Raw genomic sequence first — 1,153,433 nt, 5'->3', positions numbered from 1 at the left:
AATAATTTTATTTATTTATCCTCGGCTATGCTGGGCCTTCGTTGCTGCCTAGGTTTTCCTCTAGTTGCAGCGCGCAGGGTTCTTGCAGTGGCTTCTCTTGTGGAGCATGGGCTCTAGGGCATGCTGGGCTGCGTGGCTGCAGCTCCCGAGATCTAGAGCGCAGGCTCAATAGTGGTGCATGGGCTTAGTTGCTCTATGGCATGTGAGATCTTCCTGGATCAGGAATTGAACTGGTGTCTCCTTCACTGGCAAACAGATTCTTTATCATTGAGCTACCGGGGAAGTCCCTCATCTATTTTTGCCTTTATTTCTATTCCTTCAGCAGATTGACCTAAGAAAACATTGTTATGATTTGCATCAGAGAATGTTTTGCCTATGTTCTCTTCTAGGAGTTTTATGATGTCATGTCTAATCTTTAAGGCATTTTGAGTTTATTTTTGTGTATGGTATGAAAGTGTTCTAACTTCATTGATTTACCAGTGGCTATCCAGTTTTCCCAGCACCATTTGCTGAAAACTGTATTTTCTCAAATAATGTGAATATTCTTAATGCCACTGAACTGTACACTGAAAAATGGTAAAAAACAAAAAAATTTTTTTAAAAGCTTCATTTAAAAAAAAACTCAGGCATACAACTGTCAAGGTGAAGCACCAGCAGTTTTCCCTGGAGGAGTTTCCTTAGCACGCATCAGCTTGGTGTATACCCACTGTCCAGGGTCTGGTCTTCAGCTTGAAGGTTCATGACCCCACCTTTGTCAGCACAGAGAGAACTAACCCAACTCTTCATGGGCACACATCCAGAGTACAACATGTGTCAGTTCAGTTCAGTCACTCAGTTGTATCCAACTCTTTGAGACCCCATAGACTACAGCACACCAGGCCTCCCTGTCCACCACCAAATTCCCGGAGTTTACTCAAACAACATGTGTATATAATATCAAAATGTGCCAACCACACTTTTAGTGAGAAATTACTACCCAGAATATTCTAATGATGACCCGGTGTCATCATTCCATCTGCTTTCCGTTTACAAGTACTCATAGGAAGGAACGATCTGAAGGCAATCGTGAGACACAAACTGAAGGCTGTTTGGTGAATGCTGAATCAAGACAGGGCAAACCAAATATTTAAGTGGCACTATAATAGGATGGGACGTTCCTGCCAAAGGAACCTGACTCCTTGCAGTCTGTCAATAACCCACAGGTAATGTCTATGCTTTCCACCAGAGATGCCTCTTCAAGAGCATCAGAAATTACCTAAGTCAATGGATTTCAGCTCCCTCTCCCTTGGACAAGTTCTGGGTGGGCCCTGCTAATGTTTGCCTCTGAGACCTTTTATTTATCGTGCTTCTATGGCCAAATAATCTTCCCCCTTTGTCGTCAAATCATTCCTTAGAATTGTCAAATAAAATGTCAAACAGGTTGTATGTTAGTTGTGTGGTCCTGCGAACTATTTCATCTCCTTTCGATGATTTCTAGGGTTAAATCTCAGAGAATGACAGCCCCTCTTTATAGATTTATTGGGGACATACCCTAGAGTCCCCAAGTACTTATAACTATTACCCATTTTTTCCAGTTTTCTCAGAATAGGGGTGACTAGGGAGAAGCTACTAGATCCCTTTTCTGTGCAACTGATCTGGGAGTGCAAACCAGAGATGTCTCCAACAGTGACTGCTGCAGAGAGGACAATCTCGATGGGCAGGCAGAGCCTTCCCTCGCTCTGTTCTTCTTCCAGTCTGTGTGCCAAAAATTGCCTAATGTCCATGACAAATCACACATAAATCTCAGGCTGAGGGCTCAAAATGAACTTTGGATATTTCTCTTCCTGGCAGATTCTTGTGGAAAGAGGTGAGGGATTGCTGGCCCTGAGGTTTCCTTCTCTCAAATCCACCTGGTGGAGGTCAGGGATGAGGTCCCAGGGCGAGTTTTTTACCTTAAGCAGACCAGATCTACAGATAAACAAAGGCAACCACGGTTTCGAGCCTGGTCAGTTTCTTAATCTTCTATAAGCACACACATCACTCACTGTAAATCCTTTTCCCAAACTGGAACTCACCGGAAGAAATCAATTTATGGAGGCAGATGTTTCTTCTCTTGCATGTCTTCTCTGAAACAAAATAAATTGCACAACTAGCTAGACTAATAGTAATAATATTAAGTCCGTAATAACCCAAATCAATTCCAAGTGTGAGATCTGGAACGGTAAGTTGGGGAGAAGGTTATGATAAAAGCACAGTTTCTGGAAGATAGAGTAGCATTACGTTATGTGCTACCTTTAAAGCAGAAAACACAGACTTGGGAGTCAGACCAACCTATGGTCAAATCCCAGCCCTTCTATCAATATCATTCTAGGACATGATTGGGCCAATTCCTAAATCATAAAATGGGATAATAAGCTGATGAGAGTTAAACCAGAGAGCAGGTATCAAGAGCCTGTTAAAGCCCTTGGCCCATAGTAGGTATTTAATAAGTGGTGGTTCCTGTCTTCCTTTCTTCATCCCCTAAACAAGCACAACCTAGCTTGTGTGTTTGACAAGTAATTCCTGCTTCAAACTCCATGGCTTTAGAAGTTACAGCAAATCCATACCTTTGATAAATAGCTTTCTAATAGGCTGCTCTTGTGCTGTATATCCCAAGATCAAATGGACAGACAAGGATCTAGGAAATCTAAAAGAAGCAAACTTTGCCCATTTTCATGACCCCAGGGCACATCAAAGTGTCATGGGCTCCTGTGGCAGGAAGCCTCCCATCCCTTTTCACTGGGAGAAAAGCTGTGGTTGGGTCAGTGCCCAAACTAGTCATCCAGGGACCCTGGGTGAGCAGGGGCATGGGGAAGGGAGCAAGAAGGAGAGGCTGACAGCAACCAGCTTGTTCTTGACCTACGGCTACATCTCAGGGCCAACTTCAGGACACCCAGGTCCCTCTAGCCATCAGAGAATGAGGACTCCAGAGATGTGCAGGGCGACCACTCCAGTGGGGCGGGCTGCCCAAGCGTTGAGTGAAAAGGGGAGGTGAGGAGAAATCAGAGGTCTCCCTGCTCCTCCTGCCCTTCCCTGACAGCCCCTATGAGACTATAGCTTCCCCAAGACCAAATCACTTCCTTCTTAAGCTGTCCTCACATTTGGAACTCCCATAAAGACAGCAATGAAAAGAGAGCTACCCTCAGACACCACTTGCAGGTGTTCCAAGATGCAGCGAGTCATCTGAATCCCCCTTAGGCCAGTAGATTCACTCCATCTGCGCTGGCAATTCAGTTGAGACCAGTATTTTCTGATGTGCGGCTTTCCTGAAATGTCTCTTTCTCCTTTTTTCTCTTTTTTTACACATCAAAGAAGAAAAATCAGAATTTCCATCCATATGATTAGAACCAAAAATAGCCTCTTTTCTTCCCAACCCATATCATTGCCCCATTACAAATACATTTTGTGCAGCAACCTTAAAGGTGGTTGTGTTTCCCTCCTGCTCGCTCCTTTTATTATACAAGATTTCCAGTTATTCAGTATTTTGTTCTCATTAGAACACTGCTTGTCACATGTTTTCACCAGAGACATTCATCACCAAGGTCAAAGGGTGAATATCGTGATCTATTATGCTTAGAGGAATCTAATGAAAAGCCACATAATTATCCAATTTAAAGAGAAGCATGTTAAAAAAAAAAAAGAAGGGGAGCACTTGCTATAATTTAAATTGTTTTGTTTCCCTGAAGCAAAATTCAGCACCTGATTGACAGGACTTAATGATAATTCTTATTGATATGGTGATGTTAATTGTGGAGAGATATTTAATAAGCCCCATATTCCTGAGGTAAATGTGTGCTCTTAACCTGCACCTGAACCTGATTTTTGATGCAGCATGGGGATGAGGTACAGATACAGATAAGTGAGCACAAGTGGATTTTCAGTCTTCTGTGGCAGAATGGAAATTGGAATCTTCAGAATCTATTAGGAGAACAATTCCACAGTTACTCACACTTTTATAAATTATACTGTATATTATAGAAAGACACAAAGTCAGAGGAGGTTCAAGAAAGGATATTGTTGAGACTGAAGAGAAGTTTGTGGGGTAGTGTTTGGTGGTGGCATTGTGTGGTTGTTTTTAACCAAAGTCATACATGTAAGGTTGTGATCTGCATTCACATTCAAACAAAATGAACTCCATTTTCTGTATTAACTCTCTCCTGCCCATAGGGGAGGCTAGAAATGAGAACAACTCTAATACCCAGGTAAACAGACTCCTGAACCAAAACAAATTCTTACACTGTGAACAAAAATTATTTAAGAAGGCATGGGTGGCCCTAAATTCCAAAAGGAAGTGATCTGTGGAGGCTAAAAAGTTCAACTAGATCTGCATCTCATCCTGAGACTATGGGGCTTCAGCTGCCAGGCCTGTGGACAGAGCTAGGGTCAGCACTGACCTCCTGAGAGGCTGTTTCAAAATCATTACCTGGACAAGAGGAGATGGGTTGTCAGATCAGGTCATGTGTGATTTGACTCTGTAAGCTGTACCTTCCTTCAATGAGTAGCTGTGTGCTGCTCATGTTTTTATCATGTTCTAACAAGCTTTAAAATATTGGAAATTTAAAACTGAATCTGCTTTTGGGAGACAACCTCATCATTTGGGAAGTAATACTCATATAACCATCTTTGGGCAAATAATACAAAGTAAAAAAAATGAAAGCTACTCTAAGGAAAGACAGACTTCGAAAAAAAAATAATCAAAGTAGCTTAAATCTGATGGCAAGCACGTTCTGAAATTGAATTCAAATTTTTTTTAATTCAAGTTAATTGGGTCTTCTGTTTTTATTTATGGAAAAAGAGTATTACATGGTTAGCATTTTGATATTCTGGGCAATGTAGTTATTCATACCAAAGTACGTGTGTGTGTGTGTATGTGTGTGTCTTAGTTGCCAAGCTGTGTCCAACTCTTTGCAATCGATGGACTGTAGCCTGCCAGGCTCCTTTGTTCACAGGATTCTCCAGGCAAGAATACTGGAGTGGGTCGCCATTCCCTTCTCCAGGGGATCTTCCTGACCAGGGATCAAACCTGGGTCTCTTATTGTAGGCAGAATCTTTACCATCTGAGCTACCATGGAAGCCCATGCCAAAGTACCTGTAACTTCAAAATAATCAAGCCAAAGATTGTTAAACATAACCTGAGTCATAAATGGGCCACTATCAAACTTCCCCAATGGCTAAGACTCTACACTCCCAAAGCAGGGGCCCAGGTTTGATTCCTGATCAGGGAGCTGTATCCACATCCTGCAACTAAGAACTCCCATGTTTCAGCTAAAGATCCCACATGCTGCAACAAAGACCTGGTGAAGCCAAATAAATAAATGTTACAAAACACACACACACAGACACACAAATGGGCTACTGTCCCCAGAAACTAAAAGCTATCAATCTACAAATAGGAACAAGTCAAAATATGATCATTAAAAGAGTGTCAGAGAAAACAAGAGTAATTTTTAATGAACAAAGTATTTAAAATATTCAAAGTATTCCAGGATCAAATACTTCTGAACACAGCACCTGGGGTCCAGCACATAGTAGCTGACATAGTGGAAAATGAGAAAAGACTTAGAAATGCCTTATTTTTGCTTTCTGAATTGGCTTTATTGTTTTTGCTTTTAATACACACACACACACACACACACACACACACAGAAACACACAGCTTGAAATACTCCAGATATAAATTATATTGACTTTGAGCCATGTACTCACCTTAAATGAAAAAAAAAAAGTTAACTTAATTGAAGATGACCAAATTGATTGCAGGTTATGATACCAATGGCACTTAAAACTACTGCTATGATTTTCAACTTCCCAGGCCAAAGCATTACATCATGCACAGGAGATTATAATTTCTCTGAACACTTCTGGTATCTCTCTACCCGAAAAGCGATATGCCAGCAAATTGAAGAGTTCAGAGAAAAGCAATAAAGATAATTAAGGAGGCCCTCAGATTGACTGATGGAAAGAGATGAAAAGAATTCAGTGTGGACTGTGTGGCCCAGTGATGACCTGGCGGTTCTAGGAATGATATGCAGATATCTGGAGGGGCAAGATTCCCGTCTGCCGCAGGCATTAGTCCACACAGAATCACAGTGCAATCGTGAACACAAAGAGCCTGCTGCTGGCCCAGGTCAAAAGTCTGGATCACGCCTGCACTGGGCAGCAGCCCATATCCACTCTGTGCTTCTGTGCCTCCAGTGTGGAATCAGGATAAGACCAGAACTGAGAGGCTAGGATGTTGCCAGAGCCCCCCCTATTTCCACTCTGGTGCTTGTCTAACTGTCCCCTCGACATGTGCCAGACTCCTGCATCCTTGAAAAGGCCTGCACCCCAAAAGGGAAAAAACAAGGACTGGTAAACATCACGGTTAGGAGTCTAGGTTCAAATCCCAGACCCAAGCCTTCCCAGCTGAGTGACTTTGGGAAAGTTACTTAACCTCTCTAAAGAATACAGGTAACAATAGTGCCCTTCTCCTAGAGTTGTTGAATGAAATGGTCACATAAACCACTTCTCAGAGTGCCTGGCCTCTTGTAAGTGCCCATGACACAGTAGCTATTATTCTTTATTATAATTGTATTATTCTTGATTACAATTAGCAGCAAAAGCAGGGAAAACCCTAAGCGTCAACAAAGAGCTGACACTCCTAATGTTGTTGCTGTTTTTTGTTTTTATTTGCAAAGTTATGTCTGACTCTTTTGCAACCCCATGGACTGTAGCCCACCAGGCTCCTCTGTCCATCTGATTTCCCAGGCAAGAATACTAGAGTGGGCTACCACTTCCTTCTCCAGGGAGTCTTCCCAGCCCAGGGATTGAACCTACGTCTCCTGTATTGGCAGGCGGGTTCTTTACTGCTGAGTCACCAGGGAAGCCCTGATCATAGGAGATCGTAGAACACTTGCCTCTGGGTTGCGTGGCTTGAGCAGATCCCACAGAGCTCTGTTATCCATGCACTCCCCTCACATGCCTGTTTCTTCCGTATCTATTACAGGCTGAGGGACCAAATGTCCCAATTTGCCCAGGACAGGTCTGGTTGATGCCTCTTGACTCAGGGTAATTGTTAATAGCACCTCTTTTCACTCATACAGTCACAGTTATGATGATAAATGGTGTGGTCACCCTAGCCACTATGAAAAAATATTTTCATCAATCCTTACCTTGTATTTCATACCTGTGACTCATTTATTTTGTAACTGGAAGTTTGTACCTCTCGCTCTCAATCACCTGTTTCTCTTACTCCCATTCTTATGGGAAAAGGGTTTAATGTTTCACCACTAAATATGAGGTTATCTGCAGATTTTTCATTGATATCATTGACTTCTAGCGCTAGTTTACTAAGAGTGTTTTCTCTTTTCATTGTAACCATCTCGTGATTTTCTCTCATATTCTGTAATTTATTAAATCACAATGATAATTTTCAAACATTTAAAGAATCTTACATTCTCGGGATCAACCTCATTTCTTGTTGGATTTAATTTGCTAATATTTTGTTAATGACTTGTGTGTCTACATTATTAATGTAATGCTGTAAGAAAACTATTTTTGCTCCCTTCCTGTATTTGACAATTAAATGAGATTGTGAATTCAAAAGGGTGTTTTGGAGGCCAGGCTGCTGCATCTGCTAATGATGATGACCAAGCATGGTATAATGATGGCCCTCGTCATGGCAATGGACCCCAGGCTGGTCAGGAACCAGCCTCGATGACTCATTCTCATACTATCACAGATTTAGTCATAGCCAATAACTCAGAACCCTCAGCTTGTGAGTCTGGAAAAGATGTCTACTGGATTCTCCAGGGAGGCCCCAATTTTAAATATTCTCTTATTGTCAAACCTCATTACATCATATATCCTGATTTTAAGAGTAGTTTTCCCTGAATGCATTGACTTATTCTTGCCTAGAAAGAAACTCACCTGCCACTTTGCTGACTACTCAGGTAGATGCAGAACACTTTCCCATAATCTGTCCTAATGCAGGAAGGGCTAATTGATTTCATTGATTTCATTTTTCATTGATTTCATCGACTTCTAGCACTAGTTTACTGAGAGTGTTTTCTCTATTCATTGTGACCATCTCATGATTTTCTCTCATGTTCTGTAATTTATTAAATCACAATGATAATCTTCAAACATTTAAAGAATCTTACATTCTTGGAATCAATCTCATTTCTTGTTAGATTCAATTTCCTAATATTTTGTTAATGACTTGTGTGTCTACCTTATAGTGCCCTACCTAATGCAGGTAGGGCTGGTGATGTTCATATAGTTCGAATATATCTGTAAAGATTTCAGTCTCTGCTTAGGAAGTTTAAAGCCAAGTAAGGTTTCTCAATTATGACAAAGCTTACTGAAAGTATCCTAATTTGTATATCCTTTGCATAATTCTGTTTGTTACTTCTTTCATTTATTTATTCAGCAAATATCCATGAAGTGGCTGCTATATGCTCGGCACTAGGCATTGTTCTAAGGGTAGGAGGCTCAGCAGAGGACAAGATAGGCAAGGCCGTGAGTGCCCTCATGGGATTGTCTGGGTACTAATTGGATGTTGAAGCCCTGCAGTGGATGCCAGGCAGTGCCGCCTAGGCCCCACTTCAGGACCCTGACACTCATTCCCCTAACAGCCAGAAGTTTGGGCTTTCTTGATAATTCACATCCAAGACCCTCCTTAGGCATGCTCTTGGAGCTACCTCACCAAAAGTTACATTCCCTTCCAGCTGCATCTCTTGACTGGTGGAATGGGGGGAGGGGAAGGTACAAAGGCCCAGCCCCCTGGCCTCAATATACGACAACTCTGGGGGCCCTCCTAGCTCTAGATTCCAGCTTTGTGACAACTTAACTCCTCTTTCTGCCCCATTCTTCTTCCCTCACTCCTCCGAGGTATCATTTCCAGAACATTCTCCAATCAATTTCTCCAATAAATCCCCATCTCAGAGTCTGTTTGCTGTAGGCACAGCCCTAAAACCAGCCTAAGTCCTGATAGCTTTTTCAATGCTAACTCTGGGACAAGGCAAGAGATTAACTGCATGACTACGAAATGTCTTTCTTCAAATATAGTAGAGCTTAAAAATACACTGGACCTAAGTATAGAAGTTTATTGAGAAAGGGAAAACTATTTTTCTCCATAACTAAAGCCATACCTGACAATATTTCAAGGAAATCGTGACTCCCAACTAACATTGCTTCCCAGAAGATCAATAACCAAACAAAACCACCTACCGTCATCTGAACAAGAGTTTCATGAAAACTTGTCTAACAGTAAAATCTCGAGCAGGAAGTGTCACAGACCTTAACCATGGAAATGAGTATAACACTATCAAAGGGGCGGAACCCTCTGCTATGATGTGTGTCACGGGTTCCCACAGCTGTGAGATGACATTTCTGTCTCACACAAAACCTTCTATAACACAGTGACCTAGAAGCTTCACACAAAAAGCATTACTCCCATGCTTTGTGATGTTCTTTCAAGTTTGGTTTCTTTTGGATGGAACAGCAAAAACTATCAATGGTATAGTGAGACGCTGAAAGCCACAAGGGAGCTTTGAGATGGGAAAAGAAGGGGATTCCCAATCAGCCTGAGACAGTTCCTGTGTGTGTTTCTCCAAGACCTGACAGGTGCTCAGTGAATGACTCCTGGTGCTGGGATGACGGAACAGAAAAAAATAGTGAGCCCCTAATGAGTCTCATCCAACAACCACTTATTTAACACCGTGTGCTCAGGTTGAAAGTTAAATCAAATAGCAAAGAGATCACCAAATATAGAAGCCTAAAGAAGCACAAGCTTACTCTGTTATTTATGTGACACTAGAAGGCAGATGGTCCAGGTTGAGAGAAACTCTGCCATATGTGGTCATGGACTTAAGTCCATGTCTTTCCATTCACTTGCTGCCATCCAGAGCATTGCCCTTTCTACACAGTCAAACTGGTCATGGCAGTGCCATGTGCCTGCCCTCAGGTAGGTAAGCACCAGTCTAGGGCTTGGCTTCCAGACAAATGAGGCAGGAGTTAAACACTTCACTTCTTATCTCACTCCACAGGTGACAACTTGGGCATCGGGCCTCCCGGTCACAAAAGAAGCTGGTATTGTGGTATAGCTGGTGCCTGGCAATGTGCGGCTTCAATCCTGTTACTTTAGGGAGGAGAACAAACTTCGGTGGACGACTGGCAATCTCTGAGCATAGCATCCTGCCAGGCCTAGATGGATGGCAGTGAGAGGACCTGTAACGCTTGCTGCCAAGGAGCTTACATGCTGGTGGGAATGAAAACGGGAATCAAGAGAAATAATTACAAAACATAAAAGTTCATGAAGAGCATGAAGATGATGTGATAAGAACAAGAATGAAGTCTACTAGACAGAGAAACCCAAACCTCAAGGTCCCTGGAGGGACAGTGGGTGGGTGTGCCTGATGCCCATCCAGAGAGTAGAGCTGGAGCAGAGAGTGAAAGGGAGAGACATGGGCTGGGGATTCGGAGGAAACAGGGCAGGTCTGAAGGACTGGTAGCATTGGTGAGGCATTCTCATGGGGAATTACAGTGAGAAGGCAGTTTACTGGAAATGACAGATTTTCAAAGATTCCCTAGTGGCTGCCACAGGGAGAATATAGCCCTCTGTGTAAACCACCAAATACTCTGGGAAGGGAATTCTAGGGTCATTAGGGTGAATGTTTAAATCTTGTGTCTGAAGAGTAATTTTAAGATGAGAAATTAATCCCCTGATAGCTGATGCATCTTTAGATTTTCAGACGGCCTACTGAAACCAGGCACACAGAACAGCAGTCTGAAGAATGCTCAAAAATCCAGGGCCTTCAACTAGAAAATATACATGCATCCCAGTGTTCACAGTAGTCAAGACATGGCAACAACCCAAGTGTCCAGCAACAGATGAATGGATAAAGAAGATGCTGCTGCTGCTGCTGCTAAGTCGCTTCAGTCATGTCTGACTCTGTGCAACCCCTTAGACGGCAGCCCACCAGGATCCCCCATCTCTGGGATTCTCCAGGCAAGAACACTGGAGTGGGTTGCCATTTCCTTCTCCAACGCATGAAACTGAAAAGTGAAAGTGAAGTCGCTCAGTCGTGTCCGACCCTCAGTGACCCCATGGACTGCAGCCTTCCAGGCTCCTCCGTCCATGGGATTTTCCAGGCAAAAGAAGATGAGACATATATAAAAATGGAATATTACTCCATTATAAAAAACAATGAAATAATGCTGTTTGCAGCAACATGGATGGAGCTGGAGATCATCAAATTAAGTAAAATAAATCAGAAATTATAAGACAAATACCATGTGATATCACTCATATATGGAATCTAAAAAGCAATATAAACTTATTTACAAACCAGCAACAAACTCAACAGACACAGAAAACAAGCTTACTATCACCAAAAAGGAAAGGGAAAGAGGGATAAATTAGGAGTATGGGATTAACCAATGCATGCTACCACATATAAAATAAACAACAAGGATTACTTACTGTGTAGCATAGGAAACTATATTCAACATCTTGTAATAAACTATAATGGAAAAGAATTTTAAAAAAAGAATATAGATACACACAAATATATTTCAAAATCACTTTGCTGTACACTTGAAATTAACATAATATCAGAAATCAACTATATTTTTTTAAAAAAATCCAGAGCCTTCAAACTAACTTTGCTGGAAGGCAGATGACTGGGAAGCACATTATGCGGAGACGTGGATAAGTGCTGGGTTTTATGTCTAAGTTACTTCTTACCTTCAGCGGGGGGATTCTTCACACTTGAATTGCAAGGTTGTTACTTGACTTGAAAATGCAGACAGCTGGGAAGCAAGACTAGATTCTCCAGAGGACATAAAAAGGTGTGAAAAGTAAAAATACCTTCTCTGGTTTTGTTTATCTTAATATGGAAAATAATAAAGATTTATTTGTAACAGAAACAGCAGGCAAATACCAGAAATGGTAGATAATTGTCTACACCTTTAAAAAATACAGTCTTATATTTACAACTATATGCAGACATTAATAATTCCTAAAAGTGGAATAGTTTTCACCAGTTTACAAAGTCTTTGTCCATGTTACCTTATGCAGATACTTGGTTGAACTGGATTTCCTATAAATGGATTTTAATAAGCAAATGAGATCAATGGACTAAAAACTGAAATTTTAATAGGTCTATATTACCTATTTTGGAGAAGGCAATGGCACCCCACTCCAGTACTCTTGCCTGGAAAATCCCATGGACGGAGGAGCCTGGTAGGCTGCAGTCCATGAGGTGGCTAGGAGTCGGACACGACTGAGCGACTTCACTTTCACTTTTCACTTTCATGCATTGGAGAAGGAAATGGCAACCCACTCCAGTATTCTTGCCTGGAGAATCCCAGGGACAGAGGAGCCTGGTGGGCTGCCGTCTATGGGGTCACACAGAGTCGGACATGACTGAAGTGACTTAGCAGCACGTTACCTATTTGGGCTTTCCTGGCAGCTCAGTGGTAAAGAACCTGACTGCCAATACAGGATATGTGGGTTTGATCCCTGGGTTGGGAAGATCCCCTGGAGGAGGGAAAGGCAATCCACTCCAGTATTCTTGCCTGGGAAATCCCATGGACAGAGGAGCCAGGTGAGCTACAGACCACAAAAGAGTCAAACCACAACTTAGCAACTATACAACAACATATTATTATTATTAATACTTATTCATGCATCTGAAAGAGATGGGAATACCAGACCACCTGACCTGCCTCTTGAGAAACCTGTATGCAGGTCAGGAAGCAACAGTTAGAACTGGACATGGAACAACAGACTGGTTCCAAATAGGAAAAGGAGTACATCAAGGCTGTATATTGTCACCCTGCTTATTTAACTTATATGCAGAATACATCATGAGAAACACTGGGCTGGAGGAAGCACAAGCTGGAATCAAGATTGCCGGGAGAAATATCAATAACCTCAGATATGCAGATGACACCACCCTTATGGCAGAAAGTGAAGAAGAACTAAAGAGCCTCTTGATGAAAGTGAAAGTGGAGAGTGAAAAAGTTGGCTTAAAGCTCAACATCCAAAAAATAAGATCATGGCATCCGGTCGCATCACTTCATGGGCAATAGATGGGAAAACAGTGGAAACAGTGGCTGACTTTATTTTTCTGGGCTCCAAAATCACTGCAGATGGTGACTGCAGCCATGAAATTAAAAGACGCTTACTCCTTGGAAGGAAAGTTATGGCCAACCTAGACAGCATATTAAAAAGCAGAGACATTACTTTGCCAACAAAGGTCCGTCTAGTCAAGGCTATGGTTTTTCCAGTGGTCATGCATGGATATGAGCGTTTGACTATAAAGAAAGCTGAGCGCCGAAGAATTGATGCTTTTGAACTGTGGTGTTGGAGAAGACTCTTGAGAGTCCCTTGGACTGCAAGGAGATCCAACCAGTCCATCCTAAAGGAGATCAGTCCTGGGTGTTCATTGGAAGGACTGATGCTAAAACTGAAACTCCAATACTTTGGCCACCTGATGGGAAGAGCTGACTCATTTGAAAAGACCCTGATGCTGGGAAAGATTGAGGGCAGGAGAAGGGGACAACAGAAGATGAGATAGTTGGATGGCATCACCAACTCGATGGACATGGGTTTGGGTGGACTCCAGGAGTTGATGATGGACAGGGAGGCCTGGCATGCTGCGGTTCATGGGGTCTCAAAGAGTCGGACACGACTGAGCAACTGAACTGAACTGAACTGAATTCATGCATCATAAGCATCAAATCTTCAAAAATAGTTGGTACAGTGAAAGTATTAGCTGTTCAGTCATGTCCAACTCTTTGTGCCTTGATAGACTATAGAGCTCACCAGGCTCCTCTGTCCATGGAATTTTCCAGGCAAGAATACTGGAATGGATTGCCATGCTCTTCTCCAGGGGATCTTCCAGACCCAGAGATCAAACCCATGTCTCCCGCACTGCAGGCAGATTCTTTACTATCTAAGCCACCAGCGAAGCCTCCAAAATAGTTGGTAGGCCCTGATGCTTCAAGAAAGCTTTGATTCCTTAAGCCCTTGGTTTGTAAAATAGTGACAACTTTGATGAAATTCTTCACATTTGTAAGTAAAATTCTGAAACTTTTGAGATAAAGGGTTATTTCAAATCTTTCTTATGAGGATATACACACAAACTGTCTCTGTTTACTCAAATTCTAAATTAGTTGCAGTGTGAACTAATCATTTCAAACATTAAAGTTCGGCCTCAGGATGAATTTAAAGGAGAAACATTTAGGCAGAACCACTGGAGAATTACCCTCAAAGTAAGAATGCTAAATCCATAAATATTTTCCTGAGGGAAAAAGTGACAGTATCATCAGTTTCTAATTCCAAACAGGAAAAAAAAAAAAAAGTCTGTGGACCATAGAAAACAACCTTGTGTTGGAACACTAAATTATATAATATTTCCTAATATTTGCAACAAAGAAATGTAAAATAGAAACCCGCATTAGAGATCTTTGATTTATTAATATCAACCACAATAGCCCAAGTAACTGTTCTGGTACACGGGTATTATTTGGGTAGCCATGCCCCAAATGCACAAAATCCAGCATGGTAGGTATTTCCAGAAAACTAAGGAGGCACCCAAAACAATGAGTTTAACAGGAGCAATGTGAGAGGGAGAGAATGAATAAAAAACAGGAGGAAAGGAAGCAGAGGGTACCACTCACATCTCTTATCACTCTTTTCAGAAAACCTTCTCTCCCGTCTTTGACAGAGAACATGCCCCACTTCTGCCTCCCAGGCTTCGATTCATCCATCAACAAGCACCGACTGAGCTCAACCTATGAGCTGGACACAGAGCTAGGTCCATTCTATAAAGATGAGTCACACATGGCCTCCATCCTCAAGGAACCACAGACTTGCTAAGAAATGGGCACAGAAACAAAAAATCTGGAAAGAGCTCTGAGAGGGATTGCCAAATGCTGAGTGACTTCATCGTGGGCTATAACAACTTCTTTGCTCACAGATGCTGTGGGGCAGGGGACTGCGTGGTGAGGATGGCTTGTCTCTGGATCTCCATGATGTCTTGGATCTCAACCAGGAAGACACAAAGCCTGACTGGTGGACTTTGTGACTGGGAGCTGGATTCATCTGGTGCCTGGAGCGAAAAGGTTTAGGTTCTTCTATGTCTTACGTCTGGGTGAAGGGACCTTTAAAACAATCTCCTGCTGCTCCATGTTTCTCTGTTTCTCTTTTATTTCTTACTGTATTATCTGACTGTGACCATAAAAAGGCCTCCAATATGTGTCCTACCCAGCCCTTTTCAGCTTCAGCTTCCATACCTTTTCCCTAAGTCTGAAGCAGACAGTTGCTTGGAGTTGCCCAAAGACACTCAATTCTTTCTCCCCTCTCGCCTTTCCACTGAAGGTTTCCTCCACCTTGAATCTTCCCTGTGGGCCTAGCAACCTCCTACTTTCCTTTCCAGAATCAACCCTGCTGTAGTCTGGTCTCTGAAACCTTTGCTGAGGTCCCAGCTAGAGTTAATGCCCTCCTCCTCTCTGCCCCTCACACAATGCATTCTCTTCTGGTCTACATGTTCAGTACTGTTGTAATAAACTGTCTTCATGTCTAGCTCTCTCACCACCCTGTAAGCCCTGAACACCTTTAAAGGCTAGAGAAGGAGTCACTCCCATTTGTCATCTCTTCTGCTCTCAAGCATCTGGGCACGTAAGAGATGTTTAGTCGATATGGACTTTTCATGGTGACCTTCAAAATGACCCTTTGCAGCCCATGTGCCACAGCTACTGAGTCTGTGCTCTAGAGCCCGGGAGCCATAACTACTGAGCCCATGTGCAGCAAGTACTGAAGCTGGTGTGCCCTAAAGCCCACGCTCTCAACAAGAGAAGCCATGCAATGAGAAGCCTGCCACACTGCAACTAGAGAGTAGCCCCTGCTTGCCACAACTAGAGAAAGCCTGCGCAGCCACGAAGACCCAGCACAGCCATAAGTAGATAAATAAAATTATTCTTAAAAAAAAAGATGACCCTTCACATTCTCGGGCTTCTTGGGCTTCCCAGGTGGCACAGTGGTAAAGAATCCACATGCCAACGCAGGAGATACAACTCAGCTTCAGTTTCTGAGTTGGGAAGATCCCCTGGAATAGGAAATAGAAATCCACTGCAGTATTCTTGCCTGGAAAATCCCAAGGACAGAGGAGCCTGGTAGGCTATATTCCACAGGGTTGCAACGAGTTGGACATGACTGAGCATGCCCGTGTGCGTGCGCATGCGCATGAGCGCGCACCCGCACTTGCAGCATTTATCAGGCTTACATTAGGAAAGCCCTTTTGACAGCCTTCATCTTCTACACACAACAGTCTTGCAATTATTAGCCCCATTTAGAGAGGAGAAAACAGAGGCTCAGAAACATGTGGTGATTTGCCCAAAGTCACTTAGCAAGAAAGCGGCAGAGCTTGTTCCTGGATGGTCTGTCTGCTGCACTATAGGGAAGTGGCATTGAGCTCAGGTTTAGAGATTTGCCTTGAACCCAGGATCCATCCTGAGCCCAGGGCCACGTCTGCTCCTCGGCTCACTTGGTCCCATCACTTTCACTCTGAGCCCCCCTGAGGATAGACCTCCTGGAACCCAGAGGGAGGAGGGCCTGTGGGAGGTGACTGGGGTTGGCCTCCAGCAGGCTGACTCAAGTTCAAATTATGGTCAAGTCAGCAAAGCTGAGGCTCCAGCCAGGACTGCACTGGGAAAGGGAAGGGTGAGAACTTAAATTATTTCTCCTGCAACTCCATCCCTGGCATTACTCTTCGTGGAAAATCTACATTAGAGTCCCTATCCTACCTAAATGACCAGAAAATCAGGGCCAAATTAATGATACCTTCAAATACTTATGAATGGTCTTCATTTTGATTTACTTAATTTTTTGAACAGGAAATACATTTACAGGGTCTGACGCAAGAAAGTAGACCGCAAACGTGGTCCTTCCCACCTTTGTCCTGACACCAATTTCCTCTTCCCCAAAGCGTTACTTCAATATTCAAGAAAATACACTAATACACACACATACATATTCTTTTTTCTCATTTTTACATGGACAGGCAGCCTATGTATGTACTGTTCTACATCTTGATTTGTTTTACCTTGACAATGTCTTGGAATTCCTTCTGTATCAGCACACGAAGAAGGGCCTCCCTCTTTTTTTTACAGCTGTACAGTATCCCATTGTCTGGCTGTGTCAAAATTTGCTTAACTGGTTCCCTGGGGTGGGGGTGGGGGGGCATTCAGTTTGTTTCCCATCTGTTGCTATTAAAATATTATAAATAATGTTGCAGTGAATAACACTAGACATACATCATTTTGGTCACATGGGAGTATATCCATAAGACAGATTCCTAGCCTTGGAACTGCTGGGTCACAGGGGGTGCGCATCTGTAATTTCAATGAGGAATGTTGCCAAATGGCCTTCCACAGAGTTTGCACTGATTTAAAATCCAACTAGAAGTGTACCAGCAGACCTCTCTCCCCATGGAAGCCTCTAACTTCTTAGCCATCAGGGAAGATCTGAGGAGTCAAAGAAGCCAGGAAGACCAAATGGCTCCTCTGCGTTTAGAAAATAAAGATGTGGGATGGGGTGGGGGGAAATGCCAATGGAAATCACAGGGAGACACCACTTCACACCCACTAGGGTATCCATATTCCAAAAAAGCTGAAAACAAGTATTGGAGGGGCTCTGGAGAAATTGAAACTCTTGTCCATTTCTGGTGGGAATGTAAAATGCTGTAACTGCTTTGGAAAACAGTTTGATATGGTTTCTCAAAAAAATTATATATAAAATTACCACATGATTCAGCAATTCCACTCCTAGGTATATATACCAAAAAAGAATTGAAAATTGGTACTCAAACAAATACTCATTCAGGAACATTCACAGCAGCATTACTCACAAGAGCCAAAAGGCAGAAACCCAATGGATGAGTAAAGAAAAAAAATGTGATATTATATACAATGGCACATTGGTTAGTCATTAAAAAAATGAAATTTTGATGCATGCTACAACATGGACGAACCCCAAAAACACGCTGAGTGAAAGAAGCCAGACGCAAAAGGTCACATATCATATGATTATATTTACATGAAATATCCAAAACAGGCTAATTCACAGAGATAGATACAAACTGATGGTTTCCAGGGGCTGAAGGAGGGAGGGAATGGGGAAGTAACTGCTTACCAGGTACAGGGTTTCCTTTAGAACTGATGAAAATACTTCAGAACTTCATAGAAGTGGTAGCTGCACAACATGATGAATGTACTAAATTCCACTGAACTTTGTACTGTAAAGTGGTATGCTATACAAATTTCACTTCAACAGTACAAAAAGGGAAAAATTGGAAGTGGGAATCTCTTTGCGTCACTGTTTCCAATATTCTTGGTCGCTAACTTTCTGACTTCCCCACAGAGAAATGTTTCTTTGTGACCTGCTTCCAGGGTTGATCTATTGGTAGAAGCAGACAGGATGCTTGCCCAGTGGTCACTGGTAAAGGAAGGTCACAAATATTAGTGAATACCATATGCCAGGCAATAAACTCAGTGCTTTCCATGCATTTTCTCATAAAATCTTACAGATGCAAACACGTGGTTTTGGAGAGTGTGAATAGTTGCCCAATAGTTGGAAAGAAGCAGAGGGTGACCCCAAAGCCAAGTCCTTTCCGTGAAGCAGCCAGCTAACTGTTCTACCCATCTCAGCAAGGGTCAGGGAAAGCAGGTCCTTGTGACCCCCAAACCCCTCCTAAGAATTCAATGACCTGGGCCTTTGGCCAGGCTGCTCCTCTGGGAGGCACCCAGCTTCTTCTCCTCCTGAGGCCTGCCGTGTTCAGCTTGCTACAGGCATTTCCCTGAAGCCCAGCTTGTCCCTTCTTGCCCTCCTATTTAGCATAGTGAATTGAGTTTGTGGCACCCCATAAATACTAAGTGAATTAAATTGATCTCAGTAGGCTGGAACAAGTGAAACAAAAGGAATTCATAGTGTTCTGACTCTGGCCTATTCTGAATCAGGTTGTTTGAATCAAATAACCTCACCTCATTCCTGCTGTGATAGGATGAGTGAGGGCTCTGGTGTTAAAACAGACTTAACTTCAAATCCTGGGTCTGCCACTTCCCTGCTTTGTGATCTCTGAGACTCAGTTTACTCAGCTGTAAAATGGGGTTGCAAAACTGTAGGAAGGTTTGAACAATATGGTGTGAGAAACTGTCAGCATACTTCATTCAAAAAATATCTACAAAGGCCCCACTATGTAACAGGCAGGATATTGGTGCAGGGGACTTTTTAAAATGTGGTTAAGACAAGCACGATCTTTGAACATAGGAGACTTTCATTATAATGGGAGGAAGAGACATTAAATCACTACAGTCTGCCCTCTCTATCTGAGAGATCTGCATCCACAGATTAAACCAACCTTGGATTAAAAAAAAAAAAAGGAAAAATTCCAGAACATTTCAAAAAGCAAAACGGGAATTCAGCACATGCCAGCTACTACTTACATAGCATTTACACTGTACTGGGTATTACAAGTAATCTAGAGATGACATAAAGTATACAGGAGGATGTGCATAGGTTATATGCAAGTACTTCATCATTTTATATAGTGCAGTGCAGTCGCTCAGTCATGACCAACTCTTTGTGACCCCATGGACTGTAGCCTACCAGCCTCCTCCGTCCATGGGACAGGCAAGAGTACTGAAGTGGGTTGCCATTTCCTTCTCCAGGGGATCTTCCCGACCCAGGGATGCAACTTGAGTCTCCCGTATTTCAAGCAGACACTTTACCATCTGAGATAAGGTGCATCCTAAGATTTTGGTACCCAAGGCTGTCCTGGAACCAATCCCCATGGATACTGTGGCATGACTATAATTGCAAACCAGGAATCTCATCTGTTTTGTGAGTGGAGGGGCATCTGAGAAGGCTTTTGAAGGGAGTGACCTTGGAATTGAGACTGAAGAAAAAGTAGGCTAAGCAGGAGGGAGGGGAGAGTGTTACAGCAAAGGGCACAACAGCTGCACAGGCTGTAAGGAGAAAATGAGCTGGGTGAGTTTGAGAAACTAAAAAGGGATCACTGTGACTGGACCTAGGTGTCCAGGGGAGAGGGACAGGCGATGGCTACCATTCACTATCAAATAGAGTAACCCACCCAGTTCTTGCTGTCTCAACAGCCACCCTATTGTCTCTCACCAACCCTCCTAACTGGTTTCCCCTTTTGTATCCACGTGCCCCTCCAGCTCTGTCCAGGACAGAGCCACAAGGACCTGTTAAAGAGGCAAAAAGAGTCAGATCGCCCTCCATTTAATGCCCTTCAATGGCTGTCTGTTGTTTCTAGGAGACTCTCAGATCAGTATGTCTAAGGTGATGCTGCATAGCCAAGTTCCTTCATCTCAGCTTCAGTAAGGCTGCAGCCTTTTCTCCAAGGAACCTGCCCCAAACACAGCTCTGGTCACCCAGGAGATAATGTTTTATACAAGAAGATAGGCACCCCTCACCCTCAACCCACCTGGCAGGCTGGACCAGATGCCAACCTAAATGCTTCCCAATGACCCATGGCACAGAACCTAAGATGTAGTGGAGGAAAAAGAACTGGACCAATCAGAATGTCTCTCTTGGGAGTTAAATTAAGGAATTCCATGAGAGTGGCCAGAAGTTAAAAGGGAGACTGAGGCCCAGCCAGGGCCATGTTGAGCCAAAGCCACATGTAATCTGACACCATGAGAGAAAAATTCCAAGAGGTATCAGGAAAAGCCCATCAGTAGATGCAGAAAAAATAGAGCAAAGGCACAGAGAGAAGCAGAGATGCGATGAAAGACACTGTGAACACCAGAAACTAACACAACATTGTAAATCAACTATGCTTCAATTAAAAATTCAAATTTTTAAAGAAAGAAAGAAAGACACTGTGGTTCTAGAGAAAGATGGGGATTCTCTGAGCTGGTACAGCAACTTGCTCCTGCCCCAGATTCATTCTTGCCCAAGCTGGCCCTGAGACCTTTTTCCTTTGTCACCCTAGGTGAACCTCCTCCATAAAATTCCTCCTTGCCTGAACTAGGCTGAGGGACTTCTGCTCTTCACATCCCTAGGACCAAAGCAGACAGCTACTTAATTGGGTCACTACCTTTTGCTCTTTCCCATCTCCCTTGCACACAGGGCTTATACAAGCTATTGGGGGGGAAATGAGCGAATTAGATTTACACCCAAAAAACAATGGCTAGTGAGGCATATGGAGCTTGTTTTTCTCATTCATATCAGTTTCAATTGGCACATTCTGCACTCTAAGAAATGCCATTTTCACAGTGGTCCCCATAGTGAGCCTAGAGCAAAAAGTCAGAGAGGAAGCAGGTGGGAAGGAGGCAGAACAGGGCAGGTACAGAGGTCTGTAACACCCACTTGTACAGACATTTACCTACACGCAAGTGCCTATAAGCACCTCCTCAATCACTAAACTTGAGTGAAGACAGTGGCATAGCATACACAGAGGAATCTGTGCCTGGCTGAAGTCTACATTTTCTCTGTTTAGTTAATGGTTTCCTTTCCTTAGATAACACATTTTTAACCTTGTGTGAGGCAGAAACTTCCCACTATAATGTAGAGTTGTGCCCTTCTTTTCTTGCAATGGCCGGATGTACCACTGCTATCCTTTCTGTTATTACTATGTCAACTGCATGGGTCCCACTCTACTCTGTGAGCATCTTCAGCTTGCAGCACCCAGAATGGGTCCCTTGACAGGACAGAGCTCTAATATCCTCAGACACAGAGAAGAGATGATTCCCTGTGCCTTGGATTCCAGCTGCCATGGCTATGGAGCCAAACTCCTTGAAGAGCAGTCAGTCAGCCAACTGGGGCCTTGCCATTAACTGAAGAAAGGGATCAGCCATGTAGGAACTAATTCAGTAGTAGAGCAAAAAAAAAAAAAAAAAAAAATGGAAAGAAAATAATCTGATTGCCATTTCTAATTCTTTACAAATAACTATTCTTCCCTGGACATTCTCTCATGGTGACAATCATGAGGCAATATGCTTATGGGATAAGAGGCAGATTCAACAAACACCGTTTAGCTTCTGTGACAGGGACAATGCATGCTCCCCAAATATGAGCTCTCTTCCATTTCCCAGCCTCCCTTGCTGTTAGGAGGCCATGTGACCAGTTCCAGCCTATGGGCTGTGGGGGAAGTTCTGTGGGTCAGTTCCAGGCTGAGGCAGTCAAGAGCCAGTTGGCCACTTCCATCTCCTTCCCCTGCTAGAGTCTCCCTGAAGGCCACCTGCTCCTGAGAGCATAGCTACAAGATGAAAAAGGGCTGCCCAGCCAGCAACAGACTTTACATGAACAAAGAAATGACCCTTGTGTTCAATCGCTGATATTCTGAGGTTTCTGTGTTACCACAAGGTGGAACAGTCTCCTCCGGGCCTCACACTGTGAGAATCTAGGTAGGAAACACAGAAAGGTAAGAAATAATCCTGATATTAAGGAACTTATAATCTAAATTGAAAGAACAGATAGGCAAATATTCCCATATCAAATGTTGAAGTTGAGGCCACAAAGCTGGTAAATGGATATAGATTCAAATGGCTTCATAAGAGAAAGGTGATTATTACATGTGGGTAAAAGGACAGACTAACAGACTTAGGTCAAGGATCTAAGAGATCAAATTTCATTAAGTATGGTGGCCATGCATCTGAGGTGGCATGCTAACTCCTTCTAACTATAATATGGAATGTTTTAAAGCATGAAGGAAAATAGAATAGTGTAATGAACCCTCATTCCACTCAGCACCCAATTTGAAGGTTATTGTCCTTTGCCAGTAAGATTTTCTCTACTCCATATGCGTCTTTCCCTTTTGTAATTTTTTTTTTTAATTTTAGAGGCCCTACTTACTCTGCTGTCACGTAAGAGCAAAAGAAATCTTATAAACATCAGCTAAAATGTCAAGAGCCACCTAACCATGTTGTGTTTGCTGAGCTTACACAGCAAAATGTCTAGCCAAATTGCTGGCAGCAAACACACATAACACATGGCCACGGAGGGGGACAGAGCCAGAGACCCAGACGGGCCCTTCACAAAGCACCTACCAGAAGAAGAAAGACCACAAAATGTGGATCTGTCCTTTAACTGCTGGGACACATGGTCCTGAGATTCAAGGAACTGTCAAGAAGGCTGTATTCTATCAGGTAACATGGCAAGTGGCCCCTGACTCTGGACCCTATTTTTGGCTTATCACCAAGAATAAGTGGTTTCTATGAGGCAAGGCTATGGTTTTTTCGGTGGTCATGTATGGATGTGAGAGTTGGACTGTGAAGAAGGCTGAGCGCCAAAGAATTGATGCTTTTGAACTGTGGTATTGGAGAACACTCTTGAGAGTCCCTTGGACTGCAAGGAGATCCAATCAGTCCATTCTGAAGGAGATCAGCCCTGGGATTTCTTTGGAAGGAATGATGCTAAAGCTGAAACTCCAGTACTTTGGCCACCTCATGCAAAGAGTTGACTCATTGGAAAAGACCCTGATGCTGGGAGGGATTGGGGGCAGGAGGAGAAGGGGATGACAGTGGATGAGATGACTGGATGGCATCACTGACTCGATGGATGTGAGTTTGAGTGAACTCCGGGAGTTGGTAATGGTCAGGGAGGCCTGGCGTGCTGCGATTCAAGGGATCGCAAAGAGTCGGACATGACTGAGCAACTGAACTGAACTGAACTGATAAGGCAATGACCCAGAAAAATATTCAATCGCTGGCTCTGGAAGTGAATGGCTGCCTCCTGGGTTTGAGCCTGTGACTTTGGCATAACCACATCACTACCATCCAACCGGATGAGTGACTCTATGGCCTCATGGCCAAGTTCCAAACTTAGAATTATGTTTACTGCTACTATAGAATCAGAGAGGATTTTAGAATCTGAGTGACAGAGAGGGACAAAGTATGAAGACAGACATAGACAGAGACACAGAAGAGGACAAGAGTGAGGAAGCATCTATCCATCCATCTATTCCATCCACACAATGGTGAGACAAAGGTAGCAAGAAGGAGCCAGCAGAAGGGCCAGGCTGAGAGCAGGTGTGAGGCAGACAGGGAAGCACAGAGGTGAACACCAGCTTTTCAAGTCCATCATGAAGAACTCTACTCCAAAATCAATCCACTCCAAGAGAAACTAACAGGCAAGCTGCATCCTGGGCCTTCAGTTTTCTACAAAGCACAGAGCTCAGGCAGCTTTGTCGAACCACCCGTGCAGCACTCTCTGGATGGGTATGAACAACCGGCCTTTGTTCTATTTTCCCAGCTTTAGTGGAAAGGAACAGAAGCAATCAACACAACAGCATATCAGAAGTGGATTATTGGTTTAGAAGGGGACTCAGATCCCAGAACCACCCTCCTCAACAAGATAGTGCAAAGGTCTGAAGAGAAAGCAGAAGGTTGTGGCAGGGGTGATGTGCCAATTAAGAGGACATGTTTGGAGTGACTTGGTGTGGCAATGAGAACAGTGCATATAAACGATCAAAAGCAGGCAGGACCCTCTCCCATCAGTCACAGAGGATGCTTAAGGCCGGCTCCTTTGAATGCTGTTTTAGTAGTGGTCTCATACAATACATCTTAAGGAACATTTATACTGTGTTCACTGTGCATTCAACTGTGGCCACTTCAAAGGTTTAGCCAAGTATTTTATGGCCATGGTAAAGGGTTCTTATTGATTTAAATTACAAGCTTGGCTCCCGTCAGCTCCACTTGAGGGCAAAAATGCAATAAAATATCCCTCAGCACAAGAGACAGACATATCACATTGAAAATCTTAAGAGATCCTTTTCACTATAATCACTTTCAGTGCTATTTATTTATATGGGCAAGGTTATCAGAGAGATTTGTCTACAATCTTTAGGCTTTGGGGAGTTTGTCTTGGTTTGGATGCTTGCTTTTTAAAAAATCTAGTTCAGACTTGGGCCAAAAAAAGGTCATGAGTGCATTCCACCTCCCCTGGTTTAGTTCTGCACCACTCCCTGGCTACTAACAGGGGGTTCTTCCAAGAAGAGTGACAGTGACATACTGGCTATCATGGCTGAGGGATTATGGTTTTCAGTCCTCTGATCATTTGCATATCCAGCAGGCCAAACTCAGATGAATGAGAGGTGTCACGCCGTGAATGACAAGCCTGTCAAGGCAATGGAAGGCTGTCCCAGAATTAACTGTCAGGGAGACAAACTCCACTCTGGAGACAGAACCAGGAACAAGCTATTGGAAGACTCTAAAATTGAGAGGGGTTCGAAGCTGTCAATATGAGACACTGTTTATCTACTCACTAAACCCTGTGATAATCAGCACAAAGGAAGTTGCTTTATGCTGAGAAAAATGGAGAAAATCAAAGCAGCATGCTCTGGTCTGTTTCATTCCTGGTTCCCTTATAATAATTTGCCTGAAACATAGCCAAGACAGAGCTAACCCCTGGACATACACAGAAAATAGCAAATGACTATTATGTATCTGACATTTGAAATAACATGTTTCTGGAGGGTTGGCATTACAAGACTCATTTCACTTCAAAATGTTATTCCTAATGTAATTTTTTAAAATTCATAAGAGGCACTTGCTAGAATTCAGTGTAGCACTAAAGTCACTCAAAAGACAGAGGTCAAATTCATTTCATTTCTTTTATGTTTTCTTCTCTCTGCTAGATGAAATAAATGATTAAGCCTAGAACACTTGGCAGTTCAGCGAATGTGCTCCATGGCACCATTACAAGATCGATTTTCTCAATACAGGAGTCTTTCTAGGGTGCACATTGCTTAGCTGACATCTGTCGCCGTTGTCATGGCAGCGCTCTCTCCAGCATAGTGAGAGGTCAGGCCTGACAGGAAAGGCCTCGCCAGCTCTACCCCAGTCACTTCAAGGTTAACAGCCAATGGACCAAAGAAATAGGCAATTATAGTACAGTCAATTCCGGTTAAGGAAATATCTGAGAAGTAAATATGGCTGATAAGTGAATGGAAATGAAACAGCCAATGCTATTGATGCAATCCCATAATATCAATATCATTTTGTGGTGCAGTTTGGTTGTTTCTTGTAAAATTTCCATGATCAAACAAATCTAGCATGAGAAAGGATAAGCAAAACTTCATCATGCTGCCATTAATCTCTGTACTTGAAGAACAGAATTCCCACAAATGGAGAGATGAAGAGCAGAAGAGCAAAGGTTCTTCCAGGAAAAAGTGCAAAGAAGATTCCCAGGGTCTCCATCCCCTGTTGGTTTAGTCCCTAATTTTTCCAGCTGCGTGTGTGCCTAAAAAAGATTCTCAGCATCTTGAAGGAAATTGCATAAAATAATGTTAATACTTCTCATTGCAACCTCATAAAGTTATCAGGATAAAAATTCTTCCTACAGTTTCAACAACCCTGAAAAATATCAAGCTTTCCAAATTACCTACATGTTGGAATTAATAATTTCCCATAATATACATTTCTACTAAAGCATAACTTTTGATAGACATTCTTTGAATAGAATTAGAAAAATGACAGTGGAACTAAACTGTAAAGATTTTCAATTACAAGTTGCATACCCCAGGAATTCAGTTACTGACAACTGCTGCAGGTTGCAGTATTTGAAATTCATTACAATACATGCAGTCATATTACCCACTCCTGATTAAATCCTGCAGTTAGTATGAAGAGATCTTTAGATTTCATCAGACACTTGAAAGAATGACAATGACTCTTCTTCAGCTGTGAGATTTTGTTACAAGAATGGAAAATTAAGTGTAAAAAATAAACGTATGTCACCATGGTAACTTGTCTCAGATTTTTGTCAAAACGTTCTTGTCTCTGGTCAGTGTAGACCATAGTGACTGCTGAGGTCTTTGGTCCATCCTTGGCCACATCAAGAGGTGGAAGCTCACCAAGCAGTGGTCAAGTTGCACTTGTCAATTTGCTACCCAGAGTTTCCACTAATAAACCGAAGCCATCCATGTCGTTCACCACCTTCATGGGTGGAAGCTGGCTTAGCACCTAAACTGGCGAGCTGACAATATTCCCTTCAGCCTCACCATCTCTTAAAAACCAAAGACTTCATTTGAAAATCCAGCATTATTTTAGAAAGGTTCTGTGTGGATGAAAGTGTAACCCACTCCAATTAGCTTAAGCACAGAGGATTTTATTGTAAAGACACAACAATCTTGAAAAGGGTTAACAGCATAAACAGGAAACACACTACCTGCAAGCCAAGTAAAATAAAAACTGGAATTGGAAAACCAGAATCCAGGTTTATTCTCTCTACATACATTTCATCTCTACCATGTTTTTCTTCTTCTTTTTTTTTTCCTTGTTTCTTTTTTTTTTTTTCAATTTATTTATTTTAACTGGTGGCTGATTACTTTACAATATTGTATTGGTTTTGCGATACATCAACATGAATCCGTCACAGGTGTACACGTGTTCCCCATCCTGAACCCCCCTCCCACCTCCCTCCCTGTACCATCGCTCTGGGTCATCCCAGTGCACCAGCCCCAAGCTTCCTGTATCCTGCATCAAACCTGGACTGGCGATTCATTTCTTATATGATATTACACATGTTTCAATGTCATTCTCCCAAATCATCCTACCCTCTCCCTCTCCCACAAAGTCCAAAAGACTGTTCTATACATTTGTGTCTTTTTTGCTGTCTTGCATACAGGGTTATCGTTAGCATCTTTCTAAATTCCATATATATGCATTAGTATAGAAGTAAGCCAGAAAGAAAAACACCAATACAGTATACTAACGCATATATATGGAATTTAGAAAGATGGTAACAATAACTATGTTTTTCTTCTTTATCTCTCTCTTTCGGCAAGCTTCCCCTGCTTTCAACGTCACTTAACCTGGCACAACCTTTCAGTCTGGCGCCATCCTCATCTTACTAATTCAGCTTCTCAATGTCTGAATTTCAAATCCACATAAGACAGAGCCTGATGAGCTCAGCCCAGACAATAGATTGGCTCTCCCACAGTCAGGTGCCCAGGTGGATTTAACCAGCCAGAGTGGGCATAAGAGCAGGCATGGTTATGCAATTTAAATATGACAGACCAAGTCCACCACTTCAGTAAGGCAACACACTCAAAACATGTCTTCTGTGTCTTCTACAATGATCAGAGATGACACATAAATTGAAAATCCTCCACATGCCCAAAAATTTCACCAGTGAGCAAGGCTTCTAAAACATAATAATAAAATAAATCTTAAAAAGGATGCTGAGATGGTTATTGAACAATACAACCACGAACTTGTATTAGTTTCAATATTATCAGAGTCATCCCCATCAACGTATAAAAAACAACCTTGCCTAGCCACAGAAAAAGTACACACTCTTAAGCCTTGACCTTTACAACAGGCTTGAGCCAGCACTGTGCCCTAGAGAGTGGCCTGCATTTGCCCTGCATTTCCGTCAACATGAACCGTTCTGCTCCCTGTTCAAGCTCCACCTTCTCCCTTTCTCTGTGTCTCCTTCCAGTGCTTCCAGTCCATATTCACCCTGGACCACACTATAATTAAGCATAACTAACGCACAGTAGCTCTCAAAGAATAACCAGCAAGTAATGAATGGCCCCTGGAAGTAGGGTATTTGCTCAAGCAGAGAGTTTAAATGGATACTTGATGTCATTTGTTAAGAGAAAGCATACGGAGCCTGTCCTTGAGGGCCAACTCAGATGCCAATGCCTCATAAAACCTTCCCTTGACTACACAGATGAAAAATCAATAATCTCGCCTCAGAGGAAGCATTTATTGTCTCTATCACTGTTTTCCAAATGTAAGAACTTGTGGATCCTTGAAACTGTAAGCGCACAGACCTCAGTCTGAGAAATAGTCCACTTGCAGTTAAACCCTGTCACCTAACAAGCCCCTTGAGCCACAGTCATAAAAGCAGGACCTGAAATTAATATATGGCATGCCTAAGTTATTAGACTGACCCTCCAATGATCCAGAATATTCTTTTACCAATGTTTAGATCATCACTAAAATAAAAATACAAATCATCATCATCACTAAATTTCAATTTTAAATATCTAATTGTTCTATGCAGGGCCTGCGCAGTCTGACATACCCAGAAGGCTAGAATTCCAAGTCACTGGTCCCACATGGAATTAACCAGATACCACCTCTGCCATTTTCAATGTGGCTATGTAACTCTAGCTATTGAAAATAAACACCCTCTGTAGTTTGGTAAATTACATCTTCAAGTTACACTTGGTCAAAGCCATAAATTCAAGGCTTGTTTTGGGCGGTGACAGATTTCTAACTTATTCACCTATAAACCTAGTCAAAACACTGATCCTGGCTTTTAACAGACCCCATGATTCTAGACAAACCATCTGAGCAGGAACACCTATCATTCGCTAAACAAGAGCACAGAGAACTGCTCTATATGCTCACAAGTTATGAAAATACACTATTGACTCCATCTGAGGATTTTTCTGCTTATTTACCATCTCTGGTCAAAACTGAGGATTTCTGTATTAGACATAAAGATGACTTCTTTTATCTTTTGTCCTATTCTTTGAGTGCTTTTTTTTTTTTTTTTTCAAATTTGAGCTGTGGCTATTTTTCAGTTCTTTATTCAATATATAAGATGCCAAGAATTGTGCTGGGCATCTGAGAATACAAATATCTCACAGCATAATGCAGGAGACAGATATGTAAATAAGCAGTGCAATGGAATAACTTCTGCAAACAAGATATATATTAAAGGCTATGAAAAAGAAGAAAATTGTTAACACTCCGGCATTTCAGGAGAGTAGCAAAAAAAAGAATCTTTTCAGTCGCATATTGTTACTAGTTATAGATAGCTGCATAACAAAGACCCCAAAACATAGCAGCTTAAAACAGGTTTCTTTTCACTCAGTTTCTGTGCGTCGAGAATTTGAGTTAGCTCACGGTTTCTCATGAGGTTGCAATCAGGATCACTCACGTGGCTATTGGGAGGCAGCCTCACTTAGTTCCTCTCGGTGGGGTTCTCCATGTGGGGCTGCTTGAGTGTGCTCATGAAATACCAGGTGAATTTCCCAAGAATGAGTGAGCTGAGAAAAGATGGAGACAGAAAGACAGGTCCTAATTTTGGGCATCATCACTTTCTACATATTCTCTTCCTTAAACATCATCAAGTACAGTTCACACCTAAAGAGATAGCGACCAGACCCCATCTTTGGAACAGAAAACTATCAAAGAACTCATGGATATATTTTTCAATCACCATGAGTACTGAGGAATGAATAGGAGCTCTCTACAGAGAAGCTTAGAAAAAAGAGAGAAAGAAAGAGAATCTAGAGCAGTCGAGGTGGAGGAAACAGCACGGACAGGTGTGAAAAGCCTTGAGTTTCCAGAAAAGTAAAGCATTCACTGGAGATGTTCAAACTTATCTGAGCCTTTTAATTAGATAAAATCTTACAAAGAAGCCCAGTATGCAAATCAAAGAAAATGAGCTCTACCACAGCTGAAGCTAGGTAAAGGAGGGAGAGGGGGAACTCCCTCACCCAGGCAGCCTTTGTGAAAACTCTTGGAGGCCCTAGAATACCAGAGTTGTTTGAAAACCACTGCTATATACAGTGGCTGTTATTGGTTATCTGTAGAAGCAAGGCATCGGAGAAGGCAATGGCACCCCACTCCAATACTTTTGCCTAGAAAATCCCATGGACGGAGGAGCCTGGTAGGCTGCAGTCCATGGGGTCGCTAGAGTCGGACACGACTAAGCGACTTCACTTTCACTTTTCACTTTCATGCATTGGAGAAGGAAATGACAACCCACTCTGGTATTCTTGCCTGGAGAATCCCAGGGATGGGGAAGCCTGGTGGGCTGCCATCTATGGGGTCGCACAGAGTCGGACACGACTGAAGTGACTTAGCAGCAGTAGCAGAAGCAAGGCATACTCTCAGTTAATCTTTGTCTCATCAGGTAAGAAATTGTGCTCTTGTTCTGTCACTGGGCTACAACTAAATAAAAACAGATAAAATTATCATTTAAAGGAGAACAATGATCTTACTGCAATGCAGAAAAACCCCAATTTTCCTAATGAGTTATATTTCAAGAATTCACTTTAAGATGGCTCTTAAAAAAAAAAAAAAAAAAAACCTCTGTATAAGTTGCTGCTGCTGCTGCTGCTAAGTTGCTTCAGTCGTGTCTGACTTAGCGACCCCATGGACTGCAGCCTACCAGGCTCCTCCATCCATGGGGTTTTCCAGGCAAGAGTACTGGAGTGGGGTGCCATTGCCTTCTCTGTCCGTATAAGTTAGCTACTGCCAAAAACATGTGTAACAAACCATCTCAGAACTCACTGACCTAAAAAAATTATCATTTATTCTCACATATCTACAGGCCAGCTGGAGGTCAGCTAAATTACATTGATTATGCTTCAAGTTGCAGGTCAGCTAAAGGGTAAGCAGTTATCTACAGAAAGTTCATCTCACAGAGACCAGAAGTGCAGAAAGGCACAAGGAGGTAAGCAGGAAAAGACAAAGCCTCTTAAGTCCTAGGGTTAGATCTGGCATACTTTTGCCTACATGGCTGGAGAAAACAAGTTTTATAGGTAAGCCCGAAGTCAAGGAGTAGGAAAGTGCACTCTGCCTACAAGAGGCTAAAACAAGAGGGTGAAGCACTAGAGCCAGTCATTCAATCCACTACATTCTGAACACATTTTCCCATAAAAACAAAACTTTAGTTGTAGCCTAACATCTTAGCTCACCAAAACTGATTTAATGCCAAGAGGAATAACAACAGTAGCTAGAATCGAGTATGTACTAGATGCAGGCACACTTTTTAAGTAAACTGAGTGTGTCTTTCCAGCTTACTTTCTTCACCCACTTTCGACAATGTACGTGCTCTGCATCTTCATGGTTGCCTAAACCCCTCACCTCTGTGCCTCACTCATGCCTCGTTTCCCTCCTCCCAATCATGTCGGTCCCCAGATTTAGAACTTGGAACACCTGCATGTAGAACCTCTCAGCTGGCTGCCAAAAGGAAGACCATCTGATCAATTCAATTCGCATTCACATACGAATAGCCCACCGCTTCTTCACACTCAAGACATCTGTTTATTAAGGGGTTTGTCCCATAGCCTAGTGATCCTCCCACCAGTGAGATTCAAGATAGTAAACTGAGAAGAGTCAGAAAGCCTGGAATATTTTCAGAGAAGGGGAATGTGTCCTAGAGATGCCTGCCAGTTACTCTCATTATGTGAAGAAAGTGTCATTCATACACGGGGAGCCTGCTGTATTCATTTTATTACTCTCAGTTCCAATATTTTCTTTTCCTCTCTATGCTGCTACAGGGAATTGAACTCACCAAGAGAAGATAAATGTCAGTGTTGTGATTTACATCTCATTACAGGACTAGTGTTGTTTCCCATTTTGAAATTTACTCTATAGGCCAAATCTTTGAAGACATTCTTTTTTTTTTTTCCTTTTGACATTAAAATGACATATTTCAAAATTTCCTTTCGCCATTAAAATGACATATTTCAATGTGAAATATACCTACTCTAACTTAGGAAGAGCTTAATGATTTGGACCTTGCATTGGGTTTTCACGTGAACATCCCTATTTTAAACAAATAAACAAAAGAAGAAATTACTGTCTTGAGAACATTGCAATTAATCATCTTTGAAAAATGTGTTTACTATTAAAGACATCATAAAGAAAGATACCATGGATTACACTTTAGTAACACCACTTTTCTACCCTGTACAAATGTCTGTGTACAGACAAAGGGCAGTAGAAAGTTGAGGATTGAAGATACCATGTAAAAGACTAACCTGAATAATTTGGACCAAAAAAATACAGCTTTATTGATTTTGAGGTATGAATTTATGTATGGTTCTTCATTTCTGCTGATGTTTTCATGACAAAAATTAGCAATGCCTCGTGACAGTATGATTATGTCATATTTTAGCCATTTTGATCAGTCTTTGAAATAGTCAATATCCCCCGCCATTGCTTTGCCACACAAATTATGGTACCCAGCATTAAGGTCCCTGAGGATGGGCCGGGAGGAACAGTTATTTCTCTTCTTGTCTAGTCAAATGCCAATAACCACAGAATCAACTTCAAGGAGGCTGTGTTAGGTCAAGGTTTGGGGTGTTTTAGCTTAAGAACTCCTTCTCACATTTTTTATTACATATTTGGCCAGAAATCATACAAATTCCATGCTACCCAAGTGGGGGGAAATGCTTTTCTCTTGCTTCTTAACTGTGAAAGGGGGTGTGTGATAGTATGGTTGGAAAGGTAAGTCCCACCCTTACCAATGGCAGGGTAGCCAACCAATCATGAGCTTGCCCTTCTTATTGTCTCATTTAGCATGAACTCACAGGTTAACCGGAGAAGGCAATGGCACCCCACTCCAGTACTCTTGCTTGGAAAATCCCATGGATGGAGGAGCCTGGTAGGCTGCAGTCCATGGGGTCGCTAAGAGTCAGACACGACTGAGCGACTTCACTTTCACTTTTCACTTTCATGCATTGGAGAAGGAAATGGCAACCCACTCCAGTGTTCTTGCCTGGAGAATCCCAGGGACGAGGGAGCCTGGTGGGCTGCCATCTGTGGGGTCGCACAGAGTCAGACACGACTGATGTGACTTAGCAGCAGCACAGGTTAACAGTTGAAATGAGGCATGGGGTTCAGAGCAACATCTCAAATTCCAGGTCCCACATTTACCAACCATAATGATGTGGGCAAGTTACTCACCTCTCTCTGCCTCAGATTCTTTACCTACAGGTGAGGATAACCATATATACCTCTCAGAGTAATCATAAAGATGGAACGAGTCCATGTGTTTGAAGTGTTCAGAACAGTGCCTGGCACATAATAAGCACTATATTTGGGTTTGTTGTCCTCGTCACGTCATCATCATCACCATCATCTGTGGATTCCTTTTAGCTATGCAGTCTCCCTTTCTCTTAACTCCAGATACTTGAGAGTAGCTAAATCAGCTCATAGCTGATTCGAATTCTTGGATTCCTTCTTAAACATTATTGTTGGGAGTATAGCTTGGACAACCACCAAGATCTTGACATGATCTAATACAGCTGAAGATGCTCATTCTCTATGAGCCAGCAAAGCTACTCTCAGGCATATACAATGAGGAAATTCTTAGATCTGTGCACCAAGAGACTAGATTGGATTAGAATATTCACAGCCACATGGTTTGTAATAACAAAAAAAAAAGGAGACATTCAGATGGCCATCAACAAGAGGATGGATAAATAAGCCTAGAGTATTCCTATAACAGAATAACAAACAGTTGTGAGTATGAATAAATTATGCTACATGTATTAACTTGAACAAATCTCACAAATATAATATTGAGTGAAAAAAGTTAGTCATAGAAGAATATATCTGTATGATTCCATTTACAGAGGGTTCAAACATTGGAAAATTTGTCTTTAAAGAGCAGGAGAATGATATGCATGAAATCATGATAGTGGTTTACCTTTGATAGCAAAAGGGTTGCTCTTGGAGTCTCCATGGTAGTAATAATGTATTTTAATTTGGGTAAAAGGTATGTAGACATTTTATTGCAAAGTTTTATAACTCACATAGGTTATAAAATTTGTAAGTATTTTAACATTTTATTCAAAAGCTCTTCCACGAAGAAAAAATAAAACCACCACCTTGCTAGTGCCCCGCCCTGTTTCCCTCCTGTGGGGCTCCACACACACTTGTGTGCGTGTGCTAAGTTGCTCCAGTCGTGTCTGACTCTTTGTGACCCTATGGACTGCAACCCCCCAGGCTCCTCTGTTGATGGGATTTTCTAGGCAAGAATACTGTAATCCATTGCCATTTCCTTCTCCAGGAGATCTTCCCAATCCAGGGATCGAACCAGAGTCTCTTACATCCCTTGCGTTGGCAGGCAGGTCCTTTACCACTAATGCCACCTGGGAAGCCCCACAGACTCACGGCAGCACAAATTTAAGCCAGCCCCAGTTTCTCCTCTTCAGTGCACTGGGGAACTCTGCTGCAGGTATTTTTCTGTTGTTGTTCAATCTCTAAGTCAAGTCCAATTCCTTGTGCAACCCCAAGAACTGTAGCATGCCAGGCTTCCCTGTCCTTGACTATCTCCCTGAGTTTGCTCAAGCTCATGTCCATTGAGTCAGTGATGCCATCCAACCATCTCATCCTCTGTCACCTGCTTCTATTCTTGCCCACAATCTTTCAGAGAACCAGGGTAGGGATGTGCAGTAGGGTCTGGTTAGGAAGGTACTCTGCCTCTATTGACATTTTTATTTTCTTAATAGAAGAATGCAATATTATCCCAAAATGACATGGACACCTCATCTTACAAACACTGCTCTGCCCATCGCCTCACAGGCAGAGTTGGGTTTGCTTTCCCTGTTTGGTAAAGAGGAAATGGAGGCACAAACCACCACACTCCTACCACCTAACTGTGCCAGTCACTCTGCTTCCTTCAGGGGGCTTCTGTTCTGTTGATCCCCAAAGGTGCCTTCAGACACTACCTCTATAAACCATCTGCAAGTTCTTTTGGAGGTAGGAGAGTTATAAATCTTAAATTTAAAAAACAATGAGGGGAACGGCACCTTTGGGATTAAAGCCCAACTCTCCTGATTACAAGTTCCATAACTGAACGTCTTCTAAGTGGGATTTAAATCCATCTGCGGTGTTTGCTAGGCACCACGTGCAAGCTCAGAGTTGGGGAGAGAGGAGGGAACGCTGAAAGCTGGGGCCAGTGGCACACCTGCAGTAAGGGCACAAGTCACGGACGAGAGCCACCAACCCCCACCATGGGCCCCTCCCCGCAGCCACCCAGGGCTCCTCTTTGCATCACGTATTTGTTTCTAAGACTCGGGGATGGGAGACGAAAGAAAGGAAGGAAAGGAAGCAATTTTTCTTCTTAATAGGTTTGCTCTTCTTGCTCTGGGTGGAATCAATGCAAGTGGGGTTGAACACACTCCCTAACTTTCCCTCCCCTCAACTGCTTCCTTCCATTGTAAATAATTCAGACAGAATAAAATAATCATGTGCTGGTAATTACCACCACCCCCTGCCCCTAAAGAGTGATGACTGCAATGTGGTCTTCCTGGATGTTATGGTGCCCGGGCTGCTAGCAAGTTGAAGCTGGGATGTGTGTGGCATCTGAAGTTGAGGGCAGGAGGGCTGTTGGTTGTTCTCCCCGAGCAGAAGGACAATGAAATGATGCCGCTGTGCTTCCGGGGAAATGGTTGGCATTCTGCTAAGGGGCCTGGAAGCAGCACAACGTAAACCAGCTGCTCTAAAGCAAATTCTCCTTGTTTTTCACCCTAATTTCTAGCTTCATGCATCAGAATAAAGCTTCTATGAGAGGCTCCAAGGCACCCCTACCCTCATCAAGAAAACGTATGCCTTTTCTCCCAGCTTCACCACTTCACAGAATTTTTATTTAGTGGGCTTATTTCTTCATGCCAACACCTTGCCACCTGTGTGGGCCTCATTAGCAGGAACCTTTAGGAGAGGAGTAAGCAGTTGTTCTGCTTCAGAATATCAGTAAAGTTCAGGCAGCAATGGCACTAGTTACAATAAGAGAGTGAGCATGTCTCGACCCCGTAGAACAAAGTGGTGGCAACTCACCAAAAAGGGAGGGAGGGGGTCTCCCAAGAAAACTGTGTGTGTGAGCAGTAGTGGGTAAGGGCTGTGTGGTGGAAAGGATGTCATTTGGATAACAGTCATTTACAGGGACTCTCTGCTTAATAATAGTTCCTTCAAAAAAGACGCTCTGCAGACTCATCACCTTCACGGAGAATTAAAGAAGCTGTAAACAATAACTTTAAAAACAGCATAGATGGGGCTGTTATGATCTCAGCTTGTTACTGACACTCAGCGTGCACGCATGCAAAGTTGCCTCAGTCGTGTCCGTCTCTTTTGCGACTCTAAGGACTATAGCTTACCAGGTTCCTCTTCCACGGGATTTCCCAGGCAAGAATACTGGAGTGAGTTGACATGCCCTTCTTCAGGGGATCCTCCCGACCCAGGGTTCTAGCTCACATCTCGCAAGTCTCCTGCATAGGCAGGCAGGTTATTTACCACTAGCACCACCTGGTCAGCCCAATAGTCTTTAAATAAAAAGTTGGACTAAAGAGACTAAATGCATAAACAGGTAGATCAAACCCTGGCTCTTCCTTCTTGCTCTTACCCAGTCCTCTGAGCTGGTGGGGCAGCCTCAAGCAGTGGAGGGAAGTAGCCTTCAAAGCTCGAGGATTCCCCAGGCTGCCTGATACGACAGGAGTAGAAGCTGACCCCTTCTCTCTGGCTGTTTCTCAGGCCAAGGGTGACAGAGGCCACGCGGCTCTCAATCTGACCTGTCCTATGCTGTAGGTACTAGGCACATATGGCTATGCACACATCAATTAATTTTAAATAAGATTTAAAATTCAGTTCCTCATCTCAAGAACACAGCGGCCACACATGGCCAGTGGCCACCCTAGTGGTCAGAGCAGACACAGAACACTTCCATCATCTTAGAGAGTTGTACTGGACAAAGCTGCTTTAATACCGGCACACTGTAGAAGAAATGCAGGTGTGCTGACCACTGGGGGGAAGTCTTTCACAAGAGAAGGAACAGGATTCCCAGGGTGATATCATTTCCACATTTGGTGCAACTACTGAAATCAGGAAGTATCCACGGGAAACTGCGCAACACCCAGTGTCTTTAAAATCCTATTTCTACATTAGTGAGTCTTAAGATATGATTACAGGACCTTTTCAAGTACTTAATAAGTATAACCCTCAATTTGGTTAATTTTCCTCTTCCATTGGATGTTCTTACTTACTAGCATAGGGAAGTTTTTGGACAGAGGAAAAAGCATAATCTGGGTGAAATTATTTTCCATATTGTAAGAGAAGAGTAGTGACTGCAACGATAATATGAATTTTTGCATTAAAATATTACAAAATACATGAGGTGGAATAAATTCCAAGATATTAGCATTTGGAGTCGCAAAGAGCTGGACACAACTCAACAACTGCACAACAGCCCACAACCCCTCTGTTCTACCTGAGAGAGAACCAGGGTCAACCCTCAGGTGCTTTGTCTCCCAGCTTCAATCAGGAATCAGGCACTGTGCCTGGCTCTGGAGGGTAAAAATGACCCAGAGAGCAGATGCCAACCTCACTATCAACCCAGGGAATGGGAAGTACAACAATAGGCTGCCCTAGAAAGGCGTCCAGCAGGGAAGGGGCATGAGCCTGGATGAAGTCTTAACACCATGTGCAAAACTCATTTTTAAATGCCATATTTAAATAACACAAATATTATGGTGCTAGAAGATTTCAGTATGTTTTACTCTAAAAACAGCCCAGACTGTGGAATATTGGTGTACTGCACTTAGCATTACCATCACTGGGGGGAAAGTGGCATTCACATTTCTTGTTCCTATAATTTGAATACGATCAGAAATTTCAAGAGATTTCTTCTGACATCTAGAGCATCACACATTTGTTTCAAATATTATTCATCTTTTTTAAGGAACTCTGATATTTGACTTGACGTGTGTTCCTCTTGATCTTCCACCTCAGTATCCAGACATTTACTCAATCACTTATTTATTCATCTATTATTTTTTCCTTTGTTCATTTACACAAATGTTTTCCTTTCAACAAAAACATAGCAAGCATCTGCTGTATGTAAGGCACTAAGTACAGAGCTGTGGTGGATTCAAAGATGCATCAAAAGCCTCTCCAACTAGCAGGCTAGGAAAGACTAGACCTTCTGTTCATCTGGTCATCTTCCCAAGCCCTGTTTACAGGGAGAATCGCCATGTGCTGAGATCTATGTTAGGATCTGATCAACTTTCTTGTAAGATTTTGCAATCATAAAGGAGAAACAAACAATTAACCTTATAAAGGCGGTGCATGACTACACAATGATTGCTAAGGGAAGTATAGGCAAAGAAAGTGCTTGGGGGTTTAGAAACAGGGGTGCCCGCTTCCCACCAGGAGAACAGTGTCACTCCCTGAAAGAGGCGCCTTTTGAACTGGATCTAAGAGCTGGAGGCGCACAGGCTGAAAAGACAGGTCACAGGGGTTAACGGGGAACCTAAATGTTGACTGGTCTAGAAACTTACTACCCGAATACCATCCCAACTAACAGTGGAATGCAGACTCCAGCACCTGCCTTTATTAATGAAGGGCAGTCACTTTATCCATACTTGTAAATACCTAAGAACTTCTGTCTATTACATCTACTCCGTGATTGGTGCTCCACATCCCAGGAAATAATTATATCATCAGTTATAATGCCAAGCAGCCACCAACACCAGAATTCACTTGCATTCCAACTTGGTTCTTCTCCTTTCCTTAAATGTTTACCTGATAGTTCAATTCATCTTCAGAGTGATAGATCTTTTACAAAAGCCCCAGGAAGTGAAGGAAAGGATTCGTTCTCAACAGGTAGAAATTTGTAATGCAGGTGGTAAGAAGAACCCTGGACTTGAAGCCAGAAGACAACTTATGCCTGCTCTGTCATTTAGCAGCTGGTGACGCTGGGCAAAGCATACACATGCTCTAACCCTCGCTTTCTTATCCTTCCATAAAATGGAAGAAGACAAATCATGTGTGCCTTCACTCATCTATAAAATACTGGGGAAATAGCAGCTATTACTACATTTAGATAAGAGTTTGGAACAGTTACTGTTAATTCATCATCTGCCAAAAATAAATCTAGAATAACTTTTTCTTTGTGAATAATGCCTTTTTCCTCAACAAAATACTAATTTTCTTTCTAATTTAAAGCTACTCATTCTTAAAAAAAAAAAAAAATTTATAATCCACATTGATGTGAGTTCTTCCTGCTCTTTTTTATTTTCTTTCTAAGCTTTTGTTTGTTGTTTAATTTAGGAAAAGCACAAAGGACTTATTTTCTGATTTAAATTTTGAAACTTATCTTTTTATTTCCTACTGTGTGCTTAAATTCATATTTCTTGTCAGGGAGGATATACACGCAGTACCAGGCATGGGCTCAGACCTCAAAGATATTACAATCTGACTAGTTACTTAAGGTCCTTATGATTGATTAGATTTTTCATCAGAAATGTGCACTTTATCCCCCCAACCTCCATGGGAAGAGTGTGCTTCCCTACCCCTCAACTTTGGGTGGGCCAAGTAAACATCTTTATCCAAAAGGAGACACAGGCTGGAGCTTAAAATGTGCTTGTGCGGTGGGGCTTGCCTCCTTGTACTCCTGCCATCATCTGGAGAAAACACTGTCCCAGTTAGCCCCTTGGTCCAAGTCAGGCCAGACCCAGATTCGCAGGACGAAGCAGAGCCAATCCAGTCAGCCTGCAGATCCAGGAGAATAAGTGACATAATATAATTCACACAAACTGGTAACCCAAGGCACACAAATTGCAGAATCCAGCATTCCACACACTGGGATTGTCCCTGCCTCCCTTGGTAACTGTACCTGTTGATAACACCATAATCTTACTGTATTATTCATGAGAAGAAGTGTAAAGAAGGGCCCTACCTGAAGAATGTTATTTTACTTTTCTGTCATTGAAAGCAATGATTTACTCCAGCTTTGGCCAAAATAAAGCACAACTATGAACAAAAGCTAAAACTGGCCCAGACTACAAGTTGTGCTCTGCAGTGGAAGTTTCTGGAACTCAAGCAATTATTTTTCCTTTCAGTGCATCCTTCCTTTTCTTTAAATATAATTTGTTACTTTGGAATAACTTTAGACTTACAAAAAGCTGCAAAAATAGTATAAATGATTCCTATAATCCCTTCTCACAGCTTCCTCTAATGCTATCATTTATTTGGATTTCACCAGTTTTTCTCCTAATGGCCTTTCTCTGTTCCAGAATCCAACAAAGACTCCCACAATCCTTTGTCTCCTTAGTCCCTTCAAATTCATGAAAGTTCTTTAGTCTTCCTTGGCAATCATGTCCTTGACACTCTTAAAGATTACTGGGCAGTTATTTTTCATAATGGGTTTGTTTGTCTGATGTTTTTTCATCACTGGAGTGAGGTTATGCATTTTTAGTAAGAATACGGTGATGGTGTTTCCTTCTCAGTGTAGCATGGGGGGCCGGGCAGGGGAGGAACTGTCTTATTACTAGTGATAGTAACCTTAACCTTGATCACTTGGTTAAGAGTGTATCTGATGGGTTTCACCACTGTAAAGTTACTATTTCTCCTTTACAGTTAATAAATATATTGAGAAAGATACTTTGAAGTTGTACAAATATCTGTTTCTCTTCAAACCTTCAGTGCTGATTTCAGCGTCCATTGGTAGATCTTGTTGCAACAACTGCTGTGGCACGTGCTGAACAGCAGATCACACCTGGAATTAGAGGGAAGCAGCTAATGAACCACCCCTTCACTTTCAAATCTCTATTTAACCAGTAATGAGATTTGAACTAAGTGTGCAAAGGGGTAAAAAAGGTCCAGTTCCTGAAACGAAGGTGCCTCCGGCATAATTTCTGGGCTGCTTTGCAGAGTCAACTAAACAGCAGCTGACAGATCTTGCTTAGAAGGCAAAGAGAACAACTGGGACTGCACCCAAGTCCCATGCTAACCAAGGGGAACAAAGCCATGACACAGACGAGAAAACTGCAGTACTATGTTCAACACAACCAGGGGCTCAACTTGTTCAGCTGGCTACCTTGTTTTCCATTTGTAATTATAGTCACAAAGAGACAGCCTCCTCGCGTGCGACCCTACAGCAGAGCCCCAGACAACATCCTCATTTTCAATAACTCTTCCCCTTTATCTCACTCTGCCTGATGCCTAATAAGCTGATTGCTATTTACTTTGGACCAACAGCTAATCTGTTAATGATTGATTTTAAATTTTTACGGTCATTTGTCTCTGGCAGGACCTGAGACTGCAAAAGGCAGTCCTTTCCTACCTGATGAATTGGCTTTTTCTTTAAGGAAAAAAAAAAGAAAGAAAAAAGAGGAAAAAGATTTAAGTCAAAAGTCTTCATAGTTGCGTTCTGCTGACAAACAACTGACATTCAGTGAGAAATTTCAATGCAAAAAAAAAGAAAAGAAATGTTAACTCTTCCTCTAAAATTCATCTGCTTTTGAAATAGTCAGCAAATAATAAAAGTGGACATTTTGCTAATGGTGGCATGGGGTAAAGACCTTCTTCCATACGAAGTAAATTGTAATTGTACCATAAATTTGCAGAGACTGAGATTCTTAATTAACCAAATTGATGCTCATTGTCCAACTGGGATGGGATATCTAAACTAATGTCTTTACTGTCCTTTAAAACGATCTAAATTGCACACCATAGGATATGCATATTTTTTGCAGAAAAGTAAATTTTACTTTCAGTGAAAAAAAGAAAAGTCTATTGAATAGACAATGGTTAAACTTGTATCACACAGCAGTGCTCTGCAATTTAATCACTGCTTCTAAAAATGAAACCATAGATAACTACAGTGTTCTAAAAAGTAGAGGGAACACCAGGCATGAAAACACTGAGTGCATTTATAAACATCGCTTCTTCCACAAAGTCAAGCTTGCCTCAGAGATGCCATCTCTAATTTTGTAAATGAACACAACCCCATGGCTAGTATTCCCATCAAATATTTATTAAAACGCACCCCAAGACCTCTCATCTCAAAATGGAATTAAACTCATCCAAGTGTCTCTGAAAGATGTGAGTGATTTCAAATGTGAACCAGCATTTCCAAGAAGTGAAAAGGAAGGACACTGGTTCGAAATGATGTTTGGGTACCTGTAAGTGGTAGCAGGTCTTCCTGGAGGGCCAGTGTTATAAATTAGCAGATTCGACATTTTACAGAGCCTCTAAACGGAAAGGCTCAACTGTGTGAAGGATAAAAGCCCTGATCTTATTAATATTTTAGATCCTGCAAGACAGTGAGGCTCCATCTGCTGTCAGCACTACGTGAGAAAGAACGGAGGCAGAAGGGGGACAGAAACCGCGGCCTCCCAAATGGTCTACTGACCTTCCTGAGAGGCAGATATCATGTGACAGCGTTTGCCTATCTCAGCAGACATGCTGGAAAACAGGAGAAAGTGTTAAATATAACCAGGTGGACAGTGATGAATTGACATACTGAAAAAATCGAACGCTTCAGTAATCAGCCTAAGGATCTGATATCAACAACATTTTTCAGTTTTGTCCAAATTCATTGAAAGGTGTACTTTAGCAAGTTCACTTCTCATTGGTAAGACCTTTCATCTTTATGCTGCTTTTCTGATTGGATTCTGTGTCATCATCAGTTTGGGTGGCTCCGCACACAGGAAGCAGACAGACTGTTCACTTGTGAGAGAAGGAGGCCTGGGATAAGCACAGATATAAATGGGTTTTACTCCAACATTAATTAAAGAACTATTAAATATCTATCACAGTGGTTATTTAGAAAGAATTATTAGAGCCATGGTATATGAAAATGCATCAGGTACTGTGTTCTAACAGCACAGTAGACCTGAAACATTAACATATTGCCTTCTATTTTGCAGTAGGAAGCTTCTATAATTCTAATTATAGAACTCTAATTAATGTCTACATGGCTTCAGATAACTCCATTAAATCATTGGAATATTTATATTATCCAAAGACAATCTCTATCCATTAGAATAAACAAATCCTTTAAAATAACTTTTAAAAATGCTACTGATAAGCTTTTCTTTTTATGAGACACATAAGTCATATCATTTACTTTAAGGTTTATTCATCTCTGTAGCAGTATTCCAAAAAATTCTTTACCTCTAAAACACTTTTTATCCCTGGTACAGATGGATGTAACAAGACTGTCAGCTGAGGTCCTTCCCTCCTTTGAGTGTGAGTGATAGTTGCTCAGTCATGCCTGACTCTTTGCAACCCCATGGACTATAGCCTGCCAGGCTCCTCTGTTTATGGAATTCTCCAGGCAAGATTACCGGAGTGGGTTGCCATTTCCTTCTCCAGGGGATCTTCCCGACCCAGGGATCCTGCATTGCAGGAGAGTCTTTACCATCTGAGCCACCAGGGAAGCCTACTATTAATCTCCTTTGAGACTGAAATAAAAACTTACCCAAGTCTCCAACCCTAATCTTGTGGCAAGTTCAATATTCTTCCCTAGATTTCTGAGAATTCCCAAGAGTTTGTGTTCTCATAGTCACTTCTCTCTCCCCAGTGACTTCTTTCGGGTGAGTTCTTGATCTCACTGTCTCTCATCTTTTATAGCTGCCCATACCAACCAAGATTTTGAAGGTAGTCCCTTTTACTTAATTTGGGCCAAAACACCACTCCAGTAAAGTATCTATGTGGAGGAGACTTTGTTTCCTTAAAAGTCTCTCATCAGGTCCCATCATTTGCCGCCACCTCGCGTTCTGCCTTACTTCATCTGTCTCTTCTCTTCTTTCTCCTTTGCTTGCCCCCATTCCCAAATTCCTGTAAACTTATTCCACAGAGCAATTTGCTATCTCTTAGCCTAGCTCCAGACTGTTCAGACTATCTCCTGGGGACCTTATCTTCATAGCCAAATACTTCTATTAAGGTGGCAGACAGTCTCCTCCCTAAAAGGAATTCCTGGCTGGCTCTTAAAATAACAGCATTTTCCTCCAAGCTGCTCATATATTACAAGAGATATGTGACTCATTCCTGCAAACATTCAGGAAAAGAAACACAAAGGACAACTAACTTTGTGATAAGCGCCATAGGAAAGCATCTACAACAGAAGGCCTACAGCAGACAGCAAGATAAGATCAGAACCTGGAGGCAGCTATAACTTGGGAGGCAGGATTCTGAGGCCATCCTGGTTTCAAATTCACCCTGGAAAGGACCAATAAAAGGGTTGATTCATAGATAGCCAGAGGGCGAGGGCCGTGTTGAGCTGGAAATGAGCTTCTAGCCCAATGTCTTCCTAAGACTCTGAGCTCCTGGCTTTTCCCAGATATTTTAGTGTTGGAACACCACAAATAGTGTTGTATGTGACTAACTTCCTATTGCAGACTAAGCCCGAACTTAAGATGAGACAATTCCCTGCTGCATGGATGGGTAGAAAGAATTCCAGGAACTGACCAGAAGTCAAATTCTTTCCCTTTACCAGCTTGAATACACAAGATAAAGCATCTTTCCACTACCTGTAAGTGTCAAGCCGATCAGAACTATATGGAGATCATTCAACCTGTGACTCACAAACCCACATTAGATCAACAGCCTTAACGGGATGTTGAAATACCAGATCCAAGAACTCAAATTGAGAGGATGACTTGATTCATTAGCAAATTCAGACACATCCTAACCCCTTTAAGACAATTTAAGCAGAGGAATTTTACCTTAAAATGTTCAAACAGGTTTCTATTCAATGCATTTTTTACTTGCTCTCATAACAAAGAAATTATGACTTCTAAACAGATAATAAAAGTAAGTCAACTAGGTTCAAACCTAAACAAAATTTTCATTAGTTCAGTGCTGTAAGTGTATATTCAATGTCTACTGTGTTTAACTCAGTAGACTTGCCTCAGTGGGAGGCAAGTGTGAATGCCCATCAGTATACACTGGCATAAAATCATTGCAGATTGCTTGTAGGTGGTGGGGAGGGAATTGAGTAATTTTATCAAAATTTGTTTCAACTCATAGAAACATTTACCCATATTATAATATGCTGGATAAAATTTGCCCATGCACTGAGAAGTTGCATCTCAAGGTCTGTGAAAGAAAATGTCTTGTAATTCATCCAACATTGTCCTTTACATCGTAATAATATTATTCACCCCATGCTTATTGAATTAATATATTTGATATGTGAAAATAAATAGCAAGGGCTTCCCAGATAGCTCAGTGGTAAAGAATCTGTCTGCCTATGCAGGAGACGCAGGAGACGTGGATTCAATCCCTGAGTTGGGAAGCAAGCCTGCAGAAGGAAACAGCAACCCACTCCAGTATTCATGCCTGAAAAAAACCCCACAGACAGAGGAGCCTGTTGGGTTACAATTCACTGGATCTCAAAGAGTCAGACACGACTGAGCAACTGAGCACACACACAATAAATTACAAACATTTTCATTCCTACTGAAAGCCAGGCACCATTATAAAGCTTTATATATGCTAACTCAAATCTACATTACAACAACATTATAGGATAAGGACTATCATTTTTCCCTCTTTACAACAGGGGAAACTGAGGCATGGAGAGACAGTATAATCATCCAAAATCCCACAGATAACAAGTCACCAAACTAGGATTTGAACACAGGCAATCTGGCTGCCCAGGCTTTCTACACTTGACTTGTAGCCCTCTCCAGCTTCCACCGAATGTGGGTCCACAACTGATCCTCAGCAACTCCACAGTAGCAGCACCAGAAGCAAGAGCTGACTTCTTGTGATCTGATTACCAGTAAATACTTGAGGGCGGAGGACCCAAGAAAACCCCAATAATCCAACCTAACTGCAGGGAGGGCAATAGCCGAATTAAGGGAATTTGCATTACAGAATATTTTAGAATGTATTGGTTTGATTAATTCCAAATGCATATAGTGCTCTTAACCACAAGCCATTAAATGATTCACGTCTAGGTTCCAGTTCAGTTGCTCAGTCATGTCTGACTCTTCACAACCCCAAGGACTGCAGCACGCCAGGCCTCGCTGTCTATCACCAACTCCTGAAGTTTACCCAAACTCACATCCATTGAGTTGGTGATGCCATCCAACCATCTCATCCTCTGTCATCCCCTTCTCCTTCTGCCTTCAATCTTTCCCAGCATCAGGGTCTCTTCAAATGAGTCAGCTCTTCAAATCAGGTAGCCAAAGTATTGGAGTTTCAGCTTTAGCATCAGTCCTACCAATGAACACTCAGAACTGGTCTCCTTTAGGATGGACTGGTTGGATCTCCTTGCAGTCCAAGGGACTCTCAAGAGTCTTCTCCAACACCACAGTTCAAAAGCATCAATTCTTCGGCTCTAGAGCTTTCTTCAGAGTCCAACTCTCACATCCATACATGACCACTGGAAAAACCATAGCCTTGACTAGATGGACCTTCATTGGCAAAGTAATATCTCTGCTTTTTAATATGCTGTCTAGGTTGGTCATAACTTTCCTTCCAAGGAGGAAGCATCTTTTAATTTCATGGCTGTGGTCACCATCTGCAGGGATTTTGGAGCCCCCCCAAAAAATAAAGTCTGACACTGTTTCCACTGTTTCCCCATCTATTTCCCATGAAGTGATGGAACCAGACGCCATGATCTTCGTTTTCTGAATGTTCAGTTTTAAGCCAACTTTTTCACTCTCCTCTTTCACTTTCATCAAGAGGCTCTTCAGTTCTTCTTCACTTTCTGCCATAAGGGTGGTGTCATCTGCATATCTGAGGTTATTGATATTCCTCCCAGCAATCTTGATTCCAGCTTGTGCTTCCTCCAGCCCAACGTTTCTCATGGTGTACTCTGCATATAAGTTAAATAAGCAGGGTGACAATATACAGCCTTGACGAACTCCTTTCCCCATCTGGAACCAGTCTGTTGTTCCATGTCCAGTTCTAACTGTTGCTTCCTGACCTGCATACAGGTTTCTCAAGAGGCAGGTCAGGTGGTCTGGTATTCCCATCTCTTTCAGAATTTTCCACAGTTTATTGTGATCCACACAGTCAAAGGCTTTGGCATAGCCAATAAAGCAGAAATAGATGTTTTTCTGGAACACTCTTGCTTTTTCCATGATCCAGTGAATGTTGGCAATTTGATCTCTGGTTCCTCTGCCTTTTCTAAAACCAGCTTGAACATCTGGAAGGTCACGGTTCACATATTGCTGAAGCCTGGCTTGGAGAATTTTGAGCATTACTTTGCTAGCGTGTGAGATGAGTACAATTGTGCGGTAGTTTGAGCATTCTTTAGCATTGCCATTCTTTGGGATTGGAATGTTCCAAGGACCTGCTTAAATAAGCAAATAAATACTATTTGTATATGAGGTTTTATATGCCAAAGTACTAAAAATAATTTTTTAAGATTTTTTTTCTTTTGATGTGGACCATTTTTAAAGTCTTTATTGAATTTGTTACAGTATTGCTTTTATTGCTTATGTTCTGGTTTTTTGGCTGTGAGGCATGTGGGATCTTAGCTTTCCAACTAGGTGTCAAAACTTTGTATTGGAAGGCAAAGTCTTAACCATTAGACCCCCAAGGAAGTCCCCTAAAAATAATTTGTTAACACATTCCAAGGAGTATATTACTTGGACTATTTGATTTCTTTGTGAACCATTTCTCCCATGAAAATACCAGAGTAAATACTAGCCTGAGCTAGTGCACACTTTGAATTAATGGAGGATGCATTAGTGAGGACATACTGCCACAGTTACAGCAGGTCTGCATGTCTAACATAGTCTGTGAGACATTGCAACACTGTGAAATGTGTCTTGCTCTACTTCATCTTACATTGGGCACCCCCTTTGTCACAGCCACTTGGCAATCCTGAATATATCTGTATTTGAATCAGGCAGCTGGGTGGGCTACACTCCTCCAACTCTCAACATGCAATTCTCTCTTCAATTCTTAGTGCCAACCCTTAATTTGCATATGACATTAAACACTTAGTTGGTCATGCACTTGTTTGATTAATTTTTGCTTAATCATTCTTTTTTTCCTAAGACTCCAAGGAGGAGGTAAATCCAACACAGCTGACTGCCTGCTGTTCTTCCTTTTTTGGGAAAGGCAAGAATCTGTTCAGTTACCTACCCCTCCCACATATTCTGTTGTTGTTGTTGTTGTTGTTCAGTGGCTTCAGTCGTATCCGACTCTGCAACCCCACGGATGGTAGCCTGCCAGGCTCCTCTGTCCATGTGGTGTTCCACGCATGAATACTGAGTGGGTTGCCACTTCCTTCTCCAGGGGATCTTCCCTGACCAGGCAGCAAACTCCTGCATTGGCAGGTGGGTTCTTCCACTGAGCCACCAGGGAAGCCCCGAGATAACTCAGGACAAATCCTAACTGAGCCCTGTGTGCTAGTGTGTGTCAGTGAGCAAATGTCAGCTGAAGGGTTTTCAGCAAAAGTCAGCTGGAGGGTTTCTGAGTTTCTGAATGCAAACTTATACAAGGATCAGAGAGGCTCTCCCCATTTCTATTGGATGTTACTTTGTCTAGATGTGATGTCTGGCACCATGGCAGCCATTTATGACCATGAGATAAGCTAGGGTGAAAATGATAGAGCAGAAAAATGAGAAGGACCTGGGCCAGGCACGTGTTAGTGAGCAATTAAATTAACCAGCCACAGAACTTCTCTCCTTATAAACCTCTAGTTGTAGGAAATAACAGATATCCTCACCAGTTTAGTGAACACTTTCTGTTGCCCAGAGCTGAAAGCATCCTAAAAGAGATAGCAGGAAATGTGACTGTATAATTCACTTTAATTAATTTGTTCAACACATATTAATTGAGCATTCACTATCCCTAGGCATTGTTCTAGAACTTGGGCATGAGCAATAAATAAAACAGATAAATCCCTGCCCTTATGAACATACATTCTAATGAGGAATTCACTTTGTGAAATGCCTTATATGCTCATCACAGCCCAAAGTGAGAAGAGAAAAGGTATCCAATCCTGGAAGGATGAGAGGAAAGTTGCATTTATTGTGCATCAGGACACTTAATCAAAGGCTATTCCATTCAGTCACTATGGCTGCATGGTAAGCTTGGTGCTATGGCCCCATTTTACAGAAGAAGATGTTGGGGCTCAGAGATCATATGTGGAAGAGCCAGGATAAGAATCCAGATCTTCAACACCAACTCTGACACTTTTTCAGCCCTCCTGCTACATCAAGGCTAAAGGATGTCCAGTGGTTCAAGAACTAGAGATCAACCAGATCCTGGTGTCCAAACAGATGGACACATCATGGAGACATATCTCTACCTGGTACCAACACAGGGCTATTGTGTGCCCCGTAAGGACTGTAAACAGGACAAGGCAGTAAAATTCAGAACAATCCCAAACATGGATGTCTGGCAACTGTGAGATAAACATTCAGAGTTTTTGATGAGTTGGTGACAGTGCAGGAAGGAATAGAGACGAGCTCTCTGAAGGGTCTGTGATTTCCTGGCCTGTCAGCTCTGATCCAGACTGCCCTGCAAGGGATGTGGCACCACCCTCTGTAGATGATAAACACAAAGAGCTCGGTGATCACAGATAAGCTGACAAAAAGAGGGCAGTCAGAGGATGGGTGCTGTTTCACTTGAGAGCTGCCTGTTTTGCTATAATTATGCATAAAGGAATCCTTCCATAAATTTCTGTCCGGGATGCTATTTAATGACAAAATGATGGAGGCTTTCATTTATTGAGCATCTGATACATGCCAGGCAGTGTGCTAAGTCCTTTCTCTGTAGGATCATATTATGAAGTTAATTCTACCAATAATTTTGTTTTTACAGATGAGGAAACCAGGGCACAAAGCATTTTCATCATTTATCAAACATCTCAGAAAATAAGGGGCAGAGATGAGATGTGAACCCAGTCTGTCTTTTAACTACTGGTCCATACTCCCTGTGTTGAGGATTTATAGAACTTCAAGGCCCTGTGTGCTTACATCCTCCACTCCGACTTAGGATAGCTTACCCAAAGTGAAAGACTAGGTTGCTTGATTGCTTTGTTTTGTCCAATCTGCCATGGGCTGATAGAGAGTTCTACCATGTCTATATAGAACAGTTCCACCACATATGACTTATAACCCAACCTGCTCTATGTCCTATAAGACCATCGTCTTGACTACTTGGATGGTGTGGCAATGTCAAATCACTATGAAGGTTTTCATTCTGAACATTTCCTGTCAGTCTCCATACTGTCTCATTGTGGACCAGCAGCAAATAGTTCAAGACAGGCACTGGTCCACAGACCATGCTTTGCCCAGCACTGACCCAGGACACTTAACAGGCAGCCCCTAATCCTGAAAAGGCAAGAGGGTCAGTTGACAACGATGAGTGTTTATATGTACAGGAACATCTTAGAGAAGGAAAGTCCAACATTTAAAGATCCAAATGAAAAAGGGGGGGAAAGAAGCAAAGACATTTATAAAAAGGTAGTTCACAGACCTAAAAGCATCCTTCATTATTATAAACTGCTAAGATGTATTTTGGAGAAGGCGATGGCACCCCACTCCAGTACTCTTGCCTGGAAAATCCCATGGACAGAGGAGCCTGGTGGGCTGCAGTCCATGGGGTCGCTAAGAGTCGGACACGACTGAGCAACTTCACTTTCACTTTTCCCTTTCATGCATTGGAGAAGGAAATGGCAACCCACTCCAGTGTTCTTGCCTGGAGAATCCCAGGGACGGGGGAGCCTGGTGGGCTGCCGTCTATGGGGTCGCACAGAGTCGGACACGACTGAAGCAACACAGCAGCAGCAGCAGCAGCAGCAACATGTATTTGTTGAACAGTAGAACAGAAAAATAATTCTGATAAAGCCATTCATTGGAAAAGCACACAGTCATTGGAGGGGTAGATCTAATATTAAATAGAAAACAAGATTAACATTCAAAATTACCTACCTAATGTGATCCCATCTCCAACACATCCAAATCTGCTATCAAGAAAGGAGTGTGTAAAATATCCTGTCCTTAATTGCAATTTGGTAAATATTTTAGCTACTGACTAGTATCACTTTTTTCATTAGCATACATATTCATATCTCCTAATTTTAAGAAAGTTGTTATAGGGGAGTTCCCTGGTCACCTAGTGGTTAAAATTCTGGGCTTTCACTGCCGTAGCCCGGGGAACTGGTAGGGGAACTGAGATCGCACAGCAACAAGGCAGGGCCAAGAAAACAAAACAGAAAGCTGTTACAAATTCATACTCAACTAAGGTATAAATGACTGATAACTCCTAATATTTCCCAGGGAGCATTTGCCTTTTAATGGGAGATCGATTCACAAAGAGTCAGACACGACTGAGCGACTGATCTGATCTGATAGTTAGCTGAAAAGAATTAATGCAGTAGGTAAGTTGCAATCAGGTAACAGATGAGGTTGGCTGGAACCCCTGATATTACACGGCCCATGCCTCACAAGCTTGTCCCAGCTCTTCTTCCAAATGAAAAGAATAAGGGTGCTGGCTGACACCAACAAACCATGAGGCCAAAAATACAGTTGGCTGCCTGGTTCACTCACTTAGGAGGCACATATGTGGAGGCTTTTGAATTATTTAGGATTTAAAACTCACCTACTTCCAAAAAGAATTTGAAAACACTGATGAAAGTTAAAAACAGATTACAAACAGTTTACGATACCCAAAAGACAGATAGAAAGATATTAGTAGAGTGGAGCAACAAATTCATTTACATTTTCCTTCCAGGACACAGCATTATTTTTTTACTCAACAAAAATTTGTTGATTGTATCTTCCATAGCACCTTCCCCAGCAGGTGTTCCAAATGAACAGATTTAATCAAAGCACATCAACTTCAAGGCTTAGCTATTTCTTCCTAAGGAAACATGTCTAAATCGATATATAAATTAAGGGTATTTGTTAAATTTCAAGCAAACAGCATATTTTGTTCACTGTTTTATTTTCCCACTAAACCATCGAGAGCATCTCAGGCCTGAAGCACAATTATGCACATTGTGTGTTATCACTTTATAATGGATTTAGAACCCAACAGACTCTCTTTTCCCTCACCTCACCACCAGATGATATCCACATAGGTCGAATCTGGTGTCAAGCAAATTAAAAGTGTTATTTTATTATCCAAAGTAATTGTTTAAGTATTAAAAGGCCATTATGCTGAATTGGCTGTGTTGGTGATTATGCCATTAAGAATGTGGGGCTAACTATCGGTTGAGCTGAATGCCCATGTTCGTGAAAGCTTTCTTTAGGCTCTCCTATATGTGGCAAATCATTCTTAACTGGGTACTCCAAATGGTCTTTGTACCTCAGATGTATTTTTCTAAGCCATTAACACATTGAAGCCCATCCCCAAACTCCCCAAGCAACCATTAATTAACAGTGTAAGACGAAAGAGCCAGGCCTCCCATTGTGATGTAGCTGGAACTAAACCTTTCAGCAGTGATGGTGTTCAGAACCAGTCACTGGATGAGGTCTCTTATTCACAGCAAATATTTCTATCATGAGAAGAAGGAGACTGGGGAGGAAGGCTATTAAAACAGTGCTTTTATTCAGAGCACTTTTTAAACATCTGGGGGGGGGGAGTACAAATATGTTTTTGAAAGATTCAAGGAATCTCAACCTTGTGAGGAATTTTGAAATGAACTCCTTAGCCTGACCCTCAAACAGCTCCCATATCTGAGGACCCAGTAGGTGCTAAGCCCTACATTAGGTGTTTCAAGTATTATCTCTGATGCTTACCAATTCCTGCAAGGTTTCTGTTTTATAGATGAGGAAAAGAAGCTTAAAGAGACTCTTTCCAAAGTGTCATGGCAATCTAGAAGATAAAAAAACAAAGATCCATACAGGTCAGTCTCCAAAACATAGGTTTCTATTGCACACTGACCCCCTAAAACAGCAATCTAGCTCCAAGCTTATATCCTATGCCAGAGGGTAGCTTGTTCAAGCACATATCTAAGAACCATATGGTTAATCATAAAACCAACAAAACCCTGTAAAGTATCCAGAAATAAACTTTACAGGAAACAGGCAAAATCTGTTTGAGATACACACACACACACACATACATACAGAGGGACATGCAAACAAAGGCTTGAACAATTGGGAAATCATGTCTCATTCATTCTCTTCTAAGACTCAGAATTGTGAAGAAGCCAATTCTCCCCCCACCCCCAATTAATTTATAAATTAAATGTGATTTTAATGAAAATCCCAACAGGATCTTTCTTGAAACTTTGAAAAATAATTGTAAAGTTCATCTGGAAGAATAAACATTCAAGAATAGCTAGGGAAATTCTAGAAATGAATATTGAGACATTAAAAAGTATGGTCCTGGCACAAAGATGCAGAGTGATCAAATGAAATGACCATGATAGAGCCCAGAAAGTATATGGGCATTTAGTACATAATAAAAGTGGCATTTTCTATCAGTGGTAATAAAATCAATTATTCAAGAAATAATCTCAAAAAACTAGCTAGCCATTTGGAAAAAAAAAAAACCAGAGCTGGATCCTAGCCTCTTTATACTGACTTGAATTCCAGAGGGATCAACAATTTAAATGTAAAAATTAATACTATAAAGCAATAGAGGGAAAAAGAAGATTCTTATTATCTGGGGAAAATGGCAGTCTTTCTTATCATGAGTCAGAGGCCAGAAATGAAAAGGAGAAAACCTGATAAATTTTATTTTGTAAAAAAAAAAATGTAAAATCTCTATAATTTACAAAAAGGCAAATAACAAAACTATTTGCAACAAATACAGTTTTTAGAGTTAATATCACTTATCTAAAAAGTATATAAAATACTCTTTTCTGGAACTTCCCTGTGGTCCAGTGGTTAAGACACTGTGCTTTCAATGCAGGTTTGATCCTTGCTTGGGGAATTAAAATCCCACATACTGAGCTGTGCAGCAATAAAAAATGTCTTTAATTTAAAGATAAATACTCATTTCCTTATATTTTCCACATTGCTTGATATTTTTACAATTAGCATACACCATTTTTCTTTTTTTTTTTTTACTTTTAATTTAATTTTATTTAACTTTACAATATTGTATTGGTTTTGCCATATATCAAAATGAATCTGCCACAGGTATACATGTGTTCCCCATCCTGAACCCACCTCCCTCCTCCCTCCCCATACCATCCCTCTGGGTCGTCCCAGTGCACCAGCCCCAAGCATCTAGTATCGTGCATCAAAGAAAATAATAAAGCTATTTTTATTTTTAAAAGAAGTATTTGCTTAACCATGCCTATTTCCTCCAGCATATAGCTTCCAATATTTAAAGGAACCAAAAACTTGAGTAACCAGTGAACTTTAGATCATACCTTTGCAACCCTAACCACAGAGGGTCTCAAAGCTGAATGCCCTTAAGAATCACTTGGGATAGTTTTATTACTGATATCAGGGTTAGAGGACTTTGCTTTTAAAGTTTAACGAGCATTTTGATGTGTCACATCTGCTAACCTCACTATGAAAACTACAGCAGCATATACAATCACAGAACATTTTATCCTGCAAAAAAGTACACTGAGACTATCTCCACATTACCAGGAGATGCAGAAATATCTAGTGCTTCTTCAAGCAGCTACATTGCCCACTGAAGAACTGCTTTCTGTCTTGTAGCTTTGGTGGCCTCTTAAGACCTGACATTAGAATCTTGGTGCCAGAAGAAATTTACTATCTAGGTTTATCCTCAAGATGGCTTACATTTTAGGCCAGGAAAAAATTCTCTGCAGCTCTGTGATGTGAAGTAATGGGAGGTCTGTCTTCCCCAGTTAAATGACTCCTACAGGAATTCAATCTTCTGCACGCAATCTGAATTTCATTTGCTGGAGATGTCACATATGTTTTCTTAAAAACAAACAAACAAACAAACACTTTTGCTTCTTTATCGGAACTTTCCTGCTTCATCCTGATGATCTGATTTTTTCATAAACTTGGAAATGAGCTTTCTAAGTCTCTATTGGCTCCTGTTTTCCTCTCCGGTTTTCACTTCAACATCAGGATCTTCACAGGCTTTAAGTATTGAGACACTAGTACAGTTCACCAGGTATGTGTGATATATTCAAAGCTATCTTGTTTGACTGAGGCTTCCCAGGTTGTGCTAGTGGTAAAGAACTCGCCTGCCAATGTAAGAGGCAGAAGAGATGCAGGCTGGGTCCCTAGGTTGAGAAAACCCCCTGGTGGAGAAAAGGGCACCCCGGTTCTATATTCTTGCCTGGAAAATCCCACGGACAGAGGAGCCTGGCGGGTTACAGTTCATGGGGTTGCAAAGAGTCAGACACAACCGAAAGTCATGCACCTTGTTAGATTAGAAACTTAACACTTTAAGTCAATTGATGGCATGTCTAGACTTAAATGAAATCTACTCTGTGAGATCTTCCTATAATTGGGTTTTTCAAAAGGACTTGAAGGCCTTAGAAATTGATCGTTTTTTCCTAATTGTCTTTTCTCTTCTTTCAACTTTTAGGGACAGTAGTTAGGTCCTATAACCCACATGTTTAAATTAAGCTTGCAGTCATTTCTCTCCTCATACACAGGTATTATGGTACTAGATAAAAACAATTGTTAACTCTTTATTGTTTATCCAACAGTTCATTCCTCTGTTCTTCAATCATTATTTGATTGATTCTTACTGAGTACCAAGATAAAATTTGATTACTTTGCTAGATCACAAGCATATAAGAATTTTGGAAACTAATTCTGAATTATATAATTTTTTTCGTCCCCATGCTTCCCCCAAAAGGAGCCAAACTCCATAATCACAACATAGCTCCAGGAAAATCAACTCTACAACTCCTATGAAGGAAGTCTCAATAATCTTGGTAAATGGCCATGAAAAATATTGGAGTAATGTCTACCAATGGGGCACTAACAACTAGCATTATTTTCCTCTGGTGCTCATGGCCCCTAGATGGATGCTTTCCGATCTCCTAGTCTTCACTGGTATAGAAATACTCAGGCGTCCTGCCACCCGCTGACACCGCTCTACCAGCTGCTCTACATCATACTGGTTGAGGGACACACTCACAATGACCATTCTTCCAAAATAAAATTTACTCTCCTTCAATCTGGGAGTGGATCACTTGAAGACTTTTTAAGTTAATTAATTAGCTTGTTTGCCTGTGTTTGGGTCCTAGTTGCAGCTCGCAGGATCTTCACTGTGTCATGCAGGAACTCTAGCTGCATCACATGGACTCTCTAGTTGTGATGTGCCAACATGGTAATTCCATGGAATGTGGGATCTTAGTTCCCCTACCAGGGATTGAAGCCACGTCCCCTACACAATAAGGCAGATTCTTAACCACTGGACCGCCAGAGAAGTCCCTGAGAGTGGACTGATAAAAGACTGCTGTCTGAACAAGAACTGCTTGTCTCCAAAGTTCTGATACGCCAAAGCCTTTGACTATGTGGATCACAACAAAAACTGTGGAAAATTCTTAAAGAGATGGGAATACCAGACCACCTCACCTGCCTCTTGAGAAATCTGTATGCAGGTCAAGAAGCAACAGTTAGAACTGGACATGGAACAACAGACTGGTTCTAAATCAGGAGAGAAGTATGTCAAGCCTGTATATTGTCACCCTGCTTATTTAACTTCTATGTAGAGTACATCATGAGAAACACTGGGCTGGAGGAAGCACAAGCTGGAATCAAGATTTCTGGGAGAAATATCAATAACCTCAGATATGCAGATGACACCACTCTTATGGCAGAAAGCGAAGAGGAACTAAAAAGCCTCTTGATGAAAGTGAAAGAGGAGAGTGAAAAAGTTGGCTTAAAGTTCAACATTCAGAAAACTAAGATCATGGCATCTGGTCCCATCACTTCATGGGAAATAGATGGGGAAACAGTGGAAACAGTGGCTGACTTTATTTTTGGGGGGGCTCCAAAATCACTACAGATGGTGACTGCAGCCATGAAATTAAAAGATGCTTTCTCCTTGGAAGGAAAGTTATGACCAACCTAGACAGCATATTAAAAAGCAGAGACATTACCTTACCAACAAAGGTCCATCTAGTCAAAGCTATGGTTTTTCCAGTAGTCATGTATGGATGTGAGAGTTGGACTATAAAGAAAGCTCTAGCGCCAAAGAATTGATGCTTTTGAACTGTGGTGTTGGAAACGACTCTTGAGAGTCCCTTGGACAGCAAGGAGATCCAACCAGTCCATCCTAAAGGAGATCAGTCCTGAATATTAATTGGAAGGACTAATGTTGAAGCTGAAACTCCAATACTTTGGCCACCTGATTTGAAGAGCTGACTCATTTGAAAAGACCCTGATGCTGGGAAAAATTGAAGGCAGGAGAAGAAGGGGATGACAGAGGATGAGACGGTTGGATGGCATCACCGATCTCCATCAATGGACATGAGTTTCAGTAAACTCCAGGAGTTGGTGATGGACAGGGAGACCTGGTATGCTGCAGTCCATGGGGTCACAAAGAGTTGGACATGACTGAGTGACTGAACTGAACTGAACTGAAAGTCCGGATAATGATTTGGGATTGGCACCTGCTCACCCAGGCAGTAATAAAATCTCTCTTCATCTCTCAACAACCTTGTGCTGCTGCTTGATTTCTGAGAAAATTAAAAATTTTCTCTCAGTGTCCAGACTTTGCTCCAGGCCCCCTCCCAAAATAATATCAAGCTGGGATCTGTCAGGGGTCTTCTTTGGAAGTCATTACCATGGATTTCACATACAAGATGATCTCATAGGAAGCTATTTTGGAAATCCCCAGTATCAACGTGTGGGGTAGATGGCTTCATTCTGTGAGGTTTCAGCAAATCCCCTCGGATCTCCCATTTGCATTAGTGTAATTCAAGACTCTGAGCTGTGACCAATAGGAATGGCAAAGCATCCTTCTTCAATAATTCAATAATTTCACCAACTTCCCATATCTTAGATGACTCATTAGTCATAAGAGTTGTTATCATGACATGTGTTTTGTTTGGTCCCAAGCAGTCTGCTTGTGTTTATTTTGCTTCTAGATAGCCTCCAATACAACTTGGAAAACCCTGAGCCTAAAAATTGGGGGAATTACATAAAGTTCATCAGGAAGTCAGCACAGACTTTAAGCAAGTCTCTCATGCTTTGGGACAAGATGGGCTGGGTAATAATTCTCAAGTTGTCAGCTTGAAGGAAGGTCTCTAATCAATAGGCCACAGGGTTCTCTCTGTCCTTAGACATGGTCTCAATCAAAACGCTTCCTTCTGCCCCAGACAAGGCCATGGATGGCATGCTTATCAAACCCAGTGAAATTCATTCAGCATATGTATCCCAAGAAACAGGACACTTGACATCCAACTCTGCAATATTTCTCAGGAAAACCACTCAAGTCATGTCTATTCAACTTTCAGTGAAGATAGGGTTTAGTTGCTTATGAAGAGCAAATTATCAAAAGATTTACACTTTTGTAAATCTTTTTTTTGTTGCCTGGCATTGTTTTGGTTTTTTTCCTTCATTCTCATTAGCATCGCTTTGTTGGAATGGGGGTAAAACATGTATGCAGACTTTGGAATTATGGTAAGTGTCCATGGTAGTTAGTTCTAGCAAATTATAGCCAGCATTTACTACCATCTTAAAGGAATACCCCAAGATATCACACGGTGCTCCTTGACACACAAAACAGAAAATAAAAGTCCTTGCAGGCAAGTTCAAGTCCTATAGCTCAAAGGCCATTGAATTTCAGAGGTGATAAAAATATTAGACATTATCTAGGCTGTATGTTCCATCTTACAAATGAGGCACTTAAAAGCTCCAGGATTCTCAGAAGTTTCAAATACCCCACAACAATCAGAGAGACAGCCTGAAAGAGAAGCCCACTCCTTCCTTATATGTCACTCCCTTAATGTTCCAGCATGGGAACTCAATGCCTCCTTTTAAGTAGGTGGTGCCTCCCCTTCAAGTCCCCATCCTTCCAACACATTCCCCGTGAGCCCGTCACACCAGCATTCCTCCAAAATTCCATCCCTTTATTGTGACTTCCTCTGTCTGGAAGTCCTTCTTTGTCAGGCTGGAAACCATTCCCAAACCATCTTCCAGCTCAAATATCAGACTTCAGGGAAACTATTTACTCCATCACAGTTAGTTGCTTATGTTCACTTTGCCCATATTATGGAATTTTCAGACTGGTTTCCATCCCCCTGTCTCTCCCACTGTGAGCTGAGGAACAATGACTGTCAGCCATCTTGAAAATCCAGCTTCAGGCAGAGCCAGGTATATGGTGAAAAATAACTGGACATATTAAAACAATCAAATCAACAATGACAATTAAAAGAAAAAACATTAGGTCAAGCCACATTCCATAATTCCATTCAAGCCACAGAGATGAAAAAGACAAAGGTTTTCCTCTCAAAGGGCTTACAATCCAATGGAGAATTCATTTATAACTTAACAAATATCTGCTGAATGATGAATTAATGTGATCTAATTCCAATTCTCCCGTGTTGACAAGCTATTACCAAAATTCAACCGATCTCAGGGTGTTTTGTGGAGCCATCGTTTTTTATCTTGATTAACGAGACTTCCTACTTTGTAGTCTAACTTCCTTCATTTCATTGCATTTATCACAGCCTCCAGTGCTGGACTCTTACCATAAAGCTGTGCAGAGAACATAGTGGAAAAATTCACCCACATACAAGTGTCCCCATGAAAAAGCTATACATTGGCCTGGAGTGGGGAAATAGGCACACACATATTGCTAGTTGGAGTATAAAGCAGGACAATCAATCTGGTTATCAACTTGGTGATATGCATCAACATTTTAAATGTACACCTCTTAGTCCCAGCATTTCCACTGTTGAAAATTTACCCTGTGAACAGATTTGCACAAATCTGCAAATATATATTCACTGTAGTAGGATGGTTGAAATAGCATAAATTTTAAAATCAAATCCATATCCTAGATCCATATCCATGTAATCATTACAAAGGATGCAACAGATCTAAATGCCCTGAGGAGAGATGTTCAATATATTATTAGTTTAAAATACAGGGCATTGGAGAGTAAGGTTTGGTGTTATCCCACTTGTGTAAACAAAGAATTGATACACGTATTTTTATATGTATAAAAATTACTAAAATATACAAAAAATAGTAACATTGTAATGGTTGATGGTAGAAAAGAAAGGAATAGGAGAGTTACTTATTTCATACACTTCTGTAATGTTTGAATTATTTTCCTATTGAATATATTCTATGATGTCTAAAAGTGTCTTCCACCTTCTTATCATCTCCTTGTTTCATCAATTTCAGTTTAACCGACTTGGTTTTCTCAAGACTAAGGTTATAGATTCTGTACTAACTCTCTCAAACTCATACGCATTTCCCAAACTTATTCTCTCCAAACCACTTTTTCTGTTGTAAATATGACCTTCCCAAGGTTTTTAGCTTATGATTAACCAGATGAAGCCATCAGTACATAGACCTCCAATCTAGGTTTTGAATTACAAAAGGTACTTTGGGGGGGAAAAATGCTAACTCAATTGCGTCAGTTAAAACATCAGCGTTAGCAACACCACGGTGTCATGATGCAGGAGGTTAAAGATCCATGGGCTCAGGGAGTCACAGCAGGGCTTAACTGGGGCAGTTCTGGTTCTGCCATTAGAACCATGAGCACTCCAATCTCAATGAAAGTGCATAAGACACCACAATTATCTCCGGATCATCGACTCGGTAAACCCAAACAGCTCCAGTCTATCGTGTCAACGTGTATTCTGGGAGTCTTTAATGCACGGATCATTGGCAAGCTGCGCCATAAAAGCCCTGTAAGAGCTGTGGCCGTGTGTGCAGTCAATGCACACTCAGGGACTCCCCCAGGTCCGCATCATTGGCAGCACATCGTGTCAATGCATACTTCAGGAGCCCTGTGCATGCTAAGGAACCATGTACACCAAAAATACTTCTGAAATAGTTGTTACAGGACATACACAGCATTCACTCCTCTAAACGGCATGTCAGCAAGTTTAGTGTGCAACAAATAACTCCTAAAAGGCACTAAACACTCCTAGAGGCCCAACTTCACACACAGATGGTTAGTCCAGGGGACTGTGGCATGACTGTGGTGGGAGCATGGGTCTCTCCTTACAGTGAACAAAGGGATAGGAACAGCCAGTTTATGCAATCGAAGCCACTGCTTCTACTCAGTGCTGTCAAGGTTTTCAGTATAACACTGACTACTTCCTAATTATCTGCCTGGGTATTTGATGCTTAAGAACTAAGAACATTCTCTCTCTCCCTTGTCTTGTTCCAAAGCACCTGCAGTGTAAGGTGAGAGGGTTAGAGGAAAGCACCTTGGGTCTTAAGCCTCTAGACTAGTACCTGCCCAATAGAAATATAACGTGATCCACATGTGTCATTTTAAATGTTCTTTGTGGTCACATTTTTAAAAGGTAAAAAGAAACAGCCTTAATAGATTTTAACAATATATCTTATTTCACCCAATATATCCAAAACATTATCATTTCAATGTCCCATCAATATTTTAAATGATTGAGACAGTTTATTTTATTTTATTTTATTTATTTTTTGGCTTCACAATCTAGTCTGTATTTCACACTTACAGCACATCTTCATTTGGACCAGCCACACTTCAAGTGCTCAACAGCCCCACGTGTCCAGCGGCTGCCCCAGGGACCGCACAGCTACACAGGCCTAGGAAAAAGCACCCATCCCAAGAGCTTAAATGTTCACTGCGCCCCGTCGACTACCTGTCTCAAAGCAGGGGTCTGTCTAGCCTGCGCCTCCTCTCCTGGCAGCGCTGAACCTGCCGAGCCGCCTTTTCTCAGCCGCTTCTACTGGTGAATCTGAGGCTTTGAAATATTAAAAAGGACCACAAATAAGCTTTCAGAAACGGGACAGAGCGACTTTAGGCCAAAGTGATACTGTCAAGGTCCGGTCCTCTTTCTTAGAGGTGGAGATGAAGAGAGCGAGGGGCTGCTGGGTGCGCGGAAGGGGAGCGGGGACAGCGCCCAATGCGAGGATGGCAGCCTCCCTGCTATACTACACCGCCGCCAACACTTGCGGATCAGCAGGGCTTGTGGGTCACGGGGAGTCGGCCCCAGCGGCGTGGTTGGGGTCTGAGGCTGAGTCGGACACAAAAGGCAAAGATGCGAGGAGAGGGAGACAGAGACAAAGATGCGGGGTAGGGAAGAGAGGAGAAGAGCCAGGGCGCTGGTACGGGTGCGGGCGGCAGACAAAGCCGGCGGCTATCAGGGGGAGAGCGAGCGCCGCGCTCATCCGGGGACTCGCGGGACGTGGGAGGCGGGGGGCAGCCTGCGCCCGGCGCCCGGCAGGCCTATTTGAATATCAGGCTCTGCCACACTCTGGGCGCCGCTGACAACTTCATTACCTCCGCGGATAAAAATGACTGCGGGCGAATGCAAATGGCGCGCCCGTCTCGCTGCCTGCCTCCGCTCGGCCGCCGGCTGCGGGCGGGGCCCAGCGCCCCGCGCCCGACCCACCTCCCCCCCTGCCCCAGGCCCCGCGCGGCGCCGCCCCCTCCCCGCGCCGGAGCCACCTCCCGGCTCTGCCCCCGGCCCCGCACAGCTCCGCCGGAACCCCGCCGGCCCGTGGGTCTAGGAACGGAACGCGGTGGCGGGGGCCGGGAATTGCTAATCTACTTTGATTTGCTCGTGAATGTTAAGAAAATGCCCTGCTTCTTAACTGTCGTTGAATTAACGTGTGAAAATGCCAGAAAAAAAGACTACCCTGTGCATGGGATTCCTAAGCTTGAACCCTGGTAAGAGGAGGCTGGACCTCATTGGTTTCCAACCACCACGCCCGAGGTGAGTAAGTTGGACGAAAGCATCCCCAGCGCCCATCTTTGCCCACTTAGCAAGCAGGAGAGAGGGTTTGCGACGCCCTATTCCCAACCTTTCGGGTCCTCCTGCCACCAAGGCGTTGCTCAGTCACCGTGCAGATCCCCCTCCCAAATTCCTGGCCCAGCTGAGCAGTCCACATGGGAATGGACGCAAGTCTTGCGCAGAAGGGAAAGCAGTGTTTCCAGAGCCTCTCTCTTTCCTTTGCATAGAGAAGGAGGGGAGGGCTCACTCCCTGGCAAGAAGTCACCTCCTGCCTTGGACAGCTGCGGTTATTGCGTGTGGACTCCTTGCGAACTTCCTGAGGTCGTTTTTATTAATAACACCAGTAACAGCAATAACAATAATAGTAAACATCTACTGGAGGCTTATTATGCACAAAACATTATGCCGACTGCTTTACCGAGATTATTTTATTTTTGCCACAACAACCCTATTGCTCTCCTGGAAACCAGGGCTTAGCCAAGCCTTGCAAGGAGCCCAGGGTAAGCCAGCTAGGAAGCGGTGGATCATGGGTGAGAAAGAAAGCCTCCCTCCCTCCAGAGCCTGTGCTCTCAACCATTCTGCAGTTTTCTCGGCCTCTCTTTCAGCTCACGTTGCTATACCATGCCCCCTTCCTTCTTCCCTATCTCCCCCAGCCCCCGAGGCTATTCCTCCCTTGTGGCTCAAGGGTAAACGCTAAACAGTATAAATCAATCAGATCAGTCCCTTCTTTTGTCCAGGGCTTGGCTCAGAAAAAAGCACATGACCCGTCCTGGCCTACGCGGAAGTTGGGGGAACGTCTGCGGGGTAGGGGCGGGTCTGAGAAATGCTTCCCTGCGGGATATCTGAGCGCTGTGTATAGTTTCAGGGTGTCTACCACCTGGTGGCGCTAGTGGCAAAGAACCAGCCTGCCAATGTAAGAGACAGAAGAGATGCGGGTTGGATCCCTAGGTTGGGAAGATTCCCTGGAGGAGGACATGGCAACCCACTCCAGTATTCTTGCCTGGAGAATCCCATGGACAGAGGAGCCTGGGTGGGGGTTGGGGGGGGGGCGGGGGGAGACAGCCCATAGGGTCGCACAGAGTCGGACACGACTGAAGAGATTTAGCACGCACGCACGCACCACCTGGTAACCAGCAACAGAGCTACGCTCAACAGAGACAGATTTGCAAGATTTAGCGCAATTAATGCCAGGGCTGAAGTTTAGGAAAGTGGCGTCCTAGTCCTTTCTCTATCAACAGTGAAATCATGCTGCTGCTGCTAAATCGCTTCAGTCTTGTCCGACTCTGTGCGACCCCACAGACGGCAGCCCATCAGGCTCCCCTGTCCCTGGGATTGTCCAGGCAAGAACACTGGAGTGGGTTGCCATTTCCTTCTCCAATGCATGAAAGTGAAAAGTGAGAGTGAAGTTGCTCAGTTGTGTCCGACTCTTCGAGACCCCGTGGACTGCAGCCTACCAGGCTCCTCTGCCCATGGGATTTTCCAGGCAAGAGTACTGGAGTGGGTTGCCATTGCCTTCTGCTTCATGTTTATTCAGGATTTTATTTAAGGTTAATTCCTTTTTGGAACAAGAGATAATATAAAGAAGTTAACAAATGAAAATTCGAGAAATTTGGCTGTCTATTCCCCACTCTGTTTCTGTTTCTTCATCTGTAAAATGACGCAAGAACTTCTGCTCCTGGGCTCTTCAAATGGAACCTCACAATCCCAACTTCTCCTGGGCACGCACATCCAACCTCATTCAGTCTCAAGGCTCTCAACAGCTTTTCCCCAGCTCCCTTTTCTATCAGGACTTCTCTTTGCCTACAAAGGCAAGTCATCCCTTCCCTCCCAGGGCATCAGACCCTCCATCTAACTGTGCTGCAAGCACACATCCAGGTGTCTGAGCTTGACTGCCTTTAAAATGTTGTTTTCTAGCCTTCAAGTCGGAGAAGGCGATGGCACCCCACTCCAGTACTCTTGCCTGGAAAATCCCATGGACCGAGGAGCCTGAAAGGTTGCAGTCCATGGGGTCGAGAAGAGTCGGACACGACTGAGTGATTTCACTTTAACTTATCACTTTCGTGCATTGGAGAAGGAAATGGCAACCCACTCCAGTGTTCTTGCCTGGAGAATCCCAGGGACAGGGGAGCCTGATGAGCTGCCGTCTATGGGGTTGCACAGAGTCTGACACAACTGAAGTGACTTAGCAGCAGCAGCAGCAGCAGCCTTCAAGTAGTCTCTCTGGGGCACTTGCATCTGGTTTTAAGCATTTTGGAAAACAGTGGCTACTTAACCAGTCACTTGCTTGGTTCCCTTGACAATTGCTTTAAAATACAGAATCAAATTAGAGTGGAAATTTTCTTTGATTGTTTCATAAAAGTCATGCACACTTTCTATTAAAATATGTAAAATATAGTATAGTATACTATATATATGCTATAATATATACTGTAAACTTTAATAATTCATCCAGAATCAATAAGTGGTGACCAGCTCAAATACCCTCTAATGTTTCCCACCACCAAGTAAAGGAAGCCCAAACTCCTTAACAAGACATTCAAGACAATTCACAGTCCACACCTAACCAGCTCCAGCCTTATCTATCTACCATTCAGTTCAGTTCAGTTGCTCAGTCATGTCCAACTGTTTGTGACCCCATGAATCGCAACAGCTGAAGCCTGGCTTGGAGAATTTTGAGCATTACTTTACTAGTGTGTGAGATGAGTGCAATTGTGTGGTAGTTTGAGAGTTCTTTGGCATTGCCTTTCTTTGGGATTGGAATGAAAACTGACCTTTTCCAGTCCTGTGGCCACTGCTGAGATACCCCTAAGTCATTCTAGTGCATTTCTTCTCCCACGACATAGTACTTCAGTAGGTTGGGTGCCCACATTCTCTAGAACGCCCTTGAACCTCATCTCCAACTTTTCCAAGTCCAGATTAAATACCACTTTTTTGCAAGAAGCCTTTCCCTTTCCTCACATTTAACGACACAAAATACTCAGTTGTCTAGTATTTGTTTTCAGTAAATTTAACATGTTTTGTGTTTATTGATACCCAGTATTCTAGAAATAATTCCCATGTCCAAGTAGCAAAGGACATAAACATTATTATGCAAACAAGTGGGTTGTAAATATTATAGCAGACTGTATAATAAAGCTCATTCCCAGTTTAAGGATGAGCTGTTCTCATAAAGGGATTAAAGCTTCTTTCACCTTGTTTGTGTTAGAAAAACTTTGATGCAGGTAATAAAAAACCTGTCTCTACTAGCTTAAACAGCAAACAAAATGTAGTATTTCCTGTAGGAAGGCTCAAGATAGCAGGTGCTGAGGTTAATTAATTCATGTTTAATATTGTCAAGGACCCAGATTGTTCTCATCTTTCCACCACTCCATCTTCAGCTTACTGACATTGTCCTTAGGTAGTTCTTCTCAGGGTTCCAAAATGGCTGCCATAGTTCCAGGCATCACTTGAAGATATGTAAAGTCCAGCCCCCAAAATGAGACTCAATTCAGTTCAGTTCAGTCGCTCAGTCGTGTCCGACTCTTTGCGACCCCATGAATCGCAGCACCCCAGGCCTCCCTGTCCATCACCAACTCCCGGAGTCCATCGAGTTGGTGATGCCATCCAGCCATCTCATCTTCTGTTGTCCCCTTCTCCTCCTGCCCCCAATCTCTCCCAGCATCAGAGTCTTTTCCAATGAGTCAGCTCTTCACATGAGGTGGCCAAAGTACTAGAGTTTCAGCTTTAGCATTATTCCTTCCAAAGAACACCCAGGGCTAATCTCCTTCAGAATGGACTGGTTGGATCTCCTTGCAGTAGTCTTCCTTTAAATTTCTTCTTACGAATGAGTCAGTTATACCAGCAGACCCCTCAGAAGATCTTTCTTCCTATTTATTTGGCCAGAACAGGACCACATGCCTCTCTGCACAATTTCACTAGCAAAGGAGATGAGATAATCATCACTGATAACAAATCAGGATTTACCTTTGAGTTATATTGGTGAGGAGGGAGTACGGGAAAGGCAAGAATTAAGACAGGCAATATCAAAACAAAAGCTGAATTTTAGTCAGTATCTCAGTCATCTATTCCTGCATACAAACTATCACAAAGCTTACTGGCTTTAAAAAAAAAGTCTATTTTCCTGAAGAATCTGGGCTGGGGAGAAAGGAGTGATTCCCAGGGAAGAAGGGAAGATTATTAGGTAGGTATTTAAAAGTATTTCTCTGCAATTTATTATGGTATATGATTTGAAAATCAAATATCCTCATATTTAAATTATTCTTGTGAATATGTATGTGTGTCTATGCTCATTTGTGCCTGACTCTTTGCAACCCCATGAACTGTAGTGCACCAGGCTCCTCTGTCCACAAGATTTCCCAGGCAAGAGTACTGGAGTGAGTTGCCATTTCCTTCTCCAGGGATCTTCCCGACCCAGGGATTTAACTCACATCTCCTGCATCTTCCTGCAGATTCTTTACCACTGAGCCACCTGGGAAGCCCCCAAATTATTCTTATACTGGTCCTTTCCACAAAATATGGTATACATTTTGTATATTTGGAAAATATACACACAAAAATTGTGTATATTGATTTAGTCAATAGTAAGTTGGCTAAACTCAACCGGCAATTTTCTTAGAGGGTGGTAAAATCATTTTTACTCTTTTCCTTTGTTTTTTTCCTAAAAACTAGCTACATAATGGACTCCACATCTTAAGTTTTCCTTTCAATAATAATGCTTAAATGAAGGAAGTAATTTTTGCCCCAAAATCTTTAGTTTGCAGATATCTAAGAATTAAGATCAGGAGGATAGCAAGTAATTTTTTTGATTTAGCAAATAATTTGTTAATGCAATTACTAACCATGGGAATATTACCCTTTTGAAAATCAGTAAATCACAGAAGCTTTTGAAGACATAATAATTAAGTAATCATTCCCCTCTTTTACAGGGCTGGTAGGAAAATTGCAACATACAGTCTTTGTTTTGTAATGTCATGTTATCGTAAATGGACCTTCTAGTTCTCTTGTAACTTTATATACCTGAGGCAGAAAAAAAAAAAGTTCTTAAGTGGTTACTATAGTTAGATTCATATCATTTACTAAAATAATATATGGTATTCCTTTTGTGACTATATCTTCCATCTTCTTATAAATGTATAACTGCCGCTATAACAATACCCAGTCAGATGATGAATGTTCATATATTAATGCTACCTCTCTCCCTTTTTTTTTGCCCAAGAAACTCATGGCAGCACTGGAACAAAATTGAATGTATTTCAACATCATCTTTGTGAATCATAGACCATTAAAGCCGAAATCAGCCCCAGAATCAGCTCTCTCATTTGATAAGTGAAGAAAGAACTTAAAGAATTTTCTGGAAGTTTCCAGGCTAATTAGTGGTAGTGTGAGATCTCATTATCTTGTTTTCTGGTTGACTGGTCTTACACCGCATAATACTATTAATGATTAACATTAGTTAGTTAGTTAGTGTTAGTCGCTCAGTCTCTTTGCGACCCCATGGACTGCAGCCCATCAGGCTCCTCTGTCCATGAGATTTTCCAAGCAAGGATACTGGAGTGGGTTGCCATTTCCTTCTCCAGGGGATCTTCCCAACCCAGGGATCGAACCTGGGTCTCCTGCACTGCAGGCAGATTCTTTACCGACTGAGCTACAAGGGAAGCCCCCTTAACATTAAGGACAGAGCTAAGTTTAACCAGGTTATCAAGTCAGATTCTTTAATGTGGAGTTGGTGGTGCCCACTCAGTCATGTTCCTGCAGGGGGCAGGGTTTCCATTCTATCCTCAGGGGCAGAGAGCTTATCCTGTAACCTCCAGCCCATCATACCCAGAGAGCCCACCTAGCACTATGTATACCGTCAAGCCCCACTCACAGATACCTAAGATCTCCTCAGACCCCTGTTTTGTTACATGTCCTAGCAGCCCAGGAAAAACCAGGGTACGAGGAATGTGCTTGATAAGGTGCTTCTCTCTTCCATGCTTGTTTTTTAGTTAGTGAGGAGAAGGGGGAAAGGAAGAATGCAATTGATAGTGTATTTCTTGCCATCTCCTCGCCATCACACTGAATTTAGAGCCAAATTTTAAGATTAGAATCTGACAGCTCAATCATATAAGTAGGTTTTTTGTTCTCAAATGCTAGTTGAATTTTCCCCCTTAAATAATTATCTGGATTTAGAAATCCCAGGGTCTGTATTTTTTCAATATGAAATTATTCCATTTGCTTCATTTATTTAAATCCACAACTCATCTGTTCAATTCATACACTTAAAAACAGGAGGAAGGAAAATGTACTCTAACTCTCTAATATTTTTTTAACTAAAGCACAACTAAGAAAATGAAGCCTCTTCATTCCCCTCTTCCTCCACCTTCTCTTCCTCCTCTTCTTCCTCTTTGACCAACAACTGCTATAATCCACACTAATGAGGTAGACTGTGCTAAGAATTTTCTTCACTTAACATTTCTCATTATTAATAAATTTTACACTGACAACTATAAAGTGAACACTTAGGATTTATGTACCTAACCTAATTACATATGCTGCATGTATGCATTTCATTATTTACTTGACAGATTCATTCCTTGATATCATAAATAATTAAACAAGAATCAAATATTAACAATCAGATACATATTAATTCTCCTCAAATCTGTAGAAACAAACTATATTTTTATCTTCAGTTCAACAAGCACTGATTAAAATGTCTTCATTAGGCAAATTTCATAAGCAAAGTTCTTGGTCTACATTTCTAACCTTCTCTAAAAATTAAACCTGGGCCAAATTATTCCAGAATTACTTCATGGAAAAAATAAATATAGCAGTATTTCTAACAAGTCATTGTATTCATAATCTTTCTCAAGCACTGTTGCATCTTATATGTGGAACATTAATCTTTGTGTTTGTTGGGAATTTTCAAATATAGTTTTTATTATAAACTAGGAACCAGCACCATCTTGGTTCTTAGTAGCATATTACCAGAGCTGCTTGTCTTATGAGTTGATGGGTTTAACCAAACAATAATTATATAACTTGTTTAAAGAATAATTTCTAGGCATTGTGGATAATGGTAAGAACTACATTTATTGGGGCTGAAATTTTACCCTGAGATTAAAATGTGTGGCTGTTACTTTTTCTGCTTTTAATGAGCTAGGTTTAAAATTTTTTATTCGTGTATATCAACATCTTCATTGATCAATCTTTTCTCACATATTATCAAATTTGCTTTGGTAGAGCATACCATACAATTTCATCATTTAAAAAATGTTAAAGATTCATGGATAGCCACATTATTCATAATAGAAGATTAATGCCAGGCTGACAGGTTTTTGTAAAGATCTAACTCTTTTTTTCTAAGTGCATATACCATATCTATGTGAAACGTACCTCTGATGTTGCATATTGATTACTCTCTTCTCTTCTCTTCTAAAGCTAAAGAGAGAATATTATGGAATGATTGTCAGGGTTAGTGTGTCTCTGACCTACACATGTACTATTAATAATTTATGAGCTGACTTGAAATACAGCATCAAGAAACCAACTGAGGACCACTGCCACTGCCTGGAATGACATATACTGGGGGTTGACAGCATGTGCACCCAGATTTTGAGGTCCTGTTGTTAAAATATGTAGAGAGACACAAACGTTCTAAGTGCCAGAGCTAACTGAATGGAAAGAAGCCACGCTTCTTTGTTACAAATCTCTAGTAGCTATATTTATGTCTTTTCATCCTATCCTTTCCATGCCATGAAATTTTCTTATTAAATTATTTACTCAGCTTGCCAAGTGAACTCATGGTGTCTATAAACATTAGAGAGTCTCCACTCAAGAAATATGGAGGTATAGTAAGCAGAAGCTCGGGTCTTCTTATTTCCCACATTCCTTCACACTCAGAGGTTGTCTGAGTGGATCCTTCCAGACTGTGTTCTATGCTCACACAAAGATGGTGGGGGTGGGGAGATAGAGTCCCCCCTACCCTCAAAAATGGTATCACACTCTACACACTGTGCTGCAATTTGTTTTTTTCACACAACATATCGAATACATTTCCCAGATCAGCACATATGTTTGTAGTTCTTTTTTTTTTTCCACTTTTTTTCTCATTTATTTTTTAATTGGAGGAAAATTGCTTTACAATGTTGTATTGGTTTCTGCTGAACAATAATGCAAATCAGCTATAATTATACATATATCCCCTCCCTCTTGAGCCTCCCTGCCCTCCCCAGATCCCACTCCTCTTGGTCATCACAGAGCACCAGCCTGAGCTCCCTGTGTTATATAGCAACATCTCACCAGCTGTAGTTCATTTTTTAAACAACAACATAGTGTTCCATTTTATAGAATACCATGGCTCATTTATCCATCCCCTTATCAATAGATTGTTAAGCTTCAGATTTTTCACAATTGAAAAACAATGCCACATACACTGAACATATATACTGTGTACTTGCTTAACTATTTCGCTAAGACAGAGTTCCAGAAGTGAAATTGTTAGGTCAGTAACTAATCTTTTAAATCTCCTTAACCCATCAATTAGGTAAGAATCAATAAGTATTACTATTTAGGATTTAAATATTATAACATTTCATTAATAGATTCGCTTATAATATGTAAGTGTATTTTTTTTTAAAACATACTTTTACAACTTTAAGAGTATGGAGTAATTTTGGGAAAAGATTATGTTTTAGCTACATTAATTTCATATGTGAGTAGCTTTCTGCAAAAGCAGAGTAAAGTCAATATTGTTTCCAATGTTTTAGCAATATGTCATCAAGTCACATGTCTGTATATATTATTTTTAACATCAATGTCCAAAGCAGCCAGTCTTCATTTAAGCAATGCTACCCATAACTAAGGATGTTTATGGAGATTGACAACTGTTAAACCACTGAATGCTTCTCAAAATATATTCAAAAAATTATATGTGTGAAAACATTTCATCTACGAAATCTAATTAAAAGCAAGGTTATATTTATTTGAAACCATAAACTTATAAAATTTCCTGCTTTTCACCTAAACTGTTTGAAGCCTTCTACAAACAGTGTGATGGTTACCTAGTGTGTCAGGTTCTATTATGTGAACTAGAATATGTTTTCAGAGAAGAAGCTTGCATCCGATGACAGACACTTCCTATCTGCTAGGATTCATATATAAAAATTGGAACATTGATCATTTCATGTAGAGATTTTCCATAGCAAGAAGATAAAGGGAAATCTTGTTATGCTAACTGATTTACTAGTCAAAAGTAGCCAGGACATTGAAACCTAGAAACTAGTTAATGGTTTGTAACAAGTCAGAAATAAAGATGTTCAACCAAGAAAATGACATTAAGCAGCACTGGCTACAAGAGAAAAGAGCAGCCTGTCGGAATCACACGAGGACTGTGGTGACAGGTAGACAATAAAACGGGATGACACTGGGTCCTCTCCCCAGGGGTGTTTTCAACAGCTTTCTCTTGGGAGTTTCCATGCACTTCCTTTGTAGGAAACCTTCCCTTTAAAAATGGCAGCAGCCCCCTTGGAGGTCTTATTAAAATTCTCCTTCCATGTTATGAAGGGTGTTGTTTAAGGCAGATGGCAGTGCCCGAACAGTTCATTCTTCATTGTATAAAGGAAAGTGAGGACAACAGTCATACCAAGAAGGTAGCTTGTGGCTGACATATCCCAGTAATATTGCACGGTGGCCATCGTCAGAGAGGAGATGAATCAAAGGGGAAAATCAGTCCGCAATCCCACCTAAGATGGCAGAAAGCATGAATCTAAACAAAAGCAATATGGTACGTAATGAATATTTAATATTCAGATTGATACCCATTATATCTGCAAACAAATTTCATATACCAGTTAAACCTCCATAGCACCACTAGGATAAACAGTGTTTTTGTTTTAAGAGAAATTTCCTTTCATTCATTCTTCACTAGAAAACTGCAGCTAAAACAGTGTAACTCTTCCCACCTCATTATGGACTATAAAGGCTATGCCACGCAAGAACTGAAAGAAAGCCAAGAGCCTAACTATTGCCCCATGACTTCTTTAATACAAGTAATTTCAAGGAATCAATCTACTTTATCTGAAATAATGCTATCACTTTTTTACTTAACCCTGTTCTAATGTAAAGTTAAATAATTTCCTGTATGTCTAAAATAGTGTAATACCACTAAACTATTTCCAATAGAGTAATAGCTTTGAGAAAACTCTTCTAAACCATTTCTCTCTTTTTTAATTCTATCCCAACATATTTTAAGTTATATGACAAAATAAACATTTCATAACCTTTTTCAGCTGAATTTTTTTTCTACTAATGTCATTTCAACCAGTGGGAGATCTGTATTTTCCATGCTGCAGTTCAACATCTAAAGTTATTTCTGATATAGATTAGCTGTCCCTTCGTGAACCATGAAAGACAAAATCTAAGCCTCTTTAAGCCTGTCTTGTTTGACAGCATGCACGTATTTACATGAAATATAAAGCAAATATTTGTTCTTTTCATACAAGCTGTCAGCACAAACTTGCATTGTTTAGAAACCTGTTTAGACAAACAGAATTGGCATTTACCACATAACATATGGTAAAAGGTCAACAATAGGTAAAATCAAAGATTATCAAAAAGAAATAAAGCGTTGACATGCATTTGTGGAACCAAAGTTGATCACATTATGCCATAACTCATACAGTACATTGACAATTAAAATTGCATTGTTTATTCATTGTTGTTTAAGAAAATGTGAGGCTTAATTTTAGTTGCTTACTTATCAGAGTATTAACTTTTGGTTCACTGCATGGATAGGTGTAAGAAAACTGTTACCTGAAAAGTTCCCAATTAAAATTGCTTTTCACCTTTTTCTCCACAGAACTTTCTAACTGGTAATACTCTGGACATTTCTTGATATTACTGCCACCTAATCGGGTCACTGAGCTACCAACTCCAACTGCCCAGGACAGTCAGGCTCTTGCTTTAAGGAACTAGTGATTCCTGAGTGTGCAGGAGCAGTGATTTACCAAAAGATCAAATTTGCTTTCCTCCTGCCTTTAGGATTTGCACTATCATGGCTTTCCTGGCAAATGCCTCCATCCTGGGGGCACATTTCATCTACCCCTAGACCTGCTCTGTTCTGAAGCCACAAGGACAGAACTTCTGCTTCCTGTGGACAGCGTCCCATCTGCTGAACACACATTTTAATAAGTGAACTCTATTTCAAGGGAAATACCTATTGGTATTAACAAGAAAATAGCATCTCTACAACATTCTCTGAAAAGAAATGCTGTCAGTGCCACTCATTCTACCTTCAAAGACAAGTCCCTGTAATTACTTTCTCCCCTTCATTTCCTTGTCTGGATAAAGCAACGAGATCAAGAGAACCTATCCATTTTCCCCAGATACCTTCCAAACTGTGCATCCGCTTTTGCAGGCTGGGATCAGAAATTTCATTATCTGTATTTGTATTAGTAATTCACTGCACAGAGAGAACAGGGGGCAGAGGAGGAGAGCAAGCATGAAAGCAAACAGCAGACAGACAATTGTATATATGCAAATGCTTGCAAATTTCTGCCAGCATCTCCCTATCTATAACCAAGCAACATGGAAGCCTATTCATTCCTCAGTCTCTTCACTGCCAAACATTGTTGTGGATTTGAGGGAAATATTCAGGAAACACTGAACTTTCAGCCACTGAGACTAAATCTAACTCAAAAACTATTACATAAAAGGCTAATGCATAAATATAATCAATGATTTTCTAGAAAGACACGAGATATGCAACCTCCTGGCCACAGAGAGCAGAAAAACAAAGATGCCCTGGGAGGGGGTGGGAGAAGGGATCTGTTGCAAGTGACTGTCCAGCCCAATTGTCAGAAGACTGAAGGGTTGCCTCCAGGCTTAATGTTGTGTGTGTGCATAAGCTTCCTGGGCAAGAAGGGGTATGGGAAACCAAAAAGAGACACGATGAAGAAAATGCCCCCAAATTCATAAATACAAAGTGTTCACTGTCAAATGAATACACATGGTGTTTGAAAATGACAGCAAAAATCATCATGTATTTTGTTTCGCCTTGAAATCAATTATTCTCAAACTGTTGGTAATAGAAAATTTCATGACTTCATTCTTATATGTATACTCTCCTCACTGCAAATCCCTTTCACATATAGTGATTCCATTCATCCTCAAAATTATGTTTCAAGGTAAGGTCAGCATTATACCCAATTTACAAGTAAAGAAACCTGGACATGGAGGTTGAACCAGCTCCACTGTGAACAGAGAGCTAAAGGGGTGGGCCTGAAGAAAATCAAGAGACTTGTGAGAAGAGAAGGGACAGTTTTGTAGGTGAAACAATAGATGTTTACTACGTCTAATAGCTGTCCTTCAGCTACGGCCCCTGATTCATTCTGTCTGGTATTATGGTTAGATGTTTTCATGTGTATCTGCTCTCGGATGGACAGCCTGAGAACTATGTATCTGTTATCATTGTATCTCCTGAAGGACTCAGGACAATCCTTAGAATATAGGATATGCTCAATAAATGTATTTTTGACATTACTGTTTCATTAAACTAGTTTAAAGAAAGTGAAAATGAAGTCACTCAGCTGTATCCGACTCTTTGTGATCCCATGGACTGTGGCCTACCATACTCCTCCGTCCATTGGATTTTCCAAACTGGTCTTTTAAACTAAAAGACCATTTCAGGTTTTTTAAGTTCTGTGGTGTCTTGTTCCTTTTATTTCATGGATATACATAAAATCTCAAACACTGTTAAATACCTTCTAACACTGTCACAAGAGAAGACTCTACACATGGACATCACCAGATGGTCAACACCGAAATCAGAATGATTATATTCTTTGCAGCCAAAGATGGAGAAGCTCTATATAGTCAGCAAAAAACAAGACCAAGAGCTGACTGTGGCTCAGATCATGAACTCCTTATTGCCAAATTCAGACTTAAACTGAATAAAGTAGGGAAAACCACTAGACCATTCAGGTATGACCTAAATCAAATTCCTTATGATTATACAGTGGAAATGAGAAATAGATTTAAGGGACTAGATCTGATAGAGTGCCTGATGAACTATGGAATGAGGTTCATGACATTGTACAGTAGGCAGGGATCAAGACCATCCCCATGGGAAAGAAGTGCAAAAAAGCAAAATGGCTGTCTGGGGAGACCTTACAAATAGCTGTGAAATAAGAGAAACAAAAAGCAAAGGAGAAAAGGAAAGATATAAGCATCTGAATGCAGAGTTCCAAAGAATAGCAAAAAGAGATAAGAAAGCCTTCCTCAGTGATCAGTGCAAAGAAATAGAGGAAAACAACAGAATGGGGAAGACTAGAGACCTCTTCAAGAAAATTAGAGATATCAAGAGAACATTTCATGCAAAGATGGGCTCCATAAAGGACAGAAATGGTATGGACCTAACAGAAGAAGAAGATATTAAGAAGAGATGGGAAGAATACACAGAAGAACTGTACAAAAAAGATCTTCATGACCCAGATAATCACGATGGTGTGATCACTCACCTAGAGCCAGACATCCTGGAATGTGAAGTCAAGTGGGCCTTAGGAAGCATCACTACGAACAAAGCTAGCAGAGGTGATGGAATTCCAGTTGAGCTATTTCAAATCCTGAAAGATGACGCTGTGAAAGTGCTGCACTCAATATGCCAGCAAATTTGGAAAACTCAGCAGTGGCCACGGGACTGGAAAAGGTCAGTTTTCATTCCAATCCCAAAGAAAGGCAATGCCAAAGAATGCTCAAACTACCGCACAATTGCACTCATCTCACATGCTAGTAAAGTAATGCTCAAAATTCTCCAAGCCAGGCTTCAGCAATATGTGAACCATGAACTTCCAGATGTTCAAGCTGGTTTTAGAAAAGGCAGAGGAACCAGAGATCAAATTGCCAACATCCACTGGATCATGGGAAAAGCAAGAGAGTTCCAGAAAAACATCTATTTCTGCTTTATTGACTATGCCAAAGCCTTTGACTGTGTGGATCACAATAAACTGTGGAAAATTCTGAAAGAGATGGGAATACCAGACCACCTGATCTGCCTCTTGAGAAATTTGTATGCAGGTCAGGAAGCAACAGTTAGAACTGGACATGGAAAAACAGACTGGTTCCAAATCGGAAAAGGAGTACGTCAGGGCTGTATATTGTCACCCTGTTTATTTAACTTATATGCAGAGTACATCATGAGAAACGCTGGGCTGGAAGGAACACAAGCTGGAATCAAGATTTCTGGGAGAAATATCAATAACCTCAGATATGCAGAAGACACCACTCTTATGGCAGAAAGGGAAGAGGAACTCAAAAGCCTCTTGATGAAAGTGAAAGAGGAGAGTGAAAAAGTTGGCTTAAAGCTCAACATTCAGAAAATGAAGATCATGGCATCCGGTCCCATCACTTCATGGGAAATAGATGGGGAAACAGTGGAAACAGTGTCAGACTTTATTTTGGGGGGCTCCAAAATCACTGCAGATGGTGACTGCAGCCATGAAATTAAAAGACGTTTACTCCTTGGAAGGAAAGTTATGACCAACCTAGATAGCATATTCAAAAGCAGAGACATTACTTTGCTAACAAAGGTCCATCTAGTTAAGGCTATGGTTTTTCCAGTGGTCATGTATGGATGTGAGAGTTGGACTGTGAAGAAGGCTGAGAGTCAAAGAATTGATGCTTTTGAACTGTGATGTTGGAGAAGACTCTTGAGAGTCCCTTGGACTGCAAGGAGATCCCACCAGTCCATTCTGAAGGAGATCAGCCCTGGGATTTCTTTGGAAGGAATGATGTTTAAGCTGAAACTCCAGTACTTTGGCCACCTCATGCAAAGAGTTGACTCATTGGAAAAGACTCTGATGCTGGGAGGATCGGGGGCAGGAGGAGAAGGGGACGACAGAGGATGAGATGGCTGGATGGCATCACTGACTCAATGGACGTGAGTCTGAGTGAACTCCGGGAGTTGGTGATGGACAGGGAGGCCTGGCATGCTGTGATTCATGGGGTCGCAAAGAGTCGGACACGACTGAGCAACTGAACTGATCTGAGCTGTGAAGAGCCGACTCACTGGAAAAGACCCAGATGCTGGGAAAGATTGAGAGCAGGAAAAGAAGGGGATGGCAGAGGATGAGATAGTTGTATGGCATCAATGACTCAATGGACAAGAATTTGAACAAACTCCGGGAGACAGTGGAGGACTGAGGAGATTAGCTGCAGCCATGGGGTCGCAAAGAGTAGGACACGACTAGCAACTGAACAACAACAAATTTCAAAACAGTCTCCTTTACTCTAACAGCCAGCATAATCTCACTCATCTTCCCCATTCCTTTACTTTTCTTGGGCTCTCTTATTGGTTGGCAGGGTTTTAGAACTCAGTCAACATTTACTATGGTTATATTTTTTTGTTCCTCTGGAGATCAGGCTGAACCACAAGCCATACAAACACCTAGATTGCACCAAGACTACCTTAAATTAAATTGCTCACAATCCAACTCACCATCAAAACCCTTACAAAAATGTCACTTTTTAGTCTGGAAGTCTACTATTTATACAGTTATTGACAAACTTGATTTAGAAAAGAACTATATGTTACTGCAGCAAAACTTAGATCAGCCCTGGGATTTCTTTGGAAGGAATGATGCTGAAGCTGAAACTCCAGTACTTTGGCCACCTCATGCGAAGAGTTGACTCATTGGAAAAGACTCTGATGCTGGGAGGGATTGGGGGCAAGAGGAGAAGGGGACGACTGAGGATGAGATGGCTGGATGGCATCACCGACTCGCTGGACATGAGTCTCAGTGAACTCTGGGAGTTGGTGATGGACAGGGAGGCCTGGCATGCTGCAATTCATGGGGTCGCAAAGAGTCGGACATGACTGAGCGACTGATCTGATCTGATCTGATCTGATACATATCTACAGCAAAACTTAGGATGAAGTAGTAATGTTGAGAACATCTCAATCAGATAATAAAAGGTTAAGAAAAAATTTAATTTTCTTTACACAAAATATGTTTGTATTCTAAACCAGTATTCTTGCCTGGAAAATCCCATGGACAGAAGAGCCTGGTAGGCTACCGTCCATGGGGTCACAGAGAGTCGGACACACTAAACATGCGTGCACACACACACATTCTAAACCACTGTGTAGCTGCATCTGACCTACCAGTGTTTGTCTCTCACCTCCCCAGTCCAGCACAATCCAACATGGTGCTTTCAGGACTTTTGAATTTCAGTGTGTGTACAAGGCAAATGCTCCTCAGTCCAGAAGTTTCTGTCCTTCCCTGTGGCCTCACACCAGCCTTTTCCACACAGACCCTGGCCATAGATTGGGCTTAACATGTATAGCATGAGGTGCGTGGGTTAAAATAATTTTCTAAAAGGAGTTGTTAATTCTTGTGATGAACTGCCAAAGAAGGTCACAGACTCTTTCTCCAAAGCCCCTTAGAAATAAAGCAGATTTTCACAGAATGACTTTTAGAGGAGGTCCCATGAAGGTCAGAGGATGAACTTAGGTAAACCAACAAAGAGAGAAGCAAAAACAGGATGCAAGCTAATGATTGTTATTCGTTGAAACTAAACAAAAGGAGGAGTTTGGGCAAGTTCTCTTTTCAGGGTTAGACTGCAGGTTTCACTCTACTCACTTTTGCTCACAGGGAAAAGATAATCAGCTCTAAGTATAGCCGACTGTTTCCACCCTCGGCCCCCCGGGACTGTTCACACTCCACACTCCTCTCCCAGTCCTCCTGTCCACATCCTTCAGGAGAATTCTGTCTTTGCCAGACTAGTTCCTGAGCTACGGCTGCCCAGGTTGAACTAAGTGTGGGCAGGAATCGAGAGAATTGGGTTTACATTAAGAAGAGTAAATAAGGTTAGAGAACAAGGAAAAGACAAGAGCCAGTATGGGGTGGGATCTGGAAGTTTGGAAAGAGACTAAAGTTTCACAAGTTCAAAAAAAGGTGACAAGATTTGTGAGATGTAAATATCTATATCTATCTATGTATATCTATCTAGAGACAGACAGAGAAGAGGACTGAGGCTTTTAAGAAAGTTTTGGAGGTGAGTATCAGAATCCTTTGGTATTTTTAAAAGAGAATTCAGTAAGGATTTAAATTATTTTTCAATTGCTTTTTAAAAGTCAGCCTGGGCTTCAGCTTTAAATGGGATTATATGACATAGCAGACTACATTTGGAAAAAATACTAGTCTGTCCATCAAGTCAAATATTCCAACTTAATCATCCACTATTTATTGAATATCAATTACTCTATTATGTACAAACTGAGCTAGGCACAGTGTCTCAGAAACAAATTAACCAAAAGAAATATTTCACCAAAATATTTAATTGAATGGTTTCTTTGATAACTGAAAAGAGGAATCTGAAGAAAAGCTTTGATTGACTGCCACGTAGACCTCATGAATGGACAACTACATTACCATGTCTCTTCTGCCACAGAGAAACGGGACATGAGGCACTGTAACAGCAGCTTCTTCTACACCCTCTGGACAACCAACGCTTTCCAGTTCCAGGAGGCAGATCTCTCTGAATCACCTACCACCATTCCTGAAGTTGATCTACTGCTACTTTTGCTAGTTCTACCACAGGAAAGGGGCTTTAAGAAGGGTCTGTATACCTTTTGCCTACATAGGAGTGTAACTCATCTCTGACTCTGGAACTCTCTCTGTATTAAACTGTGGCTGGTGCTGGGAGGCTACGGCGGGCCAGAGATAAAATGCATTCTTCATCCTCCAGGGGCTTCTGCCTGAAGGGAAGATGGGTGACCAACCGTGCAGCACAGGGGTGTGGGTGCTGCCAGGAAGGCAGTGCCAATGTGAAGTAGGTCCTGAGTGGAAACAGCAAAAGCGTCCCCGCCCTGCAGGGGATGTGGCCACAGTGGGCATCTGCACCAGGAGACATTTCATTAGAGTCCTGAACAACTAGGTGACATGAACCAGGCAAGAAGGCATGAGTGAGTTCAGTTCAGTTCAGTTCAGTCGCTCGGTCATGTCCAACTCTTTGTGACTCCATGAATCGCAGCACGCCAGGCCTCCCTGTCCATCACCAACTCCCGGAGTTCACTCAGACTCATGTCCATCAAATCAGTGATGCCATCCAGCCATCTCATCCTCTGTCGTCCCCTTCTCCTCCTGCCCCCAACCCTCCCAGCATCAGAGTCTTTTCCAATGAGTCAACTCTTTGCATGAGGTGGCCAAAGTACTGGAGTTTCAGCTTAAACATCATTCCTTCCAAAGAAATCCCAGGGCTGATCTCCTTCAGCATGGACTGGTTGGATCTCCTTGCAGTCCAAGGGACTCTCAAGAGTCTTCTCCAACACCACAGTTCAAAAGCATCAATTCTTCGACGCTCAGCTTTCTTCACAGTCCAACTCTCACATCCACACATGACCACTGGAAAAACCATAGCCTTGACTAGACGGACCTTTGTTGGCAAAGTAATATCTCCGCTTTTGAATATGCTATCTAGCTTGGTCATAATTTTTCTTCCAAGGAGAAAGCGTCTTTTAATTTCATGGCTGCAGTCACCATCTGCAGTGATTTTGGAGCCCCCAAAAATAAAGTCTGACACTGTTTCCACTGTTTCCCCATCTATTTCCCATGAAGTGATGGGACCAGATGCCATGATCTTCGTTTTCTGAATGTAGAGCTTTAAGCCAACTTTTTCACTCTCCACTTTCACTTTCATCAAGAGGCTTTTGAGTTCCTCTTCACTTTCTGCCATAAGGGTGGTGTCTTCTGCATATCTGAGGTTATTGATATTTCTCCCAGAAATCTTGGACATGACTGAGTGACTGAACTGAACTGAATGGGTACACAGCTAATATAGAACTATATAGAATAGTACACTATTTATACATAGAACATGTAACACTAATAATATGCATTAAAGGAAAAAGAAGCGGAAGATATTAAGAAGAAGTGACAAGAATACACAGAAGAACTGTACAAAAAAGATCTTCATGACCCAGATAATCACAATGGTGTGATCACTCACCTAGAGCCAGACATCCTGGAATGTGAAGTCAAGTGGGCCTTAGGAAGCATCACTACGAACAAAGCTAGTGGAGGTGATGGAATTCCAGTTGAGCTATTTCAAATCCTGAAAGATGATGCTGTGAAAGTGCTGCACTCAATATGCCAGCAAATTTGGAAAACTCAGCAGTGGCCACGGGACTGGAAAAGGTCAGTTTTCATTCCAATCCCTAAGAAAGGCAATGCCAAAGAATGCTCAAACTACCGCACAATTGCACTCATCTCACATGCTAGTAAAGTAATTCTCAAAATTCTCCAAGCCAGGCTTCAGTAATATGTGAATCATGAACTTCCTGATGTTCAAGCTGGTTTTAGAAAAGGCAGAGGAACCAGAGATCAAATTGCCAACATTCGCTGGATCATAGAAAAAGCAAGAGAGTTCCAGAAAAACATCTATTTCTGCTTTATTGACTATGCCAAAGCCTTTGACTGTGTGGATCACAATAAACTGTGGAAAATTCTGAAAGAGATGGGAATACCAGACCACCTGATCTGCCTCTTGAGAAATTTGTATGCAGATCGGGAACCAACAGTTAGAACTGGACGTGGAACAACAGACTGGTTCCAAATCGGAAAAGGAGTTCGTCAAGGCTGTATATTGTCACCCTGTTTATTTAACTTATATGCAGAGTACATCATGAGAAACGCTGGACTGGAAGAAGTACAAGCTGGAATCAAGATTGCCGGGAGAAATATCAATAACCTCAGATATGCAGAAGACACCACCCTTATGGCAGAAAGTGAAGAGGAACTCAAAAGCCTCTTGATGAAAGTGAAAGTGGAGAGTGAAAAAGTTGGCTTAAAGTTCTACATTCAGAAAATGAAGATCATGGCATCCGGTCCCACCACTTCATGGGAAATAGATGGGGAAACAGTGGAAACAGTGTCAGACTTTATTTTGGGGGGCTCCAAAATCACTGCAGATGGTGACTGCAGCCATGAAATTAAAAGACGTTTACTCCTTGGAAGGAAAGTTATGACCAACCTAGATAGCATATTAAAAAGCAGAGACATTACTTTGCCAACAAAGGTTCGTCTAGTCAATGCTATGGTTTTTCCTGTGGTCATGTATGGATGTGAGAGTTGGACTGTGAAGAAGGCTGAGCGCCAAAGAATTGATGCTTTGAACTGTGGTGTTGGAGAAGACTCTTGAGAGTCCCTTGGACTGCAAGGAGATCCAACCAGTCCATGCTGAAGGAGATCAGCCCTGGGATTTCTTTGGAAGGAATGATACTAAAGCTGAAACTCCAGTACTTTGGCCACCTCTCGCGAAGAGTTGATTCATTGGAAAAGACTCTGATGCTGGGAAGGATTGGGGGCAGGAGAAGGGGACGACAGAGGATGAGATGGCTGGATGGCATCACTGACTCAATGGACGTGAGTCTGGGTGAACTCTGGGAGTTGGTGATGGACAGGGAGGCCTGGCGTGCTGTGATTCATGGGGTCACAAAGAGTTGGACACGACTGAGTGACTGATCTGATCTGATCTGATCTGAAAATGAAAAGGACATCTTTTTTGGGTGTTAGTTCTAAAAGATCTTGTAGGTCTTCATAGAACCTTTCAACTTCAGCTTCTTCAGCATTACTGGTTAGGGCATAGACTTGGATTACTGTGATATTGAATGGTTTGCCTTAGAAATGAACGGAGATCATTCTGTCATTTTTGAGATTGCATCCAAGTACTGCATTTCGGACTCTTTTGTTGACCATGATGGCTACTCCATTTCTTTTAAAGGATTCCTGCCCGCAGTAGTAGATGTAATGGTTATCTGAGTTAAATTCATCCATTCCAGTCCATTTCAGTTCGTTGATTCCTAGAATGTCAACATTCACTCTTGCCATCTCTTGTTTGACCACTTCCAATTTGCCTTGATTCATGGACCTGACATTCCAGGTTCCTATGCAATATTGGCCTTTACAGCATCGAACCTTGCTTCTATCACCAGTCACATTCACAACTGGGTATTGTTTTTGCTTTGACTCCATCCCTTCATTCTTTCTAGAGTTATTTCTCCACTGATCTCCAGTAGCATATTGGGCACCTACTGACCTGAGGAGTTCCTCTTTCAGTATCCTATCATTTTGCATACTGTTCGTGGGGTTCTCAAGGCAAGAATACTGAAGTGGTTTGCCATTCCCTTCTCCAGTGGACCACATTCTGTCAGACCTCTCCACCATGACCCGCCCATCTTGGGTGGCCCCACGGGATGGCTTAGTTTCATTGAGTTAGACAAGGCTGTGGTCCTAGTGTGATTAGATTGACTAGTTTTCTGTGAGTATGGTTTCAGTGTGTCTGCCTTCTGATGCCCTCTTGCAACACCTACCGTCTTACTTGGGTTTCTCTTACCTTGGACTTCGGGTATCTCCTCACGGCTGCTCCAGCAAAGTGCAGCCGTTGCTCCTTACCTTGGACGAGGGGTATCTCCTCACCGCCGCCCCTCCTGACCTTGAATGTGGAATAGCTCCTCTAGGCCGTCCTGCGCCCATGCGGCCACTGCCCCCAAATTCGTCTGTACTCCCCAAGGAAGCGGACGGGCACAAGGGGCTGCTGCTGGTACCAAAGTTCTGGTTCCTGGTGGAGTCCAGTCGAAGAAAGGAAGTGCATTCTGGATCCCTTCGTGGTCGCTATAACTGTCGACTAAAAAAAGATGCACAACTTGAGAGCTGTGAGTTAAGTTTTATTTGGGGCAAAATGAGGACTGCGGCCAGAGAGGCAACATCTCAGATAACTCTGAGAGACTGCTCTGAAGGCATGAATAAGGGAAGTCAAAGAGCCTTCCAAGAAGAGGAAACTCGCTCTGATTTCATCAGCACCTCACAACTTGCCCTCAGAGTGTATTATTATCTTCATGTTGTATATAAAGAAACAAATTCCAAAAGGTTGAGGGACCTACCCCAAGCCACTCATCTTTAGGCAGTGAACCTAAGATTTAAACTTAGCACCATACTCCCTACCTCTTTACAGAACCTAGTCACTGAAAGGGAATCCTTCTCATTTACTGATATCCACATTGACTTCCCTGGTGGCTCAGTGGTAAAGGGGACGTGGATTCAAGCCCTGGGGTGGGAAGATATCTTGGAGAAGGAAATGGCAACCCATCCAAGTATTATTGCCTGGAAATCCCATGGACTGAGGAGCCTAGGGAGCTACAGTCCATAGTGTCATAAAGAGTCAGACATGACTTAGTGACTGAGCATGCATGCACCCATCTCTCACACCATATCCTCAAGAACACTTAGGATGAACATGTGCGTGCTCAGTTGCTCAGTCATGCCTGACTCTTTGCAACCCTATGGACTGTAGCTGCCCAGGCTCCTCTATCCATGGGATTCTTCAGGCAAGAATATTGAAATGAGTTGCCATTTCCTCCTCCAGGGGATGTTCCCAACCCAAGGATGGAACCCTCATCTCCTGCATCTCTCTACATTGGCAGGCAGATTCTTACCACTGAGCTACCTGGGAAACCCAAGGATGAACACAAGTGTCCCTTAATCATTCTGGGGAAAATATCCAAAGTATTATAGACTCAAAAGATCATGAAATTTTTATTGTTTTTTTGGATACAGTTTTGTAAAACAGTATCCCCCTACACACACACACACACAGTATATCAACATATGAAAGGCACTGGGAAGTCCTGCAAAAATAATAGGCCATGAAAACTTCCACCCTACCTCCTTTTTTCCCTTTCTTTCTTTCTTTCTTTTTTTAAAATAACATTTATTAACACCTTTAAAGACATTCTATATTTAGTCTTTTTATTGTACTGATGAGAATACTGCAGTCTACAGAGGGTGGGAGCTGCCTTTGGGTATGTGTTAATGGCAGAGTCAGAACCCAATTCAACAGACTTCCCTCCTGTCAACACTCTCTTGGGTAAATCACACTTCAAAGTGTCCATTCCATACCTCCAATATATAAACAGTACACACAGCACAAGAGCTGATAACCTTGTAATTGTCAACTTACAAATTACTCTTCTAAAAAAAATACAAAGAAATCCCTAGGTGAGAGCTGAGATAGTGTATACAAATTTGAAGTGTGTTTATACACACTATTAATCGCCCTTGTCATGGTTTATACTAGTTATCCAAGTCTTGCTGATATCAATTGTTTATCTTCACAGACTTCCCACTGAAATAATAATACTAATAACAACTACTAGCTCTTTTTTTGCTCTCAATGTGAAGGATAACATTAATATATTGATGCAAATTTCCAGTGTTTATCTTCATGCATGCACTTAAATGGAACCAAAGCTGAAGAAATCACTTCTTAACAAGATAATCACAAAACAAATCTTTGTACCAAGTACTTCATTACTAGATCAAATTCCATTATCACTAACTAAAAAAAAAATACTTTGGAATCTGGTTGGAATCAAGACAGCGAAAAAAAAAAAAAGTGGGAGAGGAGATTGGAAATCTTTTTGTTTTTGCAAAGATTCACATTATAGCACTATTTCTTATATTAAAATTAAAGTTGTTTGACTGGAAATTCTTTAAAGTAACGTACAAATCAAAAAACATATTTCTAGAGCAGTCAGTACTCAACTTCGAAGAGTATTTATGAATAATAACATACTAGAAAAGGTCAATTGGGCTTTCTGTCTAAAAAGTTAAATATTCAGTGCCTGTATTCTGCATTTGTTACCAAAGTCCCCTTTATCAGCAGAAGGAGCCAAACGATACCCTGAAAATGTTTTAAACGTGCAACTTTGCTTATCTTCCTGTATTAATGATCCTTATGGCAGTTGTTACATTAACCTTATCACATTGCACAGCAATAGGGGAAACCGATTGTGAAAAGAAGAAAAAGAAAAAGCATTTAGTTTAATCTTGGAACCTTTTTTTTCCTAATCGAGCATTTTTCTGATTGTCAAGGAGGGTGAAATGAAAGTTAGATTTTTACTGGGCTTTCTTAAAATCTCAAAGAAGAAACTAGACATTTCCAAATGGGTGACTCATTAACCATCATATACTGTGAAAAGGACACAAATTAGACTATCGACGAATGGCTCATTATATGAATTCTGGGTTTCCTGAGATCCACAAAGAGGCTCTGACTAGGAGAGTCAATGGCTCCTGAGAAAGCCAGTTTCTCTTTCAAGGCTCCGAATCTCTTATTTGTGGATACCTTATTCAAAACTTGCCATTTGCCTCTAAGACGTCTATGTCCGTCTTCATACATTTGTGTGCACGTAGAGGAAATTCAAAGGCTCCATCTTTTAATCCCTTTTACCTTTGACAATAGTAAACCTGACCCTGAGACCATTCTATCTTCTTATTCTCTCAAGGTGCTTGAGAAACCACCTAACTTTATGACTAAAATTAATGTTTTTATTCAACTGCAGATGCTTGAGCTCAACACCCATACCAGCAGGGTGAGAATCAGCCCCTTTCGTTCCTTCAGCCAGGTAATATGCTTTTTCCTTTTTTTTTTCTTTTTTTCATTTTCCTTTTAATGCAGAACAGGGCTACTGATTACAAAGAGGCAGTTTGACTCCAGCAATAGGTCTTCTTCACTAATCCTCACTGTCATGGAAATTCCAGCTGCTACAAGAATAAGAGGCTCAATCCATATTTGCCAGCTCTAATATGAAATCTGTCAGAGCCCAAATTAATGAGTTCCAAATTCCTTACATCACGATAACAGGTTAAGACTGGTCAATTAATTACATAAATCCTTCCCGATTCATTGTGCGTTTGCAGCCCAGATTGTGTCTTACATTACTCCATGACACAGGCCTTTTGGCTCCTGTTGTTCTGCAGAAAGGCCCCATTTAAGTGGAGGCTGCCTGCCACAGCAAAATGTTAAATGTCACCCGTTAAATTTGCACTTTTCTGTAATTGCTTTTGTTAAAAAAAAAAAAAAATTAAATTACAGCACAGGGCTCCCAGTACACCACTACGCAGAGGGCTGGGGTTGTACTGAATGGATCCCAGGGCAAGCAAGTGATCGTTTACGGTTTACACAGGTGTGATAGTTTACAGTCTTTTTACCTGGTGCCCGGTAGGCAGCAGAACCCAGAACATGCACGTTTATGAAAAATATACCAAATTTCCCTAAGATCGATGGCAACAGAAACATGTATTCAGAAGATTCTTTTATGAAAAGATTAAAATAGGATTCTTTAGCCAGTTTCCTTTTTGTTTACCAGTGCAAGTATTAGATATATAAAACACTTGATCTAATCACCTTTTCAGGACTATATATTGTATAGATGTGAGTTATACTTATTCAGGTCTTTGTGTTGAATGTGGCTGATGGTTTTGCTATTTGTAACTGGCACACACCTACAGAGGGCGAATAATTGAGGATTAAGATCTCAAAAGACTTAAAAAATTATCCAGACTTTAATCCTTATTAAAACATCAAAATGCACCTGGAATTACAACTGGTTAGATTTAGACCTAGAACTATAAGGGGTCCAAGTTCCAAATTCCGAGTGCCATCTCTCTTCACTGCACTACACTTCTGGTGGAGTGGACTCTATGCACCAAGTTACTCTGTATCCAATGGAACCAGTGCCGGTTGTATTTCCTGCGTCATCCTTTTGACAACTGGCTGTTCTGAGAATAAGTAAATGAACAGATGACGCTCCGAAGTACCGACGGAAACCTGGGTAGGGCGTGGGTTCTTTCCACTTGGAAGCCCCACCACCACACCACCACGCAGAGGCTAGCCAGACCCCAAGCGGCGCGTTCTCCCACGGATCGCCGGGCCATCACGCTGGCCTGGCAGCGCCCCCTTCTGTCCTCCTGCAGCCTTGCACCGGGTCTGCCAGCGGCCGCGCCGTTTTTTCTTGGGTAAAGGAAGCTCGGCCTCTGGGCTCCCGGCCCTAGTGGGGTGAGGAACTTGTCTTTCCCTATACATTCCTTCCACACTCCCTCCACACACAGGCACACATCAAACGTTGACCCAGGGCTGTTTCAGGACCCAGAAGCACGCGCTTCCTGGGCGACCAGTCCCGCAACCAAGCGCACCTGTCCCTTCCCTACCCACAAGGGAGGGGGCACATTAACGCGAAGGCGCCTCCACCGCAGGGTTTATTTAGGGCTCTGGGGAGACTACAGGGGAGAGGGGACAACCAACGTGTGCGGTGCGGGCGCAGATAAAACATTTGGAACGCGTGGGCTTCGCCCCAGCTCCATCGCGACCCCGGAGCGCTCCCGGGCCCCTACAGGCCGCAACCACACCCTAGCCGGCGGCGCGTCTTCGCCCTCTCTTGGGCCCAGCGGCGGGGTCGAGGGCGCCGCGCCGCGCGAGCTGCTGCAGAACAAAGACGGGTCCAGCCCTAGAGTGAGAACTGCCGCCGCCGCCTCCCCAGCTCCGGCCCGGCCGCCCTGACCCAGCTAAGCCCGAAACCCACCCGAGCGACTAGCGGCAGCCGGCTCCACGCCCGCTCCCAAACCAGCAGGGCCCCGGAAACGACTGAAACTGCAGTCCCCGGGGGTCATCGATATTCAAACCTCCCTCCCGCACCAAACCCGTCACCTCAAGCCCTTCTGCATTATTTTTTTTTTCAAGCCGCCAAGCTGTCATTCTAAAGTTAGGAAGGGGGCCTCGCGGTGCCCACGTTCGAGGCAGGTGGGCAGGGGAGGGGGCACTGCAGGTCGGAGCTGTAAATCCTGTCTCTTTGCGGTTGTTGTTCCCACTCACCACCCGCCGCCCCCCTCCACCCGGGTTGGTTTTTTTTTTTTTTCTTTCTTTCCGCCTAGCAGTTGCTATGGGTTACCAGGACGGTTGCCATGGGTTACCGGACTGAGGACGGCTGGCTCGCTACCTGCCACCCAGTCGCCGCGGCCGGCGGAGCGGCCCGGGTGGGAGGCAGCGGGAGCGCGCGTGTGCGGGCAGCGGCGCGGGGAGTGTGCGCGAGCCGGCCGGGCGCCGCAGCCAACAGGCGGCCTGGGTGCCGCAGCGGGAGCGCCGCCGCCCGTGGGGTGGGGGGCAGAGGTATAAAGAAGGCCCGGAGGTAAGAAACAAGCAAAAACACAACCACAACTTATGCCCGTGCTGTGCCTCTAGCAGCAAAGACAAGCGGTGTGGGGTTTTGGATGCATCTACACTTCTCGTCGGGGGAGAAAGGGTATTTTCCTGTTTAGCATAAACCATCTGCGTGGTGTCTTTAGAGTTTAAATTCCGCAGAAAAAGTGTAGCTTAATTTTTTTTCCTCGTTTCCTATTATTTTGAAAGGAAATCTTTGGAATTTTGGAGAAAAGGGGTCAACTACCAGTTTGCACAGCTAAAATAAATTAGCGTCCAGTGCACTGTTCCTAACAATGATCTAGAAAAGTTTCCATCAAGAGAGAAGAGCAATTGTGTTTGACTTAAAGGAACAATGGTGACTCGTTTGTGAGCTGCATATGGCAAAGAAGAAAGCCAGAATCCTTTGTAAATATTTCAAATTTAAAGAAATTGTTGCTTATGTACATCCTAAAATTTTTGAATTCCATTCTACTAAAATGTATTATTTCATATGACCTTTATGTGCAAAGGAAAATTGTACCTATGCTTTGAATGTCTAATTACAATAACTAATTTCAGACAGCTTTTTGTATTTGAAAATGTGTATATACATGTTATATATATAATAAAGGTCTATATTCCAAACAAAAGCAGAAAATAGTATTGAAATAAATTGTCCCTCTGTTGAAAAGATGCTGCATTGTATTCACAAAGTGACTTAAATTATTAAGAAGAAAACTTACTTAGAAATAGAATAAGCTTTTGCTATTTTTGTCTTAAAATTTTAGAAGCCTTTCATGAAAAAGGGTCTTCCTTTATGGCTGAAATATTGAAAACCTTATCTGTACCACAGCTGCTCAATAATGATGAATCCTCAAGGCACCAAAAAACGTTTTGAGTTCAAAACAGCATTCAATTTAATGTTGGGATATAATGGTAATTGTGGCTAAGAGAAATGAATTTGTGTAAATTCTTAAGAGCCATAAAAGAATTTTTTTTAATCTTACTATAGAAAGGTTATTGCATATCACTTGTTTGTATTTAATTATTTAGTAAAATGTGAACTAAAGTTAAAAAGCTCCTGCAAGATATTTAATATCTTAAGGTACATAAGAGTAGCATTTCTGTTTTTCCTTAGTAATTTTTAAAACTTGAAATTTTAACTCAATTTCTTTAATCACTTTCTTCCAAGTGAGACTTTAAAAGAAGCCCTAAGTAACAGGTTGTTGACTTTCATTGTTGAAACTTTCGAATTATACATAAAATCAGTTCTGAAACAGAACACATAAATTAGCTTAATAGGTGAATAGCATACCCTTTCAGAATTAGCCAGAGAAATATAGATTTGCTGTATATAAATCATAAAGCATCCAGGATAAGAATTCTTTAAATTTGTTACATTTTAAATAGTTTTAAATAAACATCTATTTTGTTTAGTTATGTAAGTAATTGTTTTCTTTCTCTAAAGAAAGTTTTATAAAAATATGCCAGAGAAAAATAAGAGACTTGAACAAAGCAAGAAAGCCACTAGGGGCTGAAGTTCATTTAAATCTCTCAGCTGCTGGGAAATCAGTTTTAGGAAGCCAGTACTTAGATATCAAAACAACCAAACCAAGGCTATGCCTTAAATGTATACAACTACAGTGAATATGAAATCAAATTTTAACAAAATTATCCATTAAAAATTACTGATGATTCAGAAATATACTGAATTTAGATCTAAGTCAGAAGAAATATATTGTATAAAATAAGCAACAAACAAGTTGTTTTTTTCATGTTTAATGTGAAAATGATGATCTCATGAAGTTTACATACCACAGTATTACGCATTACTTAATATCAATTTTGACGGCTATAGTTTCATCATCTAAGAATTACAATTGGTGGCACGATATATGCTTTTCAAAACTACTGTAAAACAGAACATGAATACAAATACATATTGCCAAGGAGCTGGTGACCACACTGAAATGACTGAATGGCAAACTTCACATGTCAGCAAAATAAAAAGAAACTGCTAAATCTTTTTTCCTCCAGTATTAAAATAATGAGTCTTAGATGATAAAGTAGTAAGATCCAAGATACATTAAATCAAAATATTTACAAAAAGTTCAATAACATTTTAGACCAAACAGAAAACAAAAAGGCAAAATTAAGGAAATCATTCATATTCTAAATTTAATTTTTTCTGTTGAGTCTCAGTTACAAGCATTTCAAAGACTTTTAAAAATAATACAGTAACTTTTAATAAACTCCTAGTTAAAATGAGGGTGAGGTAACATTTAATTAAAGCAACAAGTTATCCCCCTTATATAAAGATATCTTCTTGTTAATTTCAGAGATATTTCATACCATTCAACAAGGAAGAAATATGAACAGTTATCTCAAGAAAATGCTGTCTTATCTGAAATTTGAAGTTCAATGTAGTTTATCTAAGATATTTTATCTTTGACCACTATAAAAAGAGACATTTTGTTAAATTATACCACTCCTTAGGCAGATGCCTTAAAAGAAAGGACTTTTTAAAAATGAATAATTAATTCTGAAATTAGCAAGTTCATATCCTCTTCTATATTATGGGAATATTTACTGGCAAATTTTATTAATTTTTATAAGATCCTACTTTTAACTTAAAGTAACAAGCAACCGTCACAGATACTGAAAGTTATCTAGTGCTAAGAAATTGCACATTAAGTCAGAAAATAAATCATGAACCTGTAATTCTAATTACACACAGATAATGAAAACAAATGGTTTGTTCCCAGAAACCATGTGTTAAAGCTGATTTTGAACAATGAAAATGTATTTCTGAATCTATATATTGCAGATTCTTACTGCTAAGCCACCAGGGAAGCCCTCTATATATTGCAAATATAAGCAAAATGACTAGCGCTATTTCTGGGCTTTTTATTTTTAAAGATGTAAACATTATTTTAACATGTCTCTATTCATAAGATACGTTTTCCATCTAAGTGTGAAATAGAATAATGGAAAGGTTAAACACTCTTAAAATATTTCAATCAACCATTCCAAAGCTCAGTGTTTTTCCAGTGCAGAGGAGGTACCCACAAAATTCCAGCTGCCTGTCTGAGAGAGGCATTCTGGTCTGTGCCGTAAGTCATACACATACCTGCTGTGTTTATGCTAACACTGCCCCAGTAATACAAGAAGAAATGCTCCATCTGGATTTGAAGTGCTACCTATTTACCTATCTTTTAAAATGCAATAAAGCCAACTAGATTTTGTTTAAACATACAAATCATTTCATCTGAGGGCAGGATCTCATTTTACCAATAGCGTGCGCTGATCAAGGAGAGTGCTGCATTCACAGGCTTTTAGCTTTTCACAGAAGCTTAGCCAAAATCAGACAACATAAAAATACCACTAATAAACAACACAACATCTTTACGAATTCAAATACTTAATATGACAGTGAGCTTTAGGTAAGAATATATTATTTGCAAGCTTTATTCTCTATGACTGGACACAATTTGCTATTCCTAAAATGGTAACATTAGAATTATTTTTCAGGATTCCTGCGGAGCTGTGCTCATTTTACATCCGTGCGAACTGCTGTCATCACTACTATGTCCAAACCCAGAGGATGAACTGGAAAAGAAGAGAGGGGGGAAAATAATAAAAAGAGGAAATTGGTTTTCACAACACACTCAAAGCCTGAGTAACAGAGGAGAACTTTAATTATCTCCAGTCACAAAGAGAGACAGGAAATTTGGACTTTTAATTAGCCATTTGGAGTGCAGTTGGATATTTTTTTAGCTAGATAATTTAAACGCGAATAATTCAAGTCTGACTAAATGAAAGTCACATAATCAGAATGCAGATAATTGAATTTCTACTGCATTCATTAATTCAGTGTGGAGGTGTGTGTGAAGACTACTATGATGAGCTGTCACAGCTCAATAAAATCTCAGTCAATTAATTTTTTCATTATCTTAGTATTACATCAACAAAAAGTGGAGTGTATATATGTCTATACACACGCATATGTGTACGATGTGTTATATAAATACATATACGTTAAATCAAAATGCAAGGAAATACCTTTCTGAATCATAATCTATATCGTTTTCTTTTTTTCCTTCCTCTTCTTCAGGGAAACGTCTGTTCATCAAGGCAAACTTGTGAATTGCTTCTTCTACAGAGTACTTAGTCTGCCCAGAAACACATGCCTCGATGTCTTCTGAATTTAGATGACTTTGCAGGAAGAGGTGAAGGCTGCTATCTGAAAGCAGAAGTGCATTCTGTAGAACCCTATGTAAAAGAAAAAAGAAGACATGATCAGTGCACAGGGAGGGACAATTATAGGACGGGAGAGAGAAAAACATTAGAAATGTGCCACTGAAGTGATTTCTCTACTATGGCAAACTTGGCATCAATTACAGACTCTCCCTATTAAAAGGATGAAAGCATATGTTAACTTTTATTCGATTATTTGGAAATTTAGGTGAGTAAAAACATGAAGCTAATAGTTAAGAACATCTGTTAAAAGAATAACTTCAAGGACATTTCTTCAATTTAACCATCTGTTATGACCATGTGGATTAATTATGGAAATATTTTGCTTAGATAGTCAGAGAAATTTATTCTGCCTTTAAAAAATTTACTGCCTACCAGCATGTCAGTTCTGTGATCTTTATTGGTTAGGCTGTCATGAAACATCAAAACTTTCAACAACTATTAAAAACTATATTAAAAAGTCAGTACATTTCTCAGCATGTCTTACATTTTCAAACTTTACAAAGATGCTTATATACAGGTTCACAAGGGCTCAATTGAGAGGGAGCATTTTTTGAATACTTAAGGTTGACCTGAAATTTCTCCAGAATCTTCAGCATATTTTAAAATGAGTCACTAAATAAAATTGCTCCCAGCCAGTTTTACCATATATGTAATTAAAGTATGATAAGTCAGTAACAAGTACATACTAGCCTTCCCACATTCCAAGATCAAAATTTACAAAGGGAATACAGATTTCAGCTAGTACATCATGGAGAATGAAAAAGTGCCCTGTAGCCAAAGGTACACATCCTCAAATTCGTTTTATCAGTTAATGTGTCTTTTCTGAAATGCATATCAAAGAACACCCTTATGTTTAAATAAAAATTGGTTTTCTCTTTTTAGCAACGATTTTGACATATGATAATTTAGTCTCTGTTAATAGTTCAATAATGGCAACCCACTCCAGTATTCTTGCCTGGAAAACCCCTTGGACTGAGGAGCCTGGTAGGCTACAGTCCATGGGGTCGCAAATAGTCGGACACGACTGAGCGACTTCACTCACTCACTCAATAGTTCAATAATGATGTAACACAAGACTCTAAGACCAGATGCTGGGGACAAACCTGAAACACTGAAACGCAAGTATAATTCTGTTCAACAGGATTTTCCATGTGGAGATCTATGAGACATAGAGTATTTCAGACCAACAAAACTTACCTTATATTCTGCATTTTTAGATGCAGAAAACAAGTTAATTAGAAAAGTAAATCTCTTTTGATCATTCATATCAATTTACTTAAAAACCAAGGTCACTGGAATATTTCCTTCTCTTTCAAATAAGACAGTTATTTCTTAAGGAAGGCAAGCATCTAAAAATACACAATATCAAAACCAAAATCGGGCTGTCCTCTTTGCTTCAGATAGGTTTACAAATGGTTTTTGAGAAAACTTTCTTTACTGACCTACTAAAATGAAAAGTAAAACCTTTGTGCGTTTTTAAAAGGCAAAGCCTCAAGCCAAATAGCTAAATACTTCCACTCTTCCATGTCCTCTGCCCTGAATTCCCTCAGTAAATGACCATATCACATGATAAAGATTAATTTACCAAGTACAAGGAGTAAAGTAGTAAATCCTTTTTACTACTCTTTGAGATTTATTTTCTACATTTATAAATGTTTACCACTCTTGTTTTAAATGCTTCAAATCAAGAGAAGATTTATATAGCAACGACCCATTAATATTAACTTGCCTTCGCTGTGAAGTTTGAACTGAGTGTTTCCTGTGTCCCTTTTTCAGTGGTTTCCTGCCCACGATGTTACAAGTAACTGTTCATGGGATTATACTTACTGCTTTGTTTCTGTTGGAAATGTGTTTTATTTTCTTTATAAAATAATGGGTAATCTTTAAAATTGATTTTGGATGCTTCGAGGCATTACACCACAAAAGTAATGAGCACTAATGCCAATGCTATTGGACACAAATTCATTTTAGCTTTATTTCATGTCTAAAGCAATTCTATTGAGCCTTGAACTGGTCACACACTGTTATTAACTTGCTAGTAACCTAACACATGGGTACAGCAAACAAAAGTGATCAGAGTCCAGGTTGATCAGGACCTCGAGGCTACTGTCTTTTTTCTTGAACTATAATTCAATTTCCAATTTTACTGTACATTAGACTCATTATTTCCCGGTCTTGTCTTTTCTGCTTCATACTGCCATCTGGAGGACACACAAGTGAACAGCCAGAGGGAGCTTGGCACACCTAGTTCAAAATTCTGAAAGGGGAGAAGGATGTGGCTGGGAACATCTGAAGACCCGTACAGGCTCTTGAGTGCAAAAACATCTGCCCAGTTTAGGTTTTGTGAATTTCCTCTGTCTGGTTAGCTAAATTTATGCCACTGTACTCCATTAATAAGTTTTAAATAAGCAAAAATAATTTTTTTATTGTATTTATGATTTTTATTTTCAGTCAAGTGTTTCATTCCAAAATTAAAAATACAAAATTTTCACAGTGTTTTCCCATCTGGTTCAGTAAGCATAATTAGTTCATTTTAAGTAATATCTGATTTACTATATATCAGAGTATTGTGACTGCCATCATAATATTAAATCCTATTTTTACCCTAGTCATACGTGCACCACATTTTCCCCAAACAAATTTAATAGCAGAAAATCAACTTCAAACTTGACATCAACTTCAAACTTAAAATAAAGAGTACTTTGTAAAACAGTCAGTAAAATGTCACCTTTATAAGTCTCCATAAAAATAAACGTATATAATTTTCAAGCCCTCATAAAAGGAACAAAAAATAGCCTCTAGAATTTTAAAGGAATTTTAAGCACAAGGTATTTATAACATGAGTCAAAAGTTATTCCTTTCTCCATAATAACTTTAAACAAAGCAAAACCTGTTTTTCCTTGAATTAAACACATTTGAAAATCTGGTTTTCCTCAACATGAGTTTATTAGGTGTATTCTATATTGCTTCAGCTGAGAATATATATAGCTATGCAAACCATGTAACCCTAACTAAGGATGCCCTGAGTCTACAGAACCCAACATAATGATATACATACACATCTGTATAGCGGCTGGAAGGTTAGCAGTTTGATGTACAAAAAAAAATTAATTCAGCCTGTTTACCTCTTACCATGAGAAAAAAATAAAACCTACAAATCTTCATTGAAGACATTCATGATCTGTGCTGTGGTGCCCTCTATTGAACATAAAGACATAAAAATTTGTGTGTGTGTGTGTGTGTGTGTGTGTGTAAAACTAGCTGTAGTGTTTCCATGATATCCTTTCATAAAAAATTTTTATATAAATTCATTAAATTTTTAAGACATACATTACTGTAATATGAAAGTCTACCTTGTAAGGTACATGTAGTTATATTAATGGGATGAATTCAGTGAAAGCTGGCACCCACTTGTGATAGCAAAGTGCAAAAAAATAGTAGGAATGCCAGTTTCATAGCTGGAGACTTACCAACAGAGCTTATAATTTAGTCTATAACTTCTTTGTTCATAACTATTAGTAAAAGTGACTTACAATTTAAAATTAGCCAGGGAGGAAATCCCAAAGGGAGATTATACCCAAGACTGAGGAAAAATGAATATATTTGAAAAATTTCACAATCATACCAACTTTAGCTAGCATTTAAGAGTTCTAATTATAAAGCTGCCAGTTCCTGGGATTAATATAGTGCCTCCACCTTTCTTATAATTTCCTTATCTATAAAATTGAGATGAAACTTGACTCCTAATATTGTCATAGGTATTGAGGTAAAACATGTAAAAAGCTAAATGTAGCCAATAAAATGGTATAAATTCCTCTTCTTTGGTACCTCAGCAAAGGAACAACTTTCTAATTTCTCTATGAAGACTGCCTGGCTATGTACTTTGCTATCAAATATGTATTAACTTCACAGATGACCTTAAAATGGAAAAAATACATATTTATATTATAGATACACACCTATGCACAGAAACAGCAGTATTTTGGTTTCAAAGAGGTTGAACATATACAACACTCTTTAACTTCAAAATTTATATAAAAACCAAGTGTTTTAAGAATTCAAAAAGCAGCATGTTTATTTGGGGCACTTATTGGGGAGCCCCCTAATTTCATTCCCCTTCATCATCACCAGTTTAAAAACCAAGTCTTAAAAACACACGCTAAAAAGAGAATTCCCTGGTGGTCCAGTGGTTGGGACTCTGTGCTTCCACTGCAGGGAGTGCAGGTTCAATCCCTGGTCAGGGAACTAGGATCCTGCATGCTGTGTGGTGCAGCCAACAATAATTAAAAATACACGCTAAAAATCTACAATACACAGGCATATTTCGTACTTTAATATTGTGGTGTTTTCTTCTTAAATTCCCAAAGTGCCCTACAAACAAGGAACAGGCTACCGATAGTAGCCTCACTTAACGGGTAACCAACAGAGCCTCAGGGGACCTCAAGGTGGGGTCAGGACACAGATGGCTGAGTTGCACGTTGCATCCAGTTTCCCAAAGTGGGCTCAGGCTGGGGGGACAGAGGGGTCCACGAGAGGCAGAGACATGCAAGGTTGCTATTTCTACACACACTGGACAAAGAACAGGACTATGTATCAGATTTGAGGGGCACAGAAAAGACGGTGGGGAGGACAGCAGGGGCCACAGCATTCAAGGCCTTTAAGTGAGGACTAAACCCAAAGTGTGGTATTAGACTCCTTGTTTCCTTCAGGAGCAGACTACATAGAAGCACCAGCTTTCACGTTTTATGTGAAATTCATCTCTTGGAGACTAATGTTCACAGACCATAACGGGACAAATAACATCACAATGGTGTCTGCTCCATGATTTGACTTCTGGATGACATCAAGATTCAACTTTAATGAATCAAGACATCCCTGATAAGTATGCAGTTGCCTCCCCGCTAGAATGGAAGCTTCAAGAGGACAAGGATATGTGTCTGTCTTGTGCAGTCCTATATCCTCAGTACCCAGCCTGGTCAAAAGCAGTCACTTCATATATTGGCTCACTGAGTCCTTTCCCAACCTTCCTTTGAATGACACAACTACCCGTGAGGCCGGTGGTGTGTGTATTACATTATCACACTTTCCAGCAAACCAAGGCTCACAGGAATGAATGACTTTTCTGAGGTTTCAGAGCCAGAAAACAACCAGGAGCCAAGATTCACAGGAGACCTGGAACCCAATCCCTCCAGCTCCTGACCCAAGACACTTTCCATTATGACCTCTGCGTGAAATTCAACCAGCAAACTGCCAAACAACACAGCATGCAAGAGTAACCTAGAGTAGCTACGCACAGCCCCTCAACAGCCTGCTGACTCTCACACTGGCAGGAATTTGGTTGCCCAATTGTGCAAAGAAAGGTCACGTTCAAAACAATGAAGTAATTCCTGGTCAAAAAAACACAGGCCTTGAGCTTAACAAGCAACATAAGCAAAGAGACACATGGTGTCCTTTGATCTCAAATAAGGACACTTCTCTACAGAAAACACGCAGCTCCCCAAATGCTTACGGAGACTGCAGGATATGACTAGCCCTGTCCGGGACTCACTGGCGATGGCCGGTCTGCAGTTTCCCCCAGCAGCATCTGGAGTGACAGGCCACTCTGCAAACTTGTCTGTGGGGATCAGGTCTTTAGGGAGAGGCCATCAGCCACCTGGGTCTCATATAGACAATTAAAATTGGAGCTATCCCCAAAAGGAAAGGGCAGGAAAAACTTGAGCAGGTCTTTGTTCTGTCATGCCTAGGAAACGCCACAGAACACCACTGTGAGGACTTCTGAGGACTTGGCTCAGTTAGATTTTTCTGTTCTCTTGACATTTTTATTCCTCCATTTCCCGCCCCCACCTTTTTCTTTTCCAGCCCTCCCTCAATTTATAACCTTGGCTGTTTCTGTATGTCTCTATGACCCCTTCAAAGGAAAAGCATGATACCAATCTAATAGAAATAAATATTAATATTCATGTGGATACTTAATACCCAAGCCTTTGATGAGTGAGCCATAGAGAGAGAGAGAGCCAGAGGGCAGTATATTATTTCAGGCTAGCTCGAAGGTGCCGAGTAGAACATTCAAGATGGTTTCAGATCCTGAAGCTAGTAGAAAAAGAGTTCAGGAGACTGGGCCCTGCACTAACTAGTAGTCATAGGACTCAGCTTATTCCCTTATCTATAAATAGGAAGATAGAAAAATTAGCTCAAAGCTATTTCATGTCTAAGTGCATTAAAATAGTGGCTGATACTTGGCTATCACACATTATACTTCAGTCTGTTGTGAGTGCTTTACATTCATTAACTGATTCAATCCTCTTGACAGCCTTATGAAGTAGATACTATTATTACCCCATTTTACAGGTGGGCAAACACAAGCGCAGAGGAGGTAAAAGGCTTGCCTAAATTCCCAGCTAAAGTAGCAGAAGCAGGATTTGAACCCAGGCAGTCTGGCCTCAGAGTCTGTGTGCAGATTAGTGTGTTGTCCCATGGGATGAATATTCCAGTATTACAGAGTAGAAATTAAAAAAAGAGGAATCATAGCAGTGTGAATTCAAGTCACTTTCACTGCAGCACCAACCATAACCAAGTGTTTCAGAGTTAATAACCTTCTGTGTCCATGTGTGCTAAGACAATCAGTTGTGTCCAACTCTTTACAGCGCCATGGATTGTACCTGCCAGGCTTTTCTGTCCATGGGCTTCTCCAGGCAAGAATACTGGAGTGGGTAGCCATTCCCTTGTCCAGCAGATCTTCCTTACACAGGAATTAAACCCATGTGTCTTACATCTCCTGCATTGGAAGGCAGGTTCTTTATCACTAGCGCCACCTGGGAAGCCCTAATAACCCACTAAGACTATTAAAACACCAATAAATACTCCCTTATAAACATTCCCTCCAAAGAGTAGCAACAAGTTATTCACTTAGAGGAGCTCAGAACACTGTTAGCAGCCCACTGTAGAGCTGATGTTGGTATGTCGATCCTAAACGTTGTAAATACAGAGTTTCTAAGAAGTGCTTTTAATAAGGAACATTTGTTTCCTGGCAAATTTTACTCTTGTCAGCTAAACTCCCAAGCAATTTGGCTCTGCTTTATAGCTTAAGGGAGTATATATTTATTATCTGATTCAATTAGTTCATTGTTTTCTTTCTGGAAGGTTTGGTCCTGAATATGCACTGTGTGAGGTGAGCCACAAGATGGTGCTCTAATATAGGAAATGACTGAGCACAGCGCGGCACAAATGGATTTATAGTTCTGAGGAGGATTAGTATTGGCTTCTATTGGCCAATACCTGAAAGTTACTGTAGAGGACTGAATTGTGTCTCCTTGAGAGAGATGTTCTTCTTAAATCCCAGTAACCTATGATCATGACCTTTGGAAATAAGATTTTAGCAGGTGTAATTAAATTAAGGATCTCAAGACAGATGATCCTGGATTTAGGGTGGGCTCTAAATCCAATGATTGATGTTCTTTTGAGAGAAAGGAAAGGAAATCTGAGACACAGAGAAAAGAAAGACATGTAAGGATGGAGGCAGGGGTTAAACTAGCTTCCCTGGTGGTTCAGACTCTGCCTACAATCTGCCTACAATGCAGGAAACCCAGGTTCAATCCGTAGGTTGAGAAGATACCCTGGAGAAGAGAATGGCAATCCACTTCAGTATTCTTGCCTGGAGAATCCCTTGGACAGAGAAGACTGGTGGGCTAAAGTCCATGGGATCGCAAAGAGTCAGACACGACTGAATGGCTAACAATATAGGAAATGAATTACTGAGCATCCCTCCAAAGCAGATTATCAGCATTTTAGAAACAGGAACATTCTCTCCGGCTTGATCACAGGACCCTCAATTCTTACAGAGTGCTGTGCTCGCATCTCCCATCTGGCCACCAGAGTTTCTGCACACTTACTTTCTGAGGAAATCCTCCAAACCCTGACGGCGCTGATCTACATGCTGGCGATTGTTCATGTTGAAAAATAGGTTTTTAGATGGAAGTTCTGGCAGTTGTCTTATGAGAAAGAAAAAAAAAATTTTTTTAATCATCAAATCAAGGCAATTTAGTTACAGAAATCCCTCAAAATGAAAGCAAATCATGCATGATAATTATCACACAACTATTATATAATTATACACATATTTTATAGTTACATTATACAATAAGGGTATGAAAAAATCAGTTAACTTAAAGAAAAAATATTTTTAAACATTTTTGAGGACTTTCATGATCAATACTCATATAAATTAGTATAATTCAAGTGGTAAATTTTGAATTCAGAGGCAACAGTCAAAAAAATAAAGCTATATACTGCAATTGAGAAGAAAGCCTACAAAAGCCTTCATATATATCAATACATGTCAATTTTTTAATTGATGTATATTGTTTACAATATTAAATTAATTTCAGGTGTTTTCCATTGTTTTTCAGATTGTTACCCATAAATTATTACAAGATATTGAATATAGTTTCCTGTGCTATTCATTGTTGCTTATTTTATATATAGTGGTAGGTCAAATTTTTAAATATTGAATATAATAATAAAGTCTTCTCAATATACTCTTTAAATCACTTACACCAGTAATGCATTACTTTGGAGTCTCTGCCTCAGCCACACAAATTCTCTGTACCTTCTTCTCACACAGGATGTTTTCATTGTAAAACACATGCTATTGGTCTGTTTAAAGAAAACAAAAAACATAAGCCTCACTTGAGGAAAATGTGCTTTTCTTGTATCCTTAACACTCTACATGCCCCAATATTCACTTAAAGTAGGATTTTATTTATTTTTTTTGATTTTTTTTAAATTTTATTTTATTTTTAAACTTTACAATATTGTATTAGTTTTGCCAAATATAGAAATGAATCCACCACGGGTATACCTGCATTCCCCATCCTGAACCCTCCTCCCTCCTCCCTCCCCTACCCTCCCTCTGGGTCGTCCCAGTGCACCAGCCCCAAGCATCCAGTACCGTGCATTGAACCTGGACTGGCGACTCGTTTCATACATGATACAATACATGTTTCAATGCTATTCTCCCAAATCTCCCCACCCTCTCCCTCTCCCACAGAGTCCATAAGACTGATCTATACATCGGTGTCTCTTTTGCTGTCTCGTACACAGGATTATTGTTACCATCTTTCTAAATTCCATATATATGTGTTAGTATACTGTATTGGTGTTTTTCTTTCTGGCTTACTTCACTCTGTATAATAGGTTCCAGTTTCATCCATCTGATTAGAACTGATTCAAATGTATTCTTTTTAATGGCTGAGTAATACTCCATTGTGTATATGTACCACAGCTTTCTTATCCATTCATCTGCTGATGGGCATCTAGGTTGCTTCCATGTCCTGGCTATTATAAAAAGTGCTGCGATGAACATTGGGGTACACGTGTCTCTTTCCCTTCTGGTTTCCTCAGTGTGTATGCCCAGCAGTGGGATTGCTGGATCATAAGTAGGATTTTAAAAATCAAAAATAGATTTGCATTTATGCCAGACTCAAATCTTGCATATAACCCACCAACATAGCATCTATGAAGACAGCTGGGGTGACATTAATGAGCAGTGACGTCCTGGGGCAAGGCATGAACCTGCCTTTCCCTGAGTCCTGACGTAGCTTCCTGCTCATCTATAGCACTCTTTTCAGAGACAAATCGTAAACATTAGACAAAATCCTGAAGCATAAATGATGAGTAAAAGCTCAGGGTCATCCACTGCATTTACCCCATCCATCTACCCACGGAGAAGTCTTTGGGGATTAGAGACACCTTCTCATGGTCCTCAACATGACATTGCAGAAGGCCAAGTCCTTGATATGGCCATCGCCACAGACCACACAAATCACCTGGGATCCTGAAATCACCTTTAAACAAGAGATCAGCATTCCCCTTCTCTACTAGGTGTGCAAGAGAGTGTGATTGAGTGAAAGAGGCGTGTGGTGCACAGGACAAGTATGTGTGTGGAGAACCCAAAGTCCAGTACTGGCTCTGCTACAAGGCAAGTGACTTGAACTCCAGTTCCTCGGATGGGAAAATGGGGATGAAATAGCACATCCCTGTTTCCCAGGGCCATTGTCAGGATTGACAATATGCAATGGCAAATGTTATCTCTTAATATTATCATTAGTTACTAGGTGTAACTGGTACTTTCTGTTACCTTAAGGCAGATTTAGGAAAAGCCACCCTCAGAGTCCCTACCTGAAGCAAAACCTCGATGCTTCTCCTATGGGTTTTATCCAAGGCCGTTTCTCCTTTGTGAAAAACAAGAGACTGGCTTATGTCTATTGGTTTTGTAAGAAGATCTCTATTCTGCCTATTAATTTCAACATTCTATTTCATAATCTTTATACTGCCAAATGAGAAATTTTTTTTGCCCCAGAGATTGGTATTATTTCAAAAACCATCATCAACCTGCTTAATATGCACCCAAAGGCTGTTTTCTCTGGGAAGTGTCAGTCATAGCAGGCATTAGTTCCTAACTGTCCCCATGAGATGTATAGCACATATTCCTGAACTTTATAAAATTCAAAGAATCTCAGGATGCAGAGAGGTTAAGAAGTTTGTCCAAAAAGTAGTTATTGGCCTAAATCTCATTGTGGACAATCTGGCAGCAAAATGCGCTAGATAAGAGTTTGTGGCACAATAATAACATTGTGTGTGTGGATTTCAAAGCACACCAGGGCCTCCCTCTAATGTGACCCTTGGGGGCTCAGTTGGCAGGCCGTTTACATCAGAGTTTGTGCCCCAGCAAGGCCTGGGTGGGCGCCCTGTCAGTGTTCTCTCCCCAGAGAGGACCAGGTCACTGCAGAGCCTCCTGAGCCTCGCGCATAGACGGAGTCCAGGTCAGCTCCCTTCATTTCTCTGCTTAGAACCACTGTGGATGGAATAACTGGAGATCCATGTGGTGCCCACACCAGACAAGGGTCTATCAATAAGACCTTCATTTGCAGGACAAGCTCAGGAGAGAATACATGAAGGGCTACTCACCTCGACCATCCATTAGTTTAAAATTCCAGGTAAATGCTACGACTTCAGAGTCGTCTGGTATTATTTCCCTTGAGGCTAACTTAAATGGGTTAAACACCAGCTCCTCTACCCGCAAAGCTCTATGGGTCTGTGGGTGCAGTGTCTTAAGCGAGGCCAACTAGAACTATCCAGGATCCCCACCCATTCCTAATCGTACAACAGGTGGAAGCCTCTTCAGGATCAGGCTACACTGAGATCACTAATTTATTAAGTTCCTCTAAATCTAGTTGCTGGTTTCTGCTATCTACCAAGCCAAAAACATGTATTTACTGTCAATTTATTAGCATCTCAGAGAAACGCCAACCACTACCACCACAGAAAAATGCTGAGCACCACCAAATAGTACTTGTGGAACCCATTACTTCTGGATGGAAATATTTTTTAACGCACATTTCTGAACTCACATCAAGCTATTTATGTAGAAAAGAAGGATCTATACTTTCATTAACTCCCTGAGGATAATTACATTTCATACCTACTATAAAGTGTGTCAATAAATATGTCAAAATTTGACCCACAAATTTTTTAGAGGAAGTCAGAAGGCAACTAAAGAATTTCATTTCATTTTCAAATGCTCAGTCTTATATATTCGTGTTATAATTTTCCACACAGAATGAATATCTAGTGTGACCTTATGAGTAAAACCAAAACAAAATCAAAACAGGCATACCCTGATAAACACCTTCAACACCATCATCAAAAAAAAAGTATTCTGAGTTTTTACTTTATTTTCTAAGTTGAGGAAGTTTGAAAGAAAAAGGGAAGAAAGGAGAAAAAAGAGAAGTTTAGTGGCATTGAGGTACCCAATATAATAATTTAGCTATTAACAGTGGGAAGAGTAAAGAGTGGCTAAATTTTATCTCACTTGTATAATACTACACAGTCACAGATAAAATCTGAGCCCATTGCTATGCTCTCAAGAGAAGTCTGGACTAAATCAGACCAAAGAAGTGACTATCTTCATGGTCAAGGGCCAATAAACCATATACACCTGTGGGCCAAATCCAGACGCCACTTGTCTTCACAAATAAATTTTTATTGGAACACAATTACACTCATTCATTTATGTATTGTTTATGGCTGCTTTCAGTGATTCTGAGAGTCTGTACGGCCCACAAAGCCAGAGATTTTTACTACCTGGCCCTTTACAGAAAAAGATAGCTGACCCTTATTCAAGATAATTATAGGAGGCCACACAACACACAATACTCCTCAAAAGATTATGCTACAGTATTGTTTCCAAATAAAATAAGTCATTTCTAGTTAATTACTTCTCTTAATTACTCAGAATTGAGACCAAGGCAAAAATAATTGCACATATTCATTTCCCACTTTTCTGTTCTACATATAAAACACTGTACATCTCTTTGCCAGAGAACTCTACATCCTCTCAGAACTTAAGATTTATCAGGTAATATAGTCTGCAGAAACATGCCATAACAGATCATAAAGAAATACCATTAATGAGCTATAAAAACTCTTTGTGAATTTTAGATGTTTCACATCTTCAACATGAAGGCAATAAACATTAAAATATTAATATTAACAAAGGTACAACGAGGAATTCAAATAAGTCCATTTTTCAACTTTAGGAACCATCATATTACTTCATTTAAGAGACAAGCGTTAGTTGCAATCATTCAAATTCAGTTCTTTGAATTAGAAACATTTTTATAAATTTCACTTATATCGTAGTACCCATCAAATGTATGCTACCTAAAAATTACTATGATTTCTATGTACTATCGATGGCATACTTACATGAATACATATCTCATAGTCGATATAAGAGTGCCAGAAGTCCTCCTTCTGAATCCTAGGATCTCGAACCCAGACACTTACAAATTCCTGTAAGGGCATCACAAAGAAATATGTTTCAGAATTGCAAGTAGGGCTCGGAAGGGCAGAGAGAAATGACTGTACTAGAACAAAACTGAAAGGAGCTTTAACCGATGTGGTTATAGTCCCTTAAAAAAACAAGAAGTTAATGAATCAAGCACCACAGGAAGTCCAAAAAACACTATTGCCACAAATGGAATTTCTACAATAACGCAAAACAGAGCTGGGCATGATTTGGTTTTACAGGTTATATGAAGACAATAAGAACAGAGTATTCTGAAACTGATTTTCAATTTTTAATCATGAAAAATAGGTTCACATTTTTATCAAGTTTTAAAAAATGTCATTTCATACTTCCTTCATTTCTCTGCATTAAAACTACAGGCCCTGCCTGATAAGTTACTTGCTAGAACACTAATAAGAAAGAGTGACAAAGGTCATGTGAAAAGCAAGCAAGGAGAGTTGGAAATGACTTCTGTGCACCCCGATGCCCTGAGAATAAGCAATACTGACTTAGTAATATGAATAGAAAGATGGGTGCTTTTGACATATGTTTCTATTTTTAAAATATACTTTCCCATGTGGTAAACTACTTCTTCATAACAACCTCATGTTATAGGTAAAAGAGAAGTTAAAAAATACAGAGTAGATAATTTTATTCCTTTTTAAAGATAATAAGAACAAGAAACACAGGGTAAAATTTAAAATACTTTTTTTAAAAGTGCTCTTCACTACATCAGCTTAATTTTAAAATATGAAAACATGTACAACAAAAAATTGTTATGTTTGGCATGATAATCTTTGAAATTATCATTTATTCATTTGGTGATTATAAATTTGCTAACTGAATTTCACTTTAAATATTTTAACCTTTTGTTTTGAAGAAAAAAAAAAAGACTTCAGGACTGAAATTGTAGGCATTTCTACTGCTTTGCTTTGGCACATCTGAGAAGCAGGCTGTCAATCCTCCAAAGCAGAAGGAGAAGAAATATTATGGAGTTTTCTGGACAAAGAACCTCCATTCTGTTATGCAGATAATAAAATGAGAGTTTGCAAGACAGAAAATTAACAGAAAAGGAGAAAGGCAGTCCACATTCCCTTAAATAGCTTTTGCTACCTATAAGTCTCACCTTCTAAAGTAATACTTTGTTCTTGCATTGGAGATTTCTACCCTACTGCTTGTCCTCAATATGCATACAGAGGTGATGAATTAATGCTCCAAAAAGACTTATTTTGAAATCTTTTCATTATGTATTTTTAAAGTCGTTTAGAAGACAGACAATAAAAACAAGGCAACAATACAGCAATGTTCTAAACATTTTGGCCATTATTTCTTAAACACACATTCTTAATTATAAGAAGGATTATAAAAACATTTGTTGATAAGAGCCCCTCTTACATAAAGTGTGGCTGGTTCAGTGTAAAGCAGATCCTGCCCAGGGGCAGAAATGAAACAGAACCCAGGCACCGTGCCCTCAGGACACACTTCACCTCCATCTCCTAACCGAGTGTGTGTACATAACTCATTTTCCCGCAGTGCTTTTTACACACCCATAGTTCTTAGAAGGAATGAATCAATCATCAGTGAATCAATAAAGACAGAGACAAATAGGTTAAGAATAGGAGAGAAGACCAGAGTCCAGGGTAGACCACATCTAACCCTCTAAAGTGTCCCCACACACTCAGGGCAAGACAGAATGTTGACAAGGGCTAACAAGGTTATCCTGCCCCCGTTCAGCCGGACTAAGGGAGGAGGCTCCTAGTCACCCAGTCACATGTAAGCCACACTCCCTCACAGGGTGCTGGCAGCTCCACTTTTCCACTGGAGAAGCAGAAGTTCTTGAAAATTCCACAGGGGAAATTTAATATTTCCAACAGTTCAGTGTTCCATATTAACAGCAGAAGACATGCACCCATTACTGAAATAGTGAGCCTTTACCCAGGTTAAACAAAAACGAAAAGACAAACAAATGCATTTGTCAATTTTCTACAAACCTGTCAGTCAAAAAAGGGTTTCTGAACTAAAATTATAGAATACACAGTTACTACAGCATCACAGACTCCTTGACCACTCAACATATTATTAATTGAAGATGGTAGTAATGACAAATATTTCTCAAAAAAATCAGGACTTTTCCCCTCTATCTGTTTGCTATTGCCCAACTACTAACATCTAAACTTTGAGTAATAGGTCCCTTTTCATGGAAAGAACACTGAAATTATGGTCACAATACCAGGGGTAAGTTTTTGTTCACTTACTTCCTAAATTATGTGCTTATTCACTGAGCCTCTGTTTCTACATCAGGAAAATAGGAATGATGCCTATCCAACCTATCTCAGCTGTTCATTAAGAGGATCAAATTATAAAATACCTGTGAAAGCACCAGGAAAATTTTATTGTGCTACATGAAATCAAATATTATATAGAAAGGAAAGTGCTTATAAACCCAAAGCATGAAAGTCTTCCCATAGGCCTTGCTGCTGCTGCTGCTGCTGCTAAGTCGCTTCCGTCGTGTCCGACTCCTAGAGACCCCATGGACTGCAGCCTACCAGGCTCCTCCATCCATGAGATTTGCCAGGCAAGGGTACTGGAGTGGGGTGCACTGCCTTCTCTGCCCATAGACCTTGGTAATAAGCAATTCAGAAAAGCTAACCCAATTATCTTTTTAAAGTACAAATTTATTAATTTAAGAACCTAGTAGCAAATACTTTAATACTGTAATTTTTCAGTAAAAGGCAGAGAGACCTAAAGATTTCACAGGACTCGCTCGGAGCAGGCCCCTCATAATATTTGTAGAAGGAATGAATATCATAATGACAAATTACAGTAAGGAACCTAGTTTCCTCATCTTAATGGGTTAGAATTCTCAGATTCTACCTTTATTAATACTCATTACATCTAATCTTTATGCAGGGAAGGATATGTTGAAAACAGATTCTAAAACTATGCTGGGAAAAAAAAATCTCCTAAGAACACAGCAATGCACTTTAAATGTACACTCAAAATTAACTATGATGCTAAGTCTCCAAATACTTTCTCAGTCCTGAAAATCTTTAACTTGGTTGAAGTGCTAAATGGTAAGCTTCCTTCCTTCTCATTCCCTTCCACGTCTCTGTGGCCCTGAGAGCCATCCCAAGCTGCTGTTCTTCACATCCTGTTACCATTCCAGGGTGACCTCATCCAAACATATGGTTTCAAGCACTCAGCACGAACTGATGATTCTCTCTCCATCTCCATTCAGGCATCTCTCCATATATCCAGCCTCCTGCCTAGAAGGTTCACTTGAAAATCCCACTAGCGCACAGAGTCCACACCCTTCCCACATCCTCCTCCTCATCTCATCCCCAGCAACCCCAGCCAAAAATCCAGAGTCCCCAGACTTCTGTCTTTGACTCACTGACCAAGTCCTGCAGTTTCACCCTCCTTTGATATACCCACCACTCTATTCCCTCTGTGAGTGCTCTGACCCAAGGACGGATAGCATGCCCAATGTTAATGCAAGTGCTACTAATTGATCTCTGGGCCTGTATCCAATTCATCCCCCATACTAAAACAAGAACAGTTCCAAAGCACACATCTGATGATGTCATTTTCCTGCTGAAAATCCTACAAAACCTGTCCCATGACCTTCAAGATCAAGTTCAAACTCTGTAGCTAGCACAATACAGCCTTTCATGATTCTCACTCTACTTATCTCCAAAGGCGAAGCTTGGGTCACATAACAGGCCATTTCACGCCTGCGCGCCTCTGAACATGCTGTTCTCTTGCCTGGACTGCTGTCCTCATCCCGCTTTCTGCTTTTTCCTTTATTGTCATCATCTGGTTCTTTTATTTTTTGCTAACTCAAATCCATTTTCAAAACGTAACTCAGTCTCTAGAAATCCTTCTGGAATTCCTCTGGAAATCCTCAGATTTCTCCAGTCTGATTAATTTGAACTCTTCAAGCCCCTACTGCCTCCGGGCAGACCTTGGGAATCCTTTTTCTCGGTGCTTTGTTGCACTGTACTTACCTGCAGCCCTCCTTCACTAGATGCTAAGCTCCTTTAGGGTAGCTTAGGCTTTGCAGTATAACTTGAGTGCCTGGCACATCCAAAGCAGTCCATTAATATCACTTAATGAATAAATGAATGCCTGTAGGAATCAGTGAATTGTCTTCAGGTGGGAAAATAAAGATGAGATCAAACTTCAACTGAAATAAAAACCTCATCCACTTGAGTTCTTGGACTCCATGAATTAATGATAAGTTATTTAGCAGCTGGTCTAAAGTTTATCTTAATTTAACAAACCCCTTCCTCTAAGGGCGTGCCAATTAACAGCACATGGCTACAAGAGCAATGTTTAATATCTATGAGAATCAACTGTTTTTTGAGCACCCTAAACAACTCCAGAAGCACCTATTTACATAGAAATAATTGAAAATCATCCTGAGAGCTCCAATAACCGGAGTCCCCTAAGACTTCTACCAGATGACAATTTGTTTGCCTAGTTGGAGTTAAAATACGTATTGAAAGTAATAAAAGTACATTTATTTTAAAATATTCCATAATTCAGATGGGCCTCCCCTCCCCCACTCCACAATTAGTAGGAATTAGTGAAGTTTCTCGATACTTCCAGCTATGAACAGCACACCCAGGAAGCCAAGGCTCACCTATAATCCCTTAATTAGATGCATCCCTCATGATCCTGCCCACCATCCTTCAAGGGAATGTTGACAGCCTGTCAGCCACAAAGGACAGCTCCAAGTTCCATACATAGAATCATATGGATTTCCTATGAAAATTGCTTCTGCAGCAGCAGTTAGTCAATTTAATAACCTTATTAAACACTTTAATGACTTCTTGGGCCTAATGATTATTTCTAGTATGAAGGAAGAAGTCAGGCAGAGTAGAATTAAAAATTTAAGCTTACTGATCCCTACTGTTCTCCATGTGAAAACAGGCTTCTGAAGAAAGACTGCTGCACTCTTTGAAAATCTAATTCCTATGTTGTCTTATAATAATCACACCTTGGTTTCAGTGTACCCCCTTCCCTCTCCCAGCCCCATTCCACGTTCAACCTTTATCCATGTATCCATCTACCTTGTTTTTTTTCCCTTAGTCCTTATATGAGATGAAATCAACAGTAAAAATCATTGTACTGAACAAAGCATGCATATGGGTCATGCACTGTGGTGTTTTACACACGTTTTCCTTTAATCTTTACAACAATCCTAAGAGGTCAGTAATATTATTATCCCATTTTACAGACAAAAAAAAAAAAAATTGGCTTCTAAAGCTTGAACAATTGGCTCAAAGTCAAATGGCCAATAGGCTCAGCCAGGTTTCAAACTCTGGTCTGCCTTGCTCCAAAGCCTGTGCCTTAAACACATTCTCTCTGGTGGTTCTTAAGCAATAAATAATAAATCTCCAATTTCACTGTATTTTCAATTTCACATAAGTCCATTATTCTGGAGTAGAAAAAAATTATTTTCTTTGCTATTAGCTACAGCATCAGTCCAACCAGCATGCTCTCCTGAAATTCTGTCCCACTAGCCAGTACTCTTGCCTGGAAAATCCCATGGACGGAGGAGTCTGGTAGGCTGCAGTCCGTGGGGTCACTAAGAGTCAGACACGACTGAGCGACTTCACGTTCACTTTTCACTTTCATGCATTGGAGAAGGAAATGGCAGCCCACTCCAGTGTTCTTACCTGGAGAATCCCAGGGATGGCGGAGCCTGGTGGGCTGCCATCTATGGGGTCGCACAGAGTCAGATATGACTGAAGCGATTTAGCAGCAGCAGCAGCAGCAGCAGCAAAGGCCTTATATTTTATTTTCATATTTCTAGCACCAAGCAAAGTACTGGCACCCATTAGTAAGTGCTCATGAAATGCTTGAGAATTAATTAACCAATTGATTTCCTAGAAGATTCAAAAACAAAGGATGTATAGGTTCTGTATGCTGAAAATTATAAGATGCTGTTGAAAAAAAATGAAGAAGTATATACTTCTTTGTATATATTTATGGATTGGCTGGCAACACCGACTCAATGGACATGAGTTTGAGCAAGCTCTGGGAGTTGGTGATGGACAGGGAAGCCTGCAGTCCATGGGGTCGCAAAGAATCGGACATGACTGAGCAACTGAACTGAACTGAACTGATGCTGAAGCTGAAACTCCAATACTTTGGCCACCTGATGTGCGAAGAGCTGACTCACTGGAAAAGACCCTGATGCTGGGAAAGATTGAGGGCAAGAGGAGAAGGGGGCAACAGAGAATGAGATGGTTGGATGGCATCACTGACTTAATGGACATGAGCTTGAGCAAACTCAGGGAAAGAGTGATGGACAGAGAAGCCTGGCATGCTGCAGTTGATGGGGTCGCAAAGAGTGGGACATGAGTTAGTGACTGAATGAACAATAAAACTTTTAGAAAAGAAATATAGGAGAAAATTTTTGCAACCTAAAGTTAGACAAAAAGCTCTTAGATTTGACACCAAGAGTATAATTCATACAAGGTAAGAGAGCTAAGGACTTCCCTGGTGGCCCAGTGGTTAAGATTCAACACTCCCAATGAAGGAGGGCACAGGTTTGATCCCTGGTCAGGGAACTAAGATCTTGCATGTCACACACTTCAGACAAAAAAATAAAATACAATAAATAAATCCTTTAAAATGTTTTTTTAAAAAAAAGGAAAGAGAGCTAAATTCACCTCACCAAAATTAAAAGCCTTTGCTCTGTTACCTCCTGCAAAGAGGCTGCAAAGACAAATTACAGACTGGAAGAACATATCTGCAAATCACTAGTTCCTCAAAGGACTTGTAGTTAGAATATATAAAGAATTCTCAAAACCCAACATTTAAAAAAAAAAAAAAAGAATTCAACTAGAAAATGGGCAAAACACATGAAGAGATATTTCACTAAGGAGGACACACAGCCAGTGAAGAAGCACATGAAGAGACATTTCACTAAGGAGGACACCCAGACAGTGAGGAAGCACATGAAAAGACGTGCAGCGTCATTAGCCATTGTGCATGTGTGTCAGTCTCTCGGTTGTGTCCAACCCTTTGCGACCCCATGGACTGTAGCCCACCAGGCTCCTCTGTCCATGGAATTCTCCAGGCAAGAATATTGGAGTGGGCTGCCATGCCCTTCTCCAGGGGATCTTCCCAACCCAGGGATCAAACCCAGGTCTCCCGCATTGCAGGCAGAATCTTTATCATTTGAGCTACCCAGGAAGCCATTAGGGAAATGAAAATTAATACCACGATGATATGTCACTACATACCTATCACAGTTTCTAACGGTATTATCGCTATTTTTTTATTTTAGCCATCTTGACAGGTATACTTTTTAAATCTTACTGCAGTCTAACTTTAATCTTTATAGTACAGTAAACATAACTGTGTTAACTGAAAAAACATTTATTCGGATTACAAAAAGATGAATACAGACAAAAGCTAAGACCCAAAGCAGAAGGTGTTAGGTGCTAGTGAGTTTCAGTTTTTTATAGCCTTGATGAGAATTTTCTATCACAAAAATGAAAACTTGTTTCATTTTGTACTCCCTTTCTCAGAACATTTTTTTCCTATTCCAAAGTATATACTATTTTATATGTTCATGTATTTGAACTGGAAGACTCATTCATTCAGTTAAAATCTGTTGAGCCCTGGCTCAATGCCAGCAGAGAACAGAATTTAACCCAACACCTTATTCACCAGGGTTCTAGCTGGGACTCCCACATAATAATCTCAAAACTAAAATTTAGCCCGTTTCACACAAACTACATTCTTTTACAAATAACATGCTTGAAAGGCAGAAGAAATGTACCAAGTAACCTTCCTTTATTTCCTGATAACAATTATAATAAATAACCTAAAAGACATACTACAAGGGATGTTACTTGTCACTTTATAGCTTGAAGTAGGTTTAAATGCCACGCTCTGGCAGTTTTGAATGATGACTTTTAAGAAAGCTTTTATTACTTCAGAATAAATAACTGTGGGTGAGCTTTGCCTTTTACATGAATTATAATAATTTGTGATGTTACAAGTTTCTCTACATGAGCAGCGTCCAGAATTAAGTACAGTTACCTTTCTGCATCTCATAATACATTAGGAAAAGTGAGTGGAAAAAGACTCACCTTTTACAACAAGAAATAATTGCCAACCTGTGTTAAACTACAGCACAAGAACACGAAAGATCAGCAAAATCCAGAATATGAAAATGTCTACAGGTCAAAAGAAGCAGTTTCTTCAACAAATAAATTGCACAAGGGGGAAAAAGGGCAGAATAAGAGGTTTTAAGCAATACATTAACCAAATGCCATGTGTATTCCTTATCTGCATCAGAATTAGGATAACCAAATATACAAAATTTTTTTCAACATCATCAGGGAGACTTGAACACTGAATATTTGATGGTATAAAGGAGTTAATGTTAGTTATTTAAGGTGTGATAATGTGGTATGTTTCTAAGAAGGGTCAGTTGTTAGAAATGCATACTGAAATATTTACAGATGAAATTACACTATGCCTAAAATTCATTTCAGATCATTCACCGAGTGGTAGCAGAAGGAAATGGGTGAGGGTGGGGCTTGGTCTTGAATTAATAATGTGTTAATTGTTGAACCCTTAAGCATATAAGGGTTCATTATATTTTTCTACTTTGTATATGTTTAAATTTTATAATGAAAAGTTAAAACCAGTAAAAGAAGAGAAGCAAGAGAGGAAGAGAAAAAGGGATGGAACTCATCTCAAGAGGAGTGCTCTACGAAGAGACACATATGGCGCCTGAAAGTGAAAATAAGTCAGAAATGTGGATCTAAAAGAGCTACCCATGAGTTCAGCTGGTACTAACACCACTAACACAATGACATCCTAATACTTGTCTACCTTTGGAAAATAAGTTTTTTTCATTATTATAAAAATAAGATATTATGTTACTAGAGAGAGAAGATACAATCGCAAATTCAGATAACACCATGAAAATGAAGTCCCCCTCCATTTGTACTCCTAGTTTCTTGTCTACCTATCTAGGACTTTTATCTATTTTTAATATTATATATATATATATATATATGGATATAGCATATATATATGTGCACATATATATAATATTATATACATAAATAGCATATATATGTGTCTATATATTGGAGAAGGCAATGGCACCCCACTCCAGGACTCTTGCCTGGAAAATCCCATGGATGAGGACCCTGGTAGGCTGCAGTCCATGGGGTCACTAAGAGTCGGACACAACTGAGCGATTTCACTTTCACTTTTCACTTTCATGCATTGGAGAAGGAAATGGCAACCCACTCCAGTGTTCTTGCCTGGAGAATCCCAGGGACGGGGGAGCCTGGTGGGCTGCCATCTATGGGGTCACACAGAGTCGGACACGACTGAAGTGACTTAGCAGCAGCAGCAGCAGCAGCAGCAGTGTCTATATATGGATGTGCTCACTTGTGTCCAACTCTTTGCAACCCCATGGACTGTAGAGCTCCAGGCTGCTGTGTCTATAGAATTCTCCAGGCAAGAATACTGGAGTGGGTTGCCATTTCCTTCTCCAAGGGATCTTCCCAACCCAGAATTGAATCTGAGTCTCTTACATCTCCTGCACTGGCAGGCAGGTTTTTTACTACCAGAGCCACCCGGGAAGCCACCTGTATATATATATATATATAGATATAGATATAGATATAGATATATACATGAATATATAATTTTTAATGCAAATGGAAGCACACTGTAAATACTGCTTCATACCTTGGTTTATTCATTGTACAATCTTTTAGAAATCTTCATGTATGAGCACAAAAAATTCAATGTTATTTGTTTTAAAACGAATTGTTTACTTTAGTACAGTTTTAAACATACAGGAAAACTGTTCAAAGATAACAGAGAATTCCCATATATCCTATATGGGATATGTGGAAACTATATACCCAGTTTCCCCGATTATTATACCATATCACATATGCAGGGAGGAAAGGAGGAAGGGAAAACAAATTGATTTCTGGCAATTGGGAAAGGGTCATGTCTTGTCTTGTCGCTTCCCTTCAAAAGTCCCCAGCATCACAGGACACCAGGTAGAGGTCTTGCTTATGGATATTCTTTAATATTATTCGTGGGTTCCAGCTTAGTCAGTTTCCAATCAGAAATCAACATTAAAAAATGCTTTCCTAGAGCAAGCCCAAAATGTTACCATCAGCCTAAGTGTATCTTGGACATCCAAGTGTCAAGCTCAGAGCCAACGCATCCAAAATAGCAGCACCTCCCTCCTAACTCTCCCTGCAGGGGCCTGAGTGGCTGGGTCCTCACAGGGCCTGGGACTTTCCCAGACCCACTTTGGTTCTGCTCTGCTCTGCTCAGCGTACCTCCCGCCACAGAGCTAATGGATTTATTGTCACTCAAGTGTCAATGAATGGTGAAGTGAAGTGCAATGTGTTAGTCGCTCAGCTGTGTCCGACTCTTTGTGATGGCACGCACTGTAGCCCGAGGCTCCTCTGTCCATGGAATTCTCCAGGCAAGAATACTGGAGTGGTAGCCATTCCCTTCTCCAGGGGATCTTCTCAACTAGGGAACGAACCTGCACTGCAGGCAGATTCTTTACCATCTGAGCCACCAGTGAAGCCCTAATAAATGGTAACTGACCTTATATCCAATAATGTACGTTTTGAAGGAATAAAAACTCTTATCCAAAAGGCATCAATCTCTAGAAGTTGAACTCAGCGATCATGATTCAGGAGAGCTGGGGAGACACACACATACACACACACACACACACACAAAACAGGTCTCAGCACACCCTTCCTGTCACGTCACACACACACGTCACACACACTGTCTCACTTAAACCAAGAAAGCCCTGAGCAGAGGAACAAACCCAGTTTCTTGGAGGGGCTAGAATGTCAGACTCCATGAAAGACTGTAAACTGCTTATTTACATATCACATAAAATGAGCTCCATGTAGCTGGAGCCAAAGGGCCTTAGTAATGTAGAAAACTCAAACTGTTCATTCTGGACATTAAAATATACAGAGAACAAAAATGCCTGACTCCACAAAAGACACTGTCTGAAACGTGTTTCCTGTCACAGCCACCTGCCTTTTCATAAGGGTTCTGGGTTCTGTCTCATTAAACAGAAGAGTTGATTCAGTTGGGTCCATCTAATTATTCTTATTAAAATATGTAACCATAATATTTTAATTGTAAATTAAAGCTGCATGCATGAATGAATCTGAATTCATTTTAATTTTACAATGGCCCAGTGCCAAGGCCTTTTTATGGGGAAGATCCATCAGCACGGATACTGCTCTCGTGGGAATTCAAACCAATGTGCAAATGGAACATGTTTAACTAACAAGGGAGCCTCTCCCTCCCTGCTCTCCTCTCTCTAGATTTATTGCAGTAATAAAGCTATTTTAACGAGAGAGTGCAATTGACTCCCCACTACCCCCCCATCTTTAAAAGAAAAATTTACCAAACTTCTAGGCTGGCACTACCAGTTAGGTGGAACCAAGATGTCAGCCCGGGGCCATCTGCATCTTAAACTTTCTTTTTTTTGCCACACTGCATGGCTTGTGGGATCTTAGTTCCCCAACCAGGGATTGAACCCAGGCCCTAGCAGTGAAAGCATGGAATTCAAACCACTGGACTGCCAGGGAGTTTCCCGGTGTGCATCTTGAACAAGAATGGTAACTAGGTCTCAATTCATGTGCCAACCTCATGATTAATTAGCAACGTCTCCTGTGGGCACTGAGTGCCAAGTGCTTATACACACACTGCCCCCTGGGTCCGGATTCTAGAATAATTAGGGATACTGCATTCAGCCCTTACACACCCAGTTGTGGGGGAATTGAATTCTTTTCCACTAAACAGCCACCAGCCACTAGAATATTTAAAGTCTCCACCAAAACCTCCTCCACTGCTAACTGGCACTGACTCCAGGGTGCTGCTGGGTAGGTGCTGAGATAAAAATACCTTGATAATTGAGGCTTGAGGAAAGCCTCTTCTTGACTTATAAGCCTGAGGCCTGAAAAATAAGGAGGAGTCAGCCAGCCAAAGAGGTGTGAAATCAGTGGGAAAAACATCTGTGAAAGCGTAGGAACCCAGGGCTGCTGCTGCTGCTAAGTCGCTTCAGTCGTGTCCAACTCTGTGCGACCCCATAGACGGCAGCCCACCAGGCTCTGCTGTCCCTGGGATTCTCCAGGCAAGAACAAAGTCCCTGAAATAAGGAGTGAGATGGGCGCTGGGTGGAGGAAGCGTGGGAGACGAGCCTGGGGAAAGAACCAGGGTAAGATCGTCTGGGGCCTTAGAAACCACATTGAGGAATTTGCACTTTGTTCTAAGAGCAATGTGTTAGAAGCCAGGAAGTCACTCTGACCACATGCAGAAAATGAACTGATATGTGATGAACATGAATGTGCTATGGCACATTGAGAATCTCGCTTTGCTGTGCTGGTTTCTTGCTAACAGAGGCCAAAGTAAATTTCTAGGCATTATACCTCTTTCTCCTTATGGGTATTTTCCTTTTCAGTTGCAGGACTTTCCAGTTTAAAATTCTTTAATGTTATGCAGCTGCATTAACACTCTGTGTGTGCTATGTGCTCAGTCATGTCCAACTCTTTGTAACCCCATGGACTGTAGCTCACCAGGTTTCTCCGTCCATGGGATTCTCCAGGCAAGAATACTGAAGTGGGTTGCATTTCCTTCTCCAGGGAATCTTCCCGATTCAGGGATTGAACCCACATCTCCTGCATTACAAGTGGTCTCTTTACTGACTGAGCCACCAGAGAAACATTAATGTTATAATAACATTAAGGTTATAATGTTATATAACCTTAATGTCATAATATTTCATAATTATTTATAATAAAGGACTTTCACAAGGTCAATAAAATGCTTTCTTTATGTAGTCGGTTAAAATTTGTGTCTAGTTTTTATGAACTGAAATGAACTAAAAATTAACATCAAGCGATTAAACCAGCCAAGTCAAAAAGAAAAAGAAACGCTTCTTCTAACTGGAAAAAAAGTCTCTGTTGCTTTCATGGGTAGCTTTTCCCCCAAGAGAACAATTTTTAAAATGTGCCTTTGGAATAATGCTGGCTGTCAGCACAGCCCTGCTCCCTTGGCATAGCCTGCCCAGAGCTCAGGCCAATACAGGTGTGTAATGAAGCATTCAGCTTACCTGAAGGGAGGTCTGGCGTCTGCCTCTGAATACTGGGAGGTGATCTCTAGGCCCCCAGAATGTCCTGACTGACAAGAGTATCTTTGTTTGCCTGGGCTTTGACCACAGGACAGTCTAACAATGTGACTATGTTGGAGGCTTAAGGTCACACTGTATGAGCTATGACCTCTGGAGGAAGTGGAGACTAAAGACCTGATCCCAGGAGGAGTGGACACTAAAGATTGGCCATGCAGGCAGGATGTGTTGTTGTTGTTCAGTCGCTAAGTCGTGTCTGACTCTGGGACCCCATGGGCTGTAGCACGCCAGCCCTTCCTGTCCTCCACTATCTCTCAGAGTTTGTGCAAGTTCATGTCCATTAAGTCAGTGATACTATCCAACCATCTCAGCCTCTGCCGCCCTCTTCTTCTCCTGCCTTCAATCTTTCCCAGCATCAGGGTCTTTTCCAATGAGTTGGCTCTTCGAATCAGGTGGCCAAAGTATTGGAGCTTCAGCATCAGTCCTTCCAAGGAATATTCAGGGTTGCTCTCCTTTAGGATTGAGATCAATATCTGAATATCCTGGTTTGATCTCCTTGCAGTCCAAGGGACTCTCGAGAGTCTTCTCCAGCAGGCAGGATGAGCCTCAGAGAAATCTCTGGACACCACAGGCTCCGGGGAGCTTCTCTTAGGCATTACCATACAGAGGAGAGCTACCATCACACCAGTAGCTCTGCATTTGGACCCTGCCCCAGGCTGACCCTCCGCACCTCTCCCTTCAGCTGATCCTAACTGGCATCCTTGCTCTGTAATAAACTATAACCACAAATGTAACTGCTCTCAGTGAATTCTGTGAGTTTTTCTTGTGGAATAATCAAAACTGAAGCTGGTCTGGGGAAACCCTGAACTTGAAATCACTACTGGAAGTGATGGCAGTGTGAGGACTTGCAGTTTGGCCAGCTTTACAGAGAAGGTGTTTCCTGAGGCAAGCAGCTTGGTCCCAGTACTGTTTAATACGAGGACAAGGAAAAAACATCCCTGGTCATGGTATTGTGCGGAGCTCACTCTGTGAGGATGTTAGGGAGACTGACTGGAAAGGGATACAAGGTACCTTCTGGGGTTCTAGAAGCATCCATACCTTGATCTGAGTGGTGGTTACACAGCTGTACACATAAGTGAAAGCCTACTGAGCTGCATACATAAGATAAGGGCATTTTATGCATTTACTGCAATTTACACATGTTATACCAATTTTTAAAAGCTAAAAAACAAAACACTTTGAAAATGGGGTAGGGGGCAGCCTGGACTACAAGTGTGGAAGTGGGCTGGACTACTGAAGAGACCCTAAACTCAAACACGGGGCTGAAAGAAAGAAGGAGAGATCTAGCAAAGAAGTTTTCTGGAAGGATTCTCTGAAATGGATTGTTTAGGGTTTTACATTTGGGCAAAGCAAACTATAAGGACCATGCAGCCATGTTTGACTGTGTCTGCGACCATGTGTGTATACACGGAACTGTTGTGTGTACACATGTGATTGAACCTGGAAAGGGCCAATGAAACTACTGAGTTTCATTCAGCTCACCTAGTAATGACATGTGTACTACAATCAGCAGGGCAGACAAACAGGTTCTTCCGAAGGAGACCACTCAACCGAGGGCTGGTGTGCTGGTCATCCTACCCATCTCTCAGCCAGAGAGCAACTCAGGAAGCTGGGGTCGGAAGCCTGGGAGGCCAGGCTGTGATGGGGAAGGGACAGCCTTCCCCAGATTATGTGAAACCAATCCCAGAGATCTAAGAGGCAACAAGCAGGACAAAACTGAAACTAGTGGCAGACAGTCACCCCGGGTTGTTACCAAAGGTGGGGGAATTCAGAATTAAGTAACAGAGCAGAAAACCCGAGACAGCAGGCCAAAGGGAGACTGTTCAAAGCAAAGCAGGGAGCAGAGCCTGGGAGAATTCTGAGTCATGGACAACGATACTTTCTGAAGCAGTGGATGGGAGTGAGCAGAAAGAAAGTGCAGCCACTGGAACCAAAGAATAAGGGCCAAGATGGCTGCAGTGATGCTGGGGAGAGGGGGTGTGGGTGCAGGAAGACAAATGCTTTGTTCTTTCATTAGCTCCCTTCTATGATGCCCTATGGTATCTTGACTTTCCTCTACAGATTTATGGTTAGAGAACGAAGATCCAACCTGCAGTGAGTCAAAGCACATGAAGTCTTTATTTTCTGATTTCTTAAGACATACCTCTTTCTGCTGTTCTGGAAACATCTTCAACACAGAACACGATCAATCTGAAAAATAAGATACAACACTTGGTGATTTGGAACCTCCATACAGAAGTAGATAGGCCCCTCAGGGCCTCCCGCCCAAACTCTCACTGAGAACCAGCCCTCTGGGTTGCTGAAAAGTGTACCTGTGCTCCTCCCAGACCCCAGCCCCTGCAGACTACACCAGAATGAAGATCGGTCCACCTTCATTCGGTCCACCCAAACGATTGGGCGTTTGGGACATGGCAAGACCAAGGCAGCTGGATGATGACAGGCCTTCGAACTGAAGATCAGGCAGAGTCAGGCCAGAGTCGAAATCTTGGGAAAATCAGAAGGCGCTGGAGATGTCAGGGAGCAGAGGGGCCATGAGGCACAGCAGGGCATGCTGGTTAGCACTGAGATGGAGAGGATGAAAAGATACCCAGAGATCCACCACTGAGAGCGGCCCTGATGGTTTCACTATCAACCCAGTATCACTATCACCAGCCCATTCCTTTGACATCTAAACTACTCCAGAATTCAGATAAGAGATGGTGTGGCCTCAAGAAGGACAAAGGTTGGAACCTTGACTCTGACCCACAGTCGATGCAGGCAGCCTATCGGCTGATTCCAAACCCTGCATGTCCCTAGGATTGTCTATTGTTCCTCAAACCCTCATTTATTACAACAGCTCATTGGAGTGAATACCTACTCCCTGCCCCTTCCTGCACCCCCAAAAAATATTAAATCCCCTGACTACAGACATGCACCTGATCATGGAAAGATGGCTATGACTGCAAGGTCAGAATCTGCCTTTATTTGGACAAAGTACATCTGACCTCATTTTTCCAGGTGATTATCATCCACAAGTATTTCCTGAATCTCTAACAACGTCCCTGGAACCCTAGGGAATATGAGGAAGCAAGAACACCAGCTCTGGCCTCCAGTCCCAAGTGGTGTTGGGGAGGAGAGAACCCAAAGCAGGCAGAGGAAAGAGGTCCTGCAGGAGGTGAGCAAACCTAAATAGGGAGGTGCGCGAATGTCACCTGGGAAAGTGTTACTGAGAAAGTACTTAAGCTGAGGCCTAAACAGTGGCATGATTTAGCCCAGAAGGCAACAGGAAAAAGGCATTTTAGGCAGAGGGACTGGGATGAGCAAAGGGGCAGAGGGTGGAAGGAGGAGCAGCTCAAAGAGTCCTGGTTATTGAAGGAATCTCTGCATCACTGGAGAAGTAGGCCATGGGTTGCATCCATCTGCGGATTTGGCTGAAACAATGATTGGGTGGGTTCTTGACCCCTTCCAGATCCTCCTGCCAAGTCCCACTCCTCTTCCACGATGCTGCCCAGAAATCACTTATCAGCTCTTGCCCCAGCTCTTGGCCCCCATTACTCAGTGAGTTACGCGATTCCCTGCTGGCATTAACCTCACTTGCATCACAACCTTTGTATATTCTCTGTATCCCCAACTGGCTGAATTTCTCCAACAAAGCATTCTGTGTTTCCTTGTGTAAACTTCACAACCATCCTGTGAAAGAGATTTAAATGTCCTTACTTTACAGGGCTTCCCTGGTGGCTCAGACAGTAAAGAATCTGCCTGCAATGAAGGAGACCTGGGTTGGGAAGATTCCCCTGGAGAGGGAAATCACAATCCACTTCAAAATTCTTGCCTGGAGAATTCCATGGACACAGGAGTCTGGGGGGCTACAGTCCATGGGGTCACACAGAGTTGCACTTGGATGAGTGACTAAGCACACACTTCACAGGTTAAGAAAACAGAAGGAGGGATTAAGTTGCCCCAGGTCACAAAGGAAGGGAGAGACGGCAAGTCCACTTCCCAACCCTTGTCTTCTCATTGCCCAAGACTGCCTTCATAACTGTGTGATGTAGACAAATGGTTTGGGTCTTAATTTAATTCTCTCCAAAGGGCTTGAGTTTTCCAACCTCTCCCAGCCAAGGCAGAGGGACTCTGCAATTCCCATGGGGCACTGGCTACCCTGAGATGCTAAAGACCAAGTCAAACTGTAAAAATAGGAAGGCAATGGCAACCCACTCCAGTACTCTTGCCTGGAAAATCCCATGGACAGAGGAGCCTTGTAGGCTGCAGTCCATGGGGTCGCTAAGAGTCGGACATGACTGAGCAACTTCATTTTCACTTTTCACTTTCATGCATTGGAGAAGGAAATGGCAACCCACTCCAGTGTTCTTGCCTGGAGAATCCCAGGGACGGTGGAGCCTGGTGGGCTGCCGTCTATGGGGTCACACAGAGTCGGACACAACTGAAGCGACTTTGTAGTAGTAGTAGTAGTAAGAAGTTTAAACCTGCTCCAAAACATCACAGAGAACACATGGTCAAGCTTTAATATTTTAAACCTGGATAGTGGGATAGGGGTGGGGTTAGGGGGCAAAGAGCTTTATTTTCCACTGATACACTTCCATATTGTTTGAATTTTTCCATAATTTTACACTTTATGAAGTAATAGTCATTTAAAAATAAACACCATAATTCTTTTTTTAATGCATGTATTTTTATTTGAAAGAATCCTAGATAAATCCTTTTTATGAATTAAACAAACTTGTAATACTAAATCAAAAGATTAATTTCTGGTTTTAGGTTAACATCTTTTGTTATTTTCTTGTACAAGAGTACATCTTTAATTGCTATTTTACTTATAGAATTTTGATTTAAATTTCTAAAAACTAACTTGCTGAGCAGTTGTAGAATGATTCTAAATTTGTAGCTAATGCAAACATTTAAAAATTCTATAATTTTATCAGAAGTGTTAAAAAAAAGAGATGACAGGCCCAACATGGAGTTACTTGTGCTCAAACCAAGACTTAATTCCTAGATAGTCTGCCATTACAAGGCTGCCCAGGTGGTGCTAGTGGTAAAAAACCCGCCTGCCAATGCAGGAGACACAGAAGACTCAGGTTTGATCCCTGGGTCGGGAAGATCCCCTGAAGGAGTAAATGGCAACTCTCTCCAGTATTCTTGCCTGGAGAATCCCATGGACAAAGGAGCCTGGTGGGGTACAGTCCATGGCGTTGAAAAGAGTCTGACACGACTGAAGAGACTCAGCATGCACTGCCATTACAACCTTTCCCAGGACTGCAATCCTAATCAGTGTGGAATTTTCTAGTCAGCCCAATGAGTCACTCTTTTGATCCCCCAAAGGAAGATGAGGTAATCCCTTTCTGTCCCCCCAGGGAGGTTACCTAAACTAGAAATAATCCTTTTGTTTGTTTATGGCTTCTTTGTCTTGCTTTGAAAACCTCTCCCTCTCTGCAGGCCTCTGGAGCTTCTCTCTGCTTACTAGATGGAATGCTGACAGATTCATGAATCGTTCAACATGCAAATTAGATCTGTAAAATCTATCAATACTTGGTTGCATTTTTGTTATTCTACAGAAGAAATGATGACTCAAACACAAACTATAGAAGTTTTTACTTCATGTTAAATAAATAGCAGATTCAAATGTAGGAAGAGATGCTACCTTCATAACACAATTCACATCAATAAAGTGGGGGGATAAAAGGACATTATATACTTTTAAAAAGAAAATAAAACAATGTATTCAATGACTTTTATTATTCCCCCTTTGGGGTGGGGCAGCTCAGTTAATTTCACTTTCTGTGTTTGTTTCATTTCCTCCTACAACGTTCAACAAGCTTTCTATTCAAATTTTTTTTTAAAAATCACTAACTTCTTATTTTCATCTATTTAAGGATATACCATCAGTGGGATTATTTAAAATTCAAGGTTTAATTTAGTGCCAGTTTTTCCCAGAGCAACTCTCATTGAAACCTATGTCCTTTGCAGGTCTGTGGTGGGGACTGCAGGGTGGAGGGCACAGTTCTCCCTTCCTCTGGGGGAAGTTCTTGGCCAAGGTCTTGCTGTAGGGGGCGGCTCTACAGGTACCCTGTTTTCTATCACCTGGGGGGCCCTCCTCAGACACAGAAAACAGCATCAGGGATGGGCATCGGACTCCGGAGAAGCCCATCCCTAGGTTAGCCAGGTGCCAGAGGCGTGGCCTGGAGTGGAAAGCAGAGAGGGCTGGCACCAGCTTCCTCTCAGCATCTGGAGTAGGAAACACCAAGACTTGGCAGCTCTCTGGGTCCTGAAGCTAGGAAATGATGGTGAGAAAATGGAGAGATAACAGTGCTTTAACTGGAGTTCTGCAGACCAGAGCTTATACTTAAACAGAAGTCATGATGTAGATAAAAGATCTCTTGAGATATTAAAGACACTGGTCACCAGAAAAGCTGGGTTGCAGAAGCCAACTTCAGCTGCTGATGTGCGCACGGCTGCCTGCGCCGGCACCATAACTCAGAGGTCTTACTTCCCCAGGGGCTTAAGTGCCCAGGGTCTCCGGTTCCCACGCACAGCATCCTTACTATAAACAACCTCTTGCTCGAGCTTGAGGGAGATACCAATTCATGCAACCAAAAGAGCTCAACAAAAAAGAAAAAAGAGCTGCACCAAAACATGAAAATGGACAGAAGTGGGGCGTCCATGCACTTTTGAGGAGGGCCAGCAAGGTGTGCAGAACCATCCGTAAACCAGACGCACATTGCTCTTGCTCAGTCTGATCTTAGAGCTTTATAAAGGCAAAACTCAAATGGAAAAATAAGATGAAATATGAAATTCAGTTAAAGACAAAAATTATCATTTTTTTTGTCTGGAAAGACAAAATTACCATTAAATTTTCCCAGCATTTATCACGCAAATACTCACAAATATATTAAAGACGGTTGCTGTCGTTCAGTCGCTAAGTCATGTCCAACTCTTTGAAACCCCATGAACTGCACCACGCTAGGCTTCCCTGTCCTTCACCATCTCCCAGAGCTTACTCAAACTCATGCCCATTGAATTGGTGATGCCATCCAACCATCTCATCCTCTGTCACCCTCTTCTCCTTCTGCCCTCAATCTTTCCCAGCATCAGAGTCTTTTCTAATGAGTCTAAAGAGAATGAACAGTCTAAAAAAATTACTGGTTCGTAATACATAAAATAATGAAATACTAAATTGCTAATCTCTAAGACATAATCTCTACAATGGGTTCCATTTATGGTCATAAGTATGACGCTAGGCTAAATTTATGGTCTGAAATCCAGAAACAAGAAAAAATATATATACATAAAACATTTTAGCCTCACAACTATTTTGCAGACCTTTAGGGTAAGTGCTACCTTCGACTTACGGATGTTCCAAACACAAGCATGTGCATGACCTCTCCTTCCCTTCATACACATGCTAAGGAGAGTCACTGGGGGATAGCAAAATACAATCAGGATAAACAGAGTTCAAGGGGGAAAGTCGTAAAAAGCAGATGAAGGAGAGAGGAGGTGACCACTACAGCAGACAAGTAGGTAAGACTGGACTTCTTAACTTGTGCTGTGACATCCTCTCTCCTCAAAACAACCCTAACTTTCGAGATCAAATCTGAAAATATTTTTCACACTTCCCGAACAGTCTCCTTCCTCTTTAATGCTACTAAGTTTCTCCTAATTAGTGATTCATCTGGGCTATTCATTTTCCCCTTGTAGAAAAAGCTGATAAATCTCAGAAGTTGGGGGAGGGATATTAGTAATTTAAATATTTAATGTGAGTTAGTCCAATTGGATTGCATTTCTAGTAACCAAGAGCAATCAATCTTCACCTACTCATTCCCATCCCCCACAGCACAAAACCACGCGCTCTTGGTTATATGGAGTTCTTCCCAGGCTGATGTATCCCTCAGCGCCCTGCCACAAGACCACGAAAGACCTAAGCACACAGCCTCCTGAAGAACCACAGAAAATGCCCTGCTCTTTTCTCCTGTCAACAATTGGAGAGGCATTTTTTCAACTCTCCACTCACTCTACCCCTTCACTTGATATGAGGACTTCCCATCAAAATACTACCTGATGGGGAGCATCAAAAGAAAAAATATCTGGTAGTCCAGTGGCTAAGACTCTGCACTCCCCAACGCAGAGGACCTGGGATCCTTTGTGCTGCAACTAAGACCTAGCACAGGCAAATAAATAAATAAATACATTTTTTTTTAAAAAGAATAAAATGCCTAGGATTAGATGCATCCAAAGTGCAAAACATAGTCTGAAAACTCAACACACTATTCAAAGAAATTAAAGATCTAAATAAATGGAAAAACATCCCATGTTCATGGATTGGAAAACTTTGTATTGTTAATATGTCAACTCTCCCCCAAACTATTTGACAAATTCAGTACAATCTATATCAGAATCCCAGATGAATTCTTGGTTAAAAACTGACAAAGCAATTCTAAAATTCCTATCTAGTTGCAAGGAACCCAGAACAGCCAAAACAACCCTGAAAAAGAAGAAAAAAGTAGGAGGACTCTTATTTCCTGATTTCAAAACTTGTTACAAAGTAATAGTACTCAAGACAGTGTGGGACTGGCACAAGGATAAACAAATAGATCTACGGAATAGAGCTGAGAGTCCAGAAATAAACCCATACCTCTATGATCAACTGATTACATCAAGGGTGCCAAAATCATTCAATGGGGAAAAAACAGCCTTTTTCATAAATACTCCTGGAACAAGAGGCTAGCCAAGAATCAAGTTGGACCCCTGCTGCTGCTGCTGCTAAGTCGCTTCAGTCGTGTCCGACTCTGTGTGACCCCATAGACGGCAGCCCACCAGGTTCCCCCGTCCCTGGGATTCTCCAGGCAAGAACACTGGAGTGGGTTGCCATTTCCTTCTTCAATGCATGAAAGTGAAAAGTGAAAGTGAAGTCGCTCAGTCGTGTCCAACTCTTAGCGACCCCATGGACTGCGGCCCACCAGGGTCCTCCATCCATGAGATTTTCCAGGCAAGAGTACTGGAGTGGGGTGCCATTGCCTTCTCCGAGTTGGACCCCTACATTATACTATATATAAAAGCTAACTCAAAATGGACCAGAGACCTAAATGTCAAGAGCAAAAACTATGAACTCTTGGGACAAAAAACAGGTAAATATTCATGGCCTCAGACTTAGCAAAGGATTCTTAGATATAATACCAAAAGTATGAGCAACAAAAGAAAAAAACAGACTTCATGAAAATTAAAGTTTTGTGCTTCAAAGGATACCATCAAGAAAGTGAAAGTCAAAGCACAGAATGAAAAAATATCTGCACATCATTTATCTGATAAGGAACTTGTATTCAGAATATATAAAGAACTCTTACAACTCAGTAATAAAAAGACTTAAGGATCTAAAGTAAAACAGGCATTGTATAAATGAAATTTTCTAAGAGAATAGAATTTATATGTTCTCACCAAAAAATAAAAGGTAAATAAGTGAGATGATGGGTGTGTTAATTAACTCAATGGGGAAGTCCTTTCACAATGTATACATATATCACCGTATTGTACATTTAAAAAATTTGTCAACCTCAATAAAACTGTAAAAAAAAAAAAACTGAAAAGACTTACTTCAAAAATGGGCAAAGGATCCTGAATAGATATTCCTCCAAGGAAGAGATACAAATGGACAACAAATACATGAAAAGATGCTATATGTCATTAATCACTGGGGAAAGGAAATCAAAACCACAGTGAGATACCACTTCATTTCCATTAGGCTGGCTAGAATAAAAAAGTCAGATAATAACAAATGTTGGCAAGAATGTGGAGAAATTGGAACTGTCATATATTGCTGGTGGAAATATAAAGTGGTACAGCTCCTTAGGAAAACACTCGTATTTTCTCACACAATTAAACAGAGTTACCATTTGACCCAGCAATTGCATTTTAGGTATATACTTAAGAAAATGACACAAATGTCCACAGAGAAACTGGTATATAAATATCAGCATTATTCATAATAGCGAAGAAGGGTAAACAACCCAAATGTCCAGTAATGGGCAAACGGGTAAACAAAGTGTGGTGTATCTATACAATGGAATACTATCTGACAATAAAAAAGAATGAAATACTGACACAAGCTACAACAGAGATAAACCTTGGAAACATCATGGTAAGTGAAAAGAAGCCAGGCACAAAAGTCCACATATTATGCAACTTCCTTTCACATGAAAATCCAGAACAGAGAACTTCATAAAGACAGAAAAGAGATTTGGGGTTGCTTAAGGCTTGGGGTGGGGGACAGTGGGTGAAAGAAGGGAGATTGGAGTTACAGAGGGTGATAGCTAAAGGACAATGAAATGAGGTAATGAAAATATTCTAAAATTGACTGTGGTGATGGCTGCACCTATCTATGAAGACACTAAAACCACTGAATTGTATATTTTAATTGGGAACTTGTACAGTATGCAGATATCACAGTAAAGCCATTAAAAAAAAGCAGAGTACTATCTAAAACCCTTCATTCATACCCCTAGTGTCAATCATCCTGCGAACCACATCTGCCAAGAGAAAGACCCTCCAGGCATCATCTCTCCCAGCCCTTGTGGTTTCCTCATCCCTACCAGGTTCTGACCCCCTCCCACCTTTGTCATCTCTTCCTCTAACCCTGTCTTCCACCATGCCCCAGGAACCCTCAGTCTCAAGCCAGCAAATGTCTCACACTTGCATTATCTCAGCAGCTTTAGCTTAGCTTAGTCCTGGATTCTCCACTCTCTTCCCTGTAACCCTCTCAGGTTGAGGCTGCTCATTTCCTCAGCACTCCCATTTCTCAAGATGAGGAGAAACGAAACTTCCCTGGTCATTGTCATCTCCAGACAATAACTGCCAAGAAGCACCCAGAACCTAGGCATGGGATCCAACTCCCTTCTCCTCACCTCCCAGCATCATTTCCTTCTCCCTAGACTCCTGCTCCTCATCTCTACATTTTTAGAGGCCTCCTCTGTGTGTTCCCTGCCACTGTTTCCTAATGCCTCCAAGGAGGACCTCATTCAAAGCATGACCTAACGGGCCCTGGTCTCACCTTATTAGCCTGTTCCTCTTCATTCCTGTAACCTAATCCTTTGTTTATCAATAATTTGTCAATCATGTGGCCACATCCCAACCAGGAACTGTTCTTTGAAATAGAACACCAAAAGTCTCTCTGATCACCACAGCCAACCCTTCCTTTTCTCACTTTCTCATTGTCATACAATTTGCTCTTCCACTTGAATGGAAAGCCACCAGAAGTTTTGATCCTGCCCTCTTATTCCTGCTCTGGACTTCACTTTCTTACCATTCAAGTTTTCTCCCCTCCGGCATCCTTATTTTCCTGTTCCATTGACACACAGCCCCTTTTATCTGCCAGTCCCCCAAACACGGATCAGCATAGCCTCTGTCTCCTCCACTTCTCTCTTGTCCTGTTCACTATAGAAGAAAAATCCAGTCATTTCTGTGACAGGCTTCATCTCCAGGTTCTGAGTTCCAGCCTAGGTGGGATCCTCCAGGGTTCAGGAGTCCCTCCACTCATCCAGCAGCTTCAGATCATTATATCTCATCCAGCAGCCTCCTCCTCCTCCTGGTCTACTTCTCTGTCATCTGATAACTGTACCTCCCACTTCATCAAACAGTAAGACCATCAGGTTTATACTCTTCATCTTGGTCTTCCGCTACCTTGAAATCTACCCATAAATTCACCCACTTCCCTTTGTCTCAAAAAAAAAAACAAAACATAAAACTCTTCCCTGTCTTCATGATCTTATCTTCCCTACTTTGTTCAATACGTCAGTCCCTCAATTATCCCATGTCCTTAATAACTCCAGCTTCTTTCTTTTCACTAGTCCCTTCTCCTTCCCCAATAAGCAAGCTCAGGTTCCTCTCACCCCAGTGTAGAGGGGAAGGCCTGGCTAGTCCATCAATCTAGGAAAGACCCGGTACTGCAGTAGTCATCAGAGATGGGACAATGACCACGTCCTGGGTTCACTTACATCAGAGTGGGAGAAGAAGGAGAGTTATCCAATAAATGGACAGCTCATCCATAAAAAAGAATGAAAGTTTGCCATTTGCAAAACATGGATGGATTCAGAGGATATTATGTTAGTGAAATAAGCTAGACAGAGAAAGACAAATACTGTATGATATCACTTATACACAGAATCTAAAAAATACAAAACCAGTGAATATAACAGACTTCCCAGGTGGCGCTAGCGGCAAAGAACCTGCCTGCCAACACAGAAGACATAAGACATGGGTTCAACCTGTGGGTCAGGAAGATCCCCTGGAGAAGGAAATGGCAACTCACTCCAGTATTCTTGCCTAGTGAATCCCACGGACAGAGGAGCCTGGCGGGCTACGGTCCACAGAGTCGCAGAGTCAGAGTCAACTGAAGTGACTTAGCACAGCATGGTGAAAATAACAAAAAAGAAACAGAATCAAAGATATAGAGAACAAATTAATGGTTACCACTAGAGAGAGGAAAGGGAGAAGGTCAGGACAGGAGTAGAGGATTCAGAGGTACAAACTATTAGGTACAAAATAAATAAGCCACAAGGACATATTGTACAACATAGGCAATATAATCAATGTTTTATCATAACTATAAATGGAGCATAACTTTTAAAAATTGTGAATCTACATTGTATACTTTTAACATATAATATTGTACATCAACTGTACTTCAATTTTTAAACACTCCAGGAGCAGCAATCGTCTTGTGCCGAAGTCCCAAGGCAGAACAAGCCTGGCTTACCTGGAGCCAAGGAAGCCATGGGGATGGAGTTGGTGGAAGACAGAAACGGGCTCAGAAAGGAAGGCAGGCGCCCTGTGGACCTTAGTGAAGAATCTGGATACCTGCGGGCATTTCTAGCAGGTGAGAGACATAATCTGACTTACAGACTATCAGGGGCCAGAGCAGAAGCAGGGAGGTCTGTTGGGAGGCTACTGACGTGGTACAGCCCACAGGTGGAGGTGGCCCAGGCACAGAGCAGCAGCAGAAGGGGGTATGAGAGGAAGTGGTTGTTGGTGTGCTTCCTCCGTTGTGCATATCCAACTGGACAAGAGAGCAAGCATTGACCCACGGCTGCTAGGAGAAAAGGACCACGGCATCTATCTATTCAAGAAAGGTTCAAGACTTCTTGGTGGTCTGCGCTCCCAATGCAGGGTGCACATATTCAATCCCTAATCAAGGAATTAAGATCCCACATGCTGCAGAGTATAGCCAAAATAAATAAATGCATTTTAAAAAATAAATAAAGGTTTTTTTTTTTTTTTTTTTAAAGAGAAGGGTTCTGTAAGACATGCTGCAGGGGCAGAAGATAGAAACTCATGGTAGCTCAGGCCCAGCAGGTGATGAGTGAGGTCCTGGTGGGGAAGAGGGTGTTCTTCTCCCCACCTCCACACTGACACCAGAGGCTGGTCTTAACTTGCAGATGGCGAATGGCCTGTGCTTGGTGGGGCATCTGAGCAATTTTCGTGGTGAGGCACTACGCTTGATTTCCCAGCAGAAGCCACAGACTCACACTCACCTTCCGCTTTAATCAGCGCAATTCCCAAAGGGTTACCACGGCCTCATCTCTGCTGCCCCACACTCGTTCTCTGTCTCAGCTACCACCCCCATCTCACACCCAAAGGAGGCCACAGTCAGAGCCTCCTTGTGCACACCCCCATCCAGACATCTTTCAGGCACCTCAAACTGACCGCGTCCCATCCAGGCTGGCTGTCGCATGCCACCTCTTCCTGCCCACCCCCAGAATACAGCCGGTTCTCCCTCCTCCTATGCCATCCAGCTTAGTTAATGGTGTCAGTATCCACACACTGACTCAAGCAAGAATCCCAGAGACCATCTTTGATTGCTTCCTTTCCCTTACTTTACAAATCCAGCTGGTCAACAAGCCCTGACCATCCTCTCTCTCTAAATGCCACCTAAGCCCATTCCCTGCTCGCAGCCTCCAATGTCTCCAGCCTGATTCAGGCTCTCGACACTTCTCTCCTGGACTCGAGCTGGAACAATGGTAGATTCCCGGGCCGGTCACCCTTAGCAAGTGCTTATAAATGATTTTTGAACAAATGAAAGAGAATGCATAAATAAAGAAAATGACTGAGTGAACAGATGAGTGAGGAAATCAAATAAAAGAATCAATTAATGCTGTGTAGAAACAAACAAAACTTAAAAAGATATAATCTAGTGGAAGAAATGCAACCAAGCAGGTACAAGGTATCAGGTGACATAGTGCTATAGCGGGGGAGGGATGGAAAATATAGAGATTGTCTTCCAGGTGTCAAGGATGAAACCGGGCACTTCGTACATGCTTCACACATGACTCACCCAGAAACCATGTGACATACTGTGCTACAGATGGGGAAATCGACATTCAAAGTTACTGAAAGATAATCACCCAAGGCCATCTAACACACAGGGGCAGGGCTCAGACTAAAACCTAGGTGTGTGTCCCTAAATCCCATGTTGGTTAATGGGCATAGGCTTAAAGGAAGGGCCAGACTTCAAAAGATAATGATAATAATCAACACCCAGAGAGTCCTTCTGCCAACAGTTACTGTACTAAGCACTTTACATGTATCCTCATAAAAAATTCTATGAGGTAGATGTGAATATTAGCGCCATTTTAGACTTAAGAAAACTAAGTACCAAGAAGGTAGCAAGTAATTTGTCAAAGGTCATACAGCTACTAAGCAAAAGAATTGAGATTTGAGCCCAGGGGGTCTTGCTGCCATGTCCATGTTGCCCTAATGATGGAGGTGAGATGCCAGAGGCGGGTTCCTGGTGAGAGGAATGGTCTGATTACCCAGGGAAGCAAGAAGTTACAAATCACTTTGAGGAACAGGAAGTGGCTCATTGTGGCTGGGATCAAGAGGTGGTAGAAAGTGGGACTCCAGGGAAAGGTGGGACCAGACAGGCGGCTTCCTATCACCTGGTCCAGGGCGTTGGCCTGTCTTGTCTGATCAAGTTCTTCCCTCCTCCACAAGACAGTGAACAGCTGGAGGAGCACATTCACCATTTTCTTAACCAAGGTATTTTGTTTTCTTGCATCTGAACGTGGAAAAGGCAAAGGAATAACTGATTCGTTCAAGGTTTTACCGTTAACTAGACAGTATAACCTCCCCCATATTCCATGGAGATACATATCAGTGCCATGATCCCTTGGCATTGATTCTTTTTAATTATTTAAAATAATTTTATTTATTTATTTCTGGCTGTGCTGAGTCTTCACTGCTGCATGGGCTTTTCTCTAGTTGCAGAGAGTAGGGGCTACTCTCTAGTTGAACTGTGTGGGCTTCTCACTGTGGTGGCTTTTCTTGTTGTGGAGCACAGGCTCCAGGGCATGCAGGTTTCAGTAGCGTAGTTCCCAGGCTCTAGAGCACAGTCTCAAGAGCTGTGGAGCACAGGCTTAGCTGTTCCATGGCATGTGGAATCTTCCTGGATCAGGAATCAAACCCATGTTTCCTACATTAGCAGGCAGATTCTTTACCACTGAGCCACCAGGGAAGCTGTGGCACTGATTCTAATATATATTTAGTTTGAAAAGATTACCCTATTTAAAAAAATCCCTCTCTGATTTTTTTTCCTGGTACTGTAAGTGTCCAATACATTGTCATCCTTTACCACATTGTGCTGTGCTGTGCTTAGTCACTCAGTTGTGTCCAATTATTTGCGACCCCATGGACTGTAGCCCACCAGGCTCCTCTGTCCATGGGATTCTCCAGGCAAGAATACCAGAGTGAGTTGCCATACCCTCCTCCAGGGGATCTTCTTGACCTAGGAATTGAACCGGGGTCTCCTGCATTGCAGACACATTCTTTACCAGCTGAGCTACCAGGGAAGCCCTTACACCTCACTACTATGAAGTTATACACAAATCAGTCAAATACAAATTTCTATTCGGAACACTTTAGTAGAAAAAACTAAAAGGCAGATCCCCCAAACTAACTTCTAATTTGAAAACTGTTTTGGGAAATTTAAAAAAAAAAAAAGAAGACCAGGTCTGCCAAATAATCTAAACAAGTCCTAGGGTCATTTTTGAGCCTACTGGGGTCATAATCCATCAATCACAGGAAAAGGTCATCTTGGAATCTGCAAGTGCTATTATAGTTCCTTCTTTTCTGAAAATCTCAGGGGGAAAAATGATCACAGCATCAAAGCCTCCCAGCTTGAAAGAGACCAAGATGGTCCTCCCCCATGGTCAGGAGGACAGACTAAGTAAGAGAAACCAAAGAAATGCTCTCTGACCTCTGAAAGTAAATATTCTAAAGCAAAAGAACTATTTTTCATTTTTTAGTTCAAATTAAATTTAAAGTGGTATAATTCAGGAAATTTGAAAAACAGAGAAGTAAAATTACCATCCATACTTAGGATGACCATATGGCCTGGGTTAGTCAAATCAGTACTGGCTTATATGGGTCACTCTAATTATTAACAGCACACACACACATACACACACATTTTAAGAGTGCTCAAAAGCGTTGTGGTTTAAATGGTAAGTTATTTCTGGTCACCCTAGCATAATCCACTGTTCGAAAGAATCATCACAGTTTTGGTATATTTCTTTGCTGACTTTTTCTTACGTGCACTTTTTTTATCATCAAAATCAAGTGTTTTCACAAACCTACATCTTTTCTTCAATTTTCATTACAACAAAAATATCATTCTATGTTCCTAGATCGGAGAAGGCAATGGCACCCCACTCCAGTACTCTTGCATGGAAAATCCCATGGACGGAGGAGCCTGGTAGGCTGCAGTCCATGGGGTTGCTGAGGGTCGGACACGACTGAGCAACTTCACTTCCACTTTTCACTTTCATGCATTGGAGAAGGAAATGGCAACCCACTCCAATGTTCTTGCCTGGAGAATCCCAGGGATGGGGGAGCCTGGTGGGCTGCCGTCCATGGGGTCGCACAGAGTTGGACACGACTGAAGAGACTTAGCAGAAGCAGCAGCATGCTCCTAGATAGTAAGTCAAGCATTCCACTGAGTTAATGTTACCTTTCTTCTACTGTTGAACATTTAGGTGGCTGCAAGATAGCTTTAAAGGAAATGAATTTGTGGGGTACTTAGAAGACCAATGTATAAATCTCAAGAGAAATTTCAGCCTAAGTGAGGAAGAGTCAAAAAAAAATAGTAATTAGGAGGAATTTCACTAACTCCATTTTTATGAACAGGGGAGTCCCCTATTTCCCTCTAGACCAAGCAATTTCTTCATTCTTCCCTGATTAAGGGCTGCCAGATTCAATTCCAGCATGCCTGTGTGACTTTTCCATTTGTGCCCATACAACCCATGCTCCACACATGCAGAACGAACCTCTCAATACAAAATTTAGATCAAATGCCTCTTCTGCCTCAAGTCCATCCACACTGGCCACTGCAGTGAGAATAAACTCCAAATCTCTGACCATGACTTACAAGCCTCCCCTCTCCCCACCGACTTACAGACCCCGTGGTCTGATCCCAGCCTACATTCCTACTTTACCTGCTTCACTCTCTCCTTTACTCTCTGCCCTTCTCTCCATCTCTTATATGTACCAACTTCATTCCATCCCAGGACTTCTATACGTACTAGTACCTCTTTCTAGAACATTTTTCTCTAGATCTTTTCTGATTGTGTCCTCAGCTCAAATGTCACCAGAGTCATCTTTGCTGCAACACCTTAACTAAAAGTTTCCTCCCAAAGTCATTCTCTTTTCACTACTTTATTTTCTTTACACTACTTTCTTACACTACTTTACACTACTTTCTTACACTACTTTACACTACTTTCTTACACTACTTTACACTACTTTATTTTCCTTATGGCACTCAACACAACCTGAATCTATGTTATTTGTTTATAGGTGTATCTGTCCCTGTGATGTGGGCTCCAAGAGGGCAGAGACTCTGGCTAGTTCACTGCTACACCCCAGAGCCAGCCCATAATAGCAGATGAATAGCATATAACTAGAAAGAATGAATGACAGTAGACAGAGAGTCACCATGAGAACAGGTACCTATTCAATGTGCAAAGTACTAAAATTCTGAAAGAGATGGGAATACTAGACCACCTGACTGGCCTCTTGAGAAACCTATATGTAGGTCAAGAAGCAACAGTTAGAACTGGACATGGAACAACAGACTGGTTCCAAATAGGAAAAGGAGTACATCAAGGCTGTATATTGTCACCCTGCTTATTCAACTTCTATGCAGAGTACATCATGAGAAACGCTGGGCTGGAAGAAGCAAAAAGCTGGAATCAAGATTGCCGGGAGAAATATCAGTAACCTCAGATATGCAGATGACACCACCCTTATGACAGAAAGTGAAGAGGAACTAAAAAACCTCTTGATGAAAGTGAAAGAGGAGAGTGAAAAAGTTGGCTTAAAGCTCAACATTCAGAAAACTAAGATCATGGCATCTGGTCCCATCACTTCATGGCAAATAGATGGAGAAACAGTGGAAACAGTGTCAGACTTTATTTTTTGGGCTCCAAAAATCACTGCAGATGGTGATTGCAGCTATGAAATTAAAAGACGCTTATTCCTTGGAAGGAAAGTTATGACCAACCTAGATAGCATATTCAAAAGCAGAGATATTACTTTGCCAACAAAGGTCCTCAACTCAAGGCTATGGTTTTTCCAGTGGTCATGTATGGATGTGAGAGTTGGATTGTGAAGAAAGCTGAGCGCTGAAGAATTGATGCTTTTGAACTGTGGTGTTGGAGAAGACTCTTGAGAGTCCCTTGGACTGCAAGGAGATCCAACCAGTCCATCCTAAAGGAGACCAGTGCTGGGTGTTCATTGGAAGGACTGATGCTGAGGCTGAGACTCCAATACTTTGGCCACCTCATGTGAAGAGTTGACTCATTGGAAAAGACCCTAATACTGGGAGGGATTGGGGGCAGGAGGAGAAGGGGACGACAGAGGATGAGATGGCTGGATGGCATCACCGACTCGATGGACATGAGTTTGAGTGAACTCTGGGAGTTGGTGATGGACAGAGAGGCCTGGAGTGCTGCGATTCATGGGGCGGCAAAGAGTCGGACACGACTGAGCAACTGAACTGAACTGATTAACCCCTTTGTGTTATTCTGCAAAATGATCAACCAGTACTATCATGCAGAAATAATGAAATTAATGAAATAAAATGTTCATCCTAGAACACATCAACACCAATATACAATATTACCTGGATTAAAGGAATTAAATTTTTGCTTTGTAGTACTTTCCACCAAAACATAAAAAAAGAAAATTTCAGACTCTAGCAGTCTGAAATAAATAACAGGGGTCTCTAAATGGCATTTAGGTCCATGACCAAGTTTTTAATGGTCCACAGTAAAATGGGAAAAAGAAAACAGTGCACTGAATTTCTAGAAAGCTAAAATCTACCTATGTAAAGTACTCTGCTTTATTTTTAGATTATGTCTTTTCTACTTCTGGGGTATCAAAATAAGCCTCTCTTTTGTAAGAAAACTAACTGTATCTTATATGTTTTGAGGAGGTTTTTGTGCCCTTTATGTAAAAAGCAAAAGGTTGGCAATCCTGTGCTAGGCCTTAACTTTCTTCTATCATTTTAGAAACCCAAGAACTCCACAGAACTGGGTATCATTCATCTCTGCATTCCCTGTACTCCTTCTCAACTGTGGCCCTTGGAGGTTTTACTAAGCCCACAGCTGTACTGGCTCTAATTCTGCAGCACCGGGGGCCCCTGGCTCTACGGTAAAAGGGCAGGATCAATCAATCAATCATTCAATCAGTGAGTGACATCTATCATGGTAGGGAGAAGGGTGGGCAGGAGATGGGAGATGGAGTTGAGGGAGACTGGCATGCGCAATGCAGCCAGAAAAATAACCCCTCCCTAATATTCAAACCAGGCTTCCCTGGTGGCCCAGTGGTAAAGAACCCACCTGCAATGCAGGAGATGGGGGTTCAATCCCTGGGTCAGGAAAATCCCCTGGAGAAAGAAATGGCAACCCATTCTAGTATTCTTACCTGGGAAATCCCATGGACAGAGGAGCCTGGCGGGCTACAGTAAAAAGAGTTGCAAAGCATCAGACACAACTGAGCGACTAAACAACAAACAAACAATATAAAAACTACCTGGAAAATTTTTAGTGAAAAATTTAAGTGACTTGTCTAGCCCCTTAACAGAAATCGTTGTTGACCCAGAGAAGTGAGGACAATGAAGTCACAAGGATGCCCAGTGGTCAGCCAGCCTTCTTCGCTGCTTCCCGGTATGTGACCAAAATCGCGGGAAGCTGTCAGTGCGGCAGCCATGAATTTATAGGCTGTGGTGAATTCATGACCAAGGTAGTCTGGCCAGGAAAGAGCTTGAGACAAGGCGTCACAGAACTGACCAAATTAAACTAAGCCAGTGGGAATCAAAGAAGGCTAATCTTGTGATCTTGTCAGCAATTTTTAGAAGTCCAAAGGTTAACAAAACACTAAGAAGGAAAACAAATGCAGGCAGCTGGTGAGTGGGAAAGAAAACCATGACTGGCCTTGTTCTCGGGGCAGACTGGGCATCCTGGAGTAAGGCAGAAGTCAAGATTTGAAAACTGTTAGCAGCATAAAGTTTGGAAAGGGTGAAACAGCAGGGAGAAGCATCATGCTCATTAACTAGCTCTGTCCAAGCTCAGGGGCTCCGGGTGCCGCTGCTTTGCCCGCCTTGGTGGAAACCAAGACGGGATTCTATCCGAGTCAGGCCAGAGCTCACACTCCACCTGGACCAGAACACAGGATTACTGGCTCCAAAGCCTGGAGCTCACACACCCTTCGACCTGGCATCCCTACATCTGGGAAGGGATCCTCAAGAAGGACCAGCACCCAGGCGCAAAGCCACACATCTGAGTCTGCTCACTATGGCCATGTTTATTGGTAAAAAAGTTGAGACCACCCGAATGCCCATTCCTAAGGGAGCGATTAAACAAAGTGAACCCCATTCGCAAAAATTTTGTCGTTCAAAACACAGGGTAACCTGGAAGTACTGAGGGGAGGGGGCGTGTCCATGACACACTAAGGGGAAACGACAAAGGGGAAACTGCAGAACACCAGGCAGGGTGATTCCACTGTTTAAGTATGGACATAAATGTGTATATGCACACTGATATGCACGGGGATGCATAGAAAAGGATTCCAGAAGGATACACGCCACAGTGTATTCATGTATATATACACATGCATATGGGGCAGGGGAGAAGGACCCATTTTTCTTATTTTTTACTTTATACGCTCCTGGACTGTTAACAACTTTTTTTTTTTAATATATTGCCTTTGTGATTTGAAACTAGATCAAATAAATCCGTAAGGACATAAAGCATATATAAAATAAACAAGAGCCCCCCACCGCAGTCATCGTTATTCCTCTTGCTCAGTCAGGAAAAACCAGTCACTAGGACGGAAAGCAAAGCTGGGGAAGGGACCGCTCGGGCTTGCTCCCCTTCTCCACCAGCTGCTGGATATTTCTCCCTCCCTTAGCTGACACATCAGGTTGTATTTTTATTTAGTTCTGATCAAGAACAACGCATACTTTTTGAAGCAGGATTTGCACTAGCAGAGAACAAAATAAGAAATGCAGACCAAATCAGTTCAGAAGTGAGCTCTGCCCAGTCTGCGGCAGTATCAGGCGCTGACAGCCAGCAGCTTTTTGGCCGAATGTCTCCTTGATACGCCTTTCTGACTCCACCCACAGAGTCTACACCCATCTCTGAATTTTTTTTTTGGGGGGGGCCACATCATGCAGTTTGTGGGATCTTAGTTCCTTGACCAGAAATTGAATCCAGGCCCTTGGTAGTGTAAACTCAGTGTCCTAATCACTGGACTGCTGGGGAATTCCCTATATTTTTTATTTATAATGCATCCTCCCTTTGCTTCCAAATGAATGTGAAGTAGTTCTCCAATAGATTTAAGGCAACAAACAATAATTGATCTAATTATTGTAAAGTTATTAACAAAGGAACTGAGGTAAGAATGAGGGGAAAACGAAAATGTTATTTGAAGTATAAAGTCCTACCACTCATAAGCATATTTAATTTTTGGTTGCTATACACTAATGCTCCTTAAAGCCTGTACTGCAAAAGCAAAGTTTACAACTATCATGAAAATAACCGAGAAAGACATTACTACAATATCCACTTCTGATTCACTGAATAAATCTAAATTCAGCAAGCTTCCTCAATGCTCTTCAGAGGCCATTAACATTTTTCATAAGTCTTCCTCAGAACTATATAATGTATAATAAATCGTCTGATACACACCTACCTTGCTGACACAGTAGTTAGATCATCTCCAAAAATTTAGCTTGAAAGGCAGCAACAAAGTGTTTAGAGTTCAGGTTTGGAGCCACTCATATCTGGGTTCAAATCCCAACTATGCCACTGATGCCTGTGTGACCTTGGACAAGTTACCCAACCTCTTTGAGCCTACATGTTCTTATAGAAGAGGGGGAAAGCATTCTTAATAGTGCCTATTTTATAAGGGTACTGGGAGAACTATTTAAGTAATTTAAGCACTGAGAAAATGTGCAATAAAAATTAAATTTGATCACTGGCTAAATCCTTGGTACCTTTTTTTTTTTTTCCAAAATATTTGTAAAAACAATGGAAAGTTCAAAAAATTGCATTACTTGAGTAAAAAGCTAGATTGGATACATGTACATACATGTGGGTCTCCAAAGATCAGAGAAAAAGTAAGACTTGCCTCTCTCGACAGACCCTTGCACATTTAGCTATAAGAAATACCCATAAATAACCTCAAACACCATGGCAAAAATTACCGGACAAATAGAATACAGTATCAGAACAGAAAACATACATTAGCCTAGCTATTCATGGTTGACTGTCACGAGAAATGAAAGAGATGTGATCTAATAATTCATGTACCTTAAAATCCTAGTATATTCAACGGTTTCCAAAGTAGCCCCATCCTGAATGTGACTTCACACCAATGACTCTATAAGAAGCCTTTCCCATATCTTCAAAGCTGAGGACACTTGGCCTATTTGAAAACCATCATTAAATCTCCCTTAGCTTCCATTTTTCCAAGTTAACTATTCTGGAGGTATTTAGTAGCTCCTGCTAACCAGAACAAGGAAAGATTTAAGTGTCTTTTCAAAGTTTCCAGGAAAATGAACAGAAAGCACAGAGAGAAATAAAACAGCTATCATTATGAGTGTCAACTGCATGCTGGCAGCATGCTGAGTATATTCTGTGCACTGTCTCATTTAATTCTCACAACCGTCCAATTCACAGATGAAGATGCTAAGCCTTAGAAAGAGGAAGTAACTTGCTCAAAGTAACCACCACAAGGTCACCCACTTGCTCAGGGACAATGCTGGAATTCAAACCCATCTGTCACTAGATGACTGCTACTCCCTTTTCAGATCTCTGTTCCCGTCTTACTAACTCTGGGAAGCTTCCCCTAACTCCCTCCAGCAGAGTCAAATCCCCCTCATTATACTTCCCCTGCACCAAGCTCTTCCTCTATGGTTCTGATCTCAGCGAGATTCTTACCCTTATTCATTTAGGCATTGAGTTAATGTCTATCTCCCCACCAAACTGTAGGCTCAGGGACAACACAGCTCGCAGTGTTTTTTATTTAGGATCTCTGGCCTAAAGGGAGATCTCTGCCTTAAGGGACCAGGCACTTAACGGGTTCTCTACATACATTTATACTGACTGAACAAATAAATGGGAGAAAACAGTGCTCAGAAATCACTCAGCTACTCGGGCACCGCACTAAGGAAGCACAAGCAGTCCAGTGTTCATTGACGTACGGGCATCGTAACACTTGAGACCAAGGTCTTCTTCAGAACTGAAGAGGATCTCAGGTACAAAGCCTCGCAGAGGTGAGATGGACACGGCAGCATCCTCACAGCTGAAGGAGGGCAGTGTGAGGTACGGACTCTTCATCAACCCGGTTAATACATTATTAATAATAAACTGCTTTTCTGATTCTTCTGGTTGATTTTTTTACTACATACAGCTTCTGTTTTATTTTTCCTGCTAGTTTAATTAGCTTGCCAATCCCCTCCTTGAATATCTTTTTTCTTAAAATACTTTAAGCAGAATCACATGTCATTCACAGGTTAGGTTCTTAACACTCAATTGTGAAACTGAAAACAACTGAAATAAAGGAAACTATATATACACACACACACACACACACAAAGTTACCAAATCTCTGTACTTCTCCACAAGTCACTGTCACAAGGAAAAGCCCAAGTGTTTCAGAATATCGTATTTTTAAGCAAGTCATACAGGACCATCCCAGATTACACTCACTCCCAATGTAAAAATACTAAACCAGTAGAAACATTAAGTTCTTTATGAGAAAGGAAAATATTCACAGGCAAGCTATTTTAGTCTAAAAAGATTTTAAAAAGAAAATTATATTTGTTACTTGTCAAATAGTGAGGTTCTCAGGGTTTCAGGATTTTGATTATCACTTAACGATAGGCTTGATTTCACAACGTTTTTATTTTTTTTGCCATGAGTGAACAACAAACTTTAAGAGGTGAGAAAAAGTGGAGAAAAGCAGGAGACGGAGTTTTGCTATGTGAATGTTCAGGAAAAAAAGGAAAACTACGAACTTAGCCACATTGGTTTGGCAGAGCCTAAATTCACATAAGGCCTAAACTATCTGCCCCTTTTCAGTAAGCATGTAATTCCTCTCCACATTTTTTTCAGAGATTTAGAGATGTAGCGGGTCCCACCAGACAGGCCAAGCAATCTTGAAAAGTCCAGTTAAGCAACCTCCCAACCAAGAAAAGTGCCTCAGGTGAGTGACACTATAGCCTTGGGGAGGAAAGAATTCATTTACAGGATCTAACAAGATCACGTACCTCTTAGATGAATGGGGCTTCCCTGGGAGCTCAGCTGGTAAAGAAACCACCCGCCAGTGCAGGAGACCCCAGGTTGAATCCTGGGTCGGGAAGGTCCCCTGGAGAAGGGATAGGCTACCCACCTCAGTATTCTTAGGCTTCCCTGGTAGCTCAGCTGGTAAAGAATCCGCCTGCAATGTGGGAGACCTGGGTTTGATCCCTGGGTTGGGAAGATTCCCTGGAGAAGGAAATGGCTATCCATTCCAGTATTCTGACCTGAAGAATTCCATGGACTGTATAGTCTATGGGGGTCTCAAAGAGTCGGACACAACTGAGCAGCTAAACAACAGCAACATCTCCACTTACTCCTCCTGGTGACTCTAATAAGAAGTCAACAGTGCCCAAAGTCTCTGCTATTTGCTGCAAAGCTGAGCCCCTCTGCCTGGGAAGCAGTCCCACATCCAGGGAGCACACCTGGGCATCAGGCTCACCGTCAGCCCTGGTGGAGGAAGAGAACCCTCATAGACCGGGTCTCCTAGTTGTCAAGTACTAGGCAACCCATTCCAGGCACTTCACACATAGTACACACATGACTCAGGCAGAAACCATGTGCATCGTGTGCTCCCGATGGGGAAACAGCTGAGGGAAAGGAAAAGACAGGGCTCTCAGCTGCCCATTCACCACCACCCAGGACCAAGGAGACCACAGCCCAGGCTGCTGCTTCACAGGGAGCCCTCGGTCCTGGTCAACCAAAGACCACCATTTCAAATCACAACTCAGCCCTGTCACCGACATTACCTGTGAGTGTACCTGTGAGTCAAAATCACATATGCTTTTATTTCCTGTTTGCTATCTGTCTCCACAAGATAGCCTGTGACTGTTCTGCTCAAGAAGCCATTCTACATACTGTGAGGCCACAGCCCCCAAATGGCCAAAGCCGGAAGGGAGTCGGCTTCTGAAAGACAACAGGGCAGGGCCATCAGCCCCTGGGGACCTACCAAAGCCACACAGTTGGAGCTTCTGCTCCTCTCTCTGCAGGGACCCAGGAGAACCACTCTAGGCACCAGAGTGTTCTCTCTCCAGACACTGAGTCCTGGGATCTAGTACCAGGTACCAGGGCTTCCCCAGTGGCTCAGTGGTAAAGAATCTGTATGTAGTGCACAAGATGTGAATTCAATCCCTGGTTCAGGAAGATGCCCTGGAGAAGGGAATGGCTACCCACTCCAGTATTCTTGCCTGGGAAATCCCACGGACAGGCTCCAGTCCATGGGGCTGCAAGAGTTGACCATGACTGAGTGCCTAACCACCACCACCAGCCCAGGTACTAGGTTATGCCCCCTGATCCAGATATACCTCCAGGGTTGCCCAGTGGTCAGAGTCGGGGATGAGGTGTGATCATCAAGGTTAGAAGTCAGGCTGCTCAGGGTAAGGAGACAGAGACGACGAGGGAGAGAGGGAAGAAGATTCTGAAGTCAGGGCTCAGAAACGAAGCCTGCCTCCCCTCTTAAAGAAACTTGACCAGCGCCCTAACTGCACCCACTGTCATCCTACCTACTGAAACCCTGAAGCACTAGGTGGCCGCCTCAGCCCAGCTTCCAAGGCCACTGTCTTCCGGCTTCACCTCCTCAACACCTCATTTTCTGCTCCCTCCTCACCAGTGCACCCACCACTGAGGTGAGAGCCCCCTCCTCGTCTCCCCAGCAAGAGGCCTGCTGTCCCCAGATGCTCCCCCACCTCTCTCTGCCTGGCCCCGCCTTACTCTCCCCTCATCAGGACAAAACATCACCTGCAAACAGTCCCACAGCCCTTGGAAAGGCCAGGAACTACTCCAAGCACTTTATACACATCCACTCCTTTCCTCAGCACGAGAGCCCCTTCAGGAGGCACTGTTAGTATCCCCACTTTACAGATTAGAAAACTGAGGCACACAGAGATGATGTGACTGTCTCAAGGCCCCATAGGCAGCAGCCAAGTCCCTGCTCCCAAGGAGGGAGCTGCAGTGCCTTTTACAACACAGCTACAACTGCCACCTCCTCCCCAGGTCTCCCCTGCTCTCTGCAGAGCCCCTGGCAAATCTCCAGACCACCTACATGGGCTGGAGTGAGGACTGGCTAGGTTCTTGTCTTCTCTTCCCTCTTAGACTAAAAAGCCCTGACTAAGGCCTTGGGGTATTTCTACATCATCTTTGTATTAGTTTCCTGTTGCTACTGAAACAAACTGCCATCGACTTAATGGCTTAAAACCACACAAATTTATGACCTTAGTTTTGTAGGTCAGAAGTCCAACACAGATATCTTCAGGTTAAAATCAAGGGCTCAGGCTGTGTTCCTCCTGGAAGCTCTAGGGGAGGATCTGTTTCCTGCCCTTCTCCCAGTTCCCAAGGCTTGGCTCACGGCACCTTCCTCCATCTTCAAAGCCCACAACGTATCATCTCTCTGACCCTTCTTCTGCAGTCATTCTCCCTCTGAATACCGCCGGGAAAGGTTCTCTGCTTTTAAGGACGCACGTGACTGTATCAGGCTCACTTGGATGACCCAGGATAATCTCCTCATTGATCAAGGCCCTTAACTTAATTATACCTGCAAAGTCCCTTTTGGCATGCAAGGAAAAATGTTCACTGGCTCCAAGGGTTAGAATGTAGACCAATGTGGAAGCTGTTATTCTACCTACCACACTCTTTGTACATAAACCTCGAACACAATGGCCCACACTGAACTTCAGGAGCTGCACCAATCCCCAAAGGCTGGATTATATGGCCCTTCCATGGCCTCCGATTGAGATGGACATTAGTTCTGTACCTCCCAAATCCACCAAGAATTCTTTGAAGGAGGACCCCCAAACAGAGATAGTGATAATACATGGTGGACACATAAAGATGTCTGATAATCTGGGGAGCAAACACACTGCTAAGGACTTTACTGCATTCAGCTCATCAATCCCTACCTCAACCACTATTTTCTATTTTTTGCTCTGTATTTTACTTTTATCATTTTTTAAAGCTTAACACTTGTTTCAAAATGTAAATAATGCCAAAAGGTCAAGAATAAACATTCTCCTTCTCTCTTTTCTGCCTCTTAGTCATTTTTTGGTATCCTTCCAGGGACATTTTATGCATCTGCAAGCAGGATATATTCCTATTTATTTCCTACCCCCTACTCCCTTTTCTGTAAATGCTAACATCACTTACAGTCCTTCCCATGCCTCACTCTTCACAACACAGACTACTCCACAGCTGTCCACAGAGCATCCTGGTTCTCTTTTTGGGTACTTATTCCACTGTGCAGCCAGAGCACAATTCAGTTCACCACCCCCCACACTGACAGATACTCTTTAGCTGTTAGAAACGGTGCTCAGCAAGTTTGTGTGACTTTGTCTGAAGGATAAATTTCTCTAAGTGGACTGAATCAAGCAAGGTGATGTGAATGATTAACTCTGACAGGTTCTGGCAGATGCCCTCTGCAGGGGACTAATACACATTCACAAAGTGTGTACGTATGAGTTCTGTTTTCCCACATCCTCCCTAACATGGATGGTTATCAGAATTTTTTACTTTTGCCAACCCCAGGTAGGTGAAGTGTAACATGTTTCAATGCACTTCAATTGGTATTTTTAAAATTATGTGTGAGCTCAAGCATTCTTCATGTGTTTAGGAGTCATTAAATTACTTTATATGGACTTTTTGTTCATATCCTTTGACATTTTCCTACACCGTTCTGTTCTTTTCCTTATTAATTTGTAATTATTTATGTATTAGGGAAATTAACCCGTAACGTATAACATGAAACACATATTTTTCCATTTTGTAATCTGTCTTTAGTTTTGCTTACAGGGGTTTTGCTATGCTGTTTTTAAGTAATGAATTGTATCAATTTTTTCCTTATGGCTTCTAAGTTTTGCAGCACACTTAGAAAGCCCATTCCTACTGAAAAGTTATAAAAATATTCTCCTTTGGATTATTCTAGAGATCAGTCATCTATGAGCAGTGAAAAGTTCTTTTCTATGGTCATGGATTTACATCCTGGCTATAATGTGTTTCTGGCCATACCATATGCAAACAAATTTTAACTTTATAAAGTAACTTTTATTTTCTGATACTCTGCTGTTTATAAAGCACTGTCCCATGACAGTCAGTGAGACAGGCAGTGCAAGACTTATCTGTCTTATTTTATAGAGGACAGCTTCCCAAGCCAACACCTAGAGAGGTTCATCTCCCATCCACGTCCACACAGTACGGTCCAGACTCACACTGAGGACTCCGGAAGCTCTTCTCTCCTCTCCCCTCCACTGCCTCTCTTCACAAAAGGACATTTATACTCATTAAAATCTTAAAGGACATCGCCAAAGGCATTTCTAAATAACTTCAAAAGAAAGTGAATAACTTTTCTATTGAAAAGACAGTACTGGACTTCCCCAGCGGCGCAGTGGGTAAGAATCTGTCTGCCAACTCAGGGGATACAGGTTCGACGTGCCAAGGAGCAACCAAGCTCGTGAGCCACAACTATGGAGCCTCTGCTCTGGAGCCCGTGAGCTGCAACTACCGAGCCCAGGTGCTGCAAGTACTGAAGCCCACACACCTAGAGCCTGTGTACTGCGACAAAGAGGAGCCCCAGCTCGCCACAACTAGAGAAAGCCCACACAAAACAAAGAGGACCCCGCACAGCCAAAAAATAAAATAAATTTTTTAAAAAGGCCTTGAATGCCATGCCAAGGATTAAAAAAAAAACAAAACCACACAGTATTATTTAAATAGGCCACACAGTGATCCAATTCAACAGTGACTCATCTTCAAATGCCTGTGCCAGTGTTCTCAACAACAGGCAGGATTCCGTGTTCCTACAGTGTGCCTATATAACCCTGCAACATTTAATGAAAATTAAGAGATGCAAATGTCCCCAGATCCCAAGGCTTCCGAGTGGATCATCAAGAGCAGCGCTTCTCATTTTGTGGTGAGTTATATTTAAGCTATGGAGGGCTCTTTTCAAATGACTCATATCCCAGCCTTCTCATCACCCACCCCCCAAGGGAGTCCCCCCAGGAGCATATCACTTGTCCCCTCAAGTGTACAGATGGTGGAAAACCACTGACCAGAGCCCAGAGTCTGTATCTGCACAATTCCTGTATACCGCACGGCCTTGGTTCTCCCACCTACACGGACTCTTCTGCCATAGTGTCCAGTTGCCCTAATCAGGTCAGTTCTGAAATTCCCCCCTCAGGTCCTTTGTGCCTTTTGCTTCCTCTGACATCCCCAGCACCCCCTTCCCTCCCCAACCCACCAAGAGGGCTCCTTCCCACACTGCAGGTATTGGTTTAAATGCCACCTCTTCAGGAGCCTTTCCTGACCACCCACTAAAGCAAATTCCCCCCAGTAACACTCCATCCTTTTATTTTCTCCTTCGAATGTCTCAGTCTGTATGATTTGTATCTATTAATTTACTTCCTTGTTTATTGTCTGTCCTCTCAAAAATCCCACGAGGGCAAGGACCTTGTTCATGTCATTCACACTTTATAACCCTAGAATGGAGCAATGTTCCTGGCATATAATAAGTGCCCATTAAAAAATGGGTCAGTTACACTTGATTGAATTAGTCCTAGCTAATTCTCTCCATTTCTGCATCACCATCAAGTTTTTAAGTAGCCCCAACCACATGGGCTGGGAGGATGGACATTGGACAACTTGCCCGGCCCCTCCTGTTGGCCATCTCTGCTCATGGTTACTCAATCATTTTGCGAAAAGAGAAAGCAATTTAGCCAGCAACAGTCCAGGGTGGCATGTCTTGAAGACCACGCGCCTTCCTCTATTTTTCTCTTTTTTCCTTCTGGTCTAATTCCACTGGACTGTGGAGGATGAGACTGGAGAATGATGTTAAAGTCATAACATTCATCATCAAAAACAGCAACCCAACTAAAAATTACAGAATGTTAATGATGGGGCCAGACACTGTGTGAAGAGTGCAACATGAATCATCTCATCTAACCCTCAAGAGAGCCCCTCAGGCAAGTCTCACTACCTCAGTTTTACAAATGAGGAAAAAGTATGCAAGGTCATAGAGCTAGTAAGTGATGGAACCAGGACCCAAACCCAGCTAGCCAGACCCAGGCAAGCCCTCATCCTCCCCACACATCCAGCACAGCATCCAAGTCACATGCTTAGAAATAAATGCTAAAAAGAGAGCAATGAGAGGAGAATACTAACCAATAAACAGAATTATTTAAGTCTCAAATGTTTCAGGGATGTGGAGATTGGAGGCAGAGTTCTGTCTGTACATGAACTGGGAAAGTTCACAGCCATACTTCCAGAAATGATTTTTTCATTCTCAGAAAGGAGGTAATATTGAGACAAATGTAGTGTCTTCCTCTGAAAGACCTCTTTCAGGGTCATTAACTATAAAGGAGGACCCCTAAGAATAACTAGAGGGCAACAACAATCCAATTCAATGAGCAATTACTGAGAGCCCATTATGTGAGAGTTCTAAGTTTGGTCCTGACAAGGGCTATTTTTAATGGTTAAGGCACACGCCCTGAGTTCCAAGATGTAAAGATCTCCAGATACAGACATGAAACAAACTTCACTCTATGTGCCAGAAGAAATAGCACTGGTAACAGGGTTACAGGAAGGAGGAGAGTGCAAAGGGAGAAGCCTCATGAAGGAAAGTAGGACCTGACGAGGCCTTGATGCTTGCATCAGGCAGGGAAAACAGGACCAGCCTGGGCTGATTAAGAAGTAGCACCACTGGGGAATTCCCTGGTGGTCCAGTAGTTAGGACTCCATGCTTCCATTGCAGGGAGCACAGGTTCAATCCCTGGTCGGGGAACTACAATCCTGCCAACTGTGATGTGTGGCCAAAAAAAAATAGAAGGAACAGCATCACTTTCAGTAGACCTAAGTATTCAGCCCCCCAGCAGTGGAGGGGCTGCGTTGACAGAATGTCATGAGGAGGTAAGCTGGGAAGAGCTCTAATGGGCATCCTAGGATGGGGAAGTCTTGAATGATGAGAGGAGGAATGCTGACTTCTCCCAGAAGGCAGGGATGTAGTACTCAGAAGCCTGCCATGATGGTGATGATTCATCTGGGGATGGGGTGGAGGATGGACTGATAGGCTGTGAGCTTCATCAGAGAGCTGCTGGAATGCATCAATCAACAGAAGAGATCATGGACTCAAGGTGGGCGGGAGATGGCCAAACACATTTGAAAATAACAAGAAGCAGAACCCTGAGGATTTGGTGGGGAGGGGTGAAATCATTTTTTGTGATACAATGGTGTCTTGGTGTTTTGTGTGATACATTTTGTGTCTACAATGGTGGACACATCATATATTTGTCAAAACCTGGAGTGTACAACACTAGGAATTAAGTGAACCTCAATGGAAAGTACAGACTTTGGGTGACAGTGTGTCAATACAGGTTCATTGACTATAATGACATACATACCACTCTGATGCCAAGGCTGATAACAGGAGAGGGGAGGCAGGTTATACATAGGATCTCTCTGTACTTTCCATCAGTTTTGCTGTGAACCTAAAACTGCTCTTAAAAATCAAATCTATTAGGACTTCCCTGGCAGTTCAGTAGTTAGGACTCCATGCTTCCACTTTAGGGGGTCCCAGTTCAATTCCCAGTCAGGGAAATAACACTCTACAAGCTGCACAGCCCCGCCCCCCCCCCCACCCCCGCAAAAAACATCAGGTTTATTAAAAAAGATGTATGGGGACTTCCCTGGTGGCCCAGTGGCTAAGACTCTGAGCTCCCAAAGCAGGGGGCCCAGATTCGATCCATAGTCAGGGAACTAGATTCCATATGCCGAACTAAAGATTCTGCATGCTGCAACAAAGACACAGCACAGTGAAATAATTTTTTTTTTAAAAAAGACGTATATATAAAAAAAAAAAAGATGTATATAACAAGAATAACTTGGAGACAGCATGATGGAAGAAGGGCGTCAAGAGTGACTCACCAGCAGCAGACTGGAAGAAGACTGGGGTCACAGGCGGAATGGGGAAGCTGGAAAGGAGGTCTGTTTTTAGAGGTGAGAGAGAACAAAGATGAGTTCAGCTGGGAACAAGCCAGGATGATGGTGGACATCCACACAGAACAGCCTTCAGGCACCTGAAGAACAGTTTGGGGCTCAGATAAGAAAAGGGCAGAGGTATGCAAACTGGAAACAAAAGTAAGCACTACATGTTCCTCTTTTAAAGTGATAAATTGTCTTTCAAAAAGGAAAATCATTGCAACACACCGGAAATAGCCTTCCCACTCTGTCGAAAGAACTCTTGCTGGGGAGGCAAGTTTATTTACAAAGGAAAACAGCAGCACCAGGGGTTGCGATATACTAGTCACTTTCAACTCTGCCCAAAGTGACATCAGTCCAGATAGGAAGAACTGGCAAGTTATCTGAGGGACAGCAAGAGGGAGATTTCACTTTTAAGCAAACAGTTTCCCCTAACAAGGTTTTCCAGGTGGCACCAGTGGTAAAGAACCCACCTGCCAATGCAGATAGACCTAAGAAACCTGGGTTTGATCCCTGGGTTGGGAAGACCCCTTGGAGAAGGAAATGGCAACCCACTCCAGTATTCTTGCCTGGGAAATCCCATGGACAGAGGAGCCTGGTGGGCTGCAGTCCATATCGTCACACAAAGTATCGGACATGACTGAAGCAACTTAGCACGCATGACTGCCTAACAAGAGTAGGAAGGACAACGTGAATGCCAAACAGCCTGACTCCCAATCCTTATTCTGCCCCTTGCCCAGGGAGATTGTTTCACATCTCTGTGCCTCAGTTTCATCATCTGCAAAATGGGGATAATGGCCTGTTTCATGGATCAGCTGTAAAGATCACATGAGTACATGTGGAGCTCAGCTACTGTCACTGATCATTACTTTCTAGAGTTTTCCAAAACTCCTGAGGGAGAAAATGCTGAGGTCTCTTCCTGATTATCACAAAGCAACTGTGCCTTTTTAAAAATATCCCCTTCAAGTATCTGATTTGTCAGATGGGACAGGAATATTTACAGAAGCAGAACATTTTAAGTCTATATGCTCTGAAACAGCCCACACAAGAAGTGCACACCTTGGCCTTTCCCTGTGGCACAAACTTACACACAGTTTCTTGGCATTGGCCTTGACCCAAGAAGAACGAGATAACACATAAAGTTATTATGTGTTAATAACTGTTAATAGTGGGTAAAATGCCAAACACAATATTCCTTACACTAGCTGCCCAAAGCACTGACTGCAATCCAAAGCATCTGACTCATATCTGTCCACAGATCCAGTCTGGCAAAGGTCTCACCTCAGAGGTCACATTTTTTCAAGGTTTCCCAACCATCAGGGAAAAGCGCTAGTTACAAAAAGCCAGCATCAGGTCTGCACTCCCCCATAAAAGGTGAAGCTGATCTCCCAGCGTAGGAATTTTCAGGTGTACCTGGGCAGAAGCAGTCCCAATTCTCAGGGTCTGATCACCCAGAGAGAGCTGACAAAAAGGCTCCACATCCCCTGCTTTGAGACACTAGAATCTAGAATCTAGGGCTGTGGGAACACCTGCCTCCTCCTCAGTGGTCCCAAATGCCACTCTCCAATAAACAGGGCTGATGTGTCAGTGAGGCAGGGGAGGATAACGATCAGTAATAGAAACCTCCTCCCTGTGTCTTGTGTTCATAATTTCTAAGGAGTTGTGGTTCCCTACATATAATGCCCCTTGTTCTGTTCTGCACTTTGAACTGTTAGGGTCTGTAAGTCTGAGATGAACTGGAGAGCATCCATAATCATAAAGATAAAGAGAAAAGACCCTGCAGCTCATGGGTAAGGGAGGAGGGTGAGGGGCAGGGCTGAGAGACCAAGAGAAGGACCCGGGAGATGATGGAAGATCAGGAGGCCCACAAGGTAACTGCTCAACTCATCTAGTAAACTCTTCTGAATCAGCAGAGCACGTGGTGGGGTAGATTTCTCAATCAGTGAAAGATTTCCCCATCGGTATGGAGAAATGGTCTTGGACTTCTCTGGTGGTCCAGTGGATAAGACTCTGAGCTCCCAAAGCAGGAGCCCTGGGTTCGATCCCTGGTCAGGGGACTAGAGCCCACATGCCACAACTAAGAGTTCCCAATGAACAACTAATGATTCCCATGTGTCACGATTAGAAGATCCAATGTGCTGCAATGAAAACCCAGTGCAAACAAATTTTTTTTTAAATCTCACATATGTGTATATATGTTTTAATATCTATAATTTTGGTTTTGACATTCAATCTTTAGTCTAAGTGGCATTTACTTTTGTGAATGGTGTGAAGCTTGGATCTCATTTTTTTCCTAACCGGATCTCATTTTTTCCTAATTGGACCGATAACAGTCCCGATAAACTTTACTACCGTAAATTTAATCACATGATGAATTTCTATCTTGACAAGGGAACTAGGTCTGGACTTGCTATTTCTGGTCTGAAGTAACGTATTTTGACGTCCAGTTGAACGATACATTTCAAAATATATTGCCTATTAGTATAATGCATTGATATTTTCCCAGGAAAACTTCTATCAATTTGTAAAAATTAAGTGACTTTAAAGTGCTGGCCTAAACTAACAGCAGGTTCATGACCTATTAGTCTTATTTAGTCACTGGAGCATCAAGCTTTGGCCTGACTTCCCAGTGATTCACACCCTACATGGAAATCTCAGACTTCGTGGAATTTCACTTGAATTTACAAATCCCTTAGCAATAACTTTCCAACACTACAATTCGACCAATAGGCCTGAACAGCATCCTTGTGCCTTAACCAATATATGTTGACTCCTTCCTTGCTTTCTCTCAAAACAAGTTTTATCCTCCTGGCTCTTATCACACAGTGTTGTAGATTCCCATCTTAAATCACTGCAGAGTGGTTCAGCTAACAAGATGACATGCCAAAAGATGATGTATTTTAATAGTGCTTCCAAGAAACTTTGTTGGCCTCTCCCACACTGGGGAAGAGGGTGGGAAAGCTGGGAGTCTTTGGCTTTTTGTAATTCATTCACCTGGCACCACTCGTTCCAAAGGGAAATATTGGGGTGTGATGGAAAGAGTATGAGACTGGAAGTTAGGAAACCTGAGTTTTATAGTCCCGTTTCTATTTCTAAGTAGCTTCATAGCTCAGATTAAGCTATTTGTAAAATTAGATTATAGGAACAGAATAGTCATCACCAAATTTTCTTTCTACCATGAATGACCCTTTAAGAATCTAAAGGAAGGACCTCCCTGGTGGCCCAGTGGTTAAGACTCTGCACTTCCACTGTAGGGGGCACAGGTTAGATCCCTGGTCAGGGAACTAGGATCCCGAATCCCATGCAGACAAAAAGAGAATAAATAAATGAAAAAGTATTTTCAAAAAAAGAGAATCTAAAGTAAGCTGTGGATTCTCACCTCTAGAATAATATACTCTTGTACAAGAGTATGAAATCATATGTTTTCAGGGAGTTCACAGACTCCCTAAAGCCTATCTCTGTATTCCCAGGGTCAAGATCACTGAGACCTACCACAAACTTCTAAAAAATAACACAGAAGACAACAGAAATGTATGTAGAATCACAAAACCTTAAGCAAAGTTGAATCATTTCCAGAACTAAAAGCATCTTCTTCTCCTCAGAGACTGAGAAAGGGAAGAGGTTTCTTAGGGTAAAATAAATGGAAATGCCAATTAAGGGCTGCCCTTGATTGAGGTCTGGCTAAGCCCTTTACCTACATTCACAGAGGAGTGCCTGAGGGACAGGACCCATTCCAGAGCCAGGCTGCCTCGTTCAAATCTCGGCTCCATCATTTATTAATTGACTTAGGCTTTGTGCCTGTTTCTTCTTCTGTTATTGAAAAGGGGAGAAGGGAAGGGAAAAAAAAAAAAAAACTAGGGCAGAATAAAAACAATACATATCTCAAGGACTGTTAATATACATATGGTACTTGAAATCAAGCCTTGCAGACACTAAGCCCTAAATAACAATTCCACGTTATAGAAATCCGGGACACATTTGCTGGGAGGTTAAGCTCTTGAGCTGAAGAGTTTAGGGAAGCCATAGATATCTTGATAACTCATTTTCCCTCAGATGTAAACAGAATCTGCTTCAGAGGTTTGTTTTAAGGATTAATGAGCCTGCCATGTTAAAAACTCTTTTCACAATCCCTAGCACATCATCAGTGCTCAGTAAATGTCAGCTATTGTTATGAACAATTCTGGGAGGCAAGGATTATCAGTACCTTTTTTAGTTCTGAAGAAAGGATAAATCAGAAAGTTAAGTGTTCTGCTAACAGTACCTCAGTTAGTAAATGATTATCCCCAGATTTCAACTCCAATGAATCTGAAACCAGAAGTTGTAACCACTATTACACACAACCCCTTAATTAGAACAGGGCTTAGAGAACAGAAAAGCTGATTCATACCTACTAATTTTAAGTGAGAGAGAGAGAGAGAGAGAAAAAAAAAAAGACTGTTGGTGATAAGAGTCTTTTATCCAAAATGCAGGGTATTTATTCTCCAGGGAGGTCAGTCATGACTGGCCAAAAGCCCTCATTTGCTACTCTTAGAAATGGAAGACTGAAAAGGCTGGACCATGGTCTCATCGATTTCAAACCCCTGGCAAGTGGTTGTTAAACCACAGCCGTCACATCAAAAGAGGAAAAAGAAGCCATTTCCTATAATAGCTGAACAAACAAACAGAGTTCTCTAAAAAGCAAGTAGAGACCCTAAGGCTGAGAAAAGTAATATTAAGAGTGCTCCAAAATCACATAGAAATGCCATAGTAGAACACAACATTAGTCTTTAAACATCAAAGTTTTATGCGGGAAGTAATGAAGGTGTTTATGTCTGTTTCCAATACCAAGCTTCAGGAGGCCTTCCCTGGAGGAAGTAAAATAAGAGGAAGTTCCTACCACAGCCCACTGTTGCAGGAGGAGAAGCAGACAGTCAGTCAGTCAAGAGACCCCTGGTGAAGGGCGGTGTCACCTGAGAGCCACACCCCACTCCTCCAACACCAGTTTCCTCCCTAGTGAAATAGTCACCTCAGAAATGAGAATGAAATAGACCAGCAGGAGAAACAGGGTGGTCCACTGAAATACAGGTCAGTGCTAATCACCTTTCTTCACATCTTCTATATATTTACTTCTGGGTATATGGTATTTTTTGTCTTTTTTCAAAACAGTCCCATTAGTCAATCTTAAATCTACCATGCCTTTAAAAAGGGGGGTACGGTGCTTAGCACTAGGCATCACTGATCATTGGAAGGGATGGTAGAAACAGCGGAAGCATCTCATTCAACTGCATCCTTGGAGTTTGGTCCATTAGACGGAGTAGCCAGTTCCCCGCTGTGGCTGCACTCATCCCTGCCACCCAGCCCACTCCCAGGGACGAAGAGGGACTTTATGCATTCCCAGCTTACCCCCACCCCTACGCCCCTAGAGGTGTGGAGAAGGCTGCGGACGGAGGGAGTCAGAAGCCCATCACAATCTAGGCCTGTTTCTGCTCTCACTGGCTGGATGACTCTGCTCCCTGGGGCCTTAGTTTCCCAGCCTTAAAATGAGAGGTTTGAAGGAGATCACATGAAAGCCTCCTGCCTGCTCTAAATTTCTAAACCCATTATTCTAATACATAAACGTGTCCTGCAGAAATAGAAGCCCTTACTGGCAAGCAGGACTTGTGGTTCTACGTCCCCCTGACCATTCCCCTCAATCCCCCGCGGACCATCTTACCGAAGTATGATACATCAGAACTGAAAAACAGGCTGTTGCTTTCCCGTGGTACCAGACCTAGTAATCAGTCAAACGTGGATTTTCTCTCGGGCCTTTTCCCTCAATCCCACAATCCCAAGAAAACCCCCTGCCTACCCCTCCCAATTTCTAAACTCAAAGCTACCCTTTCGTGGATTAAAAATACCCACCCAAACCCGGCCTGGTGTAAGGTGTCTCAGCACATTTCCCGCGCCCCGCCCCCCCTCCGCCGGAGTCCGGGATTCCACCTCTGCCCCACCTTCTCCCTGGGGTGTCTTTTTAGCCGGATCGATCCGATCCGTGCCCTCCCCTGGCAAACCAGCCGACCGATTCCTCTTCCCCGGCAGGAATGGAGGCAACGCCCGGCTCCAACCCCAGGAGACCCAAGCATCTTCCCAGCCCGCAGGGAGAGGCACCTGGGCGCAGAGGAAAGGGCCCCAAGCCTCCGCGAAGGAAAGGGCGGCCGGCTAGTCCCTGGTAGCGGTCCTCACCCGGCGGCGCGAGGGAGGCCTTCCCGGCAGATCGCCTGTCACTTACGGGCGGCACCTCCAGGCAGAGCCGGGCAGAGCAGGGCCAGCGGGCCAGCGGGTGGCGGAGTTTGCTGACTCAAAGGCGCGGCGGCGGCGGCGAGCGCCGAGGAGCGCACACGAGCGCAGCCCCGCGCTCCCCGTGCACGTAGCGGCCCCGCGCCCGCGCTCCGCGCCCGCTATCGTGGCCACCGCACCGCCCAACCCAGGTACGGCCCCGCGGGGGCCTGCCCCGCCCCTGCTGCGGACCTGGAAGCTGCCCTCGGCCCCCGGGGCTGGGGAGAGCTGTGCGGCCGCTGGGGGGCGCCACTTAAAAGCCACCAGGAGCTTGCTAACCCCGTCCCGCCCCCTTAGTTACTTACGGAGAGGATGGTTGAATGGGAAGAGTGATGGATAGATAATGGTACAGTGTCAATGGTAGAACCTAGGTGGTGGGCATATGGGTGTTTACCGAAAAATTCTTTCAACTTTTCTGTATGTTTGAATTTTTTCACAAGCCATCCTGGGGGGAAAGAAATGAGGTCTGTCAAGGTGGCTGAATCAGTAAACCGTTTTCCAAGTGGCATCTTGGGTTGCATCTGACCCACTTGTTCGCGTGGAAAGCCGCAATAATCACTTAGACCGCTAATGGGTGACTACATGACAGAATAATAAAGGCAGTGTTTTAAAAAATCCACTGAGTAAATGTTAAAGATTTTACTGGTTTTATTCAATGATTCATGATTAGTCAGCATCCAATTCAGCAGATAGGAAGAAGCGCTAAGGAGCTGTACAAAATAAAAGGCTCTTACAGACATAAGGCGGGGAGACAAGGAAATTATCCTAGCAAAAATCGGATTGGTCATGGCAAGATCTCTTTTTTCTAGGAGAAGACAGGGGTCTATCAGGGAGATAGTCACACTGCTGACAGGTTGATATTAAGTTCCCATTTTGTGATGTCTCAGCAGATGGCCATAATGGTAAAGAACCCACCTGCCAATCCAGAAGACATAAAAGAGCAGGTTAGATCCCTGGGTTGGAAAGGTCCCCTGGAGGAGGGCCTGGCAACCCACTCCAGTATTCTTGCCTGGAGAATCCCATGAGCAGAGGAGCCTGGCAGGCTACAGTCCATTGGGTCCCAAAGAGTCAGACGTGACTGAAGCAAATTAGTACACAGCGTAAGTGCTCACCGTAAGTGACTCCTTTCTGGGCCTATTCTCTCTCTTTAATAGGAGTCTAACATTTCATAATTTAAACACGAATTTTCCCACTAGACACAGCCAACTCCATTGATCATTCAGGCCATTCCAGGCTTACCTGAAAATATCCAAGTCTATATTCCACACTCAAATTGGCTTAACTTAAGAAAACTTCTAAATCTACAATGTTGTGTCTTAACATATGGGATCCTAATAATTCATTGCTGAATCTTGGATCACTTGTATTTAATTTCCTAAAATTGCAACCCAGCTATAACACACAAGTAAATGTAAATATGATCTCTTCTGAGAATCAAGTTAAATTGTCTTTTTCAAATTCTTTTCCCTATGCTGCACAAAGCATTGACTAGAAAACAAAATGCAGTATGTGTCTAAGATCCTAAGAGATTCTGCAAAATTAAAATCTTTCTAAGTATATTATCAACAAGAGCACGATTTTACAATGTGGGCAGAGCATTAAAAAATAAAATAAAAAACCTTTGGAGAGTCTATAGAAGTCATTTAGATATCTGACTTCCACAGAAAGGAAGAATATGAAAAAAATTCAGAATAGAATAAAGCAATAATGGATTTTAATCCACTCTATCAGGGTAGCTACTAGGTGGTGTTTCTAGTTTAAGAATTGTAATGTACAACCTAAATCCAGGGGACTGAGCTAAGTGACCACCACATTTTTAGATTGTGACTTTTTGTTATACTATCAGGTAAAAGACTGGACTCTCTGGTTCTTAAGAAATCCTAGGATGCTAATAAAATCACCATAGAATTGCTATTAAGAAGAAATCCTCTTGCCAGTCCCAATCCTACCTCAACTCTGGCTTCTAGGGTCAAGTTAACTGATTCAAACCCCAACTTTATCACCTCTCACTATGTGATACTGGGATAATGACACTCTCTGGGCCTCCTTTTACCATCTGAAAAAAAAGAGAGATGATAATAATAGCACCAGCCTCATAGGGTTGTTGTGGGGGTTAAGTGAAACATTTCAGGTAAAGCTCCTGAACTATGCTAGAACATTGTAAGTGCTCAATAAATTTTTATTATTATAACTGTTATTACAACATGATTCTTTTCTCTAATTTCTTTCATCTCCAAATACCCTTAGTTAGACATATTAAGGAAAGCCAACTGTATTCCCTACCTCTAACTCAAGAATCAATAAGAAGATAGAGTCCATCTGTCTCCTGGGAAAATTGCAAAATGCACAGACAGTAAAAACAGAATTTGCCTGGACTTGATCTTCAGCAGTTATAATTAATTGATACAATACAGTTATTCTATACTATCCAAAATTTACATGAATTGTCCTGCCTTCTTGAGAAACACTGTCATGGTACATATTCATTCTGCAAAAAGATGGTCTTATCATTCATCAAACAACTAATAATGAGATGTGAGCAAAAAAATTTAAACAAATAATTTCGATTTTGATTTCTCATTTTACATCATCTTTTTGCAATAATATGAAGACATACGGATTAATGTGAATAAAAATAATTTCTCTTGACTATTTTGATGGGAAATTAATCAGTCAATCTAAGAAAGAAATGGAAAATTTTATTAGTGCCAAATTAAGGATTATAACCTGGGAACAGCCTCTCAGGAAACTCAGAGAACTGTTCCACCCATTAGAGGTCAATGCATAGTTCCATAGGTTTTTGAGATAGAGGCTGCTGCTGCTAAGTTGCTTCAGTCGTGTCCGACTCTGTGTGACTCCATAGACAGCAGCCCACCAGGCTCCCCCGTCCCTGGGATTCTCCAGGCAAGAACACTGGAGTGGGTTGCCATTTCCTTCTCCATGAGATAGAGGGCTGTACCTTAAATGACCTATTAATAGTTTGCACAATCTGGATCTGCAAGTACCAAGTAGTAGGTCATCATGGTGCCTTACAAGATTAAGAAGGAATGTTATCTTTAAGGAGTTGTCTTCTTGGTGCTAGGAGAATGTTGTTGTTTATGACTGAGTAGGCATTTTTGCTGCTGGGGAGGTCTGGTCAATGTATAACACAAATACACAACGCACAGTAGAGTGGGAAAAGAAGGCCAAAGCCCAGAGGAATTTTTTTATGTTTAAATTTTCCTTAACTTGCCTTAGAATATGAGCTTTTATTTCATCATGATCAATCTAATGTGTTTTTTCAAAATACCTCTTTTATGCATCTGTCCCCCAAAAAAAAGCTAGAAAAAAGTTTTGAGATTGCTTACTTACTTGTAAGGTAAAGAGCTTTAGACTTCATCTACTCACTCCTCCATCTTCCTTATGTGTTTATTGACTACTGTTCTGTCAGTTAACACCCCAAACCTATTAACTTTGGCATTACCTTTGACCAACTCCCATCCCCTGATTCACTCAGGTCCAAGTGCTATATATTTCTTCTGAGTTAGATCTTGGTGTTACCTTCTACTTTCCATTCTCGTGTCTAAACTTTCAGCTCAAAATCATACAATAGCCTCTTTATGAAACTAAGCAGGACCCTGTGGGACTCTTTCCTGTAGCCCCTGTTTTTCTTGTTTGCAAGGAATAGACTCCAGCCTCCAACACCTTCCCTGAGTTCCAAAGGGTAGATTGGAACAGTTGCTAATCAGGGAAGAGAGGCTATGCAGAGACACAAAAAAAGATGACCTGAGGCCAGATTGAAGGAGGGCAGGCCCTGCAAACACCATGATCCTTCTTTGCAACTCCACCCTTGAACCTTTGCTATAAAACTCCTCACCAAATCCTCCCAGTTTGGGACACACGGGTTTTTGAGGCACAAACCATTTGTGTTCCCATTTGCCTGGTAAATCAATAAAGCTATTCTTTTCTACTTCACCCAAAGCTCTGTCTCTGAGATTCGATTTGGCACTGGTGCAGAGGCTGAGTTTTTGGCATCATTTACAATGGTCTGATTAAGTAGTTTTCAAATATTTTTAGCAACAGGATATTTTCTTCACAAGAACCTCATTTATAAACTAGTGAAACCAGTATTTCATTACTATACATTTATTAGAAGAATTCAATTTTATAACATTCAGTTCAGTTCAGTCACTCAGTCATGTCCGACTCTTTGCGACCCCATGAATCGCAGCACGCCAGGCCTCCCTGTCCATCACCAACTCCCGGAGTTCACTCAGACTCATGTCCATCGAGTCAGTGATGCCATCCAGCCATCTCATCCTCTGTCGTCCCCTTCTCCTCCTGCCCCCAATCCCTCCCAGCATCAGAGTCTTTTCCAATGAGTCAACTCTTCGCATGAGGTGGCCAAAGTACTGGAGCTTCAGCTTTAGCATCATTCCTTCCAAAGAACACCCAGGACTGATCTCCTTTAGGATGGACTGGTTGGATCTCCTTGCAGTCCAAGGGACTCTCAAGAGTCTTCTCCAACACCACAGTTCAAAAGCGTCAGTTCTTCAGTGCTCAGCTTTCTTCACAGTCCAATGCTCACATCCATACATGACTACTGGAAAAACCATAGCCTTGACTAGATGGACCTTTGTTGGCAAAGTAATGTCTTTGCTTTTGAACATGCTATCTAGGTTGGTCATAACTTTCCTTCCAAGGAGTAAGCGTCTTTTAATTTCATGGCTGCAGTCACCATCTGCAGTGATTTTGGAGCCAAAAAAATAAAGTCTGACACTGTTTCCCCATCTATTTGCCATGAAGTGATGGGACCAGATGCCATGATCTTAGTTTTCTGAATGTTGAGCTTTAAGCCAACTGTTTCACTCTCCTCATTCACTTTCATCAAGAGGCTTTTTAGTTCCTCTTCACTTTCTGTCATAAGGGTGGTGTCATCTGCATATCTGAGGTTATTGGTATTTCTCCCGGCAATCTTGATTCCAGCTTGTGCTTCTTCCAGCCCAGCGTTTCTCATGATGTACTCTGCATAGAAGTTAAATAAGCAGGGTGACAATATACAGCCTTGACGTACTCCTTTTCTTATTTGGAACCAGTTTGTTGTTCCATGTCCAGTTCTAACTGTTGCTTCCTAACCTGCATATAGGATTCTCAAGAGACAGGTCAGGTGGTCTGGTATTCCCATCTCTTTCAGAATTTTCCACAGTTTATTGTGATCCAAAATCAAAAGTTTGTGAATGATTCTTGGAGTCTCCTATCAGGGTCAACATCCAATTTATTTCTCTATTCGATTGCTCAATACTGAGAAAATTCTACTCTATGCTGAGAAGTATTTGTAAATAATAAGAGCTTGGAGAGGAGTCTTGAGAGTCCCTTGGACTGCCAGGAGATAAAACCAGTCAATCCTGAAGGAAATCAACCCTGAATATTCATTGGAAAGACTGATGCTGCAGCTGAGGCTCCAATACTTTGGCCACCTGATGCAAAGAGCTGACTCATTGGAAAAGACCCTGATGCTGGGAAAGATTGAGGGCAGGAGGAGAAGGGGACGACAGAGGAAAAGATAGTTGGGTGGCATCACCAACTCAATGGGCATGAGTCTGAGCAAGCTCCAGGAAATGGTGATTGACAAGGAAGCCTGGTATGCTGCAATCCATGGGGTCACAAAGAGTCAGACACCTGAGCGACTGAACAACAATGAGTGGTTGCCCTATGGTTATAGTTTATACCAGAATGACTGGTCCTGCTACTCATTCATCACTTGCAAGTGAACTGTTTCACCACCAGACTTCCTCTTACGGGAATGCACAGTCTTGGGGCAACTGTCAATCAAGGGTGGTAGGGGAGGCAGGATCTGAGACCCAAGTGAGCCAATCAGACTCTTCTGGAAATTTGAATTATGAGGGAAATAGCATCAGATCAGGAAATTAATTCAAGTTCCCAGTGCTGTGAGCCTGGGTTCAATCCCCAGTTGGGGAACTAGATACCCCATGCCATAACTGAGAATTTGCATGCCACAATTAAAGATCCCACAGCTAAGACCCAACGCAGCCAAATAAATACATAAAAGCATTGGTTTTAATGCCAGATTTTACTTCACTATTACAGACTAAAAATAACAAATTTGTTGGTTAAAACTGACCAAAAACAAAGTGTAGCATTACTGAGCATATCCTGAACATAAATCCAGGCCCAAGTCATGTAACTTCTAGGCCTTTGATACAAATTGCAGTACAGTATAATTACCACCAACCTCAACCAAAGAGCCAGTGGAGAAGCCCATCATCTTGGATAAAGCAGTTAGAGGTTCCTGCTCTGCATTTATGGTAGCCTTTATTTTACATCTATGGCACTACTTCTGGATCATGGGTGCGTAACAGCCAATAGCCATGTTGAGATAGTAGAGTGCAGTAGTTAGGGCTCCAGAGTCAAAGGTTCAGTTCTAATTCCAAAACTTTTACTTGGTAGCCAATTGACCTCAGGCAAATCATTTCATCTCTCCCAACCTCAATTTTCCTATCTGTGAAATAGGATCCACCCTACAAGGTTAGAATTAGGAGATAAAGTATATAAATAACTTGGCCCAGTTTTGCAACAGAATTTTTTAAAAACTTCATAAATATTACTTAGTGTGCAGTAAAATTCATATTTTATAGCAAGACAAAAAGACAGTTAAACGTAGAAAATTATCTCTGCCCTTTGGCTTCTTCTCTCTCCCCTTTTGTGCACTGTGTGTCTGCATTATGCATAGACCAATCTGCACCATTTGGGGACATTCTCCTACATCAACAAGATAACTCCTTAAAAGATAACATTCCTTCCAGATCTTGTTAGGGGCTTAGATCAGGATGTGTAAACCATCCGTAATATGCATCATTTAGTGTACAGCCCTTTGTCTCAAAATATTTGTATAACTGTGCCCTGACATGTATATACATGCTGCTGTGGTACACAGGCTTCTCTAGCTGTGGAGCATGGTCTTAGTTGGCCCGCAGCATGTGACATATAGTTTCCAGACCAAGGATCGAATCCACACCCCTTGCACTGGAAAGCAGATTCTTTACCACTGGACCACCAGGAAAGTCCCACGTGCCCTGACTTAGGGGAATAGTTCCCAGAGCTTTCTGAGATGTTCTTCCAGGGTTCTAGTCCTCAGATTTGGCTTGAATAAAAATTTCCCACTTCTTTCTTAGATTAACTGTTTAATTTTATATATAAATATAGGTATTGATATATGGTCTAGAAGGGCAGCCTCAAACTTTGAACAGATGCTACTCCTGAGAAGAATGACCCAACACTGCTGCTGGTCCATGTAACATCTTTGTGAGAATTTTTTTTTTTTAAGCTTCTTTTCTTCCAGACAATTTACTGCCATCTGCTGGAAAACTATCATTTTAAAATGTTAAAACTGACTACCCTGTGCCTAGAGATACCTAGCATTGTTCAGGACACAACCTGCACAACTGTGCTCCATGACCCTAGAGGCCATGCCCTTTATGGGTAATGATTGAACTTCTTATAATGATACTGAGATCCAGCTACATTCTGAGGTTTATTCAAAGCAAGTTAAGTTGGCCACATGAATAAACATTAGTTTTCAATGTGTTAAAATTTAGCACATAACACATTTCAGTGTACAAAAGTGGCTGGGTGCCAAAGCAATGAGATTTGTGGGTTGTCATTGCCAGCATCACAGACTCAAAGCTTACAAGTGCTGGGAGGGCTTAAGTAGTAGCAAGCTTGGGTATCAGATAAGACACATTTATTACCTCTCAAATCCTTCCTTTTAGATGGCTGCTGCTGCTGCTGCTAAATCGCTTCAGTCAGGTCTGATTCTGTGAGACCCCAGAGATGGCAGCCCGCCAGGCTTCCCTATCCCTGGGATTCTCCAAGCAAGAACACTGGAGTGGGTTGCCATTTCCTTCTCCAATGCATGAACGTGAAAAGTGAAAGTGAAGTCACTCAGTCGTGTCCGACTCCTAGAGATCCCATGGACTGCAGCCTACCAGGCTCCTCCATCCATGGGATTTTCCAAGCAAGAGTACTGGAGTGGGTTGCCATTGCCTTCTCTGGTTTAGATGGCAGGAATGCAATAAATTCTTGCATAACAAAGTATCATTTCTCAGTAGTCCCAGGCATCCATTTTCTTGCTTTTCTTTATGTTTCAAATATCGTTTTGAAGCACCAGGAATTGGTAAGCTACTTGCAGCCATTTGCTCATAACAGCTTAAAATATTTTTGCAATGTTGATTTAAATTAAGTATTAAATTAATTAAGTTACATTTCTATCTATGTGGATTTAGACTCACATGGTCGAAATGTGATGCTAATTAGCAGTGAATGTTAGAACTGTGAAGAGTATTGTTCGTATGAAAGTATTAAATAATATTCCATTCAGTTCAGTTCAGTCGCTCAGTTGTGTCCAACTCTTTGTGACCCCGTGGACTGCAGCATGTCGGGCCTCCTTGTCCATTGCCAACTCCCGGAGTTTACTCAAATTCATGTCCATTGAGTCAATGATGTCATCCAACCATCTCAACCTCTGTCATCCCCTTCTGCTCCCACCTTCAATCTTTCCCAGCATTAGGGTCCGTTAATTCACCCAAAAAGAAATCAAATTTAGAATTGCCAGTTTATTGAAATAAATTAACAAATTTTATGTTTATTAAACAGAGTTTTGGGTTTTTTAAACTTTAATAAGTGATATTGAATGTTTAAGAAGAATTAGCTTTTAAAAAACACTGGAAACATTCAATAAAAATATGTTCAAAATTTGTTCATTTTGACTAAGGCTACATATAACTTTTAATTTTTTGATCATTACTGTCAATAGAGGAAAAATTATGTAAAAAGATTCATTATGATAATAAAATTAGTGATTTAGTTAAAATAAAGTTTTAAAAAATCTTTATGAACAAAGTGAAGTGAAGGAAAAGTCACTCAGTCGTGTCCGACTCTTTGCGCCCTCATGGACTATACAGTCCATGGAATTCTTTAGGCCAGAATACTGGAGTCGGTAGCCTTTCCCTTCTCCAGGGGATCTTCTCAACCCAGGGGTCAAACCCAGGTCTCCCACATTGCAGCCAGATTCTTTACCAGTTGAGCCACAAGGCAGGGAGGGATCTTTATGAACAAAATACAATAATTTATAAATTATAAATGTATTACTTTATTGCTCATACAAACATCACCAACCCAACAGAACATCCAGATATGCTCAATAATTGAATTTAGTTATCTTTGGTATTTCACTAAACGTCAATCACATAAAAACATGACTATGAATATATTTTTCAATTTTGACATTAGGAAGTTTGATCTGTCAAAGTAGAAGAATAGATTATATTTCATTTAACAGTTTGTCAGGTTGATTTATAACTGGTAAATATTTAGACATATGATATGCCTGTCTTCATTTTACTCTTGGCCAAGGACCTATAAACACATTTATGGAGCTATAAATGAATAAAATAAAATTAATATCACACTACATAGACGTATCATTTCAAGATGCATCATAGACCTAAATGTAAAAGGTAAAATTATTAAGTTCTAGTGAATATTCAGAATGCTATTTGTTGAGTTTAAGGCATTAAAAGCATTAATCATCAAGAAAAACTTGATAAGTTGGACAACATTAAAATTAAGAAGTTCTGTTCATCAAAGGATACCATTAAAAGAGTAAAAAAAAATTAACCAGAGTTGGAGAAGATGCTTGCAATATATGAAATCTGACACAGGACTTATATTCAGAGTATACAAACAACTCCTAAAAATCAATTTTTGAATAGTCGGACAACTCAAAAGAAAAATAGGCAAAATCTTGAACTCCCTAAATGATGATATTCAAATGAATGATAAACATATAACAAAGTATTCAGCCTTATTAATTATCAGAGAAATACACATTAAAAATGTCAACTAGAATACGACTAACAATACTAAATTCTGCCAATGATGTGGCGCAACTAGAACTCTCATAATCCACTTGGGAAAATCCTTTGATGTCATCTATGTAAGCTGAACATACACATACAATGTGGCCTAGTAAGTACATTCCTGGATAGATGCCCAACATAAATGCACATACATGTTTCTGAATACATGTAAGGATATACAGGAAGGTTCTTAGCAACACTATTCATAATATCCCAGCTGTCAATGACCATGAGCATCAGGAGAGAAAAATAAATTGTCGTGTATTTGAAATGGAACAGGACCCCATGGTCCTTCCCACCATGCCCTCCACCTGCCTTTTGCTGTGGAAAAATTAGCCAAAAAATAAGTTTAATCAGAGAAGTGAGAAAACACAGAAACAAAGAAAAATAGTCCAACAAGACTAAATAATAACAGTTTAGTCACTAAGCATAGTAAAAAATCTTTAGTTCCTCTTCAAGGGCCGTAGATAATAATCTGAGCCATATCCTGTGAGCTGTCTTGTGGATGCTGAAACCCCCCACCAGGTGGAAGAAGTTAACTACATAATGACCAGACTATAGCCGTGACATAAGCTGCCAGAATTCTGGGAACTAGCCTCAAGAAAATGGGAATAAACCAACCCTAGAACTGAAGATTAACTGTACTTAAAACAATCAAGATGACACGTCCTGTTTCAAGATGACTGTCAGAGCTGGCTGTGCTGTTTCCACACGTAGCCACCTTCTTCCGTTTATAAAAGCTCTTGCCCAGTGGTTGTCAGTGGTGGGGCAGGGATGGGGAGAGTAGGCCTTTGGACAGGAGTCCACCCTTCCTCACCCTACACCCTTGGTTCCCAGAATCCAAAATAAAGCAAACTTTCCTTTCCACCAACCTTGCCTTTTATCTGCTTTTGAGCAGCGAGCAGCCAGACCCCACTTTCAGTTCCATAGTCATACAACACTGAGAGTGAATGCACCCACTGCTATGCACGATGTGAAAGACTCTTATCCCATATTGTTCCGTGAAAGAAGCCAAACTCCGATACAAAACAGGCAAAGTCATCTGCAGCATTAGTAGTCATGGCAGCGGGAGGTTGTGACTGGAAGGGGAGTGAGGTAATATTCTATTTCTTGACCTGGCTGGTGTCTACACAGGTGCATATGGAGAATGGAAGCACAGAGAGAGATAAAGATCTGATCAGATTCCCCTCACACATCTCACAGCTCAGCCTTTGCCAGCCAAGAGACCACTGTATCTAATCTCCCTCCTGTAAACTCTTTATGTACTTGGTGCTCAGTCGTGTCCGACTCTGAGACCCCATGAACTATAGCCTGCTAGGCTCCTTTGTCCATGGGATTCTCCAGGCAAGAATACTGGAGCCATGCCCTTCTCCATGGGATCGTCCCGATCCAGGGATCAAACCCGCAACTCTTACATCTCTTGCATTGGCAGGAAGAGTCTTTACAGTTTGAGCCATCAGAGAAGCCAATGTAAACTCTTTATACTCCCTCTAAAGGTTCTTAGAATTTCCTCTTGGGAATGGGAAACTGTTGACTCCTAGCTGAAGCGCTTGGTAATTCTCCAGGACGAGGTCCTCAGGGAGGGTCAGCAGTGCTCCACTGTGTGAGATATCTTCCCCTGACACTCTGGCACCCTCGAATAACCAGTGAAGTCAAGTCTGTGGTTTTGCTGGTCCTAACAGTGGTCCTGGCCTCCCCTTCATGAGAGTATTTTTTCATTGCTTCAGTATTTGGCAGTTTTCACTGCCTTTGAGGATCCTGATAAGCATCACTGGAAAATTTAGATACAGCTTTAAGAATTTCCCTGCTCAGCATTTGGATATTAAAGAAATGAAGTGAATGGATACTTTTTTTAAAAAAGAAAAGAATTCCCCCGCTCAATATTTACATAAGCAAGAAGAGCAGCATGAAGAATTTGAGCAATATGACTTCCATGAAGGTCTTCATTCCTCTCAAGTAAAATCTTGCCTGGGCCAATGTCATCTGTTTTCAGCCCTGTGAAGCTTGCTTGAGCCAGTAATGAATGATTTTATTTGGTTGAACCTTTTTTTTTTTTTTTTAGTGTGGGCCCTTTTAAACGTTTTTTTTTAATTTGTTACAATATTGCTTCTGTTTTTCATGTTATAGTTTTCCGGCCTTGAGGTGGGTGGAATCTCAGTTCCCTGACCAAGAATCAAACCTGCATCCCTTGCAATAGAAGGTGAAGTGCTTTCATGCCTTTCTGATCTGTATGTGGTATCATCAGTTTCAACATTCCAACCAAACTTGGGATTGGGATCCATTCTATTTTTTTCTGAGTGGCCATAACATATTCCCTTAGCAAGTGTCCCTTGTATCATATTCTTAGGTAAAATTTGTACAGATGTGCTACAGATTCACTAGGGTTTAAAATAACCCCAGGTGAAGGCCCCCAAATGAACTCCATGTATAAGTACAAAAAATGGTACATTTACGTTAATGGCCAAATCATAACACTTTGAACTATCACCTGCTTGAGAGCACAATCTCAGCTTCCCTTTCCTCAGACCCCTCCTCCAGGTATCTTTGGAAGCCCCCAAAGCGGTCCTCATGTGTTGATAAATCTGTCAGCATCAGTCACCATCTGGAATCATCATATTCTTCGTCTATTGCTCCAACAATCCCACGTTACTGTTCACTGCCAGTAAAGCTACTTCAAGGAAGTTCGCCTTGGTTTGTTGTGATGGAGCCAAATTGGGAGAGAAAATTTGTCTTTTTCCTCTTGTATGAGCTTCCTTACTGACCCGGCCCAGACATTCTTCCACATTGCTCTCCAGTGAGTGAGACAAAGCCCCAAGCTTTTCCACTTGTTTCGTCACTGCACAGGAGAAGACAGTCAGCCCTTTCCTGAATGCAAACCAGCTTTGAGGAACATTCAAGGGACTCAGATTGTCAGACAATCTGACACCTTTAGAATTGTTTCTTGCAAGCCATAGTTTCCTCTGCCACCCTGGCTGTCACTGGCTCTACTTGACAACCCCCCCAGCATCTCCTGGTTTCTGTCTCCTTGGCAACAGACAGGCCTGAAGGAGCACACTTTCCATCTTTTCTCCACAGGACAAAATTAGGGTGCCCACAAGTAGTTCACCAGTGAAACAAAGACAAACGGATAAAAAGAAAATGGAGAAATAAAGGAGCAACTGATCTGAACAATGAAATAAAAGAATAAAATTAACATGTGGACCTAGAGATTATCATACTAGGTGAAGTAAGGCAGACAGAGAAAGACAAATACCATATGATATCACATATATGTGGAATTTAAAAAATGGTACAAATGAACTTATTTACAAAACAGTAACAGACTCATAGGAAACAAATTTATGGTTAACAAACGAGAAAGAAAGAGTGGGGAGGGATAAATTGGGAGTTTTGGATTGGCATATACAGACTGCTATACATAAAATAGATAAACAACAAGGATTTACTGTATAGCTATACAGTTTATTCAATATACTATATTCAATATCTTGCAACAAACTATAATAGAAAAGAATCTGAAAAAAAAAATATATATATATATGGGCTTCCCCGGTGGCTCAGTGGTAAAGGATCCGCCTGCCAATGCAAGAGATATGGGTTCAATCCCTGGGTCAGGAAGATCACCTGGAGAAGGAAATGACAACCCACTCCAATATTCTTGCCTGGAAAATCACATGGACAGAGGAGCCTGGTGGGCTACACTTCATAGGGTCACAAAGAGTCGGACATGACTGAAGCAACTGAGTACATGTATAGGCTTTCCTGGTGGCTCAGATGGTATAAAGAATCCACCAATTAACACAACATTATAAATTAACTATATTTTAATTTTTAAAAGTTAACAAAAGCAAAAGAAAATATGTAAGGATGGAAAGAAGTAGTGAAAATGGCAGGTTATAAAAGGTATGTAAATTACCCTTTCTTTTTTGTTTTCTTAGAGAAGGCACATAGAGCAGGTGCAAAGTGACAACCATAATTTCATTTTCTCAAGATATAATCCATTTCCCTATTTTGTTTATGAAAATAAATCTGACTGTAAACCCTGCTCCACTGGATTAGTGGGAAAGTCAGTCTCAGGCATTACTAAATGCCTGTTAATGCCTTCCCCCACAGTCTGATTCCTGCCTCCATGCCAGGCTAAAAAAGGAACCAGAGATTTTACTCAGAGCTAAATACTTGAGGAAGCTTCAGATTTCTAGTCTCCGCTGGTTCTCACTGAGATGCCCATTGAGCAAACTCTCACAGTCCTTTCATGTTATTTCCGTGCCATGGCATTTGATGAAGCTGCACACACACAAAAAACTGCGTGTTCTAAGCATGTTAAAAAAGACAAATAAGTAATTCCATAAGAGAAAAGAAATCATAAATACAAAATAGGCAGAAGAAAAGCAAGAATAATTGGGTATTTAAAAATTGCCAATAAAAATTCTGGGGAAAATTATAGTCAATGAAATTTAAATCTCATTACACGAGATAAACTCTAGGCTGGACATAGGTGAAGAGAGAATTATTAAACTGGAAAACATAATTGCAGCATTTGCCCAGGATGTATCAGAGACAGTTGAGAGATGTAGCTAATAGCATTGAGAGAGTCCAAAATACTCACAAGTGGTACTCCAAAAAGAGACACTGGATTGAAAGGTTGTAAAGTGATGTTTCAGTTCAGTTTAGTCGCTCAGTCATGTCCGACTCTTTGCGACCTCACGAACCGCAGCACGCCAGGCCTCCCTGTCCATCACCAACTCCTGGAGTCCCCCCAAACCCATGTCCATTGAGTCGGTGATACCATCCAACCATCTCATCCTCTGTCGTCCTCTTCTCCTCCTGCCCTCAATCTTTCCCACCATCAGGGTCTTTTCAAATGAATCAGCTCTTCACAGCAGGTGGCCAAAGTATTGGAGTTTCAGCTTTAGCATCAGTCCTTCCAATGAATATTCAGAACTGATTTCCTTTAGGATGGACTGGTTGGATCTCCTTGCAGTCCAAGGGACTCTCAAGAGTCTTCTCCAACACCACAGTTCAAAAGCATCGATTCTTCGGCACTCAGCTTTCTTCACAGTCCAACTCTCACATCCATACATGACTACTGGAAAAACCATAGCCTTGACTAGACGGACCTTTGTTGGCAAAGTAATGTCTCTGCTTTTTAATATGCTGTCTAGGTTGGTCATAACTTTCCTTCCAAGGAGTAAGCGTCTTTTAATTTCATGGCTGCAATCACCATCTTCAGTGATGTTTAACAACCCAGAATTGTTAAAAGTCATGATTCTTCACATAGAGAGTTCACTCCAAAATCCAGGAAGAAAAATAAAACTAAACCTACACTTAGAGTTGTAAATGATATTCTAGAACATCAGAGATATAAGAAAATCTATGAAGCTACCAGAGAGAAAAAGTAGATTACAGGAATTATTTACACTGACCATAACCTTTGGTAAAGAATCCGCCTGCAATGCAGGAGACCTGGGTTCAATCCCTGGGTTGGAGAGATCCCCTGGAGAAGGGAAAGGCTACCCACTCCAGTATTCTGGCCTGGAGAATTCCATGGACTGTATAGTCCATGGGGTCACAAAGAGTCAGACACGACTGAGCAACTTTCACTTTACTAACCTTCTCACCAGCAGCAACAGATACCAGAAATGCTTAGCAAAAACAAATGACAACCTGGAATTTTTTTTTTTTTTTATCCAGCTAATTGATCATTCAAGAGTGAAATAAAATTTAAGATACACTTAGATGAAGGGAATTTCCTATCCACAAACAAACAAAATCAGGCTCTTGAGGTAGCTACAGCTCTGGCCCACAGGGAGATCAAGGGTTGCCAAGAAAATGTACTGGCTCTGAAAACAGTTGCCATGAATTCGTGTCCCTCGTGCCAGGCACCATCTTATTTTATTCTTCAATGTCCCTACCATGGGAGTAGTCAAAGTACATAAATGTCAAACGGGGGATATGTAGGTATTCCCTGTTGCACGTTACTTTGCCTCTGCAATAACTCATTTGCTTGACATATTTAGAGGATAGAATGTTATATATTTTTCAGATGAGATGAAATAGAAAAGAGTAACACCCCCTCACTAGAAAATTCTGGCCAGCACAATTGCTTGCAACAAACTCCACAATTATTATGAAGAATGTACAACCCCATTATGAAAGCCCAACACCTCACAGATTAGAGCCCCTTAAAATCCATCCAGACCTCTTCTCCTTTTATTTACTGCAATTCTTCACTATATGGTAGCCCAGAAAGCAAAAGGGGACAGGAAATGTTAGAAGTAGATATGACCACATCAGCAAAGAGAGAGGAAAACTTTTTGAAAGCAAGTCTGAAAAGATCCGTGCAGTTCCAGCCTCACCACAAGGCTGATGCCCACCCTCCCCACTAGACTGTGAGCTTCCTGAGGACAGGACCTGTGCCTGAAGACATCTGTAGCTCCAGACACAGTGCCTGACACACGGAGAGTAGGGCCTCGTTACTCACTAGGATGGAAGGGGGAGAAGATGAGGGAAGGAAAGGAAAGAAAAAAGGAAGTAAGCTGAAAGGAACACTCTGAAAAAAAAAAAAAAAAGCAAAAACCCAAAACCTGCTGAGAAAGCCCCAGTCAGCTGATCCTAAGGTGTATTGACCTATTTTCTCTCTCTCCCTCTTTTTTTTTTTTTTGCCCGAGCTGTGTAGCATATGGGATCTTAGTTCTCTAATCCAGGATCAAACCCACACCTCCTCCAATGGAAGCACGGAGTTTTAACCACTGGAGGACCACCAGGTAAGTCCCTATTTTCTCTATTCTTTATGCTACTGTGGTCTCGATCCTGGAGAGACTGTCCCTCCCCACCTCCCCAACCTGGGCCAGCTAATTCCTAGAAAAAGCAAATGACTCCCCTGCAAGTGCACCTTTAATATACAAATGAACCAACCAATCCAGAGCTCAAGCCTTAACCCTCTGGTTTATCAAACTCTCACACACCAAGCCAGTATTCTCCCTGCCCTAAATTGCCCCCAGGCTTCCCTCATAGCTCAGATGGAAGCCTGTATTCTCCCTGCCCTAAATTGCCCCCAGGCTTCCCTCATAGCTCAGATGGTAAAGAATCTGCAACTAAGGAGACCCCTGTTAGATCCGGGAAGATTGCTGGAGAAGGGATAGGCTACCCACTCCAGTGTTCTTGGGCTTCCCTTGTAGCTCAGCTGGTAAAGAATCTGCCTGCAATGTGGGAGATCTGTGTTCGACCCCTGGGTTAGGAAGATCCCCTGGAGAAGGGAAAGGCTACCAACTCCAGTATCCTGACATGGGGTCACAAAGAGTCGAACATGACTGAGCGACTTTCACTTTCACTTTAAATTGCCCCAGCGTCAGGTGCTGAAAATTAGGGACCACCCAAATAGCCCAGTGTGTGGGTGTGCTCAGTCTAGCGTCTGACTCTTTGTAGCTCACCAGGCTCCTCTGTCCCTTGGACTGCAAGGAGATCCAACCAGTCCATCCTAAAGGAAGTCAGTCCTGAATATTCATTGGAAAGACTGATGCTGAAGCTGAAACTCCAATACTTTGGCCAACTGATGTGAAGAGCTGACTCATTTGAAAAGACCCTGATGCTGGGAAAGATTGAAGGGGGAGGAGAAGGGGACGACAGAGGATGAGATGGTTGGATGGTATCACCGATTCATGAGTTGGAGTAAACTCCGGGAGTTGGTGATGGACAGGGAGGCTGGGCGTGCTGCAGTCCATGGGGTCGCAAAGAGTCGGACACGACTGAGCGACTGAACTGAACTGAACTGAGGCTCCTCTGTCTATGGAATTTTCCAGGCAAGAATACTGGAGTGGGTTGTCATTTCCTATTCCAGGGGATCTTCCCAACCCAGGGATCAAACTCCCCTCTCTTGCATTTGCAGGCAAATTTTTTATCACTGTGCCATCTGGGAAGCTGTAAATAGCCCAGAGCCTGCAGACACTTTACCCTCTGAGCCACCAGGGAAGCCTATCCTAAATCTATTCAGTGTACCTACTCTGCCTGGCGCATTCCTTCCCAAGAGAATCTCAATAAGGCTCTGGGCCAGGCTCTGCCCTCTCCCACTCTCCTGCTACCTGGCTGTCCCTGGTCCTTCCCCATGTGGCCTTGTGTGGAGGGCGTACTGCGCCTCCTGTATCTACAGATCAGCGCGGATAAACGTCTTCATGACAATCACGTCCATATCTGTGGGTCTTAACTATACCTGATTAAAACAAATTCTAAGTACATTTTAAATACACAAAGTGACCTTTCTTTCCACAGAAATATCTTTCCAACTAAATAACAGAATTGTGTAGAGAATAGAGAGAGCGTTTGTGGATTTTTCCCGTAATGTCTATTTCACTGAGCAAAGGGAAATGAAGAAAACTCCACAAATTTTTACAAAAAGAAAACAAGCAGCCCATATCTTTGCATCAAGCCAAAGATATGAGTCCTTTAAAGAGAAGGTCTCTTCTTTTCTCCCTCAGGTACACCTTGGTCAAGCCCTAAAGAGATAATAGTTTGGTTCTGGAATTTTTTTAAGTATTATTATCTAGAGAGCCCGGTTCAATTTCCAGTTGAGAGAAGATGAAATTAACAATACAAGTAGCATTGAGTTGTGTGAAGCAAAACTGAGACAGAGCTAATCACAGTCTGTTCTGTTTCACTGCCTCATTTGGAATATTTCTCTTTTTTCAGTTTCACTGTGATTCACTTTTCCTAGAAATTAGTGTGAACAAGACGAACCCAGTTCAGGCTGTTCTGGAGTTCTTTTCCTATACAGAAATGAATACACTTCAGCTGTGTATCAATACCCTAATTAGAAAACATCACCTCCGTACTTATTTTTTCTAAATATTGAAATATCTTTCTTTGTTTTCCACAATTCCCTCTGTGTAAGTACGGCCATCAGAGTAAACCCACAACCATAGATCATTGCAACCCTTTTCTTTTCCCCTGCTTTGGTTTATATGTATCTTCTTTGGTTATATTTATCTATCTTTGGTTTATATTAATCTTCAGCAAGTGTATTAATTCAATCAATATGTATTTACTGAGCACCTACTAGCTGTCAGTCTACTAGTTAGTTCACTAGATATTGTTCATTTCCTCATGGAGCTAATAATCTAATTAGAGACACAAATGTTAATTTAATAATCACAAGTTAATGATTAAATATTATCTATATTAAGGCTGAGATTAATTTCTACCAGTCACTGAAGGAGCAACTTTTAAAAGGGAAATTTCAGGCACTGAGTGCAGGCAACCATAGGGTTAATCCTGACAGAGAAATACAAGAAGCCAAGAGAGCTAAGGAAGAAACAAGAGTAGGCTGTGTAATTTCGCCCCAGAAAGTATCGCTCTTTCCTTGTGTCTCTAAGTCGTCTTTTTCTGCACTCCTATCCAATCAGCTTTTTCTCCACAGCAGTTTAAACACACAACATGTATGGTCAGGGAAACAAATTATATCCTTAGATTGTTCTCAGACTTTTTCAGAATTATTTTGAATTCTTGAAACAGTTCTAGTCAGTTCTCAGGTCTCTATCAGAGAGCTGGACGGAGAACTAAGAGCAAGAGGACTACACCCTGAGGCGACAGCTGGGCCTGGGGACTTACCCTGGATGCAGGCCTCGCTTCCACACGCTAAGTTCTAGCCATCATGAACCACCGCCGCAGGATGTTTTAAAGATATTAGCTCATATTCTTCCTTCTTCTCTCCCCACCCCTTGCTCATCCACAGATGATTTCCTTTGGTTTCCAAAACCCTAACCCCACTGAGATTAACCTAAGCATTCCTGAGTAACATGCCAAGAAAAAGCATTAAGAAGGCATTTGATCCAACAAACAGTGCCTAATAAAGAGGAGTTTCTTTTTTCTTTCAATCAATAGATAGTCCTGAGGTAGGGCTTTGTTATTTGGGTTCAGAAACTCTTTGATACCAAGGCTCTGGGGCCACATCTCTTGAGTTCAATCTGCCTTCCCATCATGGTTGTAAGACAGAGCGAGGACATTGTGTGTAGCAGATGTAGTCACCCCGTATCTCTGTGGCATACTCCATTTTCAGGGATGCCGGCCCAGATTCCAACTTCCAGCACCCTTCCACCACCCCACTCCCTGCTGAGATCTCTCTCTGGCCACCAGAACCTCCTACAACTGCACTCAAGTAATAGTTGATGAGAGTTGGTGAGTAAATCCTGCTGCCTTGACCCTGAAAGGGGTGATCACATTAAAGTTAAGGTTCTACATTGCTCCCCCAGGGGAAATATGTCTCAATTACCTACACTGGGTGACTTGCTTTGAGAACTCATCTTTTATTGACTTCTTGTCCTTCCTGGTCTCTCTTCCCCACTTTTCTACCAATGTTTCCTGGAAACACCTTCCAAAGAAACCACTGATGCTCACATCCTTATTTCAGAGTTTACTCCTAGGGTAACCCAAGCTAGGACAGGAGGTGATGACAGCAGAACCAGAAGCTCTATTGTCCTCCTGCTTTTGCCTCTGAGGAGAGGGGGAATTTCCCAGAAACCATCTGGAGATTCCTCTTACAGCCTATTGATCCAAGTGGCTCACGTGGACTCCCTCAGCTGTTGGGAGGCTGGAAAAGCGGCTGTAGTGGAGGATGGACAAAAGACTAGGGCTTGGTCATGTTGCTTGAGTTGGCCGGTGTATTTGTCAGGATAAAGCTCAAGAATAGGGAAGGAAAATCCCAAACAAGAGTGACTTAGACAAGGTAAAAGGGTATTTCATTTTCTCACATAAGAACTGAGAGCCCACTACACATTGGTCAGGGGACTATGCTTTTACTTTGTTGCTCCTTTGCTCCACAAGGCCCGACTTCCACCCCAAGTTCACCATGTTGTCTGAAAGATTTCCTATGTGGCCGGTATTGTTCTAAAGTCGCATGTGCATTGTTTTGTGTAATCCTCTTAAACTTGTGACTTCAGTGCTATTATTACGGAAATACTAAGGGGTTAAGTAACTTGCCTGCTGCAGAGTGGCTGAGTCAAGGGCAATCTGGATCCAGAGTTTATGCTCTTAAGCTGTGCTTTTAGGATAGTATCTCCCTGCCCAGAAACATGGATGTATCTGCATTTATTTAAGCGTTCTTTAATGTCTTGTGCGTTTCTACTATACTTATTACTGTTAGAGACCTGAGTTCTTAGACTTTTGTATCAATAGAAATTGAAAAGAGGCCAGATGAGGAATTCAGGCAAGGCTTTTTGGGACTCATGGAGCTGAGGGAGCGGGAGCAAGAAAAAGGAACAGGTGCCCTTACTCCTGTGTGTGTGTATGTGCACGTGCGCGTGTGCTCTTACTCCTTCGTGTGTGTGTGTGTGTGTGTGTGTGTGTTGGTCGGGGGAAGGGGGAGGCAAGCTGGTCGACTTAGTCCTTTAAATGCTGAGATGATGGAGGCGGGTGTTTTGTGGGGTGGGTGTGAGGGGTGGCTTAGGCGGTCTGCCCACCCCCTTGGTGGTGCTGTGTGCAGAGATTATGAATAATATCCTGCATCATGCTCCCTGTACCTTAGAAGTGGCAATTGGGTCTTAGCCCTTTTGTTCACAATATGCCTCTCTTGTGCAGTTATTTTTAGTCTCTTTAGCGGTGGCTGCGCAGGCACAGGAGAGCCAAGAAGAGCTACTACACGTTCAAGGTCAGGAGGGGCGGCCTTGAGGAGATACCCCTCGTCCAAGGTAAGGAGCAGCGGCTGAGCTTTGCTGGAGCAGCCGTGAAGAGACACCCCACGTCCAAGGTAAGAGAAACCCATGTAAGACGGTAGGTGTTATGAGAGAGCACCAGAGGGCAGACACAGAAGCCGTAATCACAGAAAACTAGCCAATCTGATCACACGGACCACAGCCTTGTCTAACTCAATGAAACTAAGCCATGCCCGTGGGGCCACCCAAGATGGACGGGTCATGGTGGAGAGGCCTGACAGAATGTGGTCCACTGGAGAAGGGAATGGCAAACCACTTCAGTATTCTTGCCTTGAGAACCCCATGAACAGTATGAAAAGGCAAAATGATAGGATACTGAAAGGGAAACTCCCCAGGTCAGTAGGTGCCCAATATGCTACTGGAGATCAGTGGAGAAATAACTCCAGAAAGAATGAAGGGATGGAGCCAAAGCAAAAACAATACCCAGCTGTGGATGTGACTGGTGATAGAAGCAAGGTCCGATGTTGTAAAGAGCAATATTGCATAGGAACCTGGAATGTTAGGTCCATGAATCAAGGCAAATTGGAAGTGGCCAAACAAGAGATGGCAAGAGTGAACATCGACATTCTAGGAATCAACAAACTAAAATGGACTGGAATGGGTGAATTTAACTCAGATGACCATTATATCTACTACTGTGGGCAGGAATCCCTTAGAAGAAATGGAGTAGTCATCATGGTCAACAAAAGAGTCTGAAACGCAGTACTTGGATGCAATCTCAAAAACGGCAGAAAGATCTCTGTTCGTTTCCAAGGCAAACCATTCAATATCACAGTAATCCAAGTCTACGTCCCAGCCAGCAATGCTGAAGAAGCCGAAGTTGAACGGTTCTATGAAGACCTACAAGACCTTTTAGAACTAACACCCAAAAAAGATGTCCTTTTCATTATAGGGGACTGGAATGCAAAAGTAGGAAGTCAAGAAACACCTGGAGTAATAGGCAAATTTGGCCTTGGAATACGGAATGAAGCAGGGCAAAGACCAAGAGAGTTTTGCCAAGAGAATGCACTGGTCATAGCAAACACCCTCTTCCAACAACACAAGAGAAGACTCTATACATGGATATCACCAGATGGCCAACACCAAAATCAGATTGATTATATTCTTTGCAGCCAAAGATGGAGAAGCTCTATACAGTCAGCAAAAACAAGACCAGGAGCTGACTGTGGCTCAGACCATGAACTTCTTATTGCCAAATTCAGACTTAAATTGAAAAAAGTAGGGAAAATCACTGGACCATTCAAGTATGACCCTTATGATTATACAGTGGAAGTGAGAAATAGATTTAAGGGCCTAGATCTGATAGACAGAGTGCCTGAAGAACTAGGGACAGAGGTTCATGACATTGTACAGGAGAGAGGGATCAAGACCATCCCCATGGAAAAGAAATGCAAAAAAGCAAAATGGCTGTCTGAGGAGGCCTTACAAATGGCTGTGAAAAGAAGAGAAGCGAAAAGCAAAGGAGAAAAGGAAAGATATAAGCATCTAAATGCAGAGTTCCAAAGAATAGCAAGGAGAGATTAGAAAGCCTTCCTCAGTGATCAATACAAAGAAATAGAGGAAAAAAACAGAATGGGAAAGACTAGAGATCTCTTCAAGAAAATCAGAGAGACCAAGGGAACATTTCATGCAAAGATGGGCTCGATAAAGGGCAGAAATGGTATGGACCTAACAGAAGCAGAAGATATTAAGAAGAAGTGACAAGAATACACAGAAGAACTGTACAAAAAAGATCTTCATGACCAAGATAATCATGATGGTGTGATCACTGACCTAGAGCCAGACATCCTGGAATGTGAAGTCAAGTGGGCCTTAGAGAGCATCACTATGAACAAAGCTAGTGGAGGTGATGGAATTCCAGTGGAGCTATTTCAATTCCTGAAAGATGATGCTGTGAAAGTGCTGCACTCAATATGCCAGCAAATTTGGAAAACTCAGCAGTGGCCACAGGACTGGAAAAGGTCAGTTTTCATTCCAATTCCAAAGAAAGGCAGTGCCAAACAATGCTCAAAGTACCGCACAATTGCACTCATCTCACACGCTAGTAAGGTAATGCTCAAAATTCTCCAAGCCAGGCTTCAGCAATATGTGAACCGTGAACTTCCAGATGTTCAAGCTGCTTTTAGAAAAGGCAGAGGAACCAGAGATCAAATTGCCAGCATCCACTGGATCATAGAAAAAGCAAGAGAGTTCCAGAAAAACATGTATTTCTGCTTTATTGGCTATGCCAAAGCCTTTGACTGTGGGGATCACAATAAACTGTGGAAAATTCTTAAAGAGATGAGAATACCTGACCATCTGATCTGTCTCTTGAGAAACCTGTATGCAGGTCAGGAAGCAACAGTTAGAACTGGACATGGAACAACAGACTGGTTCCAAATAGGAAAAGGAGTACATCAAGGCTGTATATTGTCACCCTGCTTATTTAACTTCTATGCAGAGTATGTCATGAGAAACGCTAGACTGGAAGAAGTACAAGCTGGAATCAAGATTGCTGGGAGAAATATCAATAACCTCAGATATGCAGACGACACCACCCTTATGGCAGAAAGTGAAGAGGAACTAAAAAGCCTCTTGATGAAAGTGAAAGAGGAGAGTGAAACAGTTGGCTTAAAGCTCAACATTCAGAAAACGAGATCATGGCATCTGGTCCCATCACTTCATGGGAAATAGATGGGGAAACAGTGGAAACAGTGTCAGACTTTGTTTTTTTGGGCTCCAAAATCACTGCAGATGGTGACTGCAGCCATGAAATTAAAAGATGCTTACTCCTTGGAAGGAAAGTTATCACCAACCTAGATAGCATATTCAAAAGCAGAGATGTTACTTTGCCAACAAAGGTCCATCTAATCAAGGCTATGGTTTTTCCAGTAGTCATGTATGGATGTGAGAGTTGGACTGTGAAGAATGCTGAGCGCCGAAGAATTGATGCTTTTGAATTGTGGTGTTGGAAAAGACTCTTGAGAGTCCCTTGGACTGCAAGAATATCCAACCAGTCCTGATCTAAAGGAGATCAGTCCTGATGTTCATTGGAAGGACTGATGTTGAAGCTGAAACTCCAATACTTTGGCTACCTCATGAGAAGAGTTGACTCATTGGAAAAGACCCTAATACTGGGAGGGATTGAGGGCAGGAGGAGAAGGGGACAACAGAGGATGAGATGGCTGGATGGCATCATTGACTGGATGCACATGAGTTTGGGTGAACTCTGGGAGTTGGTGATGGACAGGGAGGCCTGGCGTGCTGTGGTTCATGGGGTCGCAAAGAGTCAGACACGACTGAGCGACTGAACTGAACTGAACTGTGGTTGGTTTGTATTCTGTTGATGGAGGAGATCTTTGTTCAGATGCAAGCACTGAGGTAAATGGCCTCAGGTCTCAGCCTATCTCATTGATAGGGTCTTTATCTTTCTTTTGTTAATGGCATTTTGGAAACTGTTTTCTTTATGGCTGTGGTATCTACATATAATGAATTTTTTTTATATTGGCTCTGTATCTCTTCATCTTACTAAATTTATTAATTTGTCTGAATAATCTTGGGTTTTCTGTGTAGACATTTATCATTTGTGAATAAAACCAATTTTGTTTATTCATTTCTAACCCTAATACTTGCCTGCTTTTCGTCCCTCCTTCCTTCCTACATTCCCTTCCTCCCTCTTCTCCCCTCTTCTTCCCTCTTCCCCCTCCTTCCTTAATTCAATAGCTAAAACTCTAGTACAGTGTAAAATAGAATAGTGTAGATAATAAATAGTGAGCATCTTTTTCTTGTTCTTGATTTTTTTTGTGTGTGTGACCCCTTGGACTGTAGCCCACCAGGCTCCTCTGTCTATGGGATTTCCCAGGCAAGAATACTGGAGTGGATTGCCATTTCCTTCTCCTTGTTCTTGATTTTTAAGGAGACTGTTTCTCATGTTTTATTAATAGGATTATTTTGACTGTTGTTTTTTTGTAGATATTCTTTATCTGGCTAAAGAAAGTTCACTCTGTTTCCTGGTTTGCCAAGGTTCTTTTTCCACAAGTGCTTTCTCTACAACTATTGAGAATATAGTAATTTTCTTCTTTAATCTATTAAGGTTATGAATTACATTTATAAAACGTTAAAAAAATAATATTTATTTTTATTAATTTATTTGACTGTTCTGGGTCTTAGCTGCATCGTGTGAGATCTAGTTCCCTGACAAGGGATTGAACCCCAGCCCCTGCTTTGGGAGCATGGAGTCTTAGCTGCTGGACCACCAGGGAAGTCCCGTACATTTATAAAACTTTTCATGCTAGATTGGACTTGTATTCCAGGGATAAACTGAATTTAGTTTAGGTGTAATATCTTTTATACACATGGCTGTGTTCAGTTTACTATGGCACCCCACTCTGGTACTCTTGCCTGGAAAATCCCATGGATGGAGGAGTCTGGTGGGCTGCAGTCCATGGGGTCTCGAACAGTCGGATACGACTGAGCGACTTCACTTTCACTTTTCACTTTCATGCATTGGAGAAGGAAATGGCAACCCACTCCAGTGTTCTTGCCTGGAGAATCCCAGGGACGGGGGTGCCTGTTGCCGTCTATGGGGTCGCACAGAGTCAGACACGACTGAAGTGACTTAGCAGCACCTATGTTCATGCATGAGATTGGGCTGTAATTTCCCCTTTTTCTACTATCATATTTTGTTTAGGTATCAAGGTTGAGGACTGTTTCTTCCTTCTGTATTCTTTGGAAGTCTTTTATTAAACTGGAAATGATCTATTTCTTGAAAGCTTAGTAAAATTTTCTTATTGTCATGGTGATTTGTTTTATTTTTTGAACATTGTCTTAACTTTTTATTTTGAAATAATTTCAGTTTACTGAAAAGTTGCACATACACTAGAAAGAATTCCTATATATCATTTACTTGGATTCCCCCAATTGATAAGATTTTATCTTATTTGCCTGTTATTATCTTTGTATTGCATACATATTTTTCTGAACTATTTGACAGTAAGTTGCAAACATGAAATTTCATTATCTCTTAATTCTTCAGGTTATGTTTCCTAAAAACAAAAATGCTCTTCTACATAACTACAAACAAATTTTGTTGTACAACCAACAAAATTAACGTAGATATTGTATTTCCATGAATCCACAGACCTCATTCAGATTTCACTGTTAATCCAAATAATGTCCTTTAAAGTCTGAGATCCAATCCAAGGTTAAAATTGCACTTACTGTTATGGTTCTGAATCTTTATTCTGGAACAGTTTGTCTTTCATGACCTTAACATACTTTAAAAGAACAGTTCTGTTACTTAGAAAATTGTGCTGAAATTTGGATTTGCCTAATTCCTCATACTTATGTTCAAGGTATGCACTGCTGACAAAGAAAATATACAAGTGATGATGTGTTCTTCGTGTAACATATCAGAAGGTGCATAGTGTCTGTTTGTTCCATTCCTGGTGATGTTAACTCTTAGCACTTGGTTAATGCGCTAAGTTAATGTCTCCCATGCTTTCCCACTATAAAGTTAATTAGTAAGTATTCTGCCCTATTAATTAATAAGTAATCAATTACTATTTTTTGAAAAGAGATTATTTAAATATCCTGTTCCTCATTTAACTTTCAGCCATATACTTTAGGATTTATTGATGATTCTTATCTGAATCATTTATTACTATTACAGTGGTGGTCAACTGATTTTTTTCTAATTCTAACATTCCTTCTATATTTATTTGTTGGCATATACTAAAAGGTAGAGCTTTACTTTCTCCATTTATCTATCTATTTTTTTATCACAATAGACTCAAAGATTCCTTATTCACTATGTTAAAATCTGATGTAATTATTCATAAAAAACAAAATTATCTTTATAGAATAAATTATTACATATTATACAGTGGGAATCCCTCAATACTGGTTTTATGTCCTTTTGATATGTTCCCCATAATTCTTTGAGGATTTCCTTACTTTTCAGTGCAATAAGAAGTTCAGGGTAATTTCTCCACCCTGGACCTCTGTTTCAGTCATTTCTCAATGAGCCTTGATTCCTTTTCCAGGAGAATGATATTTAGTTAACTTAGAAATGAAGACCTGAGTAAAAGGCACATTCATTGTGTCTGGTGTGTCTTGCTTCTAGTTCTAGGCTTGTTACTGTAGATTGAGTTAAGCTGCCTTTTAAATTCTCTGTACCAGGCTTTGGCTTCCCTGGTAGCTCAGACAGTAAAGTGTCTGCCTGCAATGCAGGAGACCTGGGTTCAATCCCTGGTTTGGGAAGATCCCCTGGAGAAGGAAATGGCAACCCACTCCAATACTGTTGCCTGGAAAATTCCATGGATGCCTGGTAGGCTACAGTCCATGGGGTTGCAGAGTCGGACACGACTGAGCAACTTCACTGGTTGACTGGGGAGTGCAGTTTCCCAGATGTCCAGCAAGGAACCAGCTACTGATTAACTCGAGCAATATCTACCACATACCTCCACTATGCTGCTGCTGCTGCTGCTAAGTCGCTTCAGTCATGTCCGACTCTGTGCGACCCCATGGACTGCAGCCTACCAGGCTCCTCCGTCCATGGGATTTTCCAGGCAAGAGTACTGGAGTGGGGTGCCATTGCCTTCTTCGATCTACCACTATACCAGGCTTTAAATGACTTGAAGCCAGACCTGAGCTACCAGCCTAGTGAGTTCCCACCACCTCTTTTCATCAAGCCAGAAATTTGCATTTTGGATATAATAAGAATTATAATGGCTTAAATAGAGGATAATAATAACAACAAACATTACCTACTAGACATTATTTTTTAGTATTTTGTGTGTATTAACTTACTTAATTTTTAGAAAATTTTATGAAGTGGTACCATTATTTCCCCCATTTTATTAATGAGAATTTTGAATCATGGGATGTTTAAGTAACTTGCTTAAGGGACTCAACTAGATCTTGTATAAACAGAATTAAACAAACAAAATAAAACGACTTTCTGCTGTGATGCAATCAGAAATATAATATGCAGTGTTCTCGCTAAAAGATTATGAACAAAGTATTGCATTTCTTTCTCTAAATCTAATTATTATCGAATCTTCATTTCACCAGGCTGGTGAGAAATTCAACCTCAGTCAGTCCTGGGGCTCCCTTACCTTCCACACAAGAGTCTGGAGAGCTCCAGAGCATCTAGAAAACAACAGAAGACCTCAGACTTCTAGCTCATATCCATTCCATCAGTCACCACTCATATCCTCATTTCCAAGGCACAAGGTCCCTGTTTAGTCTGGCCACCCTGCAAAGTTAGTCAGAAATCCCCGCAGAGGCTATGATCTCTGTGTCTGGGTCTAGCTTGCCTGCCCACCGGGAACACTACCAAGTTTGAGGCCTGTTGCCTACCTCTCCCAGGATCTATTTCGGATCCGTCGTCCTCCCTGCCTACTCCTGGATTCCTAGCATAATCTCTTGACAAAAGGCAGGAATAGCCATTGTCAAGAAGTTTCTTTCTTTAAGTCCTGTAAAAAAAAAGACACAAGAAGATAAGGACACTTAAAGAGCCTAACTACCTTCTTGGCGTGCAGAAGAGAGGAGATCAACGAAAACAAAGCATAGAAATTATCCAGCCCCAAATCTAAGTGGTCCAACTGATAACTCAAGACCAAATCCTTGCTGGTCCTAACAGAATAGTGGTGAAATTCCCTGTAAGGTGATCCATGGTCTTCACCTTCTTATGTGGGGCAGATCCAGCCACAGCCATGCCATAAAACCTAAGCACAAAATCTAAAAGATGATACCACACATAAAATCTTGATTGATTTATTTTCTGACTTGAAAGAACAACCAAGTGGAAGGCTTAAAAATGTGCCATCAATAACCAGGTTCTCACAAAACCCCTTTGGAGGATCAGTGAGAAGAAGATTTTTTCCCCTTAAAGATCCTCCTCTGATGGCAGGCCTTCAAATCCACAGAGTAAAAGCCAAAGTCCTTTCAGTGATTTTCAAGACTCTACATGTTCTGTTCCCATCTGCCCCCACTCAATGTTCACTTTAAGACTTATCACTGGAAGCATAAGGTCCCATCTGTGTTGACCAGTGCCTTGATGTGGTCACAGCATTTTGCAGTCTCGTGCACAGATTCGTGGCTCTGGAAATTTGCTTTTGTTCATAAGCCAGAATTAAGCAAACAGATTTAGGTTAACCATACCATTTCTGTTCATTAATTTTACAGTGAAGAGGACGTAACTATCCTGTGGAAGGAATAGATGTGTATTACTGTATTCCTCTTCTGCCCCGGGGGGCAGAATTATTGACCAAAAGGCTTCCTGGAAGCACAGAATCAGGGTATGGATTTCTGGAGGTGAGGGGGGCAGGGTCAGACAGAAGGTATAGTTACAGCTGACCCATGAACAACACCGGTTTGAACTGTGCTATCTACTTATACAAGATTTTTTTTTCACTAAATACGTACATGATCTGCAGTTCATTGAATCCCAGGATTCAGAACCATTTATATGGAGGGCTGACTATAAAGTTATAGGTGGATTTTGACTGTGGAAGTTGGCACCCATAACCTCTGAATTGTTCAAGGGTCAACTATATTTAATCCACGAAGTGGATGCTCTCATACACTTTGATGGTAATGGCAAATTGGTATACCTTGGGGAGCAATTAAGTACAATCTATTAAATTTTAAAATGCATATACCCTTTGATATAATAATTTCACAAGTAAGAATATAGTGTGTTCCTCAGTGTGTATGCCCAGCAGTGGGATTGCTGGATCATAAGGCAAGTCTTATGGACTCTGTGGAAGAGGGAGAGGGTGGGGAGATTTGGGAGAATGGCATTGAAACATGTATAATATCATGTATGAAACGAGTCGCCAGTCCTGGTTCGATGCACGATACTGGATGCTTGGGGCTGGTGCACTGGGACGACCCAGAGGAAGGGTATGGGGAGGGAGGAGGGAGGAGGGTTCAGGATGGGGAACACAGGTATACCTGTGGCGGATTCATTTCGATATTTGGCAAAACTAATACAATATTGTAAAGTTTAAAAATAAAATTAAAAATAAAAATAAAAAATAAATACCCAGTCTAAAAAAAAAAAAAGAATATAGTGTGGCCTTCACTTATGCAAAGGACATATATGCAAAGATTTTCATTGGAGCATTGTTTAGAAACAGTCTAAATATCTATTACCAGGGAACTGGTTAAATAAAGAAATAGAATATCAGCTGATAAAAAAAAGAATGAGTTAGTTATGAATTGAAAAATAATAATGTCCAAGGTGAATTTTTAACCACTTTGTTAAAAGTTATATAGAAACACTATGCATATACTTCTATAACCCATGAAAGGTACATGAGAAATGGTAATAATGGGTAGCTATGGACAGACCACTGGGGTCCACCTGTACCAGTCAGGGAGCCTCACCATCTCTGAGGTCAGGTAGATGAAATCTGCTTAGCATCCCTATGATAGGGAATAAGGTAAAGCCCTTTTAGTGACCTTTGTTTCTTTGTGTCCAGAAATGTCCCTCTACCTTGAAAGTACTTTGGGCAGTGTGATTAGATTAAGTAAATAGGCTGGGAAGCCAGTTCATCTGGGTTTGAATCCCAAATCCACTGCTCATAAATCCTGCAACGTTGTTCAAGTTACTGAACTCTGTGATACAGTGTTCTCATCTAAAAAATGAGATCATAAACTGAAAATATTCTGAGAGCTGTGTGTGTGGTGGGGGTAGGGGTTGAATGAGTTAACGTATGTAGGAAGTTTAGTTTTGGGCACACAGCAACCACTAGCAATACGTGACCTATTGTCATTATTATACCCAGAGAGGGAAGGAAAGCAGTCTCTAATTCTGGCCATCTTAAGACAAGAATGCTTGTTTTCCCTGTATAAACATTAGTAATGTTTGATCTTTTCTTCTTAATGATGAACATGATTTCCTCCAGGGGGAAAAAATTATTCTGATGAATTGAAAAAAAAAATCCAGGTCATGGTAGATTTGAATGAACTATCTAGTTCTCCACCAAGGTACACTGAGGCAGGTCATTCATTCATTCTTTTTTTTCATTCATTCATTCTTGAGAGAGCATCCCCGCCCTCTCTCCACAGAACTGGCTAAATGTACCCAAATTTATCATGCATATCATCCTCACTTTATTAATTCTTTCTTGAAGGACAGTATAAAGGACAAAAAATATATATTTATATAAATATAAAGTTTGATTTTTCTTAGTTATAACCACATCAGACCACCCTGTCATGATATTTCATCCAGATGATTTTAATTGACTTTCACTGCCCTGAAGTCAATCTCATCTTCACAGGCTGCTTCATACCTCAGTACTTCTCATCAGGTCTCCCCATTCCCAGGTCTCCCCATTCCCAGGTCTCCTCCTGAAATTCCAACCCTTAAATTGATGAGCAGAGTCCTTCCCAGCTCAGAAGTTTCATTGGCTCTCTCAACTCCATAGAGAAATAAATACTAGTTAAAAAGTTTTAATTCCAATCCCAAAGAAAGGCAATGCCAAAGAATATTCAAACTACCTCACAATTGCACTCATATCACATGCTACCAAAGTAATGCTCAAAATTCTCCAAGCTAGGCTTCAACAGTACATGAACCAAGAACTTCCAGATGTTCAAGCTGGATTTAGAAAAGGCAGAGGAAACAGAGATCAAACTGCCAACATCCATTGGATCATCGAAAAAGCAAGCGAATTCCAGAAAAGCATCTACTTCTGTTTCATTGACTATGCTAAAGCCTTTGACTGTTGATCACAATAAACAGTAGAAAATTCCTAAAGAGATGAGAATACCAGACCACCTTACCTGCCTCCTGAGAAACCTGTATGCAGGTCAAGAAGCAACAGTTAGAACTAGACATGGAACAACAGACTGGTTCCAAATTGGGAAAGGAGTACGTCAAAGCTGCGTATTGTCACCCTGCTTATTTAATTTATATGTAGAATACATCACGAGAAACGTTCGGCTGGATGAAGCACAGGCTGGAATCAAAATTGCCGGGAGAAATATCAGTAACCTCAGATATGCAGATGACACCACCCTTATGGCAGAAAGCTAAGAGGAACTAAAGAGCCTCTTGATGAAAGTGAAAGAGGAGAGTGAAAAAGCTGGCTTAAAACTCACCATTCAAAAAACTAAGATCATGGCACCTGGTCCCATCACTTCATGGCAGATAGATGGGGAAACAATGGAAACAGTGAGGCACTTTATTTTCTTGGGCTCCAAAATCACTGTGGACGGTGACTGCAGTCATGAAGTTAAAAGATGCTTGCTCCTTGGAAGAAAAGCTATGACCAAACTAGATAGCATATTAAAAAGCAGAGACATTACTTTGCTGACAAAGGACCGTATAGTCAAAGGTATAGTTTTTCCAGTAATCGTGTTTGGATGTGAAAGTTGGACCGTAAAGAAAGCTGAGTGCTGAAGAATTGATGCTTTTGAACTGTAGTGTTGGAGAAGACTCTGGAGAGTCTCTTAGACTGCAAAGAGACCAAACCAGTCAATCCTAAGGGAAATCAGTCATTGGTAGAACTGATGCTAAATCTGAAGCTCCAATACTTTGGCCACCTGATGTGAAGAACTGACTCATTGAAAAAGACCCTGTTGCTGGGAAAGATTGAAGGCAGGAGAAGGGGATGACAGAGGATGAGATGGTTGGATGGCATCATTGATGGACATGAGTTTGAGCAAGCTTCAGGAGTTGGTGATGGACAGGGAAGCCTAGCATGCTGCAGTCCATGGGGTCACAAAGAGTTGGACATGACTGAGCGACTGAACTGAACTAAATAAAACCAAAGTAGAATAGCAAGTTGGGGGGTTTATTTTGTTTGTTTGACTATCTTGTTGGCAAAAATTAAAAAAGTAAAGAGTGCATATATTGGTAAAGATGTTGAGAAACAAGAATTCTCATACACTACTGGTGTGATTAACCATCTCTCTGGGGATACATCTGAGAATATGTATTTACATTTTTAATGTGCATGTCCTTTGCCTCAGCATTTTCCCTTTGGAAATTTAATTTAAGAAAATAATCCAAATATACAAAGATGGTTGCATAAGAATTAAATATAGCTGTAAATGATAATAATAGAGAGTTTGTTTTCCACTTGTGTATTATAGCATGGAATACTATGTACCCATTAAAATGATTATACAGATTTATATTTATTGACATAGAAAAATATCTAGTATATAAAATAATGTTTGGCACATGGTAGATATTTAATAATATTTATTGGATGAATCAATTTATAATAGTAGTTATAAAACAATATACATGTTTCTATTTTTGTTTTTAAAAAAATATATATATATCTGTGTTACATTATATTATATATACATGTCTCTGCCTCTCTCTGCCCCACCCCCTTTCTCTATCTATCATATACCTATCTCTACCTTACTATGTGAAAAAAATCCTAGACAGGTATTGATTTAAAAGTGGAGAGTAGAGTTCGGAGAAGCAGGATTTCACTTTCTGCTAATTGGTCTTCAGCATTGCTTAATTTTTTAAATTGGCATATATCAATTTTATGATTTATTTCAATTCTGAAAGATCAAAATCATATTGTGTGCAATTTGTATGGAAATACAAAAAACCTCCAATAGCCAAAGCTATCTTGAGAAAGAAGAATGGAACTGGAGGAATCAACCTGCTTGACTTCAGGCTCTACTACAAAGCCACAGTCATCAAGACAGTACGGTACTGGCACAAACACAGAAATATAGATCAATGGAAAAAAATAGAAAGCCCAGAGATAAATCCATGCACATATGGACACTTTATCTTTGACAAAGGTGGCAAGAATATACAATGGATTAAAGACAATCTCTTTAACAAGTGGTGCTGGGAAAACTGGTCAACCACTTGTAAAAGAATGAAACTAGAGCACTTTCTAACACCATACACAAAAATAAACTCAAAATGGATTAAAGATCTAAATGTAAGACCAGAAACTATAAAACTCCTAGAGGAGAACATAGGCAAAACACTCTCCGACATACATCACAGCAGGATCCTCTATGACCCATCTCCCAGAATATTGGAAATAAAAGCAAAAATAAACAAATGGGATCTAATTAAACTTAAAAGCTTCTGCACATCAAAGGAAACTATAAGCAAAGTGAAAAGACAGCCTTCAGAATGGGAGAAAATAATAGCAAATGAAGCAACTGACAAAGGACTAATCTCAAAAATATGCAAGCAACTCCTACAGCTCAATTCCAGAAAAATAAATGACCTAATCAAAAAATGGACCAAAGAACTAAATAGACATTTCTCCAAAGAAGACATACAGATGGCTAACCAACACATGAAAAGATGCTCAACATCACTCATTATCAGAGAAATGCAAATCAAAACCACTATGAGGTACCATTTCACGCCAGTCAGAATGGCTGCTATCCAAAAGTCTACAAACAATAAATGCTGGAGAGGTGTGGAGAAAAGGGAACCCTCTTCCACTGTTGGTGGGAATGCAAACTAGTACAGCCACTATGGAGAACAGTGTGGACATTCCTTAAAAAACTGGAAATAGAACTGCCTTATGATCCAGCAATCCCACTGCTGGGCATACACACTGAGGAAACCAGAATTGAAAGAGACACATGTACCCCAATGTTCATCACAGCGCTGTTTATAATAGCCAGGACATGGAAGCAACCTAGATGTCTATCAGCAGATGAATGGATAAGAAAGCTGAGGTACATATACACAATGGAGTATTACTCAGCCATTAAAAATAATACATTTGAATCAGTTCTAATGAGGTGGATGAAATTGGAGCCTATTATACAGAGTGAAGTAAGCCAGAAAGAAAAACACCAATACAGTATACTAACGCATATATATGGAATTTAGAAAGATGGTAACAATAAACCCTGTATACAAGACAGCAAAAGAGACACTGATGTATAGAACAGTCTTTTGGACTCTGTGGGAGAGGGAGAGGGTGGGAGGATTTGGGAGAATGGCATTGAAATATGTATAATATCATATATGAAATGAGTCACCAGTCCAGGTTCGATGCACGATACTGGATGCTTGGGGCTGGTGCAATGGGACGACCCAGAGGGATGGTATGGGGAGGGAGGAGGGAGGAAGGTTCAGGATGGGGAACACATGTATACCTGTGGCAGATTCATTTCGATATATGGCAAAACCAATACAATATTGTAAAGTTTAAAGTTTAAAAATAAAATAAAATTAAAAAAAATCATATTGTGTGGAATGTACAAATAAATAGAAATTCATATGTATGATGGAAGGGTAAATTCCTACAATCCTTACAAGAATAATTTGGCATTTTGTTTCCAAATCCTTTAACATTAGCATAGCACATGATGCAGCAATCTCACTTGAAGGAATTTGTACTAAGGAAGCAAAGAAAAATTCCCACTAAAATGCCTAATAAGAGAAGGTAGTTAAGTAAATTATAATATCCATATGAGAGAATAATGTCAGCCAAACAATATGTAATCACATTTTTGCGATGTTAAGAAGGGTCCCCCACATTTCCTTGAATCACTTACTCTCTTCCCATTCAGTATGTGTAGTCGTCATCTCAGTGGGAGAGTGAAAGATTTTTAAGGTTCAAAAGGTGAAGAGGCCAATGTAGATAGATGAAAATGAGCTCAGACCAGATACTAGTCTTCTCTTCCCTTCCCCCAACCTTGGGCAGAGAAAGGGAAAGGATATTTAATCTACAGAGAGTCAGGTTCTACTACTAGATGGAAGGGGGCTTAAAAAAATATTAAGTTCACTTATATAGAAGAGTTTAAAGAGTTATGATTCTTGCACAGCTGGGTTTATATCTAATAGAATTCTAAGATTTTTTAAAGTGTGCATGAAGAAGATTGAAGAATATATATCAAAATATTCACATAATGAATTTTTCTCGATTTTGGCTCTTTTTTTAGAATGAATAGGAATTACCTTTGGAATTGAAAAATGAAAGAGTGTTAATAGAAATGCTCCTAAGCACAACTTTTCTTGCCTTTCCTTTTAATAATATACTGTAAACACTCAGTCGCTGCTTTGCTCTCACTATCAAGGTGCTATATTAATAGCTATTGCCTTTGCCAAGCTTACCTTTTTTACTCTGTATTAAATCCAGTTTTCTGGGAATTTTTCTCTCAATCATGTTTGTTTTTGCCATGTTTCCATGGTGAAGCCAGAAGTAGGCACTGGCAGCTGTTGTCATGGATATAGATGACACTAAGTTGGCTTAGGAGTATGTGATGACAAGATAACAAAAAGTAATTTGTAGTCTCTGAGACAAAATTGTCATGTTTTTTAAAAAAATTGTCAGTGAAAGATTTGACAGTGATTTCCATAGAGCATTTTCTGCTTTCACTGTTCTTTTACAATTATATGGCTATGAAGAGAGATGCCTGGTGGTGTAAAGGTCAAACCTGGACATGACACAAAGCTGATCTTAATTCCGTCACTAATCCACTGTGTTCAAGGTCCTCTGAGCCCATTTCCAAAAGGGTTTAAACAGTGACCTGGAAAAGCGTCCCAGTGTTCAGAATAGTGCCCTAGCTCCAGCTTTCAAAACCTTTTTACCTGCAGGTTTCTTTGCACATTATGTATTCTGAAAACAATAAGGTATTTAATTCACAGACAATGAAATTGAGAAAGAGATAGGTTAAAAGTTGGCCGAGGTTGAGGCTTCTCTGGTGGCTCAGTGGGAAAGAATAGCCTGCCAATACTGGAGACTCGGGTTCAATCCCTGATTCCGGAAGATTACACATGCTGTGAAGCAGCTGAGCCCGTGGGCCGTAACTATTGAGCCTGTGCTTAGAGCCCAAGAACCACAGCTACTGAGCCCACATCCTGTAACTACTGAAGCCTTCATGCCCTGAAGTCTGCGCTCCGCAACAAGAGAAACTACAATAAAAAGCCTCCACACTGCAATGAAGAGTAGCCCCTGCTCTCTGCACAGCTAAATAAATAACACAAGTATTTTTTTTTAAAGTTGACCAAGGTTGCTCAGCTGGGTTGGGAGGCAACAGAGATCCAAACCCAGGACTTCAGCTGGAACACTAATCACTACAGGAAAAATACACAAGCAACGATGTTTGTGAAGTACCTCCTATGAGCAGGAATACAGCAGGACTTATTCATGGTGCTTTAAATTTCCCCACAGCCATGAATGCTGAGGGAGAATTATCATTCAGGTTAAACAGATGAGGAATGGGAGGAACTAAAAGCATTTGTGACTTCCGCATAGGAAAGGGCATCTCAGGCATGAATCCAGGAATTCAGGTTCTACGTCAAATGACCTTGAATGAGTTTTGAACATCCTTTTCTGCGAGGCTTGTGGGACCCTACTTCCCTAACCAGGGATTGAACCCAGGCCCTCGGCAGTAAGAGCAGAGTCCTAACCACTGGACCTCCAGGGAACTCCTGAACAACTTATAACTTTAACATTATGGTTAAAATGAAGGTCAGATTACCTCTGGGGAGGGGTGAGGATCGATTGGAAATGCCCATGAATGAACTCCGTGGGAAGAAGGGAACGTTCTCTACCTTGATCTGGGTGATGGTCTGATAGTTGTATCCCTATGAAAGCAGTCATTGAGCTGTAACTGTAAACTTAAGATTTAGGCATTTGATTGTAAGTACATTTTATCTCAATAAAGTACCGCAAAAATATTGCTCACTGTTCTACCCCAACACCTGTTTTACATCAGTGTCATCAGCTATGAAAAACCTAGACAGCATATTAAAATGCAGGGACATTACTTTGCCAACAAAGGTCTGTATAGTCAAAGCTATGGTTTTTCCAGTAGTCGTGTATGGATTTGAGAGTTGGACCATAGAGAAGGCTGAGCACTGAAGAATTGATGCTTTTGAACTGTGGTGTTAGAGAAGACTCTTGAGAGTTCCTTGGACTGCAAGGAGATCCAACCAGCCTAAGGAAGTCAGTCCTGAATATTCATTGGAAAGACTGATGCTGAAGCTGAAGCTCCAATACTTTGGCCACCTGATGTGGAGAGCTGATTTGTTAGAAAAGACCTTGATGCTGGGAAAGATTGAAGGCAGGAGGAGAAGAAGACAGAGGACGAGATGGTTGGATAGCATCGGTGACTCAATGGACATGAGTTTGAGCAAGCTCTGGAAGGTGGTGAAACACAGAGAAGCCTGGTGTGCTGCTGTCCATGGGGTCGCAAAGAGGTGGACATGACTGAGAGACTGAACAAGATCAGCATGTTTGTGCAAGGATGTGATATCTTCTATTTCACTTATTTTGATAAGAAAACATTTCCCCACATTGTATCATAATGTGCATATTTGTCATCTTGAAATGATGATGTTGACATGTTTAGAAATATTTTCCTATCCTTTCACTTGATTCTCAAAGCCACTCTGCCAGATGGGAAAAACAGACATTATATTCTCATTTAGTAAATAAAGAGAAATAAGACTCAGGGAAGTAAATAACTGATTTTATTTATAATGATTTATTTTCAATCTGCTTTCAAAAAATATTAGAGGTATCAGTTAAGAGACTTGTCCAAAGCCCTGAGGAAGCAGGGGTAGAACAAAGACTAACTCTGGGATTGTTGCTCATTCCTCTGGGCCACAGGTTCTCATAGCTGCTCCCATCTGTGCATCATGTACTAGGGCTCAACACAACGGTTCACGTGCCACCTGGACATCAAACTGGTCTCTGATTCTTTCAGGCAAGAAGATAAGAAAGAATATGCAGCACAGTTACATACCTGAAGTTCTCCCCCTTTGTAAAATTACATAAACTACACATTTTAATTGTAGAAGAATTGGAAATCCAGATTTGGAAAAATTCAAATAATCACTGAAACAGCAATGCTCAGACGTAATCACTGCTAGTATTTTGGCCTGCATCCTTTCAGACTATTCTTTGTATTGGTATATGCATAGCTGTATTTTCCTTAGGTTAATACCATATCACAACATTTATCTGTATTTATAAACACAAAACTGCATTATCTCAATAATTATACAGGTCTCATAATATAAACACACAGTTCTCTTGATGTAACTAACCCTATTTTGGCATCATATGTTACTTCTAATATTTCTGTATTGCAAATAATGCTTCTTTTGAATTATCTTAAATGTATATATATTTTATATTTAAATATATATTGTATTTGTTTTATTTTCTTAGAATACATTTCTAGAAATAGAATTGTTGAGTCAAATTTCTGGGTTTTAAAAACATGAATATATTTTAAAATTACTTACACAATCTTATTTTATCAATAATTGACAATTCATGAAAAAAATCATTTCATTTTTACCACCCAAACAAACTTTTCTGATATTTTTGTTTTTCTTTTTAAACCTTGTCCATAAACATAAGTAATTTATACAGCTATAGTTTACTAACCTTTCTGTCTTCTTTTTTATTGTAACTTATTAGCACCTTTCTAATTTTCATTGTAATGACTGTATACTAGTTTATTAACTGGAAACACCATCTCTATTTAACTGGCCCTTATTTTTGGACGTTCGGATTGCTTTCAAACTTTCAATTTTATGCTGTTTTCATTGCTGTAGATGCAGGCCTAATAATATTTTGGCTAGTTTAAGAAGTCCAGTATTGGCCTAAAAGGCATGGTTCTTAGGTTAGTCCAGTGACCAACCACAGCTTCATGATGATGGGCACAACAGAAAACCTTGCAGAGCAGGGCTCTTAGCACCTAGAACTATGGCTGCTCAGTATCAGCACAATCAGGAAAGGCTATCAAGGGCCTAGGCTGGGCTTACCTAGTCCCGCTTCTCTTGATTTACCTCTGCCTCAAGAACTGGTTTTAAAACCCGCTGCTTCTAAGACTTTCTCTAAAGACTCCTCATCATGTAGAGATGCCTGTAAATACCACCAATCCCATCCCTACCCCACCATGCTTGGTTATATAGATACTGCTCTGCACAACCCTGGGGCTTGCAACCCAATGGGATACTCCCATTCTTACCTCAAATCCAACCCCAAACTAAAATACACAGTTAGGAACTCAACTGGTAAGTTGACTCTGTGGCACCTACTTTGCAAGGAAATTAAAATCATTTAGAAATTAAAAAAAAAAAAAGTCACGAGTATGAGTTATATAATAGATATTATGTATTTGTTAATACAGATGGTCCCTGACCTAATGATAGTTTGACTTACACTTTTTCAACTTCAGGATGGTCCAAAACCAGTACAAGTGATACAATTCAGTAGGAACTATACTTTCTTTATTGAAGTAGTTGATTTATAGTGTTGTATTAATTACTGCTGTACAGAAAAGTGATTCAGTTATACATACATACACACACATATATGTATTCTTTTTTTAAGTCATTGAACTTTTCATCCATGGGCTTTTTTTCAGTGGCCTATAAACTTACCAGTTACATTTTATTATGGGAGTATATTTGATTTACAATGTTGAGCCAAACTGCTGTACAGCAAAGTGACTCAGTTATATACATATATAAATTCTTTTAAAAAAATATCCTTTTTCCATTATGGTTGATCCTAGGAGATTGGATACAGTTCCCTATGCTATACAGTAGGACCTTGTTGTTCATACCTTGAATTTTGAATTGTGATCTTTTCCAGCCTAGAGATTCATAGTATGACACTCTCTCCTAATGGGCAAGGCAGCAAGCCACAGCTCCCAGTTGGTCATACAATCATCTAGTTAACAACCATACATTTACAGCCCTTCAGTATCCAAAACACCGTTTTGCTTTCCACTTTCAGAACAGTATTCAATAAATTACATGAGATATTCAACACTTTATTACAAAATAGGCTTTGTGTTAGATGATTTTGCCCAGCTGTAGGCTATTGTATCCCATGGAAGGAGGAGACTGGTGGGCTACAGTCCATAGGGTCACTGGGAGTCAGACACGACTGAGTAACTGCACTTTCACTTTTCACTTTCATGCATTGGAGAAGGAAATAGCAACCCACTCCAGTGTTCTTGCCTGGAGAATCCCAGGGACGGGGGAGCCTGGTGGGCTGCCGCCTACGGGGTCGTACAGAGTCGGATATGACTGAAGCGACTTAGCAGCAGCAGCAGGCTATTTTAAGTGTCCTGAGAATGTTAAAGGTAGGCGAAGCTAGGCTATGATGTTAGGTAGATTAGGTGTATTAAATGAATTTTTGACTTAAGTTATTTTCAATTTATGACAGATTTCCTAGTTGGGACATAACCCCATTGTAAATTGAAGATCTGTACTTTATTTACATAATTTCTTTGGTCTGTCATAGACATATTTCTGTCTGTAAGCGCTGACATTATTAACATTATCCCCATTTCCCAGATAAAGAAACTATAACATAGAGAGATAAAAATCAACTAACTGGCCAAAAGTTATATAGTTTTTAAGTGACATACTTAGAGTTTTTAACTCCAAACCTATTGACTATGCTATCCTATGAGAAAACACTTTCTGCTCTACCTGCCCCACCAAAAAATTCTCCCATAATCTCACCTTTCAGTGACAGGCACAAGTAAAATTTCATGCATACCTTTTTCCTTTCAGTTCAGTTCAGTTCAGTTGCTCAGTCGTGTCTGACTCTTTGCAACCCCATGAACCGCAGCACACCAGGCTTCCCTGTCCATTACCATCTCCCGGAGTTTGCTCAAACTCATGTCCATTGAGTCGGTGATGCTATCCAACCATCTCATCCTCTGTCATCCCCTTCTCCACTGGCCTTCAACCTTTCCCAGCATCAGGGTCTTTTCAAATGAGTCAGCTCTTCGCATCAGGTGGCCAAAGTATTGGAGTTTCAGCTTCAACATCAGTCCTTCCAATGAATATTCAGGACTGATTTCCTTTAGGATTGACTGGTTTGATCTCCTTGCAGTCCAAGGGAGTCTCAAGAGTCTCTCCAACACCACGGTTCAAAAGCATCAATTCTTCGGTGCTCAGCTTTCTTTATAGTCCAACTCTCACATCCATACATGACTACTGGAAAAACCATAGCACTGACTAGATGGACCTTTGTTGACAAAGTAATGTCCCTGCTTTCTAATATGCTGTTTAGGTTGATCATAACTTTTCTTCAAGGAGTAAGTATCTTTTTATTTCATGGATGCAGTCACCATCTGCAATGATTTTGGAGCCCAGAAAAATAAAGTCTGACACTGTTTCCACTGTTTCTCCAACTATTTCCCATGACGTGATAGGACTGGATGCCATGATCTTAGTTTTCTGAATGTTGAGCTTTAAGCCAACTTTTTCACTCTCCTCTTTCACTTTCATCAAGAGGCTCTTTAGTTCTTCTTCACTTTCTGCCATAAGGGTGGTGTCATCTGCATATCTGAGGTTATTGATATTTCTCCCATCAATCTTGATCCACCTTGTGTTTCTTCCAGTCCGCGTTTCTCATGATGTACTCTGCATAGAAGTTAAATAAGCAGGGTGACAATATATAGCCTTGACGAACTCCTTTTCCTATTTGGAACCAGTCTGCTGTTCCATGTCCAGTTCTAACTGTTGCTTCCTGACCTGCATACAGGTTTCTCAAGAGGCAGGTGAGGTGGTCTGGTATTCCCATCTCTTTCAGAATTTTCCACAATTTATTGTGATCCACACAGTCAAAGGCTTTGGCATAGTCAATAAAGCAGAAATAGATGTTTTCCTGGAAATCTCTTGCTTTTTCTATGATCCAGTGGATATTGGCAATTTGATCTCTGGTTCCTCTGCCTTTTCTAAAAGCAGCTTGAACATCTGGAAGTGCATGGTTCACATATTGCTGAAGCCTGGCTTGGAGAATTTTGAGCATTACTTTACTAGCATGTGAGATGAGTACAATTGTGTGGTAGTTTGAGCACTCTTTGCCACTGCCTTTCTTTGGGATTGGCATGAAAACTGACCTTTTCCAGTCCTGTGGCCACTGCTGAGTTTTCCAAATTTGCTGGCATATTGAGTGCAGCACTTTCATGGCATCATCTTTCAGGATTTGAAATAGCTCAACTGGAATTCCATCACCTCCACTAGCTTTGTTCGTAGTGATGCTTCCTAAGGCCCACTTGACTTCACATTCCAGGATGTCTGGCTCTAGGTGAGTGATCACACCATCGTGATTATCTGGGTCATGAAGATCTTTTTTGTACAGTTCTTCTGTGTATTCTTGTCACTTCTTCTTAATATCTTCCGCTTCTTTTTCCTTTAATGCATATTATTAGTGTTACATGTTCTATGTATAAATAGTGTACTATTCTATATAGTTCTATATTAGCTGTGTACCCATTCAGTTCAGTTCAGTCACTCAGTCATGTCCAACTCTTTGCGACCCCATGAATCGCAGCATGCCAGGCCTCCCTGTCCATCACCAACTCCCAGAGTTCACTCAGATTCATGTCCATCGAGTCGGTGATGCCACCCAGCCATCTCATCCTCTGTTGTCCCCTTCTCCTCCTGCCCCCAATTCCTCCCAGAATCAGAGTCTTTTCCAATGAATCAACTCTTCATATGAGGTGGCCAAAGTACTGGAGTTTCAGCTTTAGAATCATTCCTTCCAAAGAAATCCCAGGGCTGATCTCCTTCAGAATGGACTGGTTGGATCTCCTTGCAGTCCAAGGAACTCTCAAGAGTCTTCTCCAACACCACAGTTCAAAAGCATCAATTCTTTGGCACTCAGCCTTCTTCACAGTCCAACTCTCACATCCATACATGACCGCAGGAAAAACCATAGCCTTGACTAGACGGACCTTTGTTGGCAAAGTAATATCTCTGCTTTTGAATATGCTATCTAGGTTGGTCATAACTTTCCTTCCAAGGAGTAAGCGTCTTTTAATTTCATGGCTGCAGTCACCATCTGCTGTGATTTTGAAGCCCAGAAAAATAAAGTCAGCTACTGTTTCCACTGTTACCCCATCTATTTCCCATGAAGTGATGGGACCAGATGCCATGATCTTAGTTTTCTGAATGTTGAGCTTTAAGCCAACTTTTTCACTCTCCTTTTTCACTTTCATCAAGAGGCTCTTTAGTTCCTCTTCACTTTCTGCCATAAGGGTGGTGTCATCTGCATATCTGAGGTTGTTGATATTTCTCCCCACAATCTTGATTCCAGCTTGTGCTTCTTCCAGACCAGCGTTTCTCATGATGTACTCTGCATATAAGTTAAATAAGCAGGGTGACAAAATACAGACTTGATGTACTCCTTTTCCTATTTGGAACCAGTCTGTTGTTCCATGTCCAGTTCTAACTGTTGCTTCCTGACCAGCATACAGGTTTCTCAAGAGGCAGGTGAGGTGGTCTGGTATTCCCATCTCTTTCAGAATTTTCCACAGTTTATTGTGATCCCCACAGTCAAAGGCTTTGGCATAGTCAATAAAGCAGAAATAGATGTTTTTCTGGAGCTCTCTTGCTTTTTCCATGATCCAGTGGATGTTGGCAATTTGATCTCTGGTTCCTCTGCCTTTTCTAAAACTAGCTTGAACATCTGGAAGTTCACGGTTCATGTATTGCTGAAGCCTGGCTTGGAGAATTTTGTGTGTTACTTTACTAGCATGTGAGATGAGTGCAATTGTGTGGTAGTTTAAGCATTCTTTGTCATTGCCTTTCTTTGGGACTGGCATGAAAACTGACCTTTTCCAGTCCTGTGGCCACTGCTGAGTTTTTCAAATTTGCTGGCATATTGAGTGCAGCACTTTCATGGCATCATCTTTCAGGATTTGAAATAGCTCAACTGGAATTCCATCATCTCCACTAGCTTTGTTCGTAGTGATGCTTCCTAAGGCCCACTTGACTTCACATTCCAGGATGTCTGGCTCTAGGTGAGTGATCACACCATCGTGATTATCTGGGTCATGAAGATCTTTTTTGTACAGTTCTTCTGTGTATTCTTGCCATCTCTTCTTAATATCTTCTGCTTCTGCTAGGTCCATACCATTTCTGTCCTTTATCGAGCCCATCTTTGCATGCAATATTCCCTTGGTATCTCTGATTTTCTTGAAGAGATCTCTAGTCTTTCCCATTCTGTTGTTTTCCTCTATTTCTTTGCACTGATTGCTGAGGAAGGCTTTCTTATCTCTTCTTGCTATTCTTTGGAACACTGCATTCAGATGCTTATATCTTTCCTTTTTTCCTTTGCTTTTCACTTCTCTTCTTTTCACAGCTATTTGTAAGGCCTCCCCAGACAGCCATTTTGCTTTTTTTGTATTTCTTTTCCATGGGGATGGTCTTGATCCCTGTCTCCTGTACAATGTCACGAACCTCATTCCATAGTTCATCAGGCACTCTATCAGATCTAGTCCCTTAAATCTATTTCTCACTTCCACTGTATAATCATAAGGGATTTGATTTAGGTCATACCTGAATGGTCTAGTGGTTTTCCCTACTTTCTTCAATTTCAGTTTGAATTTGGCAATAAGGAGTTCATGATCTGAGGCACAGTCAGCTCCCGGTCTTGTTTTTGTTGACTGTATAGAGCTTCTCCATCTTTGGCTGCAAAGAATATAATCAATCTGATTTCAGTGTTGACCATCTGGTGATGTCCATGTGTAGAGTCTTCTCTTGTGTTGTTGGAAGAGGGTGTTTGCTATGACCAGTGCATTTTCTTGGCAAAACTCTATTAGCCTTTGCCCTGCTTCATTCCGTATTCCAAGGCCAAATTTGCCTGTTACTACAGGTGTTTCTTGACTTTCTACTTTTGCATTCCAGTCCCCTATAATGAAAGGATATCTTTTTTGGGTGTTAGTTCCAAAAGGTCTTGTAGGTCTTCATAGAACCATTCAACTTCTTCAGCGTTACTCGTTGGGGCATAGACTTGGATTACTGTGATATTGAATGGATTGCCTTGGAAACGAACAAAGATCATTCTGTCGTTCTTGAGGTTGCATCCAAGTACTCCATTTCAGACTCTTTTGTTGACCATGATGGCCACTCCATTTCTTCTGAGGGATTCCTGCCCACTGAGTAGATATAATGGTCATCTGAGTTAAATTCACCCATTCCAGTCCATTTTAGTTCACTGATTCCTAGAATGTCGACATTCACTCTTGCCATCTCTTGTTTGACCACTCCCAATTTGTCTTGATTCATGGACCTCACATTCCAGGTTCCTATGCAATATTACTCTTTACAGCATCGGACCTTGCTTCTATCACCAGTCACATCCACAGCTGGGTATTGTTTTTGCTTTGGCTCCATACTTCATTCTTTCTGGAGTTATTTCTCCACTGATCTCCAGTAGCATATTGGGCACCTACCAACCTGGGGAGTTCCCCTTTCAGTATCCTATCATTTTGCCTTTTCATACTGTTCATGGGGTTCTCAAGGCAAGAATACTGAAGTGGTTTGCCATTCCCTTCTCCAGTGGACCACATTCTGTCAGATCTCTCCACCATGACCCACCCGTCTTAGGTTGCCCCACGGGCATGGCTTAGTTTCATTGAGTTAGACAAGGCTGTGGTCCTAGTGTGATTAGACTGACTAGTTTTCTGTGAGTATCGTTTCAGTGTGTCTGCGCTCTGATGCCCTCTTGCAACACCTACCATCTTACTTGGGTTTCTCTTACCTTGGGCGTGGGGTATCTCTTCACGGCTGCTCCAGCAAATTTCTCAATTTCAGTGTTCATCATCAAAATTCTTTCAAATGGCTCCATTAAGATTTCATAATATATCTGTGTCATAATTTACCATTCCTTTAGTGATTGATGTTTTATTAGTCATGTGGCATTGGAATTTCATTTTTATACATCATTTTATAGTTTTACAGGAAAAAGATTTCAATATGCAATTATTGAGTCACCTACCCCCTGAAGACAGGTGAGGGGAAGTTCATAAATGTTTTATCTTTCTTCTTTGTCTCAGTGGACATGTTCAACCTAGCATAGTTGCATGGGTGTAGTGAAATTTTTTAAAAAATGATATGCATGTGAATACTTCATTAATAAAGAATAAACACTATAGGAACAATCTAATGAGGTACTACTACTACTTCTAAGTCGCCTCAGTCGTGTCCGACTCTGTGTGACCCCATAGACAGCAGCCAAATAGGCTCCTCCGTCCCTGGGATTCTCCAGGCAAGAATACTAGAGTGGGTTGCCATTTCCTTCTCCAATGAGGTACTAGTCCTCCTTAAAGGATCCTTCACTTGCTTGATTTTCTGTCCTGGGTTTATTTATTTTTCCTCATGCTAGTGTTCTGCCAGATTAACAAAATTAGATTCATCCAGTTTTCTTAGAGTTCTCTGTGTGAAAGACAAGGAAGTCATGTTTATTAGTTAAATTTTGCTGCATAACAAATTAGCAGCTTAAAGCAGAAAACATTTATTAGCTCACACTGTTTTCTGAGAGTCAAGGATCTGGGAGTGGTTTAGCATAATGTTCTCACCATATAATGTTCCTCGGACTCCAAACTCAGTTTGGCCCTGTCGTAATGGCATAGCTGACACACCGTTCATGCCTATCTTTCTGCCACCACAGTGCTCATGTCCTCATTTACTCTGATGGAAACACAGCTTGATGCTATGTTTCCTATATGTCCTCTCCCATAAATGAAACCAGTCTCTTCAAAGCAAGACGCATTAGGGAATAACGTTGGCCAGGGAATGAGGCAGATGCTTTATATGACACCAGTGATCCCAAACCAGGGGTCGTTACCCTCCAGGGGAGAATTGCCAACATCTGGAGACATTTTTGGCTGTCACAGCAGGAATGGGTGTTACTGGCATCTAGGGGCCAGAGGCAAAGGATGTTATTTAACATCCTACAATACATGGAGCATTCAACATATCAGCAAATCTGGAAGACCCAGCAGTGGCCACAGGACTGGAAAAGGTCAATTCTCATCCCAATTCCCAAGAAAGATGGTACTAAAGAATGTTCTAACCATCGGACAATTGCACTCATCTCTCATGTTAGTAAGGTCATCTTTAAAATCTTGCATGCTAGACTTCAGCATTATGTGAATCAAAAACTTTCAGATGTCCAAGATGGGTTTAGAAAAGGCAGAGGAAACAGAGATCAAATTGCCAACATTTGCTGGATCATAGAGAAGGCAAGGGAATTCCAGAAAAACATCTACCTCTATTTCATCAACTACACTAAAGTCTTTGACTGTGTGGATCATAACAAAGTGGAAAGCTCTTAAAGAGATGAGAATACCAGGCCATCTTAACCATCTCCTGAGAAGCCTGCATGTAGATCAAGAAGCAACAATTAGAACCCTATATGGAACAACTGATTAGTTCAAGATTGAGAAAGGAGTATGACAGGGTTGTCTGCTGTTACCCTGTTGGTTTAATCTATATGCTGAGCACATCATGAGAAATGCTGGGCTGGATGAGTTACAAGCTGGGATCAAGATAGGCGGGAGAAATATCAGCAACCTCAGATAAGCGGATGATACCAGTCTAATGGCAGAAAGCAAAGAGGAACTAAAGAGCCTCTTGATGAGGGTGAAGGAGGAGAGTGAAAGAACCGACTTAAAAATAATATTTAAAAAAACTAAGACCATGGCATCTGGCCCCATTACTTCATGGCAAATAGAGGGGAAAAGGTGGAAGTAGTGACCAGTTTCCTCTTTTTGGCTTCTAAAATCACTTCTGATGGAGACTGCAGCCATGAAATCAGAAGACAATTACTTCTTTACAGAAAAGCAATGACAAGCCTAGACAGTTGTGTTGAAAAGCAGAGGCATTATTCTGCTGACAAGCCTGTATAGTCAAAGCTATGGTCTTCCTAGTGGCCGGTCACATATGGTTGTGCGAGTTGGACCTTTAAGAAGGCAGAGTGCCAAAGAATTGATGCCTTTGAACTGTGGTGCTGAAGACTCCTGAAAGTCCTTTGGACAGCAGGAAGATCAGATCAGTCAGTCTTAAGGGAAATCAACCCCGAATAGTGGAAGGACTGATGCTGAAGCTGAAGCTCCAGTATTTTGGTCATCTGATGTGAACAGCCGACTCATTGGAAAAGTCCCTGATGCTGGGGAAGATTGAGGACAAAATGAGAAGAAGGCATCAGAGGATGAGATGACTGGATGGTATCACTGATGCAATGGACATGAACTTGGACAAACTTTGGGAGATGGTGGGGGACAGGGAGGCCAGGTGTGCTGCAGTCCATGGGGTCGCAAAGAGTCAGACACAGCTGGGCAACTAAACAACAACAACAATACATGGAACAGCCCCCACAACAGTAATTATCCAGCTCCAAATGTCAGTAGTGGCAAGGTTGAAAAACCGTGCTATACACTGTCTCATTTAGTCCTCACAGAAGCCCCACAAGGATCTTATCCCCTTTTTTTCAGATAAGGAGGCTTTTCCTTTCCTTGGTTTCCTTTTCCAAGAAACTGAGGCTGAGAAGTTTTTGCAGTTCCACCCTGTGGTGGTAGGAGAATTTGCACTCATGTTTCAGTGAAGAAAAGCTATGGTCTATGCAGTAAGATTAGATCTCAATTACAGGAGAAAAACTATTAAAAATTCCAACATATGGAGGCTGAACAACACGCTGCTGAGTAACCAATAAATCACAGAAGAAATCAAAAAAGAAATCAAAATATGCATAGAAACGAATGAAAATGAAAACATAACAACCCAAAACCTGTGGGACACTGTAAAAGCAGTGCTAAGGGGAAGGTTCATAGCAATACAGGCATACCTCAAGAAATAAGAAAAAAGTCAAATAAATAACCTAACTCTACACCTAAAGCAACTAGAAAAGGAAGAAATGAAGAACCCCAGGGTGAGTAGAAGGAAAGAAATCTTAAAAATTAGGGCAGAAATAAATACAAAAGAAACAAAAGAGACCATAGCAAAAATCAACAAAGCCAAAAGCTGGTTCTTTGAAAAGATAAATAAAATTGACAAACCATTAGCCAGACTCATCAAGAAACAAAGGGAGAAAAATCAAATCAATAAAAGTAGAAATGAAAATGGAGAGATCACAACAGACAACACAGAAATACAAAGGATCATAAGAGACTACTATTAGCAATTATATGCCAATAAAATGGGCAACTTGGAAGAAATGGACAAATTCTTAGAAAAGTACAACTTTCCAAAACTGAACCAGGAAGAAATAGAAAATCTTAACAGACCCATCACAAGCACAGAAATTGAAACTGTAATCAGAAATCTTCCAGCAAACAAAAGCCCAGGTCCAGATGGTTTCACAGCTGAATTCTACCAAAAATTTACAGAACAGCTAACACCGATCCTACTCAAACTCTTCCAGAAAATTGAAGAGGAAGGTAAACTTCCAAAGTCATTATATGAGGCCACCATCACTCTAATACAAAAACCTGACAAAGATGCCACAAAAAAATAAAACTACAGGCCAATATCACTGATGAATATTGATGCAAAAATCCTTAACAAAATTCTAGCAATCAGAATCCAACAACACATTAAAAAGATCATACCCCATGACTAAATGGGCTTTATCCCAGGGATGCAAGGATTCTTCAATATCCGCAAATCAATCAGTGTAATACACCATATTAACAAATTGAAAAATTAAAGCCATATGATTATCTCAACAGATGCAGAGAAAGCCTTTGACAAAATTCAACATCCATTTATGATAAAAACTCTCCAGAAAGCAGGAATAGAAGGAACATTCCTCAACATAATAAAAGCTATATATGACAAACCCACAGCAAACATTATCCTCAATGGTGAAAAATTGAAAGCATTTCCCCTAAAGTCAGGAACAAGACAAGGGTGCCCACTCTCACCACTACTATTCAACATAGTTTTGGAAGTTTTAGCCACAGCAATCAGAGCAGATAAAGAAATAAAAGGAATCCAGATTGGAAAAGAAGTAAAACCCTCACTGTTTATAGATAACATGATCTTCTACATAGAAAACCTTAAGACACCACCAGAAAATTACTAGAGCTAATTAATAAATATAGTAAAGTGGCAGGATATAAAATTAATACACAGAAATCCCTTGCATTCCTATACACTAACAATGAGAAAACAGAGAAATTAAGGAAATAATCCCATTCACTATTGCAACAAAAAGAATAAAATACTTAGGAATATATCTACCTAAAGAAACTAAAGACCTATACATAGAAAACTATAAAACACTGGTGAAAGAAATCAAAGAGGACACTAATAGATGGAGAAATATACCATGTTCATGGATCAGAAGAATCAATATAGTGAAAATGAGTATACTACTCAAAGCAATCTATAGATTCAATGCAATCCCTATCAAGCTACCAACGGTATTTTTCACAGAGCTAGAACAAATAATTTCACAATTTGTATGGAAATACAAAAAAATCTCAAATAGCCAAAGCAATCTTGAGAAAGAAGAATGGAACTGGAGGAATCAACCTGCTTGACTTCAGGCTCTACTACAAAGCCACAGTCATCAAGACAGTATGGTACTGGCACAAAGACAGAAATATAGACCAATGGAAAAAAATAGAAAGCCCAGAGATAAATCCATGCACATATGGACACCTTATCTTTGATAAAGGAGGCAAGAATATACAATGGATTAAAGACAATCTCTTTAACAAGTGGTGCTGGGGAAACTGGTCAACCACTTGTAAAAGAATGAAACTAGAACACTTTCTAACACCGTACACAAAAATAAACTCAAAATGGATTAAAGATCTAAACATAAGACCAGAAACTATAAAACTCCTAGCGGAGAACATAGGCAAAACACTCTCCGACATACATCACAGCACGATCCTCTATGACCCATCTCCCAGAATATTGGAAATAAAAGCAAAAATAAACAAATGGGACCTAATTAAAATTAAAAGCTTCTGCATAACAAAGGAAACTATAAGCAAGTGAAAAGATAGTCTTCAGAATGGGAGAAAATAATAGCAAATGAAGCAACTGACAAAGGACTAATCTCAAAAATATGCAAGCAACTCCAGCAGCTCAATTCCAGAAAAATAAACGACTCAATCAAAAAATGGGCCAAAGAACTAAACAGACATTTCTCCAAAGAAGACATACAGATGGCTAACCAACACATGAAAAGATGCTCAACATCACTCATTATCAGAGAAATGCAAATCAAAACCACAATGAGGTACCATTTCATGCCAGTCAGAATGGCTGCGATCCAAAAGTCTACAAGCAATAACTGCTGGAGAGGGTGTGGAGAAAAGGGAACCCTCTTCCACTGTTGGTGGGAATGCAAACTAGTACAGCCACTGTGGAGAAGAGTGTGGAGATTCCTTAAAAAACTAGAACTAGAACTGCCTTATGACCCAGCAATCCCACTACTGGGCATACACACTGAGGAAACCAGAATTGAAAGAGACACATGTACCCCAATGTTCATTGCAGCACTGTTTATAATAGCCAGGACATGGAAGCAACCTAGATGTCCATCAGCAGATGAATGGATAAGAAAGCTGAGGTACATATACACAATGGAGTATTACTCAGCCATAAAAAAGAATACATTTGAATCAGTTCTAATGAGGTGGATGAAACTGGAGCCTATTATACAGAGTGAAGTAAGCCAGGAAGAAAAACACCAATACAGTATACCAACACATATATATGAAATTTAGAAAAATGGTAACGATAACCCTGTATGTGAGACAGCAAAAGAGACACCGATGTATAGAACAGTCTTTTGGACTCTGTGGGAGAGGGAGAGGGTGGGATGATTTGGGAGAATTGCATTGAAACATGTATAATATCATATATGAAACGAATCACCAGTCCAGGTTCGATGCAGGATACAGGATGCTTGGGGCTGGTGCACTGGAATGACCCAGAGGGATGGTACAGGGAGGGAGGTGGGAGGGGAGTTTAGGATGGGGAACACATGTATACCCGTGGTGGATTCATGTTGATGTATGGCAAAACCAATACAATATTGTAAAGTAATTAACCTCCAATTAAAATAAATAAATTCATATTAAAAAAAAAAAAAAGAAAATCTATGGTCTGTTTTTCTGTTACTTCCTGCAAGGAGCAGAGCTCTCCTGACTGCCATTCAGGAATAGCTGGGCAGGACGGAGCATGCTCTGTGCCAGTGTTGTTTAAACTACAGTTTCCCATCTGTTAAGAGGTTGTACATAAAATTAGTGGTGGTCTGGGATCAGCAAAATAATAATCATAATAATAAAAGAAAAATATTAGAAAACATGTAGTATTGTTTTGTGAAGCTTTAATTTCAGATATGTGGGTGGGTGGGTATATACACTTCTGTTTATGTGAAATTTATATCTTTTTAAGATTCACCATCAAAATGTTTGAGAAGCCTGCTTCACATAGTTGCTGAGTTGTGGGTGTAACCCATTAAGAAATCCTTAGCCATGATCCCTGAGGATAATGAAGCCAATTTGATCTAATTCATGGATGATAAGAAAGAAAAGGTAAAATTGGGTTGATTATATACTGGAGACACTATCGCTGCAGTAATCACCCATTCATCAAATATTTACTAAGCATCTGCTCCACCTGGACCTGTTCTAGGTGGTAAAGGTACTGCTGCTGCTGCTGCTGCTGCATTACTTCAGTAGTCTCCGACTCTGTGTGACCCCATAGATGGCAGCCCACCAGGCTCCCCCATCCCTGGGATTCTCCAGGCAAGAATACTGGAGTGGGTTGCCATTTCCTCCTCCAATGCATGAAAGTGAAAAGGGAAAGTGAAGTCGCTCAGTCGTGTCCGACTTGTAGTGACCCCATGGACTGCAGCCCACCAGGCTCCTCTGTCCATGGGATTTTCCAGGCAAGAGTACCAGAGTGGGGTGCCATTGCCTTCTCCAAAAGGTACAGTGGAGAACAAAACAATTATGTTCTAATGAAGCTTACATTCTGGTGGAGGAAGGCAGGCAACAGTCATACAAAGAGTAGAAATGACCCACCTGATACAGACTGCAGTCACTTTCAGAGCTGCTGTCTTTCTGGGAACTTCCTTCCCCTCAACATCCCAGTCAATCATTCCATTCACAGTGATACCCTGGTATCTGGTGATTCTAGTTCCTATCTCCCTTAAGAATCAGTGCAGTGATCAGCCTCAGCACACACAGAATTCAGAGACAGGAAAAATTAAAGAGGGCTGAAGATCAGTGAGAAATCGGATAACATAATCCCCAAACCTTATAATTTACTATCCCTTTTAAAATACTGTTAGGATGCTTCAGAATTGTCATCAAGAGATGGCAATAAATTGTAGAGTTTTTAGCCCTTTAGTTAAAAATATTATAAATTCAAGAAACTTGTCTTCCCAATTTGTTTTTTGAAGAGCTGGTTTCTTTATCTTTCAGGGGCATCTATCTCATGCTTATAGATGATGAACAATGGCATCTGTACATAGGAGTTATGAATGAGCTGTGAATTATTGATATGGAATTAATACATAATCAGACTAGTGCTTCCTTTGTTGCTGTAATACAGTAACACTGTTTAATATAGATGTACTGCTAGGATATGTTACACATACTTGGAATTTTACAAGATGTATACATATATGAACTGCATCTGACTAGGGCTGGAAGTGTCTGGTTTGTGAAGTGAGTTGAAAGTTTTTGGTCAAAGGCAGGTAAGGACATTACAAAGGATAAACCTATAAGTTTAGATGGAAATAGTCTTTAGGCTCTAGGAGCATGTGGATGTGTGTGGTGCTTATACAGGTTAACTAGTTGAGCTTTTATTTACATCATTGTCAAATGGTTAATCAGAACCAGTTGTGTGTGTGCTAGACACAGAAGCTCAAACGGTGACCAAGACATAATCCCTGCCACCTAGGGGCTTGTCATAGGAAGACAGGCAAATGAACCAGCAATTATAATATCATGAAGGTAAGAGGTACTATGGGGCAGAAGCAGGAAGCTCACGGTAGGAAGTCTAACTTACAGAGTTCTTTTTAGAGGGGAAAATGTAAAGTAGAATGTAACAGAAGGCAGAAAGATTTGGTTAGAAATGGAGGAGATAAGTAAAAGAAGGGAGATCACAGAAGGGCAGGGCATGTCTAAGTCTATGTGAGCATTGTAAGGGGTACTTTAAGACCTCTAGCCTACCAGTAATTCCAATTTGGGTTTAAGTAAGTGTTACTCAGGAACTAAAAAGCCTCTTGATGAAAGTGAAAGAGGAGAGTGAAAAAGTTGGCTTAAAGCTCAACATTCAGAAAACTAAGATCATGGCATCTGATCCCATCACTTCATGACAAATAGATGGGAAACAGTGGAAACAGTGTCAGACTTTATTTGGGGGGGCTCCAAAATCACTGCAGATGGTGATTGCAGCCATGAGATTAAAAGATGCTTACTCCTTGGAAGGAAAGTTATGACCAACCTAGATAGCATATTCAAAAGCAGAGACATTACTTTGCCAACAAAGGTACATCTAGTCAAGGCTATGGTTTTTCCAGTGGTCATGTTTGGATGTGAGAGTTGGACTGTGAAGAAAGCTGAGCACCGAAGAATTGATGCTTTTGAACTGTGGTGTTGGAGAAGACTCTTGAGAGTCCCTTGGACTGCAAGGAGATCCAACCAGTCCATCCTAAAGGAGACCAGTCCTGGTGTTCTTTGGAAGGAATGATGCTAAAGCTGAAACTCCAATACTTTGGCCACTTCATGCAAAGATTTGACTCATTGGAAAAGACTCTGATGCTGGGAGGGATTGGGGGCAGGAGGAGAAGGGGACAACAGAGGATGAGATGGCTGGATGGTATCACCAACTCGATGGACATGAGTTTGAGTAAACTCCAGGAGTTGGTGATGGACAGGGAGACCTGGTGCGCTGTGATTCATGGGGTCGTGAAAAGTCAGACATGACTGAGTGACTGAACTGACTGACTGAGTCACTCTGTCGTGTCCAACTTTTTGCAGCCCCATGGACTGTAAACTCCTCTGCCATGGGACTCTCCAGGCAAGAATATGGGAGTATGTTCTCATTTCCTACTCCAGGGGATCTTCCTGACCCAGGAATCGAACCTGTGTCTCTTGCATTGGCAGGCAGGTTCTTTACCTCTAGTGCCACTTGGGAAACTTTGGGTCTGGATATTGTTTCTATGACACTGTTAAAGTACACACATATTAAAAGGATGGAGAAGGAGGGTTAAAATATTTCTTTAGTTAGCCTATTTTACTGTGAAAAAATAATATTTTTGGAATGGGTAATGGGACTCTTTTTAACATAGTAATTAAATTCCACCACAGAAGACACTGCAAGATTCTTTCCCCTTTTCCATTTAACAAATACAATTGAATAAAAATACTTTCTTTTGCAAGCAATCTGCCTTTCTTCCCTCTACAGATTTCATGGGAGCCTCCTGTGGCCACTCTTACGTAGCTACAACACTCACATTCAAGCTCCAGCTGTGTCCATGTCCCCTCACACAAACCTCTTTTCCCCTCAATGAAGATGGCTACCTCTCATTTAACGTGCCTGCAAATATTACTTAGATATGGTTCTGAAAGATAGAAACAGGACATGTGGCTTTGAAAAATGCTGCAGAAAAGAACTAAAATAGTAGTCTTAAACCAACTTTTAGTTATAGAATTACTTGAGAATGTGTTCCAATTATAGGCCATTCTCCCTGATACACACACACACACACACACACACACACACACACCACCATTCTCCCAAGAAACACACACACACACACACATACACTCTCTCTCTCTTTCTGTTTTGCATTGGGCCTCTGGCATCAGGTTAGGAATGTCTGGTTTAAAGCACAGATATGGGTAGTCCTCCGTAGAGGAGACCCAGGGCAGCTGTTTAGGAACCAATGAAGGAAAGGAGAGTCTCAGGAAGTGAGGACGAGGGACTAGAAATCTCATGATTTTTCCAGATATTGGCCCTAGAAGGTAGTAGTGTACAATGAATAAAAAGAAAGCTATGCCTCACTGATTATGTAGGGTAAAGATTCTTAACCATTCTTTTACAGAGAAGGTTTATTCACACACTTAATGCTATAGAACAGGCATTGGCAAACTACTGCCTTTAGGCCAAATCTGCCTGTGCTTATTTGATCAACTACCTGTTTTTCAGTGATCCAAAAGCAAAGAATGGGTTTTACATTTTTAAATGGCTGAAAAAATATTGACAGATATTTAATGACTTGAAAATACATGAAATTCAAATTTCAGTATCAATAAAGAGGTTTTTTTGGAATATAGCCACACTCATTCATCTATGGCTGCTTCCCTGCTACAGTAGCAGGGTTGGTAGTTACCATAAAAATCATATGGTCCACAAAAGCCAAAACTATATATTATGTGGTCCTTTATAGGCAAAGTTTGCCATCCTCTGCTTTAAATAAAGGCATAAGGCATGGGACTTCCCTGGTTGTACAGCAGCTAAGACACTGTGCTCTCAATGCAGGGGTCCCAGGTTCAATCCCTGGTCAGGGAACTAGATCCCACATGGCACAACTAAAGATCCCACTTGCCGCAATTAAGACCCACGGGTGCGGTAAAATAAATAAACAAATATTTTTAAAAATAAGCATCAGAAGATTTAAGTGATGAGGTGAATTATTTTGGGCTAATATCAATGAAATAATCATTCTCATAAAAACAGACTTCTGAATTTCTTATATACCAGTTGGATTAGAAAGATATTTTACAAAGATCTTTCTTACGTACTCACTTGCATATTAATTCTTAGGGAACATATCATTAGAGCTAAGACAGCTTAAAAAATGCAATAAATCTACATATGAACTATTAATCTAGGGTGATTCCTTACTTAAAATACAGGGGAAAATCAAGAGATATAACCATCAAGGTTTAATTTTAGAGTTGACTCACTCTACTTTCCATCCCCTTAACAAACAGAATTGCTTGTTCACTGATTAGTATGTATTAGTATGTATGTATTCTGCAAACTTCAGTGCTGTCATATTTATTTTAGCATCTCTAACATCTTTCTATGCTACAAATCAGAGTACTATGACAATCACACAACTTTAAAAAAAAATTCTTCTAAAATTTAGTTGACCAATTTGGTACAAGAATCCTTTCAATGAGCATTAAGTATGATGCCTCTCAGGAAAATTTCAGTTAAGATCTAAGGATTCTTTTATGATTCATAACCTAGTGAAAGTGTTAGTCTCTTAGTCGTGTTTGACTGTTTGCAATCCCATGGACTATAGTCCACCAGGCTCCTCTGTCCATGGAATTCTCCAGGCAAGAATACTGGAGTGGATTGCCTTATCCTTCTCCAGATCTTTCCAAACTAGGGATCAAACCCTGGTGTCTTGCAGTACAGGCAGATTCTTTATCATCTGAACCATCAGGAAAGCCTGTTATCCTAAAGATATTTGTTTCCTGTGTTTGAGAATTAAACTGCTGGCTTGTTGTTGCATAGGAACAAGTTGGTAATAATAATTTGACACATTAGGTGAAATTATTCTAAAAATTTGCCAACTTAAAAAAAATACTTTATTGTAGGATTTATCTTTGGGTTAGAGATTGCTTTGAATGTTCGTTTTGAAATTTGGTGGGTCGGGGGAAGGGTCAAGGAGAAATCAGTAAAAATCAATTCGTAAATGAATGATAAAAAAAGTGGGTTATTTTTTAACTTTCTATTGAAAACCTGAAAGTCTGCCAAAGTTAAAAAATTGTTGAGCCTTCTCATATCCCAGCCTTTTCTTTAAAAACTATTGATAGAACTTGCTAAGTTGCTTCAGTCGTGTCCGACTCCGTGCGACCCCATAGACGGCAGCCCACCAGGCTCCTCTGTCCATGGGATTCTCCAGGCAAGAACACTGGAGTGGGTTGCCAGTTCCTCCCCCAATGCATGAAAGTGAAAAGTCAAAGTGAAGTCGCTCAGTCGTGTCTGACTCTTAGCGACCCCATGGACTGCAGCCCACCAGGCTCCTCAGTCCATGGGATTTTCCAGGCAAGAGTACTGGAGTGGGGTGCCATTGCCTTCTCCTGATATAACTTACATACCATAAAATTCACCAGCTTAAAGTGTACGATTCAATGACTTTCAATATATTCAACCAGAGGCATGATTCTTAAATGTGGCATATTCTTTTTTCTGGTTGACTGAACATGGTTTCACAACTGAATGTCTGTTTTATTCAATGCTTTATTTTTAGGTCAACCTGATTGGGTATTCTCACTAGTGTCCATCTTAAAATGTAAATGCCACCAGGAAAAGAAGTATGTCTAAAATAGACCTGCATCCACCACCTAGGACCGTACCAAACAAGAACAGAGCAAATGGACACTTATTTCATAATAATTGTACCATTTTAAATTGGAACCTGTTTGTTGAAAGGGATGATTGTGATTTCCACCATAGATTTAATTCATCCGCGAAAATGAATATGTAATCACAATCTCTAAGTTCTTACTTTTCCTCCTTCCTCTTATTTCTTTCAGCTCAAAACAGCAAAATAGGACCCTTTGAGTCCACTTTTCTTGGAATATATATGCTGAATGGGGAATGTGCATTTGCTACTGAAGACAAATACTTATGCACTGGTTAGACAAAAGAGAAGTAATAGAAATTATCAGAAGTTTAAAAAACATTGATGAGCACAAGGGAGACCATTGCAAATTATGTGGGGGTAAATGAAAGTAGGCTTCATGATTTTGAAATTAAAAAAAAAGAGTGAATATTCCCAGATGTATTTTTATTAATTCAGGCACTTGACTTTCCCAAACTACAGCACTTTAAATTTTAAAATATATAACTTTGCCATTTTCAGCCTTAATATGAGGTCCATATACAGAGCTTATTTGATTTAGGGGTTTACTATTTTTTGCCTTTTAAAAATTAAGCTAAAATTTTTTGTTGAAGTATAGTTGATTTATAATGTTGTGCTACTTTCTGCTGCACAGAGTTGGACATGACTGAAGTGACTTAGCAGCAGCAGCAGCAGCAATTTTCTGCTATACAGCATAATGACTCACTTATGCACATATATACATTATTTTATTATATTCTTTTCCATTATGGTTTATCCCAGAAAACTGGATACAGTTCCTTGTACTATGCAGTAGAACCTTGTTTCTCCTTTCTAAATGCAATAATTTGCATCTATTCCAACCTCAAATTCCCAGTCCCTCCTCCTCTTGCTTGATAACCACAAGTCTGTTCTTTATGTGTATCTGTTTCTGCTTTGTAGGTAGTTTCATTTGTGCCTTATTTTAGATTCCACATATAAGTGATATCATATAGTATTTCTTTCTTACTTACTTCACTCTGAACGATAATCTCTAGTTGCATCCATGCTGTTGCAACTGGCATTATTTCACTCTTCTTTATGGCTAATATTCCATTGTATATATGTACACCTTCTTTATCGATTCACCTGTCAGTGGATTTTTCCATGTCTTGGCTTTTGTGAATAGTGCTGCTGTGAACATAGGTGTGCATGTATCTTTTTAAATTCTAGTTTTGTGTGGGTATATGTCCAGGAGTGGGATTGCTGGATCATATGGTAGTTCTATTTTTAGTTTTCTGAGGAACTTTCATAGTGTTTTCCATAGTAACTGTATCAACTTACATTCCCACCAACAGTGTAGGAGAGTTCCCTTTTCCCCATACCTATTTTAGTTTACTCTTTTGAAAGATCCTTTTGGAATTTTTGAATGGTAGCAACACTATATTTATTACAAGCCCAAATTTAAATCCAGTCTCCCCCCACCCCCTCGCTCTCTATCACTCCCTTCCTCAAACTGATGCCAGGCCCTCTTATAGGGGCTAGACACACTATAGTGAAAAGACAAGTACTTGCTCCCATGACACTTATATTCTAGAAAACGACAGTTCAGAGTTCTTTTCTGCCTTCATTTGGTAACATCCACCTGTAGTGAGATCAATATTCTATTTATCCATGCTAGTATAAGAAAATATAATTTAAGAAGCCTCTCCTATTAGGGCTCTGGTGCTACAAAGTTGCTGAGGATGGCTTTCTCTGGAGAAAAATTGGATTTCAGAGTAAAACTGAGTTTTCCTTTGTATTGCCACTCTGTACAGCAAAATGCAAGAAAGCTACAGTATTCCTTCTGCAAAATTTACAGATTCTTATCCCTTTCAGCACATCAGAGATACATTTCCAGAACTCTGAAATTCCTGGTGCAGAGGAATTAGATGTCCATGAAAGCTAAATAAAGAGACCAGAGGAGTGAGGTGTGGTAGGAACCTTATGGTGACACTATTTGCTAGAAAGATGAATTCACTTAAAAGTGAGTCCACCCTGGGATCTATCCAGATAGAGTTACTGAAATACCAAAAAGGCCTTGTGAATGCTGGGAGGGATTGGGGGCAGGAGGAGAAGGGGACGACAGAGGATGAGATGGCTGGATGGCATCAGCGACTTGATGGACGTGAGTTTTGAGTGAACTCCGGGAGTTAGTGATGGACAGGGAGGCCTGCCGTGCTGCAATTCATGGGGTTGCAAAGAGTCAGACATGACTGAGTGACTTAAGTGCAGGCCTGAATCCTGAATGAAATATGTATCTTTTTTTGGCTTATTAATCACATTCTCAAATTTTTCAGTGCCCATTCTCATTTAGATTCTGCCCCTACCCAGACATCTACCTCTTGTTTCTCATTCCACTTGATTCTCTCCTACTGCTCATCAATGGCTAAGAGCTTTGAGATACTAAAAAGTGAACTTGGAGAAAAATTTAAGCTATAACATATCACAACAACCACTTCAGGACATTGTATTACGGTGCTATCAGTATCCAGTAAAGGCATCAGGGGAAGAGGAAGGAGATGGTGGATACTAATGAGCCTGATATATATAGTCACATTGGAGTATCATGGTAACGAAAAAGGTTGCTATGAAAGGTCACTTTAGTTTCAGTGTCATTATTTTCTCCTTTAAGAAGCTAAAATGCAGGATTTATGAATAATGATAAAAGATTGAATGTATGGTTTTAAGAAGTGAGGAATGACATCACCAAGATGGCAGAATAGTCCATTCCCGACTTTGGTCCCGCTGACAAGAACTTAGAACCATTCAAGAATAAGACATCACTGAGAGAATCCTAGATCATGAGAGTGAGACCCCTGCACCACATGGCCATGCTGAGAGCTCTCCTTTGAACTTCCAGTTCCTGTAGCAGTCAAAGAGCTAAAAGCAGTTTTAAATATCAATGTTCTTGTCTTACTCTCGCAGGTCAATTTTCCCCCAATACTTATACATTTTGTTCATAAAAAATATCTACCATTTTTTTGGAAAGCACTCTTCCAGTGATTGATCTAACTGTATTTCTCCACACCTCTGGTTATAGTTGATAGTTCCAGGGAGGGCATCTAACCCAAGCAGATCTCTTACAGGATTCTGAATTGGCCATCAGAGAAATAAAAATTGTTTCTGTAGAAGCAGACTTGGAGATCTGGGAGCTGTCAGCACTTCTGTTTTTGATTTGCAGAAATCAGTTCCAAAGAAGAGAGCCAATAACCAGAGATGGTGAGTCTTGGGGTTGTGCCAGTCCAGGGTTGCAATCATCCTGAGGTTTACAGTGGAGAACAGTAATATTTATCTGGTTCTTATTAAGTATTGGAGATTCAGCTCTAGGTATTTTTCACTGAACACTGAAAAATCCTATGAGGTAAAAACTGTCATGATCATCCTCCTAGTTTTATGGATGAGAATATTGAAAAACAGGTTAGGCTTCAGAACACATGCTCTGAACCACTGTTCTTTTGTCTCCAGGCCAGCAAGTAACTTCCCTTATTAAAGTTTGAGTTGGTTATCTCCCACTTTTGGCCAAATTATGTAATATGTGTACTAATACACTAACCAAAGGAATATCTCAATATATGTCCAAAGCCACTTTTAATATTCTCCCCAAGCTTTTTCCTAGCTTCCCTTTCTCACTAAATGACATTGTCATCCATTACAGAAAAAATGGCATCTTAGGAATCGTTCTGGATCCTTCTTCCTAACTTCCACATCACCTCATTTTATATGCAAAACCACTTTATTATACAAGCACATACTGGGCAGTTACTACGGACAAAACTCTTACCTTCAAGCCAATCCCCTTCTCTTTATTCCCATAGTTAATGCTCTGGCTCATACAATTTACCTTGACCTTCCTTCAGCCTTTTTGTGCCCTTTTTCCTTACCTGTAATCTGGGGTCAATCACACCTATTCCAGAAGGCTATTTTGAGAATTAAATGTGATAAAGTATAAAAACCAGTAGTCATTCAACTATCAGAGTATTTCTTCTAAGAATGAAACCATTCTTATGTGTGATCAGGGAGATTTTCATACTGCTTGCTTTTACAGTAAAAACATGGGTTGTAATGGTAAAGATTCCATGAACACAATTTCTTATTTTTGTACTTTTCCAGTTAACATGATTGCCTACAGAAATCTTTTAACATAAATTCTTAGAACACACACATAAAACCCCACCATAAAACCCAACAACCCTAAATCCCCCCTCCTTATACTCTACTAGTAGATATGCTAAAGATTGTTATGTACCTGAATAGTGCAGCACGTTTACAGGAAATACAGTCACGAGGAGAACTGAGCTATGAAGTATTATTAACAGGATAGATAGGCACCTACTACAACCTCCTTGCTGCTGCTGCTGCTGCTAAGTCACTTCAGTCATGTCCGACTCTGTTCGACCCCATAGACGGCAGCCCACCAGGCTCCCCCGTCCCTGCGATTCTCCAGGCAAGAACACTGGAGTGGGTTGCCATTTCCTTCTCCAATGCATGAAAGTGAAAAGTGAAAGTGCAGTTACTCAGTCGTGTCTGACTCTTCGCGACCCCATGGACCGCAGCCTACCAGGCTCCTCTGTTCATGGGATTTTCCAGGCAAGAGTACTGGAGTGGGGTGCCATTGCCTTCTCCAACCTCCTTAGTTATACCAAATTACCTACTGGTGCTTTAAGTTGTTAAAATTGCTCTGCTTGTTTAGCAAATGCTCAAAGGTACAAATTCATTTATTTAACAGAAGAAAAGGGTCAATGTATCATATATGGTTGGGCTTTCCTGGTAGCTCAGCCAGTAAAGAATCTGCCTGCAATGCAGAAGACCCCGGTTTGTTCCCTGGGTTGGGAAGATCCCCTGGAGGGCAGGGTAACCTACTCCGGTATTCTTGCCTGAAGAATCCCCACAGAGGAACCTGGCAGACTTACACCGAGTCCATGGAGTTGCAAATTTGTTGGACACAACTGAGCAGCTAAGTACATCATACAGTGTACATATGTACACACACACATATTCACATTCAACTTATAGAGATTTTTATCTTTTCCTTGATGCCAATCTGTTCAGGTATTTGAACACTTTTCAGGCCTTTTATGAAAAACTTCAGTTTTATATATGCGGCAAGTTTTTTTTTTTGTAGTGGCATTACTTTTTTTGATCTATGAGATCAGGGAAACTGCTATCTACACATCTGACTTCTTCAAAGGAATTGATGTCCATCTTGGAAAACAAAAATCAGAAATGTTCACAATATGGAATAAAACCTTTGACTAAACACCTGACTATAAAAATGCAAGGAAGAAAATGAAAATAGATGAAATTTTAAAAGACTATCCATGTAACTTCAACTTCAGAATGGGAGAGGTATTTTCAAACATGACATGAAATCCATAAGACAAAGACTGACAAGAGTTTCCCTGCTGGTCTAGTGGATAAGATCCAGTGCTCCTAATGCAGGGAGCCCAGAGTTTGAACCCTGACCAGGGAACTATATCCTGCATGCCACAACAAAAGAACCCATGTCACAACAAAGATGGAAGATCTTCGTGCTGTGACTAAGACCTGGTGCAGTCAAATACTTTTTTAAAAGGTTGACCACATAACATTTGTTACAACAAAAGGATCTCATAAATCGTGTCCAAAAAATTGGCAGGAAAATTATTTGCAACACAAAAAATATTACATAAGTAATATACAGAGTGAAGTAAGCCAGAAAGAAAAACACCAATACAGTATACTAACGCATATATATGGAATTTAGAAAGATGATAACAATAACCCTGTGTACGAGACAGCAAAATAGACAGTGATGTATAGAACAGTCTTAGGGACTCTGTTGGAGAGGGAGAGGGTGGAAGATTTGGGAGAATGGCACTGAAACATGTATAATATCACATATGAAACGAGTTGCCAGTCCAGGTTCGATGCACGATACTGGATATTTGGGGCTGGTGCACTGGGACAACCCAGAGGGATGGTATGGGGAGGGAGGAGGGAGGGTTCAGGATGGGGAACACATGTATACCTGTGGCGGATCCATTTCAATATTTGGCAAAACTAATACAATACTGTAAAGTTTAAAATAAAATTTAAAAAAAAATAAAAATAAAAATTCTAAAAAAAAAATTTGTAAAACTAGCAATTTATTGATAAGGAAATGCACAGTATGAAAAGGATGCTCAACAAAAATATTAGACATGCAGATTAAAACAAGATGCCACTGCACTGGCAACAAAATCAGACTCTATTAATTTGCAGTACAAATGAAGATGTGGGATAATGACTACTGATAGAAGAGTACACCAGTACAAGCTTGACTTCAAAAATTTCTGGGAATCCCATCTCTATCTACTCAAGTCTTACTATACATTATGTAAAAGACTGTTCACAATCATCTAAAAGCAGAAAACTACAAACAACCTAAGTGTTCATACTCAGTAACTGATTCAGTTGGGGAACCTCCATACAACAGCTTACAGAGTCCCTATTAAAATCAGATAAAAAAATTCTTATTACCACTTACAAGACACTAAGTGTCTCACACAATTATTATTTCATCGTGAATCGTGTTTCACACATGAGGAAACTGAAGTACAGAGAGGTCAAGTAATTTGAGACACTACACTACACTGCTAGTTTTGAAGAAGGAAGGGGCCGGGAACCAAGGAAGAGATGGTCTCTAGGAACAGAGACAAGCAGATTTTGCCATCAGAGCCTCCAGAAGGAACCAGCCCTCACACTGTATTTTGGAATTCTGGCCTCCAGAACTAGAACAAATGTGTTGTTTTAAGCCATTCAAGTTTGTGACTTTTAAAAGCACCCACAAGAAAGATACAACATAAGGAATATTAAAATACATGGACAACAGTTTGCAGAAATCTCTAACGCTTAACGCAGGGTCATCAATTTCTGATCAAAACAAAAGGTTCTGTATTGCTTACAAACCCACTGTTCAGAGCAAACAGGTCTACAAAAAGGTTAATAAACAGTTTAGTGTAATTTTTCCTTTTCTCTGTATAAACTTTCAAAATTAGTAGAAATGTGTCTGTCACAACAGTCCTCAGAATACCTATGATTCAAGATGGCAGTTTCAACAGCCTAGAATCTAAGTATCAAAATTTCACTTTGATGAAAAAAGTTCCTCTTAAGCATCACTGGAAACTAATTTTAGTAGAAAATCTTTTCATGTTAATACATATTCCATTTGAAACTACTAAACTCAAAAGGGTCTAAAACAGGTACTCTTAATGCCTTAGTGGTGAGTCAATTCCCAGGTAGGTTCATCAGAAGTCCAGGGTTCCTGAGGACAAACAGGTCTGAAGCCCTAGAAAAGGAGAAAGGGGTCTGGGGCTCTCAAGGAGAAAAAGACAATTTCTTTTCTACATTGCTTTGTCTTAGTCAATATAACAATGTTATCTTGCTAGAGGACATGTTTCTCCTTAACAAAAACCTTCTGACTAATCCTGTCATCTTAAAATGTATATTATGGAGTGGGTCTAGTAAAATCTATTGTTCATTCTAATCCTGTTAATTTAAGATGTATGTGGTGGGAGTGGGTCTGAAAAAAGTATATAAGGCCTTGATAAGACTAGCTAGTGGGGCATACCCCATCCCCCTTCTGATGTCTGTGTCAGAAGCTTCCTCTGCCCCTTTTCTTACTTTAATAAAACTCTGCTACACAAAAGCTCTTGAGTGATCAACCCTGGTCCCTGGACCCAAAGCTAAATCTTCAGCGATCACAAATCCGACACTGTTCACAGTAAGCTATCAGTGATACCACTGATCATATTTATAAACATGATGTTATTAATTCAGTGAATATGTCTCTACTCCCACCATAAAGGTCACCAGATAAAGAAAAAAAAAGTCTAATCACATAAAGGAATATAAAACTATTTATTGACCACTGTTCACCAGTATTTACAATAAAGTAAACAATATACAGTTGAATAACAGATTCTGATTACTACAAAGTTATTGTTTTTCTTGGCTTCTGCTGAACTAGTAACCCAAAATACTGAGAAAATTGAGCCTTCATGTAAGGAATGGATTGGAGTCAAGTCTGAAAAAACATGTAGGTCAAGCGTAGATTAGAAAAGTTTGTTCACTCATTTATTCCTGTAGATCGTAAACTGCCAATATTTAAAAACTATCTGATTAGGTTTCCATGAACAAATCTGAGACATCCCATGTATCACAACCTTTCCTAAATACAGCACAGAGACTTCAATTTCTTGTAAAACAATGGTTCACCAGAAGGAATCATCAAGTGTCCATTTAATTAAGTTTTGCTTTGCTATATTAAAACATACCAGAATTTTTCTACTTTTTTCATTTGATTGGGAAGGTGGTTGATAGTGATAAAAATTTTCCTTCCAGGGTTTCTGCATATAAAACTGCATTTATATGCAGATTCTGATAGGGATGCTTTAAAAAATTACCCAATTTAAATTCCTTAATGTGTCTAACTACAAAATTATTTAATTTGAAAGGTTAAGACTTAAATTTTTAATCTAAGTTGAAGTTATTTCTTATATTGCTCAAAATGATGTAATTCCAGAACATGTGCTTATCCATGGTTATGAAAGGCTGTGATTTAAATATATTTACCAAAACAAAAACCACAACAAAAAAATTAACTTCCAAACCATTTACATATGTCTTTTATGTATACATATAAAAAACTTAGAATGGTCCTCAGGCATATATGAGTTAAATGCAAATTCTAAATTCTGATTGAGTAATGACTATGGAGATTTCCTCCAACATTTAGAAAAACTGTTCTCTAATGCTGAGGAAATAATATACCATGGTATCAAATTATTTCCTACTGAAGGAGGCAACTACAGAAAGCTTTTATTTGTTCAAAGTAACCAGTGCTACAGATGGAAAAAAAAACAAAAAACCCTATGTAACTTTCCCAATATTACTTCAAAACAAACAAATCAAACCTGATTTTCATTAGAATGTAGTTATTTCTTCACACTAATAAATCAAAAAACCAAGACCCATGTTTTATATATATATATAAATATATATAAAAGGCAATGCAAACAATTATTGAGCCTCATCTTCTGGACAAGAATGCCAAGTTAGTCTCTCTTCATAAAAAGCAATTACAATTTGAGGACACTTCATATTTGCCTCTTTTGCCAGTACCAAGTCTGCCTCATCGGAATCTTTCCTGTCATGAGAGAAAAAAGTATTCAGTTAAAAAGCCTAAACATTTTTTTGTCAACTGATAACCATGCATTTAAAAAATTATAATTCAATCAAAACATGTTTAAGTGCTTCAAGAGGGTTATGTGGTTACTTGTGGCTGTGTTCCAATAAAATTGCATTTTGCAAGACAGGTCACAGTTTGCCAATCACTGCTTTAGCTAAGTAACGCGAATCATTCTTTCAACAGATAACTACTTTCCACCTAGAGCTTCCCTGGTGGCTCAGTGCCAAGAATCTGCTTGCCAATGCAGGAGACAAAGGTCTAATCCCTGGGTCAGGAAGATCTCCTGGAGAAGGAAGCGGCAACCCACTCTAGTATTCTTGCTTGGAAAACCATGGATAGAGGAGCCTGGTGGGCAATAGTCCTTGGGGTTGCAAAGAGTCAGCCACGACTTAGTGACTAAAACCAACTTGCTACCTAATGATGGTGAACTTTTATAAAGCCTAGATAGACAGGTTTTTTAAAAAATTCACAAGTTTTTTTGTTTTTTTTTTTTAATAAAAAACATATCTATTCTTACTTTAAAATATAATAGCAATTCACACTCACCATTTCATGAGGAACATTAATTCTCCACTGCTGTCTGTGGCTCCAATTATTCGTTCTGGATCAAGACCTCTGGCAAAACCTCTCGGTTTATCAGCCTGTTCAGAAGAAGTTAAATGATTATATAAATGTTTCCACACATTTCATCATAGAGCAAACTAATATTAACTTCCAATTTGTCTTCAAGACATACAGCCTTCTGATAGTGAAACAAATGACTAGATCAAGAGTACTAAACACCTTTTAATTTCCATTAAACTTATAAGCAGAAAAAATAAATTTGGATGTCTATAAAAATATTCTGAATCATAAATCAAGAAAACAGAATTTTTTTCAAAGACACCACAAGGCAGGAAAAACCCCAAATCTCTTATTTTTAATTAATGATTATAAACTCTTGAAAGTAGTATTTCAAATTACTTCTAGGAATCAGTCTAAATTACATATTTTTAAAAGCACAAACTATAAATAGCAAAATCGTAAAAAGTTTAAAAAAATTGACAGTAATCAGTGCTGTAATCAATCTGAATGATAACAAACCTTATAAAAATAAACCCGTGGCTCTCAAAAGTGTGGTCTGAGGGACCCCCAGGGATGCTGGAAACCTTCTGGACTATTTATCTTCATGATCTCCTTTTTTCATGTATCTGTGACTCTACATAATCTTCACATACTTCTACCAAGCAACATATCACAGCAAACTGAATACTGAACTAAAGTCTTATTAAGACAAACACTGACAAAATTTGCAAAAATGTAAAATGTCAGGCCTTGTTATTCTTAACTGAAAATACGGTATTTTATAAATTTGTACTTTAATTTCAAATGCAGTTAGTACTGAAAGTTACAATCCATATAAACAAGTTTTTTGGGATCCTTGAGAATTTTCTAGAGTGTAACAAATCCTTTTCCCCCCCATGAGACTTTTACATCATTACCTCAAGCTCTGGAGCCAGACTGCCTAGGTTATAATGATGTGCCTAACCTCTGTGGCTTTGGGCAAGTTAACTTGTGATTCAGGTTCATTTTCCATAAAATACATACTATTAATACTATCTGTTTCATAGACATTTCGAAGTATCTGAAACACAAATTTAGTTATTCAGAACACTGCCTGGCACATTACATGGGCACAATACAGGATAACCATTGTTCCCTGGTGGCTCAGTGGTAAAGAATTCACTGGCAAATGCAGGAGATGGGGGTCTGATTCCTGGGTCAGGAAGATCCCCTGGAGAAGTAAATGGCAACCCACTTCAGTATTCTTCCATGGGAAATCCCATGGACAGAAAAGTCTGGCAGGCTACACAGTCCATGGGGTTCCAAAAGAGTACCATAGGACTTAGCAACTAAACAACTGTTATTAAATGGTGCTCCTGTGGAGCATGTGGTAGACTTTCAATTTACTTATAACTGATTCTTAACATTGCCACCTTTTTGCTTTGGTTGCTAAAGCATTCAGAACCAAATCTATAGCCCACATCTGTTTTCCTTCTATAAAAACAAAGATAATACACCTACGATCTTGACAGAGTTGCCATTAAGTTATTGGAGTACCTGTAAAGTACTTTTTTAAAGTTGAGGGTAGAAGCAAGGATGTAATTTGCCCAAAGCCACAGAGAAATCAATAAAGCAAAGGTTGGTTCAAAATACACACGCAGTGAATGAACCAGTTTTCTCAATTCATGCCAATAAAAAACTATTATGCAAGATTATATACTTCAAAATCAAAGCATTTTGGGGGAATACTAAGAATCATATGCCAAAGTTTTGGTCACTACCACTCACTAATGATTTATAATCAGAATGTGCGATGTAGACTGTTTTCACTGTATTGTAAGTGATTTTCGATGATCTAACTTGGTATTGTTTTTATTTAACACAGCTGGTTTAGATCAGAGGAAATTATCTCATCTGGCGCCAAATCCATCACTGTACCCGAAATAACAGTAGCACAATGATTTAAAGAAATTTAAGTGCTTACTGGACATTTACACAATGTAGGGTTAAATCATGCCTCTCCTTTCATCCTAAATATTATGTATTTAAAGAGCCTTTTTAATGATATTTTTGAAGTACTAGTGTCTTAAAAAGTATTTTAAAAAATCAAGCCATCCTTTTACAAAGAAGCCAGTCTGCTGGCCAATGTTTTATACTTACAGCATCTCTTTTCTTCTTTGATTTGCTATCATCAGATTCACTGTCAGACAAAGATTTTCTTTTTGTTCCATCTTTTTCTTTACCAGCTTTTTGAGAATTAAGAAATGCTTCAATTAACTCTGGACAATCTAAATTTTCTTCAGGTTCCCAAGTATTGTCTGCACTGTGTTGTTTAAAAGAAAAAAAAAGTTCTTGGTTAATAACCACTATCCAGATCAATTTAATAATACCTGACAAAAAGCCATCTGTACTGCAGATACTTCCCCCACATGAAGAATCTGTACTTCATTTTGTGTCTACTTCCATAGTCCGTGCTAAGTGGGTAATGTGTTGTATTACCTCCTAGGTAACTGAACCTGACTAGCAGAATAAATGCAGCTAATATTTTTCCAAGTTACACAGACAACTCACTTTGGAATTTCTCACTTTCTTTCAGAAAAGTGAATTCTGGATCCCACCCCAAATTACTTTATCAGATAGTGCCCAGGGTTAAGGCCTCCAATACTGTGTTTTAAAAAACGTAGTTCAGAAGCATTCTCAAACATGAGACAGTACAGCAGAAATTGAAAATACTGTCTCGTGTTTGAGAATGCTTCTGAACTACGTTTTTTAAAACACAGTATTGGAGGCCTTAACCCTGGGCACTACCTGATAAAGTAATTTGGGGTGGGATCCAGAATTCACTTTTCTGAAAGAAAGTGAGAAAGAGTTGGACTGTGAAGAAGGCTGAGCGCCGAAGAATTGATGCTTTTGAACTGTGGTGTTGGAGAAGACTCTTGAGAGTCCCTTGGACTGCAAGGAGATCCAACCAGTCCATTCTGAAGGAGATCAGCCCTGGGATTTCTTTGGAAGGAATGATGCTGAAGCTGAAACTGCAGTACTTTGGCCACCTCATGTGAAGAGTTGACTCAATGGAAAAGACTCTAATGCTGGGAGGGATTGGGGGCAAGAGGAGAAGGGGATGACAGAGGATGAGATGGCTGGATGGCATCACTGACTCGATGGACGTGAGTCTGAGTGAACTCCAGGAGTTGGTGATGGACAGGGAGGCCTGGCGTGCTGCGATTCATGGGGTCGCAAAGAGTCGGACACGACTGAGCGACTGATCTGATCTGATCTGATTTCAATTCTACTCAAAGTGGGAAATGAAGAAAGAATGTTTTTTACATTTTTAATTGGTTGGGAAAAAAACTTCAAAATAAAAATCATGTTTTGGAACCCATAAGCAAAAGAATTATTAGAACACTGTTTACTATATTGCCTATTGTTGCTTTTGTACTATAGTCACAAAGCAGCTGGGACAGAAAGCCAAAGCCCCAAAAGCTCAGATTATCTTCTAGTATGGGCTCTTTAGGGAAAAAGCTTGCCAATCCCTAATATAAGGCCAAGATGACCATTTTCATGTTTTTCAGAAGGGCTGGAAAGAAAATGAGTATCAATTACCAAATGTGAAAGATCAGCCTACAACATTTGTGACAAGATTGCCAACTTTGTGTGCTTTGATTCAAAAAACTTTTACAGAACTACACACAATGAAATGAATTATTTTAGAGATGCTAGGAAAGATGCTTTAAACCTCTGGTTACAACAAGGTCTGTTGATGTCCTGAGACTCTAAAATTGGCAGACTTAAGAGTAGAGGAGGACAAAAGAGCTAAAGTGGAGCCTCCATTCTGTAGTGTTATTTCAATCAAATATTACCTAATACATTATACAGGAGATAGCAGGTCCTTAGTCACACTAGTGGCCTCAACCATGGAGAGAAAGAGGGAGGAGTTAATTTTCCAATGTTTTGATGGGTAAGATACAAACAGCTTTTAATGTCTCATAGGATAAAATAAACAAAACCCACAAAACTGTCTGCCATATGAAGGTAATCACTTCTTTAGCAAATTGGTTAAGTCTTACTTAAAATACTGCAGACTTGGTTCTAATTGTAAGAAATTTTTTTCTAGTGCCTAAATCACAAACTTACATATATATATTTAAGCTCAACTAAGGGTACTGCAAAAATAAAACAGAGAAACATAAATCTTCCACTCAAATCATAATTCCCAAATTGCTGTGGAGGTGATTTTAAATGTGAATGGTAAAAGCAGCAGTAGATAAGAGAACCATCATACTCCCCATCTCAACCAAGCTCAGAAAACTGTTGTCCACCTCCACCTTTCCATTTTCAATAGTCACTGCTCAGTCTTGTTGTTTTTGTGGTGTAAGATTAGAATTCAAGTAAACTGTACATGATAAAGTTTGAATATAATTTTTGCATGTAAGTTATTCACAAAACAGTAACATTATAAAGACTGGTTTTGATAGCAATTAGTAACAGGGAATATGAAGAACCAGGTTGCTTAAAAAATACCCAGGCTCTACTTAGAGATTAGGAGAACAGTAAGCCTAGGGTAGGATCGGAATTATGATGAGCACTTCTGTTTAAGACCCACTAGTATATCTTATATAGCGTCAATATTTTTTAATGTCCACTGTAGGGAAACAATATAATTAATTAGCACAGTATCCAACTACATTAAAAAAAGCAACCTGTACTCTATATATTTATATAAATTTGACTCTCCAAGGTAATCAACTAGTCTCAAATCTACTTGTTTACAATTGTAGGCTAAAGACTTGACTCTTTAAACAAGGTACCCTGGATTAAAGATGCCTTTAAATTCAAAGAAACCTATGAGAAAATGGATAAAAAGATTTTAGGCTAAAAATAAACATTAAACACTACTTAAGTACAGTTAAACATATAATAAAAGCACTGAGATTTCTTACTCTGTAAATCCCTTCCACTTCAGGAAATACTCCACTTTCCCGTTCACTACACGGCGGTCCAGCACTTTTTCTACTACAAATTCTTCAGGTTCTGCCTCTTCAACTTTTTTACTCTTTCCATTTTGCTTCTTTCCCATTTTTTGCTAAAACGAGAGAGAGAGAGATTTAAGAGATGTCTTTTTCTTGTTTGATTTTTGAGTACATTTTAAAGCCTAAAATTGCTGATATTATCATTACATTTAACACCTAAACTTTCACTTTTATATCCCAAGGCAAACACTTTCTGAAAAAGTTAACAGATAATCCGCAAAATCAAGGAATGGTTGATTCTGTGGGTTTAGCTCAAACCTATCCCCCTCTACCCTTCACTAAAATAACTTAATCAAAGACATTTCTCTTGAAAATTGTTTTATCTTTTCCTAGTTTTATTTCTACATAATCTACAAGACCAAGCATAGTAGTTTTCACTCATTGTAACTATAGGACAGCAAAAAACGACTATTAGAAACTACTAGAGACTAATACAAAGGAGAATAACAGCGACAGGTCTTATTAGGTGAACCATACACCCATTAAAAATACAGCTACCAAACTCTAAGTAAGAACCCCCCTTTTCAATTCAAACACCAACGTTAAAATCTGAACAAAAAAGAGAAAAGATAGCTGCAGAACGAAAATGTGGTTCAGAACCCTGATATCAATTGCAGGGTCAACCAAGGAGACCATAAGTAGGTTTAAGAAGGACAAAATCGTTTCCCCACAATTTCGGTAAATATTACTGACCACTTGGAACAAATCTATAACACTGTTACTTCAAGAGGCCAAAATGCTAGATCACTTTAATTCTCTAATGAGAAAAAAAATCCTTTTCTTCTTGGTTTCTCAAGAGAAAGACTCTAAACTGGTCAATGAAATTCACTTAAAACAAGGTTTTAAGTGTGTGTGTAACACTATTTGAGAGCGGCAGGACACCAATATCCCAATCTACTTTCCAGTAACTCAAAATGGAGACTAAGGGGGGAAACCCCACATTATGCTCCTCTTGGAATCATTTCACCTTAAAACAGGTGTTATTTAAGAAAAATCCTAATTGTCCAATTACTAAAGTCATCCCGCACATTGCATGAAAGCAGGGAAAATTAACACCAATGCCTCAAGATTACAAAGGACATTAAAAAATACGTTATCATTTAGAAGTGTATACACACACTTCGAAATAAATATCCTATGAAAGAAATAAAAATTCTGTGAAATTTAAATAATGCAGCAAGCATCTGATTTTGTTGGATATCATTCTCCATGTTAGGGCATACAACTTTCATTTGTCAAGATACTTGGATATTGTACTTAGTCCAATAACTTTCTGCCTCTGTACAGTACAAAAAAGGTAGTGGTAGTGGGAAGAAAGAAGAAAAATTAACATAGACATAAAGCTTACTAGATACTGATCTTAAATGAAAAAACTATGTCCACGAAAGCTAAGAGGCTAACGGAGTAAAGAGACAAAAATAAACACAGAAAATTAAAAGATAAAAAAATTTAGCAGAGGAAACAAAATATTTACTACTATAGCACTCATAAGCTGGTTTCAAACGTTTATCTTTTTCAACAGAAAATCCACTCACTTTCCCACTTAAAGCACACATTACCTCACAACACTAACAAAATTATTTTAAAATGAAAGGTAGATACTGAAGACTATCAAACTGTAAGCAGGAGCAATTTAACTTTAACAGAAGCCATCTACTTCTGTATCTATATATCCAGCCCCACAGTCTCAGGGACAGGTAGCTCCTTTCCCATCCAATACTTTAGATACTGGTGATTGTAAAGCCAATTTAATTACCTACATTTTAGTTTACTGATTATGAAATTTGAAAGAGAGTTCATTCCTGAGAAGTGTTCGAAGATGCTTTGGGCTTTCCCCATGGATGACTGGGAATAAATAATGCCACCAGACAGGCTTTATATTTCATATTTAAACATTTCTCAGGATGTTTGACTTCAAAGTGCAATCTAATGATGAAACAAACAAAAAAACCCACCAACTTGTCCTTTTGTTGTGAAACCCAAGGGGAGAATTCACAAACCAAAATGAAATGTTTTGCTCATTTAGATGTTAAAACACTAACCTTCATATACTTGCAATTATTAACACAATGTATTAGAATTACATATTGTGGGAACCATAACTTTGAATTTTGTGGTTTTTATGTGACTATTTCACAGAGCTTATGTTAAAATTTGTAACTTAACATGGCTGAATACACATATGTCAACATATCTATAGAACTTTTAATGAAACCTAAGAATGCAAACTGTGGGTTTAAGAAACTGCTGGAGAGAAAAAAAATTGCTCAGATCTAGTCTTCTCTCTTTTCTGGACATGTGTGATGTTTTTCATGCTGAGTATTTTAAAAAACTGCACCGCAATGATTTAAAGTCCCTCTGTAGTTCAGAATAAGCACGTTTGAAATATGACAGTGACCAAAACAATTCGAAAGACACAACGACTTTTGTCTCAATCTAAGTGTACAAGATATCTATTCTTTAAACAGGGCAATACTGAAAATACCTGCTTTCTCTAGAATTCAGTATAGAGTAACTTAGAGAACAGTATACCAATCAACAAGGCTTTATTGCTTTGTCTGTCTATGCTTGTAACCGTACTCCATGTCACATAAATTTGTGTATCTTTCTTCCAAGACAAAAATACTTGGTAAAATTCACATTGTGGTACCCTCCCCAAATTAGGTTTCTTTAAATGAATCAAAACACCATGAAGTCAAGTGAATAATTTCCTTTTTTGCTAACTTCCCATAACAGTTGTGGGGGAGAGGGGACTTGGAAATATATATGGGTGTAATTTCCCAACCACAGAGATGCAGTTATAATTTTGGGAGGAAAAAAGTTTGAATTAGATCCTTAAATATTTTAGGTTTTCATTAACTTACCAATGTAGTTTTATTGGAGGCCATCTTTTATTGCAGACTTGAAGAGCTATTACTAGAAAAATGCATGACAGTTAAGAAGTTTGTAAGACATAAAAAGATACCTACATACAAGTTTTTGTTTGGATTCCAACCCCCACCTAGGTAAGCTCATGTCATCAAACATATATACAAGTCCATAGAGAAGCAGTTTTAAGATTCTGCGTAAACTAGTGATACGTGCCTGAGAGTATTATAAGTGCTGTAACTTATCTATACAATCTTACTGAGAACCTAGTATCCGCGAAAGCTTTACAGGGTAAAAATTTGACCAATTTTTTTTTTCCTCCAATCCAAATCCCATTTAAACCATAGTCAGCATTTTTAAAAACCGGCAAAATAACTTGGTTCAAAATCAGACAAGTGCCCAATCGATTACAATAATTAGTGTGAATTTTTCCTCTAGACATTAACAATCTGAAGAGTCGTCTATGTAATTTAATTCTAACTTGGGTTTCTTCTTAGAGACCTTTCCAATCACTAGTTGAAAAACTAAAACATACCGAGATGCTCCAGTTACATTTCGTGCCACTTCTGAAAACAAATCAGCTATTTCTGCACTTTCATCCGCTCCCCTTAAACCCCTACCCCACCCGGCTTAAAGAGGCCTTAGCGCCCGGCCCCTAACCCCGCCAAAGGAGAGCGCGGGCCTCGTGGTCAGCGCATCCGAGGGGAGAAACAAAAGGCCGCGGCGCGGGGGCTCAAGGGCACTGCGCCACGGGGCCCGAGCCTCTCCCCACCCGCGGCGGCCACGTAACGGAGCGCCCGCCGCAGTCTGCGGACACTCGGCTGCGCGGATGCGGGAGAATGCACCGCCCTCCCTGGAGGCCCAAGTCGCCGACCAAGCACGGGACGGGAAGGAAGGCCCCCTCAACCTCGTCCGGGATGGGGGAGGGGAGGGGAAAATGCGCTTTGTCTAGAAATAAGGCGGTTGCCGCCACAGCTTTCAACCTTGTGAAGAGTCTCATCCCCTAAACCAACTACAGACGCCGGCCCGGAGCCAGGCCCGCCACGGGGTCTCTGTTCTCTTCTCCTTTCCTTCCCGCCAGGTCCTGACTCGGGGTCCGGCGAGGAAGGATAGGAAGCGGGGAAATGGGGGTCTCTGGGGCTTATGTGGCATCTTAAGCAACACCACCGAGTGAAAGCTAGAGAAAAAAAAAGACACCGACTTCACCGCCTCTGAGCTGCTCCGGGTCCCGGGTCTGCGACGTCTCCGGCCCTGCGCGCCTCAAGCTCCAGTCACATCCGAGGGGGAGGGGGGCTGGGGAGCAGCGCTGCGCGCGGGGCCGCCACTGGGGGGAGGGGAAGGTGGCACCGCCCACGCCAGGCAGCCGCGAGGGGCGGGGTGGGCGCGCGCCCCGGGGGGGGTGGGGCCGCGCGCCGCGCAGTGCCCGCCGGGAGCCCGAGCCCGGGCCCGAGGGAGGGGGGAAAGGAGGGGGGCGGTGACGGCGGCTCTTAAAGAGTTCGTGGCATGGCGTCTGGTGGTACCCCGAGGGGAGGGCGAGCAGGGGGCTGAGGGCTTCGACCTAAGTGTACTCGGCGGGGGTGTTTCCTGCTTTGCTGCCGCCTTAGCGACTGGCGCCAAAACAGGACTCCGCCCACTTCCTCGCCCCTGGGGTTGGGTGCCTCCAAAAGCTGGGGGTGGGTGGGAGGAATCGGGAACTAATAACGAGCACCACTTTCGACTACCTGAAATGTGGACCCCAAAAACATTGGCCAGGGTTAGGGTGGTGGATCGTTAAGTGTAATTCGTTGACTAGAAGTCGCTTCGGGTATTTCCGGAAGGGGCCAGTCGGTTCTCCGCGCAGACGGGGTAGGATAGGAGAAGGTGGGGGAGGGAAAACACAGTGGAAGAGGCTACAAAGATTTTTTTAAAACTGGGGGCCGGGGAAAAGCTATCGAAGCGTTGCTGTAAGGACCACCTCCTGGGTTGAGGGGGCTGGACCTTTGGGTTGAGGATTAAGCTCCTCCCAACAGCGTTAATTTCAAACTGCGCGACCGTTTCTCACCTGCCCTGCGGGGGCAGGCCCCAATTCCGAGAGACAGAAATACGCAGGACTCGAGCCTTCCGCAATTTACAGAGCCCTTTTACGCAACTGACGTCCAGCACCAGTGCTGGCCTTAAAAGGGGAGGGGCACGTACTTGGCGCTAGGAGGTCGTAGAGCGTTCCCGCCATTGGCGGCGGTTAGGACGTTTACGCAACGGCCTGACGTAGGGGAAGACGCGTTAGTCGGGGGGAAGGTTCTAGAAAAGCGGCGGCAGCGGCTCTAGCGGCAGTAGCAGCAGCGCCGGGTCTGGAGTGGAGGTGCTCCAGCGGTGTTGTTTCTCGAGCAGCGGCAGTTCTCACTACAGCGCCAGGACGAGTCCGGTTCGTGTTCGTCCGCGGAGATCTCTCTCATCTCGCTCGGCTGCGGGAAATCGGGCTGAAGCGACTGAGTCCGCGATGGAGGTAACGGGTTTGAAATCAATGAGTTGTTGGAAAGGGCATGGCGAGGCCGTTGGCGCCTTATTGGAAGTCGGCCATCCGCCTCCGTGGGAGAGCGGCAGCGAAATTGGGCCACTTCATGAGCGGTTGGTCTCAGGGTATTTTTGGAGAGGGGTCGTTAGCAGAGGCCTAATTGTACAGCACCTTCCCCACCCTCAGCCTCACGGCGCCATTTCCCTTTGCTGTGGGTGGGGGATGGGGAGCTTCCACATGGCGGACGCAGCCCCTCTTTACTGAAAGTGGGGCGCGGAGGCAGGAATTCCTACATCGTTTTTAAGGAAGGGTGGTTTGGGGGTCTCGGCGTCCCCGCGTTGGAGCGTTTTGGCGGGTTTTGGGTCCTAGCGAACCGGGCTGCGGAGCTTCCCCTCCCCCCTCCCGGGAACCGGATTTGGCGGCCGCCATTTTCATTTCTCTCCTTCCTCGCAGCGATTTCTTTTTAACTCTCTAAATTTGACTAGCTTGACTTTTTCAGTAAGGACTAGAAGTGGGTAACTATTTATTTCTCTTTTCGGACTGTTTTCATGCTATTTCGAGGTGGATTCCGAGTGTTTACGGAGCTTGGCGCTTTAAAGTCCTGCGCACCTCATTAGAGGCTCGCTCCCTTCCCCTCGATGAAATGGCGCCATTGCGTTCAGGAGCCGCACCGAAGGGCGGGGGGAGGGGCGGCGTTCTCCTGGGCGGTTTCGCTCGGCCTAGGAGGTGAAACCCTCTAGGGTGTTGGGCCCGGTTTCACGCGAGCCATGGTATAAAGACCTCACGTTTTGTTTTTCAGTCCTTGTTTGAGTAACAGTTTTACCTGCGTTTCCGGTGATTGAAAAGGCAGTTGAATCGTAGGAAAATAAGATGAAAATTTTAGAGAAGATTATCGTTTTTGCGGGAGGCCGTGGGGAAGGTGGTCTTTGGGGGTGGGCGGTGTTCAGTACAGAATCCTTTATTTTCCTGACGGATTCTTTTTTAATCGTATAATTTGTTTGTATTTTAAGTAGTATTTTTATCGGGGAATTTAGTCTTTACTGGGTAAAACTACGGGTGTTTTTTTAGTGATAAACTTGAAATTATGAGTTTAGTTGTACTCTAATTAAAACATGGCTCGGTCCCTCAATGCGTGTTCTGCTGTATACAAAACTTTTATTAGGCTGAGCCACTATGTTTTTGAACTTTGTCACTTGCTTTTCTCGTTTATGTTTGCAATCATGGTTGATGATTACATTGATAAGCATAAGGTCTCAAGCGAAGGGGGTCTGCCTGGGTATTTTCATTGACCCTAAGCACGCTTATAAAATAACTTTGTTTGTAATCGATAGTGGACAGCGGGTAAGTTTGGAAAATGAGGTAAGTAATGAGTTTTTGCCTTTTGTTAGTGATTTGTAATGTTGTAGATGTATTTTAGTCTCTCTATTTGGGTTTTAAAAGGCCAGTTAACTGACAAGTATTTGGAATAAATAAAATATGCTTGAGTGTACAAATACCAGTATGCCAAGTTACCGTTTTAATAGATCTTTTAAGTGTTTCATAAGCTACTTTGAGAATTTATTTGTCTTTTCAAAAATGTCAGAATCTTAAAAGTAGCTATACAGGCAAAGAAATCTCTGAATTATCACTGTTTTCTGAACTGTTGGGATAATATCATGCATGGAGAGAAACTTCATGGAACTATGGGTTGAGTGTTGTAGTTCTATTTAATAAATTTAACTACATGCACTTGGTGGCTAATTTTCTGTGTTTCTATGTTATTTAACCTAGTCAACTGAAAACCAAATACAGTGGTCCAGGCTTCCTTAACTGATAGCGCAAAATACAGAGCTATTAATGTAGCTTATATGCGTGCTGGTTTGTAAGGATTGAGATTTCACCTCAGGCTCTCTCTTCACGTGCAAGTTGTTTTATGCTGTGTAATTTGCCAGAAGACCACTGAGTTCTACATGGTGAAGTGTAAATCGTAGTAGTGATATTTTGTAACTAGAGGGGATAGTCACAGTGGTCATTTAAATATTTTTATGGTTTTTGAAAAAAGTGATTACAGTGTCTTTTACTGTATTTGTCTTTTGGTTCAGTAATAGTTGATTGTGCCGTCAACAAAACCAGCTATATTAAAGTATGTGCTTTAGACACCGTTAATCATAAAAGTCATTTTACCTTGGTCAGAAAACATAAATTTTGAGGCTATTTTGCCACATATATTGAACATTTAAGATTTTCTCTGGAGAGTTGGTATATGAGAAAGAAAGTCAATACTAAGTTTTCCAGGGTTTTGAAAATTGAGTTACATTATAGTCACCACCAGAGGGAGCAATGACGGGAAACTCATTTTTTAAATGCTAAATCCAGAAATAAATGGGAACTGTGGGTTATAAAGCAAAAGTTGTTATATTTTAAGAATTTGTATTTGAATATGTAAAAGTGAACTTCTCTGTTCTGAGTTATAGGATCGAATGCAGATGTTGATAAGACTCTTAACTTTACAGTCACCAGGGAATAGATTTGCTCTTCTTTCTTCAGAAAGATTTTTTTTAAAACTAAGTGATGCTATATTTGTTTAAACTCATTTAATGTCAAGTAAATTTATATCAAGCATAATGGTTTTGAAACGTGTAGTTTGGTTGAGGCATTTTTTTTTTTTTGGTGTAACACAACTAATATGCAGTTTAACATATGGTTTAAATTTGATGTAAGTTTTTTTTTTCCCCCCAGAAAACTTTAGAAACTGTTCCTTTGGAGAGGAAAAAGGTACTCTGCCAGCAGGTCACCTCATATTTAAGAATTTTATTTCCAGCATACAAAAAGAAAATGTAAATAAAAATTGAAATGCTGTTTTCCTTTGCAGAGAGAAAAGGAACAATTCCGTAAACTCTTTATTGGTGGCTTGAGCTTTGAAACTACAGAAGAAAGTTTGAGGAACTACTACGAGCAATGGGGAAAACTTACAGATTGTGTGGTACGTTAATTGTGGAAGTGCTTAGGGGTACTAATCTTTCAACTGTTCGATTTCTCTGAAAGATGTTAAGTGACTTAGAGAAACTCACTTAAATTTATGTTGATTATTTTTAAATGCTGTAAGTAATAACATGGTAACATCACTGCTTTGTATTTCAAGGTAATGAGGGATCCTGCAAGCAAAAGATCAAGAGGATTTGGTTTTGTGACTTTTTCTTCCATGGCTGAAGTTGATGCTGCCATGGCTGCAAGACCTCATTCAATTGATGGGAGAGTGGTTGAGCCAAAACGTGCTGTTGCAAGAGAGGTGAGCAAATAGGCAACTTGTTTGTTCAGTAAACAATTTGGGCCTAAATTCTGTTTCACAGTTAGTGGCTTTTCAAAGAACAAAGTTCTTTATCATAAAGGTGCCTTACTTAGTATTTGGCCATAAGATAGAAGCCATGCTTATTACCCAGATAGTGTGCTCTTACTCCTGTTTGTGGTTTCTTCTGTCAGGATGACTTTTTTCCTCTTATTTCAGGAATCTGGAAAGCCGGGGGCTCATGTAACTGTGAAGAAGCTGTTTGTTGGTGGAATTAAGGAAGATACTGAGGAACATCATCTTAGAGATTACTTTGAGGAATATGGAAAAATTGATACCATTGAGATTATTACTGACAGGCAGTCTGGAAAGAAAAGAGGCTTTGGATTTGTTACTTTTGATGACCATGATCCTGTGGATAAGATTGTGTGTAAGTGTTTATAAGTGCTAGGATTGTAGTTCTTGAACATTTTGGGTATATTGACACCTACAACTTTGTTAAAAAGTGAGCTTGAAACTTAGCTATTACAGGATGCTGACTTAATGGACTCTGAACTTTTCATTCCAGTGCAAAAATACCATACTATCAATGGTCATAATGCAGAAGTAAGAAAGGCTTTGTCTAGACAAGAAATGCAGGAAGTCCAAAGTTCTAGAAGTGGAAGAGGAGGTAACTTTTAATTCCATATTTTTCTTAGGATTTATTTGTATAAATGTTCATTACTAACCAGGGTGTTTATTGTAGGCAACTTTGGTTTTGGAGATTCTCGTGGTGGCGGTGGAAATTTTGGACCAGGACCAGGAAGTAACTTTAGAGGAGGATCTGGTAAGTCCACCTTCTAAGCTTAGGAGGGTGAATGTGCTTGATTGAAAAACAGTTTTGATTGGAATCTAGGAAGTCCAACCTACTTTGTTATCTGTAAGACTTAAAGTGAGATCTGTCCTAATGGGATATTCTAATTTGGTTGGCAAGAGGTAACATTTAAAATCAGATTTGTATACCTCTAATCATGGACAGATAATGGCAGAGATTGTTTCATGGTCTTCACTTTCTGGAAGAGTTAAAAGGACATTGTAGCCATTTTAAATTTAGGAGACATTTTATGAATAGTGAGGTTTGAAGAGATCTAAAAGTTTCTTTGTTTTAGGCTTTATGTATGGGTTAATCTCAGTTAACTATGTAGTAAGTAGAAAAACTGCCACTGTCCATTGTTAACTGCTTTTTAAAAGTGGACAACCTGGAGGAAGTAGAAGCTAAAAAATTGAGTGACATAAACCAGAATGAAATAATCCTCCTTTTCTTCCGCCCTTAACAGATGGATATGGAAGTGGCCGTGGATTTGGGGATGGCTATAATGGGTATGGAGGAGGACCTGGAGGTCAGTTTTTTCTACTTTTTGATAATACCTGTCTAAAATCTTAAGCATAAACATGAAATGTCTCTTCTAAATTTTCATCTTAGCTGTTGAAAATTACCAAAAAAATTACTTGGAGGTGGTGTTATACTTTTGCAACATTAATTGGATAGATTTTAAATAAGAATTTAAAAGATGCCCAATTGTTTCTCAAGCAAAAGAATTGGAGATAGTGATATTTTGTATAGTGTTTTCCTTAAAAGTATTAAAAAGTGGTTATTGGCAAGATGAACATAATGACAGGGGAGTGTTTGTAGGAGCACTGTGTTGTCTCATCTCTTACCAAGATGAATCTACCAGGACAATGTCCCAAAAGTCCCCAAGAGAATTTTTCCAGAACATACCTAGTGTGCTGCTTCTGTGTCTAGCTAAGGTTTTAAGCCACTGTTAAGTTTTAGTTCATGTCTTTTATTGAAGTACAGAAAAGATAGGTACTTAATGACAAATGAAGAGGTTTGAAACTGAGCTCAGGATGCCTCATTCTGGTTTTGCACTGATTAGGCATGATTTAAGTTACGCTCCTACATGTCACTATTTCCAGCTTTGCTTTGAAATCCAAATATTGATTTGGTTTTATGAGAAAGATGAGTTTTTACAGTTAACTGCAAGCAATCTGAAACTACCGATTGAAGTTTTAAGTCAGTGTGAGTTTGCTAATTTCTGGTTCTTCCCCCCTCCCCCCATTTCTACTGAAGAAAAAGGTATAGTGGGCATTTTATTTAAGAGAAATGGTAGGTAATTCGCATTAGCCCACACGTCTTGTCTGCCCCAACTTACCCCACAAACTTACACAAATATAATTATTTCAAGATACCGTCAAGGGAATCCATAATATATTTATTTAGTTTTTGGGGGAGACCAGTGGCATTACAGATAATTATAAAGGTTTTACCCAGTTGGTTTGTGGGTAGGCCATCTTCACTGGCAACTGTTCACCAAGGTGGATATTCAGAATCTGCCCTTGAGGCTATTAGAGAAGATGTTATGGAAAGAATCTTGCAAAATTGAGTTTTGGAAAGCTGGAAATGGATATAATAAGACAGTTCAAATGGCGTTGAAAATACTAATTACTTAAAGGCTTATTTTATAATAGGTGGCAATTTTGGAGGTAGCCCTGGTTATGGAGGAGGAAGAGGAGGATATGGTGGTGGAGGACCTGGATATGGCAACCAGGGTGGGGGCTACGGAGGTGGTTATGACAACTATGGAGGAGGTAATAAATTCACCTGCAACCTTTATGTGGGAATTTGGATTGGAATTAATGGATTTAACACGTAAGATTTTTCATTTCATTGTTGTCAATAGTTGTCTTTAAAAATGTAGAACTGTAGATAGGTGTTTTGCATTCTGCTTTGTTTTTGTGGGAAATTTGTCTAAAATACCTAGCATGTATCATCGGTTTAATACTTGATTGTATGAGGTTCATTGTGCAAAAATTTTTTTTACAGGAAATTACGGGAGTGGAAATTACAATGATTTTGGAAATTATAACCAACAACCTTCTAACTATGGTCCAATGAAGAGTGGAAATTTTGGTGGTAGCAGGAACATGGGGGGACCATATGGTGGAGGTAATTAGATTTTTCAGATTAGTGATGAAATGTTACTAACTTTTCATGACTTGAAGATGACAATTGTTCATTATTTATGTTTGGGTAACGCGTCCCACCAAATACAAAGTGTTGCGGAGATTAAAGTTGTGGGAAAATAAGAATGCAACATCACTTTGGGAAATTGTAGAGGTTGGGGTATCTAGTAGTGTAAAATAAATGAACTACATGTTTTCAGTGGGATTTTTCCTTTTGGCTGACTAAGAAAAAGCCAAATTTGCTGAGAGCACTTTGCAAGTGGTATAAATTTTGTATGACTTGTATCTTTGAAAGCTAGCTTAGTAAATCTGAATTTTTAGTTCAAATTGTTACTGTTGAGATAGATTTCTTACATTTTCTTAGGCTGGTTATACTTTAAAATCTCTTAACTTGTATGATTATGGGAAAGAGCCCTCTAAAAGAATAGCGGTGATAATCTATGAATCTGGATAATTTGTCTCTTGAGTAAAGAGGTTAACTAGAAACAAGTTAATGGTCTGTGATCTGCTTGTTTTAAAGACTGGTTATAAAATAATTTGGGAAATTAAGTGTGTTTTCTCTTATTCCATTAACTTTAGGAAACTATGGTCCAGGAGGCAGTGGAGGAAGTGGGGGTTATGGAGGGAGAAGCAGATACTGAGCTTCTTCCTATTTGCCATGGGTAAGTAGCTTTTAAGTTTTACATTGTTAATGTCTTGGGAGACCTAGCTGCCAGGAGTTAAAAGCTTTTTAGGATCATGTTATCTTTCCTTAAAATCTGGTTAGATGGATAATTTCATAACCTATTTTTTTTTTACTCTTTACTTCTGTTGAAACAGGCTTCACTGTATAAATAGGAGAGGATGAGAGCCCAGAGGTAACAGAACAGCTTCAGGTTATCGAAATAACAATGTTAAGGAAAATCTTATCTCAGTCATGCATAAATATGCAGTGATATGGCAGAAGACACCAGAGCAGATGCAGAGAGCCATTTTGTGAATGGATTGGATTATTTAATAACATTACCTTACTGTGGAGGAAGGATTGTAAAAAAAAATGCCTTTGAGACAGTTTCTTAGCTTTTTAATTGTTGTTTCTTTCTAGTGGTCTTTGTAAGAGTGTAGAAGCATTCCTTCTTTGATAATGTTAAATTTGTAAGTTTCAGGTGACATGTGAAACCTTTTTTAAGATTTTTCTCAAAGTTTTGAAAAGCTATTAGCCAGGATCATGGTGTAATAAGACATAACGTTTTTCCTTTAAAAAAATTTAAGTGCGTGTGTAGAGTTAAGAAGCTGTTGTACATTTATGATTTAATAAAATAATTCTAAAGGAAATTGTGTAATTATAGACTTTTTATTTTAAATAAGTTAAGGAGTGGGTAGTATAATTAAGGTCTATTGCAAAGCTGTTGTTATATTTGTGTAAGATAAATGCTGGTCAGATATAAGTGTGTTGTCTGCAATTCATGAGGATTAAATTATCTAGATAACTTAAGGGATATCTCTGCAAGGAGAAACACCTTTTTAGATCTTTTAGATGCTGCTGCTTCAATGCAAGGAAAGGAAAATAACCCCAGCGAGGTACTCTTCAGGGATACAGGTCTAGTACAAGAGAACTCTTTGACGGCTACTAAGGTCAGCCAGTCTTAAAAAACTGTGCTGTTTCTACAAAGCTTTAACTACAGTAGTTTTTAAGGATGCCAACGAAAGCTGAGGGTGTAGAGCAAAATAGTTCTAAGCTTCAGTTAAACTTCTTTAGGTAAGATCTCATTTACTTTTCCTTTCTTAATTTTCCTCCCCCAAAGATAAACTAATACTCTTCAATGGTCTTTCAGTATAGTTGGTTCTTATGTAGTATAACATAGCTATAAATTGAGTTTAACAATTTTATAAACTCAAGAGAATAATTTTATAAACCCTGTTTTCCAATCTGTCATTTTACTTATATTATTTTGGTTGTTTTTTTTTTTTCCCCCTTTTTTTCCTTCTTTCCCACCCCCTCCCCCTCTATGAAGATTCAGGTGCTTAACATATCATTTTTTTCCCTGCTGGAATTTTAGCATTGATATGAACCATGGACAAGTATATTCTGCTGCCACAAAGACTGTAAAGTGCTTCATTTCAACAGCTGAGGCAAGCCAAGTGATCATTAATAAAGCTTTTCTTGGTTCCTTCAGTGGTGTTGGTAGTAAAATGGTAGGTAAAAGTTAGGCTGCAAGTTAAATCATGAAATTTCCCATCGTTAACACCCTTCTGTATTCACATTTCTTGGATCAAGCATTTTGAGTGAACTAGGGCTTTTTTTTGTTTGTTTTTAAAATAAAGACTTTTTTTTTTATTTCGATACTGTTCTAGCTTTACATGCATATCAGGATCAGGCTAAGGAAAAGGTAGGGCAAGATGGTTGGATCTACTTTCAGATAATATGTATTTATGAATAAAGTGTCTGCATTATAAATCTGTACATATCCAATTCTAAATACTTGGGTTTAAATGCAGTAATTCTTTCCCAATCCCTACCCTATAGGAGAGAGATAGCTTGGCTGCTGAAATTTCATTTCTTAGATGTCATCAGAGATTGATTGCCTGGCTTTATTGCCTTTTCAGGAATGTGATAATCAGGGCATATTCTACTGTATGCACCTGAGTCTTCTTTGATCCTAAGACCACCACTGAAGTTATTTAGGTTCTTTGGACAAACATGATAAACTTCTTCAGATACTTTTTTTTTCCTTTGGCAGGAAGGTGTCTTGCTGCAGGTAACTAATGAAGAAGTGGTCAACCACAGAGTCTTCAAGAAATAAGAAATTCTGTACCATCTGAAAGTAGTTCTTGTTGGTGCCTTCATTTTAAAAAAGCACTCTTTTAAGATTAAAGGGAAATGTTTTCTGATAAAACAGACTTCATTTAGTTACAGGGTCTTAATATAAAACAATTACAAATTGAGTATTGTTTGTAAAAGAGTAAACATCAAGTCAGCTAGAGAGATAAATGTTATCATGTTTTGAATTAGGTTTTGTGAGTAGACAGATTAAAATTCTATTTTAAATATAAAGTTATAAAATAAATACTTTTGTATTCAAATACTTGGTGTAATGTTTACACATAAAATGTGAATCTTGTTCTATGAACATTAAGTTGTCTAAAGGATTGCCATCCCCTAGATTTTTAAAGCAGTTTCACAAAGCAAATGCATATTGCCATTTTCCTTTCAATATTGATAGACAAATGAGAAAAGCATTGTGGACATTACTGGCTGTCCCTAATAAAATGCCATTCTTTATACACTGTATATTCAGCGTTTGAATAATGCTATAGATTTCTGGCTTTGCCTTGTATGTTTAACGTTGCTGGTGGTGGTTTTAAAATTACAGGTTTTAACCAGCTAAAGTGGTCCAAAAGAGGTGGTTATGCAAATGCATGGAGACATAAAATCTCTGAATTAGGTTTGTTTTGTTGTATTACACTAGTATCGTGGTTGTCTTGAGGGTTAAACATGATGGTATACCTGGATGTTAACTTGAAACAATGAAAAACCAAAGGGGACGAAGTAAAGTTGACGTTTTTACTATTTTGGTTCTTAATGAGGTATCTCACAGGTAAGTCAAAAGGATGGCTAACAGAAGATGAGCTTTGTTTAAAATCCATCCATTATTAACTATGAACTTGTTAACATCTGGCTGTGGATTTATTAGGAAAAATAAGATGTTAAAAATGTCCAGCTCTGCGAAGAAGTTAAACTTTGAAGATAAATCAAGTTGGTATAAGATGATCTTGGAACACCCAGCACTTAACACCAGCACAAATAGGGGAAGATATTTTAATATGAATGAACAGGCTGAAATGAACTAACATTTTGAAATAGGTGATGTGGAATGTTGGTGTGTCCTAAGTGTTGAGCTGCTAATTTTCTTTTAGAAATGAGGTTTAAGGAAGTTTCCTGAAAGAGGGGAGTTAGTTCTGAGTTCTGTTAAATATATTCACCTCACTGTATTTATACATAAAGCGTTTGGAAACAGCTTAGCTGAGGTTCTAGCTGAAGCTCAGGGTTGTATAACCTGAGCTTGAAAACATAATTGGGGCTTGAAAATTTGAATCCAAAATGGCCTAATGATATGAGTTGAAGATAGCTGCTGGCTCTTTACGTCACCTGTAGTGAAGCAACAGACTTAACAAATGCAACACATGTTTGAAAGTTGTCTTGTGATCATGTGGGGGGGGGGGTGGGGGTGGGAGGAGTTGCTCACATGGTAAACAAAACGCGCGCATTACTGGGAGCCATCTTGGGGGGGTTGCTCCCACCCCTGGTGAGTGTGTGTCTGGTGAAATGTTTCGAAACTGGATATTCTTTGGTTTTCACTATCCCAAGTAAGTGTGTGAGTACAAGTTAAAGTTGGTCTCAAATTCTTTTAATTATATTCAGTTACTGTTCAAGTGTGGGGTATATGGTGCCTTTGCAGGAGGTAGAAAATATCACTGATTTCAGTATACCTGAACTGATTTCAGTATACCTGAAGTGCATGTATACAGTTTGGTCTTGGTTTCACTTACGTGTCTTCAAAATTTGAAACATGTTCTCAGGTAGTATGTACCCGATGATTTTAATGCTGCTCTGCTGTTACTGCAAGTAGTAAAAGAAACATTCAGATCTTTGAAGATGATGGGTGAAGGGAGACTAAGGTATTTTAACATTTAAGTGAAATGTTTAAATTGTCAAACACTGATACATATTCCACAGGATGACTTTTTCTGGAGTAGGAATTTTGGCATTTAGGCTTTCAATGGCTTCTGTATCCTAAGGGTCAGTGCTGAGCTGGAGCCAGCCTTGAAATGGACCCCAAATATCCAGATCTTGTTGAGCACCCATTGTTTCAACTGCCTGGTGGCTCAGGAAAGAATCCTCCAAAGAAATTTGGGTTTGATCCCTGGGTAGAGAAGGGGATGGCTACCCACTATTGCCCAGAGAATTCCATAGGATCCCAGCAAATCCAGGGGGTCAAAAAGGGAAGACTGACTTAACATCTGCATTGCTTGAATTACTTAACAGTAGTTTAATTTCACCTGGGGATTTCATCATGGCCTGTTAGGTGCCAAAAGGGATGTAAGCTTTTCATAGGAAGAAAAAGAGATTGAACCAGATTTCACCTGATTTTCAACTAATGTAATTTTATCACAAAGGGATGATTTCAGGACCAACAATGTCCTATAGGAAAGGAAAAGGGACTACTTTAACGTTGGAAGCAATTCAAAATGAAATGTTTGGGTCAATGTGTGAACTCAAGATGATCTCGGAACTAGAACAGTCCGATTAGTCTCGGGGTATGAATTGCTAAGTAGGGAACTTCAACTAAAATGCTGGGATGACGCTTTGACTGCTAACCCCTGGGGAGTAAACATCTTCAGTACTGTACCAGAGTCCAGTGTGTGTCTTGTACAAAGTGACTGTCCAGACAAGCCCATGGCAAGTGAGATTGAACTGGCTGGTGATTGCTTCATTCATATATCTTTGGGGACAATGCACCAAATACCTTATATCTTGCAATGTTTAAATTTTACTGTGAATGTTTTGAATTCCAGCTCTTAAATTGTACCCCTTTCTTCCTCGTTTGATGTTCTATAGTTCTTTGTGATTTTGATATTTTCAGGGATTGGGGAAGATGCTGAGCCTGAAAAGGACATTCAATTGAGCAAACCAGGATAGTTGCATAAACTTTCACAAGTAAATTGGTTTTGTGGACATTGTTACAAACTTGAAATAACTTGTGCCTCTTAAGCCAGAACACATGAGTTGTGTTGCCTTCCAAAAAGCAGGCGGGTCAGCACTGAAGTGGGCATTGTTCAGAACTGGTCAGAAGAGCTGAACTTTGATCAGGAATCATTTTGCTTTGAAACAGATTCTTAGGTTCAGTTTAAAATGGAAGTTTTCTGTAACTTACTCCGCAGTTCAGTAACCTAAAATAACTGACTTGTGATACTGGGTAGTGAAGATTCTAATGTCTAACCTTAGGTTTTTCTAATCAGATACTGTGTGTGTAGGAGTTCAGTTGTGCCTGACCTGAGTGAAGTGGGCAGCTACTTGTTCCAGGATCAAAGTTGGCATCTCTTGCATTGGCAGGTGAAATTCTTTACCACTAGCACCATTCAGGGAGCCCTGTCAGAGTGGACGGCATTTGTGCTACTGTTCTCAAACCATGATAGTTTGGACAGCTGTCCCCATGTTAACTCTATTCGAGTGCTGTCATTTCTAAGATGACCAAGTTTTCAAGTCTCCTTTGTTTTTATGAAATCACTTCATTTTGCTTTTATTTGTTCAGTCTACTCATTTACTGATTTATCCCTTAGTGTAAGTCTTGAGTTCTTGTATGATCCATAATGTTTTCACATTTAAGCAATTTGGTGGGGTGTGTTTTTGTTTTTTGGTGTGAACTTGACAATTTCCTAGATAAGGGAGCCAATCCCTACAGGCTGGCTTTACTGCCAGGGAGTTCCAGTTCCCCGTATGCATGTAGTTACGTGGGGGAGGCTCTTTGTCCTCAGACATTAATGTAGTACAGTATTTTGAAAGCTCCTGGATAATTTGGCGGGTGCATCCTAGAGTAGAACCTGGTCTGTTTCATGTCATGTGTTAATTTTGGAGGGGTGGGGGAGGCCAATATTGTCAGTTCAGTATACTGACTTCAGTTTGGCTAGAGTCTGATCAATTTGTAATTTAATACTATTGCTGTCCTATTTGCTGGATATTCACCTGTATTTTTGTGGGTGTTTTGGAGGAGAACTATAAGGTAAATTTGCTTAGCATCTATAAAAGGCAAAAGTGAGCACTTTATAAAGTCAAATATAAAGTTTATTTCCACAGAAAAAGCTATATAAGTTAAGGATTCATAAAAATTAAAAAGGCTCTTGAAAAAACACCCAACTTCAGTGCTAAGTGAAAAAACCTTAAGGTTAAATTGCATTTTAAGTCAAAAAACATTTTGAAATAATTTCATCCAGTGTTTGCTTTTTAAAAGACCATCTTAAGAAATGGCTACCAAAGTAATGCTGTTTTCATGTCACATTGTACGTACTGTTACGACTTCATGAAGTTGTGGCTTCTGCCCCAGGTCTGATACTGATACCTAAACTTGTCCACATAAGCTTGAAGTTGTAGTACTTAAAAGCTAACATGAGCTAAACTTGGAAGCAGATGTGTGAGCCTTTATCAGTTTCTGACTGCTTTTATGTGTATTGGTGTAATCCATCTTCAATTTTTTTTCTCATTTTTTCGTTTTCCCTTTTGGTTTTCCTTTTTCTGGCCTGGAATCATTAATTCCTTGGGTACAATCACAACACTTCCATCGTGGGTGCACTGAAGAGCATACTGGTTTGGACTGACTGGTCTACCTTGATCATCTCTTAACCTACTAAAAACATCACAATAGAGGTGGTGCAGTTTCTGTTTCATTATGTTTATAGCTTTGTGACACTGGGATTGCTCTCTCTTAAGGGTTTCCTTCTTTGCTTGCAAGCTACATACATCATCTTCCAGATTCAAAATTACATCCAGTTTACGCTTTCGGCAGTTCTGAGCAGCAACTTTATTTTTCCCTCTTCGTCTAATGTCACGGATGAGCGACACTTGTAAATCTGTTAGATAATGCCTGCTTAACATGCTGTTGAAAGAATCTACAGGCATGCGGATAATTTCATCCACAGAAAAAGGGATATGCAAAGCTTTAGCACGTCGTTCATCACGGCTTAAGTTTCTGTCTGTGTCATTCAGGTATCTACTTATTTTCTGTGACTTCCCAGGCATTGAGAAAGATTCTGAAGTGGATTCTAGTGCACTTGGCTCTAAGTGGTAAGTGTGGTTATGTGATACATGTTGAAATACAAGGTCTCCGTGAAAATGAGAATCACTTTTGTCATTCATGTAACAAAGCTTACTGGGCTCTGGACAGTATCCTCCTACAGCCCCTTCTAGGTCATGGTGGGAAAGGTCACTGCTAGAACCTGTAGCACCTTCACATATAGAGTGAGAAGAATTAGACTTGATAACAGAGGTGCTATTGTTACTTGAGTCTAAGGAAAGCCCAGAATCATAACCTGGTTCTTCAAGCAGCCAAGAAACTTCCATGGGATCAAAACCTGTGGCCAAAGACATTAAGTTTGTCTCATCAAGTATGTTTATATCAAGATCATACAGATGGTCTTGGCTTAGATTCCTCATCTGATTGTCAACAAATGGAAGAAATCCTGTCAAATTAGTTCCAGGAAGGGTCTGTTCAGTATTGGTAATAGAACTTAACTGTAGAATTTGTTCTTGTGGCTGTGAAGTCCTTGCTACTGGATCCCTTCTAAATGTATTGTCAGAACACCGTAACATGGCCTCGTGGAGACTTACATCATGACTTACAGCTTCGCTAAAATTTACATTATAATGTGTGGGGGAATTCATGCCATCATTGATACTTCTGGGGAGAGGAGCAATATCTCCCAGTGAGACTCCCTGAAAAAGGAGAGGAAAAATGCTGTAAATACATAAAACTATTTCAACACCAGTTCTAACACATAAAGCAGTACTACAGTTCTCTTTGTTAACGCCTCTATTACAAATAAGGATATGCTGTTGGCTGTGAACAATTTCCCTTAAATGCAGGCAACCAACTACACAATGTGAGCTCAAATGAGACTATGGTATAGTGGGGGAAAGACTGTCTTTGAACATCACATTTGATTTTTAAATAGATTGTCAATATAAAAGCTGGTCTTACATCTAGTATTATCTTCCTGTTATTTTTATTACTTATCCTAGCTGTTTATAAGCTAAGCTAAATCCACCCTGTGGACTGTCATGTAAGTACAGTGCTACCAGAAAGACTAAGGTGTGCCTTAATTTGTCAAGTATGTACTGTCTATTGATCCAACATGGATTTTATGAATCCGATTATACCTTTGTGATTATTTGGAAGGGGGGAACAATTTACAGTGGAGCCTGGTTACAACCCACGGGGTTGTAATGCACTAGGAACCATTACGTATTAAAGCTGTATATCCCAGGTAAAAATGTTAATGTGTACTCACAAAGAGGTCAGTGCAGATATTTTCCTGCTAGGATAAAAGCCAAGTTTCTAATTACCTCCAGTAGATTTTCAGGCTGCGATGAAAGCAATTGAAATAAGTCTTCCAGAGAGAAAAATGAATCTGTTCCATTTTGATATCTCTGTAGAAAAAGTCATTTAAAAGGTTAAAGTGGTTGCCTGGGACTTTTAGACTTAATCTAGAAAGGATAACCAAGTCATATCTAAGCTGAATTTTTTATCTTTATTTTAGAATTTTTATATTCCCTTTTTTAGTACTCAGTATTTTAATATCCTGCTTTCAACATTTAACTCAACTTTTCCTCTATTCCTGCCCTAATAATCTTCCATCAATTTTTTTGGCTTGTTAGTTCCACATTATTTTGTCCCTCCCCAGCCAACCTTCCAGATTGATTGAGAGGATATTGTAATTTTCAGTCAAACATGTATTTAGAGTTACCAAGATTTATCAACCTCTTTATTCGCTATTGCTTCATCTCCTGCCTTCCTAAAGGGTTTAAGTTTCTTGTTGAAATGATTTCATAGTTTTCTAGAGTGGCTTAATGAACTCTTTAGTCTTTGTAATTTGGAACTATTTTGCCTTCATGCTTAGGTCAGGCTTAATATTTTCCCTCAGCACGGTCTTGTGGCATTTAGTTATAAAATGACAGACCTATAGTAAACTAGTCTTCCACCACCCCCTTCAGTTCAATTGTTGAGTCGTGTCCAACTCTTTGTGACCCCATGGACTGCAGCACATCAGGCCTCCCAGCCCATCGCCAACTCCTGGAGTTTACTCAAAATCATGTCCATTGAGCCGGGGAGGCCATCCAGCCATCTCATCCTCTTGTCATCCTCTTCTGCCTTCAATCTTTCCCAGCATCAGGGTCTTTTCCAGTGAGTCAGTTTTTCGCATCAGGTAGCTAAAGTATTGGAGCTTCAGCTTAAACATCAGTCCCTCCAATGAATATTCATGATTGATTTCCTTTAGGATGGACTGATTGGATCTCCTTGCAGTCCAAGGGACTCTCAAGTGTTCTCCAACACCACAGTTCAAAAGCATCAATTCTTTGGCGCTCAGCCTTCCTCATAGTCCAACTCAGATCCATACATGACATGGAGAAATCATAGCTTTGACTAGACGGACACCTTGTTGGCAAAGTAATGTCTCTGCTTTTTAATATGCTGTCTAGGTTGGTCATAACTTTTTTCCAAGCAGCAGGCATCTTTTAATTTCATGGCTGCAGTCACCATCTGTAGTGATTTTGGAGCCCCCCAAAATAAAGTCTGACACTGTTTCCACTGTTTCCCCATCTATTTCCCATGAAGTGATGGGACCAGATGCCATGATCTTCGTTTTCTGAATGTAGAGCTTTAAGCCAACTTTTTCACTCTCCACTTTCATCAAGAGGCTTTTGAGTTCCTCTTCCCTTTCTGCCATAAGGGTGGTGTCATCTGTGTATCTGAGGTTATTGATATTTCTCCCGGCAATCTTGATTCCAGCTTGTGTTTCTTCCAGCCCTGCGTTTCTCATGATGTACTCTGCATATAAGTTAAATAAACAGGGTGACAATATACAGCCTTGGTGTACTCCTTTCCCTATTTGGAACCAGTCTGCTGTTCCATATCCCAGTCTAACTTGCTTCCTGGTTCAGGATGGGGAATGCGGGTATACCTGTGGTGGATTCATTTCAATATTTGGCAAAATGAATACAATATTGTAAAGTTTAAAAATAAAATAAAATTTAAAAAAAAATAATAACTTGCTTCCTGACCTGCATACAGATTTCTCAAGAGGCAGGTCAGGTGGTCTGGTATTCCCATTGCTTTCAGAATCTTCCACAGTTTCTTGTGATCCAGTTAAAGGCTTTGATACAATCAATAAAGCAGTAATAGATGTTTTTCTGAAATTCTCTTGCTTTTTTGATGATCTAAGGAATGTAGGCAATTTGATCTCTGGTTCCTCTGCTTTTTCTAAAACCAGCTCGAACATCTGGAAGTTCATGGTTCACATATTGCTGAAGCCTGGCTTGGAGAATTTTGAGCATGACTTTGCTAGTGTGTGAGATGAGTGCAATTGTGCGGTAGTTTGAGCATGCTTTGGCATTGCCTTTCTTTGGGATTGGCGTGAAAACTGACCTTTTCCAGTCCTGTGGCCACTCATGAGTTTTCCAAATTTGCTGGCATATTGAGGGCAGCACTTTCACAGCATCATCTTTTAGGGTTTGAAATAGCTCAGCTGGAATTACATCACCTCCACTAACTTTGTTCATAGTGATGCTTCCTAAGGTCTGCTTGACTTTATACTCCAGGATGTCTGGCCTTAGATGAGTGATAACACCATCGTGGTTATCTAGGTCATGACAGTCTTTTTTGTATGGTTCTTCTGTGTATTATTGCCATCTTAATATCTTCTGCTTCTGTTAGGTCCATACCATTTCTGTCCTTTATCGAGCCCATCTTTGCATGAAATGTTCCCTTGGTATCTGATTTTCTTGAAGAGATATCTAGTCTTTCCCATTGTTTCCCTCTATTTCTTTGCATTGATCAGAAGGCTTTTTAATCTCTCCTTGCTATTCTTTGCAACTCTGCATTCAAATGGGTATATCCTTCCTTTTATCCTTTGCCTTTCTCGTCTCTTCTTTTCTCAGCTATTTGTAAGGCCTCCTCAGACAACCATTTTGCCTTTTTGCTTTTCTTGGGGATAGTCTTGATCACTGCCTCCTACACAATGTCATGAACCTCCATCCATAGTTCTTCAGGTACTCTTATCAGATCTAATCCCTTGAATCTATTTGTCACTTCCACTGTATAATTGGATTTGATTTAGGTCATACCTGAATGGTCTAGTGGTTTTCCTTACTTTCTTCAATTTAAGTCTGAAGTTGGCAATAAGGAGCCTTGATCTGAGCCGCAGTCAGCTCCCGGTCTTGTTTTTGCTTACTGTATAGAGCTTCTCCATCTTTGCAAAGAATATAATCAGTTTGATTTCAGTGTTGGCCATCTGGTGATGTCCACGTGTAGAGTCTTCTCTTGTGTTGTTGGAAGAGGGTGTTTGCTATGACCAGTGCATTCTCTTGGCAAAACTCTATTAGTGTTTGCCCTGCTTCATTCCGTATTCCAAGGCCAAATTTGCCTGCTACTCCAGGTGTTTCCTGACTTCCTACTTTTGCATTCCAGTCCCCGGTAATGAAAAGGACATCTTTTTTTGGTGTTAGTTCTAGAAGGTCTTGTAGGTCTTCACAGAACCATTCAACTTCAGTTTCTTCAGCGTTACTGGTTGGGGCATAGACTTGGATCACTGTTATATTGAATGGTTTGCGTTGGAAATGAACAGAGATCATTCTGTCATTTTGGAGCTTGCATCCATGTACTGCATTTCATACTCTTGTTGACTATGATGGCTACCTCATTTCTTCGAAGGTATTCTTGCCCACAGTAGTAGATATAATGGTCATCTGAGTTAAATTCACCCATTTCCTCCCTTGGGTAGTTTTATTTCCTTAGTTTTTGTTGCCCTGTCATTTCACTGTGATAGATCTGGGACTTAATTTTTTTATTTAGTCTGCTTGGGATTCTGTGTATCCCTTTAATCTGAGTCATAAGATCATTTTAATTTTGGAAATATTTTGGCATAAACTTTGAATACTGCTGCTTCATACTTCCCAGTCTGTCCTAGGACTTAAAAATGGGCCAAAGAACTAAATAGACATTTCTCCAAAGAAGACATACAGATGGCTAACCAACACATGAAAAGATGCTCAACATCACTCATTATCAGAGAAATGCAATTCAAAACCACTATGAGGTACCATTTCACACCAGTCAGAATGGCTGCGATCCAAAAGTCTACAAATAATAAATGCTGGAGAGGGTGTGGAGAAAAGGGAACCCTCTTCCACTGTTGGTGGGAATGCAAACTAGTACAGCCGCTATGGAGAACAGTGTGGAGATTCCTTAAAAAACTGGAAATAGAACTGCCTTATGATCCAGCAATCCCACTGCTGGGCATACACACTGAGGAAACCAGAAGGGAAAGAGACACATGTACCCCAATGTTCATTGCAGCACTGTTTATGATAGCCAGGACATGGAAGCAACCTAGATGTCTATCAGCAGATGAATGGATAAGAAAGCTGTGGTACATATACACAATGGAGTATTACTCAGCCATTAAAAAGAATACATTTGAATCAGTTCTAATGAGGTGGATGAAACTGGAGCCTATTATAGAGAGTGAAGTAAGCCAGAAGGAAAAACACCAATACAGTATACTAACGCATATATATGGAATTTAGAAAGATGGTAACAATAACCCGGTGTACGAGACAGCAAAAGAGACACTGATGTATAGAACAGTCTTATGGACTCTGTGGGAGAGGGAGAGGGTGGGAAGATTTGGGAGAATGGCATTGAAACATGAAAAATATGTATGAAACGAGATGCCAGTCCAGGTTCGATGCACGATACTGGATGCTTGGGGCTAGTGCACTGGGACGACCCAGAGGGATGGTATGGGGAGGGAGGAGGGAGGAGGGTTCAGGATGGGGAACACATGTATACCTGTGGTGGATTCATTTTGATATTTGGCAAAACTAATACAATTATGTAAAGTTTAAAAATAAAATTTAAAAAAAAAGTAATTTTCTTATTCTATCATTGTCTTTTCTTTTTAATGCAAAAGTTCATATTTGAGAGCTGTTTTCTATAGGAATGCCACATACAAAGTGTTTACCAACTCAGTTTTATATTTTTCTCTTCAAGGACCAGTTTTTCTATCACTTTCTACACCTTTTCTTGACTCAGGATTCCTGACTGTGATGGTAGTCTGAATCCACAACACTTGGTGGTCTGATTTCTAAAAGTTGGATGGACCGCTTCCTTGCTCTGCCTCCTAGCTCATGGCCAGAAGTGTCCTAGCTGTCATTTCCTAAACTAGAAGAGCCTTTAAACATTGAGCTTTAAAGCGGGGAACTCAGGTACCCACAGGCATGGACTTGTGATCTACTCAACCCCAGCCTCCGTCATGGCATCTGATATCTTCAGCTTTTGTGCCTGATTTGAAGATAGTATCCATTATGCCTCATCCAGGAATTCTGTATCTGGTGTGTCTTTACATGTTAGTAAATTCACATTCATGACTTGTGCTGTGTATAACTCCCACCCATAACTTTTTATTCAAGGGTTTTCTTTTTTGAAGATTCAGATCAGCTGGACTGATTTTGTGGTGGTGGTGTTCAGTCACTCAGTCGTGTCCGACCCGTTGCAACCGCCTCCCAGCCCGTCGCCAACTCCCAGAGTTTACTCAAACTCATATCCATTGAATCAATGATGTCATCCAACCAATTCATCCTCTGTTGTCTCCTCCCCCCGCCTTCACTCTTTCCCAGCATCAGGGTCTTTTTCCAATGAGTCAGTTCTTCGCATCAGGTGGCCAAAGTATTGAAGCTTCAGCATCAGTCCTTCCAATGAATATTCAGGATTGATTTCCTTTAGGATGGACTGGTTGGATCTCCTTGCAGTCCAAGGGACTCTCAAGACTCTTCTCCAACACCACAGTTCAAAAGCATCAACTTTTCAGCACTCAGCCTTCTTTATGGTCCAACTCGCACATCCATACATGACTACTGCAAAAAACCATAGCTTTGACTAGACCTTTGCTAGCAAAGTAATGTCTCTGCTTTAATACGTTGTCTAGGTTTGTTGTAGCTTTTCTTCCAAGGAGCAAGTGTCTTTTAATTTCATGATTTTGTGTGTGGTACAAATGGGTTTGCCATGTTTTCAAGGTTTCTGTGTGTCTTTCTTTGGATGTTTTAAGACATATTTAAGATAAGCTGGTGGATAGTGTTTCTTGTTCTTTAATTGGAAATTATGCATCCTTAGTGGGCAGCAAACTTCTTCACCAATTGGTGAAGATTTTAAATGATATTTTAAATGATACTAAGAAAGATATTAAGAAATTTCAGAAACTTGATTCATTCGTCCTGGCCAACCATTGACCAAAATTTGCCTGATGGTCACAAGTGTGAGAACGGGTAACATCAGCACAAATCTATATTCATTCCCCCAAAAAACCCCTTAATTATGGGTAAATAACATTGTTTGCAGAAAAGAAAGCCTTAATATTTAGAACATGGAAATATGGGTATGAAGATCATTCTGTTTAAAGTGAATTATGGACTGACCCTTCAGGCTATTCAAAGATATATCTGTCTCATTAGATCTTTTTTACCTGTTTGTTCCTCTTCAGTGCCCATCGATGGAGGCTTGAGAAGCTAACCCCTTACAACCAGCATTCTGGTTGATTCCGCAGGAGATGGGAAGATGGAAGGAAGAAGTGACGGGGTCCCTTAAACACCCATTATCTCACTATTACCACATTACCACCTCTTATGTCCACTCTCACTGAGCTGTATTTTTCCCCAGGTTCCTTTCTGCTCTGAGGGCGGTTTTGGGTTCAGGTAGTTGCTAGTCTATGGGGGTCTCCCTATTTCTTGGTATTGCCCTTAAGCCTGCCCTTAACTTCCATTACAAAGAAAATCCCCTCACTTCTCTTCAGAATCCCATGAGCCTGTACCTTTTACTTGAGGGCCTAAACTGTGGACTACATGACTGCGGTCCTACATCTTCACATAAAAGTCCTCCTTCCTAATCAGTTCTGTTTTTGGCCAAGAATTCACTGCATTTTGAACAGAGATCACTAGGAATGTAAAAAAAAAATATGGACACATTTTCTACCTTTACATATACACAATGGAGTATTACTCAGCCATTAAAAAGAATACACTTGAATAAGTTCTAATGAGGTGGATGAAACTGGAGCCTATTATACAGAGTGAAGTAAGCCAGAAAGAAAAACACCAATACAGTATACTAATGCATATATTTGGAATTTAGAAAGATGGTAACAATAACCCTGTATATGAGACAGCAAAAGAGACACTGATGTATAGAACAGTCTTTTGGACTCTGTGGGAGAGGGAGAGGGTGGGATGATTTGGGAGAATGGCATTGAAACATGTGTAATATCGTATATGAAACGAGTCGCCAGTCCAGGTTTGATGCACGATACTGGATGCTTGGGGCTGGTGCACTGGGATGACCCAGAGGGATGGTATGGGGAGGGAGGAGGGAGGGGGGTTCAGGATGGGGAACACGTGTATACCCGTGGCGGATGCATGTTGATGTATGACAAAACCAATACAATATTGTAAAGTTAAAAAATATGTATTGTTGCTTTTTTTTTTTTTTTACTTTTTAAATTCAACTTGTCTTTAGTGAGAAAAATGTGTCTTCAGACCAATTAACCTGTATATATTTGTGTATTTTTCATTAATAGCAGTCTAGGCTTGCACTGCAGCTAGAAGGAAGTCACTGTTAATGAGTAAATTATGTCAGTCATCCTAAATATTCTCAAATGCCAGTGATTCCCTGTGGTCAGAGTAACTCCTTTCTGCTTTATCATTAGAAGTTCCTACAAGAAGTGTAATTTAAACACTGACACAAAATAGAAACATGGACCTACAAAAAGGAGCTGAGTCTGATAATTAAGAACCAAGGCACAAATGCCACACTCTTAAGTGATTGTGTTTCTAGACAGTTTTGTCCAAACTGATGTCTGTCTGCAGTGAAATATTTCAAATTCTCCAAGGAAGCTCTCTACTTTATCTATCACTTCATTGTTATTTAATGAGTGCCTATTACCTAGCAGTGAGTGAGTTACTATAGGCAGTTCAAAAAAGGAGAAAATAAGGTCCTACTTTTCTGGGAAGCCTTGTGAAGGGGTATAATTGCAAAGACATACCCAGGAAAAAAATGAATCAACAGCATCAATCTATACACAAGGAAGTGGCAGTAAGACCAGTTTAAGGACATCTTTCACCTCAGAAAAGATGGTCTGTGAGGCACTCAGTAAAGTGGCCTGAAATGTCTCCTCCAAAACAGACATGGTTATTTCAGTACTCACTGGCACCGATGTGGCAATTCTCTGGCATTTGTGTGTGTGTGCGTGCGTGTTCACATAAGGAGCTGGTAAAGCCACATAGCAAGGTACACTAATTACAAAGGAACACAAGGCCTGGGGAAAATACCAGTGGGTAAAAGCAGAGGCAGCTGGGCATACCTCTGCAGGTTACAGTGAAATGCCAGGCTGCAGTGGGGTCTCATTTAACTAGCTCATAAAAGGGTTGAATAGCCTGAGGTAAAGTGAAAATGGAAAGGGGTTCCTTGGGGTGAACTCCACATCTTCTAAAGACTAGCAAAAAAGGATTCAAAGAGACCACTTAGAAACATGGTGTGTTTAGGGAACAGAACAGATGAGCATCCAGAGCTTGCCTGAAAAATAATCCAAGAGGCATATTTCTAGATGCAAGCATGGGTTGCAGCTAGAGAAATGATTGACAAAGGAGGTGAGGTGCAGGTTTCCAGGACCAGCAGGTGCTTGAGAGGCCACTTGGAGGTGGAGGTGCATGTGTCCTTGAGAAGGACAGTGAGAGACTCCTAGCTGGAGGGGACTCGGAGGGGTCTCCAAAGAACCTGCAAAATGAAAGTGCCTAACCAACAGAAGTGGTTTTAAATACATTCTGCAGTCCAGGGAAACCAGTTTCAGACTGGCAACAGTAAAGGAACACCTTTTCTGAGCTCTTACCACCCATCACACCCTCAGCTTCAGAGAAGATGGCTGAACAAACAAGGGAGGAAGAACTGGGAAAAGCCAAGAAGCTGGCCACACACCCTTTTCCTCCCCGCCAGGCTTTGAGGTTGCAGCAGGGAGAGGAGTGGGAAAACTACAGACTTGCTGAGAATTTACACTGGTTCTGTCTACCAACTGTTGCACTGGGATGAGCAGAGAGGTTTGGGTCTGATTATTTAGCATAGGGCCTGTCCTAGAGTTCACCCAGCATGCAGGGAAGAACTAGTTCCCTAAAACAGGTTAGAACAGGCTGGAGGGGCGGGGGAGTGGTGAGTGAGCAGAGGGAGCAGAACTGCTTTCAGGCTTCATTCTGTCAATCATGTTATGTTCAGGGTGATGTTAGAAAGTCAAGGCTACAGTGATGATGGGCTGCCTGAGAAGGGCCAAGGCATAGTACTCTACCCTCCATGGGTGTTCAAGGCACAGCCCCAAATTCCACCTGGGGCAGTGCAGGGCTGGGAGCCCTGTCAGGCAAGACCTGCAAGGGTGCCACCTGCCAGGGGAAGTACTAAGTGGTTAAATGTCTGTGGAATGCTCACCTGTCTGGACCACTGCTGAGTAGAACCCAGATTAGGTCCCATGTTAAAGAAGGAAGGAGTTCAGCCTGGCTCCTGGAGTTCACCTTTCTCCACTCTCTCCACTACTCATGAGTGTGGTTATTAGTTGCAAGGAGTCAATGAGGCTATCTGACTCCACCTAGGCCAAAGATGCAAAGTGGGCTCATGGATGCCCAGTGAGCATGGTGCACCAGGAGACTGAGCGAGGGTGTGAGCCCAAGTTCCAACCGGATTGAGAGTGATATCCCTGTAGGGTTCTCTCCTTTCCCAGACCTAGCCAACCTGTCTACTACTTCTGAAAGTGGCTGGTTTTGATTGAGGATTCCTGGGTTCAGGATGCCAGCCATCTCTGGCTGAGATGCCAGAGATGCCGGCATCCTGAACCCAGGAATCCTCAATCAAAACCACAACAAAACCTGCTAGCAGGTTTCTGGACGGGTGTGTGGGTTTAACCAGATATAATGGTCTATGGCTAATTCCTTTGTAAATAAAATAACCACATCCACAATTTTAAAAAATATGTATTTTCATATATCAAATTTACTTCTAGTAAGGCACACATATATAAAATCCATTCTCAACACAAATTGTCAAAAGACATAAAATCTACCTTAAAGCCAAAATAGTATGGTTGGAATATTCTGACATGCTTACCTCACTTCTAGATTCAGTGGTTTTTTCTGCCTCCCAGGCAGGCTTATCTGCTACTTTATTTTCATCTTCATTCTTCTGCTGTAGTGATTTTTCCTTCTGGGTTGATGATCTTTGCTCATTTTCTTCATGCTGGGGACTGTGACTCACACCTCTTAATACCTCATTCTCCTATAAAAAGGACCGACCCCAAAATGTGCTAAGTACAAATCCACATTTCATCAAATAAGTAAAATCTTTAAAACTGTTTTGTACTTACTGCTCAGTGATCAGGAAAACCCACAAGTCGAAAGCTAAGACTGACATTTCATTATTTTGGTATCAAAGAAACATTTTAATTCTGAAACAAAGGTCACTTTTGTGTCCTGTCCTTTTCAAAAACTCACTGTGAGACAGGCTGTTCTGATCTGGATAATGTAAATTATTTGCATTTATAAACCCCCTGACTTCAGGGAGGGTAAAGAGAGTTGACTTCATTTTATACATTTCTGTACTGTTTGAATGTTTTACCATAAACATGTATTTTTTTACAATCAGAAAAAATGTAAATAAATTTTTATTTTGAAAAAAATTTAATGTAAAAGCTTAAACTAACATCTCCATTGATATTTTCAACTATGCTTATTTATACAGATGAGTCCTTCACCTTTAACTTAGGAGACAGATAATTAAAAGGAGACAGATAATTAAAAGGCTAGAGAATTCTTCTGAACATTCAAACAGTTGCCATTTAGCATATAATATATATTCTGATACTTCCAATTATATTAAAAATTCTCTGTATACCGTTTCCCCACTAAGCTCAATCGTGTCCAACTCTGAGTTGTGTTCCACTCCATGAACTGTCGCCTGAGGGAATGTCGCCTACCAGACTCCGGCAAGAATACTGGAGTGGGTTGCCATTTCCTTCTCCAGGCCATCTTCCAGACCCAGGGATCGAACCTGGGTCTCCCGCATTGCAAGCAGACACTTTACCATCTGAGCCACAGGGAAGCCCAACATAACATCAAGGCCTCTTAAATTCTTTCCAAGGATCTGTTTTTAGTTTCTCTCTTCCAGCAACAAAACATACTGGACTAACTCAAGGACAGCATTACTGCCCCCTACTCTAAACCACAGGAATGTTAATCTTTAAAAAGAAAATAAAAGTCAAAGAAATGTAAATACACAGATGCTAAAACAAGGAGAGAAATCAAAGCAAGAGCAAAAGGAAAAGGAGGCTAATGTGCTGATGGCCCACTTGGTTTTACTTGCTTCTCTGTTCTCTGTACCAAATTCTTGACACTGTACATGTTGGTCTTCTTACCTCAATGATCTCTTGTTCACATCCTCCATCACAAGTAGCTCATGTGCTCGAAGACATTGCTTCTGCTACCCTATCCTCTTTTCTGTATCAACAATACTTCCTTGTCTATTGGATAATTCCCATCAGCCTTCCAATACACAGTAACTAACACCTATATCCGTTGAATCATTGAAAAAGAGAGTTCCAGAAAAAAAATCTACTTCTGCTTTATTGACTGTGCCAAAGCCTTTCACTGCGTGGATCACAACAAACTTTGGAAAATTCTGAAAGAGATGGGAATACCAGACCACCTGACCTGCCTCTTGAGAAATCTGTATGCAGGTCAGGAAGCAACAGAATGGGACATGGAACAGCAGACTGGTTCCAAATAGGGAAAGGAGTACATCAAGGCTATATATTGTTACCCTGTTTATTTAACTTATATGCAGAGTACATCATGAGAAATGCTGGGCTGGAAAAAGCACAAGCTGGTATCAAGATTGCCGAGAGAAATATCAATAACCTCAGATACACAGATGACACCACCCTTATGGCAGAAAGTGAAAAAGAACTAAAGAGCCTCTTGATGAAAGTGAAAGAGGAGAGTGAAAAAGCTGGTTTAAAACTCAACATTCAGAAAACTAAGATCATGGCATCTGGTCCCATCACTTCATGGCAAATAGATAGGGAAACAGTGGTAACAGTGGCTGGCTTTACTTTTTGGGGCTCCAAAATCACGGCATATGGTGACTATAGCCATGAAATTAAGGCTCTTGCTCCTTGGAAGAAAAGTTATGACCAACTTAGACAGCATATTAAACAGCAGAGACATTACTTTGCCAACCAAGGTCCATCTAGTCAAAGCTATGGTTTTTCCAGTAGTCATGTATGGATGTGAGAGTTGGACTATGAGGAAGGCTGAGCGCCAAAGAATTGATGCTTTTGAACTGTGGTGTTGGAGAACACTTGAGAGTCCCTTGGACTCCAAGGAGATCCAACCAGTCCATCCTAAAGGAAATCAGTCCTGAATATTCATTGGAGGGACTGATGCTGAAGCTGAAACTCCAATACTTTGGTCACCTGATGTGAAGAACTGACTCATTTGAAAAGACCCTGATGCTGGGAAAGACTGAAGGCAGGAGGAGAAGGGGACAACAGAGGATAAGATGGTTGGATGGCATCACTGACTCAATGGACATGAGTTTGAGTAAACGCTGGGAGTTGGCGATGGGCTGGGAGGCCTGGAGTGCTGCAGTCCATGGGCTTGCAAAGAGTTGGACACGACTGAGCGACTGAATTGAACATGTTATTTTATTTGTTTATTGTCTAATCTGTCCCACTAGAATGCAAGTTTCCTGAGGGCAGGGACTCTGCTTGATTCCTGCTGTATACCCTCTGCCTACACCACAGCCTGGCACACAGCAGACCCTTAATAATAGTTGCTGAACAGATGAACTCCTAGATACAACATCCTAAGAGTTTGTATGCAATTTCTGATGAGTGAGATTCCATAGTCTTGCTCTTTTCTGCAACTGAAACTCTGATTCCCATCTAAATTCAGGGAAGAAGGGAAAAGATAAGACTCGTCATCACTCTTTTAACCTCAATCTTTTGCCAAGAGAAGGTTTCTTTTGTTAAGCCTTCAGTTCAGTTCAGTTGCTCAGTCGTGTCTGACTCTTTGTGACCCCATGAATCGCAGCACGCCAGGCCTCCCTGTCCATCACCAACTCCCGGAGTTTACCCAAACCCACGTCCATTGAGTCGGTGATGCCATCCAGCCATCTCATCCTCTGTCATCCTCTTCTCCTCCTGCCCCCAATCCCTCCCAGCATCAGAGTCTTTTCTAATGAGTCAACTCTTCACATGAGGTGGCCAAAGTACTGGAGTTTCAGCTTTAGCATCAGTCCTTCCAAAGAACACCCAGGACTGATCTCCTTTAGAATGGACTGGATGGATCTCCTTGCAGTCCAAGGGACTCGCAAGAGTCTTCTCCAACACCACAGTTCAAAAGCATCAATTCTTCGGTGCTCAGCTTTCTTCACAGTCCAACTCTCACATCCATACATGACTACTGGAAAAACCATAGCGCTGGCTAGACGGACCTTTATTGGCAAAGTAATGTCTCTGCTTTTTAATATACTCTCTAGGTTGGTCATAACTTTAAGAGAATCTAATTCAAAATTCTAAATTCCTGAGGCAGTTAACTTTGTTTACAAATAAATTTGCTGCTGGTGGGCATAGAAGCTTCTAACCTCTAAATCACAAGATCTATTTTAGAACCATGAAGCAAGGTCTCCTTAGTCTGTAATATCAGAATTAATACAACACATGTAGAGAGACACATAAACTTGCAAACATGAGAATGTTATCTATAACAATACATAAATAAACAATAACAGAGGAAACCAGTGGCTAACACCTAACTAGATCAAGCCCATAAGGAAACTTTCAAAGTGTTTAAGAGTTTGGTAACAAAAGTCTGTAAGATGGCCTGCCTTAAAACTCGGGAGAAGAATGGAAGATAGAGAAATTCTGTATGACCACAAATCACATGGCAAGAAGCAGAAAATAGGTTAAAAATCCTATTATATCATATAATAATGGATCATAACTCAATAAATGTGTTAAATAAAAGGACCGAGTTCATTTCAGTATAAACAAGTAAATGAGGAAAAAGGGAAATATCTCCCTTACAGTAGAATGGAACTAATAAATATAGAAGAATGATGGAGTTAGAAAATCATGAATGAATACTGAAACTAGGGAATAAAAACTTGATGAAAAATAAAAATATTTAAGTAGCCTCAAAGTATCACCCCAGATTACTTTTTAATTACAAAGAGAAAACTAATAACCCTTCAGGAGAAACCTGGCAAACACCATCTAAACCAAGTGGTCAAGTGTTACCCAGCAGCCCGGATGGGGTCACGGGGGTTGGGGGAAGAATGTGTACGTGTATGGCTGAGTGCCTTTGCTGTTCATCTGAAACTATAACAACATTGTTAACTGGCTGCACCCCAACACAAAATAAGTTCAAAAGAAAAATAAACTAGCAATCAAATCTATCATCACAATATGGCAATAAAGCAAGATGCCTCCTCACACAATATGAAGGATACAATACCATTTCTGTGGTGTTCATAATCTCAGTGTAATGAGGAAACATCAGACAAATCAAAATTGGGAGCCACTTTACAAAATAAAGATATTCTTCCAAAATCTAAAGGTCAGGAACTGAAAGAACTTTTCCATATTAAAGGTGATTTAAGAGATTTGACAAGTAAATGCAACATGTGCTCCTGGGTTAGATGCAGACCCAGGAGAAAAAGTAGTTACATAGGATATTACTGGGGCAATAGATAAAATTTGAGTATGGACAATAGATTATAGTCTTAGATTCATGTTAAATTTTCCTGATTCTGTTTAACTGGTTATAGATCATACTAGGAAGTACTATACGTAATGGCTGCAACTCATTCTTAGGTGTTTCAGAATGAAAGAACTGTATGTGTATATAGATATAATTATAAACAGGTAACTCAAATGGGGCCAAATGTAAACAACAGGCAAATCTGAGTAAAGGATATATACTATTCTCACAACTTTTTTTAAAGTTTGAAATTATATCTAACTAAAGTTATCCCCTAAAATTCCTATATGGCAAACTCATTTTGTCCAAGGCAACTACAGAAGGTAGTCTCAAAAAACTATTCTTCCATTATAATTCCTGTTAATTTCTATTTTTTCCCCCAAAGTGTATACAGTCATGTCCATTGCTTTACTAATTATTTTTCACCTCTTCCTTCTCACGATTTAAATTTATTTCATTTTCTTGTCTAATTGCTTTGCTCATGCTTTCAGAATACTGCTCAATAATAATGATGACATCTGATGTAAAAGAAAACACTGTGTCGTCCCTCCATTCTCAATGGTCTGCTACTTCACTTCTGGCAACAGATGTGTGGGCTGTTCATACACCTAGCAGTTCTGGGACACCACCTGCATGTTCTATAACTTAATTCAGTTCTGACACTATCTACCTAGAGGCAGCATCAGATCCCACAGGTTAAAGGCTCAAGTCTCAAAACTGCTCTCTCTCCCTCCAGAGGTCAGTTCCAAATCCAGGTGGTTACCTTGCTTCCCGCCAAGTGCCTATAAATTAAAGGTCCCCATAACCCTCCTCCTCCTCTGGTGTGATTAGTTTGATAGAGTGGCTCACAGATCTCAGGAAAACATTTTACTCACTAGATTACTATTTTATTACAAAAGGACACAACTCAGAAACAAACAGATGCCTAAAAGCAAGGACTGTGGAAAGGTCACAAGCTGCCATGCTCTGCACCACTCTCCCAGCACCTCCATGTGATCACCAACCTGGAAGATCTCCAAAGTCCTCCTTCTGGCTTTTTATGGAGGTATCACTACACAAGCATGGTTGAGCGATCATTGGCTGTTAGTGACTAAACTCAATCTACAGCACCCTCCCTTCCCCAGAGGTGTGGGTGGGTGGGTGGAAGGGTTTAAAGTTCTAATCCTCTCATCATGTGGTTGGTTCCCCTGGCAACCAGCTCCCATCTTTAGGGGGCTCTCCCAAAGCTACCTCATCAACAGAATGAAGGGACTTCCCTGGTGGTCCAGTGGCTAATACTCCACAATCCCAATGCAAGGGGCTCAGGTTCAATCTATGGTCAGGGAACTAGATCCCACATGCTGCAATTAAGACATGACACAGCCAAATAAATATTAAAAAACAAAAAACAACCCCGTAAGTCAGGTGTGGTTAGAAGGGGCATGTTATAAATAAGAAAAACTTCCTTTCACCTTCAGGGCTTAGGAACTATTTCAGGAACTGAGGACTGAGAGACCAAATATTATAACAAAAGATGCTCCCATCGCTCTCATGCTTAGGAAATTCCAAGGTCTTTGGGAGCTCTGCCACATAGGGGTGGGGGTGGGGGCAGATGAGGACTAAACACGTATTACATCACATTATCACACCTGCCATTCTTATTTTTTACTCATAATGTTCCATCAATAAGGGTATCATGCAGCTTTCCTTATTCATTCACTCATTCAATCAATACATATTAAATCCCAAATAGTATACTGGATGCTGGGGATACAATAGTGAAAAAAAGTCTAGACTGCCTCTTCACAGCTTAGATTTGAAGGGAGAGGAAGCCCAAAATACAAGTGAACTAAGAAAATTACTGCAAGTTATGGCAAGTGAAAGAGAAGAAGGGGGGACCCACCTTTAGAAAGACTGGTTAGGGAAGACCTCTCAAGGGAGTGATATTTTAGCAAAGATCTAAAAACAGAAAGAGCTGTGTACAGAGGAGAGCAACCAATACATTCCTGTCACCACAATGGATTTGATTAGTTTCTTAATGATGGATATTTGTCTCCAATCATTTCTTAAAAAATAATTAAAATGTCCTTATGCATACTTCTTTGCACACATGTGTTAAGTAAAATAAATTCCTAGAATGTATGCTCAGTTCAGTTCAGTCACTCAGTCGTGTCTGACTCTTTGCGACCCCATGAATCGCAGCACGCCAGGCCTCCCTGTCTATCACCAACTCCCGGAGTTCACCCAGACTCACGTCCATCGAGTCACTGATGCCATCCAGCCATCTCATCCTCTGTCGTCCCCTTTTCCTCCTGCCCCCAATCCCTCCCAGCATCAGAGTCTTTTCCAATGAGTCAACTCTTCGCATGAGGTGGCCAAAGTACTGGAGTTTCAGCTTTAGCATCAGTCCTTCCAAAGAACACCCAGGACTGATCTCCTTTAGAATGGACTGGTTGGATCTCCTTGCAGTCCAAGGGACTCTCAAGAGTCTTCTCCAACACCACAGTTCAAAAGCATCAATTCTTCGGCACTCAGCTTTCTTCACAGTCCAACTCTCACATCCATACATGACTACTGGAAAAACTATAGCCCTGACTAGACAGACCTTTGTTGGCAAAGTAATGTCTCTGCTTTTGAATATGGTATCTAGGTTGGTCATAACTTTCCTTCCAAGGAGTAAGTGTCTTTTAATTTCTTGGCTGCAATCACCATCTGCAGTGATTTTGGAGCCCCCAAAAATAAAGTCTGACACTGTTTCCACTGTTTCCCCATCTATTTCCCTAGGTCAACACATACATGCATTTTTTTATTTGATGGATTCTACCCAATGGCCTCTGAAAATGTTTGTGGTAATTAACTTACACTCCTACCAGTAAACGTGCCAATGTGATAGATGAAAACTGGCATCTCGCTGTAGTTTTAATTTCTACTTCTCTTATTATGAGTGAAGTTGAACATCTTTCACAAGTTTAAAAGCATTTGTATTTCCTTTTCTGTGAACTCTGTGTGGTCTCTGTCCATTTTTCTTCTGGGGTCTTTTCTACTGGGTTTTCTACTGGGGTCTACTACAGTAGTAGCATTTTTACTCACCTTCTCCCATTCAGTCTCCGATCAATGTATGTATGAAACAAGTTGCGACTATGAAGACAGTAAGGGAAGAGTCCTAGCCAGGAGTAGGGGAGAGACTAGAGACATGACAGAAAGCCTGAGTTCTCCTAAGGATGGAAGCATGCGCAGCAAAAGGGCCAAGACAGGAAAAGTTACAGTTAAAGTAGGAATCTGAGCTACAGTTATTTCTTCTTCCTCTGCAACTACAGAGAAAATCCAAGCATGGAAGTGGGGAGACCAGTTAGGAGGTTACTACAGTAATTAATTGACAGTAGGTAACAGTCTTCCCAGATGGCCTAGTGGTAAAGAATCTGCTGGCCAGTGCAGGAGACATAAGTGACCAGGGTTCGATCCCTGGGTTGGGAAGATTCCCTGGAGGAAGGCATGGCAACCCACTCCGGTATTCTTTCCTGGACAATCCCATGGTCAGAGGAGCCTGGCGGGCTATAGTCCATGGGGTTGCACAGAGTCGGACATGACTGAAGTGACTTTAGTGCGCACGCGTGCACACACACATGCACACAGAAATAAGAGTCTGGAAAAAGGTGGTGGTGACAGAGAAGCGGAAGAATCCATGATACGCTGTGTAAAATGAGACAGGGCTTGTTGATGGACTGGAAATGGGAGATCAAGGAAAGGGAAGAAAATTTAGAATGACTCCTAGATTTCTGGCTTGAATAAAGATGGTGGATAGTTACAAACAGAACCATTAAAAAGGGAAACTGAGGGGTCTTCCATTTTGGAAATGTCAAGTTTGAGACGTAAAAAGTCAAGCAGAAACATCTATTACATTACTGAGATGAGAATCTGGAATTTAGAGCAAAGGTCTGAACTGAAAGTAAAAACTGGAAACACATCAACATAAACACACACACAGGAACTAACAAGATTCCAACAAGCGAGCACAAAGCTAGAAGGGGCTCAGGACAGGGTCCTGCAGAACTGAAACATTCAGAGGTCAAGCAGAAAAGCTGGTGAGAAAAGACTGAAGACAAGAAATGAGTTGCAGGGGAAGACAGAATAGCAGTGTCTCAGAATCCAAAACTGTTTCAATAAGAATGGAGTGGTTGATTGTGTTGAATGCTGCTTGGAGGTTGCGCACAGTAAGGACAGAAAAGTATCCAATGGATTTGGCAATAAGAAAGCAGTGTGTGGGTGGCCTTCGAAAAACTTAAGGTAGAAGCCCAGTGATACGGTGTTGAAGAGTAAATGGGAGATAACAAATTGGGAACAGTATACAGACCATTCTTTCAAGAATTTTGGCTATGAAGTGACTGGGGAAGTGGGTCAGAGCAATATTTTAAAGATGAGATGCTGGAATATGTTTGTAAGGCAATGACTGAGGAGAAAGGATAACATTCAGAAAGCTATAGATAAAGACTCCAAAGGACAAATGGCAGGACTGAGTTTGAAAGAAAGAAAAATAAAGCCTTCATTTCAGGATAAGGAGTAGAAAGTGGATACAAGACTGTATCTGAGGATTTGGTAGTATGAAGCTCTATCCTTATTTTTGAAGGGCATTTTTAAAAGTAGAAATGGATATTGAATACTTAGGTGTTTCAAAAATATCCACAAATTATATATAACACTCTTTTCTTCTTCTTCAAGAAGATTAACCCCCCTACTGAGTTGGGGCCAAACTTAATGAGTTGTTTTTAACAAAAGGAGTATTATTATGTGGGCGTAATGGTTCAGCCCCGTGGCTTCCTCTTTGCTCTCCCTCGGATCACTCGTACTGGTGAAAGCGAGCACTCACGTTGCAAGGACATTCAAGCTTTCTTTCTACAGAGAGGCCTTGGCCTTTCCAACTCTACTTGGAGTAGAGTTGCGGCCTCCTGACCACAGCTGTCAGTGGTCCACCTTGGAACTGGATCTCTCAGCTCCAGTTCAGCCTTCGGATAAATGCACTCCAATCACCATCTTCACTACAATCTCTTGAAACCAGGAAGGAGAACCACCCAGCTAAGCCACTCCAGAATTTCTAGCTCACATAATAAATAGGATAATAAATGTGGTATTAAGTCATTAAGTTTTGGAATAATCTCCTCTGCAGCAATAGATAACTAATACATCCATTTTAAAAAATGCTTTATGCACCTATATTTCTGTATGACTTGCTAACATTTTATTTAATGTTTTGCAGGAATATGCATAAAAGTAATTCCTGGATTCTTTCTCTCTTTTTTTTTTTTTTTTTGTATCATTGTCATGCTAGTTTTGAAGAAAAAAGAATTGGGAAGCTTTATGGAACATCAGAACTCCTCACTGGAAAGTGTGAAAGAATTCTCCTTGACCTGGGAGCAAAGAGCCTCCAGCTGGGCCTTTACAGAATGCCTCGCCTACCTAGGGCCCCCTCACCTAAGGTGACACTGTTCCTGGGGCACCTACATCTCAGGACTGAACAGAGAGAGCACAAAGGCCTGGCAACCTCACCCATCATGGGACAACTGTGAAGGGTCACTTAAGCCCCAGAGCTCCTGGCACTGCCCTGCTCCAGTTTGACTCCTGCTTTTGTCCAAATTTGCTTTCTTGTATTCCCTTCCACAGCTGTAAACTGGAAATGTACTCCCTTAGAAACATCCTGCCCACTCAACTTGGGCTCAGAGAGAGTCCTCTTCCCAGGGACCGATTTGTGACAGTTAAGCAATTCTATCTTGGGGTGGGGTGGGGTGGAGACACCACGAACACAAGACGAGGAGAGGGAGGTCCAATATTATTTCTATTTAGAAAGTGAAAAAGGGCTATTGCACTTGTATACTCTGCACAGTCTACAAGGTCCCATAAAAGCCTCCTGGCTAGGAAGACTCATGTCCAAAAACAGCTGAGTAAGAGAGGCCACTCCTAATCCTACCAGCTGTGACCTTGGGCCACTCTGACTCTCAGTCTCCTTGTCTGTGACATGAAGGGTAACAGTTCTAATTCATATTTTAAGGAAGTGGTTGAGGAAAAGCACTTTATACATTTTAAGATCCTATCAAACATCAGTACTTTCTACTGCTTTTTGATTCTGAAGAGTTGTAATTAATGACTAACTTCTGACAACTCAATTAGAACCCCAAGAGAAAGCGACCCCAGCCCCTAGTAGCCAGTAATTACTATCTCTTTGCTTTCTTCTTTTCCTGTTTTCCTCAACTCAATGACAAGGAGCTGAAACAGACAGTACAAGTGTTTTACAAGCACTGTTGTATATACTGGTGATTCATGGTCCATGCTCTTAAAGAATGGGTAAGCAAAACCCATCATTAAGTTACTTTTTATTTGTGTGTAGGTAGGTGATTTTTACTCTCAGGCTGGGACTCAATTTAAAAAAAAAAAAAAGAAGAAAGTTTCCATGCTCACCACAGGAAGCCATCGTAAACTTGTGAGCTGGGGTGCTCACCACCACCCAGGGACTTGCACTGAACTGGCAGCTGGTGAAAGGCAGGCCCTCCCGCCACAGCCCTGACTGCTGGGAGCCTAGCCACCCCATCCTCTGCATGGATCCAGACCTTCTCAGTTTGGGCCCCTTAGTTAAAACTGGGTTCTTCTGTCTCAAAAATCCCATGGCCTGTAGGTTTCTCCTATGACATGCCTTCTATTCTATGTAAAATTACAATTATATGGGTCTTTTCTTTCCTACTGGGCTGTAAATAATTTTTTTAAATGTTTATTTTATACTCGAGTTTAGTTGATTAACAATGTTGTCTTAGTTTCAGGTGGCAGTAAGACATATACATGTATCTCCCTGGGTCGGGAAGATGCCCTGGAGAAGGGCATGACAACCCACTCCAGTATTCTTGCCTCGAGAATCCGATGGACAGAAAGCCTGGAGGGCTACACAGTCTGGAGGGTTGCAGAGGGTTAGACATGACTGAGCAACTAACACTTTCCCTTTTTCTATACATGTATCTATTCATTCTCAGATTCTTTTCCCATTTAGGTTATTACAGAATATTGAGCAACTAAACAACGTCCTTGTGCTATATACGGTAGGTCCTTGTTGGTTATCTGTTTCAACTACAGCAGTGTGAACGTATCAATCCCCATTCCTAACCACCCCTCTCCCACATCCTTCCCTGCTGGTACCGAGGGCTGTATCCTTCTGACACCTGTCCTCCAGCTGTTAACTCATCTTTGCTACCACAGATGAGTTAGGGAGCAGAGCTGAGCCTCAAAGGAAGGTTTTCAGAGACAACGAAGGATAGTGGAGAGGGGAGAAAGAAGCAAAGCTGGACTCTTCTCTTTGCTGAGTCTTAGAAGTTCTGGTATCTGGCAGCATGATTTCTGACTCGGTACTTACTATCCTGTGCTGAGACCGGAAGAGGACGATGGAGAGTTCGACGCTGAAAACACTCTTTGTGAACAGTTCCGGCTGGCTTCACTGGCTAGGCCTTTCATTTAGTGATCTGGGGGAGGAGAGACTAAGACCTGGTGTGACCTTCAGGGTTGGAAGAACCTTCAGAGACAAAGAACAGTGTGGGGCCTACGAGAAGGATGATATCAGAGGGAGAGGGATGAAGGCCAGAGAATTCTGAGGCCCTGGCTCTAGGCTGGAGGCAAGCTGGAGTCATCAGGTCTAGAGAGAAACGAGGAGCCAGATAAAGAGAGACTGTGTCCTGTCTAGCCTGGGTGGTTTGCTGCAGCAGTTTATAATAATTATAGCTCACACTGATTGAGCACTCACTCTGGGCCAGGCACCACAATCATGATCTCACTGAAGTTGCCTGGCATCCCAGGTACTGCTCTTTTCTCCTCTTACAAAGGGGGAAACTGAGGCACAGGGAGGTTAAGCAACTTGCTGTTGAGTCACTGACCTGGTAAGTGACTTAACAGGGTGTGGCTGCAGGCGTTTTTACTTGACAGCCTGCTCATGGACACTGTCCTGGTTCTTATTTGCCCCCCCAGGTCCCCATGTGTTCCCCCAGAAACTGAGCCCTGCACACTCTGGGGCTCCCAGCAGGATTCACTGGTGGGAGGGTACAGGAGGAGGCTGGAGAGGGTGATGGGGGAAACAGGAGAGGCCTGGACATTTCTCCCCCTACCCGGGGCTCCGCCTTTCACTGGTAGTCATTGGGTGTCCCAACACCCCTGTCTGCTGCTGTGAGAAGTCATTCGCTGAAGGCTCTTCATTTCCTCTTCTGTAGGACGAAGGGTGCCTTCTTCCTACCGGAAAGCCAACTGCACCACCACCCACGATGGCTCCCACTTGTTTCACACAGATAAGAACTGCAGACATGGGAAGAGTTCGCTCCGTACGAATAAAACAAGTCCGTCTCTGAATATCAAGCAGAACAGCTGGCTACAGCGCATGGCACTGATCTTATTTGGATTGCAAGTCCAACAAACCAACTGTGAAAAAATTTATCATGACATAACTGGGGTTAAATACGAACTAGACCTTCAGTGGTAACAAATTTTTGCTGATTTTTTTTTAGGTGTGGTCTTGGCATTGTGTTGATGTTTAGAAGGGTCCTTTAGGGATATATACCCTAAAATATTTATAGAAGATTTTCTGAGTTGATGAACGTAGTGGGAAGAACAGGAAAGGAACAAATCCAGGCTTTTTTCTCCTCTTGACTGTCTCTCTGCAAAGAGCTGGCACAAGAATCACAAGAAATGATGTCTGGAATTTGTTTCAAACTAATGGGGGGAGGGACATGGGGAGTGACAGATGAGCCAAGACTGGCCCTGCGCTGGTGATTGTTATGCTGGTGACAGGGATGGGGGACAGGACTCCATTATCCAATCTCCATTCTCTCCATTTGCTATTATGTGCTGGAAACTGCTCACCCTAAAATGTGCTATAGACTAAACTCACTTCTGAAGGCTCCTAGAGGAAGCAGCTAAAAAAATTGGCAAGCATCCTCCACGAGGCTGAAACTAAGCCATTCAGTGTGACAGCCCACCAGGAGAAGCTGGGTATGAAGACAGCCAGTGTTTCCAAACAGGAGACTCAACACCTGGGACACAAGGGCAGGCTGAACTCCAACCTGCAGGCTTTGATTTTAAAAGGAGCTGCTTCTCCCACAAGTAATCCCCATGTGTAGGCTGAGAGCCTGGGAGAGGGGAGGGCAGAGGGGAGTGGGAGAGGGGGAGCAGAGGGACCAGGAGAGGGCAGGGCAGAGCAGAGGGGAGGGGGGGAGGGGGAGCAGGACAGATTCATGTAATGCTACATTACTCCAGCAGGCAGGACAGGCCAAGTGGCCTTCAACATGCATGATGTTTTTGTATTTTCTTCACACTGGAAAATTTCAAACACACAAAATAAACAGAATACAATATAGCAAGCCCTCCATGAACCCATCATCCAGTTTCAAAAATTATCAACAATCTTCTGCTATTCCTTTTTGGTTTTGTTTTTTGGCTACACCCTGAGGTATGGGATCTTAATTCCCAACCAGGGATTGAGACCACGAAGAGACTGGGGATCGAACCCAAGCCCCCTGCATTGGAAGCGCGGTCTTAACCACTGGGCCACCAGGCAAGTCCCTTACCTGTTGTTCTTACATCACTAATCCCACCACCCTTCCCCTCCACACTACTCAATCACTCTCTCATAGTTTTTAGGTAGGGTATACCTGGCCAGAACTGTATAAACCTTAACTGCACAATTCTGACAAATGCAGGCACTCATTTAACTTGTACCTCAACTGTGAAAGAGAATATTTAAAGTTCTCAGACACTCCCAGAAAGTTCTCATATTTGTACCCTAGCTTCACCTATTCTAGAACTTAAGCATGAGTTAATTTTGAACTGTATGTATTTGCAAGTTAGTTCTGCATTCATTATTAGTTATTTTTGCAAGTTAGTTCCTCATCCCCAGCAAGGAACTAGACAGGTCAGGCTTTAACTTTAAAACAACATCTGGCAAACCAGGGCTCTAGCCCAGGTCCTGCTGCTCAAGCAGGTAACTTTGGCTCAGTCTACGAGCTCTTTTGGGCTTTAAATTCAGAAGGATAGTTTTCAACCAGGCACCGTCCCCCGCCCACCCGCCTCTGCCCTCCATTTCTACATTGCTGGGCATCAAAAAGTCCTGAGGCAGTAACACCATGGCTAAGATCAACATAGGGTGGCAGAAGAATCATGTGGAAGTCTGAGAAACTGCAGACCCATCCCAAGCCCCATCTGAGAGGCTCTGATTCAGCCAGTCTCAGGTGGGCCCTGAAATTTACATTGTATCAAACAACCGGGTAATTTGACACAGTCACTGGGATGAGAAACCCAGCTCTAAAGTAAGGCTAAGCAGCTCTTTTTCCAGATGAGCCTTAAGGGTTCTGCCTCCTCAACAAGCCCAAGGCCTCCTGCAAGACCTCGTGGTCATCTGCCATTTCCTCCATATGTCAGGGGTTTCCTGGGAGTTCGACATTCCCCAGCTCTGGAGCAATGACAGCAAATCACTCGCTGAATATCTATTACTATGCCAAAACCTGCACTAGCCCTTTAACATAGAGTATGATTTAATGCTGAAGGAACTTTCCCAGAAAGAAGTTAATATTCACCTTTTACAATTTGGACACCAAGCCTCATGGAGGTTGCCCAGGAAGAGATGGAGCTGGGATGGGGTGATGACTGGTTTTACATGTCAGTGTGGCCAGACTACAGGACTCAGAATTCCATCAGATGCTAACCTAGTGTTGCTGTGAAGGTACTGAGGTACTGTGCAGATGTGGGTAACAGTGGCCCCCAACCAGGTGACTGAGTAAAAGAGAGTGTCTTTGATAATCCAAGTGGGCCTCATCCAATCAACTGAAAGTCTTTCAGGGCAAAATGGAACAAAACTAAGGTCTCCCTGGGGAAGAAATTTTGCCTCCAACCTGCATCAGGAAACATGGGTTTGATCCCTTGGTTGGGAAGATCGCCTGGAGGAGGACATAGTAACCCACTCCAGTATTCTTGCCTGAAGATCCCATGGACAGAGGAGCCTGGTGGGCTACAGTCCATGGGGTCACAAAGAGTTGGTCATGACTGGAGCTACTTAGCACACATGCATGTACGCATGCACGCACACACACACACACACACGCACATACACACTCTGACTGTTCTCTGGAGAACCCTGGCTAATGCCAGGGAATCCAGTTGCACCCAATCACAGAAGGCCATGCCTTCCTTGCCTCTACAACACTGACCATGGTCTGCCAACCACCACCTGCAACTCAACCAAAAACCACCCAGGTATGTACTGGAGCCTCAGCCTGCTTCAGCTGCCCAGAAGTGTATTTGAATATCACTGTACATCTTTAATTAGATTTTGAGAACAAACTATTCATATCGAAAGGCTACCACAAATGTGAGAAGCTTGTTTTTGTTTCAATTTTTTAGTGGGTGGGGGGCGGCATAGTCTACCTCAGCACTTAAGAACAGTAACCTGTCTATTCTGGGCAAGATCATACTTTAAGCAATCCTGAGTTTCACCTCCTGATTAATTATATGCCAACCTGAAAGTCTGCTTTCCACTGCCCCATCCACTCAAATCGGCATTAAGCGATCAGATAGCCCATCAGGATTTCGTATATTTCGTATATTTGCAGTTGGAACTCTGGCCTGGAAGGTCTCAAGACACGTGAGCTCTCAGCACCCGAGAAGCTCTGCAGAGTCAACGTGGAGGATGAATGAGGAGCTCAACACAGGCTGATTGAACGGGCTTCTGCTCCTAATCCTGTCCCTGGGTGCCACTTGCACATTAGAGTGAAGACCCAGTTTCCACACTTAAGGCGCTGCAGTTCAAAGTAGAGAACACAAGTCCCATAGAAGAAATGTCACAAAATGCAGTAGGGCACAAAGGAAAGAACAGGAAATGCTTGAGGTAATAGTGGAGAGGAGTGAGAACTTAACAGTAAAAGACTTGAAAGAAATGAAAGGACACATTCTGGGCAAAGGTAACCGAGTCAAAGGCAGGAAAGAACCGGCTATTTGGGGAAGAGGAAGGGAGAAAGTCAAAGTAGCCAAGTAGGCTACAGGTGTGGGCCAGCTGGAGAGATGAACTCAGAACAGGGAGCTGCATCAGATGGGGAGCCTTGAACAACAAAATAGCAAACTGGTAGGCAATGAGGACCCCCGGGGGGCTTCCCAGATGAAAACGGGAAAGAACAAGGCATGCTCTGGAGACCTGTATGTGGCAACAAAGCACAGAGGGATAAGTTAGGAAGGGGCACTGGAGCGCCTCCTGCCCCCGCTGAGTTAACAGCAGCTGCTAACATGGAGGGCTTACCAAGTGCCAATCCCAAAGAACGCGTGTGATCTCTTTAATCCTCCTGAAGGGACTCTTACCAACCCATTTCACAGATAAGGGAACCAAGGCACAGGGAGGTTAACAAGTGTGCTTCGGATCATATTACCAGTCAGCAGTGAAGCTCCAGGGCCAGCACACTGACCACGAGAGCAGCCTGCCTGAGTCTGCCCATAGGGCAGGCCTGGGCCCTGCGCTCCAATTCTGAGTGAAGCCGAGAAGTAGGGCAAGCGAGGGGAGACTCAGACACTGGAGGGATGATGTCTCTGTAACCTACCACTTTAGGTCAAAGGCTGACTGGAAGAAGTCTGGGGTTCCTTGGGGTTGTGGCACAACAAGCCAGCCAAAAACCAGCTTTGCTCAAGAACTTATACCAAGTCCTGCTGCAAATGGTCCCACATGTAGTCCAGCTGCTTCTAGACACCGTGGACTTTCAACAACTGGTACCTAGTTGGTAAGCAAGTGGAACACCCCCAAGAGTTCCCAGAAAGGGGAGATGGTGACAGCATAACAGATTGAACTGAGTCCCTCAAAATTGATGTGTTCAAAGTCATAACCCTCAGTACCCCAGAATGTGGCCTTATTTGGAAACTGAGCCATTGCTGATGTAATTGGTTAGGATGAGAAGGTGGGCCCCTAATCCTATATGACTGGTGTCCTATAAAGAGGGAAATCTGGCTACAGGCATGCGTACAGGGACAGTGCCATGTGAAGAAGGCAGAGACTGGGCTGATGCAGTAAAAAGCAAGGGCCGTCGAAGACTGCCAGCAAATGACCAGAAACCAGGAGCGAGGCCTGGAAACTCCCAGAACCTCTCCCTCACAACTTTCAGCCTCACCATCACAGCCTGGAACCTCAGAACTGCTGAGACCCTCTCTCCACCTTTTTCCCTCCAGAACTGTGAGACAGTACATTTCTGTTAAGTCGCCTGGTTCAAGTTACTGTGTCGCAGCAGCCCTAGGACACTAATAGGCTTCCCAGGTGGCTCAGTGGCAAAGAATCCCTCTGCCAATGCAGGAGACACAGGCTCAATCCCTGGGTCAGGAAGATCCCCTGAAGGAGGAAATGGCAACCTACTCCAGTATTCTAGGAAATCCCATGGACATAGGAGCCTGGCGGGCTACAGTCCATAGGGCAGCAAAGAGTCGGACACGACTGAGCAACTAAACAGCAACAACATGAATACAGTGACCCATGCTCTTCTTTCCCATGAGAAGATCATAGGTGCATCTTCACTGCATATTTTAGTAAGTAAAAAGTCTACTGTGAAACGTCGTACTGCAATGCATATCATTACACAAAAGACTATTTCTGTATCATGGTTGTAAGTTGAAAACAGGCAAGTGTTTGAAATTTCATCTATCTCCAACTGCCCAGGCATCAGGGACTATCTTTGATTTTGAAACAAAAACCAACTTTCACTTTAACAATCACTTTAACAACCTGCTTTCTCTTCCCTTTATATACTCTTAGAAGCAAATATTGACTGTATCAGATTCTTCCTGTGACCTCAAGAAACCAACTCCAAAGGTCAGAGGTCCTGCTGGACCCCTCACCGGGCAGAAGGTCCCCATCTGTCCCACGGCATGAAACCACATCAAGATGACCACAAGCCCTCTCAATTGTAAAGTGGCAACAGCTCTCTGAAACACGGCTGCTGGCTGTTAAGTAGGCACCCCATCTTCAAATATGCTCACACATTCAATTCCACAACTACCGTTGATTTCTTTGTTTAACCAGTACATGACTTTGAAGAACATGTGCCTTATAAGTTGTGAGAGAATGGTTGTGGTCAGGAAGGGAAGCTTGTCTGCCCTGGGGAATTCCACATTCTGTTTGCAACTAATGATTAGCCTCACTAAGAAATGAAACCAAAACTGTACTTCTTTTGATACTTGGAAAATCCCCTACTCCAAAATATCTTTGCACATGTACAAAAATTATGGAAAGTTATACTATAAAACCAGAATCTCCTACAACTCAAATGTAAGCCATCAGAATTATCTGTAACAAACTTAGATGTTCTTATGTCACAGCACTCCCTCTCTTTGAAGTTAACCTTGAGCATTTAAGACGGGACAGGCACAGTTCTAAGCCTATTCCATGGTATGAATCGTTTAATTCTCACAACAACCCCCTGCAGTAGGCACCTATATTATTCCTATTGTGCAGGTGAGAATAAAGCACAGATAAATTCAGAAATGGCCCAAGGTTACAGAGCAATGCATGGTGTAACTGGGATCCCAAACCAGGCAGTCTGGCTCCAACCCACCCCACCTCCTTAACAGACAACCAATCAAGCTAGACACAGAGACAAACAAGACAAAATGTTGAGTGGGGACCGGTTAAGGAGGGTGTGTTGAGGATGGGGGCAAAAGAAGAAAACAATCATATCCCAGGCACTAGGCTGGCACTTCACACATGCTTTTCCCACTTAATGGGCACGGCACCCGAGGGAAGCATTACTCTCCCACTCAACAGATGAGACACTGAGGCCTGGAGGGAGTAAGGCAGTCCATATGAGGGCACATTATTATGTGATGCCCCCACACCCAGGTTTGCTGATCGCAAAAACCAGAGCTGTTTTGTTTTTTCTGCCCATTTTCTCCAGAGTCATGGTTTCCAAGTCTAACCTCGGCATTACTGATGGTACAATTTGCTTCTTAAAGTCAATCCAGCAGTGGAGAGCAGTGGTGCTGCGGTCAGGAATGGGGGTAATGCCCATTCCGCTGCACGCTTGCACACAAAAGTGCAGTGGAGATGCTTAATGTGCCAGCCTGGGAGTCAGGGGGGCTCAGAGTCTAGATCCACTTCTAGTACTAATTAACTGTGCTGGTTTAGCCAAGCCCCTCAACCTCACTGGATCTCTATTTTCCAAGTATGAATTGGATATGAGGATGCCTGGCCCGTGGACCTCACAAGGGGCATGTAAAAGGTGTTATCAATACAGGTGAACTGGCTGTGAAAACTGTAAGGTGCTCAACAGCTAATTATCACCAGAATGAACAAAACCAGGTCATCCCAGCAGCGACCACAGTCCTGCAGGTCCGCACATGTCAGCTGGAGGAGGTGATACCAGGAGAATGGCCTGGGGTGAACCTCACCCTCTTCCTTAGGAAATCTGGGCTCAGGGCATCCAAGGTCTGGCTCTGCCTAGGTCCCCAGAGCTTTCCCCCATGGCAGCCTTGCTGGTCTAAAGAGATATCTACCAGGAGAGCCTGGGCGGGGGAGTGAAGTCCTTGAAGAGTAGCCTCCTGTGCCTCCAGGTCCTCGCACACTTCGGAGGCCGGTTGGCACTGAGCGGTGATGGGGGCAGGGTGCCATCTGGGACAGCATCCAACACTGGGTTTCATCCCTGGGTGGCACGGAATCGGGAAGGGGAGCGGCACAGAACGCTCCACCCCTGAACTGGGAGAGATTCAGGTGAGACCACCCCCCAGGGTGGAGGCTGGAGCAGCGAGCAGAAAAGACCTACCCACCCCTACCCTCCGTTTGTTCGGAGCCCACCGAGACTCCCCCACCCCCATCCCATTAGTTCCGGCCCCAGGAAGAGGCAGGGATCGGATACGTTTAACACTGAATCACCCGGCACTTGGACACAATGACCCCTCTAGGAGAGGGCGGAGAAGCTCGTCTGGCAACTGCCTACACAAACAGGGCAATTCTGAAGAGCAGCAAACAAACCAGTCTGGCCCCATTTTGCATAAGATTGCACTCCACAAAAACAACGTCCAGGGAACTCTTGCGGATCAATACCAATTGCTAACACTGAGGTTTGGACCAATTACAGAGATCCCTTTGGAGGAACTTTGGATAAGGCGATTTTTTGGAAATTGCTATCCTGTGTCTGTAGACACCAACTCGCCGTTGGGAGCACCAGACACTTCAGTCAATAGATTCTGGTGAACTTTGTTTTAAAAGGAAGTTAAACTGAAAGGTTTGAACCTACGAACCAAAGGAAACTTGTTAGTCACTAGATGACTGTCAGGGTACCCGTGTTCTTTATGCTAAGGGGTTACACAAGTTCTGGGGGGAGGTGGATTGTTAGGTGTGGAGAATCGTTAGGTAAGAGCAGACCGGTCTGTCTGCGGGCCTCGGAGTGGACACTGACCATAGCCCCTCATTCCAGAGAAGCATCTAAAAACGAACTGCAATGGGTTCATATCCGAAGGAGGTGAGCGCGTTGGGCTGAGAGCGCAGTTAAGAGAAACGTGTATCCTCCGGGAGCCCAAGGCCGCCTTCGGTTCCGGAAAAAGATATGTCATTTTACACGAGGTACTAAACGAAGATAGTGGGCCAGAAAATTTCCAGCATACCGTCCTCCCTCATAAGCTAGCTGATGACTTCACCCACTTGGTTCCCAAAAGCCTAAGAGCCATAGCGACAGCACTAAGCCTTCTTCGGTCGAATTCACAAAAAGGAGAGGCTCACAGTTATCCTCAAACCTGCAAACCCCACCTGCCCGGGGGCGACGGGTGGAGGTGCGCAGGCGTGCCGCCCCACCCGCCCGCCATAACCAGGGCTCCCGGCCAGGTCCCCCAGCACCAGCTCGCGTCCCGCTCTCCTGTTACCTCGCTCGCGTGTCCGTCGGCGTCCGACACTTGAGCCGTCCGTTCCGCGGGTGCCTTCTCCTCCTCCTCCCCGGCGGCCAACGGGCTACTCTGAACCGCTCGCGGACCCCCGCCGCCACCCGGCGCAGCCTGGCTAACGCCTTCCACGCCGGCACCCACTCCCCCGGCAGACGAGGCGGCTGCGGCGCCGAGCAACGCGTGCGCCCCGTCGGCGTCGCCTGCAGCCACGCTGTGCACCAGCCATGCGTCCACTCGGATACTGGGGATAAAGGGGACCCCCAGCGCGCGCACCTCCCGGAGCAGTCGGCCCTCTGGCGGCGCCGCGGGGTCCCGCTCCCAGCACTTGGGGTGCAGCAGTTCGGCGCGCCCCCACCCTCCCGAGGCCGGGAAAGGACTGAGCGCGGAGATGTGGCTCGTCTGGCCGTTCCGGAGCAGCAGCTCATCTCCAAGCAGAGTGCGCGGCGGGAACAGCAGGTAGAGGTCGAGGTCTAGGTCTAGGTCCAGGTCCAGGCGGAGCTCCGCCAAGCTCAGCAGGATGGTGAGGTGAAAAAGGCTGCCGCCGTCCGACCACCACGGCTTCAAGTACTTCATCCCCCGCCGCGCGCCCGAGGACGCTCCAGCGGGCGCCCGCGGATCCCTAGGGGCGCTCAGGCCGCGGCTCTGGCACGTGCTGGCCCCGCGCGCCGCCAGCACCTGTCCGGAAGAGACAGAGCGGCGAAACAATGGACCTGGGCGCGCAGCGGCCGTCGCGGGCCCCCGGAGGAGGGTACAAAGGCGGTTCCACCGCAGCCGGCCGGGTACCTGCGGCTGCGAAGTGGCGGAGGAGGAGCCACCTACGGCCAGAGCTCGTCCTCTGGGGCTGCCTCGCAGCCCCGAGCGGCAGCCAGACTCCGCCCCGGGCCGCGGGCGCCACCGCCCGGGACACGCCCACGGCCGCCCCGGGCCGGCGCCCGTGGGAGGGGCCCGCGCGGGGCGGGGCGGGGCCCCCGCGCTCAAAGGCTCTTTATTCCGGGGGAACGCAAAGCTTCCTGGGAGTAGAAGTAGTTCTGGGCGCGAAGTGGCTTTCAACCCTGTGGTGGTCGGCTGGGCGATTGTGGCTGAAACCGCGGGATGGGAGTAGGGGGTCCGGGGTAAAGGTGGGGAGGAAGGGACAGGATGTATAGACTGAGGTGGGGGTGGGGGTCGGGAAGTCGAGGCACTGGGCGGCATGCAGAGGGCTTCCACCCACGTGAGAACACTGAGCTGGCACAGTAGGTTCAGATCCCAGCGCCACTACCAGTCGTGTGACCTTGAAAAGTTACTTCTCTGTGGCTCAGTTTTCTTATCTGTAAATGGGGATAAAACTACCTGTTAAATAGGATGTGGGGAGATCAGAGGCAATGTATTGTAAAGCCGAGAGTTTGACATATAGATTACAAAGCTGCCATAAGGATCAAACAGAACTGTTATCTGTTCCCTCTCGCTTCCCCCGGCTTGCCCTGCCAAAGGCTAGGCCTTCCCTCACCATCTCCTTTGCTCCTTTAATGAGATAAGAGCGCTAGTGCTCCATCGTTACCCTGTATGCATCCAAATCCCCCCTCTACTGCTTACTAGCGTGGACCTTGGACAAATCGGTCACTCTCAGTACCTGTTTCCTCACTGTGAAGTGGGACTAATGAGAGCACCCCTTCGGGACACCTGTTGTGACCCCCTAAATGAGGTGTGTATACCACCAACCACAGCACTGGGTAGATAGGAAGTGGCCTCTGAGTGTTACCCATCATTTGTATTACCCATCCTCCAAGGCTTAACCCAAAGATACATCCTTTGAATTTTCACCATTTGGAATTCTCTTCCCCAATCTGTTCTCCCACAGTGATTTCTCCATATGCCAACATTGCAACACTTGGCACATTTCACTTTGCATTATAGTTGAAATTGACCTGATTTGTCCATTATACATTCTTGAGGGCAAAAAAAACCTGTTTGGCTTACCTTTGTGCTCAGCACTGGGCCTTGCCATTGTAAGTTTTGCTAACTCACTCCCTTCCTGGGGAGGGGGCAGGGAGGGAGAGGGTGGGCATACCCAGCTGAGGGTTGGCAGTTGTGTAAGAAATTGAGCAACACTTGTTTTTAAAGGCCCCTTCCTCTACCTGGTTTTCTCCTCTGTCTTGGGGCTAATGTAATGAGAACTCCACACCAGATGCCAGTTTGCTGTATGAGAACCAGGGGAGCAGAAGCAGACTTCTGAAAAGTCGGCTTCTACTTTAAGCCCTGGAGAGTGTGTTATCAGGTGTGAAGAGGCTGGAAGAGAGATTCTCTGCCAGATTAGTGAGATTGGGGACACTTAGTCCCTGGACAGGGATTCAGGTTCTGGGCTTGGTTAACATTGCTGAATTCAGACATCTAGCTCAGTGTTTTCTGAGCTGCCTGATGGCGTGAAGGATGGGAAATGAAGTACTTTTGCTCTATAAGTTAATGGTCTCATTGGGGAGCGAAAGAATGTTCTCAAATGCCTAAATATTTTGGAGATGTAAATGACCATAAAGTAAGTGCCATAAACCAGGTGATAACAGAGTTGGTACCTTTTTCAAGGTAGTATGTCCCAGAAACTTTCACTCAGTTGGTACTCAAAACATTTTTTTTTCAGTTGAATTGAATCTTTTACACTTGAGATGTGTTTTGAAGGATCCCAATAGATGAACAACAGGAAGGACTTTCAAACTTCCTGATATAGTTGGAGAAGGGGCTAACTCCTCACCTTTAAAATGTGAGCTGATAATCATAGTATCTGTCAGACTTGTTGTTCAGTCACTAAGTTGTATCTGAATCTTTGAGACCCCACAGAGTACAGCACATCAGGCTCCTCTGTTCTTCACTCTCTTCCAGAGTTTGCTCAGATTCGTGTCCATTGAGTTGGTGATGCTATTAACCATCTCATCCTTTGCTGCCCCTTCTCCTTTTGCCTTCATCTTTCCCAGCCTTTGGGTCTTTTCCAGTGAGTTGACTCTTTGAATCAGGTAGCCAAAATATTGGAGTTTCAGCTTCAGCATCAGTCCTTCCAATGAATATTCAGGGTTAATTCCTTTAGGATTGACAGGTTTGATCTCCTCACGGTCCAAGGGACACTCAAGAGTCTTCTCTAGCACCACAATTCAAAAGCATTAATTCTTCAGCACTCATCCTTCTTTATGGTCCAGTTCTCACATCCATACATGATTATCGGAAAAACCATAGCTTTGACTATATGGACCTTTGTTGGCAAAGTGATATCTCTACTTTTTAATACACTGTCTAGATTTGTCATAGCTTTCCTTCCAAGGATCAAGCATTTTTTAATTTCATGGCTGCAGTCACTGCAGTGATTTTTGAGCCCAAGAAAATAAAATCTGTCACTGCTTCCACTTTTTCCCCTTGTATTTGCTATAAAGTGATGGGACCAGATGCCATGATCTTAGTTTTTTTAATGTTGAGTCAGACCATGCAATTCAAATCTGTGGCTTACAGACTGGTGAGAATGCAGGCACAGAAAGGACCTTGAAGCCAAATGTTAAACAGGGGACTCATAATCAATCCTACATGCCTTTGACCTTCAACATAACAAAAGATCCCATTTTTAGGAAGTCAGAGAGAGTGGGGAATGGGTTTGTTTGTTTGTTTGAGGTTTTTAAAAAGTTTTTTCTAGAATCCCTCTTCCCAGGAATAGCCAAGTGAAAAGTATGAATCGCTGACTTGTAAAAGCCTTGAAAAGCCATCTGTGTTTATTCAGATCCTTAAGCCACTGAAAGGATGGTCCATTACTGAGATTAGTCCATAAACTATTTGTTTCTGGTCCAGATGAGGTAAGTAATAGAATTGAATGTTTAGAAATGTTTACAGTCTTTTGACATTGTTGTAACAATGAAGCCATGATCAATGGGTTTGCTTTTATATACTGTAGTTAATTTTTCTAAAAATGAATTTTTTTTATTGTACAAAAGTACTGACCTATAACAGGGGAAAGAAAGCTGATCTATCGCCAGGATTAGTTTGAGAAGCACTGCTTTAAATGCATTCTTGTAAGGCAGACATGTTCTGAAATGACTTCCTGTCTTCCCCTTTCCTCGGGTGTGGGCTGATCCTGGTTACTCGCTTCTAACAAATAGAGTATGGCCAAAGTGATGCAATGTCATTTCCAAGATTGGGTTATAAAAAGACTGTGTCTTATATCTTGCTTACTATCCTAGTCTGTTTGGGCTGCTATAACAAAATACTATAGAACTGGGTAACTTATAAACAGCAGAAGTTTATTGCTTACAGTTCTGGAAGCTGAAAGTACAAGGTCAAGGTGCCGGCATGGTTAGTCTGGTGAGAGGCCTCGTCTGGGTTGCAGACAGCTGGCTTCTTGTATCCTCACAGAGTGGAAGGGACAAGGGAACTTTCTCAGTGGCTTTTTAAAAATTAATTAATTTATTTTTGGCTGTGCTGGGTCTTCCTTTCTTCGTGGGCTCTTCTCTAGTTGTGGCGATTGGGGGTTCCTTTTCGTTTCTCGTTGCGGTGACTTCTTTTGTTGCAGAGCATGGGCCCGAGTGCTCTCGGGCTTCAGTAGTTGTGGCTTGGGGGCTTAGTAGTTGCGGTTCCCTGGGGCTCGAGCACAGGTTCAGTAGTTATGGTGTGCGGGCTTAGTTGCCCTGTGGCATGTGGGATTTTCCCAGACCGGGGATCTAACTGCATTGGCAGGAGAACTCATTACCACTGAACCACCAAGGAAACCCCTCAACAGCTTTCTTAAGGGGGCTCATCACCTAATCACCTTTCAAAGGCCCCACTTTCAAATACCATCACCTTAGGGGCTAGGTGTCAATACATGGATTTGGGGGCAACACAAGCTTTCAGACCAAAGCACTTACCTTCTCTGTGCATCTCTTGCTCTCTCCCTCTTGGAGAGTAGCCCTATATAGAAGCTCATGTGGCTGTGCACAATTGATTGCTAGTAGGAAGCTGCTATGTAACACAGGGGAGCCCAGCCTGGTGCTCTCTGATGACCTAGACGGGTAGGATGGGAGGGGTTAGGGAGGCTCAAGACAGAGGGGTTATATATATAATTATTGCTGATTTGTGTCATTGTGAGGTGGAAACCAACTCAACATTGTAAAACAATTATCCTCCTATTGAGAAATTTAAAAAAAAGAAACAGCTCACATGGAAAGGCACTGATATCTTCAGCCAACAGCCAGTGAGGACCCAAGGCCTGCCACAGCCACTTGAACAAGCTTAAAGCAGGTCCTTCCATGCTTAAGGTTTGAGATGATGATAGCCCTAGCCAACCCCTTGATCACAGCGTTGTAAAAGATCCCCAAGTCTAAAGATGTATGTAAGCTGCACATAGATTCTGACTCAGAAATGACTCTAAGATAATAAATATTGTTTCAAGCCACTAAGTTGTGGGGTAATTTGTTACACAGTCTCATTAACTAACACAATCGGTGTCAGAAGAGAACATCAGACAAGTGGAAGGAAAATCTAAAAATGCAACTGCAGCTGTGTAATATGGTTAGTGAAATATTTCATGAATAATTAATGACTGAATTAATAACATTACAATAGTACATTCTGAGTCCTTCATGCAATAATCTGGCTTATTATTTATATATATTATAAATAAATATAAGATTGCAACTTGACATGAAAGAGATCACTGAAACATTTCTGGTGTGAGGTGAACACAAGTATTTTTTCTCATGACAATTTATCTATTTGAAATTATTAGGAAAGAGAACTGGTCAAAACCTTGTATCCTTCTTTTAGAAAATTTCTGCTAATATGAGCCACAAGAAATATAAATTCGTGGTAAAAATTCCAGGGTTAAGCAAAACAATTTCCAGGATTAATAGCATATTTTAAATCTAGGATATAAATTAAGATATAAATCATATTATCTACGAAGAATTACATAGCTATTCTATTAAGCTATTAGGATAGCTATTAAGCATAGCTAGTTTCGTAACAGGCATAGTCACAGGAATTTAAATGAATCTGCAATTGTTGAGACATTTTGCCAAAGGCTTCTGCAAAATACGTTCATGAATGACCTGGTTTGTAGTCTAATATCTACCAGTCTTGATGAATGAATGATACTTCATGAAGAGGAACTTTATTCTTGCTCTCTTGTTAGTCTGTAATCTTCTGAAAGTTGCTTTGGACATTGGGATGGTGATGATCACCATCTGTGAGCCATGGTCACACACGGCTTTCATTAGAAGAGCTGCAATGTACTGAACCCCACTCTTCTGGGAGCTTTCCAGGCAGGATCTCATTTACTCCTCACAGCAACTCTATGAAGTAGGTACTACCTCCGTTCTGTATTGTCTAGACAAGGAACCTGAGTTTCAGGGTCGTGACCATGGACATGCCCTCGGTCAATGCCAGAGTCAGAATTCAATCTCTCCACTTTCCACCACAGTCCACACTGCCTCCGTGCTGTTCCTTGTTTACTCCTGACTCATCCTCCTCTTCCTGCAGGAGAGGATGCCCTTTCTCAATCACTGCGTTCTTCCCACGGCTTTTGAAGGTGTAATATCTGCTCACATCTTATCTTCTCTGCAAAGGGAAATGAAGTACTGTTTTTGTCTCTTAGTTCATCATTGCTCTGTCCTTCTTGATCTCTTACACAAAAATAACCAGCCCTGTTTTTACAGCAGCCTGTGTGGTGTGGCTCTTTGGTGATCCCTACACTGTTTTGACTCCTATTCGTCCATGTCAGCCTCAATTACTATCAGCAACACAGTAGGCACCCATTGGTGACAGTCACTGGGATACAAAGTAGGGGAGGACAAGAGCTTACAGGATGTGAACGGGGCAAAATGCTGCCACTGACCTGGGCATCTAAGTCTCCTCCTGTGAGAAGTATGCTTGTGTAAGGCCAGGCTTATGCCGGGAAACTCAACAAGCTGAGTAGCTTTGCTGCCCCCATCCCCACCCCCACACCTTGTCTCTGTATGTGAATTGGAATTCTTAAAAGTCAGGTTAAGGTTTCAGAGTTTGCAGTTGGGTGGGTAGGTGGGTGGGTGGGTGGGTGGGTGGGTGTATGTGTCTGTGTGTGTGGGTGTGTGTGTGTGTAAGGGAATTGCAGGGACACAAAGGGAATTAAGAAAAGAGGTCCAGGAAACAATGGAGTGAAGCCAGTCAGCAGCGAATGACAAATCTACAACAGTTTGCAATAGAGACACGTGAGAGTAAAGGGAAACAGCTGTAACCAGCCTTGGTCCTGTCTATGAATGGTGGATCCCTAAACTATTGTGGGCCTGTTCTGTCTAACCAGTCACACAAACCTAGTCAGGGTGGCTAACCACTATCATAAACAACCCCCAGACTCAGTGACCTAACCCAGTGAAAGTTTGCTTTTTTATTTCACAGTCCAGAAAGGGGTTTACAATAGAGGAAGTCTGTGCTCTTTGGGGTCATTTGAGGACACAGGCCCTCTTCTCATTGGTAGCCTCCTTTAGGTCCTCAGCCTTCTCTCCATTCAGCTGGCAGATGGAGAGAGTGAAGATCAAGCCCGGTTGGGAGGATTTTATGGGCCAAGCCTGGAAGTGGCCCCCATGACTTTTGCTCACATGTCATTGTCCAGAACTCAGCCATGTGGCCTCACCTAAGTGCAAAGGAAGCTGGAAGATGGGGCTGATGGTCTTCCCAAGACCAGGGTGGAGAGGGTGGATATCTGTCTTTGGCACATCAGGTGAGCTGCTGCCCCTTGGTCTGATTTTTGTATTCTACTCATTCAGAAACCATTTATTCAGTACTAGTGGGCATCTAGTTCTTTTTGACTAAAAATATTATTTTAGCCACTCATAGTAAATTAACATACAAATGTAAAACCAGAATGGTTTGTTCAAAGTAGAGCAGCACTTCACACTGACAGTCTGAGTATTTAGGAAATGCTGCCTAAACAATATGGATGGACCTAGACATGATCATACTGAGTGAAGTCAGTCAGACTGAGAAAGACAAATATTATATGATATCACTTACATGTGGAATCTAAAATGTGACACAGAAGTAGACTATGAAACAGACTATGAAACAGAAACAGACTCACAGACATGGAGAACAGGCTTGTAGTTGCCAAGGGGAACTTGGCATTGGAAGTTTGGGATTAGTAGATATAAACTATTGGGAACTTGACATTGGATTGGGACTTTGGAGTTAGCAGATGCAAACTATTATATATAGAATGGATAAACAACAAGATCCTACTGTGCAGCATAGGAAACTATATTCAATATGCTGGGATAAACCATAATGGAAAAGAATATAAAAAAGAATGTACATATATAATTGAATCACTTTGTTGTATAGCAGAAATTAACAAAACATTGTAAATTGACTTTACATCAATAAAATAAAACTAATAAGAAAAAAAGAGCTGCCTGATCAGATTGATCATAGCCTATGGTACATATGTGGGGAGAGCTTGGGATTTTTCAGTTTAATCCTAACTTGCCCCAAGCAAGGAGAAGGCAATGGCAACCCACTCCAGTACTCTTGCCTGGAAAATCCCATGGGCAGAGGAGCCTGGTAGGCTGCAGTCCATGGGGTCAGGAAGAGTTGGACACGACTGAAGCGACTTAGCAGCAGCAGCCCCAAGCAAATCATCTTGGGAAGGGTACCTACATCTCTGGACCCTGTGCCTCTTGCCAGCGCAGTCAGAACTTGAACTGGACAGGTTTCTAAGTTCCCTTCTCACCTTGAGTGTCTCAAAGTCTTGGTGAACAATGAGGAGTTATGTCAGATTACAACCAAATTCATGTTCTTACTTAATTATGAGGCTTTCAGTCTGATGACACCATCACACAGCTTTAGAAAATAATTCTTAATAATCTCCAACTGGAATAAGAATCTGAACAGCATCCTCTCTGACAACTTTCCATCTTTGTGATGCATCCTCCTTATTTTTTGCACACGCCTCTGCCTGATGACATTTTGAAAGTCTAACACTCACATTGGTTTTCACTCTCCAACTTTACACTATTTGATGAGGGAAGCAGCAGATAAGGTGGATTGTAGGGAAAGTCACTGGTCATCCACAAAGTAGGAAACCCAAGCAACCAGCACTGAGAATTCATATAAGTGCAGTTTGCTGAGGACTGATTTACCGCTCCTTTGTTAATAAGAAGCTCATTTTGAGGCCAACAACCCTGATCGTTATTTAATAAGGTTGATGGTTTTTTTAATTATCTAACAGAGGTTTAGTTTAGCACCTGAATTCTCTCATTTGCTTAATCATCTCTCAAGCATATTTGTATTTTTGATCGCATCTATACTATTCTCTTTACTAATTCACATCATTAACCAAGTCCTGCCTGTTTCTTTGTCCTTGCTGGTTTTTTCTAATTAGTAGCTTTATCTTCCCAAATTCTGGAATCTCTATCTGATCTTAACTCAGCAGCAGCTTTCTGATTGCCAAACTACAAGAACAGAAAGCAGGCCTTCCTGGGCCATCTAGATCTGCTTCTGAGCCCCCGCCAAACTTTGACTGCCTTCATCTACCTTTTTTAAAATAAAATAATTTTAATATTTATTTATTTGACTGCATCAGGTCTTAGTTGGGACATACGGAATCTTTTCTGTGTCACTTGGGATCTTTCCCTGTGGCACACAGGCTCGGTACCTCCATGGCATGTGGGATCTTAGTTCCCCAAGTTCTCTGCATTGCAAGGCAGATTTTTTTTTTTTTTTACTTTACAATATTGTATTGGTTTTGCAAGGCAGATTCTTAACCACTGGACCACCAGCTAAGTCCCTTTACTCACCTTTTTAAAAGATAAATACTAGCCATAGTTTCTGCTTGCTGACCAAATCTGGTTTGTGATTTTGTAGTGGGTTGAATGTGCATGCATGCTGAGTCGCTTCAGTTGCGTCCAACTCTTTGTGACCCTTTGGATTGTAGTCCGCCAGGCTCTTCTGTCCATGGGATTCTCTGGGCAAGAGTACTGGAGTGGGTTGCCAATAGACCCTCCTAATTGATGTCACCATACCAGACCTCAAAATGTGACCTTTTTTGGAAATAATGTCTTTGCAGGTCAGGACTGAGGTAAAGCACACTGGATTCAGGGTGGGGCTGAATCCACAAGACAGACAGGGACACACACAGCCCTACAGAGAAGAAGGCAACGTGAATATGGAGGCAGAGGTTGGAGTGACGAGCCACTGGAAGCTGGAGGAAGCTCAGAAGGGCTCTCCCCTTGAGCCTGCAGAGAGCACGGCCCGGCCCGCCCTTTGATGTCAGACTTTCTGGTCCCTGGAACTGTGAGAGAAACACCTTCTGTCGTTTTAAGCCACCAAGTTGTTGTGTGGTAACTTGTTAGGGCATTTCTAGGAAAGTAATAAAGATATTTTTCAATTTTCCTTCTGTTTTTGTTTTGTTCTTGTTATTATGTAAGAACGATATTTTTTCCTGAGTAAAGACTGCGATACTCTGGATGCTGCCAAGTTACTGGCAAACTCAGAGCCAAGGTAAAGGAAGGAGTGTTGTGGAACAGGAGTTACAACAATGATGTCAGCACTCTGGAGGCCTGCTCAGGTAAGGGCAGACAGGTTGGGGGCTTGTCTGGGAAGCCGCCTGAACCCTGTGCCTCATGTCTTACCTTCAAGGCTCCATCTGCACTGACTCTTGTCCTGTCCCCCACCTCTCACCCGCTGGGAGGTCCCAGCCAAACAGTGTTGGGCTTTTGTAAGAGAAGTGGATAAAACTTATCAGTGACTTCCTTTCTACAACTTGAAATACTTTTTAGTTTTTCTCCTGCTGATAAAAGCGATCTATGTTCCTTGTTAAACAACACCAGTAGATAATACAGAAAGGTAATAGGAACTTAAAATCACCTAGAATTTTACCACCCAAGATAAAATTACTTTTTTAATGTAATACCCACACCTGTATTTATATTGTTTTTATAAAATAATTTTTATAATTTATATAACTTACCATATGTAAGTTATATAACAATTTTTATAAAAATAATTTGTTTTGGTAACAATTTTTTTGGTAACTGCTTTATAAAAACCACTTATAATGCTTACACCACTTATTGATCTTCCATATAAACAAATATAGTTCTATACTGTCATCTTTACAGGGTGCAAAATATCTCAGAATACACATGTACCTTAATTTAAATAGTTTCAACTGATAAATAGGTTGCTTAGTTGTTGTTATATTCTATTATAAACTACTTCACGATAGACTTCTTTTATATATAATTTTGGGCATGCATCAGATTATTTGCATAGCATAAATTCTCCCAAATTTTTGAGTGAAAGAATATAAACTTTTGGAGGAATTAGACATATTATGCCAATTGCCCTCTAGGAAGGACAGTGTATGATGGATTTTCAGTGCTTTTTACCAGTGTATCCTAATTTTGAATTACAGCAAATATCCCCTGATTTTCTGAGTAAAACTATCATAGCCTTGCTGTTACTGACATCTAGATTAGAAAGAATCTTAAAAAAAAAAAAAAGTTTCATACAGTAATTAGAATTTTTTTGGAGAGCATTTTCCTTCAGTTGTCTCCTCTTTCCCTCTCTGTCTTATTTCTGTTTGAAAGTGCTTTGTGATCAGTGTGTTGCTTACTTGGTGCCTTTTACAAGCATCAATTAACTGTGAACATGACTCTCCCTGATGTATGTCTTTCTTAATTCAGTGGCAAGTGCACTTTCCCAATTCTGCTGCCCTATATCTCTCCAAACCTTCAGGATTGCCAAGATGAGTTAGGAAGAAACAGTATCTGGATCTGTTTCCTACAAAAGTGTCAATATTTGCTAAAACAAAGAGCTGGGAGTACCCCCATGGAATGCCATCTGTCCTTGTCTTTGAAAGCCTGCCAGAAAACCATTTCACAGCCAAGAGATGGTTACTTGGCATAAATGACACTGAAATTCCGCAAGGTGGCTTTCAGAGCTGAAACTGGTTGATGTAAAGAGAGGCTTTGCTATGGGTAAACCAGAAAGTATAGAAATGTGGTTCATGTTTGAAACTCTAAACTAAGGGTTGTTTACCAAAATATTTCCCATAGGAATCTTTGAATCAGCAGGATCACCTAGCTGATTGAAACATTCAGATCATGAACATGTCATTTTCTTGTATAGTTTTTCAGGACACGAGCATCTGGTAAGATGAGACACAGTTTCCTTCTTACAGTCCAATTATTTCACCCATGCTGTTTCCTAAGCAAATAAGCCTCCTACTTTCTTCTACGACATATGGAAGCTCAGTTCTGTTGCAGTTTTAGAGGGGAGGCATAAGACACAGAGCCCTGCTTCTGAAGTACCGTTGGTTGCCTGACTTAGGTTCCATAGGGAACCTGGCTACCTGATTTCCCTTGGAGAAAACCCAGATTCCCATGAGCCGGAACCTGAAGAGTAATTCAAGACATCATCTTGGGTCTGAGTGAAATCCTTCAAAATACATTAGATGGCTTTCAGGGCCTGGTCCTCCTCCTTCTCCAGAGTAGTGCTCAGTGGGATGTTTGCCACTCAGAATGTCAATCCATCTGTGTGTTGTCCAGCTCTCCCCAAGAGAATACATTCATTTGGGAATCTTGAACCATCTGTAGAGCCCGAGTCCACAACATTCTCGTGATCCCCAAACACGCCATTCAGCTCAGAGTCAGACACAACTGAATGACCAGCACTTTCACTTTTCATCCATTGGGAGCAGACAGACAATAAACAAATAGTTTGTCAGGGGTTGATATATGCTAAAGATAAATAAAACAGGGGGGAAAGGCTGCAGGGAGCAAATTGGGTGTTCAGGTGAACATTACATAAGGAGGGAGATATGGAAAGTCTGACCTGCAGGAGGTGAGGGAGTTCAGTTGGGGGAAGGAGAACTTCAGGAAGGCAGAATAGTAAGTTCATAGGCTCTGAGGCAGGAGAGCACCAGCTATGTTCAAGGAATAAGGGGGAGGCTGTGCGGTATGAAGGGAGAGCAGTGTCAGGTACCAACTCATGCTGGACATCACACCATCGTGAAGGTTTTGTATTTTGCTCTGAGTGGGATGGAAAGCCAATAGAAACTGTAACAAGAGATTAATACATGTAAGACACTTAAGGCTTGCCAGGAGGCATTAGTGGTAAAGAACTTGCCTGCCAATGCAGGAGACATTAGAGATGTGGGTTCAATCCCAAGGTCAGTACGATCCCCTGGAGGAGGGCATGGCAACCCACTCCAGTATTCTGGCCTGGAGAATCCCATGGACAGAGGAGCCTGGCGGACCACAGTCCATGGGGTTGCAGAGTTGGACACAACTGAAGGGACTCAGCATGCACACAAGACACTTAAAACACCGTGCACAGTAAGTATGCAAAATTCTAGATTTTTACTTTCCTTGACTCTAAAGGTAACCTCCATTCTGCTTTATGAGAAATCATTTTTATTCTAAAATATGGCAGAAAGGATAGAAATCCTGATCTTAGAGATGAGATTTGTGGTTGCCAGTGGCAAGGGGTGAGGGGAGTGGGGTTTGGAGGGCAGGGGGTTTCAAAAGACATAAACTTCCAGTTATAAGACAACGTAAGCACGAGGGATGTAATGTACCGCATGATAAATACAGTTAACACCACTGGGCTTCCCCGGTGGCTCAGTGGTAAAGAATCCACCTGCCGGTGCAGAAGACACAGGAGAGATGGGTTTGATCCCTGGTTCAGGAAGATCTCCTAGAGGAGGAAATGGCAACCCACTCTAGTACTCTTGCCCGAAAAATCCCATGGACAGAGGAACCTGGTGGGCTACATTCCATAGGGTTGTAGAGTCAGACACAACTGAGTGAGTATGCACGCTCGTCATGTATGAAAGTTGTTAACAGAATAAATCCTAAGAAGAAAATCACAAGAAGAAAAATTTTTTCTATTTCTTCAGTTCTGTACCCATATGAGATAATGCATGTTTGTTAAATACTTAAATACATGAAGTGATAATCACTTCATGATGTATGTAAGTCAAATCATTATGCTATGTGTTGTAAACTTACCTGTGTAAGTGCTGTATGTCAATTATATCTCAATAAAACTGGAAGAAAAAAACTTCATTAATATTGAAAAAATCCTGATTGTACAACTTTAGGTCCAATTTTAACATCCTCCATCTACAAAGAGGATTGGTGATTAGAAAATTATCCCATATTCAAGACTGGGTTCTTTACCTTTGCTGTTTGACGATTTATGTTCTAAAAAACTTCTTATTATGAGTATTTTCAATCTTAAAATTAAGCTAGAACCACCCAGCTTCAAACAATTATCAATTCATGGCTAATCTTGTTTCTCCTATATTAGTGTCTATATTCTTTCCCCTCCTCACACTGAATTACTTTACAAATCTCAGACACATCTTCATCTGTGAATGGCTCAGTATATATCTCTGAAAATAAAATCTTTCTTTTTTGCTTTACCACATTACCATTATCACACCTACCAGTTTAATGATAATTCCTTGAGAGCATAAAAAAATCCAGTCAGTCATCAAATTTTCCTGGTTGTCTCCTTAATGCTGTTTAAAAATAGTTGATTTGGGGACCTCCCAGGTGGTCCAGTGGTTGAGACTCAGCACTACCAACGCAGGGGGCAAGGGTTCCATCCCTGGTTAGAATAGAATAGAATGGGATAGAACAAAACGTAAAACAGCTGATTTGTTTAAATTGGGATCCAAACATGCACTTTGCATTTGGGTGTTAGGTCTTGTAAATGTGTTAAGATCTGACTATTCACCCCCTGTTGTTGTTTTTTCTTGTCATTTATTTGTGAAGAAACTTGGTCTCCTGTTCCTTAGATGTCCCTCATTTGGGATTTTGCTGACTACCTCCCCATAGAGCTGTGAACATGTTCCTCTTTCCCCTTGTTTCTCCTTTAAACTGGTAGTTAGTTCTAGGGGCGTAACCAAATTGGGTTTTTTGGCCTAGACCTCGTGAGAAGTTTCTGAACTTCCTGTTACACCCCATCAGGAGATATGCCCTGCCTCTCTTTCTCTTTCATTTGTAATACACATAATATGAAATTAGCATTTTAGCCACATTAAAGAATACAACTCAGTAGTATTTAGTACATTCACAATGTTGTACAACCATCACCACTATCTAATTTCAGAACTCTTAGGTCACCTCAAAAAGAAATCCTGTACCCATTAAGTAGTCATGTCCTATCTCCCACCCGCCAGCCCCTGGCAGCCATGAATGTGCGTTTGGTCTCTCTCGATTTTTCATATGAATGGAATCATAGGACACATGTCCTTCTGCGACTTGCTTCTTTCACCTAGTATAATGTTTTCAAGGTTCATGCAAGTTATAGCATGTAGCAGTACTGCATTCTTTTTATGGCTGAATACTACTCTATTGTGGATATTTTATTTACGCCTTTCTCTACTAATGGACGTTTAGGTTGTTTCCACCTTCTGACTTCTGTGAATAATGATGCTGTGAACATTTGTGTACCGTTTTGCTGGCATGCCTGTTTTAGTCCCTAGAAACGCCTCTCTTTTTGTGGTGCTAGGACTCATGAGTGGGTTCAGTTGGCTTCAGCTTGATCCGTATAAGATAACGTTCCCTGTGGGCCTTTCATCTATTGATTTCAGCCACCACTGATAACCACTGCCTATTCCAGTAGGGATCCAACAGCACAATTCTCATAGAAGCAGGCATAGAGGTCAAGGTGGCCTAACCACTTTACTTTACATGGAAGCCTCAGTTAACATTAAAGCAGCACTGTTTTGGGCAATGAAGCTCATGCATACCTCCAAGGGGAAGAAAAGGGGGAGAAAAGGGCTGGTGACCAAAAAGTGTGGGAAAAGCTGATATGATAGATGCCCTTGCTGCAGACTGCACTGTCCGCTCATGTGCTAAAGCCCCCAGGAAGTTATGCAGTCAAAAATCCTGTTTCGCTAAACCAGTAGGGCCTAAAAACTCACGTGACCTAGCATCAAGCATCCTCAGACAGGTGGCATTGAGAGGCAGGATAATGGAGTGGTTGAGAGCACAGATGTCAGTGCTAGATTTCTATGGCTCAAATCCTATCTCTGCTGCTCAATAGCTGTGTGACCTTGGGCAAGTTGCTCCACGTCTCTGTGCCTTGATCTCTCCATGGAAGGGATAAAAGCAACACCTATCTCATAGGGTCTTTTACAAGGATTAAAGGAGTTAAGATACGCGAAAGCACTGTGCCTGGCCAAAGGAAGGTGCTGAGAGTTACCTGTTATGATTAAATTGTGGGCCTAGAGGACAGATCAGTGCTTTCAGGCTGCTGGCTCTGAGAGCTGCTGGGGTGCTGGGTAAGGAGGCAGGGCAGGGTCGCTCCAGGGCAGGTGAGCAAAGGAGGGACGGAAGAGACTCTGCACATGGGCAAGTTGGTGAAGGGAGAGCTGGATCCTGGACTCAGCAGACTTCCCTGGTGTTGGAACAGGGAAGGCTTCAGTGCCCTCTCCACTCCAGTGGGCCCAGACCACAGTTCGCTCCTTTTTCCTGAAAAAGGGGGGTCATGGCCACACTCACATCCATGTCCCTAGGTTGCCTGGGGCTGTCCTCCTGGCCTTCTCTCCAGTGGTTCCCATATATCTCTCGTCTCTTCTCTCTAGTATCAGGTTACAATTTTTTCATGATGACTCAGCTTGTTTTCCTCTTTATTTTCTACATGAGAAATGGAGAAGGAAATGGCAACCCACTTCAGTATTTTTGCCTAGAAAAACCCATGGACAGAGGAGTCTGGTGGGCTACAGCTCATGGGGTCGCAAAGAGTTGGACATGACTGAGTGACTAAGCACACACGAGAAGAGAGAAAACCTTCCCTGGGATCATTAACCACAGCTTTCCTTTCTCTTGGTGGTGAAGGTGGGGTGGGGGAACTGCCTGGAAACTGCCAGGTGAGTAGAATCCAGTGTCCGCCCATCACAGTGTCCAGAGGCTTTTGTGTCCCCTTACCCCTGCTGCCTGGCCTGTCGGCTTGGGGGCTCCACGTGCTCAGTGGCCCAGTTTTCACAACCAGCCTCTCACCAGCCAGCCTGGCGGGGTACTCCAGCTCCATCCCTCCGTGGTGACATGGGACCTGTTTCATCTCATTACATAATTAGCTAAAACTAGACCAAGTCACTGCTTTTACCAGGCCTTTTGTGTCCTAAGCCTACCTACTCCCATTTTATTTTGGAAAAATCTAGTCCTTTCCACTTTGGGCTGGAAAAAATATATATTTGGTTTATGTTTAAAAATTGTTTAAGGATGTCAATGCAACTAACTGCCTTCCTCTCCACTCTGCCGGCACCTTCCTGCCTCTTTTTCTCATATTTGCCATGTCCTCTCTAGGCTGTGTCCTCAGCCCTGTGCTTGGGTAGGAAAGCATCCTGGATATTGGGCATCTATGTCTTCCCGCCTCTTGCCTGTTCTGTGTCCCTCTGCCCTCTATCAGCACCACCTCTGGACCAATTTGGTGGATCCCAGCCCTGGGTTCATACTTTTCTGTTGTGGGATCATACAGCAGCTTGGTATATTTAGGACAAACTTCACTGGCATATAGGAAGCTTTGATGGTTTCCCATCCACTACTTTCCTGTTCCCACACCAGCAGCAGCCTCAGTCCCTGGGTCAGACTGAGAGCCAACCCCCAATTCATAATCACCATTAACCTTAAAAAGTAAGTCGAGGGACTTTCCTGGTGGCCCAGTGATTGAGACCCGCTGCTGTCAATGCAGGGGGCCTGGGTTGGATCCCTAGTTCAGGGAACTAGATCCCACATGCTGCAACTAAAGATCCTGCACTCCACAACCATGACCCAGAGCAGCCAAATAAATGTTAAAAAAACCCCAAAAATGTTAGGTCCGTAATTGACATTGCTCATTCAGAAAGCAGGAGATGCTAAGTCTAAACTATTCAAGGCTAAGCTCTTTGTGAATCTGAGTCAGCTCCTTATTGTCCCTGTTGTAGGGTAAGGGAGTCAGAGAAGGCGAGGTTCGGAAAAAGAACAGGACTGGCACTTTACAGGAACATCTGTAACACCTTTAATGAGTAGAGAAGGGGCAGCAGTCAGATTAGTGAGCTGCTGCACTAACCCAAGAAAAGAGTAAGTATATATAGGCATATATGTGGAAATCTACTGTCTTAAGGAGGCCTGTTCTTCTCCAAGATTGTTTGGAGTTGTCATCTCTTAAATGGCTGGGGCAAGGAATTCTGGAGAAGCTGGACCAGCTGGGAGCTGGGCGTAATCAACCTTAATGTCCACTTTTTTTTCTTTGGGTGAGAGAGTTCTTTGTTTTGCATAGAATGGTGGGGAGGACCCGGAGGGTAGTTTTAACTCCAGGCTATTTTGAGCCATGTAACTTTCCTTCACCTGTTGTATCTGACTCTTTGCAACCCCGTAGACTGCAGCACGCCAGACCTCCCTGTCCTTCACTATCTCTGAGTTTGCTCAGGTTCACGTCCATTGAGTCAGTGATGCTATCCAAACATCTCATCCTCTGCCACCCTCTCCTCCTTTTGCCTTCAGTCTTTCCCAGCATCAGGGTCTTTTCACTGTCCCTGAGAAAGTTGCTCAGTCATGTCTGACTCTTTGCGACCGCATGGACTATACAGTCCAAGGGATTCTCCAGGCCAGAATACTGGAGTGGGTAGCTGTTCCCTTCTCTAGAGGATCTTCCCACCCCAGGGATCAAACCCAGGTCTCCCGCACTGCAGGTGGATTCTTTACCAGCTGAGACACCAGGGAAGCCGTCCCTACCCTGTCTCTAAAGGTGGCCTGTGGTTCTTTTCCCAGATTCACACTCTGGGGTGAGGAGAAAGGTAGTGAGATGCTCCTAAGACGAAAGTCATGACTGCTCCCCTTTCCTGAGGGTCTCCAGCCCTGGGCTCCGGGCATGTCTAGGCAGTGCCCCAAACTGCTGGTGTGTTCTGAGGGGAGAACTGATTCCACAACAGAAAGAAGTTGCCTCACAAGAATGAAAGGACAACTTCAAACATGCTGGCAGAAACGCATCAAATGTCAGCCATGAAGCAACCCTCCAGGTCATGCCAGCAGCCAACCTGTCGAGGGCTGTGGAAACCAATGACCAAAGAAAGAAGGAAGCACACCTGAGCCAGCTTGCTCTCGAGCTGCAATATGCAAATGAAGGCACAGGTAGTTGCTTAATTCCTACACCTGTTCTGACTTAGCACCAAGTGGAAGTGCTGAACTAGGATTTTGACAGGTTGCCAGGGCTGGCAGTGGATGCGGAACATTTCACAGTGATACCACCCACCCGGTGCCAGGGAAGGGACACAGAGCCCATGGAGTCTGCCTTCAGCTGTGTGGAGAAGCCTTCCTCCCGCCCACAGGGAGGACTTGGGCTGCTGCTTGGCTTCCCTGGAGTAGCTTACAAAATAAATTAGCAGGACCTGACATTTAAAATTTTATCAGTTGTAGATTTTTAGAGTGTCAATGGGGTTTGGGTTTCATGGTTGCTGCTAAAATAAATGTGAGCAACTCGCATGACTATATTCAGTTTTCACTGATTTAATTACTGCTTAGAAAAGAAATTGCCAGATGGAAAAGACATCAGCATCATGCCTCACATTCTTCCTGGTGTTCGAGTCAGAGTCAGTATTGATCAAAACCTTTCAGTGGCCTGTAGTTTCCACCCAGTGGTTTTAAAGTGACATGTAATTAGTTGGCTTATTTGTGGCCCCTTCTTCATGGCTGTGCCTTGGACAGTATCAAAAGAGACCTGTCTGGGGCCATTTACTAAATCTTTAAGTTCAGTATCTTGTGAGCTTCCAGAACCTTTGTTGGCAGAATATGGAAGTGTTTTAAAATGCAAGTGGGAGAAAAATCTTGAAAAGATGGTAGACTCGTTTATAGAAGAGCTAGCAAATTATGACTTTTCTGAAACATATAAAAAAGTGTATGCATCTGCTTTAAGTGGCTTTTTCTTAGTGGAGTGCATGGCCTGCTTAATAGATAGTAAAACCTAAGACCTGGCAGCAGTTTTAACTCTCTGGGGAGCACAGATTATGTTCAAAGGGCTTATGTGGTTCGTGGTAAGATCAGAATGGGTTATGAGAGAAAACCCAACTCAAATGTCAACGCAGCGGTTCTAGGACTAGAGCATTGTTACTGGCAGGTGGGGTGTCAACCATTTGGTGGATTTGAACTATCGTCACAGATTGGGAGAGGACCTTGTCTCTAGCATTACTGTCTCTAGCTTCCCCAGCCTCCAGTCCTGGAATCTGTGACAAGCTAGATGGTTGACCTTGCTCAGGACTTCACAGGCAGCCTACTTCATGGGTGCCTGCCCAGATCTAAGCTTATACAGTTTCCCTGTGGCCTTTAACCACCCAGCCTGCTCTCTGAATGTCCCAGAATGAATGCACTTCTATAAGACAGGTTTTCTAACATCTGAAGTTAGGTCGCGTGTGTCTTCTAACTTGCCTTTTCCTTTTTCAGGATCATTCTGTAGATCCAGATCCTTCTGAGGTGGCTTCGTTAATCAAAGAGAATGAACTTGCCAGAGACAAGAGAACAGTGCTGCAGCCAAGCAAAGAACAGTAGCTGTGCTTCTAAACTAGACTCTCCAAAGAGCCCATGAACATTTTCTAGACCAGCATCCCATCTCATTCAGCCTTTCCTCCCTCTCAGAGTTTCCAGATGTTTTACCATCCTGAGGTCCAGCATTAGCCAATGGTCTTAAAAGGGACGCCTAGCAAAGAAAGGAACATGGGAGGTATGGTCTGGTAGGGTGCCCCTTTCTGGGCAGTGTACTTCTGGATGGCTGGATGTTGAGACACTCACCTATCTCCTAACTATACTTTAACATTTCCTGAACATCTTTTGAAAATCATTATTTTCATGATGTACATTATGTAAAATACTACACTTTGGAAAACAATTTGGCATAGTAAAGCTGACCCAGCAATTCCATTTTCAGGTATATTCTCTATAGAATCTCTTGCAAATACACATGTAAAAGAATGTACATAGTAACACTGTCTACAAAAGCAACAAAAACAAACAAATGAACAAACAAAACTGGAAATAGGTCAAATGTCCACTGCCGGTTGGATGAGTAGATACATTGTACATTCTTTTTTATTATCGTGGTAAAATGTACATAACACATAATGTACCATTTTAACTATGTTAAAGTGCACAGTTTGTGGAATTAAGTACATTCACATTGTTATGCAACCATCACCACCACCATCAGCAGAAATTTTTCATCTTCCCAAACTGAAACTCAGGACCCATTAAACATTAGCTCCCCATGTCCCATTTCCCTCAGCCTCTGGCAAACTCTATTCTGCTTCCTGTCTCTATGAATTTGACTGTTCTAAGTACCTCATGTAAGTGGAATTGTACAGTGTTTGTCTTTTGTTACTGATTTATTTTACTTAGAATAATGTTTTTAAAGTTCATCCATGTTGTTATCATGTATTGGAATTTTACTCCTTTTTAAAGCTTAGTAATATTCCACTGTATATTTATACATAGCACATTTTGTTATCCATTCATCCATAGATAGATGCTTGGATTGCTCCGAGCTTTGGCTCTTGTGAATAATGCTGCTATGAACATGGCTCTACAAATATTTGCTCAAGTCCCTGTTTTCACTTCCATGCAGTATATACCTGAAAGTCAAATTGCTGAAAGCCAATTCCATGTTTTGAGGAATTGTTATGCTGTTTTCCACAGGAACCTGATCACTCTTTTTTAACTGCATATATTATAGTATAACTACTTATTAGATATTGCCAAACTTTTTCCTAAGATTTTATCTATATAGATATATCTACATGTATTATATCTACATTTTTATAGAGATATCTCTATGTATATCTATAGAAATATCTCTATATCTATTTCCATATCTGAAGTATATTTAGAGTTTCTGGTGACCCAAACCTTTCCAACACCATTACCAGATTTCTTAACTTTGGCCAATTTAGTATTTTTAAAATCATTTTATCATGGACTTAATTTTTATTTCCATAATTACCATTGCAGTTACTCATTTTATATATGTGAAAGTTTTATTTTCACATGGAAGTCTTTAATCCATTAAGAATTAATTTTTGTATGATAGAGGTCTAATTTTGTTCCTTTTAACTTGATAACCAAATGTCCTGACTCCATCCTCTTCCCATTACCATTATCTCATATATCAAGTTCCCATATAGTTGATCTGCCTCTGAGCTGTTTGTTCACTTGGTTAATTTGTCCACCTTCATTACTGGCATCTGTTTTATTTATTAGGAGATAACAATGAGGTATTGAGAGAGACTGATGCTGAACACTTGGGTACTTCATTGTCCACTGTTGTAACTGCACCTGGGGATGGACGAAGTAGTTGGAATTGGCCTACTGGTTGATTAAAGTGCATGCACTCATAGAGCTCATATATTTAAATATGAACACACATATTTAAATCCTGATGATGCAATGTGGTAAGTGTGGTAATACAGGAATAGCTGCAGTGATATGAGGAATCACAATGAAGGAAACAAGTAACTCCAGTATTTGGGTATCCAAGAGGGTAACAGAAGCAAATAGCATTCCAAATAGCAAGTGTATGGTGTCATAGTTGAGAGCTGAGGTCTAGGGTTAGACAAATTTAATATTGAATCCAAGTGCCCACACTTATTAGCTGCGTGACTCAGACAGTTCTCAGGGTTGAACTTCAACTTCCTTATCTATTCAACAGAGATAATAATACCTCAGAAATTTGTTGGGAAAATTAAACCCAAAAAAAGAAAAACAAAGGAAAAAGAAATGAACAAAGAAGAAATACAAAAACAATTGGAAAACAAGGATTAAAATGGCAATAGTTATATACCTATCTATTATTTTAAATGTCAATGAACTAAATGATCTGATCAGAAGACAAAGAGTGGCAGATTGGATAAAAAAACAACCAAGAACCTACAATATGTTGCCCAGAAGAGACTCACTTCAGGGCAAAAGATACAAACAGACTGAAAATAAGGGGATAAAAATATACTTCATGCAAGTAGAAATGGCAAGAAAGAGAGGGTAGCAAAACTCATATCATACAAAATAGAGGTTTTTAAATAAAATTTAAAATGAAGTTTAAAATGAAGGCCATGAAGAAAGACAAAGAAGGCACTATATAATGATAAAGGGATCAATATCAGAAGAGGATGCACCCAATATAAGGGCACCTAAATATATGAAACAAATACTGACAGACATAAAGGGAGAAACTGACAACGTACAATAACAGTAGGAGACTATGACACCCCACTGACATCAACAGACAGACTAACAACAAGGCAGAAAATCAAGAAGGCAACAGAGGTCCTAAATAACAGTCCAATTGGAGTTAATTGATATCTACAAAACACTACATCCAAAAAACCCCGAATACACATTCTCTAGGTTAGACCACATGCTAGGTCATGAAATAAGCCTCAACACTTTTAAGAGGATAGAAATTATTTCAAACATCTTTTCTGACCACAATGGAATGAAACCAGAAGTCAACCACAGAAAGAAAAACAGGAAATAAATGACCATATGAAGATTAAACAACATGCTACTAAGGAAACCAATGGGTCAACAAGGAAATCAAAGAAGTGAGAAAATATCCCAAGACAGATGAAAATGAAAACACCACCTTACAAAATCTATGAGTTGCAGCAAAAGGAATTCTAAGATGGAAGTTCATAGTGATATAGACCTTCCTCAGGAAACAAGAAAAATCACAGAAGACCACAAAAGACCCAGAATTGCCAAAGCAATCCTGAGGAAAAAAACAAAGCTGAAAGTGCAAATCTTCCAGACTTCAGACAGTACTACAAAATACAGTACTGAAAACAGCATGGTATTGGCACAAAAACAGACATGCATCAATGGAGCAAAACAGAGACCCCCAAATAAACCTTGTTTATTATAAATAAACCCCATATACCTAGGATTGATTAATCTATGATGAAGGAGGCAAGAACATACAGTATGAAAGACGATCTCTTCAGCAAGTGGTATAGGGAAAGCTGCATGTAAATCAACGAAATTAGAATATTCCCTCACACTAAATTCAAGACTAAATTCAGAATGGCTTAAAGACCTAAATATAGGACATGACACTATAAAACTCCTAGAAGAGAACATAGGCAAGACATTCTATGATATAAACCATAGCAAAATTTTCTTACATCAGTCTCCCAAGGCAAAAGAAATAAAAGCAAAAATAAACAAATGACCCCTTATCAAAGTTAAAAACTTTTGCACAGCAAAGGAAATCAACTCCAAATAAAACAACAACCTACAGAATGGGAGAAAATATTTGCAAATGATATGACCAACAAGGGGTTAATGTCTAAAATATACAAATAGCTCATACAACTCAATTTAAAAAAATTGAAAAATGGGTAGAAAACTTAAATAGACATTTTTCCAAAGAAGATATACAATGGTGAATAGGCACATGAAAAGATGCTCAACATTGATAATCATCAGAGAAATATACATCAAAACTACAATGAGCTGTTAATTCACACCAGTCGGAAAGGCTATCATCAAAAAGTCTACAAAAGATAAATGCTGGAGAGGATGTGGAGAAAAGGGAATTCTCATACACCATTGGTGGGAATATAAATTGATGCAGCCACTATGAAAAGCAGTATTGAGGTTCCTTAAGAAACCTAAAAATAGACCTACCATATGATCCAGTAATCCTACTCCTAAGTATATATCTGGAAAAAGTAAAAACTCTAATTTGAAAACATAATGCGCCCCGATGTTCATAGTAGCACTATTTATAATAGACAAGACATGAAAACAACCCAGGATCTATCAACAGATGACTGCCTTAAGAAAATGCGTTATATATATAGAAGCCCACATATATACATATATATGGGCTTCTCTGGTGGCTCAGACAGTAAAGAAGCTGCCTGCAATGCAGGAGACCTGGGTTCAATCCCCTGGAAGATCCCCTGGAGAAGGGAATCCAGATGGCTGGGAGAAATATCAATAACCTCAGATATGAAGATCTCTCCTTATGGCAGAAAGCAAAGAGGAACTAAAGAGCCTCTTGATGAAAGTGAAAGAGGAGAGTGAAAAAGCTGGTTTAAAACTCAACGTTCAAAAAATGAAGATAGAGGCATCTGGTCCCATCACTTCATGGCAAATAAATGGGAAAACTGGAAACAGTGAGACTTTATTTTCTTGGGCTCCAAAATCACTGCAGATGGTAACTGCAGCCATGAAATTAAGACACTCCTTGGAAGAAAAGCTATGACCAACCTAGACAGCATATTAAAAAGCAGAGACATTACTTTGCCAACAAAGGTCCATCTAGTCAAAGCTATGGTTTTTCCAGTAGTCATGTACGGATGTGAGAGTTGGACTATAAAGAAAGCTGAGCACCGAAGAATTGATGCTTTTGAACTGTGGCGTTGGAGAAGACTCTTGAGTCCCTTGGACTGCAAGGAGATCCAACCAGTCCATCCTAAAGGAGATCAGTCCTGAATATTTATTGGAAGGACTGATGCTGAAGCGCCAATAGTTTGGCCACCTGATGGGAAGAATTGATTCATTTGAAAAGACCCTGATGCAGGGAAAGATTGAAGGCAGGAGAAGAAGGGGACGACAAAGGATGAGATGGTTGGATGGCATCACCGACTCGGTAGAGATGAGTTTGAGCAAGCTCCGGGAGTTGGTGACGGCCAGGGAGGCCTGGTGTGCTGCAGTCTGTGGAGTCACAAAGAGTTGGATGTGACTGAACTGAACTGAGCAACACAGATGGAACTAGAGAATATCGTACTTAATGAAGTAGGTCAGAAAGAGAAGGACAAATGATACATCATTTATATATGGAATCTAAAAAAAATACAAATGAATCTATATACAAAACAGAAAGACTCACAAGTATAGAAAACAAACATGATCACCCCTTTGGAGAGGGAAGGGGCAGAAAGATAAATTAGAAGTATGGGATTAATAGATACACACTACCATATATAAAATAGATAAGCAACAAGCATTTACTTTATAGCATGGGAAATATTTGATATTGTGTAATAACCTATAATGATGATATTCCATTATAGGTTATTACACAATTATTTTATAGGTTATTACTCCCATTATTTTGCTGTACACCTGAAGCTAACACACTATTATAAATCAACAATAATATTGTGAGGAGAGAGGATCAGCAGGTGTTAGCTCCATTTGTGACACAACCTATAAACAATAACTGAATAAAAACACTTCTAATAAACTTTTGGGGGCTGTAAAAAATAATTTAGACACCCTGGCTGTTCCCAAGGTCTAGGTAGGTGTTCTCAGGGTCCTGGGCTCCGTATTTTTAACAACCTCCGGAGAAGACTCTGATGTTCCAGAACACTCTTTGAAAGAACCTTGTAGATTAAGCATTTTCAACTGTCCCCGGATCTTTTTTCGTCTCTGACTGCAAATTCTTCTTTAGAAAAGTCTCAAGAATTGCTTTCTTTTCCATTCTCGCTTCCCCCGCCCCACAACTCGGTCCCCCCACCCCCAGCAGCTGAGGGTCTCAAGCACAGTTTCCTGGGTAGGTCAGGTGGCATCTCCGTGTCACTGCCGCCCTGTGGCTCCTCTGCTAGACAGAGAGAGCGTGCTCAGAGACCCCTCTCTTTCCACCGCAAAACAGAGCGACATTCTCTTCAAGCAACAGTTCTCTCAGACAGCAGCAGTTTGCACTAAATGTGATTCCACGCATGTGTCTTTCTCTTTTGTCTTGAAATACAGCATACAGCTTTCCGATTTCCTGTACCTTAGCTTTCTGTCTTCTGGAGTCACTGTCTCCAAAAGAGCAGCTTTAAAGGCGGAACTTGGGGTCTGGGGGCTTGATGTTTGATTTACAACTCCCTTCCCTTTTCTCCCGGGAAGCCCAAGGTCATTAATGCAATGCGCCCTCTAGAGGCCGGCTGAGCCATGCCAGTTAAATCCCGCGGAGGTTCTCTTCCGCCTTGACAACAAATGAAATAACCTAAGCAACCCTCAGTGAAGTGGGTCAGGGAAAACGTTTTAAAGTCGCTGTTTCTCTTAGAAAAATAATCTTAGCCTAAAGTCTGACGGTCACTTTCTCTGGACAACTCCAGTTTCTTTAGTACATTTTCACGTGAAGCTGGTCTACCCTGTCCCAATTTTTTTGGCGGTATCTGAGACCCCCAAATGCCTAATTTTCAGTCTAGATTCCTTGTTTGTATGAGGGAGTCTCTTCGTAAGTTTGTCAAACCCAGGTTTTCGAGGTTGACTTAATTTTACCCTTTATCAAACAGCTTAATTTAGGATGAGAGAAAAAAAGATGAGGGGAAAAAAAAAAAAAACCATGGAAAAACATCCGCCCTGTGTGCATACGTTCCCATAAACTTTACCTACTGCCTGCAGTTAGTTGCTGTGGTCTTGATAAGTTGATGAATGAAAAAGAACTGGAGGTTTTGCAAGGTCCTCTTCAGGAGGACATTGAGAAGGACCAGAATCCTGCCCTATCTGCACCTGAGGTGTGGCCTTCTTGGAGGAGCCGGACATTTCACAGGCCCATGACTCTGTAAGAGGCTTGCACATACGCACTGCGCTTGGGAGCCAGCGTCTGAAGACCACGTGAAGTGGCCTACCCTGGGGAGAAAACGCGCCCAGGTGTTCTTAGTTAAGAGGTTGCTAATACTCACCTTGAGGGAGAAATTCACATTAGTTTAACCAACCTTGTATGCTTCCAGTTCAAGTCAAAAACCTGATGCTGCCAAATAGCAACACTGGCCCTTATTCATTTCTCAAGTAGAGTGAAATAAAATTGATTGTCAATAAAATATTTAGCACATCTAGGCTAGTGTTTGAATTATAATGTCTCCTGCAGGCTTTAAAATGTCCTCTCTCTGCTTATTTCATTATTGATTAGGCAGACAAAATTTTTACTTAATGCAGTGACTATAATGTGTTTACTGGGATTAATTTACTCACTCTTGAGGATTAATTTAATTCTTTTATGATAGCAATTTTTCCTGGGACTTTTTTCCCCCAAAGGGTCACATCCAAATTTATTAGACTGCTACATGGTTCACAGTAATCTGGGTGTAACTGAATAATTTACGCCTGTGTTTGCTAAGTCTGGCTGATCATTAGAATTATCTTGGGGAAAATCTTAAAAATACAGATTCCCAGATCTCACCCTAGACCCAGTGAAGCAAAATCTCTGGAGGTGCAGCTGGGACATTCTTCCATTTAAAGGTGTTCCTCAGTGATTTGGGGGCAGTAGCCAGGCCCCTCTTGATGGTCTAGGGTTTGGAAACTAATCAATATAGTTTAGTCTTGGGTAATTTTAAGGCTAAAATATTATTGACATTAAATGTAGAATTTTCTGCTGGTAACACCATATGTCCTTATTTCTTTGCGTCATACCATTCACTTGAATTACCAAAGCACCCCTCATGTATTAGCATGAACTTCAGAGGAGGTGAATGGGTTCAGAGTACAACTGTGTTGTCACTGGGAGTGGTCACTGTGGGTGGAGGAGGCAGCCTGAGCAAGCGGAACAGCCACTTTTTTGATGATGGCTTTTCTCTCTCTCTCCTGCTGGACTAGACCCTTAGGGTCAGTGTCACTCCACTTGACTGAACCCCTAAAGATTCCTGGGATCTTTGTCAGTTTTGGACTATCTGGACAGAGGAGCCTGGTAGGCTATAGTCCATGGGGTCGCTAAGAGTCGGACTCGACTGAGCAACTTCACTTTCACTTTTCACTTTCATGCACTGGAGAAGGAAATGGCAACCCACTCCAGTGTTCTTGCCTGGAGAATCCCAGGGACGGGGGAGCCTGGTGGGCTGCCATCTATGGGGTCGCACAGAGTTGGACACGACTGACGTGACTTAGCAGCAGCAGCAGCAGCCAGAGGAGTTCACCATGCTCAGTGATATGAATTGGTACCTGGACGTAGCACTTGAAGAATATTGACCTGTAAAGTCACTTGGTGAGTAAAGACACAGTCAGAACATTTCAAAACTCTCAAGACTTAAAACACTCAATTATGTTTCAATTAAAAATAAAACACAAGAGCAAGCACAACAATGACCTAAAACACTAAAAAACCTAAAGTGTTGTTTCTTTCCCTCTCTTGTCAATCAATAGGTTTTTCTTTATTGAACAAAGGTTGTCCATCTGTTTGATCAAGGATTTCGTGAAAAGAAATGTATCCATTAGAAATGATCCAAATTTCACCCTCAGTCCCCACCAAGGGTTGTGACAGTTTACCAGTCATTGAGAACATACGAGAGTCCTCTTATAAAATACTCTAAGAGTTTTTCTGTTAATTTTCTGTTTCTGTGTTTTTCCAGTTATATAATTCATCATCATAGATAATGATAATTTTACCTCCTTATTTCCAGTTTTAAAACCTCTATTTCTTACTTTTACAGTGACTAGTAATTCTAGAGCAATACTAAACCATAGTGGGGAGAGTGGGTATCTTTGTTTTGTAACTCTAATAGGAAAATTTCTATTATTTCCTTATTAAATGTGAAATTTTAAAAACGTTATTTGCTTTACTGAGAATTTTTAAATTGGAGATAAAATTTTAGGTTTTATCAAATGCCTTTCTGGAATCTATATAATTTTATTGAAAATAATTTTTTAGGGACTTTCCTGGTAGTCCAGTGGCTGGCACTCTGCACTCCCAATGCAGGGGGCTTGAGTTCAATCCCTGGTCAGGAAACTAGATTCCACATGCAAAACTAAGACCTGGTGCAGACAAATAAATAAATAAGTAATAATTGTTTATATTAAATTAAAATTTCCCAGGAGGTCTAAGACTTCTGGTTGCCCTGAATCTATCAAAAAACATTATGGTGACAACATTACTTGTCATACAAAACAAAAACAAAAATCTAGAAACTGTGAAAATGCCTCTCAATGGGGAAATGGTTAAATAAATTATAACACTTTCATATAGTGGAAAACGATTCAGCACTTTAAAAAATAATGAAGTAGATTAGATATGCCAAGATGGATCAGTCTGCCATCTGAAGTCAAGTAAAAACAGCAAGCACAATACAGCGTGTGTCCTCATAAAAAGGGACATGCATATATCAGTATGCTTGTATATATAAAGGAACTTTCTGGAAGGATGCAGAGGAGCTATTAGAAATGTCTGCTTCTTGATAAAGGATACTTGTCTGGAGATAAGAGATAATCTACTCTGTGCTTCAGTGAAAAGAAAGCCACATGCATTATTCCTTTTTCAATGAAATAAAAAACTAACAAAAAAAGTCATGATTAAAGTTATTTCAAAAGAAAAAAAAGCGAGTTCCTTGGTAGTCTAGTGGTTAGGAATCGGAGCTTTCACTGCAGTGGCTTGGGTTCAATCCCAGCTCGGGGAGCTAGTCATGTAGTGTGGCCACACACAAAAAATTTTCCTTTAATTCATGTTAAAGGTTTAAATGCTAGTAACTAAGAGGTGAAAGATAAGCAATATTAAATACAACTCATTATGGGTCAAATTTGTCACGTAGAGGTTTTTGGTTTTGTGTTTTTTGTTGTTCTTTTTGCACATGAGGTGGGCACTTCTCTCCTGTTACCCTAGTCCCAATTCTAGTATGGAGCCTCAGCTTCTGGAATTTTCCACAAGCCCCTAAGCCTTCTGCAATGGGCACTTATTCCGGCTGAGTTGGCCTCACTCTCGAGGAGTCACGTAGAGCTTATATAGTTAATGTTCTCCAAATAGAATTCCCAATTCCATTCTTAACAGCAAATGGAAGCTCCTTTGGCTTTGTGCTAATAGGGACTCTTTCAACATGAATTAGTAATAGGAAAATGAATTACTAAGTTAGGGTCAACAATATGGTGATGTATGCTTTTGTAAAAATTATGATTATGACACTTGAAACAGGGGAAAATGCCTGCCATAATGATATGTAAGGTCTTCCCAGGTAGCTCAGTGGTAAAGAATCTGACTGCCAAGCAGGAGACATGGGTTCAATCCCTGGGTTGGGAAGATCCCCTGGAGAAGGAAATGGCAACCCACTCCAGTATTTTTGCCTGGGAAACAGAGGAGCCTGGTGGGCTACACTCCATGGGGTTGCAAAAGAACTGGACATGACTGAGTGACTAGACAACCAAGACAAATGATAAGTAAAGAGAGCAGACAGACAGTGCACATAGCCACTATGGTTTTAACTTTGCAAAACTAAAGGAGGGATAAGGTAGCTTGGGTAGAGCAATTTGATAAAGTGATGGGTTTTCCCCAAATATCTTTTTAGTATTCACATTACATTAGAATATTTTATTTAAAAATTAAAAAGAGGTAACAAAATAAATTGTTCTTGAAATCTTGATATGAAAAGGAAAATATATTTTCTTGTTTCCCTTTATGGCCCAATACAGAGAAGGGAAGTGCTCAGGCTCAAGGTCACACATAGCTGAGAAATTTAAGATAGCAAGTCAGGCAGGCCTTCCTTTGGTACTTTCAAGCAAATGAATTGAGCTTTTGCCATGGCAAGGCTGGATTCCTCTTTGGTGCTTCCTAATGGGTGGTTGCCCCCATGGTTATAGTTCACCCCAGAGTGACTGGTTCTGCTGCTCATTCATCACTTCAAGTGATCTGTCTCACCACCAGACTCCCTCTCGCTGGAAATGCAGTCTTGGTGGAACTGTCAATCATGGAAGATAGGGGAGGCAGGATCTGAGACCCAAGTGGGCCAATCAGACTCTTCTGCAAATTTGAATTACAAGTGAAATAGCATTAGATTAGGAAATTGATTCAAGTCCAGTGAGGCACCATTAAGTCCTGCTACTTAAACTAGCAGATGGAGGAGGCAGTGTCCCCTTCAGAGCAGGGTTTTTGGAGCTAGATTGAGTTGGAAACCCAGTTCTGCTGCTTTCAAACGTAATGAGCTTCCTATGCCTCAGTTTCCTCAGATTGTAAGCAGGGAATAATAATACTGCCCCCTCTAATAGTAGGGTTGTTACATGAATCAGTGCAAGTGTATCAGGCAGAGCTTTTGTCAGGAAATAAGAACCACTCTGAGTATCTGAAGCAGAAAAGGAATTTGATGCATGAAATTAGGAACATAGAAATCAATGAAAGGCTAGAGCAGTAGGCTCCTGGCTGCAGGAATGGTTTAGGGAACACAGTTCCAAACTGGCCTGCTGGAGAGCTGCCTTGTGTGCCACCATCAGGAAGGTGACCACTGAACTGTGACAGGAACGCCTGACTTCAGGAACACAGCGCCCTAGCTGTGACCCAGGGACCAGGGAGCCGCTTGGCTATTACTGTGCCCACTTCTCATCATTCAGAAAGCCGAGGATCAGACAATGGACAGGACTGTATCCAAGGGCATCAAGATCACTGAGTTTCTGTTTTTAAGTTTGAAGCCATGGCTGCTAGTAAAAGTGTTTGCATTTGTAAACAAGCAGTAACTTATAGCTGAATGATCTAACTTTGAGGACCCTTTCAGCTCTATAATTTCATAATTCTCTGGTCACATGTAAAAATCAGTTTCATTAACTTATAATTATGTGTCATATCTTCTGTATTGCAAAGAAGGAGGACGGTAATTCACAGTCCCTCCAGCAGAATGGAAGCATTTATTTCTTGCATCTTTCTGTCTCTCTTGAAATGCAGTTTTAGTAGTGTAATTCAGTTTTTATAGAGCAGCCTGGTGAACTGGAGACTTCAGTAGTTCAGTAACATATGTGGTTGGAGCTTTTACTGAGTGAGAGAAGCACCTGGACTGCAGCATTGTGAGTCTGGCAGGAAGGAGGAGAGAAAGAGGGTGGGGAAGCTGATTGTGATAGAAAACTCACAGGCGTCAACTCTGGGGGAGAGTGGGGGAACCCACCTGCCCTGTAGAAGTGGGTGGAGGTGGTGGTGGGCTGGGCTGAGCAACACCTTGGGTTCAAAGGCTCTAAATTCAGCTGTGATTCAAGTATCCATCTACACCAGGAAGTCTGACCTAACAACAGCAGAATCCTTCACAGGGATCTAGACACTGCAATGTTCAGAAACTTGGTGAAGTAGCTGAGTTCAGGGGTCTTTGCGTAGCAGGACCTCCCTGGGGGTTGGGGAGGAAGGGCTGGAGTGTGAGGAGAGGGAGAGGTGGGAACAGGGGATTTGCAGAGCTAAGCAGGTATCAGAGCCCCTTCCTCTTGCAAAGTCATCACTGAGATTTAGGCTGGGTGCTACTTACCCTGAGCAGAAACCATGAGATCGGAATTTCTTTCACTTGGATAGACTATAGACCTTTTTTTTTTAATCAAGAAAAATTCTGTGTTAGCTAGACTTATTGTGGTGGTCACAATATATATAAATAAGGAATTATGTTGTACACCTGAAAACAGTATAATGTTACATGTCAATTATTCCTTAAAATAAAAAGAACTTCTCAGCTGGGTATTGGATCAAATGGTTTTTACTGTAACTACTTAAGTATGTAAAAATACGAAGCTATGTAAATTTTTGTCCATAGTGTTTACTTAATTCCATATTTATATTTATGTATGAAATATATGTGGGTGATCCTTGAACAACATGAGTTTGAACTGCGCAAGTCCACTATGAAGATATTTTTCAATAATTATCTACTCTAGTATTCCTCAGTACATAATCAGAGGTTGGTTGAATCTGCAGAGGGTTGACTGTAAAATTATAAGTGGGTTTTTGACTCTGTAGGGGGTTGATGCCTTCAAGGGGCAGCTGTATATTCCATGCCATGCCAGTCCCACTGTGATACAATTATAAAACAGTACAGTGCTGTGGTTAAGAACACGGGCTCTGGAGCCACACCCACTTGGATTCAAATTCTAGAGCCACCATTTACTTGGTATGTAATCTTAGGCAAGTTGATCTCTCTGTGCCTCAGTTAGCTCACTGGTAACATGAGGGTAATAGGACCTATCTCAGAGTTGTTATGAGAATTAAATGAGCTAAACCATGTAAAGTATGCAGCACAGTGCCTGGGCTGCAGGAAGCTCTCCATAAGTACTAGCTATTACCTTATCTTTAAAACAGAGTGAAGCACAAACCATGTATGAGTGAAGCACAAACACATCTGCAAAACCAATATTATTCAAGTAGGTCACAGTCATTTAACATAACAGATGATGCTATTGTTCTGAAACTAATTGGTCATGTTGGGTTTAACAGTAGGAAGATGTGGTCTGAGGTTCAGTTCTGTATTTATTTTGGCCCTGGGGTTCAATGCTAAAGGAGAGAATACCAGTTAGCCTGGTCTTGTTTGCTAGTGCAGAATAATTAGACTTCATAGTTAATTAAAAGTCTACCCTTGAGCATTTCTGAAATGCCAGTTCTAATGAAATGCCACTTGATAACTCTGTGGAACTGTCTTGTTCATTCGTAAGTAAGGTTAGCCCTGACACATCCTGGAAGTCTGCATTAAGTGAGCGTCTAGCAGCATGAGTGCAAAAGTGAGGAACAGAAAAGTTCCTCATTGTTCATTTACTGCTATGTTCACAATAAATGAACTTTTATAAGCTGCCAGGTGCAACACAGACTCTGCAAACAGAATGAGAATGTAGTTCTGCTTACTACAAGGTTTCCTTCAGTTTGGACACCAAAACACTTGGCATTCCAACTACTTCAGTTCAGTTCAGTCGCTCAGCCGTATCCGACTCTTTGCGACCCTATGAATCGCAGCACGCCAGGCCTCCCTGTCCATCACCAACTCCCGGAGTTCACTCAGGCTCACGTCCATCGAGTCAGTGATGCCATCCAGCCATCTCATCTTCTGTCGTCCCTTTCTCCTCCTGCCCCCAATCCCTCCCAGCATCAGAGTCTTCCAACTACTTAGATTATTTAAATTATTTTAGATCTTCATTGTTCATCATAAGATGGCATCATTGGCCATTCACTTGATAAGATTATGTTTACAAATATAAATATGAGCTCTGAATTATATGGGAGAATATCAATTTAAAAAAGATTATCATCAAAATGAAGATAGAAAATTGGAGGGAAAAAAAAGAACAAATCACAACCTATACTCTTTTGGAGAATTGAAGACTCTAGGGAATTTAGAACTCTTTCCCTTTGGTTACTCAGTGCCTGGTATACAGTGGGTGCTCAATAAATATTTGGGTCTCCAAGAGGAAAAGAAACTAGTAAGGGAAAAGAAGGCAATAGCCATTTCTGTGGTTATTATGGAGAGGCGGGTAAGATGCTGGGATGTAGAGGTCTGTGGACCCACAGGGCTCACTTCTGGCCCTCTGGGTTGGGAACAATTAGGAGCTGGGCTGACTGGCCCCATGACATCAGGTCTTGAAAGGATGACCTATTTATCACCGGCCGTGGGTAGAGGGTGGGGCTGAGATCCTGCTCTTGGGATTAGGGCAGAAACTAGGACTGCCCGCCCTGCAGCTGGGGCCTGTGTGTAAGATAGTCTGGGAAAACCAGTCCAGGGTGCAGGGTGAGTGAGAGAACCTCCACCCTGGACCACATCCCCCTGAACAGTGGACCAGTCACATCAGATGCCTTTATATGAAGCCCATCAGTGCTTCTATTTTGTTCAACTGGAGAAGAATTACTTTTAACCTGAAGTTCCCAGTAAACAGGATTCAGGATGCAGCAGTTTCTTGAGTGGATCCAGATGGCCCACATCTGTAGCACTGCAGCCCACAGCAGGGTACAGATTCCTGGGTCCAGCCCCGGAGCTCAGGATTCCTTCTGGGTTCTTTGGAGCCTGGTATATCTGCATTTGAAACATGCTCCCACGTGATTCAGATGTGTGAGGGCCGTTTCCTTGAAGGCACGGCAGATCTGTTTTTAGCTAAATACGCTGCTGAGTCAGTCTTTATTGATTTGCTACACTGCACAGGGCTCTGGGGCTGGGTCTCTCTGCAAGAGGCGATTGTACAACTGTGTCCCCTGTCCTCTCCTCACTGTATGCCCCACACTGGGCGACTGCTATCTTTTTCCTGTAATTAAGCCTCCCTCTGGTGCCCTGGTTTTACTCCCTGGCTACCTGTATTGTTCCCCTGAGTCAGAATCCATGCTGGCATTTGCCTCTTTGTTCCCCTGGGATCCAACTTCCTGAAGCTGCTGGAGTCACCAGGTTTGTGGAGCTTGCCTGCGCTGAGTCCCATCAGCTAAGGAGCCACGCCAGTACCAGGGCGCTGCTCCCTCATCAGCCATGGCCCATGGGATAAGAGAATCAAGGACAGCCATCTGGGTCGGGCTGGAGGTATATTTTGCTAGGCAAGCTGGTTCTTTCCTTGGGAATTTGGAGTCTAGTGTCATCACAGACTATGAGGAAATTAGGTGCCAGTTTTGTAAATTTTTTGGATTAATTTTGAAGTTGTTTAATTTATACCTAGAGTTGAGGAACATAATAAAAACAACAGACAGTAGAAAGGAGTGTGGCCAGTTAGCTGTGGCAATCCCAGCCTTCCTGAGAGACCTGGCTGCTTAACTCACCCTGGGCATGAGAGTCCTGTCTATACACTCTGCTGTGGACAGGGCAAGCCCTGACTAGTACAGTCCATCTGCCTGCTGCCCTGAGCCTATGTCTGCTCTCCATGTCCCTCCCCACACGCCCAGACAACCCCCAACCCCAGTCAGCACAGTCTTACTTTACCGCTCTTACTGCTCGTCCCTGTGTGGGGTGTGGCCCCAGGGTCTCAGGTGCCTCATTTGGGGACAAGCCTGTCCTGTGACCAGTCGTAGCCCACATTTAGACTTCAGAGTAAATGCTGTTTTCATTTCTGATCCACTCTTATATTTTGGAAAAGAAATACCATTTCCTGATTTTTGAAAGATTGGGCCTTCTCTATTTCCATCTTTTCAGCTAATATCAGAATTATCTGAGGAAAGAAGTGTGATTTAGGAAGGAAGGCAATGGCACCCCACTCCAGTACTCTTGCCTGGAAAATCCCATGGACAGAGGAGCCTGGTGGTCTGCAGTCCATGGGGTCGCTAAGAGCCGGGCACGACTGAATGACTTCACTTTCACTTTTCACTTTCATGCATTGGAGAAGGAAATGGCAACCCACTCCAGTGTTCTTGCCTGGAGAATCCCAGGGATGGGGGAGCCTGGTGGGCTGCCGTCTATGGGGTCGCACAGAGTCAGACACGACTGAAGCGACTTAGCAGCAGCAGCAACATTTATTTTGCAGGATGCTGAAATTTTTATTTGAGGCCTTGATTATATAAAAATTCTGGCACAGCTTTCTTCTCTTTTTTTTTTTTTTTTGGTAGAGGGGGCTTTAGAGTTCCACATTTGTGGCAAAAGGGTTCCCTAGTTGTGATTTCTGATGTAAAAGTTGCTAACTTTCATGCTTTCTATATCCTGCTTTCACAAAGCAACAATCCATAAGATTATACCTGTTTTTCCTTAGCAGTTTCCCAGGACCTGTGATGTTTCATGCTCCTAGAAGTCATTGCTGATGTGTAGTTAGTGTGTGCCTGTTTTTAATTCTGGAATATATCTGTTCCCTTTTTCCTCTCCTGTTCTTTTCTCTTTAGCACTAGAGTGCTCATCTCTCTAGAAACTGAATCAGATTGTTCCTAAAATCAGGACTGTATCTCATTGTCAAAGTTTATATCTGAGAGGCTGCAGTCAGCATGGTTGTGGCATTTACTGAGCTCTTGGAATTCTCTCAAGCTGAAAGGCAATGATATTCAAGAAGATGTTTTCCTGCTGGTTGGGACCATCACTCAGACCTGGGACTTTCGCTTTTGTTGGCGCTAAAAGATGGCACCAATGATGGCACCAATGTTGGAGTGTGTTCCTGAGGGTGTGTTGGAATATAAGAAATACTTAGTGGGACTGAACTAACTGTAAGGCCCCATGCTGGGGGCTATAAGTAGGGCAACAGTAACTTTTATTCTAGGATCTTTTACAATAATAAAAGAGAAAAATGGTTTACAAAAATGACTTCTTTAGGACTGCAAAATTCTAGAGCCAGCAGGAAACTAGGAGATGATCTAATCTGTTGGTTTAAATGTTTGCCTTAAACCCACACCAAGCAATAAATTTAACATCGAGACCCAGTACACATGGCCATGGGCTTCCCAGGTGGTGCTAGTGGTAAAGAACCTGCCTGCCAATGCAGGAGACTTAAGAGGCGTGGGTTCTATCTCTGGATTGGGAAGATCCCCTAGAGGATGGCATGGCAACCCATTCAGGTATTCTTGCCTGGAAAATCCCTGGTGGGTTGCAGTCCATTGGGTTGCACAGAGGTGGACATGATTGCAGAGACTTAGTACGTAGGCACACAGACACAAGGACATACATATGTAATTGCAGCATGCTTTACACATACTTTCTTGTCGTGTGCAATGTCCTCTAATATTTTCTGTTTGTTTTGATCTATTTTATTTCATTAATTAAAAATCCTGTTTGTAATAAAACTCCTAGAAGAGATCATAGTAAAACATTCTCTGACACAAGCTAATGTGTTCTTAGGTCAGTCTCCCAAGACAATAGAAATAAAAACAAAAATTAACAAATGGAACCTACAAACTTACAAGCTTTTGCACAGCAAAGGAAATCATAAACAAAATGAAAAGACAACCCTCAGAATGGGAGAAAATATTTGCAAATGATGCGGCCAACAAGGGCTTAATTTCCAAAATACGCAAATAGCTCATACACCTCAACACAAAAAAGCAAACAACCCAATTGAAAAATGAGCAAAAGACCTAAATAGACATTTCTCCAAAGAAGACATACAGGTGGGCAATAGGCACACAAAAAGGTGTTCAAAACACTAATTATTAGAAAAATGCAAATCGAAATTACAGTAAGGTACTACCTTATACCAGTCAGATGGCCATCATTAAAAAGTCTACAAATAACAAATGCTGGAGAAGGAGTGGAGAAAAGGGAACCATCTTATAATGTTAGTGGGATTATAAATTGGTACAGCTACTATGGAAAACAGTATGGAGGTTCCTCAAAAATCTAAAAAAAGAGTTGCTGTATGATCCAGCACTCACTCCTGGGCATATATTCCCAGAGTAATGATGCTTATGATGTGTTCTTTGTTCTGGCTTTGTCCCCAGTCTGGGAGTGAGGAGACTGACCAAATCAACCTCTCAAAGACCATTTCTGGACCTGCTTCTTGGGATTTGCTTCAGGGCCAGTTTATCAGCTATGTTAGAAAATTCTAAGTCTTACTACATCACCATCACAACCCACCTTTGGCTTTAACCTAGAATACTCAATCACCTATCTGTTCCTAATGTTTTTGACCTCTCTAAAAGAATCAAATTTACCTTCCAAATATGAAGATTTGCCACAGTAACATATTAAAAAGACTAGGCCTCAAGCTCTGTACAAAGTTCTGAACAGGAACCTTAGAGGGCAGACTTCTCAGGTTTGCACTCATGAAGCTGTGTGAGTTTGGGTGCATTTGTTTAAACATCTGTCACAGTACTTAGTGTCTCTCTAGATGCAAATGACATCTGAACCATGCAACAGCTTGCTGTTGCTTACATGCTGTCTTCAGCCTGAAGGAATATGAGTATGGCTCTCTAAATTATTCCTAATGGAGCATGAACATTTTCTATAACTCAAAATAGTCATAATTTCATAGGATTCTTCATCTTTTTGTGATTTGAAACTGTTATGCCAACCTGGTCCTTGGGACCTGTTTTGTGGATGTCAGGACAGATTTGAGTAAATAAAGTAATTTATTGGGCCATATAGTAAATATTTACTGAGCACTTACTTTGCGCGTGGCTACGCAGAAGGAATGATTTGAATGCCTTATGCTTCTAATGAGTTGAATTTCCCTTTGTGTTTGAGGACTTCCTCTAACCCCAGACCTGGAGTGAAATTCAAGGATTATAAATGCTATTCAAATGAGAACAAAAACACCCACCCCCACCCCAAAGTCCTCTGTAAAGTGAAACTTTGCTTCTCCTGGCAGGCAGGATAATTCTCAGATGACAAGGGGTATATTTTTTTTCCTTGGGCTCCACTAATCAAAGTGTTAGCTTGTCTTGAACAAGCTTTACCCACCTCTGGTACCTTTCATCTAACACACCGAAGTTTTCTATAAATAGCAATTATGTCTTATAACACCCTTGTTGGCTCCATTTGATGGAGAAGAAAAGTGAGGTGGTGCAAGATTCCACTGCTTACAGAGGAGCCTCTAGTGAGGCATGATGCCTTGTTTGCTGAGTCCGGCTCTGTCTTCGGGTAACCAAAAAGCACAGTACACAGCTCAGCAAATTAAATGCTTTGGTTTCTTGGTTTGCTTTTCTGACTAGCTGGGTTCACAAAGTGGGCTAATACTGTATGATTCCATTTATATCAGACAAAGTTAATCTATGGCGTTATTTGTCAAGATAGTGGTTATTCCCCTTATACATGACTGGTAGGACTGTTAATTGGCATAGTCACTGGGAAAAACAGTATGCAGGTTTCTCAAGAAACTAAATGTAGAACTACCATATGACCCAGCAATCAAACTTGAGGGTATATATCTGAACAAAACAAAAACACTAATTCTAAAAGAGGCATGTACCCCAAAGTTCACAGCAGCATTATTTATAATAGCCAAAATATGGAAACAACCTAAGTGTCTATCAACAGGTGAATGAAGATGCGGTATATGTATATGCCATGGGATACTGCTTAGCCGTAAAGAAGAATGAAATTCTGCCACCTGAAGCAACATAGACGGACTCGGAGGGCATTGTGCGTAGTGAAATAAGTCAGGGAAAGACAAATACAGTATGATATCGCTTATATGCAGAATCTAAAAAAACACAAAACTAGTGAAAAAAACAAAAAAAGAGGCAGACTCACGGATATAGAGAACAAACCAGTGTTTACCAGTGTGTGTGGGGGCATGTGGGAGCAGAGAGTACAAAACACTGAGTGTTAAGACAGGCTCAAGGATGTATTGCACTACAAGGGGAACCGAGCTACTATTCTGTAATAACTATAAATGGAAAGCAACCTTTAAAATTGTGTTAAGGGACTTCCTTGGTGGTCCAGTGGCTAAGACTCCGAGTTCCCAATGTACGGGGGCCCAGGTTCATTTCCTATTCAGGGAACTAGATCCCACACGCCTCAACGAAAACAGAACATGTGTGTCACAACAAAGATCAGAAGATCCTGCATGCTGCAACTGACTTGGTGCAGCTAAATAAATAAATATTAACAAAAAAAGAATTCAGACGAAGTGGTGAATGAGTTTTAAAAAAATTGCATTCGATGCATGATACTGGATGCTTGGGGCTAGTGCACTGAGACGACCCAGAGGGATGGTATGGGGAGGGGAGTGGGAGGAGGGTTCAGGATGGGGAACACATGTATACCTGTGGTGGATTCATTTTGATATTTGGCAAAACTAATACAATTATGTAAAGTTTAAAAATAAAATAAAATTAAAAATAAATAAATAAATAAATTTCTTTATAAAAAGGTGGTGATTTGAAAAAATTCACTGCATTTATAATCTGTGCAACTTTTCTATGTACATTATACTTCATTAAAATGTTTACTAAAAAATGTATCCATTTACTATCTGCAGAACAGTGCTCCTATTATATTTGCAAGCTAGATTTTGTTATTCCCATTTTACAATTGAAGAAACAGCTTGAAGGGTTTAAGTGCCTTGTTGAAGGCCACACAGTTACAAGTTACAGAGTCAGGCTCTAAGGGGACCTGCCTGGCCCTCAGGACCACAACTTCACAGCCTTTCCCCGGGTTCCTCCCTGCCAAGTTTTCAGCCCCGCTCCCACTTTGGCCATGAGTGAAGATTTCTATGGAGAAAATCGTTCCTTTTGTACAACAGCTATAGAGCTAGAAGGCTTTCCAGCCCACTTCCTCCAAGAGTCCAGGAGGGTCTGTGGGGCCAAGTCTTCTGAGGCCTGTCCTGACATTGTGACCAGCTCTGTGGTGTGAGTGTGGCCCTCTCTATTGCTAGCACCTTTTACCAGCTCTCAATTCCCCTAAAAGATTCAATAAGGGGAGCAGCATTCGGAACAGACGGATGGTATTCACCTGTGACATAACAGCTAAAAATAAAAAAAGGGGAGGTGACAGTGAGATGCCATTGGTGGCGTATTACCAGCTGATTGACACATTCTCATTGTTATTTCAAGTGAAAGGAAATACCTAACGCACAGTTGGCCCTGTCATCCAACATGGCTGTAAATTCTGGTCACTCATTAGTACAGTTTGAGCCAGAAAGAGGGTGTTCTGCATCTCATTTATACAAAGGAGAATGGTACATTGTGAAAAAGTGAAATTTAGACTGCTTAGCATAGGCTAATTGGATCAATGCTGCATCCAAGGATGACTCCCTTCTACATCCTGGAGAGGTAAGTACTAAGAGGCTGGGCCAAGATCCTGCTGCAAGAAGACAGCTGTGTGTGGGCTGATGTGCCTTTCATTTCAAAAATGTGTTTTTCAATATAAGTTGACTCGTTGAATTAAATCAGAATTTTAAGTGGAATTTTGAGATCTTCTGAATAATTATTGGAAGTCCTTGAGGCTTTATTTCCATTCGGGTACTGACCCTAATGTGCTCCTTTTTATGTAGATGTGTGTTTTTAAGTGATGAAATAGGAATTGATGAGTTTGGCTTAGTGGTCAGGATGTAAGAAGGTGTCACCATAGAAACCTGAATCTTGAAGGGAACAGTTTGCCTGGGGCATGTTTTGAGTATTTGGCACTTGACATTCGGAGGTTCTGGATGAAGTTTTCCTGTCTCACGAGGGTTCTGTTTACTGAAGAGTTCCAGCAGGACTGGCCTGCTTTGATACAGGGGAAGCCGTTTCTCATGGATATATTAAACATGGGGCCCCTATAGAGAGAAAAACCTCAGCAAATATTATTATTTTTACTTAATTTTAAAGTTCAGATTTCTTAAGGAGGGGGGAAAGGCATAGCAGGAAGGAAGTAATAGAACCTCTGAACTGCACTTTGGGAATATTTTAAATGAAAAATTACTTCCATCATAAGGTTCAGTTCTTTTCTGGCAGCTCTTCTACTTACAGAGACTTTCACAAGAGTGTGTTCCATCTCTACTCAAGCTGGGCTTTTTAAAGTATTAACAAAAGGTGGTCCATTCAGAAACTTTTGCTTTGAGCGCCTAGAATTTCAACTTTTATCCTTGGGATGACTCTACATTCCTTAAGCTACTTCTGCCAGTTGTAGCAAAATTTGCCAATGAGTAGGATTTATGGTAAGGACTAAAGTTGAGGATAGCATATCCTAGTATAGGCTTGGTTTCATAAGATTTACTAGAAATGGGTGTATGAGACTTGAATGCTGATTTTTAGGACACATAGACTCTAACTCACTGTATTTCTTATTTAAAAATTAAAAAGGAAGGGAAGTTCTCTGCTTTTAGACAAAAGTGTGTTGGGATCTATGGGGACAAACTGAGAACTGGTTTTTATTTCATTGCTTCTGAGATGCAGTGGCTGAGAAGGGACAGCTAGTCTTTCAGGAAAAACAGAGCCATCTGCTGGTAGATTGGCAGACTTACTTTTCCAGATGATCCAAAGACTGGGTACGGGTAATACTTGCAAGCTGGCAACAGATCTGTCACTGTTTATGCTGTCTCTGTTTTTAAAGAGCTGTTGTGTCATCATGGAATGAGAATGTTCAATAAAATTTACACATACAGTGTACCGAGCTATGTTGCTTTCGTAAGACTTTCTCTTGACTATATCAGGATCAGAAAAGGTGTGCTTTTGTCTACTCTTGTTTTTTGCCTCCTTTTAATCAGCAGCCTGCAGTGAAAAGCCCCAGAAGGGAGCAGCTCTGTGAGAAGGGGTTGCTCATTTCTAGTTGAGCCAGCAGCTTCTGGAACAGGAAGTGTTTGACCTGGGTCTAAGCCAGCATCTCTGCCGGGCGGGAGGCTTCTCAAGTCTCAGGGTGGACTTCCGGGGGGACTAAGCAACACTCACTTCTAGGACTGTCATATAGATTAGATGAGCTTTTTAGATGCAAAGGTTAAGCATGGTCTAGAAAGGCTCTCAGGGGCCCTCCTAGGCACAGTCACCGTCTCTCAACTGGCCTCCAAGCTCAGAGTTGAGCTCGGTTCTTCACCTGGTGTTTTAAACTCCCTGCACAAAAGCAGTGTAAGCTCAGACCCAACTAACCCCATACAGAATGCATTACCTCCAAGAGCCTCCCTGCCCTCACCAGGCTTTGAAGCCGTTAAAGCCATCATCCGTGCTAAGAAGTTGAGGCATCTGTTTGTTGCCAGAGCCTGTTCGTGTCACTATGAGCACAAGCTCTGGAGTCATGACCTTGGTTTTCTCTTCCTTTGATGGGGACAATAACACCCCCTGCCAGGGCTGCTGTGATGGTGCCACAAGATGAACTCACAGGTTCTTAGCACAGAGTCTGGCCGACGGGAAAACTCAGCACGGTTACTCACGTTTTAATAACATGGTCTCACAGATGCTTCCTCTTTTCCCCATTTCTATTGCCTCCAGGCCTGGCTTAATGCAGCCTCTGCCATCTTGACCTCCCAGCATTCAAGCTGCTACTCTCTTCCCTTCTTCTTATAAACTGTCACCAAGCTAATGTCCTTTATAGCCCTTGCCGGGCTAGTTCCTACTCAGGAAAACAGACAGACTTCTTAAGTAATCAGCCAAACTCCCTCTCCTGGTGTAAGTCCTTTAAACCTGGCTCCACCTGCTATTATCCAAGGATTCTCACTAATCCTGATGTACAGACTCCACCCCAGGCAGTAACACACCTTGACCATTCCCTCTGTATCCTGGTCCCTTCTCTTATGCTATTTCCTTTGCTCTTTATGCTCCCTTCTCCCATCTTTTAACCTTGCCTGAATTTTAAGATGCAGCTCAAATCTCACCTCCACTGTGAGTTTTCCTCCAGCTCTGCAGCTTATAATGATTTCGTCTAAGGACTAACTCCTATTACCCTGCTGCTGCTGCTTTTAAGTCGCTTCAGTCGTGTCCGACCCCATAGACGGCAGCCCACCAGGCTCCCCGATCCCTGGGATTCTCCAGGCAAGAACACTGGAGTGGGTTGCCATTTCCTTCTCCAATGCATGAAAGTGAAAAGTGAAAGTGAAGTCGCTCAGTCATGTCCGACTCTTAGTGACCCCATGGACTTCAGCCCACCAGGCTCCTCTGTCCATGGGATTTTCCAGGCAAGAGTACTGGAGTAGGGTGCCATTGCCTATTACCCTAATAATCCTAAATTCCTATTGCACTAAAAAATCCTACCCAATAGCCATAAATTAGAAGTTACTTATTCTCAAAGTTTTATTACAAGTTCAGTGAAGGGCCTGTGTTAATTCACCTCTCTGTGCCTCAGTTTTCCTCCTCTGTAAAATGGTGGTAATGACAGTTCCCGCCTCACAGGACTGTTGCAATGATTAAATTAATGTATGCAAAGCCAGTGCTCAGCACCTAGAAAGTGTTCGATAAGTGTTAGTTATTATTTTTCTGGAAACATGAATAAGGGATCAATACTGCTTATTTGATTGCCAGCTGTGTATTACCAAGAAGCCATCAGGTGCTAGACTTGGGCCCTTCAATGTCTATCTGATCCAACATTGCGTATCTTTTAAAGAAGACAGTAATGCTCTTGACAAATATTTATGGAGCGCCTACCACGCTCCAGGGACACACTGTACTGTTGTCAGTGCCAGTCTTTGTTTATTTTTACATATGTGGCCAGCCAGCTATTCACACCTGGAATGAACAGTATAGATCAAATATATTCATCATAGAGGATTTGAGTTCAAGTCTAGGCTCCTCCACCCATGTGGCCATGAACAAATAATTTACTACATCTGACCCTGACCTTTAGTTCCTCTATGTAAAATGAATTCTAAAGTCTTTCTAATCATGATCTGTCAAAAGAACCAACTATGGTTTAAATCAGATGTTTTCAGGCAGATAGTGGCCCTCACACATACACACACACACACACACACACACACACACACACACACAGTTCATTTACATGCTCTTTAACACGAGGCCCTATGGTATATTTTTAAAAAACTCTCAGTGCCAGCACCCTCCTACTTCCTTACCGTTGTTTAATGCATACTTACCAACAAAGGGCAATTGCTCTAACTGCCATCTTGGAAAAGGAATGCTTTTGTTTTCCAGTGGCTTCCAGGTATGGGTGAGCCATAAACTCCACCACCTCCCTCTCTCCCTTCCCTGTCTGAGTCAGAGTTTCTGGAGATAGGGCTCAGGAACCCGTGCATTTGACAAGCACCCAGGTGACTCCCCTGCACATTAAAGTTGACAGTCCATGGAGTCTGGTCCACGCATATCCAGTTTAAACCAACTATAGCTAAACAGAAGCTAGATGTGGATGAGGGCCCCATTCAGTTCTGGTTGTCGGATGGCCTGGATTACCAATGCTGCCTTGTTACATGCCAACTCCCTGTCACCCAATCCTCAAGTATGGTGTCCTCATGAACTCTCTCCGTGGTCTTAGTCACCAATGGGGCTTTTTCTTCTATGCTTGGCCTTCATGATGCATGGCTCCCTTAAGGAGGTTAAACTCCTTTGAAGGCGAGATCTGCAACCTGGGCATGATTTGGGTGCTTGGATTTCTCAGAAATAGGTTGCTGCATTCTGGCAAGTAGCAGTTTCTAGAGCAGATTCTAGATTTTGGACCATGACTCAATATGAGAAACCCATTTTATATGGAAACTCAGGGTTCATACAAACATGCATGCATGCTAAGTCGCTTTAGTCGAATCTGACTCTGCAACCCAGTGGAGCCCACCAGGCTCTTCTGTTTATGGTATTCTCCAGGCAAGAATACTGGAGTGGGTAGCCATTTACTCCTCCAAGGGATCTTCTCGACCCAGCAATTGAACCCGTGTCTCATGTCTCATGCATTGACAGGCACATTCTTTAACACTAGTGCTACCTGGGAAGCCCCCATACAAACATACACCTGTATAAATATGCCCAGTGAACAGATAAATACATCCATCATATCTTTGCCCTTTGATATTTTCTTTTTTTTCCCAGTGTCTATCTTTTTTAAAAACTGTTTATTTTGTATTGGAGTAGAGCTGATTAACAATGTTGTGATAGTTTCGGGTGGACAGCAAAGAGACTCAGCCATACATATACATGTATGCATTCTCCCCCAAACTCCTCTCTGATCCAGGCTGCCACATAGCATTGAGCAGAGAGCCCTGTGACATTTTCTATTCTATTTCATCAAGTAGATGGTCATTAGGAGCAAAATCCAGGCAGATCTAGAATCTGTGTTGAAAATCTGATGGAAGCTGCAGCTCTAACCTTCATTATTTGTAAATGATTTTGGGGTCCACAATCTCCCCAAATCATCTACAGATTTTAGGCGATGCAGTTTCTTGCTTGCATTTAAGGAAGCATGCCACGCTGCTTATGAAGCAGGGTGACACTGGGTTAGGCTTCTCTGAGCTAGATGCAGAATTCGTTTTAAAGTATGACGCTCCTGCAATGCACTTTCAGAATATCCATGGCAAGGCAGGGGTTCTCCGTCTTGGGAAAATAGTTGAAAATCTTCTCAGATGTTTCCTACTCTCCTCAACTGTCCTGGGGGCAGGACATCAACCCTTTGAAAATTCACTGCAGTTGGAAGCCAGTTTAGTATTTTCAAAGTGGAGACAAAGCTGGGAATCTTTCCACTATTAATAACAAAGTACTTGCAGTATATCCCACAACCAATAGTGCGTGGTCACACCATGGCTGAAAAGCCGGTTCTGCTTGACCTGACTATACTTTCCCCGGGGGCCTTCCAGACACTGGCCTCCCCTTTCCACATGCCATTCCTTCTCCTACAGTGCTTCCTCCCTGTCTTTCTGAATGGTTCTTACCTTCCAAGATTCTCTGTTTGAACCTCAATGACACTTTCTGTCTGTGCTGGGTAACTCCCTGCTTATGTGATTGATAGCAGATATATACTTCTTAACTTCAAATGAATGGATGAAAGGAATAGGTCTTGCTCTTTTTTTTTTTTTTTAAATTACCACCATGCCCTAGAAAAACAAATGCTCAATGAGCATTTCCTTCTACAAGTCCAGACACTGAGGCTGGCACACAGGCCTTAGCTTACCCTCCTAACTGGTGCCCAGAGGCAATGTGGCGAAATGGTCATCAGAACAGATTTGGGTTCTGGGTAGCCTGGTTCAAGTTTCAGCTGGACATAGAAAGTTCTCTAAAAAACATGGGAGAAGCAAGGTATAGGTCAGTGAGTTTACTCTGCTACCATGTATGAGTGAGAGATCCTGTGCTCACATGTTTGTTAATGCTTGAAATTTCTTTGGATGAATCCAAAAGAAATTAAGCAGTAGCACTTTCCTAAAGGGCAGGAGATTTGATTATTTTTCACTGTAAAGCTTATAGTTACCCATGCATGTATTGTTAAGTTGAAAAGTTTAAATTAAAAAATTTCCAGTTTTGTTGCTTCCTAGGGGTGTGATTTTTAGAAAATTGTTTGATTTTCCTGATCTTCAGTTTCTTCATCTGTAAAATGTAGCTAAGAAAGCCTACCTGAATGGATACATGCTAAAGTTGTTTCAGTCATGTCTGACTCTGTGAGACTCTATGGACTGCGGCCCGCCAGGCTCCTCTGTCCATGGGATTCTCCAGGCAAGAATATTGGAGCGGGTTGCCATGCCCTCCTTTAGGGGAATCTTCCTGACCCAGGGATTGAACGTGCATCTCTTAGGTCTACCTTCAGTGGTAGGCGGGTTCTTTACCACAAGCGCCACCTGAGAAGCTAACCTGCGTGGACTGCATGGGTTAAATATGATAATATATACAAAATACTTAGCAGAAGGCTAAACACATTTCTTGGAAGAATTCACAAAATGGTTAACTGACCCAAGTCCTTGGAATTCAGTCCCATGCTCTCCTGTTTTAACCCAAAGCTTAGAATCCTAGAAACTTAAGTCCATTTCATTTCCATTGCTGTGTTTGGCGGTTCTTAACAAGGTCAGTGAGATCAGCCCTGGGGTTTCTTTGGAAGGAATGATGCTAAAGCTGAAACTCCAGTACTTTGGCCACCTCATGCGAAGAGTTGACTCACTGGAAAAGACTCTGATGCTGGGAGGGATTGGGGGCAGGAGGAAAAGGGGACAACAGAGGATGAGATGGCTGGATGGCATCACTGACTCGATGGACATTGAGTCTGAGTGAACTCCTGGAGTTGGTGATGGACAGGGAGGCCTGGTGTGCTGCAATTCATGGTGTCGCAAAGAGTCGGACACGACTGAGCGACTGAACTGAACTGAACAAGGTCAGTGTCTGGCGAGGGCACTGTAACCCAGCCACCCGCACCAGGGGCTGACTCTTGGTTTCACCCCCTCAACAATCCTCCTGCTTCCTTGTTACCTGCAAGAACTCTCAACTATGTTCCTTCCAATGTTTGTTCTTTCATTTAATCCTTCATATACGCCTTAGATGACACTAATGAGCATCTTAAAAAACTGGAAATTCTTGAATTGAAGCAATGAGCTTCTATCCCGAGGTCCCTAACTTCCAGCTGGTTGCTTTTGCCAAAAGGAGAGAGCTCTTTAAGCAATGATTCACTTCAGCTCATGTTGCCTGAGTTGGTGTAACTTTGTTAGAATTTTCATGAGTCATATTACTTCTCTGCCTTAACTTTATCTGTTCAAGTGGTTACAGGATGATTTACTTGCTTTTACTTAAGTCATGGGAAATAAGTAGAAGGTTGAATTTCCGGGGGCTAGTTGTTGGTGCAAAACGATTGTCAACTCCTGCTATTCAATCGCTTTTCCTGAACTCTTTTGGTAGTAGTGCTATATCGAATTGGATGACTTTCCATAGTCTTTTTCCAGAACAAGATGTATTCTAACCTGAAATGGAGGTCAGGGAGGTCAGGGAAGAATACTATAATGTGCCACTGTCGAATCACATTAAAACAAAAATAGCTAACATTTGTTGAATTTTTTACTATACACCAGACCCTGAGCTAAGCACTAGGTTTAGTTCTTACCCCCACTCGACAAGAACTGGTCCCCATTTTTTCAGCTATGGAAAGTAAATGACTTACCTGAGAAGTTAATCAGTGCCAGTGCATCCACCTGGACCACTTGGCCGCAGAGCTCATGCCCTGAAGCACGACATAGATCAACAAGAAATAGATCAGGGATCCAAAACCCTTTAAAGGGCTAGACAGTAAATATTTTAGGTTTTGAGAACAGAAAAGCACCATAGACACTATGTAAAAAAATGAGACCATATTCCAATAAAACTTAATTTATGAATAGTGAAAGTTTTCCCACAAACAGGCCAGTTTGTGGGGAAAAGGAGACTCTCTATTAGAGGTTTGCTCAGCCTATCCCAGAACCTTCTGGACTTTAGCTAAGGCCTGAAAGGAAGACAGGCTTCCCTGGTGACTCAGCGGTAAAGAATCCACCTGCCAATGCACTTGATGTGGGTTCTATCCCTGGGTCGGGAAGATCTCCTGGAGAAGGAAATGGCAACCCACTGCAGTATTCTGCTATTCCAGTATTCTTGCCTGGGAAATCCCATGGACAGAGGAGCTTGGCAGGCAACAGTCTTTAGTCACTAAGTTTACACGACTTAGCGACTAAACAACAACAAAAGAAAGAGATAAGGAGAAATGTGACCATCCTTGTCTGCCCCGATTCTGACACTTGCATTTCCTATTTGTCACTTTTCACCGGAATTCACTCTTTGAGCTCCCAAAGCTCCCTGTGCTCCTGGGTTGCCTGGAGCCTCTCTTGGGTGCCCCACTTAGATCACCCTTCCCTAAGTAGTTTTTCTTCCTCCTTCTCCCCCATCTTCCCATTCCTTCAGATAACCAACTTAGCTAAAGTGCTTTATAAAAATTTGCCTTAATGTATTTGCATTTTTAAAGGAAGCTTTTGGACAGAGGAATTCAATGGTAAGACTTTCTGAAGCCTTTAGCCTGGGAAGATGAGTGAGGTGCACTGAAGGTTGGGGAAGAAACTACTCACACTGTCTTAAAATCATACTTGGACAGATGTCTAGTGAGGCTGGTCCTGACCAGAGGACCCAGGGCTTCCTAAGGCCCCTGGACTAAGCTTGGATGTGGCAAGTGATGGGCTATTGGGGATGTGCTGTGAGAACCTTCAGGGGCTCTTTACAGAAAGGCTGAAGAGGCCAACTTGGTTCAGAACTAACAGCTAAAGGATCAATGAGCTGAGGGCTGCATGCAGGAAGTGGTGACTTACCTCCTAGGCCCACTTAGGTAGATTTCTCTGAGGTAACAACCACTCCAGGCACTTACCTCAGCAACCGAAGAGCCCACGGGAAGATGCTGCAACATCCCTGTGGTTCTTTTAGCTACATCCGGTGGTTCTTAAGTACTGTATGCGGTGGAAGCTGGTTGAACCCCTGGACAGAGCAGAGGAGGAGAATGCCGGTATTTTGAAAGGGGCATGTGCTTCCCTGTCTGTTTTATGTTTCCTGAACTTTCCTATGACTTGTGATCACTTTCAGCCCGCTACCCACCTCCTCTCCAAATGTAAACTACTAACACTTAATCTTGTGTTAATTACAAATATGTTTCTGAGCCTACCAGATCATCTGCACCTAGCTGTTTCCTCTTTTATCCTATGCCAACCTCACCAAGCATAAATACAGGTCCTTGTTGTCAGTCTTCCTGTGAAGGTTGTAGGATACATGACTCCTTCTATTAAGGATCCATCTAAGACTAGACCTGTCCAAGGAGGTGTGTGTGTGTGTGTGTGTGTGAGTGTGATATTCTTGGAGTAACTGCAACTGGGTAAGGATAGAATTTGGCAGGCTCATATTTAAGGAATAGCAAGATAGAGAAAATGCCTGACCATTATCCTCACTGAGGTAGAATTTTCCCAGCAAAATACCTTTCTTTGCAATAGGCTAAGTTTTTTTGTTTTTGTTTTTCCTTTCTTTTTTGGGGGGCTAGCTAAATGTGTGTGTGTAATTTTGGATTTGGAGAAGCAATGGAATGTACTGTTGTATTTTAATTTTCTTAGGTTTTGGTTTCTTTTTTCTGTCTTCGGGTTAGGTCAATCGTAGATAGACTTCTATAAGCCCAGACATTTCATTTTCTGGGGAGGAAAAAAAGTAAAATGAATAATCTGTGTTATTATTTGATTGTCCCATATAGCTTCAGAAAGGAAATGTGTACAGAAAATATCTGTCTTTGACCCTTCCTCTCCCCACCCCTCACCCTGGGGTCAAATTTAGCTTTCAGAGGTGGCCTATAATAAATATCGTTATATTGACACAGTGAGTTGGACACTCATCAATATTTGAACAACATTGCAAAGTGGATGATATGTGGGAAGCATTATCTTTGGCTTCTGTGTCTGCCTCTGAAGTGTGGATTGAAGATGGTTTGATTAATTCAGAATGTTAAAGCTAGAATGAAATGCTGGGAAGCTCTGAGTTCCGGGCTCTATATATAGACTTTTTTTTGGCTGCTAAACAGTTTGGTGATTCCATTCACTTCATGCTGCTTTTTAAAGACCTATGCTCTTTTAGCACACCCACAGGTTTGAATTTCTGTTCCTGTTTGAACAGAAGAGAGGAGCAGTGAATACAGGCAAGATAAAGCACAAGAGGAGGCAACCCACTCAGACAACTTCATTTTCAGACGTCCTAAATTCTAAAAGAGGGATGGGTATTGTTTAAACTTGTCTTTCAATTTACGTTTCTACATGATCAGTCTAGGGACACGATGTTGCACGGTGACGTCCCTTACATATTTGGAATGATGATTAGAGCTATGAAGGTGTGTGGTAATAACGAATACCATTTATTGAGCATCTACCACATACCAAGAAGCTATGCACGTGTTTCTCTTTAGTCTCACAATAACTCTACCGGTGGATTCTGAGACTAAGAGAAATTATGGCACTTGCTCCAAATTACAGTTAGTGAGTAGCAGGACAGCACTCAATCCCGGTCGGGCTGACTGCGTCCGGGCGGTGCTGTTTCAGCTTCGTTGCCGGGCGCCACCTGATCCCGCTAGCACAGCGCATGCGCTAGGCCCGCCCTGCGCCTGGGGAGCTTCTCGCTTCCTTTGTCTGCCCGGGCTGGTGTCGGCTCCAGGTCCTGAAGCAGCTGGGCTTTGTTTTCTTGTGTGTTGTGTTGTTTGCGAGCCCTTTACTCCCTGAATGGTTTCTTCAGCGTACAATTAAGAGATATTTAATGTTACCGAAATGTATGTTCACCATCTTGTGAGATAAAATGATTCTTGGGGTTCAGACACAAAAGTCGGCTAACAGAGCAGCAGGACTGTTGGCAAGGAGTAACATTTAATAGGTTGTTACAGAAACACCTGGTAGCATAATGAGTTCCGTGAGATGAGAGAACCAAATATGTGGACTTCTGGGCTGTAGAAACAACAGTAAAATGGGGATAGCACAAGCCCGTGACACTGATCTCTCGTTCTGATTTTTTTTTTTTTTTTACGATGCATTCTTTGAGATACCGTTCCTATTTGTAATCATGCCTTACTCTATTAAAAAACGATCCTTCTATCAAATATGATTGATTTAAAATTGCTTTTAAGAATAACTGTTTTTAGGAATACTGTTTCAGGGAACAGTTTACAGAAATCTCTACCATGATAGTTTCTTGTTAATATATTGGGGAAGTTGGGGGGCACTCCATTATAGTTTGTAAATTACCCAGGGTCTAGGATTAGAATCGTTAACAAGAGTACTGCTGACTTAATGTAAGCTGTAAGAAATGAAAACATAGGAAGGAATTTTGAATTTGCTTGGTCATTTTCTTTTCAAAAATGCATTGAAATGATAAAGCAAGGCTTTGTATCGTGTTACCTAGCTTTGCTTTTACTTATTTACATTTCCTAAATACTGCAAAAAAAAAAAAAAAAAAAAAGCCAGAATCCTAGTTATAGTAAGTTTAAGCCTTCCTCCCTCCCTCACCTCCTCTTCCTTCCTTCCCCCCACCCCCTTCTTTCTCCCTGGTGGGAATGAGACAAGCACTTGAAATATATATTAATCTTTTTATTTGTTTACAGATATTATTTGAAGTTTAGCTTCCATACTTTTCTTCCTCTATATTAAAAAAATAAAATGTTTATCCTGAAGCCAGTCTTGTTGAAGACTAAGACAGAGACAGATCTTAGTTATAAGGCGTTTTTATAGAGACTGTGATAGCAAATGAATTGAGAGAAATGCTATTTGATGCACCATGGAAATGTAATGTTATTGTCTTCTTGTCAGTGTAACCTGGAGTGATATATAGCCACCTCTCCCTGGCATGGGAGATTAATGAAATGACTCTAATTTTGGCAATCCTTGCACACTGAGAGTGGGTAACATAACTCTAAGTTGATTTGTGTAAAGGGTGGAGCTGACCTTAAAAAGCGTATCATAGTATCTAGTCATCTTGGTGACATTCAAACTGCTATTTCAGCCCTACTCAAGGCAGGCTGCCCAAAACCTCTCTGCCTCTTTTGTGGTGGTACCAAGATGACACTGTGACTGTAGCTGAACTCTCATCCACTATCAGATGATATACCCTTTCAATGATTGTGCTTGCCAGTTAATAAAGTCACTTGGTACTTTGATCTGTTTTTAAAGGAATAAATGTATACTGCATTTTTAAAGATTCAACCATTTTTTGGCTGCAGTTTCACCTCCACTTCTTTCAATTATTTATACTACCTAAGGTGCAAGGGCTTCTCCTTTTGTAGCTCATGTGATTTGTTTCTGTGGTAGCTAAGAGAATGGGCTTTGGAGGAAGACTGATGAGGTTCAAATTCTCCCCCAGCACTGCTGCAAAACACAATGCCTGGCACAGAGTACAATTATTATTATTATTTTTTAAACAAAACTTGCTGAGTGTTTTGGTTCAGTACTTTTCTCTAGACCAGTGGTCCCCAACCTTTTTGGCACCAGGGACCAGTTTCATGGAAGACAAATTTTCCACAGGCTGGGGTTGGGGGGTGGGGATGGTTTCCAGATGATTCAGATGTATTACATTTATTGTGCACTTTATTTCTATTAGTATTACATCAGCTCCACCTCAGATCATCAGGCATTAGATCTCAGAGGTTGGGGACCCCTGCTCTAAACACCCTATATTAACAGAGACCATCGATCATCAGTGGCCACTAATATCACAGAAAAAGACAACCAGATACCATGACGATTCTGATGGAAGTACATGACACCTCTAATAAAGTGGTCTTGTCAAAAAATCAAACCTGAATCTAATCAGGCTCCATCTACCACCACTGCTCAGAAAATAATAGGGTACAGAGGGCAAAACCAGAATGTGGGAAACTCTAGGACAGATGACTCTGTGTCTTCAAGAAGTGAATGGCCAGGAAAATTAAAGTGGGGAGACAAGGACTTATAGACTAAAGAAGATACGAGTCATGACAACCAACTGCAACATATGGACCTTATTTGGACAATTCAAACAAACTGTAAAAAGCATTTAGGAGACAACTGGGAAAAATGAACACTGAGTGGATATTTGATGAAATTAAAGAACTACTGTTAATGTTTTAGTAGTGATAATGGTTTTGGATTTGTGGGTTTTTTAAAGTTTTATTTTTAGAAATGTGTACTTAAATATTTTAGAGATATGCACATAAGTATAATATTTATTTAAAATTTGTAGATGAAATGATATGATGTCTGACTATAGATGAAATAAAATAGCTCTGAGTTAGTAATTATTGAAGCTCCATGATGGGGAGGGAGGGATATTTAATCCTGTTTTCTCTACTTTAATGCATGCTGACATTTTCCTTGAGAAAAACTAAAACAAAAGAATGCAAAACATTCTTAACCACCAAAGGCAAAAACTCTGCCAAAATTTAGTAAGCACTTGATCTGAAGCAGCAAACTCCCAGAATGCCTTAGCACCTGATATTTTCCATCCACATCATGGTACCTGTTTCTAAGTCATTGATTATAAGAGGCTTCCCTACTCAGGTGCGTGATTTTCCCCCCAACATGGTTTATTACCCTTAACAGAATTTGAGAAAATGGCTGTTTCAGGTTAGTTTCTGTCACCTGCCTCTGAGGTCAAATACTGCTATCAGGAGTTGACAGTTGCTATTTGGCTCTAGTACTTAAGGTCACGGTCATTCCATTATCTTCCCAAGACTGCAATTTTTGAATCTGACTTTACTAGATATCAGGTGCTCAGTTGGCCGTCTTTTTATAGATGACATCAATATCAAGTGGTATAAGAAAGCTTTCCCAAACCATGATTGCCTTATTCATCAACTCATAAAACTGATCAGGAAAATGTGCAGGAATCTGTTAATGTGGTAATTAGGAAATAAATCTAAAACCTACCTTTGTTGAATAAATAGGCTTTGAAAAAGGGGTGGTGATAAAGTTCCGACAAACAAATGCATCTTACTATTTAATTTGCTCTTCTTTCTCTTGACCTATACTTTTTCCTCTGTGACAGTCTCTCCAGATAGCAACTAAGAATACTTCTCTTATCTGAGTGAAGATAGCCATAATTTGATAGCCTGGGTTCCTTTTGTTGTTATTTTCCTATCTTGGAGAAATCCAGAGCTAAAAGATTAGATACATTAAAAAAAATTTTTTTTAATTATCAATTCATTTGGCATAAATAAGATCCTGTCTTTCTTTATGCCATCACATTTTATCAAGATGGGCAACCTAAGTTTTTCAGAAATAATAAGCAGTTTATCAGAATTCTGGACCAAAACATTTAGTGTTTAAATGAAAGAAAAATACTTATTAAAATCACCATATTAGGGAATTCTGATTAGCTCTTAAAAATCCGGGGCCGCATTAAAAGTTGAAAGGATAAGTAAATGATACAAACATTCTATCAGAGAAAGAATGGTGTGAATATAGGTAACATTTATTTAAAATTCCACATATTTAATGAAGGATGTTAAATTTCAGTATGAGGTTGGAATTGAAGAGTTTCTGATCCCTGACATCTTTAGAAGTTTCTGCAGAACACTGTTTCACTCTCCTTTTCAAATCTTGACTACCCATGTGCTCCTGGTTCCTGAGAGCAAATCAAATGCCTGTTGGTGTTTTCTCCACCTCCTGACAGTGGTCTCGGAGCCAGCGTGGTCACTCATCTGTGTGGACCAGGAGTCTCCCTTCTCTGTTTGTCTAATTCCTTTAGATTCTGCAAGAGCCAGTTTCAATGTTACTTCTGTGAAGTTTTCTACTTTGCTACCACACACCTCCCACCTCCCCAGATGATTTATACTCCTCCTCAGGACTTAATCTGCTGTGTAAACACTGCAGAGTTTAGATAACCCGCAAACTCAGGTCTGAACTCCCCCTAGGTCTCACCAGGTTGCTCTTCTTGGTTACTCAAAGGGCTCCCATGGATGTTTATTGAATGAAGGTGTTTCCTGTTTCCCTTAGGCCTCCATTTTGTCTTCTGAGCGCCTTCTCTATTTGCATTTGTAGGGTGCCCTTTGCTTCTGGGGTTGGGTGGGGTGGGGTGGGGTGGGGTAGTGGTGGTGGTGGTGGTTTCCTTTCAATTAACCCTTTAGCACCTCATACCCATCCTGAGCGGTGGATACAGAAGCTGTAGCCCTGAGTGTACAGAGGCAGACAGTTTACCCAAGGTCCAGTGTCAATCTGTGGGAGAAATATGACTGCTACTCAGAACCCTGTGTTCTCCTAGGCTAGGTGGATGACTTTATTTTGCTTTTTGTTTGTACCAAGCAGTGGTGAAAATAAATATTAGTAATATTTCTTACATATTCCCCACTTCTGAGAGATAAGACTCGATCCATTGTTCATTGCTCCACATCAACCCTGTGGCTGACTTTGAAGCTGTGTGCAAAGCACTGGGCCTCAACTCTCTCCATGGACTCCCGGGGCTCCCGGAAGGGGAAGTGACCTGAGATGTGGGTGAATCACCTCTGAGTTCTGGGTGCTACTGTGTTTAAGAGTAGGAGTCACAGTGGAGAAAGGAAACTATACCACAGTCCCTTGCATTTCTCTTTCTGATTCTAGTACTTTGGAGTCATGAGTATTTCCACTGAAGTGTGTCACTAAAATGTGACAAACTCCATTTCATAAGTTTGACCGCTTCTACTGGAACAGAGTAGCCGAGTTCCTTACAAAAGAGAGAATCACCCAGGCCAGGCAGTCACTGAGTCAGGTCTGAATTCACTAGCCTGCCTTGCCATTTGGGGGTACCTATGGGGTCACAAAGAGTCGGACACGACTGAGCGACTGAACTGAACTGAACTGATGTGACTGGTGTTTCAGGGTTGAAGTTAGATGCATTCCCTATGAACACAATTCTATCTAGCTAAAAAGAGTTAGACCAAGGACTCCGTGTATAAATTGCACATGACTCTGCATCCCAGTTTACAATAAATGTGTCATAAAAATTGCTTAGCCGAGAGTTGCTATGCAGCACTGTTTAGCAGCTTGCTTCCAATATTGCATTTACAAAAATTACATATTTCATATAATCAAGCCTGTCTCTTACTTAATCATCCCACACATCATATAAATCTTTAAAATGGACAGGTCTATAAATCACTAGCATTTTTCATTTACCACTTATTCTAAGCCAGGCAGTTTCTTATTTAAATTGCCATACGAATAAATCTAATAATCCTTATTCACTTACATCATCTCAAACTTTAAATCTTATTCCAGCTGAGGTCATAAGTGAAATCAGTATTGAGGGCAAAACTAGCAGCTGTAACAACTATAATAGCTTGCCAAATTATATTAAAGGGCCCAAATAACATTAAAAAAATGAGGAAGAATTGAATTACATTATTAAAGTGTGATCTGCTGAATCAGGCAAATGCAGGGCCTAAACAGAGCTCCTGAATAGTGTGTAGCTCCTGTGTGGGGCTTGTGCCAATTGGAAGAGAGGGACACTTGCCTGAACTCTCATCTACACACCTCAATTAAGATCTAGATCAGAATTTTTCAACCTTGACACTACTGACACTTTGTGTCAGGCAAGTGTGTCTTGTGGGAGCCTGTCCTATGCATAGCAGGATGTTTAAGGGCATCCCTGGTCCCTGTCCCCTACCCCCAGTTGTGATGATCAAAAATTTCTCCATTGTCAAATCTCCCTTGCAGGAAAAATTATCCCTATTGAAAACTACTGGCCTCAATGATCCAACAGGATTGAACTGGGGCCTCTTGCAGGGAGAACCCAGGATGTTCTGATGACTCTGGGTTTCATAGACAGATGTGCTCCACATCGCACCACTTTCTGTAACATCAGTGCTGCCCGCTTTTGGGTGAGCAGTGAGTCCACTACAGTTCTCCGATTAATGGAGGTGGTAACAGGGAGAGGGACAGGGGAGAAGGAACCATAAGAAGGAGAATAGGGAGAACATTCACTGAACAGGTCAACTCTCTGAACTCAGGCACAACATCTCTCATGTTAGGGGCAGACCTTTCCTCACCTTTCCCATTGAATTAGCAGCCTGCATCTCCACTCTTTATGAGAATCAAGGGCATCACAGCCCTGACACTCACAGCAGCTCTATCAGCATGGCTGTGGGGTACAAATGATTTTTGTATGCAACTTACATGGTTCAGAAAGGTCATGTGATTTCATAGTGATCAAAGGAAAATGGTGAATGTTTGTCAAGGGGACTTTCAAATTTGAATAATTGGTTCATGAGAAACTTAGGATTATCAGGCATGTACAAATGCTGAGGGTGAGGAATCTGGCTTCCTCTCCTCTTATGGCTGGCAGATTGTATCTTATGATGGCTGGCAGAACTGCCGATAGTTCATCTCCAAGCACTGGAAGGAACTGGCTGCAATTAGTTTTCCCAGAAAGATTCTGCCAGGTCTTTGACAGACTAAGGACTTATTCCCCATATAAATCATTCTTGCTCTGCCACCTTAAATGCACACACTTTTCTAGAAGGGCATCCATCCTGTATCACCCAAGCCTAAATAAAGCAAATAATGCCATTACAATTTGAAGATGAAACTCCCTGACAGCTCAATGTAACAGAGTGCTGGCTGAGGGGCTTGGTGGTGGTGGTGGGGATTTGTAATTATGGATTGGCAGTACCTCATGCCTAACTAATGGGAATGGTGATATCATTTATACTGGGGACCAAAAAGACAGAACCAGGAAACAATATCAGAATGAAATCTATTGTGTTCAGGAACTCTCCTTTTTGAAAGGTTTTTGATTAGCACTGAGAATGGTAAAGCCATTCCATTGTCTTAAACCTGTGGTGACTTCTGGGTCATTGAGTTGTCGAGCCAATTCACTCTGTACAGGAAAGAGGTGATTAATCTAGCTCAATTTTACCTGTAATTTTGGGAACATCACTACAGCTTTCCTTTTGTTTCTCTGTATAAAACAGTATTTTCATTTGTGCTCTTTTAGAAATGAAACCAGTCCATTCTAAAGGAGATCAGTCCTGGGTGTTCTTTGGAAGGATTGATGGTAAAGCTGAAACTCCAGTACTTTGGCCACCTCATGCGAAGAGTTGACTCATTGGAAAAGACTCTGATGCTGGGAAGGATTGGGGGCAGGAGGAGACAGGGATGACAGAGGATGAGATGGCTCGATGGCATCACCGACTCGATGGACGTTGAGTCTGAGTGAACTCTGGGAGTTGGTGATGGACAGGGAGGCCTGGCGTGCTGCAATTCATGGGGTCGCAAAGAGTCGGACACGACTAAGCGACTGAACTGAACTGAACTGAGAAATGAATTTAAAGCTCTCAGTTATTTCATTTAATCATTGTATGGAAGACCCAGATCATGCATTCTGGTGCCTTCCCCCCTAATGAAAATGCCCCAGGATGCCTTATATTTAAGGTGGCATTATTACTTCAAACACAGAGTATAAATCTCCCCGTAGCCTATTTTCTACGTGTCTGCCAGTAGACGGAGTCAGGACGAGAAGGCAGGGAGTATCAGAAGCTTTCTTGGTGGCGTTGGGCCCCCTTGCAATGGTCGTCACTATCTCAACCTCTGCTTTATCTTTCTACTAGCAATGAATATTGGCAGTACTTGGCACTGAGGCTCTTAGAGTGCTTTCTACACCTTTGTGAAACATGCTAATGTGTTTTCTGAGTTCCAACACTGATACTCTGTGATTCCAAGGCCTGGAATAAAGAGGAAGAGATGGACAGACAAGATTCCTTGGCCTCTAAATTGCACCATCCATGGGCTTTGCTCATCACCAAGGACGTGAACCCCTTCATTCAAGGTTCCATGTCAGCGGTATGGGGAGCATGTGCTATTTGAGAAAACTCTTCTTTCAAATAAACTTCTAACAGTAACATCGTTGCCTTTTTAGGAAAGTATCAAATACTTTTAAATCAGACAAGCAGCCAGCTGTGTAAACAGTCCATTCACTGACTTACTCTTTAATCAGAGAAGATTACTGAGCCAATGCCTGTTTTATTGACAGATCATTTTGTGTCTCAATAAGAATATTTTGCATTTTAATGAGCCTTTGCATTCTAAGAAAGGAAACATTTATAGGCCCGAATCAGCCTGTTTTTCTCCATAATTCTTGGTGCATGAGGTGATAATATTCAGGCTCTGATGTTGACACTTGAACGTTCATGGTGGGATAATGCTCTATACAAAATTTTACTCTGGAGGCCCAGAGAATTTGTCATGGCTTATAAAATGGGCTACTTGCTAGACTGCTTGCTGCTGGTGGCAGAATCCACGTCTTTTTTTTTTTTTATTCATGCCTAGTTCAAGCCTATAATATATATTATTGTATATAATGACATTGATAACTTCCATTAGGCACTGCTCCATGCCAGGCACAGTGCTATACACTTTACGTACCTCTCGTTTAAATCTCACAGCAGCTCTGTGAGGTCCTGAGCTGATTGCTACTCTGTTTGCTGCTCCCAGATCCAGTCTCTGCCCTTTTCCTGCTCTGCTCTGTGCCATGTTTCTTAGACTCCTGGGCTTCTAGGTGGGTTTAGCCAGTAAGAGGCAGTGGTAAAGGCTGATGGGCAGGAAGTGGGGAGAAGCAAGGGGAATTTCTCCTTTCTTGCTCTGACGCAGTAGTGGCTCCAGGAGCAGTTGGGTCTTCTCCATGGGTCCAGCCCCCACCAACCCTGGCTTCTGAGCTGGTACCTCTACCTGCTCCGACATCTACAAGGGGTGGTAGTGGCTTCCCAATGCAGCTAATTTCTGGTTTGCCTCCCCCTCCTATTTGGCTTGACAGCCTTTCCATCACCCAGGTAATCAATTCTCCATATAAAGTGCCCTCTCTTATAAGTGTCTGGAGTGATTTTCTCTCCTGACCGGGACCTGACTGACAGAGGCAAGTACCATACTACCCACTTTCTCCATATGAGGAAACTAAGACTCAAAGGCATTAAGAGACATATCAGGGTTCCTAAGTCTGGTCATTCAGTCCATGCGACTTAACCGAGAGAAAGTCCTGCCTCAATGTACAAACGAAAAGTCATCAAGTGATTAACATAACAACTAGAACTTGGGCTCATGGGGCTAAGCAGGCATCAATTACACCCGCATCAGGTCAACTGAGAAGACCTCGGTTCCAGTGCTACTTATTCCTCCTCTAGCTAATTGTATGATTTTGGAGACATTCCTTAACATCATAAAACTGCCTTGATCATCTTACAGACTGATTCTAATATAAAATATAAGGCAAATAGGAAGTTGGACTTAGCAATTTGAATTCTTCCAAGAAACTATATCCCCCTAGCTGGATCTTAACCATGTCAAAACATTTCTGTGGCATCTGTATAGAAGATGCTACATATCTCAGATCAACCACAAGTTCAACACATTATTTCTGAGTGCCTGCCATGTGCCAGGCGCTCTTCTAGGCTCTTGCAGTTTAGCTGTGAACTAAACTGACAAAAACTGCTGCCCTGTTTGTCAATGGGATTTTTGGTTTTAAATACCCACCATGTTAACAACACTGTTCCTTAGAACCTCAACGCTGAGGTGCAGTCCTAGACACCAGTATCACTTAAAAATGTGTCTTATAGTTTTTTCCAAGAGCGTTCTCTCTAAAGACTATAAAAAACAGATAACACTGGAATACCTGTGGGTAAAAGGGGAAGAAAGTGGAACATCTGTCCTTCCAGGGTGCAGTGCTGTGCAGATGTTAAGAGCGTGGACCCCAGAGTTGAACTGCCTAGGTCCAAATATCTGAGATACGACTTACCAGCTGCGTCACCTTGGGCAAATTACTTAACTTCTCCAACGTAGTTTCGTCACCTGAAAAATGGAAATAGTAATACTAGTAAACCTAATCCATGGGGCTATCAAGAAGATTAAATGATAATACATGTAAAGTTCTCAGAATGGTGAGAACTGTTAACATTTCACTTCATGAAATTAACTGGGTTAGCAAAATTTCATGGAGGTCCCTCAGGTCATGTCTTAAAGCGTTATACAGACTAGTTCCATTAACGTTGAACACTGCTTGTGTTTCTTAAAATCTTACCCTTCGGATTCCTTCTTCTCATTATAAGAAAATGTCCCTTTTCCTGTAATTTTCATATCCTCTGCGCCGAGTAATTTTTCTTCTTCTGATGTATAAATGCTTTTTTATAAGAGCCTAGGCATTTGGGACCCCACTAATAAGGCTTCATTGTAATTGAACTCAATCCAAAGGACTTTTATTAAGTATTTACCTACCAAGGGCAACTGGATCGCTGAGAGAGCTCTAGGGACTAGCACACATTGAGGGGATGGGGTTGGGTGGTCCAGTTTAGTCGGGCTTTACAGGCCCTCAAGCTGTCTTTAGCCATCTTAATAATCATACTTGCTGGTTTTTTTGTTTACTTCATTTGTAACCCTCCTTGTACCAGTTTTTCATTCATTCAATCAAAACATACTATGTGTTTCGGCCTCTCACTGGGTTCTTGGGGGTACAGTGGGGGAGCAAACAGGCTTGATCCCAACCTTGCCCAGTGTCAGATAGGTCAGATACTATAACGAGTTATGTGAAAGCACATTCTCTTTGGTAAGAAGAGTAATTCACTGCCCCCCATACCTCCCAATTGTTATATGGGAAACAATTCCCATAAATATAGAAAGTAATTCCAATTGTTTTATGGGAAGGCCTACTGGGCTTACAGAGAGATCACTCAGCCCTGGGAAGTCTAGTGAGACAGCCCGATATGAGATGGAACTCTGCCAGGCATCTCATTGACAGTGTCTCCGGATCCTCAGAAGTTCTTCCTTCTTGGGAGCAGCAGGAAGGGCTCTTGTACCCCATCTGTGTTCCCCAGCTATGAAGAGAATGAGGGTGACTTTTGAAGACCACTGCATTCCTCCTGATGGATGAGGGCAGGGAAATCTCTCTGCAGCTACCGAAGCCAGATTAGTGCTGTTGGGTTGGAGAGTGGCATCCATCTGTGCGCTGGAATCCAATGAGATGCATTAATCTCCCAGGGGGACAAATGAAATTAATCCTCTCTCCAGATGGCAGCAAAGTGACAAGGGTGTAGAGATTAAAAGAGATTGTGAGGTTGGACAGCTGACAAAACCATCGGTCGGGTTATGACACCCAGCACTTTGTTCTCACCTTCTCACTTTTGGAAGTTGGATGGGTCTGGGGTTCTGGAGAAAAGCCCATTCCTACTAACTTTCCTTAGATTTAGCTCTAAAGTTCAGAATTTCTATGTATAAGAAATATAAATTTCTATTCATCTTCATTCATCTGTTAAATTTTATTTATATATCAATCTCCTTGTGTCCAACTCTTCTCTTTTTCATTTTTACTGGGTTCCCAGGGAAGCAGACTGTGAGATGGAGATTAGCTTGTGGGAGGTTTACTAGGGGGCGCTCCCAGCAACAGCACCTGTGTGGGGAAGGATGGGGTGGAGGTTGGGCCACAAGGCAGTCACAAGGCTGGGTGTCAGTTGATTTCATAGCGAGCTCTGAAGCTGGGATGACTCTTCTGAGTTGTCGGTATTTCTGGGAAAGAACTGGGTCTTCATAGCCCCAGGTCAACCCGTCACTGATGCCAGCTGTCCCAGGAAGGGGCATGGCTGAGCCAAGATGGCTTTCCTCAGGGAAGCAGCTGGGAGCTGTCAGCCAACAACTTTCCCTGGGGAGTAAAACCTTGGGTCCTGAAGGACCTGAAACTGCATGGCACAGCGTTCTTGACTGACACTTAACGGATGCCTTCAGGATGACCTGCGATTTGGAAACTTTCCTGACGCCATCAGTCACCTCATTGTTACCGCATCCAAAGGCATTTTCGTCATTCTTTATCTCGTAGTAGCATTTGGCAGTAGCTGCTCCATCTTTCTCAATAATTTGCTTCTTTTGCTAACCTTATAATTCCTCCATCTCTTTCACTGGCCTCTTTCCTAATCCATAACTATGCTCATGTCTCCTGAGATTCCTTCTTAGAGCTCTTCTTTCAGTTCCTCCTCTCTAGGTTATGTCAGTCATGGCTTCAAGGACAGTCCTCGTAGGAGGGGCTTCCAAACCCATCTTCTCTCTCTCTCTCCTAAGCACCAATCTGGCAGCCCCTAATTGCCCCCACTTCAAACATAGCATGCCTCAAATCAAGTGTGCCTGTCTCTCAAACCAATTCCCCTTCCTGACTTCTTATTTTCTTCCCATGTTACAGTTTTCATAACCATTATGCTTGATATCTTCACTCGTTTTGAACCCCTTCATCTGGCTCATTTACCATCCTATTGTGATCATACTAGCTACCCGGTTTATTCCAGTGCCACAGCTGCTATTTGTTCAAGTCATCATATCACAGCTGGACTACTGCATCAATAAAGATAATAAAAGAGTGATTTTAGAGACATTTCTTCCATCTATGCAGTATTTATAAAGTGTCTAGCATTGATCTAAGCACTTTGTACATATTAAGATATTTATTTCTCATAACAATCCTAATAAGCTACTATTATTAGACCCATTCTACAGATGAGAAAACTGAAGAACAGAGAGGTTAGTAACATGCGTGAGGTCACACAGCTAGAAAGTGGGAATGTCAGAATTAAGAACTCCCTCCAGGGCTTGTGCTCTTAACCATTAGGCGAAATCACCTCAAGCTCTTGCTTGGCCACTGAGAGTATCAGCTTCATCATCTTCATCATCATCATTCTTGCCTACACTGCTTAGCAATCACTCACCATGGAGCAATCACTCCTAGCCCTTATAAATTTAATTTAATGTATGTCTTATTTCTCTGAGAGAAATCTGAGAGCAGAGGTCATATCTGATTCTTTGAACATCACTGTAAATATCAGGAATGTGGTAAAATTCCCCAGTTGAATTGTTTGAAATACTATGTCAGTAGCATCATAATGGGCCTCTCAAGTTAATTCTCCTTGTTGCACACAGAATGACCTATTTAAAGTGAGAAGTAGAATTACTTAATTCTCTGTTCAACACTGCAGTGAAGTCCTGTGATAACCAAATTTCCTACTATGCAAGGTTCTGTATCATTGAGCTCGTCTCCAAACCTTTGCTGCCTCCCTCACTCTAGCCACGTGGCCTTCTGGCTGGACTGCTAACAGTTCCCGTGCAGCCCACCTCCCTCTGCGCACCTCCCTCTGTGCCTGGCCTAGAATGCTCCTCCCATAGATCTTCCTCCCACTTCCTCCTTAGCTTCATTCAGTTCAAATGTTCAGTCTTCTGTCTAAAACAGCATCCTCCTCCCATCACTCTCAACTTCCTCCTCTTGCTCTGTTGTAATTCATAGCACTTCTGATAGTATCGATCCCTACTTGACATTATATTATATATTATAAATAAAACATATATACATATATGTTTTATTTCTCCTTTTACATTGTCAGAGCTCCAAGAAGGCAAAGACTTTGTCTGTCTTGTTTAATGTCTGTGCCAACAGCCTAGAACAGTGTCTGGCACATAGCAAGCCTCAACACATATTTTGCTACATGAATGAAATAGGAATACTGGCTATCGCAAAATGACTGCCTATTCTCAAAAACGTGCCCATTTTGGCTCTTCTTATTTCAGCCAGCAGGGGGCTCTTCTACTCTCTTTAGAATTCAGTATCCTCTTCAAGTACCTTGTGAGATTACCTGAAATTCTACAGCTTCCTGAAACCAGAAATACTAACCTCCTCCTTTCTCTCCCTGCCCCTCCCCCCGACCCCACCAACTAGGATTTTTCCAACCCAGGCAAATATTGAACTTTGTGTTAGCAAACAGAATTTTGTTTTTTATAGGTGGTTTTTCCAGGATTTTTTGGTTTTGGTGTTTGAAGGGTGTTAGGTTTGCTGCTAGAAATTCCACTTTTAAAATTCACTCACAAAGACACGTTGTTGTTATAAACAAAATGTGTGCAACCAAGGGGACAACAGTGCAGCAGTAATGTGAGTTTATGTAAGTGCTTAAGCCCCACAGGTTAAACTGCTGACTGAACGAAGCCCATCAATTATGATGTGCATTTATATCCTTTTGAAAGGGAGGTGCCTCTCTCTGTCTTCTCTAACCACCTTCTCTCCAATAACCTGACAATACATCTTGTTGAGAACAGATGTCAGAAATATATCGGTAAATATAAAATCTTCTTTGGGAAAATAAATCTTCCCCTACTTAAAATAGGGTGGTTTTTAAGTTTGTGTCAATTTAAAAATTGAAAAATCCCCACTGGACAACACTGCTAATGCACTTGAATGGGCTTATTGTCTCTTGCCCATTTCCTTTAGAGTCGATTCTGGCAGGAGAGCACCCGCTTCATTGCCAAGACAAGAAGAACTATATATTATGGTGTATGCTCTGCCAACACAAAGTAAAGCTAGTTTGGCAACACTTAACTGTTGTTGGGAAAGCCCAGGAATCATAAAGATATTAATATGGCTAACAGACTCTTACTCATGTCTGTTTCTGTAAAAACTGTCCTAAATTTTGTACACAAGAAAATTCACCTCTCTTGCGAGGCAGTAGTTTCTTGGAAAAACCACAGTAACCTTCTATAAATGAACCAGAATAAATGGGTTCTTGTAGAGGAAGGAGTAAAGAAGAACTCATGGCAATGGACAGCTTACCTCAATGGAGAAAGCTGCCGATTAGGTTATTTTTAACAAAGAAATCCCCTCACTGTATCAGCTTCCAAAAGGCAAACCAATTTAGGTGTGTGTGTATCATTTTTTTTCTTTCTGGCAAAAAATGATTGAAACTGTTGACTCTAGGCAGGGGGAAATGAACGCCAAGACTCGTATGGATTGAGGTAGCAGGTAAAGACGTGTGTGTGTGTGTGTTGAGTCTGATGACCTAACTTAGCAGCTATTGTTTAAAGAGATTTCTTGGAATGAAGTGCTTCATATGTATGTTAAAATCATATGTTTTGTCAATCGATAGTATTTGCCCAGTGTGGGCAGAGATCCTTACCAGGCAGGTAGTGTGTGTGAGCAACAATTACACCAATGAAATAGATACAGTCCTGCCCTTAGAGAGTTTATGAAACTGTACATATAGAAAAGACACACCTGGAAGAGGATCAAGACATTATGAAGCAGGGTATTAATGGCTGTGACCCAGACTCATCTTTTTCCAGAAAGTGTCGTCTTCATCCCATTTTAAAAAACTGAAATTGGGCTGAAGTCTGAGTGTATCTGGTCTCTGGAAAACACATCACAATATATCTGAAAGGTATTTTAGCAGTGTGGCAGCTCTCCCGAGCACAAAAGCATCACCTCTTAAGTCAGATCTGGAGGTGGTTGGGGTGAAAGTTCAGTGTATTTTAATCAGTATTTAAAAGTTTATTCATTCCAAGGTATTTAATGAGCACCTACTGTGTGTAAGGCATAGTGCTTGGGACTTCAAGTTATTTATGATTGGAAAGAAGATATGACTTGTGTATAAGTTGTTAAAATGAACATAGAGATGAGTGTCTCAAGGGAGGTACATACAAAATACTGAGGGAGTTCAGAGGAAGGTGACTACTCGTAGATGAGAAACCCGATGAAGGTGTCAATGGCAGGTGGGTTACATAACAAATAGGACTTGAACACTTTGGAGACCGTCACGGCCCGAGGGCTAAGTCTGGACCAGTAACAGGTTCTGAAGCTTTGGTTCTCTGTCCTTCTGTATCAGATGCCCATCCAGAACTCCACACTGATCAATCAAACCTGGGACATGATTGACACTTCACTCAGTGTCTTCCCCCAGTCATAATCTTCTCCTTGCTAACCTTCAATAGTATTTCTTCAGATTATTTTAGTCACTCTAAGAAGACATTTCTTCCAGTAGGAATGAATAAATAAATGGTGTTTATCTTCCTGATCCTTTCATTTCCTCTTTATATACAAAGACAGTTGTCCCTCAAGCTCGTAAGATGATGGGCTTTTTGATAGATATAGCACAGCCTTGCTCTGAACAGAATGATTGTGAAGGTGCTCTCTTTTGTACCACTTGTATACATGATGGTCCTGTGCTCTCATGTAGAAAACTGGGGACTGAAAGCTGCCCCCACCTTCTGTTGCCTAAATAGTAAAACTGATGGACACCTCTTGAAAGAAAAGTAGAAAATGGAAGGGAATGAATGATACTGGGATTTGGGGGAATGAAACTTCCTGCTGAACCACTAAGCACCGAGCGCAGGTGTCAGCTTCCCTGAGAGACCTCCCACAGACACTTCAGGTTTTGAGTGGATTCAACATTGCCATGGGAACCTCATTTTATATAAAATGGCAAGTTGGCAAAATACTGAAGCACACTGAGATCACCAACCAGGAATAGGGCTTGCTTCAACACAACTAAAAATGGAATTACATGTCCTGGATATAGAAATGACATGATAAACATAGAGCTTTTAAGTTGCAGAAGCACTCAAATAGTAATACTTCAAAGCCAGGAGGGCTAGACACATACCAGATACTTTACAAATGCCATTAGTGTCATCTTCCAATGGAAAGCATGACTTTAGAATGAGCTTGAGGCTACTGTCTACCTACTGACAGATGCCCTTCAATGACTGGCATTTTCAAATAAATCCAGCTGTGACCACACTTCAAAAGAACACTAACTCAGCTGTTCCCAAAGCCATATGGTTTTGTACCCATTTCATGTATTTGGAATCCCTGCAGAATCTTTCTAAGCTATTTGCTGGAAAACAGAGACAGCCAGCTCTTCTGACTGCCAGTAGACTTCAGACACCACCAAACAACCTGACTACTGCATAATTCTATGATTATTTCTACATTTATGAGAATACCCACTCACTTTCGTTATCCATCAGCTGTGATGCCATGAGTCACTATCACACCTGAATTCTTCTAAAAGGTGTTTCTTAGGTGTAGAGTTACAGACCAACTTGGGTTCACCCCTTGGTAAACCCGTAACTGCTACTTCTTTGTGGCTTTGCTGAAATTCTTTCTCTGCCTCCTCTCCACCAGCAGGCTGCTTGCTGTCACCCATGGCAGTTTTCCCTCAGGATTATTTCTAACCATCAATTCTTCCACCCTCTGCCCGAGCTAAAACTGACTGCCTCTTTGTGGATGTGTAGCAAAAAATGTGGTTACACCCTGTATTTCTTTAGAGTCAGCTAATTACGAATTTAGAAACTTGGAAACAATTACAAAACGTTCTTTAAAATAAATTGCCATCCAGACTGAACTTTGTTATCTATGAGAGCATTATGTGCTAATTCTGATTAAGGGCATAAAATCCGTATTTTTGTTTTAAAAATGGATCTACTTTTATGCAGCACCCAAATTTATTGTTAAAGCTTTTTAGGATCCCAGATGAAAGATGCTACTGCAGTGGGAAGTTCTAATATTATTTATTTCTCTAGTCATCAACATTAGTTGGTTTCTTCTTTCTTGAAACCTATTTTTCATTTCTATAAATATAGTATTTGGGGGAGCTTCCTGCATTAGATCATCTCCCGTCCTTTTAGTGCCCTTGATGTTCATTGCACTTTCCTGGTGAGGCTTGCTGAGACATTAATGCAGTGGCTCTCCTGTTTTAATACCTTTGTAAAGTCTTTATGTTACTTATTGCTACAGAGATGAGCATTGACAAGTATTTTTCTTGCCTTTCTCCTATGCAGAACACTATATTCTTTCTTACCAGGGTGATCAAACTTTTCTCCTGATGTCAATATTCATTCACAAGCATTTACTGTTTCCTCCTCTGGTGCTAGATACTGCTAGGTTGTAGGGCTGTCAAGCGAATTCTGGGCCCTTTGCCTTCTTCAAAAGCCACGTCAGATTGTGTGTCCTCTGAGAGGTTACATCTGGCATGGTCTCTCCTACCAATTCACCTTGTAGTATGGCAGACAGACTCTAAGATAGTGCCCACGATCCTGTCTTCTGGTATTTACACCCTTCTGAAATTCCTTCTTGAGTGTAGGAAGATCCTATGACTTGATTAAGCAAATAAGATACAGCAAAGGTGATGGGGAGTCATTTGCCTGACATTCTGTAAGACTGTGATATCTGTCCTCCTGGGAGGTCTTTAAGGAAGCAAGCAGCTATGTTGGGGAGTTATGTGTGGTGGAACTGAGGGTGGCCTCTGCATGACAATCAAAAAGGATTTGAAGCCCTCAGTCCAATACCCAACAAGGTGTTGAACCACTAAGCATCCCAGCATGGGTGTCAGCTTCCCTGAAAGACTTCCTATAGACATCTCAGGTTTTGAGATGCTGTCAGAGACCACATCAGCTTAGACACAGATCCTTCCCCAGTCGAACATTTGAATGAGGATCCATCCCTGACCAATACATCCAGTGAAGTCATTTCCTTCCCCAGGCAATCTTCCTGACCCAGTGATTGAACATGTGTTACCCGCATTGGCAGGCAGATTCTTTACCACTGAGCCACCAGGGAAGCCGTGAAGCCTTATAGAAGACCCAATTAAGCCATGCCCTCACTCCTGACCTACAGAACCTGTAAGATAATAAATGTGTGTTTTAACCTGCTTAGTTTGTGGTAATATCATTGCAGGACAATAGAAAAGTAATATATGTAGCTAATTTCCCCCTCCTCTTTGGACTCTGTGTATATGGTACATAGCTTACTATATTTAGATTGCACTGTAACCTTTTTTTTCCATATCTGGCTTCCCCATATACAATAGGGACCACAATAATAATCACTGAAGCAGAGTAGAATTGAACACTGTAGCTCTCAAATGGGTAGAAAAGAAAAAGCAACTTTCTATTGTTTTCTCTAACTGCTCTATTTCAGTCTCAAGGCCCCATCCTGTTGACGGCTGTGTATACAGGGGAGGAGGAGTTCCTTAAACCTGCTAATGAAACATAACTCTTTATGTTGGCTTGGTCTTTAGTCAGTAAAATTCAAGAACTGATTCCCTTATCAGAGCTGTTTCTCTCCGTTCAAAGCTTTCCTTCCTTCCCTCTCCCAAACTGTGAAGTATAGGGAAGGCTTATGTGTTCTTAGGGCCCTTTAGGGGAAATGGCTCTTTCACATGATGCTCCTATATGCTGCCTGCACTTGCACTGGCCTCCTCAGAATTGTGCATTGTCCACCTTGTCACCAGACACCTTGCTGCCATCTGCAGGATGTTGAAATCTGCAGCTAACAAGAGTCATGGCCAATCTCAGTTTGATCACAGGCTGGTAGACGTGTTTGTTGACCAAGCTTCACATCAACCCTAGCTGGCTCTGCAGGTACTCTGGTTCTCTTCCTTGTTCTCCATCCAGTACCGGCCTGGAGTGTTTATTCTGTGGTCTCCTCTGTGGTTCGCTTTGACATCGGGCGTGCCAGCACTGTGGTAGTCCGGTTGCCTCTCAGTGGTCAGCTAACATCTGTGTCAGTCATTGGAGAGCCCACTGTATCACGTGAATTCCTTTTACGCTGCAAGGGAGCAAGGGGAGGCTTAGGATGTTCTCTGCCTCATTTTGGCAAAGGGATACCCTATGAAGTGACTTTCTCCCACAGCTCTATAGAAGGAGTGGCACAAGCCCTGCCTACTTTCAGTTTCCCTCTTACTCTGTACAATAATATTATGGCCCGTGTGAGGTCCAAGGAAGAGGCAGTGCCGAGTTTCTATGCGATTCAAGTAGTTGTCTCTTTATCTGCTTCTTTCCAAATCCCTCTCTATGATAATCACTTCTGGAAGAAGTTCAGGCTCCTCATTCTGCCTGGTGGGAATGCTCCCTCATACAATTTCCTTCTGCTTTCCTTCTTTACTAAGTGAGACTTGACTTTTTCTTCCCTGGGACACTAGCAACAGGGACACCAGGGACAGGCTAAGCCTCATGCCTTAGCCTTGATGGTACGCAGGCTGCAGGAAAAGAGATGGCTTACCCGTTAAGAAAGACGCATCAGGAGCTTAAGCTAAAAAAGCATCCCTAAACGGAAAAGATGAATTTATTTTACTCCAGTGAGATTAAGAACTGATATTCATCAAAAATTCTGTAAGAAAATTAGAAATACAACTCAGGAGAAGATATTTATAAACATACTACTGACAAAAGGTTAGCATCCAGAATATACATTGTTTGCTTTAGAGGAAGAACAGAAAAAGATACATTTCAGTAGAAAAATAGGTGTAGGACACCAATAGGAATTCTCCAAAAGAAGTATAAACAGATGTTTAACTTTCTTAATAATCAGTGAGATGGAAATTACAGCCACAGTGAGATACTATTTACATCCACCAAGTTAGCAAAAATCTAAAAGTCTCATAATGTTTAGCATGGTAGCACAATGGGAATGCTGATATAAGGATGGGAGCACAGATTGATACAACCACTTCAGAAAACACATTTCCATTACCTGAGTGTGCATACCCAGGAATTCTACTCCCAGATAAATCCTGAGAAACTCTTGCACTTGTGCACCAGAAGCCATGCAGAAGAATGTTCACAGCAAAGATCTGGAAACAATTCAAATGACCACCAGTAAGAGAATGGATAAATACCTCAACTGTGGTATACTTATACAATAGAAGACTGATTGGCAGTGGAACAGAATGACTGGGCTGCAGCTACACAGGTCAACATGGATGCATCTCCGAAGCATAGTATTGAGTGCGAAAAGGAAAGTCACAGCAAGAGAGAAGGAAAGCAAGCATGAATTCTTTCATGAAAAGGTCAAAAACAGGCAAAACCGAGTGTATTTTGTTTAGCAAACACATTAAAGCTGAAAATAAAAATAAAACATTAAGACATGATTCAGGATAAAGGTGACCTCTTTGTGGGGAAGGAAGGAGGAAAGGAGAGGCAATCAGGAGGGATGGATACCCCAAACCTTCAAATTTAACAGTATCTTTCCATTTCTTAAGCCAGAGGTACAAACTTCCAATTTTCCATGGCCAGAGAGCAGTTATTTTAGACTTTGAGGGCTGTATAATCAATCCCTATCACAATTACCACTGTAGCCATAGACAATGGATAAAGAATGAGCATGACTGTGTTCTAATAAAACTTTAAGGACATAAACTTGAATTATAATTTTTACATGTTATGAAATATCATTCTTTAGATTTTTTTTCAACCATTAAAAAATGTAAAGCCATTAGCCTGTGAGTCATATACAAAAACAGGCACAGGGCCATCAGAGTTTATATGTATGCTGTTTATGTTTGTGTATGTATGTATATCTATTTATCATCCACTTACCTTTAGACTGTTTTGTGTATGCTTAATATTGTTTATAAAGAGATTTTTTTAAAGAATAAAAAAATTGTTACCCATCTCTTACTATCACCTGTTTATTATCTGCTTTGTGCCAAATACCATGGTAGGAGCTGTGGATGTTATTTTTAATTTGGGCAATAAGAATGAAATGAAAGTATTTTTAAAAATTCCTTTCAGGTGATGAAACTAAACCACACTGGGGATAGCTGACTTGAGCAAGGGTCCATAGATGTAAGGGCAGGATGGGGAGGTGAATCTGGATCTGTCCCAACCCCATATTCTATACATTCTAACAGAAGTACAACCTATATTGTATTCATCTCTGCACCTTCATGCTCAGCCTAGAGTCTGGCACATTGTAAGCATTTCTTAAATATTAGTAATGTGCTGCTTCCCTATTCCCCTTTCTTTCTTCTAGCTAATTCTAACCATTTCACCTGGTTAGAAATTGGACAAATGAGGCACAGATGTAGTGGCTAGAATTCTGGTTTAAGCTGTTCAACTATCTCTGGCTGTCACAAGAAAACAGACCTTTTTTTGGGAAAGACACTGAGTGCAAGTGTGCTTGCTAAGTCATTTCAGTCACGTCCGACTCTGTGTGACCCTATGAACTGTAGCCTGCCAGGCTCCTCTGTCCATGGGATTCTCCAGGGAAGGGTACTGAGTGGGTTGCCATGCCCTCCTCCAGGAGATCTTCCTGACCCAGTGATCGAACCAACATCTCTTATGTCTCCTGCATTTGCAGGCAGGTTCTTCACCACTTTATTTTTCTGGGCTCCAAAATCACTGCAGATGGTGACTGCAGCCATGAAATTAAAAGACACTTACTCCTTGGAAGGAAAGTTATGACCAACCTAGATAGCATATTCAAAAGCAGAGACATTACTTTGCCAACAAAGGTTTGTCTAGTCAAGGCTATGGTTTTTCCTGTGGTCATGTATAGATGTGAGAGTTGGACTGTGAAGAAAGCTGAGTGCCGAAGAATTGATGCTTTTGAACTGTGGTGTTGGAGAAGACTCTTGAGAGTGCCTTGGACTGCAAGGAGATCCAACCAGTCCACTCTGAAGGAGATCAGCCCTGGGATTTCTTTGGAAGGACTGATGCTAAAGCTGAAACTCCAGTACTTTGGCCACCTCATGCTAAGAGTTGACTCATTGGAAAAGACTCTGATGCTGGGAGGGATTGGAGGCAGGAGGAGAAGGGGACAACAGAGGATGAGATGGCTGGATGGCATCACTGACTCAATGGATGTGAGTCTGGGTGAACTCCGGGAGTTGGTGATGGACAGGGAGGCCTCTGCGATTCACGGGGTCGCAAAGAGTCGGACACGACTGAGTGACTGAACTGAACTCAACTGAACTCTTCACCACTAGTGCCACCTGCGAAGCCCAAAGATATTGGTGAACTTTGTACATATAGCTCAATAATCAGAACAAGGGAAGAACTAGGGAGCAGGACTGAATGGGCATTTTCTCTGCAGCACCTTCATTAGAGTAACTCACTCCCTTTACTTCCATCTCGGTGCTCCTTTATGTCTGGGAGGGTGAGTGCTTGGCCTCTCTGGGGTCAAACGCTCACCCTTTGGGTGAAAAGAGGCACCATGATTGGTCATCCCACCAAGGCCACATGGGATGGGGGAGAGGATAGTTCCCCAAAGGGAAGGCAGCTGTCCATTACTTCTTGGAAAGAGATAATCCTGTTTCCCTGTTCCTGATTAGAAGGAGTAGCCTTTGTCCTTCCCCACTCTTAGGAAGGACTTAGAGTGCTGGCAGCAGGATAGCAGCTGTAGGCTTATGCTGGAATACTTTCAAGATAGAAATAGTTTTTGTTAACAGAGTTTATTTATTTTTTTTGCCATGCCATGTGCCTTGCGGGATCTTAGTTCTCCAATGAGGGACTGAACCCAAGTCCTGAGAGTGAAAGCACCAAATCCTAACCACTGGACCTCCAGGGAATTTCCTAGACTTTATTTTTCAGAACAGTGTAAGTTACAAGGAAAAGATAGGAGCAGATAGTACAGAAAGACCCCATATAGTACCTCCCACTAGTTTCCCCTCTTATTAACATCATGCATTAGTGTGGTGCATACAACTAATGAATCAATATTGATATATTACTATTAACTAAAGTGGATATTTCACCTAAAGGTTCACTCTGTGTGGTACAGCTCTATGGATTCTCACAAAAGCATGATGTTTTGTACCCACCGTTACAGTATCATACAGAATAGACTCACACCCCCAAAATCTTCTGTACTTCAGCTGTTCATCCCTTCCCGTCCCTTTGGAACACCTGACAATTACTAATCTCTTTATTCTGTCTCTAGAGTTTTGCCTTTACAGTATATGATATAGCTGGAATCATGCAATATGTAATTTTAAAAAATAATTAATTTTTATTGGACAGAGGAGCCTGGCAGGCTACAGTCCTCGGGGGTCGCAAAAAGTCAGACATGACTGAGCGACTAAGCAACCAGAGTGCATAGTAAGTCTTGAGGTCGGGTGCTGTCAGTCCTTTGATATCCTGTTCTTCACTGTCAATATCATGGTGGCTATTTTGGAGTTCTTCCTTCTTCATATAAAGTTTGTAATCAGTTTGTTGATATTCTCAGAATATGGAAATACTTTTAAAAGTAGCAATTCTAATTAGAGATACCTAAGGGGCAGCAGAGGGTGAGATGGTTAGCATCACCAACTCAACGGACACGAATTTGAGCAAACTCTGGGCGACAGTGGATGACAGAGAAGCCTGGCATGTTGCAGTCCATGGGGTCACAAAGATTTGAACATGACTTTGCAACTGAACATGGACGGAGGAGCCTGATGCAGGCTACTGTCCATGGGGTCGCAAAAAGTTGGACATGACTGAGAGACTTCACTTTCACTTTGCAAGAACAACAACAACAACTGTCTTCACAGGAGCCTTTCTATGCCATATTCATTTTCACACTTTGTGACACACCAGGGAACATGTTCTTTGGAAAGCCATGTGGTTACTGTGACTGTTTTTAAAAATGTAGATTCTATAGTCGATAGTGGCAATAACACATTTGTACAATTTCAGTGCACTGAAAAAAATTTTAAGATTTTTAATTGTGGTAAAATACACTTAAAATAGATAATCACAATGGTGTGATCACTCACCTAGAGCCGGACATCCTGGAATGTGAAGTCAAGTGGGCCTTAGGAAGCATCACTACAAACAAAGCTAGTGGAGGTGATGGAATTCCAGTTGAGCTATTTCAAATCCTGAAAGATGATGCTGTGAAAGTGCTGCACTCAATATGCCAGCAAATTTGGAAAACTCAGCAGTGGCCACAGGACTGGAAAAGGTCCATTTTCATTCCAATCCCAAAGAAAGGCAATGTCAAAGAATGCTCAAACTACTGCACAATTGCACTCATCTCACACACTAGTAAAGTTATGCTCAAAATTCTCCAAGCCAGGCTTCAGCAATATGTGAACCGTGAACTTCCAGATGTTCAAGCTGGTTTTAGGAAAGACAGAGGAACCAGAGATCAAATTGCCAACATCCACTGGATCATGGAAAAAGCAAGAGAATTCCAGAAAAACACCTATTTCTGCTTTACTGACTATGCCAAAGCCTTTGACTGTGGGGATCACAATAAACTGTGGAAAATTCTGAAAGAGATGGGAATACCAGACTACCTGACCTGCCTCCTGAGAAATCTGTATGCAGGTCAGGAAGCTACAATTAGAACTAGACATGGAATTATAGACTGGTTCCAAATAGGGAAAGGAGTACACTAAGGCTGTATATTGTCACCCTGCTTATTTAACTTCTATGCAGAGTACATCATGAGAAACGCTAGGCTGGAAGAAGCACAAGCTGGAATCAAGACTGCCAGGAGAAACATCAATAACCTCAGATATGCAGATGACACCACCCTTATGGCAGAAAGTGAAGAACAACTAAAGAGCTTCTTGATGAAAGTGAAAGAGGAGAGTGAAAAATTTGGCTTAAATCTCAACATTCAGAAAACTAAGATCATGGCATCCGGCCCCATCACTTCATGGCAAATAGATGGGGAAACAGTGGAAACAGTGACAGACTTGATTTTTTGGGGCTCCAAAATCACTGCAGATGGTGACTGTAGCCATGAAATTAAAAGACACTTACTCCTTGGAAGGAAAGTTATGACCAACCTAGACAGCATATTAAAAAGCAGAGACATAACTTTGCCAACAAACGTCCATCTAGTTAAGGCTATGGTTTTTCCTGTGGTCATGTATGGATGTGAGAGTTGGACTGTGAAGAAAGCTGAGCACCAAAGAATTGATGCTTTTGAACTGTGGTGTTGGAGAAGACTCTTGAGTGTCCCTTGGACTGCAAGGAGATCCAACCAGTACATCCTAAAGGAAATCAGTCCTGAATATTCATTGGAAGGACTGATGCTGAAGCTGAAACCCCCAAATTTTGGCTACCTGATGCGAAGAACTGACTCATTTGAAAAGACCCTGATGCTGGGAAAGATTGAAGGTGGGAGGAGAAGGGGACGACAGAGGATGAGATGGTTGGATGGCATCACCGACTCAATGGACATGAGTTTGAGTGAACTCCAGAAGTTGGTGATTCACAGGGAGGCCTGGCATGTTGCAGTCCATGGGGTCACAAAGAGTCGGACATGACTGAGCAACTAAACTGATTGATTGACACTTAAAATGTGTAAGTGTATAGTAATGTTAAGTATATACATATTGTTATGCAACTAATCTGCAGAACTCTTTCCATCTTGCAAAACTGGAACTCTATACTGATTAAAAAACAACTGTCCACTTCCTTCTCTCTCCAGGCCCTGGCAACCAACATTCTACTTTCCATCTCTATGAATTTGAAAACTCTATCTATGTCATATAGGCGAAATCATACAAAATTTGTCTTTTTATGACTGGCTTATGTCACTTACAGGGCTTTGCTGGTGGCTCAGATGATAAAGAATCTGCCTGCAATACAGGTGACCCAGGTTTGATCCCTACGTAGGGAAGACACTCTGAAGAAAGGAAAGGCTAGAATACTCCAGTATTCTTGCGTGGAGAACTACATGGACAGACAAGCCTGGCAGACTACAGTCCATGGGGTTGCGAGAAGTTGGACATGACTGAGCGACTAACACACCCACACGCACACACAATATAATGATACTTGTAAACTATATCTGAATATTTAGTCAATTACATTAGTAAATCTAGGCTATATTAATAATTTTTCAGTAAAGGACAATTTCAGGCATGGTTTTGGAAATATGGATTTAAGTAAGACTAGATTATGTTTAAATAAAGAAAATCTGAATATAAAATAAAGTGTGGCCTGAATTTTTTGTTCCTGTTGTTCAGTCACTAAGTCATGTCTGACACTGCTACCCCATGGATTGAAGTATGGCCAGGCTCCTCTATTCTTTACTATCTCCAGGAGTTTGGTCAAATTCATGTCCATCAAGTTGGCGATGCTATCTAACCATCTCATCCTCTATTGCCCCCTTCTCCTCTTCAGTCTTTCCCAGCATCAGGATCTTTTCCAATGAGCTGGCTCTCTGCATCAGGTGGCCAAACTTCTGGAGCTTCAGCTTCAGCATCAGTCCTTCCAATGAATATTCAGGACTGATCTCCTTTAGGATGGACTGGTTGGATCTCCTTGCAGTCCAAGGCACTCTCAAGAGTCTTCTCCAACACCACAGTTCAAAAACATCAATTCTTTAACTCTCAGCCTTCTTTATGATCCAACTGTCACATCCACACATGACTACTGGAAAAACCATAGCTTTGACTATATGGACTTTTGTTAGCAGTGATGTCTCTGCTTTTTAATATACTGTCAAGTTTTGTCATAGCTTTCCTTCCAAGGAGCAGGTGTCATTTAATTTTATGGCTGCAATCATGGTCCACAGAGATTTTGGAGCCCAAAAAAATAAAATGTGTCACTGCCTCCACCTTTCCCCATTCTATTTGCTGTGGAGTGATGGCATCAGATACCATGATATTAGTTTTTTTTTTTTTAATGTTGCATTTCAAGCCAGCTTTTTCACTCTCCTCTTTCACCCTCATCAAGAGGCTCTTTAGTTCCTCTTCAATTTCTGCCATTAGATCTGCATATCTAAGGTTGTTGATATTTCTCCCCGAAATCTTGATTCCAGCTTGAAATCCATCCAGCCTGGCATCTCAAATGATGTACTGTGCATATGAATTAAATAACCAGGGTGACAATATACTGTCTTGATGTACTCCTTATTCAGTTTTGAACCAGTCAATTGTTCCATGAATCTGAATCTTTAGAATGATGATAGTGTTAACTCTGATATGCTTAAGTTTGAGAGTAACTTTTGAAAATACAATTATTAAACAAAAATATCCAAGAGAAGAACAACTGAAGGTCACAAGATTTGCTGAATGCCAAATATGAGGGTGATTGGCAATTATGATGGGTAAAGTAAGATGTTGTCTGACGCAATGAAACAAAAGCAAATTCAAATAGCTTGATCTATTTTGATGGAAGAAATCTAAACCCAAACCATGTGAATTAAAATATTATAAAAGATACTTATGGCCTTAGAGGAACAAAAAAGGAACAAAAAGATAATCATGAATGTGGCACTGAGTCATGCCAGTGGCCCACAGCCCCAGATTCTGTCTTCCTTGACTCTGTGAGGTGTTTTGTTGCAGATCAGTCCTGGCCCTGGGCTCCCAAATTACAGTTGTTGAGCTATCATTTATGAATTGATATAAATATCTATTATTTTTACTCACATTTATGTCAGTTTCAGTGTAACGTTTTCAGCAAATAGTATTTACCTGGTATTGAACCAAAAGCTGGTATTTTCAACATTAAATCCTGTCTTCACACTTCAGAGTTTTGGGATTTAGAGAACAGATTGCTGATCTGTGTATCTGTTTCTTCTATGGTTTTTAGTCTGAGACACAGTTGGCTAACATTCATTAGCCTTCTCTGTCCTATTCTATAGAAATCATACCATTCCCTTCCTGTTTTGGTTTCTCCTCTCTGATTGGTCTCCCACTCTTTTACATCTTCCCTGTGGTGTCACTATAGAAATCTTACACAGTTTTCCAGGTAAAGCTGCATCATGGCTTTGTACGGGGCCGGGGTTGGGGGCGGTGGCTAGTGCTACTGCTAAAGGTGTAATTCGAGGATGTAGTGTGCATACTGCAGCACTGACCTCTGGGTCAGGTATACTGGCCTGGATGACTGGAGCGTTCCTTTGACAGCTGGGTGATGTTGGGCAAGTCATTTTGCCTTTCTGAGCCTCAGTTTCTTCTGTTTTATACCCCTCAGGGTAGTTACAGGATCAAATGGGACCCAGTACAGGCATAAAAATACATGTCTTTATTTCTTCTGATATAAAAATCAACACATATTCATTGTAAAAAAGTATAAAAGCAATACGAAATGGAAAGCAAAATCCAGAAATAACCACTAAGGCTAGTTTAGTTATATTCCTCTAGATTTTGTCCCCCCCTCTGACTAGTAACATGCAATACAATTGCAAAAGCAAAATAATTCCACATGCTACATTTTCTCTCATTTCATTCCCTTTGTACATTGTGACATCTTTCCAGGTCAATGCTTAGAGAGTTACCATATTTCTTTTCATGCCTCCATAGGATCCTAATTGCATGGGTGCCCCCATATATTAATTATTTAATCCATTTTATAGTGGCAGTCATTTCCCTTTGTTTCCAATGTTTTACTCAAGCTTGTTTCCAATTTTTAACTTTTTGAAACAAAGTTGCAGCAAATAACTTTGTGTTTGGTAGTTTTGCATACTTGAATGATTATTTCCATATTTTAAGGAAAGGAATTGCTGTGTCAAAGGTATGAGCATTTAAATTTTAATGGATATTGCAAATTCGAACAAGTGTTTTAAAGCCATGGGGCTCCCTGGGAATATCCATTATTAAACTAGTTTCTAGAAAACAACGAGCAAGTGGAGGTCACAGGATGGTACTGGGAACAGAGTATGTTCAGGCACACGTCATTTAACCTCTCTGTGCCTCAGCTTCTTCATCTGCAAAGAGGAGATTTAATGAAGATTTAGATGAAAAAGGCAGAGTTAAAGTAAGGCCAATAATAACCAACGGCTTTCAGGTAAGACTTTCTAATAGCTCTCCACCCGCTGGACCCAGTTTCTCCATGATGTGGGTTTGAGTCTACTCCTCTGCCTTGAGTGCAATCATTGTCTCATTGCTCTGATTTTCTAAGTGGAATTAAATGACTCTGTTTCCCTGTGACCGTGGTTAAAAAAATAACTTTCATCTCTGGAACATTTTGAGGAGCTTTTCCCCTTGTAAAAACTGTTTGTAAATAAGGGTAAAATCATGATTCAGACAAATATAAGATGAACAATGTGGAAGATTTCATTTATTAACTCATTAATTAATGAGAAAACAAGATATTACTACTGGTTCAAAAGAGAATTTAAAAAACCACACACAGATGAATGGATAAGAAAGCTGTGGTACATATACACAATGGAGTATTACTCAGCCATTAAAAAGAATACATTTGAATCAGTCCTAATGAGGTGGATGAAACTGGAGCCTATTATACAGAGTGAAGTAAGCCAGAAAGAAAAACACCAATACAGTATACTAACGCATATAAACGGAATTTAGAAAGATGGTAACAGTAACCCTGTATACGAGACAGCAAAAGAGACACTGATGTATAGAAGAGTCCTTTGGACTCTGTGGAAGAGGGAGAGGGTGGGATGATTTGGGAGAATGCCACTGAAACATGTATAATATCATATATGAAACAAGTCGCCAGTCCAGGTTTGATGTATGATACTGGATGCTTGGGGCTGGAGCACTAGGACAACCCAGAGGGATGATATGGGGAGGGAGGAGGGAGGAGGGTTCAGGATGGGGAACACGTGTATACCTGTGGCAGATCCATGTTGATATACGGCAAAACCAATACAATATTGTAAAGTTAAAAAAAAATCACACACAGACAGAGGCCATCAGGAATGCTGAAATGGACTTACAAATAGATGCAAAATTGGTCAATATTCACTGGGAGATAACAAATGTGTCCCACTGGACAAAATTTATTTGCATTTCAGTGGACAAGAATCATTTGCACTACAACCTGTGTTAGTTTCTTAGGGCTGCATAAGAAAGTCCCACAAACTGAGTGACTTAAAAGAATAGCAATTTGTGTTCTCACAGTCTGGAGGTTAGAAGTCCAAAATGAAGATATTGGCTGGACCAAGCTCTCTCTGATACCTATAGAGGAGAATCCTTGTGGTCTTTCTCAGCTTCTGATGGTTTTCTGACAGTTCTTGGCATTCCACTGCTTGGAGCTGTAGCCTTTCAATCTCTGCCTCCATCACCACATGCTGCTTCCCTTTATGTGTCTGTATTTCTGTGTCTTTTCTTTTTTATATAAGGACACAAGTTATATTGGATTGAGGACCCACTGTACTCCAGGATGACCATAACTATTAATATCTGCAGTGACCCTATTTCCAAAAAAGTCACATTCTGAGGTACCAAAGGTTAGGACTTCAATATGTCTTCTTAGGCAACATAATTCAACTCATAATACTACCCATTTTCCACAAGTACATATTTGTAAAATAGCTCAAAGGTAACAAGACACTCTATCTAGTAACTGCTATTTACCCATTTCGGTCTTTCATAGTTTTTCCTAATACCTTTCCTAAGTGAAGTGGCTCAGTTCGTGTCTGACTTTTTGTGACCATATGGACTGTAGCCTACCAGGCTCCTCCATCCATGGGATTTTCCAGGCAAGGATACTGGAGTGGGTTGCCATTTCTCTAAATGTGGAGATCTGTACTCCACACTGGTCACCACTGCCATGCTTGATGAAAGGCAGGAAGCTTTACTGTTTCTGGAATAGTTGGGTACAGAGGCCTTTGCAGCAGCCCTGAGCTCTTGTGCTCAATTCCAGGTGCTACTGTAAGGTGGCCAAGTAACCAAGACACACTACTGAGGTGATGCTCCAGGAGGTTGCTGAGGTTGCTGCTGCAAGGGTGAGGCCAGTGTCTGTGTTGCACAGGAGAACAAATCTGACTCCCTGTTAGATCTGTTTCTTTTACTTTAACCTGTGTATTCTATTGCTTTAGCTTTGAGTTAAGAATGTCACCTGGGATTCCCAGGTGGTACTAGTGGTAAAGAACCTGCCTGCTAATGCAGGAGACATAAGAGACACGGTTCGATCCCTGGGTTGGGAAGAGCCCCTGGAGGAGGGCATGGCAACCCACTTTAGTATTCTTGTCTGGAGAATCCCATGGACAGAGGAACCTGGCGGGCTACAGTTCATAGGGTCACAAAGAGTCAGACTTGACTGGAGTGACTTAGCGTGCATGCACACAAGAATGTTGCCTACAGCCTGAAATATATAGGAGAGCTGGTTCCCTGACTTTTAAGGGTACAACACTTTCCCATTCATATAAATGGTTGCAGAACAGAGAATAACACCTGTCCTGTTGGAGGTTTACAGGAACACTGTGACCTGACCTATAGGAACAGCTGTAAGAGCAAAGGATTCCTATACCAAGAAGTTTGCAACAACCAACCACGCCCCTCCTCAACTTTGCCTTTGAAAAGGCTTTGCTGAAATCCTTCAGAGATGGGATTTTTGAGGGCACAGGCCCCTCCACGTTTTGGTTTGGCCTCACTGTGCATTGGGCATATAGATTTGCTTTCAGTAATGTCCGCTTTTTCTAAAATGTCCAAATTCTACCCCATTCTCTGCCTCAGGGGCATCCAGTGTCTGCTCTGCCCCTCCCACATTCCGTTCCTCTCCTGGCAAATCTCTCAAGGTGCCTGTAGAGGATGAGAGTCAGAGGATGAAACTTTCTTTCTAAATCATTCTTGTAGCATATATTCACAGTCAGCCCTGAACAGGGAACACTGTGATGGGCTTTTGCCTCAAAAGACTCTGAGTTCACAGTCACACTGCCTTTGGAGAATGGAGACCAGACTGGTGAGTTTGAGAAGGGTTGACATTGAGTGACAGAGGTTTCCAGGAGCTCAGCTTGGGTTGTGGTGGAGCGCTCCATTCTGATGATACCAATTTTATCATGTCAGTGCTTAAATTGCACCCCTCACGTAAAACTGCCTCCTCTTCTCTTCCTCCAGCTTATCCTTCTCTGGGAAGCAGTGGCAGCCAATTGGTGAGTAGCCAATAGGATCCTAGTTTCACTGCTTCTGACTTTTTTCCAACCACTATAGGAAAACTGGGCTGGTGGTGTGTCTCAGCCTCTCTGCTTGTCCCCATTGGATCATTTTATTAACCCCTGACTGCCTTGCCAGGCTTTTAGCAGTCTCTGTGTAGTTTGACATTCATTGTTTAGAAATGTTTTGTCATCTTTAGCATATTTAATCTTAGCAGTTTGATGACATTTTTTTCCTAGTGAATACTCATTTACCTATATAGATTCCAAAACCCTGTGTGTGTGTGTGTGTGTGTGTGCAGTCGTGTCCAACTCTTTGTGACTTCATGGACTGTAGCCTGCCAGGTTCCTCTGTCCATGGGATTTTCTTGGCAAGAATACTAGAGTGGGTTGCCATTTCCTACTCCAGGGGATCTTCCTGACCCAGGGATCAAAATCTGCATTGCTTTGCTTCTCCTGCTTTGGCAGGCGAATTCTTTACCACTGCACCACCTGGGACTACTCCAAAACCCCACAAAGAACCTAAATCTTTACTAAAAATCAGCAGATTTTTAAAGAAATGATTTTACCTCCTTCTCCCACAGGTGGCATTTGGCAATGCCTGGAGACATTTTTATTGTCACAACTATGTGGCTGCTACTGATATCTAGTGGGTAGAGGCCAGAGTAACACTAAATATCTTACAGAACAGCAGACATGCCCCCACATCCCTCACAGACAATCGTTAAGCCCAAAAAGTCAACAGTGCTCAAGCTGAGAAACCTTCTTTAGAAAAGACAATTACATTTTAAAAAATTACAAAATAATGCATGATCCTTATGGAAAAAAATTTAAATATAGACAAGCTAAAAAGAAAAACACAAACTTTCTGAAATCTCACAAAAGTACATTTCTGTTAAGGTTAAAACTATTTTTTTTTTCTTAAAACTATGTGAAGAATAATCTGAATCCTTTCTCCTTCTCAGTAAAACTTAGAAGCAAAATATTTATTCTTGTTTATTTGTAACATTCAATGAATTGAAACAAGTTGGCCCAAGTTCTTATGGGCTAGCAGGAGGGAAAAGCAAAGTTACAAATAAGGACTAAAAGCTCTTTCTTTAATGCATTGGACTGATTTCAGATGGATTTCTAGATATGAAATGCCACCAGAAATGCAGAGCCAAGAACCCTGCCAAAGGTGTAGGAAACTGCTTGGTCTCCTGCTTGCCAATGAGCTGCTGGAATGTGAAAATGCATTCGCAGCAGACTATGGGGCTTCAGGACGACGAGGAGGCTGGCTATTGGCTATTTTTAAAATGGAAGGCTTCTAAAATAGTAAGATGTTAAAATAATAACCTGTGAAAGGAGAGAGGCCCATCCATGGAGTAAAAAGCCAGAGACAATGTGGCACCAACTGGGGAGTGTCTCTGAGTGACGCTTTTGGCCACGTGGGAATACAGGAAAGTGGGTGGCTGAGTGTATGTGGGGACTCTGTGTCTGGCATCAGCTGAAAAGGAGCTGAGTGTGAGCTGACAAGTGTGGTTACAGAGAGAAGCAGGCCAGTGAGCACCCCGCTGCTCTGGTGCATCTTGGAGAAAGTGGAGCATTGAGGGGACCAGACGCATTTCCTCACCGAGAACTTCCTGAGCTCCCAGTCTGCGGCAGACTTTGTGCTGGGCTGTGTGTCAGGGACACGAAGATGAATTAGGTCTTTGTTAAGTGGAGGAAGACATAGAGTTCGCTGAGTTTGGGGCCACTTCTTTTACTTTCTTAAACAGGAAGTTGCCTGTTCTCGAAATTTAGGGCCAGGGCAGAAATTTTAGCGCTGCTTTTGTTCGACTAGGTTGTATCAACATAATTAACTGACAGTGAATCTAGGCAGAGGTTGTCAGAAGTTTATCCGAAGAGTTTTATCTTGTAAAGGAAGCATGATGGGCTGGGTCAGTGCCTCTTTATGAATTAAATTCCCTCAGCTGAAAAATGGCTCAGATCTCAGTCTGTCTAAGTGGCTGCAGACAGCAAGGCAGATGTGAATAAGAGCAAGTCAGCAAAGAAGGAGTGAGAAGCTGAGGTCTGAGATTGAGGGTGGAGTGGAACTGAGTAATAGCTTGTTTAAATTAAAAAAATTTAGGTGACATCAGTGTGGTTTGTAACAAGACACTCTATACTTGTAATCTACCCAATGGCTATGTAATTAAGCAAATTATTACGGAAAATCTGAGACATAAATAAAAGTAGAAAGAATAGTATAAAGAACCTAATGTACTCATCACCCAGTTTCACCAATTTTTAATAAATGGCCTATTTTGTTTCCGCTCTCCCCAACCTACTCAATTCCCCAGTACTTCTGAAGCAAACTCTGACAGTTTATTATTTCATTTGTGTATATTTCAGCATGTAGCTCTAAAAAGACATAGAAAACAATTGGAATTTCAGTTCTTTGTGTACTACAGAGCTATGCTGTAAATAACGCTGTCAATGTGAAAACTCACTGAAGAGAAGGGCACGTATTACCTCCTCACACAGGCTTCATCTGCTTCTCCTAGGCTGAGCTGAAGGCCCTTTACTGTGTTTCCTTAGCGCCCTGTGCAAACCTGGGTCGCTGCTCTCAACATGTTGTGTCTCTTGTCTGTGTCCTTTGCTAGTGTGACACTGATACTTAGTACCCAATAAATATCCACGCGCTCTCCACATTTCCTAGCCTCCCCTGGGGTTAGGCTGGGGCCATGACCACTTCAGGCCAATGACCTGTAAAGTGAAAAGTGAAAGTAAGTGGGACTAACAGGACACTTCTGAGTCCAAGCCGTGAAACACCAGTGTGCCACCACTGAGTTTGATACCAGGTTGGACTTTATCTGAAGACATTGCACCTTTTTCTTCTAAGGTGGCCCATTCCTTGTGGCTAAAGCTAGAAGCTTAATCTTAGCAAATGTCAGGAATTAGGTGGCCTTTAAAAGAAACCTTCTCTGGTTATCCTTGGCAGAAGTAAGAACACTTTTAAAGCACCCACTTTTGCATTTGGCCCACATTTGGGAGAAAAGGATTATTATGTTGAAAGATGTGGGAGAAATTATAGGGGAATTCCTCCCTGACTCCTCCTTGGCTTCTCTTATTTAACTCCAGTGATGTTATAAAGGATCTCAGCTTCATTCTGCCACAGAGAGAGAATTTCCAGGAGGGACGCCTACTCTGGTTTCTTTTTTTTTAAGGTACTTATTACTGTGATGCTGATTCTGCCATAGTGCAGAGCACAGAGCAGCAGCGAACATTCGGAAAAAGCAAACATTTTTCAAAAGTGAGCTTCTCTGAGCTATTCATTTCTATAATACAGTATGAGACAGAGATGTAATGAAGTTATTTCTAGAAGATAAAAATGAGTAATTTACTTTTTAGTGGTCGTAAATCTTTAATGGCAACATATTTTTGTGTAAAATACATATTACTATGAATCTATTCTACAGACATAATATGTCCCAGTAAATAAGGATAGATGTATGAAAGATAGCAAAAATACGAAAATGAAATATCAGTGTCTATTGATAGAGGACAGCTGAATAAATTATGATTCATCCATGCAATGCAATATTAGACAACTATTAAGAAGACAAGTTTGATCTATGTATATTGCCTGGGAAGATGTTTATAATGTTATGAGAAAAAAAAAGTTTGCAGAGTACTTTGTATGATATGATGCTATTGTTTTTTTTAAAAGGAGCAAATCCCACATGTGAATATATGTTTGTGTGAACCTAGTGAATGAATGCAAAGACACACACCAGCCGTTAACTTGGATTTTCCTTTGTGGTTGTTGTGGGAGCAGAGCTGAAAGGAAGTCTATTCATTTCCTTATAAACTACTTTTGTGTTGATTGATTTGTTTCCATGAGCATGTTATATAGCAAAAAATAATTACGGAAAGGCTTAATTTTAAATTATAATAGAAGCATAATATATGGATTGAGAGAAAGATGCAACATGAATCTTCTTGTTGCTTGTAAATTCTTGCTTACAAGTAGTTTTTATTCTAACAGCTTGTGGATGTCAAGTTCACAAGTAGAAATCTAAAGTGGGTACTCTGGCTGATAGGATAAGCCATGCAAATTTAGAAGGCTTTGATCTAAAGAGAGTGAGAAAAAACTGGGACGGGTTATGATTTGGGGCAATTAAGGTGAGGCCGTATATTATTAAAGGGGTGAAGTGATATAGTAGCCTGTGGGCTGTCAGTGCCTGTTAGGGCCAATCGTGTTACTTCCATGTTGGGAGAAAGCTTGTCTGATTGGTCCCAAGGCCCAGCAGATGAGTTGCACAACTTACAGACATAGTTTCTGAAACTACAGCACTTACTGTGAGAGACAAGGCAAGGAAAAAATGTGGAGAGGACTTGGGGGAGGAGCTGAATGAGTGGTTACATCCTGATATATATTGTGAGGAGACATGGGAAGAATTTTATAGAAAGAAAATCTTTACTCTGAAGTGCAGCATTCAACGCTCCTCTTCTCACCTCACTACCTTGCAATGCCCATTTTAAGGGTTATCTGGTGGCAACAAGCAGCATCTTGGGGCTTCCCTGGTAGATCAGCTGGTAAAGAATCTGCATGCAATGTGGGAGACCCGGATTCGACCCCTGGGTTGGGAAGACCCCCTGGAGGAGGGCATAGCAACCCTCTCCAGTATTCTTGCCTGGAGAATCCCCATGGACAGAGGAGCCTGGTGGGCTACAGTCCATGGATTGCAAAGAGTTGGACATGACTAAGCACAAGCACACAAGCAGAAGCTCATTCAAATGATCTCAGGTGAAAAGAGGATCCATTATAAAAATATAGGGCAACCTCATCAAACCCAGTTGTAGGAAGTGCATGTGGGCCTCCTGCTGCTGCTGCTGCTGCTGCTAAGTCGCTTCAGTCATGGCCGACTCTGTGTGACCCCATAGACGGCAGCCCACCAGGCTCCCCCGTCCCTGGGATTCTCCAGGCAAGAACACTGGAGTGGGTTGCCATTTCCTTCTCCAATGCATGAAAGTGAAAAGTGGAAGTGAAGTCGCTCAGTCGTGTCCGACTCTTCGTGACTCCATGGGCTGTAGCCTACCAGGCTCCTCCGTCCATGGGATTTTCCAGGCAAGCGTACTGAAGTGGGTTGCCATTGCCTTCTCCTGTGGGCCTCCTAGGCACTGAAAAATGGTCAGACAACTGCTCTTTCACTTGTCTGCACGTGGGCCAGCCTGGTATCTTTCATATCTGCTTCTCAGACCTAGTTTAGATACAATCTCTGGATATGTAACATATCCAGAGATCTCAATTAAAAATGAATTATTTCTCCCTTTGGGGCCTCCAAAATTTGTATTTACACTTCATACACCCTACATGTGTGTCTCTGTGCATTTACTTCTCCACCCACCTTCCCACGAATGGGGGCACATCTCGCTTATCCCTGTACCCCCCAAAACTTTCCCAGCAGCGGCAAGGGGGTTCACAGATATTTCCTGAATTCAGGCGCCCTATGGTTTATTGAATCATGAACGCCTGGATTTATTTCCTCATTAGCATCACCATAAAATGATGGAAAAGATTTTATCATTCTCTCTTCTATTCAGAGAAGTCAACTCTTCCGTAATTTTTTCCTCATGGAAGCATGAAAAGGTACAAGGACAACCATGTGTTTGCACTTTTGTTTTCCAGAGAAAATGAGAAGTACCCCCAAAAGATAGTTTTTCCATGAGTTCTCAGTACATCAAAATTATTTAAAAAGTAGCATCCTTATGCCCAATCAGGTTTCTTAGGGTTAGGTCTAAAGTTGCCCAAAGCTTCACTTGGGCAGCATAAACAACGGGAATTACTTCTTCAGTGTCTGTAGTCCATTTTTTGTTGGTTGGTTTGGTTTTTGGTGCTACCTGAGTGATAAAAGTGCCATGTCAGCTCAGATGAGCTACTGTCCTTATTATGTCACGCGTGGCAAATATCTATAATCCCTGACTTCCTTTTTCTCTCACACCCCATGTTCAACCCATCAGGATATCCTACTTTTGAAATACTTGGGGAATCTGGCCATTTCTTGTTCCTTTCACTGTGACCACACACCCTTTTACCAAGATCACTGCAAAACCCTCTTCATGTGTCTCGAGTGACTACCCATTCTATTCTGGGTACAGTGGCAACACAGATCTCTGAAAACACAGTTCAGATCTTGCTACTCCTTTGCCAAAAATCCCATTTCACTAGAAGAAAACCCAATCCTTCTCTAGACTGATGTGTGTCCTGAACAATCCCTCCACTTGTTTTCCTGACCAGAGGCCAGAGGTCAGAAATCAAGGTGTTAGTAGGACCATGATGGTGGCCCAGACATTCTTGGCTGTGGCAGCATCACTTTGATCTCCACCTCCATTTTCATGGGGCTATCTTCCCTCCATGTCTGTGTATCTCTGCATGGTATGCTCCTTGAGTGTCTGTGTCCAAATTTCCCTCGTCTTATGAATGCACCAGTCATTGCATCATTGTACTTCCTAATGACCTCATCTTAACTTGATTACATTAGCAAAGACCCTATTTCCAAATAGGTCACAATATATATTCTTTTTTGGTGGGTGGGGGGCAGTTGCAGAAGAGAGGATGACACAATTCAACCTGTAACAAACATCAGGCAGCTTCCACTCCTATCAGTTATCTTCTTGGACCACTCCATCAACTTCTTTAAGGCTTTGCTTAGACATCATCTCCTCCTAAGATTATCTTTCAGTGGAGCCTCTTCTGATGACCTCTTTTAATACTCCAATCTGCCCCCTGCACCAACTTCCAATGTCTTTTAAGCTGGTCTTTTTCCCTCCCATCACACCTATTATCTTTTAACACACTAGGTCCTTTACCTGTTGATGATGCCCACAGTTAGCCGTCTGTCCCAACACCACCACTCCCCTGACCTTGAGTAGTGGAGGAGATAATCTCTGGCTATTATTCACTCATACATTTCATCTCCTATCACCGTGCCTGGCACACAGACACTCAGTATATATTTGTAGAACTAACTTATTGTTTCTGTATTTTTAAAAGGAAAATATATATCTGTATTTCTGGAAATTCACTATCTTCTAACAGTTCAGTTCATTTCAGTTGCTCAGTCATGTCTGACTCTTTGCAACCCCTCGTACTGTAGCACGCCAGGCTTCCCTGTCCATCACCAACTTCCAGAGCTTGCTCAAACTCATATCCATCAAGTCAGATGGACAAGCAGAGATGTCATCCAACTATCTCATCCTCTATTGTCCCCTTTTCTTCCTGTCTTCAATCTCTTCTAGCATCAGCTTTTTTCCCAATGAGTCAGTTCTTTGCATCAGGTGGCAAAGTATTGCATTTTCAGCTTCTGCATCAGTCCTTCCAATGAACATTCAGGACTGATTTCCTTTAGGATGGACTGGTTGGATCTCCTTGCAGTCCAAGGGACTCTCAAGAGTCTTCTCCAACACCACAGTTCAAAAGCATCAATTCTTCAGCACTCAACTTTCTTTATAGTCCAACTCTCACATTCATACATGACTACTGGAAAAACCATAGCTTTGATTAGATGGACCTTTGTTGGCAAAGTAATGTCTCTGCTTTTAAATATCCTGCCTAAATTTAATATGCTGTCATAGCTTTTCTTCCAAGGAGCAAACGTCTTTTAATTTCATTCCTGCAGTTACTGTCCACAGTGATTTTGGAGCCCAAGAAAATACAGCCTCTCACTGTTTCCATTGTTTCCCCATCTATTTGCCATGAAGTGATGGGATCAGATGGCATGATCTTAGTTTTCTGAATGTTGAGTTTTTCTAACAGTATTGTCTATTTTAAAAAAAAGTTAAATTTTGGGTTGATGCCATACTGAAACACAGTATGTGATTAAGACTTATGTGAAACTTTTCTTAGGCCTCTTTTCCATACATATATTATTTGTTCTGGGTGCTTTAAGAAATGGCAATCCACATCCTTACATTTCTCAATCCCATACTTAGGACAAAATATATAACAGTTTTGGGTTGTGGTTTCAATTAGCATAGCAAACCCAGTACATATTTTCTCCCTGGCATCTAGATTAAAGAAGCCGTTTTCACTTTCTAGCCCAGTTTTTATTTCGCTTTCTCTTTTTCTCACTAAAAACATCTATGGTATCCACAATGTATTGGTAGGTTAAAAAAGCAAGTCATCAACTTATTGGAAAAGCAGAAATAGAGTTACAGAGGTAGAGAACAAACTTATGGTTACAAATAGGAAAGTGGGGCATGGGATGAACTGGGAGATTGGGATTGACATATATACATCAGTATGTATAAAACAGATAATTGATGAGGACCTACTGTTTAGCACAGGGAACTCTACCCAATGATCTATGGGGACCCAAAAGGGAAGAAAACCTAAGAAAGAGTGGAAGTATGTATACTAATAACTGATTCACTTTACTGTATGTAGAAACACAACACTGTAAAGCAACTATACTCCAATAAAACTTTAAAAAAAAAGCAAGTCATCAAACAGAATCTACATTATTATTCTATTTTTGCAGGTTAAAAACAACATAGGTATAGATCACATATGTTTCATATGAAAAGGAAAGAGTTTGAAACAATACTCATCAAATCTAGGATAGGGAGAGGCTTTACACATTTTTATATTGTTTGGGTTTTTTGAAAAAAATGAACAGGTATTGTTGTGGTAGTAAAAAGATTAAGAGACAAAAATTGAAAAAGCCTTCCTCAAAAGAGTGAATTTCCCATGGCAGAAGGAACAAAGCTGCTGGATAGTGAACACAGCATATTCTTCCATGAGGAAACCTAAAGAAGAAACTTTGTGCTTTTCTATTTACTGCCCTGGAAGTCAAACATGAATGTGAATACAGATCTCAGCCATGTTTTTAAAATGTGTACTGAAAGACCAGAAGGAGATATTGGGTTGGCCACCCCAGTAAATACAGCCCAATAAATGACCAACTGTGGTCATCCTGGTGTGGTGGGATTTCAGTTGATTTTTTATTGAGTATTTTGCTTTTATTTTTTTACTCTATTAAAAACAGGTATCCAGGTAGATAATGTTGACCAGGGACAGGAATGTCTTGGTGTCTTTCCTCTCCTGGCCCAAGGAAACCCTCTCCTGCCATATGGAGATGAGGGTCTGTGTTCATGGGCTCCTACATAGTGCATTCACCCCTGTGCATTCCTTCCAAGAGGGGAGCCCCTTTAAGGCTCAGACCCAAGCCCCCACTTTAGAGATATGGAAGTTCAGCAAACTCAGGGCTGGTGAGGGGCTTCACAGCCCAGAGAGGATTTGGGAAAGGGACTACACTGAGGAATCCACCCCACTTTGTGTTGGGTTCACAATCCCATCCCCCTGCCCAAGGAGTCAAGTAGAAAGGGATCATGAGGGCTGGCCTGACCAAAGTGATTCTTGAAATGGCAGGGCCCAAACTCTAGAAGTGTCCATTGTTCAGCTTCTCCAATTCCAGGTAGGCAGTACACTTGGCATGCTGGTTAACTGCCACAGTCCAGAGCGTAGTGCCTCTGGCAAAATGAACTCTGGGTTTGATATGGAGGTTGCCAGAGCAGAATGTGAGATAGGGGTTCTCAAAAGCTGGCATGCCTTGTGACCACCTGAAGAACTTCCCCGGTTCCACCCACAGTCAGTTCACACTGATGAATTAAAATTCTTATTCTAAGGCAAGTCAAGGAAAATTTAAACATAAAAAGTTTTCTCTGCTCTTTGGCTTCCTCTCCCTCCTCTATTGTGCATTGTGTACCTGCATTAAGCACTGAGCAAGCCTCCCACTGGCAGAAATACCTGCTCAACTAGAAAGAACATTCTTCTGCCACCACCAAGACAACTCCTCAAAGATAACATTCCTTTGTATTCTAATAAGGGGTCATGCTGACCCATCACTTGGTACTTGCAGATCTGGGTTGTGTGAACTAACATTTAAGGTACAGCCCTCTGCCTCAAAAATGTATGTAACTGTGCTTTGACCTCAAATGAGTGGAACAGTTCTTGGAGCTTTCTGAGAGGCTCTTCCTAGGTTATAATCCTCAATTTGACGGGAATAAAATTTCTCATTTCTGTCTGAGGTTGATTAATTTTCACCGGCAGTATTCTGGGCCTAGGAAGTAGAATTTGAATAAATATTCCTATGATGTTTTTCAACACCAGCTCTCTGATAGGATCCTCCTATTCTGCACGAGCTATGTGTCCTTTGCATCAGGCTCCACAATTCAAGGAATCAGTCTCACAAGACGCTCTCACTTCAGATGTCAGTTGCCAGTCCAGGTCCCCAGACCACCCATACTTCCCTATGATTTGGCTTCAAATTCAATGGTTCCCATACCAACCTCCTCCCCTGGCCCCCATTTTCAATAACTCACTGAAATGACTCATATAACTCAGGAAAGTTCTGTACTTACAATTATAGTCGTTCCTCAGCATCCTCAGGGGACTGATTTTGGGAGACCCCTCAGTCCATGGGGTCGCGAAGAGTCGGACAGGACTGAGCGACTTCACTTTCACTTTTTACTTTCACACAATGGAGAAGGAAATGGCAACCCACTCCAATGTTCTTGCCTGGAGAATCCCAGGGACAGGGAAGCCTGGTGGGCTGCCGTCTATGGGGTCGCACAGAGTCGGACACGACTGAAGCAACTTAGCAGCAGCAGCAACAGGTACCAAAATTCACCAATGAGCAGGCCCCAGATGTAAAATGGCGCCAGGCCTGTGATTACAGTAAATCTTCCAAATGTGCACTGGTTTCGCATCTGCAGATTCAATCAGCCACTGACCTTCAATTAGCAGCTACTCGAATCTCCTGATTTGAAACCTGTGGTTATAGAGGGTTGACGGCACCGCTTAATTATAAATGATACAACTCAGGATAAGACAAATGTATTATGAATGTTACAACTCTATAGGGTAAGTAGGAAGTTGGGGGCACAGAGAGTCTGTGCCACCTCTAGGTGTGCCACCCTCTCAGCCCATGAATGTGTTCACAAATTTGGAACCTCCCTGAACCTTATTGTTTTCAAGAGTTTTTAATCCAGGCTTCGTAGTGGGCACAGTTGATTACATCCTTTGCTGGGATTGGGCTTCCCTGGTGGCTCAGAGGTTAAAGCGTCTGCCTGAAATGCGGAGACGCAGGTTTGATCCCTGGGTCGGGAAGATCCCCTGGAGAAGGAAATAGCAACCCACTCCAGTACTCTTGCCTGGAGAATCACATGGAGGGAGGAGCCTGGTAGGCTACAGTCCATGGGGTCGCAAAGACACGACTGAGCGACTTCACTTCACTTCACTTTTTGCTGTGATTGAACTTGATCTCCAACCCCTCTCTCCTCCAGCAGGTGGCACTGCAAGTTCCGGCCCTCTAAATACATATTTGGTCTTTCTGTTGTGGCCAGCCCCTCCCCGGAAACGTAGGGTCCACCGAGAGTCACCTTGCTAGCAGAAGCTCAAGTGTGGTTCAAAAGGGGGTTGTTATGAATAGCAAATATGCTTCTATCACTCGGAAAATTCCAAGATTTTTAGGATCTCTGTGCCAAGAACCAGGGACAAAGAACAATATATTTGTGATTCTGATACAGGTGATTCTCACGCACCTAGAACCACTGTGTAGGAAGATATTGATAACACTTGAAAAATCTAAGTATCAGCACCATTTTTGGCAAGAAGAGAATTTTTTAGATGCAGGTGTCTCCCTGCCTTATTAGCATCCTTCCCTCCTCTTCACTGAAGTTGTAGCCCATATCTCAGTCCCCACCGAGCTCCCGCTTCTTGGTGTTCCATGGTGCAGTCCTGATTTGCGGAATTCTCTTTGGCCTGTTACACATTTGAAATGCTCCTTAATTCTCATGTGTGTCTGCTTGTCTCATCTCCCCAGCTGTCTATGGACATTGCCTTACTCTTTATTGAGCCCTGATGCAAGATTTCTTATCCTTAGAGTATGGTGCTAACTCAAAGGAAACTCTCAATAAATGCTTAATGGGAATAAGTAAAAGTATGGATGCTGGGCCTAATTTTTAATAGTAGGAAGGTGCAAGTGGCTTGTGTACAATTTGGACAACATAAATTTTTGCCAGTTACCTGAGTGACTCAAACATTATGATTAAATTTCTTACCTTGAAGCAGGTAATTAGTAATGAATGTCTAAGAAAAACTTGTACTTTGCAATGACCACAATGAAATACTAGGAAACCAACTTGAGGTACAGTAAGTATGATGACCAGTGGAATGATCACTAGACTTGAAATCAGAGAACATAGGGTCACAGTCTTCATCTGTTCATTGCCAACTGTGAGGTCTTGGGGCAAGTTGCTTGCTTGAGAGTTTCATTCACTTATTCATTATTTCAACCTTCCATCATTGAGAGCCTATCGTCTGGTGGGCAATGTACTAATAGATAGGCATCTTCTCATTTTATAATTTTGTACTTGAAGAAAAATCACAGAAGTCTGTCCTCCTTGGCAATTGCATCTTTCAACCTCCAGACCTCCTTCCCAGGGTTCCTGAGTTCTAAACCCTCATCATCGTTCAGTCACAGTCATGTCTAACTCTTTGCGATCCCCAGGACTGCACCACGCCAGGCTTTCTGTCCTTCACCATCTCCTGGAGTTAGCTCAAACTCATGTCCATTGAGTTGGTGATACCATCCAACAATCTCTTCCTTTGTTTTCCCCCTCTCCTCCTGCCTTCAATCTTTCCCAGCAGCAGGGTCTTTTCTAATCAGTTGGCTCTTAGCATCACGTGGCCAAAGTATTGGAGTTTCAGCTTCAGCATCAGTCCTTCCAATGAATATTCAGGGTGGATTTCCTTTAGGATTGATGTTTTGATTTCCTTGCAATCCAAGGGACTCTCAAGAGTCTTCTCCAACATCACAATTCAAAAGCATCAGTTCTTTGGTGCTCATGGTCCAGCTCTCACATCCATGCATGACTATTAGGAAAACAATAGCTTTGACTATATGGACATTTGTTGGCAAAGTAATGTCTCTGCTTTTTAATACATTGTCTAGGTTTGCCATAGCTTTTCTTCCAATTAGCAAGTGTCTTTTAATTTCTGCCTGCAGTCACTGTCCACAGTGATTTTTGAGCCCAAGAAAGTCTTTCACTGTTTCTGTTGTTTTTCCATCTATTTGTCATAAAGTGATGGGACCAGATGCCATGATCTTCGTTTTTTGAATGCTGAGTTTTAAGCCAGCTTTTTCACTTTCCTCTTTCACTTTCATCAAGAGGCTCTTTAGTTCCTCTTCACTTTGGGCTGTAAGGGTGGTGTCATCTGCCTATCTGAGATTGTTGGTATTTCTCCCAGCAATCTCGATTCCAGCTTGTGTTTCATCCAGCCCAACACTTCTCATGATGTACTCTGCATATAAGTTAAATAAGCAGGGTGACAGTATACAGCCTTTCCCAATTTTGAATCAGTCCATTGTTTCATGTCCTGTTTTGACTGTTGTTTGTTGACCTGCATACAGGTTTCTCGGGAGGCAGGTAAGATGGTCTGGTATTCTCTTTAAGAATTTTCCACAGTTTGTTGTGATCCACACAGCCAAAGGCTTTAGCATAGACAATGAAGCAGAAGTAGATGTTTTTCTGGAATTCTCTTGCTTTTTCTATGATCCAATGGATGTTGGCAATTTGATCTCTGGTTCCTCTGCCTTTTCTAAATCTAGCTTGTACATGTGGAAGTTCTCAGTTCACACACTGTTGAAGCCTAGCTTGAAGGATTTTGAGCATGACCTTGCTAGCATGCGGAATGAGTGTAATTGTGTGGTAGCTAGTTTGAGCATTCTTTGGCATTGCCCTTCTTTGGGACTGGAATGAAAACTGACCTTTTCCAGTCCTGGGGCCACTGCTGAGTTTTCCAAATTTGCTGGCATATTGAGTGCAGCACTTTCACAGCATCATCTTTTAGGATTTGAAATAGCTCAGCTGGAATTCCATCACCTCCATTAGCTTTGTTCATAGTGATGCTTCCTAAGGTCTGCTTGACTTCATCTCCAGATGTCTGGCTCTAGATGAGTGATAACACCATTGTGGTTATCCTGGTCTTTAAGATCTTTTTTTGTATAGTTCTTCTGTGTATTGTTGCCATCTCTTCTTAATCTCTTCAGCTTCTGTTAGGTCCATTTTTGAACCCTGAAACACAGTTATTATTATCCTCCATGGCCTCTGAGGCCTTGCTGCTGCTACTGCTGCTGCTGCTGCTGCTAAGTCGCTTCAGTCGTGTCCGACTCTGTGCGACCCCATAGACGGCAGCCCACCAGGCTCCCCCATCCCTGGTATTCTCCAGGCAAGAACACTGGAGTGGGTTGCCATTGCCTTCTCCGAGGCCTTAGATTCTATAAAAAAGACTCAAAGTTGAATAAGATTTTAGCATCAGAAAGAACATGAGAGATGGTCTAATTCACTTGAATTCAAATGAGGATGGGAGCCAGGATCCCAAATCAGTAATGGGAGGAGAGATGTCCAGAAAATTTTCCAATGCTGTGGGTCTCTCTAATGCTAGTTTCTCCTCACTGCTTTTGTGTTGAAGTTGTGGAAGACAGGGCCACAGGGAGCAATGTCAGATCCAGGATGTTTGCAGAGGCTAGCAGCTCTGAAGTTTCCATCCAGACACTGAGGACTCCAATGGAATCAAACATGGTCCCTGCTTGCCCATGGTCCAAAATCAGAATTCCCATTTCTCCGTCGGACTAACCAATATCAACCAACCAAACTCTGGGCCCTTGGGGAGAGGGAAGGGACCAAGAAAGCAGGGGAGGAAGATGTGTTTGTCAGAAAAAAACCTTGAATGTTCTTGAACCGGATGTAAGTTTTGAGATTCCCAGCAAAAACAAAGGGTTTCTCTTCAACTCTGACCACTGGTAAGGTTAGAAGACCAGAGTTGAAAAAAACTCAGAGTTAAACTACAGCCTGGTGAAATGAAATAAAGACACAGTGTTTAACTCACTTCTAAATGTATGAGCATTTGTTGTTATGTTAAAAAAACAGATCCTGTGGGAACTGTAGTTACGTGGGGCTGGTTTGGATGGACTGTACCACTTCCCCCAACCTCAGGACAAAACCAGCCAACAACAACAAGAATCCTACAGCTGGAATGCATTCTGGATTTCTAATCTGAATATTTACCCATGATTGCACTTTTTTTTTTTTCCTCACAGTGTTCCCATATCCATAAGCATACATTTGAAATCAGGATCCCAAATGCCTTAAGTGAAACCTATTTCATGAGTCACACTTTTTATCCAATTCAAGCTTAGTGACTTGAAGGAAAAAACAAAACAGAACAAAAAAAACACCACTGACTACAATCTGAATTCACAGGCAAAGCACTCAATTAGGGTTGACTCGTCAAAGTCTTATGAACAAGAAGGTGCTTTCTTTTGTGTATGGGCTGGCATAGCTCTGATGCTGCCAGTGTTCCTGCTGTTGGACTTAGGAAGGAATCAAGTGATCTTTCTGTCATGCTGTTGTTAGCAGCAGGTTTGCCCTCCAGGTTATGTTGGACACAAGCTGACACTAAAAGTAATTTTGCTTTCCCAGGGCCACCCAGGTCACCCAGGAGAGGGGACATACGGCACAACTTGAGGAAACACCACTGTCCAGTGGAGACCCACCACATCATTCTCTGGATGAGCCTGCTGCCTAGCAGAACTCTATAGCTTTTGGAAAAACACATTTCCTGCTCCAAACTGAATTTTGCCTTGGGCTTGTCCTGTTGCTCAGAAATAAGACACTCTATCTGCAGCAGGCACTGGAGAGATCTCTGCTGCACATTTGCTTCAGGGCTTTCTCTCAACTATCTGAGCCTGGACAAACACAAAACTGCAGTTCTTGTCTTCCCGCCCATCTGGAGTGGGGACACATCCTGCTACATTGGCAAGACATCAACCAGAGTTTATAGGAGAGTGAACAAGAATGAGCTCTTCTCCAAGTCTGGAGAAAAATCCCTCCCACGATCTGAGGTCTGCTGCAAACCAGAGAGCAAATGCCTTATCGGTAGGTAAGGGAGCCTTCCTACCATTCTTTTTAAAATTAATTCATTCATTAATTTGGCTGCACCATGCAGCATGTGGGATCCTAGTTCCTTAACCAGGGATCGAGCCCCTGCCCCCTGCAGTGGAAGTGTGGAGTCTCAACCCCTGGACTTTCCACTATTCTTCCCTCAGTCCAAATGTCATCTACACTTTAGAATCAAGACAAAGCCATCGCAAAGAGGTGAGAAGAAGGTAGGCGAGCAGGTCCTCCTTAGTGGCCAAAGTAGAGGGATTTTAAAAAATGCTTTATTTTATTGAAGGATTGTTGATTTATAGTGTTATGTTAATTTCTGCTGTACAGCATAATGTTTCAGTTATATATATACATATATATATATGGCAAACCATTTTCCATAATGGTTTGTCACAGACTATTGAATATAGTTCCCTGTGCTATACAGGAGGACCTTGTTGTTCATCCATTCTGTATGTAGTAGTATGCACCTGCTAATCCCAAACTCCCAATCCATCCCTCCCCCACACCACTTCTGACAACAAAATGGTAGGATTTTAAAGAATCCTGATGGTGTTACAACCTGGCATTTAGAGGTTGCCTGCCACTAAAAGGGCATATCTAGATATTCAGTGAAGTGAGGGTTACCAGACTTTGAAAATCTTCAGTGCAGGGTAGAAAGGTAATGTAGGAGCTGCAGGGGTGTGGGGCTTGGAGCACACCGGTGGGTCCTGCCTTACGACACTCGTGGTCAATTCAAAGCAACAGCAGTAGCAACAGCGACATGCAAGCAGTTTCCTATGTGGCCCAGACTCTCAGTCCAGACATCATGCTTACGTGCCCCTGAAACTGGTACAGTTGGGGGTAGGCAGAGAAAATCTGTTCCTGGAGGATCTTGAAGGTTTCATGTCTTAAAACAGCACTATTCCTATATTTTGCTAATTAGCAGCCATCAAGCAGCCACAGATGCTGCTCACTACCATGGGGTATAATTGAATGGGTAACCAGTGTAACAAGTATCACCTGAGCACCTACTATGTGCCAGGCCGTGAACTAAGTGTGAGGATTCACTGACTTTTTCCAATAAGCTTGTGAAGTTGGCACTCTTACAAACCCAACCTTGCAGATGAGGAGACCAGTGCTCAGGGAGGTGAGGTGGCTTGCCCGAGGTCATGCAGCATTGCATGCTGGGCATTTCTGGCATGTAGGCAGCACTGTGGGAATGGGTCCACATGTCCACGGCAGCCCCATAACTCAATTTGCAGAGAGGCTTTGATGGTCTGCCCAGTAGGGAGGGTTGATCTGCTGCAGCATTTCAGAGCTGCTGGATAGGGGATCCTTGGAGGCAGGTTCCAGGCATATAGTGGATGCTTAATAAATATTGATCAAATGATGAATTGCTTTTCCATCATGTGAGAACTCACCTAAACGCTCTCCCTGGAAATGGGAGTTTATTGGCTGGCCTTTTGGGAGTCATAGGAAGCTCTCTGGAACCTGCATTGATAAGGTGATGTCCTTGACGATGGCTGGGCAGAGCCAGGTTAGCTTAGAAGGGTTGAGTTTCCAAACTCCTGGTCAACAGCCAGCTTCACCTGGGCAGGAAGTTGGGTCAAGAAATAGAGCAGAGATCCTGAAAAGCCAGGATTATCCGTCCTTCTCCACTAAAGCCAAGAAGAAGAGGACTATAGGCCCTTTAACTCCCGAGAAATGGTCAAATCAAATCAATTCTGACTAATCTAAGACTGAGAAATCATTGAGCAAGAAAACAGGTGGCAAATTTAAAATGTTTCATGTGTATTCTCCATGCTCAGCTTTGTAGGTTGTAGGTGATCTATGTAAGCAATAACCAAGTGGACTTTTCTTTCAAAACTAATATGTTCCCATTACCAGGCAATGCCCCTTTTTAACAATCAGTATTTTAACACAAGGGCACCCCGGTTTCACAAAACAATTGAGCTTTGAAATTAATAAAATGTTCTGTAACTACAATACAGCAAGAGGAAATTGTTTTAAGAAACAAGAAAATGCAAAGAAACACTTGCAGTGACTTCTTTGGCAAAAAATACAGTACAAATGCAAAATACTTCCCATGTGGTTTAGTGAGATTATACTTTAGGTATGTAGTTAAAGCAATCTGTTAGAACAAAGTGAATTTCTCCAGATTAATACAATTTCCTGGGAACCAAGGCATGCTGTATGAGGGCAGGGATCATCTGGGGAAGGCTCGGACACAGCCCATATATCCCAGTGGGAAGATTCCAGGACAATGAAGACAAAGCAGATTGCTTCCACAGTAGGGCGTAGGGACTGAGGTTTCAATAATGCAGGTGTTACAGCTTCACGCGCAGTGTGGTCTGGGTGGTGGGGTGCTGTTTTTCATAACTGGGTGGTTCTGAGTGACTGATTCTTCATTTTGTTGCTATTTGTGCCATGCATGACAATGTGTTGGGTCTTCCCGAGCACTGGTTTCCTGGTGCTGACTCATCATGAAGAATTTGCTTTGGTTGACTCTGACTGACCCCATCTATTATTTTTGGAACAACATTGGGCAGGCACTGCACTAGGGGAGAAACGACCACTCTGCCTTTAGCCACCATCCTTTCTCTCCTGGATAGTTGCAGTCACTTACCCTGGTCTGCTATGGGCTATTCTTCTATGAAAGATGCTCTGCCTCCTCTACTTTTGACCTGGCAGGGACTCCCTATGTCACTCAAAGGCCTACAGAGTCCTTCATAATGCACCCTCTCTAACTTTCCATGCTCTGATTTGTCTCCAATCATGCCCTGGGCCCCAAGCTCCTTCCACTCCGGCCACACTTGCCTCCTTACTGGAGTGCCCCAGGCCCATTCTTTCTTCTCTCCACCTGGCTTGCTTACTCTGATGATCCTGTTTAATACAAACTGCCCTACTCCTTCCACACTCCCTGATCTCCCTTATGTTCCTTTACTTTCTGTTTCTATCAAGACACTTATGACCCTCCAAGACATGATATAATTTATTTGTTAATTGTCTTGCACTGAAGATGCCAGCTCTATGGACAGCAGGGATCTTTGTTTTATTCGTGATGTGTCCCAATCATCTAAAACAGTGCTTGGAACATAGTAGGTACTCAATAAATATTTGCCATCTGAATAAATAAGTACATAAATAAATAACACACACACACACACCCCTTCCCATCACTACTCATACATGGATCGTTTGTTTTCCCCAGCTACAATGCTGAATGCATTTCTAAGAACTGGAATCATTGCTGGCTCCACATTTTACAGTCAGTGGTTGCACAGTTCCATTATCAGGATGCTCACCAAGAGTGGAGTCCAGCTGAGGTTGCAGAGTGAAAGGGAACAGTACAAGCATGGTCCCCATCCCCTTAACAGTGTTAAATCTAAGATGAACATGCAAAAGAGATATGGATAACCCAGGAATAGCACTCACTATCTAATTGCCAGGGAAGTAATGGCATCTTACACACACCAGAGGTACTCATCTAGCAAATAGCTTTTAAGTCCTAGCTTCTGCTGTAGTATATCCTGAATCTTCCTGCCACTGCCTAAACTCCATCCCAATTGAGTGAATGACTATTATCCAGATTAAGGACACAAAGGAGGGGCCTTGATGTGCTTTAGTGGCTAGTTTTGCCTTCATCACATCACGTGTTGGAAAGTGGTGTAGCCTGGTGGCTGAGTGTGGGTTCTTGGGACATACAGCCGGGTTTCTCATCCTGCCCCATCACTTACAAATTATGGGGCTTGTGACCCCAGGGAATGCTTGCCGAATTCCCGCAGGTTTTCTCAGGCAGGAAATCAGCCTCCCTTTTATGAGGTAATAATCTCTATCAAGTGCTCAGAGCAGTGCCTTCTTGTGGTGACCATGCCCCCACCCCAGTCCATGTTCATGGTCATGGCTATTGTTATGAAGGAATCCACTATTACAACATTTTTGCCTGAACTTCAAGTTCCCCATCAATTTGCCCTCCCTCACAACCTTATTTCCCAGTGTCAGCTCTTCATTTTGCCTGAATCATCTCTTTAACCCCTCTTAGCTTAGACTCTCCTTGTTTTATTCATTTGCACCTTTTCCTCGTTGCTCTTACTTCTTACACCAACTCAGCCCTAGATTTTTCTTCCCTCTTTATTCTCTTGATCCTTCCAAACTCAACCCATATCCCCACTTCAGCTCCTGCCTGGTTCCTCCCACTTCCTCTCATCTCTCCTCTTTTAAAGTTTTTTTTTTTTTTTAATGTGGACCATTTTTAAAGACTTTATTGAATTTGTTACAATATTGTTTGTTTTGTAGTTTCATTTCTTGGTCCCAGGATACCTGGGTTCTTAGTTTCCTGACCAGGGATCAAACTTGCAACCCCTGCATTGGAAGGCAAAATCTTAACCACTGGATTTCTAGGGAAGTCCTGCATCTCTCCCTTTTCTGAAAGCATGGGGAGCTTATCTCTTGGCATACACGTAAGTGCTATTGATTGGAAGCCAGCAATACATTTTCTTGCCTCTTTCAAGGACCTCCTGAGAAAGAACATTGGTCCTGCAATTGTCAACTTCTGCTGAGCCTTTATCTCCATTTTTGTTTTCCCAGGTGCAGCCTGGCCTTGGAAAATAAATAGCCCTACTTAGCTCAAGGGTGGAGGAGAGGGTTCATTCATTCAGTCAACAAATATTTATGGAGTGCCAACTAAATGCTTGGTATAGAATATATCATTCTTTCCCCATAGGAGTTCATGTCTTCTGGAGATGACACTGAAATGTATATTAAGTACTGAGAGGCTGTTGTGGCCTGGCTCATCTGCATGTATGTGGCCTTGGAGGCAGCCTCACTGGGGTTGCCTCTAACCTGTGCAGGTAACCTGCTCAGGTTAACCTTAGAGACTCAGTTTCCTCACCTGTAAAAATGAAACGATAATGCACACTTCCACAGTTACTACTTTCTCTTTTTCTGTATTTTTTATTGGCCTCTACTCTGCAGGGTAGCCCAGGGATGGGTGGGTGGGGTGGGGTGGCTGGCTCCTTACACTTGCTGATGGTGGTACCTTAGTTTCCTCATGCTGTGGGGTCTCAGCGTGAAACCACTGCCTCTGGGATGGATGCTCAGTTTTAGGGTCTCTTCCCTTCCTCTTCCTCTCTAAGTTGGTGCTTTGGTTTGGTGCTGCTGCTGCTGCTGCTGCTAAGTCGCTTCAGTCGTGTCCGACTCTTTGTGACCCCACAGACGGCAGCCATCCGTCTCCTCCATCCCTGGGATTCTCCAGGCAAGAACACTGGAGTGGGTTGCCATTTCCTTCTCCAATGCATGAAAGGGAAAAGTGAAAGGGAAGTCGCTCAGTCGTGTCCGACTCTTCGCGATCCCATGGACTGCAGCCCACCAGGCTCCTCCGTCCATGGGATTTTCCAGGCAAGAGTGCTGGAGTGGGGTGCTGTCGCCTTCTCTGTTGGTTTGGTGCAGCAGTTCTTAATCTGCACTGATTTTTGTCTCCCAGGAGACATTTAACTATGTCTGCAGACACAGTGGATGATCACGACGACAGTGGGGGAGCTGCTGGCATCCAATGGGTAGAGGCCAGGCATGCTGCTACATAGCCTATGATGACAGGACAGCCTCCCTCAATAAGGAATTATCTGGCCCCCCTGTTCATAGAGTTGAGGTGAGGAAGCCTGTCTAGTGGGTAGTGTACAGGTTGGCGCGACGTGGTCCCCTTGCTGCTTTTGTGGGTCAGTGGTCTGTCAGCTCCCTGCTCTTCTGAGCTCTCCTCTTTGACTCTCTCTGATCTGGCAGACGTCTCTGAATGTCAACTTTGACCTCTCTGGTGGGGTCAACTCACCCCTCAGCACCTCAGCTCATTGGCAGTCCTGTTCTCTCCATTCCGCACAGCACAACGGAATCAAGGCAGGGGCAGGAATACTGACTCAGGACCCTTCTCCGCCTTGCGGGGCTCCCATTTGACTCTGTGGTGCTCCCCTCTGCTGGCACAGAGATGCCCAGTCCTAGGAGTCACTTCCTGAAGTCCTTCTGAAAAGCAGGGTTATGAAGGCTTCAAACTGCCCCCATCCCACCCCTCCAGGGAAAGCCTGCTCCACCCAGGGCCAGAATTTCTGTTCAGAGTGGGAGGAGGGGCAGGACCCATGACTCTGGCTGTTCTGCTTCCCCCATTCTTTCAGAACTGGAAGCCTTTCTTTTACTTACCCATCCTTCCCAGCTAACCTCTGGGCTGTATTCTTGTCTTTCCCAGATGGCATTTTCTCTCCCTCTTTCCTGGAGCTTGGTAATGTCTGCAGGGAACATGACTGTGGGGGTGGAATAAAAACCCACACCATCAATATGTTTGACATATTATTCATGTTATACAGCAAACGTGGTCTATGTTCTTTCAAGCATCTAGTCCTAGACCATCCCTGGCCCTCCCCGAGTGTCAGCTTTCCTCTTGCCATGGGAACAGAGTCAAGAAAGTGAGTGACAGGACAGCATCTCCTCAACACTCACCCAGGAACAAGTCTTTCCTGAGTTTCTCCTGAAACTTGTTCTTCATTTCCCTGACTTTGGAAGGTGCCCTCTGATGAGGTCACTTGGCTTGTTTCTAGGCTTTGAGCAGAGGTAGGGCAGGTCAACACCTGTGCTCTATTTGCCTGGTTTATCTTTCTTCTTTTTTTTTTAATGGGAAAAGCTGCAGCTTTTCACTCTTAATAGAGTATTAACTGCAGTCACCTCATGACAGGTGTTGAAACTTTGATCATGTGTTTTATTTAACAACCCCCTCTGCTTTATGGATGCTGATCTATCTTTAGGAAACATGTTCCAATTTCTCAATTCCACTAATCTTACTGTGAACTCCAGAGATATTAAAATAAGAAAAGATATGCATATACATACCTATCTTAAGAAAACACTGTTTCATTACATTATACATTTTTTTTTAGGAATTATGACTTTGGAAAATTACTTTTCATCATATAAAAGGCAAAATGCAATTGAGTGGTATCAAGTATAAAAGAAAAATATTTTCTTTCCATAAATCATTTTCAAAAAACCCTTAGGACTTTATATTCTTTTTAATTATTTTGTAATTTAAAACTCCCACTTATATCACTCTATCTTTATGGAGGTGATTTTAAAAATGCATAATAGTGTTCATTTTATTATAAATTATAATTTTATGAACATCAGAATTTCAGACTTGCAAACTTGTGTTCATGTTTATATGTCAACGTACTTAAGTGCCAGCAGATGTTCTGTGATCAATAAGGCACAATTTATATACATTATCCTGATGTGTCCTTGGCTGGAAATGTTGGTTGGCAATATCCAAATTATGGCTGAATATGAATGATGATAATCAACAAGAAGGGTACCATCAATATGACTATTGTGGCAAGTTGTATTTTAGCAGGCAAGTAAAGTAGGTATTGATTTGAGCTAAGTTGGTAAGCCCAACCATAATTTTAAATAGACTTGTGGGTCCAGTTTGAAGTGTAATGGTGCTAAAATTAGGCTTTGTGTTTCTAGGGACATACTATTGCTAACAACTTTGCATTATTTCACACAAAGTTTGCTCCTAGAGTACACTTAGACCTAATAAAAGGTCTGAAATGTCTTGTTTGCATTTGCAGCTAGCAAGCAAAATACACCAGACTTTTCTTCAGGTGCCTAGTAATCTCACCAAGGATAGAGATTAATGCAATGTATTAAATATCTTGAATTTCGGCTGCTATTTCATCTTAAGTCAATGGTTCTCAGCCTTGACTGGTATTGGAATCACCTGGAAAATTAAAAAAATTAAACAACAAAAATTGGACAGGTCAATCGAATTATCTCTCTGGAAGTGCATCCTGGGCATCAATATTAAAAAATATATATGCTAGGTATTTTTAATATGCATCTCACTATTACAAGTTATGCCCTAGGTGAAGTACACCTGACATGCAGTGTTGTTAAGTAAAGCTCTAAGTAATGTGCAATCAAATTAGTTTCTGTTATAGTTTTATTTTAGCTAATATACAAGTAGCATTAAGTATCCAAGTATGTTAATGTATGATTCACATTTTAAAAAATGTGTGTAAGACCAAAGGAGGTTGTAACTTAGAACTTCCTTGTGTTTCCAGAGCATTCATAACAACAGATGAGTCTGACTATGGTCATCTGGAAATCTGCAAATTAATCAATCCATGGAGATGATGAGAATCCATTTGATTCTCAGTGGACACTGTTTTCCTTACTCCTTGTGAGGGTGGAGTGATTTCTGAGAGATTCTCTGAAAGAGTTGAGAGAACTCCTGCTCATGAGTCTAACGAATCAGGTTCTGAGTCAGTCCCGCTGCTGCCCGGTTGCCACCAGGGCTATGGTCTGTCAACTCCCAGCACTGCCCGAGACAGCTTAGAAATGCAGTCTTGGGGCCCTACTGAATCTGACTTCTGCATTGAGACAAGATCCCCTGGGATCTTGAACAAGTCAGTGGATCCCTCTGAGCCTTACTTCCCATATCTTAGTAATGGGGGATCCTAATATCTCCTCTGCACCCCCACAGAGTATTTGAGAACAAATGCATGATATATAAGCATTTTCATAACTATCATGGTAAAATATACATAACATGAAATAGATCACTTTAACCATTTGCAGTGTGTAGTGCAGTGGTGTTAAGTATATTCACACTGTTACCACTATTCACCTCTAGAATTTTTCATCATCCCAAACTGAAACACGGCGGCAAAAACTCTGCAGACAATAATTCCCCATTTACTCTTCCTTGCAGCCCTGGCAACCAATGTTTTTCTGTCTCTTTGAGGTAGATTGAAGGGGACAACAGAGGATGAGATGGTTGGATGGCAACACTGATTCGATGGATATGAGTTTGAGCAAGCTCCGGGAGTTGGTGATGGACAGGGAAGCCTGGGGTGCCACAGTCTGTGGGATCACAAAGAGTTGGACATGACTGAGAGACTGAACTGACTGACGGACGCAATAGATTGCTCTAGGCACCTCATATAAGTAGAATCATACAGTGTTTGTCCCTTTGTGACTGGCTTATTTCATTCAGTATGACATTCCTAACGTTCATTTGTGTTGTAGCATGTGTAAGAATTTCATTCCTTCTCAAAGCTGAATAATATTCCATTTTATATATATGCCACGTTTTGCTTATCTATTTATCTGCTGATGGACATTTGAGTTCCTTCACCCTTTTGGCTATTCTGAATAATACTACTACGAACATGAGTATACAGTTGTCTCTGTGAGTCCCTGCTTTCAGTTCTTTTGGGTATATACTTGGAAGTGGAGGCTTCTCAGGTGGCTCAGTGGTAAAGAATATGCAGAAGACTCAGGAGATGCAGGTACAATCCCTGGGTTGGGAAGATCCTCTGGAGGAAGAAGTGGCAACCCACTCTAGTATTCTTGCCTGGAAAATCCCATGGACAGAGCAGCCTGAAGGGCTATAGTCCAGGGGGTTGCAAAAGTTGGACATGACTGAGCACACATGCACTGGAAGTGGAATTGCTGGGTCATTCTATGAATCTGTTTATTTTCATTTCTATTTAATTTCATAGAAATTCTATGTTTATTTTGGGGGGAACTGCCATACTGTTTTCCAAAGTAGCTGTACCATTTTACATTCCCACCAGCAGAGTCCACAGGATTTCAATTTCTCCCTATTTTTACCAACACTGTTTTATTTTCTGTTAAAGTATAATAGCCACCCTAATGAGTGTGAAATGGTGTCTCATTGTAGTTTTTATTTGCCTTTCCCTAATGATTAGTAAGGCTTCCCGGTGGCTCAGTGGTAAAGAATCTGCCTGCCAATGCAGGAGATGCGGGAGACATTGGCTCAATCCCTTGGTTGGGAAGATCCCCTGGAGAAGGAAATGGCAACCCACTCTGGTTTTCTTGCCTGAAGAATCCCATGGACAGCTGAGCCTGGCAGGCTACAGTCCACAGGGTCGCAAAGAGTTGGACACAACTGAGTACGCACACACACACACACACACACACACTGATTAGTTATATTGAATATCTTTTCATGTGCTTATTGGCTATAAATTGTGTTATATATATTGTATTATATAGCTCTTGCAATTTTGAGATGATTACATTGAGATTTGAAAGTGCTGACTACATTGTTCAAGAAATTTTACAGATTTTCTTCAACTGTTTTTGGACTAAATTAGCCAGATTGTCTTTTGGAGCATACATGACCTGTAAATACTATCTGAGAGTTAAACTGTGAAGTCTGAAAATACTACAGCATTTGTTCTAGTTTCCTCATCCATTTGTTGTTGTTGCTCAGTTGCAAAGTTGTGTCTGACTTTGCGAGACCCCGTGGACCGCAGCACGCCAGGTCTCCCTGTCCCTCACCCTTTCCTGGAGTTTACCCAAGTTCATGTCCACTGAATCGGTGATGCCATCCAACCGTATCATCCTCCTTTACCCTCTTCTCCTTCTGCCTCTGATCTTCTCCAGCATCAGGGTCTTTTCCAATGAGTCAGCTGTGAAGGAAGTAACTTTACCTTGTAGAAGTGTTTTGAGGATTAAGTGAAATGATACATGTAAAGTGATTAGTGAGGATACAAGAAGCTTCCTGTTATTTGCTCTTACCATATGGAGTAAGTGGATCATTACTCATGGTTCAGAGAAGAGGAGAGGCTGAAGTTGGGTGATGTAGAAGGCACAGGATGCCCAGAGACAGAGGAAGGAGAAGAGAGAGTATTTTGAGGCCACGGATCCTGCAATGAACTGTGTATGGCTTAGTTGGTGAATTTGTTCACAGAAGTGGGGAGTAGTGGTAAGGCTGGGAGGGTTAGTTGGACCCAGATGGCAGGGGTGTGTATGGAGGGTGAATCCACCAAGAAGTGTGGGCTTTTGAAGGCAGTGGGGACCCACTGAAGGGTCTATGTTGGGAGTGACACGATCAAAGCTGCCTGTGTTTATTGTTCGCTCAGGCAGGCGTGACTCTCAAACCACAGTAGCAGCACCCCATACCTGAGGCTTTGATCTTGAACATTACTGCTGTTTACCTTTTGGGGAGTACCTTGGATGTTTGCAATGTGCCATGTAATCAGTTACATTGGTTAAGAGATAAGATTAATTATCTTAAGGCAAGGGAGGACTGGACTTGGCTTTGGAAAGCTCAGGCACTAAAGGAAATGGTGCTGAAGGTTCAGCTGGTGTTTCTCTCTGCAAATCTATGAGGCATAGTCTCAACGATATTTTTAGTATGCAGAACATTATGCCAAGGTTTTCCCCAAAGGGATAAACTTGCCTTCAAGAAGGTTACAGTCTTACCCTGGATGGGGAAAGAATGCTGCATTAATACAGTATGGAGTATTTTCAAATATACTATACAATACTCACGGAACCACCTGACCTGCCTCTTGAGAAACCTATATGCAGGTCAGGAAGCAAGAGTTAGAACTGGACATGGAACAACAGATTGGTTCCAAATAGGAAAAGGAGTACATCAAGGCTGTATATTGTCACCCTGCCTATTTAACCTCATGCAGAGTACATCATGAGAAATGCTGGGCTGGAAGAAGCACAAGCTGGAATCAAGATTGCTGGGAGAAATATCAATAACCTCAGATATGCAGATGACACCACCCTTATGGCAGAAAGTGAAGAGGAACTAAAAAGCCTCTTGATGAAAGTGAAAGAGGAGAGTGAAAAAGTTGGCTTTAAGCTCAACATCAGAAAACTAAGATCATGGCATCTGGTCCCATCACTTTATGGGAAATAGGGAAACAGTGGAAACAGTATCGGACTTTATTTTTCTGGGCTCCAAAATCACTGCAAATGGTGACTGCAGCCATGAAATGAAAAGATGCTTACTCCTTGGAAGGAAAGTTATGACCAACCTAGATAGCATATTGAAAGGCAGAGACATTACTTTGCCAACAAAAGTCCATCTAGTCAAGAGTATTGTTTTTCCAGTAGTCATGTATGGATGTGAGAGTTGGACTGTGAAGAAAGCTGAGCACCGAAGAACTGATGCTTTTGAACTGTGGTGTTGAAGAAGACTCTTGAGAGTTCCTTGGACTGCAAGGAGATCCAACCAGTCCATTCTAAAGGAGATCAGCCCTGGGTGTTCTTTGGAAGTAATGATGTTGAAGCTGAAACTGCAGTACTTTGGCCACCTCATGCGAAGAGTTGACTCATTGGAAAAGACTGATGCTGGGAGGGATTGGGGGCAGGAGGAGCAGGGGACGACAGAGGATGAGATGGCTGGATGGCATCACTGACTTGATGGACGTGAGTTTGAGTGAACTCCGGGAGTTGGTGATGGACAGGGAGGCCTGGCGTGCTGCGATTCATGGGGTCGAAAAGAGTCGGACATGACTGAGCGACTGAACTGAACTGAACTCGTGGAAAGTGTTGGGACTGGAAATGAGGGATGTAGTATGAGAGAGGCTGTTCTCAATTCCATTACAGTTTAGCAGAATCATCAAAGAATGACTGTGTTTCTAACAAATTGCCTGGCTTTCTTTTGTTTTCGATTAAAATAATATAAAAGTTACTAATGAAGTTCTGTTACTTCAAGTGCAGCATGTCAAACTAGGTGGGAGAACAATAAACAAGCATGTAAAGTATTTATGTTTCCATCGATAGAACTAATCATTTCAAATTTCTGCCTTAAAGAATGGGCTATTAGTGGCTCTTGGTAAACAAAAATTTCATTTGGTTTCTAAATATATGTTTGAATTTTATAAATTGTACTTTTCTTACCAAGAAAACTATTTTATTTTTAAATATGATATGATTTTATAACTAAGGTGTTAGAAATGGTTATATTAACCAAATAAATTAGTTTAATTAAAGTACCAGCAGGATAATGAACAAATTCCTCCACATTGCTGTGGAGAACTCTGAAGTCTTCAGTTTTATAGGACATTCCACAAACAAGTATATTCATGCCAAAGGAAGTGATTTAATTCAAGGGTCATTTATACAAAAGGCACTCTTTGGATATGAAACTTAAATAGATACAGCTTTGCCACTGCAGTCTTACCATGAGACGTTGCTGTTACTACTCAGATCAGGAAACTACAAGAACCTACTGCCTATGGTTACAGCTGGTCATAGCCATCCTGTGGCACCCAGGCTTTTAACTAGAAGGGAAAACTTAGAAGTTGCTGTGAAACTTCACATCTGCTAATCCTTGAACTTCCATGTCTTACAGAATGTTATACATTTCATTGTCAGAATGTATTTCTTTTTGAGAACCATGAAAGAAATGAAGTCTGAGGCATCTAATTACCTACCTTTCAGTCCTGGGATATGGAGGAGACCATGTAAGTGTGGAGGATGAATGCTGGTTGTCAATAATAAAGCAAAGAAATGTGGATACTAGTCCCATTTTATAGATGAGGAAATTGATGCATGGGAGTTCATAACTTGCTGAAAGTCACAGAGTGTGAGATTCAAAACCAGGTCTATCTGATTTCAGAACCAGAGATTTTTAGCATTTATACTGGCAAATATCATGTCACAGATAGCTCCAAAACTGAATCTGCTTCCTTGCTTCCTTGGCTTTAAACCCTCATCAGATCACATTTTTTTAGGCTATAATTCAAAACAGGCCGTTACAAAGGGATTATTTGGCAATTTACTTGGTGGTTTTCCAAATTTACTAACCTTTTTAACTCCTTCCAGAAAATGTGATTTGGGTAGCTTTTAGAATTAGGGTAAGCTCCCTTGATATGAAGCATTGATTTGGTGATATTTTAGGGAGTAGGGTAAAGAATTATTTGTGCCACAACTCTTAAGTCCAGACTTCAAGCCAATTTATACCACAAACAATATGTATGAAATCTCTAAAGCATGTCCCATTTAATTTATTCTTTAAGTTTCATATCAATCTTGGCTTAAGATGAAGTTATAAGCCAAGGAACAAAATTGGCATTTACTGATTATTACTCCCACCCCCAACAAAAGCCTAAATAGAAGGATGTACATTTGGTATAACTCACTTATTCATTCTTTGCCACACATTAATTACCGTGTACCTTGCTGGGTTCCTTTATTCATTCAACAGATATTCACTGTGCTGCGTACTGTTTATTCCCCATTTGCTGACTGCACCCTTTTCTCCCCACATTACACAGATCCACGCATGAATACTGATTACATGCAAGTTTCCGGGGGTGGTTGTTTCAACTTGTATAGATGCCAGATTTTTCTAGTTCTTATTGCTAGGTGATCATTTGTTACTCGTTTGATGGGACAATGAACAGCAGTGGAGGTTCTGGAGATTATACACGTAAACATTGCAACACAGACAAACACTGGGAGAAGGATTATGGTCAGAGTTTGTGGTGCACTTCTGTGTCAGGACCCAGGAGTGCCAAAATTCAACCAAGGGAATAGATTCCTCCTTTGACCAGAAGTCCTCAGAACCAGATATGGGGGTATTACCCAAATAACCTACTTTTACTTTTTGTTTGTTGGTCTATTTGCTTTCTGGGTCTTTTTGAGGAACAGCAAAGAGCTCAGAGGCTTCCATGGGAAAGTAAAGATAACACTCTTCCACTATACAGCTCCTTTTCCCCCTTGAGGGGATAGTATCATATCTAAAGTGCTGCTTGACGGATGAGAGGAGACAACCCAGTTGGAAAGAAATGTTTTGCTGGCTTGAGTGGGAAATAGAAGGGGCTGTAGTTTGGCCTGGAAATACAAGCTGGATTTGATTTAGAAACTCTTTTCATCATGGGTGGTTCAGAGATTCTAAAGTAAGCTGAAAAATTTCTTTCCTTTCAGTTTAATATTTGCTCATTTAGTCCTAATACTTTTAATCTGCTATATGGTTAGATTGTTCCTTTTTTTTTTAAGGCATCTTATGCTGCTAAGTCGCTTCAGTCGTGTCCGACTCTGTACGACCCCATAGACGGTGGCCCACCAGGCTCCCCCGTCCCTGGGATTCTCCAGGCAAGAACACTGGAGTGGGTTGCCATTTCCTTCTCCAATGCATGAAAGGGAAAAGTGAAAGTGAAGTCACTCAGTTGTGTCCGACTCCTAGCGACCCCATGGTCTGCAGCCTACCAGGCTCCTTCGTCCATGGGATTTTCCAGGCAAGAGTACTGGAGTGGGGTGACATTGCTCACCTCTAATATGGCCATCCCAATAGTAACGTGATAACGTTTTATTATACTTATTTGCTTACTGGTCTGTCCTCTACCTGGACTGTGAGGTCTCAAGGGCAAAAAGTGTATCTTAGTCATTGGTTATCTGAGGTATTTAGCACAATGCCTGAAGTGTACTATGTCTTAGTAAGGCAGTGAGTTATGACCACTGGTGTTCTTCTGTACCAGTAACCCAGGTATTAGCTGGGGCCCCAGGGCAGACTCAAGTTTTTGGCCTATGTCCACCATGGAGAAACAATTTGGAATCTTTATTGATTCCCCAAAATAAAGCCATTAGGCAAAAGTAGGAAATGAATGTTTTCTTGAGGATGATTACTTTCACTGGTGGGGAGGATTCACTGCATACCTCTCTCTCTCTTTAATAACTTTATATAAACAGAATCACAGAATATATACTCTTTATAAGGCCTTTCTTTCTATATATGCTTAGTTATTTTGAGATTTCTTTATGTCATTGCTTGGCTTAAAGTTCATTCTTTATAATTGCTGAGTAGTATTCCATTGCATGGATATGGCAGAATTTGTTTATCCAGGCTCTTTTAATGACAGAAAGTTGTTTATAATATTCTTTATGGTCCTTTTAATACCTATAGACAGTTTTGTGATGTTCACTTCTCACATTCTTGATATTGATAATCTTCTCTCTTTTGGTTCTGACCAGTATGGACAATAGGTTTATAAATTTTATTGATCTTCTCAAAGAACCTTTTGGTTTCATTGATTTTCTCTTGTCGCCCTGTTTTCTGTTGGGCAAAATAATTTTTTATAGGCAGAGACTAGGGAATGAGTGAAAAATATGCTAATGGTTTTTGATAGATTCTGATCTTGATTCTAATTTTTCTCTTTTGCTTATTTTGTGCTTAATGCATAGTACATACTCAGTTAAGTGGTGGACCTCTTCTCATTTTTTAATTTTCCTCTTAATTGTTAAGGCATTGACTTCATATGCACAACACATCCCACTGTCCATTCTCTGTTTAGCGTTTTGATTGAACAGAATCACGCCCTCACTAGCATATTTTATCTTCTCATGATTATATGATTACTTGAACTAATCTCAATCAAGTTATTTACTACAATATCCTCTGACTTTCCCATTTTTAAGATGAGGGTGCTGGGGTATCTTTTAGTGTTTTTCAAACTGTGTGTTATGGTCGTTAATAGGTCATAAAACAAATAAGGTAGGTCACAATCATTTTAAAATAATGAAATAGAATAGAATAGAAGAACAATATCAACAGCTCCACCCATAGTAAGGGTAAGTCCTGTCTTGTGAAAGTGTTTATGGTAGGTCAGAAGAAACAAGTTTACAAAACACTGGATTAGATCATCTCTAGGGACCATGCCTTTGATTCTCTAATTCCTGTAATTGATGTGTTTCACTTTATCATTATACAGTATAAATGTCTACATCTAAATAAAAATGTAACAATGACCTACATGTAAATAAAAAAGATAAATTGTCCTGTGGTTTGGAAGGTTCTGTTTGTGAAAAATTAAAATGCTTCATCAAACTGGTTCTTCTAGATTTTCACCACAGAACTTGGATTTTTAAATATTTGGTGTGTTAAAACCATAGAAACCATTGTGAACATGAGTAATTTTCTTTAAAAAATTTGAAAATTTTAAACATGCTTACTTTCTTTTGAATTTTCTTCTCGTTCATGTGTTTATATACATCTTATCTTTTTTTTGGACTGCTGTTTTTAGCATTTAATGTACAGAACCTATAAAAAGGATCTGTATATCATAGTGGATATAAAAATGTACTTAGTGTTCTCTATATTTTAAACTATAAGTTAGATAGTTTTGTCTTAAGGTTTTTTCTTTTTCAACTTCTTTTCTATTATAGTTTATCATAAGATATTGAATATAGTTCCCTGTGCTGTACAATAGGATCTTGTTGGCACCCCACTCCAGTACTCTTGCCTGGAAAATCCCATGGATGGAGGAGCCTGGTAGGCTGCAGTCCATGGGGTCGCTAAGAGTCGGACACAACTGGGCGACTTCACTTTTACTTTTCACTTTCATGCATTGGAGGAGGAAATGGCAACCCACTCCAGTGTTCTTGCCTGGAGAATCCCAGGGACGGTGGGGCCTGGTGGGCTGCCATCTATGGGGTCACACAGAGTCGGACACGATTGAAGCGACTTAGCCGCAGCATGTTTTTTTAAAGCATATATTTATGTTCATGGTCACATTTTCTCATAAAGATTTCTACATAGCAAAAGTCAACCCACTTTAGGATTGTTGCTGCTGCTGCTGCTGCTGCTGTTAAATCGCCTTAGTCATGTCCGACTCTTAGCGACTCTATGGACTGCAGCCCACCAGGCTCCCCCGTCCCTGGGATTCTCCAGGCAAGAGTACTGGAGTGGGGTGCCATTGCCTTCTCCAATGCATGAAGGTGAAAAGTGTATAGTATTGAGCTGTATTAATATGTAAATAGCTTGATTTAAAACAACACAGTAATTTACACCATTAGGAATTTCTGTATTGATTAACTGTGACAAAAAAGGTGAGCGTTTTCTTTGGTTAGTCACTGTGCTAATTTTTAAAACTGGCAATTTATGATGTTAGCTGAGTCCAGTGTTTAGAAGAGCAGGGATTGATGCCCCTACCCTCAGAGACAGGTGAATGGTTTCTGTCAAGCTAGGATACAGGCAGTGACAGGGATGTTCAGATGAGGGCTGTGGCCAGAACTAGATCTGGAGGGGACAAGTCTCTAAGAACCACAGATTGTCAGAGATAGAAATCGTCTTGAGTATCTCCTAACCAAATCCAACACTCATTTTTCAGACAGGAAACAGGTTTAGGTGGTGACTTTCCCTGTTACTCCGTGCAGGTAACAAAACTTGAATCTTTTAATTACACAATCTTAGCTTGAAGCTTTAGGATAGGAAAACCATTCAGACCCTGGAAGTGCAGAAGAGGCGGAGAATACAGAAAGGATGCAATTAAGAGAGTTCAGACATAGGTCAGGGACTGGACCATTTTTCATGGTCAGAGAGAGAGAGAGGAGGTTTGGAATACAGAGATCCCTCAACCCAGAAAGTAAGGATAGTAGATGTAAGATAACCTTGAGTGAGCTTAGTGCTTAGGCAAAGTATCTGGGGACTAGTTTCTCCTGCGGTACCGATAGGAGTTGTGGTCATGACATGAACATCCCCCAGTATGCAGGAAAAGGTGACTCTTTCTGCAGTATGGTTCTGACACAGAGACAAAAGCAAAGAAAGTTCAAGGTGGGGAGCAGGGAGCACATTTCTTCGTTTAGAAAAATAAAACACCCTATTAAGTTGGAATTTCAGATAAACCACAGATAACTTTTTATGTGTATCCCATGTATTATCATAATTTTATATATATGGGATAAAATAAAAATTATTTGTGGTTTATCTGAAATTCAAACTTAAGTGGGCACCTCGTGTTTTTATTTCCTAAATCTTGCAGCTCTACTATCACAGGGTAGCAAGAAATATGATCACTCTCTGGGGTGATAAAGGCTCAAAAATCATGTGTTTTGGCACTGTGTAGCTCTCTCCAGTATCCTGACACCCTATATGCCTGCACATGCCAAATATACAAACCTCTGCTGGACTTTTGTTTCCCTATTTGAATAAATAGCTGGTAGTTTTACAAAGGACGTCATTACTAACACGGTCTTGATGCTGACCGTTCTGCCTTTTATACATCTCTGTTAGTTTCCAGAGGAGTCAAAGTTTACAAACCAGTTATAGAGCCTGCAGGTAGGGAAGCTTGTTCCCAGTGTGGAGAGGCCCGGCCATGATCAAAACTTTGCAGGACAACACTTCCTGCTCCAGCAAGGAGCAGCTGCTGCAGCAGTTCAAGATGGAAAGCTGGCTTGAGTTGGTACTCAATCAGTATAAAAACATGCATTTTAAAAAGGAAGGATAGTAGTTTGCTCCAAGATATTTCTAGGCTCTATTAAAGTTAGCTTTAATTATTTTAAGGAAAACCGATATGAAAAAATCTAAACTTGGAAAGGAAGCCCAAGAGTTGCTGGGCCTTCAGGAAATGCATACCAGAATGATTCTTGCAACACTGTTTATGATGATCAAAAAAAAAAAAAAAAAGACAAGGGAAAAACAGAATGTCTATCTAAATGTGTCTCTCTAAACGGCCATGGTTGAGAAAATCATTAGATATTCACTCTGTGGACTATTTGGTAACTATGGCTGTTATTGGGCTTCCCCAGTTAAAGGCAATGGCAACCCACTCCAGCGCTCTTGCCTGGAAAATCCCATGGAGAGAGGAGCCTGGTAGGCTGCAGTCCATGGGGTCGCTAAGAGTTGGGCACCACTGAGTGACTTCACTTTCACTTTTCACTTTCATGCATTGGAAAAAGAAATGGCAACCCACTCCAGTGTTCTTGCCTGGAGAATACCAGGAATGGGGGAGCCTGGTGGGCTGCCTTCTATGGGGTCGCACAGAGTCGGACACGACTGAAGCGACTTAGCAGCAGCAGCAGCAGTGGCTCAGTGGTAAAGAATCAGCCTACAATGCAGGTGCTGTGGGAGGAGATGCAGGTTCAATCCTGGGTTGGGAAAATCCCTGGAGGAGGGCATGGCAACCCACTTCAGTGTTCTTGCCTGGAGAATCCCATGGACAGAGGAGCCTGGTGGGCTACAGTTCATGGGGTCGCAAAGAGTTGGACACAATTGAAGCCACTTAGCATGCACATGGCTGTTATTAAACATAAGGAGATAGAATCATGAGTCCTGAACTGGAGGGATGACTCTACTAAATAGGTAAGTGAGAAAAAAAAATGTCTACAATAGAATTTGTTTTAATAAAAAAGAGTGAAAGCAAGGACTAAAACTCCACCAAGCCTCAGTAAGTATATATGTATATAGCAGCAGCAGTACATATTTTTATGAGTAGAGTGTGGAAGTGTCCACATCAAACTGTATTAAATACTTGGGATGAAATGGGAGCTGGTGGGAAGATTATTAACCCTTTGTTTGAACCTCTCTGTATTCTCTGGCTTATTACAACACATATGTATTACATATGAAAGTTAAAAAAATAATATCAATAAAATATTAAAAATTATATGACAGGTAGATAAAAAAGATTCACTGATGGGCTTCTTTAGGCAGTGGACTCTTTACCAAATTACTCCTTTTTCATTTCATCATCAGTCAGTCAATTCAGTCACTCAGTCGTGTCCGATTCTTTACCACCCATGAATCGCAGCATGCCAGGCCTCCCTGTCCATCACCAACTCCCGGAGTTCACTCAGACTCATGTCCATCGAGTCAGTGATGCCATCCAGCCATCTCATCCTCTGTAAAATATAGATCAATTCACAAAATTTCAGTTGACGAACAATTATTCTAGGAATGGACTTTTGCTTTGAGGTATACCTATACCTTTTATCTAAGGAATTTAACCAGAAGTAGATTTGGCCTTACTGGGGAAAATGCTAGATTTTATGAGAAAACTGAGATGAGTTAATGGTAACAAACTGAGCTTTACCAGGAATCCTAGTACAAAAGCTCTGGCTCAGTTATCTGTGAAGCTGCCCAGATGCTCTGTGTATCTTTATTGCAATGAAGAACCAGTACATGTAAAGCCTTATTTTTAGGGCTATATCCATTCCTTTTTTGTATCATCTTGCAAGCAGCCAGCCTCTGAAGATCCCTTTTCTCAATATTGAATAATAATTTGGTATTTTATAGGTTAACCTATCACATACCACTGCTCTAGAAAGTTCTACATACTCAGATCCAAAGCCAAAAAAGTATCAGATGCTTTTTTATATCTTTGTATATTTTCTGTATTTACATTAAAAATTATATTTTTTCTTTCCCTGTTCTACAACTATCACAGATTTTTTTGGAATAAGATGCATAAGTAAAGATAAATATGAAACATATAACAATGTTGTTAATGGGGAAAGGGTGGATGCTCAATAAGGCTGATAGGTAAATAAAATAAGCGTTATCACCTTTGTAGCTTCCCCCGCTTGGAGAAGGCAATGGCACTCCACTCCAGTACTCTTGCCTGGAAAATCCCATGGACCGAGGAGCCTGGTAGGCTGCAGTCCACAGGGTCGCTAAGAGTTGGGCACCACTGAGCGACTTCACTTTTCCTTTTCCTTTTCATGCATTGGAGAAGGAAATGGCAACCCACTCCAGTGTTCTTGCCTGGAGAATCCCAGGGATGGGGGAGCCTGGTGGGCTGCTGTCTATGGGGTCGCACAGAGTCGGAAACGACTGAAACAACTTAGCAGCTGCAGCAGCAGTTCCCTGCTGAACTGAAGTATTGAATTGATTTTCAGCTAACAGATGATTATAGAGACGAGGAGGATTTTGCTTCTAACTTACTGAAGACCATTAAATTTGTCAGACACCTGCTCCACCCATACAGTTGGCTGGGGGGATGTGAATGCCAAAACCAAAAGTTACTGTGAAGACAATGAAATAACAGGTATGAATTGTTCTGAGGTTCTTGGAAACAGCTAGATTGGCCCAAAGAACATTTGTTAATCAGCTGCCCTCTTAGTCTCAAAACCCAGTCAAAACAAAACACCCACAGGTATGTATTTAACAATATTCTACTTTGCATTAATTAAAGGTAGTTTTTGATTATATGAAATTTGTTAAGACACAAAAGGACTCCGGGCTCCCTCCAGATGAAGTGCTTATGGCTTTAGGAATAAACTCAATGCAAGGCAGCCCTTTAAACAATACAAAGCACAGCATCTTATGCTTTGCTTTCCTTCAACACCTGAAGGGACTTGACCCAGGATTTGACCTGAAGGGACCTGTTGCAGGTGCAAAGATGTCTCCTGTTCATGGTGGCCCTTTTCAGCTGAGGATCTTTCCACAACTTCCTGGAGGCCATGCTACTGGATCACTTTTCAGCAGATCTGTATGATGTCTAATATTTTGAAGCCATGAGAAACAAATTATTCTTTGGACTGGAACTTTTGGAGGAAATTAAAATATATGCAACTTTTAAATGACTTTACACATCTGAAATCATTTTATGGGCACAAGAGACTAATCCAAGAATGTGTATAATTTGGCTTCCCGGTAAAGTTTGGTACTTTTGAGACTGAGAGAGCTGAAATATTTTTGTGAGAAATGTGAGCTTTTCTTCTAATCACAAAATTTAAGAAAACATTTAATTTATTGTTATTATTTCATTTTTACAAAAAAAAAAAATCACCTTCAAGATTCCTTTCCTTTGTGAGAAGAGAAAGCAGTCAAGCAAGGACTGCCCTCCTTTCACAGAGGGTCTGCTGGGGTCCCTGGGACAACGTGAAACAAGCCATGCCTGCCCATGGCTGTATCTGTTCCCTAACTGTTGTCTACTACTGTGTGTTCTGTTCTGCACCCTTTAGAATGGAAGGAACAGGTGGTGAATCCATTACCAAAACCATCCTACTATTAGCCATATAGTACACACACAAAGTCCAGAAGAAGGAACAAAACAAACCAGGTCTATTCTAACTCATAAAGGTCTAAAAGGCAGAGATTTGAGAAGGTCTTCTTTGCTCTGTTCAGTTCACACAAGCTCCTCAGTGGGTCTGGCCTAGGGCTGCCAGATATAATACAGGACACCCAGTTACATTTGAATTTCAGATAAACAAGGAATGCAGGCAGTATTTGAGACATATACAAATATAGTATTGCATACATTCCATGATTATCTGAAATTCAAGTGTAACTGTGCGCTCTGAATTTGTACTTGCAAAATCTGGCCACCCTAATCTCAGGCCTTACTCCTGGACTCTTGAGGTCCCCCCGAGACATTCCTTCATTCATTCACTCATTCATTCCACAAACGCTTCTGGAGCATTTACTCTGGGCCAGGTTCTGTTCTTGGATCCAGAGAAAGAGTGCCAAATAAGATAGGCAGAGTCCCTGCCCTGTCCTAGAACATTTGGTCTTGTTGTAAAACAGACCAAAAAAAAAAAAGATTTTAAGCAAGAAAGAAAATAAAGAATCAACAAGATAACTTCAAATGGTGATAAGTGATATGAAATAATGAAGAAGAGCGAGGTTGGCCCAAGTGAGCAGAGAAGGCCACCCGGGAGTGCTCTGTCTGTGGCTTGAAGGATGAAGAAAAGACAGCCACAGCTGGAGCTGAAGGGAGAGCAATCCAGGCAGAGGGAACAGCAAGTGGACAGCAAGTGGAAAGGCCCATAGATGAGACATGATTGGATTTACAAATGACAGGAAGGAGGCGAATGTGGCTGGATTGAGCAAGTGGTAACAGAAAAGGCTGGGAAGGAACTGCAGTGGGGTGGGGGCAGATCACATAGAGCGCTGTTGGTGCTGGGGAAATGGGTGCTGATTTATGGTTTTCAAAGATCACTCTGGCTGCTCCATGGAGAATGTATTTTAAGGAGGAAAGTGTAGGAGCGGGGAGACCATTTAGGAGACTGTCGCTACTGGGTGATGATGGTGCATTGGACCAGGGAGAAGAGGCTGATGGATTGGAATATGTTGAAGAACCAAGAGGAGTTGCTGGGGTATAGTGTGGAGAGTGGAGCAACACAGAGGATCCAGGATGATTCCTGTAAGTTTCTTGAAGGGAACACCATTCCTCTCTCCTCCTTTCCTCCTCCCCTTAATTCTTCCCGTTCTTCCCTCGTTCAGTGGCTTTGTTTGTCCCTGCCTGGCTCAACCCTCCTGATCCTGCTCTTCTGCTGGCTTCCAGGCCAGATTCTCATTGCTTGAGGTCCATACCTGGCTTCTGTTGCTAGTTGGGGCTGGGGCAGGGGGACAAGGAGGTGTTGAATGCTGAGGTCAGGGAAGAAAAAGAGGGAAGGGGCTTTCACCACAGTTGACCTTCCTTTGAACTCATCCTTGGGTGTTGTAAATGTATTGGGTCTTTTTCCCCTTCAACTATTGTAACTTCATCTATCAATCTAGGCTTCAGAAAGGGGCAAAAGATGCAAGGTTTTCCTGTTTCATATTTTTCCAAAGAACAGCTTCCCCAGGTGGTGCTAGTGGTAAAGAACCTGCTTGTCAATGCAGGCAACTTAAGAGACATGGATTCGATCTCTTGGTGAGGAAGATCCCCTGGAGGAGGGCATGGCAACCCACTCCAGTATTCTTGCCTGGAGAATCCCATGGACAGAGGAGCTTGGTGGGCTACAGTCCATAGGGTTGCAAAGAGTTGGACACAACTAAAGCCACTTAAAGTGAAAATGTGAGTCCCTCAGTCATGCCTGACTCTTTGGGACCTCATAGATCGTAGCCCTCCAGACTCTTCTGTCCATGGGGTTTTCCAGGCAAGTTACTGGAGTGGGTTGCCATTCCCTTCTCCAGAGATCTTCGCACCCCAGGAATTGAACCCAAGTCTCCTACATGGCAGGCAGATTCTTTACGATTTGAGCCACCAGGGAAACCTCTTAGCACACACACAAAGAATAGGTACATTTCAAGTAAAAATTTCAGGCAAGAGTGAGAAAAGGCTCTCATCTTTGATAGTGGCTGTCTCTCACCTTTGAGAGTGGCTGGCTTTCACCCCTTGAACCCTAAGCTTGTTCTGCTTGAACTGTGATTCCAGCCAAGAAATTTCTTTGTCATTCCTAAGTTCAGGAAGAGTCGTAAATATGATAAAAAATGGTAAATATCTCAGAGAAATAATGTGTGGAGGAAGGAAATGAGGTGGGGAGAAGGGAGGAAAGAAAAAGGAGAAAGGAAAGAAGGGAGGGACAGAGAAGGAGAGAAAAAAAGAGTAAGAGCAAGTTTTCCCACAATGATATCTGAGCAAAAATTTACCGCTTTATTTTCTTAATCTAATGGTGACCAAACCTCACCAATAGAGACATAAAGCAGAACTAGTCTGAGAGCCAGTACTGATTCATATCTGGGATAGAGGAGGCAATGACTTAGGAGGCAAAAAAACAAAACAGATGAGAGCAAAACCAAAACCACTCCAAGTTGGGTTTAATGGTGACTCTGTAGCAGCTGGTGTTGAGAGCCCCGAGAGGGTGGGGCTGCCTGTGTCTCCCACCTTTGCAGCCCTGTGTTTCATAGACGACAGACGCGGCCAGCGTTCACTCCTGTACAAGGGAAAAAGGAAGGAGCCAAGCCCTCCTCTCTGGGCCCCATTACCTCATGTTTAAGGGAAGGGGTTGGACCGAATGAGCTCAAAGGTCCCTTTCAGCTTCAACGCCGTGTTCCCTCACCTTTTCTGTTTTCTCACTCCTGCTTCACTCTCACACATTTCTCTGTAGCCAACACTGTTCCAAAAACTTTCTTTTCCTTACCTCTCTTACAAGCTTCAGGCATTGACCAGAGTTCCAGCAGTTTCTGACTTCTGATGTTGGCAGCTTATTACATTTAGACCTTGAGGGAGGATAGATAAATAAAACAGTTGCTTGGTGGGCCAGAGTCATATATGCTAAAATCTTCATATTAGTATATAATCAAGTACCAGAGAAAACATCTGTGAAATTTAGATTTTGAACACTAGTTCCGAAAATGCAGCAGACTGTGATTATCACATCAAGCCTCCTTCTCTGTGAAGCCACATAAAGCTGCTTTCAAAGACAATGGCTACCAAGTTGTGCATGGTTTGGAGACTGGCAGCTGGCCAGGGAATGGCTCCCTCCCCACAACTTACAGAACCCAGTGTAACTGCATATGTGTTACTACAGAAATGAGTCAATCTTCTATTGCTGGGCCAGGCCCGCTTCTTATTTACATCTTGAAAAATAAAGAAAAAGAAAAGTAGAGTATTAGTCAGGGAAACTATTATTTTACCAAGCCATTTCAGCCACTGAGGATTTTTGTTTTTCCAGAGACATGAAAGATGATGGTATTTGGAGATAGATCAGAAAAGAATTATCCAAATATTTCTCAAGTGTCCCCCTTATTTTTCAGATTATAAATGAAGTAGAGGGGTAACATAAACAGGAATAGCAGCCTTCTGATACTGTCATCACTAGATGAACCAGTTAGAATGCTTTTGTCTACAGGGAATGGAAAATCCATTTATATTTGGCTTTAACAATATATTTATTTAACACAAAAAATAATTTTAATGTAAAAATTCTTTGGGTTCAGAAGCTCAATTGTGTCATCAGGGACATAGTTTTCTATCTTTCTACTCTTATTTTCTTAAGCCAACTGTCCTCAAGGTCCCAAATGGCTGCCATTGTGCCAGCCAGCACCCTGTGATGTCAGTATCGATGCCACAAAAAGGAATGTCTCTTTCTGTCTTAGCTTCCATCTGAAGAGAGAGGAAAAAACCCTCCAAGAAGCCTCACCACTGACCCCTCCCCCACCATTTTCATTGGTCATAATGGTGTTATAGACACACACCTTCCTCGATCCTTTACTAAGTAAGGGAATGAGACTACCATGATTGGCTTAGGCCTGTGCCATCTAGTAGAGATATGTAAGCCACATATATATATAATTTTAAATTTTCTAGCGGTCACATTAAAAGGGAAACAAGTGACATTAGTTCTAATAATATATTTTATTGACCCCAATGTATCTAAAATATTATTTCAACATACAACTAATACAAGAAATGAATCATGTTTCATTTTATACTCTTTTTTTAATATTGATTTTTTGTAATCTAGTGTATATTTTACACTCACAGCATATCTCAATTTGGATTGGCCACATTTTGAGGGAGCAAGAGCCATATATGGACAGTGAGGGTCTAGATTGAACAAGATTTATTGTCAGGGTTCTAGAAAGGAGTTTAACCTCCCCTGACATCATGGTCCCTCAGAGGAGGAGCTGTTTTCCTTCGTCTTCCTTGCTGTACCTCTTCCCATGATCCCTTGTTTGGAGAAAGTTACTCCCACCTACTCAGTCACCAAGAGAAACATGGAATTCATTCATCATTCTGGGCTCTTGTCCTTCCCTTATTCCTTTGACAAAACCACTCAGTAAGTTCTGGCAGTTCTGCTTCATCCACATCTCTTGAGCATACCTTCTCTTCTCTGTCTCCTCTGCTGTGGCCATGATTCAGAACCTTCTACCAGAATCCTGCCTGCATCAGATCATGCCATTGACTTCTGTAAGGCTCCTCAGTGGTCCTCCAAGCTTTTAGGACACAGTTCAGACCCTGTGGCATAGCACGTATCGGCACACGTGGCCTCATTCTCACAAGTTCTCTCCACTCGGGCCATGGAGTGCTGGACTTCTTGGAATGTCTTTGATCTGTTGTGCTGCTTTCATCCTGTTTTTACATGGGATTCCCTGTCTTTGGATCACCCTCACCCTCTCCCTTCTCCTCCTTCCCCTCCTCTTCCAGGGTCCTCTTCTTGGGAGCCTTCTCTACCCGGGTAGGATTAAGCACCATAAAGCCACGCTCATCCTCTGCTCTGCTCTGCTGCTGCTGCTAAGTCGCTTCAGTCGAGTCCGACTCTGTGCAGCCCCATAGATGGCAGCCCACCAGGCTCCTCCATCCCTGGGATCCTCCAGGCAAGAACACTGGAGTGAGTTGCCATTTCCTTCTCCAATGCATGAAAGTGAAAAGTGAAAGTGAAGTCACTCAGTCGTGTCCGACTCTTAGTGCCCCCATGGACTGTAGCCCACCAGGCTCCTCCATCCATGGGATTTCCCAGGCAAGAGTACTGGAGTGGGGTGCCATTGCCTTCTCCATCCTCTGCTCTAGCACACATCAAACTAACTGCACTGTCTGTATCCTTTCTCCATTAGACAGTGAGCTCCTTGAGTGCAGTGGATGTGCTTTGATTTCTGCAACCCTACTGCAAAGCACATGATGCCCACCTGGCAGGCAGGGGATGGCAAAGTAAAGCCTCCACACCTATTGAATGGATGGATGGATGAATAGAGGAATTCTAGTCTCCTCCCAGTCTTTCCTCACCCATGATTGGAGAGCAGCCCTTTCCAGCTTCCTCTTTGGGAATTGTATCAGTTTCCAAAGGATGCCATAACAAAGTACCACAAACTGAGTGGCTTAAACATAAATACATTTTGTTTAAATAATATAAACAATGTTGTTTATATTAGTTTATATGATTTTGTATTATTTGTTTATATGATTTTGTATTATTTGTTTATGTAAATAAACAGACAATATAAATGTATTGTCTTCCAGTACTGGAGGCTGGAAGTCAAACTTTCGGCATGGTTGGTTCCTCCTGTGGGCTGTGAGGGACAATGTGTTCCATGCCTCTTTCCTCACTTCTGGTAGCCTTGGGCACCACTGCTTGGCTTGTAGATGGCGACCTTCTCCCAGTGTCTTCATATCATCTTCCCACTGTAAAGGTCTGTGGTTCCCAAACTTGCCTTCTTATAAGTTCAGTTCAGTTCAGTCACTCAGTCGTGTCCAGCTCTTTGCGACCCCATGGACTGCAGCACGCCAGGCTTCCCTGTCCATCACCAACTCCCATAACTTGCTCAAACTCATGTCCATAGAGTTGGTGATACCATCCAACTATCTCACCCTCTGTTGTCCCCTTCTCCTTCTGCCTTCAATCTTCCCCAGCATCAGGGTCTTTTCCAATGAGTAAGTTCTTATAAGGACACCAGGCAAATTGGATTAGGGCCTTGTATTAGCTTGATCATCTGCAAAGAACTTATTTGTAAATAAAGTCACATTCGCAGGGACTGGAGGTTAGGATTTCAACATCTTTTGGCAGGGCGAAATTTAACCTATAATAAGATTCACAGGTGAAGGCAGGTGTATTTATTTTCAATTGTTGTGCAACAGATTACCACAAATTTAGCAATTTAAAACCATTCATACTTATTATCTCTCAGTTTTCATTGGCCAGGAGTCCAGGCACAGTTTACCTGGTCTCCCTGCTTGTTCTCAGAAGGCTCTACTGAAAGTGTTGGCAGAATGCATTCTCATTTGGATGACTCAGGGAAACAATCTGCTGCAAGCTCATTCAGGTTGTTGGCACAATTCACTTACTTGTGGCTGCAGGACTGAGGGCCCTGACTCCTTACTGGCTGTCAGCTGCAGGCTGCCTGCAGTTCCCTGCCCAGGGTCCATAAGGCAGTTCCCAATGGGGACGTTTGCTGCTTCAAGGCTGGCAGGAGAGTCTCTCTTTGACTCCAGATGGAGTTACTAGCTTTCTTAGGCCCTCTTTCTTACTCTTTCTCCTTCTCTCTCCAATCATGAGAGGGACATATTCTATTGCCCTATTCTGTTGGTCATAAGCATGTCACAGGTGCCTCCCATTCTCAAGAGGAGGGGATTATACAGGGTGGTGACTAATTGGGATATGTCTTATGTTAGGGTATGTCTGCCACGATTGGTATGATTGTTTCTTAGTCTCCCCAACTTGCCCATAGCAGCTTTACTCTATTTCAGTCTTTCAGGTTCTAGAAAATCTAAGGAATCAGAGGAGGAAGAGGAGTCATGTTCAAGAGAATCTAGTGGCCCCAAAGGAGAACATAATGTAAAAAAATTAAGCTTTTGTTGAATTGATTTTAATTTAATATTAAATGATATAAAGTATTTAAATGCATTCAAATTGTATTATTAAAGAGCATTATCTGATACTGAAATAATAATACAGACATATAGTTATACAGACAGCAAGGAGATCCAACCAGTCAATCCTAAAGGAACTCAACCCTGAATATTCATTGGAAGGACTGATGCTGAAGCTGAAGCTCCAGTACTTTGGCCACCTGATGTGGAGAGCTGACTCATTGGAAAAGATCCTGATGCTGGGAAAGATTAAAGGCAGGAGGAGAAGGAAGTGACAGAGGATGAGATGGTTGGATGGCCTCACCGACTCAATGGACATGAGTTTGAGCAAACTCTGGGAGATGGTGAAGGACAGGAAAGCCTGGTGTGCTGGAGTCCATGGGGTCACAGAGTCGGACATGACTTAGCAACTGAACAACAACAACAAATACAGACATAATAATGATAACAGCTGATATTGAGGGCTGACCATGTGCCAAGCAGCATTCCAACACAATTTAGCACATGATACTCAATTCATCCTCACAATTGACCTATTATTCCCATTTTACAGATGGTGATACTGACATATAAAGGGGCCAATGAAAAGCCCTAAAGTCACATTACAGTAACAACTAGTAGATGTTAGGTTCAAATAACTGACCCCTAAAGTCTGCTTGATGGCACAGCCCGCATTGCTAACTATTAAGCTTGACTTGCTGCCTCTGGAATGGTGTTTCTCAAAGCAAGTGATGTGAACCTGCCAACATTTGCCTTTGTGATTCCCATTCTCAGTCTTATACCTGATCTAGTCTTCATGAATGATTAACTCATTCAATCAAACTATAGAAAAAATTGTGTCATCAGGGACAATGTACAAACATCTTACAAGGCAAAAGGGCCTTGTTTGTACTGAGATATTTCTCCACTGGTCTTAGAGAGATTCAAATGGTTCTTCTACAGTGGGACATCTTTAGTTTTAAAGATGCCTTGTTTGCCTCTGTCCACTCAAATTGGGAAATATTTAGAGTATTGTCAGTCATACCACTTAGGAATCTAAATGTCTGTGAACAATAAGAATATTTTATTTCATTTTAGAAAAATGAAGATAAGAAGCAAAAATCAGAAGGTATAATTTCCACAAGGATGTTTGTGGACACTGGAATTTTGGGGAGTGCTTTGTATTTGTGATGTGTATGTGATGATCACATAGGTGGCTGAAGATTCATTGATATCCAGAAGATAAACCACAAGAAAAGCAACCAGGAACAACTCCACGCTGGCTGACTTTTCCCAGATCCTTGTGTTTTACCTGGAAATTTGTGCTTTGACTCAGATCCTAGCTCTGAGTGTGAAATCTCACAACAAAAGGAATTAATCATTAAAGTTCTATGGGGAATTCTGGTCTTTTAAAAATCACTTGCATACCATTTCTCTGGGTGACATTTTCTGATCGACAAAGCTTGAGTCATGGGTCTGTTAACTTTTTACATATTGTGGCTACAATGATATAATTCAGGATCTTCTTAAGGATGTGAAAAATTTTTTGCTATCTAGTGACTAAGGACTTTCTATTTTCAATCTGATGAGGTGTCATTTGGAGCGCTATGAACTTTACATACCCATTTATACATCCCCTGATGATTAAAATGGAGCTAGATAACTTAATTAACAAAAAGAAAAAATAAAATTATTATGGTGTTTATGCAACATTGAAAAAGCTACTTCTTGATGCTGAAAGGCACAAATGTAATCATCAGGCATTTGGGCAATGTCTAAAAATTAATTTCATTGTTGTCTTCATCTCCCAATCAAAATGGTATTACGTTTCCTTTCTCCTTCTCTGCCCATTCAGCATTTAGAAGAGAAAGGAAGTAGTTTTCAGCTTTTAGCTGCCATTTTCCAAGTGCATGTGGTCCTGAGCATGCTCACCTAAAATCTGTTTCTCTCTACCCCTCACTTCCACTCCATATTTTTTTTCTCTTTATGTACTTTAAAAAGTTTACCATAACTTTTTTACCATAAACAAAAACATTTAAGAAGTTTACCATAACTTTTTTACCATAAACATAACTGAATCTTCGTAAATCTGGAGGATAAGACACAAGAAAAATATAGAGGAATTAATCAAAACACAAGGATGATTTTTTTTCCCTCTTCTGAATGTCAGCTTTGAAAAACTCTTACTGCTAAAGGCCGGAATAAATGTTAATGATTCAAAACAAAGAAGAAGGTTGTATTTGTAGCTGTACTGTGAAAAAACACTTGTTAGCTTGAGTGATATCCTTGAATTGTTACAGTTTTCTTCTCTAAAAATGCAAGTATCTTTTCTTTTTCTGTTAATTTTTAAAAAATAAATTTATCTCATTTATTTTTGGTTGTGCTGGGTCTTCATTGCTGCACACAGGCTTTCTCTCTAGTTGTGGCTATCAGGGGCTACTCTTCATTGCAGTGAACATGCTTCTCACTGCTGTGGCTTCTCTTGTGGAACACAGGCTCTAGGCACATGGGCTTCAGTAGTTGCAGCACTCAGGCTCAGTAGTTGTGGTTTAAGGGCTCAAGAGTACAGGGTCAGTAGTTGTGAGGCGAGGGTTCAGTTGCTCCATGGTGTGTGGAATCTTCCCAGGCCAGGAACTGAATATGTGTCCCCTGCATAGCTTACTAGTCCCAGAACTTCTGATTTAGTAGGTCTATAGTGGGACTTGAGCATATTGAAAAGCAGAGACATTTCTTTGCCAACAAAGGTCCATCTAGTCAAGGCTATGGTTTTTCCAGTGGTATGGATGTGACAGTTGGACTGTGAAGAAAGCTGAGTGCCGAAGAATTGATGCTTTTGAACTGTGGTGTTGGAGAAGACTCTTGAGAGTCCTATGGACTGCAAGAAGATCCAAGCAGTCCATTCTGAAGGAGATCAGTCCTGGGTGTTCTTTGGAAGGAATGATGCTAAAGCTGAAGCTCCAGTACTTTGGCCACCTCATGCGAAGAGTTGACTCATTGGAAAAGACTCTGATGCTGGGAGGGATTGGGGGCAGGAGGAAAAGGGGACAACAGAGGATGAGATGGCTGGATGGCAACACCAACTCAATGGACGTGAGTTTGAGTGAACTCTGGGAGATGGTAATGGACAGGGAGGCCTGGCGTGCTGAGATTCATGAGGTCGCAAAGAGTTGGACACGACTGAGAGACTGAACTGAACTGAACTGAGTGGGACTTGAGATTCTGAATTTCTAATAATACAGAATGATAAAGCTCCAGATGATACAAAAGAACATAAAGGAAAAGGTTATGAGTCACTTAGAATACTCCCTAGAGATAAACCTTGCTAACTTTGGTTTGATATATGCTCTTTGATACACTCCTGGGGCAGACACTGCCAGGTATACCTGGTCTGTCCCCTTTACCGCATTCAAAACAACAAAAACGTCCAACGGAAAATCAAACTGCATAGGCTCCCTTGCAGCTAGTCATGTCACAACAGTTATGAATACAATTTTGGCCAATAAAATCTAAGTAGAAGTGTACATGGCAAGGGCCTTCTGGAAACACTATCATCTTCTTAATTAAAAAAAAAAGGTTCATCTGGCCTGTGTCTTTTGTACTTTGTCTTTTCTTTCTTCATGTTGCCTGGAGCTTAGATATGAAGTCTGGAAGGACAGCTGTCATCTTGTGACCGTATGTGGAGGATGGTTTTCTGGGGAGATAGAAGGTGGTTGATTCTTTGAGCAGCTGCACCAGCTCTGTATTGCCTACTCATCAATACTTTCTACATTTGTTTCATGTCTATGTAGTTTTCCACTGTTTGGATTTACTATAATTGAATTTTTAAAAGGAATCCTTCATTGATAGACATTCAAGTCCTAATTTTTCCTTGTACCTATGAAAAAGAGCACAATTCCTGAGGTTTGTTCTCAGAAGAGGAAGGCTTGGTCATCTTCTCCCCACTCTGCTCACAAGGATGGTCTCATTGTGCTCCCTCCCTGTCCCAGGAAGATCAACTATAGAAACAGGGAAATATGCACCTGTCGTATATGGTCCTGCATTTCTGGCTTGAGTAAGGAAATCCCAATGATTTACTCTATCTAAAAATTGTTATATACCTGAGTTAGGAAGATGGGGAGGAGGGAAAAATGATAAAATCTGGGTCATTTTAAGCAACAGTGTATATGGCCCTTGTAAGTTCAGTCCAAACAAGTTTAGTCCCTTTTCACAATCTGGTATAAACTGGTGAGAAAGATAGGCCTTCTGGCAACATATGATCTTATCTCTCACAGGAGCAAATGCTTGTACAATGAGACATCCATCCATCCCCCAAACTAACTTTCAGAGATAGTTTAGTCTAAACCAATATAGAAAGGAATTGAAATTTAAAAACTCTCCAATAAAATAATATTACTTAAAACGAATCCAGTTTCCCTCACTAAACACACTACTTAATCAAACTGCATTCAAAGGTAATGACAATCTCACGGACTGTTGTTTTAAAACAATGGGTGAGTTTTGCTTTCCGTTTGGATAAAGGGATCATTTTGGTAATTTTTGCCCAAACAAAGGAAGCGGGCTACAAAGGCAAATTGGTATTTTCTTCAGAGAAAAGTTTTGTCAGCAATTAAATAGATAAAAAGAAATTTCTTCAGTTTCAAAACATTTTAAGCCCCACTGGACATCTCAGTAAATTTATAATCTTTCCTTTTTTGCTGAGGCTTCTATGAATTCAAAACAAACTTATATCCCACTATGAATAATCATATGACTCTTTATGACAGAAGGTTCTGTAGACTAGCCTTTAGCTACATGTAAGGAGATAAGACAGAGGAGCCTGGTGGGCTGCAGTCCATGAGGTCGCTAGAGTTGGACACGACTGAGTGACTTCACTTTCACTTTTCACTTTCATGCATTGGAGAAGGAAATGGCAACCCACTCCAGTGTTCTTGCCTGGAGAATCCCAGGGTCGGGGGAGCCTGGTGGGATGCCGTCTATAGGGTCACACAGAGTCGGACACGACTGAAGTGACTTAGCAGCAGCAGCAAGGAGATAAGAATCACAAGCTGGAATCAAGATTGCCAGGAGAAATATCAATAACCTCAGATATGCAGATGACACCACCCTTGTGGCAGAAAGTGAAGAGGAACTAAAAACCCTCTTGATGAAAGTGAAGGAGGAGAGTGAAAAAGTAGGCTTAAGGCTCAACATTCAGAAAATGAAGATCATGGCATCTGGTCCCATCACTTAATGGCAAATAGATGGGGAAACAGTGGAAACAGTGTCAGACTTTATTTTGGGGGGGTTCCAAAATCACTGCAGATGGTGACTGCAGCCATGAGATTAAAAGACGCTTACTCCTTGGAAGAAAAGTTATGACCAACCTAGACACCATATTCAAAAGCAGAGACATTACTTTGCCAATAAAGGTCCGTCTAGTCAAGGCTATGGTTTTTCCAGTGGTCATGTATGGATGTGAGAGTTGGACTGTGAAGAAAACTGAGTGCCGAAGAATTGATGCTTTTGAACTGTGGTGTTGGAGAAGACTCTTGAGAGTCCCTTGGACTGCAAGGAGGTCCAACCAATCCATTCTGAAGGAGATCAGTTATGGGTGTTCTTTGGAAGGAATGATGCTGAAGCTGAAACTCCAGTACTTTGGCCACCTCATGTGAAGAGTTGACTCATTGGAAAAGACTCTGATGCTGGGAGGGATTGGGGGCAGGAGGAGAAAGCGATGACAGAGGATGAGATGGCTGGATGGCATCACAGACTCGATGGACGTGAGTTTGAGTGAACTCTGGGAGCTGGTGATGGACAGGGAGGCCTGGCATGCTTCGATTCATGGGGTTGCAAAGAGTTGGACATGACTGAGCGACTGAACTGAACTGAACTGAACTGAAGGAAATTTTTTGAAATTTTCAAATGGGCAAAAGCATGGCTGGATATCCTTTCAAAGGAACATTTAAATCTCCGGGATTATCTCATCTTATAGGAATGTATACTCCTGTTTATCTTTGACTAGGCTTATTTTATAACTCCTTAAAAATTTATAGAAAACTGGTAGGAATGTAAATAATTCTTGTCCATAAAAATACAAATAGTTTGAAGAATGTATTTAATTGATTCTTGCTTTATGGATAGACTAAATTTTGCAAATTCATTTCAAATGTTTTTGTTGCATTTATATTTTGTAGTTCTTTGATTTCTCCTTTGAACTAGCTGTAATATCTTACTGATTCCCTCATAATTTATTTTTGACATGTGTTCATTTTATTTTTTTATGAGCATTATGACTTTACCATTTTTAGAAAATAATTTTTTATTTCATTTCAAAAATAAAATGTACTTTCAAATTATAAAAGTAATACACCACTTATTTATAAAAATTTGGATAATACAGAAAAGAATATTGAAAGAAATTAGAATCATCTGGAATCCTACTATCCACATATAACCATGATTAACAGTTGAATTGTTTTCCTCTATACTTCCTTTCCGGAGAAGGCAATGGCACCCCACTCCAGTACTCTTGCCTGGAAAATCCCATGGACGGAAGAGCCTGGTAGGCTGCAGTCCATGGGGTCGCTAAGAGTCGGACACAACTGAGCAACTTCACTTTCACTTTTCACTTTCATGCATTGGAGAAGGAAATGGCAACCCACTCTAGTGTTCTTGCCTGGAGAATCCCAGGGACGGGGGAGCCTGATGGGCTGCCGTCTAGAGGGTCGCACTGAGTCGGACACGACTGAAGTGACTTAGTAGTAGTAGTAGTAGTAGTATACTTCCTTTCTTAAAAGTGAAAGTGAAAGTTGCTCAGTCGTGTCTGATTCTTTGTGACCCCATGGACTGTATGTAGCTCACCAGGCTTCTCTGTCCGTGGAATTCTCCAGGCAAGAATACTGGAGTGGGTAGCCATTCCCTTCTCCAAGGGGTCTTCCTGACCCAGGGATCAAAGTTGGGTCTCCTGCATTGCAGAGACAGAATCTTTACCATCTGAGCCACTGGAGAAGCCCTCCTTTTTTTAAGGGGTTTTTTAAACTAACTTTTAAAAGTTAGTTTTTTATCTATGTAACATAAATCAGCTTAAAAAGTCAAATAGTACTAAATGAAACACTACAGATTTCCTGTTCCATCTCTCCCCAGCCCACCAGTACCACTTCTCAGAGGAAATCACCTTCAACTCTTTTGGCTGCATCTCCAGGTGTTTGTCTCCATTTTAAGAAATAACATGCTCTGCCCTCTGTCTCTTTAATTTTCAGTTTTATATATTAACTGTCAACTTTAACATCTTGGTAAATGAGGACTGAGTTCTCTCTGTCTCCACTCTATTCTTACCCCTTCCCCTCTCCCTATCTCCCTTAATCAGTTATATCACAATTTTTAGTTAGGAAAATAAAGAGTGGGCATTTATATAATTTTACCTGTACCAATCTTATTTGCTTCTATGACTACTACCGTGACCCCTTTCTTGTTCATCCTTTGTTTGTACTGGAATTGAAAACTGCCTATTTTTTTAATCAGCCTGATTTTCTGTGTTTTTACATTCCACCCCCTCCCATCAATGTATAATTAATCAGTGGTCAATCTAAGAAAGAAATGGAAAATTTCATTTGCACCAACCTGAGGATTATAACCTGGGAGATAGTCTTTCAGAAAGCTCTGAGGACCGTTCTGCCTGTTAGAGGTCAAGGCACAGTTATATAAGTTTTTGAGACAAACGATTATATATCAACGTAACATATTGACAGTTTATATAGTCCAACAAAGCAGGGAGTGGGTTAGTGTGACCCATTACAGGAATGAGAAAGGAATGTTATCTGCTAAGGACTTACGTTGCTGGCGCCAGGAGAAAATTTTGTGTGTGTGTGTGTGCGTGTGTGCATTCCTTTGTCTTCTAAGGGGATCCAGTTAATGTGTAACACAAAAGAGGGTTAGAGGCTCAAATGGACAAAGACAGAACTTTATGTTTAAAAACTTTCTTTTCCTACCTAAAAAATTTTTATTTCATCAACTACACCCCCAATGCTCTGTCTCTACTGCATGCCTATCAACAATATTTTCTGTATACTCAATTATATCAATTAACTTTTCCCCCTGGGGTCTGTCTTTTAGAGCTCATGTATAAGGATTCTTTTTTAAAGCGTTATCTCTTTTTTAGAGATGGAGAACAGAAGCAAAAGAGGTCAAGTAACTTATCCAGTCACACAACTAATAAGTTGGGTTACAAGTCCAGAGTTTATGCTCTTAACTACACTCTGCTACACTATGTTACTATGTCATTCTCTTTCCAATACTTTCTACGTGGCCTGTACTGTCTTTCTGGGAACACTTAGGTCTTCTCTTCGGTTCTCAGCTCTCGCAATGATGAGCCTTGTTTGTATCTCATTTGTCATGCTAGGTTTTCAGTGGGTCATTACTACGTGGAGACATGTTTTTTTCAGTTCCAGAAAAAATTTCATTCATTATTATTAGCACTTTTATTATTGCTATTTGATAATTTTCTTTCCCCCATCTCTCTTATTACTGTTTGGCAACTTCTATTATGCAGATGTTAGAATTCCCAAATTGATATTTTCTTTTTTTCATCTCTTTATTTTCTTATTTCTTCTTTCCCATTTTTAAACTCTTGGACATTTTGTTTTATTTTCTTTTGTTATCTTTATCTTCTAATGTTCTGAACGAGTTTTAACTTGCTACCATATTCTTAATTGCCAAGAGGTCTTTCTTATTCTCCAATTATTCTCTTTATATCAAATTCTGTATCTCTCTTCCATATCTCTCAAAGGATATTAATTACTGATTAAAAAAAATTGTTTTGGTTCCTTTTATGTTCTCTGTTTCCTCTTTGTGCCTTTGTTTATTCATTTAATGTCCAGCTTTCATAGGCTTTCTTCTAGTATCCTATTGTCCTTTTGTATTTAAGACTGAGATGCTTAAAGCTCACTTAACGTTCCATAAATGGGCAAGAATTGGTGACTGGTAGGCATCACTATAGGATAACCAGGTGTGGAAACAGTCTTTTGGTGGGGAACCTTAAATATCATTATCACAAGATATTCCCCTAATGCCATTTGGGTCTCCAAGTGTAGAATCTTCCAGCCTCCTGCCTTTTTATTTCCAGTTGCAGGTTTTCTAAGATTTGGGTAGGGGATGAGGGCTGAGACCCTTCCACAGGGTCTATGGGCTCTCATTTAAGATCCCTGGTTTTAGCTCTGTACCTGCTCCCTATCCCAGCCCTCTTATAAGCCTGGTGTCCTCTGAATTGGGCTTTTCCATTTCCAACTCTCCAAAAATAAATCTCCTGGTACTTTCAGGAGGCTGTTTGGGAAACATGGTCATCTGGCTGTGTGGTCTGTCTGCGTCCAGACTGTAGACCAACATCTGTGTCAAGCTTCTTGCCTGACCCCTGCCTCCCCTGGCATCTGGCATCTCCCAGTACAGGGTCTCTGGAATGCCACGGAGTGATAAAATGCCTCACATTTTATTGGCCTTGGGTGGTAACTTCATTCTTTTCTGCCAGGTCAGTTCCATCTCCTCTCTCTGCTATCTACCCTGTCTCCTATCATCTTTCTGTCCTGTCGTCTTTCTTGGAGCTTCTTTATGAACATGGATTACTAATTTTTGATTTTCACTTAATTAATTTAGCAAAGTTTTAGGAGGGTGAATAGATAACTGTATGTGTTCTGCCTGCTGGGAATTCCCCTGTGCTTTCTTCATTTCCCTTTTTTGTTAAGGGTTGAACTGTATCCCCTCAAAATTCATATGTTGAAGTCTTGACCCTCAGTACCTCAGAATGTGATCTTATTTTTAAATAAGGTCATTGCAGACCTTATAATTAGTTAAGATGAGGTTATATTAGAGTAGGGTGGGTCCCCAATCCAATATAATTGGTGCCCTTATAAAAAAGGGGAAATGTGGAAACAGACACCATCAGGATGCTGTGTCAAGATGGAATTATACTGTTGAAAGCAATGAGGCCACCAAAAATAAGGAGAGAAGCCTGAAACAGACACTTCCCTGGCTCCTTCAGGAGGAGCTAACCTTGCCCAAACCTGATCTCACACCTCTAGCCTCCAGAACTGAGAGACAAGGAATTCCTGTTATTGAAGTTACCCAGCTGGTGGTGCTTTGTTATGGCAGCCCCCAGAAACTAAAACACTTTAAATATCTTATTTGATGTACGTATCTTCTTGGTCACCTCAAATCTTTTGTGGAAGGTGGGGAATAAATCAATAAAAGCAAGACTGAGGCTTTGATTATATCCAGCAGCAGCTTCTGTAACTGGCTGGAGAGCCTGCCAGGTAGGAGGTCAACTGTTCCTTAGCTTAGCACAGTTCCTGGAACTTAGTTTGTGTTCAATACATTTTAATTGTGGTTGTTGGTAGTAGTGTTGTTTTAATTAGATGTATTTGGTACACCTCTAATTTTAATCCTTTCTTTCTTTCTAAATTTAATTTAGAAAATTGTTATAACTTCCCTGAAGGGATTATTTCATTCAATGAATCTCTGTGACAAACAGGCTCTGGGCTAGATTCCTACCAATGGGAAAGGAAAGGCAACAAATATAAATCAGGTGTGGTTCTTTCTCTTAAAGGTCTAAAAAGTCACACTGACTTCTCATTGGTTTTGTTAAGGGCCTCTGCCTCATCCTGGGCCAACTGAGAAGTTTTGGGGAGGCGATACAAAACAGAAAACGAGTGCATGTTGCCATTTTTTCTGCTAAAGCATCCCTCAAAAGGAAAGGGTCTGGAATGCTTAGACATAGTCACACTAAAAATCCCGACATTAAAGCTACTGTACAGGGCCTAAAACTACAGTAGTTGGGACATTTCTACAGGCAATAATATTAGAGGCACAGGCTTTTCGGAACAAAGGTTAGGAGCCGCCTTATGCAGCTTTGGGGAGAAGGCAATGGCACCCCACTCCAATACTCTTGCCTGGAAAATCCCATGGACGGAGGAGCCTGGTGGGCTGCAGTCCATGGGGTTGCTAGGAGTCAGACACGACTGAGCAAATTCACTTTCACTTTTCACTTTCATGCACTGGAGAAGGAAATGGCAGCCCACTCCAGTGTTCTTGCCTGGAGAATCCCAGGGAAGGGGGAGCCTGGTTGGCTGCCATCTATGGGGTCGCACAGAGTCGGACACGACTGAAGCGACTTAGCAGCAGTAGCAGCAGTATGCAGCTTTACTGCAATGGTGACCATCCTGGCTCAACTCTGTGGGTCTCCCCTGTGGGAGGCAGCTCCCATCCTTCTCCGAGCTGCGGAATTAGCCAGGCAGAATTTAGGTGGCAGGAATGTATCGTGTGCCGGTTGCGCTCCAGTCCTTTGCTGGGCAGCTGTGGCTACTTGCATAGGCCTGTGCTGTTTATAACTAACATATTTGCTTCAAAGAACCATCTCATTTTCTGACTCCAGCTGCCCACACTGGTCTGGCTGCTGCTGGAGTTTTCCAGCAGGCCAGCACGCTGCCACATCACTGCAGTGTCTGCCCTCATCCCCTGCAGTTCTGCTCTCCCAGTGTACCCAGAGTGCACCTCGGTCCATTCATTCATTTAACCACTGTGCAGTGAGCACCTACTTTGTGCCAGACACTGTTCAAGGCCCTGAAACTACGAAGACCAGTGAGGTGCAGTTCCTCCAGGAGTAACTTGCAGCCTGCGAGGGTAGGGCAAGGAAGGAGGTTTGGGGGTGGGGTGAGGGTGGGAAGAGTGAAGACTGGCAGATGATTTATTGTGCAGATTCTTAGCCATTGGTGTTGGTCTCTACTACCTCGTTCCTCCATTTTAAAACCAGACCCTTTGTGGACCCCTGCCGCCTGAGAGCTTCTTTTTGTCTCTCCACTCATTGTCAGGCTTTACTATGTGATGGCACCGAGTCAGTAAACACAGTGTGGCTTCTAGCCTAGACTAGGGCCATGCTGGTATGACCATGAGCCACTCACCTGCTCCTCTCCCCACCCAGGAAGCCAGCTCCTTTCCCCGGGTTTCGCTTACCTTTCCATTGCAGGTATGTGGTGTTTGACCAAACCTGTTTGACAAAACACCTGTTTGTCTCCATAGATGGTGCCTGGTCTGCCCTGGAAGTCTTGGTTTCATCCTGCTTTTCCTTCTTTCTAAATAAGAACCCAACCATTTCCAGCCAGACCAGTATGGTCTCTTCCCTCTCATGATCATTCATTTGGCTGTCATGGTTTTTCTTGTAACATCATTCATATTGGTGTTTGGTAGTGTTATTTTTGTTGTATCATAATTTGGCTTTTTATGTAGACCATGCATGGTTCTTGTTCTCAGACCTAATAATATTCACCACTCCCTCTTGTGGAATCTGCTAAGACTGGGATTAGAGTTTTTCTTTTTCTTTTTAATTAATTGTCTAATGTGCCAGCCCTGACCTGTGAGCCCACAGATCCACTCATTGCCCTTTCCTGCTCTGCATCACAGGAGGCTGAATTTCCCAGGATCCTTCGTCAGCTGGCTTCTGTCTGGGTTTGGTCAATGGAAGGCACCAATGGGAACTGGATGGTGGGAGAAAGGGAGAAGCCATGGTGTTTGTCCTGTCTTTCCCTGTATCCATAGGTTCTTCTCTGATGTTACCTATGGCAGCTCCTTCATGGCTCCAGTCCCCAGTGGACAGGCCCGTTGTAGTTCCAGCTTCCACAGGGTGATCCGGCTTCTGGATTCTGGCAATACCACCTTTTCTTTGTGACCCTCCATTCCAGGGATGGTAGTAACTTCCTGCTGCTGCTAATTTCTGAATTGCCTCAACACCTCCTAGTAGCTACCCTGTGTTTTTGTCTCTCAAGAAACTGAAATACTCAGAATGCTGTTTCTTGGTTGGACCATAGCTGATATAGCTATTCCTTCCTCTTTCTTTGCCCCACTTCCTTCCTTTCCTTTTGGAAGTGGTAGAAATCATTAGGAGATTTTTTTTTTTTTAATCTTGTGCCACAGATTGTCTTTCCAAGGCCAACTACTACTCTTCAAATCCTCCATCCTTGTTTGTCTCTCCCAACACCATCAGCAAAACATGAAGGAAATAGATGTCTATGAGCTGTTCTGGGAACCTGTCATTTTTATATTGCCTAGATAAGCACTTATACTTGACACTCTATAATCCAAATATACAAGTGAAATTTTTGGACACGATCCATTTGTAAATGATCAACTTGCTTGGATAACAACAATCCAAGTCTGCTTTTTTGGAGAACTGTTGATGATCAAAACTGGAAAGATTGTAGTGCTCTTCCTGGCTGGGTTCATTTCACCCGGGATTGACATTAAAGGAAGTATATTGTTCACAGTACGGATACAGGCTCTTCACTGCATCTATCTGTTGGGGATGAACTAGAGCATGAAAGTCAATGCAAAGGCAATATTATTTCTTCAAAGGTAACTATCCTTTGGAAATGGTACTTAATTTTTTTTAATGTCACTGAATTGCTACTGTTATCAGTAGCAAAGCCAACTTTTGAACCTCCTCTCTGTCATGATGGTAGCATTCCTGTGAAATGCCACCTCCTTGATTATATTGAGTTGTGGTGAGTTACATTGCATCACTCAAAGAAGAGGTAAGAAATGAAACAAACATTGCATATACCATCCTTCTATTCAGGTCCAAGAGTTGGTATTCTGTTTTCTTCTGAATACTGATTATTCCCCATCTCATGGGAATTTCTATGCCTGTCTTTGTAAAGAAATAAAGCAGCATAATGAGAAGGAAATGATAACTTGTAAATGTTGATCCCTTCATAGACATTAGGATGGATTATATTCTGACATATTTGTCATAAATACGGATATGGAAGACTGCCCATTGCAAAAGTCACCCATGTGTTTGCCAAAACAAATGTAAGCACTGTTTAACATTCTGTCTTTAGAAAGTACAGAAACATAGCAATTTTTAAAAATTGAGCTTTAAAGATTATAATCAAATACTCTGATTTATTCTGCCTATCCTGCCAAAAGGGAATCATTTCTTACACAGTTGTCTAGCATTTAGGGCTTGGAAGAGACATGACATGTACTGTGCTATGCTGAAGTAAGACCAAGGGGAGAGGATATAATGTTGGCTAGGGGTTTTAAAGGAGAAGGCAATGGCACCCCACTCCAGTACTCTTGCCTGGAAAATCCCATGGACGGAGGAGCCTGGTAGGCTGCAGTCCATGGGGTCACGAAGAGTCGGACACGACTGAGCGACTTCACTTTCACTTCTCACTTTCATGCATTGGAGAAGGAAATGGCAACCCACTCCAGTGTTCTTGCCTGGAGAATCCCAGGGATGGGGGAGCCTGGTGGGCTGCCATCTATGGGGTCGCACAGAGTCAGACACGACTGAAGCGACTTAGCAGCAGCAGCAGCAGCAGCAGGGGTTTTATAAAAGAAATTGCGTAACTTGAAAAGTGAACCAGAAATCAGCACACCAACGTAATTTCATAATGATCACAGCAGGAATTTGGGGATAATTTTGCATAGATAACTTTCATACCTAATTTTCAGTGCTTCTGCACATGTGGTCCATATGTTTACCCCAAAGCGTTTTTGCCTTTAGCTGGAACATGCTCAGAGGGGACCTGTGACATTTTCACATTCACAAGCTAAAAGGATCTATATCTCTTCCTCAGTGTCCCTTTACTTCTGTGTCATTTTCTGTTCTGTTGCCATTTCACAGGAGTAGGTTGAAAGGTGCCCTTAAGGTGATCTTCTTGGCTCACAGTCAAGTGCAGAAAGCCAATGTAAAGACAGAGGCCAATTGTTGGAAAAGGTCACTGCTGCTTTCATCAGCTGAACCAGGGAACAGGTACCATATCAGTGAAAAAAAAAAAGCCATGGGCAAAATCAGCCCACTGCATTCTCAATGCCATATTCTGGGCAGGCTGCAGACCAATCTTGCTTCTAATGAGAGATACTATTTGCTTCAGCTGGAGCAGGCTTTTTTTTTTTTTTTTTAAAGAAAAAACACGATAAAAATAGGTGGAACAGGAAGGCACACATGCCTTATGAAGGAAAGTATGCTAGTTGCTGAAATTTAGGGCTTCATTTTTAAAGACTAACATCTTAATGGAGATACTACTCTTAGAGAGGTAATGAAGTCAACTGCAGTTCCTATGCATGCTGCCCTTGAGGGTGAACCATCCAAGAATAATGGGCTATGAGGTTGCTGAGCTTTGCTAAAGCTGTTCTAGACTTGTGCTATTAGTAGATGGCCCTAGATCCTAGCTGCAGTGCTCACTCTTATTCTTATCTGCATAGAGTCCCCTAGTGTAACTGAGATCACAAAGATGCCCACTGATACTTTTTTGATCAAGCAAGCTTCACTAAAGATCTTTGGAAGGACTTGTTGCTTAGGTTTTTTTCTGTTGGATTATAGATGTCACTGACAGGAAGTGTACATGAGCCAGAAAATTGGAGCCAAGCAGCAGATGTAATTTAAAACATTTGTAAAACAAACAAATCCACTGTATATGTATATATGTGTGTGTGTGTGTGTGTGTGTGTGTGTGTTTAAATATGTAGAAAGAGTCCTCTAGATAGCTGGAGTTTGCAACTGAAAATGTTCTGTGTGTGAGATTGAGTGACTTGAATTTTCCAGTGTTAGAAAAGAAAACATACATATTTTGTAATAGCACAGACCCTTCACAGTACTAGCATAGCACTTGCTCATTGTTTTGGAAGAAAAGTGTTTATTATTAATAATTAGCTAGGTTAGATAATTTTGCTACCAGGGTTTTAGTCCTGGTTCTGCCACCAGGCAGCGGCTGGGTAACCTTGTTTAGATTACTTAACCTTTCTTGACTTCCATTTCCTGCTCTACAACGTGAGGGGATGAAAGTAGATCGGTGATTCTCAAAGTGTTGGCCCCAGCCCACTAGTGAACCATGGAATCAACCTCGTGGGTTATGATGAGCATTTTTAAAAAATTGAATAGCATAGAAAATATTAGGGTGCGTTATATGTCACATGACTAGTTTCCAGAAGCTTTTCACATAAATCTATGTTCATATAGTTATGTGTGTACAGCATTGCAAGGAGAACTTTTTTCTTACTATGAGGTGAAGTCAAAGAAGTTTGAAAACACTGAGACAGATTATCTCTAGGATTAAAACCTAAGATTCCCCAAAAGAGGCATTCCTGGTCGTACTAGGATGCATGCCAGTATATGTCAAATACCTTGAGCTTGGCTGAGAAAATGGGACCGAAAGAGCTGTGTATCCCTCACTTTGTTCAGAATGAGCCTTTAGCCTGCCTAGAGGAGGGCTCTCCAGAGAGACTACACATTGGTGGCATCACGATTATTAGACAGGATCAGGGAGAAAAGCGACCATTGGTCCAATGCTTCCAGATTGTGTTGTGGGGATATTATTGAGATCCCAGTAACAAATGCCTCTAGCCCTTCTCATGCCTCTTTTCCTTCCCTCTCTCCTTTTGGAAGAGTGCGCAGGAGGGAGAACAGATCAAGGGTATTTTTAGATGGTCTCAGGCACAAGAGGAAAACACTGTTCCATTTTCCTCTCTCATTCTTATGGAATGCCCGAGATAGAAGACCAGCTCTAAAACAGTGAGAGGTCACGGAATAGCTGACAACCTGCAGAGCACACAGTTGAAAATCATGTCTTATCTCTAAAAAAATCTTTCTCACGCAAAATGTTGACCAGGTTCTGTTTATTCTGGAAGAGATTCAGTCTTTACAGGAAAACTCTCACTATTGTTAACAAGATACATCTTGCAGTTGAACTAAGCAATGAAACATACTGTTGTTGACAAATTACTCTCCTATTTCGTGATAAAAGTATAGATCCAGGAGGAGGGAAGATGAGTGTCCTCTCTGGCCTAATTTGTCCCTGGAACTTTATAAAAATACATAGTTGGCATTATCCTATCTTTCTCTGACCTCTCCAGAGACGGGGTGCCTTTTTCTAATTCATACGAGGGTGTCTTATGGGCTAGCAGTGATCCTGGATGTGAATTATTTATCTCAAAGCACTCTGATAGGTGTTCTAGGGAGAGGTGTGAAAGTGTTACTGAAACATAAAGGAGAAAGCAACTGAGTGGTGCCTGGTAATTCAGAAGAAAGTTGGAATTCCAGGCAGGAGTAGCAGAATACTGGAACAGCTGTTCTGCATCGTGTGAAAGGCTTCCTCCACTGGTTGGAGTGTTGATGTCATTGAATCTCTCAATCAAAATCCCATCAGTGGTTAGAAATAAGCCTGAGGATCAGTATCAGCTCCAATAGCAACTTATATTTAATAAGCAAAATTGAAACCAGAGCAGAGTTATCCCTGGTGTGTGTGTGTGTGTGTGTGCATGTGTGCGCTCAGTCACATCCAATTCTTTGCAATCCCATGGACTGTAGCCTGCCAGGCTCCTCTGTCCGTGGAATTTTCCAGGCAAGAATACTGGAGTGGGTTGCCATGCTCTCCTCCAGGAGATCTTCTCAACCACATTTCTTATGTCTCCTGCATTGGCAGGGCGGGTTCTTTACCACTGCGCCACCCGGGAAGCCTTGGTTATATAAGTTGGTAAATTTGAATGGAGTTGCATTTGTAATGCACTTAGCAACATTTGATTTAACAAGAGATTCCTTGATCCTGAGTAAATCAAACACTTTCCTGTGACATTGACAATATAAGGAGAAATAAAATGATAAGAGATGAATCATTCTGGAAGCTTAAATGAGGATGTAACATATTCTTCTCCCTTTCCCTTGTCTTTAATTTTTATTTAAAGAATCAAGCTTTCTGGCTAGTTCTGAACCTTTTATAAAGTACCTTATGATGGCAGGCTACAGTTCATGCGGTCAGAAAGAATCTGAGCAACCAACACATGCACATATGATTCTGTAGCCAGTAGCTTAAAGAATATTGTTTTATAAGGCATATGTACTATTCATAAGATCTTTGGTGAAGGTGACTCTTCTCTAGAAAGATAGATAAATTACTTTAAATGGTATATTAGATTGTTGGTGGTTGAAGCATTCGAAGAAAGAAAAACTCAAAATTCATTGTTTGATGATAGGTCTCTGAAGTCTAGGTTCTAAATAAAAATGTTTCACATGTTTTTCTAAAAATTATTTCTTTAAAAAAAAAAAACCCTACAAAGAATGTCAGGTTGCAGTATATATCTGAAAGCAAAAGTCATTTTTCCCCCTACTATATTGAGGGATTGGTCTAGAATGTCCTTGACAGTTTAAACATCCACTGAGTAATTCTATAACCCTTTGCCAGATATTCATCACACTGTTAAATGAAAAAGTATTTAAAAAGTTATGTAATGTAAGTTTGTTCTTCACTCTCTTCGTTTACATCATCGAATCTAGGCACATTTATTCATTCATTCAACAAATATGTATAGATTGCCTTTAACGTGGGTGTTGCCTCTGGGGACAGAGTGGTAAAAGATAAGTTCCCACCCTCAGGCCGCTTACAGTTTTGGGAGAGTAGGGAGGAAGAACATTGAGTAAACATATATTAGATGGTAGAAGGAAGATAAGAGGGGTAAGGAGCCTGAGTGTGGAGGTGGGTGTGTTATTTCATAGAGTTCCAGGCATTCTTCCAAAAGGGTGGCTATATCATTATTTTATCACTAAAGAAGAAAAGCTCTTTGGAGCAGAAAGAAACAGAGGGGAGGAAAGTTATAAAGGCCAGGAAAAGGGCACTTGTCCAGACCTCTCCACCCCATTGGAAAGCTGAACAGGAAATGAGGTGTCCAGTAGCCTGAAAATCAGGAGAGAGACTTCTAAAAGACCTTAGAATGTCCTCTCCTTTATGAGTCTGTGCCCTGTGGCTTTCATGAGTCCTTGGGGTTTCTGATGTCTCCCAGAAAGAAGGGCTTGTGGAAAAACAGTCTCTCTCTCTCATGTTAGAGCAAGATGAACTGAATTTAGGGGAGAGAACAAAACGTGAGTAAGCAACTGGGGTGTCTGGTAGGGGCTGCCATGCTTTGTATGATGGCAAGCAACTGCAGACAAGACTCTGCAAGATACCCCAGCTCAGATAAATGATCCCCCAAATCTCTCTTTCCTTAAAAGAAAACTCCTGAGAATCTGGAGAAAAAGAACAATTGTACTAAGAATGTAATACTATGTCCGTGGGACACAAAATTAACAGATTTAAGGAGAGGTTGAGGGACTCCCCTGGTGGTCTACTGATTAAGAATCCACTTTCCAATGCAGGGGATGTGGTTCAATCCCTGGTTGAGGAACTAAGATCCCACATGCCCCAGGGGCAACTAAGTCCTCCTCCCCAAGGAAGATCCCACATGCTGCAACTAAGACCCTATGCTGTGGGTGCTCAGTCACTTCCGTCGTGTCTGATTCTCTGCAGCACCATGGACTGTAGTCTGCCAGGCTCCTCTGTCCATGGAATTCTCCAGGCAAGAATACTAGAGTGGGTTCTTATTTACTCCTCCAGGGGATCTTCCTGACCCCGTGATTGAACTCACGTTTCTTATGTCTCCTGCATTGGCAGGCAGGTTCTTTACCACTAGTGCCCTATGTAGCCAAATAAACAAATACTAAAAAAATTAAGAGAGGTTGAGAGTAATTGTATGTGTACTTTGGTGGGGGACAATAGTGGGAGTTTGATCTTCATAAGATGCTATTAAAGGGGCTTATATTAGGAAGCATATGATACATTCCACTTTATAAGATCAGCATCTGAGGGATAAAATCCATAATGATTTATGAAGTTTAAAGATTAGAAGCTGAGTTTTCAAACGATGTTAGAAAAGTTAAATCGTTTGAGATTTGTAACAAAATTTCCCAGGGATTCATAAATGCAAGATGCCATTTGATCAAAATTGTTTGAATTAGGGGGAACACTTGCTCTTCAATTTGGCTCCCTTCAAACCCTGGGCAGGAATATTCTTTGTGTGCAAATCAAAGGTTAAGTGACTCACAGTCTACTCCAGCCTTTCTACTTCCTCTAGCTTGGAAATAATTATCTCCATTGAATAGTTAGTTCAGAGTATTTTGAAAGGACTCTTAAGGAAAATTCTTTCCCACACAGGTCTGGTTCAGGAGAGTCAGCAAGCAACAAGTAGGTCTGAGCTGCTTTCGGAAATACATCGTCTCTTACAATGTTCTGTTCAATTAAACTAAGCAAACACATGGAATAAGACAGACTTGCTGGGCAGGATTTTGAACTGGATTTCAATCTACTTTAAATTCCCCCTCTCCTTGAATTGTGATTCTTGTGTGCATGACAACTCCTGTTTGGGGAAGTTTGGGGGTGACTGCAAAACCTGGGCTGCGTGCTACACACTTTACTCATTCTGTCTGAGTCACTTGTTCACTGATGTTAGGTGAGCTGCACAGATAATGATGACCCTTGGGGGCTTAACTTTAATGCTTGACCCTCTGTGGTAGCAGCCACGGTCAGTGGGAGGATTCCCAGCTGGGCAGATCTCTTTGGATTTATGAGGGACTCTGACATCAACTCATCTTTTTCCTTTGATTGATGACGTCATTTCTAATGTCACATATGCTGCTGCTTAGTCGCTTCAGTCATGTCTGACTATTTGACCCTGTGAACTGCAGCCTGACAGGCTCCTTTGTCCATGGGATCTTCTAGGCAAGAGTACTAGAGTGGGTTGCTATGCCCTCCTCCAGGGGATCTTCCCAACCCAGGGATTGAACCTAAGTCTCCTGCCTTGCTGGCAGATTCTTTATCACTGAGCTACTAGGGAAGCCCAATGTGAAGTTAAGTGAAGTCGTTCAGTCGTGTTCGACTCTTTGCGACCCCATGGACGTAGCCTGCCAGGCTCTGAGATCCATGGGCTTTTCCAGGCAAGAATACTGGAGTGGGCTGCCATTTCCTTCTCCAGTAATTATAACCAAGAAGTTAGGAAATTTTAATAATGTGAAATATACCTAACTATTAAAATTTCCTAACTTCTTGGTCGAAGATAGCTAAAAATGACCTCTTCTTACACATAAAGAATCCTCTATGAAACACTATATCTGACATCAACTACTGGACAAAATTTATCCAATTTTCTTGTTTCTCTTTCTCCCCTTTCATTTCTGATCTACTGTATTGAGCTTTCTGTCAAGTTTATAAACCTGATTTGAATGAAATTCGTGCTTCTGATTTGGCCTCAGGATCAGATTGCCTGGATAATATTTCTTCTATAAATAACTATAGATAGGACTTTAAGTTTCTCTATATATATACACATATTCTACAATAGCTAACATATGTATATTACATATGCATATATGTATAATATTTATATAGATATATTCAACAATAATCCCTAAATATTTTCTAAATGCTTCCTTTAATTCCTTTAAAAGCAGTGCCCTTGAATTTTAGCATTAGTCAATCTCTGTGTATAAATGTAATAGAATGTGCCTTAAAATAGATTGAAACCATAATTAGTTGCCATTTTTTTAGGCCAAAAGGAGTCAAATAGTGACAATTTGATATGGTAAAACCTGATATAATATCCATGCATCCCACAAATACCCAAGTGCCCATGTTGTGCCTTCGGCCAGTTGCCATGGGAGGTGGAAAATGAGAATGAGTGGCTCCTCCTCGGAGCCTCTAGTCTATACAGCACAACTTGAGTACTAGGTAGAAAGCAATTCATTCTTTAGAAGAGTAGCACCTTGGTTTGGAGGAGCGGCCCATGCTTTCAAGAGTAATTCCCTACACTTTCACTGCAGTAACTAGAAGTCCACAGAATCCATCACAAAGCCCTATTCTCAAGAATCTTTGGTGCTCTAAAGCCTTCTACGTCAAGTTCAGAGCCCTTTGTCAAGCAAGCAAAGTACCTTGCTGTCATTTAGTCGCTAAGTCATGTCCAACTCTTTGTGACCCCATGGACTATAGCATGCTAGTCTCCTCTGTCCTGCAGTATCTCCCACAGTTTGCTTAAATTCATGTCCATTAAGTCAGCAAGGCTATCTAACCGTCTTATCTTCTGCTGTCCCCTTCTCCTTTTGCCTTCAATCTTTCCCACCATCAGAATCTTTCCAAGTGAGTCGGCTCTTTGCATCAGGTGGCCAAAGCATTGGACCTTCAGCTTCAGCATCAGTTGTTTCAATGAATATTCAGGGTTGACTTCCTTGAGGATTGACTGATTTGATCTCCTTGCAGTCCAAGGGACTCTCAAGAGTCTTCTCTAGAACCACAACTCAAAAGCATCATTTCTTTAATGCTCATTCTTCTTTAGGGTCCAACTCTTAACTACCTACCTGACATTATTCCCTTCCCCTTATGTTTATATCAAGGGCTTCCCTGGTGGCTCAGCTGGTAAAGAATCTGCCTGCCATCTGGGAGACCTGAGTTCAATTCCTGGGTTGCAAAGATCCCCTAGAGAAGGGAACGGCTACCTGGCCATTCTGGCCTGGAGAATTCCATGGACAGAGGAGCCTGGAGGGCTGCAGTCCATAAGGTCGCACAGAGTTTTGGACACGACTGAAGCAACTTAGCATGCACGTAGACCCTGATGCAGAGTAAGCACTCATTAAACATTTGTTATCACAATTTCTGCATGTCCAAATCTCACTTATCATTTTTTCCTTTCTAAAATTTTACTTATTAAACTACAGCTGATTTACAATATTGTATTATTTTCAGGCATACAGCTTAGATTCTTTCTCTTAATAGGTTATTATAAGATGCTGAATATAGTTCCCTGTGCTGTACAGGGAGCTGCAGGACCTTGTTGTTTATTTTATATATAGTGTTTATCTATTAATCCCTTACTCTTAATTTATCCCTCCCTCCCCTTTCCCCTTTGGTAACCAGAAATTTGTTTCCTACATCTGTGATTCTGTTTCTGTTTTGTAAGCAAGTTGGTTTGTATCATCTTCTTTTTTTAGATTCCACATATAAGTGCTATCATAAGATACTTGTCTTTCTTTGCGTGATTTCCTTCAGCTGGTATGACAATCTCTAGGTCTGTCCATGTTGCTGCAAATGGTAATATTTCATTCCTTTTTAAGGCTGACACCCATCTTTTAAGGCTCCAGGCAGGGCCACCTTCTCCCAAGGCCTCCTCTAGTGTCCCTAGTTGCAATTTCTCTTTCCTGTCTTTAGTTTCCCACAGCACATCCGTAACTGTTGCATGATGCTTTTACTTCTCATTAGCATCTATGTCTTATCTCCTCTACTAATTTGTGAAGTTTGACGATGGGAGCTGCAGGGCTGCAATGCAGTGTAGAACTACTGCTGACTCCACAGGTGAGGAGCACAGTTCTTGACAAAACTGCCCTCCCTTCAGGTTCAGACACCAGCTGCACTGCAGGAGGTCCCTAGGCCACTACACTTCTAACCAACTGGCTACAAATTCAGGATTTCCCACAACTCTCTCAAGTTTTCTAATTACTAGAAGGACTCACAAAACTCAGGAAAGCACTATACTTCTGATTACAATTTTATTATAAAGGACCATAAAGGGTATATGAAATGAAGAGACACATAAGGCAAGGGTCTCAAGCACAGAGCTTCTGTGTCCTCTCAGGGTGGACTCGGGACATGTCATCCTCTGGGCACTTTGATATGTTCACCAACCAGGAAGCTCACCAGAAATTTGGGTACCCCAAATTTTTATTGGGGTCTCATTATTGAGGCACGATTGATTAAATCATTGGTCACATGACTGAATTCAATCCCCAGCCCCCTTCCTTCCTGGAGATCAGGTTGATAACACCTGGATCAAAGCCCTAACCCTGAAATCACATGCTTCATCTCTCCATCATGACCCCACCCTCCATGAGTGATCTCCTTATCAAAATCTCAGGTGTTGTCCAGGGGCCCACCAGTTAGAAAAAAGGCACTTTTATCACTTGGAAAACTCCAAGAGTTTTGAATTCCTCTCTCAGAAACCCAGGACAAAGACCAAATTCCTTATTATGGAAAAACAGATATTTCTGATTGGCTTCAAATCCCCTCCTAAGTCTTGTACAATGCATTGCACATAATAGACACTCACATTTATTAAAAGAATGGGCAAGGTGTGCTTTTGGAAGATAAGTTTATATAGGATGGATTATACAGACCAGCTAAGGCTACAGTTGCTGATTGACTTGATGTTATTTCACTGACCCTTTCAATACTTTGTTGATAGTGAGACTGAAGAAATAGAAACTTTACAAAAGTTAAATCCTTCTATTGCTCTCTTTGATCTCCCCAATTATAAAGTCCTTCAGTAATTCTCCGTATCTTTAATTTTTCCAAGAGCGCCCTCCACTAGGAAGTTAAAGGTAGTCTTAAGTGGGAAGAACTCGGGCCTCTTCAGTTCAGTCACTCAGTTGGTCTAACTCTTTGCGACCCCATGAACTGCAGCACATCAGACCTCCCTGTCCATCACCAACTCCTGGAGTCCACCCAAATCCATGTCCATTGAGTCGGTAATGCCATCCAACCATCTCATCCTCTGTCATCCCCTTCTCCTCCTGCCCTCAATCTTTCCCAACATCAGGGTCTTTTCAAATGAGTCAGCTCTTCGCATAAGGTGGCCAAAGTACTGGAGTTTCAGCTTTAGCATCATTCCTTCCAAAGAACACCCAGGGCTGATCTCCTTTAGGATGAACTGGTTGGATCTCCTTGCAGTCCAAGGGACTCGCAAGAGTCTAGACAATCTCTTTAACAAGTGGTGCTGGGAAATCTGGTCAACCACTTGTAAAAGAATGAAACTAGACCACTTTCTAACACCATACACAAAAATAAACTCAAAATGGATTAAAGATCTAAATGTAAGACCAGAAACTATAAAACTCCTAGAGGAGAACGTAGGCAAAACACTTTCTGACATACATCACAGCAGGATCCTCTATGACCCACCTCCCAGAATATTGGAAATAAAATCAAAAATAAACAAATGGGACCTAATTAACCTTAAAAGCTTCTGCACATCAAAGGAAACTATTAGCAAGGTGAAAAGACAGCCTTCAGAATGGGAGAAAATAATAGCAAATGAAGCAACTGACAAACAACTAATCTCAAAAATATACAAGCAACTCCTACAGCTCAACTCCAGAAAAATAAACGACCCAATCAAAAAATGGGCCAAAGAACTAAATAGACATTTCTCCAAAGAAGACATACAGATGGCTAACACACACATGAAAAGATGCTCAACATCACTCATTATCAGAGAAATGCAAATCAAAACCACTATGAGGTACCATTTCACACCAGTCAGAATGGCTGCAATCCAAAAGTCTACAAATAATAAATGCTGGAGAGGGTGTGGAGAAAAGGGAACCCTCTTACACTGTTGGTGGGAATGCAAACTAGTACAGCCACTATGGAGAACAGTGTGGAGATTCCTTAAAAAACTGGAAATAGAACTGCCTTATGATCCAGCAATCCCACTGCTGGGCATACACACTGAGGAAACCAGAAGGGAAAGAGACATGTGTACCCCAATGTTCATCGCAGCACTGTTTATAATAGCCAGGACATGGAAGCAACCTAGATGTCCATCAGCAGATGAATGGATAAGAAAGCTGTGGTACATATACACAATGGAGTATTACTCAGCCATTAAAAAGAATACATTTGAATCAGTTCTAATGAGGTGGATGAAACTGGAGCCTATTATATAGAGTGAAGTAAGCCAGAAGGAAAAACACCAATACAGTATACTAACGCATATATATGGAATTTAGAAAGATGGTAACAATAACCCTGTGTACGAGACAGCAAAAGAGATACTGATGTATAGAACAGTCTTATGGACTCTGTGGGAGAGGGAGAGGGTGGGAGGATTTGGGAGAATGACATTGAAACATGTAAAATATCATGTAAGAAACGAGTTGCCAGTCCAGGTTCGATGCATGATACTGGATGCTTGGGGCTAATGCACTGGGACGACCCAGAGGGATGGTATGGGGAGGGAGGAGGGAGGAGGGTTCAGGATGGGGAACACATGTATACCTGTGGCGGATTCATTTTGATATTTGGCAAAACTAATACAATTATGTAAAATTAAAAAAAAAAAAAAAAGTCTTCTTCAACACCACAGTTCAAAAGCAACAATTCTTCAGCGCTCAGCTTTCTTCACAGTCCAACTCTCACATCCATACATGACTACTGGAAAAACCATAGCCTTGAATAGATGGACTTTTGTTGACAAAGTAATGTCTCTGCTTTTTAATATGCTATCTAGGTTGGCCATAACTTTCCTTCCAAGGAGTAAGTGTCTTTAAATTTCATGGCTGCAATAACCATCTTCACTGATTTTGGAGCCCAGAAAAATAAAATCAGCCACTGTTTCCACTGTTTCCCTATCTATTTCCCATGAAGTGATGGGACCAGATGCCATGATCTTAGTTTTCTGATGTTGAGCTTTAAGCCAACTTTTTCACTCTCCTCTTTCATAAAGAAGCTCTTTAGTTCTTCTTCACTTTCTGCCATAAGTGTGGTATCATCTGCATATCTGAGGTTATTGATATTTCTCCCAGAAATCTTGATTCCAGCTTGTGCTTCCTCCAGCCCAGTGTTTCTCATGATGTACTCTGCATATAAGTTAAATAAGCAGGGTGACAATATACAGCCTTGATGTACTCCTTTTCCTATTTGGAACCAGGCTGTTGTTCCATGTCCAGTTCTAACTGTTGCTTCCTAACCTACATACAGGTTTCTCAAGAGGCAGGTCAGGTGGTCTGGTATGCCCATCTCTTTCAGAATTTTCCATAGTTTATTGTGATCCACAAAGTCAAAGGCTTTGGCATAGTCAATAAAGCAGAAATAGATGTTTTTCTGGAACTCTCTTGCTTTTTTCATGATCCATTGGATGTTGGCAATTTGATCTCTGGTTCCTCTGCCTTTTCTAAAACCAGCTTGAACATTTGGAAGTTCACGGTTCACGTATTGCTGAAGCCTGGCTTGGAGAATTTTAAGCATGACTTTACTAGCATGTGAGATGAGTGCAATTGTGTGGTAGTTTGAGCATTCTTTGGCATTGCCTTTCTTAGGGATTGGAATTAAAACTGACCTTTTCCAGTCCTGTGGTCACTGCTGAGTTTTCCAAATTTGCTGGCAAATTGAGTGCAGCACATTCACAGCATCATCTTTTAGGATTTGGAATAGCTCAACTGGAGTTCCATCACCTCCACTAGCTTTGTTCATAGTGATGCTTCCTAAGGCCCACTTGACTTCACATTCCAGGATGTCTGGCTCTAGGTGAAGGATTTTTAAAACTAGCTTGCAAAAAGTTTGCAAAGAAAGATTGTACTCTATATTGCCATTAATAATACTCTTTTAAGACCTTTGAGATTACTTAACACAATGATCCATTCACAGTATCTGCACCTCATGACATTAGGAATTTGCTTTAAAATAATCCTGGAAGGGAAGGGGTTACAAATGAACAAGAATGTTCATGAGTTAATAAATGTTGAAACTGCTGATGGATTTCATTAAGCATTTTATGTAATTTTTGTGTTTATTTTATAGAATATATTTACGTTATACTCTTTTTTTTCTGCTGTATATTTTTGGGAATTTTTCATGATAAAAAGTTTTAAAAATTTTGTCTCCAAAACTGGGGATCTCACACAAAGTGGTATGTAACAACTTAGGGGCCATTCTACTTTAGGTAGTGAGTCTTACAAACCAGTACTTCACCCAACTGATGTGTTTATAGTATCCAACATCCAAAAGGTGAGTTTTGGAAGACAGGTGTCACTGCTGCCTCAAAGACTGCCCTCATCCATCTTCCTCCATGCATCTGGAACTAACTTCAGTTGGCAAGCCCTATGCAAGCTAGTCCTCTCACTGGAAATGTTGATGTTTACTCAGGTACCCCTGAGTTCTGATAATTACCTCCAAATTCCTCACTGAGAGTCAAGGAAATAGAAAAGCAAATCAACAAACCTGGTTTATTCTTTGGGAGATGATAGGATCAAGGTGGAAGTCAAAAATAACATGAATGCCAGGGTTGCTGCTGAATGTGAGACCATGCCCCTCTGGACCATGACTGCTGCTGCTGCTGCTGCTAAGTCGAGTCAGTTGTGTCTGACTCTGTGTGACCCCATAGACAGCAGCCCACCAGGCTCCCTCGTCCCTAGGATTCTCCAGGCAAGAACACTGGAGTGGGTTGCCATTTCCTTCTCCAATGCATGAAAGTGAAAAGTGAAAGTGAAGTCGCTCAGTCGTGTCCAACTCCTAGCGACCCCATGGACTGCAGTGCACCAGGCTCCTCTGTCCATGGGATTTTCCAGGCAAGAGTACTGGAGTGGGGTGCCATTGCCTTCTCCGGACCATGACTAGATGGACAAATCTTCTGAAATGACACAAAATAAGTCAGGGAAACAGGAATGTGATTCTTCAGCTTTGAAACATACTCTGTAATGAATTGGAAGAGTAACAGATTCACCTAAGCTGGGCTGGCTATTTATGAACCTTGTGTCTCAGACCCAAAGAAGGAGCCTCCAAAATGGCTAGCTTTGGGGCACACAGAAGACAGGCTGCAAGAGACTTCTGGAGGTACTTTTTTTGTAGGTATAACACCCTCTGGGGTTATGGATCTCAGAGAGTATGAGGTTCATTTGGAGCATACACTGAAAACAATTGCACAAGCCCAGGCTGTTATGAAGTCTGCTTAACTAGCAGGATCGCAAATAGCAAATTAACCATAAAGACTTTACTTTCATGAATTTGAAAGGAATCAGAGTGATTAGCATCAACTACAGGAAGCATCCTAGATCAGAATACAGAAGCTCCTAAACAGTATTCTTTTAAAAAAAAATCATTTAAATTTAATGTTTATAAACACAAAAAATATAACTCACACTGATGCAAGTTATGATGCATAATTAAATAAACACTTAGGAGCCTACTGTCCAGTTAAGGAACTAGAACATTACTAGTTACATCCCTCCCTCCTTCTCTCCACACTGCATCAGTAACTAATATCCTGAATTTTCTGTTTACCATTTCCTTGTTTTTAATTACTTATTTTGATCCCTTACAAAATATACATTGGTTTTGCTTGGGTTTGGCCTTCATAAAATGACATCATTATATTTGTAGTCTCTCAGGACTTGCTTTTCCCCTCCACTTAGTATTGTGTTTCTAAGCTTGATCCATGGCCGTGTGAAGAGTTGTTTGTTCACTTTCACTGCTGTATAATAATCCATCGTGTGAGTAGAGCACAGTTTATCCATTTGCTGTGGGCTGTTTTCAGTGTTTCAATGTCATGAGCAGTGCTGCTATGACCATTCTCATGTCTGCCTCCTAGGGTACATGGATAAGAGTTTTTCTGGGTGGAAAGGCTGGACATCAGGACATCCATGTTCAATTCTACATGATAAACGGAATATCATTACAATATAAGGGAATGTCAAATTGCTTTCCAAAGTAGTTGTATTAATTTCAACTCCCAGCAGCACCGAGCAAGCATTACCATTCATTTACATCATCTCCAATCACTTACGCTGTTGGACTTCTGGATTTTTGCCAACCTAGTGGGTATAAAATATCTCACTGAAGGTTTAAATTGCATTTACCTGTTACTAGTGAGAGTTGGACTGTGAAGAAGGCTGAGCGCCGAAGAATTGATGCTTTTGAACTGTGGTGTTGGAGAAGACTCTTGAGAGTCCCATGGACTGCAAGAAGATCCAACCAGTCCATTCTCAAGGAGATCAGTCCTGGAATTTCTTTGGAACTCCAGTACTTTGGCCACCTCATGCTAAGAGTTGATTCATCGGAAAAGACTCTGACGCTGGGAGGGATTGGGGGCAGGAGGAAAAGGGGACGACAGAGGTTGAGATGGCTGGATGGCATCACCGACTTGACAGACGTGAGTTTGAGTGAACTCTGGAAGTTGGTGATGGACCGGGAGGCCTGGCGTGCTGTGATTAATGGGGTTGCAAAAAGTCCGACACGACTGATCGACTGAACTGAACTGAAATGAAGTTTAACATCTTACCTATGCTTATTTACCATTCGTTTTTCTTCTGTGAAATGCTTGCTTATGCTTTTTACCCCTTCTTTTATTCATATAAGGCTATCTTTTTTCGTTACTAATTTTGTAGCATTTTTTATATACTAAGCAGTGTTTGCTATCATTTATCAACTTGTTGATGTTTAAAATCTCAGATGCATTTAGAACTGGAAGGACCTTGCAAAGTATATTGTAAATCTCCTTCAGATTACCAGTGAGAAAAACTGAACTATAGAGAGGTAAGACAGCTTGTTCAATATCACAATTTGTGTTCATCAGTAGGACTGAGATGAGTACTTGAACCTTTTAACCCCAAATTAAGTTGTGTTCCCATTTTACTATGACAACCTCCTTTATTGGTTTGTCTCATTTTTATTTCAGAGAAGGCACCGGCGATCTACTCCAGTACTGTTGCCTGGAAAATCTCATGGACGGAGGAGTCTGGTAGGCTGCAGTCCATGGGTCGCTAAGAGTCGGGCACGACTGAGTGACTTCACTTTCCTTTTTTCCCTTTCATGCATTGGAGAAGGAAATGGCAACCCACTCCAGTGTTCTTGCCTGGAGAATCCCAGGGACAAGGGAGCCTGGTGGGCTGCCGTCTATGGGGTCGCACAGAGTTGGACATGATTGAAGAGACTTAGCAGCAGCAGCAGTATTTTTATTTAAAAATTTTAAAAGTGCTCAAGTAATACTTGGCCATGGAAAAAAAGGGAAAAACAAATATGAGCAAAAACAAAGAAAGTAAAAATCAATTTAATCCCTCCTTCTAGATGCACCTCCTGTATACATTCTGTATTTCCTTTCCAGATAATAATGTAATAGATAATTATTACAGATTACTGACTATGGGATAATTAGTATGGAGTGCTTACTGTGTGCCAAGCACTATTCTAATCATTTTACATGTGTTTGTTGATTCTTTTGATCTTCTTCACAACCTCATGATGCAGATTATTACCATTATCCTGAAGGTGGTAGGCAGAATAGCCATTCAAAGATGGTCCACATCCTAATCCCAGAAGCCTGTGAATGTGTTATGTTTCATGTCCAAGGAGAATTAAGGTAGTAGATGGAACTGACGTTGCTAATGAGCTGACCTTGAAATAGGGAAATCATCTTAGATTACCCAGATGGGCTCAACATAATCACAAGGGTTCTTAAATGTAGAAGAGGAAGATAGAAAAGTCAGTGTGGGAGTGATACAATCTGAGAAAGATTCCACCAGCCATTGCTGGCTTTCAAGAATAAGGACTGAAGCGACTTAGCAGCAGCAGCCATGAGCCAAGAAATACATGAAGCCTCTAGAAGCTGGAAAAGACAAAAAGACAAATTCTCCCTTAGAGTCTCCAGAAAGGGCTGCCACCCTATTGACACCTTGATTTTAGCCCTATGTGGTAGAATAATGTTTCCAAAGACATCGTGTCCTAATCTCTGGAACCTAAGAATGTGTTACTTTACCTGGCAACAGTGATTTATCAGATGTGATTAAGAATCTCGAGATAGATTATCCTGGATTATCCAGGTATTATCACAAAGATCATTTTAAAAAGGGGACAGGAAGATGAAAGTCCACCCAGACTGCAGAGATTGGTGTGCTGTGCTTTGAAGACGGAGGATAGGGCCACGATATAAGGAATGCAGGCAGCCTCTAGAAAAGGCAAGCAAACAGATTCTCCCCGTGAGCCTACATAGGGGAGATTTTGGCCTAGTGAAAGCTAGTTTGGGCTATCTCCAGAGCTGTAAAATGATATTGATATATCTGTGTTGTCTTAAGCCACAAAGTTTGTGGTAATTTATTACAGCAGCAATAGAAAACCAATGTATTTAGTTTATAGCTGACCACAGCCATACAGCTAGTTAGAGGTAGACTGTGCTTAGTCATTCAGTTGGGTCTGACTCTTTTCGACCCTTTGGACTGTAGCCTTCCAGGTTCCTCTGTCCATGGGATTCTCCAGGCAAGAATACTGGAATGGGTTGCCATGCCCTCCTCCAGGGGATCTTCCCCATCTAAGGATTAGATCCCTGCACTGCAGTCAGATGCTTTACCCACTGAGCCACTGGGGAGCCCAGTTAGTAGTAGATCGAGATCTGAACTCAGGCCAGCTGGCTCCAGAGCCCATCTCCTTTACCATGATGAGATAAACATAGAGATTTAAATAGTATATACATTTCAATGTAAATCTTTGACATTATTTTAATATCCACTGAGTACCATCATACTAAATAGTTGTGTTCCACTGAATAATTACTAGATTGGCCAAAAAATTCATTTGAGTTTTTTGGACAACGTTATTGAAAACTCCAAATGAAATTTTTAGCCAACCCAATACCATATTTTATCTAATACATGTCCCTATTATTGGATACTTACATTGTTTCTAATGTTTCAGTGCTCTAAAACTAACAGTGATAAACATCTTTCCAGTGATAGTAATAATTTCTTTAGGAAAAACTCTTAGAAATGCTAGTTCAAAAGAAGTGCATTTAAAAAAAAACAAGGACCAGATTACTCTCATAAGATTGCACTAGAATAGAACTTAAAAGAAGTAAAATACCCAATTAGAGCAAGACTTCCTGTTTCTGCAGCACTTCTGATATTAGTCTATTTTTCTTACCCATGGTATACACTACATTTTATTTTTGTTTTTGAAGGTTTTAACTATAATCTTTTTTTCCCAGTAGAATCATAGGTGTTAGAGCTAGAGAATGTATAGAGGTCATTTAGTGTAACCCTTTAATTTGTAGGTAGAGTCCCTGAGGCTCAGAGAGGTGAGGGGATTAGAAAGGCTACCCCAGTGGAGCACATTTGGCCAGAACCCACTGGCCTGACTCTAAGCCCAGCATCCTTCCACATTTGCTGCAAATGTCATGAGGATGGCCCCTAAATTGGTAGAGTTATTTTTTTTTCTTTAAATCATGCCAGAAATCTCTTGTCCTCATTAATCAAAAGCATATGTTAAGGACTGTAGATTAATAATTAATTAATAATGATCCATATATCCAGTTCATCCAAAGATGAACTCTAGTCCTTTCTGGAGACAGCCTGTTTTTCTTTTCTTTTCTCATTGTGAAATTTGGTAGCATAGAGGCAGCCGATAACCTCCCCCTTCCCAATATCTTATGTAGCAGTTCTTAGAATGGATAATCTGAGGTTTCCATCCCACTTTTGCCTAAGAATGTATAACTTTCTAACTTTGGTTCACATGTCACCCAACAGCACTAAGGTTACTCTGTCCTGGAATTTGACGTACACAGCTGTATGCAAACTCCTTCCTTCCCTCTGAAGCAAACAATGAAATAGGAAAACACACTGCCATTTTCTGACTGACCTCAATCGCTGAGGGTGGACCCCGCACGATACATCAGCAGCCCGGCTCCATTACACTGCCCTGCGCTGTGCTCGAGCTACTGAAATATTGATTTTTACAGAGCCGGCGCGCACACACTGAAAAATCAATATTCCAGTGCACACAACTGAACAGGCAGCAGAGCCAGGACCAACTCCGAGGCCCAGCAAGCGCTGCCGGCAGGCCTTGGCCGAGGAGGGGTCGGGGGGCTGGACGAGACAATGCCAAGGGAGAGGCCCCTGCAAAGCCGGGAAGGGTCAGATAAACCCAGAGTGCAGAGGAAAGAGAAAGGAGAGTGGAAAAGCTCCTTGAGGATAAAACAGTTGGAAGGAGCAATGATTTATCTTTCCATAGGGGGAAAGGGGAGAAGGAGAGAGTAAATTAAGAAGAGAGGATGGGAAGAATTTTACAGGTAAGAATCTTCCCATGAAAATGTATCTTTTGCTTTTCTGTATCAGACTTTTGATCGACAAAGGATTAAAATGATACAGATATTTTATTACACGAAGGAAAAAATAATTAGGCCAATTTTGAGAAAGGTTTTTTTTTTTTTTTTAAATGCAGTCCCTGTCCTTTTCCTTGGTGACTAGAAGCTGGCAGATCTTACAATAACCATCAGAGTAAGCATTTATAATATGGGCTTTACCTTTGCATTTGCTGCTACTTTCTTTTCCTTGGGGAAGGGGGAGGGAAGGAAGAGGTCTTGGTCATGTGGCCATTCATCGATTCCCTTTCTTTCTAAAGAGCACCTTCCTTGGCATGCTTGGGGAACCACGTTAGGCATTGATTGCTTTTACATGCCTCGTGACTTCTCAGGGAATTCTGAGCTCCCGAAATCACACCTCAATCCAGATGTAGGCAGGAGAACGCGTCCCTGGGTTCCACTCTCGGCTGCCCAGTACTCAGCAGAGGGCGGGGTGGAGATGGACCGGCCTGTCGGTTAGTCCTTGTAGACTCGTTTGCTTGTTTTTTAAATCAGGACTTTTAGTATTTTGGTCTCTTTTTATGGGGGTGGGAAGAGGCAGAAGGCAGTTAATTAAAAGGGAGTACTTTTAACCCTGACGAATTCTTGATTTTGCTTTTGTCCCAGAATTCTCTGACTGGGAATCTCGCTGTTAGTTCTCTCAACTCCCTGCCAAAGGAGGAAACTGCCCTCCTCGAGGTTTCCATTTCGTTCTCAGCCCTGCAGGCAGCTGGCTGTCTCCCCTTCCCTGGTCTAGGAGACCCGCGGCCCAACCGGGCTCGGCTCGGGTCTGGTGGAAGGGACTCGGGAGGAAGCGGGCAGTGAAGGGTATCTTACAAAAGCCGGGGTTCCTGAGGCCCAGCGGGGCTAGCGGGGGACAAGGTCCAGCAGACTCACTAGAAGCAGAAAAAGCACGGAGCCGGGGTGGGATGGGGTGGCAGAGGGGCGTGGCGGGACGCCGAGCCAGGTGGCCACCTGGAGCACCCCGCCCCTCCCGGTCCCTTTCCCGGCCCCGCAGGCGAGCCGCAACCCCGCCCCCGCCCCCGCCCCGCGCGCCCCCGCCTACTCCCGCCTCCGTCCCGCCCCCAGTCCGGCGCGGCCGCTGTATTTGCATAAGGAGGTGGCTCCGGGGCTTGCCCGGGGCGCACGTGACCCCGGGGAGGCGGAGGGAACCTGCTGACTTGACACGAGCCGCTGTGCGGCTCCCCTTGGCGCGGAATAGCGAGAGCAGCCGTGACCTCCGACCCCGCCCGCCGGCAGCCAATAAGAGCGCAGGTCGTCTCCAAACCCAAAATTTCCACGTCGGCAAAAGTCAAGATGGAAGGGAGCTGAGCGGAGCGCGAGGGGGGGAGCCCGCCCGGGAATGCCTGGCTGCTGCTGCTGGAGGGGCAGGCTGGGGAGCCTGTGGCGGGCGCAGGAGGGGCCACGCGGGAGGGCGCCCCGGCCCTGGGAGGCCGGAGCCCGACCACCCGCCCCCAGTCCCCGGCGCTTCGGGGCATCCCGCACTTCGTCAGCCGCCTGTGCACCCCACTGCCCCTCCGGCCCTGGTTCTGGGGGGTTGTAGGGTAGGGGACTGTGGCGAGCGGTTGGGGGGGGGAAGGTGGGGAAGACACTTTCCAGACCTGTTGCACGGGTGCAACAGCTGTTCAGGTGCGGTATGTAGGGGGAGGGGGGCTGTCGGGGTTGGGAGGGCGCTTGGCCGCAGAGACTGCAAGGGCCGGGGGTGCAGGGCGGGGGCTCAGAACAGAGGGGCTGGTGTGTCCTAGGGGGAAGTACAGGGGATCAGCGGGAAGCTCGCTAACTACTGGGGCAGAGAGAATCCCAAAGAGTGGGTGGGTGGAGCGGAGGGGAGAGGACTGCATAGACGCGAGTTCTGGGACTGGGCGCGGGCAGTGGGAAGACCGGGAATTGAGTGGTGGGAATGGCTGGGGGAAGGGGGGCCGCTGTGGAGGCCCCGCGCTGCCTTGCTTCCCTGGGCCGTCCCATCCGCGGGGCATTTCCCGAGCCTGTATTCGTCCCTCTTCCCCCTGCTTTAACTTTTCCAGCTCCGAGAATTCGTCTTCGGGCAGCCCCTTCCCCCACCAACTTTCCAGAAGGGAAGGTAAAAAGTTGCCACGAGTTAGGTGGAGTGAGTTAGCAGCTTGCAAAAGTTTAAATAGCAGGACCGAGGAGAAGGTGGGGTTCGACCGGGAGTAGGTTCTAATCTGGGATGGGTTGGAAGACGGGGGAGGGTGTGTGATTGCAGCAGCCCGCTTGCTGTGACATTGAGACCAGAATTTGTCGAACCGGGCTGTTGAAACACCATTTTTGTTGGGCATTTGCTCCTGCTGACTGCAGCAGTAACTTTCCATAATTAATGACCCGTTCCATTATCGGTCGCATCCTGAGCTAAATTGCTTTTAACGAGTTGTTCTTTGTTTTAGCTGGGGGTTGGTGGGGGAGCACACCTGCAGGAAGAAACTTCTGGAGGAGGACAGTTTGGTCTTTTGAGGCAAAGTTCTGAGACACTCCGACTCTGAGTATGATAGAAGTCAGTGCACTACAGAACTTTGTCTCTAGGGACTGTGGTCGTCGTCGCCGCCGCCACCACCATCATCACCCGCTGCGAGGGCGTCGGCGGACTCGGGACCGGGTAGCCCCAGTGGCCACGTCGCGGCGCCTTTCCCTTGGGGGGAGGGGCGAGGCCAGAAGGGGTCCAAGCACTGTGGGGAAAGTGGTCAACATCCTTGAAGCCGGTGGCTTAAACCGAAATCCGAATCTCCCTTCCTTCATTTTGCCATGGTGGACTCCTGACTGCAGAGATTTTGGTTTAAAAAAAGAAAGAAAGGGGAAAGAAAAAAAAAAAAAGGTTTGGGCTTTTCAAGGTTATTTAAAAGGTACTCAAAAGACCGACTTCACTTATTGAGCGAGGAGAGGAGAGCCACAGGTTTATTAATGGGTGTGTGGGTGTGCAGTGCCTTACAGGAATTTAAACTCTACCCTTGAAGAAGAAAATGTATTTGTACAAAAGCCATGGATAATGGTCCTTTTACTCAAGTGACCTGCTAGATAAATGAGATCCTGCAAGGACTGAGTTTGGCGATCTAGTCTCAATTCTGTTTCTGATTTAGGTCCAATTCACTTTTATATTTTAAAAAATAGGTTTTATTAATGGAAAGGAAGCACTTTTGTCAAGAAAATTTTGAGAGGCAGATGGGGGGGAATATTTACTGTTTGGGGCTGTAGAGATACTTTTCGCTGGAGACACTGCTCCTCATTGCTGGAATGTGGGTTTTGGTTGGGGAGTTCCTGTCAATAGCCTGCTCTGTGCAGTGGGCCAGTGACTGGCACCCGTGTATAGTCCTGTTCCATTGACACTGCCCTATTTTGATTTTATGAGCTTTTGGCTGGAGAGCTGATTGATCCAAAGAATTACAAAAACTTTGTGTTAACAAAGGCATTTATCCAGCAAATATGCTTGAAGTGTTTGCTGGGTGCCAGGCCCACGGCACAGGGTGGTGAGTAAAAAGGAAACAGTTCATGTGCCATGTTGCTGACAGTCAAGTGAAGGAATGACTCAATTTTGATGTAATTTTTAGGATTTTTCAGAAGCCTTGGGGGTGGGGGTGGGGGGGTGGTTACCTGTTTGTGTCTGTGAGAGGTCCTTGATTTTGTAAAAGCCACCATTTCCATCCAGAGAGGGTGATAATGGAGGAAGGATCAATGGAGGGCAGGGAGGGGACAAGTATTCAGTTGCTTGATAGCAGAGCTTAATGGTAAGACTTAGTTGCTTTTCACAGGAATGGTGTGTCCTCATCCTAAGACATCCTGTATTCTCTTTTATGTGGCTATTATCCATTCGCCTGCCTTTCAATCATCAGTGACTGTTTTGCTTCAGTTCTTCAATCCTTTACCCCAAAGATGGCTGGATCATATCTGTGCAGTAAAATGAAGTATTTCAAACTCATGTACTTGTATTCATTTGAGATATAAGATGTGCTTACTTGTAAAAAGGATTCTTCCCCCTGATATTTGTATACGAATATGTCCATAAGATATTCTAAAAGAACTAAACAACAAAATTTAAACCGGCCTTGCAAGAGAATGAAGGTGACTCTTTGAGGGTGGGGCTGTGGAGTGGTTGACTGGGAGAGCAGTCATCCAAGCAAAGAGATGAGATCAGGGTCTCACCTCCGAAGAAGGTTAAGATTTGGAGTCCCCTGGTGGGATCATGTCTGCTTTCACTGTATGCTTTAATGATTTGCTTAGGAATCTTTTGCTTTGTCTCCTGCCTATGACTGCTGGTGAGTTAAAGGACTAAGTAGATGGGGCTGTGGTATACTCTGGTGCTGAGGATGATGGGGGTGGAAGCAGGAAAATGGGCAAGCTGGGGGTGCTTAAGATAAACTTAGTATTTTCTCATTGACCTTGGTCATTCAGCAGCCTGTGTCTTGTCATCTCCTGAGTATCAGGTGTTACTCTAGAGGCTAAGGATTGGGGAGTGAACAAATAAGCCAGAATACCAGGTTGGAGGTTATTCTTGTGCCAGAAGTGGACAATAAAAATATCAAAGAAGAAGGGAAATCATGCCAGGAAGAGGAGAACGGGAAGTGCTAGGGAGGCAGAATGCTATTGGAAGTGGAATCGTCAGGCTGAAGGGTACCATCAGCAGCAGCTTCCTTGGCATGGCCCAGCCCTCATCTTTATTTTCAACATTTCAAGTGAATAAGGTGCAATGGAAACTATATATTATTAAACATGGGTAGCCTTTCACTTTTTAAAAAGAACCTTTTAATTTTCAAGTGCAAAAGTTGGGAAATAGGGTGCTAGAAAAATCTTCCCATGAGAAACTGGTGAAACACGTCACTGATTCCTCACCTGAATTTAATACCCAACCCCACCTTCTAGGAGCAGAATGCTAGGTAACCTAGCATTTCTAAGAAAGCTTATTCCAAAGAACTCCCAAGTGCTCCCCCAACATTCTTCAGATAGTGGAGGGGAGGACTGGGGGGTAGACACGTTTTTTGGGATTCCCAAGAGCCAGAGGAGTCCACCATCTAGGCCCCATGTGATTTCAGGAATGACTCTTCCGCTAAACTTCTCTTGTTACTTGACTTAAATTTTTCTTATTCATGCGGGGAGTACATACAGGGTGCTCTGATGACATAATTGCTACAGACACAGAGGAACCTTCAAAAAACTAAAGCTGTGGGCAGGAAAAGAAAAAGACAACTCATTGTGCACCCTGCTGTACATGACATGTCAGGAATAAAAACCTGTGTCACTTTGGTCACCTTGGCGGAACCAGATGGAAGGAGGATGGTGTGTCTTCAGCAGACCCCTGGCGACATTAGACACAAGGTCTCATGATTCTGACCTGTGACTTTATTAACTGGTGCTAGGAGAGCTAGCAGTGACTTCACCATAGCAAAAAGCTACTCTTGAAATGACTTGTCTGCTTTGCTCCTCAGACATGCCTCTCTTTACCTTTTAATAGGGAAAAAACCAACCAAACAAAAAAACTAGTAGTTAAATAGTACTTTATTTATGCTAAGTGCTATTATAAACATTCTCACTTGTTAAATCATTTACTCTAAGGTCAGTTCTGTTAATGCCATTTCCATCTTACAGATAAGGAAACAGCCTTTAAAGAGGTTAAATAACATGCCCACAGCACAAAGCTGGTCAGTGGCTAAAGCAAGGCACGGGCCCAGCTAGACTTAGCTCAGAGTCTATAGTCTTAGCAGCTGTGCTGTACTGGGTATCATTCAGTTGTCTAGTTGGTTACAGCAAAGGGTAAAGCCTGAGGGGTTCAAAATTAAAAGCATTGAATACAATCAGGGTTTATACCTCAATGCAAATCTTCGTCTATCTTTAGCATGTGAGGTTGGTTCCCAAGGCCCTGTGGTAGCACTACTTTAAGCATTATTTTACTATTTTGAGTCCACTGGTCACTTTTGCCACTGGGCAGAGTTGAATCCTGAAAAGAGAGAACAGAAGTTTCATCAAAGTGTCCTGCTTGATACAGTACAAAGAAAGCAATAGAAATAAAAAATAACTCTATTAATGTACTCATTGAATAACTTTGCATTCCTACCATGAGTCAGCCCCTGGATGTGAGCAGTTTCAGTGTAGTGTGAGATGCTCAGAGTGCTGGGAACTACTGATCACTCAACCTGGAACGTCCAGGAAAGCCTCCCAGAACAGGTGATAACTGAGCTGAGTGGTATAGGATAAGTAGGAGGTAGCTGAATGGAGGGAAGGGCATTCTAGTTCAAGGGAACAGCAAGTACAGATTTGTGAAAATGTGTAGCAGTATGATGTGTTTAGGAGTCTGCAAGTTCTTATGTGTGGCAGGCTAAGTCATGTGCAAGTGAGTGACAGGAAATGAGGCTAAGGAGATTGGCGGGTGGGGTTGGGAGGGGGAGACCATGATGGGCCTTGTGTGGTATATTTAAATTTTTGAACTTGATCCTGAAATGGAGTAACTAAAGGATCTTAAACCTGATGAGCTCTGCTTTTTTAGATGTATTCTGGCAGCAAAGAAGTGTGAGTTGTTTAGAGGTGGATGAGCCAGTTTCTAAGCTATTAGAGTAAAGCAGGGAACAGAACAAGAGCCAGTGGGATGCACAGGAGGGGTGTGGACAGACTGAGCAGGAAGACCAGCTGACCAAGGGCAACCTTCCAAGGCAGCCTGCTCCTAAGGCCCTTACATACGTTTTGCTGGTCGTACTCACCCAGGGAATGAAATTGGCACTAAACTGCACTGTGTATGATATTTCGAAATATTAAACTTGCTTGGCTATCATCTCAAGTAAATTCTGGAAGTGTAATATTAGAAACATCTCCTTAACCCTTTATGGTATATTGGAAATTTTATCCTAGTTCATCAAATCTGAGAAGTCAACAGTTTCAAGATGTACCTTCATTTATGTGTCACTAAGAAGGAAAAAGTGCTTCCAACTAAACTATGACACAATGCTTATGTGTCACTTAGGTTTTCAAGGAAATTTTAAAGAACTCTTTTAGATTAATTAAGATATGATTTAAAAAAAACGCAGAACCCCAGCCAGAAACAAAAATCACCCTCTAAAGCCCAGCCAGAAACAAAGAGCACCCTCAAAAGTTGGAGGACTGTTGAGGGTTTGATGAAAAGAATACTAAACAAAGGGTGTAGGCAGGGTTGGGGGAAACCAGTAGGAAAGAGTTAGATGCCCTGGGGTTGGTTGGCATGGAAAGCAGGTACCACTTCCAGGCCACAAAGGGTGAAGAACAGATCCTGGAGAGAGCCAAGGTTGTAGAACAGTGGTCCCCAATCTTTTGGGTACCAGGAACAAGTTTCATGGAAGACAATTTTTTTCAGGAACCTGAGTGGTGATGGTGGGGGGAGGATGGTTTTGGGATTATTCAAGTGCATTGATTTATTGTGCATTTTGTTTCTGTTATTTCATCAGCTCCACCTCAGATCATCAGGCATTAGATCCCAGAAGTTAGGGACCCTTGCTGTAGAAATCAGCTGTCCCATAGCATAGGATCTGGGGCCTGTGGTGGAGGAACGCAATTATGACCAACCCACAGCCCAGTAAAGAGGAGCCAGGGGAGTAGATGTGTGTGTGCCTGCTGTGTGTGTGCTTGCTAAGGTGCTTCGGTCGCACCTGACTTTTTGCAACCCTATGGACTATAGCCTGCCAGGCTTCCCTCTCCATGGGATTCTCCAGGCAGCAATACTGGAGTGGGTTGCCATTTCCTCCTCCAGGGGAATCTTCCCGACCCAGGGACTGAACTCACGTCTTTCATGTCTCCTGCATTGGCAGTCAGGTTCTTCACCACTCGAGTAATCTGGGAAGCCCAAGGGAGTAGAAACTTGGAACCAAATGTCCATAGAGTTCAGCCTTCCATGAGTAGGAAAGGGTAGAGGGTGCATCTGCAGGCTCAAATAGAGAATTGCCAAAACAAAGTGTGTCTCCTGTCCTCCTGTGCATACATAACAAGGAAAACTATCAGAGAGAGAAATTGCTTTAAGTCTTCCTAGAACCTCATATTCAGCATCCTCAATGGCTAATTTTTTCACATAGTCTCATCCTCTGTGCCAATAAGAGCACAGGTAAAGATGAATTGTTTCTTAGAAGGGTACCCCACTGTTGTCTCTGCATCCAAGCCACTGATACCTTTTGTGTAAGATTGATGCTGGGCCTTTAAATTTTTTTTTAATTTAAATAACATTAAATTTACCATTTCAACCATTTGTAAGTGTATACTTCAGTGTGTTAAATGCATTCACACTGTTGGGCCACTATCACCGTCATCCATCTCTAGAACTTTTCGTCACCCCAAACTGAAACTCTCTACCCATCAGACAATAACTTCCCGTGATGCTGGGGTTTTCCTGGCCTTACCAGAAGGGACCTACAGAAGATTTTCGGATTGAATTTGTGCAAAGGTAGAAAATGTCAGTGAGATGATACCTGCTGCCTGGCTGGCAGTACTTACAAGGTGTTATCCGTTATAAGATGCATCTTAATTTCAGAGATAAAAATGTGAAAAAATACATTGCTTAGAATTAATGAGATACGATAAATCTCTCTAGAGTATCACTCACAGTTTGTGTTCCATGAATTGGTTTCAAGTGGGCCAAATATTGTTCTCCTCTGCCCTCAGGGAGGCCAGGCAGCTGGAGCCCTTAGACTGAAAACTGTTGGCTTTGAACAGTTTTATCTTTACCCCAGTGTGCCCTAAAATATTATCATTTACTATATGTAGTGTTATATGAGAAAGTCTAGGAAGCACAGTTCTGGAAGTTTCCCATCTTTAGTCTGGTCGGATTTCTGATTTTATATTTATTACAAAGGTGGTGCTAGTGGTAAAGAATCTACTTTCCAATGCAGGAGACATAAGAGACCCAGCCAGTTTCCATCCCTGGGTTGGGAAGATCCCCTGGAGGAGGGGATGGCAACCCACTCCAATATTCTTGCTTGGAGAACCCCACAGACAGAGGAGCCTGGTGTGCTACTGTCCATGGGGTCACAAAGAGTTGGGCACAACTGAAGCGACTGAGCACACACACACAGTATCATCTGTGTGCATCAGAAGGTAGGGGACACTGAGGGATGCGCTGTTTAAATATACTTGGACTACTGTAGCTAATAAAGCTACATTATTAATGGGAGTAATAAAGCTCCCATTCTAGAGAAAGAAAAGAAAGTGAAGTCACTCAGTTGTGTCCGACTCTTTGCGACCCCATGGACTGTAGCCCACCAGGCTTCTCCGTCCGTGGGATTCTCCATGCAAGAATACTGGAGTGGGTTGCCATTTCCTTCTCCAGGAGATCTTCCTAACCCAGGGATGGAACCCAGGTCTCCCACAGTGCAGGCAGATGCTTTGCAATCTGAGCCACCAGGGAAGCTCCTAGGGAATGGAAGATGTATCCAAACCACTAAGGTCCTTTTCATATTAATGCTATGAAAAGGTTAAACAGAGATTAGAGTACTTATCAGAATAAAACTCCTTTCATACCCTTTCAACCAGCAATCCCATTTGCATTGGTTGAAATAGTTTGGGTTCTAAGTATTACAAACCCAAACTCAAATGACTGAAATACTTAGCTCACTTGACAAGAAGCCCAGAAGGAGGGAGACTTCAAGGGGTGGTTAATTCAGCAGCTCATCAGCGCATTAAGGATTTGGGTTTTCCCATTTTTCCCTCTGCCATTCCAGTTCCTTTGCCTCATTCTCAGACTAGGTCCTCTCATAGCTGTGTGAAGGCTGCATCAACTCTGGATGTGACAGGAGAATGTCCCAGGGCCTCTTGTTTTCTCAAAGGCCCAGACACTTCACACTGTTTCCCATTGGAGCCAATCGAGTTGGATGCTCAGCCATTAACCAATGACTGCCAGTGAAAGTGGAACCATATGACTGGCCTGGACCAAACAGAACTTCATTCTGACTCATGAGGAGTTGAAGTGGACCCTGATTTGAATTTATTCAGTTAGTAAAGACAAGATGGAGGAGGGTGTGTCTTTTGGGTAGGCAAACAGAAATGTCTCTTGAACCATTTTTAAGGAGCAGTCTAACAGAGCAGCAACTCCATGCTGAGTGAACGCTTGTTGCAATACTATTTTTAAAGGCAAAAATTTAGAATTAATCAAAATGTCCATCAGTGGAGAACTGATAAACTGCAGTATTGCCATACAGTGAAATAGCTACTGCTGCTGCTGCTAAGTCGCTTCAATCGTGTCTGACTCTGTGCGACCCCATAGATGGCAGCCCACCAGGCTCCCCCGTCCCTGGGATTCTCCAGGCAAGAACACTGGAGTGGGTTGCCATTTCCTTCTCCAATGCATGAAAATGAAAAGTGAAAGTGAAGTCACACAGTCGTGTCCGACTCTTCGAGACCCCATGGACTGCAGCCTTCCGGGCTCCTCCGTCCATGGGATTTTCCAGGTAAGAGTACTGGAGTGGGGTGCCGTGGAGAGGGTAAGGTATTAGGTTGGCAAAGATGTTCATACAGATTTTCTATAATATTTTATGGGAAAACCCAAATGAACTTTTTGGCCAGCCCAATAGCTATGCATGCAATCAACATGGATGAATGAATGAGATTTACGTTTCAGCAAGGAAAACACTATAGAACAACAGAGGAGGTTGATCCTATTTTGATCCTTCTAGGTTCACTTAAGTATTGTATATATATACTCAGAATAGGCATGTTTGTATGTTCTGCTCTGAAGGGGATTAAGATGGGGAAGGCAGTGGTGGTGGAAAGAGGAAATTTCACTTAATAGATTTATACACTTTTGGTTTCTTACCTTTTTTAACAGTATAATACTTCTGTGATAAAAACAATTTGCCACATGGGAAGAAGGCAAATAGAATATGACTGTGACAATAGTATACTGCTGCTGCTGCTGCTGCTAAGTCGCTTCAGTCGTGTCCGACTCTGTGCGACCCCATAGACGGCAGCCCAGGTTCCACCATCCCTGGGATTCTCCAGGCAAGAACACTGGAGTGGGTTGCCATTTCCTTCTCCAATGTGTGAAAGTGAAAAGTGAAAGTGAAGTCGCTCAGTATACTGCTAGTAATGAGGTAATGCTCTCCCACATTATAGTTACATGTGTAAATAAATTAATCCCTACTTTGTTACTATCTTTTTTGAAGTCTCATGCCCACACTGGATGGGCCTAATCTTCGGTAGTTAACAGTGTAGCCTTTTGAGCTGGCCTGTCCAACACAGTAGCAACGAATCACACGTGGCTGTTTAAATTTAGATGAATTAAAGTGAAAGAAAATAAAAAATGCAATTCCTTAGTCACACCAGCCACATTCCAAGTGCTCAGTCATCGCATTTCGCTGGTGGCTGCCATGTCGAACAACTTAGGTTATAGAACATTTCAATCTTGGGACGAAGGTCTATCAGACTGCGCTGCTTGAAACCTGGCTGCTGGAGTTCAAGTGAGGTCTTAGCCTCTTAGTAGCTTTGTGGCTCTGGGAAAGTGTTTTTAACATCCTTGTTCCTTAGCTTTCTAGTCATTAAAACAGGGAGGATAATAGTACTTACCTTATAGGACTGATGAACAGATTAAAATTATTAGTGCCTGCTACATGGTAAATCATCAATGTTTATTCATTCTTATGAGAATTCTTATTAGAAACATTTCTACCCACAGCAATTGAACACTTACTGAGTGTTGGGTACTGTCCTCGCACCATCATTTTATGGTTAAAACTGTGGTTTGACAAATGAAGTAAAGCAAGCCTGTCTACCCCAAAGAGGCAGAGCAGAGTCCGAGCCAGGTCATGGACCAAGACTTATGCTCTTTGGTGTTTAATCTGTAAGTGACTTTTTTTTAAGGGGATGGGAGAACTGAGTAGTCGCTGCCCCCCCTTCTGCCCTCCTTCTCCCTTTCTGAACAAGAGCTAACTGATTCAAAAGCACTATCGATTTTAGATTTCTGGTTAGCTTTTCTTCTTTTCTACTTTTTTGACAGCAGAAGGATTGGAGGTGAGAGGACAATGAAATTTATTAGCAACTCCGTGCCCATATTCTGTGGTATGTGATTACTGTTTCTTCTTGTTTTTTTCCAAAATTCAAATGGTCCTTTTAAAAGGAAACCACTTTGTGACCAAATTAGAGAAGGGGAGATCTTACTTGAGGATGAAACAGGAAGAGACAATTATCTTCAAGAGCTCCTAATCAAAGTTTAAAATCATCATCATATGTCGCTGCTTAAAAAAGTTTAGTTACACATCCCTTGCTTAGGGGTAGGAAATTTATAGGAAAGGACAGGGATTATGCAGACATTTACCATGGGCCTCCATAGGCTCACAAGAAGAGGCTGCTGCTGCTGCTAAGTCACTTCAGTCATGTCCGACTCTGTGCGGCCCCATAGATGGCAGCCCACCAGGCTCCCCCATCCCTGGGATTCTCCAGGCAAGAACACTGGAGTGGGTTGCCATTTCCTTCTCCAATGCATGAAAAAGAAAAGTGAAAGTGAAGTCTCTCAGTCGTGTCCGACCCTCAGCGACCCCATGGACTACAGCCTTCCAGGCTCCTCTGACCATGGGATTTTCCAGGCAAGAGTACTGGAGTGGGGTGCCATTGCCTTCTCCAACAAGAAGAGGTTAAAGGTGTCATTTTCTTCAATGATTTGGGAGGGGACTTGTGTCCGTCACAACTTCCTGGGCTAGACCTGGGTTCACCTTCACTGAAAATGGCACCCTTAATTAGAGGATCTTTAGAACTGTTTTCCTAATTATGCAGCATGCTGTCAGAAAATGTGTTCCATCTCAGTGGCGAAGATAAACCCCTGTTGCTGCTGCTGCTAAGTTGCTTCAGTCATGTCCGACTCTGAAAACCCCTGTAGCAGCACAGAAAAATAACTAGTATTTGCAGATAAGGTCTTGCTTTTAATTTCATTTCTTAAGTTACAATTCCAGTTGGCTGCTGTTTCCCTGTGAGTCAACATTTATCTTGAAGTTATTACCATGAGCTGAAGTGCTATGGAAAATACGCCTTCAGTTTTTTTCAGTCTTCATAAGCTCTGTGTGTGTGTGTGTATGTTAGGGGAGAGGAAAGACAACTAATGCAGTTTTGAAAAGCCATTGAGAATTGGTTTGTAAGGGTGTCACAGTGTTGTCTGGGGATGAGAGAAAAGGAAGAGGATGGTTAAGCAAGCCTAGCTGGGGCTGTTAAACCATCTGATGTTAACAGTTGATCAGGATTTATCTGTGCCTTGTGAAAACTGAAAATTGAATTCAGTTCATCCTTCTGGCTTCCAAATAGTGATTTCAAATTGAAATCACTATTTGGCACTTCACTGTACAATAAATTGTGAATAATTTACCTTGAAAAACTAAATTTGAGTAGAAAAACAGAAAATAGTAGAAAACTTTTACTCCCTTATATCATTCCTTCCTCCACAATGCAACACAAGAGATTTCATTTTGTTTCTGAAATATGATTTACTGAAAATAAATTTTAGCACCATTCCTAGAACATGGGCCACACTGGTTTTGACTCTAAGCTCCATGAGGGTGAGATCATTTGTACTTGACTTGTTGCTACATCCCAACATTTGTCAGATGGTTGGATGGCATCACTGACTCAATGGACATGAGCTTGAACAAGCTCTGGGAATTGGTGATGGACAGGGAAGCCTGGCGTGCTGCTGTCCATGGGGTCGCAAAGAGCTGGACATGACTGAGTGACTGAACTGACTGACTGACACATAGTGGCCATTCCATGAAGACTTGAATGTGTAAGTGAGTCTGGGGGTCTTAACCTTATGTGTGCTTTAGTACCTTTGACAGTTAATGTAATTTCAATCTATCTTCACTGATGTGGGTTCTTTAGATGTTTAATATGATGATAAGTGAGATTACCACATCCTTCCATATATTTGCTTTCCAGGGTTTTCTTTTGTGGACTTAGTTAAAGCATATATTTATCTTCCAACATTTCTTTTTAGGTTGACCCTGGATTGGAAAGTTTCCAGCCTGGAATGATTATAATCGAAAGAAACCTTTCTCCTTATTCTTCTTGATGCCAACATGCCCACTTCTCTCTTTTAAAACAATAGCATGATATCTTTGATTAATGTTATGAAGCCCAGAGATCTTCAGAATGGGTCTTCAGAGATCTTCAGTGACTCCATGCATTTCTACATGCTGTGTTTGAGACTTCATGGGCTGTTATAGTATGGGCTTGTAAGTGTAGGAGAAAGAAGACAAGGCAAGAGACACACAGGGACCACACATCACAGGGAGCCTAATATTCAATGCCAGGATATTGGACTTTATGCCAAAAGCCATCAGGAGCCTCTGAAGGGCTATACACAGGAAGAGACGTGGTGAACATGTTGACAAATAGCTCCTGCTGCAGAGAGAAGTATGATTTGGAATAGGTTTGTGGGTGTTGAGCAGGGGATGTGGGCAGTAAATCTGGAGAATGGTAGACCAGATAGGAGGTTATGGTAGTAGTAATTAAAAAAAATTATTTTATTGAAGTATAGTTGATTTACAAAGTTGGGTTAATTTCTGCTGTACAGCAAAATGATTGTTATACATGCATATACCTTATTTTTCATGTTCTTTTCCATTATAGATTATCACAGGATATTGAATATAGTTTCCTGTGCTGTACAATACAATCTTGTTCTTTATCCATTCTATTTATAATAGTTTGCATCTGCTAATCCCACACTCCCAATCCATCCCTCCTCTATCCCCCTTCTCCTCGGCAGCCACAAGTCTGTTCTCTCTGTATGTGAGTCTATCTCTGTTTCATAGATAAGTTCATGTTGTATCTTAGATTCCACATATAAGTGATATTATATGATATTTGTCTTTTTCTATCTGACTTACTTCACTTAGTATGATCATCTCTCGGTCCATCCATTTTGCTGCCAATGGCATTATTTTGTTCTTTTTTAATGGCTGAATAGTATTTCACTGTAGGCATGTCCCACTTCTTTTTCCGTTCAGCTGCTGATGGGCACTTCGGTTGCTTCCATGTCTTGGCTGTTGTAAATAGTACTGTAGTGAACATCGGGGTGCATGTGTCTTTTCAAATTATAGTTTTCTCTGGATATATGCCCAGCAGTGGGATTGCTGGATCATATGGCAACTCTATTTTTAGATTTTTGAAGAACCTCCATGCTGTTTTCCACAGTGGCCGCACCAATTTACATGTTCATATGGTAGTAACTCACGCGAAATTGCTTAAGAGAGATTTAGGATGTGCGAGAAGCCAAACTTAGTTTTGGCCTAAATGAAAATGAAGCTTAGGCTGACATTCAGATTTCTGGCTTGAAAAGTTTCTAGACTACTACTTTTGGAGGTGTTGGTTGTGGTATAAAAGAGAAGGGAATTTGGAAGGATAGGTGGTAGAAATTCAATACAGAATGCTGGCATGGGAACTGTTAGTTCTCTCCCAAGTCCAGTCTTCTTTTGGAGCAATAGAAACTTTGGTTTTTAGTTGAACTAAATAATTACATTTTTCAGTTTTTTTGTTTTTGTTTTTTTTTTGTATCTAGGCATGGCCATGTGACTAAGTTCTGGCTAACAAGGATAAAAGTCATGTGATAAATCTAGGAATCATCTTTGAAACATAGCTGATATATGCCTCTTACTCAGTCTTTAAGTCATGTCTGACTCTTTGTGACCCAATGGACTGTAGCCCACCAGGCTTCTCTGTCCATGGGATTTTCCAGGCAAGAATATTGGAGTGGTTTGCTATTTTCTTCTCCATATATACCTTTTACTTTCTTATTTTTTGTTCCCTCCTTCATCATGCTGCCTGAAATATGGTTGCTGTCATCTTCTAACATTGGGGCCAAAAGAGGATCTTGAGAGAGCTTAGCCTGAGCTCAAATGAGTCTGGATCCCTGAGGACTCAGTGGAGAATAGTCCCATAGCCATCCTGGACTGCCTGCTTCTAGATTTCACTTACATGAAAAAGACAAAGCTTTTACATTGGTTAGGCCATTGTTAAGTTGATTTTAAGCCACATAGAGCAAAACCTAACCCTAATGAATTCATAACGTATTTATGGAATTGATACATATTCTATTTTGAGGACTTCCATGCATTATCAGTTCAAGTGAGTGGTTTTATGGTTATTCAGTGAAGAGTCCTAGACAAGTAAGATTTTATTTCTTTACTTCAGCTTTCATTTCTTTGAAATTCTCAGAAAGAATCTTCCTGAGTTCAGGAGAAATGAGGGGCGAAATACATGTTTAGACCTTAACTCTCACTTCCTGTGTAATTCCAGAGAATTACAGTTGGTGTGTCTATTAGTCATGTCTTTTTATTCTGCATTTTGGTGCTTTGACATCTCAGAGTCTTGCTGACCCTGTAGAGACTGCCCTTTCCGGGGCCAGTTAATGCCCAGTGAGAGCAAACACCTCACCTGTGAGCCTGCCTTTCATATGCAGACCAACCAGTTCAGAACCCACATCCCCAACCACTGCCTCTGGTGGGTTCTTACTCATTGAGCCATCACTCCTCTGACCTCATCACCCCAGATCCAGATACCTAGAGACAGCCCCTCACTCTGGAGACCCCTGAAATTATTCAAACTTGCCAATACTAAACCTGCTTACCTTACCTTGTCCACCTTCCCGCAGAAACCACAATAAAGGCTCTTGCCCACGCTTTTCCCTCTCTCTGCTTCCTACTGACCTTTGTGTGCATGTAGGGGCCAAGGGGAAGTCTTTGTTGATACTAATACATGGGTTACAGAGAAATAAATGGAGTGATGGTTTTTAGGGGAATAGAAGAGTATAATCTCAGTCTCTCTCCACCTGCCTCTAACTTTCAGCTGCTGCCTTCTTATTGGCCATATTGGATGACAAGGCCTTGGTGGGAATGCCATGTTGGGTCCTTGGGGGCCTCTGCCTTCTTGGTCAGTGGTACAGGTGCCATCTTGGAAGTACCACCCTCAGGAGGAGCAGGGGCCTTGGTTTCATCTCCTCTGTGGCCCCCTGGGCAGCGACCTCTTTAGACACTTTGTTCTCCATCTTCTTGTCTGAGGAATAGCACCATTCTTGCCCTTGACTTTACCACATGGCCTTGCGTGGCATGCTGTCACCTGTTTTTAAGGATCTATAAATATAAAAACCTTCTTCCTTTATGACAGTCTTTTCTGTATCTGCCTGCCTTACCATACTGCTGCTGCTGCTGCTAAGTCGCTTCAGTCGTATCCGACTCTGTGCAACCCCATAGACGGCAGCCCACCAGGCTTCCCTGCCCCTGGTATTCTCCAGGCAAGAACACTGGAGTGGGTTGCCATTTCCTTCTCCAATGCATGAAAGTGAAAAGTGAAAGTGAAGTCGCTCAGTCGTGTCTGACTCCTAGCAACCCCATGGACTTCAGCCTACCAGGCCCCTCTGTCCATGGGATTTTCCAGGCAAGAGTACTGGAGTGGGTTGCCATTGCCTTCTCTGCCTTACCATACTTAATTAATACAAATCCCAAGTGCCCGTAAGACAATGTTTGCCTCAATTTACCTAGCTGAAAGATCAGTGTACAATTCTTCAGCAGGACACAATGAAATGCTTTGGAAAGAGAAAAATGCAAGCAGGAGAGGACTCAATAAAATGATGTACATTCATTCATTCATATTCATAACATTTGCTTTACCAAAATGATGATTCAGTCCAGCTGAGAATTTGTGTTTTAGATTTGATGTATAATAGTTATTAATAAAGGAATGTTATTGAATCCTTAGAGTAAGTACATAGTCTTCCAGGTGCTTACTGGTTTTTTCTCTGAACGTTTGTTCTATTAATTCATATTTATGTAGCACTTATTAACTGCATGGTATACTTTTACACAGGTAAACTATATGCTTAATAAGAAAGTAGGCCCTTGGGAGCCTGTAGTTAAGAAAACTGTTATTTGGAATTCATGTAATATAAGTATTTATAACTAAGATTGCCTTTCATTTAAAAGGAAAGAAATTCTCTTCTTGAGGACCACAATGGAGCATGTTAGAATCCTGAGTGAGTCATCCCCACACATGGTGCTGGAGGCCTGAGCCATCGCCTTCCTTCTTAATCCCAATTGCACTGCCAAAGCAATCATGCATCGAGAACCACAGTTTGTTAGCTGCAGCTGAAGAATAAATCACTCCTGGGGACCCTGCAGTTCAAGTATATATATATTTCAAGCAAACCCAGGATATGAAAATCTGTATTTATACAACAGATAGATTAAGGATAATAATTCACTTTCCAAAGGATTTACTACTGCAGGCCCTATGAACTAACTCTCTCTATATAAAGTGTGATTTGATTTTCAAAAGATCCCTTCTATAGGCAATTTTGGAGGAAGAGTCTGTTGTGTAAATTAAGATGGTCAGGGGAGATAGGAATTATGGGCTGCTATGTAATGGGGCAGTTTGTTTTTTAGTTCCTTTGTGAGTTCATCTCTATGCTTTGTCAACTTCAAAGTTGTGACATTCTTTAGAACGTGTTATGGTGTACAGAGATGGAGGCCTGATTGCAAGCAATTAAAAGATTAATCAAATATATAAAGTTCTAGCATTCTTTAAGGTGATTGAATGGTAACTGTCTTTGCAAGGGCCTAGATAACTCTGGGCTTCCCTGGTGGCTCAGTGGTAAAGAATGTGCCTGACAATACAGGAGATGTGGGTTCAATTCCTGTGTTTGGAAGATGGAGAAGGAAATGGCAATCCACTCCAGTATTCTTGCCTGGGAAATCCCATGGACAGAAGAGCCTGGCAGGCTATAGTCTGTGTGTGCATGCTAAGTCATTTCAGTCATATCTGACTCTCTGTAATCCTATGGACTGTAGCCCACCAGGGTCCTCTGTCCATGAGATTCTCCAGGCAAGAATACTGGAGTGGGTTGCTATGCCTTTCTCCAGGGAATCTTCCCGACCCAGGGATCAAACCCACATCTCTTACATCTCATGCATTGGCAGGCAAATTCTTTACCACTAGTGCCACCTGGGAAGCCTAGGCTATAGTCCATGGAATTTCAAGAGTTGGACATGACTGACTAAACAACAGCAACAAATAACTGCCTTCAGTAGAGCAGTTTATAGCTTTCTGAGCTTTCTGTATATAATATCTTATTATCTCATTTGCTCTCCATAGCAATGTTGTGGGGTAGAAGCCATGGTGATGTTTTCATCCCCATTTCACTGATCAGAGTCCCAAATTGGATGGATCAGAAGAGGTCGAGCTGGGTGGGGAACACAGATCCTAGTCTATGGCATGCCCCATTACCACAGGAGTACCCACTCTAACTGTGGTTGGTTTTAGAGTGAGCCAGTGGCCCCTAATTTATCTTTTTAACTCCTTGAATTTCATAAACTTTCATCATCTCTGGAAGAAAACTAGGCCTGCTTCCTACTTCATTGGTGTGTCTTAATCAGCTCTGAAATGCAGACTTAGTGATTTTTGGATTGTATTTGTGACTGGAGATATTGATAGTGGAAAATATTTACTCCTGAAGCTCTAGGGGAAAGTAACATGAGTTGTACTGCTTTCCTGCCAAATACACATTTGGTTCTTGAAAGTAAAGAGAAATATTGAGAGATTCCTGTATTTATTTGTGGTGATGAATGCTTATATAAAATTAGAATTTGAAAACTACTTGGATAATGATCCAGATTTTTAGAGAAATTTTTTTAACAGTGTTCTCTTTAGTAGTACATGGCAAATACTTTCAGAACGGAAATTCAATGCAAGCATTATAAGAGTAATTTTGTAATAAAACTTACTTTCAAAAGAAAGGCTTTTAAAGCATCAGATACAATTATGATGCAGTAAATGCACCAGTTAGGATAGGTACTTTGGCAAGGTCAACCTTGCCTACAGTAAGACCTTCAGGAAGAATCATCTTCGAACCCTCAACTCAGAAGGAAATTCCTCCCAGAGTAATGGATAGGTACTGATTTCAATTCAATTTGACTCAAGAACAGATAACAGCAATTATCCACTGGTAGCAAGAATCTTCTGAAGTTGCACATCTGACAAAATATGGTCCACTGGAGAAGGGAATGGCAAACCACTTCAGTATTCTTGCCTTGAGAACCCCATGAACAGTATGAAAAGACAAAAAGATAGGACACTGAAAGATGAACTCCCCAGGTTGGTAGGTGCCCAATATGCTACTGGAAAAGAGTGGAGAAATAACTCCAGAAAGAATGAAGAGACAGAGCCAAAGCAAAAACAACACCCAGTTGTGGATGTGACTGGTGACGGAAGTAAAGTCCAATGCTAAAAAGAACAATATTGCATAGGAACCTGGAATGTTAGGTCCATGAATCAAGGCAAATTGGAAGTGGTCAAACAGAAGATGGCAAGAGTGAAAGTCGACATTCTAGGAATCAGCAAACTAAAATGGACTGGAATGGGTAAATTTAACTCAGATGACCATTATATCTATTACAGTAGGCAAGAATCCCTTAGGAGAAATGGAGTAGCCATCATAGTCAACAAGAGCCTGAAATGCAGTACTTGGATGCAGTCTCAAAAACGACAGAATGATCTCTGTTCGTTTCCAAGGCAAACCATTCAATATCACGGTGATCCAAGCCTATGCCTCAACCAGTAATGCTGAAGAAGCTGAAGTTGAATGGTTCTATGAAGACCTATAAGACCTTCTAGAACTAACACCCAAAAAAGATATCCTTTTCATTAAAGGGGACTGAAATGCAAAAGTAGGAAGTCAAGAAACACTTGGAGTAACAGGCAAATTTGGCCTTAGAGTACAGAATGAAGCAGGGCAAAGGCTAATAGAGTTTTGCCAAGAGAATGCACTGGTCATGACAAACACCCTCTTCCAACAACACAGGAGAAGACTTTACACATGGACATCACCAGATGGTCAACATCAAAATCAGATTGATTATATTCTTTTCAGCCAAAGATGGAGAAGCTCTATATAGTCAGCAAAAAACAAGACCGAGAGCTGACTGTGGCTCAGATCATGAACTCTTTATTGCCAAATTCAGACTTAAATTGAAGAAAGTAGGGAAAACCACTAGACTATTCAGGTATAACCTAAATCAAATCCCTTACGATTATACAGTGGAATTGAGAAATAGACTTAAGGGACTAGATCTGATAGAGTTCCTGAAGAACTATGGAATGAGGTTCGTGACATTGTGTAGGAGACGGGGATCAAGACCATCCCTAAGAAAAAGAAATGCAAAAAATGCAAAATGGCTGTCTGAGGAAGCCTTAAATAGCTGTGAAAAGAAGAGAAGTGAAAAGCAAAGGAGAAAAGGAAAGATATACCCATTTGAACGCAGAGTCCCAAAGAATAGCAAGGTCTACAGATAAGAAAGCCTTCCTTGGTGATCAGTACAAAGAAATAGAGGAAAACAATAGAATGGGAAAGACTAGAGATCTCTTCAAGAAAATTAGAGATACCAAGGGAACATTTCATACAAAGATGGGCTCAATAAAGGACAGAAATGGTATGAACCTAACAGAAGCAGAAGATATTAAGAAGAGGTGGCAAGAGTAAACCAAAGATCTGTACAAAAAAGATCTTCATGACCCAGATAATCACAATGGTGTGATCACTCACCTAGAGCCAGACATCCTGGAATGTGAAGTCAAGTGGGCCTCAGGAAGCATCACTTCGAACAAACCAAAGCTAGTGGAAGAGATGGAATTTCAATTGAGCTATTTCAAATCCTAAAAGATGATGCTGTGAAAGTGTTGCACTCAATATGCCAGCAAATTTAGGAAACTCAGCAGTGACCACAGGACTGGAAAAGGTCAGTTTTCATTCCAATCCCAAAGAAAGGCAATGCCAAAGAATGCTCAAACTACTGCACAATTGCACTCATCTCACAGGCTAGTAAAGTCATGCTTAAAATTCTCCAAGCCAGGCTTCAGCAATACGTGAACTGTGAACTTCCAGATGTTCAAGCTGGTTTTAGAAAAGGCAGAGGAACCAGAGATCAAATTGCCAACATCCAATGGATCATGGAAAAAGCAAGAGAGTTCCAGAAAAACATCTACTTCTGCTTTATTGACTATGCCAAAGCCTTTGACTGTGTGGATCACAATAAACTGGAAAATTCTGAAAGAGATGGGAATACCAGACCACCTGACCTGCCTCTTGAGAAACCTATATGTAGGTCAGGAAGCAACAGTTAGAACTGGACATGGAACAACAGTCTGGTTCCAAATAGGAAAAGGAGTACATCAAGGCTGTATATTGTCACCCTGCTTATTTAACTTATATCCAGAGTACATCATGAGAAACGCTGGGCTGGAAGAAGCACAAGCTGGAATCAAGATTGCTGGGAGAAATATCAATAACCTCAGATATGCAGATGACACTACTCTTATGGCAGAAAGTGAAGAGGAACTAAAAAGCCTCTTGATGAAAGTGAAAGAGGAGAGTGAAAAAGTTGTCTTAAAGCTCAATATTAGAAAACTAAGATCATGGCATCCGGTCCCATCACTTCATGGGAAATAGATAGGGAAACAGTGGAAACAGTGTCAGACTTTATTTTTTTGGTCTCCAAAATCACTGCAGATGGTGATTGCAGCCATAAAATTAAAAGACGCTTGCTCCTTGGAAGGAAAGTTATGACCACCCTAGATAGCATATTGAAAAGCAGAGACATTACTTTGCCAACAAAGGTCCGTCTAGTCAAGGCTTTGGTTTTTCCAGTAGTCATGTATGGATGTGAGAGTTGGACTGTGAAGAAAGCTGAGTGCTGAAGAATTGATGCTTTTGAACTGTGGTGTTGGAGAAGCCACTTGGGAGTCCCATGGACTGCAAGGAGATCCAACCAGTCCATTCTAAAGGAGATCACTTCTGGGATTTCTTTGGAAGGAATGATGCTAAAGCTGAAACTCCAATACTTTGGCTACCTCATGCGAAGAGTTGACTTATTGGAAAAGACTCTGATGCTGGGAGGGATTGAGGGCAGGAGGAGAAGGGGACGACAGAGGATGAGATGGCTGGATGGCATCACTGACTCGATGGACATGAGTTTGAGTGAACTCTGGGAGTTGGTGATGGACAGGGAGGCCTGGAGTGCTGCAATTCATGGTGTCGCAAAGAGTCGGACACGACTGAGCGACTGAACTGAACTGAATTTTATTTTATTGTGATTATATCTGTATTTAACAATGGACTCATTTTGTTTGAAATAGCACTTAGAGGAAATGAGTCTACTTTTGCTTCTAAAATATTTAATATGAAGTGCTACCTTAACTTCATTAAGAATAGATCAATTGGAGTAGTATTTAAACAAGAGTAAAATAGTAACTCTTCAGGGAAATAGATGGATTAGGGTTTTATTGGCTCTCCAAATTTATAACGTGGAGAAGAAATGTGTTTGGCTTGTATCCACTTGCTTGGAATGGCAAGTAAATCCATCACACCAAAGGTTGGGACACTCTTTTGTGGTTTGAATACTGACGGGAGGGTATATACATAAGCATGTTTTTGCTGCATATAACAGAAAGGGGGACTCACACGGACTTCAGTAATAGAGAAATGTCTCTTTTCCCATTACTAGAAGTTCAGAGGCAGTCAGGCTCTGAAGCAGCAAAACTCAGGTATATGATCTAGGACCCAAGGATCCAGCCCGGATCACCTCATGGTCATAGAAGGCTGCCAGTAACCGGAAGGGGTAATATGTTTTCTTACTCAAAGCTTGGAATATTCCCCATTCTGCCCATCCCAGTCTAAAACATGGGATTAAAGTCCTCCTATACTGTCCATTATGGTAGTGGTTACCATATGTGTCTATTAAATACCTGAAATATGCAGAAGGAAATGGCAACCCACTCCAGTATTCTTGCCTGGAAAAGTCCATGGACAGAGGAGCCTGGTGGGCTGCAGTCCATGGGGTTACCTGACTGAGCACGCATGCATGAGGGTGGAGGGAGATGGGTTGGTAACTATAAACTGGAAATAAACTAGAAATAAATACCTGAAATATGACTATTCCAACGGACATATGCTGTAAGTGTAAAAAGCACACTCAACTTTGAAGACTTCATATGAAGTAAAAGAATGTAAAGTATCTCAACAATTGTTATACTGATTATATGTTTGAATGATGATACTTTGGATATATATAAGGGAGCGACTTCACTTTCACTTTTCACTTTCATGCATTGGAGAAGGAAATGGCAACCCACTCCAGTGTTCTTCCCTGGAGAATCCCAGGGACAGAGGAGCCTAGTGGGCTGCCGTCTGTGGGGTTGCACAGAGTCGGACATGACTGAAGGGACTTCGCAGCAGCAGCAGCAGCAAATGTATTTTAGAAGTTAATTATTTCACCTGCTTCTTTTTACAGTGTGGCTACTAGAAAACAGCATTATGTTTGTGGCTTGCTTTATGTTTCTGTTGGACAGCACTGCTGTAGTCTGATGGGACCAGCTTTGGACACAATTTGGGCTGGACAGGAATGCCATGTACTAAGTGGCTGAGGGAGTGAGTAGCTATTGAGAAGAGTCGATAATCATGTCCTCCACAAAAGGAGAGGAATGGGGGACACCTGTGTGTCTCTGTGCTCTGAAAATGACTTTTCAGTACACTGAGTGTGTTCTGGTATGTGAAACAATGGCAGCCCTCCCAAATCCACTCGTTTCCCTCTTCATGCCTGTTTTCTAGTCTACATGAAGCCATTCCCCAATCTGCTTGTAGAGAGGAAAAGATGAATTAAAGAGTGATGGGAAGAGGAAGGCAGAGGGAGGATGCTGGCAGTAATTAGTCGGTTAGCTGCACAAATAGCTAAAGTTCCATCACAGGTGAAGACGCTTCGGAAAGGCCCTGTTGACACTGCTTTGCATAAGCTTGTCATTTCCCCACTTCATATGATGGAACATTCTAACAGACACTCCTTTTCTGCTGGCTGTGTTGGCCTGCATGAAAAAGCACATAGAAGGACTTGGTTAATGGGAAGTGGGGTGCTGGTGGCTTCTTTCCTGGCACCCTGTCTGGGAGAGGGAAGAAGCTGGGGGTGGAGGTGCTGTGCTAATCCCCTGTACCATCCATCCCAGAGCTCTGATTGCTTACCACGGTTGCCATTTTGATGCTTTCTGCTGATTTTCTACTCTCTTAGCCCTGTACCTACTGACCACTTTTATCCACCACATTCTTTACTGTGGAGTTCCTCCAGATGCTCTTTGGCTTCCTCTCCACATAAAACCTAGTGTGTGTTAGTCACCATCACATTGTCTCTACCAGACTTTTTTCAAAGTGTCATCCGGGCCATGTGCTTCAGAATCATCTGAGGAGCTTGTTTAAAAGCAGCTCATCAGGACTTCCCTGGCAGTCCAGTGGTTAAGACTGTGCTGCCAAGGCAGGGGATGCAGTTTTGATCCCTGGTCAGGGAACTAAGATCCCACAAGCCATGTGGCAGCTAAAAGATGAAAATAAAGAGTTTGTTTGTAGGTCAGATGTTTACAAATGGAATTGAAAAAGAAAAAAGTAGTTCATCGAAGCTACTGGATTAGAATCTCTGGTGAGGTAGAATTTCTAACAGTCTCCCCAGGTGAATCCCACCCTTGCCCAAGTCCGAGAACTTCAGAGACTCTTATGGAGAGAGTGAATGCAAGCAGGTGGGGAAGGGGTTGTTTTCCAGTGTGGATCCTGGTAAGGGTTCAGTCCTAAGTTGGGGCAATGGGCCTTTCTGGATTTCTGTAAGGAAAGCAGGACCAGTGTCTGGTGGACTGAAGGGTGATGGTAGTATCAAGATGAAGAAGTACGGCCAAGAAAGTGTGCTCTCTTTGGGGGCGCAGCAGCCGAGGCCAGGAAGCGACTCGTCCCTCTAGCAGCTCAAGGCCTCTCAGAAGCAGGCCACACCCTGGGGACCCAGGTGTGTTTGCTTCTGAGAAAAGGCACACTCACTGGGGATTTTCAGAAACAACTGTGGAGGTGGGGGAGGAGGTGAAGCCCTTCAGCTGGGCAGATGAGGCTTCACATGCTTTCTGGGCTTGGTAAAAATAGTAACCTGCAGTTATGCTAGTGAGGCTGGAGGACCGTTCAGTCACCGTCAAAAAATTTTTGCAAAATAGCAGGAAAGCGTCACTCATAATGCATCTTTCCCAGGATTCTGTAGCTTCAGTCTACACAGTTGAAGCCCCATTTGTGTGGGAGATGTGAGTAGAGATATTCATGCTTGTTTTCCCAGCTCTGACCAGATCTCTGTGCCCCTTGCCTCACTATATATTCAGGGACTCAACCTTTTGCCTTGAAGGCAGGGCCAGAGCTCTTCAAATCTGGCAGAGCCATTGGAGTTGCCCCAAGCAGGGAGTGTCCTGACATTTCCTGCATCCCAGCAGATGCCAGAGAAGCACCAGGCATCTGAGTCAACTGCCCATCCTGGGGCCCACATAGGCATCAACACTGTACTTCTCCGCTGTGCCTTTGGAGGGTGCGGTTGTGTCTTGGGAAGAGATCCAGAAGAACCGGGAGCCCTAGGCCACATTGTGAGACTTCCACCATTCCCAGAGAGCCCAAGAGCTGCTCCTTGGGGTGGAGGTGAACAAAGAGGACAGCTGCCTGGAAACTTCCCTTCCAGGCATCTCCTCTGCATCAGAGGCTTCAATCTTCAGGCTTCTCCCCTGTAATTCCTCCACCCAAGAGGCCTTTGAAATTGCCGCAGTACCGCCCAGTACACTGGAACTTTGGACTTTCCGGCTTTCAGAAAGTGGAGGCACCTGGAAAACCCAGTCTACAGGCAGGAAGGGGAAGGGGTCCCTCTGTGTGGAGGGAAGGTGGTTGTGGGGTAGGAAGCACCCTGAGATCTGGAATTCTGGGTGCCCCAGTTGAAAAAACATTTCTCTCCGGTCTAGACAGTCAGCTGTCTCTGGCTGCATACATTTTGGCCTTTGACAACATGAATGTTAGTTATAGTCCTGCCTGTTTTCTATTGATCTTACCTGTGAATAAACTTTTTATTATGTTGAAAATTAAATTGCTAGAGAACACCTTGGTATCCTCTAGATAGAAAATACAGGAGCCACTTCATTTTGGACCTTTCGGGACACTGGGGTCACCATTATATGCAGGCTGCCTCTGATGGAAGGTATGGAGCTGGAATGTGTAAGAGCTGTTACTATTCCCACAGAGCATGTTCATTCCTTTCTAACAGTATTTGAGGCTATAGGCTCTATTTCTCTCTAAAGAAAGAAAACAGTATACAATAAAAATCTTGTGATGTTAGACTAGGTGAAACTGAAGGCACTGATTTTTCTTTAGTCGAGGACACCCATTTCACTAACTGAAGAAATTGAGAATGTTTAACATTCTGAGACCATGTGAAGCTGAGTTTAAGTGAAAGATGACTCCTGGTTCTTTCAGTCTTGCTTTAAAAATAAACTATATAATTAAACAGCTATAGATACTTCTCTTGTGGGGAGGAAAACAGCAGTCAAGTTATTTTTGCAATCGTGCCAACAGGGCAGTAGGTTTCCTAACCTTTTGGCAAAATAGAGAATCAATACCAATCAGAAAAAATGCTAACAAAAGGGAAAAATCTCATGGGAGCCTCAGGCGATAAAAGATTTAAAATGTGAGTAAAACATCACAGGTCAGCATTAAAATAGACAGTACATTTTTTGCCAAGGCAAAGTATCCAGCTAATAACTAGAGGTGTAAAATGGACTTAACCACACTGAGGGGCCCTAGAATATCTACTTCACTTCCCTCTCACTTCCATACAGAAAGAAGTCTTCATAGGGAGCCAGTCACTCCACAAGCAGTCATTTGGGGTCAGATGTTTCTCCCTGAAGGTAAAGATCTCTGGGAAAATAAAACTCATCCATGCTTAATTTCTCAATTTTGATAGCAAAGAGACCAGACTTGCTTTCAAAGAGGAAAACTGATTACCTGTTGGTTAGTTCTGCAAATAAATAAGATGCTTTAAAATACTTGGAAAATTATGAAGTAAAAAGTGGTCCATTATATAGACAGGCTGAATTCTGACTAAAAGCAAATTGAAGTCATCTCCATTTAAAAGGATTTTATGCTCAGTAGGTAAAGAATCCGTCTGCAATGCAGGAGACCCTGGTTCAATTCCTGAGTTGGGCATATCTACTGGAGGAGGGATAGGCTACCCACTCCAGTATTCTTGGGCTTCCCTTGTGGTTTAGCTGGTAAAGAATCTGCTGACAAGTGGGAGACTTGGGTAGGCTCTCAGGTTGGGCAGATCCCCTGGAGAAGGGAAAGACTATCAACTCCAGTATTCTGGCCTAGAGAATTTCATGGACTGCATAGTTCACGGGGTTGCAAAGAGTCAGACAGGACTGAACAACTTTCACCATGGACTTATTAGAGAGGAACTCTCAGTTCAGTTCAGTTCAGTCACTCAGTTGGTCTAACTCTTTGCGACCCCACAGACTGAAGCATGCAAGGCCTCCCAGCCCATCACGAACTCCCAGAGTTTACTCAAATTCATGTCCATTGAGTCGGTGATGCCATCCAACTATCTCATGCTTTGTTGTCCCCTTCTCCTCCTGCCATCAATCTTTCCCAGCATCAGGGTCTTTTCAAATGAGTCAGTTCTTCCCATCAGGCAGCCAAAGTATTGGAGCCTCAGCTTCAGCATCAGTCCTTCCAATGAATATTCAGGACTGATTTCCATTAGGATGGACTGGTTGGATCTCCTTGCAGTCCAAAGGACTGTCAAGAGTGTTCTCCAACACCACAGTTCAAAAGCATCAATTCTTCGATGTTCAGCTTTCTTTATAGTCCAACTCTCACATCCATACATGACTACTGGAAAATCAGTAGCTTTGACTAGATGGACCTTTGTTGGCAAAGTAATGTCTCTGCTTTTGAATATGCTATCTAGGTTGGTCATATCTTTCCTTCCAAAGAGTAAATAAGTGTCTTTTAATTTCATGGCGGCAGTTACCATCTGCAGTGATTTTGGAGCCCAAGAAAATAAAGTCTGACACTGTTTCCACTGTTTCCCCATCTATTTGCCATGAAGTGATGGGACCAGATGCCATGATCTTCGTTTTCTGAATGTTGAGCTTTAAGCCAACTTTTTCACTCTCCTCTTTCACTTTCATCAAGAAGCTCTTTAGTTCTTCTTCACTTTCTGCCATAAGGGTGGTGTCATCTGCATATCTGAGGTTATTGATATTTCTCCCAGCAATCTTGATTCCAGCTTGTGCTTCTTCCAGCCCAGCATTTCTCATGATGTACTCAGTTCAGTTCAATCGCTCAGTCATGTCTGACTCTTTGCGATTCCATGAATCGCAGCATGCCAGGCCTCCCTGTCCATCACCAACTCCCAGAGTTCACTCAGACTCACATCCATCGAGTCAGTGATGCCATCCAGCCATCTCAACCTCTGTCGTCCCCTTCTCCTCCTGCCCCCAATCCTTCCCAGCATCAGAGTCTTTTCCAGTGAATCAACTCTTCGCATGAGGTGGCCAAAGTACTGGAGTTTCAGCTTTAGCATCATTCCTTCCAAAGAAATCCCAGGGCTGATCTCCTTCAGAATGGACTGATTGGATCTCCTTGCAGTCCAAGGGATTCTCAAGAGTCTTCTCCAACACCACAGTTCAAAAGCATCAATTCTTTGGTGCTCAGCCTTCTTCACAGTCCAACTCTCACATCCATACATGACCACTGGAAAAACCGTAGCCTTGACTAGACGGACCTTTGTTGGCAAAGTAATGTCTCTGCTTTTCAATATGCTATCTAGGTTGGTCGTAACTTTTCTTCCAAGGAGTAAGCGTCTTTTAATTTCATGGCTGCAATCACCATCTGCAGTGATTTTGGAGCCCAGAAAAATAAAGTCTGACACTGTTTCCACTGTTACCCCATCTATTTCCCATGAAGCGATGGGACCAGATGCCATGATCTTCATTTTCTGAATGTTGAGCTTTAAGCCAAACTTTTTACTCTCTTCTTTCACTTTCATCAAGAGGCTTTTAAATTCCTCTTCACTTTCTGCCATAAGGGTGGTGTCATCTGCATATCTGAGGTTATTGATATTTCTCCCGGCAATCTTGATTCCAGCTTGTGCTTCTTCCAGCCCAGCATCTGGAAAACTGACCTTTTCCAGATGTACTCTGCATAGAAGTTAGAATAAGCAGGGTGACAATATACAGCCTTGACGTACTCCTTTTCCTATTTGGAACCAGTCTGTTGTCCCATGCCCAGTTCTAACTGTTGCTTCCTGACCTGCATATAGGTTTCTCAAGAGGCAGGTCAGGTGGTCTGGTATTCCCATCTCTTTCAGGATTTTCCACAGTACATTGTGATCCACACAGTCAAAGGCTTTGGCATAGTAGCAGGGTGATAATATACAGCCTTGACATACTCCTTTTCCTGTTTGGAACCAACCAATCTGTTGTTCCATGTCCCGTTCTGTTTCTTCCTGACCTGCATACAGATTTCTCAAGAGGCAGGTCAGATGGTCTGGTATTCCCTTCTCTTTAAGAATTTTCTAGAGTTTGTTGTGGTCCATACAGTCAAAGGGAGAAGGCATTGGAACCCCACTCCAATACTCTTGCCTGGAGAATCCCATGGACGGAGGAGCCTGGTGGGCTACAGTCCATGGGGTCGCCAGCAGTCAGACACGACTGAGCAACTTCACTTTCACTTTTCACTTTCATGCATTGGAGAAGGAATTGGCAACCCACTCCAGTGTTCTTGCCTGGAGAATCCCAGGGACAGGGGAGCCTGGTGGGCTGCCGTCTATGGGGTCACACAGAGTCGGACATGACTGAAGAGACTTAGCATACAGTCAAAGGCTTTGGCATAGTCAATAAAGCAGAAGTAGATGTTTTTCTGGACTCTCTTGCTTTTTTGAATCCAACAAATGTTGGCAATTTGATCTCTGTTTCCTCTGCCTTTTCTAAAACCAGCTTGAACATCTGGAAGTTCACAGTTCACGTATTGCTGAAGCCTGGCTTGGAGAATTTTGAGCATGACTTTACTAGCGTGTGAGATGAGTGCAATTGTGCGGTAGTTTGAGCATTCTTTGGCATTGCCTTTCTTTGGGATTGGAATGAAAACTGACATTTTCCAGTCCTGTGGTCACTGCTGAGTTTCCCAAATTTGCTGGCATACTGAGTGCAGCACTTTCACAGCATCATCTTTTAGGATTTGAAATAGCTCAATTGGAATTCCATCACCTCCACTAGCTTTGTTCATAGAGATGCTTCCTAAGGCCCACTTGACTTCACATTCCAGGATGTCTAGCTCTAGGTGAGTGTCACACCATCGTGATCATCTGGGTCATGAAGATCTTTTTTGTACAGATCTTTGGTTTACTCTTGCCACCTGTTAATATTTTCTGCTTCTGTTAGGTCCATACCATTTCTGTCCTTTATTGAGCCCATCTTTGTATGAAATGTTCCTTTGGTATCTCTAATTTTCTTGAAAAGATCTCTAGTCTTTCCCATTCTATTGTTTTCCTCTATTTCTTTGCACTGATCACCAAGGAAGGCTTTCTTATCTCTCCTTGCTTTGGAACTCTGCATTCAAATGGGAATATCTTTCCTTTTCTCCTTTGCTTTTTACTTCTCTTCTTTTCACAGCTATTTAAGTCCTCCTCAGACAGCCATTTTGCATTTTTTGCATTTCTTTTTCTTGGGGATAGTCTTGATTCCTGTCTCCTATACAGTGTCATGAACCTCCATCCATAGTTCATCAGGCACTCTGTCTATCAGATCTAGTCCCTTAAGTCTATTTCTCAATTCCACTGTATAATCATAAGGGATTTGATTTAGGTCATACCTGAATAGTCTAGTGGTTTTCCCTACTTTCTTCAATTTAAGTCTGAATTTGGCAATAAGGAGTTCATGATCTGAGCCACAGTCAGCTCCCGGTCTTGTTTTTGCTGACAATATAGAGCTTCTCCATCTTTGGCTGCAAAGAATATAATCAATCTGATTTCGATGTTGACCATCTGGTGATGTCCATGTGTAGAGTCTTCTCTTGTGTTGTTGGAAGAGGGTGTTTGCTATGACCAGTGCATTCTCTTGGCAAAACTCTATTAGCCTTTGCCCTGCTTCATTCTATACTCCAAGGCCAAGAGATCGCCTTTATCTTCATTAATTTAAAGTGAAATCGCTTTAAGATAGTTTCATTACTTTAAACTATCTTCCATAGTTTAAAGTGAATTCACTCAGTCATGTCTGACTCTTTGTGACCCCATGGACTGTAGCCTACCAGGGTCCTCTGTCCATTGGATTTTCCAGGCAAGAATACTGGAGTGGGTTGCCATTTCCTTCTCCAGGAGATCTTCCTGACCCAGGGATTGAACTGGGGTCTTCTGCATTGTAGGCAGACACTTTACCATCTGAGCCACCAGGGAAGTCCCCTCCATAGTTTGGCCCCAGGTAAATAACAGGGAGGGAACACAACCTCACCCATCAACAGAAAATTAGATTAAAGATTTACTGAATTTGGCCCCACCCATCAGAACAAGAACATCTTTCAAATACTGAAAGATGATGCTGTGAAAGTGCTGCACTCAATATGCCAGCAAATTTGGAAAACTCAGCAGTGACCACAGGACTGGAAAAGGTCAGTTTTCATTCCAATCCCAAAGAAAGGCAATGCCGAAGAATGCTCAAACTACCACACAATTGCACTCATCTCACACGCTAGTAAAGTCATGCTCAAAATTCTCCAAGCCAGGCTTCAGCAATATGTGAACCGTGAACTTCCTGATGTTCAAGCTGGTTTTAGAAAAGGCAGAGGAACCAGAGATCAAATTGCCAACATCCACTGGATCATGGAAAAAGCAAGAGAGTTCCAGAAAAACATCTATTTCTGCTTTATTGATTATGCCAAAGCCTTTGACTGTGTGGATCACAATAAACTGGAAAATTCTGAAAGAGATGGGAATACCAGACCACCTAACCTGCCTCCTGAGAAATTTGTATGCAGGTCAGGAAGCAACAGTTAGAACTGGGCATGGAACAATAGACTGGTTCCAAATAGAAAAAGGAGTACATCAAGGATGTATACTGTCCCCATGCTTATTCTAACTTATATGCAGAGTACATCATGAGAAATGCTGGGCTGGAAGAAATACAAGCTGGAATCAAGATTGCCAGGAGAAATATCAATAACCTCAGATATGCAGATGACACCACCCTTATGGCAGAAAGTGAAGAGGAACTCAAAAGCCTCTTGATGAAAGTGAAAGAGGAGAGTGAAAAAGTTGGCTTAAAGCTCAACATTCAGAAAATGAAGATCATGGCATCCAGTCCCATCACTTCATGGGAAATAGATGGGGAAACAGTGGAAACAGTGTCAGACTTTATTTTTCTGGGCTCCAAAATCACTGCAGATGGTGACTGCAGCCACAAAATTAAAAGACGCTTACTCCTTGGAAGGAAAGTTATGACCAACCTAGATAGCATATTCAAAAGCAGAGACATTACTTTGCCAACAAGGTCCATCTAGTCAAGGCTATGGTTTTTCCACTGGTCATGTATGGATGTGAGAGTTGGACTGTGAAGAAGGCTGAGCACCAAAGAATTGATGCTTTTGAACTGTGGTGTTGGAGAAGACTCTTGAGAGTCCCATGGACTGCAAGGAGATCCAACCAGTCCATTCTGAAGGAGATCAGCCCTGGGATTTTTTGGAAGGAATGATGCTAAAGCTGAAACTCCAGTACTTTGGCCACCTCATGAGAAAAGTTGACTCATTGGAAAAGACTCTGATGCTGGGAGGGATTGGGGGCAGGAGGAGAAGGGGACGACAAAGGATGAGATGGCTGGATGGCATCACTGACTCGATGGACGTGAGTCTGAGTGAACTCCGGGAGTTGATGATGGACAGGGAGGCCTGGCGTGCTGCGATTCATGGGGTCACAAAGAGTCGAACATGACTGAGCGACTGAACTGAACTGATCTGATCAGAACAAGACCCAATTTCCCCTCAGTCAGTCTTTAAGCTTCCATAAGCCTCTTACCCTTCTCCATCAGAGGGCAAATAGACTGAAAACCACAATCACAGGAAATTAACCAATCTGATGTCATGGACCATAGCCTTGTCTAACAGTGAAACTATGAGCCATGCTGTGTAGGGTCACCCAAGATGGATGGGTCATCTTGGAGTGTTCTGACAAAACATGGTCCACTGGAGAAGGGAATGGCAAACCACTTCAGTATTCTTGCCTTGAGAACCCCATGAACAGTATGAAAAGGCAAAAATATAGGACACTGAAAGATGAACTCCCCAGGTCAGTAGGTGCCCAATATGCTACTAGAAAGTAGTGAAGAAATAACTCCATAAAGAATGAAGAGACAGAGCCAAAGCAAAAACAACACCCAGTTGCAATGTGACTGATGATGAAAGCAAGGTCCGATGCTGTAAAGAGCATAGGAATCTGGAGTGTTAGGTCCATGAATCAAGGCAAATTGGAAGTGGTCAAACAGAAGATGGGAAGAGTGAACGTCGACTTTTTAGGAATCAGTGAACTAAAATGGACTGGAATGGGTGAATTTAACTCAGGTGACCATTATATCTACTACAGTGGGCAAGAATCCCTTAGGAGAAATGGAGTAGCCATCATAGTCAACAAGAGTCTGAAATGCAGTACTTGGATGCAGTCTCAAAAACAACAGAATGATCTCGGTTCGTTTCCAAGGGAAAGCATTCAATATCATGGCAATCCAAGTCTATACCCCTACCAGTAATGCTAAAGAAGCTGAAGTTGAATGGTTCTATGAAGACCTACAAGACCTTCTAGAAAAATCACCCAAAAAAGATGTCCTTTTCATTATAGGGGACTGGAATGCAAAAGTAGAAGTCAAGAAATACTTGCAGAGAGAAACTCTCAGTAGTTAGTAGTTATTCAGGGTCATCAGTTGTTACTGAATGCTCTCACCATGGGAATTTCCATATTTCAAAACCTAATCCTTACACAAAACAAAAACCCTGTTATGGAATCTAGCTATTATCAAGGGAGTGCATTTGGCAAATATAAATCAATTCTTTTTTTTTTTTTTCCATATCATGGAGAGTGGATCTGTATCTTCACCATTTGAAAGAATGCAATCCACTTCTAGAGACAATCTATCTGGGCTGATCTTATGTACCCTAAAGCTGCTACATCGGTGCCTGAAGATCTCCATGATAAGGCTGGCCATGGCAAATTAAATATTTTAATAACTAGAGTCTAATCTTGCACCCAGATTTCATAGTATTTTAGAATTTAAAATATTATTATTATTATTTTAGAATTTAGAGTTTTTTAAAAGTGTATTGCAGAACCCAACTCACATCTTTGTGTTAAAATGAACTGCATTTTAAATTCATTTAAAATGAATGTGGGTTTATCACAGGGGCATGATAACAACAGCTAGTTCTTATTCCTGTTTCTCAATTAACCATGTGGCGTTAATTGGCATTAATTGGCGTTCATGTAATAATGGTTAATACTTTATACTTATTGAGCACACACAAATGTGCTAGGCATGATGCTAGGCCCTTTATTTACATGAGTTTTTGCAGTCAATTCTCATAGCATCCCTATGAGGTACAAGATGTTATTACAGCCACTTTACAGATACAGAAACTGAGGGTTGGTGAACTTGGGCAAGGTCACCCACCTCTACCACCAAAATGAGGCCAAGGCAGTTTGGTAAGAATGTGGGCCCTTAACAAGCACTGCACGTGGTTTCCCTGAGTTCAGGCGGTGTGGACTGTGTCCATATTCACATGCATACCACCTCATTACTCAGCTACTATTTCTGGTCTAGAACTGCCAATATTTTCAGTCCTTATGAATTTTTGTTCAATTTTCTTCCTTTTAGTTTGCCCTCTCCCATTTATTTCCTGTTTCCAGAATTGTTTGTCTTACACAATAGGTAGTTATCTAGAAATGCTTGTTTTCTCAGTGTTAAATGCCATGAATATTGTTCAATTTGTTGTTTTTGCTGTTCTGGCTGGTCTAGCTTCAGTAATATAGCTTTTACTTCAATGTAGAGGAAGCGTGCAGAGGAAATAACTCAGTATCTCTTATTTACATACTGATGTGTAGGATCCACAAATTATAAAGGTGGCATCTGATAATGCAGTGCCTGTACTGCCCTTTTCTTTATACTTTCTAAAATGGTGACACAAATCACTATCCTTGTAGTTGATGTTTTCCTGGAGCAATCTGATATTTGCTGAAAGATCTAAAACGAAAGTTTCTTTCTTTTTGAAAAATTACGGCTATTCTTCCTTCACATGAAGTTGTTATACAGTTGATCTCCAATTGGGAACATTCTAATTAAGAAACATAGGAGAACTTGATGGTGCAAGATATATTTGTGAACAATGAAGTAAAAATATTAACGTTTCGTGTTCATTGTAGCAATATTTATAATAGCTTAAAATTGAGAATAATGTAAATGTGCCTAAGCAAGTGATGGGTTAAATAAACTATGTCATCCATATTTTAGAATATCATACGGCCCCCCAAAATATTTTAGAACATATTTTGAAGGTATAGGAGAAAACTGTATGATAGATTATTAAGTGACAAAAGCAAATGAATGAAGTCGTATGAGTTATTCCTTAATCCAAGAATTATTTAGATGTCTATTTTTACTTTTCCAAAAATAAACTTTTTATTTTTGTTGTTGAGTTTACTATTTGATATTTTTTGTATTATTGTGGACAGACAATACTGTCTCTATGATATCAGTTCTTGGAAATTTGTTGAAATTTTCTTATTTGGTACAGGCCTCGGGGCAGCCAATTTTTATACTTGTATATTGGCTGGATTTTCTTTTCACATGACAACTCAAAATTAATTTCCATACACGAAACTGGGCTTGGTGCCCCAATCTTTCTCAGATATCTCCCAAATCAAACTCTACCTGATATTGATATTTGTGTTCGAGTCTTGTCTGGATTCTGGAAATAAAAGACACATTTTTGACCAGTTCTAGAATGCAAGTCAGAGCTTATGGGATTAATCATTTTCTTTTCTCAGTTTGACATTTTATAATATAAGTGTTAAGCTACAAAAGATGATATGTTTATTGGTTGATGTTGGCTATAGATCAGGGTTTCTCATCTTCAACACCATTGATATTTCGAGCTGGAGAACTTTTTGTTGAGGGGGTATGTAGTCTCGTGCATTGTAGAATGTCCAGCAGCATCCTTAGCCTCTACCCTCTAGATGCCAGTAGCAAAGACTCCCTCCCCAGTTGTGACAATTAAAACTGTCCTCTAGGGGGCAAAATCACCCCCAACTGAGAATTATTATTATAGAGAAATGGCAAGTTCCCTTTTAAAACTAGTGACTAGTGTGGGTTTCACTGAGTCAATAAGCACTGTATTGTAATAAGTCAATGTATTGAGTCTTTAATGTGTACAAGGCATGGTGCTTTTACAGAAACAGTTTTATTTAGGCATATAGAAAGTAAGCTAAGGTCTGCCTTACTCTCATGAAGCCATCTGTGGAGCATGATGACTTTGTAATACCAGGTTTCACTCTGTACTATGAAGGCAATCACTCTGTCTTCTCAGAGCCCTTGGAAGAATGTGTGCACAGAGCGTCAAAGCCTGCCAGGACATACCGTCACTCAACAAATTGCAGCTTTTACTATTATTATTATTCAAACTGACTTCATGCACGTAGACCAGGACCATCAACTGGCTTGAGGAGTCTGCCCCTTCAGCTCACAATACACACAACACCCACACATCTTTCTGAATTGTTTTTACCAGAACAATCTCAGCATCCATGAGCAAACAAACAAGCAAACAAACGCATTAAAGAAAATCATGTGAAGCAACTGAGTATCTGGCCAATAGTTAAAGTTCATGTTCCAAAGCCCCTCTGTGCATCAGAAGAACCATGGTCTCTGCAACAGCGTATGACCCACGTGCTATTTATGTCTTGGGTGGCACATCGATGCTACTGCTGGAGGAATGAACGGCTGTTTGGAGACTTCTTTTGCCTGGTTCATTATCTGTTTTAAGCTATCAGGGCTCCATCTGAGTGGGCCAACAGGAAGCCTGCTTTTGATTTAACAGTGCTCTGAACAAGCTCCTTCTATGGCTTTCCAAGAATTAATTACAGAGCTTAGTAAAGGCGCCGGCTGCAAAGTCCCACAGATGCCTTTATGAGCAATTACAGCAGCCACACTGATGCCAGTAGAATAAGAATTTCCTTGGAGGACTGCTTGGAAAGAGAGGACTGGCTTGTGGAAATATAGGCACACAGAGTTCCCATCTGTAGTTTACAGGGGAATTAAAAAGTCACAAAGCGAGAAGAGATTGGTTGACGGTGCACAACATCTGTGTTATTGGGCACTTGTAGACCTAGGCTTGTGTAATTTGACCAGAAAAAAAAAAAAGAGAGATCATTTGATATGTTGAGATTGGAGCACTGTAGAGGCAAAGAAACACCTTAGAGCTCACCAGGGAAGGGTGCAAAGCCAAAGAAGTCTGGGATCTAATTGCATGTCCGTGCAGCACAGAGTCATTCAGACTGGTGGGCTTGCAACTCTGGGCATGAAGCAAATCCATACAGTGGCTCTTAACCAACTGTAGCAATCGAGTGAGTCCTGGGAGCATGTTTGTTTTAGGAGGGCAAATTGAATACTGCTGGACTCCTTGCTCAGATGTTTCCATTTTTTGTATTGGCAGCATGACTGTATTGACAAGATGCAGAGGTGAATCCAGTGGGAAACCCATTGAGAGAAGGGGGTTCCTTTGCTGAGCAAAAGATTGTACAAACCTTCCTGGGCAGGTGCCCGCTGTCTCCTGCAGGGCAGGCTTACTGCTCCCATGCAGGTGGATGGAGCTAAAATGACTTTCCATAGCTACTTAGTGAATGAATGAAGAGATGAATGACTCAGAACTGGTCACTTCACAAGCCACCCACTTACACCATTAGAAAGAAATTAAAGTAGTGGTAGAAACCACTCAGCCTCTTATTCTTGTTGGTAACAAGGGTAGATTTTAGAAGGGCAGACATTTTAATATAAATATCCAGCTGTGCAATAGTCTCATGGACTTTAATTACGGGTCCTACTCACCAGGGACCTGTATGTCCCCTCTCTCCTTGTGTCCTGGGCTGTTGGATGCTAAGAGTGAAACTTTGTCTCCCAGTAATTGAAGAATGTGGCCTCTGGGTCTCTCTGCACTTGTGGGTTTTGCCTGGTGCCAGTGTTTTCATGTACACAAGGAAGTTCCACACTTACTCCTTGCCCACACATTTGTGAGCTTTTTGTAGAGGCATGGGGCTCCTGGCCAAAATCTGTTACCATAATTGAGAAAAATAAATTTAAAAATTAAGTTTGCTCCTATAATTTTGTTTTCCTGTGGGGAACTGTCTAAATCATCGTCAAACAATCCTTTTGCTCTTAATCATTTCTCCCTGTTCTTAAACATTTGGGGAAATGAAATTCTCCATTTGGATGAATGGGTCATTCTCACCAGCCTTTACCAGACAGCAGAAGCCCCTTAGAGGTCTTGTCCAATCTTGCAGTTTTTGTAGACTGTAACTTCCAAATTTGCATTTCCAGCCCAGCCTGTTCTCCCAAGACAGGCTCCTGTCTCTAAGACAACTACACCCAACTCCTGAATTCACTGATGCAAATCTGTGCCACCTGGCCTCCCGCGACATCAGGAGATGGCCAGTTCAGCCTTCCAGCAGCTCAGGTTAAATACTTTGTCATCAGGGACTTCCTTGGTGGCTCCGTGGTTAAGAATCTGCCTGCCAATTCAGGGCACACAGGTTCAGTCCCTGGTTTGGGAAGATCCTACATGCCCCAGGACAGCTAAGACTGCACGCGGCAACTACTGAAGCCCGAAACTAGAGAAAGCCTGCACACGGCAATGAAGACCCATCACAGCCAAAAACAAAAAATAATTTTAAAAAAACTTTGTCATTCATAAAAAGGAATGAAATATTTCCATTTGCAGCAACATGGACAGACCTAGAGATTATCATACTGAATGAAGTCAGACAGAGAAAGACAAATATTATATGATATCACTCCCATGTGGAATCTGAAAAATAATGCAGATTAATCTATATACAAAACAGAAATAGACTCACAGACATAGAAAGCAAATTTATGGTCACCAAAGGCAAAAGAAGGGAGGGAGGGATAAATTAGGAGTAGGGGTTAGTAGATACTACTATATATAAAGTAGATAAGCAATAAGGATTTATTATATAGCACAGGGAACTATAGTTGATATAACCTATAATGGAAAAGAATCCTAAAAAAGAATAAAAATACATATGCATAAGAATATATACATATGGGCTTCCCTGGTGGCTCACACAGTAAAGAATCTGCCTGCAATGCAGGAGACCTGGGCTCTGTCCCTGGGTTGGGAAGATCCCATGGAGAAGGGAATGGCTACTCACTCCTGTATTCTTGCCTGGAGAAGTGCATGGACAGAGGTGCCTGGTGAGCTACAGTCCATGGGGTCGAAAAGAGTCAGACATGACTGAGCGCTTTTACACACACACATATATATAACTGAATCATTTTGCTGTCCACCTGAAACTAACACAATATTGTAAATCAATTATACTTCAATTAAAAAAAAAAGCAAACAAAAAACTTTGGCATCAATCTGGACTCTTTGCTTTTGCTCACCTATCCTGCCCTACACCATCTAATCTGCTCGGAAAATCTGTGACTCCTTCTTCAAAAATCTATCTGCAACCCAACCATTTCTCCCACCTCCTCTGCTACCACTCGAGACTAGGTTACTTTTGTCTCTTAACTAGTTACTTCAGTTAGTGAGGATTCTGGGCCAAGTTCCAATGTGTGTGTGTCAGGGCTGGGGCAGTGCATGGGAGGGGTGATGAGTTTCTCCACAGATTCCACAAAAACTCTGCTTCATCAGTTATGTGCCCTACAATTCATTTCAATTCCGTCACTATCTACCCAGAGATAGTATCAGATTCCACAGGTTAAGGGCTCAGTCCTACAAGACGGTCCCCTTCCCTCTTCAGAGGCCAGCCTCAAGTCCTGGTTGTTACTTGTGCTTCTGATCAACCTAAAGATGGGAAGTTCTAACAATGTTGTCCTTTGTTTGATTAATTTGTTAGAGCAGCCCACAAAACTCAGGGAACCATTGTACTTACCAGACTGCTGGCTTATTATAAAAGGATAGAACTCAGGAACAGTCTGGAGAAGGAAATGGTAACCCGCTCCAGTATTTTTGCCTAGAGAATCCTGTGGACAGAGGAGCCTAGTGGGCTGCTGTCTATGGGGTTGCACAGAGTCGGACACGACTGAAGCAACTTAGCATGCATGCATGCATTAGAGAAGGAAATGCCAACCCACTCCAGTATTCTTGCCTGGAGAATCCCAGGGACAGAGGAGCCTGGTGGGCTGCCATCTATAGCGTCGCACAGAGTCGGACAAGACTCAAGTGACTTAGCAGCAGCAGCAGCAGGAACAGTCAGATGGAAGAGATGCACAGGGTAAGGTGTAAGGAAAGGACAAGGAGCCTCCACGTCTCCCCTGGGTGCACCACCGAAGCTGCATGTGTGTGCCAGTCCAGAAGCAAGACAAAGCCTGTCCTTTTGGACATTTATGGAAGCTTCATAGTGAAGTCCTGTAGTATAGATGTGATTGATGAAATTGTCGGCCATCAGTGATTGCGTCAACCTCTAGTTACTCTCCCATCCCAGGAGGTCCGGTGATGGGGCCTGGGGGATGGGACTGAAAGTTCCAACCCTCTTAACACCTGGTTGGTTCCTCTGTGACCAACCCCCATCCTTAGGTGACCTAGGGACTCACCAAAAGTCACCTCATTTACGTAACAAAGGGCATCTGTTTTGCTTTCTTCACTTAAGAAATTTCAAGGATGTTAGGAACTCTGTGCCAGGAAGAGATCAAAAAACAAATACGCATTTCTTATTATGAATCACAAGATCACACTTGGATATTTAGCGTCTCCTAACTGGTCTCCTTACCTCTATCCTTGCCCTGAGGTTCTTCTCAACACAGTGGCCAGGGTGGTTCGTTTAAAACCGAGTCTCATCATATCACTCCTCAGCCCGCAACCCTCAGGGGTGTCGCATCTCGCCAAGAGTAAAGCCAGGGCCTTCCAGGGGACTACGAGGCTGTGTAAGATCACGCCCCCCACCCCTTCTCGCTCTGTGGTCTTTCCTCCTCTCTCCCTCTTGCTTACTCTGCTTTAGCAACACTGGCCTGCTTACAGCTCCTGGCCATGACCTTGCACTGACTGTTGACCTTGCTGGAACATTCTCACCCCAGAAATCCACAAAGCTAACTGACTCATGTTCAACCAAGCTCAGATATTCTCTATGAGGCCTGCTCTGGGCATCCTCTTTAGAACTGCCATCTGCCCCACTGCCCCTCTGAATTCCAAACTCCTCTTATCCGTCAGTATTTATATTTTCCTTTAACCCACATCACTCTCCAATATAATATATAGTTTCTTTATTCATTGTGGTCCTTGTTCATTGTCTGTTTCTCCCAATTAGGATCTAATCTCTGTCAGGACAGATATTTTTGACTATTTTGTTTAGTGATACATTTCAACTGCCTAGAAGTTTCTTTGTACAAATGTTTGTACAAGGAAACACCTTCCTTCATCATATGTAAAAATGTATGAGGTACTATACAAACAGGCAAAGGATTCAATTATTGAAAGGGAACGAGTATAGAAATGAATGGTTTGGCTCAATTTCACTTTTTTCCTCTTCACCTATGATGTACAATAGACGAGTCAAATCCATCAAATTTTAGATTCATTAGGCTTCATTAGTTTCATTAGGAAACTGCTTTTGTAGGTAGGGACCAATCAACCCAGTTTGGCACTCTGTTCTAACCCTGACCCTGAGCTCTGCACTTGGTAGGTACTCCACATTATGAGCTGAATGAACTACGAATGAATTTAGGGCTTAGTCTTTCCATCCACACAAAGGTCTATGACGGACTGCTATTCTGGGTCACTGAAACAAACTATTTACCTATATTTTTTAACTAAGAAATAAATTCACTAATGTGAGGTTTTGTTTTTTTTTTTTTTAAATTAAGGATGTGGTAGGGTAGGGGGATGTTGTGGTGGAAGAAGTAGATTTGGGAGTTGGAAATCCTGGGTGCAGTTTCTGGCCCCAACACACTGTGAACAGTTTTACTTATTCAGGGTACTATATGACTTTGTATGTGCTGTTTCACTTGTCTGAATATCTGTTTCCTTTTCTAAAAAGTGTGGGAAATGACTGTAAAATCTGGAGAGATTTTTCTAAACATTCTTTCTTTCTAAGAAAAAGAAGCAGCAGTAACTTTTGTTCACTTTCCTTCCTTCTTTCATTCTTCCTATTCCCTTCCTCAGCAGCTAAAGAATGAGACTCTAAGGAAAAAATAATTATTAATGCTAGAGCAGCTGGACCAGGTTTGAATCCAGGATCTGCTTCCCACCAGCTGTATGACTTGGGGGTAAATCATTTAACTCTGCTGAGCATCATTTCCTCATCTGAAAAATGGGATAAATACTTCCTGCCCTCCAGGATTATATCACATGGATCATAGGAGATGATGTCCACTGCACTGTACACCATCTGGCACAAAGGAAGCATTAGGCGGATGGTCGCTATGGGTAAGGACGCACGGGAAGGAAAGAGGGCATGTGTGCCCTTTGAGAAGTGGAGTAACTCAGAGGTGGGGGCCTCCCAGTGAATAGCGTTTGAGGGATTTGCACACCAACCTGCATTGCAGGGTTTCTCAAAATCATTCTATGACATACATAGAAGATGGCAAAAGTGTTCTATAATCACATTTTTGTAAAAAACAAACCAAAAAAAAAAACAAAACCATGCCACTGCTTTTCACTTCTTAATAGTTATGGAGAAGAATGTGGTCTCTCCATGGTGGGTGGATATATTTGACAGAAGGCTCCTTTCCTGCTCTAGAGAACAAAATGCCCATCTGTATCGGAGAGACTCTGACTTGGGCTCAGTAATATAAGGATATGACTTCTTCTTTTTTTTAAGAATTAGTTTAAAATTAAAAATTTTTATTTATGTATTTATATTTGGCTGTGAGGGGTCTTCATTGCTGTGAGAGCTATTCTCTAGTTGTGGAGAGTGGGGGTTACTTTCTAGTTGCTGCGAAACATATGGGATCTTCTGGGATCAGGGATTGAATGCGTGTCTCCTGCATTGGCAGGCAGATTCTTTACCACTGAGCCACCAGGTAGGTCCTCTTTTTTTTTTTAAGTACATTTATTTATTTATCTGGGCTTCCCTGATGGCTCAGTGGTAAAGACTCCACCTGCCAAGCAGGAGATGCGGTTCCATCCCTGGGTCGGGAAGATCTCCTGGAGAAGGAAATGGCAACTCACTCCAGTATTCTTGCCTGGGAAATCCCATGGACAGAGGAGCCTGGAGGGCTGCAATCCATGGAGTCACAAAAGAATTGGATATGACTGGGTGACTAAACAATAACAACAATTTATTTAATTTATTTTTGATTGCACTGGTTCTTTACTGCTACACTCGAGCTTTCTCTACTTGTGGTGAGCTGGGGCTACTTTCTAGTTTCGGTGAATGGGCTTCTCACTGAAGTGGCTTCTTATGGAGTACAGGCTCTAGGGTGTGTGGGCTTTATAGGTTGCAGCACACGGGCTTAGGTGCATGAGACACACGGAATCTTTGGGGACCAGGGATCAAGCCCATGTCCCCTGGGCTGGCAGGTGGATTCTTATCCACTGTACCACAAGGGAAGACCTGGTTTTCTTTTTCTGAGTATTTTTCAAATATATATTTTAGTATATTAATTTATTTTCATTTATTTATTTTGCTGCACTAGTCTGAATTGCGGCATGTGGGATCTAGTTCCCCAGCCAGGAATCAAATGGGGCTCCCTGCACTGGGAACTCAGTCTTAGTCACTGGACAACCAGGCAAGTCCCAAGGCTATGGTTTCCTAAGCAAAGTAAATTATTTTTTAAAAAGAAAGAAAGAAAAAAGGGGGGAAAACCCAACTGAGTGTTTTTTCTCCAAAGCAGAATTTGTAAGCAAACTGATGGCCTGAAGGCTATATCATTCATGTCCTTTCTCTTTATATAGCCCTTCATTAGCCTCTATTGGATCCAAATCCTGATGTGTTTAATTAGATTTAATTTTTGGAGATGGAGAAGAAATAATTAAATTATCTGGGCCCCAGAAAAACAAAAGACCCTTATTTCAGCCATCCATCAGGCCTTGACATCTAGTGTATTGCAAGCTATAATTCAAATGAAAATATTTCACCTGAAAGTATAGTGCCCCTGTCCATGATATCATTAAAGGAAATCATTAAGCATTTATGCAGCACTTTGTGCCGGAAAAGTGCTTTACAGTTATTTTTATTGCTCACCAAAACCCTCTGAGGAAGGTCCTTCTCTACTTAAACCAAAGTAGAGAGAAGAGATTAAATTACTTAGGGTTTGAGAGAGAAAAAATAACTAAATGACTGTATCAGAATGAGACCTCTGAGCGCCAAAGTCAGCTGTTTTATTGAATCCACTGAACCATTCCCTTAGAAGTTTATTCACTGTATAAAGCATTATCTGATTTGGGGTTGACTGTTTTTTCTTTGATACCTAGATCATTGAGGATGTAGCCCTAGTGCAAGAATTACTCCATGTACAATCACTTCCTTTCATCATGAGCATCTCTGAAGATGCTATGTTCCTAAAGAAATTTAATTAAAAAGAAAAAAAATCAGTGTATTTTAAAAGATAGGCTTTGTTATGCTCTGGCATTAAGTGAACCCTGGACTCTCTGTGACTTAGCCCTCATATTAACATTTGCCTTCCAGGTTGGAGGGTACACCTCCATCGAGTGACTCAGGAATCCAGGCTCCCTCCATCTCAATGCCTGGTTTCCAGGGTTACTGAAGCAGGAAGAAGGCAAATGTGTGGGACTCCTGGGTACTTTTGACTGTTCCTAAGTACTCTGGACCAAAGAAATACACAGTCCACCAGCCCTTCTGCTCCTAGTCTTTTGGTCAGAGACAGTCACATGGTCCCTGGACTAACAGCAGCAGAGGTTGGAAATGTCAGGGAGCAGAGGGACCGTTTGTGCACTCGTGCTTCTTTGGCAGACTGGTTTTGGTTGGATTTTAATTCTTTCTTTTGAACTCTGCATTCAAAATGTTTGTGATACGATTAATTCACTTTTTGTCCAAAATCAGTGACATGACATTCCTTGTGATACTTCTTTTATGGCGTCACATTGTCTAATGCTTTATCCTTTTCAAAGTCCTTTTCCATGTTTCATTTCATTTGATTGCAGTAGAATTTCTGACAGTTAAGGGAACTGCTGGACTTCCTTTTCATTTTCTTAGGTTCAACAGCTTTGGTACCCAGGAAGCAAGATCTACAAACGGAAGGAGGATATAATCTGTTAGCTCACCCTCTGGAACTGGTCTAGCACACAGGATTATCAACAACAGCAGTCTTATATAACTGGAACTAAATCTTGGTAGACTGTTACTGTGTCTTTTGTTCCCTGTTAGAGATGTGAGTGACATCTGGCCTGTGTTTGTGGAAGCTGCTTGGAGGAATGGGAGGTGGGATGGGATGGACTGACTGAGTCTGGGAGCCAGAGTAAAGCTATACTGTTTCCCAGCCAGGCAAAGCCAGGGGTTGGAAGTTATTCACAGCCTTACCTAATATCTTTGTTTCAGTAGTTATGAAAAAAACTTCTGAGGTGATTCTGAATTTAAAAGATCATGAAAATGAAAATAAAGTGTGAAATGGCATGAACACAGTTACACAAGTAATTGGAAGTTCTGAATTGTGGAATGATTTCCTTTGGTAGTGGTGAGGGCAAATGTAGAGAAGGAAATGGTAACCCAGTGTTCTTGCCTGGAGAATTCCATGGACAGAGGAGCTTGGCGAGCTACAGTCCATGGGGTCGAGGGCAAACTTAGATTTCAACTTTTGCTCCTAATATATTTTCTTAAAACATTATTGCCAGTAGAGTGGGTAGGGTCCATGGACTAGTTTATGAAGAAAGCCAATAATGAATATGTTTATAGACTGACCAGTCTGTGTTCTGACTTTAACGTCTAGGTCCTTCAACTAACGCTGACAACTTTGACCTGATTTGGGGAGTCAATTATATTTGGCTGGGTTGCTGAGCTCTTTCTCAGAACCTCTTCTCCAGGCAGTTGCCAACTGCTCTTTTTGTAACTGTGTTGTAAAATCTGAGGAAAGTTGTCTTGGGTCATTGCCCAGGACCTAATGCCCCAATTGTAGACGTACATGGTTGCAAATCTTTATATTCCATTAGAGCTGAAACCAGACATCACCCACATCCTCCCAAAGCTCTCAATAACTAGAAAGATTATCTGATGTCCTCTTTGCCTAATGGAATGCAAGGAATCTTATCTCTCTATTAAGGTAACAATTTCAAAGTCCAGCATAGCCCTTCTGGATGCTTTTAAAACCAGTATTGTCTTTTATAACTTACACAAGATTTCAAGCTTAATGTACTAAAAAGATTAGTATAGCTCCCTTACCTCTGTTCTGTCCACTGACTTGAATAATTTGGGTAGCTTTCTATTTCGTACAATCACACGTTGCTTAACTAAGCCTCTGAAAACTGAAATGGTGTCTAGAAGTGTCACTAAAACATCATCAAGTTTCACCTCTTCAAAATGTGAGCAGGATATTATTGTCCTCAGAACATTAATATTTCTTCGGGACTCATAATGATTATACCAAAATGTAGCCTTTTCTTTAGATTTGTTTAGAAGAAAACAGTAATGTTTAATCAGAAAAGAGATATATATTTAGCAAGGGGGGGTGGGGTGCGGGTGACTCAGGAAGAGTACAGTGGGGAAAAAATGAAGAAAGAGCAAAACTGTCTACACAGCCTTTGCTGCTGGGCTCTGAGCTATTCTCATCCTGTCAGCACAATTAATGAAGGAAAAATAGTCCCCAGAAGAAATGTGGCTGGAGGCACTGACCTGCCCTCCATTCCCCTCATGCCAAGAGGGACAAAGTCTAGAGAAAGTTTCCCCAGTGGAGTTACTGGGAAAGTGACTCCTTGGCCCTGGGTAAAACCTCCTTTCTTTATCAAGCTCAGGGGCAAGTTAATTCAGGGCTGAGAGTATATACAGAGCTGCCAGTGCAGACGAAGAATCTCTTTTCTCAAACAGTTTCCGGCATATCTGGGGAGGAAATATTTATACCCTAGAAATGATGAATGGACCTCACAAAGCAGGGGGTAACCCAGAGCTGGCTTTTGGGGTTTGCAGGTAAGAATAAGGGTAAGGTAAGGGTAAGCTTTCCCTCTGGAGCACCGGGGAAAGACTTCAGGAAAAAGGCGATCCTGGGTAAACCGAAAAGGAAATACAGCTACAGCTGGATGGGGAGATAGAAAGAATATAGATGCAGGGTTGTGCATTGGATTAATAGAAACAGCCTGGTCGGAGGGAAGGCTTTCAACTGGGTTGCTGCAGTTAACACTGAAAAATTTCTTGAGTTTCTGCCACCTCCCTCTAAATGCCAATTACACCTGAATCCATTTTCCATAAAAGTGTTGACTGTTGGTTTAGTCTGCATAATCCAAGACAGTCTTCAACTTTATTTCATGCATTTTACAGTAGGCTCATCTGAGATTTCAGATATCTCATAATTTTTGTGTGTATATGTGACTTCAGAAAGAGATGTGAGAAATTATGCTAATAAGAAAGTCATCTCTTATTTTCTTAAATGTCTTTTTTAAAAAATATTGTTTTGATGCAGACCATTTTTAAAGTCTTTATGGAATTTGTTACAATATTGCTTCTGTTTTATGTTTCTATTTTTTGGCTGCCAGGCATGTGGCAGACCAGGAATCAGACCTGCACCCTCTACATTGGAAGGAGAGTCTTAACCACTGGACTCCTAAGGATGTCCCACCTTCTCTTATTTTGAAAAAGGAAAACTTAAATCAATATTTCATCTTTTGTTTATAATGTACATACTCAAATCCTAATTTTTCTTAGGTACTAGTAGCAATGGGTAGGGCTTTTCTGGTGGTTTAGTGGTAAACAATATGCCTACAATGAAGGATACCAGGGTTTGATCCCTGGGTTGGGAAGACCCCCTGGAGAAGGAAATGACAACCCACTCCAGTATTCTTGCCTGAAGAATCCCATGGACAGAGGAGCCTCTTGGGCTACAGTCCATGGAGTTGAAAAGAGTCGGACGTGACTAAGTGACTTTCACTCACTCACTCGGCAATGGGTAAGCACCTGGCAGTAATAGGAAAACCTTGTGTGTGCTAAGTTGCTCCAGTCGTGTCCGACTCTGAGTGACCCTATGGTCACTGTAACCTGCCAGGCTTCTGTGTCCATGGGATTCTCCAGGCAAGAATACTGGAGTGGGTTGCCGCTTCCTCCTCTAGAAGGTCTTCCTAACCCAGGGATCGAACCCTTGTCCCTTACGTCTCCTGAATTGGTGGGCAAGTTCTTTAGCACTAGCGCCACCTGTGGCAAAGGGAAGCCCTTACATTTTATATTTACAAAACATTTGCATATTTATTATCTCACGTGGGCAGTCATTACCGTTTCAGTTTTTCATTCTTCCTGCTGAGGGTTTTCCACAGAGTTGCAGAGCTAACTAATGGAAGAGCCTACCTTCAAGCCCAGGCCTCCGGACTCCCAGATTACAGCCCTCCCCATCCCTGGGCCACACCACCTGTTTCGACACCAGAAGTATCTCTTGTATTGACCAGGGTAGGAAAACAGCAGTTTTCCACGTGGATGAAAACACAGCTAACTAGGGCATCTCATTCACTGCTGGTGAAAGCATAAATGGACAAGCATTGGAAAAAAAGAGTTTGGTGAAATGTATTAACACTGCTCCTCTATACTTTTACCCAGTAATTTTATTTCTAGGAATCTATCCTAAGGAATTAATACTAAGGATATGTGACTAAAGATTTACATAGGAATGTGTTTACTGGAATGCTACTTATAATATCCACCAATAAGAGGTTAGTTAAGAGTATTATGATACATTCCAATAAAAACCTCATTTTGAAGATTATTGGTAGTAAATAAATATTGAGAAGATATTTATGATATAAGATGTAATGAAAAAAGTCAGCATCCAGATAGTGTAGCTACCAGAGGAAAAAAAGAATTTATGGAAATGTTAACAATGCTTAACTGTGGGTGATGAAATTATAAATAATATTTTTAAATTTTTAGTCATTTCTCATGTTCCAAATAGTTCCAATTTTATAGTGAGGAAAAATTCTATTTAACTTTTTAAATATAGTAAAAACAGAGTAAACACTAAAAGCAAATAGTGGTTAGTATTTAAAATCATCATTTTACCTACACTAGTCTATAAACTAGCTCATGTAAAAAGAAAAACAAACAAATGGAGGGCTAATTTGTTATGTTGCCAAGGAGAAGATGATACAAGATTTATGATATAAGATTTGTAATAGAGTGTGTGGTAAATACTTAAAGCTAGAAAATTTTGGCTCCAAACAATTGACTCTGTTGCATGAGCTGAGCCAGTTCCACTAAATGTGCAGGAGCTGGGCTCTAGGAAGCCTTGCTACGAGAACTTCTTGAAAGTTCCTCTACCGGGTAGTCACGTGGTTTCTGCCTTCACTGTCTTTGGCCCTGGCTTGTCCTGTGGGATCAGGAGAAGCAGGCTCAGCCCTGAACAACATCCCCAGCAAGCAAAAGCCCAGAGATAATTTGGGACTTTCTAGGGGGGAAGAAAGAGAAGTACAGACCCAGAGGGAAAGCAGCCGAAGGACTCGGGGTTAACATTCCACTCTGGGAGGAGACTTTAGTCCTTGGAGGGCTTCCAGTCTGAACTTGGAGAATTCATCAACAGGAAAACAAATAGCTGGCGTGCTCTGTATTTACTTTGCCTTTCTCAAGGTTGCAACATAAATTTCCCAACTTTGCTAGCTGTTAAGGCTGAGGAGACATTTTGTGAGTTCAGGGCCTTTCTTCCGGCCTGTGTGACCCACACGTGGAGCCCCGTTTGGGGAAGATCTAGACCCCCTCGGGGTGCAGGGGAAGATGGTGTAGACACTGTTGGACTCTGGCGCCGCACACAGTGTTGGGGTGTCAAGGAGCTGGAGAACTTGAATTCTTCAGACGAGAGCTCCAGGTGGGCTGCTTGGGAAAAAAATCCACTTATGCCACAGGAGTGAAAGCCCTGAGACTTTCTCACGGGGTGAATTTACGGCAGACTGGCCACACAAACTACCCAGTGGTGTTTTAGTGGCGTGGTGTCCGAGGTGTGATGCAGCTGGATCAATTCCTGGCCTTCCTCCACACCACGGAGACATCTGTGCTCTCAGTCCCAGAATTTCCAATTAGCAGAGCAGCTAATGTTGAAAACCACCACATATAATCCAGAAAAAAACTGTCAACGTAACATTATAAAAATTGAATATGTGTCAGAAGTGGATTTAGATTCTTTAGGTTAATATTATTTTTGCTATTAGGTAATGAAGTGACATTAATTTACTTGTGCTGTGTGATTAGGTTAATTTACTCCAGAATAATCTTGCATTTTAAAAATTAAAAATGGTGGCTCTATCTTCCCATTATCAATCAAAGCAGCAGTAGCACTATAGAAAGCTTCACCATTTTGTACTCAGTTGAGCGCTTATACGCAGTCAGACGAGCAGTAAAGATGACTAATGACCACACTTGGATAGATCTTCATGTTTAAGTACCTACAAATAACTGTCCGTTTGTGAACGGTTAAACTTAATCAATTATTTTTCCTATAGGCAAGATAACCTCTTTCATAAATAAAAATCTACAATTCAGTAGAAATAATATTAGCGTGGCTTAAATCTTATATATAATAATGCCACAGTATGTGAAAACCAAAAGAGGCTCACACACAACACAAGAACGCTTAAGAGTTCATCCTTTTTTTGACCTTCGAAAATATAAGTGCTCTCTCCATGGCTCTATAAATTGTTTAAATCCTTTAATGATTCAAATGTGCTGATAATGTTCCTGCACTCGCTGGAACTGTGGTGCTGTTAATATTTTGAAAATTACTTTAATTAACCTTATTTCATCTTGTAGTAGTTACAGAACACGTTTATATATTTTAAGTACGCATTAATTTGTTTCATCATTAACCTTGGATTCTACCCTTGGTGATTATGGTAATTTATAATTTGGGTTGCATCAGGTGCTAACGCATTAGAACAATACACGTTATGGGTCCTGTCAATAGCTTGAGTGGTCAGGATCCTTTCATTTACAGCCTGGAAGAGTGGAAGCAGGGACAGGGGGCCATGGTTCAGCAGGTAATCCCAGGGATGGATTTTATATGGCCAGTGATTTTGGTGGAGAAGGAGGGATTCTGAATGGCCAAGCCTGGGACAGACATCCCCCTGCTGTCCACCCCACCTCCTCCTGAGATCAGTGAGGGTGTAATAGACCAAGGGAAAGGAGGAAAATCAGCCGCCAGCCCCCAAAACAATGTCAATCATAATAGTTCATCAGATTTAGGTTAAAATGTAATGGTGTACTATTAAGAGCATCTGTGTCCCTGCTCAGCTGACAGATTTCCCTCCTCTGTTCCTGTCTTTTCTGACACATCCAGAAATCTAGTACCACTGGCATAGGAGTCTTGGATTTTTACATCTGCCCCCCAATTTGTCACAACTTTCAAAAACCCAGGTTTCATCCCTCACCGGTTCTTTTGGATATCCCAGCACTATCCAATTCAAGACACCCTGCTGTGGGCCCCGTGGGCACCATGAGCCACAGGGACGCCAGGCTCCCTGCCCCCCAAGGTGCAGAGCTCGGGAAGCAGGTAGGCAGCAGCAGGAGCGATTTGCCAGTGTTCACATCTTATTTCTGAAAGTGCCAAACAGGGCCAGAAGAGGGCGAGATTCATCCCAGCATAGGGCACCCAGCTTGAATCACAAATGCAGCAAACAACACACTCCTTCCTGACTGGTCTGGGAGTCTGTGTGATTAAAACCCTCCCTCTGCAGACTTTCTCTGTATTAACATTATCTTCATGTTGCACACATCGTATTAAGTGACAGAAAATGATGTCACAGGAACTGTTGAAGATATTCTTACTATCTTAAATATAATCTTTATAGATGTCTAAGTGACTTTATGTGAAGAACCATTACTTTCAAAGAGCAGAATTCCTTTCTATTTATTCTGATGCTTGACCACTTTTGAAGTCTTGGTCTACGGTCAACTCTACTCCTGTGGAAGATGTTTTTATCCCCATGCAGATCACAGAGGAGGCAGGAGCGCGACAGGGGAGGTTGTGATGTCCAAGGGTGAGCCATTTAAAGACACTCGTTCCCTTGATGGTACATCTTGCATCTCATGGTGTGGTTGAGAGGGGTGCCTGGCGAGTGGAGGAAAGGTGTCACATGGAAAGGAAACCTGGGCAGATCAGAGTTTGAACTGAGTCTTTCCCGGTCCAGGCAGCTGTGATCCTGCATATAAGGATGGGTAGTGGGGGTGGGGGTGGGGGGTGGCAGGGACTGCAGTGGGTGAGGGAGGGGCACCACAGAGTTATAGGACTTTCTCTTTCCTGGGTTGGGAAAATCCCCAGAGAAGGAAATGGCAACCTACTCCAGTATTCTTGCCTGGAAAATCCCATGGATGGAGGAGCCTGGCAGGCTACTGTCCATGAGGTCGCAAAGAATTGGACATGACTGAGCGACTTCACTTCACTTCATTTCTCAGACCACAGAAAGACCTTAAAGATCATTTGGTTCAATGCTTGTCTTTTAGTGATGCCCACGAAGGTTGTGACAAGTTTATGATCTGAGAACTAGAACAAGGCCCCAAGGGCCCTGGGTGGGTGAATGGAAGCCTTCAAGATGCCATCGTCTTTCCTTGTCTATTATTATGTATTGAAAGCAAACTAACCCACAACCCCAAATTATAGTGGTTTAACACAGCAGAAGTTCAACAAGAAGTTCAACATCTTGCTTGTTGGACCAATTAAAGTCTGTCTGGTGGGTGCCTTTCATGCAGCGATTCAGGGATGCAAACATCTTTTGTTCTGTGGCTTCCTCCATCCCCAAGGGCCTGGAAGTTAGTTGTTAGATTGAGACAGGTAGAAAGAGGGAGTGAAGGGCTGCATATGAGATGGTCAGGCCTGGAAGTGGGGTGTCTCACTTCTTTCTATTCATATTCCTCTGGCTGGGAGCCATTTACAAGGCTGCCTTTCTGCAAGGGAGGTTGGGAAATGTCGTCCATCTGCGTGCCCAGCAAGGAGATGGGATGGGTCTCGACAAGCCCGCAGCACTGTCATTTTCAGGCTTTGGGAGGTTTATGTTGAGGGGCAGAGGGCGTGTGATCTTTGTAGTTGGATGGACTTGGGTTTGGATACTGGTTGGACAACCTTTGGCAAAGAATCAATCTCTTTTAGCCTCAGTTTGTTTAGCTGGGAAATGCGGGCGGCTTGTGGGGTTACTATGAGAATTAAATGGTTGTAAAATGTCTATGTCACAGTACACTTTCACCTTGATTTTAAACACCACTGGGATGAGAAGGAGGGGAAAGGAGGAGAAAACAGACTGAGTTCCTGTGTCTTATTTTGTTCAGCCCTGTGTGCCTGAACTGCCAAGCAGGGCCCAGCTGAGTCCAGAAAGCAGGCTCCATCAGATGCCGAGAGTGGTGGCATGTTCTTCTGTCTCTTATTAAATTTCAACACAATTCATCCTAATCGACATAGCATTTTGAAAGGAAAAGAAAAACAATAACTCAGGAGCATCTATTTTATTTGATTAATAACAATTCAGTCATTTAGCATATAGTTCCTGCTTGAGATTTTAAGCCCTCATGCTCAGGCTGAAACTGACACATCTAGAGAGCAATGATTTAACTGTTTTCTTTTGAAAAAAATAAATTTCTGGCTAGCAGTGGAAAGAGAAATGATCTAAACAGCAGTTGTCACCTTTCACTTAGGGATTTTGATGCTCTAAGACGAAATCTGGCTCTCAGGAGGAAAGAGAACTGTTTTCTCACCTTGGGTAAGACCCTGGGGGAAGGGACATGGCTCAAGTCTCCTGACGTACCCAGGACCTGGCACATTAAGGGCTTAATAAATATTTGCTGATATTGAATTAATAAATGAATGAAGACAGGTACACAAGTAATAACAATGAAAACAACCCATTTGCCTGACACACCAAGGTTTTGGGTGGGCAGGGAACTCCCTCTATTGTAGTTTTGAACTCTGTGAATGGTTTCTTTAATTGTAAAGCTAATAATAAAATGTACAGACACACACCCACCCCCTACCCCCACCACCCCCGCCACCGCCACCCCCTACCCCACCACCACCACCTCCTACCCCACCCACCCCCTACCCACCCCCTACCCACCCCCCACCTCCCGCCTCCCCCAACACACACCCAAGGCGACATTCTACAGGGAGATAAAGCCAAGAAGCCTGACTGTGTTTACTTTTTATGGCACTGTCCTTTAAAATAACCTTCCAAGCCGGGTTAGTTAAGATGAGTGGCAATGGCATATTGAAAGTAATAAATAAAACGACGTCCGGGGCTCAGAAGGTTAACGTTTTTTTTTCAAGAAATTATTTTCCCAAGTCCAAGGGTAAAATGGCGCCTGGAATTACCAAATGTGATCCTGTAGTGCCCCCTGGTGCCCCTTCTATGGAATTGCCAGAGCCTGTAATTGTGCCCCGCTTTAGTCATTAGCATGATTCTTGATTTATTTATAAGCTTGGGGCTTACTTAGAGGCAGAGTGGAAGACGCAGGAGGAGGCTGGGAAAATCCTTTCTTTCAGTCCTTTTTCAAATGGGTTACCACCACAATGTCAAAATAATTAATACATTAACACTGGTCTAATATTTAAAACTGAAGCCGTGTGCTATCTTGAAAAAAAGCTCTTTCACCTCCAAAAAATTATTGGTTTTTTAATTTTATTTGTCAGAAGACAGATTATTAAGCAGTTTCTTTTGCCCATTAAGAGGTTCTTTGTAAATCAGTTGGACAGAGGACAGTTTTTAATTTCAGAGATTAATTATCACATACAATAATTGAGCCATTTTTTATGTTTTTCTTGAGACCTATTCATTTAAATAAAAGACATACAGAGCTAGTCTATGAAACAAGAATGAAGATTGTGGATAAAATGTAGAAGTATTTTGTCATTAAAAAGTGTGTTGAAATTTATTTCAATAAGGATATTCATATTCCCAGGAAAGGGAGACTAGTTAAATTATAGCTATTTAGTAAGCAAAAATTGTGACAAGTAATTGTCAAGGATTTGAGGTTATTGGATGTCTATGGGTGAATTTGGCTTAGCTTTAAATGTTGCAGCCAAGATTATGAAATGTGATGAAAGAAAGAAGGGCCTTTTCTTCTTCTATCCCCTCCATGATGACAAAAGTCAGCTTAATTCAGTTTGCAGATATTTAACACTCAGTTCTGGGTGCCAGGCGCTTCACTGTGCTTGACCAAGGCATTGTGGGGTCCCTGCCCTTCAGGAGCTCCAGGCCCAGGAGGGAGACGTGCCAGGAATTCCCACCATTTCCAATCCGTGGGATGGATGCTGGGCTAGAGAGGGAGCAAGCAGGCTGAGCCTCGAAGGATGGAGCAACCAGGGAACACTTCCCTGGAGGACATGACCTTGGGAGACAGGAATTAACCAGGGGGCAAAAGAGGGTCAAGGGTGTTATAAGAAACAGGCCCTGGCCCAGGCCAAGAAGCCAGAATTGCATTTCTGTCTAGTGAGGGTGTGTGAAGGGAAGAGGACCATGCCTTGAGAGCATCCCCAACTTGTGTACTAAACAGAGGCCTGGGCTGCTCTGGAGGGTTTGGCAGGAGAGGTACATGAGGGTGAGTTGGAGGGGGCTGGAGATGGATCAGTGGAGGCAGACAAAGATTTTCAGTGCAACGACGGTGTGGCGTCTCCAACTCTCTCCTGGCTTTGTCACTGGGGCTTACAGGGATCCTTGCAATATGAGGAGGCAGCTGGGGGTAAAGAAGAAACCAAGAGCCTTGGAACTTGTTCATCCTCATTCAAACCCTGGCTTGGCCCCTGCCAACCTCTGGCAGGTTTCCTAACCTCTCTCAGCTTCAGTTTTTCTCACCAGTGACTGGGCATAATAATGCCTACTTTACAGAACTGGGATGTAAATAGGAGAGGGGCTGACACATTGCAGGCATCCTTTGTAAATGGTACTTAACTTTGATTAAAGTGAAAATGATTCACGTGTAAATGCTCCAAAAGAGCCTGGCCCCTGTGTGCTCTCACAGCATCCTGAAACCATCCATAGTGCCTGGCTGTGTAATTATACAATGACACCATCAATGCCTGCTCCTTCTCATGTAAGCCGCATGAGGTCAAGGGCTGTATATATTTTGTCACCATGATTCAAGTGCACCACAGGTGCTAAAAATTGCCATCAACCAAAATCCAGAACACTGACAACACCAAAAGCTGGCAGGATGTGGAGCAGCAGAAACGCTCATTCATTGCTGGTGGGAATGCAACATGGTACAGTCACCCTGGAAGACAGTTTGGTGACTTTATAAAACCAAACATACTCTTACTACCCGATCCGGCAATGCACTCCTTAGTGTTTACCCAAAGAAGCTGAAACTTACATCCACACAAAAACCCACACACAGATGTTTATAGCAGCTTTATTCAAAATTGCCCAAGCTTGGAAACAACAAAGATTCCGTTCAGTTACGTGAATGGATAAATAAATCATCCAGACAATGGAATATTCTTCAGTGCTAAAAGGAAATGAGTTATCAGGCCATGAAAATACATGGATAACCTTAAATGAGTATTACTGGGTGAAAGAAGCCAACCTGAAAAGAATACGTACTGTATGATTCCACTTATATGATGTTCTGGAAAAGACAAGACTGTGGCCATGGTGAAAAAATCACTGATTGCCAGGGGTTGGAGACAGTGGGGGATGTGAATAGGTGGAGCACAGAGGAGTTTTAGGCAGTGAAACTGCTCTGTCTGATACTGCGATGGTGGAGACATGTCATTAGACATTTGTCCAAACTCATAGAATGTACAGTGCCAAGGGTGAACCCTAATGTAAACTGTGGAGTTAGAGTGGTAGTGATATGTCAGTGCAGGTTCATCAGTTGTAACTAAGGGGCCATTCTGGTGCAGGGTGTTGATAGTGGAGGAGGCTCTCTGGGGACAGGGGATATATGTGAAATCTCTGTACCTCCTCTTTATTTTGCTGTGAACCTAAAACTGCTCTAGAACAATGAAGTCTTTAAGTAAACGGCCATCAAAGGAAGGACCGAAGACAATACCTGAGGACAGCTCTGCCAACATCTCATCTTGCTGCTGCTGCTGCTAAGTCGCTTCAGTTGTGTCCGATTCTTTGCGACTGCATGGATTGCAGCCTACCAGGCTCCTCCGTCCATGGGATTTTCCAGGCAAGAGTACTGGAGTGGGGTGCCACTGCTTTCTCCGCTCATCTTGCTAGGGTGATGACAAAAGTGAAAAACAGTAAAGGAACCCTCCATTTGGGGGCAATATTCCCCACAACTCTCTGATTCTGGGACTGATAACTTGTTTTGGAAAGAGCAGTTGAATTAGAGGCATTAGCATCCTCATTGTAGCCAGGTGCGAGGATAGGGCAGTGGCAGAAAGGTCTGGCTTCCAAGGCAAGAAGACCTAGCTTCAAGTTCCAATCTCATCACCAACTTCTCCCAGCCTCCATCTGCTCATTTGTAGAGTAGGAGTAAGATGCTTTATTAGCAGAACCCTTCTGAAGATTAAACAAGATAATCCATTAAAAACCCTTAGCACACACTCACACCTGTTATTATTAATTGTTGAATTTACTGACAACAAAAAAATCTGTGGTTTTGGTTCACTGCTGTGTCATAGCAGTACCCACGTTTATTCTCTGCAGTAGGGACAAAGTACCCTATATTCAGCTTTACATTTCAAAGAAATCTTAAAAACAATTAACTCGTCTTTCATCACTAAATTCACATCAAAATTTGTCACCGTACAGATGAAAGTTGTATATAGTTGCATTGGCCAATATTTATCATGTGCCCTTTTCAAGTTTCACATACGTTTTTTGAATATATGTATGTTTATATCTATTTTCATGAAATAAAGAAATTGATGTGTTTGTCTATATAAAATATAAGTACATTTTTATATAAACATGAAATCAACGAGAGACTGGATGAGTTGGACTCATCCTCGTGCCACGTACTGAGTGCTTGATAAATATACCATCCCTATTATTATACTACTTATTCTTGTTTTTGTGTGGGTCTCACCCTGCTCATACATTCATCCCACAAGTAAGGGCCAAGTGCCCTATGCAGGACACTGGGCTAGACTGGGAAGATCCAGAAAAGAACAATGTCCCTGACCTCAAAAACTGAAGGCTCTAGGAGAGGAGACAAAGGAGCAAGCAGCCATCTAAGGTGTGAAGTCCTATGACAGAAATGTGCCCAGCAGGCTGTGGAAACTCTGAGAACAGTTTTACAAGCTCTAAGTGCTTATTTCGGGGTGACCACTGGTGGGGGTGCAGATGAACAAGTGGAGCTGTTAGAGAGGGCTTCCTGGAATGTTCAGGGTTTTGTCTGGAGGACAAAGTGGAGCTGGCCAGGCAGAGATGATCCACCTGGTTCTCTGCCATGTAACTGGGGATATGCTTCTTCCATATCTGCCATTGAGGCAGTCACAATGGGGATAGATTTTAAAAACACATGCCTGCCTTAAAGAGGGCATCAAATGCATCAGGAATGAAAAAACACGTCCTGTTTTGCTCAAAGGATACCAAACTCCCATCACTGAAAAGTGCCACCATTTCTTCCCTAAAGCCCGGGAGTATTCATATGGGGCTCATGGGGCATGCACCCTGTGTGAGGTGCCAGGCATGGAGGTGTGATGTGTCCACTGCTTGCTCATCCCCCTGGGCCTGGCTCTCACCATCCAGAATCTAATTAGGGTGGCATTTCCATCTACTTACAATTTGCTAACCAAACAGCCCAGACAAGCTCCTTCCCACCCGCCACCTACACGGACATGAGATGAGATGCGAAGTGATGGGCCTTCCTCTCGCTGCCCACGTGAACACTTGAGTTAATCTGTATCTGGACCTTATGACTCAACAAATTATTTTGTGCATTTGCTTTATTGCAGACTAGTGGTTGTAATAAAATTAGTTCTATTCCACATTATTGGTTCATAATTAGAATTACATGAACAAAACAGATACAATCTCACCAAGTCTTCTATGGCTGAGCAATTGAACTGACTGCACACATTCTTTTTCCTTACCTCCCCCGCTCCAGTTTCATTTTCAGGTTGTTTTCAGAGTCGTTAAAATAAAAAAAAAGACTTATTTCAGCTGGATTTCCCTACAGCTTTTAGGTAGACTGACTCTATAATTTAGCGTCCAAACTGGGACAACTGTGAAAGTGAAAGAGAAGCTATTAATAGCTGAATTGAGACAGCAGCATCAGCCAGAACTGCCCCAGGCAGCTACCCACTGTGGTTACCCTACTTCTGGGGGTGGACCACCCTCCCCAGCAGTCATGGATTAGTCTTGTTGGTTGGCTTTTTTGCCTTTTCTGATTGTCTTTTTTAAAATGTTAATTTGGGGCAATCATCTTTGTAGAGTAAACATTTCCCCTTGCTACATGGATAGTCACAGTGCAACTTCACAACAGATCTGAGAAATTAAGATGACAAGAAACAAAGTGTATATTTGCATCCAGACAGGTGGATGCTGGGGACTTGCTTTGACATGACCACTTCAAAGGGTAAAGGGAAATCTGAGCTTGCCGTTATTTAAATTTTAAATGTGTGACCTGGACCACAATATGAAAATACATTTATCTTCCCCTAAGGCATAGGGACCTTTGCACAAAATAGCTTTATAATCTCTCTCCATTCCACAAAAGTCAGACTGCATAAATGAAAAGCTCACCTTCTGGCTTGAGAATGGCATATGCATCAGTAAATATGAGAATGTGTTTTTCTGGGAAATAACCCTCACTTAGTAATATCTGGGTGGCATCCAGCGATGCTGACTTTGACTCTGGGTTGATTCAAGTGAAACTGGCTGTTTAGCATCCTTGTCATTAAAGTTGCCATCAGCCATCCATTTTCCACTCTTGGGCAGCCAAGGAATCGTTTTGCTTATTGAAATATCAGACTTTCTACTTTTGGTTTCTCCAGTGATACTGAAACATGTGAACCTGAGGCAGAAAAATAAAGTACCTTTGGGTCCTTGAAGCAGCAGTGATTTGTCCAAGCACAAGGACTACATGTCAGATATGCCCTGCTTACCACCCTACCTGTCACTAAGGTCTGTGAGAAGACCAACTGTGGTAATAATACCTAGTATAAGTGAGTGAAGTCGCTCAGTCGTGCCCGACTCTTTGCAACCCCATGGATGGTAGCCTACCAGGCTTCTCCGTCCATGGGATTCTCCAGGCAAGAGTACTAGAGTGGGTTACCATTTCAGTCTCCAGGGGATCTTCCCGACTCAGGGATCGAATCTGGGTCTCCTGCATTGGAGGCAGACGCTTTAACCTCTGAGCCACCAGGGAAGCCCTAGTATAGGGACATATTTATTTTACTAATTAGCACACACACATTGATTATTTCCAGGTGATTCCTGAATGGCTCAGTGGCAAAGAATCCTCCTGGGAGATGTGGATTCAATCCCTAGGTTGGAAAGATCCCCCAGAGAAGGAAATGGCAACGCACTCTAGTATTCTAGACTGGAAAATCCCACGAACAGAGGAGCCTGGCAGGCTGTAGTTCATGGGGTCACAAAGAGTCAGACAGGACTTAGGGACTAAACAACAACGAACCATAGAGTACCAGTACAACGTGAGTTACTATTCTCACTTCATTGTGTTCTGGATGGAGCTGAACTATTTTGGCAGTCACAGAATGAACTGTAGATTTGTATCCCAATCTGTAAATGATAAATTATATTTTCACAAGTTCATGCTTCACTGAAATGTAGCGTACATGTTTCCCTAACTGTCAGAAGCAACCTACACGTAGCAAGGTGGGCAGTAGCCTCAAGTTAAAATGTATAGAGAGTCATAACGAGCTCTAGAGAATAGATGGCTGCCACAAGGAAAGAAAGGAAGGCAAAAAAAAGAGAGAGAGAAAGGAAGGAAGACAGGCAGGCAGGAAGAAGGAATTCATGATGGTTTCAAAATAATGATTTGCAATTCATCCTAAGTAACCAGGGGCAACCACTCATATGACCATCCAAAGGGAAATCTTGTTAGAATGAGGTCATCTTTTCCCTCAAAACAAGACAGTAGAAAGCGGCAGGTGAATTTGCATAGCACTATCACCTTGTGATATGTGGAAATTTGATTCCTCTGTATGGTGTGATGGTCACAGGCACCCGTGTGGACAGGGGCAGGGCAGCACTGCAGAGAGACAGTGGGAGCCCACCAACTAGATGCCTCCTGCAAAGAATCGTTGACAAGACAAATCTTCATCAGTGTTCAAACGATCATCTTTATCAAGAATGTTTGCTCTCTTATCTCATAATAAACCTGTCTGTGTTTGTGTGTGTGGAGAGCAGATGCTGTTGAGTGAGTGCATATTTATGCGTGTGATAGTTTGAGATCTCGTCTGGTGTGATGAAGGGAAAAAACAGGGTGTGAGGACCTGTTCTTTGTTTATTTTGCAGATAAATCTCGTCTCTAATCCGGATGCAGAGCAACGTCTTGTGCAAAGGAAAGGAAGCCCTTCCACCACCCTGATGACACCCGTATAAATCACAGGCTTTATTCCTTTGCTGTGAGGGGCATTGCAGATCGGAGCAACGTCGCAGACTCTCATTGGGTGATGCTTCATTACTTGGTGGAAAATCCCCAGAGCCAAAACATTATTTAAATGTGATATGAAAATAAACATGATTTATACGTGTGTCGTCTGCCGAGACGTTCTTGCCCGTTACTGCCCATGCTGTTATGCATCAGGAATAGGGCCTCGATTTATCGCTAGTTCAAGCTACACACATGCTCCACGACAAGACGTTGTCTCCATTCTTAAGTTCCAGGAAGGGGAACGGTGTTTGCTGAGTGGTGGGTTTCGGATATTCAGAGGTGTCATTGACTTTTATGGGCCAAGGATGTATGTGCATATGTGCGTGCATGTGAACTTGTGTTGGGCCAAGTATGTGTGTGCACATGTGAGGCATGTGTGCTTGTGCTGGACTGAGGATGTGTGTGCATGTGTGCATGTGGACTTGTGTTAGGCTGAGGACGTGTGTGCACATGTGTGCTTGTGCTGGACTGAGGATGTGTGTGCATGCGTGCATGTGGACTTGTGTTAGGCTGAGGACGTGTGTGCACATGTGTGCGTGTGGACTTGTGTTAGGCTAAGGACGTGTGTGCGTGTGGGCTTGTGTCAGGCTGAGGACGTGTGCACATGTGTGCGTGTGGACTTGTGTTAGGCTGAGGACATGTGTGCACATGTGTGCATGTGGACTTGTGTCAGGCTGAGGACGTGTGTGCACATGTGTGCCTGTGGACTTGTGCTGGACTGAGGACGTGTGTGCACATGTGTGCGTGTGGGCTTGTGTCAGGCTGAGGACGTGTGTGCACATGTATGCGTGTGGGCTTGTGTTAGGCTGAGGACGTATGTGCATGTGTGCTTGTGCTGGACTGAGGACGTGTGTGCATGCGTGCATGTGGACTTGTGTCAGGCTGAGGACGTGTGTGCATGTGGGCTTGTGTTAGGCTGAGGACGTGTGTGCATGTGTGCATGTGGGCTTGTGTCAGGCTGAGGACGTGTGCACATGTGTGCGTGTGGCTCGTGTTGGACCCTGGACCACGTTCATGTGAAGGACGCAGGGAACAGACACTTTGTTCTCAGGTGCATCAATTTCTGACGGCGGCTGAATGGTGTTCCTGGTGAAAAAGAGAAAGAAGAAAGCATCATTTCCATTTCAGTCCAGGGCTGGGGCCCACATGTTTAGCTCAAAGTCAGCAGAAGTCTCTGAAAAGCAGATTTGGGTTAATAAATGTCAGCAGGTCTTCAGCCCAAATGGGATTTGATTCACAGGAAGAAGCGCAGTTGGGATGTTTCCATTACCAAAGCGCTACAGGGAAAGGCTTGTCTTTGAGAGTGAGGACGATCCCCCAGGTGCCTACGTGGAGCTTTGATGATCACTGTCTTTCCCACTGGGCTATCATCAACACTCAGAAACTGTGCAGCCCTTTGTGAGCCCTACCACATGCCATGGGTGCCATTTCCCTGCTCCAGAAGGGCAGGACAGGTGTCCGAGCTGAGAGCAGACACCCCTGATTGAGCAGGTGACAGGCTCTGTACAAGACAAGACATCCCAAGCTGATCCTCACGACAGCCCTGCCTTCATGCCCATTTTGAAGATAAGGAAACTAAGGGCCACAGAGGGAAAAAGTCCCAGAGCCTGGAACTCTATAGACCTAGAGAATCCAGGTCTTCTCCTTCCAAAGCCTCTCTTCTCAGGACAGACTCTTAACTGGTAGTTTTACCAATCTCATCTCCAGCTCCCCATCCTCTGTTTTTCAAGATTAAGGGTTCTAAATGATATCCAAAATGGTGAGAACCTACACCAAATCATTTTTAGACTGATGTGGGGAAGCAAATAAATAAACTTACAAATATACTCAATTAGGATTTTATTTTCCCTTTATACTTGTTTGACTGAGTTGTAATCTTGTTTCTTTTAAATCATGTCTTTCAAACTATGTTTATAGGCTTTTATTTTAAATAAGAGAGTGGGGAGTGGACTAAATGGGTGAAGGGGGTCAAAAGTATAAACCAGTTATAAAATACAAGTCCTGGTGATGCAACATACAGTGTGTTGACTATAGTTAACAATAATGTATTGCATACTTGAAAGTTACTAAGAGTAAATCTTAAAAGTTTTCATCACAAGGCAAAAAAATTTCAGAACTATGTGATTGATGTTAACTAGACTTACTGATCATTTCACAATGTACACAAAGATCAAATCGTTATGCTGCACACCTGAAGCTAATATAATGTTATGTCAGTTATACCTCAATTAAAAATAAATGAATGAGTATTTTAAAAATAAAATTGAAAAAGAAAAAGACACAGTAACTCTGGGGGGTCTAAACAGGGAGACTTTTTTTTTTAAGAAAAGAAAAAACTTTTACTTTTGAAATAACCTCGGATCTACATGAAAGGTGCAAAAAATAGTAACAAGAATTATTGTAAATTCAGATTCTTCAAATGTTAATATGTTACCATGTTTCCTTTCTCTCTTCGTGTGTGTGTGTGTGTGTGTGTGTGTGTGTGTGTGTGTGTGTGTTAACACTTTTCTGAATGGTTTGGAAATTGTAGACATGCTGCCTTTTATTCCTGAATGTATTTTCTAGATTCATTTACACAACCACAGTGCAGATATTAAATCCAGGAAAGCAATATCGCTAACTTGCAGATCTTTTTCAAATTTCAGTACTTGTCCTACTAATGTCCTTTCTAGAAAAATGTCTTCACATATTTTGGGTTTGTGTTAGACCTATGTTCCACTTGTGGAGACTTGTGTGAGTCTGCTAAAGTTTTAGGCTATTTACCTAAAAACTCAATATTACCACACACACACACACACACATATATACATATTTATATATACAATTCTGTTTTTATGGTTGTAATGAAATATCCATACTAACAAATTAAAAATCTTTTATTCTAACCAAAAAAATCAAACCAAACTCTAGGTTGCTCCATGCATTTCCATTTCGTGTGAGTCTCTTTACACATCAATTTGGACCCTCTCTGGTGCTGCGCCTTTACCTGTTCACAAGGTTTCTGAAAGTCTCAGCCAAGACTTTGCCTCTGAATACAAAGTGGGTGAAACAAAGGTTTGAAGGGTGTTTGTTTGTTTGGCAACATGTGATGAGAAAGGGTAATCTGGTCTGTAAGTGGGTTTCTATGAAACAATTCCTGGTGAAGTTGTGACACTGGGAATGTCACTCCATGCATCTGCTGAGAGCAGGTCATCTGGCTCCCAAGATCAAGTGGTGTGTCCCGAGACCCAGGGACAGGCAAGTGACAGAACGAAAAGACAACATGAAGCCAGGATTTAGCGCTGCCCACGAGGAGGATTAGTGAGCCGCCTTTACGATGCCGGTGTTGACAGACAGGACTAGCCTCTATTTTATGGGCTATCCACTGAGCTGTATCAGGGTTCTCCTGTGGCAGCAGTTATGTTTCAGCCGACTCGATTCGTCCTGTAGTTTATCCAAATGAGTGTAATAATAAGCTAGGTTATAAGGGCGTTTACTTTTCCATATATGCTCTAGTGAAGTCAACCTGTTATAAAACCAAGCAAATCAAGGCTTCTGTTTCTCCTGCTGGTACCCGGTGCGGGTGTGAGAGTAATCAACCTGTCCCCTCCGAGACAGATCCCTCCAGAAAGTTTGTAAAAGCTCTTTATTCCTCGTAGGGAAATGATTTTAGTCTTAGGAAGGAAACACATGGCTTTCTTCTTACAGCTTCAAACCCCGTCTTGCCAGCTGCGTTTATTTCCCTCGGCGTGGCACTAATGAAAGGAGACTTTGATGAGCTGTGTGAACCGCCATTCCAGAGGAAGGGCTGCAGAAAGACTCGACTTGCTAGAAGGTGCTCATTTGAGAGTATTTCTGCCATATCTCTAGCACACATCCCCGAGAAACATCCCTGGCGTTGGGTGGAAAGCTCAGGGGGCCTGATTTACCTGCCAGAATGGCTTGCTCTGAGTTGGAGTCTGCGGAGAAGTGATAAAGGGAAGGCGAACCAACTTTCACGTTCTGAAGGCTTGTGTCTCTCCTGTTCCCTGCTGGGCCTGGAATACTTTAAAGCGAATTCCTGCTTTGGGGGTTTCAGTGTTGTTTTTTTTAAGGTGTTAGCAATCTGTCTTACGTTCTCCCACCCCTGCTGGGATTTATGATCCAGTTGTATTTTACTACATGGTCTTGGCAGGCTCCCCCTCGTTGAAATTCAAACCGAAGCAACCTGATGGGGGAACAGACATAAAAATATTAATTTGGTGGATATTAAAAAAATCATGCTGGTTATAAATCAGGGGCTGTCCACTGGTTCCTTTCATCATCTAAATGGTCCTTCTAACCAGACCACAAATCTTACTGGGGAGGAGGTGGGGGCTTAGAAGGTGGGGGTTCCCTTCCTGAGGTTTTGGAGACAGCTTCCATCCAACACTTCCTCAAACCTGGCTTTGTTTTATTAAAGGTAATAAAAAGTGAGTACTTCTGGTACAGGCAGGCTAATTAGCTGGCCTCACAGAACAGACTGGGCTTAAAAGAAAGTTGGCTTGGTCTAAAAGAAATCAGTTGTGCAAATGCCTAAATTTTGATTAAAAATAAGGTTTGGGAGACTCAGGAGGCATGTTTTGCTTCTCCAAGGCTGTGGTGGTAGAAGGTGGATGAAGCAGGATTAGGGAGACGAGGATGGGAGGAAGCTGACCTGGGTGTGCGTTTCCATGACCCAGGCTGAGATGAGGATGGTGGATGCGTGTCTCCACTGACCCCTCGCATCGCAGTCCTTGGATTCTAATCGGGCGCTATATAGATAGAGCGGGGGAAGGGAGGGCAGTTACATTCCCATGGGGTAGAATTAAGAAAAAGTGGCAGAGAATTTCTCTTCCATAATGAGATTTTAATGGACTCTTCCATTTCCATCTTATGGCTGATCTTTATAGTTAAAAGACTCTTGATAGATACTTTAAAATTTTATGAAAACTCCAGGAATTAGTTTTTAAAAACTGTGGCTGATTAGAAGGCTAAATACTTCTATAAGAAGGTGCTAATACCAACTGAATGTATAATACAAGTCTTAATGCTGGTGCTGAGATCTCTTCAGAATAGTTATCATGATCTCAAAGTTTGTTTCAAAATTTGCAAGCATCAAGTGTCAACCAAAACTGAAACCCTAATGAATGTTGAACTGTCGTCTATTGGTGTACTTCCTTTTTAGATTTTTTGGTTCTTTGTTGTTTTTACCATACTGTTTCATTCAAATTTCCTACATGCTAATTTTTTTGTGAAATTTGAGTAAAATTGCAGTATATATAAAAGAACTATTGAGTGTAAATCTCATAGTAAATGTTTTTTTATACTATAAAATAAAAATAAATACATTTAAACAACAAAAAAAGGAAGTGCTAATAAAAACAGAAAGCCGGCCCTATTACAGATATTCACATATACAAATGGAGGTGTAGCTATGATGGGAAATTCAACAGCATTCTAGAAGTTCAAGGTTTTATTTAATGGCACAAAATCTAATAAAGCAAACAAACCAGAAATTCACCCCAGCCAGGCTCACAGCTAAAGTGTATGCTATAATGAAGTTCCAAGCACATCTGGATCTTAGGGTTAAAGAGAAAGAAAATTCAGTAGCTGGAAAGGGGGCAAACAGTTTTCTTTAAAAATCAAAGCAAGTTCTTTGATTCAAAATACTATCATGAAAATAGGAAGGAAAATGATTATGAACCAATTTTTCTAAGGGAAATGATTTCTAACCAACAATTGGTTCTTATTACTTCTCTGCCATCTCTATAGGCAGTATTAAAGAAAGGGCCTCATTTTTGCCTGATGATTGTAATGATTATCATCTCATCTTAAACAGAGATTTTCCCATTTGGTCACCATGCAATCTAATACCGACAGTGCCTTGGACTTGAAAAATGGTGTTCTCCTGTCTAAGAAATGGGAGGCCAGAGAAGGCACAGTGGTTCTGAGCTTCACTCTAAAGCAATTATGAGCCCTTCGCAACCCTCAGACAAGAATTGATTTTTATTTTTAGATTATTAAGCTGTGGGTATAAGGAAGTTAGGATATGTGACCCAGCGTTGACCTCGTCAATTGAATTCTTGAATTGATTCAATATTAAAAAGGAAAACTTTTAAAGAAGCATTTCTGCCTTATAATCTCCCCAAATTTACTTTGCTTCTTTCCCACCTTTACAAAAATCTTCATGTTCATAAGGATAGATGAATAAACAGGACATAAGTACAGGATATTGGAATATCAGGATTAATTGCAATGTCCTAAAGCAATTCACGGGGTCGCAAAGAGTCGGACACGACTGAGCGACTGAATTGAACTGAACTGAAAGAAACCTAGAAAAAGGGAAAACCTCCAAAAGGTAGTGATATGTTAGATCTGTTTCATGCGTGCTAAGTCACTTTTATTGTGTCCGACTCTGTGACGTTTTGGATTGTAGCCCACCCAGCTTCTCTGTCCATGGGATTCTCCAGGCAAGAATCCTGGAGTGGGTTGCTATCGCATCTTCCAGGGGATCTTCCAGACCCAGGGACTGAACCTGCATCTCTTATGTTCCTGTGTTGGCAGGCAGGTTCTTTACCACTAGCACTACCTGGCAACCTCTGTTTCATGCCTTCATCAAATATATTTCCACTCATGCACTCAGAACACCAAGGTGTCCAGCTTTTATGCTCATATTGTGGGTACTTATTTTACTAGTCGTTTCTAGAAGTAGTGGTGTTTACATATACCTTTATATGCTGAATTTAATTGCTTTAGTAAGCTGAAAAGGGTCCTCCAGCCAGATTCAGGGCCCCGCCCAAGAGGCAGAATGACGGTGGTGACTCTGTGACCATTCGGGTCACCTTGCTTCCGTCTTTAACTCCTTGGAACAGCTCAGAATGTGTCCAGATTGAGCCAACTTCCAATGTCTAGAGTGTGGACTCTGGAGCCCACTAGCTTCCTCCCACCCCAACCTGAGCCTTAAGCAGGCCAACACCCTCATGGCTCCCTGAGAACATGCTCTGTTCATTCCTCACTTAGGTCCTCTTCTGGAAAGTTCTCTATGCCTGCAGCTATCCAGCTCTTACCAAAGTCTTGTGTGCTTCCCCAAACCATCTACCCCAGCTTTTGCTTGTCTTTCTCTCTTCCTAGCCTCTGTGGCATTTCTGGCAGGGATGGCCTGGCCTGGCACTTGATAGTTACATGCTCTTTTCAATTGTGTTGCTTCTCCCCTAGAGAAAATCTAACTTCTTTGAGTCTCAGATTCATTGTCTATAAAATGATAACATTTGCAAAGTTGTTGCGAAGATGACAGAGCACAGGCCTGGCTCATAATAAGTGTTTATGAGGTCCCCCACTTCTTTCTAAGGACTATGTCCCATTTCTGCTGGGTCTTCTTCTCTACCTCACAGAGTAAAATAAAATGTTTTGGGGTGTTGTTATTATTGAATGGTTCTGCAAAAATCAAGCCATTATGCTGTACCTTACTCTGTTGTAGGCAGACTATGATTTTCTTTGATTTTTCTGGAAGGGAAGGGAACAGTCAAATGTTTGAATGGGAATGACCTGGTCTGATGTTGGGTGAGCCTAGAGAAATGATAGAAGCCAAAGCTAGTCATGACAAACACTCTAATTCTAAATCTCAGAGGTGTCTGTTAGATCAGCCAATGCAAACTTCTCATATTCCTGAGAATGACAATCTCTGGGATAAACGGTGATGGGTAGTCCCAAAGAATCACAAACACAATATTTTCTATTTAGAGAAAGGAGATCATGACAAGAAAGGGGTCCCGAGGAGGTGTTGACACCTCCTTCTGATGAATGTTCGAGAGACCTGGAATGGGTTAACTTTCTGAAGAGCTGTGCCCTTGTTATCCAGACTGTTGACTCGACAGTTACCCCTGGCTCGGGACACAGCGTGCTCCCTTCATGACCCTGCCCCTGTAGGGCCCTCCCAGCAAAATGGAACTTCGGAGGCCATATTCTCACCAACTGCAAGGTGAGTACGCACTCCCAATGATTGCACAAGGTAGAACCGCATCAGCTCAGCAGGCCTCCTGCTAGAAACGGAAATCAGAGGTTTGAATTCATATTTCATGTTCATTGTGTTTGGTTTAGTCTGCGAAACAGACTAAAGTACAATGCATGTGCATACATAAATGCTATAAAATTAGAGCAGACAGCTGGCAAATCATTAATTAACAGCAGTAATGGTCTTCAAATAGCACTCTAGGGAGGCCACAGAAAGAGGAAGTTCCCTGGACCTGGTTTCAGTTTTGCCCATGACCCGAATTCATCCCCATAAAATAGAGGGGAGGTGGGATGGGACAGGGAGAAAAGCCACATAGATGCCCCTATACCATCTTCTAGCCCCTCTTCCTTCAGCAGCCTCCCAAAAGACAAACAGCAAACAAGCCAGACCACCCCTCTGCCTGCAGGGCATCCCCCCAAACCAGACAGATGCCAAATGAGCAGCCGGCACATGAGGATGTGCCCGGCACAGGATAATTGTGTCATAAATATAATTAAAGTCAGCAGGAAGACCATTATGGAGAAAACCAAACTTAGAAAAAAATTAGTACTAGTGAAGAAAATATCATACATTCTTTTTATTTCAGTCTAATTTTGTTTACATGATTCATACAGTTTCCAAGAGGACCCCTGGAGGATATTAGGCTGGGACCACATGCATAAACATTCATATATAACATGTAAATTAGAAACAATCTCAGGATTTATATAGAAATTACAGCCACTTCTAGCAAATTAATTCAATGACAGAAAAAGGGTTACTGTCTCTCTTCAAATCAAGAGGGGGAAATATTAGGCAAAGCAGATTTATTTATTCAAGAGGCTTGTTCCTTGCCAGGAGCTGATGTCCCCTTGGCCTGAAGATTTCCATTTTTTTTATTGGATATGCATTGGTGATTAAATTTGCTTTGAATGCGGGAGCAGTCCATGAGGACCATGGTGGGTGGTTTTAAGTTATAGCATTGCTAATAGAGTCATAAAGTCCATTAGGCTGCAGGAGTTTGCTGAAGGGAAATGATGGAAGAAGGTAAGTAGCTTGAGTTAAAATATTCAAGAATATCAGATCTTAGAACTGCAAGGTCCTGGAGTGCAGGTTACCATTTTATAGATGAAGAAACTGAGCCCCAGAGAAGAAGGGTTCTGTCCAAGGAAACAAAGAAAATTTACAAAGCCGGCCTAGAACCCAGTCTTCTCCCCTGTAGCTGAAGGTCCTCAATGCTTTCTCAATCCATGCTTCTTCCTTGCTTGAATTCAATGGACAAGTGACATTTGAGTACCTCTTCTTCTAGGCTATTGTACTCATGCGTTTCCCCCATGGCTTAGCAGTAAAGAATCCACCTGAAATGTAGGAGATGTGAGTTCAATCCCTGGGTCAGGAAGCTCTCCTGGAGAAGGAAATGGCAACCCACTCCAGTATTCTTGCCTGGAGAATCCCATGGACAGAGGAGCCTGACGGGCTACAGTTCATGGAGGTGCAAAAGAGTCTGACTCGACTTAGCGACTAAACAACGCATTAGTGTTCCTGTGCCTTTGGCTGGTGATTTTGCCATTGGGGACTGTAGCAGAGGATTTGTCAAAACAGCTCCAGTTTTCACCTTCTCTGTATCTATGTCTTTCTCAGGATGACTCTACAGTCCGTGAATCTGGGCTGGGCTTGTGACTTGCTTTGGCCAATGGAACACAGTGACGCTTCAGTTCTGAGCCCAGGGTCTAAGGAGCTGTGTGCGCTTCTGCTGTTCTTTCCCTAGCTCGCAGCGGGAACATGCTGCGGTCACCTGCTAGAGGGACGAAAGAGACACATAGGTAGGGCTCCCAGACTCAGCAAGTATTTGGGACGAGCTTATACTCAAGAATACACATATATTTTATCTGAAATTCTAGTTGAACTTGGTGTCCTGTATTTTATTGGTTAGTTCATGTGAAGAGATTCCAGATGGTTCTATTATGTAGTAGTCAGCCAATCCCTAGACATAGATGAGGGCCAAGCCAGGGTCAGCATGTATCTGCCCTCCCCATGCTGACATAGGTGTGTAAGTAAGCCCCACACAAATCAGAACTTCCCTTCGACTCATGAGCAGAAACAAATATTTGTTGGTGTGTGATACTGAGGTTTGGTGGTCATTTATTACGTGGTATTATTGTGGCAGAAGCTGACTACTTAGAACTATCTATAAAAATTATTCCAGGAAAAGGAGTCTGATTTGGGCTTCAGGTGAGGATGATCTAATTGTGATGAAACCCTGTGAGCAAGCAGAAATGGCAAGAAAAACTATACTGACATACATTCCAAGGCTAGAGACTCAATCCATAAAGATACATCAGTAGAATTTGTGTCTTATGCATATTTCTGCCTTTTGGGGATCTTGCCATTGTTCTGATGGTTTGTTTTAAACGACTCACTTTGTGGTTACGTCTTTGTCACAGAAGAACACACCAGAATGAGATCACCTGGCTTTTCTGACTTCTCAAGACCTTTGACATATTTTCTCTGGACTTGTGCTTCTTTGTGCTATTGCTTTCCTGTCTTCACATGTCTCCTGTCCCGTCCTCCAGGGAGGCAGGTGATTTAAGTGAAGGTTCGCTGCAGAGCCCAGTAATTGTACCTGATCTCTACTTACGGTTTCATTTTTCAAATGTCAGCTTCACTTATCAGAGGCCCTGCCATTGTGTAATATTTTGTACTTTCCAAGCCCTTTCACATTTCTTGCAATCCGAGCAGGGGTTGAAATCTCTCTTTTGCAGATTAGGCAACCGAGGCTCAGATACTTCAAGTGACTTTCCCAAGGTCACACAGGCTAGTTAAAGGCAACATTAAAACTCGAATCCAAGTTCTTGTCTTCTAACCCTGGACTCTTTCTGGTATACTCTGCTGTCTCCTTCATCCTGGGGTTTTGGATAATTGATGGCATAGGCCAGGTGTTCAATGGGCACCTGAATAATGCTTCTGTCTACGACTGACTCAAGTGGAAACAGGACATTCTTAAAGAGGCCATTAGAAATCCCCAGACCTCCACTAAAGCAAGGTATGGTGCAGGTGACTGATGATTGTATAAGTGCTTTCACCTTGTAATAACCAGTCTCAGCCTCCAGAACAGAGTTCTACATTGTGGATTAATCACTCCATATCTCTGTTTTAAAATCATGTTATGGTCATTTAAAGGTATGTTTTAAGACGTAATGTTGTGTAAAGAGGCATGGTCCATTTAAAAGTTGGGCTGCTTGCAGGCTGCTGGTTGAGAACAATTGAATGCAGATGAAGGGGAAAATACAGGATATTATTACCCCAGGAAACATTTTTTTTCTCCAGATTTATAAAGTATTAATAAATGCCTGAGCCACCCACACAAGTGCAGTATTTGCCTTGATTCTCTGCTTCACCTGGGTTCTGGAAGATCAGTGATGTTATCACGAGTCTGAGGGTGAGCAACTGTCTTGAGTTGCCCTGGACCAAGGTGCTTCTTAGGCTTCCCAGGTGACACAGGGGTAAAGAATCTGCCTGCCAATGCACAAGGTGCTAGAGACACCAGTTCCATTTCTGGATCAGAAAGATCCCCTGGACTAGGAAATGGAAACCCACTCCATTCTTGCCTGGAAAATTCCACGGACAGAGGAGCCTGGAGGGTTACAGTCCATGGGGTTTCGAAGAGTCAGACATGGCTGAGCATGCACACCCAAGGTGCTTCTTGGGATGAGGGACTTTCAGTGCTAAGACTGGGTCAGTTCCAGGCTCCTGGGTTGCTCCATCACCCTATTGGATCCTCCAGAGAACCCTTTGATTTGCACTGATGGCACCTCCTCCTCCTCTATCAACTCACATCTCCCTTGTGTGTTCATCCTACACACTAGAATCCTTGTGCAGAGGAAACAAAATGTGTCTCTGCTGAAAGAATGAAAGAACGAATGACTTTTTTTCTGGCTCTTGGAACAGGTCTGTCACTTAATCAGGAAGGGAACTAGGAGCCTGACTCAATTACTCACTGATTGTTTTAACTTTTACCAAGTCATTAATTCATTGCTCTGCAGTTTTCTCAACTGTAAAGAGGGGCAGGGGCTAAGGTCCCTCTCTGTTACACATTCTAGGGTTTTATTGTGTAGGAATCAATGGAGTGAGTCCACTCTGTTCCAACTCCTTTCCTCCTGATGCCACAGGAGTCTTCACCAGGCCCTCTTGAAGGCCTCTCTTTCAGCTCAGCCCAAAGGATGAAGCCCAGCTCAGGGTCAGACAGGAGCCACAGTCTCTAGGCTCTTGCTCAGGGGTAAATCCTTTAAGTCAATGTTGTCTCATAAATTTTCCTGTGATGATGGACATGTTCTATGGTGGACATGTCCAATATTATAGCCACTAACCACATGTGACTATGTAAATTTAAAATAAATTAAAATAAAATGAAATTTAAAATTTAGTTCCTAAGTCCCGATAACCACATTTCAAATTTCAAAACATATGTGACTTATGGCTGCCATATTGGACAGTATATAGGACATTGCATCATTGTGAACAGTTCTATGGTACACCACAGCCATAGAGGGTTATCTTGACTATGTTCACAGTAACCCAGATGGTAGCCAGGGTAGGAAAGGGAGCAGGAGGGTAGAAAATGGGAGGGATAATTGCCTTTCTCACCACTATACTTTATCTCTTGGTTTGGGATCATGGGAAAGATGTAGCCAGTTTCCTGGAGACAGATCATCTTAAGTCTTAAATTGGTGGTGATCTTATAAAAGTGTTCATGTATGGATGTGAGAGTTGGACTATAAAGAAAGCTGAGCGCCGGAGAATTGATGCTTTTGAACTGTGGTGTTGGAGAAGACTCTTGAGAGCCCCTTGGACTGCAAGGAAATCCAACCAGTTTATCCTAAAGGAGATCAGTCCTGGGTGTTTATTGGAAGGACCGATGTTGAGGCTGAAACTCCAATACTTTGGCCACCTGATTTGAAGAGCTGACTTGTTGGAAAAGATCCTGATGCTGGGAAAAATTGAGGGCAGGAGGAGAAAGGGACAACAGAGGATGAGATGGTTGGATGGCATCATTGACTCGATGGACATGGGTTTGGGTGGACTCCGGGAGTTGGTGATGGACAGGGAGGCCTGGCATGCTGCGGTTCATGGGGTCGCAAAGAGTCGGACATGACTGAACGACTGAACTGAACTGAACTTATAAAAGTTAATAAAAAGAATATGTCCTTTACTTAATAATAAAATATGCCTTCACTGACACCAAAACAAAAGGACATGGTAACTTTCTTTTCCCTACTACCCCCGAATGGGCTAATTCTTTAGTCAACTATAGAAAGCACCAGAAAATAAAATTTAAAAGCCAAATGTAAAAGGTGTGGAAAGTTCTTTATTTTTGCAAGGATCATGATTGAAGATTTTTTCCAAGCATCTTATACATGGATACTGTTTTATTTATCTTTGAGGTTAGGTAAAAATCAAAATGCATGGTTAATTGTTAAACTCTTGAAAGCACCATTACTGTCCTTGTTTAGAAAGTAAACAGTGAATGTCACTGGAATTAGAACCCCAGTGACAATGTTGGCAATGAAGAAGTGAAACTGCAGGAGTAGATTCCTAGCTCCATCTATGCCACTAGAAGCTGTGTGACCTTCGGCAAGCGACTTACCCTCTCTGGGCCTTAGTTTTCATCTTTAGTTGGAGAAAGATGGCACTGAACTGGATCCGCCATATCTTTATCTTTCTGGGATCACTTTTGTGACTGTGTTTCTGACTTCTGCTACAGACATTAGAGCTTATACCTGTTACCACAGCCATGAACATTGTTTCTTATTAACATTTATAGATCATCGGTGTTGTCAGTTGCCCCCACTTACAGTTCCCATAATCAAACCTTCAAGTGTGCAAGGCCTGGCAAACCTCTAGATTTTTTGGAATCCTCACATATGAGGATGTTCATCAGTTAGCTGTTCTTTCAGAGTTAGAAGCAAACACATTTCCCAGAATAGAGGCTCCAGCAATCTGCATTTATGCAGGTGAGAACAGAGACTCCACCCTACTTCCAAGTACAGCCATGGTGTCACACAAACGAGGATGACTAGGAGCTGGCTCCTGCTCAGCCATTCATGAACCGCATGCTCCAGGACGTGTTCCTTCTCTGAACCTTGGTTCCCCATCTGTAGAGCAAAGATAATAACATGAGTGTAGGCAGGCTGCTATACCAGGCAGCTAATGAGCCTCAGATCTCAGGGCCCTCATCTGCACGGCACCCTTTCAAGACCCTGGGCTTCATTTTGACTTTTTGTTGTCGCTTCCTGATCTCTTCCTCAAAGAGGGGCCCCCAAATTTTTGAGCTTCAGGCCCCACAAAACTTGGTTGGCAGTATTTAAAAAAATGAGATGGCACCAGGTAGGCTGCTCTCTCTAAAAAGAGATCACCCATCAAACAAGATCTTGCCAAGCCAGCAGGTCTGCAGCTCTTCTATTTCTTCCAGATGCCAGCCTCTTTCACGCCCCAGCACACCTGTGGGCCATGCTGGCTTGCTCCTCTGGATGTCACCGGTGAAGTGACACTGCCCTGATCCTGAGAGCCACTGGGCATCATGGTGCATGTTCTTAGCAGCTGCATAATTATGGCATCTGAAAGCCAAAAAACATTGCTGGGACACTTCACACTCCCCTCCCCCCCCCCCCCCCCACAGATGTTCTTTCCTCTCCTTTCCTTCAAGTTCCTCTCATATAGAGATCCCACAGTCTCCTTTCAAAATCTGGTCTGGTATGATGTCATAGGTCAGGAAGATCCCCTGGAGGAGGGCATGGAAATCCACTCCAGTATTCTTGCCTTGAGAATCCCCATGGACAGAAGAGCCTGGTGGGCTACAGTTCATGGGGCCACAGAGTCAGACACAACTGAGCGACTGAGCACACACTTGATGTCATAGATTCTTAAGAACCTCTTTCTTAGGGTTAACCCTAATTTCTCTTCTAATTCAGTTATGATTATGCCTTTAACTTTTTTTATTGTTTTATGTAGATTACACGGCACTTTCACAGATATAGTCACTTGCTGCTAGCTTAGCATCCTTCTTTTAGAAATAAGTAACTGAGGTTCAGGTGGTTCCTGGGACCCCAAAAAGACAGTTCTACTCTCTTATCCCCATTGTCATCAGAGCGAGTACTAGGCTTCCCAGATGATGTTACACAGTTTGTGAGGGAGTCAAAGCTTGGAAACAGCTTGCCTGACTCTCGGGTTGTTTCCGCTCAGGTCTACTGTCTCTGCTTCTGTCAGCTGCGCTGGCTCTGTTATTAGAAACCAACTTCTTGGTCACTGGACTCAGAGTTCTCAGTTTCTGCCTTGGCGATGGTCCCAACTTCCTGCAGGTGCTAAGGGAGGGACTTATTTATGTCTCAACTCTTCACATACATGACCCCTTCCATCCCTTCCATTATTAAAAAATGAAGTCATAGTCCATTCTTTCTGCATTTATTCACAATAAAATTATTTATTTGGTACTTGTTATGGGCATGGCACTCATCCTATGCAAAAAAAAAAAAAAGAAAGAAAGAAATAAAAAAATGAAACAAAGAGAAAAGAAAGCATGTAAAGAGCCCTAAGTATAACAAGTGACATCAGCAAGATGGTAGCATAAGAAGCCCTTGTTTTCCCCATGGGACACTAACTTAACCACAATATATGGACCAAATTTCCTTTGTGAGAATTCCTGAAAAGGCCTAAATATCCTGTTTTCTAGGCAAAGGGAATTTCTAGTTTTTCAGTTGAATAGGCTACCCAACACTTGTAGTCTTTGGAGAAAATAATCTTTTGATTGCTTGCTATGTGTCAGGCACTAAGAGTTTTACAGATATTAATGTAATTTTCACCCCAATTCCTTGAGGTTGTGGATGCTCTCTTATTCTCTTTATGCCGATGAAGGAGAGAGAGACATAAAAAGCTATAAAACTGGCCCAGGGTCACACAGGTGGCCAGTGGCTGACTCAGTAGAGAGTCAGTCTGGCCCCAGGGTCTACAATCCAGATTTTGTTTGAAACTAAGAGTTGGCACAAGCTGGGCACATTTCTGTACTGTTCAGATGAACAGATGCTTGAGTTATGCTGCTTTTAGGGATCTGTGTTTCAAAACAAAGATGTGGTCTTCAAAGGAATAATTGAATTCACCCGGTCTTAACTCTTGATTTAATAAACAGAAGATGGAAGGAAGGAGCTGGTTTAAGTTTGGGGTCTCCATCTTTGATCCTAACTCTTGATGGATTTTTCCAGAAAAAAGAACCAAATGATCAATTAAAAAGGCTAACAATGACAGGGAGAGGTCTTTAAGAATAAATATTTCTCACAAATACAATCTCCTTGGTCTAGAATTTCACTATATTTGCACATAGAAGTAGGAACTACTTTTTTATTCCAGGCACTTGGATGTTAGCAATCCATGCACTCACACTTGTAGATTTTTAAGGAGACACAGGTGGAGAGATACTCATAGTTCCTAGATTTTTCTATAATTCAGAAAGAAATAAAAGTTCAGAAAATGTTTAGTTAATGAATAAAATTGAAAAAAAATTAGAGAAATCTGGGTGGCTTAAATTGAGAGACTACTTTTGCTCGTATTAATTAGAGAGAACATAAATATCTCCATTCTGTGTTCTGAAGGTAAACCTCAAGAAGGATGCATGTGCAAAGATTTAAGTTTGCTTGTGGACAATAGGGCATCAGCTCTGATGCCAGAACCCAGGAGGTCTATGAGATTTTTTTTTTCCTGAAAGACTTGATGCCTTTGTAAAAGAGACTACATAAAGAAAACCCAGACATTTCTGAAAGATCAAATGTTTGTCAGCACCTCTAATGGAATAATAATAATTAATTTCCCAGTGCAGTAAAACCATATAATTAGAATGGGTTGGGGTTTTTCAAAATTTTCCAATATGGGATGAGCAAATGGAAAAACTTTCTCTCTCTTATTTTTTTTTTTTTGTTTTCAGTCTCTTCCTTAACTATTTTGGAGTTGGTGTGAAATACCGAGAGGAAGTGAGCCCATCTGTTTCTGATACTTTCAGGCTGGATGTATCAGAATGTTTTGTAGCAGTTATTTGATGTCTTGTATGCCTCTAAAGTATTTTCCATAAGTTTGAAGCCTGTGTCTTTACTGTCAGGAAGTTTGTTTTCATGGCGTTTTAGCATCAATTTGATGCTCAGAAACGGAGAAAGGAGTTAATTGGTCAATTTCTAAATTCCACCGGGTTTAACTCAATTCAGTTTCGTTGATTTGCATGCTGGGAGAACTTTCGAGGAGAAACAAAAGTGAATGGAGTTATAGATTATTCTTATTATTTACATAGCTCTTCCTCTCCCTTCTTCTGTATCTTATGGCCAACCCTCTGTCCCGGCTACACTTCTCCTTTATGGTAGGAAAGGGTGATCCCACTGGGGAGACAGATAATGGGGGAATCTCAGAATGGAAGAAAGAAAGTTGGAGACCCATCTTTGCGTAAGGGTCAGGAGGAAGGGGAATGAGGCGGCCGGCGACGACTCAGCTGTATCCTGTACTACCCTCATACTCTTCAGCTTTCCTGGGCTTCGCGTCGGGAATGTGCGGGTCGGTGGGGGAGGTAGCGCCGGGAAGGAGACCTTGCTCTGGGGATCCCTTTATACCTGCAGGAAGCACTTCAACGTGCTAAGCCCTCTTCCTGAGCCCTTCCACAGCGGCAACCGCTTCACCAAGAAGGTAACAAAGCCCCCGCCCCCATTACGCTAGAAGCCACACGCTCGCGGGTCTCCCTCTACCTTCCCCGAAACTGGTTAAAAGGGGCGTGGAAGATTCATAATTCAGTTCTGTCGCTCCTGCTCTCTATTGGTACTTATGGCGGGAATTCAGTTCTACCTAGTTCTAAAATTGGTTATAAAGACAGAAAACGGCCAGGCTTGGTGTTCATTGTCAACAAATCTACTGGGCATTTCCTAAGGTAATATTGGTTGGTGCCAACCAGGATACACAACTGCACGGTAGGACTGTTAGGATTAGACTCTATACTAGGAATGACTCTGCTTGGCAGTCCAGGGGGCTTCTCATCACCTCTATGGATTGAATAAATTGTGGCTGACTTGGCACTAGGTAAAGAAAGGATCACTTATTTTTTTAAGCTCTAAGCTGCCTTTTTCCAGTAGTGGAAAGGAAATAAGGAAATCATTACCTTCTTTAACTTAGCTTTTGTTTTTATTTTACCTGATTACAGCGCTTTTAATTTCTCTTCCTTTTCTCTTAAGTGATGCATGATCATCACTGAGAATGAGTGCAATTTGAATTATTGTAATCATATTTAAGGCTATACAGAGTATGATATATTTTCTATATGTACATATATGTTATCTGTAAATGCATACAAAAAGAAATAAAAAGCTCCACACCAAATTGAGGAGGAGAAAGCTGGTCTATGGGAACTTTAGCCCTTTTAAGCTTTTAATGTTTTGATTTTTCAAAGCAAAAAGAGTATTTATCGGTCATTTTAAAAATAAAATGAATCCAAACCAAGCAAAAAAATCCGAAGACCAAAACACATTCATACCATACCCCCCACCCCCGCAAAAAAAAAAGAAAGAAAAGAAAAAAGAAAGAAAAATGCAAAAGAAACAAAAAGCTTTGAAAGTATGCCATGTCTCTCATAGGAATTTACCCTACAAAAATAGCTACAGCTGCTGACAAAGATATAATGTCATGTGTGCTGCAGCTCTCTTCATGATGCCAGAAAATCTGACACAACTTAAATGGCTCATGATGTGGAATGTGTTAAATAAACCCAGTTATGATCATTGAAAGTAGAGCTGTCAGCTAATCCAAATAATGTTGTAGAAGAATCCTAGACCAGGGGAAGATTTCCATTATCTATTAAGTGTCATAAAACACTCAACAGTTTACAAAATAGCATGTACAATGTTTAATTTTTTGAATGAAAATATATACACAGAAAAGATTTCAAGGAAACTTGTCACAATCTGAGCGGTGATTTTCTACAGTTGGGGGTAAACTTTCTTGCCTCTTTGAGCTTTTAAAATTTTCTACAATGTACATATGTTACATATATATAGTTTTGAAAGTGTATAAGCCCGTACATGGTCATTTTCAATGTTTGATGACTCTTTGTAGAATCAAAGCAAATAGACCCCAGAGATATTGTCAGCTGCCAACCTCATACTTTAATTTGGTCAGCAAAATACACTCATATGCCTTGATTATCCCTTCAAATAATCTTATGAATAATAGTGACATTTTGTATATGTTGCAGAAGATAAACTAAAATGAGAAGGAGAAAACTGTAGTGATGAAATACATTACTTTTTCCCAGTTTTCCTCTCAGAAATATGTTGTATTACCACCTCTGGAAGTTATAGTACTATTGTACAATTTTAAAAAGAAGTATAATTTTGCCTGACATTCTGTTGTTCACCATCATGAGAATGTGCAAATAACACTGTAACCAAAAGTTGATCCAACATGGATCCTGGAGTTTTTTTCTATACAAAATTCATATTACAATCAAATTTAAATAAATAAGATTGGTTAGTTTGGGGAGGCTGAATATTACTTTGAAACCTCACTTGAACTATCTATGATGTGAAGGGAGAAAACTGAGGCACTTTTCAACATAACCCAAGCTTAAAAGGAAACAGCAAAAATGTTCATTTTACATTTTGGAAATAGACTCTGTTTCTTTCTCCAGATAAATTTTGTCTTTGCATAGAAAGCTGGTATTCTGGCACTATTTGTTTTTGTTCCATATATTGCATTTTTATAGCAAATGAACATTAAATTACTTTCTAACTGCTTCACCACTTTTTAGAAAAGGCCATAGAATACAGGATCCTTAAATAGGGTAACTATTTGTAAAGCTACTCATTTTTTTAAGTCTGTTTTCATTACTTAATTATGGGACTCTGGACACAAAACACTTCTTGTTTCCACGAAACAAAAATTTTCACACACAAATACACACACATCCGTTTTCTATGCTGAATTCATGCTGTTCAAATATTTTAAAAAACATTCATGATGAAAGAAACCTGAAACAAAACAAACACCTCCACTATGTCCTTAATTTTCTTTCTTACGGATGGTGTATAGCCACGAGGGCAAATGCAGTCTTTTCAAATGTATATGAAGCAAGCACCTTCCCAGCTGTGAGCAAGTAACTGGTCAGTCAGTTCTTACATAGAGATTTTAAAATATATGTTCTTATTCAGTTCTTAGATTGTTGCATCCATAAAAAAGTGGCCTTAACTGTTGCTCTTTCATGAAATATACCCATTTCCATGTCTTTTTCCTATTAAACCGTCCTGGAAAATTGGTGAAATCATTCACTTCATGCACGTTGTGCATTTAAATAAAACAAAAGCATAGAACACGGATTTAGACATCCTCGTGGTTGGCAACTTAGTTTAGAAAAAGATTCAAAGGTTCAAATTTGCCATTGGAATTCTTGCTTGAATTTGTTAGTACCGTTAAGTTGAAGGGAGCCAAGATGTAAAAATGAGTTTTTCTTTGCAACTGTCTGCTGTCACTATGAAATAACTTGGCTTAGAAATTTACAGGATATGTGATATATTATAAAGGCTGCATTGTTATGAATTCATGATTTAATGATTAACAGGGTTATTTGCTTTGTTATTGGAATCATAACATCAAGATGGGTAAGACGTAAATAGCATTAGAGACTGTAACGTGAAATGGTGAGATAGTTACTTTGGCTTAATTTAGAGGCCACAAACATAGCCAACCATGTATTTGGTTAAGTACTTGCTTGATGATATTCTTAATTACATGTCCTTTGTGGCTTGCTGGTATTTTCAGGTGCTATTAATAAAAATCAGTATTTCTAAAAGTGCAAATAGATTGGAAGCAGATGCTGTTAGTAAAACATAATTGGGCTAAAGGAAAATTTTTGCAATTTGAAAACAGACCACTGTCTTTAATATGTTGGTTTGCTGTGATTATGTATGCTCATAGAATTTGAAATAGGAATAATCAACAGATACATCTTAAGAGGAGTAGAAAGCATAGGGAAGAAGGCTATTTGTAAAACTCAGAGAAAATGTTTATATGAACAATATTGGAATTGGTGGTTATGTTGTAGAAGATAAGCGGAACATAAAGAAAACGCAGTCTTTGCTTGAGTATGAAAATGAAACTTTTAATAAATCATTTTTAAAGTATACAAAATGGTAAACTAATTTGGGGCATACTCTTTTAACCCAATGGTCCCATTAATTATGTTTTAAAATTACAACTATATAATTATACTGTGTTTTTTAAAAAAATGCAAACAAGTGACAGTGGATTATTTATGAACAGATCATCATACTTTATTTCTATTTTTTGGTAGATTCAAATGGTTATTTTATTAACATATTTCTTTGTAATAGAACAAAGTTTAAAAATATGGATGTAATAAAACTGTAAATTCTTACAAAGTTAAATTACAGTTCAAGCAGAAACTAAGAGCTATGTAAATCTGAGCTTTGGACAGTGAGTTCTTACTACACAGCCCAAATTGTATTTCGTAACAAGAGGAAGGAACAATCCTTATACATAGGAAAAGTTAGAAAGGAAATATAGGAAAATGTTTAACGTTTAATTCTTGACAGTGAGAATATGTGTACATTTTGAGGGTTTTTTCCCCCTGCTTATGCCTTTCAGTTTTTCTCAGATTCTTTTCAGGAACATATATTACTTAGAACTAGAAAAGCCGTATTCATTAAAAAAAAAAAAAAAAAAAAAGGCAAAGAAAAAACAATTTGATAGCTTGCATTAAAGAAGTTTTCATTTAGATTTGTTAAACTGGTATTTTATTTATCATCCCAAGGCTAATTAAAACAGAACCAACACAGTCATAGAGAGCTAACTCCTAAAACTGATAAACCCGAACATATAACTTTTTGCCATTATATTGTAAAATTAGCCATTTATAATTACTAACAATTGAGTTTATACAACTGCTAATGTTTAACTGGTCTGTCTTACCTGGAGTTCAGGTAACAATTTTAACAAATTATCAACTGACATAATGTTTCTTGGCTTAAAGATGGATTTGCATTATTTTATTGCTTGGAATATCATATTAACATGCATTTTAACTTTAAATCACTTGTTAGAAATGGAAAAATATTTCTGAATATAATTTCAGTTATTGTTATAATTATTTCATTATTGAAATGTTTCAAGCCATTTACTTTTAAGACTACAAAATTAAGCATGCATTGAGTTAAATGTAATAATCACACTGATAAAACTCAACGAAGGTAGTAAGTAAGCAAAGTTTTCTACTTTTACTGCATGTTAAAAAGTGTTTCAGAGAAAAAAATTAGACCACACTGACTTATCAAGAAAACCTTTCCTTTCCCCTTGATCGTAATTTTCCTGGAACCGGTATTCTCCATTGAGAGATCCCTCAGGATTTTACTAATGTAGTACTTGGAAACTTATTTTTGCGCCGAGGAACAAAGGAACTGAAGAAAGGAAAGATGTTATTTGTCTTCTAGTATGGGATCCACACAAAATTTAAGTATGGGATGCTATATATTCGTTACTACTATAGATTTTAACTTCTGTTTAAATAAAGCCCTGCAAGCCTGCTGCTTCTTCCACGGTTCTATCAAATGGGCCTGAGAATAATCTAAGGAATCAACAGTCCCCAATTTTAGTTTGGAGCAAACTACAGTAATTAGTTTTCTGAAAGCTATCGAAATGTTATCCAATATAAACGCATAGAAGGTATTTAAAAACTCAGGTTCCCGGAATGCATGTTCATCCTTTGCTTTTCCAAATTGTCACCTGACATCTTATTTCAAGAGTCGTGAAAAGTTAAGTCTATGTTCAGTTGGACATAAAACAGAAATTTTCGTAAAAAAACCCCAACCAAACCCAAACCCCAAACAAATAAATCACAAGAATAATTCTCTTATTTAAAGAATGTCAACTGAGTATCCCTTGGGCATATTACTGTTGGAAACAATTTAACACTTGCATCATTCATGAGCAATTCACGACGCTTAGCCTGCAAGAATTTTCCACCCTTTCTTGGCTTTTTACACCCTTCAACTTGGCTTTCCCTAGTTCCGCTAGTGGAAAATTAGGGAGACAGGAAATTCATAGTAAAGACATAAATGAATTCTCATGAAAGCTTAATTTATTACAAAAGTTTTTTTCCTCCTCACAAAAGGCCAGGACGCAGATTGAAAGGAAATTAATTTTCTTTTTGGATGTATTGGTAATATATACTTATTTCATGGCACACCCCTGAAAGACTTGTAAAAATAAACGAAAAGACCCATTTAGAAATATGTAATTCCCTTTAAAGAGTGAAATTAAACGAATCTTTTAAGAAAACCGTTTCCTTAAGCTCTTTGCGGAAAGCTGGGCGAGGCTGGTCGGGATCCACCCCTCTCCCGCCCACACCCCCCGGGAAGAGGGGCGAGACTCTAGTTCTCCAGTTACAGCTAGAACCCCGGCCGCCGGCCCACTCTTTATACAAAATAAGCCCGCCCCCGCTTTCATTAACCCAGCCAATGACCAAACGGCATCCCTCCCGGCGGGAGGTGGAGCCGCGGGGGAGGAAGCTAGGAGGTAAACGCAATCCCACGTGTTACGGCTCTCTCCGCCTCTTCCTCGTCTCCACCCTCCGCCCCGCCCTCATTCGGCTCCTCCCATCCACGCCCCGGGAAGAGGCGGGGATGCAGGCGGAGCCAGAAACGCTGGCGTTCTTTTATTTGCATGCCGCCACTCTATTGGCTAAGACTGGCCACGTGCGGAGGCTGGAGGGGCGGAGGAGCTTGTCAAACGGAGCTTCACGGATTGGCTTAACAGTACGATGACGTAAAAGAGGGCCGTCTGAGCAAACGAGAACGCCGAACAAACGTATCTCCTCCTTCTTGCCCCCACCTCCTTGGCTGCAGTCCGTGAAAGAAGAGCCTGCGAGGCACAGGGTTTTGAATATTTAAATAAGAAATCTAGATCTCTAGCTATTTAAATATTCATGAAGAGGCGGGATAGTGTGGCGTGTCCCCCGGAAACTCTTCGGATTGGCTTGTTTTCTCAAGCTAGTGTTAGCGTCAGGAAAAGACTTGCACCTCACCGATGAATTAAATGATTGCTGCATTTTTTCTTCCTCGAAAGCGCAAACCATATACACTTATTTCTTTTCTCGGTAATTGATTTCATGTGTGGTCCGACTGGCTCAGCTTTGTCACTCTTTCGCTGTCTATATATTTTCTTTTTTGTAACTCAAGTCCCATTTTCATCAGTTTTTAAAATGCAAAGATGTAGTACAGATGGAAACAATTAGAACCTCCGCTCTGCTGATGTGTATAATCTTATTAGTTTAATGGGTCACAGGGCGCAGGACCTATTTCCTATGGATCAAAGTGAAAACAAACACGGTTAATATCCCGTTTTGTTTTAGAACCACATCGGATCGGATTCCCTCTGTTGGCCGTGGTAATGACAATATTAAGAGATCTTGGATTGCCTTGAAGTTTAGAGGGAAAAAGAAGTCATTGAAATATTCTGGCTTAAAAACGCATTAATATTAACACCAGGTAGCCGTTTGCCAGTTCCACAAGTTCTCTTGAGTTTATCACAATGGCATGGCTATTAAGGATTTCAGAATTGCTTGTTTTGATCTATTGCGTTAAATCTAGCGAAAAATCGTGCCTAGGTTCGCTGCTAATTACACCAGCTTCTCAGATTTCTTCTGTCCAGGCCTGACATAAGGCTTCGGAACTCTTAGTGTAAATTTCAACTTATGGCTTCTTGATGATTTTTTTTTTCTTTATCTGTGAGTGGTGGTCACAAACTTTTTTTTTCAAAGTTTGATTTTCAAAAAGTTAAAGAACCCCATAACTGCTACTCAAATTTTAACTTTCCATTTGAGGGAGTTCCAAGGCCAGTTCACAGACCCCATAAGCACCCGTGGATCCTAGTTAACAATTCATGTCTTAAGGAAATATTTTTTTATATTTTGGGTTGTGTTTGTGTGCGCTTTTCCGAAGCAAAAATACAATCTTCCAAGCATCTACGGGGTTGGGCCGCGGCTTCTCTCTTCGTGCAAAGGCCCCCTTTGGAAATCCCCCGCAGTAACTTCTCACCCCAATAAATTAAATGCAGCCACAGTGTGGTCCATTACCCGGGAGTGTGAGGTGACGGCGCCTGTCAAAGGTGGCCGGCTGAATACAGACCCTTGAATATTCCTACAGATAATAAATATCTGTTCAAGGAACGGATGTAAATAATAGGTTCCTATTCGATTAGAAAGCTCTGAAGTACAGCAATGAATAAACGCATTGCAGACTTGATGAATGCTCCCAAGTTCTTCACGAAGGTGGGGGGCAGGTATTGAAAATATTTTGCCCTGTGCTTGGAGGCCGGGTGTGGGGCTCTAGGCGCTGAGGGCCATGCACCTCTGCGAGATCCTCAGCGGGGCCTCTAGGAATGTAAATACAACGAGTTTAGACAGGCTGGGGCCCCGGAAAGTGCGAGCAGTAGTTATTAGCCAATCATTTTAATTCCGAAGCTGTGCAGAACATCGGCTTTTCCTTGGCTACGCGGGGCTGGGGTGGCTAAGAGAGAGAGCTGTTCTTATCCTCTTATTAGGAAACAGTGTCATTGAATCCTGGGCTCGGCATTCGTAGGTTTGGGATGAGTTCACCAACATGCGGAGAGCGAAGCCCGCATTGCTCGCTGGGATTGCAGGCGCTCCCTTCCCGGTTCCGAAACCAAAGTGTAACAGCGTGGAACACGTTACAAGAAAGTCTGACATCTGGGACAGATGTGGCTACTCCACCCCTGGCCATGACAGCCCTTCATATAAACCCTCAAGGCCTTTTTGAAAATCTGCCTTTGAATTTTTTATTTTGGCGCGTGATCTTTAAACCTGTCTCAACATACCAGTCTTCTTTTTGTTTTTCTCTCTCTTGAGGTTCTCTATGCCCTTAACTTTATTTTGGGAAACTATTATTGCCCCCTCCCCCGCCCCGCTCCCCACCAATGGGGAAAATGATCAAATCTCCAATCTGTTATTTCCTGAAATTTAATCTTGCTTTTACTCATGGATCATAAAATATTTAAACCGTCAAAAATGTATCCATCACTGAACAACTTCAGAGTTATTTTATGCTTTTTAAAATGGAAATATAATCCCGGTGTGTGGGGGTGTCTGTGTACCGTAATTATAGACAGATCATGTTAATCTCCCTCCTACGGAAAAAAGAATATTTACATGTGTGAATCCAAGTAGTTATTCATCTATGATCACGAATTCTACCAGCTTGATTTTTCGTTTTCGGATATACTTTTTGAGGGGGAGGGTATCTAATCTGCAGGGACACTAACAAAATATAGTGTTAAAAAAATTTTTTTTTAAAGATTTTCCGGTGTACTGGAGAGAAATGGCTGAGGTCCAACAACAGATGCCTTTTCTTATTTTCTTTTTCTTTGCCCCCCCCCACCCCGCCCCCCGGTCAACAATCTCTTTCAATTGCTTACTTTAACCTGGTGAGCCCAAGCTGTAAACTCCACGTAAACCAGGGCGCTGTGGTTGGCTCTGAGGCAGTCACGTCCCACTCGGGATGTGATGCGCAGTTCTGGGGTGTTCGCATCAGTGCCCGCCTGGAAAGAATCCGGGAGAGAAGAGAACTTCTATGAGCGGCAGCCCACTAAGCGCACCGGGCTTCAAGGATCGCTGTCGCTTAGATTTTTTTTTTTTTTTTTTTGACAACGTGTTGTTTGACTTTATCTTAAAATTTTGTTTACTTATTGTTACTGGTGGGAACGTGGGCCCTTGTGATGAAGATTTTCCTACCCTTGGGCAGATCTGCTCCCTAGCCCCCACCGCGATGGCTTTCATATAGGGAGGGTTAGCCTTTGGATTCAGGTAACATTTCTCTTAATCTAAGAGTCAGCTGCAAGGTGCTTGGTCCACGCCTGGGGTTTCCGCGCGGTAGAGCCGGCAGAAAAACCTTGACTTGATTTTTACCATCACACCGGGATGGCCCCATCGGGACTGGAGGCGGACCCTTCGCGGCTTCCTGGGCGCGCCTGGCCCAGGGTGCCACCAGCGCGCTGTCGAGTGCCGCGTTACAGGCCCTGGACCAGCCAAGATCAGAGGCTGCAGGGCTTGCTCTGCTTTCACCGGGGCTCTACTACCGGAAGTCATTTGATAAATCTCAAGCAGGCCTTTCTAACCTTTACTACTCGGCAGAGAATTGCAAATCTCTAAACACGCTGTAATCTTCTTCTAACTGTGCTCTAGACACACTTGAGGGTTGGGTTTTATTTTAGGGCCCGGCGGAATGGAAGTGGCCACTTTAGGGGCTTCTCTGTGGTCTAGCCCCCGCCCCCTCCCCCGCCCACCCCCGCTGCCAACAGCGTCTTGAGACCATCACCTCGCCCAGTAAACCGATTCCCGCCCACCCAGCCCCAGGAGCCCTTCTGCCCGGGGAGGCCGCAGACAACCTGTGGCTGGAGGATCACCGCACGCCCCTGCGGCGGGCGGCGGGCGGCGGGGAGAGAACCTTTCGGGAAACTTTTAGGACTGGCGGGGGTGGGGCGCATGATTTATGACCCTGATCAACTTTTTAGGAAGCAGAAATTAACCTAAGGGGGATTAGGCGAGCTTTGAAGTTCATGGTTTTGTTTTCCTTCAACTCAGCCCTTCGATCAAACAGTTCTTATTTCCTTTTACCCACCTCCTCCTCCTTGGGTCTCTCATCACCCCATTCCTATTCCCCAGCAACCCTTCCTGTATAGATTTTCATAATTTCAGGTAGAAATATCTCCAGACCAGCGATTTAAGTTCCTGACTGTGACCTAGCTGTCAAAGACTTTCCAAACCCCTGCCTTCTTTGAATCGTGTCTCACGTTTGAAACTTGTATTTATATTTGGAGGTCAGAAGTAGCAAACTTGTATCCATTCCTCCTCCTCCCCCCCACCCCCTTGCTTTTTCTCGCTTATTCCACCCTTGGAGACTGGTATTATCCCGCAGAAGTGCAGCCATTGTATAGCACGGTCAGCGGCTCTGTGGGTGACCGCTAACTTCTTAGCGTGTTCTCTGAGTCCTGTGGATTTGGGACGAAAATTCAAATACAAACATGAAAGACCTGCCTTGCCACCCTGCACTCTTACCTTGGCCCCCTTTATTTCTATAACCCCAGACTCCCCTCCCCTTCAACTGCAGGTCTCCAAGGGGAATCCGTCTCATGCGGCTCTTTCCCGCAGGCGCCTGCTGAAAAGGCAATTTCCTTAGGGGTGTGGTCGGGGAGAGAGAAAAACAGAAACCAGGATTGTTTGGGGCCTGAAACCATCCAAGTTTTATTGCATCCGCTACAAAGTCAATTAACTCTTAATGAGCATCCAAGCGGAAAAAGGCCGAGGTTTACTCCATGTTAAGGCGGGGGAGGGAAGGGGGTACTTTGTTTATTTCTTTCTCTTGCAACCAAAGTTTGCAACACCTTCTCGAGAGGCTCTTCCCAACGCCAAGAATACAGGCACGAAAGTGGAAGGCATCAGGTTTCAGTTCCCTGAGTGATCGAAGATCATTCGGCCACGAGGACCTTCGAAGTTGGCCCTGTCTACAGCTTGTAATGAAAAGGATAATCTGTCTTGTAATAAAAAACAGGACCCACACAAACAAACCCGGCATCCAACAACCTTCCACTGCGCCTCACTCTTCCTTAATAAGGGCCAGTGACAAATATTGCCATCCAGTTCCACCCCAAAAAGAGGAAGCAGTAGATCTTCCTTTTAATAACTTCCCAAAGTGTTACAAATAATAAAAGAGACACATAAATCATCGCGGGGGCGGCTGAACGTGGACCACGGAAGGATTTACTCTCCTCAAGCCTTGACTTTCAACCGCGCTCTCATTGGCTGTTTTCTTGTAGCCCCGGCCCCCAAATCCGCCCTCTTATTGGCCCATTAGGCGGGGTGACGCACGGAAAGGGCGTGGGGTCGGTACGGGCCGGAGTCCATCAACGCGCATGCGCCCTGTGGCGTGAGTGTATGATTGACAGTAGGGGTGTGCGCGCGTGCGCGTGTATGTGCGTGTGAGTGTGTGGTGGGAGGGTGATGGTGGTGATAGTGGTGGCGATGAGTGCTCGAATTGAAGCTGCTTCTTCTGGTTCGGTGGCTGTAGTCCTCTTTGCGGGCATTTTCCGCTGAGTCAGAAGGGCTGACAGTTAGAGACCCGGCACTCACTGGCTGGGGAGACCGTCTGGAAGCGATTTATTGAGGAGGGTCTCTAGCAGCAGGTTGATTGGGGAGGGAGTAAAGAGAAATAGAAAGGCATGCATGCTTTCCTGGGTCTGAAGAAGATAGTGAAAAACTCAGGAAGAGATTTAATTCTACTCCTTTGTCGTTTGTGCGTTTCTTGTAAAACACACAGTAAGTCATGATTCGTATCAAAGCTGAGCCCTCATAGGCACCTCACAACTCACTTCCTCTGAGATTGACACAGCCAGCTCGATCCCCCAGCACACAGGTACACACGTATCTTAGCCTCCTGTAGTTATGCAAACCAGCAACTCAGGGCGAACTTTCAAGACTCGGAACACAGTGATAATCCTTAACTGGAAGGTAAAAGGAGTAAAAGTAATAAAGGAAGGAAGAAGAAAAGGAAAAGAAAACTTGTAGCAACCAATAAGACAATAGTGTTAAAAGATACAGAAGAAAAAAACCCACTGGCTATTGAATGTAAAATTTGAAATTAATTTCCCAATCAGGTCTATGCCGTAGGAGCAGTTCCAGTTTATCCCAGTGCTTCTTAACGCCTGGTACAAAATTCTTCAGAGACGAGAGCTGGCTTACTGGAGAGCAGAAACATTTCTCCGTTGCCCTGTTGCATCCAAATTCTCGTTTCGGAGAAGTTTCTTCGGAGTGCTGGAGCTGGGCAGGAGGCTGGACAGTTTTCTCTTATTATAAGGTGTTAGGTCGTTGGTTTGTGTTTGCACGTATTTTAGTAAGATAATAAAGGTCTTTCAGCTGTGCACGTATTTTAAGTTACACTAGCCCTAGAAGAATTTTGTAACTGGTAAATAAAAGCTTCGGTTTTACGAATTCTGAAATTTAAAACTTGTAATTACCTCTTCGCGGGCCCTGAGTTTTTTTTTTCTTTTGTTCTTATTTTGAGGTGTTTCTGTGTGGGAAGAAATGCACAAATACAAGCATTACAAAATCTCCATTCAAGTACTATCCTGTGTGTGCACAGTAAATAAGTAAAAAGAGCAGAGTGGTGGAAATATAGGACTGTTAAAATAACGTTTTTAAATCCCCGTGGTGCATTTTTTCTTTTGAATAAATGCTTTCAGCCTAAGTATTTAAAGTCATGTTTTTAAACCCTCACAGTAATTTTATTTAGAAACCCCATGTTCACCTTTAATTTTAAAATTACTATTTATGACATGAATTATTAGCAACCATTCTCTGCATTTCAATATGCTTTTTACAATTTATATATTTAAAGCAGCAAACATGAAATAAAATTAGTAAACCAGGTTTTGATAGCTGCTTATTTTTGTTTAATCGAATATATTTTATTAGATAAACATACACTTAAATTTACTTAAAAATAAACAGCAAAATAATACTTTTCTTTCGCTTTGCTAGAACAAAGTGATTTTTCATTCTTCTCCGTCCGATTCTTTCTCTTCAGCAGCCACAAGCAACTGACGAGCTCCCAGGGACCTGCGGAGTGGTATGCAAATTTCAGATGATTGACACATAGGGTAGAAACCAATCACGCTGGAGTAGGTTGCTGATTGGTTGACAAATGTTTGACGTAAAAATTGACGTTTTAAGCGCCTAACAGCCAATCAAGGCAATACATGCAAATGAAGGAAGGAATCAGATTACCGGCGGCTGGTAGACTTGAGTGCGCCCTCACGTGTTCAGTGGTGGATATTGCACAGACGCCTGCACAGTAAATAAATGCAGCAAAATGTTCAACCCCACAGTTTGCCTTCACCGTTCCCAAACTTTTATGTCACTGGACTATAATTATCCATCTTAAAAACACAAGAGTTAGGTAGTGCATATATATGATGGTTTAGCTTAGAAATCCATGTCATGTAACGGTGGACTTTCATCGCACACGATTTTCCTCTCATTTTTACCAACATAGGGAATCTCTGTCTTCAAATTAATCCTTGGAGAGGGAGGCTGTTTCCCTCCTTGGTTTCAAAAGGACAAGATTTACAAAGCCTTTCCAGGCACAGATGGGCGATAAATTTAGCTTCTTCAGCGAAATTCCGCGTGGCACCGCCAGATGGCACAAGGATCGCCTTCTAATCTCAGTATCCCGCCGATCCCTATACCCGCAAGTAATTTAGAAAAATTGAAAACCAAACACTTTTATATTTCATAGCTAAATGAAGTGAGAAGGTACTAGCACTCTTAAGGATCTCCATATTACGAAAATAAGCTTTGTTGGTCCTTGCTTTGATGTGAAACTTTCTCTTGAGATTTTTTCCAAGGAAAGTTTTTCTTCGATTAAAATACTCATCCAGTTAATTTTTTTGCAAAAACATTTCCTTAAAGTGTGCACCATAAGCCCAGCACCACGCGAGATGAAAAGGTTAAGAATAAAAGGGGTAAAAAGAAGGCTAAGAAGTGTGTTCGGCTTCCTAGGGATTAAAATGAGATTGAGGGTGAACCTAAACTTCTCAGTGAGCTTGGCTGGACCAGTGGGGCCGAGGTCGGATCAAGCTGCTTTTAGAGCAGCGTGGCTTTTTAAAACAATTCTTTTTGGAGTCTCAATTACAGATAGAAAAGACTTTCCTTCCATAAGTCTCTGTAATCAGAGCAGCGCCTTTGCCAACCTGCGCAGTGATTTTGGGGAGTGGACCCTGGAAGGTACTGACCTCCATTTCTCATGCCTTTGACTTTATGAGTATATATGTTTTTCTGTTTATCAAGAATAGAGATGTTCGGCTGCCCATACTTCAAGGCCAGACTTAGAACTAAAGGTACTGACACAGGGGAGAAGGGCGGATAGAAGAAAATATCCAAGTAAAGTAACAAGTAAAGCATTTACAAGTTGATTCTCTCTTCCTGGGAAACTGTTTTCTTTACTCCTTTATACAAGCAGGACAGTTGTACATTTACTTTCGGCCATTTTACCCCATAATCTTGCATTTTAGAATCTCAATAAGTAGTTAAAAATATATTTTAAGTTGGCGTATTTATTTTAGAAAATCTTTCTGAAAAAGCCTTCACCTTACAAAAAGGGGGCTCCATTAACTTTGTTGCTTGGCTTTGTCGACTTTTGTTTGGGCAGAAAGTAATGGTTAGGGTGCTCAAGTGAACTCACGTCTCTCTGGGCATCTTAACTGTGAGTAGTTGTCCAACCTAATACCATATTCCTTGTGCACATTTTCACCAACTAATGTTTCTAGTGATAAAGCTGTAGGTAGGAAAACTCATCACAGCCAGCCAAATATATGTACAAAATTTGAATAAAATTACGTTTTACTTTAGAACTACCACTTAGGATTTCTTAGTTCAAGTTGAAACCATACGTTTATTTCACTATTTGCACACCCCTAGACCCCCAAGTGCTGTTTGATCAGAGAGCATACAGAAGCTAATGGAAAAGCCAAAATTTTAGGGAGAGCTTATTTCTTTTAGGTATTAAGAATGATGAGGAGAGGCAGAGAACTCAGCAACGAAACTCTCGGGCCATTTATAAGAAAATCTTAAGTTTCTAAGCACAGTCTCGCTGCTCTCTTAACTGTTTATTTTCTGAGCTGCAAAAAAAAAAAAAAAAAAAAAAAGCAAATTGTGTTTAAATAGAGGTGGGACCTAGGGGTTCCGAGGCTTCTCTGGGGACCTCTGGGAGCTAGCGTCCAAGTTCCTTTTGCTTCCAACCGCGTAAAAGCAGCCCAAAGGTGCGAATTTGGCGCCCCGCGTGCGGTGGGACAGCAGCGTTCTTGGGCTGGGCGGGTCCGCGTGGAAAAGGCCCGGGGCTTGCGCGGCGGGCGCGCGGGGCAGCGGTCCGCCGGGGCAAGGGAAACCCAGCTCTCCCAGGAGCTCAATTCCCGGCACAAAGGTGGGCAGACACCGGGAAGCTGCCTGGCCGCTGTCTCGGGAGCCCAGCCCGCGCGGGTAGTGGAGGCTGGCCTCCTCCTGCCCCCGTTCCCCTCTCCCCTTTCAGGGCCTCTTCCGGTCTGAGCCTTGGGAGTCGGTTTCCCCGGTCGAAGTGATTTCGCTCGAGTCCGCCCGGCGCGGCTGTAAATCACCCCCTCCTCCCCCACACCCCACATCGCACCCCCAGCCGGCCGCTCTCTGGAGCCAGGGCGGGGGCGCGGGGACGCCGGGAGGCGCAGGGCTGGGCTCGCGGCCACCCGAGGCCCGCGGCCGCAGCTGGATCGGCCGCCTCCGGCGCGGCGGCGGGGGTTAAACGCCGTGAATCAATCAATCAGCCCACGCCGCCCTCCCTGAGACCCGGAGCGCCGCCCGCCGGGCCTGCTTTGTGTCTCGCCCGCCTGCCGGCCCGGGGCCTACGAGGCCGGGCCAGGCCGCGGCGGGGCCCCAGGGGCGCGGCGCGTTCCTATCAGGGGCCGAGGTGGCCTGAGAGCCGCTCCACCCAGTCCCACCCAGTAACGGGGACAATTCTGGCCTATGACAACTCTGTCGCTCCGCTTGCCCCCTCATTTGATCACTCCCTCGTGGCTTCCAACAGAGTGAGGCCCACTCTCCTCAATCTTTCCTGGCAGCTTGAACCCCCAACCCTGTCATCCCCAAAGACCAGAGTGGCCCGGGTTATGGAAATCAATCCACAGCAACCGGACACCCAGAGCGTCAGTCTTTCTCGGCCTCAGTTTCTTGTCTGCAAAATGAAGCGACTGTTAGGATCTGCATTGTTTGCCCAGCTCTAATGAATTTTTGTTTGGGGGTGGAGAAGCCTTAACTCTTTTGACTGGGTGTATTTCTAGAAGTTCATTCCCCTCACGTTTATTATTCCTCCTGTCCCCCTCCTTCTGGACACCCCAGCTGGCACCGGAGAGCTGCTCCAGGAGGAGGGCAGGACCGTTCAGCCTTCCAGCTGAACCTTTGACCATGTATGTTTCGGAGACGCCACCAGGGGGCGATGGAGCCCAAGGATAGAGCAGCAAGACTCCCTAAGGTCTTTACGAAAGTTTTTCAAACTCGGAGTTGATTCCTTTTTCTATTTGTGTGACTTATAAATGGCGTAGACTTCTTTTAAGATTCCATTTGGTCATCAGCTCTGGATGCAGTCTGAGATTTCATGAGAAATCAAGTACAAAAGCATTAATGAGGAACAGGCTTGCACACACCCCCAACACCCAGTGGCCCACCAAAATAAAGTGAAACTTGCGAAGTGCTAACTTTAAAAACTTTCTTTGCATACTTGGTGGGCTCGAAGGCCCGGAGAAAGCATTGGAGGTGAAGGCCAAAAGGCACTGAAACAGTGAGGACACACAGCAGTGGGTGTTCCTCCTCACTGCCCCTCTTTTACTTTGTTTTGCAAACATCGAGTTCATTTTGGGATCATGAACAGGGGGTAGGCTGATGGAGTGGAAGAATGCAGAAGAAAGCATTTAAGAGAGAGACATTCTCGGAGTGGGGGAGGAGGTGGGGATGGTTTAGGTTAGAGAGCCCTAGTGCAGCGACGTTCGTAAATTCTGTAAAGTTTCTGTCTGCGTGAAAAAGAAAAGAGCCACGTCTCTGCCCCTGCCTCTGACGGCGGTGTCGGATAGTTCTTTCATTTGTTTCCGAGAATGTTTTACAATACGGATTACCGGGGCCTCAGAGGAGACTGAGACTTGTTCACTACAAACAGCCAAAGTATCTTCATGAGAAAACGTGTTCGAAATAACATCTTTCCCCACACATGGAAGCCTCTTGGATTGTGTTTGCTTTCAAAGTCCATAAATGTTTTTATTAAACTGTATCTTTCCTGTGGCCCCTGCGCATATAAAGTACTCTTAGCGTATGCAAACGCTTCCATTTTGGTCCTCCTCTAGGGAAACTTTGTAGCTCCGCAGTAAATATTTGCTCTAAGGTGAATCTTGGCAAGCACGAGCTAAAGTCTAAAATCTGGTTTCACTCTATGTTTGTGTGCACGCGTGTATGTTTCAACAATGTATGTATATATATTGGAAAATTTGACGGAGAGCTTGGTATTTTTACTTCTTTGCTGCACATGGGGAGGTATAATGACTGTAATTACTTGGATGACATTTAAAAATTAACAAATTCTCCTTCAAATTCGATTCTTCCCTGTGTGCTGCCAGCCCTCTTTCCTCTAATCACGTCAATTAAATGTTCTTACAGTGTCACCCTCCATAACACCCTTTAATGTAGTGATTTGGGAAGTATATTTAAAGCAATTAAATGTTGTTTTTGCTTCTTAAATTCTGCCTTAATAATTAGAATGTTAAAAAAATCAAATCAAGATCTTTATTGTTCTTTTAATGTTTATGGTTTTACTTCTTATAAGGTTTTAATTTGTAAGTCGTGCCCAAAAATGTCAGGGGGAAAAATGATGACAACTCAGCAGTATGGCACAGATGGAGTTAGACTTTTGGGGTCTCATCCCTGGAGGAAAATTTGAACTGAAGCTTTTCCTCTGTAAAGAAAGGGGCTTTAGTTTTATGAAGGTGTTGAGTCTGCTGAGGTTGATTAAAGACAATTCTACGGAAAATTATTTTAAAATACGCACACAGTAGATGAGCTAGGGCTGCGTGTTAGTCATCTTGGAGGGAATAATCAGGAGTTATTAACTCGGTTCAGTCTCATGAACCTGGCTACAGTGATTGCAGTCTGTGGATTCTGGGGTCTGCCTCTCCCCTCCACGCTGCTCCCCACCCCTCATTGCTGAAGTCTACTATCCAAAAGCCGTTCTCTATTTCTTCCTTTCGTTTTTCTTTTAAACAACAGAAGCCACAAGGAGAAAGCTATCACAAGTAGAAATTTCAGAGTTGTGTGTTCGTGTGCTTAGTGTATGCTCTTTCCTTCCTCTGTCCTGGAGGGGACAGGGATCACAGACTTGCCATTTCTGAGAGCGCCCCACTGTGGAAGAATGTAACTTAATTACTTCTGGCTGATGGGGCTGGGAACCGACAGACCTCACAGTTTGTTTTTCTTTTTCTTTTCTTCAGCCCCTTGCCCCCCAGCACTGAAAAGATAGTGTGTACTCTGCTCCTTATATTGACAGTCAGGGTTTTATTTATTCTAATGACTGCTTCAATGATAGCATGCAGCTCTGAGCAGAGAGAACAAGGTCCTCTTGGTCCACATTGTGGTGAGGTGGGCTAGCTGTTAAAGTTAGCGTAGCCTCTGGCCAGAGAGCCGAATACACAGCTGCCCCTCCCGTGAAAACACCGTCCCTGGAAAACATCATGTGGGTCTGAGTCATTCTCTGGAGGACCTGTTCCTCAGAGTTTGGTTTGGCAGTTCAGGCAGATATAATCCTTCCTTTCATATTTTTCCCTGCCCTTTTGAAGAGTAATCATTTTCAGTCTCCTTATATGAGGGGCACTTTGAGAGATGGCCTTGAACCCCATGGAGGAAGTCTCTTTGGCTTGGCTTTTGGGGGCTTGGCGAGATTTGAGGCTGTCGCAGATGGGGACTGCACCCTTTGAATGAAATGTTACACAGATGTGTGAGTGAATCCATAAGAACAGAGGCTGTCCGCTGCAGATGTTAGGGAGTTAGAGAACTCTGAGATATGTGTCAGTTTGAAGATAGGCAAGATTTCCTTTAGGTATAGCTGGTGTGTACGGTTGCCCTGGAATTGGCCTCAACTCATCCGTGCTTGGAATAATGGTAGTTATCTGACCACTGAAAGTGTAGTGCAACTCAAACCAGGGGCAGGGAATACATTTTATGGGGACTATAGATGGGGCTTGGGCAAGCAGTCTATGTGTACATCCTGTATCTTAGAAAGACGATGGATAATTGATCAGACTTCTTCAGAATTTTCTTTTTTTAGATCATGTAAGTCTAATAGAAATATGATGTGAGCTACACAGGTAATTTTTCATTTCCTATAGGCCACATAAAAGTTAAAAAAAACATGAAATGATTTCATAGTTTTAATTTCACTCATTATCTCCAAAATACCTTTTTAATATATATTCAGTATCAAGTTATTGATAACATATTTTACATACTCTCTTTTTTTCTCCCCACATCTTCAAATGTCTGGTGGGTGCTTTATATTCACAGAACATTTCAATTCACATTTCAAGAGGTCAGGAGCCACAAGTGGCTAGTGTCTACTTTATTGGACAGTGTGGTTCTAGAGGGGCTTGCCAGGTGGCGCTAGTGGTAAAGAACCCACCTGCCAATGCAGGAGACATAAGAGATGGAGGTTTAATCCCTGGATTGGGAAGATCGTCTGGAGGAGGGCATGCAACCGATTCTAGTATTCTCGCCTGGAGGATCCCATGGACAGAGGAGCCTGGTGGGTTACAGTTCGGGCCAGGAGTTGCAAAGAGTTGGACAAGACTAAAGCAACTTAGCACACACGGATGTGGTTCTAGAGAGTTCCAGCTCTAGAAAGTAGAGATGCGTGTGTAAAGTCAATAGCAGATTTCCTCCCAATTTTATGTTAAGCTCAACAGAACTTTTAAATATCAGAGAAAAGACTGAAGAAAATAGTTTGTAAAGCAGAAATGTATTTTTAACATTGTTATTTTAAAAAACTTTAGAAAGGAGAATCCTAGATCCCATGCCATGAATTAAGGAAAATCTGGTGTTTGAAAGAAGTAGATGATGCCTTTTAGGGATTTTATTCTATTAAATTAAAAAAATATATATAAAATGAATCCTTACTTGTTATAGAGCACCTAGATGATACAAAGTATAGAAAATAATAAAAACTATCTATAATATCAGCATGCAGAGATGACCACCATTCAGAATTTGGGATATTGCAGTTCTCACAGGCAGATTGTTCCTATAATTGTGACTATATGGCAAATGCAGTTGTCCACCTTGCTGCTGTCCTTTTAATGTAATTTCAGAGCATTTTAATATGTTTAAAGCTCTTTGTAAGAATAAGTTTTAGTGTTGGGATGGTATTCCATCGCATGGTGGCCATAGTTTACTGAAGTTGGTGACCTTTGGTAAAGTGAACATTGCAGTGTGCTTATTAAATGGTGACCAAGGCAAATGGACTACTTTATGGAAAAGCTGCCCTCCAGTGTGGTCATCCTCACCCCTCAGGTGGGGAACTTGCCTTCCATGACTGTAGTCACAGCTGGCAACCACCTCTGCTTAGTTTTTAGAGAATAGATGTAAATATCTTAGAAAAGAATTGCCCCTCCTCATGACTAGTCATCCACTTGCTCAATCTAGGTGTGTGGTTACTATTTTGCCACAAGTGGATTATGACTTAAGGGTGAAAAGTAAATTTTTCCAAAGAGATTTTGAATGGGAAATAAGAACATTATGGAGATACTCATGAAGCATTTTCTTTCTGTCTTGTTGAACCCATGCCCCTTAGGATCTCACGGGACCCACTGAGTATAGGTACAGCGCCACCTTTGGTTAAATCATAGTTGGATTTATTTTTACATCCCCCTTTGGCCCTCTTTCCCACCATTTGTCATTTTTTCAGGCTTTCATGACATAAATCTTGTGGAATGTTGGCTATGCACATAGCATGAAGGATTCAAACTCTCCCATTTCAGGCGGGTTGGCCAACGAAAGCAACAGAGGGTGGTGGAGATCGAGGGTAGATATGGCTGGAAGAGGCCGGGATAGAAGGGCCTTGGAAAGAACACATAACGATGAAAACAACAGCTCTGAGATGGCTCCACTTCTGGAAGTTTAGCCAGGGGTGATTGCAATTGACTGATGAGCACCAGGTAATAATACAGTCCATTGGAAGTCGCACAATTTTGAGCTGTCATTATATATATTTTTCTATCTCTATGCAAAGACCTGTGAACTGCTTCTCTTGACACAGTGCTTTTTGGGTGTGCTGTCTGGCTATGGTAGATGCCTTCTCTGGGGATCCAAACACTTGCCTTGAAGGAAAGCTCAGGACTGTCTTCCTGGGGCTGGTCTTTTCTTCTGTTAAGCTTGGCTCCCCAAACTTCCAAGCACAGTTGGGCTGAAGGGGTGGGGGCTCTTTGACAACTTTCTCTTTGGTCTCACACTTTCTGTCACAGAAGAGCTTTTCCTGACTTGTTGAAGAACATGAAGGCACGCAAGTGCTGGTGGGGTTTTATTAAGTTGGCAAATATTAATACAAGTTTACTTAAAACCAGTGGGTCTTCTCTCTCTGAGTCTGGCTGAGTTTACACTTTTTTTCCCCTGGAGCTCTTTTTTGGCCCAAGCAATTCAGGGCAAGGAGTTTGAAGGGTATTTTGTTTCTGAAGTGGGCAGTCTGTAAAATAGTGGACCTTTTAACATCACACTGACAGACACTTTCAGGGCTAATATAATTGATGTATTCATAGAAGCTTAAGCAAAATAGCTTTCCAAAAGGGAGAAAAACTTGTCTTTTCACCTAAGCACTGACCGATTTGTGGTTTGGATACTTACACGAGATGTTAAACAGACTCGATGGAAAAGGTTTGTTCGCCTCAAGTTTGCCTTTCCCTCATCTTGTAATTTTTGGCTGCGAGTCAAGTTTTTGTCCATTTCCCCTGCACTCCTTGGGTCGAGGCCAGAGCCACGGGCTTGCTCTCTCCATGGTGTTGACAGAGTGTTTTTCAGCTGTACCAAAGGCCACAGATTTTATGTCAGACTGCGAGATGCACAGCTTGATAAACATGTCTGCCTCTGGCGATTGGCAGCATTCTTTCTGGAAAAGAAAACAAAAATTGTTTTACATAAATAAGGAAAGTGGTATGAATAGCATAGAATAACATGACTTGGAAGGTGTGCCTGAGCCCTGAACTTTTTTGCAGCATGTTTTGATCTTCAGCTCGCTTCATTTTTGAATTCTTTTTTCACCCCACCACCATATGATAGCTTTCAGTGGCCAGATGTGTCTGGTTCTGTAATGAATAAACAAATCAACAACTGATTTGTTTGGAAAGTTGGAGGGTGGTAAATAACTCCCGGATAGTGTTTTTAAAAAGTATCTTGGCTTTAGATCGATATTTTCTTTTTCATGCTGGATGAAATGGCACCAAAGCACTTTTCATTCACTGTAGTTTAAAGACACTCCACAATGATCCGTCTCTGATATTTCCTAATGGAGATTTTTTTTTTTTTAACGTTGACTTTTTTCCCTTGGCCAGGGGTCAGGCCACGAAATTTGGGTAGGGGATCAGCACATGGTTATGACACAATTAAGTTCCATGCTAATTAGAAAACTCACCCTTCAGGGTAGCAGTCAACTCTTTACTGATTCCTACAATAGGAGGACGGGATAACTTCTTTTGACAACTCCTGATGTTCGGAGAGGACTCTTGGCTTACCACCTAAACTTCAAAGTCTCTTGCTGGGAAGGAAGAGGGGAAAACACACCCCAGTGGCCAGCACTTTCTTCCTGAAGCTGCTCTGTGTTTGAGCAGATGTCCTGGAAGCCTGCAGGTAATACTGACTTTCAGGCTGACCCTCTTTTTGGAAGACTGATGGGAGGCTGGAGGGCTGTTTAGCAAGCCTATGTGGATGTGGGGTCCAGGGCCAGTCTCTGCTATAGGTTCTGGCTCACCTGGATACTGGCTGAAAGATGCAGGCTGTCAGGTCCCTTGGAGATGGCTCGCCGGATTCCTCAGTGGCACTTAATGTTAACCACCCCTTCCCTGGAACCAGCGTCAGTCCCCTGAGGTCATTGCACGCCTATGATTAAACGCCAGCTCCTAGAGGAGCCCAGTGACAGGGAGGGTCATCAGTAATGGGTCTGAGAGAGGCTTTAAGGCCCAGGGTAATATTTTATTCATTATCAATGTCAGTGGAGGAACTATGAATCTGTCTGTTGGTTGGGAGCCCTTTATCTGACACCTCCCCAGGGTGTCAGAAGCTGGGGCTTCTGGTGGCTGAAATGTAGTTTTTGTTTGATGTGTGTGTGTGTGTGTGTGTGTGTTGGGGGAGGGGTGTAAACACCTCATAATAGTATCTTATCAGGTAACAGAGCTGGATAGAGGTGAGACAGGTCATCAGTTTCAATCAACTTTAGAGACCAGCATCCAAAATAATAATTGGTCAGTCCTAGACATGATAATTCATACATACATATAGACATATATGTGTGCTTGTATGTAGACACATCTATGGTGGTGTTTTTGGTGTTTTAGAATGAGCTTTGATTTACGACATCCTCAGTCACATCTTGAAGAGTCCTTGTGTGCATCTGTTCTGTCTCTGGGGGGCAGGTTCTTAACCTGGGGTCCTGCTTGGTGGCACACAGTTGGACTTTAGTAAGGTCTGGGAATCCCTACAATCATAAGCAAATTTTTTTATGGGAGGCTAAGTAACTCAACCTCTCCAAGCTTCTAAAGGTACCCGTAAGATGGGGGAAATGATACCCATCTCATTGGGTTAGTGTGAAGATTAAACAGCAAAATGCACTTAACACCATGCTAGCCACTGAAGTATTCTCTAAGTACTAGATGCTACCGTTATAATAACTGAGGTTATTAGGATGTGCCTCTGTGAATTTTAGAACTGGACCTGGATCAACGGACTGGTTCCAAATTGGGAAAGGAGTACGTTGAGGCTGTATATTGTCACCCGTTTATTTAACTTATATGCAGAGTACATCATGCAAAATGCCGGGCTGGATGGAGCACAAGCTGAAATCAAGATTGCCGGGAGAAATATCAATAACCTCAGATAGGCAGATGACACCACCCTTATGGAAGAAAGTGAAGAGGAACTAAAACGCCTCTTGATGAAAGTGAAAGAGGAGAGTAAAAAAGCTGGTTTAAAACTCAACATTCAAAAGACAAAAGATCATCGAATCTGGTCCCATCATTTCATGGCAAATAGACGGGGAAACAGTGGAAACAGTGACAGACTTTATTTTCTTGGGCTCCAAAATCACTGCAGATGGTGATTGCAGCCATGAAATTAAAAGACGCTTGCTCCTTGGAAGAAAAGCTATGACAAACCTAGACAGCATATTGAAAAGCAGAGACATTACTTTGCCAACAAAGGTCCATCTAGTCAAAGCTATGGTTTTTCCAGTGGTCATGTATGGATGTGAGAGTTGGACCATAAAGAAGGCTGAGTACCAAAGAATTGATGCTTTTGAACTGTGGTGTTGGAGAAGACTCTTGAGAGTCCCTTGGATTGCAAGGAGATCAAATCAGTCAATCCTTAAGGAAATCAATCTTGAATATTCATTGGAAGGATGGATGCAGAAGCTCTAATTACTTTGGCCTCCTGATGTGAAGAGCTGACCCATTAAAAAAGATCCTGCTTCTGGGAACGATTGAAGGCAGGAGGAGAAGGGGATGACAGAGGACGAGATGGCTGGATGACATCACTAACTCAATGGACATGAGTTTGAGCAAGCTCTGGGAGATGGTGAAAGACAGGGAAGCCTGGTGTGCTATAGACGATGGGTTTGCAAAGAGTTGGACACGACTGAGCAACTGAACAGCAACAACAACAATGTGAATTTTAAAGGGATGTAAATTTTTTTATCAGATGTTCAGAGGGACCTTTGGATCAAACAGGTCAAGAACCACTGTCCCTGCTACAGCCATTGAGAATAAATCTTTACTAGAGTCCAGCTCATTTTGTCAGAAATAGAAGATGAAGATGTGTGATTTGTCATGTTGACCAATCTGAGGAAATTCCTATGATCCTCCCAGAGCAGGAAGACTCAGCCAAAGTTTTATGTCACCACTGTTTTTCTTCCACCTTCTACTAGTTAAAATAATTTTGCTTAATCTCCCCATGTTTTTTCTCTGAATAAAGTCCACAGGGCATAGTCATCTGTTTTGTACATAAATAAAGCCTGTTTTCCCACATCTTGCATTCTTTTGGCATCTTACCTATAACAGCAGTAATATCTTTTTATCATTTAGTTTCATTTCATGATTATAAAATACACATTTCAACACTAAACAGCAGCTTTTTTTGTGGCGTAAGTAAATGTTGCTATTCCTACTTTACAGGTTTGCAAACTGAGCCAGAGATGGGCACATTTTCTTTGTATGTACTAAGTCAGAAATAGTTACTTTCCATTCAGGTTATGCCAAACCCATGTGCCAAGAAAAACATCACAAAGGGGACTTGCTACAGTCGAGTGGCCCAAGGAATCTATTGACCGCAAACTCTTTTGGGGAAGAAGTGTCTCCCTTCTGTCATAAATCTGCAAACCCTGTAGATATGGCTGAATGGTTGAAACTACACTCCTGATAATCTCTGATTTTTCACATAGAAATGAAGACCAATAGCTGCGAAAGTTACAGAATAAGAAATTTCACGTAGTAAAAACAGATGGTTAAGCCCTTCATCTAAAAATTAACTTAACTGCTTGAGGAAAGATATGATTATAAAGTTAAATGGCGTAATTTCATGTATGGAAATGGCTGTCCTTTCTTATACTTAAAATTTACCTTAGGACATAATTACCTCTCCACGAAGCCAATTTTTAAATGGGAAACATTCCTCTGGCTGGATGTTCTTTCCATTGCTTGGGGCCCCTGTGGAATAGTGCTACTCAGTGATCCGGGGAGATGGTGTCAGCACTCAGAAGCGTACTTCCTCAGTGAGAGCCTCGCTGGAAAAGGGCCTCATTCATCACTATCTGTTCTCATCTGGAGGCGGCACACCAGCTTTCCATCCTATGGAATTTGGCGGGAATTCTCTGAGATGGCTCTTCTGGGGGTGAGAAACTACCCCATATGCAGAGGGGTTTCTGGTGCAGTTGCCAAGGAGATCAGAGGGATCCCTGTGTAGTCAACTCACTTTGCTTCCCCTACATCCTCTAGGTGACTTTAGAGCCCAGTGTTGTTCTGAAGGCAGGACTCTATGGTGCACCAGCGAGAATGTAATTCAGGATCATTTCACAAATGACATTCTGCTTTCCCATCTGCAGTGACACCATTTCTCTCTGGAATTGGATTCATCAAGCCTTCCTTGTTCCCATAGCTCTTCAATTAGCCCTACAGAAAAGCCAGTTGATGTTGATTTTGCCTGAAATTTTCTTGTTGTCAAGGAAGCAGAGGTCTTTTGTGTTCTTTGAATCTTAATCGGAAGGGAAGTCCCATGCGATAACATCGTGACTTACGAAGCCAAATACTCATGCTGATGTTGGTCCCCTGAGTTCCAGAGACAGAGGCAGTAGCTACTTTGCTCATTCATGACATATTTGTCCGGCCCTGACTTCATTTGAGGCACCGTTGTGGGTGCTACGGAGACTGCAAGGGTGGATGGGATTTGATTCCTGCTCCAGAGGAAGCAGATGAGGTGGGGAGGATGGGCATGTTCACATCGAAGCATAAAGAGAGCCTGCACAGGGCGTATTGGGAAGATGCAGAAGAATTCCTACAGAAGCTCAGAGGCAAGAGAGATTGCTTCTAGCTTTTAGATGGGGCAAAGTTTCTTGAGGAGGTGGCGTTGAACTAGGTGAATATTATGGGAAGATCCAGAAACAAAATAATGTGGAAATGAGATTTTTGACTGCTTGCTCCTGAAAAACATCATTCTAAGTACGTCTATTCTTTATGGTAATTAGGGTTGGATGATGATCACAGTGGACCTTTCTCTCAACTTTCAACTTGACATACTATTGCACAAACTGTGTGAGTAGAAAGCAAGAAAGTGGAAAAAAAAAAATAAAAAAGACAAGAAAAAAAAGCAAGTCAACATGGGCATTATGGATTATAAAGGGTGTCTCTTCATATCGGAGTAATTTGTCAGGTCATCATGCCAGTTAAATATAATCTCTGGAGTAAAAAACACGACCAAGCTTTCAGTCTTTCATTACCAAGTGGCTATCACGTGGTCTTGCCTTGTTTACAGAAGGAATCTCAGCAGAGTAAGTCTATCACCCTTTCCCGGAAAGCAAGAAGGATGCATTTCCTGGCCCCGTAAATAGAACCTCTGTGAGCCTGGCCACCCCCTCTTCTTGTAGACTGCAGACAGTGGAGGGTAACACTCCCCCTCTCCCAGTTATTTGGGCAGGAATAATTAATGGCATAAGTGTAGGTTTGTGGCTTATGTGCAGCCAGGGTGAAACTGCTTGTCCATTTCAGCTTTCGCCTAAACCGCCAGGACACTTACTTCCTGAGTCGATGGTGATCCTGCAATGCTAACAAAAGACCCCCATTGATCACTGCCCTCTAGTAATTGCTGCCAGTGTGAGGCTGTCCCTCACGACTTGTTGACATCTCCTGACAATTTAAATACTGCCCCTGCTAAAGGCCTGAAGCCGTCACAACACAGGGTGAGGAATGAAAAGGCAAATGTGAACTTTTCCAGCAAACTCAAGTTGGAAGGTTGAGTGCAAAAATGCATCTCCAGTGATGACATTTTAACTGTGTACTAGGAGTGTTTTCAGTGGAGCCTCCAGATCCTCTTTGTGCCAACACGTTGCTGGTTAGCTCATGTTCAGTGGTCCCCATAACATTTGTAAATGAGAACTCAGGAGGCAGTGGTGTAGCCAATAGCACGTAAACATTCCCTTGAAGCTTAAACAAAGGAACCACTTTGAATCACTTTGCTGTACAATAGAAATCAACACAACATTGTAAATCAACTCTATAGTACTTCAATAAAATGAATTTTTAAATACCTAGGTAAGTAAGAAATATGCAGATAAGACTATGGAAGCTCCAAGGGGCGTAAGATGCCACCAGTTTTCCCATGCTCCCTAAAGTCATGGGAGGCTGGACTTGTTAGTTACACGTTCTAGTATCTTAGGGCAGTAGGATCAGAATAATGAAAAAGAATTTTGAAGTTTTCATAGTAAGTCTGACGGAAGGAAAAGTCTCATTCCAGGACTGGGGGTGGAATTGTGGCAGCCATTCGTCTGGACTCAACACTGAGCAAACAGCATGAGGGCTCAGCAAAATGGCCTTGGGCCAAATCTAGCGCAGTGCCAGTTGTTAATAAAGTTTTACTAGAACACGGTTACAACCATTTGTTTATTTAGGGCTGCTTCTGCTTTGTAGGGCAGAGGTGAGTAGTTGAGGTAGAGACTGCATGATCTACGAAGCTGAAAATATTGCCTATCCAGGCCTTTACAGAAAAACTTGCTGACTCCTGCTCTAATGTGTGAGGCCTGCTGACAATTTTCATACTAACTCATTGAACCGAGCTTTCAGTAGGAAGGTCTATAATCGTAGAGAAGCTGTGCAATTCATTATGGGCTTTGAGGACTAGAAAACTGGGCTTGAGAGAGATGGGGCCCAGTCTGGTCTTTTCTTATTATGAAAACTTTAAAATTTGTTTGTGTTATTCTGATTCTACTGCCCTAAGATACTAGTGCTTGTAGCTAACAAGTCCAGCCTCCCATGACTTCAGGGAGCGTGGGGCAACTGGTAGAATCTTAAGTCCCTTGGAGCCCCCATGGTCTTAGCTGCTTATTTCCTATTTAAAATTTTATTTTATCCAAGTACTGTGTAGTTGATTTACAGTGTTATGTTAATTTCTGTTGTACAGCAAAGTGATTCAGTTATACACATATACATATTCTTTTCTGTATTCTTTTCTGTTATGATTTATGACAGGATATTGAATATGGTTCCCTGTGTTCTACAGTAGGATCTTGTTGTTTGCATCTGCTTGTCCCAAACTCCCAATCTATTCCTTCCCCACTGCCCCTCTCTCTTTGGCAACCACAAGTCTGTTTTCTATGTGTGTGAGTCTTAAACTCCTGATTTCTTAAGTGGAGGTGTAGAAGCTCAACATGAGATTTTGATTGGCTTTTGGGTTAGATGACTATAAACATTCCCAGCACCACAGGTAGATTTAGTAAAAGTTTGGTGTGCTTTTTCTGACATTCCATGGTTAAGTTCATACTTTCTGGACTGCTTAGAGAAATAATTCTTCTTTATAACTGGAAAGGAATTGACCTTTAAAGCACCGAACTGCTATAATGTTAAAATTTTAGTAGTTGTTTGGGTTGTAAACTCTAAAATGTACTTATACTCAGTATGATTTAGGTCTGTCACCAACATGGGTGCTGAATTGAGACCCAGCACTCAGGCTCCTCTTCCTTTTCCTTCCCCTTTCTGCTACCAACTTTGTAAAGCTCTCACACACATAGAAAAGATGTCCTTTGCCTTGGATAAAAAGCCAGTGGGTAACCGTGCTGAGAAAGATTCTGAGGATGCATTCAGGAGCAGTAGGAAAAAGATCCATGATGGACGATTGAGGTCTGTGATAATTCAAGAGGGGAAGTCACGTAGCTTATGCTATGTAATTCTAACCTTGCTCTGTGGCTTCAAGGGTTTCTCAGTTGATGAGCAGTCTTTCGTTTCTTTATCAGAACTCTTTCTCTTTTCTGTTGTCAGCAGGACTGAGACTCCACGCTCCTGTCACCAGGTCTTATCAGCAGCTCATAGTCTGTAACCTTTGGTTACTTCACTTTTTCACCCCCTTTCCGGATTTATGAAGGCTCCTCTTGACTGTAATGACTTCCCTGGAGAAGTCTGTCTTTCTGACCAGTGTGGTCAATGAGGTGCTTCTTTCTGCTCCCTGGGGCAGGTGTGCAAATTGTGATCAGACAAGGTTGCCTGGGTAAAGGGAGTGGGTGGAAGCTTAAATCCAGAGTGCTCCCTACTCCCTTCACATTTCTATTTAATGGAAGGACCTTTCTTTCCCTTCTCTCTCTTTTTTATCCATTACTCACAGATTCCATTTTATTAAGTGGATTATCAGCCATTTGTTTTGATGCTCAAATTGCCTCAGATTTGGCTAATGGGAACACTTTCAAGGGGGCTCCTGTATGCTTTTGACAGATCTTTGTCATTTTGGTGAGAGCTTCCTTCCTTTCTGCACAATAAAATATTCCAGACTCATCTTTACCTTCTCTGCCCCAGTCCTGGAATCAGTCATTTCTCCAGAGGTCCCTGGTTCCTTTTAGTTGTGAATGATACTTAGATACCAAGACTTTGGTGCCAGATGTACTAACAGCTAACTGGAATGTAATTGACTTTAAGTATTTTTCTTTTTTAAATTATTTTTATGTATTTACTTACTTGGTTGCACTGGGTCTTCGTTGTGCCATGTGGGATCTTTAGTTGCAGAACACAAACTCTTATTTGCAGCAGGATCTAGTTTCCTGACCAAGGGTCAAACCCGGGCCCCCTGCATTGGGAGCACAGAGACTTAGCCACTGAACCACCAGGGAGGTCCTCTGATTTTAGAATTTAAAACATATAGGAAGTTATTAATGATATTATGAGTTGATATTGATACTGTCAATTCCAATCCAAACCCACAGACTCTTCCTTGTGTTCCCCATTCCATTTTTATATGTCTTTATAGTTAGAACCTTGACTGTCAGCATCACGAACCCATTTACTCATTTGTTCTGTTTTATAATGTGTTTAATTTATATTTTTATCTATTCTCCCTTAGACATCGTGTAGTTACAGAGATACTTTTGTCTTTTCTGTTTCTTTCTTTCCTTAGTAAAATGAACTCTATTTCTTCCTATTTCTTGTCTATTTTTAGTTTTAGTTTTTGAATATATGTGGGTTTATTTGAAAGTAACTCAATCTCAATCAGTATAATGTCAATACTCAATCAGTATTGTGTTATATGTGTCTCAGCTTCATGGTTGGATTTTTCAGGGAGAGTTTTTATTAACTGAAATATCTTTTATAGTTTTGTTTTCTTTTTACAGTGGTATTACATATAGTGGGTTGGATTTTTTTGATTCCCAGGCATTTTGTGGACAAATTTTCTCTCCATGAGAAACTATTCTGCATCTCATTTTTGGTAATAGAGTTCAGTATCCATAAAGGATAATATCAGTGGTGATAGCAGTGGGGTTGACTGGAATCAGCCGAGATGCTGTAATTCTTTTTGTTTCTATAGAAATTCTAAAAATTTCTTAGTTGTTACCTTCTTATATTCTTCCTATCCTCATTGCTGCATCTCCAAGGCACGTGGCTCCTTTTCTACGTTTCTGATTCTTTCCTAGAAAGAATGATTCTTCAAGGCTGCCACCTCTGTCTTGTTCACTTTCAAAGCTCTTCCAGTAGCAGTTCCCTGAACCACCAAGTGCCTGATCACTGTTTAATATTTTGGCCGTTAGGGTCAGACTTGCCCTTTCTGAGACTTTCTCCTTTGTCTTCAGACCAGAAATCTCCTAATGTTACTTTTTTGCTTCTAGGTCTATAGGTCAGCTCTGACTTGACTTGGCTCTGCTGAGTTCCACTTTTCTTTTTGTTCTAGGACTTACGTTGAAGCAGCTGTCCTTATCTGGGACACATTCTTCCCATGGCAGGGGGGAGGAACAAAGAAATTGACCCAAATTATTCAAGCACATCCAAAGCTTCTGCTTAGATATGGTCTACATAATACTGGGGGCTTCCCTGGTGGCTCAGATGGCAAGGAATCTGCCTGCAATGTGGGAGACCCAGGCTTGATCCCTGGGTCAGGAAGATTCCCTGGAGAAGGGAATGGCTACTCACTCCAGACCAGATGGTGACTGCAGCCATGAAATTAAGATGCTTGTTCCTTGGAAGAAAAGCTATGACAAACATAGAAAGCATATCAAAAAGCAGAGACATTACCTTGCCTACAAAGGTCTGTATAGTCAAAGCTATGGTTTTCCAGTAGTTGTGTATGGATGTGAGAATTGGACCATCATGTTGAGGTTTGACAGAAAACAACAAAATTCTGTAAGGCAATTATCCTTCAGTTAAAAAAAAAAAAAAAGCTGAGCACTGAAGAATTGATGCTTTTGAACTGTGGCATTGGAGAAGACTCTTGAGAGTCCCTTAGACTGCAAGGAGATCAAACCAGTCCATCCTAAAGGAAATCTGTCCTGAATATTCATTGGAAGGACTGATGCTGTAGCTTAATCTCCAATATTTTGGCCACCTGATGAGAAGATTTGACTCACTGGAAAAGACCCTGATGCTAGGAAAGATTGAAGGCAGAAGTGGATGACAGAGGATGAGAGGATTGGATGGCATCACTGACTCGATGGACATGAGTTTGAGCAAGCTCCAGGAGTTGGTGATGGACAGGGAAGCCTGGTATGCTTCAGTCCATGGAGTTGCAGAGTTGGACACGACTGAGCAACTGAACTGAACTGAACCCACTCCAGTATTCTTGCCTGGAGAATTACATGGACAGAGGAGCCTGGCGTGCTACAGTCCATGAGGTGCCAAAGAGTTGGACACGACTTAACAACTAACACTTTCACAAAATATTTGCTAGTATTCTACTGGCAAAGGCAAGTCCTATGGCCAAGCCTTCCAGTGTGGCCAGAAAGTAGATTTTGCCCACAGGAAAGCATAGAAAAGGCGAAGCATGGCTTCTGCTTTTATAGGGAAGAAGATGTTTAAATGCTCAAGTGCACAGTAAATCTTCCAGTGGGAGGTCTTTTTTTTTTTTAAGCAGAATTTCCAAAACTAATTGACCACAGAACCCAGAACCCTTTTCTTGAGGTCCCTCTCAAATTCCCCAGAGAACACTTTGGGAAATGCTGCTCGGATTCATCGTGAGGTGTTAGAACCAACCTTAGAAAAAACATTGCTTTGAAAGTCTGGGTGAAAGGAGTATATAGAGTTCTGAAACTCATGTTTCAGTGAGTGAGAACCAGACATGAAAACCTTCCCATGTCAGCAAGTCCAATGCCTCTTTATTAGCTAACACGTCTTCAGCCCTGAAGAGCTGTAAAAAATAGATTTGGAAAAGAATCTTTTAAGTTCTCATGCTTTCTGATCCTTATAGATCATCAGTAATCTCTTTAGAAACCAGCCCTCTCCCAACCACCACTTTTTTCCCTTAAATAATTTGTTGCTAAGGAATTATCATTTGTATTTCTTCAAATAATAAAACCAAGCAACTCCATTTGGTTGTTTTATGTCTCTTTTCTGCATGAGTTTTATTTTTCTCAGATTCTAACATCAGTCAGAACTGAACTGTTTAACTCACTAATTGTATCACCTAGCTTGGTATCTGATATGTGAATAATAAATTGCTTTTAATGATGAAAAATTGCTTATTGAGCATGTGATGAGTACATGGCTGACTATCGTCCTTCTGTGGGCTTTGGCTATATGCAAAGCAGAGAAACAAAACTGAAATTAGGGATATACATTATTTCTTTATAGCATAAGATAAGTGTTTCATAATCTTGAAGTTATGTGATACAGGTCATTGGGCTGAAAGATAAAGTGGAGATAAGGGTGTTCTCATTTGACTACCCTACCTGGGGTCAACTTATTGGGTAATCTATTATTCTTTAGTATTTAGTATTCTTTAGTATTCTTATTCTTATTTATTCTCACCTTCAAAATAAGAAATCCTACATAGAGTCTTGAAGAAATTCTGCTAAGGAAGACTGAAAAGATGAGAAAAGTGTTGCAGAGGGATAGAAATGTGCTGTACAGAGTTGTTTAAGTTGTGTTCATTTTCTTTTTATCCAAACATGTGATCTTTCAAGCCCTTGTTTTCTAAGGTGTTTGTTATGATAAACTACATATATATACATACAAAACAAAATTGATCATTTTAATAGTTTCCAAGTGTAGAATTCAATAGCTTTTAAGTACATGCATGAGTGTTTTGCAGCCATCACCACCATTCGCTTCCAGAACTCTTTCATCACCCTAAAACAGAAACTCTACCCCTTAGGCGAAACCTCCGCCTTCTCCCCACCCTCAGCCTCTGGTAACTTCTAGTCATTCTTCTGTCTCTATGAATTTGCCTATTCTAGCTGTCTTATATGGGTGAAATCATGTAACATTTGTCCTATTGTGTCTGCTTATTTCTCTCAGCATCACATTTTCAAGTTTCACCCATTTTGTTGCGTGTATTTGCCTATTCTAGGTGTCATATGAGTGAAATCATATAATATTTGTCCTATTGTGTCTGTTTTCATTTATTTTTACAGCCAAATGTCATTCCCTTGGAAGTGTCTACCACATTTTGTTTATCATTCATCTGTTGATGGATACTTGGGTTGTTTCCACATTTTGGCTACTGGGAGTAATGCTGCTATGAACATTGATGTGTAAATTCACCCTTTTCTGGAAAATTCCAGTCCAACTCTGCAAGTCCTGACACACAGCTCTGGGTGGAGGTAGGTGAATGCTAAGTTGCTTCAGTCATGTCTGACTCTTCGTGACCATATAGACTATAGCCTGCCAGGCTCCTCTTTCCATGAGATTCTCCAGGTAGGAACACTGGAGCAGGTTGCCATTTCCTACTCCAGGGGATCTTCCTGACCCCAGGGATCAAACCCTTGCCTCTTATTTGTCCTGTATTGGTAGGTGGGTTCTTTACCATTAGCACCACCTGGAAAGCCTGAGTGGAGGAGGTACAGCATCTGACAAAGTTCAAGTGGCAGCAGGCAAATAGTTAAAATTCTGGCTTGACATTTTATAAACTTGGTTTCCCCCTCCTTTTTTTATCCCTTAGGGCAGAACTTTTCCTAGAATCAAGTTCAGCTCTTAGAACCACCCTCATGGGTGACTGAGGGACAAAGCAATAAAGCTGACTGAATCCTGTTCCTTTCCATATTAACGAGGCCATTTGCTGCTGTGGAATTGGCTGTATTACAACTGAGTGACAGTTGTTTAATATTCTAATTACATAAACTTTCTATTTTATGGTTTTGCCATTTGACATATTAGATTTCATAAAGTGATTGAATTTGTATGTAGGAGCCATGTTTATTAATGGGGACTGACACAGTTCTAGTAAGAATTTATGTTAAACTGACTGAGAGATGTGGGAAATCCATGGTGAGTGTTTGAGGAAAGCTGGAGCACAAACTGACCAGAGTCTTTTCTGTTTAAGTTTCACAAGAAAATTTCTTGGAGATGAAATACATGTTTTCACTCATTTGGACACTTTCTCCGATGATTGGATGTGAGATGAGGGAAGACTGGCTCAGAATAAGAATTTACAGAGGCCAAAAGTCAAAGGAATTACTCTGTAAAGAGATTGCCCGAGGCAGGGGTGGGGGCACAGGAAAACACTTAAAGAGTCTGATTTTATTATCTTTTTCTTTCCGAATGCTTTCCTGACTGTGGGTATAATTGTGTAGGCGTTAGCAGAAGCTTCAGGCCTGTATTTTTTCTGGAAGATAGCTAAAGTCTACTCATTCCAAGCTAGATAGCTGGGTTTGGAGCCATCTCTGTGGTCTAAAAATGTGGCATCCTGGTTTTTGCTTCTGCACTCAGCTTAGAGCTGAATCAAACTGGGACTCAGCCAGGAGGCTTCAACAGTTTATAATTCAGTGAAGTTAGACTTGCCCTGGTCTCAAAAAGCGGTTTAAATTGAGTTTAAACCGATTTTGCAAAACTCTAGTTCAGTATTGAAAGTGAAAGTCGCTCAATCATGTCTGACTCTTTGTGCCCCATGGACTCTATAGTGTCCATGGAATTCTCCAGGCCAGGATACTGGAGTGGGTAGCCTTTCCCTTCTCCAGCGGATCTTCTCAACCCAGGGATCAAACCCAGGTCTCCTGCATTGCAAACAGATTCTTTATCAGCTGAGCCACAGGGGAAGCCCAAGAATACTGGAATGGGTAGCCTATCCCTTCTCCAGTAGTTCCCAACCCAGGAATCTAACTGAGGTCTCCTGCATTGCAGGCAGATTCTTTACCAACTGAACTATCAGAGCAAGATCAAAATAAATCAGAAAACTATAGTCTTTTTCATTTTCTGGGATAGTATGGTTTAAGCTATGTTTTTAAATTTGTAGGCTAGCAAGTTTAAAAATAATAAAGCAAACATTTAAAGCAAAAAATGATAAAAGGATTCTACCCCTAATCAGGTTACAACTTTAAAAAAGGATTCTATATAAATTTTTTAACTGATGAAGGTAATGCAGTTATCTTACAGAAAATATAGAAAAGAAAAAAAATTACTCATAACTCAGCATCCTAAAGCAGCTTCTATGAACTTTGGTAAAATTCTTTACCATCTTTTCCCTCAGTGTAACTATTTATCTATTTTTTAATCTATTTTTCTTTACCTATTTGTCATCATAAGTTAAAGACAAATTTGATTCTTATTCTTTTTATTTAATGTCCCATCAAAACATTTCTCAAATTTCCATATTTTCTTTTTCGAAAATTATTATTTATTTATTTTTGACTGCCCTGGGTCTTCGTTGTTGGGTGCAGACTTTCTCTAGTTGCGGTCAGTGGGGGCAACTCTTTTGTGGTGGGCAGGCTTCTCGTTGAGGTGGCTCCTCTTGCTGTGGAGCACAGGCTTCAGGCATGCTGGCTTCAGTAGGTGCAGCACTTGGGTTTAGTAGTCTCAGTGTGCAGGCTTATTTGCCCCTTGGCATGTGAAATCTTCCTGGACCAGGGATTGAACCTGTGTCCCCTGCATTGGCAGATGGGACCTTTATCACAGGACCACCAGGGAAGTCCCTCCATATCTTCTCCATAGCTGTAACTTTACGTGGCCTGCTTGAGGGAGAGCATGTAATGTAGAGGATTCACCTCACTTCCAATTTTATAGTAAATCAGACCATGTGCATTCGCATATTTGTCTTTGAGATTTCAGCTCAAGCAATTCCAAAGGGCCAGGGCATGTGATAAGTAGTAATCTTAGTGAAGCATTAGGGGAATGTGAATCATAAGATTAGAGTCCAGGAGCTAGCCAAAGAGTCCTTGAACTGACTGCCCAATATCAAGATATGAGCATTTGTCTATTTGTCCCATTTGAATTTTATGGAGGAAATTATTTATTAGTTTTTGCTCTATAACAAATGAGCAAAAACTTGGAAGTTTAAAACAATATACATTTATTGTTTAGTTTGTGATTCTGTGGTTAGCTGAGATGGCTAGGAGAATTCTGGCCTGTGATGGCTTGGCTGGGGCTGGATAGCCTTGGAAGGGCTCACGCACATACCTGGGGTTTGCAGGCTGTTGGTGAGTGTGCCTCGGTTTTCCAGCACAGAACCTTTCAGCAGACTAGACTGGACTCACAGAGGCCTCAAGGTTCAAGTGCAGAAAGAGAAAGCAAAATTCACATGCAAATATTTCTCAATCATTTTTCAGTGTGCTTCCATCATATTTGCCAGTGTTCCATAGGCCAAAGTAAGCTCTATGACCAAGCCCAGACCAAAGGATGGATAAACAGATTTTACCTCTTAAAGGGTAGACAAGCAATATCATATTGCCAAGGAGCATGCATACTGAAATGGAAACAATTATTCTTTGCAAATAAACTAACACAATTTCATATATAGATATATGGTTAACTTTGGGAATCTGCAAATACCTCTGGAAGATTCTACCAGAAATCCAAGGGCCACACAGCTTGCAACTCATGGTGGGTGGGGGAATCACTTGTAGTCATGGGCAAGTATTATAAATAATACTTTAAAGAGCTTCTTTGTGAATATGTTTTAAAAAATATTATGAGTGATTTTTTTTAAAGATAGATTCCCAGAAGAGGAATTACTGGGGCAATGAGAATGAACATTTTTATGTCTTATGCTTATTTCAAACTTGCTTTCCAAAAAGTTGTGGTGAATCATGTGCTGTCAGCAATGTAGTTTTGATTATGGATGAGATTACCTGTTTAACTGCACTTCAGTAAGCACTGAATGTTATCATTAACAAAATTTGGTAGTGGAAAAGTTAAAAAATGGTTCCTAATTTCTGGGGGTGTTTATTAGTCTTCTAGGGCTGCCATACAAAATACCACCATGTGGGTGGCTTAGACAACAGCAATTTATTTTCTCACAGTTCTAGCAGCTCAAAGTCCAAGATCAAGGTGTTGGCAGGTTTGGTTTCTCCTGAGGCCTCTTTCCTTTGACTTGCAGACGGCCGTCTTCTCACTGTGTCCTCACGTGGCCTTTTCTCTGTGTGCGTGCAACTTAGATGTCTATTTTCTTATAAGGGCAGCAGTCACATTGAATTAGGGCCCGGTTTTTAAGGCTTCATTTAACCTTAATTACCGCTTTAAAGGCTGTGTGTCCAAATACAGTCACACTGGAGGCTAAAGCTTCTATATATTCACTTTGGAAAGAGTACAGTTCAGTTCATAACAGAGTAGATCTAGGTTTTGTGGAGTCTGAAGCTTATATAATTTGGGGGCATTCTTTAGACCTCCCTGGTGGCTCAGTGGTAAAGAATCTGCCTGCAATGCAGGAGCCACAGGAGAGATAGGTTTGATCCCTGGGTTGGGAAGATCCCCTGGAGGAGGAAATGGCAACCCATTCCAGTTTTCTTGCCTGGAGAATCCCGTGGACAGAGGAGCCTGGTGGGCTACAGTCCCCAGGGTCACAAAGAGTCTGACATGACTAAAGCGACTTAGCAGCCCCTAAGGATATTGTTCTTGAGTAAAGAGAGGCAGGCAAAGAGTGTTATCCTTTAACACAGGTTTGAAGCTTTGGATTTAAAGAGACCCATAAGGTTTTTAGCAAAGGGCTTACTCGCTCCAGTGGAGCAGCAAACCACTTATCTGGTGCTTTTGGTGACCAGAGATATGTTTTATTACCTTAAGTATTACTGCTGTCATCTGAGCACTGATGGCTGAAACATGACTAGGAGGAAACAGGTCTTCATTCTTAGGTAGAATGAAGCTACTTTCCCCTGGGAGAGGAAGCACACCAATTGCCTGATGCTAGATTTTCAAAGGGTTGGTTATCATACTAGGAAGCAAGGTGGCATGGAATTCTTCAGTGTGTGTATTTGAAGTGAAGGTACTGAAAAATAAAGTTTGGGGTGCTAATAATAAGCTTTTACTCTTAAAAACTTTGAATGAGCCAATGCTAGCTATAGAGGACAGGTTAGTTTTGTCCTCGTGGCGAGTTTGTTCACATGGAGAATCTGTTGTTTTAGAAATGTGTGTTTGCTGCTATTTCTGCTTCCCTCCCTGTCAGACACAGGGGCCTGAACACAACTTGGGACTCATGGGAAGGGGTGGGACTCTGAGGGGACAGACATTGCTTTAGACCAATGAGAATGTAGAGATTAATGAAACAAGGGTCTTTAGAGGTTCAAAGGAGTTGGAAAGTTGGTTTGCCAGTGGGCTGGGTGAAAGGCAGAAGTAACATGGGCATAGAGGTAAAGAAGAGAAATTAAGAAGAAAAACTCTTGTGAAATAACATGCTTTTTAAAAGTAAATAAATTAGTTAAATTAAAAAAATATATATATTTATTTATTTTTGGCAGTGCTGGGTCTTTGTTGCTGCACAGGCTTTTGTCTAGTGCTAAGTTCGCATGCTACTCTCTCGTTGCAGTGGGAGGGCTTCTCAATGCGATGGCTTCCCTTGTAGAGCGTCGGCTCTAGGGCATGCAGGCTTCAGCAGTTGCTGCATGTGGGCTCAGTAGTTGTGGTTCCCGAGCTCTAGAGCACAGGCTCAATAGTTGTGGCGCACAAGCTTAGCTGCTTTGCACCATGTAGGGTCTTCCCAGATGGATGACTGAACAGCATCTCCTGCATTGGCAGGCAGATTCTTTACCACTGACCCACCAGGGAAACCCAGGAAATAACATATTGAAAGATACATTAATTACATACCAAAAAGGTAAATCTAACTTTCTTTCCCTCTTGCTAAATAATACAGATGATTCATATAGCTATAGAGATCATTATTCAAAATCACTGTGAACTTTCTGCCTCCTGGAAGATGGCCAGGGAGATTCCCAGAGATTAAAGGGGCCTGTCTTAACCACCAACCTGAGTTACTACTGACACTGATACCAAACATGTAGAAAAATATTAGTGTTTCCTATTCAAACAAATATGATACAGTCTGGGGACACAGGGTTATCTAATTTTTCTTTGAAAAGATAACATTTAAGAAAGCACTAAGTTTAAACAGGAAAATCACTCTGCACAGCATGACCAGTGATGTAAAGTGGGGTAAGCCTCCTATCCTCTGAGAACAAGCAAGGCTTTGTCTCAAGGATGGAGGGAAAAAGCACCCCCTGATTTTCTGAGTTTGTTCTGAATAAAATTCATGGTTAGAATCTATGGGTATACTTTCTTTATCCTCCTCTTGCCTTTCTTCTTAAATTTTTTTTTTTGCCTCATATTATATATATATATATACATATATGTATCAATATATATTTTATCCTCCTATTTTTAATGGGGCTATCTCAGTGGATGTTGAACTAGCCTGAATGTTCAGAAAGAGTACATTTCCTAAGTAAACAAACACAACCCAGCTTAAATAGAAAGGAAGGCAGTCTTGTCAACCCGAAAGGACCCAGCACATGGTAATTTTTGTAACTGAAGTATTCCAGGGATTCCAGAGTGCAGGAACAATCCATAAAAAAACGGGAACTGGACCACACAAAAATGCCCCCTTGGCTCCAGCCGGGCATGTTTGAAAATAAGCAGACTGTTGAGAGTAGGAAGCAGGGGGGTTGCATCAAATGATCTTTGTAGATGTCTTTCTAAAATTGAAATCCTCTCTAAACTTCTTCCAGGTAGTTGTCTGATGGGGCTGGAGGCTGTGAAACCCAAGTGTTGCTGAGAGGAAGACAGACTGCCGAGGTCAGGGCTGGAATGACCTGACCTTAAGACTTTATGTTTTCTTTCTCAAGGTCTTTTATATGCATCATTAGAGTACAGTCTCAAGTCTGGGATTCCAGCAGAATTCATATCCACTGAGAATATATTGTACCTTAGGCACAGAACTAGATGGCTTTATAGACATTCTTTCATTTGGATTCTTCAAAGACAACGTCTAATTATCCCCAGAGAAGTCATAGCTGAAAAGATTGGATGGTGAGAGAGTTCCTCAATCTATTACAGACCTGGTTTTCTTTGAACGTTCTCTGCCACAGTCAAAGATGCTTTCTTGATTATCTGTTGGCAAGATCCTTGATTGTTCAAATTCTCTGAATAACCATCATTGGAGCAATCAGATAATTTTTAAAAACAGGAGGAAAGATGTTAATGTTCTAAAATATCATTTATCTATGGTTCTTGCAGCTTCCATTCTAATTCCAAGGGAAGGGCTGTGGGTACCAGAGTCCAGGTGAGAACTGTGGCACCTCCAAGGATTTGCAGAACATGGGGAGAAAAAGCGAGACCCATTATCTTTCCACTGGGCTGTCCGTATAGCCTCTCAGAGATGGAAGTCATGATTTCCTTCAGTATAAGTGGAAGCTTTTGACTGTTTGCAAGGAGAGCCTGGGTTTGTTTAATTTGGAGTAAAGTTTTATGAGTTAGTCTCCAGTGAGGGAAAGCAGCAGTAAACACAGAACATACTGGTCATTATTCTAAGTGTTTCTACGTTCTTTCTCATGCATGAAAGGAAAAAAAAATTCAAAAAAAAAAAAAAAAGTGGGGGAGGCATGGTGCTCGAATATGTGGTGTGTGTGTGTGTGATTTTGTTTTGACCAAACATCTGGTGACAGCATGCCCCAGGAGGATGAAGGCAAACATTTACCAGGAGATTCACATGGTTTCTGCTGTGTATACACATATTTGTAGAAGACTCTCCATGTTTCTAGAAAGTGGAGATAAACATAGATTTCTCTATGCATATATTAGCCCAGTCCAACTCTTTGCAGACCAAACTGTTATTTATTTTAGTGGGCCTTATAAACTCAGGTGGGTTAAAATGCCAGAGAAACACATGCAATCTGGAAACGATCAGTGTTGTGTCTGAGGAAAACTACCTTTCTCCTCAACTTTAATAATACGGGTGAAAAATTCTGGGATATTGTGATACGATTGTGTGCTGAAAAGTGGATTAAATCTCTATTAAATGACAACATAAATAATACCTTAACTAAGAATGCTAAGAGTGAACTTGAAATGGTCTTAAAAACAAAGGAGGTAATTTACCTGATTTATTAGGGGAGAGAAAAAGTAGCTTGGTGTGTGTTCTGTAGATTTTATGTTTAATGCGACAGACTTTTAGGGAAACTGCTAGGATTTGGGGATGTTAAACCAAGAGCTCGTAGCATGCAGGCTAGATTTTTAAGAGGATGGGGAAAAGGAAAAAACCACCCACACACCCACCCATTCATCCATCCAACCAATCAACAAATCAACCAAACAAACAACCATCAACCAACCAGACAAATAAATGCTGAGGGTCCAGGCCTGGGAACAGAACATGGCTATTGTTGCCGAAGGGGGTCCTGGCTATCGGAGGACCACTCAAGACGGGAGCACTTAAATTTCAAAAAGGAGAAAGGAGATTTATTAGGAGGCTGGAGGGGAATGTTCCTGGTAACTGGGGCTCCCGCTGTTCTCATTCCCCAACCTTTATATTGTTGAAAACCCTTCTGTAAGGTCCAAATATGGTTTTGGTTCTTTTCACATTAGCTGCAGCTTGAACATTTTGAACTACCGCCTCGCTGGCAAGTTCAGGATGTAAGGCACTCCTTTTGAAGATGTCTCAATTCTTCATAAAGAGAAGGCCATGTTCAGCTTCATTATGAGGTGGGATGTGGGATGGGGGTGCTGGAAGGTGTGCTTCTAGCTGGTCATGTGTCAGGGGGCAAAGGATGTCACTTCTTGGGTGCATCAGTAAAAGGGGGAGCTGTTCAGCAAGGGCCTTTCCAGCTCTAAACCCCCATGAGTCTCAGTGGACTAGAAAACCCAGATTTTGAGCAAACACACCTCAGAGTGGCAGAGTGGAATAGTTTGGGAAAGGTCTTACAGCAACTGATTGTCAGTTATAAAAAGAACTTGAAAACATCCCTCTCTTCTGATGGGGCTGTGGACTTTGGGAAGGTGATGACCATGCCTGTCTTGCTCGCCACTGTATGTCTAGTGTGCCTGGCACATAGCAGGTAGTCACAAGATATTTACCCCATCAATAAATGAAAGGATGAAGAGAAACATGGGACTTCCTGGGAGCAACTCCATTTTAGGAGTAGGGCTTGTTGAGTTCTGTGGCAGGGAACCTCATGCCATCAGCAAGCAGGAATTTCAGGCAGAGGAGGCAGACACCTGAGCATTCTGGGAGGGGGAAGGACAGAATGATTGTTTGGGAGAATAAAATATTTCCATCTGTCATTAATGAAAGAAAAAGAAAGTGAAAGTGTTAGTTGCTCACTTGTGTCTGACTCTCTGCAACCCCTTGGACTGTAGCCCACCAGGCTCTTCTGCCCACGGAATTCTCCAGGCAAAAATACCAGACTGGGCAGCCATTCCCTTCTCCAGGGGATCTTCTCCACCCAGGGATCAAACCCGGTTTTCCTGCATTGCAGGTGGATTCTTTACCATCTGAGCCACAAGGGAAGCCCATCTGTCATTAATACTGATGGCAAAATTGGGATTGCTGTTTCACAGACCCACTAGTCAAGTTTGGGAGGCCTTCCAAGGAAAGTGCATGATGGTTTTGACTCTAGACATTGATGGGTAAAGTGACCAACCTTGAGCGGTCTAGAGTTGTATAACAGAGTCACCTAGGCTGATCAGATATAAGAGGAATGGGGGTCACTTGAAGACTCTTCATAAAATACATCATAAGTTTTTGAAGTAACACGTTTTGACCTGGTGCAAGCAGAGCAAATGAAAATTAAATCTTTAGGAGATAATACTTTACCTGTACTCTGTGCAATATTCTCTGATATTTTCTGTTCTATTTTGTTTTTGTTTTATTGTTTAAAAATAGTCAATACAATGCCCTAAGTGAAATACTCAAAGTTATGTTTTAAGGTGGACTGATTGTGGCATATGTGGATTAGGCATTTCATCTTTTTTGTTTTGACTGAAAATAGCTTTACTGAGTACACTTGAAACTAACACAACATTGTAAATTAACTATACTTCAATTAAAAAAAGATAGCCTTATTGAGGTATAGTTTGTATACCATACAATTCACCCGTTTAAGTTATACAGTTCAGTGGTTTTTTTAGCATATTCACAGATATGTGCAATTGCTCTTGCATTCAGTTTTAGAACATTTTCCTCACCCTCACCTCAAAAAGAAACCCCGTGGGACCTCTCTGGTGGTCCAGTGGTTAAGACTGCATTTCCAATGCAGGGGGTGCAGGTTTGATCCCTGGTAAGAAAACTAAGATCCCACATGCCCCACAGCATGGCCAAAAAAAAAAAAGAATAAGAGCTGTTATGCTCAAAAAAAAAAAAAAAAAAAAAAAGAAAGAAAGAAAGAAAAGAAAAAAAACTCCTCATTATTTATTTGCCTGCCACCCACAATCCCTCTACCCTGCTGGGTCCCCAGCCCCCAGAAACCACTAGCCTACTTTTTGTCTCTGTAGATGTGTCTGTTCTGGACATTTCACATAATGGAATCATAGAATATGTGGCCTTTCATGACTGGCTTCTTTAACTTAGCATAATGTTTGCAAGATTCATCCATGTTGTAGCACATATCAGTGGTTCATTCTTTTTTAGGACTGAATACTATTCCACTGCAAGGGGAATACCATATTTTCTTTATCCATCCCTGTGTTCATTGCAGCTTCATTTACAACGTAGGACTGGTTGTGATGGAAATGAGGGCCAACAGAGGCGCCCCCAATTCCTTCTTGGCAGACAGCCACAGTTGGGAAACACGGACAATTGTAGGAGCATTGAATGTATGGATCCACTTGTCAGAGTCCCTGAAAATCCTGCTCTGTCCTCAGACCAGCTCACAGTGCAGAGCCACCTGACAGCAAGGAGACCTACACTCGCCCACTGTGATTTCAGAGGAAACCCTTTTGCAGAAGGAAGTTAGTCCCAGTGGAATTTGATCACCTCTAGTTCTTTAAATGTCCTCTTTTAAGATTCCTTGGGCTCACAAACTACTAAGCCATACCTTGAACCTCTTTAGGGTCAATGTTATTATTTTTTAAAACATCGCCTTTCATGCTTTTAAATGAAAACAGAAGTGATACATGTGCACCTCCCCAGAGAGAAGACAGTGCGTACAGGCTTGCCCTCGCAGGACCTTGCTGCTCTAAATGGAGGATTTGATTTAGTGTTCACTGAAAAGCCACTTTTGGCTTGACCTGATTTCTGGAATTTTCTGGGTTATTGAAGCTGTGAAGTTCTTTGTTTTCTTGGCCTTGTTTGTGACTTTCACAAAGGCATGGATGTGTCTGCCTTGTCATGTCTGAAATTTCCCCAGCATTTCCCTTGGGTGTTGGCTAAGCTAAGGGTGAGCATGACAGAGTCAGAGAAGAGAAGCGATGCCCCAGAGCCAGGGCAGACAGGAAGCAGTGCTTCTCAGAGGGAATCCCTGGAGTTCTCACAGTGACAGGTACCCGGGGGTAATGCTATGCAGGCTTAGTGATTTCTCTCGCCTCACCCTGATGCCTCAGAGGGCGTTCCCAGGCCTGGGCTGCCTAGGTGTGCATGCCCAGATCTTGCAGACTGGGTGGGGCTTTCTCAAGCAGCAGGTTCTGAGAATAAGTCATGTGGGTAGTTCCCACGAAGCTGGAATCTAGGAGGGCGTTCGTTATCATTAGGGTCTGTGTTGGGAACACATGATTTACTGAATTTATTCGGTAGATACTTCTCGGGGGCTAGCTCTGTTCTAGGCAATAGTCAAGGCACTGAGATTGTATTTCAGGACAAAATAGATGATATTTTTTATGCTTACAGAGTTTTCTTTTTTTGAGGGAGGAATCAATATATCAAATATCTATGTATGATATGATATCATGGAGTCTTTTGAATAAAAAAAATCTAAGTAAGGGATGTCGAATGAGGTGCTATTATAGAGGTCAGGGAACAATGTTTCTAGTTGGCGGGGATGGTGAAGTAAGAGAGCAAGCTGATGAGTTCCCGGGATGTATATTCCAGGCTGTGGAGGCAGCATGGGCAAAGGCCCTGAGGAAGGTGCTGGTTTGGCATGCTAGAAGAGGAGCAAATGGGACAGTGTCAGTGGCACGAAGTAACCAACAGGAAGCGGTAGGGAGTGAATCACAGGGCAGCCAGAGGCCCCATCATACAGGGCCTCACAGGGAATATAAAACTTGGTGTGAGGTCTGGTCTGTGCCTCAGTCTCCTTATTTTATGCAGTTGTGGTATTATGGAATATGAAGAGTGTGAACTATCCAGGGTGTAGGAGGCCTTTAAGAAACACTAATTATCTTTCTTCTCTCCTTAAAGATGGCAACAGGAATGTTATTTTTTTTCTATTAATTTTTATTGCAGTACAGTTGCTTTACAGTGTTGTTAGCTTCTACTGCACAGCAAAATGAATCAGCCATGCATATACGTACCATCTTTCCCTTTGAGATTTCCCTCCCATTTAGGACACCAACGTGCATTAGGTAGACTCCCTGTGCTATATAGTAAGTTCCAAACAGTTGTCTATTTTATACATAATATCAATAGTGTATTTATGTCAATCCCAGTCTCCCAATTCCTCCCACCCTGTTCCTCCCCTCCCCCACCCCCTGGGCATCCTTACCTTTGTTCTTTACATCTGTGTCTCTGTTTCTGCTTTGCAAATAAGATCATCTGTACCATTTTTCTGGACTCCACATATGGGCACTAATATGTGATACTTGTTTTTCTCTTTCTGATTTACTTCAGTCTGTGTGACACTCTCTAGGTCCATCCACACCTCTCCCAGCTTTGTTTACAGAAGCGTTTTTGACGGCCATATTGCTTTCATGTCTGTAAAGTGCTTGGAAGGGAGCCTGGCACACTGTTATATACTTTTTGTCACTAATTTCCTCTCATTACAATAGCATCATAACTTATAAGTAAATAAATATGAACATATTAGATGTATGTGCCCTACATTGTTTCACTGATGGGGTGGATGATTAAAACAATTTGGAGATCACTCTTTGAGGTGATCTAACAACTATGACATTAACCTTTTTTAAGGGCGCAGGTTGCTGGTGGCTGTACTTTTATACGAATAGAGCGGGTTTTCATAACAACGCCAGAGAGAAAACATTCTCAGAAAGTGCCTTTCCGATTATAGATATATTTTCTGAGGCTCATCTACAAAGAGCTGAGCTGCGTTGAGAACACAGCGATGAGCCAGTCTTAAGATTCTTGGAAAAACAAATTATTCTGGAATCATTGCACTTTCCACACTCTAGTAACTGATCCAGAGAGAGATTAATTTTGAAAATCAAGACGACCTTGGAGACCCTTCAACTAGGAATTTTCTTTTGAAGTATTAGGGGAAGAGAAAAGAAGTAAAGTGAGATTCATTTTAATTCAAGGTATATTTGCCAGATAGTTTCTTTTGCTTGGATCTTGGATTCTCAATGTTTCAAGTTTAAACAGCCCTAGTTAACCCAATATTTGCCGGGCTGGTGACAGACTTAGTGTGGACTTAGCTTTCCAACTTGGAGCTGAGAAGAAGAGTTCTCTTGGGAGCTAGACATTGCTCGTGCCACTTTGTGTTCCTCCCCCTTTTCCCCTTCTCCCCATGGACTGGAGCAGCCTTTCCTCCTCCCCCAGTTAATCCCCTGTGAGTCACTCGCAGGTGTGGGGTGGAGGTGCCCAGGACTCTCTCCAAGCAGTCTTCTCTGACCAATGGATACGATTCTGCCTCGAAGGGAATCCCACAGCGTGGGTTTTATAGGACTTGGCCTTGGCTCTGGCTCATGGATCAGTAGCGGCATCTGTTCATAATAAAAATAAAGTGTCTGTACTCTGACTTTGTCTGCCAAGGGCCACCCTGCCACAGCGGTCTAGAAAAGACCAGACCATCAGCCTGGCTGTCCAGTAGGAAGCTGCATGTACATTCTCAAATAACAGAATCAAACCAAAACGAAATCCCAAACAACGCCAATTCCTAACAACAATATTTAAATAACTTTTATTATGGAAAATTTTAAACATAATATAAAACAGAGAGAAAAGTATAACAAACTCGCTTTGTACCCATCACCCACATTAGAAAATTACCAACTTGCGGCTCATCATATTTCATTTATAGCTCCCTGATCTCCCCTATTCCTTGGGATCTTTGGAGGAAAATCTCAGACATCATATTATTTTATTTATACATATTTAAAAAGATCATTTTGGATGTTGAACCACATGGTGAATAGTAAGAGGCAGAGAAAACAAAACGTAACCTAACTGAAAGCATCCTCTGTGCTCATGAGGGCCCTTTATAAAAAAAACTGGGTGAAGACTCGGCCAAACTATGCTGACTCTCCCAACTCTGAGGCACCTACTGGGGACACACCTGGCCATGAGTCTTCAGCTCATTTACCGCATCAATCAATTAAGAAGTGAACTTCTGTTTTCAGCATTCTATTGCACTTCAGTACAGTTATAACCATGACAAAGACTATATTAATGGAGGAATAAGTTAGAATCTGGGAAGCTGGTTAGAGCCTGAGAAGGGATTCTGATATTCCTATCAGTTTAGAGAGCAGGTTATTGACTCTTGGAGTGGTAGAATCAGTTATTCAGCTGTGTCAATCAAGGATTTTTAAAATTTCTAGTGAAAAATGGCAAGATTGGTATAGAAAAAGTAATAATGCCCAATTTGCTTCTAAAAACCTGGAGAAGTTCTCAGTGGCCTTTAAGTTGCTTTCAGTTGTCGTCCTGCTTAAGAGGGTCTATGTATCTATTCCCCTCCTTCCCTAAGCAGGCCAGTTGCATGGGGACAAGCCACTTGGATCATTTTGGAAAGGTTGCCACCTCCTGACATATACAATCTATAAGAAATGCTAAGCAAATAACTTTTTTTTTGGTTTTGTTTTTGTTAGCCATCTGAAATTCCGGCATGTTTTATCTTGCGTCTACATCTATTTCCTTTCTGGAGGTGCACAATAGTATCTTTTATTTTACACACTTCATTGGATAATTTTATTTTTCTCTATTACCACAATCCTAATATATTGGGTTCAACTTCCTTTTACTTTTTTTTCCTGAATAATTTCCATTTTGTAATCAGTGCCACAGGAAATGATAGAGTTTTCACATTAAAGCAATTTTTCTTCCACTCAAGTAAACCATTAAGGACAATGGAAAGGAGAAGAAATGTGCTTTTCAAGAGCTATTTTTTTTTCCTCTCCATTGTATCAGCTCATTGCAGATGGCATGTGTACAATTCACTTTTGACTGAATCATAATAAATATGAGACAATCTGGTATAAACCACTTTTTAGAATGCAATGCTCGCCAATAAATCCCACTTATAACTTAAATCAAATTGGTGCAGATGCAAAAATTATGTAAAACCAGTGGTACCTGCTCCTGACCTTGTGCGGGCCCTCCCAGATTTGACTCAATAAACTTTTTCTTCCCTAATGATCTGGCAGTTATTCCTATCAAGAGAATACAATGGGGGTGCTGAGAAGTGGGGGGAGTGAAGCAGTGATTCAGAGACCACCAGGGCCCTTCAGAAGATTAATTTGTATGAGGTACCCGAAAAGTTGAAAAAAAATCTCGATGCATTTCTGAATACACATATTCATTTTGAGCTGATTTCTGTTCCTCCTGTGCCTTGTAAAATTTCAAGGAATGTAGTTGAGGTCTGGAGATTTCCACAAAGAGATTAAGAGAGGCTATAAACTGAAGAAATAGTGGTTTTGTATAACTGTTGGGCATGAAGTTTTTTCAGTACCAAGATATCCTGATTTTCAGTATAGAAATTAAGTAAACACCTTGTAAACATTCAGGGAACATTTCTATTAATGCTCTTCATAATCGGGCATGTGAATTTAAGTCTAAAAAGGGCTTGCCTTGTTAACTTTACTTGGAATAATGTATGAGTCTATTTTTAATGTTTATTTCATAACCAAGTCAATGAAGCATACAGAAATCTGGTTTCTGTAGACATCCAGGTCTGATTTTTTGTTTTTTTGTCTTTAGAGCCAACCCATTTTAGACCCTCAATAAACACTTTTATTTAATACTCACTGGATTTCATTATACTAACCAAGTACTTATAATTGCTCTGCTTTTAAGAGAAGTTGGGTCCTCTTAGTCCATGTGAAATCCTGAATTGTTTTCTTGCAATGTGTGAGTCTAGAGTTTACAGTGAGGCTAGAAAGACTATTTATTTCCTGGTTCATTCTTGCCGTCTAGATGTTGGGATGCTGTAATTGCTTGGAGGGAAGTGGGGAAGCTTACTTATCTTTTTGGGGTGGTAGGGCTGGAGGAATTTATGGAGTCTTACCCAAGATTTTGGGTATTTCTAGCTCAGAGTGACCCCGGTGTGAACAGGAGCAGGACAGGATGGGAGTAAGTACAGTCATGTAGGTCTGGGATGCAGCCTCATTTGACCTACCTAAGCTATGTGGACTCTGGCAAGTGACTACCCTCTCTGAGCATCTGTGCTCCCTTGTACATTAGGAATAATACTATTCCCCTCCACTTCCCTGGTGGCTCAGTTGGTAAAGAATCTGCTTGCAAGGCAGGAGACTTGGGTTTGATCTCTGGGTTGGGAAGATCCCCTGGAGAAGGAAATGACATCCCACTCCAGCGTTTTTGCCTGAGAAATCCCATGAACAGAGGAGCCTGTTGGCTACAAGTCCACGGGGTCACAAGAATCGGACATGACTTAGCAACTAAATCACCACTATTCCCCTCAAGGTAGAGGTTAAGGTTAAATGAAGGACATAGCAAAGTGGTCTGTAAAATATTGTTATCTTATTACCATCATCTAGTTATAAAGTGGTGCAGCATCCTGAGGGACAATGGACAGGAACAGAACTTTGGATGATGGGAATTTGATGGTTTCAGTACATTTGGTCACCCATCCCAAGGTACTTTTAATCTGAAATATATTAATTAAATGTTCTCTATATACTAAGGAGCAGTTTTATTTTTTTAAACAGTGCTATCTTGGTCTATAATAAACTATGTTGCTAAAATTAATAATAGTTATGATACCTTACTTGTGGAAATTTTAACAGCATTGTTAAAGTATGATGGATACAATACACAGCACATGTTATCTCTTAATAGAAATCTATCTTCCCATCAGCTTCTTTTGGGACATGCTAATGTGAAACAGTTCTGGCTAATGAGATATACAGGATGTCTTAGGTAGGTTTACTTCCTACATGAAAAGGTAGAATATGTTTGGGAGAGAGCCTTCTGACCATCATCCCTTCTTTTGTTAATTGCTACAGTTATGTGAGGGCATGATGCTAGAGCTTTAGCAGCCATCTTGAAACCATGAAACAATTGGCAAGAGGATGAAAAACTAAAATGCAGAGGATGGTTGAGCTGAAGGAAAGAAAAAGCATGAAATTTCAATAATAAAATTGAGCTGCTGAAACAGAACTGAGTTCACTCACTTTCAGGCCTTGTATTTGTTTTTCTTGGTTCAAAACTAATGTTAAGTTTTCAATTATTTGTACAAGAACCCATTGGCTACTACATTGCAATATTCAAAGTGGAACATGGGAACAGTGACTGGGGAGAAGAGAGGAAGCCTCTTCAAAATTAGAAAGGGTGAGTAGTAATTCAACTGGCAAGGAAGAAAGCGCAGATGAACCTTTCAGGTATAAGGAACAGAATATGCAGTCATCCACAGGAGCAGTATTGTATGGAGTATTTTAGAGGCTGTGAGAGGTCTAACATAGTTAAATACAGTGGCTCTCAAGAGGATAATCTCAGGGAGAATTTGGAAATGTCACAATGCCCTGGGGGTGAATCTAGGGTATAGTGTATGGTTATATGAACCAGCAGTGTGAGAGTTGTGGAACTAACACAAATATGAAGCAGGAAATCCTCATGGAAACAACATGCCTTCCTTGTCTATATAGCATCTCCTTTGGGGGCTTCCCTGATAGCTCAGTTGGTAAAGAATTTGCCTGCAATGCATGAGACCCTGGTTTGATTCCTGGGTTGGGAAGATCTGCTGGAGAATGGATAGGCTACCCATTCCTGTGTTCTTGGGCTTCCCTTGTGGCTCAGCTGGTGAAGAATCTGCCCGCAATGCAGGAGACCTGGGTTCAGTCTTTGGGTTGGAAAGATCCCCTGGAGAAGAGAAAGGATACCACTCCAGTATTCTGGCCTGGAGAATTCCATGGACTGTACAGTCCACAGGATTGCAAAGAGTCGGACATGACTGAGTGACTCACACTCACTTGGGGGCAAGAAGGCTTCCTTTCTTTGAATTCTGAGGAAGAGAAGGGCTGATTTTGTATCCTAGGGGAGAGAAATTGTAACCATGTTTAAAGGGTGACTAGGGCCCTCCTGACAATTACTCATTTAAATATCCTTAGAATTGTCTTCCTAAACATTTCAATTCCTTATTCAGAAATTTGTCATTCTTGTCATAAACAACCCCGACAACAGTAACAACCTAGGAACAAGGAATAAACTATCCACCTGAATGAAAATTTGTTTTTATGTTTTGAACAGATCAAACTCTTTACACAATGGGCTAATTCTGAAAGGAAAACCTTTAGGCAAAACTCTGCAGCTAGCATAGGTTAGAATATTAAGAACTAAAGAGTCAGGATATTTACAAATATAAGACAAGGAGGAAAATTTTTGTTTATTTTTTGACTACAAAATATTATGTGCACATGATAAAGCCACAGTCTATAAAGTAAAAGTTTCCTACAATTTCCTTCCTTTCTTCCAGTTAAACACTATTAATAGGTTGATGAATTAAAAAATGTTTCTATTGGGACTTCCCTGGTGGTTCATTGGTTAAGATTCTGCTCTTCCAACACAGATATAAAGAACAGACTTTTGGATTCTGTGGGAGAAGGTGAGGGTGGGATGATTTGAGAGAATAGCATTGAAACATGTATATTACCATATGTGAAATAGATCACCAGTCCAAGTTCGATACATGAAACAGGGCACTCAAAGCTGGTGCACTGGGACAGCCCAGAGGGATGGGATGGGGAGGCAGGTGGGAGGGGTTTCAGGATCGGGGACACGTGTTCATCCATGGCTGACTCACGTCAATGTATGGCAAAAACCACCACAATATTGTAAAGTAATTAGCCTCCAATTAAAAAAAAAATACAATGAGATATCACCTCACACTGGATGGCCCTCATCAAAATGTCTACAAACAGTAAATACTGGAGAGGGTGTGGAGAAAAGGGAATGTTCTTGCACTGTTGGTGGGAATGTAAATTGATAACAGCCACTATGGAAGACAGTATGGAGATTCCTTAAAAAACTGGAAATAAAACCATCACGCTGCTGCTGCTAAGTCGCTTCAGTCGTGTCCGACTCTGTGCGACCCCATAGACGGCAGCCCATCAGGCTCCCCTGTCCCTGGGATTCTCCAGGCAAAAACACTGGAGTGGGTTGCCATTTCCTTCTCCAATGCATGAAAGTGAAAAGTGAAAGTGAAGTCGCTCAGTCATGTCCGACTCTTAGCGACCCCATGGACTGCAGCCTTCCAGGCTCCTCCGTCCATGGGATTTTCCAGGCAAGAGTACTGGAGTGGGGTGCCATCGCCATATGACCCAGCAATCCCACTCCTAGGCATATAGCCTGAAGAAACCAAAATTGAAAGAGAAACATGTATCCCATTGTTCATTGCAGCACTATTTACAATAGCTAGAACATAGAAGCAACTTAGATGTCCATCGACAGATGAATGGATAAAGAAATTGTACATATACACAATGGAATATTACTCAGCCATAAAAAGGATCACATTTGAGTCAGTTCTAATGAGGTGGATGAACCTAGAACCTATTATACAGAGTAAAGTGAGTCAGAAAGAGAAAAGATAAACACCGTATTCTAACGCATATATACGGAATCTAGAAAAAAGGTACTGAAGAATTTATTTACAGGGCAACAAGGGAGAAACAGACACAGAGAATAGACTTATGGACACGGGGAGAGGGGAGGAGAGGGTGAGATGTAAGGAAAGAGTAACATGAAACTTAGACTACCATATGTAAAATAGATAGCCAACGGGAATTTGCTGTATGGCTCAGGAAACTCAAACAGGGGCTCTGTATCAACTTAGAAGGGTGCGATGGGGAGGGAGATGGGAGGGAGGTTCAAAAGGGAGGGATATATGCATACTTATGGGTGATTCATATTGAGGTTTGACAGAAAACAGCAAAATCCTGTAAAGCAATTATCCTTCAATAAAAGTAAAAAAAAAAAAAAAAAAGATCCTGCTCTTCCAATGCAGGGATGCAGGAGGCCCAGGTTCAATCCCTGGTAGGGAAAATAAGATCCTATATGCTGAGTGTCTCAGCCAAAAAAATGTTTCTATTGATCAAGCAACATGTTTACTTCTGTACATGAATGGATAAGACCTATTTTTGCATTTTTGGGTGGTATACTATGTGACAGAAGCTATCTTTTACATGCACAGTGGAGATTTTTCCAGGAGGACGCCAAAGGGAGGATTTTGCCTCTTTTGTTTCATCCAGGATATTCTGCTGGTATGCACCAGTCCAGCTGGCATCTGATGGCAAGTATCTGTTCTGACTGGCTGGTGCCTGGGGCCAATAGTTAAATATTTTGAATATTAGCCCTCTGCTATGGACTGAATTGTGTTCCTCCCTATCCATTCATATGTTGAAGTCCTGATCCTCCAGAGTGGCTGTATTCAGACACAGGGCCTTTACAGAAGTAATTCAGGTTCATTGAGGTTGTGAAGGTGGGGTCCTGATCCAATGAGATTAGTGTCCTTTTCAGAAGAGACATCGGCGATTTCTCTCTCTTTCACTTTTGCTCCCTATCATGTGAGGGCACAGCTAGAACACAGCTGTCTGCAATCCAAGGAAAGCGCTCTTACCAGACACTGATGCTGCAGGCACCTTGATCTCAGACTTTCAGTCTCTGGAAATGTGAGAAATAAATTTCTGTTGTGTAAGCCACCCAGTCTATAGGATCTTTTTTATGGCAACCTGAGCAGACTAACATATCCTCCTACCAAATACTGATTCTCCCTGAAAATTCAAGCAGGTCATTTAGTTATCTTGAGGTTATAATAGCTTAAGAGAAGATTTATGGGTTTGGGTGGCCGTTCGTAGTTTATATGTCTATATGCAATTACATGAAAGCAGATTTCAAGTTCAAATTTCAATAGCATCGGCTTTCTAGGTTCACTTTATCTAGGGCACCATCTCTCCTCTTCTAAACACCATCTGGAAGAAGATTGTTCTACTCAGGAGGATTTCCTCACCAAATTCCCAGCTAAGTGATGACCTACACTCACAGCCTACAGTCATCTTTCCTTTTCCTCCAACCTCAACATCTTAAAGCTTGAGTAAAGACAAGAAGAAAATCTTCCCCATGGAAATACAATTTCTCACACACTCTCTTGTCCAGAGATAAGCCAAGCCATCATTTGGGACAAGTGTATTCTGGAGTGGGCCATGGGTAGAGAAGGGGAGAAACAGGAAAACAATTTGATTCAAATCATAGTTGTTGCTAGAATTTGCATTTGTCCTTAGTTATTTATTAAAACATTTGGTCCTTGTTGTTCATGAAGGATGTTTTTTTCTCTATGTTTTTAGAAAGGTGACTGTGTTTTCTGATATACATTGACACAACAGGACACATGTAAAGCTGATAACCTTGGAACATGTGATTTGTTTTTATTTTGAGTTTATTTGAAATCTCATGGCTTGGCAAAAATGTTCTCAAGAAGAAATTTCTTAGCTTTCTTGGGAAATGTTGGGCTTTCTCATTGTTTATATGAAGATGACTTTTATTTGACAATCTATTCGATTACTTTATTGGTATGGTTCTTCAATATTTCTTGAAAAAATAGCTCATTAGTTCTTTTATTTAATTCATTTCAAAAAGTCCTTGAGAGATTTTTGCATAGATATGAGAGTTCTTTGGTTAGATGGAAATTTATTTCAGTATATGCTACACAAGTACTTTTTATTTATCATTGGAAAAAATCCAAAGACTAGCTTATGACATTGACCCCTTATTTCCCCAAAGGTTGGGGCAGACCTAGGTTTTCCTCAGCTGTTTAATAGGAAGTCCTAATTTGCTCCTTGCCAGTGGTCATACTCATTAGGATTTGTCTAGAATACCCTTAAGATGCCTGTATATCTTGTTCTCAAAAATGACAACATCATGTCTAGAAGGGAGGGGACTTTTCTCTAGCCAAGAAGAGTCCAGTAAGTGGAATTTACCAGTATGAAAAGAACGGAGGAACTAGGTTATTGATGCCCATTCCCTGAGCCATGGTGCAAAGTAAAGGTAGAAGCTGAACTGCGTTTTATAGTCATGGTGGCTTCACTATGACAACCTTGCCCCGCTTCATGTGACACAAAGCCAGGAAGATCCTCAAAGGGACGAATCCCCATTTCCCTGTTACCACATGGCATCCTGTTCCCATAACTGGTTTAATTTGAATGTGTCTCACATTTTCTCTTTTCAAATGCAAAAAAATCTCAGTCAAAAACTCACTTTATTTACAGGTCGTTTATGTTCTTGGAGAAAACACAGCCACAAAATCTCAATGCTGTGAGCATGTGGCTTCAAATTATGGTGGAGGTTTTTTGGGAAAATGCCAGGAAGGTTGTTTCTGGAGGAGAAACATCAGCATTTTTTCTGTGGAACTTTAATTGGAAATAGAATGGTGGTTTAGCTTAGACCAGAGATCAAAATGAAATGAGCTGGTATTTTCAGCCTTGTCCCTTAATGGACCATAATCCTGGTCATAAAAACCCACCACTTAAACTTTGGCAGTCCTGCTTTCCCAGGAAGCTTTATTACTAAGTATCAAGACATAGCTTCTCCAAGACAGCTTTGAGCCAAGGCCACGGGTGAAGAGAATGTGTTTGTGGGCAAGTCAGGGCTCCCCTATGATCCTGCAATAAGCTAGGCAGTGGTCTTCTGAGGCCTCATGACATTTTCTGGAGTGCAGAAAATGTGCTTCAGCCCATTCCATACAAACCTTACGTCTGGCCAAGGACACAAAAGGAAGTGTAGAGAGTTCTGAGCCTCTGGTGTTTTCAAGAGTGGCAAGCCAATACATAACCATAAACCACTTCAGGAGCATTTCTCCCCCTGCAAATGAATCCAGCGTGCTCTGGATAATCTCATGCAAAAGGGTCAGGACTTGCAGGCCTTCTGAGGATGGTGTTCCTAACCAGTTCTTGCTCACTTATGCCTCGTGCTTGGTCTGTTTATTTTTGTGCCAATCAGTCAGCCCTGGGTGCTCTTGACCTTGGCACTTGGCCCTGAATGCTTCATGGTCAGATCGCCTGACCTGCATTCATCTTGCTAAGCAGGTCTTCTCCTGTGTAGGCAGTTACATGCTCAGCAAGCAGCTCCCTCAGCTTTCCCTCATAGTAATAAGAAGTAAGTGGGATTTCTTCCAGCAAAAGACCATCCATGACTGCTTTATGTATCAGTAGTTTTATTGTCAAAAGTGGACCTACTCCAGGGGCTACCTAGACTGGCAATCAGCCATACTTCCATGATTCTAATAAAAGATCATTCATTTCCAAATTCAAACTTTTAAAAAGGCACAAACAATGGACTTCTGATCACTCCTGTCACTTTAAAAATGTAATGGGAGATGAAGTGTATTGACTTAACATGACTAAGTCTCATTTTTCCAAGTGTATTATTAAAGCGCTTAGGTTTCCATTGCCCATCCCCCTTTCCCCAGAGCACTTTACAGCCCCACCTGCCCCCCACCCCTGACCCCCCGTCTCCCATGCCTTGAGAAATGCTGCTTCGTTATACCACGCCCTAGCAACAGCAGTCAGGTGAAAGCCAGCACAGTCTCGCCTGGCTAGCTTTTAGAGGATGAAGTGAAAATCATTTCTGTGTCTGAAAACGAGAGCGGGGATATTGTGTAGGCGGGAGACAATTATCCAGGTTGGATTTGGTCCGGGCCAGTAGGGTTCAGTTGCTTCTCTTGCAAAAATGACCATCTGGTCTTTAATGACCCAGAGTGGTCAGGCTGGCATTAATTTACACCTCATCCCAGGAAAGCACCTCTGAGAATGAGGGTGCCTAGGAAAGTAATACTGGTCCTTGGCTTGGAGGGAAGGGGGCTGGTGTTAAGTGCAGACAAGAATTGATTGCACATAGGACAGTATATTCCAGAATGAGGGCAGAAGTTCACAAAAAGGCTACCCTTTGAAACAGAAGCCAGTAAGAGGCAACAACAAAGGGATGAGCCTGGACGCTAGTCATGGGACCCATCCTAAGATATGCTGTCCATTCGTACCATTTACCTGTTCACCTGGCAAAGGCTTATGGGAAGTTCAGCAAGCACTGAACGCGGTGCAAGCAGGCATTCAGTGATGAATGGACACTGGCCTCGGCCCAGTCTAGTGGGGATGTGGATGTAAACACAGGCTTTTGGAGAGACTAATTTAAGATTCTATCACAGTACAGGACAGGCAGAACGGGATATTTTCTGGGGGTGGTGGGTATAGAGTGAAACAAAATTGAGAGTTTGCAAAACTCATGTAAGGTGACCCAAGTGTTGAAAATAATGCTCTAATACAGTATTTTTTAAAAAGCCAAAATAGTTTACATTCATTTGAGCCTCACTATGTATCAATTGCTGTTCTAAACTCTGCACATGTGTGCTAAGTTGCTTCAGTTGTGACTGACTCTGTGCAACCCTATTGACTGTAGTATCCCAGGCTTCTCTGTCCATGGGATTTTTCAGACAAAGATACTTGAGTGGGTTGCCATGACCTCCTACAGAGGATATTCCCAATCCAGGGTTCAAATCCACATCTCTTATGTCTCCTGCATTTGCAGGTGGGTTCTTTACCACTAGTGCCACCTGGGAAACTTCTCTAAACTCTTTACATATGCTAATATACTAGATTGTTCTTATTCAAAACTCTATGAAGTAGAGGCTATTTTTATTCCTATTTCGCAACTAGGGAAATTAAAGCACAGAAAGATGAATTAACTTGGCCAGGGCTAACCAGAGACTAAGTGACAAATTCTTTTTTAAATAAATTTTATTTAATTTTAAGTTTTTATTGAAGTATAATTAATATACAATATTATATAAGTTTTGAATGTAAAACATAGTGATTTACAACTTTAAAGGTTATACTCTACTTATACTCTATACTGACTCAATGGACATGGGTGTGGGTGAACTCTGGGAGTTGGTGATGGACAGGGAGGCCTGGAGTGCTGCGGTTCATGGGGTTGCAAAGAGTTGGACATGACTGAGCGACTGAACTGAAATGAATTGAACTGAACTCTACTTACCGAGAAGGCAATGGCACCCCACTCCAGTACTTTGCCTGGAAAATCCCATGGATGGAGGAGCCTGGTAGGCTGCAGTCCATGGGGTCGCTAAGAGTCGGACAGGACTGAGCAACTTCCCTTTCACTTTTCACTTTCATGCATTGGAGAAGGAAATGGCAACTCACTCCAGTGTTCTTGCCTGGAGAATCCCAGAGACGGGGGAGCCTGGTGGCTGCCATTTGTGGGATCACACAGAGTAGGGCACAACTGAAGTGACTTAGCAGCAGCAGCAGAACTCTACTTATAGTTATCATAAAATATTGACTATATTCCCAGTGTCATCTAATATATCCTTATAGCTTACTTATTTTATACATAGTAGTTTGTGCCTCTTAATTCCCTTAAGTGGCAGATTCTTGACTAGAACTTGGAATAAGACAAAGTTATAGAAAAGAAAATGAGAAAGAGATCACTATAAACCAAAAGATTACCTTGAAAAATGAAATCTTAGTTAACAATGAAATATATTTTCTTAACTTTAAATATATTCATAAGGAGACCAAATTATCTTGTGAGTCTTTCCTTTTGACTAATAGAATATTCCTTACTATGTTGTGAAGAGAAAATGAAACACAGTTATTATAACTTTGAAGAAATCTTATTTCAATGGTTTTTAAAAGTCATTTTGTCCAATACAAATTTCTGCAAACTCTACAAATAGTTGAAAGAAAACGTTTTTAATAAGTCAGTAAGCTTGGAAAATTTAGTGAATTGAACATTTAGCAAAATGGATTATTTAGCAGTTGATTTTCAACAAATTAGTTTTTGATGAGTTGATTTTCTGTTACTGATTTATAGCCAATTCTCAAACTGGGAAACCAGCAAATGCTTTCTCTTGTGCCTATAGTCTGCAAGTTATGAGAACAATGTGTGCGTTTGAAAAAAAAAATTATTCTATTGAAATATAGTTGATTTACCATGTTGTGTTAATTTTTGCTGTACAGCAAAGTAATTCAATTATATATATACATATTTGTTCTTTTTCATATTCTTTTCCATTATGGCTTATCGCAGGATATTGAATATAGTTCCCTGTGCTTTATAGTAGGACCTTGTTGTTTATTCATCCTGTATTGTTGTTCAGTTGCTAAGTCATGTCCGACTCTTTGCAGCCTCATAGACTGCAGCAGGTCAGGCTTCCCTGTCCTTCACTATCTCCTGGAGTTTGCACAAAATCATGTCCATTAAGTCAGTGATTCATCCTGTGTATTAATATTATAGTTCACATCTGGAAAGCAATGTATTTCTAAGCCCAATGATACTTCGAGTGGCAACCAGAGATATACACTAATGTGATGTGATAAAGAAAAACTGAGGTAGGTTTTGGATAAAAGAATTTAGTGACTGCAATTCTTTATGACTTGAGCAGATTCAGAATTCAAATCCATTTCTAACTCCAAATTACATGTCTTCTCTACAATGTTCTGTTGCCTCCTATGAGTATTTTCAGACCGTGCTCTGAAATCTCTTTAGGGCTCCTCCCAGAGATAGCTTTGTGGAGCCATACTTACAATGTCTTATCTCTTAGAAATTTTAAGCAAGGGTGGAGGCAAATATGAAAGAGAAAAAACAACAAAACAAAGCAACTAACCTACTCACAGTCCTGTAGTGAGTAATGGATGATGTTAAAAAGGTGTCAACTCTCAAGATGTTGGGGGAGACATGAGGAGGAGGCATGAGCTGGGCTTCGAGACTTTCTTTAGCTCCTTGCAGTCTTGTGAGTCTGACAGCTGCTGGATTTTGTGGGATGCTTATTTTTTTGTTGGATGAACGACTTGGCCATGGTGTCTGTCTGTAAGTGCTGCCAGGGGTATGGCTTCCCCAAAGTGTTTCCATAAAATCTTTCCATCTTAGCATTTCCATTCCCATCTCCATAGAATTTCCCAAAGAAATTCTTTGGATTACATTCTACCAGTTTTCCAGCACATCACTCCAATGAGCCCAAGTTGTGCTCAGCATTGCTACCCATCAAGTAGGTGTCACTGCCACTTTGGCTCCAATTCAGCACTGCTCTACATAGAATGCGTGTGTTTAGTTCATAAACATAACAACACTGAGCTTTCTCTAGGGTACAAGGCAAGTCCTAGCACTTAGTCCTCTGCCAGAGTGCCCTGATGGGAATAAATCGGAGGTACGAACATTACCCTAGTTAGCATCTCTTGAAGACAAGCCCTCTTTCCAAGAACGTTGTCACGTGCGGGTCTTTGTCCGGGGTATTTCTGCATTTCATACCTATTACATGTGCCCTGCTGTGGACCTTTCCTTTTTTTCTTCATAAGCTTTTAATAAAGTCTGACGTTCTTAAAACAAAGAGTATTTGCTCCAAAATCCACTTTGGTGGCCATCTAATGATTTTTTTAAAGCATAAAAATAGGCTGTTAATACTGGAGACATTCCTTAAACCAGGGCTACCGCTCACCAGGGGCCTGGGAGGATTTATATTTCAAGTGGCAGGACTCTCAGAGAAGAAGCTTTGGTAGCTGTAAGAGCTATTCAGATTTATAGTTGTTAAAATTTGTTTTTGGAACAGTTTTTTTTTTTTTTTTTTTAATGGGTTTACAATACCATACTGGCCTGGTGACCAGGACATCATGCTGTTTGGTGAGACTTTGTTCCTCAATTCTCCCAATATTAGCAGCTTCTTCATGGGTTACATGCTTCTGGGGACCCCATTTCTGCTGATGTGGCAAAGTATGGTGCAAATTAAGCTGCTCTGGTTGAGTACAGAGAACTGCCAATATTTTCTTTTTTGGTGCTTTTATCTACAAAAGGCAGAATTGGGCTAACCATGTGTATTTAATTTACATCTCATACAGATATGGGCAAGAATTATTAACCAGAACTAAGGCTTCTAACATTTTCCCACCACAAATTTGATAATATATACAAAGACTGTAGTAGCTGCCCATAGGTCTGTTTTGCTTTGCAAGCTATCTTGATGGACAAATTTCTATTTTTAAGCTAACACTTTATTTTCACGTGTCAATCCAATTCTGGCCTTGTAATAATAAAGTTGAAGTGTTTTTATAGTGTTCCAAATAGAACTATCAAGGAAAAAAATTGTGACTGTCTTGGGCCTTCAGTTCCAAGATTAATGAATTTCATTAATTAATGTTGCTAACTTATTTTTCATCCCAGAAACATTTGGTTAGGTTTCTTGGCCATACATTAATAATTTGGAAATACAATGGTTTGTGCTTAAGGTCTGTTATCATTTGGAAGAAGACCTTTCTGTGAGTGATCAGGAAAAGGGCAAGTTGGTTTGCATTGCAACCGAATAGCAATGAATACAAAAGTTCTTTATGTGCCTCTGAAGGAGTAACTGAACTTAAGAAAACACTTGTCTTGAGGGTTTGGGAAGGTTGGGAGGTGAGTAAATGAACTCTTTTAAAACAAGAGAAATCTCAAGGCAAACAGTATGGAAATAGTTTCATCTCAGGAATTCAAACAATGATAGATATAACTGAGGAATGGTACTGTGGATGGTAAGGTAAAAGGAAATAAATTTGGGTGTGGCTAAATGTTTAAAAAAATAAAAGTCATGGTTGAGTCTGTTAGATACAAAATATGGTTTGCGGAAGTCACAGACTTCTAAGAATTTTGTTCTAGGAAAGTGAGAGGAAAAAATTTCTTCAACTTGCTGTTGATAAGGGATGTTGGGAAGAGGAGCACAGTGTTTGTCATGCGCTTTGAGCATCAAGGGCTATAGTCCCACTGAGAGGAGGAGACAGGCTCTTGGGGATATAATTTCCAAAGAGATTCTTTTGGAAATCAGATAGCATCTCTGACCATAATAACATGTTCCTATGCTTTTAAATTGGAAGGAATGATGCTAAAGCTGAAACTCCAGTACTTGGGCCACCTCATGCGAAGAGTTGACTCATTGGAAAAATCTCTGATGCTGGGAGGGATTGGGGGCAGGAGGAGAAGGGGACGACAGAGGATGAGATGGCTGGATGGCATCACTGACTCGATGGACGTGAGTCTGAGTGAACTCCGGGAGTTGGTGATGGACAGGGAGGCCTGGCGATTCATGGGGTCGCAAAGAGTCAGACACGACTGAGCGACTGAACTGAACTGAACTGATGCTTTTAAATATTCTTGAAAGAGTGCTCATTTTGCACAATGGAAACCATTTTGCTGTATTTGAAAACAGGTTTTATGAATTAACCAGTTCCCATTCTGCATTTTCCTACTGAGCTAGACGTGGTCTTTACACAGCAGGTTCCCCTTTAAGTTAGAAGAGGGGGAATTAAACATTTTTTTAAAGAGGAAATCAAAACTTTTCCTTTTCTAGAGGCAAATCTTTTAAAGAAACTGTCGTGTAAAATTTCTAACCAAAACGAAAGGAGAGAACAAACCATAACAAACCCCTGTGTATCTATTATCAGCTTTATGAGTCACCAGTCTTGTACCAAGTGTTGTTCTCTTAGTCGTGTCTGACTCATTGTGACCTCATGGACTGTAGCTCACCAGGCTCCTCTGTCTGTGGAATTCTCCAGGCAAGAATACTGGAATGGGTTGTATTCCCTTCTCTAGGGGATCTTCCTGACCTGGGGATTGAACCCAGGTCTCCTGCATTGCAGGTGGATTCTTTACCAACTGAGCCACCAGGGAAGCCCTTATGAAGCACAAGCATTCCTATAAAGAGGCATATACATTGGGTACTGTAAAGATATTGGGGAATCATGTCATACAAATCATTAAGGGAAATCCATTTGTTAAAGTGAATAATCACCCTCTTATTCTTTTGTTTTATAAATAGAATAAATATCTTCTATCTTCTCTTTCTCCTTCCCTCCTTTCTTGTTTTTTTTTTTTTTTAAGTTATTTATTTTTTTAAGCCATGCTATATGGCATGTGGGATCTTAGTTTCCCGACCAGGGATCGAACCCATGGCCCCTGTATGGGAAGCACAGAGTCTTAATCACTGGACCACCAAAGAAGTCCACTCCTTTTCTTTTTGATTCGTAGGAAGTACTTTTTGTAATATATTGAACCAGGAAGTTGTTCTTTTCCACAGGACTGTGTAGTTTGATGGACTTTCCAGGTGGCTCAGTGGTAAAGAATCCACCTGCCAAGCAGGAGACATGGGTTCGATCCCTAAGTTGGGGAGATCCTCTGGAGAAAGAAATGGCAACCCACTCCAGTATTCTTTCCAGGGAAACCCCACTGACAGAGGAGACTGGCAGGCTACAGTTGTGGAGTTGCAGAGAATCAGACGTGACTTAGTGACTAAACTACCACCACCAGGTAATCTGATAGTTTCAATGAGAAAGTGAAGAGTTTTAGAAAATTGATTTAAAAAAAATAATGATGTCTTTGGTTCCTGTTTTATGTCCATTTTGTATGAGAAAATCCTGAAGCTACTTGCTTCCAGAATTACTAGTGATTATATTGATATCATAGTGATCATACCCATACTTTGGCCACCTGATGCAAAGAGCCAACTCACTGGAAAACACCCTAATGCTGGGAAAGATAGAAGGCAGGAGGAGAAGGGGACGACAGAGGATGAGATGGCATCACTGACTCAATGGACATGAGTTTGAGCAAGCTCCGGAAGATGGTGAAGGACAGGGAAGCCTGGCATACTGCAGCCCATGGGGTCGCAAAGAGTCAGATATGACTGAGAGACTGAACAACAATAAATATTGATTCCGTAATTGCCCACTTTGTGTAAGTCGTGATATAGCTCAGGATTTCACCCCCTAGGAACTGAGTTCAAAATCCTCTCTCTCAGGAGGTGAATATCTCTGGTGCTCCTGAAGTCTTGGAAAAGATAGCCTGTCTTGATGAAGTCTGAGTATGGCCTTCCCCTCTGGGTAGAGGTATGTAACTGAGCATGCGCTGTGGTGGGCTCTGCTAGAAACCTTTCCAACAGTCTTCCCCTTCTATCTTGCTGATAATGTACAGCCCCTAAGTTCCCAGTTTCCCCTATGAGATATTAGTAGCAATTCACTGAGGACTTGAGGCAAAGATTTTGCTTTTCTGGTGTAGGCAGATGTCACCTTCTTCTCCGCTTTTCTTTCTGCTGGGATGAAGGGCTGGGGGTAGACTGCCATCTCGTGACCTGAGGTCAGAAGCATAAGGATGAACCCGGTAAGACTGGGGCCTGGCTCTTGTTGAAGCTTCTGCACTGGCTTGGAGCAACCTCTTGAGGAACTTGTAAAGTTTGAGAAATAAATCATGTTTGATCAAGCGACTGAAGTCAGTGCTCTGGCCTGCACAGAAATGCGATTTCAAACAGACACATGCACGGTATAGAAGAAAGAGTGTTGTTTTTTAACCCAATTTCAGATAGCAGCTCTTGAATTAGGGAAACTTCCTTAGAGAAATGTGAGACCAGGACTCAGACCTCCAAGTAGTGAATGTCTTTCTTGAAAATAGCCTGTATTTCCTTTGGAGGGCACGGTTGAAATATTCCCCCCAAAAGAAAAAAAAAAATAAAGATTCCCATTTCCAGTCTATGCTCACCAAGTGGAGCAGAGAACTAAGGAAATTCCCTGCCTTCCTGTAGCCTTCACAGGAACTCCTCATGTAATTGAGTCACAGATGATTTTTCGGTACACGAGGGGATCACTTTCCTGGGCTGGTGTAGATTTGCCTTGAATGTTTATGTGTGCTGCGTTAAGTAATGTCAAGAAAGTCAGATGTCCGTAGGTCTATATTTAAAAGGGCTTTTGTTGTTTAGCTGAGAAGGTGCCAAATGATGGTGGCTTATTTTGAGATGAATAAGTCGGACCTGGGCTGCTGCCACCAAAATGCCTTCAAATGTTCAAAGAGCAGTATATGTGGAAAGGACATTAAAGCTGGGTGTTTTTGAGAAGTGACAGATTACCTAACACAATAATCCATGCTATCAGACAAATTGGTTTGAAAAGGAAGACAGCTGGCTTTGTTCCAACACCAATAATGCTATTAACGGCAGCTACAGAATGATGCCAGGAGGGCAGCAAGGCTCCCTGGCAGATCTGGCTCTGGACCAATTGAGAGGAACATCTCAAAGAATTTTTTTTTTCTTGTTTTTCTGTTTATATTTGGCATTCAGCAACCACATAAGAGCTGTAACATTGGCTGTTGTGTAAACCTAAGCAGGTAAAGAACAGGACTGATTTTTAAGATGGAGAATTTTCCAGCAATTCATCTTGAACACAGAACTCCAACATTCCTCATTCTCTGAGAGGCCTCCCATTCCACCAGATAATTTATGACTCCCAGATCTTGGCATTTTGTTAAAACCCAACACATTTGACAAACCATATTTTAGAAAAGTTTTTCCGTAAGTTGGTCTCTCACAGAAGGAATTTATGATGAGTTGACTTAATCCATGCTTTTTGGAGATGTTGAAAAAAAAGTTCTTTCTATAAACAATGGGATTGTGTGCAGGGCATCATGCACCAAGCAACGAGTAAGATGTCAGTGCCGCCTTGTGAGAGAAATCTCACCAAATGACTTCTTAAAGGCCCCTGTGTGCAGCCCCGCATTGGCATCTGCTCTAGGAGCTAATTGCGCTGTCTGGGAATTGGTAGGTTTCCAGTTTTACCTGGACTAGCTTCACTCCTGAGCCCAGGTTGCCTGTGTATTCACTTATTGCAACTAACCACTGTGAAATCATTCACAGACCTTGGAAATAACATATGTAAGGTGATTTATTTATATATTTTGACTAATAATCTTAACTTGTCATTTAGTTTTTAAAATTTGATAAATGGACTGGGAATTTAAAGAGGGAGCTGTTTGTGTTAAATTTATAACCCCGCTTCCTGGCATTTTGGGATTGGTTACTGCTTTTGGATTCCTTTTTTTTTTTGGTTAGAGGTGTGTGTGTGTGTGTGTGTGTGTGTGTGTGTAAGAGGTCTCCTGCTCACTCCCTTCTGGTTTTTCCCACTATGTCAGTGTGATGTTACACAGAAAATTTTTGAGAGGTATAGCCTTCACAGGATGCATGGTGTTTTCCAAATTTTGATGCACTAACAAAGAAGAAAACTGAAAAATGTGGGTAGAGTGTTTTATTAGTGCCATTTTCCTTTTTATTGCTATATTACCCAATTAAAAAATCAAGTGACATTTCAGTAATGATTTGGTTATTCAACAAAATAGGGAATTCAACCCCCAACTAGATTTCCTTGTTTTTTTTTTTTTTTTGTCAGATATTACCATCTACGAGGAACTCAGTGGTGTTCACAGTTTCACTTCACCTTGACCTGAATAGACATGGAAACTTCTTAAGAACTTTCTTGTCTATTGACAAGAAATAAATGAGTGGAGAGATGCGAGATGGAGTTTGAACATTTCATATTACAGCTACAATTGCTGGAGAGAAAATATGAGTCGTGGTAGGCTACTTATTTTGACTAAAGGCAATTGATAAATTCCCTGCTAGTCTCTGCCTCTGTAGAGATAGGTCCATGTGGCTTGGGTAAACAGCAATAGTACTAGCCAAGAAACTAGGGTTGTGGCAAAAAAAACTACTTACTTGGAAGTATTTCAAGGGAAAAATGGTTTTGTGAGGACTTAGGATCAGGGTCTGAAACTTCTGTAAAGGGTCAGACAGTAAATACTTCAGATGTTATAGACCATATAGACTCTTGCAACCACTCAGCTTTGCTTTGAAGATGGAAGCTGACATAGAAAATACCTAAAAGGGTATGCATTGCTGTGTGCCAATAAAACTTTATTTTTCTATTTTAAAATTTTTAATTCAATTTTTATTTTATATTATAGTTTTAAAAATTATTTATGTATTTATTTATTTTTGGCTGTGCTGGGTTTTTGTTACTATGCGGGCTCTTTCTCTAGTTTCAGTGAGTGGGGGCTTTCTCAAGTTACGGTACGCAGGCTTCTCATTTCAGTTTTTTTTTTCATTTCATTGGTAAAAGTCACTTCAGTCAGTCAGTTCAGTCGCTCAGTCATATCCGACTCTTTGCAACCCCATGAATCGCAGCACACCAGGCCTCCCTGTCCATTACCAACTCCCGGAGTCCACCCAAACCCATGTCCAATGTGTCGGTGATGCCATCCAACCATTTCATCCTCTGTCATCCCCTTCTCCTCCCGCCTTCAATCTTTCCCAGCATCAGGGTCTATTCAAATGAGTCAGCTCTTCGCATCAGGTGGCCAAAGTATTGGAGTTTCAACTTCAACATCAGTCCTTCCGATGAACACCCAGGACTGATCTCCTTTAGGATGGACTTGTTGGATCTCCTTGTAGTCCATGGCACTTTCAAGAGTCTTCTCCAACACCACAGTTCAAAAGCATCAATTCTTAGATGTTCAGCTTGCTTTATAGTCCAACTCTCACATCCATACATGACCACTAGAAAAACCATAGCCTTGACTAGACTGACCTTTGTTGACAAAGTAATGTCTCTGGTTTTTAATATGCTATCTAGGTTGGTCGTAACTTTCCTTTCAAGGAGTAAGTGTCTTTTAATTTCATGCAATCACCATCTGCAGTGATTTTGGAGCCCCCAAAAATAGTCAGCCACTGTTTCCACTGTATCCCCTTCTTGGGACCAGATGCCATGATCTTAGTTTTCTGAATGTTGAGCTTTAAGCCAACTTTTTCACTCTCTTCCTTCATTTTCACTAAGAGGCTCTTTAGTTCTTCTTCACTGTCTGCCATAAGGGTGGTGTCACCTGAATATCTGAGGTTATTGATATTTCTCCCGGCAATCTTGATTCCAGCTTGTGCTTTCTCCAGCCCAGTGTTTCTCATGATGTACTCTGCATTTCGGTAAAAGTGTCTGTCTTCAAATGTCAAGTTGCATATACAATCTATATTTTCTTAGAAAATCTGTTTCTTTTAGACAAAACTGATGCTGCTATAGTCCTCTTACCTTCATTATGTTCCTAAGAGAAGTAAAAGGTACCTTTCAATGTCTTTTTAGGAAGAAATGTATACGTATATCCAGAACTTCATGAATTTATATATTCATACTCATGGGACACACATACACAATTACACCTACACCTCTCTCTTTCTCTGCAGGAAAGGTTGCTATTTTGTGTGTGTGTGTGTAAAAGCTGTGCTGTGCTAAGTCGCTTCAGTCGTGTCCGACTCTGTGCAACCCCATAGACGGCAGCCCACCAGGCTTCCCTGTCCCTGGGATTCTCCAGGCAAGAACACTGGAGTGGGTTGCCATTTCCTTCTCCAATGCATTAAAGTGAAAAGTGAAAGCGAAGTCGCTCAGTCGTATCCGACTCTAAGCGACCCCATGGACTGCAGCCCACCAGGCTCCTCCGTCCATGGGATTTTCCAGGCAAGAGTACTGGAGTGGGGTGCCATTGCCTTCTCCGTGTAAAAGCTACCTTTCACAAAAAGAACAAACAATAAAATTTCACAGAGGTTTAAGCCACTCTAGAAAAATCCAGCCATTGTTTTAAGATTGTTTTCATTGTTTCAGGTAATTCGTTAAACTTTGAGTTCAGAAATTTAGTTGCCACAGAAAGCCTGCTGAGGTTTTGATATGGTTTGCATCAATTTTACAAGTTAATTAGGGAGAATAACCATTCTAACAAAATTGAGCCTTCTAATCCATGAAAACTGTCTATCTCTTAATCTAAGTCTTTCAAAATTTTGCCTTTGCAGTGTTTTGTCATTTTGGTATATAGATATTGCAAATTTTTTGTTATACTTATTCCTCGGTATTTTATGATTTTTGGTGCTATTGTAGTTGACATTAAAAAAATTTTAATATTACATAACTATATAATCATGTTTTATATCCAACAATCTTGCTAAATTAATAAACTGAAGCTTCACTTGATTCTCTTTGTATACTTAATCATGTCCTCCATGAACCCTGATGTTTTACTTTTTTCTTTCTGGTCTTTACTTTTCTTTCTCTCGCCTTATTGTACTTTTACACTGTTGTTTAGTAGCTCAGTTGTGTCCGACTCTTTTGTGACCCCATGGACTGTAGCCCACCAGGCTCCTCTTTCCATGGAATTCTCCAGGCAAGAATACTGGAGTGGGTTGCCATGCCCTCCTTCAGGAGATCTTCCAGATCCAGGGATTGAACTCATGTCTCCTGCATTGGCAGGTGGATTCTTTATCACTTTTACGTGCTCTAGTATAAAAATGAATAGAAAATGAATAGAAAGGCTAGTTTTAAATGTAGAGTTTTGTTTATATCCTTTATCAGATTAAGGACTTTCTCTGCTGTTCCTTGTTTGCTGATAGTTTTCTTCTTTTTTTAAGATCATGAACAATTGAATTTGCCAAGGGCCTTTTTTTTAATGTGTGAAATGCTTTGTTTGTGAGCATACTTGAGATACAGAGTGTATTTGAGATGCACATATTTCCTTCTCCTTTATTCTGTTAATATGATGAATTACTTGATTTTATTTATTTATTTTAATTGGAGGCTAATTACTTTACAGTATTGTATTGGTTTTGCCATACATCAACATGAATCCGCCACGGGTGTACATGTGTTCCCAAAAAAATATGGAACGCTTCATGAATTTGCGTGTTATCCTTGCGCAGGGGCCACGCTAATCTTCTTTGTATTGTTCCAATTTTAGTATATGTGCTGCCGAAGCGAGCATGAATTACTTGATTTTAGAATAAGCCAATTTTACATTCCTGAAGAAAATCCCACTTGGTCATGATATATTATCTTTTTGCTCTATTATTAGATTTGATTCATTAATATCTTGCTTAGGAGTTTTGCATCGTAATATTCTTATACCAGGTTCTGATATCAAAGTTAAGGTCTTCATAGAAAAGTTGAAAAAAGGATTTCTTCTTTTTCTACTCTCTGAAAATGTTTGTGTAAGAAATCATGATTGAAATCATGTATGTGATTTTTATTGTGGGAAGTTTTTAAATTTTAGATTGAATGGACATAAGAGTACTCAGATTTTCTATTCTTATGTCAGTTTTGGTAAACTGTTGTCTTTTTTCCCTCTGGAGTTTATTCCACTAAATTTTCAAATTTATTGTCACGCAATAAATACAGTCATTATTTTGTTAATATCTGTAGAATTTGTAGTGATGTTCCCTTTTTAATGCTTGGAATGCGTTACTTGTGTTTCATCTCTTTTTTTATAAATCAGTTTTGTTAAGTGCTTATGAATTTTATTAATCCTTTCAAACTGCCAACTTTTGTGTTTGTTGATTTTTCTCCATTGTATATCTATTTTATATTCACTGTTTTCTGTGTTGATCATTAATATAGCTTTCCTTTTATTTTTCTTGGGCTTAACTTGTTTTTTTCTCAAGCTTCTTGAGATGAAAACGTGTCATTGATTTTCAACCTTTCTGTTCTTAAAATACATGTCATTACTTATTATATTCATTTATATTTTAATATGTGCATTTAGTTCCGCAGCTATCCCTTTTAGCATTGCTGTAGCTGCATTCTACAAATTTTGATACATTGTATTTTCTCTTGGTTCAAAATATTTAGTTTCCATTTTGATTTCTTCTATGATCTGTGGGTTATTTAAACATGTGCTGCTTAATTTCCAAACATTTGATGGTTTTCTATTTATGTTTCTGGTATTTGTTTCTCATGTAATGCTACTCTGATCAAAGAAACTATTTTGATTTTGGTCTTTTAAAAGTTTGTGAGAGCTTCCATGATGATTCAGTGATAAAGAATTTGACTGCCAATGCGGGAGAAACGGGTTCAATCCCTGCTCTGGGAAGATCCCACATGCCGTGGAGTAACTAAGCCCATATGCCACAACTATTGAGCCTGTGCTCTAGAGCCCAGGAGCTACAACTACTGAGCCCATGTACTCACTACTGAAGCCCTCATGCCCTCGAGCCTGTGCTCCACCATCACAATGAGAAGTCTGTGCACCGCAACTAGAGAGTAGCCTCTTCTTGCCGCAAGTAGAGAAAAGCCCAAGCAGCAATGAAGACCCAGCACAGCCCAAAACAAAACAACAAAAAAAGTTGAGACTTATTTCATGGTTGAGTTTATAGTTTATTTTGGTAAATGCTTCGCATCCACTTAGAAAGAATGTATATTCCACAGATATGGGGTAAAGTATTCTAAATATGAGAATTAGGTCAAGTTGGTCACTCATGTTGTTTCAGATTGTTTTTTATTGATCTTTCTATCTGCATGCTCTGTCAGTTCCTGGGAGAGGTTTGTCACAGTTGGTACTAGTCTGGCTGGAGAATATGGGCAGGGCTTCCCGGTACAGCTGCAGAGGCCAGTCCTGTTATTTCAGAATGTGTGACTGGCACCCTCTGGAATAGGAACTTATGCTGAAAATGAATGACAACCTTAAGTGTATTTGTGCTCAGTTGTGTCCAACTCTTTGTGACCCTTTGGACTGTAGCCTACCAGGTTCCTTTGTGTGTGGTATTTTTTAGGCTAGAATGCTGGAGAGGGTTGCTATCTTCTCTTCCAGGGGATCTTCCTGACTCAGGGATTGAACCCGTGTCTCCTGCATTGCAGGCAGGTTCTTTACCACTGAGCCATCAGGGAAGCCAGTCAACCCTAGGACTTGGGCCTAAATAGACTAGGTAACCGTAAGATGAACCCGAGGGCTGTGTTGAAAACTTAGTACTATATTTGAATGAAAAAAATCAAGCTGTCAGTTACATAATTGATTTCTGGTACAAATTTAAATTTCTCTGATCTGCTAGTTCTTCTTTAAGTGAGATCATAAAAATGCTCTCTTTTTCCAGCCTATAGAGCATACCCTAAGGTCTCAGCCAAGCTCTCTGTGAAAACTCTGAGGAATTTGGATGTGAAAAAGGATAACACAAGTGCTGGGAGTGGGGGGTGGTGCGTGGTAAGTACCCTTTATCTCTAAGATTTGCCTCCTCAGCAATTTCTGAGGAGTCCATTTGACACGACCGGATATATAGGTTCAAACATCCCCTCAAACCCATATCTAAGTAGCAAACTTTTTCCAGATGGGAATATGCGCTGACTCTAAATTATCTATGGATCTGGGCTTGGCACTAGTGAGGGGTTTATAGATGAGCATCAACTTCTTACGAGCATTGGACTGGGGAACAAATGTTTTTGAATTCAGAAACCTAGAATAGAATCCGATTCTTGCACTTTGTAGCTATGTGGCAAGGGCAAAATCACAACCTGTCTGAGCTACAGAGTTTTTATTTGTAAAACCTGATTCATAGAATTTGTGGTTTGGATGAAATAGGTAGGAAGCTCCTGGCACTGTGCCTGGTTCTAGAGACAATCAACACATGCTAATCCCTCCTCCTTCTTTCCCAGTCTCTCAAGTGAAAGAATCAAACTCTCCTTTTGGGTTTAGTGTCAGAGACTGAGAGTGGGGTTGGCTGAGGACCTTAGTACTGGGATAAGACTGGGAATAGGGAGAATCGGGGTCTGCAGGTCCCAGGGTCTACTGAACAACAGCAAAGTTTTCTCACACAAGGAATGAGAACCAGTTCATAGCTGTATTCTGACGCAGTTACGCATCCCAGGAGAATTGCAAACCAGTCAGGAAAGACATGACAGGCATTTCAACTTCTGTCCAAACGTGGGAAAGCCCGTCACACATCCGAGGCTGACCCAAATATAATGCTGACATGTTCATTTTGCACAGGACTGGGAACTGTTAGTACTCATCACTTTCTGAGATTTGCATTAAAGCACATCATAGGAAAATGTTACTGCCAGTCACTGAAGGAAGGTTGGTAGTCTGGGCTCAGCAGGGAATCCACCAGAAGGGGAAGCATCAGCCGGGCTGACAGAGGGCGGGTCAGGAGAGATGACCTAACTCCCAGGGCCCCGTGGGAGGTTCTGGGAGGGTATTCAGGTTGACCTGGAATAATGGAAGACCTGCATCTGGGCAGAGCCTATCTAAACTGTGAGAACAAGTCAGAGATTTTCTCCCAGGATGGGCTTCCTCTCCGGCAGTCTGTCTTGAGGATCCAGAGGCTCCTTCTGGATCAGTGGGAGATCACACTGAAGTTGATTAGTAAAGTCTGCCATGGAGCTGAGAAGGACTGGTTGACCCATAGGCTCTTTCTTTTCTGACTTCTTTTAAAATTTAATTTTAATTTTTCCTCAAAGGAATATATTTACATAATGGGAAAAAGCAGTAATACTACAGAGCTTTCGTGAAAATAGCAGCTCTTAGTCTCACCTCTCCCAGTACCCCAAAGGCAAATTCTCTCCATTTTTAAAAGCTACAGATTCCTATGTTCATAGTTCTCTTTTTCTTTTATGAAGGATGCTTTCAAACCTACACAAAAGTTTGGAGAATAGCTTGAGAAACCCCATACTCTGTCACCTGCCTTCAATCACAATCCTTGCCCAGCCAGTCTTATTTCATTTCTCTCTCACCACTCTCAGATTGTGTGTATACTAAATTGCTTCAGTCATGTCTGACTCTTTGCGACCCCATGGACTGTAGCCTGCCCGACTCCTCTGTCCGTGGGATTCTCCAGGCAAGAATACTGGAGTGGGTTGCCATGTCCTCCTCCAGGGGATGTTCCTGACCCAGGGATCGAACCCTCATCTCCTGCATCTCCCGCATTCCAGTCAGATTATTTATCCACTGACCGACCTGGGAAGTTCCCCTTCTCAGATTATTTCAAAGCAAATTCAAGTCCCTGAAACACTTAACCTGTAAATAATTTAGTGTGACTCTCCAAGTATATAAGGAATCTTGTTTTTAACATAACCACATACCATGGCCTCCTTAGTATCATCATATATCCATGTTCCAAATTATCAATTATCTTATCATTAAAAGAATATTTTACCTTAATATTTCTAAATAACACGCTTAGATCTGAGTTATTTATGTTCAGATCTAGTAGAACAGTTACTTTATTCCAGGCATCCCCATTTATTTTATAGCAAGTCTGTAAGTCACCTAGAGGCAGAGAGGATCCTGTAGGTGAGATGTGACGGTCTTCCAACCGGGGTCCCTTTGCAGATGCTGACCTTCTAAGCAGCTGCCTCTTCTGATTTGGTGATGTGGGACTTTGTGTTTTCACTCTGTGGATGTGAGCACAGTGTTGGAGATACTTGTTGCCTACAAATGTACCTGGAATGCACTTATTCAGTCACTCTTGGATCCATTCCTGACGCTGGGAGAATGGGTGGCAGTGCCAGTTGTTTCTAAGGGAGCCAGTGTGGTGTAACAGAAAGACATGGCAGCTGTTGAAACGAGAGAGCTCAGATTTTAATCCAGCCTCTGCCACTGGCAGCTGTGTGACCTTGGGAATATTACATAACCTCTTTGGGTCTGTTTTCAGGCAGTGCAGGGATAACCATGCTTATCTGGAAGGGAAGTTGGTGTGAAGACTCAATGCAATAACATACAAACAGAACACACTGAAACACCTGGCACATAGAAGGGACACAGTAAATTCACATGATCTTTCTCAGTTATACATATATACACACTGTATTTGTATATGTATGTGTGTGCATGTGTGAAAAGTTGCTTCAGTCATGTCTGACTCTTTGCGACCCCATGGACTGTAGCCTGCCAGGATCCTCTGTCCATGGGATTCTCCAGGCAGGAATACTGGAGTGAGTTGGCAAGCCCTCCTCCAGGGGATCTGCCTGACCCAGGGATCGAACCTGGGTCTCTTGTTTCCTGCATTGGGAGGCAGGTTCTTCACCACTGAGCCACAAGGGAAGCCCAGGTATTTGTGTACATATGTCCAAATATAATATTTTACATTTTATTGATAAATGGACAATAAATTGACTTCCATTTGGCATATTCACTACTGTGTTTATCTAAAAATTATCTAGCCTTTGTACTTAAACTGCTACTTATAACTAAACAAAGCTAGTGGAGGTGATAGAATTCCAGTTGAGCTATTCCAAATCCTGAAGGATGATGCTGTGAAAGTGCTGCACTCAATATGCCAGCAAATTTGGAAAACTCAGCAGTGGCCACGGGACTGGAAAAGCTCAGTTTTCATTCCAATCTTAAAGAAAGGCAATGCCAAAGAATGCTCAAACTACTGCACAATTGCACTCATCTCACATGCTAGTAAAGTAATGCTCAAAATTCTCCAAGCCAGGCTTCAGCAATATGTGAACTGTGAACTTCCTGATGTTCAAGCTGGTTTTAGAAAAGGCAGAGGAACCAGAGATCAACTTGCCAACATCCGCTGGATCATGGAAAAAGCAAGAGAGTTCCAGAAAAACATCTATATCTGCTTTATTGATTATGCCAAAGCCTTTGACTGTGTGGATCACAATAAACTGTGGAAAATTCTGAAAGAGATGGGAATACCAGACCACCTGATCTGCCTCTTGAGAAATTTGTATGCAGGTCAGGAAGCAACAGTTAGAACTGGACATGGAACAACAGACTGGTTCCTAATAGGAAAAGGAGTATGTCAAGGCTGTACATTGTTACCCTGTTTATTTAACTTATATGAAGAGTACATCATGAGAAACGCTTGACTGGAAGAAACACAAGCTGGAATCAAGATTGCCGGGAGAAATATCAATAACCTCAGATATGCAGATGACACCACCCTTATGGCAGAAAGTGAAGAGGAACTCAAAAGCCTCTTGATGAAAGTGAAAGTGGAGAGTGAAAAAGTTGGCTTAAAGCTCAACATTCAGAAATCGAAGATCATGGCATCCGGTCCCATCACTTCATGGGAAATAGATGGGGAAACTGTGGAAACAGTGTTAGACTATTTTTCTGGGCTCCAAAATCACTGCAGGTGGTGACTACAGCCATGAAATTAAAAGACGCTTACTCCTTGGAAGGAAAGTTATGAGCAACCTAGATAGCATATTAAAAAGCAGAGACATTACTTTGCCAACAAAGGTTCGTCTAGTCAAGGCTATGGTTTTTCCATTGGTCATGTATGGATGTGAGAGTTGGACTGTGAAGAAGGCTGAGCGACGAAGAATTGATGCTTTTGAACTGTGGTGTTGGAGAAGACTCTTGAGAGTCCCTTGGACCGCAAGGAGATCCAACCAGTCCATTCTGAAGGAGATCAGCCCTGGGATTTCTTTGGAAGGAATGATGCTAAAGCTGAAACTCCAGTACTTTGGCCACCTCATGTGAAGAGTTGACTCATTGGGAAAGACTCTGATGCTGGGAGGGATTGGGGGCAAGAGGAGAAGGGGACGACAGAGGATGAGATGGCTGGATAGCATCACTGACTTGATGGACATGAGTCTGAGTGAACTCTGGGAGTTGGTGATGGACAGGGAGGCCTGGTGTGCTGCGATTCCACGGGATCTCGGAGAATTGGACACAACTGAGTGACTGATCTGATCTGAAAATTAAAATTCAAAACAGTAAAAACAATTCCTTTTAGTAAAATTTCCTTCCAAATTAAAAATACAAATTATAGAATTTTCTAAAAAAACCCTTTTCTTAGTTTCATATAATGCTAATTGAAAGTAAACTCTCCTCTCTTGGTGGATTTGCTTTAACAGACACATGACTGACACAGTTAGAAGTGTTTCAATCTGGGCTTCTCTAGTCGCAAGGGATGGAAAGATACCACAAACTAGCAAAGAGGAATTTTTAGGCAAAGAGGAATTTTACTGGCTCACAGAAGTTGAGATGTCTCCACAAAGTTATGATGCTGGACCTTATAAAATATTGTTAGATTTTTCTCTTTCTCTTGCCATCACTCAGGTCTGCATGGACTTCAATTTGTAGTGTCTTCCAATTTTCAGGAGGTTCTAGCCATTAGGCAAGAAGAGAACATAAAAGCCTTCCAGATTAGAAAGATAAATGTATTTACACATTTTGATCTTCCTAAGGACGGTGACTCCAGCAATGAAATTAAAAGATACTCCTTGGAAAGAAAACTATGGCAAACCTAGACAGAATATTAGAAAGCAGAGACATCACTTTGTCAGCAAAGGTCTGTATAGTCAAAGCTATCGTTTTGGAAGTCATGGAAGTAGTCATGGAAGGATGTGAGTTGGACCATGAAGAAGTCTGAGTGCCAAAGAACAGATGCTTTCAAAGTGTGGTTCTGGAGAAGACTATTGAGAGTTCTTTGACTGCAAGGAGATCACACCAGTCAATCCTAAAGGAAATCAGTAAAAAAAACAAAAAAAAAACAAAAACAAAATAGCCACCTTGCATCTCTAGCTTGTGTTATCCTTACAGCTCTCAATCCCCAGGGAAGAGGAACTTTTCTTTCCCAAGATCCATAAATCACATCTCAGAGAAGGCTCTGATTGAGTCACTTTGGTCATGTACTCACACATATGGTGAGAACACAGCACAGGGTTGAGGTGGTTGCTGAGGTAGGCAGTCTTACCATGACCATGAGGAAGGAAAGGGGTGCTTCTCTAGAAAAGTCAAGAGTTGATATCAAAAAAGGATACTGTTTAGGAAAAAAGCAAGTGTATCATTTACATAATTTATTTGATAAATGATTATTGGCTATGCTAGCACAGTCAATGTTTTTATCGATTTTTTTCAGTTAGAGTGAACACTCTTCTCTGAAAATGTCTTTATTCTAATTAATTTCATACCAAGATAATACAGTTACAGACAATAATAAATAAAAATGTTCTTAAGCAAGTATTATGTGTCAAACACTAGTCTAAGCACATAACATACCTTACCCATTTAATCTTCACCAAAGCATATGAGATAGGAACTCTTACTATCTCCATTTTACAGAGGCATAACCTGAGGCTGGGAAAGGTAAGTAACTTTGTCCAACCACATAGCTAGTAATTAGAAGAACTCAGATCAAACCTGGACAGTCTGGCTGCAGAGCTTACACCCTGAGTATCTAATGACAAAAGGAAATTTCAACTGTTTGTGTCACAGTGCCACAGATGACCACTCAGTGAAGTTCATGTTACTTGTAACACACATGACACTCTTTATTCTGAAATAAAGTTGATTCATCAAAGACTAAAATGTCTCTGTGTAGTTAGTGTTATGGTAGGTGTCTTAAGGTTGGCTGGGTTGTCGGCAACATAGGAAGACCTGGTTCTTTCTTGAGAGGAATTTATAATTCTATTTGAGGAGATAAAACATGCAAATGGGAAACAAAAAACAGTAAAATCAAAGCCCCCTGGAAGCCTTATTCATACTTGCTGGGAAACAGGGACTGAAGTCATGCCTGGGGCTGTCTGGGTTTAGCTAGGGAAGCCTTGTGACGAGGTGAGTTAAGTTGAGCTGTCAGGGAGGAAACACTCATGGATTAGCAAAAACAAGGGAAACCCTTAATAACGATAAACAATAGGCATGATGGCTGCTGTCTCTGTGTGTGACCCCATACCAGGATACGCCTAACCCTGTCATGTGACCTCTCCTATAGCGTTTGCACATGGCAGCTCTGTGACCTAGGTATTATCATTTTCCTCACTTTAAAATATGAGGAAATGGAGTTACAGAGGTTAGGAAATGCATTCAAGTTCACACAGCTACTAAGTAGAACTAGATTCCTGCTGAGGTTGACTGACTCCAGAATCCAAGTTTCCAACCACTATACACTTAGACATAATTTCATTAAAAAAGATTCCATTTAAAAAATGTTGAACTTTATTATGTCTCCAGTACACAGAGGGCCGACAAAACGTTCATTGGATTTTAGATTGTGATACCCTCAGGGATCCCGGTGCACACATGGATGTACTGCCCATCACCTTACACAAGGGCCTTGCAGTTGACCTCTCGAGATGCATTTATGGACATGAGGAGCTTAGAGAGTATGAAACCAGGAAATGCCCAGGCTCCATTTCACCCAAGGTGGTCACTGCAAAATTTTCACAGGTGTCCTTCCTGAGGCCATACATTATCAAGGCTCTGCTAAGATAGTGAAGGTTCGACTATAAAGCATCAGTCTAACCTTAAACCAGTGAAACTGCAAGGCAAAATTATTCACCGGGTTTGCTCACATCAGCATAATCTGAGTGAACCATCCCCAAGGACAAGCCATAACGAGCAGGAGAGGCATGTGGATGAAATATAATCAGAGGCAGGGGAAAAGATGAGAGAAATCGCAAAGCTTGCTGAAGGACAGTGCCTTACTGACTTTTTGGCATCCTTTTGGATACAAGGTCGACAGGCACAGCCCACATCCCAAAGTCCTTGAAGCTGATAAGGAAGAAACTGGATGTGTGCGTGTTCTTTTTGTGTACATGCAAGAGTGTGTGTGTGTGTGTGTGTTTAAATTCATGACCAGAAACTCTGTTGTATGTGTTAAATGGCTGAAAAATTAGGAGGTGCCAGGCTTTGCTTTAATTGGATTTTCTAAAGTATAAATAAAAGGAGGGAAGGGAGATGCACTCTTTGATTGATGCCTTCCTTCAGAGTATGATAGCTGGTCGAGAGTCTTTCTCTTTCCTAATTAAGGGGCCTTATTCCACTCTCACTCAGAGCTGCTGCCTGTGTGCTGGTCTGCAAGCTGACATCAAACCCATGTGGCCAGAAATGCCTTGAGAGGTGGAGTGGGCACAGAAGGCTGAACCCCTGGGGTGTTACAGAATCTGTATAGAAACAGAGGAACATGATGCCCAGCTCTGGTCTGGAGAAACGATCCCTAGAAACATGGCTTCATCTGAGACTTGAAAGTACACCCAAGGGGTTACCTTAGGAAGTTTAACGGAAGTAAACTCCCTATAGTTTTTGAAGACCAGCCTTTGTTGGGTTGGGAGGTAGGGTAGAAGTGGGTTAGCCTAGGCTGGGAGAAGAGAGAGATTGGCTCACAGTCTTACCTCTGTTGTCCATTTTCCTCACTGGGATCAGGACTACAGGGAGGCAGATGAGGAACTTAGGGGGCAAAATTTAAGGAGATTCACTCTTTGATACTTGCAGTTCTACAGCCAAAGGAATCTGCCAATTATGCACATGTAAGTGGCCTAAAGATGGAATCCAAAGGTCTTCATAAGACTTCCAGCAGTTCTTCCCCGACTTCCATGTGCCTGCAAACCACCCGGGGAGCCCTTGAGCATCGGATATGGACTCTAGGTATAATACCTCATAGATAGGTCCCAAAATTCTGCATTTCTAACAAACTCCCCAGTGATGCAGGGACTACTGATCTGGGAGCCATACTTAGAACAGTGAGGGTTCAGGTACCAGGAAAGCAAGGCTGGGAGCCATATCTGACCTGCCACCTGTCTATCTGTTCTTGTACATCGAGTTGGGTTTTTAAAAAACATTTTCATTTATTTATTTTTGGCTGTGCTGGGTCTTCATTGCTGCAGGTTTTCTCTAGTTGTGGCAAGCAGGGACTTCATCGTGGTGCACGGGCTTCTCACCGTGGTGGCTTCTCTTGTGGAACACTGGCTCTAGGGCATTTGGGCTTCAGTAATTGTGGCTCTCAGACTCTAGAGCATGGGCTCAATAATTGTGGCATATGAGCTTAGATGTGGGATCTTCCCAGACCAGGGATCGAACTCACGTGCCCTGCATTGGCAGGTGGATTCTTAACCACTGGACCACCAGGGAAGCCCCATAAACAGAGTTTTATTACAACACATTCATTTATATATTGTCTGCAGGTATTTTCCTGGATGCAGTGGAAGAATTTAACAGCCTTGACAAAGATTGTATGGACCACAAAGCCTAAAATATTTACTATCTGTCCTTTATAGAAAAGTTTGGTGAGCCCTGGTTTATAGAATCCTGTTTCTGTTTCTCATCACTCACATTTCAGCCAAATGCCACAGACTTATATTTCTAGGGCTTTGCAAATGATGTGAGCTCTCCTTTGATGTTCTATCCCTTCTCTTCATTATCTCTTACCTTGTCATCTCATCTCAGCTCAGATGTCATTTCTTCTATTATGCCTTGCTTGACCTTCCCAAACTGAGCTAGGTAACTCTCATTTCACCCAGAGAGTCTGAAACTTCCCATTGCAACACTAATTACTCTGAAGTGTAATTGCCTATTTCTTCATCTGGATCACCCATTCCATCATAGATTCCTTAAAAAGTGTATTGAAGTGTAGTTGATGTACAGTGTTGCATTAATTTCTCCTATATGGCAAAGTGATCCAGTTATACATACATATATTCTTTTTCATCTTCTTCTCCATTATGGTTTATCATAGAATATTGAATATAGTTCCCTGTGCTATGCAGTAGGACCTTGTTGCTTATTCCTTTTGTATATAATCATTTGCACTGCTAATCCCAGCTCCCAATCTTTCCCTTCCCCACCTCCTTTCTGCCTTGGCAACCACAAGTCTGTTCTGACTTCTTAAGGGTAGGGATTATATCTGTTAACTATAGAATTCCAAGTACTAGGCATATAATATTAAATTTTAAATTTGATAATTTCATGACAACTTTAGACATCTTATTTTATTTTTAAGCACCTGGGATGGAAAGAGGTTTTGCCATTCCAGAGAAATTCAGCCTAATGTGCTTCCCTGCACTGGTCCCCTTGAAGAGGGTGAAATCCTTGGGGGTTGTCCACCCCAGTGAGACAGTAGCACCTCACCTACGCAATGCCACACACGCATACATGTGTACACAGCAGTTCTCAGGTCTGATTCTTGGGTTGGGCAGAGGACCTACATTTCTCTTGAGATTAAAATATTTGAGAATTTAAGGATCGCCTACTTTTCCTGGAATCTTCTGTACTCAGACTCTTAAGACTGGTGGTAAAGATTTTGGCAGGAGGGAGAGTGAAACTCCTGTATGACAATTCTTGGATTGTATTTATCCCTGTTCTCCTTGAACAGGGAGAATGGGAATCCAGTTCAGTGGGTCATTTCAAGAAAGTAATCAGCCATTAGGAGGACAAGCGATGGTTTTCAAAGCTCACTTCCACTCAACAGGGCTGGTAGAACCTTGGGTAAAGAGCTAGAGTCTGCCCAGAGGGTTGCCAGCATGGGGTATGGTCACTGAAGACAAGCCCTTGGGTTCCCTTGGATTCTTCCTTGAAGGCATGGTGTATGCTTCCAAGGCGGCCCTTCTATGGTAGGACCAAGGTGTCAAAGCAAGACTTAAACACTTTAAGCCAACAATTGATAAAAGGTTGGGGAAATTATCTAGGCGAGATGTTCCGAGTTAACTAGATGCACCTCAAGCCACCAATTCTCTAATTCTTCCTGGAGGTGTTCAGATCATCACTCCAATGCTCACACACCACGAGGCATTTGCCTCTTTCCCTCACATTCTTTATTTTTGCTCGTTTCTGGTCAGTTCCCCCAGGACCTGTTCCCTCAAGTTCTTAGTTAACACTCAGAATCTATGGACGCCCAGTGCCACTGCCTTTTCATTATCACAGATATTACTTTTTAATATCACAGGCATTTCCTTTGAAATCTTTCTAATTCCTTTGTTGAAGCGATTAAAAAAAAAAAACTCCTTGGGAAAAATTATGTAACTCTAGAAAGAACAGCCAACATTTGAGATATCCTGTGACAGTGAAAAGCCAAATTCCAGATGTTGGGTTTTGAGTCTCCAAAGCAGTGTGTGCAAGGCAGGGAGGCTGGCAGCAGGATCGGGAATCCATCAGAGATTTGCTGACTTCCCTCCCAGGGCAATTAAGAGTTCAAGGCAGGCAGCTGAGGAGGCCTTTGGGGAACTGGTGGGCACCTTTAGCACTATCTGCTGAGCAAGCAACCATTCTCCAAACTTTGGATGCCTGGACTATTTTTTATCCTGATGCTGTTAATAGATGCCCACCAATAACCAACCATCTGAGGAAGGACAAACAGGAGTATGCCTTTAGAGAAGATCATTTATTTACCTGTTTATTTGCTGTCTGAATATGCTGAATGAGGAACATCAGGATTTTTTGAAGTTTGACTTTCTTTTCCCCCTTCTCTTAAAAATATGAAGTAGTTGCTCATTTCTCTGTTTTGGTTTTATCATAGTTGGGATTTTTTAGGCCACACACAGGCATACTTTTTAGTTTTGGCAAGAAGTAAACATCCAAGGCTCATAAATTACATTCATAAATATTTAGCGTACTTCGATGTATTAAGAGGTTTTACAGGAAAGGAAAGAAAATCAAGACTGGGTAAAAACAAGCATTTATCCAGAGGAAAATAAAATCCTTTATTTCATTGTTTGAAGACTTGAAAGCAGTCACCAAGAAACAAAAATGAACTGCTGAAGTTTTCAAAGGAATCATATTCTGCTTCCAACACAAGAGCAAGGAAAATATCTCTTGATTTTAATAAAATTTTGGATTAAGTGTCCTACAATGACAGGGTGAAGAAATAGTTGCATTTAAGAGTTGATGAATCATGGAAAGAAAGAAACTGGGGACCTGGAACCAATCAGTGATCTAATATGGAGTTGCTTTGGGGTCAGACAGTGGGCAAGAGTCAGGGACCTGGCTTCTCATCTTTAGCTTCTCATCTTCCATTTCTTGGGATGGGGAGCCTGCATTGCCCTCCTGTATCTGAAGAGAAAATCAGATTAAGAAACTTGAAAGCACAACTATTTGTATATATCAGAATGGATGCTGGGTAGGAATGATACTTGCATTAGGAAAGACATTCTTCACTTTAGAAGAGTATTCATCTCTGGATATAATTTACTAAGTTGCTTCAGTACATTTAAAATAGGATTTAATTTCTGAAACATTGATTGTTGCAAAGTTTTTTTAGGACTCTCTCTCTTGCACAGAGTGAGAGTTCCTTGTGCTGGCTGACTTCCTCTCAGGTATATGAAGGCATCTGCACCAACATTAATTTGTCGCATCCCTGCTCAAAAATCTCCAGTGTCTCCTGCAAGGTTTCTCAACCTCTTATTCTGATACAAGGATAATCCTTTGTTGTGGGATGCTATCCTGGGCATTGGAGGATGTTTAACAGCATCTGTGGCCTCTACCCACTAGCAGCCACTCTCACCATGACCATCAAAAATGTGTCCAGGCTTTGCCAAAAGTTGTTTCCTGGGGTGCAAAGCTGAGAAGCCCGGGTCTATCAAATAAAGGGTGTAGGTCTTAGCTTCTCCAGCACCAAAGGTTCGGTCCCCCCGCCGCCTACCCTCATCTTGAAGCACTCGATTTCCTAGTTCCCATGCCACACACTCTGCTCATTATTACCCTCTGTCCGTGTCTTCCCCCTTGCAATGCCTTTCTCCTTGCTTGTTCTCCTTGGAATCCTTCCCTGTCTTCAGCTCAGCCCCACCTCCCAAAGAGTTCCCAACCCACATAACTTTCTGCTTCCTAATACAGGTGGTATCTATTGTCCTCCTTGCTCTTTGGGGGACAACAGGAAGTCCAGACCAGGTTAGGATGACCTGGGAGCAGGGGGACCTTGCTTCTGGGGCGAGCTCTGGAGAGGAATCGAGAACTCAGTAGAAATGACTGCCTGGGGGTGGCCCCAAGCTCCTGTTACTCAGAGGGGACCAGATGTTGCTGGGAGAGAACCAGCTTTATCGGCCATGAGAAAACTGATACAAGAGCCTTTAGGCTAACAGGTTAAAAAAGGTGATTTATTAGTTTTCTAGCATTGCTGTAACAAAGTGCCATAAGTTAGTGGCTTGGAACAATAGAAATTTGTTTTCTGCCAGTTTTGTAAGTCTGAAATCAAGGTGTTGGCATGGCCGTGCTCCCTCTGAAGGTGCAAGGGAGGTGTTCCCTGCCTCTCTCTGGGCTTCTGGTAGGTAGCCTTAGGCATTCCTGCGCTTGTAGCTGCCCCACTTCACCGCCTTGTCCTAACATGGTGTTCTCCTGGTGTCTTCACATCATCTTCCTTCTGTGTGTGTCTCTATCTATGTCTCAATTTGCCCTTTTTATAAGGGCACCAGTCGTATTGGATTAGGGCCCCACCCTAATGGCTTCATTTCAACTTTATTACATCCCTAAAGACCTTGTTTCCAAATAAGGTCACATTCTGACATACTGAGGGTTAGGATTTCAACGTATCTTTTTTTTGGGGGGGGTGTGGGGGGCCACACAATTCAGCCAGAACAGGTGGGAAAATCATCTCAAGTTACCCCTGAAAGGCATGAGAGTCATTTATCTGGTGTGACTTATTGGCAGCCTTTTAATACATCTCCTTCCCAAATCTCTCCTCCGAACTCACTTGTATTATTCCTATGGTCTGTCATTTTCCCACAGGGGAAAAAATCCCCTCATAAATGTCCCCTTGGGATGTTGAGGCCAGGATATAAATTATTATTAGCTACTACCTTTGTTAAAAGCTAAAGTGAAGAAAAAGATGACTGAGCCATAAGAAGGGAGAAGAAGAGAGGGAAATCTGCAGGGAGGGGAGGGGTCAAAGACCACCTCTGCCCACTCAGCTGTTGTCCCTGAGCCTGGACTTAGTGGCAGCACTGGCTTTCCTGGGGGCCGGTTGGGAGGGGTGTGGCCCCAAGAAGGAAGGCTCAGATTCCTGGGAGGCATTTCTGTACTTCCCAGGGGTCCTGTCCCTAAGTTCCATCCTCCAGCCAATGATTTTTTTTTGCCTGAACTACAAAGATAAACACTCCTCTAATTCTGAGTTTGTTCATTATAAACATGTATAAAATGCATCTAAATGTTTTCAAGTCAACACACCATAAAAACACCAAAGTTTTGATGCTTAAAACTAAACCAAACAACACAGGCATACTGCCTCTTGCTGCCTCAGCTTCAGATTTCTTTGTGTTTTCAAATTTTCTCAGCCAACAAGCAGAGAAATTTTGCAAATATATTATCAGCTAGTACTATCAGCTTTCCTGAATTACCTGCTATAGAAAATGCTCTGCCCAGCTCGGCTACAAATTTTCCTGCCATCTTGGTGAGATTTATTGGCTCTCAACACAAGCCTCCAGTATCTCATGTCAAACCATAGGTCATGTGCAAATGAACCATTTCATTCTGGATTTTCCCAAGTTTTAAAAATTAAACCTTCTCTCTAAGAGAATTCTAATTTGAGAGGGCTTGGGAAGAAAATGAATAGAATAAATAGAAAAAACATTGGCTATTCACTGGAAATGATTTGGAACCTGCAGTCAGAAAGATTTATGCAGAATGTGATTGCCTTACATACATTCTGTAAAATCGATAAATGCACCTTTCAGCTCCACCTATTTCTGTACCTGCAGAAACTTTCTTTTCCTGAAAGAAGCAGTACTTGGTTTAGACAAGCACCTTATCTGTCTGTATCCTGGACAATTTGTTAATAGGCAGTTTTTGGTTTTGAGGCAGTTGTATGCAGTTGTGAGTATGTGAAATAACAGACTAGTGGTTCTCCACCCTGGCTACACAGTGGAATTAACTGTGTGGCTTTAAAATGATCTGTGATGGTTAATTTTATGTGTCAGCTTGACTGGGCCATTATGCCCAGCCATTTGGTTAAATATTATTCTGAATGTTTCCGTGAAGGCCTTTCTGGATGAGTTTGATATTTAAATCGGTAGATTTTGACAGTAAAGCAGATTGCCCTCCATAATGTGTGTGGACCTCATCAAATCAGCTAAAGGCCCCAAGAGAACACAGGACTGACCTTCCCACTAGCAAGGAAATTCTGCCAGCAGATGGCCTTTGAACATCAAATGCAACACTGGCTCTTCCTGGGTCTCCCATCTGATGACTGTAGATATTGCAATTGCCAGTCTCCATAATGACATGAACTAGTTCCTTAAACTTAATTTTTTCTCTTTATATGTACACATCCTGATGGCTCAACTTCTCTGAAGAACCCTCACTAGTACAACTCCCACATCTGAGTCCTTTCCCCCAGTCATCCTGATGCAGTTGGCCTGCAGTGGGCCAGGACAGAGTTATTTTACAAGGATCTCCAGGTGATTCTCAGGTGATCAGCATTGAGGGCTACTGCCAAAACCACTCTCTTCCCCTCCCAGATAACACAGGCTCTGGTCCAATCACATCAGTGTCATTGGAGTCCTAACTTTGCCATTAATTGGTGAATAACGTTAGTCACATAATTCAAACTTTCTGAGGCTCAGGATTCTTCGCTATGAAGAAGAGAAAATAACACCAAGGCCATCAGGTTGTTGCGAAGATGGTGAGATATCAAGTGAAATGAGACATGAAAACGTACAATATTTTCCTTTTCATTAGCTAGGAGTGAATGAGTGTTTTGTATGCCTGTGACTTTTGTAAATACTATATTGAACCAAATATGTGCTTCTGTAAATTGGGTGGGTTTTTTTTTCTTCTTTTTTTTCTTTTACATTCTCAGACACTAACCTTTGGCCCATTCCCCTGACAGTTTGCTCAGTCTTTGCAGTTTGCCTAGTGTGGCTGAGAGCCCTGTATCTGGCCTGTATCTGGCCATACAGCAGGGCCTAAGTCAGGATGGGTAGGAGCCTGGATGTTCAAGGTTCAGCAGTCCTCATTGACTTGGACTGTCTGTGTGGGGGCTCCACGCACGGGGACGATCTGGGACTTTGGATGAAGTCATAGGTCACTTTGCAAGTGTTGGTGAAACAAATTAGAAATACTGTGGTCAAATCAGACCCTGTGGAAGAGTCCAGGAAACATATGTGAGCGATTTTCATGGTTAGCTGAGAGGCCCACAGTTAACCTGGAGTGAGAGGCTTCAGCTCATGCGCTGGTGAAAATGATCCCCCTCCAGCTCTGGCGCAGCGGGCAGCTAGCAGTCAGCAGCTTGAGGTGATGGTGCTGTTTCTGGTGGCCATGCGCCCCTTCGGACTGGGAAGCATGCCCTCCTGTCTGAATGCATTTCACCCGCGACATTTGAGAGGGTTATGGGAAACCACTTTTCCCTTACTCCATCATCCTGAGTGAAATGGATTCAGAACATGTAAAAAGCGTGTCCTTTAATTTATGGCAACATAAACAAACTTGAGCTGCTTGGACCAAAACTACAAAAGGAGGGTGATGGGAGAGAAGCATGGGCATGGATAATGTGGTTAACATCCCTTCCTTTCACGTGGAGTGAGCCTGGGCAGCGTGACTTCACTGTTTGGTTCATTAGCGACACGCTCTGCTCACATCAAAATTGTGGAAAAAGCGTTGGCTTTGTTTACATGATGCATTGTAAGAGGGCATTTTTAATAGCTTAAGGAAAGTGCTTCATTGGACAGGATAAGAATAGGAAACAAGCCTACATTCAGAGAAGCTTATACGGGAAATGCAAGTAGTATTTCATCCAGGAAAATAAAACTTCAATGGCCGCCAGTGGAAACCACCTGCAGGATCATGAAACTCTTGATGGTTTCAGATGGAATCATTCATTTTCATTGTATACTTATTGCCAGTCTCTGGGTTAGGACTCTGCTAAACTCTGACCAGGTTTAAAGATGTGTTTATCTAATGTCAACCTTAAAAGGATTTGTTTTAAAGCGCTGTACAGTGATGAATTTAGTACACAAGTTCCACGTGTTACTAGTTTACTATGCACAAATTACTTTAAGACTCTGTTTCCTCATCTGTAAAATGGGTTGATGAAGATGATGATAATGGTGATGATGTGGTGATGACAGACGTGTATTGAGAACTTACCACGTGCTCAGCTCCCAGTGAGCTCAGTTGTTAGAGCTTTTCGTGTATTCCTTACCCAGTGCTCACAATACCATGATAATAAGGTAGGTAGCTATTATCTCTGTTATCTGCACTTCTACTTCCTTCATAGGATATGTTGTGTTGAGTCGTGTTTAGCTCCTTTGTGACCCAGTGGACTGTATCCCCCCATGGAATTTCCCAGGCAAGAACACTGGAGTGGGTTGCCATTTCCTTGAGGAGTAAATGAATATAAAGCCCTTAACACAATGTCTGACAATTGGAGACCTCAGTAAATGTTAGCAGCAATTGTAATAAATATTACATTTTAATTGGTTGCTAGAAGCCAGTTCCCCGAGTGAGTTTAATAGCTGCTCTAAGAGAGATATAAGCAAAAGGTTATGAGGGTTCAGAAAGGGGAGAGAGTACATTTAGAAGCTGGGCCTTCCAGAGAGGACGTGTGGCTCAAATGTATGCAAGCGCAGTCGGCAGCAAGGATGGGACCAGGGCTGGGGCCAGGACATGGGAGCAGGAGAGTGTGAGGCATGCCGGGGACAACTGTGATGAGGTCAGTTGGCTAAGGGTGGAGAAACATCTAAGTCAAGACTGAGAATGAGGTGGGTCATATTGGGTAGCACCTCAAATGTCTTCAAAGAGTTCAGGCTGCATCCGGTAGGCAAGGAAACCACTGGAGGAGTGTAAGTGGTGAACGCCATGGTTAATCCTGTTTGTTTCTTGAATGTAGTGGTGCTCCAAGAGTTACCCGGGGAACACATAAAATATTGGCAAGGCCCTCGGTCCTGGGATTTAAAATGAACTCAGAGCCAGGACACAGTCCAAAGTGGATGTGAATTTGGCTTAAAGAATGAGGATTAGATCAGACCTAAAAACTCACAGGGGCCAGATTTAGCTGGTCTGGTCCCTGCATCAAGGGCAGTGCCAATATTTTATCTGTTTTTAAAGTGATCCCACCTGTCCTGCTCTTGCCTGTTTGTCTGTGTGATGGAGACAAAGGAGCGCCTGCACACAGCGCACACCTAAGACAGAACCATGCTGGGTGACGTCTGTATAAAACTTGCCACTAAATGTTGCAGCATTTCCTGCCACCGCCCCCGCCCCCCACCCCGCCACCAACTCCACCCGGTAACTTCTAAGTGGGACAGAAAGTGATTCAAGGACAATCAATGCCTTGTGTATTCCTTATGTGCTTTCTGTGCAAGACACAGAGTTGTAAAGCCATGTCACATGGCCCCATCCTCTAAGAGCTTAGAATCCAGCAGAGAACCTAGGACGAGTGTAAATAACTCATGATGACTCATAAATAACTAAGATAAAGTGAAAAGAGGGTAAGAGCATCTGTGCTTGGCGGGGGGAAGAGGTGTCGTGTTAGTGATGGCTTTTCATTAGAGGACAGCAGGACAGCATATACTGGCCCCTCCTCTTTGCCCTTTATCATTTAAGACATCATCTACTGTGGGCTCTTCAGTATACAGAAGAAGTCAGAGAGACCTCAGTCTGAATCTTGGCTTCACCTTTTACTGGCTAGGATTCCTCTGGCAAATTTTCTGAGCTTGTTTGTCTACAAACGGCGATTATATTGCTTCCCTCACTTAATTGTGATTGGGGTACAAAAGGGCAGCAGCCGGGATATGCAGATACTTTTGTGTACAAGTAACAGAAAACCCAAACCAAATTGGCCAAACAGGAAACTTGCTAGCTTGTGAAAGGGCACTTAAGAGTGGAGTGTCTTCAGGGTTGAACCATCTTGGGGAGGAGCAGCTCGACCCTTCTCTATTCTACTGTCCACAGTGGGAGCTTTCCCAGACCTATTCCACTTGTGTTTGTAGCATCATGTCAGTGTCCATATGTCCTCATTCACTTCCACTTTAGTTGGGCTAACATAGGCCAGAGCCTGCTTCTGAGTCAGGGACAATTATCATGGGTTCCTGTATGAGCTTCTAAAAAGCTGTGTGACCTTTTACAAGTAGCTCAACCTCTCTGTGTCTAAGTTTCCTTATCTGTCATGGACTTCATGGTAGTACCTACTTAATAGCGGTGGTGTTAGGATTTAATAAATGATGGTTACTTGAGATCAGTATATATATTTTCAGACCATCCATAGCAACCTATTGGTAATTATGAAATAAATTTAGTGAATTGTGGCTAGCTTGAAAACATAGAGGAAAGAAATGAAATAGAACCTTAGTGAATCAAGAATCTCAGAGCATGTTGCTATGGTACAGGTAAATAATGTTTCATGAAACTTTTGTTTAAATTTTACATGTATTTGTGAATGTACTTGGTTGTGATAAAAAGAAACTTATTTCATGAACTTGGTTCATGAAAATAAAAATGTTGAGGGACATTAACTTGGGCTAATCAGGGTAAATGTTGGAGATGGGCTTTGGGAGAGAGGAGACATCAATGTTGAGGAGAAATACAGATTGAAAGCTCTTCTATAGGATTTATCAGGGGCCAAGCATTGGTTTATAAACTTTACATATATTAACACATGGTGACTTTCACAGTAACTGTATGAGTTAGACATCTTTACTATTAACCCCATTGTCTAGAAGAGAAAAGTGAGGTAGAGAAGTTAAATAACTTAGACAAGGTCACACAGTTAGCAGAGGTGGAGTTCACACAGTTCACACACTTCAAGCTCATGGAGCCTGGTTCTGGAACCCACGTTTTTACTATGCGACACAGGGAGTCAATGGTCAACATTCACTCCCTGGGTATAAGTGCTTAGTACACTGCCAGGCACACAGAGCAAGCAGTCCATAAACTGTAGCTGTCTGTGAGAATATAACCCTGGAAAGACTGATTTGCAACCACAAAAAGCCCCTCCTTGATGTTCTCTGCAGCCTGAGGACTTGTAACAAGTTGGAGGAAGGGAAGGAAGCTTTGTGACTTTATTCTAAGTCACATGTTTAAGAAATGGGGTACCATAGTGTCCTGAGAAGAACTTTTAGAGCACAGCCCTGTTTTTCAAAGTTTGTGCGTATATCTGGGGTGGCATTGGTCAGGGGCAAAGTCAATTTCCTCTAAAACAGGTCACTTCTGTCATCCTGAGGTGTGTTAGGTAGTGCTTTCATGACACATTTGAAAGTACACAGAGCTAGCCACTGAAAGCTTGTAGTAGATGGAGGATCAGTTTGAATCTGGTGTTTAGAAGATGTGCTGAGCTCTTCCTGGTGTGTTTGGAAGGGAAACTAAAGACAACAAAGTGACCTTCCTGTGCCCTGGTGTAGGTAGGAGTGACAAAGAAATACCCCAAAAGAGCCTGACCTTATTTTATAAACAGGGCAATCATGGGGGGGCTAATGTAATATAGCAGAGAAAAAAATTTTTTAAAGAGTCCCAAGAGGACTAATAAAATGGCTTTGAATTACATTACATTTGAGATGGAGGCATTAATATAAATAGCCACAAAATGAGAATTTTCCTACCCCTTCTGTTAGAAGCAGTTCTGAAGACAGACTTGCACCCTAGGAAATGCCTGGGCTGCCTTTGGATCTCATCTTCCTCCTGAAGAAAGACAGTGCTGGTCAAATGGCAGGCAGGCCTCTGAGCCTTTACTTCTCTCCTCTAGAAAATTATTGGGAGTGCGAATGGCATCAGGAACAAAAGTGTAGAGCTTTTAGTCTGCTTTAAGTCTGTTCTCTTGCTTTCAGATCTCAGCTCTGCCATTTTAATGGGTGTGTAACCTTGAGCAAGTCACTTAATCTTTATGAGTCTCAGTTTCCTCATCTCTAAAGTGGGGATAATGAAAGTAGCATCATAGTCATGAGACTCTTATGAGTATTAATTTAGTTAATATATAGTAAAACATTTAGAGGGCTTCCATGGTGGCTCAGATGGTAAAGAATCTGTGTAAAATGCAGGAGACTCAGATTTGATCCCTGAGTTGGGAAGATCCTCTGGAGGAGAAAATACAACCCACTCTAGTATTTTTCCTTGGAAAATTCTATGGACAGAGAAGCCTGGCAAGCTACAGTCCACAGGACTGCAAAGGGTCAGACACAACTGAGCAACTAACACACACATAAACACAGCATTTAGAAGTGTGCCTGGGACACTCTATCAAATGGTTGCTGTTGTTATTGCTGTGTGCATGACCCCATGCATGGAGCTGAAGCTATAGGGGTGATCGGGCAAGATTTCTACTCCTCAAGTCTTAGGATCTGTAGACATGTCACAGAAGAGAGTCAGCACACAAGTGGTCAGTGCTCTGACATGGCCTACTGAGGAAGAAGCAGTTGTTTCTGGAAGATAAAGGGAAGGCTTCACAGAGGCGGCGAACCTGGATTTTGATAGATAAATAGGAGGCTACATAACAAGTGAATGGAGAAGACGTGCCAGATAGGAATAGCATGTCCAAAACCAGGTCTTACAAGGCTGTAGGGTATCCAGGGATTTGTGGGCATTTACTGGGCCGTGAGGCCAACGGTTCATGTGATGGACTGGTGATGTCTGAGACTGGAAGGTCACTAGGGCAGGCAGTGAGCAGAACTGTTCACTTTGGGGAGACAAGCTGGTTCTGTTAAATTAGCACTTCTGTGAGCTTTATAGAGTTCAGTAATCTTGTCCAGGTCTTCCCATGTACAGAGGACTTCAGGCATTTTTGGAGCAAGCTTATTCCATAGCTAAATAGTTAATCTTGGAGTTGACATTGGGTCTTTCATTGGTGGCTACTCTGTTGATCCTACCTCCCCAACCCCCACCAATGAGGGATTTACTGTTCTGTTTAACAGAATACTTTGTGAAGATCAGAGAGAGAATAACTGCAGTTTGTTATTCCTAAACTTGCTAAATTCTTAAAATCACTGGTATGTCCGTGGGGTATATGGTTTTTGACTTTGGCAGAATGTACCATTCTGGTGTTGGAATTATTCTCATAAGTATTTTTATGTATCAGCTTCACTATCCTATTTGCTGCATACCCCTGCTTGTAAATGCATCATATTCCAGAAATTCATTTTTAAGTCAGTTGTTTGGACCACAGATTGTATAATTCCCTAGAAATAACAATCTTATTGGGTCTCTAGGCAAGTTCTCCAAGACTTAGTTAACACAAACTGTAGCTGAATAGAGCTAATATTTATTAAATTAACAATGCAATTATAATATTAGTACTTTTTGGTTTGAAAAATAGTAAAATAGTAACATTGACTAGAAAGTTTAAATTTTGACTCTATTTAAAACTTGTATCAGCCTTGCTAGATTCCTGGTCTCTCACATCCTTGACAGGTTATAAGGCACTTTGGGATCCATTATCTGACTGAAGCCTCAAAACCATCCTGTGAGGTCAGTGCCCATGAGGAAACTGAAGCTCAGAGAAGCAAACTGACTTGTCCAAGAACACACAGTGTTTGTCAAAACTTTTTTTTTTTTTTTTTAAATAAAGGTACAATATAAATGAATGGATTATTGATAAACTAGAGTTATCTTTACGATGTCAAAAGCATAGAAATGTTGACACATTTTGATAGAGTTTTGGGAGGAGAGGTGGGTTATAAGGTGACAGGATCTTGCAAGTACTTGTCTAAACCGTTAAATATTTATTGAACTCTTACTTTCATACCTGTGTTTTCTTGGGGTGGAGAGTGTAGAGACTCATAGCTATTTAAAGCATGGCTTCTGGTCTTTATTAGTTGTTGAAGTGGTAAAATTTATAGAGTAGAAGGTCCCTTATTTAATGTAGCTCGGCCTGGAAATCTACTGATTAATCCAAGATCATGGTTTAACGTAATAACTAGAACAAAAAAAAATGCATGTCTTAAATATCAAATATCACAATGTCTAAGTAAACTAGTTTAACCAAAATAAGTCAGTGCCTTTGGGAAATAGAAGAAAAAGCAAGTTGTTTTATAATAGGATAAATATATATCTTAGTATTTTCAGAAGGCATTGGACAAAAAATGAGGAATTGCTAGACCGAGGTGACAATGAAACAGTCATCTGCTAAAATTGAGCACCTTCTGTGATAGCAACTTCTGTAGGATTTATTGTCCTCTAATTTTTAATTTGCATGAATAGGGCCTTGCTGGTGGCTCACTGGTAAAGAATCCGCTTTCCAATGCAGGAGACACGGGTTTGATCCCTGGTCTGGGAAGATCCCACATGCCATGGAGCAACTAAGCCGATGCTCCACAACTGTTGAACCTGTGCTCTAGAGCCTGGTAATGGCACGTCCTTCAGCCCACGCACTCTAGAGTCCACGCTCCACAACAAGAGAAGCCACCTCAATGAGAAGCCCGTGCAACACAAAGAAGAGTAGCCCCCACTTGCCGCAACTAGAGAAAAGTCCAAACAGCAATGGAGACCCAGCACAGCCAAAATAAATAAATAAAACTATACATTTAAAATATATAACATATATATAATATTATATATATAAAAGCCCAGGGGCCTTGCCTTATTTTTTGTACTCCCTGGCAGCTAATCCTGCACTGAGTACATAGTGCTGGATAAATGTTTGACAAATGAATGAAAGGATAATTTAACACAGTTTTAGTGATGCTAGCTGAATAATAGCCTAAATCTGAGACCTGAAGAATCAGCTCTCCTTTCTATATGTTTAACTGTCTCCCAGAGACAGCCCTAGGCCTTGGGCGATGAGAGATTCTGCATGGGCTGAATTTCCAAATGATGTGGCCAGCTTTCTTAAAAATGTATTTCTAGTCCATTCCATTACGCACTTTGTTATGTTCCTTGGCTGTCTCTCTGCACCTTGTGACAAATCCTCATGGAGCAAATGCCTTCTACACAGGGACGGGTGCCAAGAAGAAGAGAGACAGAATTCTACCCTCTACCTTTCTTTCTTAAGGAATTTTGAAGATTCTGAAAGGGACTGCAGAATGCTTTCATCCTATCTCCAGGTTTTTCCTGGAATTTATCTTTCCCTTCCATGGTGCATTTAAACTCTATTGTTCCCAGTGTATTTATTTGTAAAATGGATTTAATTCCGTCCTTGTAAAGCCTTTAGAAAGGAATGTCAGGGGCACACAGGGGCACATAATGCTGAAGAGTGATGGTAAAGTTTTAAAAGAGATTTATTTGACCCTGAGGCCAAATGGCACAGGCTGCAAATGTGATAAATCTACAAATAAATAAACAAATAAATAAATAAACATACATGCCTTTGAGGAGGCAGCTGGCCAATAGGCAGTTCCGCCATTGGCATTTACTTTTACAAGAGCACTTGTTAATCCCACAAGCTCCGGACAGTTATAAAGGTTTCATTTCCTCCCCAGACCTTGCTTCCCCCCGGGCGTGTGGAGTGGAGCACTTTATTTGAGACTGGAGTCGTGAATGTACTCCCTGCAAGGTGATGACTTCATGTATATTGATATTGCCAGTAGGGGTTTATTTTCTTTCTTGTGAGGCTGTGATCCTTTGAAGTCAGGAACCACGACTTACATAGCTCTTTGCACAGGGCTTTATAGGTAGAAAGTGTTGGGCAAACATTTGTTACATGAAATGAGGACTGTCCCGCTCACTGCGTCTCTCCAGCTCTGAGCCTCGTGCCAGCATGTGGGAAGTACTCAGTACATCCTGAGGGATGAATAAATAAATGAACGAGTGGTGCAGATCAGTTTCCCCAGGTGTTTCTATCTTCAGTACTCCTCTCCTGTATACCAGAAGCCAGGCTACATTGGAATCTTTTTGGTTGCTAGAGTGGCATATTGTCATTGTTTGAAAAATCAGTGTCTTAACTTAATGAGATAAGGTTCTGGACTATAGACAAGAGAGGAGAGATAGATGAGTAGAGTGAGAAAGGAGAGAATACAAAATACAGACACCAAACATACCTATCTGTCGATCTACTTATCTATCATCTATCCATCCATCTGTCTAATCTATTCATATCTATACACACATAAAACTAGCTGTTGAAATTTATTAATCAATGTGGAAAACTTTAAAAATTTATATTTCTTTCTATCTGCTATCTATTTGGGCTTCCCAAGTGGTGCTAATGGTAAAGAACCCGCCTGCTGATGCAGGAGATGTAAGACACGTGGGTTCCATCCCTGGGTTGGGAAGATGGCATGGCAACACACTCCAGTATTCTTGCCTGGAGAATCCCATGGACTGAGGAGCTTGGCTGGCTACCGTCCACGGGGTCGTAAAGAGTCAGACACGACTGAAGTGACTTAGCATGCACTGTCTGTCTATTCTCTATCTGCTTTTCACCTTTCTCCCGGGTTTAAGACCCACAGTCTACCTGCTATTGGACATTTCTACTTGTATATCCACTTATAGCCTAAACTCTGCCATTTGCTTTTCAGGGCTGGTCCATCATTGATCCATCATTGAAGTTGACTGTCTCCATCTCTAGATAAACCACTTTAGATGAAGTCTTGTCTATTGCAATGATCCTCTCCCATGGTTACATGAAGAAATTTTCCATGGGATCCTCCACTGACTGTGCACACCAGTTCCTGCTCAACAAGTTTCGGTGGCTCCTCATTATTTCTAGGTTAAAATTAAAATACCTTAGTTTCTTGTCAAGGAACTTCACAACCTGCCCAAAGATCTCTCTCTTACTACTCTATAAGACCCTCTGCTCTAGCCAGGCTTGTACTCATGTACTCGGGACAGACTGCTGTTTGTCTCCATTTCCCCTAGTGACCTTCACCGAACACCATGCTAAGTTCTGAGCCCTAGATAAGGTTTCATCTGTTTCTTCACCTGTTTACCAGACAGAGGAATGTGCCCTCCTCCTCCAAGCTGAGCTCGATCTTGTGCTCAGTCACTCAGTCGTGGCCACCTCTTTCGATCTCATGTACTATAGCCCTCCAGGCTCCTCTGTCCATAGAATTTTCCAGGCAAGAATACTGGAGTGGGTTGCCATTTATCTTAATCAGGCTTTAAGGCCCATCTCAACCCCTTCTTTCTCCAAATCACCTGCTTTGACAACCCCAGTCATAGTTCTTGCCACCCCCCTAATTTGAGCTAATCATCTATGATTTTGTATTGATTTAATTTAATTTTTTATTGAAGTATAGTTGATTTATAATGCTGTGTTAATTTCTGCTGTATAGCAAAGTGACTCAGTTATATTGTACAGATATATGTATATATTATTTTTAATATTCTTTTCTATTATGGTTTATCCCAGGATATTGAATATAATTGCCTGTGCTATTCAGTATTGATATATTTTAAAATGTTGATCTTATCCCCTTAATTCCATTGTAATTGCGTTGTCTGTTCCCAGGAGGGAAGAATTCTGTCCCAGCCTTTCTGTTCACATGTGCATGTTGATTGCTTGCTGAAGGCACTCATCAACGCTGGGCTGATTGGTGGTGCAAATACTTTCAAAGTTTTGGACGTATTATTATTTTCTAAATTTATATCACTTTAACAGTTAGAAAAATGTGCCTTTGAGGCACAAATTACCATATTAAATTTCAATGATCAATATTAATGTAAACATCATTTTAAACACCATGATTTAAAACAGGCATTTTGCCCCTTTTCGCTGTCTTTATTAACAATTTTTTTTTCTGGAATGTTGGTAAAAAATAGATTTATCATGATCATTATTCTACTTCTTGAGTTTGAAAGGGTTGAAGAAAGGTCTTCCTATGGCTAAATCTTCCCCTTCCCCTCATAGAATAGGTTAAGTGTCATAGGAAAGATCATATGTCTCAGGAATCTAGTCATTTCTCTACCATTCACTGTGCAACCTCGGGGAAGGCACCCAGGCGTGTGCTTCAGTGTCGTCGCCTATAAAGACAGACAACAATACCAGCAGGGTCTGAGATTATGTGATGTTTGAAAAAATGTTCTGAATGCTGTTCAGTTCTATCTAAATGTTAGGTCTCATCATTGTCACTGTCATTTTATCATCTCCATCACTTTACCACCTTTGCCACCATCTGCTCTCAAACCAGGTGTCAAGATGAGAAACACCCAGGCTCCTCTTCACTAGGTGGGTGGGGGTGCCCACCCTTTCTTCCCAAGTGTGCATCTCTACCTTGCTTCTGTCTTAACAAACTGTCTTTGTGCTCTCCCACTTGTTTGGCTGTGTCTCTAATAATAAACTTTGCACCTGTTTTTTTGCACCCCCCCCCCACCAAAAAAAAGATGAGAAGCACCACATGGAGCTGGGGGCTTCTTATAGGAGGCAGCAGTATGCCATTTGCCAAATGTGTATAGTTCACAGGTCATCCTTCTTTTGTATGTTGTAACTTCTGAGGAACTGAATGCCTAGATCATTTCTTTCTCTTGCTGTATTGGGAACAATTTTCGTGACTCCTGTTCCCACTGCTGCAATAGACTGTAAAATGTCTTTGGGGAATGGGCAGGAAATCTTAGTTTACATGGTGAGTAGGTGGTCCTGATATACAACATTTTATTTTTTTATGACTGTGTCGTGCTGTTTGCAGACTCTTAGTTCCCTGACCATGGATAGAACCTGGGGCCCTAGCAGTGAGAGTGTTGGGTCCTAACCACTGGACCACCAGGGAATTCCCCATACAGCATTTTATTGAACCTAAAACACCATCAATTATAAAATACACCATTATTTCAAAAATCATCAAGAAAGGAAAAAGTGACACCCGTTTCAAAGTATGACACATCATTGATTATACGATGCACCCCTACTTTAGTGTTGTGCAAATGTGAAATATGAGTGTCTGGGAATTAATCAGATACAGTGGGGCTGTTGCAGCAAGAGGCAGCTTGGAGTCTCTGAGCCTCAGCCCCAGTGGGTCTACCTGCACCCTCCCCTGCCACAGCCTCCATTGCAGACCTCCACTGCAAAGTTCCCCTACGTGAGTTACAACTGGCTGGCCTTCTGCTTCTCCTCCAGCAGTGGGAGGAGGAGCCTGCGGAGGCTAAGGAGAGGTGAGTGCAAAGCCCAGGATCCTGGGAAGCTTCTTGCTTAGACTTGGCAGCGTCACCTCCTCAAATCTCTTGCTGCTATTTTAAATCATCACGGTAAGGAGTTGCCCCAGAGGCGGACCCTCCTAGTTCTGAGGAGGCACGTTGCTGGGCTTATAGGTTCTCTTAGCCAGAAGCTCCAGAAGATCAAGTGCCCACTTGGGGTTTTCCCCCAGCCCTGAGTAGCTCCTATTTGGTGAGGGTTCATCTTGTGATGTGGACCTGCCAAACATCCCTTATCGGGGACAATAAGCTGTAGGCCTAGGCCCAAGAGCAAAGTAGCTTTACTCTTTCTCCAAGAGAGAAGTCAGTGTTGGAGGTGAGAAGAAGGTTCAAAGCTATTTACAGGAAAGTCACGATCCCTGTGCACATACGTGGGATGGGGGGTGGGCACCACTTTCTCAGATGTCACTGCCAACTGCAGATATTTCAGCACCTCTTTTCTTTCAGACGTCTTGGGTTTCAGACAGAGAGGTAACCAGACGCTTCACATTTGCTACACTAATGCTGTTTCAGGCCCTATTCCTTGACCTTACAAGTCACCTGTTCCCCTTGAGATATCGTTACCCTGTGGGCTGAGATAGCTACTATCCAGATTTACTAATAATATTGAGGAAAATGTATAGTTCAAACTTATGTCATCAGTTAGTGTGGATCCTTGGATCACTCTGGATAGCAAAGTTTACCATCCTGTTATGGCTGTAGTATTGGTTTCACTTCTTCCATTCCCATAGTGAATTAGAAGGTTCTGTGGATTATTGCCCCTGACTCCTGAAAGATTATTTAATCCCTCCACAGTCTTTTTTTTTTTTTTTTAATTATTTATTTATTTGGCTGTTCTGGCTCTTTGTTTCTTTGAGGGCTTTCCTCTATTCGCAGTGCATGGGCTTCTCACTGTGGTGGCTTCTCTTACTGCGCAGCACGAGCTCTAAAATGTTCAGGCTTCAGTAGTTTCGGCATGCGGGCTCAGTAGTTGGGGCTCCTGGGCTCTACAGCACACGCTCGGTAGTTGTGGAGCATGGGCTTAGTTTCCTCACGGTATGTGGGGTCTTCCTGGTCCAGCAATCAAACCTGTGTCTTCTGCATCCTCAGGCGGATTCTTTACCACTGAGCCGCCAGGGAAGCCCTCTCCACAGTCTTTTGTCTATAGTGTAAGTCTCTGTTCTCCAAGCATTTAAAAGTAAAGGTTTTCAGTGGTTTTCTTATTTCAATAAACTCAAACTCTTTAGCATGGCACTCACAGCTGTACTAGTCAGGACTCTTAACTCAAACTAACTCAAGCAAAAAGGGACATTAGAGTCAGATAACTGAGCAGCTCATTCAGACAGAGATATAGAGCTTCCGGCGTGGGTGAATCCAGATGCTCAATCAGTGCCTTGTAGGCTCTGTGTCCCTCTGTCACCTCCTTGCTCCAGGTCTCTCATTATTGTGGCTTCCTTTTATAGACACTCTCTTTCCAGGTAACAGGGAAATGGGCTGCCCACATCCAGAAGTGAAGGAGACAGGCATTTCTTTCTTCTGATATAGTTACATGAATCCTGCTGGGATCTTGTGCTCACCCCCGGGTTAGTCATTACTGCTGGCCTGACTAGCTCCTCCTGAACGCTGTGCCCACCCCCATGAATGTGTGTGCCTGAACTCAGTGATGACAACCTCACCAGGACCACACGCAGTGAAGGAGAAGCAGCTGTCTAAAGGCAGCGGGGGTGGTGGACAGAAAAAAACACCAGGTGTCCTCTCTGAGGTCGTCTATGGTTTGGCCCTTCCACCTGTCAGCTCCTCCTAAGAGTTTTCTATAGGCTCTTATCTCTTATCTACTAATCACATTGGACTATCACCTGTGTGAAAACAAGCCTTTGCCCTAACACCTTGTTTTCTTTATGTTCACTGTTCCTGGAATTTTCTTCTTCCCCTGCAGTCGTCAACATTCTTCTTAATCTCCAAGCCTTAATTAAAATGCTACTTCCTTTCAAACTCTTTCCTGTACTTATGATTCTTCCACTTCACACTCAAAGGATTTGGCTGATAGTACTGTCATAGAAGTTTGTTTATTCTCCCCTCTGGAGTTGCTTGTTAATGTTTCTGCCAAAGTAATGCAAAGATTAACCTAACCATTTATTATTCTTCCAGTATCATGTAGGAGATAAGCAAGAAACATTTGTTGGACAGGTAAATGTTCTCTCAAGGATTTTTTTTTTGGAGAGGATGGTATGTATGGGGATTTACCCTGATATACAGTCATGAGCTCTCAGAGCTTGAGTTCATGTATGTAATATCTGCTAAAAATACACATACAAGACTTTTGTAAATTTCCAACACCACTTTGGGAATAATATTGTTAGCTTAAGTTACAAGCACCTTGTGTGTGTTATCTGATGATCTGAAGAAAAATCTGTCAAGCAAAAGATATTGAGTGGACTGTGGGACTGAATTGCCTGTCTGGGAAAACAGCAAAAGCTGGGGGAGGTGGTCGAGCATAATGGGCAAGAATACAGCCTCCACATTTGAAGTCAGGTTCCACTGCTTCTTAGATGTGAGATCTTGGACAAGTTAACAAATGTCTCTGAGCCTCAGTTCCCTTGCAAGACAAATAAAACAGTTTTCTCATGGTAGGACAGCCATGGAAACAAAACACGACGGATGCAAGAACTTAACATAGTACCTAATAGGTATACCCCATCCTCCCAGCCAGCCAGCCACCCACTTTGCCATCTCTCAACACAGTCACAGAGGCTGTGACATAAATAAGGGCCTGGTTTTTCTTCAGGATGGCCAGTCATATTGGGTGGGTCAAAAGTGGGATGCATTAAAGAATGCTTTATCAGTTTGTAGTTCCCTGGCTAATATTGTCACTATCTAATATTCAGTTCAGTTCAGTTCAGTCGCTCAGTCGTGTTCAACTCTTTCTGACCCCATGAACTGCAACACGCCAGGCATTCCTGTCCATCATCAACTTCCAGAGTTTACCCAAACTCATGGCCATTGAGTCGGTGATGCCATCCAGCCATCTCATCCTCTGTCGTCCCCTTCTCCTCCTGCCCTCAATCTTTCCCAGCATCAGGGTCTTTTCAAATGAGTCAGCTCTTCGCATGAGGTGGCCAAAGTATTGGAGTTTCAGCTTCAACATCAGTCCTTCCAATGAACACCCAGGACTGATCTCCTTCAGAATGGACTGGTTGGATCTCCTTGCAGTCCAAGGGACTCTCGAGTCTTCTCCAACACCACAGTTCAAAAGCATCTAGTGACACTAATATTAGACATATATCTAATATGAGTGATGGTGCACTGAAGGACTGAATATACGGATGGTGAGAAGCCATACCTCTGTTGAGACGGCTCTGGTGTCAGGACCATCAGCAATGGATGACATGTTTTTATTTCCACTGCATCTAAAATGTACAGTTGGCCTGGAGAGAGGGAGGAAGGAATAGCCTCTTTTGTCCAGATGTATGGAGGGCCCCACATACTTCTCTGGCTGAAGGATCTGTGTGTTGAGGGAAGAAGACTAAGCCATTTTCTGGGTTCATTCAGTACCTATATGTAATGACCTAATTGTAGGCACTACAGGAAAGGAAATTCAGACTGTCGTCTACTGTTAGAATGATGAAAATACCTGGAACTTTCTCTGATTCTTATTCCCCCTCCTATGATACCCATACCAGCACATATTCAAATGCTTTTCATATTTACATAGAACAGCTATGATGCTTCACCCAGATCAATGTACATCTCATCGAGGAGGAAGACACATATGGGATTCATTTTCTGAAGCCTCAAATCTAAGGGTTTACCTAAGGACCCAGGGATGTCCTGAGGTAAGTTTTGGAAGTGTCTCAGGTGGTGTGATTATAGATTGGCAGGTTCACCTCCTCTTCCACTAACTGGCTATGGGTTTGCATTTCCAAACTATGACCCGCCATGTTAATCATCTGATGGAATCTTTAAGTAGGCAGAGAAAGGTAACAGGGCTTTCCCAGTGACCAGATGGCCATGAGCACACCAGTGCCCGGTGGAGCCATTGTGGACAATGGGAGAGATGCCCTAAGGAACTGACATGTCCCTGAATCATAGAATATGGGGGTGGAGTCCAGGTGGAGGCTCTTTAAAGATTACTATGCAGACCTAGTCATTTTACCCAGAGTCCCCAAAAGAAGCAATACTGTCTGTCCAGTGCTTCCTAAGCACTTCGTTTTTTTCTTCACCTTAAGATTTATCACATTGCATTGTGATTACATACATTATCTGTCTCCCTTTATCACTTCAGACAGGAAACTCAAACTACTTTAAGCAAAAAAGACTTTATTGGCTCAGTAAATCCCACCTGGGATTCCCAGGTGGTGCTCATGGTAAAGAACCTGCCTGCCAATGTACTACATAAGAGATGTGTGTTTGATCTCTGGGTGGGGAAGATCCCCCTGGAGGAGGGCATGGCAACTCACTCCAGTATTCTTACGGAGAATCTCATGGACAGAGGAGCCTGGCGGGGCTACAGTCCATAGGGTTGCAAAGAGTTGGACACGACTGAAATGACTGAGCACATTGGCTCAGTGACCAAAGAGATCAGCTGTGTTATACCAGGGGTCCTACTCTATTTCAGATATTGTGAAAGCACCGCCTAAGTACTGATGCTCAGAATGCAACTGATTAACCATGTTACCGTTTTCAGATACCACAGTGTACATTCATCTAGAAAAGGCAGTGCATCAGTCTAGCATGAAAGCCATTTCTGCACATTAGAAGCCTGAATTGTAAATGTCAAACCAATGTTAAGAGCACAGTGGTGTTTTCTGACACCTATTCAAAAGTACATGAGTGTGACTGTTGTTGAAAAATGGCCAATTAATTATAAAAGCATTTCAACAATGTAAAGTAGAAGAAACTCAGTTTTAATGAAATGTACATCTAAAAGAATTGAATAAAAGTTTTAATTTGCTTGATGTTCATAAACTTGTCCAGTTGAAGAAGTTGGTTTTAAATTCTTGGTTGGCTCTCAGCTTGGATTTTGATTTTCCCAGTGGCCTGGGTCATGGAAGAAACCAGGAGATAAATCAAAACCAAAGATGGAAGATCTTTATCAGGAATTTACAGAAAGGCCACAAGTATATTCTGTCATGGCACGACTGATATGAAATATTACTTATGTTGTGTAGTTAAGAATCAGAGAGAGACAGTGGCTTAACCATGTCGTCCTTGGTGAGAGAGACCCTTAAAAAGAAAGGAATGACATCTTTTAGTATCATGATTTAGTCTGTGGCTTATACCAGTCTCACCTAACCTTTTGGTTGAGTTCCATGTTCTCTCTTCACCTGTAAAATGAGTATTAAATAGATCAGATCCAATTCTTTTGGAAAAGTGGGCATTTAAAATATTCTGAACAAGTGTATTGAACAAATGAAAACCAAGATGAAGCAGATTCTTTTGATTCTTTCATCTTCACAATCTTAGAAGAAAAAGTTCTCCTTTCCCTGGAAAGACAAAAAGGTTCCAGCAAGGAATAAGAATTGGCTGCTTTGCACTGTGAATTTGTCAATGCCATCAGAGAGAAACAAATGGGGAAGGACAAGAAAACTGAGTTTTGGCTCTTGGAACCACATTTTAAAACAAAAATCTTCTGCCAAAACTTCTTTAATATTACTCCCTATAAAATTATAATAAAAAAGTGTGAAATGGAATGAAATACATTCATTTTCAACATACAAACAATGCTGGACTTTTGGTTCCAATTAAAGGCATGCTTTCCCAGGACAGCAGAAGGCATTGTGCTTTGTGAGAATTTGCTTTCTTTTCTTTTTACAAATGATTAAACAGCATTTTAGTACAAAGTGCTTCAGTTTCTAAACACATAAAAAGCAATAAAGGCTACAAGTTAGAAAAAAAGATGATGGGACAGGAGTTGTTTGGTGACAAGTTCCTTCAGGCAATGGAGCACCATGATGCCCAACTTCACTTTGGAGCAAGATCAACCTTTTCTCGTTACTTAGTTCAAATGTTAATCAAATGTCAACAGATTGAAGAAAGTCATCTGTGACTGGCTTGCTTTCCTACAGCTCCCATTCATCTTTTGGGCTCTGTGGCTTTTTTAACGCAGCTGATGAATGGACATTTCGGGGGTGAGTCATTATTAAACTTAGTAACACGTTCAACCATCTTTCTTGCTTACCTCTTCCTTTGTTCTATCCGATTTTTTTCCATTCCTTCTCCTTCTGTCTCTAAGAAAAAACAGGTGTTGAAAGTTAAAGGGCATAATTTTTTTTAAAAGTAGTCTATCATATAAAAGAAACAAGACAAACCCTAAATATTTTGATTAAATTTATAGTCCATGCAATGCTCAGTTCTCTCAACTTGGGTTAATTTTACTTTTAGATTGACTTTTCTTAGCTAAGTTCCTTTTTTAAAAAAAACAGTTTTCTCCTAGATAATGGTTATTCTAGTTAAGTCATTTTATATTATAGTCCAGAGGGTCTAGGAGAGTAAAAAAAAAAAAAAAAATTAGTGTATCTGTGTATCTTTAATCCTTAGTCTAAGATCACTGTTGAGGAGTGAGAGGGTAACAAGCAGGAAGGCTAGGGGGTCTCCAAATGGAGAAAATAGGCTGCAAGTGTTAGAAGATTTTTCTGTTCTCTATACAAATTTTGACTTCCTTGGTGGCTCAGATGGTAAAGCGTCTGCCTACAATGCGGGAGACCCAGGTTCGATCCCTGGGTCAGGAAGATCCTCTGGAGAAGAAAATGGCAACCCACTCCAGTATTCTTGCCTGGAAAATCCCATGGACAGAGGAGCCTGGTTGGCTACTGTCCATGGGGTTGCAGAGTCGGACATGACTCAGCGACTTCACTATTTATCTATCTATACAAATTTTAAAGGTTTCTCTTAAAATTCTGTGTTGCCATGATGACACCTGGTTCCACCAGAACTTAACTTTTCTCAAACCTTGAGCTAACCAATGTGTTTTTCTTATGGAAATGCTTTTCTTAAGCTATGTTAATGAACTGTGTATTTACCCTAGACTCTGTTTTTTTTTCAAGTCCATTCAGCTTAAGACTCAGAATCGAGAAAGGCTCAACAAACCAGTATGTTTTACTCATATATTGTTCTCCTAATCTGCGTTAATGAAACTATATCTTTAATTGGAAACCTGCCTTACTTCAAGATTCATGTCAATTGTTTTATGGCCCCAGATGACTCACCTTGTGCCAATGTTACCTCGAAATGCACGTTGTGGGTGAGGGGCCTGGTGCCACTCTGAGTTTTAAGACACCTTCTTTCTCTAATTAACAGCTTGCAGATAGGTATATAACATACTGCTAAAAGCTAGCAGGGGAACATTCTTTCTGCCCCCTTCTGATGTCTATGTCAGCTTTCTCTATCTCTTTCATACTTTAATAAAACTTTATTACACAAAAGCTCTGAGCGATCAAGCCTCATCACTGGCCCTGGATTGAATTCCTCTCCTCTGGATGCCAAGAATCCCGGCGTCTTTCACAACGCAGCAACAACCTTTCAGGAGCAAGATTTCAACTTGGAAAAATTTAGCCTTACTACTATTTTGGGATCTGACAGCTGTCTCTGAACTTTTAATAGAGAAGTTCTATTCATTTTTTCAAATGAGCTTTTCCAAAAGGTTTCTTTGAAGTGCTAAGAATACACTTCTCATATGTAAGTTTGTTACTTAAAGCTGATATATTAGATTTTTTCAGTCAATTATTTTTGGTTATTCTGACACTTTTGTATCCTAATTCCTTCAAAGTTATCTTTTGTATCAGGAGAGCTGGATGTGTAGCTGAGAAACTGGTAGATAATTTTCACAATAATGGAGTTTTATATACCTTTGAATATGGGTCTATGTGATCTTTTAGAACTTTGCGACATCCCAGGCAATGTGTTGGAGCCATGCTCACCAGCTTGGCATCAGTGAAGATTATGGGTGGTCATTCAAATCCCCACTTCCTATTCACTTCTGGACAGAGACTAACAGAAGTAACCATCAGCACAAGGTGACATGATATGCATTTATATTTCTTGTTTTAGAATTTTTCCAAGTTGGGGTGTGGGAAAGGAATTAGGTATTTTTTATGTCAAGTGCTTGTTACATAAAGATATGTCAAGTGCCTCCTACACATAAAGCCCTCATGGTTTTCATGAAAGTGAAAATGAAAGATGGATGAGTGGCATTTGTGATGGGTTTGATTGTTCTTTTATGTCTATAAAAGGAGACATAAAAGGAGTACTAATTCATAATTGGGGCAGTTCCCTCCTATTGGTGAGAGTGAATTGTCTGAACTTATAGATAAAGACTTAATAGGCTTTAGATTCCAAATATTTATTCCATTGAAATTGAATTGTACCAGATTTGGTTTAAGGTTATCCCCAGTATAACTAGTCATGGGAAAATATAAGAATAAACAATTCAAAGATGGTACTAGTCAATGGATATCATATGCAAGGAAGGCAGCCTCACTGCTGTTGAGGGCCCAAAGGATCGTTTAGTTTTTGCTAGCACAATGTAAAGAAAATCAACAAGTGCACAGTGGCTAATATAATAGATGTTGGAGCATGAGGCCAGAGAGTACTATGTAGAATCCAGGGTGCGTGCAAACAGTCAGGGATTCCTTGCGAAGGTGGTGAACAAAGACAGCTGTCTTTCCAGCACAGACAATTCCATATTTAGATCTTATGCAATCGGGTGTTCGATTGAGAAATGTTTGGAAACCACTGTCTATGGTAGAGCCAAAAATGTAAGCATCTTACAGTATTGGATCTGAGGTCCTTGTGAAAAATCATGAAGAGAAGGGATGGGTTTTCAGGACCTTGGATTGTGAGGTGGAGCCCCTGGATGGGAATCCACACTACCATCCAGCACCCATGAGCTCCAGGCGTCTGCTCGCTGGAGGCTGCTCCAAGTAGTATTTTCAAGATAATTCAACCTGAGCAAAATGCTCCAACATCTTTGGATCCAATAACTGAAGTTGCTTTTGGGGGATACCTGCAGGATGTGTGTATCTCTACCTCCCCAACCAATCCCTTAGCTTGGTTTCCTCTCTTCTTCAGTAATGAAAATGTGCAGCAGCCACAATGAAGGGCATGCAAAGCAATTTGGAAATATTCACTCATTAGTGAACTGTTAGTGCTTCCCTTGGCTGCTGCTCTTTTACTGCTGCAGATGGCAAAGGGCTGACTCCTGAATGTGTCTTCTTGAGGCTGCCGAGCAGGAAGATTATGATCAAGTTAGTCTCCTTCTCTCTCTCATTATCCTGTTCATTTGCTCCTCTGCAAATATGCTTGGTGTTAAAAGTCTGGCTAATTTTGAATTTCTCCAGGTATGGTCCTCATGGAGGTGGCAGATATCTGAGGTCTAGCATCTAGATGCCAGAGACCAGTGTACTGCTGTGTGAACAGGTTTTAGCCACCCTAGTGGAGTTTATGATCAGGAAGTGCAGGACCCCAGTGGAGCTTTCAGAATGACAGAAGAAGCGACAGAAAAGAGACATCACAGCCCTGGGAACACGGAGACAGCTTTATGTACATGTTCTTACAGGGTTTGGCTAAACATTTTGTACGGTTCATGTGGAACCCGTGAAGTACTGTAGTCTCCTTCCTGACGTGAAGCAGAAGTATCGAAACACAGAAGGCCCGGCTGTGACACTTGGCAGCTGTGCTTGGTACGAAGTGCTGTTCTGTTGTTACTCTTTGGAAGTAGCTCCCTGTGATGTGAAAAGGCTCCCAGGGAAACAGCAGCCATCTCAAGCCACAGAAAGGCCATCAGGCATCTTTGCAGGTCGCCACTGAGGCTCTGATTCACTTCCTGCTCTCATGCAGAATCGGGAGAGGGGAGAGCAGAGAGAGAGTCAGAGGAGGGAGGAGGGAGATTTTTTCCCAGTCAAGCCACAAAGCTTGGGGACCCCTCTTTCATAGTCTTGGGTCTTCAGAGTGATCAACTGTGGCCAGGAGTCTTTGGGGCCAGTCCAAGTCAGCCTGTGAGTCTGGCCTTGGGGGAAAGCAACGAATGAGGCAGAAAAACAGACAAGTGGGAAGTGGTTGCTTGGTGCTGAGTTTGGCTTAGAGTTTAGAGCTCCACTGAAGCTTTCAGTCTCCAAGCAGAACTCACAGGGGAATGAAACCCACAGGAACCCAAACAAGGTTAAAGCTTGGCAGGAAACCACTGGGGAGGCCACATGGCTTTTCACACAGCTCGGCCTGAGGTCTTTCAGGGGCTTGAGCCACCTTTCACCAGTTTCTTTGGACTCATTTGAACCAGAGTCATTGAATGTATTCAGTCAGGACTTCAGTCTTCCCAGAAACAGAACCCCGTTCTCACACCCAAGCCCATGTCCTCAGCTGGTGAATTATTATTTACCCCCATTGCCCAACCAGGCAAGGAAATCTGGCGTTGTTTTTGTGAAGAAATTCACCCTGGGATGGAGGCAATGTGGGGGTTGGAAAAGGAAAATATGAGCTTTGGAGCCGAGACTCTCAGACTCTGTTGGGTGAGCCCCCACCCCAACCCCCCTTTCTCTATAATAGACATAGAAAAACGGAGGTGATGTCGTCATAGCAGCTGCTGATGGCCTGACAGACAGTTTCCGCAGCGCTACATGAGGCCCTTTGGTGTCCCTGTCAGGAGATTGGCAGCTGAATGACACCAATGAGGCCAGGCCCATATTCCCTCTGGGAATGCAGCCCTAATTGATAGACAGAGGCAAAGAGAAGGATTGTTTCTGAACCTGAAAAGAATCCCCTTTTTCTCTCCCTAAAGCTCATGCCCCTACTCTCCTCAGCTCTATTTTCCCCCTCTCCCCCGACACTTTTTTTAAAGGTGTTTTGTTCCAGAGCAGTTACAGAGCTTAATGGAACTGAATGACTTTTACCCTTCACAATCTGTCACTCAAAAGCCCGACTCCAGGACAGTTAAATAAAGTCCTTTCAGAGGCAGACAGGAGAGGAATGTGTCAGTCAGGCAACAGACCCCGTTGTGTTTTCATCTGTCAGAGGGGTGACGGGGAGACCGGTGGGCCCCAGGCGGGGCGAATTCCCAGCAGCCGCTAAGAGGCCTCAACAAACCCAGGTGTGGAGCCAAACTGTCACCCAATCACCAGCATTCTTGAGGTGTGGGCTCACAGCCCCCAGGCACTCGGGTTTGCAATCAACTATGAGATGTTTGGGCAAACTTTCAGCACAGGTTTCATACTAAGCATTTTTAACATAAAACCAACCACTAAGTGCTGGGTATCCATACAAGGCATGGCTTTCAAATTAATACACAGCTTAGCTGCAAGCACCACCGACAGTAATCCTCTGGCTGAAAGGTCTTCAGGTAGACTCCAATTCCAAACCAATTTTGTAGAGCCACTTGGGTTTTTTTTTTTTTTTTTCCTAATACTTTCCCTTCATATTATATGACAATCCATTAATCTTGCCCATTAACTTAAAATTACTGGGCAATTTTTTTTTTTTTTTTTTTTTGGAGGGTTCTGAACAGTTGCTTTTGTTCGCTGTTGATTCAGAGCTTCACATGGAAAATGTCCGCCATTAGACAACCTAATGATCTATTGATCTTTTATGTTTTGGTGACGTTTCCTGTAAGGGCTTAAAAAAAAAAAAAAAAAACAAGAAGGATGAGAATGGGATGAAATGAGATGGAGGGCATGGAGATGTTGATTTAAACAAGCAGGGCTTGTGCTCATCGGAGCGCTACAAAAGATAGTTCTACCTGGGGCTGAACTTCCAGGTGTCCAGGTGGGAGAGTCACCCACTGACCTGGATGGGTGGCCTGCTAATGGCCCCGGGGCTGGCAGGAGAGGAATTCTGCGGGGTCTCAACTCTGAGGGTTGTTTTGGCTCCAGGTTAAACATGAGTGTGTTATTTATTACTTACTTGCTTTCTTTCCTCTCTTTGGGAGATTTTGCATAAAATAAAGGGATTTCTGCCTCCTCCCCAGTATTTTTTGTTGCTGTTTGTTTTTCTTTGATGGGCTGCTTTCCACCTCCTAACACACTATTCCCAAGACAGGCAGAGATTAGCACTGATTCTGTCTTCCTCTTTTTCCCCTATTCACCCCAAGGTCAGATTTAGATATTGAGGTATCCATTTCCTAACTGTTCCTGGGACCACTCATGACACTTAGTGTCTGTACACTGGTACTTTAGTTAATAAGAAAGTCTCCCCTCTTCTCTCCTTCCTTCTTTCTTTAGCCAAAATGTAGACAACTGTTTTCTCCTATCTGTGTCCTGGGTTGGGAAGATCTCTTGAAGGAGGAAATGGCTACCTACTCCAGTATTCTTGCCTGGAGAATTGCTTAGACAGAGGAGACGGGCAGGCTACAGTCCATGGGGTCACAGAGTCGAACATGACTGAGCAACTAACACTTTCACTTTCACTTTCAGACACCGTTTTCTCTTATCTGTGTGTTGGGCCCGTAGGGATAAGCTGGTTTTAGACAAACAGGGCTTCCCATGTGGCGCTAGTGGTAAAGAACCTGCCAGCCAATGCAGGAGATGTAAAGAGACATGTGTTGGAGCCCTGGGTCAGGAACCCTCGAGGAGGAAATGCAACCCACTTCAGTATTCTTGCCTGAGAATTTCATGAACAGAGGAGCTTGGTGGGCTACAGTTCATAGGGTTACAAAGAGTTGGACAAACTGAAGCAACTTAGCATGCGTGCATGCAGACTAAACTAAAATTCAGAAGACCTTTGGCACAGACTGATATACTCTGTCAAGATGAAGAAGTTCAGAATATGGTAAGATAAACTGGCACACTCTGTGTTCGCAAAGCTAAACATTTTCCAAAGAAATGGATTTTCAGCATTTTGCCACAATATGGGAGATTAGCGAGTCAAGGAGACTCAATCAGAACCAGTTAGCAGCGACCAGGCAAAACAGCTCATTCCTACTTTGGGGCAGAGAACACAGTTCTCTTATCTTCACTGATTAGGTCCCTGAGCTGCCTGAGAGCTCACTGCTCCTCTCGTTGCCAACAGGGGACTCTGGGTGAGATTTTCGGCCCTCAGAAAACTTCATGGGAACAATATCCCACTAGAATATTAATGAAGTCTTCAACTTCAATCCTAGAAATATGTGCTTGGAGGCTTCCTGAGTCCATCCTTCACTGATTATTAATGATCTGCCACACTTAGAAAAAAAGCCACTTCTCAGCTCACTTTCTGCCTGGCTTCCCTTCCCTCAGCCTAAGACAAACATCACGTCTGGGGTACTGCTGGGAACACAGGAGGCGTCTACACAAGGGAAACAGTTTTTTCTTTATGCCTGAGACTGAAAAAAGAGGCCATGGCTTCTGTTTTTAAAATTAACGGCTACAGGAAAACTTGCAAGCAAAGGCTTACCATTTTTGACAATTTTTTAGGGAAGACTCCATTCCTTCAAATTCTCCATAGGTGACACTCAGAAAGTTGCTCTTCCTTAGTGGTCCAGTGATTAAGGCTATGCACTTCCAGTGAAGGGGGTTCAGGTTCAATTCCTGGTTGGGGAACTAGGATCCTGCATGCCAAAAAAAAAAAAAAGCAAATAAATACATACACAAGCCTCAAACCAAAAATGAACCAAATCCTACTTGTTGCTCCAGTAGTCCCCAAATTTAGTCTATTAAAGCACAATTAGGGGCAAACAGTTTTTATCTTTCCTGCACATTTTCTAGTTGGTGGGTGATGAGAGGGAGATAGCAGCTTGTTGATAAGTCCTGCTCCTGTCACCCAGTGCTGACACCTCAGAGTTGGTTTGCTTGTGCCCACATCTAACCAAAACCTCATGTCTACTCAGTTCCAATTGCAGTCAGTCCTGTGGTTTGATGGTGGGTGGATACGACATTCACATATTGGTCGTAATACATCTCTCAGCCTTCATACTTAAAATGCTGCTTGTTAAACATATATCCAGCTGGGTTTTCATTCAGACGACTGCTAAACTTTTTATCTTGGATGGATGCTATAAGGGACACAATTTCCTTCCTAGAGTTGTATACAGAAGCAACCAAAAGCCACATTTGAAAGTCTGGTTAATAATGCTAAATTCATTCTAATTTTTTTTTTTTGACTGATTTAGGTTTGAAATTCCTTTGAAAAAAGTTTTACTGTTTTAACTTTCAGCAACTTAAGTGCCAATTCTGCAATAAAGCACTCCTGGAGTTTCATTTGAAGATCTCAAAACAAGATTACCAAAACGCTGGTGGAGTTGTCTGTACAGGCAAGGCTGGGGGAAACAAGGCATGAGTTTGTGAATCAGTCCATCAGTGACTCAAGGCTAGAAACAGGCTCAGAACCTTGGCAACCTTCAGGTCCAATTCCTTTGTCATCAGTTCTTATATGATTTTTAGTCAAATCAGATCACCTTTCCCATTAGTGATTTAAAATTATAATCCCAGTAATGATAATTATTAATTATAGCATGCTGACTAGATATTATATTATTGGTATAATAAGAATAGTATATGCTAGGTGCATTTCACATACCTTCTATATACCTTGTTGTTTAGTTGCTAAGTCTTGTCCAACTCTTTGCGACCCCATTGACTATAGCCAACCAGGCTCCTCTATTCATGGGATTTCCCAGGTGAGAATACTGGATTGGATTACCATTGCCTTCTCCAGGGGATCTTCTCGACACAGGGATCAAAACCACCTTTCCTGCATTGGCAGGTGGATTTTTTAAACCACTGAGCCACCTGGGAAGCCTTTTCTATGCATATGCTTGTTTAAAAAGACAAAAATCCCCTGAATGGGGTAGTGGTTATAGCAGTTAAGAGTATGGCCTCTGGTGATGAACTGCCTGTTTTCAAAAGTTGGTCCTGCCACTTACTAGGTGTGATCCTTGTCTATAAAATAGGGGTGATAATAGTACACACTTCATAGGGTGAAGTTCATGTACAGAAAGCCCTTAGAACTGCATCTGGCACATCATAAGTCCCATGTAAGGTTATGACTTATTATTATTTTGTTCTACTGTTTGCAGTCTATGTTAATAATTCAAGGGGTAGTTTCAACCAGTTAGAAAGAGCATTCTTCATCATTAACAGTAGCATCCTGCATTTCCTCCCACCACCATTCATCCAATTCGTTGTTCTGTTGGTATGTAAAGTGGCCCAAGGCTATGGTTTTTCCAGTAGTCATGTAAGGATGTGAGATAAAGAAGACTGAGTGTCAAAGAATTGATGCTTTTGAATTGTGGTGCTGGAGAAGACTCTTGAGAGTGCCTTGGAGAACAAGGTGATCAAACCAGTCAATCCTAAAGGAAATCAACCCTGAATATTCATTGGAAGGACTGATGCTGAAGCTCCAATATTTTGGCCGTCTGATGCAAAGAACCAACTCATTGGAAAAAACCCTGATGCTGGGAAAGATTGAAGGCAGTAGGACAAGGGGACAACAGAGGATAAGATAGTTGGATGGCACCACTGACTCACTGGACATGAGTCTGAGTAAACTCCAGGGGATAGTAAAGGACAGAGAAGCATGGCGTGCTATAGTCCACGGGGTCACAAGAGTTGGACACAACTTAGTGACTGATTAGCAACAACAAGGCTGGCAGCAGTGAATTTCTGGTAAGTGAGTGGGTTTTTAAAACCTTTCAGAAAAAGCTCTCTGGTGAGCAACTCACCTGGAAGGGAAGGATTCCTGAGGGTTCCAGGATGGCACCTTGCCCTCTGAATCCCTGTGCATTCTTCTTCTTTTTTAAAATTTTTATTTATTATTTATTTGGCTGCATCAGGTCTTCATTGTGTCATGCAGGGTCTTTCATTGCAGGGAACAGACTCTCTAGTTGTGGCTTGTGGGCTCTTAGTTCCCTGACCAGGGATTGAACTAGAGTATTCTTAACCACTGGACCGCCAGGGAAGGCCCCTTGTGGATTCTTCTTGCTCTGCAATCTCCAAAGTGCTGGGCCTGAACTTTAAGGGTTGTATTCTTTCAAGATGTTTGACACTGGTCTCATTAAACCTGTCTTGGGTCTCCCCCAGGCTACTCTTGATCTTCACTGCTAAGTGCCATGGCAGGATATTAAAGTGGCCTCATCTGTTAAGAAAATAGTCTTGAAACTGGAGAAGGCCTCTTAGCAGGGCACTCAAGAGTATGACTGCTCAGTGAGGGCATTCTTAAAACCCAGACCCCCTCCCGCGGCCCAGCCTGGGGTGTTCTCAGGCCATCTCATATGGTGGATGCAGTCATAGCCTCAGGGTATCAACCACAGTCAGATTCTGCTGGGATGCTGTGCCCACTGCTTTCTAATTGCTGCCAGATCTGCCATTTTTCTTTCAGCAAGGTTCACCAGCTCTGCATACTAGCCAATTCAGTGATAGGTCAGACAACCCTTAATTTAATTCAGTTTAACTGAGTTAGTATTCGTTAATCATCTATGTATGCCTTTAATCATTGGTCTTCTTTCCTATAAAGAATCTCCTGTGTACCTATTAATGTGAAACAAGAAAACCAGCAGAATCAAACTATTTTAACTTCAATTTCTGATAACTTTTGTCCTCCACAAGTCAATTTTGAAGCATCTATCATTTTTGTCTTGTTTTAGAAATCAGCCCAGCCTGCTGTCTGGCTCTCACCTCTTGCAGGTTTGCCTGGGTGTGGTGGGTTTGCATGGATGCTCCCCTCCCCACCTTTGTTTGGCAAATGTGGAATAAGGAATGCCTGATTTTGAACCTTGACTGTGTTTGACCTGGCCGCAGAATAGTCCACAGGCATGATGCAGGTCAGAACTAACTGGCTCGTGTGGAGACCAAAGCCATTTGGCATAGCCAAAGGATGCACTAACTCTCATAGCACTAACTTCCACCCCTGACAGGAAGCACTCTGCCCAAACAACCTGTTGCTGGGGGTGGGGGAGGGTGGGGTTCAAATTAGAGTAAGCAGTGGTTTGGTCTTTCAGTCTCAAGAATATCAGCTTTGTAGTGAGGACATAGTTGTAAATCAGCAAGTGAATTGTTTTAGCGTTCTCAGATAGGATGGTGGGCACATGGGGATGGACTGGAAAGGTAATATTAGGTGTCAGTGGTCTTGTCTGCCCCCTTTCTCTTTCTGTTGGGAGATTGCTTCTTTATCCTAGATGGCTCTGGTGGGTTGTTAATCACTGAACCTCATCCTTGGCTATCTCAGTCTATTCAGGCTACTGTAATAAAAGGGCACAGAACTGGGTGACTTATAAACAGCAGAATTTTTTTTCTCACAGTTCTGAAGCGGGGGAGTCTGAGATCAGGATGCCAGCACAGTGAGAGTGTGGGCTGCTGGCTGCTGACTTACTTCTTGTGTCCTCACACAGTGGAGAACAGAAAGAGGAAGCTCTCTCCTGACTCTTTTAGAGCACTAATCCCAATTGGAGGGCTCCACCCCCATGACCTCATCTAATCCTAATTACCTCCCCAAGGCCCACCTGCTAACAGTGTCAGATTGGGGTAGGGTTTCAACACATGTATTTTCAAAGGACATGGATATTCAGCCTATAACATAGGACCTGAGAGGTAAGCCCATGACCTAAACCTGGCTGAATCCAGTTTTCCTTTCCACTGGGATTGGGCCAAGGCTTGAGCAGGTGACCTAACTAATGTCAATCATGTCTTTGCAAGATAGTTTGTGGCCCTGGGACAGATTTAGGGCCTCTTGCTTTTGTATATAAAGGTATCCTATGATAAGAAAGAATGAGGGCAACATATAAAAAGAGAGAGACAGGTAGAGAGATGGGGAGGGGGGAGAAGGAGGAGGAGGAAGAAGAAGGAGAAGGAGGGAAGGGGAAGAAGTGGAGGAGGTTGAGGGGAGGGAAGGAAAGAGAAATACAGACAAAAAGAATGTTGCTATTACTTGAGTACCTATGCCTAAAACTAATTCCCTCTTTATCTTCCCAGCTTGTGAGCTACATTATGCTTCTGGTTGTTTATGCTGGGTTTCTTTCTCTTACAATGGAGTGGTGACTGACTAACCGACTAGGTTTAACTATTCTTCAACTAACTACTTGGCTTTGGCAATCTCTTTAATGCACGCAGTTCTTCCCTCATTTTTAAGCAAAGTTTAGCTACATGGTGAGTACACAGTGCCTCTTAGGAAATGTTCATGGAATAAATGAAGTAGCTAATACTACAGGGATAGTAAGTATTGGGTTTAGCTATGAAGTCACCAATGTTTGATCATTTTGACCTATGAAAAAAGTGATTTCATGTGATTAAGGCAACAGCATCTTCAGCTATTGAGAAGGAGAGCTGGACTGTCAGTCACCGTTTATTGAGACTCTGCTCTATGCAGGTATGAGGGTGCTGTGAGGAAGTTAGGATGGAGGAAACAGGAGGCTTCTTGGGGAGACTAGAGACTCACGAGGGACTTACAGCTTACAAAGAAACCATTGCTAGAGTGTGGGCCTCACTCCACAAACTAGTGAAGAGATTAGTCATTTGCGGGGAAGATTTCATCTTCATCAATGAAGCACACCATGTACAATCTATGAATAACCTGGATAGTGTCACATTCAGAGAAGACCTCTGTCACTATGGTTCCTAGAATCCCTCCTTTGGCAAACTTTCTCAGAACCCTTGTGGAACTGTCCTACTTCAGCCCAAAGAGTCAAAGGTCAAGGAAAATATTGAACACATTATGCCTTTTCAATATCTTATGCCAGTTCACCCTGTCCCCAGGAGAATTTTCTCTTTTCATCCCCTTTGTTTGGAAAACAACCAACTTAAAATTTTATCTGTGTTTCATCAAATCCAAACTCATATTAAGCAGAGGCTGAAGAATAAGTAATGCGACACAGCCAAAAAGTAACAAAAGTTTTGTTATGACTTCTACCTCCGTGTAACTGGGTTCTCCCATTTGGTGGCATTTGAAATGACTGTTCATGCTTCTTCTGTCCATTTGTTTTGATTTAGGTTTCTAGATGTGGTGCAGCAGTCTGGTATGGTGATTTTTTCTAAATATCTTAACTTTGGGGTATTTGCTCACCAGTTCTCCTCCATGTAATGTGCACTTAAAAAAACAGAGCCAGAGCCTGGCAGTTTGCCAAAATCAGGCTGTCAGCTGATTTCATGTAGAAAAAGGATTCCTTGTTGAGAGAGCATGGTTCTTCACCTTCTTGGAGTGGTCATTAGGTTCACCTGCCTTTGGCTACTCGCTGGAGCCTAATGACTTCCCGGAAAGGGAGCACTTCCCAGTTCCGAGCAAACAGCATTTACCTTCTTTTCTTATTTGTTTAAGATGAGGCATGGTTTTTGTCCTGCTTCTTCCTTTTACTTAAAAGAAAAAAATCACCTTCTTTCAGAGTGACTATTTTGCCAAACCTGCCCATCAACATAAAGAACGCTGGGGATGTCTTAGTGGACCTATAGAATATGTGCTCTAATTTATGTCTCATGGACTTAAAAGTAAAAATGCACGTGGTAGAGGCCATGGTCACTAACATGCAACTCTAATGCTTTAACTTATCTTCTTCAAACAGGAGAGGTGTTTTTCTTCTGGGCTTACATAAATACAGCAGTTGAATGCAGTCTAAATCACGGTATGCAGCTGTGGAGCCCTTCGGCTTTGCCAAACCCTCTTGCTTGTGCACTCAGATTTTACAAGGGGGCAGTCCCGTTGCTAAAGGAACTCTAGTCACTTTTTCGTGAATGTCCTGTGATTGGCAGGAATGCTGGCTGTTGTTAAGTATCATATTGTTCCGTTGTGGAGAATATTTTTTATTGCTAGTTCAATAGCTTTTCACAGTTATTAAACCAGAGTCATTGTCCCTGGAGGCTCCAAAGGCTCAGAGACTTTGGAGCCTGGGAGAAAAAAAATACACGTGCACAAAAACCTGTCAGTTATCCTCAGTGTTTCAATGTGGCTGTCATACTTTGACTGTGGCTCTTAAGGTGTTTTGGAGGAAATGTTGAGAAAGTGGCTTTTCAAGTGTATCATTTATAGCCAACTTCTTTTCATAAATAAGAGTTCATGGGCCCAAATTCAATCACAAATATTTTTTTGAAATACTTAACTTTAAGGAATAGTAGACCAATACTTGGAGAAGGAAATGGCAACCCACCCCAGTATTCTTGCCTTTGGAGGGTCCCAGTGACAGAGGAGCCTGGTGGGCTGCCGTCTGTGGGGTCACACAGAGTTGGACATGACTGAAGCGACTTAGCAGCAGCAGCAGCAGACCAATACTATTATAATGACACGTTAAAGCATGTAGATTAAAAAATGTTGTCTATGTTAGTAGATGTGAACAAATATCCCATAATTCCAAGAGAAATGCCTGCCTGAAATCATTGCTACATCTAAGTAAAATGATCCAAGAAGATGAATAGATGTTATCAATAAGGGAGGCATGTACATGTCTCTGCTAGGAAGATCTGCCAGCTTACTTAGTGGAAAATGAAAATATCCCATATTCCCATAAGTGAGCTGGGTGGATGGTGTTGTAGTGCAATTGTTAGTAACCACCGAGGACTTGCCAGGAGACCAAGGCAGCCCTTGACACACCTAAGTGTTAGCGTGAGGAGAGAGTGAAGGGACTGGGGCTGTTTCCTCAGGGTCAGTATGAGATCCCAACAGGAGCACATTGTCTTATGGAAGTCACCCTGGGGAGGAAACACTTAAGATCTTTCAAGAGCACTCAACTTTCTGGGTATTGATAAATGTTTCATTATATCTCCTGACCACACCGAGCTGGTTCCTGCAGATATCACTCTGCTCAGCTTTTTGTGTACTTTCTGTATTGTTTTCTTTTTCTTCTTTGGAGCAGAGTTTGTGAGGCCCCAAGGACCATACTAACCCTCAAGTCAGTGGATGCACAGTTAATCTTCTGCTGAAAGAAAAATGGATTCTTATTTCTCTTGTCTCTGGCAACAACTGGGGCGTGGGCAGGAACTCTGTTTATCTAAACAAAAACAGAACATGTATCACCTATCTCAGCTTTGCTGGCCAGCTCCTTTCTGATCATGCCACTCCATGGCAGGTTTCTGAGAATTTTTATTTTTCTAGAAATCACTGCAACTTTATAGGAACATAACCTCATACTGTGGTTGATGAGTGCATGATGATTGTGTTTGTTCTGTTTGAACACAGTTTTCTGCTTCTCTTCATAAGAGTCTCTCCATTCCTGGAAGCTTCCTTTAGATATTATCTCTTCCTCCCTGCCTGTTCCCCACCCCAATTCCTGCCACTCTTTATTTCCCACCAAGGGAAGTTAGGGAGCCCTTTAACAGAGACTTGGAGGGCCTACCCCTTCCTGCGAAAACATTGACAGACCATTGTGCCCTGACTGAATCTTTCCATCACCTATAATGTATATTTTCTACATGTAATTTATGTCTTTATTCCACATCTTACATTTTGCCTGCAAACATTTCCTGCATCATTCAAAAGGGGTTTGCCAGGCTCTGCCCTCTGTATTAACAGTTAAAAGAGGGAAGAGAAATCTTGAATGTTAACTCAAGACTACGTTGGTAAACTGCTTTTTAAGAAAGCAACATAATAGTTGAGTTTATTCATTCGCCAAAACAACCCCCCTTTACTTAGTGTTGAATCCATCCTTCCTGTTGGTATACACTCAAGGAGGCTTTGTGAGATGATTTCAATAATACGGACCAGCATCTGATCTTGAAAAAACAACATCTTTTTGTAGAAAAGAGGCTGGAAGGATACATACACCCAAATGACAGCACGATTAGCTTTGGGATATTTGCATCATTTTTTCCTATCCTTTTCATATCTTTTTGTGTAGTGTGAATTTGTGCATATATTTTAAAATAGGATATTTTATTCATAAAAGCTAAAGTCACTCAGTCGTGTCCAACTCTTTGGGACAGAATTCTCCAGGCAGGAATACAGGAGTGGGTAGTCATTCCCTTCGCCAGGGAAATCTTCCCAATCCAGGGCTCGAACCCATGTCTCCCACATTGCAGGCAGAATTCTTTACAATCTGAGCTATAAGGAAGGCCCAAGAATACAGGAGTGGGCAGCCTATCCCTTCTCCAGTGGATAGTCCCAACCCAGGGATTGAACTGGGGTCTCCTGCACTGCAGGTGGATTCTTTACCAGCTGAGCTACCAGGGAAGCCATTTTATTCCTAACCTTCCCTCAAAGCTATTTGGCATTGTGGTAATTTCTTAATATGTTATTTATGAGGAGATTATGCCTCCAATGAAGATCTGTGTGTAAGGTCTTAGTCTGCTACCTACATTTGTATGTCACTCAGAATAACTCAGATTTTCTCATGCGTAAAATGATGACAGTAACCTCCACTTGTAGAAATTAAGGTGAGACTCTACTGAGATAAGCATGAATAAAATGTTGATATGTGTGAAGGGCTACCCACATGAGAGGAATAACAACACCCCTCCTCTGTTTGGGAAGAATCCATGGGGCAAATGTAGATCAAAGATCTGAAACAAGGGTATGTATACCTGATGACCTGACATTCAGGTTAGCATGAATGGAGGAGCCTTTCCCAGGAGCCTTTGAACTTGTGCAAGTAGCTTAATTTCTTAGTGGTCCCTTCCAGGGCTGTTTTGTGAAGGGAAAGTATGTGTGTGTGTTGGTAACCAAAGTGCTCAAAATGTAATATGTGAAGACATTCAACTACATACAAAAGTAAGCATTGGAGCACCATATAACCTCACCACCTGACTGATCCAAGTTAAGTTAGTTAAAGTTAAGTCACTCAGTCGTGTCTGACTCTTTGCAACCCCATGGACTGTAGCCCACCAGGCTTATCCGTCGATGGGATTCTCCAGGCAAGAATACCGGAGTGGGTTGCCATTTCCTTCTCCAGGGGATCTTCCTGATCCAGGGATCGAACCCAGGTCTCCTGCATTGCAGGCAGATGCTTTAACCTCTGAGCCATCAGGGAAACCAAGCGTCTTTTTTTAAAAGACTGGTTGATGTGGTGCCAGATGTTTGATAAGTCACAGAAAAGTAAAATTAAAAAGCAGAAACGAAAACCAAACAGGGTCTCTCATAGGACCCCCAACTAATGCACTAAATATAACTGCTATCCAGGGGACATGAACCTCAGTGGAGTGTTCCTGGCTCCCTAGGAAGCAGTAGATGATAGGGCCTGGCTGCAGTGACAATGAAGTGAACTTCTGGAAGCAGAGACAGGTGGTAGAGAGCATTGGAGGGGAGATACCTTGACCATCTGTGGAAGGTCCCGACCCCCTGGGTCCTGATGATGACACCCTGTCTGTGGGGCTCAAAACCATTTTCAACACCACTCACATGCCAGGAGTGGCTGTTGCTTATGTAGTGGACTGCTCAGCACTGAAGGGGTTACGTGTAAGAGTGATCAAAGATTTAAACTGTCATGTTGACGGTAAGCTGGGGAACAGGCTGTGCAGGGGCCTTAATAAATCTGCCCTTGACTTATGGCCGAACCTCATTCAGCAGAAAATTATTTCTGTAGCATATTGAGTGCTGTGCTCTGATGGAGACAGAAATAAAAGAAAGGTGGAAATGAGGAGAAGAGAATGGAAATTCAATCCACATGCGGTGGGGAGGATTCTTTAGTACATTCTTTCTCAGATAAAATAAGAAACAGAATGTGTAGGACTCTCAAAGTACGGTGCATTCCTTTGATTACTAACATGTCTTAGGGGAAGAAAATGGACGAGGAGTAATTCTCAGTGAAGACTGATATGGAGTGGGGGGAGAGGGAGAAAACCTTAGTGATTTAGACATGATTGTCCATTCATTTGTTCACACAGACCACCAGGCTTTATTGAACACTCACTATAAATGAGAAGGTGTGGGTATGAGGATGAGCATGGCATCTTACTGAGTTCATAGCTAATGTGGTAGATCTACACATTCATTATAGACCTAGAATTGGTCCAGCACCAGCTCAGTTCAATATGGGATTCTCTGGTGGCTCAGACAGTAAAGAATCTGCCCGCAATGCAGGAGACCTGGGTTTGATCCCTGGGTTGGGAAGATCCTTTGGAGGAGGACATGGCAACTCACTCCAGTATTCTTGCCTGGAGAATCCCATGGACAGAGGAGCCTGGCAGGCCCCAGTCCATGGGGTCGCAAAGAGCTGGACATTACTGAGTGACTAAGCACAGCACAACACAGTTCAATATAGCACAATGGCAACCGTCTTTGAATAAAGTGTGAGAGAATATAGTCAGATTTTAGGTATGAGAGAAGGGCCAACACTTTTTCCCAAAACATTTTCCCAATTCAATGTAAAGAACAGAGTTTTCATTAATTTGAAAGGCTAAGTTAAAATAAAACAGCTAATCTCTTTCTTAATCAGTTGATATGTGATTTAAATCTTCATATTGTTTTTCTTTATAACATTTCAGAAAGAAAAGAAAGGTTAAGATTGAGAGAGTCTGTGCTTTTCAGTCCAGTTCATAAAAGCACAAAGAACCCTTTCATTCCCAGACCAGAGATAATTTGAATTCAATGGATAATTTAGGAGACAGGACTTCTCTTTCTGCCAGTTTTGAAACTATTGGGAAAACCTCAAGAAAAACTCAAGAAAATAATGAAAGCTTTCCCTCTTTTGAATAATTTATTTGCAGCTTGTTTGTTGGTTTTCTCTCCATCCTTTCACTCCCAGAGCTGTAATGAGTTTGGAACATAAGGTGTCAGATATTGGTTTGTTGTTGCTGTTGGGGTCTCTGAATTCATGACCCCTGTGGGCATTCCAGGCACAGATAATATATAATTTACAGAGATCTGCAGCTTTCATTTTCTCTTCCCTCTAGTTTTGGAGCTTTTTGTTCAAAGGGGTGATTTGTTTCATTCTGTTGCTGGAAGCTTTAGCAGAGAACCTGATGCTCTGTGGTACCCAAGCTTTGGGAGAATCTCCGTGACCCATCTATCTGCATGCTTCTGTGGGCAGGGATGCTGGACTCTTCCCATCTCGGGGTGTAGCAGGACCAAGACAGAACCAGGTGGCTGTCATAAGGCAAAAGGTTTAAGGCAAAGATCAAATCACGTGTGAAAAGAAAGATTCTTGTCTAAAATAGTGAATGTGGTGGTTGGACGAATGGGGGCAAGGAAGTGGTGCACCAGAAGGAGGAACTGTGTTCATGTTAATTTCTCAGCGATTCAGGGGGCAAAGCTATGGTTAGTCCAGGGGTTGTTCCATGGACTGGACTGCCACTTAACTGAGCTGGGTTCACCATCCAACATGCAATATTCTAGTACAGTTTATTTTCCCCCTGAGTGTCCAGTAAAGAGTGTCCAGAAGGGTGTAGGTCCCTGGAGGTGGAATGAATCCAAAGGATCTTTTATGATTTTCCCATTTCTACCCCTATCCCTAACCCCATTGGCATCTCCATCTCAGAAGGGAGGGTTGAACTCTGAGTAGTTTGAAGAGGATGGTAGGGTGGGGGAGCAGAGAGGTGGTGTGTGGTTAGCTCTCCAGGTAAACTTGGATAGAGCCTTGGGCTTGTAGACTTGGAGAGGCTGATGAAAGCAACTATTGCCAAGAAGACAGGCTGCTATTGATCAAGCTTCTCTCAGTGTGTTAAATATTTAATGATGCATTTCATTATTTGAAGGATGTTACTCATCAGCTCAATTTAGTATGTTTTTATGAACACATTAAAAAAAAAAAAAACCTTACCACCTATTTAGCTATACAAATAAATTTTATTCTAACAGGGACCCTGGTGAAGAATATATTATGTACGGATACTTATATACCTTGTGATGACTTTGGCCACCCTTGGTGGATTATGTCATCAGGCTGTTCCTGGTTCCCCCCACATAAATACAAGAAAAGAACACACCTCTTTTACTTTCCTCATGGTGTGTAAAGACTAAAGTGATGCCACTCCCCACCAAGACTCCAAGTTCTCCAGCAAGATTCTGTAGAAGTGAAAATAATGATGATTTTATTTTGATTATTATAATATGGTCACCTTAATTTAGAACCAGAAGTGAAGCAGACATTTGATGGTGTCATGAATATTGTGAGTTATATGATATCTACTTTAATTCACAACCTATGAATAAATTCATGTTGTCTTTTTAGAAGGTCATATATCTCTTTTGGCCCCAATCCTGCCATGACACATACCAAATGTGTTCTTTGAGAACCTTTCTCTCTCTACTTAAGAGATGACTACGAGAAAGCTTCTGGTCTAGATGTTCAGAGTGGCTGAAACCCTCTCTCTTCTCCTTTTCCACTGTCCATTCTCTCCTTTTCTTACCTAAACTGAATTACATTTCTTCACTTGATTTCAGAGAGATCATGCTGCACAAAGGGACTGCAGAACTCCAGGGAACTTTTGACAAGTGCTTTGGCATAAGGGGATAAGAAGGAGGTGGGAAAAACTGAAGGGAAAAAAAAGGTGAAGCTAAGAATGAAGAGGAGGGAGTACCAGTGATCACAGGAGGAGGGCTTGGTGATCAGTTCCCTTTAAAATCCCTGAAACAAAGGAGAGTTGAAGCATTTAAAAGAAAGGCAAACCATGGAACTCAATCAAAGTTGGAAAATCACAGGAGAGCGTTTTATATGAGCACTCCACAGTGTCAGGATATTCCATCCTCAGAGGGCATGTGTAAATCCACCGATTGGCTTGATTAAAAACTCGGGAAAAATGAAAAGAAAGGAATGTGCCTGAGTAGAATTTTTCACAATGCAAACTTGTTTTTTAGCTTGGTATATCTCAGATTGAAACTTAGCCAAATAATTGCTGGGAAAATATTTGGTTAGGTTTCGAAAGACTGTTTGGAGAAACTGACTAGTTGTAAAATGGAATATTTGGAATGACTGTCTGGGAAAGATAAACTTAAAAGCTGGAGAGGTGAGCTCGGAAGACCAAAGGGAACAAAAGGGCATAGAGGAGGGCACGGTATTTTGTATTCTTGAGAATGAGAGTGAAGGTGTCTAAGCAATAGCTAATTTGCCAAGTTTTGGATTGTGAATGTTTTTCTTGATATGGTTTCCAGGAAGGATTACGACTTTAGTCTTTTATGCAAAGTGGTGTCTTATTATAGAACAAAAGGCAATAGGCTTTAGTTGCTGTATCTGAAACTCTGAATTCCGCTTCAGGCATCCATCTCATGTCTAGTTAACTGTAGAAATAAAATTGGAGGGAATTTGGCCTTCAGGTTATAGGGCTGGAAAATGCTTTGAGAGGCCTTCTGGTTGGATTACTTCTAAACCCTCCCTGACAGATGAAAATTTATCTTATTTTTAAATGTTCCCCAGAGGAAGAGTGTCCACAGACTCCCTTAGTAACTCATTCCAGTTTTTAACGATCTCCACATTCAGGAAATTCCTTTTTCTGTCTTACCTAAACCCGCTCTGCTGCAGCTTAAGTCCATTTTCTTTTGACCTGCCCCAAAAGAGATGGGAAAAAGAGGTCACTCTCTTACATCAACATCCTTCCACATAATTAAAGATAAATTTTTAAACTCAAAAATTTTTTTGTCTCCTTTTCTTTATCACATCACATCTCCCCACTTCTTCAGCCTTCCTGGAGGGGTTCCATCTTTCAACCTCTTATTCACCTTTGCTGTAGCCTCAGAAACTCCCTCTGCTGTGGGAAGTCTTGCTCTGGGCTGGGAGAGAAGAGAGACTGGCAATGTATGTCCTCACATCTTTCCCTGGAACAGAGCTGATAGAAGAGGTTAATGGTAATGACAATGTTTTAAAATTTTAATATTTTTCTTGCCCACATTATATTATATTTTTTGTGTTTAAATTATATATTATATTTCCTTGCCCATATTATATTTGTTTTAAAAGTCAAATTGAGCTCATACAGTAGGTCTATGGACATTAATAAGGGTATATATATCTTTAGGTTTTGGAAGAGCCAAAAAAGAAAAAAAGTAGGATGGTACATTCATACAATATACTAAGAATTACTCTGTATAATACAAGGCTAAGTTCAATGGTGGCTCCTAGCGCCAGGCTCCTCTGTCCATGGAATTCTCCTGCGAGAATACTAGAATAGATAGCCATTCCCTTCTCCAGGGGATCTTCCTGATCCAGGGATCAGACCCAGGGATCAATCCCAAGTCTCCTGCATTGCAGGTGGATTCTTAACCATCTGAGCCACCAGGGAAGCCCAGATAAGCAAAATAGGGGTATTTTTGCTTATGGGGTTCTTCCACTAAATATAAGCATTTCAGAAAATATCCTTTCAACTCTGCTCAACTGATATTTGAAATTTTCCATGAATCCCATTCTGGCTCTTGGGTTGAATCACTGATCTTGCCTTCATTCTTGGGGATGAGACCCTAGATCCTAGCTAGACACCACTTTTACCAGAACATTACACAACTACTTCCAGGGCAGGACTTGACTTGCTTTCTTGGGCATCAAAACTTTTAGCTAAACAAAGTAATATATCTTTTATAATTTATTTTTGTGTTAAACTAAATTCATTTCTTATTTGTTTGCCCAGTGTCCAACATATTTCGATATTTGGGGATCAGAGACACACAGAGACGGCTTTATTGTAACTTACATATTTCCTAATTTCTAAAAGAACTTGAGAAACAATTTGAAGCATTCTTAGATTTCCTTGTAGTTATCAAAATATGCTTGTGAGGGAGTTAAATGAGAAACAGGTGCTTAAAAAAAAAATATTGCTATTTTTATGAATCATGTATTTACTCTTACTTGTGTCTTAGCAACATATCATAGAAGTAATCAAAGTACAAACAGAGTAGCTACTTGTCAACCACCATAAAGAGTGAGTTAATGGCAAAGCAGGGCACAGTGCTGGGAGAGAGGGTCCTTGTGGTCTCTAGGACTCCACAAAGTCCCCCATGCTTCTTCTTATTCAGTAAAGGACCCCTATCATGGAACAGGCATTAGTCTAAGTACCAGGGTTACTGCCCAAAATACAAAGAGACAAAAGTCACTGCCCTCAGAAGAATGTACATTTAGTTTTTGTTTCCTACATTTATGGCCCACAGCACCTAATAGAGTTAGAAATTGTATGTTTAAAATGCATTCCTTATTTTGCAGCCATTAAAAATAAGTATTTATGAGAAGTTTATAATCATGTAGAAATGCTCCCTGGGTTAAAATGTTAAATGAGAATTTGTATATGTAAAGTTGTATTTGAATCTGTTCTAAGTTAGAACTGAACACAGCTATCAATCATCCCTTTTAACACACACACACGTTACAATAAATAGGCATGCAGAAAAGACTATAAGGAAATACAACACAATGTTAATGGTGCTTGTCCTTGAGTATGGGATGATAGGAAATTATGCTTTGTATTTTTTGCATCTTTCTCTTTTGGGTAGTAATTATATATTATCTTTCAAATGGAAGGACACATGTCCATTGAAAGAAAATTACTGAATCAGAATTCTAGTAAACTTGAGAGGTATTTTTCTAGGCTTGTCTTCTAAGAAGCGGAGGCTGTAGGATGATCCAACTGGTATTTTATTGTTTCCTTTCTCAATGAAAGGGCTTTGGAGTTTACTAATCACTGCATTGAAGATTCTCTTATTTACCACTTTAGAGGAAGTAGAAGCAAGAAGGTTGAGTCAACTGGTTCTGTGTGTGCAAACATCCAGAGGTTGTCCAGCATTGGGTGGTTGGTACACTGATGCAATTTCTATTTTGAGAACCCAAATAAGATGACTGTTTGGCACATTCAAGACTGGTCAATCTGGAAGGCAGGACTCTAGGACTCCTTTTAAATTCCTGTTGTCAGGACATCTGAACCCACCACCCAACACATGGATAGTAAGTTAAGGAGGAAGCAAAAGCTGCCTGGGCGATTACTTTTTCTTCTTTTTAATAAGAAGGAAACTCAATCAAACTTTTGTATACAAATATGATAAAGTTCTGTTGCTCAGCTTTTAATGATAGCATGGAATTCTAAGTAAACATGGATGAAATACAACTTGTCAGCACAAAAATACCGCCTGTCATAGTCATTCGTGTATAAAATATGACCCGCAGGTTTGAACCATATGGTTACATGAGTTCTAATTTACGTGGCATCTTCTTAAGTCAGCAGAATGTGTCCTGGCCTGCCTGTGGGAGATGGAGTCAGCACCTCACTCAGTGAAGTAGAGAGGGCTCCTGGGGGGTCCGGGGGTAGGGTGGGGTGGGGGTTGGGGGGGTAGTTAGGCCAGTTTCAGCTGCTACAGTGAGGCTGGAAGCATTGCAAAGTGAATGGCATGTCCCCAACACGATGTGGGCACTTCTACCTAGAGGCTGGGCTGACCAGCCTGTCTCCATGATTAAATCGAAAAGTCTAACATGCAAAATTGAAAAATATTAAACATCACAGCTTGTGACTTTGGCGTTCCTTCTGTTCCCATTGGGGTTGGGGGAGTAACACAATCCCCTCTCAACTTGCGGAGGGGAGGAGACATTTGGATGCTGTTTTAAAGCAATGTTTAATGAAGTGAGAAAAAGTATTTCCAGCGTTGTGCTCCGTGGCACATATACGCAAGCCCAGAAGTGCACAATGGACACATTTTGTGATTTAGACATGAATTGGAAAAGCCAAGGAAATGCCATTGAAATAAAAATCAGACTCGAAAGTCTAAGCTGAGCCAGAAACAGATGGACTTTTTGCTACTTAAGAAAGAAATTCTTCTGCCTTCTCCTCTTTTTCCCCCTCAAGCTGTGCCCTGTCACTATCGTAAGGTGACCTTTCCTCCGGGTCTCCCTGAGATGCTTTCAGTGAACTGGTCAGAGCAAGTGACTCTTGACCTTTCTGCAAATTCTCGGGGAGCCCCAGGGCTCTCTGTCTGCCCTCTGGGTGGTCCCCAAAGACCAGGCTGCAGATGTCTGCGCCTGATAAGTTCGGAGACCAGGGGCGGGAAGGGACCTATCATGAGCTCTGCTGGAAGGTTAAGTAGCTGCCAGGCCAAGTGCTGGGCCCCGAGCAGCTGCTCATGCTGGGAGACAGGGCTTTGGGCTTCAGTGTTTTGTTTTCATGGCAGGTGTGGGGGAGGTTCCGCTTGCTTTTTGAAGATTCTTTTTCTCTTGCCACGATCAGCTGACAATGAAACCTTCCAGTGTTGACATTCTGCTATAGGATATTACCAGAACTAAGACTCAGATTAAGGCTCGGGCAATGGCAGTACTCCAGTACTCTTGCCTGGAAAATCCCATGCACAGAGGAGCCTGGTAGGCTGCAGTCCATGGGGTCGCTAAGAGTCGGACACGACTGAGCGACTTCACTTTCACTTTTCATTTTCATGCATTGGAGAAGGAAATGGCAACCCACTCCAGTGTTCTTGCCTGGAGAATCCCAGGGACAGGGGAGCCTGGTGGGCTGCTGTCTATGGGGTCGCATAGAGTCGGACACAACTGAAGTGACTTAAGAGCAGCAGCAGCATTCATTCTAAGTGGGAAAGATCCCCTGAAGGAGGGCATGGCAACTCACTCCAGTATTCTTGCCTGGAGAATCCGAGAGGATCCTGGCAGGCTAGAGTCTTTAGGGTCTCAAAAGAGTCGGACACAACTGAAGTAAGTTAGCATGCATGCATTCATTCTAAGTCTCCAAGTGGAGACTGCCATTCACATTGCTTTGAAGAATAAACAGCAGGCTTCTCAGGAAAGAACATTTGTCCAGCAGGTATAAAGGGGGTGTAACTGACCAAGCATAAGAGAGAAAATAAATCCAGAAACCATTGATTTTGCTGCTAGTAAATCGTTATCGCTACAGAGAAGCCATCTAATATTTGAGTGCCTTCTAAGTACCAGGTGGTCTTCTCAGATGGTGCCGTAGTAAAGAATCCACCAGCCAATGCAGGAGATGCAAGAGACACAGTTCCATCCCTGGGTCAGGAAGATCCCCTAGAGTAGGAAATGGCAACCTTCTGCAGTATTTTTGCCTGGAAAATGCCACAGACAAAGGAGACTGGGAAGCTATGGTTCGTGGGTCTCAAAGAGTCAGACACAACTGAGAGACGAGCACGCATGCGCACTAAGTACCAGATACTGACCGCGCTCTTTCGATCTCACCACACTCCTTCACCACACACTGTGAAGGCGCCATTATTGTTCCTCTTTTAAGACGAGGAAACTAGTTCACAGAGATTTGTGCCCACATGTCCTTGGGCACAGAGCTAATAGCCGCTGAGCCAAATGACTCAGTTTTGTCAAATCTCAGTCTTATGCTCTTTTCCTTATACCGTCACAGTAATGCTGTTTCAAGGTACAATTAGGCTATTGTTCAAAATTGAGAATATGTTTTCATTTCTTGTAGTAAACTGGAATTCACTTATGATTTGAGGAGAGGCATCCTACATGGGATTCTCCCGGCAAGAATACTGAAGCGGTTTGCCATTCCCTTCTCCAGAGAACCATGTTTTGTCAGGCCTGATTCGCAGGAACATGCCCTTCAGCTGCTCCATGTAGCTGGACGACATGCCTGGCGCCCTGGCTGTCCCACCGCTGATCCTCGTTGAGCATGTGAACTTTTACCTGCTGCCAGGTGTCAGTCAAGGTGCCGCCTGGGGGCCAGGGCAAATGCCCTGCTGGAGTCAATGGATATGAGTTTGGGCAAATTCCAGGAGATAGTGAAGCAGAGGGAAGCCTGGCATGCTGCAGTTCATGGGGTCACAAAGAGTTGGACATGACTTAGGGACTGAACAACAACTATTCTATATGGGAGAGTTTTCTGGACAAAGAAGTTCCTCTCTGGTCCCTTTAAGTGCATCCTGCTTGTCTGCATAGACCCATGCTCACTTGTGTAAAACCCACCCCAGGAATTTTGTCTTCAGAATTCCTCTAGCCCCTTTTTTGATGGTCTGCTCTGCTCTTTTTGCTCTCAGGTTCTTTGTTTTTTTTTTTGGTTCTTCAGTTTCTCCTTTTGGTTATTTGGCTTCCGTGTCTTCACTACTGTTCTTTCTACCCTCATTGCAACAGCCTGGCTTGACCTTCCCCTCCTGGTGCTGCCACTTACCCTGGCATCTGCTCCCAGGTCTCCTTTGTGGCTGTAATGGGCAAGGGGAACTGGAGGCAGCAGCCTGGCCTCCTTGGTCAGATAAAGGCCTGTACTATAGCTAGTTTGATTGTTGTTTAAACAGAAATACCCTGATGATGCAATACATCCATGTTGTTGTTTTCTCAACTAATAATTCGAAACATTATTGTAATAAGATGAAGCTGTCAGGCCACTGAGAAAGTCAAAACCAAAGTCTCTTAACAGTTCTGCTGTTTTATTTTTTTATGTACCTTTGTTTCTGGCTTTTGCAGCAGTTAAGGCTGTTTCTTTCTACTATCAACGAGCCTTTTTATGCACAATTGTCTCAGTCAACCCTGAGGTTTTTATCATGCCTATGGCATGAAGGGCACAGGCTTTTGGAAAAGTCTGTTTTTTAAGGAGCTCTCCTTCCCTTGAGTGGGGTGGGGGATAGGGCTTCCCTGGTGGCTGAGACAGTAAAGAATACGCCTACAATGCAGGAGACACGGGTTCAATCCTGGGTTGGAAAGAGCCTTTGGAGAGGAGAATGACTACCCACTCCAGTATTCTTGCCTGGAGAATTCCATGGACTGAAGAGCCTGACTCAACGGATATGAGCTTGAGCAAAATCTGTAAGATGGTGAAGGACAGGAAAGCCTGGCATACTGCAGTCCATGGGGTCACACAGAGTTGGACAGGACTTAGCTACTGTACAACAACTCCTTTGCTTACTTACACCAACTCCTTTGCTTACTTACCTTTGTTAGTCTCTGTCCTACAAGATTAATATTGCCTGAAGGGGATGGTATCGACCAATTAAAAGCACTGAAGTAAAGTGAAGTGAAGTTGCCTAGTCGTGTCCGACTCTGAGACCCCATGGACTGTGGCCTACCAGGTTTCTCTGTCCATGGAATTTTCCAGGGAAGAGTACTGGAGTAGGTTGTCATTTCTACTCTGAGGCAAAAAAGTCTTCACTTTTTCTTTTCTCATAGATCCAGGAATTTGGAAGATTTGATCTGCAAATTCCATTTATTTTTCCCATTATTCTATTAATTCTCCGGGGACACAGTTGTTAAGTGGCAGAGGGAGATTTGAATCCAGGTGTGTTTGCCAACACTGGAACTCTTGACCCCCATGCTATGGGTCAAACTGAGATAAGCATTAGATTGTACTACATGCAGTTGCCAGCATTTTACTGTTTTTGACCTACAAAAAATGGCAGTCATGTATAGTTCCACCAAACAATATTATTAGTTTAATTAATATAATTTTTGACTGAACCAATGCTTTATATGTGGCCTAGAAGATTTATTCTGTAAAACACACACAAGTCTTCCTGGAAGACTTTTATAATAATGGTAATAACTCAACATCACTTTCCCTCCACATACCCCCTTACCCCATCTGCCCTGCTCTGCCCAACCCTCAGACTTCCACAGGCTCCTTGGAGATGCGGACATTAGCTTGCTGCTAAGTCACTTCAGTCGTGTCCGACTCTGTGCGACCCCATAGACGGCAGCCCACCAGGCTCCCCTGTCCCTGGGATTCTCCAGGCAAGAACACTGGAGTGGGTTGCCATTTCCTTCTCCAATGCATGAAAGTGAAAAATGAAAGTGAAGTTGCTCAGTCGTGTCCGACCCTTAGCATGGACTGCAGCCTACCAGGCTCCTCCGTGCATGGGATTTTCCAGGCAAGAGTACTGGAGTGGGGTGCCATTGCTTAGGAAATGGTAAATAAATTAGGTGTAAAATATGAATTCTGTCTGGTGTGATTTTTTTTTTTAAGCTTAAGAGTTCAAATAGGATTCTGGGGACTTTTCACTTCTACATGATTTAATTCTTTGTCACCAGTTATGGAGTGAAGAAGAAGCTTTGAGGAAAAAGAGAGTATATGATTGGAGGAAACATCTCACAACCTGAGATTCTGTACACTCTGAGTGAAGACTGAGATTGCTATAATTTCTAACTATATGATGGCTTCCTATATAGAAGTCATTCATCATCATCATCCTTATCAAAATAGCTAACATTTATTTGTTTTATATCTTGCAGAGAATTCTTCCAGTTGGATTCTAACATTCTTGTGAGACAGATAGCCTCCTAATTGTGCAGATAAAGAAGTTGAGAGGATTTCAAGTCTATGGGGGAAGGATCTTTGACTCTAGAGCAGAGCTGTCTGATCTTTTTATGATAATGGAAATGTTCTCTACCTGTGCTGTTCAGTATGGTCACCACCAGCCATATGTGGCCATTGAGCACTAAAAATGGGGCTAACATCACTGAATTTTAAGTGGCTAGGGGCTCCCATATTACACAGACCATCTCTAAAATCTGTCCTGTTCTTTTCTTTGCCATATTTCCTCCATTTAATGCATAAATTCTGAAGACTGAAGGAGAGAATGAGCACAAACTCTAGGATCCAATTCTTTGGCTACAAAACTTTTCCAGCACCAAAAGGAATTACAGGAAGTTGGTTACCTACGAACCTTGCATGATTTCGCTGTGTAAAGGTTGCTAGGTTGTGGAATATTCTGATTTGTCTGGGGCTCTTAATTATGTATGCTGTCCTCCCGAAAACCTCCAGGACAGGCTAAACCAAACTCTCTCAGTCTCTTTCTAGCCATATGGTCTTATGACAAACATGACTAATTCCTGCTCTGTATGGTCTGAATCTTGTTAATCTGCCAACTGCTTAGTAGCCATTATAAAGCAGCTTTATCTGGAGATTCTCATTAGAATGTGAAATTAGTCTAAGCCTAAACTACATTTTGTCAAATCCCCCCCTCAGTCTGCTCTTGAAATAGAGTCTGTTCACAATAGAGCTTTTGTTCCTTGAGTGTCAGGCTGTCTTCCATGAGGCCAGATACTCTGCTTAAATTTTTTTTTTTTTATCAAATATATAGCATCATTTGCTGTAGCCTAAACTTCGGTAGCATTATACATGTATATATTTTTAAATTTTCAGGTCTGCACCAGAGGAAAAAATCCTTTGTTGTCCAATAAATAAATGTCTTTATGGCCTCATAAAAATAATTTTAAAATATTACTTTGTTAAATTTCATCTGACCTATTGATGCATCTAATTATTCCCTTGTCATTAGAATTTCTCAACATTGTCAAGAAACCACTTTGCTTTTCTATGCTCTTCTTCAGTGATGGTAAGTGATACAAAGAATCAGAAATGGACAGATTAAAACAAAATTAAAAATAAGGTTATACTAAAGAGGAGAGATATGTATATGAGGTTCCCCTAAAAATTTATAACTTATTTTTTTTAAATAACTTTTTATTAGGTTTTACAAACCAGTTCATGCTAAGATGAAAAATTAGAAAAATTAAAAAGTTAGCCCAAGACTTTCTTAAGTGACAAAGTTTTTTTAAAGTTTTTTTTTTTTTTGAAAATAAACTTCATTTCACCAAACCACTCTTTACTTAGTGAAATAAAGACAATTTTTAAAAAGGGAAAAAGAAAAGGAACGTTTTCTATCATCATCCTTCTTAGGAAAAAAGGAGGAAACAAGGTCAAAATGAAGAATAATCTACTTACTTAAAGTGAGCAGATCTAGCCTTATAATGATCACTGCAAGGTCTTTTTCTCACTCTTACCCAGACCTGGAAATATGGCATGTTGGAAGGCATTTGTAGTACAGAGAAGAAAAATAAAACTTCCCTTGAATTCCACCTTGCATGCTGTTTAATTATTTTATTATACTTTATAAAGATAGTTATGACTTTGTGAAAAAACCTGCATTTTCATTGATGATTCATTTCTTGGTGCTCCCTGCCTCTGCCTTCTCCATTTCCCTTTCTAGAGTGTTTGCAAAGCTTGCCTAAAGGCAGAATAATTTCAAGTACCATACTATCAACACAGTTTTTAGAGTCACATAAGATTTTTCCGTGTTGTTGATTCTCCTTAAAAAATATTTATCAGTCCAACCAAAACACGGTGGGAGATAACTTGAACAGGAAATGAGTGCCACTTGAAGCCATATTTTCCTCTCTCCCTGCCAAGCACAGTTACCAAGCAGTAGGAGGAATTATTGTATGCTAGATAAGAGCTTGGGGTTTGCAGCCTGCTGCTCTTAGCATATCCTTATACTAGTTTGATAAGATTCTGAGTGTCGGTTTGCCCATCTGCAAAGTGGGGATGCCTATGTCTTCTCACTTATTTAAGTTGTTGTGAAGATTGAATGTCAGTTGGTTTGCACAGGGTCTGGACCATGGTAAGGGTGCAGTGAATGGCAGCCATTGTTATTTTTATCTGCAGGACACTGGGCGCTGGGTGGAAGGTAAAGAAGCCTTTGTGTTTGTCATTGTTTGGGCTGCATTGTGACTGCTCACTAAGTATCAATACTAATCATCAGAGAAAGTGGGTGGATGCTCTTTGGAAAGGGCACGAAGGGTCTGTGGAGGGCAAATGTCAGATTCTTTGATGTGCTTCTGGGTCATAGTTAGCTTCTCAGAAAACCCTCCGGACTCAAATTTGCCTTCTGCTGAATGTTGAGGTTTTCTGAGGCAGGGCATCTAAGAGGGAGAAGTTGAGAGAAAGCACAAGTGTGGGTGGGACTCCCCACAGAAAAAGCTGCCCACGGAATGCAGCTGGGGGTGGGGGTAAGGGGAGAGGGTGGTGGGGGTGTGGGTGGGAACTGAATCATCAGTTGCTTTTTGTGAAGGGGTCCAAGATCTTAGATGCTCCTTGGGAGGGCTTAACTTTCAGAGAAGACAAGTTCCAGAAAAAAGTTTGTTGCTTGAGGAAAAAAGTGAAGATATTTTTATTTTTATTCTGATTTTGTTTTTGTTGAGGGACAGGGTGGGGTCCGGGAAAGATGGAATAGGTCACAGAAGCACTCAAAACTCCTTTGCAAATCTACTGGGTTAAAGCAGGTTTCATGTCTCACGTTCTAAACAAATATTAATTTATTTTATTTTTTTCCATCAGAACTGACTTGATCTTTGTTGGGGAGTTTTTGGTTAAGGGGAGAAACCCATTTTTTGCTGCAGATAACAATGTCTCCTTTCTTGGCTGTTCCAATCACTGGGAAAGAACTCTCCGCCACCAGCAGTGTTCCATATGGTATTGTTTGAATCTAGAAACAAGGGTTAACTGGAATATTGAGGCTATAACTTGAAAAATTACTTCCAAAGAATAACTCCCCTAAGCTTTATTTTCCCCATCTTTCAAATGGGGATAATAATAATACCTAGCTTATAGGGTGTTTGTGAAGAACAAACATGACAACACTTGCAAAATAGTGGGCATGGCAATGGAGGAGGCAGCCCCAAGAAAACGTCTGTCGATACCGTGAGTGTTGCCAGACAAGTGCAAAGAAGCTTGGCATCTCACAGCTTATGTGGCTGATTTCTGAGCTTGGGACCAGTGCATTTCCTTCTGTCACAGTTTTCTGCCCTTAGGAACTTGTAGGGGCATGTTCCCCCAGCCCCCACCTCAATCAGAAGCCAAACTAGGGTTGGTGATAAAAGAAATTGCTGCTCCCAGTAAGCACAAACTTCCTAAAGTGGTGTCTTTTCAACACATTTTAATATATGATGACTTGAGATTTGTTCTATTTATGATGAAAAGATATTGGACAAAGCCGTGAGAAATATGTCATTGGAACACAATCAAAGCAGTCAGAGGATGAAGGCTTTCTTACATATTCACTCTCTCACCTACCTGTGCTGTGGGTCCTTGCCTCTCCCCACTCCCTCACTCACACAGTTACAGGAACTCGTCTGTCCTCTGCCTCCAGGTACTGGGGTCTCAGGTCCCCTTTCCTCCCCAGGCTCTTCTCAGGGTTGAGTCATGCTTTATTTGGAACCTAGGGCTATGTGAGCCCCCTCTCCCATAGTCATAGGAAATGAAGGTAAAATGAGGTGAAGGTGCTTAAAAGTCTTAATAAAAGTAAAAAAATGAAGCCTGTCAATAAGTGGTGCCTTTTTTGAATCTTCCAAGCATGGTGATAGACTGTGCTGCATCTGCCACATTTTCACCTTTGTGAGCAACACTTGCTAAATACATGGTTAGGCTCCCAGATGCATTCTGGGGCTATGAAACAGAGCTTGTATGATGCTTCATTTTTGTTTTTCCTGTTTTGAGCTAATTATTCCACTGTAAGGACACAGTGCATGCCTTTCAATCTAGGGAGTATTCTGTTTTCCCAGTGCCTCCCAAAGCGGTTTATCAGAAAAGCTGGGAGCCGGGTTGGTCAAACAATTATAGACCTTGCCCTTGAGGATAATTCACTGGATCTAGGGTGGAGCCTAGGGAAACCTATTTTCATCACCCATCCTGGAAGATTCTGATGGGGTCAGTTCATAGACCCGTGTTTAGGAACTGCTTTTTCAATTATACACACACACACACACTTTGTCTCTGTCTGTCTCTCTCTCTGTCCTGCTTTCCAGCAGATAATAAATCCCTCCACAGGATCAGAAGCTCAGGGCCTCCCTTTTCCAAAGGAGACAGCCCTCAAGAAGATTTTGAATGATAAGAAGCCAGGCCTGGTCAAATTCCCAAGGATGGAATTTAACAGTGACTGATTACTCATCATCGGCTATTTTAATGTTATAATAAAGATGAATGAGAACTTGGGAGACGATCTCTCTATAACTCACCTGTAGCAGTTAGTGCCCTGTTGGCCATGGGATAGGCTGCTGGGCCCTGAGAAGGGCACTTATTAGTTAATAAGTATGCACTGTGCTTATAGAGCGTTTTATTAAATGACAAAATCCTAAACATACAAGAGTCCTATTTTGTGGCCCATATGCCGACTAAATTCCCGATGAATTTAATAAGCAAATGGCAGCTCATTAAAATTACAGTAGTTTTGCAGAGAAAATAGCTCCCCAGAGGAGAAGAAGAAAACCACTAGGCTACTAAGTTGATAGTCATCCCACGAGCTCCCTTCCCTTGCCCAAAGCTCACCAGTGGAAGAAAATCAGCTGTTTTGAAAAATCTTTGCTCCCGCCTGGCTTGTCTTCCTCTGTCTGAAAGACACTGCTTGCTCTTCCTAATCAGTTCCCAGTCTTGCTGACCTGGAAGCAATGGAGATAATAAGAATTTTGTGTGCATTTTGCTTAATAAAGAAGACATATAATATTAATTGTTGGGGGAAAATGAGTTGTTTTTCCATTTTGATATAGAAACCTCAGCTTGCTTTCTAGGAGATGATATTGTAAAGCAATAATTGCTTACTTCTATTAAATTAGCAAACTGCAACCTTTTGTTTCTGTTAGAGGTTACTAGAATGTTTTCTTTGCCCTCAGAAAAAGCACTGTGCCGTGCAGACCAAAGAGGCAGTTTCTGAGCTCCTCTCTTTCCCCCCCTGTACGTTCTAAGTGCCCATATCATGCCCAGACAGGCTTAGGACACAGTTCTCACCGCCTTAGTGTTCACTCTTTGGAGATGGCATCTTGAAGATCTCTCTTCAGAGCACATCATCATGCAAGTATCCCTCATCCTGAGACATGGGAAGAGTCTTTAATGATGCCAGAGGTGAGAAGCCTTCCACTTCAGCTCCAGTATGTGCTTTGTGTTAAATATAGCATTCTAGAACCCTTGCCATTGCAGGTCCCTAAGGAGACCTCAGTCTTTGACAAATTATGCAAGGCACCAGAACAAAAAATACACTATATTAAATGATAGTATACTATACTGTACTATAGCTTATATCAGTGCTATCCAATGAAACTTTCTGTGATGATGAGAATGTTTTATATCTGTTCTATGTAATAGGCAGCTACATGTGGTTATGGAGCACTTGAAATGTGGCTAGTGTGACTGTGGAACTAAATTTTAAATTGATTATTTTTTTTAGAACTTCTTTTTTCTTCAGCAGCTTAAAGTTTACAGCAAAATTGAGAAGAGGTTATAAAGACTTCTCATGTACCCTCTGCCCCAACTCATGCACAGCCTCCCCCATTCTCAACATCTACCACCAGAGTGGGTCATTTGTTACAACTGATAAACCTCCCGTGACACATCATCAGTGCCCCAAGTACATGGTTTACATTAGAGTTCACTCTTGGTCTTATACATTCTGTAGGTTGGGAGAAATGTATAGGAAATATCCATCACTAATGGTATCCTATAGAATATTTCCACTACCCTAAACAATTCTCTGTGTCCTGCCTTCTCACCTGGTCTGCCTCCACCACTTCCACCATCTACTCACCACAGCCTCCAGCAGCCACTGATTTCCTTACAATTTCCATTGTCTTGCCTTTTCTGGAATCTCATAGATTTGGAGCCATATGGCATGCAGCCTCTCCAAATTGGCTTGTAAGGTGCATTTAAGTTTCCTCCATGTCTATTCATGGCTTGATAGCTCATTTCCTTTTGGTGCTGAATAATACTCCATTGTCTGGATGTGCCAGTGTATCTATTTACCTACTGAAGGATTTTGGTTGCTTCCAAGTTTAGGCAGTTATGAATAAAGCTGCTATAATATCTGAGTGCAAGTTTCTGTGTGGACATAAATTTTCAATTCCTTTGGGCAAAAGCCAAGGAATAAGATTGCTAGATCTTTTAATTTAATTTAATTATAATGAATTACAGTTTAAATTGAAATAGCCAGATGCACCTAGCGGCTACTGTATCAAGTAAGATGGTACACATACTAAAGCTTTTTCCAAAAGAATTTGAAACAAAGTAGGGCAAAACAGTAAAACTTAAAAAAGAGAGGTTAAAAGGATTAAGAAAAGCAAGAGTGAGGTCATTTGGAGCCAAGAATAAAGGCTCAAAGCGTATGCCAGAATCTACCTCCATTATGGATTGGCCCTGACTTGGGCTCTGTGTTTTCTATGAACATATGAAACATATGAAAGAGAAATCTCGTCAATTACCCACACGAGGATGCCGATCCCCCTCCTCCCCGCTGCAAGCAAACCATTTGTTTAGGAGAATTACAAAGTAATTGTAGTTCCAAGACCATCACTTCCACTCATCACTATGGGTGAGTGTGAATCATCAGACATATTTGGGAGCCTGACACCAGAAACTAAAAACTTGGACTTAATTATTTTCTGATTGAAATCAGCTTTCTGAAGAATGAGTAGAAGAAAATGACTTTTCTCCTCTGAGGCAACTTAATACAACATGGAGGCAAGGGTGGTGGGAACCAGTATAAATTTGGCACAAATTCAGTTCCCAGTCCTTTATGAGGTGCTATCATGTGCAGACCACAGTGATGTGCTGGGGATACAAAGTGAATAAAGTAGACAGGCAGGGAACCCATATGCATTAATTATACGGTCTTCATAAAGTGCTTTCAGAATTCAGAGTGGGGGCACCTGGCTTAACCTGGGTTGTCTGAGCGAGTGAGTGAACCTGAGGGATGATGTTAGGCAAGGGGAGGTGAGATACTATGTCCAAGTCTTTAAGAAGAATTAAGAGTTAAGACGCAGACAGAAGGAGAGTGATTCTAAACAGAGAGAAAAGCATCTCAAAGTGAGCAAAATCAGAGCAGCTCCAAGGGACTGGGCTAGAAAATGCAAAGTTGGAGAGGATGTAGGAAGGTGATGTCATCAGAGGCACCAAACTTTCTGAAGAAACAAATATGGCAGCGATGTGTGAGGTCTCAGTCTGCTCGGAGATGCGTACAACAATTCTTCTGACAATAAACGTACTCATAAGGGTCAAAAATAAGATGCATGTCACATACCTCGAGCTCATTCAGACACATGTAGGGGGAAACCGAGAGACTTAAGTTCAAGTAATATTGTTAATATTCTCCATCAAACGTGGGATCCAGGCCAGACAGAGTTTTCTGTAGTAAGTTTTCTTTTCCCTTGAACTTCAGTCTGTATAATAATGTTTTGAGCTGTCTGTTGAGAAACATTCTGTAGACTAGAAGCAACTGACATTTTGGTCTTGGAGTAACTGAGTATGTATGGCTACAATCTGAGGGGGATAGAAATGATTTTTTTCAGCGGCATATCTTTGTTGGAGAGATTATAAAGCCTGCTGCAAACGTGAAGTCACTAAGCCTTCCTCTTTGGATGGAAAAATGTGCTTGCATGGCCCATGTATAAATCAGTTTTCTTGCCTGAGATGGCAAAGAAACACTGAGATGAGAACTGAACTTCATAGGTTTGGAGAGATACACACCAGTCACGCACCAGGTGCTCCCTAAAGACTGGAGGCAAATACTGTCCACTCTAAGACACCACCAGTTATCTGGCCTCTGGGGCTCACTCTGGAATTCAGTGAGTATTTAGGAAATGCTCAGCACCAGACTGTGGGGCATAGTGAACAACAAGACAGAAACAGGTCTCTGCTCTCATGAAGCTCAAGTTCTGATTGGAGGATTTGACAATAATCAAATTAAGCGAAAGAATGTAAGATGGTGGTTGATGCCATAAGGCAATTTAACAGGGTCAAAAAACCGAGAATTACTCTACAGGGAAGGGTAGGGTGAGGTGTCTCTGCGAAAGGGACACTGGGCAGACTTGAATGAGAAGGAGGCAACCATGCCTCCAAGATCCAGAGGGAGGGAAAAACAAAGACTTTTAGGAAGGAGTGGGATTGGCAGGTTCACTGGGTGCTGTGGGGTGATTCAGGCTCTCAAGATTTCTGAGAGTTCTGAAAGAGCCTGTCCTAATTTGATCCCAGTTTCACTACATACATACTATATGATTTTGGGCATGTGACTTCACCTCTCTAAACTTTTCTTTTCTCTACAAAATGGGAATATTATACAATCTACCACAGGATGTTTCTTATAAGATAAAACTAGTAGAATATCTGACTAACAGTGAGCTTAAACAAGCATCAGTTCAGTTCAGTTCAGTCGCTCAGTTGTGTCCGACTCTTTGCGACCCCATGAATCGCAGCACGCCAGGCCTCCCTGTCCATCACCAACTCCTAGAGTTTACCCAAACTCACGTCCATCGAGTTGGTGATGCCATCCAGCCATCTCATCCTCTGTCATCCCCTTCTCCTCCTGCCCCTAATCCCTCCCAGCATCAGGGTCTTTTCCAATGAGTCAGCTCTTCGCATGAGGTGGCCAAAGTATTGGAGTTTCAGCTTCAGCATCAGTCCTTCCAGTGAACACCCAGGACTGATCTCCTTTAGGATAGACTGGTTGGATCTCCTTGCAGTCCAAGGGACTCTCAAGAGTTTTCTCCAACACCACAGTTCAATAGCTCTTCTTTAATAATTGGTTCAACAGAATTTTACTGAGAATCTACTATTTGTGCAGCCACTATGGAAACCATTATAGAGATTCCTCAAAAAATCAAAAATAGAACTACCATAGGATCTTGAAATGCCACTTCTGGGTATATATCCAAAGGAAATGAAATCATTATCTTGAAAATATGTCGGCACCTTGATGTTCACTGTAGCAGTGTTTATAATAACTAAGACATGAAAGCAACCTGAGTGTCCATCAATAGATGGATGGATCAAGAAAATGTGGTGTATGTATTTACTAGAATATTATCCACCCATTAAAAAGAAGGAAATCCTACTGATAACATGGATGGATCTTAAGGATATTATGCTAAGTGAAATAAATCAGATAGGGAAAGACAAATACTGTATGATCTTACTTATATGTGGAATTGAAAAAAACTCATAGAAACAGACTGGTTATTTACCCCAGGTCAGGGTGGGGTGGGATGGGAAGTGGGTAACATGGGTAAAGGTGATAAAAAGGTAAAACCTTTCAGTTTAAATGAATTAAGTCCTGGTGTAATGTGCAGCATGGTGACTATAGTTAACAATACATATAATTTATACAAAGATTACTAAGAAAGATCTTAAAAGTTCTCATCACACACAAAAAATATAGCTATATGAAATGATGGATGTTAACTAAACTCATTGTGATGACCATTTCACAATATATACATAAATCAAATCATTATGCTGAAAAAAATTATTATGTTGTATATCCTAGACTAATACAATGTTATATGTCAATTGTATCTTAATGAAACCGAGAAAAATAGTGAGAAAGAATTTTAAATTGAGTAATTATAAAACCCTGGGAGGGTTTTCTGTAAAATGAGACTAATATTAATTAGCCTGTCTACAAAAAAACAAGGTTCTGGAGGGGACAATATATGTGAAAACGAATTTCAAGTCAATAGGTGAAATAATAATGCAAGGACTTGTAAAATTGTAGTCAATGGCCTAGAAGAGTAGGTGGAGTTAACACATGGTTAACCTAGGCACGTGGAGGAAAAAAATAATAATTATTATTTCAGTATATTTTTTGAACGTCTGTTTACTATGTTTCAGTCTTTGTGCTGTGAACTTTTTGCCAGGGTACCTTCTACTGTGAGCTAGTCCTAACGTTTGGGGAAAGAGTTCCCTCTTTAGGCTATGACTTTAGGGTTGAAAGAAGACATATTCACAGGGGAGAGGCTCTTTATTGCCACATCACAGATGGTGTTTGTGAGCTAAATGTTGGGTTATTGTACCTCAAAACGTTTATTTTCCCAATAATAATTATTGTGTTCCTGTTCTATGTTAAGCGATATTTTAGGTACTGGAGACAAACAGAAAATAAAATAAAGTCCCTGGGCTCATGGATTTTACAGACTCTTAGCAAAGGGTTATCAATGTCAAACTTGATAGAGATTTCAACAGATAATCCTGGAAAGACATGAGATACACCTATTGTAACCTTTTTCTGGGCACAACAAACACCAGATGTTTGGAAGAAGGATTCCACTTGGCCACCAAAGTTTTCACCACTCTAAATCTGGAACCTAATTTTCAGGGTTCAACAGGTGGATAACATAGGAAATTGGAATGGTGATCTAAGCCATTGGCTCATTTTCTTGATCAAGGAGAAAATTCCATGGCAGCACATTGTGTATATGAAAGGAGCTTAAGTGTTGGAGTCAGGCAAACTTGGGTGTGAAGGCTGTTCTTAAGTCTTAAACCTTAGTTTTCTCCTCTGTAAAGTGGGGATAATATCTACCTGCATTTTTGAGCAAATTAAATGAGATAATATAAAGTTTCCAGCACAGTACCTGATATTGGCTTGCAATGAATGCCACTTTCTAGCGCTCTCCTTCCTTAGCCACGCATACCCCAACCACCAACACACATATAAGCTCAAAAAAGCAAATCTCAGCAATGAATTTGGCTCATGATTGAGCTCAATGATAAAAACTTTGTTAAGGCTAGAGATCTGAGGCGTCATATGTGGAATATATTATCCCAGGTGCCCACCACCTCCTGGTCTGAGATGAAGTCTTCTCAGTTTTAAAAAAGGGAGAATGATGGCTATTGACAACAATCACTTAGCTGGTTGAGAGGATTAAGTATGATAAATATATAAAAGTTGTAGCATAGTGCCTGGCACAAGGCAAACAAACATGCCTATTATTTATATGCAGATATTTTAGTCTCACCGCATAAGATTCCCAGACCAAACTGTCATTGTGGATTGGTCTCAGGAAAGAGTGCACACTCATGGACTGAGAAGCCTCTTGTCCTAAATAGGCAGACTCTAATCTCATTCGCTCTTGGGCACTGGCAGTATGCTGTCTCTTGGCAAATAAAGTCAAATAAAGTACAAATAAAACATCACTTTGGACATTGGACAGACAGCATGTAGGATTAAGTATGAAGAAACAGAAACTTACAGGGTGTTTTCTTCTAAGACACAAATGGGTAGAAAGTCAAAGAAAATGAGACTTTTACGAAAATTTCACATTTTGGTTTGCTAAATAGAAATTGGAAGGACTGATGCTGAAGTTTAATACTTTGGCCACCTGATGGGAAGAGCCAACTAATTGGAAAAGACCCTGATGCTGGGTAAAAGGAGTTGAAGGCAAAAGGAGTTGGGGCGGCAGAGGATGAGATGGTTAGATAGAATTATTGACTCAGTGGACATAAATTTGCACAAACTCTGGGAGATAGTGGAGGACAGAGGATTGGTGTGCTGCAATTCATGGAATCGCAAAGAGCTGGACACTGTTTACCAACTGAACAAAAACGACAACAAATAGAGAATACTAAAAGTATGAGTAGCATTATGCTTGGAAAATCATCCCCAAAGTATAAGTTTTACGTACATATATTCATTCAACAAATATTTATTAACAGCCAGTATTTTCAGGACAATATTTTCTGACTTTTATTCTAGGATCGCAGGCACCCATTTCATTGTGTTTCTTGTGTACTCATCCCTAGCTTATTCTGAAGGTGTAGCTAAAACTTCATCTAACAACAAAAAAGTCAGCATATTAATAAGAAATGCATGCCTTTTCTTTTGATTAAACTTCACATTTTAATTAGTAACTCTCAGGACAATGCAGTGGACATTACTGTCAACATAATAATATAATAGGTGATCCAGAAAGACCTTGGCCAAATTTGTTCCAATTGTACAGTAGGAAGAAGACAGCTTAGGCTTTGCCAGAGTTAGCAGTTCCCAAACCCTTCAGGAAAGGACAGAATCTAGTCTGAACACGAATTTACATATATATATATATATAAAAATTTTATATATACAAATATATGTATAAATATGCATATATAAAATATATATGTATATATCTCAGTTTTGACTTCTGATACGTATGATAATGATAGGATTATAACCCAAGGGATAAAATACCCAAGATTTCACATTGATATAAATACATGATTAAATCAATAAATACATGAGAATGAAGGGAAAACTCTTCCTCGGTGAGGAATTCCAAATAATAAATACAGAAGGAATGAGAGAAAAAGAAAATCCCATTAGAACACCACAGGAATAGCTGTTGCAGGCAACATCCATTGAGGAATTCTAAAAATAGTGGATGAGACTTCACAGAGAATTTTGTGTAGCCTCAAAGTATATTCTTCAAAATGTTTGTTTATTTCTGTGGCAGTTTTAACATGTGTTTGCAAATTCTTAGATTCTCTCCCCTCCAGGAACTGGAATTTAATTTGTTTCCCCTTGAATGTTGTCTGGACTTAGTGAACTGCCTCTAATGAGAAGGGAAAATTAGTAACATTTCCTTGAAGTGTTAACACTACTTTAATCAAGTGATCAAGGTCAACATTACCACTGATAAGACATGTGCAGGGGACACATCACCCCTGTGGTCTTCCTTCCAAAAACCTCTAACTCAGCCGAATCCTGAGAAAGCATCAGGCAAACTCAAAATTGATGGACTCACAACAAAATGTCTGACTTGTCCTATTCGAACATGTCAAGGTCTTGGAATACGAGGAAAGACTGAGAGACCATCAAACACCAGAGAAGATAACTACAATAATGTGGTTCTCTGGATGGGATCCTGGAACTGAAAAGGGGCAAAGACCAGAGAAATCTCAATGAAGACTACAGTTTAGTTAGTAGTTCTGTGTGTGCCTGCTAAGTTGCTTCATTTGTGTCCTATGCTTTGTGGCCCTATGAACTGTAGCCCGCCAGGCTCCTCTGTCCATGGGATTCTCCAGACAAGAATACTGGAGTGGCTTTCCATGCCCTTCTCCAGGGGGATCTTCCCAACCCAGGGATCCAACCCTGGTGTTTCTTACATCTCCTGCATTGGCAGGCCAGCTCTTTGCCACTAGCCCCTGATAGTATTGTACCAAGGCCAATGTCCGAGTTTTGATAATTGTGCCATGGTTATGTAAGATATTGACATTAAGAGAAGCTGGGTGAAGGACAAATGGGAACTTTCCTCCGTGACACTTCCACAGTCTTTCCTGTCTTTTATGACTTTTGAAGAGTACTGGCAGGTTATTTTGTAGAATATTTCTGGATTTGGATTTTTCTGAATTTGATTTTATCTGATGTTTTATGCTTTTCTGATCATATATACATTGCTCTTGTTGTAAACAAAAAAACCGCATAATTCAAATAAAAATATTTTCTCCATGGACAACACCTGGGCTGTGTTTTCTGACGTTAAACACACTCCTTTGTCAGGAATTAATTTTTATATATTAAGGCTTTTCTAAGGCTCTGAATGTGGGCTTTGTGTTTTTTTGGTTCCATCTTTGGTGGAAATGAAGAACCATTTTAAGTCTAGTCCCTTTCACAGGATTCAAGCTGACAGCACAGGAGCAGGTTGCTTCCCTCGGTGTGGGAGGGGAGCACCTGGAGTGGCAGGGCCTCTCTTTGACCCATGCAAATGTGCCTCCAGGGTTGTTGAAATGAGGGCAGCCTCCTCAACCCAAGGTTCTGGCACACCCACCCAAGCACCCTTTCTCCCTTCTGTTGCCAGCCCTTAGGTGCCGACCTCTTCAGGTCTCTGCCTGTCAGACGCTTGCCTTTGGCCTGGTCTCACCCTCTCATTCCCTTTATAATAAAGGGAGTGGAGACTGTCGGCATCTCCAAATGCTCTCTCTGCCTTTTGAAGCTTGGAGAGACTCTTTGCACTGGCATAAATCAAAGGCGAGGGAGCTTATTCATTTAGCTCGTCAGAAAAATCCCACTGTCATCATGTCACATACAGGAGTTTATTCTTTTAATAGCTTTATTCTTTTCCTGTTAAGAAAGGAATTGTTCCAGGGCACTCATTCCATCGTGTATATTAGCCATTTCATTTTTCACAGAAGGGAAAAAAAGCCTTTCCACACATGATTAATACTGCCGTTGAATACCAGAGGAGCCGACCATGTGCTGGCTTTGGGCCATCCATCAGCAATTTAGCATCTGTAATCTAGCCACAGTGAGTCACTGTGAACATCATGAACAAATCATGGCTGCTCCATGGTCAGAGTAGTTTACAGACCTCATGTGAGCAGAGCATGCATTTTCCCTTGGGATTTGAACAAGAGGATGATCTAAAGGAAGGAAAGCCACATATGAAAAGAGGACCCACAGATTTTTGTCTTTAAAACCTTTGTATTAGATTCTTGCCAATGGGAGTTCAAAGCCTGGTCCTCACCCCTCTAGTGAAGTCTGAGGCTCATTTTTTTTTTTTTGGAAAGAGGGCATAAGCTTGTCAGAATGGTGTTGTTTGCTGAATCTCAACAGTGGCATTAACATTCTTTTATTTTTTTTCTCTCCCACGGGTCTCAGTTGTGAGGGTACACAATTCTTGCCGTAACGCTCCATGTAGATCCCTTCTATCAGATGCTCAGGCCTGGTGAAAATAGCACAGTGTGTCTCTGAGTCAGTGGACTGGGTTCGAGTCTCCACTTGCACCTTAGCATTTGTCTCTGGATGAGCCACTTGCCCTCTCTGGCCTTCCAATTTCTCTGGGTTGTTAATTTCCACTGCACAGGACTGTGGGAGACACCATGGAGCAGGGCTCATGTTTGTGCTGGTGCCTGACGCATAGTAGGTCCTCTCAGAACATATGTTTCTGCTCTTTCCTTCCTCTTTCCTCTCCAAAGAGAACAAGGTGTCTTGCCAGGATTAACCAATCAAGACAACTTTTCTGGAAGTTAGTTGAAGGGCAGATCCTTTAGGAGAACACGAACAGCTTTATAAATTGCCTTCAAAAGTCGCACCAAATCCTTCAGTCAGTTTTAAAGGAACTGTTTACCGCTGCATATGGCAGTCATTATTTGGAATAATAAACCCTCTGAGAATCTGAACATTCGTGGGCCAACAGATGGGTCAACCTGCTTCACAATTTAACAAAGTAATTTATTTCAATCACTTGGACAGCGCATGTGAAGATTACTAATTCAGTTCACAAGCGAAAGGAGCAAACATGAGGATGGGGCTGAATTGTGCAGCCATTATGGAAATGCACACCTGCTCAATTGGTTCTGAGACTGTCTTCATTTCGATTAGTGTTTCCTTTTCTTTGAAGGTGTGTATTAAATTGCTGTGGATTCTTCTGCTGAAACTCATGTGCTAATTGGTGTCAGGATGAGATAAAGATCTCACTGAAAATTTATACTGTAGCGTAGGTAAAATTAAGGTCGTCAAAGTTGGCTTTGGGAAGTAAAACAGGTGTATCAGAAGTATATTCTTATAATAATTGGGCAATGTGTTTTCTTTTTTCTTGAAACTGTCTTCCTAGGACTTAAGGGGAAGGGAAAGGCCGGGATCTTCTGTCCCTCATCTTCAAATTTGTTTCAGTCACTCACATCTTGACCTCATGTGACTCTCTCCATCCATTTTCTCTCAGGAGCCAAAGGGAGTGAGGAATAGAAAAGGTGGTTAGAGAGATTCTTGGCAGAAGTTTGTATGGTGTTCAAAAATGGGATTCGAGTTGTTAAAAAGAACTGGGGCAGAATCCCCCTCATCTTCCCATCTCTTCACCCTGCATCTCAATACTGAATTGAACAGAACTTCCATGTCAGGAAGCTGCACACAGAAGACGGAGCTGGTTTGAGTTCAAGAACTGCCAGATATTATGTAAGGTTGCTAATGCTGCAAGACTGTGTTGTTGCAATTTTTGAAAGAGAATTTCTTTCTTCTATATGGTCTTTTTCCACTTTGATGTCTGTAGTTATTACTTCGATATAGATGACTTCCCTTCTCCTCACCAGCCCTCCTCAAATGTTTATGAAGTTGCCTTTGTCTCTGTCAGAGGTCAGGCCGACTTACTGAGATTCTAATCCCATGCCATCCCTCAGGTAGTGGGGATGTGGGTGAAGGGACAGCAATTATAGTTAAGTGGTGAGATTGCTATGATTGGTGGTAAGAGCAGGTTATGAGCGGACCCTCTAGTCAGAGCTATTAAAAGACACTCCTATTTTTTTTTTAAGTTTCCCTGTATATTAGGACAGTGAATAAATATCCCAATAGGGTTGCAAAATTGTGATATACTTTTAAAGTTTATATTTATTAAATTTTCAACACCCAACAAATTCAAGGACTGTATATATAAACTCACTTAGAGGCAATGCCAGAAGTCTCAGTGTGAGAAATTTCATGAATATGAGGCCTGGGCCACGTGGTCCTCCTTCCTTCCCTCCCCACTCTCTCCACCCGCCCTAACAGCTCTACATTCCCTGCTCCCTGTTCAAACCATTTAGATGTCCCACATTCCCAACCCTCTACCCTGCCTTTTCCAAGAACTGCAAGCTCAAAACATCTCAAACCACATTTTGTTTTACTTTTTGTTTTGACTTAAAAAAAAAACATTTTATTTTGTATTGGAGTATAGCTGATCAACACTGTTGTGATAATTTCAGGGGGATAGCAAAGGGATTCAGCCATACATATACAAGTATCCATTCTCTCTCAAACTCCCCTCCCATCCAGGCTGCCACGTAACATTGAGCAAAGTTCTTGTGCTACACAGTAGGTTCTTGTTTGTTATCCATTTTAAATATAGCAGATTGTACATGTGGATCCCAAACTCCCTAACTATCCCATCCCCCCATCCTTCCCCCCTGGCAACCATAAGTTTATTCTCTAAGTCTGTGAGTCTGGTCTCAAACTCAACTTTCCAGCTTTCCCTCAATCAACAAATGCGTTCTTCTTCCCAAAGTTCCTCTTCCCAGGAATGGGAGCAGTAGCCCTCCTAGCCCGCCTCCTTGGTCATCGTTCCTTAAAAATCTGACCAGTTATCAAGAGATGTAGGCTTTTCCTCTGCCTTGTGCTCCACCTTCTCCTGCCCTGTCCGTTGCCTCAGGTAGGGCCCTGATGCCATCCACCTGCATTGATGTCAGGCCTGGCAGAGGCCTCTCCTCCTCCAACCTCTCTCATATACTCTGCGTTATCTGCCCACTTGGCAGATTGGTCCTCCTGGTACCAGACCTCCCCCAGCTCCTTAGCACCTCCAGAATTAAATGGAAACTTGTCAGCCTGAGACTCAAAGCCCTTTGTAGAATACAGTCATAATCTCGCTTTCCATTCCTATTGCTTACCCCTCCCTTTAGTCACTTTACGTGTAAGATAAACAAGAGTACTAGCTATTCCTTGAATGCATGTTCGCCTTTTCACCTCTGAGCATTGCAGATGCTGTTCCTCTGCCTGTAGGGCTGTTGTTGAAACACTGCAGTTGAAACTCTATCCTCCCTTTAAAGTCCACTTCAAATGCTTCAGGAAATCTTCCCCCCCTTCTCCCTACCCTTCCGGAGCCAGATGCGTGTTCCTCTCTTTTGAACACTAGTTGCTCTTTGATTCTCTAACTGTCTTACGGAATTTATCTTTCTCTAACTTGCACTCAGATCAATCCCATTCCACAAGTGTGTGTGTGCTCAGTCACTCAGTTGTGTCTGATTCTTTGCTACCCCATGGACTGTAGCCTGCCAGTCTCCTCTGTCCTTGGGATTTTCCAGGCAAGAAAGCTGGAATGGGTTGCCATTTCCCACTCCAATGGACCTTCCTGACCCAGCGATTGAACCTGTGTCTGCTGCATCTCCTGAATTGGCAAGCAGATTCTTTGTCACTGTGCCACTTGGGAAGCCCCCACAAGTGTATAAGAAACACCTATTTGGAGCCAGAGTCCACGGTGTGTGCTGTGGACAAACAAGATAAACAGGGTCTCTTTCCTGATGGATTTTATCATCTCAGGGAAGAGGCTGATAAGTAAATGTGCAAGTACCATAAGATAATGAAGTTGGATCCTATTTGGTGGTACCTCAGAGAAGAGCTGCTCACAAGAGCTGGGCAGAAAAAGGAGGCACAGGGTAGGGAAGGAGGGACCCTCAGATGACCCTCAATTATTCATATTTTAATTTACCTTTTCAAGCTGGACATACTCTTGAGGGAAACTGGTTCACATCACTGCATCACCTTAGCTCTGGGTATTGTCCCTGCACATCAGCACTTAAACAACTGTGGAAAGGTATTTTTGTAGAGTTCCTGAGTCTTAAGTTTGCATAAAGGTCTCTTGTGGAGAAATGGCAGCTTTGGGAGAAAAGTAAAACAGAATAAAATGCAAAAAGAATTTTTGACTCCAAAGCTTATAATCTTTTCCAGAGCTGGAATTGATTACTGTGCATCTCCTGTCTCTACCACTAAGCCCACTTCACAGCTCTCACAAATAAAGGCTTTGAAGCTGAGCTCAGGAAAAAAATGCCTAAAGCTAGTGGCTTTCCTGTCTGCTAATGTCCTCAAATCTCCCAGGACCTTCAGTACAGTGACTTATATATAGACCCCACAGTAGGGGCTAGAGTAGTGAGTAATGAATTCAGAATGTGCTGAAATTTGGAAAGAAATTTTAGCCTTGTAATGTACTGACTGGGACCTACAGACTGCCTACTTGTTGGCCAAGCTCTTTCCTTGGCCTTCCTGGGACTGGTCTGCTGTTCTCACCTCCTGGTGGTTAGTCTGGTCACGTGATTGAGTTCCAGCTCATGGATGTAAGCGGGCCTTGTGGGTACCACTTCAGTCTCCATCTTCTTTCTCTTTGCTGCAGAGCTCCCCATGGAAGGTGCAGAGTCAGAGATGGAAGCAGTTAGAGTTCCCACACCTTGATGTGGAAGCTGCTCGCCTACTCAGCACACCCACGTTGAACTGTTAGGTGAACAGGAAAAAAAACTTCCCCTATGTTAAGCCACTGAGATTTGGGGTTTATTTGTTAGAGCAGTTGGCATAACCTTAACTAATACATTCCACTTTACACTGTGTGAAGGAAAGTGAGGATGAAGATGTAAAACATCCCTCATGGGCTCCCGGTGAGACCAGATGTGCCTTTCGGTGGGTTTGCTGCTGTGTCTTTGAGTGCCCTCGGTGGGCCTTTGGAAGCTGTTGCTTTGAGATTTGTTCAATAGTATGTTTGAAGTTATTCTGCTTTAAATTAAAAAATCAGTAGTTTGAATGTGGATGCAAATTCCTAATAGATTCTGCAACTGGAGAAAAATTTCCAGATGTTTCACAAAGCACTAAAATATTGTACATTGTTTTCTTTTTCAATGGGAAATTATTCACAGGGCAATAAAAAGTTGTTTTTTCAGTAAACAGATTATGTTTCAGTCTGCGGTGTGAACACTTAAATGGAACGATGCAATATGCCACTTTTTAAAAGAGGGTTTTAAACATGTCAGTACAAACCTTTCAGTCCTCTGTCCCATAAATTCAACTTTTAAAAATGAAATCAACCTGAGCCCTGTGAAAGCTCATACTACTATATCAAAACCAGTGGAATTTGCCTGTTTATTGCCACCTATGGAATGTGGCAAAGAAACATTCTTTTCACATGGGACAATTTCTTCAACTTTACACCAAGTGAAATTTAATTGCTTTCACTTCCTGGAATCATTAGGCATTAGTCCTGCAGGAGGTGGAGCCCAGAGGAGACGCTGAAAAATAAGTCTGTATTTAATACATTTCACCTTGGACTTGTATCCTTCTTTCTCCTACCACTTGTATACAGTAGGTTTCAGCCTGGGAAGCCACTTTAGAAGCATTTAAAGAGATGGGAAATTATGGAGAAAGAAGAAATAACAAGTGTCTTATTGGGAGAACACATCAGAGGTGGACTGGCCCAGAAAGCAATGGCTAGTCACACCTCCATCATTACTATCAAACGATTGGAATATCTCATTCTTCCAAGTTCATTTCCTGGTGTGTTCTTGTCTTCCTAAGAAAAGTAGTAGGTGCAATATCAGGTAAGCAAGATGCCCGAGCAATTCTTTCACTGAACTGTGTTGTATCACAACCAGTAAAATAGGAATTGTATAGGAAAGTACCGTGAAATCATTTTATTCATATGACAGTAGGTTGTTACATTTTTAAAGGGATTCACAGATCATATTTAATTATAAATCACATATTAAAGTTCCTTACAGAGTATCTGAATGAAAATTATGGTAATTACTCAACAGAGAGGATGAAAAGGGATAAAATTAAAGATGCTTGTGAAAGTCACCAGCCAGAAATGAAGATGAACAACCTCTCTGCACAGACAAGGTAAAACCAAGGAAGCTGGAGCACTGGGGAGCACAATGCTTTCCAGATCACGTACACATTGTAAAGCAAGGTCTACCCATGTGACATGTAAATGTTTTTCCTCACTGTTTGGATCCCACACACATGATAACCTGCAAAATTCTTGTGGTAATCACAAGACTGGGTACTGTTAGTTGCTGGCTGATACTTGAAGACCCTTCAGTCATCGGGGGACCCCAAGCATGGAATATTGAGTTGGAAGATGTATGAAGAAAGAATAGAGCATGACTTTGTTCTTGTGATGGATATAAAAGGGGAGAGACAACTAAGTGAGAGTGGCCGTTTCTTTATAGGCAGGAACTTCCCATTGTACACGTGTAGGTTTCACAAGTTCAGTAAAATTGGATTCTGAGCTTCCCATATATATCTTAGTATTTTTTTTAAAACAGTAGAAATTATTTTTCCTAATGAATAGGGATAACTATAATCTCTGGGGGGGTTTATGTGTGTGTGTGTGTGTGTGTGCGTTTAAAGGATGAAGAACATAATTACTTCCTACTGAAGAATTGTCAGATGTGGATAATTTTCATGTCGCAAACCCAAATTGATTAAAGTCTCTATATTTCACTGTTTGATGACCCGACTTCCAGTTTACTTTGAAGGCATATTTTTCAAGATCAGATAGAAGATATTTCATGTGACTGTTCATTAGTTTGATTTCGAGCTTATAAGTGTTTAGACAAGGGGTTTGGGAGCCACCATCTGCACTGTTCAACCAGGCCATACAACCGCTAGGGGAGGATCTGCTCTCATATATCTGCAATCACCCTAAAACTCTCAGCCTCTTCACTTTCTCTTCTTTACATCTAGTGTATCACCAAGAATTTTTGCCCTCTGACACCTGCCTAGATGTTCATTCCACTGACTTTCACCCCAGTGTAAAGTTTGGTTAGGAGGGGTTTCTCCTTATTAAGGATTTTCTGGCACAAGAAAGAAATGCTTTCCAGGGGCCTATTTATAGATTCTTTCCTAGCTTTTGGGAGGCTATACTAGCCAAATGGACCCAGTTTCTGCATTTATGAGGCTTAGTGGGGAGACAGACATTAAAAAAAAAACAGACTACTTCATAGCTAGTTATCTACCACGTGGTCAGTGTGACAGAAGAGGCTGACAGAGTCTGAGTATGTTTGAAGCAGAGCTGCCTAGTCTTTTTGAGGCACTGACTCATGCTGAAATTGAGTAGGATTTACTTGAAACTTGAAGACCATTTTGGCAGAGCCTTAGTTCAGGAAGGCTGGGGTTGGGCAGTGTGCTGGAGAGGGCTGGAGCAGGTGGAGGGTTGGGGGTGGGGCTAGTTGTGCAGGCAGGCAGGAAGGATGGAGTGTTGGAAAGTCAATATCCATTATTAGGGCAAGAAGATTGGAATGGGCCTTGGCTAAGTAAACATTGCTTGTGAAGATCTTAACCTGTTCATTCATGTTGGGTAAGTCCAAAACCATTTTTTTCAGCTGGGGTGAGCAAGCAAAGCTTCGTGGGCTATGATGAGACTCTATATCATGTCCTGAGAGCAAGCAGTTGGACGCCACAAGAAGGGTTTAGACAGAGAAGTGCCTTCTGTTTATTAAATGCCACCAGCTAAACTACTGTCTTAAGCCAATAGAGTAAGTGGTCTCTCCTAATGTTGAGATCTCAGGTGGGGGTGTGTTTGTAACAAATCATGACAGTTAAGTTTTAGAAACTGTTTAAAGGATAAAGAGGCTAGTTAAGCATGAAGACATTAGATCTGCCTAATTGCTGTCTAGTCAAGGCTATGGTTTTTCCTGTGGTCATGTAGGATGTGAGAGTTGGACTGTGAAGAAGGCTGAGCGCTGAAGAATTGATGCTTTTGAACTGTGGTGTTGGAGAAGACTCTTGAGAGTCCCTTGGACTGCAAGGAGATCCAACCAGTCCATTCTGAAGGAGATCAGCCCTGGGATTTCTTTGGAAGGAATGATGCTAAAGCTGAAACTCCAGTACTTTGGCCACCTCATGCGAAGAGTTGACTCATTGGAAAAGACTCTGATGCTGGGAGGGGTTGGGGGCAGGAGGAGAAGGGGACGACAGAGGATGAGATGGCTGGATGGCATCACTGACTCAATGGACATGAGTCTGAGTGAACTCCGGGAGTTGGTGATGGACAGGGAGGCCTGGTGTGCTGCGATTCATGGGGTTGCAAAGAGTCGGACACGACTGAGTGACTGAACTGAACTGAACTCAATTGCTGTCAATCTAACAAGCATGTGACTTCACTAAATGAGAATTGAACTCAGCACCTGACTTGTGACCATTTTGAAGCAACTCATTTTTGCAGTAATCTCACTCTTTATAAAATTTTCCTCTTAAAAGAAACCCAGGGTAAGAGGAGCAGAAGCAAAGGCTGACATATCGGTCTTTGATATGGAAGTACAGTAGGCAGACAAGAATTTTCCCAGATTAGAAACAAATGTGTAATAGAAGTTGAAATATAAAAAATTCTCCATTTATCTTCTTGACTAAAGGGAGAAAAAAAGCATCATACACATTGTAGATCATCTGAGTTTTCAGCTGATGATTTGAAACATTTTTATAATAATTCAGTGGCTCTTTTTGAATAACCAGATGTTAATAATGGTTCCCTGCTATGTGATTAGGAATGAATCTGCCAAGAAAAAAATGAAGCCTTTTTCTCTTGGGGGAAGTTGAGTTCCTTTCTGTTATTTTCCCAGGCTTCCTGGGGAAGTCTATCAACAGAGGAATAAATGATGGGAACAGGAGTCTGGCTGGTCACCATGAAATTATCAGCCTTATTTCTGAGTTCAGCCTTTATTATTTACATGCTTAGCTTGAAATATGATAAAAGTAGTAACTTTCCAATGATTCTGTTCCTTGAAATCTAACAGTCTTTATAGATTTGGAAGTTGAAAATTCTGTGCTATTTGAATAAAAATTTTTGTTGTGGTTGGTTGTGAAGGTCATGACTCTTACCCAAATTAAGAAATAATATGAATAACAACCTGGGATTCATTCCTATAGATTACATTTTTCTTGACAAAAATTTCATTCTTTGAATATTTAAAAACTGCAACACTCTCTTAGAGATGCCCAGTAACCAGCCTGGATAATATTTGTTTTATTGTTCTATGTCTGATATGCCACCTGCTTTAATTTTCTCTTTAGTACTGAAGGTTCTATGCTAGGTTTGTCTCAGGTCTAGAATCCCTTTCAGAATAGTTACATTCAAGCATTAAAACACTCTGGTCTTTACTTTTATAATCTTCATTTATACTTAGTGGCAGAAGCGTTTCTTTTATGATAATCTAAAAATAGAGACACATATGCAGTGATCTCTTTCTATACCTCACTCTTCAGTCAACAAGCATTTATTGAAGGTGTCTTTGCTGATTGGTTGTTAACTTAGAGCTTTCAAAAACAGAAATTTATCACCTGAGAAATAGAGGAAAACAACAGAATGGGAAAGACTAGAGATCTCTTCAAGAAAATTAGAGATACCAAGGGAACATTTCATGCAAAGATGGGCTCGATAAAGGACAGAAATGGTATGGACCTAACAGAAGCAGAAGATATTAAGAAGAGGTGGCAAGAATACACAGAAGAACTGTACAAAAAAGATCTTCATGACCAAGATAATTATGATGATGTGATCACTCACCTAGAGCCAGACATCCTGGAATGTGAAGTCAAGTGGGCCTTAGAAAGCATCACTATGAACAAAGCTAGTGGAGGTGATGGAATTCCAGTTGAGCTATTCCAAATCCTGAAAGATGATGCCATGAAAGTGCTGCACTCAATATGCCAGCAAATTTGGAAAACTCAGCAGTGGCCACAGGACTGGAAAAGGTCAGTTTTCATTCCAATCCCAAAGAAAGGCAATGTCAAAGAATGCTCAAACTACCGCACAATTGCACTCATCTCATATGCTAGTAAAGTCATGCTCAAAATTCTCCAAGCCAGGCTTCAGCAATACGTGAATCGTGAACTTCCTGATGTTCAAGCTAGTTTTAGAAAAGGCAGAGGAATCAGAGATCAACTTGCCAACATCTGCTGGATCATGGAAAAAGCAAGAGAGTTCCAGAAAAACATCTATTTCTGCTTTATTGACTATGCCAAAGCCTTTGACTTTGTGGATCACAATAAACTGTGGGAAATTCTGAAAGAGATGGGAATACCAGACCACCTGACCTGCCTCTTGAGAAATTTGTATGCAGGTCAGGAAGCAACAGTTAGAACTAGACATGGAACAACAGACTGGTTCCAAATAGGAAAAGGAGTATGTCAAGGCTGTATATCGTTACCCTGCTTATTTAACTTATATGCAGAGTACACCATGAGGAATGCTGGGTTGGAATTGCCGGGAGAAATATCAATAACCTCAGATATGCAGATGATACCACCCTTATGGCAGAAAGTGAAGAGGAACTAAAAAGCCTCTTGATGAAGGTGAAAGTGGAGAGTGAAGAAGTTGGCTAAAGCTCAACATTCAGAAAACGAAGATCATGGCATCCGGTCCCATCACTTCATGGGAAATAGATGGGGAAACAGTAGAAACAGTGTCAGACTTTATTTTTCTGGGCTCCAAAATCACTACAGATGGTGACTGCAGCCATGAAATTAAAAGACGCTTACTCCTTGGAAGGAAAGTTATGACCAACCTAGATAACATATTCAAAAGCAGAGACATTACTTTGCCAACAAAGGTCCGTCTAGTCAAGGCTATGGTTTTTCCTGTGGTCATGTATGGATATGAGAGTTGGACTGTGAAGAAGGCTGAGCGCTGAAGAATTGATGCTTTTGAACTGTGGTGTTGGAGAAGACTCTTGAGAGTCCCTTGGACTGCAAGGAGATCCAACCAGTCCATTCTGAAGGAGATCAGCCCTGGGATTTCTTTGGAAGGAATGATGCTAAAGCTGAAACTCTAGTACTTTGGCCACCTCATGCGAAGAGTTGACTCATTGGAAAAGACTCTGATGCTGGGAGGGATTGGGGGCAGGAGGAGAAGGGGACGACAGAGGATGAGATGGCTGGATGGCATCACTGACTTGATGGACGTGAGTCTGAGTGAACTCCGGGAGTTGGTGATGGACAGGGAGGCCTGGCGTGCTGTGATTCATGGGGTCGCAAAGAATTGGACATGACTGAGCGACTGAACTGAACTGAACTCCTCTTTTAGAAGCACTTATTGGACACAATATGTATAATATTTTGCAAAGGTGCAGAAGTTAATAACAACATTAATTACAACAACAGACTTACTTCATACGTACATTTCATATATGTTAACTCTGAGAGCTAACATTTGTTGCATGCAGTGGGCCAGGCACTAGTGTAAACATGCTTATTTTGGCTTATTTCTTCCTCAAGCCCTCTTTTGAGGTAGGTATCATACTATTCCCATACAGAGAAGAAGAAACAGATGTTCCCTAAGTTTAGTAATTTGCTTACCACCACATAGTCAGTGACAAAGCCAAGACACAATCCCAGAAAATCTGTTCTAAAGCCATCATTTCAGCGCTTTTTCAGTGGGGACCCACAGATCAGATGCCCTCAAAACATGATTCACAGATTGTTTTTTGGGGACCCACAAGATGAAAGGTTTTTCATGTTAACAGTAAGATGTTATTTGCCTTTTTTCACTGTCCTGACATTTACACGGAAGGTGCAAAAACAATGGCAGGTCAGCCTACAACCTCCTTAGCAAGAATCAAGACTTTGGCATCAAACTGGTACTGGTGGTCATTTGTTCTTCAGTGCCACACACTCCCAGGGGGAAAAAGCCAGTTTCACTTAAGAACATCCTTAATGAAGAAGTAAAAAAATTATTACCTTTATTAAACCTTGAGCTTTAAGTACACATCTCTCTAATATTCTGTAGGACAGACAGGGACATGCACATAAAGCTCTCTTGCATGCCAGATGACAGCAACTGTCTTGAGGAAAAGCTCTTGCACTCTAGTTTGAGAAGTGAGTTGAAGAGGTACTACTTTCACAAAGCCCCATTTTCACTTGAAAGAATAATAGACACACTATGGATATTTCGCATTGGCATATTTAGTAGATTTTTTTACAAGAATAAGCAAGGTAAGCTTATTGTGTTGAAGAATCAAATGATAGTATTTATCGCTAATACTGAACTTGAGCTTTCAAGAGAAAATTAGAATTTTGGAAAATATTCACCACTGTCAGCTCAATAGCTTCAGAATACTTAAAGACTTTTCTGACAATATCGGAGGTGTTAATAACATGTAATTTTACATATTGTAAAATTAAATGTATCAACATTTGCAAGAGGGTATAACTTAGTAAACCCATATTTCCCTAATACCCTATGCTTGATGTTAAAAAAGTTATGAGTAAAAGATTCATTCAAAGTGCAATTAGAAAATGGATTTTAATGTAACAGAATAAAGTTAATTTTTATAGTTGCAGATTCCACATCACAATGAACCTTTAAGAAACTACCACTTATTGAGTTTTGGTGTAATATCAAAGAAGATCCAAAATTATTTGGTAAAGTTATCAAAATGCTCTTTATTTTTCTAACATTTAACCATGATGCTGGGTATTCTTTACATACTTCAATCAAAGCAACATACTGCAACAGACTGAATGTAGGAGTAGATATGAAAACCCAGCTGTGTTCTATTAAATTAGAACAAAAAAAATAGATGTGCAGAACTGTAAAACTATACCATTCATAAATTTAGAAGTAAAAAAAATTAATTGTGATAAAATATACAAAATAAAAATTTACCATCATCACTGTTTTTAAGTGTACAGTTCAGTAGTGTTAAGTACACTGACATTTTTGTGCAATCAATCTCTAGAACTCTTTTCATCTTGCATAACTAAAACTGTATACAAAAACCCCCACTCCCCTCCTCCTCCCTAGCCCCAGCCACCACCATTCTACTTTCTTCTCTATGAATTTAACTACTCTAGGTGCCTTACATAAGTGGGATTATACAGTATTTTTTTAATATGATTGGCTTATTTCACTTAATAAACTTTGTCTTGGGGGGAAATATAGTCATTTTCATAGAGTTGTAATTTATGTTAGCATGTATATATTACTGATATTTTAATGAACAAGAAATAAATTCCAACACAATAAAGACAGATAGATCTAACCCACATAACTCTTTGGGATTTTCAATAATTTTTCAGAATATAAAGGGGCCCTGAAACCAAAACATTTGAGGGCCCCTGTTCTAGATACACTGAATCACTGAACACATCACTCTGTATGGTTCAGAGAGGTTGAGTGATTTTTTTCAACATTCTGCAGCTAACGAGTAACAGAACTCAGGTGCCATCTCTTCCTGGAAGCTTCCCTAAAAGAAGTAAATGCTTTCTCTTCCACTCCACTTAGTGCTTTATACGTATCTCTATTGTGTCACTAACTGCATTATGATAATATTTAATTCTAATGTTTGCCTTCCTCTCTTACGATAGGAAGGAACTGTGTAACACTCATTTTGTATACATGTGTGTTTATCGGAGAAGGCAATGGCACCCCACTCCAGTACTTTTGCCTGGAAAATCCCATGGATGGAGGAGCCTGATAGGCTGCAGTCCATGGGGTCGCTAGGAGTTGGACACGACTGAGCGACTTCACTTTCACTTTTCACTTTCACGCATTAGAGAAGGAAATAGCAACCCACTCCAGTGTTCTTGCCTGGAGAATCCCAGGGACGGGGGAGCCTGGTGGGCTGCCATCTATGGGGTTACACAGAGTCGGACATGACTGAAGTTAGTAGTAGTAGTAGTAGTGTATGTGTATATGTGTGTATATATGTTAATTTTGTATCTATATCAACTTGGTATTTATTAAGTGGATGATGAGTAAAACCCAGATGGTAGACAACAAACTTAGAAAGTTACAGATTAACTTATTGTGTAAGTGCATAATGTATAATTTTAAGGGGCTCTGAAATGGGTGTTTTTAATAGCTGTTCTATAGTTAATATGTTTGGGAAGAAATAACCTACACATTGAACTTGTCATCTCACAGATTTCATGGTTTAGTATGAGCATCAAGTAAATGTTAAGTAAATAATATTGCAGTGAGTATATTGGAAAGGCAAAAACTGTGATGGTGGTACTTTAATGCTAAAATTGGAAAGTTTTATTTTAGTCTCAAATTGCATTTCCACTGACAAGTAAATTTTCCTGCTTTCCTCCTTTTGTACATCTCCTGATAAGGAGAAGACTATTGGCTGAGAGTCCTTGAAATTTCCATATTATATTCAAATACGAATTGATATAGAATATAAGAATTAAATAATATGGGGCTTGAAAACCAGTGCTAATATATCCTAATAACTGTTTTTTAAAACCTCATCTGTTTTTGACAATCAGTTAATTTCTCACTTGTTGAAAACATGCTTTAAAATCTTTCTTCTGATGGATGTTCTTAGTTTCTTTAAAGACAAAAGAGCCATCGAGGAAATTTTTTGAGCTTGATTAAAAATTGTTTGTGTTAAAGACAAAAACTCATGGAATGACACATTAATCCTCTCACACTCTCCATATTTTATTAGTAATAAATAATGTTAATAAATATAGATGTTGCCATGATAAAGGGATCTTCAGTGCTGTAAATGTTGTTTTCTGATTTACTGTGATTTGGATATTTATTAATCTAGGGGCAGTCACCAGCCTGAATTTACTATTGCTTGGGGTCTAAACTAGGCAGGATTTCAGATCTTAAATTCCCTAGGGAAGAGAGTCTGGGAAATGTGCTTTTGTGGGTCTCCATGGAGTAAAGCTTTTGATCTTCTGCATAATTGGTTTTGATTTACCTCTGGAGCTGTGTTGAGAGCTTTGGTGTACAACTAAACTGAGTCTCAACAAGAAGAACAGGACAGGCTTAAGTTCCTGCAGCATTCAGACCAGATATGGGTCTTGCCTCTGCCTCCCCTCTGAAGAGGCTGTAGAAGATTCATTATGAATAATGCCCTCTTCCTGGGGATCTAATTCAGGTATCAGAATTTTTTTGTACTTGACTTAGCTTGATCTTTTATCCAGCCATGATTAATTATGAAAAATCATAGATTGTCTGAATAGAAAGAAAATCAAAGACAAGACTATCTACACTACTTTCATAGTTGAAGAAACAGAGAACTAGAGGCTAAGTGACATACCCAAGTCAACCGTGAATTAGTGACAGAGCTAAAAACTCAGGTCTCTCATTAACAGTTTAGTTCTCATTCAGCTACCAGTTAATGGAGAATATTTGCAGAACTTCTTCGAGTGGTCTTGGAGCATATAGTGAAGTAGGATCAACCCTACCCCAACTCATTCAGTCTCTGTCTCTCTTTGGTCTATCTGTCTGTCTATGTCTCTCACACACATACACACACAATTCAAGTTTTGCTCCAACACTTAGCAGACTTGTGACTCAGCAGTGGACCACTTATGGAATCTAAGACTCGGGGGGTCGGGGGGGAAGGGGTGGGCAATGGGCTCCACAGAGATCCTAATTCCTGTGCTGTTGAACAGATTCGATGAGAGCATGTTATGTGGAGGGTTTCCCAGGTGGCTCAGTGATAAAAAAAAATCCACCTGCTAATGCAGAAGAGGCAGGTTTGATCCCTGGGTCAGGAAGATCCTCTGGAAAAGGAAATTGCAACTCTCTGGTATTCTTGCCTAGAAAATACCATGGACAGAGGAACCGGGCAGGCTGCCAAAGAGTCAGATACAACTTGGCAACTAAACAAGAAGAAGAACTACATGTATATGGAAACCCATTCTGAGGTGTAAAACCCCAGACCAGTGTAAAACAATATTTTAAAAAGAAGCTCTGAAATGCTTTAGTTCGTGCAGTTTTGGGTACAGGTCCTAGAAATCTCGTAAAATTGTGAATCCTGCTGTCCATTCTCTTCTGTGTAATTCACAACTCTGTCATTATGGCATTGTTATAACCAAATAGGTGGACCCCTCTTTCTCTCCTCATCTCTGGAAGGCTTTGAAGCCAAATTTTCAATTTCATACCTTGCTAGTGGTCCCCTTGGACCTTTATTTTGTAATTTCAAAGCTGGGATAAAAAGAGTTTAAATGTACAGGTATGTTTTAGAAAAATGCGCCCGTTGCTTTGGGCCTTTTCTTTCATTCTGCAATATTTGGCAAGCTTGTTACACTTGCTACAGTTGATGGCTGTGGGTTCGGGGACTGGCTGGGTTTTTGATGCCGGCCTGCTCTGTGGCCCTTTGGATCTCTATGTAAAATTAGAAGGCTAGTTCAGAGGACCACGTAACTCTGTCTTCACCAGCTCCAGCTGCCAGAACAAAGTATCATAGACTGAGTGGCTTAAACAACAGGAACGTATTTTCATACAGTTCTTGAAGTTGGGCATCTGAGATCAGGGTGCCAGCATGGCCAGGTCCTGGTCCCTGCTCTCCTCCCGCCTTGCAGACGGCTGCCTCTTGCTGTGTCCTCATGTGGCAGGGAGAGAGAGAGACAGCAGCTTGAAAAGAGAGTTTTTGTTTTGTTTTTTGGTTTGTAATTTCACCTTTTTACTTCCTGTTGTTGTTGTTCAGTCGCTCAGTCACATCCAACTCTTTGAGACCCCACAGACTGCAGCAAGCCAGGCTTTCCTGTCCTTCACTATCTCCCAGAGCTTGCTCAGACTCATGTCTGTTGAGTCAGTGATGCCATCCAACCATCTCATCCTCTGTTGTCCCCTTCTCCTGCCTTCAACCTGTCCTACATGATTTAAAAAACAAATATACCCAGAATAATTATAAATCTATGTTATTGGGCACACAATATATAAAGATATAATTTGTGGTATTAATAACATAAAGGGAGAACAGAGTTTTACAGAAGTAGTGATTTTGTATGCTATGGAAGTTAAGCTGGTATCCATTCAAACAAGATTGTTATAAATTTAGGATGTTAAATGTAATTCCCACAGTAACCATAAAATATTTAATACACACAAAAGAAAATGAGAAGGAAATCAAAATGATTCACTACAAAAAATCAACTTAACACTAAAGAAGGCAGTAATAGAGAAAACTAGAGACCAGAAAGGTAGAAGGTATAAAGAACACAAATAAAAAGGCAAAAGTCCTTCCTTATACTAATTATTTTAAATGTAATTAGATTAAGCTCTCCAAACAAAAGGTGAAGATTGAGCCCTGCTGAGCAGTGGGGGCTGATGGTTTGGACCTGTGGACTCAGGAGCACCTGCTCTGAAGGGGCTCTTCAACCAATGGTTAGTTATTAAACACCTCTACTGAATGGCCATTTGTGGAGAAACAAAGATAAATAGATCTCTCTCCACAGAGCTCATACTCCACTTGAGACAAACATGTAAATAACTGCAATTAAACATTACTGTGATAGAATTTCCTTCTTTTTTAAAGGTTCCTGTGTTATATGCCATTGAATACATATACCACATTTTCTTTATCCCATTCATCTTCTGACGGAATTTACAACAACATGGATGAACCTGGAAGACATTGTACCAAGTGAAATAAGCCAGTCTCAGAAGGACTGATTCTGAACGACTCTATGTATATGAGGGATCAAAAGTGGTCAAATTGACTGAAGCAGAAAATGGAATGGTGGTTGCCAGGGCTGGGGGAGGGGGTAGGGAGTTGTTCTGTGGGTAAAAGGTGTCGATTATACAAGATAAGCATGTTCTAGAGATCTGTCCACCACAGTGCCTATAGCTAGCAACATGGTGTTGTGCATTTTGTTAAGAGGGTAGTTCTCATGCTGATAAGCATTCTTATGACAAAAGAGGAACACAAGGAAACTTTGGGAGGTAACTTGATTGTGATGACCGTGTCATGGGTGTATATGTCCATGTTTGTTGAATAATATACATTAAGTGTGCATTTTTTTTTTTTTTTTGGTATATCAACCATATCTCAATAAAGGTGTTGAAAATGCTACGGCTGAGATATCCTATAACACAGAGAGACATTCAGCAGCCGCAGTAGCAGGAGACAGAAAGTAACAACATTCTGAGTGGCCAGGCAGTGATGCTGGCCTGAGGATCCTCTGGGTGGATGAGGGAGTTGAGTATGTGGAAAAGGGACAAAGCATGGGTGAGGAAAAGCAGTGGGGCACGCAAATGCCTAGTGAGCAGGAAGCATTGCTAAGAGTGCTGATGGAAGCAGGAATCCAAAGCAAGAGTCTTGTTTCAAAGTGGGCCACGGTTAAGGCAGGGGTGAGACACGTGCTCACCAAAACATTGACATGAGAGCTAAGTCCTGAAGACCCCTGGGTAAAGCCACCCCAATACTCTCTGTAAATATTTCTAGTTTCATAGAAATATTTTCACAGACATAGAAGACAAGCTTATGGTTACTGGATGCAGTGGGGTGGGGAGGGATAAATTTGGAATTTGGGATTATTAATAATAGATATGCACTGCTCTGATTAGGATAGATAAGCAACAAGGACCTACTATGTATCCCAGGGAACCATATTCAGTATCTTATAATAACTTAAAATGAAAAGAATCTGAAAAAGAATATATATATATATATATATATATATGTATGTATGTAACTGAAATACTTTACTGTATACCTGAAACATTGTAAATCAACTATACTTCAATCAAAAATTATATGTAACTAAACCTATAGCTGATTCATGTTGATGTTTGTTCAGTTCAGTTCAGTCACTCAGTTGTGTCCGACTCTTTGTGACCCCATGGACTGCAGCATGCCAGGCCTCCCTGTCCACCACCAACTCCCGGAGTTCACTCAGACTCATGTCTATTGAGTCGGTGATGCCGTCCAACCACCTCATCCTCTGTCATCCCCTTCTTCTCCTACCTTCGATCTTTCCCAGCATCAGGGTTTTTTCAAATAAATCAGTTCTTTGCATCAGGTGGCCAAAGTATTGGAGTTTCCGCTTCAACATCAGTCCTTCCAATGAATATTCAGGGCTGATTTCCTTTAGGATGGACTGGTTGGATCTCCTTGCAGTCCAAGGGACTCTCAAGAGTCTTCTCCAACACCACAGTTCAAAAGCATCAATTCTTTAGTGCTTAGCTTTCTTTATAGTCCAACTCTCACATCCATACATGACTAATGGAAAAACCATAACCTTGACTAGATGGACCTTTGTTGGCAAAGTAATGTCTCTGCTTTTTAATATGCTATCTAGGTTGGTCATAACTTTTCTTCCAAGGAGCAAGTGTCTTTTAATTTCATGGCTGCAGTCACCATCTGCAGTGATTTTGGAGCCCACCTCCCCCCAAAAATAAAGTCTGTCATGGTTTCCACTGTTTCTCCTTCTATTTGCCATGAAGTGATGGGACCAGATGCCATGATCTTAGTCTTCTGAATGCTGAGCTTTAAGCCAACTTTTTCACTCTCCTCTTTCACTTTCATCAAGAGGCTCTTTAGGTCTTCTTCACTTTCTGCCATAAGGGTGGTGTCATCTGCATATCTGAGGTTATTGATATTTCTCATGGCAATCTTGATTCCAGCTTGTGCTTCATCCAGCCCAGCGTTTCTCATGATGTACTCTGCATATAAGTTAAATAAGCAGGGTGACAATATGCAGCCTTGATGTACTCCTTTCCCTATTTGGAACCAGTCTGTTGTTCATGTCCAATTCTGATTGTTGCTTCTTGACCTGCATACAGATTTCTCAGGAGGCAGGTCAGATGGTCTGGTATTCCTATCTCTTTAAGAATTTTCCAGTTTGTTTTGATCTACACAGTCAAAGGCTTTGGTGTAGTCAATAAAGAAGTAGATGTTTTTCTAGAACTCTCTTGCTTTTTTGATGATCCAATGAATGTTTGCAATTTGATCTCTGATTCCTCTGCCTTTTCTAAATCTGGCTTGAATGTCTGGAAGTTCACGGTTCATGAACTGTTGAAGCCTGGCTTGGAGAATTTTGAACATTACTTTACTAGTGTGTGAGATGAGCTCAATTGTGCAGTAGTTTGAATGTTCTTTGGCATTGCCTTCCTTTGAGATTGGAATGCAAACTGACCTTTCCCAGTCCTGTGGCCACTGCTGAGTTTTCCAAATTTGCTGGCATATTGAGTGAAGCACTTTCACAGCACCATCTTTTAGGATTTGAAATAGCTCAACTGGAATTCTATCACCTCCACTAGCTTTGTTTGTAGTGATGCTTCCTAAGGCCCACTTGACTTCACATTCCAGGATGTCTGGCTCTAGGTGAGTGATCACACCATCGTGATTATCTGGGTCATCTTTTTTGTATAGTTTTCTGTGTATTCTCACCACCTTTCTTAATATCTTCTGCTTCTGTTAGGTCCATACTATTTCTGTCCTTTATTGAGCCCATCTTTGCATGAAATATTCCCTTGGTATCTCCCATTTTCTTGAGGAGATACCTAGTCTTTCCTGTTCTATTGTTTTCCTCTATTTCTTTGCATTGATCATTGAGGAAGGCTTTCTTATCTCTCCTTGCTATTCTTTGGAACTCTGCTTTCAAATTGGTATATCTTTCCTTTTCTCCTTTGCCTTTAGCTTCTCTTCTTTTCTCAGCTATTTGTAAGGCCTCCTCAGACAACCATTTTGCCTTTTTGCATTTCTTTTTCTTGGGGATGGTCTTGATCACTGCCTCCTATACAATGTCATGAACCTCCATCCAGAGTTCTTCAGGTACTCTGTCTATCAGATCTAATCCCTTGAATCTATTTGTCACTTCCACTGTATAACTGTAAGAGATTTGATTTAGGTCATACCTGAATGGTCTAGCGGTTTTCCATACTTTCGTCAATTTAAGTCTGAATTTGGCAATAAGGTGTTCATGATCTGAGCTACAGTCAGCTCCTGGTTATGCTTTTGCTGACTGTATCGAGCTTCTCCATTTTTGGCTGCAAAGGATATAATCAATCTGATTTCGGTGTTGGCCATCTGGTGATGTCCGTTTGTAGAGTCTTTTCCTGTGTTGTTGGAAGAGAGTGTTTTCTATGACCAGTGTGTTCTCTTGACAAAATTCTGTTAGCCTTTGTCCTGCTTCATTCTGTACTCCAAGGCCAAATTTGCCTGTTACTCCAGGTATCTCTTGACTTCCTACTTTTACATTCCAGTCCCCTATAATGAAAAGGACATCTTTTTTTGGACAACAAGGTGGCGGAGTAGAAGGACCTGTGCTCATCTTCTGTGAGAACTCCAAAATTATAACTCGCTGCTGAACAACCATTGACAGGGGAATGTTGGATCCCACCAAAAAAAGATACCCCATATCCAAGAGCAAAGGAGTAGCCCCAGCAAGATGGTAGGAGTGGTGAAACCACATTTGAATAAAACCCCATACCTGCCAGAGATGCTTGGAGGGCTCAAACAAACCTTGTATGCACCGGGACCCAGAGACCCCACGAGTCAGAGACTGAGCCAGAACTGTGTTTGAGTGTCTCCTGCAGAGGTACAGGTCAGCAGCGGCCTGCCGCAGGGGCAGGGGCTCTGGGTGCAGCAGACCTGGGTATGGCATAAGCCCTCTTGGAGGTGGTCACCGTTAACCCCACTATAGAGCCACCAGAACTTACATAGGACTGGGAAAACAGACTCTTAGAGGGCACAAACATAACCTTGTGTGCACCAGGACTCAGGAGAAAGGAGCAGTGACTGCACAAGAGACTGACCCAGACTTGCCTGTAAGTGTCCAGGAGTCTCTGGTGGAGGCATGAGCTGATGGTGGTCTGCTGCAGGGTCAGGGACACTGAATGCAGCAGTGTGCGCATGTGACCTTTTGAAAGAGGTTGCCATTATCTTCATTACCTCCACCATAGTTTGGCCTCAGGTCAAACAACAGGGAGGGAACACAGCCCACCAGCCCCCCAAACCCCCCTTCACCCCCGCCATCAACAGAAAATTGAATTAAAGATTTACTGAGCATGGCCCTGCTGATCAAAACAAGACCCAGTTTCCCCCTCAGTCAGTCTCTCCCACCAGGAAGCTTCCATAAGCCTCTTATCCTTCTCCCTCAGAGGGTAGATAGAATGAAAACCACAATCGCAGAAAACTAGCCAAACAGATCACATGGACCACAGCCTTGTCTAACTCAATGAAACTATGAGCCATGCCATGTAGGTCACCCAGGACAGACGGGTCATGGTGGAGAGTTCTGACAAAACGTGGTCTACTGGAGAATGGAATGGCAAACCACTTCAGTATTCTTGCCTTGAGAATCTCATGAATAGCATGAAAATGCAAAAAGATAGGACACTGAAAGATGAACTCCCTAGGTTGGAAGGTGCCCAATATGCTACCGGAGAAAAGTGGAGAAATAGCTCCAGAAAGAATAAAGAAACAGAGCCAAAGCAAACACAACAACCAGTTGTGGATGTGACTGGTGATGGAAGTAAAGTCTGATGCTGTAAAGAGCAATATTGTTAGGTCCATGAATCAAGGAAAATTGGAAGTAGTCAAATAGGAGATGGCAAGAGTGAATATCAACATTTTAGGAATCAGTGAACTAAAGTGGACTGGAATGGGTGAATTTAACTCAGATGACCATTATATCTACTACTGTGGGCAAGAATCCCTTAGAAGAAGTGGAGTCGCAATCATAGTCAACAAAAGAGTCTGAATTGTAGTACTTGGATGCAATCTCAAAAACGACAGAATAATCTCTGTTCATTTCCAAGGCAAACCATTCAATATCACAGTAATCCAAGTCTACGCCCTGACCAGTAATGCTAAAGAAGCTGAAGTTGAATGGCTCTGTGAAGACCTACAAAACCTTCTAGAACTAACACCCAAAAAAGATGTCCGTTTCATCAACTTGTATATTCACTGAAATTCAGGTAAATACTAGCAAGTTTCTTTCTATAAAGGTCATACCTCTTTGCATTGCATTGGCACTAGAAATGTATGAGGGTGCCATGTTCTTACCAACACATTCTGTTTTTAAACTTCTTGGTGTTTGCCAAACTGATTGGTAAAAAAAAATGTTTTCTCATGATATCTACAATTTATGTTTCCTATTATCCTGAAAGAGGTATCTTAAGAGAATACCTCTAAAAATCATGTACCATCCAGTCCCTCTTGGAATAGGCAGAGGCTGGAAGGGAATAATAATTCAGAAACAAAGTTCTCAATCAGCTGAAAGATACTTTTATGTAATAAGTTCCTTGAGGACAAGCATGTGTCTTTTCCCTTTTCATCTTCGTTGGTGCACAAAACACACTATAAATGTATGTCAGGTTGAATTTGTGTCACATTGGTGTAAGAGGGGGAGTCTTTTTAATATCTGCCCTTCAAACTTTGATGTTTCCTTTTCAAGGGTTTGAAAGTGCTTTCCTGAAAAAGTCAGTTCAAAGAGTTCAAGTTTCATTTCTTGTTATAACATTACCATCCAAAGGACCCATTAAACAATAATACTATTATTCCCATGACTGGTTTTGGTTGTCTTTTCAAAATCATGGTGTATCTGTGAGGAAGGTGTCAGAACCACATTGATCTCAGAGTATGAGGAGGAAATATTCTGTGAATTGCTTGGGCTCCAAAACTTAAAGAAAAGTTTCTCAGCAGTCTGTTTTTGCTACTGAATTTTTCATGTTGCATCAGCCAGTATTAAATGTCAGTGAGTTACAGCTCTTTGATGCACTAACCTTAACTCTAGGACATTTACCAGAGGAGTTCTGATTACTCAATCCCATGGGAAACATTAGTATTATAATCTGCATTACAGCCAGTATTGAAAATTTTATTAGAATGCAGCATGATATATCAAGATCTCTGAAAAAAAAATCATTTTTGCAATTTTACTTTGCAACCATTAAAACTTTCTATAAACATAGATCCATGCATCCAATAAGAGCATCAAAAATGAAGCTTTTGGTAGGCTCAAATATTTCAGATTTTAGGATAAAAGGGTTAGTGGCAATAAAGTTGATATTTATGTTTCTTGTTTTGCCCCCTTAGGAGTAGAAAAGTGTCTCTTTTTAGTAGCTAAATTCCATTCTAGAAGCCATGTAAAAAAGGATTATGGATTAGATCTCTTCTCTTTCTTTTTCCCTTTACTTCCTCTCTGCCTCCTTCCCTTTCATTATATATTAATCAGCTATCACCTGCCAATCACTGGGATAGAGACAAAAGCATATGTAATTGAGCTTATAAGTATCACCGTGTGTTTTTTCAGCCTTTGTATGGGCAATTTTTTTTTCCCCAAAAACCTTCTGTTGGCAATCAACTAGAGTTTTTATTCATTTGGTTTAAAGCATTACCCACAAAGTCCCTGTTTAAATGTAAATATATAACTTTGAATAAATAACAAACTTATAGGTCCTGATATGCTATCTGGGATTAAAAAATTAGATCACTAACGATCATCTAACAGAGAACTGACTCTTGAGGAAACAGAAACCCAAGTGGGTGATGTTTGATGAGGGATAGGCTGGACCAGAAGACGGGATATTGCTGGGGATTTGAGAGGATGTGCCAGGCAAGGACCCTACAACCTGGGTGCGTGAGCACAACTGCTCTGTTGTCCCTAGGTAACCTGGTGCTGCTGGGGCTACAGTCCCTTCTCTGGGTATCTCTGCCCTTCTCTTGGGTGATGAACAGTGTTTGTGGATTGAGCTCCTTCCTGTTTATAGGATTAGGACTAAGCTCCCCTACTGGCCTGTGCTCCATTTCCAATTCTCATCCTGGTCTCTGTTTCTCCACCATCCCTCAGCCAGGGGGGAATTATTGTTATTTCCTCCAAAAACCAAACTGATGTACTTTCCCCCAAGCCTTTGCTCCCTCTGCTGCTTGTGTTGAGGATGGTCTGCCTGATAAATGCTGACTTATTTCTCAAAGTCCAATTCAGAAATCCCTTGTTGCTTGAAACCTTTTGTGTCTTTGCTATCTTCATATCCTGATCTCCAGGTAGAGCTGATGCTCCCATCTTTGGGCACTCATTGAACTCTGTAGCACTTCTAGCCTGGCATCTATAACTCTGTAACACTTTGTTTTCCCTGTCCATCCCCTTACTAGATTCCGAGCACCTTGAGGACAAAGGCCATGTCAAACATATCTCAGGATCCCTAGCTTCTCTTTCAGTGCCTGGTAGAGAGTATGAGCTTATGTTTTCAGGCTAAATACATAACAAATCTATGAATGTCTTAGAGAGGGGACCTAGTGATATACAGAAGAATTTATAGACTAGGAAGACTGGGTTTTGCTTCTCAAAAACTCCATTGATGAGATATTTCCTGAACACTTAATGGTGTGTCACTGTGATTTAATCACAGATCCTATTTTCTGACAGTTTTGTGTACTATCTAATCCTTAGCACAATGTAAGAGGTATGTACTATTATCCCTTTTTTTTGAATCAGAAATTGAATCTCAGCGAGATTAAGAAATTCTTTTGGAGTTGCACAGCTAGTACTCAAGGTTCAAAACCAAGGCTGTCTGACTCTAAAACAGTGGCAATTTCTGAACTGCTGCACTAAGCTGGGGATCCGGGGGATGCAAACAATGCTGCAAGCATTTGCAGGCTAGTGGCCAAGGATAAGCATGCACCTTCAACTCTGGCTAATCCCAGGTGTTGAATAACTGCTCTAATAAAAGTATAAATGAAAAGATTTATAACCAACACTTGGGTATACTCAAAGTTTTATCCTTTCAATATATGAATAATTAGCCTCTATTGTCCATGTATCTTATAAACAGACATGAAAATAGACTTATTGCAACTTCATGTGTATACATTGGGTTGCATGCACATTATCAATTTTTGGTTTCTCTCAGTGAACCAAATTCTAATCAATGATCACTGGCATATGGCTCACCCAGCTCAGGGAATGTCTGTGAGTGACACTTCCAATTTTGCCTTTGTTTGAATTACTACCTTTAGCATTACAGATTTTAACCTCGAGTAGACTGGTGGGGTCACGGTGGTGGGTGGATTGTAGTACGTGTGTTAATTTAGAAGTTGTTTAAGGTTAAATCTGAACCAAACCATGCTGTAGCCCATCAGAATAGATGATGTGTATATTCAAACAAGTAAACTAGATGGTTCATGTGGGAAAGGCATGAAGGGTGAATGGGAATTTAGCCAAGTGAACACATGAGAACAAAAAGTTTGGCAAACTCTGGGAATGGTTATTTGGGGCAAGGAATGGGGAAACATATGGCCACTTAGACTAGACCACCCAGGCTGGGTTGGCTGATGTGCTAATCACTGTGGTGTGGATGTTTGCCTAGCCAACTCCCACCTCCTGCTCTCCTTATAAAAAGTCTTGGGTGGGAGAGGGTCCAGATAGAGGGGGCAGAGAGATTCTATCTCCAGATAGAGCCATCAGGAGAGACACTCCAGTGGGGTCAGCCTGATGCTAACTTGTTCCCAGTCAAGATGACTTTCTGAGAGGTTGTTCTAGGAAATAATCTGGGCTTTTAGTTTATCCTTGAGAGCTCTGAGGGGTTGGCTGAAGAGAGGAGACAAGGAATTAGAATTACATTCTGATGAAGTGGCAAAACCCCCAAAATAACAGTGACTAAAAAAAAAAAAAGCCAAACTCTATTACTATTTCACATCAAAGAAACCCAGATGTGCCATTCTTGACCTGATATCTTATTCTACAATGTCAGGGACCCAGTCTTCTTCTGAACATGTGACTTATACTACATGACCCAAGGTGGCTGCTCAAGCTCCTGCCATCACATTCTTATTCCTGAAGGAGAGAGGAGAAAAGGGGGAAGAAGACATGCTTATTGTAAGCACAGTTTCTAGGTGCTACATATAGCACTGCCTGTAGTTGTTCAAAGACTAATAGAGTTTTGCCAAGAAAATGCACTGGTCATAACAAACACCCTCTTCCAACAACACAAGAGAAGACTCTACACGTGGACATCACCAGATGGTCAACACCGAAATCAGACTGATTATATTCTTTGCAGCCAAAGATGGAGAAGCTCTATACAGTCAGCAAAAACAAGACCAGGAGCTGACTGTGGCTCAGACCATGAACTCCTTATTGACAAATTCAGACTTAAATTGAAGAAAGTGGGGAAAACCACTAGACCATTCAGGTATGACCTAAATCAAATCCCTTATGATTATACAGTGGAAGTGAGAAATAGATTTAAGGGCCTAGATCTGATAGATAGATTGCCTGATGAACTATGGACTGAGGTTCGTGACATTGTACAGGAGACAGGGATCAAGACCATTCCCATAGAAAAGAAATGCAAAAAAGCAAAATGGCTGTCTGGGGAGGCTTTACAAATAGCTGTGAAAAGAAGAGAAGCGAAAAGCAAAGGAGAAAAGGAAAGATATAAACATCTGAATGCAGAGTTCCAAAGAATAGCAAGAAGAGATAAGAAAGCCTTCTTCAGCAATCAATGCAAAGAAATAGAGGAAAACAACAGAATGGGAAAGACTAGGGATCTCTTCAAGAAAATCAGAGATACCAAAGGAACATTTCATGCAAAGATGGGCTCGATAAAGGACAGAAATGGTATGGACCTAACAGAAGCAGAAGATATTAAGAAGAGGTGGCAAGAATACACAGAAGAACTGTACAAAAAAGATCTTCATGACCCAGATAATCACAATGGTGTGATCACTGACCTAAAGCCAGACATCCTGGAATGTGAAGTCAAGTGGGCCTTAGAAAGCATCACTACGAACAAAGCTAGAGGAGGTGATGGAATTCCAGTTGAGCTATTTCAAATCCTGAAAGATGAGGCTGTGAAAGTGCTGCACTCAATATGCCAGCAAATTTGGAAAACTCAGCAGTGGCCACAGGACTGGAAAAGGTCAGTTTGCATTCCAATCACAAATAAAGGCAATGCCAAAGAATGCTCAAACTACCGCACAATTGCACTCATCTCACATGCTAATGAAGTCATGCTCAAAATTCTCCAAGCCAGGCTTTAGCAATATGTGAACCGTGAACTTCCTGATGTCCAAGCTGGTTTTAGAAAAGGCAGAGGAACCAGAGATCAAATTGCCAACATCCACTGGATCATGGAAAAAGCAAGAGAGTTCCAGAAAAACATCTATTTCTGCTTTCTTGACTATGCCAAAGCCTTTGACTGTGTGGATCACAGTAAACTGTGGAAAATTCTGAAAGAGATGGGAATACCAGACCACCTGACCTGCCTCTTGAGAAATTTGTATGCAGGTCAGGAAGCAACAGTTAGAACTGGACATGGAACAACAGACTGGTTCCAAATAGGAAAAGGAGTACGTCAAGGCTGTATATTGTCACCCTGCTTATTTAACTTATATGTAGAGTACATCATGAGAAATGCTGGACTGGAAGAAGCACAAGCTGGAATCAAGATTGCCGGGAGAAATATCAATAACCTCAGATATACAGATGACACCACCCTTATGGCAGAAGGTGAAGAGGAACTCAAAAGCCTCTTGATGAAAGTGAAAGAGGAGAGTGAAAAAGTTGGCTTAAAGCTCAACATTCAGAAAACGAAGATCATGGCATCCGGTCCCACCACTTCATGGGAAATAGATGGGGAAACAGTGGAAACAGTGTCAGACTTTATTTTTCTGGGCTCCAAAATCACTGCAGATGGTGACTGCAGCCATGAAATTAAAAGACGCTTACTCCTTGGAAGGAAAGTTATGACCTACCTAGATAACATATTAAAAAGCAGAGACATTACTTTGCCAACAAAGGTTCGTCTAGTCAAGGCTATGGTTTTTCCTGTGGTCATGTATGGATGTGAGAGTTGGACTGTGAAGAAGGCTGAGCACCGAAGAATTGATGCTTTTGAACTGTGGTGTTGGAGAAGACTCTTGAGAGTCCCTTGGACTGCAAGGAGATCCAACCAGTCCATTCTGAAGATCAGCCCTGGGATTTCTTTGGAAGGAATGATGCTAAAGCTGAAACTCCAGTACTTTGGCCACCTCATGTGAAGAGTTGACTAATTGGAAAAGACTCTGATGCTGGGAGGGATTGGGGACAGGAGGAAGAGGGGACGACAGAGGATGAGATGGCTGGATGGCATCACTGACTCGATGGACGTGAGTCTGAGTGAACTCCGGGAGTTGGTGATGGACAGTGAGGCCTGGCGTGCTGTGATTCATGGGGTCGCAAAGAGTCGGACACGACTGAGCAACTGATCTGATCTGATCTGTAGTTGTATACCTAGCTGCAAGGAAGGCTGAGAACTGTGGTTTTACTCAGAGTGACTTTATGTCCAGCCAAAATTTTATTACAGAAGAAAGGGAGAAGTAATTTTGCAGGACAGCTATCAGTCTCTGACACTTTAAGGCAAACAGGAGGAACTTCTTGGAGCTCTATGAGTAGTTGAGGCTGAGGTCTCGGGACTGGTTATCCTAGGTCTGCATCTTAAGCATTACCAGAAGCTGTTGTCTCCTTGTGGGCTGAAGAGAAGGCAAAGAAGGGAGAGAGAGAGAGAGAGAGAGCGAGCACACGCGAGCGAGCTTGTTTTCTGAGGCACGACACATAACAAGCAGTTGGATCCTGGGTAGACTCTCCATGTGGATCAGCGATATCTCCTGACACATGCTCCTCAGAATAACAATTCTGAAAAATGGTAGAGGCATGATTCAAAAGATGGGGTTCTAAAATAAGCTTATTAATGCTTATTTATAGACACTAAGCAGGCTTCTTTATAGTGAGGCGTCTCAAGACCTGTAGTGTGGACTAATGATACTGTAGAACTCCAAGAGAAGAAGCCACACAGCATTTCCCACTGCGCATGTCCAGGATCCTGGGGAGCTTGGCCTGTGAAATTCCCAGAGATAGGCAGGACAAGGGACCCTGCATCTGAATCTCCTGGCACCATCCCTGACAACATGAGTGGCAGCAGATTGGTGCTACAGGGGGAGATCTGGTGCAGCAGCAAAGACCAGAAGATGCTGAGGCTCAAGTTGAAAAAGGAGAAAGTTATTTGAAATCTGGATGAGGCAGCAAAGGCATGAGTTTTAAAGTGGAAACTCTCAGATAAAATGGTGTGGAAAGAACCCTGATCGTTTTTCCAGGATGGCAGAGAGAGGGAGGGCTTGATTGTTACCGCCTCAACAAAGATCAGCAGCGTGTTCAAACCTGCAAGAGTGGGCTCACTCCATCTATAACAAGCACAAGGAAAAAACTGCCTGATGGAGACAGAGTGCCATTAGCCACATCTTTCCACAAGCCTTAGCTATTCTGATGAGGGCTCATCATCAACACAGTTTATAAGCTGAAATGTAGTCCTCCAAAAATATATATGATTATCTTTCCCCCAGATTAAAAAGTTTACATTTGCATAAAACTTTCTTTTTCCCTTGAAAGGTGTAGGGAAAATAAGCTTCCATAGTAGTGATTTAGTGGTGGTGGTGATATAAGTGATGGAGAAGAGGGACTGGTCTCTGCTGTTTTCCTCTTTTCTCTGTGTGGACTTCTCTATATTTTCTGCAGGTCTCTTTGCAAATCCCATTTTTGTCAGGGTGAAGGACCAGAAGAGGAGGAGGTACCAGCCAAGGCATGAAGTTCCTGTGCATAGGAACATTCCCAGTTATCTCAAAGCTTCTGAAAGCTGCCCTTGATGATGATTTTAACCTGATTTTATTGGAATAAGTATGTTCTATGTGGAAGTCAGAGGTGAAGGCAAAGTCACACACTCTTCCTTTCCTCTGCCCATCACGCTGGTTCAGTCACTTGGTGCTGCTCTGCAGCGTGGAGCAGAAACATCCCTAGTCTTGTTTGTTTCCATGTCCATTGGAGTTTAGAGTAGAGAGCATCTGTAAGTTTTGGAGAGTCTCTACTTTCTATATTTGGAGATTAGTCCTACAAAACACATTTCTAGAAGGACTTGATACGACCTAAGAAATGTTACCAGCAGTGCTCTAGGAACACTGTTCTGTGTACAAGCATGTCTCACTTGGGAAGATCATTTGCCCTGCTGCTGCTGCTGCTGCTAAGTCATTTCAGTTGTGTCCGACTCTGTGCGACCCCACAGACGGCAGCTCACCAGGCTCCCCCATCCCTGAGATTCTCCAGGCAAGAACGCTGGAGTGGGTTGCCATTTCCTTCTCCAATGCATGAAAGTGAAAAGTGAAAGTGAAGTCGCTCAGTCATGTCTGACTCTTTGCGACCCCATGGACTGCAGCCCACCAGGCTCCTCCGTCCATGGGATTTTCCAGGCAAGAGTACTGGAGTGGGGTGCCATTGTCTTCTCCGATCATTTGCCATAGAGCTGTGGAAAACTAGCAGAGAGAAAGACAAGAGAATCCATCAATATATAATTTAAGTCTAGGTGGCTCTTTCCTAGATTCACAAGCCTAAATTACTGATAAGGAGGAGGAAAAATAGCAGAATTGAGAATGACATTTATAATCTATGCCAAAGGGGAGAGGCACCTACATACTCAAGAAGGTGGAGAAAGAACACAATGTATGCATGTCAGTGGGATGAGGAAGTTCAGGAAACTGGCCAGTGTAGCTTAAATAACTGTATCCCAGACTCTAAACCTGAGAATCTCCCATTGAGACCTGATAAATGTACCTCTTCATTTCCCTGAGTTTTGCCTTCCATATGTGGCTCAACACTTCAACACTTCAGACCACATCCTTTTTGATTTTTGAATTTTTCCAAACAGAGTGGGTATGAAAGCCTGAAATCTTGGATGCAAGAAGAAAACTTTTGTGGACTGACTGAGCAAAATGTTCAGCTGCCTGAGGCTGCAGAGCAGGGAGACAATATAGGCATTTACAGGCCGGGCCTTCTGGAATCCTCGTTGAGAAGTATTGGATGGAGGCTCGTACAGGACTGCCTAGCCCCCCTCCCCTGCCCAAGCTGCTCCCTCTTTCAAACATCACACATGGCAGGCACCAGAAACAGAGAGCTTCTTTCTTTCCCTGGCTGGGAAAAATAGTCTCAAATTTTGTGATGTATATGAAGCGCGAGGTGCGGCGGGGGGGTACTTTTTATTTTTATTTTTTTACCCTCTTTAAATATTTTGGAATCAATCTACGTTCATTGCCCCCTGCCTCCACCTCATTCCTCACCCCTTGCTCAGTGGCACTAAGTTTTTTAGGTCTGGAATACCCTCCAAACCCATGAAGAACGAACTTCCACTAGCCAATTGGTTTTCCATCACACATGTCACATATGTAAACAACGTATGTGGCACTATCCCACATAACACAATTAAAAGATGTAAATACAGGGTCTTTCAGTTAAATCAACGACATGAATAAATACACTATCAAATGTTTTACATATGTGCGTCTTTAAAATTATAAACATGCACATCTGTTTAAGCTGTGTATATGCAAAGCTGACACACGAGTAAAAGTTAGTAATATTATTTACTCTAGCCAAACTGTTAGACAAATGTCTGTGTATGTGAGCAGAAAAATTAGGCACAGTCTAAAAACAATACAGATTTCCAACATGTATTTTTGTATAAAATCAAATTACCCATCCGACTTGGCACCTGCATTCAGCTCCTTCGTGAGTAGTATTCTGAAAGGATGGTTTTATTATTTCTATGGTGCCTGCTGGAACCTGCTGCTGATAACTATGACTGAGGGATTAAAGTAAACCCAGACCTGTGATAGAAGCTCAGGCTTCTACCCTCCTCACCCTGGGGCAGCTCTGTGAAGTGGGCAGGGACGCCCCGGTGAAATGAGGTGAGTGATGATTCAGTGCCACTAAAGGGTGCCACTGCCTATAAATATTAGTCCATCTTCAGAGGCCACCGGGGGGTGCCAAACGTGCTGTCATTCACACGGCAGCTGGGGGGCTGGCACAGGCCAACTTTCTGTCAGAGAGCGCAGTGCACAAGCTCAGAAGCTGGGTGGAGAAGGAAGACATTCTAATTCTCAGTCTACTCCTTTGAAGTCAATGCCTTTTGTGGGTGCCAGTTTCTATCATGCTGCAAAATAATTAGCATTGAAAAACACACTTCTTTTAACGCTTGAAGAAGTTGGGATTTGGTAACTACTCTAAACAAACAACAATCACAACCACAACCGTCTAGGTAATTGGGGCCCATAAATGCAAGATGACCTCATGTGCAAGAGGGAAGTGATGTCATGAGTCTGATCCCTGGCTTCAAATATCCAAACCCTCTCAGGGCCAACATTCACGAACCTGAGGCCCAGGCACATTGGATCTCTCTCTCACTCTTCAACAAAGGGACAAAATCCAGCCCATGTACATTATCTCAGAATCAGGGGATGTCCCCTGGTGGTGGGCCATGTAGTGACTTCTTGGTTTGTAAGATTCAGAGAGGCTGCAATTTGCTCAAAGTGCTGGTTTGAATCTGGGTCTAGTCCGCAATCATTTTTCTTTTTTAATACTTTTTTCAAATAGTTTTAGTTTTACCAAAAAAAAAACTAAGTGCACCCCTATTTCCTCAGTTTTTTACCATCTTGCATTAATGTACTACAATTGTTACAATTAATGAGCCAACACTGATGTATTAACTAATGGACTTAGAAAGCATCACTGCAAACAAAGCTAGTGGAGGTGATGGAATTCCAGTTGAGCTATTTCAAATCCTAAAAGATGATGCTTTTAAAGTGCTGCACTCAATATGCCAGCAAATTTGGAAAACTCAGTAGTGGCCACAGGCCTGGAAAAGGTCAGTTTTCATTATAATTTCTAAGGAAGGCAATGTCAAAGAATGTTCGAACTACTGCACAATTGCACTCATCTCACATGCTAGTAAAGTAATGCTCAAAATCCTCCAAGCCAGGTCAACAGTACATGAACCGTGAACTTCCAGATGTTCAAGCTGGATGTAGAAAGGGCAGAGAAACCAGAGATCAAATTGCCAACATCTGTTGAATCATCGAAAAAGCAAGAGAGTTCCAGAAAAATATCTACTTCTGCTTTATTGACTATGCCAAAGCCTTTGACTGTGTGGACCACAACAAACTGTGGAAAATTCTTCAAGAGATGGGATTAGCAGACCACCTGACCTGCCTCTTGAGAAATCTGTATGCAGGTCAAGAAGCAACAATCAGAACTGGACATGAACAACAGACTGGTTCCAAATAGGTAAAGGAGTACATCAAGGCTGCATATTGTCACACTGCTTATTTAACTTATATGCAGAGTACATCATGAAGAATGCTGGGTTGGAAGAAGCAAAGCTGGAATCAAGATTGCCATAAGAAATATCAATAACCTCAGATATGCAGATGACACCACCCTTATGGCAGAAAGTGAAGAGGAACTAAAGAGCCTCTTGATGAAAGTGAAAGTGGAGAGTGAAAAAGTTGGCTTAAAGCTCAACATTCAGAAAACGAAGATCATGGCATCTGGTCCTACATAGCAAATAGATGGGGAAACAGTGGCAGACTTTATTTTTTTTGGACTCCAAATCACTGCAGATGGTGACTGCAGCTATGAAATTAAAAGACACTTGCTCCTTGGAAGAAAAGTTATGACCAACCTACACAGCATATTAAAAAAGCAGAGACATAACTTTGCCAACAAAGGACCATCTAGTCAAAGCTATGGTTTTTCCATTAGTCATGTATAGATGTGAGAGTTGGACTATAAAGAAAACTGATCACTGAAGAATTGATGCTTTTGAACTGTGGTGTTGGAGAAGACTCTTGAGAGTCCCTTGGACTGCAAGGAGATCCAACCAGTCCATCCTAAAGGAAATCAGCCCTGAATATTCATTGGAAGGAGTGATGTTGAAGCTGAAACTCTAATACTTTGGCTGCCTGATGCGAAGAACTGACTCATTTGAAAAGACCCTGATGCTGGGAAAGATTGAAGGCAGGAGGAGAAGGGGATAACAGAGGATGAGATGGTTGGATAACATCATGGACTCAATGGACATGAGTTTGAGTAAACTCTAGGGTTGGCGATAGACAGGGAGGCCTGGCGTGCTGCAGTCCATGGGGTCACAAAGAGTTGGACACGACTGAGCAACTGAACTGAAATGAATGTCCATAGCTTATATTATGGTTCGTTCTTGGTGTTGTACATTCTATGGGTTTTGACAAATGTAAAATGGCATGTAGCCAGCATTATATTAATAGGATCATACAGAACAGTTTCACTGCCCCAAAGTTCCCCTGTGCTTCATCTACTCATTCCTCCCTCCCTGTCTCCAGACCCCTTTCCTTTTCCTGTTTCCATAGTTTTGCCTTTTCGAGAATGTCATCTAGTTGGAATCATAGAGTAGTAGCCTTTTCAGATCTATTTCTTTCACTTAGCAATATGCATTTAAGGGTTCTCCATTTCTTTTGGTGACTTGATAGTTCACTTTATTGCTGAAATATTCCATTGTCTAGATGTACCAAAGTTTATTTATTCATTTACTTATTGAAGGACATCTTGGTTGCCTGCAAGTTTGGGCAGTTATGAATAAAGCTGTCCTATTAGCAACCTTTTTACTACAGCACATTTCTTCCATATGGACTCAACATCAAATGTCAAGACTTCGAAAGATCTATTCCTAAAATTGATTGCATTTGACAATGTTTAAGCCCAATCAGACCCTTCCAGTAGTACCTGCTGTGTACAAACTCTGTACCTCCAAGAGACCTGTCTTTTCCATCTCTGAAGCACCCTTAATATAATGTGCCCATTCCAGTGTCTATTTTTTTCCTCCCATGTCTTTATTCTATTTAGAGTGCTTTCTTCCCTCCAGTCTGACAATCTGAATCTTACTCACCCTTGCAGTCCCCTTCACATCCTACCTTTTCAATGAGATATTCCCTGGACATGGAGAAAAGAGCAGTCAGAGAGAAGTGGTTTGGATCCTGCTCTTCTACCTTACTAGCTATGTGCCCTTAGGCAAGTTACTCAACTTCTCACAGTTCAGTTTTCCTATCTGTAAAATGGACTGAATACTATCAACATTTCAGGTTTTAAGTAAAGTGCTTGGAATATTTCCTGACACATCAATAAATGACGGTGCCTTCCCTCTCCTTCTTATCACTGACATCATCACCTCCAAATCCAAAAATGGTTTATCCTTCTGTGTTCTCATAGCCTCCTTTTTGTGTGCCTGTCGTGTCTCCAAGCTAGTGTGTGTGTATGTGGTGGTGGGGGTGGGGGGCGGCGGTGGGTAGGAGGGGTAGTACTTAACCCTTTGAGCAGGGACAGGAATTTCTTTTTAATTTTTTTAATTGTGGTAAAAACCATATATTATAAAACATACTACTTTAACCATATTTAACTGTACAGTTCAGTGGCACTAACTACATGCTCCTTGCTGTGCAACTCTCACCATCATCCATTTCCCAAATTTTTCGCTTTCCTAAACTGAAACTCTGTCCCTTGAAACAGTAAGTCTCTATCCCTCCTCCCTACCACACTTTTCTGATATTTAATTGGTGAGTTTAAGCAGCAACAGTTATCAAGACAGTATGGTACTGGCACAAAGACAGAAATATTGATCAATGGAACAAAATAGAAAGCCCAGAGATAAATCCATGCACATATGGACACCTTATCTTTGACAAAGGAGGCAAGAATATACAATGGATTAAAGACAATCTCTTTAACAAGTGGTGCTGGGAAAACTGGTCAACCACTTGTAAAAGAATGAAACTAGAACACTTTCTAACACCATACACAAAAATAAACTCAAAATGGATTAAAGATCTAAACGTAAGACCAGAAACTATAAAACTCCTAGAGGAGAACATAGGCAAAACACTCTCTGACATACATCACAGCAGGATCCTCTATGACCCACCTCCCAGAATATTGGAAATAAAAGTAAAAATAAACAAATGGAACCTAATTAAACTTAAAAGCTTCTGCACATCAAAGGAAACTATTAGCAAGGTGAAAAGACAGCCTTCAGAATGGGAGAAAATAATAGCAAATGAAGCAACGGACAAACAACTAATCTCAAAAATATACAAGCAACTCCTACAGCTCAACTCCAGAAAAATAAATGACCCAATCAAAAAATGGGCCAAAGAACTAAATAGACATTTCTCCAAAGAAGACATACAGATGGCTAACAAACACATGAAAAGATGCTCAACATCACTCATTATCAGAGAAATGCAAATCAAAACCACTATGAGGTACCATTTCACGCCAGTCAGAATGGCTGCGATCCAAAAGTCTACAAGCAATAAATGTTGGAGAGGGTATGGAGAAAAGGGAACTCTCTTACACTGTTGGTGGGAATGCAATCTAGTACAGCCACTATGGAGAACAGTGTGGAGATTCCTTAAAAAACTGGAAATAGAACTGCCTTATGATCCAGCAATCCCACTGCTGGGCATACACACTGAGGAAACCAGAAGGGAAAGAGACACGTATACCCCAATGTTCATCACAGCACTGTTTATAATAGCCAGGACATGGAAGCAACCTAGATGCCCATCAGCAGATGAATGGATAAGAAAGCTGTGGTACATATACACAATGGAGTATTACTCAGCCATTAAAAAGAATACATTTGAATCAGTTCTAATGAGATGGATGAAACTGGAGCCTATTATACAGAGTGAAGTAAGCCAGAAAGAAAAACACCAATACAGTATACTAACGCATATATACGGAATTTAGAAAGATGATAACAATAACCCTGTGTATGAGACAGCAAAAGAGACACCGATGTATAGATCAGTCTTATGGACTCTGTGGGAGAGGGAGAGGGTGGGGAGATTTGGGAGAATAGCATTGAAACATGTATAATATCATGTATGACACAAGTCGCCAGTTCAGGTTCAATGCACGGTACTGGATGCTTGGGGCTGGTGCACTGGGACGACCCAGAGGGAGGGTAGGGGAGGGAGGAGGGAGGAGGGTTCAGGATGGGGACCGCGGGTATACCTGTGGCGGATTCATTTCGATATTTGGCAAAACTAATACAATATTGTAAAGTTTAAAAAAAAAAAAAAAAGCAGCAACAACTCCTTTGTCTGCGGAGTCCTGTCCCAGCTAACCTCTTCATGTCTGTGTGAGTATATGCAAACACTCCTAAAGACCCGTTTTTGCTGGAGTTGCAGCAGGATAGAGTTGTTTGGGCACCGAAACATTTTTGACAGAGAAAGAGGATGTCAGTCTCAGTGGGGAGCGATGGGAGTTTGTGGTTGGCATGCTCATATGTTTTTCTCTCCATCACTCATGGCTAAGGATCCCCTTGGAGGATAAACCACACCCTCTGGTCTTCTCCTGTTGGCTTCCTATCCCCAATTCAGGTTAAAGCTGAGGAAAGAGACTAAGAAGAGAGCCTAGTTCTGAAGCCACAATTGATGAAAGTTTTATTAGGAGTAAGAAAGTTATGGATGGAAAAATTGGAAAAATAACTTGTATATAAGTGGCCCCTTACCAACCTGATGATATCTGAGTGTACAATGTGTAGAAATGATGTATCATTATTTATGTACATATTTCAGTGACTTGTGGGATCCACTCCCTCCATGAAATCATTGACTCTGCTGTGAAGGCCATATAATTGGTCTTAAGTTTTATATTATGGATCAGTAAACTATTTTTGTAAAGGGCCAGATAGTAAATATTCTAGGCTTTAGGCCCATATTGTCTGTGGCAATTACTCTGCTGCCGTATTTGTAAAAACAGCCATGGACAACTTGTAAACAAATGAGCAGAGCCAGGGTGCACTGAAATATAAATTTCATATAATTTTCACGTCATAAGATATTATTATTCTTTTTTTTTAAATCAGCCATTTAAAAATGTAAAAGACAGTTGTCTATACAAAAACAGATGGCAGCCCTATCAGACTGTGTTTTGCTTACCCCTGCTTTGTTACATCACAAAGAAAACTGGCTTAGTCGGAACTGATGTGATCAGGCCTACCTAGCTCTTTGGTGGGGCAAAGTGGCGATGGTGAAAGAGGAATCTGGTAGCCCTTTGTCTCATTGCTGTTAATCTGAGCCTAAATCCATCGATCTATCCAGTCACCTCAAATTATGTTGGTTAAGTCAGTGTAGTATTTCTCAACCTTGGCACTACTGACATTTTGGGCCAGATAATTCTTTGTGTGTGTGTGGGGAGGGTGGGGGGTAGGAGGGTGCCCTGTGCATTGTAGGATCTTTAGCAGCATATACTGGATGCCAGAGGGAGCCCTCTTCTACCCCAGTTGTGATATTGTGACACCCAAAACCTTCTTCAGACATTACTGATGTCTGCTGGTGGCAAAGTGGACCCCTAGCTGAGGACCACTGAGTTAGTGAAACAGTCAGAATGATAGGAAATTCAGCAAACCCTTAACAACCAACTAACTGGCACAGAGGAGAAGTTTGTGTGTGTGTGTGTGTGTGTGTGTGTGTGTGTACATGTTTCCTGACAGTACAGCAGTCTTCCTGAGACTTCCATGGAGGGTTGAGAATAGTCTGCCTTCTCAAAGACAAAAGTGTAATCACAAATACCACTTCTTCTGAAGGGTGCACAACCCCAGGACAGCCGACCCTGTGGTTGATCCCATGGTTAGCAGAGCACTTTCATTATCAGGTAATCAAGTCAAGTTCCACAGCAAGTAAACAGGGCTCTGGGCTTTTAATAAGGCCTTTATTGTGTGATCACCCTTTAAATGGCACTGAAAAAGGTCTTTTGTTTTCAGTGGAGAAAAAATATTTCGATGGAAAAGAAATCTCAGCAAGAATGGAATCATTCCTTTTTTTGACCAGGAGGGGAAAAAAAAAGTAGAAAAAAAAGAAAGAGAGGATCTTTCCTAGGAGGTGGGAGGGAGTATTTAAATTCAAAGGAAAGTTTGCATGAAGGAATTTAACCTGCCACTTCCAATTAGAAAATGTTGACAGATAACTGCTATGGTGCGGAGGGTCTGGACCCTGGTGTGTGATTGAGAGAGATCCGTGATAGATGTTGTATAAAGAACTTGTCATTTAAACAAACAAGAAAACAGACAAAAAAGCACAGGCTGAATGAAACATTTGTCATGGTTTTTTTACTTTACAGGACACCATTCTGCACTGGTTCTTTACTATTTCCGGTAAAACTGACGTAGAACCATTAGTTTTGCCTCTGAAATGCGTAGATGCTTTGTTGGCCCTGCCTTTTGCTTTTCTACCAGGGCAGCTATGACTGGGAACAAAAGTCAAGTTTCAGCTACTTGCCAGGAGCAGTAAGTAGCTTGAAGAGCCTACTTTGAAGAGGAGCCCCACCTCCACCCAAATCACCACCTCCCATTCAAAATTCAAAAGGAAATCAAAATAATCCAAAAGTCCTTTGATCCTGGGCAAGAAGTTAATTGAAACTGCCTGAGTGGGTTACAGCTCCTCCTTCACTCATTAGCCACAAATCAGTTTATTTTTATTTGCCTCAAAACTCCCATTAAATGAAATTCGTCGAGTAGCACACAAGTCATTTCCCATGACCACAATGTAGATCTGTCTCCTTTTCCTAGCAAAGAATCTGAGCTATGTTTCTTTTCAACAAATCCCTATTCCCCAACCCATATTACACATTGCAGCATGTTTTGTCTGCTTGTCTTCTGGTTCCAGCTGTGTCACTTTTGTTATCATGCTTTTGTGTCCCAGGACAAACACGGTAGGGCCCTGGCAAGGCAGAGATACCCCTGTACGCTGCTACCCCAAATTCCGTTCTATGGAACCAGCATCCTAATCAATGACCTACACCATCTCACTGTTGACAGCAGTTTTTTTCTTCCTAATGCATATTTTAGTCTTGATTGACCATCGACCATATGGCACAATTGTCCTGTGGGTAAGTTTATTATTAACAGCTCGCAGCTGGAGTTACAATAACTATACACGGCTGAGACATTGCACTAATTGACCAAGACATGTCTGAGAACAAGATGCAGAAAGTGGCCCTTGAAAATTACTTCAAGCAGAAATGGAGAGCTTAGTGGGAAACACCAGTTTCAGATTAGAACTTTCTATGTTAAGACCAAATTGGTGTGGAAGAGAGGCTGGCTAGGGGAGAGGGGAAAGAAAGAGGAAGTACATGAGTTAAGCAAGGACATTGTTCTGAGCCTCCATTAAGCCTTTATTCAAATGAGTTATTTTAAGCAGAGTCCCACTAATGAGAAAGAAGCAACCAACGTACGTACAGTGGCATTAATTTAGAATTTTTAAGTGCTCAGACAACTAACTCACTAAATCCATTGGGTACCTTCTGTCCTCAGTTTCCTGTCTAATCTTGCTGTCATAGGCAAGGCTGGGCAAGGCTTGAGAGCAGTGTGTGCTGTGTTAGCTACATCATGTAGCCTTAGAGTTGAGGAAGCCGAGTTTGGAAGCAGGAAGCCTGGGTGCTGTCTGCACCAGCCAGCTGGGTGATGAGGGGCAGGGACACTGGCCAGGGGATGTGCATGAGTTAACAGTTTACCACTGGGTCCTCTGGGGAAGGCTCCTGGAAATTCTGGAATGTGAATAGGCTGTCTGTGCATCTCTCAGTAAATTTCTTTCTCAGATGTTTCCAGCCAGTGCAGCTCGATTGAGAAATGACTGGGGGAGAAGAGGGGAGAAAGGCAGTGAGCTCAGTGTCTTATAAATCAGCAGCATTGAGCTGAACTGGAACTGTCAAACTGTGGAAAAACCTGCTGCCGTGCGAGCTTGTGAGTCTTTTCAAAAACAAAACCTAACCCTTGCCTTGCTCTCTAGATGGGAGAGGGCTTAATTTGAGTTCACGGAGGAGTGAGGAGTGCAAGAAGAAATATGGTTTGCTAAGAAAATAAAAAAAAATCAACTCAAGGTAGTACATATGCAACATGTCCCAATTGCGATCTTGGCTCAGGCACAGAATCACAAGTGGGGTCATGAAAAATAGCTCAGAGCTGTCATGAGTAAATCCCGCCAAGAGGTCTAATAATACTCTCTGCTTCAAAGGCAAACTAACCAAATAACCCTATCATGTACCAACGGCATCATCTCCATTTTATGGATGGGAAACTAAGGTACGGAAAAGTACCTTGCCTGAGGTCATGCAGAAGACCTAGGATTTGAACCTGCAAAGTCCGGCCTCAGAATCCATGCTCCAAATCCATGGCATAGGTCTCTTTACAGACTTCACAGACTCCAGGTTATAAACCCTGCTCCAGGCAGTTTGCAGGTCTCATCCTGACAGTTCACATTCTATTATAAAGTCCTGATCTGCCATTCTATGCCTCAAATGTATCCTGATGCTGGAATTGTGCCCATGCTGCTTAATCATCCCATACCTATTCATGACTGAGATCATGTTAGTACTTTTTCCCCCCAAGTCTTTATACCAGTTGCTGAAAAACAGCTTTAAGTTTGGAAGCCCAGGCTTTTGGAGGCTCCAGTTAGATTTCCAATGGCAATTGTGAGTCTGCCAGATTTGCACTGTCCCCGACATGTGGAGGCGTGAGGGTCAACCCCTTGTGTGCCAGGCCTGAAGTTCAGTTACTGTTGCTGGGGAAACCATAATTGAATTTCCTGAATTATACACAGTGCGATAGAACGTTGAATAACCATATTTATTTGCCTTCTAGGCCCTGTGGCATCTGTTGTTCAGCTCACAAAGCTTCTATTGACTGAAGGAGGGGTTTGTTGATCCAGAAATCTGTGATTGGCACACGAGGCAGTGGGAGCCTGAGGACTCCTGTGTCAGGCTGAGATTTCTCATCCAGTTCAGCAGTCACCAGCCAAATGGCCTGCTGCAGAAAAACCCGAAGATAGGGCTGAGACCCTGGCATGAAACTGACCCTTCTCTTCCCTGATGCACACACTTCTCGGCTTAGAGGGAGACAGAGGCAGTGTGGGAATGGGCCATATGGAAAAGGCGAGGTAGCAGGAAGGAGGCAGAGGGGATAGGAAGGCAGAGACAAGTGGTCAAAGAGGGTTGCAAGGTCAAGGGCCGCTCTGCACAGGAAGGGAAGGCCGAGGAAAGGGTGTGTGGCTCAGGGGATGGTCACAGAGGTAGAGACATACGGCCCTCAAGGGATGAACTGCCCAGTTGAGGCTCTAGGAACTCAACTATTTTATAAAAGGTCTACAAGCAAAGAATTGAGGGGAATTTGAGGAAGGGTCCCTTAGCTCTGAGGAGCAGGTTGGGAAAAGACCTGTGTATTTGGTGACATTTAAAATGGCCTTTAAAAGATGAGTAAGATTTTGGTGGATCAGCTTCTTGAACTCAGGGAAGAGCATGAATGAAAATACAGATAAGGAGGGTGCAAAAGCCTCAGCAGATGCTGGGGATTCCCTGAACTGGCCACGCCCAGCTGTCCCAGATCCTCATGGCTACCACTGAGCTAGCAAATGAACGAGTGAGTTCTCTGGAGCAGAGAAACACGAAGCAAAGGAGGAAGAAGGATAAGAGCCTCAGGTTTCAAACTAGGAGACCTGGTGGCCAGAAGCCCTCCTTCAGACAGGGAGCTGAGTTTGAGGCTCATAGGGTTTTGCAGCTTGAACTGAAGTCTAGGAGTGTCTTTAGTTAGAAATTAGTTTCTAGCTGAGGCGCTGAAGTTCTGACCGTCTGATGGGGAGTGATTTCCTCCCTGACCCTGGCTTCAATTTGGTGTTTCAAAAACTCAGGCACCGAAAGTCATGCCCTCAGACTCGGTGACACCTCTCTTCTGATTTCCCTTTGTGTTCACTGTCAGAATTTCCAAATAATCTGCTTTGTCCACATTGATACAGCAAGCATTTTAGAAGTATTCTCTTCCAAAACAACAAGGTGAAAAGAAATGACTTTTTTTTCTCTCTATTTTAAAGCTCTTTAAAAGGAACATTTCAAGCATTTACAGAGAGTAGAGTACATGGCACATGAACCTCAGGCTCTCACCATCCTGCTGTAATAACGTCTTGTCTCATCTCTCCCCAGGCAGAACTTCCTCAGCATCTCCATGGCCCACGGCCCCATCTCCAGGATTATTTTGAAGCAAATCCCAGACATCGTATCATTTCATCCACAAGTATTTCAGTACTATCTCAGTAAGATAAGGACTTTTAAAAATATGCCATTACAATCCCATTGTCATACCTGAAAATAACAATTCCTTAACTGAATCATGTTTTGGGTCAGTGCTAAAACTTCCCTAGTTGACTCATAAATGTTTCTTTGCTAATAAGTAGGACAAAGCCTCCCTTCTCCAGGGGATCTTCCTGACCCAGGAATTGAACCAGAGTCTCCTGTGTTGCAGGCAGATTCTTTACCAGCTGAGCTACCAGGGAAGCCTGGCAGACTACAGTCCGTGGGGTTGCAAACAGTCAGATATGACTGAGTGACTCAGCACAACAAACAAAAAAACAGGACAAAGCCTCCACACTGCATTTGGTTATTGTTTGTCATAAGTCTCTTGTATTCTGTGGGCTCCCCCTTGCCTTTTCTCCTAGCAATTTGTTGAAGAAACTGTTGTTTCTGCTGTAGAGTTCACCAGTTGGTTTTCCAGCTCCTAATGAAATAATTTCATGCTAAGTCACTTCAGTTGTGTCCAAATCTGTGTGACCCTATGGACTGTAGCCTACCAGGCTCCTCAGTCCTTGGGACTCTCCAGGCAAGAATATTGGAGGGGGTTGCCATGCCCTCCTCCAGGGGATCTTCCCAACCCAGAGATCGAACCCACATCTCTGATGTCTCCTGCACTGGCAGGAGGGTTCTTTACCACTACCATCACCTGGGAAGCCCATAAAGAAGGCTGAGTGCTGAAGAATTGATGCTTCTGAAATGGTGGTGCTGGAGAAGACTCTTGCGAGTCCCTTGGACAGCAAGATCAAACCAGTGAAGGAAACCAACTTTAAATACTCATTGGTAAGACTGATGCTGAAGCTGAAGCTCCAATACTTTGGCCACTTGATGTGAAGAGCCAACTCATTGAAAAAGACCCTGATACTGGGCAAGATTGAGGACAAGAGAAGAAGGGGGCAACAGAGGATGAGATGATTGAATGGTATCACTAACTCAATGGGCATGAGTTTAAGCAAACTCAGGGAGATAGTGAAGGACAGGGAAGCCTGGCATGCTGCAATCCATGGGGTCACAGAGTGTCTGACACAACTTAGTGACTGAAAAACAACAACAATGATATAATAAATCTAGGCAGTGACAATCAATGGCTGTGAACCCACTGGGTTAAAGGCCAATTAGAAACTTTATCATAGATGAAAAAACTGATGGGACTTGAAGCCACCAATATGTCCTAACAGAATAATCTGACATTCACATCACTTCCTATCATATACTCCTACCAAAAAATTATACTGGAGTCCCCTAAGCCCCCAGCTCTCGCTACCAGTGTATAGAAAATACAAGGGACAGAAAAACATGAAAAATCACATGCTAAGCCTTTTTGTTCTATTTTAATATAGCAAACATTTATTTAAAATTTGTTTGGTTACTATGTTTTTGTCAGGCGATATACTGTGATATTTTCCCCGAAGATGACTAAGGTATAGGATATCCTGCTAAATAGATTCTGATTTCTATGTTTTTGTTCCATTGCCTACTTTGGGTAGGTTTTAATCTACTTTCTAATAACCAGTAATAATACTGTAACAGCTTCTGTAGCCTCTGAGATCTTCCTCCACCCTAGCCCCTCCCCTCAAGGCTTTTTCCATTGTATTGTGGATTGAGAAACCAAATATCAACTTTTTAAAAACTTACAAAAGAAAGGTTTTACCCATGAGAGCTAAACAAGGGCTTGTATTAGTAAATACATAAATACTAGTAACCAGACTTTTGAATAATCACTGAGTTTTTCAGATTATTTTTTCCTACTTAATTCTTGACTGCATTCTGGATTGCCAAGGCATCTGGACAAATGAGACGTAACCCAGTATTCTTATACTAATCACGTTAGATAGAAAGTTTGGTCACAACAACCATCAGTAAGCCATTGTGTGCATAGGAAGATGGCAAAATTCCAAGCTGGAAAAACCCAGGACTGCACACAAACATGAAAATTCACTAGGAATGTCACTTGGACTAGGTCATTAGGATAAGCATATGTAACAGCCTCGCTGTTGACATTCTCTTTTCAAAACACCTCCTCCTTTGAATTCCATGACCTAACACTCTCCTAATTTTCTTCTACCTCTGGGGCTTCTCTTCAGTCTTTTTCCTGGCTCATCTTCTTTCTCTGAGCTATTAAATATTGGAAAATTGCAAGGCTCTCTTCTCCTTCACATTCTACACCCTGCGTCTGTGATCTCGTCCATGCTTATGGTTTTAATTATTATCTATACGTTGACGACTCTTAAATTTATATCTCTAGGCTAGACTCTCCTCAGAGCTCCCAATCATAAATCCAGTTGCCTCTTCAACATCTCAACTTGGCCATCTCACAGTGCTTCAAACTCTGCATGTCCCAAAACTGAACTCATAGCTTTCCCCTCAAACTCCTTCCTCCTCCAGCATCCCCTCAATAAATAGCACCTACATCCAAAGACGAGTGAGCCAGACAGTTGGCAGCCATCCCTGACACCTCTTTCTCCATTCCCACCAGGTTCATTGGGTCAGGAAGTGTTGCTGACTCTCATTTCCGACTCTATCCATGTCTCTTCATCTTCACAGCTGCCACCACAGTCCAGGTTCTCACAGTCCCATCCCTGGATTACCTCCAAAGCCTTCTATTCTCCCCAGGTCTACTCCGTGTCCAATCCATTCTGTGGTCAGTATTCCATAAAAATAAACCAATCTGTTTATAACTGTATCACCTTCCCAATGCCTTTAGAATAAAGACTAAAGTCCTCACCATGGCTTGTAAGGATTATAATGTTACTGGCCCATACCTCCCTCACCAGCCTCATTTCCAATCCTCTTCCCCTTGTTCTCTGAGATCTAGCTATACTGGTCCAGGAGTCTGGGCCCTAGGACCTTTGCACATGCAGTTCCATCTGGTAGGATTGCTCTTTTCTCCTCTTCAACTAGCTAATTCTGATGGTTAGAATTATCTAATTGTGTGTCTCTCTAATTGGCTGCTGGTACGTCTTCCTATTGACCTGCTCACAGTTCTTGTTCTTTATGGTTGAAACAACTCTGTAGCTAAGGAAACTGATGCCCAGGAATGTTATATAACTTGTATGGGGATCATGCATCCAGGTAGTAGGTGTGCTGAAACACACACTGGAATTATCTCACTATAATAACAGCTAGATCTGCTATTAAATTCTGGTCTCTAAATAATGTGTAGAAGCTGGAGTGAGTTGAGAGAAAAGGAACATGCTAATTAAAGGAAAGGCAAGTAAGGCCTTTGAAGAAAGGTTAAAAGAGACAGAATAGTTTGGGATAATGCAATGGACATGGGAAGAAAAGGAAATTTAAAGTTTTCAAGTTGAGGAGGTTATTACAGTGTAATGGCAATATATATATATATATATATATATATATATATATATATATTTTTTTTTTTTTTTTGCCTGACCACAGGGTACAAAAGACAGTCTTAGGTCTTATATTTCCTTAGGGATGAGAAATTTTAGCTGGAATGGGTTTGGTTTGAAAAAGGAAAAGGTGATTAAAATTTTGAACAAATACAGTTAGTCCTGAAAGTCTTTTGGTGGACGTGGTTAAAAGCGGGGTCAATAACCATCTAAGTTACATGATGGTTTCAGTGTTGACCTACCTCAGGCAGGAACCTGGGCCAGCTGACCTCTTGAGGTTGTTTGGAATGAATGAAGAAAAGAGTGGATATGAAAGTGAGCCTTACCATCCATCACAGGCTAGATGGTACTCCTAGCCCCGCCTGGTGTGGAAAGAGAAATATTGAGTGGCATGAGTTCCCAAGGTCTCCTCAGCTGAGCACGCTCAGTTGGCCTTATCTGGTTCCCAGGTGTTTCCATTTATCTCTGATAAACTGTCAGCCAAGAGTCAGCTTTGGGGTGGGAGGTGAGGGAATGAGTAGAGGGGAGGGTAATACCCCAGATGTTTTCTGAGAAGATGGGAGAAAGTTATTCCTCAGTACTAATGCATTTCGTCATCCTCTCTGCTTGCAGATGTTAAATTTGGGAATACTTCCAGGTTCCCTCTTCTCTCTTAAAATATAATTAGCTGTGTATTTAAAACACCAGGACCCAATCATCCCCAGGGATGTATCTCTTTTGCATATGGATGAAGTTTTGGGGGTTTAAGAGGATTCTCAGTTTTATTAGCTGTATCTCTTCCCATCTTACCAGTCCTGTGGGCTTTCTCCTTTCGAAGTCAGGAAAAATGATAATAAACAGAGGTGGCATTTACTGAATTCCTACTCTGTGCTAAATAAAGTCAAATCTCCCTGGCAACCCCACCAGGGTTGGGTGAAATTCCATTTTACAGATGGGGGAAGTCATCCCATATTGTTGTTTCCCCAAGTTCACAAAACTGCCAATTAGCAGAACTTGTTCAAATGCAGGACAGTGGGACTTTCAAATGATCACTGCAACATTTTTAGAGCTTTCTTCTGTACCAGTCATTCATTAAAGCCTGTGGAGCAGGTACTATTAGGTTCCTTTTGCAGGTGAGGAAACCAAGGCATAGAAACATCCAGTAGCCTGCCTAGCTCACCCAGTTAGCAAGTAAGTGGCAGAGAGCCAGGCAAACAGCTCGGCCACGAGCCTGTACTGATTACCACCCGCTTTCGACACTGTAGAGAGAGCCGGGGTTGGCTTGACGCATTTTCTTTTTCTCAGAGTAGCTGATCTGAGCTTGCAAGGTAGGAGCTTCTCTTGCTTGCCTTGTCTTATCTTTCCATTGATCGTGTCATTGGAGCAGCTGTGGGCTCCCCAACCTGTGAAAGCCTCTGCATCTAAGCCATTGGATACAGGTGGCAAGGTTGTGGCTCCAGTTCAAGCCTCCCCCTGGAGCTGGATGTTCCAAAAAGGACACTGTGTTCTGTAGGGCTGTCTCTCTGGCGCAGGCTTTGATCTGGGAAAGGATGAGCCTCGCTGCAGAGCTGAAGCTGTCTCCCTGCCTTGTTTACGTGAGAGTCCTTCCAGGACTCTGTCTGCTTTTGAGGTGGAAGTGCCCTGCCAAGAACTCCAGTTCTTTACTCTGGCTGTGCAGCCAACACACCTCCCACCTTTTCGATGATTTCTCTGTCCTGGAGAGAGAGCAGTGTCTCATAACAGTTTGGAGACTACAAAAAGTTTCCCTGGCAGGATGAGTGATGGACTCGGCAGCATGTTCTTGCCTTTTGGAGTTGCCCTCCAATTTTTCCAGGCTTGATTCTGTAAATCATTTCATCTTGTACAAATATTGGGCTGTGAGCACAGATGATCTCAAAGGCGAGGGTTATTTGAAACTCCATTTAAGTATCTATCCTCCTTTCAGCAGATTAATGTAGCTTAAATTTGTGAATAAAAGTTTTCTTCTGTGCCTGCCAGTGCACAGGTAGTTCTGGGGTCTTTGGGAGGAAGTAGAATATGCTCCTACTCCAGGAGGCTTTGGAAAAGGGGATTTGTCTGTGCACTGACAACTCATTTATCATCAAAAGCATTTAAGGCCCTACTCTATGCAAGTACTCACGGGGCGGATGGAGGTGGGGTTAGGAATGAAGTGGGGAAAACTGTGAAATGTTTTGAAAGAGATATGTAAGCCTGAAAAGATCATTTAGAATATCCACTTGCTTTCTTTCTTCTCAAGAAGATGGAAATCTACTGTGGTTTTCAAGATAGATTAAGGTTAAATAACTCACAGATTTGGAAGAGTATTTTGGGTAGATATCTGATGTATTTCATGTCAGAGTTTATGCTCATTTGCCCTTATTCCAAAAAGGAAAGAGAATTGGTCGAAGGCAGACTATGATAGTGAAGGCCCAACAACCACAAGTTGTAAATGTTCCATCAGAGAAAGTGTCTTTGACATCTCTGCTCTTCAACTTTTTGATTAAACAGTTGCCCAGATGCAGTGACTACATGCTTTTGAAATGAATATGCTTGAATTCTGAATGTTAGAAATTATCTTACTGGTGTGCGAAGACAGAAGTGCCTACCTTTTAACAGTACTTAGAATGGAAGACCTAACTTGTTTTTCTGAATTAGAGCACATGCAATTCAGTGTGACCCAAGGAGTTTTAAACTTAAAAAAATTTTTAAGATACTTAACTCCTTCCATCAAACTATACCCAGATGACAGAATTTTAGACATTGTTTAGTAAAGTTATAGAGATGAAAACCTATCACAAGGTGATGTAAACAGATTAGCTTGGGAGGGAGAAAAGAAGACCTGGAACATATAGAAATGTGTTAAGCCTTACAAAATGTTCTTTCATTTAGATCTTACAGAATTTTCTCCTTTTTATAGGCGAGGAAATAGAGGCTTAGAGATGTGAGTAAGCATTTCTAAGATACAACTAATCAGTGGTGAACTTGAAATGGAATCACGGCTTTCAAACTTTGAAACTAATGCTCTTCCAATTCACCAGGCTACCTCACTTACTTGGGCTTCCCAGGTGGCGCTAGTGGTAAAGAACCCACCTGCAAGTGCAGGAGACATAAGAGCTGAGGGTTTGATCCCTGGATTTGGAAGATCCCCTGGAGGAGCACATGGCAACCCACTCAAGTATTCATACCTGGAGAATCCCATGGACAGAGGAGCCTGGTAGGTTACAGTCCTTAGGGTCACATAGAGTTGGACACGACTGAAGCGACTTAGCACGCACCTTACTCATTACCTAGGAGCAATCATCATGGAAAGTTTCCAATCTGCCTCTTGCCAATGCCTCTAAGGATCTGAGACAAAGCTGCCTCCTGACTAAGGCAATGACGATACAACAAGAAGGCAAAGTCAACTGGGTCTAGAATTAGGCTACCTGGACTACTAGGACTCCAGCCCTGCTGTTTACTAGCTGTGTGCCTTGGGACAAATTACTGGGGCTCTTTGGGTATCACTTTTCTGATTCCTTAATAAAGGGTATAATACTTATGCCCAATTCATAGGGTTTCGTGAGCATTAAGTGAAATAGAAAGGGTCTGCCCAGGGCCTGGGAAAAAAAGTTCAACATGTGTATAACTTTCCTCATTCTACTTGGAACTTAAATTGTGTTTAGTTATTTCTTTAGCATAATGCCTGCCAGAATAAAACACGGAGATTCTTATGAAAGGCAAAATGAACATCTGTGAGCATGATTAGATACAACAAAGAAGATATGGGTAATCCTAGAGAGCATCATGACATGGCTGACCATATTTTTTTCAAACAAAATAGAGGTTAAAAATTAAGAAATGAGCCTAGAACAAAGGTGAACATTATAAGCAATTGCCGTGAAGCCCAGTATCCTGTTAGTAACCAGTTAGTGAAGCGCTTCTAAGGAGAGGAGCTGGACTAAGTCACGTGCCTTGCTGTTCCATGTGTGCTGTCGTGTCCTACTCTCCATGGCCCACAGACTGTAGCCTGCCAGGCTCCTCTGTCCGTGGGATTTTCCAGCAAGAACATTTGAGTGAGTTGCCATTTCCTCCTCCAGGGGATCTTCCCAACCCAGGGATAGAACCCACATCTCCTATATGTCTCTTGTAATTGTAGGCAGATTTTTACCACTGAGCTACCTGGGAAGCCCATGTGTCTTCAGTTCAGTTCAGTTCAGTCGCTCAGTCATGTCCGACTCTTTGCGACCCCATGAATTGCAGCATGCCAGGCCTCCCTGTCCATCACCAACTCCTGGAGTTCACTTGAACTCATGTCCATCGAGTCGGTGATGCCATCCAGTCATCTCATCCTCTGTCGTCCCCTTCTCCTCCTGCCCCCAATCCCTCCCAGCATCAGGGTCTTTTCCAATGAGTCAGCTCTTCACATGAGGTGGCCAAAGTATTGGACTTTCAGCTTCAGCATCAGTCCCTCCAATGAACACCCAGGACTGATCTCCTTTAGGATGGACTGGTTGGATCTCCTTGCAGTCCAAGAGACTCTCAAGAGTCTTCTCCAACACCACAGTTCAAAAGCATCAATTCTTCGGTGCTCAGCTTTCTTCACAGCCCAACTCTTGCATCCATACATGACCACTGGAAAAACCTTGACTAGACGGACCTTTGTTGGCAAAGTAATATCTCTGCTTTTCAACATGCTATCTAGGTTGGTCATAAACTTTTCTTGCAAGGAGTAAGTGCCTTTTAATTTCATGGCTGCAATCACCATCTGCAGTGATTTTGGAGCCCGCCAAAAATAAAATCTGACACTGTTTCCACTGTTTCCCCATCCATTTGCCATGAAGTGATGGGACCAGATGGCATGATCTTAGTTGTAGTTAATTCTATCACTCCCATTGCTACCAGCGTATTTTTCAAGATTTTTAAAAAAACTCAAAAATTCTATAAAAAGAGTGTCATACAGCTTCAAAAGTGAGATATGAAATACTTTCCTAAGCCAAAAAAAAAAAAAAGAAAAGTTAGCCATCTTGTGAGAGTATTCTTCTAAAAATTTGAATAATTTTCTTGCTAATTATTACTATTATTTACATTGAACATTTAAAATTTTCCATTTTGTGAAGGGTCTAAAGTCTTTTGCCAAGAGCAGTGAGAATCGTGGGAAGAAAAAAGTCAACCTCCCCCCTCCTTTGTATAAATTTCATTAATATCTATGTAATCAGAACACATACTAGCTGTTCTTGTACCAACAGAAAGCATGTTGATGGAGCGAACCCATCCTGGGTATGTCAAAATCGGACCTTTTCCAAACAACTCAGACAATTTAAAATTTCTCCTTGCAACAGAAGCTTATGTTTCTCTCCTAGATGTCCTGTTAGGGGGTTTGGTTTCTGACTTAACTCCCTCCACAAGCCTGCATCTTAGGGGTATGATATTCAACATTTCACCCTTGGTGGTGATCTCATCCTTGACTGGTTCAGGGGGGAGGGAGGGAGGGATTAATGAAAATATAGGTCAGCCCTTCTCCATCTCCACTGGGGCCATGTTGTCTTGGTTTTGATCATTTCCCTCAAATTAAGATTTCTGCATAAAACCCCCGTGTCTGTGTTTGGCTGGCAGTTTTACGGCTGACCAAACTGCACTGGCCGGGGGTTCTGGTTGGCTGAATGTTTACACAGCCTGTTAATCAGATGAGGAGAGGGGAATGGATGTGGGGACTGTCTGTGAGCTGGAGCGGCCCTGTTTGCTGTCGTGTGCAAGGGCCTGCACTTTGTTACTACAAATTACATAATGACATGTTACATTTCAAAGTGTATTTTTACTTCAGGGAAAATTAAACCAATAAACAAACAACCCTGGTGGAAAAAAAAAAAACAAATCCCTGTTTTCCAGATATTCCTCTTCGAAAAGGCTCTTAATTAAATTGTAGCTATAAACAAATCTTTGTTTTATTGAAAAGAGCACAATTGCATATAAAAGCTATTTTTAAAAATTAGCATTCAAACCGTTTGCTGGACTAGAGTCTGGATGGTGTTATGTGTTTTATGATCTGTTCAAAAATGAAAAGGCAAGCTTGTGTAGTGATGGTAGATTCTCAATTTTTGATTCCTAATCCCTTTCAAATGTTGCTCCTGGCCTGCTTGAAAGGAGTACGTAAAACAGGAATTATCTTAGTTTTTCCAGGTACTGATTCAAGCAAAGCTGCTTAGCGTAAGCATGAAGTGGCTGACACTGAATTTTCGGTCATTGTAGAAAATCTTGGTCTCTTCTGAATACTATCTATATTTCAGCAACTTTAACACTGTTAACAAAAATCAAACACTCTAATTCAGTTTCTACATCTTTCACTGCACACCTACAAATGCAGTTTTAATTCTCTTCTGTAAACTGCAGAAATTAAGTATATATTCAGGATCCAAGGTTAAAATGATTGTCTTTTGAGTCTGTATTATTCAATTATGCATGTATGTACTTGCTCAAACTTTTTTCCAGCCTAAACTGTTTTTGAAAAGAGAATGTATCCTTACTTTATTTACCTGAGCTAAGAGAAGTACTGAAAATAAGGACACTTATTAAACAGTATTTTAAAAGACTTATTTTACCAATCAATCCTGTCCCAGATCTGCTGTTATCAGAACCATTTGGCCCGGAATTCAATGGGTTTGTTCAGGTGTTTGGCTACTGTTAGGAAGAGCAGCAGGCCAGTAACTGGCTGGATGAAAGATTGCTCCCCTTATATTTTAGAAACATCCCACGATGCTTACATTTCTTAGGCAAAATTATGATGTGACTTTGGATAATTTATCAGTACCCGCCACAAAATGAAAAATCACAAAAGCGATTGAAATAAACTGTCCATGTCTTCCTGTTAAGTTTATTTATTTTTAAATTCAGGATGTTTAAAAAGAAATCTTTTCCCCTCAAATCTTAGAAATAAATAATGGGATTTCTGAAACTTGTAGTTAAAACTTCAGATTTCACAAAGACTGAGAAAAACTTAAGAGGAAAGCAAAGCAAAATAAAGGACAGATACATAGTATAGATGTTTTTGGCTAAAATGGGACCATATTGGACAATGTTATTTGGTAACAGTCACGAGACACTCCTATTTTATCTTGTGGAAAAGAATGCTCTCCTCTTTCTCATCTTGGATTCTTGATAGTCTGTTTGAATAATTAATTTAGATGACTTTATTACTTATAAAAGTACTCAACCCTGACCTAAATTGACCATCCTCTTTTCAAGTGGTTTTGTATTTGATTTCAGGCATCTTAGTGTACGATTGCTCTGTGGGACATTCTGATGGGGCTTGAACTTGACTTTAGAGGAAACAGAACTAGATTTTTTACCAGTGACTGAACTTCCTTTCACTTCCACCAAATCAACAAGAGTCCAAAGTGAAGAGTCAGATATTAATCTAATGTTTTCATTCTTTGAATGACTAATCCAATAAGAAAGAAGATTTTGACCCCAGCTATAGACAAGGAATTACCTTAACAGGCCAAGAGATGCCAACAAATGGGTAAGATCCTTATTCATAAGATATCCTCATTCTGGTTTTTTGCTTAGGTAGCACTTGAAGTGATAGATGGGGAAAAGTTACACCATAGCTTGTAGAATGAATGAGGAAAGTGGGCAATATAATAATAGTAGTAGTTTCAAGGCCTTCCCTTGTCAGTCTTTTCGATAGGATGTTCTCAATTTACATAGGTTGACAACTTCTCTCTTCTGCCTACTTTGCCTTCCATGTCATGGTTTGTGTCAAGGCTCCAGGGAAGTCCACCATCAGCACCGCAGATCCAAGGCACGAATCCAGACAAGAGAAAGAGAGATGCTTAGGCAGAAGGAAGGGTAAAAGTTCAATTCTCAGATGGCAGTTCAGATTTAGAAAACAGAATGAAAAAGAGTGGTGGTAGCCATCTCACGACTTCTTTCACCTTCAACTTTGAATTTAACTCTTAAAATGTATCTGCATTTATTTTTATCTATCAAATCTATCATCTATTTTCTTATCTCTTCCTCCCTTTCTTTTCCTCCTTCTTTCTTTCCTTTTCAGCAATAAAACTCATACTATCGCAGAAGTCTGAAATTAGACTTTAAAAGCTAGTACTACTCTTATTTCAGAGGAGTGAGGTTTTTTTCCCTTGTTTGGCTTTAACTCTCTCTATTCTGATACTTGTCCTTAATATGATGTATCAAGGAACCTCTTTGTAAATGTTTCTGTTTAATGGGACCCAGGGAAATAAAAGCTCTTTAAAAGGATAAAATGAAGCTTTGTGATATGGCTTGTCTATTTTCATAGGCATGCAATTCTGTTTAAAATTCTGTTTTAAAGGCTAAACTCTGTGTGTGTGTGTGTGTGTGTGTGTGTGTGTATATAAAACTCATTTGTGTGTTTTAAATACTATTTAAAAATTTTAAGTTTATACACACACGCACAGAGCACTTAGTGTAGATTATATCAGCATGCAACCTGAAAAATATAAGTTTACCTGAAAGCTTAACTTTGCAATGCATCCAACTAATCAAGTAACATTTTTTATAAGATACATGCCTATAAGTGCTGCATGCAAATGTGCTATTTCAAATACTTTTCTGATTGAATGAACAAGCTCACAGGTTCACCATTTTATATCTGTTCTTTTAAAAACATGAAACTCATTTTGAAAATGTTGGTTTAAATGGGCATTATTAAGTCTTTATCAGTTTTGAGCATTTCAGCCTTTTGCATCCAGAAAGTTCTCAATCTGACAGAATAAGAAATGCATTTACATGGCCTAAGCTCTTAAATTGTCCCTTTCAATTAATGCCCCATCATGGAGCAATCTGGAAACCATTACTCAGTAACTCTTCGTTATAATTGCTTGCAGCTGAGTATCCAGCCCTTGGTAATATAAGAATAAAAGAAAACTCAGTTAGTAACAAGTGCAATTGATTCCATTCAGAATTCCCCTGGTGCTTTGCCATGTTTGGCCTGCATGAGAGGAAACACGAGGGTTTTTTTTTTTTTTCCCCCCTTTTTTTTTCTTTTGGGGCCAGGAAATGAATTGGCAGACATAAGATGGTCTGTGTGGTGCTTGCCTTCATTTTTCAGCTGGTCCTAGTTAAAAATGAGACGGTGGGGCTCCTGCTTTCTCCCCACCGGCTACATTTTTTTTTTTTTTTGAGGGTTTTTCTGGTAATAGATAAGACTACAAAACTTCAATTTGCTACATACTAACAGCATCCAGAAACTGTCACCTTCTGTGGCCACAGTCAGTCCTGGGACTTACTTCTGCTAAGGCCTGGGTTTTAGAATTTGATTCACTTCCACCTTGATCCTGCCTTTATGAGACAGAAGCCCCTGGTGCATTTTGTACAGGTGGAGAGTGTTTATGTGTTTGGAGGCTATCAATCACCAACTCAAGAAATGTAAAGATCTAAATTATGATAGATGAAAATGTGAAATGTAATGTGGTAAACGTCCCCCAACCCACCCCCCACCTTGTGTAAATCAGGAACTTGGCTTTTTAAAAACGGTAGAGAAAAAATTCTTATCACTCAGTCCTCTGAGACTATGTAGCTCAATGCTGACGTTGAGCCACAGTGTCCAGCGCCAGTGTCTCCCTGGACTCTGAGCATCAGGGACAATAGGGACACTCCATTCATAACATCCTGTCCCCTTTTCTCCTACAGATGACTGGGCCAGGTGACAAGCATGCCCATGAATTTAAAATGTGTAAATTATAAAATAATTTTTGTTATAAAAAGAACTGATGCTCACATGTAGAAAAGTTAAATTCAATAGAATTCTGTTCTAATTAATTTCCATTCTTTGCTTTCATAATGGGAAAAAATTTATCCCTCTCTGTGAATTTAAGTGGCATTTCACTTTGATTTGCTATAGAGAGAAAACTGTAAAATCTCCCATGACCTAGGAAAATTGCTTTAAATGTTTGAGTATTTTTTCCTATGCATTTATATTGGGAGGGGCATTATTTTTTGCATTGGTGTGATTTCTTGTATTTTCTACCCTTTTGTAAACTTTTTTAAAATTGCTGTTACGGTTATTACTAATTACATATTTGGAAAGCCCACTTTGGGATTTAATTTAGAAAACAACAACAACAAGAGAAGCACTTTCGTAATGACAAGAAGAGTAATTGAAGGAGTAAAAGTCTTCTTGATCTTAGGAGATTTAAGGACCTAAGAGAACAGGAGCTGATGCAGTATCAGTTGGTGTTATAAACTGTGCTGGAACCTGAATCCCAACTTTCCCAAACTCTCAAACTCTACAGTGATTAATAGGAACTACAAATAAGCCTTAAGGGAGAACATTTTTCCATTAAGAAATAAATAAAGATGAAGACTTAGAAGAAAGTTTCACGAAGGCGGGGAGAATTGCCTGGTTTTGTGTGTTCCTGATTTCACATTCTCCTATCAGAGAGCTATACAACAATCACCTGAGTTATCTTAAATTTATGTGGATTAAAAATTATCAAACTCTTCAGTAGTATTTTCAATTTTTCTTCAGTTTCATTTCTTTAGAGGTAAAGAAATGCAGACCATTCAGCCTGGGTGTGCTGCAGGCCCTGGGGTCACTAAGAATTGGACACGACTGAGCAACTTCACTTTCACTTTTCACTTTCATGCATTGGAGAAGGAAATGGCAGCCCACTCCAGTGTTCTTGCCTGGAGAATCCCAGGGATGGCAAAGCCTGGTGGGCTGCTGTCTATGGGGTTGCACAGAGTCGGACACGACTGAAGCGACTCAGCAGCAGCAACAGCAGCAGCAGCAGCCTGAATGGGAGCAGAGTTTGGGGGAGAACGGATATACACGTATATCCGTTCTCCCCCATGTACGGCTGAGTCCCTTTGCTGTTCATCTGAACCTATCACAACATTGTTAATCGGCTATACCCCAATACAAAATAAAAAGTTCAAAAGGAAAAAAAAAAAAAAAGAATGCAGCCTATTAAAACCTGGATTATCAGAAATATAGCCATTGTTTTGTAACAACTTTCAATGGAGTATAATCTATAAAAATACTGAATTACTATATCATACACCTGAAATAAATAATATAAATTATTTGTATATCAATAAAAATAAAGTCTAGATAATTAAGCTCTTTAACTAGAACTTTAACAAATGTGATAATGAAATCAGCTAATTGACCGTGTCCAGTGACTATGAATTCAGGTTAATTACTTATATTATTGGTTCCCAACCTATGGAGAGTAGTGGTGGGATGAAGGTAAAGTCCATTTCTGATAAAGAAGAGTTTGTCCAGTAGTTTAGGCTCCTATGTTTGAAACAATCAATCCCCAAACTCCAACATTTATAAGCTGGTCCAGCCCAAGGTTTCAGCCAAAGGGACTTCTCACTACTTGCACATCTACCAATTTTCCCTGGTGAAAGTCTTGTCCATCTTTCATGGGAACTGGTCTCGTATGGGTCTTGTTCCTTCATGAGCCAGACAGGGCTGTCTGCTCCATTCTCTAGGGTGTTTACAGGACTTTGGCTTTGTTTCAGGTTTTCAACACCTTTATAAAATCCTCTCTCTCTTCCCCTTGAGGCAGTATTTAAGCAATTCTCCCATTCCAATCAATCAACAGATTTTTCTTGAGGTCTAATTGAGTGGAATCCTCCACTCCTGCCCAAAGCTGTTGATTAGTAATGTTTGTAGGCTCTTCTGCTGACCAAAATCCTGGAAATTTATGACCTTTTTTTCCTCCCCTAAATTGTGGTAAAATACACATAACATTAAAAAAATGCCATTTAAACCATTTTTAAGCATATTGTTCAGTGGCATTAAGTGTATTCACATTGCCTACTGACCATTTGAGCTTCCCAGGTGGCTCAGCGGGTAAATAATCTGCCTGCAATGTAGGAGACACTCTGCTTCAATCCCTGGTCAGGAAGATCCCCTGGAGGAGGGCATGGCAACCCACTCCAGTATTCTTGCCTGGAGAATCCTATAGACAGAGGAGCCTGGCAGGCTGCATTTCATAGAGTCACAAAGAGCTGACATGACTTAAGAGACTGAACATCCATGCACAAGCACCTTTAAAGATATTCTCTTCCAGAAGATCAATTAAAATGGTGGCGCAAGAGGATGTGGAGCTCAACTCGCCCCATCAATACATCAAAAATACATTTATACGTGGAACAGTTCTCACAGAAAATTAACTGGACACTGGTAGAAGGACTCCTGTACAATTAAGGCTGTAAGAAAGTTACACATATAATTGGGTAGGAAGGGAAGAAGCAACGGAATCGGGACCTAGAACCCTGGGAGAGGACTCAGAGGAAAAGGGAGCCCCAACCTGGGAAGAAGTGGTGAGAGCCACAGATGTGATGCCTCAGTCCTGGGGCTTTATGTGGGGAGATGAGCCCCCTTGGCTGGTGAGTGGGCCAGCGGGACTAACAGGAAAGACTAGCAAGACTGGATTTCATCCAGGAATGCATCTGTGTTGGTTTGCACCTGAGCCAGGGGGGAAACATTGTGTTCTAGAGAGGGCTTCTAGCTTGCCCACAGCCACCTTTATGGACACCCCAGCCCCAGCGAGCCAATACTCCAGCCCTGCTTACCCCATCTAGGATTGCCACCTCTAGGGAGAAAACTCCACTGCGGGATGCAGATGTGACCTGGTCCTGGATGGAATGTGTGGGGGGGGTGGTGGTGACCAGTGTTGCCACTTAGTAATACTGTCAACTTATCAAAAGCAGCGCAGATCTTTGGCAGCAGCCACAAAACTAGTTCATCCCCAATACATGTTGAGTCTATATGGCCCCTGCCTGCCCTGTGTTGTAACTCCACAACAGGATGGGGGCGGTGGAGGTTAGGGGCAGTGATTGACTATGAAGGACACAGGAGATTTGTACACAAGAGCCCCCTTGCTTCAGCACTGCCTGCCATGGGGCAGTGTCCCCTTGTGGGAAGAGGGAGAAACACACACTGAAAGGGAACAGAGCCAGCTTGGACCTGATCCAGCAACTTGGGATCAGACCCTGCCCTGATACAGTGGTGATGACCACTGAGCAAAGGGGATGTTCCACTCACACCCAACTCTTGCTCCAGCCCCTCGTTCTAGCCCCACCCCTTACCATCATGATAGCTGCCAGCACACCCTGAGGAAAAAATGTGACTTGTATCCACATCAAATCCACAACACTCTCATGTAAGAACACCTCTTTAAGTGTGCAATAGCTAACTATTTAACCTAAATTCATAGAGGCAGAGAAAGCTAAGCAAAATGAAAAAGCAGAGGACCTGCTCTCAATTGAAACAGCAAGAGAAAAACCCTGGGGAAAACAAAAATAAAACAGAAATAAACAATTTACCAGATAAAGAATTCAAAGCATTGATAATAAAAATGTCAACTGAATTACAGAAAAGAATAAATATACACACTGAAATTTTTAACAAGGAACCAGAACATATAAAAAAAGACCCAATTGGAAATGAAGAATTCAATGGCTGGGAAAAAATAAATACTAGAAGGAATGAATAGCAGACTAAATGATACAGAAAGAAGAATGCATAAGTCATCTGGAAGACAGAATAAAGAAAATCACCCAATCATAACAGCAAAAAGAAAAACAAATTAAAAAAAAAAATGCAAACAGTTTGAGAGATCTCTGGGCTAACATTAAGCATTCAAATGTTCACATTATAGAGGTCCCAGAAAGAGAAGAGTGAGAGAATGGGATCAAAAGTGGTTGAGGAAATTATGACTGGATACTTCCCAAACCTGAAGAAGAAAACAGATAGCCAGGTACAGAAAACACAGAGGTTCCCAAACAAAATGAACACAAACAGACTCACACCAAGGCATATCATAATTAAAATGGCAAAAGTTAAAGAAGGAATTCTAAAGGGAGCAAGAGAAGAACAGAGTAGTATACAAGGGAATTCCCATAAGCTTATCAGCTGATTTCTCTGCAGAAACTCTGCAGGCCAGAAACAAATGGTGTGATATAGTCAAAGTACTGAAAGGGAAAACCCTGAACTCTAGGATGCAATATCCAGCAATATCATCATTTAGAATCAAAGGAAAGATAAAGAATTTCTCAGACAAGCAAAAAGTAAGCAAGTTCTGCAATACTGTTTCTAACCTAAAAGAAATGTTAATAGGTCTTCTCTAAGTGGAAAAGAAGTTAGAATCCTAGGAAAGGGAGAATTCCACTAGAAAAAGCAATTAGATAGTAAGGACTGAGGATCAATTACTTAATTAAGCCAGCATGAAGATTAAATGACAAGCAAATTATAAAAGCAACTATAATAAATAAGTAAGAGATAAACATGAAATTGTAAAATAGCACATCAAAAAACACAAAATGGGAGGGGGGAGAGTAAAAAAACGTAGATCTTTTACATGTGTTTGAATTTAAACTGGTACAACCACTGTGGAAAATAGTATGGAGCTTCCTCAAAAAGCTAAAAATAGAGCTATCATATGACCCAGCAATTCTACTCTTAGAAAAAATAAGAACGCTAATTTGAAAAGGTACATGTACCCCAACGTTCATAGCAGCACTATCTGCAATACCCAAGATGTGGAAGCAATGCAAGTGTACATCGATACATGAATGAATAAAGAAGATGTGGTATATATACAATGAAATCTAGTAGTGTTAGTTGCTCAGTCGTGTCCAACTCTGTGTGACCCCCTGTGTAGGCTGCCAGGCTCCTCTGCCTATAGGAATCCCCAGGCAAGAATACTGCAGTGGGCAGCCAGTCCCTTCTCCAAATGGAAGACTGCTGCTGCTGCTAAGTCGCTTCAGTCGTGTCTGACTCTGTGTGATCTCACAGACGGCAGCCCACCAGGCTCCCCCGTCCCTGGGATTCTCCAGGCAAGAACACTGGAGTGGGTTGCCATTTCCTTCTCCAATGCATGAAAGTGAAAAGTGAAAGTGAAGTCACTCAGTCGTGTCCGACTCATCGCAACCTCATGGACTGCTGCCTACCAGGCTCCTCTGTCCATGGGATTTTCCAGGCAAGAGTACTGGAGTGGGGTGCCATTGCCTTCTCTGAAATGGAAGACTACTTAACTATAAAAAAGAATGAGATACCGCCATTTGCAGCAACATGGATGTACCTAGAGATTATTATACTAAGTGAAGTAAATCAGAGAAAGGTAAATATCATATGATATGTGATATATGTGGCTTTTAAAAAATAAAACAAACGAAAGTACATAGCCAAACAGAAACAAACTCAGAAATAGAAGACAAACTAGGGGTTACTAGTGGGGACAGAGAAGGATAGAGGGGCAAGACATGGGTATAGGATTAAGAGACACAAACTACTTCATATAAAATAGATAAGCAGCTAAGATAAATTATATAGTATAGATAATTATAGCCATTATCTTGAAATAACTTTTAAGGGAGTATTATCTATAAAAATACTGAATCACTATGCAGAATGCCTCATACTAATTTACTATTGTAAATCAACTATATGCCAATTTTAAAAAAACCTTCCCTTTTCAGTGAAAATTGTATCTAATCACGTTGAGTAACTTACAATGTGGAGGAACGATCACACTTTTAGAAAAGGCAAAACACACAAAGATTCTTACTTCTCCCTATAGGTTGTATTTATTTTATCTCTATTTCTAGTAATAAGTTCTGAATGTGTATTTGTTTATTTTGGACATGGAAATCCTATGACCTGAAATTGCACCAATGAACAAATGGAACATTTCAGTAATAGCTAGTTCTCCACTTTGCTGTATACACGAAACTAACAATATTGTAAGTCAACTATACTCCAGTAAAAATTAAAAGCAAAACAATAGCTCGCTTTCAATTACTTGCAAAGGGATATAATTGTAGTGGTTATGAACCAGAGGCCCTATGGACAGCCACCATCAGATACGATTGGTTAAGCTAGCAAAATATTTCAAATGAATTGATTTTCATCATTGTAGGATTGGGATAAATTCATACAAAAGTATTTATTCCCAGTTTCTCTTGGGGGGAAAAAAACCCAGTAGATCTGGTAACATTGGGTGGGTTGGTGGCCACTGCAGATGCAGCAGGTGACGACCCCATGTTCTATCCAGCTTTGTTGACCCTCCAGCCTCCCCACCCCCATTAGCCTTTCAATATGTGACCTCTATCATATCACAGAGCTTCCTGAAGTTTCCTAATTGCCCTCCTATTCATCACTGATGGTGAAACTCTTCTTAATGCTGTTTTATAGAAACTTGGGTGTTGACTATGAACTAAGACCTTCCTGATCAACTTGGAATAAAATGTCACTCAGGACTGACTAAGGAAAGTCTGGAGGAAGCCCCATTTCATTCACAGAGGGAAGGAGGTAGCTTTTTAATTTCCTATTTGTGTCCATTGACCGTAAAGGTAACAATTACTGAAAGGAACATGAGATGGGAGACCAGGAGGCACAACAAAGAAGCAAAGACTAACAAATCTGCAAATAAATCTTGAGCAGCTGAACTGCATAGAGCGCTGTTGTGATGTCACAGAAATTCTTTCTAAAGATTTGAATAGTACTGTTGTTGTTTGCTGTTTACTCAGATGTGTACCATTCTTTGTGACCTCATGAACTGTAACCTGCCAGGCTCCTCTGTCCATGGGGATTTCCAGGAAAGAATACTGTAGTGGGTTTCCATTTCCTTCTCCAGGGGCTCTTCCCAACCCAGGGATTGAACCCATATCTCTTGCAAGTTCCTTGCCTTGCAGGCAGATTCTTTACTGTGGAACCACCAGGGAGTACTGCTGCTGCTGCTGCTAAGTCACTTCAGTCCGACTCTGTGTGACCCCACAGACAGCAGCCCACCAGGCTCCCCCGTCCCTGGGGTTCTCCAGGCAAGAACATTGGAGTGGGTTGCCATTTCCTTCTCCAATGCATGAAAGTGAAAGGTGAAAGTGAAGTCACTCAGTCGTGTCTGACTCTTAGCGACCCCATGGACTGCAGCCCACCAGGCTCCTCCATCCATGGGATTTTTCAGGCAAGAGTTCTGGAGTGGGGTGCCATTGCCTTCTCCACCAGGGAGTACTAGGCATTCTAATGGGGCTTCCCTGATGGCTAAGCAGGTAAAGAATCCACCTGCAATCCAGGAGACACAGGAGACTTGGGTTTGATTCCTGGGTTTGGAAGATCACCTGGAGGAGGAAAATGGCAACCTTCTCCAGTATTCTTGCCTGGAAAATTCCATGAACAGAAGAGCCTGGAGGGCTACAGTCCATGGGGTCACAAAGAGTCAGAAGACTGAGCGGCTAAGCAGCAGCAGCAGCAGCAGCAGGCATTCTAATCCTGAGAACTATATAAAATAGCCCAGATACTTTGCTCCATAGGGACTATAGAGCTCTTATAAGGTCTCTCACCTAGGCAATGAAACATTTCTGATGTAGGCTGAAGGTGGTGGACCCTGAAATCAGTGAGAGGAGAACTCTGTCAGATCTCTGGTCTTTTCTGGGATCTAGTTTATTATATTTTTAGGGAGCAGGACTGAACCCATATAAGGTCATTCTTCTCAGAAGTCTTAAAAGAATGGAAACTGGACCTAAGGGAAGAAACACAGCCCTTTCTTGATTCATCTCCATTTCTTTGGCCTTTGTGATGTCTGGGAGGAAGAGGTGATTGTGCATTTGTGTGTTCTCCCAGATTCCAGACCCCTTCTCTGCCTGGGGTCCCCAGATCTGGTTTGGATTGGCAAATCTGATGAAATGATGCCAAATAAAATCTGAGAACTCTTCCTCAGTGATAAAGGTTTCCAGTCTTCTGTGTTCATAAAAGCAAATAAGACTAAGTTACACCCAAAATAGGAATAGTCATGGAAAACCTACTTTAGAGTTTACCGTAAAAATTGAATTACTCCTAGGAGCTCAGTGACTATTGATTCTCTGAGATCCTTGCCTCACACAGAGCCATTAGTACTAGAGGGTCCTTCTTGCAATTTTTCAGGTGTTTTGTTGTTGGCATTCCCTGTGCATCCGAGCAGGTACCACCTGGGTCTACAGCATGCATTGTGCTGACATCTCACAGTTGCTAACATTGGAGATGACACCAACAAATTGCATTATGTAGCTTGGCAAAATCAGAATCCTTAGATTAGCCTCTCTCTTACAGTGGGAAGCAAAAGGCCAGTCTCAGTTGTACACTAAGAAGGTGCTAAAATTTTGTGGGCTACCAGCTATTTCTCTGAGCTTCTCACAGTGAATTCCTAACTTTCTGTTATGTCTGCTTAATTGTTTTAAATTCATGCACATACATCAATAGCAACAAAGGAGCTATAATTTCTTGGTATTCATTTTGTCATTGTTTTCTTTCCTCTCATCCCTTAGAAGACTCTTCCCATGGGCAGGCCTAGGATTTCTCTTACCAAGAAGTCCAAACACTAGGAATGACAGAGTCTACAGACAGCAGGTCAGCCACGTTTCCTCCCTACTTCCATCTTCAAGTAATGAAAGAATGTCCAAAGATCACTGTAGCAGAGGCTGCTGGGAAATCACCCAAACCTGCTTCCTCTTCCTCCTGGGCTTTCAGACATAACTGCACTTCCAGCCTCCATTGCAATCGGGTGACTGTGCAACTGCGCTTGGGCCAGAGCAACATGAGTGGCAATGATTTGCCCCACTATCCAGGAGAGGTTCTCCATGCTTATTGCCCCTTCAGCTGGTTAGGTGGAAATGACTTCTAGAACAACTTTGGGAGCTGCCTAATGAAAATGCTGAGCCACAAGATGGAAAGAGTCTGGGTCCGTAAATCATCATATGAGGGGAGCCTTCCAATCAAGAACAATCTCAGTGGGCTGTGACATGAGTGAGAAAAAAATTTGTTAAACCATTGAGATTTCCGGGTTCTTCATTTCTATCAGTTAGTGTAGCTTTGAAAAATACAGACATTAATTTGGGGCTTTCTGAAAGAAGGAGATAGGGAAATGAGGCCTAGGAACAGCCTATAGGAGCTGGAGAATGGTGCTTATGATAGCTAAAGGAGGAAAACAAGAACCGCAGGGCCTCCCCAATCCTCAATGTAGATTAATGTCCAGAATAGAAGAATAATATTTAGTGTGGATCAGTCAGGGTTCACCATATATTCGCTGAACTTTAAATCCTTGTAGCTTGAAGATATTGACCCCTTTCAGGCAATTAGGAGCCAATGATACTTGTGGATGTTCACTTGGGAAATGTCATAAGTTGAGATTGTAAAATTCTTGCTAAAGTTTAAATTGGCACAGAGTGCAACATGGACTATGTAATTAGGTCTACCCTAGAATTACAGCTTTTACCCATGAAAAGCTGGAGACAAGAGAAAGTATTTATATGCTGGATATTTTAATTACAGAGTAGGAGGGAAAAGACATATCGAGAAAAAGAATGTTGTAGTATGTTGCATATAATATTCTTAGAAATGTAGGAAGAAAGTTATGTTTTCACAAAACCTCTCAGCAGTTCCCTACCTCGGAAGAGAGAGGATTATAGGTGGGTACTAAAGAAGTGGGGACTTGAATTACCTTGACATTATTATTGTACAAAATTCCTCAAGTCTTCTCTGAATAATCAGATCCTCTAATAGGTGTATTACTTTGCAATCCTAAGATTGGATTGAATTGGCAAGAGTGCTTTTCCAGAGCCTTCTGTGCTCCTGGGAATCAGAATTTGTAGAAGTATTCACCATGTGTATGGTGATACTCTGTTTGGGATAGAGACTGCTCCTAGCTTCAGATATGAAACATTAAAAAACAGACAAAGGAAAATATTTCCACTTTCAAATATCAGAAAAGTAATCATTCATTTAAAAACCACTATAAATTTTTGGTTAAATCAGTAAGATTAGAGATAAATATAAGAAATATATTTATCTCTAAGTTGCGTCAGACTCTTTGTGACCCATGGGCTGCAGCATGCCAGGTTCCTCTGTCCTTCACTATCTCCCGGAGTTTATTCAAATTCATACCCATTGCGTTGGTGATGCTATCTAGCTATCTCATCCTTTGCCGCCCCCTTCTCCTTTTGCCTTCAATCTTTCCCAGCATCAGGATCTTTTCCAAAGAGTCAGCTCTTCGCATCAGGTGGCCAAAGCATTGGAGTTTCAGCTTCAGCATAGTATTAAAAAATTTTAAATTTGTGTACCTATTTAATTTTAAATTTGTGTATAGTTAATTTAATACATGTGTGTGTGTGTGTGTGTATATATATATATATATATATACATTTAAAAAAATAAAAATTCAAACATCCAGGCACAAAACAAGTCTCAACCAAAATTTCTTAAATGAGTCTAGACAAAAGACGAAACCTGATTCTGAAGTTTTTCATAGTTTAGGATTTCTGGATTTTGGGAGAGAAGCTTTTCTGGTCTTGATGGGGCCATAAGTGAAATAAATTTTGTTCAGTGTCTTTTTATTTCCACTGTGTAAATTGCCTTTTATTAGCTTACTTTGCTTTATTGGTCACCTTCTGAAGCCAGGGAATTAGCTGTGAGGTAGATCTCTGCCTTTCTTCTTTTTATTCCTTTGAATAGTCCAACATATTTTCCTTATAACAGTAAAAGATATTCAGTGGAATACCTCACTGACGCAACTTATGTGGTTCAACTATGCGCGCTTAGCATGAATTTAATATTTAAGCCCTACCTATGAAGGAATGTTGTATGTCAAATAATGTTTTAACATTATTTGTCTCTGAAATGTTATATATATCTAACTTGCACTTGATTAATATGCATGCTCTGAATCTTGTCATAAGCCATTGCTTTAACCCTTTAAGTTGAATATATTCTGAAACTTGTGTTATTTACTCTTTTATGGCTTCTTTTTCTGTGAGTAAGTTTGACTTATGAACGAAATATACACATGTGGGAATGCCTGACATAGCTTAAAGAAACAAAAAGAGTATTGCCTACATATAAAAATATTGAACATTCTGGCAAATCTAGGTACTGTCGGTGAAATTATGGAAAAGACTGCAGGCCAATATCTCCAGGAATTAAAGATGAACTCATTTGACATTGTGAAGACTACTGTATATTCATCCTCAGCCTGGGAAAATAGACCAATAATAGAATGAAGTGAAGCTGATAGAAATGACAGCCAGAGACAGGTGATTGGTTTGGGTAAACGGGAGTGTGGCAGTAAATGTGCCAATAATGCACAGTTAGAACAGAAGCTCTCCACCATCAGTCCACAAAACAAGGTCGGCCCTAAAGCAGTGGTTATCAACGTGTGTTCATTGCACTAGCCGTAGCATCACCAGGAATGTCGATTCTCAGGCCTACCTCAGACCTACTGAATCAGAACTCTGGGGGTGGGTCCATCAGTCTGTCCTTCAACCAGCCTCTGGCGATTCTAATGGAGGTGAATTCTGAGAGCCATCGTGCTACAGTGTCTGTGGAGTGGAAGCTCGACCTTGTTCTCTTGCAGGTGACTTCAGCTTTCCTCTCCCCTCACAGAATCAGCCTCCTTTTACACTCTGTGACAGTCTAGTGTTAGGGACACACATACTTTCATGCCACCTGGTCCCTAAATAAAAGTTCAAGAGAGGACACAGTCGTATTTCAAGACCAGAGAAAAGCTAGCCGGGTTGACTTTACTGAGATCCAGGCTGTGCATTTCCCATAGACACTATCCTGAATGACGTTCAAGATCCCAGATCTAAGAGAAGCAGGCCTAGGAATCTGAGTCAAGTGGTGACACAGAGAAAGCTTTTTCTCTGGGCCCCAAAGAGATAAATGCTCAAGATGTAGCTCAGGAAAATGCAAGAGAACCCTGCTATTTTGTTGCCATGGAGGACAAGAAGTACTTGACTAAACATTGTTTTTAATGGGAGCTACATAACCCCTAGCACAGAGTTGGACACAACTGAAGTGACTTAGCAGCAGCAGCAGCAGCAAGCCCCAAACATGTGGTGGTGTCTGCTGCTTTGCTGGGTGTAAACTGTTCCACTGTTAGAAATGAGAAGGTTGGAAATCACAGAGGAGAGGAGTGAGAGAGCTATAGCTTACAGAGTGTCCAGCATTATAGCCTGTCTGGCACCTGATGTCACACACAGATATTAGACTTTGTAACTGCTATCAGATGTCAGAGGTTTCATGGATGATTGCTCCATAGGGAGCTGGAGAAGGCCACCTTACATAAAAGTCTCTGGGTGGCTCCTTCTTTATGTCTGCTACCCAACAAGAAACCAATATCAGGAAAAGATTTACAATTTGGTGGGCAAAAGATAAATGATTTCAGTCTCTGGATGCTTTAAGAGAAAATTTTTGTGCCTCATATGGTCAAAATTGATCACTCCATTGACTTTTGTATGGGATGGGCCCAAACTAATGATGTTAGGTAATCAATGAGAACAGGCTGTGCATGAAGAATTAAAAACCACAATAATGGATTGCTCCTCACAGCAAGAAACAAATGAGGGCTGGCCACATCCAGAGAAGACTGGACCCAGGGCTATCTCCCCTGGCTCTGGTACCCTGAACAGGTGCTATTAGAGACCATTTGGAGAAGCGTGGCTCACAAAGTAAGCCCTCTGATGGCTGTATTTCTTTTCATGGAGAGTCTAATTTCTCTGTCTATGCTGGCATTTCTTGTCTCTATAACCTGCCTTGAATGCCTAAGAAATAGATCCCAGGGTGCTGTGGTTTGTTATAATTAGCTCTAGCTATTAGTTCTTCCTGTTTAAGCGAGTGTGAGAGGACCAGACCTTGGTAGAAAGCCACTCAGAGGGACAGAGCGCTCTTTTCCTGACTCCTAACATATGCCTGGCCACTAGCCTCCCCATGTAACTGCTGCACATTCAGGGCATCTGGACCTATGAGACCTGCCCCCTGCTCCTGACTTCATAGCCAACATGTGGAGAATAATACAAGGGCATTAAATTAGACCTCATTACCTAGCCAGTTGGGCCGTCCAGCTCTCCTGCACATAATAATGAGGTCTGATTTATTGTGATCATTATTCAGGCATTACAGGTCACTAAATAACATGCTCTGCCCACACATGTCTTCTGAGCTAATAAATATCCTGAGAGGAAACGGTCTTGAGGGTGTGAGTCTCAGGTTTAGATCAGTAACTGCAGGCTCATTATGTGTGAAGGTACTTTGCCTATTGCTCACAAAATCTTGGGAGCAGAGATGGCAAAAGTCTAATTAATAACCTGGGGGTTGTGAGTGAGAGACGAAGGAGGGCATGTCCACTGGATTCTCTGGCCTATGGGGCGCAGCATACCAAGGAGGTATGCTGGTGGGTGGGTGGGTGGAACAGAGCCGTGGCCAAACAGGCGAGTCAGCCAGGGCCCCACCCCGGCAACACAGCATCCAGAGGCCAGGCCTTCTTGGAGTTGGCTCTGCTTTTCTCTCTCACCTGGGTATTCCCGAAAGACCACCCGCGAAGTTCCTGACATGTCACTCTCTCTCATTTCTGGGTCTTGGCACTTGCGGCTCCTTTCTGTCTAGAAGGCTGTATCCATTCTCGCCTCCCTGTTAGTATGGTATTATTACATTTGGGGGGCTTCCCAGGTGGTGCTAGTGGTAAAGAACCCACTGCCAGTGCAGGAAACGTAAGAGATGTTGGTTTGATCCATGGGTCTGGAAGATCCCCTGGAGGAGAACATGGCAACCCACTCCAGTATTCTTGTCTGGAGAATCCCATGGACAGAGGAGTCAGGTGGGCTGCAGTCCGTAGGGTCACAAAGAGCTGGACACAACTGAAGCAACTTAGCACATACGCATGTTTGAAGACTCAACTTAGACGCCGCCTCCCCAACACAGCCATCCACAACCCTATGACACCAAACATTTATGCTTGCACTGTGGAACACACTGAGAAGTGTTCATTGACTTGTCTGTGTTCTCTGCTAGACTGTAAATCTCTCAAGGGCCTGGTGTGCAGCTCACTGGGCACTGTATTCCTAATGCCTAAAGTAGCACCTGGTACATGGCAGGTAGGGGTTGACTAGCTGCCCGATAAATGAAAAAACTGAATGCCTGTGCTGAAGAGAAGAAGGAAATGGAAAGCAATGCCATAAATGTGGCAGTGGTCATAGAGGGCAGTGAGTTTTTCACCTTGACAATCTCTGCTCAGGGAGAAGAGGCCCTGAGCCACCCTGCACATCATTGCCCTGAGCCTCTCACTATCTGGACACACAGCAAATTGGGAACTTCTTGAAGGAGGGAAATATGATCTGGTTAATCTTACATCCCTCAGAGCCTTGCCTGGATCTTGGAATGTAGTCAGTGTTCATTAAATGTTGATTAAGCTGTTGGCTTTGGTACGGGGTTTTCCTATTCACCAGATCCTGTGGCCCTGGGGTCTCTTCCTGGAGAGTGTGGGAGAATGTGGTTTGCAGCTAGTGAAACAAAGGCTACTTTTTGGTCCCCCTCAAGTTAGAGCTTGCCAGAATGCAGGGGAGAACGAGGCTCCTGGAGGCTTCAGTGTTCTCTGTAAGTCTGCCTAAAGTAGGTCCACAAGGTGATGCTTGGCTGTATGCTTTTCCTTGTAGTCATAATCTCACATTATTGAGTATTGAGTTTCAACTTTAGACATAATAGAATTACAAGGAAATGACAGCATCAATAGATTATCACAAGTCCTATATGGATAACATCCATATTCATCTTTTTAAATGGCAATATATTCTTTTAAAGGCCTGTTTGCCTCCAGGAAGACACTGGGGATCAGGAAAACGGGATTAAAAATAATCCTTTTTTTCTAAGTCATAATGCAAAATGTGTAATGGGTAAATACTAAGTAAATCTGAACATATATCTACATTATTTATGGGAATAATTTAGGATTATTTGCTTTATAGGAAATTTGTTGGAATGCTTTAAGTCACTGAAATTAAATGAAATCAGGCTCCTTGAATTATCCATGAATGCAGCTTCACATAATCAATACTTTAGCCGTTCTGGGATGACATTACATCTCAAGACTATTTTCTAACTTAATAAAATTAGAAATAATAAACTGATATTATTTCCTTGTGAATTGGGGCCTCTGACCTGGTAATTTAATGCCTTCATTATTGCACTCAGAGAAGCAGAGAGACCCACTGAGACCCATGTATACAAGCAACTGCTTGTCCAAGGCATAGCCTGGTTCCTCCCACTTTCTTTGGATGGCAGGTTATGTGCGATTAAGGAATGTACTTATTTCTAAAACCCTGTGACCATTATTTTCAGGAGAGTAGTGTATTTATTTAAAATGGGAAACTTCTTATTGATTCAATAACAAAGACCAATAGAAAATGAGATGACTTATTTCTGAATTGTATTATTATAGATATTTTCAAGCTAGACCAAGAGGTGAGCTCTATATAATGGGGCCATGAGAGAGTTGTTATTGTGCATGTGTGTGTTCAGCCTGAGCTTGAAGCACTCTTGTGGTTCATGATGCTTTTTGCTGCTTTCTGGGAGAAAACACAAGGAAGGGTGTGGATCTCTGAAAGAATGGGGGTCTTAGATCCGAATGCTTATCCTATTCCTCATGAGCTCTGCTCCTACCCCTTCTGGGTTTAGAAATCCCTTGAGTCTGCACATATTAAAGCACTTTCTCATGAACATTCATCATGGTCTATGCAGCTCAAAGGGATTTCCTCCCTGCTTAAAATGTGTTGGGTCCACATCTCAGTCCAGGAGATTGTCAGAGTCCCTCTGTGAGGCCTGTTCCCAGAGAGTCACCTAGGGTGAGAAACGAATAGAGGATGTGATTCCCAAGGCTCTGAATCAGACTCCAAATCAGACAACACAAAGAAATGGATGGACACATTCCATAAGATGGTCCTGGCTGGGAGGGGCTGGGCTAAAAGGCAACAGAATGTGTTCTATTTACGGAGCGTGGTTTAAGATGCTGAACACTGAGGATAGGAGGTGATTATGACTTCTGTAACTGACCAGAACAACAGGAAATTGTCTCTCTCTCTGGGAGAATAGAAATTGCTGGCTCACTTGCTCTGTCGCTTGTGGGGGACCTGCGGAACTTGTTCTGTCACCAGGAAGCTCTGTTGGCAGTTATGTGACAAGGAAGATTTGGGGTTGATTAGTTCTGAACGAGCCGACAGTAACAACCGGGGCAGCCCACTGTGCTCCAGATGCTGTTGTAAACACTGTGCATGCACCCTCTCACTGTGATTCACTTGTTAAATCAACCACAACTGTATGAGGTGGGCATTGCTATTCCACACATGAACACTTGGTGAGACGTGACTTGCCCAAGGTCACCCAGCTGGAAAGGCAGAGCTGGGACTGAAATCCTGGTTGTCGGAATTCAAGGTCAGGCGCTTAAACTACTAATGCTGCATCCTTTGCCAGACCTTAGATTCAGTTGCTTTCTGCGGGAAATGTATTTATTTTGTTCTATTTCTCTCTCTTATAACTCGTCCCAGTTTTATGGCATAGTGCTTTGGAAATATTGTAAATAGGAAGCTGTTATTGCTAAAACACAGGCTTCTGGCTACTTCCACTGAGGCTCTAAGTGCCTTTGGAAATGCCTGTGCTGGGTAAAGCCTCACACAGAGGACAGAGTATTAACAGCAGATCTGAGCTGGGATGTGTTTTCCCAGGCCCCAGGGATAACTTTGCCCATAAGAATTGGAATCTGATAGGAAGATGCTTTGTTGATTATTAATACTTAGTCCACTGCAATGTCTCCTCAAAGATAATGAACTCTGCTAAATGACAGTTGTTGCTGCTCCGTCATTAAGTCATGTATGGCTATTTGTGACCCCATGGACTGCGGCACACCAGGCTTCCCTGTCCATCACTGTCTCCCAGAGTTTGCTCAAATTCTTGACCATTGAGTCAGTGATGCTATCTAATTATTTCATCCTCTGCTGCTCTCTTCTCCTTTTGCCTTCAATCCTTCCAAGCATCGGGGTCTTTTCCAGTGGGTTGGCTTTTCATATCAGATAGCCAAAGTATTGGAGCTCCTTCTTCAGCATCAGTGCTTCCTATGAATATTCAATGAATATTAATGCCCTTGATGCTGGGAAAGATAGCAGGCAAAAGGAGAAGAGGGAAGCAAAGGATGAGATGATTAGATGACTCAATGGACATGAATTTGAGCAAACTCAGACAGATAGTGAAGGACAGGGGATCCTAGCATGCTGCAGTCCATGGGGTCACAAAGAGGCAGACACAACTTAGCAACGAAACAAAGACAATAACAAATGACAACAAACAAACTGCCTCTGAATCAATAATGAGAAGCTTGTGGTACCACTTGGTTATAAGAACAGTGGAAGAGTCGTAATTAATCTTTCTGCAACAAGCAAAAAACTGGAAATTCAAATAATAATGATGACTGTGATCAACATGTATTGAGTGCTCACTTAGAGTCAGGCACTGCTCTAAATCCGTTATGGGACATGCTAGCTTACTGCATTCTTGAAGTCACTCTGTAGAGTTAATGTTATTGTACAATTTATTTCTGCTTATATCTTATTGGTTATAATGAGTTACACAGCACAGCTAGATTCAAGGGAGGCCCAAGCTGAGTGGCTGGTGCCCAGATAAAATTCTGGACATTATGTTGCTAAAATAAAGAGGAAGAATGAATCTAGGGGACAGTGAACAGTCTCTACTCCAATCACACTTGAAGAAAGGAACTTATTCTTGGAATAACTCAAGAAAAAAAGCCTTTCTTTCTTTTTTTTTTTTTTAATTTTAAAAAAAGCCTTTCTTATCCTGTCCTCCAGTTCGTTTCCTAGATGATGAATACAGAAGATGATTTTACATCATTTTACAGGGGTCCTAATTTCACTGAGGTTCCAGATACTCTGAGTAGATAAGTGATAGGAAAGGGTAAGTATGCGAAATGACCATATTTAAGCATTGGTTTTTAAGGCATCTTCCTTTGAGAAAAACCAATGCTTTTGTGCATGAAGTGTTCCCAGATCTTTGCCTGGCTTTAGGAGCTATAGCGGTTGTTCACTTGTTTATTCAAAAGTATTTTTGAAAGCCTGTGATGAACTGGGCCCTGGGTCTTTAAAGACTCTCAAGACAAACAAGGTGCTTCCTGTTGAGTTTTTCTCCTGTTGGGAGGAGACAGTGGAAAACCAGTAAACAAGTGAAACACACAATTTCAGAAGTTGATAGATACCATGCAGAAAGAACATAAAGTGTGTAAAACTCAGTAGCTTGTCCTAACAAGCTACATATTTGGGGAGCCCAATACAAAATGCAAATGTGTGGCCCCTTGATAAAAAACAAATATTAAGAATTTCAGAATAGTAACAGAGAACTGTTGAACCAAGCATGGGCCCTTCTAAGCAAGGAGCAGGGAGAGTTTGACCTGTAGAAGCCCGCTGAGCCAGAACCCACATCTGATGAGCCTCTGATCACTGTTAGGGAGAATTCAATCAAGCGGCTGTTCTGGGAACATGGTGCAGTCAATATTGCTTTCATGGGCTTCCCTGACTCTGGTATTTGTAAAACCTGAAGTTAATTAACCCAGTAAATCTAATTATTATCTCCTTTTCTCTGTGCAGGATGTGGAAAGTCTGTTCAGAGGTATTTCTGCTCTGAGGGGGATTTCACAATAGTTGGGAATGTGGTACCCTGTGGCATTATCTAGACTCAGAGCAGTCAGCCTCGGCACTATGGAGGTTTGGGGCTGGGGGGTTGGCAGCATCCCTGGCCTTTACCCACCAGATACCCCTCAACTATAATGACCAAAAACTACTCCAGACATTGACAATATCCCATGGAACAGGGGTCCCCAACCTCTGGGCTGAGGATACCTTGTGTCCGATCAGTGGCAGTGTTAGATTAGAGATAAAGTGCACAGTAAGTGTTGTGTGGCTGAATCATCTTGAGACCACCTCCCCCACGCCCGATCTGTGGAAAAACTCTCCCGTGAAATCAATCCCTGGTGCCAAAAATGTTGGGGATCCACTGCCTTGGAGGGCTGGAATCCGAGAACAACGCTTTCCTTGGCCATCTCAGCTACGTTAATAACAGTAATAAGTATAGCTAAGTGTATATTAAATATTTTCCCTGGTACTGAGAGTTATTTGGATTATTTTATTTAATTAAAAAATTCTACGTGGAGGTCTCTGTTTCCTGTTTTACAGTAGAAGAAACCAAGGCATATAATCTATGTCTCTCTAGTGCTGAGGATGTCAATTGCTTTTTCTTTCCCCACTATATTCTAGGTGAATTTCAACCCCACCACCTAGAAAGTTCACAGCATCTGCCCAGTAATTACCCCTATCATCCCATGCAAAAATTGACATTGGATCCCTGAATATTTATTTTATGAATTCTTACTGTATGCCAGGTGCTGATACAAGCACTTTACAGATGTGAACTCATTTGATTCTTACAACAACCAAAGCAGGTAGGTCCTATTATCACCTCCACTTTATGGATGAGGCCGTGGAAGCACAGAGAAGTTGAGCAACTTGCCTGAGGCCACATAGCTAATAAGCAGCAGAGCCAGGGTTCAAACCCAGACAGTCTGACTTCAGAGGCTGACACACTCTACCTGGTGCCTGGTAGCAGCCAAGGCCAATTGTGCTGCTGGGTTTGGGGGAATATCCAGTGGCAATAAGGAAGCCAGGAAAGGGGGTGGTAGCTGGCTCTCTGGAACACATCATGGTGGACCACAGACTGCTCACAAGAGGCTCAGAGTTCAGGCTCAGGAGGTCTGCTCTCAGGCCCTGTGGCTCCCAATGACCCCAGAGCGTTGAATCAGGTTTATGGGGAGCTCCTATAGTCAGACAGCACAAGCTGTGGTGCTAACTCCATCCAATGGTCTTTAATCCATATGAGGACAAGGCCGCCCCACGTTACAGCATTGCCAGGCAGCTCTCCCTGAATAGAGAGGCAACACTTTCTCCATGAGGACCCAGAGAAGTCCTCCCAGGCATGGTCCTCAGAACCGGGGAGCAGCTAAGCCTGCTGTGGGCTCAGAGACCAGCCCGGAAGTGGAAAGGTTGACACGTGGGGATGGGTTTGGGCAGACTGAACAGAAAGACAGATGTGGTGGACAAGAGGCCAGAACGGGCCAGTGACCACAGGGCTTAAGTAACATCAGGAGAAGCAAAACATTCAGAGCACAGCCTCCAAGGTGCAGGATGGGGTGATGACAAGGAGAATGGCAATGGCTGTATCAAAGCAGACCCGAAGGGCCACCTTCACAGCTTGGGGTGACCCGGGACGGGAGCTTCAACACTGACCTGACCTTTGTCCCAAACCTAAAGCCAAACTTTCAGCGGACTGAAGAGAAGACATTTTCAGACCGCATGCCGTCTCTCCAGATTTCTGTGAAGGTTCAGTTGTCTGAAGAATAGAACTCGGAGGGTCCATCGGTGAGGCCGCCGGAGGCCGCAGGCCCCACAGGAAGCAGGGAAGAGTAAACAATCATGAGGACTCTTCTCTCCAGAGCTTCTCACTGCAGTTTCTAGACTGCAAAGGTCTGAAAAGGCAAATGGCTGGGCGTCCTGGGCTTCCTCACTGTGTCCCCCCGAGCCTCCCAGGGTTGGGGTCAGCAGAGGGTTACACACACAACCCTGAGCCTGGCTCACTAGGTTGCCTGGGCAATTTGTTAAAAAGTTAAAAAAAGAAAATCACTTGTCTAACAAACATGTATGGGAAAAAGTTCTGTTTAAGACAGGAAGCTGGGGTGGAAGGAAGGCTGGTAGGTAAGGAAAACAAGAACGATGAAGCAGTTGCTCCATCTTGAGGCTCCCAGGCTCTGAAACCAATGTCTTCTGTGAGTAGAGCTTCTTCTCTCATGTTGGGTATATGTAGAAAGCAAGCTGCCCATGGCAGGTAACTTCTCTGCTGCTGCTGCTGCTGCTAAGTCGCTTCAGTCGTGTCTGACTCTGTGCGACCCCATAGACGGCAGCCCACCAGGCTCCTCCGTCCATGGGATTTTCCAGGCAAGAGTACTGGAGTGGGGTGCCATTGCCTTCTCCGAACTTCTCTGAAGTTAGGATTATTCTTCCAATAATCATCCAATGTGACAGTCAACTACCCTCAACGGATATCTATCTCAATGGATGTTCCTATCTCCGTGGATGTTCCAGTGAGCATTTCCTTGAACCCAGGAAAGAAGATGAGGGAACCATGGCAGCACATGATGGCTTAGAAGACTGACCATTGTCTCTGTGGTGCTTTGCAGCCTAAGCCGTACTTTCATATGTGTAGACGAGCTTATTGGATCATTATAACAACCTCTTGCTGAGACAGAGCCTGAGGCATTATGTTTGTGAGAAAAACTATTACAAGAGCAAAATCTCCCATCTATTGAATACTTGAGATGTGTAGGGCACTGGGCCGAGCAGTCTATGAGTGCTCACTGTTTAATTCTCACAGCAACCCTATGAAGAAGTCACTTTTCCATCATTTTGTTGATAAGAAAAAGAAGTTCAGAGAGGTCAAGTGATTGGTCGCAGAGCTAGTTAGTGCCAGAGCCTGGGTGACTCTAAGCCCTTGTTCAAAGGCATCAAAGTCTGTCTGCAATGCATTTGGGGAGCAGCATCATGGGCTCCCACTCCAGGATCCTTCCCTCTGTCCATTGTCAGCTCTGTCAAGTCCTCGAGTGAGTGGCTTCCAGCTTTTCTTGTCCCTCCCAATTGCTCTTCCAGCCCACTCTGCCCAGACAGGGACACTAATGAGCCCTCAAAGCCGAGGCAGCGGCCTCAGGTGCCAGATTAGGGCCACAGGGAGAGTCAGCCGGGAACAGAGGCATCTCCTGCTTGTTCTGGGAAGGCACCAATTCTGGACCACCCAAAGTGCCTCTTAGCCAGGGCTCCATTTGGGAGCTCTGACCTGGAATTGGCAGCTTTCCTGCTCTTTCTCTACCTCCTAATAACTCCCTGGCCAAATGCTCCAGTACCATAAGCGTCTCAAAGCCCCAAGACCAGCACACTCCCGGGGTCGATGGCATAGCCGTCAGCTGGGGTGTGCAGTTTCCCTTCCTTCAGTTAGGTCACAGCTCCAGTAGCCTGACCTGAAACAGTGGTGCCTGCTCCCTCCCTCCTGGTCCACCTGGCCTCAGTCTCAGCCTGTGAGGATTTGTACCAGGACTGCCCATCTCCACAGCCAGGCCAGCACGGAGCTTCCAGCCTGGAGCATCTCACTCACTCTCATGGCTGCTATTACCGCCCCATGAAGATGGGAAGGTTAGGGTGAAGCTCAGTGTGTGCCTTTAGAATCAGTTCTGGCTCCAAACCGCACATATGACACTTAGGAGCCATGGGACCTTAGGAAACGCCACATTTCTCACCAAGTTAGAGAGTCTTTAACTCACGATGGGGCTGATGCTACCTCCCTCTCAGGGTTGTTATATGGATTAAAGATGATGTTGCCCGGAAGGTGCCTAGAGCAGGGCATAACAAGCACTCCAGGGGTGGGAATGCCTGCCGCCCCTTGAGCACACTCAGCTCCACCTCTTTCTGCTGTTTCTGCTCTCTCTCCTGTGTGGAGCCCTCGGGGAGCTGACCACACCACGCCCATATGCAGATGGCTGAAAGGGAATATCTATAAGCAGAGCTCCAGATGGCTTGGAGACAGAGGCCAATAGGGCACCCTCTCTACACAGAAAGTACAAGCACCAACCATTCTGCTCAGCGTTGAGACTCCCCCTTGAGCCCCCGACCATGTTTTCAGGCACATCATGGATTTCCCTCATTCGTGGTTCCCACTAGCGCTGCGTGCTTCCCTGCCTTCACATCTTGGTCTTCTATGCTCTTTATTCTCTTTATCAGGAACACCTTTCCTTCCAATCTTTGTCTAAAACTTAGTCCATTAACCTAGACAGCATATTAAAAAGCAGAGACATTACTTTGCCAACAAAGGTCCGTCTAGTCAAAGCTATGGTTCTTCCAGTAGACATGTATGGATGTGAGAGTTGGACTGTAAAGAAAGCTGAGCACTGAAACTGAGCTTTTGAACTGTGGTGTTGGAGAAGACTCTTGAGAGTCCCTTGGACTGCAAGGAGATCCAACCAGTCCATCCTAAAGGAGATCAATCCTGAATATTCATTGGAAGGACTGATGCTGAAGCTGAAACTCCAATACTTTGGCCACCTGATGTGAAGAACTGACTCATTGGAAAAGACCCTGAGGCTGGGAAAGATTGAAGGCAGGAGGAGAAGGGGACGACAGAGGATGAGATGGTTGGATGGCATCACCAACTCGATGGACATCAGTTTGAGCAACCTCTGGGAGTTGGTGATGGACATGTAAGCCTGGTGCACTGCAGTCCATGGGGTCACAAAGAGTTGGATGCGACTGAGAGACTCAACTAAACAGTCCATTAAGGGGCTTCTCACATGGCACTAGTGGTAAAGAACCTGCCTGCCAATGAAGGAGACTTAAGAGACCAGGGTTCAATCCCTGGGCGGGGAAGATTCCCTGGAGAAGGAAATGGCAGCCCACTCCAGTATTCTTGCCTGGAGAATCCCATGGACAGAGGAGCCTGGTGGGCTACAGTCTGTGGGGATGAAGAGTCGGACACAACTGAAGCGACTTAGCAGCAGCAGTTGTCCATTAAAATGCCTTCCTGAGGAAGACCTTTCTTAACCTCTTTGGAGGATAGTGTTATAATTAAGTACTAACAATGGCTTCTCCTTGAACACCCCAAGAAGGAGTTCATCCTGGAGAGCACTGAGTATGAGAAGTCCTCCCCACCAGAGGCCAGGGCAGAGTGCCTTGAAGGATAGCTATTTGTCTTGTCCTGTTCTCTTTGGAAGACTATAAACTCTATAAAGGTGTAGTTTTTAATCTATTTATCAACTCTATCCTAACAGGACACAGTCTAGGCCAGAGTTTCTCAGTCTCGGCACTGTTGACTTTCGGGGCTGGGTGATAATTCTTTGTTGGAGGGCTGTCCTCTTCATTGCCGGTTATTTAGCAGGATCTCTGGCCTCGCTTCATACATTAGATGCCAGTACCATTCTACCTTCCAACTGTTATTATACAACCAAAAATTTCTCCAGAATTTACTATATGAATTTAGGAGGAATAAGGGAGCCAAGTCACCTTGGATGGGAACCACTGCTCTAGAATCTTAATCAATACCTTTCAACGTATTTTATTACCAAAAAAATTACAAGCAAACATAAAAGTAGAAAAAGAAGGGGTAATGAACCATAAGTATCCACCACTGCTCTTCAATAACCATTGACATTTTACAAATATTATTTATAGTATATTTCATCTCCCATCACCTACTATCTTTCTGGAGTATTTTACAGCCAATCTCAGGCAGCATGTCATGTCATTCCTAAATACTTTGGTATCTAAAAGATAAGAACTGTATAGAAAAAGTATTATCATAATAGCATCACATCTAACAAGGTTAATAATTATTCCTTAACACTAATATTCAGTCAATGTTCAGATTTTCATGATTGCCTTAAACTATGGACTTTTTTCTTGAAATCTGTTCGCTCAAATCAGGATTAAATAAGACTATGAAATGCATTTAAATTTCTTTTTATCTATCTTTTCCATGCCGTTAATTATTATTAATATTTAATATGTATTTCCAGTTACTGACAGTGAGAGAAGCTGAACAAATTTTGAGGCAAATAAAAAAGAAATCTCAAAGTTGGTATGAAATTTTCTTCCCTGAAGGTGATAAACACTCTTTTGCTGTCAAGGTTGGTTTAGTTTTGCTCCAACTCATCACTGACACACTCATTTGTCTAAAATATCATTTACTTCATGCATTTATACATGAAAATTGTTATTTTATTTTTTAGTGCATTTGTAATGTTCAAAAGTTAAATAACACACTCCCTTGTCGAGAATGATGCAATGTGTAGTTCAGAGAAGAGAAGAAACATGATCTCCCCCTGTTGTTTTCTTTCTTTGGTCTTCTAATTCAAAGCCAAGTAGAAATGGAAAGGCATCTCCTATTGATATTGCTTGCTTCTCTAATGACCAGGAAGTTCAGATATTCGATGCAATTGCTTGATCCCTTTGATCAGTGGTATACTCATGCTTAAGCATGTTTCCAGACTTCTGATAAAGTCTTTCTCTTTGTGTTTACAGGATTATTTCTACAGCAAAACAAGAGTACGATTTATTTTTCTCCACTAAAGTAACCTCAGGGTGATAGGAAAATTATATATCTATCATGTTGTTTTGTTGTTTGCTTGTAGAAGCTGCAATTTGTTTTCTTCTTTTGAAATATTTGCTTTCTTTGTGACATGGAGAATATTTGGACGTATATTATGTATGCATCTGCTTTATGCATATATTCTTGCCCTTGGGTAGAAATCTAGTGTCCATGGAAGAACATGGCATTTGATTGAAAGCCAGAGAGTCTGGTAGTTTTCCAACAGTTACAATTCACAGTTCTGCTTGAAGCAAATACCTCCAACTGTGGATAATGGACCTTCCTTGAGAATCTGAGACAAGTCACTGGTTAATGTCTCTGAAACAGCCTGTTAAGACTGTTACTACAAATTAGAGTCTGGATCATTCTGAAACCCAAATAGACTTCTTTCATCTTCCAGATGGCCGTCTGATTGGGAGCTGGGCAGGATCACGTTTCAGGTTGTGACTTAATGATTCAGGACAATATTTATGGTTATTACTTGACAGAGGGCAGTGAGGAAAATTAAAGCACAGCCCCATGCTTCATTTATGACAAAAAACAAATTCATGGCAGAACTGTAGATTAGAGATGGCATCTCCAAGCTCCAGGCAGAGCCCTGGCACCGTTCTGGGATGACCCACTTGATCAGGTACAGTCTGCTTAGCCCGGTGAGCCCTGACTTCAAACCTTCCCTTGATACATTATCTCTAGAAACTATCAAGCAAATCTCCAAATAGAAATCTTAGAAAAGGTATAGCTATGACTGAGAGCTTTCAGAGGAGACAAATAATGCAATTACATTCTTCACTGGTATGATGACTACATGCAGCTGAAATATTATGTTTTGAGGCACATTTTAAACTTTATTATTACAGTTGGTAATATCAACAGGAGAAAAATAATTACGCCTGCCAGTTGTGGGCATTCTGTTTATGTTGTGTGTAATTTCTGCATTAACTTTTTCCTCTCAAACATGCTCTACATGATATAATATTTATCTCTTATATTACCCAGAATTTTAGGAATTCCATAATTGGGTGCTATGGGGAAGAGAAAGACAAGACGGAGAAGGAGATAAATAAAGCTCGAGGCAGTTAATGAAAGTGTAGATTGTCTAGAAGAAAAGCCAGGCGAAAGTTTATCTTGCTCCATTAATCCTCTACTCACTCTGTGAAATGAGAATGCACATATTGTTCTGGGGGAAAAAAAAGAGAGAAAACTAAACCATATGCCATTAATACATTTGACCAACTGTGACATTTTTTAAATAAGGTTTTAACTGGTTTTATTATACCAACTGTGTAATTTCAAAATGACTCCATCATCTATTATATCTATTATAAACAAGTACTTTGTTTAACCAAGCCAATAATAACCTTCGCAGACAGAGAAGGTTGGGATTTGAGAGAACCAAATCCTGATTGTTTAGATAAGGGGAAAGAGAGTCTTTGGCTAGAAATAGAAAAAAGACTATGATCTTGAAAAATTGTAATTTATCACACAATTACCAATAATTTGTTATTTCTTCTATAGTGTATGGGAGCAGCTGTCCAGCATCTGAAGAGGCACCTACCATCCCACTACTCCCACCCCACCACACACACACACACACACACACACTCACTCACTTTCTTGGTTGCACACTCACAATTTAGCTCCCAAAGGGATAGTAAAGTCTGGCTGTGTGAACATCACTGGGGTGTCCTGACGGGGTGGGGGTGGGGTTGCCAAAGAACATGTAGTCAAGTGACTTACACAGGAGTCTCTACCTCCTCTTTAGGCCTCTGCCTGGTCAGCCCAAACTGTGAGCAGCTGCTGATGGCAGGTGGATGGGAGGGCAGAGCAGAGAGAAGTTTCCTTGCCTTTCATTTCCTGTGAGGTACATCCACTCTCCTGGGTTCAATGAAAAGGCATCAGTGGTCCGGGTATTTTTAAGCCAGTAGCCTTTTTTCCTTTTGATACAGGCTTTTAACATGTTGCTAAGCTCATCGCTTTTCTTTCTTTCCAAGCACTTGGCTTTGCTCCTGCCTTCTGGAGAAGCATAGGCTCTTTCATTTTGCAGTAGATAGACTGGGTGCTTCTTTAGTGTATTGTGTGTGCCTTTTGTTTTCCATGGTGTGCAGTATTTGTGGTGAGCGAGGCCACAGCTGGCTCCCTCGGTGAAGGCATCGGTCTCATTTTGGGCTGCTCCTTGGGGACACTGGGGGCCTGCACTGTGACTCAGCTGGAAGGACACAGCTAGACTCACATCCTGCTTCTATCTTCTATGTCAGGGTCTCCAACCTCTGGGCCATGGGCCCATACCTCCTGCTAGATTAGTGGCAGCATTAGATTAGAAATAAAGTCAGAATAAATGTAATGTGCTCAAATCATCCCCCAACCATCCCCGCCCCCTCCTCCCCCCGCTCCTGGCACACACACACCAAATCTGGAGAAAAATTGTCTTCCACGATATTGGCCCCTGGCTGGTACCAAAAAGGTTGAGGACCGCTGTTCTATGTGACAGGAGGAAACAGACCCTCTGCATGCCCAATTTCATCTGTAAAATGGGAACAATAATACCAGACTCAGAGGATTGTAAGGATGACATGAAATCAAATGCCTGAGACATAGGAGAAACAATCCCTAGTTGAAAGGTTGACCCCTGATCTCTGCAAAAGGAAAGCCATCCCACCCGGAATATCGTACCATCTGTGTCTCACACCATACAGCTGGAGCAGGAACCATAAAGCCAAGGACACAGAATAAGTGCCGCTGGGTTATCCATGCTCTGTAGTGTAGCCCCTTCCCAGCACCAGCAGCCCATGAAATCCATCTTCCCCTCCTCTGATGCAACTTTGCATTTGCACCTTCATCATACTCAGTCTTGCAATACCCTTAGGTTGTTGTTTGATATTAATATCATTGGAGTCACAAATTTTCAGTCAGGCTGAAATTGATCTAATTTAATTTCTGGGCCAATCCTTCCCCTTTAGAAGGGAAGTCCAGGAGACCCAGAAGGTTGTGTGACTTACTGCGAACACCAAAGCTCACTCGTGGCAAAGCTTGGTCTTCAGATGCAGAGGACAGCAGAGTTTTCCCCAACCCAGTCTCACAATATTATTTAACTTCTGTGTTTTCATGTGCGACTCCTATCTCAGCATCCACCCTGAATGCGCCCACACTGGTTTTTAAAGTTCCCTCCAGGCATATCTGCTCACAGGCTGTCCTGCATTTGAAGGGAGTAATCGAAGAAAACTTGCTAAACTGGGCCAGTCAAGAGAAGGAGGAATTCCTAGACATGTCAGCAGACAAACATTTCAAGTAGCTTCCCCTTCAATTTTACAGACATATTGATCTGAAAAGTGATATGGATAAAATTTTCAGGTAGGTAGAGGAGGGTTATCTTGAACCAATGGCCACTGCGTTCCTTCCCGAGAGAGCAGTGCCCTTGGGAAGGTGGGAGCTGGGCTGTGTACAGGGCTGCACATTGATACTGTTACTCAGAACACAAAGGAGGAGGATATTCGAAGTTTTTCCTGCACCTTATGACGAATAGACTTTACAACAGACTAACTGTCCTTGGACTCAACTTAGCAGCAGCTCCTAACCTGGTTCACTTTCAAGCATAGAGGTGGGGGATGAAGGTACAGATAAAGTGCGGGGATAAACTGGGGGATAAAGTGCGCAAGGCACTGCGCACATTCAGAGAGAGAGGTGGACGCAGGGAAAGTGGAGGCCAGTCTGCCAATTAGGGGAGAAGTGAAGCAGACGACACCTGACACTGGGTGGAGAAGGCGGGGGTTTCAGATACGTATCAGATTCTGTTTTTACCAACAGTGCAGCTTTAATCAACTTCCCAGTGTAAATATTACCAATATAAACCAAATACTGGAGGTTAAATGGCCACTCTCGAGGTCATTGACTCTTGGTCAAGCTGCAAGATTTCACATCAAATGGACCATTGGAATATACCTGGAGGGCCTCCGTGTCTGACCATGAAACCTGAGCCCACACTGACTCTTTAGCTGTGGATGGAGGGCACAGAGTTGTGAGAGCAACAGGGCTGTCTCTGCTTTCAGCTTAGGGATTGTAAACCAGATGCACTGTGGCCCAGGGTTTCCATAAACACAGAGAGGCCTGTGGTTTCTTCGTGGCTGAGAATCAAAGTGAATGTTGCCTGCATGAGCTGATGTATCCTGCTCACTGATGTCCCCAGGGATGGACACCTGGTGGTCCTGGGAGGGGACCCTTCTCTTACTTGGTTCTGGAAGCTGTGGTTCCTCATGAACTCTCAGGCAACCGTTTATAAGGTGTGCTATGAATTGAGTTATTAGATCTTGCCGTATATATAGAGATAGTGAAAGTGTTAGTCGCTCAGTCAGGTCTGACTCTTTGTGACCTCATGGATTGTAGCCAGCCAGGCAATTCTGTCCATGGAATTCTCCAGATAAGAATACTGAGTAGGTTGCCATTCCCTTCTTCAGGGGATCTTCCTGATCCAGGGATCAAACCTGGGTCTCCCACATTGCAGGCAGATTCTTTACCATCTGAGTCACCAGGGAAGCCCATAGAGATAAGGTCACCATAACAAACTAGAGATGAGCCTGGAGTGGAAATGAGATCGACATAATCCTGATCAGCTAGGCAGTTTTGAGCATGTCTTCCCCTCTTACTGTCCTCCCCTTTTGCTTCTGTCTGGCCATGCAGCATCATTTGTCTCTGTCTTCTATTGTCCCTGCCGCCCAGTTCCTCAAATCACTATCCTCAGCCTCTCACACAGGCTTCCTTGCTGTCAGGAGTTTATGGTCTTCCAAAGAGAACAGTATAAGAAGACAGTCTCCCGCAAGGAACTTCTCACAGTTAGTACCCTCAGGAGGGGAAGGAAGGAGGGTAAACCCCTTCTGGATTGGGGGTGTTCACAGGAGATGATTTTTACTATTATTTGTTTAAAACCCTAACCTTCAAAAAAAAAAAAAAAAAAAGGCAAGAAAGGTCTTCACTGAAAGGCATTTTAATGGACTGAATTTTAGACAAAGGTTGGAAGGGAGGGTGTTCTCGATAAAGAGAATAAGCGTTCAGAAGGTCAAGGTGTGGACGTGGGGACGCATGCAGTGTTAGTAGAACCATGAATGAGGGAAATCCACAGTGAGCCTAAAAACATGGTCAGGGGCTTGAGGGGAAGTCTCCAATGCTGAGCAGAGTGGTTGGTGCTTGCACTTTCTGTATAGAGAGGGTGCCCTGTTGGCCTCTGTCTCCAAGCCACCTAGACCTCTGGTTATAGACATTCCCTTTCATCCCTCTGTGTGTGGATGTGGTGTGGTCAGCCACACTGCCCTCCTCCCCCAGACTCCATGCAGGGGAGAGGCCACACAGTTAGAATTCCGCTTCCTGAGTCTTGTGTTTTTTGGTTTTTTTAAAAAAACAACTAAACAAAATCAGGTACCTTTATTTCACAGTACCCTATTAAAAAATGAAATCATTGCCAAAGTCTTTTTTTGTTCTTGTAACATGCTAATCATTATGCTAAGAGATTTATGTGCTTCATTGCATTTAACCCACACAGACTCCCACAAGGCAGATTCCATTCCCAATTTACAGATGGAGAAACTGAGTCAGAGGGATGTTAAGAACCTTGTCATACAGTGGAAGCCATTGGGATTAAACTCAAATCTATCTGACATCAGTCTGAATTCTTAACCGGGACTCACGGTGCTTCTTTAAATGAAATAAATCATTGAAATGGTATCTTCTCAGCAGGTGTAGTTTTGGGGTCCCCTTCAGTTCTAACCAGGTTTGTGGTAAATAAACAATTTGTCATTTGGATGTCTTAGCCCTTTCTTCCAAAAATGGGCTTGTAATCAGAACTATGGAAAGATGCCCCACCCCACCCCACCCCAAGGTAAATCTAAGTGAGCAGAACAGCGTGGACCGGCAGTGTGTCGGACTGGCCAACTTTGAAGGGTACAGAAGAGCATTCCGTGGATATCCCCCCAGCAATGCTCAGCAGCAGCCAGGACTTGCATGACTGTCCAAGTTGGTGCCTCACTTGTCACCCAACTATACATCCTGGAGGAGAGCACGGACCCTATCCGGTTCAGCAGTGTGTCTCATCTAGTTCGACACAACATGGCCAGGGCAGTGGAAGGCTGCTGCCTGTGAAACGCAGCCCTTGTCATCTTTATGGGCACTCCAGACCATAAAACCCGAAGACAGATGACTGGAATAGCCACATTATCTCTTTCAAGGCAAAAAGGAGAGGAGGGTGCACAGCGAGATTGATGTACAAAAGCGCTAGTCTAAGTAAACAATCTACATAAATTTGCATGTGCATGGGAGCATTGTTGTAAAATGTGGTCTTCATTAAAGAGAGGCTGGTGATGTACCTTTAGGAGGGCCTGACGCCAGTGATTTCTGATCATCTGGTTCCCTTGTCTCTTTGAAGTCGTCCTGTACATGGAATATTTGCCTTGTCTAAATAATGCAACAAAATTGCCTGGAGTGAAAGCCACTGAAATCTAGATGAGGTAAATATAATACCTACTGTATAATTAATAGGGATTAAAGATGGATATTCACATGTGCAATTTCCAGGGTCTTAGAAACAGATACATCCTGGTGAGATATTTTGGAAAAATGATTTAAAAGAGGGTATCCTGGTTAAGAACTAACTGTAACTCACTGATCCCAAAGGAAAATAGAGTAAAGAATAATCAAGAGAGACCAAAAAGAACTTCCTTAATAGAAAGATGGTAGGAAATAGTTGCTCTCCTTCTCTCTCAGCCCAGGACTGAATAAATAGAGAAAACAGCCTTTAACAAAAGCATAAGGGATTTAGGTTAACAAAATGACAAGCCTTCCTTTCAGAGGATAGCTTTGTTCAGGCTTCATCTGCTCAAAGAGGCAGATGAAATGGAGGCAGAAAAAGTAGGATGATTTGGGACTCTTTCAGCAGAAGAAATAAGGAAAAAGAAAAGTGCTCAGTCTTGCTAAAGATAATCGAAAACAGAACTACAGTCACTGGAGTTAAAATTAAAGAACAATATTCCAGACTCTGGTTTTTAACTAGTACCTGAGTGACCTCGGAAAGTTACATTGCTTCTCTGGACTTTATTTTCCTCATCTGTAAGACTGGATGGAACTTTGAACTAGAAATATTAATATCAAAGGTTATTTCCAGTTCTAATACTTTGTCAGTTTGAAGTTCTAATGACAAGGAACAGTATGTTGTAATTTGCCTGCAATGGTCTTGATTTATGCCTAATGCCCTGCTGTGATTATTCACAATGCACATTTTCACTCTCAGAGTATCCTGGTTTGGACCATAAACTATGTGGTCACCCTACCTATAACAGTTACTATAACAATATCCCTTCACACTTGCTTAGATTGTTTTCCGCAGTACAGGTTTTAATCAAAAAGGTAAGAGAAATATTTAGCTGAACAACTAGTTTGTTTTCTTCCAAGAAACAAATAATAGTAATAATAACAGCTCTTGTTTTTTAAGTTGACCATGTGCCTGGCCTTCTTGTCTAGGCCTTTCCAAGCATTAGCTAATGTGATTTTTCATTAAACTCTAGAAATTAAATGTTACTCATTTCTCTTTTACATTTGGGACCATTGAGGTACAAAAGGTTAAGACAACTTGCTCAAGTCAGTATTTGAACTTGAGTCTCTCTGACTCCCAGGCACCAGCGTTTGAGTTTCCCATCATGCTGCTTGCAGTACTATGCATTTTATTAATAGCCATACTGTGCCCCCCTCTCTTCACCCAGGGTTTTGGCTGGTTTTAGCAGCCAATTATCTTGGATGTGAAAGCAAAACCTTTGCAAGTTCCAAACCATTCCATATGACATTTAGACTTACAGATGAAAATCTTCCAAAACCACTATGATTTCATGTGAACAACATTTCTGCCTTCCAGCAAAGAAACTCAGACCCCTGGGTCACTGTGAAAGAGTCTTTGGAGCTCTACACTTTTTGATATTTACTAAACAAGGCCTGCCCAGAGATTATGGGGAATTGTGATGTTGATTAAACCATGATGTTCCTGTTACACGGCAGGGCAAACGGTTGAGTGATAAAAGCAGTCCTGTGTTCTACAATCATTTTCAAAGCAAAGAAGGTCTGAGCAAAATAAATGATTTGAATGCAAGACATAAACAACCAAACAGGCTGGCAAACGAGACCAATAATGAGGCATCTGGGACACCAGTTCTGCTCCTGATGACTTTCAGGGCCAGCCTTGATGCCTTTCAGATTTTCAAAGAAAAATAAACTGGTGACAAAAGAACAGCAGCTGTGGGCACAATCAGGAAATTAGTTGGAGCAGATTTGTAATTAAGCATTGAAAATGGATCAGTATGATCCCTCCGTGCATACAAGTACCTTTCGTTTTTCGCCTCTTTTCAAAATTCTTTTTATTTTTTTTTTCCCTGAAATAAACACACTTTTCAGCTTTAGTCATGCATGTCCCGACCTGGAATATTAGCTAAGGATATTACTTTTTTTTTTTTCTGGGAAAGAAATAAGAAATTAGCCCACAACGAACCCAGAACCCCGTGAAGTAAAATAACATTGACTTCGGGTTCCCATTTTGTTTTTTTTTGTTTTGTTTTTTTCATTTTATAACTTTGGAAAGACAAAAGAGACATCTCCGTTCAAAAGATTGTATGTTTATGTATAATAACGGAAGGGTGAAAGATCCTGGGGTATCGGAAGGATGATTAAGTTTTATTTCCCAATACACGATGAGGAGGAAAATTTTATGATCTTCACGACTGTCTTTACATCATTTAACAATGGCATCACAGACAAAGCTTAGGCTCTAAAGATATTGTTCTACACTGGAAGTTTTTTTTAAAAAATAGCAGTATTTTTGTACAGAATGAACGTTAGTGTTAAATATTTTGATTATGCCTTCCAGGCTAGAGATAGCTCTCTGCCCTCCTCCCATATCAATCACTTAGTTGCCCCCACCTCTACAACCCCTGTTCAGATATCCCTGTGGGTGTCATGGCTGAGTCTCCATAGCTATTAGATGCGGACGGATCTGGGCCCTTGAAGAACTGGAAATTAGTGTATTTCTCAGAGGAGCGGATTCCTACTTTCTGGTCCACACCGCAGAATGCGCCCTGTCTCCTGTCTCTTGGATCCTAGCCCCTCTTCCCGTAAATCACTCTGAGCCCAGAGAAACGTAAGGGGAGCGGGTCAGACCCAGGTGTCCTGAATCATTAAGCATGCTGGCTCCTCTGGGGGGCCAGCTAGACCCTCTGAGTTTTGACAGCAGTGAAATGTGACAAGAAAGTAAATATCCTGGTGCCCCACTTCTCCAGAGGTCAGGCGTCCCTCAATCCGCCTTCTGGAACTCAGTTGAGAAGCAGGAAGGAAGCAAAACAGGCTTGAAGCAGCGGAAACACCAGTCACAAAGCAATGCACTTTAACTATGTTTAATTGACTCTTAATTAACACACACTCCTAACAAGCCCATTTCTGTAGTCTCCCAGCCCACAGCGAATTAAAAGCAGAAAATTAGAGGGGGATGAGGAAGAATGGCAGAGAGATTAGTAGTGATCACACTGAAGGCAGTCAGAAATGATGACAAACAGTCTGAAATCAAAGGAAGAGATAAAAACAAGCCCCTTAAAAGCAGTCCCCAAATTAGCAAGATCAGCAGTCCACAGCTGCGTGGGGTCAAAGCATGGCACAGCTGTTCTTGAGCACCATGGTTCCTGCTCCGACAGCAGAGATGACCCGTATGAAGGAGCAAGCCTGTGCTGGGAACACAGAGACACTGGCCAAGAGTCCGTCTCCTCCTTCCTAGGTTGTCCACCCCTACAGTGCTTGGCAATCTCCTTGGGACCTTGCTGTTAATAAGAGCCCAGAATTGAGGCCCTGCCCTGGGGGATAATGATCTAAAACATCCAGATCCTCAGCCCAGGATTCTGCATTTTCACAAGGCCCTTCCCACAGTGATGGTGACTCAGAATCACACTTTCAAAAACACGGCTAACTCCTTTGCCAAACTGGGAAATGGCTTCCTCGAATCATGTCTTGTTCTAGGCCCTACTGCTTCTGTGAAAGAAAACCCCTAGCGTATGATCTCTAAATTCAGCCAGACCAGCTAAAAGCATATACTAATTTTTATGATCAACTCCCAGGCAGCTGCTGAGCAGTCAGGAAAGTGTTCGTGAGGATGACAGACTGATTTTTTCAAAAAGGAGGCCTCCCAAAGTGTGCTCAGTCAGGGTCTCTAACCTTTTTATAATGGTACACCTCCTTAGTAAAAATTTTGGGGATACTCACTTTGAATAGATGTGTATTTTTATTTATTTATAGATTTATTTATTTATACATGTGTTCTAAACTCATATATTGTTTTATCATAAAAACATATACAAGATAAAAATGAAATTAGAAGTTCTACTTGTAATGAAATTAGAAGTTCTAACATAACATTTTCTACACATATACCCCCTTTTAAGACTCTTGGGATAAATTTTAGGCCAAATTCTATTCAACATCCTCTAGAATGTAAGCTATTTTGAGGGCATATTTTTGCTTTATTTATCCCTGTATTCAAGGCTCAGCACAATTCCTGGTTTGTGGTCCAGGAGTGTTTTTGGGTGAATGAATGAAAGCATGTCTTGGGGTTTGAAGTGGCTAAGGTTTGGTTATCAGGAGTGTTCATCTATATGGAATATCGTTTTCTTCCATGGTAGTCAACAATGTGACTGAATAGAGAAAATACAGAGTGAAGTTGAGAAGCATCATTCACGTTTGAGGAAACTGTCTGTTAGAATTTAGGGAGTATGATTAATATTTATGAAGCTCAGGAAACACGCTCTGGAACAGGGGAATGACTCATAGTTCATGAAAAGGTAAAAGTGTTGGTTGTTGTGTAACAGGTATGCATTAAATACCATATGTGTTCATGAAGGGTTTTGTGTGTGTGTGTGTGTGTGTGTGTGCACGCGTGTGCGCTCACGTGCCTGTGTGTTGATATTCTCTATGAAGTAGTAGTGAATTCCTTTTTCACGTACATTCTCTGTCAGATGCAATTTATTTAACTGATTTTTGGTTTTTTTTTTGGTTTGGGGAAACAAGGTAATATTTTTTAAATGTACTTTAATACCTACACTGGACCTTCTTATGCAAAGACATTTAAAATCTTGTTGCTCACATAAAACATAATTGATGTTTATGTCATATGAAGAATCACTTTACAAAGCCCTATAGTTGTATAGCTTTAGTATTTTGGTTGTCAAAGTGACCAAGACTGACTTATAATATCTGCCCATTGGTCATTGGCATGGCAATCTCTTAGTGAGTTATAAGAGTCAGTGGTGACTGCTGAGACTGTAAGGAAGAATTTATCTTGGGAAGGAGAGGGTAGACCCATCTTTGAAGAAAATGCAAAATGTGATGGATACCTACTTCACTTAAGTCTAGCACTTCTCAAACTCTCTGGTCTTAGGACCTCTTTACATTCTTTAAATTACTGATGACCTGAGAGAACTTATGCTTATATGGTTATACATATTAACTATATTGGAAATTTAAATGAAGAATTCTTTAAAATTTAAGAATGCACATTCCATTTGTTAACCAACAGAACAATGGGGGTGTGTGTGTGTTAGTCGCTCCAGTGTGTTAGTTGTATCCAGCTCTTTGCGATCCCACGGACTGTAGCCCACCAGACTCCTCTGTCCATGTAATTCTCCAGGAAAAAATATTGGAGTGGGTTGCCATTCCCTTCTCCACAGGATCTTCCCAATCCCAGGGATTGAACCCAGGTCTCCTGCACTGCAGGCAGATTCTTACTGTCTGAGCCACCAGAAAACCCCTAACAGAACAATGATTATAGCCTTTAGAAAACTCCACTGTCAACTAAGTGAAAGTGAAAAAGGCAAATAACATTTTGATATTATTATGAAAATAATTTCAACTGAATGAACGCCTTGGTAGAGCCTCCAGTACCTCCAGGGGTCCCTGGACTGTATTTTGTGAACCACTGACTTTTCAGATTCTAGAGACAAAAACCTAACTTTGACCACTCTTGGAAGAAGCTATCAACCAAGACACAAGAGTGACATCTGGCTGTTGAAGACTGAGGAATTTCACTTGGATGGAGGTTCCGCTGGTGACAGCTGGTGACCCACCATATTATGACAAAGCACGTACCATGGTGTGCTGAATGTGAAGGATACGGTATTTATAAGAATGACCTTTTCACCCCTGAAATATTTGGAACTGGTGACCTTGTCTTTTTGACATGATCCTTGACACAGTGCCCCACGTTCCTGTGAATTCGTTGCTGTGGCCATCTCTGGAAATCATTAGCTTCTGGGTGTGGGTGAAGAATTCTGAAGGGTAGTTGCTCCAGATCTCAGTCCTTGAGTTTCAATAGCATTATTCTTTTGAACTGAGATCTCTTCATTTCAGCAGGAATTTTCTGCTGTCACAAACAGGGTAGAAGAGGCAGCTATTCTCTTGGGCGAATATTTACTATTTTCTTATTTAAAGTTTAACTATACAAATACACAAATATTTACTTGTTGAATGAATGAAATTTGAAGCATGAAATCGACTGAATGTATTAACCATGGTCTTGAAAGGACAGATCTTTTCTTAAGGCAAAATTGAGGAAGATCTTATCTCTTCCAGTGACAGAAAGAAGTGGGGTGGATTCACTCTTGATAGAAATAAGTTGGTCATTTAGAGGTGAATCAGGGGCCATGTGGAAATAGATAAAATACCAATAAACACCATATAAAATACCAATGCAAAGCCCTTTGTTCAAAAAGCAAGAATAAAGGGCATTAAAAGTAGTAAAATATAGAATGCTTTCCTTTCTTTCACAATCTCTCAACTTGTCACAGTTTTCATTTACTATCTGATATCTTTTTAAGTGGGGCTTTCCTGGTAGCTCAGATGGTAAAGCGTCTGCCTAGAATGTGGGAGACCTGGGTTCGATCCCTGGGTCAGGAAGATCCCCTGGAGAAGGAAATGGTAACCTGCTCTAGTATTCTTGGTAAGTAAAAATAAAAATTTTAAATTATTGGAATGAATTATACTACTTGTCTTTATATTTTAGAATGCCAGTTTTAAATGCAAATGGAAGAACATTTAACTTGTGTGCAGAATCACTGAAATGATACAATTTGTTTTTCATAGTATGTACATTGTCACCGTGCTTATTTAACTTATATGCAGAGTACATCATGAGAAACGCTGGGCTGGAAGAAGCACAAGCTGGAATCAAGATTGCCTGGAGAAATATCAATAGCCTCAGATATGCAGATGACACCACCCTTAAGGCAGAAAGTGAAGAGGAACTCAAAAGCCTCTTGATGAAAGTGGAGAGTGAAAAAGTTGGCTTAAAGCTCAACATTCAGAAAACGAAGATCATGGTATCCGGTCCCATCACTTCATGGGAAATAGATGGGGAAACAGTGGAAACAGTGTCAAACTTTATTTTTTTGGGCTCCAAAATCACTGCAGATGGTGACTGCAGCCATGAAATTAAAAGACGCTTACTCCTTGGAAGGAAAGTTATGACCAACCTAGACAGCATATTCAAAAGCAGAGACATTACTTTGCCAACAAAGGTCTGTCTGGTCAAGGCTATGGTTTTTCCTGTGGTCATGTATGGATGTGAGAGTTGGACTGTGAAGAAAGCTGAGCGCCGAAGAATTGATGCTTTTGAACTGTGGTGTTGGAGAAGACTCTTGAGAGTCCCTTGGACTGCAAGGAGATCCAACCAGTCCATCCTAAAGGAGATCAGTCCTGGGATTTCTTTGGAAGGAATGATGCTAAAGCTGAAACTCTAGTACTTTGGCCACCTCATGCGAAGAGTTGACTCATTGGAAAAGACTCTGATGCTGGGAGGGATTGGGGGCAGGAGGAGAAGGGGATGACAGAGGATGAGATAGCTGGATGGCATCACTGACTCGATGGATGTGAGTCTGAGTGAACTCCGGGAGTTGGTGATGGACAGGGAGGCCTGGCGTGCTGCGATTCATGGGGTTGCAAAGAGTCGGACATGACTGAGCGACTGAACTAAACTGAACATGCATATAAATTTAATTCTTACCAGAACAGTGGAAACACTTCACAACACTCAGTTATTTGTATTTCACTTCTTGAGACGTGCATGTTCTGCCACACTTGGGAAGCAGATGGCTTCTTCCATAATATGCTAACCTTGTACTCACTTTGAGTCTCGTTAAAGTCCCACACAAAGTTGGTCCACCAGAATGCTATACTTGAAAGGAATTGCCAAAGCTATATGTGAATGGGGCAGCAGGGAACCGGAGGTGTGCATTACTGTGCATATCTTCTCTGCTTGCACACATGCTCCTTTGTCCCATTGGACCTCACAAGTTCAAGGATAAAATTTTTGAAAATTTCAAGATGGCAATAGCTGTGGTTTAACCAAGCATGAGCCCCTACTGAGAATGGGGCATGGGGTTCTGTCTAACTGCACAGATTACAAACCCATGAAGCTGAGCCTGACGTGGAGGTGAGGCTCCTGAGCTGATGGTGGAGGCTCATTCTGGCCAGCCTACATGCTCTGGGTTATGGTGTGTGTAAATCTCTCAAAGGTCAGAGGTCCAGGATTCCATGGGAGAATGCTCTTCTCACAGTGCCAGGGAGATAAGACAGCACCAGAGGGAGCCCATGGTGATCTGTTGGGGTGCACAAAAGAAAGTATTTAACTCATTTATCTACTTACTTTTTAATCTCATTCTTTAAAAATTTCCATGTGGTGTTATATATTTTCAGAATGTGTAAAACATATCAGCAGAGTACCACATGTATGAAATTTATAAATATATAAACATACACTGACGTGTGCACTCACAAATGTTTTACTGTAAGGAGTTCTGGAAAGAACAATTGGAAGGCACCAGCCCCAGAAGACAGCATAAGGAATGATTCAAGGAGTGTCTAGGGACTGAGGAGATGCCCATTTTGTTTACTTAGCAATGGCTTCCTGAGACAAGACTGAGTAGAAAGTGGAGACAAACCAGCACCCTGGCTGGGGTCAGCCCATAGCCCAACCCCACCTTCCCTGATGTGAGGTCAGCAGTCCTATGTGAGCTTCAGCCAGACAGGGGACTTGAGTAGGTGGGAGCTCCTTGATTTACAAGGGGAAGAATTTAAGTTGTGTCCATGGAAGAGACCTAGGAATAAAGCTTGGGCATCACTGGCTCTTGTTGGATTCCCGTGAGCAAAAGAGAGACTAAAAATTCAAGGCAAAGCAAAAGGAGCCAAGTCAGTAGTAACAATTTATTGACTTTTATGCTGTTGAACTCACTATGAAGTGGGTCTTTACAGATGAGGAAATGGAGAGCCAGGGCATGAAGTGACTTGCTGAGGGTCATGGTTCTGTTGCCCTGTTCACCTATAGGTTGCAGCAGGTTGAGCAGAGATATCCCCATGTGGCAGGAATTAACAGTCATCATCCCCATTTTACAAATGAGAAAGCCTGAGGTTCAGAAGAAGGCTGTAATGACCAGAATTTGTTCTGGACAGGAGCTGGGCTTGTGGTCCATGAGTGTGTCAGCTTGAGTCAGTCTAGAGACCAGTTGCCATGACTGAGATGCTGGCCAGCATCCTGTTCAGAGTGAACCCAGCTGTCTAACAGGGGTCCCCAACCCATAGTACCAGTCCATGACCTGTTAGGAACCAGGCCACACAGCAGGAGGTGAGCAGTGGATGAACATTAAACCATCCCTTTCTCCCCACTGGCAGTGGAAAAATTGTCTTCCATGAATCCGGTCCCTGGGGCCAAAAAGCTTGGGGACTGCTGATCTAAGAGGGTGGAGGGATCCAAGGGCTCAAATCTTAATCCCTGGTTTTAGAAATGAGTGAACACAACCTTCAGCTGCTGGACTGGAAATTATAAACTCAATTTACTTCATCTTTCAAAGCAAGTTCAAGGGCATTAAGAATCACTTTATAATGATCTCTTCGGTATTTATGATATCCCTAAAAGGCAACAAGGCTGCTTCATCTCATATTTATATCCACGCAGAGCTAAGGAGCAGGGACAAGGTCTTCCCACTTAGGATGAGAAAGATGCTAACCAACCCAAAACCCCTGTGCTGGCTCTGACACAGTGCTGCAAATAAGGCAGCTTCTTACTGTCCTTCTTTTCTTATTTTACCTCATTTGGTTAAACCACACAAGCTCCGTGCTTGGAACTTCCGTTTTCTTATCTTGAACATCATGTACTGTTCCAGCTCATAGGCAGCCACCCAGGAAGGAAGCATTTCATTCCTTTCAGACAGAGGGCCTGGCTAGCCAGTGGCCACGTTGTTGCAAAGCTCTGTGCATATTAAAGAAGATTCTTTCTGCTGCATTAAAAAGGTCAGGAACTGGAAAGTGTGCAGCGTTAGAGTTTAATAGTTATCTCTGATCTGCTTACCTTGAAATCAAGTATCAAAACAAAACTTGGAGAAGCAATGGTGAGAGAGACAGAAACAGAGAGACAGACAGATGGAATCAAGTTCATGTCTCTTTCCCTATCCATTTTGAGTTTTCCTACATCCAAGTAAAACAACAAATCAATACATCAGGCTTCAACCTACTTCATAATTGTTGGAAACCTAAGTGGTGCTAATTCTTTATTGTAATCAACTCATTATTCAAATTGCTATTATAGGCGTATCATTTTCAATGTTACATGAAATGTGTTTTTATTCTTCTGTTTTCTTTTTTAACCAACATAACTTGGTTAAGCATTTCATAAAATATATAGATGCCTCAGTGAATGCATTTTTTGGACTGGAGGCGAAAAAGGAAATTTGCCCAGCAAATTGTCAATCTTACGTTTTTGGTGTTTTTTTTTTTAAGCTCCTGATTTCTTGGAAAATGCTCTTTAAATGAGCTGTTTACTTTTGATTTACACAGCAGATGATTTTGAGAAGTTTTAAATTAAATAGGTAAAAAATGTTTCAAATGATGCAAAAATATAAAGAAATGTGACATGGAAAAATACCTGAGTCTGTCCTACCTAAAAAGTTATGTTGGGAATTAATTGTGAAATGGGTTGAAAAAAAACTCACACTCATTTTCTTTTTCTATTGTAGGAAATTTTAAAATATACATTCAATTCTGGACCACTGGGAGTCATGGAAAGTTCATGGATTGTCTCAAAAAGTATTTCTGTTATACCTTCACATGTAGGAAGCATATATAGAACTGAAGAGAAAATATATAATGTTTCAAATATCAGTTTTACTCTAAACACTTGATTCTGTATGACTGGAGAACTGTTTGGTTTAGCTCTTCTTCCACCTGTTCACCTCTGATCCTCTCCCCAACCTAGAGATATATAATAGACAGCACATGCTTGGTTGGAATTCCTCTCTCTTCCTCTCCCTTGCTCTACTGTCTTTGAACCTTCTTGGTCTTCCATAAACAGTCTCTGAGAAGGGAGAAGTGTCCAACCAAAATAGCCAGTGTTTTCTGAGGGCTTACTCTGAGCTTCTCTATCTATCTTGACCTAAGCTCTTTAAATGAACCACAGCATTTAATCTTTACTGCGAGCTTTCGAGATAGGTTCTGTTAATATTCCCATTTTAAAGTTGAGGAAACTGAGTCATAGGGGAAGTAAGTTGCCCGACAATATATAGTTTGTAAACCATATAGCAGGATTTCAACCCAGGCAGCCCAGCCTGTCTCCAAAGTACATGCTTATAACCAAATACTATACATTCACACAGACACACACACACAACCAAATACTACACACACACACAGAAACCCATCACCCCTGGCAAAAAAGGAGATAGGAATATAATGGTTGGAGGGATGGGAGAGTAATGACTTGAAGGAAGGCAGAAGAGAGGCTTGTTGGAAATGACCTGTTTCTTGATCCAGCTTCTGGGTTCGGGCATCTTGTAAAAATCTGTGGCAGTGACTCAGTTCAGTTCAGTTCAGTCACTCAGTCATGTCCTACTCTTTGTGACCCCATGAACTGCAGCACGCCAGGCCTCCCTGTCCATCACCAACTCCCGGAGTTCACTCAAACCCACGTCCATTGAGTTGGTGATGCCATCCAACCATCTCATCCTCTGTCATCCTCTACTCCTCCTGCCCTCAATCTTTCCCAGCATCAGGGTCTTTTCAAATGAGTTAGCTCTTTGCATCAGGTGGCCAAAGTGTTGGAGTTTTAGCTTCAACATCAGTCCTTCCAATGAACACCCAGGACTGATCTCCTTCAGAATGGACTGGTTGGATCTCCTTGCAGTCCAAGGGACTCTCAAGAGTCTTCTCCAACACCACAGTTCAAAAGCATCAATTCTTCGGTGCTCAGCTTTCTTCACAGTCCAACTCTCACATCCATACATGACCACTGTGGCACTGACTACTCGTGAACATTTATGTATGTATTGTTGTTCAGTTGCTAAGTCGTGTCCAACTCTTTGTGACCCTATGAGCTGCAGCACACCAGGCTTCTCTGTCCTTCACTATCTCCTGGAGTTTGCTCAAACTCATGTCCATTGAGTCAGTGATGCCATCCAACCATTTCATCCTCTGTCGCCCCCATCTCCTGCCCTCAATCTTTCTTAGCATCAGGGTCTTTTCTAATGAGTCAGCCCTTTGCATCAGGTGGCCAAAATATTGGAGCTTCAGCTTACCATCAGACCTTCCTAGTGTATATTCAGGATTGATTTCCTTTAGAATTGACTGGTTTGATCTTGCTCTTCAAAGGACTCTCAAGAGTTTTCTCCAGCAACACAATTTGAAAACATCAATTCTTCAGGGCTCAGCCTTCTTTATGGTCCAACTTTCATATCTGTACATGACTACTGGAAAAACTATAGCTTTGACTATATGGACCTTTGTTGACAAAGTGCTGTCTCTTCTTTTTAAAACTCTGTCTCGGTTTGTCATAGCTTTTCTTCCAAGAAGCAAGCGTCTTTTAATTTCATGGCTGCAGTCACCATCTGCTGTGATTTTGGAGCCCAAGAAAATAAAATCTGTCACTATTTCCACTTTCTCCCCATCTATTTGCCATGAAGTGATGGGACCAGATGACATGATCTTCATTTCTGAATATTGAGTTTTAGGCCAGCTTTTCTATTCTCCTCTTTTACCTTTGTCAAGAGGCTCTTTAGTTCCTCATTGCTTTCTGCCATTAGAGTGGTATCATCTGCATATATGAGGCTATTGATATCTCTCCCGGCAATCTTGATTCCAACTTGTGATCCATCCAGCCTGGCATTTTGAATGATGTACTCTGTGTATAGTTAAATAAGCAGGGTGACAATATACAGCCTTGACATACTCCTTTCCCAATGTTGAACCAGTCTGTTGTTCTATGTCCAGTTCTAACTATTGCTTCTTGTCCTACATACAGGTTTCTCAGGAGACTGGTAAAGTGGTCTGGTATTTCCATCTCTTTAAGAATTTTCTACAGTTTGTTTTGATCCACACAGTCAAAGGCTTTAGCATAGTCAATGAAGCAGATGTTTACTGGAATTCCCTTGCTTTTTCTATGATCCAACAGATGCTAGCAATTTGATCTCTGGTTCCTCTGTGTTTTTAAATCCAAAGTGTGCATTACACTTCAATAGAATTAAAAGAGAAAAAAGAAATGAGCGTAAATATCTTAATTATTTTTGCTCATTTCCATATATATATATATACATATATATATATGGAAATATATATGGTGCGAGAAAACTGAATAGTCATTTGCCTTAAATAATCTTGTCAAAAGAGTCTCTGAGGGAATTTTTCCCATATGTAGGTAGCTGGGCAGGTGCCCTGGATTTGAGTGGAGGTCTCACTGCTAGATAATTTTGCGTAATGACTTGATTTCTATCTCTCGGTTTATTTCTCTGCAAAACTGGGTACGGCTGATTCCTACATTGCAGGGTAGGATTAAAGGATCACTTTATAGAAAGACTTGGAAGTGGAGATAATCTCGCCTTCTTTGATGCTAAAGTGGTGAGGACAACCAGGGTGTCCCAGCAGGTGCAGGGGAAGAAGCACTGGGCTTCATGGCTAGTGACCAGGATTCTGCTTCTTAAGCAAAGTACAGATATTTAAAAGCCATTTCATTGGCAGGGTCTAGGTGTGTTCCTTCTTCAGGGAAAAAGCTCTTTCCTTTACCACAAGCTGTATGACCAGATCCAAGATTAGCCAGCCTGACACAAATGAATCCACCTCCTTGTTCAGAAGGTGCAGACATTGAGAAAAGTACATTTCCCTGTCTCTGGAGTAAGTTGTGTTCCAGAATTAAAATGCTAAGGTGGAAGTGAATGGATCTATCACATTTCTCAGCATCTGTAACAAAGACTGAATTCCAAGGAGAAGTAAATGAGGGAAGGAAGAAGTTTAATTTCTTGGACAACGTGACTATTACCGTGTCTGCCCATTAGCTTGATGTGCTTTAAATCTGAAACATCTGAAATCTTTGTTCCCTTCTTTTGGGGCATCTATCACACAAAGCTGGCCTGCAGGCATTTGTAAGATGCCTACTCCCTTCACTGTGTCCATCCATACCTGATGGCCTGCCCTTCACAAAAGCCCATTCTAATTTTACCAGCGGTCAGCTCCACTTGCCACAGTCCCGTCAAAGCAGACAAATTAAACATGTCAGGTGACATATGGAAGAAAAGACTTACTGATTTATTGAGGAGCTTTTTATGGATAGGAGTTATTTCTCTTGGCCTGGTACCTACTCTCCAGGCTTGATCGCATTTCAAGGTACTACAGTCATCTACTCAAATATTCTAGGTCCTCAGATGTTTGTATGCACATGTCTGTCTGTGTGTGTACACTTCTGAATACAGTGGGGAAGCTGCAGCAAGGCCGTTGATTGCAAAGTGAGAACGAAGGGGAAAAGTTAAGGCTCCCTCCAGTCCCCGCTTCTAATGATTTTCTGTGTCACTATGGCTATCTTAGTTGAGAAAAGGACTTAGGGTCACATTTTTAATGAAAAAACTCTTTAGGTGAACAAGTTTGAAAACATTGTACTGTTTATTTGCAGAAATACATAGAAAGCCCTATTTTTCCTTCAATTTTTGTTTGCAAATTGAATGCTATTGTGTCTATCTCTTGTATTGCTTTATAAAAAAAGACCTAGTGGGAAGGTCAGATTTGGGGGTGATCATTCTCCCTCTAGCTTTTCAGATGTCACAGCCAGATGAAGGATAATTTAAGAAGCACGGAGCTGGGTGATGGGTCTTACAGAGCTGCCTGTCTGCTGGACCTGGAGGAAAGCTTACCCCAGCAAGGTAATTTACGACAGAAGACAATGTCAGCTCCCTGCAGGCAGCACAGCCTAAATTCTCCAAAGAATCCTGTTTTATTGGAGAGAGCTGTAAGGCTGGAGACGGGATAAGTTATAGCTTTCCAGTGGCTTTCCCCTTCCTCCTTTTCCTTGTTGTGATTGTTATTTATTATTTGTGGGTACGGATGAGAGGGTTCACTTTGCCAACTTTTGAACTCTCTAGATTCATGGCTCCAAGTTTTGAACTGTCCCTGAACCTTCCTGCCTTCGAGTTCCTATTCTCTTAGCATTCTGTAGCGTCCTATTGTGAATAGAGAAAGACTCTAAAAGGTTTATTTTAAAAGGTTGAAATATTTTCTTAAACATCAAATAGAACTTTTTTTTTTAAAGCAGCAACCTTTTGTGATGCGTCAAGAATAAATGAGTAAAAAATGTATGTTCCAAATTTCCCCCAGGTTATGAAGCAGGTTCATGGCTGAATTACTATTAAGCTTTCTTGGATTCAAAGTTGATATGAAATGACATGACAAGGGATGAGCCCAAATTCATTTGTTATTTTAGTTTCTGTTGCTTTGTTCCTTATTTAATATAAAATGGGCTTTGGTTGAACTCTGGAAGCTAGAGAGAAGAGAAAAGAGTAGGAGATATTTATAAGCAATGTTTTGCCAAGTAAGAACTCTATTAGGAAACAGGGCATTTTGGCTAAAGAATTAAATTCTTGATTTAATGGTTGTAACATTAGGAGGTAGAAATAGCTTTGAAATCTCGGCTGCCTAGCTCTCCACTATGTTGGAGCCCTTCTGATCACTTTCACGCCTACAGCTCACTTGGCGCATCCTCCTATGCTTCAAGACCTGTCCTTAAGAACCCTGAGCGGTTATTTGGGTCTAGTACTTTCTGTGGCCAATTGCCTTGAGTATGCTTTACTGAAAGTGGGCCCTGGGGGTACACGGGAGTAGCTCTACAATGGCAGCCGGGGATGAAGCAGAGGAAACACTAAGACATTCTGTTCTTCCTTGTGGTTCCTGGGATCAGGGGTGTCCAATTCTGTTTCGACCTCAGAAGACCTGTGTGGGGACAGCACAGGCTACTGGGAATCAGAAGGCATGGTATGTGGCTGAAGTTTATAGAGACCATTTGCCAAACGAATGTCCTGGCACCTGGGCAGCAAAGGCATATCTGATGTCTACGTGACAATACACTGTAATGTGTGTTTGGGTCAGAGTAACCATGAGCCCACAAACCAGACAGAGCCATGCAAAGAATGTTTACTTTTGCCGTAACATTCCCCCATACACGCTTGGGAAAACTAACTCACCATGTGCTATGGGTCTGCCCTGTTTCCCCACCTGACAAAAAAACTGGCTGGCCATTTGCCACCCACCTTGTGGGGTGGATGTGGGGTGGATATGAGAAGTCCTACAGAGAGCTTAGGGATCCCTGGCTGAAAGTCAAGTACCCATACAAAGTACCAAGCACCACTTTTTAGCATTAGAGACAGATGCTCAGAGGGCAAGGTAGGTACATTTTGCCACCAGTTCAAAACATGCCTTCTGCTCCTGCCCAGAGAGTAAAACATGGTTGTTAAAAGCTGAGATGACAGAGTGTGCTGAAGAGAAGCTGCCAGGAAAACCCCTTGCCCAGTCCTTGCCCCAGGGTCCTGCTGCCAGTGGGGGATTATCTAAAGAGGGTGTCCTTAGAGAAAGCAGGAATTCTCTTCCACCACAGACTGTTGAAACCTTCCCATTTCACTGTTTTAAAAGCTGCAGAGAATTAAAAATAGAAGCTTTTTGGAGGGAGGAGAGGGTCCTTTGGGGGCACTCTGTTTGCTTTGGTTTCTATCTCCCTCCCTGGAATGCAGTAAAAACCTGGGGAAGTCAGCACTCAGAGAGGAGGCCTTTGCAGAGAAATGAAACCCCTCACGCCAAAGTGAAGGGTGAGGAACTCTTCTGGGTTCTGGTTTTATAATCATTTCTGTTTATAGTAGGAAAGAAATAGCCCCCTTCTTGAATTCAGCACATGTAGTCTTTTCTTAACGGCTCCCCTCCTTATACAAACATGATCAGGCCTAGTCCTTCAATAGGTTATTATTTAGCAGCTAATGTTAAATACAGATGAAAACTTGCCAGTTGAATGGGATGACTGTCCCCCAGGTGTAAAAGTGCCATTCATGCACAGGAAGTGACGATTGTAAATGGCGGCCGTCAGAGTCAAAATAGCTGGGGAACAGAAAAGTTTGTATATTCTTCTGAAAGTTCAAAAAATGGTATGAGGGGAGGACTGTGAAAGGTTGTTGTGGGAGCCACAAGTCCCTGGAGCACTGATTTTGGTCCCTGGGGTCCTAAGAAAATGAGGAGGGAGGAAAGATGTTGGCGCTCAGGACAGTCTTGAGCTATTCTTTCTCTCTCTCTCTCCCCCCACCCCACACACACATTTACACACAGGCCTATGGCTTATTCTCCTAGCTCAGGTTATATAAAATGCCAGAATACAGTAAGTGTTATTCTGGAATTCTCTGAAATAAAGTTTTTATTGGGGATCTTAGTGTGTTGTCTGGCCCTGAAACTTTCATCCCTTTTTTCAGAAATCCCTGTGAGGAGAAGAGCCCACAAAGAGAGGCAAATACATATACAGAGATTCTGAACATGCTGGCTTAAAGAGGGAGGGACCCAGTGTCCTTCCTGCTCTGCGGTGGAGCTGAGTTCCCGCTATTTCCCTCTTCCTCACCCCCGCCCGGCTCTAGTTGTGCTGCACCCGGCAGGCTGCTCTGGCGGCCTCGCTGTGAGGACAGGTCTTCCTCCCTCCTAGAGGCAGGACTCTGAATTGGATTTATCTGTGCCCAGTTGAGACCTGTGCAATACATAAGACACTGAGTGGGTACACTTAAGTTACTTCCTTGCTAAGAAGAAAAATTTCTCTTTTCTTTCTGCAGTGAAAGAGAGATTATGAGAAAAGTCCCTCCTCTCTTTACCTCAGAAGGGTGATATGAAAATGAAAAAGCTAATGTTTTGACCGGCACTGCCATGCTCAGGTGACAGGCAAGGCAACCTTATGTTTATTATTATGGTTCCCGCCGAGTCCCTGTGTGCCCATTACTTTCTCTCTCTCTCACATCACAGGGGTATGTATGGTCTCCCTGGGAAAAGACAATGGTTCAGACTGCTAATGAGAAAATTCATGGGGCCACACTAGACAAATATTGCAAATTATGGTTTCCTTGGGCATTGATCATGCTTCATTCCCATGTGAGGAAACCCGGTAACCCAGCTACCTTGAAATCAATGGGCATGGAAGGGTTGGGACATACCTAAACATTTTAATTAATAGTTCAAGAAATGCAAAACTTGGATAGCTCACGAATGTTTGATTTATATAGCCCTGTGCTGTCTGGGAGCCATGGGCCACATGTGGCCAGTAAAACATCTGAAATGTGGTTATTCTGAATTAAGATGTGCTGTAATTGCAAAACATACACTGGCTTTTGAAAACTTAGCCTGAAAAAGAGGATACAAAATACCTTAATAATATTTCATTCTTATGATTACATGTTGAAATGATATTTTGCATGTTTGCTTAAATGTTTTATTAAAATTAATTGTAACTGATTTTTTTATATGTAGTATGGGGTGGTCATCCCCCTACAGTGGTTTCCAGAAAATTAAAAATGCCATATATGGCTGCATTTGTGGTTTATGTTATATTTCTTTTGGACAACCCTAGAGACAGTGTGGGAACTGCTATCTGGAATTCGGTATTTCAGGGATGTAAGTGACCTGAAAGGACTGTTGTTAAAATGTTGGGACAAATTGTGAAACACTTTAAACAGATAAAAGAGAAGTTACTGGGTGTCCCATCTAATGTATTCTTGTTGTTATATCCACTCTTCACTGTTTTTAAGCTTCTTTATAATTCTGCAAGTTGTAGAAAGCCGATAATAATGAAAATGACTCTTACCTATTAAAAAGCAAACTAATTTGGTCTGATGAAATGTAATTGATTATTGCCATATGTTTAGAGCCTTTAGCATTTCTGTGCAAATTCAACTCAGCACTCCTTGTAGTCCATACATGTGTGGTTCCTTGAATTATTTGACCCTATGGTAATATCCTCGGAGAAGGCAATGGCACCCCACTCCAGTACTTTTGCCTGGAAAATCCCATGGATGGAGGAGCCTGGTGGCTGCCGTCTATGGGGTCACACAGAGTCGGACACGACTGAAGTGACTTAGCATAGCATAGCATAGCATGGTAATATCCTACTTGTCTCACTAATTGAGTTAAAAATCTTCGGCATGAGTTCATTGTATATTTGTGTGAGAGTTATTATATTATTGTTTTGAACAATACTAGAAAATTTAGGAGTTAATGGTGGTCAAAAATTAACTACTCTGTCCTTCTCGCCTCCCTTCAACCCCTAGCTACACCTATGGTCCCAGTGGTGGAAGCACTTCTGAAAACCTAAGACAGGGTAGAAAATGCATTTTTCTATAGAAAGTATTTTACCTGATGGGTGATTGCCACTTAAGCTCTACTCACATATAGAGCAAGCTAAATCGTGGGTCATGTTGAATTTTGTGAACAAGCCAGGAAATCTTTCCACCTGGTGGAGTATCTGATAAGAGAAGATGTGTTGAGTTCCAATAATGAAGCAGAAATCTAGGATGTAATTTATTCTCAAGGCATACACTGTGGACGTAGGCCTCCCCAGCGGCTCAGCGATAAAGAATCTGCCGGCAATGCAGGAAACATAATGAGACACGGGTTCAATCCCTGGGTCAGGAAGATCCCCTGGAGGAGGACATGGCAACCCACTCCAGTATTCTTGCCTGGAGAATCCCATGGACAGAGGAGCCTGGTGGGCTACAGTCCATGGGGTTGCAAAGAGTCAGACATGGCTGAAGCGACAGTACACATGTGCACTGTAGAGAGTGATCAGGTGCCTACTTGCACAAAGTCCTCAAGTTTAACAGCAAAAATATTTAAAAGAAAGTGAGTTGTGATAGATTTTTGTTGACACTCCCCTGGTTTTTTCTTTTTTGTTTTATAAACGTTAAGGAAAAAAAAAAACCAGCCCCATTCTTATTTTACCTTGCTGTCATTTTCTAAAAAGAACTGGCTTCCTTCAAAATAAGATGGGCCAGGCACATCTGTATTTCTTTCATATTTCCATCTGTTACTGTGAACAGAATGAATTTGAACAAATATAAGCAAATTAAAAATGTAAAATAGGCGATTCATGCACTCTGATTTTGTTAAGAATTTGGAAATACTACACTTAAGATATATGTTTTGTTTCTTTATTATTTTCTTAAAGAAGTCAGCTTTTATTAGCAGAAAGATCATTAAATTTTGTGAGTATTGGCCTCCAGCATTTAAGTTTTTACAGAACATGTGAAAGTTTACTGGTCTTTCACCAGCAGGGACATATGATTTTTATACATCTATAATTCTGAAATGAAACATTTACTCTACAAATGCAGAACAGTTCACTTATAAATTTTATATTTTGTGGGCTATTTTTTTAGTATAAAGCAGCCACCTTGAAGAGTCCATTGAAAGTACAAGTATACCACATACAATATTCTCACCAATATAATCTGCCCATATGTAATTATTTTCATTTTTGGTTCTTTGGGAATATAACCTGAGACAACTTTAATAAAGCCCTGGACCCAGGTATTTTAATATCACAGTTTATTTGATGGTGTTATCAAGGAAAACAAAACATATGCCTTTTTATAATTTTCAGTTGTATGAAATTAATTTTTGATGTTTAACTAATATATTTTTATATTAAGAAAATTTTATATTATAAATCTTTATATTAAGAAAAATTTTTGACAACTGTTAACAGAGTATGAATTTATGCAACTATGTGTGTATTAAGATAACACTGCTTCAAAAAGCAGTGTTAGATTTAATTAAACAAAAATTTTTGATGAAAGATCTTTATGTGTTTTTAGTGTATCTTATAAAAGACTTGTGATACATCTTAATTATCAATAAAATGGGGAAGGAACACTGCCACATTGAATCTTCTATCATTATTCAAAAATAATAGAATATTATAATTTTAATATACAATATTTTAATATATAATAAATAAATAACATAAATATGTATAAATTATATAAATATATAAATTATATAAATATAAATATATAAATATATAAATAAATATATAAAAATATATAATAAATAAATAATTTTAATATATAATAAAACCAAGGTTTTATTTGTATGGAAAATGTGTTTCTCATAGAAGAACTTTAGTCTTGACCCATTTCTATAAAAAGAAGTTATTATATCCTTGGCTTTTTTTAATAGAGCAATTTTCTAATTGGTATTTTCTCTTAAGTCGATTTTACGTGTTTCTTCTCTAAGAAAAAGTTTGTTACAGTGATGATCAACAGTTAATGCAAAGATATAGATTCTTTCTGGAAAGAAAAGAGTTGAGGAATCTTTTCCAGAAAATAGTTTTATTTTTCAACCTGACAATACTTGAAAGATTAATAAAAAGATGATATTTTTATCTATCTATTCAGGACTAACAACATTTGGAAACAAAAAATTACTATTTATGGCATATACTATATTATTTGTTAATACTATTAATCATATAAATAATATCACATCCTGTATATGACATATGGTTTCCTCTCTCAGGAGATTCTCCATTGTTAATATGTCCATTATTCATGTGAAAAATAGTTAAGAAAGGGGTGAATTCAGCTGGTGCACTGGGACGACCCAGAGGGAGGGTACGGGGAGGGAGGAGGGAGGAGGGTTCAGGATGGGGAATGCAGGTATACCTGTGGTGGATTCATTTCGATATTTGGCAAAACTAATACAATATTGTAAAGTTTAAAAATAAAATAAAATTTAAAAAATATATAAAAAAAATAAAAAATAAAAAGCATCATACATTAAAAAAAAAAAAAAGAAAGAAAGAAAGTACACAAATACTTCAGATACTTGTAATTTGGAGTCCAGACAATCCATTAAATGCCTGGGACAGTTAGACAAAATTTTTGTGTTTATTATTATCTTGGAAGAGGAAATCTTTGTCAGAATACTTTAGAAATACTTTTGACCATCTCCCTTCAGAAAAGGTCCAAAATTCTTAGCTTGCAGGATCGCTAAGGCTAACAGCTTACCTCTATAACACCTAGATGAAGATTTTGAAGAATATCTGATTGTTTTGCCCATATGATGCCCATTCAATTTAAAAAAAATATGATTTTAACTATTTTGGCAGTATGACTTTAAGGAGACATGGTTCTTTACATAACAGACCACTTTTCCCCATCTTTCTTTTGAGTATCATACCTTCTTGTCTCCTGTCCCACACTTTCTTTACCTTCTCCCCTGATTTAACCAAAGAAAACATCGTACTCCTGATTTACAGAGGCATAGATGATTCCAGCTTAGCAAGTAGAAATGCAATCCTGTGATCCATTTAAGAATGTGATCAATATATGATCATACAATGGGTGTATGTCTGGAATAAGTTATTAAAGGAATATTGTGCTATCTATAAAGGGTTTTTATTAATTTAGAAACTCAGGACTTTAGTATTTCTATAAATAATATGAGCAAGAAAGTGATAAATCATTTACAGTCAACCATGATGGAAATGATATTGTCAAAGCCTATTTTTGCTAGTACCATTCCAAAAGTTTATCCACAATTGATTCCAACTTTTCATTCTTCAAAGATTTTCCCATATCCTGAAATAGATTAACCTGCAAGGAAGCAGAAGTTGAAGGAAACTGCAAAGCAACCTCTGAATAATGAATATCTTGCCAGGAAAATGTGTGTGATCTCCAAGGAAAGGGTGTTGGAAGAGATATGAGATGGCAGGAGGATCTTCTCTGATACAATTTTGAATTTTCTACAGGAATATTTCCCTGTCTGTGAAGCATATAGAACTATGCTCAAGAACTGAGGAAGGTTTGGAGACATAATCAGAAAGAGAAATGCAGATTAGGAAGTTATTCAAACCAGGTCACTTCTCATCTTGATATTTTCAGAACTCCCCCTGCATCCCACACTAGAGACAATCCATACAAAAGGCAAAACTATTTCAGATGGTTTGGTGAGTTTACTATTTTTTTCTCTATAAATAATAATAAATAGCTTTCAATTAGGGCTTTTCCAATTGAAAAGTATACATGTAACATTTCATTTTCACACTGGTCTTTTAAAGTTGCTATAATAATAATATTGTTATTATACTGACTTTTATATATATAATACTGATGCTCAGACTCTTTTAAATCATCTGATAATAAGCAGAGTGGACATTTTTAAAGCCAAACTATCAAACCTCAAATTCCCTGCTTTTCTCCCTCTTTTCGGAATAACAGTGAGATAGAATATAACATGCATCTTTTAATAAATTGTATTTGCTTTTTTGTTGTTAGAAGCTTCAGATCAGATCAGATCAGATCAGTCGCTCAGTCGTGTCCGACTCCTTGCGACCCCATGAATCGTAACACGCCAGGCCTCCCTGTCCATCACCAGCTCCTGGAGTTCACTCAGACTCATGTCCATCGAGTCAGTGATGCCATCCAGCCATCTCATCCTCTGTCGTCCCCTTCTCCTCTTACCCTCAATCCCTCCCAGCATCAGAGTCTTTTCCAATGAGTCAACTCTTCGCATGAGGTGGCCAAAGTACTGGAGTTTCAGCTTTAGCATCATTCCTTCCAAAGAAATCCCAGGGCTGATCTCCTTCAGAATGGACTGGTTGGATCTCCTTGCAGTCCAAGGGACTCTCAAGAATCTTCTCCAACACCACAGTTCAAAAGCATCAATTCTTCGGTGCTCAGCCTTCTTCACAGAAGCTTGGAGGGATATAAATATGTCATTTTGTGGATTCTTCTAAATCCTTTGCTTAAAGAATCTAAAGTACTTTTTACTAACACAATAGACACAAATAAATAAAATTATTTACTTCTAAATAAAGTTAGAAATATTTAAGAGAAGAGGAAATACAATTCTTTACTATGAAAATGAACTCACACTATCAGGCCAGGGGTTGGTACCAAACAAAATATCTTGATTGCTCCATATGCTGTTGGTGGCATTTCTAAAGGTTGGTGATTGGAAGAAGTGGCACCAGCCTAGATGGACCTGCGAATCTATGCCAGACCTCCAGGGTAACCAAAGGGCCTTTCCTCCTTCTGTCACTTCCTTCCACTCCTCACTCAGTGTCTTCAGAGGTGTATGAGAAGTCACCCGGGCCATTAATGTTTGGTTTGTAATGTGGACACTAACCCTTCTTATGTTACAAATGGAAGCAGATAAGCAAAGAGTTGTTGTCAGACATCTACAGCAAATCAAGGGATCTGTGATGATCTTCCCATGGTGCTGTGCACTTGCTTCTGATGGCTTTGCAAGAGTACTTCTCAGCTAAACTCAAAGATGAACATCAGAAAGAGGAACCTTTGCAGCCATTTTGTCTCAAGGACTGGGCTGCCTTTCAAACATGGAATGGCTTTTCACTAATATGAGATTAGTTTTCAACAACAGATGGGTCTCTAAGTGAAAAGAGACCTCTTGGTTTGTCTGGTGGCATGTGGCCCTTTGCAAATTTACATGTGGTTCTGATTGTCATGAAGGGACCACACGACATTAATGCAATTTCCCCTTGAATGTGCCACTTTGCTATCAGCCCCGATGTTCAGGCATCCATGGTTAAGATGCAGACTTCCATCAGACCAGCATGAATGCCACAGAGCTTTGTGGAGATCTGCCAAAACCACAGGCCAGCATTTGGGAGAAGGGAAGGATGATGTGATTTCAATTTCATACCATCTGTCCCCAGATTTCTTTCACTACCAGGCTGGTCACTGACTTTGGAGGAGAGTCAAAATGCCAGGGCTCTGGACTGCTCTGCATAAGTTGAAAGGAGCCAGCAGTCCTGTGAACCTCATTCTTTCCATGGGGAAGTGGACCGAGACTGCTGCCTTCCATTAAAAGAAGTATTGAAAGGCCTAATGAAAGCAATGTTAAGCCTTCAGGAGCGACTTCGTGTCTGAGTGGCTGGGAAAGAGATGTCAGATTGCTTTGTGAGCAGGAGAGAAAACACAGGCAACCAAGAGAAAAGGAGAAGATATGCTGGCATTCTCAACAGGGGGCATTCTTTATTTTTTTAAAAAAACCAGTTGTATGTATTTATCTCGGCTGTGCTGGGTCTTTGTTGCTTCACTGGCTTTCTCTGGTTGTGGTGAGCAAGGGCTGCTCTTTGTTGTGGTGTGTAGGCTTCTCACCGTGGTGGCTTCTCTTGTTGCAGAGCATGGGCTCTAGGGCATCTGGGCTTCAGTAGTTGCAGATCATAGGTTCAAGAGCTTAGGCTCAGTAGTTGTGGTACACAGGCTTAGTTGCCCCAGGGCATGTGGAATTTTCCCGGACCAGGGATCAATCCGTGACCCTTGCATCAGCAGGCAGGTTCTTAACCACTGGACCACGAGGGAAGTCCAGCATTCTTTATTCTTGGGTTAATGAAGCCTTACCCATTATTGTCAAACTGTAACCATCTTCCAACCTCTTTCTCCAGGAAGATCTCACCATTCCAATAAGAACATGTTCCATTAAGCAAAAACGAGGGAAAACGGCTTTTTTTTGGCCAGTGAGTCAGAGATTTTTTTTTTTAATGGTGGATTATTTTACACAAACTCTTGAGTTCTTATTTGCTTTGTTCCCAGGCAATCTGGATTAATTGATACAACAAAGGTCTGGAAGCCCTAAGATGTTGGTTCAATTCCCGTCTCTGACACAAAGAAGCTAAATGACTTGCGAGAGAATTTGTAGGAAAATCAACAACAATTTTCCTATCTGCAAAGTAAGGTTGGGGTGCCATTAGAACACTGTATGACATTTAAAAAATTTGTTCCAAATGCTAATTATTCACCAGTTGACATTCCAGATCATGTCTCTTGACGCCAGTAAGCTGCTTGCTAACAGGATGATGATATTGGTTTAACTTTTACATGTGAGTTTCAGAAGTATACTTTTTTTAAGTCATCAGAGAACTAGAATGTTGGATGCAGAAAAAAAAAAACCTTCTTCCAGAATCATGATGTCAAATCCTGACACTTTACAATGAGGAAACCAAGGCCTAGAGAGGTTAATGACTTGGCTAAGGCCACAGAGAGGGTTAGTGACAAGCCAGGACAAGAATGCTGGCTTTACTTTGACCAGTATCACAATTCAGAAGCCATGGTGCTTTTTGTATGCCTGGTTTCTGTGACGATTCCTGCGGAAAGGATTTCTCATGACATGGGTTTTTCATGGTTCAAGGTGGGTGATTTGGGGGCAAAGTGTAAGGGCGCTTTTTGATACAGCTGCTTCTCCACTGCGTTCAACACTCACTCCCCAAAGACAGAATTGCCAGCATCTCCATCAGTCGCAGGAGTCTTAGAAGGTATGAAATAAACACAGCTTGACAACTCTGTTCCCGTGTTATGACCTGTTCACCTCCCTGCCACTTTCAACTTGACTTCTCTCTGAGTAGCCTCCATGTTATTTAAGTCAGCAGTACTTTCCGAAATCAAGCAATATGTGCTGAGGCTGCTAGGAGATAGGGCTGTGCAGCTGGCCTGTGGATCTGAGCTCTTTAAAACTCCAGGTTTTGACTGGTACTAAAGGAGTTGAGGTTGTTCTGAAGGTTATAGTCCCCAAATTTCAAGTGTTCTGGTCCTTATTCTTAATCACTTTATGTCTTGGAATCACTATGATTCTCACTCTAATAAATATTTCTTGAACCACTGAGAAGCCTACTTCATTCTGGAATGTTCCAACTGACAGCTTTAACAAATCCATGGATAACCCCTTTTTAAAAAGCGAATCCAAATTACATTTAACAGTGAATGACACTAACAATCCTACATCAAATTCATTCAAAAATGCCTGTTTGTACTCAAATGTTTACAGTTACATTTTCCTAACAGCCACAGAGTGGAAGCAACCTAATGAATGTCTGTCAACTGATGACTGGGTGGACAAAATGCGGTATATCTATATGGTGGAATATTAGTCAGCAATAAAAACAGAGTACTGATCCATGCTGAAATATGGATGGACTTTGAAAAGTTTATGCCAAGTGAGAGAAGCCAGACAGGAAAAGATCACCTATTGCATAATTCAATTTATATGAAATGTCCTGAAAAGACAAACGTATAGAAACAGAAAGTAGATTTGTGAATGCTAAGGGTTGGAAGTGGAAATGTAGAGAGACACAAGAATGGAGAGTGGGTACAGGGCTTCTTTTTGGGTGATGGGATTATTTTCAAAGTAGGTTGCAGTGATAATTATACAACTTTGTGTATTTATTGAAATCCTTGAATTATATGCTTCAAATGAGTGAACTTTATGGTATGGAAATTATACCTCAGTAAAGCTGTTAAACAAGCATGCAACAGATGTCCCAGCTCTTAGCATGGAAGATATTTTGGGGATAGAACAATGTCTGGTGTGATTGGACCCCTAAACTGATTCAGCGTTAGGGTTTCCCAAACCTAGCCACTCCTCATGGAGAGCCAGCCACCTTCAAATCAGAGTAGGGGCCCTTGACATGATGCAACAATTTACAAAATCAACTGGCTGCCTTGTGAGATGAAGTCTGACAAAAGCCTCAGTTCAGGGACAAATGAATTCAAAGGGAAAAACTCATGACAGTGGCAGCAATTTAGATCTGCAATTAAGACACTTAAAGTGTTTAGGGTTGACAAGGAGTTAAAGTAAATGTTGATTCGATTGTAAAGTTTTCAGAGCCATAACTATGCAGAAGGGTCTTGCACAACTGCAGGGTTTTATTTATTTATCCATTGTTATTGTCTCTAAAGTATTCTTCTTTTTTTTTTTTTTTTAAGAAAATTTCCAACCAGCACTGGGACTCTTAGCAGGGGAGACTGGAAACAGGTCTGAATAATGCATTCAAGATAATTTCAAAAAATCACCCTTTAACAAGTACCATATTCCCTCCAATTTTCCCTTATATATGATTCACCATTTTGCAAATACTGATATATAAAGAATGCATTGAATGTGGCAAAAGTTGAAGATAGCCCCTGTGGATAAGACCTAATGGACACCATCCTGAAATAATACATACAGCTCAGGCTCCAGACATGTGTCTTCAATTTAAAATAATTCAGCAATCATGTTCAACCAGAACCTGATTACACAAAATGGGACTTTTTAACTCCCAGACTTGGATCAAATTTTGAGGCCACAAAAAAGGGGGGAGATATAATATGTGCCATGTTTATATATTCCAGATACTGTGATTAAATAATCCACACACAGATTTAACTGTTTCTTTGAGCTTATCAAGGCACCTATTACCAGTTTTTATCTGTAAATATTTGCCTTGCCTTCATGAGAACTGTGTAAAAGTCCTGGGCTGTGATGCAAAGGAAGGAAGCTGAAAATCAGTCGGGTTCTTCTGTCAGAATATTATGGTTTTCCAAAGCACTGAACTGGGCTTCACTCTCCACTTTGTAACGGAGGCCCAGAAGGGAGGCGACGGGACTGCACAGAGGCGGCCGTACCCAGGGAGGCACTGGGGAGCCTGGCACATTGTGTCTGCTGTGGTCGCCAGAAGATGCTCCATTCCCCTTGGGCCTTTTATTTGTTTTTTTATTGAAGCATAGTCATTTTACAATATTGTGTTAGTTTCAGATGTACAACAAAGGGATTCAGTTATACTATATATGAAATAAATAAGCAAGAATTTACTGTATAACACCAGGAGCAATACCCAGGGACTTGTAATAACCTACAATGGAAAATAACTTGAAAACACACACACACACACTTCTATCCCTTCGGATCTTTTACTTTGTTGCTAGCGGCTTTCTTGTCCTTGTAACTATGGCCAGATTCCTTTCTCACATGTAAATTGAACCTCTGCCTGTACTATGATTTCTGGGATGCTAAGTCCTCAGGTCCTTCTCTCTTGATAGACTGCCGAACACTTAAACTGCTACCATTATTAGATACTTATTACTTCAAATTCCTTTGACCAGAGGAAATAATGTATAAAAGTGTTTGGTGAATCCCAAGGAATGGTCTCTAGAGATAAGATTTGTCAGATGAAATACAAACACCCAATTCAATTTGAAATCCAGATAAACAAATAATTTTTAGTATATGTATGCTCCACATGTTGCATATGACAATCACATACTAAACAATTACTTGTTAAACTGAAATTTAAATTTAGCCAAGTATCATGCACTTTTATTTGCTAAATAAATTATATTGTAATGAGATCACCTCCACATCACTGAGAGAAGGGTGAAGATGGGCCAATTCATTTTACCCTTTATTAAATGCTCAACCCCTAGGATTTGATGGTCTAAAAGTGAAGCATCACATCTAGTTTACCATCTATGGGAACTTGGATAGAATTTGTATGATACTGTTGTGTGAAAATTGTATAAATCTTAATTATCTTGAATTGGTTCATAGTGCTTTTCAGGTCTACTACATCCTTCTACTTCTCTGTACATTCTATAAATTTTTGTGAGTTTGATATTGAAACTCCAAGTAAAAATATTAATTTATCTGCTTAAAAAATAATTGTTAAAAAAAAATAATTGTAATATATAGTGGAACCTTGTTCTGTATTTTCCAAATCTCCCATAAATGTGTTATCATACTTTCATAATTTAAAAAAAATATTAAAAAAATAAAAATGAAGCATAATAAACCTGAGCATACTAGAAATAAAGGTTTTTGTATACTTTGTTTTTCAATAAGATGAATATATTTAGAATACATTTTCTTTTAAAACTGGCAGTATTTCTACTTTTTCTTTTGTTTACATGTCTTACAGGTATTTTATGAATTAAAAGAAAAAGGAAGGGCTGTTTTGAATACTGGCTGAGGGAGGAGTTCCTGTTATTTTGGACTCTGACTTCTGAGTCTGCCAAGGGTGGAGGGGAAAGTGGTAGACAAACCCTGGTGGGCGGTGTGCAGGGTAGGGGGCTGCGGGTGCTGATGGGCATCCACAAACTTACTGTCTCACGAAGTCTGTTACTACAAATAAAATAGCAAAATTTTCAAGTGATCTGCTACCCCCTTCCATAAATTAGAGTGAATTCAACGTTGTCTCTTTAGTAACTTCACTTCTAGTCACTTGCATAGCAGGTAGGAGAGAAAGGTGGCTTGCAAGTCAGTGTCCTGAGAGTTTCAGGTAAATTGACTAAATCTCCAGTCATCTGTCATTCAGGTGGCTGTCAGTTGTCACATGTGCTGAGGCAAAGTTTAGACTGAGATTCGCCACTCTCAGATGATACTTCCTAGAGGGAAATCCCAGAGGTGAATTTTCTCAGCACTCCAAGATACAATTTCTTTCTTGTGGTGCCCCCCAGCCTCCTTCAGTTCTTTAAGCTCACATATTCAATAAGAGAAGCTATCTTTCTTTCTTTCTTCCCTGATTCAGCAAAATTTATTTTTAGGGTCTACTCTGGGTCACTTGGGCTTGATGCCTGCCCTTGAAGAACTTGTAGTTCCAAAAAAGCTGAAGGAGCATTTTATAAGGAAATGGAAGATGAAGGACTTTGAAGGCAATGGAAAGGGTTGGGAGGAGTTAAGGAGGAGCTGAGTAGGGGAGAAAAAGGATAGAACATCATGGAATAAAATGGATTTGTGAGTTTTGCCCCCTCTTATTTTGCATGTTCTTTCTTTTGGTGAAAGCAGAGACGTCACGGACAAAGTGACATTCCATCAAATCTAAGAGGCCATTGTTTGTAAGGCATGGGACTGTTTTTGTTTTTTAATATTTACTTATTTATTTAGCTGTGCCAGGTCTTAGTTGCAGCATGTGGGATCTAGCTCCCCAACTAAGGATCTAACCCAGGTGCCCTGCATTGAAAGCACAGAGTGTTAGCCACTGGATCACCAGGGAAGTCCCAGTCATGGAACTGTTTTAGTGCCACTAAGAAAGACATGAAATTAAAAGACGCTTACTCCTTGGAAAGAAAGTTATGACCAACCTAGATAGCATATTCAAAAGCGGAGACATTACTTTGCCAACAAAAGTTCGTCTAGTCAAAGCTATGGTTTTTCCTGTGGTCATGTATGGATGTGAGAGTTGGACTGTGAAGAAGGCTGAGTGCCGAAGAATTGATGCTTTTGAACTGTGGTGTTGGAGAAGACTCTTGAGAGTCCCTTGGACTGCAAGGAGATCCAACCAGTCCATTCTGAAGGAGATCAGCCCTGGGATTTCTTTGGAAGGAATGATGCTAAAGCTGAAACTCCAGTACTTTGGCCACCTCATGCGAAGAGTTGACTCATTGGAAAAGACTCTGATGCTGGGAGGGATTGAGGGTAAGAGGAGAAGGGGACGACAGAGGATGAGATGGCTGGATGGCATCACCGACTCGATGGACATGAGTCTGGGTGAACTCCGGGAGTTGGTGATGGACAGGGAGGCCTGGCGTGCTGCGATTCATGGGGTCACAAGGAGTCGGACAGGACTGAGTGACTGATCTGATCTGATCTGATCTGAAGAAAGAAAAAGACAGGGCCATGGAAGCATTCTGAATTCATAAACTTTAAAATGTTGAGAAATGCATGTCTCAGAATCTATGAAATATAGAAAATTCTGCCTAATGCTGGGCCCAGAGCTTTGCGTACTGTAGTTTAATTCAGTTCAGTCGCTTGGTCATGTCTGACTCTTTGTGACCCCATGGACTGCAGCACACCAGGCTTCCCTGTCCATCACCAATTCCCAGAGCTTACTCAAACTCATATCCATTGACTCGGTGATGCCATCCAATCATCTCATCCTCTGTCGTCCCCTTCTCCTCCCGCCTTCAATCTTTCCCAGCATCCGGGTCTTTTCCAATGAGTTCTTCACATCAGGTGGCCAAAGTATTGGAGCATCAGCATCAGTCCTTCCAATGAATATTCAGGGCTCATTTCCTTTAGGATTGACCGATTGGATCTCCTTGCAGCCCAAGACTCTCAAGAGTCTTCTCCAATACCACAGTTCAAAAGCATCAATTCTTCAGTGCTCAGCTTTCTTTATAGTCCAACTCTCACATCCATACATGACTACTGGAAAAACCATAGCTTTGACTAGACAGACCTTTGTTGGCAAAGAAATGTCTCTGCTATTGAATATGCTGTCTAGGTTTGTCATAGCTTTTCTTCCAAGGAGCAAGTGTCTTTTAATTTCATGGCTGCAGTCACCATCTGCAGTGATTTTGGTGCCCAAAAAAGTAAAGCCTCTCACTGTTTTCATTGTTTCCCAATCTATTTGCCATGAAGTGATGGGACCAGATACCATGATCTTAATTTTCTGAATGCTGAGCTTTAAGCCAACTTTTTCACTCTCTTCTTTCACTTTCATCAAGAGGCTCTTTAGTTCTTCCCTTTCTGCCATAAGAGTGGTGTCATCTGCATGTCTGAAGTTGTTGATATTTCTCCCGGCAATCTTGATTCCAGCTTGTACTTCATCTAGTCTAGCATTTCTCATGATGTACTCTGCATTTAAGTTAAATAAGCAGGGTGACAATATGCAGCCTTGACATACTCCTTTTCTGATTTGGAACCAGTCTGTTGTTCCATGTCCAGTTCTAACTTTTGTTTCTTGACCTGCATACAGATTTCTCAGGAGGCAGGTGAGGTGGTCTGGTATTTCCATCTCTTTCAGAATTTCCCACAGTTTGTTGTGATCCACACAGTCAATGGCTTTGGCATAGTCAATAAAGCAGAAATAGATGTTTTTCTGGAACTCTCTTTCTTTTTCAATGATCCAGCGGATGTTGGCAATTTGATCTCTGGTTCCTCTGCCTTTTCTAAATCCAGCTTGAACATCTGGAAGTTCACGGTTCATGTACTGTTGAAGCCTGGCTTGGAGAATTTTGAGCATTATTTTACTAGCGTGTGAGATGAGTGCAATTGCACAGTAGTTTGAACATTCTTTGACATTGCCTTTCTTTGGGATTGGAATGAAAACTGACCTTTTCCAGTCCTATGGCCACTGCTGAATTTTCCAGATTTGCTGGCATATTGACTGCAGCACTTTAAAAGCATTTTCTTTCAGGATTTGAAATAGCTCAACTGGAACTCCATCACCTCCACTAGCTTTGTTCATAGCGATGCTTCCTAAGGCCCACTTGACTTCACATTCCAGGATGTCTGGTTCTAGGTGAGTGATCACACTATTGTGGTTATCTAGGTCATGAAGATCTTTTTTGTATATTTCTTCTTTGCATTTTTGCCACCTCTTCTTAATATCTTCTGCTTCTGTTAGGTCCATACCATTTCTGTCCTTTTTTGTACCCATCTTTGCATGAAATGTTCCTTTGGTATCTCTAATTTTCTTGAAGAGATCTCTAGTCTTTCCCATTCTATTGTTTTCCTCTATTTCTTTGCATTGATCACTGAGGAAGGATTTCTTATCTCTCCTTGCTATTCCTTGCTATTCATACTGTAGGTGGTCAGGAAATACTTGTTGAATGAGTGAGTAAACATCTTACTTGTTGAATAAGATGGCAGGCAGAAATCCTTGGGTTTTATGATGCCTACAATCAGCCTCTGAAAACAGGGAACCAGACCTCTTTTGAGGTTTTAAGTAATCACTGAGAAAAGGCAGAAGACTGCTCTCTGATTACTAAAAGTAAAACACAAAGGAACAAAAAACTAAGTTGCAGATTGCATCTCTCCCATCTACCCCCAGAGGACTTAGGCCTCATGTGTTTTTCAAATAAGAAGAGTGAGTTTTTCATTCCTCTGTCCCTATCAAAAGAGATTTTTCTCTGAGCAAAGAAGGGATCACTTATACAAGGATCACACCAAAGTGTGTAAGAATGTGTGAATGAGTGTGTGTGAGTTAAAGAAGGCAGGTGGATATAATACATAAGAACAACAACAAAAATCCCTAAACAAATCTTGCTGGGTTTAACATATACATCAACAAACAGCACACACTCATGACTGAACCCACAGATCTCAGAATTGCAGCTTGCAACTGTGTCTCCTCTCTGTGATAAATATGGGCAATATTAATGTCATCTTCTAAGCCCCCCAAAATATAGCTGACTCTGTTCAACAGAGCTGGTCAGACCGCTGCAGGTAAATCATCTTCGGATCAGAACTCCATGTACACATAATCTTCTGGCACCTGCAAAGTCTAGGGGCACCGAGTGACAGGTCTGGAATATTGATATCCCTTCCTAGCCTGTCCTACTTGAGTTTGGGTTTGGTTTTGTTTTTTTCCCCACCAGTAATAAAAATATGTTCTCTGATATAAAACCTCTTTATGCCTTGACTTCTAGTTCTTTTCAGGGGTCCTGCAAGAAAACCATTTCAATTAATCATAAGAATTATCATTGTTTTGGAATAATAATCTGACTTCTGAAATACTCCTTTTTTAATTCTTACATGTTCATGCTATTTTCAGAAGGATACTGTAAGAATCTCACTCTTTTCATCCAGCAGATTGCCAACCAAGGCCAGAGCTTAAGAATTTGATCATTGTTAGGGCCTGTAATGAAAGGATTTAATCATCGTATGTGATGTGAGTGGGCATTTCCTGAGGGCCTGGCACAAGTTATTTTTACCTAGCACCCTCTCAATTAATGTTGAGAGGGTAATGTTATTAAGCAAATGAATGGGTAGATGAATGAATGATGTTGAGAGCAGACATCCCCTGGTAGTACAGTGCAGCAACTAGGATTTTCAAGCATATCTAAATTTTTGTTTCCTGAAATGTATATCTGAAGACTGTGAATAAGTATTATGCAAGAAAACAGACTTGTGTTTAAAAAAATGTTGAGGTGTGGCAAATTTGACAGAGGTTTTTGAATTCTTTTGCTTGCTCATCACAAATTGCAAGTTACAAAGAACATAATTTCTGGCATGTTTTAAATATTGACATTTTAAAAAAAAGGTTTTAAATGTATCCATAAAATCTACAGGTAACATAGCAATTTGATATCCATCTTACCATTTTTAAAAAATATAGAAACTCTTGAAATTTTACATTTCTTTATTTCCATAAATGTATTATTTATTTTCTACTCTCCTTCCAAAATTTAATCCTAATAGAATTATTTTACTCTTAAAAGTCTAGTTACTGAACATTTAATTTTACTTCTTTGCAACAACATATGTATGACTTGAAGTAATTACTTTTATTTATTGTATTTTTAATGTTCCATATTAAAAATTCTATTGATATTTAACAAAATAAAAACCTAAACTCTGATTTAAATTATTAAACATGAAAGTAAAGGTTACTGAATATTCATCTCTTAATGAAATGAAATGAGCTTTTTGTTCAAATCAGAATTTAAATAAAGTCCATGCGAGCATGCTCAATCACTCAGTCGTGTCTGACTCTTTGCAACCCCATGGACTGTAGCCTGCCAGGCTCTTCTGCCCATGGAATTTTTCAGGCAAGAATACTGGAGTGGGTTGCCATTTCCTTCTCCAGGGCATCTTCCCAACCCAGGGATTGAACCCATGTCTCCAGCATTGGCAGGTAGATTCTTTACCACTGAACCACCGGTGAAGCAAAGAAGGTTCATACATGGAGATTACATGGTTGATATGTCTCTTAGGTCTCTTTCAGTCTTTAAATCTCAGTCTCTTCCTCTCTTTGCCTCTCTCTCTGTCTCTTAAACATAGTTATTTCATAGAAGAAAGGCTATTTCTTTCCCTTTCCCCTTGCCCTTGATAAAAATAAAAGAAAAAGAGCTTATAATCTTTGAATAAAGGATAATTCTTCCCAAAAAAGAACATTCAAAAATTTATAATTTCTCTGTCTCTCACACACACATACACCCACATATATATCACTGCTCTTATTTTTCTGGGTCCATAAAAGATTTACTATGAACTGGCGTTTGGAAACAACTGGTTTAGAGCATACAGTTATCACTTATGGCTTCTGAATATATCCCATGATGTGATGTATATGTCAGAATTATACCTATGAAATATATCTCATATATAAAACTTAGGTACTTCTCTCAGAAGTTTCCTTAGTAAAGTGACTATTGCCTCTTAATATGGCAAAACTACAAAATTTATTGTTATAAGTCGCCAAAGAAAGACATGTTTCATTATTCAATTCTAACTCACAATGTTCATAACATCTGACTCACAGTATTCTGATGCTGCTTCAATACTGTAGGTAAGTCAGGCTCAGGTGAAACTGAGTCAGGGAACAAAGGTAGCTGCAAACTGTATTCCACCTGGGCTCACTGTGAAACCCTGGCATAGGGAAAGACAGTACCACGCGAGGCCGTGAGCCAGCGCAGGCTGCATGTGCTCTCATCCGTCGGGAAAGGGGTTCCAGGCCCAGAGCCCATTCTTCTGGGCTGAGCAGGGGTTGAAAGACTGCATGCAGGAGACCACCTATTCCAACAGAAGCCTATAATTTGGGAAGCAGCAGAAATGAAGTTGAGAAAAGTCAGAAGGGGCAGGATCATTGAAGGCTTTATATTGCAAAGTAGAGGTTTAGGGCATTATTCTGTGAGCAAAGGGGCAGCTCAAAGAGGCCTTAGGACAGAAGAACATAACAGTTAAATGGGGACTCGCAAGCAAAATTACCTGGGTTTGAATCCTAGCTCTGCTGCCTAGTACTGTGTGACCTTGCATAAGTTACTTAACCTCTCTGTGCCTCAGTTTCCTCATATGACATGAGGATGATAGCAACAAGTCCTAGTGCATGGGTCTTTATGAAGATTAAATAAGATAATAAGTAAAGTACTTAGAAAAGTGCCTGCCCCTGAGTGATAATGTTGTTTTATTGGAAGGAATTTAAGGACAGGATAACATGATCAGCTGCTTTGCAAGCCATTTTGTTTCCGAGTCTCAGTTTCTTCCTCTACAAAATGAAGAGATTAAGATGATGCTCTAAGTCTTCCCCACTGCTCTGTTATTCTCTGATTGCAGTTGCAATGCAATGATAGACTTGCATTTGAACTTTAAAATGGACCTCAGTCCTCACCCTACCCATTTGAAGGCAGGAGACTGACAGCCTAAATGGAACCAAAGCTCTTTAAGCAAAAGAGCTCACCTGACTGTCAAGTGTGATCCAGAGAACTCTCCTGAGAAGCCATCTTCCAACTCTCAGGATTAAAAAAAAAAAGGCAAAGCTGTCTGATATCTTCTAAATTTACACAAACCAGGTCTCCTCCCACCCCTCCTTCTGAGTATCTCAGGCCAAATGAATTCTCCATGTCAGCAGAATTTTACATATGTTATGCAAAAGCACATCAACAGAACACAGAGAAAAGACATAAATAATGCAAATTGAGCATCCATCTTCAAACCAGCCAGATGACATACGGGACCACAATTAGCTAGTTGAGGACTGACAGTGGTCACTGTGGCAGTATTATCTATGGGCAGTGTCCAGTTAGAACGGCACATTTGCAAGGCAGAAATATAGTTCTTGATAAGAGGAAGGGACAGAGAAAAATTGTGAGCAACTGTGAAGCAAGGGAGGGAACGAGGTAAACAGGAACTCTGAGAGGGATGGAAAGAGGAGGTGCCCGTGGAAGCAGGGCCAGCATCGCAGCTCTGAGCGAGGATGGAAAATGGGTGTGCCACCCTCAGAGTGCTCACTATGGCATCTGGATCAAGCTATTGATTCTCTTTGAGCCTAAATTACAAAGGGCTATGAATTATACATGGAAGATTGTCTGGGCCTATCCCTTAGCAGATGGGAAAACCGTGGTGGCAAATGAAGTTAGCAGGCTGCCTCGTGGAAAAAGCTTCTATGCCTTTCCTCCTTGATGTTTTGAGAGCCTGCGTGGGGAATCAATGCCAGGACCATCATCAGGAGGTTTTTCCATCATGAACGAAACAACCATTAAAAAAAAAACAATCAGAAAACCAACAACGATAACCTTTTTCCTTTTTGCAGACTTAAGAGACAAATTTCCTTTTCCAAGAGATCGCTATTGGTCTCAATCCTTGGTGGCTTGGGTTGGAGTAGGTATAAGAGGAATAACTCTGGGTAGCCTGAGCTACACTGCCACCTCAAGAGGGTTTGACATTGGGCACAGGTAGAACAGCGGAACGGAGAAGGCAATGGCACCCCACTCCAGTACTCTTGCCTGGAGAATCCCCCAGGGACGGTGGGCTGCAGTCCATGGGGTCACGAAGAGTCACTTTCACTTTTCACTTTCATGCATTGGAGAAGGAAATGGCAACCCACTCCAGTGTTCTTGCCTGGAGAATCCCAGGGACGGGGGAGCCTGGTGGGCTGCCATCTATGGGGTCGCACAGAGTCAGGCTTGTTTGAAGTGATTTAGCAGCAGCAGAACAGCAGAAAGGTGAAGAAAATCAGCCATCTCAGGAGTGAAGCCTGCTCGCTTCCTCCAGGAGGCACACTGGCCAGAAGGAATAAGTTTCAGTTTGTTGTTGTTGTTCAGTCGCTAAGCCATGTCCAGCTCTTTGTGACTCCTGTGAACTGCAGCACACCAGGCTTCCCTATCCTTTACTATCTCCTTGAGTTTGCTCCAATTCATGTCCACTGAGACAGTGATGCCATCCGACCATCTCGTCCTCTGTCACCCCCTTCTCCTGCCTTTAATCTTTCCCAGCATCAGGGTCTTTTCCGATGAGCTGGCTCTTCACATCAGGTGGCCAAAGTACTGGAGTTTCAACTTCAGACAAGACCTTTCCTGGTTCCTTGGAGGGTTCCAACTGAGGGATGGAGCTCCAGGAGCTCCAAGAAGTCAGCACAGGAAAATCTCAGAGAGAATGACACTCACTAAATAGCCATCAAAAGGCAAACAGGGAGCTCCATAAAATCATCCTTCCCTGATTAGTAGGCTTCTGGGGAGCCAGCAAGGATTTCCATAAACCTAGACTTTTGGAAACTATTTCACTAGACTTGCTTCCTAGGGGGGAGTCGTAACCCAGCAGACAGACATTCAAAATTACAGTAATCATTATAACTATGGTAATGATGATAATAATATGAGCCATAATTATGAATACAAACATAATATAAGCTAATACTTATTTAATGCTTACTCTGTGTCCATCACTGTGTGAAGTGCTTTACATGCATTTTCTCATTTAATCTTAAAACAAGATTTTGAGGTAGATACTATTATCAGTTTCATTTTAGAGGCGATGAAACTGTGGTGTAGAGAAATGTCTTGCTAAGATCACAATGGTAGACTGACGGTCAAAGCGGTCATGATTCTTCACTCTCCCAGCATCCTCACTCTGCAGCATGACTTTGCAGGTTTTGGCTGATCTCAAGGCTTCCTTTCAGCCAGTAGGATGAGGCTTTGCTCATAGTGTCTCCATTCTGAGTCTAGACCTCAGAACTCTGATCAAGCTCTTGGAATCTGGGACTCTGTCAGGCTGTTGAGGGAACAAGCCCAGATTAGCCTGCCAGAGGATGCAGGACCACGCGGAGCAGAGAGAGAAATGCTGTCCCAACCGAGACCATCCTATACCTGCCAGCCTCCTGTGGACACTTGAAAGAGTCCAGATGTGTTCAGATGAGCCTGGCCTAGGAGAAGGCAATGGCACCCCACTCCAGCACTCTTGCCTGGAAAATCCCATGGATGGAGCAGTCCATGGGGTCGTGAAGGGTCGGACATGACTGAGTGACTTCACTTTCACTTTTCACTTTCATGCACTGGAGAAGGAAACGGCAACCCACTCACTCCAGTGTTCTTGCCTGGAGAATCCCACGGACGGGGGAGCCTGGTGGGCTGCCGTCTATGGGGTCGCACAGAGTTGGGCACGACTGAAGCGACTTAGCAGCAGCAGCAGCAGATGAGCAGAACCCAAGGCTGTTCTGCTGACCAGTGTGCAATAATAAATGTCATTTTAAGCCACCAAGTTTTGGGGTGGTTTTTACATAGCACTTAACAACTGAAACAATGACCTAAGTAATGCTAGCATTCCAAACCAGGTTTCTCTACTCCAAATTCCTTTGCCTTTTAACTTCTAACATCTAATGACACACTCCCATCTCATTCACCAGCACCATCTTCTCCAATCCCACCTTTCTCTTTCCAGCAGCTCCCAGTAGCAGACATTTCTGATTGCCCACTGATACTCATTTTCTGACAAATGAGAACAGTTGGGATCCCTATCCCAACTCTAGGGGCAAATCTTGATTGCCAAAGCCAGCAATGGTGGCTGTAATCTTGTCATTGATCATTCAGCAGGAGTGCACACATGACCTGTTTCTGACTATGAGCTGGGGTGGGGCAGTGGGGGTGGGGTTGGGCCACCTGGAGGGCTTAGGGAAAAGATTTCTTCTCTTCTGAGAATAGAAACACCACAACATACAGTCTTTTATTGATTTTGTTTGCTGTCCACCACCTTGCAACAACGAAGGAGGACTACCTGAGTGGAAGATAATGCTCAGGACGGCAGAATACAGACATTGAGATCACTGGAACTACTCAGGCATGGAGATAGAGCAACACATGGGATCCATACTGTTCTTCCTTTGAATTTCCCCTTTTCCCCTTTTGTTCAAGCCATTTTTTTTTTTTTTTTTTTTTAATACTAGTGGCCAGAAACATCCTAAGGGCTTCCCTGGTGGTTCAGAAGGTAAAAAATCTGCCGACAATGCAGGAGACCCAGATTCAATCCCTGGGTCAGGAAGATCCCCTGGAGAAGGAAATGGCAACCCACTCCAGTATTCTAGTCTGAAGAATTCCATGGACAGAGGAACCTGGTGGGCTACAGTTTATGGGGTCACAAAGAGTCAGACACGACTGACTGACTTTCAGAAACATCTTAATGGGTAGAGTTCCAATCATCAGCTGAAAGGATCTAGCCATTTGGTTGTTGAGTCCATTATTCCTACAAAAACCAGATCAAATGCCTTTTATTCCTACAAGAACCAAACAGTTCAGAGGCCACTGAAGCTGATTCCCAAGAGGCAGACCCCAATTTCCTGGAGCCATGTATTTATGGCCCATATCTACTTCTTTTGTCTGACTTTAGCAGTAAGTAGTTGCCCTGGGACTCGGAGCAGGATGACTGTAGGTTGGAGGTAAAGGCAGAAGACTTCTGGGAAGTTCTGGGGAGCATGACTGAAGTGTGGCCAGAGGTCCAAAAACACAGCAGAAGTTCAATCAATGTATGTTCTTGTGGGGTATTCTCCTTTCAGCTGGTCCCAACTTTTCCTCTCCATCCCTCTACCCCTGGGGAGCACATGGAATGAGCCTTTACAGAGATGACACTCAATATATTTAACACTCTCTATCCTCAGATGCAGACTAGTCCAAACAAGGGCTGCATGCTGAGGCTGGGTCTTGGAGGCCCTTGTATTTGGGTCCTAGGGAAGGAGGTGGTCACTGGGGGGTAAAGGAGTTTCTTGAGGAGGGCTCAGGGCAGAAAGGGTAAAATAGTGGACAGTGTGGGGCAGAGGGAAGGGCAGCAAGGACAGTGGATATTTACTTGTTTGGTCTTTACAAAATTTAACAACTTGTTCAGCCATACTGGGGCATACCAGAGTGGTCTACAACACGTGCTACATTTTATGTGTGTCTGTCTGCTTTACCAGCCTGTGTATCCCAAGGCTAGAGGTACTGCCATACTCACCTGCCTGTGCCCAGCTCTCAGCACAATCCCCAGCACAACCCCATAGCACACAGCCCGTCACAACACAGTTGGATGAATTGCGCAGAATCAACCACATAAACACCCAGATTCTGAACGAAGAGGAATCTGGTCACAGCTATTTTCCTCTGGAACAATTATTTCTTAGGAGCAGAGTTATGGAGAATTAAGGTGACCTCTGACATTACAACCTCTTTCGCCCTAAGATGGCTCAAGATTAAACTTTTTCACTAAGGAGAGCCGATGAAAGAGGGAGCTGGGGGTGGAGAGCAGCCTCGGGGTCTTGCAGGCCTTGGAGCAAGCTGTGCCCAAGGCTGCTGGGCCATCACCATCAGTAGTGATTCCACAGTTCTCACTGGGCTGAGAAAGGATACAAGACCTCACTACAGGGAACTCCTAAAGTAAAGCCCCAAATCCCAGGACTTGGACACTGTCTGGTTATCAAAGGTACTGCTGTGTTTTACTCATCTTTCTTTTCCCTTGTATGCAGGTCAGGAAGCAACAGTTAGAACTGGACATGGAACAACAGACTGGTTCCAAATAGGAAAAGGAGTACGTCAAGGCTGTATATTGTCACCCTGCTTATTTAACTTATATGCAGAATACATCATGAGAAACGCTGGGATGGAAGAAGCACAAGCTGGAATCAAAATTACCGGGAGAAATATCAATAACCTCAGATATGCAGATGACACCACCCTTATGGTGGAAAGTGAAGAGGAACTAAAAAGGCTCTTGATTAAAGTGAAAGTGGAGAGTGAAAAAGTTGGCTTAAACCTCAACATTCAGAAAACGAAGATCATGGCATCTGGTCCCATCACTTCATGGGAAATAGAGGGGAAACAGTGGAAACAGTGTCAGACTTTATTTTGGGGGGCTCCAAAATCACTGCAAATGGTGACTACAGCCATGAAATTAAAAGACGCTTACTCCTTGGAAGGAAAGTTATGACCAACCTAGATAGCATATTCAAAAGCAGAGACATTACTTTGCCAACAAAGATCCGTCTTGTCAAGGCTATGGTTTTTCCAGTGGTCATGTATGGATGTGAGAGTTGGACTGTGAAGAAGGCTGAGCGCCGAAGAATTGATGCTTTTGAACTGTGGTGTTGGAGAGGACTCTTGAGAGTCCCTTGGACTGCAAGGAGATCCAACCAGTCCATTCTGAAGGAGATCAGCCCTGGGATTTCTTTGGAAGGAATGATGCTAAAGCTGAAACTCCAGTACTTTGGCCACCTCATGCGAAGAGTTGACTCATTGGAAAAGACTCTGATGCTGGGAGGGATTGGGGGCAGGAGGAGAAGGGGACGACAGAGGATGAGATGGCTGGATGGCATCGATGGACGTGAGTCTGAGTGAACTCCGGGAGTTGGTGATGGACAGGGAGGCCTGGCGTGCTGCGATTCATGGGGTCACAAAGAGTTGGACACTACTGAGCGATTGAACTGAACCCTAAGTGTGGCAGAGGCTCAGGGGCCACTTGCTGAGAGCACAAGTGAGGGAATGAATGAATAAGTGAATTAATGAATGAGAGCACCTCCTTTGCAAATAGTTTTGGTACAAAGAACACGAAATTAACTCAGGAGTCAGATTAATTTGGGTTAACTTCCAGGTTTTGTCACTTAATGGCTATTGAGTCAGGCAAAGTCCTTAACATAAACTTAAGAATCTGTTTCTTGTGTACACAAAGCAAAAAGTAAGTAAAATGAAACCAACATCAAGGGCTTACAACTCATGTAAAGTGCCTAGTGGAACACCCAGAAGTACTCAATAAATTGTAACTTCTTCTCTTCTATCTTCTTCATTTCACCTTTTTGCTTTATTATTATTATTAAACTCACTTCTCAGAGATATAGAGATAATTTTGCACATTTTAGAACTGCCTAGTTTGAATTTTTTTCACATTTCATAATGTCCAGATGAATCAGCATATAAATGGTCTATGTCAGCAGTCTTTGTCATCCATGTATAAGTCATTCCTTTCTCCCCTCTAAGGAGAAGACGTATTTGAAACAAGCCTATGAAAGAATAACAACCAAATACAGCAGGTACCTACTTTAGTTTATCTCCTCCTTCATGTTCTTTACTGAGCACTTAGTGTGACAATCACAGCACAAGCTCTTTATTATCCTTGTCTTCTTCCTAATCTCTACTTCAGCCAAGGAGGTGGACAATCTTTATTTTATAGATGAGAAAACTGAGATTCAGAGAAGTTAAATGGCAATGCCAAGTAGTAGGGTCAGATTCATGAACATGATGGGTATCTCCTGACATCTAGTCTTTGCTCTTCTCAGGTGTAGCATACTTTTGGTTTTGCTGCCCCAGCTCCATCCCCAACTCCAATGAGTGACTCTAATTGATTTAAATCAACCACAGTATCTTACCCCTTTTGCATAGTGATTGGCTTAGATGAACCAAACCTAAGCCAATGAGTGCAGGGCATTCCTCTAGCAAATCATATTGAAGTGACTGATGCTCCTTTGCTTGCTGGACAAGACCAGTTCTCCGTTTTCTTTCCCTGCTAGTCCCTAATGAGAAAGCCCTAGTTGTAGCCTGCAATCTTGCAAATTTGAAAGGAATTAGACAGTCTTACGGTGAAGCTGAGCTAGTAGAGGGGAGAGAAAAGCCACTGCCTTTCTTGAGTCCCTGGAACAATCAACTCGAGCCTGCTCTGCCTTGGTCCAATATATGCCATCTGATTTCCTTTGTCATTACCATTTTGACTTTTTTGTTGTTGTTCTTGTTGTTACTTGAAATTAAAAGCATTCTAAATGATAGTGCAAGAATCAAACCCATATCTGCTTGACCCATGAGCAGTGGGTACCCACTATGTGGCATGGCTTTTCACTTCTCTAGCTAATAGTCTTGAAACTCACACATTTATTGGCAGCCTGGAGCATATCTCATGTCTTAGTCCATTTACAGCATTTCTGGGGCAGTTTAGCTCTCTGGCTGGAAGGCTGATGCCCCAGGAGGTTGCTGGTGGGCACTTAAGGTCACTCTTGCAAATTAGTGGTTGGAGGCCATCAGAACAAAGCTGATGTAATTTCTACATACAAAGCAATGATAAATGTCTTTGGGTGTGACTCCAGCCAAGGAAGACTTCAGAGAAACACAGGCTTCAGTGGGACTAGAAAAGCAGACAGCTGAAAGGCTGCTTATCAGGCCTTGATGTATTCAACATGTAAAAATGCTAACCTCCTCCAACTACAATTGAATTTGTACAAGTGCTTAGAAAGAACACTGAATTTATCAGAGCTCGAAGTGCACAATATTAAAAAATAAATCACTGCTGGTGAAATCCTAGAGCTATCAGGAGATCCATTTGAAAAGAGAGTTAGCAAAGTCAATTTGAGGCACATTCATCAAGCTTTGAAATCATGGAGGAGGCTCTGTCCACATGGGCTTCCTTCTAGCCAACCCAAGAGGATACTAGAATTTAAGGCTGAGAACAGCTGAAACCTGACAACTAGGAATCAGATCACAGGAAATGCTAATAAGAATGTTTAGAGATAAAAGCAAATGCCCACCCAAGTAGCTGAGATCAAGAGGATGATTTTCCTGGGTAGCTCTTCCTGGGGACACCCTTGGCAGGGATTGATCTTGGTTTCTACCTGCAGACCTAGTCATGTGTGAGCTTTAAGTTAAAAAATTAAATTAAATATTAAGTTGAAAAAAAAAAGAGAGAGAGAGACATCCCTGGTGGTCCAGTGATTAAGACCCCACATTTCCAATGCGGGGGGTGTGAGTTCAACCCCTGGCTGGAAAACTAAGAGCCCACATGCAGCACAGCTAAATAAATGAGTAAAAACATAAGTAAAATTATTAAGTCAATTTCCCTGGGATTCAGGTGACTACGACAATTGAGAATTTTTTGCATTGAGTGTGGACTCTCCTTGGCTGCCTGCAACTAAGGGATCTGTGTTGACCTCACTGGGAAGCATCAAACCATCTTGCTTACCTAATCTGACCCTTGCAGAGGACTGCTGCTGCTGCTAAGTCGCTTCAGTCGTGTCCGACTCTACTCGACCCCATAGACGGCAGCCCACGAGGCTCCCCTGTCCCTGGGATTCTCCAGGCAAGAACACTGGAGTGGGTTGCCATTTCCTTCTCCAATGCATGAAAGTGAAAAGTGAAAGTGAAGTCGCTCAGTTGTGTCTGATTCTTGGCGACCCCATGGACTGCAGCCTACTAGGCTCCTCCGTCCATGGGATTTTCCAGGCAAGAGTACTGGAGTGGGGTGCCATTGCCTTCTCCATAGGACTGGGTACCCTAAATTCTGACTGGTCAGTTTCTCTCATAGACCTCCAGCCTCAAAAATCCTCTTTTCCTAGATCCCTGGGTTGACCCACGGATGTGTGGTGTCATACCCAGGGCCCATCTCTACAGCCTTGTCTGTTACCCCTAGACTACTCCAGGGTCCAAGGCCTGGCCCCATTTCCCTCCCAACTGCCCTATACTATATGAGAGGGAATGGCCCTGACCCTTTTGTGAGTATAGCACAATGGTTTAAAGAGCATTGCTTCTCCAACCATCTGTGGTGAACAATCAGTGTTTAATACTTTCAATCTATCACTGAATAAAATGTGGGCTCCCTGTGCATACTAGCATGTAGCTTGTTCCATGTGTGACTCACAATGCAATTTTGACATCCCTGAGCTCATCCATATTCGGTAAGATATGCCCACTGATCATGCACTTGATGTCACAGCAATGTCAAATTATAAAAAATTCTAATGCTTCCTTTCAGTTTTTGTATTTGTCACAGACTGGTGGCAAATAGTTCATATCTACACTTGGCATTCTTAGTAACAGCATCAGTATCACCTGGGAACTCACTAGAAATACAAATTCTTAAGCTCCCTCCCAAAGTTAAGGAATCAGAAACTCTGGAGATGGAGCTCTGTACTTTTACCAGCTTTCTGGGTGATTGTAGGATCTGTGTCAAGGTGGAGAACCACCGCTCAGGCAGTTGGATGGGGAGAAAGAGCACTGACAACAACAGGTATGTTAGGAGACTTCTTCTTTTAGAGCCTTAAGTATTATTCAAAGGAAATGGTTATATCTGTCTTAGTGACTCTGGAGCTCCATTTTTAAAGCTTTGAAATGTAATCTCCCTGAAATCAATGAGTAGTGTAAATCCACAGAAATGTAGTTACATACTCATCTTAACCAAGCCCACAGTTTGGGTTTCAAAGTTAATCTTTAACAGATTTAAGAGTGAGTGACCATTTTATAGCTACTACTCACCCTTCTCATATCTTTTGCACCATTCTTCACCAACTCTTCATTAGCAAACACACAGAGATGCTCAAAAGGAATCACAAGAGGCAAGGAATACCAAGGGAGGGAGAGTGAGTATCCCTGAGAGCAAGGATCCTGGAGCCCTTTTTTGTGTCTCTAGTACCTGGATCGGAGAAGGCAATGGCACCCCACTCCAGTACTCTTGCCTGGAAAATCCCATGGACGGAGGAGCCTGGTGGGCTGCAGTCCATGGGATCGCAAAGAGTCAGACATGACTGAGCGACTTCACTTTCACTTTTCACTTTCATGCATTGGAGAAGGAAATGGCAACCCACTCCAGTGTTCTTGCCTGGAGAATCCCAGGGACAGGGGAGCCTGGTGGGCTGCCGTCTCTGGGGTCTCACAGAGTCGGATATGACTGAAGTGACTTAGCAGCAGCAGCAGCAGCAGTACCTGGATCATTATAGATGCTCAGTCTATCTTAATGGGATGAATGAGTGGATGAATGAATAAAAGGAACAATGAAATTTGATGAGCTAGAACACTTTGTGAAAGTGTTCTAAGTTAATTGAACTTAATTGAACTTGCTGGTTAATTGTATATCCTTTTTGTTCTGGTTTTTATTTTTGAAACACTTTACTGGAAAAATGCATTTTGTTTTTCACCTTTAATTGAATGCAAATCCGATGGTCATATGAGCAAAAGACAACTCTGTTCAAGTGTGATGCATTCAAATTCCATCTATCCTAAAGGAGATGGATAAGAAGAAACCCAAATTTCTTGGATCACATGAAACAGTAAAGTTAAGAATCCCATTTTTTAACATTTTGTTACTGAGAATGAATTTTTTTGGAAACCACATTCAGAGAAAAGCAAATAAAGGGATTATAGCCCCCAAAGCATGGCAACCATATGTCATTATTTTGGGGTGAAATGCAGTTATTTTTATCATTAATACTTAAATTAAGCACAGCCATATTTGGTATTCCCATGAGCATAATTGGTAAAATGGTTCTATAACAAGCTCAGAGATGTTTAGGCAGGATTTGCCAAACAGAAATAGGAAAATTAAGCACACAAAATCATATGATGTAAAAAAAAAAAAAACAAATCAGAGAAAAGTTAAAAATGTATACCAACTGGTTTGTATACAGAGGACCAAACAGTTGGAATGATGTATTCACCAAACTTGACTAACTCTTTGTCTTAGATGCAACGCTAAGACAACCCATCAATTTGAACAGTTCAGCCCTAAATTAACCAAATGGACTGGTCAGTCAGAGCACCTCGAGGATCTGTCTGTAGCATGGTTGTCTTGAATACAATGCCTTGTCTCTTTTAGGAATGTCTTCAGTCGCACACCAGCTCTACTGACGGAGAGTGAAAATTCTGTGGGAACCTGAATGCAAGCAGACCTAGAGGCCCAGCAAGAAATGTCCATCACGGGAGCCCCTTTACAATTTGGGCCAGCGCACACTGGAGAAACTGATGGCCTTTTCCAAAATACAGTTTTTATCATGACTTTACATTTTAAAAGGTGACTTGAGTTCAAATATGAACTCTCTCTCTTTAGCCTTAGGGTTGTGCTCTGTAAGATGGGAATAATAATACAATCTGCTTTATGAGCTTTCTAGAAGGATTAAATAAAACAGTGCATATATAGTTCTTACTGCTATGCCTGGCATTAACATTGTCTATCATTATTAAGCATCAAGTGTGTAGAGCTTTTCTTGGTTTGCCTAACAACATCTCCTTGGTGTTAGATATTTGAGTTAACATCCAAAGTCAGAGATCAGTTGTTTAATGCCAAACTCTTCACTCCAGTGCTGACTTTACATTATACTTTATGAGCTGGTTGGAAAGGAAACGATGCTTTTCCCACCCAAAATATGTCATCCCTAGAAATAGTCCTATCGATGGCCCTGAAGCCAAAAAGAAAGAGTAATGAAAATAATATCTGGCTCTAAAAAGAGGGACAAACTAGTTTTGAGTTTTGAGAATTCTAAACTCATTGCCTGACAAGTTTTCCCTTATTGAAATTCTAGAACCTTCTGCAGGTCACTCACAGTCTGTCCACTAGCTTTCCTGTTTGCTGTCTTCTTGTCTACTTACATCAACTCTTCTTAATATTTAAGAACTTTTCAGGAAATTCAGTTTTAAAAAGACAGCAAAGGAGCTTTGAATTGGCAAAAGTTTCACATTTCAGAAGTGATACTAATCTAAAGAAACACACTATTATCTTAGTAATTTCCAATTGTTCCTGGAAGCATTTTACTGCAGAGAGCATTGCCAGCTATTAAGTAGAGGAGACTCATTTTTGGTTGCCAGAATTAGCTGAAATTAAGATCCTTTGACATCTTCTTACAGAAAAAAGTCAGTTTAAGTACAAACAATTTGAAATTTAATAGATTGTGACAGGTTATAAAATTCTATGCATTTGAAAGAAAAGCTTTGCTGGTGGAATAATGTGTTTCTAATTTACACATAATAGGCCCATGAAGCTATGACTAGAAGGACATTAAAGTAATGAGGAAATTCCAGTTATAGACACTTTCTGTAGAGATCTTAAAGATTATTATTAGGGCAGTCATTTTCCCAAGTACCTTATGCAGCTAAAGCCAAAATGAAGGTGGCCAGGACAAAGAAAGGAGACTGGAAGGCGAATGGACTTCAGTTGAGAGGGTAAGAAAGCCTTTTAGGGAGAGCTGTTCAACCCAGGGATGGAGGATTTTATTAATATAAATAAATGCTTAACCTACTGAATACGCACTCAGGGCCTAGCCCTGGTTGCTTGTCCATGAAAGGGGAAGACTCACCAATCATAGAAGCAGTGAGAAAGGCAATGTGATTTTTGTGGCTCAAACTCTTCCCCAGTAAAAAAGAACTTGGATTCTTTGTCCCCATAGTTGTCCAATCAAGCCCCTCTTTTCCATTCTACTCATGACAAACTCAATGCAAAATGGATCCATTGAATCCTTTGCTTATTTAAAAAGTCTCAATGCTACTATGTTATTTAAAATGTATGCTAAATGGCAGAAAATCTGGAGTGTGTCATTTGATATGACTTTGGGTGGCTGTTCTCATGCCACACATTGACACAGAGATGGGGAAGCGGCCCGTGCAAAACAGCAGAACATGATCATAGTGAGAGGCACAGGCTTCACTTTATTAGCAATTAGTATTTTCCTGCCCTATTTTTTGAGATCAGTTCCTCGGGTAAAATTCGTATAAGCTAGAAACCGTCTTTCTGACTAGAAAGTAGTTGGAGTCTTGTTCTGTTACTGTTTCTGCTGTCCAGCATATTGTAGGTAGTAAATACTAACCACCTACCACCCTAATGTTAGAAGATCTGGCAATTTTGTTCTTTCTTTAAAAATGTCTCCAGTACAAATTTCATGGCTCTCCTCTTCTCTCTGTCTTCCAGAAAAACTTTTTTTGGAGCATGCTTTATATGCCAGATGTATTCTAAACTCTGGAGAATGAGATTTCTAGGTTCATAGAACTTCCATTCTGGGAGGACAGGTAGGGAGATAGGGGATAGTCAACTTAGAAAACAAAACAACTCTTCTTTATGTCTCATTTTCTTGTGTATCATGTTTCAGCTCTAGTGCTCTTTGGTTTGTTAGGGTCTTGTCTACCATAGAGGTTTTCATTGCCTTGGCCTTAATTATTGAGTATGGGGTGGGGGTGGGGTGGAGAGAGAGCGAAGAAAGTTTGCAAAGAAAGTTGGTAGATGTCACCTCTCACCTAGTACCCTCCCATTGGGCCAGTCTGAGAAGATGATGGGTTTACAGTTTAAAGATCATCATGTAACCACAGAAAAGTAGAAAAGATCTAAATGAAACAAAGAAATGCTTATGCCAGCAGTTTTGCTTTCCCAAAGCCCCTCTCTTCCTGACTCATTCAAGAGGCATGATATCTAGCTAAACTATTTCCTTTTTCATCCTCCATAATGAAGAGTGTCTTTGTGACACTGAATAGCTGGGCAGTCAGGTCAATTCAGTCGGAGAAAACAAACCCATCAAATTAACATCAAATAGATAATTTTCTGAAACTTTCCAGTTGGTCTGTTATCTCAGAGTGTTCTAGAATTCATTTGTCTGTAACTCAAATTTCCTTCAAAAAAGAATATGATAGGATTCTCTTCCCTCATCCTTCTGTGGTCACTGTGTATTAACCATGAATTACATTTACACAAAGAAGATCAAGAGCCATGGTGGCCCCATTTATTTAGAATATACCATGTGTTTTCATTGTACTCAGTAGAATTTCTTACTATAATACGGTGAGAATTTCCTTGTTACAGGACAACTATTAATGGAATCCAGGTCTTTGCTGTTCTCAGCATCCTGAGGACTTGAAAAGTTCAACTTCATTCAAAGTGAAATCATACTCTTCTGAAAGAATTTTGGACATAAACTTGGGTTGCAGAGTAATCAGGAGTTGAAATTACTTCAGTGAGCTTTAACATGAAAAATAGCCCTGGTTTGTGGTTAAAAGATAAGCTATTATCACTGCTTGGGATGCTAGAAAACTAAACTCCCAATAGACTGAAATTTGGCCCCCAGACAGGTCTGTGATTTTTTCCAGAGTAGGCCCATGTACCAGATAATAATATTCATTTCCTTGTAAATAATATTAATTGTCATTTAGTTTTATCTTCACCTATCCCAAATCTAATGTTTGTATCTTAAAGATCCAAATGTAGTTAAAAATAAATCATCAGTTTTTTATACATGAAAAAGGCATAGCACAGATGTATGCAGTGAGATTCATATAAAGAATCCATGGAGGAACAAAAAGATGCAAAAAAAATTGCAAGTAGCCAACTGCACATCAGCAACCCATGGTGTGGGAGGCATATATTAAAACTGGCCAACTCTATCCATGACTTCACTGTGACAAACAGAAGACTAAAAGCACTTTTTATAAAAAATAGAAGTTCCCAACAAAGAACATAGATGTTACTTTCTGCCGTTTTTCTATAACTTTTATTTCATGAAGGTGCCTGTACAATTCTGCAGTTGCTGAAATCTACACTTCAAAGTCAGTATTTTGAAAATAACAGTATTTCCTTATGCATATGTATTTTCAGCATACATGAATTTAATACTTAACACATACCTAAGGTCTAGTAATACTAGATACTTAGAAGCTATTGAAATGAAATGTCTCAAATGGCTTCCCAACTACTAAGGAATATAAGAAATCTGAAAGGAATTTTGCTAATAGTTTTCAAAAGTAGTACAAATGTATACACATTTTGACATTTTGACACTGCAATTCTACTTCTCGGAATTGATCCTAAAATACAGATTATAATAAGAAAAATGGGAAGTAATCCAAATGCCCAATACTAGGCATTAATGGAGCTACACATTAGCTTGCTCTAACAAATGATGCCACACCACAGTGGCTTCACACAATAAACAGCTCATTTTTCTCTCACAGTGCAGTCAGAGGTGATTGTCTGGGTGGCCTTTCCTGTAGTGATTTAGGGATCCTGGCTCCTCTGTCTTATACTTCCATACTCTTTCAGAACCTCTAAGTCTTTATCTAGACCCCTGCATTTATCCAACAGGTGAATAGAGTGAGAGTAAAGAGAGATGTCTCAGTTGTTATAGGCTGGACATGCCAAACATCATTCTGACCCTATTCTATTGGTCAGAATGGTCACGTGACCACAGTTGGCTTCAAGGAATGCTGGGAAATGTAACCATCCACTATGCCCAAGAAGAGGAAATAGGACTGCTGAGCTGATGGCTGGCACATTCACAGACTGGCTCAATGCATGAATGCTAAGTTGCATCTGACTCTTTGTGATCCTCTGTACTGTAGTCCTCCAGGGATTCTCCAGGCAAGAATACTGAAGTGGGTTGCCATGCCCTCCTCCAGGGAGTCTTCCCTACTCAGGGATCAAACCTGTGTCTCCTGTGTCTCCTTCACTGCAGGCAGATTCTTCACCACTAAGCCATTGGGGAATACCTATCATTTCATATGTAAAAATTAAAATATTAGAAATAAAAAATTAAAGTATGATATACTTTTAAAGACTTCTTTTTATTTTTATATAGAGTCTTTAGGATATGGCTTACACTACAATAGACTTCAGTTTGAACCAGCCACAGTGAGGGTACTCAGTGGCCAGCTACACGTGGCCAGTGCTAGATAGCCATTTTAGATAGCATAGCCTTAAAGGGTGTAACGGGTAGACTGGGCAACAACCTGAAGCAGTCCAGAGGAGGATGCTGTCTTAGGAAATCTTCGTGAAAGAGGTGACTTTGGGCTTGGGCCTTCAAGGGTATCAATAATCATACGAACAATAACCACAATACAGACAGCATCTAACTTTATTTTATGTAGGCTTGCTTCCCTTGTGGGTCAACTGGGAAAGAATCCGCCTGCAATGCGGGAGGTCAATCCCTGGGTTGGGAAGATCCCCTGGAGGAGGGAAAAGCTACCCACTCCAGTATTCTGGTCTAGAGAATAGGGTCGCAAAGAGTTGGACAGGATTGAGCGACTTTCTCTTCACTCTTTCTATGCCCATCACTGTGCTCACCACTAGGGGGCGGTAGAAAAGATGGACTATCTGAATAGGGAGAACAGCAGTGGCAGCAAAAGCAACTACCTGCAGGAAGGCAATACACTTGAGAATATTTAGAGGAGAAATTGGAACAATTGGGTTTGGACCCTTAGGAAAGAAGCAATAGAAAAGACAGGAAGGCCAATTGGAGCCAAGTTTAGAAGCACCTTGAATGTTAATGGAGAAAGTTCATTTATATCTAGTTCAGTAAGAATATATGGAAATAATAACACAAAACATTCCCTAAACACTTTGTGGGAAGTGTTATTCCAGTGGTTAACAGGCACTAACCTCCTGTGAGATAAGTACTAATATTTTTCCCATTTTACAGATGAAGAAACTGAGGCAAAGAGCAGTTAGAAAATTTCCCAAAATGATACAATAGGTAACAATATTTGACCGAGCCTAAATTCCAACCCAAGTATTTCTGGCTCTAAAGTCTACCCCTTCAGTTCAGTTCAGTCGCTCAGTCGTGTCCGACTCTTTGCGACCCCATGAATCGCAGCACGCCAGGCCTCCCTCCAGCATCACCAACTCCTGGAGTTCACTCAAACTCATGTCCATCGAGTCAGTGATGCCATCCAGCTATCTCATCCTCTGTCATCCCCTTCTCCTCCTGCCCTCAATCCCTCCCAGCATCAGAGTTTTTTCCAATGAGTCAGTCAACTCTTCGCATGAGGTGGCCAAAGTACTGGAGTTTCAGCTTTAGCATCAGTCCTTCCAGTGAACACCCAGGACTTTAGAATGGACTGGTTGGATCTCCTTGCAATCCAAGGGACTCTCAAGAGTCTTCTCCAACACCACAGTTTAAAAGCATCAATTCTTCGGCGTTCAGCTTTCTTCACAGTCCAACTCTCACATCCATATATGACCACTGGAAAAACCATAGCCTTGACTAGACAGACCTTTGTTGGCAAAGTAATGTCTCTGCTTTTGAATATGCTATCTAGGTTGGTCATAACTTTCTTTCCAAGGAGTAAGCATCTTTTAATTTCATGGCTGCAATCACCATCTGCAGTGATTTTGGAGCCCAAAACTATTCACAAAGACCATGAATTCTGGAACCAGGAACCCAGATTGGCATCCCAGGCTCTTCACTGCCTTACTGGGACTTGAAGCAGTTGCCTAAACTTCTAAGAGCCTCAGCTTCCTTCTCCATAAATCGGGGCATGTTCTGCCTGGCTACAAAGTGTTACTGGACACAGAAAGGACCAATCATACTGACTAGCACCGAGTAGACCCCAAGAAACACTGGTTGTCCTGCAAAATGCCCTGGGGAGCACTTTCAGGCCTTTAGACAGGGGAACAGAATCACTGGACTTGTACTTTAAGAAGTTTATACTGGAAATACCCATCTCCCCTCATTACTCTGCTGACGTGGAACCGGGAGAAATGTGTTTAAAAGATATTGCAATAGTCCAGATGACAGGTGATGAGTACCTGTGCTGATACAGTGGCAGGGAGAATGCAACTGTATGGTCTAATTGTAGGACATTAGAGCCAGGACAAACACTGTCAATAACACACTCCAAACTATTCTCATTTTACAGAATAAAAGAGCAGATATTCAGACTTCAGTGACTTGGAAGTCATGAAACTAGTAAAGTCCTTCAGTTACCTGGTTCACTATTCTTTCCTCAACTCACAGTCAGAGCTGATGTTAGACTTCATCACCAATATTGCCAATTCAAAAATAACATAGTTATCTCAGTTTTGTCTAAATCATATACTTTCTACCCCTCAGTAGCATCCATGGACATTAATCTCATTTAATCCTGAGTAAATGGAAACTCCCCCCACCCCTAAGGGAAGGTAGGTAGACTGGAGTCAGAACAATTTCCACACTACAGATGGGCCAACCAAGGCACAGGGAAAGATGACTCTTATTTCTGGCTCAAATCCTCTCACACTTACTTTTAAATTAGCTTTCTAGAAATTAAAGTTTGTTTTAGCTTTGAAATGTTACCAAAATGTTGATACAGGGATGCTATTCATAACATTTCATGCTGAACAGAATCTCCTGGGGACAGAATAGCTTAGATCTTTTATAATAATTCAGATTTTAAAATTTAATTATCCAATGATTCACTTGAAATTTTGTCCAAAGGAAGACTATTGTGTGACCAGTTGGAAACTGGATATTTGTAGTTGTTCTGTTTTAAATACAGTGAACGCAGGCATCTTTTCCTTAGACAATATGTGGAGATGAAATCTGTGTTTGTCTCCCATTCACAGAGAAGAAATCAAGTTTTCCTGCCTGTGAGGAATGCTCAATTCTACCACAGGGGGGCGCAGGAAACGTCCGATGCTTTTTTAGATAATTGACACTAGGTGGCGCCGCTCCGCTAGTTTTCTTTACGTCTGTTTTTGATTTCTTATTTTTTATTCCTTTGTTTGGTAGCAATGTTAATAGGTTAGCCTTAGCCCTGCAAAAAAAAAAGGATTTTTTTCCATCCTTTAAAAAATATGTCTGGGACTGTCATTGTGCTTTTATAAAAATAGGATAAAGAAAGTAGAATAAGTTATTCATCAGTGTATTTTCCTTATATTTTGCTTTTACAGTAATTTTCTGGACATTCAAATATGAGTCCAAATTGAGCTTTCTTTTTTTGTCTGTCAGTCTAGATTCTTTAGAGATTTCATTTTAGTTTGATTTTAAAAGAGACATAATTCTGAATCATATCAGAGCTGTAAGAATGTAACATAACTCAAACACTGAAAAGAAAAATACGTATCCTTAAAGTCCCTGTAGCTCAGATGGTAAAGAACCTGCCTGCAATACAGGAGACCTGGGTTCGATCCCCAGGTCGGAAAGATCCCGTAGAGAAGGGAATGGCAACCAATTCCGATATTCTTGCCTGGAGAATCCCATGAACAGAAGAGCCTGGTGGGCTATAGTCTACCAGGTCACAAAGAGCTGGACACGACTGAGCAACTAACACTACTCCTAAAGGAACTGAAAGCGATCCTCTAGTTTGGATTTGTGTAAAGAGGAATTCTCCAGCATTATTTAATTAGTTGTGTGTCTGAACCCCTCTTTTGAGTTCAAATTCCTAATTTTAAAAATAAGGAAGTTCCTTTAAATGTCCTCAAAGACCTTTCAAATTTGAACAGTTACGATTTTATGAGTACGTAAACACAGTTGTGCCCCCTGCCTGCTCTAAACACATATGCACAAGTTACACCAGAAGATAAGAAAATCTGGATAATTCTCAGTGCTACAATGCAGGCAGTTATAAGTCCCCACTAGCTTTCCAGTCCATGTTACTCTACAGCGAGTTCTGTGAGAATGAAGTCTGAACACAGAGCAATGAGCTGACTCTGGCAGAAACACACCCTAGTGTAGCACTCTGGGTCTGCCTATCAGTGGATGGAATCCAGCTCTGACTCCAGCCTTACTGGCTGGGAGATGCTCATCTATTAATTAGCACATGGGCACTGAGCTCCATGCTGGGCACCATGAAGAAGGAAAAGGCCAGGTGCTGGGTAGCTTACAATCTACCAGGGATCCAAGTTGTCTGCTACTATCGAGTTAGTAATAATGGGGAATATGTGCCAAAGGAGAGCAGGTCTGTGCCTTTGGCCTAAACCCCACCCACTGCCCACAGATGTCCTCCTGAGAAGTGCAGTCACCACCGAGGACTGGATGGTTGTAGAGAAATCTGCAGATTTGGGTCAGGAAAGAGCAGGGAGGGGTTAAAGACAGGCAGTCATGAAATTAATATTCCCTGCCAACTGGAAGCTGAAGTTAGATATCAGAAGCAGTATATTTTTTATGAAACAAAAGAAGATGGCATTGACATCAGTGTATTAGGCTTCCATGGACCTTCACCAACCTGGAAGCTAGTGTCTGGAAATCTGAAAGGCAGTGGGCAGAAATGGAGTAACAATCGTGAAGTCACGCCATCCTTGATGATGGCCACAGGAGTTGGTAAAACCACCAGTGTGAGCTCATCAAACCAAATGGTTCATACAGAACACCCCTTCAAATGCAGCGCTGGCAATACAGGGCTCTTTTCTAAGCTCTTCTCAATGAAGGCATAAACAGTTGTGCATCTTTTTGGATGAGATGCTAATTGTTCACTATGACAGAGTAGCTAAACGACCTGCTGAAGACCATGTAACATATTAATTTTTACAAAAACCAGGCAAACTTGGAAGTATTTTGTATTTGATAGCATCCGGTCCCATCACTTCATGGGAAATAGATGGGGAAACAGTGGAAACAGTGTCAGACTTTATTTTGGGGGGCTCCAAAATCACTGCAGATGGTGATTGCAGCCATGAAATTAAAAGATGCTTACTCGTTGGAAGAAAAGTTATGACCAACCTATTCAACCTATATTCAAAAGCAGAGACATTACTTTGCCAACAAAGGTCCGTCTAGTCAAGGCTATGGTTTTTCCTGTGGTCATGTATGGATGTGAGAGTTGGACTGTGAAGAAGGCTGAGCGCCGAAGAATTGATGCTTTTGAACTGTGGTGTTGGAGAGGACTCTTTAGAGTCCCTTGGACTGCAAGGAGATCCAACCAGTCCATTCTAAAGGAGATCAGTCCTGGGATTTCTTTGGAAGGAATGATGCTAAAGCTGAAACTCTAGTACTTTGGCCACCTCATGCGAAGAGTTGACTCATTGGAAAAGACTCTGATGCTGGGAGGGATTGGGGGCAGGAGGAGAAGGGGACGACAGAGGATGAGATGGCTGGATGGCATCACTGACTCGATGGATGTGAGTCTGAGTGAACTCTGGGAGTTGGTGATGGACAGGGAGGCCTGGTGAGCTGCGATTCATGGGGTCGCAAAGAGTCGGACATGACTGATGGACTGAACTGAGGCTTTGGAATACATGGTATGAACAAACTTTCTCCCTAGTGAGAACTACTTAATTGAAAAGTGGCTGAACATAGCAAAAATAGAGTAGGCATGGGCCTCCCTGAGCCCTGCTGCACTTCATAGTGAGGAGCCTGGCAATGTGGCAAGTTCTCCTGGGGCATGGTTGGGGGTGCGGAGGTGTGGGAAAGCGAGAAACTGAGAGTGAGTGGAATAGAACCTGAGGCAGTGAAACAAGGGGAAGGGAGACAGACGAAGAAGTAGCCATTCCCTACTCCAGGGAATCTTCCCTACCCAGGGATTGAACCTCTGTCTCTGGTGTCTCCTGCATTGGCAGGTGGATTCTTTACCACTAGCGCCATCTGGGAAGCCAAAGAAGTAGCTACTCAGGAGCATAAGTTCATGAACCAAACCTTTGTAAATCAGGAATGCATTTCAGTTCAAGATGGCAGCAACAGTGGCCATCCACAAAGGTGTGGGACTTCTAGGAATGAGCTGGTCTTCCTTCTTCCTGATCTAAGAGAGATATTTCTCAAAGGGTGTTCCTCAGTGCACTGGCCTGCAGGGATGTTAATGAATGGGCAGAACAAATGTTTCTGCATCAGATTAGTTGGCAAAATGCTGGAGTCAACCAAATCTCTTTCCTGCCTGGAACCATTAATATGCCACCATATAGTACAACTCTTTAAGAAGTTGTAAGGAGTGTTTAGGGGCTTCCCAGGTGACGCTAGTGGTAAAGAACCCGCCTGCCAATGCAAGAGAAGTAAGAGGCGTGGGTTCAATCCCTGGTTGGGAAGATCCCCTGAAGAAGTGCATGGCAATCCACTCCAGTATTCTTGCCTGGAGAACCCCAAGGACAGAGGAGCCTGGCGGGCTACAGTCCATGGGGTAACAAAGAGTCAGACACAACTGAAGCAATTTAGCATGCACACAGCATTTGTCAGGTCAGTTTCCCAAACTATTTGAGTTCAGAATCTTTTTTAAAATCACAGAGTATCTCAGGACAAATGTTCTGAGAAACACCTCTTGGAAAATAATATCCTAAAGCATCCTAATTTATTTCATATTAATTTCTACTTCAGCAATTCTCAGTGTGAAATTTTCAGGATAAAAGAATTGACAGAAAAGGAAAAGATTCATTGAAACACCTTTTTTGGTGACGTGATCAAAACCAGGGGTTCTTTTGATTTATTTATTGAAATCAATTGTGGGTGTAGACCCACTTTTTAAAGCAACGTTTTTAGCTTATTTTCCTCTCAGCCCGTTACGCTCGGTCAGCTCTGCATCCCCACAATTAGGCCCTGCCTAAACAGTGCTGCCACCTTGGAGCCTGTGTCACGGTGGCTGGCAGTCTAAGTGATAGCTTCTGCTGTAAGAATAAGAAGAATAAATACAGTTCCAAATTTCCAAGTCAAAGACAGTGTGAATTGATATTACACAGTAAAATGCAATGAGATTAAATCAATAACATCTGCAATAAGGCATAATGAAGGTAAAATTATATCTCTGGCTTCCTGAACAGCTGTGAATCTATTTTTAATGATCCTCATTTTTGGCAGTCAGCTAACAACTTCTAAAACGTCCTAGAAATTGGATTGTTAAGCAGATGAGCACTGCAGTGGCTCAGAAAGTCATTAATTTCAGCTGCCCTATCCATCTGCATGGGTGAGATGGAGGCATCAAGAAATCACCACCCCCTCCAATTTGCCCAAATGAGCGCCCCACTAACTGGGCCTTGGGTGGCCCCACAGATGCTGGGAACAGTGAAGCAGGAGAGCTGGGGGGAGATGGTCTCTCCTGGGAGGATGGTGGGCTGTTGAATTATAAAGAGAAAGGAAAGTCCTCCTCGGTTTTTAATGCCATAACAGCAATAATCAACTTTCTAGTCTATACTGTGCTATTGGAACCTCAAATCCAGCAAAGGGAGGAGGGCATTCTAATGATCCTTATTGACCGATGGTGCCCTGGGCTTCCACAACCTTGCTCTGCCCACGACTTGGTCAAGTACAGGAACCAGGACTCAAGTCTTATTTCCAAGCCAGGGGCATTTGCGTGGCCCAGCAGGGCCCCTTGTGGTGGAACAGCAGTCATGGGAAAGGCACTGTGATTTGAAATTGAGGAAATGTGGACTACCCACGTTTTTCTTAGCTGCCTGGCATCTTGGCATTTTGCTGAAGCATTTACGAGAAGTTGCGACTGGCAAACAGGCAGTTGATCCCTTGGGCTGATTGTCCTGAGTCTGCCTCTCTGGGCTGGCAGGCGCAGGAGCATAGTGGGTGGCACCCCACACGCAGATTCTCAGATTCCCTAGTTAGGCTCACTGGCTGGGAGGCTCAGGAGACCCCAGGCTGAATGGTGTTCCAGAAGATTGCAACTGAGAGTATAAATAAGCCATTTAAATTCCTTATTCGCCTGAGAAAAAATCAAGGGAAGGAGAATGCATTCCTTATTCTCTTCCCTGCACTGGGAAGCCCACGATATTGAGAGAGAAGGTTTCTCGGACAGAAGATAAAGCTGCAGCTAAGACAAGCCATGAGTTTATGGGGTTGACCCTGTTGCCTGGCTTGCTTTCAGCAGTGGCGCTGATCTTTTGCTGCTCGAAATATCTGACAGTCAGGACGTTTATGTGCAGCATGGAAGGTTTATGCTGTGGCATATTTTTGGACTGAAGAGAAGAGTTTTGTTTCCAGGAGAGTCATCTAAGACAAAGTGTTATTGAGTAGAAAAGTAAAAATGAATACCTCTCTTAAGCATGGGGATTACCTCTCTTAAGAAAGGGGACGCCTTCCAGTGGCTGACTTGATGGTCAGGAATGCTGTAAAGAGAGGTGGGAACAGACCAGAGGGAAAGAGGCATTTTGTAATAATGAAAGGATATCATAACATGCTAATGAGTAAAACAATGCCTGGGCCTTCCCTGGTGGTCTTGTGGTTAAGAATCTGCCTGCAAATGCAGGGGACACTGCTTCGATCCCTGATCAGAGAAGGTCTCATATGCCACCCATGGAGCAGCTAAACCTGTGAGCCACTACTGAGCCTGCACCCTGCAAACACTGAAGCCCATGTGCCTAGTCTGTGCTCCATAACAAGAGAAACCACTGCAGCGAGAAGTCTGTGCACCGCAATGAAGAAGAGCCCCCGGTCACCAAAACTAGAGAAAGCCTGCCCGTAGCAGCAAGACCCAGCACAGCCAGAAATTAAAGTCTTTTTTCTTTTCTAGCCTGAAGTGCTAGAAAACTAAGGTTTGCACCTTAGTGCATGGGAGCAATCAGGGTCTATGTAAAGGTGGAAAATAAGGCTCAGGAAGAGAAGGCAAGGGAGGTCTAGGGGAAAGTGGTAGCTGGAACTACTGAACTGATGTGGGCAGGCAAACCCCAGGGGCCAGAGGCGGTGTACTGCACGACGGGAATGCAGGGGCTGTCCTGCACCAGGACCTGCTTGACAAGCCAGGGGAACAGTGGCAACGGTCTCAATGCACAGGGAATTGACACATTTCTTCTGGCCCCTGTTCCCTCAACAGTCCTCTCCACCCCCACATCTGTTGATGAACAAAGTGGACTTTTTGCTGTGGTTTAAGAGTTCTTTAACAAGCTCATCTAGCTTTCTTGCTTAAAAAGAGCACATGTTGACTTTAAAGCATTAGCTGGGGGATGCAGCCCTTCACTGCACAATGAACTAGTTGTCATTGATGCAAACCTCACTCCTTCCCTGTTCACTGACAAGGGTTTAGTGTAAGGTTGGCAAGTAGGTTTTGTCTTACGTGTCGACTTCCATCTTTTGGCTCACTGTATTCAGAAGGACCATGAGGCGCGATCCAGGTTCATGGAGAAGAGTCTCGCATTCGGTTGGTCTGCCCTGGGTGAGGCAGGGAGGCAAGTTGTCACGCCCCTGCATCTCTACCCTTTGACTGCACCCACTGACGTCTCTGCACTTTAAGTGGAGCTGACAAAAGTATTAACAGTCAGGGAAACCTCAGGCTCACAATGAGGGAGATGAAGTGGATAGAGGAGAGCTTCCTACCAATCTCAAAACACACTGCCATTTCAGGCTTTGCAAGCATTGAGTCCAGTTCACTGCTAATAAGCCTATATGGGGCTTCCCTGGTGGCTCAGACAGTAAAGAATCCACCTGCAGTGCTGAGACCCAGGTTTTGGTCTCGGTTGGGAAGATCCCCTAAGGAAGGGAATGGCTACCCACTCCAGTAATGTCTACCCGTAGACATACTGTCCAGTCTTCCATGGACAGAGGAGCCTGGCAGACAGGACTGAGTGGCTAACACTTTACTTCACCTCAAGCCTTCAGTGGAGGCTCTGAAGAAGGGCTAAGCAGAAGCCAGAGGCCAAAGCAAGCTGTCGAGTTAGCCTGACTTAAAGCTAAGGGTCAGGAAATTGGGACTATTATCCACCAGCTGTGAGGTAGCTGAATGGTCTTTTTCTTCCCATTGCAAACAGTGAAGGGGAATCAAATCCAAAGGAAGAAGATGGAGAGGGATGTATAGGTGTACACACATTCACACACACTCACACACACATTCACACACACACACATAATATACAAGCACACAGATCATAAATATTCATCTGCATCACCTGTTTTGGAAATGAGGAGCACTTTAGAGAATGTAGTGCCAGAAGCCATATTCCTTTACAGGTCTGGGTTGGTTTGCTATCATCACTAACCAATTGAGACAAATGACCAAAGGCAGTGGGCCAGGAGCCAAGACTGGAGGGCAGCCACTTGATGATCAGGGATCTAAAAACTGACATCACGGTCACTTGTGACTCCCCGGGGTTCAGAGCAAAAGTCACAGAGTTGGCGAGGCAAGTCGCTTAGTGGCTCTGTGCAGATCAAAACCTGGATGTTAGGGGCGTGTGGAAGCTTTGCCATAAGTTTCATTTGGTTTTGAGAGGATCTATAGGGCTTGAGTGGGCTTTACCAGTGGCTCAGTGGTAAAGAATCTGCCTGTAATGCAGGAGACTCAGGAGACATGGGTTCGATACCTGGGTCAGGAAGATCCCCTCAAGTAGGGCATGGCAACCCACTTAAGATGGCTTAGAATCTGCTTGCAAAGCAGGAGACTCGGGTTCAATCCCTGGGTCAGGAAGATACCCTGCAGAAGGAAATGATAATCCACTCCAGTATCCTTACTTAGGAAATCCCATGGACAGAGGAACCTGGGGGATTATGATCCAGGGGGTCACAAGAGTCACACATGACTCTGTAACTAAACCACCAGTATTCCTGCCTGGAAAATCCCATGGAGAGAGGAACCTGGTGGGCTACAGTCCATGGGATCGCAAAGAGTTGGACATGACTGAAGCAACTGAGCACGCATGTAGGGCTTGAGTAAATTAAAAAGTGGATCTTAATAGTATCTTAAACAAGAAGGTATCCCATTTCTGAGGTAACTCTACATGTTAATATCTTTCTCCAAATGATAGCTTGTTAATAAACTACATTTCACTGGTAGGTAGTATATTGTGATACTAATAAACACTGGGGTTTGTTTTTAAAAGGAAAAGCCACATCAAATCTCTGCTTTGACTAGTCTACCTTATGTACTAACTTCACACGATTCAGCAGGCCTGAATTGCTGAGTCAAGGCACCTGCTGGACGTGAGGGGCATTAAGTGATAGGCTGAAGGTCTAGGCAGGAGCCTCAGCATTTAGGGCTGGGACTTAATAGGATTAAGTGGTCACCGCTCCACCCCTTCTGGGCTCAGGAGCAGACATCAGTAATCACAGGAATCCATCACAGAAGCCACCAACACCCCTGCTAGGAACCAGAACCTCAAAATTGTTCTCAAGCAGCACACTAGCATTCCCTGCAACTTGATAGCAGCTGACACAAACAAAATGAAAACGATTTGCATTTAGGGGGACTCTGCCTAATAAGATGGGTAGTTTTTTGTGCATTCTTCATAGAATGACCAAAAAAAAAAAAAAAAGTCTACTTAGATTTTACTTTTGCTAGCAGTTGAGATTGGAAATCATCTCCCTAATTAAATGATAATGGCTTGTTTAACATTTTCGTCCTTTGCACTTTCTCCCAGATGCCTTCCAAAGTGGTGCAATATAGGGCTTCTTATCTTAGGGTCTATGAACCCCCAAGTAGTCCATGCATAGAATTTGAGAGTCTATGATCTTGGCTGTGAAAAAAATTAAATTTATTTCTATTTTTGCTGCCTCTTAACAGAAATGACATTAAGTGACACGGTACAGGAGACAGGGATCAAGACCATCCCCAAGGGAAAAAAAAATGCAAAAAAGCAAAAAGGCTGTCTGAGGAGGCCTTACAAATAGCTGTGAAAAGAAGAGAAGCGAAAAGCAAAGGAGAAAAGGAAAGATACACCCATTTGAATGTAGAGTTCCAAAGAATAGCAAGGAGAGATAAGAAAGCCTTCCTCAATGATCAATGCAAAGAAATAGAGGAAAACAATAGAATGGGAAAGACTAGAGATCTCTTCAAGAAAATTAGAGATAACAAGGGAACATTTCATGCAAAGATGGGCTCAATAAAGGACAGAAATGGTATGGACCTAACAGAAGCAGAAGATATTAAGAAGAGGTAGCAAGAATACACAGAAGAACTGTACAAAAAAGATCTTCATGACACAGAATAATCACGATGGTGTGATCACTCACCTAGAGCCAGACATTCTGGAATGCAAAGTCAAGTGGTCCTTAGGAAGCATCACTATGAACAAAGCTAGTGGAGGTGATGGAATTCCAGTTGAGCTATTTCAAATCCTAAAAGATGATGCTTTTAAAGTGCTGCACTCAATATGCCAGCAAATTTGGAAACTCAGCAGTGGCCACAGGATTGGAAAAGGTCAGTTGTCATTCCAATCCCGAAGAAAGGCAATGCCAAAGAATGTTCTAACTACCATACAATTGCACTCATCTCACATACTAGCAAAGTAATGCTCAAAATTCTTCAAGCCAGGCTTCAGCAATACATGAACCATGAACTTCCAGATGTTTAAGCTAGTTTTAGAAAAGGCAGAGGAACCAGAGATCAAATTGCCAACATCCACTGGATCATTGACAAAGCAAAAGAGTTCCAGAAAAACGTCTATTTCTGCTTTATTGACTATGCCAAAGCCTTTGACTGTGTGGATCACAACAAACTGTGGAAAATTCTGAAAAAGATGGGAATACCAGACCACCTGACCTGCCTCCTGAGAAATCTGTATGCAGTCAGGAAACAACAGTTAGAACTGGACATGGAACAACAGATTGGTTCCAAATTGGAAAAGGAGTATGTCAAGGCTGCATATTGTCATTGTGCTTATTTAACTTAAATGCAGAGTACATCATGAGAAACGCTGGGCTGGAGAAAGCACAAGCTGGAATCAAGATTGCCAGGAGAAATATCAATAACCTCAGATATGTAGATGATACCACCCTTATAGCAGAAAGTGAAGAAGAACTAAAGAGCCTCTTGATGAAAGTAAAAGAGGAGAGTGAAAAAGTTGGCTTAAAGCTCAACGTTCAGAAAACTAAGATCATGGCATTTGGTCCCATCACTTCATGGTAAATAGATTGGGAAACAGTGGAAACAGTGGCTGACTTTATTTTTGGGGGGCTCCAAAACCACTGCAGATGGTGACTGCAGCCATGAAATTAAAAGACACTCACTTCTTGGGAGGAAAGTTATGACCAACTTAGACAGCATATTAAAAAACAGAGACATTACTTTGCCATCAAAGGTCCGTCTAGTCAAAGCTATGGTTTTTCCAGTAGTCATGTATGGATGTGAGAGTTGGACTATAAAGAAAGCTGAGCACCGAAGAATTGATGCTTTTCAACTGTGGTGTTGGAGAAGAGTCTCGAGAGTCCCTTGGACTACAAGGAGATCCAACCAGTCCATCCTAAAGGAGATCAGTCCTGAGTGTTCATTGGAAGGACTGATATTGAAGCTGAAACTCCAAGACTTTAGCCACCTGATATGAAGAGCTGACTCATTTGAAAAGACCCTGATGTTGGGAAAGATTGAAGGTGGGAGGAGAAGGGGACGACAGAGGATGAGATGGTTGGATGGCATCACTGACTCAATGGACATGAGTTGGGGTAAACTCCAGGAGTTGGTGATGGACAGGGAGGCCTGGGGTGCTGCAGTCCGTAGGGTCACAAAGAGTTGGACACGATTGAGTGACTGAATTGAACTGAACTGAACTGAACTGAAATTTAGCATTTCCTTCAATAATGAGTGTCAGCAACAAACCAATGTTACTACTTGTGATTGTCATTAACAGAAACCACAGATTTCATATCTCATAATAGTCATTGCAGACATAAAATCAACATGTTCATCATGACTCTGAAATTACAATAGTTCTCAAATCAGCTGCTGGTTCTTGCTATTTGATGTGGTATTATAGAAGCACATATATATGACTAGATCACAAATTTAGTTTTAAAAATATTTTGATAATGACATTTTAATATCATTGATTTTCTTTGTCATTCTATGTATGATATTTTATAGTTTAAAATATGATTTCACAAAGAAGCTCTGTGAAGGGCATTCCCTTCAGATGAGCAGGCCTGGATTATGGTCCTTGACAGAAAACTTTGCTCAAGTTCCCTCACTTGCTTTTTCCTTTTGCCCTTTTTGTGGGCCAATTAAAATAAAGATAACATTCACATAAGATAAAATTCACTACATTAGAGTGTACACTTTAGTGGGTTTTAGCATATTAATAAGTTTGTGCAAGAATTATCTAATTCCAGAACATTTTTATCACCTCCTCCAAAGAAACCCCATACATATTAGAAGTCACTGCCATTCTCCCCTCACCCTCCACCTGCCCCCCCACCCCACCCCTGCCCCAGCTCCTGGCAACCACTAATCTGCTTTCTGTCTCAATGGATTTACCTATTCTGGCATGTCAAGATTCTTTCATATCAAGGCATGCATCAACACTTCATTCCTTTTATGGCTGAATAATATCCCATTGTATGGATGTACTACATACTGTTTATCCATCTGGCCAAGGCTTTCTCCAGTCTTTGTGTCTACACTTGCACAGAGAAGTGATTAGGGCAGACGATGGCCAGTTTCAAACCCTGTTTCTGAACCTCCTTTTAGCCTTGTTGTGTTGCTTTGCATACAGCTCTGTTTATACTCAATTCCAGGTCTCCCGTCCTCAAAAACTGACGGTCAAATTCCTAAGCATGTGGTTTTAAATTCCATCTGTTGAAATCCACCAAAATTTTTTTAAATTGGTTTGGAGATCTTATCTAATTTAAGCATTGTGTGTCAATGATCTAAAATGGAATGCTATCTTCTCTGCTCCAATTTCTGTTTACAACATTATAGCAACCAAGGAAACTATGATGGGCTGGGCGCATGCATAGGAGACTGAATTTTTTGAAGTGCAATCAAGAGGGGGGAAAAAAAAAAAAGCCATGGCATTTTGTATGCCCTAGGGAACAATTCAAGGTCTTATTTTAAGGTTCTTTGCCACTCTCAGAAAAAAAAAATTTTTGTTTTCACCTGTCACTTTAAAATTCCTGCAGATCACAACAGCTTATTTCCACAAGACTGTAACAGATTGGAAGATAAAGGAGGAAAGGGCTCATGGAGATAAGGGACTAGCAATAAATCCTCAAACTGTGTAAGTATGTTGTTAACAGAGTTCATTTGAGGATCCAAGACGACTTCTTAACTCAGGGATTTTCACTCTCGTTTTTATTAGTTATAAAATAGCACCCACTACCTTCAGTCAGAAATAACACAAAGGTTTCTTATGCAGCACCACAAATACATGTGCACTGTGAGAAAAGAAATGAGTAAATTACTGATTATATTTTGAATTGTATGCTATCTCCCGCCCCGCCCCCCCCGTATACATAAATAAAACATGAACCATCCGTGTTTATCCCCCCACCTTTCTCGACATCAGCTAAGCTCCGTTTTGCTTTCAGCTTGTTCCTTTGTTACATAACCACATTCTCAGTCCTTCCTTTCATTTCCTTCCAAGTGCTTTCCATCACGGCTGTGGTGTCTGAAGCTCATTACACCTACTGGCGTGTGGTGCTGAAGCATTTACTGTTCTCAGCCCAGCACATTCTTTGCCTGCAAATGCTTTAGATTCTTTTCCTTGGACGATAAACCAAGAAATCTGCAAATTCATACTTAATCTGTCATAGCCCTGTCACCCAATCCAATCCTCTCTAAACAAAATCCTTTTGGTGAGAGGAAGACAATACCTCTGTTTCATAAATAATTTTTCCGCCCACCTTAATCTGCTGTCTATGAATATTAATGAGTCTCATCGATTCATGTCTCCATTTTATGTCTGATATTAGACACCTTCCCAGAAAGCTAGCTGTCAAGGTTGCAAAGGAACCTATTTCTCTTTCACATTAAATTAGTGAAATTAAAAAGGGTGGATTCTTTGGCTTGTAGATTTCAAGAGATACTCCTTTACATTGTCCCCAAATTACAGTCCTTGCAGTAAGGAGAGGAGGGTCACTTCTTTTTTGTCTGCGGCAGGCAGACAAAATTGGTGACTTGATACTAAGAAAAATTTTTCAGACACCCATTAAATGTACTTGTTTTACCAATCTCCATTCCTTTGCTTGCCTTTTTAAAAATGTCTTCCTTTTTGAGTCTAGGTCTGAATTCCCATGAGGTTCTGCTTCCTTTGGCTATTTTTGCCTTAAAGTTCTCTGCGTACTGACCACAGATTAACTGGGATAGATTTCAGGGCTGCTGCTGGCCTATAAGAAATCTTTGTGAAAATTAAGAAAGTGTTCTTCTGACAGACTTAATTAGGAAACAGCATTCCCTCTAAATGGACATATTAGAGGGAACCCCCCTGGGTGAGTGTACCTGTAGACCAGGATCCAGGGCCTGCTGAGGGGAATGTGGGCTGTATTTCAGCACCTACTTTCTCTCCACAGGGCACCTTGGTTAGCTCCTTTCTTAAATCTTTCACGTGTATCCCTTTGCTGATTTCTTGAACCCAAAGTGTTTTGGAGACCCCAGAGATTTGCTTAGATCCTTCTCAATTGCAATTCACCTTTTTTCTCCTTTATTCTTTTTCATAGTATTAATGCTAAACCCCTTGTTTAACTGCCAGGTTTTATTGGAGCACCCTGAATTCATCTTTCCATCTTTGAGCAATTTGAATAGGAATTCTAATGATATCCTTGGGTACTTTTTGTTTATGTGGTTGGTTGATTTTTTAATACATGCTTTCATATGTTCAAAGACTTGTTTGCTGATAGCATTATTTGTTGCTTAAATGACAAACATATGGTCAGCTGCCTGAGGAGCTGTGCTATTTCAAGGCGGTTCAGGAAGCCTGCTCTAGGTCTGACTATACTCTTCCTTGCTTACCACTCAGGCCTGAAGTTCTGCCTTAAAACCATATTCTTTTAGATTAAGTAACTAGCAGCCCTGTTGCAATGTATTACACTTGAAAAGAACTAAGTAGACCCCGTTGTCCCTATCAGTCACTGACACTTAAATGAGAATTACTCTATCAAGTCCTATTCTAAGGGCAGTTGTGTGAGAAAATAAAGATGGTTTGGGGCATGTAATGTACTATCCAACTAGTGGGAAGGTCTGCTTAGGCTGGCAGAATACACAGAGCCCTTTGGCCATTTTGAAGGATCCTTTAGAGAACAAGAGACATGGAAGGCAAACTTCCCTTTGCTGTGTCTTTGTCTAGAGTAATCCCAGGGTAGTAAGAGATCTAACTTGGTATTACCTGTTCAGCAGCCTTGGTGTTTCCTGGTGTGACTAAGAGTGGGACTCCTGTTAACTTGTTGGAGCAGCTGAGAACTCAGCTTTCTTCCTTTGGCCTACAGTAGTCTCACCCTATTTTGACCTTGCTGTTCGGTATATGCATTGAACTTCTCAACGGCCCAGGGTTAGTGATATTAACAGGGCAAGACACACATCTAAGAAATTATTCTTACATGAACATGGCCCTCTGTGGAAAGATCTATAGGAGACAGATCATGGATGCAAGAATATTGGAGAAATAAGAGTTTTTAAAAAATCATACTTAGTCTAGTCCTGGCCCTCTCAAAGTGGGCTGCATACATATCTGAGAGCACAGAACCGTGAGTTACGTAGAAGCTAAACACGGTGCATCTTCCTGAGTGCCAATTTTACCAGGTAATTAAATGTTTTAAGTGTTAGTTTTAAATTAAAACAAGCTTGACTGTATCATGGAATGGAAAACAGCAGCCACAGTAATGCTTGTAACAAGCGCCAAAGAAAATGAATACATGATCACAGAAAACAGATCGTAGATCTTAGAAATCCTCTAGGCCTGTATTTTCACAAATGACTGTGGATCAGATCACCTGCAGAACTTCAAAATAAACTTCAAAACACCACCAATGCTGGGCCCCTTTCCAAATGGATTCTAGAATAGTGATATTTCTCCGAAGCCTCTCAGGTGATTTGAAAGTACATCCGTTGTTCTATCATATGCTTCTCACCAGGATCTGCTATATAGCATGTGGGGCCTGGTACAGAACAGAAATGCAGAGCCTTTGTTATAAATTACTAAGAATTTACAATGGTGGCAGCAGAGCATTAAACTAAGCACAGAGCCTGAGTGCAGTGCCCCGTGCTCACGCCCATGCAGTCAGTCCTGCCCCTTAAAAGCAGGAAGAGTGTATTCAGCACCCGCTGCCACCTTTAGAGAAGCATGGAGCAGGTGTACAAGATGGGGGAGAGCTGTGTCTTCCTCTACATGTGCTAGTTAAGGGGACACACACACACACACACACACACACACACACACACCCACACACATCCCTGGGTAGTTTAGAGATACCCCTTGGTAGAAGTATTTGGCAGAGACTAAATGTGGTTTTCTTAATGTGAAAACACATTTGTTTATCTAAGTTGAGAATGAAACTGTCACATCCTGACTCTGACCTACCTTGGCTGGATTTTAAATTCTAGTGTATATTTTTTCCCCCAAATCACAACCTCCCTCCCCCTTCCTACACAATTTCTCATACATCTAAATCTTTATCCAGAATTGTAACTCAGATTACTGGGAAGTGTTTTGTCCTTTTGACCACAACTGAGTTGGGGTCCCTCTCTGAAATAACTGTGTCTGCTGTGTTGGGGAGTGATGAGAACTAAGGTTACACGTGTGCACACACATGCACACACACACACACACATGTGTGATGGGGTTACACTCATACACACTCCAACATCAGAGAAGGAAAGGTCAGCATAGCCTCTAAGGATTACAGATCTGAGAATAAGCCTCACAGTAAGGAGTTCAGGAGACTGTCTTATCCTGAGGAGGAGAAAGCCTGCGGGATAAAGACTTTGGTGGGGGCAGGAGCAGCCGCACATGTGTGGTCCTGGGGGAAATGCATGGAGGAGAGGACCTGATGATCTGCTGAAGGAACGGAGTGCGTTTGTACTCTGGAGAGTCAGCACACAGGCAAGGTACAGAGAGTTAATGAACCAAGGGGAGGATAGGTACACCGGGGAATTCAGAGTAAGTGAATAAAATTCTCATTACGTTGTCTCTGGAATTAATATGCAAGCTTTCCTCTCTCCCAGCCCATAGTATTGGCTGCTATGAAATACTTGGGGCCAAAGACAGAACAGAGCCCTAGAGGAAAGAAGGAGATTCATGTTCCTAGGAATTTGCAGCCAACCCGGGAGATGCAGCAGACAGAGAAGGCCAGAGCCTGTAGGATTGCAGAAGCTTTCTCAAAGCCCTGGAAATCATTACCCAGTCCTGATGGCAAGGGCAGTCTGCTCAGATGGGTCTGTGGAGAGACCCAGTGTGGGCTGTTTTGTGATGACCACTGTTCTGTGATGACCACTCTTCACCTGATGATCAGCCTTCTTGACGCCAGACCCCTGTCTGTCTCTGATACTTAATGTCCAAGGCTCATCCCTTATTATCTGAAGACCATCTTTCAACCCAGAACCTTATACAAATGAAAAAGAGTTCATTGAGACCTAGAAAGTCCATATGATGGAATAGACCATAAACAGTCTGCTAAATGTGTAACTGCAGGGCATGCACATGTGTAGTGAGGTAATGACACAGAACAAACCACAAATCCTGCAGAGAGGGTCTTGTTGCATTGGTCAGGACAGACTTTCAGCTCAGGTAAATATGAGTTCTGCTCCCATCTCTGTACTTGGAGACAGATTACTCAACCTCTCTTAGACTTATTTTCTCCAAATAAAAAAGACATTGTGTTGAATACCTGTTTTATAAATTTGTCTTGAGGATTAAATGAGAAGGTGTAGGCAAAAGTCTTAGCATAGAACATAGAAGGTATTCAGTATACTTATACATACATCCTATTTAGTAGGCTAGTAGGCACATAGCAAGTATTCACTCATAATTATTGTTAGCTATCAATCCTTTCCTTCCCTCTGTCCCCACTTTTGGGATACATGAAAACGTCTGCCAAGAGAGACTTAAAAAGGAGATGTTTCTGGCTAGGTTTTAAGGTTCTGGCTAGGTTTTAAGATATTCTTGTCCTAATTTCATGTACTTGGCTGGTCTTCTATGCCCCACAGGCCCTTGTCAGCAAAAAGCCTAACAGCCTGGGTCATAACAGTCTCAGTAACAGGGCTGATACATTAATTAAAAGACAGATTTCTCAGCCTCTGTCTTCTGTTGTTTTCAAACATTACACTGGGAGCTTCAATTGTGACTGCAATCCTGATTTACTTCCTGATCAATTTGGACAATGCTGGAAAATGAAGTGGTTCCTTCTGTTTCTTCCAATGTGTGTCAAGAGACAAGACCTCAGAACTGTGACTCTTAGAGCTACCTTCTAGCAGCCAGAGAGAGAACTCACACAGATCAGAAGGTCCCATGGAGTACATGCATTTCAAAAATGCATCTTTGAGCATTCTGCTGCAAAATGAGATAAGTAAGGATGATGAAGTGAGACTTTTTTTTTAAACAAAGTTTTTCATTAATAGGATTATCTTCTGTGCCAAGATTATGGTATGCTTTGGGTATCAAGATGTGTTTTTTTTTTCCTTAAGCTTTTGATTTATTTATTTGGCTGCATTGGTCTTAGTTGTGGCACATGGGATCTTTCATCGCAGTGTACAGATTCTCTGGTTGTGGCACGCATGCTCAGTAGTTGGGGCACAAGGGCTGAGTTGCTTCGAGGCATGTAGGATCTTAGTTCCCTGACCAGGGATCGAACCCACGTCCCCTGCATTGCAAGGTGGATTCTTAATTACTAGACCACCAGGGATGTCTCTAACTTTTTTTTTTACCTTTTAATTTTATATTGGAGTATAGTGCCTGGAGAATCCCATGGACAGAGGAGCCTGGTGAACTACAGTCCACTGGGTCACAAAGAGTCAGACAGGACTGAAGCAATGTAGCCTGCACACATACAGTTGATTGACGATGTTGTGATATGTTCAAGTGTATAGCAAAATGATTTAGTTATACATATACATGTTTCTGTTCTTTTTTAGGGCTTCCCTGGTAGCTCAGTGGTAAAGAACCCACCTGCTAAGGCAGGAGACCCAGGTTCAATCCCTGGGCTGGGACAATCCTCTGGAGAAGGAAATGACAACCCACTCCAGTATTCTTGCCTGGGAAATTCCATGGACAGAAGAGTCTGGCGGGCTACAGTCTATGGGGTTGCAAAGAGTCGGACACTATCGAACGGGTAAACAACAGTTTTGTTTTCAAATTCTTGTCCCATGTAGGTTATTACATAATATTGAGCAGAGTTCCCTGTGCTACATGAACACATTGCTGTATTTAAAATAGATAAACAAGATGTACTTTTTGTGTGTGTGAAATTATAGATGAGTTTTTTTTTATGCCCTGACTTGGAAAAATAAAAAGTAGGCAAACCTATGTTTCCCCCTACTACCATTCAATTAAAAAAAAATTATTTTTACCAGCTCATGAAATAAAAACGCTGGAAACCACTGATATGGACCACCCTGGCTGTTTGGAGAAAGGTAAATAACTTCCAGATTAGCAGCTACCTAGAACATTTCCCCAGATGATAGACCCCTGGGCTTTTGCTGCATAAATTATTCCATGTCTCTCATATGGTAGATATGGCAAATGAGGGTGAAAGGAGTTTTATGAGAGTTCATGGGTTCCCCCAATAAACCAATGGTGTATAGTAAGGAGGGATGCAAGGTCAAGTGTGCTACTCACACTCCCACTGTGGATACAACCCTTCTTTTATGTACACAGGCCTGAGCCCATTCACTATTTATGCTGATCTAGTACTTCCAAAATATTATGTTAATATTTTAAAACTTTAAAAATAAAATATCTTTTGTTAGAGTTTCAACTTCAACCTGGTTTTGTTTGGGTTAAAAAGACCATGTTTTTTTTTTTTTTTGGTAAGGGTCCAGTATTGTAAAGGGTTCCCCAGTGGCTCAGTGGTAAAGAATCCTCATGCAATGCTGGAGACGCAGGAGACTCGGGTTTGCTCTCTGGGTGGGGAGGATCCCCTGGAGGAGGGCATGGCAACCCATTCCAGTATTCTTGCCTGAAAAATCCCATGGACATGGGATCGCAAAGAACTGGACATGACTGAAGCAACTGAGCATGGCACAAGATATTGTAAAATTGCTCCTTTCATCATTATAACTAGTAGGTCCCAAACTTCACTAGCTAGCTTCAGGTTTCCAATGATATATCCTGAATTATGTGTTTTGCACTATCTTGTCATGTTTGCCAACCTGCTTCAGTGAGTATGTCTAGAACTCTCTGAGAAGAGTTAATGTGATTCTCTTAACTTTCCTGGGAGTTACACGATACTGGGCTCCATCCCCGGATGGGGAAGATCCCCTGGCAGAGGGCATGGCAACCCACTCCAGTATTCTTGCCTGGGGAATCCTATGGACAGAGGAGCCTGGCAGGCTACAGTCCGTGGGGTCACAAAGAGTGGGACATGACTGAGTGACTTTCACTTTCACTTTTCACAGGATACTGACCAGCCATTGGACCCTCACACCATCCTGCGGCCCCAGGTCATTCTGCCTTTCCCCTAGGCTTCAGTCTCCCTCATCCTCTCTTCACCTCCCAGGCCATTGTGGCTCATTTCTGCTGCCTCTGGCTGGAATGACTATTCATTCAAATTCTTCCCCTCCTCCAAGGTTCTGCTCAAGTCACATTTCCTCTAGGAATTCTACAATCCCTAGCATACAAATAGCCTCTTCTCATTTTCCTGATGTACTCTGTACTCCCCGAATCCAGGGCGCATGTGATGAAAGCTGAAATGGCTATTTATGTGTCTATCTTCCTACCACTTCCCATCATCATGTGAGCTTCGGATGCAGGACTAGATCATTTTCTTCTTTTTCTTCTAACTCACTGAAGAACTGGCACAGTATATTAAACACAGTAAGTCTGGTAAATGCTAAATAAAACTGAATTGCCTGAAATTCTCACTAAGCTGTACTCGACTGATTGTCATACTTCTCTGGAGTGTTTAAGAAAAAAACTGTTTCCGCCAATAGGAATATTTGCTCTAATCAGTCCACAGAGGGAAAGAACAACTCTTGAACCTTCCAGGAAACCACAGAGGATGGGTAGCCTCAATCATGTTCAGGAAGGGAAAGTGCCAAATAAGCATATGGATTCATGACAAGAATCCACAGTGTCCCCCACCAGTCACTCCAAACAACATCGCTAGTCGATTTTGCGCAATATTAGCCTCTTTTAACCAGCCATCATTTCCTCTTTAAAAAAAATAATAAGAAGAGTTCAGGGCAAGTCAGAAAAAAAAAAAAAGCCTTTGAATTAAAATCTTAGCTTTTCTTTGAACATCCAGATGATTAAATGAGATCCAGACGAAAGCAGGCAATTTCCAAAAAATAAAACCCAGCCGGGGGTATCTGCATTCCCTCATGTTTCTCCTGGTAACCCCGTGGTAAAGTAAAGTAATGATTGATTCGGAGAGAATTATGGCTATTATAAACTGTAATCAGTGGTGGATGAGAATAATTACACAGGGAAAGGGGAAAAAAGCTGAAACATGGCTGAGCAGTGTTCTGATGGATGGGGAAGTCATTTCCTGGCCGTTAATGACTGATTTTTCAACAGTCAGCACACAAGCTTTAATCCCAGAGGCGAGAAGGAGAAAAAAATGGCCACACTATTAAGGATGCTACTGATGTAACCTTACCAATTTTCATCTGAATATAGTTGGTGCCTAGCCCCCTGTCTGTCCCTGCAATTGCAAACAGACCCTTTGGGGGTGAGGTTAGGGCTGGCCTTTATCTGACAGACACCAGAAGGAGTTATGGTTGGAGAGAAATTCCTTATATCGTGGTGGTGGGACACAGCATCCCGATGTCACAGCATTGTAGGTTGCTAGAACTAGAAGGGCCACAGAAATCACTTAATTCTCTTCATTTTATAGATGAGCCCAGAAAGGTGAAGTAACTTGTTCAAGTCACACAGCTGATTGGCTTTAGCTTTAAGGAGAAATTGCCCACAGACCAGAAGGAAGGTTGGCTTTGTCAAACAGGCGTGATGGGATCTCTGAGGGAGACAGCTTTGCTAAACCTCTTTCAAAATTGGCATCAGCTTAGTCTCTTGCCCATTGAGCCAGGCTTTGGAGTTCAATATCCTGCCTGCATGAGTTGTATGGGGGAGGTTACAAGAGAGCTGAGAGGCCATGGTCTTGTTTTGGTTTACAGACCAGCAATGAGTCCTGTAACCTGTGACACTGACAGAGAGAGAGAGAGACAGAGGACCCAGTTTATCTTATCATTTGCAGCCATAAAACAAGATAACTGATGGAAATAGATTAAAAGTCATAAAACTGTGTAAAGCAGAACAGCCAAAAGTCAGTTGGTGACAGCAACCCCCTTTGGAGCCCCATGATTCCAAAGAGCCTTTGGAATACTTCAGTGAAGTACTGGGTCTCTCTCTCTCTCTCTCTCTCTCTCTCATCTCTAGTGCAGAGTCTCCTATAGCAGAGAAGATAGGTGGTAGTCATGAGCCTGTGACAAATTCCAGCAACCTCTCCTCTCTCCCCAACTCAAGGACAAAGCACATGAGAAGGAATGAGCGGATCGTCTTCTAAGAAAACATGACTGCCTCTGGGACTAAATTATGTCAAGATATAAGATCAGGAATGTCCAGATGCTGTTTATCCCTTCTTAATTAAATTTGGACTTCTTTAGAGGAAAAAATACCTCAGTTCCAGGAAAAGTTGTTTTGACTCTGAAGCTATTTGGACTTTGTTTTATGAAAACAAACATTTTAATCAAGATACCACCATTCCTGAATTTTCACTGTGAAGGTATTTTCTGAAGCAAACTCTCTTGAGCAAGTAATAATTGAATAATGATAATCTATTCAACACTTTTAAATCATCTCAGTATTTTCTCTGTTTCCACTTTTAGTTTCCTGAGACTGTTTTCATCAGAATCAATCCCTTTCCAGGGACATTTTACAATAATGCTTTGAGAAATTATTTGTCCACCTGGCATTCTTTTACCCTTCTTCTAGCAAGCACACCTTACTTGTCCTTTAGGGAACCATGATTCACCACTTCTACAGGATCCCATATATCCACAAGTCCCGGAGCAGCATCCCAGTCTGCCAGCCCTTCACCCCACCAGCTCTCCATTCCACCAGCCTCTACATGACCCCAGATGCAGAAGAGGGCCATGATCCTGAGGGCTAGTCCAGGTCCTCTATATCCAAGCCAGAGTGATTGGCATCGAGAGGGTCGTTTTTATTCAGCTTTGTTACATAGATGCTGAGGAAGTGTGTGCATGCCTGATCAATTTGGAGCAATAGCTGTAAGGAGATGGGTTTAAAGCTGCCAGTATTATCTTCCCATCTATAGGCAAAGAGAGAGAGAAAGAGAGACTAAGGAAGAAAGAAACCCTGTATGTCATCCAAGCCCTTGAATCCACCAGAGCCTGACTTTTTAAATCTGATAATGGTGGGCTTCTCAGTTATGTGCATGGATGGACTCCTCTTGTGCTGTAAACTAGATGGAATCAGGTTACTTTCTCTCTAACTACTCAAAGTCCTGACAAAGACTAATGCTTTTCATTGGACTTGCTCTGATTTAAATTTTGACCAGAGAGTTTAGTACTTATTTTCAAAATTGAAATATTTGTAGTGAATTATTTTGCTAGTAACAAAGACCTATTTACCTTATAGAGCAGAAACATGTATCCTTTGACTATAACTTGGATTTCCAAGCCCATTATACATTCAGTTACAACCAATCTTTGCATCATATATTTGGCATGTATGAACAAATGATTGAACAGACAGATGGGCTAAAAGTCTTTCAGGTATTACCCAGAACCTACTGGAAGCCTCCATCCTGCCAATGAGCTATTGGAGTGAATAACTATTTTTCTTAACCATGCATGTGTGCAAATACACACACATACACACACACATGCACACCCCACCACTGTCCTATTAAGCTTAACTAGAAATAAAAGCAAAAGGTCTCTGAAGAAAATATTGGAAATGATTGTTTAAAATGTGATTTAAGGAAGCATGCCATCCCCCACGCACGTGTGCATGCTAAGTCACTTTAGTCGTGTCCTCCTCTTTTCAACCCTATAGACTGTGGGCTCCCCTGTCCACAGGATTCTCCAGGCAAGAATACTGGAATGGGTTGCCATGCCCTTCTCCAGGGGATCTTCCTGTCCTAGAGGTCGACTTATGTCTCTTATATTTCCTTTACCATTAACACCACTGGGAAACCCGCCATTCCCCCACAGGTAACACCAAAGGTAGGATCAAATTTTAAGAACTCCAAAGGGAGGCAGAAACTACAGAGAGGAAATTTAGATACCTGGCTCAGCATCCCTTCCTCTTTCCCTCTGGAGTCCTCTCTTTTTCTGCTGTGTCTCTAAGGATCTAGTCATGAATACTGAAGCCCTCCATTCCTCATAGGCTTCACCCTGCTCTGCACCATGCCTCCAGGATGAGAGCATGGCATGCACTGAAGTCCTGACCAAGTCCTAAGAGCTCTCAGGTGTGGAGGTTGAGTGCTCGAGGCTGTGGGCCAAGGCATTCCCAAGGCTCTTCCCCATAAGGGGATCCTTGGGAGGGTGCCACATGGCACGAGGGGAACCTGTTAGAACACTGGTCGGTGACTGGCAGAACAGGCTGGTGGGGCAGTCAGGCCAGCCAAGCACACAAGGTGTTCCATAGCTGGTGCTGGCCTTGCTCTGCTCTAAGAGAAAACACCCTACCTGGCCCTACACCATGCGTGTGGAGTGCAGTTTCTCACCTGGGAGGAGGAAGAGAAGCCGCCCCTGGACACAGATATCAATTAAAATCACTGTCACCTTGATGGCACACAGCTGCTCCAGGCAGGCTCTTCCCCATTTTATTCTGTCAAGATGGCCATCTGCATGAAGAGTAAATGCTGTGGGCTTACCAGTAGGTCAATTTTCTGTATTGGTGGGTCTCTGAAGGTAATCATGAAACTTTATATATATATATATATATATCCATTTGCTTGCTCAGTGGTTTCAATCGTGTCTGATTCTTTGTGACCCCATGGACTGTAGTCCACCAGGCTCCTCTGTCCATGGAATTCTCCAGGCAAGAACACTGAATTGGGTTGCCATTCCCTTCTCCAGCTCACTGGCATGTGCCACCCCAAAACCCCCTCTCTCCCGAGCTCCAGTGGTGAACCCACTACTTGCCATGATCCCGGGGAGGTCTCTTGCTTAGCACTGGCAAAGTGCCAGCCCCTTCCCTAGGACGTGGAGGGCAGCCCTGGCCTCAATATGACCACCACTTTGCCCTGCAGAGGAAAAGCCTATGAGGCCAGTTAGAAAGCTGCCCGTAGACTCAGGTTCAGACCTCAGGCTGGCACTTTCCATCTGGCCTCCCCAGGGCATCTGAACACTTAGTAGCTGAACAGTACTCTGGAGGTGCTCTCAGCTATTTGTGTAAGTGATGGCTCCCTGTGAGGTGTGTGTATTATTCAGAGAGAGGCAGGGGGACGAGCTGCCTGGGGGCAGAGTCTTGCCGAGTGACTGAGTAATGGGCCTTAGCAAGGGCAGCAGCTCATGGCTGCCAGCCCCCACCCCACCCACATCCACGCTCCAGCCTTTACCAGATCCACTTCCATTTGGTTGAGCCCAGAAGCTCTGAACTCAGAAAAGGGGGGGGTGGTGGGGAGAAATAACCCAAACCCAGGACAGAGAACAGTGTAGAGAAGCCTGTTTAGAAAAGATTTAGGCATAAAGACATTTTTATATATTTTTAAAGCACCAATAAATTCCTTCTCATAAAAATGACAGGAAACCAATTTGGAATGAAAGGGAGAAACTTACAGAATTACCTAAGATACTTGAAAGCAAATGAATGCAAGGGAAAAGAGCTCAGAGCCTCGGCAGTGATGGAGGTAAGAGGCCTTTGCTGGCCCACCTTGAACTCAGTGCTGCCCTGCAGTAGTAGCCTGACTCCATACTATCAGAGGTGCCCTCCTGGAGGCTGTGCGGGTTCAGGGGAGAAAGTCAAGGCATGCGGGGATCCCAGGACCAACATAGCTCTCTATTGAAGATCTTGCCCCTTGAGGTGTCTGCTGAGACCTGGCCTTCCCCCTCCCAGAGTGGGACGTCCAGGTAGGGTTACATGCCCTGTGAGGGTCTTTGAGGGCCTCTTAGCCCTCTGAGTCAGCTGTTTTAAGATTGTCTGGGACTCTGCATTCATTAACCAGGCCTATCTTGTTTCTCTTAGTTCACAATGCATAGAACATTTCTCCTAAAATTGCGAAACACTGATTTTTTTTTAAATGTCTACTTTTATTTTTTCTCAAATCTTAGCTAAATTTTAAATTAGAAAAATATTGTTTTAAAAGACATGTTACCTAGTTTTTTGATTACAGAAGTAACCTACTTTCATACATCTAGAAAAACCGAGAAAAGTACAAAATATTCACCCTTAGTAATATTTGGACGTTGTTGTTCTTTTCTTTCTTTTCAGTGATCCTGGGATGATAAATGCTAGACCCTTGGGTCTTTCTTTGAATTGGGCATTTTTGAGAAGTCCTGGGAAGTAATCTATAAAACACAGTATGCTGTAAAACACACTATACCAGCCCCTTCTCAGAGATGCTCAGAGGAGTTTTGCAGAGAAGTATCATTGTTAGACTTGGTTTACAAAGTCTCAAAATCTTGTTTGATTCCAGAGCACTTTGTTTCATGGAACATACATTGCCATCCTGTGGAACTATTCTGCATATACAGTTTTGAAACTGCTGTTTTATCATGAGAAAATGTAGCAGCCTGCTGCCTTTTCTTGGGATGCTGGCTTGTACGCTCTAAAGAGCAGCTGGTTGACATCCCCAGGCCCTCATATGATGATGTTAATTCAGGGGCTGGTCTTTGAAATACCATTGATTGCAATTCCAGTTTGATATATTGGATAGTTTTATTATTGTGCCTCCTCTTACTGTTCTGTTAAAAACATTCAGTGTCTTGTTTCCTAATGATTATCATCATCATTATCATTAATGACATTTATTGAACATTCACTGCTTCCAGGCACTGTGCTGAGCCCTTCACGTGAATTACCCTATTTAACCTCACACCAGCTTTATCAGTGAGACAATATTATTCTTCTCATTTATTAGATGAGAAAACTGAGGCTCAAATTGGTTAAGTAATGTGCCTGGGGTCAATTAGCTACTAAGTGGTTCAACCGGGATTGAAATTCATATGCCCTGTCTGTTCTTAACCATCACATGCTATTCATTTTAAATATCTCAGGTCCAAGGTTTGCAAACATCCATGGAGATTTAGTGTGCACATCTTAAGATCTTATGGACTTTTCCCCTCAACATATTTATAGCTCTAATCTATCTAATTACCTAGCTGCCTTCCCTTTCTCTTCTGGCCCTTTCCTCTAGCAAGTATTTATTAAATTTCTACTACATTTCAAACACCGAGTTAAATGTGAAAATGAAAATTCAGTTTGAGACTTAGTCTCTTTCCTTAGGAGGCTAAGAGTTCAATGTAAGATTCGAATGAGTGAGACAACACAGAGGGATTGCATCTACATCAATGGGAGTCAGAGAGAATCCCCTAGAGTAGCTGATAAGAGAGGTGAATTTTAAAGCATAGATGCCCACTAACAAGGCCAAGGACTGACATTCCAATGTCAGGTATGTGAAAACAGACAGGTATGTGAAGGCCAAGGAGCTGCAAGTGCTGGAGCTGGGTTGGGCTGAAATGAAGGCAATGGGCTCAGACAGGAGGAAGACTAGCGGGACAGGTAGTCTGGTCTAGAAGAGACCCTGTGTGCTAAATGGAGGGATTTTAGGTGTATGGAGAATGAGATAATTAAGTTTGTGTTTTTGAAAAACCCCTCCACCATCAGTGGTGAGCTGCCTGAGGAGGAGAGATTAGGCATAGGGAGTAGAATAAGGAAGCAGGAATTTAGGGGAAAAAATAATATAGAACTTCCCTAAGACAATGACAGTTTGGTTAGATAAGAAGAAAGATGTTAGAGAAAATTCAGGAAAAAAAATTGAGAAGACTTGACTGACTTTTAGATGTGGGAAGTGAGTGAGGAATAAAATGACCCCTGGATGTTTGTGGGGATGATGCAGGCAGGAATTGGAAAAAGCAGAATGATAGCCTTAGAAGGTGGACAGTACCGGTGACCATGGGAACCCAGGGGGAGACAGAGCTGGTGGCAAGGAGCCTGTGTGTCTGGCTTGGACAGCTCAGTGGGTGACCCCTGGGATAATCTGGGGCTTCATCTCAAGAAACCTACCTACTATTTGACTTGTCCATCCTCCTAGAATTGTGTAACACTGTTTTGTTTTTTTTAGAAAAAGCATGTTTTTATTTTCTGTGCTCAAATCTTAGCTAAATCTTAAATTTGACAAAATTGTTTTAAGATAAACATTAAGTAATTTTTATTATAGAATTTATATATTTTTATTTTACACATTTAAGAACACTGAGAAAAGTATGAGATGTTTACCCTTCCTTACCTTGTTTGGAGGTTGTGTATTCTTTTTTTCTTCTTCATTCTCCCCCACCTTCTCTCATTTTCTCTCATATGTATGCATTTTATTTAGTCATTTATTCATTCGTTCATCTATTTATTCAACTGGTATTTATTGAACATCAACTCTGTGCCAGACATTGTTATAGGCACTGGGAAAATAGCAGTAAACAGCACAGTATCTCAAGGAGCATAAATTCTAAAGAGAGAAATCTTGACAGTAGATAAGCAAATAGATGTAAAACAGGAAGGAAGGAGGGCAGGGCACATCCTTTGAAAGAATAACATAGCCTGAGCACACAACACAAACTGATTAGAACCAACGGGTCCAAGAGGGTGGACAGGTCGACTTCCCCTAGACCTCGAGCCTCAGTAAACACTCATCAGCAAAATAAATGACAGGCTTTCAAGTGCCATGAAAGTTCTCAGGTGCCATGAAAGTTCTAGGGCTGACCATCAAAGACCAAAAAGTGGCACAATTCCGGGAAATCTCAGTGGAGCTTTGCCATTTTATGTAGAGTGGTCTGAAAAGACCTCTGATAACATGAGGCATTCAATAGAGCTGTGAAAGAGTAGACAAGCAAGCTGAGAAGCAAACCCAGCGAAAGAATGTTCTGGGCAGAGGGAAATCGAGTGCCAAGGGCCTGGGATGAAAGAATGCTTAGCATATTTGAGGAACAGCTCATGACTGAAACAGAAGGAGTAAAGGGGAGAATAGTAGATGAAGTCATGGAGGGAGAGGGAGCCAGATCAGAATTGTTAGAGAACAAATTCTTGGAAGGACACACAGAGACCTGTTTAGGAGGCTAATTAAATATTCTGCTGAAGAGATGATGGTGGTCTGGACTGGTGGGGTCATGGTGAAGAGGTGAGAGGCAGGCAGATCTGGATCCATTTCCAAAGCAGTGGGAAGGGATGTGTGAGGCAAGGGTCAGAAGATAACACTTTTAATGGAGCTTTTGGTCAAGAATGCATAATATTTGTTTATGTATATACTTATATATCTTTCTATATAGTTGAAAATAATTTTATATCCTGCTCTGTCCCACCACCATTTACTTATTCTAAATGCAAAAAACTGAAGGATGTGAACAGCAGACATACTTCCTGTTTACTTTTTTTATCCTTATCTCCCCTTTTCTCTTTTTTCTTGTTGGACAAAGAAAATATACACGAATTAAGCCATGCATTCTGGATTTTGCTTGTGAGGGGCCTCCGCTAGAGGCTGCACTTTATTTGAACTGTGTGGCCCGTGGCCAAGGGAAATAAAGTTTAATTAATGCTAATTTTTCTAACCCCTTTCTTTGCCTTTTCAGCAAAATAAAACTACCTTTGGGAGAATGGGCAAAAAAAAAAAAAAAAGATAAAACAGATACCACTATACTGCTAAATCTAGCCATTGATACAGCAAAAATATTTTGCTATGTGGCTGCATTTGGTCATAAACAATAGAATAATTTTTATCTTGCTCCTTCCCCTACCTACCTCTCTCTAAGTTTGAACAAGTCAGTTGATTTTCATTTATCTTTATTTCCTTAGAAGATTTACACAATCCGTGAGTTTGTTTGCACTGGGCTATGATCTGAGTGCTGGTCTTGGTTGGCTGTTATCACAGCTAGATTGTAGAGTATAGAGAGGGCTAGCAAGGGGGCCACCTGCTGGGATGCTCATTAGGGTACATTTGTTGGCCTTTAGTGTCTGTGAAATCACATCAGACTAGCTTCTTAGGGCCCAGCTATTAGGAAGCAATCTTTGCCTATTTTTGTAAGTAACAGTTTTTCCTTAATTAAGTTTAGAAACAAGACCTGTCCTTGTTGTTCGGTAGGAAAGACCCTCAGCAGCTAGTATTTAAGGGGTTGCTTTCCTGCCTTTGGTCTACTTGCTGAAGTAGTTCAAGTGTAGACTATGAGGTGGTCTTGAAGGTAGAGCATTCCCATGAAAAAATGGTATAACATAAAGCCTTAGAGTCTTATGGCTGGATAATTGTTTGAAAGAATCTAATCTGGTCCCATTGTCTTCCTCATTTCCCCATACCCAGATCAAAAAACAAAGCAAACAAAACAAGCAAATGAACACAAACAAAATTCTCCACCACTATCCTCCACTATTACCTCCACCCTATTTTTGAAATGAGGAAGCCCAGGCCTAGAGTGTGAGGGGTCACCCAACCTGTGAACTGCAGAGCTAGTGTGAGCCAAGTGCGGCTTGGCTCAGGAGGTTAGCACCAAGAACCCAGTGGCTGCCATGAAAACCCAAACACATTTGCTGCTGGTTACTCTTTGGCCCTGGCTTTTGATTACATCACAAGTGAGGGCAGTGACACATCTCACCTGGACCACTGCAGTGGCCTTCAAAGTAAAATCCCCTTATAATCCTTTCTCTCCTCCAGTTCCTACTGGAAAGATCTGGGGCACTGAATGCTGAGGAAGGTTGGGGCAAAGGAGTGGAAGCTTGGAGCCACACGGAGATGAAACCAAGAGTTGTGACATGGAGCTGCCTTCAGTGGAGAGCTATATTTGTTTATGAGCCTTATTCCTGCTGAGAGTGGAAAACACTTAATCTTAGAAATTCAAGCTACATCATTCTCTTCTGATAATAATAATAGCCTCTTTAGAAAAAATTACTTTCCTCCTTTCAAGGGCTTCCCCTACCTCCTCTTGCACAAAGAGGCATCTTGGTTAGTTGCATGGAAAATCCATGTATCCTCTTGGCATTGGGATATTTATTCTCTAGGACTTTGCTGAATCTGTGAGTGCTTGAGGTTGATGAATCTACCTGTGACCAGGCATGTCACTTCTGGTGTTCCTTTTATCCTCTACAGGGTTGCTTGTGTGTCCTTATGACAGGGCAGATGGCTTCCTGCAGTGTGAGTGATCCAAAAGACCAAGGCAAAAACTCCAGTCCCTTTATAAACTAGCCATGGAAGCCGTATGTTCCCACCTTTGCTGTATTCTGTTGGTCACACAATCAAACTCTGATGCATTGTGGAAGGGACCTATATAAAGGTGCAAATATGAGGAGACAGGGATCATTGGCGTCCATCTTGGAGGCTAGTTTCCATAGCAACTGAGGTGTGTGTGCTCTGGTGGGAACAGATGACCCAGCAGACAATTTAGAGAGCTCTATATACCATCACTAAATTCACTGCTCTGTCAGTGAAACTTTCAATAACATATACACTGTGGGAAGGACTGGAGATTAGGAGGAACTCAAATATTTCTCATGTGGAAATATTCTTACTCACAGACTTTTCATGTTCCTTAGTCTTGGAATTACAAATAACACCCCCTCTGACATTTTGTTATGTCAGAGGTAAATATTTAGAAATCCATTCTCGGTGAGCACCTTAGAGGGTAATGTGTCTTAAGTGTCATTTAGTATTGTGCAACCATCTCAGCCAAGGCATCCTCTAGATAGTAACTTGCTATTTCTCTTAATTTATGGGTGGTTTGTCATTGAGACTTACTGGGAGAAGAAAAGGAGGACCCAGAGGACCCATGAAGTCTTTCCACCAGTCTTTATTTTCGATAAAGACAGTCCTTCTCACTTTTGTTAACAAAATTCATGCAGTGCAGTACACATTTATGGAATCTCACCATGTTAGAACTGAAAGAGATTTCAGCAATCATGCATTCCAGCTCCATTCTTTCACAGGGAAGGAAGCCAATGCCCTGATCAGTGAGGAGATTTGTCTATTATCAGACAGCTTATCAGAAGCAAATTGAGAACTAGAAGCCAAATTCTTAACCCCAGTCCATTGTGTTTCTTACTACTCCAAGCTGTTTCTAAATCCTCATTTCAAAAAAATTTTGATGTAAAATATTCTGCCTTTATCACAAGCTTTCTGATATAGATCATTCTTTTTTTAAAAAAGGAAGTCATTATTAATTCTTCTGGAGTCAGAGTTTATTTTGAGAATTCTATGTCGGTTATAGGCTCACTTCCAGAAATATGCATATACTCACCTAGACACACAAGATTTGATGCACAAATTCAGGGAGTGCAGACCACCTGAAGGCCATCCTAGGGGAGTGAGCAAGTCAAGTCACAAAGCCCTGTTTAAAAGTTTATTTATAAATGTTGCTTTAAAAATTAATGTGTTCTGTACTTCCAAAATTATACTGTAAAAATATTCTTGATGAGCTTTGTTTCCCCAGCATTTAAACAACATTTTCATTTAGATTATATTACCATCTTTGGAAGTTGAATTGTCTTCTGGCTTCTCCACTTACAATGATTTTTCCTTAAGCCCAAAATATTTCTTTAATGCATCTTCCAAAGGATTCTCTTTTAGGTCTCTCCTTGTCTTGGGAGATCACCTTTATCTCATTTAATTGAGAATACTTTTGTTTTATAGACTGTTTGATATTTGAAAGACTGTGAGGTTAAATCCACCACCTGTAGACTTTCCCCCACTGTGCATCAGGCATTATTTCATCACTACATGACAATTCCAATCAGAATTCAAAGCTTGCACTGACAGCTTGAGTCTGTGGGGTCATGTCTAAGTTTATCACCTAACAATCCAGCAATAGGTTTCTTTGGATGGTTCATCTAAGTCATTCATTCTGCTGTCCAGCTAGATGAGTGTTTCATATCTTTCATATTTTCCTTCCTCCTCAAATTCCAGTGCCCCTTCCCTTATCCTCATCTCAGATGAAGACCTTATTTTCTATTTCACTAATAAATTGAAGCAACCTGAAGAGAACCTTCACAGGCTCCCATAGCCATATCCTCCCAACTCTCTGCACCTATACTGTGGGGACCAGGTGCTCGCTGATTAGGATAAATGAACTGTTCAAGGTCAGTCCCTGCTCATGCATTAGGTCTTATTCCTTCTTTCCTGCTCAAAGACACAGCTTCAGCACTCTCTTCTTTTTACTCAAATGTAAATCAAACCCTTCTTTCTGTACTGAATTGCTCCAATCAGCATGCGACCCTACCATGATTTCTCCACTGTACAACAAAGCTATGATCAGACTTCTCTACTCTCAGTTACAGCAAAACTCCTTGAAAGACTTGTCTCTACCCTCAAGAGTCCATTTGTACTCCTCTTATTCTCTTCTGAATCCACTGCAACCACGTTTTTACCCCCACCACTCTGGAGAAACAGCTCTGGTCAAGGTCACCAATGAATGCCATGCTGGTTACCACAACTACTTACCCAGCCTTGCATGTGCCACCTATTGTGTCTCTGAGACCTGTCCCCAAACTTCCTGTTTGTCAAATGCTCAGGCTATCACAAATGGAAGGAAGGTGATTTTACCCACGTGCTTCCCAAATTTGATAATGCTTCATATCCAGCCCCCTTTTTTTATACAATGAAAATTTATGAAACAATTAAGTCCATTCAATGGACTTGTATGGACTTTCATTTCACATGGCATGAAAATGACTTTCATTTATATGGAATGGAAAAATGGACTTTCATTTTACAATGAAAATGTAAAATTTTCTAGTCTGCACATACAAAGAAGTGCATTGGCAACTATCCAATAACTCCGGACTGTTTAGGCAAAGAGATAAAATAACCGAGACATTCTGCTGCCCCGGGCCCCTAATCTCTTGGCCTTAGTTGGAGCTATTTGGGCTTGAAGGATGTGAGCGATGTTTGCTCACATCTCAGTGTTTGCTTTCCCTTTTCCTGGGGAGAAGGGCCCAAAGTCTAGAATGTCACATATCTTACTTCAAAGGAAAATGCACAGCATGAAAATGGAGTTTTAGGAGCCAAGCAAGCTGCACCCTATTTAACAGACAGCAACCATGATGGTCTCCATGGGCCCTGGAGTGGATGACCATGCATCAGACTCTGATGGGAGGCTCAGACCGACGGACAAGGCTGTGGTGGTGGACTCTGGCGGGTGGGGAAAGCATTCCTAATAGAGCTCCAGTGGAAGGCACTGTGTTACAAGTTATTCGCAATTTACTGCAGCGGGACATATACGTCTTCCTCACCAACCAAGAGGAGAAAAAAAGGAACTCAATTCATCTTTTAAGAACTCAGACTACTTCTTCTTTGTCTCCTCATGGGGCATTCTCCATTCTATCTCCTTCCAGAATGAAAGGTTCATTTATTTTCCTAGATAAGGTCTGAATAAGGGCAAGATATAATTTAAATGCAGTCAAGGCTTAAGATAAATCAGTCATAAAGAGGCAATTATTTTATATTAAATCTGTGTCCTTTCTAAAAAGGAATTTGTATTTATCAATTAACTCATTTTCACCATTTAATTTTTCTAAAGGAGATCATGAACTTAAAAAAAAAATCATGATTTTTTTTCTATTTGTAGAATGATTTAGATAGCTTGGCGATTCATATCATATTACAGCCATCTTTTTTCATCAACATTTTATAAATACTGAGAAGTACTGTAGATCTCATTTTTTAACTTAAACATTCTAAAACTCATGCTCCATTTCTGTCATACTTTCCAGATTATTAGATTAGTGTTAGGAATACACAACAGGCAACTGAGCACAGCAAAAAATCCAATGTCATTTGCAACCAGGCTTGAGTGTGAATTTCAAGCCTGCACTGCAAGATCTGGGACTTGCTATTTAATCTTACAACATCGCAATATCCTCAACCAAAAATGGGGACACAGAGGACATGTAATTGTAGTGAATATCCATTGTTTTTGCCTGTTTGTCATGCATTTTCTTTTCTTCTAAACCAGGTCATTTTTTTTCCCCTTAGGAACTGTCCCTCCCCAATTCTTGGCCCATAGAGTCCTGCTGGAACCCATCTCCCTCTAGGTTTGGGGCTGGACACATGAACTTCCAGTCAGGGCATCACATTTCCTTGGCTAGAGTGACAGGTGATAGGTATTTGTTCAAGAAAGACCCTCTGTCAGCAAATCTACTGATGGTCAACTATAAGTCTAGACATTGAAGGTTCTGTGGTAACAGAATCCATTAGGAAAATGATAGTGAACAAGACCCCTAATATGCCTGCTTGGACCTACAATCCACCTGGGAAGACAGACTTTAAATAAATAAAGACAGAGGACAAGACAGTGTCTGTGATAATTAGGACTATGATAGAGCTGTGGAGGGGAAAGTCAGGGCTCAGAGAGCATGTTGGAAACGAGGGTTAAAAGTCACTTTCCTGAGACTGTCTTGAGTCCCTTTCCTTATCCATAGAATGAGATGGACACAATTGTCCTTCCTATTGCCCGCTATGGGGTTTCAGGAGGATGAAATGAGTAAGCAAATGTGAAAGAAAGTACCCTACATGTACAGGGATATTTTTAGAAATAGTCTATGGTGCAGTTCATGAAACAATGGTACCTAGTAAATTTAGGACTATGGAAAGAAGGAAAAGAGTGGGAAATGATATATTTATGGAAGAGGAAATCAATTATTTGGAGGAAAATTCATTATATACTTGAATAGCTAGAAGGTTTAGAAACATACCTTTCCTATTGTTGCTTTTGGCATCCGGTCCCATAACTTCATGGGAAATAGATGAGGAAACAGTGAAAACAGTGTCACACTTTATTTTGGGGGGTTCCAAAATCACTGCAGATGGTGACTGCAGCCATGAAGTTAAAAGACGCTTACTCCTTGGAAGGAAAGTTATGACCAGCCTAGATAGCATATTCAAAAGCAGAACTTTGCCAACAAAGGTCTGTCTAGTCAAGGCTTTGGTTTTTCCTGTGGTCCTGTATGGATGTGAGAGTTGGACTGTGAAGAAGGCTGAGCGCGGAAGAATTGATGCTTTTGAACCATGGTGTTAGAGAAGGCTCTTGAGAGTCCCTTGGACTGCAAGGAGATCCAATCAGTCCATGCTGAAGGAGATCAGCCCTGGGATTTCTTTGGAAGGAATGATGCTGAAGCTGAAACTCCAGTACTTTGGCCACCTCATGCAAAGAGTTGACTCATTGGAAAAGACTCTGATGCTGGGAGGGATTGGGGGCAGGAAGAGAAGGGGACGACAGAGGATGAGATGGCTGGATGGCATCACTGACTCGATGGACATGAGTCTGGGTGAACTCCGGGAGTTGGTGATGGACAGGGAGGCCTGGCGTGCTGCAATTCATGGGGTCGCCAAGAGTCGGACACGACTGAGTGACTGAACTGAACTGAACTGAATATTTGTTGAGATCTTTTCCAAATCTGCTAAGACCTTTTCTTCCCCCCGACTCCCCTCACATCTGAGTCCTGAGCAGAGAAAATCTGTTTGCTTCTAATACCCAGCCAAGGTTGTGTTTTATTCTTTATTTCTCAACACTACGCAAAATACCTCCAGACATGTATACTGAGATCCTACTGCTTGTCCAGCTCTACCCTAAGAGCTCTGTGCAATGTGACACAAGCCATCTCAGCATTTTTCCACTTCCCCCAGCCCTAGTCTACCTCCCCTTCCTCATTCTTGGTGGGTGACCTCTCAGCCACACACATACACACTCCTGTTTTTCCTGAGAGGAATAGGGCTTCATGGACAGTAGGGGTTCCTTCCTTTTCAATGCTTGTGTCCTCTTCTATTGAACCTGCCTCAGAAGGGTCCTTTTTCCCTTCTGAGGCTAAACATAAGACTAACTCTGACCTATTCCTCTTTTTAAAATTTATTTTATATTAGATTACAATTGAGTAACAATGTTGTGTTAGTTTCAGGTATATAGCAACATGATTCAGTTATACATATACACGGATTTATTCTCCCTGCCCATTCCTTCTTCATTCCAGCCTTGGTCCTTCATTTACCCTACAAACGTTTCCTTTTGTCCATGCACAGGCGTCTCCTCTATTTTGGAAAGAGAATAGCTCTTGACCCTACTCCATCTTCAAACCAGCATGCACTTTCTCTCCTTCCCACTTCTACTACTTTCTGGATGAGTTCCCCACACCTCCACCTCCTCACTACTGGCTTTTTCTGAATCTGATTCCTGTCTCTCCTGCTACTGAGATTGCCCTCAAGAAAGGCTCTATGACTTTTAAACAACAAACAAAGGTGTTTTCTCAGTCCCCTTCCTCTCTGACAAGAGCAAGAATATATGAAGGGGAACCAAAGACTCAGGCAATACAAAAAATCAGAAGGGGCCTGAAGAGGATTGGATCCAAGTTTGGGTTTATTCATGGCCCCATGTGCCTCTCTTTCCCTCTCTTCCTTTGAGTGGTCATCAACAGTTATCTCTGGTTGTGATCCCAAGTTCTTCCTCTTCAGCCCTGGCCTTTCTTTAGTCACTTGGGACCACTGGAGCTCTGGTGTTACAATTTGTAATGTAGTCTGTGAATGGCATGAACAATTTACATGGCTTTTAAACGTTCTCTCTATTATGTCATCAAAACTCTGGGACTTAATTAAGGCATGCCACCCAAGGCTTGTGAGGCTCCTTGTCCATCCTCCAAAAGAAAAAGAGCTTTACTTAGAATGCATGGAAATAAATGCAGCCTGTCTGAACAGAGTAAGTCCTCAAAGCACAGGAGCCGTTATGAGTATTAATGAACACATGGGTTCATGGAGAATCATCCCCCTCATGGACTTGTCAGCCAATCTACCTGTTTTCTCCATTTTCTAGTACTCAGAAAAAAGTTGGTTTGCAGTAATGGTTCTCAAGAGAATATAATAAAAGATCAGATTCCTCTCTTTTCTCATATGCCAGAAATGAGAACCACCTTGTCCTTCCCTGGCCTCTATGGGGCTGTTGTGTGGCCCATTTCCTTTTGTCAACCATCATATTAACAGTGTGAGGAGACTGACTGTGCTGCCTTCCACCCCCTCCCCCTTTGCATTGGCCTAAACCACTGAATCAACTATTTCCTAGGTCAACTACTTGATCATCATTGACATGATCTGAGCCTCAAAATGTGTTCTTTATAAACTGTGTGGACTGAAACTTCTGTATATAAAGAAACAGGAAGATTTTAGCATTCAGTTTTAATGTTTCCACTCTGAATAAACCACTCAAACTTTGTACATCTCAGTGTAGTTAGAGAATATCTGTCTAGATACAAAATGCCATAATTTTTCTTTTGATCAATTCAGGATTCCAGCTCAATTTCTCGTAGCTAGAGAAATCCCTAAGGTCTCAGTACTAGGAATAGGTGTGCCTCCAAACAAGATTGTTCTTTTTATCTTTTGGTACTAAGAAGCATGGAGTGGCCCATAGTTCCCTTTGCAATGGCCACAAGGAAGCTCAAGCTCAAATTTGCAGCCTGATGTTGGTAAAGGCAATGATCTACATACACTAGTAAAATGTAAGGTCTATGTTTTATATGTAAACTCAGATGGTAAAGAATCCGCCTGCAATGTGGGAGACCTGGGTTCGATCCCTGGGTTGGAAAGATTCCCTGGAGGAGGGCATGGCAGCCCACTCCAGTATTCTTGCCTTGAGAATCCCCATGGACAGAGGAGCCTGGTGGGCTACAGTCCGCAAAGAGTTGGACATGACAGTGACTAAGCACACACACACATCCTTGGTTTTGCTTTACTTTTTCCTACTTTTACCTGAATCCCCAACCTCTTTCTCACTTTTCAGATTTTGTTTTTATTTTTATATCATTGGCAAACGTAAGTCATACTAAAATAAAATGCAAACTCTTAGAACGGCCAAAAAAGCAACCCCATCTCATGTTGCCCCCGATTACCCTTCTAAATGCATCCCCGTCACTTTTTCCCTAGTTCACCCTGACCACTGCTGCTCTTTACACTCTCCAAGCACTTTTCTGTCTCAGAGCTTTTGCACTTGCTATTCCCTCTCCCTGCCATGCTCTTCCTTATTCAGGCTCACCCCTCCCTTCATTCAGGCCCCTGCTCCAATGCCACCTCTTCAGATAGGCTGCTTCTGCTCTCCATGTCTAAAGCAACATCCCCTTATCCCTTTTGCCTCATACTCTGCTTTTCTTATATTAGAAACTTTATCATGACCTCACATTACAGAATATTTTATATGAGGCAGACTAGGGGAGTGGTTGGAGAAGGCAATGGCACCCCACTCCAGTACTCTTGCCTGGAAAATCCCATGGACCGAGGAGCCTGGTGGGCTGCAGTCCATGGGGTCGCTAAGAGTCAGACACAACTGAGCGACTTCACTTTCACTTTTCACTTTCATGCATTGGAGAAGGAAATGGCAACCCACTCCAATGTTCTTGCCTGGAGAATCTCAGGGACGGGGGAGCCTAGTGGGCTGCCATCTATGGGGTCGCACAGAGTCAGACACGACTGAAGCAACTTAGCAGCAGCAGCAGCAGCAGGGGAGTGGTTATGAGCACAGACTGGGGAACCGAACTGCATTTATATTTTAGCTTTACCACTTACCAGTTGTGCAGCCTTGGACAAGTGATTTCACCTCTCTGTGTTTCAATCTCTTCCTCTGTAAATAAAAAACATACAAAAATGGCATCAGCTGCTGCTGCTAAGTCGCCTCAGTCATGTCCGACTCTGTGCGACCCCATAGACGGCAGCCCACCAGGCTCCCCTGTCCCTGGGATTCTCCAGGCAAGAACACTGGAGTGGGTTGCCATTTCCTTCTCCAATGCATAAAAGTGAAAAGTGGAAATGAAGTCGTTCAGTCATGTCTGACTCTTCGTAACCCCATGGACTGCAGCCTACCAGGCTCCTCCGTCCATGGGATTTTCCAGGCAAGAGTACCAGAGTGGGGTGCCATCACCTTCTCTGTAGTAAGTACTACTTTTTGTATAACCCCTACTTGATCTGTCTTATGTATCACTATATCTTTAGCTTGAAGAACAGTGCCCTGTATATGGTTGTATTTAAATACTTGTTTAATCAATTCTCTTTGGGAATAAAGTAAGGACATTAAAAGTTAAATAAACGCATTTTAAACCTGAAGTTAAAAAGAATACTGGGCTGAGATTTGAAAGATGGAGATTTCAGTTCTTTCTTTGTCACTTACAAGTTAGTTGATTTTAGGCAAATTAGTTAAAATTTGCCCAAATCAACTACAAAACTAGAATGAGACATCTCAGCTCTGCTCCAGAGGCAAAGGGAAAGTAAATTAAAGCTTTTACAAACCTGCATTTGCTCCATAAATAGAGGCGATATGGTTCCCCAAGGAGAAAATGAAGCTGTTTATTAAGCGCTCCTATGAGGCAGGCTCTGAATTAAGAGCCCTGGGAATGTGGAGGCTAAAGGCTTGCTTCACCTTGGGAATGCAGGGACTAAAGACTTTTTTTGTCAGCTCCAAAGGAACTGACAGAATTGTAAGGAAGACAGAAAAGTCAGCAATTACAACAGAGTGATGAGTGCTCTGGCTGAGGTCCATTCCGGAAGCACAGAGGAGAGGCACTTCTAGGTATGACCTTCACGCTGAAACGTGGAGGATAAAGTGGAGATGTCTGGGTGGAAAGAGCTGTTTTAGACAAGGGTGTGTGTGCAGATGTGGAGCTGTTTTCATAGCATGATTCAGGATCTGAAGGTAGTGCAGCCTGCCAGGTGGCAGGTGCCTGAGAGGAAATGGCAAAAGATGATGCAGAACAGGTAGGCAGGGATCAGGTCTTATGGGGTGATGCTAAGAGTCTCCTCCTTACTCCCCCACTCTTCCCTAAAAGTGGCCTGAGTACCCCCACAGCTCAAAGATCCCTTTTTGCCCCAGGAGCCCTTCTAACTCCTGTTGGCCTCAGTGCCACCTGCTGATACGTATGTCCTGGGCCTGGGGGATGCCAACAGCATTTCTCAGAGAGGAACTGGATGATAACTCCAGTCATCGGACCTGGCCAAATTTTTCCTAGGCAAATATACATTAAACCTTCCAATGCTTAAGGAGAAGGCTGAAGAGAGTGTGTAGGCAGAAGAAAAAGAAGGGCAGCAGGAGTTAGACTCAATTGTATTCTCTTAAACTCCTTGACCCTATTTCTCCTTTTCCCCAAATTATTTCTTTCATCGCCTTTTCCCATCATGGCAAATGAGTTATCCTGACGGCTCCAATTCTCCAACCTGCTCTGTAGCTGTGCCCTTTGTCTCGTGAGTTGTGGCATGAAAGAGCTAGATGTATTTCCCCACCCCCTTGATATGGCTTGGCCACGTGACTCTCTTTGGCCATAAGAAATCATTGGAGGTGCTGGCAGGCAGGTTCCAAGCCTAGCCCTTAATTCCCTGGAACCTCACCTCTATCACGAGGGAAAGCCTGGGCTGCAAGAAGAGACCAAGTGTGAGATTGCCAAGTCATCCGCTCTGAGGCTGTTCTAGAGCAGCAACCGCCTCCATCCCCGGCCCAAGCCAGTCAGGCAACTGACTGCAGAAGCATGAACCAGGCCAGCTGAGATGCGCCAAGCCCTGACTACCAGCAGAACCACTTACCCAATCCTTAGGCTTGGGAAAGATCATTAATGGTTGTTGGTTAAACTACAGAATTTTAGAAGGTTTGTTATTCTGAAAAGCTAGCTAATATTTTTACCAATATTCGATTCCATTTGGTTCTTCCTTCTCCTAGAAATGTTGGGGAGGCATGACCCTGGTGAGCAAGTTAGGGAGAGGGCTTGAGTCACCATATGGGGACTTCTTTATTTTTTCATATCAGGATATAAAGTTTCTATTGGTATGAGTACTAATGGCCGAGAAGAGACACCATTTGTGCTGCAAGATGAGTTTTCCCTTTCAATAAACCATTTTTCCCTTTACCCACAGCATGACTCCTCTTCATTTCTGAGGCTCAAGGTCAGTGCTAATTGGCATGGTTGCTCAAAGCTTCTCCGGGCATCGCATCCTAGAAAATCTTCGCAAATTGGAGGACCCAGGGGGAAATGGCAGAATTTGATCACAGGCTGCAGATAATTTCACTGGCTCGCCACGGGCCTTATTTGCTGGTGATAAAATAAAGGCTGGGAGCTCAGCAAGCAAAGTGGCTCCAGAGCTGATATGTGGCCAAATGGTCTTGATGAGAAGGCAGGGAGCTATAAGGCCAGCTCGCCCTTTAATGGGCACTTTGTGCTTGTCTGGCTCGTCATCCCGAGGTGAGGGAAAAATCTATTAGATCCAAGTCGTTCACTTTACATGCTAGAGCCATCTGGGAGAAGTCTTACTCATTTCTTCTCTGATCCCCTAATTGGAACTGCTGACGGACTTGTGTGTACCTGAGTGGCTTAAGATGGGGATGCTGAGAGCTCTAGTACCAAAGCATTTTAAAGGGCAGCGGGAGACGTCATTCACATTGTCTGTACATCCGTTTGGATGGATGTGGATGGATGCCAGGAGCAGCCGGCCTGGAAGGTCTCTGTGCAAAGACTGCTGATTTGCAGTGACCTCTGACTGCACTTCAGCTGCTAAATCCTGTTGACCCCAGTGAGCTGAGACTGCATGTGTTTGAAGTCAGCTGGCAGAGAGTCGGGGCTCATTTTCTCAGCCTTCCTTCAGCATCTCAGGGTAACACAGACAGGATGTCTTCTGGAAAATGCCTTCTGGCTATGGTTTTCAACGGCAGGAGGTAGAGGTTACTTCGAAACGTGATGTGAGAAACAGTTCAGACGTGGTCAGTTGGTTCCAATTAATCCCCCTCATGGGTCTAGAGATGACTGAAGAGGTTATGGACCAACCTTTTGGCTAATGGTTTACACTCTCACAACTTGCTCATTTAGTCATTCCTTGGGAGGTCAGGCTTGCGGTTGCTTCAGGTAACTCAGTTGCAGCATCTCCATGGGAACTTGTGAGCATGAGTGCAGGTGAGAAGGGGTTCAGGGAAAGCCAGGATTCCTTCTGCACTGTGTTCCTTTGCATTTCACGGAATAGGCTCTTCCTACCTATGTAAGGCATTCAAGTCATTCATCAAATTTTTATTGGGCAACTGTCATGGGTGGGAATACAACATGCCAGGGACTGTCATGGGTGGGAATGCTACTACTCACGTGTTGCTCAAGAGGGATACACTGTTCTTCTGATTCTCCTAGCCCTTAGCAGAGCAGCAGGACCACCCTCTCTGTTGTTTTTCCTTTTACCAGGTTGAACATGAGAGTCCTTAACACAGGAATTGTTAGGCTCAGGTGCCAGTCATGCGTAGGTACTAGATTTTAGAGGGTACTGAGCAGTACCAGCTGCCTCACACTTGGAGATCTTGGGTCCTGTTCTTTGAAAGTGAAACTGGGGAGCAGCCTCTCCAGCTAGAGGAAAAGGGGCTCAGGTTATCAACTAGCTTGTTGCTATGCAACCCAGAGAATGTCCTGAGGTCATTCCTTGAACAATCTTATTTCCAAAGCTCTATATTTGCACTTTAGACCTTCCCAATATCAAAACCTTCATCTCTGGGCAAAACCAAAGTAATGAGACCATCAAGCCACAGGGTATGTTGCAGTGGTAAACTTGGGGCCAGAGGATCTAGTGTTGACCCCCATTTCGCTTTGCAGAAATGGCTGCCCACAAGATATCACATGAGGGACCGCCTGTGAGAACCTCCACTCCCTCCCTATATAGGGAGCATCCCCATAATATCTGTTAGGTGGGAGAATCCTGGGAACTTGTTCCTGGAGGCTCCTCATACTGTGCCCTGAGGGCTTTGATTGCCTTTAATCTCCCTTCCTATCTGTATATGATCTTTATCCCTTCTTTCCGCCTCCAGATAAATGAACATACTCTCCCTGCATTTGTCTTATAGCTGGTTAGTATATTGGATCAGTCACACATTCTTTCAGTCCAATCTATTATTGAGTGCTGAGAAAATCAATTTTTTCGGTAATAAAATTAATTTCTTAGCAACTAGATGAGTCTGCAATATCTGTAACACAACTGTGCCAAGGTATTTCAAAAAATCTACAAAGTGATGATAAAGTATCTACTCATTATAGGTTAATAAACTGATAGTATAAGACATTTATTCATTTTCATATAAGTGTAGTGGCTACCCATTATCATGATTTATCTCCCAAATTTAGTCTTGTGTGCTTAAATTGAGAAGTTACAACATAAAAGGTTTATCTTTATAGCTGTCATTGGTGTCATATTTATATACATGCTACATCCACCAACATTTTAACAACTGAGTAGCAATATAAATTGAATAGCTTTAAAGACTATATATGTTTCCCTCTAGTACAAGTGTACAGTCATTTGTATCACAGCCTCGTTTCTGTACAGATTTGGCTGCAGCAGAATGAAATCCAAACGGATTCAGCCATTGCCCCCTTTTATCCACTTGAAACACCCACCAAAAATCATGTTTCCTTTCCTATTGCAGTACAAATACCTTTAATATTAATGGGAAGGAATGCTTGATGAAAGTATATGCACGATGACTTGTTAGTTTGAAGGTAACTTTTTACTTATATTTGCTGGGTAACAGTTCACATATTCATATTTTTCTACATCTTTTGAAGAGTAAGGCCCTACATCCTATGATATAATCACTGTTAGTAAAAGTCCAGAGTCAGATGGATTTAGATTTGGAAGAACTGTGTGGGCCACTGAAAGCCATTTAATTTTCTAAGCCTTAGTTTCTTCATCTAATAATAATATTTTATATTTCATATATGCATATTATGTAATAAAGGAGATAATGTTATTTCCCTCCTATGTACATTGTAAGGATCAATGTAAAGTGTTAGCACTTAGAGTACCAGCCAAATTTATAAATAATAATCAGAATTATAATATTGCTGTTATTTTAAAAGTTGAGCAAAAGGATTCCAAATCAAGCTCTCTGTACCTTCCTTATAAGTTCTTTGAGTCAGTTCAACAGTTAGCTTATCTTTTTTCTAGGATTCAGATCAACTGAAGGAAAGAGTTGGAGTTCCTGGCAGTTGCTCTTACATGGTCATTTCACATTAAAGAAATTAGTGGTGGGGAGGTCTCTATTAGCATTTGGGGGCACCATGTTTTAAGGTGAGAAGATGGAGGCAAAGGAAATTTAGACTTTTGTCCCAGACCACAGAGTGGGAAACAGAGTAGAGACTAAAATGAAGATCCTTTGACTTTCAAGTCAGTTTCTTTCAGTATCACTTTTCAAATGATTATTGAATTAAACTCATTTACTATGAAGTTCTTCTAATATGAATATGGGGTCCAAATATTAGAGCCTATTATTAGGATTCTAATAATAGGAATTGTGTTCATATATGAACAAAACTCTCTTGAAATTATATAGTTCTGCCACACGATGTGTGCTAATATATGTTATATATCATCAATACCCAACAGCTGCATTTCTATACTGTGTAACATTCTACAGCCTTTTTCAACTCCAGTAAAAATTAAATATTTTATTTTAAGATAATGTTAAGTCCCTCCTACTCTTACCCTGCCGAAAGGGGAGAGAGAGAGAAGAGATGGATACACTTTGATTCTTAATCTTCATCAAGTAGAACTCAGATAAAAGTAGTTTTTATAGATTCAATGCAATTCCTATCAAGCTACCAACGGTATTCTTCACAGAGCTAGAACAAATAATTTCACAGTTTGTATGGAAATACAAAAAGCCTCAAATAGCCAAAGCTATCTTGAGAAAGAAGAATGGAACTGGAGGAATCAACCTACCTGACTTCAGGCTCTACTACAAAGCCACAGTTATCAAGACAGTACGGTACTGGCACAAAGACAGAAATATAGATCAATGGAACAAAATAGAAAGCCCAGAGATAAATCCACGCACCTATGGACACCTTATCTTTGACAAAGGAGGCAAGAATATACAATGGATTAAAGACAATCTCTTTAACAAGTGGTGCTGGGAAAACTGGTCAACCACTTGTAAAAGAATGAAACTAGAACACTTTCTAACACCATACACAAAAATAAACTCAAAATGGATTAAAGATCTAAACGTAAGACCAGAAACTATAAAACTCCTAGAGGAGAACATAGGCAAAACACTCTCCGACATACATCACAGCAGGATCCTCTATGACCCACCTCCCAGAATATTGGAAATAAAAGCAAAAATAAACAAATGGGACCTAATTAAACTTAAAAGCTTCTGCACAACAAAGGAAACTACTAGCAAGGTGAAAAGGCAGCCTTCAGAATGGGAGAAAATAATAGCAAATGAAGCAACGGACAAACAACTAATCTCAAAAATATACAAGCAACTCCTACAGCTCAACTCCAGAAAAATAAACGACCCAATCAAAAAATGGGCCAAAGAACTAAATAGACATTTCTCCAAAGAAGACATACAGATGGCTAACAAACACATGAAAAGATGCTCAACATCACTCATTATCAGAGAAATGCAAATCAAAACCACTATGAGGTATCATTTCACGCCAGTCAGAATGGCTGCAATCCAAAAGTCTACAAGCAATAAATGCTGGAGAGGGTGTGGAGAAAAAGGAACCCTCTTACACTGTTGGTGGGAATGCAAACTAGTACAGCCACTATGGAGAACAGTGTGGAGATTCCTTAAAAAACTGGAAATAGAACTGCCTTATGATCCAGCAATCCCACTGCTGGACATACACACTGAGGAAACCAGAAGGGAAAGAGACACGTGTACCCCAATGTTCATCGCAGCACTGTTTATAATAGCCAGGACATGGAAGCAACCTAGATGTCCATCAGCAGATGAATGGATAAGAAAGCTGTGGTACATATACACAATGGAGTATTACTCAGCCATTAAAAAGAATTCATTTGAATCAGTTCTAATGAGGTGGATGAAACTGGAGTCTATTATACAGAGTGAAGTAAGCCAGAAGGAAAAACACCAATACAGTATACTAACGCATATATATGGAATTTAGAAAGATGGTAACAATAACCCTGTGTACGAGACAGCAAAAGAGACACTGATGTATAGATCAGTCTTATGGACTCTGTGGGAGAGGGAGAGGGTGGGAAGATTTAGGAAAATGGCATTGAGACATGTATAATATCATGTATGAAACAAGTCGCCACTCCAGGTTCGATGCACGATACTGGATGCTTGGGGCTGGTGCACTGGGACAACCCAGAGGGATGGTATGGGGAGGGAGGAGGGAGGAGGGCTCAGGATGGGGAACACATGTATACCTGTGGCGGATTCATTTCGATATTTGGCAAAACTAATACAATATTGTAAAGTTTAAAAATAAAATAAAAAATTAAAAAAAAAACATTAAATGTTTGATACACACACACACACACACACACACACACACACACAAAGTAGTTGCTAATTTCTAATAAATTAAAGTTTGTCCTTTTATTTCCAAATAGTTTTAGTTTTGAAACCACTTCAGTTGACCTCGAATTTCCTTTGCAGTGTTATTTATTGCCATGCATGTAGCTAGGCTACTTGAGAGAACGTAATGGAAAACTTTCTAAAGTGTGCTGAGAGTACCAAATGACGTATGACTGATTCTTACAGAGTGGAGGACGTGTTCTTGTGTTGTTAGCAGTTCTCAGCACTATATGTCACCTCTTTTTTTTGAAGTTGATGTAAGTGTACTTTAGATGCTATTTACATTAGACTTGACTTGCTTTTCTAGCTCATACAGTGACAGGATCTTCTTAGGAGAGTGTGAGAAATAAGAAAGAATTCTGAGAAAGAAGGATCTCCTGACCCCTAAGAGTACCTGCTGCCTCTCTGAAGATCCCAAATTGGGCCCACCACATGCAGGCAGCAAGTCTCCAGCAGCAGACACAGCACCATTAAAAACTTCAGAAAGATCTGGGCAAACCATGTCACCATCCTTGTCTTTCAGTTTCTGCATCTTGAAAATGTAACTGCTGATACCTACCCTACCTCTCAGGATTGACATGTGATCATTTCATTATGTGATTGAGATCAGTGATTGTGTGATCATTGAAATGTGAGTATGCAACATACTTGCTGCACAGAAGGAAGCTATTATCGTTACCAGTGGTGATGCTGTAACAGTGAAAGTGAAGTGAAAGTAAAAGGTGCTCAGTCATGTCCAACTCTTTGCGACCCCATGGACTATACAGTCCATGGAATTCTCCAGGCCAGCATACTGGAGTGGGTAGCTTTTCCCTTCTCCAGGGCATCTTCCCAACCCAGGGATCAAACCCAGGTCTCCCACTTTGCAGGCCCATTCTTTACCAGCTGAGCCACAAGGGAAGCCCAAGATTACTGGAGTGGGTAGCCTATCCCTTCTTGAGCAGATCTTCCTGACCCAGGAATTGAACTGGGGTCTCCTGCATTGCAGGCGGATTCTTTACCAACTAAGCTAAAGGGAAGCCCACAGCAACAGATTAAATATTAGTACATCAGGGAATGTTGCCATTGCAGCAGAAGAAATGTGGTCTCAGAGGCCATCAAAGGTAAAGGGAGGTCTGTGCTCAAAATGTTGAGAAGAGAGGAAAGGAAAGTATGGTTAGAGGCTAGAGTGCTATTGGCCTGAAGACAATGCTTTGTTAGCTTGAAGACATTGCTGTCAGGCAAATACTAGAAAGCCCGTGTTGAGAGAAACCACTGTATTATGTCTATAAGACTAGACTATGATGGAGAGGATGCCACATGTTCTTCCAACAAAAATTCACACTCACATGCATCCTCAGGCCTCCTTTTGCATCCATTCAATAGCAAAGGAGCGATTAGGCCCCGGTGTCTGCTGATGACTTGAGGTCTTTAAGGTCTTCGTTTTCATGCACGTTATCTCAGTGCAACCCCAGGGAACACATTAAAGGGGAAGGGTCTGCAAGGACATTTGGAGTCCAGATAAACAATTTTAATCAGGAGAAAAAGTTGGACAAATCTAAAGGAAGAGAGGAGAGACTTGTTCTAAACGTTCTAAAAGTGAATACTATTTTTAAAAATAACTTTTATCAGACTTCTCTCAACACAATACCAGTACTACCAGCAAAGATGTCATATCAACATATCCTTAAACACAGGAAGAGGATCTGAAATCAGGTTTATGTTTTTAGACCTCAGGCAAAAAAACTTTTATAAAGCACCTACCTCAGGCACACACAGACATTCATTCAGTATTTTACAAAATTATGCAGCCTGCCTCTGGCACACTCCTCTTTCCTGGACCTCAAATCTGCCAGGGCTGCTTCAGAGGCGGTTATATGAACAAGACAGGAGCAATGAGAAGTGGGAAAGGTGTGGCTGCCTGTCACAGACCAGGAAGCTTGAGCTGGGTAGAATTGGGATCCCCTCAAGGAGACATGACGTTTCTCATATGTCTGATGTTGTTGAACCATATGTCCACGTAGCTGAAAGTTTACCATATAAGCCCAGCCCATCTTCTCTCAGAACATCATGCATCTGTGTGGCATAAAATGAACTGAAGTCCAACAATAAGAACTCAGTTGCTGAGCAGCATGGTCCCTCAGAATTTCCCAAAGAACTTTTCAAAGGTCTGTAGTTTGACAAAGCTAAAAATATCTCAGTTTAACTAAACATACTTTCCCCTCCATCCTTTAAAATTGTGGTTAAAATACACTTAACGCAAAATTTACCATTGTAACTATTTTTAACTGTACATTACAGTGACATTAAGTACCTTCATATTGTTAGGCAATCATCACCACCATCCATCTCGAGAACATTTTTATCACCTGAAACTGAAACCCATTAAATAATAACTCCCCACCCCTCTTCATTTTAAAATCCATTCAGATTGTAAGTGAAATTTAATGTTAGATATGGTTTTGATTCCCACTTGCTCCCTTGTAGGTGGCACTAGTGGTAAAGAACTCATCTGCCAATGCAGAGACAGAGACATAAGAAGCTTGATCCCTGGGCTGGGAAGATCCCCTGGAGGAGGCCTTGGCATCCTACTCCAGTATCCTTGACAGGAGAATCCCATGGACAGAGGAGCTTGGTGGGTTACAGTCCGTAGGACTGCAAAAAGTTGGACATGACTGAAGAGACTTAGCATGACACACACAGTTTTGATTCCCATTTGCTCCCTTTTTTGATGCCTTTATGTGCTGCTACACAAGATGCTGAAGAAGACCTCTGGAAATCGTTACTTTTCATCACCGAACTGAGTTTTCACCAGATGCATTAAAACATTAAACTAGAGTGGGTGACAGTACTTAAATTCTGCTTCTTGTCACTGCTAAATGGTTTCTACAAGGGACACATTGAGACCAACCATTACTAGTGACTACTCCAGATACATCCTGACATACATTCTCCTGGTCAGCAATAGGGTATGACCGCAGAGGCGTGAGCTGGGGAAGGGTGCCAATATCTAGCACCGCTATAGTTAGCCTTATTTCTCCATCCTTTACTCTTCCAGACTTCAACATGCAGACAACTCTGTTTTCCCTAAGATTCACTCCTCACAATTATTCCTTTCTAGAATCTTTCCAGTTGTACAGTTATTTTCATAAAATCCAGTATTCAAAATGACTACCTTCTACCATCTCACTGTGCACTGAATTGGCCATACCTCAACTCCCTTAAAAACCTTTAAAAATGTTACAACAGATTAGATGTACAACTTGGATCAGTATAACCTTAGGAACTGTATCTTAGTTCAAATGAGGTTTTCTGTCTTAGTTTACATTTAGCTAATCATGTCTTCACTTGTTCCATCATGAACGCTACAAGCACTTATTAAACACCATCTATGTGTGTGTTGCAGAGGTGCATGAGTTACAGTCCAGTGGAAAGGCAGCAGAAACACCTGGTCAGAGCACAGCACAGGTCCCCAGGAGACATGTTTTGAGGAAAACAAAATGCAGTGGGAACCAGTAGAAGGAGCAACAAACCATCCCTGGATCCACAAAGGAGGTGCCCCCTGGAATGATCCTGAATGAGGAGGACGGAGTTGCCTGAGAGAAGGGAAGGAAGGTGTTTCCATGCAGAGGAGGAGCATGCTAACAGACAGGGGCTCTTCCTGGTGGTCACGTGGTGCCTGACATATGGATGGAGAGAAGAAGCCAGACTCAGGAGATACTATAGGCAGCATCCTTGGTGCTGGTGACTGGCTGACTAGATTTGAGGCCGGGGGAGTGAAGGAGGAGAAGAATTAAGAGTGAGTTCTCTGATGACCTAGAGGGATAGGCTAGGGGGAGGGGAGAGAGCTCCAGAGGGAGGTGATATATGTATGATTATGGCTGACTTGCATTGTTGTATGGCAGAAACCAACACAACAGTGTAAAGGAATTTTCCTCCAATTAAAAAAAAAAAAAAGAGCAAATGAACCTATTAATTTGAGAGACTAGGTAGCTGGTGACTATGTTCATTATTACTCTACCACAAATAACATCTTCTGTTTTAATAGCAGTTTAGTCTATGATTCTGAAAAGAAAAAAAAAAGTTGCAAAAGTTTGCAAATAGACCTATCTTCTGTCATTTTTAATAAATCTCAATGAAATATTGCCTCGAAAGCCAGTTACAGAGATATATGACTGTAACAACTGATATTTTCCCTTCATGGAACCACTAATTTATGACTTTTTTCCAACTTTTTATTTTGAAAAATTTCAAACCTACAGCAACTTTTGAAAGACTATTACATCTGTGACCCTTCACCTAGATTCAACAACTGTCAATATTTTACCACATTCTTTTTTCTCTTTCATTCTCTCTGTCACTAATGAGCCCTTTGAAGTGAATTGTGCTCATTATGATATTTCAACTCTAAACATCTTCTAACAAGGACCTCTTCCTGCATAACCACGGAATCATTATTGCTGCATTTTGTTTATTCATGATTATATTCAAGTAAAACATTTTTGTTAAGTGTACTAAATAAGTGATGTTATGTACTCCCCAATCACATCAGAAGGCACATAATGATGGTCTAACATGTTATTGGAAATGGTTAGATGGTTAGATGACACTCTCTAACCAATATCCTCTCCATTGTAACGAACGAGTAATCTATGTCATGATAACTTGAGATCATGTCATATATTATCCAGCAGTTTAAGCATCTGTTGATGACTTGCCTGAATCACTTACTACATTGGTAGGCATTATTTTTAAGTTAGCTAATTTTTAATGTCTCCTCCATTCCAGCATTTAAGGTCAGATATAATTTTTTGCTGTTGTTGTTTGTTGTCAAAAAAATGAGACCAAGGAAATCATCCAATTCTGGTCATGAAATAGAGCACATGTTAGGAAAATGGCCAAAAAGCATCGTACAGCTATATTTTAGAAATCAACATGTATTTTTTAAAAGGATAACTCTTGCACAAGATTTAATGTTGTCCATGAGGTCCAGCTTTTGTAGTCTGTAGAAGAAGCGCTGTAATATGTCCTTTAACATCGTAAAGCAACCTCATGTCTGTCCACTGATAACTCGTTGGCAATGCACCACAGCTGTTAAGAGGCAGCTCAGGAAGACAGGAAAAAGACGAAAATCCAAACCCTACAAGCCGACCATCTGACTTTAATTAGGAAAGAGAACAGTCCCCAAATGCACAAGGATGGGTTCTTTTGTAGGTCAAAGTATTATAGTGGAACTTAAAAAGAGGTAATATAATAACCCTATATATGAAGGTTAGCTCACACTTTAAAGGATCGTATAATATGGAGACAGTCTCCAGCTTTCTAGACAAGCCATCCTGTCCTATAGCTGTAGTAAACACTCATCTAAGCACAAAAATCCATGCTTTCTAATTAATGAAGGCCCATTAGACAACAGCACAGTAAACTCCATCACCTGAGAAGGCAAAGCCTACATGTAAAGCAAGTTCTGTGCGTGAAGAAGATGAGAATTTCAGTTTGGGACATGATAATCTAGATATTCATTAGACATCTGAGTGGAGAGACAGTGTTGACAGGTAAATATATGAGCTGTTGCTAAGGGGAGTGGTCATGACTGGAGATATACATTAGAGAGTCATTTGCAGTTACATGCTACTAAAAGCCATGGAACTGAAGAGAATCTGCAAGGGGGTGAGTATAGAGAGAGGAGAAGAGATTGATTTCCATGGGCTGAGCCATGGGGCGCTTCAATGCTGTGAGGTTATCAAGCAATAGAGGATCTGGCAAAGGAGACAGAAGAAACAGCAAGTGGGGCTGAAGGAAATGAAGTGTACAGTGTCTTAGAGGGCAAGTGAAGAAATCACTTCAATGGGGAGGGAGCAATTAACTGTGACAACTGACAGGTGGATTCTGATGGGGACTGACATTTGGATTTGGCAACATGGAGGGCGTTGATGATACTGACAAGCACAAGTTTGCTGGGGTGTCAGTGTCCAAATCCTGACTGCAATGGGTTTGTGTGAAAAGAGGAGAGAAAACGGAAGCATTGAGATGGGGTCATCTTTCAAAGAGGCTTCAATTTCAGGACATCTATTGATTTATTAGCCATAATAATAGATTTCAGCAGGAAAATCAAATGATCGACCCCATAAATGTTGAAAAAACATCTGATTTGACAAATGTCCATTCAAATTTTATTTTTAATAAATTCAATACAAGCGTTTCAATCTTGCTACTGTTGCCGTTCAGTCGCTACATTGTGTCTGACTCTTCAAGACTTCATGGACAGGCTTCCCTGTCCTTCACTATCTCCCAGAGTTTGCTCAAATTCATGTCCATTGAGTCAATGATGCCATCCAACCATCTCATCCTCTGTTACCCTCCTTCTTCTCCTGCCTTTAATCTTTCCCAGCATCAGGCTCTTTTCCAATGAGTTGCTTCTTTGCATCAGGTAGCCAAAGTACTGGAACTTCAGCTTCAGCATCAGTCCTTCCAATGAATATTCAGGGTTGATTTCCTTTAGGATTGACTGGTTTGATCTCCTTGCAGTCCAAAAGACTCTCAAGAGTCTTCTCCAGGACCACAAATCAAGATTATTTGGAGTGGGAGGGAATGTGGACCCTGGGGGGCCCCGAGCAGGGCCCATTGCTGACTCTTACTTGTACTGCCTGACTTCAGGCATATTGCTTTTGCATTTCCCATTTGCAAATGGGGAAAAAGCATAAAGAGAGGAATTGGGTCTCATCAAATTGTCATATGAATGTCAGTTATCACTGTTTGGTATGAATCAAAAAGTCTTTACTTCTGCCTGGTTCTTTCTTTTTGTGTTTCTGTTTCTCTATCCTTTGTCTCTTTACCTTTTCAATCTAACTTTATTGTTTCCTACTCAGGCCTTTCTCTTCTCTTTTTCTTACATTCAGTCTGTGAACGTAAGGTCCTTGTGAATGTGACCACTTCTGAAGCAGCTTCAGCGTAGTCTTGAGGCTTTTAATGGGAAAGAGGTTTTGCAAAGTCTTTTTGGCTGCCTGGTTTGACTGGAGATGGGAGATGCAGGTCTCTGGTGCACTAAAGGTAAAAGACCCATGCGTGGCAACCAAGTCTTCATGCATCATTTCAGAATTTAAGAACGGAGGCCCAAATATGCTCTGAATCAGTGATGCCTCTCCGTCTTGACAGATATTTTTTAAAGTCTTTAAGTTTCACCCTTATTAGAAATAAACTCTAGCCATGTGACCCACAAGGATAATTTCAAGTCTTTGGAAAATTATTCTCTACTCTTTGATAGCTGATGTAGTAGAAGTGATATTATACCTACGCACTAATTCTAATACTCAGGTTATAGGAAAGCAATCTATTTCATATTTATGTTTTCTTTTATGGGCCTGATTGAAATAAAATGGTGGCTGGAGTTACATTAGAGTTCTCTGAATGGAGTCTCAACAGAATTGGAAAGAATATAAGGTGGTTGTTCTGAGCAGAGACTTGAAGTATAACTGTTTCATTTGTCCTTCCAGAGACACTTTTTTGTGGTTTGTTTTTGGTTCTCTTCCAATTTGCATGTTTACCAAAATCCCAAGGAAAAAAAAAAAAAACCATTAAGATTTTTTCCTATAATCCATTTAAGTCAAAACTGGAGAAGAGAGAGAAAAATTTGTAGCTTTCAAACACCATTAGTTTGCTAATGATAGCTTTCATCCTATGACAGTTCTCAGACTGATAAGATGCTCTAAACATCCACCACGAAGGAAGAGGGCCATTTACAGGCCCCCGCTCTGTCTCTGCAGCTTGCACATGTTTTCAAACATAATTTCATGCCTGCTTTCTGACAGCTCATTAAACAAAGGCCTCTCGGTGCCTATATTGCCCGTCTCCCTGCTGAGAGTGTAACGTATTTACAGCCTCTGAAGATTGCTGGCTGCTGGCGCCTTCTCTACCCCGTGGCCTGCCTGCCAACTGCTTATCAGTCTCCCCCAAAGGTGACATCCTCCTCATTTGTTTAGGTAGTGATGGTCCCCTGTTTGACCCTCGGAGGCCAGCAGCAGCGTGATTAGGAGTGGCTCCTGCACCAGCTAGATAAAGGCAATCATGGGGGCGAAGACAGCACTGGCTTCTAGGGGAGCTTCGCCAGGCTGAGCCCTCCCATTCAGGAACGCGCTGGCAGTTCGTTAGCTTGACAGCTGGCAGTGTACAGACAGTGTGGGATTTCTGCCTAGGAGAAAGCAAACAAGGTTTCGGTAGTGTTGAGGAGATATCTGGGGCTGTGTACAAGGGTGATCAGAGCGGATTGCTCCTAATTACCTGTCTCTTGACTGCCATTAAACCCTCATTACATATCCAAAGCCATAAAGGGCCCTACAAATGCAGCACCTTATACTTAATTTTTATCCTTTCCTCCTGTGTTTGCCAAGAGCATTTTGCTGGGGTCCTGGGGGGACAGATGAAGACATCTTGGATGGAGGGAGAGGCTGTAGGCTGCATCCATCTGCCATTTGACGATCTGAAAACTGGTAACAGGTTTCTGCCACTGCAGTGTTCTGGGGGTGAAACATCATTTCCACTGAGTAGGAATGGGGAGAGAGCAGGGAGGGGAGGCAGGAAAGGAGGGAAGGAAAGAGAGCAAGACCTCTTTTTTCCTAATCAGGTCTCAGTTAATTCAACCTTTAGCTGTTGTAGGTTAATGGCCAGACTCCAGAAGCAGGATTTTTGTTAAAGCTTCAGATGACCTTGGCCCCTGAATGGCTGTGTTGTGCCTCTGGGATCCAGTTGGTGCCAAAGCAGACTAGGGTTATGGTGTGATGGCATTTGCCTCCTGGGCAGGTGACAGTGATGGCTACCACTGCTTAAGCACCTCCTACAAATGAGACAGCACATAAGCATTTTCCTACAGAAGGTAAGAATTTAACACAATACTACTCTGGGTAGGCAGCAGTAGAACTATTGCACCATAATGAACATGACATGAACTTGGGCAAACTCTGGGAGATAGTGAGGGGCAGGCTGCGGTCCATGGGGTTACAGAGAGTCAGACATGACTTAGCAACTGAACAACAACCAATAATAGACTGAGGCTTAGAGAGATGGGAAATCTCCATCAAGCTCCTAGTCAGTCAGCAACTGAATGCAGATCTGCTGGTTCCAAAGTCCCCACTTCTATCTCCCACCTTCTGCCCAATCGATGACTACACTGGAACACCACAACAGTTGCTAAGTCTGCTTCTCCTCTGCAAGCTCTCAAACCCCAGCATGTATGCCCATCAACCAGAGAAATGGGGACTAGGGGAGACTCCCAGACGTGCTGCATTAGGAGAGGCCTCCAGGCAGGGGATGAGCAATCTTCCTTTTTTCATTTTTTAGAAGTCCCTTGGGTGATTCTACACAAAGGGTCTTCAGCCAATAGTTTGAGAAACGCTTTCCCACCTTGGGAGTTCTCCTGAGGAGAGAGCAGTCTCATTTACCTTGGTTCCTTCTGTACTCTATCAAGAGCTCCAAGCACGTAGAAGATGCTCAACAAATGCCGAGCAATCAGAGGAATGGTTCTGTTCAACTATTTTGCCTCTGATCTTAAGTTGTACTAAAATTCCCATATCCTTTAATCCTCTTGGAAGAAATCAGGGAATAAATCTTATCCAAATAAAATTGATGTTTCCAATATGCCCTTAGCAATAAAAGACAGGTGAAGTCTTTTATAATTACACTGCCTCCCCTTTATGTGCAGATAACCGAGCCTCTGACCTCCAGCAATTCAACATGGAGATGGCTCTGCCAGACTTTATTGTTTTATTAAATATTTACAACAGAACTATCGTTGCTAGGAAAGCATCCCCATGTGCACATTTGTTAGTTGATGGATATAAACTTCATTATCTATTACATATAAAATTTATTTGCCACACTATAAATAATTTGAATTGGGTATGGTATATAGGTTCATGCACATGACAGTTTCTGCAAATTGATATGTGTGCACTTTAGTTCTTTTTCTTTTTTGTCTTTGTTTCTTTGACCTCGCCATGTGGCATGTGGGATCTTAGTTCCCCAACCAGGAATCAAACCTATGCCCCTTGCAGTGGAAGTGCAGAGTCCTAATCACTGGGATAGCCAGAAAAGCCCATGTATGCACTTTAATTCTTTATGCATGCTATTTTTAATGAATCCTGACTTGGAAAATAGGTATCACTGTCTTCATTTTAAGGAATAGGAAAGTGAGGCTCAGAGAAATTAAGTAACTTTGCTAAAATGGCATAGCTAGGAGGTGGCAGAGACAAGATTTAACAAGCTCTGTACGAATCTAAAATAAAATACTATTTTTGTTTCATTATGTTGTCAAAAAACAAACCAATGATTTAAAAATTGAATAGAAAAAATACTGTAAGGAAGTTAGTAATTATTAATGATGACTGACTTTGGAGATGAGATTTTTTTTTTATAATTTTCTGTATTTTCTAAATTGTTTACATACAAATTTTAGAATTGCAGTGACATTTAAACACACACATATACACATGTACTATCCTGAAGCACACTATCTGATTAAACTTCACTATCGTTCATTTATTAGGAGGTTTATGTTTTGTTAATTTGAATACATGAGTTTTTGATGAAACAAAAAAACAAACCAGAGCAAATATTAAGACACAGGTGGCCTTGTTCCTAAAGGACATTCTCTCCTGTCATTGCCATGCACCCCATGGAGCCGGTACGCACAAGTGATTCCACAAACATTAATTACTGAATTTGAACACAATTCCTAGAGCTGCTTCACAAGGGAGGTTTGCTGAATTCTATTATCTCCTTTTACCAGAAAGGGAACTGAGGGCTGGAGATGAAGTGACTTGCTCAAGAGCTCCCAGTTAGCCAACACTGGCCTGAGAACTCCAATTTAACCTATCTAACACAAACCTGTGGGTTTCCAGGTGCCACTAGTGGTAAAATAAATCCACCTGTCAATGCAGGAGACATGAGACATGGGTTTGATCCCTGGGTTGGGAAGATCCCCTGGAGGAGGGCATGGTAACCCACTCCAGTATTCTTGCCTGGAGAATCCCAAGGACAGAGGAGCCTGATGGACTATAGTCTATAGGGTCAGAAAGAGTCAGAGACAACTGAAGTGACTTAGCATGCAACGCAACACAAACCTAGTTTCTTTTAACTGCACAACTTCCTGGTGCTTCTTAGAGTCAGATCTGTTCTGGAGCAAGACAGCAATAAAGGTTATGTTGGATCTTTTGTTATCTTTCTAACTGTTGTATTTCAGAACCCATAACCCATTTTTCAGCCTCACACTTACTCAGGGCCCACTGCACCATCCTGTGGATCATCCAACCCCCTTACAGAAGAGTATCTCAGTATTCCAGACTCTTTCTTCTCTTTCTTCCTCTTCCCTGCCTGTCAGTCAAAACCTGAAGAACTTGTGTCCTATTTGCTCAGGAAACAAATGAGTTAGACTGTGATAATGCATGATGAAGATTCCTAGCTAACATTTTTGCTTTTTTAAAGAGGAGATTTATAAATGCTGGGCATTTGCCCAAAGGAATGCCCTAGTAGTAAGGTAATTAGAAAATATAGGGAGTCAGTGGGGGGAAAAAATGAAAGGGAAAAACATACCACAAATACACTGAAAGAAAAACAGATGAAAGCATCATTTCATTTTAGAGAAATACTCAGTTAGTAGATGCCCAAATTTTACAATTCTTGGAGAGTCATCTGGCAAGGGATAATAAAAGTCTTCTAAAAGTTTATAACCTTTGGCATAATGAATCAGTTCTGAGAATTCATCCAGAGGAATTATTCTTAATTCAGAAAGAGCTTTGTGCATGAAGAAGTTCATTATTTATGATACTCAAAAATGGCAAAGGGGCACTGATTATGTAAATTATGATACAATGGAATAATCATTATAAACCATGTCTGCAAGATGTTTTGAAATAATATGCAAATTTTCTATATTGTAAGATAAAAATGAGAAGAACAATATAATTTAAATAGGCACTGAGATAATCATGTTCAAAATATTTGGAAGGTGGTTATCTAGAAGTAATTATCCTTAGAAATTATGTTCAGAAATTGCTACTATATTTTTCTTCTTTTTATATTTTTCAAGTTTTCTTAAATGAAAATTTTAACTTACTAATGGAAAAAATTAAACATATTTGTAAAAATATTATTTTACTTAATACCGTTTTTTGCATAACTCAGGTAATATACAAGGGCTATATCCAAGAGTGACTTAAGAAATGAACATACTGTATAACCATGCAGAAAATAGTTAAGATAGCAGGTCTGATTGGTGCCCTTTTGAAAGGCCTGCCTACAAGGTTGACCCTTGACTGGGGTCTCGGAACTTAAGATTTCAGAAGGGTTCCTGTCTTGTTTGGGCTTCTATTACAAAATGCCAGAGACTAGGTGGCTTATAAACAACAGTCATTTCTCACAGTTCTAGTATCATGGGATCAGCTGCTTCCTAGATGGGTGTCTTCCCTAGGGGCAAGTAATCTTTCTTGGACCACTTTTATAGAAGCATTGGTTCTGTGTGACCCCATGGACTGTAGCCTCCCAGGCTCCTCTGTCCATGGGTTTTTCCGGGCAGGAATGCTGGAGTGGATTTCCATTTCCTTCTCCAGGGGGTCTTCCTGACCCAGGGATTGAACCCAGGTCTCCTGCATTTCAGGTAGATTCTTTACCATCTGAGCTATAGAGAAGTCTGGGACTTCTAAGGGATATGAGAAAGCTTTGGAAGGATGGAGATATTTATTATATTGATTGTCATGATGGTTACATGGGTGTATACAGATATCAACATTCATCAAACTGTACACTTTAAGAATGTGCATTTCAATTATACCTGAGTAAGTTCTTTTAAATAAGAAGATTAAGTGAAGAAGGAAAAAAAAAAAAAGAGGGCTCTACCCTCATGACCTAAGCACTTCTCAAAGGCCTGCCCTCCAAATACCATCGATTGGGCATTAGGTTTCAACAGATGAATTTGGGGGAGGACACATTCAGTCTAACAGCAGTTTCACCATCATTAACTAAGAGGGGTTCACTATATTTAAACTGTTTATACAGACCATACAGTTTAGGCTGAACACCTGCCTTCCCTCTGGGAGGCTGGAATTTGTGGCTGCCTCTGTGAAAATCCTCCAGTAAAAACCCTGGGCACTGAGTCTCTACCAGGTTTCCCTGACTGACAACATTTTACATGTATGGTCACACCTGTTGCAAGGGAATTAGGCGCATCCTGTGTGCCTCCTTGGGGGAAGTCACGTGACTCCTTGGACGCATACACCTGGTTTCCCTGGACTTACCCGTGTGCCTTTTCTCTTGCCAACTGAGTTTGGTTTCCTATTACTATAATAAATCACAGACCTGAGTACAACTCCATATTGAGTCCTGTGACTCCTGCAAGTGAATCTTCAAAACCTAGGGATTGGTCTCAGGACCTCTCAGTATAATCATCACTATGATGTGGCTCAAAAAAAAAGAAAAATCACTTTCCATTTTCACCCTTAAGAATTTAACTATAAACCATAGACTGATGCATTTCTAAAATGTATTAAGCCTGCATAATTTTAGTGCCAGAAAAAAAAGAGCCTGGCAATACTTTTGCTTTACAGATGAGAACACAAACTGAGAGCTAGTAAAGTGATGCATCCAAATCAGCATCAGAGCCCAGAATTCCCAATTTTTCAGTTTTTTCAAGAGTATTCCACCTCCTTCACAGATGATTGATTTCCTGTGAACTGGAGACCATGAAATGTAGTGGGCAAAGGATAAGCAATACTAACAATATAAAGTGGAATAAGAGAAGAGTAACTGAGGCTCTTGGACATAAACCAGCTAATGATAAAGTGACTTTATTTCATTATTTATAAGCCATGTATAAATAGCTAGTGGTAGCACAGGGTAGGCTGCAGTCCATGGGGTCGCAAAGAGTCAGACACGACTGAGAGACTTCACTTTCACTTTTCACTTTGATGCATTGGAGAAGGAAATGGCAACCCACTCCAGTGTTCTTGCCTGGAGAATCCCAGGGATGGGGAAGCCTGGTGGGCTGCCATCTATGGGATTGCACAGAGTCGGACACGACTGAAGCAATTTAGCAGCAGCAGCAGCAGCACAGGGAGCATATCAGTGTGGTTTCAGGCTACAGATTCAGTTACTCTAAATAAGAAGTAATTTTAAAAGGTGAACCCGAGAATGAAAACTCGATCAACTTGCTTTCATTCTTTTGACTGGTTGATAGTTCAAGTCATTAAAAATTAGTTTTGTTGGCATTACTCCTTGGAAACACATGTCCAACTCAGCTTGGCTACAACAAAAATGAATATTTAGATGATTATTTCAAGTAGGCCTGCTTGCTTCCTAAGGGGTAAATGGGAAGAGTAACAGGGAGGGAGAATCTTTAAAAAACAAAAACAAAAAACTGGGAGAATCCAATAAAATAGTTCTTACACTTCAAAGATTTTATTCATAAAGTTCAGAAACCTGCCAACATTCATGCTCATCGCTTACAACCTGATGACAAGATACTCTTTTTAAAGATCTGTGTTTCACTTATCATAACCCTCTTCAATCAAGGGATAAGGCCATTGATTATCTAATAAAAAACAATTTATTCTCTTACTGGAGTAATCTCTCCAAGTAAGAAGGCATTGGGGAAATAAAGAACAGAATGACCATTTAGCTACATAGTAAGTGCTTACTACGCTTCTTCCACTTCCCCATGTTTTCCTTAATCAGCTCAATAGTGGATGAGATTGGCTTCATACTGGCTGGAGTAACAGGAGAGAGTTCCATACTGATCTCTAAGAACAATTAATGAAAACATGATCCTTTTTAAACTATAGGGAGATTTAAAAACATTATAAATCAACATTTTATTAGCTCATATGTCTTATTACATTTCTTTGGTATTTGGCATTTTTGTCAATGGCAACTAATATATGCTAAAAATGAGCTTCCAGAAAACAGTTCTGGCATGTGTCCATAAGAGAAGGAAGTCCTGGACAATTTTTACTTTTGTCCCGTTTCTTATTTCTTAAGACAACTTAAGAATTCTTCTCATTGAAGAAAAATTTGTATCATAATTTACTCTTCAATAAATACAAAGAATGAGATGTCTGGTTGTTAGAAGTATCTGTCTTTGGGAAAAGCTAAAATTACTGTATTTGTTTAATGGGAAAGGACTAGAGTAGTTTGTTGTAGCAAGTCAGGTTTCCTGGAGACACCTTCAGAATCTGAGACAGAGATTTGCATGCAGTAAGTTCACTGGGGAACGAACTTGAGAACATTTGTAGGGAGGTGAGGGTAGCAGGCTTGGGCCATGGGAGGAGTTGAACTGTGATACCTCTGTGACAGAGGCCTCAGCTGATCCCACTGGGAGCTCTGGAGTTGAAATGGCCCTTCAGAATTACCACAAATTGAGGTATCAAGGAGCATCTTTGTGTCCCTGCATGGATTCATCTTTAGACTCAGGCTACCTCTGAGCAGAGGGCAAGGCTGCTTCCTTTGGCAGAGGGCAATTCCCAGAAAGAATCACAGCTATGATCCTGTAGCAGCCACCCCTCCTGGAAGCTGAGAGAATGAGCGCCTCCATCCAAAATGGGAACTGAGCAGGTATACTACATTTGTGTCATTCTAAATCTTCATAAACAGTGTGCACAATCCAAAGAGGAAATCACTGGATCATCCCTTTATTCAATATTGTACTCAGTCCTCAAACTCAGATGTCCATGAAATATATTATCTTTGATGTTATCTAATTTCAAATCCAAGTCTACATCCTGCCAGGATCTATTGGAAATGTAACTTTAAATGTTCTTGGGGTTTCCTTTCCAAGTCAGGGGTATTTATAGGCTCCAGGATCTAAAGCAGGGCCAACGCTTAGAAGTGGGGAGGAATAGGAGATAGTTATAAATAACCTGGTCATTCTGGTTGTCCCTGGGAAGATCACTGACCCCTTTTGTTTGTTCCCTTCAAAGCCATATTTGGGAAAAGCTTAGACCTATGGTCCTGTTTCTCTAGCCATTCCTTCTGGAAACCTTCCAACTCCCAGAACACTGACAAGGAGAAAGGTCCCTTTCCTCATTGTTCCAGACCCACTGACCTCTTTATTCCTGTGGCCCTATGGAACACCTTTCTGACTCAGGAAAAGTCCTTATCTACAAACTACATTGACAAGTCACTCCACTTTTTCGTATAAACTCCAATTCCCTTGAAACAGCAAAGAACCATCAAATGCTTCTTTTCCAGAGGCAGGGAGGACTTAATCTTCAAACCTTCCATGAAGGAAATATTTTCAGTCTACCTTTAACAAGAATCAAAGAAAGTGGGGGAAAAAGCAAAACAATTCAGATCCCATATTAAAACAATCTAAAGATTAATTTCTTGCCAAATCACTTAGAGAACTCTCATTTGCTACATATTCTGGCTACAAGAAAAAAGTAACGTATTTTCCAATAGTCACAACCAATTGGGTTTTATATACAAGACAATTTCAAGAACTGTTGTCCAAAATGACTCTTAAGTTGAAAGGTTACCTCTTTGAGGCTGAGTTGGAATATAAACACATTGAAACATTTTCTTTTAAATGTATCCAAATTTTAGGCCCGTATTTCCCTCCAACCTAGCCTGTGTATTGTAATGATTTCTGTTAGCAAGCATTTTGAACTTAAAACCCTGGTTCTGACACACTGGCAATGTAATCAGCTGCAGGCAGCCCCCAGTCTTTGAACGTGTTGCTTGCCAAAAGATCGTTTGCACATCTGTTTTTATTAGAGTATATGTTCAAAGTGTCACAAAACAATAGCATAAATTGTGTGTGTGTACATAAATTTTTTAAGTTCTTTATGGCAGGGATAGTTCCTTTATCCCTTTCTTTCTCCTTGTTTATAGATGCTATTATTTAATATTTATCCTATAAAACTAATGTATGTGCATGCAGAAAAAGGAAACAAAGGGCAAAAAATTTTAATCATCTATAATTTCACTACTGCTAAAATTAAGTATATATCCTTTTATCTTTTCCTATGACTAGGAATACCTATTATTTCTTTTTAACAAAAATTATTATCATATTGTCCATTGTTTATTAGAAGTCTGTATTTCACTTGGTAATACACTAGAGACATAAAAAAGGCTGGTATCTTAGAAGACGACATAGTCCCACTTTCCTTTCTGCACCTCTAGCCTAGGTTTATCCTAGACCTTGCTCTCTTCTCCCCAGTTTTCCACTTTCAATCCTTCTGCCCAATCTGCCTTTGCTCTCCCACTACCTGGGTCCCTTCTCAGTCTCCTGATTAAAACTTCTTCAGTACAGCTGTTCTTGTTTAGGACTTGGAGAGAAATCTGGGTGACAATATTCATAGGTAGCATCTTAACACCCACTTCCAAGTTCCTTTTTTTTTTTAGAGGTTTATTACATAATGTATCAGGTGTCTTACGAATATTCAAGCCAAATTTGACTGACTGCTTTAGATGGTGACCTCCCAATTTTTCTCATAGTTTATTAAATCCACTTGCAATTAGAAAATATGTGATGGGTGAGACTTTTACAGTGTGGGAAAACACTTCTGAAGATTTTCACAACCACTGAGGGGTCTTGAGAAATCAATTATTTAATCAGAAGTAGTAAATTAATAATTTTTAAAATTGAAGTATAGTTGATATAAATATTGCTTTAGTTCCAGATGTGCAGCAAAGTGAATCATATATTTTCAGATTTTTTTTCATTATAGGTTATCACAAGTTATTGGTTACACTACCCTGTGCTAGACAGCAAGTCCTTGTTTATTTATTTATTTTATGTACTTTTTATCTGTTACTCCTGTAATATTAATTTATCCCTTCCAATTTTCTTTTTTCCCCTTTGATAAACATGTTTATTTATTTATTATTTTTTTTATCACAGCTTCCCTGATTCCTCTGGGTCTCCTTTTTTATTTTATTTTATTTTTTAACTTTACAATATTGTATTGGTTTTGCCATATATCAAAATGAATCCGCCACAGGTATACATGTGTTCCCCATCCTGAACCCTCCTCCCTCCTCCCTCCTCATACCATCCCTCTGGGTCATCCCAGTGCACCAGCCCCAAGCATCCAGTACCGTGCATCGAACCTGGACTGGCAACTTGTTTCATATATGATACTATACATGTTTCAATGCCATTCTCCCAAATCATCCCACCCTCTCCCTCTCCCACAGAGTCCAAAAGACTGTTCTATACATCAGTGTCTCTTTTGCTGTCTCATATACAGGGTTATCGTTACCATCTTTCTAAATTCCATATATATGCGTTAGTATACTGTATTGGTGTTTTTCTTTCTGGCTTACTTCACTCTGTATAATAGACTCCAGTTTCATCCACCTCATTAGAACTGATTCAAATGTATTCTTTTTAATGGCTGAGTAATACTCCATTGTGTATATGTACCACAGTTGCTTTTTAAAGAAATTTTATTATGTCTTTTCCCTATCCACACCTGCTCCACCCACCTTGCCACCCAGTTCCCACCTATCAAGTCCCAGGCGTGTTGGACCTCCATGCCCCCTCGTGCAGTGGCCCTTTCTCTCTGTGTTCTCTGGCACTGTCCGAGGGTGGTTGTCTTTGAACTCCACTAAGGTCTGCAGCATCCCTCTCCTGTGCATTCCTGGCTCCCATCTTTGATACTCCTACCTGTCTTACATGGACAACACTGATCTTTCTGAAGCACAGCTCAAACTGTGCTCCCCTGCCTACAGAATAAAGTCCCAATGCTCAGGCCCCTCAGCACCTCTTCAGCCCCATCTTCTATGACACTTGACTTCGTAAGACTAAAACTCAATAGGACCTGCGGGGCCCTCCTGGGTACAAAAACCTTTCCATGTCCCCTGTTTCTTGGAAGGCCCTCCCTAAGTTCCAAAGGCAAGATCTAAACAGTTATTAACTAGGGAAGTGAAAGAATGCAGAAACAGAGGAATAGCTATCAACAACAACAAAAATAGGGTGGCAATAAATAGTTCCTCCTCAAGAGATATACATAACAACCTGATTCATATCTTTGTGTTCTTTAAGGAACTAAGGCCCCCACCCATGGGGAGGATGGTAACTTCAAGCTGAGCAGAGGCATGGAGACCTCACACTGTTTGGAACTAGAAGGCTGATGACTGAGATTCCTGCAACACCGACCAGTCAGAAGAAAGTCATACAACCCGCAGCCCTTACCGCAGATTTGCCTTTAAAATCTCTTCCCTGAAAACCACCGGGGAGTATGGGTCTTTTGAACATGGGCTCCTTGTACGCCTTGCTTGACTCTGCAAATAAATGCTGTGCCTTCCTCTACCGCAACCTAGTGTCTGTAAACTGGCTTTGTTGCATGGAAGGCAAGCAGAGCCAAGTTCGGTTTGGTAACGTCACAACCAAACCTGTTTATTTTCTGTTCCCCTTGCATTCCTCAAACCTCCCCTGGTTCTTTCTTGCTTTTGCTCTTCTCATCTTCTCAGTCTGAAAATCCTTTCTGTCTCTGGCCCAGTTTTAGCTTCACCTGCGTATTTGTATCTAACCAGTACTTGCATAATGTTCACAACATGCCAGGCACTGTGCTTATCAGCTTCTTTAACTCATTTAAACTCATGACCAACTCTAAGTCATAATTGCTATTATTATCCCCATTTTAAAGATGGGAAAACTGAGGTGCAGAGTTAATCTCTTTGCTGTCTGTTCAAATACTATCCAGATTTTCAGCCTCAGATTAAATGCCATGTCCAGAAAGCATTCCCTATAATTCTGAAATGAAATAACAAGAATGATAAGATGAAAGGAGAGGATATGAAGGAGAAGGAGGAGAATTTAAAAAAAAAGATGATAACTGAATGCCAGGCTTTCTGTTTAGCATTTAACTTGAATTGAATATTTCAATCCTTACCACAAAGCTATGAAATTATCATAACTTTTCAAGTAAGGAAACAGGCTCAGAGAGGTTAAGTGCCTTATTCAAAGTCAAACTGGTTTCTACGTGGCAGAGCAGGGAAATGTCCCTGCCTTTGGGATGCCCATCATTTCCCACTGTCTGGTATATTCTATATAGAGTGCACATATCTGATATTGTGTGTATATTTATCTCCCTGTGCTTGATTGCATTGTTGTTTGCAATTATTTGCTGCCCTCACTGCAAGAGGATCAGAAACCCCAGACAGTGGCCATATGCAGTGCTTCCCTGTGGGAGAACGTTCATGCCCCTTTCCCAGCAGGCTCGGCAACATGACTTGCTTTGGCCAATGAGATAAGAACACAACCTTTAATGGCCATCTTTTGCCTTTTTCTTTCCCAGTTTCCTTTCTCCTTTTCCCACTGACATGTAAATGGCATGCTCTTGATAAAGGCTGCTGCCTCAGGCTGAGTTCCAGAATGAAATGAACATGATAGCTGATCTTCAGGTGATATGAGCATAAATGAGAATAAATCTTTGTTGTCCCACTGAGACTTGGGGATCATTTGTCACAAAAGCACAACATATCGAAAGCTGACTGATAAACTCCTTTTAGATGATAAGCATTTTGAGTGTAAAATATCTGATTTATCTTTGTATCCTCCTGTACCACTCCCCATATAAACATCCATATCCAACACAGACTTTCATTTAGAAGTCTCTCAATGTTGAGTAAATGAATGTAATACATAATCGAAAAAAATATAGGAACAACAACAACAAAACCAAATGCCTGCCTTCTAGGAACAAAAAGTAAAAACCAAATGATGCCTTCCTTCTTTCCTTTCCCCCCCTTCTTTCCCAATACTGAACAACCTGCAACTTGTGCCATACCTCGTGTTTACCCAGTGGAACTGGTCTCTAGAATTAGGTGGCATATTCAAGCAGAAGGCATGTCAATTCTGACTCCTGATTTACATCACTATCAATAGCTCTAGGAGAGAATATCCTTGATCAGAGCCCAGAGAGCCCAAACAGTGCCCAGACACAGAATGTGCAGGCTTTGGTGTTGGTATTTCTTGGATTCATGGGCTTCCCTAGTGGCTCAGATGGTAAAGAATATGCTTGCAATGTGGGACATCCAGGTTCAATGCCTGGGTCAGGAAGATCCCCCGGAGAAGGGACTGGCTGCTTACTCCAATATTCTTGCTTGGAGAATTCCATGGACAAAGAAACCTGGAGGGCTACAATTCATGGGATCGTAAAGAGTCAGACATGACCAAGTGACTAACACTTTCACACTTTCTTGGATTCATAGCTTGATATTCAAAATTCCAGAGAAATCACGTCTCCTTTGTGAAAATTTTTAGCTTAATCAGTACTTCTTGACACTTTGCCACCACTTTTTACATAATTTAGGCAAATCTGAGATTGTTCCCCCAGAGGAGTAACACAAATTTAAATACAATTCCAAATCTACATAAATCTGTGAATCACTCTGAAATTGTGACTTGTTTAACAAAAGCAAATAAACAGCAAAAACAAAATATCTCTCTAGTTATTCAACATGCATAGCTGACACTGTAGGGAAATGAATTCAGGATGCTGAAGCTGAAGCTACAATACTTTGGCCACCTGATGCAAAGAACTGACTCATTGGAAAAGCCTCTGATGCTGGGAAAGATTGAAGGCAGGAAGAGAAGGGGACGAGAGAGGATAAGATGGCTGGATGTCATCACCAACTCAATGGACATGAGTTTGAGCAAGCTCCGGGAGTTGGTGATGGACAGGGAAGCCTGGCGTGCTGCAGTCAGTGGAGTCGCAAAGAGCTGGACACGACTGAGTGATTGAACTGAACTGAATTCAGGCTTCAGTTCTTTGCTGTTGTATCCACACATTCACTTGACTTGGCTGATAAGTGAAAAGAACAGATATTCAGAGTTCTTTTAAATTTCCTTCACTTTCAAGTCCAAAGAATTTGTTACATCAGCAAGAAAAAGTAATTTTATGAATTTGGAAGTTAACAAATAAATTCTATCAGAAAACTTTAATTCTTAAAACTCTTATGATCTGAGATATCAATGAAACAAAACTTCTAAGCCCATTTTTACCATCTTGCTGTTCACTTGTTAAGTTTTGTCCGACTCTTTGCAGCCCCCATAGACTGCAGCACACCAGGCTCCTCTGTCATCCACTATCTCCTGGAGATTGCTCAAACTCATGTCCATGGAGTCAGTGATGCTGTCTCATCCTTGGTTGTTCCTTCTCCTCTTGCTTTCAATCTTCCCAGCATCAAGGTCTTTTCCAATGAATTGGCTCTTTGCATCAGACGGCAAAAGTACTGGAGCTTCAGCATAAGTCCTTCCAATGAATATTCATGACTGATTTCCTTTAGGATTGACCAGTTTGATCTCTTTGTAGTCCAAAGAACTCTCAAGAGTCTTCTCCAGCACCACAATTCAAAGGCATCAATGCTTTGGGGCTCAGCCTTCTTTATGGTCCAACTCTCACATCCATACATGACGATTGGAAAAACCATTGCTTTGACCCTTCTACCACCCATGAGGGTTTTCAAGGTTTTTGTGATGCCTTCTTTGCTCCCATTTTTGACATATATCCTATAAATTGGTCATGATTAAGGCCAAATGGTCATGATTAAGACCAAAGTTTATAAAGAAAGCTGAGCACCCAAGAATTGATGCTTTTGAACTGTGGTGTTGGAGAAGACTCTTGAGAGTCCTTTGGACTGCAAGGAGATCAAACCAGTCAATCCTAAAGGAAATCAGTCCTGAATATTCATTGGAAGGATTGATGCTGAAGCTGAAACTCCAATATTTTGACCACCTGATAAGAAGAACTAACTCATTGGAAAAGACCCTGATACTGGGAAAGATTGAAGGTGGGAGGAGAAGGGGATGACAGAGGATGAGATGGTTGGATGGCATCACTGACTCAATGGACATGAATTTGAGTAAGCTCCAGGAGTTGGTGATGGACAGGTAAACCTGGCATGCTGCAGTACGTGGGGTTGCAAAGAGTTTGATGTGACTAAGTAACTGAACTGACTAACTGAAGACCAAATGAAAGAAGGTTAGAAATCTTGATTACATTCTCTATCTTAACATAGAATTATCCTGGCTTGCAAAGTTCACAGCAGAGTCTCCATTAATGAATGAAAAAATAAAGATGATATGCAAACTTTTCCTTGGATTTCACTAAGGCCATTGAAACCCCTTCCTCTGCTCTGTACTAGAAAATAACCAATCTTTTGCAAGTTTTTTACAAAAAACTTTTTTTACAGAAAAGCTTTCTGCAAGTTTTTACATTTACTTTTTTAGACATTTAGACCAAAGTTTTCAGACGTTTTACAAGTCTTACAAGTGCATACAAGATTTTGGCTAAACTATGGAAGTAAGCAGCATTTGACCCACACATCATAAACTGATGCCTCTATTATATCACTAAGTACATTCAATAAATGCTAGCTTCTCCTCTTTGTTCTGACAAAATTTTTAAGAGCTATAATTATTGGTTATTGTCATTATTAATAACTCTGGAACAGACAGCCCTTGGTCATTAAGTACCTATATATATATATATATATATATTTAACACATGTTTCTTTTAATGTTCTCTGTTTAATTTGCTTTTCCTATATTTCATAATCCCTTTCTCAATTCAAGTTGAAGCAGGTTTGGGTTTATAGTCAGCAAGTTGTGACATATTGTTTTATAATTATAACTGTCCCTCTTACTGACTTTCAGCTAGAACCCCTGGAACTAACCTTATTAAGCACAGTGTTGTTAATGCCAATGTATTTATTAAGAATCTCTAGTATGTGTCTGCTCTGGGAATTCCTCCTTAAGCATTTTGAACACAGCCAGAATTAATCTGATGGAAACACTAAAAGAAGACCTTTTTTCACTGTCCCTTCCACTCAGAAATGCCAAGCCCCACCAGATACGGACAGCCTTGATCCTTATCACGATGATATATAGAGGCAGAACTACAACAGCAAGCTGGTGCCACATCTGTCCACCAAGACTTTGGTTATAGAAAGGGGGCTTGGCTCCATGAAGATATTAACTTGGCACTTTTCATCTTCATTCAAATGCCTTTGGCAGGGAAGAAACTCTGAACCAAACCTGAATAATAAAACGGTAATAAAAATGAGAATCATTATCATTGGAGTCTCTGGATTTGATTCTCAGCAAAGAAAATGCATAGAAAGTGCCTTTGAGGAAGAGCCAACATTCCAAGCTCTACCTTTGTCCTCCCCCCACCACCCCCCTCATCAATTCTTTGATGTTCATGGGGAAAATCCTTTATAGGGGCCAGATCCTCTCCCATTGCATTCTCTTCAAGCCCTTATAATAAGAGCAAGCCCTTTCATTTGTGTGGTGCTCTTGGCTTACAAACTGCTTCCACATCCTCGGCCCCACCTCTGCAGTCTACTAGAGGAAAAGAAGCCTCTGTGTTCTCAGGATGTACACTCAGCTCAGGTCCCTACCCCAGCCAACTTGCCTAAGGTTAAGCAGGTCCACATTCCCAATAAACCTTGTGTAAGTTGGAATTTCCTTAGCAGTTACTGTGCAGTACATACTTCTCATCCAGGTTTCTCTGACCTGACAGCTTGACTGGCAAGTGGCAGAAGCAGGGAGAATCCTGAGGGCTAAAGGAACAAGCCATGTATGCCCGGGCCAGGGCCTTTCTGCCATGGCTTCTGTGTTTTGCACACCTGCTGACTCATGTTTCTGAAGGCAGTTGACATCTGCTGACCAAAAGTCTACCTGAGCCTGGAAGAAGAGGAGGCTGAAGTCTCTCCATTTCTATTCATAGATTTCAACATCTGTAACCCATAAGCAACAAGGAGTAATGGGATTTGGGCCTCATGGTTCCAGCAGTCTTCCCTGCTTACTTGTGACCTGATTCGTCTTGTAGTTCTTTCTATGAATTCTCTTTTATTGAAAAACTGAATGTCATACAAAATAAAAATATAAAAGTACAAAGTTGTATACAAAGAAAAAAAAAAGTACACCTCTCTTCCACCCAAATTCCCTCGTGCATTCTGTCCAAAGTGATAACTGTTAACAGTTACTTGCATATTCTTCCAGGACTCTCTATACATATACAAGAACTACAACTATACATATATTACTCCATACATATCTATATATACATATATATGTGTAAATTAAATTTCTCAAAGAGTGAAATAAACCCACATTAATATAAAACCAGAAAAGAGGGATGTCCCTGGTGGTTAGGACTCCACGATCCCAATGAAGGGGGCCCAGATTTAATCTCTGGTCAGGGAACTAGATCCCACATGGCACAACTAAAGATCCCGCACGCTGCAACGGGGAATCAAAGATCCCATGTACTGCGATTAAGACCCAGTGCAGCCAAATAAATACAGTAGATAGTTTAAGATAAAAAGGAGAGAGTGCTAGACTATTCAGTGTCACTCAGAGGACATGTTGTGGTTTAGTTGCTCAGTCATGGCCAACTCTTTGTGACCCCATGGGCTGCAGCATGCCAGCCTTCCCTGTCCTTCACCATCTTCCAGAATTTGCTCACACTCGTGTCCATTGAGTCAGTGACGCCATCCAACCCTTTCGTCCTCTGTTGCCACCTATGGACCAAAGTCTTCATCAGTTTAAAGACATTCGTATCACTTATATGTTAAAGCTTCTTAGACGATAAGTTAAATATACATTAAGCACTTTTTCTCTTCTTGGTAAGGCTAACAACCAAAGTGAATAATCTTTCCTTATTAATGTAACTCCTTCCCTCCAAGGGAGCTGGTATCAATCAACTTTTAAAATGTAACAAATACTTCATTTCTGATAACGTACTGGCTCCTTGTAAGTTGGTTGTTGAGCCCTTGCTTAGAAAACAAAGCTCTTTTGCATATTGAATAGGAGGGCTACTAAGGAGCACCCCTTTAGCCTCACGGAGTGTTCTACTTTGGTTCTAGCTAGCCAAGTCCTGCCGGAACTTCTAATGGCAGAAGTCATAGCCTTTACAAGTTGGCTTCTGTCCACTGGAAAAGACTCTTGGACCAAACAAACATTGGACAGTACTACTGAGTCCTAACAATACTAACAGCTAATATTCACTTCAGTCAGTTCAGTCACTCAGTTGTGTCCGACTCTTTGCGACCCGATGGACTGCAGCATGTCAGGCCTCCCTGTCCATCACCAATGCCCAGAGCTTGCTCAAACTCATGTCCATTGAGTCGGTGATGCCATCGAACCATCTCATCCTCTGTTATCCCCTTCTCCTCTTGCCTTCGATCTTTCCCAGCATCAGGGTCTTTTCCAATGAGTCAGTTCTTCACATCAGGTGGCCAAAGTATTGGAGCTTCAGCTTCAGCATCAGTCCTTCCAATGAATATTCAGGATTGATTCCCTTTAGAATTGACTGGTTTGATCTCCTTACCATCCAATGAACTCTTAAGAGTCTTCTCCGACACCACAGTTCAAAAGCATCAATTCTTTGGTACTCAGCTTTCTTTATAGTCCAACTCTTACATCCATATATGACTACCAGAAAAACCATAGCTTTGACCAGACAGACCTTTGTAGGCAAAGTAATGTCTCTGCTCTTTAATATGCTGTCTAGGTTAGTCAGAGCTTTACTGCTAAGGAGCAAACTTCTCTTTAATTTCATGGCTGCAGTCACCAACTACACTGATTTTGGAGCCCAGGAAAATAAAGTCTGTCACAGTTTCCATATTTACTTAGAACCTCTCTGTTCCAGCCTCTATCCTAAAATTGCATGTACATATACATGTACCCTCTGACCCCTTCAGGTAGGTATGTCTAGTAATCATGCTTTACAGATGATGAAAATAGATCTCAGAAAGGTTAAGTAAACTGGCCCAGGAGCACAGCTTTGCTCTAATAAATGGCAGGGAGGGAATGTTTGGGTTCCACAGCCTGTGCCCATAACCCCTTGGATCACTAAAGCTATCCCTCACTTTTCAAAAGTTCACATTACACCACTAAAGACATTTTACTGAAGACTTACATTAGTACTTATTTTTGATAACAGAAAGAAATCCGAAGAGGATTTTTGCTTTTCTAAAAACAAGTGACAAGTGAAAACAGTGAGGACCATTTGTTTTGCAGTGAGTGGTTACAGAGGTAGCACCCTGAATAGTGAGAGCAGCACCGCCAAGCTCCATCCCCAGAACCACTCTCAGCATCGCAGCATCAGGCTGCCTTCACTTTGAACTATGTCTGTGAGCATCTGTGCTGTATCTCCATTTATTTTGTGTACCCATTATCAAGAAGTGTCCTAATGTAACTGCTTCTTTGCTTTATGCCATTTCAGCTTAAGAGAGTTTTCATAGGAAGGCCCTTCTTTCAGATAGCAGGCGAGTCCTGTGTATTATACCAGCTTTCAAGTGACTCTTGATTCCCATTCACTGCATTCACCAACTTCCCCAGCAATCCCTCATGCTATTTAATGCACACCATTCCACCTGTAAGGAGGGCTTTCCTTTCTCCTCCAGCAAGGCTGACCTGGAGGTCCTCAGGCAATCCTTTGACACCTGTTCTTAGATCTTAACAGATGTCTCTGGGTATGAATTTTTACATTTGGCATCTTTTCTTATTTATTATAATAACCTGTGATTTGTATGTAGTTGAAAGACCTTCCTCACTGTGGCAGTGCCAATCCTGTGTCAGTGAATTCGTGCCATCAGAGAGAGGTGTGCCCTTTAATATGAAGGGTTAACCAGAGATGGGCTTCCCCCATATTCGCCTGCAATGTGGGAGAGCTGGGTTCGATCCCTGGGTTGGTAAGAAACTCTGGAGAAGGGAAAGGTTACCTACTCCAGTATTCTGGCCTGGAGAATTCCAAGGACTATATAGTCCATGGGGTCACAAAGAGTTGGACACAACTGAGTGACTTTCACTTAACCAGAGATAGGGAGGGGGCGAGCTCCACACCAAACCTTTCATGCTGCTATCGTATGGATGTGCACTTTGGAAATCAAAATAAGTTATTTAATCATGTTTTAGGAAGTGACATATTCAGAGAGAAAGTAAAATGTCTTGATTCTGGAGTGTGGGCTGAACACAGGCAGTGGATTGTGACAAATGCTGTATTTGTCTCATTAGTGTTCCCAGCAAGGACTGTGCTCCCAAGAATCCAGAAACTACATTTTATCTGGGGACTCCTGCTCCTGAACCCCAGGGAATCTTTGCCTTTGGAGGAAATACAGGTCCCATGGTCTCCAGGCGTGTTCCAGAGTTGCTGTGGTTGCCGAGGTGTGAGATGAGAATGCCAATATGCATGGAGCCTCGCCATTTCTGTGGGCCCTTGGGCAATTATGTTTACCTCTCTTATGACTCTCACTGTTTCATATTCACCATGCTCTCACTGGAGTGAAAGTGCAGGCAGGAAGGTATCGCCAAAGAACAAACTGGGCAAGCAAGAGCAAAGCTACAGCCCCAAGTACTGGAGAAATCACACGCCCCACTGAAAAACACAGATCAGAAATAGCAATACGGGAGTCATAACTGATTTCTGGGTGAATGGCTTTATCAAGCCAAAGGCCTTAATCAAATAAAAACCCATTCTGAATAACTGCATTTGGCACAGGAAAACAGGCAAAGAACCCAAAAGATGAGGCCAACCCATCTCCTATTCCCTTCCACAGACACACCACCAACCTCTTCCTTTTCAGCTTTCCCTTGGTGACCCTGAGAAGGTGAGCATTCCCTCCTGAGCTTGAAGCACAGATTAGTTAGAAGCTCTGTTGGAGTAGCACCTTGAATTTGGCACTGCTTTCAAGAAACACCTGAAACAAAGCTGTTTATCATCTTTTATACTTTAGGGGTCCAAGTACATTTGACACACAGAGAAAGAGCAAAAAGCAGCAAGGGAAAATAGAGGGTCTGGGATCTGTTTTTTTCCTTAGCCAGCTACTCATTCTCTCTCAGATTCTTTCCTCCAAAGTTGAATTCATTTCTGATATGCTTTTAGTTTAGGAGATCCATTATTCTTTTAGTCTGAGAAATTAGCATGTAATGCTGCTGCTGCTGCTAAGTCGCTTCAGTCGTGTCCAACTCTGTGCAACCCCATAGACGGCAGCCCACGAGGCTCCCCCATCCCTGGGATTCTCCAGGCAAGAACACTGGAGTGGGTTGCCATTTCCTTCTCCAATGCATGAAAGTGAAAAGTGAAAGTGGAGTCGCTCAGTCGTATCCAACTCTTAGCGACCCCATGGACTGCAGCCTACCAGACTCCTCCGTCCATGGGATTGTATAGGTAGCTATAAATGTAGGTGGAGGCACAACTGTAGAAGGAAGCAGAAACATATACATACAATTTTCTCCTGATGCCATCACAAGGGTAAATACCCTATTCTGCTTAATGGATAACCATTAGGTGGAAAGTGGGCTGTCATAGTCAATGCCCTCTTTGGAACCAAAGATCTTTCCTTCCTCTGCTCTTGCCCCTAACCCTCACTCAGCATAAAAACTACTGCAAGGCTAGATTTGAAATGTTCCTGTTCCTTTGGTTATGGATTCCTTACCCCCTTCAACTTTGGGTTGCTAACATTTCAAGATAAAGTTCAGCTGTATCAATAGAATATAATATGAATACAAATAATTTTAGCTTCACAGTGTGCTTTCCTACCTGCTAAGAAACAAAAGTGTGTGTGGTTTTCACAAATGGGATGTTGCTTATTAGATACAAGAAACAAGTATCTGGTCTCCAAAAGAGTCAGCCTTGAAAACTCTTGCCTAGTCATTAAACCAGAGAGGTCTGTTTTCTTACAGTGAGGTTTTTGGTCTTTCAATTCCATTTCTGCCACATTCAACGTATTTTGCTTATGTATAGGGGACTTCTTGTAGGAAAAATAAAGTAGATTAATGGAAGGTTCTAAAATTCTTTTCTTGTATGCCTAAGGTCCCTATAGAATAGATTTCATAGTTTCTACAATAAAAGCAGCACCAGCTTTAGGTTTTCTCTGACTCAGATAAATATCTTTAACCACTTTTAAGCTGAAGCAAAGGGAGCTTGGCAATGAGCAACTTAGGAACATTTTTATTTCTAAAATGAGAACTTAGGGGCACGTTGCAGGTACATATACAAGTCATCTTGTGAGCATCAGAAGGATTCCTGATCTCTATGCTACTTTCAGGATTCCCTGTGTCAAGACAGCCCCTACCTGTTGCAGTTAATATCCATGAAACTCATGTACTCTGTGCACACACCAAAAGCCAGCTACTCAACTTCAGCCGCTCCCTCCAAAGCCAAACCTTGTCATTATGAGGCCCACCACCATTTAGCAGGTTAAAGACAGATTCTAAGTAGTAAGTGAGCTGGATCCCTGCCAAGCAGTAGATAAGAACACAAGTAAGACAAAGGCCTTGAATCTGTCTACAGTGTCCCCTTCATCCTTTCCATGGAGGGGAGAAGGGAGGACAGGTGGAGTAATTTGCCCCAGGAGGACTCAACAGTGATGGTCAGAAAAATGCAAACCCAGTCAGATCTTCAGGGGCCGTGGATTATGGCCTTGAAAGGGAATATAAGGAAAGAGTTAAGGCAGAAATATCTGGCTCCCTCTTGGTCCCTTGACTCTGAAGTGAGTGAAAATGACATATGCCCAGTTTGGCCTCGCCTTGCTTTGGGGACCAGATTTCCTGATGCATTGGAGAGCTTTCCCATTTCCAGAGCAACCGCTTCACAGATTCCACCCATTTTCCACTTTATGTCTAAAACTTCAGCTCTTATTAAGTGCAGCTGCTCAGTGAAATAGAAACACAACTCCTGCCCCTTGGCTGTTTCAACTCAACAATGGAGAAAACAAACAGAAACCTAAGAAGAAAGTTCTCCATTCTCCACTTTCATAACCCTCTTAGAGGCTAAGCAGAAAGTGTTCGACGTAAATATTCTCTTTCTGGATCCTATTAAAAGAAGATTTTCCAGCACACAATAAAGGGACAGAGTATCAACAAATCGTCACTGCTCATCTGCTGACTGCTCCTTGGTTTCTTGCTGAACCTGAAGCTATATCCACATAGAAACCTTCTCCCCCAATGTCTTTTCTGATACTGGTGTCGAGACTTAATTCTACCTGTTTTTCTCTTACAAGGAAATTACTAGTTTCAGTTTTGTGTTTATAAGTTTATTTTCAAATTTCTCCTAAAGGCAGAACTTATTGTTTTAGATTGATAACACCACCCATCATTCTTTTTTACTAAACAGTAACTCAGTTCTCTCACTGAGAGAAACCTCTCCATTTTGGACCTCAAAGTTTATCCAATTCAGTCCTAGATAATTTCCTCCTAAGAGCTTTAAACTTCTACATGGATTCAATTAAGACTCTCTGTCATTTAGAGGCTTGGGGAACCACCTTTATCAGAAATATTGAATCAATCCCCTTTGAGGACTTCACCTTTTCAAAATATGAGCTATATCCAACAATGATTTCTAGAAAATTTCCTTTGACTCATGAGCTGGACCTAGACATCGATTTCAGAAGATGGACCTACATTTTCTCACTAACTGGGTTTTGCTTTCTTCTTGTGATATAATATGGCCCTCATATTCCTAATACAAATTTATGAACTTTTCACTGCTGAATTGGTGCTATAAAAACAAAATAATTTTCAGACCAAAGGCCATGTATGTGTGATTTTGACAGCCCTGTGCATCATATTGCAAGCAACAATTTTTCTTAATATCAGCCACTGAAACAAAGTTATATGTGAGTGATGTTGTTATTATATGGAACCACTGATGGCCAAGCTAAATGCAGTGTGATTTCTCTTCTGGAAATTGTTTGCTGTCTCTTCCTTATATGCATCCAGGCACTAAAAAGTCATTTTGACTTCAGCCTCAGGTTGCCCTGTCCCTAATTATGTGTTCCAAAACTTACAAGGGAAATCAAAACATCCCAGAGAGAAATCATGTCTATTTTGGATCATCAGATTATAGAAATGATTCAGGTGTTTGACTCATAGTTTTCCTCCTCTTAATTAAAACTCTTGGGAGTTAATTTATTGGCATTTTTAACCTATTGCACAATTTGCCTAAAGGTGCAATTTTAAAAATTCCTACCAGTAGTAACCACAGCAATAACCAGGTGGCTTTCAGCAATGCTTGTTTATTTTGAATGCAACATCTTGGCCTTTCTTTATTTTTAACTTCACAAGGGGAAAACTCAGTATTCATAGTTTTTGTTTGAGGCTGTAATCACCGGAACAAACTCAAGAAAAGAAAACAGAGCCCAGAGGAATGAAGAATAATTTACAATTAAACCCATGAAGATGAAAGGGAGAGAGTAAAAAGGGAATTAATGACTTAGCAAGAGTTCAGCCTGACCTGCTCCACAGTTTTGTTGACATCCTGACAAAACTCAGTATCACTTTGACCCACTGTGAGCTGCCCTAAAAGTGGCACCTGGTCTCAGTCTGGCCACGAGTGTGGATCTCAATCTTTTCTTTCTGTACCTCTGAGAAGTAGAGGAAGAGAACCTCTGAGAATCTGAACTTATTTTCCCCTGTCTGGCTTTTTTCAAGTTTCCTCCCTGCATTCTCTTTGTACATGATGTTTCTTTAAAAAATTTAACCAGTTTCTTATACATAATATTCAAAGGCATTTGCTCCCATTTTCTTTCATTGATTTGCCCATTCATTGATTTGATTCGTTCTTTCAGTGGACCATAATTAAGCTTCAAACACTTAACGTACAGTAACTTCTCACCTCAGTCACTGTAACATGGTAATACACATTCAAATGGAGTCTCCAGTTTGGCATGCCTGATAAAAGGCATTTTGTTACCCAAAGATTAGATAGTAAAGGAAAAGAAATTCCAGGTAAGTCAGATCTACCTTAAATGAGAATTAAAATGGTAAGGTTTGATTGTGATCCTGTCTTCAAAATAAAACTAAGTTCTATAAAAAGTAAGGTTATTGTATTTATCAATATAAAATTTTATCTTACAATTGCAACTACTAATTTTTAGGACTACAAATTTTAGAACAACTATTTATTTTTGAGGGAGAGGTATAATTTTTCCATATGGTTTGTTGACTTACATTCTACTTTCTCAGCATGATCATTAAGAAGGTCATGTTCATCACAGCACTGTTTATAATAGCCAGGACATGGAAGCAACCTAGATGCCCATCAGCAGATGAATGGATAAGAAAGCTGTGGTACATATACACAATGGAGTATTACTCAGCCATTAAAAAGAATACATTTGAATCAGTTCTAATGAGATGGATGAAACTGGAACCTATTATACAGAGTGAAGTAAGCCAGAAAGAAAAACACCAATACAGTATACTAACGCATATATATGGAATTTAGAAAGATGGTAACAATAAGCCTGTGTACGAGACAGCAAAAGAGACATTGATGTATAGATCAGTCTTATGGACTCTGTGGGAGAGGGAGAGGGTGGGGAGATTTGGGAGAATAGCAGTGAAACATGTATAATATCATGTATGACACAAGTCGCCAGTCCAGGTTCGATGCACGATACTGGATGCTTGGGGCTGGTGCACTGGGACGACCCAGAGGGAGGGTATGGGGAGGGAGGAGGGAGGAGGGTTCAGGATGGGGAGCGCGGGTGTTTGGCATTTGGCATTTGGCATTCATTTCGATGTTTGGCAAAGCTAGTACAATATTGTGGAGTTTAAAAATTAAAAAAAAAAAAAAAGAAGGTCATTTCCTTTACAGAAAATTTGGTAGTGTCAAAGCTCTCAAAGGTTTCTTTAATCCTTTGCTATCCAGACAATTCTCTTTTGGAACTACTATTCTGTTCCCTTCTACTATTGTTAACTTAAAAGAAAAACTAACAGATACTCTTTTGTCAAAGGCCTTCCAAATTTGCAGGGGTTTTTTTCCTACCACTTGAAAATCTTCATCTTCGCTTGAGTTATAACTTTGCTTTGCAATTTATTTGCATTGTAGTTGCATCACCTGTATTTTACTTCAGAGGGCAGTCCTCAGCCTGATGTCACTTAGTGAGTTTATTTCATATGTACAGTGATTCCTTCTCCTCATTTTTATCTTTTTGGATTTTGGAACAGCTTAGGCTAGTTTATGTTCTGAAACTAAAGTGCTAGTTGAAAGCCTAATCATGCCCCCACACACACAAAATCCCCATATGCATATACCATCTGCAGGTTAAGACTTCTCTCTTTCATGTAACTGAATTCGGGAGGAAATGTGTTGCCGCTATCATCTCACCAGTTAAGAAATCATGATTCTTGTGACTTCTAGAATAACAATTTTAAGGTTATTTATAAAACCTTTAACATGATGCTATAATTTATATAGTGAGTCCTTTGGTAAGGACTACAGTCAGCTCACCTGGAGAACATGCGCCCACTGAGGGCTGAGAAGTGGCTGGTAGGGTTATGGGCTCCATAAATTATACTCCCTTTTCCATTACAATAAATCCAACATTATAAATTCTACATGGGGTGTGACTTTAGGTCAATGACTCCAGTGAGATGTGGATGGGTATTAGTGATGGTAGAAGGTTCTGTGTCCACCTGTGATGGTTAATTTTATATGCCAACTTGACTTGGCCAAAGGATGTCAAATATTTGGTCAACCATTTACTCTGGGTGTGTCTGTGAGGGTGCTTCTGGATGAGACTGGCATTTGAACTGGTAGACTGAATAGCGCAGATTACCCTCCCAAATGTAGGTGGGCCTCAACTAATCAGCAGAAGACCTAAATTAAAAAGGCTGAAAAACAGGGAATTCCTCTTGCCTGACTGTCCTGAGCTGGGACATCACGTTTTCTTCCCCCTTCAATTCAGATGCAAAGTGAAATATCAGCTCTTCTAGCCTTCAAGCTGGATGCTTAAACCATCCACTCTCCTGGTTCTTGGGTCTTTAAGCCCATACTGAAACCACCCTATCAGCTCTCCTGAATCTCCAGCTTGTTGACTGTTCTTAGGAATTGTTCTCTTTCATATATATGTAAGGGAATAGCCTCTGTATTAGATGTTCAAATCTCAGTTCTGTTGTATACTAGCTATGACTCATCCACCTTCCCTGTGTCTCAATCTCCTCACCTGGTAAAGGGGACTAATAATAAAACCTCTCCTGTAGGGTTTTTTTAAGGATTTGATAAATGAAAACATGTGAGGGTATGTGGAATATAGTGAGTGGTCAATAAATATTAGCTATAGACTTTGAACTCAGAGACACATACAGACCATGAATCTTATATTTATGTCCCTGAATTTGACATCTTCTGGAGTCCAATCTGTTTCACTGATGGGGTCTTGAGGTCTGACTCATGCTCTCTTTGCATCTCATCTCTGCCTTTTGTGAACTTTTGCTTGTTTTTCCTTCTCTTAACCACCCTGAATCACAACTGTTTCTGGAAATATTTATATCCCTGGGCTGACATTGTCACCCTGACCAAAAGAATCCATCTCAAAGATCCAAGAACTCAGGATCTCAAAAACTGTTAGTACCAGAAAGTAGCTTTGAGATCATATACAAGTATTTTCTTTTATGGAGATAATCAAAAGTTATATATGCTTTTGGTAGTAAAATTCAGAAAACAGAGAAAAGATAATCATTCTTTAGTTTGCATAGTAGATAAAGTCACTTCATTCTTTGGACTCCCACAGCAATTTTTAATTACCTTCTACAACAGTGAGGCTCTCTCTGGTGGTTTAGCTGGTAAAGAGTCTGCCTGCAACGCAGTAGACCCTGGTTCAATTCTTGTGTCAGGAAGATCCTCTGGAGAAGGCATAGGCTACCCACTCCAGTATTCTTGGGCTTCCCTGGTGGCTTATCTGGTAAAGAATCCACCTGCAATGTGGGAGACCTGGGTTCAACCCTTGGGTTGGGAAGATCCCCCGGAGAAGGGAACAGCTACCCACTCCAGTGTTCTGGTCTGGAGAATTCCGTGGATTATATAGTCCATGGGGTAGCAAAGAGTTGTACATGACTGAGTGACTTTCACTTTCTACAACAATGAAGGGTTTGTGTTTTTCCCTTGAGACTGAGGTCTTCAAGGCAAATCAGTGTCTTCTCTGTACTTGCCACTTTCATGAATGGATGTATGACTCAATTACTGGTTAATTATGTGATAGAATAAGCAGGTGAGTGAAGGAAGAAAGGAAGGAAAGAAGAAACAAGACTAATAAGCATTTTCCACCACAGTCTTATCCTATAGGATCCAAATCACTGGAGACTAGAATGGAAGTCTTAACTATAATTCAGGCTGTATAATATGTGTACACATTTTTATGGCTTACACTGAAAATTAAGCACTTGATAATGACCTATTTCATTTTTATGAATGTGTAAATTAGGATAATAAAACCTGAAATTAAATTCAAAGACCAGCCTCAATTCAGCCATCTACAGTTTTCCTTGCTGTGTCCTTTCTAGGACATTCAGCTCAGTGTTTTAGCTCAGTATGTTTTTGGGTTATCTCTTTCCCTGTTTTAATTTTTTCACTGATTCCAAGAGAGTCTTTTAGAGATGACTGAATGATCCAAAGTTAGGTGTGGTAAATAAAAAATAAATTCACAAAGACGTCTCTTTTTGTTATTTTTCCTCAGGAATTTAGCTCAAATATAAAGAGCTAATAAAGTACATTTTAAAATGACATTGAGCCTGGACCTGATCAAGCTCCTAGATCCATTACTAATTAGTAGGAAATAAAGACTAGAGAAATAGGGGGATGTAGTCAGCAAAATCACAATTGCAAAAATCTCTACAAAGGCAAAGACTGGCTCCTGAAGAAAATAAACAGAGAGCAAGGTGTGAAGAGAGAAGAGGGAGACAGAAGGGTACCTAAAGATTAAAAGAGACTTAGGATGTGCTCCAACTAAACCCAAGGTATGGACCTTATTTGGATCTTGATTTAAGTAAACAAATGGTGAAAATAAAGTGACATTTATGAGATAATTAAATAAGATACATTTAAAAAATCATCAGTTTTTAAAACGTGAGATAATGGTGTTGTATATTTTTAAAGCATTATCTTCTATAGATATATACTAAACTACGAGTGAAATAATTTTTCAGATTTCAAATAATATAGGAGAGACTTCTACTTCCAACCAAAGTGGAGTAACAGGGGGCTGCATTGACACCCTGCCTAAAACTTTTTCTCCTCCAAAAAAGATGAAATATATGAAACAATGGTTTTTAAGGCAGTGGACACCAAGCAAAAAAGGACAGTGTTCCCTGAGAGACCAGGGAAAAAAATAAGTGAATCCTATCATTGCCACTGCTTTCTGCTTTGAGAAAGCATCTAGATGATTACCAGCATCATCTAGACGCACCTGAAAGAGTCCAAGGCACTCTCTGAGTTGAACTGAGAATCCAAGAGGAAGATTGTTGGCAGGACAGAGTACTGCAAATGAGAGACATGCATGGAGACTCTTAGAGACATACAGCAAGTCACTTTGAGCATTCAAAGTGAGGAAAGCAACAGATGCTGCGGAAAGAACTATTCAAAAGGGAAAGAGTTAGAAAAAAAGAGTTAGAAAAAAAGGAAAGAAAAAGGGTTAGGCTGGCTAAAATGGATCGAATTCTTTGAAAAACACAAACTATCAAAGCTCACTCAAAAAGTAGTAAATTGAACAGTTCAGATCTATTAAAAAATTAAGTAAGTAGTTAAATTATTCCCACAAAGAAAACTCTAAGCCCAGATGAATTTACCAAACATTTAATGGAGAAATAATGCTAATTCTACAAACCCCTCCAGTAAATTCAAGAAGACAGAATATTTCTAGATGGCCAGCATTATTCCAAAATCAGACAACCGCATCATAAGGTGGATGTTTCTGTAAAATATCCACAGAAAATAGAGATTCTTACAAAGTTATTATAAGCTCCAATGAAACAACCAATGCTCAGATTCTCTCCATTCTACCTTCTGATTATGATCTAAGTCACTTCTTCCTGCCCCCAAGAACTTTCAGGTCCCATCCTATTGTATCTGGATCACTGCCCAAACCGCCTTACTGTCCTCTCTTTCATTTTCAATCCCTCAAATCCAGTCTCCACACTCCATATGGAGGCATCTCCTTAAAATGTAGACGGTGGCCTCAGTGGCCCTCTGTCTTCAGGTTAAACTCCTTAACAGGCTTGTAAGATCCTTCATGATCTGACGTGTTGGCCCCCAGGCTCATCGTCTCTCCTCTCCTTCATACTTCTCTCTATGATACAACCATACAGACCTGCTTGTGCTCCTCAACACATAAGTCCTGGGCTCACTCTTTGTTCTGGACCCTGATACCCACTGTTCCCTCTTCTGGGAATATTTTCTCTACCCTACCCATCCCCATCTCATCTGCTTCTGGTTAACCACACATATTATTTTAAAATAGATAACAATTCTTCCGTGAATCTTTTCTGACTCTTCCCACCACCCAATTCTGGGTCAGGTGCCCTCCTGATGCTCCCATAGATCATTTAGTTACCACTGCTACACTGTTTATTGTGGTCTAGGACACTTTCCTGCTTATTAATATTTTCTCATTAGGTTCTTATCTCTTTGAGCTCCAAGACAATGTGTTGCTTACTGTGATCCTTCTAACACCCAGAAAATTCTGAGAGATAGAAAAGATGCTCAACCAGTAATTTTTAAATGGATAACAGTTCCATTTATTAAATGCTTACAATGTTCCAGACACTGTGCTAGGAAGTTTGCAGGCCTTATGTTTTTATCAGCACCTCCATCCAAGAGGTACTATTCTAATATTCGCTTTTCAGAGGAGAAAACTGACACACAGAAAATGACACAACTAATCTGATCACAGATATCAGATTTACTCTAGAGCCAGAATTCAAGTTCAGATGAATGAATGATTTCAACACCTACTTACTGAGTATCTACCACATGTCAGGGCCTGTTCTAGGTCATGAGGATACTCTAGAGAATAAAATAAACCGAAGTTCATGCCTTCAATCTTACATACATTGAGAAGACAGTCAATAAGCAAAATACATAAATAATTTGACACATTATAAAGGGAATAAAGGCAAGAAGGAGATATTGAGAGTAATACAATTTTAAATATAGTGACCAGGGAAGGCATTACTGGGAAAATGACATACGGATAATAATTTGTGTGAATAAATGAACAAACGCTTTTCTAACATTTTACAGTGCTTCAAGCAAAGACTTTCAGATAAATAACAAATGTGTGGTGTTTAGTGCCAAAAAATAGTTTGTTTTATATTTGCATTTGTTAAATTTGGCAACCCTGCACTCATGGCAAACCTTACTTCTGTGTCAGGCCAGGAGGAGCTGCTCCTCATTACCAATGTGGGTCTATGGGATCTGAAATTTTCTGAAAATTCTGCAAGATGAGCTTGCAGGGCACGGGTGTATTAGCATGCGGCTTTAGCAGACTTCTCCTTGGCAGGGCATTCAGCTCTAGAGCAATGTCTCCCATAAGCAGGAAATAACATTTTGTAGATCTTGACAGATGGGTCTTGCCCATGAGGGAGGACGTTTAGGACGATTCATACCAACTGGCGTGTCAACAGACTTTGAAAGAGAACTATTAAAGATAGGATCGTGTTAGCTCTGATTTATGCTGAACAAAACAAGCAAAACAAAGAAGCTATTAGAAGGAAGATGCGAGACATTTAACATTTGAAGACTTTGAAAGGCTGAAGGACTGCATGATTAATTTTTATTTTGCTAGACTGTAAAATTCTTTTCAGAGACGAGCTTAATAGTAGCATGATTTTTCATTGAACCTAAAATATTGATATTTCCATGGGGTCGCAAAGTGCTGGACATGACTGAGCGACTGAACAACAACAAAACTTAGGCAGAGCCAGATATGTGTACAATTGGGTTTCGTCATTTGTGCTCTAAACTATTTGACAACATGGCAAACTCTAAATCAAGATCAGTTATAACAAGTACACTCCCAATCATATGTCTTCTAATTCTTCCTTCAACTCCAATTTCAGTAGACTTCTACCTGTCTCATTCTTCATGTGACAAGTGTAAATGTCACTTTCTCAGCAAGTATTCCTGCACCTCTTCCATAAACCTCTTATCCTTATCCATCAGAGGGCAGACACTATAAAAACTACAATCACAGAAAACTAACCAAACCGATCACATGGATCACAGCCTTGTCTAACTCAATGAAACTATGAACAATGCCGTGTAGGGCCACCCAAACTGGATGGGTCGTGGTGAAGAGTCCTGACAAAATGTGGTCCACTGGAGAAGGGAATGGCAAACCACTAATTTTTGCCTTGAGAACCCCATGAACAGCATGAAAAGGCAAAAAGATAGGACACTGAAAGGTGAACTCCCCAGGTCAGTAGGTGTTCAATATGTTACTGGAGATCAATGGAGAAATAATTCCAGAAAGAATGAAGGGACAGAGCCAAAGCAAAACAACACCCAGTTGTGGATGTGACTGGTAATGGAAGTAAAGTCTGATGCTGTAAAGAGCAATACTGCACAGGAACCTGAAATGTTAGGTCTATGAATCAAGGCAAATTGGAAGTGGTCAAACAGGAGATGCTAAGTGTGAACATCGATATGCTAGGAATCAGCAATCTAAAATGGACTGGAATGGGTGAATTTAACTCAGATGACCATTATATCTACTACTGTGGGCAAGAATACCTGAGAAGAAATGGAGTAGCCATCATAGTCAACAAAAGAGTCCGAAATGCAGTACTTGAATGCAGTCTCAAAAATGACAGAATGATCTCTGCTCGTTTCTAAGGCAAACCATTCAATATCACAGTAATCCAAGTCTATGCCCTGACCAATAATGCTGAAGAAGCTGAAGTTGAACAGTTCTATGAAGACCTACAAGACCTTTTAGAACTGATATCAAAAAAAGATGTCCTTTTCATCATAGGTGATTGGAAGGCAAAACTAGGAAGTCAAGAGATACGTGGAGTAACAGGCAAATTTGGCCTTGGAGTACAAAATGAAGTAGGTCAAAGGCTAACAGAATTTTGCCAAGAGAACGCACTGGTCATAGCAAACACTGTCTTTCAACAACACAAGAGAAGACTCTACACATGGACATCATCAGACATTCAATACTGAAATCAGATTGATTATATTCTTTGCAGCCAAAGATGGAGAAGCTCTATACAGTCAGCAAAAACAATACTGGGAGCTGACTATGGCTCAGACTGTGAACTTTTTATTGCCAAATGCAGACTTAAATTGAAGAAAATAGGGAAAATCACCAGACCATTCCAGTATGACCTAAATCAAATCCCTTACAAATATATAATGGAAGTGAGAAATCGATTCAAGGGATTAGATCTGATAAAGTGCATGAAGAACTATGGATGGAGGTTCGTGACACTGTACAGGAGGCAGGGATCAAGACCACCCCCAAGAGAAAGAAATGCAAAAAGGCAAAATGGTTGTCTGAGGAGGCCTTACAAATAGCTGGGAAAAGAAGAGAAGCTAAAGACAAAGGAGAGAAGGAAAGATATACCCATTTGAATGCAGAGTTCCAAAGAATAGCAAGGAGAGATAAGAAAGCCTTCCTCAGTGATCAGTGCAAAGAAATAGAGGGAAACAATAGAATGGGAAAGACTAGAGGTCTCTTCAAGAAAATTAGAGATATGAAGGGAACATTTCATGCAAAGATGGGCACAATAAAGGGCAGAAATGGCATGGATCGAACAGAAGCAGAAGATATTAAGAAGAGGTGGCAAGAATATACAGAAGAACTACACAAAAAAGATCAACACAACCCAAATAACCATGATGGTGTGATCACTCACCTAGAGCCAGACATCCTAGAATGTGAAGTCAAGTGGGCTTTGGGAAGCATAAATATGAACAAAGCTAGTGGAGGTGATGGAATTCCAGTTGAGCTATTTCAAATCCTAAAAGATGATGCTGTGAAAGTGCTGCACTCAATATGCCAGCAAATTTGGAAAACTCAGCAGTGGCCACAGGATTGGAAAAGGTCAGTTGTCATTCCAATCCCAAAGAAAGGTAATGACAAAGAATGTTCAAGCTACCACAAAATTGTACTCATCTCACATGCTGGCAAAGTAATGCTCAATATTCTCCAAACCAGGCTTCAACAGTACATGAACTGTGAACCTCCAGGTGTTCAAGCTGGTTTTAGAAAAGGCAGAGGAACCAGAGATCAAATTGCCAACATCTACTGGATCATCAAAAAAGCAAGAGAGTTCCAGAAAAACGTCTACTTCTGTTTTATTGACTATGCCAAAGCCTTTGACTGTGTGGATCACTACAAACTGTGGAAAATTCTTAAAGAGATGGGAATACCAGACTACCTGACCTGCCTCCTGAGAAATCTGTATGCAGGTCAAGAAACAACAGTTAGGACTGGACATGGAACAACAGACTGGTTCCAAATCAGGAAAGGAGTATGTCAAGGCTGTGTATTGTCACCCTGCTTATTTAACTTATATGCAGAGTACATCATGAGAAACGCTGGGCTGGAAGAAGCACAAGGTGGAATCAAATTGCCAGGAGGAATATCAATAACCTCAGATATGCAGATGACACCACCCTTATGGCAGAAAGTGAAGAAGAACTAAAGAGCGTCTTGATAAAAGTGAAAGAGGAGAGTGAAAAAGTTGGCTTAAAGCTCAACATTCAGAAAACTAAGATAATGGCATCTGGTCCTATCACTTCATGGCAAATAGGTGGGGAAACAATGGAAACAGTGAGAGACTATATTTTCTTGGGCTCCTAAATCACTGCAGATGGTGAGTGCAGCCATGAAATTAAATGATGCTTGCTCCTTGGAAGAAAAGCTATGCTCAACCTAGTTCAGTTCAGTTCAGTTCAGTCTCTCAGCCGTGTCTTTGCGACCCTATGAATCGCAGCACGCCAGGCCTCCCTGTCTATCACCAACTCCTGGAGTTCACCCAGACTCATGTCCATCAAGTCAGTGATGCCATCCAGCCATCTCATCCTCTGTCGTCCCCTTCTCCTCCTGCCCCCAATCCCTCCCAGCATCAGAGTCTTTTCCAATGAGTCAACTCTTCGCATGAGGTGGCCAAAGTACTGGAGTTTCAGCTTTAGCATCATTCCTTCCAAAGAAATCCCAGGGCTGATCTCCTTCAGAATGGACTGGTTGGATCTCCTTGCAGTCCAAGGGACTCTCAAGAGTCTTCTCCAACACCACAGTTCAAAAGCATCAATTCTTCAGCGCTCAGCCTTCTTCACAGTCCAACTCTCACATCCATACATGACCATAGGAAAAACCATAGCCTTGACTAGATGAATCTTTGTTGGCAAAGTAATGTCTCTGCTTTTGAATAGACAGCATATTAAAAAACAGAGACATTACTTTGCCATCAAAGGTCCGTCTAGTCAAAGCTATGGTTTTTCCAGTAGTTGTGTACGGATGTGAGAGTTGGACTATAAAGAAAGCTGAACACTGAAGAATTGATGCTTTTGAACTGTGGTGTTGGAGAAGACTCTTGAGAGTCTCTTGGACTGCAAGGAGATCAAACCAGTTAATCCTAAATAAAATCAGTCCTGAATATTCTTTGAAAGGCCTGATGCTGAAGCTGAAACTCCAATACTTTGGCCCCCTGATGTGAAGAACTGACTCATTGGAAAAGACTGGTACTGGCAAAGATTGAAGGCGGGAGGAAAAGGCGACAACAGAGGATGAGATGATTGGATAACATCCTCGCTCTATGGACATGAGTTTGAGTAAGCCCCTGGTGTTGGTGATGGACATGGAAGCCTGGCGTGCTGTGGTCCATGGGGTCACAAACAGTTGGACACGACTGAGTGACTGAACTGAACTGTACTGATTCCTGCACCTCTAGGACTCCATTAAATCTGTGTTATCTGTCCCCTTTTATAACACTCACCTCACTGGTAAATAATTGTATAGTCCTCAACTTCCCCAGTAGACTAGTGTCATATACTCATCTTATCCATTACCATCTCTCCAGCACCTAGCATGGTTTGGGCAAACAGGTGGTGCTCAATGAATTGAACTTATTACAGAGTTTTCAAAGCATTGGCAGTATCACAATATCACAGCCCTGAACTGACTAACTATGGATTCTGGTCTAACTCTGAATGAAGTCAGACTCATAGCAGAGTCAAGAAGAATAGTAAACTGCAATTCTTTAAATAATAAATCTGTATAACATTGTTTTTCTAAGGGAAAAATTATAAACATGATTCACTGGGAAAAGGGAAGCCTCAGGACTCAATACTTTATCTTCTAAGATCAAATGAATAAAAGGAGCTCATGTATATATGTTGACCTAGACTTTTCTTTCTTAAACTGAGTACATACTACAGGATAATAAGAAAATTATGATCAACAGATGTACAAGTTGACCCCACATCCGTAAATATCCACTTGTTTTGGTAACATATCCATCTGATGGTAAGATTCAATTTCTCATATCTCTTCCATATCTAGTATCTTATGTCTCCAGGATGCAATCCAGACTAAAGAGGTATTATGTCCACAGGAATAATAATATGCATATAGCTATCCCACGGTTTTTCGACCTCAGCACTATAGGTATTTGGACAGGATAACTGTTTTTTCCAGAGGAAGGACTGTCCCGTGCACCATAGGATGTTTAGTAATAGAACATCTGGACTCTACCTTCTAGATGCCAGGAGCAACACCTCCTCCAAGATGTGACAACTTAAAATGCTTTCTGATCCTGTCAAATGCGCCCTGGAGGCAAAATCAACCCCAAGTGAGAGTCACTAAGCTGATCTTTACAAGTATTTAAAACTTTTCTCCATTCTACTAAGTACTCACAGGAGCTATCTGATTTAATCTTTCCAAAAAATTACTATGAGATAGGAATAATTAGTGTACACATTCTATAGATGGGGAAATGTTTAAAGACTGCTGGAAGTCACACAGCAGGTGAGTAGTGAAACTCGGGCTCATCGTCACTATCCCATACTTCAAGTGGTTTGGAGGTAGAAAGGGGGAAACTGGGAATTGGTAAGGGAGAGCAAAGTCCATAAAAGGTGTTAGCTAGTGTGAAGGATATCTAACAGTTTTCCAGCAAAGGCCAGCTAGGGACAGCTGGGACTTTCACATACGAGTTTCATGAAGAAGGTGACCCTGGGGCAATCAGAGCCAGTCAATCTTCCATTTTCTGTTTGTGAGCCTGCCAGCTGTCAGCAGGCCACATGATTAAGTAAACAAGAAAGATGAACAGGAAGATAAAAGTCAAAATTAAATGACTGCTGTTGTTATTTGTTCTCAAACATTTAGAAATAGTGAATCCGCACATTAGTCTATCGTCCGCATGTCAGATTTCAATCCAGGGTGTCAGACAAAATTTGAAACCAAATTTCTGATGCCAGAACTCCTTGGCCCACACCTGCCCTCCATGTCTGGAAGAGCCAGAGAAAGAACTCAGGCAGGCAAAGCTGAGCAAGAAGTCTCTGTGTGTGGTAAAAGTGTTTTATGATCAGTCCCTCTTCTGCATCAGGAAAAGAAAAGCAACCCCAGTAACATCGAAGCAGACTGTTGAGATTCCCTGGCAGGGGACAGTCCTCCAGACTTGGCTGATGGAAGATATCTTAACTACCAGGACAGTCAGTATCTCTACAGGATGATTAGTTAAAAGCCCTCCATGTGGGATGCAGATCTGACTGGAGAGGCTGTTCCAAAGGAGATGAGAGGCTTCCTGAACAGGCCAAATTCCCATCTCTAGACTTCCCACCCTAAACCAGGGCTCCAAATCTTTGAGCAATTCCCATCTCTAGACTTCCCACCCTAAACCAGGGCTCCAAATCTTTGAGCAATTCCCATCTCTAGACTTCCCACCCTAAACCAGGGCTCCAAATCTTTGAGCATTACTAGGTCTAACTCAAGGGAAACACTTCCACAAGTACACCAGGAGGCAGGTATAACAATATATATGAACCCTTCTGACACTAGTGAAACCTGGATACAAACTCAGATGTCTATGGATGGGAGAGGCAACGACCAGCTTGTGGACAGTGCCACAAGAGAACACTACACAGCATTCAGAATGAATGAAGCAGCCTTTCACTTTCAGATAAGATGGAATATAGGAAGCAGGTTTACCTTCTGCTTGAAACAAATAACACACACACACACACACACACACACAACTACCACCATCACCACTACCACCACTAGCAACAACAGCAAAACAAAATATATCAAACCAACAGTTTTCAAGACACTGGAAATCAGGTAATGAAGGGCAATGATTTCTGAGAGATAAAAACTAGTGAGATAAGCTCTACAACTACATACAACTTACTGACTTAAAAGAATTTCTAGGCCAAGCACAGGAAGGCATACCCAGGTAAGGCTCAGTGCAGTCCCCAATTTTTGCCCATAAAAATATAAATTGTGTCCTACAGAGATGCAGTTGATATTGCCTATAAACACTAAGCAGTTTAACATTTATCTGTAATTTCATTTCAGCATCTCTTATCTCCTATATACATATATTCTTCTAATTCTCCTTTAAACAGATTGTAACATTTTACAGGCCCCCTCATTAACTTATAAATTAAATAAATATTTGACTCATGCTCATCTTATATTTATGAGAGTCATGATTTTATCTTTTTTAAAAAACTCATATTCTATAGTATGTGAACTCACAAATAGCCAAAGGGACAAGCTACCCACATGGGAAGGGGGCACTTATTGAATGCCTACTAAGTGTTGGGTACTTTCTTACATGTTATGCAATAATCTTGGAAGGTACAACTCAATTGAAACATGAGCAAAAGACCTGAACAGACCCTTCACCAAAGAAGATATACAAGTGGCAAATCAGCATATGAAAAGATGCTAAATGTTATATGCCATTAGGGAAATGCTAATTAAAACAACAGTGAGATACCACACACACCTATCGGCTAAAAGAATGTCTAAAATCCAGAACAATAACAACACCAAATGCTGGCCAGACTGTGACGCAACAGAACTCTCATTGCTGGTGGGAATACACAATGGTACAGCCACTTTGGAAAACAGTTTGGCAATTCCTTATTTAAAAAAACTAAACATACTCATACCATATAACCCAGCAATGGACTCCTTGTTGTTCCCTGAATTAATTGAAAACTTATATCTACACAAAAACCTACATACACATGTTTATAACAGATTTCTTCATAATTGCCAAAAGTTGGAAGCAACCAAGATGACCGTTAGGAGATAAATGAATAAACTGCAGTAGCCCCGGACAATGGAATATTATTCAGCAATAAAAATAAATGAACTATCAAGCCATGAAAAGAGTGGTGGAAGCTTCAATACATATTGAGAAGTGAAAGAAGTCAGTCTGTAAAGGCTGCATACTGATTTCAGCTATCTGACACTGTGGAAAGGCAAAATGATGGAGACGGTGAAAGGATCAGAGGTTGCCAGGAGTTAGGAGGAAGGAGGGATGAATAGGTGGAGCACAGAGGATTTTGGGGGTAGTGAAACTATTCTGGAGGACACTATTGTAGTAGAAACATGTCACTATACATGTGTCAAAACCTGTCGAGTGTACATTGAGTGAACTACGGACGTTGTCAATGTAGCTTCATGTATTATAACAATTGTGCCACTGTACTGTGGGATGTTGATAGTGAAGACGGTTGTGGATGTGTGGGGGCAGAGGATGGGAAATCTCTGTGCCACCTGCTCAGATTTACTGCTAACCTAGGTGCGCGCTCAGCCACTCAGTTGTGTCTGACTCTTTGCGACCTCATGGACTGTGGTCCACCAGGCTCCTCTGTCATGGAATTTTCCAGACAAGAATACTGGAGTGGGTAGCCATTCTCTTCTCTAGGGAAAGAGTAAAATACTTAGAATTAAAATAAATGCAGGCATTATATATCAATATTTGTGGGAGTCAGGTAAAGTGATATTTAAAGGAAAATTTAGAAATTTGAATATTTTTATCATAATCCAAAAATAAATAAAAATTAACTATTGGTCAACTAAAGCAAGCTAGAGAACAAGCAACTGAGTAAACAAAAGGAAGGAAATAAAGATAATGGTGGAAATCAAAGAAATTAGAGAACTTAAAAAATGATTAAAATATATGTTGATTCTTTGAAATCTAACATGCTTACAAAAGCTCACAGTAAAATTGACCATAAGAAAGAGGAAAACCACAAATGAACAAAATATGAAATGAAAATGAGCCAACCTCACATAGGTAGAAATTTTTAAAGTCTTACAAAAGGATTATTATGAATAACTATATTCCAATTAGGGATTCCCTTGTAGCTCAGTCAGTAAAGAATCTGCCTGCAATGCAGGAGACCCTGGTTCGATTCCTAGCTGGGAAATATCCCCTGGAGAAGGAAATGGCAACCCACTCCAGTATTCTTGCCTAGGGAATCCATGGACAGAGGAGTCTGGCAGGCTACAGACTATGAGGTCGCAAGAGTCCGACACAACTTAACAACTAAACCACCACCATATTCCAATTAAGAATACAACCTAGATGCAAATGCAAGTTTTCAAGAAATATATTCATTTCAGTTCAGTCGCTCAGTCATGTCTGACTCGTTGCAACCCCATGAATCGTAGCACGCCAGGCCTTCCTGTCCATCACCAACTCCCAGAGTTCACTCAAACTCATGTCCATCGAGTCGGTGATACCATCCAGCCATCTCATCCTCTGTCGTCCCCTTCTCCTCCTGCCCCCAATCCCTCCCAGCATCAGAGTCTTTTCCAATGAGTCAACTCTTCACATGAGGTGGCCAAAGTATTGGAGTTTCAGCTTTAGCATCAGTCCTTGCAAAGAACACCCAGAACTGATCTTCTTTAGAATGGACTGGTTGAATCTCCTTGCAGTCCAAGGACTCTCAAGAGTCTTCTCCAACACCACAGTTCAAAAGCATCAATTCTTCGGTGTTCAGCCTTCTTCACAGTCCAACTCTCACATCCACACATGACCACAGGAAAAACCATAGCCTTGACTAGATGGACCTTTGTTGGCAAAGTAATGTCTCTGCTTTTGAATATGCTATCTAGCTTGGTCATAACTTTCCTTCCAAGGAGTAAGCGTCCTTTAATTTTATGGCTGTATTCACCGTCTGCAGTGATTTCTGAGCCCCAAAAAATAAAGTCTGAGACTGTTTCCACTGTTTCCGCATCTATTTCCCATGAAATGATGGGACCAGATGCCATGACATTAAAGAAACAAAAAAGCTGAGTAAACTTATACCATTTACAAAGATTGAAACAATAATTATCTCTCTATATCCACTACAACCCCTACATAAGGCATTTGTATTGGTGAGATTTATCAAATGTTTAAGGAACATATGAGACATTCTAGAGAAAAGAAATAGAGAAAACATGTCCAATAAATTTTTTCAAGGTTAGTATAACCTTTATACCAAAAATAGATGTGGATAGCAGAAGATGTGGAAGGGTTTCTTAAGACACAAAAAGACATGATATAAAGGTACATTTTTGGTGCTTAGTTGCTAAGTTGTGTTTGACTCTTTGGGACCCCATGGACATAGGCCACCAGGCGATTTCCCAGGCAAGAAGACTGGAGTGGGTTGCTGTTTCCTTCTCCATGGTCTCTTCCCAATTCAGGAGTTGAACCTATGTCTCCTGCATTGCAGGTGGATTCTTTACCACTGAGCCACCTGGGAAATCACTTATTCCTTTTTAATCCTTTGGTTGTGTTAGTATATGTCAGACAATGTTCTATATGCTTCACAGTTATTCATTCATTTAGTTGGCATAGCAACTCTATAAACTAGCTACTATTATTACCTCTGTTTAATAGGCAAGGAAACTAAAACAATATTCCCAATTTATACAGCTAATGACTGATATTGTGACAGCCTAAAAATGACTTCACTTTCACTTTACACTTTTATGCATTGGAGAAGGACACGGCAACCCACTCCAGTGTTCTTGCCTGGAGAATCCCAGGGACAGAGGAACCTGGTGGGCTGCTGTCTATGGGGTTGCACAGAGTCAGACATGACTGAAGCAACTTAGCAGCAGCAGCAAAAATGAAGATTTGTACTTTAAGGAAGAGCATCACAGACAAAATTAACAAATTGAAGATATTAACAATATGTAAAACTAACAAATGATTAGTATCTAGGACAAAGAAAGAATTCTTAAAAATAAAAAAGAGAATCCCCTACGTTTTATAGTTACATAGCTGCAAATAGATGGGGAAACGATGGAAACAGTGATTTATTTTCTTGGGCTCCAAAATCACTGTGGACAGTGACTGCAGCCATGAAATCAAAAGATGCTTGCTTCTTGGAAGAAAAGCAATGACAAACCTAGACAGCGTATTAAAATGTAGAGGCATTACTTTGCTTTCAAAGGTCCTTACAGACAAAGCTATGTTTTTTTCAATAGTCATATACGGATGTGAGAGCTGGACAATAAAAAAGGTTGAGCACTGAAGAATTGATGCCTTTGAACTGTGGTTCTGGAGAAGGTCTCTTGAGAGTCCCTTGGGCTGCAAGAAGATCAAATCAGTCGTCCTAAAGGAAATTAACCCTGAATATTCATTGGAAGGACTGATGTTGAAGCTGAAGCTCCAATATTTTGGCTATCTGATGTGAAGAACTGACTCATTGGAAAAGAGTCTGGTGCTGGAAAAGACTGAAGGCAGGAGAAGGGGACAACAGAGTATGAGATGGTTGGATGGCATCACCGACTCAATGGACATGAGTCTGAGCAAACTCTGGGAGATAGTGAAGGACAGGGAAGCCTGGCTTGCTGCAGTCCATGGGGTGGCAAAGAGTCAGACACAACTGAGCAACTGAACAACAATAGTAACTGCAAAGCAAATTACTCCCAAATTCAGTGGCTTCAAACAGTGCATTTGCTTTGCTCATGGAACTGCAGTTTGGGCAGACCTCAGTGGGGACAGCCCATCTTTGCTGTACTGAATTTGAGCTGCAGTATAGGGAAGGCAAACAGCCTAGCAGGCCAAATCCTGTCCGTTTTTGTGTGGTTCATGCACTAAGAATGGTTTAAATATTTACCGTTTGGCTCTTTAAGAAAATGTTTTCTGAACCCTGTCCTAGTGGCTCAGTGACACATGTATCACAACTGGCAAGCAGCTGAATGCTTAGCTAGAGATGTAGGTGGGAACATCTAACACTGTTTTGTCATGTGGTCTGGGCTTCCACCAATATGGTGGTTGGATTTCAAGGGCAGGAAGCGAGAGTGAGAAAGACAAAGAGGGGAGGGGAAGAGAAAAAGAGAGAGAAGCTGTATCGCTTTCTGTGACCTAGCTTCAGAAGTCCTGCAGTGACTTCTACCACATTCTATTCATTGAGGTTACAGAGTCTAGATTCATGGAAGGGGGAGTAGACTCCATAGCTTGATGGAAAGTGACAAGGTTCTGGAAGTGAATGTGGAATGGAAAATATTACCAAGGTCATTTTTAAGAGATATAATCTGTTATAAAAGGAAACCTAAAAGAAATGTGCAAAGAATGTGAGTAGGCATAGCAGGTAAGCCTGGATGACTAATAAGCATATAAAGAAACAATAACCAGAGGAAGGCAAATTAGAATGATGATATCTCATTAATGTCTACCAGATTGGCAAAACTTTTTTTAAAATCGTTTGATAGTAAACACCATCAGGGTTGTGCATGAAACTTTATGCCCTTACAGTAAATTGATGATTTAATGGAAAGCAATTGGAATAATTTAGTTAAATTCTGTGTATATACTTATAATCCAACATTTCCACAGTTGGCATATATAATAGAAATACTCTCATAGGCATACACAAGAAGGATGTCCATTATAACACTGTTTATATTAGCAAAAAATGGTATCAGTCAAATTCCCATCAATAGAGGAATGAATAAACAAACTGCAATATATGCAAATCATAAAATCCCATGCAGCACATTGATATAAATATATATCTCAAAAATACAGTGAGTGAAGTAGACAGGTATGGTGTCATTTGTAAATTGAGAGCATAGGGAAAGGAACCCACACAGGAGATGGTTAGAATTAGAAATCGAGGGGAAAATGGTCAAAAATTAAATTATTTTTCTAGGAAAAAATAGATTACTTGGAGAGCCTACTATAAAAGTTATCTTAGGTCTTACTCCTGGAAATGCTGATGTAGTGGGCCTGAGGTAGAACCCCCAAATCTGTATTTTTTAGAACAGTCCTAGACTAACGCTAAGATCAAGTGAGTTTAGAAAACACTCCCCTTTCACATATTCAGGGTGCAAACAAGTTTAAGTTTAGAATTCTGGTTTGCAAGCAACAGAAACTGACTCAGTATTATTGGAAGGGTCTCAAGGAGTTCAGAGAATTGTCAGGAAGGGTGCAGAACCCAGCATGGAAACAGCAAGAACCCCAGAACTCTAGGGGGCCTGAGGAACAATAGCTGGAATGCATGAAGAACAGTTATTTGCCATTCTTTTTATTGCTTTGCTCACAAAGCAATTTGAATTTTGGGTAGGAAGTACCTTACTGACATGGACAAAATCATCTCAATTCATAGTCCCACTAGCTTGTATTTAGTGGGAAAGGGTAATTCTCTAAAAATAACCCAAGGTTTTGCTACAAAAAGAAGATGAAATATATGACGGACAGTTATACAGCATTAATTTTCTACCATGTGAAGGCAGAGGGAAAAGAACCAGACATGGAAAGATGAGAGACATTTTCCAGCCAAATAAGATCTAGGTTCAAAGTGCGGTTATGCCTCATCCTGTTTTACCTTGAACAGTTTCCCTAACCACTTCTATGAGGATCCCTTAACCCTCTTAGAGTTATGCTGTCACATGCAAAATGCCTGGGCTCTTTCCTTGCCATCTTGCTTGGCGTTAAGGCAAATGGTCCAATGTGTTCATACAAATGGGATGGAGACCATGAAGTCTTGTAGGAAAGGCTCCTGCAAGTGGAATTTCATCACTGGGAATGTAAAGATGCTTGAAATCAGGTATAGGCTGATTTATAGCCCAGTTTTTAGGGCCAGTGTATTGAACCTCTGTCTTGAGGCAGCTGGAGACTCTCAGATGAACTGTCTAAACATTCGAACCTTTGGAACTTCCTATCATCACCACCATCATCGTCGTCATCATCTTAGGACTGTGTTCTCTCCAGTCTTTGGCAGCACATTAAGACTCGTTGAATACTTTGTACACACTAAAAGCAAACAAACTGTTTTCTTTCCTTAAATTCATTTGTTTAAAAATGAAGGGCTTAAAACAAAGATTAAAACTAGCTATGTGATCATTTGTAAACAGGGCTATACCTGCTGCTCTCATCAGACTTGTCAGCTCCCACGACTCCTTCACAGTCCTAGGGTATCTGCCTTCATGAAGCTTGTGATAACAGGGAGATATAAACAATGAAGTCCACTCAGGGCAAAGGTTAAGTCAGTCACTTGGGTCCTGTAAGAAGGCAATGTTCTCAATAGTTCTGCCATGGCTGACTTTAAATACGGGTGGCCTCCGAAGTTAACAAAAGGTCAGCTGGAGAATTTACTCTGAAAGCCAGATTCCTCACCCTCCTGGTTTTATCTCATCCTCCCTTACCTCACCCAGGTATTAACTAAAGGACCCAATTCATTATGTTGTCAGGTTTTTTGAATATCCTTTGAAAAGTTACAGATACCACAGAGATACAGAGATTGTGGTAGAAAAGAATGTTGGAGAGAGTTTATAAGAGGATGAGATGTCATGAGTAAGAATGTTCTGGAAAGAATAGAAATGGCATATATGTAAGGAGAAATCCAGAGAGGTACTGCACATAAAGGCACAGAGCTAATCTGGATAAGGAACTAAGATGCAGTAAGAAGTAAGCACAATGGAATTTTCTTGAGATTTTTGATGCATATATATTTGGGCTACACTTGGATTTTGTAACAGCATTTTTAATTTCTGTAAAATGTTGCCAAAGCAATTCTTATTAACCCAAGATATTCACCCAAGAAATTACATCACTGTATACTTGGGGAGAATGTATTCACTTCTGGGATTTATCCAGGTGAGTAGTTTGAACAAAATGACACCATGAGCAGATCAAACCAATATACAAAATAATTTTAACAGTAAAATTTTCAGTTTTTTGAGACTCAAGATCCTTCTTTTCCTCTACTTCATTCTACATGTATGTGCAACTCCTAAAATAAGAATTTTTAAGATAGTATAAACTATGGAATATGTATACATCTGTACAGGAAAAATTATGTTGTAGAATAGGACCATGTTTCTTAAAGAATGGTTTGAGAAAGATACAGTTTGGGAAAGCTAGAAGTGCTTAAGAAAATTACAGATTCCTGGATTTACTTTGGACTCATTGATTCAGGGTTTCTGGGCAAAAGAACTAAGAATGAGCAGTTGAGCATTCTTCCCAGGCAGTTCTTGGGCATGGTAAAAGTTTAGAGTCAATGTAGTAGAAAAATACATCATGTTTAAGGTAATATCATTATGTAATATCTGTAGAGTAATTCTTTTTTGGCCGTGCTGCAAGGCATGTGAGATCTCAGTTCCCCAATCAGGGGTCAAACCCGCGCCCCCTGCAGTAGAAGTCTGTAGTCTCAACCACTGGCCCACCAGGGAAGTCCCTGTGTAGTAGAATCCTAAATTTGTAAAACAGAAAGAATGCATTAAAATGCTCAGAATATAGACTAGAATGTAGAATGACATCCACCAAATTAGAGCAGCTGTGATCTCTGTAGTACAGGATGATAAATGATTTTTATTTTATTGCTTTCCATATTTTGACTTTCAAATTTTTCTGTACTGAAATACACTAATATTATATTAGGAAAAATCTTAATTTTCCTTAAAATATTATCTGTATGGATTCTGAGGAAGGCCTTACCGATAAGGCCTTGTAAAACAAGAATAAATAAAGAATCAAGAAGATGGATCTGACAACTGACAAGGATGGAGCGTAGAAAAGAAAAAGGGTGGTCTTGAGTCAAGAGCCAGGGCAGGCGTGGAAAAGGGGTATTAACATGTGGGCAGGAAGGTCAGATTTTAATCCCATGAGTTACATGTTAGATAAGTACTTGAAGCTGCATTTTAAGCCCTTAATGTTTGAGAAAAAAATGTTTAAATGTCTCACAGGGAAAAGGTCAAACCACAAACTACAGACCCCATTCTCTGTTGTTGTTTTATTTCCACCTAAGGATTCTCTTTATCATGATGTATTTACTGAGAAAATAACTTTTCATGTCTCACAGAGGGAGAAGGCATCTTCCCCTGTTCTTTGCACAGCATTCAGTGTGTAAATACTCATTGGGCACCTCCTATGGTGCCCAGCTCCATGCTCTGGGCTGCAAAAGATAAAAGCATAGTACAGTTTGGAAGCCTCTTTTAGGTTTGTCTTGCATCAAGGACATTATAATCTGTTTGGAGAAATATGAGTCCACTGCTTTAGGCAGTTAGCATAGCAATGCTTAGGTGTGTGGCTGAGGGATGCGGGAGACAGTAAGGCACCTTAGGTGTGGGAGAGCTCTCTGCAGGCTTGGCTCATGCACCAACCTGAAAGAGATGTTTAAGATGAAAGATGAATCATAATGTTTTCTGACAACTTCTCAACAGGTTGCAGATTTTATAAGGAAAATATTACCAGCAAGCAAACATAAAGAATAGTACTCTGAATTTTCTTTTTTTTTTTTTTGTTTTTTTTTTGAATTTTCTTTCTGAAATATAAAATGTACACATATTATAATGAGGAACCAATGACAGTATTCAGTACAAGAAACCATTGTGCAAATATGCCTTATTTTAATGTTTTATAGATGACTAGCATCATATACCAAAAGATTCCCTTTTGTGGTATTTATACATTAATAAATAGATATTTTTCTAGGCACTGTGATAAGTATTTGGGAAATCTTTGTTATTTCAAGGTTTATTTAGAAATTGAATGCTTTGCATTTATTCAGTCTTCTGTTCAGAAAAAGGACCTAAACACTCATATCTCAACAATAATACTTTTCAGATCTTTTCCAATCTCAAGATTAAATAGCTCTATTTATGATTCTCTTCCCAGTAGAGGACAAAAATAAGCTGCAAGTGTATGTAACACTTTGCACTTCAGTGCATCTGTGGCAGAAGAAAATCAATAGAACAAATAAGCATTGGGTACCACTGTACCCAACAACCATACACTAATACCTGTCTATTACAAAGTGAGAGTAGGAACATGTATAAGGAAGTGAATTTATAGTTTTAAAATTGTATTACACATCCCATTTTCCCAACATTTTCTTGAAATAGAAAGTAAAGAAGGAAATTCAATTTTCCTATTTTACTTTTAGGATATATGAGATGCTGAGATGCTGCTGATTATTCGTGGCTATGAACAGTGTGGGGAAAAAATGATTGCATTTAAAGTAACTGCTGATTTAGTTGGTATACTGAAAGAAGTGGAGAAGGCAATGGCACCCCACTCCAGTACTCTTGCCTGGAAAATCCCATGGACGGAGGAGCCTGGTGGGCTACACAGTCCATGGGGTTGCTAAGAGTTGGACACAACTGAGCGACTTCACTTTGACTTTTCACTCTCATGCATTGGAGAAGGAAATGGCAACCCACTCCAGTGTTCTTGCCTGGAGAATCCCAGGGACGGGGGAGCCTGGTGGGCTGCCGTCTATGGGGTCGCACAGAGTCAGACACAACTGAAGTGACTTAGCAGTAGCAGTAGCAGTGAAAGAAGTGGTCAACTCAATGGAGGATGACAGCACGAGGATCTTATTCACTGTGAAAGCTCTATCTGAGTTTCACTCATTGGACTTACATCAATACAAAAGCCATGTGAAGATTCAAATGTTGGCAGTTTATAAGGATGTTGAAATAATTGGTTGATTTGGTTAAAAAAACAAACCATCAAAATCACTTGTCTTGTGTGAATAGAAAAAGCAACCAGTTAATTATGTGAGGTTTCAAACAGGGGTGAGGAATTATCTATTACTGAATGTATTTGATGCCTATCTAATCTTTTATAGTCCAGAATGAACATTTCTTGTTGAATAAAGCCTATATTTAAAGACAGGCTCTGTGTTATTCCTGAGGATCAAGCCTATTATTTCCTAGCATTCCCCATCTTCTCGTCTCTTCCCTCTGTCCCACCCCTGCAAACAAATAGTCTGTTTCCACAATGACTCCTTGTGAAAAAGCAGAAGAGACGGATCTTTTCCTGATGTTTGGGGGTATTTGCGTGAAGGTTGGAGTTTGAAGATGTTGCCTTCACTGGTTCCATTCCAGCACACCTAGTCTTGAGGGCCAGAGCTTGTGATCTTGAGTAAGTGACTAAGTTTTCTGTTTAAAAAAGGGATACTAGCATCCACCTGGTAGTCCCATGGACAAAGTTGTTTATCTTCTCAGAGCTTCAGTGGTAATAAGAAAGCACACTCTTCAGGGTCTTAGGCCAAGTACTGTATCAAGTGTTTTTCATACATTATCTCACTTAAATCTCACAACAAATCCCATGACACGAGCATAGTCATAATTCCCATTTTACAGATAAGGAGACTGAGACACAAAGAAGGTTAGCAGCCCACCCAAGTTTGTACACTGAGGAAGTGTACAAGTTAAGTGGTAGAGGCAAGGCTTGAACCTAGGTCTACCTGATACTCAAGTCTGTGCTCTTAACCCACATACTCAACCCTCTCTGCTTCACACACATTGCCAATGGAAATCTGGCTTTCATATCTTATATAGATGGCCTGAGGTCAGTGTCCAATAAGTCTCAAGGTTGATACAAACACACTTCCAGAGAACAGTGGCCTAAACAAAACATTTCCTATATTACTCATGAAACACAGATTGTCAGGTCAAATCTCAGGTGTGTGTGTGCTTAGCTGCTTCAGTCATGTCCAACTCTTTGGAACCCTCTGGACTGTAGCCTACCAGGCCCCTCTGTCCATGGGATTTTTCAGGCAATAATACTGGAGTGGGTTGCCATTTCCTCCTCCAGGGGATCTTCCTGACCCAAGGATTGAACCCGCATCTCCTGTTTCTCCTGCATTGCTGGCAGATTCTTTACCTGCTGAGTCATTAGAGAAGCCCTTAGCCATGGTCAATTGGACTGAATACTATGGAGGCAGCCAGAAGACAGCCATACATGGCCTGGACATGTTCTCTTTCAATAGAAGTTGCTTTTCCAATTGACCGACATCAGACTAACCCTAGTGGACCACAGCCTGTATGCACTGTCCCTCTTTAGGAAGGATCAAGGCAGAGCAAAAAAAAAAGAGGCTATCCCACATCTGTCCTAAGGAGGTTAGTAACTCTTCTCACTGCTTGCCCCACTTCAGAGCTGAAGAAACTGGGGCCCAAGGCCAGTAGGCCTCAGAGTGACAGCCTATCTCCTGTTCCCAGGCGTGCTTCTAATTAATCACTCTCCTCCATGGGAAATTCTCTGGGCATATCTCATTCATGTGGCCTTGTGGAATTAGTCCTGCTGGACCAGTCCAATTATCATCAAGCTGTAGAGAACTGCAAGGCTCCTCTGTCCATAGGATACTCCAGGCAAGAATACTGGAGTGGGTGGCCATTGTCTTTTCCAGATCTTCCTGACCCAGGGATCATACCCAGGTCTCCTATACCGCAGGCAGATTCTTTACTGTCTGAGCCACAAGGGAAGACTGCAATACATAGATATACATTTTTATATTTATTTCCATTATGTTTTTTCACAGCATACTGAATACAGTTCCCTGTGCTAAAATGGCCATGTTACCACTGTCCCTTTTAAATGCTCTTCTCCACTTTCAGCACTGCCCCTACTGCAAACCCCCAAAGACATCTGCCCTCCTTGACATACCTGTGACTCTCTGATTGACTCCTTCCCCACTTCAAAACATATCAATCTATTGTCCCATTCTCAGCTAATCCGATAAAGAAATGTATTCTTCTATGATAAGGATTTAATATGTGACATCAAACAACCTTCTGAAGTCTTTCATTTTTATGGAGTGTTTTTTTCCTTTTATTGCCCCTGAGGGCTTAGCAATATCCATATGTAAAAAGAACTCATATCTTCAGCTGCTCTCATGTCCTAAAAGAAAGTGAAATTGGAAGTCATTCAGTCATGTCTGACTCTTTGGAACCCCGTGGACTATACAGTCAATGGAATTCTCCAGGGCAGAATACTGGAGTGGGTAGCCTTTCCCTTCTTCAGGGGATCTTCCCAACCCAGGGATTGAATACAAGTCTATTGCACTGCAGGCGGATTCTTTACTAGCTGAGCCATAAGGGAAGCTCAAGAATACTGGAGTGGGTAGCCTATCCCTTCTCCAGTGGATCTTCCCAACCCAGGAATCAAACTGAGGTCTCCTGTATTACAGGTGGATTCTTTACCAACTGAGCTATCAGGGAAGCCCAAAGTTGGTGCATTGGCCGGGAATTAAATCCAGGTCAAAAGAGATCTCCCTATAACCCTGATGGAAACTTCCTGGTATCTCACATGTGAACAGAAGTTCATGCCTTGTCTTTAGCTGGCACGTACTTGGGATCTCATATCCTTGAGTCAGTGAAAAGTTCCCCTGAAGAGCATCTACACATGGTTTACTGCATATTTAAGTGGGACTGATAGACTAATTGTTAGAGTTTGTTTTTCTTTTCTTTGCAGGAAATTCAGGTCCCCATGTGCTTATTTATTCTCCTTGTGTAAAACTGAACACTTGCTAAAATCTTTATATATATATATATGTATATATGTATGTATATATATACATATATATATATGTATATATATATATATATATAATAAGCAAGACTTTCCAAAATGATAGAATGATATCCCTGGGACCAGAGACATAATTTAACTTTAGGTTGTGTCCATACAAAGGGAAATGATGAGTTGAAGTAATTATTGAGATGATTCGGGTAAAATGGCCCTTTTCTGCCATGAAGGGGATGGCATCGTTGCTAGGTTCAGAATTTTCCAGATTGGCTATTAATCTTGTTTTTCCACTCTCTACTTTGTCCATGTAAATTATTTTTCAACTTGAATGGATTTTGTTTTTCTCATGAAGGTGGGGGTGTTGGGGAGGAATGGAGAGGGTAAGTTGGGGAAAACAACTGCATGTCATTCATTGAACTGGGACCTCATCCAGTTTGAGACCCAAGTAGGCTGCATTTCTATGTTATAAACCATTCCAAATCCTCACCTTGGTCTGGTAATTAGATAAACCAAGACAAATGAGCCAACTGGCCTGTGGTACGTCAATCACAATGACTCCAGAACAAATACTTCTTCTCTCAATAATAGCTGCACGCCACATCCCAGAGACATCCATTTCCACACCCTGGCTTCCTGGGTCCAGGTGATTGAATTTCTCTCCCAGTTGCAGCATAAATGCGCTCTCTATCACTGGCCATTTCAAAGCAGAAACATTGCCTTCAGTTTGGCACAGCCTGGGCAAGAAGAGCCTGCCTCATTCGGAGATGATAGCTCCTTTCACAGGCTTTATTATTTGCATAATCATTCTTCCAAATGGACCCCTGGAGGTTTCTGCCTTCCCTAGCTGCTGTGTATTTTCTCTGATGGGATTTTAAAAATAAACAACAAAAAGTTCCAAAATCAAGGAATACTTAGGGTTGGTAGTGCTAGTGAGATGGGTCAAATATCACAGGGCCAGTGAGCAGAATGGCAGTTGCCAGGGGCTGGCAGCACTGGAGAGTTAGTATTTAATGGGTAGAGTTTCAGTTAGGGAAGATGAAAAAGTTCTAGAGGTGGTGGTGGTGATGGTTGCACAATATACTTAATGCCACTAACCTATACATCAAAAAATGGTTTAAATGATAACTTCTGTGTTCTGTATAATTTATTACAATTAAAAAAATTTTTTAAGAAGAGTCAGGTCCACTTCCAGCATTGGTCATCATTTCATGAGACACCTTCTGTGACCATGGGAATGTTTCTGAGTCCCCTTTTTTTAAAGATATATTGAGTGCTTTAATTGTTCTAGGCATTGGGCTAAATGCTTTATATGCATGATCTCAATTAATCCTAACTAACAGCTTATGAAACAATATTTTTAATCATCCTGTTTTGCATAGTAAGTAGCTAAATCTTAGAGAGGTTAAGGTACATTTTCACAATCACACAACTACTGAGTGTCAGATGGATGTTCACACTTACCTGAATCCAAGGCCACTGTTTTTAACCCTACTACGTCATGCTGTCTGAATGAATCTAACATTGTAGAAAAATTCATTGAAAGAAAAGAAACCCTCCCTTTCTGGCCTCAGGTTCAGAGATCTTCAATATACCATCTGATGTAGAGCCCATCTTTTTTGATACTGACTTTTCAGTCCCATTCAATGTCGTAGTTGCCACCCTTGAATTCTTTGTTCAAAGGGCAGATCAAAGACACAGAGTGGCAGGATATATGCCATGGAGAGTCAAACTGAAAATAAAACAAGAATGGCTTTCCCGATTACTGTCTACTTCAGTAGAAAAGGGTTATGCCTGTGGATTCAGTCATAACTGGAAATCTGGAGCTTCTAGCTGTTTTGAAATGTGCATGGAGAGCCGGGAATGATGAGAGCTGGAAACTCCAGGTTTGATGTGAGTCTTAGCTAGCTAGACCTTCACATCTTCTTCCCATAGCCCCTGGGATATGCCCAGAGCATTGTCTTAGAACATCTAATTATTAGATCTAATAGTGACCTGGTTGTCAGACATTGTTCTACACTTAGAGAGTCAAAACAGGTTCACTGAAGAAATGTATTTACACGATAATTTACACAATTTTGTTTATTTTGTAGGAGTGTGGTTGTTTTGTTGGTTTGTGTCCTTTTTTTTGTTATTCACACATCAAAACTATTCATCAGAATATTTAAAAAAGAAACAGAATTGATAATAGAGTAAAATAAGGGTCTCTACAAAGATCTTCATAAAAACCTTAGAATGTTCTTTAAAGTGAATTCCTGGCTGGAAAGAAAAAAAAAAAAAAAAGCAATTACATTTCTTGCAAGCCCTAAGGAATTTTGCTAAAGTGCAGTACACTGCTTCAGATGGAAAACAAAGGGAAAATCAAGTGGAGACTCTAAACCCCCAGCAGAATAACGATCAGTGTTAATGTTTTCTCACACCTTCTGCTCTGCCATTATTTCCACAGTGAAGTAGTTACCCAGCAGCGTCACTGACACCAGTACCTGTGCTCTTGCATTAAAATCCCACTTAATGAGACCGACTTGTGTGTAGCAACTGCTGTTTTGAATCATTTCTGCAGACAAGATGAAATCATTATGTATAGGCATTGCATCTTTTTCAAATTATTAATGTGAAAAGCTAAAAATGGCCCCCAGCCACCTCAAGGCACAAGCATTCAGAGAGATGAAATGGCTGTTGGAGTTTTTACCAAACCTTTCAAAAATAACACTTATGTCTGTCTCTGAAAGACTCGGAATCTGCAGGAGAAATAAAACTTTATATAACCGACTGTGCTCTCCGTAAATGGATGTTGCACATCAGAAAAGACGCTCTGAGCATGAGCACAAACAGTAGGCATGTTAGTATTTCAAGCCTTTGATTTTAAATGATCCCCCCTCAATCACTGAGCCACAATTTCACGGCTTCTCCACTGTTGCTTCACTTTCATTCTATTAATTTTTAGGATATGACCGTTAGCCTACTAATCTGCCTGGGGGTGGGGTGGGGGGGTGGTTTCCCAACACATTTATACTCAATTCTGTGCATCATAAATATATAGCCATTTACAATTTTCCCTGATTCGAATCTCAGAATCTTGACTTTATGTCTCTGCGTCTCCATATCTGAATCCCCAATATCCTTCCCCCTCCATGCATACTCTCGACCCTCAAAATGAAAGTAACTAAGAGATAAAGAGATTTTGCAATGAAGAGAAGAGTTGAGTTAATAGCATATTATCTGGAACTTTAAATGAAACAGACTCCTTTAATAACTAAGTTCATCTTCCTATAGAAGCGAAGTCTGACAGTCTTGAGAAAAAATGTCATCTCATTCATGAATGGTTTAGTATCTTACCTGCATTTGATATCTCTATGTGCTCAAAGGAAATAGATGGAATCTCTTTAAAGAAAGAAATGAGATGACAGTTTAGATGGTGTCATTGACCAACCTCCAGGAGAGATCAAGAATTGATTACCAAACATATTTGATAGGTATATAATGCATTGCCTGGAAAAAAAGAAAATCAAATAAAATATCCTAATAATGTCCTAGACTGGCCAAGAATGAAGCAAGGAAGAGAAAAGATAAAAACACAGCTAAAACCTCTATGGGCCTATGTAGTCTTTTCTATTTTCATTAAACTGCTGAGGAAGATAGGAATATCAAGAGCTCTTTAAAAATAAATATATGTATTTTAAATGTCATGTGTAATAAGAGCAGCTATAGTTATAGGAGGCCAATTTAACACAATGAGAATGGCACTTCCTTTTAAAATCATTTTTGTCTAACTCCTATACATTGCATTCATATCTTAAGTCTCATTAAACCTTTTCGGCTGCTTTGTTTCTTGTCTTTTTTATTTTTAATATCAGATTCTCACTTCTGTCTTCGGCGTTCTAAGAATCCACTTGGGCCCTTGTCATTTTCTTTCTGCTGCTGCTGCTAAGTCACTTCAGTCATGTCCGACTCTGTGCGACCCCATAGACGGCAGCCCACCAGGCTCCCCCGTCCCTGGGATTCTCCAGGCAAGAACACTGGAGTGGGTTTTTATCTGGAATTTCATAAAAGAGACTATTCCAAGGGCCCATCCAGTATAGCCAGCTGTTTGCTGAACTATTTCAAATAGAAAATTGATCCAAAAGCACCAAAATATTTTTCAGCTTTTAAAATTTTTTTCTAGGAGAAAGGAAACAAAAGGGAGAAATAAAAATATGTGTGTGTGTGGACTCACATAGGTATGTGAGTGTGAGTACCGAAGAAGGAAATGTGGACCAGAAATCATTTTTTTATATTCAGGATAAATGTTCATCACATATTGACAATTAGCACTACTACCCCAAAACTATTTCTAAAAGCCATACAATAGCAAGTGTACATAAAACTTCCTACAAGTCATCGCCTCTGACTCAGGCTTGACTTTGGTTACCAAAGTCTTAAAAGACGAACTGGGAAAGGCTACTGTTTCTAAGGGAAAAAGATTAAATAAAGTGCTTAAGTCAGAGGTAGCCCAAAGCACCTCATTAGCCATCAGAAGCTAAAATAGCAATCAGTCCATCCCCTGGTTGTGATTTCAGCTTTGGATTCCTAATCTGTAAACTGGTGTTTCTGAACTGCTGCTCTGAATTTTAACTTCCTTAAGTCCTCTGTGTCCTGAACAGTAGTGATTATGGTTTGACACCCGCCTCCTTACCCACTTTGTTCTTGAAGTTCATAGCGGATAATTTAGGTCATCAGATTCGCACTGTTGTTTGGGGATCGGAAGCTCTAGATTCAGTGATCCTTCGGTTTTTATCAGGGTGTGACAATACAAGAGAACATAATAGAATGGTATTTTCACACAGGGCATCGTGTAAAACATCTGAAGTCCAGAAACAATCCAGAATGTTCTAGTGTCCCATCTCCTACCATATAACAGTAAAACTTCTGCATAACCACAGTCCCTGCTCATTTTATTTGAAGTCCATTTTAATTTTCTTCTTCCTTTATTGTCCCTGAAGGAGAGTAAGAACTTGGACATATAACAAATTACGAAATGGTGGAATTGGAGATGATTTTTAATTTCCTCTTTTACTCTTCTGTGTTTTGCAAGTTCTCTCTAACTAACATGTATTATTTTGAAACCAGAATAAGAATGAGAACCAGAGAAAGAATTAGGTATTAACCAATATTCAAGAGTCAGACTTCATTTTAATCTGGGCATGTAGTTGGGTTTCAGAAATCCAAGAAGATGTTAAAAATCAAGCATTTCTTTCTAAAAATGATAGTTCAAGAAATGAGACTCTCCAATTCTATATGAAAAATATCAAATATCAACGTTAAGTTTGGTTTTTTTTTTTAATTTGTTTTGTCTTTGGGTGTTTTCAATTTCTTTTCACATATAGTATTACAATCTGCTTCACTTGGTAAAGGACATTGAGTCCCAAATCATAACTTTTGCTTTATTATATTACTCCTATAGTATCACCTGACATTATCTATCTGGCTATATTTATTTGTCTGTCAGTTTCTTCCTCCACTGGAATAGTCTATCCATGAAGGCCAGGACAATGTCTGCTTTGCTCTCCATAATCTCTCAGAAGCTTTAAAAGTAGATGTTCAATAAATGCTTGAGGATTGATTGGATGATTGAATGCTTATCTACCTAATGTCAGGACTTGAAGAGGTAAACACTAAGATAAAAGGGCGAGTCAGGTCACTTTAATATAGATCCATTTACCTTACACGTGTCAGTATTTATCGGTATTGCTCCTTAGACCAAAAACAAGCAAAACAAAATGAAAACACATTTTTGTCAATATATAAAATATAGACCAGTTAATAGGGTCACAGATGAACCTTAGCCCAGTTCATGGGAGATTGAAACATAGGGCAGAATGTTAAGTTCTTTGTTTAAAGACTCATGGGGAACTATTATGCGAAACAAGCACAGCTAATGTGTTGTAAGCAACAAGTACCTTTATTTTTGCTTTTCCTTAATACTTTAAGTGTGAATTCCATGAGTCTGCCTAGCTCTTCTTTGCCTTCTGCATGAAGACTCAGAAAGGCCAAACAATGTGTCTGGTCATTCCTAAGTAATAAATAAAGGTTCTACAGTTCAAGTGGAAAAACAGTCTCAGTTCAGTAATTACGGTATTCGGTGCAATGTAATAATCAATACTCAGTGACTTCTTCCCTCTGCCAGATTCAGCCTACTTGCAGGCATAAGCTTGAAGCCAAAGGGAGACTGGGTCCGTTTTTCCCAGTTTCCTCTCCCTGAGTTGCTCTTCTCTCAGTCACAGATTTGACCCTTCATGTCCGAGCAGGGAGAGGGAGGAGAGGTAAGGGAGACAGGCATACTTTTCCTAGAATGGTACTGCAGCTTTGTCTGAGTCTGTTTGTGGTTTTTATTGATGGGGTAGTGAGCTGGATCATAAACAAGGCTGAGTGCTGAAGAATTAATGCTTTCAAATATGGTGCTGGAGAAAATTCTTGAGAGTCCTTTGGACTGCAAGGAGATCAAATCAGTCAGTCCTAAAGGAAATCAACCCTGAATACTCATTGGAAGGACTGATACTGAAGCTGAAGCTCCAATACTTTGGCCACCTGATGCGCAGAACTGACTCATTTGAAAAGACCCTGATGCTGGGAAAGATTGAAGGCGGGAGGAGAAGGGCACAACAGAGGATGAGATGGTTGTGTGGCATCACCGGCTCAATGGACGTGAGTTAGAGCAAGCTCCAGGAGATAGTGGAGGACAGAGGAGCCTGGTGGGGTCGCAAAAAGTCAGACATGACTTAGTGACTGAACAACAACCACAAGCAGCACTTTGCCATCGTGAGCAGTGGAAGAGGGGAGAAACGGGTTTATTTCATCTGCATCCCCCTAACAGAAGATACCTACACGTGTCTATTCAGCCTATTGCTGAGCTTCCTCAGCGCCTAGGTTTTAATCAGTTATAGGTTGAACTAAAAGAAAATTCGAAGTCCTAAGCCTCAGAATATGACCTTATTTGGAAATAGGGTTATTGTAGATGTAATTAGGTAAGTTAAGATGGGGCCCTGGAGTTTGGTGGACCCTTAATCTGGTATAACTGATGCTCTTGAAAGAAGAGGGAAATATGGATACAAAGACAAATGGGGAAAACGACTGTGTGAAGATGGAGGCAGAGATTAGAGTTACGTTGCCTGCACCCACCAGAAGCTGAAAGGGGCAAAGAAGTGTCCCTCCCTAGAGACTTTAGAAGGAGGATGATCCTGCCAATATCTTGATTTTGTACTTTTGCCTTCCAGAACTGTGAGAGAATAGCTTCCAGTGATTTAAGCCATCCAGTGTATGGTGCTTTATTATGGCAGCCCTAGCAAACTAATACCAGAGAAGGCGATGGCACCCCACTCCAGCACTCTTGCCTGGGAAATCCCATGGACGGAGGAGCCTGGTAGGCTGCAGTCCATGGGGTCGCTACGAGTCGGATATGACTGAGCGACTTCACTTTCACTTTTCACTTTCCTGCACTGGAGAAGGAAATGGCAACCCACTCCAGTGTTCTTGCCGGGAGAATCCCAGGGACGGGGGAGCCTGGTGGGCTGCCGTCTATGGGGTCGCACAGAGTTGGACACGACTGAAGCGACGCAGCAGCAGCAGCAACAAACTAATACAGCACCCAGCAATCTCTCTTCAGTTTCCCTTCACACCTCAAGGCAGCCCTTCTGGACTGTACATAAGACAACCCTATGCGGCTCTTGCTCACGTATGGGCTGTATCTGGCCTGGGAACACTCAAGTATCCTTTTCTCTCAACAGCTGTGGGAAGTCTGTCACTTTCTAAGCCACACTCCTTAATCCTGTTGCCATATACCTCTTCAGCCAAGCTCACACACTTTAGATTTCTCGGGTGTGATTAGAAACCAGCATCTGAGCCCCCCTGGATTGCATAAGACATTCCTCATGTCTTTCAGGCATTCTCTTTAAGGCACTTCTTCACCTGGGCTCCAAAACCTGCTGAGTTTATATATGAAGCTACTAGAAGAGACTAACGAGAGCCTTTGAATCTCAATTACAATTTTCTGTGATGGAGAATCTGGTTGCCTCAGTTGTGTCAGGAGCCTGATCCCTCCAATCAACTTTGGCCTAGGGGCTAGGGTGGCATACTACAAATATGACTTCTAGAATCAATCACTGTGGGTGGGGAAAGCTCAGAGAATGGGGCTGTGGGCTGGGCAGACACACCAGAGGGGCCCATAGCACACCCTTGAGTGGAGCGGGACAGAGTTTCCAGGTCACCACACAGTTCTATATGGTTGTAACTTTTCTGGCTCCCCAGTTACCATTTTTTTTATATTCCACGCAGACCCCCTCCTTCTGTTGATACATTCTTTCTTAACTGGACTAATGCCATTCGTTTGCTAGAGTCTATCTCTGTCTAGATCTCTAGGTAGGGAACTCTTTAAAGTCATTTTACATATATTTGATTTCACACATTAGTGTTGATGTAATTAATCAAACTAAGTTCTAGGGGTGAGTAAATGCTGCTGCTTATGTTCATTAAGTTGCAAAACCTCAGTAACATTTAGTTCCTTAAAATTCCGTAGCTCTTAGCTTCAAAGGAGTTAAAATAAGAAAAATTTAACTTACTTAAAAATAAACTGCACTAGTAAGTTTGTGATTCTTATGAGAATAAATTAATCTTGGAATTTTATAAATAAAACATGTCATCTTATGAATAAACCAAAGTATACCTAGTGCATTTTGACCTTAGGGTCTTGAATTCCTTAGTCATCTTGGTAAATCTGGGCAGGTCTATTCAGTTCTCTGCACCTGCTTTCCTTCATTTCAAAAATGAGCAGTAATCACCTGCACATGTTTGTTTTTTGGGTTTGTTTTTTTTTTAAGGTTTTCTTTTTTTTTTTAATTTTTTTATTTTAATTGGAGTCTAATTACTATACAATATTGTAGTGGTTTTTGCCATACATTGACATGAATTAGCCATGGGTTTACATGCGCATGTTTGTTAATATTGAGATTCCTGAGCCTGATCTCAGGTATAATGAATGAGAATTCCTGGGCTGGAGACTGAGAACCTGAATAAACCACAAATTCTTAAGGACATTTTGGGCACAGTGAATATCAGAATTGTTAGGAAACAATACGATCTCTTGTAGTTTAAGCATTCTATGAGTCTGTTTCTGAATTAACATTTCTAATTAAACTGCATATGTTTCCATCAGCCCTAAAAATTTCTGTCCAATTTTTTTTCCCAAAAGGATACATCATATTTTTTTTTTTTAACTCAGTGCACCAAAGTTCTGGAAATATATACCACTCTGAGTAAAATAAATTTGCTTCATAAAGGCACATCAGGAAGTATACTGATTTGGGAATTCCAACCCTGGCACTCACTAACTAGCCCTACACTTTTGTCAAGTAACCTAATTTTTGGACAATGAGTGATTAATCCTCAGAAAAATGGGACCAAACATGCCCAGTTTGAGGGTGCTGGTGAGACTGAGAGGTAGGCACAGCAGTGTCGGGGTTAACAGCAGGGACTCAGGAAGCAGACTGGACCCAAATCCTCCATCTGCTACTTCCCAGCTGGGGGGCCTAGAGCAAAAATTCCCCACTCACTCTAAGCCTGGTTTCCTCATTTGTAAAAGAGGACCCAGAATCACACAGGAGAGAGTCAGTACTGGGGGTCGAGTGAGTTAATATATGTAAAATGCTCTGAACAGGGCTTGGCATATGGCAAGCTCTATCTAAGAGTTGGTTAAACTAAAAACAAGATTCTGTACATGACAGTGTTTTGCAAACGACCAACCCAACGTGACGAATTAAGAAAAATGTTATTAACAATCCTGTTCAAAAGCATTCAGAAAGTCATGTAACTCTTGAAAGGTCTCTGAAGTCACAATAGAGAAGAGCTTGAGAATCCATTTTCCAAACCATCAATTATCTCTTCTGCTGTCATAATTAATTCCTATTGTTATACTTAATAATGGCCAACATCATCATCTTGGGAGTTATTGTTTCATTCTATTAAGCTATTTCATTACACTCAAATGGGCTGAGGGAATGTACGTAATTGACTTGTGAAAATTATTCAATTTGCAAAAGAAATTCATTCAACATGTAAGGGAAGTGGGTCAAAGAAAAGCCACACTAACTAAATTATGAAGCCCTTCTATTCACTTTCCCATTCTCCTAGGGAACATTTTTTTTTTTATATAATTAACTGAACAGATAAGAAAAATTTAATTGAACATTATTTGGAATTTTGAGGACGCCTCATTATTATAGAAGTCCTCACCTTTTTCTAAACAGAGTCCTTGACATCCAAGCCCTAGTGTCACATGTAGACATGGGAGGCTGTACGACAGAGGACTTCTAAGAGGAGAAAGCAGTGCCGGGGGCAACTGCTACTCCTAAGGGCCAAATACTGACTTGAAACCGATGGCCTCAAACCAGAGGTATCAAGCAACCCTTAACTGATGAGATTATGTCTCTACATCTTTATCTCCTCTCCATCTCAAGCAGGAATGGGGGGGCCTGTGAGGAAGGGGATATTTTTAGTAATAACAAAAATAATAAACTACATGTTTGTCCCATATTGCTGTTCAGTCACTCAGTCGTGTCTGACTCTTTGCTACCCCATGGACTGCAGCACGCCAGGCTTCCCTGTGCTTCACCATCTCCCGGAGCTTGCTCAAACTCATGTCCATTGAGATAGTGATGCCATCCAACCATCTCTCCTCCTTTCCCTCCTGCCTTCAATCTTCCCCAGCATCAAGGTTTTATCTCATGAGTCAGCTCTTCCCATCAGGTGGCCAAAGTAGTAAATAAATATAACTGTCAACGTTTATCATATTAGTAACATTATCTATTGTAATCATCATGACAAACTGTGGAGTAAACAGTATTATACCCTATTCATAAATTTTTAAAAAATTTACCATATAGCCAAAAATAGGTGGGGAGGTTAGAGCACCATAAAATTGTTTCTTGATTTGTACACTGACAAGTATTTGGCCCCACTGTTTTCTACAAATATTGCTCATCTCTACAATTTCCATCTTCAAATAGATATCTAAAGATCCGATGAGTTTATGTCTAAATGATGACTAGTACAGCTTTTGACCTATCATAGGTTCTTTTCATCTTTGAGGACAATGTGACAGAAGTCTGTCCTTTATTTTCTATTTTAAGAAGGAGCCAGAGTCACCTTGGTTATAATTTTGTTGAGGCAAGAGAGCATTAAGCAGATTCTCCCAATTAGTAGTTCCAAAACGACTGCTTTCTTTGCTCAGACCCTGAGTCTTGTATTGTCTCTGCACAGGTTTTAAGTCAAAAGTGGGGGAGTTGTGATCAATGAAGAAAAGAATCACAGGGACTAGGAAGCTAAGGGAACCAGAATTGAGGGCATCCACAGTGAACATTCCATTTTCACCCAGCTGTCATGGTTCAGACGTGGTTCTAAGAGATCCCTCCACCGGTGGTGGTTATAGTTTTTCTTTGTTGTTAGTGCCTTGTTTGTGACTTTTATGTAATCACAGAACAAACACAACTGTGAGCTATGCTTTATGGTGAACAAAGCTGATTTTTTGATTTGTGTTGTTATGGTGGCTTTAATTTTTTTTTTTTTACATTTCTGGGACATGGACATACAGAAATGTTTAGTGTATGCTCTTGATGTCCTGCCCAAATCCCTTACTGGGGCACCCATCCCCCAGCTGCTGTACAAATTGGCTGCTAACAGCTCCCAGCTGCACCCTTCCTGGCTCCAGAGATTTGCCATGGCCAGCTGGTCATCAGAGCTCAGAGATGCTTGGGAGGTTCTGCACCATCCTCCTGGGAGGGCTGACAACCAGAGACTGACTGATAGATTTATATAAATGCCCAGCCCCTTTTCCTTGAAAATGAACAACCACTCACCTCCAGAGCCTCCTGTGAGATCAGGCTGAGGCACAATTACACTTGAACCTACGTCATTGCTTCCTTTCTTTCCTGCCCTGTACTGCTTCCTTCACTCTCTTACAAGTTTCATCTGAAAGCAAGTCTCTCAATAAATTTGTTGCTCAAGAATCAGTATCCCAGGTTTTCTCTAGAGAATGTGACTTAAGACACTTGGGGGCTTTATGTTTTAAAGGGGCCATGCTATCAAATAAAGAGAAAAGAGCTCATTGTGACTGGTGAGAGCGGGGCTTGAGTGTACATTCCTGTTCTTATTGGTCAGAATTTGAAACAATTTGTAGTTTTGTAAAAACTGTTTCATTTTTCAGATGATAAATAGAAAACTTCCTGGCCTAAGATGAAACCCAGCCTACTGAGAAAAATCCGAGAGGCTGACGCTTGGGGAAACAAACATCAGCCTGCACGCAATGAACAGAGTATTCTCAGCTCTCCCCTCTCTGGGGGTGGAGGGCTGCAGTGCAAAATGGAGAGAGTGCAATGGTGACACAGAAGGAAAAGAGATGTTTCTCTTTCTTTTGAAAAAAAGGAGAATCAAGCATCATATCACTTTTCATGCAGAATCCTAACCATCCAAATAAATATGCTTGTGACCAGTACTTGTGGGACCTGGCTTTGGTTCTTGCTCTGTTACGTTGCAGCTATGGGACCCTGGACAAGTCACTGAGCCGGTGACAGCCTCAATTTCCTCATCTGTAAAATAGGTAAAGTGGAGGGGATGGTATTTGAGAATATAAACACAACACTAGGAGCTGTGGATAGGCAAATTCCATCCCACCTCATAAATCTCAGAGGAGGGGGAAAAACCTTATAACTGTCATAAACATGAACCAACTGTGAAAATTATGTGAAATCAGCTACATAAATTGTATACCATTAGTCATGGATCCATTTGTTCTGCGACAGTATAAAAATCGCAGATTTCCCAAGTTAGAGGGAAAAAATATCTGTCTACCACATACAAGCAACCCGAGCCTCTCCACCACATATTGCATTTCGTCATGCTACTTACATGACTAAGAGTAGCAGAATGGTGGGACTACAGGGGTCTTATGATCTCCGCTGGAATCCCTGCAAGTTATTGCTGTCTTTTCACTGTAACAACATAGATCCTTCAGGAAATATAATCTGATGTGTCTCCCCTTGGCTGAGCCCACCTCTTTTGCTAGGCAAAACAATTTTCATTCTGGGTGAGAAAGAGGTGTGAAGACAGATTAATGGTTCCTGTGTCTCACCATATGTGCATGTGGTCAAGTGGAAGTTCCAGGCTCTGTGGTCTCACTGAAGTCATGGCATGAATCATCTCTCCGGTTACCTCCAAATATCTTATTCCTCTGTGTAGGCTGATCATCAAGTCATGTTTCAAAAGCTTTGCCAGGAATGTCTGCTTTCCTGTACTGGAAGTTGGTTTTACAATTTTCTTTTTTTCTTTAGAGTGATCCTGGCAGAATGACTTTCCCTACTTGGTAAGAACCACTGGAGTTTTAGGAAAGATGCTGGCATCTGTGTAATACTAACAAGACATCATTCCAGCATAAACAAAAGCGAGACACAGAAGCCAGTGAGCAGAGCAAGCCCTAGGACTTCAATTCGAAACAAAATTCTCTACTAACCAGATTTACCGGATTACATTTATGTTAGGGAACATGCAATGTAAGCATGAGTGAAGTTTTAGACACAAAAATTCATTTAGCCAATCTTCTTGGAATTCATTCCAGAGATTCATTCAGCAATGAATTATCCATTTATCTATCCATTCAATAAGTAATCATTTATTGATTACCCCTACATGGCTAAGTTCTGTTCAACAGAATGTGAGTGGAGGTGGTCTAGACAACTTCCACACTGTTCCTTCAAAGAGAAAGGAAAAGCTACCCTTTTCCCTTCTTCTTTCTCCTTCAAACCTGCTAGAACAGTGAATCTGGTTGCAAACCATTTTGGACCATGTATATGAAGGTAATCCACTAAAGATGATGGAGCAAAAAGATGGAAGAGCCAGAACCCCTGGAGGTATCACTGAGCATTTGCCACCATAGCAGCTCAGACTTTAACATTCTTAAGCTACTAACATGGAACTGAAACTGTATCCTAATCACTAAAATGAGTGGCTAGGTACAACGGAATTCTTTTGCATTAACTACCCTAAAGCTTTTCTAAATCTTAGAATGTTTGCACCCCAATGTTCATAGCAGCATTATTTACAATTGCTAAGATGAGAAAACAACCTAAGTGTCCATCAACAGATAAAGGGATAAAGAAGATACAGTGTATATATATATATATGCATATATACATAATATATACATGGAATACCACTCAGCCATTAAAAAGAATGAAATTTAACACAGATGGACTTGGAGGGTATTATGCTAAGTGAAATACACCAGAGTAAGACAAATACTGTATGATATAATTTATATATGTAATTTTAAAAAATAAACTAGTGAACATAATAAAAAAGAAAGACTCAACAGATATGCAGAACAAACTAGTGGTTATCACCAGGGAGAGGGAAGGAGGGAGTGGTAGGATAGGGGTAGAGAATTATGAGATGCAAACTACTATGTATAAAATAAACTACAAGTACATATAGCACAACACAGGAAATATAGCCAATATTTTATAAGAACTATAAGTGCAACGTGACCTTTAAAACTGTGAAACACTATGTTGTATACTGGAAAGTTATATTTTAAAAATATCTTAGCGTGTCTATGGATGCCATCGCAGAAGAATTAAGCTTCATATCTAGTGTTAGAGTTGAGGAACCCTCTTTTCCTCCCGAATTATAAGCTGAGTTAAAAATAAGACAAAGGGTAAAATATAAAGAGATTAAAATATCACAATCAGTTCAGTTCAGTTCAGTCACTCAGTCGTGTCTGACTCTTTGCGACCCCATGAATCACAGCACGCCAGGCCTCACTGTCCATCACCAACTCCTGGAGTTCACTCAGACTCACATCCATAGAGTCAGTGATGCCATCCAGCCATCTCATCCTCTGTCATCCCCTTCTCCTCCTGCCCCCAATCCGTCCCAGCATCTGGGTCTTTTCCAATGAGTCAACTCTTACATGAGGTGGCCAAAGTATTGGAGTTTCAGCTTTAGCATCATTCCTTCCAAAGAACACGCAGGACTGATCTCCTTTAGAACGGACTGGTTGGATCTCCTTGCAACCCAAAATATCACTATAAATACTGATTAACGCAGACATTGCAGGATATGTGACCCAAGCTTGTGGACAGTGGGTTTCCTAACACTGAACTAAACACTCAGAATTAAATACAATTACCCAGTATTCATGGGGACAAGTGGTCAGCTACAGACCTACCCACTATGGAGATGAGCAGGAATGTTACCACTAAGGTTCCCCCACATTAAGACTGAGGAAGAAGCATTAACTCCTAACATTTGGGTCCCATCAGACAAAAGATAAAAATTGAAGTCCATTTAGCTTGAAACTAAAACCTTAAGGTGAACAAAGAATCTTCAACGTCAGGAAGATTTGGGCTTCGGATTGGCCAGTAATGCTGCATCAACCGAGGTTTTGATAACTTGTGTTATTCAGGTTTCTAAGTATACATCAAATGAATAGTCATGACGATTCTACAGTAACATCTTCTGTAGCTTCTCCATGAAATCACCGCTTTGGATTTGGTCATCATCTCTCTGGGAGATGAGAATGGGAGGGCAGACCAGGTTCCTAGTAGAGGACTGGACTTTCCACAAGACCACAGTTTTCATGTGTCTGATCTTCCTAATAAGGAAGGACCAACGTTGATACTGTCTTATTAGTATAAAATTATAAATTTCTTCAGTGAAGAAGAGAAACCATGCAGTGATCTCCATCCGTAACTCAACGAGTCAGAGGACAGACCATGGCTCTCCATGAGAGGTTGCACACTGCTCCTAGGGAGAGTGTTTGGGGGCGGACTTTTGGTTGACGTGAATGATTAGGGTTTGTTTATGTCTTACATTCTATGGGACATTTGCACACAATAAAAAACTGTCCCATGTAAAACATTCATTGCTCTGGTATACACAGAGTTAACCTTGCGAAGCTCATGCTACAGTGTAGAAAAAGGTCAAGCAGAGCTCAGGTCTTATTTTCCATATCTGCTCCCACAGTGTACTTCTTGCCTTAGTAAGAGTTTCCCAGGAACAGGTATTTTGAGGGAACAGAACTATAACTATTCCTAAGTACTATATCTCAACACCTCTAAATTTTGTCTAAATGTATTTATTTCTTCATTCATTTAGTCAGTATTTGTTGAGCAGCCTGGTGGCTCAGATGGTAAAGAATCTGCCTATTACACAGTAGACCCAGGTTCAATCCCTGGGTCAGGAAGATCCCTTGAGAAGGAAATGGCTCCCCACTTCAGTATTCTTGCCTGGAGAAGTCCATAAGCAGAGGAACCTGGTGGACTACAGCCTATGGGGTTGCAAAGAGTCAGACACAACTGAATGACTCTCACAGACACACACACACACACACACTCACACTTCCTCTATTCCAGATACTTTTCTAGGTCCTAAGGATTAGTAGTGAGTTAAAGGAAAACTGACCTATTCAACTTACATTTTTGAGAACAATGGCAAAATTCCTCTTTGTATTTAAAGAAACCAGGAATTATTTAGATTTATAAGTAAAAGAGAAACACCTTCATTTTGGGAACAGAGAAATAGGTTCAGAGAGGTTCAAGACTTAGTGAGGGTCACACAGTTCAAAGTCACAATAGCAGGGTTGGAGCCCACAAATGCCAGGTAACAATGGTTCTACAGTATTTTGTTGCTCTGTATTTTATATACATCTCTATGAGGAATGATATAAAAAACTCAAGAATAATAATCACTCTACCTTTGGTTCATGAAACTTGAGGTTGCTTCATGATAATCTCCCAAATTATCCTTCCCAGCTGGAAAGCTCAATGAACAAATATAAAAGTGAATGATTATAAGGAAGTTTTTCTAAAACTTTTGGAATCATTCCAATGTAACAAATATTTGTTGAGCATCTACTGTGTGCCAGGTACTCTACTATGTGATGTGGGGACTTCCAAGATAAATGGACCTTCTTCTTCCTACCCTCAGGAAAGTTACTGCATGGTGAAAGAGACAGATGGTATATAACTGCAGTGCTGGATAGAATATGATAAATGCCGTAATAAAATTATAAAGACCTGTGGGAGCTGAGAGGGAGAGATGAACACCAGCTCCTCCATAAAGTGTTTCCTAATTTCCCCAAATGGAATTTGAAATGTAACTTGAAAGATGGACAGAATGTTAATAAAGGTAGAAAGACCCGTTTCAAATTCTCATTCAAGGTGACAAATCGCCTGGAGGTCAAATAAAAAAATCTGAAACCCAAAAATGACAAAAAGCAAAGCAAGGTAAGTTTTTGGCCATGATTAGACAGCTCTGGCCCTGAAAAATCATTGAGAATCATTTTTACAGCAGGATGAATCTCAGGATCTAGTAATGACAATAAAACCAGTAATTAATGAAACTGCATTTATTAAGCACATAATGTACATCAGGAGCTAGACTCTTCATATTCATGCTTTATCGCATCTAAACCTCATAACAACTCTTTGGAATAGATGCTACTATCATCCTTGAGTCACTGGAGGAAACTGCCATGGAGGGGACATGCCACATGTCTGAGGCCACTCGCATATATGTCAGAATTAGGCTTAAAACCCAGGATTCAATGTCTCAAGACAACATCGACCCAGTACATCACGGTACATGGTGATTTGATGAATCTTTTTCCTCAAAATTGCAACATTTATCCTCCTGAGCTTTTCAGAAGTAAATAAAAAGTAGCATATTTCAAAAGGGACTGTTTAGCTAGCTTGGCTGAGTAACACCCCGTACCTGTCACACATCCTTGTGATGCTAGGCTTCCATTACAACCCCCAGCGTGGTGTTTTCAGCTTCATCTGATTAGTTAGTAAATTATTAACCATATCAGATTTATTCAAATCAATCCCTAAAAGCCACCTCATACACCTTGAATCAAGGAATCAGAAGATATTCAGTAAAAGACTTCATTTTCTCAGACTCTACTTCCTCTTCAAGACCCAAGTCAACTCCTAAGCCCTCATGGAGCCTCATCCTGCCCACAACATCCTATGTCCTCATGGCTCCTGTTTCCAGTAAGATTTACATGGCTCTTAGTCACATTCTACCTGCCACAGGAAGAATCCTAACTCCCATTCCCATGTATACTTGATTCCATTTCAGCCCACAAGAGAGCAAATATGAAAACCAATGCTTCTAGCACCTTCCTCAAGTCTCACAATTTGCCTTCTCCAAAAGAGGAAGAAAGAGTTATCTGATTCAGCGGAAGGAGATGGGGTTAGCTGTTAACACCCTCCGTGGACCTGGGGAGAATGCAGGACGTCCCTCTTTGGACCCTCCTGCCCCCTCACATTCAGGTATGGGGGACCCAACTTTGTACTTCCTCTCATGTTCAGCAAATGGAAGGAGCAGATCAGGCCCTGGCAGGTCTGGTCTAGTCCCTGATCTGTTCAGCTTCTCATCCTGTGCCTGCCTAAGAGGTCAAGCATGTCTGGTACACTGGCTAAGTTCAGGAAGAACAAGAGGATCCTGCCACCCCTCCAATCCAGCTGCAGCACTGAGAAGTTTACACTGGGTGAGGACCCCCACCTGGCTTTCTACAAATGCTCTCAACTCATTAGTAACTTGGAGTGTTCTATTACCTACTGTGCATTCTCAGTACATTTTTATGCATACATGTGTTCTTCCCTCCCCCAAGCCTCTGGTGGGAGCTCTTTGAGCATAGAGTCAGTGTTATGTGGTGGGAATAGCACTGGACTAGGAGTCAAATGACCCAGCTTCAGGCCAAGTTCTGCTTGGGAAGGTAGCTTTCCCTTTCCTCATCTCAAAGATGGTAACTGTAGTACTCAGTTACTTATGCTCAACTCACGGGAGAATGGTGAGGTTTAAAACAAAAACAAATATAAGAGCAAACTGTTCAGTTCAGTTCAGTTGCTCAGTCTTGTCTGATTCTGCAAATCCATGGACTGCAGCATGCCAGGCCTCCCTGTCCATCACCAACTCCCGGAGCTAACTCAAATTCATGTCCATCGACTCAGTGATGCCATCCAACCATTCTCTGTCATCCCCTTCTCCTCCCATCTTCAATCTTCCCCAGCATCAGAGTCTTTTCTACTGAGTCAGTTCTTCACATCAGGTGGCCAAAGTATTGGAGTTTCAGCTTCAGCATCAGTCCTTCCAATGAATATTGAGGACTGATTTCCTTTACGATACACTGGTTGAATCTTCTTGCAGTCCAAGGGACTCTCAAGAGTCTTCAACAACACAGTTCAAAAGGAGCAATTCTTTGGTGCTCAGGTTTCTTTATGGTCCAACTCTCATATCTGTAAGTGACTACTGGAAAACCACAGCTTTGACTAGATGGACCTTTGCTGGCCAAGTAATGTCTCTGCTTTTTAATATGCTGTCTAGGTTGGGCATAGCTTTTCTTCCAAGGAGCAAGTATCTTTTAATTTCATGGCTGCAGCCACCATCTGCAATGATTTTGGAGCCCAAGAAAATAAAGTCTCTCACTGTTTCCATTGTTTCCCCATCTATTTGTCATGAAGTGATGGGACCAGATGCTATGATCTTAGTTTTCTGAATGTTGAGTTTTAAGCCAACTTTTTCACTCTCCTTTCAGTTTCATCAAGAGGCTCTCTAGTTCTTCACTTTCTGCCATAAGGGTAGTGTCATCTGCATATCTGAGGTTATTGATATCTCTCCTGGCAATCTTGATTCCAGCTTGTGCTTCATCCAGCCTGGCATTTCACATGATGTACTCTGCATAAAAGTTAAATATGCAACTTTGGCATACTCCTTTCCCAATTTGGAACCAGTCTGTTGTTCCATGTCCAGTTCTAACTGTTGCTTCTTGACCTGCATACAGATTTCTCAGGAGGCAGGTCAGGTGGTCTGGTATTCCCATCTCTTCAAGAATTTTCCATAGTTTGTTGTGATCCACACAGTGAAAGGCTTTGGTGTAGCCAATAAAGCAGAAGTAGATATTTTTCTAGAACTCTCATGTTTTTTCAATGATCCAACAGATGTTGGCAATTTGGTCTCTGGTTCCTCTGCCATTTCTAAAACAAGCTTGAACATCTGGAAGTTCATGGTTCACATATTGCTGAAGCCTGGCTTGGAGAATTTTGAGCATTACTTTACTAGCATGTGAGATGAGTACAATTGTGTGGTAGCTTGAACATTCTTTGGCATTGCCTTTCTTTGGGATTGGAATGAAAACTGATCTTTTCCAGTCCTGTGGCCACTGCTGAGTTTTCCTAATTTGCTGGCATATTGAGTGCATCACTTTCACAGCATCATCTTTTAGGATTTGGAATAGCTCAACTGGAATTCCATCACCTCCACTAGCTTTGTTTGTAGTGATGCTTCCTAAGGCTCACTTGACTTCACATTCTAGAATGTCTGGCTCTAGGTGAGTGATCACACCATTGTGGTTATCTGGGTCATGACAATATTTTTGGATAGTTCTGTGTATTCTTGCCACCACTTCTAAATATCTTCTGCTTCTGTTAGGTCCATACCATTTCTGTCTTTTATTGTGCCCATCTTTTCATGAAATATCCCCTTCATATCTCTAATTTTCTTGAAGAGACCTCTAGTCTTTCCCATTCTATTGTTTTCCTCTATTTCTTTGCATTGATCACTGAGGAAAGCTTTCTTATTTCTCCTTGCTATTCTTTGGAACTCTGCATTCAAATGGGTATATCTTTCCTTTTCTCCTTTGCCTTTAGCGTCTCTTCATTTCTCAGCTATTTGTAAGGCCTCCTCAGACAACCATTTTGCCTTTTTGCATTTCTTTTTCTTGGGGATGGTCTTAATCCCTACCTCCTGTACAATGTCACGAACCTCCGTCCATAGTTCTTTAGGCACTCTATCAGATCTAATCCCTTGAATCTGTTTGTCACTTCCACTCTATAAACATAAGGGATTGGATTTAGGTCATACCTGAATGGTCTTGTGGTTTTCCCTACTTTCTTCAGTTTAAGTCTGAATTTGGCAATAAGGAATTCATGATCTGAGCCAGTCTTCAAGATGGCAGAATAGAAGGATGTGTGCTCATCTTCTCCTGTAAGGACTCCAAAATTACAACTTGCTGCTGAAATATTGTCAATAGTAGAATGTTGGATCCCCCCAAAAAAGATATCCTATGTCCAAGGGCAAAGGAGAAGCCCCAGCAAGATGGTAGGAGGGGCAAAATCATGTTTAGAATTAAATCCCATAACTGCCAGAGATGCTCAGAGGGCTCAAACAAACCTTGTGCACACCAAGACCCAGAGACCCCAGAGAGACTGAGCCTGAGCTGTGTTTGAGTGTGTCCTGTGGAGGTATGGGTCAGCAGCGTCCTGCTGCAGGGGCAGGGGCTCTGGGTGCAGCAGACCTGCGTATGTCATAAGCCCTTCTGAGGAGGTCGCCACTAACCCCACCACAGAGCCACCAGAAATTACACAGGACTGGGGAAACAGACTCTTGGAGGGCACAAATAAGACTTTGTGCACAGCAGGATCCAGGAGAAAGGAGCAGTGACTCCACAAAAGACTGACCCAGACTTGCCCGTGAGTGTCCAGGAGTCTCTGGTGGAGGCGTGGGTCAGCGGTGGCCTCCTGCAGAGTCAGGGGCACCGAGTGGGGCAATGCATGCATGGGGCCTTTTGAAAAAGGTTGCCATTATCATCATTACATCCATCATAGTTTGGCCTCAGGTCAAACAACAGGAAGGGAACACAGCCCCACCCATCAACAGAAAATTGGATTAAAGAATTACTGAGCATGGCCCTGCCCATCAGAACAAGACTCCATTTCCCCCTCAGTCAGTCTCTCCCATTAGGAAGCTTCCATAAGCCTCTTATCCTTCTCCACCAGAGGGCAGACAGAATGAAAACCACAATCACAGAAAACTAACCAAACTGATCACATGAACCACAGCCTTGTCTAACTCAATGAAACTATGAGTCATGCCATGTAGGGCCCCCCAAGATGCACGGGTCATGGTGGAGAGTTCTGACAAAACATGGTCCACTAGAGAAGGGAATGGCAAACCACTACAGTATTCTTGCCTTGAGAACCCCATGAACAGTATGAAAAGGTGAAAAGATAGGATACTCCCCAGGTCAGTAGTTGCCCAATATGCTACTGGAGATCAGTGGAGAAATAGCTCCAGAAATAATGAAGAGACAGAGCCAAAGCAAAAACAACACCCAGTTGTGGACGTGACTGGTGATGGAAGTAAAGTCTGATGCTATAAAGAGCAATATTGCATAGAAACCTGGAATGTTAGGTCCATGAATCAAGGCAAATTAGAAGTGGTCAGACAGGAGATGGCAAGAGTGAACATTGACATTTTAGGAATCAGCAAACTAAAACGGACTGGAAAGGGGTGAATTCAACTCAGATGACCATTATATCACCTACTGTGGGCAAGAATCCCTGAGAAGAAATGGAGTAGCCAAAAGAGTCCGAAATGCAGTACTTGGATGCAGTCTCAAAAATGACAGAATGATCTCTGTTCGTTTCCAAGGCAAACCATTCAATATCACAGTAATCCAAGTCTATGCCCCATCCAGTAATGCTGAAGCAGCTCAAGATGAATGGTTCTATGAAGACCTACAAGACCTTCTAGAACTAACACCAAAAAAGGGTGTCCTTTTCATTATGGGGGACTGGAATGTAAAAGCAGGAAGTCAAGAGATAACATGGAATAACAGGCAAATTTGGCCTTGGAGTACAAAACAAAGCAGGTCAAAGGCTAACAGAATTTTGCCGAGAGAATGCACTGGTCATAACAAACACCCTCTTCCAACAACATAAGAGAAGACTCTATACATGGACATCACCAGATGGTCGATACCAAAATCAGATTGATTACATTCTTTGCAGCCAAGGATAGAGAAGTTCTATACAGTCAGCAAAAACAAACTGTAAGTAAGTGTATTAGTCACTCAGTCATGTCAACTCTTTGTAACCCCTAGACTGTAGCCCACCAGGCTCCTCTGTCCATGAGATTCTCCAGGCAAAATATTCTAGAGTGAGTGGCCATTCCTTTCTCCAGGGGATCTTTCCAACCCAGGGATCAAGATCAAATTTCCTGCATTGCAGGCGATTCTTAACTATCTGAGCTACCAGGGAAGCCCAAGAGTAAACTATAAAGTGTCCTAAATGTGTAACTATCACAGGCAAAGCCCATTAACAATACCTAGGGAATAACAACAGAATCTGAGTAATAAAGTCTAATGTTTTTTTCTCTGTCCTTTATCTTTCACTTGCTCACAGGGAGCCATGGGCCTCCAGAGCCCTCACACCCAGCTGTTCAGACCAGAGTTCCTGGTGCAGAACCACCCTGCCAACACCTCAGCTTGGGGACTGTGTGCAGAAGCACCACACAAGATACTGTGATGCAGGATGGTGGGGGTGGGCCATGTGCAGAGAGGCTGCACAGGGCACTGCGATCTGAAGCCTGAGAAGCACAGCTGCACCTGACCCTGGAGAGCTCCACCCCCTCTCCTCTAAAGCAGCACCCTGCACCTGACCCTGGAGAGCTCCACCCCCTCTCTAAAGCGGCACCCCCACCCTCCACAGCAGGGCCAGAGGGTGTGTGCTCTAGAGCCGAACTCACCCATCTCCATTCTCTTTAGAATGTTCCCTTTGTTTCTGAACCTAACTTGGTCTCCTACTACTGGTGCGGGTGACACTGACCTGGAGGACCCCAGTTGAGGACCAACTCAGGAGGGTTGATAATGTGACAGCTGGCTATTATTTGGGTGGGGCTTTTCTGGTGGCTCAAACGGTAAAGCATCTGCCTACAATGCAGGAGACCCAAGTTCAATCCCTGGGTCAGGAAGATCCCTTGGAGAAGGAAATGGCAACCCACTCCAGTACTCTTGCCTGGAAAATTCCATGGATGGAGAAGCCTGGTCGCAAAGAGGAGCCTGGTGGGCTATAGTCCTTGGGGTCACAAAGAGTTGGACATGACTGAGCGACTTCATTTTCTTTCTTTATTATTACTATTATTATTATTATCACCAAACTTTCTAATAGAAAAGGGAGCCATCATTTATCAAGTATCTACCAAGTGTCAGGTATTCTAAATACATTCACAAGCCTTGAGATAATATCTAGTTTGTATAGCTCAGTCTAATGGTTCCCAAACTTTGCTGCACATTGGAATCACCCAAAGCTTTTTAAAAAGTACTGATGTCTGTCTCCACCCCCCAGGTCACCTGATGCACTTGGTATGGACTGTGACCTGGCATTGGGACTAGTAAGAGATATCTCCAGGTGATCTGAGTGTGTAGATTGGACACTGTTGGCACAAGCTTTTGACAGCTGAAAAAGCACTTAAGCAGGCTTGGGTGAAATCAGATCTGAGGCTTTATTTTTTACCTCTTCACCAAACCATTCTTAAACTTCCAGAGCTCACTGGGAAGCATGGTACCCAGCTGAACCATTGGCTGTCTGGGTGGTGGGTATCTGCCTGCGGCAGTGGGCAGGGTCTGAAGAGCTGTGGGGTTCAACCGTTGGGAGGTCACTCACTCCAAGAACAAGCAGAGGCTAAAGGAAAAGAGATTCCCTTTTAACAAGCTCTCTAGCCCTCTAGTTGACCTCAGGGTCACTGTTTTACTCTCCTAGGGGGTATGTCAAATCTGGATATACTAATAGGAAGCTCCAGCAATCAATTTAATAGTACCAAATGCTGGTCTCTCTAATGAGGAGGACCAGAGCATACTCTGTGGCTAAACCCACATTTCTCTCACTTCCCAGCCCATTTTTCTTCAGTTCAACTTAGTTCTTTACAAGTCGCTAGTAAAAACAGTTCAGGGAATTTTTCCACTTAAGAATAAAACAAGCACAGATCCCTTTCTGTCGGCTCCTTAAGCAAACTACATGTTTCCAAATAACAGCAGCACCTTGTAAAATCTTATAATCTGTTAGTTCTGCACATTTAAAACCACTTCCTTTCAACTTAGCTTTGTAAAGAATTTTATCACAGTAAACTATAAATACCACAGATCCTCTTTCTCACTCTGCAAACTGGCCTCCACTGTTTTACTACCGCCCCATCAATTTCCCAGTTTCATTGGTCACCCTACAGGGAAGTAGATGATTATTACAAAATAGTAGTACATAACAGTCCAGCAACCTACAGAGATACCCTGAGTCTTCGTTTATAGGTAAGTATTATGTTTCTCATTTTACAGGTAGAAACTGAGGCTGAGGTGAATGACTTGTCTTACAGTCACGCTAAGATTCAAATCTGGGTTTGCCTGACTCCAAAGTGTATACATATGTGCATTTGCCTGGTGTATCATATCACTGCCTTCTATATAACTTTAACCCCCAGAGAGTCCTTCCTCACTAAGGTAGAGAGCACTGCTACTGCTAAGTCGCTTCAGTCGTGTCTGACTCTGTGCGACCTCATAGACGGCAGCCCACCAGGCTCCACCGTCCCTGGGATTCTCCAGGCAAGAACACTGGAATGGGTTGCCATTTCCTTCTCCAATGCATGAAAGTGAAAAGTGAAAGTAAAGTCGCTCAGTCATGTCCGACTCCTAGCAACCCCATGGACTGTGGCCTACCAGGCTCCTCCGTCCATGGGATTTTCCAGGCAAGAGTACTGGAGTGGGGCGCCATTGCCTTCTCCGGTTAGAGAGTACATGGAACATTAGATCACCCACCTTCCCTTCCGTAAGCCACAGCTAGTCCATGTCGGCTGACTTTGTGCTTGACAATATGCTGTTTGCCAGTTGTTTGTTGAAAATGATACCAATGAAAAAAGTTGGCAACCTTAGTTCATTTGTCACTCTGAAAGATTTCACAGCATAAGAAAATTCTTAAATCTTCCTCAGCAATTGCACTGACACATCGGTAGTTTGCTTGTGGGTAAGCATTTGACTAGATAAGAGGGTGCTTTGCACAAACCACCAGTGGGAATGTTCCTGCAGGTCCTAGAAAAGACCTCTGGTCAGCATTATACTGTTCTTTCCTATCATTCAAAAACCTCCATATGTCAATTACTAGACCCCTCAACAGTCAGTTGCTAGAAGCTCTATGTACCAGAGGAGCGTAGACAAACACAGCCCAAAAGGTACCCTTAACTGTGTTAGACTAATTTACCATTTCTGATAATCCAGAAGAAAATAAGATTCAGGAAGTTTTCCTTGTGTGAAGACAGAAGCCCAAAGAAAGAAACAAGTGTCAAAAGAAATACTGGACTGTTCTTTGGTGCTCATTCTGCCTTGATCAACAGTCTTTATTTCCCACCACTCTTCACTTCATAATCTTGGACACGTTCCCTTGAACAGTGATGTGGTCAACTCTGACATAATGGGAAATAAATCTGCAGCCTGAAAACTCTTCTCCAGGTTCAAAAATCCAAAGCAAGGCACCTTGATACTATCATCCCCAACAGGAAGCAAGGGAAGGAGGCAGGAAGGCAAAGGGATAAAAAGGAAAGCTGCCAAGTGACAGCTTTAAATAAAAGGAGCCAGAACTATCATATGAGGAAAGGAAAGCCATTTAGAGCCATTTTTTACAAACTGAAGGGCCCTTCCCTTTGATACCTCACAGTTAGAGTAAAAGCACCTTCCTTCTGTTCCACCTCTATGTCATTGTCAAGCTGACAGTATGATTACTTACTATTTTATCCCTGCCTCTGGGCATCAGCTTTGATCCCAAAATATGAAAGCAACCAAGAAGGGAACTAACATGAATAGATGTCTGCTATACATCAACATTCCTCTGGGTGTTTTATGTACATTATCTCATCTAATTTAACTTAGTACTTCACCCCAACCCATTTTACAGATGAGGACACTGAGCCACAGAAAGCTTATGTGGATGGACCCAAGGCCATGCAGCCTGTATGGCAGATCTGAGATTCACACTCACTTGTGTCTGCTCCAGAATCTGTGCTTATTGATTGTATCAGTGTCAGTGAAGAGTTTTTTGTTTTGCTTGAACAAACTTACCAGGATTTATCTAATAAAATGATGGGTACTTTTCCATGGATGAAAATATATGCCTCTAAAAATTCTGTAAGAATCAAATAAACTCAAAAGCTGAGGTATCAGAACAAGGTACTCATAAGCCATGAGTCCCTTCCCCTCAAGGCAAGTCTCTTGCTCCGTGACGCTCCCTGACTGATTGTGACCCAGGCTACACTTTCAGAATAATCTTCTAAGATAATTGTAAGTCCCATGAGCCTTATCATTGCACATACACACCTTGTTGTTGATCCAAACAATGGTAACTTTTTCTGATTACTAGATATATTGCCAGACTTGCTCTGAATGACTTATACATAGAAGCAATAAATTAAACCACCCTTAAAAACAAGAGCATGTCTCTACTGAAGAGCTTCACCAATATGCTGCTGGTTCTGAATTCTAAAAAGACGGTTCAAAAGTATTACCAATAAAGGCATTATCAGTGGGGCTCCATCAGTATTCCAAGTAAACTACCATGAAAAGATCTTTACTCATTTGCATGGATACTTGAATATGCTTTTAAAAATCAATCTTATTGCCCTGTACTTGTGCTTCTAGGGGGGTTACAAAGTTTCCATGTCTGGAATATTATTATCATGGTGCTTTACTTTGGAGAAAAATATGTGCTAATCAGTTTAGGCTGACATAATGTATCATAGATTGCTGCTGCTGCTGCTGCTAAGTCGCTTCAGTTGTGTCCGACTCTGTGCGACCCCATAGACGGCAGCCCACCAGGCTCCGCCGTCCCTGGGATTCTCCAGGCAAGAACACTGGAGTGGGTTGGCATTAGGTGGATTAAAAAACATGAATTTATTTCTTGCAGTTCTGGAGGCTAAAAAGTACAGATTAAGGCAACAGCTGACTCAGTTTCTGTTGAGAGCTCTCTTCACACATTGCAGATGGCTGCCTTCTTGCTCTCTCTTTACATAATAGAGAGAAAGATCTTCCCATCATCCTCTCCTTATAAGGCCAAAGTCCTATCAGATTAGGGAGTGCATGCTAAATTGCTTCAGTCAGGTCCAACTTTTTGTGACCCTACGGATTGTAGCCCCCAGGCTCCTCTGTCCATGGGATTCTCCAGGCAACCATAATGGAATAGGTTGCCATTTCCTCCTTCAGGGGAATCTTCACAACCCCAGGAGGGACCCCATCCTTATTATCTTCTTAAATTACCTTGTAAATCTCAATGACCTTCTAAAACCCTGTCTCCAGATAGTCACCTTAGGGGGTTAAGCCTTCAACATACAAACCTGGGGGGTGGTGGAAGGGACATAACTTAGTCTATAACCATATGTTATAGTGTTTTAAACTCAGTATCTTCCTTTAAGCAAGCAAAAATTTCCAGGGGCATTTGCATCCGGGATCCTGCAAACATATGGATATTCATTCACTGACCTCGAGGCTGGACTACTATTTTGAAAAAATTTCTTTCCTGACATATTTTTACCTCCATATCTTTCTGAAAGATTCATACCTGACAATACACTAACAATACCACCTTTGTCTTTAAATTGGGTATTAATTGCTTTCTAATGCCAAAAACTGAGGCTAATTTTAGAAAAAAGGCATTTTTCTAGAGCATCACCTCTCTTTAAGAGCAAGAAACAAGAGAAGTGCCAATTGAAAGTTACCAGTGTTTCCAGGGCTTCTTTAAGGGCTTCCTCATTAATATCAGTATTCTCTCCCTTGTACCAAACAAAATTAGTGGTTTTGGGGACTACCCCTCAAGCATGAAAAGCCATAATAATAATCTGGGTCAGCTAAGCTGGAGATACAAGAGTCGATCAAGATTAATTCCCTAATTTAAAAATATTTTGGTAGGGTGGAAAAGGGCATTTCAGTCCTGTCACCTCCACATACACCCAGGCCACACGCATGACTGATCTGATTATTGTGGCGAGCTCTGCCTGTCCAGATTTCTATCAGCTCAGGGGAGCTGGTGTGTTGGGGGGCAGAGATTGCAGCCTGCCCTGCCACCATTTTCTAGCCTCTGGTTACATTTTCCTCCAGAGCAAAGATGAAACTCATCATTAAGTTGGAGTCCCAACCCCACCTCCCCCTCTTCTCTCCTTTGAGATGACCTGCTTGTTCCTCTGATCAGTGGACCAGCAAGAAACATCTGCAGCTCAAAAGAAACACATAAACAGCTGCACTCCCTGGATTAAGGGTCAATAGACTTCCTGATACAGAAGATCCTCTCCCCTTGCAGCGTGTCTGGTTCTGTTTGCACGCCACTATTAGAAACTCCATGTTTCTTCCCCAGTTCCCTTAGCCATTGCATTCGACCCAACCTGTTCTGAGCATCAGCAAGCTGTCACAGCATTCCCTCCATCCAGAGGCTCCCTATTGTCCTCCATCAGAGAAGGGGGCTATACCAGACACACAGCAGGCCCTTCCCTGGGCTTCCCTTTGCAAAGCCCAAGAGAAAGATGCAGAGGAGGACAACAGCTGCAGTGCTGGCTTATTCTTGACAAATGGGCCTGTCACTCTTCCTATTGATTAGCAATATTATGACATTTCCCTTCAAAAAACGCAGATGTGGCAGGGCTAGTGACAAGGCTGTGGCTCTGCGTGGAAAATAAGGTTTGCCATTGTTGTCTCTTCGCTGTCTGCATCTGTTCAATTTCATGAGGATTTGGAAGCTGAGATTCTGGAGGTACTCAAAAGATTTGAAGAAGTGAAATTTTGACACTTACAGAAATAGTAATAAGCTATCACAATAAACAGGGAAGAGAGAGTGCAGGGCAGATTGGTACAGGACAGTGCAGAAAGCAAGGGGCATCCTAGGTGATGGGGCTTCCCTCTGTCTTGGCAGAGCCACTCTTCAAATCTCCTGACTGCATAAATCAAGCCATGGAAGGGTCTGTCATTTCTGTCCCTTTGCATGAGATGCATGAAGGGAACTGGTGAATTGATGGTTCATTGCCTTCCTCCCTCCAAAAGTGTCTTTAATCTTCCCATCCTGGCCCCGTGGGACTGATGGTGTATTAAAGCGGGGGTTGGGGGGGGGATGCACCTAATTCCATTTTCTTTCCCTTGTACAAAACATTTGCATGATACCATGTGCCCACTTTCATTTGTGAAACTTCTGTGGGGCCCTTCCCCCAAGTCTATTCCCCACATCCATTCCCATGTCAAGGGGGAAAAAAAGTGTTCTGAATAGCAGTCCATTTAAGTAAAAAAGGAAAAGTGCATCTTGCAGTCCAACATATGGTACATTTTGAGGTAAATTACAGGTAATTCATGAACATTTCCAGCAGCGAGATTGCCATCGTGGGACCCTCGTATATCCATTACGTTCTATTCTCATTTTTGTGGTTAAAGGAATCTCTCAAGCCTTTGAAGCAGAAAAGGCAACACTCTCTGCACCAATTTTGTCCTGCTCGGGAAAGTTATTATACTACTAACACACGGGACTGATCCAGCAACTTGATTTAGGCAAAGCTGATGGAAAGCAGGCTATGAGGGGGCATATGTAGCGCGGGTTTTACATCGTGAAAGATCTGGGGGCTGGCAGGCGCAACAGTTAAATAACAAAATAGAACTCGAGCAAACTAGAAACAGTCAGGCCGACACTATTGGATGAAAGAGAAAAGAAAAGAGGAAGTTACTTGAGGGATGGAGAGGAGAAACAAAAGGAAGAAAAATACTGCCTGTTAGCCCTGGGGGTCGGTGATGTAAATTAATATGAGCTAAATGGGATGTGACCAATTTGTAAGGCATTTGTTTCTCTCTCATGAGATGGGAGATCTCCATCCCAAGCAATCAGAACTTGCCTTAGGTTACCCCTAGACTAGTCTCTATAACCATGTTGACCACAACTCTTAATATGCAGAACCCCTTGCAGCTCCAATTACATCCCAAGTCCAATAGCCTGTAAATGCACTCCTGTGGCACGAATGTCTCTCTCCTTGGGACAAAACCTGCATGCTGGATCTGGGGTTCTTGAGAAGGATGAAGGGGAGATGGAGTAGAGGGGAAAATAAAGGACAGAACAAGCTCTCTCGGCGTATTTGGCCCCTCTGCATTTTTTGAGCAGCCTTTGTGTCTGGGCCGCCTGCAAGAATTACACAACTTCCAACATCTCCTTCACATCAAAGAGCTTCTGGAAGAGCTCTCCAAGCTCTGAGGCTGAGCTGTCCTGTGCCTCCCCTACCCTTGTCCTAAATCAAGCTTTTATCTGCCTTCCCATCAGAACTGATGCTAAGTGTCCTTGACACACACATCCTCCAAATAATTTGAACTTGATCTGAGGCTTTCGGCCCTCTTGACTCAAAAAAAAAAAAAAAAAAAAAATCGCCTATGATTTGTTTGGCAGCCATCCACGTCAGCATAGGCAATTGTGGGCAGTAATCTTGATATTTGTGAAGGAGCAGTTGCCATGGCAACACACAGTTCAAAGGGAGGGCCCTCCGTGGTATCAGAACAGGGGATAGTGATAACGTAAGGAAGGTTTATATTTTCTTAGGAAGGGACAGGAACTGGCCATGTGAAGATTGGGGAAGAGGGGCAGGGGACGGTGGCCTGGACCATTTACCATTACAAATATATCTGAATTATGCATTTATCTGGCATTTTGGGGATCTACAACTAATAGTTTAATGAGAAGTGTAGATGGCAGGGATTCTGAGGACTGTATCCAAGCCTCAACTCTGTAATTTAATAGTTGAGTGCCCTTAACCTTGTTGCTCATTAGTTTCCTCATCTATAAAATGAAGGATTGGACTAATAAAATTCCCACTTCTTTTCTATTTCTAAAATGCTCTGATTCAGTTATTTCCAGGAAATCTAGGGACTTTCTGGATCCATCAGACAGTACCCTGATGTGGGTCACATTCTACTTATCAAGGTCTTGCAAGACGGAGAAATGGGTGACTATCCACCAACTCTGGGATTCAGACATTCATGGACCAAGTACTTATTAAGCACCTAGTTGGTTCTAGGCACTGTTCAAGGAGCTGAGAGGGTGGAAAAAACAGACAAAGCCCCTATTCTCAGCAAACACACACTCCGGCAGCAGACTCAAGCACCATACTAATAAATACACAGTGGGCCATGTAAGAGCAATGTGGAAAGCATTGCCATGTTGGATGCAGCTTATGACTAACAACCCCTACATGGTCTAAGTGAACTGGGGGAGTGTCAGGGAGGCTTCTCAGAATAAGCGGTCTTTGAGATAAGATCTGAAGGATGAGTAGGAGTTAACTAGACAAAGGGAGGAAGGACATGGCCTTGCAGGCAGAATGAAGGGCATGTGAAGCTTGGAAGTGGGGAGGAACTCATATGAGTTGTGCAGTGGGCCAGGGAATGGGGACATAGCCCCATCAGAGCAGGAAGGTCATACTCAGCTGTTCTGTTTTCAACTTGGGAGGAAGGAGAGGTCACTGAGGGTTTATAAACAGGGTGTTGGGTTCTCAAGACTTAAATTTATAAAAGATCACTTTTGTTTCATTATGGAGGACAGTGGCAATTTGGGAGATGGTATTTGGGTTTCAGAGACAAGAGCACTCTCAAGACAATTGTAGATAATTCAGGAAGCTACTCCAAGTTACCTATTTTGATATTTGAAGGCAATTCAAAAAATAATCTCATAATTTTCTCTCATTTGCCTTGCCTCAGTAGACACAATGCTTTAATGACTTTCTTGAACCCCAATTGGTTGCAACTGCCAAGGGAATTTGTGTGACCAGGGGTGAATTATTATTGATCTATTATTCTTCCAGAGTACCTCCTTTGGCCTGCAGACATCTCCTTTTAAGCAAGGTAGGAGTTGAGGGAGAGTAAATTTCAGAAATGTTCACATAGCCATTCACAGAGTTATAGCCAGTAATGTATCTACTTTGACTTGGGGAAAATCTCAGCCTCAAATATACAGAAACTATGTCTAGAACAAGTTATTTTTATGCCAATGCTTACTGGGGGGTTGGGGGTGTCAGATGGCCCATGACAGGAAGAAGTTCTGAGCAGCCAGGTCTTCAGAGTGAGAACAAGTTAAGAGTCAGCTAGGTGATGAGTCTGGGATGCCTGGGGGACAGAGGCCAGGCAGTGGGTGGATAGCACAGGAGTCTCATCACTTCTTCCAGTTAAAATGCATTGCATTTTTGCTATTCTTCTATGGCACATGGCAAATGCTTCATGTTCCTTGTGTAATCCTCAGAATAGCCTCGTGAATAGGCACTCCTATTATCTCCATCTCACAGGTGGTGAAAGGGAGATTTACTTGAACTGCTCATGGCAGTCAGCTTTCAGGCCCTTACAGAGGCCCCTCTGGAAGGAAGGAAATGATGGGGAGAAGTTCAAGGAAAGCCACTTCATGCTTCTGACTCTTCTCTCCCTTCAATCTCATGCCCCCTTCCTTTCTTGTTCCTGCCTCCTTCTTCCCCACTCCTAGAGGGAGTCTGTGGGGAAAGATTTATGAATAAGGAAAAGCTCTCTAACCCCCTTATAAACTTTATGGGCCATGTGGACATGTACAAATCAGATATAAATATGATGTCCAAGGCCAGAGTTCTGTAAATAGTGATATCACTAAGGAAAATCTCCAGGGGAATCTGGTTCCCGGGAGAGAACAGACAAGGGTCCTGAAAATGGCGTGTGAAGAATGATGAAAGCTGCTTTGAAGTGAGGCCCAGGGCCTGTTGTGTTTTCAGCAGCTTTCCCCCTGCAGCCCTTGGAATTTTAGCTGCAATAAAAGGATACCAAAAGAAAACAGCTGGTCTTCGGACTTATTAAAGTAGAAGCACTGTGTGGCCCTGTAGAGAGCGATGTGACGGTGGGAAAGCAGGTGTGAGGAGGAGGGGGCTGAGCGGTGGGCTTCAGAAACTAGTGTGTGAGGCCCACCAAGGTTTTACCATACATGTCAGATGCTGGGTAGAGTACAGGGCACTTCCACTAAATTCTCTTCTTTGGTCCACACCAGTTCTGTTGGGTAACGAGGGAAGTATTGGCATGCCCATTTTACAAATGAGGATGCTAGAGGGTTGACTTGGCCAAGGGGAAGCCCGAGAGGGGTTATACTGCCTGGGTAAGCATCATCTGGTGACAAAGCTGAGGGCCTGAAGACAAGAGGGAGGTTCTGAGCCAAACTCTGCTTGTGGGTTTTCTTATCTGTGTTCATGCTCGAGAAGGCCCCGTGACAGAGTTGGTTGCTGAGGGTCTGACATCTGAGGACATATTAGGTAGCATTCTCACTCATTGATTCCAGCATTATTACAGTGGTCCAGAGACCCTGAAGAGCAATAGTGCCATTAAGGTGGATGAGAGCTAGCTCCCAAATCCCCACCTCTTGGTATTCATACCTGTGTGCAGCCCCTCTTACACTGTACAAGGGTTGGCTGGTGTGGCCAATAGATACGGCAAAAGGGCTGGCATGTCACTTCTGAGACATAAATAATGAGGCTTCCATCTCCCTCCACCACCCCTCCTCTGTCTCAAATCACTTGCTCTAAGTAAAGCTACCCGGCAGCTTGTGAGGACAATCAGGCAGCCTACTGAGAGGCCTGATGGCAAAGAACTGAGTACTCTTCTCAGTAGTCAGTGAGAAGCTGAGCCACCCAACAATCACACAAATGAGCTTGGACCTGGATCCTTCCCCAGCTGAACCTTCAGATGACAGTAGCCCCAGGTGACAGCCTGACTACAGCCTCACGGGAACTGTGAACTAGAACCAGCTAACCTGCTCCCAAATTCCTGACCCACCGGAACTGAGATCATAAAGGTTTGTTGTTAGGATAATTTGTTACATGCCAATAGATAACTAATGTATTGCATATGCCACACCTCTTCTGCTCTGAGGCACTAAGGAGAAATGGCAGAGGAAGAGAACTGTTACAATTTCTACTACTCTGTTGTTCATCTAAGAAAGGTGTTCAACAAAATGCTACCTTATAAATACCGCAGAAGATACACTTTTCCTAGATAGACTATGATGTTATCAATGGAACTAAAAAGGAATTCTGCTAAGATCTGGGGATATACATAGTAAAAGAATAGAAGTATTGATGGCAGACAACCTGAGCAGAATCTCAAGAATGAGTAGAAGAGGAAAAGACAGCAAGGAAAGTGAGCCAAGTAACAAGGAAAGAAAGAGCAGAATATACATGAATAACAAGAAAGATTTTGATATGACTAAAGCAAAGCAGAAGGTAGCATAAGATGAAATTGGCTTGCCGAGAGAATATCAGCCTTGACCAAAGGAGATGGAAAACAATGGCCACCCAGCAAAATCAGCTTGTGGCAAGAAAAGAACAAATGTGGATTCATGTAGTCCATGTGCAGCTGTGCTGTCCAATACAGCACTCACTTGCCACATGGCACTATCTAAATTTAAATTCATTAAAATCAAGTAAATTATAAAATTTAGTTTCTCACTTGCACTAGCCATATTTGAAAAAATCAAGAGCCACCTGGAGCTAATGGCTAGTTTATTGGACAGTGTAGATATAGAAAATTTCTATCATCCCAGAAAGCTTTATTAGACAGCTTTCATATACAGTGTTTGCTAGACAATATCACAAGTATACATTGATGTTTAAGATAAGCCACATACAAAATCTATGTGCATCATATAGACAATATCCAATACAATTTTAGTAGGCAAATGCTGCCTAGGTATCCAGGTTCAGATCGAATCTCTGGAATGTGCACTCTTGAACACGTACATTTCTTAAATAATTACATAATAATAACTATAAATACACTTAATGTTGCAGTTTTACAGATATCAGTAAATTTCATCATAAAACTCTCCATGGTATTTTTTTCCCACTGAAATCCTGTTCACAGAGCTATCGTGTCCTAAGAAGCATAACTGGAGAAACTTTTATCAGCCAGGAGGAATTTGAGGAGAGCAACATAACTTGCTGTGCATTTTAACAGCTTTCATGGAAAACATTAAGCAGGGCTAGTGAGGAAAAGGCAGACAATTGGGCTATGGTTGCTGTGGTCTAGGAGAAAGCAGTGAGGGCCCAAAGTAGAGCCTGGGTAGAGGGCCCAGAGATGCAAGAAGACAGCCTGAACATGGTCCTTGCCCTGGAGACGATCTTGGTCTCATGGGATGCCACAAAGAAAAGGACAGACACATCTCTGTCTAAAGAATGAAGGCTAGCTACAGAAAACCACTTAAAGTGCAAGATGATGGCTCTGGAGAGCCATTTTGTACAGCCCACTCTGTACAATTTGTCTCGTGGCTGAAAACTGCTTCAGAAGATTAATACATTTGGTTGAAGTGTTCTTTCTCTAGGGCTCTACTTTTTTAACCATGAACTTTTTATTTTTTATTTTGTCTTTATTTTTAACTGAAGGATAATGACAATGTGGTGTTGGTTTCTGCCATACATCAACATGGATCAGCCCTAGGTATACATATGTCCTCTCTTTCTTCTTTTCAGAGGAGATAGAGAGGCAGTCTGGATGATGGCTTTTGAGTGCAAATTCTGAAACCAGATGGTGGGAGTTCAATCCTGACTCTACCATGTGCGGGCTGCATGACGTGGACAAGTCACTTCACCTCTCCATGCCTCAGCTTCCTCATCTGTCAAACTGAGTTGTCAGTAGTGTTTGGCTCACAGGGTTGAATGTTGTGAGGTTGAATGTTTTATTCCAGGAGCTTAGAACAGGATATGATATATAACAAGTGCTATATAAATATTTGCCCCTTTTACTGTATTTTTTCAGTCTTGACCAGCTAAGTCAGTAATGACCGTAGGTAACAGCTCAACTGACTCCAGGACATGAGACCAATCAAGTCAGGTGGACAGCAGAGAACGAAGAGTTTTGTATATGGCGTTTCTGGCATGCGCTCCTCAGCCCTGGGTGATAAGATAGAGGGAAATGCTAGGAGAGACAGGTGAGCTTCAGCGAAGGAGGTGAGACAAGTCTCCCCTAGTTTATAATTTTTGGTGAAGCTGACATGGGTGATTGGGGGCCTACTAAGAGCATTGGCTCTGAAGTCTGCTGTAGCTCTGCCTTTTACCAGCTATGTGATTACTCTGAATCTCATCCTCCTCACTGACTAAATAGAGGAAATAATATTGACATCATGAGGCTACTGGGATAATTAAAAAAGATAATAAGCAGAAAAAAATCACAGACAGTAGGCCATTGATAAGTGATAGTTTTTATTGTACTTCATCACAAGATATTATTGATTATAAGATACAAACTAACCTTAAAAATACTAATGTGGTAAAAAAAAATATAATATAGACAGAACAGAATGGAAGGAAAGGCTGCTCGCATTTACTGAGTTCCTTCTGTGTATCTAGGCACCATTCATTTAATTCTCTAAATGGCTCTACAAAATATGTGGCATTGTTATCTCCACTTGGCAGCTGAGGAAACTGAGACCCAGAGAGTTTACAGAGGCTGTTCAGAGTCACACTGCTGGTAAATGCTAGTATCCAATCCTCTCTAACTTCTCCTAAACCTTCAATTTGGCCCATTCCTTAGGCAGAGAGTGGCCCTGGTCGGGGGAAGGCTGTAGGCGAGGGAAAGGGCCACAAGGTTGATGATTCGCAATTTAATGGAAAGGAAGTCTGCTCAGAGAGCATGAACGTGTTCAGGTCCCCCCATCCTCTTCTGCAGGAGGGAAGGAAGTGGGAGTTCAAAGCATGGGCACATGCAGAGGGTCAGCCACAGTGCCACTGCGCAGGGGTCTCCCAGTTAGGGTCAGAGAGAAAAAGCTCCTTGCGCCTGCCCGAAGCTCCCCTGTGCGGGCTTCTGTTGCACCGGTTGGCCCTAAGCAGAGAGAAGGCCCAGAATGGGACCCCTCAGTGCTCCCAGGTTTGGCTCTGCAGGGGTTCATGTTGTCATAGGGGTGGGGAGTGAGGGGTCTGACCTTGATGTGGAGGAGAAGTAATGGTCTCTGTTTTTCTCAACATTTGTTATGAATCCTGGATCTCATGGAAAACAATATTCAGGTTGTGGAGAGAGAGAGGGCAAACAGGAGGGTAAAGGAGGACACAAGGACAATGGTCAGGGAGAGTAGGAGATGGAAAATGGGAAGAGGAGACAAGGTGTTCTTACTGATGCCAGCAATGCCAGGACTACTGGGATTTCAAGAACCAAATTAAACTGAGGGTGGAATGGAATCTGTACGCCCACCCCTAGGGAATAAACCAGACCTCATCAAACAAATAAGAACGCACACTCACATAAAGCCACACAAAGGTGCTAAAATGGTAGATAAACTTGCACCAGGCAATCCCCATGTATTAACTTCTTTTCACCTTCTAATAACACTACAATGTACATCCTACACTGGATCTTCCTGACACAGGGATCAAACCTGGGTCTCCTGCATTGTGGGTGGATTCTTTACCAACTGAGCCACCAGGGAAGCCCATAAACTTTAAATGATTCTAACCAATTATTGAGGGCCATTTATGAGCCATGGTCTGAATAGACTTGCTACATAACCATATATGGTTTTAGACGGAACAATTTAATAACAAGACTGTAGAAGGCACTGGCACCCCACTCCAGTACTCTTGCCTGGAAAATCCCATGGACAGAGGAGCCTGGTAAGCTGCAGTCCATGGGGTCACGAAGAGTTGGACACGACTGAACGACTTCACTTTCACTTTTCACTTTAATGCATTGGAGAAGGAAATGGCAACCCACTCCAGTGTTCTTGCCTGGAGAATCCCAGGGACGGGGGAGCCTGGTGGGCTGCCGTCTATGGGGTTGCACAGAGTTGGACACGACTGAAGTGACTTAGCAGCAGCAGCAGCAAGGTAGAACTATTCAAAAAAGATCTTAATGACCCAGATAACCATGATGATGTGATCACTCACCTAGAGCCAGATATCCTGGAATGCAAAGTTAAGTGGGTCTTAGGAAACATCACTACAAACAAAGCTAGTGGAGGTGATGTAATTCCAGTTGAGCTATTTCAAATCCTAGGAAAATGATGTTGTTAAAGTGTTGCACTCAATATGCCAGCAAATTTGGAAAACTCAGCAGTGGCCACAGGACTGGAAAAGGTCAGTTTTCGTTCCAATCTCAAAGAAAGGCAGTGCCAAGAGTGCTCAAACCACTGCACAATTGCACTCATTTCACACACTAGCAAAGTAATGCTCAAAATTCTCCAAGCTAGGCTTCAACAGTACATGAACCGAGAACTTCCAAGTGTTCAAGCTGGATTTAGAAAAGGCAGAGGAACCAGAGACCAAATTACCAACATCTGTTGGATCACAGAAAAAGCAAGATAATTCCAGAAAAGCATTTAATTCTGCTTCATTGACTATGCTAAAGCCTTTCACTGTGTGGATCACAACAAACTGTGGAAAATTCTTAAAGAGATAGGAATGCCAGACCACCTGACATGCTCCTGAGAAATCTGTATGCAGGTCAAGAAGCAACAGTTAGAACTGGACATGGAACAACAGACTGGTTCCAAATTGGGAAAGAAGTATGTCAAGGCTGCATATTGTCACCGTGCTCATTTAACTTCTATGCAGAGTACATCATGTGAAATGCCAGGCTGAATGAAGCACAAGCTGGAATCAAGATTGCCAGGAGAAATATCAATAACCTCAGATATGCAGATGACACCACCTGTATGGCAGAAAGCAAATAAGAACTAGAGAGTCTCTTGATGAAAGTGAAAGAGAAGAGTGAAAAAGTTGGCTTAAAGCTCAGCAATCAGAAAATTAAGATCATGGTATCTGGTTCCATCACTTCATGGCATGGGGAAACAATGGAAACAGTGAGAGACTTTATTTTCTTGGGCTCCAAAATCACTGCAGATGGTGACTACAGCCATGAAGTTAAAAGACGCTTGCTCCTTGGAAGAAAAGCTATGCCCAGCCTAGACAGCATATTAAAAAGCAGAGACATTACTTTGCCAACAAAGGTCCATCTAGTCAAAGCTATGGTTTTTCCAGTAGTCATGTATGGATGTGAAAGTTGAACCATAAAGAAACCTGAATGCCAAAGAATTGATGCTTTTGAACTGTGGTGTTGGAGAAGACTCTTGAGAGTCCCTTGGACTGCAAGGAGATCCAACCAGTCAATCCTAAAGAACTCAACCCTGAATATTCATTGGGAAGGACTGATGCTGAAACTCCAATACTTTGGCCACCTGATGCGAAGAGCTGACTCATTTGAAAAGACTTTGATGCTGCGAAAGATTGAAGACAGGAGGAGAAGGGGACAACAGAGGATGAGATGCTTGGATTGCATCACCAACTCGATGGACATGAGTTTGAGCAAGCTCCAGGAGTTGATGATGGACAGGGAGGCCTGGCATGCTGCAGTCCATGGGGTCACAAAGAGTCAGACATGTCGGAGCGACTGAACTGATAAGGTAGATATTATAGTTCCCCCTTTAAACAAGGGAAACAAGAGTTTTAATTTGCTTGTATGGATCAGAAAAAGGATCTACACTTAGGTATATCTGATGTCAGTGTTCCTTCTCTTGCCTTGATGCTAAACCACCTGACTCGTATTATCTGTTACATGAAATAGCTGCTTACAGTTAGAATGCAGAAAAAAGAAAAGGATGATTGGTTTCTTTTTGTTTTTGTGTGTGACTTGTGCATCTCATATCTATCTAACCGTAATTTGGTGCAAGTTTGTTAGTTTGGCTCCCATCCCCACTTCTTACCTCTGATACTCCATTTAACAATCTGTAAGTGTGTACTACACACTTACATCCCATTTACACCCCCACATATTTTACCCTAATAATTTTTCTGAATGGATAATGCCGGCCTGAGTTATTGGGAATAATTCAGGAATGGCCAATCACCACATTGGAAAACTGGCCAATTCCATTTCCTCCTCAGTGGTGTGCCAGCAGATTGCAGAACTAGAGGCCACCTTTCTCTAATTCTTTATGTAACTTCACATCTTTTCCTGCTCTATCCAGCTGCCGGCTGGTTGCAATTCCCCTTAGGCAGTCTGCTGCAATTTTCCATGTCCCAATCTTATCCTCCATTACCAAAAAAAGATGGGAAATATAATGGACTAAAAGAATTCTGATAGCAGATGCCAGACATCAAATTACACAGGTAGTAATCACACAGATTAAGAAACATAATGAATACAATATTCAAGCTGAACACAATGAATTTTTTTAGTATGATACAAGCTTCCTGTTAATAAAATGAAATAACAATTTTCTTCTTATTAAAGCTAAAGCGATTTCTATTTTATAAAGGGACACATGTCACCCAAACCCATGAGCTGAAATGATTTGAAACTCAGTTCACACAGAACCAAATGGACTAATAGACATTTTGGCTGACTCTTACACTTCAGATTGTGTTGCTATTATTGTTCATTATAGGGTAGTTTGGAGGTTTCATCCAATGTTTCTAAAACCTTTGTAGAGACAAATGTATTTTTCTCAACACATTAGGCACAGAAAAGTACTGATATGGGAATTAGGAGACCTGGGTTTTTTTCCACCTTCCGTGCTTAGATTTGGTGACCGTGGATATAGAGAATGATGTACCAGGATGAAGTGATGGGAATGGTCTGCCCTGGGGATAAGGAAAAGGGGGTTGCATTGTCTGTAGAGAATTTTAAATAAGAGCAAAACTGACTAAAGCCAGTTTGCCTTTTATTATCATGATTCATCCATGCTCAACAGTGTCAATGATAAAATTCTCCTCCTTCCCCTCAAATCTTTTATTGGTCTAAGGTTTAAGCAATTGATTCTAATCAATCAACCAAACACACACACACACACACACACACACATACATACTTCAAATGAGCATATTCCTATTACTTGTCTTTTAATAAACATTGTATGCTACACGGAAATTAATTTAAAAACTCCCAGTTTTTAAGTTGGGCTCCAATAAGCATGGACTCAACTATATGTATTTTGTTTCCAGAATCAGTTTGTAATGATTGGAAATCATTCAAGTTTGCTTTGAGCTCAGTCTGCATCTTCAGCCTCAGGATATGACAGACTCCCAAACAGTAGATTTGGAATAAACAATAACAGCAAGCGATTATAAAAACAAAACCCAGAACTTGAGTTACTTCAGTTGTGTCTTTCTATGTGACCACTACCTGGAGGTTTTACTTGTTTAAAACTGTCAAGAGGGAAACAGTACACATGGTGAGATGTAAAATTTTTGTTTGACAAATGCAAATTTTCATTCGTTCATGGAATATGTAATGGAATTTGAATCATGTTTTTCCATCAAAATGTATCCTTTAAAAACATTAAACTGTTTTACAACTAAAAACCTCCCAAAATAGTGATTACTGATTATACATTTATTACTAAAAATAATTTTGTTGTATAGAAGACAGAGGTGTTAAAAGTGATCCACTGGGAGTGTCAAATACATTAAGTACACACAAAAGAAGTGAACCCATCTGTTTAGGGCTTCTTTTTTTTTTCATGATTTATTTTTTTATTTTTTAAATATAAATTTATTTATTTTAATTGGAGGTTAATTACTTTACAATATTGTATTGGTTTTGCCATACATCAACAGGAATCCGCCACGGGTGTACACGTGTTCCCCATCCTGAACCCCCTCCCACTTCCCTCCCCGTACCATCCCTCTGGGTCATCCCAGTGCACCAGCCCAAGTATCCAGTATCAGGCATCGAACCTGGACTGGCGATTTGTTTCATATATGATATTATACATGTTTCAATGCCATTCTCCCAAATCATCCCACCCTCTCCCTCTCCCACAGAGCCCAAGAGACTGATCAGAGGCAGTGTTTCCCAAGGAGGGAGGGTCTATAGGTCACTGGCTCCCTGGTTCCCTGAGTTTACCATGAAATTAGGGGTTCAATAGATGTGGGAAGATCTTCCCCCTGAACCCTCCAGAGGATTATATTCAAGTTCTGAGAAATCTTATTATAAAGCAAAATCATGTTTAATCTGGTTAGTCCCAATGGTCACTGAACCATTTGGGCTGTGTTTTGGAGTAAGGGTCAGTGAAGAATGGTGGGGGCAGGTGTGAGAGAGAGTGGTCAGTGGCTGTTCAGGAGAGGGAGATGCCTATTCCCATCATGTAGAACGGCAGAATTCAGTTTGGGTTAGACCAGTGGGTTCTCAATCTTTGCTGCATGTTAAAATCCTCTGGGGAGCTCTTTAAAATCCCCATGCCCAGGCTGCACCCCCAATTAATTAAATCAGAATCTCTGGGGTGGGGGTGGAGCAGACTCAGTATTAGTCTTTCCAAACCGACCCCTCCCCACTGGCCACTGCCAAGGTGATTCTGGTGTGTAGCTAAGGCTGAGGATCCATGGGTTAGACCACCTGAAGTTATTTGTCAGCTCAAGTTGTGCGGGTCTAGGACTTTTCATCCCCACCATGTTCCCTCCCCATGAGCGGACTGGTGACAGGAAGCAGGAAGAAGAGGCAATGTGACCTTTCTGCTTCAGTCAGGCAAGGGATCAAGCTATGGTTCCTACCTCCCCAGCCCACCTCAGTGACCTGAGCTGGCAAGGCTGTCTGGAGCCTGTCAAATAGAGGATGCCATTAATAATAATAAAAAACAAATGGTTCCTTTAGCCAAAAAACCCCCCAGAAGTTGAAAAATGGGATATTTGTGCACTAAGATGGTGCCCAGATGCCTTGAATTGTAAGAAAAGCAGGGAAAGAGAAGAGCTACAGCTGGTTTCTCCATTTCTAGGTTGATTTGCCTATTAACCTCCTGGAATTTTGAGCAGCGGTTCGTTTAGCTTACTTCTCAGTCCCACAAAGGCCCTGCCTCTGGGACACAGTGTGCAAGGGTTTTCATTAAAAAGTTAACATTTGCCACAGAGTTCAGAGCTCCCTCAATATCTCATTGAAAAGAGGGGAAAACAGCTCAGCTTCAATGAGGCAAATGTCGCAGTAAGATAAATGCTAACGTTTTTTTGAAAGCCACTGTAATTAGTCAAAGAGCAACCCGCCATCCCACGCCTCACTCTCAAGTCTCTCTTTTTCCAACGACCTCCGCCTCCTATCCTTACTGCGCAAAACCCCCGGGGCCATTTTCAGTTTTGCAACCTCATGGGCACAACTACCACCATCAGTGGGCGACCTTCAAGCTTTATCTTCAGGCAAAATCAGGTCCAGTGTTCTCAAGAAGACACTTGCCAATTAATTCCAACTTTATAAACTGTTCCCCAGCTGAACAGTTGTACTCTGACAACCAGATTTAGGAAGCAGAGATCTGAGCTGGGAGGTGGTCGAGTTGTTCCTGTAAGGCTTCCACGTTCCCACCTTGCCCAGTTCCTTGATGGGAGTCATGTTTCTGGAAAAGGCTGTGGCAACAGGCAGCATGAAGTCAAATGGAGATTTGTCTCCACTCTGAGCACGTCCGCTGAGTGCAGGGGCAAGCAGTGCCTCCCATCTCCCTGTTTGTTGCTATGCTTCTTGCCCAAAACGTGTAATTGCTGTCTCCTGGACCAGTCTTAGGACACTAACTTCACCCAATGGTAAATACCCCTATTTGGAAAGAGCACTGTTGTTCTTATTTACCTTCAACAGCACAGAAATTTGACCAGTTAGACAGGGTCACCCATACTGTATACTGAATAGAGTCCTATTCAGTATACTCTATACTGAATCTAGAGTCCTTGGCAGTTACACAACATCTTGAAATCTTCCCAAAGTGTTTTCTACAGAATATTAAGAGCAGTTACACATAAAAGGGTTCCCACACTAGATAACAACTAGCACAACATTGTAAACAACTTCTCTAGGGGATCTTCCCAACCCAGGGATCGAACCCGCGTCTCTTGTATTACAGGAAGATTCTTTACCATCTGAGTCACCAGGGAAGTCTCTTGTAAAGCAACTATACTCCAATAAAAATTTAAAACAAAACAGCTAGCTACAAAAAGCAGAAAAGCATTGTCATTTTTGGTGAAACAGAGCCTGGCCGGTATTTTCAATGAATTTGAAACTTAATAGACAGGATCCTTGACTCTGGGGAAAAGGAACACAATTTACATTCTAAAGGAGCTGGGCCCTGTTTTCATATAGCAATTTTGAAACTAACCACAAGAATCCCACAAAGGAGGTTGTGACTATCACTCCATATTTAGGCTAATAAAACAAAATAATAAGATACAATAAAGGCAACGTTATTATAAAATCTTAAAGAAAGACCTTATTTCTGAGCTGTAAGAGGATGAATTTGGAAACAAAGCTGATCTAATTCAGATTTAAATTGCAAATGATCTTAGCAGATTTGCCATATGCTTCCACTCCTTTTTTTTAAGGATCTAAACATTTTTGGTAACTTTAAAGAAAAGGGATCTGGAGTTTCCCCCTCAGGGTGGCTCAGATGGTAAAGAATTCGCCTGCAGTACAGAAGACCTGGTTCAATCCCTGGGTTGGTAAGATCCCCTGGAGGAGGGCACGGCAACCCACTCCAGAATTGTTGCCTGGAGAATCCACATGAACAGAAGAGCCTGGCTGGCTACAGTCTATGGGTCACAAAGAGCTGGACACCACTGAGCAACTCTTGAGAGTCCCTTGGACTGCAAGGAGATCCAACCAGTCCATTCTAAAGGAAATCAGTCCTGGGTGTTCATTGGAAGGACTGATGCTAAAGCTGAAACTCCAATACTTTTGGCCACCTCACGCAAAGAGTTGACTCATTGGAAAAGACCCTGATGCTGGGAGGGATTGGGGGCAGGAGGAGAAGGGGACGACAGAGGATGAGATGGCTGGATGGCATCACCGACTCGATGGATGTGAGTCTGAGTGAACTCCAGGAGTTGGTGATGGACAGGGAGGCCTGGCGTGCTGTGATTCGACTCTTAGTCGGACACGACTGAGCGACTGAACTGAACTGAGCAACTAAGTGCAGTGCACACACAGAAAATCGCATATAATTAATGTAAATGATACTGTGTGATTGGGAATCTGTATACATGTATGTTACCATCCCCACAAACCAGATAATAAACATATAAAAGATCAGGAGTTTTGAAAGCCCTAGCAAACTTAGCGGAACAAGCACCCACAGATGCTCCTATGTGTCTGATTTCATTTCCAATCTCGTTCTTCTTGCCCCATAATAAAGAAGTCAGTAAGTCTTGGTGAATAGGGAAGTTCAGAGGGCACCCATGTACTATTGTTTCCACCATTATATTTCTGGATGCTATTCCGTCTACTTAAACCAATCCAAATCTCAATATAGCATTGCCAAAGCTGATTGGAAAAGGACAACTACAGGTTAAACTATTTGAAAATTCTAACATTCAATCATTTTATACACACAAAAAAGGCAATTACATATAGCCAGATTTTCTACTAAATTAAAATTTAAGCAATAATTTGATAAACATTTTCCTAACCTCTTAAAAGAATTCTTCTTTTAAATCAAGAGGCAAGAAATGAGACCTACATCCTTTTGGAACCTAACGGGGCCAACCGGTGTTTGAAACAGGACTCAAGTCCTGTTTCATATTTATTTTGAACAACTTGCCGTCTGGTAACATTTTTCTGTTCTATTTTTAATGGCTATAAAGTTTCTATCACATTCAGTAATTATCTTCAATCTCAAAAGGAGAAAGGAAATTCCATAATAAGAACTACATGAAACATTGAGTGTACAGGTGCCAGAAAATATTGTTTTGTTTAGTGGAGATGAGATTGTAAAAATACGGCTCCTTATAATGCATGTTCTCAGGTTTACTTATAGATACTATGACACTCACTCAAACTCCTTATTTAGTCACTAACAGAAACATTATTTCAAAAGGGAATTAGGGTGGTGAAATATATTTTTAAATGGTATATTCTCTGGAACCATCTCATTTTGTTCTTTTTATTATATAATAGTAAACTATAGCTACCCAGGGGAAAAAAAGAGTCAGGAGGCAATTTAAGCCACAACAAACAAAAGTGTTTTAAATTTCTCAGGGGCAAGCTGCACTCCATCTTGAAGGAAACTGAAAGAGATATCAAACAATTTATTGTCTGATGACCACCCCTAGTTACTTAGCGAAAGCTATACGAGAAAAAAACAGCAGCCATTAAGAGATGAAGGGCGTGCAACAGAGAACGAGCTTGAGACATCACTAATTTTGTGCTTTGGGATGGTGAATATCTTTGATAATTAGTAGTTAATTCATTGTTGCATTTTTAGATAAGTCATATTAAGCAATTACTGTATTCCAGGTTACCATGATTACTTTCGAAAGGGTAAAATGATGACCTCACTAATTGTGGATTCCATCCAATACAGTTAAGAATAAACGTGGCTACCACTCTGCCTTTCACAATGGAATCATTAATAATTACTTCTTTCCACTCATGAATAAAGTACATTAACTGAATGCTAGAAAAGTAGAATAAATGGTGCTTTTCTACTAAAAAAGTACTTTCCCAAAAGGAAAAAAAAAAAAATTTTCCATAATACAAAATGCTGTGTTTTACTTCTATCAAAGTATCTGCAAATATATATCTATTTCTTAGAGTCTCCTTCATTATTAAATAGGAATCTCCTTCAATAATTGAAGCAGAGTTAACTATTTATATTTCTTTTGTTCAAACCTCCATGTCCTAAGTTTACATACTTCATGGGGGGGTAGGTTTGCAAGGGTTTATTCTAGAAAGGACATTGGACTAAATGGTTCTGATGCAGAATATTAACAGTGGAAAAGTTTTACATACTCACTGATAAATAAAAGGAATTTTTCAGGATACCTAATCACTTTTAATGAAGGGGCATGGGAGAGAGATAGAACATTAAAAGAAGGAGAATATCTGTACATATGCCTCATAGACCCACTTCGAATTTCTCCGCTTGGTTAATAAAGCCCTGTTTCTGTGTTTAATTTTCTCCTGATACAATGAGTACAAAATAACCCACCAAGCCCATCCCCATTTCCACCAAAAGCCTAACAGCTGTTGAACTTCTGATTTGAAGAAGATCCACTGCAGGACCCCAGACTGGCAAGACACAAAAGTCGAAGGCCCCATGACATTTTAATGCATTGGGTTTTCTTCTGCTGACCCACAACATGGGTAAATAAAGATAACCTTTACCAAGAAACACAAACTATTCCCAGGGCGCCACAGGGGGATTCCAGCAAATGTCCCGTTAGCATGAGCTGCCACCACAGTGACTGTGAAGAGAGAGCACTTCAGCTAAAAGTTACGGGCGATGAATTTTAGAAACCTGACTGCTGATATTAGTTATCTGAACACAGAAAGTGGCTGGAGAAAGCCCTACACAAAATCTCTTTGTTATCCGGTTCAGATGAGTGGTTTTCTCCACTTTGTTTCTCATTAACTGTTTAGAAAGGGATTATCCCAAGTTCTGCCTATTTAGTTGTTTTTGTTTTGTGGCTTAAAGTTACCACACGTTACCTAATAAAAATCACACCACATTAAACAGGCTGTGTTGAGTATGCTGCAGTTAGTGTGACTTTACTGGTGTTATTTTAAGTGTCTGTTCTCTGAATTCCCTTGGAATTTATGCTGTTAACTCCCACGGATATGAACAGACCTCCCAAGCCTGCAGTTACACACGCTGTATATCTATCAGAAGGCAACTTAACTTCTAGACGCGGCACAGACGGCTGCATTTTGTCCCTGAACACTTGAGTTCCTGAACACACTTGTTTGAAAATGTCTCTTAGAATATATGGTTTAGCTGGACAGACTAAAAATTTTGTGTAATCAGAGAGAATGTTTAGAAAACGTTGTTTGGGGAGGAAAGTAATGCTTTAAAGCTACTTCCAAGAGAATAAATAATGCAATTCTCCTTCTCCAGGGCCGTGGGTCTGCTGGCTTTAGTACTGCTAATAAAACAAAGGAGAGACACAATCCTCAGAAGGGGGTGATACAAAAACATCAAACATTTAACCATTTGGCCTGGATGCCTGTACAGGGGCCAAAATCAGGCCATTCTACTAATACAACAAATACCAAGTAGCCACTTCAAAGCCTTTTGGGGTGCGGGGAGCGGGGGGGTGCTGGGGGAGGGGGGGAGGGGGGAGATAAGGCTGAAAACAAAGAAAAAACCTCTTGATGTCTGTGGCTGTATATCTGAAGAAAAAGTATTCATTTTGTCAAGAAAGGTTTTCACCTAATTGTAAAACATTAGAATTTACTTTATACTTAGGCTGAGGGTATTAAAATCCTTCCCTCTCTATATTTATTTGGTACTGTTCTTATATTAGAACATAATTTTGTTCTGTATGCCACTCCATTTCCAATAAGAGGAAATTAATCCTAACTGTGATAGGTTTTTTCATTTGTAAAAATTGATTCAGAGAAGTTCTAAACAGCTAGCTGAATGTTACAGAAAACAGGAGTTTAATTGTGTTAAGTTCCCAACTTACCTTGATTTATATTACCTAATGAGTCCTGATAAAAACCATAGATTAGAAAATATGTGAATCTTAAGGTTTCCTGAATTTTCTTCTCATCGAAACCCATCTAAAAGGAATAGAAAAGGGTGTGGAATCACTGAGGGAGTAGCGCCACCATCTGGACATTTTCAGAATGACTGTCATAAATTCCTTTTCCTTTCAAAGGTGAACTCTCCAACTGCACATTTATCTTGGGAAAGAAACTTGTTCAGTTTACCTACGTATCCTAGGACACTTAATCCTTTTCCTGTACTGTTGTCCCTACAGAGAAAAGAAAGATTCATTCCACAATGGAGATGATGTTTTGCTAGACATCTGTAGAGTGAATGACCCATTGTCAAGTGCAGAGGGTTACAGCCTGAAGGGGAGCTGAACTGAATATTCAACTTGCAACATAGACACACAGATGGTTAGTGCACCTGTGTGTGTTCCAGAGCATTAAAGCGCCTCACCTGTAAGATGAGGATGAAAACAGTATCTGCTTACAGGATGTGTGTATGTGCTTAGTCGCTCAGTCATGTCTGACTCCTTGCGACTCCATGGACTGTAGCCCACCAGGCTCTTCTGTCCATGGGGAATTCTCCAGGCAAGAATACTTGTGGGTTGCCATGCTGTCTTCCAGAGGATCTTCCTAACCCAAGGATCGAACCCAGGTCTCCCGCATTGCAGTCAGATTTTTTACCATCTGAGCCACCAGGGTAGACACAGGATAACTGAGAGTAAAATGCCTATTAGGTGTTTAGTGTCTGGAACATAGTAGGAATCAATAATGGGGGGCAGTATTAAAACTGATAGTTCTTAACGTCTTTTCAAACATCTGAATGAATATCCATGGGGTTGGCAAGGACCCCAAGACGTTGCCAGGACCTTCCACTCTCTCAGTGAGATCCTCTTCTCACTGGGTTCACCTCTGACCACCTGGACTCAGTCTCCCCCTCCAACCTCAATGACCTCCATCTCCACCTTCCACCCAGATGACAGAGTCTCCTTCCAGCCCCCCAAGAAGGCCACCTGCCTCCCATCTCCAGGTGTTTCCTCATCTCATTCCCTTCACCCACCTGTGCAGTCCACCTTTGCTTGTTCATGCCCACTTTACTTGGAAGCTCAGGTTCCAACTTTTCTGAAAGTTTCTCTCCCTTTCTCTTCCCTACCACACTGGAAGGTGACAGTGTCAGTGGCTCTCCCTTTTCCCTCCACTTAAAACTTGGCTTCACATAGCCGTAAACTCCTGATGGGCAGGAACATGGTGCTAAATTGTTGTGCCCAGAAAATTGGCTTTGTGTTTGCTTTTATGCCCCTGGAGAAGGGAATGGCTATCCACTCCTGTATTCTCGCCCGAAGAAGTCCATGGACAGAGGAGCCTGGCCAGCTACAGTCCATGCAGTGGCAAAGAATCGGACATGACTGACTAACACTTTCATTCACTTGCTTTTATGACATTAATCATAAAACATGAAAATATGGAAAATACATTTCCATACCCACAAGTTTGTAATTGCCAAACTTTTGAAGACTCAAACTGATCATGAAAATGAAAGCAAAATCCATGACCTAAATTAGAACATTCACAAATTAGCTAACCTGGGGGCTAAGCTCCCACCACACTCAAAGGAAGAGAAGAGAAGACTTGCCATTTTCTTATGGAGACAGTAATGTCTCACTCCTAAGTAGAAACTCTCTTCCCCAAGAAGCCCATGTAAGGGCCTATTTGTGCATCCTTATTTACCATCCTACCTTCTCTCTGGGGTAGCAGAGGAGGCTCCTGAAGTCAAACGGGGAAACCCCAGCACCCAGCCTAGGGTATAGACCAGGTGACCCTGAGTTGGAATCTTGCTTCTACTACTGACTTTAAGTTGTTTAACCTCCCTCACAGTCCCTTTCCTACTCTGTAAGATATTCATGGGCAGGAGGAGAAGGGGGCAACAGAGGATGAGATGGTTGGATGCATCACTGACTCAGCGGGCATAAGTTTGAGCAAACTCCGGGAGGTAGTGATGGATAGGGAAGCCTGGCGTGCTGCAGTCCATGGAGTCACAAAGAGTCAGACACGACTTAGCTACTGAACAAGACGTTCATAATAATTCTGCAGAGAGTTCAGTGAGGAGTAAATGATTTGCATGGTGACTTAGTGCACACACTGAGGGCCAAAGGAGTTTTCCCGGAGAGAATACAGATGTTTGAGGATTCCTCCCACTGTGTCTTTGGCCATCGTTTCAGAATTTCCTAGTTTCTTTCTTTAATCCAGCGTTTAAACACAATTTTATCCTGGAATCACCAGCAGAGGTCACTCAAGGACAAAATGAATTCTTACCAACCCGAAAGCTTACTTCTAAGTTGAGAACTGCATGATAGTTAAAACAGCATAATATTTTATGATAACACTTAGTTTTAACATTGTTATTTGAAATTGCCTATTAAGAGCTACATCACAGCAATATGATCAACGTTCTGCTCACAGCATTTTCTTCACTTTAAGTCTGTGTGAGAGAGCCAGCTACATATCTTCTGGCTAGAGAAGCAGAGGATACAGAGTGTAGAAGAGGGGTGGGAGAACGCCATCATATTCCAGTGACACCGGAGGAGTCTGAAGTGATGATCAGATCAGGCAGAAAGGACCCAGGCCTACACCCGCATAAGCAGTGAAGGAGTGGCTAGTGGAAGAGCCGTGACTGTCTCAGAGACTTGGATGTGAGTTCTGGATGGTCTAGTAATGATATTGGGAAAAGACCTGCTTGTAGTATATATTATACAATAAATATGTGTGGATAGACTTAAGGTCACTTAAAATGAAACAGAGACATTATGAATGTCACACTTCATGATTTGGGTTTTTTTTTAGTTACAAATACACAGTACTTCACAGTTTAAAAGTGCTTTCATATCTATTATGTTATCTCACCTTCAAAATAATCTCAGGAGTGTGCAAGTTCACAAACGCTTCTTCTGGGCAGCTGCCTTATCTGATGGTGTTTTCAATCTACCTCAGGTCATCAGGGAGAAGGCAATGGCACCCCACTCCAGTACTCTTGCTTGGAAAATCCCATGGATGGAGGAGCCTGGTAGGCTGCAGTCCATGGGGTCGCTAAGAGTCGGACAAGACTGAGCGACTTCACTTTCATTTTTCACTTTCATGCATTGGAGAAGGAAATGGCAACCCACTCCAGTGTTCTTGCCTGGAGAATCCCAGGGGCGAGGAGCCTGATGGGCTGCCGTCTGTGGGGTCGCACAGAGTCTGACACGACTGAAGTGACTTAGCAGCAGCAGCAGGTCATCGGACATAAGAGACACTCAATAAATATTTGTTGAATGAATGATTAAAACCAATAAAACTAGAACATGAATTACTTATTTTCACACAATTGTATTATTTGCATAGTAAATTTAGTATACAAATTTATCTGCTTTTTTGGCCAACATTCTAAATGGCAACAATATCTAAGCAGGCTATACTTTTAGACACTCATCAAACTTGGTAAAATCCAGCACAGGGCCTCAGTGTGGCTACCTTTTTCTTTGAAGTTTATGGAAGTTAAAAATCTTGCGTGGACTTGATGGCTAGAAGGCTGAAGATCCTATATCAGTACATGTCAGGGCTTTTGCAGAATTTACCCCAGGCCACGCTCACGGTAACCACATTTCGTGACGGCCCTCTCTGTTTGGTAGTGGGGTGGGGGGATGCGCTAGGCAGGAGATGTCACATTCACCATAGCACTCAACGGAATAAATAGAACCAACCAGTAAAAATAATGATGTAGCAACTGGGTACATACAACACTAAACTGACTGGGTATGGAGGAGGCTCACGCACTCCTGGTGAAGAGCAAAGGAATAAACAAACACAGACAGTTGAGAATAATTAAACTGCCTACATGGTATCCCAGCAAGTTTGTTTGAGGAGTAAAGATGAAGGTGACTTGTTAAATAGGTGGTAAATTAAATATAATTATTGGGAGACTTAGATTTAGGAAAAGAAAATCATAGAATTATGAATCAGAGATCATCAAGGTTTTATTCATCTATGTTTGGTTCATATTTATTCCAACATGAATTGGACAATCAGACAATTGTTAGAAATTTTTTTTCAAATTTTGGCTCCTTTCAGCTTTTGTCAGTCGAAGATTATGCAGAACAACTGTGATCTTTCTAAGTGGCAACCCTTTAAATGCTTAAAATCTGGTCCTTCTAGTTTTCTGCAGAACAAGCACCCTCGGTTTTTTTAGTGTTTCCATGTGTTACGCTGCCAACACTTCACCCTTCTGCTCTTGTCTTTTGGCCAGTGGACTTCTTTAAAGAACTATTCAACAAGAAAATTCAAAACTGTGGGCCTTAATGAAGACAAACCTCACCTCATGAGCATCCGTAACCAACAAGTTTATCACCTCTCAGCAGAGTTTACCTATCTCTCTGGTCTCCCTGTGATGAGATCTGAACTTGTAGCCCATTTCCTTTACAAAACTCCAAGTGCGCCAACCACATAATCTAGTCTCATCGGGTTCTTGTTTGCTGCCAGCAGTTTTCAAGGGTGAGCAAAAGTGGGATAGAGTAGAAATCAGAGAAAAATTGAAATAAAAAGGTGGAAAATAATTTACCTGGCAGACACTGTTAAGCCAATGCCCAAGGAATGAATAACATCCCAACATCTTGCTCAGGAGGATTTAACTTTTTCCTTAGACGAGACCACACTGCTTGTAGAGATAGTTTGGCAACTGGAGATCAGAGGGAGACAGCCTACTTGTTTCCTGATCCCTTGGGAAGGACTTGGCCTCCCCTCTATGCAGGGATCTCTCCCCTCACCCAGCAACAAGCAAGTGCCTGCCTCCCAGCTGGGTTAGAGAGCAAACACTCATCATGTCAAAGGGGATCTGGCCACCAGGTGTCTGTCTTACTTGCCAACTCCCTTTCAACAGCAGCCAGGATGTGAGATATGCCCTTGATGGGCATAAATGGATACGGTACATGCTCTCATTCATTATGGAAGAAGGAGGCAGCTTGCGCCTTGGAAAGCATGGGGTTTTGTCCAACAATGGGTGAGGATCAGAACTGTAAGCACTGAGAGGGGTCCTGAGACACAGGCCAGATGGAGGCCAAACACCGGGCAGGGTTAGTTCATTGCCAATAGTTTGATTCCAGTATAGGTTATGCATTTTGTATCAAATGTATGTGGTTGAGAAATGACTAGGTTAAAAATTGCAGTAACCCAAACCACAACTTGCTCTCTCCCCCCATCTCTCTCTCCCTCTCCCTCTCTCTCCATCTCACACACACATACACACACACCACAATGTACACAATGAAACCTTCCTTCTCAAAGGAAAATTGCAGTGATCCACCTCATAGCAATCTCCCATCTCAGAGGAACAGCATCAGCCAGGAAGGGCAGATTTCTGCTGCCCCCATGGCAACTGGCCATTGTCCTCACTGGCCTGAACCCTGGGTCCATCAGCTGCCCTTCGTGGATGATAGAGTATGGGCTGGCAAAGTGGTGATCTTCCACTGGAGAAGCTAAGAAAGGAGCTCAGCTCTCAGGGTCACCCCACCCCACCCCCACTTCCCTAGTCACTCTGGCTCTCTCTCAGGACAGCTTGCATCTTAGCCGAACGTGACAAAAGAAAGTTGGCCCCAGAGGTGTCTCCGAGTGTCTCTGCCCAGAACTAGAGAGAAGTTTTTGGCAGGACTTCCAAGCTACAGGCAAATTCCTAACAGGGTTTGGCAGATCACAAACAATTAGGTGACTGCACTCTATAATCAGCCCATGGGGACGGCGAGGCTGTGCGATAGCCAGATTTCTGGTAAAATGCTGCTTTGGTTGGAACCAGGGAGCTTTTCCTTCAGCGTCCCCAGGCCTCAAGGAGGCTGGAAGGAACACCAGAACTGCTTATTTTGGGCAAATCTGGATTGTCAACGATCACAGAGGAGCTTCAAAATGGCAACCACTCTAAGTCTACCAGGTGTCCTCAATCCATAGGGATTGTCTGTTGGGAGAGAGGTACACTGTGTCCTTGAAGGCAAAGAGCCCCCTATCCGTCTTGTTCCAAATCTATGGAAACTGTGAGGCCTGGTGGCTAATTAGCTCTCCTAGCAGCAGGGAGAAGTGCGCTGAGTGCTCTGTGGGCCTGGTGCCTGCCTCCAAGTCACAGGGAATCAAGTCCAAAATGGAGAGACTTCTTCTGACTTGCACCCACAGGAACGATCCACACCTTCCAAGAGGGCTCCTTCCCAGGTCAGGGGTTGGGAGGGAGGCTGTGAACCATCTGTGAGTAGTGGGCGTGCCTCAGCTGGGCTTCTCCAAGGGCAGCCCCCACAGAGGGCCTCAGGGCCAGAGTACAGAGGCCCACCTGGGTACCCTGGCGTGGGGCCTGTCCGCAGCCTTCGGAGCACTGTGCACGCACCCAGGTCTGCTACCCAGATGTGAAGGCAACTTGACCTTCCCAGCCATCGCTTGCCACATTTCCCCAGACGGGAGAGACCAGGGGCTCCAGCTTCTTTGCTGCCCCCTAGTGGAGCACAGCCTCTGACGAAGGTGGAAGTGATGATTCTGGCACTTCTAAACGGACTGCAAGTCAGTTCACAAAAACAGAGACTGAAAAAAAGAAACCTATTAGGTTGCAATCTCTTTGGGGCGGGGTGGGGGGGGGACTCTGTTTCTAAAGGGAGTTTACATGCCATGGAAACAAATCCCAGAAGCCCAGTTTCAGCTTATTAGCGCTAAATTGGCCACAGCAAATGAGCACTGCAATTGTCAGTGACCTGAGGTTTTATAAGCACACTGGGACTGTTTGCAGAGATTTTTACATGCTCCCTGCAGAGCAGCTGTGGGGAGGCAATGAGACCCACTATTCCATTTCCAAAGCCCAGAATAGCAATGAAGCCACCCCATGGTGCCCCTCCTTGCAAGGGTCTCCCAGGGCCAAAGGCTTCTTTTCAATCTTTGCCCTACAGCTTAGCTTTATTGAAAAGGCAAGACCCGGAAGTAAAAGGAGCCTTCATATCTGTTAAAAATGAATTTGGAAGAGCCCTGGTTTGGCAGGGTAATGGTGAGAGTGGCCCATGAAATTTAGTGCTAAGGAGCGAGAGAGTGTCTAGTCTAGTTCCCAGCACTACAACAGGGTAGGGGGCGGAAGGCACGGATGACTGTTGAAGTGAGCGGAAAACTACCCTCTTGCCAATAGTACACAGCAGGGAACTCTGGCAGGGAACGAGGTCCAAAGATGCCTTATTTTGTTATTATTTTCTGTCTTCTCTCATTAAGTGTTATTTCTTGTGGAGTTTACATCCTAAGGACAGATGAAAAAATATGTGCATGCATGCTTCCAGTAATTAAAAATCTGATCGGTTCTGGGAAGGAAATAAGCAAGAGGTTGAGGAGTAAATGGGAGCCTGTGGAGACTGGTGAGGAGGGTATCTAGAGCGGGCATGACAGTGAGGGTGGAGGTGAGGTATCCAAGACAAGCAGGAGAAGAGGGCATTGCAGGCAGGGGGACAGTGAGAGAGGAGAGAGCGCCGATGCTTCTGGAAGTGAAATAAAGCTTTAAGTGAGGAAGAGAGGCACGACATTAAGTTACGGAGCTGGCAGACGCTCAATCAGGCAGAGTGCTCTTGCAAGAGTTTTTTAATGTTCCGTCTTGAAATTCTGTTTCTTCATGGCTATAAAACAGCAGTATTGTGGTTCGTCACCAAGCACTCTTTGTCAACTCATCTTTCTACACACACACACACACACTATTGAGGGTTGTTGTGGCTGGATTCTTTACCATTTGTTCTCTCTATCCTCCCTTGCTCTGAGCCACTCTGTGGCATAATAGTTCTATGTTGGTGACTTTCAATTCTTTCTTCTCTCCCAACTCCAGTACTTAATAAAATGATCAATTAATTAATTCAGGAAATACAACATCTGCTGCTGCTGCTGCTGCTGCTAAGTCGCTTCAGTCATATCCGACTCTGTGCGACCCCATAGACGGCAGCCCACCAGACTTCCCTGTCTCTGGGATTCTCCAGGCAAGCACACTGGAGTGGGTTGCCATTTCCTTCTCCAATGCATGAAAGTGAAAAGTGAAAGTGAAGTCTCTCAGTCGTGTCCGACTCTAGAGACCCCATGGACTGCAGCCTACCAGGCTCCTCCATCCATGGGATTTTCCAGGCAAAAGTACTAGAGTGGGGTGCCATTGCCTTCTCTGAATACAACATCTATTGTATGCCAAATATTCTGTTAACTTCTGGGAATATAACAAATTTAATAAAGCCCCTACTTTGCTCTCTTTGACCTCCACTGGGGAGTTGGATAGTAAGGGTGACTGTAGGAGTACAAAGTGAAGAGGAACATGCCATCCATCATAGGGGTTTAATGAGACGACGTTTGAGTTGGATCCCTAAGGAAGAGAAGATTTCCATTGAGAAGAAAGGGCTGTAGACAAAACACCAAGACAAAGAACCAGCACACACAAGGCACGGAAGAGGACCTGGCCTTTAATTGACCAGGAGTGGTCCTTTGCATCCTCCTTACTGGGTCCCAAGGCTGCTAGACGGATGTGTCAAAGTCTAAAGAGGAACCATGAAATACCATCCCCATAGTGGTGAGCACCCTGTTGGTGAAGAAGAGACTCAGCCATCTGAAAAGCACTGTCCACACCTGAGAAGGATGTAGGTTTGACTGTGGGAGAGGATCACGAAGGTGTGGCCACGCTCCTGTGATATTTTATCAGCACAGGTAAAGCACAAACGAACAAAAGTGACAAGCTGAAGTCCCAAAGTAGATGAACAGTCTGCTCTTGGTAGTTATTACCACTTTCCTAGAATCTCCGGGTGTAGGTAAGAGGCCCTCAATATGGGGAGTGAAATATGGGACACTCTACAAGTAGGAATGCTTAACAGGTGATTAGACACTTGAAAACAGCACCTGTGGGGAACTATGACTAAAACTGGGATTGTAAAGCATGGGGAAGATGGAAGAGTGATTCCATGACCACCATATATAAAAGGCTTTACTGGGGGAAAAAAGAGAAGGTTTTATCTTCTTTAGAATTTATTTTCTCTAGGGACAGAAGGGAAATGGTATACATGTAACCAAAAAGGCTTAGAATGGATATAAGAGTTTTCCAGACAAAGAACTGTTTTTAAACTATGGCCAATGCTTGTATCTCTAACATTATTTATGAGTGAATCTGCCTAAAGCATGTTGAAATAGATGGCGACCCCTCTCAGAGTAGAGGCTTTATTCCTGGGCGGAAGAGGTCAAACTGTCTGTTAACAATCTAGAATGGGCCATTTCAGCCCACAGTAAATACCTCAGGTTCTTTATAAATATTTTTATTTAAATCCTGTTTACATCTGTGTACACTTTCTCCCTTAATATGAATAGTTCATGTTTTAATTTTTGCCTTTGCTTGAATTATCAAAGGCTTTTTTCTGGTAGTTCCTAAGAAAAGCTCCATTTATTAATATTTATGCCTTGATCACTAAACCTTATTGCCATGAGAGACAGAATTCTTATGCAAACTGCACTCTATAAATTTGTACAATAAATGAAATTCAAACTTCACCACACCTTTCTGATGGAGATTTGAGGAGATCCAAAGACCACAGAAAAGATAGGGGGTGAGATATGAACTGTTTGCCGTTAAGAGTCCATGGCAGGATGGAAGATGGAACAAATCCTTAAAACAAGAGAAGCCTTGCAGCTCAATTCAGAAGCCCTGTCAGAAGCAGCCCAAACAATAATGAGTATCTGCAAACTCTGAGGGGTTTCTTTGTACATCTTTTACTTCATATACACCCACACATCTCTCCCGTCCCTAGGGGATGCCCCCCAACAGCTTGGGTATTGGTGGGCTACTTGCCTCACTCACCCAGAGAGCAGCCCTGACCATGATCGTACCACATGTCTGTTGAGTCTGAACTGGGACTCTTGCCTGAGGCTTGCCAGACTGCCAAGCACTGCAGGAAACACCAGATTCTAAGCACCATCCTGTAGGACCCGCTAAATAGACCTGCCACCTCTACTATCAATCAAGCTGCAAAGCTGTCCGATGCTCTGTCGCTCTTTGTGGGAAACCTACAGTGTCTCCGAAGCTTCCTTGTTGCCAGCCTGAATAAAGCTACTAATTTGGACCTAACTTATTTTTCAAAACTCCTCCCAGCTCTTCAACTTTGATGTCAAACTATGTTAACAATGGCTGGCTTGGAAAGTCCCTGTAGAATTTGTAAGAAATTAATGTTAGCTTCATCTCAACAGAAACCTAGGGCTTTGCAAAACACACCATATGCTTGTCACTTTGCCAATGAATCAAGATGTTTTTGCAGTCTTCTGAGTCTAAATAATTAATGGTAATGTCTAAAGATTACCCCAAGGTTCAGAGAGTAAGGATCAGGCCTTTGCAGTGTCCGAAGTTACCCAACCTCAGCCCAGTCCAATATTTCATGTGATAAATGGTCAGGCTTCAGGACCACACACCCCCATCCACACCCCACACATTGCCATTGTTTATTCCCTTTTCCTTTTCCCTTCTCTTCTTTCTGCTGTAATAGATTCTTTGGGTGGCTTCAAGTAAGAGCTGCCTCTTCCCAACCCTCAAATAATATACTTCTACCCAGGTTTCTCCAGCTTCCCTTAATGGATAAGAGTGTGTATGTAATCGTTTATCCATTAACATTAGCACTGTTCTTATCAAGAGATTAATTTCCTTTCAATACACTCTCACCAACCAATTAATCCAAACCAAGAAATCAAGCTAAATAAATCAATATGCTCAGTCGCTCAGTCGTATCTGACTCCTTTGTGACCCCATGAACTATATAGCCCGCCAAGCTCCTCTGTCCATGGAATTTTCTAGGCAGGAATACTGGAGTTGGTTGCCATTCTCTTCTCCAGAGGATCTTTCCCCCCACCAGAGATCAAAACTGCATCTCCTGCATTGGCAGGCAGGTTCTTTACCACTGAGTCACCTGGGAAGCCCCCTAAATAAATCAATAGCCCCACTAATTTTGATGATTGTAGGGATGATAGCTTTTGCTAATTTTTTAAAAAATAGTACATACTGAGCTTTTTAATTATAAAACAAAAAGACATCTCCATGATCATTTTAAATATTTTCTCTTAATCAGCAGAACTCTTTTTCTATTTTATGATCCTATGGGAAAAAATGAACTCACATTACTTAGTACTTATTTTTGATGCATCTCATCTCTCATCTTACCTTGTCAAAATGAAGTGCTGTTCAGCCCTCCCCTAATGGGCCATTGTGATATTGTCGTTGAATTAAAAGAACCGTCTCGTACATTGTAGAAGATGATAAGAAGCAGAGTTCATGGAGTAACGGAGTGTTTTCTATATGCCAGACAGTGTACTGAGCGCTTTACAATCATTATTTCATCTGATTCTCTAAAAATTCATTTCTGGATTAGGAAATTAGGACTTGACAAAGTTTCAAAATTTTTGTCCCAAGTCATACACTCAGTCAGTGAAGAATCTAGACTTTGAACAGGAAGGCTCTCCAGTACCTCAGACACTCCTTAGATTTATTCCCCACAGAAGGCTGAACCCAAACACAGCTCTTCCAGGACACAAGGTCCTAGATAGCAGGGCAATAAAACTCCTGCTACTACTAATAGCAGCCTTGATACAGCCTTCAGACTAGGACTCATTGAAGCTGCCTTCCAAATGACTTCTTTGTTAATTTACCTCAACTAATAAGCAAGAAGGAGTTTCCCTAGTGGATCAGTGGTAAAGAACCTGCCTGCCAATGCAGGAGATGTGCATTCCATCTCTGGGTCTGGAAGATCCCCTAGAAACGGAAACAGCAACCCATTCCAGTATTCATGCCTGGGAAATCCCATGGACAGAGGAGCCTGGCAGGCTACAGTCCATGGGGTCACAGAAGAGTTGGACACAACTGAATGACTAAACAACAATTAGCAAGAAGTCTAATGTTTATTGACAAAGATTTTAATTTTTAATCTTTTCCTATAAAAATGGGAAACACACTTACTCTAAGTTTAGCTTATTATATTCATTAAATCATATTTATGTTACTTATATATTTCATGGTAGTTCATACTCCTATCTTTCTCTCTCAATTGGGTGAATCTTCAGAAATATTAACTGTTAAGGATGAAAGTTAGCATGTAGAATAACTGAGTTCATGGACAATATTTTGAAATAATGATGAAAAGAGCAATGTATTGACCATAGCAAGAATCAGTCTTCCAATAATTCAGCAAACTTTCAGATACATTTTAGTATAGTTCAGTATATCTGTGAATTGAACTCACAAGCCATGCTTAACATCTTAAGAATGAAATCAAAACTACAATGAGATATCATTTTACATGGGTCAGAATGGCCATCATCAAAACATCCACAAATAACAAATGCTGGAGAGGATGTGGAGAAAAGGTACCTCCTACACTGTTGATGAGAATGCAAATTGGTACAGCCACTATAGAGAAAATATGGTAGTTTCTTAAAAAACTAAAAATAGAGTTACCATATGATCCAGCAATTCCACTCCTGGGACTGTATCAAGAAAAGATGAAAACTCTAATTAGAAAAGATACATGCACCCCAAGGTTCATAGCAGCACTATTTACAACAGGTAAGACATGGAAGCAGTCTAACTGTCCATCAGTAGATAAATGGATAAATACATATACACAGTGGAATATTACTCTGCCATAAAAAGAATGAAATAATGCCATCTGCAGCAACATGGATGGAGCTAGAGGTTATCATACTAAATGAAGTAATTCAAACAAATATCATTCAATATCTCACTTATTTGTGGAATCTAAAAAAAATGATACAAATGAATTTATAGAAAGGTCTTGGGCAAAATAAAGACAGAATCATCCTGACCTCAGAAGCACTGACAGCCTTGGTCAAGTAAGGCTGCAACCAATGGATGAGCAGAGTAGAGTGGCCACTAGAATGGTCACAGGTAATCAGAATGGGTAAGCGGGAATCTAGGATTCTGGGCCCAGTGCCGTTAGGCTGCTGAGTGATGCTGATGTGCAGTCATTGGCATCTCTGAGCCCACATTTATTCATCTGTACAGCCTATGTGTTGGAATCCATCATAAGTCTAGGCTTACCAGATTCTGATGACAGTTACAAAACTCATTGCATAGTTGGTGAAAACAGTGTTTGTTCTCCACTTAAATTATAAGCAGAAAAATGGTTAAAATTTTTATAAATGTAAAGCTGTCAAGGTTGAGTTAAAATTCCCATTATTTTCCAGTAATGGGAAAATACACATTTCATTATTGACTTACTCTTGTATTAAGTAGGACTACTAATCCCCAGAGGAATAATAAAAGGTTGTTGAATCACGTGAATACACCAGGATTCTTGGCCCCTGAAGGAGAAGAATGCAATCCAGGGCCAGAGACAAGGCTTGATCGCTCAGAGCTTTTGTGTAATAAAGTTTTATTAAAGTATAAAGGAGATAGAGAAAGCTTCTGACATAGGCATCAGAAGGGGGCAGAAAGAGTACCCGCTTGCTAGTGTTAACAATGAAGTTATAAACTTTCCAGTGCATCCAAAGAATGTCTGGAGGTTGTAAAGACCTCATCAGACCTACTCCCATAATTTACATTTTAAGATAACAGAATTAGCCAGGTTTAATCCAAAGACTGTCCTCAGGCAGGATACATTATTGTTATATAATCCTAAGGAATGTGGAGAAAGAAAAAAAGTTTGTCCTTTCTTCCTCCTTGAGAATTCCAGACCCCTCTCTCCTTGGAACCCCTAGACTCCTTATCAACCTGCCTAGGAACTGACTCTCTCAATAAGGTGTATAGAATCTTTATCAAGGGGGAAAAATGCCCTTTGACAATACTTGAGAGAAGTTTTCTCTTGTACTTTCATTTCATTTTGAAGGACAATGGCTAGAATTTGGACATCTACAGAACAAAAGCTGGCTTAAAGCTCAACATTCAGAAAACTAAGGTCATGGCATCTGGTCCCATCACTCCATGGCAAATAGATGAAGAAACGGTGGAAATAGTGGCAGATTTTATTTTTAGGGGGCTCCAAAATCACTGCAGATAGTGACTGCAGCCATGAAATAAAAAGACGCTTACTCTTTGGAAGAAAAGTTGTGACCAACCTAGACAGCATATTAAAAAGCAGAGACATTACTTTACCAACAAAGGTCCGTCTAGTCAAGGCTATGGTTTTTCCAGTGGTCATGTATGGATACATGAGATGGACTATAAAGAAAGCCGAGCACCAAAGAATTGATTCTTTCAAACTGTGGTGTTGGACAAGATTTTTAAGAGTCCCTTGGACTGCAAGAAGACCCAACCAGTGCATCCTAAAGGAAATCAGTCCTGAATGTTCATTGGAAAGACTAATGTTGAAGCTGAAACTCCAGTACTTTGGCCACCTGATGTGAAGAGCTGACTCATTTGAAAAGACCCTGATGCTGGGAAAGACTGAAGGTAGGAGGAGAAGGGGACGACAGAGGATGAGATGGTTGGATGGCATCACTGACTTGATGGACATGAATTTGAGTGGACTCTGGGAGTTGCTGATGGACAAGGAGGCCTGGCGTGCTGCAGTCTGTGGGGTTGCAGAGTCAGACACGACTGAGTGACTGAACTGAACAGAACAAATGATTGTGTTTCTTGAACAAATATTGGCATTTACAAGAGGAAAGGGGTTAACACAGATTAAAAGAAACCTGAAGCATACCAATTGCAGGATATAGATCTACACAGTACGGGAAACTTTGTAAGACAATCAAGTGTTATATTGCTATTCATTCTTGCTAATTCTGTTTGGTGTTCTAATGGCTTTGAAGTTTTTTCTAAACACTGTACTCACTTATTGGATTAGAGATCCAATGGATCATACTAAAATACTTATTGGTAGGACGTCCCTGGTGCTCCAGTGGCTAAGACTCCACACTCCCAATGCAGAGGACCCAGGTTTGATCCCTGGTTAGGGAACTAGATCCCACATGCCACAACTAAGACCCAGTGCAGCCAAGTGAATTTTAAAATAATAATAAATAAATATTTACCATCACTGTCTTATGTATTTTTCTAGGTAGTAGCTCCACTAGTGTTAGTGTGACTATGGTCATTCATAGATTATCTGAATGCGAACTATCTACTTTGTGGATGATCTGCGACAAAACTTTAATCCAAAATGGCTTTCTTTTCTTTCACCAAGCCATTAATGACCAAGTAATACAAGCATATTTTTAAATCAGCCTAAGAAAAAAAAAAAAACGACTGCATCTCAAAAATCAAACTTTAGAACCCCCACAGTTTTGTTATCTCCCCACTACTCTCAAATCTCGTATCACTGTTTAGGTTCCTCATAACATAGAGCCTATATGAGAGAATATTTGATTAATGTAATCCTCAGTATTTATGCACATAAATATTGGGGGGGCGGGGTGCTGAGAGGAAGGGAGGAAGGAAGGAATGCCAATACATGGACATATAATAGAAGCAACTGGTAACTCGAATCCCCAGGACCAAATAGCCAACGGCTGAGTTTCGGATGGTATTTCAGAACCATCCATTTGAGGGAAACAAAGGAAAAGAATTTATGCCTTGGCTCCCACCCCCGCAATGGTCAGAGGTTGTCCTATGGGGCACTAACTACCCTGCATTTGTAGGTTGCACATGTGTGGGCACTAGCAGTTCCATGGCTACTCCCTTGATAGAGATGTGCTGGGTAGGAGGAGAGGCAGGGCCGGTCAAGATGCACCTGAATGAAACCAGCTGAAGCCCATGCAGGTGAGCTCTGGGAGGCTCTGGAGTAATGTGTGCAGCAAGCTAATGTGCATGAGTATTGAGGATTGACTATTATATGCCCTACTATGATCTCTTGGGTGTGTCAATGCAGAAAAATGGAAATTGAGGCCTAAAAGAATAAAATAAACAACTTTCACCTAAGATCTCTATATTTGGAGTTAAAAGTTTTGGAAGCATGAATTATCTAATTGCCCATTTTCCCAATTACCTAAAGTCTCAGTTCCCAGTTTCACCTTAGGTGTATAGTATCATTAATACACAATATTATTTTAATTATTATATTATTAAAAGTGGAGAAAGTAGGTTCTAGGGGCATTATAAAAATTGAGGAGTGATTCAATACTATTAATATCATTGTTTTTAAAATGAAAGAGTAGATATTATCCAGTTAAATTTCTGGAAGTACTTATTCTAAAATTCATTTTCATTTTGAAACTATATTCTTGGAAAAAATTTTCCATTTTTCATAACTTTTTTACTATTAACAAGAAAAGTATTAATTTTAAAGTATTTCAAATACTATGAATTACATTTGCTGTATACTGAATGACTGTGGAAAATATATAATTTAACTGAGTCAATAGTGATAGATCACCACAATCATCACCCATCAAGTTGATATAACGGAGAAGGCAATGGCACCCCACTCCAGTACTCTTGCCTGGAAATCCCATGGACGGAGGAGCCTGGTGGGCTGCAGTCCATGGGGTCGCTAAGAGTCGGACATGACTTAGTGACTTCACTTTCACTTTCCACTTTCATGCATTGGAGAAGGAACTGGCAACCCACTCCAATATTCTTGCCTGGAGAATCCCAGGGACAGGGGAGCCTGGTGGGCTGCCGTCTATGGGTCTCGCAGAGTCGGACACGACCGAAGCGACTTAGCAGCAGTAGCAGCAGCAAGTTGATATAGAGATTAAAAATATATTTTTCACTCCTATGAGGTCTGTAATCTGGTTAGAGACACAAACACATATATAAAGCTGAAAATAAGTGCTTTCACAGAACCACCTTGGATTTTTCCACGGGAGAATGAAGTTTTGGGGGGACTCTGGGAGTTAGTAGCAATACTGATGGTGGTGATGGCTTTGTGAAAAAAATGGGTCTTGGAGTTTTACGATTTTGACAGGAGAGAATTGAGCCCTCTGTTGAAACCAAATAAGTATTTTTTTGAAGCCAAGTAAGTATTATTTAGATGCTTGGACAAAAAGCAAGATTATTTCTCCTAAAAATCCTACTTGTAATTCTGCTTCATCACTTTTATGTCACTAAATTATTTATACACTAACAGCATATTGTTGAAGCATCCCCTGAGAACACAAAATAGTCCTCAGAAGACATGTGAGATGGTTTTCTTCCATACAAGCTCATTCCCAAACTAGGACCACTCCACATTGTCTTTAAAGAAATGCCAGCTCATTTGTTGAAAACAGATTCCATGTCTCTGGGGTTAATGACAAGGGAGTATGCTCATGGGATTTCCTCATTAGTGGATCTTCTGGATTCTAAGAGCTCAGTCTCTCCAGTAGGCTTTCTTTGAGGTGGGTTTGTAATTCAACCACCTATATGTTAAAAATTCAGACAATTGGGTTTTAACACAGAGCCAGTGAATCAGACCTTTTACTGTTGAAGTCAGGGGAAAAAAAAGTATATACATATATATGCATATTTCAATTAAAATATATACATGTTTATATTTCAATTTCCCCAGATTATTTTTGTGCATGCTGCTGCTGCTGCTGCTGCTGCTGCTAAGTTGCTTCAGTCGTGTCCGACTCTGTGCTACCCCAGAGACAGCAGCCCACCAGGCTCCCCATCCCTGGGATTCTCCAGGCAAGAACACTGGAATGGGTTGCCATTTCCTTCTCCAATGCAGGAAAGTGGAAAGTGAAAGTGAAGTCCCTCCGTCATGTCCGACTCTTAGCGACCCCATGGACTGCAGCCCACCAGGCTCCTCCATCCATGGGATTTGCCAGGCAAAGTACTAGAGTGGGGTGCCATTGCCTTCTCCGTTTTGTACATGCAGAAGGTTGCAAATCTTTACTTCACAAAGGAGTTGATCCAAAAGTGTAGAGAGGCAGCTGTTTTATATTATCTAAGCTGGCTCTTCTGCTGATGTCATTCTCCCCAAATTTCCTTGGAAAGATAACCACAAAGGATACTTGGCTCCTCTCAGGGAGTCGGGTTGCCGAGGGAGCCAGGAGTCAGGACAGGCTCTAAGAACTCTGGGGACCAAAGAAGGAGCCTCCTGACACATGACTGGATTTATATTTAAATTTGTTTTTTCCTGCTTTGTTCCGTATCAGTGACTCAAGAACTAAAAGAGGAAAAATTATGACTAGTGACTCCAACAGTGAAATATATTTAAATGGAAGTAAAACCAACAACTCCAAATCCATGGTCTTGTTCTCCTTTTCACCCCTGTGAATATCCTGTGGGATATGAAAATTTCTATCATCCTGGGGATTTCCCCTCACTGTCATCCTGGTAATTATCTTTGCCTCTCCTTTCTCGTAGATTGTGTATCTTCCTCTTTCTTGGTTTACTCTCTCAGTATGGTGGAGCATCATTGAATAGTTTCCTCAAAAAGGGTGTATGTGAAGTAAATTATCTGAGAGGAAAAGTATAAATTGTTCAAGACCAATATCCTACAAACTGACCTACGAGCAAGTGTTGACTTCCTTCAAAGCTCAGTTTAAACAAGATGTGCCTGGTGCTTCTGGCAACTAATCCCAACCATCAGCATTTGGATCCCTGTTGCCCAGTCATTCCAGGAGAAGGTCTGGTGCTTTACTAACCACGAATGTTGACGATATAAGATCCACCACTACCTGACTCTTCATACGGCTGCAACCTCAGGGCTTGGATTTCAGCACTCAGATCACTCTAGGGGTGGGGTTGGTGCTATCTCCAATTAAAAATAGTGTCTTGGCAGAAGAAGACTGGAGATAAGTTTCGGCCAAGTACCATTACCCTTGTATCCTGGCCTCTGATTACATACAGAATGTACTGATGCTTCCCTAAGTACGCAGTTAAAAAACCCCGAAGTCCAAGTATCTGAGTACTTTCTCTAGAGTCTGACATTTAGCTCTGTCAGCCTATGCTCTTTCCCAGAGTGTTGTGAGCAGTGGGAAAACTTCACACCTGCTACTGATGCTGTTACCATGAATATCCCTGGTGAACAGTGCTCCAGAAGTTCTGGTATATATGCTGTTTAGACATTTGCCATTGTACAGTATCTAGAATGTGTGAAAAAGTTTCTGTTCTACTGTTCCTGTCCCATCCTCACTGTCCCCCCAACACCCACACCATTCCTACCATCTTTGGGTGGGTATAAAATTCTGAGTTGAAACAATTTTCCCTTTATAATAAATAAACAAATTAATCCATTGTTTACTCAATTTTACCGTTCAAGAGTTCTATTCCACTCAATAGATTCCAGCCTGTTGTATCTGAACTATTTGTCTCATTTTTGTTATGACCTCTTTGTATTTTGCTTTTGTTTTGTTTTTCTCTTTTTCTTTCCTTTTGGAAACTCATAATCTTCTCCCTGAAACAGTATTCTGAAATGTTATATACCTTGGCATAGGTATTTGTTTAACCTGTTAAAAATAGATTAAAGGACATAGTTGTTAGGCCCTTTCTACCTAGAAATTCATGTACTTTGGGGATGGAAAATTTCCCCTGAGTTATGTATTTGATGACATCCTCTATTTTCTCAAGGTCTTCCTTTTATTCAAATTTTGGATGTCCTGGACTAATTCTCATTGCTTTTTCCTGTTTTCCATTTCTTTATCCTCTCATCTTTTCCCAGAATGTTCTCAATTTTGTCTTCGAATTCTTCTTGTTAATTTTTCATGTCTGCCATCATAAGTTTAATTTCCAAGAGCTCCTTTTTGCTTCTATGTTCCTTTTATATAGTCCATAGCTCACTGTTGTAGAAGGTATCTTCTTTGTTCTCTGGGTATAAAAATGAGTTATGTTGTTGTTGTTGTTACTTTTTTCTCTTCTCCCTGCATTACTGTTACTATTTTGTTTATTTGATTCCCATCTGTCATATTAGAAATTATCCTCAAATGTCTATTGAACTTTATCATAACAATCATGTTTAAGGTGGAGACTTAAAGACTTAGTTGGAATCTTTACATAGAGAGGTTAACTCTTTACAGGGAGAGCTAATTGATTGGTTTATCATATAAAAGAGCTTGTGATTAAAAAAACCAAAGAAAAAAATCTCCTCCAAAAATGTGTACCTAAAAATAATCCTACATTCATGTATAGGGGTTCACATATTAAGAACACCTTAATTAATGAAGTAAAAATGCTCACTGCTGTTTTTATACCTTAGAGTTAGTTAATGATCAAATATTTTTATAGCCTCTTCTTGAACACCTTGACTAATGGAAGTCCACTATAAACCAAGACAGTCCATTTTGGGGACCAGGTCTACTGTCAAAAAGATATTCTTTGTTTGATCCAAATACATCTGTCTGTTATGTTTATCCTTTTGTCTTATTTATACTTATTGGATATATTAAAATCCAATCAAAGGACTTCTTTTCTACTTGGAGCTTTGAACATAGTTTATATTAATCCTATATCAGAGTACATCATGAGAAATTCTGGGCTGGAAGAAGCACAAGCTGGAATTAAGATTGCCAGGAGAAACATCAATAACCTCAGATATGCAGATGAAACCACCCTTATGGCAGAAAGTGAAGAGGAACTAAAAAGCCTCTTGATGAAAGTGAAAGAGGAGAGTGAAAAAGTTGGCTTAAAGCTCAACATTCAGAAAACTAAGATCATGGCATCTGGTCCCATCATTTCATGGCAAATAGATGGGGAAACTGTGGAAACAGTGTCAGACTTTATTTTTTTGGGCTCCAAAATCACTGCAAATGGTGATTGCAGCCATGAAATTAAAAGACGCTTACTCCTTGGAAGGAAAGTTATGACCAACCTAGATAGCATATTGAAAAGCAGAGATATTACTTTGCCAACAAAGGTCTGTCTAGTCAAGGCTATGGTTTTTCCAGTGGTCATGTATGGATGAGAGTTGGACTGTGAAGGAAGCTGAGCGCTGAAGAATTGATGCTTTTGAACTGTGGTGTTGGAGAAGACTCTTGAAAGCCCCTTGGACTGCAAGGAGATCCAACCAGTCCATCCTAAAGGAGATCAGTCCTGGGTGTTCATTGGAAGGAGTGATGTTGAAGCTGAAATTCCAATACTTTGGCCACCTCATGCAAAGAGTTGACTCATTGGAAAAGACCCTGATGCTGGGAGGGATTGGGGGCAGGAGGAGAAGGGGACAACAGAGGATGAGATGGTTGGATGACATCACCGACTCAATGGACATGAGTTTGAGTGAACTCCAGGAGTTGGTGATGGACAGAGAGGCCTGGCGTGCTGTGATTCATGGGGTCGCAAAGAGTCGGACACAACTGAGCGACTGAACTGAACTGAACTGATATCAGTAACTTTTCTGGGCTAGCACTATAAAATGAATACCTCTGTTTCCCTGAAAATAACAGTACAAAAAAAAAAAGTTAATATATCCCCCACCCAGTCTCTCAAAGATAATCCTGGACTATTGGGTGCTTAGACTTGTATTCTGTTGAGATATAAAGATGCCAACTGAAGTATTTAGAGAGCATAGATTCTGTTATGTTGGGAAGAGTTTATTGCTGTGAGTGGGTGGCAGATGAAAACTAGATTTGGTTAGGCTGGGAGCCAGAAAAAGACCCTGTATCAGCTACACTTTGGGAGTCTTGAGACAGAGTTATCCAGATAGGTCGTAACTTCAATGACACCAGGAAGCTCCTTAGCTTTTGACATTTTACAAGAGCACAATACATGCTTTATTCCATATCTACCCTACACTAACAAGGTTAAAGAGAGCAAGCCTGTTCTTTCACAGCCACTCCTCACAAATCCTGGAGCACAGACATTATGCAACAGGGTGGCCAAGGAACTTTGTAAATCTTTTGCAGACAACAAAAGCCATTTGTTCCCCCTGCTACTGCTAAGTTGCGTCAGTCGTGTCCAACTCTGTGAGACCTCATAGACGGCAGCCCACCAGGCTCCCCTGTCCCTGGGATTCTCCAGGCAAGAACACTGGAGTGGGTTGCCATTTCCTTCTCCAATGCATGAAAGTGAAAAGTGAAAGTGAGGTCGCTCAGTTGTGTCCGACTCTTAGCGACCCCATGGACTGCAGCCTACCAGGCTCCTCCGTCCATGGGATTTTCCAGGCAAGAGTACTGGAGTGGGTTGCCAGTGCCTTCTGCGTTGTTCCCCCTACTTACAGCCAAAGAGAAGCTAATGACAAACAGCTACCAACACATAGGGGCGTGTTGCTTTCACAGAGGCAAAAAATCCTCAACTTAAAAACAAACAAAAAAACCCATTCTTAAGCTACCATCTGATTCCTTTAAAAGCCTTCACAGATCATCTTCAGAGTGGAATCAAGAGTGCTATGCAACGTAGGGAGCCCTAGCCTGGTGCTCTGTGATGACCTAGAGGAATGGGATGGGATGGGGGAGGGAGGCTCTAAAGAGAGGGGCTATAGAGAATTATGATTATAATTCACCTTGTTATATGGCAGAAACCAACACAACACTGTAAAGCAATTACCCTCCAATTAAAAATAAAAATTAAAAAAAAAAAAGAGTCTTGTAAGCTTTCTATCTCACATTTCCTCCCTTACCATTAACATCACAAAGGTGGATGAACTTCCAGGCTCTAACCTGGCTCTACCCCAGCACCTGGCTCTCTTGCCTTTGAGGACCAGCCAAGAATGAACTCAGCTGGAGAGAATGTGCAGGGAGTTTGGGAGCCAGGAAATCAGGAGCAGAACAAACCCTTCCTCCCGAGGTGATGGGCTCCACAGCTGCCCCAGTCTCAGAACCCTGCAGTGCCAGTCAGGAGCCTGGCTCTGCCCCACCTTCCCTTCTACACGCCTGGCAAGGGGTCTTTTTGTTGTTATTCTTTCTCTTCCTCTTCTCCTGATTCCAGGCCCAGTGTTTGCTTGTCTTGCAGCCAAAGATAAACTCCAGGCATTCAGAAGGCTACTCTAAATATCTGAATAGAGCACTCCCTGGGAAAAAGGAACAGTTTGTCTTAGGATGCTTTCCTGTTTGCTTTTTCCTTCTCAGCTCATTCTGACTAGGCAACACAGGGCACGTGGATTCAAAAAGTCTCAGCATTTCAAAGTATCATGAAATGTATCAAAGCTAACCCCATTTCATCCTTGAACCCCCCATTCCCACCATTCTATATCCATCTTCCATCTTTCTTTTATTGACATCAAATTTACTGATTCCTTAAGAAGTGCCCATATTTGCAGACAGTGCTATTAGAATTCTCTTCTTTCTCTGCATTTGCTGAAGACATTTGGGGGGAAAAAAAAAAAAAAAGTCAAATTTGTGAGTGTGTATGCTGTGGACAGGAACTGTCTCCATTCCTGATATATGTGCTTAGTCGGGTCTGACTCTTTGGGACCCATGGCCTGTAGCCCACCAGGATTCTCTGTCCATTGAATTCTCCAGGCAAGAATACTAGAGTGGGTTGCCATTTCCTCCTCTGGGAGATTTTCCTGACTCAGGGACCAAACCCGTGTCTCCTGTGGCTTCTGCATTGGCAAGTGGATTCTTTATCACTCAGCCACCTGGTGTTTGTCTTCAAAAGCTTGGGAAGTCTTTCTTCAACGTATGGTATACTTAAAAATTAGAAAGACATAGGGATTTACCCCTTTAGAGGAGCAGGACTGAAAACAAAATTCTAAAGCACACTGTTGTATTTAGAGTTGTGCTCATTTGAAAGAATCCAGCAGACACAGTGGGAGGCAAGAAGATTACTTTTGCCTTCTGGAGAGGATAGTTGATCTAGCAAATGCCATATTCCACTCCAGCTCAGTAAGAAGGCTTGTGTGTTCAGTGACTTATTAAATGCAAAACATGTACAGTCTCCACTGAATAATAAATAGATGCAAACAACCCCTAAATAGGACTAGGAAGAGAGAGCAGAGACAGTAAACATGAGACACAGGCTAAAGACAAATGGTGCAAAGTCAGAAGGGGCTGCTGGTTGTCTAAAACTGGGGCTCCACAGAAAGGTGACCTCTGGACAAGTCAAGCGATAGGGCTCAGAGGGGCACGCTGCGGGTGTATGTACTTGGAAGTCAAATCACACTTGCAAGATAAGGATAAATATGACTTGTTATAGTCTGCAAATAATTGGATCTCTACTACACGAGAATGAAAGTAGAATGGGGACAATCTCTGCTGCCCAGGAATTCAGCGTGCCAATTAGAAAGCCATGGGCAGGGGCAGCATCAGAAGGTGCCACAGAGCATTATGAATGTTCCCCTGTCTCTGGGCAGACACTTGTGGGCCCTGGCAAGGACATAATGGATGGTGGCTGAGTTTTGTGCCCTCCTTAGCACAGGAGGTGATGTCCACAAAGCCAAGGGCCAGAAGCACATGGGGGTTGGAGAACGGACATTTTCCTTCTGTTCTTAAACCATTCAGTGAACAGCTGGGTACCGAGAAATGAGCAGGTGATTTCAGATTTACGAAGCTGCATGCTGACCCCCTAGGCAGAGCCTTTGAGAACAGAAGGTAGGAGGCTGACAGAGATAGGTAGATGTGGGCATCTGAACCTAAAACACTAACTCTGATTACATATGGACCCTTGAGCCAGCTGCTAGACAGGACTGCCATGGTGCCAGGAAGCTGTCCCTCTCTCAGCATGGAGAAGCCAGATAAGGACCACCATTTGGTGAAGATTTCTGTTGAATAAGTTAATTCTTGAATTGAGAATATAATTTAAAATTCCTGCTGGTGATAATTCTATGTTTTGGATTTACTTCTGTAAGCTTCTAGAATTTTCCTGTGCCTACCGTTGCCATTTATTGATAACAAATTCATTTCCACCAGTGGAAGGGTCTCCAACCCATCCCCCACCTTTCCTTCCTGTGTCAATGAGAACAAAAATGTGAGGAAACGAAGGTGGGAGATATGCAAAAACTGTCACATGGAGAAAGCAATATCACATTAATTTAATAATAATTCCAGTACTTGCAAGAGAGTGTGGAACATTAAACAAGCTAAGTGGCCTGAGCATTACTGTTCACAGATATTTACTGCTCTTCCCTGAGAGGGTTTTATTTTCTTACCTACTTGGGCACATGATGTGCTTTCCAAAATGAAATGAAAGCAGAAATGACATGTGTTATGTGTCACTTTATGCACAGGCTTAAAGACCACTATAAGGTATTCCTCTTTTTTCTCTGCCAGGCGGTTGTTCCAAACAGCGGCTTCTCCTTCACTGTGGGTCCCTAGAATGGAGGTGATGTGGAACACGGATGGATCTGATCTTGAACAGACATGTAGTTTGAATGAGAAGTAAATTTTTAATATTATATGCCACTGAAATTTGAGGATCTTTTGCTCTAGCAGCATAATCTGGCCTATACCAATTAATACAAAGTACCCTTAAAGTTTAAGTCAACTTTGATTTTGAAATATATGTATATAAATTTAAAAGATTGATAAGCACTACAGCGAACAGTGGAAACTGTCAGACTTTATTTCGGGGGGGCTCCAAAATCACTGCAGATGGTGATTGCAGCCATGAAATTAAAAGACGCTTACTCCTTGGAAGGAAAGTTATGACCAACCTAGATAGCATATTGAAAAGCAGAGACATTACTTTGCCAACAAAGGTCCATCTAGTCAAGGCTATGGTTTTTCCAGTGGTCATGTATGGATGTGAGAGTTGGACTGTGAAGGAAGCTGAGCACTGAAGAATTGATGCTTTTGAACTGTGGTGTTGGAGAAGACTCTTGAGAGTCCCTTGGACTGCAAGAAGATCCAACCAGTCTATTCTAAAGGAGATCAGTCCTGGGTGTTCTTTGGAAGGATTGATGCTGAAGCTGAAACTCCAATACTTCACCCACCTCATGCGAAGAGTTGACTCATTGGAAAAGACCCTGATGCTGGGAGGGATTGGGGGCAGGAGGAGAAGGGGACGACAGAGGATGAGATGGCTGGATGGCATCACCGACTTGATGGACATGAGTTTGAGTGAACTCCGGGAGTTGGTGATGGACAGGGAGGCCTGGTGTGCTGCAATTCATGGGGTCACAAAGAGTCGGACACAACTGAGCAACTGAACTGAACTGAACTGAAAACAATATCAAGCTATTCTTTACAAAGGTGACGAGAGGAAAGAGCCCAATGAGATATTAAAAAAAAAAAAAAAATAGTGATTATTTCCTGGGTTGTGGATTATGAATTTTTTCTACTTTATGCTTTTCTATAATTCCTAAATGTTCTTCCATTAACAAATATTGCAATTAATATTACGAAATACATATATATTATATTCTTTAAAAGCCAAGTTAATCAATCCATGCTTAGACTAAAAGTTCTATTGTGAGTCTCACTACTCATCCTAAAGTATGGGACTTTGGGTGACAAGTGTAGCATCTTTAAAAGTATCCCTAAGATCTGCACCATTAACCCCAGCTGACCTCCTGTACCCCTTCATCCTTGATTCCCCTCAGCCCACAATCCTCCAAGCCAGACTTGACTGCAATGTGCTGAGGTCCCCATCTGCAGTGTGGTGGTAGACAAAGCTAACACTCACTTAGCACAGAAGAGCCTCCATCCTTCTTGGGAGCTGTGTGAGCATGGCCTTCTCTTGTTTCTCATTTGTGATCATCAGAATCAAAGGACTTCTTTTCTAAGGTGTATTTCTTCACTATCAAATGCAAAAATGTCTATCCCTGGGTATGGGAATAGAGGAAATACCTCTTTCCTGCAGATTTATCAGGAAATTAATAATGTATCCCAGAATTAAAATACCTTGGTACCCCTACTTGAAAAGACCAAGTAGGGATTTAAAAATCATATCAGGGTGAATCAGAAAACCCACCACAATTAGAAGGTCATGGCCTCACTCTTGGTCTTTTCAAATAAGGGTACCAAGGTGTTTTATGCTAATTACATTATTAAATTCTTTTATGACTCAATCAGGACAAGAAACACTTGTGCTATAACAAACAACTAAAAACCTTGGTAACACCATTACCACAATAACCTTGGTTATTTTTCTCACTTCTAGGCTAATGTGAGTCAAGAGAGGATTTTCTAAAGCAGTGATCCCCAAAGAAGATTCCTTTTATGTTGAAACTCTTTTTTCAACTATTGCACTATGGTTGACCTCAGAGGGGAAAGAGAAAGTGATCATACAGGGACTTTTATGCAATACCTGAAAGTGATAGACATCATTTCAGACCACATTCTGCTGTTTAGAAAACCACTAGATGCACCAACCAACCAGAGAAGGAAACTGGGAAATGGAATCTTCTCTGTGCTCAAGAAAAATAAATAAGATGGGTAAGCATACAGCAGGTTGCTGACTCACTTTTATATTCTAGTAATCAAATATCCATTTTATTCTTTCTCCAGCACATGGAACTCACTCACTTCTTCCAAGAGAAGCAACTCAAAGTTATATCCAATCATCGAATCCGAACTTTGAGTCTCGGATCTCTGGGAGAAGTGCAGACTTACCCGTCAGGTCCAAATGAGACTCCTTTTGATCTGATAACCTATGACCTAAAACAAAAAGCTGCCCACCCCATTACTCCACCACATAAACCCCAACAATGGGAAATACATCAAGGACAGCTTCAACAAACCCCTCCATTTGGAAGAAGAAGAAGGGAAGTCCCATGTGAGTCACTGAACCATAAGAATTCTGAAGTCCCACTGAGGAAATGCTCCAAAGGACCCCAACCCTGGAGAGGGGACAGTACCTCACTGCCAGGTTCTGTTCTCTGGGTAGAACTGCTCTGCCCATTGTTCTCTAGGGCCTCTGGCTCTGCCCGCAGAGGCTCCTCTTTCTTTGTTGTTCTCCTTGCTTTGAGGGCAGCCTCATAGGAATTAAACAACATTTGAAGCTGTCTCCTTCCAGCTTCATGTATCAATATGCCTGCCACCGACCTATTTCCCAGCTATGTCCTTTCCGTGAAGAAATCAAACTTTGGAACTACCAGGTTTCAATCCAGAAAACAGAAAGTGCACTTGATATTCTGAGCAAGAAGAAGTTGAACCCAGGGAGTTAGAGGACACGCAATTGGAAGGTCATGAGAGTATAGCTCGGGAAGGCCACTTTCAAGAAATCCAGAAACACAGGGTGGGAAACCACCACCACCAGTCACAGCTTCTGCAGCACAAACGTAGTGGATTCTTGGAAAGATGATCTCAGTTGCCTGTGGCGCAGAGGTAGATTATTCTCAGGAAGATGTCGTAATGTAAGCTACCAGCAAATCCTACCTCAGCTGTCTGCTCATGCTTCTACAAGGCTAAGAGCTCCTCCTTTCCTCCTGCCTTCCAGATTTCCAGAGGGTACCCGCCTTTGGTTGAATCTGACAGAGACTCTCCTGACAAGGGAGTCTGGGAAATGTAGTTTCCATGTTTTATCACTCTGTGGTTCAAGAAGACTTCTTAGAAGTGTGGCGATGATATTGAAATTCAATAGTAATATTCTGCACACTGAAGTTCACAGCAATTATTAAAAGTCATGACCATTTTGACCATTATTCTTTTCCTGCCTCATATTTGCATCTGTATCTTCCTTGTGTGTTGACAGTGAATGTGAGCACAAACACATCATTCTGTATCATGAAAAAAGTAAAGATTCCTTCAGGGTCTAAATTTTTGTCTCTGAACCAGGAACCTCAAATAAATCTGATCATTGGCAAACATTATTGCCAAATGGGAAAACTATACAATGGGAAGTGAGGCTGGTGAGTCCAGCCGAGAGTTTGATACTAGCATCCTACCTGAAGGAAAGTTATGTGCCTGCTCCAGATTTTGTTCTCATCTGGAATAAAGAGACTAGACTAGATATGTGGTTTCCAGACTTTCTTATCACTTTGGAGCCCTTCTTCAAATGAAGTCTAATAAGGAGTTCCAATCACTGAAATAATGAAGGGGCTCGTGCGCGCATACTCAGTCGCTTCAGTCGTGTTAGACTCTGCGACCCTATGGAGTGTAGCCCACCAGTCTCCTCTGTCCATGGGATTCTCCAGGCATGAATACTGGAGTGGGATGCTGTGCCCTCTTCCTAGGGGATTCTCCCAACCCAGGGATCAAACCCGCATCTCCTACATTGCAGACAGATTCTTTATCGCTGAGCCACCAGGGAAGCCCAATGAAGGAGCTACTTGTTTGTAATAGAATAGACACGTGGAGCCCAGTATTTCCTGTGGCAGCTCTAGATAATCCTTTAGCTCCAGGGTGCACAGTTTTAAAACTCCTAGATGAGATGATCTGTAAAATATCCTGTCTACTGCTAAAGTAATATGACACAATCACTTTCCAAGTCTTGATTGCTGGAGATAATGCCATATGTTTATTTAAATATATATATATATATATATATATATATATATATATTCAGCAAGCTCTAAGGCTACTTTGTATTCATATATGTAGGGCATACTCAATATAAAATGGGTGATTTTCTTATAGTCTTCTACCTGTTAAAGTGAGCAGGTTCAATATTTTGAAAGCATTCTGTTTGTGACCCAAAACTCAGATTCCAAATGCTATATGACTTACTTCAAGATTTAATGTGTCATTATTCAAACAATACTCTGATCGCTGGAATAATGCCACAGAAGAATGCCCATAAGCACTGTAAAAGAAAAATGAACAGGTGCTGCTTAGGGACAGCAATTAGAGTTAACCAGAAACTGCTGACATTATCATAAACCAAGATTATTTCCAAGAGAGGAGAAAGAATTCCACAGCATTCACCAGAACTTCTCAGCTATATTAAGTGGAAGACCAGTCATTGTTAGGGTCCACTTGGAGTAATTTAAAATATAGTAAATGCAAGAAAGCAGAGGAAATAGAAATGTAAGATCACAAGAGCTTTTTTTGACAGTTCTGTCTTCTTGCCCATTTTCCAATTGAGATTCCATGTCTTTCTTTTCACTATACAGTATTTAATGGAGCCACTGCAAAGGCCAGATCATGAAGTCTGCCAAAGAGCTAAAGTAGAAGAAGCCCACTGCAGTAACATCAGGTGCCCAGGAATGTCTATAGTTTTATCATCATCTCAGTCTGTTTGGAATACTATTACAAAAATACCACAAGCTAGATGACTTACAAACAACAGAAATCTATTTCTCAGAGTTAGGGAAGCTGGGAAGTCTAAGATCAAAGTGCCAGAAGATTTGCTGTCTTGAGAACCTGCTTCCTAGACAGTCATCTTTTCGTTGTGTCCTCACATGGCAGAAGTGACAAGGAAGTTCTCTGGGGTCTCTTTTGTAAGGACACCAATCCCATTCATGAGGGTCCACTGTCTTGACCTAAACACTTTCCAAAAATTCCAGCTTCAAATACCAATACGTTAGGGATTATGTTTCAACCCAGGAATTGGGACAGAGCACAAACTTTCAATTTACAGCAGCCATACCCTAAGATCATGAGGGTCTGCCAGCTATGACATGACCCCCTGAAACTTTGGAGCCTGGGGAAACCATGAACTTGGCCCTCAAGCCCTCTCATTTCTTTCTGATACCAGCATGTGGTCACAGATCTGCAAAGCATCAGAAGCAGTGTGCTTCTTTTGCTTAAGCATAATTCTAAACATGCTTCTATATCCTCTACTTCTTCAAACATCAACTCACACCCCACATCTTGTTTGGTTCTGTCTCTGACCCCCAAAATCATGATGCCATCTCCTCTTGCCTTACAGCCTCTGTGACTTAGTTAGAGCTGCTAGTGTTGACTCACTCTAGGTCTAGATCCTCTCCTCTCTGCAGAAGAAAATGTCATAACATACCAGGATGTTGTAACATGCCAGGATTTTCATCTAGGCTATGCCCCTTTCTAGCTGATGACCCTCAAGTCACCACGAACCTCAGTTTTCTCACATGTAAAAGGGAAATGACGACACCCATATCTCCTAAGAAGCATTAGCATAATGCATAGCATGTAGTTGTTGTTCAGTCACTAAGTCATGTCTGACTCTTTGCAACCTCATGGACTATAACCCCCCAGTAGCTTCTCTGTCTTCCACCATCTCTTTTGAGTTTGGTCAAATTGATCCCCATTGTGTAGTAGCTACTAAATAAATACAAGTTATCTTCTTCTCCTTCCCCCTTTCCCTGACAAATTCCATGTATTGTATCCAGAGCACTTTTTAATCCCATAGGTGACTGTTAATTTTTTTGTTGTTGATAATGATGCTGGTAACATTATATCTGAAGCAGAACTGAGGAAGGCTTGTGGTAAAAGAAGATAAATATACTACTTTTCATCTTTTTGATCCTCCTTTGAGATCTTTAGGGAAGATCCCATGAGTTCCCTCTGGTTGAATACCTGATGGACGAATCACAGAAGATGTTGTGGAAGTCATGTATTTCTCAAGACCTCTATCTGAGTCAGCCCACATCAAGGGGAATTGGTGGCCTGACCATTATCAGTGAATTTAAGTGTAGTCAAACCACAAATGAGTGCAGGTTTTTTACTTTTGGTTATCTATAATTCAGTTCAGTTCAGTCACTCAGTCGTGTCCGACTCTTTGCGACTCCATGAATTGCAGCACGCCAGGCCTCCCTGTCCATCACCAACTCCCAGAGTTCACTCAGACTCATGTCCATGGAGTCAGTGATGCCATCCAGCCATCTCATCCTCTGTCATCCCCTTCTCCTCCTGCCCCCAATCCCTCCCAGCATCAGGGTCTTTTCCAATGAGTCAACTCTTTGCATGAGGTGGCCAAAGTACTGGAGTTTCAGCTTTAGCATCATTCCTTCCAAAGAAATCCCAGGGTTGATCTCCTTCAGAATGGACTGGTTGGATCTCCTTGCAGTCCAAGGGACTCTCAAGAGTCTTCTCCAACACCACAGTTCAAAAGCATCAATTCTTCAGTGCTCAGCTTCCTTCACAGTCCAACTCTCACATCCATACATGACCACTGGAAAAACCATAGCCTTGACTAGACAGACCTTTGTTGGCAAAGTAATGTCTCTGCTTTTGAATACGCTATCTAGGTTGGTCATAACTTTCCTTCCAAGGAGTAAGCATCTTTTAATTTCATGGCCTGTAGTCACCATCTGCAGTGATTTTGGAGCCCCAAAAAATAAAGTCTGACACTGTCTCCACTGTTTCCCCATCTATTTGCCATGAAGTGATGGGACCAGATGCCATGATCTTCATTTTCTGAATGTTGAGCTTTAAGCCAACTTTTTCACTCTCCTCTTTCACTTTCATCAAGAGGCTTTTAGTTCCTCTTCACTTTCTGCCATGAGGGTGGTGTCATCTGCATATCTGAGGTTATTGATGTTTCTCCCGGAAATCTTGATTCCAGCCTGTGCTTCATCCAGCCCAGCCTTTCTCATGATGTACTCTGCATATAAGTTAAATAAGCAGAGTGACAATATACAGCCTTGACGTACTTCTTTTCCTATTTGGAACCAGTCTGTTGTTCCATGTCCAGTTCTAACTGTTGCTTCCTGACCTGCATACAGATTTCTCAAGAGGCAGGTCAGGTGGATTGGTATTCCCATCTCTTTCAGAATTTTCCACAGTTTATTCTGATCCACACAGTCAAAGGCTTTGGCATAGTCAATAAAGCAGAAATAGATGTTTTTCTGGAACTCTCTTGCTTTTTTGATGATCCAGCGATGTTGGCAGTTTGGTCTCTGGTTCCTCTGCCTTTTCTAAAACTAGCTTGAACATCAGGAAGTTCACGGTTCACATATTGCTGAAGCCTGGCTTGGAGAATTTTGAACATTACTTTACTAGCATGTGAGATGAATGCAATTGTGCAGTAGTTTGAGTATTCTTTGGCATTGCCTTTATTTGGGATTGGAATGAAAACTGACCTTTTCCAGTCCTGTGGCCACTGCTGAGTTTTCCAAATTTGCTGGCATATTGAGTGCAGCACTTTCACAGCATCATCTTTCAGGATTTGAAATAGCTCAACTGGAATCTCTGTTCTTTTTCTATTATAGTGGTGAAATATACCAATGAGTGTTTTTTTTTAACACCTTGATAAAATAAGAGCATGATGCAGAATTACAATCATCTTGAACTTGTTTTCCTCTGGGGAAAAACAAACAAACAAACAAAAAACAAACTACTAATCCAGGTCACCAGTGCCCCATGAATGTCTAGAGATGTCTCTGAGCAGTGGTTCAGTTATCAAATAAGACTGTAAAAATGTAATTTTTGCCTGCAAGCTTCCTCTGATAGAATTCCTGATTGAAGAATCATGGAAACCACATATTTGTAAGACCTTTAAGATTCAGTCTACACTTAACTCCTGGCATTCTCAGTATTCTTGTTTAATTTAGTTTTACACAGAATTGATTGTTCAGTTGATTTGGGGTTATTTCAGAAGAGCTATTAACACTTGCAGGCCTTGGTGTCCACTGGAACCAACTGAACACAATTTGAGAGACGCTGATCTGACCCAACCCCTCATGTTGGAGGTGAAGCCATTGAGACCTAAAGATGTCATCTGTCAACTGCCAGAGAATCTGAGTTCCAGATCTTCAGTGCTCTGCCTCATCTACTTCAGTCTCCTTGTGGCAAGACATGGCTCTCAGCAGAATCTCCTCCTTTCCTGTGTTACTTTTCTGTTGTATTTTCTCTTCATGTATATCCATGCATACACATACCACAAATCAGAACAACATCCTCTTGTGGGCCTCTTCTCCTTCAGTGGGCAGTGCATTAATCCCACAGAACTAGAAACAGACAGTAACATGTGGGGGTATTGTAAAGGCCTATGTTGATTTCACTCAGGAGCCAGGTTGTGATAATTCACTCCTTCATCATTCACGCCTTTATTCCACAAAGGTGTCCTGAATGCCTGAAACTGTGCCAGGTGCTATGGATACAACGATCAGTAAGACACAGCCCCTGCCTTCCGGCTGCTTCCATTCTAGTGCAAGAAACAGGCCTGCAATAGATGAATGTCATGAAGCTATGAAGCTACTATGAAAGAAGCTAATTTCTACACAAGCCACAGAAAATCAGGGAAAAGTGATTCAGACAATAATATTTTAAGCACCTCCAAAGAGTCACAAACTGTTTCCCAAAGCACTTGGAGATCTTGCCTTAAGAGCTGGAAGTGTCTCATTTCAATTGTTCAAATTAATCAGAGCAGTAGCACAGATAATACTAAACAGGAGTTAAGAAAAAGCCAGTTCTCTGCTTTAGCAAATATAAACATCCCCTCCTCCCAACTCACACCCCAGACTGCACCCGCAACCCCTGCCCCCCACCCTGCAATAGCAGCTTGCCTTGTTAATTGTGTTTTCTCATAGCAAATGCTAACACTGGTTTATATCCCTTGAGCACACACCAGCTGGATAGTAGGAGGAAGCCTATTCAGCATTAAAAATTGACCGCAAATAATTTAGAGGGCAGACAAGCCACAGGCAGATAGGAGTATATCGTTATTTACAATCAGTAAAAAACTGTCCCGACCCACCCTGCAGCGCCATCTCCCGTCTCTGATGGGGTTGTAGTCTTGATAAAAGTCTTAATAGACCCTTTTTATGAATGTATCAGTAGGAGCAAAAACAAGGTCATATGAAATTTAGAGGACATTAATGAGACCTATGTAAATTTAGACAGCCTGGAATGCAGTTATTAGATTGCTTTCAAGTGAGTAAAGCCTGAAATTTGCTTTTCAGTTTGCAAATCATCTCACCAGCAACTGCCCACCATAAGCGCTCTCCAAAACCCATAAAGCAACGGGTCTATAAAGGATGTTTCACGGAAGAGCTGAATCAAATTAAACTACCGTTTACTTTGGCCATAGAAGTTCTGACAAATAAAATGAAAGATGCTGTTGCCATTTTCATCAACTAAAACAAATCTTTGCCGGGGAGAAAAAGAGGAGAAAAAAACTAAAATGTCACTGGCCAACACTGTCATTCCCTGCCGTTCAGTAAATAAACATAATGTCTGTTGGTTGTCATGGAAACGTTCCGCCTGATTCCAAGCATCAAAGCTTAACAATAAAGACACCCTGATATTTGCGACTGGGCACAAACAACTCTTTTGGCATTTCTCATGAGCTCACAAACACAAGAGCCATTTTCCCTGTTTGTTTGTTTTTTCTTAGGCATGAATGCATTTGCTTTGGAAAAAGAAACATGTATCTTAGAAACCTATCAAAAATATTTAAATACAGTTACCTCACTAATCTCAGCTTCCCCTCCCCGCCTTTTAACATTTGCCTGAGAAGAATTTAAATGGCATATTTAGTTACTACATATTGCACTTCCTGATGCTGTGTAAAAGGAATTGATTTAAATCATTTACAGTAACCATGTGGGGGATGCAGGTTTGGTTTTCAACACCAAATGCTCCTGGATCCATAATAAGCAACAACAAATACAGACAACAAATGACTGTGCTTATCATGGTCTCTTCTTGGGTAAAGAATTGTTCTTTAGTAAACACTCATTACACACTTGCAGCATTCAACAGGAAAGTAGCTCAGATATGTGAGCAGAGATAAAGGATGCTTAACCCTCCATCTCCCAGGTAACCAATCTCGGAACTGTTGGCTACAAAAATTCAAAAATGTTCCTAATTTTTTTTAAATCATGGAATTTATAACCCCTCACAAAGCAGGAATGTACCAAGTGTAAAGGTTACAGCTGAGAGCTACTAAAGCTTTAGAGGCAACCATTGTTAATAATAATCAGCTGAAAGAGGAATATAGCTCAACCTTCAGAGCATCACTCAAACATTTAGCATTTCTAAAGCCCTAGAGCCTCTAACAAGCTAGACATAAATCAGGGAGGATTTAAATTCTTGATTTTTTGGCACTTTTCAAGCTATAAATCTCACACATTCTTAAAACCACATTGTCCCATAACCAGAGCTGAGGACCAGAGTGGGTTCCAACTGCAGCTCAAATAGAACTGGAGTGAGGATGCCTGCTTTTTTTAAAGCATTCTAAAAGGATGAGATGGCTGGATGGCATCACCAACTCGATGCATATGAGTTTGGGTGAACTCTGGGAGTTGGTGATGGACAGGGAGGCCTGGCATGCTGCAATTCATGGGGTCGCAAAGAGTCAGACACGACTGAGTGACTGAACTGAAAGTGAAGCCAAGAGGGGCTTTCATTTATCCCAACACTCTACCAGGCTTTTCTCATCTTTGGATGTATTCATCTTTGGATTTTTCTAGAAAGATCCTATTAATCCATGTCTGCTTATGTGAAATGGTTTGGATAGTCAGAGATAAGGAAGCATTGAAAAGGGGAAACCAAATGGTCTATAAATGAATCAGGTCAATTCAGAGTTTCTCAAAGTGGGCTCCAGGACCACTTGTATTAGGAATTCAGACTCATCTGCTATGTTGAAATTCAGCTTCTCCAGCCTGTTTTGTGTTAGTTTCTGCTGTACAGCAAAGTGAATCAGCTATCTGTTGTTCAGTCACTCAGCCACGTGCGACTCTCTGAGACCCCGTGGAGCACCGCACGCCAGGCTTCCCTGTCCTTCCCCATCTCCCGAACCTTGTTCAAACTCGTGTCCATTGAGTCGGTGATGCCACCCAACTGCCTTGTCTTCTGTTGAATCAGCTGTATGTATACATATAAAGAGCCTGCATTTTAAACTATGGGCCAGGTACAAGCGGTAACCCATCCATAAGTGTTTGCTATGAAAAACTGAACGTAGCTATATGGGCTTCTCAGGTGACTCAGTGGTAAAGAATCCACCTGTAATGCAGGAGATGAGGGTTCAGTTTCTGGGTTGGGAAGATCCCCTGGAGAAGGAAATGTATTCTTGCCTGGGAAATCCCTCCAGAGGAGTCTGGAGGGCTACAGTCCATGGGATTGCAGAGAGTCAGACATGACTTAGCGACTAAACAACCATCATCATTTGTTGTATTTCTTTCTTCCAAGAAAAAGCCATTGTGCACTCTCATTCTTCTATTTGTTTTTCACTGTTTTTCAAATAGACTCTTCCCCCATGTTCTCTCACTTCTGAAGGGCTGTTGGAAGAGGCTTTATCCCTTCACACGTTTACCAAAGCAGCTTATGCTCATCCTGAAGGGAGTGATGTCCCAGGGACCCAGAAGACCTCTGTGATCTTGACTAAGCCCTACTTCTCTGAATAGCAGTTTCCTCATAATTTGAGTTTCTCAAACTCCAAGTATACTGCCATGTGGTAAACCCAAGATTCTCTAACCCTGGCTAGAAAAGAAGTAAGAAGAAGGGGAAATGGAAAAGCCTGTAAAATATTTTTGGCCACTTAATCTTCTTTCCCAGAAGTTGGGGAAAGTGTAATTAGAAGACCTTCTTTCTGTAGTACTTTGTGTTTCATAGCATCTTCCTTCCCTAAAGCTGGAAAGAATCTGTACCAGAAATACCCACAGTGGGCTTGCTGTGGGCAGTGTGATTCCCGGGGAGCCTGTAATGTGAGAAAGGTCAGGAGACGAGGCAATCCCAAGGGTAGTAAGGGTCACTGAACTGTTGAGGGACTTTTAGCCACTTCTTTTCTTTTGAATGTACTAGCCTAAACATCTTTGTGTAGGTTCTTGCCTTTTTGTCCATTTTGTGAACACCGTAGAAAGGAGGGGATTGAAAAGCTTACCATCCCATTTTGTTGTCACTTTATAGTTCTAAATTCCATAAAGAATAGAAATAGGAGAAGAAATAGGGACCTGGGAGGAAGTTTGCACCCTGGAGCAAAGAAGAGGCATGAAACAGTTGGCACACACAGCAGGTAGTAGGGGTGTGCCAACAAGTGAGGCCGGCTCAAGCAGGATCCACCACGCGGCTCTCCCCCAACGCTCCCTACTGGTTGCCTCTACCATGTGGGCTTCTGGGGATTCTCAGAGACTCCTTTCTAGGCCTGCCAAAGGATGGGGACACTCTTGTTTCCTCTCAGTCCTGGGAAAGCAGTGTTTGATTTTTCCCAAAGGAGTTTTTCTAGCAAACAGAAGAAAAACAAAACCAATTTTCCATAAACACATAGCAGCACAAGAGATCCTTGAGTCCAGACCTGCTCAGCTGACTTTAACTCACTTCCAACCAAGCTCAGTTTTTCTGACACAGATCCTGGAGAGCCAAGCCCAGAATCTTCTCCTCACCCCTTCCTGCCTGGACTGGGTGCTAAACAAACATGCTCTATCTCTTAACCAGAAGTTTAAGTTTGAATTGAGTTTGTCCCCACTTCCAGGCCTGGTAGGGGTCCTGATGTTTTTCTGAACATCATTTCTCAAGCCTTCCTGGGAGGAGACGTGGATGAAAGAGGGCTTTGGAGATAAGAGGTCAGGGTTCAAGTTGCCAGTTATTGCTGACAGTCCATATGACCTTATATAAGTTGCTTATCTCTTACTTAATCACCAATTTCTTCCTAGTAAAATGAGGTAGATAGATTGTATGTTGCTTGGTTTAAAATTTGACCAAGAACTGTTGCTGTGTGTGCTGTGATTAGTCACTCAGTTGTGTCCAACTCTTTGCAACCCCCTGGACTGTAGCCTGCCAGGCTCCTCTGTCCATGGAATTCTCCAGGCAAGAATACTGGAGTGGGTTGCTATGCCCTCCTCCAGGGGATCTTTCCAACCCAAGGATAGAACCCAGATCTCCTGCATCACAGGCAGATTCTTTACCACCTGAGCCACCAGGGAAACCCAAGAACTGTTGACCATTTCACAAAGAAATACAACCAGTGGCAACACTAGGCATCGTATTAGTTATCAATATAGTACACCTGCATTTCCTGGCTTTGTAGTTGTGTTATCCCTGAGATGTTTTGGTAAGATTAACATCTGACACTTCACTTTTCAGTGTAGCTGTGACCAAGGATTTACATACTGAGATACACATTGTGTTGTTATTCTTTTTTTAAATTATGTATATAGGTAATTTATATTGTTTATGAATTTCATTACAATAAAAAGGACATTATGAAATATTTGTTATTAAAGGGGCATTGGGCCTCATATGGTTAAGAATCACTTCTCTAGGAGGTAAAGGCTGATGTGAGAGATTTGTGATTTATCTCCATGAAGGTGATAGCAAATACCACAGGGAGGAGTCAGCTTACGAGATGTCTGGTTCAGAGTGCCATGTCTTTAAAAGTGATGGAGAAATAACCACTGGATAGAGGACATAACCAGAGAAGGCAATGGCACCCCACTCCAGTACTCTTGCCTGGAAAATCCCATGGATGGAGGAGCCTGGTAGGCTGCAGTCCATGGGGTTGCAAAGAGTCGGACACGACTGAGCAACTTCACTTTCACTTTTCACTTTCATGCATTGGAGAAGGAAATGGCAACCCACTCCAGTGTTCTTGCCTAGAGAATCCCAGGGACGGGGGAGCCTGGTGGGCTGCCATCTCTGGGGTCGCACAGAGTCGGGCATGACTGAAGCGACTTAGCAGCAGCAGCAGCAGAGGACATAACACAAGAACACAGCTCATCAAAGTTTGTCCAAAGTCCCCAGTAAAGTGCTACCCCCTTGTCTATCTGAGACTCTAGAAATCTTCCATTTTCCCACCAACTTCAGTGCATGTGATTTTCCTCCTTGGACTTGTCAGCTTGCTTGAATCAATAGATATTGCAACCGACCTCCAAAACCCATTCTACTAGCAACATTTTCTTGGACACCAGACCTCAGTCCAGTCTGGTATGGTGCTCTACTCCTGCTGGGCTTTAACTCCAGAAAGCCACCTGGTATCTGACCACAAAAAGGAAAGAGATCAAAGAGGAAAAGTGTAAAAAGAGGAACTATAAAAAAATTACCTTCTTTGATCAGGCAAGAGATTAAGCTCCTGCTACCTAGAGCCTCTCAGTCTCAGCTTAAGCCTTTGTTCTCTCCCTCCCATGAATTCTGAAATTCATTCAATTTTATGTTTTTATAAAATAGCAAAATGTCTCACTTTCTCAGCCCATGATTAAAATCTAGTTGTTTATTTATAGGGCCATTTGTTGCTGAAACCTCTCCTTTAAAAAATATAATAATAATTTCTTCTTCAGATGGCTTTCTTCTATCTGCCAGAAGATGTCATTTTGGGATAAGGCCGTTCAAACTTGTTCAAATCTGAGCAATAACTCAACCAAAATGAGGTCAATGTAAATGACTACCCACAACGGGGGGAAAACCTGTTAAATTAAATCCAGAGTAAGTACCAACATATCATGTAGTGAGAGTTACATGTGTCAAATGAAGGAGTGTTATGAGGATTAATGAGTCTGTTATTAAAAAAACACTTTGGGATTCTTGGATGAATGGCATTGTTGAAAGTGGGGGTAGGGCTGGCATTTACAGATTGTTGTTATATCAAAGACTTGTAACAGACTCTGGGGAAATATAGAGAAGATAATGGAAGAACTTAAACGTATATTTTTATTGATTGTTGTATTTTATACTACATTTAGTAGTCCAAATACTGAATTCAGCAAAATGCGTAGGCAGATGCCAGTGTCTACTTTGCAAAGTTCTACAGAGAGTAATGTAAGCTTATCTGAGAATCTCAGAATGGTGTTGTAGTCTAAGAATCATTAGGGCAATAGCAAGAACCAATTTAGAACAAATTCATTCTTACTCCCCTCTATAGTTTGTGTAATTGGCAGATGTCAAAGATGGAGAATATCAAAGAATTCTCTATTGGGTAAAGTACAGATCTAGCCAGAGGCAGTGGCATGATTCTAGCCTGTTTCCCTATAATGCTTGATGTTGTCATAGATGGTGGGAAGTGTAGTCAGTTGTCCCTAAATGCCTACAGGTCTCACCTGGGCTTCCAGAAGACTGAATTTTTCTTTCATTTTCACCTGCTGGTTTACAAATTGTAAAATGGGCAACTGAGATCATCTTATTCTTTGAGATCTGTATAAAATGGTCCCAAGTCTCCTATCACCTCTCTTGAGCAGTCTGACACCCTCCATAGCTCTCTCTGACACCCCGGGGACTGTCTTCATGGTCCCCTTTGACCTTGAGTGCCTGCTGCAGTCAGATCCTCTCTCAGTCTCTTCCTGCTAATGTGATCACCAATCTAGCCACAGAGTCCAGGTCTTCTCCTGGACTTCCCTGAAGCCTGCTAACATAAAGCCTTTGGTGTGTAGGAGCACATTTTACTGAACTCTTACACTTGGAGCAAATGGCACTTGATTCATAGAAACAAAATCTATTTAAATGACAGTAACATATGCCTGTTCTCAAGAGTCCCCCAACCACCTGAGGGCCAAGAACTGCTCATAGGCCAGTTTTCTCTTTCAGTTTCAGTCTCTGGCAAAGCCACAATCCCAGGATGCCCCTATCTCCTCCCATGCCCCCTTCTCCTGTACTCTTTCTGACTTCCAAATTCCTCTTTATTTTCAATGCAGAGATGTGTAGCTATTTCTTTGTGATCCCCTTCGACTTTATGCCCTCAGAGCATTGCCTTCCATTCTGGGTACAGGTTATCAAGATATTTTCCTGACTAAAATGGCTTGTTCAGGAAAGAAATGAAAATGATTCTTTTCCCCAGGAGGATTCTTTTGCCTTCCATGTGGAAGCCTAAGTCAAGCTGCAACTACTCAGGACCTTTGAAGGGAACTGCCTTGGGCTGTGCTGCCCTCTGGCCAATTTCTGGTGAGGACCCTTACCTTCCACCAACCACTGCCCATGTGACACCCCTGTGCCCAGCAGAAGTGAAAGCATCCATGCTGAACTCCATCCAGATAACATTGCATGAACCCCTCCTTTATATTAACACATGTGCATGTGTGACAAGTTGCTTCAGTCGTGTCTGACTCTTTGTCACCCCATGGACTGTAGCCCACCAGGCTCCTCTGTCCATGGGATTCTCCAGGCAAGAATACTGGAGTGGTTTGCCATGCCCTGCTCCAGGATATTAACACACATGCAGTGTTAAATGCTTCCACAGTACAAGAGGAATCTCATGACAGGAAATTATAGATTCAGGTACAAAACACCACTCTGCCTGCTCTGAGAGGAATAAAGATACCTAGACTGAAGAAGTCAAAAGAATTGTTTACTTAAGTTTGTTTTGTTTTTGGTCCCACCATGTGGCTTACAGGATCTTAGTTTTCTGACTAGGGATTGAACCTGAACCCTCAGCAGTGAAAATACGGAATCCTAACCACTGGACCATCAGGGACTTCCTCCTATTTGGGTTTTGGGGTTGTTTTTTTTTTTTTTTTCGAGTCATAACTTTTTACAATTAAATTGGACATTACTTTGAATAGATGATATGCATGCATATGGCACAGACTCTAAAAAGGTACAAAAGGGGGTGGAGTGAACCATTAACTCTTCTTCCCTTCCTTGCCCACAACAGCCCAGCCCCCCTTGCCAGAGGCAGCCACAGGGAACAGCTTCTTCTGGATCCTCCCAGAGAGTTTCTGTGTACTAACAATCATAAATATGGGTTTGTTTTTCCTTAAACATCTTGTGCCCACTCTATATATAATCTTCTGCCCTTTGTTTTTGTTTTCATTTAACAATATATCTTAGAGGTCATTCCTCATCAGGAAATACAGAGACTCTTCATTATTTCTTTAGCTCCATCATTTCACATTGTCTGTCAACACCACAATATAGTCAACAACTGATGGACATTTACATTGCTTTCCATATCTTCCCAATATGAACACTCCTGCAATGAATTCTCTTGTGACTATGGTATTTTAACCATGTGCAATATATCTCTAGGGTAAATATTTTGCAATGAAACTCTTAGGCTAAATGGTATTACATTTTAATTTTATTAGATGTTGCTCAATTGCTCTCTATATAGATTCACTCTTTTACCTTCCCAGCAATGTGTTGAAGAGACAAGGATTTATCTACACTTTAAGAAGTGGGTAAGAGTTGGAATGACATATAAAAAGATGAGCAGAATTCTGCTAAGGAGAAATGGCTTTCTCCTAGTCTGTAAGCACTTTGAGGGCCAGGCACAATGTCTGGCATATGTAAGTATGTAGACACCTGTTGGTAGAGTGAATGGCATAGTAACGGTTTATGAGGGGGACCAAACCTAAGCTGTCTGAGGGAGAGAGAGTAGACCAAAGGATCTAGGGTGTTATGTATGATAGGGAAGAAGTGACCAAGCTAAAATGTAATTGCTTCTTTTTGTCTCCCCTAAGAAATAATTTGTGCTCTAGTCACTGTTGTAATCAGGATGAAGAGACAAAGTGTGATGAACTCTTACCATGGAAATTACAGCCCTCTATGGAAAAATATTCATCATATCATCCTAGAAAGATCATTAACCTGCACTATTTTTCCAAGCACTGGTTATTAGTTCGCCAATATGTAGCCACTGGATAAGGATGTTATACATCCAGACTGATGGTCTTGGCTGCTCTTTTGGTCAGGCCAGTTGCTGGAGTTGCCTCACAGGCCGGCAATTCATCCTGATCATCCTTCCCATGGGAAGAAATGATCAAATAAGCTTGTGGTCAGTCCATTTTGAATGTGAAAAGCCAACTGAGGCCTATCAAGGGAATGGAATTTATGTATTCAGTCATTGGTTTAACAATCCAAAAAAATCAGTAACTATTATGAGGTAGGTAAATTCATGATTGTAAACACACACACAAAGGGACAGATATGCTTCTTAAATGCTACTACCTGCCAAGCACTGTCTTTGTATTATTGCTAAACTTCACAACTCTAGGTTTTAGTATTATTTTCCCATTTTACAGACAAGGAAACTGAAGTCTTATATAGGTGAATTTGACTCTCCCATGATAACTTAAATTTTACAAAGTGAGGAAATAGGAATTCTAGTCTAAGTGTACATGGTTCTAAACCCATATTTCCACTCTGCTGTTAGACTCAAATTGCAAGTATGAACTAATGGCATGGGTCATTCACCATTCATTGCCATTATCACACATCTCTTTCTTCAGGCTGTCTCACTAAGTCAGTGAGATGGCCGCATTTTATGACATGCAATTAAATCTCAGTCTCACTCATATGCAGGTCAGCTTCTCTAAGTAACCAGTATTATCCTCTTTAGACTTCAGATCTTATAACGGCACATTTGTAGTGCATGACTTTGTTTCCAGCACACATCTGATCACCCTGGGCATTAGGGATACTTCAGCATTGAGGCTCCACATTCATCACAGTGTGTTGCCTGCAATGCTCTTTTTTTGGTACCTGGCTCATTAGAGAGACCACTAGTCATTTTAAAACCAAATTGAGTTTAAATACATTTCCTTGACGCATCTGTTTTGTTAAATGTATCCCTCGAAACCAATATTAAAAGCCAATGCCATTAAGAGGGCATAAGGTAAGCTCATTTAGTTGACCAAATTGTATAACACAATGAATTAATATGGTAATATGCCTTTGGAGACCAGCAGCAGATAATAGAGGTGAACAGAGGAGCTGGAGCCTGGTTTTGGAAAAGCAAAAGCAATTCATCATCATGCTATAACAATACAGGAGAACATTTCTCATTTCCCACGTGCCTTCCCCCATTCTAAAAACCTTTGGGTTGGACTTTTCCAACACCAACTCTGACCACTACGACTTTGCTCACTTAGACGGTTGTATTTTCATGCAAAGAATCCTCTTGTTTGTGTACTGAAGCAGTGGTAAATCAGTGGATATTCTATTTATAAGCGAGAGGTGGTGGGGCATGAAGCTGTGAAAACCAGGCCCTTGCCACCCTGCAGAACAGCAGCAAAATACTCTTAAATAGACAGAAGGCAAACATAGAAGCGCAGGTGGAAGAGAAATATGGTCAAAGATTCCAGCTCTCCTCCCCTCGGAGTTAAACATTAGAAATGACACACTATGTAAACCGTCAGTCATTTCTTGAACTCAGCCCTTCTCTCAGTGGCTTGAATTTCTGTTTCTATCCTACCTGAAAGAATCTATTAAAGCTTATTGTAAAAATAAAATTAAAAAAAAATAAGAGGAAAAAAAAAAAAAGCTTATTGTAGTTGGTCAGCAAGAATCTAGCCCTATTGCTAAAAAAAAAAAAAAGCTAACTAAATGTTTTCTCTCAACCATAAAATTAGATATGCTCATTATATAAAACTTTAGAAAACACAGAAAAGCATAAAGGAGAAAATACAAAGTCATTTATAACTTCAATTCTCAGAGATACTACTATTAATACTTTAGTGTATTAATATCTATTTCACATAATCTTCAAAAACAGGATTTTAGTTGTACAGAAAATGATTTTTAAACATTTCTGAGATTGAACATTTAAGTTTTCTTTTTTTATTACAAATTAATAAGCACTCTGCATAAACCTTTTACCTCAGCTTTAGTTTCTTTGGGGAGTACACATTCAGCCTAACAGCAAAAGCAGAGAGGAACTAAAGAGCTTCTTGATGAAGGTGAAAGAGGAGAGTGAAAAAGCTGGCTTAAAACTCAACATTCAAAAAACTAAGATCATGGCATCTGGCCCCATCACTTCATGGCAAATCAGATCAGATCAGATCAGTCGCTCTGTCATGCCTGACTTTTGCGACCCCATGAATCACCACACACCAGGCCTCCCTGTCCAACACCAACACACGAAGTTCACTCAGACTCACGTCCATCAAGTCAGTGATGCCATCCAGCCATCTCATCCTCTGTCGTCCCCTTCTCCTCCTGCCCCCAATCCCTCCCAGCATCAGAGTCTTTTCCAATGAGTCAACTCTTCGCATGAGGTGGCCAAAGTACTGGAGTTTCAGCTTTAGCATCATTCCTTCCAAAGAAATCCCAGGGCTGATCTCCTTCAGAATGGACTGGTTGGATCTCCTTGCAGTCCAAGGGACTCTCAACAGTCTTCTCCAACACCACAGTTCAAAAACATTAATTCTTTGGCGCTCAGCCTTCTTCACAGTCCAACTCTCACATCCATACATGACCACAGGAAAAACCACAGCCTTGACTAGACGGACCTTTGTTGGCAAAGTAATGTCTCTGTTTTTGAATATGCTATCTAGGTTGGTCATAACTTTCCTTCCAAGGAGTAAGCATCTTTTAATTTCATGGCCGGTAGTCACCATCTGCAGTGATTTTGGAGCCCAGAAAAATAAAGTCTGACACTGTCTCCACTGTTTCCCCATCTATTTGCCATGAAGTGATGGGACCAGATGCCATGATCTTCGTTTTCTGAATGTTGAGCTTTAACCCAACTTCTTCACTCTCCTCTTTCACTTTCATCAAGAGGCTTTTTAGTTCCTCTTCACTTTCTGCCATAAGGGTGGTATCATCTGCAAATAGATGGGGAAACAATGGAAACAGTAACAGACTTTACTTTCTTGGTCTCCAAAATCACTGTAGTTGGTAACTGCAACTGTGAAATTAAAATACACTTACTCCTTGGAAGAAAAACTATGACAAACCTAGACAGCATATTAAAAAGTAGAGACATCACTTTGCCAACAAAAGTCGGTCTAGTCAAAGCTATGGTTTTTCCAGTAGTCATGTATGCATGTGAGAGTTGGACCATAAAGAAGGCTGAGCACTGAAGAATTGATGATTTCAAGCTGTGGTTTTGGAGAGACTCTTGAGAGTCCCTTGGACTGCAAGGAGATCAAACCAGTCAATCCTAAAGAAATCAACCCTGAATATTCATTGGAAGGACTGATGCTGAAGCTGAAGCTTCAATACTTTGGCTACCTGATGTAAAGAGCCAACTCACTGGAAAAGACCCTGATGCTGGGAAAGATTGAAGGCAGGAGCAAAAGGGGATGACAGAAGAAGAGATGGTTGGATGGCATCACTGACTCAATGGACATGAGTTTGAGTACGCTTTGGGAGATGGTGACGGACATGAGTTTGAGTATGCTTTGGCGTGCTACAGTCCATGGGGTTGCAAAGAGTCGGGCATGGATGAGTGACTGAACAATAACAAATGTAACTAAGGACTCACCAACAGAATGTGAACAGAAGTGATGTGTGCAACTTATGCCTTACTTGCTCAGAAGACAATTTCTTTTCTCAGATTTTTTTTTCTATTTTTTCTCCTTCCCATTAGCTGGAATATGACAGTGTTAGTGCTTCAGTCGTGTTCAACTCTTTGTGACCCTATGGACTATAGCCCACCAGGGTCCTCTGTCCATGGGATTCTCCAGGCAAGAAGTAGTCATTCCCTTCTCCAGGGGTTCTTCCCGACCCAGGGATTGAACCCAGGTCTCGTGCATTGCGGGAAGACTCTTTACTGTCTGAGCCTCCAGGGAATCCCACATCTATATGGAATATGACCACATATATATATGTATATATACAACATACATGTCCATATATATGACACATATGAAATATGACCACATCTATAAGCCAGCTTTGATTTAGTAGATGAAGTAAATGACGCCCATGGGATGATGGAACAAAAATAGTGCAGGCACTGAAGTCTTTAAGTGACTGCATGGAGCATAACTGCCCATCAGCCCAGGCAATCAAAGCTTTGGTCCACATCACTGTACTTTGGGGACTCTTGCTAACAGTTATTCTGCCTTTACTACAATTTATACTGTGAGGAAATTTTTTTTTTTTTTTTTTTTTGCCCTTCGGGGGCATTAAGAAGGAAAACTAAGGTCATCAGCTTGCCACAACTAGCCAAGATATATTTAATTCTAGATTAGTCTGTACTTGTCTGACTGAGGGGGGAAAATACCAACTTTGTGTTTGGGGATTAAAAATGTGGGCCTGGTTCATGTTAAAAAGTAAGTCATAGATGTGTGACCCATTTTCTAGGGATCTCTATCACCTAACAAATTTTTTTTTAAAAAACTCCTCCTGTTTTCATAGTTCCTAGTGAAAGAATAATATGAACAAGCAGAGAAATAAACATGTGACCTATGTTCTGCATTTCATTGACAAAATACTTATACATCTGAAATCGTGATAGCAGAGCACTAATTTAAATCATATGTGACAATCCTAAAATATTTTCATGTTGATCTTTTTCACCACTCTCCCATTTTCACCTTTTCACTAAGGGAGCTTTGTAGTAGGCCTTCTGACAAAGAAGGGAGAAAGGAAATTCTAAGTCCTTTTCCTCTGTTACCGCATCCTTTGACTCAACTTGACACTTTACCTGAACTCATACCCAGATGCAGGAGGAGAGCCTGTGAGTTTAGTGTCTGGGTCCTCCTGAGAAATAGAGTATTCCTCTGGGAACGTCTCTTTTAGGGACACAAGAGTCTGAAAACAATGCTATCAATGCTCCTGCCAGCCACCCAGTTGATGCAGGCATGGAGCCCACACACAGAGAAGGGATAGTTGCTTCCTCTTCCTCTCATTCCCCATCGTGCAAAGCAAGACCCAGCCACCCTTGTTCCAGAAAGTACTACTTCCACCCTCCTGGGCATTTCCAGGGAAAATTAATTCAACAAAGATTCCTATTCCTTTCAAGTTTAAATATTTCATAATTCCATTATTTCTAATTGAAATTTTTTTTATCTCCAATGGGAAAGTCAAGTGCTTTACCCCAGTCTGCTCTGTCTACCTGAATCTCTCTCAGCCTATTTATAACTTTCCATCTGGGCTTTCCTGGTGGCTCAGAGGGTAAAGCATCTGCCTACAATGCGGGAGACCCAGGTTTGATCCCTGGGTCGGGAAGATCCCCTGGAGATGGAAATGGCAACCCACTCCAGTACTCTTGCCTGGAAAATCCCATGGTCTGAGAAGCCTGGTAGGCTACAGTCCATGGGGTTGCAAAGAGTCAGACACAACTGAGCGACTTCACTTCACTTCACTTCATCATTCCCCCAAAGATTTGATGGTAGCTAACTAATTTCTTAGGAGATCCAACCAGTCCATTCTAAGGGAGATCAGCCCTGGGTGTTCTTTGGAAGGAATGATGCTAAAGCTGAAACTCCAGTACTTTGGCCACCTCATGTGAAGAGTTGACTCATTGGAAAAGACTCTGATGCTGGGAGGGATTGGGGGCAGGAGGAGAAGGGGACGACAGAGGATGAGATGGCTGGATGGCATCACTGACTCAATGGATGTATGTTTGAGTGAACTCTGGGAGTTGGTGATGGACAGGGAGGCCTGGTGTGCTGTGATTCATGGGGTTGCAAAGAGTCAGACACGACTGAGCGACTGAACTGAACTGAACTACTTTATTTAACATGAACAAATTTTTTTATCATTGTCCAACCATTCAAGTCAAGTAACGTCCAGTTTTTAAATTAGTGATTGGGCAATCTGAAATCCAATCTGTCTGTAATTTAAAAAAAAAAGTTACAATAATTGTAATCGCAACCACCCCCTCCCAACATGTGAAAAAGAGAGTGAATCAGATTGGGTCCAGTACGTCCAGTCAAGTCCAGAAATATGTAACAAAGTACACTCTCAAAGCACAGGGAAAGGATTTCTTAGCTTTTTCTCGTTTTTTCTACTTAGACTTTTTCTACTCATGGATGTTCAGACTTTCCAATCACTGTCTAAAGAAACTGAAAGTTCTTTACAGAATATAACCTTCTGCTGCTATTCCTAACTCAAGTACCCACCAATAATCCTCATTTCAATGTTTTGAAGATTAGATGATATTGAAAATATTTTATAAAGGCTATGGAATGATAATTAATATGTAATAATTTGAAATATACTTGTTAACAACCTGATTGTATTAATGTAAAGGTTGAATTGACCTAGCATATCTTCAAAGAAACAGCAAACAAGGATATCATTATTTTATTGCTTGGTAACAGTGAACAAGATCGAGAAAAACTTTTTCTTCATTCAGCTCTGCATTAAAATCATTCCTTATCTAGAGACAACATCTTTGATTGACTTTAAAAGGAACAATCATCCTCCAAAAATTTATTATTGGCTTCTACATAATACAAGGACCTGATACAACTTAAATCTCATAGCATATTATCAACTGACACAGTAGGTCTTGGGCAGACCAGTAGTATTAGAACTTTTTAGCTGTACATTGGGTTGATGGTGTCAAAAGTCATGTAAATACAGCATTTCAGTTAATTTATTTTAAGTTCATTCTCCCCATCTGTTCCAGACTCCAACTTAGATCACAGAATCTCTTCCTTCCTTTTCTGGCAGAAGAAAAAGTCAACATAGCTTCCCTCCCAGCTATAAAATAGACAGAGAGACCAATATATTTTCGAAGACCATATTCAGTGATAGTCAAACTTAGAGATAATGCTTTATTGCAACCACTGATTATAAATAGTGCAATAATTCAAACAGTCACCTTCCTTCCATTGTTTGACCCCGAAATGTTAAGTATAAATATGCAATGCTCCTTTCAGACAAATGAGATTTCAGGAAGCAGAATTGCTTTATGATCAAACTCAAACCTATTTAATAAAAAGCCTTTAATAGAGCTGTGGTTTAAAGCCAGTCAAAAGCAATGACATATGATAAATGTTCTACCTTATATGTGCACATTATAATGAAATCATAAGGATAAGTCAACCCAATGCTCGCATTGTTCTTGTGTTCATCATTTATATGTTGAAACACCATATTGTGATTCAGAGCTGAGAAAGAATCAACACATTAAAAAGGAAAAAGAGAGACAGACAGAAGTATCACTTTCCTTCAGATGGAGAGAAGGCAACATGAACCCTTATTTACATTGTGCACACACAAACGCCACTTACAGATAAATATATACACTCCTCTAGTGTCTCTCGGATCTCATTTTAATTTTAGAAAGATATATTAAAGAATCGTTCCATCAGAGAAAACTCTGAACCCTTCATTTTTAATGGTTAAAAAAATCTTTATTTCCAAAGTCAACTGTGAGTACTTATGCAGGCTTCAAGCCAGTCCTGAAGAGAAACATTTACTGAGTCACTGTCATAGCATAAATGAAGCTGGGATCTATCTTGATGATTTGAGATCATTTAACTAATCACTCAGACCTAAAGCCCAGATATTGGACTAAGTGATGTTTCCAAACTCTTCACAAATATTAATCAGAATTCAAAATACAGAACTGGAATTCCTGGAAATTCTCTGGAATTTCCCAAATCATAAACTATTCTTAAAATACTTTTAATATTCTTCATACTCTTTACTCATCTTCATAGATATCTTAAAAATTGTTTAGTTAATAAGCTTTAATTTAATCAGTATTTACAGAGAAGTATAGCATATGGAAAATATTAAAACATTGGAAAACACCAGCAAACATTTGGTAATATACAAATAACATTCAGATATCCCAGCAAAGTTAATAGCACTACAAAGAATCAAAGGCTAAACTCCCCATTTAAGACCTTATTTTGTTCCAAATTCATTATTTCTTGGACCACCACTCATATGATTTGTATAAAGTATATTATGTATATAAATTCATTAATATTTATTTTATCTGCATGAATGAGTCACCAACAGCAGCAGACTGGCCCATGAACAGATACATAACAATGGCCTCAGCTATAAGCAAGGCTGGCTGATAGATTAAAACAGCGTTTCCCTCTGTGCTTCTAACCAGTTTCATGGAAATGTCAACCTTAACCTCAGAACTCTCATGTAAATGAGAGTAAATGTTCCCTGCTCATGCTTTCAATTTGGTGTCAGTGGATTCCTTCTGATCAGTACTTGCTCTAAGTTGATCATTAATCTTTAGTTCTCACAGGAGAATTATACTTTTTTCCTCTTTCCCAATTTCTTGACAGGTTTTCCTGGAGATTTAGAAAAATCATGGTGGTGGCGGTTCAGTCACTAAGCTGTATCTCACTCTTGCGACCCCATGGACTGTAGCCCACCGGGCTCTTCTGTCCATGGTATTTCCCAGGCAAGAATACTGGAGTGGGTTGTCATTTCCTTCTCCAGGGTTAGAAAAACATAAGTTTCCTGAAAAACGTTGGGATGGAATTCCCATGTGGACACACTAGCTTTGAGAGGAGAAACAGAGCAGTGAAATAATGCAGAGTCTCATAACAGCATTTTGCTGTATTTTCCAAAGTTCCCAGCAAAAATATGAACAACATGAAAAATGGTTCTTCAGCCATTCTTTTCTCTTAAACCTCATCACCAGCTCTCTGCTCCTCAGCTCTCTCAGCTCCGTATAGATACCAGCTCCCTTCCCTAATAATAGATCCCCTGGGAATTTAATTCTTGGTTCCATTTTATCTCTGGTCACAAAACTGATTCTAGAAAGACTGGACCTAAAACAGGATGTTCAAACCATGTTGCATGGAACACTCTGTGATCAGAGAACACCTGAGGGATATCTGGGGGTGGGGCTTATGCAGCCACTCATCTCTGCTTTCAAACACAGTAACTCCACATCTGTCAGTTTAACAGAGCTTGTTTTTACCATGAATTGTTTTTGTGTGTTTAAAGAAACAGTTCTACTATTAAAAAGAAACAGAAAAGAGATAACAATTGCTGACTCAGACTGCCCTGCAAAGTCTTGATAACCTCTAGTGGTACAGATCTTGGGGAGACTGAAGTTAGTTTCAGGCCAGGGCCTGAAAATCTGGAGCACAAGAGGCTGGCCAGAGCCACCTCCCCTCTGCTCAAACTTGGGTGGTAAACATGGAATGACTCAACTGTTAAAGCCCAACTGACTGAACTGGACCTTCTTGGTCTTTCTGGCCATATAAACCCAACTGAACCACTCCAGCAAACCAAGGACAAAGCCAGAAATCAAAAGGCCTGCAAACCCAATTTCTTTGTATCTCTAAGTCTTACTTAGCCCTCCTTCCCCAAATGAGTTTCCTATGATATTGCAAATGCTTCCATGGAGACTGCAAAGTGGGTAGGACTTCCCCTTTCCCCTTCACCTCCTTCTCTTTCTTCCCCCGCAACCAACTCCATTTTCTTTTCTCTCTTCTTCCTTCAGCTAGCTGTTGCTGCAACTTATTCTATATCTGCTTCTTTTCCCAAAAGAACAGAATCATTTCATCTTCTGTTCACAACTTTTGATTTCTTCCCACTGTGTTACAGAACGAACTTGTCATCCAAAAATGCAGTCTACTTTGCCAGTGAATCAGCTTCTACTCTCTCCCTTCCTCCTAGGCCCCACACCTGCAAAGCTCCAGACTGGCTACACTTGTCACTGAACACAACTGTACATTTTCTCTGCTATGCCTTTGGTCACACCGAGCCTTCAGAACCGGTGTCCATCCACACATGTCTACCTGTTGAGATCCAACTTGCTCTCAAGGCTCTGCTGACACACCCCTGAGCTGCCACTATTCCTCAAGTTGTCAGTTCCCATGGAAGATGAATGATCTGTCACAGCACATAACACTCCGCCTTATATGTAGTACATTTTCAATAAATACAAGGAAGGAATTAAACTAAATCCCCCACTCCCAAAACACACATAATGCTCTTTATGTAGTAAGCTTGAAAAATAGGTTATTGACTAGCTCACCAAATGGGAGAAGATGAAGGAAACATCCCAGAATATTTATGTTGCCTTCAGCCTCAACTTCATGGTGTGCATTTTCTCATAGTAAATATAAAGAAACAAAAAGATCCTGGATTTTATACAGGTAGAAAATATCTCCAGATTTTCTTCATAATTTCATGTATGCTCATTTTATACAGTTTTCAAGTCTTACATTTAGCATTGTCAGAAAAATCTTAGCAAAAAGTCAATAGCTCCCCTGCCTAGGGTAGCAAATTCCCAGAGTATGTTAGCAACAAGAATGCAGGGTAGTGAATACTAAGCGTATTATTCTGGGCTGTATATCCAGTTACTTGTCTTACCATCCTGCCTCAGCGACTTAGAATGTTGGATTTCCAGGGCAGCAAGTGAATGGAAGACTGACACATAGAAATAGCTCAGAATGATGAAACACACGCACTGAATAATTCAAAACAAACTTTCTTGTTGGATAAACTGGAACTCTGATGATAAACAGGGATACAATGGACCAGTGTCCACTGCTGCCTCAGCTTCCTCTTCTGTAAAATGGGAATATTAACTACTTGTAGGGCTGTCATGAAGGTTAGATGACATATTTTATAAGCTCTGTGAAAACAGGAATTATGTCCTATTTACAATACTCACTGCAGTGCCTCGACATGATTGGCACTCAATATACTTCCAGGGATTCAGAAAAATATCTAAATGTCTTGAGAAATGTCAGGAAGGAATTTCCACATGGAAACACTAGATTTGACAGGAGAATAGATCAGTGAAATAATTCAGAATTTCATAATGGCACTTTGCTGTATTTTCAAATCAAAAGTCCTAGAAACATTAGAAATAGATGAATGTGTATGTGAGTGTCCCTGTGCAATCGTGTCCAATTCTGCAATTCCACAGGCTGTAACCTGCTAGGCTTCTCTGTCCATGGGATTTCCCAGCCAAGAATACTAGAGTGGGTTGCCATTTCTTTCTCCAGGGGATCCTCCCATTCCAGGGATCAAACCTGTGTCTCTCGTGTCTCCTGCATTGGAGGGCAAGTTCTTTACCACTAGCGCCACCTGGGAAACCCGATTAATTACTAAAACCCTCAGCACAGTTTGGTATCTATTGAAAATTTAATAAATGGAAGCTTTAAAAGCAGATTTTATAAATAAAATGACTCAATCAGCAGACCACATGTGGCAAAGTGCCCACCGCACTTTCAGACCAGGTCAGGCTGACGCTGGTATTTATCAGTATTTATCATCTTGTGTGAGGGAGGGGAAAGGCTTTGACCTTTATGGCTATGTGGTCATGTATGCAGCAGGAGCTTTTATCAAACTTAGCTGCTGTATTTGAAGAGTTCCAAGGACTCTTCCTTGATGCTGTAGAGACCTGAAACATTCTGGAGATTTGTGAGCAATTTACACTTAACTCTAAATCCCAGAAGCCCATTGTCCAGCTCCTCATCACCCTCCTGTGAGCTCCTATGAGACTGCTTGGTCGTCCTTGTAGCACCTGCCTCTCCTGAGTTAATAAGAAGGTGAGTAGGGAGTCAAGGAACACCCCTGTCTTCTGAACAATCATGGGTGATTTATTTTGTTCTTTTACCAAATATTTACTGAGCACCTACTAAGTGATGGCCCTGAAAATACAATGGTGAATACAACAGAAATGTGGCCTCAGGCAAAGAGGTGATACTAGTGGAGCTGAGGTAGGAGGTGGGGACAGCCACAGCAGGAGCAAGCAGTGAGACGGAAGAGGGCAAGTCTACGGAGAGCTCTAAATGATGCTCTCCAACTGGTCTGGGGATGAGCTCTGGAATCAGTCTCTGGCACTGACTGAGGAGTATGGGGCATCATCTGCTCTCAAATGCTTCTTCCTGGGTCTGACATCTGGCCTATCCTCATTTCATTAGAAAAGTGGGTCAAGCAACTCTGAGGCGCGTGAGGCTGACCCTCCCTCCTTTAACAGATGTGGCACTGAAGTCCACAGGGACTAAGGGACTTATTCAACACAGTGAAGCTAATTCGGGGCAACACCAAATCCATCAGGGCAAGTCCTAACTCCAGTTCAATACCTGTGGCTCCCACACAGAGTTCTCTAAACCATGCATCAGTCTCCCCTTTGAATGAAAACAGCCTCCAGAAGAGACGGGACTTGAGAGGAATGATAGCTCTTCATTCCAGCACTGCAAGGACTCCAACTTCAGTGATTCCATGCAATCAGCCCATTATCAAGGGCATCTTTCTGTTCTCAGATGCCTCAGCCCCTGCCAGCAGCCCCCAGCTTGGTCCTGCTGCAGCTGTGTAACCAAGCTAATCGCACTGGGAGCTGGCTCTAGAAACGTAGCTGCTGCTCACAGACACAGAGTGCCTGCTAGGGGCCAGGCACTGATCTAAGTGCCTCCTGGTAGCTCAGATGGTGAAGAATCCACCTGCAATGCAGGAGACCATGGTTCCATTCTTGGGTATGGAAGATCCACTGGAGAAGGGATAGATTACCCACTCCTGTATTTTTGGGCTTCCCTGGTGGCTCAGCTGGCAAAGAATCCTCCTGCAATGCAGGAGACCTGGGTTTGATCCCTGGGTTGGGAAGATCCCCAGAAGAAGGGAAAGGCTACCCACTCCAGTATTCTGGCCTGGAGAATTCCATGGACTATATAGTCCATGGGGTCGCAAAGAGTCAGACACAACTGAGCAACTTTCACACAAACCTGTATAAAACCATTTAATGCTCACAGCAACCTATAACATAATTAGGCACTAGTATTATTCCCATCTTGCCACCAAGAAAACTGAAGTGCAAAGGAAGTAAGTAACTGGCTCAAGGTCACAGAGCAAGTTTGTAAGGATTTAGACTCAGACAGTGAGGCTCCAGAAAGCATGCCCTGAACTACCACTCTATACTTCATTGCTGTTGTTTAGTCACTAAGTCATGTCTGGCTCTTTGCAATCCCCTAGACTGTAGCTCACCAGGCTCCTCTGTCCGTGGAATTCTCCAGAAAAGAATACTGGAGAGGGTTTCCATTTTCTTCTCTGGTTCTTCCCAACCCAGGGATTGAACCCGCATCTCCTGCATCTCCTTCATTCTTTACTACTTTGCCACCTGCAAAGTATACTTTGCCACCTACACTATACTTACTCCTGTCTATTGCTGCTGCTGCTGCTGCTGCTAAGTCACCTCAGTCGTGTCCAACTCTGTGTGACCCCATAGATGGCAGCCCACCAGGCTGCCCCATCCCTGGGATTCTCCAGGCAAGAACACTGGAGTGGGTTGCCATTTCCTTCTCCAATGCATGAAAGTGAAAAGTGAAAGTGAAGTCGCTCAGTCATGTCTGACTCTAGCGACCCCATGGACTGCAGCCTACCAGGCTCCTCCGTCCATGGGATTTTCCAGGCAAGAGTACTGGAGTGGGGTGCCATTGCCTTCTCCAACTCCTGTCTATTATCCACGGCTGAATCAAAACCATTCCAAACTCAGTGGCCTAAAACAATACAAATAGATTTACTCACCATTCTGTGGATGAGAAATTCAAGCAGGAAAAAGTAAAAACAGCTGGTCTCTGTCCATGGCATGTGGGGCTTCAGCTGCGATGGCTCAAATGACTTCACACAGAGGTTACATGTTTGAGGTCTCAGTTTTCCTTCATCTGGTTTCTCCATGAAGTAATACGGGCTTCCCCACAGCATGGTGGTGGCATGGTGTCAAAAGGGAGCATTCCAATGTGCAAGTGCTTACCAAGTTTCTATTTGCATCAGACTTGCTAATAATTGGCCAAATTAAGTCACATGAGCCAAACCCAGAGTCCACCACAGGGGAGAGTAGAATGTAAGGGGTGAACTCCAGGAGGACAGGTTCATCTGGGACTGGCAGTGAAGCATCTTACTACACCAGACAAGTGGGACACAAAAGGGTGAGACCAGCAGATCTTGGGGCAGGTTTCTGCTTCCTTGTTTCCCTGTACTGCCTTTTACAATGAATATACTCCCCATAGGAAGAAGGAGCTTAAAGCCAGTGCATATTACAAGGTGTGGGGATAAGACTCTCTAGTGTCATAGATGTTATCATTTCTGGATACAAAGGACAGCATCAATTGATTACAATCTGAATTTTTACCTCATGTGAAGAGACACAAGATAATTAAAGTATTCAGGATGCTGAATATAGTAATGGAAAATTTTCTTGAAAATAATAGACTTCCAAAGAACTTCAAGATGTCCTACATCAGATGTAAACTGTTAATGTTAATAAAATAAAGTAGAACCAACCCCCCCACCCCCATGTCTTTAGCAAACTTATTGCTCAATAAAGCTTGACTGGAGAAATAGATAAGTAAGGAGGAGACTCAGAGTAGTTCCTTGCATAAGCTTTGAAAGATGGAATAATAATTAAGGAACAAGAGGGAAGGCCCCAAAGCATGGAAGCATATGATACATTCTGCAAATTGAAGATTGCTCACTTTGCACAAGATTATTGGTCCAAGGAGCAGTGGCTGCGTGGGCGCCGGAGGGCCTAGAGGAGCTATTCCACGTTCAAGATTAGGGGCAGCAGTGAGGAGATACCCCTCATCCAAGGTAAGGAGCAGCAGCTGAGCTTTGCTGGAGCAGCCATGAAGAGATACCCCATGCCCAAGGTAAGGGAAACCCAAGTAAGATGGTAGGTATTGCAAGAGGGCATCAGAGGGTAGACACACTGAAACCATAATCACAGAAAACTAGTCAATCTAATCACACTAGGACCACAGCCTTGTCTAACTCAATGAAACTAAGCCATGCCCATGAGGCCACTCAAGACGGGCGGGTCATGGTGGAGAGGTCTGACAGAATGTGGTCCATTGGAGAAGGGAATGGCAAAACCACTTCAGTATTCTTGCCTTGAGAACCCCATGAACAGTATGAAAAGGCAAAATGAGAGGATACTGAAAGAGGAACTCCCCAGGTCGGTAGGTGCCCAATATGCTATTAGAGATCAGTGGAGAAATAACTCCAGAAAGAATGAAGGGATGGAGCCAAAGCAAAACCAATACCCAGTTGTAGATGTGACTGGTGATATAAGCAAGGTCCGATGTTGTAAAGAACAATATTGCATAGGAACCGGGAATGTCTGGTCCATGAATCAAGGCAAATTGGAAGTGGTCAAACAAGAGATGGCAAGAGTGAATGTCGACATTCTAGGAATCAGCAAACTAAAATGGACTGGAATGGGTGAATTTAACTCTGATGACCATTATATCTACTACTGAGGACAGAGATCCCTCAGAAGAAATGGAGTAGCCATTATGGTCAACAAAAGTCTAAAATGCAGTACTTGGATGCAATCTCAAAAACGACAGAATGATCTCTGTTCTTTTCCAAGGCAAACCATTCAATATGACAGTAATCCAAGTCTATGCCCGAACCAGCAACGCTGAAGAAGCTGAAGTTGAACGGTTCTATGAAGACCTACAAGACCTTTTAGAACTAACACCCAAAAAAGATGTCCTTTTCATTATAGGGGACTGGAATGCAAAAGTAGGAAGTCAAGAAACACCTGGAGTAATAGGCAAATTTGGCCTTGGAATACAGAATGAAGCAGGGCAAAGACTAAGAGAGTTTTGCCAAGAGAATGCACTGGTCATAGCAAACACCCTCTTCCAACAACACAAAAGAAGACTCTAACATGGACATCACCAGATGGTCAACACCGAAATCAGATTGATTATATTCTTTGCAGCCAAAGATGGAGAAGCTCTATACAGTCAGAAAAAAAAAAGACCAGGAGCTGACTGTGCCTCAGATCATGAAATCCTTATTGCCAAATTAAGACTTAAATTGAAGAAAGTAGGGAAAACCACTAGACCATTCAGGTATGACCTAAATCAAATCCGTTATGATTATACAGTGGAAGTGAGAAATAGATTTAAGGGCCTAGATCTGATAGACAGAGTGCCTGATGAACTATGGACTGAGGTTCGTGACATTGTACAGGAGACAGGGATCAAGACCATCCCCATGGAAAAGAAATGCAAAAAAGCAAAATGGCTGTCTGGGGAGGCCTTACAAATAGCTGTGAAAAGAAGAGGAGCAAAAAGCAAAGGAGAAAAGGAAAGATATAAGCATCTGAATGCAGAGTTCCAAAGAATAGCAAGGAGAAATAAGAAAGCCTTCCTCAGCGATGAATGCAAAGAAATAGAGGAAAACAATTGAATGGGAAAGACTAGAGATCTCTTCAAGAAAATTAGAGATAACAAGGGAACATTTCATGCAAAGATGGGCTCAATAAAGGACAGAAATGGTATGGACCTAACAGAAGCTGAAGATATTAAGAAGAGGTGGCAAGAAGAACTGTACAAAAAAGATCTTCACGACCAAGATAATAATGATGGTGTGATCACTCACCTAGAGCCAGATCCTGGAATGTGAAGTCAAGTGGGCCTTAGAAAGCATCACTACGAACAAAGCTAGTGGAGGTGATGGAATTCCAGTTGAGCTATTCCAAATCCTGAAAGATGATGCTGTGGAAGTGCTGCACTCAATATGCCAGCAAATTTGGAAAACTCAGCAGTGGCCACAGGACTGGGAAAAGTCAGTTTTCATTCCAATCCCAAAGAAAGGCAATGCCAATGAATGCTCAAACTACCACACAATTGCACTCATCTCACACGCTAGTAAAGTAATGCTCAAAATTCTCCAAGCCAGGCTTTAGCAATATGTGAACTGTGAAATTCCAGATGTTCAAGCTGGTTTTAGAAAAGGCAGAGGAACCAGAGATCAAACTGCCAACATCTGCTGGATCATCGAAAAAGCAAGAGAGTTCCAGAAAAACATCTATTTCTGCTTTATTGACTATGCCAAAGCCTTTGACTGTGTGGATCACAATAAACTGTGGGAAATTCTGAAAGAGATGGGAATACCAGACCACCTGACCTGCCTCTTGAGAAATTTGTATGCAGGTCAGGAAGCAACAGTTAGAACTGGACATGGAACAACAGACTGGTTCCAAATAGGAAAAGGAGTACGTCAAGGCTGTATATTATCACCCTGCTTATTTAACTTATATGCAGAGTACATCATGAGAAACGTGGGGCTGGAAGAAGCACAAGCTGGAATCAAGATTGCCGGGAGAAATATCAATAACCTCAGATATGCAGATGACACCACCCTTATGGCAGAAAGTGAAGAGGAACTCAAAAGCCTCTTGATGAAACTGAAAGTGGAGAGTGAAAAAGTTGGCTTAAAGCTCAACATTCAGAAAACTAAGATCATGGCATCTGGTCCCATCACTTCATGGAAATAGATGTGGAAACAGTGTCAGACTTTATTTTTTGGGGCTCCAAAATCACTGCAGATGGTGACTGCAGCCATGAAATGAAAAGATGCTTACTCCTTGGAAGGAAAGTTATGACCAACCTAAATAGCATATTCAAAAGCAGAGACATTACTTTGCCAACAAAGGTCCATCTACTCAAGGCTATGGTTTTTCCAGTGGTCATGTATGGATGTGAGAGTTGGACTGTGAAGAAAGCTGAGCGCTGAAGAATTGACGCTTTTGAATTGTGGTGTTGGAGAAGACTCTTGAGAGTCCCTTGGACTGCAAGGAGATCCAACCAGTCCATCCTAAAGGAGACCAGTGCTGGGTGTTCATTGGAAGGACTGATGCTGAGGCTGAGACTCCAATACTTTGGCCACCTCACGTGAAGAGTTGACTTATTGGAAAAGACCCTGATGCTGGGAGGGATTGGGGGCAGGAGGAGAAGGGGACGACAAAGGATATGATGGCTGGATGGCATCACTGACTCGATGGACGTGAGTCTGAGTAAACCCCGGGAGTTGGTGATGGACAGGGAGGCCTGATGTGCTGCAGTTCATGGGGTCACAAAGAGTCGGACACAACTGAGCGACTGAACTGAACACTACATTGTTGAGACATCATTTTAAAAAATGAACAGGTCGATAATTTCAGAGATAACAGGTTGAGAGCTTGAAAAATTATCTGGATATTCTTCCTTTGCTCAGAAAACAATAGAACTAACTGGAAATTTCAGTCCTGTAAGTATAATCCTACTTCTTTTCCCAAATGATACTAGATGAGTCATTTGTTTCTCTACTGCTTTAATTCCTCAGCTATATGTTTCAATTACTAAGAAATTTTTTTAATTCTAAGCTCTAATTTTACAAGTAGCTTTTGGCCCAATTTCTCACCTAAAACCAATAAAAGTTTATCATATGTAGAGACAATTATAATTATATAACTATAATTCAGTTCAGTTCTTGTTACACAGGTACATTTTTACACTGTTAGAAGCATTATCTTAGCAATGAACTACTAATACAGACATCTATCTATATTGTGTATCTGAATATGAACTTGCATTTATTCTGAAGTGTAACTCAAGTTGCATGAGGTACTGTGAAGCAAAGCTGTGTACCAGCACACAGAATGATCCGTGTTTAGAACTCACTTACCCCCAGTAAAATCATGCAGAGATAAAAGTACACACTCTTCAAAATATGGAGCAGTTGAATTTAATTACGTTACCCTCAGTCAATTAATTAGAAAGAATTCATTGGTGATGTCATTATGTCATGCTTGGGACAAATACATTAGAGTGATCAGACAAAATGTGGCAGTCAGAACTTCCAGGGCTAAGCAGAGGTAGTATTTTTCAGAAAGAATTCCCAAGTTAGAGTGGAGAAACTTGTGAGTTATTTTCAACCACTAACTCTTCTCTCTTCTAATAAGTGAATCCATTGCCAGCAAGTTCATAGTAGATCATAATTCACCATGAGTTCCCTTTAGAAACTGAGTTATCTGTGGTGATTTAAGAGCCTCAAAATACAAAAGAAATGTGTAATTCTGTAAGAGTCTTAGATTCTGTACTTCCAGAAATAGAGACATGTCTATGTTCATACTGCCAATTTTCTAGAATTCAAGGAAGAGAGGCAAAATCTACATGCAGAATGAAGGAAATTTTAAGGGTTCTATAGTGTTCACACATGTATATAGGCACAGCATTTTGGAAAGATGCTAGAAAGCTAGAAAACGTGATGATCCTCTACTTCACCAGAGCAATCCACACTTTACAAAATGCTTCCAGGCGCACGATCGCATCTGATACAGCACATCTTTGCTTGAAAGTGGGTATTAGAGCTCCCATTTTGATATGAAGAACACAGGAAGGGGAAATTTTAATCTACTTACCCAAGGTCACACTCGTACTGAGTGGCAGTACTACAACTGGATCCCAAGTCTCCTGGACAGACTTGACCCAAAGAGACTTGATACCAGACAGTTCTCTTTACACCAGGCGGAGCCTCTCCCAGCCACTTCCTCTGTTTCTCTTTGGTTCTTAAAAGTGTTCTCAAAAGATCATCCCTACTGCTGAAAAACTCTTGTCTCTCATGTTTAATCAACTTTCCATATCCATGGAGTAGGGAAAAGTCTTTTTGAAAAGATAAAATCTCCTAAAGTGAGAATTTGATAAGACAGTACTTCCCTGGGGATGTTCTACAGAAATTTTTAGATAAGTTGAAATAAAGTGACTACCCAGTCTTTTAGAGCTTTAAGATTCAGAGTCCCCGACCTCTGTGGGTCAAGGTTTTCCAGTGATACAGAAGGTCTCAACTAGAAGATCTCTCAAGCCTTTTCTGAGCCTATGATTATATGATAATAGCTATAACCCCTAAATCTTCTTTGAGATGGTTAGAACCCAGCTGTTCTACCTCAGCCAGAAATAACTGCTCTTAAGATATTAAGATGTTTTTCTTTTTAGGAAAAGCTATCAAGAAGAAGGTCTCACAGCTTTCTGGAGGAGACAGTACCTGACGCAGCATTTTCCCAGATCAGAGTCACCCTGTTGCACTGTTGCAGGCCAGTCTTTAGGGTCTGAAAAGTGCCCTTTGGCTCATGGACGTCACTTTGGCTACCCTGTACAGCTGTTGGACTGGCCACCTCCTGGGCCATAGCAGCCAACTGTGAGACCAAACCAAGAACAGAGGCATTGACATTGGGACCCTTTGGAAATGGAACTTTTGAGAAGTTTGGGCATCTTTCTTTTACCTGCTCTTTAAACCAAGCAGTCAAGTCTGGATGCTTCTTCTCTGTTATAAACTCATATTCCTGCCTCATATCCTCTAGGACCTTAATCAGATCTTCTCCCAGGGCAACATCCAACTTCATGTTGACCATGAAGTCATCTGGGACATGATGTTTCCCCATCTCCTGTCTAATAACAGGGAGAGAAAATGAACTGGCTGTGACCATCAAAAGGCCAGAAGTATGTTGACAGGCAGCAGTTCACAGATCTATTTAAAAAAAAATCAGCTTATGTGGTTGTCACTCTTTTACTGGTTTGAGTTGGATTCTCATTATTTGTTGATGACAAAGCAATGCTTTCTTTCCTCTTATAATTTTATAAAGCAAACAATAGCACTAGACAGGTTAAATAAATAAATAATAAAACTTTTAAGAAAGAAGAGGGCTTCACAAAAGGGGAGTTAACATTTGTAACTTCCCACCCTGACAGTTGCCTTATGCATGATATTTCACTCAACCTAACCCTCACAACCATGCTATTACTCTTACATTAGAGAGGAGGGAAAGCAGGTGCAGAGAAGTTAGTTTGCACAAGGTCACAAAAGCTATTACCGGCAGTTAGGATTCAAACTATTTGTTTTTGAAGCCTCTGTTCTCTTTCCATGGACCTATTTTAGCAACAGGAAAGCTAAAGATCATGAACAATAAGCACTGTTATTTACATTAGCCCCTATATAATACAAAAAATTCTGGAGATAGGTGAATTCCTCAGGTAATGAACAGTCACAGGATAGAAAGAATGTAGATTTTCTGGTGCCATGTTCCCAAAGTGTCCAATGGAAATGCTATGACAGGGGGAAAAGGGTTGATCTGGGAGTTAAGAGATCAGGGTTCTGTTACTAATTATTTTGCTCTTCAAGGGAATACATTTTTAAATGCCATGCTTTAAGTAAGTAGTAATTCTGACCACAAGCTAGGAAATAATAAAATAATTGCAGCTAACATTCATGAGGTGCTCACATTGTGCCAGTCACTGTATCTGACATTGCCTCATTTCCATCTTTACGACAACCATCAAAGGTGAACGTATGGTTAGCCCCATTTCACAGCTGAGAAAACCAAAGCACCTAAAAGTGATGTAGCCTCCTCAAGGCTACACAGTAAGTGTGGTGCTGGGGTGCAAAACCAAGGAACCTGATCCTAGTGCCCACGTGACAAGCCGCCATGCTTTGAGTACAAGGACCATAGGTATGTGGTTAAAAAGCACTTAGAAATGCAAATCCAAAATGCAGATTAAAGGAGAAAGACTTCATTGAAATGCCAGATGCCCCACCAAGAGAAAGCATCATAGTTACATAGGGTCATTATTATGTCATTCAACTTGCTTCAAGAGCTGGTTCTGCCAGAGGTTACACTTGAGTATCTGAACATTTTGGTCAGAGCACCTGGTATGATCACATAAAACCGCATCTAACAGAAACCCAGCATCAGTGATTTAACTGAATCAGGGTCTGTTTATCTCACATAACAAGCAGTTTTGGGCTGCACAGCTGCCATGCTGACTTGGGGACCTGTGCATGGGCTCCTCTTCCCTTTCCAGGCTGCCACCCTTAAGAGGGTTGCTGTCATCCTTGCTTGAAAAATTGATGCTACACTTTCCTACCCCACTATATGAAGCAGCTGGTCACATGTGGTTATTTCCATTTAAATTAAATTGAAAATTCAGTTCCTCAGGTACACTAGCTACATTTCACATGTTTAATTGTCACAAGGGGCGGATGGTTACTATATTGGCCAGTGCAGATAGAGCACATTTCCATCATCAGAGGACGTTTTGTTACACAGCATTGCTCTAGAAAATACATCTGCAAACTCGGCAGGAAGAAGGGAAAGGGGAGGAAAAACAAGTGAGTGCCAACTGAGACTATGCCCTTTTAACCAAAAAACAATAGCTTTCACAGAGTCCTCACACTGTAGGATTTTGCTTTCATTTCATTGGTCAGAATTACACCACTTCTAGATCCAAAGGCTCATTCCTTGATCCAAAGGAGTTTTAAGTGGGCCTATCGCTGCCCTGAACTAAAAATGGGAGCTGTGGGTAAGGAAGAAGAAAGAATATATAATTAGCTCAGTAAGTAGCTATCTTTGCTAGCCTCATCAGCACAGGTGAGTTGTGCTTTAAATTAGGCCAGGTTTCCCAAAACAGAATGACAAGACCAGGCAGTTTTAAACATCTGTCCTTTTACAGATGTGGGGCCCTGGGCAGGCAAAGGCAGTAAAGTCAGTGATGACTGCCCCCTGGTAGTTCCTCTCAGGCATGAGTGAACACCGAAGCAGGGAAAACAACGTGTCTAGACTTGCTCAGAAAGTGCCCTGGTCTTAAGCCCATAGGCCTTCACCAGCTTGTATCTCATGTTGACAGACTGCACTGGACAAAGGGTATGGTCATGCTGAGGAGACGGGTGACCTGCAGTCTGCCCCACAGCAGTAGCTAATGTGGGCAGTGGCCAGCTTCTCTGAGGTGGTCACCTGGCCTGATACAGCCTCTTGAGTGCACTCCTTCATGGGCTTTCTTAAGAGGATGAGTATTTTTGCTGGGCTCAGGCTGCCCACAACTGGGGAGGGTTTGCATAATGTGTTCAAATGGCAGGAAGGAAGGCTATAGATGGCTTTCAGGCTTCCAGCTGGCAAAGCACTAAACTCCTGCAATAATGAATTCAAATTGTGATAGCCTGAATATTGGTGATAACAATATCTGGCTGCCTGCACAGGCATAAATGCAGTGTCTCGATATGGTAGTAAGAGGTGAGGCCTGGGGTTAGGAGAATGCAGATAAACTTTGCTTCAACATTTTGTCCCTGGCCAGCCTACAGGAAAACAAAAAAAATAATTGTATATAAGTACAAAAGGTTGAAAGGCAATGAGCTTACATGCTTCCCTTATTGTTACCAGCCCTTTGCCTAACTCCAGCTTTTGACAAATGCTTGGTTTTTGCTGTTGATAGAATAAAAGGATGACTTTGTTTGAAATGCATCAGGAGACAAGGAAAATGATTTGTTTGCCCCTAAGTAATTTTTCAAGAGGAAAAGCAATGATGACAGTTATTTCATCTAACAGATGCAAGTTCAGTTCAGTTCAGTCGCTCAGTCGTGTCCGACTCTGCAACCCCATGGACTACAGATGCAAACCCATCCCCAAACAGACATCTGGAGGCTGGAACACTGAACTAATACATTGCATCAATGATTTTATTAATAGCTATTCTGAAATAAGGAGATAGCAAAGAGAAGTTTGAAAAAGCATTTGGAAAATAAAATCTATGGCTATCTAGGACTTTTAGTAAACAAATATCCAGCCCTAAAACTACGATTCAGTATGGGATGAAGGGTGGGAAAAGTTAAGGGACGGAATTCTGTTTGATATGTGCTGCAAACCTCTGAAACTTGGAGAACATAAAACCCTTCCGTTCAGTTCAGTCATGTTCAGTTCAGTTCAGTTTAGTCACGTTCGACTCTTTGCAACCTCATGGACTGCAGCACGCCAGGCTTCCCTGTCCTTCACCAACTCCCAGAGCTTACTCAAACTCATGTCCATCAAGTTGGTGATGCCATCCAACCATCTCATCCTCTGTCATCCCCTGCTCCTCCTGCCCTCAATCTTTCCCAGCATCAGGGTCTTTTCAAGTGAGTCAGTTTTTCGCATCAGGTGGCCAAAATACTGGAGTTTCAGCTTCAGCATCAGTCCTTCCAATGAATATTCAGAACTGATTTCCTTTAGGATACACTGGTTGGATTTCCTTGCGGTCCAAGGGACTCTCAAGAGTCTTCTCCAACACCACAGTTCAAAACATCATTTCCTCGGCACTCAGCTTTCTTTATGATCCAATTCTCACATCCACATGTGACTACTGAAAAAAACCATAGCTTTGACTAGACGGGCTTTTGTTGGCAAAGTAATATGCTATCTAGGTTTGTCATAACTTTCCTTCCAAGGAGCAAGCGTCTTTTAATTTCATGGCCATAATCACCATCTGCAGTGATTTTAGAGCCCCCCAAAATAAAGTCTCTGTTTCCATTATTTCCCCATCTATTTGCCATGAAGTGATGGAACCAGATGCAATGATCTTCATTTTCTGAATGTTCATATCCATTATCAGGGTTCTATTTGCCAAAGAAGGTCAAGATTGATTCAAAGACCCAGATGTGTTGATTTCCTGTGTCTGTCATAACAAATGACACATACCAGTTGGTTTCAACAACAGAAATGTATTGTCTCACAGTCTTGGAGGCCAGAAGTCCAAAACCAAGGTGTCAGCAGAGCTGTTTTTTCTGAAGGCTATGAGGGAGAATTGGTTCCATGCATCTCCCCTGGCTTCTGGTGCTTTGCCTGAAATCTTTGGTGTGCCTTGGTTCGTGTCAGGGTAAGTTCAGGCTTCACATGGCACTTCCCCTGTGTCTTTGTCTCTGTGTCCAAGTCTCCCCTTTTTATAAAGATATAGTCATATTGGATTAGGGGTCGCCCTCATGGCCTCATTTTAACTTGATCCAGTGCAAAGACCCTAACTCCAAACAAGATCACATTCATAGAGACTAGGGATTAGGATTTCAGCATTTTTTGAAGGGATGCAATTCAATCCATAACACCAGGCAGCCCTGGTCAAAGAATTACTTCACTTTTCCACTTCATTATTGCAGACTGAGTTACCTAAAAATTAACTTGACAGTATTGCTTCTGTGGGCTTCCCTGGTGGCTCAGATGGGAAAAATCCTCCTGCAGTGCAGGAGACCCAGGTTTGATCCCTGGGTCAGGAAGATCCCTGGAGAAGGGAATGGTACCCTACTCCAATATTCTAGCCTGGAGAATCCCATGGACAGAGGAGCCTGGTGGGCTACAGTCCATGGGGTCAAAAGAGTCAGACACAACTGAGCCACTAACTTTATCACTTTTATCTCTTGGGAATTACTCACATAGAAAAAAAGCCCCTCCCATTTTCTGGATGTTTGCAATCTACAGTCCTTTTCTTTATAAAGCTCAAAACATACCGTTCCAATTTAGGACTCAGAATTATATATTTCCAATTGTTTTCAGTCGCTTTGCCTTCAACCCACTTAAGAGAATCAAGAACTTGAATTTGGAAACTATTCCCATTTTAACGTTTAGTGACTTCCTTAAAAATTGAAAACTTTAATATTTAATTCAATACGACCAGTCTTTGCAATAAAATTCTCTGAGAATTTGAGGACAAACTCCATGATTTTTTTACCTGGGTGCTGTTGAAAGGAAGAGGCCAGAATGGCTGGTCCCTCCTAACCTAACCATTCTCACTGTCACAGGTGGAAAAAGTAGAGGACTGGGTGTGGAACTCCACTTTTAAGCAAGCAGCTGCATTTTTAGGGAAGCAGTAACAAAATTAAGTGAATTTATTTAGAGGGCCCAGAAATCTCCATAAGCCAAACCCCAACTCCACATGAATGTTCTTTTTCTTGTCCTGCTACTTAAGGTCTGTTCCCAAGGATTCAAGAGTCCAAAATGGAACTGCCTTCCCTTAATCTCCTCTTTATTTCCCACCCTTCCAATCTCCCAAATAAATGAAGAAATAATAGAAAAATACCCAGAATCACTCCCTGTAAGAAAAAAAATCTAAGAGATCATGGATCAAGTGAGCGTGTGAGGGTTTTGACTTTTTAAAAAATAATCTCCCAGAATACAGCACTTACAGACTCTTTTGAACACTATTAAGTCACCCATCATCATTCTCTTTCCAAAGCTAAATAATCTCAGTTTCTTTAACCTTTTCTCCCTGGTCCTATTTTATAACCTTCTGATAGTGTCTGTGTTGCTCTCCTGGACCCTGTCTGAGTTCCTTTTCAATTTTAGAGTAAAAAACTGGATGCTGTCATCAAATCAGTGCTGAACCCATGTGAAAGATGCTATAAAGAGTAAAAACACTGTTGTAGCCTGAGACATGTGGGCAGGGGCAAGGAGGGAGGGCACGTGGATGGGGGACAGGAGAGTAGAGGATTGTAAATTCTTAAAAATAAAATGTGTGCTATAAATGCCAAAGAGCACTAGTGCTAATTAAACAGGCTTTCCCCCCAGAAACATCAGTGTGTGATATAAGACACAGGAAATGTGGAGGCTGACAACTTCCTTGTTAGGAACGGCCTCGTGTCAGCGGGGTTTGGGCAGCTTACCAGGAGGATGTCAGCAGCACAACCAGTTAGCTCACAGGCCTCTACTTACAACATAATCATGTCTATTCATGACAACTATTGGGCTATTCACTGCATGAGGAGATTTGTCCCTCTTGTCGAGGGCTTTCCAACAAGCCATTTAGAAACAAGTGACAGTGTGGATGTGGCCGCACCAATGTGTCCTGCCACAGACTCCTTTGGCCTCCATCACAACCCTAAATTGCATTTAACTGAACCAAAGCTCTGTACAGCCTTCTACTGCTGCTCCCAGGAGCTCACAGCTTCCCAGGCTCACCTTTCTTTGAGCATCTGAGCCTCATGAAGACCTTTTCCCTGTATAGCCAATAGGACAAACAAGTATGCTCCTTACTACTCACTCTCTTCACTGTTCTGAGTATATCTCCTTCCTCATCTATTTCCCAAAGTTGCTAGTCGTATTCTAATTTCCTCCATCCTCAACACAAAAGGTGAGAGTTGGACCATAAAGAAGGCTGAATGCCAAAGAATTGATGCTTTCGAAGTGTGATGCTGGAGAAGACTCTTGAGAGTCCCTTGAACTGCAAGGAGATCCAACCAGTCAATCCTAAAGGAAATCAACCCTGAATACTCATTGGAAGGACTGATGCTGAAGCTGAAGCTCCAATACTTTGGCCACCTGATGCAAAGAGCCAACTCATTGGAAAAGACCCTGATGCTGGATGCTAGAAAGACTGAGGTTAGGAGGAGAAGGGAGTGACAGAGGATGAGATGGTTGGATGGCTATGAGTTTGAGCAAACTCAGGGAGATAGTGAAGGACAGGGAAGCCTGGCATGCTGCAGTTCATAGGGTCGCAAAGAGGTGGACATGACTTAGGGATTGAAAAACAAAGACAACACAAAGACATATACATGAAATCTAGAAAACTGGTCCAGATGAACCTATTTGCAAGGCAGGAATAGAGACACAGACTTAGAGAACAGAGTTATGTACACAAGGTGGGGAGGTGGGAAGGAGGGGGTTGGATGAATTTAGAGAATAGGATTGATAAATATATACACTTGCTATTTAATTGCTAAGTTGTGTTTGCAACCCCATGGACTGTATGTAGCCCACAAGGCTCCTCTGTCCATGGGATTTCCCAGGCAAGTATACTGGAGTGGGTCACCATTTCTTTCTCCAAGGGATTTCCCAACCCAGGATTGAAAACGCATCTCTTGCATTGGCAAGCAGATTCTCTATTGCTGAGTCACTGGGGAATGTGTAAAACAGATAGCTAGTGGGAAGCTACTGTATAGCATGGGGAACCCAGCTCGGTGCTCTGTGATGACCTAGAGGGGTGGGATGTGGTGGAGTGGTGGAGTGGGGAGGTGGTGGAAGGGAGGCTCAAGAGGGAGGAGATACATGTATACATATAGCTGATTCTCTTTGTTGTATAGTAGAAACACAACACTGTAAAGCAATTATACTTCAATAAAAAAAATTAGGCAGCCAAAAAAAAAAAAAAGACTTCATGGTAAGAATGTCATCTTCCAGTCTAGTCTTTATTTATATTGCCTCTAATTTATTCTTCATATTTCTCCCTCCCCCCTCACCCTCCATGCCCACACTCTCCACCCATTTTACACACACCCATACACATCTCTTCATAAAACCATTTAGTTCCTGATTTGGGCCTCAGATAAACAAATTGATCTTGTTTATTCTACAATTCATTCACATCTCTTCCCTTGAATGTGCAAGATGTATTTGTAATTGTAATCTAGACCAAGGTATAGATTATCCAAGCACCTGCACACCCCTCCCTCCAGGCTCTCAAATTCACGGGCCTCAGTGAATTGAAGGGGCATATGTAATCTTGGGTAATAACAGAAAATTTCATGGAAATCCCCAGGTGTTACAGGGAGCATAAACTAAAAATGTATCAAATAGAGCAACAAACACAGGATTTACTGGGAGAAAAAAGGTTATGGGAGAACCTCCACTTATTTTTCATGATACAAACAATTCTATTGACTTTAACTTTTCAAGCTGAGACCTTCCTGCATCATCCGGTATTTGATGAAGATGAAATGTAACAGGGTCACATGTCATGTCATTTATAATAACTTAGTATTATGGTTGGTTGGGAAATAAGACCAGGCATATGAGGCTCACAAATTTGCTTGCTGTAAATTTCCAGCACCTGTTTATGATACAGCTTTACTGAGAAAACAGCTCCAACAACATTATAGAGTGTGGCTCATGAATGTTATTAACCATTTATAGTGCATGTTACAAATTTTAAAAGGTTTTCAACTTTACAGACAATCTATAGGTTTATGAATTGAAAGCCACTGAAATAAATCATCCTTGGTAATGAAAGGGAAAAAGAGACATGATATAATTTCTATTTGTCAAGACATAATGATGTCACCATCCATTTATACTCTGCATTTAAAGGTTGAAGCTATTCAACAAATCTCTCCTCAGCCAAATACATCTGGTGCCTTAATGGAGGCCACAGCACAGGTTTCACATATCACCCACCAATTAGAACAGAATGTAAAACTTGTTTTTTCCTAGCTGAGCAATTCATTTGAACAATAACTTTTAATGTAGTGAATAATAGCAAGACCTTAAAAATGTAATCACTTTTAGATGATCTCTCTTAGTAGCTTGCAGATTAAACACATTTGCTTCTGGAGGTGCTATTTGTATCCCAAACACTGCTTTGATTTATTGATTCCATTAATCAATAACTCAGTTAATCATTAAAAAGACAGAATATGGGGCTTTTGGTCAAGTTTTACCTTAACAACATGTACCTATATACATGAACAGTTGAAGGGGTTGTTCACTGCTCAAAGAGGCCAACCTGAGCGCCAGTATGGGTTGAAATATAGTCTTCAATCCAGAGAACAATCCTCATGCCGACATTGGCTATATTTGTCAGGGGAATGGGGCACATGGTGTCATACAGACTATTGACATCCTTTGTACTTAGGGAATATTGGATATAGGATAATCTTAGAAAAAACTGTCTTAATTCTGCCTTTATGGCAGCCCACCTGCTAGGGAGTACCATGCATGTTGTCACTAAGTCATGTCCAACTCTGCAACCCCATGGACTGTAGCCCAGCAGGCACCTCTGTCCATGGGATTTCCTAGGGAAGAATAATGGAGTGGGTTGTCGTTTCCTTTTCCAGGGGATCTTCTTGACTCAGGAATTGAATCTGCATCTCCTGCATTGGCAGGCAGATTCTTTACCACCGAGCCACCTGGGAAGCCATAGGTCATACCAGGCAACACTAATTCCTCACCCAAGACTCAGTGCTGGTTGAGTGTAAACTGAACGTGCCAAAGAGCTCAGTGAAAGTCCTGGCCTCATTTAAATTCTGTTTGGTGGTTGAGAACACCATCTCTCAGAACTCTTACAGGAGATTCGTTCTGATTGGGAAAATGTTTTGAGAAGTTCTTGAAACAAAAGTGGAGCTTAAGAACATAAAGTTTCAGAGAAAGGGGGGTGTTGCTCTAGATAGTAGAAAGGATAACTAGAGCATGGGCTGTACAAGAGAGGAAAGGCTTCAAAAGGAAAAGGGGGAAAGATTAGCGAAGAGAGAAAGGAGCACCACAGCCCACGCCTCCTGTTGTGCAATGTCACCCCTTCCTATAAACACCTTCCAGTCATCAGTAAGGTCTACAAAATTCATAAGATTCTTGGTACAGTGGGTTGCTTGCAAAAAAAATAATAATTAAAATAATTAAGTGATTCAATTCTGCTTCCAGGTCAAAATAGGCACATCAAGTGAGGCTGCAGGGACCAGAAAGACCCCATGTGTGTGACTTTGACTCCTTCCAACTGTGAAATCTGGGGCTTGGAGACAATCTCTCTTAGCACAGGAGGAGCTTCTCCACCCCAGGATTCCAACTACACTCTCTTTTACTAAGTGATAAAGAAAGATGTTTGTAACAAGTACTTCTGTGCTACGCATACATCACGTCATTTAATCTTCAGGTGGAAGATGGAATTATTCATTCCATTCTGCAGCTCAAGAAACTGAGACATACACGGTTATAATATCTGCTCAGAGTGACAAAGTCCATGAGGAGTGGAGCTGGGACTGACATCTCAGAGTTCAGTTCAGTTGCTCAGTCGTGACTGACTCTTTGCAACCCCATGGACTGCAGCATGCCAGGCTTCCCTGTCCATCACAAACGCCTAGAGCTTGCTCAAACTCATGTCCATCGATTAGGTGATGCCATCCAACCATCTCATTCTCTGTTGTCCCCTTCTCCTACCACCTTCAATCTTTCCCAGCATCAAGGTCTTCTCTAATGAATCAGTTCTTATGGGCTTTTCTTTCAATGAGCAAGTGTTTTTTAATTTCATAGCTGCAGTCACCATCTGCAGTGATTTTGGAGCCCAAGAAAATAAAGTCTCTCACTGTTTCCATTGTTTCTCCATCTATTTGCCATGAAGTGATGGGACCAGATGCTATGATCTTAGTTTTTTGAATGCTGAGTTTTATGCCAGCTTTTTCACTCTCCTGTTTCACCTTCAACAGGAGGCTCTTTAGTTTCTCTTTGCTTTCTGCCATTAAGGTGGTATCATCTGTATATCTGAGGTTATTGACATTTCTCCCAGCAATCTTGGTGCCAGTTTGTGCTTCATAGAGCAAAACATTTCACATGATGTACTCTGCATATAAGTTATATAAGCAGGGTGACAATATACAGCCTTGATGTACTCCTTCCCCAATTTGGAATCAGTCTGTTCCATGTCCAGTTCTAACTGTTCCTTCTTGATCTGCATACAGATTTCTTAGGAGGCAGGTCAGAATGTCTGGTATTCCCATCTCTTTAAGAATTTCCCATAGTTTGTTGTGATCCACACAGTCAAAGGCTTTGGCATAGTCAATAAAGCAGAAGTTTTTCTGGAATTCTCTTGCTTTTTCTATGATCCAACGGATGTTGATAATTTTGTCTCTTTTGGACTTATATCTAACACTTTCAGAATCCAGAGGCTCTATTCTTCTTTTTTTCAGTAGTGGCAAAATCCACAACATTAAGTTCACCATTTTAACTGTTTTAAAGTGTACAATTCAGTGGCATTTAGTGTATTCATAATGTTGTGCAACCAGTATCACTATCTAGAGAACATTTTCATCAACCCCCACACACAAATCCTCTATGCTTAAGCAGCCACCTCCACTCTCCTCCCCCTCCCCCTCCCTCCAACCACCCAGAAATCATTAATCTGCTTTCTGTCTCCCTGGGTTTGCAGAGGCTCTATTCTTATCTGCTATATTGTACCCAGCACCCTGGTGAAATATGGAGGAGGCTTTAGGGTGCTCACAACAGCTCCCAACCAAGTCACAGAGATTAAGAGCTAGAGCTGGACAACAGAAGCATTGGGATGTATTGAGAGGGTAAGAGGTTGTCCTGGTAGTTTTACTTGTAAAACTGCATTTTCAGTGTCTGGGTCTTTGAGTTAAGATACAGGTTAAAGATGTGAGGGAAGCTGAAAGTTGAAAGCTTAAGTTATAGAAAAGGATGAAAAGATTCCAAGCATCCAGCTTGGTAAATCATGGAGGTGAAGAAAGGAGAGTCATCGTTAAGTGAACAGGAACACATATGGAAAGGCTTTTGAGGAGAGAGTCCCTCCTCGTATGGGAAATGATTCACGAAAGTGCTTTTAACAGTCACAATCTTTTTTTTTTTTTAATTTTAAAAATATTATTTTGTTCTCCATACTGTACTGCTGTCTTAACAGCCAGGAATCACTGTATTCCTGGCTGCAGGAGGTACAGACTATGCGATGTTACTAGGGGAGCAGCAGGAAGGGCACCAGGCACTCGGTGATCAAGCAGCTAAACAGAACAAGACAAGAAGGAGCTAGTGCCAGGGCTTTGGATGCTTCAAAATGCACAAACCTCTGGAATTTTTAAAGTAATAAGTAAGTCTCTATTTCCTAGGTTCATGGATGGTCTTTGGGGTGGTCGACCCCACTTAGACCACTATTTGGGGTATTCTGAGAAAGGAATTACTCTATGTAAGCGTATGTGAAGTTGAAATATAAAACAGCTGTCTGATCCCTGGCCCAGGTGAAAGGTCTCCTAAGCTTTTTTGATTCCCCAAGAATCTGTCCCCTTGTTACTTTGCCAGGTTCTACTCTCCATTTAACACAAGCTTCAATCTTACAACACAGACTTTCAATTTTTCTGGAAGAATACAACTCTCTTATTCCCCCATCACAGACAAATCTCTGGGTCCCATTTTTCTTTGATCCCTTCATCTGTAGCTACCTGCACCCAAAGTGAAAGTGAAAATGTTAGTCAGTCATGTCCCACTCTTTGGACTGTAGCCTGTCAGGATCATCTGTCCACGGAATTCTCCAGGAAAGAATCCTAGAGTGAGTCATCATTCCCTTCTCCAGGGGATCTTCCCAAGGGGTTGAATCCAGGTTTCCTGCATTGCAAGCAGATTCTTTACCATCCGAGCTACCAGGAAAACCTCACTTTCCTCCCTGCACCTACCTGCTGCAAATTAGCCTAAGCAAGCAGTTTTCACCTAGGAGTCAAGGAAAGGAATACTGTGCCCAATAGATGTTTGAAGTTCAGGGAAAGAAAAGAAAAGGTAGCATCTTCTCTGTCATGATTTGGGACTCATTTTTGCCTCCACATAGGCAGGAAAGTGGACTATGTGCCCTTCCTCCTGTCCACTCCTGGCACTTAGAAATGCCTAGCAGGGAAGACCTGAATGCCCAACTTCATCCTGTGAGTGACCTGAGCCTTCCACAGAGTGACCGTGGTCTGTTTCCACCAGCTCTCTGCCATACTTGCTTCAAGGTGCAGCTCTCAGCTACTTGCAGCTTAATCTGGGTCCTGGGAATTTTTCTCCTTTCTGTATTTCTTTGGCACATTTATAATCTATGCCACAAAATCTAGCATGCATGCATGCTAAGTCACTTCAGTCATGTCCAACTCTTTGCAACTATATGGACTATAGCCCGCCAGACGCCTCTGTCCATAGGATTCCCCCGGCAAGAATACTGGAGTGGGTTACCATGCCCTTCTCCAGGGGATCTTCCCAACCCAGGGACTGAACTCACACCTCTCATGTCTCCTGCACTGGCAAGCAGGTTCTTTACCACTAATGCCAACTGGGAAGCCCTATAAAATCTAGCATTTGAATCTAATTTAGAGCATGGTTCTCAATCCTTAATTTTAGCTCATATTTCTGTAGATAACAGTGGCTCCTCATAGGAACTGCTTTTGAGGGAGAAGGTATAGGCTGAACTCCTGCCTCTGCCCATCATTGTGTGACCTTGGAGAAATCCTATAACTTCTCTTTGAAGAACAGGGATAACAACACTTGCTCCTTCATTTATTTATAAGCATCTAAAGATTTATGAGATTTATTTATGAGATCATGTGTGTGAAATTATGTTGTAAAGCACACATGAACAATATATTGTCTAAATTTCAAGAGTCCGGGTCTTGTGTCTTCCAATTAGGTTGTGATTTCCTTACCAATCATCATCATTCAACTTTAAAAAATAATACAATATCTTTTTCTAAATTAATAAATTAATTTTTAAGCCAAAATATTTATTTCCAGTCTCCTTTTACTGTAAAGGGCTTCCCTGCATTTAAATGCTAACTTGAGCATGCCAAACAATTTGGTGCAGGCAATTCTTTTTAGCTTCCTGTGTCTTATTATCCTTATGCTAAGAACAAAATCCCGTCTTCTGTACAATACTATAGGCAGAAGAAAATACACCCAATATGGAATTTGTGAATTGAGAGAGGCCTTGAGATGAGTGTACCCATTATGGGGTTAAAGCAGGCTCAAGGCTACAAAACAACCAACAGTGAAAAGAATATTACAAAAAGGATAGTTTATATTTGCTAAAGGGAACAAACTTTTGGAGCCTTCTAGAAGTGCCTTTTAATATACAATTTATATGCTAATTGTAAATCATTTGAATATATTAGCTAAAGCAGGTTCCCTAAGGACCTACTGTTGGTACAATTTGTCCTTAAAAAACAAAGAGAGAGTTCAATACTTGAAAAGCCCATATCTCCGCAATGGTCTCAACAGCCTACCTAGTATGCCCCCAGTGCTCCACAATTTCCTTCCTTGTTCTATCAGCTTTGGCCACGCTGGCTTCCTCACTGTGCCTCACAAGAGCCATCCGGGGGCCTTGACACTGGCTGTTCTCTCCAGGTAGAGTGCTCTACTCAGGACTCCCATGACTAACTGCTTCCCTCCCTTCAAGTCTTTGCTCAGACATTCCATCCTCAGACAGGATACTCTGACCACACTACAGAAGTTGAATTTGCAGTCTTCCTTTTTGTATGCTGTTATTCTGCTCTATTTTTTCCATAGCACTGATCACCTGTTAAGACAATAGATAACACACTTCCCTCTTGAATATATCACCTCTCTCTCCCGGGCGGAATGTAAGCTTCACAGGCAGGAATTTTTGTTTATTACTGTATCCCAAGCACCTAGAATGCGCTTCCGAGGTGGCACTCTTTATAAAGAATCCACCTGCCAATGCAAGAGATATGGGTTTGATCCCTCAGTTGGGAAGATCCCCTGCAGAAGGAAATGGCTACCCGTTCCAGTATTCTTGCCTGGAGAATTCCATGGACAGAGGAGCCTGGCAGGTTACAGTCCAGGGGGTCACAAAGAGTCAGAACAACAGAGCACAAGTACCTAGAACAGTGCCCGGGACGTAGACACTCAGTACACTGTTTTGAATGAAAGAGTACTAAAGGTGCTTGGTGTCTGTAACGTGGGATTTGACATCAGAGATTCACCTGGAAAGAGAGATTTCCAAGGAGACTTCAGAGATCCTCTGGTGAAAAAACGAAAAACAGCAGAACAGAAAAACAATGGAATAGAGAACGTGAAAAACAGTAATGAGAAAGAGGAAATAGAAGCAGAATGAGGAAGGAAGGAGAGACCACGGGTACCCTTTTCCTCATGGAACCACATTTTCCACACAATATACAGTTTGCTTTTAATTTTTTGTTTGTTTATTTTGCTCTCCTTTAGGCTGGTCAGCAAGGAACTGAGAGTAGAGCTGAAACAATCTAAAGGTTTCTCAGCGACCTGTGAATTCCTGGAGGTCAGGGCAATTTGAGCAGCAGCCCTAAAAGATCTTAGCAATAAGATAGTTGGGGAGGATAAATTGCTTCACTCTCCCCATTCCAGAGGAGGTCACCCTCATCCCAAAACAGAGAAGAATAGGAGGAAGGAAGAATTGACCAGGTCTCTAAATGAGCCATAGCATTCATGGTAAACATCTTTCCTTTGAAAGTGAAAGTCGCTCAGTCATGTACGGATCCTTGCGAGTCCATGGACTAGTCCATGGAGTCCTCCAGGCCAGAATACTGGAGTGGGTAAACTTTCCCTTCTCCAGGGGATTTTCCCAACCAGGGATCAAACCTAGATCTCCCACAATGCAGGTGGATTCTTAACCAGCTGAGCCACAGGGCTTCGCAATATGCAGTGGAAGTAGAGAGTCTCAACCCCTGGACCACCAGGGAAGTCCTCAGGCTTCTCAACATGAACTGGATTTCATAGGGCTTCCAGAGAGAGTATGTGTGTGATAGGAGGAGGGAAGGTGGGGAGACGGGCCTTGGGCTTAATCTGCCATTCTCTTTTATAGCCCATTCTAAACAGAATTGGATATTCATCCAAGTCTTTATCTGGACACTCATGGGCCTTGAGTAAACCAGGAAGTGATGTTTTCTATTAATAACAATCCATAGTTCAGAATGCCCATGCCAACATTTAGCCTTTAACTTGATACTTTGTTCTAAAATTTAAGCATGACCTTGGAGAAAAATGAAGGACTTAGGTTCCCTTACTCCAGATTGTATAGGATTCCTTCCTGGTTGCAAAAGCATTTGTTAACTTATTTTTCTTTAGAACAATAACCTATTTCCTAAAGTGTCCTAATACATTTCCCAGATTCAGAAAGGAAGAGAGGAAGGAGGGAAGAAAGAGGAGGAGAATATCACTTATTTTCTTCCCCTGAAATATCATCCTCCCTTTGTCAGTTTCCTTTGTGGATATGAAGCCACCTCTGCAGTGCCCTGACCTTGGCCACACCCGAAAGCAGAAGCTTCATAAAGGAATAACACACTTGATGGAATCAGGTAGGAAGAATATATCAGTCATATTTCTCAAATGAGAACTTAGTGAGATTCAGACTCAGCCTCCACTTAGCTATGCGTAGGTCAAGAACAATCCCCAATGGTTGGGATGTGAGACTGATATTTTCTTTAATAAAACACAGCAATGGTTAAACCATGATGATGTATGACAGAAATCAAACCAATATTGTAAACCAATCATCAAACAATTAAAAATTAAAAAACACAGCAAGAGACATGTTGGTTCCCCATTTCTTGCTGTTCCCCAATCTCATGCACTCCTCATAATACAAGCCTAATCCTGTTACACAGTATGGAAGCAGGTTTTCAAAAAGAAATTGGATTTCTATTGACTGCCAGCCGATGAATTTCTTACTGCACACATGAGTCTGTGAGATGCTTCTTATGCTACTGCTGTGGGCAACATGCTGGGCACCTATGTTTTTTCAAGAGACAGCCACACAGTGTAATATAATGCATGAGGTTTTTATCTTTTCCTATTAGGCAGGAGTCATTTCAACAGGCTCTCCTTCAGAAGAGAACATGACAAGCTATATGACCATGTGTCCTGTACTGTTATGAGCCCCCAGTCACAGTGACTAGAGTTTCGTTAAGCACAGACCTCCCTATAGATTAGAACATATATCTTAAGCACCAATGTTAAAGTTAATGCAAAAGTTCAGAGGTGCAAAATAATTTAAATGTGCCCAAGTAGTAGCAATAACATCTCTAAAATCTCACCAGTGAATTATGGATATGTGGGATATTAAAAATGCAAAGCTAACTCAATTTGCATTCGCAATGCCCCCTAGCTGTTACGGGGAGGAGGAAATTGCTTTCTGCTGAATTCAAGGGCACAGTACTTAGTGCTGTATTTAAGTCAAGGAAGAAAATCATTCATTTTTATTCTACCACTTAACTTGTGCTTATGTAATCTGTCTGGCACTGGAGTCAGTTGTCTGATATTATTTTCAATCACAGAAAGAGAATATATAATTCAATCATTACACCTTGATTTTCACTTGCTTGGCGATCTTCTGGAGTCTTATTACCACCAGTAAACGCCAGTCTGTCATCATTCAGTGTTCAACTCCAGGTCCATTTCTGACAGACAGCACCAGCCATGAGCATTATTATTTTTATTTTTGAGGAGGGGAATGAAGTAAGGATAAGGTTACATTTCCCCAGTCAGCTGGGCAGATACTGCTGCTAAGCTGCTAAGTCACTTCAGTCGTGTCCGACTCTGTGCGACCCCATAGACGGCAACCCACCAGGCTCCCCCGTCCCTGGGATTCTCCAGGCAAGAACACTGGAGTGGGTTGCCTTTTCCTTCTCCATGAGCAGATACTGCATTTCTTCATTTCCTCATTTCTTCAGTGAGGCTCCCCACCCATAACCCATCATTTGTCATCCATAAGCCACCTCTCCCCACCAGGGAATCCTCAAAGGTAGGGTAGACAGGCAAATCAGTAGCTAATATATTGCAAAGCAGGAGGCTGCTTTCAACTTTGTGTCTTCTCCCACCTTGTTCTTCCTGCTTTGCAACTAGTCTTTCCTTCAGCTGCTCCTTTTCATTTTCCCTGCACAGTGGCATTGCCTGCTGCTGTTCTTTCAACACAGGGATGGACTAAGAGCAACTCTCCAGGCAGAAGAGCCAACAGTGACATTTCTTAAGACAGAAGTTCAATTAAAAAACAAAAACAACTATGTGAAGGGCCAGGGTCTGTTAAAGGGGAATTATTTGATTCACAAATAATGTGGGGGTTCCCTGATTAAAATGAAAATGAGAGACGACACATTTTGGTGGCTGAGGTTGGACGATAAATCCCAGTTAAGAGAACACTTGGTGTTGGGCCATTACCCTTTGATCTTTGTGATTGTGTTTGATGATCGTATCGGTCGTTATGTTGCTTTGTTTCTCTTTCCTCCACATTTCTTTGTATCTATTGCCTCATCATGAGTCATTGCTTTTTTTAAAAAAAACCTATCTTACATAGATACAATATGACTGATAATAGTGGATTTTAAGGGCTTCCCTGGTAGCTCAGATGGTAAGGCATCTGCATGCAAGGCAGGAGACCCGGGTTCAATCCCTGGGTTGGGAAGATCCCCTGGAGATGGAAATGGCAACTCACTCCAGTATTCTTGCCTGGAGAATTCTATGGACAGAGGAGCCTGGTGAGGTACAATCCATGGGATCACAAAGAGTCAGACACAACTGAGCGACTAACACTTTCACTTTCTACTAAAAAAAAAAATGTGTATAAGCCACACACCCAGGAATTCTGACTCATTAGGTAGGTCTGAGTAGAAGGTCTAAGGATCTGCATTTTTAAAAAGAACCCTCTCCAGACTGTGTGCTGCGCTAAGTCTCTTTAATCATGTCCGACTCTGTGCAACCCTATGGACTATAGCCTACCAGGCTCCTCTGTCCATGGAATTCTCCAGGCAAGAATACTGGAGTGGGTTGCCATGCCCTCCTCCAAGGGATCTTCTTGACTCAGGGATTGAACCCGTGTCTCTTGCACTGGCCAGTGAGTTCTTTACCAGTAGCACCCCCTGGGAAGCCCAGCCTACTCTTTATGAAACCGCCTTTTGAAAAGCCACAGGAAGAGGAAGATACTGTGTGTGGTGTAGTCTAAATCATCTCTCCACTCCTATCCCTTTCCTTCCCCTCCCCTTCTCCTTCCTCTTCCCCTTCTTTCCTCCTCCTCCTTCTCTTTCTCTCTCTCTCACTCAAACATACCTGCTTCAGTCCATGTGATGAACAGGTCAAGTTCATCTCTTTGTTACTGCCTAATGAAATCAACAATCTTTCTGGAAGATTGACATAATAGGCTAAAAAAAAGAGGCAGAAATTACTCTCAAACATCAAAAAGGCCCAGGGGATCTCCAGAGGGTGGCATAAGAGAAACTGAATTGGAAATTGAGTCTGGCTTCCTAAAGACAATTCCCCTATTTTTTTCTAACAAATGAAACATCCCTGGATTTCGTACTTGGTAGCTCTAAACAGAGCACTCAGAAGGATGAATAATTGTAATGGGCAGGGGTTATTCAAAAGACACAGAATGTCCTTACATATTTATAATGCGTGTGAGCTGAAAACCAGGTGAGATGGACTAATTGGGGGCAAGAGAAGAAGGGGACGACAGAGGATGAGATGGCTGGATGGCATCACTGACTCCATGGACATGAGTCTGAGTGAACTCTGGGAGTTGGTGATGGACAGGGAGGCCTGGCGTGCTGCGATTCATGGGGTCGCAAAGAGTCGGACACGACTGAGCGACTGATCTGATCTGATCTGATCTGATAGACAACAAAAAGCCCATTCAGTCCTTGGAATTTCAAGCTCAGTCTCTGGTCAGATAATATTTTAAAAATCAGAATTCATGCTATTGTTTTGAAAAATACATCAGATAGAAATAAGAGCAGGCAAATGAGAGATTTATAATACCCATGGTACACAGCTCGTAAATTGACTGCCCTTGTTATCTCTGCAGCAGGAGAAATGGGGAAATTCTGAAAACCCCAGAAGAAATAGGCAGGATGTCTAAGTTAAGAATGCAAGGGGGAGAGGACTCCCTATTAAAACAAAACACTGCCCCCTTTGCCCCGCACATATCATAACTTACCTGCTTTATTCATTCTAGCTGGGCTTCTCTAGGTGATTTATTAGTTGGTCTGAATTTAGCACAGAAGGATAGACAACTAGAAAGTGGTTCCCCACAGTATATTTCATGAATCTTACTTTCCTCTTAAAATTCACACATTGTGATTCCCTGTGTTATCATTGTCTTGTCCCAGACATAAGCAGCTTCCATTATAATTACGAGAACCAAGTCTGGATGAAAGCTCCTTATCATTGATTTTAGCACAACTAAAACCAAATGAAATCTGTCCCTCCTTACCACAAATTTATGAAATAATAAGGGGCTTCATTAATTCAAAACTACAGAACCCTTTGAGCATACCTACTGCTTTCCTTTTTCCAGGTCTAATGTGCCTTTTGCAAAGCTCGAGGCTGGGGGCAACAATCTTAACTCTTCAGGTGAGAAAATATTCTCTCCTTACAGGAAGGATTCTGTCCCCATGGGTCTAACAACATACCAAAACCATAACAATACAACATCATGGTGTCCGTACAATGGGAATTATATACATACAGTAATGGGACAGTCATGCCATCTCAAAGGAAAAGAAATGGTTTAGATCCATGATACAAGCTGGGATATAAATCAGAATGCTGCTAAAGATAGGGCAGCACAATATGGAAGCTAGCCCAAGGGGAAACCATTAAAACATAGATAACACTGGGTTAAAGCTACAGAAAAATGAAAAGGGAAAAACCAAACTGTTTAAACATTAAACATTTGTTTAAATATTAAAGTAAAGTTAGGATGACAGCAAAATCGATATTAAATCAGGCCTGGAAACTTTTATGACCTCAAACCCTGGGCTTCCTAACTGCTAGTGTCATAAATGATGTCACTTTTCAGCATAGTCGTGGCTGCCAGCAGGCAGGTCAGAAATGCCAGCTTTCATTTAAATTGTCCATTTGTGATGTAATTTAGCATTTACTCCCAGGGACAAATGTCACCACTCTCTGGGCACCAGCCCCTGAAAGTGCTGCTGTAAGCAAAATACTTCCCCTCCTAATTCCATTCTGCCCCCAGGAGCATGGTTTCCAGAGAGGCCTATGAGTTCTTCTGGGTTTGAACAAAGATTTGAGGACCATATAAATGAGTTAAGACTCTTTTCCAGTTGGTGAAGACAGAGATTTTGAGGAAACTCTCCTGGGATGAAAGGAAAGGGAGCTGTGGAAAGCTGTACCTGCTATAGAACATTTCATGAGCAGGCTGGGATTGGAGGCCTGTGATGTGGACACATGGGGTTTCAACCAGGGGCAGCCTTGAGGTACCAGCTGCACAAGGGAACTTGCTGGAAAGATGGAGGGAGACTTCTTTTGTTCCCAACCTCAGCCCCTTGATTCTTAGTCCCATCTTCCTCCTCTCTCCAAGTACCTCCCCAGGCCCTGTTATGTTGACTTATGCAGGCTAAGTTGCTTCAGGCGTGTCCAACTCTTTGCAACCTAGTAGGGTAGCCTGCCAGGCTCCTCTGCCCAGGGAAATCTCCATGCAAGAATACTGGATTGGGTTGTCATTTCCTTCTCCAGGGAATCTTCCCAACCCAGGGATCAAACCATGTTTCCTATGTCTCCTGCATTGTAGGCAGATTCTTTACTGCTAATGCCACTTGGGAAGGCCCTTGAAACACAGAAGGACCTGCTAAAATGCTAACATGCTCTGGGAAGAGCATCATCAGCCTTTCCCAGGTCTGTCTTGTACAGGTGCTGGAGTCCCTTGAGGCAGGACTGTCTGCAGCAGGGGTAGCTGGCTCCAGTAAGTGAAGGTGGACCTGCTTTACAATCTTCACATACAGTTTCAACAGAACATAACATGGGATTCTTCAGTTAAGGTGGTCCAGTCACACCCTGGAGATGTGTCATTTAACTAAGTGGGCACTCATTAAGGTCCTACTAGGATGTGAAGAAGGCTGAGTGCCGAAGAATTGATGCTTTTGAACTGTGGTGTTGGAGAAGACTCTTGAGAGTCCCTTGGACTGCAAGGAGATCCAAGCAGTCCATTCTGAAGGAGATCAGCCCTGGGATTTCTTTGGAAGGAATGATGCTAAAGCTGAAACTCCAGTACTTTGGCCACCTCATGTGAAGAGTTGACTCATTGGAAAAGACTCTGATGCTGGGAGGGATTAGGGGCAGGAGGAGAAGGGGATGACAGAGGATGAGATGGCTGGATGGCATCACTGACTCGATGGATGTGAGTCTGAGTGAACTCCAGGAGTTGGTGATGGACAGGGAGGCCTGGCGTGCTGCGATTCATGGGGTCGCAAAGAGTCAGACATGACTGAGCGACTGAACTGAACTGAACTGAGGGTAGAACAAAGGAAAGATAAAATTTGGAGCAAGTGAGTGAGTGTGTTGTGTGCATGTATGAATGTTTGGAGAAATGGTGAAAATGAGAGATTAGTTTGCTAGGGTTCCATAATAAAATACCATGCACTGAGTGGCTTAAACAACAAAAATTTATTGTCTCATAGTTCTGGAAGCTGGAAGGCAGAGATCAAGGGGGCCGCAAGGCCGTGCTCCCCCTGAAGGCCCTGGAAGAATCTGTTCCAGGTCTCTCTCATAGTTTCTGAAAGTTCCTTGGCTGGTGATAGCATAACTTCAATTTTCATATGGCATTTTCCCTGTGTGTCTGTGTCCAAATTTCCCCTTTGGACAAGAAAACTAGCCATGTTGAATTAGAGGCCCACCCTACCCCGGTGTGACCTCATTGTAACTAATTACATGTGCAAAAATATCTCCAAAAAAAGTCACATTTTGAGGTACTGAGGATAGTTATGACTTAACATATGAATTTGAAGGGATACAATTCAACTTGTAACAGAGACAAACAGGGGTAGAAATCAGCAAGGAACCAAGTAATGAAAACCATAGAGAATGACCTTGAGCCCTATGGGAGCAACGTGTGGTGAGTAAGCAGGGAAATCAAAGACTAGAACTTGTTTAGGAAGGAGCACTACTTGGAGCGGAATTCACCCCGGTCATTCTTAGCTGTTCCTGAGACACCAGTGAATACTTGTTCTTCTCAAACAACATACTCATTTATTTTGTATTTGCGTTTCTACTGAAAATGGAATGACGTTCATTAAAATTTCTTAAAATTACAGGACCATGAGAAAGAGATCAGCGGTAAGAACTATTCCGAAAAGAAATTGGTAGTCAATTTATATTCTCCTACAGAGACAAAAGAAAGCACAATCAAAAAGTGGAACCAAGAGCCACACAAAACATGGCACTATGACACTGCCTATCAGTGTCACCTCACCCACTGCCTGCTTAGGACGGGAATCTGGAACTTCAGAATAAGCACAAAGAAGAATGCAAACTAAAGCAGTCCTAACCCACTAGAGTTGCAATTATGGAAGTTCAAAGTTACACTCAGAGATGATCCAGATTTTGACAAATGGCATAGAGTTGTTACACTATAAATTTTTTAATCACAAAAGTTACTTCAGCCCAAAATTCTAGAATTTTAATTTCGTTTTGCAGTTTTCATCTGCTTGGTTTAGAATAGGACTCTCCCTCCCCAAAGCAGATATCCCTACACCTCTGGTCCACTATAAACATATGGACATGATCCTTCCTGTAAAAGAGATGTGTTCCAATAAATGTTGGTTATAATAAACACCTCTGTTTTCTGTCTGCTCCAGTTCTGTCAAATTTGTGCTCACAAATGGAGGTAGACAAGGAAATTATCCAAGAGAGACACAACTGTAATTAGAACAGCATAAACAAAGCACAGCGTTGATTTTTATAGGTGGAAAACAATGTCTTCGATCCACGTCCTATGTAGCCATTTCCCTGGAGAGAATGTGCCGTTTTTATTTTCTCATCCAGAATATGAAGGCCTACTGTTTTGCTCTGGGGGCAAGGGTGGGACGATTGTTGCACAGGCGTTATGAGAAGGGATGGCCTCCAAAGGCTTGTAAAAAGATCAAAGTTTGAGGGTTTTTTTAAGTATATACTCCGTGACAGCTTCTAATACAACAAGGAAAGGCTCTTAGGTAAGCAAAAGATGATCTGCATGTAGACTCAAAAGCAAGAGTGTTTATAGCCAGCTCTAGGAGCAGGCTGTGATGGTGACCTTTTATGTCACAACACAGGCAAACTCGAGCAGGTGACGCCTGTGAAAGATTTAATGTCTGCTCTGTGGAAATGTTTCTTTTATGCAGGCACGGGGTTTAATCACTTTTGTCAACATTTAATAGATCCTATTTTTACTTACATAGAGGTTGGAGCAAATAAGAAAATCTATTTAATCTAGAGTTCTAATATATCAGGCTCTGCCTTTGAGGAGAGTCACAGTGTCCTTTCCTATCCAGGTGTATAAATTTACCTTATGACATTACTTGACTTTAGTGTAATAACACCAAATTTCTATTTATTAGCTGGGCTATTTTCAGTTTTAAGTAACTAAAAACCCAATCAAATTCATTCAAAGAACAAAAAAGCTGCGTTGGCATGGTTAACTGAGGCAGAGTGGCTTCAGGCATGGTTTCCTTCAAGTGTGGATTTTTACTAAACTAAAGCCTTCCAGGTGAGCCTGATTGGAGAAGGAAATGGCAACCCACTCCAGTGTTCTTGCTTGGAGAATCCCAGGGATGGGGGAGCCTGACGGGCTGTCGTCTCTGGGGTCGTACAGAGTCGGACACGACTGAAGCGACTTAGCAGCAGCAGCAGGTGAGCCTGAAGCACCCAGGACAGAAGCATCACCCTGGAGTGTGTGATCCTGGGGACAGTTTGGAAATGGAAACTGTTACTTAAACACTGGCCAAAGGTCTTTTCTCTCTTTAGCTGGAGCAGCAGAGGAGTTTTTTTTTTAAGTAGTAGCTGATATCAATGAACGAACACAGAGCAACTGCAGCAAGTCTGTCACCTTATCAAACCCCTGATGAGTCACTGAATCACTCAAAGACATGTATTTTCAGCAGTGTAAGTTTCCTTTTCAAAGAACTTTAAAGACAGCATTTGATATAAAGAAGTAACACCCATCGTGATAATACTGAACTTGCATAATTTGTTTTGGACTTCAAGTTGCCCGTGTGTGTGTGTGTGTGTGTGTTAGTCGCTCAATCATGTCCAACTCTTTGCCACCCCATGGACTGTAACTGCCAGGCTCCTCTGTCCATGGAATTCTCCAAGCAAGAATACTGAAGTGGGTAGCCATTACCTTCTCCCAGGGATCTTCCCAACCCAGGGATTGAACCCAGGTCTCCCACATTGCAGGCAGATTCTTTACCATCTGAACCAACAGCGAAGCCCTAAAGTTGCCCTTGGATTCCTCAAAAAAATCCACCTAACCCCCTTACATTCAGAAGAACCTTGAGCCCTTCAGAAGGCTCCAGGTCACAGCTGTGCTCTATCTGCACTGCCCCACAGACCGAGCACACCCCTGCTGACAACACTGAACACTCAGTTTCATCTCAGCTGTGGCAAGGATGCTCCGATGGCCCACCCCCAAAGCCATGATGGTCTCTTCTGTTATCCTGTCCGTGAGGATGCTGGTTTCCCATTTCACACATTGAAGTTCTCATGTGGTTCAGGCTGGAGGCTGAGTGTAGGTGGTTTCCAGGAAAGAAAATGGGACATGCAGCAGATGACTCTGCTATACAAAGCCATGAAGGAAAAGGATCAATGTCCCAGGAAGTCTGGTGGTCTCCTCATCTCCTTGATCCCCTAACTAAGAAGGACAGATGACAAGGAACGCTGTTCCCCCTTTGGCTGAAGGATGGGGCCTGGAGACTGCTGAACCGAAGATAAATTCCCTCTGTCCCCCAACCTCAGCCACCTTACAACCCCGATTGCCCAGCTGAGCCCAAAGAATTCCTCGTGGCTATAAAGTTCCTCGTAGCCCAGAAGCACTGGGTTTACAGTGAACCCTCATTAAAGTGTGCTCCTGCAGCCAGACTGTCAGTTTCAAAAGAAAACTCCTTTTAATTTTAACTAGAGCACTGGGCATCAGAAACAGTGGAGAAAGGGGATTCATTTATGAGTTTCTATGGCAGATTATGGGTTTTATTTGCTCCTTTACACCACTTTTCAGTCTGTCATTTTGGTAAGGTTAACCCCAGTGTAAAATGTTCCCGTAATTATACTCGGAAACACTCCCAGCCTGCCGCATGCCAATAAATGCCTGGAATAACTGTCAGGCTAAATGAATCCCATTTGGACAAAATGATTATTGAAAGTTATTTTAGTTCCCTATTAAGCAGTTGCGGAACAGAGCTGTAATCAAAATGTTTATTTCAATTAGAATTATTATGGTCAATAAAAAGCTCAAGTAGAAAGTAAACTACACTTTATCAAATAAAGTAAAGGCCACAGCTAGTTAAACTTCTTGTTTCACACGGCCTCTATCCTGGAGTCTGACAAGAGGCACATTATCAGCCTTTTCCATAGTATATTAACAGCTATTATAGCCCAACCTCTATCTAGCAGATCCAGAGTCACTTGCTCTGGGTGGACAAAAACCCCAATTCTTTCTTGCTGGTTACCATGGCTAGTAAGTGGGCATGAGCCCCTCTGACTCTGTAGCAACACAGTGGGGGAGCACCCCTCCCACTGAATGGCTGAAAAAAGGCCATGGGGGTTATAACGCCAGTGGCAGTATTTATTCATTACCCTGTCCCCAGGACTGGCTGTACACAAGCATTCTCCTTACTTTAGTACTAATTTCTTTTCTTGTGGATCCCAGCAAAATGCTTTTTCTTTTTCGGTTAATGCAGTCATCCTCATCAGAAAGCAGCTTTTGGGGGTTTTCTGTTTGTTTGGAGAGAAATACAATAAAATATAATATAAAATACAAAATACAACGAAAGATTGTATTTCTATCCTACGAGAATCTGCCCTTGAAGTGAAAGTGTGGGTTGTTGTTACTGTTTAGTCCCTAGGTTGTATCCAACTCTTTTGCAACCCCATGGACTGTAGCCCTCCAGGCTCCTCTATCCATGGGATTTCCCAGGCAAGACTACTGGAGTGGATTGCCATTTTCTTCTCCAGGGGAATCTTCCCGACCCAGGGATTGAACCTACATCTCCTGCATTAGCAGGAGGATTCTTTACTACTGAGCCATCAGGGAAGTCCCAAAATCTTGGGTACACACAGGCAAATTCCTTTTTCCCCCTAAATCACAATAATTTCAGTCATAATCCTCTATGGCTAAAAGTACTGTGTTGTTCTTATAAATTCCAGTGCCCAGGCCATACCCAAAGTCAAGTTAGAAAATCTGAAGTGGGACCCAGGCATCAAGGGTTTTTAAAGTTCTCCAGGACATTCCAATATGCAATTAATGGTGGGAATTCTACTCTAGGACAGTGGTTCTCAAAGTGTGGTCCCTGAACCAGCAGCATCAGCATCACTTTGAAAGTTGTTAGAACTGCAGATTCTCTGCTTCCATTTGTTCGTTACTTTATCAGAAACTGGTATGGAGCCAAATAATGTGCATTTTAACAAGCCTCCTGGTGAGTCTTGTTATCTCCTGATGCATGCTCAAGTCTGAGAACCATTTCTATAAGGGATCTTCTTTGAAGAGGAAATAGAGCCAAAGATGTTTTATCACCTACTCACATATTAAGAGAAGCCAGAATTTACCCCTAATAGAACAGGAGCAAGATTAATAAACCAAGAGTGTCCACTGATTGTCTGCCCGAATGTTAAGACAAAAGATATAAGAAAGGATGCTAAAAGCATCTCTTAATTCCCACCTAGACAAGGAAGAGTCTCTAAGAACCATCATCAGAAAAGCCAGGGTTGGCTGAATAACGAGGAGCCAATGAATTCACAATCTACAATCACAGTGTGAAAGGAAGTTCAAATGGACAGAATAATAGGTAAGCTGGCTCAAAAGCAAAGCCTTGAGTCAGGTAAGCGTTTGCTTCACCACTTCACTTATGTACAGCAGTTCTTCTGACTTCTCATTTCTAGCTTCCCAAGGTCCCCAGGATTCTCAGAGTACCTCAGAACAGAGAAGGGAATTAATTCATGCTGAGATCTAAATGATCAACAATGATTTTGTGTTCTTACATTTCCTTGCTTTATCTGGATATTAAACAACGTTCCTACAATATCGATACTTGGACACTCCTTGTATGCCAATTGCTGGTTTGCTGCTAAGTCGCTCACTGGTCTAAGCCTTTATAAATATATTAACTCACTGAACACGCATAACAATACTATAAGTACTAGTTTATACAATTTCACAGGTGAGGAAACTGAGGCAGAGATATTAAGTAGTTGTCCCAAGGTCATGGCCTAGCCCCAGGCAGTCTGGCTTTAAAGCTGAACCATTAGGCTAAACATCCTCTCAGAACAAGTGGGCTTTTCAGACATGGAACTCGTGGGCTGGAAGATGTGGGGGAGGAGCTCTGTAAGAGCTATTCTCTCACATTAGCTAACTGCCAATTCTATTTAAATATCAAGTCAGATTGGCCATATCTTTCCCACTTTAGTGGTTTGTTCTCACCTTAGAAAATGTGTAGTGCCAGTCTTGTCTTCATAAACTTATCCTGTTCCAGCTATTTCCCTACATATTAGACTAATCCAGATAAAAATTCTGAACTAACTACTTTAGAAGGATTTGCTTTTCTTAGAAAATTATGATCCAAGTCTAGGGCTTCCAAGACATAGTTCTTCAAACTCAGAAGCATCACAGAAGGAGCAGGTTGTGAAGCCCAACATCATCTCCTCTGAACAGAGCTGTCTTGGCCTGAGTGGAGGAAGAGAATAAGGTTTGAATTTTTTACTCCTACTTTTCTCCCCTTAAGTCTTTGTTAGTCTTTTTTTCAGAGAAGGCAGTGGCACCCCACTCCAGTACTCTTGCCTGGAAAACCCATGGACAGAGGAGCCTGGTAGGCTGCAGTCCATGGGGTCATGAAGAGTCAGACACGACTGAGTGACTTCACTTTCACTTTTCACTTTCATGCACTGGAGAAGGAAATGGCAACCCACTCCAGTGTTCTTGCCTGGAGAATCCCAGGGATGGTGTCGCACAGAGTCGGACACTACTGAAGTGACTTAGCAGTAGCAGCAACAGCAGTAGTCTTTTTTTCATGAAAGTGTTGAATTTGACAGAGGCATCACGTTCTGGCTTATGGAAAAATCTGTCAAAAAGAGACACAGTTCAATTTCACCCCATGTCTAAAGACCATGGAATCCAGTGGTTCATTGTTACCCCATAGAGTGCTTACTTAAGTATTGCACATCAGCATCTTCTTAGCAAAAGACTTCTTGAACTGGCTGGGGATGAGCTGGGGAAGGGCTGGGGTGGCAGCTCTGAGTAATCTTCAATTTTTATCCCTTGACACTTTAATTAAGATAATTTAACAGCCTGTTAAGCACAATATGCAGAATTTCCCACTAGAAGCCAATGAGGAAAGAGTCTTGGGGAACAGAGAGATACGTGCAAGGATGGAGATCCAGGCAGCAGAGTTGGAAGGAGTCAGGGTTATTTTTCAACCCAATGACTGTGACTTTCCCAAGGTCACACAGTTAATTAGTGGGCTCCCTAAATCCCACACTGTATGACACGCTGTGGGATGTTAAATGGGACGATTCAGGCATAGCAAATTGTGAGCACTTTTCTAGAAAATCTCAGCATCTGACCTCAGAAATTCAGTCAGTTTAAGCAAAGCCTTGCAATGGGAGAAAGGCTGAAGGAAATATCAATGACATGACTCAACACCTTGTGATCTTTTTTCAGAGCGGGAGGGGGTTGCCGGCTATAGTCAGAGAACTGCTGTCTCATCTTGTCTCCTGGTTTTACTGTGTGACCTGCACAGCAGCTGCCTGCATCATGCGTACTCTACAGATACATTAGGGCTCCCCAAGCCTCTACCAATGAGGCAGTTTAGAAAAGTACCTCCTACTCAGGCTTGTGCAATCAGAAGTAATACCTATGCCCTGAAACATTTTAATCAAAAGACACTGTCAGCTCTGACATTCAGAAGTTCAATTCTTTGGCTAAAGTCAGAGAAGAAGAAATATTATATCTCTTATGTTGAATCTAAAAAGAAATGATACAAATGAACTTACAAAACAGAAAGAGACTCACAGACTTAGAGAACAAACTTATGGTTGCAGAGGGGTGGTAGGTGGGAGAGGATGGAGGAAAGGGATAGCCGGGGATTTGGGGATGGACATGTACACACTGCTATATTTAACATGGATAACCAACAAGGACCTACTGTATAGCTCATGGAACTCTGCTCAGTGTTACGTGGCAGCCTGGATAGGAGGGGAGTTTGGGAGAGAATAGATACACGTATATATGTATGACTGAATCCCTTTGCTATTCACCTGAAACTGTCAACAATGGTGTTTGTTAGTCAGCTATATACCCCAATACAAAATCAAAAAAAAAAGACCTTAAAGAGCTTATTTTTAAATTCTACCTTTTGAAAATAAGAGTTTTCAGTCTGATAGATAATATGCCTTTGCCCTAAAAGTAGATGGCATTTACCCTATTCTCCAGAAATTATGCCATTAGTACTTTGATATGTGCTCAGCACTTATTAGGATTCATTCTGATTATTTATTTCCAGCTTAATTGGCTAGATGCATACATTTATAAAATATAAAAATATACATGATGGATTTCAAATTCACTTCAAATAGACTGAGAACTTCACAATGCAATCTCATAGATTCTGGGTACCACTAACCCCTTTTTTCACATTTAGGAGTCAAGAAAAAAGAGAGTGGGCAGTTTCAGGGTAAGAGACTAAGTTAGGGAAAGTCAAGGATCAAGGTGAGCCAGGGCAGGCTAACAGGGAAGGCAAGGGTCAGAAATTCTGGCTTAGTTTAAAAGGAAATGACCCACTGTTCAAAAAAACTTTATGATAACTGGGCAAAAGTAAAATAGAGGGAAGGGAGAAATGCATGTGTGTGTAAAAGCATGGAACTGGAAAAGTGCCTAGGGATCGCTGAGAAGCTCAATTAGATGGGGTCAGTGGTTGGGGGTGGATGGTGGAAAGAGACAATAAGGATGTGATGGGCAAATGGACAAAGTTAGTTGAGACTAGATGGTGAGAGTCTTCCTCATCTTCCCTGAAGCCTTCCCTGACTACGCAGGCACTGAATCACACCTTCCTGCGAAACTTCTAACCTGTATTACCCAAACCTTAAAGTCACTGGTACTTAATCAACAGATTCCATACTGTTACTTAACTCTGTATTTTATGTTTCCTCATGCCTTTATTTTGACTATTTGAGTACATTATCAACAATTTTCAGGGGAGGACTTTCCTTTGATAGTTGTATAATAGGAAGATACACGACACCTTAAGCAATAATGACAACAGCTGTTAAGGAATTTCTACATGCAAAAGTTTCTTGTGTATCTAATTCTCAAAACAATTCTATGAGGCACATACCATTTCCATTTTTTAAATGGGTAAACTGAGGCAGGAGAGGTTAAGTAGCTTGCCCAAGGTCACAGAGTTCTAAATGGAGAAACCAGGATTTGAAACTGTCTGATTCTTTTATGACCCCATGACTGTAGCCCTCAAGGTTCTTCTTGTCTGGGATTTCCCAGGCAAGAACACTGGAGTGGGTTGCCATTTCCTCCTCCAGATGACCTTCCCAACCCGGGGATTGAACCCGCATCTCCTGTGTTGGTAAGTGGATTCTTTACCACTGAGCCACCACTCAGCCTGCCAATGCAGGAGATGTGGGTTTGATCCTTGGGTTGGAAAGATCCCCTGGAGAAGGAAATGACAACCCACTCCAGTATCCTTGCCTGGGAAATCCCATGGACAGAGGAGCCTGGTGGACTACAGTCCATGGGGGTCACAAAAGAGTCAGACATGACTTAGGGACTAAACAACAACAGTCTGATTCCAGTGTTTGTGTTTTTTAAACCACAACACTCTACCCATTTCCCAGCAGGTGCTTAAGAAATCTTTGCTGAATGAATGGGATGAGTGGGTATCAAATAAATTATTAAAAAAAAATTTAGTCCATTATTTGAAATGCTATGAATACATTATTTAATTCTTCAGCAACTAAGAGATTTTCTTTACCAAGTCACCAGTGGGCTGCATATTCAAATGAAAATAAAAATCCTATGGGTATTTTTCAGTAGAGATCTATGAAGAAGAAACCTTGTTTCATGAGCTTGATAATTATCAACTTTGTCCAGGCCTCTGGGCTTTTTTCTCTAATATATACGAAAGCTCTCTGAATGTTTGTCTTCCTCTTCCAGGGACTTAGGCAATCTGATATTACTCTTCATCTCAGAAACATCTCAATAATAAAAACAAGAAATTAATCCCTGCAAGATCAATAGGGAAGGGCTTGCAAATGTTACATAGCTGGCAGATGATGGTAAAAGATCAATCAATTCTCCAATTCAGAGAACAGCCGGGGTGGAGCCGTCATCTCTGACCATCCACCCAGACACCACGAGGAGCCAGGAAACTTTGAGAGAAGGACTCAGAGAAGATTTCCATTAGAATCCTACAATGATGGGTAGTGGGAGCCTCTGGAGCTGCAGAATTGCACAGTGCTATTTCACAGCCAAATGCAGGCACTTGGAAATTTGAAGCTATTACAAGTTATCCTTGGCTGGGAAACAGGATGAACAAAAAATGAAGGTGCTGACAGTTTTGACAAGTGCCAGAACAAAATGGAAGTCAGGAAAACAATCAAAAGAATGCAAGCAATGTGACATTCCTGCATCCTTTACGCTTGTGAGGGAGGAGGCAGCTTCTCTCTTAAGGAAAAGCCCTTGCTCCTAGCAACATTCTGCCAAGATGAGAAGTCTTCCCATGCAATCCCCTTTCTGCAGAGCAGCTGTGGAGGAAAAGGACCATTCTTTCCCATGATTCTTGAGTGTTTTGACTGATGCCTGTGATAGAGTTTAAACTCAGTCAGGCTTTCAAGAGTTGGACAAACAAATCTTGCCCAGAAATGTCAGGCTTCAATAAATTATCATGTCAGTGTCTCAATTTTAGCTCTGTGTTTAGACTGGAAGGAAAGCAGATGAATAAAGCAAACCCTTAACTCATACTAACACATATTCATGTTCGATCACCATGTAAATGACCAACTGCTGCCAGATCACCAATCGTATAGGTTACAACAGAAGCAACTACAGAGCAATGAGACTAGAAAAGATGATAGACAAGATATAGTTTAGCGTATGAATGAAAAATGTTTTTCAAGATGGCTGTGGGAACTGATCACTTATTTTAATAATATGGCTGTTCATGAATATATAAGAATGTTTGTGAAGTACATAAGCCAGTGTTAAATGCAATGCTGGAAAAACTCAAACCCTGTCGCTGACTAGCTATGTTATCTTGAAAACATAAGATAAGTAAACTTAAGGTTTACTTAACCTCTCTGACCTTTCATATCTTCACCAATAAAATATGTATATTAATTTATTTGCTGTCTGAGGGAAACATGTTTGTATGCCAAAAATATAATATCTTTGACATCTAGAAAGTACTCAATAAATGGTGGCTATAAAAATTATCATCATTAATGATAATAATGAAATAAGATCAGTTATTAAATAGCTATAGAATCTTGAGCAGTTACTTAACCTCTCTGACTCTGGGTTCACTCATTTAAAATTGAGGTATGTTATACTTCATAGAAACTTCCCATGTGGCTCAGTGGTAAAGAATCCCTCTGCCAAGGCAGGAGCCTTAGGTTCAATCCTTGGGTCAGGAAGATCCCCTGGAGAAGGAAATGGCCACCCACTCCAGTATTCTCGCCTGGAAAATCTGAGGGATAGAGAAGCCTGGCAGGCTACGTCCAAGGGGTCACAAGGAGTTGAGCATGACTTAGTGACCAATACTTCATAGGGTTGTCAAGGAGATAAATGTGAAAATATGAAAAGCATCCAGCATAGTATTAGGTACACAACAGGGGCTCAATAGATGCAACTTCTTTTCAGTGACACTTATATAGCAATATGAGCTTATTTAATCCACAGATGGGAGGAAAGTCAGGATAAAGTATCAAATCCATTTTTTCCAAGAAACTACTTGTCTCTCTGTTTAAAATCCTATTATAATCTGTTTAAAATATAAAATAAAGATTAAATCCTGATGTAGATTAAATTTGTAGTTAGAAACACCAGACATAAAAATGCATTCTTATGTGTTATATTTATAATGGAAGATAAATAAAATGCCTGCAAGTACTAAGAAATTAGAACATAGAAGCTGTTGAAATAAAAGTTATAGTGATGAGAATCCATTCACTTAATTTCACAAATTTCTTCCTCTTTTATTTCTGTGATGAGTCTATAAAAGATGCCACCCATTCCCTCCCAAAATGCAAAATCCAGGCTTTCAGCTAGAAAGCAAGTGATTAGGAATTCTAGAAGGAATAAATAAATCTGTCTTTATTAATTAAGACTCTAAATAAAATACAGCCCCTTGTGATTGTGACAAAGATCAAAAGATACTTGGATATCATCTTCAAAAGCTTTTGACTCTTGAGAATCTTAAGAATCTTCAGAGCCCTTCATACTCTGGCATGTTTTAATTCTAAATTTAGTCTGTTGACACTTTCAAGAAAGTTAAGAGGTAGCTATAGCAGTTATGGGAATGGACAAAGATTGGGAATAAAGTATGAAATTGAACCAATTAATCAGGGATAATTTAAATGATATTTCTTTTAAGTTCTATTTTGGATATCTAGATATGCATAAATATTATAAGATATTTTAATAAAGGATAAATGTTTTTATTTTATCATTTTAGAAAATCTTTGAGAATGCTAGTTTCTCAGTTAACTAAGTTAACTCTTAGTCACTAAGTCTGCCTGTTTGCATAACTTGGCAGCTAACCCAAATTATGGAGAGCACAGGGGAGGAAATAGCCACTTGATTATTGAGCTCATAAATCTAAATACAAAAACTGATCGTCTTCCACATAGGGGATTAAGTATCAGCATCACATGCAGGGCTCTCTCAAACTACACACAAAAATGCAGACACACACACATCCATCAGAGATGCTGGCCACCCATCTAGATATTATACAGATTTCCCTTGGAAGGAAAGTGTGTAGGTTGGAAGAGAAACACACACACACACACACACACACACACACACGATTCTGATACATTCCCTCTTCCCACCACTGAGTTGTGTTCAGTCGTGTCAGACTCTCTGTGACCCCATGGACTGCAGCACACCAGGCTCCCCGTCCTTCACTATCACCCAGAATTCACTCAAACTCATGTCCACTGACTCAGTGATGCCATCCAACAGTCTCAGCCTCTGTCATTCCCTCCTCCTCCTGCCTTCAATCTTTCCCAGCATCAAAGTCTTTTCCAATTAGTAGGCTCTTCACATCAGGTAGTCAAAGTATTAGAACGTCAGCTTCAGCATCAGTCCTTCCAATGAATATTCAGGGTTGATTTCCTTTAGGATTGACTGGTTTGATCTCCTTTCAGTCCAAGAGACTCTCAAGAGTCTTCTCCAACACCACAGTTCAAAAGCATCAATTCTTTGGTGCTCAGTCTACTTTATGGTCCAAATCTCATGTCCATGTTTGACTACTGGAAAAACCATAGCTTTGACTCTAAAAACCTTTGTTGGCAAAGAGATGTCTCTGCTTTTTAATACACTTTCTAGATTCATCATAGCTTTTCTTCCAAGGAGCAAGTGTCTTTTAATTTCATAGCTTCAGTCACCATCTGCAGTGATTTTGGAGCCCCCCAAAAATAAAGTCTCTCACTGTTTCCATTGTTTCCCCATCTATTTGCCATGAAGTGATGGGACCCGATGCCATGATCTTAGTTTTTTGAATGTTGAGTTTTAAGCCAGCTTTTTCACTCTCCTCTTTTACCTTCAACAAGAGGCTCCTTAGTTCCTCTTTGCTTTCTGCCATTAAAGTGGTGTTATCAGCATATTTGAGGTTATTGCTCTTTCTCCCAGTAATCTTGATTCCGGTTTGTGCTTCCTCCAGCCCAGCATTTCTCATGATGTACTCTGCATATAAGTTAAATAAGCAGGGTGACAACAGACAGCCTTGATGTACTCCTTCCTCAATTTGGAACCAGTCTATTGTTCTGTGTCCAGTTCTAACTTGCTTCTTGACCTGCATACAGATTTCTCAGGATAAGATAAGGTGGTCTGATATCCCCATCTCTTGAAGAATTTTCCACAGTTTATTGTGATCCACACAGTCAAAGACTAGCATAGTCAGTGAAGCAGTAGATGTTTTTCTGGAATTCCCTTGCTTTTTCTCTGATTCAACAGATGTTGGCAATTTGATCTCTGGTTCCTCTGCCTTTTCTAAATCCAGCTTATACATCTGGAAGTTCTTGGTTCATGTATTGTTGAAGCCTAGCTTGAAGGATTTTGAGCATTACTTCGCTAGCATGTGAAATAAGTGCAATTGTGTGGTAGTTTGTACTTTCTTTGGCATTTCCCTTCCTTGGGATTGAAATGAAAACCACTGAGACCTACTGCTAAAAATTGATGGCATGTGTTGCAATCATTTTCATATTTTCCCAAAGACTCAACATATCTGCTGTTATTTAACAGACTCTTATTCCAGGAAAGGCTGTAGAGATGTATTTGAAATAATGATATTTGACTTAGTCAACTGAGCACTCTGTCACTCTCTTAGCAGAAAAAGCTCAAAACAAAAATTTCATGTTTTTAGCCAGAAGCATCTGCAAAGTATGTCTTTGACCAAAAGTTGATCATTTGAAGAAATATATGAGAAAGAAATATAATTTAGAACATGATTTCACTACACATGAATCTGCCCAATGGTTTTCCCATCCTGTCCCCAAGTGTATTGTCCCTAGGAGACAGCTACAGTTTTAAGAGGATGTTAAATCCAAAAGCAAAAACAAGGTTTTGAATTTCTTTTATGTCAACCATTTCAATATACAGTTTTTTAAAAGTATGAGGATCTATTAGTGATTTTCACGCATAATCCTTTTTGTTCAGTCCTGATGTACAATCTGCCAGCAAACTCTTTGATGTGCTTTATTATGTCCCTTCTTGCTATCACTTGATTGTCTCACAGCTGTCTGCTCATTTCTATCTTGATTAATTTCTTCTCAGGTGCCTATATGTCCAATTTGGGAAATTATGTTGTTCTATTTGAGCTGTTGGCTTTTTGTAATAATTAATTAAATGAAATGTAATAAGAAACTACATAGCCTGAGAAATAAATGATGCTGAGAACTAGGAAAACTAACAGGAGACACTGGGAGTGTGTAAATCTTACTGGAAAGCAGTTTTATTCCTATTTTTCAAAAAGCCATTTATCTAAAGAATACATGTGGTCCACGCCAGGTGGGTCCATGGTTCAGACCGAGGCAAAGTCAATCCTTTCAGTTCCCCACGCTCTCCTTCTGGCTCACCTTCTTGTGCACCCTCTTTGGAGTTCATGTTTTCTTTGTAGTTTATTAGTAAGAGTGAAGACTTATAAGGAGAAAACTGGATCCACTCTGGAAGATCATTGCACTGAGGACTGTTCTGCTTTTATTAACCTGGTGTCCTGATGAAAAGCTATTACTCAACATTTTAATATGAGTTTTCATCACTAGCTTAAGAAGACTTGAAACGGCAGAATCTACAGAACATAAAATATCAAAACAGCTGTTTGAAGGGATACATGTCTAGCCACGGGAAACTCCTAGCCAGTCACTCCTTTAAGCTCTTAATTTACATGAGTTTTCAGTGTGCTAAATGGCATCCCTCTCCAGTATCCATGCCTGGAAAATCCCATGGACTGAGAAGCCTGGTGGGCTACAGGCCATGGCGTCGCAAACAGTCGGACATGACTGAGCGACTTCACTTTCACTTTCAGTGTGCTATCCTACCTATACTTATAAAAAATATTTTAACAAGGCTTGTCAAAATAATGTCAGTTATTGGTTAAGTGTCAATTGCCCCCTGCCTAAAAAGCAGTCAACTAAATCTTCAACCTTGTAGGAGGCACAAGCTGTAATTTCGTATTCTGATGTAGAGTATCAGATAACAAAAAGAACCATTAAGTACAGAATGTCATACTTCAAAGACATTACAAGCAATCAAAACAACATCTTCATGCCCATGAATTTTGAAAACATTGAGTTTCTCAAAAATTCAACAGGAGTTTACATGGAGTATAAAATTTACTTCACACAGACACTTTGAATTTTTAAATGAACCATTTGCTGTTAGTAGCAAAGTTGCTCAAGTTTTGGGGGAACTTTAGACAAGAAAAAGGGATCAGACTGGAGTTATGAATATAAACATTCTCAGAGCTCAGACAGTCCCATCACCAAAATCTCGCCACTGGAATAGGACTACATCTAATAACCAGTTTAGGGACATATAATGAATTGACTTTTAGGATTTTTTCTAAAATGCTTTACATTTGCAAAACTTGTTACATTTTCCCCTATTTAGAACATTAACTCATCTGTATAATAAACCTTTTTGCATGGACAGATACTCAGGGCTATGATTCAAATATATGAAGCATTAGACTCAGTTCTGCCCTTCCTGACCACACAACATGGCAGTACCCTCTGCAGAATCCTGGATGATAGAAAACCCCTCCTCCAGCTCCCTCCTGATTTTTCAAGGTGGTTGTACCAGTGATGCCAGTCCTTCCTGGGGGTACAATGGATATGTGAGAAGAATAAAAAGTCTTCCAAATAAACATACTCACTCACAAAGGGTAGCAAAAGAAGGTATCATGCACAATGTTTTTACTTTTTAATGTTGTTGATTATATTATGTGGAGTCTCTCCTGACTCTCCAGTGGTTCAGTGGGTAAAGAATCTGCCTGTAACGCAGGAGACAAAGGAGACCCGGGTTCAATCCCTAGGTTGGGAAGATCCCCTGGAGGGGAAATGGCAACCCACTCCAGTTTTCTTACCTGAAAAATCCCTTGGTCAAAGTAGCCTTATGCTCTATAGTCCAAAAAAAGTGTTGCAAAGAGTCGGATACAACTGAGAAACTAAGCACAATAAACAAAACTCCTGCTTATTAAATAATCATAGACTCTGTAGAAAATGTCAGACAATTATTTATTTAACCTCACACACTTAAAAAAAAAAAAAAAAAAAAAACCTGTAGGTGCATTGCAAAGGTTTGGGAACTTGCCAAAAATAAAGTCCCTGGGAGATGTCCATGCAAGATGTTGACTGACATAAATATGAAACTTCTTTAGGTCTCACCCTTACACTCTCTGAGCTGAAAATGATAGCAGAAATAGGTACTTAAAATTCCTCAAGTAGGATGCCCAATAAATGTTAGGTAAGAAGAAAATAACTAGACTCCATGTGCTCTAGCAATAGCTGCCAGGACCATTGCTCATGGAAAGTTCTAATGGCTTATGGTTGTCAGGGATGACTAGAAATTGTTGCCATTGAGTCTTTTTTTTTTTTTTTACTTTACAATATTGTATTGGTTTTGCCATACATCAACATGACTCTGCCACGGGTGTGCACGTGTTCCCCATCCTGAACCCCCCTCCCACCTCCCTCCCCGTACCATCCCTCTGGGTCATCCCAGTGTGCCACTGAGTCTTATGGGAAGATGGACTTGTGCATGAGGTGAATGCTCGTGCAATCCCTTTGTCCCTCTCCTGCTTTAGCAAATATCAGCATGAGGGAACCAGAGAGCAGGAGAGGGAAGAAATACTACACGGTTATATTATCTGATATCCTAAATGTCAAAGGATACTCTTTCATCTTAAAACAAAATCTAAAATCTTTGTGATAATTTAAGCACAAAATGAAGACTCCCCTCATAAACCAACTTCACTTCTTTGACATTTCTATTATCACTAATTTTCAATAATGTACAGTAGATTTTGCTTTGTGATAATAAAACTACCCATGTTACAAGTTTGGTTTTATATAATACTCCATATGGTGGATTCATAATAAATTTCTACTGGGAATACAATCATAAACCACTATTTTCTGCTATAAAAAACCATTAAAGCACAGACATGCACAAACAAGGTAATCTGCAATAAATTTGGAAATGTTAAAATACTACAAATGTAAATGTATTCAGCTCCATTGCAATGCATGTAATTTCCATAGCTTTATTAGAAATCTTGCCTTTGCAGTGGTTCAGCGATAGGTTATAAATATAGCAGGAATGAGTCAGCATGCAAATCCCTTCTCTGTGAAAAAACAATTTGAAAGGTTTTATAGCCCAAAGCTGTTTATTATTTTGTAAGAATGGTAATGTTAGTTTGTGTTTGGAACCTGCTGAGAGGAGAATTCTCAAAACATCCTGTTTATAAAACAGCAAGAGGGAAAAATTTTCAGCAAATTAAAAAAAGAAAAAAACAGCATTTGATTCATTTGATTTATGTAAGGTCATGGAAATAGCATTTCCCAAATCCAGCATTTAGCTGATGGACTTCTCTCTGCAGACATTAGGGTCATACAAGAGATGATCAGTATATCCCACTAAGGAAAGCAGAGCAGTGTTAGCTTGGCAAATTTGAATCCTGGAGGCAGATAAGCAAATGTCTCTGGAGATGAGAAGGGGTTACAAAGACGAAGAGGACCAAGGACAGAACTGTCAGGCACAGCTAGAGTAGGGCATGTCATAAGGGAGAGGGAGACCCGAGGTGCAAGAACCTGAGCTTAGCATGTAGACTGCAGAGGAAAGAGAGTTGCAAGGAGGAGGGTCTCAGATATGGAGGAAAACCCAGGAAGAATGAGGATCAAGGACAGATGACTGGACTTGGAAGTCAAGAACTCCCTATAACCTTCAGAAGTCTAGCTTCAGGACCTGGTGGGAAGCAGAAGCCACCCTGCAAGAACACAAGGAGTGAGTAGATGGGTGACGGTGTGGATATTACAGACCTGGACCACTCAGCAAAAACAAGGGAGGGACTTGTTAGCTTGAGTACAAAATGGACCAAGGAAGGGTCTCTCGAGACAGAAAAGAACTGGGGAGGTTTAAAGTCAGTGAAGAGGGGAAACTAAAGATGCAGGAGACGATAGTTACTCCTAATAGGATGAAGTTCAGGTGGAATGCCAATGAAGTGGTCTCAAGGACATGGGTGAAGGGATTCTCTTAGGTAGGAGGTGGAGCATTTACTTATAAAGAATGGGACTAGTAAAGATAAAGAAAAAATCTGCAGGGAGTATAAGGAAGGAAATTGGTGGAACTGAGGTCCAAAGGCCTCATTCGAAAAACCAAGAAGCAAGCTCTTAAATGTAACAACTCATTTTAAAAAATATTATTATTTCTTTGTGAGCACACAGATAGGGTCTGTGTGTATGATGTGAGGGAATCAAAGACTATAAAAGATTCCAAACTATCCAAACACATGTGCATGCACTCTGTCATGTATATACACATAGATAGACACACACACACATGCATATGCATACTGAGAAAAAAATGCAAGCCCATTCCAAAACTAGGTATTCTCATTTATTACATTGCTCATAGTACCGACTGATGACTTTTTCTCAATTTCTCCTTTTTCCTACAGAGACTCTTTCTAAATACGAATCTTGAGCCCATCTCAAGCAGAATGGAGCTGAGCATCTTCCACAGGGTTCAAAACACATGTAACTGCATAAAGGGAAGTAATCCGGGCATATAAGCACAGATAAGCTGGTTAGATAAAATGAAATGCGGAAGGCCAGAAATAGAATTTGAAAAGACAATGTTAAAAAAGGAGGCGAAGAATAAGTTTATTTCCCAACATGAAAGAATTGGTGCACCTTCTTATCTCTGATCTCATGAAGAGACTGTGTGAACAGCCCAGGAGTATATATGGGGATACTATTTCAGGATTTTCACCCCCAAATTGAGGAATTCATTCTTTTACATTAAGAGGGAATTGGAGCAGATTTAAAGGAATACATAAGAGTAACGAAAATTCTTTAAAAGGAAGAAAAGGTTTAATAAGGAGGAAATAAAACGGTGACATGGATAAGCCTAGAAAATTATTAAGAGAAAATCAAAACTGTGAGCAAAAAGGGTAAGCAGAACTCACAGAGCTATTTTAAGAGTGAAAACCAAGTGAAAAATGTCAAGTATAAGATTATTCTTATTTGACATTTTTATACAGCAGCAACTTATAAAAACATCAAACACTGACATAATCCTTCCTCTAGCATTTTAACACATCATTATATTGTTAACAACGACAAATGGCTGTAGCCATTCATGACTTTTTAATAGATTTCTTTTATCATAAAAATGTCACTTTTAGGATAATCTGCATTCTCACATTTTTATGTTCCGCTATGGTTTTAAAATGTCAAGTATAGAAGATATCTATGTCTAAAATGCTTACGAGTTTTACTATAGATCTTGAGAATATCAGTATAAAATAAGCCTTAATCTGATGTGGCTGCTGTGCTCAATTCATGTTTTCTCCTTTTAAAAATAATTACAAAGTACATCAATTAGGTAAGGATGAAATTGGGGGTTAAAGTCATAACAGACAGGAAATTTGTAGCGGAGGCTGCCTTGACCTACATGCAAGTTATCTTACATGTTCAATTCCATAGGCACTATTATATAAGAGATATTTGTCCTGTCTGCTCAATTAGCAATGATGGTAACAATGTGTCAAATCTCCAAACAGATTTCTTTGATCATTCTTCTTAAATGTGGGGAAAACAATACAATTAAATATTGTTATCAAAGATCAGGCAAGTCAGCCACAGAAGCGGAATTAGAACTCCCGTGAATCAATACGCTAGGACAGAGACAGAAACTTTTTCTATGAAAGGGCCAAATAGTCAACATTTTAGGCTAGCAGGACACATGATCTGTGTTACAACTACTCAAGTCTGATACCACAGCACAAAAGCCAATGGAGACAGCACATAAATACTGATAAGTGAGCATGGCCCAATAAAAGTGTACCAATAAAACTTTATTTACAAAACCAGGAATTGGGCCAATCCTTGATTTAGTGGATCAACTCACACAATCTATCAAAAACTGCAGCTCAAACCTTAGCAAACACTAATTTTGTCTGTATTGAATAATTATAATAACATTAATGAGATTTTCCAGATACCAAGCAACATGCTAGTCACTTTATATAAATTATTTCATTTTCATCCTATTCGGTAAGTACTGTTATTGCCTTCATTTTACATATGAGAAAATTCAAGTACAGAGAGGTCTATGAATTACAGAAAGCCACTCAGCTGAAAGTAAAGGAGACAGAATTTGAAAGTAGTCATCTGGATCAAAGATTATGGTCTTAACCACTGCCTGATGCTCAATGCATTTAACTTGTGGATACTAAGAAAATACGAAGCCAATGGACATTTTCCTGGAAAGGGATGGTAGGGTGATATAGACTCTTTAAATTTAACAAATGGAGAGAGGGAATGCTCCTGGTGGCTAGGTATCTTGAACTGGCCCATTCTGATCTAATTGTGAGTGCTACTGCACTCCCACCATCACCACTGAGAATAAGACCTACAAACCGAATCCTCCAGCAAGCTGATACCCAGACCATTAAATGCTCTCAACCATCATGGGGAAAAGCCCTGGGCTAGGGCAGCAAGAAGAAACATGAGTTTAAATCATAGGCGAAACCAGGAAAGAATCTACCCTCTTACAGTCACCTACAGAAAGGCTTGCACCCTGAATTTTTCAGCTCATCCTCCACCACTCTCCAGCCCAAATGAGAATGAATGAAAAACAAATTTTCAACACGAATGAAAAGCAAGATGTGCTGCTTCTAGCATCTTTTGTTTGTGTGGCACATTCTCATAGTAAACAAGCATTACTTTATCCTCATCTCACAAATGAAGTAAGAGGGGTCATTAAGACCCAGGCCACATAATAAGGAAGGACTCAATATCAACTCTTCTGAGCCAGCTTTGGGGCCTCTTTCCACTTAACCAGACTGTCTTCTAAACTTTCAAAGGGACCTACAGAGTGACAATTTGAAAAAACAAGCCATATCACACGTTGAATGGCATTATACATAGACTTTTTGTTCAACTGAGGACACTGAAAAAGACAACCATCATAACCCAAATCTTAAATGATCTCCCTCATTCTGGTAAATTTTGGACAGACTCTAAAACTAAATAAAAGAGGGAGAAACTTTGGTGAAAATTTTCCCCAGAGGCCCAGAACTTACAAGATCTGTTCTCAATACTTTCCACCCAGAAGCATCTCTTCAGGGCAGCCTGGCTGCCAAGGTCATGACACATCCAAGCCAACTCTTGATTTGGCGGCCACAGTAGGAGGAGGGGAGCTCTGGACTCAGTCTTTCCTGCATCCTTCCCATCATCGCACAATGACTGCTCTTGCGTATCTGCCCAGCAACTCTCCTCCCTCCCAAACACAAGGCAAAGAATGCAAAACATCAAGGCAAGGTCGAAATTTTGTCGACTATATTTGATTATTCTTTCAAACTAGACACAGAACTCTAGTCTAAACAAAGTTGTTGGGAGCTGGGTCTGAATAACTGAGGACAAAGATCGTCCTCACTTTTAAGAGATAGACTCAAAACTTTATCATTTCCCCCTGAAGCAGATATAAGTGTTGTTTACCAATGCATACACATTACTCTTTCCAGTTTCCTTGTTAAAGAAGAAAATGTCTAATTTACATGTCGAATCCACAAATTATAGCCAGGCCAGACAAGGAAGCAGATGACGATTGTGATTGATATTCCAAAATTTCTGTTCTGATTTTCCCACCCTTAGAATTAGCTGCTCCATAAATCAAACCAACATATGAACATCTGATGTCAAAACCAATAAGTCACATCTGTGAAAAGCATCGGAAACATAAAGAACCGGATCCTTCTGTTTTCTCTGAAAAAAAACCCACCCCTTCCACCACTTTCTCCATGATACCTTAAAATATCCTGCCTCTTCAAAGAAAATATAATTTTCCACATGTGTATTGGTATAAACAATGGCCATTTTTTCTTCCCACTTGGTTGTGTAGAAAACAAGAAATTAACCCTATTCTCTACTGTAAGTCTAAGTGAAACCTTGGCTGTTTCTAGGTAAATAGCAATTATTAAAACATGTGTAAAAAAATAAATAAATAAAATAAAACATGTATATATTATCTACCAATAACCTAGTAGAGATGAAAATCCCTCATTTCTTTATAATGTTTCAGTTTCTGGTGATCATACCTCACAGTTGAAGGCACAAGATTACACAGTTAGGAGTTGCTTCCTATTCTCACCCACATCAGCTTAGGAGAATCAGTTATGACTCTAAACCTTGGGTCTTCTCTCTCTAAGAAGCTCCAAGCACAAATACTCATAAGGGCAACACTGGTGACCCACCACCCCCAAAACATGTGTTGTGAGGTCTTTTCTAGTCATGGTTTTGAACTTAAAATTGCAAAATGTTTAGAACTGAAAGAACCTCCTAGACCACTGCAACAAAATTTTTTATTTACAGCGAAGGAATCTGAATGGTGAACAGCGTAAATGACCTCTTTAAGATTATAAACCTATGCACAAGACACCTTGGTCTCCTGAGGCTCAGCCTCATTCTTCCCCTCCTCCTTGTTCCATTTTCAGCTGCATCATCTGTATACTTGCGAGGTGTCTTTGGTGGCCCCAGCACACTTGCTGGGTGGCTGGTGAGGATGAGGGCAGCCCCTGGCTACTGGAACAAACTTTAGTCTTCCTGAAGCTAACATTCCCTACAAGGATGATCCATAGCTCATCTCAAACTGCTTGACTAGAATTACTATAACATGTTGCACGTGGTATGAAGTCAATTAAATATTTTTCCAACAAATAAAATAAGCAAATCAGCCCATAGAACCACATGGTTCATTCAGGGGTTTGTTGTTGTTCAGTGGCTAAGTCATATCCAATTCTTTGTGACCCCATGGACTATAGCCCACCAGGCTCCTCTGTTCATGGGGTTTTCCAGGCAAGAATATTGGAGTGGGTCATATTCCTTCTCCAGGGGATCTTCCCAGACAAGGGACCAAATCCATATCTCCTGCATTGGCAGATGGATTCTTTACAACTGACCCATCAGGGAAGGTCAATTTTGTGGTTATAAAGAGGCAATTGTATTACATTGTAGAATACTGTAGAAATGCATATAGCTTTCCCAGATCAGGAGACTGAGTCATCACCAAGCTAGGGCCATGGCGACCCTTACTCTATGTATTGACATAGCTAAAGGTTCATGTGTTATAGAAAAATTTAATAAGGTGCCTGATGAATGAAACTGAGATGTGGAATAAAAAATTAGAGAAACTTTATGATCATGCTCTTATTTTATCTATTTGGGGGTCACAGACTCAGAGAACCAGTGGACTTTGCTAAGCTGCCCCTTGACCTCAAGTGCAGCTGTTTCCACCACTAGAGGCTGCCTCCTGCCCACTGGAGGGCTTTTGTCCATGAAACCAGATCTCTACAACATGGAGCCAATTTCTACAGTTCAATGTTCTACTCATAGCCCTTCAAATATCTACTAGCTAATTTAATTAAGATTGGAAATTTAGTCAGCTTAGTTGGTCTTTTACTACCGGTAGATTATTAGCCTTGAGACTTCAGTCTGTATGCTGTGTCAGTCAGCTAAATCAAACTGCAGATTCCTTCCATTTAACTTGGATAGGTGACCTGACTTAATACCTGCTCAGAAACTAGCTTTGGTTTCTTTGCCCAGGTAGGCTGAATTCTGCCTTCCTCCTTCTCTCTGTTCTTACACTTACTGAAGGCTCTGCAAATGGCAGCAACTCTGTGGACAGTGAGAACACCCCGCCCACAATCACCAGGCTTGTCATCCTCAGTGTGTCGATTAGACTGTCTGTTCCTTCCACAACCTCCACACCCTACCCGACTCTTCACAAATGTCTGTAGGATAGATTGAGCCTTCTGCTCAATAGCCCAGGAGTATGGGAATTCTTGTCCTCTTGGTTAAAAGCTGAGAAAGCAAGAACTGTTTGTATGGGAGCACTATAAGACATATAAGGGAATATATCTTCCATACCAGCTTCTCAGAAGTCAAAGAATCTGTGCTCATGTTCAAGCGCAATCTAAGGAACTGTAGACGTCTCATCCTCTCCAACACAGCCCACAACCAGGGCTGGAATAGGTAAACGTTACCTCCTCTGACGGGATAGAGACTTACCTGTGTGCCCACTGTGCATTCAGGGAAATCTTTTCACTGCAAGCTCCTCAAATGTTCCATGTTGTTGGGGAGTCTAACCACCTTTCCAGAAGACTTTCACTGTTGACTCTACTTGACCTCAGTTCTCCATCTGAAAGAACCATTCTTTTTGACTTCTGTGTAAGTACTGCCCAGCCAGACAGCCCCAATCAACATGGTGACCCAGGGGACGACATGCTGTAATCAGATACCAGATTGTTCTTGTAACCCATTGGCTCTACTTGTTGGGTGGGTTTCTGAACTTTAAAAAGTGGAAGAAAAAAAAAAAACTAAGGAAATACGGTCAAGTAGGAAATGGCATGCTCCTGTTTCAGAAAATGTTGGCAGTGTGGGGCAGCAACCTGGACTGAAGTGCCAATTCTATCTGAGAGTAATTAACAATAAATATAACAAGCAGGAAGAGAGTGACAATAGGTGGCTTCATTTAACTGGTACTTATTGTATACCAGGCTACATTCTTAGTTCCTTACACATGTAATTGCATTTAATAATATTTCCAGTGTAAGCAAATTGGTCAGATTACTTTCTCTTCCCAAGGCTTTGATTTTCAGAACTGTTACACTGAGATAATAGTTACATCATAGAGATGTTGTAAAATTAAATTTAAAAATGGAGACAAATGCAATTGTCAAACTCTAAAGTGATTTACAAATATTCGGCATCATCTTATTATCATAGAGGTTCCATTCCTTCCAAGGATATTCAAGTAAAAAGCCTACAACGCATAGCTGAGTCCTGATCAAGTAAAGGGGAACCCCAGCAGTGACCCTAGCAGTGAATCCTGTACCCTCAAACACAAAGCCAAAATACCCAAGCATCATCTTTCACAAAATTAAACAAAAGGTTCTAAACTAAATGACCGCCAGGGTGGGCTTCGCTGGTGGTCCAGTGGTTAAGAATACACCTGCCAATGCAGGGGACACAGGTTTGATCCCTGGTTGGGGATGATCCCTCATGCCACAGGGCAACTGAGCCCGTGTGCCACAACTACTGAAGCCCGCGTGCCTAGAGCCCGTGCTCTGCAACAACAGAAGCCACTACAATGACTGCACAACTAGAGAGAAGCCCTCGCTGGCCACAACCAGAAAAAGCCCGTGCCCAGCAATGAAAACCTAGCACAACCAGAAATAAATAAATTTTTTTTTTAATAAATGAGTGTCAGGGTAAAGGTTGGAAAGTTGATCTCTCCTTCTCCCTTCCAATAAGGCAGTGACATAAAGTAACCTGCATATATTCTGACACCACCTCCCCACCTAGATGTTTCCATGAAAGCAGAAGGCACTGCCAGCATTCAAGAAAGCCCGGTTCTCTGGAAACTTTCCCAGACTGAAGAGGGCCCTGGAAACCTGCTCCCTCCCACAGGCCCCTGTGCAAGGAAGAGCAGGCATCTTAAAGGGGCTGCAGGCACCCTGGGCCTCTCTCTGGCTGCTTGCTCCAGAACTGAAGAGCCTGGTAAGAATATACAGTGTTTTTGGAAATGCTTTTAATCAAAATCACTGCAGATGGTGACTGCAGCCACGAAATTAAAAGACGCTTACTCCTTGGAAGGAAAGTTATGACCAACCTAGACAGCATATTCAAAAGCAGAGACGTTACTTTGCCAACAAAGGTTCATCTTGTGAAGGCTATGGTTTTTCCTGTGGTCATGTATGGATGTGAGAGTTGGACTGTGAAGAAAGCTGAGTGCCGAAGAATCGATGCTTTTGAACTGTGGTGTTGGAGAAGACTCTTGAGAGTCCCTTGGACTGCAAGGAGATCCAACCAGTCCATCCTAAAGGAGATCAGTCCTGGGATTTCTTTGGAAGGAATGATGCTAAAGCTGAAACTCCAGTACTTTGGCCACCTCATGCGAAGAGTTGACTCACTGGAAAAGACTCTGATGCTGGGAGGGATTGGGGGCAGGAGGAGAAGGGGATGACAGAGGATGAGATGGCTGGATGGCATCACTGACTCGATGGACGTGAGTCTGGATGAACTCCGGGAGTTGGTGATGGACAGGGAGGCCTGGCGTGCTGCGATTCATGGGGTCGCAAAGAGTCGGACACGACTGAGCGACTGAACTGAACTGAACTGAGCTTCCTCTTATTTAAAGTTTTGTCTTCCCAGTATTTTTTAAAAACAAATCCCCTGTCCTTTCAAGAACTGAATTATATTTTCACATTTTCCACTTTCTTCTCCCAGCACTAACTTCCTGGGAAAGTGCCAAACTGAACGGGCCAAGTTCTACCCCTAGTGTTGCCTTGTGCTCTCCAAGGCAGGAATGCTTTCTGTATCTCCTACGCCTCTGCAGCTTAGGAGAATGCAGCGCTCAGACTTAAATTGCCTTTTAGGCAAAATTACTCACTTTAAGACAGGAAGTTCCATGTTCTACTCTGTTGGATTTTCAAGAGGCCCCGACACCACCGCCTTACAGCATCAGCTGTGATGGAATACCAAGTGCTGGTCCCACCAGTCAGCGAAGAGAACACCACGGTTCTATAACCACCGCGTTACAAACAGGAAACAGACCTTAGAGGTAAAGCAAGATGGGCTCTGGGTTTGAATTCCAATTGCATTACTTATTAACTGTGTGAATTTGGGCCGGTGACATGACCTCTCTGTGCCTGAGTTGCCTAACTTCTAGAATGTCAATAATGATAGTACCAACTTTACAAAATGATCACGAGGAATAAAGTTATATAAATAATGAATGTAAAACTTACTTAGAACATTCAGTATATACTGATGCTGCTAAACCCTCTCTATTAGTGTTTACATAGTTGCTATAAACAATTACCACAGGCTAGCTGGCTTAAAGCAACAGAAACTTATTCTCTGTTTTGGAGGCCAGAAGTGTGAAGTCAAAATGTCAGTGGGGTTGGTTCCTTCCTAAGACTTTGAGGAAAGATCTGTTCTATGCCGCTCTTCTGGTTTCTGATCGCTACTGCCAGGTCTGCACGTTCTTGGCTTATAGCTCCAATCTCTGACTCTCTCTTCTAAATGTCTTCTGCCCTATTTCTCTTATAAAGAGTTGCCAATGGATCAAGGGCCTAAACCAACATGATTTCATTTCCAGATCCTTAATTTAACTGTATCTGCAAGTGTAATTTGGTCTCCATACAAGGTCAATTCCACAGGTGGATATATATGCCTTACTGGCAGGCCACCATTTAACCACTGACACCCTCCCTCCAAAAAAAAAAATAAGTCAGTTTAGGTCCCATGAACTTCACACTTACTCTCCCTGTGTGAACCAGGACATGGGTCAGTTTTTTCCCACAAATTTCTTTACTCACTCTTTCTATTCAGAGGCCTTTTTGATTAGATTCTTCACAGATATGACACGTGGCTGTTTTCTCCTATCATGTGGCTTATGAGTTTGCAGATGGAACATGGGCATAAGTGATGGGAAGTGTGGAGTAGGGTTTTAGATGAAGAAATAGAAGATGGCCCAACTCAACCCCTCATGTCCTTGAGAAGGTAACAGAGACCTCAGAAAGGATGTGTGTTGTCCACGTGTTTCAGGTAATACGACGACAGAGTCATCAGAGAGTCAGGCACTGGCCCGGGGCCCTGCCTCTCTTTCCAGTCACCTCCCACAGGGTCACCCTCTCACCACACCCTGCAGCTATAAGGTCACACACAGCGTTCTACAAGTCCACATGGGGAAACCAACTTGTGTCACACCTTACTCGACACCCCTGATTAATTCTAAAGGCCACACCAGTTTTAGTCCATCAAATTAAGGCCATAAAATTAAGATGTAAATAGCAAAAGTTAGCAGTGCCAGGATGCCAATCAACCTTTGATTTGCTTTTATTAAGTTTGGGGGTACAAGGAGAAAGTTTGGGAAATGCTTCCCATCCTACATATGAGCGACAGAATTTGTAACTTCTTGGGAACCTTTGATGATACAAATAATCTCATATTCTAAAGATTCACCTGATATACCAATTATTTGGAACTCAAATACTCCACCCTGTAGTATCAATATTAACCATAATGAATAAGTTCTCAGGCTAAAGCATACAAAATAATATAATTATAACAAAAAAGAAGTCAATATTAACAATATAAGTAATTAAAAAAAGAAAATTTAAATTGAATTATAGGAAGTTAATTCTTTTATTAATTTGCCCAGAATTTCAGCTTCAGGAAAAATAGGTTTAATAAAAAGAAAATCAGGAGGTAGAAGAAATTGGGGCTTCTGGGTATTTTCAAGGACGTTAAAGGTCAATTAAATTTAATTCCATTTTGAATTTATGGATTCTTTTTCCCAAAAGGAGACATATTTTATGGCTCTTTACAATTTTCAAACTGCTTTCAATGCAAAATTTCATCTACAAGACCAGACCAATGAGTAGCAATTTTATCCAGCAGCCAGAACAAATGAATTTCAGCAACTGATAAATTAGCAATTGGGAAGAAGTCATTACTGGTCTCTCTCAAATCCTCACTCCCCAGAGTGTGGTCAGGAGCCTTAGCATCACCTGGGAGCTTGGTAGAAATGCAGAGTCTCATCTGGACCATAGGCCTACAGGGATCAGAATCTGCATTTCAACAAGATCCCCAGGGGATTCCTCTGCACATCAGCATCTGGGCAGCAATGCTCCTACTAGTGAACAGGGGCGCCTTTATGAAATAAAACAGTTAACCAAGGGAAAATGCTCATGGAAAAATACACATTTGATTTTTAGTTTCAGCAATGTTGCAAACTGAACTCAAATCCTCTTTCCCTTCACAAAACAGAGATGCTGGATAAACTATAATGTTTTTTAAGTCAAACACAAAAGACAGGGGAGTTTTCTGGCTTCCAAAACACTACAAAGGAACTCATACTACTCTAGAGAGTGCAGCAGAACCCGGGAGGATAGCAGACTTGGTTACAAGCCCTAACAAAGAGGGATCAGAATCATAAAATTCCAATGATCACCAGAGATGGTAATGGAGATGATAATCAGTCCATATGAAGTGTGATGCTAAAACTTCTACATAAGCTCTCCCTGCTTTGTGGAAAGGGAATGATAGAGCTTCCCAAGGGGGCCGGGTAAGAAGCAAAGCAGCATCAAGTCTGTGGGGCCTATAGGTCCTAATTTGTGCCACATATAGATATGGAGTCCAAATGAATACTATCCACATGGGGCCAGAATCTCAAACTAACAAATAACCGTGAAAAGTCACCCCAGACAAGTGAAACCCTGGGGACACCCATCCAGGGCAAATATAAAACCTCTCTGTAAATATACTCCCACAAGCCAGGCACATCTGACTCATACATTATGATAATAATCCCAGCTGGGGCTAAGCCTACAAGCACAGATTAAAACAACACAAGAAAAGAATTCACTACAAGAGGGCATATCAGGTAACATGAGCAGTGGATTAGCATGGCCCAAAACACAGGATAATAGAACCATTACAGAGAGACTATTCTTTTATTTAAACCTCCAAGCAATTTACTAGTAAAGAAAAAACTGAAACTAACAGGTAATTTCCAGAAGGCAAAAAGAAAAGGAAAGATATGCCCATTTGAATGCAGAGTTCAAAAGAATAGCAAGGAGAAATAAGAAAGCCGTTCCCAGTGATCAATGCAAAGAAAGAGAGGAAAACAATAGAATGGGAAAGACTAGAGATCTCTTCAAGAAAATTAGAGATAACAAGGGAACATTTCATGCAAAGATGGGCTCGATAAAGGACAGAAATGGTATGGACCTAATAGAAGCAGAAGATATTAAGAAAAGGTGGCAAGAATACACAGGAGAAGTATACAAAAAAGATCATCATGACCCAGATAACCACAATGGTGTGATCACTCACCTAGAGCCAGACATCCTGGAATGTGATGTCAAGTGGGCCTTAGGAAGCATCACTACAAACAAAGCTAGTGGAGGAGATGGAATTCCAGTTGAGCTATTTCAAATCCTAAAAGATGATGCTGTGAAAGTGATGCACTCAATATGCCAGCAAATTTGGAAAACTCAGCAGTGGCCACAGGACTGGAAAAGGTCCATTTTCATTCCAATCCCAAAGAAAGGCAATGCCAAAGAATGCTCAAACTACAGCACAATTGCACTCATCTCACACACTAGCAAAGTAATGCTCAAAATTCTCCAAGCCAGGCTTAATAGTATGTGAACCATGAACTTCCAGATGTTCAAGCTGGTTTTAGAAAAGGCAGAGGAACCAGAATAAATTGCCAACATCCATTGGATCATTGAAAAAGCAAGAGTTCCATAAAAACATCTACTTCTGCTTCATTGAGTACACCAAAGCCTTTGACTGTGTGGATGACCACAAACTGTGGAAAATTCTTCAAGAGATGGGAATACCAGACCACCTAACATGCCTCCTGTGAAATCTGTATGCAGGTCAAGAAGCAACAGTTAGAACTGGACATGGAGCAAGACTGGTTCCAAATCGGGAAAGCAGTACATCAAGGCTGCATATTGTCACCCTGCTTATTTAACTTCTATGCAGAGTACATCATGAGAAATGCTGGGCTGGATGAAGCACAAGCTGGAATCAAGATTGCCGAGAGAAATATCAATAACCTCAGATATGCAGATGACACCACCTTAATGGCAGAAAGGAAAGAAGAACTGAAGAGCCTCTTGAAAGTGAAAAGAGTAGAGTGAAAGACTTGGCTTAAAACTCAACATTCAGAAAACTAAGGTCATGGCATCTGGTCCCATCACTTCATGGCAAATAGATGGGGAAACAGTGGAAACAGTGACAGACTTTATTTTGGGGGAGGGGGAGCTCCAAAATCACTGCAGATGGTGACTGCAGCCATGAAATTAAAAGACGCTTGCTACTTGGAAGAAAAGCTATGATGAATCTAGCTGCTGCTGTTGCTAAGTTGCGTCAGTTGTGTCTGATTCCGTGTGACCCCACAGATGGCAGCCCACCAGGCTCCTCTGTCCCTGGGATTCTCCAGGCAAGTATACTGGAGTGGGTTGCCATTTCCTTCTTCATGATGAATCTAGAGAGTGTATTAAAAAGCAGAGACATTATTTTGCCTGACAAAGGTCCATCTAGTCAAAGCTATGGTGTTTGCAATAGTCATGTACGGATGTGAGAGTCGGACTATAAAGAAAGCTGAGCACCGAAGAATTGATGCTTTTGAACTGTGGTGTTGGAGAAGACTCTTGAGAGTCCCTTGGACTGCGAGGAGATCTGACCAGTCCATCCTAAAGGAGATCAGTCCTGAATATTCATTGGAAGGACTGATGCTGAAGCTGAAACTCCAATACTTTGGCCACCTGATGCAAAAAACTGACTCATTTGAAAAGACCCTGATGCTGGAAAAGATTGAAGGTGAGAGGAGAAGGGGACGACAGAGGATGAAATGGTTGGATGGCATCACCAACACTATGGACATGAATTTGAGTAAGCTCTGAAAGTTGGTGATGGATCAGGAAGCCTGTTGTGCTGCAATCCATAGGGTCACAAAGAGTCAGACATGACTCAGAGACTGAACTGAACAGGTAATTTACAGATGAGAAAGCTGAAGTTCACAAAGTCTAAGTTCTAATAAGGACTGTAGGCTTCAGTCCAGTCCCAGTACCTTTTCTACCACATCACATTATCTCTGTTCTTAATAAATGTAGGACTAACTCCTATCTATTAGTTGGATCAATTCTTTGGTTCATTTAAAACAGATGAGAGAGAAAATATTTTCTTAGTTTGGGAAGGGAGAATCCTCATTCAGTTAACTTGATTTTACGCAGCCCTTTTTTTACATGACAAAGGAAGGAAATGGGTAGGTACCTTTGTATACTCAGGAACTTTTACTGGGGAAAAAGGAAGTGACAGTGTAAGAAGTTTGAGGCAACTGGACAAAATGAGAGATACTAGATAAATATCCATCTGGATTTCCAGAATGTTCAGAAGATGAGGACTTATACCTCCGCAATTGTCTTTGTTTTTCTAAGGCCAGATGTCAGTTAACCACTGGAATTCGAGCTGAGATGAGTTTTTGCTGTTACTCAGAGTATCATCACTGCATCCCTGAGAGGCTTTCTGTAGTTGCAGCTTATAACCCACAAACCACAATGCAGGATACTAAAGAACTGGTGTATAGCTTGGGCATTACAGCAAAGTCATAATTTCTTATCTCTTACCCCTTACTAAATTACAATTAAATTCCATCATTCAGAACTGCCTGATCTTGAGCCAGATGCATATATCACAAGAAGGCATTAAAATCTGACCTTTTATATCCCCAATAAGAAATGTCAGAGTCCATCACAGAAGCATAACTCCCTTTCAAATTAGAGCTAAGAAAGATTTGAACTTCAAAGGAGAACTCTTCAATTACAGGTGAATTGGAGGACTTTTCTAGTAACCTCTTAAAATTATGAATTCTAAAGGAAAAAATAAGATGACTTTTGTGTTTCAGAGCAAAAGTAAAAAGTGAATGAGTAAATAGCAAGATGGGAAAAAAATGCTACATACAAAAAAGGTGAAAAGGGACCACACTGATCCATCTCTCTGAAGTCTGTTCTAAGATTACTGGAAACTTGAAAATCAGTTACATTTCAGCAGAGGCCCTAAAACCCAAAACAATTATCCACTGTCTCTTTTACTGGCTAAGATTTACATCTAGTGGCTTCATCAGTATAGATACCACAGACACTCTGCAAAGAGTACTGTGGGGCCTGGTGACTTCAGAGCTTGCCCTTGGAATATTTAACAGTTTAGCTCAGTAAATAGCTAGTCCTTTGCCAGCAGGAAGATAAGCAGGCAGCCCTATCAGTCTTGGTACTTTCAAAAGGTTTTCGTTCCACAGCACACTGAAATATTCATATTCCCTCTGATGACCATCCCTGCCTACAAAGAAAGTATTTAGACCTTTGTAAAGAAGGGTTACTTAAATAAGAAACAAAAAACTTAACTGAAGAGTCACAAGAGGAAAGATGGGGAGAGGGAGCAACCAGAGACAGAGATCCAACACCAAAGGCAGCGTGGGTCTGCCATGGCTGGGAGCTCGGGTGGGGTGGGGGCAGGGTGGCTATGAGGCAATTCTAATTGAGGAGTGTAACTGAGGCCATACTAGGCACCTCCATCTCCATCAATACAAAAGCAAACCTGGTGTTCCTAGGAAGCAGGATGACTTTCTCAAAATCCATGTATGTCTTAATTTAATAAATGTTTATTGAGTTCCCACTGTGTATACATATATTTATATATATCAGAGACATACCATGAGTATAAGGAGAAGCAAAAGTGATAATAAAGCATACAATAGATAGAAAACACAGTTCAAAATAAAATAACACCAATTCAAAAGAAAAAGAAATGATGTCCATTGTGGGACTTTGTAGCCTCAGGTAGAAAATAGTATTTGAGCTGAGCCTTAAAGAAAATGGTAAGAATTGGACATACAGATAAACTACTGGGAAATGCAGTACGCTTCTCTCTACCACAAATAAGCAGCCAACTGAATAATCAGGCTGACGTCCTTACCCTTCCCTGCGTCTATGAATCACTACAGAAGAATTTTGAAAATAGCATGCTGGTGTCCCTCCCCTGAATATTTTGATTTGATTAACCCAGGGTAAGACCAGCCATGAGTAGTTTTACTTTTTCAAACACTTCCCAGGTGACTGTTATGTGCAGCCAAGGCTGAGAATCCTGAGCTAGAATGGAGACATGGAGACCGGTATTTGCCCTTGGAAGTTTGTACCAAAACTTTGAAAGAATCCCAGCTCCCAGGGTGTCATGACTCATGAACTGACACCATGTTCCACAGATAAAATACAGGAAGGGAGGCCAAAATAGAATATTGATTTCAACATAATCATCGTCCTTTGGGAGTTTTCACGTATCAAAGGAAAGGCAGTAACCCAGGACGTTTATGGACACTATTTGGTGCTCTGGTGGACTCCCTGCCAGAAGAGCTCCCACTTGAAGGAACTAAATGAAGAACAGGCCACATGAATCATAAGTGGACAGGCTCACAGAGTGTGCATAGTGCTGCTTTCGGATCTGTGTTTGAGAACAGAACCAGGTACACCCGACGGTCCCACCATTGTGGTAGTCTCTGACAATTCAATAAAACAAGCATGAGTTTTTCCTCAATGAGAAGTCACCTTTCTAAGTTTGAGCTTTAGAAGGTATGACCTTGCAAGCTTAAGTGGGCCAAATGTTTGCAATGAGCCTCAGGAAATAGTCCAAGTGTAAGGCTTGGGATTATGTCTTAAAGAGTAAAAATGGAATAACAGCTTTAGAGTAGCCTCCTACTAAAAGTAAATAGAGTAACTTGTATTCTACTTCTCTATTGCTGCATAACAAACACGTCAAAAATGAAGTGACTTGAAGCAATTTATCATTCTTTCTCATAGTTCCATGGGCTGTCTGGCTCAGCTGGCTGATTCTCCCTAGGTTCTCTCACATAGTTGTGGTCAGACAGTGGTCGGAGTCATCTGAAGGCTCAATTGGACTGGACATTCAGGATGGAATACTCACATGGTCACTAGCTGGGAGCTCAGCTAGACCTTTGACCGGAATGTCTACATGTAGCCTCTCTCTGTGATTGGGCTTTCTCACAGTACAATGACCAGATTCCAAAGACAGGAAGTAGAAACTGCCAGTTCCTCAAAGTCTGGGTCCAGAAACAGGCAAATAGCATTTCCAGTATAGTCTGTGTGCTTTTTAAACTGTAACAATGATCAATGTATTGCCTCTCAGCTGTGTAGTTTCTTCTTTGTCAGCTGAACTAACGTTGAGCTTTGTCAGTGGAGTGCTTTGCCAGTAGAGATGCTGGAGAAGGAAGGGGCTTTCTCTTCCTGGCTCTGATGCACTCCTGTCACCTGGTAGCTTCTGTAGCTTCTGGCTCTGCAGTTCAAGGCAGCCAGCAGCACTTAGCAGCAAGCAGCTCCCCAGGCATCCCTTTAGGTTGGTTCACAGCAAATTCTGAAGAGTACCACCCCCCCGTCTGAGGCTTCTCCAGGCACACCAGAGGCCAGCAAGTCCCAGAGTAAGGACTTCTAGCTAGTTCCTCTGGCACAGCACCAGAGCAACTTCACAATCATTTAAATGAGTCATGGCCAGGCCTTGACGATATTCTGTTGATTAAAGCAGATACAGAGCCTGCCCAGATTTAATGAAAGAGGACACAGATTCTGTATCTAAAATGAGGAATGTCAAAAATATGGCCATTTTTAATCTTCCACAATTTGTGAACAGATTAGCTCTTATTCTCAACACTATATATTTGAGCTTTAAATGGATATTTTTCATAGTTCTTTAATAGCAACTCCCACAGAAAATAAAAAAGCAGTATTATATATACAATACAAATATAAAAGAGTAACATTATGCTATACTTCACTGCAAGCTCATCACCTCTAAGCCTGAGTTGTTGTTTTTTTTTTTGCCGGTAGTCTGGACAAGTTTGCACCAAGTATCTCTTCTCTGCCTAGTTCCCTTGATGGCCAAAAAATTATGTCAGCAAAGACAAGGTAAAAAGGACAATTGGTGGACCAGGACACAGATCAGAGCCACATGAAAGGGCAAATCCCCAGCATGGGTGTTGTGTGGCCACTCTAGAATTTTTCCACAAATTGTGACTGTTGGAATTCTGCCAGCATCAGCCACACAGTTCACAATGACCCAACACTCGAGAGCTTTTGTATTGCTAAATGTCTGTGGGGCTCAGAAATCAATATCTAATCACACTTAACTGGAGCCCGATATTCTGTACACTCAGCAGTGTAGGTTTCTGGTTGCTGGATATACAAAAGTTAACATGGGAAGAGGAACATTTGTGGAAATGAGCAGCATTAACAATATTGCCACTCTGGTGCAAATCATGCAAATCACTGCTAATGATGTTTATTGAGTGCTCATTTTTGCCAGGGTCCCACTCTACTAAGGGTTTTAAGATCATACAAAGGAAATACAGACACTGTGTGTGTGTGTGTGTTAGTCACTCAGTCGTGTCCAATTCTTTGCAACCCCATGGACTATGGAGAAGGCAATGGCACCCCACTCCAGTACTCTTGCCTGGAAAATACCATGGACAGAGGAGCCTGGTAGGCTGCAGTCCATGGGGGTCACAAAGAGTCGGACATGACTGAGCAACTTCTCTTTCACTTTTCACTTTCCTGCATTGGAGAAGGAAATGGCAACCCACTCCACTGTTCTTGCCTGGAGAATCCCAAGGATGGCGGAGCCTGGTGGGCTGCCGTGTCTGGGGTCGCACAGAGTCGGACATAACTGAGGTGACTTAGCAGCAGCAGCAGCAGCAGCAGCAGCCATGGACTATAGCCTCTGTCCATGGAACTTTCCAGGCAAGGATACTGGAGTGGGTTGCCATTTCCTTCTCCAGGGCATTTTTCCGACCCTGGGTTTGATCCCTGGGTTGGGAAGATCCCCTGGAGGAGGGAACGGCTACCCACTCCAGTGTTCTGGCCTGGAAAATTCCATGGACTGTATAGTCCATGGAGACACAAAGAGTTGGACACAACTGAGTGACTTACACTTTTAACCTCAGAATTAATGTTACTTTTTTTTCCTCAGCCCTTCATTAGGAACATAATAACTAAACTTCTTCTCAAAATCTGTCAACTTTAAAATCCTGAGTAATGGAATTATCAGGCTTCCCAGGTGGCTCAGTAGTAAAGAATCCACCTGCCAATGCAGGAGACATGGGTTTGATCCCTGGGTCAGGAAGATCCCCTGGAGAAGGAAATGGCAACCCACTCCAGTATACTTGCCTGGGAAATCCCATGGCCAGAAAAGCCTTATGGACTACACTCCATGGGATTGCAAAGAGTCAGACACCACTTATTGACTAAACAACAACAATGGGAATATCAAGTAATGGGAACATAAGCTACACCTGGCTTCCTGGTAAGGAATCGCTAGTCTCTATTCAGTGAGGAGCTTACTGAGAAACCAACTTGGGCTTTTAGTAAGCCATTATAGGGTCACAAGTGTAGTCAAGTCCCTACTGCCCCTTCTCTATTCCTAAACTGCATAATTCACACTGAATTCACAACTAAAATCCTCAGGAAGTGTCTATTAGCAGCAGTGCTGTCCTTTTCCTTCCTCACTGGCTGGCTCCCCATCGCCTAACAAATGGATTTGTATTATAACACTTCCTAGATGAGTGCTTCTCAAACATTATGTCCATAAGAATCTCACTTGAGGATCCTGCTACAATCCAACTTTCAATTCAGTGGGTCTCAGGTGGAGTACTAAGATGCTGCTTTTCTAACAAGCTCCTACATAATGTTGATACTGCTGGTCCTCAGACCACACTTTGAGGATCAAGGATGAAAGTTATTATGGAGAAAGCTTTAGCTGCTTCCAGCAGTATTCCAAAGAAGAAAGACAAAACACAGGTCTCCAGTTCCCTATCTTTTCCACTCTCTCGCTCAAGCACTAGAGACTAGATGACAATCAAACCTCAAGAACAGCCTTGGAAACCTTGACATTCTCTAAGCTGGATAAGCAAATTAAACTCCAACTGTGACCCTAGGATTAAAACACCAGTCCAGTTTGCAGCTGCTGAGAACCAGAAAACACTGAAAACTGAATTTAAAAGCTTGAATCTACCCTCACAGTCATGAATATCAGAGAATCACTTCAAACTTGTTGTCTTTTTTTGACACCAAGAAAGAGAAGGTGCATGTTTGCTTGCCTTACAGGTCCTGCAAGTTTGTTTCTCGACAGAGTTTAAGACAGAAAGTTAGAAGCTACACTTTTTTCTAAAGCAGCTACATAATAGAAGCATAGAGGCTTGGATTTTTCGGTTTATTTTGAATTATCTAGATATTTGTCCTGACTCCTCAGAGCATGCTAAGAACTTATATTGTTGTTGCTTTGCTGTCTCCCCAAGTCTTTTCTGTTCCTTATCTGCATATCATCTTAGGTCACTCTGTCCCTTAAGGTCCATAAAACTGGTCCAGCCTCCTATTCTGTACTCTCTGGAATGCCTACCCAAGACCTCTTTATGTTCTGGGGGAAAGTCATGTTCTATGTTCATTTCTACTTCAAATTATACTGAAATTTGTTCTCTGCTTTTTGTACTTTTTAACTTTTTTTTCCCTCCTAGACTGTCCCCAACCCAGCCCCTTCCAATCTTCATTTCGAGCTCTTGTGTTTTGAAAACTTTTAACGGCAGTGGAGGATTATGCTGCTGCACTGCAGACCAACAGCTTTGTAGTACGTATCACACAGCACTATTCTTGCAAATTCTATCAGGTGTCCACTTTCAGTATATCTCTGGACCTTTTGCCTTCTGGCTAATTATCCCTTTTCCCTTTCCTTCCTATTCCTCTCTCTATACCACCTCTCTCCCTGATTGCCTCTAAACAGTCCAATTGTGTATTCAGAGCCAGTTATGCAGTGCAATTTCGCTCTTTACATCCTGTGTTCCCAAACTGTGCCAAACTCACTTTCGTATTTCTGAAGTCCATCAGTGTGCTTTCCTGTATGAAAGAATCATTAGCAGATTTCCATCTCTCCTTTCAGGGGCTCCATTTCTTTGGAAGTTCATGGAATTTTAAACATCTTTTTTTCATTAAAAAACATGATCTCACTTGGCCTTGTTACTCGGCGGTAGGAAAAACAAGCATTCATAAGGCCATGTTTGACAAGGAAACTAAAACCCAGAAAAATCATGTAACTTATGCAGAGTCCCCAGGTTAGGGACAGAACCAGGACTGAGACCCAGCTTTCCTGATATCTGGTATATTCTTTCTACTGAGTCATTGTTTTGCTAGATGAGACCAAACATGCCACCATTTTGCAACCATATGGAAACCTGACTACTAACATTGATGCAAACTACATGAGTCTATGTACAGCAAATAGCAGCTGTGCAACTGGAATCTACTTCAATGTTCTCTCCACTCCAAATTGGATTTCTTCATATAATCTCCATACCTTGCATGTTGTGATGTATCTTTACATTCAAAGACTTCTTCATTTTTCATTTTGAATGCAAAATAACATCCAGACTTTCATTTGAAGATGCCTAACAGACTAGAGCACCACCTGTTCTTGATTTATTTTCAACCAATTAAGCATTTAAATCATTTCTCATCTAAATTGAATTTACTTTTACTACTTTTTCCTCACCCTTTTTCTTTTCCACAACCATCAACAATGCCTAGTAAACAACTGCTTAATGTGCTAAGCAAACAAAAGTGTGGTTGTTGGGAAATGGAAATGAGAGAAGGCGGATGGAGTGGCGAAGCCGGACAACTACAAAGTGTTACCAGACCTGGACTGACCTTGTGCAAGGTGAGCTTAGACAGGTCACTGCACCTCTCTGGACTTCTGTTTCCTCCACCATAAAATGAGGCTTAGATGAGGTCTCTAAACTTTGACAAGGTAAAACTGTCACCATCTTCCTTGCTGACTTTCACTTCCTCCTGACTCAGAAGAAGTGGAGCACCTCCGTTCTAAGACTCTCCCTTACATTTGAGATTCCGAGTTTACTCTTCTTGACTTTGATTAAGAAGTTCTTTCTCTTAAAGTTTTGATCCCCCCCTTTTTCCCATTAATTTCTTCCCTTTTTCTACCACCAATTCACTGTCAAGAACCTAACCAATTGCCAGGACCCAGGTTCGATCTCTGATCAGGGAACTAAGATTCCTCATGCCATGAGTCAAGGCCAAAAAGAAAAAAAAAGAAGGAAACAATGACTTCTATGGTTTCTTTCTCCACAATTCAATTAGGTTTCCTGCTGACTCCACACTCCTTCCTTTGCAGCTAATCCATTTTCAACCCTCTCAATTTTCAAGTGATTTAGAAAACAGGTATGAACTCAACCCAGACTCAAGGAAACATGTGCTGCATGTGCTGCAAATGAATTGCTAACACAACAGTGTTACCATTACAGCAATCAATATGTATTTAATAACTTGTTTGAAACAGGCCATATTTCTATTTTCTGTGAAATTAATCAGAAGCTTTCATGGAAATCTTTATGGAACACATGATTGCATGAATGTAGTTTTAATTTGCATTTAAGCAAATGGGTTAAATTTTTTTCAATCAATTATTATTTTTCTTGGCTTATGGTTTTATTAATTTATGATTGATTTGGTTAAGCTAGAAAAATACATAAGAAGTCAGTTCTCCACTTAAAAGAGCTAAACTGAACTTGAAGCCTTGTGTCTGTGAAAGATAACAGAAACCAGCTTTTGCAACTCTCTTTGAAGTAGGAAATACAGAGTTTTTGACAATTTTTGCCCCAAAACTGTAAGTAGAGAAACTCAAGGTTTGTCTCCTCTTTTACCACGTTTAGGAAACCCTGAACCCACTCCCACAACAGCCTCAGGACTGGGGAATAGGCATTGACAGGACATGCCAGAGGTGTAGCAGCTTTCAGAGTGCCTTCAGTAAATGATCTCATTTTATCCTCGTCACTCTAGGAAAGCAAAAGGGTCAGATAAGCCATCTCCTTCTAGTATGTATCATATAAAAGATAACGTTCCTCACCTTCAATCATGAATTCATGTAGCCAGAAATAATCATTGTGCACTTATTATTTGCCGGCAACTGCTCTCCATCACTGATTCTCGAAATGTGACCTGCGCCCCCCAACCAGGCCAGCAGCATCAGCAACACCTGGGAACTTACAAGAACTACAAATCTTCAGCCCTAAGCCACACCTCCTGAACCAGAAACTCGGGGATGGGCCAAGAATGTGTGGATAAACAAGTCCTCCAGGTGATTCTGATGCCTCCTAAAGTCTAAGAACCACTGTTGTAGATACGAATGTGAGCAGTACACATGCCTCAGCTTCAAAAGGTTCTCTAGGTCAGTGGAATAAATGGCCAAGTAAATAAAGCATTAAAATATAATGAACAACATGCAAACCAGTAAAAACATAGAAGACAAGCAAAACTGATCAATAGCATTTACAGAAAGCCCACTGACTCTTTAGAGGGCACTGCACTGTGAGGAATTATGAAAAAAAAAAAAGAGTAAAACAAACAAAAAGCTCTTTAATGAGGTGTGGGATCTCAGGCCCCTGTGCTCATCAAGGGAACAACATCAAAAGTGCTGAAACCAATCTAGTCCAAATACAGGATCTCTGATTCTCCTTCTGAATTCTGTGACTCTGCTCCCACTCTGCAAGGATTTCACAATAAGTCAAATACTAAGTATCTCAAAAATGTTGGATTCAGAGGCTGCTACAGTTCATTTTCTTTGGGGCAAGGTAGTAATCAGTCCTCAGATTGGAAGGAAGGTGAGTGCTAGTCATGTCTCTTACTTTGATATCAGCTCCCTTATAAGACCAACAATTTCCAACAGGGAGAAAATGTAATGACCACCCCTGTCTTTCTAGCTGTGATGAGAGGTCTTGAGGAGTTTTCTTTAGTGTTTCTCCACACTGATCTCTTGATGGGAGCCTATAGCATCTATAAGCAAACATATCAGCATTATCCCTTGGTAATAGCTACCATCTGGAGAGCACTTTTCCATTCACAAAGTGATTCATCTGTGGTATCGTATTTACCTGACTTTGGTCACAATCCTATGACCAAAGGGTCTCTTTCGATTCTTATGATGAAAAAAACTCAGAAAACCTTGTAGGATCATGTTATGGGCTGAACTGTATCCTTCATGGTCAAGTCTTAACGTTCAGTGTCTCAGAATTTAGAAACCAGGTCTTGTAAATGTAATTCATAAAGGAAACCAACCCTGAATATTCACTGAAGGACTGATGCTGAAGCTGAAGCTCCAATACTTTGACTGCCTGATGCAAAGAGCTGACTCACTGGAAAAGACCCTGATGCTGGGTAAGACTGAAGGCACGAGGAGAAGGGGGACAACAGAGGATGAGAGGGCTGGATGGCATCACCCACTCAGCGGACATGAGTTTGAGCAAGCTCTGGGAGAGAGTGAAGGACAGGGGAGCCTGGTGTGCTGGAGTCCACGGAGTCGCAGAGTCTTAGCAACTGAACAAAATGGAGTTAAGATGCAGTCGTGCTGGAGTAGGGTGGGCTCTAATATGAACAGTGTCCTTATGGAAAGGGGGTATACAAACACAGACACACACACAGAGAACACCATGTGAACACGAAGACAGGAATGAGGGTGAGCCTTCATAAGCCAAGGAGCACCCCAAAGTGCCAGCAAACTACCGGAAGCTAGGAGCAAGGCACAGAACTGATTCTCCCTCACAGTCCTCAGCACAAACAATCCTGTCAACACCTTGATTTCAGAGCAGTGAGACAGGGAGTTTCTGTTGTTAAAGCCGCCCAGGTTGTGGGATTTGTTACATCAGCCCTAACTAACTAATACAAACGGCTTTGCCAAAATCTCTGAGGGGTATTGGGCACAAGCAGCTTTGGCGCCACTTCAATAGAGGGGGCACAGAGAGGAGTCAGTGTCACCCCAGTGTGCCCCTGAGCCTGGCATCTCACAGACTTCCTTTCATCAATAGTGGCACTCAGGGTCGTAAACAAAGAAGCCAGCAGAACTGGCTGGTACCATGGGATGTTTGAGGGACCCAGGAGAATCCCAGAATAAGGGCAGCAGGGTAGAAGGAAAGAAAAACTGAGGCTGCCATTTGTCTGGGAAGGCATGTGTGAAACCCTCACCCATGAGACCCCCATGAACACATTGCGGGGGCGGCGGGTGTCATTACCCAGCAGGAGGCACAATTTCCCCTCCACAAGAAGAGCAAAAGTCACTGAAACAACCAGTTTAATCTGATCAGCATTTTAGTTAAGAAAATGACCCATAACTTTGAGTTCTCTTTTGGGATTGCTCTGTTCATCATGGGAAAAGCAGCAAACTCTCATTTCCCATATCATTAAGGTAGAGACATTAACCAGAATCATTGTGTGTCTGGAGAACTTAGTTTGGCAAGATTGCAGAGAGGAGGATGGAAGGAAATGGGTTGAGAAAACATTAACAACTTCAGTCAGGTATGTTGACCACCAGTCAAGTATGGCTTATACAACCATTTCAAGATGAAAAATGGAAAGTAAAATGAGGAAAGGAAGAGAGAAAAACATAAAACAAAATTATGATGCAAAAATGTTGGACTTCTCTGGTGGTCCAGTGGTTAAGACTCTCTGCTTCCACTGCAGGGGGCCTGGGTTTAATTCCTGGTCAGGGAACTAAGATCCCATATGCTACATGACATAATCCAAAAAAGAAAAAGAAAAAAAAAAAACTGTTGAAGTGGTCATTTCCAATTTTCTAGGCACCTTAAATAAAATGTATAACTACAAAAGAAGGCCTTGTTTAATAATGTAAGATCTTGTTCTTTTTATTGAATCCATTAGAACAGGGCTATGCAAAGAGTACCAGGAACAAGCAAAGGAAAGCAATGGGTTGGATGATTAACTTGTCAATGAAAATAAACAATATGTACATATTTTAGACCCTCCAAATCAGTTTGTGACCAGAGAGCCTCATGGAGAACCTAAGAATATTAGTTACAATAGGTAGAAGGAAAATAGAGATCCTAGTAGTTGGAAAGATTATGTCTTCAAATATTATTAAAATTATAAAATTTCATAATATATATCATTTTAAAAGGTATTTAAAATGATAAAGCTATAATTGTATAATTAATATAACTAGTTTAGAGATAATTATCACAGATGTTTTCACAACCCGGAACTGACAGCTGTTAATAATTGTAAGTTCTAGCTGGCAGAAATATCTGTTATATTTTTCTTTTTCCTTTTCTGTTTTCGAAGATATCTCCAAAAATATCTACAAAAAAATGTATTGTATTTAAGGAATACATTGACCAACCTATCTGACTATGGATCTGATATTTACCAGCATTTTGAGTTTGAGCAAATGTTTTACTCTCTAAATTGTTTCCTCATCCACCAAGTGAGGTTCATAATAATACAAGGTTATTTATGAGGATTAGAGGTGATGTATATAAAGAAATGGTGACAGACAGTGAAACATCCCCCGAACAGTGACTACTCTTATTCCTGAATCTCCTCGTGGATGTCCCCAGTGTGTCTTCATCCAGTCCAGCCACGAGCGCTTTAAATTCTGACAAGGAAGCCTTACCTCTCAGGCTGGTGTGTTACATTTTTAGATTCTTCATCATTAGAAAGTCCACTAAATAGTCTGCCTGGAAGTCACTATGGTTCTACTCAGGGCACAACATCCTTCCATTCAGCATTCTTTCAGCACTTCAATTCAGCTAAGACTCTTCCACTCTTCCTCAGCTCCCTTCCCCATCTTTAATGCTTCTCTTTTCCAACTTGAAACATCTCAATCTGGGACTTCCCTGGTGGTCCAGTGGCTAAGAATCCGCCTTGCAATGCAGGGGATGCAGGTTCGTTCCCTGGTCTTGGAACCAGTATCCCACATGCTTCCTAGAAACTAAACCCCTCACAGCAACAAAAGGTACCACATGACACAGGAAAGGTCCCACGCACCACAACTACACACCTGATGCAGCCAAAGGAATAAACATTTTTTTAAAGTCTCAATCTATCATATCAAATGAGACTTAACGTTGAGTTCCCACCCCACGATGGTGAATTTTCTCCATGCATGCTTCCACTGACTTTACCTCTTTAAAAACTGCAATGCCTGGACTTGAAATGGGAGTTGGATTCTTCTCCCTTTTCCATACCCTTGTTCTCGATCATGAATGGGCAAACATTTTCCATGAAGGGTCAAATAGTAGGTATCTTCAGCTTTACTAACCCTACAGTCTCTGTGCAGTCACTCAACTTCAGTACCAGAGCACAAATGCAGCTATAGACAGTATATCAAAGAATGTGCACGGCTATGTGCCAGCAAAAGAGTTCTCTTACAAAAAAACAGGGGGCAGGCAATGTTTGACCAGTAGGTCACAATTTACCAACCTCTGTTGCAGATAATATTCTCCTGCTAAAGACTCCCATTGGCGTTTTCCAATGGCTTCACCATACTAGTGCGTCTTTAGTCATACTTGCCATTGAGCTATGTCTTAAACAATATGACATGAATGTAAGTGCCTTTCTGGGTACAAAGAAGGATAAACACATAAGAGCAGAATGTAGCCAACCTCACTCTTGGTACACGCAGCATCATGAAGCATGTTGAAACACTGCAGAATGGATCCTTATTGTCCGTGCCTGCACAGATACAGAAGCTACCAGCTACCACAAAGCCATCAAGGCATTGCCATAACTGAGCTTAGCATGGAGACAAGTTGATGTCCCTCATGGTGCAAGTGTTCCACAGACACACTGGAGATTGGGAGATCCCAAGTGGTAAACTTTGCCTTCATCTGTGTCACATACCATCTTGAGAGCTTCAGTTCACCTCTCTAACCTGCTGTGTACTTTTTAGATAATCATTTTATTATCTAATGTTCAGAGTCACATTCATCCTTTCCTTTGTTTATACATCATTTTCTTCTTTATTGATAAAATATTTACAGAATTAAGGTATTCACATGGTAGCAATTAATCAGCAACTAATGAAGCACCAAAAACCCACAGAATTTCTTTCACCAGCAACATAATTTCATGGCTACATAATTCAATTCAACATTTCTTTGTTTACTCAGACTCAGGAATGTCCTTAATTAAGATTTGTTATCATTTCCTGCCTTGATGATTCAGTATCTAGAGTGTCACCAGCCTAAATCAGCGCAGGAGTGAAAAGAACATTAGATTTCAAGTCGAAATGCAAATATTAGTTCCATTTGTTACTTTTTAGTTTGAGCAGTTAAGGAGGTTAATTAAATTCTCTCCATCTCTTCATGCACAAAATAGAGTAAATAACTTACCCTATTTAATAAAGTTAATTTGTTAAATATGGACATGGATTAGAAGGTTTTCTCCATATCTGTAATGTGTTGACTGTACAGAAAAAGAGTCAAAATGTACTGTTAGCACAAAAGGTTACAAACCAGTAGTAATTTTTCTTAATTTTTCTGGAAGAGACCACACAAAGTTTAATAATACTAAAGTGCTAATAATGATCATCCCTGTATGGTAGAATGATGAGTGACATTTATTTTGCTCTTTTTTGCTTATATGTAGTTTGTATGTTTTCTATAATAAGAAATGCTAATGGTATAATAAAGGGCCAAATTTTTTAATAATTACTTATTGAATTATAAAATAATACATGTTCATTCTAGAACATTTGGAAAATACAAAAAAAGCATAAAAAGATTACATATATTAACGTGCACTTACCAGTGTGTTTCAATAATTCATAAGAGGAACTGCAGGGAACCATCCTTAAGCCTGAGTCCCCATAGTCCTTGGTTCCCGGTACTCACGGAGTTAGACTAAAAAGCAGCTGAATACCTACATATATCAGGCAACATTTTTAGTATGTAAATCTCCATAAGGAACTCAAATTGCTTTGGCCCATGTAATGAGAAGTGAATCATGAAGAGTCATTTCAGCTGGCACTGCTAAAACATATGATGCTGTCAAAAAAGAGCTATATATAAAGCTTGTTTGGGGGACCTTGATTTTAAATAACTGGAAATAAATATATTTTCTCTAAAAGAATAAATTGAAGCAACAGAGTAAACAAGACTTTTAATTCCTTTAGAGGGAAGTAAGTTAATGGTGAACTTTGGAAAAGGCTTACATTCAGTACTAGAAGTCTTTCAAATGCCTCTCGAATCTAAAGCACGAAGTCTAGCTGTTCCATCAGAGTGGCCCTAGATCAGCTCCAAAACTTAGGGAAATATACTAAGACTAATGTAGACTATTAAGAGCAATACATGGTGCAAACAAATTTCATCCCCTTCTTGTATTACCACCAAATGGGAAACAGAAGGAAATTCATGACTTACTTTCTATGCAGCAAGTACATTTTACATTCTTTCTAAACCTAAAGCCACATGTAAGAATTGCATAGTGATCATAGATATATCCCAGCAATTCTCTTTCATTCTTTTCAAAAGGTTTTCTGCAGTGGCTAAAACTGTTTACTAAAAATAAACCCCCACCAGGCTCCTCCATCCATGGAATTTTCCAGGCAAGAGTACTGGAGTGGGTTGCCATTTCCTTCTCCAGAGGATCTTCCCCACCCAGGGGTCAAATCCAGGTCTCCTGCATTGCAAGCAGATGCTTTTACCATCTTAGCCATGAGGGAAGCTCAAAATAAACCCAGAGGGAGAAAATAGTTATAAATTATACATCTGATAACAAACTTTTACCTCTTAATAGGTTGTATACAGAACACCTACAACTAAACAATAAAAAGACAAATAACCCAGTTTTTAAACAAGCAAAGGATCTGACTAGACATTTCTCCAAAGATACACAAATGGCCAGTAAACACATGAAAAATGCTCAATACTATTGGTCATCAGCAAAATACAAATTAAAGTCACAGTGAGATATAATTTCACACCCACTAGGGTGACTATAATCAAACACGTGGAAAATAATATTTTGCCAAGGATATATAGAAATTAGAACCTTCACTTATTGGTAGTTAGAATGTAAAATGGTGCAGCTAGTAGGAAAATAGTCTGGCAGTTCCTTAAAAGACTAAACACAGAATTACCACATGATCCAGCAATTCCACTCCTATACATACACCAAGAGAGATGAAAACATAACTCCACACAAAAATTCTCACACTGTTCATAGCAGCATTACTCATAACACCCAAAAAGCATAAGCAACTCAAATATCCATCAAGTGATGAATGGAAATATATGGTCATACGATGGAAAATAGTAAAAAAAGGGATGAATACTGACAAGCGCTACAACGTGGATGAATCTTGGAAACATTAAATGAAAAAAGCCAGTCACGAAAGACCACATATTGTATGACTTCATTTTTATATAAAATGTCCAGGGATAAGCTAATCTACAGAGAAAGTAGATTAGTGGTTGCCTAGGGCTGGAGGAGAAGGTGACTGAGGAAAAAATAGAAGTGACTGCTGAAGGCACATGTTTCTTCTTGGAGTGAAAATGAAGTTTTAAAATGAATTGTGGTGACTGTTGTAGAAGTCTGTGATACACGAAAAGTCGCTGACACTTTAAATTCTCTTTCCTTGATAAACAACCTTTCTGTGTGACTTCTTATTCGGTCCCGCTTCATCTGATTCTTAAAAGCAAAGTCCAGGAATACCTCTGCCAGGATATGCATCCTGCTGCAATGAGGGTTTGAGGGTTTGCACGTCAAGGAATGCCCACTTTACTTTTGCTGGCTCCTTTGAGACTTACAGTCTCTACATTTTCATAAATTCTCCTCCTTTCTATTACCATTGCCCAGGGAATTTATAGTACCTTGAAAGTGAAAGTGTTAGTTGCTCAGTCATGTCCGACTCTTTTGTAACCCCATGGACTATAGCCCACCAGGCTCCTCTGTCCATGGAATTTCCCAGGCAAGAATACTGGAGTGGGTTGCCATTTCCCTTCTCCAGGAGATCTTCCCGACCCGAGGATCAAACCCGCATCTCCTGCATCTCCTGAATTGGTACCTTAGTTTCATCAAAACTGTTGCTTGGGAGTTTGTGGGAGGTTTTTTTTTTTTTTTCTTGTGTTCATTTTGGTGGGGGATGATTTCTAGAAAGAGCTAGAGGAAATGCCCAATTTATATTATAAGATTCATGGCAGAAGTATGTCTCTTCACACTTTCTCTGAAACCTTGCTTCATGTGTATTTTTCAAGCTCTTGTCTATTTTTCCTCAAATTTAGTAAAGAAAGTAAAAAGTTTCCATCGTTCTTTATGCCCCTTATCTACCACTGTGCTCTTTTTTCTCATTCACCAAATATTTATTAAGTGGCTGCTATTAAGTACTGCACTCAGCACTACGGTTATAATGTTGACCAAGATCACTGATGTCCCTGCACCCCTGGAGCTTACAATCTGGGAGCAAGAACTCAGATTTAAATAAGCAACATAAATAATCTAACTTCAATATCCCTACCTTCCCACCCTCCATTCACTTTTCAGTCCTCAGTCCTTCTGATATTATTCAGGCAACATCAGTGGAGAAATTTTCATGGACAAACCCAGTGACCATCTGCTGGTCTTCATCTCACCTTCCTTCTCCACGGCACAGTTCACCATTCCTTTCCCTTTAAAATGCACGCTACCTATATTTCTGTGGCCGCACGTGCTCCTGGTTTGCCCTTGCCCTCTGCGTCTTCTGACAGTCCCTGCCAATTCTCATTAAGAGCTGGAATTCTCCAGGGCTTAGTCCTTAGCCCTCTTCTCTGGCCACTCTGCATGTCTGCCCTAAGCAACTTCACACACACACACACACACACACAGTTTAGTCACTCTTTCTATGACAAACAACTCTCAAATGTATATCTTTAGCTCAGACTTCTCCCTTGAGCTCAAAGTCCATATATCAGCCATCTTCCTAGACATCTGCACCTGGATGTCCCTCTTTCAATACCAACTGGATGGATGGACAACTGAGTTGATACCTTAATCCCAAACCTATTAATAAAGCTATATTCCCCAGACTGTTCAATGGCTTTACCATATACTCCATCACCCAACATTAAAACCAGGCATTTATCCTGCCATGTCTCTGCCACTTCCTGATATCTTTTAATGTATTGTGTTTTAAATCCTCTCCTTCCCTCCAAACCCATCTTTACTTCCCTTGTTTAAGCCCTCACCATCCCAGACCCAAACTATTGCCATAGCCTCTTAGCTGGTCTTGCCGCCTCGTTGTCCTCTGTCTCATACCACCACTAGCACCAGAGTGATCTTCCCAAAATGCAGACCTAATCGCGATCTATTCCTTCTAAACACCTTTTAATGTTTCCCCCTTCCACTGGATAAAATATAAACCCCTTGCTCTAATTGAAAACCCTTCTATGATTTGGCCTCTGCCTGCCACCCCTATGTCTTGTTTCTTTCCTCTTTTCCCTGCCCTATACACTACAGTCTGTTGTATCTCTTGAAAAAGTGAAAGTTTGTTGCTAAGTTGTGTCCAACTCTTTCCTGACCCTGTGGACTGTAGCCTGCCAGGCTCCTCTGTCCATGGAGATTATCCAGGCAAGTTTTGGAATGGGTTGCCATGTCCTTTTCCAGGGGATCTTCCCAACCCAGGGATCAAACCTGCATCTCCTGCTTGGCAGGCAGATTCTTTACCACTGAGCCACCTGGGAAGCCCACTATATCTCTTTCTCAAACTTGTCATGCTAGTTGAAGCCCTATGTCATCCAACATAATCCTTCCTGAATCACACTCCCTCCATGTTTCCTGCTTATTCTATGAGATTCAACCTAAGGGCTGCTTCCTCTCTGAAGCCTTGCCTGCCCACCAGCCCACCCAAAAATATCATCTCCTTTGAGCCCCTGTTTGATGCCCTAGAGGTACCTAAGAACATCTATTCCATCCTGTTCAAATTCTGTGTTTATTCATCAAGACTTTGACTAGGCTGAGAGCCCCTTGGGGGCAAGGATGGGGTCTTACTTAATTTTGCACCCCGAGTGGCTTTCCAAGGCCTGACACTCGAATGTTTGTGAATGAATGAAGGAGGGTGTGAATGAACGAAGTGTGGCAAGATCACAGTGTATGGAAAAACACATATGCCCCAGTCAGTGGGGAAAGGCATTTTACAGCTATCGTGGTGTTGAAAGACAGGAAATACAGTCCTTCCCCCCAGCTATTAAGTGTTTTACATCAGATCCTTTCTGAGGTGTTAAAAGTTAAATCAATTTCCAGGAAACCATGATTGCTGATATAAAATATGTCCTGAAAGGAATATTTCCGTCCTAATACTTTCTACACGCACGAAAGGGAAGAGTGCACCTTTAGCTCATGTTCGATATTGTCATCTAGAAGTTCATGCCCTCTCCATCCTCCAGGCCCTTGTTTGAAGGCTAGTAAATAAGTATGTTGGCCAAGCAGCAGTCTGTGCACAGGTTCTTTGCAGAGCTGCAAAGCCAGCAGATTCTTTGCAGTGTAATGAGCCATCTTCCCGTCAGTACCTGGTCAGTACCTGAGACAGAGCAGACCAGGTGGGGCCAAGAGGGACTGGACCAATCAGACCAATATGACGAACAGGGCTTCAGACATGCAAGGGGTCATCACCAGAGCAAGGACAGAGAACCACGTCCACTCTAGAAGACAGTTGCTGGATTCTGGGGGTGCCCATGATGAAGCCAAAGCAGGTACTGGGCCACCATTTAAGGAATCCACAAGTGTTAAGAAGTGTAAGAGGAGCCTTATGTGTTATGTGGTAGCCTGGATGGGAGGAGAGTTTGGGGAAGAATGGATACATCTATATGTATGGCTAAGTCCCTCCGTTGTTGATCTAAAACTATCATAACATCATTCATCGGCTATACCCCAATTCAAAATAAAAAGTTTTTGAAAAAAAGAGAGAGGAGCATCGTGTCCTGTGATGGAAGCTCCATGTGAGGGCAGGAGCAGAGGCCAAATGTACAGGTTCAGACTAGACCTAAGGGAACAAAGAAGAGAAAGCAGCTTTACAGTTTCCTGGAAACCCAGATTAGCAATGGCAAGATAGTAGTGCTCCCTGAAGCAGTGGCATTCTTGATATGTATAAATAGAGACATGTAATGGACATTTTCTAGTGTTGGGTGCCCAGAATCACATCCCTATATGTTTTTTTTTTTTATTAGTGGACACTATCTTTCCTGCAGAAAGCCCATTCCTTGCAGTTTGGGTGGCACTAACCTCATGCACCCCTGGCTCCAGGGTGGGCATGTGACCCTGACCTGACTTTACATCCCCTCCCCAGTCTGCTGGGGTCCCTAACATGGTCGATGAGACGTCTCCAGCATCTGGCAGCCACGCTGCCTATCTGACTGAAGAATGAACAAATACAAATGAGAGATGCAGAGAAAGTCCGTAACATCACGATCCCTAAAGCAAGAGGTATCCCTGGGGTTCCTTTCAAGAGAAGTCTGAATCGGGTGTCTATCATCTGCTGACATGCGTTGATGTTGAGAGCAAGGAGGACTTGGCAGGATCTTGGGGCTGGGCCTGCAGTCTGGGCAGAACACCTGGTCTTCAGAGAACTTCTCATACTCCTTTATGTGACTCTCAGATTTTATGCTGAGATTTTTTTTCAAATGAAAAGAGAAGTCTGTATTTTCGGTGATTACTATTTTTTAATTTTTCTGTCTCTTTTTGTTGCTCATCTTCTCACACCCATACTCAACCTTCTGGCAGAGGTGCAGGGAGGGGTTGATCGTGAAATAACACTAGACCACATGAAACCACCTATCTATGAGATACTAGAAGCCATCTTCTGGATACCTAGGGTCCTCCTGTTTAGTGGGCGGGAAGGACACCTAGACCAGAATTATGAGAAGCCAGCATAGGCCTGACCTCCACTCAAGTTTAGTTTCCCCCTAAAACTAAATTGGAGATGGAGCTTTGCTTCATCCTGGTCCCTGCAGGATCCCATAATGGTCCCCGTATAATTAGCCTAAAGACATCCCCTGCTGTTTGTTTGCCAAGAGAACAAGTAGAATGTGCTAGAGAAAAAGAGGAGCTGTTCAGCGGTAAATGGCAAGGAAAAGGTGGAAATGTTTGATCTCATATACAGATATGGCCTTTGTGTTCTCCAAATAATTACTTTTGGTTTACTTTTTCTAAAAGACTTGATGGTTGGTTAAGAATGAACAATAAAATTAGATACTAAAAACAAACAAAGCTCTCAGGGGATGGAGCCAATATAAGAGAAACCCAAAGCCTTGGTGCTCACACTTAGTTGAAAAAAACAGACCTGAGTTTTGTCAGCCTGTCTGCATCTATCAGACCTTCTCTCTTAACACCAATTAACTAAAAGAGGGGATCTCAAAGTCTGAGGCAAAGCCTTTGATTTTCAGATAAAAGATCACATCAACTTTCAGAGGAAATTTCAGATGTCATTACAGGTTTTACTGAGACTTCTTCCCAGTCTGTACCCCAGAAAAGTTTGAATCACATTTCTGCAGGATACAAATCAACAGCCCTGATGAGGACTGTGATAGATGTCGTTTAAAAACAAACACTCATATTCAGCCAAGAAGGTGGTGGCCAAATTAGAGACAATGTTTGATCCTCTCCCAATTTTCCACTGCTGCAAAGACAGAAACTAACAGCAAATCCTTCTTTGTCATTATTTCTCCGGTTTTTTAAGAGCAACAACTTATTTTAGCAGGTATTTCTTTCTTTTTTTCTTGCAAGGGTTTCAGAACATTGGCATGCAGGTGGTAACACAGGAGAAAACAGAAACCACATCCGGAGGTAATCATCTCCCAGTCACTTTAATGGATTATAAATGTTAAAGAGCCCGTCAATTAAATTAGCGTGATGGCATTTCATAAAAAGTTACATAAATCTTAAATGGAGGTAATGCTCTTCTCATTATTCTTAGGGATGAGTAGATAGTAAGACCCAAGACCTTACTACACAACAGTAGCTTTGCTTCATTTCTTCTTGTGCCACCAAATTTAACAAACAATTTGAATAAAGCTATCGCCTCACATACTCACATAAAATTGAGTTTTATTGCTAACTGGGGCATATTGAAAAGCGAGAGACCAATGGAGCCAAACTTCCCACAATGATTCAATCAATTTGGTATCCTTTTAATTTTTTAATTATTTATTTGTTTTTTTAGGAGAACAAGTCGCATTCTCCTCTGTTCTTATTCAACCAGTTGATAGTGGAAAGTTCTTATTTTTCCTCTTTAACTTGCAAATGGGATTCTTTATCTCAGAGGTCCAATCACCATTTCAAAGAGGAGATTTTTGTTTTTAAGAGATTCTGTTTTTAATTGGCTACTTAGAAAGTCTATTTTGGAAAACATAGTTTCTCACTGGAGTTAATTTGATCTGTATGGCTCAAAAAAGGGCAAATTCTACCAGAAGGAAAAGAGTATGGACCCTGGAATGCAGTTACTTGGGGTAATAATACTTAGCAACTTGGGGAAGCAGAGGAAGCAGTTCCTCTTTAACAGCTCAGCCTTCCTTTTGTTATCACTACGCCAGTCTCATTATGTTCAGAAGCAATCACGTGCATTGGACAATTGCTTTTTAAGCACTAAGGAACTAGCTGCAGTAATTTGGCTCTTCCCAATCCTTCTCCAAATAAAGACATTCCTCTAACTTTATGAATTTGTTTTTTAACTTACAAACACATTTCCATGGACTCGATCACCTTGTACTGAAAATGTAAGAGAAGCAAAGACTGCAAAGGAGTTGGAAGAAATAAAGAGCCCTTTCCAACCTTTTGAAACGCCTGCAACAATAATGAACCTATAATGCATAGGCAATAACCCTTCAGTCAAAAAGAACAACAAACAGAAAAGGGAGCGTTGCATAAAAACTTGGGTGATTCTACACTTTAAATAATAAGGTGAGATGTTGTCACAAAGTATTTTGTTATAGGTGATATCTGTTTAATTATAATTCTGTACACTACATTAAGTGAGAATCTGAGTTTGAGCAAAGTTGGCTCTCTCTCTTTTTTTTTTTTTTTTTTTGCTTTAATCTACGCAGGCGTTGAGTTCAGAGATAGGGCTCTAAGTTGTTGGGGGACGTGAAGGGCGGCAGGGAGTGAAGGATGAGGTCAACACTGAATCCTCTGTAGCAGAGAATCGTATTTACTCCCAGGCCTTCCCACCTTGTTGCTCTTTCCTGTAAGGCGAGTCTGCCCCCTCGTGGTGAAAGTGAGAGGCTGCGCTCACCTCCCAGGACGCCTTCCTCTTCCCTTCTAGGTCAGTGAGAGGGTATTGGGAGCAACTGGTCCCTTCACCACCATCCTGTCCTTGAGCTGCTTTTCATTGCTTCTCTCCCCTCTGTTCTGTTCCCCTTTTCTTCTCTTACTCCTTCCTTTTGTCTTCTTCCCTCCCCTTGCATTCCAGAGCCATCCACAATATTATTTACCAGCCCAGGCATGAGAGCTAAAATCGCTGCAGACCCTCTACCTAGGGAGAGGATCTGAACTCTGATTTAAGGAATTCAGACAATTTCAATAAATCATTAAATAACTGTCACCCCAAAGAGTAATACCATGTCATCAAGAGCTTAACAGACACTGAGCAGGAAATTGGGAGACATGGATTTCTCTGGCCTCAGCCTTATCCTTGGAATATGATATGGATGTAACATATTTGTATGAAAACCAAGAAACCTGGACAGAAGCACAACTTAATAGAGAAGCAGGAGGCAGGAAGATAAAGGGGGTTTCTCTGCCTTTGGCACAGAAAAGCAGAAGGTCACATACCCGTCAAGTCCACCCGCTCCTCAGCAAGCCACCCCAAACACACAATCTAAGTAAACAAAAGCAATGTTCACCATGTAAAGGCAGCCTCAAGATAAAGCTCCTTGTTCCCCTCACGGACCTGTTCCAATCAGCCTGCCACCCACGGGGCCATCCTGAGCAACCAATCCATCTGGAGTATCATTTCCATCCTATTTCCACCCATTTTCTACACAGAAATTTTTTAAATTACATTTCTTCAAATATACCTTCAAAGGCATATTGCCTTCATTGTCTGTACCTTGTACATTCAGAATCTCTCTCTCTCTCTCTCTCTCACACACTCTCACACACACACCCTCTCAAGTTCTCTACTCTAGCCACACTTCTCTCCTGGGTTTCCCCCACACTCCTCTCTTTCTCTCCTTCGTGTTTTTTCCTTTGCTCTTTTCCAGCTTAGATTGTTCTGACTCAAGGCTCACGGCCTTTTGTGAAGTTTGCATCAGCGCAAGACTCTCTTTATTTTATAAAACTGCGTTAGTGCACAGAACAGGGCATGTCACCCAGGGAGACGTAAGTTGAGGCCACTTCCATACCCACAGAAAAGTCTCATGTTGAGGTGAAATGCATGTATTTTAAAACAACTGTAATTTACACAGCTATTAATCTTCCAAAGCAAGCCAGTAGGGTACGGTGAAATGTTCATAAGCTAACAAGAAAGAACTCAGGTGGCTTATGCCATTGCCAGAATCCTAAGATGGAATTACGGTCCCATAACTCAACGTTGCCAGCTCTTTCCATTCCCTAATGGAGGTTCTGAAGGACGGGACTCCCATTCACTTTCCCTGTTTACTCTCTAGCTTCTGCTCTCTCCAGTCACACCAAGAAGCCCCCTACCTACTTCCTGATCTACCTCAGAGGCAAAAAGTGTGACAGTTATGAAGCTGCATCTTTGTTGAAGAAATGCAGAAAGAGCTCTCCATAACCCTCCCAATCCAAGGACTTGGTATAGGACCATGGTGACAAAACCTCTCTTTCACAGCAGATATAAATATAATAAAATGCCCACCTGTTGCCTCCAGATCTAGCCAGCATTGCTTACTCCCAGGAGCAATAATACGTGGTGCACAAAACACTCACAGGTGAGGGAAGACCTAAATACCACTCAAGGATTACACTAAATGCCCTTCTTTCATCTTACTCATCTTTTGGTTATCACTTCACCTTTTGGTTATTTGTCTAAGGGTAGTCACCAGCCCCCTGCATCAGAATCACCAGGCATGCTCTGTCCTTCTCTTTGCTCAACTTTAGACCTGCTACACCAGGTGGATGTGGCCTACTGAGGGTCACCCAGGGAGTCCCACACCCTGATTTTACGAAAGGGAAACCGCTCCACAGAAGCGACAAGAGTTCCGAATGGAGACAACTGGATTTTCTGACTCTCCATCCAGCATACCACACTGCCTTAAAGTCAGTTTCCAAATGCCCCCAAAGATGGCTTTGAGACAGTTTCATAGTCCTTCAGGATGTGCCTGTCACCCGCAAAGCCCATTAACAGTTTCTAGGAAATAAAAATAGAATCTGGGTAATAAACTAAAATCTAACCTTGTTTTTCTTTTTCTTTGTGCTTCATCTAATTTCACTTGCTCACTGGGCGCCTGGGGAAGAGGCCTCACATCTAGCCCTTCAGACCAGAGCTCCAAGTGTAGAACAGTCATGCTGACACCTCAGCTTGGGGACCATGTGCAGAACCATCACGTATAAAAGGACGAGATTCAGGATGGCAGCAGTGCCCCTCGTGCAGTGGGGCTGCGCCCGGCACTGAGATCTGAAGCCTGAGCAGCCCAGCTGCACCTGCCCCAGGAGAGATCTGCCCCCTCCTTGAAGAGCCCTGCGGAAACCCTGAAAAGCAGCCCCGCCCATGGCCCGGCCGGGAGGGTGGGTGCTCTAGAGCCCAAGCTGGCCCCTCTCCATTTCTCAAAGCATAAAACTTCACTTTGCTCCTGAACCAAACTCGATCTCTTATTCTACTGGCTCAAAGAACAACAGGCAGGAGAACCCTTGTTGCATGCACGCATGCTCAGTCATGTCTGACTCGTAACAACGCCTCTGTTCATGGAATTTTCCAGGCAAGAATCCTGGAGTGGGTTGCCATTTCCTTCTCCAGGGGATCTTCCTGACCCAGGGATCAAACCTGCATCTCCTGTGTCTCCTTCATTGCAGGCGGATTCTTTACTGCTGAGCCACCAGGGAGGCCTGAATCTTTGTTGAGACCCGATTCGAAAGGATCAGTTACAAGCCCATGTTACCTGGCCCAATACCTTGCTTTCACCATTCTCCTCACCTCTGTGCCTTTGACCAAACTATCCTCTACAGAGTTCTTCCTAGAAAGCATCTCTTTTCATGTTAAAAATATCTTGCAGGAGTGACATCATACACCCAGATGCTGAATGAACAGAACCCAGACCCTGTTTTGCTGACCCTTATCCAAGAAAACTAGGGTTCTCTCTAGAATTTGATGCCATGTTGACATTTGGCTGCCAACTCACTGCCGAAAGCCTTTCATGTGGAAAAATACGTATTCCAAATGGGGGAGATGGATGAGTTGTTAAACTGTCATACAGTCTGTTCCATACTAAGCTAGGTTCTCACTAGGACTATGGAAAGAGATGGGAAGGATGGAAAGAGATCTTAAAGTCATGACTGATTCTTCCAAATATATGGACAAGAATGCCAACAGGGCATGTTGTAACGTGTTCAAGCAACTTTTCTAAATCTATATTTCAAAAAGCTGAGCTCAAGCTGTTGACCTTTCAGCTACATCAGAGCATTGAAATGGGCTCTGCGGATAGCCTTTGTGCGTGAATTGCATACTAGTGTCCTCAGCCTCAGAACTCCCTTGCGTTCTGAAAAGTGCTAATTGAAATGCAATGCACACGTTCTTTAGCCTGTGCCTGAGAGAGAAATGTGAGCGCTGGACAATGCTGTCAAATAAATATGATGCGCAGTAGCAACAACGGTCATGGTAACCAGCCTAGTGAGTTTGCAAACCAAATCTGAGAGCATCTGGTGGCTCCATTAGTTTACTTTGCCCATCCACCATCTGTTGTTGACTCCAGGAGGCCAGTGTGGGCAGCCCTGCTTGTTTCTGCTGACTTAGGCCAGCTGGAAACTGTCCTTCTAGAGGGATTGGAGGGCGGGGTCTGCAGAAGAACAGAGGTGCCTGGTCCCTGCTCTGATGTCACTCTAACTGGGAAATCAGGTTTTATATAAGAACCTCCTTCTGTGTGCTTCAAAACTACGTTTACATCCCTTACCTCTGTTTAAAAATTGTGTAAACTCACAGGTCCACCTGTTTTATATTCTCCCCTTGCTGATGACTGAGGAGAGAAGTGAGGTCACCTGGTCACAATCAAGCAATTGTTTCTTTTGAGTTGAGCTGTAAAACATCACATTTGAATTTCACCTTATTTTCGGACTGAAATAGTTCATTCTTTTCATAGCAAAGCTTTTATAACTTGGAGTGCAGTGCCCTAGATAAGCCAGGTTTGCTTTCTGAATTAGGTAATGAAAGTATTGCTCATCTTTCCCTTGTTCTGCTCCCCCAAACCTATACACTCCACTTGCCTCATTCATTCTTCAATAGAAATAAAACTAGTGCTTCATATAAGAGGGGCAGTGAACTAAATACTGGGGATTCAGAAGTGAAAGCACAGGCCTTGGTTCTTAAGGAGCTCACAGGCTAGTGCAAGAAGATAAATAAAGCTATGCTACAAATATTATGATAGAGATTTACACAGGGTACTCATGGCAAAGATTTATAGCTGCCCACCAAAATCGATCCCACTCTTCTTCCCCAGTAATAGAGTTTTAGCTGAGTGTAGAGCCAGCTCCCCACCCCCAGAATTCTGTCCTGAGCAACTAAGCACAGTAACATGACTGAGGTCTCCCCATAAGAATACAAGTTGGAAGTGATGTGTGTCACTTCCAGAGCTAGGCCTTACATGTGCTATACACTTTCTTACCATTTCTCATGAGCCGGGACGGGGATTTATCTGCAAATTCCATTCAGCTATGGAGAACGAAACAGTGCCCTAAGGGGTGGGGAGAAACAAGATAGGAGGAAGCCTGAATGACTGCACAAAGCAAATGGACCCACTCATCCATCCTGGACTGGTTTGTGAATGAGGAAAAAAAAATCTTGGGACTTCCCTTAAGTGGTTAAGACTTTGTCCTCCAAAGCAGGAAGTGTAGATCTGATCTCTGATTGAGGAATTAAGATCCCACATGCTGTGGGGCCAAAAAACCAAAACACAAAACAGAAACAATATTGTAACAAATTTAAAAAGACTAAAAATCACCCACATCAAAAAATCTTTGTTCCATAAGCCACTGTTTAGTAGGGCCTCTTTCTGAAGACGGGCTTCCCTTGTGGCTCAGCTGGTAAAGAATCCACCCGCAAACCAGGAGACCAGGGTTCAATCCCTGGGTTGGGAAGATCCCCTGGAGAAGAGAATGGCTACCCACTCCAGTATTCTGGCCTGGAGTATTCCATGGACTATTTAGTCCATGGGGTCGCAAAGAGTTGGACACAACTGAGCAACTTTCACTTCACTTTCTTAGGACAGCTTAGCTTTCACTCTAAGCAATACAACTCTGTGCTCTGTACTCGTAGGACTGAAGTGCTGTCTGTAATGGGAGTAAACAATTCATCTGAGATTACATCACACTTTGAGTCAACCCACTTTCCAGCACCTAGCACAGGCTCATAACTGCTTATGAAGGCCAACTACAGAAGCCCTATTCTAAAAACAACAGATGCATTGAGTGTTAAGGGGCCAGAACCAGAAGCAATATTTGAAATGACCTAGAAAGCACTGTGTGGTGGAAAGGGTCTCAGTAGCAGCATCAGAAAAATTTGGATTTGAATCCTAGATCTGCTTCTCACTGCCTATGATCCTTGGGCAAGAATCTTAAGGCCTTTAATTTTTAAAGAAAATTTCTAAATAATAATAAAACAGAGGAGGAGGAAAGGAGTATCTGTCTTGCAACATGGTTGAGGAATTATAATAGACATAAGCCAAGCCCAGTGTCAGGGAACACAATAGCCTTCTATAGTGATTATTATTATTAGCATTTTGCAGACCCTGTGAGAAAAGAACTAAATACTCTCTCACTGCAAAGATCATCTTTTCCTGCACTCACTAAGCCTGCTACTGGAATTTGCCTGTGCTAAAAAAATGGAGAATTTTATTTCCTCACCAAGACAGAAGCACATTTTGCTTTGAATCTTCCTGTACCCCTCTTCAAATCTAGCATTGTGGACCAAAATAACTTATACCAAGAGAGCAAATATAGTTAATAAAAGCAGAGGAGAAGAGATCTGACTCCTACGTTAAATTTATTTTAGTGCCAGATTTTGCATCACTTTTTCCTGGAAGCCTGTTTCACTGGATTTTAAATGTGGCAAAAGCAGAAACCCCAAGCCTCATTCATGCCATCCTCCTCCAGCTTAAAACATTTCACACCCTGGCATGCATTCTGCAAACATTCAATAAATACTAAATGAGTCATATAACTTTAAACCCATAAAAGTCTTTAGAGATTATCCAGTCTTGCTCTCATCTTTCAGATCAATTTCTTCATCCACTCATTGAGTCAATATATATTTATCAGGCACTATAATATGCTGACAACTGGGGCTGCACAAGAGACGTGGAATGTGACATCACAATTGGGTAAGAAGACTTGCTCAAAGTCAAGCTATTAGAATTAGGAATAGCATGTAGGTCTCCCAATGGCAGTGGTCTTCTTATAGAGTCTTGAGCATACTAAGATCTTGCTCAGCAGGGCCCTTGGCTGTCTTAGTTCCCCACTGCCCCCAGATCTTTGCAGGGCTATCTCTTTATCCTTCACAGCTTTGGCCAAAGAGACTTTGCTTGATCACCCCAATTAAAACTTTTAACAACCTCCTTTCCATAGCTGATGACAAAATCAGCCTATTCGTAATGAAAACAAACATATATCTAATATTCTAAAAGTTAAAAACCAATGAATAAAAATATCCTTAATGTTTTGCCCCCTTGAAGTCCTACTCCCCTGTAGGATAACCAGGAAGACTGTGACCTCCCTCCTTTCTTCTTAAATTGTGTCTAAATCTTTTTTCAGTGGATATTTTATCTTGTCTGAAATGATTCCTCATTTTTTTTAAAACGTTTTCCATGAAATGTTAATGCTTTTCAACATGTATTTATTATGCTGTGTATGTAAATATATGTTTCCCCATGAACACTGTGTGGGAAAGTTAATAAATACATACGTATTTCCATCAAAAAATCAAGAACATGCTCTCTCATAACCACAGTATAGTTATTAAAATCTATAAAAGTAACATTGATACCCAGATCTCATGCATCCTACAAATATTGTTTAATTTTCATCAATTGTCCTAACATTTTATAGCAAAAGGCAAAAAAGAATTTGTACTACTCAAGGATCCAACCCGAGATCATAAATCTCCTTTAATCTCCTTTAGTCTGGAAGAATTCTTCAGTCTATCTTTGTTTTTCCTGACCTTGACATCTGGAAGAATATAGGTCAGTGATCTTATGCAGTAAGTCTCTAAATTCAGGTTGGTCTTATATTTTCTCAAGATTAGAATCAAGCTATATCTATTTGACAGGAATCTCACAGATACTGTGTTCTTCTCATTGCATCTTTTCCGGTAACACACAATTTCCATTTATCCCATTTCTGATTATGTTAATTTTGATTACTTGGTTAAAGGGGCTAGATTTTGCCACAGTGGTTACTATTCTTTTCTCTGTTAGAGAAAACAAAGACATAACATACCCAGGAAAAGCCAGGATGGAATCCCATATTTTCAAAATAGCTCTATATAACTCTCTACGCCTTTTGTCCCGATCACTAACCAGGAGTGACGAAGAGGAATAAATCCTTCTTGAAACAGCCACGTTAAGTGACCAAACTGCCTTACTAAAGTGTGTGGACCAAGAAAAGGTAAGGGACAAAGAATCATAAACTTTTCTTAGTTGATTTTTAAGATTGCCATTCCAGCACTCAACAATACTGCAGATGACAGAGAATATGGAATGTCCATTAAATTCTTTGACTATTAGGCCATTGTTAGATGGTCTTTGCAAAAGATCCAGAAAGCCTAACAGATGACACAGTTTAGCTGTAAAGGCCACAGTGATGTGGCTAGAGTTGGCTATTTGGACTGGAATAGTAGTACCATACCCTGACAAACTGTGAAAGCAGAGAGGCAATATCAGTAGTCCCTAAACGGGATGAAAATTCAGTGGAGTCAATCTGCCAGAAACAAGAGGTAATGTTGCATATAATGTGGCCTCCTTCACCACTGAACAAATAGGCCAAATTTTAGCAGGAGTCACACGTCTGGGATGCAGTGAAAGACTGCATCCACAAGAAGCATCCTTCAGTGTGCCCAGCCTGTGCTGGTGGATGTGCTGCCACGCCCAGCACAATGACGAAACCAGATGGTAATGGTGGCAGTCTTGATCATAGCCTAATTCTAGTTCTTCTGAGCAGAAAACGGACCTTTACCTTTATGTAGCTCAAGTGAAGTCTGACGGGCAGACATGATGTGTTTACCCAGTTCATGACACAAAGAGGAATATCTTTAATCTACCAGTCTTAGTCTTCCAAGTGGCAGACAAACTGGCAAGCCATTGGTAAACCACCCTAGAGTCAGTAGGGGTCCTTAAGAGTGTTGTCCAAGGCAAAGGTGATTTAGTCCATTGTGCAGAAGTTGGTCTTCAAGAACTCTTTGAGGTTGGATGACTGCTGCCACCTAGTGGACACCATCAACTTCCAACTTCGCTGAAGCATCAGAGAACTTGGTAAATTTAGGTGAGACCACAGACTTGATTACTCACAGCACAGCAAGCATGACGAGTATTAGCATGCTTACATTGGTTCCTACTGCCCCCAAGTCCTATGAAAGCAACGTGAAGGCCCCAGATAGGATCCCATATGAAGTCACAATTCATGTATATGAAGCATCATTACCCAGGAGGCATCCAGCAGTGGAAACCACGGCAACAATTCACTGGATTGACCCAGGAGCCCCACCCACTAGGCCACTTTAGCTTTGCTTCCCCACTTCAAATAGTGTCCAAATAATGAAGAATGTTGCATTATGGGAGAGAAATACTTATCTTTAAGAATTAACCAACTTTACAGCAAGTGGCAAGCAAGCTTACTCTTTTGTCCCAGAGGGAGATACTACCTCATCCTTCAAAGCTGTTCACTGCAGATACAACTCTAAGAAATAGCCTGGGTTAAGAGAGGTCAGAAAATTACGTTCTTGGAATATTCAGCAAGATGTGTAGAGAGGCAGGACAGGCCTATGGAGGCATTTTCCCTCTGGGGAAAAGTAATAATTATAAAGGTCTGCATTGTAGCATTCATTTACTAATTTCCTGGTTTAAATACTCCCACCATGGCTGACTTCTAGAGAAGGAAATGGCAACCCACTCCAGTATTCTTGCCTGGAGAATCCCACTGACAGAGGAGCCTGGAGGGGTACAGTCCATACAGTCGCAAAGAGTCGGACATAACTTAGCAACAAAACGATAACATGGCTGACTTCAAGCTACTATTATGACATTCACGTCAAAGTTGGGAAGAGAGGAACCACCACTTGCTGAACTGCCCATTGGTGACTCTAACTTGAATCAATTATTACTGTGATTGTTGCCCTTGACTTTGAAATGCCTATTTGAATCTTTTATTCTTATTATTTGAAACTTTGTTTAGTTCTACACATGCTTTCACAGACTATTATTTTCCCTACTTTCAAATGTATTCCTGCATAACTTTTCAAGAGTATATCATTAACTTTTTATAGTTTATTTACATGTAGTACAAGAGCATCCCTCCTCTTAGGATCCTGAAATCATTTCTGGAGAAGTCTAGCAGGGGTATTTTTAAATCACAGATTTAAAAGAACCCATAAATTTGAAATGTTGAGAAATCGGGTGTGAAAGTTCCAATCTCTGGCTGATAGTCAAGCCCTTGCATTTCTTTCTGAATCTTTAGTAAACCATCAAACCAAATTTATAAATTTCTAAGTCTGTGGTCATTTCTCCAACATTATCTGGTTTGAATTTTCTTCTGCCTTTATTCACTTTGTTGATTATCTTACTGCTTTTAGAAGGCAAAAACAAGGATTTTGTCCACACAATTTACCATTTTATCCCCAGCACCCAGAGTAGTGCTTAGTATGTAAAGGATACTCAATAAATACACAATAAGTAAATTAATTCTGCTTTCTGTTCTAGTACCTATCTCACCTCAGAGGCTGCCTCTGCATTCAGTCACTTCTTTGAATGGTGCTCATGCAAATGGTAATCAAGATGGCAAATAGAAGCTCCACATTTTTCCTCTTATAATTAAACCTTGATTGGGTGTCAGGACATCTGATATCTCAGTGCTGCCACTCATACACCATGTGCTTTATTGCTCAGTCGTGTCAGACTCTTTGCGAGCCCATGGACTGTAACTCTCCAGGTTCCTCTGTCCATGAGGATTCTCCAGGCAAGAATACTGGAGTGGGTTGCCATGCCCTCCTCCAGGGGATCTTCCCAACTCAGGGATCGAACCCAGGACTCCCACATTGCAGGCACATTCTTTACCATCTGAGCCAGCACAGAAGCCCATTCATACCCTGTCAAAGCAAACAAGTCATTAAACCTTTCTGTGACTCAGTTTCTCCATCTAGAATGTTCAAGGATCTCCTGAAAGAATGGTTTCAGTTTTCATTGTTGTCTCTGGGGCCATGCAGTGCTGAGTATGTATCAGTGGGTTTTTATCTCATTCTAGTAACATCTTTGTGTCTGGAGGGTGGTGGGAGGATAGAGATGAACAGTGGTAGTCTTGCCTTTCTGTCACCAGTAGAGTGATTCAGAAATTCTGAATTTTCTTTGAAGGCAGTTTCTCAACTTCCCTTTAACCAGGATCCAAACCATTCTTCTGACATGCTTCCCAAACTCATCCATTATTTCATCTATAAAATGGGGCCAATAACACCTACATTACAAGGCTGTGGTGATAGTTAAATCAGACAACCTAAATTGGTACTTCTCAAAGTGGGGTTCCTGGACCAGCAGCTCCAGCAGCATCTGCCACTAGCTGCTTAGAAATGCACAATCTTGGGCCCTACCCCATTTTCTGAAGCAGAAACTCTGAAGCTGCTGAGCTGCATTGGTTAAAAATCCTTCCAGGTTATTCTGGTTCACATTAAAATTGGAGAACCACTTTAAAGAGATGAAATCAGTTGACACTTGTTTGACCATCAAGTGTCTGCTTTTCACTTATTCATTCATATTTGTTAGCCACCCAAACCCAGCCCAGCTAAGCTGCAGAAATGTCTATCCTCACCCCATTTGGCAGATGTGAACAGTAGCGAAGTGAAGTGAAGTGAAAGTCGCTTAGTCGTGTCCAACTTTTTTCAACCCCATGGATTGTAGCCCACCAGACAGCTCTGTCCATGGAATTTTCCAGGCCAGGATACTGGAGTGGGTTGCTATTACCATCTCCAGGGGATCCTCCCAACCCAGGGATTGAACCCAGGTCTCCCACGTTGCAGGGAGCTTCTTTACTGTCTGAGCCACCAGGAAAGCCCAAGAATACTGGAGTAAAGAGGGTCTACTCTTTTTAGAGTAGACCCTTTCTATAACCCAACTATCAACATTTGCTTGGGCTGCTTTTGCTCTTGCCCACAATTATTGCAATTTGACAAAAATTTACCTCCATGTTTATATTTTTCTTTCTTTTATATATTCTCTTTTTATTTGTCAGGGAATTGGTTCAGTAGACATTTTGTGCATCTATAGGTAGCTAAGTGACTGTCTGCATGGCAGGTTTTAGCACTTGGTGGGACATAGATTGAAGAGCACAGTGTCCTGAATCAAACGGCTCACCCCATCTGGGTGACACTGGACAAGTTAGCCTTGGTGAAGCCTGAATTTTTCTAATAAAAAATGGGGTTAACAACAAGAAAAGTCTCCATTTATTGAGTATCTCCTAGGTGCCAAGCACTATGCTGGCTATTTCATATATGATGCATATTACCTAAAATTGGGCTTCCCTGTAGCTCAGCTGGTAAAGAATCTGCCTACAGTGCAGGAGACCCCAGTTCGACTCCTGGGTCAGGAAGATCACTGGTGAAGGGATAGGCTACCCACTCCAGTATTCTTGGGCTTCCCTGGTGGCTCAGTTGGTAAAGAATCCACCTGCAATGCAGGAGACCTGGGTTCGATCCCTGGATTGGGAAGATCTCCTGGAGAAGGGAACAGCTACCCACTCCAGTATTCTGGCCTGGAGAATTCCATGGACTGTATATAGTCCATGGGGTAGCAAAGAGTTGGACACGACTGACTTTCACTTTCACCTAATTTAAACAAAAGCCATGAATTATTTTTTTTCTTTAAACATATCTTAAATACTTCTAACATTTTCAACATGATTTTGCAACATTCAGGGCCCATCATTTCCTTTTTCAGTGTAATTAAATGATAGTAAAGATACTTTGTGGGAAAACAGCACCTAACTGATAACTAGCTTTTCAGCAAACTCTGCTAGAATGCCTCAATTCCATTAAGTGAGTGATATCAGTTGGAAAAATGAGGCTAATTTTGCTGCAGGTTTAAAGAAAGAGGAAATAACCTTTAAATAGTGGTCTATCTGCGCGTTGCAGTAGAAGTTCCTAGTTCATACTTAATTGAAAAGCACGTTGCTGTTGAATATTGAAAATCCTGGAAGAGTTTTTTAAAGTAATTTAATGTAGCATTTTATGGTTGCTTTTGTAGTTTAGAATTTGCGATGGATATCGAGGGATGTATATGCCTTCTGATCCCTTAGATTTAATCAGACTTCTCGCTTGCTTGCTTGCATAATGGTTTATGGTACCTTTGATGATTTGCAGCCAACCTAGCACTTTTAATAATTTACTGTAAAAGCATTTAATTTTTAATGGGCAAGAATGGGTAAGAGGTAACTTTTGCATTGGTAAGTGCTCTCCTGAAGACTAGGAAAAAGGAACAGTATATTTAAATTCCAAACATTATTGAAAAACATGAGTCTTTTATTACCAAAATCAAATGCATAATTGAAGAACATACCTAACCCAAAATTATTGTTCATGCCTTATTTAACCAGAAGATAGCACTGCTTTCATGATGCTATCATGAGGATATTTTTTCAAATTCTCATTTTTTTTTCTTATCTTCCATGCTGTTTCAATATTCTGTTCCACTAGATAAAGCATACCTGCCACAGAGAATATACGTCATTTTATTACATCTTGCTAATCAAGGAAAGCCCAACAAAAGAATAGTTTGTAATGTCTGCTACATACAAGAAATATCATTTTTTTTTTATTCATTTTCTTTCAAAGTTTTTCTAAGATCTCAATGTAATGTGCATACCTAGGAATGATTTCACAACTAGTCTTAAAATATCAAGAGCTTCCATGTGGAGAGAAAAATGGGAAGATGCCAGGATAAATATTTTTAAGACTTGATGGAGGACAAAACATATCTTGCCTTCGGAGGCACATAAAACAAAAAATGCTGCAATAGCCGAATAATCCCTTTTTCAGATATGCCATATGTAAAAATAAGAATGGCTTCACAGGAGTGCTTTCTGGGGAATCAACTAACAGCCTACAGCCCTGGAAATTTACTCTACTCCTCTCACATTCCACAGCTGACTGTCCCCAGGCTTACCCTGAAATGGACTACAGGGAGAACTCTGATGGTCAAGGGTCCAAGTCTGAGCTCTGTTTCTGGACTGCCTTTGGAATTCAGACATCAGAGCATTTGTGTGAGAACGTGAAACTCATTCTCTCTGTTTGGCTTTCAAGCAGTCTTGAGTGTAAACCCTGCTACAGAAGACTGGTTCCCAGGAACCCTTGGTCCTTAGCCAAGGAGTCTGTGCCCGTTGAAAGCACCCCATCTAAAGAGGAGCATTTGAAGATCCAATCATCATTTCCATGCTTGGTTTCCTGGGATAAAAAAGCAGGTGCCAGCTTTTAACTGGTAAACTAGGACTTTATCTATAGCCCACCATCTTTTGGCTTCCTGGTCAAAGTTATATATAAAACAGCTCTTTTCTTTATTAGCCAGATATTCATCTCCACTCTACCTAATGAACAGAAACTTCTAGGTCTAATCAGTTGTCCCCCCAGATGTGAGACAGCAGGAATTGCTCCTGAGCAAATTCAGGGGCACCTGAATTGGGTGACTTTAACAACCCCATGTACACATACCTTTTTCTTCTCTCCAGCTCTCTTAAATTCTTTATCTCATGTCATCAACGTAGACTCGCTGCCTACTTTTAGAGGTACAGAGCCCTTAGAGATCATTGGCAATCCACAAACTTTTCACCTGAAGAAGAAACTCTGAACTAGCCAACTTGCCCAAGGCTACATGGAAACTGGAAACGAGTTTGCTAAACTGACTGCTTTTCCCATTACATCATATGGTCTCCCTCCTCTCTTCCTCTGTCCCTTTCTCCCTCCTCCCTCCCCTCCCCAACTGCTGTCATCCCTCCTCTTTTTGTTTTAGGCTTCCTCATGGTGCCAACAGTACCAACGAATGTCACTTAGCTGCAAAGGAGCCTTCGTTGCTCAAAACAGTACGTGGGGAGGTGGGGAGAGAGCAGGTATGCCTGACCCTGGTCTAACAACCTTTCTGGCTTAACTGTATTTTTCCTCTTCCTCTTCCAATCAGGTATGCTGCCTCTTTTTTACATTCTGACAACACTTCACAATGAGCAGCTTAACCCCAGCTAATTTGCCAGCCTATTCTCTATGACAGAAACATAATTAAGTTTCCTGGCATATTAATTCCTTTTAATGTCCTTAGTAAGGTTAGGGCTTTGTGAAACAGCTTCAAAAGAGGACAGGGTAATGTGGAAAAGAGTGTTTTAAATGTAGCCTTTTGGGTCCTTACATCCTCCAAAATTTATGGCAACCTAATAAGCATAAGCTGGAATCAAGATTTCCGGGAGAAATATCAATAACCTCAGATATGCAGATGACACCACCCTTACGGCAGAAAGTGAAGAGGAACTAAAAAGCCTCTTGATGAAAGTGAAGGAGGAGAGTGAAAAAGTTGGCTTAAAGCTCAACATTCAGAAAACTAAAATCATGGCATCTGGTCCCATCACTTCATGGCAAATAGATGGGGAAACAGTGGAAACAGTGTCAGACTTTATTTTTGGGGGATCCAAAATCACTGCAGATGGTGACTGCAGCCATGAAATTAAAAGACGCTTACTCCTTGGAAGGAAAGTTATAACTAACCTAGATAGCATATTCAAAAGCAGAGACATTACTTTGCCAACAAAAGTCCGTCTAGTCAAGGCTATGGTTTTTCCTGTGGTCATGTATGGATGTGAGAGTTGGACTGTGAAGAAGGCTGAGCACCAAAGAATTGATGCTTTTGAACTGTGGTGTTGGAGAAGACTCTTGAGAGTCCCTTGTACTGCAAGAAGATCCAACCAGTCCATCCTAAAGAAGATCAGTACTGGGTGTTCATTGGAAGGACTGATGTTGAAGCTGAAACTCCAATACTTTGGCCACTTCATGCGAAGAGTTGACTCATTGGAAAATACCCTGATGCTGGGAGGGATTGGGGGCAGGAGGAGAAGGGGACGACAGAGGATGAGATGGCTGGATGGCATCACCTACTTGATGGACATGGGTTTGGGTGAACTCCGGGAGTTGGTGATGGACAGGGAGGCCTGGCATGCTGCGATTCATGGGGTCGCAGAGTCGGACACGACTGAGTGACTGAACTGAACTGAACTGAGTACCTAAAAGACTTCCCAGGTGGTGCTAATGGTAAAGAACCCACCCGCCACGACAGGAAACATAATGAGACATAGGTTCGATCCCTGGGTTGGGAGGATCTCCTGGAGGAGGGCATGGCAACCCACTCTAGTAGTGTTGCCTGGAGAATCCCATGGACAGAGGAGCCTGGAGGGCTACAATCCATAGGATCACAGAGAGTCAGATATGACTGAAGTGACTTAGCATGCAGCACAAATACATTAAGTGATACACCAAAGGATTAACATCGGCATGGAACTAGAGTAGGGTAGAGGGCTTCCCAGGTGGCTCAGTGGCAAAGCATCCGGAGATGAGGATTCAATTTCTGGATCAAGAGGATCCCCTGGAGAAGGGAATGGCAACCCACTCCAGTATTCTTGCCTGAGAAATCCTATGAACAGACGAGCCTCGTGGGCTACAGTCCATGGGGTCGTAAGGAGTCAGACACAACTGAGGGACTGAAAAACAAGAGTAGGGTACAGTCCAGGAGGGAGATTATTAATTCATTTTAGCCCATCTTTTCAAAGATAGAAAAAATAAATAAAGCAAGAACAAAGGCAGGAAGGAAGGAAGGGAAGAAAATATGCCTAAGCCACAATAAAATTTGTATGCTTGAAATTAGAAGTATATCAGAAAAATGTTTTAAATATTGTAAATAAAAGGGCTAAAAGTATAATACAGGCTAGTTTGCAGTTCTTTATAATGCTAGGTTTTGGTGAAAAGTAAAAGTGTCTATAAATGTCTTTTTTATTCTTTTAGCAGTTAAAGAAAGGAAAATTCTGAGTTATGGACTGTTAGTGAGTAAAGATAAGAAAAATATCTCTGCTATGAACGGGTGCTAGAATTTTTCATATACAGTATATGATTCATGTCTATACAAGGGGAAAAAACAGACTAAATACCAGTCAATCTTGTATTTTTGGCAGGCCAAATGATTAACCATTTCACATCAGAGTCAATCTCAATCTAATCATCTGTCTGGGAATTAGTCACTATAATGGAAAAAAGTACTTAACTCAGAAGGGTTCATTCATTAATCATATATCAACACCCCAGAGAGGTAATTCTTCTGCTTAAGTTCCCAAGCTTTCATTCATTCCTTCAGCAGTTATTTGTTGAACTCTTACAATGAGCCGGGTGCTCTGTAGGACACTGAGAATAAAAACACACTCCTTAAAATAAAGAAAATTGTAGATTAGAGAAAAATAAAAAATAAATAAACTAGCTCATGATCTAAACACTGATATGGACTTGAGAAAAATGCTATGGGAGTAGGGGGTGAAGAGAAGAACTACATATCCACCCTAGGGCAAGTTGAGAAATCTTCACAGAGGAAGTGACATCTAAGTCAGACTTAAAGGATAAATTGAAGTTCATCTCAAAGTTCCCAATGAAAACCAAGGCTTAAAAATCAAGGAGCCCCAGTTTACGAATACCTCCATTAGGTTAGTATTTCCCACTATGTTCCTAGATCTTATTTGAAAAAATAGGTTTTCAGGGTCAAAAGAAAGTTAGGAATGCTCATGCGAAGAGTTGACTCATTGGAAAAGACTCTGATGCTGGGAGGGATTGGGGGCAGGAGGAGAAGGGGACAACAGAGGATGAGATGGCTGGATAGCATCACTGACTCGATGGACGTGAGTCTGAGTGAACTTCAGGAGATGGTGATGGACAGGGAGGCCTGGCGTGCTGCGATTCATGAGGTCGCAGAGAGTCGGACATGACTGAGCGACTGAACTGAGCTGAACTGAACCCATTAAGTAATTTTCTTTACAGCAGGACTTCTTAGAACCTTTGTACAACAAAATATATACCAACCAAATACATGAAATGACACCCCAAGTGTCAACGGTGGTTACTCTAAGAGCAGAGAACTGGAGTAGAGGGAATCAATGCACAAAAGACAAGGGCATAATGCAGTGATTCCAGGCTTAAGGAAAACCCCTCTTCCTTGTAGAACTTGAGGGTCTACTTGCCTGTGTAAACATTTTGTCTTATTTGCAGTCTGTTCTCATGGATTTATTTTCATTTGCATTTTGGACTAAGATAAGAAAAGGTGTTTATACGTTCCACTAATGAATATTTGAATCTCTGCTGAAAAAAGCTGCAGATGAATCTTAACATTTATTATTACTGGCATTTATTATACTGCTATCAACACTGCAATAGTTCTCATTCCAAAAAGACCATCGTCTTACAGGATTCTGGAGAGGCCCTGCCACCAGTTTGTTTGGTGTCAGTGCTATAGAACTAGGAAACCCGGAGTAAGATGAATAATATACATGCATATGGTTGGTAATAATGCACTAATAACTAAGTCAAATAGAAACCCAGAAATCACTTTTCTTTGTATAATTATCCACCAACAGATTAAGAATCAGATCTTCCCTTCCTGCTCACTGCATGTATATGAAATAATGTGTTGAATTATGCTTTTTCTATTTGTGAAAAAAGTACAATGTAAGTATATTTTAAGGAACACTAAATATTAATAAAAAGGAGGGAAATGCAAATGGCCTAGATAACATAGTGAAAGATGGATGACTCAGTGGGTCACTATTCCTGTGAACAGAACTTCAGAAACTACAGATAAAGACAGACTTCAAGCCTCTTATATGACACTATTTAAAGCATTTGCTACCTGTATAATAGGCTGGAAAGGGACTATGCAATTGATGAAGGGAGATTTAGATCTATGACTTACATTATCATGATGAATCCTATATTAATATTAAAGTTCTATCCATCACACTGGAAATTTCCCCCAGAGGGTTTTTAACATTTCCCTGGTGACTGCCTCAATATGTAAATCAATGCCATTCTGAGAGGCCAGAGAAGACTCTTTGCATATAACTTTTTCTACATTACATTTTTTCCCATTTTATTTCTGTACACATTGAGTCCATTTTAGTCTTAGAAAAAAGTCACCCTGTCTTCAGATAATCCAAGTTCATATGTCTGTCACAAATGCTCTCGTTGAGCCATTCCATACTGTTTCCTATTTCCCTTTTGTCTGCTGATAGTAAAATTAGCAGCAGTAAGAGGTCTGCTCCATAGGCTTAGGAAACTTGGCACAAGCTATTAGTACAAGCAGTAAATGCTGGCCAGCTTATATTTTGTAGCCTGTAAAATGTTGGATATAGTGGCTCAGATTCTTTGGTTGGTGGCCACAGCCTGCAAATGTCACATTTCATCAAAATCACTTCAGCAACTGCTGTTCACATGTCCGTCCAAAAAGAGAGAGAGGGTGACGCAATTGGATCATGTGGGAATGGAGCTGGTCTCTTGATACTAATTTGCAGTGTATTAGGAGAAATGCTGCCCCAGGTTCTCGGGTGTAATAGTAACCTGGGGATCTCCTTGACCCTAAGTATAAGATACTCCAAACTGAACGGCAGATGAGATTTGGAGTAGGGGTGAAAGAAAAGAATAACAGGCCAAAAATTATCTACTGATTCCTTCTTCTGGACCAGAAAGAAAACTTGGAAGATAAAAGTCCATCTTCTCTCAGCCTTTCATTTCTGCTCGCCTATCTCCCAGCCTGCATCCCACCACCTCTTCCTCAAGCCTACAGTGAACTCTAGAAGACAGTATAATAAGAATCATAGCAGCAGTGATTGCAGCAACTTTTGAGGGAACTTGCAGGACAAATGACTCAGCCAGCCCTGCAGAGCATTTGCTCAACTTTTTCTCCAAGTGGGCTGGTCAGAACCTTTGACTGGAGCAGTGAACAGAGAGAAGAGGACACTGAGTGGATACCCTTTACCCCACAGCTTAACTTTTTCCAGATGTAGCCAAACCAACATCACCCTCCCAAACTCCCTTCTCACAATTTACCCCTCGGAAGGTGTCCCAGAGGAGGGCGTGCATCCTCTGCCCAGGCTCTCGCTTGGGGTCAGCATAACTCAGAGCATCCTGAACTCTGACTGTTTGTAGTCAGAGGAAAGGGCTGTGGGACCCAACACTTGGCCTCTTAGATGGAGAGCATCTACTGCCAGCAATGGAAGGGAGAAATTACCAGGCAGATTTTTCATTTGAAAAACTTAATAAATTTTTAAATCTTACTCTTTCAAAAGAAGCCATAAATGGGTCAAATGATACAGAATAGTAAAATGGATGTGATATGAATTCTTTATAATTATGGAAATGGCAGCTTCCCTATTGGTTACATGAGTCATGTAACATGTAATTCCCCATCTTGGGTTATTAATAATGGATACACAGTTATCATATTGTTTTAATGAACACTTCTGAAATACTTTCTGTCACTAAAAGCAAATATTTTATTGTAGGCAGATATGGTTGTAGGATTGAACTAGAATGTCCCATTATTACTACCTCTAGTTTAGTGTAAATACTGTCAAAAACAATGACAGAGAGTGGTGAAGCTAATTACCAGAAGAATATATATCTATATTTGGAATTATACACAAGAGTCTTATTTTTACTATCTCCAAAATAAACACTCCTTACTCATCTGTATACAGTTCATTACATAGAGGGAATTTGGGAGTGTTTCCAAGGAAGACTACCCAAGTATCAGGCAAACAATGGTAAATCTGCCAATTTACTAGAAAAATAAACTTTCTTGCTCAAAAGGCCATGAACCATTCTACTCTGGGTCACAGAACTCACCTGATCTTAGTAAACTCAGTGCAAAGAAATGAGGCAAGCCAGTATCACCACAGCTATATAGAGTGTGTGAAACATTTAGGAAAGAGGCTCAAGTTGAGAAGAGCGTAGGACCGTTAGGGACCAAACCACCTGGTCTTGAAATTCTCAGGACAGACCTTCATATCTGGTGCTAAGCATAATGCTAGAAACGGGAACACCTCCAAATGCCAGAGAGGAGCACCTGAGCCAGGGCTCTCACCTGCCACGGGAAAAAGGGAATCTTACAGGCTCTCAAAGTTGGCATCGCTTTTGACGGATATATGGAGAAATATCTGGGAACTGTGCCCTTGGCTGCCCCTGGGGAAGGGAGATCTACAATTTATTTTGTTTTGTTTTTATCATCAAAGCCCCACATGAGCCACAAAAATATCACACAAGAACACCTGCTTGCAAAAACAAAGACCCAGATGGCACCAATGAAAGCACTTGTCTGCTGGCATCACCAGGGCAGGATAGAGACCTCCTGAGCACCTTTGGAGAGAATGGAGAAATAGCCACACCAACACAGGATGGTTCAGATGCCCTTTGACTGCACATTAGAACTTAGTTTTTCACCAGCTTAGCAAGTAGTTTTCCTCTGCACAGTGAATTGGATTCAGGGAGAGAAGAATTCAGGTTCTCTCTAACACTGTCTTTCTTACTGTTTTGAATAACTATAGTACTATCTTCCCAGTAGCACCACCCGCCCCCAACCCTTCACAGGTTTGCAACTGGATCTTCTATGTTACTGCAATGTGACGCACCCTGGCTACAGGTTCAGGATGGGGCACCTTAACTAGACTGGGCCAATCAGAGTCCATCCCTGCACACTGAATCTGAAACTGAGATAAGGCAGTTTTTCACAGGGTGGCTGAAATTGCAAAGAGGTCAAATCAGTCAATCCTGAAGGAAATCAACCCTGAATATTCACTGGAAGGACTGATGCTGAAGCTGAAGCTCTAGTACTTTGGCCACCTGATGCAGAGTCGACTCACTGGAAAAGACCCTGATGCTGGGAAAGACTGAGGACAGGAGGAGAAGGGGGCAACAGAGGATGAGATGGTTGGATGGCATCACCAACTAAATGGGCATGAGTTTGAGCAAACTCAGAGACAGTGAAGAATAGGGAAGCCTGGTGTACTGCAATTCATGGGGTCACAAAAAGACACAATTTAGCAACTGAACAGCAACAACAAAACCCAAAAGTTATTGGCAAACAGAGAAGCAGAGAGATCAAGACAGCAGTAGGAGGGAATAATGAAGCTGATGCACAGAGAGAAGAAATGAAAATGCAGGAGAAAGTCCCACTGGTGATTAGAGTACCAGGCTCTAGGTGTTTCATAGGTCCCGGTCTCATCCATAAGACATCCCAGTCTCCTTCTATTAAATTCCTCCTTTTGTTTAAATACATTAGAAATTTCAGTAATGTACAATCACGGACTTGAGTACTCTATCAGGTAAAGGAGAGCCTAGTTTAACAGCTGTGCCAATAATGAAATCCTCAAGCACAAAACATTTACACAAACAAGAAACTGCTCAAGAGGCAGGGAGGTCCAAAGTGAACCCACAGGGAATTTTTCTCTCTTCCATCTCTCACCATACCCTGCTTAGCCTGGGTATCAGAACTGTCTAAGATTCTAGGATTCCTTCTTCCTGGATATTTTAATCCAAATGAGACCAAGTTAAGATATACATGAAGAAAAGTTTTAAAGTGGTAAATTTAAACAAACAAAGCAGCCTAAGGTATATCAAAACATAAGAAGAGCCATTTCTCTGCTCTTGACCTAAAGGTTGGGGAATAGGGTGCAGATAGATGTGGTATTTACTGGAAGATCCACACTGATCTCCTGGTCTGATGCCTCTAGGTCATGGATCATTGCCTACTGCTATCATTAAATGAGATGGGGCTCCACCAGGGCTCATCAGTCAAATACCACTATTCTTAGACTTCTCTAGATCATTCAAGACTGTGTTTATAACCAGCTATGGCTTTCCCGGTAGCTCAGATGGTAAAGAATCCGCCTATAGTGCAGGAGACCCCAGTTCGATTCCTGGATCTGGAAGAGCCCCTGGAGAATGGATAGGCTACCCACTCCAGAATTTTTGAGCTTTCCTGGTGGCTCAGATGGTAAAGAATCCACCTGCAATGAAGGAGACCTGGGTTTGATCCTTGGGTTGGGAAGATACCCTGGAGGAGGGCATGGCAACCCACTCTAGTATTCTTGCCTGGAGAATCCCCACGGACAGAGTAGCCTGATGGGCTACAGTTCATGCGGTCACAAAGAACCAGACATGATTGAGCGACTAAGCACAGCCTGCATATTGTTTCTAGAGGAGGTCTGCCAGCTTATGCACCTAAATATGTTCTGAAATGTTTACTAGCTTTGTCTATTTTCTTTACTGTAGGTACTCAAAGAGGAAATACCTGATTTGTTAAGTTCACTTGGCACAAAACCCAGTACAGAATTAAATCCAGTAGATATTTAACAGGATTACATTAACACTCAGTTCACTTAACCTCCATTAGTACAGAATTTTCTGTCTAGATCCTACCTTTTACAATCAGGAGATTACCAGAAAAATCTTCTCCTTTAATTAAATTTATACCCAAATCACTGTAGGTTTAAAGGTATGTTTTTAAGTGCCTCTCCAAATACAACTATTTGGCTGAGGGCTTTTTGGTTTGCTTGCTCAGAACTGGTTGAGCTTTATGTCATTGACTTGATTGAGTTTAGCCAGATGCCATGCTGTCATTCTTGGCTATGTCATGGACACACCCCTTTGGGGGTCCAATAAAACCAGTGTTGAAGAGAAGTGTAACCCTCCCATCAGTGATGAAGTCCAGCCAGTGTAAACCAAAGACCCACTGCTATGAAGTACACACATGAGCTCAGATCTAGAGCTGAGAGGCAGGAAGTATGGCCAAAGCCAAAGCACTGGAAACAGAAAAGAATCAAGTCCAAGTGCCCCTGTGTTAATATAAGTGTGGTCAGAGCCAGGCTAGCTTCTGCTCGGAACCAAGGCAAGTGCATGACTGCTGTAGATCTGTGGGAGCCCTCAACAGACCTCAGGAGCACAGAAACCAAGTGATCCCCAATCAGAAAGTAAAAAAAAACAAATGAACAAAACCACCCATTTATATGCATATTTCAATTCACCTCCTTTTCATTTTTTTCCATTAGAGATAAAAGAGCATCTAAGAGGGTCCATTTGAACAATAAGGCTAATTTTTATTGGTTACCCCTTTATCCTTATATTCCTCTGTTTAAGATGAGAAATAGTGTTTTAAACACCCTCCAAAACCCACAACAGTGTAGGTTTAAGCAACAGATTTCCTCCCCAGTGAAGGTGTGGCCAGGATAGTGGAAAAAGTTAGCCTAAGGATCAGGCTCAGCTCTTCCTAAGCTGTCTTATGCTTTCTTTTTATTAAAGCAAATGATTATTTGAAGAACACAGTCCACATGTTGGAGTAGAATCCTTCAAAACAAAGATAAAACAAACACACCCAAGATATTGAAGAAGCACACATCTTGTAAGAACCTAAATTCTTCTGCTCAGGTTGGAAAAACAAGATGGCTGATTACTTATTTTAAAAATATCAAAAGACAAGATTGGCCAAAAACAGAGGAAAAAATCCCCATAAAAGTCTTGGTTTCCATTACATTACCTATATTTGTATAAAAGCTATGTGTTGTTTTAACCAAACATCTGGTCTTTGTCCCTCATGTAGAGAATTCTGAGTTTTCTTGACATTTTGGCAAGAGGTACCACAAACCCCTGCCAGGCTAGTAAAAATCACACATTTTTCCTGCAAGGGAAAAAATGTCAATAAAAATGAAACATTAAAAAACATAAAAGCTCGACTTGGAAAGCCTTGCTGTGGAGATTCTGCTTCCTAATCAGCCTTGCACAATTGCCTTAACTTCTTTTTTAAACAGTACCACACCATATCATTTGAAAGATCTAATACTAATACTTCAAGTTTATTCAATATATTGTTCTAAAAAATGTCCTTCAGATAAAGGGACCTTGCCATTTAATCACTTTCTAGAATAAATCATATGAATTAATTTTTATAAATATTTAATGTCTATTCTTATACTGTACAAATTGACTCTTTAAGTTATTTCAACCAGAATTGAATTTCAACTGCTTTTGCTACATAAAGGAATAATCTTCATCTCACATTCACATTGGCACCTTCCAAGGCCCTGACTTTGTAATCTGTCATAGTAAAAAGCACAGAAGTAAATACAACCCTGCTACCAAAATATGACAAGCTCATTATAAGCAGCCACTCATAAATCTTGAAACAAAGGCACCAGCACATATTTAAAAAAATAATAATTTTATGTAATTTGCATAGGGATATTTTTGTTTGGAACCAAGGCAGGTATTTCTTTCTCTTTGCACACATAATACTGAAATAAATTATTCAGAAATACCACTACCTACCTCTAAAGAGGGCCAGAAATTGGTTAACAAATGGTTGCAAAATACTCTGTAAACATAAAATGCAAAATAAGACTATAATGGCCATCAATTCTTCTGCACAACATAACAACTGGATTATGCTTAGAGAGAAAGGAAGGAATAAACTGGAAAAAGGCAAGTGTCTGGGAAGTAAATGGCTGGGTTGAGGGTAAGGAGAAGGGCTCTGTAATGAGGTTCCTCTGGATATTAAAATTCATCACCTCTTTGATAGATCTTGCCATGGCCTCAGGGAGACCTTCTATATAAAGATTTAAATAAAAACATACAGCCCATGGCACAAAAACAGCCTCTTACTTAAAATGTTTTACTTGGGGTTCAGATAAACCAGAGCCTTACAAAGTCCTAAACCCAGTCAAGTTGGCTCAGTTCCTGATTGGCGGAAATGGTTTGTCCTCCCTTTAGCTGCCTGACAGAGGGGCTTTCCTGACAGCCCAGTTGTAAAGAATCTGCCTGAAATGCAGGAGACAGATGCAGTTTCAATCTCTGTGTCTGGAAGATCCCCTGGAGAAGAGAATGGCAACCTACCCCAGCACGCATGCACGAACTGCCTACCAGAGGTTAGGATGCAGCTAGTGGGTATAGACAAATACTGTGCAATCAGAATACTCTTTCCTGTGCTCAGCCAATGGGCCTAAGAAGTCTCCCTGGCGAGAAACATCGTCAGGAAGTTCTCCTCGGGGCAGTGCACTCCCCTTTCCTACCCTTCCTAGTGTTGGTGCCCATCAATGTGCCAGGATCCATCAGGATATATTTAACTTACCAAACTAAATGCTCCACTACAACAGAATAAACCTAAACTCACATTCAACCTACCCATGCCTGACTATCCACGTAAAGGTCTCAGTCTGCGAAAGTCTTCGATGTAAATCCTCAACAAGACAAGGTGAAGATGTTATGATTTCAGAATAAGCACAAATTTAAGGTCTAAAAATGTGTAAGTCTTAGTAAAGAGAAAATTCTGGTCGGTGGGCAAAACAGGAAAAAATAATTACCAAGCAACTTCAGTTTTAACTCCTATTTCCAATACTAATGAAACATTTACTCATTTATTTAGAAATAAAATTTCCTGAGCATCTGTGAGATAAACAAAAATACCCCTATGATCTGCACAAGCAAGGTCCTGCCCTCACACAATTGACAGAGGAGCGGAAGAGGAAACAAGGGAAGAGGACGAGTCAATGAGAAGAGCCATGATGGAAGAACAAAGGCCATTGATTGGAGTGTGAAGTCAGAAGAGACTTCTCATGACACAGGATGCCTCAGCTGGAACCCAAACAATGAATCAGTGTAAGGAGAGGGAAGTGGGTGCATAACCCATGCACAGGAAAACCATGGGCAGAGGCCTAGAGGCAAGAGAAAGCTCATCTCTTTGGAAGAATAGAAAGAAGTCTGTCATAAGACAGAGTTACTAGGAACTTAATGAGAGATAGTGCTGGAGACATAAGCAGGAAACAGATCCTAAAAAATGGACTTAGGGATTCCAAGGGAATCCCTAGGGATTCCACTGAAAGGTATTAAGGAAGATATCATAAATATATTGTATTTTATAAAAATTTTTCTGAGTGTATGGTGGAGCAAGGACTGGAGAGGATCAAGACAAAGGTCTAGACAAAAGAAAATGAACTGAGTTACAAGCAACACAGACGGAGAGAAGTGAACAGAGGTAAGAGCTATTTAGAAGTCAGAGGAAAACAGACTTGACTGGGCAGACCAGCATAGGGAGTAAGTGTTCAGGCAGCTTGGGTTCAAATCCTGGATATTCCACTTATAGGGCAAGTTACTTACTCTTTCTGCATCTTAGCTTCCCTTTCATAGAGGATGAACAATGATGGTCCCTGCTCGTGGAGTTACTATGAAGGATAAACAGACTAATTCACAAAGTGCTGTACTTTAATAGGACAGTTCCTGGCCACATGACTAGTAAGTAGCCAAAGATATAGACCATTATTATTGAGTGCAATAGCTCAAAACTAGAAACAATGCAATTGTTCATTAACAATAGAATATGATGCTGAAGAAAAGAGGAGGAAGTAGTCAAGGATCTCACAAAGGATTTTGACTTGGATAAATCGGTGGATGACTGTACCCGTTATCTATTTACTGTCTCTCAGGTCCTGATCCACCCTTTGTTCCTTCACTAATAATGGAGATGAACCCAGTCAGCATTTCCCCTTGGCAGCTGGCACAGTGCTTTCCCAGTGGAAGGCACTCGAGAGATACTGCAGGAGGAAGGATTTCTCTTCCTGGTTCCGGTTTGCTTCTTTGAGGTCCTACACATGGACTGTGCCAGAAATCCATGCAACAGACATCCATTAGCATTCACCCCCATCAAACTGCAGAAGCAGATTCTATGTGAGTCTCAGAAATGTCCCACAAGTTGCCTTCCCAGCACTGGCCCATCTGCACCACAGAAGAGTGTCTCACACCTGTGATGGACAGCCGCTGGCCCGCGGTGACCCAGCAGACACTTCTTCACCATCGACACCTTCTCCCGGTACAGCCTGAATTTCAGTTTGTCCTCTCCTTGGATTTTCTCCCTTGGCCCTCATGTATTCCTTACCCCTTTAGTTAATCTCCTAGTACAATTAATAATTCCTTATATGAACCATTTCCTATTCAAATCACTGTGTGCTTTCTACCTTCTGATCGGACCCTGACCAATACTGTAACTATTCAATGAAATGGAAAACAGGAGGAGAGAGAGGTTATTGAACAGATAAATTCCATTTTGGACATACTGGACTTGAGATGCTTGTGGGAATCCCAACAGCACTGTCTGGTAGGAAGCTGAGTATCCGGGGTTTCCAAAGCTTAGGACAAGTATCCGGGATGAAGAGAGATGCTTAGAAGGGAGTAGCCTTAAGGTCTCTAAAATCTTAGTAAATGAAGCATGTGTGTAAATGTCACATGTCGGGGAGACATATTTTATTTTGTATGCTTGTGTGTTTCATTAAGAATCCCTAACTGTGCTATGTATATGGCAGCACATTTCATCAAAAGATTTATAGTCATTTTGTACTGCGTATGTTAGGCAATGTTGTTTTATATCTGTTAACATTTTCCAAGCTAACAGAAGATGTAGTTGAAAAGAGCCAAGCCCTATATTAATAAGATTAGAACTCTAATTACACTCCAAACTTGGAAGTTTAAAATATGGTTGAGGCTAGTGGGTAATTAATCATATCAGCTACTCTGGATACTGACTTCAGCCAGAAAAATCAGTGGATGTGCCAAAACCCCAAAGAGCAGCACTGAAAACTGGTCAACTGCTCAAGGCTGAAACAACTACAGACAAGCATGTTTTGAAAGAGACCCAAGCTGGTTCATTCTGCCTTTTCCAGGGTCAGAGCTCAGCCGACAAAACTTGTTCCTTGCTTCACCCACTTAAAAGTTTGGAGCTACTGACCACAAAAAAAAAAAAAGGAAGTTCCATCAGCAGTTTACAAAGGAACAATTTGGAAGAGAAATGTATAAAATCCTCAGGGAAATTAAACCCAATAATCCAATAACAGCATTACAAAATTAACATTAGACTATGAATTGAATTAATTGCCTCCTACTGTGGGGATTCTTGGCTACCCAGAGTCTGAAACAAATGAGACCAACGATGTCAACTGCCATAAGAGAGACCAGAGGAAAGTATAATCTTGGGGGTAACCAAGAGTTTGTCACACAATTGTCTTTCAACTTTCTGATTTATCCTGGTGATCTTTAATATGGAGAAAGGTCTTCACCTCTGCCCAACTCATACCTCAGATTATGGTAGATGAGCGAGAGAAGCTAGGGGTATTTTTTTTTTTGGTTGCACTGGGTCTTCTCTGAAGAGTGGGGGCTACTCTTCATTACGTTGCACAGGCTTCTCATCATGATGGCTTCTCTTGTCGAGGAACGTAGGCTCTAGGTGTGCGGGGTCAGGAGTTGCAGCACACGGCCTCAGTAGTTGTGGCACAAAGGCGTATTTGCCCCCTGCTTCCCCTGCCCGCCCCCAACCCCCAGCATGTGGCATCCTCCCAGACCAGGGATTGAACCCACGTTCCCTGCATTGGCAGGTGGACTCCCATTCACTGTGCCACCGGGAAAGTCCCAAGATAGTACAATTCTTGACATAAAAGGTGGATTTTTATGACTTGCTTTTTTGGGAATTCACCTCTAAGTGCCTGTATCTAGAAGTAGCTGGAGTGTTAGAAATAGATCACCCTTAAGGTCTTTTTCTCCTAAGAGGGCTAAATGGACAGGGGAAACAGGTAATGATTTCTCTAGAATCTAGGCAGGAATATAGGCAGTCCGGTGATAAGGCAGACCTTTAAGAATACCAGTCAGCTGTTCTGAAAGAGACTTGCTTTGGCATTTCAGTAAATAAGCATTTATTTCTGTAAATTCTTTTCTTATGCCATGATGTCAGTGAGCCTGTGGCAGGGCAAGATTACCTAAACAGCATAGGTCAGGGAACAACAAAATTAGCATGTGTGTGATTTACCAGTCCTCTGCCAGCATTCTTTAAGGGGTTTGAGGTGGAAGGTAGGATGTGGCATCATCAAAGAAATAAAATCCTGGTGATTTACACAGTTTTGCCAAATAAGGCCCTCAGGGCAGATGCAAAAGGCCTTGAACTGCCTCCAGCCTCTCCCGAGACAGCCAGTTTGTCAAAATGCCTATGGCTTGGTCTTATGCACACCCTTCAGGTTACAGCTGACATTTACTCCTGAAGCTTTTTAATAACAAAGCAGCATTTTACAAAAACTTAATTAATGGCATTTTATTTCAGTCTTATGTGATTTGGAATTCTTTTCACACTCTTAATTTTGTCTGACATTTTGAAAATACTATGCCTAACTCTTTTGTGTGAATAAAAAATTTTTTTCAAACATAGCTAACACATATTGAACACTTTTCCTTTCTCCCAAGAATTGACGCAAACACCAAAGACAAAATAGTTCTTTTTTGAGCTCAGAGAAATGAAGCATTCAGTTTGTTTGGAATCTTAATGATGATGGCCCCAAACTTATCTAATTAAATACTCCTTCATGATGAAGGAAATTATTTTCAAAGTTAATGAATTTGCAAGCAGAAATGTTGCTGTCTTCCTAGAATGAATTACTCACATTCCTCACATACATATTTCAGTTAAACACTAATTAATGTTGGTGTTTAAAACACGTGGGATTGATTTCCCAATGAAAGCAAACTTTGTTTTTAGACAGTATAAAAAGACCACAATTTCCTTTTGTATAGACATCAGGCTGCACATATAAACTTAATTCTAGATTTTGGACAAAATGGAAATTATTTCATTAAAACGATTCATTTTATTGATGTTAGCCACTTCAAGCTTGTTAACATCAAACATCTTCTGCACAGACAAATCAAGGATGCCCAATCTTTACAGCAAAAAGAATTATGACAAATATTCCGAGGTAAGTTTTTTAACTCTGTCTAACATGACTAGCATTCACCATTGAATATTTGTTCTGAGTCTAGTGCTTTTGTAAAGAGTAAGGAATAAGTTTGTGTTTTGCTTTTTGTCACACTTCAGCCCATCCAGGGCAGTGTATTGATGTAACTTGTATTTTGTAGCAAAACTGCACACAGCCTGGTCTCATGACCGTTTTAGTGCAGAGTATGATACTTAGCAAGGATAAGGTGCATTAATAATTGTCAATTGACTCAGAAGTGCACAGTTGAAGTAAAGAATTGCAGAAATAAGTACTGGTTATATTTCAGCTGAACATTTAAGTTATATTTCTATATCTAAGAAAAATGTTTACTCCTAAATGGTGGAATTCCACTTTTTTTTATTTTCTTCTCTATGCCTTCATGTAAATTCCCTCATTTGCTAAAATAAGTAGGTATTATTTTCTACAATAAGAAAAGTTACTTTAAAATCTTCATATGGACAAACTTTCATGGCCAAACTAAATCTAATTAAATATTTGCTGTATTTTAAATGGTTCCTTTAAAGTTGGTATGGTCATGCTGTAGTAACCCACAAACCAATCAGTGTTTTACTAATGTAATTTACATACTAATAAAATATAATCAGTTTCTTAAAACATGTTTTTAGGTAAAAAAGAAGTCTCTGCCAATTGTACCCCAGAACTTGGCTAGCATGGGCCCACCACTTTGACTTTTAAAGATGAGGGAAACAAGAGACCTGGAGAGGCAGTGGAAAATGTCTCTAAAAGCAATATATAAAAACATATGAAATATTTTATAAACAAAATGAAGCAAAAACTGAAGGAGGGATAGTTACGGAGTTTGGGATTGACAAGTACACACTGCTATCTCTAAAACGGATAACAACAAGGACCCACTGTACAGCATAGGGAACTCGGCTCAATATTATATAACAATCTAAATGGGAAAAGAATTTGAAAAAGAATAGATACATGTATATGTATAACTGAACCACTTTGCTATACACCTGAAACTGTCACAACATTGTTAATCAACTATACTCCAATAGAAAATAAAGTTAAAAAAAAATAACCACAGTAAAATAAAATTTCACTTCAATATTTCATTATGTTCCTGCTCCTTGAATACATTGCTGCACTCACTATATATATTAATATTTTATAGTTGTCTTATAGTAGTCCAGGGATGGAGAAACTAGATTGCTTTAAGAAGCTTAATATAAATTATCTATTTTAAAAATTTTAAAAATTCTGTACATGAAAGCACAAACTTTGTTCACAGCTTTAACATTTCTACCAATTAAAGTCTGGATTTAACATAATGTAATAATTTAAACTATTGCTTACAATAGTTTAAATTTATTAGTAAATTAAATAATTTACTATAATTTACTAATAAATTATTTAATGGTTATTTCTAATTATAGCCTAGAGGAGATCTAGGCTGGGAGAAAGAAAGAAGTCTTACTTTTGAAGAAGTAAAAGATTGGGCTCCAAAAATTAAGATGAATAAACCTGTAGTCAACAAAATGCCACCTTCTGCAGCCAACCTGCCACTGAGATTTGGGAGGAACATGGAAGAAGAAAGGAGCACTAGGGCGATGGCCCACCTGCCTCTGAGACTCGGAAAAAATAGAGAGGACAGCCTCTCCAGATGGGTCCCAAATCTGCCCCAGAGGTTTGGAAGAACAACAACAGCC

At 41.6% G+C, this 1,153,433-nt stretch overlaps 5 protein-coding genes, 4 long non-coding RNA genes and 1 other non-coding gene across 32 annotated transcripts in view; 4 read left to right on the top strand and 6 right to left on the bottom strand.

Moving 5' to 3' along the window:
* Nucleotides 1-29,525: 29,525 nt before the first annotated feature.
* On the bottom strand, nt 29,526-64,058 carry LOC113891387. Of its 5 annotated transcripts, none has more exons than XR_003510747.1 (5): nt 63,363-64,058; nt 53,229-53,304; nt 42,920-43,254; nt 41,203-41,281; nt 29,526-30,038 (listed from the first exon to the last, which is right to left on the bottom strand). It is a non-coding gene; the product is annotated as an uncharacterized LOC113891387 (long non-coding RNA). The 5 variants fall into 5 exon arrangements; XR_003510743.1 differs by lacking the exon at nt 29,526-30,038 and adding an exon at nt 37,039-40,275 and having other exon boundaries at nt 63,363-64,057; XR_003510746.1 differs by lacking the exon at nt 29,526-30,038 and adding an exon at nt 37,039-40,275 and having other exon boundaries at nt 42,920-42,972; nt 63,363-64,057.
* LOC113891388 lies at nt 63,039-75,294 on the top strand. The gene is made up of 2 exons (XR_003510748.1): nt 63,039-63,274; nt 74,130-75,294. It is a non-coding gene; the product is annotated as an uncharacterized LOC113891388 (long non-coding RNA).
* A 16,752-nt stretch (nt 75,295-92,046) lies between these two features.
* On the bottom strand, nt 92,047-159,842 carry SNX10 (sorting nexin 10). 6 transcript variants are annotated; one of them, XM_027539375.1, is made up of 8 exons: nt 159,621-159,822; nt 153,366-153,517; nt 122,771-122,817; nt 107,309-107,395; nt 103,095-103,195; nt 102,433-102,531; nt 94,346-94,555; nt 92,047-93,892 (listed from the first exon to the last, which is right to left on the bottom strand). In XM_027539375.1, the coding sequence occupies exons 3-8, from the start codon at nt 122,792-122,794 to the stop codon at nt 93,811-93,813; spliced, it is 603 nt and encodes a 200-aa protein (XP_027395176.1). In that variant the 5' UTR covers nt 122,795-122,817; nt 153,366-153,517; nt 159,621-159,822; the 3' UTR covers nt 92,047-93,810. The 6 variants fall into 6 exon arrangements, with proteins under 6 accessions (XP_027395176.1, XP_027395177.1, XP_027395178.1 ...); XM_027539376.1 differs by having other exon boundaries at nt 159,667-159,822; XM_027539377.1 differs by lacking the exon at nt 159,621-159,822 and adding an exon at nt 159,546-159,560.
* Nucleotides 159,843-227,269: 67,427 nt separating this feature from the next.
* Nucleotides 227,270-238,439, bottom strand: CBX3 (chromobox 3). 2 transcript variants are annotated; one of them, XM_027539369.1, is made up of 6 exons: nt 238,261-238,439; nt 237,056-237,107; nt 234,102-234,244; nt 231,322-231,484; nt 229,165-229,259; nt 227,270-228,576 (listed from the first exon to the last, which is right to left on the bottom strand). In XM_027539369.1, exons 2-6 carry the CDS (start codon nt 237,077-237,079, stop codon nt 228,450-228,452), a joined length of 552 nt encoding a protein of 183 aa, XP_027395170.1. In that variant the 5' UTR covers nt 237,080-237,107; nt 238,261-238,439; the 3' UTR covers nt 227,270-228,449. The 2 variants fall into 2 exon arrangements, with proteins under 2 accessions (XP_027395170.1, XP_027395171.1); XM_027539370.1 differs by lacking the exon at nt 238,261-238,439 and adding an exon at nt 237,595-238,230.
* Nucleotides 238,440-239,010: 571 nt separating this feature from the next.
* Nucleotides 239,011-249,089, top strand: HNRNPA2B1 (heterogeneous nuclear ribonucleoprotein A2/B1). Of its 12 annotated transcripts, XR_003510740.1 has the most exons (14): nt 239,345-239,541; nt 242,269-242,304; nt 242,402-242,512; nt 242,672-242,818; nt 243,035-243,245; nt 243,384-243,485; nt 243,561-243,641; nt 244,132-244,194; nt 245,324-245,443; nt 245,679-245,801; nt 246,398-246,480; nt 247,326-247,556; nt 247,858-247,993; nt 248,539-249,089. XR_003510740.1 is itself a non-coding variant. In XM_027539361.1 (12 exons), the coding sequence occupies exons 1-11, from the start codon at nt 239,536-239,538 to the stop codon at nt 246,457-246,459; spliced, it is 1,062 nt and encodes a 353-aa protein (XP_027395162.1). In that variant the 5' UTR covers nt 239,011-239,535; the 3' UTR covers nt 246,460-246,480; nt 246,638-247,069. The 12 variants fall into 12 exon arrangements, 7 of the variants coding, with proteins under 7 accessions (XP_027395162.1, XP_027395166.1, XP_027395165.1 ...); XR_003510742.1 differs by lacking the exon at nt 242,269-242,304 and having other exon boundaries at nt 239,318-239,541; nt 248,539-248,852; XR_003510738.1 differs by having other exon boundaries at nt 247,326-247,993.
* Nucleotides 249,090-252,623: 3,534 nt separating this feature from the next.
* On the bottom strand, nt 252,624-287,166 carry NFE2L3 (nuclear factor, erythroid 2 like 3). Its single transcript, XM_027539360.1, has 4 exons — nt 286,278-287,166; nt 264,760-264,927; nt 254,916-254,999; nt 252,624-254,285 (listed from the first exon to the last, which is right to left on the bottom strand). The coding sequence occupies exons 1-4, from the start codon at nt 286,866-286,868 to the stop codon at nt 253,041-253,043; spliced, it is 2,088 nt and encodes a 695-aa protein (XP_027395161.1). The 5' UTR covers nt 286,869-287,166; the 3' UTR covers nt 252,624-253,040.
* A 315,177-nt stretch (nt 287,167-602,343) lies between these two features.
* LOC113891966 lies at nt 602,344-602,450 on the bottom strand. Its single transcript, XR_003510940.1, has one exon. It is a non-coding gene; the product is annotated as a U6 spliceosomal RNA (small nuclear RNA).
* Nucleotides 602,451-636,964: 34,514 nt separating this feature from the next.
* LOC113891382 lies at nt 636,965-1,089,022 on the bottom strand. 2 transcript variants are annotated; one of them, XR_003510736.1, is made up of 8 exons: nt 1,088,173-1,089,022; nt 864,493-864,547; nt 671,858-671,967; nt 659,544-659,650; nt 659,327-659,368; nt 657,815-657,893; nt 645,438-645,591; nt 636,965-638,308 (listed from the first exon to the last, which is right to left on the bottom strand). It is a non-coding gene; the product is annotated as an uncharacterized LOC113891382 (long non-coding RNA). The 2 variants fall into 2 exon arrangements; XR_003510737.1 differs by lacking the exon at nt 864,493-864,547.
* Nucleotides 1,089,023-1,093,263: 4,241 nt separating this feature from the next.
* LOC113891381 lies at nt 1,093,264-1,124,412 on the top strand. Its single transcript, XR_003510735.1, has 3 exons — nt 1,093,264-1,093,709; nt 1,120,273-1,120,332; nt 1,123,959-1,124,412. It is a non-coding gene; the product is annotated as an uncharacterized LOC113891381 (long non-coding RNA).
* A 27,056-nt stretch (nt 1,124,413-1,151,468) lies between these two features.
* NPVF (neuropeptide VF precursor) overlaps nt 1,151,469-1,153,433 on the top strand; it is a 3,601-nt gene continuing 1,636 nt past the window's right edge. The window contains exons 1-2 of the mRNA XM_027540335.1: nt 1,151,469-1,151,733; nt 1,153,161-1,153,433. The exon at nt 1,153,161-1,153,433 is cut by the window's right edge and continues 128 nt beyond it. Coding sequence (XP_027396136.1) covers nt 1,151,596-1,151,733; nt 1,153,161-1,153,433 — 411 coding nt within the window. The 5' untranslated portion in view covers nt 1,151,469-1,151,595. The remainder of the gene's footprint in view (nt 1,151,734-1,153,160) is intronic.

Source organism: Bos indicus x Bos taurus, chromosome 4, assembly GCF_003369695.1.
Source record: "Bos indicus x Bos taurus breed Angus x Brahman F1 hybrid chromosome 4, Bos_hybrid_MaternalHap_v2.0, whole genome shotgun sequence".
Taxonomy (NCBI): domain Eukaryota; kingdom Metazoa; phylum Chordata; class Mammalia; order Artiodactyla; family Bovidae; genus Bos; species Bos indicus x Bos taurus.
The sequence above is the reverse complement of the archived record's forward strand: the minus strand, read 5'-3'. Positions and strand labels throughout refer to the sequence as shown.

Bases quoted from the DNA above. Each gene is read 5' to 3' on its own strand.
- SNX10 (XM_027539373.1), bottom strand. From the start codon at position 122,794: ATGTTTCCAGAACAGCAGAAAGAG. The intron at 103,196-107,308 runs GTAAGTATGCCA...TTCTTTAAACAG, and splicing joins ACTATGAGATATGTATTCAT to ACCAATAGCATGTGTTTTAC. The intron at 93,893-94,345 runs GTATTTCCTTGC...CTTCTTTTCCAG, and splicing joins ATAGATTATGATTCAGAAAG to TTCATCCTCTGGGTTTGGAC.
- CBX3 (XM_027539369.1), bottom strand. From the start codon at position 237,079: ATGGCCTCCAATAAAACTACATTG. The intron at 231,485-234,101 runs GTAAGAAATCTC...TAAACAACACAG, and splicing joins AAGTGGAAGGGATTTACAGA to TGCAGACAATACTTGGGAAC. The intron at 229,260-231,321 runs GTAAGTATAAAA...TCTTCTGAACAG, and splicing joins CAAAGAAGAAAAGAGATGCT to GCTGATAAACCGAGAGGTTT.
- HNRNPA2B1 (XM_027539364.1), top strand. The intron at 242,819-243,034 runs GTGAGCAAATAG...CTCTTATTTCAG, and splicing joins AACGTGCTGTTGCAAGAGAG to GAATCTGGAAAGCCGGGGGC. The intron at 244,195-245,323 runs GTCAGTTTTTTC...ATTTTATAATAG, and splicing joins GTATGGAGGAGGACCTGGAG to GTGGCAATTTTGGAGGTAGC.
- NFE2L3 (XM_027539360.1), bottom strand. From the start codon at position 286,868: ATGAAGTACTTGAAGCCGTGGTGGTCGGACGGCGGCAGCCTTTTTCAC. The intron at 264,928-286,277 runs GTAACAGGAGAG...TCCTTTTTATAG, and splicing joins CCGACGGACACGCGAGCGAG to GAGAATGAGGTATTAAGAGG. The intron at 255,000-264,759 runs GTAAGCATGTCA...CTTTTTCTACAG, and splicing joins CCACTGAATCTAGAAGTGAG to AGATATCAAAATGGAACAGA.